The following is a 1149960-nucleotide window of genomic DNA, read 5'->3' as shown; positions in this document are numbered from 1 at the left end:
AGGATTCCAAAACATCTACGAGGACCCTGCTGGGTGGTTTTGTCCCCCTGCAGTGGCCCTCCACCTTGTTTTTCACCAAGATTTACAATATTTTCAGCCTTCTTTCCATACTTAGAATTGTAAAGTGTCCTGAGAGTAACAGCAGCCAATGCTAGCTGGCTTTCCTCTCTAAAATCCTTCTCTGAAATCTTAGTCCCTCTAATGTTCACTGCCTCAGCAGCTTCCTATGCTTCCAAAAAATAGATCCTCACAACCCTCTAATTACTGGGAGCACAAGTGACCAAGATCCCCAGCGGCTGTGCCTTGAAATCCATCGTCACTGCCTCTGTACTGAGGCTGCACATTCCATGCATTGCTCTCAGCCAGTGATGAAGATGCCGTGGGTACGAAGGCTGACCCACTCCTGGGAGACAGAAGACTCCTCTATAGCTGACTGGCAACCTCTAGAGATGGCCTGGACCATCTGCTTCCCTTCTTTTCTCCTTTGTTTGCCAGCAGACTTGCATCATGATCTGATGCTCCAATTCCACCCCTAAGTTCCCCCTTCCATATACTGCAGGTGTGGCCCTAAAAAGCAGAAAAGAAAAAAAAAAAAGAAAAAAGAAAAAAGAAATGAATGTCTCGATAGTATTTTGAACTGTTCATCTATTTTTCCATTTCCCCTAAACATGTTGCCTTTAGGGTAGGACTGGTCATGTCAGGTTACCCAAAATTCAAAGAAAATGAAGAGAGGCAGTTTTCAGCTTTTATTTCAGAAGTTGAGGTATAGACATAAGATAAGTAAGACAGAAGGAGACTTAAGGAGTCGATTTTCTTGCTCTAGAGAAGAAAGCCTTTCCTGGGTTTCTGCCGGGGAGAGTCAGAGGGAGAACCCGGGAGTCAGATGCTAGTGTGCAAGTCTGAAAAGGGGCTTGTTCCATGCCCCCTCCCTACCCCAAGAAGTTTGGTAAATATTCCCAAGGATGAGAGATGATAAAACTTCTGAATAAGCCTCGGTATCTTAGAACAGAGGAGGCCTGAGCTCCACTCGCTGGTGGGGACTAGAAAGCAGCACATCTGAGTCCCCCACCCTGTGTAGGGCAGCATCCTGCCGGGTCGGGGGAGATGTGGTAGGGCAGGGGGTTTAGGCAGAGCAGGTCTGAGAGATGCACAGGGGCTTATACATGCCCAGAGCCTCGGGCAAGGACAGCTGACATCTCTGGTGTCTCTGACAAAACACCCCACATCGCGTATTTTTATTTGCTAAACCTGGAAAGGGGGGGGGGTGTAAAAGCAGGCAGAGGTGGCTGCAAAACCGATAAGTCCTAGAGACTGGGATGCAAAGGATTCACACTGACCTCGTTGACTTTGCTGGTAGACCAGATGGCGCTGAGGACGCCAACAGAAATTGACACCGATGACCAGTGACTAGAGGGAATGAGGGCTCCACAGCAGCTGTCACTTGGACAGATGACACCAAGGCCCCCTCCCCTTTCCCCTTCTCTGCTTGACGCAATTTAACCCCGCCCCTTCCCTGAATGTAGAGGAAAACCCAGGAAGAAGAGGGGACGAAGGAGCCTGAGCTGACTGGGCTTAACCTGAATGGTCCAAAATTACATTCCTGCCGTTGGTGGATGAGATTTAAGGTAGAAAGTAAGTTCAGGTGTGAAAAATAAAATACCTTTTGCACAGGCCTGGGACTGTGGCTGGAAAAGGTGGGATCCAGGGATGACATAATTTTTCGTGAAGTGCGTTTCGATTCGCTCTGTCAGGGAGGGATGTGGTCCTCACCCTTCTGTCTCCAGTTCTCAGCACGGCACCTGACACAGGCTTTCTCTCTTGCAGACGTTCTTATGTGTTTATTTCACTGCCCGTCTCTACCTGCTCCCCACTAAATGCAAGCTCCCTGAAGGCAGGGACCTGCCTTACCTCCTGCTGGGTTGGACCCATATGGCTTCATCGTTCCGTGTCATCCATGAGTCTGGCCATTCTCCATGGGATATTCAAGCCACATCTTGAAATAGATCAATGCCTTAGTCCTCAGTGTTGGGCTTCCTCACTGCTTCCTTAGGAGTGTGTGGTCTGTGCCCTCTCCTTCAGAAGCCCTGGGAGGGAGCGGGGTGGGGTGGGGAGACGTCCTGCATGCCAGGCTGCGCCTGGACCTGGGAGAAGAGTCAATGAGCTGGTCTCCGTTTCAAAAGGGCTTATTCTCAAGGAAGTCAGAGAGGTAAATGCCAAATAAAACTGTTCCAGGAGTTCCCACTGTGGCTCAGCGGGTTAAGAACCCAACACAGTGTCCCTGAGGATATAGATTCGAGCCATGGCCTCCCCTCGCTCAGTGGGTTAAGGATCCGGAGTTCCCCTCGTGGCTCAGTGGCTAACGAATCTGACTAGGAATGATGAGGTTGAGAGTTCGATGCCTGGCCTCGCTCAGTGGGTTAAGGATCTGGCATTGCCGTGAGCTGTGGTGTAGGTCACAGACGTGGCTCGGATCCTGCATTGCTGTGGCTGTGCCATAGGCCGGCAGCTGCAGCTCTGATTCGACCCCTAGCCTGAGAACCTCCACATGCTGTGGGAGCGGCCCAAGAAATGGCAAAAAAAAAAAAAAAAAGGATCCAGCATTGTGAGAAGCTATGGTATAGGTCGCAGATGTGGCTCGAATCCTGAGTTACTGTGGCTGTGGTGTAGGTCGGCAACTGCAGCTCTGATTTGACCTCTAGCCTGGGAACTTCCATATGTTGCAGGTGCAGCCCTAAAAAGACAAACAAAACATAGGAGGTATCTGATACCAAAACTCCTTAGACACCTCAGTGCTGCTGCTCATTCCCCTCATTAAAAAAGTAAGAAAAACAAAAGATAGTTCCATAAACACGGGTAACAGGATGTCTTCACGGTTCCGAGGGAACTTGGGGGGAGCAAGCCACGCGTTCAGCCAGGGGAAGCCCAGGAAGGCTTCCTAGACGAGGGGCCACTTGAGCGGGGCCTTGATGATTGAATAGAGGTTTCCTCGCTGGGTATGGGGCAGGGAGACGGAGGGCTGGAGGAGAGAAGAGTGAGAGGAAGGGAACAGAGCCGAGCTCTGTTTCAGGAGCAGAAATGAGGGGGCCGAAGCCTTTGGTAGAAGGATGGGGAATCTGAGTTGCCTAATATTGGGGCTGCATTTCTGACTCGCATTTTTCCTTCCTTTCTTTCTTTCTTTCTTTCTTTCTTTCTTTCTTTCTTTCTTTCTTTCTTTCTTTCTTTCTTTCTTTCTTTCCTTCCTTCCTTCCTTCCTTCGTTCCTTTCTTTCTTTCCTTCCTTCCTTCCTTCCTTCCTTCCTTCCTTCCTTCCTTCCTTCTTTCTTTCTTTCTTTCTTTCTTTCTTTCTTTCTTTCTTTCTTTCTTTCTTTCTTTCTTTCGGTTGCACTTGCTTCCTATGGAAGTCCTCAGGCTAGGAGTCCAATCAGAGCTGCAGCTGCCAGCCTACACCACAGCCACAGCCACGGCCACACCCACCCCGGACCCTTAACCCACTTAGTGAGCCCAGGGATCAAACCTGCGTCCTCATAATTACTACTCGGGTTTGTTACCACTGAGCCACAGTAGCAACTCCATCTGACTTGTGTTTGGAAGTGTTAGATAAAGGTTCTTACCTTTCCCTTTTCCCTAATTCAATCATTACTTTGTATTGCTGCTCTCATTACTTTAATGCAGCGCCTGCCTCTGCAGGTTCACAATAACCTCGTGTTTTATAGATAATGTATCTGCCCTCAGCAGAGAGCACGTCTCTGTAGGGAAGCACAGGTGGCCAGGACGGGCTGCAGGAGACAGGCGTTCTCCATGGCCTCAGGAAGCTCTATTAACCCTCGGAGGCCATCTGGATAGCGAGAGCTATCCATAACGCCCCGTCCTGAGCTCTCAAGAGCAGCAGAAGCTGCCAAGGCTGGGTAGTTTGGCTGCTTTTACATAACCAGATTGTGCCCAAGGCCATGGGAGATCATGGGGGTGGGGGTGGGGGCTGGGAAATTCCTGAAGCAGGGTCCCTTCCCTGCAGCCCCCCCCAGAGTCCCAGCGGGAGAGTGAACTCCCTTGACAGCCACGACTCACCAGCAGGCACAAGGAATGATGCGCCTGGCAGGGGTTGGAAGAGAGCAGCTGTTCAGGGGCAAAGATGGCCCTGGTCCTGCCAGAGGCAGAAGTTCGCTGAGCAAGGCAGCCTGCAGGTGGCTCAAAGGAAGGTGAAACTTTACTGGGTACCGGAGGGAGGTTCCAGCACCACGGGCACCGGGGGATGTTTTCTGGAGGGTGTTTGCTGCCCCCGCTCTGTGAGCCAGGGGTGGCGGCAGCTGGGACAGATGCCCAGAGTGAAGGGGGAAGAACGCCAGGAAGCCCCGGCTCCTCCCTGTCCTGGACCCTGTCCTCCCTCTGAAGGCGGGTCTTCTGTCTCACTGCCTCCCTGTCCCTCTTTCCCCGCTGGCCTTGCAGTCAGGTACACAGGACCCAGCCCAGGATGTCTGGGTTCATCCCTGCTCCTTCGCGCGTTACCAGGGTAACTCTGAGGAAAGGCTCTAACATCTCCAAGCCTCGGTGTGCCTATCTGTAAAGTGGGGATGTGGTCTCCGATACAAGGGTCAGCATCCAGAGTTTCAGGCCCTTTATCACTGTTCCTTTGAGACTCCTGCTTCTGCTGTCTTTGCCTCGGACCAGGGCCCAGACACGGAGGGCGGGAGGAATGGGAGGCTCGGGGCGGGGGAGGGGGCTGGGAAGACGAGGACCTTCTGGTTTCTGCTCACCCTTCTCAGATGATTGTGCAGGACCACTGCTGCACCCGGAGCCAGCGGTCCCCCCTCTTCATTCTGCTCCGCTCCGAGCTCAGCTGGGACAAGAAGGCCCCTGTGAGTGGGGAGACCCCCCGCCCAGAGGATGTTTGCACCCCGAGAGCTGTACTTAGCCTGGTCCCTGCACCCCAGACCCATTCCTCGAGATGCCCGCCTCACACTCTGCTGCTCCAAATCCTCTCAAAGATGCCAAGACTCTCAGCCCCTGGGCCCCGGCATCCGCCGGCCTCTCCCCAGCATCTCCTCCTCCACGTGCGCCCCTGCAGGCCTCTGTGTGCCTCTGCCTCTCATTCCCTCTCCCAGTCTGGCAACGCTAACATTTCTTTTCCCAGTTTGGGTGGCACTGCCTCCGGGAAGTCTTCCTTGCTGACACCCTGCCCTCCTCCAAGTTATAAACCCCTTCTCTGTGGCCCTAGTGTCTGGTCTTCCCTCACGGAGGCCTTTGTCACACAGATCATCATTGGCAGCTTCCTTTTCGTTTCTCTCTTTAAACGGCCAGCTATGGCTGGTAGGGCTCTTATTTTATTTTATTTTAAAATACAGCCAACAGAGTACCTCTCATTTTAACCAGTTTAAAGCAGACCCTTCATTGGCATTTAGTACATTGTACAACTGTCACATCTACCTGGTTGCAGGATGTTCTCATCACTCCGAAAGGAAACACAAGAAGCCGTCTCCCTCTCTCCTCCCATCCGCCCGGTCCTTGGCAAGTACCAGTCCACTTTCTTTTCTGTTTGGTTTTTTCCCAGACTCTAAATAAAAATGTGTAATTTATTTTTTATTATGGAAGTATACTTGAGTTACGACACTGTTAGATTCAGGTATACAACTAAGTGATGCAATACATTGATATATATTATATTGTTGATATATATAATATTACAATATACATTATATGGTTGATGTATATATATATATATAAAATTCAGATTCTTTTCCATCTTTTCCATTATGGGTTATTATAAGGTACTGAATATATGTCCCTGTGCTAAACAGTAAGTCCTTTTGCTGCTTATCTTTTTTCAAGTTTTATTGAAATATAATTAATCGGGATCATTTCGGCTGTGCTGCAAAGTGATTCCCTTATACATATACACACATCCATTCTTTTTCAGATTCTTTTCCCATACAGGTTATCACAGAATATTTCTGCTCTGGACGTTTCATATAAACGGATTTCTTCACCATGTGGCTTTTTGTGTCTGGCTTCTAACCGAGCACGTTATCCAGGCTCCTCCTGGTTGTAGCACATCAGGGCTTGGTTCCTCCTCCGGACCGAACCCTACTCCGTTGTAAGGATGGAACTCATGTCATTTATCCTCATCTGTTAATGGGTTGTTTCCACCTTTTGGCTGTTGTGACGAGTGCTGCGATGAACATTCGTGTGTAAGTTTACGTTTGAACACCTGTTTCAGTTCTTCTGGGTGTAGACCTAGGGGTAAAGCCACTGGGTCATACGGTAATTTGATATTTGACTTTTTGAGGAATCCCCCCAGCCTGTTTTGCACACACAGCTGCACGAGCTTACATTCCCACTGGTCTCCCACAACCGTTGTGGTTTCTCTGCATCCTCACCAGCACTTGTCATCCACCGCCTTTAAAAAGATCATCACTGTCCCAGCAGGTGTGACTTGCATCTTTGTCCTCGCAGTTGTCCCAGGGCCCAGGACACTGTCAGTGGGTAGTAGGACCTCAGGAAGGACCCGCCCATGGGAAGAATAATTGTCCCCTTCACTGGGTCCAAGAAAGGCCGCCTCCTGCTCTCTCGGACTCTGGGGAAGGTCCTCGCCCTTCCGCACGGAGATCTTGAAGCCCCTGCCCCCCGGCGCGCCACCTGTCCCCATGGGCAGGGAAAACTCCTCTTGGGGTCTCCAGCCCTGGGTGTCCCCTCCACGTTGGGTCCTGCAGTCACCAAGCAGGCATCCCCTTGTGGGACACGAAATCTGAGCCCCGAAGCAGTTCAGGCATCTGCGGTCGGCCTCCTCCTGCCCGCGGGGGATCTGACAACTTCCTGCTTTTCATCTTCTCCACGTTTCTCTCAATGGCCCTCGCTGTCACTCGGTTCCCTGGGCGCGTTCCATCCTCTTAAAATGCTGCTCACAGGAGGCAGGGCTTTGCCCTCGAGGGCTGCTCTTTCATGTTAAAGCAGCTTGAATATTGATAGCTGTTATTGCAGAAACCTAGAGCAGGACATGGGTTTTCTTTTCATCCTTGGGAGGCGGCCCCTCCTAGGAAACCCGCCAGGCAAACACCTGTCACATTCCTGCCAGTGGGGCCTCCGCTTGGGACCAGGTCACAGACAGGGCAGGGGTTCAGGTGTTTGCAAGCCGCAGAAACTCACAGCCGCTGGCATGAAAGGCATTTGCTGAAAGGGCGTGGGGTGTAAACAAACAGATGGAAAGCTGCAGACCTCGGCCTCAGAGGGGCTGCTGTGCAGAACTAGGGAGTGGCAGTGCATGGTGGCCTCTGCAGGCAGCAGCAGCCCAGCTGGGCAGTGGGGCTGGGGGGCTTGGCTGGCAGGCCCAGCATCACCGCGTACTGTGGCGGAGGGGGACCCCCAAAGGCAGGTGTGGCTGCTATGGCAGAAGGAGGGGAACGGGTGCAGGCAGGCAGATGCACCTGTCCTCAGGGGCGGAGGGGGCGGTCAGGAGTTCTTTAGGGTGTAGTCGGGGATTTGCTGCAGTGTTGCTGCCTGAGTTCTGCGGGGACAGCGGGCAGGCGAGGACGTGAGGATGGAGGTGTGGGCTTTTCTCCAAAGGTGCTCCACAGATGCACACGCCGCAACTGCCTGGGGAGCTGGTGGGTCCCATGGGATCAGTCTCAGGGGCTGAGTGGGCTCAGAGGCTTGCAGTACATTTCCTCGGTGGTTTTTCTGAAAACTTCATCTCGGACCCAGCTTGTCCTTCAAGCTTTTATTCTTTTTTCTTTCCTGATGTTGTACTTTATTGTTTTTCTTTCTCGTCTTTCTCTTTCTTTTTTTTTTTTAATAGTTTATTTACAATGTTGTGTTCATTTCGGGTGTACAGAAAAGCGATTCAATTATATATATGTTCTTTTTCAGATTTTTTTCCCCCGTATAGGTTATTATAAAATATTGTGTAGAGTTCCCTGCGCTATACAGTAGTTCCTTGCTGATTATCTATTTTATATAGAGTAGTGTGTATAGGTCAAGCTTTTTGATTTCTAGAGCTATGTGCTGGCTGCTCTCTGAGGCCTTTCATGAGTCTCCACTTGGGAAGCAAACCCCATCCAAAGATGAGGGGACCGAAGGCTGGAAGGTGTGATGGGAGAGAGCAGGACCTGGGACAGGCAGGTGCACTTGAGCAAGCAGTCAGGCAGCCCTTATGGTGGCAAAAGCATTTTTCTCCATCAGAAGCAAAAGCTGAACTCCTGCGTCATTTTTGGACTTGTGTGAAAATGGAGATTTCTTTTCGTCAGTGATAATAAATAATAACCCCTAGTGTTTATTGGCTGCTTCGTCCTTGTGTTTTATCCTGGCAGCTCTGAATCGCTGATGCTTTCTGCTTGGCTCCTGGTTTTGTAGGTCAGGAAAGGGATGTACAGAGACATTCAGCAACTTGTCCACGGCCCTGCGGCAGGTGGCGGCAGAACTGGAGGGGGGTTCAGGTGACCTGCTGGCAGAGCCAGCCTCTTGACCCCGTGCTGCCTCCAATTTGTTGACACAGAGTTTTTACAGATGGTGAAAGACCTGCCGGTGTGGGCAATGTGGTTGTGTCCTTATGTTTTTGTTCAATTCCATGCTATTAGGACAGTGTTTATGAAGAGCCCAGAACCGAGGGACAAAAGTGACTGAAGCACTATCTTTGCCTTCAAAGTTTTGGCTCTGGACGGGGCTATAGAAAAGCAAACCACAATGCTGATGGAACAGCATGGTGCCCGAGTGAATCAGCCAGGGGCCCTTTCTGTGTGGCCTGGAGGAGTGGGGTGGACATAAGTGGAGTCAAGGAGGGCTCCAGGGAGAAGGTGACCATCGGGCTTTGATGCGTGAGTAGGAGATCAGCAGATGGCCGGGTTGGGAGGAGTGGGGGCGGGTCGGCGCATGGCAGGTGGAGGCATGAGTGCCGGTGCCTGAAGCCTGAGGATTCCAGGCCAAGCGGTCCAGTGGGCATGGAATGGGGCGAGGGGGCAGGAAAACGAGGTGGTGAAGGGGTTAGAGATGGAAGAATGGCTGGAATGAGATGGGAAACTGAGGCCACGCCATAGAGTCCTAGATACATTCCCAGACATCGTCTGTTATCCTGCGTGTTAGTTTTCTACGGCTGCTGTGACGCATCACTGCACCTTAGTGCCTTAAACAGTACAGTTGTTATCTCCTTGTTCTGGATGCCAGAAGCCTGAAATGGGTTTCACCAGGCTGAAGTCAAAGGTGTAGGCAGGGCCACCTTCCTTCCAGAAGCTCCGGGAGAAGAGAATCTGCTTTCTCGCCTTTTCCGGCTTCTAGACTGGAAGGCCATGTGCCTCCTGGCCCCTTCCTCCATCTTCAAGGCCAGCAACAGAGGGGAGCATCCTCAAGCCCCATCCCTCCGGTTCTCTCTCTGCTTTTAAGGCCTCTTGTGATTGTATCGGGCTCATTCAAGTAATCCAGGTTAATTTCCTTATTTTAACACCAGCTGATTAGCAGCATTAATTCCACCTGCTGCCTTAATTACCTTTGCGATATAACCTAATATATTCATGGGGAGGCAGATAAAATGGGAATTTGGAATTGACAGAGATACATTACTATATACAAAATAGATAAACAACAAAGATTTACTGTATAGCAAAGGGAACTATATTCAGTATCTTATAACGACTTATATAATGGGAAACTGAAAAAGAATGTATATTATATACATAATACACAATATAGTATGTATATATAACCAAATCACTTTGCTGAACACGTGAAAAATTGTAAATCAACTATGCTTCAATTGAAAAAAGAATATAACTCTCAATTTACAGGAAAACAAAAAGCAAAATGAAAACAAACCAAATCCTTAATTCATGCTACTCAGGGTGTTTCTGCTCCCGTGATTAAAACTTGACTGGGAAAATAACTCTCAGGCATGACTTTAAGTCCGGCTGTTGTTAGCACCAGTGTGTGGATGATGGAACCGGATCGAAATCCACAGAGAGGTGGTGTGAGCAGGCCAAGACCGCATGGAGAAGCACTGGCCATTAAAATGCATGTCTCCTGACCCCAGGGCACCCTCTCCCACCCCACACTGAGTACCTCCCATGTGCCAGGGGCTGGGGTGGGCCTTCAGCCGGATTCCAACACGAATGAGACACATTCCCTGATCCCAAGAAGTCCCCAGCCCGAGAAGACACAAATGTTGTATTAGTGCATGTGGCCAGTGGATAAGGATGACAGACAACCCCCCCACCCACCCCCACATCACGTTTCCCATTTACAATTTTTTTTTTTTTTTTTTTTGCTGCACCTGTGACACATGAAGTTCCTGGACCAGGGATCGAATCCAAGCCACAGCGGCAACTTATGCCACAGCTGCAGCAACACTGGATCCTTAACCCACTGCACCACCTTGGGAACTCCCAGCTTACAAAGACTTTTTACACCCGACAGCTCTGTATGTCACAGGCTAAGTATCCGGGGACATGGAACTTTCCTGCTCAGTGGGTCAAGGTAGCAGGACGTGGGGAGAGAACGTTAGCATGTGCTCACCCTTGATTACTCGCCAGGGCTTGTTCCCTGCGTGGTCATGTCCAGCAAGTTATTTAACTCCACGTTGGATCATCGTACACCACTGGCATCTGCTGAGGGTGAGACTGGTGGGCCGGAACCATGCTTTTGAGGGAGGCTCCTGTCCCTTTCCGTGACAAGTTCCTCTTTAACTTTTTATTTGTATATAATTTCAAACTTAGAGAAAAGCTACGGAATTTACTTATTTATTTATTAATTAATTTATTTATCTTTTTAGGGCTGCACCCGTGGTATATGGAGTTTTCCAGGCTAGAGGTCAAATCAGAGCTGCAGCTGCCAGCCTACACTGCAGCCACATCTGAGCCGAGTCTGCGAACTACACCACAGCTCATGGCAATGTGGGATCCTTAATCCTCTGAACGAGTCCAGGGATCGAACCAGCATCCTCATGGCTACTTGTTGGGTTCGTTACCGCTGAGCCACGATGGGAACTCCAGTTGTGGAAAATTTTATAAAAGCCCAATATCTCTCTACCAAGAGTCAACAACTGTTGACATTTTTATTCCCATTTTTTCATCATTTTCTTTCCTTTATAAAAACGGTTTTTTAAAAGTTAAAGTATAGTTGATTTACAATATTGTGTTAGTTTCATGTGTACAGTACAGTGACATATGTATGTGTGTGTATATTCTCTTCCAGATTCTTTTCCTTTATAGATTATTATAAGCGATCAAGTATTGTTCCCTGGGCCATACAGTAGGTCCTTGCTATTTATCTATTTTATGTATAGTAGTGTGTGTAAGTTAACCCCACACTCCTAATTTATTCCTTTCCCCCTTCCCCTTTGGTAACCATAAGTTTGTTCTCTATCTCTGTGTGTCTGTTTCTGTTTTGTAAGTAAGTTCATTTGTATCATATTTTAGATACCACACTTAAGCTATATCATATGATATGTATCTTTCCCTGACTTCACTTAACGTGATAATCTCTAGATTCATCCATGTTGCTGCAAATGGAAACATTTCATTCTCTCTTATGGCTGAGTAATATCCATTGTGTATATGTACCACATCTTCTTTATCCATTCCTCTGTCAATGGACATTTAGTTTGCTTCCATGCCTTAGCTATTGTAAGCAGTGCTGCTGTGAACATGGAGGTGCTTGGGTCTTCTTGAATTATCGTTTTCTCTGGCTAGACGCTCAGGGTGGGATTGCTGGATCTTTCATTATCTTTCTATCTACAGGTTTTGATTTTTTTTTCCCTGAGCTATATGAAAGTTAGTTGGAGACCTCATTCCCCTTGACCCCTACATTCTTCAGGGTCTATTTCCTGAGAACATCACCACAGCCCTGTTGTCAAGTCTATATACCACCTATGCTTGTATGAATTTCCATACCTATTCTTAGGATGGGCGCATATGTGCGTGTAATACACACCCACACGTATGTGTACATGTACACATTCACGAGATTGTAATGACCACTCTGATCCAATCCAGTCCACTGGGAACACTCTGATGTCACCCCTTTTCCGTGCCTGGAACCCCTTCTCCGCTAGCTAGATACCTGGTTCTGTGTGACCTCTGCTTGCTCATCACCTCCCAGTTCTTGGCTAGATTTCAGAGTCTCACCAGCCTTTGGCCACTGCCCAGGGGGAGCTCCGTGCTCAGGTCTCCCCTTTCTGGCTTATTCCTTCCCCCCTTGCAGCTTTCGGCAGCAGCCTGGGACTCAACTCTACAGGACCACGACCCTTCGTGGGAGGTTACCTCCACGCTGGGCTCTGGAAACTGCCCCCAGCAACTGTGCACCTGTTGCAGATGTACCTGGCAGGTCCCTTCCCTTAGGGATTACTCTCCTGTACCATCCGTTGTCCAGAACCCCAAAACAGTTGCTATGTACACCTTTTGTTCAGTTTTACACATGGCTCTCATCTTAGTCTGCTCAAAATACACAGACCGAGGGGTTTAAACAGTAGAAGTTTACTTCTCACAGTTCTGGAGGCTGGGAAGTCCAAGATCAAGGTGCCAGCCAGGCAGGTTCCATCCCTCTGCTCTTGGCTTCTAGGAACTGCCATCTTGCCATGTGCTCACGTGACCTCTTCTTAGGTGCAGGGGAGAGGAAGGTATCTCCTCCTCTTCTGACAAGTCCACGAATCTCATCACAGAAGCTCCACTCTCATGACCTTGTCTAAACCTAATTAATTCCCAAAGGCCCCATCTCCAAACACCATCATCTTGGAGTGACTTCAACATGTGAATTTGAGGGGTGGGGGTGGGACGGCAAGCATTCAGCACATAACAGCTCTTTTGGCAAGAGAAGAAATCTGAAGCTGGTTACTCTGTCATGGCCAGACATGAAAGTCTCCTTTTTGCTTTTATTTAACACTCCAAAGCCCTGGAATCAAATTGCACTATTGGGCATTTTAACTCTTGATCACATCCACAGCCTGCCAACATGTTGGTGGAGTAGATTCAAAACGGCATAATTTGAGACTTCAAGGCAAAAGAAGAATCAATTTTGTATTGTGGAAAACAGGATAAACTCATTTATTTTAGCCTCTTGTGAGCTTTGAGGTATTCATATTTACAGATCTTATCAATTTGCGATCAGAGTGCCATCAGCAAATCCACAATCAGTGGTCTTCTCATATGCAATTTTTTTTTCCTGTGCATCTTGAAAACACAGATATTCCTGTAGTTGTGGGTTTGCTTTAGTTCATTTCCCCTTGATTTAGAAAAGTATGACATCACTTTTTGCAAAACTGGGAAAATAACATGAAATTATAAAGAAGAAACTTAAATCACCAATAAAGTCATTTAAAGATAATTATAGATGCTCCTTCAAATTTTCCAGTGTGTTTGAAATAGGCATGCCTTGCTTATTTTCTTTTAAAGGTCGATTATTCAAAAATCCCAATATGCATGTGAATTACCCAACAGGACAGTGGGAAGAAAGTTTAAGGATACCTTGGCTCAGCCCCTCGTTTTGTAGCTGGGTAAACTGAGGCAGCTCTCTGCCTCCTGTCTGCATTTCACAAATTGTGCCATTTCTCTATTTCTCCTCAGTATCATCTTAGTCAGACAGTGGAGTAATCATTTTTCCTAATAACCACATACCTTACTACTTAGATTAAAACATTTGCGCAGGTCTGGCCCCAGATTTGATCCTGGACCCTATCTGGTCCTTGTCACCAGCAACCCATGGGAGCTGAGTTAGAGAATGCCCAGGTCTCTGTAACTATCTGTACCCCTTCCATGGATATTTTTATAAATTCCAAATTATGAAAGGAGTGGAGAAAATCCCACAGTCCCAGGATTCTCATTTTTTAAAATTTTAAACCCTTTTATTTTGTTTTTGGTTTTTTTTTTGTCTTTTTGCTATTTCTTTGGGCCGCTTCTGCGGCATATGGAGGTTCCCAGGCTAGGGGTCCAATCAGAGCTGTAGCCACCGGCCTACGCCAGAGCCACAGCAACACGGGATCCGAGCCGCGTCTGCAACCTACACCACAGGTCACGGCAACGCCAGATCGTTAACCCACTGAGCAAGGGCAGGGACCGAATCCGCAACCTCATGGTTCCTAGTCGGATTCGTTAACCACTGCGCCACAACGGGAACTCCATTTTTTTTTTTTTTTGTCTTTTTTTTGCTATTTCTTTGGGCCGCTCCCGCGGCATATGGAGGTTCCCAGGCTAGGGGTTGAATCGGAGCTGTAGCCGCCAGCCTACACCAGAGCCACAGCAACGCGGGATCCGAGCCGCGTCTGCGACCTACACCACAGCTCACGGCAACGCCGGATCGTTAACCCACTGAGCAAGGGCAGGGACTGAACCCTCAACCTCATGGTTCCTAGTCGGATTCGCTAACCACTGCGCCACGACGGGAACTTAAAATTTTAAACCCTTTTAAATGTACAGAAGGGTTGTGAAGATAATAGAGGGTCCTTCACCCTGTTGCACCAGGTGTTAACATCTTTCAGAATCACGGTGTATCCATCAAAATGAAGGAACGAGTGTTGGTACAAGGCTATTCATGAAAGTACAGAGTGGTCTGGATCTCCCCAGGTTCCCTACCCATGTCCTCTTTCTGTCCCAGGATCCAACACAGGGTCCCACATGGCATTGAGTCCTCCTGACGTAGCCTTCTCCAGCCTGTGACACCTGCTCAGTCTTTCCTTAACCTCATCATCGCAATAATTCTGATGACTAAGGATGAGTCTTAACCACAGCTATTCAAAACATAGAGTGTTCTCAAGGATGCATCTATGACATTTTAAATCAGAGCTGTAGATTTCAGTGTTTCTGAAAGAAAGCTTAGAGACGATGGAGTTCAACTTCTTCAATCTACAGGAGGAAACAGAGGCATGTCAGTATCAGCTGTCAGGCTGGGATTAGCAGGCAGTTCTCCTGAGCCCTGGAGAGCATGCTTTTCCCACTACATCCTGAGGAGCTGCTGCTCCCGTCCTCCCCTTTCGTCGGTCTTTAAACGCTCTTGTGTTAAGCCCTCTGTGTTAGTTCTACTTCTCCTTCAAGGCCTGGTAGCCAATCTACAGCTTCCAGAAACTCGGATTAAGGGGCGTGTGCCCTCCTTGTCACGTCACATTGGGGGCATTCGATACAATGTGACTCAGTACTGGCGATGTTAATTTTGGTCTTTGGATGAGGTCTCTGCGGGCTTGGTCCACCTACAGTTCGACCACCTTCCCCTTTTCTATCCATTAAGGGATTCTCATGTGCTGATTGGGTAAAGCAGAGGGGCGCAAAGACCCGCCGAACTGTTTCTCCTCCCTGCCTCCCTTGCAGAAGCCAGTTCTTCACCAGTGCTTCTCAAGGCTGGCTGCACACCTGGGGACACCTGAGTCCCTTCCTGAGAGCAGTGGTCCTCCAAGGGTGCTTCCCAGGCCAGTAGCATCCGTGTCACCAGGGAACTTGTGACAGGGGCAATTTCTCAGCCTCTACTACTGACCTCCAGATTGAAAGCTCTAGGGGTGGGGCCAACAACCTGAATTTTAAGGAGTCCGCTAGGTGATTCTGATGCACAGGACTGAGCACTGTCTGAGGTCACTGGTCCAGGGGGTGGCCTGATCCTGAGCATCAGGCGGTTGTGACGTATAGGTAGGGCTGAGCGTAACTCCTGGAGCCGTATGTTGATTTCAGGGCTGGCTGCTCCAGCAAACAGGTCTCCCCCAGGCTGTTCTTCATCCGAATAATAGCTTTTTCTATTGCTTATGGCAGACTTTTCTTCATCTCTCTAATCTGTATTATAAAAGAGTAGAAATGTAATTTCCCAGTTAGCTTATATTTTACATGAAAAATGGCTAGTTTGAAACAGACAAAAGGGAAGACATCTTTCAAAGGGTAATGACCCCTATTTAGTCAAATGGCAGCTTTCCTGTTGCGTTGCAAGAGAAGGGAGCAATTCATTTCTCCTAAATTGCTTTTCCTTAAGGCATCCCCCACCCCCGCAAAAAACATGTCTAGGAAAACCACCGAGTGGGTACCACTCAGAACCCTCTGGCCTTAAGTTGCGTCATTCACAGCCTGAGTGAGAATATCAGGGTTGGAGTTCCCATTGTGACTCAGCGTGTTAAGGGTCTGGCAGAGTCTCTGAGAGGATGCAGGTTTGATCCCTGGTCTGGCTCAGTGGGTAAAGATCCAGCTGCAAGCTGTGGCATAGGTCGCAAATGCGGCTTTGATCTGGCATTGCCGTGGCTGTGGTATAGGCCCAATGCTGCGGCTCTCATTCGACCCCTAGCCTGGGAACTTCCATATGCCACAAGTGCGGCCCTAAAAAGACAAAAAAAAAAAAAAAAAAAAGACTCTCAGGTGTTTCAACAGCTTTGGGGGTGAGTCTGGGATCTGAAGTAGGAATTCTTAGAGGCCAGAGATCCCCAAACTTGGCACCCCTTTGCATTTGAAACTTGGCACCCCTTTGCATTTGAAACTGGGCATGTCCGTGGTGCTGGTCTCATGAGGCTTTCTCGGCTCCACACTGTTGAGATTTGGGGCAGTATAACCTTGGTTGTGAGGATGGTCCTGTGTGTTGCAGCGTGTTTAGCTTCTGCCCATCAGATGCCATAGCACGTCCCCTGGTTTGTGAAGAGCACAGATGTCTCTAAATGCTGCCAAGTGTTCCCTGGGGCAGGGGCGGGCAGGGCAGGCAGATCCCCAGCCACGAACCACTGGTCCTGGGAGACAGAGACCACAGGGGCCTTAACCAAATACCTGCCCAGTGGGCTCAGCGGCCCTGCAGTAGCTCTTGAGCTTCCTGGCTTCCTTTCCTGCCCGGCCCTGCTGGCTCTGCCCTCTGGCGGGCCCCCAGCTCTGGGTTTCCAAGCCCACTCCGCCTACCTGCCTGTTAGCCTTCTTCCTGTGTGGTCTCCGCAGCAACGCCCTGTGTTCTGCCTTGCGATGGACTCCAACCAGGTCACACGGACCGTGAGGGACAGCCAGGTGGCCTCAACAGTCTGGGAGCAGCTTTCAATCCTCAGGCTTACAGAATTTGGAGGACACCAGGGACCTGGGCGTGGGGTCCTGGAGGAGCCCAGCTGCCACCAGTGTGTCATTCTTGTTTTCAGAGTCCAGCTGGCTGAGTGGGGTGCTGTCTTTTATGTCCACTCATCACATTTTCACATGGATTCCCGAGGGACATGTTCCCCCTTTCATATAAAATATTTGTGTTGCTTTTTTTTTTTTTTTTTTTTTTTTTGGTCTTTTTAGGGCCGCACCCGAGGCACAGGGAGGTTCCCAGGCTAGGGGCTGAATCGGAGGAGCTGTTGCTGCCAGCCTACACCACAGCCACAACAATGCCAGATCCGAGCGAGCTGCGTCTGTGACCCACGCTACGACTCATGGCAATGCCAGATCCTTAACCCACTGAGCGAGGCCAGGGATTGAACCTGCATCCTCATGGATGCTAGTCAGATTCATTTCCACTGAGCCACGACAGGAACTCCTATGTTGCTTCTTTTCGAAGAGGGTTTCTTTTTATTAGACTCAGCATCTTAGTAGAATCGGACCTTCAGTACCCAAAACAAGTCCAAAAGGCACATCCGCCTTTTCTCCCAGTCTTTACCTTTCCAGGAGACTCCGATTCTAGTGGACCAATGGCTGCTGACCTCTGCCAGTTTATTCAGTATAGACAACACGCTTCTGTCAGTGGGCTCTGTATGGGATTTCCAGGATTCTCCTCCTGGGAGGAGCACATTTTCTCTCTCAGACGTTTCACAGCAGAGGAGGAAGCCTTTTCCCAGTAGCGGATTCCCGTCCACTGTGTGGTTTGGGGCTCTGTGATGAAACATCCTTACAGGGATGAGGTGGACAGAACACCTCGTACCGCAGACTTTGCTTTCAAAGTCTCTGGGTTTACTCTGTAGGATAAGTAAGAGCACCGCCCCCTGCCCCCAGTCCTGTATAAAGCTCTCCAAGGAACTTAGCGTTGCAGGATCAGATGTCTGCAAAGAGAGGGATTCTGGTAGGAACCTCCCCAAACCTGGATCACGCTGACCAGTTGATTGAGTGGCTGGTGGGGCATCCACACCTTCTTATGTGTGTGAGCTGTACCTTATGTCACGCAGGGATGAAGTGAGGAAAAAAGGCCGGGCATGCGGGCCCTTTAAGATTTATCTACATTCTCTCTTCTTAGCAAGGCTAGGACTCACTCACTAGGGCCTTGCCAAGCTCCATTTGCTTTGGGGGAGAAGTTTTACCTCTCAATTTTTTTTTTTTTTTGCCAGGGGAGAGCAATGAGAATCAACACTTTTATTTCTACACTTTCTAAACTGAGATGGTATTTGATCCCATTGGGTTTTGTTGCTGTTGTTGTTTGTTTAAAAGTTAGTAGAGCACAGTTGACTTAAAACGTTGTCTTAGTGTCAGGTGTACAGCAAAGTGAATGAGTCATACTTTTACACTTTTTCATAAAGGCTGCTTAAACATGGCCATTCTTTTTCCCATGTAGGTTATTACAAACTATTGAGTAGATGTCCCTGGGCTCTACAGCAGGTTCTTGCTCATCATCTGTTGTATACGGTCGTGTGTGTGTGTTACTCCCACTCTCCCCATTCTCCCCTCTCTGGAACATTTTCTTTTTTTTTTTTTTTAATCTTTTTTTTTTATTTTTATTTTTTTAATTATTATTTTCCCACTGTACAGCAAGGGGGTCAGGTCTTTTTTTTTTTTTTTTTTTTTAATCTGGAACATTTTCACCTGTGGTAACCATAAGACTGGTTTTGCAATCTGGGTTTGTTTCTTTTATAAATAAGTTCTTTTGTATCCTGTTTATTAGATTCCACATATAAGTGACATCGTATGATACTCATCTGTCTCTGTCTGACCTACTTCACTCAGTATGACAATGTCTAGGTCTATCCATGTTGCTGCAAATGGCATTATTTCATTCTTTTTCATGGCTGAATGATATTCCATTCATATGCAAAATGGAATATATATTCCACATCTTCTTTATTCAGTCCTCTGTTGATGGACATTTAGGTTGCTTCCATGGCATGGCTACTGTGCATAGTGCTGCTATGAACATTGGGGTGCATGGATCTTCGCCTTCTCATTTTATTTGAATCTAGCTGAGAACCTAAAGCAAATTAAGTGTTGAAACCATTCACTCCAGCATAAGAGGCTGTTCCTCCATGTCTAGACTCAAAATGGCAATACATAGGTGTATTTTGGATGCCAGTTCTGGCCCACCAGCAGTGGCAGCCTGGGAGAGTAACTGAGGACTGGGCGGCTGCATCCAGGGTCCGTAGAACCCATGCCTTGATTGACTCGAGAAGCCTCAATAGGTCATCAAAGGAGGTGGTGGAATATGGTGGGAGAGATAGAAATGACCACGGAATAAAACAATAACGTGGGCTTGGAAGAAAACTCGCAGACTCTCAGAGGGTTGAGAGAGAGTTTGCGTTGAGTTTGGGGAATCATGGGAGGCTTCCTTTGGGACAGAACCTTACTCCCTCCCTCTTGTTTTTGCAAGGGTGGTTGGTGATGGGCGTTGGCACATCCAACGTCAGCGATAATCTTGAACTCCCCGACCACAGACCAACAAGCAGATATTCCATGTCTTCAGATAGTCACACTGAGGTGGTAGAGGATAGAAGTCCCGAAGCAAAGAAAACCTGTGGCTTATGGGGCAGAGGAAGGACGGTCCAGGCCTCAGGTGTTCACTTCTGCCTGGTCTATGCTGGGTTGTATGATTGTTGAGTCCTCTTCTCTGGGTCAGATTTAATTCGCCACCATGAATCCTCTGTTCTTGGCCTTCTAAGTTCACCTGCTGATATGCTTCTGGGCACACACTAGAGCTCTCTGGTCGGGTAAGAGCACATGTAATTTCAGCATGGCAGGACAAACCACCCACCTGGCCAGGTGATCTTTTTCCTGGCAATGTTTTTAAATCTGAGAAGCAAATTTAAGCCCCCTCCTAAAATCCTGGCAGATATTAAACAGCAATCTTTAAAATGATTAGAAATGCTTGATATATGATGAGAAAGTTCCTCTCTGAGTCATTTCTCTGTTTGTTTTCCCCCCGCCTGGAAGTACAGGATGAATTAGCACAGCCCTCTGTGGCTGAACTCTGAGCCACATCCCAACTGTGCAGTGGGAACCATCCCAAGAGTTGTACAGGAGGCTGGCTGGGCCCATCACTCAGATGCCGGATAGGTCCAGCCCCTCAGCGGTCCATGGGCCACTTGGCCATTAGCTATGATGATAGTGAAAAAAAAGACTAGCCAGGTGGTCATAACATCATTGGCTCGTGAACTCTGTTTCCAGAGTTTCCAGAGCCTGAGGATTGTGTATTTGGTTGGATTAGATTTGAAATGCCAAATGTGGTGGTTTTTTTTTTTTTTTTTTTTACCAGCTATTAAACACAACTTGTTTCTAAATTATCTTCATAGTGAATGATTATGAGGGATAGAAACAAACAAACAAAAGCTATGTAAGTAGTCGTTTAGGTTTCCTAATGTGCAGGCTACAGAGGATCTCGTTTGATTCTTGGGGCCAGGCTGTACCCTCTCTGAGACCTCTTTTCCTCTAGGTCTTGACGTTGGCCTTTGGCCTTCCCAGCCCATCTCAGCAAGAACTCCCTACCTTTGGTAGCTGATCAAGCCTCTCTTCTCCTTCCTTTGATATGTGATCACATCGCCTAGCCTTCAGCAAATCCTCTGACTCTTGATGTCTCCTGTTAGAATTTTCCATCCAATGAGCCCCTTGTTCTGCTTCTCAGCTATAAACCCCAACTTGTCCGCATCGTGCTCAGAGCTGAGCTTGGCTCTCTCCTACTGCAATAGTCTTGAATAAAGTCTTTCTTGCCATTGTAACAAGTGTCAGGATTACTTTATCTTCAGTGGCTACTATCTAAAGTAAGGCCAACATTGCCTCTGTTTTACTGACAAAAGCATGGAGGGTCCAATTGCTCAATCCACAGAACAAGTGGCAGTGCTGGGACAAGAGTCGAAGGCCCTGACCTCCAGGCGGGGGTCATCGCTAGCTTTGCAGACCACACACTCTGCCCTTATTCCTTCAAGCCAGACTCCTGGCTTTCATTACTTTGACTCCATGTGTCCAGGAAACTCCACTGGGGATGTACTCCCCCCAAAAATGGAGAGGAGAGAAAATGGGGGGGGGTACTGCTTTGACCTCGGGGTCCTCCAGTGACCATGCTTCCTCGAGCTGCTGGCTTAACCAGTTTTCACAATTTTCTGCTTTTGCTCCTTGAAACCATCCCTTTTAGCTCCTGTTAGAGATGATCTCCAAACCGCTTCCATTTAAAATAAATGCGAGGGGCACCTGGGGTGGCTTTATGAACTCGAATCCTCCTTCCTTCCTTCCTCTTTTTCTTCCTTCCTGTCTGTCTGTCTGTCTTTCTTTCTTCCTTCCTTCCTTCCTTCCTTCCTTCCTTCCTTTCCTTCCTTCCTTCCTTCCTTCTCTCTCTCTCTCTCTCTCTCTCTCTCTCTTTCTTTCTTTCTTTCTTTCTTTCTTTCTTTCTTCTTCTCTCTCTCCTTTCACTACTCCCATGGCATATGGAAGTTCCTGGGCCAGGGATTAAACCCATGCCACAGGAACAACCCAAACTGCTGGAGTGACAATGCCAGATCCTTAACTGGCTGTGCCACAAGAGAACTGCTTGAGTGAGTTCTTAACGCCTTTATGCTTTTTTTTTTTTTTTCTTGTGTTCATTATAGGAGGCAGCCAGTGTCAAGGCTAATCCCAGTTATAAAAGGAAGTGAGTCTAGTATCCAAGAACATATCTAGTATTCAAGAATGTGGAAAAGAGGGTGACAGATATGGGGGGGGCAGAGAATCCAGTTACTGACAGAATTGGAATTGGGGGGCTCAGCTCCCTTTCTCATTGTTCTTTCCTCTCTACTGTCCATATCAGCTCACTGTAGCCTGTCATCAAATCTGATGCAAGAGATGGAGAGATGGCTGCAGTTGGTCCTTCCAAGATTCCAAGGTCAGAAGTGAGGGTTTGAACGTTCCCAGGAAACTTGGCTCTTGAACTGGTGCCTCTGCTTAGAGTTGTGCATGATATGCAGCCCATAGTGCATTTGCTGATGAAGGAAGTTAAATCAGTAGGGCACTAACTGGATCTCAGGGGAAGACATGAGATAGGTGAGGTGGGATGCCCCTCTGGATTCTGTGTGAAGCTGAATCTCTTGGGAGTGTCCCCGTCTCAGATTCAAAGGCCACTGGCCTCAGTTCCACAGGGGAATTGATCACCATTTGCAGGCCTACAGCAGACACTAACTGGCTTATTTCCTTATTTCCTGGGCCACTAGGGCACCCTCCTGGGTCTTGCATGGAAGATTTTTAGCCTTACCCTAACCCCATCACAGTCACATCCAGGTTGTGAATGTGTGCATGCCACATCCCGGCAGACCTGTGTTCCTTCATGCAGGGACATTGTCTTTGGGACCCTGGTGATTAGCCCTGGGGAAGTACCTGCTGCACTCCTGCTGAATCTGCTACTGCATATTTTCCGCAAAAACCCTGGACTGCGGTAGGGCGAGCAGAATTCATTCCCAGCCAGATAATCAGAGTCAGGAGCGAAGGAGAGCATTTGTACTCCGAGCCTTTCCAGCTGTGCCTCCATGGTCTGTGCGCCTGACTTTTCTGAGACTTGGTGTCTCCGCCTGCCCCAGGCCCCTTACAAGAACTAAATGAGCAGCTCTGGTGTCAGCCTTAAGGGAGCATCTTATCTGAGCAGAAAGAGCTTTGACAGGGTGACTTGTTCCCCTAGAGGCTTAGCGGGTGGGGTCTGAGTCAGACCTGAGCCTACCTCCACGCAGCTCCTCTGCCCTGGCGAGTCATTCACCTCACCCGCCACAGTATGGACGACCTCTGGGGTGGTTCTGAGGATTAAAACTCTCCACTAAGCCCTCCGCTCGGTGCCTGGAACACCAGATCACCCAGGAATTATCAGCGATGCGCCTAATTTACGCTCCTGGTACTTCTCCTCAAATGCCAGTTAAGGCACCACTCTTCAGCAATGAGAGGAGTCATTTTTAAGTGTTTCCCTAAAACTGCTTTTAATGAAGAGCAATGCAGATTCACTACGAAAAGCAAAAGCATTAAGAAGACGTTGCCTATAGTGGCCTCCCACCAGCAGACCCCCGGTAACATTTTATCATATTCCCTTCAGAGAGCTCTCTGTGTGTATAATTTGATGTTACAAACTAACTTGCTTTTTTTTTTTTTTCACTCAGGCATTTCCGTTGTTTCTTTTCTTCTATGATCATTCGTTAGCACCTTTGCCATTAAAAAAATGTCTTTTCCTCACTCCAGATTACTTCCTGGAGATTGCGTCTCATCGGGGTGTTGGTGAAGCCTTCGCGAGAGGTGGTGTGGGCAGTTCCGCTCTGGGTCCTTTGGTCCCCTTGAGTTTTCTACTTCTCATCTACTAATCGGCATCAGCCCGAAGCAGTTGGTCTAAGAATGCTCCTTTATTGTAAGTCAATACTTATATGCTAATTCCAGAGGGTTATCAGGCTGAGTCCAAATTTATTCTCGAATGTACAGCAATTTTCTGACTCAGTTCCTTACACGCTGTAAATACCTATCTATTTTTCTACCTTGAGATGTTCCATTTTAATATTTTACTTATCTGTGCATTATTTAGGAGGTGTGGTTTCTTTTGTGATAACGCTTTCTTCAAGATAATGTCTGCAACGATCCTGGGAGGGAGAGTGGTTGAATAAACCTCTCTGGTTTTTGTGAGGAGAGAATATCTCCGTTGGACTCAAAATTGCCTTTATCTTTGCTTTTCCTGCCTTTCTTCCAATCTTCCATTTTCCATTACAGCCCACACAAAGCACGTTGGATAACAAACCGTGTGTTCTTGGGCTTAATTACTCTGAGACACCTTTAAGGGGAAATAGGGAAATTTATTGAGCTTCTACTATGCATCGTCTGAGGTGCTTCCCTGAGATATGGAAATTTAATCTTTATCCCCATCCTCTATGGGAGACAAGCTCCCCCGACTCCACCCCATGAATCAGTAAACTAAGCCTCAATGGTGGAAGCAGAAGGAGAATCCAGATGGAGAATCTCGTTTTTTTCTGATTCCCAGTAAATCCTTGCCCTCTGGCCCTGTGACTCTTTGATCAGTTTTTGGATTCCTTGAGCCAATGGGTTCCTCTCTTTGTCCAACCTGGTGCAGGTGGGTTTCTGTCATTTGCAACCCCAGGAATCCTAACACACTGTATACACTTGACCTTCCACTAGACTGTGAGCTCCTTGAGATTAGCCCCTGGGTCCGATCTTATTGTTCGATCCCCAGCAGAAAAAGGAAGAGCATGCTCTGAAATGAAAATAATTGGTTGGAAATGGCACATTTTGTTTTTCCCCCTTTTTGGCCACCCTGCATACAGAGTTCTCGAGCCAGGGATCAGATCTGAGCTGCAGTGGAGACCTAAGCTGCAGCTGTAGCAACGATGGATCCTTAACCTTCTGTGCCGGGCTGGGGATCAAACCTGTGTCCCAGTGTTCCCAAGATGCTGCCGATCCTGTTGTGCCACAGTGGGAACTCCTGGAACAGAATGTTTGAAATCTGGACTATTTTGCAAATTTGGCCATAGGGTTAATACAATGTTCCTTTCAACTTGAAAATTCCATTAGTTCTAACCAAGGCCCTAGTGCATGAAAACTTGGAAATTCCCATCACGGGGACGTGGGCTTCTCAGACGATCACCCGCTGTGGGTCCCTGAAGTCCTCTCCAGAAGCCACTCAGGAATAGCTGGTGAATTAGAAAGGAAGGGCGGGGGCAAGTGAGGCTGCCGGCCTGGGAGAAGCCTCTGGTGTTGAGGAAAAGGGTAGATGAGCTTGTCCTGCGTGACTCCGTGCATCCCAGCCAGCGTGACTGCCAGGTACGAAAGTCTGCTCCTGTGGAGCAAGGGATGTGGGATTTCTGGTCGGAATGAAAGTGCATTTCTTGGATCCGAAACACAGTGAGGACCGGCAAGCCGGACCAGGTCGTTCCGGCAGCTCCCTCTCCCCTTTGGTCTTTAATGCCAGGTGGCTTTTTCCTGCTCTCTGCAGCCCAGCTTCCCTGCTCATCCCCACAACCATGAGCCTGGCACGGTTGGCCTTGGTCGCATCACCTTCCCAGGTGGTGAGCTAGTTGGCTCAGTCTCTCTGTCTCCGATTACAAAGCTTCACTGGGAAAATTTGATTGGTTGAGCTTGAATGGACCCTCCACCTCTTACCCAATCATCTGCAGTCATTGGCGTCATGTGACTTGAGGCGCTCTGATGGAGGGACAAGCTCTCAGGCAGTACATCCTGCTTGAGAAAACATTACAATGGTTTAAACTTGGAGTAAACTCTGTAAGAAGTTAATAGTTCCATAAGCATTTTAATTGTAGAAAATGACTCACCACCAGTTTACTTAAAAAAAAGCTCCTTTTGAGTATTTCAATGACCCAATTTTTTTTTTTTTGGCCGCGCCTGTGGTTTGCAGAAGTTCCTGGGCCAGGGATCAAACCCTGGCCACAGCAATGACAATACTGGATCCTTAACCCACTGAGCCACCAGGGAACTCCCCGAATATGCTGTGTTTTCCTGGAAAACATCTGCCATGTGGCGAGGCAGCCTTGAACTTCATATTTAAGACCTGCCACGTCTACAGTGGCTTACGAGGCTGTCAGGTGGCAGTAATTTATGCAAATGCTAACTCCCTCTTTCGAGGTTGTGTATTTTTCTAATTTAACGCATGTGAATGTTCACGTAATCTTTGAAGAAGTAAGGCAAAAGAGCAACAGCGAGATAAATGTGACCAGGTTACATGTGTCAGGGAAGAATAAGCTTCTGTTATGTTAGTTTGGTGACTTTCTGCATTGTGACCTGATTGAGAGAACACAAGCAGGACAAGAGAAGATAAAACAGAGGACTTAAGCCTATTAATCAGATTAAAGATTATGTATGAAGCTTCCCATGAACACAACTGGCTGAGATAGAAGAACACCCCCAAACCGTCCCTGTTTCCCCTAATAGACAGACAGGTGAGGTATGAGAAAAGCAGGCGACTGTGGGGACTCGAGTGAGAGTGGCAGGGATGCTTGAAATCAGGGTACCCGGCCCTCCGCTTTGCTCCAAGTAGATACACAGGGTCAGGTCTCTCCTGTCACTTGTCTTTGGTGGGTGGGCCTGGGTCCTTGCGTGGAGAGCACGCTGTTGAAATCAGAAGGATGAACAGTGGGCACCCCTAGGCTGCTGGGACTGAGGCTGCTGGGAGCACAGGTGTACAGCCATCTCCTTGAGATCCTGCTTTCAGTTCTTTGGGGGGGTGCACCCAGGAGTGGGATTGCTGGATCACGTGGTATTCCCACATTTAATGGTTTTGTTTTGTTTTTAGGTCCGCACCTGCAGCATATGGAGGTTCCCAGGCTTGGGGTGGAATCAGAGCTACAGCTGCTGGCCTACGCCACAGCCATAGCAACTTGGGATCTGAGCCAAAGCTGTGACCTGCAGCGCAGCTCACAGCAGAGCTGGATCCTTAACCCACTGAGCGAGGCCGGGGATGGAACCCGCGTCTTCATGGATCCTAGTTGGATTCATTTTCACTGCGCCTGGATGGGAACTTCCCACATGTAATTTCTTATGGATCCATCATACTGTTTACTTCCCATCAAGAGGGCGCCATCAGGGCTGGGTTTGACCTAACATTGTTTGCCCGATGCCTAGAACCGTGCCTGTCATCTGGGGGCTGTGCTCAGAAAGTGTCTGTGGAGTGAGTGCTGAGCAAGGGGCAGCCCGCTTCCCTGAAATCAGGTCGAGTCAAGGGATCATCAGCTTCAGCGGGGGTGGGGTGGGGGAGGCAGGAAAGTCTGCACTTTGGTCAGCATTTTCCAGGTAAGAGGCAAAAAGGACTGCCACGCCCTTCTTCCGAGGACTTGGGCTGTATTTCTGAAAACTCTTTTAGCCTTTGCGATTGGCTGGCAGGGTGGATTCTTCATGTTAACACCCCCTCCCGCCAACAAGGAGTTCTTGTTGTGGCTCAGTGGGTTAAGAACCTGACATAGATGTGGGCTTGATCCCTGGCCTCACTCAGTGGGTTAAGCATCTGGCATTGCTGCAAGCTGCAGGGGAAGTTGCAGATGTCGCTCGGATCTGGTGTTGCTGTGACTCTTGTGTAGGCCTGTAGCTTGCAGCTCAGGTTCAACCCCTAACCCAGAAAGTTCCATAAGCCACAGCTGCAGCTGTAGAAAGAAACAAGAAACAAAACCCCTCAAACCAAATCCTCAGGCTTTCTATTTTCTTCTTTTTGAAAAGGGCACAGGACAGGTCTGGCCCTATGCTTCTTGTTCATTCCAGCTCTCCAAAACAAGGCTCTTTCCTTGTTTATGAAACAATGAATCTGGGTTACGGTGAGTAAACCCTTAGAACTCTCACTGCCGTGTTAACATCTAACAGCTTTCTAATTTTTCTGAATTTCTAAATTCAGATTGTGATAGAAATTACTGGAATTGTGGCGAGTTGCTTCTTATTTCATAGCGTAACAGGGAACATTTCTACGAATTCAGCTGCCTAAGATGAAAGTGAATAACTTTCTGTTTTGTTTGTTTGTTTGTTTTCCTTTTCTGTCATTGATCAGGAGCTCTGTGCAATGTGGAGTTAGGAACTTGTCGAATGATCCATTTGAAAACTCGTCTCTTACTTTCTTCAGCCCAGTTTTGGAGAAGGTGAAGGAGAAAGAAAGGACTATCTAGGGGAAGAAAAAATAGGACTGTCAACCGATTTGAATGTTGACGGCTGGGTGAGCAGCACCGAGAAACCTTAGCCAGGGCGGAAGGCAGGAGCTGGGAATCTGAAGCCCAGGAGGAGAAAAGCTCACAGGAAACCCTTTGTGATCAGCCCCAGGGAGGGGGCAGAACCCCAGGTTTATTCCCCAAGTTGACGGTGATGGCCGCACTGGGAACACAGGCCCGGGGACACAGCCGAGAATGAGGAGCCTCAAAGCCGAGCACCTGGGCGCACATGGGAGGGGAGATCGAGTTGGCCCTGTGAGGTGGCCTTGACCCCCACGCCCCATGTCCAGGCACAGGGAGCAGGCACGGAGGACACTGCTTGCTGGACACAGATACTGGCCCGACTGGCCCAGCAGGCTTCACCCTGCTGTCAGCAAGGGTGCTGCGGTTTGTCCCCTTGGCTGGAAGAGGCCTCTGGGACAGGTGCTGGGGGGTGGGGGGAGGGCCACCGGGTGATCACGAGGGAAGATGCTTAGGTAAACAGCAAGGTCCTGCTGCTGTGTGGCGCAGGGAATCATAGTCAGTGTATCTTACAATAAACTGTAATGAAAGAGAAAGAATTAAAAAAGGCTAATCAAGCTGAGCATAAAACAAAAAAAATGAGGGACCAGCCCTAGGAGATCTCGCAGGTCTGGGCTTCCCACGGGGCCTGAGGTCACTTCAGATGCAGCTGAGAAGTGGAATCCTGTTCTCAAGTCGCAGGGGGCAACCTGCCCAGGTGGGGAGGGAGCCTGCTCCTGCTGCTGCTGCCTCGACAGTGAAGCCTTAGTTTGCTGCCTCTGGTCTTACTCAGTGATGGACAGCTGAGGTGGCTAGAAAATTCTTATTTATATTTATAGGAAAGGACCTAAAAGGTAACTTACCATGGACTATTTTTTTTTTTTTTTCCTTTTAGGGCTGCTCCTCAACATATGGAGTTTGCCAGGCTAGGGGTCAAATAGGAGCTGCGGCTGCCAGCCTACACCACAGCCACAGCAACACGGGTCTGAGCCGTGTCTGTGACCTACACCACAGCTCACGGCAACACCAGATCCTTAACCCACTGAGTGGGCCTGGAGATTGAATCCAAAACCTCAAAGACACTATGTCAGGTTCTTAACCTGCTGAGTCACAGCGCGATCTCCCAGGGCCTGTTTTATTTTCAGAAACACATCTCCCGTGGATGTTCGCGTGTGTGGGGGCAGGCCCAGGCAGGCACAGCTATTGCATGGGACTGGTTTCCTGATGTTGGGGAAATCAGGAACCGGCCCACCCTGGTTGTTGGTCCTAGCATGTGAGGGCGACCTGGCTGGCTGCTCGCGTTTCCTCCACGAAGTGGGAGAGAATCTTGGAATCCACCTTGGGACCAAGGGCTGGGGCTCAGTAAGAGCCTGTCCTCCAACCGGGACAGACTGCCTGGCATAGAGCAGGGGGCTGGCAGCCAGTGGGTGCACGTGAAGGCCATTCTCCTTCAGAGCATCAGCTGTGGCCTAGGAGGCAGCCTCATCCACGCAGGTGGCTGCCACGCGGCACTAACGGGGAGAGTCTGGTTTCCTCTCAGCCAGCCAACCACCTGCTGTCCCAGGGGAGGGGAGGTGGGGGTTGGGAGTCCTGGAGGTTTAGCAGTGGCCGTACCATGAGCTGGTGCTAGGCCTGCGACTTCCCCAGGGGTTTGGGTGTTTTGCTGATAAAATTTGAGTTCAGGCATTTGTTCAATATACTGCTGAAACAATTAATTCATACAAGCAAGTTACATGGCCAAGAGTGACAGTCCATGTGTATTTGTGAGAAGGAAATATGGACAGAACGGAGGGTCCCCTCTCGGGCCATCGGCAGAGGCCTCCCCACCCTCGTTACCCACAGCCTGGCCTGGCATCCATTTCTTGTGGGAGGAGGGTGACAAGAAGCTGACACCCTAAGTTTGCCTTTGGGGTCACCTCGACGGAGGATGGGAAGTGGCAAATTGCGTCTCAGCTCCCCTTAAAAGCTCCCCCACGGACTTTACCCCCTGCTCCTGCTCGCCAAAGTATACACTTAAAATCAAACAGCCTTCTAACAAAGTCATTGCTTCTCTTTATTCGAAATCTGTTCTGAACCTGGAGGGTGCGTATAAAAACACCCCTTTTTGTCTTCAAATAACCCCCTTCTCCCAGTGAGTTTGGAGGAGGGCTGTGTGATTTCGGCCTCAGGGTGGTTGGCTTTTCTTTTTTTTTTTTTTTTTTAATAATTTTTTAAATTTTATTTTCCCACTGTACAGCAAGGGGGTCAGGTTATCCTTACATGTATACATTACAATTACATTTTTTCCCGGTGGCTTTGCTTTTCAGCGGTGTTAGAAGGGGCTATTGTGGAAATAACCTCATGTCTTTTCTACCAAAGGAAACCTTGGTGACTCCATGTCGCTCCGGTGTTGGTGGAAATGCCTCTGCAACCCCCTTCCCCTTGACCCCTTTTCCCAGCAACAAGTGGTTTCAGTGAGCCAACCGGGAAGAGTGTGCGCCCTGACCTGACCCATGGGAAGGGGACGGGTCCATCACCTGCGTTAGGGGTCAATAGGGGAGGGTCCCTTGTTGGGCACCTGCACTTTTTGGAGGGCCCGCGCCCTTCTGCAGAAGTAGAGCCTTGTCGAGACGTCTCCTTGTCCACGTGTCTCACTTTCTGACACTGGCGACCCGAGCCGGCGTTGTCTTCATTTCCGACACCTTGAACATGGAGTTGCAGTGGTCGGCCCAGAGCTGAGCGGCCGGGGGTGCGAGGTAAGTGAGTGGGAACAGCTTGCCAGGGGGCAAGACCTTGTTGTGGATGAAGATGGCACCAGGCTTTGGCCACTCACTGTTCCAGTTTTCTCCTTGGTTTGGCCACTTCTCCTGGGAAAATTAGGAGACAGGTGGAATTACTGTGGTTTCCAAACACTGTGCGGTTAAAAGGAAAAGCAATTCCATGACAAAAGAGAAAAGGGATACAGTTTGACGTATCCCAGGGATTCACTTGGGGATAGTAAACAGAATCGTCCTGCAGGACGTGCAGAAGATCAGAGATCCGTCTCTTAGAGATGACTAGGTTACTGGGTTTAAGACAAACACAGCAAAAGATTCAGGTGGTTGTTTTCCATCCAGAGGGAGGATTATTTGCAGGAAATGTGGCTTCAGCTAACGCTTCCCGTTCTTGGCTGTGACGCTTGATGACAAAATGTCTGCGCAGGAAGTGAACAGTGAGGCCTGCGGTGGGTTGACTTTTATCCCTGGGAGGCCAGCCGTGGGAGAAAAAGTCAGCCACGTCAGGAAAGAGAGTTGATCCGTTTTCATTTTATTCACCCACTGACTAATTACGGAGCACCTGCGCCTCGTCACCGACTGATCCCCTTTCCCAGGGCTGATGCTCACATCTGGCACAGCTGAGTGATTTGCAAGGGCCTGGAGTTCATCAAGGAAACTTGCCCTCTCTTCCTACCTGGTTAAAAAGTACAGGATCTATTAATACACATTTATTAATAGGTCATCAGCCATCTTATTCTCCGTCCCCTCGTTTTGTTCTAGAACCCCAGCAGGTGGGGTGTGGGAGGCATAGAAATCCGTGGCATCGTTTCCGGGTCCTACGGCCTGTGAATTTCGCACATCTGTCTTAAAAGGATGATGTTTAGATGGTCTCGCTGTGCCTCTGAGACAAAACTTCAGCTCCCACCTGATGAGTGAAGCACCCATAAATAAAAATGTCATTTTCCCCGAAAGGGAAATCAAATTATGAATGCAGAAATTCATAGTCATCTGTTTTTATTGTTGCCTAATGCTTTTAGATCTGTGCAGGCCCTGCAGAAAATCAGCTCTGAAACTCTGCATAATTAGGACATCTTTCATAGTCGTAAATGCTAATCCCATTGGAGAAGAGATTAAGAATTCACAGGCATAAATTCCTGGCATCAGGTACCTGTAGTTCCTTTTCTTTTTGAATAATTCATTATTTAAATATTTCCCTGCATATCCTATACAGCCCTGCATGTTCTATCAGGGAGACCTAGGAGATTAATTTCACATAGATTTCAACACTAAATACATTCAAGGCTCCTTTATGTTGATTTGGTGTCACTGGATTGCAGTTGCCAACAACAGTGCGGTTGTAGTTGGTTACCCCCGGGACTAATTTGGAGAAATTAAATAGAGTCTTCTGCATGACATCAAGGAGGTCAGAGGTCTAACTTTTATAGATGGCTGAGTTATTTGGTTTAAGGAAAAAAAAAAAAAAAGATTCAGGTTGTTGTTTTCCATACAGAGGGAGGATTATTTGCAGTAAATATGGCTTCAGTTAATGCTTTTCCCCCTTGTTGGCTATGACGCATTATGACAAAAGATAAGCTCGGAAAGTGAAAAGTGAAAGTCTACAGTTGACTTTTGTTCCTGCAAGTCTGGCTGCAGGGGTTTGGCAGCCCACCAGACACCCTACAAGACTAGATGCTATATCCTGTCTTCCCAGAGAGCATCTCAGGGTCTCCATCAGCCAGTGCAAAGCTCTTCTGTTACAGAACCCAATTTGGGTCCCCTTGCCCACGGGCAATCAAGCCAGTCTAGAGACCCGGGATGTGTGCAGGAAAGTGCAGTGTTTATTGCAGGGCATCCAAGCAAGGAAGCCAGGACAGCTGGTGCTTAAAAGACTTCCAGGGAAAGATTTCTAAAGACAGGGGGAAGGATTCAGGGTGTGTAGGGGGTGGGATCAGCTCATGGACAGTCTTCTGATTGGCTGGTGGTGAGGTCATTGGGAGCCAACATCATTAACCTTCTGGTTCCAACTGGTCTGGGGTCTAAGTGCTGGTGGGCAGCATGCCCTTAACTTCTTCCACCTGGTGGGAGGCTCAGTCTCTGCAAAACAGCTCCAAAGACATGGCTCAGAATATTATCTGCAGCCCTTGAGGAGGAACGAAATGTTCTTGACTTTGCTGAATGGCTAAAGTATTATTTTGTCTTGCTTGACTATTTTCCTTTCTCTCTGCATTTTCTCACTTCTCTAATTAAATTTATTCTTTGACTAAAGTTTTTCTACAGACAAAAAGCAGGTTGACCATAGGGTCCTGCTCAGTCACACGTCATTGGAAGCACTGCCTGTGCTCTGAGGACCTTCGGTCCCATCGCAGGGTGGGGACCCTCCATGGAAGCAGAGTGTCCCTTTCATCTGCATGTCTCAGCTGCCTGTCATGTGTTTAATAAATCATGCATTTTTAAGGACTAGCTCAAACTCTGTTGGGTACAAGTGACAGAAACTCAACTCAAATAGTTGAAGACTAAAGGAGAAAGTAGTACAAAGATCCTAAAATAAAGTATAATTTTCTAAATATATTGTTTATAAAAGTTTTACACACACTAACTAGCTGCAGTTCCTGCAGCCCTGGAGTTTTTAAAGAAAGGACTAGAGAGAATATTCTGAGCCAGGTCCTTGGAGCTCTTTTGCAGAGACTGAAACCCCACCAGGTGGAAGAAGTTAACTGTGTGCTGCCCACAAGCACGAAGACCTCAGACTGGTTGGAACCAGAAGGGTGAAGAAGCTGACTCCCAATGACCTCGCCACCCACCAAGCAGGAACGTGTCCATGAGCTGACCACGCCCTGCTCCTCAAACCCTGTAAGACTCCTCACTACCCCCTCCAAGGGGGGCACAGGCCTCAAGGGCACCTGCCTGCTGTGTTCCCTCTTGGCCTGGCAATTAAGGCTACTTTCTGGTTTCCTCCAGCTCTGTCTCCAAGCTTCTATTTGGCATCAGGGTACAGATTTTGGCAACCGCTGCCTACAGAGTTCAGTTCTCTGTGTGTGGACTCAGAACCCAGCCTGGGGGCTTGTCACCTGTTTTCTCCTGGCCCAGACCCCTGATTCAAGGCTTGCAATTTCCACACCTCAATTACTGGGTTAATAGAAATAGTACCAAAACATGAAGTGAAAAGGACTCCCTCATGCACCTACATCTCTAAATGACTTGAAATTCAAAATCCAGTACTTTTCAGCATCATTTAAATCTCCATTCTATTACATGTGTAGAGAATATTATGGAGTCCAGGCTAAACTTTGACTAAAGTTTTTCTACAGACAAAAAACAGGTTGATCACAGGGTCCTGCTCAGTCACTAAATCGGGAGCGGAGGTGTTGGGACAGGAATAGCGACTTTTCTGGAAAGCCATCAGACTGAGAAGGGGGTGGACAGACTCACCTTCCCCAGGTTAGAATTCAGGCTTCTCTTATACCAAAAGGGGAGGGGGTGTGGCTAGTGGCTGCCAGCTTCTTGGTGTGGGAATCCTTTGCCCTTGCAGGTGTCCATGGAGGTCCCAGGGGGCGGTTGCAGTGTTCCTATAAACCTTCAATAAGACAAACCTTTATTTTCTGTTCTGCAACATTTTATCTTTCTGCGGATAGAAAAATGTTATACTTTTAAAGGTCAGAACCTTTAGAATGGGCGATCTCATTTATTTCACGCTATAGGCAACATTCTTAACTTTAGCCAAAGCAATAGAATACAAAGTTTAAAGTGAAAGAAACAGATATAGAATCAGGTCTGTCCTTCCCTATTGCTAGGACTGTGTGCGAAATAATTTGGGCAGAACACATGCACCTATCTTTTGGAAATGATGCTTCATGTGCCCCTATCACACACTATTTTCTCGCCATTTCGCTCACCTGGTCCTTCCGATCGATGCTGGCAAAACTAGGCATCTGTGCACTGATGCCGAATGGAAACAAGGAGATTGGAGTTTGGGTGAGAAGTAGAAAAGAGTAGTTTGATTGCTTTGCCAGGCAGAGGGCAGGCTGGTGCCCTCAAAACCGTGTCCACTGGGTAGTGAGGAGTCAACAGTGTTCAAGGAGCAGGGCGTGGTCATCTCATGGACATTCTTCTGATTGGTGGGCGGTGACGTCACTGGGCGTCAACATCATCAACCTTCTGGTTCCAGCCAGTCTGGGGTCTACCTGCTTGTGGGCAGCGTGCCATTGACTTTAACTTCTTCCACCTGGTCGGGGTTTCAGTCTGCAAAAGAGCTCCAAGGACATGGCTCAGAATATTATCCTTGAGGAAGAGCTGAATGTCCCTGACTTTGCTGGATGGCTTAACTATTATTATTTTGTCTTGCCTGACTGTTTCCCTTTCTCTCTGCATTTTCTCATTTCTCTGGTTAAGTTTATTTTGTTGTTACTAAAGTTTTCCAACTGCCAAAAGGCAGGTGGAGGATGAGGGCGAGGTCCGTTCTGGGAGGGCAGACGCCATAGGGTCCTGCTGGGTTACACGGACAACCCTATAAGTGGCAGGTATTAGTCTGTCAAGTTTCCTCATGGGGAAACTGATGCTGGGCGGGGTCGGGGCGGGGGGGATTGCCAGGGTTGGCCCAGGACCAGAGCCCTCAGCTGAGCCAGTGCACATGCTCCTGAGTGGTACCCCACCCTCTGTATCCCTGGTGCCTGCTTGCAGCCATCGCTGCCTCTGCGACTTCTCTTTTTCACTTGAATGTGCTTCTTATCTTCTCCAGGGCTGAGGTCACCCTTTGTGTCAGTGGGAGTCTGCTCTTGTTCCTTTCAGTCCTGGCAAGAAGAAGCAGGAACTCTAAAAAGCGGCAATTATCACTCCTGGCTCCTATGTACGGTGCCCTGTAAATAATTTATTTGGATTCGAGGGGCCGGAGGCTGGAAAACATATTGCATGGTGCAGTAACCGGGCTGATTCTGCGTTTAAAACTTGAATGCAGCAGGAAAGAGAAATGTGTCTGAAATCAGAGATGTCAAGCAACCTGAGAACACAGGTGTAAGTGCTGGAGATAGGTGGACGGCCGCAAGGAGGAGGATTTTCGGGGCATGCAGAGGTCACCCTGGAGGTTCCCACATGCCTGTCCTGCAAACTTTGCAGCTGAGGTTCGGCAACAACTAGGTCTGGAGCTTGAAAGCTCCGGGAGATGCCCCGGCCCAGGTGCACCCCAAGTGCCTCCCACTGCACTCGATACCTGGATTCAACAAAGCAAATTGTGTTGGCCAGGCTCGCCGGCTGAAGTCATAAGATTCCGCGTGTCATGCAGCAGCCTGGAATTCCTGCAAAACCTCATCAGAAGGGGTCTGCTGCCCGCCAGGCAGAAGCAGCCGTCCACCGGACTTTTCAGATCAGAACGTTTAGCACAGAGTTGAAAAACCACGTGATGGTCATGGATTTTGTGAAGAGGAATTGGTTTCCCTCCCAGAGAAGAGCCAAAGCGTGTATCATCCATATGTATCAAGGCCTGAAGACAGCTGAGCAGACAGCCAGCAGATACGAGGTAAGGCTGGCTTGGGGGGCACCCCTTATTCGGAGAAATGGACGGTTGCTTATCAAACAGACAGCTCAGATGTTCTATCTCGTCTAATAAATTAATCATCGGCTTGCAGTTTTCCCCAAGGGATTTGGAAAAAGGCTTTCTCATCTCCATTTATTTCAGTTTTTGAAATCTGAGGGGGGGAGCATATGGGATGACTGTAATTTACACGTGACATTGATAAACACTTAATAGTGCTCCAAAGTGTTGGATAATCGTATCTATATTTAGAAATGGCAATGTATTCCTGCCAGTTAAATAGTCTTAGCTGTGTTAAGTTTGCAATCACCTGTCTTTAAAAACAAATTCCTATTTGTCTCCTGATGTGTTAGGCAGGAGAATATCTGTGCCTTGGCTTGATCAAGTTAAAACAGAATGATTTAAGTTACACCAGTAAGAATGGGCTTTTATTTTTTGAGGATGAGCTCTTATTTTCAAGCAGAAACTACTTTTCATGGGAGAAGAAGAACTTCGGAGATTGAGAATGTCAAAGTGAGATAAACACATTACTCTGAAACGTATTTGTATTCTGCAACTAGAATAAGCCACAAGCAGTTACCCTTCAGAAAGTAAACACACATGAAATCTGATCAGCTCTTTATTGTACATGGAATAAATTATGAATGACATTGTAATTGATTCCCATGGAGCTCACTTACCCTTCCCCTTTGATAAATGTAACATGCAAATTGCTAATGTCTTATGAAGAGGTAACCTTTCTGAATAGTGATGCTGTTTTTAGGAAAGGCTTCCTGTGAATGCTGGCAAAAACTCCAGATCTTTTGTTCTCCACACTGGGCTTCCTTATTCCAGGGCAATGTCAGAACCTGTTCTGCAGGGTTCAAGGCTGGCTTCTCCCAGGTGCCAGCTCTGGGACTGTGAATTTCCGTGTTCACAACAGAGATGTAAAGGCCACAGAAATAATGGTGTTAATTAAATTCAGTAATAGGTGTTCATTAGTTCATTGCCCAATCAGCCAGAGCAAAAGGTGTGCAATTAGAATATAATTGAAAGAAACCAGGGATGTTATTACTCACAAGTAATTAATCGGATGGGGACAGAATTTCGTCATTGTATAATTTTCCCTGAGGTTATTTTTCAGTCCTCCAGAGAGAGAGGAAAACTTGTTGAATTATATCATCTTCCACTTAAAAAAAAAAGTGTTCATGGCTCCATTTTAAACCCTGAAATGGCAAAGAGCAGCTCTCATTTTTGCCTTTTTTGTATGCATAAACCTTTGTTTATCCCCCAGCAACATTTAAGGTGACGAGGTGGAAAAGTGCGTCTTTGTAGGATGTTGTAAAAAACAGCTATTACACTGACCATCACAGCTACATTTTTGTGTGTGTGACCCACCCCCACCCCCACCCCCACCCCCAACCACCCAACCAAATACAGCTAACAGTTGAGGCTGTGTGCCTGATGCTTGAATGTAACCTGGAGCATGAAGTCTTTTTTAAAAAATGTTAATGCCAAACTCCCAATTTATCCCTGCCTTCTTTCACCTTTGGTAACCATAAGCTTGTTTTCTATGTCTGTGGATCTATTTCTGTTTTATATATAAATTCATTCGTATCATTTCTTTTAGATTCCACATGTAGGCTATATGGTATCAAATGATATTTGTCTTTGTCTAGCTTACTCCACTTAGTATGATCATCTCTAGGTCCATCTATGTTGCTGCGAATGGCACCAGTTCTTTTCATGGCTGAGTAATATTCCACTGTATATATATGCCGCATCTTTATCCTTTCACTTGTCGATGTACACTGAGGCTGCTTCCATGCCTTGGCTGTTGTCAATAGTGCTGCAATGAACACTGGGGTGGATGTATCTTTTCAAGCTATGGTTTTCTCTGGGTATACAGGAGTAGGATTGCTGGATCGTATGGTAGTTCTATGTGTAGTTTTTTAGGGAACTTCCGTACTGTTCTTCACAGCGGTTGCATCCATTCACATTCCCACCGAGAGTTTAAGAAGATTCCTTTTTCTCCACATCCTCTCCAGCAGTTATCATTTGTTAGAATCTTAGGTTAAAGTGAGACTGAGACCCACAACCATCAGGCTGGCCAGCTGGCCAGTCCTCACTGTGTCAGTGCTTTGAAAAGTGGCCCTGGCAGGGCCCACTTCCTCTGCTCAAGGGCAGGCCAAGTTGGAAAACCATCACCTGGGGTCTGAGCCTCTTGTCCTTCTGAATTCCGAGCTCTGTTCCTTTAGTGGCAAACATTTCAGCGTTTTAAATATTCCATAACCATTGAACTGTTCTTCATGTCTTTTCCCGCGGTGGCAAGCAGCACCATTTAGGTTAGAAAATCTAGCAAGAAGGTAACTTCTTTACTCAACTTCCAAGCTGAACGTACGAGACCCCAATTAACAGCCTTTGGGTCCTGTTAGCGTTGGTCCAGTGACCCTTTCTCTCTCAAAGGCTCCAAGGCCATTGGTTAAACTGCCGGGGCTTTAACCATAAAGTACCTGATGGGGCGAGAAATGAGCAAGGTCATGGGAGGAACTCACCATGTGCAAAGTGCTCGGTGGAAGGAACTGGCCGGTTCTCTAGGAAAAATGAGTTTGGGAGATTTTGCTTCAGCTGATGGATTTCAAGTCCTTCCCAGGAGGACGTACAGATCTGCTCGAGTTGGGTTTGAGGTCTAAGGCGGACATTTCTCGAAAACTGTGGCCTCAGTCCTGAGCTTGGTCGATGCACAGGGGTGCTGCCTCTCATCTGGGGCAAGCAGTGACCCAGCCTAACTCTGGCCCAGGGATGGTCCAGCCACACTCATTCCTGTACTTAAACTGCCTTTTAATAGAATAACAAGCAGATGCGCTGTGCTGAGAGGCAGCTGGGATTGGAAGCAGGTGCTGGTGGGGGAGCCGAAGGTCTTGGTCTTCATGTTTCCAAGGCCTTGCTCCCTGCTGACTCCAGAAAGCCCCCAACTCTTACAAACACAGTAGGTTAAGGGTCTTTCTCCTTCTGCATACGTACCTGATCCATTTTAGACCTCACAACAGCCATAACTGGGCAGGGAGATGGATTTGTTTTTGAGTTCTGGCCGCTGTCAATATCGCAAGCGTGGCCGCTTTCTGAGATGCCCAGTGAAGCAGAGTGTGGACGGTCCCCCTGACTTTAGGAAGGGAAGCCCCGTAGACCTCAGGGAGGTGTTTGAATATGAGTCGCCTCTGTTAGTGGATTGTCGAGACCTTTCTGATGACAGGCGCAAGCTGGGGCTTGCCAGCCCAGTCTCACTCATCTGTCTTCCTGTAGGTGACAGGTTCTCATGCATTTAATCATTAGCTGAAGCAGGGAACGTTTCTGTCTTTGGTGATCACCATTTGGCCATACTGCATCATTTCCGTCTCCCCTTCCTATTCATCCTTTTTTTTTTTTTTTTCTTTTTCTTTTTTGGATTTGGCTGTGGTGCTCAATTCTGAATATAAGAATCAGAGCAAACTTAAAAAAATGTATTTATTTATTTTCCTTTTTTGGCCACCCCGTGGCCTGTGGAGCTCCCGAGCCAGGGATCAGATCCAATTTGCAGTCGAGACCTAAGCTGCAGCAGGGTCAATGCTGAATCCTTAACTCTCTGTGCTGGTCCAGGGACCATACCCTCATTCAAGCTCTCCCAAGACTCCAAGACTCCCAGCTTGTGCCATAGCGGGAGCTCCAACTTTTATTTTTCATATTTATCTATTTTTTTATATGCAAAATATTGTGCATATTTAATGGATACATTTTGATGAGTTTAAACATATGCACACATCTGTGGAACCATCACCGCAATCAAGGTACTAAATATGGACATCACCTCTAAGAATTTCCCTGTGTGTGTGCCGTTTGGTTTTTTCTTGCCCATGCTCTTAGCATGTGGATGTTCCCAGACCAGGGATGGAACCCATGCCACAGCTGCAGCCTGAGCCAATGCAGTGAAAACACCAGGTCCTTAGCCTGCTGCACCACCAAGGGAATTGCTCTGCTCCTGTGTTCTTTTGCAGGTTGCTCTTGTTTTAGTTTTGGATGGTAAGAACATAACATGAGAGCTAGCCTCTTAACATATTTTGAAGTAACAGTACTGTGTTGTGAACCACAGGCACTATAGTGTGTAGGAAAGCTCTGGAACTTATTCATCTTGCACACATGAAGCCTCATACTAGCTGAGTTGCAACTCTGCATTTCCCCCTTTCCCAGCCCCTGGTAACTACTCTTCTATTTTCTGCTCCTAGGAACTTGCCTAATTTAGATTCCTCATATAAGTGGAATCATGTAGGACACGTCATAGTTTGTCCTTCTGTGGCTGATTTATTTCACTTAGCATAACGTGCTCTAGAGTCATTCATGTTGTTGCAAATGGCAGGATTTCATTCTTTTTCAGGGCTGAATAATATTCCAGCATGTATATATTACTTTATCTGTTCATCTCTCAGTGGACATTTGGGTTGTTTCCTCATGGTAAACTTTAAAATCTGCATATGCCTGTGGCCCAGCCAAGGCCGCCATGGCCCAGTGCGGGCGGGTATTTGATTTTGGCATCGTCTTTTCGAGAGCATTGAACTTTGTTCTGGCATGAGATTATGTTACTTGAAAACGCTTTGATGCTTTTGCACCTTACTTTCCTCAGTAGACTTTAGTCAGGGGCGTTGCTTCTCAATCGGGTGATTTTGGCCCCATGATGCCTAAGAGAAACGTGGAGACAGAGTTTTGGGTGAAGTAGGAAAGAATTGCTTTGGTGGGCAGAGGGGGCCACAGCAGGCCGGGTGCCCTCAAAACTGTGTCCCCGCCCCGGAGGGGGTGGGGGTAGTGAGGAGTCTTACAGTGTTCAAGGAGCACGATGTGGTCCCTTGTGGACATTCTTCTGGTTGGTTCAGGGTCAGGTCACTGGGAGTCCGCATCTGGTTCCAAGTGGTCTGGGGTCTACGAGCTCGTGGGCCGCTTATAGATGACCTTTTCTACCTGGGGGGCTTCCAGTGTATGCAAAACAGCTCCAAGGATGGCTCAGAATATTATCCAGGAGTTCCCATCGTGGCTCTGCAGCTACAAACCAGACTCATATCCACGAAGATGCAGGTTTGATCCCTGGCCTCGCTCAGTGGGTTACGGATCCTGTGTTGTCATGAGCTGTGGTGTAGGTCAGAGATGTGGTTTGAATCTGGTATTGCTGTGGCTGTGGTGGAGGCTGGCAGCTGCAGCTCCGATTTGACCCCCACCCCGGAAACGTCCATGTGCCAAGGGTGCGACCCTGAAAAAAAAAAAAAAGAATATTATGTATAGTCCTTGAGGAAGAACCCAAGCCCCTTGACTTAGTTGACTGGCTAAACTGTCATCGTTGTGTCTGGCTTGACTGTTTTCCTGTCTGCATTTTCTCACGTCTTGCATTAAGTTTCTTCTTTGACCAAAGTTTTTCTGCAGACAAAAGGCAGTGGAGGACATGGGTGGGGTCTGTTCTGGGAAGGCCCCTAGGGTCCTGCTTGGTTGCACCCAGAGGATGTTGGGTACTGTCTGCAGACATTGTGGTTGTGACAACTCGGGGAAGGGGCTGCTGGTGCCTACTGGGGAGAGGCCAGGGGTGCTGCTAAATAACCTACAGTGGCTGGGACAGAGCAAACAACTCCTGGGCCCGAAACGTTAATAGCGTGGAGGCTGAGAAACTCCACTCCAGGGCTAATTCAGCCCCACCCTGAAGACCCAATTCTTGTGAAGACCCTGCTAACTGTCCTGTGTGTGTGAGAGCTTCCGCAGGGCCAATGGGAGCATGCACAGGTTCCAGCTCTGGCTGGGTGCCCGCAAGCGTCTGGCTTCCCACCTTCTGGTAGTTCTTTTCCCGGTTCCAGTAAGCGTGTGAAAGTCTGGGTCCAGCCAAGGACTGCAGGCCCCTCCTTTCCTTGCTGTGCTTTGGGGTTTGGCCGCAGGAATGCTCGCTGCCTCAGCCTCTCTGAATCCTCGCCCGTGCCTCCTCCACGCAGCCAGACCCCAGACCCTCTCGGGTTTCCCCTTCTGGATCCGCAGCCTGGAAACCGCCTGCGGGTGGGGGCAGGTGCGGGCCTCAGCTCTCTGCTTGCCTCTCTGCAGGATCACAGCCCGCGACGCTCACGTCCAGTGTCTGGAAACAATCGCTTCAGAGCATTTGTCTGTTACTCCATCGTGGCCGGAAATAGACGTGTCTCCCCTGGTGGTTTTGATGTCCCATTAAAGTGGAGAAACGCCACTCCGGGCTTTGATGAATGTTTTCCAGTGGTTGAAAGGAGCCCTTAGGTCGTATGAAATAAAAGCACTCAAGCTTTAAGTGCTTGGTTTCCAGATAACTTTATTCAGGGAATAAAGGAGTCACTGAGACCAAACAGAAGGTAAAACAAACATCCTCTTTCTTCTCGCAGTTATCAGAAGGTACAGAACCCCTTACCTATTTCCCAACCAGCCTGAAAGGATTGCGCCAGATCAGCGTATTCAGAGCCTCACTTTTCTGCCCAAAGTCTTGGCCTCCACGTGCTATTTTTACTGGGATATGTGGGTGGTTCTGTTTACAGGGGAGGCACTGAGCCCTCTCGAGGGAGGAAGGTTGGGGAAAAGGCCATTTTGCAAAGGAAATGAGCTTTGCAACCCGATGAACAGGTCAGAACCACTGCCTCATACCCAGGGCCCGAGAGGGTACCTGGTACTTCTAGAATCTTCTAGAAGCCTCAACTACTGGCCCACGGATGATGGCTGGCAGCCTCTGTCCAATTGCAGGAGGAGGGCATCCAAGAGGCAAACGATGGAATGACCAGCCCTTGGAATCGGGGCTGCCTGCCCGCCTATCCGTCCAGCCCCTCCCCTCCCCCACGACGGGAGCCTGGCTGTTGGGGCCGAGGTCCCGATGAGGCCCCGGAGGTCAGAGGTGAGATGAGTCGTGCTATTCAGGAAGCACACCTGATGCCTGAAGTCTCCAAATTAACTGCCCCGTGAGTGTCTATTAGGCGTGAAGTGCAAGGTGAACAGTTACATTCTCAGCCAAGGCTAGTGAGATCCATCTGACATGGTTTTGGCCGACTTCCATCAGGAAACGGGCCATGGGTGGGGACCACATCTCCACCCACAAAGTGGGGGAGATGGCAGATGAAAGGGGGGTGTGTGCGACTGAGAGTGAGGCCACGGGACGCTGTCTTTCTGCAGTCTTGCTAGTTGTGCCTTTGGCCAGTTTCTTGATCTCTTTGAGCCTTCGTTTCCTCATCTGTGTTCATGAGAAGGTGGTGACATCTGCCTTACAGGGCTGCTGGAGGATCAGGGGAGGTCGTTGTGACACAGGCTGAGCCTCGGGCCTGGGCTGGAGGTGGCATATCGGAAAAGTGCGCCTTGTTGATGTCGAGGTTCCAGTGTGCCTTTGTCTGCCATCCCCAACTTTGTTGCAGAACCATGGCATGAAGACATGGCCCCTGGACCCAGGCTAATTGTGACCAGTGCTTTAGGAGGCTGCCCTCACGTCAGAAGTCGTGTTTAAATTGGCCGCACATCCCCTTCCCACCGTCCCCACCCTCAAAGTGCCGAGTGACGGGGACCCCTGGCCCTCTATACCCTTGGCGTGGAGATGGCCATTCCCCAAGCACCTCGGAGATTAGTCACCAAGTTGACCTTGAGCTGAATGTAGAGCGTCTACCCTGAGCCACTCGGTCCTGTGGTCAGCTGCAGATTCCACCTGTGCCGAGAGACCCTGGAGGAGATGAATCCACACACATCTGACTCCCAAGGGTCAAGCCAGGGTCAGGTCAGGAAGCGTGAACAGGATGTTTTTCATGGAAGGTGGACCCACCCTTTGAAGACCCACCCAGATCTAAGCGGGGTTTCCCACCTTGTAAAGAACAGAATGGCCCTCACACTTCAGTGTCCTGTAGAGTCCTCAGGACGGCTTCTTACAGATGGGCTCCAAGGAAGGGTAGGGTCCAGAAATCTCTGTGGTTTTTGTGGGGTTTTTTTTTTTTTTTTAAGTTTTTATTCTGAAGCTTTTAAGCTTTAAGTACATTTGGAAATCACTGGAGAATTTTAAGCAGAGGAGTGACTTTTTTTTTTTTTTAATGGATGAATATTTGATTTACAATGTCATGTTAGTTTCAGGTGTTCAGCAAAGTGGGATATATATATATCCTTTTCCATTCTAAGTTATTACAAGATATTAAATACAGTTCCCTGCGTCATACAGCAGGTCTTTGTTGCTTATCTATTTGATATGTAGCTGTATATATTGGTTAATCCCCAATTCGCAGTTTAGCCCCCCCCTCCCCCTTTGGTAATCGTATGTTTATTTTCTATGTCTGTGAGTCTATTTCTGTTTTGTAAATAAATTCACTTGTATCATTTTTTTAGATTGCACGTATATAAGGGATATCATAGGATATTTGTCTGACTTCTCTTACTATGAGACTCTCTAGTTCCATTCGTGTTGCTGCCCATGGCATTATTTCATTCTTTTTTTATGGCTGAGCACAGAAATCTCTGTTTTTAAACGTGAAAACCAGGTGATCCTACTGTGGGTCTGCAACTTTGATCTGCAAATTTCAGGTTGATGTTTTCCAACCTCGTAAACCGAGGAGAAAATGACAAAGCAGCCCGTGTGAATTGCCTGTGTGAGAAAACCGGCATGAGGGGGCTGGGGGGTTGGTGGGGGCGTGGCCGGACCACTGGGTGCAAGGAGAGCTGAGATGGGGATGGACAAAGGAACTGTGTTGGCTGGTCCCTGAACGGCCTCATTGTTCCCCACCACAGCTGCAGGAGGCACATGAGCCCTGTTTTTCCAAAGAGAAAATTCCATGAGGCCCGAATAGATAATGCAGGCTGCACAGAGACACAGGAGCAGCAGAAGGAAGCTTCTTCCTTAGTTACGTCTGACTCTGTGTTTGTGTTTCTTGCACAGGGTTGGGGGAGAAGGGGGGAAGCAGCATTTGTCCTGACAGCCATGGCTGGGAACCTCGGGGACCTCAGAGCTGGCCCAGGAGAAAGTCAACTGTACGAGGATCAGGTGGTAGGAGGCAGTTAGAGAGCCCCTTGACTCTCTCCCTCTCCAGCTTTTAGCATCTTTCCTTCCCGTGGCGTTTTCGCCAAGCACCTTCTTCTGGTTCGTAAGCCCACTTGGGTTTTTAGCACCCTCTGTTTTTGCTGTCCCAGGTTCTCTCCGCTCTGCAGTGAAGCAGATGGACCCAAGAGGAAATGTGGGGCTGGACTGTTAAAGAAGATGTATCATAGACCTGGTGTTCCCTGGTAGGATTCAGCATGGGCCCTGCTGTGGCTCGGGTCACTGCTGTGGAGTGGGTTTGATCCCTGGTCTGGGAACTTTCACATGTTGCAGGCGTGATCAGAAAAAACAAAAAGGGAAGGAAGAGAGGAAGGGAGACAAAGACAGAAAGAAAAAGAAAGAAACAAAGAAAGAGAAAGAAACAAAGGCACCAGGGACCTACTATGTGCCGGGAACTGTGGTCCGTGCTGGGGACACAGATGTCCTAAAGCAGGGTCCCTGCCCTTCCCATCATCTGGTCGGGGAGGCAGCCATTCTGATGAGTGTGGAGACAGGGTATCTACATGGAGCTGTAGACACAGAGAACTCAGCAAGGAGAGGAGACGCCTGGGCACAGTCGTCACGTACCTCACCGAGGATCAGGAGTTTCCTGGGACCAGCAGGCGGCATGGGAATATGGGGCGAGAAAGCAGAAGACATTTCAGGCAGATGGAATGGCAATTTCCAGCACAGCAAGACAGAGCCTAAACAGAACCCAGGGGTCTTTAGAATGGCAGCCACAATTTGTTGGACAAAGTTGGTGAGAGGAGGGAGCCAGGCAGAGAAAGAGCTCCAGAAGGTGCCACAGTTCCCTCGCGTGAAGACCCGTCTCTGATGCAAGACTCCATGAGGCCAACGAACAACCTGCAAGGACAGAAGAGTTGCTGGGGAGCTCTCAGAGGAACAGTTCTCAAGGCTCACCCAGGGCCATGGATCATTCAAGTTCCCCACCATCCACAACGCAGAGACCTCATTAAATGTAGGCTAAATTCAGTAGAAATTCTGGCAGGGACCTGCCTTGGAGGTCTGCTAAACTAGTTGTGCAGTAAAGGCTATTCTAGAAGCATCCTACAGCAAGGAGGTCCTGCTGTACAGCACAGGGAACCATAGCCAGTCTCTTGGGATAGACCGTGATGGAATTTAAAACAAAATTTAAAATAATTTAAATTGATGATATACTTGAAGTATACTTGGCAGATAGAACAATTCCTACAGCAATTTAAAACAAACATTTTTAAAAATTTGAGTATGGTTGATTTACAGTGATGTGCCAATTTCTGCTGTACAGCAAAGCGACCCAGTTGCACATGTATATTCACCTTCCCTTTCTCACACTATCTTCCGTCCTGGTCTCTCCCAAGAGACTGGATACAGTTCTCTGTGTACAGGAATACAAGACCTCATTGCTTATCCATTCTAAATGTAATAGTTTGCATCTACGAAGCCCAAACTCCTTGTCTATCCCACTCCCTCCCCCTCCCCCTTGGCCACCACCAGTCTGTTCTCTATGTCTGTGAGTCTATTTCTTTAAAACACAGTTCTCAAAAGAATCAAGTTCTTTCACAAGGAGCTTAACAGCCACCAGAACAGAGTTCAACACTCTTGAAAAGATTAGGACAAAATCCATCAAGCAATCATAAAAAATTAAGAATATCTAGCATTCAGATAAAGCTGGCTAGATATTTAAAGAAGCAGGGAAGTATGATTTTTAACCAGGGGAAATTATGATGAATAGAAGTAGATCCATAAATGGATGGAGAGATGATGGAATAGCAGGCAAGGACTTTTTAAAGAGCTGTTATAAATATTGTAAATAGAAGTTCCCGTCGTGGCGCAGTGGTTAATGAATCTGACTAGGAACCATGAGGTTGCGGATTCAGTCCCTGCCCTTGCTCAGTGGGTTAATGATCCGGCGTTGCCGTGAGCTGTGGTGTAGGTTGCAGATGTGGCTCGGATCCAGTGTTGCTGTGGCTCTGGCGTTGGCCGGTGGCTGCAGCTCCGATTCAACCCCTAGCCTGGGAACCTCCATATGCCGTGGGAGCAGCCCAAGAAATAGCAAAAACAGACAAAAAAATAAATAAATTGTAAATATATTGCTTTCCCCTTAATTTTAAGGATTTAAGAGAAGATATTACTGTAATGGGAAGAGAAATAGCTGCTACAAAAATAAACCAGGTAGGAGTTCCCATCGTGGCACGGCGGAAATGAATCCAACTAGGAACCATGAGGTTGTGGGTTTGATCCCTGGCCTCGCTCAGTGGGTTAAGGATCTGGCGTTGCTGTGAGCTGTGGTGTAGGCTGGCAGCTGCACCTCCAGTTCAACCCCTAGCCTGGGAACCTCTGTATGCTGCAGGTGCAGCCCTAAAACAAACAAACAAACCAAACAGGTATTCCCATCGTGGCTCAGCAGAAATGAATCTGACTAGTATCCATGAGGACACAGGTTGGATCCCTGGCCTCACTCAGTGAGTTAAGGACCTGGTGTTGCCGTGAGCTGTGGTGTAGGTTGCAGATGAAGTTCAGGATCTGGCATTGCTGTGGCTGTGGTCTAGCCTGGCAGCTATGGCTCCAATTTGACCCCTAGCTTGGGAACCTCCGTGTGCTGCAGGTGTGGCCCTAGGAAGACAAAAAAAGAAAAAGAAAAAAAAATAGAACATATGGAGAAGAAAAAAATGATACTTTAATACTCTCTGCAATGGAAATTTTACTAGGTGGGATAAACAGGAAATTGGATGCTATAAAGAAAAAGATCAATGAGATTCATAACTGAAGACGAGAGAAAAAAGGGAGGGACATCAAAAGATCAAAGACATACATAATTAGAATCTCAGAAGGAGTGGGGATGGGGTGAGGGCAGAAAAATAATTTGAAGAAATAATGGCTGAAAACTTCCCAAATTAGCGGGACTTGGGTCAAAGCATTTCTTGTTAACTATATTTCAAAATATATCTGCCAGGTAGACTTCAAGTATAGCATCATGTCATGTTAAATCATATCTTTTTTTTCCCAGCCTGGTGATCCACGGTATTGTCAGTCAGCCTTCTCCAGTCCAGGGAATATATTTGTTTCCTGGTGCTCACTCTGTGTACATTAACTGAGGCCCCTTGTTTATTTACTTATGACTGAGATCGTATCCGTTTAGGGTAGATCATAGCTGCAGTTTGGACTGGCTCTTAGACAACAAGCTAAACTAGTTGGCACACACTGTCTGTATCATCTTTCTACGGCTGCAAAACAGATGATGACGTATTTATCAGCTTACAGCAACACCTATTTATTATGTCACAGCTGTGGCCCCTCTGCGTAAGATCTTTCCAGGTTGAATCAAGGTGCCAGATGAGATTTCGATCATCTGCAGCTCAGCAGCCTCTTCCAAGATCCCTGTTATTGTCAGGATTCAGTTCCTTGTGGCTGTAGGACTGACGTCCCTGTTGCCTCAGAGGCTTTCAGCTGGCTCACTCAGCCCCTCGAGGCTGTCCTCAGGTCCTGGCCATGTTGCTGTGGACACAGAAATTTCACAGCATGTTTGTTCTAGGCCAGCAGGGCAACCTCTGCTGCTTTGACTCCCTTCCCATCTTTTAAAGATGTGCCTGATTAGGCCAGGCCCACCTGGTATAATTTCTCTTTGGTTAACTCACCATCAACTGATGAGCAGCCTTAACTACATGGGCCAAACCCCTTTGCCATAGAACCTGACATAATTCTAGAAGTGGTAGCCCATCGTAGTCACAGGTTCTGCTCACACTCAAAGGAAAGAGAACATGTGGGGGCTACCTGAGTCTTCTGCTTACCATGATGCAGTTAAAATTTTTGATTCTGTGCAACGAAAGGAGATAAAATGAAGCCCTGGAATTGAAGGCATATAAGGTGGAGCCTTTGTCTAGAAGCTTCATAAGGAAAGGTGCCCCACGCTGCTCTAGCTCATCACCGTGCAGGTCGGCCCTTAAGAAACATTGTGGAATACGTGTGTGAATGAATGGAGGAACGAACAGAACTGCGGGAAGTATGTTTTAAATGAAAACCTGAGGCCAGAGTGAGTGATAATTGAAGAGAACTTCCTCTGATCTGATATGAATGTTAGGCATTCTTTCCAGATTCACTCGACAGACAGACAGACAGACAGGCAGACATCAGCTCTAGCTTTGCTGGAATGAAGCTCCAGAACAAGGTCGCTCTTTTTCCTCCCCCTTTCGTCAATCAAATTCCAAAGAGAGAATTTGCTTAATTTCCTCCCTGGGAGTCGAATTTATATCCTTTCTCCACCCAGAAAAGACTGAGAGACGGCTCCAAAAATGAGCGTCTTGGAAAACATCCAGGATTTAGAAATAATAATAACGTATCAGAGAAACAAACAGGGTTGAAGACAGATGGGGGGAGTGATTTTCTTAAAGCAAATTGCTCCCCATTTTGTACCGAGGACGAGAAGCCTTTTCTAGCAGAGCCACTGCCCCTGGGCGAGAGGGGCAACCCCCAAGTGGCTACCCTGAGGCAGGCTCAGCGCCTCTGATCTGGCCCTCCATTTACAGAAAGTTCACGAAACTCATTATTTTAGCTGCAAATGTGCTCGGCTCCTCACTGATGATTTCTGGACATGGCTGGCTACTTGGCTTAGCTGCTTTGCGATGCTCTGCAGTTTCAGAGGGAGCCTGTTCGGTGGTGGCGGTGGGTTAGGCCAGGTGTGGATACGGAGGGGGGCTGCGTGTTTGGAGACGTGGAGGGGCCCGCAGTGCATGGGAGATGCGAGTGCTCAAAGCCACACTGTTCGCCCCTGTGGCTCTGGCGTAGGCTGGCAGTTACAGCTCTGATTAGACCCCTAGCCTGGGAATTTCCATATGCCACAGGTGCGGCCCTAAACAGACAAAAAACAAACAAACAAACAAAAAACGGGAAGGAGTTCCCTTTGTGGTTCAGTGGTAACAAATCCAACTAGTATCCATGAGGACGCAGGTTCGATCCCTGCCCCCACTCAGTGGGTTAAGGATCTGGTGTGGCTGTGGCTGCGGTGTAGGTCACAAACATGGCTCAGATCCCACCTTGCTGTGGCTCTGGTGTAGGCCGGCAGCTGCAACTTGGATTCAACCCCTAGCCTGGGAACTTCCAAATGCCTTGGGTGCATCCCTAAAAAGCAAAAACAAAACAAAACAAAACAAAAAACAGCAAAAGCCAGGGAAACTAGTCCTGGCTGGTTCAAAAATCCAAGTCCTTTCCCTCTCTTCCATGGTCTTTCTCTTGATTTGTTATGAGTGTTTTTATTTGCTATTTATTTGTTTTATATATTTATTTATTTATAGATTGCTGCATCTGTAGCATGCAGAAGTTCCCAGGCCAGGGATTGAACTTGTGCCACAGCAGTGACCACGCCAAGTCCTTAACTGCTGGGCCACCAGGGAACTCCTTATTTGCTATTTAATGTTAGTCTAAGTATAGAAAAATTAAAATTTTAAATCATTGCCATGAATTTTACTGTTTGTATGATGCCAGTTTTTAACACAAACATAAAAGGATTTAACTGCCAGGTAGAATTACTGAAATGATACAGTTTTTATTTTTTAATTTTCATCCATGCATCTATGCAATCTTAACAGAACAACGGAAACACTGCAGAAACCAATTCCAATTTTAGGTTCATTCTTTGGTGTAATCATATTCTGCCAACACTCTTACCCTCAGCTTCCTGACTGTGGTTTCCCATCTCTCCCTTTCCTTCTGCGCCATCATTTTCACTGTAAGCAGTCAGTTAATACAGGGATGGAACAGGAGTGAGAATGGACATGGGCGGGTTGCTTGGTCATTTGTGTTTCTCAGAAATCTAGAGCCTTCTTCCTGCATTTGAAGCCAGTCTGGTTCCAGTGGAAAGCATGGCCCCTGGGGGCTGTCCGCCCTCCACTTACTTGATCTTGGGGTAATTTGTTTGCATTATATTCACTTTTTTTTTTCCTTGTCTTTTGTCTTTTTAGGGCTGCACCTGCGGCATATGGAGGTTCTCAGGCTAGGGGTCTAATTGAAGCTATAGCTGCCAGCTTGTACCACAGCCACAGCCCTAGCCACACAGGATCTGAGCCTCACCTGCAGTCTACACCATAGCTCACAGCAACACCAGGTCCTTAACCCACTGAGCATGGCCAGGGATCGAATCCACACCTTCATGGATGCAAGTCAGCTTAGTTTCTGCTGAGCCACAAGGGGAACTCCACCTTGCATTCACTTTGGATCTCCCGCACATTGTAGGTTCACCCGAATTCTGCGATCAAGGGGCATTTGAACACCTGTGACTGACACAACCCGGAAATCTGCAAACACTCATTGCACACGTCTTTCTGCTCACATGTGTGTTCTGCTGTCCCGTGGGGTTTGTACACAAAACACAAGCTCAAAGACAAAATTATTAAAGCATTCAAGATAGCAATACCAAAAGCACAGGCCACAAAAGAAACGATGCATGAACTGGGCTTCATCAACGTGAAAAACTCGTGTGCATCCAGGAACCTCATCAACAGAGTGAGCGGCAGCGCACCTGCACCATGGACCTTGTGCCGGTGAGAGAAGCTGGTCACAGGAGGACGTGGGCTGTGTGACACCACTCTTCAGAGCTACCTGGAACAGTTAAATTCGCAGTGACAGAAAGTAGAATGGTGGCTGCCCGGGGCTGGGCGGAGGAGAGGGTGGAGGATCAGTGTTGAATGGGGATGCGGTCAGTTTGGGGGGACAGCAAAGCTCCGGAGTCAGATGACGGTGGGGGTTGCGCCACACGGCGAAGGTACTTTATCTCATGGAATTGGATACGGACAGTGGTACATTTTATGCGGGGTTAATTGGATCACAGTGAGAAAACAACCCAAGAGGGGGACCCCAAACCCGCACATGGCCCTTCCGGGTGCAGGTGCAGAGCAATGGGCGGTGTCCCTGCACTAACCTGTGTCAGTTGTGACCTAAGACAGTCCTCCTTCACCATCTGGGGAGAGTCCCAGAGTCGGGGTCCCTGTCATTTCTTTCTGAAACTCTGCTTGTTAAATTGAGACTCTCAGTGAAGTGGGAGCTTATTCACGAGACATCGTTATGAAGTATAATTTACATACATTAATATTCATGCATTTTATAAGCCCGCACTTCATGTTGTTTTGACAAATGCATGGAGTCATGTAACCAGTCCCAAGTCATGACGTGGGGCATTCCCACTGACCCCGAAAGTGCCATTGTGCCCTTTGCCTTCAAGTCTACCCCCCAGCTCAGCCCTGGCCACCACGGCTCTGCTTTCTGCCGCTTTAGTTTTGCCTGGTCCGTCATGTTCTATAACTGAAATCGTGCAGAATGCAGGGGTTTTTTTAGGACCGTGACAACTTTCTGTTACCACTTTGGCATCCTAATGAAACGCTGATGCTCGACTGAGGCAGCAGCGGGGTGAGGGCTTGGGCCCCGATTCAAGGAACCTTGGATTGTGATCCCTTGTGAATTCTGACTTTGCAGGACCGCTTAGCTTTTTCGGCATCGGTGGCTTCGTACACAGGACGGAGTTAATTAATTTAGTGACTTTATGGGCCCTGAAGAAAGGGGTAGAAGGAAAGACAAGGCTGTGCTCGGCTCGTCCTAAGAGCTGAGTAACGCTCAGTTCCTTGTTATGAATATTATTATTTTTTAAAATTTACTTATTTATTGGAGTACACTGGACTCACAAGGTAGTGTTAGTTTCAGTTGTACAGCAGTCATTCAGTTATGCACACGTATATATCTATCCTTTCTTAGCTTCTTTTCCCTTGTAGGATACTATAAAATATTGAGTATAGCTCCGCTACAGTGGGTCCTTGTTGGTTGTCTGTTTCATATACAGCAGTGTGTGTATGTCAGTGCCCACTCCTAAGGTTTCGCCCCCACAACGTCCCCTTTGGTACCTGTAAGATTGTTTGCTTTGTGCGTCTATCATGGTATTACTGATATTATCAATAATAGCACTAAGGATAATATTTCCTCACCTCTCAGTCGGGAGTACAGTGGTACCTTCCTCGGGGGTTGCCATGGAGACTGCATAATGCCTGTTGAGCGTTTAGCCCAGAGCCTGCACGTGCCAACCGCCGTTTAGAGTAGCTGTTATTCTTACTCCTTTATAAAGACGTGAAAGACCCGATTCTGCTATTTCTCACCAAGTAAAAGACGTCCCTCCTCCTAATGCTGAAAAGATGTGGAAGTCAGCCATAAAAAAGGCTCCTTTTAGACTGCGTTCTGTCAGTCTGTCTAAAAAAAATGTTGTGAAAAGCAGCCACCTGTGTGAGATGGGAAGGCCTCTTCCTGCAGGCCCCCGGGGAGAAGTTCCTGGGAACAGGTGAGCCAGAGAACAGGAAATACCTCTGGCCTTTGCTTCTCCTTCTCAATTGTCCTGTCTTCTTTGCAAGAAGAAGAAGTGACAGCAATTGAGTTAAACGTCATAGGACTGCATGGGCGACTGACTTCTCAGAACTTTCCAAGGTGTTCCAAAGTCAGGGTAACCTTATGGCGTTGGATGCTGAAGTATTTCAAGCAGTTGGGGACTTAATTAAGGGAAAGACAGTCACAGTAAACAATTACCAGGGGAGGAAGCTTCCCACCAGGTGTAAGAAGTGGATTCAGTTTCTGGAATCTTCGGCTCTCACTAAAGTAAGGAGAACATGTGGCCGATGAGAGGAAACGTAATGGAACAAAAGCTGCAAGGAAAACTCAAGGAGTCAGGGGACAGCTCCCTCTTTGATATACAAAGTAGTCGAAGTAGTTCAGCTAAATTTGACTTTGTAACTGGGCAATTAACATGCCTATATTACGGTATTATTCCCCGCCCCCCACGTCTGATGTTTGCATAAAAGTCTCTGCAGAGGGCTGGGTCACTGCTGCTGCCTTTTATCCCTGCAAACAGACAGCAGACTGAAGTCACGGTTGGGAAAACACAGAACAAACTCTTCAAAGACCACCTCTCGGCAGATCCCAGACTCCTCTGCGACCTGCCCTGCAGTTCATGGCAGCGCTGGATCCTTAACCCAGTGAGCGAGGCCAAGGATTGAACCCACATCCTCATGAATACTAGTCGCATCCTTATGGATCCTAGTTGGGTTCATAACCCGCTGAGCCACAACGGGGACTCCAGTCCATCCTCTTCACATCCTGATTTGTCTCATGGTCAGACCTGAGCCCCAACAGGCACCCCGCTTGAAAACCAAAGTGAGGGAGAGGCGGGGTGGGGGGGGGTGCAGGCGCAGAGACTGAACCGAGGCAAAACCTAGTTCAGATCCTGGCAAGGGAACGGTCCTGCCATTTGCAATCAGATAAGGGATATTATCTCGGTAATAAAAGGCAATTGAGAATCCAAATGAAAAATCTAATGCTTTTCATGCTGATTTATTTTAGATTAGAAAAAGTTAAACCAGATGTAAACACGAAGAGATGAAGCATGAAGAGGGAATCGTGGCGGAATGATACATCTCAGTTTTGAGTTATTATAGGTGCAGCGTTGCATTAACCAGAAAATACACTGTTGATCCATAAATGGCTCCGACATTAATTATTGTTGCAGAAGAGACTTCAGAAGATGGAATACAAGCACACAACACTGGCACAGGCCAAGCATGCATCTAAATTAGCCTTGCAGAGTGTATTCCAGCCCCCAAGGACCTGTGTTAACCCATCTGCAGTCCAGCCTGGAACCACCCACACCCTGGGCTTGTTATCTGCCCTGTAGAAGGACCTCCGCCCTCCCCAGGAGAAGCCTGGGATGCTGAGAAGTCCTGGCCCTCCTTCCTTTTTTTCTGCTGGCAAACTCCAGCCAACGTCTGCCATTATCCTAGGAAGAAGACCCTGCCCGCAGCAGCCCACCCTTGGTCCTTGACAACTTGGAGTATAAGTAGTTTCAACATCTCTCTGCTCTTTTCTCTGCCAACCAGGAAGGTGTCCAGGCAAAGTGGAGGCGGGGTTCTCTGCAGGCCTGGAAATTCCTGTCTTTTCCTCTCTCCTCCTTCCCGGGGCAGATGAAGTTTCAGACCACTTTATTTTTATTTTATTTATCTATCTTTGTTTTGTTTGTTTGTTGGCCGTGCCCGCAGCAGGTGGAAGTTCCTGGGCCAGGGATCGAACCAGTGGCCTGAGCCGCTGCTCTGACAATTCTGAGCCTTAACCCACTGTGCCACGGAGGATCTCCCTTAGGGCCTGTTTCACATGCCCAGTGCTTTACAAGGCCCATGAGTCATCTCTAACTCCCTGGCCCACCTCTACACACACACACACATAAACACACACACACACACACACACACACACACTTGGTAATAAGGGGTTCATCTCTATACACACACACACACACACACACACACACACTTGGTAATAAGGGGTTCATCTCTATACACACACATACACACACACACAAACACACACTTGGTAATAAGGGGTTCTAGTTTTCCTGGCTCTGGCATTTGATAGCTCTGTGATGTAGTGGAAACTACTGGCTCCACACCCCAGTGTCTGCATCTATAAGCGGAGACAATGTCTGTCCTATGGGGACCATGTGATGGGTCTTTGGGGAACCCTAACCCAGGGGCTGGTACGGTCATTAAATATCCGTGGTACCCATCCAGTGCTCCATCCAGAGCTCTTGGGGCCAAATGTAATTCAACGATGACTTTAAATTTTATTTCAAGAAGGTGCTACTGCATGAGGTTCCCAGGAGGACCTAAGGTGGTGCCCTGTAATTAAACTCACTGATGTTTCTATGATAAAATATATGAATATTCACATTACATGGAATAAGTTAATATTAGGAATAGCCTCAGGTTAGTTCAGGTAAGGTTTTGCTGTCAGATGAGCTTTCTGCAAACTCAGAGAGAAAAACTCAGATTCGAGGGCTTCCTGGCTTTTAGAATCACGCATAAAGGATCAAAGGCCCAGAGTGACTACTTGGATATTTTGACGGGAGAGTCAGCAAACAGCAAAACCAGCAAAAGGCAATAACATATGTGCTCATTAGAGCACAGCTATTATGGCAGGACCTGGGGGGATCCACTGAGAGAAGGTGGAAGGGGTTTTGTAAAGCGTTTAGTCGGATACCAATGGAAGGTTCCGGGATTAAGGTACCTGCAGTGTTCAGATCTCGCCAGGGCATAGATGCTGACTCCTGGTGGAATTCCTAGATCAGTTTGCTGTCAGTGTGACCAACAGCCCAGCTGGTGTGAGACTTGACCATGGAATTTCTGCTGGGGTCCGCGCTGGAAGGTGGGACTCTCTGAGGTGGCCAGGGGTGAGGTGGCGTGGGCGCACCCCCAGACCAGGCTCGGGACGGCTGGTGCAGGTGCCAGGGCCACGGCCGTCTTGTTCTTGGGCATGTCTGTCTCTTACCCTCTCCGGGCCTTGGTTTCTTTGGATTGAAGAGCTCTCTGTGTTCCGGCCACCTCTCAGGGACGTTGGAGGATCCAGATGGGCTGATGTGTGGACGAGCGTCACGCACTGGCACATCTCCTGTGATGGTGAGGTGTCACCATCCTTGTCCCCCGCTTGGTCCTCACCATGGTTTGCTCCTCGGAAGGAGCTGTCCGAACGGCCTGGGCTCCAGTCTGTGCCCCTCCACTGGCTGATGGGTGTGTGTGACTCTGGCAGTTGCCTTCATTTCAACCTCTGTAGACTGGAAGTGATAATTACATTTCTCCCACAGAGCTGTCCTAGGAACCAGGGGGGTAGCTGCCCGGCAGGCATGAGCCCGCAGCCATGGCTCCCGGTGTCACCCCAGACTCAGCAGCTTCTGGGAGCAGAGGCGGGAAGGAGGCGTTACATCCCTTCCCGATTGTGTGGCTTTGCTAAACTGTTGTTGCCATTCGCTCCCTAACACACCGAGGGCTTCAGAGACCCGGTGAGACCAGGTCTTGAACGGACTGGTTAGGAGTCACTTCATGACCACTCCTCTGGATCCTTACCTGACACCATGCACAAAAATGAACTCCCAGTGGAGTTCCCTGGCGGCCTCGTGGCCTAGGATCCGGCGTTATCGCTGCTGTGGCACAGGATCAGTCCCTGGCCCAGGAACTTCTACGTGCTGTGAGTATGGCCCCCAAAAATAAAAATGAAAAAATTAACTCAAAATGGATCTAAGACCTAAGTATAAAACCTAAAACTAGAAAAGTCTTAGAAGAAAACATAGGGCAAAGTCTTCAAGACATGGGATTTGGTAGTAAGTTCTTGGACATGACTCAGAAAAGCACAAGCAGCAAAAGGAAAAAATAGGAAAATTGGATTTATGAGAAGTTTTTCAAATTCGTGTATCAAAAGATAATATCAGCAGGGTAAAAGGGCAGCCTATGAAATGGGAGAAAATATTTACACATCGTGTGTCTGATAAGAGAATTATATCCAGAATATATAGAGAACTCCTAAACCTCAAGGGCAGATAAACACCTCAATAACTTTAGCTATCTTAAATTCATTAGAAAGCCAAGAGTGTGAGCCTGGGCACGAGTCCCCAGGCCCTCCGTGGACGTGGTGGGGAGAGGGAGGCGGAGGTGCTGAGGGAGATACTTAGGAAATGTGACCACAGGAGCTGTGGGTCCTGCCCACCCACTGGAGCTGGGCACTGGAAGGCGGGAAGGTGGGCCCTGAAAAACCCAGGGAAAAGAACTTCTGTGTCGTGGAACAGAGTGGCTCCATCAAGCCCGTTCTAAACTTGGGACCAGGTGGGGGCGAGGCGGTGGGACAGAGAGTGTGTCTGTGTCAAGAAGCTCCGGGGCGAGTGGGAAGGTGGCATGTGTGCGTGGGGGGAGTCGTTTCGTTTGGTTTTTAAGTTAAGAAAGGTGGTGGTGGAACCTAAACTATGATACAAATGAACTTATTTACCAAAGAGAAACAGACTCATGGACATGGAAAACAAACTTTGGCTTCCAGCGGGGAAGGAGGCGGGGACGGATTCATTCGGAGCTGGGATTAGCAGATCCACACTAGTGCACCTAAACTAGATAAACAGCAAGGGCTGACTGTGTAGCACAGGGAACCCCACTCGATATCCTGCGATAAACTACTGGAAAAGAATATGAGAAGAGATATATATATGCGTAACCGAATCCGTCTTCTGTGCACCAGAAACTAACACAACGTCGTAAATCAACTATATTTCAATTTTACAAAGTGAACAAAAAGGAGGATTTGGATGTGGTCAGAAACACTGAAGAGGGCAAAGCTGAAGAGGGAGGGGAGAGTGGGGACCCTGGATGGTGCTTTATCGCCAAGGAGATGGAAGAAGGGATTCTGAAGACACGGTGCACAGTTTAACTCGAGGGAGAAGCTTTGCTTGTGCTCATCAGTCAGTTGATCAATTCTTTCATCCTCCCCCCTCACCACCAGCAAATACTTATGGAGAGCCTGATATGTGTCTGGCCCTGAAACAGGAGTTAGGAAACCACTGGCAAGCCAGACAAATATAATTTTATTCTCAGAGGGGTTAGAGTCTTAGGGGAGAAACAGACATCGGCTGCAGATTCACACGTGTTGGTGTGTATTTACAAACCAAGGCGAGTGCTCTGAGGGAAAAGAATGCTTCTGGCAGAGCTTGTACATCCGAAACCTGGTTTTGAGCGTGGTGTCTGGAGAGAGACACGAGCAGGTCAGGATCTGGAGGAGGACCAGGAAAGAACAGGCTGAGCAGATGCAACAAGTGCAAAGGCCCGGGGGTCACACAGGTTTCTTCTGATGCTCTGTCCTGAGGGCAAGGGAAAGCTTGGTCTTCTGTACGAAGGGATTACAATGAAATCAGAGAGCAGAGGCCAAGTCACATCTCTCCAGGATGTCTGTGGACTGTGAGCCGGGGTCAAGGTGATACCTGAGGTTCCTGAAGCACCCTTGCCGTTGGGAATTCTTGGACGAGGAGTGCCTAGAGCCTGTATAAGACGGTTCCAGGCTGCGGAGAAGCCAGGTGCTTGCAGAGGGCTGTGGGGCTGAGTCAGCTGGCGCTCTGCAATCCCCACACTGGTTGCCCAGATGCTGGGGATGTGAAGGGGCCAAAAACAGGATGTGAACACGGAACAGCTTAACTCGGCCCCGGGACGAAGCAGTGAACTCGGGTTCTGAGTTAGGGGCTCACCATGAAGATACGGATGAGCTTGCAACAGAGGGGTCTGAAGAGTTATTCTTCAGCTTTGGGAAAGGCCGTGGGGTACTCAGAGGGGTGATGGGCACGGGGCAGGGGTACGGGGAGACCCCGTGAGGAGTGAGGGGCTCCAGAGTCTGATGAGAAGTTAACAAATCCAAACCCAAGGACTCCCCCACAGCCCACTGCTTTCGGAATGAACTTGAAACCTCGGTCTTTGGGCAACGAAAGTCAGCATCCTGCTCACACTGGCAGACAGCTGAATGCTTTTGTATACGTTAATTTTATTTCCACTGGGCCCTGAGGGCTAATTCGTGAACTTTGATTACTCGGGATTCATCAGTGGGTCACTATGTATTGAATGTCCCACTTTAGCTCAACACTGGTTCAGCACAAGGCTGGGACAGAAAAGAAATGGGAGGTGTGGTTTTTTGATCTACTGGCAAAATCCATGTTGGGTGATTAGTTTTTCCTGCTGCCGGCCTCCTTCGTGTGCATTTTGCCATCATCAGAAACCACCCCCTTTATTCATTGGTGGAATTTCAGCACAGGAGGAAATAGATGTAAGTTTATTCATTACCATCGAGTTCTTTCTTGGGAAAAAGGAGAGATTCCAGGGACATTTCTCGATTTTTAAAAAAATCATAATATACATTATTGGAGATTATGGATCTGGTCCCAAACACACAGAACTGGGACGCTTTCTGTTTATTTTCCAGATCCACAGTCGGCTCTTCTCATGCCCCAAGGACCACTCTGCCTGGGAAAGAAATGAGAGTCTTTCAAAAGCAGGTAAAGGACTCGCCTCTAACCGGGTGGCGCTCCCTTCAAGCCTTTATTTCCTCTCTCCCTCCTTTATTTTTATTAATAATGAAATGTGCTTTGGAGCCGTCTCCCCCCACAAACATGAAATGAGAGCTCAGGGCCTCAGACAAGATTTGAAGCTGATTTGAATTTCCAAACACACAGGCTTTTAGGCCGGCAGTCGCTGCAGAAGCAAACGAGAAGGGGAGGTTACCCTGGATCGTGGGGTGGGGTGGGGTGGGGGGGTCAGGCCAGCGTGGAGCAGCCTCCCCCCCAGAGTGAGGATGGGGCAAATGTGGGCCCTTCTCAGGACCCGAGCAGGTGCAGTTTGCATCCAGCGCGGTATCTGCGTTCATAACTCATTTTTTTTTATGAAGCTTCAAGTCATAGGCACTCGGCCGTAGAAACACTAGGTGAGATGCTTCCCGTTCCTACCTGCGTTAAGTTTGTTAACACAAATGGCACAAAAACCAGCTTTTTTCCCTTCCCTTCATGAGAGAAATCACTTGGGTGTAAGTCAAATTTTCTGATGGTCTCGTCTGAAGGCTGCTGGGTAATAGAGTATTTCAATTCAGAGACTCTAGCAAAGATAAATTCTAAAAAGAATTGTTTTGCATGGAGCAAGTTTTATCTTTTAATCTTCATTTGAATTTTGGTTCAGAAATGGGACCGATTAGCTGGTATATATGTGCTTACGTGTGTGTGTGTGTGTGTGTGTGTGTTTGTGATTATACCCACACCCATTCGTAGCGTCCCTTTTCTTCTTTCTTGCTTTTTTTTTTTTTTTTTGGTCTCTTTCCTTTTCATTTCCCCTCCCCATCTGCCTATATCAAAGATATCGGGGATCTGAAATCCTTTCCTAAACTGACACAGTCAACCCGAGACAAAAAAGTGATTTGAAAGGAGCTTTCCCAGTTAATCCTTTCAGGAGCCCTCCCCCCGCAAGGCATGGCTTAAAAGCTTATTCTTTAGTAGTGGCAGCTATTTAGTTTGGATCCTTTAAATACCTAGCTGAGAAATTGCCTTCGGTAAGCATGTGAATCCACTGATAGAAGCCTTCTGGTGGCGAGAACGCGGGCTCAGGAAGCACAGCTCCCCACCGGGACTTTGGAGACATTGAGAAGAATGAATGCCATTTCCTGGGGGTGCTCAGAGGTGCCGGGAGAACAGTCAGGCTCGGTTCCTCTTCCTTTGCTGAGGACTAGGTCAGTTCCAGATGGGCCAGCTCTGGCTCTCCAGACAGGAATGCCTGCTCACGAGGTGGTTAGCCGCTTAGAAACAAGGACAGGGAGTTCCCGTTGTGGCTCAGTGGTTAACAAACCTGACTAGGATCCATGAGGATGCGGGTTCGATCCCTGGCCTTGCTCAGTGGGTTAAGGATCCGTCATTGCTGTGAGCTGTGCTGTAGGTCGCAGACAAGGCTCAGATCTGTCGTTGCTGTGGCTGTGGTGTATGCTGGCAGCTGTAGCTATGATTTGACCCCTAGCCTGGGAACCTCCATATGCCACAGGTGTGGCCCTAGAAAGCAAAGAAAGAAAAAAAAAAGAAAAGAAAGAAAAAAAAGAAACAAGGACGGGCTGGCCCTGAGGGCAGAGTTTAAGGGTCCAGGCTGCCTGCAATGTACCCAAGGCCACCCTGGTTGAGGAGAGAGACAGGCCTCCTGGATTCCTTCTCTCCTTTTGGGGCTATATCTGTATTTGCAAAGTTCCTATTCTAGAAAAACACCTTACTTCATTTTATTTTTGCTTGTTAGGGCTGCACCTACAGCATATGGAACTTCCCAGGCTAGGGGTCGAATTGGAACTACAGCTGCCGGCCTGTGCCACAGCCACAGTGACACCAGATCTGAGCCATATCTGCAACCTACACCACAGCTCACGGCAATGCCAGATCCTTAATCCACTGAGCGGGGCCAGGGATCAAACCCACCTCATCATGGATACTAGTCAGATCTGTTCTGCTGAGCCACAGCAGGAACTCTCTCTGGAAGAACACTTAAGAGCTGGTCTTAAATGTTGGCTATTCTGGCAGAAGAAGTTGTTAAAGAAAGAATCATTCATGACACTTGTTGAGGATAAGGCAGATTTTATTCAGGGGGACTACGATGGTGGGGTCCTAACAGTAGGGGAGAGAGACTGGGGTCAAAGTCAGATACAAGGAAAAGTGGGAATTTATAGCCAAAGATCAGGGGGAGGGGTGTCAGTGGATGGAAGAGTTCTAAAAAGAAACAGAGGTAAGGGGAGTTGAGACTGAAGGGACTCGATGGGTAGGGAATGAGGAATTTGATCAGATATCAAGGGTGGGGGATTTTCTCTAAATTGGGATTCCTGCTAAACTTGGGTTAAACGGGCCAAGGACAGAACCCAAGAGGGAGGGCTTGTCAAAAAGAGGTCTCAGAGACGGACTCCAGTTTGGTGAAGAAGAGTCTCTGTTGGAGTCAGTGTGTGTGTGGGCACCACGCTTCTGTGGGAACCTCCCTCTCTGAGGGGACACTCATGCCCTCCGTGTCCTCCCACAAGTCATTACCAACTATTAAAGAGAAATTGCACTGGACACTTGTTGAAGGTGGCAAGACAGATTTTATTTGAGCTACTGCAGTAGGGGAGAGACTTCAGTGCAGAACTGAGCTCAGCTCTGAGTTTGGCAGGCATTTGGGGACCTCCAGCTGACAGGCTGACTGAGGGACTCAGCGATGGAAAATTCCTGGGAAGAACTTGACTAGATATCACTGGTCAGGAAAAGTCTCATGGAACCAGCTAAGCGGGATTCTCTCTAAAACTCAACAGGATTCATGGGCCTGGGAGGCCAAGGCAGTAGATGGAGATAGCAGCCTTGTTAGGAGAAGTGCTCAGAGGAGCCTGTCTAAAGTCTGGTCCAGGAGGGAGCTTGTCACATCTCTTCCATGACAATGGGCCTGTGCTGTCATTCACGGGCCTCACCTATTGTTTGACCTCTCTGTGGTCCAGCTGGCTCCCTCAGGAAAGAACAAGGAGATTGCTAAAAATTAGACCCCTCTGTCCCCAGACTCTTGAGAAGGGCCTGGAAAAAGGATGAGATTTCTTGCAACCTTCTCAGTGGCGTTGGGAACCCAGAGAGCAGAGTTTTAGGTCAGGGTTGGGGTTGCAAGAACTAAAAACATATGATTGCTGATGAAAGAACAACCATTGTAAGGAAACAAGTGAGCTTTGTAGAACGAGCCCCCGGGTTGCAGAAAGCACAGGGGGCTCTCTGGGTTCCAGCTTCACTTAGAGCCGTGGTACTGCTTCTGAGTACTGAGCATCTGCTTCTGAGTGGAACTTGTCAGGCTCCATCCTGATTTAGTCATCTCAGGTTGGAGGCAAGGTCAGACGTCAGAAACATGGCTCCCGGGCTTCCAGCCTTATGGCTAGGGGGGCAGTTCTCTTAGCGAGGTCCACGGGCCAGGCTGATGTCTCAAAGGCATAAGGACCACAGAATCTCAAGGGCTGTAGAAGTCATTTCGTCCAGCTTTTTCCTGGTACCTGAGATCCCTTTCCCTCCTTCCCAGGTAGGAGTGAGGAAGCCTCTGTACAGTAGGCAGGCCTCACGGTGAGTCCCGAGGACAGGGGCCTGGCTCTTTGTGAAGGTAGCTCATGACTTGCTCAGAGAGCTGGAATTGTTAGAAAGCATTTATTTTATTTAATTTAACATTATTTGTTTTGTGTTGAAGTGTAGTTGATTTACAATGTCGCATTAATTTCAGGAGTATTGCACAGTGATTCAGTCATACATATATATACATTTACCTTTTTTTTTCCAGATTTTTTCCCCTTATAGGTTATTATAGAATATTGAGCATAGTTCCCTGTGCTACACAGTAGGTCTGTTGATTATCTATTTTATTTGTTTATTTTTTCCTCCTTTCTTTCTCTTTTTTTTGGCCTCCCTGTGGGATATGGGCTTCCCTGGCCAGCAATGGCAGATCCTTTAACCCACTGCGCTGGGCCAAGGATTGAACCTAAGTCCTGGCACTAAAGAAATGCCACCAATCCCATTGTGCCGCAGTGGGAATGCCAATGGTCTATGTTATGTATGTAGTGTGTGTATGTTAATCCCAAACAGCTAATTTATCTGCCCTCCCACCTCCCTTTGGTAAGTTGTTTTAATGGATAGAAAGCCTTTAGATTGTTTTGACCAAAATAAATAATCCTCTTCGGTTTTTGTCTGTATTGAGGAGGCCAAGAGGACCCATTAAAGAGTCTTAAGTTGCTGGAGTGTATGATCTGACCTGGGTTCCAGGAAGACAACTCCGTTATTCCAGGAAGGAGATGATAGGGGTTTTAGGCTCAGATGGGGACCCATTGGAGCAAATGGCACAAATATCTACAGGCTGTTGGATAACGGAGGGGAGTACGATGTTGAAGATGCCAGGGCAGGTGGTGCTACCATCACTGGGGTGGGAAATTCAGGAGTCAAGGCCCGTGTTGAGTCTGTGGGACAGGCTCTCTGTGCTAGATGCCTAGGAGGCAACGGGAAGTTTGGTGTGGAGATCAAGAGACAGGTCAGCGTTACCCATCTCGACACGACCATCATTTACAGGCGGGTCCTATGAGAAACAGGAGAACAGCTGAGGTGAGTGCAGGAGCGTGTGTGAGGTGGGAAGAAGGTGGGCCTCGAAGCCTAAAGAACCCCAAGCAAGGGTTGGGGAGCAGAGCTGGCCTGGGAACTGCTCACCTGCTCTCGGATTTTGTGTTTTCTTTCTCCCTTCCTTTTCTTTCTTTTCTTTCTTTTCTTTCTTTCTTTCTTTCTTTCTTTCTTTCTTTCTTTCTTTTTCTTTCTTTCTTTCTTTCTTTCTTTCTTTCTTTCTTTCTTTCTTTCTTTCTTTCTCTCTTTCTCTCTTTCTTTCTTTCTCTTTCTTTCTTTCTTTCTTTCTTTCTTTCTTTCTTTCTTTCTCTCTTCCTTCCTTCCTTCCTTCCTTCCTTCCTTCCTTCCTTTCTTTCTTTCTTTCTTTCTTTCTTTCTTTCTTTCTTTCTTTCTTTCTTTCTTTCTTTCTTTCTTTCTTTCTTTCTTTCTTTCTCTCTTTCTTTCTTTCTTTCTTTCTTTTCAAGGCCCAACACACAGCATACAGAGGTTCCTAGGCTAGGGGTCTGATTGGAGCTACAGCTGCTGACGTACACCACAGCCACAGCAATGCCGGATCCCCAACCCACTGAGCAGGGCCAGGGATCGAACCCATGTCCTCATGCATACTAGTGGGATTCATTTTCACTGCACCGTGATGGGAACTCCTGTGTTTGTGTTTTCAGTCGAGGTCCAGCACCAGTATTGTCTTTGCCCGCCATTCGTCCTATGTTTTTGAACACGTCTCTTCGATCCCCTGTCCTAGATAACGGTGGTTTAGGAGTCTCCTATGTCCACAGGGCTGCTGTAAACCTCAGTGAGGTGGGTGGTAGCCCCTGTTCTGGAAGCTAGATCAGTGGGTATTTTGTCCAAACGGGGTTCAGAGCACGTATGCCAGAAATCTGAACTGAATGTCATCTCTGAATTTTCGTTTTTGTTTCCTTCACTGGCACAATGCCAATATTCACTGCCCCAGTCACTGGACAGTCCAGCCCTGGGAAGGGCCAGGAGCTGATTTCTTATGGTAAAATAGTCCTTTTGGCAAGACTTAACTCTGTTGGCCTGGGTAAAATTTCAATTTAATCAGCAGGATCCAAACGAACACTAAGGGAGAAAAAAAAAAATGTAGAAAGGATGTGACTATTGCTGCCCAAACTCACATCTGTTTTCAAAATCAGGGGAAGGTAGGAAGCCCCTTTCAAATTTCCATTCTGTGCGTTATAAAACGATTCCATTTACCGTTTCTCCATCACGGTGCTACCTGCCTCCTGATGAGACTGCTTGACCTGAGGATCTAGGAAGGATTGATGGGATGGGTGTCCACACCTGCCATTTCTGGGAAAATCACTTACAGGAGCTGGATATAAAGGGACCTGCTGAAGGTCCCTGGGATGTTTTATGACTAATTCACGTGGCTTAGGAAGGAAGGTGGGACGCATGAAATTTTCTCCCTTCTGATCAGTTAAGCCTGACCTTTGTAACTGGCAGTTTTTAAAGGGTGGGTCTTGATGGATGAATTGGGTGAAGTAATTATATTTCTACTTAACACACGAGGATAATTGTCCATATATTCCAGCTTTTACAAGACTGGTGATTTGTTGCCTTCATAATCATAGTCTCAAAATTATTTCATAGCGTGAAACAGTCAGTTGCCCTAGTGAAACATACCCTTGACCTTGCTTTGAAGAAGGCGTGTTCTGTTATATCCTAAAACCCCCCTTGGATCTGATGTGAGCTGCCTCCCTTTTTGCTCCCGGAAGTCATTTGTAATTGCAGTTTCTCTGTGAACGAGGCATAGGAGGGACACCAAATTATTATTTATTTATTTGCTTTAATTGAATTCGAGGTGATGCCCAATGCTGTGCTCATTTCAGGGGTACAGCACAGTGATTCCATTACACACGTATACCTGTTCTTTCTTGGATGCTTTCTCATTATGGTTTATTATACGAGATTGGCTAGAGTTCCCTGTGCTGTACAGTAGGTCTTTGTTATTTACCTACTTTATACGCAGTAGCGCGGGTCTGCTAATCCCAAATTCCTATTTTATCCCTCCCCCCTTTCCCCTTTGGTATCCTTAAGTTTGTTTTCTATGTCTGTGAGCCTGTTTCTGCTTCATAAATAAGTTCATTTGAGAGACTCCAAATTGGTCTGTTTGTTTTCTCTGAAAAAAACTATTTTGTTAAGGCTCTAATTGTGGGAGTAGAGTGATATGGATTATTATTTTAAGGAGCTGTTTTGAACATGCTGCACTTATCTGCCTTATTATAGAGTCTTCCCTGCCCAGGCGGGGTGGGGGATGAGGGCTGTGTTTAAGAGTGTCTTTAATCAAAGCAACCTCTCTGGTCAAAAGTCAGGTCAGGAGTTCCCGTTGTAGCTCAGCGGTAACAAACCTGACCAGTGACCGCGGGGATGCGGGATTGATCCCTGGCCTCAGTCAGTGGCTTAAGGATCCGGCATTGCTGTGGCTCTGGTGTAGGCTGTCAGCTGCAGCTCTGATTTGACCTCTAGTCTGGAAACTTCCATATACCATGGTTACAGCCCTAAAAAGACAAAACAAAACAAAAACAAAAACAAAAAACAAAAACAAAATGGCAGGTCAGTCCTCAGAGAGCACAGTATAAATGCACAGCATTTGGTACCCACCCCTCCGGCTCTAGTCCATCCTTCTAGACTTTTCTCCAGTCACAGCACCTGTACTTAGCACTTGCTTACATCTCTCCTTGCCTATGGAGAGACCCTCCTGAAACTCACCTCTATAGATTTCTGTTGAGAAAAATCCTTCCTTTTTCAGATGCATTCCCTGAATCAATGCCCACCCCCATTTACCCCAGGGCGTTGTCTGTTCCACCATCATCGTCCTTCCAGGGCTTTCTTGTTTCCCTTGGAGATGTGTCTTTTTTCCCTTCGAGACAATGGTTTAGAGGGCAGGGACCTTGTCCCTTTCATCTCTGTGTCCCCAAGCGCAGGGACTGGCTGGTGGAAGCTGTCTACCAGACTGCGCCAAGCAGGCTGGGCATTGGATCCTGGGATAGCCGCTGAGGGGAGAGCCTCTCTTTTTAGGTTTTGCCAAGATTCTTACTGGGGCTTTGCAGGAGAGGCACCTGTCCTGTGAGTCAGCTTCCTTTGTGAGAGGGACAGCCTTCCACCTGAGTGGCGTCTGTGGTATCTTTTGGTGCTTTTCCCACCCACTTCCACCCTGTTCTACAAGAGGGAGGTGGGAAAAGGCAGCACAACTCTCTTTTCCCTGGAGAAGAAAGAACATTTTGTCCTGCTTTCTGAGCAAGACATAAAGAGACACGCGTGGGTCAGCTGCGCCAACTTGTGTCGACTGTAATTGGAAAGAAAATAGACCAAGATGCCTTTGTCGCAGGGGCGTATGGGACGGTCCCTGCCTGTTCTCTGATGACCGATGGTGCTACTCACATCCCTCCGGAATTCTGCTCAGCGGCTGCCTGGGTCTCGACCCTCAGTGTTGCTGCAGTCGCCCACGAATAGTGCAATCAGCAACGTCCCCCCCTCTGTGAGTTTCTGCCTCTAGCTTCGTCTTTGCCCATCACCTGGTACATAATCTGATTTTAAAAATATTTGGTGCTACCATGTACCAAGAGCTCAGCGGAAGACTTCCCAGCCGTGTGGCCCTGCGTCAGAAGGTGCCACAGCCAGCGAGATTTGACCCGGCCTCTTCTCAGAGGCACGGGAGCGCTGTTACTGCCTCCTGCAAACCGAAGACGAAAGAACAGCTTCCAGATCTGAGGCAGTCAGATGCTGGGGTGGACATGAGTGGCCAGTCCCTGGGGGCTAGTGTGTCGCAGTCTTAGGGGAATGAGGAGAGCGACCCTCAATTCCAGTTCACGCCCCCTCAAAGCGTGGGAGCCTCTGTCCATTTTGCTGCCTCCCTAAACGCAGAATTGCTGTCCCATCTCAGGAATGGCCACCATCCATCTGGCTGGCCAAGCTGGAGACCCCGGAGTCTTTCTGCCTCTCTCACACTCCCTTGTCCAGTCCATGACCACATCCCTGGGCTTTACCTCCTCTTCATCTCTGGGACCCACCCCCTTCATCTCTGCTGCCGTGTTGGTTGGTCTACTGCACTAGTCTGTGCTTTCTCTGCCAAGTTGCCACCTATAGACAGAATGAGGTGGGGGCACACCCCTCCCTGCTGAGAACCTTCCCATGCCTTTCAACAGCTCCTACATCAAAGGCAGATCTTGTTGTGATCTCAGAGGCCCTGGAGGCACTGGCCCCTGAACTCCACCACCTCCCTCTCCCTCTTTTTCTGCTCCACCTCTGCTCTCCACATGCCCTCTGCTATGGGATCCTTGTGTGAGCTGATCCCTCTGCCTGAGCTGTGCCACCTGCTCCGTTCTCCCGAAGTGACTTTGACTCAGCCTACAGATCCTTACCTGCAGGTCCAAGGAAGCCATCCCTGATCTCAGGACCAAGCCCACCTCAGGGACCTGGGATCCACCTTCCTCTCCTTTGCTGTCCTTGTCACCATCGCATTCTGCTCATTTGTGCTTGATGAATATCTGGCTCCTTGTCCAGACTGAGTTGCACAGGAGCTTAGACGTTGCTTGCCGGCCCCTGGGCCAAGCCTAGGTGCCCCCACAAACACCTATCGGGGGGATAAACTGGCTGGTTGGAGGAAGGAAGTCAGCCACTGCTGGAGCCTGGAGAGCCACAGGGACCAGAAATCAGACACAGCACCACAGCCAACATCAAAAGGACTTTGAGATGACGCTGAGACCCCGAGGCGCTGTGTCTGATTCCCTTTCTGCTTTCTTTCTCCCACGCTCTGAACGGATCCCACCCTCTCTCTCAACCCCATGGAGTCTGTCTCCTCCTCTGACGTCATCACACCTGCCCCCACTGGGGTGCCCTGGCCCCAGAGCCCTGAGCCCCGGCCTGTGCAGAGGTCTGCCTAGTACTTAGCCGTTACTATTGGTGCGATTTCAGGATGCTTTACATGACAGAGGTTCCTTGGTTTCTCCTTCCTTATTAATTGCCAGCTGTATATCAAGGGCCCCCAGGAGAAAAATAACAGAGAGCGTTGCTAGAAGTCACACGCTCCTTCTCAGGGCTGTATATTATTGGAGAAAGGCTGCAAAGAGAAGGCACCTTCCCGACGTCTTGTGGGCCCCGCTGCGCAGAATACGGCTTGGTTTGGGTGAAATATTGTTAATAAGGCCTGGAGAACACAGACTTCATTAAAAGATAGAGTGGTATTTTTTTTGGGGGGGGGGGTATCTTTTGCACCCAGCTGGCCAGCTAAAGAAAAGAGTATTTTTTGGGGAAAAAAAGAGGATATAAACAAAGGCAACATAAATTGACAAGTGACACTTGGAATTCAATGGAATTTTGAAGCTTACTGTGGTTTTAGTATCGTGATCACGTGAGCCTGTCCAGCTTCCCAGTCCAAAAGGACCAGGTATCTGGCAGCTATAATGTGACTGAGGCGGAGGCCCGGGGATCTGAGTAAAGCAACCTCCAAACAAAGCGAACCTGTCTACGCTCATTGCCTATTTTACGGCTTGGTAAAAAACCACATCTGGACGTGAGAGCATCGCTGTGAAGCATCTGCTCGTGAGCACAGGACCTCCTAAACTGCTTTTCTCTCGCACTCTCTCTGGGCGGTGGGTTGCTGGCTGACAGCTTGCCCTCAGCGCAGGGGATGAGATGCAGGAGCAGGGAGCACCTGCCTGGCTGAGCGAGAGCTTGTAAGGAGCCCGGGAAGCCACCAGTGCCACCAAAGGAAAATTAGGGCTGACGCCCCTTCCCAGCTTCCAAGGGAGGCCAAAGACTCCCGTGTTGCGGTGCAAACTCCCATGTTCAAGCAGGACACAGGGAAGATGTGGCTTCTTCAAAGGTGCCCTTGTCCTTGAAAGGGCCTCGGCCTCATGTTACAGGCCTGCTTTGGCACATGAGGAGCACTTAGGTTTATAAAGGCTTCTGGAACTTTCTCCCCTTAGGCTGGTATTTGACAAGGCCACTGTCTGACCTCTGGCTGAGGAGACAGTTCCTGAATCAGATTTTAAGAGCTTCAGCTGTGATGTTTCTGTTTTGCACAAACTGCCTTGACCACAGAGGGCTGAGTTTCCTTCCAGCAGTTTTTTAATATCATTAAAAAAAAAAAAAAATGGAACGCTTTCCTAAAATGGAATCTGCTGGGAGGCCACGTTGTCAGACCGATGGAGAAGCAGAGGCGCCGTGGCCCATCAGGGAGCGGTGAGCACATGGGCCCAGGCGGGCCTCTCTGCGGAGGGGTTCCGGAAGCCCACGCGGGCGTGGGGACGTGATCCTTGCCGTGGTCCACCGGGCTGGAGGGAGAGCACGGACCATCTGAATGGAAGTTGGTCACTTTTCCTGGGATCGTTGAGACTTCGCAGATAACCGGGGCCATGGGATAAGCAGGTTATCGCGGTGGGTGGGCCGTTTTGACCTGGAGACGTCGCCTGCTTCCTTGGTGATCTGCCCTGGGGTTCCTCAGTCCCCGCTGTATTTGATGGCTCTCCCCAGTGCCCTGATCTTCGTGCCTTTGAGCCGGAGCAGATGTGGCCCCTGGGGCCCTCCGCGAAGGTAGAAGCCGTGGGACTGTGCTCTGAGTTTGAACTGGAAGATGGGACGAAGCAAGCCTTCGTAATAGGATGGTGCTTTTAACATTCCAGTCCTCTTCCGGGATGAAATAGCTTTACTTTAATGACCCTCCGTTCATAGTTTTTTCGCTCCTTCCCACCGGCCCTGGAAGGCCTCCAGCTACCGACTCACCTCCAAATGGAGGCTCTTCTCTAATGCCTGGCATGTGCTTAAGTCTGATTTGTTCTTTTTATGGGACAGAGGAGACAATTTATGAGGGTGATTAAGCATCGAGCCGGGCAGCCCTGGGGAGACTGGCCAAGCCCTGATCCTGGACAGCTTGGAAAGCCAGCCCTGCTGGGGGTCAGGGGCTGCCCTTCCAGAAAGCCGTGCTTCTGTAGGCGACGAGGTTGGGGACATGGCTTCAGAGCATGAACTAACATGGGGGCCAAAGGATACAGTTTCTGCCTTCCGAGGCAAGATTGGGGTCAACCAGGAGGTTTTGGAAAATCCCGGCTCTTCCACTCTTGCTTCTTGGACAAGGGATGGGTTGACGCTGTGAGGCTCAGCCTCACAATTTGTGAGGCGGGAAGGGTACTACCTCCCTGCACGGTTGTTCCGAGTTGTAATGCATGTACCACACTCACCCTAAACACTGAACACTATTTTATTGTGATAAGAACATTAAGACAAGATCCACCCTCCAAGCAAACGTTCCAAGCATGCGGTGCTTTCTTGATGATGAGATGCAACCTTGTTCATCTCACTGAAACTTTATGCCCGCGCCAGTCTCCGAGTCTATGAGCTGCACCCCTTTAGGCATCTTGCATAAGTGGCATCAGGCAGTATTTGTCTTTCTGTGGCTGGCTTAGTTCACAAAATGACCTCAAGATTGTTCCATGTTGTCACCTTGCAGGATTCCCTTCTTTTTCAGGGCTGAATAATATTTCGTTGTCTGGGCAGATCACCTTCTTCTTTATCCGTTTGTCTGCTGATGGACATTTGGATGGTTTCCATGTACTGGTGGTCATGAATGGAGCTGCCATGAACATAGGAAGGCAGATATCTCATCAAGATCCTGGTTTCAGGAGTTCCTGTTGTGGCTCAGTGATAACGAACTGGACTTGTATCCATGAGGACACAGGTTCAATCCCTGACCTCGTTCTGATTATACCCCTCGTCTGGGAACCTCCATATGCCATGGGTTAAGGATCCAGCGTTGCCGTGAGCTGTGGTGTAGGTCACAGACGCAGCTCACATTCTGAGTTGCTGTGCTGTAGGCCAGCAGCGGCAGCTTGATTCGACCCCCAGCCTAGAAACCTCCAAATGCCTCAGATACAGCTCTTAAAAAAAAAAAAAAAAGATTCTGATTTCAGTACTTATATTTTGAGGACCCTCCCTACTGTATTCCGTAGTAGCTGCACTATTTTGCATTCTCAGTAGCAATGTTCAAAAGTTCTCATTTCTCCACATCCTTGCCGACCCTTGTCTTTTGTGGTTTTTTTGCTTCTTAAGAGCCATCCTAATAGATGTGCGGTGACAGTCTCATGGTGATTTTGATTTGTATTTCTTGGATGAGTAGTGACTAACCCTATAACCCTAAGCATTGATTTTTAAATTAGCATTCAGGATACCAACCCTCTCCCCACCTACTCTTCAAAATACAGGTGCTTATGGGCTATGTTATGTTTCACTTTCTCTCTCTCTTTCTTTTTTTTTTTGTCTTTTTAGGGCTGCACCCGCGGCATATGGGGGTTCCCAGACGAGGGATCTAATCGGAGCTGTGGCCGCTGGCCTGTACCACAGCCACAGCACCGCAGAATCTGAGCTGTTGCTGCAGCCTATACCATAGCTCAGAGAAACACCGGATCCTTAACTCACTGAGCGAGTCCGGGATAAAACTTGCATCCTCATGGATGCTAGTCAGATTCGTTTCCACTGAGCCACGATAGGAACATCTATATTTCACTTTCTGAAATATTCTGTTTGAGCGGCATGTTGGGGGAAGGAGAGAGATGGTGGTTGAGGTGGGGCGTGCAGACGGAAGAACCACCTATGGGCTGAGGTCTGGGTGTTCACTGCGCATCTGCCACGCCGGGAAAGTGGCAGCTCCCCACCTGTTAGTGACATATCCAGCGGGTCATCCTGATCCGCCCGCCCCTACCTGCCTCCCTCTTTATCTCTGCAGCTTTATCCCAGGCAAGGAGCCCTCTCCTCTCAGTACACAGGAGCCCCTGGCCCCACACCTTCTATGGCCAACTTTATCCCTGTCTCTGGCCACCTTGGCAGGCCACCAAGGATGGATCAGACCTGTACCCCTGGCCTGTGCTTGGAAGCACTTCGTGGGTGTCTGGTGACCTCCTTGCCCTGTGTGCCATTGCATGTCAGGCAGACACTGCTGTCCCCTCTCCAAGGCGTCTCCTGGCCCTAGAATGTCCTACATCCTGTCTGCACGTGACTTCTGACTTAGCAAAAGTCCTGCCATACTAGGCTCAAGACTGTGTGTGTTGGGGGGCGGGGGAGTGGCAGGTGTTTCATGCAGAGGAGGAGGGATGTGCAAAGGTCCTGAGGAAGCAAAGAGCCTGGTGCATTCAAGGAGCCAAAAGGAGACCCGCTGTGGCTTGCTCACACTGAGGGAGTGGTGAGAGAAGTGACTGGCGGGGTGGGTCAGGAAGCGGGTCAGGCAGAGTCCAGAGGGCTGTGCTCCCGCAGGTGGCCTTTCTGTTTAATGCAGAAGCAACTAAAGCATTTGAAAAAAGGATGCTATTGAAATTCACACAGCTTAGTGACAAGACGACTTCTGCATGCTGGAGCGGATTCAGAGGTGGTGAGGCTTAAAGCCTGTATGATTTGGGCAAACTCGTTTAAGAAACAGGACACAGGATGACAGGTACAAAAAGTGCAGGGTCCTGGCAGAGGCTTGGGAGGGCGTCCGTGCGGGTGGGGGCCTGCAGCTCCTTCTGCTTCGCACTGGCTCTCTGGCAATGATACGAGGGAAGAGGGGCAGGAGTGATGAGTTCGAGGCCTGCAGCAGCTGTCCAAAGAAGAGAGAGCAGTGGCTGGGCTGGTGGCCTCAGAGAACTGGATGCACTCAGATAGGTGTTGGAAATAGAGCCCAAAGACGTTGCTCGAGGCTTGGCTGAAGGCAGCAGCGGATGGAGAAATTGAGGAACCCGTCACACAAAGCGTCTCCTCCACCCTCTCCATACCTCTGGAGGTGCTGATGATCGCCTTATTTTTAAAATTTTAATTAATTTATTTTTTCATTTTGGGGTGCCCCTCCTCATACGGAATTCCTGGGCCAGGGATCGATCTGAGTCAGGTGCAACCTGCGCTGCTGCTGTGGCAACGCCGGATCCTTGAACTGACTGTTGGGCCAGGGATTGAACCTGTGTCCTGGTGCTGCAGAGACACGGCCAATCCAGTTGCGCCACAGTGGGAACTCCCTGATGATCCTATATATCTATTTTTTTGTCTTTTTGCCTTTTCCAGGGCCTTACCTGCGGCATATGGAGGTTCCCAGGCTAGGGATCTAATGAGAGCTGTAGCTGCCGGCCTACGCCAGAGCCACAGCAACGTGGGATCCGAGCCGCGTCTGCAATCTACGCCACAGCTCACGGCAATGCCAGATCCTTAACCCACTGAGCAAGGCCAGGGATCGAACCTGCAACCTCATGGTTCCTAGTCGGATTCGTTAACCACTGCGCCACGATGGGAACTCCTCCCTCATGATCATCTTGACAAAATTTTTTTCATTGCGTTATAGTTGAGGGACCATCTTATGTAAGTTACAGGTGTGCCGCACAGCGATTCATAATTTTCGAAGATGATGCTCCATTTATAGTTATTGTAAAATATTGGCTACGTTCCCTGTGTTGCGCAATATCTCCCTAAAGCTTACTTTAGACAAACTAGTTGGTACCTTTCATTCCCTCCCCTCTGTTGGTCCTCCTTCCCGTCTCCCTGCTGGTAACCCCTAGTCTGTTCTCTGTCTGATGATCGCTTCCAGTCCAGAAGCCAGGAAATGGACACATGGAGATCTTGCCACCTGCCCAGATCTTAGCCCTGCCCAGAGTCGGGCTGGACCTTGGCTGGGCTGCTCTGAAGCAGCTGCCTGTCAGCCCCCTGTCCCCGTGTGCTTGGGGCAGGGCAGGGGGCGGCTGCAGAGCTGGGGCGGGCGGTCAATGGGACGGTTGACTTTACATCAGACGCAGGCAGGTCTTATCAGGCAAACTTCAGAAAAGACTCTGCTTCCTTCTCTTCTTTGTCCTCACTCTGTGTTCTTCTCCCACTGCTGGGCTTCACCTGACCTAACCCCAGGGTCGCACGGCTGTGTCTGGGAGTCCTGCCCGGGCCATCTCACTTGGGACCGTCACTTCTCCCTCCTCTTCTGCTTCCCCACAGGGGAGGCACACTGGATCCCATGGGACCCTTCATCCCGCCATCTCCGGGGCTCAGCACACAGTAGGTGTCCCGTCAAGTTTGGCTGAATGAAGCTCTTTGGCATAAAGCTGGTTCTGTGCAAGGGCTCCAGGGATTAAAGCCCCTCGGCCTGTTTCTTGTTATTAAAATGGGATGCTGGTAGTCCCTGCTTCACAGGCTCATTGAAAGGATTAAACAAAGTCATGCTGGCACCGTGCCCAGCACCCAGCGTGCACGGGGGCCATGGCTATTTTTATTGTCTACATTTTAAGAAGGATGAACAGTGTCATTTAGTCCACGTAAGATAAAGCTCTGGGGAATATTTGCAAGTTCAAGGGGAAGTTGCTGGATGCATACAGGAGACTCTCACGCAGTGAAATTCATAGACAGTCTTTGGGGTCCTCAACCCCTGCCCCCACACACTTTTCCTTGCTGCTGGCGTTCATCAAATCCCACACTGCCTGGCCCCGTCCCTGGGCAGAGCTCTGCAGAGCTGGTGGCTCCTCTCTTTGCTGAATACAGAGTATGTGGATTTACTAATGGGGAAGGATGTCGTATCCACGCGGAATACAAAGCATGCGTAGCCCCTGTTATTTATAAGCCCATTTTTCTACAAATGGCTTCGCCTCCCTTGTGAGCATCCGTTGTTCTGATAAAGCTGGACTCAAATTTTAAATCTGTGGAATTTGAAATTACTTTGAAAACTTTCCCCCTTTCAAGCCGTCGTATGAAGAATAGATCCCTTCAGAAGTCTGCATCTGTCGGGCAGCTGGAAGCGGCACCTCCCGCTTCTGCCTTTAACACCTGTCATTTGTCTCAGCGCAGGCTTTTCTTGGTAATTGAGATGTGCCGGGCATGAAGCAGGGGTCTGATGGAGGGGGCGGGAGGCGGTCTCTGGCCAGATGTTCCGCCTCCATTAGCATGTGTCCATCAGACGCGGCTCCTCGGAAATCTTGGCCAGAGGGGGTCTGCCTCTGGCGTAAACCAGGCTTCTTGTTCCCTGGGCCAAAAGACAGAATTCGCCTCGAAGAAGCTGTCATCACAGACGTTTTCACCCTTCACAATTAATGCAGGGAGAGGTCAATGATGGGAAATTAATGCTGCAGAAATCAGCCTTCAGCATTCATGAGCAGTCGGGGCCCTAAATGCCACCTCTCGAGACTGCCTCTGCGTCCCAAGCCCAGAGAGGATGGAACTACATGGAACGCTGGCTCGTGTCTGGAATCTTAATTTCTGGGTCCGCTGTGTGGTGAGGAATTCGGTTTACACCGCAGCTTCTTACACGAAGGCCAATCAGGGGTGTTCTCAGAGGCCAGGCATGCCCTGGGATGGAGGGCATGGTGGGCGGGGGGGTGCTGCCACACACGGCGGGGGAACCATAGCAGCGGCTTGGTGTTCTAGAAGGCACTGTCATGACCTGGGACCACCAGCTCCACCCCCCCTCCACCCCCCCGTCTAAGAGGAAAGCGGAGAGTAAGGGCTGAGCAGGTGAGGCTGGTCTCAGGGAAGCTGCAGGGACTGGGCGATGGCACGTGGCCAGGGAGATACCCAGCTTAGGCGCGGTGACGGCAGAGTGTCCAGAACCATCCACTCAGCAACATCTGTCCCAGGTTACTTACGATTGAGCTGCTCTCAGAGCCGAGAGGCAGGAGCGAATGATGCTCAGCCACGAGCTGACTTCTTGCTAGACCAGCCCCCCCGCCCCCCCGTAGGGTGCTCCCGGGACAGTCCAGACTCAAGCAGAGGGCTCCCTGTGGCTGCTGGGTTCTCCACCAATGAGGAACCCACAACACCGTGAGAAGCGTGGCATGCAGCCAGCCCACCCTAACTCTCCTCCCTCCCTCTCTCCCTCCTCCTTCTTCCTTCTTTCCATCCATCCAAACATTCACCCATCCACCCAGCGTCTAATGGGTGCCAACTTTGAGGAGGGCCCTGAAAATGCATAAATAAATAAAACACAAGGCGTTTTGAATTTAGCACAATAAACGATCCTGCTGTCTAGCACGGGGAACTATGTCTAGTCACTCGTCTTGGAGCCTGATGGAGGATAAGGTGAGAAAAGTAGTGCATACATGTGTGTGTGTGACCGGGTCACTTTGCTGTACAATCGAAAATGGACAGAACACTATAAGCCAACTATAATAGAAAAAATAAAAATCATTAAAAGAAAAGAAAAGAAAAAAAAGCAGTAAATGGACATTTGGAGACTGCCCCGCCCCCAAGAGTGTGGACGCCAAGGGGATGCTCAGAGATCTCCTGTCCAATCCGACGCATCAAGTAGATGAGGGACCAGGCCGGCGGGGCTGGAATCGCGGCCGCAGAAGTGGCCGCCGACGGAGGTGTCATGCCCCACCCTGAGGAGCTTTCTTCAGGATGGGAGCAGACGTGGGCTTTAGCGATTGGGTAGAATTCCATGTATGTTTCCAAGAGCCACGTGCTAACTTCGATAGAGAAAACTAGCCGAGCACGTTCAGAAATAAACCAGATATCCTCACACTGACGTGGAAACACACTCTGCCAAGCAGCTGGGGTCCTGGTTTTCTCTTTGCGGGGGGAGCCAAGAAAAACGGTGGTGTGTAAACTTAGCCATCCGGCCTCCTCCGCCTCTTTATCTGTCACTGCCAAAATGCAGAAATGAACTGTACGTGAGTTTTCTCTTTTTAAAGGTGGATTATCCTCTCCCCCCAGGCCTCTAGGGGAGCAGCCAAAGCTCTGGACTTGCAGTCTGGCCTCAGAACTGGAGGCCCAGAGACAAGAGGCGCAGAGAGGATTCTTCCTTGCACGTTTCCTTTTGGGGAAGATCAGGTGCTATTGCGTTGCTGTTTCACCAACATGGACCACACTGAGGTTTTTCTCATCAGCCGTGAGGCCTATTAAAGGGATTTCATTCTTTGGAAATGAAAATAACCAGTGTATCTCAGTTAGTAAATAGAAAAGCAGGAATTCCCATCACAGCCCAGCAGAAACGAATCTGACTAGGAACCATGAGGTTGCAGGTTTGATCCCTGGCCTTGCTCGGCGGGTCAAGGATCCAGGGTCACCGTGAGCTGTGGTGTAGGTCGCAGATGCAGCTCAGATCTGGCATTGCTGTGGCTGTGGCGTAGGCCGGCAGCTGTAGCTCCGATTCGACTCCTAGCCTGGGAACCTCCATATGCCGCAGGTGTGGCCCTGAAAAGACAAAAGACAAAAAGAAAAAAAAAAGAAAAAAAAAGAAAAATCACTCTTCCATGGCCAACCTGGTTTCACTGAGCTTTGTTTCAATTTAGCAAGATGGCTTTTGTCTTGGTAGCCGAGGTCCTTGCAGACATTTTTGCCAAAGAAGCGGTGAGGGTGTTGACGGCCCCAAGGACACTTGTTTGTTCACTTGGCAGTCAAGGTCACATGTCCCCGGTGAGGTGTTCACGCCAAGCCCCTTCCTTTAGTGGTACTTTTTTTTTTTTTTTTTCTTTAGGGCCGCACCTTCGGCATATAGAGTTTCCCAGGCTAGTGGCTCCCACCACTGAGCAAGGCCAGGGGTTGAACCTGTGCCCTCATGGATGCTAGTCAGATTTGTTACCCACTGAGCCACAGCGGGAACTCCCACCAAGCCCCTTCCTTTAATTGCCAGCCTCATCCTGCCCAGGAAGCCTGCAGCCATGGCACTGGCAGGGCTCTGATATTGATCTCAGTGGTTCAGGGTTTCTGCTCGAGGCCTATTTTTGCTCTTTCAACAGATCAGCACAGGAGTTCAAGGATCAATCATGAGTTCTCCCTATGGATCCATTTTAATTGTGATATCAAAAACACAGTAATCCTTTCTTAAGTTGGAAGAACGCGTCTAAAGCCAGAATAAGATTTTGCCATCTCAGTAATGAGCCCTTCACAGGCAGGCAAGAGGGGAGGCACGGGGGTTCCCGAGCTGGCCCTGAGCCTCCACACCCCTGCGCCTAATTGAAGCTGCTGCAGTCAGTGGTTCAGGGCAGCCGGGTGCCCTCTCCCCTCCCTCCTTGCTGGGACAGCCGCGGGTTCTAGGAGGCCAACATTCTCTGAAGGACCATGGAGAAGCAGGATTGGCCTGGCCAAAGCGGGATGGCCGGGAGGTGGAGACAGCGGCCTGCTGTCCATAAGCCCTTGTCTTTAGCTCAGAGGGAGTGGTCCGAGGTCTTCCTACATTTTGAGGGGGGCTCCAGCGTTGTGTGAACGTCTCCAGCCTCAAAGTCACCCACTGTGGGAATGAAGATAAAATTCAGGCAACCAGTGTAAAGAAATGAAGTGATTGCATTTCATCCTCAGTTAAATTTCTAGTCCCCCCCATCCTTGACTTCCTCTGATCTTGGACACATTTAAAGAAAGTGAGGAATTTGCCAAATGAGGTTAACGGATTCTTTTCAAAGAATGTGTGCTTTGTCGGACACGTTTCTTCCGCCCTCCGTGCTTTGAGACCCCCTTCTCAGGATGGTGGGAACCAATCAGATGTGAGATGGGGGGAGGGAGAAGGGGGGGCAGGAGCGGGGGTACACCTGGAAAGGACACTCCTGCCCCAAGTTCCCTAAGGAGGCTCCACTGGTTACCTGTTAAACAGGATGCCAGATACTGAGTTTTTCTTTTTTTTTTTTTTTTTGGTCTTTTTCCTATTTCTTTGGGCCGCTCCCACGGCATATGGAGGTTCCCAGGCTAGGGGTCCAATCGGAGCTGTAGCCACTAGCCCACGCCAGAGCCACAGCAATGCGGGATCCGAGCCGCGTCTGCAACCTACACCACAGCTCACGGCAACGCCGGATCGTTAACTCACTGAGCAAGGGCAGGGACCGAACCCGCAACCTCATGGTTCCTAGTCGGATTCGTTAACCACTGCGTCACGACAGGAACTCTGAGTTTTTCATTTTTATGTTTTTTTTTTTTTCATTTTTTAAAGTTTTACTGACATATAGTTGATTTGCAACCTTGTAGGACATTCTGCCGCTCCACAAAGTGATTCAGTGACACATGTGCACACATCCATTCTCTTTCAGATTCTTCTCCCATCGTCACAGAACACCGGGTAGAGTTGGCCTTGGGCCAATCCCTCCATTCATCTTACTGAATTTTTTAAGTTATCGAGGTCTAGTTAATTTCCAGTGCGGTGATAGTTTCAAGTGTACGTCAGAGGGATTCAGTTATACGAACATATACGTCAATGTTCTTTTTCAGATTCTTTTCCATTAAAAGTGATTACAAGATATTGAGTATAATTCCCTGTGCGCTACGGTAGGTCCTTGTTGTTTACCCGTTTTATATACAGTAGTGTGTCTATATTAACCCCAAACTCCTACTTTATCTCTCCCTCCCCTGCTTATTATATTTTATAAAAGCATCCCTGGGTCAGACCAGTTTGGGGAACACTGGGTTAGAGACGTGAGTGGTTTCCTTACTCAGGGGCTCTGAGGATCCACATTATGCTCAGGGTGATATTTGTACAAACTCTGCAGAGCTGCTTGGCCTTTGCACGATAAGCTTCTTGCAGGACGAGTGTTACACGGAACACGCATTAGGAGGGTCTGTTTTGGCTCAGGGATTCTGGAGATATTTACCCAACATCTATTTGAAATGTTCTCCAGTGGGAGAGGACAGACCCGTGTCTGCTTAGATAGACCCTCCTGCTTCCAAGAAGGAAGAGTTGGGGGGATTCTGGTTTCCCTCAGGCCCCTTCCTCAGAAGCCCTGCAGCTCTGGCCTCAGCGTGGCCCCTGGGCCCCTAGACTGGCTGTATCCTTCACTCGTGATTTAGCAATAAACAGGAGTTCCCGTTGTGGCTCAGCAGGTTAAGGACCTAACATAGTGTCCATGAGGATATGGGTTCGACCCCTGGCCTCACTCAGTGGGTTAAGGATCTGGCATTGCTGTGGCTGTGGTGTAGGCCGGCAGCTGCAGCTCTGATTTGAACCCTAGCTGGGGAATATCCATATGTGGCAGGTGTAGCCCTTAAAAGAAAAAAGAAAAAAAAAAAACCCAGAGAAACAATAAACAACTGACAGGTCCTTGAGAGAAAGGGAAGAGTGGGTGTTTGCCTGTCTGTCTTTGGCTGCCCAGGGTCCTTTTCTGTTTCTTGCCAGTGTGCTGAGTTCTTCTAGGAATGACTCAGCTCTCTGTGTGGCCAGTCTTTGGGGAGAAAAGTGGATGCCTGCTCCCCACCAGGGACACTAAGGCGGTCCCTGGGCAGATTTCTTGCCAGGCCCTTCCTCTGCTGGGTGCATTTGGCCTGTGTCCTCCAGGTGACCCACTGGGCTCTCTCCTCTAGAGTTTGGACTGTGGAATGAGTATCGAGGAGAAAAGAGTCACAGGCTCAATGTTCTTATCCTGATTGTGTGTCCAGATAGGAAGCCTTTTTTTTTTTTTTTCTTTTCTTTTTTGGCCACCCCGAGGCATATGGAAGTTTCCAGGCCCGGGATTAGATCCGAGCTGCAGTTGTGACCTATGCTGCAGCCAAGGCAACACTGGATCCTTTAACCCACTGTGCCAGGCCGGGATTGAACCTGTGTCCTGGTGCTGCAGAGACACCGCCGATCCCATTGGGCCACCGTGGGAATTCCTGTAAAGCCATTCCTGACTCCCACTGCTGTTCGCTTCCCAGGAGCCCACTCAGCTCCTGCAGATTCCACGTCCTCATGTTTCTCAGAAATTCTGTGAGCTCCCAAAGTCCCATTGGCTTAGGGTAGCCAGAGGCAGTTCCTGATGCAAATTCTGAATGGAAAACAAACAAAAGGACCAGGTTTTACGGATGTGGGTTAATCCCTGGCCTTACTCAGTGGGTTAAGGATCTGGTGTTGCCATGAGCTACAGTGCAGGTGGCAGACATGGCTCAGATCCTGAGTTGCTGTGGCTGTGGTGTAGGCCGGCAGCTGTAGCTCCGATTTGACCCCTAGCATGGGAACCTCCATATGCCTCAGGTGTGGTCCTTAAAAATTGCCCCAGTCAAGAACAACTACCATAGAGTGTCACAACACGGATAGGGAGTTCCCTGATGGCTCAACAGGTTAAGGATCTGGCTTTGTTACTGCTGTGGCTTCAGCACTGCTGTGGTATGGGTTCAGTCCCTGGCCTGAGAACTTTTGCATGCCCTGGGTGTGGACAAAAAAAAGTCTATTAAAAAATAACAACAACGGGGAGTTTCCTGGTGGCTCAGTGGGTTAAGATGGTCAGACTGAAATAACTAAATCGGGGGCTCTTAGTGACAGCTGCCACTAAACATAAATATGCCGTATGTCGTTATTATCATCATAAACAATTGATAATTATGAAGGCCTTCTATGCACAAAGCACAGACGGCAACGATAGATGGGAGAGATACTGGAAGCAAAGATGCCTTCACTCACCTTAGCAAATATCGACTGAGCACATGCTCCATGCCTGTTGTGTGCCCACCAGCCCCTGAACGTGTCTGGACTCCTCACTGGCCCTGACCTGAAAGCACACAAGGGCTAACGAAAGACAAAGAATGACTGTTTTTGTCATCTGAAGATGCGTCACACCGACGGAAAAGAAATACATTGAGACCTGCCAAATCCATGCACGAAGGACCAAATGGAGATGTAACTAGAAAAACACAGAAAAAGATTCACGCGCATCTAAAAATGTAAATTAATTCACAGTCTGTATATTGAAACTGAACATGGCCAGTGGTCACGTCAGTTAGTAAAACTTGGAGTTCCCATCATGGCTCAGCAAAAATGAAACTGACTAGCATCCGTGGGGATGCTGTTTTGATCCCGGGCCTTGCTCGGTGGGTTAAAGATCCAGCATTGCTGTGAGCTGTGGTGAAAGTCACAGAGATAGCTCAGATCCCATGTTGCTGCTAAAAAGATGATAGATCAATCGATCCATCCATCACAGATAGATTGATAAACTTGAACTCCCTTTTGGTGCAGCGGGTTAGGGAATCCAGTGTTGTCACCGCAGCAACGGCCATGGAGTGAGTTTGATCCCTGGCCTGGGAATTTCCATATGCTGTGGGTGCAGCCAAAACCCAAAACAAAAAAAACAACCACTACAAAAACCCAAAAAGCTTGTAAAACCTATTGCAAAAAAATAATCGAATAGGAGGAAATCAACCAAGTATATCAACCAAGCATATACTTGAAGGCATGCATGGCCGTAGGATCTGTTCTAGGAACAATCAGGAATAACCTAAAAGCTTAGTAGTAGGGGAAAGATTGCATAACTTTTGGTGATACATCTAATCGAATATTGTGTTCATTTACAATAGAATTTATGCATAAGTTGCAATAATGCACTCTAACGCTTATGTCAAATTAAAAAGCCATGACTCATTAAACATGTGAAATAAAGACTAGGCAGAGATGCATTAAATTTTATCATTGTTCAGTTTGTTGGAAATATATGTGATTCCTCTCCTTGCATTTACTGAAATGTATCAAATGTTTGTATGGCTTCTGTAGGTTTAAAACCAGACAAATTAAAATGAATGATTAACAGGAAGTCTCTCTAGCCTTTTCCTCCTCCCTGACCAGCAAAAAGATTCTGAATTTGCTGGATTTCCCTCCCCTCTGCCCCTTACACCCTTCAGGGAGGGCCTTGTGTTTTTTTCTGCCTTCTGTGATGGAAAGTAGGAGAGTGGATGGAGATGGGGAGGAGGAAGCTACTCAAGAAATGATGCTCGAGAAAAATAAAGTTGTTGACTTATTTTTAAATGTCTTTAGTTTCAGTGGACTATATTCTTTCAATCAAGACACTGTTCTGGGGGTTCCCGCTGTGGCTCAGCAGTTAACAAACCCAACTAGTATCCAGGATGATGCGGGTTCGATCCCTGGCCTCACTCAGTGGTTTAAGGATCCGGCATTGCCGTGAGCCGTGGTGTAGGTCTCAAACACGGCTTGGATCTGGCGATGCTGTGGCTGTGGTGTAGGCCGGCAGCCACAGCTCTGATTGGACCCCTAGACTGGGAACCTCCATATGCCGCGGGTGCCGCCCTAAAGAGAAAAAAAAAAGATACAGTTCTGCAGTTGAATCACATGGATGACAATTTGATAGCATAAATTTTTAATATGGTTTAATTTTTTTAGCATGTGCAGTTTTATTTTTTATTGAAGTATAGTTGATTTACATATGATATTCATTTCAGCGGTACCACATTGCAATTCAGTATTTTTACAGATTATGTCCGTTAGAAATTACTACCCGATAATGGCTATAATTTCCGGTGCTAGACCCTATTACTTACATATTTTGCACATAGTACTTTGTATCTATTAATCCCCTACCCCTAATTTGCTCCCTTCCCTTTCCGTCTCCCCTTTGGTAAACATTTGTTTGATCTCTGTAGGACCTTTCTCTTTTGCATATGCATTTGTTTATATTTAGATTGCACATGTAAGTAATATAATACACAATTTATCTTTTTCTGGCTTATTTCACTAAGCGTAATATTTATCTAGGTCCATCCATGTTGCTGCAAATGGCAGAATTTCCTTCTTTTTTATGGCCAAGTAGTATTCCATTGCCTGTATATTCCACATCCTCTTCATCCATTTGTCTGTTTATGGGCGCTTTTGTTGCTTCCATGTCTTGGCTTTACTATAGTAAATAATGTTGCTATGAACATTGGGGTGCATGTATCTTTTTGAATTAGTGTCTTCATTTTTTTCTGATATATACCCAAGAGTCAAATTGCTGGATCATAGGGTAGCTCTATATTTGTTTCTTGAGGAAGCTTTATACTGTTTTCCTCAGTGGCTGTGCCAGTTTACATTCCTACCAATGGCGTTCCCTTTTCTCCACATCCCTGGCCTACATTTGCTATATGTAGACTTTTTGATTAGTCACTTTGACAGATGTGAGCTGATATTTCATTGTTTGGATTTGCAATTCTCTAATAATAAGCAATGTTAAGTGTCTTTTCATGTACCTATTTGCCATCTGCCTGTCTTCTTTGGAAAAATATCTATCAGGTCATCTGCCTATTTTTTTATTAGTTTTTTTAATTAATTAAGGCAACAAAGCTGAGGTAGGCGAGACACTGAGGAATCTGAGCAAGGACAGACAGCCCAGCCATGGTCCACATGTACAAGGTCACCTGATGTATGAGAAAGGGCCACAGTGATGACGTGAGGAAAAATCACCCTGAATCAGTTGGAAACATACCTCCCAAAAAATTCAGTTCCAGGTGAGCTGTAAAATGTTTTATCTAATTGTAACAGCTAAAGTGACTAGGTTTTAGAAGATAACATGGGAAAACATTTTCATGATTGTAGCTGAAACATGAAACACCAACTATAAAGAAAAAGATCATTCGATTGGATTATTTTAAAATTCAATTTAAAAATGAGAACTCTTGAGCATCAAGAGACACAATGTAGGGACTTTTGGCTCTGGCACAGTGGGTTCAGCATTCCTGCTGGCATAGGTCACAGCTGTGGCTCAGATTTGATCCCTGACCTGGGACCCTCCATATGCTGTGGGTGCTGCTGAAACAGGAAAAAAAAAAAAAAAAAAAAAAAAAAAAGACCCCGTGTAATATCAAAAAAGGCGTGCCACATAAGGCAAATGATAATTGTGACTGATAAACAGATATATCTAACCAAGGATTTGTAGCCAATATTGAATATATGAAGAATTTCTGTAAATCAATCAGGAAAATCAACCCAATTTTTTTAAAGGGCTGAAAGCTTGAACAGGACCTTCACAAAAGACAGTATCCAATGGAGTTCCCGTCATGGCGCAGTGGTTAACGAATCCGACTAGGAACCATGAGGTTGCCGGTTTGATCCCTGGCCTTGCTCGGTGGGTTAAGGATCCAGCATTGCCGTGAGCTGTGGTGTAGATCGCAGACGCGGCTTAGATCTGGCATTGCTGTGGCTGTGGCGTAGGCCAGTGGCTACAGCTCAAATTCGACCCCTAGCCTGGGAACCTCCATATGCCTAGGCCATAGAAAAGGCAAGAAGACCAAAAAAAAAAAAAATTAAATTAAAAAAAAGCAATATCCAATGGCCAAAAAATATATGAAAATGTTCTCAAGATCATGAATCCTCAGGGAACTGCAAATTAAAACTGAAATGAATTATCATGAACTAATGGCTAAAGTGAAGTAGACACTATTAAGTGTTGACAAAGATTTGGAGCAGTTGAAATGTTCGTACATTGTGGGAGTATGAAATATCACAACGACTTTGAAAAACTCTTGACAGTCGACACTACAGCTATGACCAAGTGATTCAACTCTTGGACTCAACCAAGGGATTCCCAGAATGAATGTGTGCCTCTCAGTCCTGGAAGACATTTATGACAATATCCCATGACATGGTCCTCTTCGTAACAGGTGTTAGTAGGAAGCAACCCAGATGCCGTCAAGAGTGAACTAAATAAATACGTTGTGGCAACCAAAAGGAGCAAAGCACCACCATGCACTGCAAGATGGTGAGCCAAAGAAACCAAATGCAGGAGTTCCCACTGTAGCTCTGTGGTTAATGAACCTGACTAGTATCCATGAGGATGCGGGTTCAATCCCTGGCCCTGCCCAGTGGGTTAAGGATCCGGTGTTGCCGTGAGCTGTGGTGTAGGTCACAGATGAGACTCAGATCTGGCATTGCTGTGGCTGTGATGTAGGCTGGCGACTACAGCTCCAATTCCACCCCTAGCCTGGGGACCTCCATATGCTATGAGTGCGGCCCTAAAAAAAAAGAAGAAAAAGGAAAAAAAGAACCCAAATGCAAAGGAGCAGATACTCTCTACTTCCATTATATACAGCTCACAGCAGGCAATGTGCACCTCTGGTTCTGCTCGGTGTCAGAATGGTTAACATGGGGTGGAGAATAAATGGGAAGATACCGGGGGGGAGCTCATACTTTTTAAAAATCAGTATGGGGATTGTAAAAACTTTAGGAATCTATATACATTTGTGATTAGTTCTTTTCTGTATGAATGTGTCACACTTGGATAAAAAGGAATGGAAGTTGTTTGACTCATAGGAGCAAAGGCTGGGATGCTTATTCTTGTCTTTAAGCAAATATAAGATTTTATTTAAAATAAGGAAGGAGAAGTCTAGCTTATACCCAGGTAAGTGAAAATCAAACAAGGATAAATTCAAGTAATAGAGAATTTGGCCAGGCAGGAAGAAGGACCTGCTGAGAATAAAGATGATTCCAATACGATAGTGGTTTATGGGAAATGGGAGGCATCTGTCTTAGAATCTTCAAGAAGGAAACAGTGTCCAGCACTAAAAAGCTTCCACATTAAAATCAGGAGCAAAGTTAGATAAAATAACATGTTGCATCAATTCCAAGATGCCCATTGTGTTGCTTTTTAACATTTCTGTAACTTAGATGCATCGTACAGTTTATAGACCTTGGCAGTTTGTGGTCGTGTCTTTCTTTCTTAGGTCCGTAAAGCTATGGTGCCTCCAGACAAGAGTATAAGATTGAAAGGCACCTTCAACTTGATGAAATATGGTAATAAAACCCCTTCTCGCTTCAAGATTCCCTTCCGAGCCTCACAAGGAGGGAAGTTTATTCCCTTAGGAAAGCATTTTCTCTCCTCCCCGAGGGTTGTTTCACAAGAGGGTCAGAAGGGGCCCCATCCATTATGGGCACTCAATAAATATTAAGCATCAGCCGTGGCCCACAGCCAGCTCTGAATAAAAATTGGCATGCCTTAACATTTATTGCTCATGGATTTTGTGACTGATGACTCCTCTCTCTCTCTCCTTCCCCCTCCTCTAATCCACGTCTGTAGTGGAAAATCCAAAATAGGACAGAGCGTCCAAAGTAGATGATGCTCTTCTCTGCAGAGATGAAGAGTTGGATGAGGGAGCAGATCAGCTTGGCAGAGAGGATCCCAGGACACAGACAGGGACAAAGATCCTGATCAAGGCTTCTTGCCCTGGCAAAGACCACAGGAGCCACTTAAGCCAATAAAGCAGTGTTGGGGAAGGTGTTTTTTGGCCGCCATAACTCCTGGGGCTTGTGACTCAGTGTGTGTCACTACGTAGAAACTGAATATTCAACCATAAGATACACACGTACATACATATACACTGCTAAAAAGACTGGCCCTGGGCTGCAAGAGGGTCAGAGCCCAAGGCATGAGGGCTCCATTCAATGGTTTGGAAGCATCCAAACCAGCCATGATGGTTGGAAAGCCCAGCGCCTCTGTGTGCGTCTAGGTCGGTGGTGTTTGGCTGGGGTGCTTGTTCTTGCCCATCTGTAAGCAGAGCCTTCTGTTCACTGGCACCTTGGGGAGAGGAACGGGGATCAAGCTCTGGTCATATCACACTCCCTGCTTGGAGATCACACGGATGAAATGCTCCTAACTTTCTCATTTGCGGGGCTCAAGTGCACAATTTGGGGACATTGAAGAAGAGCCAGTGCAAAGAGAATGATGCAGGGGTTCCTCTTGTGGCGCAGTGGAAACGGATCCAACGAGTATCCATGAGGTTGCGGGTTTGATCCCTGGCCTCGCTCAGTGGGTTAAGGATCTGGTGTTGCCGTGAGCTGTGGTGTAGGTCGCAGATGCAGCTCGGATCTGGCGTTGCTGTGGCTGTGGTGTAGGCCAATGGCTGCAGCTCCAATTCGACCCCTAACCTGGGAACCTCCATTGCCGCAGGTGGGGCCCTGAAAAAGAAGGAAAGAAAATGAGTCGCGTGTAGAGAGAGGAATTTGTACAGTTTAACTGTGCCCAGTGTGTGTTTTCCTTTGGTTATGAGAAACAAGAGGACGTTTCTCTGGGTAGGGATGAAGTCACTTTGGTTTTCTGGCAGCAAATAGTGCCCGAAAGATTTAGGAGAAGCAGTCCAGGGATTTAATTCTCCTGCTGTCTTTCAGGAGGAGGAGGGACAGGAAGCCAGAAGCCAGGTCGTATATCAGGATCGCCGCCCTCGTTTGCCAGGGCACTGAGGTCACCAGATCAAGGGGGGGAGGACTTGATGCTATTTTTCTTTCTGCCCAAGATTCATTTAGGAGGAGACAAGCAAAGGGCAAAAGGATCAAAGGTTTTGTTCTTCAAGTGGCATCAATGCCACAAGCTTGGCTTTAATCATGAATGGCCATTAACTAAGGAGATGGATTGTACAGACCAGAGGCTCAAATACCACCCCCGCCCCCCACAAAGCCCTGCCCTGCCCTTCGAAGTTTAGTTAGTGGACAAAGTGGCTGAGCAAGGGAGGTCAGAAGTTGCTGGAGGGTTCAGCTGCAGGACAGCCCCCGGTGTCCCACCTCCTGTCTGAACCAATACCACCTGGACATGGGGCTCTCTGGGAGACTCAGTGGGAAGAGTGGAATCACATTGGAAGGATTTCTTGGTGTGCCTCACCTCCTGCCCAGGTGAGCTCTGAAAACCTGTCCTCTGGGACAGCTAGATGTGGGGCACCTACTGCTTGATGGAAGAAGATCCCTGCAGAAAGAGAAGGAGACGTGGCGGCAAGTGCTCCGTTAGTTAAGTCCAAACACCATTGGTTTACGTGTGAAGGAAGCAGATCGGAATGCTTATCTGCAGACCTAGTTTATTCTGCCCTCAGAACAGATAAAAGACTCATGGGTTTGGGAGGAGGGTCTAGACAGACAAGAATGGCAGAGGATGGCGAGATCAGTGGCTTCAGGCAGACCACAAGCACCCACCGTGGGGCGACCTGCATATAAACTGTCCAGCAGAAACGTGCTCATTTGCACCCACATCCAGCCAGCCCAGAGGATAACCACCTGTCCACTGGTCCAGGTCACCCAGAAGTCCCCTATCACTGATGCCAAGATCTCAGACACTGACAAAGGTGGTGATGCCCTGATGAGAGGTGCTCAGCCCATGGCCACGTTGGAACCAGGGGTTGGAACAAGGGTTCCCATGGAGCGATAAGACATGCACGGGGTATAGCGAAAGCCTCATCTTGCCTTTATTTGGACTCTTCTGTGCTTCTCTACTCTCATAATGCCTTTCCCCCTTCTTACGGCAAATACAGCAATCTGAGTAGAGACTCTGCCTCTCCCAACAGGGAAGAGATCATATCTCACCTGTGCATCTTTGCAATGCCTTATAATCATGGATCCTGAAAAAAAGACGTTTGCTGAATCACTGAAAGAAGCTTTCAGGAGATTTCATTAGATAATGATATGTAAGGAAATTAAAAGTATGCGTCAAATCAGATCTTTGTACTTGGACTTTATATTTTTATAGCCTTGCTTCAAATGCATCTCTTTTCATAAATAATAGTTGCTGAAGTCATATTATGAAATATTACTAACAAGTATAACAACTTGGCTTAGATACTCTTTCAAGTCTCTGCTGCATTTTGTTCGACAGAAGAGCTGAGCTTGGCTGGCGGAGGGTCCTCATTACCTGGGGTAATTTGTGATAGATTGCTGCAGAAATTGCCTCCAATGCATCCAGCTTTCCTGCGGCCATGCCCTTGGGTAGCTCCTCCCAGCTGACTCTGGGCTGGCCCACATGGCTTGCTTTGGTCAAAGGGCTCTCAGGGGCCACTGTACCAGCAGAGGTTTGGAAAGTCCTTGTGAGGCAGGGAGGAGCCCCCCAGTTCCTGTCCCTCCATGTGGATAAGCTGGAGCATGCCAGCACATGGAGGGAGCCCCAGGGTCCCAGCTGAGAACCCGGATATGTCGGCGAGGCCGTTTTAGGCCATCTCACCTCACCTAACTGGACCAGGACAGAAGCAGTGTGCAGGCAGTGCACAAAATCATGAGAAATAATAAATACATATTGTTTCAGGACTTTGTTATGTTGGAAATGCCAACTGATACTCAACAGAGCCCAGAAGTTGGTTTAGAAAAGTATTTCTGCTGCGATATTTTGTAGGTGATCTTTGATACTATCAAGGTGTGTAAAACCACTGGACAGAAGCTAATGCCACTCCCCTTCCTGGTCCTGTGTCACACCTTCTTCTTTTTTTTTTCTTTTTAGGGCTGTACCTGTGGCGTATGGAGGTTCCCAGGTCAGGGATCTAATGGGAGCTGTAGCCGCCAGCCTACACCACAGCCACAGCCACAGCCATGCAAAATCCGAGCCATGCCTGTGACCTACAGCACAGCTCATGCAACGCCAGATCCTTAACCCACTGAGCGAGGCCAGGGATCGAACCTGCAACCTCATGGTTCCTAGTCGGATTTGTTTCCACTGTGCCGTGACGGGAACTCTCTATGTCACACCTTCTGAGGAGTGATGTCCTTTGGGGCCAGTACTCCTCTCTGCTGACTGCTAGTCCTCAAGTTTCATGAGCCTTCGCTGGTGTTAAAAGGCTGAGCTGGGGATGGGAAACCATGGAAGCTTGTTTCCATGGATTAAGAAGATGTGGTATATACACACTCAGCCATATAAAAGGACAAAATAATGCCCTTTGCAGCAACATGGTTGCAACTAGAGATTCTCTTACTAAGTGAAGTAAGTCGGAAAGAGAAAGCCAAATACCATATGATATCACTTATATGTGGAATCTAAAAAATGGCACAAATAGTTTCCATCTCCAGAGCAGAACCAGACTCACAGACGCAGAGAACAGACGTGTGGTTACCAAGAGGGAGGGGGGAGGGAGAGGAATGGACTGGGAGTTTGGGGTTAAGAGGTGCAAACTATCGCATTAAGAATATAGATAAGCAGTGAGGTCCTACTGCACAGCACAGGGAGCTCTATCCAGTCTCTCGGGATAGACCTTGATGGGAGACCATGAAAAAAGCATGCGTATGATAATGTATGATTGAGTCACTTGGCTGCACAGCAGACATGGACCCAACACTGTTCACCGACTATACTTTAATTAAAAAATGACAAATAGGAATTCCCATCGTGGCGCAGCGGGAACAAATCCAACCAGGAACCACGAGGTTGTGGGTGTGGTCCCTGACCTTGCTCCACGGGTTAAGGATCTGGCGTTGCCATGAGCTGTGGCGTAGGTTGCAGACGAGGCTTGGATCTGATGTTGCTGTGGCTGTGGTGTCGGCCGGCAGCTATAGCTCTGATTCGATCAGTAGCCCGAGAACCTCCATATGCTGCAGATGCGGCCCTAAAAAGCACACAACACAAAACAAAACAAAAAAATAAAAAATAATTTAAAAAAAGGAATAAAGAAAAGAAAACCAAGGAAAGGACTTGGCCGTGGACTGGGACCCCGCCCTCACCAGGGGATCACTGGTTTTCTCATTTCTCAAGGCCTCGCGTCCACTCCTGCACGGCAGCTTCCATCCACAGACGTGGGCGGGGCAGGACCATCTCGCCTGTGGATCTGAGAGCAACTGCCTCTGCCCTCCTCTAACCACAGGTCCGCTAAGTAAGGACAAGCCGAGCTTATTCTTGACCTTGGAGTTGTCTTTGGAGGTGATTACCACATTTTAGGGATGTTTTCATTCCCTTTATAAATGATGACTGGACACTCAATTCCTGTCCTACCCCAGTGACCTTGAGTGAGTCATTTAATTTCTGTGGCCTTCTCTGTAAAGTGGGGACGAGAGAACTTACCTTCTTGGAAGTGGGCAGGTGGGGTCAGAGGAGCTCAGTGCAATGACCTCGGGGATCTTGCTCAGCTTTCTATTTGCCCCTCAAAGAGCTCGTACCCACTCTTGAACCTGCTTCACAGCCATGGTGACTTTTCTCCGCAACCTGCTGCTGCTTTTGGGACCCGCCTCACGGGAGGTCAGACATGGGATGGGATCTGCTCTTATAGAATATAGAACATAGGCCTTTAAAATGTTTAATTTTATTCATGTTTACATTTTTATTCTTTGGCTGTCCCACAGCATATGGAGTTCCCGGGCCAGGGATCAGATCCAAGCTGCGTCTGCAGCAACACCAGGTCCTTAACCCAACTGTGCCGAGCTGGGGATTGAACCCGCATCCTGGGCTCCCAAGGTGCCACAAATCTCATTGTGCCACAGTGGGAACTCCTAATTTATTTATTTTAATTTTTAACTTTTAAAAAATTATTATTTTTTGCTTTTTAGGGCCATACCTGCAGCATATGGAGGTTCCCAGCCCAGGAGTCTAATCAGAGCTAGAGCTGCCGGCCTTCGCCACAGCCACAGCAACGCCAGATCTGAGCCTTGTCTGCCACCAACACCACAGCTCATGACAACACCGCATCCTTAACCCACTGAGCGAGGCCAGGGATTGAACCCACAACCTCATGGTTCCTAGTCAGATTCATTTCTGCTGCGCCATGACGGGAACTCCTAATTTCTTTATTTTCAAATAAAAAAAATTATTGGAGTATATTGGACTTACAATGTTGTTGTACAAGTGTACAGCAAAGCCATCAAGTTTTACATACACATAGGCCTTTAAGGAAGAATGGTACCCACGTCAGTGGGGTGTTCGGTCTCCCAGGAGCACAGGGCAAGCCTCCCTGCACACTCACTGCACAAGGGGCCATCACAATCAGCAGCTTCTCCTGGCTTCTCCATGTTCTGTTCAGATGTAAGACGTTTGCAGGTTCTCTGGCTGCTCTCCAGTCTTTACTTGAAGGTCACATACGAGGGAATTTGATTTGTTCTGATAGAGGAGGTACTGCTGTCCTCTTACAAACAAGACCTGGCAAGAGGTAGTTTGTCTCCAGTGATTTAAAGCAGGGGGAAAGCTCTCTGGAGAACCTGACTTGTAAGTTGCTTTAGCAAGTGTTTCAGACTTGAATTAGTCGTTGCAAACTTTTGTGTAAGTGGATTGAAATGTTCATCCGTAGCTTTGGTCTTTGGACATCACAGAACCTGTGGCGAGGTACAGATGAGGCTGGGGCCCACACCTATCTTCTCTGCAAACAATAAGGAGGGTTTGCCTCCATTTCAAGGTATAAAGCATATGCTCTTTGAGTAGTGATAACAGTAAAGATATGTGAAACCCAATAGTTGATGTGCCTCAGCAGATCCCAGCCCCAGAATTCAAGGCCGACTCTGCTTTCGCATGTGAAATGCCATGGCTGCTTCAAGGGTGACTTTTTCTTTTTTTCTCCTAAAAAAAAATGTGGGCTGCCTTTTCTAACACGCTGAGAGCTGAAATTATTAATTGACTGCTAATTATTAATAGCACACAGAGAGCAAATTCTTATTTTTGGACATGCTTAAATGTTGGCAATCCTTCATAGAGGAGTTCTTCAAAAGAGAGCATTTGATATTAAAGTGTGTCTCATCCCAGACATCGCAGTTGGGGTGGTTGGACCCTGAAGAGTGAAAGGAATGGCTTAAATGTCTCCGAATGGATTGGAAAACATGAACAGCTGTGAGGTCCTGAGGTCTTAACTTTTGGCATTTCTACATCAACATACACACCGATCCAGCTTTTCTCTGGCATCCCCAAGAATTCTGAGTTTGTGGGCTGGTAAAACCAGCTACAGGGGGGTTCTTAAGTGAGGGAGGTATCTGGAAACAAAGCCTCTCTGCTTAACATTTCTCCCAGTGGTGATGTGGTGTCTTTCCTCTTCCATGTTATCCATTAGAACTTTCTACAATGACAGAAAGGCACCAGATCTGCCAGGAGGTCCAGCGCGGTTACCACTAGCCACAGGCGGGTCCGGAACACCTAAAATGGGGCCAGTGTGACTGATTTCACTTCACTTTAATTAATTTAAAAGTGTAACCACAGAAGGTTAGTGGTTACTGTATGGGACAGGATGGCTCTAAGCTATAGTGTGTATAGAACTCATGCCATCGTGGAATTTATCTGGACTCTTGGTTTGCTGCTTGGGGCCACATCTACTCAGCACCCTTGGAATTTAAACCCCAGAATGGTGAGGTGCTGGGGAATCGGTTCTAGAATAACCCCATAGACATGTGGTCACTTCAGAGGAACCCAGATAATTGATCGAAGCCACTTTCAACAGAAATCCCATCTCCTGGAACTATTTAAGAATGGGTGGGGGGCTATCACAAAACAGACAGATAATCGTGTATGTTGGTGAGGGGGTAAGAGAAGCTGAATCCTCCTACACGGGTGGTGGGAATGTAAAATGGTTTAGTTGCTTTAGCAACTAGTCTGGCATTTCCTCCAAACACAGAGCTACTGTCCCACCCAAGAGAAATGGCAACACATGTCCACATAAAACATGGACTCGAATGTTCGTAAGAGCCAAAAAGTGGACACCACCCAAATGTCCCTCAACCAATGAATGAACCAATCGAATGTGGCATAGCCATAGAGCAGAATATCTTGCAATAAGCAGAAATAAAGTCCTGAGACGCGCTACAGCCTGGACGAATCTTGAAAATAGGATGCTTTGTGAAAGAAGCCATCGCCGAAGACCACGGATTGTATTATTTCACTTATATGAAATGTCCAGAACTGACAAAGTTAGAGACAGTGATTGCCTAGGGCTGGGGAGCTGGAGGGGGAGAGGGAGGGACTGCTGGTGGGTATGGAGTTTCTCTGTGGGGGTTGAGGAAAAAGTTCTAAAAGTGATGGTGGATATGGTTGAACAACTCTAAGAATACTGAAAACCATTGATTGGTACACGTTCAGTGAGGGATTGTACTGTCTGAATTATATCGTAAGTTATTTTAAAAAATAGGTGAAATTAAAAGGCAAATAGAAAGAAAGGAAAGAAAAGGAAACTCAGAACAAATTCAGAGACTCCCACCCCGCCCCCCAGCCACAAGAACTTGTCTGGAGCGGAGAGGCCTGTGTTTCCTGGTGGGGCTTCTTTCGAGCTGTCCTCTCTGCTAACTTGTTATGAGTCTGTTTTTCTCTCTCTCTCTCTCTCTCTTTTTTTTTTTTTGTCTTTTTAGGGCCGCACCCATAGCATATGGAGGTTCCCAAGCTAGGGGTTGAATCAGAGTGGCAGCTGCCGGCCTACACCACAGCCCCAGCAATGCAGGATCCAAGCCGCATCTGCGACCTGCACCACAACTCATGGCAACGTAGAATCCTTAACCCACTGAACGAGGCCAGGGATTGAACCCATGTCCTCGTGGATCCTCGTTGGCTTGGTTACCGCTGAACCATGATGGCAACTCCCTCTTTTCCATTTATTAACTGTGGGTGGGTGGAGGTTTGACTGTAGCTGTGGGTTGAAGTAATGACCACAGGAGTCAATTAGTCCCTCTTCTAAAGTGTGTTGAAGCATTTGATTTAATATGTGGACAGAAATAAAGTGGAGACTCATTTATCATCCACTCATCCAGCACATATTTAGTAAGCGCCTACGATACGCCTGGGACGCTCCTCAAGGCTGGGGAATCGCGGAGAATGGGAGTGGCTGGGGGACAATAAAAGAGGCCCCTGCCCTCCCCAGGCCATCCGTGCCTAAATGTGGGCTTGGACCCGTGCAAATCCGTTGTCCATTGGTCAAGGGCCTAGAGAGAGACAGAGAGCACGTTCCATTTGGGTAATTTTAGGAGCGTTTTTAATATGAAGTTCTCATTGCGGCTCAGTGGGTTAAGAACCCAACATAGTGGGGGAAAAATTCCCATCATGGCTCAGCAGAAACGAATCTGACCAGCATCCATGAGGACCCAGGTTCAATCCCTGGCCTTGCTCTGTGGGTTAAGGATCAGGCATTGCCATGAGGTGTGGGGTAGGTCGCAGACAAAATTCAGATCTGGCATTGCTGTGGCTGTGGTGTAGGTTGGCAGCTACCACTCAGATTCAACCCCTAGCCTGGGAACTTCAATACGCCATGGGTGTGGCCCTAAAAAGACAAAACAAAAAAACAAAAAAACAAAAACAAAAACAAACCCACCCAACATAGTGTCTGTAAGGATGCAGATTCAATCTCTGGCCTCACTCCGTGGGTTAAGGATCTGTTGTTGCCGTGGCTGTAGTGTGGACCACAGCTGCAGCTCTGATTCGACCCCTAGCCTGGGAATGTCCATATGCCGCAGGTGCCGCTGTAAAAGAAAAGAAAAAAAAATAAAAAATAAATAAGTAAGTGGGACCATTTATTTATAAGATGTGGGCGGAGAGGGAACAGCACCCTAGAACCCGTATCAGCAGCTCTTTTCTGCTCCCCAGACCTGGTGAGTAGAGGCTGGATTACAAGTGGCAGAGTGCGGGGGGCTGGGGGGAGAGAAGGAGCCTCCTGCAGAAACTAGACTCAGCCAGTCCATAGCGGGTCCAGGAGGAGGCGCCGGGGAAAGAGACCCCAAGGTCTCTTCTTCCTCTGTCCTACCTGTGGCCTTTGGGAGCCTGGTCCATGCAGGTCCGCCTGCCAGGGCCAAGCACAGGAGGAGAAGGGCAGAGTGGGTCTGGAGGGTGGACGGGCCACATCCAGCAAAGGAGGACACAGGGTGAGAAGGGGCACTGGTGTCATCAAAAACCTTGTTCAGAGAAATGGGCAAAGTTTGCTTTGTTTTATGCTAGAAGTAGATAGTGGTGAAGAATGTGGCGAGTGCTAGTGGAGGGAGGTGTTTTGGGTTGTGTTAAGGCGGTAGCTGCTTTACCCACCATGGTGTTGTACCTTCCGTGCAAATGTTAACTCGAGGGGGGAAGGCAAATAACATCTCGACCAAGTTACGAAATCACTTTGACCCTGTGGAGCTGCGAAAGGCTCCCTGTGCTTTAAGAACTGCAGTTTTAGGAGAGCCTCACTTTTAAAAGCTTCCCCTTTAAGGCTTCCAGGTCACGGCCTTGACCATTTCGGTGGCTTCTGTCGCTGGTTGTGCTCATCATGTAATTGAACATGAGGCTTGGAAATGAAGTCCGGGCACCGTTGCTTCCTCCATGTCCAGCAGGTTCATCATGGAAATGCAGGATATTCTGCAGCATTTGTGCAAATAGTCCAAAAACAAACACCCTTACCAAGGCAGCTGTATGACCAAAATGATCTCACATGCTTCAGTCAAGAGCTGAGCAGGTCTTGATTCTGCCTCCATCCACAGCCTGGATCCTAAAAGGATGATTATGTTGCTAACGTGTATCATGAGCAAATGAGAGATCGCAGCAAATCCTTAGAACACTTCAACACTTCTTAGAAGCAGACCACAGCAGGTGGAACACCTAGACTGTTTCTGTTTTTCTGGCAGTAAGTTACCTGATTCTACTTGCCAAGAAAGTTGATAGTGGACAGCTCGTTCCAGAATATCCTTCACAAATAGCATCAATCTTACCTCGAGCATCTTCCTGTTATTCAAAGAGAAAAAGAAGGAATAGTTACCAACAGACGTGAGGCAGCCCAGCAGCCACTGGCAAGAACCAGACTGACTCATGGTGTTATGGGAGTGGGCCAAACTTTTGAGGACCTGCCCCCTTGGCATATGGAATTTCCCAGGCCAGGGATGACATCCGAGTTGCCGCTGTGACCTATACTGAAGCTGCAGCAATGCCAGATCCTTAAACCTCTGCACTGGGCTGGGGATCAAACCCATACCTCAACAGCAACCAGAGCTGCTGCAGTCGGATCCTTAACCTGCTGTGCCAGGCGTGAACTCCCAGGAATGGGCCCAACTTGTTTTCTCCCCCAAATATTTCAAAGTCAAGATGTTTCTCACACTGGTTATAGCTTATAAGAGTGACATTATTCATCTTTTTAATATCATTTCATGCCTCAAGGGACATTCTTTTAATCATAATATCAGTACGATCCCTGATGGGCATTCTCCTGTTTTGGCAGTTGCAGTATGTACTGCAGTTGGAACTTTCGGGAATCCCTCGGTCCCCAGGGCCTGGTGGGATGGCATCCATGTCCCCGAACCCCAAAGTGCCTCTGAGTCACGGCTCTGCAGCTTGAAGGATTTCTTCCACTTAATTTCAAGGCCACCTGCTTGGGTCTCAACAGTGGCCTCTCTCTATTTCAGTTCATGAATAGAATTTAAAAACTTAATTAGAGAAAGTAAGTTTTAAAATACTGCTATTCTGTTAAAAAAAAAGGAAGGAACGAAGAAATAACGAAAGAAAAGAAAAAAGAATGAAAAAAAAAAAAGTTCCTTTGGGGCTCAGTGGGTTAAGCACCCAACGTAGCGTCCATGAGGATGTGGGTCCAATCCTGGCCCTGCTCTGTGGGTTAAAGATCCAGCCATGCTACAAGCTATGCCATAGCTCACAGATGCGGCTCAGATCCGGTGTGGCTGTGGCTCTGGTGTCGGCCAGCAGCTGCAGTTCTGATTCGACCCCTGGCCCAGGAATTTCCATAAGCCACAGGTACAGCCCTAAGAAACATCAAAAAACAAACACACACACCCACCCCCGGGAAGAAACTGTAGTATTTTTTTTCCTCCGTTTCCTCCAGTCGTTCTCTTTGATAAAGAGCCACCTTTTCAGGGTCTCAGGTGCTTCTCCCACTGTCGGGCTGTCAGGTGCCCAAATCCCAGGCTCTCGTCCACCTTAGGCTCGGGGTTCATCCCGGGGACCTCGATGTCCCACCTGCAGCAGGCTCCATCTCTAAGGGCAGGTGTAGTCAAGGCACCTGCAGGAAACCAGGAGACCTCGGGGCCATCTTTCTCCTTGGCTACAGAGACTGGAAAAGAATATCCCTCAGAATCAGGGGTTGGGGATGCAGCCCACTTTTCCCCGCTCCTGTATGTTCTTCTAGGACCACTTACACAGGGCCCAGGGGTCCCCAAAGGGGGGCTGCTTGACAGGACCAGTGGCTTCTCCAGGGTCCTCCACAACCAGCCCCCAGAAGCACAAAGTTCCCCTTTGTAGCCTGCAGGCTGGCCCTGCCTGCTCCCCACTGGCCCAGTAGCTACCCCTCACAGGCCCTGAGGCCCTGGGGATGGGACAGGAGAGCAAAGGTGTCAGAGAAACTTGCTGGATCGGCGCTCAGACATGCATGCTCTTTTTTTTTTTTTTTTTTTTTTTGTCTTTTCTGGGGCCGCACCCACGGCATGTGGAGGTTCCCAGGCTAGGGATCTAATCGAAACTGTAGCTGCTAGCCTACACCACAGCCACAGCAATGTGGGATCCTTAACCCACTGAGCAAGGCCAGGGATCGAACCTGCAACCTCATGGTTCACTAGTCAGATTCGCTAACCCCTGCGCCACGATGGAAACTCCCACACATGCTCTTTTGAGGGAGTTTATCGTCATCTGCATTCACGGCCTGTGGGCTCACACTCTGCCTCTACTTAGAATGGATATAAAGCCTTTTCTCAGAATGAAGTTTCATGAGTTTTTTTCCTCCGTCTTAGTGAGAAGGTTTAAAAACGGCCATGAAATAATCAGCGTGACCGGAGACACCCAGCAACATTCATTTGAAAAGCAAGTTCTTCTTAAAACGTGCGATCCATTTTATTCGAAAAACTCTTTTACAGCGAGTTCTGCCTCTTCTTCTCTGCGCTCTCCTGGTGTGGCGCCCGATCGAAAGGGTACGCGGGAGAGAAACGTCCACGTTTCATGCAGGGGCTACGTGAGCAATTCCCAAGCCCCATTAATGGAAAAATATGCGTACCTCTTGTGCCCTGTTATGAAAATGTGCCTTATCTTCCCTGATGAAACTGTCAGATCTTATTAAAATGGATCCACGTAGCGAAAGAAATTCAAGCTTGGTGGAACGGGCCGAGAAGCGTAGATAAATTGTTACCTCGGTAAAATCTGTGTCTATTATCAGGACTTCAGCCTTTCTGACTCTTAGGGTGTTGATGATGTGGTGAAAGGCCACTGGTGTCGCTCTGGGGCCTCTGGGGTGGGGGGAAAGAAAGAAATCCTGAAATGCACTTGGCTAGTTGTCTGGGGAAAGGGGATGACATGACATCTGTACCCGAGCTGCTGAGTTTCCTCTGATATCTCTGTGTCCTGAATAGTGGAGAGGAGATGCTCCCTGAAGATGGAAGCCCCTTTGCTCAGGCAATTTTCTGTCTTTTAAAAAAGTGCATGTATATGAGTTTGTATTCTTTTTCCCCTTCGACCAAGGATCAAGTCTGAGAAAGGAAATGAAGGCTCAAGCTAGCCAAATAATTCAGGCAAACAGATGGGATAAATGACCTAAAGCTTTGGGGTTTTTTCTTTTTCTTTTTCTTTTTGGCCACACTTGTGGCACATGGACGTTCCCGGCGCCAAGGATCAAATCTGAGCCGCAGCTGCGACCTATACCATGGCTGCATCAACGCTGGATCCTTACCTGCTGGGCTACAGCAGGAACTCTGCCTTTTTTTTTTTTTTTCCAAAGAATATACACCAGGCGAGAGCTCCCAGGGGATGCAGGGGGTCAGTGCTCCCCCGTCCCCTCAGTGGCACAGTTTTACTTAGGAATAGAGGAAGAGTCAGGCAGCAGGTCAAGGCCAGGCTGCCCCCAGGATTGCAGAGAGAGGCCAGAGCCTCAAATCTGCATTTCAGAAGGAGGCCAGCCCGGCTCTGGGGGGCCCTGTCAAGGCAGGAGGAAAGACACACATCCAGGGGAAGTGAACACAAGGAGAGAACGTCCAGGGACGTGGACACGAGCGGCCGTTCTCGGCTGCTCTGAGTGAGTTCATCTCAGCCTGTCTGACTCTCCCTGGACGTGAGCGTGTCGTGTCCTGCAAGCGTGGCTCCAGCGGGAGGGCAGCCTCTGAGGCCTGGCTCCCTGGTTGGCTTCCTGACCCTTCTCTTGCCGTCCTGGGCCTACAGTTCTTTTCAGCACCAGCAGACACTGTCCCCAAATGGAGATATTTGTGTGGAAGGTCCTTTGTGGCTCAGCAGGTTAAGAACCCAAGAGCCTCCATGAGGATGCGGGTTCCATCCCTGGCCTCGCTCAGTGGCTTAAGGATCTGGCATTGCTGTCCACTGTATCACAAGTCGCAGGTGGGGCTCAGAGTGGCTGTGGCTGTGGCTGTGGTGTGGACCTGAGCTGCAGCTCCGATTTGCCCTCTAGCCTGGGAACCTCCATATGCCACAGGTGTGGCTGTAAAAAGACTGGGGGGAAAAACCCAACAACAAAACAAACCAAAAACAAATACTTGTGTGGATTCAACCACACTCCTGTGATGGCCTTTTAGGCCTGGAAGCAAATCAGAATCCTTCCATCGATAGGAGGCTGATCTAGGAGTCATTGCTGGGGGCTGTTTCCAGCACTTGAATCACCACATGTCACCCTGGCACTGACCTAGAGGGAGGTGCAACTACCAGCGCCTTTTACAGAAAAGGAAGCTGAGGCATGGGGGGCTTCGGCAGCTCTCCCAAGGGCCCACGGCTAGCAGGTGGGGTGCCAGGTGGCAAACCCAGGAACACGGTCTTACCCAAGCCAGCAGAGGACAGGGTTGATGGCCAGATCCGTACTGCCTCTGGTTTCTCAAACGTGATTCATGCCAAACACTGTCCCCTTCCCCACCATCTGCTCATTTTCCAGCGTCTGTGTGTCTGTCTCTCCCATGCCTCCCCCGCTTTTCCCCTTACCCCTCCCTGCTGCTCTTTGGGTGGGGTGCTGCATTATGCATATTACCAACTGTTTGCTATTCTTTTAAAAATTTTTTCTATTAAAGTGTAGTTGAGGAGTTCCCGTCATGGCTCAGTGGTTAACGAATCCGACCAGGAACCACAAGGTTGTGGGTTCGATCCCTGGCCTTGCTCAGTGGGTTAAGGATCTGGCGTTGCCATGAGCTGTGGTGTAGGTTGCAGACGTGGCTCGGGTGCTGGGTTGCTATGGCTCTGGTGCAGGCCAGCAGCTATAGCTCTGATTTGACCCCTAGCCTGGGAACCTCCATGTGCCAGGGGTGCGGCCCTAGAAAAGGCAAAAAGACAATAAATAAATAAATAAATAAATAAATAAAGTATGGTTGATTCACGACGTTGTGTCGATTTCTGCTGTACGGCAGTCACCCAGCTACACAGATACATACATTCTTTTTCCCATCCTGCTGTCCATAGTGGTCTCTCCCAAGAGACTGGATAGAGTTCCCGGTGCTGCACAGCAGGCCCTCATTGCTTATCCGTTCTAAATGCAATAGTTTGCATCTACTAACCCCAAACTCCCTGTCCATCCCCCACCCCCGGCAACCACCAGTCTGTTCTCTGTGTCTGTGCATCTGTATTGTTTGCTATTCTGAATTTTGAAAACTGCCCATTTGGAATAGGTTTCAATAATAGGCTGGATAAACATCACCCATTTCATCAAATCCAAGATCCACCCATTGTAAGAGTCCCCATTATTTTACATGCCACTAAGGAAGACCAAAAAAGAGACACCCAAACCTGCCAGTTCTGCTCTGCCACGCCGTTCCTCATGTGTCCTGACTTCAGAGAGGTTGCGTCATTCCCAGCAGCAGGGCAGACTGGCTTACAAATCCGATCCCAAGTGCTCGTGCTGATGTGGGCTCTGACCAGACCGAGAAAGCGGTGCTTGGCCCTGCTCCCACCCATAAGGGGGCCATGTGCCCCTGGGATGCAGCCATGTGCTCGAGTGAAGCATCTCGGAGGCGGGGGTCTGCAGCTGGCCCACCCCAGGTGAGCCCTCGCGCAGCCCAGTGACCTGGTGGGTCCACGATGAGACATTCCAGGCAAAGGACAGGGCTGGGAGCGCCGCCGACAGAGCAATAGCTTTCGTTACTATCATTATTACTGGGCTCATGGTGGTTTATTTACCAAGTGGATGCTCAGACGTTAAGAGGTGTGTCCTGCACCCTCCACGAGGCTCAGAGCCCAGGGCGTGGTGATGTGTGTCACAGCCTATGCGTCAGCTTAGAGAGCTGATTGATCTAGAGGGCTCATCCTGGAGGTGAGCAGACAATCCAGGGACCATTCTTCCTGGAGCCAGATCTGTAGGCCGCCCCTGGAAGAGCTCAGCTGCTCTCAGGTGGCAGGAAGCTGGCTGGCAGGATGTTTGCATAGTCACAAGGAGAGTGGCGGCTGGCCCCCTCTGCTTTCCCCTGATGCTTGGTGTTTATTCATTCAATGGGATCCTTTGTGGCATGTAGAGCTGTGGCTGGTTAGTGTGTGAGAAAGTCTTAGGAGGGGTTCCTGCTCTGTAACAGCATGTGGGCACAGGTACAGGGCAGGCCAGGCTCCCTGCGAGGTGGGAGGGGCGGTGTCCCAGCCTTGACCACACCAGTCATCCCCGAGGGGCCTTAAGAGGGCAGCTTGCTGGTTTTCCTGGTCCCTAAAGAATGTCTGTGTGGTACGAGCTTTAGAGCAGGGAAAGGTGTTCTCCAGCCTCTGAAGTCTGGATGTAACTAGGAAAATCACCTCTTCTAATAAAGTTTTAAAAACTCATTGAGGAGTTCCCGTTGTGGCTTAGTGGTGGACAAATCCATCTAGGAACCATGAGGTTGCAGGTTCAATCCCTGGCCTCACTCAGTGGGTTTAGGATCCAGCATTGCCATGAGCTGTGGTGTAGGTGGCAGACGCAGCTCATATCCTGCATTGCTGTGGCTGTAGCGTAGGTCGGCAGCTACAGCTCCGATTGGACTCGTAGATGGGAATCTCCATATGCCGTGGGTGCAGCCCTGGAAAAGACAAAAAAAAAAAAAACAAAAAAAAAAACAAAAAAAAAAAAAACCTCATTCAGGTTATTGAGTCAGTGAGATAATTGATGCACAAATACACCAAAATGGCAAGAAACTGGAAAAACTGGTTATTTGAGGTCAGGCATCCCTTAGAAAGGTCCTTTGTGGAAAAAATGAAGGCAAATAAAAGTCTCTGTTTTCTGCGTCCCTTAATTAAGGTAAGATATTGAGGTTAAACATAGACACACACACACACAGTCTTATGGCGTGTAGCTGGGCCTGCAGTGCATCTTGTAAATTTTATTTATAAGTAGGATTTACTTATTTATAGACCAGATACTATAAAATGCTTAAGGAAAACACAGGCCAAACACTCTCTGACATAAACCACAGCAATATCTTCTCAGATCCACCTCCTAGAGTAATGACAATAAAAACAAAAATAAACAAATGGGACCTAATTAACCTTAAAAGTTTTGCATAGCATGGAAGTTCCCACTGTGGCTCAGCAGTAACGAACCCAACTAGTATCCATGAGGATGAAGGTTCGATCCCTGACCTTGCTCAGTGGGGTTAAGGATCCAGCGTTGCTGTGAGCTCTGGAGTAGGTCGCAGACGAGGCTCTGATCTGGTGTTGCTGGGGCTGTGGCGTAGGCCAGCAGCTACAGCTCTGATTTGACCCATAGTCTGGGAACCTCCATGTGCTGAGGGTGCGGCCCTAAAAAGCCAAAAAAAAAGAAAAAAAAGTTTTTGCACAGCAAAGGAAATCCTAAACAAAACGAAAAGACAACTCACAGAATGAGAGAAAATATTTGCAAATGAAGCAACTGACAAGGGATTCATCTCTAAAATATAAAAACACCTCCTGTAGCTCAATACCAAAAACACAAAAAATGCCATCAAAAAATGGGTGGAAAACCTAAACAGACAGTTCTCCAAAAAACACATGAGGAGATGTTCAACCTCACTCATCATTAGAGAGAAAAATGCAAATCAAAACTACTGTGAGGTACCACCTTACACCATCCAGAATGGCCATCATGAAAAAGGCTACAAACAATAAATGCTGGAGAGAGCGTGGAGAAAAGGGAATCCTATTATACTTTTGGTGGGGAATGTAAACTGGTGCAATCTCTATGGAAAACAGTATGGAGTGCCTCTAAAAACTAAAAATAGGACTACCGTACAATCCAGCAATCCCACTCCCGGGCATTTATCCAGAGAAAACTATGACTCGAAAAGATACATGCCCCCCAGTGTTCACTGCAGCTCTGTATACAATAACCAGGACATGGAAGCAACCTAAATGTCCATCGATAGAGGAGTGGATAAAGAAGATGTGGTACATATACATAAGGGAATACTATTCAGCCATAAAAAAGGAATGAAAGAATTGCATTTGCAGCAACATGGATGGGCCTAGAAATTATCATGCTAAGTGAAGGTAGTCAGACAGTGAGACACAAACACCATATGCTATCACTTATATGTGGAATTTAAAAAAGAGATACAGCGAACTAATTTGCAGAACAGAAACAGAATCACAGACTTGGAAAAACTTGTGGTTACCGAAGGGGACAGGTTGGGTGGGAGGAATGGGCTGGCAGTTTGGGATGGAAATGCTCTACGATTAGGTTGTGATGATGGTTGTACAGCTATAAACATAATAAAATTAACTGAATTTTAAAAAAGTAGGACTTAGGTATCTTTTCTTTTTTTGGCCACAGCATTGACATGGGGAAGTTTATGGGCCAGGGATCAAAACCCCTGCCACAGCAGCGACCTGAACCACTGCAGTGACAATGCCAGATCCTTAACCTGCTACGTCACAAGGGAACTCCCTCTTTTTTTTTTTCTTTGATTTGAGATTCGGAACGTTGATGAGATGGGTTTCCCTAAATGGGGTGTGGGCATGTTCCTTCCTCTCTGGGTACCTCTGGAGTCTGCATGTGTTTGGCTTTTATGGATTTGTGTTTGTCTTGCTCTGGTTGCCATGTGGATGCTCGGGAGCTCAGGACGGCTGGCTTTTGTTCTGGAGTATCTCCTCTCCTTCCCCGTGCCCCCCTCCCCCACAGCTGGGGTTCAGCACACCCTGGGACTCAGTGGGTGTATCAGTCAAACCTGTCTTGAGAGATTTTTCCATAGTACCTTCCAGGGGAAGCTGACCCATCCACTCAGCCGGGCATCCCTGCGCTCAACACACCAGCTGTGGGGACCTGGGCACCTGCTGGCCCCCTCGGCCTCAAGGAAAGTCACCCCTCTGCACCCCACCCCCGACAGAAGCCTGGTTCCCATGAACTGAACCCACTCTGTGATTTAATCTAAATAATTTGATGGCCGTGGCCAATAAGAAAATTCGTGGGGAAGATGAGAGGTGCTATGTCTTAAAGCTGAAGGAAAGTCTCCCCATTGATGGAAAGTGAATGGGTTTCTCTTGCTCCTCCTGTGCCTCGCATCCATTAGGACGCTTTGTCCCAAGAATGAAAACAAACACAGGATGTTTTCCTGGTTGGGAAAAAAAAGCCAACTCTTCCCCTAACCCAACTGCATTCTCTATTTGGTCCTTTAAAAGAAGTAGTTAGTATTTGTTGCATAATGAAAGAAAAAAGCACTTTAATTAATATTAACAATTGGAAGGGGATTCGTGCAGCAGTCCCCTATTACCAGTTTCTCTAATCCACCTCTAATTGTGCACACAGTTATTAGGGAAGCACTTAAAACCCTGCAAAGCAGAGGAGGCCGCCAGAGGGTGGCCCTTCTCCCTGGGGTCTCCGAGGCACGCGCTTGGGCCCCATCCAGCCCCATCTCCTGGTATTTCCCACGGGTCCTCCCTCCCATCCACCCCCAGCTCCATGGGCAGCTCCCAGCCTTGCTTTCTCATGAGTAGAACGCCACTGGGGCCCAGCAGCTCATCCCTGCCGTGCATGGAGCTCTGCTTCCTGTGCACGGGAGATCTTACCAGAAAGAGCCGAGACTGGGGAAACGGCAAACAGGCTGGTGCTGAGACCCACGGAGCCCGACAGCAATGTCTTTGAGGTTCTAAGTTATGGTCAACAAAATAGCCACTAGAAGATGTGAAGATACACGTGAAGCTTTGTTTAGAAGATGCAGCAAGGCTGAATCATGGACAATGACAAGCCGGAAAATGCTTAGTCATTTAGTGGGGTGGGCGGGGAGGGGGGAGAGGAAAGGAAGGAGGGAGGGAAGGAAAGAAGGAAGGAGGAAGAGAGGGGAGAAAAAGCAGTGGGTCTGTTTCCATCGTCCCCTCCCTGCCCCCGTGCCGGGGAGATGGGCTCCCTTGTAAACTCATCGCTGCTTTCACTGGGTTTTGGCAGCCTGCTTAAATCAGCTCAGAAGAGCCACCGCCTGAATAAGCCCACCCACAAGTTGATGACTGCTTCCCTCCTCAGCACCAGCTTACTTGCCAACTGCAAATGAAACAGGGAGCCGAAAGAGTGCCTTAATTACAGGTCTGGGCGAGGAAGACACAGAAAATGTGTAAGAAGTGAGCAGCCTGCCGGCAAGGGGCGTGAAGCCGTACAGGTGTGATGGATGCTTAAATCATAACCTGTTGGATGGCATCGTGGGAGGACAAGGCGGGTTTTGTCCTAAATATCTGCTTCCCATGGATTTGGTGTTCAAAGGTATTAATTCCCATATGGTCAGATTATAGGATGTTCGAAAAGGGAAAGATGTCAAGAGGGTCTTTGCCTTTCTTTCCCCCAAGAAAAGCACACCGGGTGTGATTACTCACCTGGGTTTATAGCACACTGCCCAGGAAGGGCAAAGACTAGACCTGTCATCTCAGTAGGGGGGCTGTTGGGGAAGGGAAATGAGCATTGCTCCATGTCCCGTAGTGGGGGGACCATCGCTGCCGTTGGTTGGCGAGGATGCAGGAGGGCCAGACTCATCCTTGGAGAGCACTCTTGGGGGCCAGGACCATTTTTAAAAGCGAAAGTTGTGTTATGCTGTCCTCCCTCTGCTGCTGTGTCTCTCCTGCTGCAAAGCCCCTCATCCTGTTTTGACATTTGCAGCAATGCTTCAGATGACACAGACAGACACTGATCAGATTCATGAGGAATTGCTTATGTGCTGACAGACTCCAAAACGAAGGGCGGGAGCTAAGAAGATGCTATTTAATAGGGATAAGTAGCGTCATTTCCAATCCAGTCGGTCATTAAGTTCTGTTGATGGGATCACCTGAAGCTCTCTCAGCTGCAGGCACCTCCCTCTCTCATCAGCATCCTGACCCCAGCAGTGGTCATCTCGGGTCTCCTGGTTGGTCTCTCGTCCTCTACTCTTGCTCCTTCCCAGTTTACCCTCTTTCCAGCAACCAGCTGTCTCTTAAAAATGCAAATCTGATCAAGTTTGTCAGCTGCACCACTTTTGCTGCCCTTAGAACAAATCCAGGCTAATTAGCACGATTCCTGAGCAGGAGAGGCATCTGGCTCCCAGCCTCCTTCCAGCTTCCATGCTCTTCCTCACTCTCTCTGCCCCAGCCAGGCACTTCCTCAAACACACTGTGCTTTCTCTCACCTCCAGGCTCAGGGGCATGCTCCTCCTTCTGCCCAGAGCACCCACTCACTCCTTTTTTATTGCCAAGTAATATTCCATTGCATGAATGCACCACTGTAGTGATTAATGCAGTTATCAGCATTTGCATGCACATCTTTGTGAGGACATAGGGTTTTATTTCTTTGGGGGTAAATCCCTAGGATTGGAAGTGCTGGGTTGTGAAGTAAACCTATGTTTAACCTTATAAGAAATTCCCAAACTGCTTTGCAAAGTGACCTGTACTATTCGCATTCCCCTGGCAAGGTATGAAAGCTCAGACTGTTCCACACCTTGTCAGCACTTGATATTGTCAGGATGTTTTAGTTTAATGCATCTTTGTGTGTATGTAACGGTATCTCATTGTGGTTTTAATTTGCATTTTCCTGACGCCCTAAAGGTGTTAAACATCTTTTGTGCACTTATTTGTCATGTGTCTATCTTTATGAAGCGTTTGTTTAATCTTCTGGCTCATTTCTTAAAACTGAGGTGTTTGTATTCTTCCAGAATTACCCAGTCCTTTCTGTAGTGTGGGTGTGCATGTTCCCAGATACATGTGACGCACAGATTCGCTTCCAATCAGGGGCTTGCCTTTTCTTTTCCTTTTTCTTTTTTCTTTTTGGTAGTTTTAGCGCCGCACCTGCGGCATATGGAGGTTCCCCGGCTAGGGGTCGAATCAGAGCCGTAGCTGCCCGCCTACACCCCAGCCACAGCCACGCAGGATCCTTAACCCACTGAGAAAGGCCAGGGATTGAAGGCACATCCTCATGGATACTAGTCAGATTCATTTCCACTGAGCCACGACGGGAACTCCACCTGTTCACTTTTTCAAGTGGTGCCTTTCACAGAGCAAGAGATTGTAATTTTCACGACATCAATTATCACTTCTTTCCTTTATGATCAGTGTTTTTGGCTAAGAAATCTTTACTCCCTCAAGGACAAAGATTTTCTCTTATGTTTTATTCTGTGAGTTTCATTTTTATTTATTTTTTAAAGCTTTATTGACGTGGAGTTGATTTACTATGTTGTGTCAATTTCTGCCGTACAACAAAGTGATTTGGTTATACACATTTTTTGGGGGTAAGTTTTACAGTTTCAGCTTTTATATTCAGGCCTATGATCCATTTCAAATTAGGTTCTGTGTGGTGTGAGATAAGGGTTGAGGCTCGTGTTTTTTCTAAATGGAGAGCCCAGGGAGTTCCCGTGGTGGCTCAGCAGTAATGAATCCAACTAGTATCCATGAGGACGGGGGTTCGATCCCTGGCCTCACCCAGTGGGTTGAGGATCCGGTGTTGCCATGAGCTGTGGTGTAGATAACAGACACAGCTCGGATCTCACATTGCTGTGGCTGTGGCATATGCTGGCAGCTTCATCTCCAATTTGACCGCTAGCTTGGGAACCTCCGTATGCTGCGGGTGTGGCACTAAAAAGACCACAAAATAAAAAAAATAAATGGGTAGCACAGTAAGCTTGAGGATTCCCAGTGTCCAGGACTAGGAGCCATGCTGGGATATGCGTGCATCCGTGGAAAGGGGTACTTAGCCAGGGCTGGGGGGTACTGGATCCTCTCCCAACCCCAGCCAGGCTCCTCCACTTCCATCTCGTCCCGCATTGGTCTTCTGCATAGGGCTTGATTGGAACCAAGGGTTCCACCCCTAACAACGTTAGAATTCTCCCTAAGCCCTAAGTTGCAAGATGGGGAAACTGGGTCCAGGTGAGGGTGTGGGGCTGGAACTGGAGCTGCAGCAGGTTTCCTCCCACCTGTGCTGAGCGTTCCCCAACTCTTCAAGCCACTTCTGGTTGAGGGCTGCTGGAGATTCCACAAAATCCCTTATTTGTAGTTTGCCGTTTCAGCATTTTAAACACTGAAAATGGGCAACCGTAAAGCTAAATAATTTAGATGCTCTTTTTCTGATGCTGTCACTTGCTGCGGAGCTAAAAGATGGGTTTGTCGGGGCAGTGGCATTTGTCCAAAGGCTGTGCCAGCACATTCTGAATCTCAGTGGAAGAGCCCGGCCTATCAGTCAATGTGGAGCAGAGGTCAGCTTCCTGAGTATCAATTAGGACTTTTTTCCACGTTCTGAAATGCAGCCCGACAGTCTCATGATCCACTTGGGCTTCCAAAGACCCTTTCGTTCTTGCCTCCTCACTAATAACTGAGAGTGTAGGTGGACGCACAAAAAAGCCTGAATTGCAGAGTTCAAGAGCAAGGACCCAGTTCCCGAGTCCTTAATGAGGCTTTTAGGAGGCAGATTAGAACGCGAACATGTTCTTTTTGCAACCCACTCCCTCCAGGTCTCCCCCCTCCCACCACTAGAGCCACTGATGTCCAGGTCATCAGTGACAACGGTTGTCCCATCTCTGCCTCACCGTGCCCCCCACTCAGGGGTCACTTTCTGCTTCCTGAGCCTTTTTCTGCTCTCGCCTTCAAGTTGCTCAGTCACCTCATATTCCTTTTCTTTCTCTGCCTTCCTTGATGGCTCTGCCCCCTTCCCCAGACCTTCCATCTTGGTGTGCCCCTGCACCCCGTTTTCTTATCTGCAGGGGAAATAACAGAGGTGCTGGTTGGGGTCCCCATCCAAGAGAAGACACAAGTGGACAGTCCTACGGGCAGGTGTGGACACAGGAGACAGTCAGACAGAAGCGGTGCGGGAGCGAGACAAACAGCAGCACCTGGATGGTGTTTGACGCTGTGGGACAAGGTGATGTGCCTCCAGAAACAAGCAGGGAGATAGGAAAACGGGGCACAGGGGCACACCAATTTCTGACCAATCTGAAGCAACTTTTGGCAGGAAAGATCTCCTTGCAGGAAAGAGCTCTCTGTAGGAGGTCCCCCTTGCCTCGTCATTTAGCAAAGCTATGCTGTCACTGGTCTTAAACCAGGACCCCCCCCACCCCCATGTTCTACTCACCTCCAGCCTAAGGACACCTTCCATGTCGTTCGATCACATGAAGCCTGGCCTAGCCTTTTGGTTCTTTCTGTAGATCAAAGACGTAGAAATGAAGAATGGGTCATGAACAGATCGCCAGATCCCTCCCCCAGCTTCCCCATCCGCAATCCTTCAAACAAACTGTGTGAACAAGATGGCACCGAAAGAAACATCACGGGGAGTCGACAAGCCAGTACACAGCCGGCAGGGGCGGGGAGGCGGGGGCATCCCATCTCCTGTCTCTGTGATTCACTGAGGTTTACTTCCCTTTGAAGTGTTCATGATTGAGCAGAATCTTGGCAGTTGGTTTGGGGACGTAAGTCCACCTTCTCCCCAGATTGCCAGCTTTCTGATTACAAGCAGTGTTTTCCGTTGCTGCCAACCTTTGCCTCTTGAGTATGGATTTTCGAGTGGAGAGCAGCTAGACCTGAGTTCAGTGACAGAATTTCAGCAATGAAAGCGTTTTCCGTCTGTGGCTCAGGCCTTGGCTCATGGGTCGTATTGATCCTTCTGTTCTGGCACATCCTCCATGGAATGTGTCTGTTAGTCTTGCCGAGTCTTCCTTCCAAAATGGATCTTGAAAGCTACCACTTGTACCACTTCTATTGCCACTCCTCTTGGCACGCTGTGCCCCTCCCCACCACCCTGGTGACTGGAATATTCTCTGTGAGCCTGTCCCCCTGCCCCTGCACAGCCAGAGGGATCTTCCTGAGCACAGACCTGCTGTCTGCCCCACCCTGAGCTCCCCAGGGTCTTCCCACTTCACTTAGCATACAATCCAAGCCCGTGGCCATGCCCGTGGAGCCTGCCTTCCACCTCCTCTCGGCTTATACCTCCTGCATCTCCATCTCCTTTCTGTTTCTTGAACCTGGAGTTCTTACCTCGGGGCCTTTGCATGGGATGACCCCTGTCCTGTGCTCTACACTGAGCCTGCCATGGTTTGTCCTCACTGTCATTCAGCTGCTCAGAGAGGACTTCTCTTCTGACCTTGACACTCTCAAGCATGCACTCTCTTCAGGCCTCTCCATAGCATGATGGGTGCCTGGTTTAACCTCTCCATGTGTTTGCTTATTCTCTTCTTTCTTCAAAATACAACCACCTGGAGGCGCTGTTCACCCCTAGGTAGCATTGAGAGAACGGTACCCAGGACAGGTGAGGTGTTGACACCTTCTGAGGGCTGTCCAAGAATCACACACTGTTGGAGGATCTCCCCCCTCAGCCCTCATCTCCCCATTCCAGACGGGTCCCCACGCATGACCGTTGCCCACATCTTTGTGTATTTCCTTCCCACCCTCTTCTGGACATTTCCATTTCCGTAGATGTACTCAGATTGGACATGTGCATTGATTTGTCCGTTTGGGGCTTCTTTTTTGTATTTTAGGTAAATGAGATCTTTCTATCTTTCCATTCCTACTGTCCCACAGCTCGCATTTATCACCTAGGAACGTGCCTGGAGAGATCCTTCGGCTTCAGCACAAGGAGATCTATCTCATTCTTGGTCACATCTGCCTGGTTTTCTTCTCCAGTCAGGTAACTATCCAGTTATCAATGGAGGTACAGGTAGTCTCTGCTGCTGTGGTTCTAGAACTCAGCTGCCGTTCCCTCCCAGGGTTGGTCCTACATTTTGGAGCTCACATTGTCTTTTCTTTCCTTCCTTTTTTTTTTTTTTTTTTTTTCTTTTCTTTTTACAGCTGCACCTGAGGCATATGGAAGTTTCCAGGCCAGGGTGCAAATGGGAGCTACAGCCGCAGGCCCACACCATAGCTTGTGGCAACACCAGATCCTTAACCCACTGAGAGAGGCCAGGGATGGGGCCCACATCCCCACGGAGACTGTGTGGAGTCCTTAATCTGCTGAGCCACAGGGGAACTCCCATCTTATCTTTTCCTGCAGTAGCTCAGTCACCCCGTGGCCCTCCCTGCAGCCTCTCACACTCCCCATGCAGAATTCAGGTAGACGGTGTCATGTCCAGAATGCAGAGGAAGCTACTTCTGGAGCTCAGATAGTCTAACGCCCCCCTCCACCGACACAGTGTTTGAAAACAAACAAAAAAGATTTGCTAGGACTACAAGGTCGTAGAGAACATAATGGATGGTAGGAAATGAATATTTTTAACCTGATGTACATCTTAGAAAACACCATACTCCGGATTATTTTAAGCCATCCTCGCCCTGTGACTTCCCCACCATCCCTCCAGCATCTGGAGCCAGTAAGCGCAGCGCTTTCTCTCGTTACCACTCGCTCCTCCTCGGAAATCCTCCAGTCGGCAGCTCATTTCCTTATGTAGATTAAGGAATAGGGTGCTTATGACGTGCCCCACAATTGCAATTCGCAAGGGCTTTCTTACTTTAGGTTCTAAAGCCTCTGAAGCCTCAGCCCGACTGTTTCAAAGATCTGTGCAATGGTTGGGGCCCAACATGTCGTGTTTAAGGGCTCCAAAATGCCGAAAGAAAAAGTGTAAAATTAATCAATGATCAATTAAATGCCCCCCAAATATCACATTCTGTCACCTAATCAACCATATCTCCATTCAACGCAGAGTTCTCTGGGGGCGTTTTCATATGTTTCATAGGATGTGACTCACGAAAGCCTAAGATGCTCTGGATCCTGGCTATGCTTTCAAATATTAACTACCCCCCCAAGTAGAAAAGTGGCCAGGAACAGCGAGGCCTCCCCGATGTCACTGCTATGACGTCACTGGGTTGTGACATCACAGTGGCCATCGACTGGTGACGTCCATGATCCCTGGGCGTGAAACCTCATGGCTAACATTTCTCCAGCTCTAACACTGGTGAGGCTGAAATTGGGGGATTATAGAACCACCTTTGGACCGGTCCTGATGTTCTGATGCTGCTGTAACCCGGCTGCCTCCTTTGTTGATGGAAAAGAGACCGTGGAGTGTCCTTTCCTGTGTGATCTCAGAGAACTTCTTTTTTTTCCCAGAGTCATTGGGGGCGGCGGGGGAAGTGCCAGGTCACCAGGAGCAGAGCCTGTCGTGCGGTGGCAGGACAAAGCATATACCGTACAATGGGAGCGCTGCCTCATTAAACCAGTGTGGCGACGGCCCTCTGGATGCCCCCCTCCCCCTTTATCCAGGAGCTTATCTCTGGAAGCTCCCATCCTATGCCTCCAACTCTTCTTTCTCTTAACTTTTGGGGATTAGGGGACCCAATTAAGAGAAAGTTTTCTAGACATATTCCAAACGGCCATAGGAAATTGAAGACCTTCGGGACAGAAACAGTTGCAAATGGCCATTTCGAAGGTGCAAGGTAGCAATTACCAACCTGGTTTTTTAATCTGTTGCTTTGTGAACAAAGCGAATGCAAAAAAGGCGTATCTGTGGCAAACTGTGGATTCCCTCCTGAGGGGGCACCAGGTTTGCTCAGATTGCCTTCAGATTTTCTTGCCTGACCTCTCGTGTCCGCACCTTGGGGGGCCACCTCCATCAGGGCTCCACCGACGCTCTTTTGCTTAATTAAAGGGAGGCTTTTACAGGCTGCAGCTGCTGAGGTTGCTAAGACTTTGCTTTCGAGACAGCATCTCACATCTCTTCGTCCTTGGACAGATTTCCTACTCATCACACCTGGATATTGATCCAGGCAGGTGTTACTACATTGTAAATATGAGAGCAGCAAAACTCTTCCTCCAGTAATTAAGGCTGGATATTAGTTAGATAATGCACCAAAGGCAAAAGGAGAGCCTTAGGACGGGAAATAACTTAAACTTTGACACTGCCATTCAAATGCTGAGAGGCTGGAAAAAATAAGTTGCCTCCATTCGTAGGACAGACTTAGGTTACATCTCTGCTCAGCAATCTTCAAACAATTCCCTGTCGCTCATAGCAGTGGGTCTGAAACCCAGCCAGCGTCACCGTTACCTGGAGGGCTTACTTAAAACTGGGATTGCTGGGCCTCCGGATAAAGCTGTGGGATTCTTTAGATCTGCAGAAAGGAGGAGGGCTCGTGAGAATTTGCCTTTTGATCTAGTGTCCGAGTGAAGTTGCTGAAGTGGAGGCTGGTGCTGTGGTTGGGGGACCCCACTTGGAAAACCCCGGGCTTAGTGACAGAAGGTCGGCCTGCCAAAACCTGGTTCTGGACGTTCTCTGCTGTCGGGTCCTGATGTGCTCGTCCAGTCCCAACTCCAACTCAGACATCTTCTGCTTGAGTGGAATGGAAAGCCCTTCTCTGTCCTTGCCCCGCACACCCTGCATCTGAGCGTCCCCCCCCGCCCCCCCTTCCCTTCAATCCTTTTTTCCTTCTTCTTCCAATGCCCATACCCCATCTTCGGGGATTCAAACATCCCCTTAATTCCTTTCTTCATTATCTTTTCCCCAACAGCTGGGGACAAGCTGCAGCAGAAATCTTGTCTCCTACGTTGCCCCCTCTATCCATCCTCCAGGTGGTAAAAGCCAGAGTCCCTGCCTGCACTGCTGCTGCCATTCCTCCAGGGGCACCACGTTGCCAATATTGGCCAGTCTGGTGTGCCTGCATACTTGCAGGGGGAAAGGAGGGCTTGGTGGACCCACCCATAGAACGCTTCCAACACATACACACAAACATCATACAGTGTCTCTCAGTGATTGTGGTAAAAGGCTATAAGATTTGTGAAAACTTCTTAGAAAAAAAAGTAATGATATTCTAAAATTCCAAAATAAATGAAAAATCTAGAGTGATAGTATTCCTTAATCCTCCCGTTCCAAGGTCTGCTCTCAAATGAATGAACATCAGCTACTCTCAGATCAGCTGGATTCTGCGAGGGGACCCTGGGGGTCTCTTGGGCTGTTGCCATGAGCAGAGGGACAGACTGTGGGGCAAACAAGAAACGTGGATACTCCTCTGGGCGGGGAGGCCCCACTGGCTTCATCTGGTATCACGCACCATTGCCCACCCAGCACAGGACATGCCCACTGCCAGCACGTGGCTCCATTCATGCTGCCAGCCCCGAGGCACCAGACAGAGGTGTTCACGGGGTGTGCTGGATGGATCGACAGGTTGGTTGTTGTAATTGCGGGGTTTCCCTTCCAGGTCAGAGCACTGGACTTTAATACAGTTTTGCTTGTCATTCTCACTAGACTGTTGGCCCTGGGGAGATGGGTTTCAAGACGTCCTTTCTGAGATCCTATAGTCGGTGGCCCTGGGCTGGAACACTGGAAGAACGCTGGAAGAAGTTGAGCATAGGGACTGTGGCCAGCTGGGATGCAGGGCCAGCTTTAGTGACCTGTCCCTACAGGGCTCAGGCTTTGACAGGGTGCAGTGCCTTCCTAATGCTGAGGGGAGCTGCCCACTGTGGCCAGGCTGAAGTCCGAGCAGGATGACACCAAGAAAGACTTGTTTAAAAGAGCAGAACAGATAATGCTCACCCTCCTACATAGAGCTCAGAAGGAAATTTAAGAATATAAATTCAGCACCTTGAAGCCTGGAATGTAAAGTTGGATAAGGGCTCTTTTAGACAACCTTGGATCTGTTTTCGATATAAAATCTCAAATAGAAGGAAATGACTTTTAAGGATGAGAGATTTTGGAGCTCTTTGTATTAGAATTCATAATGTTTCAGAGATAAAAGAAAAGTGCCTTGAGATTTAACGTACAACTCTTGAGTGTGTGACCGAAAAGCATTATTCCCTAAGTTAAAACAGTTGTGTATGGACACATATAGTCACACATGCACAGGCGAAGGGTACCCCACCCTTTGGGCAAAGTTGGGCAAAGTGGCCTGTTGTGCTATTTTCTACAAAAGCACAGATGTCGAGCCTTGGTTCTGAATTAGGGGTGATTTTCTCCCCCCAGGGGTCAGGTGGCAACATATCTGGAGACATCTTTTGGTTTTGCAGCTTGGGAAAGTGGTCCTACTGGTATCTAATGAGTGGAGGCCAGGGATGCTGCTACAGGGTCTCACTACTGAGGATTATCCAGCCCAAAATGTCAGGAGTGTCAACCAGGTTTGAGAAATCCTCTGTAGAAGGACTTTGGGCCACATGAGGGAACAATCTCTTGATCTGTGACGTTGTGACACCACCACCTCTTCCTAACATGGTCTGCGGTACCTGTGTTTAGGTTGGAAGTGGTCCAGGACACCTGTCATCGTGAGATTTTGGCTCCCTCCTTGAGATTAGTGGAGGTGCTGTGGGATAGTTCTTGCATCTCTGGACCATAGCATTTTTGGGAGGATTGGAGGACAGGAAAGAAATATAATCAGAGAAGATAAACAGACCCAGATAGGAAGATACATATCTCCTCGTTCACTTCCACAGTAATGTTATTTACTTGGCCCCTCCTCTCATCTAAATGAAGGGGCTTGGGATCATGTTTAATGTGCAATCTGGAGATAACAGCCCTCTCCCTGTCCTGTAGGGTCTTTCCCCGATCACAGCAGAGATGTCCAGAGTGAACACTGGCGCTTTTCTCAGGTTTCAGATGTGCATGTCCTCAGCCCTGTGTTTGCCTCACCTTCTGTGCAGGCTTAATTATGGTCTCAGGTTTTATCTGACTTGTGGGAAAGGAAAAGGGAAATCAAAAGAGATGAACCAGGGAGGCAGGGTGAGGTAGGCAACCCCACACCCCAAGTCCAAATTGTCGAGGCGACTGAGGAGGGGAAGCAGGGGAGAAACAGCCCCGGCTTTAAAAATGCCCTGAATACACACTCAGCACAGTTAATTCTCCCAGGCTCTTAATTGCTGACCACAAAGTCCTCTCCTAATTCAGAGGGTTTATTAAGAGACACGCTTAGAGGGGCCCCGGGGAACAGGCTACAGTCAGAAGTTGGCACACGGCTGCCAACCTCAGAACCACAAGACTGGGATGCTGCTGCTGTCCCCCAGAAAGAGGTCCCCACAAGATTCCTTCTGTGGATATTCTGTGGAAGTCTGTAAGGGTGCATCTGATTGGTGGCCTCAGAGTTACATGTCTCCAGCCTAGCAGCAATGGATGCTGGGAAATGTAGTTTTGGTTGGTTGCGGCTTTTTTTTTTTTTTTGGCTTTTGAGAGCCACACCCACATCATATGGAGGGTCCCAGGCTAGGGGTCGAATTGGAGCTGTAGTCTCCAGCCTACACCACAGCCACAGCAACGCCAGATCCAAGCCGCATTGCTCAAGGCAACACTGGATCCTTACTTAACCCACTGAGCAGGGCCCGGGATCAAACTGCATCCTCATGGATCCTAGTCGGATTGGTTAACCACTGAGCCACGTGGGGAGCTCCCTGGCTGCTTTGGTTTTAAGCATCTACAATCTGAGTGTAGGATTCACAGCATGGGGCATTTTCTAGATATGGGGAAGGTGTTGATTGTAGTTTACATGTGCTGGTTGTCCACAAGCCCACATTTAACCCTGGCAAATGTGAGCTGGAAGGCACTATGGCAGGCTGGCGGGCATGGAAGGCCACACCACTGGGCAGCCCTCCAACAGCCGTTTCCTGGCCACCCCAACTCAAAGACGTGCCGCTTGGAAAAAGTCCGCTGGAGCTGACTGCTCCGCCCTGGGGCATACCTGCCAGTCAAACTCTGGGGCTGGAATCCTCCCTAGACTGTGACCTTTCCTTCGAAGTCCTTTGAGTTCTTCAGAACAGAATTTGCAGCATGAGTATTCCTCTTCTCCTATTTTGCCAAAGGGGTGATGTGGGGCTGGGGAGCGAGCGAGAATCCAGCAGAAGAGAGAGCAGGGATTCCCAGGGCTTCTGGTGCTGCGAGGCAGCCAGACAAAGTGGGTTATTTCTCAGGCAAGCTGTGAGGGAGTTGTTTGGTTGGACACCTGCAGTTTTGCCTTGTTAGTATAAAAGAATGCCTCCTGTAACAACTGAAAATGTCAGGACTGTTGGAAAAATTGGGCAGAGAATGTGGGAGAAAACTGACAATGTGGCTAGCTCCTTCGAGGGGGGACGGAGAGGGGCTGGAAAGATGTCCAGAAAAACACACACACACACACACACACACACACACTCTTCTTCTTTCCACTGTGGACGCGTAGTGGGTTAACATCCTATAGTGGCCTTGTTCTTTCTTTTTTCATTGTGGTGAGAGAAGCCAACTCAAATTAGTGATTGGAAAAATAGATGTATTAGAAAAGAGACTTCAAAGCCTGAGGCCCCAGTCTTACATCCATAATTTAAGAAATATGATTTGTCTCAAGTCTTATAAAGGGCCTAAAACGAAATAAATTAAATAATATTTTCAGTAATTTTTAAAGATATTATATCTAAATGTAGAAAGCGTTTTAGAGGATTAAAAAGTCATTGTTTGAACTGTTCTATCATAATTTGAAACTTGACAGTTCAATAGGAGAGATACAGATCATGTTTAACCATACCCAAAAATCATAACTATCAAGTGTATCAGTTTACTATGTATCTGCTTTTGTTCTGTAAAGCTAGGAAACAATGTTTTAATTCATCCCCGTTTCTCTAAGGAGCCCAGAAAGTGTTATCAATAAACACCTATCATATAGATATTTTCATTAATAGATATTTATTAAATGAGATCAATTATATATTTCACAACTCAAATATGTATCCCATTGTCGTATGTTGCCATTTTTTCCTCATACTCCAGTAGTTGGGTCTTCTATAAATTAGACAAGAAAAATAAATTATCCAACAGGGAAAAGAAAAGAAAAGAAGAGAGACATATTTGCAGCAACATGGATAGACCTTGAGTGTATTATGCTAAGGGAAATAAATCAGAGAAAATAAAATACCCAATGATCTCACTAATATGTGGAATCTAAAACCCCCTCCAAAAAAAAATTAACTCAGAGAAAAAGAGGTGAAGGGTGGGAAAGGGGAAAATTGGAGGAAGGTGGGGGAAAGTTCAGACTTCCGGAGGGGTTGTAATGCAGAACAGGACACCTGCGCTCGCATTGCTGGGACGCTCCTTGTGAGCCCGCATCACAAGGGGAATTTGCCCCCTGTTTTCTGTATTTCCTTTATATTGTATCTCTATCAGAAAATAGATGTTGGCTGAACCTACTGTTGTAATCATTTCACAATATATGTAAATCGAACCATCCTGCTTAAACTTACAGAGTGATGGATGCCAATTATTTCTCAATAGAAGTGGAAAATATTCAAGTTAAAGAAATAAGTCAAGGAATTACCATCGTGGTGCAGTGGGAAATGAACCTGACTAGTAACCATGAGGTTGCAGGTTCGATCCCTGGGCTCGCTCAGTGGGTTAAGGATCCGGTGTTGCCGTGAGCTGTGGTGTGGGTCGAAGACAAGGCTTGGATCTGGTGTTGTTGTGGCTGTGGTATAGGCCAGCAGCTGTAACTCTGATTAGACCCCTAGCCTGGGAACCTCCATATGCTGAGGGTGCAGCCCTCAAAAGCCAAAAAAAAAAAAAAAAAGCTAAAAAGGAAAGGAAACAGACACATCTGGAAGGATCAGGTTAAGGATCCAGCTTTGTCACTGCAGCAGCTTGATGTGGGTTTGATCCCTGGCCTGGGAACTTCCACATGCTGTGTGTGCAGGCAAGACAGGATCAGTGGCATCTTGGGATCGCTGGAATGCAGGTTACATCCCCAGCCCAGCACAGTGGGTTAAGGATCTGGCATTGCTGCAGGCATTGCTCCAGCTTTGCAACTGGGGCTTCTTGGATCTGATCCCTAGCCTGGGTGCTCCATATGCCTCGGGGTGACCAAAGTTAGAAAAAGAAAGAAAGAAAGAAAGAGAGAGAGAGAGAGAGAGAGAGAGAGAGAGAGAGAGAGAGAGAAAGAAGGGAAGGAAGGAAGGAAGGAAGGAGAAGGAAAGAAAAGAGACGGATCTCATGGATGCAAAGAACAGCTGAAGATCCAGGTCTTGTGAAGAGAGAGTCAGGAGATCAAGGGCCCCAGTATCAGGAATTCAGGTGTTTCCCTCACCTGTTTATCTTTAATGCACGTCCATCCCACCCCTCTTACTTGGTGGCTTTTAAATCAGATTTGGGTGCTGGCCAGCCAGGGGATCAGTCCCCCCCCCATCGCTGTCAGCTGTGTACCCCTGGGAAATTCTCTGTAGCCCAGGAGAGGCACACTGACTTGGCGCCAAGATCCACAGGCTCATGCGCATGGGTGAAAATCATTCCCAGGCAGGATCAGGACTGCAGGAAGTAGGCACTGGGGTTTGCGTCCCATCAGCTTCCCGTGAGAGACTGGTGCTCATGAACCAACTGTTTCACTGCTCAGCTTCCCCATCTGCAAATCGCAGCTAATGATGACCTGACACTGTGGGGTGTCCTGGGACAACGGTGGGGTAACGCCTGCAAGTACCTGCTTGGATGCCGTCCAAGTGCGTGCAAGACAAGACCTGGCTCTTTTCCATGACTTCATCAACATCTATACAAGAAATATTATCTATGATGAAATATATGAAATGTTTTGCAATAAAAGGGTGGTAGCTTTCAGTAAGGGTTTGCTCCAGGAAAACTTTGCGTCTGTTGTATACGACTTTCTCTAATTTGAATAATATACATGCTAAACTTTTTCCAAGTTTCAAACAGTCCCTGCTTTGAACAGAGTTCAGTGAAATTTGTTTAGTGTAAAATGGCATCAAGAGATAACAGAATTGTGAAACCCATTCGGACTGAAATCGCGTTGAAACACCTGTCTGCAAATGGTTGATACGTTTGACCTGGTGGCCTTGCTTCCTGCGAGAAAAGGATACAGGCTGTGCGGCTGCTCCCTGCGCAGTTGGCACTAAACGCCTGCCCATAAAAGCAGAGCTGACATTTTACAAAAAACCCTTTTCATGAAGTGCGCCTATCGTAAGCACACACACGAACACACCTTTGAAACCAGGACTCAGATCAAGAGGGAGAAAATGCCCTGAAGGGCCTGTATCTCCTTCCTGTCACTCCAGGGATCAAATCACAGAGCAGATGTTTGGCCCCCTCTGCACCTTGTGTCGATGGAACCTGACAGTGTGTACTTTGCCTGTCTGGCCTCCTTCACACATTGTGTTTGTGTGATTCATCCATATTTTTGCATGTCATCGGGTTTCACTTTTCCTCATTGCTGAGCAGCATTTCTTTGCGCAGTGTACAGTGTGTTCACCCGTCCTACTGCCACTGGGCATTTGAGTAATTTCCAGTTTGGGGCTATTGTGAAAAGAGCTGCTATGAACATTCTAGTATATATCTTTGGGTGGAACATTAGGAAGCCTCTTTCTTTCTTTCTTTCTTTCTTTCTTTCTTTCTTTCTTTCTTTCTTTCTTCCTTTCTTTTCTTTCTTTTTGTCTTTTTCTCCATTTAGGGCAACACCCTCGACATGTGGAGGTTCCCAGGCTATGGGTCTAATGAGAGTTACAGCTGCTGGCCTACACCACAGCCACAGCACGGTGGGATCCAAGCTGTGTCTGCCACCTACACATCACAGCTCAGGGCAACACCGGGTCCTTAACCCACTGAGCGAGGCCAGGGATCAAACCTGCAACCTCATGGTTTCTAGTCAGATTTGTTTCCACTGTGCCGCGATGGAAACTCCAGAAAGCCTTTCTATGGAACATATACCCAGAAGTTAATTGGTGGGTTCTAGGGCATGCTGAAAAATTTTGCAAAGTGATTTTACCAAGACCCACTGCCAGCAACACCGTAAGAGATTTCCAGGGGCTCTACGCCCTTGTTAGGCCGTGGCATTTTCCACTTGTTCTGATTTAGCCATTTAGATGTCTGGTGATTTCTCGTAATGGTTTTAATTAACCTTTTCCCTGATGATTAATGAAGTTGAGCCCATTTCCCTTTCTTTATTAGCCATTAGGGTATCCTCTTTTGTAAAAAGCCTAACTCCTTTGTTCATTGTAAATTGGGTTGTTTGTCTTTTTCTTGCTTATTTGTAGGAATTCTTTATATATTCTGGGTATAAATTCTTTGTTGGATATGTGTATTATAAATACCTTTCACCACTCTGTGGGTTGTATATTTACTCTCTTAATGTATTGGTTTTTGTGTGTCTTTTTGTCCTTTTTTAGGGCTGCACCCACAGCATATGGAGGTTCCCATATTGGAGCTATAGCTGCTGGCCTACACCACAGCCACAGCAATGCCAGATCCGAGCCACATCTGTGACCTACACCACAGCTCAACCAGGGATTGAACCCAAAACCTCATGGTTCCTAGTCGGATTTGTTTCCGCTGCATCACGATGGGAACTTCGCTTAATGTATTTTTAGTCTCTTTCAAGAATAGTTAATTTATTATTATTAATGTATTTTGCATTATGGGTGCATTAATCATGCAATTGTTTTCTGTTCGTGAGGCCTTTTTGGACTGTTCTAAGGATATTAAGATGCTATTGTCTAGGTTTGCCTCTAAAAGCTTTTCTTACTTATTTTTACCTTTCACATTAAGACCCCAGCCATCTGGGAGCGATTCCTGTGTATGGTGGGAGATAGGGGTCCAGAAGTGTCCCCTCCCCCTGCTTCCCCGCCGTGGATTCCACTTTACCCAACCCCGGATATGGAAAGACCATCCGGTCCCGGCTCTATCGCTGTCTCACATTTGTCATACATTACGGGATGCTCTGTTTACAGACTCAGTTCATTTCCACTGGTTATGTCCCATCCTTTCAGTATCATCCTATCTAATTTTTGTACCTAAGGATGAGTATTGACATTGGGTAGGGTAATTCCTCCAGTTTGTCCTTCAGGATTGTCTGAAATTTCCTCCTGCGTTCTGGAGTCAGCTTGTTGGTTTCTACAGAAAATTTTACTGGAATTTTGCTGGACTATTTATGGGACCGCGATGACTATATGGATCAACATGGGGAAAGTTGCATCTTCACAATATAAGGTCTTCTTCTCCATGAACATAGTATATCTCTCCATTTATTTGCCTCTACTTTTATTTCAATACTATTAAAACTTTTAGCCCAGAGATCTCAGCTTTTGTTAGATGTATTCTTAGGGTTTTTTTTTTTTTCTTTTTTTTTTCTTTTTTTTTTTTTTTTAAATTTTATTTTCCCACTGTACAGCAAGGGGGTCAGGTTATCCTTACATGTATACATTACAATTACAGTTTTTCCCCCACCATTTCTTCTGTTGCAACATGAGTATCTAGACATAGTTCTCAATGCTATTCAGCGGGATCTCCTTGTAAATCTATTCTAGGTTGTGTCTGATAAGCCCAAGCTCCCGATCCCTCCCACTCCCTCCCCCTCCCATCAGGCAGCCACAAGTCTCTTCTCCAAGTCCATGATTTTCTTTTCTGAGGAGATGTTCATTTGTGCTGGATATTAGATTCCAGTTATAAGTGATATCATACGGTATTTTTTTCTGATGGTGTTATAAATAACATAATTTGAGAAATTATTGTTCTCTTTGTTTATTGCTAGTAAGCAGAAATATAATTGGAATTTGTATCCTGCTCTCTTACACCCAGACACCTTGCTAGTTCAACTTATTGATTCTAATAGTTTTTAGATTCTTTTGGGTTTTCTATATACATAATCATGTGAGCTCTATATAATTAGGGATTTATTTCTTTTTAATACTCCTGCATTTTTTTCCTTGCCTTCTTTTACTGGGTTGGGCCTCTACTATCACGTTGAGTAAAAGTGGCTGGAGGAGGCCCATTTCTCTAATTCCTGATCCTCAGAGGGAAAGCTTTTATTTTATTTATTTATTTATTTAATTTTTATTTTTTATTTTTGCCTTTTCTAGGGCCTTACCCACAGCATATAGAGGTTCCCAAGCTAGGGGTCTATTTGGAGCTGTAGCTGCCGGCCTACGCCAGAGCCACAGCAACATGGGATCCAAGCCAAATCTGTGAACTACACCACAGCTCACAGCAACACTGGATCCTTAACCCACTGAGCAAGGCTAGGCATCGAACCCAAAACCTCATGGTTCCTAGTCAGATTCGCTAACCACTGAGCCACAACGGAAACGCCAACGGAAAGCTTTTAATATTTTACCATCAGGAATGAAATTTGCTGGAGTTCCTCCTGTGGTACAATTAGTAATGGAGCCTGAGTTGTGGCAGCTGTGGCATAGGTTGCAGCTGCAGCTCAGATTCAGTCCCTAGCTAGGGAACTTCCATATGCCACAGGTGTGGCAAAAGAAAGGAAGGAAGAAAGGAAGGAAGGAAGGAAGGAAGGAAGGAAGAAAGAAAGAAAGAAAGAAAGAAAGAAAGAAAGAAAGAAAGAAAGAAAGAAAGAAAGAAAGAAAGAAAGAAAGAAAGAAAGAGAGAGAAAGAGAAAGGAAGGAAGAAAGGAGATTTGCTCTGGATTATTTCATAGCACTTAGATTATTTTTACATCTTTCTTTCAAGATGTTTGTGTTATTTTTTTCTCTTTTCCCTGTTAATGTTTTATATTGCATGGGTTGGTTTGTTAAATGTTAAACCACCCTTGAATTCCTACAGTGAACTTCACTTGATCTTGATATATCATTCTTTTGACATGTCAGTGGCTTTAATTTAGTAATATTTTATTTAAGATGTTTGCATATATGTTAAAGAGAGAGACTTGCCTCTAATTTTCCTGTATTGTAATATCCTTTTCAGGTTGTCATCATTTGTGTTCCTCTCTTTATAATGAGGTAAACCTATTTTCATAATGTTTAAGAACCAGTCCTGAGGTTCCCATCATGGCATGGTGGAAACAAATCCGACTAGGAACCATGAGGTTGCAGGTTTGATCCCTGGCCTCGCTCAGTGGGTCAAGGATCCAGCGTTGCCATGAGCTGTGGTGTAGGTCACAAATGCAGCTCAGATCTGGCGTTGCTGTGGCCGTGGTGTAGGCCGGCAGCTACAGCTCCAATTAGACCCCTAGCCTGGGAGCCTCCATATGCCATGGGTGTGGCCCTAAAAAGACAAAAAGACAAAAAAGAAGAAGAAGAAGAACCAGTTCTAACATTTTTCCTGGGAGCTCCCCATTTATGCGTCTGGCCATTACTTTCTTCTATTGCTTTTCCTTTTCTTATTGATTATAGAGGCTCAGTATGCCTTAAAGAACTTCATCTCTTGTCTAATGTAGGAACGGTCAATATCTTTCTGCTAGTTTGTCCTTTATCTTTTTTAAAGTTTTTTACATTTTTCAATGTTATTGTCTTTTGTTAACGTATGGTTGATTTACAGTGTTGTGCCAATTTCTACTGCACAGCAAAGTGACTCATTATATATAAATATTTATTTATTTACTTATTTTTCCTTCTTTATGTTATTTTCCATCATGGTCTATCCCAGGAGACTGAACATCATTCCCTGTGCTACATATACCGTAGGACCTTCTTGTTTATCCTTTTTCTAACTGCAATAGTTTCGTGTTCCCATCGTGGCTTAGCAGTAACAAACCCGACTGGTTTCCATAAGGACGTGGGTTTGATCTCTGGCACCTCTCAGTGGGTTAAGGATCTGGCATTGCCATGAGCTGCAGTGTAGGTCACAGACGTGACCCGGGCCTGCTATTGCTGTGGCTGTGGCATAGTATATGCTCTTAGCTGTAGCTCCAGTTCCACTCCTAGCCTGTGAACTTCCACATGCCATGGGTGCAGCCCGAAAAAGAGTAAGCAAATAAGTAAATGTAATGGTTTGTATCTACTGAGCGCCAAACTCCCAGTCCATCCCACTCATTCTTCCCTTCTTCTTTTCATGTATCTTGTGATTTTGTTTATGATATACATATTTTTTTGGTCACCACACAGAATATTCTAATTTTTTTAGGTCATTGAATTTCAGATTTTCATGACTTCTGTCGTTGGGGGTCTTTCTTTGAAGTGTTCCTGCTCCGATCATTAAAATATTCCTCTTTTCGTCCTTCTAAGACTTCATTTCTTACTGTTGAACTCTTTACTAGAATTTGTTTTGGAACAAGGATCATGATGCGTTTTTGCTAACCGAGGTGAGAAATGGTAAACTTGGGCTTATAAGTTCCCCAGAGCCATACCAAGCCTATTTTCTTCACAGCCCCCTATCCTCAGGTACTCTGCGCAGGAGGAAGAATTTGAACAAATTTTTCAGAATGACAACCAGCACTTACGAAGGGTTAGAAAGGCCAAGTGTAGATATCTTACCTCTGCTTGGGAGAGACTTGGTAAATGCCCCTTGCACAGACATCTTGATGGGTGCCAGCGGGAAGAGCAGAGCCTACTGGGTGGAGATGTGGGCTCTCTTGGGAATCCGAAGGGGGGCGGTGCTCTCCCTGAGACTAGGGGAGGGGGAGGGGGAGCAGGAGCCTTTGCTGCAGAGATGGGCTCATGGAAGAGCCATCAAGGCAGGGGTCACGTAGGATTATGGAGGGCCTGGGGTGCTTGGGGTGGGGAATAAATGTAGCGTGAATAGAGCTTGCCATTGCAGTCTGCAGGGGAGACATCTAGGAAGTCTTCGCATGGGCCTCCAAAATGTCATGGTCTGTGCATGCGGGTCAGAAAGAATTCTCCAGCATGTTGTGGTAAAGAGAAAGAAGAGTTTATCGAGATGTGAGATAGACGGACGACTCCAGGCACCTGGGTGTATCTGCTTTTATAGTCCAGGGAGAGGAGAGGTCTCAGGTTACAGTTGCTGACCTGCTGATCGGTGGGGAAAGAAGGATCTTAGATACACTTGCTGGTTGCTCAGGGGCATATAAGGCCGCTACAGGGGCAGGGTAAGGAGTGGGCCACATGCCTTTCCTTGTAGGGGCAGGAGCAGGACAGGCTGCTCCAGCTGGGGGAGGGGCGTTACAACGAGATGGGTGGCATGATGATAAGCATCTGGTCCTTCCTGTCTTGGCCAGAGGCTTTGAGTTCCATCTCCTTGAAGGGGCCTTGAAGTTCCACATTTGCTATGGGGTTATTTCTGGAGCTGAGGCTGCTGAGAACCAGGGCCAGGGAGCTCCTCAGAGGCCATTTGAGGATGTCGGGGTTGCCACCTCGAGGTCTTCCCCTGAGGGACTCAGGTTCTTGGTGCTGGCTCTCCAGCCAGGCGTGCACCAGCCTGACCACCTGTGCTGTTACCACATGCTAGGTGCCCATGTGTTTTGGTAGGCAGAGGTCTGAGGTCTCGGGGTGATACAGCCTGGGGTCCTCAGCCCCTCCCCCCAACCCCAGGATGATGTGTCCCTTTCTAGTCAGTGGTGGTGAACGGTCCTGGGCTGCCTGTGGATAGAGGGTCAACCCTGGGAACCAGGTCCTGGTGCCAGGTCCCCCTTCCTCATCCCCATCCTGGAGGCAGAGGCTGGCTTCTTCCTTTAAGCCAGGAAGGGAAAAGGATGCCTCATTTGCCCGGTTTGAATGGAATGTTCATGATGGGGCGTGAGAGCACATTCACTTTTCAGGCCCCGCCTCCTCCCTCTGGCCACCTCCCAGGGTGCAGGGTGTCCCTGAGGCTTTGGACGCTTCCCTGTGGCTGAGCATCAGGGGATCGCCCCACGCAGCTGCCTGGTTTCTGCAGCAGGAGCAGCACAGCCCCAGAGGTCAGGTTCCCACCTGCGCCGTCTCTGGGTGACTCAGGTCCCAGGGCTCTGGAGTAGCTTTCCTAAGAGAGCAAGTCACCCAGGTGAGTCCCACCTGCCCCTGAGGTTGCAGGGAGGTTGTGGGAGCCCCTTGTGGGGGCGCATAGGAAGGATTCCCATCTTGGGTAGGTGACTGCTCACGCGACCTCACTTCTAAAAGAAGGCTCTCCAGAAGGACGTTGGGCTCGCTGGCTGCATCTTCCAAGTGCCTTTGCATTTCTGACCCCAACTTCTTAATGAGGATTCTATTTTGACTCAAATAGTTCCACTTTTGTATTTCTTTTCAATGCGATCACACTAGTTTAAAAGACAGTGAAAGAAATGGCAAAGAGCATGGCGGTATCCAGCTTGGCAAAACCCAAAGGATTCTTGGGGACCTTCGCAAAGAATGCAGGGGGTGACAGTCCTTTGGGTTGGCGTCTCCTAGGAACCGTGGTGTTCTCAGTTGGTCCCTTATTTCTTGTCAGCAAAATACGTTCGATGGAACTCTAAGAAATAGTGCCCTTGAGAACGATTTTATAGCAGCTCAAAAAACCCTTTCCGGGACTTACGTGAATTACATCTCAAGACACTCAGTGCATTATACCAAAGTTTTCAGAAATTCCGTAAGAATCTCGGGAAGTCTCTAAATTTTCCTAATTAAGTTTTAAAGTAACTCCTTTTAGTGCTTAAAAAATCGTTGAGCATTACATTATACTACCCTGAAATAAAACGGCGCTAACTGGGAAATAATATATGAACTTCTCGGGGTCCATTTAAATGCATCTGATTCCGGCAACTTAGAGAAAGGGCCAGCTCGGTGGGAAGATAAAGGAGTCAGGCGGGGGATAAAGTTCACTGGGCGCGCGGACAATGCACATAACGCTCACTTGATTGACAGCAACCTTAATGAAGTCCCTGCCCTAAGGAGCTTCTGAGTCTGTGCCTGGTGTGCCGGGAATTAAAAGGAGAGGGAATGAGGCATCAATGGGGATTTGCGATAAAGCAGGAGAGTGATCTGGGCAGAGGGAAACAGGAGCACTCACGGCGAGCTTTTGCTGGGTTTACTTTTTAAAGAAATACTTCCTTTATTTTTTAATGTCCTTTTTCATTCCAGTGTAGTTGATTTACAATGTTGTGCCAATTTATGCTTTAGAGCAAGTGACCCAGTCATTCATATAAATATATATTCACCTTCTCTCTCTTATATTATCTTCCATCATGGTCTATCCCAAGAGACTGGATATAGTTAGTTCCCTGTGGTACACAATGGGACCTCACTGGATCCCATTATGGGTAAGCAGTCACATCCTACTTTTTTTTTTTTTTGGATATTTATTTCAGTTTTATATTTTTTGCATGTTCCACATGTTTTGACATGAGTAAATTATTACTTTCATAATTAGAAAAAAATAAACTTTAATATTTGAGCCTTTTTCAAAGAAATGGCTTAGTCTTTGTTTTCTAAAGTAGTGCTTTAGGGCTCTGACCTGGATAATTCTAAATTAGTCTCTGAGAAGAAACTTGGCCTTGCCTCTTTGTTTTTTGTTTTGGTTTTTTTTTTTCCTCCATTTTCTTTTATTACTCAAACAAATTTATCGCATCTGTAGTTGTATAATGATCATAACAATCTGATTTCACAGGATCTCCATCCCACGGTCCAGGCACATCCCCCCACCCCCCCCAAACTGTCTCCTCTGGAGACCATAAGTTTTTCAATGTCTGTGAGTCAGCATCTGTTCTGCAAAGAAGTTCAGTCTGTCCTTTTTGCAATGACATCCTACTGATAGCACAGGGAACTATATCCAGTCTCTTGGGATAGACCATGATGCAAGATAAAATATATATATATATATATTTTATATATATATAAATGACTGGATCACTTGCTGTGCAGCAGAAATTGGCACAACATTGTAAATTAAATATACTTCGATAAAATATTTTTTTAAATTAAAAAAAAATGTAATCGTTTGCAGCTCCTAACCCAAAATCCTTGTCCAGCGCACTCCTTCTCCCCTCCCCCGTGACAACCACAAGTCTGTTAAAGAAATCCTTCCTTTTTTTGGTCTTTTGTCTTTTTAGAGCCATGCCAGCGGCACATGGAGGTACCCAGGCTACGCCACAGCCACAGCAACGAGGGCTCCAATCCACGTCTGTGACCTACACCACAGCTCACGGCAACGCCAGATCCTTAACCCACTGAGTGAGGCCAGGGATTGAACCCGTGTCCTCATGGACACTAGTCGGGTTCGCTAACCACAGAGCCACAAAAAGAACTCCAAAAGAGATCCTTCTTTTAAATGCCTGCTGGGGCCTCTAGGTCACGGGGATTCCCGTGAATCATGAGTACAGCCACCAGGCCATGTGCTGGGTGGCCAGCTAAAGAGAAGCATCACTTTCGTCTCTTCACCATCACCCGAGCTGGGAATTAGCGGTGTCCTCGGGCCCCTCTCACTGTTGCTGAAACTTGACCCCTGTGTGCTCAGAGACAAGAGTCCTCAGTGAAGGAGAAAACAGCTTTGTTGCTTGGCCAGGCAAAGGGGGATGCTGTCGGCTCCTGCCTTCAAAAACTCTGTGTCCCACCGGGGCCTTTGGTGAGGAGTGTTACAGCCGTGGTTCACGGTTCACGGGCAGGGTCAGGGTGTGTGCAGAGCTTATCCTCCTATAATCTGGCCTCAGGGTCTCCTTCGAGCATCTGTGTTTCACAGGTGCAGGCGATCACAGGTGGAGGCCCTTCTTTCGGGAAGGAAGGAGGCTTCCTCACGTGGTTAACATCTTCCATTTCTTGGGGGTTTTTGTTCAGCAGACGAGCTCAAAGACATTGTTCTGCGTCTCCCTTGAGGAGGAGGCAGAATCCTGCCCCAAGGCTGCACCGTTGTTTCTTGACGCTGCCCCCTGGTCTCTGCATCCCGTCCCTTCCCTGATGTAGCCACTGTTTGAACCTGCCCTCCGGGGAGGTCATGGAGGCTGAAACCTATTCCTTCCAAACAAGAAACAGGGGACACAGAAAAGCTTCCACGCCCAGGAGCCCCACAGGGTCCTGCTCGGTGTCGGCACCCCCAGTAACTGCTCCCGGGATGTTTTCGCCCCCCTCTTTGCAAAGTCTGGCTGGCACGTCGCCGCTGGGGGCCACACAGCGCTCTTCTGGGGACCAGCACCCGCTCCCGCCCTCCACACCCCCCAGCGCAGCACCATCTCCAGCCCTGCTCCTGCCTGCCTGGCCTTTGGGTCATCCCTCCTGTCCTCATTCTTCAAGCCCGCACCCTCTCTCCGCCAGCATTCTCGGCGGAGGAACTCGCCTCACGTGGCATTTAGAAATAAACACTGGGGGAAACGATGAAAAAAATAAAAGGCGATCCTGTCGTGGCTCAGAGGTTAACGAACCCAGCCCGCATCCCGGAGGACGCGGGTTTGATCCCTGGCCTCACTCAGTGGATTGAGGATCCCGCGTTGCTGTGGCTGTGGTGTAGGCCAGCAACAGTTGCTCCGGTTTGACCCCTGGCCAGGGAACCTCCCTATGCTGTGGATGCAGCCCTAGAAAAGACAAAGAAAGAAAGAGAGAAAAGAAATACACATGGGGAGCCACAAAATCTCACTTTCCCCACTCTTGATGCCCCCACATCTGCCTCTGCCCCTCTCCATCTTCCCCTCCTCCCTCCATGGGCAGAGTTCCAAGGCTACCGAGCAGTGGACTTGGACTCTAAAGGAAGGTCATTATCTGGATGCGCCTGATCCAATCAGGGACCTCTTCAAAGGGTGAGAGCCTTGCTGAGCTCAGAGACATTCCCACGTGGGGGACGTTCTCTGTGTGACTTTGAAGATACAGAGGCCCCGGGGCGAGTGGCCCTTAGGAGCTGAGGGCAACCCCAGGCTAAGAGCCAGTAACCTCAGTCCTACAGCCCCAAGAAGCCACGTCCTTTCTCTTCCAGCCTGAATGAGCCTGGAAGAGCGTGTCTAGCTCCCCTTGGTCTCAGCCTTGGGTGACCTTGAACAGAGAGCCCAGGTAAGTCCTGCCCAACTTCTGACCTAGAGAACCATGAGATAATAACTGGTGTCGTTTTAAGGGCTCAGTTGTGGCGACTTGTCCACAGCAGCGGGAAACTAGGATGCTCTCTCTCTGGCCATGAGAGTTGCCCATCTTTCGGTCTATGGCCTAAGCCTTCACTCTGCTTCTGCTTCTCCTCCCACCCCGCTGCCTTCTCACAAGTGCTTCTCCTGGTATCCTTCCCACACACCTCTCATCTCTTCGCTTCTGGACTATTTCTGTCAGCATACAGCCCCGTCACACTTCAAAGATCCTTTCTTGGAATTCCTGCTGTGGCTCAGTGGGTTAAGAACCTGACATAGTATCCATGAGGATGCGGGCTCTACCCCTGGCCTCGCTCAGTGGGTTAAGGATCCACTCACAAGCTGCGGTGTAGGTTGAAGATGTGATTTGGATCTGCCGTGGCTGTGGTGGAGGCCGGCAGCTGCAGCTCTGATTGGACCCTTAGCCTGGGAACCTCCATGTGCCGCGGGTGTGGCCCTAGAAAGAAAGAAAGAAAGAGGGAAAGGAAGAAAGAAAGAAAGAAAGAAAGGAAGGAAGGAAGGAAGGAAGGAAGGAAGGAAGGAAGGAAGGAGGAAAGAAAGAAAGAAAGAAAGAAAGAAAGAAAGAAAGAAAGAAAGAAAGAAAGAAGGAAAGAAAGAGGGAAAGACAGATGCTTTCTCGATTGCACATCTCTCTCAAGGCACCGCTCTGGTCCCCTGCCTCCCTTCAGGGAAATTTCTTCAGTGTCCCCACTCCTCGTCCTGCTCCTCTGCCTTCATTCTTCTCAAGGCCAACAACGCCAGCACCTCTGTCCTGGCGTGACTTGACCTCCTAGCAGCAGGGGACGGCCCCTCCTCCACCCCGGCCTTGGCTCCAGGACCCCACCTCCTCGCGGTTGGTTTCCTTGACTTCAAGGGCGGGCAGTATCTTCTGGGTCCGCTCAGCTGCTCCACCTTTGTACCCAGCCCACCTTGACTCCGCTCCTCCCTGTCCCCCCACCCCCGGCCATTCCTAGGGATGTGACTCTCCTTTATGCCTGACTCCCACATTCCTGCCCTTCAGTGGCCCCTTGGGACAGGCAATGCGCTTCTCAGTCTGGACACGTCCGAAGGAAATGGTTCATTTCCTTCCAGCCTGCCCCCTGTTTCCTGCCTTGCGGGGGATCTAGAAGCCCTGTCTCATTCCTTCCCTTCCCATCTTCCCTGCAAATGCTCCATCACCAGGTTCTGCACAACCTGCCTTGAAGTGTGTTCCTGACCCAGTCTCTCTGCCTCCACGTTTGCCCCTCTCGGCTCGTTCCCCACACACCTGCCAACGTGCTTCTGTCAGCATCCACGCGGCGGCGGGTCCACGCGGCGGCGCCCCAGCTCCGTCCTCTTCAGATCCTCCGTCTCCCCGCCATCCTTCCTGCCTCTGCCCAGGTCCCGGCCTCCTGTTCAGAAGGTCCTTCTCCTCGCCCCTTTGCCGGCTGCTTCCTTCTGGCCGTGCAGCTGGCTCTTCAGAAAGGCCAGCCCTGTCCACTGGGCCAGCAGGGCTGCCCCCCGGACCCTCGATTTCAGCCCCTTGTGTTTCCATCATAGAACTTTCTGGGATTCAAAAGCAGTTCTTCGTGTTTTTGCCCCTTCCCTCCTGAGGGGCAAGGGCTCAGCCCAGTTTCTCCACTGTTGCCTCTCCAGCATTTACCACGATGCCTGACACATGGGGGGCCTCAAATGATATTAGTTGAATTTAAAAAAAAAAAGAAAAAGCGCAACCTCGGTTGTCACTTGCTGTCTTTTGTGCGTAGATGTTCCATTTGATCTGCTCAATAACCCCATCACGTCGGCATGGGGCTCATGAATATTTAAAAGGTAAAGAAACTGGATCAGAATGAAGTGAAGTAATCTACCGGGGGTCAGGCTCTTACGAATACGCCAGAGGAGTCAGGACTTGCAGGCAGGCATTCTGGCTCCAGGCCTGGCTACCCACCCTCCACACCCAGCCCGGTGATGAGTCCACTCACAGGACCCTTGATGGCCATGCGTACTGATGGCCTCGAAGTGGTTTGGGAAAACAGAGACCTCGCAAGGGAAATGGCCTTATGTTGAAATGGGAGTGAAATAGGGAGAGAAGCGCCGAACTGATTTTAACCTGCACCTGCCTCGTGGCCGGTAATATCCTATTAGGGACACTCGCTGGCATGGGGCTGCGTTGTATCTGGATGCTGTATTAGCTGAGGTTCAGAACAGCAGCAGGAGGATGCTGGACCAGCATCAGGAGCTTTTAAAGAGGAATGTGGCCACAGGGCCACATCAAAGGCTGATTGGACTTTGCTTCCCTCCTGGAGGGGGAGTGCTTGCACGGAGAGGGCTCCTTTCTCGTCCCTTTGTTTTCTGTTTCCAATTTGTTCAAACCACAAGGGGCTTTGAAGTGCTTGACGCCAGCCCAGGGCAGGGCCTGGCGTGCACTGAAGAGCGAGAAGTTTCCCGTTTCACTGGAAACAGGCCAGTTTTCCAGATGGTAATTCAGAAGGACATTTTGAAAAGCAGAGCTTGGGGCTCCTATACATGCCTTATTTTTAGGGAGAGTGACAGCAAGTCAATTGATGTACCGGTTGCAAAGTTATATATAAACATATAATTTTAGGCCTTGGGTCAGAGTCTTGTTCTGAAACGTACAATGGAGTCAACAGAAAGATGTTCCCTGGTGACTCAGTGGATGAAGGACCTGGCATTTGTCACTGCTGTGGCTCCCGTTGCTGCTGCGGCGCGAGTTCAATCCCTGGCCTGGGAGCTTCCACATACCTCAGGGAAATATCTTCATTTTCATATTTAGCTTGGATGCCTGGGGCAGGGAGGGGCCCCCTGAAGGCTCTTAGTCGTCGGGCCACACGAGTGGGAGGCCGAGAAGGGAAGAGCGGAGCCACTCTTCCTGCCAGAGTGGACGTGGGGCAAGGCTGGCCACTCCCACGTGGGATGGAAGAGGTTGCTATGGTTTCCATCAGCGAACTTCTCCAGACTGTGACAGGCAGGCCCTTTCCTGTCCGCGGTAAGGGCTCTGCGTGTGTGCAGAAGCCCTTCGAGCAGAGTGGGGAGGAGAGGCGGTTGGGAACACACCTGATTTGGTGGCCTTCTGTGCCAGGACCGCCCCCCCCGCCCCGGCTGTTGGCCCTGCCTGCCCATCTTGTCTCCTTAGCAGGAAGTTCAACGGCTTAGGGTCAGGCGTGTGGGCTCTGCCCCTTTCTGGCCGTGGGACCTTGACAGAGTCACTTACACCCTATAGAATGGTGGGGATGACCCCACCCCTAATTCACAGAGGGCCTTGGGGACCAGGGACAATGACATTCAAGACCCTTAGCCTAGCCCTGGGCCTTGAGCACACGGTGCGGGGGGCGGGGGGGGGCGGTGTGGACGTCTGGAATCATTGCTTGTCTCACTTCTTACCCTCGTTGGCTACTCACAGATTCTGAGACCTTGGGAGAGTCACTTTGGGACCAAGTTCTCCTGCGTGCTAAGCAAGAGGGCGTTGGTTCTGGAAACACGGCAGGAGCGCTGACAGTAAGCCAGGCATTGGCGGGAGCTGGGGACCCAAAACCTGATGGGACCCGGCTGCCTGCTGTGGGGACCAGCCTGTGTCCCTCTGAGAGCCAGGCCCCTACTCACTGATGGCTTTTAGGTTTAGGTGGCTTGTGTTTGGCCTGGAGCCAGAGAGTGCTCAGTCCCTGCTGCTGTCTCAATGGGGTCACCCTTGCAGCTACTGAGGCCTTGGCCTTCAGGACCCAGGTCTGGTCCCTGCCTCCTGACCGTCTTCGCAGGCCCACAGCAATGGGGGTGGGGAGGCAGAGCGTGTTTCATCCTGTTGTTGACAAAGGCCAAACAGTATCAAAATTTCTCATTTTGGAAAGAGGTCCCTTCAACCCTGGGTGATGTGTTTCCTGATCCCTCCTCTTTTTTTTTGGCTGCACCCACAGCATGTGAAGTTCCTGGGCCAAGGATGGAGCCCAGCTGCCCCAGCCACCGCTCTGAGCAGCCCTGGGGATGGAACTGGATGAAACACTCTCGTCCCTGGGAATCACAGTTTCTACGTGTGTAGAGTGTGAAGATGCAGCTTCACCAGGCAGGCAGTGTAACATCCATTTGTAAAGGAGGGACCCTCCTAACCGCTTCCTGTCCTGATGGGGGCGCTCTGGCGGGCTTTGCTCCCTGGGTGTTAACTGACCTTCACATGGGTTGCAGGGCCCTTAACGGCCACAGCAGAACCAGCTGTAACCACCGCAGTGCTACTCGTTAAAACTGAGGGGAGGACACAGGCACCCCTAGCTGAGCGTCTGCAGGTCATGTCGCACCCAGGTGATCGGTAGGGCAACCTGCAGATCGGCAAGGTCACTTGGGCCCCCCCGGGGTGGCCCAGGTCCCAGTTAATGGAGCCAGATGGTTGCGTCTCATGCAGAAAGCAGAGACTGATGGGTTCTGTTCAGAAGAGCACCTCCTATGCTCCAGTCCTGGATCAGACGCATTGGTGATGCTGAAGATGCAGGCATGGAGCATCCTTAAAGACGTCCATCCTGGGCCCAGGCCCGGCCTTTGTGCTCTCCCCTCACCTGCTTGGGAGAGGGCAGAGGTGGCTGGGCAAGTCCCTTTGGATCTAGGAAGTCACAGCAACTGGCACAGCTTAAGGACAGTGAGGAGTAGGGTCCCGTCCCTCTGCCCCTCCCCTCTCTCCAGGGCCTCTGGACACATCGAGACTGGCAGGAAGCTGCTGAGCCTGCAGCTCCCCGGGAGCGGTGGGCGGGGGGGGGGGCAGCCTGTCTGGCAAGGAGAGGGGAGAAAAGCCAGCCAGCCCCTCAGCTGGGCTAGGTGGGTGTGGCGGTCCCCCCCCCCCACCCCGGCTCTTCAGCTGTCAGGAATTAAGGTTTTATCCCAGCTCCAAGTAATTGCGGGGCCTTCCTAGTCACAGCTTTCCCCTCCTAATTCAGTGCTCAGTCGGGGCTCTTTCTCGCTTAGCTTCCAAATTTACACCTCTCCTCTCTCCGGCACCCTACCTGGAGGTGTTGATGGGTGCTTAGCATCCCAAGGGGAGGGGCTGCTTCATCTCAGCATCAGCCCCTGGCTCTGCCTGCCGGCCAATGGGCTCCTTCCCTACTTGGAGCAAGGGCCTCCTTCCTCTGCATCCCCTTGTTTAATTTGCAGCCCTAGTTCCAGGCGGTAACCTTGGGCAGTCGCCTCCAAGCCTCTCTGCCCTTCGGACATTCTGCCTTCCCCACAGCACAGAGAGGGGACGTTTGCTTTGAAGGTTGTCATCTCGGCCATGGAAATGCCAGTCCCGCAACCCCATCCCGAGAGCACATGGTAATGAATTCCACGGAAACTCGTGCAGCAGTGATCAAATGTAATTGCCTACCATTTCACACCCACACTCCCCGCCCGTGTTCCCGCAGAATTCCGGCGAGGGCCAGCCTCCCTTTCTGCAATTTCATTGCCACAGAGTCACCCGCTCCTGAGATGCTTGAGCTTCACAGATGCTTGAATGAAATGTGTGCTGAATTTTCATCACGATACCTCAAGCAGAGGCAGGCAGCGCTGCCATTAAGATTAATTAAAGGGGGGGGGCTCCCGCTTCGGAACCGCGGCAGGCTAGGAATTATGGTCCTGGTGCACTTTTCAAAGGTTCTTTCTTCCAGAACGTCTCCTGATTTCTTTTTCATCCGCTCTGCTAACGTTGACTCAATTTTTCTGTCCACTCTGAACACCTCTGTGAGCAGAGCCAGGGTTAAAAACCAGTGCATCGTGCTCCTGTCTTAAATCACCTGCTGGAGTTTGGGTTTAGTTTACGCCTAAAGATGGAGGGATGCACTTTCCCTGGGGCTTTGTAGGGTTGACAGTATTTTCTAGATACTGTCCTAGAAAATCCTGTTGCCTGGCGAGTTCCCGCTGTGGCTCAGTGGAAGTGAATCTGACGATGTGGATTCAATCCCTGCCCTCACTCAGTGGGTAAGGATCTGGTGTTGCCGTGAGCTGTGTGCAGACGCGGCTCAAATCTGGTGTTGTGGTGGCTGTGGTGTAGGCTAGCCTGGGAATATCCATATGCCGCAGGTGTGACACAAGAAAAAAAAAAAAAAAAGGAAATTTTGTTGCCTGTTTTGATCAACCCCTGAGCTACAAATATATATATATAATATATATAATATATATTTACATTATATTACAATACCTTTAATGATACATTATAAGATATATCATGTATATAATACATATTTACCTTCTTCAGTGATTGGAAAAATAAAAGTCTTGAGTGACATGAAAGTTACATGACATTCACGTGTCAGTGCCCATATGTGCCCACATATAAAGGCCGAGAGGGCTGCAGCCAGGCCCATGGCTTTCGTGTTGCCCACAGCTGTATCCTTGCTGCAGTGGCAGCTGAGTAGCTGTGACATTGACTGTATGCCCTGCAGAGTCTACGAGCTTTGCTCTTTGGCCCTTTGCAGAAATGTCTGCTGAGTGCAGTAAGGCAGAGCAGGTACACAGACGGGGACATCTCTGGTCTCTCGCTGTCTCCAAAGGACGGCTGTGCTGGTGCCACTCACACAGGGTCAGAGGCGCATCTCTGGTGAGGTCCATGCGGTCTTTCTGGTTTAAGACCTTCGATCTCCAATGGCCCTGAAGGGTCCTTGAGGCAGGGTCAGACCCACGCCCAGGCTTCATCTCAGGTCGGGGGAGTACATGTCTGGGTCCATAATGATGAAGTTGAGGGACTTCCAACCCCGTGCTGAGCGTGCCGGCTGCTTATGATTTGCCATTTATCACTGAGCCGTGAAACTTCAGCAGAGTGAAAACTAGTTTGCCAATGAAGTAAAGTGGAAAATTAATTTCAGTTTTCCTCCTGTTGCAAGTAAGTGCAGAAATTGAAAATGAAGGCTCTAATCATGGGTGGGTTTTCATCTCAGGCTGAGTCTTACCCACTTAAAAAATTGGAGGGGGGAGCTTGCTTATTTTATTCTAAAGGTAATTCCCTGGTGGTCTAGCAGTTAAGGATCCAGCAGTTGTCATTGCTTCCACAGTCAAAAAAAAAAAAAAAAAAAAAGGAAAAAGAAAAAGAAGAGTGATGAAGGTAATGCTTACTGGCCCATGAGCACTGTCCAGTGAGAAGGAAAAATTCCCTTTTACGTGTGGCTTTGAGCAGAGAACAAGCTTAAGACTACTGGGGAAGGATTTCCTCTTGTGGCTTAGCGGGTTAAGAACCCGATGTCGTCTGAGGATGCAGGTTTGATCCCTGGCCTCGCCCAATGGGTTAAGGATCTGGCGTTGCTGTGCCTGGGGTGTAGGCCTGCAGCTGCAGCTCCTATTTGACCCCTTGCCCGGGAACTTCCATATGCTGCAGGTGCAGCAGTAAAAAGAAAAAAAAAATGTATTGCAGAAAGCATATGGAGTGGTTGTGTCGAAATATGACATTTATTTTGAAGGGCAAATGCGGTAAACTGAACATGTGCAACCATCAGACACCTGACGTCCCAGAAGCTGCTGTTATGATGAGAACATCCAAGCAGCATGCAGTTCTCCAAGATGCTTTGTTTGACACTATTACCCATGATGGAAAAGCTAATGTGTATGTTCTCTGAAACTGTTGAGGGTCTGTCTAATTTCAGTCAAATTCCCAGCAAATATTTTGAACATGACAAGGAACTGTTCATAAACTCCGAGGAAAACATTTCTGACTTACTTAAGGCAACCAACTCTAGATTAAGCTGTGATACCCAATATCCTAACTTGGCCAGTTGGCATGACAAGGTAAGGCTGGTTAGTGTGTGGGTTGGTTTTTTAAGCCCCTGGGCTGCTGCTTAGATGCAGCAGACGTGATCCAGCTTCTCTGTGGCCCATCTTCTGACCTGTGCCACCAGCACTGACTCAGTTGTGACAGTTATAAAATGCCCTGCCATGGAGTTCCCGTCGTGACACAGTGAAAACAAATCTGACCAGGAACCATGAGGTTGTGGGTTCGATCCCTTGCCTCCCTCAGTGGGTTAAGGATCCGGTGTTGCCGTGAGCTGTGGTGTAGGTCACAGACACGGCTCTGATCCTGTGTTGCTATGGCTCTGGCATAGGCTGGCAGCAACAGCTCTGATTAGACCCCTAACCTGGGAACCTCCATATGCTGTGGGCACAGCCCTTAAAAAAAAAAAAAAAAAAAATGAAAAGACAAGATGCCCTGCCAGGTTCTGGGGCAGAAGGGATGGAGAGAATGGAGAGACAGTTGGGGACAGTAGACCGGACCTGTAGCCACACTGAGATGGGGCTTTTCCTGGCCACCTCCAGTGCTCCTCTCAGCAGCTGTTCCGAATAGCATGGAAAGAAGCCTGCGACAAACACAGGACTATCCCCTTGTTGACTGAGAAGGGACAGGTGACGGTGAAGGTCATTGGCAGATGGGATATCAACGGTACATATAAAAGCTCAGCCATGTGGGGGGGCCCAAGAAGGTAGAGATGAAGCCTGGTGTGGACCCTGCCACTTAAGGTCGGATATGCATAGTCGTGTTGGAAGCATCCTCGTGGCTCACTTTAAAAATTCAAGACGCCCCCCCCCCCAAAAAAAAATTCAAGAAGCCCAAAGTTTCCTAGTGGCTCAGTAGGTCAAGGATCCGGCATTGTCACTGCTGTGGCTCTGGTCACTTCTGCGGCGGTGTTTCAATCCCTAGCCTGGGAACTTCCGCATGCCGCAGGTGAAGCTAAAAAAAAGTTCCAGAAAGCAAATCATCGGGAGTGATTTTCAAAATGTTTCACAGCTGGGGGCATAGGCTGAATAATTACATGCGGCTGAAGACAAGGGTCCAGACCCACCGGAGAGTATTGGCTAAATGTTAGTAGCAAATGCTAGTTTTAGAAAAAATTTTAAACAAGTTTTTTTTTTTTTTTCTTTTAAAAAGCATTTCGGGTTCAAAGGGATGAATTTCAATTATGTAGAAAATCTGCTTGTTCAGAGGGCCATGTTTCTCAATAATCCCAATAATGAGAGGCTTGCCGCCAAGGCCGCCAAAGGCATGTGGCCCTCACGTTGCCCCGGGCGGCCTGATGGAGTTCATCCTGCACTGGCCCCACACCTGAGCCGGGTCTTGGGAATACAGAGTGCACAGTGCAGCCCTGGGAGCCCCGCTGGTGGGGGAGGCGGAGAGGAGAACAGGTGAGTACCGATCCGTGTGGGCGTCGGGAGATCACGCATGGGGGTCCAGCTTGGATGCCGTAGGGGGCTCTGAAAAGACCTCCTGAGCATGCTCAGAGGAGTCTTGAAGGACCAGTAGCCAGTACTGGCCAGAAGGGAAAGGAGAGGAGAGGGCAGAGACAGAAGATGCAGTCAGCCTGGAGAATTTCAGAGCCCTTTGGTGGCAGAGGGGCTGAGGCTGGCCAGATGGGCAAGACTCAGGTTACAAGGAGTCTTCTACCTCCTGCCTCTTGGGGAGTTTGAATTTCATCCTAAAAGCAAGGGGAGGTGGCTGAAGGATTTTTAGGGTGGAGGAGAGGGTTGGATGAGCTTCAGGTTTCTGTTTAGAAAGGTTCTTCTGGCCGTGAGACGAGACAGTACTGATGCTGGCGAAGTAATACAAGCGTGAGGAGAGGGTGGCCAGATCTGGGAGAGTAGCAGCTGGAATAAATAAAAGTGGACTTAGTCTAGGGCAGAGCAAGGAGAAGGCTGGGCAGGCGCATCCCCACAATCCGGGCAAAGAAAGGTAGGCTCTTCGTTAGTTTTAATGTATATATATTTTTTAATTTTATTGGAATAGAGTTGACTCACAAAGTTGTGTTCATATTCAGATGTACAGCAAAGTAAATCAGTTATACAGAAAGATGGGCTCTTGATGGGAGGCCCTGAGAGTGAAGGGGGAGCTAGGAGTGGGGTTTGGGAGATGTCAGAAGGGGCGCCAGCAAGACGGGTCATTGGCGGGGGGAGGGGAGGATGGCAGGTGGCAGGTTTCTGATTCCACCTTGTCCTCCTTGGAGAGAGCTCGGAGGTGGAGTGCCAAGAATATCTCCCCTTTCAAACTTTATTCTCTTCTGATGGGAAAGGTGATAGCTGTCTGATGTAGGAAACTTGCAAATCTTAAAAAAAGGGGGGTGGGGGGAAGGAGGGAGAGAAAAGGCTGCCCATTGGTATGACATAGTAGTAAAAAGGAGCTAATTTGAGCTGTGTGTTAACATGAGTGAGTCTCAATTACAATGAGCAAAAAGCAAGTTCTAGCAGCATCAAAACAGTATAACTATTTACAAACATTGGACAACATAGGAAAGGGTACTATGTTTTGCTAAAGAAGCTCGGATCCTGCGTTGCTGTGACTCTGGCGTAAGCCAGTGGCTACACTTCCCATTCGACCCCTACCCTGGGAACCTCTATATGCCGCGGAGCGGCCCTAGAAATGGCAAAAAGACCAAAAAAAAAAAAAAAAAAAAAAAAAAAGAATCCAACATCCATGGTTCAACTGACTGGTCATAAACCTGAAGACCACCTAGCCCTTAAAGGGCTATTTGTTCCCACCCTGAGAGGGGAGACCCACCACCCAGGAACCTAGTCCTGCAGCAAACCATACACTGCTGGTGGGGTGTGCTCAGCTGGAATATTCCACACTCTGGCTCATAAATTGAATTTCATTTTCAGAACCAGGATGAAATGAAGAAATAATTTCACATACTATACATGTATTGAAATTATATCAAAATAAGCAATGAAGGAAAATTTCTCTGGGTAATATAATTTCAAGGATCATTTCATGAGTTTGCAGCTAAAAAAGCATCTAGGTTTGATAACCACGGGGAGAAATTGTCCGTGCTCTATTTTGAGCATAAAAGAAGAAGATGGTGTCACTTTGGTTCCCTTTGCTGCGTCCACGAAATGCCTCTCTTTCCTGTCTCTGCTTCTCACGTCTTGGTCTCTCTTTAGTATCTGCTGGTGATTTTTTTGCAGGCTTCCCTCTCACAGGTCAGATATCATTTCTTCACCTTATTATAATGACCTGAATATAATGGGACACAGCATTCAAATCCTGGTCATTTTGCCCTGGACCTTGGCACAATTTGGCTAAGTGCCAGGCAACCACCTGCTTCGGATAATAGCAGAAAATAAAGATTCGGTCATGATCTGACGCAGGCAGCACCAGACATTTTTTTTGCCAGTTTTGGCTAACGTGAGGCTGATGCAGTTCACGAATTCACAGACATTCACCAAAATGGTATAATTTCACAGAACTGTGATGACAGGTTAAAATGTGAAGTTGACTCGGGCGCAGACAGAGTGATATCTTTGTGGAATGTAAACATTTGTAAGAATGAGCAACCTCTGTACTGAGCCAACCAACCGCTGGCGTAGAGAGCGGGGCTTCTAGCTGCCTCCTCCGCTCAGCATTTCTGTGTGATGCTGATTTCACTTGCATTGACCCAAGTGTGGGTTTTGAAGGGTTTTAGCCTATTTTCAGCTGTGTGTGATGAGACGTAAGCTCCAGTGTCAGTTTCTCCCAGGTCCTTGGCTGTGTGGAGCTGGTGCTTAAGCACTTGCTGTCTTTTATGTTTTATTTACCACTCTCCACTCCTGCTCCTCCAAGCCCAATCCATTTATACTGTAAACATCCAAGGTTAACCCAAAGTCAAGTTGTGAATTAGCAAGAAATGAAATGCCGATGAGTCAGGAGGGAGCAGCTTTATCACCACCACAACCTCCCTTATTTAATTTCCTGGTTTTAAGGTGGAGTTTAACCGATCATTTACAGATGACAGATATCGGAAGTTGCTTCTTTTGTGTGGATCACAATCAGATCATCTTCCCTGAAGAACGGGGATATTCCAGGGAGATTTTCCAGTGTTTTAAAGGCTCCGGAGCAAGACAAGAGCTGTGGGAATTAAAGCGGTAGCCGGGGTTTCTGCAGACCCCGGGTTAGAGCTGATGTATCTGATAATCAGCCGTCCCCTCTGTGTTTGTTCCTTACTCTGTCTAGATGCTAGCTTGATTGTGCTGCATGTTTTGCTGGAGGTAATAATACGTATTATCAGCAGGAGCCGTCGTTTCAAATAAAGGTGTCTTTGACTTTCATACACATTTTCTGAGACAGAAGGGAAAACAAAGTAATATAAAAACGACTGAGTTAAAGCTTCACATGCATTGTGTTGCTCCAGCAGCGTTTCTAGAGGAAAGTGATGGGGAGGCTGGGGCTGGGAAATAATCTATTATTGTGGTGATAAAATTAACAGTAATGCTATGTCATTTGGGGGAGTGAATCCTCTGTATCTTGCCCTGTATTTAGTGGATGTTTATTCTTGCATTGAATGAGATATCGCAGTTGTGCACCAAAGCACACAGATGTTAGGTGGACAGTTCGATGCATTTTTCCACCCACATATGCTCCTATAACCACCACCCAAATCAAGATAGACGAGGTCCAGCCAATCAGAAGGTGCCTTCATATCCCCTCAGCATCCATCACTACTTCCACCTGCCTCACTAAGGTCATCACCACTATTCTGACTTGTGTTGGAGTAGATGATTTTGCTCGTTGAACCGGATGGAAGTGGTTCAACCTGACACTCTGGTGTCTGACTTCCTTGGCTCGACCTTATGTCTGAGATTCATCCATGTCCTGGTGTGTTTCATTACCCTAGCATCCTTTTTCATAACCACATAGTATTCCATTGTGTGACTATACCACTCTTGATTTACCTGTTCTACTGTGGGTGAATGTGTGGGTTGTTACCCGTGTGTGGAAAATCATCTACCACACACACTCTTGTCTGTGTCTCCAGTGGACATGTTCATCCATTCCTCGTGGATATGCACCCAGAAATGGAGTGACTATATCATAAGATAGAGGCGTAGGACTTGTTTAGGTTTTGTGGATAAGGTCCAAGTGTTTTCCAAAGTGGCTGTATCAGTTCGCCTACACACCAGCGATGTACGAGACATGTAATTGCCCTGCATCCTCTCTCAAACTTGTACTGTCAAACATGTCAATTTCAGCTTTTTAGCCATGTTTTCTTGATTTAGTTATTCTGATGACTACTGGTATCCAGCACTTATTTCTATGCTTACAGGTCAGTGGATATCTTCTTTTATGAAGTGCCTTTTCAAATCAAAAATTTTTTTAATTATTAAAAAAAGTTTTATGTATTTTTCTTATTGATTTGTAGGAGCTCATTTTATAGCGAGGACAAATTTATATGTCCTGCGGTTATCTTTTCTCCATCTGTGGCTTGATTTTTCATCCTCTTAATGCTGTCTTTTGATGAATATAGTTCTTGATTTTGGGGAGGTACAACTTATCTGTATTTTCTTTTAAAATCAGAGCTTGTTTGCACCCCTTGAAAGAAAATTGTGCCTGTTCTAGCATCATGAAGATATTCTCCTGTATTTTTTTTCAAAACATTACAGTTTGACATTTTTAGGTCTATGATTTAGAATTGATTTGTGGGGTTTTTTTGTTTGTCTTTTTAGGACTGTACCCATGGCATATGGAAGTTCCCAAGCTAGGGGTTGAATTGGAGCTGCAACCGCTGGCCTACACCACAGCCACAGCAATGTGGGATCCAAGCTGCATCTGTGACCTACAGCACAGCTCACAGCAACACCGGATCTTCAACCCACTGAGCGAGGCCAGGGATCAAATCTGAGTTGTCAAGGATACTAGTCAGATTCATTTCTGTTGAGCCACAACGGGAATGCCCTGATTTGTGTTTATGGTGTGAGGCAGAGGTCAAGGTTTCATTTTTGGTTTTGTTTTAAATAAATTTTATTGAAGCATAGTTGACTTACAAAGTTGTGTTAGGTCAAGATTTGCTTTTTCCCTTAAACTTAAAGTCCATTTGGCCAGAACCATTTATCAGAAATAGTTGTTTCCTCCTATAACATCGCAGTAATGCACTGGATGCCTCACATGTTTTCTGTCATTTAATTCTCACAAAAACCCTAAGCTACAGATACTGGTTCTATCTCTATCATACATACGAGGAGACGGAGGCTCAGAGAGATCAATTAACTTATCCTGTCGCAAGAGCTAAGGTCTTAGGACTTCAGCCTCTGCCTTTGCTAAGATGTGCTGTTCCTGCATTTCCTTTCATGCCAGGTAGATGATCTGACAAGGTGGGTAGGGAATGCCACATAGTCAGACTGCAGGGTTGGGGGGGTTGCATCCGGCTCAGGTGAGTGTTCTTTAAAGCTTCCTGGTAAGACTCAGTCCAGCCTCAGGTCAAAGTGGGCTTTGGAGAGTGTAGGCTCTGAAAAACATCCATCTTTGGGTTCAGCAGCCTGTGACTGTAGATGGGTGCAACCAACCCTTGTGGAGAGAACACCTCGCTAGGGGACCACCCCTCTCATCCTTCCCTATTTGCCAGGAGGAATTCCTTGACTGAGCATCCCCAGTTCCATCGCAGTTGTGTTTCCTCAGGTTTTGCGGCTAGAGGTTCTGGGCCATTCCTGGTCCGAGACTGGATTTCACAAAGACAAAGGCAGACCACAATTAGTGCTACACGTCAGTACCATCAGAGGCACTTGCGGGTCAAAAGGGTGAATCTTCATCCACTGACAAATATTTATTGAGCGTATCGTGGTTCCAGGCACTGGCAAAATGGCAAAATGAACAAGATAGATGGGGACCCTTGCTCTCAATTAGCCTATAATCCTAGAAGAATCTTGTTACAAAGGTGCTTTCAAGCTGGTAAACCCAAAGTGGTTTCACTTGAAGATCAACTATTAATTCCCTGGTAGCCTAGTGGCTAAGGATCAGGTATTGTTGCTGCTGTGGCAAAGGTTTTATCTTAGCCTGGGAACTTCCCTATGCCATGGGTGCAGCTAAACTTTTTAAAAAAAAAATAAAATAGGAGTTCCCGTCATGTCTTAGCAGTAATGGGCCCCCTAGGACCCGTGAGGATACGGGTTCGATCCCTAGCCTCGCTCAGTGGGTTAAGGATCCAGCATTGCCTTGAGCTGTGGTGTAGGTCACAGACACAGCTTGGATCTGGCATTGCTGTGGCTGTGGTGTAGGACGCAGCTACAGCTCTGATTCCACCCCTAGCCTGGGAACGTCCACATGCCGCAGGTGCAGCTCTAAAAAGCAAAGATAAAAAAATAAAAATAAAGATCAACTGAACTTTAACAGTCTCCCACTCTTCTCCCTCAAGCTTCTCCACCCTCACTGGTATTTTGACATCCCAGTTCTCCGAGGCTGTAACCCTGGAGAGCCTCCCAGTTTCTTAACTATTTTCTAGTGAATTCTGCTTTATCACTAAAGATTGAAAAATGGAAGGCGTTGCTCAAAATACCTTGGAAAGACAGAGGGTCCTCTCTTGTTCTTGAGGTTGAATTCAATTATAGGTGCTACCACCTGTGGTTATGCCACCAAGAGGCTGACGAGGCTGGCATCGCGCTGACCTCGTCCCTGTTCTGCAGACTTTTCGAGGCTGCCTTCAGCAAGAGTGCAAGGCCCTCCTTATCAAGGAAGCCAGCTTTGGACTTAAAGCAGCCAGTACTGGTTTCTCCTCTCCAGGTCCTTTTTCCTACAATCATTATATAAAGTAACCTCACTTGGAGCTGGTGACCTAAGACATGAATGTGGAGAAATTGTGCCCCGTTTCTGAACTTTATCCTCCTTGGATCTACTGAGATACAGAAGATGGCATTTAACAGGGTTATTCCCATTCTTCTTATTGATCTTCAGTTTTTCTGCCTCAATTTTTTTTTTCTCCCAGTTCCTTCCACAAGATACCTTATTCCGTGAATTCCACCCAGTTATGCGCCTACGAGGTATTTCCTTATGAAAGGCTATGCAATGTGCCATATAAAAAATGGGTCAGACAGTGAAAGGCAAACATATCAGTTACAGGTGGAATCTAAAAAGAGGATACAAATGAATTTATTTTAGAATAAAAACACTCACAGACTTTGAAAACAAATTTACGGTTACCAAAGGGGGCAGGTCAGGGGAGGGATGGACTGGAGGTTTGGGGGTGTCATGTGCACACTGTGGTATATGGGAGGATTGGCTAATGGGGACCTGCTGTCCAGCACAGAGAACTCTACCCAATATTCCCTAATAATCTCTGTAGGAGAAAAATCTGAAAGAGAATGGATGTGTGTTCATGTATAAATGAATCACTTTGTTTCACAGCAGAAACATCACATTGTAAATCAACTCGACTATAATACGACTTTAGAAAAGACAAAACCCGAATGAAAAGATACTTTATGCAAGGAGTTTGCAATCCAGTGGGGAAAAAACCCATATACCATCACCCAGTGCCCCAAGCAGAGTGGACTGAATCCACTCAGTGGGGATGGGTAGCAGTGGAAACAGTTGCAAGTTACTGAGTATCTATTTCCATGCACACATTGCAAATGTTCCCTCTAACCTCGGGGCAACCCTCTAAAGTAGCTTTAATTATCCTCTTCTACAGAATTGGGGCCTAATGGAGACAAATGCCAGACTCAAGGTTTTGCAAGTGGCACAGGAAGAGGAACGACTTACATCCAAGACTGGCTCTGCCCTCCCCTCCCCAGAGGAGGGTCAGATAAAAAGCGGTGATATTGGAAACTATTGTTTAAAATTGAAGTATAGTTGATTTACAATGTTTCAGGTGTACAGCAAAGTGATTCAGTTATGCATATACATATATATCTATATATGTATCTATTCTTTTTCAGACTTTTTTTCATTATAGGTTATTACAAGATATGGAGTACAGTTCTCTTATTAGAGTAGGTCCTTGTTGTTCGGAAATCATATTAATTAATCTTTAAAAAATTTTATGAAATAGGAATTCCCGTTGTGACCAGCGGAAACAAATCTGACCAGGAACCATGAGGTTGAGGGTTCGATCAGCAGTGATCTGAGCTGCTGCAGTGACAATGACAGATCCTCAACCCACTACTCCACAAAGGAATTCCTACATTGATTTTTTGAGTATTGAACTAGCCATATTTCTGGCACAAACTCCATTTGGTCATAATGTATAATTTTTACTACATATTGCTGAATTCTATTTACTAATACTTTCTTAAGGAATTTTGCATCCATATTCATGTGAGATATGGATTTGCAGGGGTTGTTTTGTTTGGTTGGTTTTTTTTTTTTTTTTTTTTTTTTTTTTTTTTTTTTTGTATTGTCTGGTTTTGGCAAAAGGGAAAGTGTGAAGTGTTTCTTTCTTTCTTTATTTCTTTCTTTTTTTTTTTTCCTGAAGGGAATCATGTAAAGCTGATGTTAATTCTTTAAATGTTTGGCAGAATTTTTAAGTGAAACTATCTGGGCCAGGAGATTTTGGAGATGGGGGTTGGTGGAGAGTTTTGAATTATGACTTCAGTTTCTTTGATAGCTAGCTATAGAGCTAGTTATATTATGCATTTCATGTCAAGTGAGTTGTGGCAGTTTGTGTTTGCAAGAAATTGGCCCCATTTCATCTCAGTTTTCAAGTTGATATGAATAGAGTTGTTCGTACTATTCTTTCATTATCCTTTTGATATCTGTCAGATATGCAGTGACACCCGCCAGTTTAATTTCTGATATAGGTAAAACTACCTTTTTTTTTCCTTGATAGAAGTTTATCGACTTTATTGGTCTTGTCAAAACACCAGCTCTTTTATTTCATTGATTTTCTCTACTCTCTGTGTGTGTGTGAGTGTGTGTAATTTTTTTTTTTTTATTGCTTTCTGCTTAACTTTTATTATTCCCTTCTTCCTGCTTGTGTTGGGAGTAGTTTGCTCCTCCCTTTTCTAGTTTCTTGAGGTAAAAGCTCAGATTATTGATTTAAAGCTTTTCCTCTTTTCTGTTGTATGTATTTGGTGCTGTAAATTTTCCTCTCAGTACTGCCATAGCTGAGTCTCCCTAATTTTGATATGTTGTATTTTCATTTTCATCCAGCTCATTTTTTTAAATTTCCCCTGAGAACCCCTCTTTGACTCATTGATTATTTAGAAATGTGTTGCTTAGTTTCCAAGTGTTGGGAGAATTTCCTGTTATTGATTTCTAGTTTGATTTTACTCTAGACAGAAAATGTACTTGTTATGATTTCAGTTTTTAAAAATTTTAAAAAAATTGATGTTTGTTTTATGGGCCAGGATATGGTATATTCTGGCACATATTCCATGGGCATTTGGAAATAATGTATATTCCTCTATTATTGGTTGCTGTGTTCTATAAATGTTGATTAGATCTTGTCAGTTCTTGATGTTGTTGAGTTCTTCTGTATTTTTACTGACTTTTCTGTCTAGCTGTTCTATCAACAGTTGAGAGAGGAATGTTAAAATCTCTAAATATAATTCCAGCTTTGTCTGTTAGTCCTTTCAGTTCTGTCAGCTTTTGCTTCACGTATTTTGCAACTCTATAGTCTGAAACGCACATATTTATGATTCCTGCATTGTCTTCATATATTGACACTCTTACCATTACATATGGTCCCTCTCATTCTGGTAAATTTTTTGCTTTGAAGTCTACTATATCTAATGTTAATATAGTGACTCCTGCTTCATTCAATTTGCATGATATACCTACTTCCATCATTTTACTTCCAATCTGCCTATATTGCTCTATTTGAAGTGAGCTTCTTGTGGATAGAGAGCAAATGGTAAGGTCATGCTTTCCAATCCACTCCATGAGTTTTCACCTTTAATTTGTGTATTTAGATGTAACTATAGATACGTTAGGGTTTAAGTCAACCATTTTATATACTGATTTCTGCTTCTTTCTCTGTTTTTCATTTCTCTGTCTTTTTCCTGCCTTCCTGTAGCAGGAATTTCATCGTGATTTAACTATTGTATTTTTCAGTATGTCTTTGTATAGCTTTTTTAATGGCTAGTCTAAGTATCAAGTATTAGGTGTGATACTCTATATATCACATTATATGTACTATATATAATATATATATATGTATGTATGTGTGTGTGTGTATATATATATACCCACAATATATATATTTTAAATCTATAATGTATGCATGTAAATTATATATAAATGTATTTATAAAGTATGTAGAGAATGCATTTACATACATTTATAATGTATGTAAATGCAAATGATCTAATACACAAAAGTAAAAGAGAACCAAAGAGTGTATTATAATACACGACCTAACCATTTTCTATCTACAAGAAACTCATTTCCGAGTAATATAAGCAGGTTAAAAGTAAAAGGATGTTATATGCACACAAACACATATATAATCACAGTCTCTAAATGTCACCATTTGGCCAGTTCAAGTAAAGTATAGAAACTTTACCTAAAATACTTCCTCTCTATATATTTGGAACCACATCAGGCAGTGCTGTCATTTTTGATCAATCCTCAAACATAATTTCTAAAATCCAAGAGGAGAAGGAAGTCTATTGTGTTAGCCATCCTTTGCTCACCGTGTTTGTTCTTCCTGACATTCTCAGTTTCCTTCTGTAATCTCTTCCTTTCTGTTTAGAGAACTACCTTTACACATTCTCTTAGAGGGAATCTGGTGGTCACGAATCCTTAGTTTTTTGTTTTTGTTATAAATCTGAGAATGTCTTGATTTTCCCCTTCATTCCTAAATGATAGAAACACAAGATTACAGGGTTGCAAGTTCTTTTCTTTCAGTGCTTGCAAGCTATTGTGTCCCTTCCTTCTGGCCTCCTGGCTTCAGGAATTCCAGTAAATGGATTTGTCAGAGGGAGAAAAGGAGAGGGAGAGGGCTATTTAAATATTATGAGACAGGTTTGCTTTCAGGTTCCTTAGCTGGCCTGTAATCACAGAAATGGACAAAATTAAGTCTGAAACAGCTAGAGCATCTTTGTAAGAACAAAGTGAATACTTTTAAAGGATTCTTAATCACTGATCAAAATCGAAGTCCTGTGTCATTCGCTTGGCTGGGTAGGCAGGTCATGATGATTCCTTAACATAAAAAAAGAGAGGAGCTCCCATTGTGGCTCAGGGAGTTGAGAACCTGACTAGTATCCTTGAGGATGCAGGTTTGATCCCTGGCCTCGCTCAGTGGGTTAAGGATCAGGTGTTGCTGTAAGCTGTAGGGTAGGTCATAGATGCAGCTTGGATCACACACTGCTGTAGCTGTTGTGTAGGCCAGCAGCTCCAATTCAACCCCTAGCCTGGAAACTTCCATGTGCCATAGGTGTAGCCCTAAAAAGGAAAAAAAGGGGGGGGGGGGAGAGCAAGGAATTGATCAAGGCCACAGAGACACCCTGACCAAGGGAGGTTAGGATATTGGAAAACCAACCATGGCTTGGATATCTTGTACCCAAATAGTCCTTTACAGGAGATTGTTCCTACGCCCAATCTCATCCCAAGACCCACGGGTCCAAGAGGCAGGGACCTGGCCCTGGATGAGAGAAATCAGAGAGGCCTGGGTGTGACCAGGTACCTGGCCATGAGGGGGTGTGCCGTCACACCCTCTGCCAGGTGACAGGGGATGGGAGTGGAGGTGATTATATATGACCTCGGCCGGGCTGTAAGTCACTTTCATGTACAGGAAAACCTGCACCACATCTTTTAAATAATGGGTCAGCATTTCTCTCTTCTAAAAGTGACTGGGTGTTTAAAAATAATTTTGCCTCCACCAGGGACAGGAGAACGAGCCAAGAAATTGGCTGGCACATTAGTCACCCTGCCTGTGCTGATGACGAGGGAGGGGAAGATTCTAAACCTCACCAGATGATCAAAGGTCCTCCCCTGGGCATCGCAGGTGGTGGGATCGATGGCAAGGCAGGGACGTTAGGCCACCTGGGGAAGAGTGGGTTTCAGAGCCACTCTCCCAGGCCCTGCATTATGTGACTATTCACTCTCGAAAAATCAATGCAGCTGGAGCACTGCCTGGTGGCTGTGTAGTTTCCCCCCCGACTCCATCATCTTCTGTATATTCATCTAAGATAATCTTTCTAAAAGCTCCGCTGACAAAGGAGAGACCGCGAATGTCACCTATTCTCTTGACTCTTTAAGTGAAAAGAAAACCAAACGGTTGTGTGTTTTCCTGGCGGAAAAAGCGTCTTGCAATTTGTTTTCCTTCGGTGAGGTGTATGGGAGGCCCTGTTTGGCGTTACAGGTGTTATTTCAAATGATGACACCCCACTCCTCCAGCGAGGAGGAGGGGGGCGCAGGGTGGAGAGGAGGTGGAGCCAAGCCCCAGGGGCCCATGATTGACAGGCTGGGAACAGGAAACCGACTTATGTGCAACAATGGGCTTTCTGGACCCAGAGGACGGAGTTCCCATTGTGGCTCAGCCAAAATGAGTCTGACTAGTATCCATGAGGACACAGGTTCGATCCCTGGCCTGGCTCAGTGGGTTAAGGATCCCGCATTGCTGTGTGCTGTGGTGTAGGCTGAGTTGCTCTCAAATCCAGCATTGCTGCGGCTGTAGGGTAGGCCAGCAGCTACAGCTCTTATTGAGCTCCTAGCCTGGGAACTTCCATATGCTGCAGGTGCTGCCCTAAAAAGACCAAACCAAACCAAACCAAACAAAACAAAAACCCCAGCAAATTGTTTTTGTGCGATGTCCACAGCCACGGTCTATGACACCTTCAGGTACCTGATCCAACTTCAAGGCCAAATGTGGTTCACAAAAGTTCCCATCTGGGGCCCTTGGGCCAGGTTCATCCGACAGAAGTATTTGGTTGGGCCCAAGACGGTTATTGTTTATTTTGAATTTGTTGAAAATATTTTTATTTCATTTTATTTATTTATTCTTATTTTTTGTCTTTTCAGGGCTGCACCTGGGGCATACGGAGGTTCCCAGGCTGGGGGTCAAATCAGAGCTGTAGCCGCCGGCCTACACCAGACACAGCAATGCTGGATCCAAGCTGTGTCTGCGACCTACACCACAGCTCGCGGCACCACCAGAAGCGTAATACACTGAACCTGGCCAGGGATCAAACCTGCGTCCTCATGGATACTAGCTGGGTTCTTAACCACGGAGCCACTACGGGAACTCCAAAAATGTTTTTTAAATTGGGACACTTCAAATAAAAATTCAGGCACAGGGTTTCTCTTAAAAAACCAGAAGGTCTGGCAACCCCAGACATGTGCTTCCAGCAGTTGAGCTGAGAGGCACCCACCCCCAAGGGGGCTCCACCCCCACCCACCTGCCCCTCTGTTTCCGGGGCACCTGCTGTGCGCGCATGCGCATCAGTGTGTGTCCCTGCCGCCCAGCTGGGGCGAGAAGACAGCCTTGAAGCTGAGCCCGTAGCACGTCTTGCCCTTCGGAGGTCAGATTGACACCAGTTTTCAGGGTGTCCTCTACCACTTTTCCTTGAGAAAGGATGTTCTTGAAAGTAATGGCGCCGCTAATGAACATTGATTTTTCTTTCTAACAGTTTATTTTCCGGAGAACAACCCCAGGGAATTCTTAGGCATGTGTGCCGGTGGCGGGTGGCGCAGGCATGGGGAAAAGAAAGCTGGGGCCGTGGGGAGCAGCATCTTCGCGTTGGTCTCGAGGAAGGGCTTGATGACCCCTTTGCATGGACGAGGGGCGACAGGAAGGGGCCTCTGGGGGCTCAGCCTGCTCAAAGTGCCCCCTAATCTCTGCGGGCTGTGCGCCCACAGCTGCCAGAGCCCTCATCACAGGGTGTTACATAGCGTTGTCTGACCGTCATCTACCTCCCCTTCCTGAGTATCAACACCTTTGCATGGCTAATAATATCCAACATTTATTGCAGACCTAAGATGCATCAAGCCCTTCCTCCGAGTTAATGCACCGTGTCCTCTCTATGACCCTTTGGGGCAGGAGTGTAGTGTATCCCCTCCACTTTCAGACCAAAGAACCAAAGTGCAGGACACGTCGTTATCCTTCCACGGGCAGAGCCAGCAAGTTGCAATATTTATGTTTGTTGAAGTGTGTCTAAGCCATGTAAGAAATTGGGTGATTTAATTTTTATGACAACCACTTTATGGAACTACGTATTACACGTTATAGTGTAAATTATATATTTTTACATTTTTTTATTGCTGTGCCAAGTTGTTTGCGCAAATCATGCTTTATGTCATTTATGGGTGATTTAAGGGCGTTCAAGGGCAGTTAGAGACCAAATGGTCTTTTGGGTTTTTCTTTGAGGCTCTCAACAAAATCAACACCACCCCTTTGCCGGATAATTTTTCATTTTATTTCATTTTTTTTTTTAAACAAAGAAAGCACCAGTGAACATATATATCTGTCTCAGGACACATGTGGAATTGAATCCTCTAAGTGAAGCTGATGCATCACAAGGCACCTGCGGTTTCAGTTTTGATAGACACGGCCAAGTTTACCTCCTAAAATGCTCTGTCAATGTATGTTTGAGCCAATAGTATGGAGAGAAGCCACTTCCCCGTGCCGTAACCATGGATTTTTATAGGGGTGTGTCAGCTTGCCAAACTAAGGAAGCGATTTGATATCTCAGTGTTGATTTTTAATTGGGGTGAAATTCCCAGGACCAAAAATGCAACCATTTTAAAATGTGCAGTTCAGTGATATTTTGTGCATTCACAGTGTTTGCTATCGCCTCTGCCATCGAGTCCTAAATATTTTCATTGCTCTAAAAGAAAACCGGGCACCCACTAAGCAGTCACTTCCTCTTCTCCCCTCCCCCCAGTCCCCAGCAACCACTACTCTGTTTTCATCTTTGTGGATTTACCTATTCTGGATATTTCATGTCAAGGGAGTCATATAATATATGACTTTTTGTGTCTGGCTTCTTTTACTTAGTGTGACTCTTCTAGGTTCTTTCACGGTGTAGCGAGTATCAGTACTCATCCCTCTTTATGGCTGAGTACTATTCTATCGTATGCACCTGCCGCCACAGTTTGTTTATTCATTCATCCCGTGATGGACATTGGGGTTGTTTCCATCTTTTGGCTGTTGTGACTACAGCCGACATGAATATCGTGTACGTATTGGTCTAATACCTGTTTCAATTCTTTGGGGTCTATATAAGATAATATGGTCCCACGGCAATTTCATGTTTAACTTTTTGACAAAATATGAGACTGTTTTCCACACCAGCTGTACCATTTGACATTCTCAACAGTACCGTACGAGAGTGTCCATTTCTCCATGTCCTCACCAATGCTTGTTGTTTTCTGTTTTTCGTTTGTTTTGTTTTCTTTTAGATTTAATTATACTCATCCAGGTGGATATGCTGTAGGATGGCACTGTGGCTCTGATGTGCATTTCCTCAATGACTGGTAATGTTGAGCATTGTTTCCTGTGCCCGTTGGCTATTTTTGTAGCTTCTTTGGAGAAATTTTTTTTTTTTTTTTTTTGCTATTTCTTGGGCCGCTCCCATGGCATATGGAGGTTCCCAGGCTAAGGGTCTAATCGGAGCTGTAGCCACCGGCCTACGCCAGAGCCAGAGCAACTCGGGATCCGAGCCGCGTCTGCAACCTACACCACAGCTCAAGGCAACGCCGGATCCTTAACCCACTGAGCAAGGCCAGGGACGGAACCCGCAACCTCATGGTTCCTAGTCGGATTCGTTAGCCACTGCGCCACCACGGGAACTCCATGGAGAAATGTTTATTCCAGTTCTTTGCCCATTTTAAAGTTGGTTTGCTTGTCTTTTTGTTTTTTGTTGAGTTCTTATATATATTCTGGATTCTAGATCTTTGTCTAGATTATATGATCTTTATACGATTGGCAAATATTTTCTTGGGTGCTGTGGACTGCCTTTTCACCTTCTTGATACTATCCTTTGTTGCACAAAGTATCATTTTAATTTATGTTATTTAAACATTATTGTTTTAACTGATAGCTTACCAACTGCTAAAAAGCCTTATCATCTTTTTAATGTATGTTATCCTATTGTATTTCTTTCTCCATGAAATGGGTGTTCAAATCATTTATTCACGTTTCTAAAGTGTTTTCTTCTAATATAGTCATAAGAGTAACTTTTATAGCCTAGGTATTAATCCTTTAAATATTTTCTCTTAGTCCATTGCTTGTCTCTTCATTTTATATGTAATTACATTTGTCATATCAAAGTTACTCATTCTTTTATAGTTCGGTTGTTAGCTTTTTGTGGCCTCTGGATATTTTGTCTTCTTTAAAAAGACCTTGTTATAAAAAATATTCTTCTATTATTCTTTTTTAATTTCACTTTTGATGTTTACACCTTTAATCCATTTTGAATTTAGTTTTGTGTATGGCTTTAAACATGGACCATGGCATTATTTTATCCTCAAATGGATTACTAATTTTATATGCTTTCTATTCCTTTTGATTTGAAATGTCCTCTTCAGAGACTAAATTCCCAAGTGTATGTGGGTGTCTTACTCTCTGTTTTATCCTTCCTTTCCTTTGATGAGGCCACACTGTTTTAATTAATACAGCATTAGAGTAAGTTTTGATAGCTAGTGTGGCACTATCTCACTCTCATTATACATTATTAAAATTGTCTTGGGTATTCTTATCCCTTCTCTCTTCCGCACACATTTATTATTGTTACTTTTTAATTTTATTATTTTATTCTTTTTTTTTTTTTTTTTGGCCATTGCATGCAGCAGCTTGATTTGGGATCTCAGTTCCCAGACTAGGAATTGAACCTAGGCTACAGCAGCGAAAGTGCAGAATCTTAACCTATAGACCACCAGGGAACTCCCATTTAAAAATTTTATCTTTGGAGTTCCCAGTGTGGCTCAGCAGAAACACATCTGACTAGTATCCATAAGGATGCAGGTTCAATTCCCGGCCTCGCTCAGTGGGTTAAGGATCTGGCATTGCCATAAGCTGTGGTGTGGGTAGCAGATGAGGCTGGGATCTGGCATTGCTGTGGCTGTGGTGTAGGTTCGCAGCTATAACTCTGATTCGACCCCTAGCCTGGGAACTTCCATATGCTACAGTTGTGGCCATTAAAAAAAAAAAAAAATTATTTATTTATTTATTTATCGTCAGCTTTCAGTCAAGTGTGGAATTTATAGATGAATTTGGGCAGCATCGACTTTACAATTTGAGTTTTTCATACAGAAACCTGTCATGCCTGCCCATTCTCTTAGTTTTTCTTTTATTTCCTCCTGTATAGTTTTATGATTTTCTGGATTTAGGTATCTCATATTTCATGCTAGATGTGTTCCTGGTTGTACTGTGATTTTCCTGCCATTGTTATTTTTTTCTCCTGGTGTTTTCTAATTGATTGGTGCCACTCTTTATGAAAGTTATTGATTCTTGGAGGTTGCTTTTGATCATGTTTAAATCCCTCGACTCACCAAGCAGTTGTAAAAGTTTTCAGCTGGAATCCTTGGGTTTACAGAAAGGTAGTCATGTCTGAAACCACGAGAGTTTTGTCTCCTCCATCCCAACTTCATGCTCTTACTTCTTTATCTTGGGGTGTTGGCAGCACCCCTCTGATCTTAGGAATGTGAGCTTTGTTCCACAGTTCTAAAGCTTCACTATTTATGGAGTTCCTGTTGTGGCTCAGTGGTTAACCAACCCCAACTGGTATCCATCAGGACGCAGGTTCACTCCCTGGCCTCGCTCAGTGGGTTAAGGACCCGGCGTTGCTGCGGGCTGTGGTGTAGGCCGGCAGCTGCAGCTCTGATTTGAGCCCTGGTCTGGGAACTTCCTTATGCCACGCATGCAGCCCTAAAAAGGCAAAAGACCAAATAAATAAATAAATAAAGTTTCATTATTTAAGATTTCATGTCTTGTCACAATAAGTCTTATGATTTGCATGATGTCCAGAAACCAAGCAGCATGTTTAATGACTGTATGCTGAGAAAAATTTAGCTTACAAGCTTTTCCAAATACATTGTCTTAGAACTTTTACCTGCTTTCTAAAAAAAAAAAAAAAAAAATCACAGAATAAGCATTATATTTATTTTGTTCATTAATTTTTTTTTTTTTTTGGCTTTTTAGGGCCAAACCCACGGCATATGAAAGTGCCCAGGCTGAGGGTCGAAGCCACAGCTACAGCAACACCAGATCCAAGCCATGTCTGCAACCTACACCACAGCTCATGGCAACGCTGGATCCTTAACTCTCTGACTGAGGCCAGGGATCGAACCCGCATCCTCATGAATCCTATTTGGGTTCGTTACCACTGTGCTACGAGGATAATTCCCTTCATTAAAATGTTTTTAACCAGATATCCATATTTGATCATTTCCTTTATACAGTATTTATATAATAGAGTTATTTATACAGCAGTTCAGCTGAAGGTCTTTGTAAACAGGAGAATCACAAAATTGCATTTATTTATCTGCTCTCACCTTTTAAATAATGTGGTAGATGGAGGCGGCTTCCTTGATATGAAACCTTTGCCCCATCATAAAAATATACCCCAGAGACTACCGTTAATATTGTTCTGCATGCTCTCTCCTCTATGTTTATTTTTCTAAACACGGTAACCTTGGCGTTCTCACTGTGGCTCCGTGGGTTAAGAATCCAGCATAGGATAGTTTCTGTGAGGATGTGGGTTCGATCCCTGGCCTTGCTCCATGGGTTAAGGACCTGGTGTTGCTGTGAGCTGTGGTGTAGGTGACAGATGCAGTTCGGATCAGGGGTTGCTGTGGCTGTGGCATAGGCCTCCGCTGCAGCTCTGATTGACCCCTGGACTAGGAACTTCCATATTCCACAGGTGTGGCCCTAAAAAGAATAAATAAATAAACAAATAACTGAACATGGTAATACACCTTTACCTACTTGTGTAATTTTAGCCTCTTCCTGTCCTGGAGCAGAACCCTAGCGTGGATTTTTGCCTCCGTTCAGAACAGTTTCACTTTTCCTGCTAATTGCACTAAATCCAAATTACAATAGAGTTGCTGAGTATTCCAAATGTGAAAAATACTTCCAGAATATCTTGCTCTGCCGGTGGGGTTGAAAGTCCCTCCAGGCCGCCTTGCTCAGCTGGGGACCGCGGCAGCCACCCCCCCCTGGCTTTTTCTCCCTGCGCCCTTAGAGACACGAAGATTTAATAAACTTCAAAGTTAATTTCGCTCCAGGCTCAGCTTTCGGCAGCAGCAAGCTCTCGCCCATCCGCCAAGGACCAGTGCCTGGCTTCCGCTCAGCTGGCAGTCTGCCTCCTGTCAACCTGTTAAATATTTCATAGAGCTGCTTTGTGGGGTTCCCTGCCTGGTGAGCAGTTGGCTGGGCTGGTAACCTCTTTGGGAGGAAACCCCTCACTGTGGGATGACAGGAAGCTATATCTGGAATACGCAGAGGGGGAGCCCTGGGGCGGGGATTGGTTAAAAGCGTGGGTTTCCATGGCATTTCAACTTGCATTTGAATTCCAGCATCTTCACTTAGGGGTCATGGGATTCTGGACCAGTTTCTTCATGTCTCTAAGCGCAGCTGCCCTCTGTGTTAAATGTGGTTCATCACACCCAGGTTGCCGTGAGAGTTCAACGACAAAGGGAAGCGATGCTCCTGTCTCCGTGTAGGGCACCCGGGAGACATGGGTATCCGTTTCCTGGCGCTGCCAAACAGTGCAGCAAGCTGGGTGATTTAGGCAAGAGAAATTTACCATCATAGTTCCAGACGCTAAAAGTCCAAAATCAAGGTGTTGGAAGCGTGGGCTCCTTCTGAGGCAGGGAGGGACCAGGCTTCTCTCCCCGCTGCTGGTGGTTTGCTGGTCAGCTCTGGCTGTTCCTTGGCTCATAGGAGCATCACCCCAATCTCTACCTTCATCTTCACGGGGGTCCTCCCCCTGTGCGCGTGCATCTGTGGGTCTCAATTTTCCCTTTTTTTTTATGAGGACACCGGCCGTATTGATGAGAGGCCCAGCCTCATGACTTCATTTCAGCCTGATGACCTGGAAAGACCCTGTCTCCAAAGAAGGTCACGTTCTGAGCTCTTGGTAGTTTAGGCTTCATCCTGTCCATTGAGCGGGGTGGTGGTGGGGGGAGCACAATGCAGCTCATGACAATATTCAATGAATATGATCAATTTCAAAATTTTCCAGAATCAGTCAAAACCTAGCGAACAGCCACCATTTGAAAGAGACACTTTCTCGGCTGGGCTGTCCACGTTCTTGAGCAGCCAGATAACTTTTAGACAGAGAGGAGTCCATTTTTTTGTTGAGCTGAGTTGCAGGGAAACCTGAAAAGTACAGGGACTCCAAGGATCTTAATCTTAGAGAAAACAGCCCGTGAAGCTCAGATACACGACTTTGGTGCTCACCCTCTGTCACTGGGAAAGAACCAGGAGGAGGGAAAAGAGGGCTTCCCTGTAAAAGCTTTGCTCAGGCAGCTGCAGGCAATAGCTGTCTCTGTTAAAGAAGTTCTCTTTTCACAAGAACCAGGTAAGAGGCAGGAGTGGGGGGGGGGGGGGCAGGGACTGGGTTGCTAGGCAACAGCTTTCTCATTTCCGGCGAAAGCCACAAACCATCTCATTCCGCTTGTGTGAGTGTCTCTTCTTCGGTAAAGGTTCCGTTTAGAGAATGGATGACTATTTAGAACTTTTTTTTTTGGCTGGGGGAGGAGAGGAAGGTGTGTATGTAATCCGTTAGGAAAATCCAAGGGTAAACCTTTCCTTTGTCACCTCCTGGCTCTGCTTATTGAATCGTACGAGGATCAGGGCAGTTTGCCTGTTGGTCCTTAGCAGAAGCAGTGAAGTTAAGGATCTATGGACCACAGAGTTTAGGTGTGCTATCTATCAAGCCTAGCTCGTTTACTTTCAAATTTCAAGTGCTAGTGATAAAAAAGCAATTACCTGTTATCTTTTGTTGGAAGAGAAGATAGGCTTCAAACCCACTTACATTCCGCTGTATTGGTACATCCCCACGTTTGCTTCATCTTTGCCATTCCTATGCCAGCTTCTGAGGACTTGGCATGATAAGGGTGGACTTTTCCACATCCAGCCCTTGGAAGCTTTCTGTTTTAGGGGAAACACACAAGCCACGTGATGAAAGACCCCAAGCCTCCTTACTGGCCAGGGTTCCTGCTGTGGGATCTTCAGGGCTGCGTTTGATGGGCAGAGATTTTACCCGAGTCAGGCAGGGCTCTGAAAGAATTCAAGGGCGATTTTGTCTATAACAACATAAATAGGGCTTTACATGTTGTTTGTGGTGGGCCATCTCTGTGCTGAGGCTGGAACGATTTCCTCGAGGCCGATGGGTGGGGGAGCTTTGGCTTGGAGTGTGGCAGGGCTGGGTTTGAAGCCCTGCTGCTCATGGGAAAAGGAGCAATGGTCACTCTTTCTCGAGTTCTGGAACAGGGTCGGGTCTGGGGCTGATGGCGGAGACCATGTTTGCTAAGGTGTGTTCCCTGCTCCCTGCCTCGTACTGTGCTGCCCCGACTGCCCCCTCTCAAGTTCAGATTGTCTCGAGGCCAAGTTCAAAATGGTATCAAAGCTCCACATCCACAGAAGGAGGATGTTCTGTGACAAACAGTGGGGACTGGTTGTCCCAGACTGAGGATCTGGTTTCTGATCTCCGTGGCCACCGATTCCAGGGCAGGTCCATTGCAGAGGCCCCTTCTAGAACCAAGACCCTGCAAATGAGGGCTTGCCTGCTCTCCTGGCCACCACCTCTTGTAAGACTCTGCTCTACCTGTCATCTAATGGCGGGCTCTGTGGTGACAGCTCAGATTGTTCTTGGGGACAGGAACCCCTGGCAGAGATTTTATCACTGCACCTCCTGTGGGCCTGAGCTGAGGCATTAGAAGTTCAAGGACAGCCATGCTTCCCACAGGGGCTTCATGGCTCATTGCTCTCAAGGCGGTACAGCCCACAGTCCCCATGAAGGATGCTCTGCAGGGGGAGCCCTGACTGAGGGAGGCGAGGGAGCTGACTGTGTCTCTGTCGCCTGCAGAAGAAATGCCATATTTTGTCCACATTTTTAAAGAAAAATACATTTTAAAAAATTCTATCAAATAAAGAATTCCTGCCGCTGTGGGTTTAAATTGTGACTACTCTTCTCAGTATTTCCTTTGCAGCCACAGGCAATTCAAACAGGGCCCTTGACCGATAGAGGTCTGAGGGCAACTTCCCGTTTTCTAATCTTGTGGCAGGAATCTATTAAGATGATGGTGATATGGTATTCGAGGGTCTGCTTACAAGTTTCCTGGGACTAAAATGAAAGTCGGTGGCTTTTCACATGATGTCCTGAGCAAGCCACCTGGGTATCAGTTCCTTTTTCAGCGAGGCACAGATGGCCAGTTTCTGCAGTTGGGGGTTGCGGGGGAAGGAAAGTACTAATGGGGTGGCTGTTACTTCCACAGGGATCCATCAAAGGAAGCAGCTGTGTGCAGACCCCCTGGGTATGGAAAGGCAGTGCCGTGTTCCCACCATGTGGCTGCAAGATGAATGGGAACTTACCGGAAGTTTCCGAATCCACTAGTTACTCTCCATTTGTGTCCATTAGCCAAGGGGATGGAAAAACCAAATGAAAACAGCAACAACAAACCAACCTGGAATTTATTCTAGAAATCTCTGTGTTCTTATTAGGAAAAAAAAAAATGAAGGTCCTGGGGATCCAGTGGCACTCGCATCTTTTCTTCCTTTGGGAGTGAGAGATGGAGAGAAGCTGTCTCTGTAGACATCATAAAAGAGCTGGATGTGTCTGCTGGGTCTTGGTTCATGACTCCAGGGACCCTCCCATGAAACGAGGGGCCGGGTGTTCAAAATGCGTCAATAGCTTCTGTTTGGCAGGACACTTTCCAGCCAGATCGAAAGGACTGAGAGATTTGGAAGCACAAATGCCCAGTTACAACATTTAGAGCAGGCAGGGTGGAGAATGGCAGATGTGATGCCAAAGAAAATGAAATGAGAGAGAGAAGATACCCAGAAATTCTCAGAGGACAAACCAGAGCAGGCGTTACAGCGCAAGAGGTGGGAGTTCTGTGGCTACCTTGCAAGCACAGAATAGGAGCACCAAACAGACCTGGCTTTGCCCAAGCAGGTGGCCCCCGATGCCTCACAGGTGGGATGGGACTTGCATCCTGGGTAGGCAAAGCAGAGGTCTTCCCCAGGGAGGCTGAACTGGTGGGGCAAGAAGGCAAGTCCTCAGCAGAAGGGTGCAGCCGTGCCTGGGGCTCCAAGGAAGAAGGAAAGGAGGGAACATGAGATGCATCGCTTTCACTGTATTCAGGTCACTGTACGTTCTCCTTCCTCTGCTTTATATGTAGATGCATCTCGAAGTGCTGCTCTAATCTGGCCCCGATCTTATGGGAAATCTGCCCTCAAAAGGTGCCATGTGAACTTGTGGATTGGATCCAGCTTGGAGAAACAGCACATGTAACTCAGCCCAGTTTAGCAAACATGTCACTAGCTGGATTTTTTTGGTTGTTTTGTTTTGTTTTTAAATATTGATACAGTTGAGTTTCTGTCCTGGCTTGATGGAAACAAATCTTAATAGTATCCATGAGGATGCAGGTTTGACCCCTGGCCTCACTCACTGGGTTAAGGATCTGGCATTGCTGTGAGCTGTGATGTACGTTATAGACACAGCTCAGATCTGGCGTGGCTGTGGCGTAAGCCAGCGGCTACAGCTCTGATTCGACCACTAGCCTGGGAACTTCCAGGGGCGGCCCTAAAAAGACAAAAAAAAAAAAAAAAACCCAAAAGAAATATAGTTGATTTACGGTGTTGTTAGGTGTGTTCAGATGCGCAGTAAAGTATAAAGTATATTCATTTATATGTATATTTGTGTATATATACATTTATCTGTGTATATATAGATACATATATTTGTATATTTAGATACACATTTATATATATATTTGTGTGTATTTATGTGTATATATATATATATACACACATTTATATGTATGTGTATATATACATATATTCTTTTTTATATTCTCTTCCATTATAGGTTATAAGATATTGAGATATTGAGTGGCATTCCCTGTACTGTACAGGAGGTCCCTGTTGGTTTTCTGTTTTATGCATAGTAGTGTATATATTTTAATCCCAATTTCCTAGTTTACCCCACTCTGCCCTTCCCCTTTGGTAACCATAAATTTATTTTCTATGTCTATGGGCCCATTTCTGTTTTGTAAATAAGTTCATTTACATACTTTTAAAAGATTCCACACAAAAAAATCAATGTCATATATTTGTCTTCATTTATCTAATTTACTTCACTTAGTAATGATAATCTTTACATCCATCCATGTTGCTGCAAATAGCATTATTTCATTCTTTTTCATGGCTGCATACTTTTCCATTGCATATTTGTACCACATCCTCTTTATCCCTTCTTCTGTCAGGGGGTGCTTAGGTTGCTTCCACATCTTGGCTGTTGTACATAGTGCTGCACTGGGGTGCATGCATCTTTTTGAATTATGGTTTTCTCTGGATATAGGCCCATGAGTGGGATTGCTGGATCATATGGTAGTTGTATTTTTAGTTTTGCAGAAACCTCCATACCATTCTCCATAGTAACTGTACCAGTTTACATTCCCGCCAACAGTGTAGAGGGTTCCCCCTTCTCCATACCCTCTTCAGCCTCTACGTTTTGTAGACACTCTGATGATCTTCGTTCTGACTAGTGTGAGGTATACCTCATTGCATCCTCTAATGATTAGTGATTTGGGGCATCTTTGCACGAGCCCATTGGCTCTCTGTCTTCTTTGGAGAGACAGGTACTTAGGTTTTATATTGATTGGCAGCTGCCGTTTCTTAGCTCCCGCCATGCACCAGGCACTGGTGCTGAGTTCCCCACAGGAAGCAGTTCCATCTGGGACTGCGATGCTGCTTCCCGTTTCATGGCTGGGAAATGGGCTCCGCACGAGGGGCTCGCTTTGCTAAAGGCAAGTTGGCTTCAGGTCCTCCAGTGTCCGGGTTCGTTCCTCATCACTCTGCTTCCCCAGAAAGCACCAGACAAGGTGATGGGGATACAAAGGAGCCTCTCGCCCCAGGAGGTTACAAGACACTGATCACACAACATAACGTGGAAAAGTGCCCTGGAAACACTGAACACCTGGTTTGTTTTTTCTGGAGGCAAATGCTTCCAGAGGGAAATAGTTTGAGCTGGGCCTTAAGTGATAAGAAAGATTTCTACCAAGTTGAAAGGGACTTACTTTGACGTTTAGAGGACTTAGGAAAGATATTACCACCTTAACGTCTCTATGATCTGGCTGGAAAGGGGTTTAAGTGTAAGCATATGTGAATCTTATCTGCGAGGCTGAGAGAGGCTCCCAGGACGCCACTGTCAGCAGTCCTGCTGGGCTTATGTGGGGCTTAGCAAACAGTAGCAAGATTTTTTTCCCCTGCCTCCTCAGCATGTGGAGGAGGGCCAGGGTTTGAACCCGCACCACAGCAGCAGCCCAAGCCACTGTAGTGACAACACCAGATCCTTAAGCCATTATACTGCAAGGGAACTCTGCAAGATATTTTTAAAGAACACTTGCTGGGGCCAAAGGGAGGGCTGAGGAATGAGACAAAGATGCAGTGATGATGCCAGCCACTGGAAGGGGGCCCCGGAGCCCAGGATCCACAGGTCTCTTGGAAGGTGACACTGACAAGGAGGCAGCAGCTCATCTACTGAGGTATCGGAACAGCCCAAGAGGGTCCTGATAAAGCCACCCACTGTAGACAGACGGAGCCATAGGGCAAGTTAGAGACAAGGCGGCTGGGATAGAATGAGAAGGAAGGAAACCACGCTCGGCCCAGCAGCCTGCCCGCATGTCTGAAAGAAGTGCAAGTCCATCCTGACACTAGGACACGGTTACCCATGAACCAGGGAGTTTGGTGCCCCAGATGGGGGCAAGGGGCAGAGCTGCCTGTGTTCTTATGTCACACAGCTGCCTGGCAACCAGCCACATAGGGGTTATTTCCAACCCACTGGAGGTGGCTGAATAGTTGGTAATCCCACTTTCAGAGTGGGTTGTTTGTCTCTTTATCATTAAGTTGTAAGTGTTCGTTCTATACCCTGGACATCTGTCCTTTGTCGGAAATATGGTCTGCAAGTATTTTCTCGCAGATTGTGGCTTGCCTTCATTTTTCTTAACAGCTTTTCACAAGCAGAAGTTTTCAACTTTGATGAAGTCTCTTATCTTATTTTTTTTTTTTCTTTTGTGGTTATTACTTTCTGGCGGCTGCATAAGAAAACTTTGCCCACTTCCAATTCACCAAGATACTCTGCCGTGTTTTCTTCTAAAAACTTTATAGTTTTAACTTCAGTGTTAGGTCTGTGATTTGTTTTAAATTAGTTTTTGTGAATTGGGTTAGGTAAAGGTTCAGGGGCATTTTATTTTATTTATTTATTTTTATTTCTAGGGCCACCCTTGCGGCGTATGGAGGTTCCCAGGCTAGGGGTCTAATCGGAGCTACAGCTGCCAGCCTACGCCACAGCCACAGCAACCTCAGATCCAAGCCCCATCTGCAAACTACACCACAACTCACGGCAATGCTGGATCCTTAACCTGCTGAGCAAGGCCAGGAATTGAACCCAAAACCTAGTCGTTCCCGCTGCACGGGGGCATTTTATTGTTTCCTAGTGGAAAATCCAGTTGTTGCAGCACCGTTCCCGGGATAAATTGGTGCAGATCAGGATGAGCTGATCCTGTTTATATTCTGTTGGATTCTATCTACTAATCTTTTGTTTAGAATTTTGTGCCTACATCAGCTTTTCTCAGCCTTGGCAATGCTGACCCTGGACTGGATGATTCTCTGTGGTGAGGCTGTCCTATGCGGGTTAAGATGTTTAGCAGCAGGAGTTCCCATCGTGATGCAGTGGAAACAAACCCGACTAGTACCCATGAAGTTGCGGGTTCGATCCCTGGCCTCACTCAGTGGGTCGGGTATCTGGCATTTCTGTGAGCTGTGGTGTAGGTCACAGACACAGCTCAGATCCTATGTGGCTGTGGCTGTGGTGTAGGCTGGCAGCTGCAGTTCCGATTCAACCCCTAACCTGGGAACCTCCATGTGCCACGGTGCAGCCCTAATAAAGAAAAAAAAAAAAAAAAAGATGTTTTGCAGCATCCCTGGTCTCTACCCAGTAGTTGCCCGTAGCACCCCCCTCCCCCCACACCAAAGTGTGACAACCACAAGTGTCTCTAGACTTTTCCAAATGTCCCCTGAAAGGCAAAATCACCCTCTATTGAGACCCACTGGTCTATGGTCATAAAGGATCTGGATCAATAATTTTCTCTGTATTTTTTTTTTAATTTCTTGTTTCATCTTTGTCAAGTATTCCCTTAGGAGGTGCTGGCCTCCTCTATTTTCTCAAGAGTTTTGCGGTATTTGGGCCTATATTTTTTCCTTAAAATTCACCTCTCGCATATATGCCTACAGACTGCCTGAACCAAGAGTTTTTCTTCCATCTCATTGGACCAGACTCTCATTTCCTTGTCTGCAGTGAAACCCCTCTGAGCCTAGAGTTTGTTTTTTGTTTTTTCTTTTTTCTTTTTGGCTGTGCCTGCAGCAGGTGGAAGTTCCCAGGCCAGGGATCACATCCACGACACCGCAGGGACTGGAGCTGCTGCAGTGACAACACTGGATCCTTAACCCGTTGAGCAACAAAGGGACTCCTAGAGTCTTTTTCAGGAGAAGGATGTGGATGATGAGCTCATTCCCTTAATGACTATAATATTATTAAGAGTTTTTTGGAGTTCCCGTCATGGCTCAGCAGAAATAAATCCGACTAGGAACCATGAGATTGTGGGTTCAATCCCTGGCCTCACTCAGTGGGTTAAGGATCTGGCATTGCCGTCAGCTGTGGTGTGGGTCACAGATTCGGCTCAGATCTGGTGTTGCTGTGGCTGTGGTGTAGACCGGCAGCTGCAGCTCCAGTTCAACACCTAGCCTGGGAACCTCCATATGCCACAGGTGTGGCCCTAAAAGGACAAAAGAAAAAAAAAAAAGAATTTCTGCTTTATCTTATGGCGCTTTTGGTAAGTTATATTATTTAAGCAATTTGTATATATTTTATCCATTGTTGAATTTATTCACATGAAATTATTCATAATATTTCCTTATTATCCTTTTCCTGTTTGGAGGCTTTGCAGTAATAACACTTCCTGACCACGGCTGTTGGAGCGTGTTTTTAAGTTTTTCCCACAACCTCATTTGTACCGTGGGTTTTACTCCCATCTGCAGATAGTTCTTTGGGCTGGGACGGCAGTGTCACTCTTCACCCATTTCATATTCAGCCCCAACCAGCCCCGCTGGACCTGTTTTTCAAGCAGCAAGAGCTGCTCTGCTTGCTTTTTCTTCCCAAGCATCCTTTCATTTACTTCTTTCTCTTTCTTTTTTGGTCTTTTTGCCTTTTCTAGGGCTGCTCCCGAGGGATATGGAGGTTCCCAGGCTAGGAGTCTAATCAGAGCTGTAACCACCAGCCTACGCCAGAGCCACAGCAACGTGGGATCTGAGCCACATCTGTGATCCACACCACAGCTCACAGCAACGCCAGATCCTTAACCCACTGAGCAAGGCCAGGGATTGAACCTGCGTCCTCATGCATGCTAGTCAGATTCATTTCTGCTGATCCACAATGGGAACTCCTCTTATTTGTGGTTTTAGTGATCTGTTCTTATGCTTCTAATCCCCCCACCCCCATCGCTAAGGACACATTATCCCTCCTTTTGTCTGGACATCTGAAAGTGTGAAATCCTGGTGTTTGCTCCTTTTTTCACATTCCTGAGACCTGGAGGACCCACTGCGGGTGGCTTCTCGCCCCTCGTGTCTCTGCAAGTGCAGGAGCAAGGCTGTGCTGGGGTGCTGGCAGGAGAGCTGTAATTACGGCAGCTCATGCTTTGTCTCTCTATAAAGTTCAAGTTCATTAGTGAAACTTCCTTTATCTTGTCACTCTAGCTTCTGGTTTCTGATGAGCCTGTACATATTTTGCAATCAGGAGTAAACACACTGAATTACAATAATCACTAGCATCGTTCAGTTTGGCTAGAATGTGAAGCTGTGTATACTCTCCACGAGGGCAGAGATTTTTCTGTCTGTTTTGCTCATTGCTGTAACTTTGGGGTCTAGACCAGTGCCTGAACCATAGTTGAGGCCATACGAATATTTGCCAAGTACATAAGTGAATTTTATTGGGTACTTTCCATGTGCCAAGGCACATGCTGAGGGCTTTCCGTGTGCCTCCTTTCTTTTTCTTTTCTTTTTCTTTTTCTTTTCTTTTTTTTTAGGGCCAAACCCATGGCACATGGAAGTCCCAGGCCAGGGGTTTAATAGGAGCCGCAGCTGCTGGCCTATGCCACAGCCAACAGCCACATCAAATCTGAGCCACATCTGCAACCTGCACCTCAGCACATGGCAATGCAAGATCCTTAATCCACTGAGCGAGGCCAGGGATCGAACCTTTGTCCTCATGGGTGCTAGTCGGGTTTGTTACCCCTGAGCCACGATGGGAACTCCCAGGTGCCTCCTTTCTTAGCTCTCCTGTCAATGCAGTGACTTGCTATCACGATCCTTGTTTGGGACATGGGGACGCTGCATCACAGAGGGGTTGGGGGATCATCTGAGTCACAGACTTTATAAGGGTTCGGGGTAGATGCAAGCCCCTATCTAGGGGACGCCAAGAGCATTCTCCTATGCCTCCGTGCTGCGATGCTGCTGCCACGGAAGGTGCATAGAAAGGAGATGCTGCTTTAGGGGGTCTGGGAGTCACTGTTGTTTTTTTCACTCCTCTGGGGGGCAGGGGAGTAGAAAGCATCGTAATTCTTTTTTTTTTTTTTCCTAACGTTGCCATATAAAGACCAATAACCCAGTTTAACATTTGAGCCAAAGACCTGAAGAGACATTTCTCCAAAGAAGAGACACAAATAGGCAGTAAGCACATGAAAAGAAGCATACACCATTATTAGTCCTTAAGGGGCAATGACCATCAAACTCTCAATGGGACGCTACCTCATAGACACTAGGAGGCGGTAATAAAAAAGATGGACAGTTGTTGCCATCATGGTGCAGCAGAAATGAATCCCACCAGTAACCATGAGGTCGCAGGTTCCATCCCTGGCCTCGTTCAGAGGGCTAAGGATCTGGCGTTGCTATGAGCCATGGGTGTAGGTTGCAGAGGCAGCTCAGATCTGACATTGCTGTGGCTGTGGCGTAGGCCAATGGCTATAGCTCCACTTCAAACCCTAGCCCGGGAACCTCCATATGCCATGAGTGGGGCCCTAAAAAGCAAAAAAAAAAAAAAAAAAAAAAGATGGATGGTAGCAGTGTCAGCAAAAGGGGGGGGATGGAATGCTCATACTTTGCTAGTGAGTCATGTAAAATGGTTCAGTCATTTTGGAAAACAGATCAGCACTTCCTTAAACTGCGAAACATGGAGTTACCACATGACGCAGCCCTTCCCACCCTTGGTATATGTACCCGTGAGAAAGAAAGCCTGTGTCCACATGAAAGCTTGAACGCAGGAGTTCCCGTCATGGTGCAGTGGTTAACAAATCCTACTAGGAACCAGGAGGTTGCGAGTTCGATCCCTGGCTTCACTCAGTGGGTTAAGGATCCTGCGTTGCCGTGAGCTGTGGTGTAGGTTACAGATGTGGCTCGGATCCCTTGTTGCTGTGGCTCTGGTGTAGCCCGTTGGCTGCAGCTCCGATTAGACCCCTAGCCTGGGAACCTCCATATGCCACGGGAGCCGCCCTAGAAAAGGCAAAAAGACAAAAACAACAACAACAACAAAAAAAAAACAACAAACTTGAATGCAAATGTTCACGCTGGCATTGTTCATTATAACCCCAAAGGGGAGACACCCCAAATGCTCATCGGCTGATGAATGGATGCACAGTATGCGATCTGTCCATCCAGCACGAAGAGGGATACAAAGTGAGAGCTGTTTGCCCATAGAAAGGAATGCAGTTCTGACACAGGCTACAACATGGATGAGCCTTCAATCCACGTTACTCAGTGAAATGAGCCAGACACAAAAGCCCACGATACTGTATGATTCCACGTATACAAAATGTCCAGAATAGGCAAATCCAGAAAACATCTATTAGTGGTTTCCAGGGATGGGGACTCCGGGGGATGGGACTTCCTTGGGGGATGATGAAAATGTTCTGGAACTCGGCCTTGGTGGCGGCTGCCAACTTTGTGGATATACAGAAACCATGGAATTTTACCCTTTAAGGGATAAACTTTACAGGAGGTGAATTCTTATTTTTTCTAAGAATCAGCTACAGGGAGAGAGCAGCTAGATGGGGTGCAGTTAGAAGACCGCCGGAGCCGGGGCCTTTATTAGACTGGACTGAGCGAGCCTGACTTTGCCCCTTTCCAGCTCCGAGCTTCTCTGGGCCAGCCCTGTCCCACTCTAAGCAAGCCTCTGCTCCTTTTTTTTTTTTTTTTTTTTTTTTGTAAAGTGACAGGTGAGGACAAACCTACACGTATAAGGGGACAGTTTCCCATGTTCATGCCCACGTCTAGGATCTGTTACAGCAGGAGAGACTGGTAGGAGACCCAGAGGGCCAGCATCTCTGCTTTGTTGTTTAACATAAAACAAAAATCATAGCCGGTGAGCATGGCTACCTTGTCCAGCGCAGCTGATGAGCTGGCCAAGGATTCTGCAGAGAGGCCTCTTCGGCTTTCCAGGTAGGACTGCTGGATGGTGGCGGGAGTGTGTGAGCATTCCGTGCTGGGACTGTTCCTTGAATGCTGGCTCTCGGATCTGGTCCCGTGATAGCGTCTCTCTCCCCAGACCCCTCAGGGGCATCGTGTGGCTAATGGCTCTTATAATGAGAGATTTACGGCTTGGGGCTTTCAGACACCACGCCAGCCTCATTTGTCCAGCTCTTGGCGGAACCTGTAATCATCTCTGCAGGCTTCTGCTCCAGGCACCAGACAGGCTCCGGCCAAGGCAGCCTAACGGACCAGAAACAAGAAGCCGCACAGCCCTGCAGACAAGGGGCACGTTGCTCTTCTTGAAGGAGAAGAAATCCATGCTGACATCTTATGAAAATATTTCTCTGGCTTGTTTACAGCACAAACCCTGAGCTGACAGCTTCTCCTGGTCTGGCGGGAGCGTGACTGGATGGGCCTCCAGGTTCTTTTGCGGGAGGTTTCAGGGAGTCCCACTCGTCTCCCCAGGTTGTTATCCAGCCCCGGACTGAGGGTACACTGGCCACCCTTGCTCAACCTGCAGAAAGTTGCCTGGGTCATGAGCAGGTGATGGGAACCACATGGCAGCCTGGTCACCTCTGAAATCAAACCCCTCGTGACGCTCCACACCGAGGCGTGACGATGCTCGTTCGGGGAGCGCCGTGTTCCCTGGAGAAGAGACGGTGTCGAGCTGCCCTTTTCCACTTTAGGAAAGAAGCAAGCGTTGGTGGATGTGCCTTCTTCCTCCAGGGTTCCCAGCACCTCAGGCAGGCCCCAGCCGTCCTGGACAAGATGCCCTGGCAGAGCTGGAGGCCACACAGACCCTTGCTCACTCCTGTTGTCCCAGATGGGAAGCAGAGCCTGGGAACACACTCACTGGCTCGAATTGCAGCTGGGGTCTGAGCCCAGTGTCCTCGCTGCTTGTGTGGACGCTTCCTGCTGAATCGTGCTGAGTTAAGGCTAATGGAAAGCAGGACCAATCCTCCTCTTTCCACCTCCCCCTCCACTCCTTCCTGCTGCCCACACCCAGAGGCTAGGCGGGGCTAGGTGCTCCTGGGAAGCCTAGCAGGGCCCTGGCTCCACAGCCCAGGCCCTGGTCTTCCCTGACCCGGGCTGCCTCCCCAGCTGGGGAGTCCTTCCTGGGGGCATTGCTATGGCTGTGGTGTAGGCCAGTGACTACAGTTCTGATTCGACCCCTAGCCTGGGAAATTCCATATGCCGAGGGTGCAGCCCTGAAAAAAAAAAAAAAAAAAGACAAAACATGATTAAAATGATCTGTCCCTGTGGCTCTCACTTTGCCCTACTGACCCCTCAAAAAAGAACACTAATGTTTGCCAGAAAAGATTAGTTTAAAAGGCCAGGGCAGGACCGCAGAGCGAGAGCAGAAGACAAGCCATGCAAAGAATCCAAAGCAATTCTTGTACAGCCACGTTCAGAGCAGCATTATTCCTAGTAGCCTAAAGGTGTCTACGCAGGCTGAATGGATAAGCAAATATGGTCCATCCATGCAAGGGAAGATGATCCACCCTTTGAAAGCCAGGAGATTCTGACACACGAGACAACAGGGGTGAAGCTCGAAGACATTAGACCGAGGTAATGAGCCAGTCGCGAAAGGACGCCATAGGATTCTGCTCCTAGGAAGCTCCCTAGAGCAGTCAAACTCGGAGACAGAAAGCACAAGGGCGGCCAAGGGCTGGGGAGGGGAGGGGAGGGTTACGCGGCGAACACGCAGTTCCCGTTTGGGAAGATGGAGAAGCTCTGTGGATGGGGGGTCGGCGATGGTTGCGCAGCACCGCGTGGACGCATGTGCTTGATACCACGGAGCTGGACACCGACAAATGGTTAAGATGCTTCATTTTATGTTCTGAGTGTTTTACTACATACAATTAAGGGGAAAAGAGCCTGTAAGTCATCAAATCCATGCCTTGTTGCATTGAAAATAGTCTGGTTACGTGTCTAGTTCCTTCATCAGGCTCTGAGCTCTTCATAGATGGGGACTCCTGTGCTCTCTGCATCTCTGTCACCTGGCACCTGACTCAGGTCCGCAGAGACGTCAGGATCCCGGGGATTCTTGGCTGAGCTGAACGAGGTCCCTGCCGCCGTCCTGCAAAGGCCAGGTGTAGAGGGCTGGCGCATGCGCACGAGCATGCTTGGCTGCACGGTCCTTGCACAGGATTGTCTTACCCCAACTCCAGGGGAGACCCCGGCATCTCGCCCCGACTCAAGGGGCAGAGGCTCAGTGCCTCCGATTCCAGGTGTCTCAGACATCAACCAGAGCCTGAGCGGTCAGGATTTTTTTTCTTAGCAGACAGGCCTGTATTATACAACATGATTTTCTGGAAGAGATGAAAATTATGTAAAACTGGCTAATTACACTTTCCATTTTTTTTTTCCCCCTCGGGGCCTGTTGTGTGACAGGCAGTGTGCTGAGCCCCTGAAAACCTTCCTTTTCATGGTTCCCAGCCCTTCAGTTTGCTTTTTCTTTTTCTTTTTTCTTTCTTTTTGGTCTCTTTAGGGCCACACCCAAGGCATATGGAGGTTCCCAGGCTAGGGGTCCAATCAGAGCTGTAGCCGCCAGCCTACACCACAGCCACAACAATGCCAGATACCAGCCTCGTCTGTGATCTACACCACAACTCCCAACAACACTGGATCCGTAACCCACTGAGCAAGGCCAGGGATTGAACCTGCATCCTCATACATGCTAGTCAGATTCATTTCTGCTGATCCACAATGGGAACTCCCAGCTTTTTATAAAAAAAAGAAAACAAGGAGCAAAGGGCATTAGAGCGTGGGAGCACCGGGTGTGTCCCTGCCCCCACGCCCAAACCCAGGCTTCTTGGACTGTCTCCAGCTTCACAGGAGAGGTTATCAGATCCTACAGATCCTGCCCCATTTCTGCCTTTTCTGCATGTGCCGCGATTGTGAATATTGCAAACTCTCAGCTGGAGGCTTCTTGGACGGGTGATGCTTGGCAGGTTCGTTCCGTGGGGGCTCAACTTTCTCATCTGTAAACTGGAGGTAATTAGTGTGGCCTCTTCAGAAGGTCATTCTGAGCGTTCAGGGAGGTAACCTTGGTATGCAGCAACTGTCTTGCTGTGATCCTGCAATGACTTTTAGCCACTATGACCTAATAGTGACATTGACCCGACTCAAGGGCACCTTGGGGTTGTCCAGTGAAATGTACATTGCCTTTGTGTTTATGAACCAGCTTCCAAAGTTCTGTCCATTTATAGGATGGCCCATGCTTAATGCCTCCTCCCAGGGGATAAAACCACTCTCCGTAGGAAATGAAGTATTTCATTTGAAAGGCAATGCGTTTTGCAATTTATCACGTCCCCTTGGCTTTGGCTGCTGTAAACTCACCCTTAGATGTGATTCTTCTGTGTGTGATTCTTCTGGGCCATCTCTAGTCCAGGCTTCATGGTCCAGTGATTTCTTCAGCTCATTACTTGCCTCTTTTATCACAGTTTTGCCAGTTTTTTAATCGGTGTTGTTAATTATAAGCTACCTCCAATGTGGTTGGGTATAAATTATAAAACAATACTCATTACAATTCCGCGTCAAAGTGTTTTACTAATTTGTACAAACTGATCATCCTTGTAATAGTTGCATGGTAAGCAGACTGCCGTGTAGCCCAATTTTCTAGATAAACCGGTTTTTGCAAAAATTGGTGAACACCTCTTACAAGTAGGTCAAACGCATTAACGCTGTGATCTTATCTGCATGTCTTTTAATACTCAGGGACCTTTTCAGCAGTAAAAATGCTGCCTGGCAAGAGAACCAGAGCCCTCCAAACAAGGTGAAGAATTAAAAAGTAATGAGAAGTTGAGGGGAAGTGTGTCTCTGGCTGTAGGCAGTAGATGAAATAGTTCTTTGTCTCACAGCTAACAGCATTCTGCCGAAAACTTTAATAGTTGCGCAAACTTTTTTTACTTGTCAACAAACCCTCAGCTGTCATCCTCACGGTGGTGATTGCTCTCCTTGCTCAGGAGCAGCGGAGGGTGGGCTCCCCGCCCCCACCCCCACCCTGGTTGCCATGGGAACCTTCTGGTGACTTCATCACAGGTAGAGTGTTTGGAGGTTCTTCCGCTCCGTGCGGAAGGTGGGAGCCTGGCTCATTCTGAGAGGAGTTGCAGATGTAAACTCCGGCTGATTGTTCTGTCCTTTCGCCCAGCGCATCCTTTGAAACTAAGTCAGATGTCTTTGAAACATCCGTGGAATATGACCAGACTGTCTGAGGAAGGTATGCTCTGATTTTTCCCTGCAGAGAGAAATCTTACCAAAATATGAACTCATTTGTCTCTTCGGTTATAACAGTCAGCGAGTGTGTTCACGCTGAGCACGCCACTTGCTGGGCACGAGGGGAAGGCGATGGGGATGACGAGATGTCCTCTAAGGCCTCCTGCCACCTGGGGGACAGGTTCATGAACAGGTGGTTACCAAGCAGGCGGGGGTGTGGGGATGTGCCGACTTGTGCTCCTCCCAAAGGTATGTTCAGGTCCCAACCCCCAGACCTGTGAGTGGGACCTTATTTTGAAAGAGGGTCTTGGCAGATGCAGTCAAGGTGAGGTCATACTGGATTAGGGTGGGCCTTCAGTCCAGGGACCGGTGACATTATAGAGAGACTTGGAGACACAGAGACCCAGGGAAGATGGCCACGTGAGCGTGGAGACCAATGATGCTGTCACAAGCCAAGGAAGCCTCAGTCACCAGCAGCCACCAAAAGCTTGGAAGAGGCAAGGAAGGATTGTCCCCAGAGATAATGGCCCTGACTTCAGACACCTGTTGTTTTAAGCGCCCTTGTTTGTGATCATTTGTTAGAAACTCTGGGAAACAAATACAGGTCCCAACACAGGTTGGAAGGCACATGGCGGGGTGGGGGGTGCAGACCAAGGAGCCCTTCTGGGAGGGGTGATGTCAAGCCGTGTCAAAGGTGAGGAGTTAGCCCCATGGGAAAATCAGACAGGTGGCATCCAAGGCCAAAGTCACAGAGATGTCCAAGCAGCCTCATCCAGAAAGTAGAAGGATGCACATTTTAAGGATTTCTGACCTGGTTTCCATGAACCTCCAACACCCCTGCACCTGTGCACAGACTATTGGGTCTGTGTTTCCCAGGTCCTGTTGGGGGGGAAGCATATCCTTTCCATTAGAGTTTTCAAGGGGGCATGTGACCTTCACAAGGTCACGAACTGGCAATGTCAAGGGGATTGGGGGAAACTTGACAGGAGATGAGGCTGGTGGGACTGCCACTTGATTGTGACCTTGCTGAGACCAGGCAGCTGAGGGAAGTTTAAGCTGATGGGATGTAGCCAAGCCTTCTTCATGAGATAAATCCGGCCTTGGCTTCCAGTTGGACATTGGAGATGAGGGAAAGGTGGGGGGGGTGGAGGGGGACACCCGGATTTCTATTGGGGGTGATGGGAGGCTGGCGGCCACTTGCCACCAAGAAAATGGACACAGAGGAGGTGGGGGAGGAGGGGGGGAAGGAGGGGAAGGAGGGGGAGGGGGAGGGGAGGAGGAGGGGGGGAGCGATGGGGGAGGGGCAGTCAGCAGCGGCAGCAGCTTGGGGAGAATCAGGTCGGTCCCCCTTTGGAAAAGCTGAGTCTGAGGGACTGGGAGGCAGCTGGTCTTGTGGGCTGGTGCCCACAGGTGAGCTCTGTCTGGATCCTCCTTGGCGCTGCTCCTTCCAGACAAGGAGGACGCAGAGCGAGAACTGAGGGAGGCATGGAGAGAACCCACAGTAGCCCAGCGGGAGGAAGACGGTACAATGACCCCGTTGTCCCTGGAGTCGGAGATGGAAAGGCCGTCCCAAGGCTTTGGGTGGTGAACAGGATCAGACCTCACAGAGATGATGAATTAGTGCAGCTCTGAAAAGTGATCTGAGAAACATCCACTTAAAATATTCCGAAAGGGAATTGTGAAAGGCAGGTGAAATTTCCGAGGAAACCTTGCTGGACTAGAAACGAGGGAAGGCACTTACAACCTGCAAAGCGGGGGTGTAAGTGTCCCCTCTCTGTCCCGGCTACAAATGATGGAGATATGAGAACAAGCAAGCTCGCTGAACTACGAGAGGCAGGCGCTTCGTTACTTCCAGCGACTCTGATGGATTGACTCATTAGGCGGCGTGTGATGTTGCTTGTTGGTTATTTGTGCACCAACAGCTCCGGCGGTGCGGGCGCCACTCGGGACTTGTCTGCGATGCCTTACCCAGAGCATCCCGCCTGCTACTTGCTGTTCACCAGAGATGCTGGGTTTCTCTGTCTTACTCCTTCCTGTGAGCCATGTCCACCTTTGACCTCTGCCTGGGCGGCTCTGCCTTCTCCCACCCCACCTGCACTTGCATCTAAGTCATCCATCACCCTCCTGGGGGGCCCCCTGGCTGGCAGGCTCTCCTGGTGGCTTACTGGGGCAGGAGGTAACCAAGCTGTGACTTCCTCTCATGCCTTTGCCTCTGGCCTGGGGTCTCCATCACCCTGAGAGCTGCATAAACTCCCGCTTGGTGGATCCCATCCCTGAAGCACCCCCTCCTTCCTCCAGAGGGGAATATGGAGCCCAGGAGAGCTGGCACAGGGCCTCAAGATGTGTTCTGTTCCTGATTGATCTGACACCTATCGCCTCCTCCGGGAAGCCCTCCTGGGTGGGGGTGGCTCCACTGATGGAGGCCAAAGCGTATTCCATCTTTCCAGCCATCATAGGAGGGAGAGCCACGCTGGATACACCAGTTCACTGACATACTCCCCTGGCACAGAGGACACTGGCCACCAGACACAACCGGGTCCAAAACTAGCAGTGACTGCACGGCTCATGGGGCTGATTTTTAGTCTTACTGCAAAATCATAGCATGCTGCCATTTTTTTTTTTTTTTGTCTTTTTGCCTTTTCTAGGGCCACACACATGTCATATGGAGGTTTCCAGGCTAGGGGTCCAATCGGAGCTGTAGCCACCAGCCTACGCCAGAGCCACAGCAACATGGGATCTGAGCCACGTCTACACCACAGCTCATGGCAATGCCAGATCCTTAACCCACTGAGCGAGGCCAGGGATTGAACCCTCAACCTCATGGTCCCTAGTCGGATTCGTTAACCACTGAGCCACAACGGGAACGCCCCATGCTGCCATTCTTGATGGCTTCATTCTAATTGAAGCCATTGGTAAAATGTCCCAATTCGATCCCCTTGGTGTGGCTTTGTAAAAACCATGGGATGGTCATGAATCGAAAGCATGGTGGTTTCCCTCTGGGGCCTCAAACTCACCATCTATAGAGGAGCCTGTTAGGCTAAGACCAGCAGTGTTCTTGGACCTGAGCTGCATGGAGCTTTCTAGAAGGCAGAGTAAAGCACAGAAGGCTCAGCGCCACCCCGGGGTTTCTGAATCATCTGTCTGCATGTTAGTAGATGGGCTTGTGCACTCTCATGGTGGAGAATGTGCCTTTAAAAACTTTTTTTAAATTTAAATATGGTTTATTAAATATGGTTGTATTGAATATAGTTGATTGACAATGTTTTAGATGTACAGCAAAGTGATTTAGTTATATGTGTGTGTTCTTTTCCTGATTCTTTTCCTTGTAGGTTATAATTACAAGATTTTTTTTTCTGGCCACGCCCACAGCACATGGACATTCCTGGGCCAGGGATCCAACCTGAGCCATAGCAGCCACCTGAGCCACTGCCTTAACCCACTGCGCCACGAGAGAATCCTACAAGATATCAAATATAGTTCCCAGTGCTATCTCGTGGGACCTTGTCATTTCTCTATTTTACATTAGTGGTTTCTGTCTTCCAATCACAAGCTCCTAATTTAGCCCTCTGCCCTTGCTCTCGTCTTTGGCAACCCTACGTTTGTTCTCTATGTCTGGGAGTCTATTTCTGTTTGATAATAAGTTCATTTATATCATGTTTTAGATTCCCACATATAGGAATCTAAAACAGGGTTAGGGTTAGGGCTATCATATCACATATGATATAGGTGATATCATACGGTGTTTGTCTTTCTCTGTCTGACTTACTTCACTTAGTATAATCATCTCTAGGTCCATCCGTGTTGCTGCGAGTGGCATCAGAAAATGTGCTTTCCTAACAAGTTGCTCCGTGATGCTGAGGCTGCTGGTTTGGGGCCCCACCTTGAGAGCCCCCACTATTAGCCAGCATTGTGAGCTGGAACCCTCAAGTTTCCAAGAAGCAGAGCCAGAGGCAGGGATTTGGGGAGGGGGAAGGGAGGGGGTTGCTCTTCAGGTCAGAATCGTGAGAGTTAGGGAGGCCTGATGGAGAAGGCGCTGAGGAAGGATGGGTCTTGGCTGATGCTCTGGAAAAAGCCACAGAGCTGCCCTGGCTTTTGTGCCCCCAAGCATCACCACTGGCTGAGAGCCAAGGTGGCCAAAGCTATAACCTTCTGTAGAGGATGGTTCTCAGGGCACAGCAAAGCTGTGAGCCACTGCCAGCTACCCTCCCCACAGCCGGGGCAGCCAGGGCAGCCAGGCAACTGGGCAGGGCAGGAACAGAGGCAGCTCTGTGTTCTAACAACATAGGAGGGAAGCTGGAGGCTTCAAAGTTATATAAACTACGCAGAGCCACACAACTAGCCTTTGGACCTGGGCTGCCCAACCCCTGTGATGAAGCCCTGCCTGGCCTGTGTGCTCAGGGCCCACCCACCCTCTGCCAGTTGCCTTTTAACCAGGACCATTTTCCCATGGCCCTGGGCAGGCACCTGCCCCTCGAGAGCTCTGGGACAGACCAGCTTGTGCCGCGGAGGGAAGGAACAAACGGACTGGCCACCTTCTGACCTTGTAGCGGATCTCTTCTAGAAACCAAAGCCGGGAGCAGTGTGTCCTGGGTGCTGCCCGTTCTGTTTAGAGACACAAATTCCAGCTTCTAGGAAATGCCCAAACCCCATTATTCTGTGCTTGCTAAGCTGCCCTAAATGTCCATGGGCTTTGCCTTACTCAGAGATGCCAGGGCGGGGCCACCGAGTGGGGAAGCCTCTCAGGCAATGGTGACAGTGATGTGATCAGGTGGGAACAGACAGGAGATGTGTCACCAGGTGCCAGGCACTCTGCTGAGTTCTTTTTTTTTTTTGGCTTTTTGCCTTTTCTAGGGCCACATACATGTCATATGGAGGTTCCCAGACTACGGGCCTAATTGGAGCTATAGCGGCCGACCTATGCCAGAGCCACAGCAACTCGGGATCCAAGCCGCATCTTCTACCTACACCACACCTCATGGCAATGCCAGATCCTCAACCCACTGAGCGAGGCCAGGGAGCAAACCCGCAACCTCATGGTTCCTAGCCGGACTCCTTAACCACTGAGCCATGACGGGAACTCCTGCTGAGTTCTTGGTATTCATCACCACCTTATTCCTCGGAACCCCTCCAGGAGAGAGGGCTTGGGTTTCCTTGGACACTTGGGAGACTAAGACTCTGACAATTTAAGGAAATGCCCCAATTAACTTCAATCGCTCAAATGGTCCATGTCAGAGACAGATTTGAATCAGGGTCTTTCTCTCCCTAAATCTCTTACTTTCAACCACTCTGGTAACTTCCCTCCTTCGGCCTTTGGGGTCATTAACTTATCAACCATTCTCATGCATGGCTGTGCCTCAGTTTGATTCAAAAATAGGCTCAGAACTCTAAAGTTACAGCTTTACTATTAGTGTGGATTCCCACACACACTAAAAAAATTCTTAAAGTTGCAGTCATGGGATTCATAAGCCTTGGATTCCTTTCTTTCAGTGGATGTTGCACTGGACCTACGTTCCCATAGAGTCGTCATTTTAAAGGTCTCCTTTCCAACCAATACATCCACCTCAGTCTCGCCAGCTAGTCTACGAGGGGGGTGATAATGGTCCCTGAAATATGTCCACATCCTAATCCCCAGAACCTGTGAATGAGTCCCCTTGTGTGCAAGGGGACCCTGCAGGCGTGATTAAGAATCTTTCTGGATGGGAGTTCCTGTTGTGGCTTAGCAGTAATGAACTGGACTAGTATGCAGGAGGACGCAGGTTTGATCCCTGGCTTTTCTCAGTGGGTTAGGGATCCGGTGTTGCCATGAGCTGTGGTGTAGGTTGCAGATGAGGCTCAGATCCTGCGTTGCTGTGGCTGTGGTGTAGGCTGGCAGCTACAGCTCCGATTCAACCCCTCGCCTGGGAACCTCCATATGCCACAGGTACGGCCCTAAAAAGCAAAAGGAAGGAAGGAAGGAAGAAAAGGAAAGAAAGAAAGAAGGAAGGAAGGAAGGAAAGAAAGAAAGAAGAAAGAAAGAAAAGAAAGAAAAAGAAAGAAAGAAAGAAAGAAAGTAAGAAAGAAAGAAAGAAAGAAGGAAAGAAGGAAAAAAAGAAAGAAAAAAGAAAAGAAAAGAAAAAAGAAAAGAAAAGAAAAGAAAGGAAAAAAAGGAAAAGAAAGGAAAGGGAGAAAGAGAAGCTTCCTGGATTATCTGGCAGCACAATCTAATCAAAAGGTCCTTATAAGAATGAGGTAGGAAGGTCACAGGGGAGATGTGATGGTGGAAGCATAGGTGGGAGTGGTTTGGGACCATAAGCCAGGGAGGTGGCTGTCTTTAGGAGCTGGAGAGGCAAAGTGACTGAGTCTGCCCTCGACCCTGCAGCTGGGGTGCAGCCCTGCCAACACCTTCATTTTAGCCCAGGGAGACCTATGTTGGCCTCTGACCTCCAGAACTATAGGACAATACATTTGTGTTGGTTAAGCCATTAAGTTCATGGTCATTTGTTACAGTAGCAACAAGATGCTCACACACAGCCCCTGCTTGTCTGATTGTGACCGTCATCCCCCCCCCCCCCCCCCCGCTGCTAGAGATGTGACTGCACTTTCCAGCCGCCGTTGATTGCATGTTAGATTCTGGGCATCGTGCTAAGGGCCATTCAGGTCACTTAGTCCTTTTCGGGAACTCTTTGAAAGAAACACCGTTAGCTCCATTTCACAGCAAGGAGCCAAGGGTGCTGAGTCATGTGCCCAAAGTCGCTCGAGTAGCTAGAGACCCTGGGCCTCCGTGGTCTGATTCCAGTGACCTCTGATGCCTGGGTGTTAGGGACCAGCTGGGTCTGAGTGGGGGAGGGGACAGCGACTGCCTTGGTCCTGCTCTTTTTTTTTTTTTTTTTCCCCGGCTGCATCCATGGCATGTGGAAGTTCCTGGGCCTGGAATTGAACCTGTACCACAACAGCCACCCAAGCCACAGCAGTGACAATGCTAGATCCTTAACCTGCTGAGCCACTGGGAATGCTGGTCCTGCTCATTGATAATCATAACCAGCGTCGTTTATCAAGTATTAGCCCAATATCCTGCCCCAGCCCAGCTACTTTTCACACATTATCCTTAGTGCCTGGATGGCAAGGCTGGGCAGGAGGGGTGATTATCTGCATTTTATGGATAAAGAAACTCAGAGAGGGGGAGCGTGGGCTCCTGGCTGAGCTGGGGCTGTGCTGCCTGCAGGGTTCGGCACACGGTGCCACGTGAGCAGAGCCAGGCGACTTCTGTCTTCATCAGCCTTCTTGCCAGTTCATCATGATGCGTCAATTCTGCGAAAAAATCCATGAGCTCTTTCAGGACTTGTATTTGCTCTTCACAGAAAGTAATCTGTGCCCGTCATCTGGGATAACCGTCTCTGTCACTCAGTAACAGGCATAGAGGGAGGCGCCGCCACACGTCTGGGACAGCTCCCGGGGCTCTGTCGTCACCCAGGGACGAGGCGAGACACGAACAGGCTTTGGACGGGTCAGTGCTGGCCCTTGAAATTGCCATGTCCTGGAGTTCCCACTGCGGTGCAGTGGCTTAAGGATCCCAAGGTGCCTCTGCAGCAGCTCTGGTTGCTGCAGAGGCGCAGGTTCGATCCCCAGCCCAGTGGGGATAAGCCAGCGTTGCCGCTGTGGCTCTGATTCCATCCCTGGCCTGGGAACTTCTGTATGCCACAGGTGCGGCCAAAAAAAAAAAAAAAAAAAAAAAAAAAAACGTAAATTGGCATGTCCTGACCCCTTTGCAAATCTTCCAAACTGGAAAATACCAGAGCATATCACTTTCCCCAGAAAATGTGTTACATCTATCTAAGTTTTTAAATAAACCCGGCGCAGGAGTTGATAAAGACAGGATGCTATTTTAGAGAACGGCTTTCCTAAATCTCTTTCTCCACAGCAGCACCAGCAGGTTGGAAACCATTCTTTGTAACCTTTCGTAAGATCATTTTCACTGGAATATCTGCATTTGCGGAGGCAACATTGTTACCCTGGGCTGTGAGTCCATTTAGACTCATTGCCCTTCCTTCCTGTGTTTGACTCGCATTCTTGCATTTGCAGCAAGACACCCTTGCAGCTGTCCTGAGACTGCTGGCGCACATCCAGAGAGCTTTGTCCTTCTACCCAGTGCTCCGAGAGGTGTGCAGGGCAGGTTGGGTGGGTGAGGAGATGCCACAGAGCCATTCTATAGCTTTTGTCATCCTCAAGCTCGTTGATGATGGAGCCAGGACCAGGTTTACAATTCTTGGTCCACCCACTGCTGTGTGCACTTGGACCTGAAGCTACCCTTGGCTATCGCTGTGGCCACTGTCTACGTGGAGGGCAGTCCACGGTGTCTCATTTATCCTCACAATATCCTCACAAAATCATCCTCACATATTCCAAAGCAGCTTCAGTATCAGGGGCTCGGTGGCTCACAGCTGCTTCTAGAATGATGGCGTTAAGAGGGTGGATGAAAGTCGGTCTTGGCAGTTCAGCCATTCTCAACTCCAGGCTGTTGAGAAATTCATAGATAGGATTCTCTCTGCTGCTGGTTGTAGATCACGACACGGTGAACGTGTGAGGGCTAACCTTGTTCAATTATTACTGAGTCTAGGAACATAGCTGTACGGAAGAAGGAGTCTTGCGGCCGAATAAACTAAGTAATAATGAACTCAGAGAGCCTCAACAGAGGTGGTGGAATAAATGAGGGAAACATACACGGTTTTATCCTGGGTCCGAATACACTGGACTCGCTACTGGTTCATCTAATACGTGTGTAGGTGACATTCCATTTTATGGTAAAGTTACATCGTCCATTTTATCCTTCTGTATACTAAAAAGGAGCCATATTATCTCCTTTTGCCCAGGATTACGGGACCATCAGTCCAGTACCTGTGATCAGATTGCCCTTAGAAATCTCCAGTCTGACGTTACAGCGAAGAAATCTGACGTCACCAAGGTAACGCACGTTTCTTCCTTCTGGAATAGTGGGCAAAATGTGGCCAGTTGTAAAACGTGATCGCTGGCTTACTCGTGATGTGTTTGCTCAAAAATTGGAATCAATGCCGCAGAAAATCTAACCATCAATGGCTAAGACTTGTTAGACTAAGGTATGCAGCGTCTATTCAATTAGTGTTTTATAATCTTCACCAACAGTTGTGTAAATGGGCAGGAACAAAGGAGAGTGTGGTGGTTGAATCTCAATTTTAAGCCAAAATTAATCTGCTGGAGAGAGAGGATAATGGCATGGAGCATTTTGAAGGTGGAGAAGAGGTAATGAGAAATCTAACAAGCCAGTGCAGGTTGTTACAACGGCAAAAAGTGTCAGCAGCCTCACACAGGGAAGAGAATTAGAGGTCATATTTACAAAATGAAATGTTTCTGATTCTCGATAATAAAGAACACTATACACAGGGGTGATATTGACAACGCATCACATGCCAGGCTCTGTCTCATTCCCTTTGTCCTTCCCACAGTCCTGGGAGGGAGGGACCGTTGGCTCTCTTTATCCGCGGGTTCTGCATCAGTGGGTTCACCCAACTGCAGATTGAAAGGGTTTGGAAAAAAGAATTCCATAAAGTTCCAAAAAGCAAAATATGACTTTGCCATTTGACAGTGACTATTTACATGACATTTGCATTGCATTAGGTATTATAAGTAATCTAGAGATGATTTAAAGTATATGGGAGGATGTGTGTAGGTTCTATGCCAACACGCCACCGTTTTACATAGGGAACCTGAGCATCTGTGGATTTTGGCGTCAGAGGGGAGTCCTGGAACCAACCACCCCAAGATACTGAGGGGTGACTGTATTGTTATTACACCTATTTTGCAGATGAGAAAACTAAAGCTCCAGGAGCTCCAGTAGTTGAATTGCCCCAAATCCTGCAGCTCATAAGATGTCTGGTGCCAGAGCTTCTGGTCTGATCTTGCTCTAAAGGGTTGGCATAGAGAATGGCTCATTCCAGTGAACAGAACTTAAAAATATGGACTTTCCTGCCTGAAAGAGTTGTCCAAATTGTTATGGTTCACAAGGCATCTGCTGTCTTTCGCGAATGGAAATTCTGCCACCAACCCCTTTTGTAATTCTAAAAAAGAATGGAGCTCTAACAATTGATCCCTCATAACATTAAAGTAGCAAGGATATTTGCAAAAAATAATCCCCCCCCCAACAAATGCTTGTCTTAGGTATTATCCTTCGATTCAGCTCTGTGGTTTTTTTTTTGTTTTTTTTGTTTTTTTTGTTTTTTGTCTTTTTGCTATTTCTTTGGGCCGCTCCCGCGGCATATGGAGGTTCCCAGGCTAGGGGTCGAATCGGAGCTGTAGCCACTGGCCTTTGCCAGAGCAACAGCAATGCGGGATCCGAGCCGCGTCTGTAACCTACACCACAGCTCATGGCAACGCCGGATCGTTAACCCACTGAGCAAGGGCAGGGATCGAACCCGAAACCTCATGGTTCCTAGTCGGATTCGTTAACCACTGCGCCACGATGGGAACTCCAGCTCTGTGTTTAATAAAGCTCAACATTTCCTTAGAGACCCCAGGCCTAAAATCTCACACGATGGAGAAAAGACACTATCCTGGGTCCTGAGATGCAGTTGTCAATATTTAAAGCCGTTCTATATGGAACAGAGTTCCCATCTGAAGATGTGGAGATGCGGGGCTGTAATTACTGTGTTTCTTGGGAGCAGGAGCAGGAACCCTGGGTTGCAGGGAAGGAAATGAGTTGCATCAACCGTGGACCATTGAGAACCATGAAAGAAGAGAGGTCCCTTTAAGAAGAAAGGATGACGCCAAGGTCCACTGCTTACTACTTTTTAAAAGAAAGAGGCTGACTGAAGAGCTTCTGCACCTGTTTCTCACATTGAGCTGGCACATTTCATCATTTTCCTGTTGATGTTAAAATTAATGAGTTTGGTCATTAATGATATAGATTTGGGGGCCATGTGGCTGGGTCTCTGTAACACACACTCACACGGTCATTATCTGTGACGGAGTTAAATACCGAACGCCCAGAAATCACACCTTATAAACATCTGCTTTAGAAGGATCTGGATCCTCTGCTTTGATCCTCACAGTCGTGTGACTTTCAAATTTCCCTCCCAACTTTGAGCCTTTGAAGCCGATCCCTGTGTTTGTCGTAAGGATGCATGCTGTAAGATGATGAAACACTCTAAATGGATGCCCTTCCTCTGTAACTGCCATAAATCCCCACCTCGCCCCCGGAGCCTGCGCAGGATTGATCACTGTTCTTCTCAAATGCATCGAAGCCCAGAAAGGATATGCAGACACTTCTTCAGCCAAGTGATTACTTCACAGGAATGAAACATCGAGCAGAATTTTTTTTCCAAAAAGAAACAGTGTTTAAATTTTCCTGATAACCAAAATAATGGCAACTTCATGGAGACACTTAGGAAAACACAGAAATACATAAATAAGAAAATACTTATACGTGTATTTTTTCCCTCATTTTTCCCATGCATTTTTTTAAGCATAAGAATCTATTGGATATCAACATTTATCCCTCTCTTTTATTATGTGGCATTCTATCCTGGGCAATTTCTGGTAGCATTTAAACTCTTTGCAATCTTCATTTTTATTTTTTAAATTTTTTTATTTTTTGTATTAATAACTGAATGGATTTGTTCATCCTGGATCACTTATCAGCAGAATAACCACACTGTTGAGATATTTAAGGTCACTTTCCTTATTTCTCAACTTTATTTATTTATTTATTTGTTGTCTTTTTAGGGCTGCACCACGACATATGGAGGTTCCCAGGCTAGGGGTCGAATTGGAGCTGTAGCTGCTGGCCTACACCACAGCCACACAGCCACACAGGATCCGAGCCACATCTGCAGCCTACACCACAGCTCACAGCAACGCCAGATCCCCAACCCACTGAGCGGGGCCAGGGATCAAACCGGCAACCTCATGGTTGCTAGTTGGGTCCATTAACCACTGAGCCATGATGGGAACTCCTGTAATCTTCATTTTTAATTTCTGCAGAAAATGATGCAGTCATACATCCCATGGTTTACTTTCCCAGAATCCCCTTTTTTATTTTATTTTTAATTTTTTTTGCCTTTCTTTTTTTTTTTTTTTAGAGTCGCTCATGCGGCATATGGAAATTCCCAGGCCAGGGGTCCAATCAGAGCTACAGCTGCCAGCCTACACCACAGCCACAGCAACGTGGATTCAAAACCCACTGAGCGAGGCCAGGGATTGGAACCTGCATCCTCATGGAGCCTAGTCGGGTTTGTAACCCACTGAGCCACAAAGGAACTCCTAAGAGTCCCCTTTCTTGTCCGCTTTCCGCCCTCATCCGTTACACTGCTTGGAATCCTACACACATCTAGCATACGTGTGCCAAGACCAAAGTTTCAAGAAGGAGAGGGAGAAAATCTCCGATTTTTCCATTTCGTCTTCAAACCGTCTTCCCTTACTGTTACATGCTGGAGCCAGCCCAGATGTTTGAAAACACTCTCAGAGTTGGGAGGAAATACCACCAGGTTGGCAGATTACCTAGTGATACTGATTCCAGATCCACCGCGTGGGAGTAAGGATGCTTGCGGCTGGCGCAAAGGTAACTGCAGAGTGTTTCTCTGGGGAGACGGCACTAGAGCCCCCACTGGCAAATGCGGTTGTAGGTTACAGAGCAGCTGTGGAAAAGGGAAGAATTGCCTCAAGGAGAAAAATACAGATCTCAAAGCTATGGATTGGATTAGATGCTTATCCTTGGGAGAAATAAATTTGCTACCGGAGGGAATGGAAGCATCCCGATTCCAGCGGTTCAGGATCTGATTTCCCTGACCATCCGCTGTTTATCTCTCTTCCTTCCATTTATGAAATGGTGCCCCTTTTAGTAATACGCCTTAAGGCATACATATAAAGTGAAAAACAGTCAATAAAATGCATAAAACTATGAAAGCGGTTATCAAGCGCTACAAAATTGGGTTTGAAACGTTTAAAAGAAATCAATATCTGAAGCATTTATGAAAAAGAAAAGGTACCAGTGTCGTGTCGGGTGGTGAGGTCAACAGATGGGTGATTTATTACCCAAGCAAGACACAAAACCCAGCTAGCTATCCACTTGACCTTTCTCTGACCTTGAATGTGCTACTTAAAATACAACAGGATTTTCTTCCTTTCAATTCAGATTTTACAGCAGTTAATTTTATTTTAGATAAAAGACATCTTTTTTTCCAAAGCCATGTTCAATTAGCCCAAAATAAAGGACAGATGGAGTGACACCCTGAAATAGCTTAATTGGGGAAGGTATTTGGCATAAAAGATGGGATTCCTTTTTAAGGAAAATTTGTCCTGTTTTAAAAGAAGTAGGTTGGTCATTCCTCTCAGTTAATTGGTTGGGGCTTTTGTTAAAGCTGAGTCTAAACCCCTGAAAAAACTCGGTAGCATTTAACCTAATAATCCCTGGCCTGGCAATTTGATTACCTGCTTAATTTTATCTTCAGTCTGTTAATTCCGTGAGGCCAGAAAGATTCCTCAGCCCCAGCACAGAGGCTGGCACATAGTTAAGTGCTCAAGAGGTATTTATCTGGTGAGTGAATAAAGAAATGGTTTAACCATGATTTTCTGTGATGAATAGCAGAATTTGCATCTCAAATAGTTACTTTCAGAGTTCCTGTCCTGGCTCAGCAGAAATGAATTTGACTAGAATCCATGAGGACGCTGGTTCAATCCCTAATCCCTGCCCTCACTCAGTAGGTTAAGGATCTGGCATTGCCCTGAGCTATGGTGTAGGTTGCAGACGTGGCTGAGATCTTGCGTTGCTGTGGCTGTGGCTGTGGCTGTGGCTGTGGCTATGGCGTAGGCCAGCGGCTACAGCTCCGATTCAACCCCTAGCCTGGGAACCTCCATATACCGTGGGTGCGGCCCTAAAAAGACAAAAAATAAAATAAAATAAAGTAAAATAAAATAAAATAAAATACTTTCAAGGAGTTCCCGTTGTGGCTCAGTGGTAACGAACCCGACTAGTATCCATGAGGACTCGGGTTCAATCCCTGGCCCTGCTCAGTAGGTTAAGGATCTGGCATTGCCATGAGCTGCAGTGTAGGTCACAGATGCAGCCCGGATCCCGAGTTGCTGTGGCTGTGGCGTAGGCTGGCAGACGTAGCTCTGATTCATTCCCTAACCTGGGAACTTCCACATGCTGTGGGTGCATCCCTAAAAAGAAATAATAAAATAAAACAGTAAAATAGTTACTTTCATTCTATAGCCACAGTAACAAAATTTTGATTTATTGGGTGAGTGAAGGGTTCTTTCCACTTATTGTGGGAAGTAACATAATGTCTTTTCTATCAAAGGAAATCTTGGTGACTCCACTTTGCTGAAATGCCTTCCTGTGCCCCCCACCCCTCCCCTTTCTCTCTTCTCCCAGTAACAATGTGTTTCAAATTAGCCAATGGGGAAGAGTGTGTGCCCTGACCTGACCAATGGGAAGGGGACAGGTACATCACCTGCGTTAGGGATAAATAGGGGAGGGTCCTTTGATCGGGTGCACACTTTTTGGAGAGCCCGCACCCTTCTGCAGAAGTAAAGAGATTTCTCCTTGTCCACGCGTCTCACTATCTGACACTGACGACCCGAGCCAGAGTTATTGTAATTTCCAACATTATGTAACTTACAACATTCAAATGCATTCATTAGAATTTCCAGAAACATGTGTCATCATTTCGATATAAATACCCCCCATTCCTCCATAGGTTTGATTATATCATATAGTCACCTGCTATATCACGGGATGAGTCACGCGCTGGAGTTACCTAACGTGTTGTTATCTTGAGAGGTACTTTGCAAAACGTTGCACTCCAAGACCAATGCTGCCCCGTTTCCAACCTGGGAATTTGTTTTTCACTTCAAACTAAACTAAAGTGGGAGGATTGGGTAAAAGTCAAACTGCCAGGTCAACTTCAGTTTTCTCCTATTCGACTGCAGGAGGTGGGGGAGGGGAGGGCGGGGCAGCCGAGCAGAGGGCGGGGCCTCCCGCCGGCAGGTGGTGCTCAGCACAGCCTGCCCTGCAAGCAACTGGAAGCTTTAAAAAGCACGGACGGCCCCACCCCCAAGGCTTCGGATGTAATTGTGGGAGATGAAGCCTGCGCCTTGGGGTTTCACAAGCTCCCAGGTTACTTCGCGCGTGCAGTCTGGGCTGAGAACCGCTGGAGAGGAGGCCCAACCTTGAAAGAAGAGGTTTCAAGCAGAGCCTGGCTCGGGTTGGCCATCTGGAAAAAGGTAGCCGTGATATTTTGGTTTCTCAAAGAATAGATTTTAAGAGGATGCTCTGACCGTATCTTCTTCTTCTCCTGTCTCTTGTCATCTTTGGAATTTGCAACTTACCACGTATCTTTAACTAGAACAACGGGTAAGGTGATGGAGGGTGCCCTGAAAACAGGAAAACAAGGGAAAAACTAGCAAAGATGTTCGTTTTCCCGTGTCTAACAGTAAGGACGCAATGAGCCTTGGGTGCTCAAGTCACAGGCAAGGGGACCTCCTGTCCAAAGTCCAGTGGAGGGAAGCATTCCACTAGTTGTGTAAATGAATATTAATTCTGCTCTAATGAAAAGGAAGGAGCCCTTGTGCTCCTGAGCCCTTCTTAGAAAAGAGAACAGTTTGCTCTCATCAACCCCCCCCCCCTCCTTGAAAGGACCAGCAGCCCCATGACTGTCAGTGCTTCTCCAAGTGTTTCTCCTGGGTCACCTACAGCACAGGGACGTTACAGTGCAGGTGCCTGGGCCCACCCACCCACCTACATGTTGCCAAACTTCAGCCTCTCTTCACCAAATAAGAACAGTTTCGGGCCAGGGAGAAAGGAGTAGCTTTTATTGCTCTGCCGAGCAAAGGAAGCCACAGCAGGCTGATGCCCTAAAGACCGTGCCCTCCCTCCTTGGAGAGAAAATAGAAAGGGGTCTTCTCGTTTGGGAGTGGAAAACAGAGCCGCAGGTAAGGATGAGGGTAGACGCAGGCTTGCATTCGTCCTTTTTTGGAAAACTTCAAAAGCGTCAAAAGCTGGGACGGGCTCTGGTGGTCCTGGGGGCTCTCAGACCTTGACTTCTCTGGAATGAAGGAGGCTTCATCAAAGAGTTAACATCTTCCATTCGTTGGAGGTTTTCGTTCAGAAGAGCTCCCGCTCTGTGTATCCCCTGAGGGGGAACCAGGACGTGCCCCAAGGCGGCACTGTTGTCTCTTGGTGGCTCCTCCCTGGTCTCCGCATCCCCTCCCTTCCCTGATTAGCAGCTGTTTGAACCTGCCCTTTGGAATTTAGGGAAGGTCTTGGAGGCTGAATGAGGCCTGTTTCCTACAAACTAGCAATGGGGGACGCAGAAAGGCTTTTGTGCCCAAGAGCCCACAGGGTCTTGCTCTGTTTCACACAGAATCCGAGACTCTGGAGCCTGGGGAACTTGCTCCTGTAACCTCCCGGCTGATTCCAGGCCCCTTGGCATTTGAGAACTGCTGCATTAGTGCTGGGCTCCAATTTTGCCTTCAGGCTCTCTCCGGAAGGGAAGATTCCGCAGGCAGTGTGTGTTGAGCTGAGCAGTTACAGGGTCATTTGGAATCTGTGCATGCAGTTCATGAAAGAATTCAGGTTTGTTGTTTTCTTTTGGTTTGGTTTTGTTTTTTAGGGGCTGCACCTGCGGCACCTAGAAGTTCTCAGGCTAGGGGTTGAATCGGAGCTGCAGCTTCCAGCCTATGCCACAGCCACAGCAATGCCAGATTCAAGCTGCATCTGCGACCTGCACTGCAGCTCATGGCAATGCCAGATCCTTTAACCTACCGAGTGAGGTCAGGGATTGAACCTGCATCCTCATGGGTGCTAGACGGGTTCATTACCCCTGAGCCACAAGGGAAACTCCCAAAAGGGTTCATTTTGTTTGAAGCATGTGGAATAATGGACGTCAAAGTGGGGGCTCAGGACCCCGGGAGCACTTACTAGCTCAGGGCACCCTCAGTCCTCCAGGTTGCTCTCTGCAGGGCTTGGTGGATGCACAGCATAAACAAAACGAGGACAGAAGGGAGTCCTCTTGCAGGTCGCGACCTGGGTAGATGCTTTATTGAGCATCACAGCACATTGTTTTGGACACGCTAGTGATTTACTGTTAGGACATACGATCTGCTCATTAGGAAGCGTGAGACACTGAGATCAAAACCTCACGCTTAGGCAGCTGAGCGCAGAACTGCAGCAAAACTGCATCCTGGTCCAGACCCCTCACCTGCATCCCATCCTGTGACGTGATGGTCACCGCGTTAGTCTGGGCGATTGTCACGCTCCATTGTTTGGTTTCCATTGTTTCAATTTCTGGACTTTTTCCCTTTTGCCAAGCAATACTTCCTTTTGTTATGTGTAATAGATGTATAAGGCTGACATGAAATGGATTAAGTTTCAACTACTAAGCAGAAAGAATAAGTTAATTAGATCTTAGAGTTTTTTTCTTTTTTTTTTTTTTAATTGAAGTGTAGTTGATTTACAAGGTTGTGTTAACGATTCCTGGTTAAAACCCTGTGATGCCAGGCAAGGGCAAGTGACTGAATCCCAGTCTGCAGCAGCAAACGTGGAGGACTGGGCTGGGATGTGGGACCAAGGTGGGTGTGGGGGGCTCCTTGTACTCACAGTCCTTGTTTCCATGGAGGAGCCCTGACTCCTCCCCCAGGTAACCCCCAGCCCCCAAATCCCAGCCCTCCTCCAGCATCCGGTCTTTTCCTTCTCCACGAGGCTGTGAACCTGTCTGTATTCAGGTGCTGCTGGATCTGGGGCAGCTGACCCTCGAAATCTGACCATCCCCAGCTACACAAACACCATTAAATAAGCTAAGCGCAGACACCTGGCAGAGAAAACCAATTCCCCAGTCAGAGGTAATCATTTCACAAACAGATCTGGGTTTCCCGCCCCTCTGCTGCTCAGAGGTGGTGGGCATCAGGTGTGGGATGAAAGGCCTTGAAGGAGAAACACTTGAGCCCCCTCTTGGCTCTTGAAAGAGCTCCCTGCCCGCCTTACAATGGGCCGCTTGAATAATTGTGGCCTTTTTCCATTTGCAGGGGGCTCTGGCATCTCAGAACACAAAAATGATTTCATCCGTTGTCATTTCACATCTGATTGATGAAAATAAATCAAAAGAAAATGGAGCCGCGTTGCCTGTGCCGTGCGCCTATTCCACGAAGCCCTCTTTTGCTAATCGCAGCGGTGTCACCATTAACAGGGCATTTGAAATCCTTCCTGGAGGATTAGGAATGCAGACCTCTGCAGGGCAGCAAGGACCTGTAACACAGCAGCCACCCCAAGAGGAGAAGCCCTGCGGTGGCTCCCAGAAAGGGTTTGCATCCATCACCATAACAGCCAGGCGCGTGGGCCCCCCCGCCAGCACCCTGGTGTGGGAGGCTGTGGGGGACCCCCTCTGGATCAGGTGCAGGGCGCAGGATGCTCTGTTCAGAGACCCCTCCATGCTGGCCAGTGGTACCCATCCATGTCCACATCAGGCACCTTTTGGCTGCACAGAATTCTCCAGAAACTGCTCTGTGATGGGGCTGAAGGTCCCCGAGGCCCACGCAGGGCTGTGTGAGGGACAGGACTGCTGGATGACCAACGAGGGCAACGGGGGGGACAGTTTTTCTCCAGGCACCCCACGGTCGCGGGTGGAAAAGAGTCCTCTGGTGTTCAGCTCTTGCGTTCATCTCAGAGTGTCCCAGCCGTGTCCAAATTCCATCTACTACCTGGACAGGTCCCTCTCTGTCCCCATCGAGCCCCCTCGACTTGCTGGCCCTAAAACACACAGATCTGTCCTGTCTCTCAACCTGAATTGCAGTTCACACAGACGGACACCAGATGGAGCAGGTGGCACAGTGAACAGAGAGCCAATAAGCGCAGCTCTAACGCCGAAGCCCACGGAGGGAAAGCAGCTCCTCCTGGGCCCTTGCTGGAACCTGGGTTTGCAAGAAAGTTTCTTGGAGGAAAACCCATCACTGGGGAGGGTGCCTGTGGGCACCGGCGCATGTCCTTGGAGAGGCTCTTCTCCATTGGAAAATACAGCATTTGCAGCTTCGGGAACTAACCAGATCCCCGGAAGAAAAGAGAAGGAGGACCCAACAGCTCATTGTCACACCGACAGTCATGGTCCTGCCAACCAACTGTCCATCCACATCCCCGGCTGGAGCTATGCGGCAGGTGAGTGATGCTCCCATCCTCCCTCGCGCCAAGCGCAGCCCCCTCTGCTTCAGGTAAATGCGCCAGTGAGGTGCATGAGTGAATCTGTAATTTATTCCAAGACGCGGTTCTCAGTAGCTGCATTATCTGCTCCACTCAGAGCTGTCCATCCACAGCTCCGTGCTGGTGTCTGGTTAGGAGAGATTTTGTGATGGTCTTTTGTAGATTCGGGAAGGCCTTTCCTCAAACAGTTATTTCCAACAACAGCTCCGGACCACATGTAATGAGTGGGAAACTAGACCCCAAGGTGAAGTTCGTTTGGGCTCTCATGGTTCCAAAACAGGGTGAGAAGAACCAAGGGCCGTCCACTCCCAGATGTTTTGTCCCTTTGGTCCGATCATCTGCGCATCTGGAAACATCCAGATGTCTGCCCTTTTACCTGTCCATCGGGTAGTTGATATTGATGGGTTGGCCTTAGAAACCAGACCCCAGTGCCCTGTAATGTGCGTCTGTGTGAAAGTGTGTAGTAATTGTGGGACATGTTCAAAACGAGGCAAACTGGAGACTCCCCCCGCCACGCCACACAGCAAGAGCAGCAGTTTTCTGTTTCTGTAATTGTGTTTCGGGGCAGGTCACTGGGGTTTGTCGCCTTTCACCATTGCCAGGTCAAGCAGAATCCCCAAGGTCAGCTGTCCTGGGCACCCTTCACCTTTCTTGGGAGATTGGGGTTGTGAGGGAATAAGCCTTGGCCAGAGGCCAGATGTCTCTCCTTCTCTGTGTAAACTTCCGACTTTCAGCTCTACTTTCTGCAGGAGACTGGTTTATGAATTAGTGACTTTCCACTTGGGGGAAATATTTAAACACAATAGTAGTAAAATTGAAAAAGCAGCATATGCATAGTAATTTTACAGTGCAATTTTTGTCCATTAAAAGCTTTATTAATTAATAAAAATGACTGTAAACCATTTTAAAGCTATAATGTGCATAGAAACGTTAAATGATGTAATTAATTTTAACAAGTGTATATATATTGGATGCTCGGAGATTTTTGAAGGAATTTGACATGGCTTGCAGATTGATTAGGGACCGTCAAATGCCGCCGAGTGGTGCAGCCTTATGGCAGGAGAGGAAATATAAGCAGCTGCCAGGGTTGCAAAGATGGGCCTCACTTTGGTTTTTAAAGAAATCGCTCAAGCCAGCCATTTCTTCTTCCTTGCTGATGGAGAGTCTGGAAATATACCGCCTACACTGTTGCCTGCTTCCCACTGAAGCACACCTTAGTCTTTGTCCTCCTGGTATTGAAATGATCGTTCGGATTCTTGGCACTTTCTTCAAAAGATGCTTAAAAATCACTAGAGCCAGGTCACAAACACTTGTCTCGGAGGAGCATGAGCAGAGAAAACTGCCCCACCTTGTTTTGGGCTTTGGCACGGAGCAGATCTTTGATTGGGACTTTGTGAAACGACTGCTCGTGTAACCGATTTTCTTAGGCAAAGAGTGTGCGCTCATTTCTACGTCCCTTGGGCCTCAGAATAGCTCTCATCCCAGAGAGTCAGATCTGCAGCGTTTGAGTGGCTCTACGTCCCGTGGCCTCATTCTACCACTGGAGGAAGGAGAGATTTCGTGGAAACCGGATCACGTTTTTAGCATTGCTGATCTATTATTCTGCAGCACATTGACCCTGGAGCAGCCACACTAACTGATCCTGTTTCCTCATCAGGAAACTGCAGAGGGGAGGGACTCGGTGTTCTCCCAGGTCTTCTTAAGCTTGCAGAACTTGCTGCTCTGTCTTTCTTTCTTTTTTTTTTTTTTTTTTGTCTTTTTTGTCTTTTGTCTGTTGGTGTTGTTGTTGTTGCTATTTCTTGGGCCGCTCCCGAGGCATATGGAGATTCCCAGGCTAGGGGTTGAATCGGAGCTGTAGCCACCGGCCTACGCCAGAGCCACAGCAACGCGGGATCCGAGCCGCGTCTGCAACCTACACTACAGCTCACGGCAACACCGGATCGTTAACCCACTGAGCAAGGGCAGGGACCGAACCCGCAACCTCATGGTTCCTAGTCGGATTCGTTAACCACTGCGCCACGACGGGAACTCTCTGCTCTGTCTTTCTGACATGAAATCTGTCAGGGAAAGAGGTTGCATGAGGCTCTGGTCCCTTAGTCTTAAAGTTCAGAGCTGTACTCTGATTAGACCCCTAGCCCGGGAACCTCCATATGCCATGGGTGTGGCCCTAAAAAACAAAAACAAACAAACAAAATGTTCAGATCTGTAGAATCTTGGGTTTGCTGTTTGGGACACATGCCTCAGTGTTTGCAAATGCACGCACACACACACACACACACACACACACACACATCTATCCCTGTACTGGTGTGTGCTCTCACTCAGAAACTCATTTACAATAGAATGTATTTCTTCCCAGGTGACAAGAAAGCACTTCTTGTCCACACTATGGAATTCTTGGCTGAAATTTATAAGCAAAACCCTGGATTCTAATGACCTCAGTTGGTTCCTGGCATAATCCACACAAGGCTTCAAGGGTGAGCTCTCTGACCTTCAGTCTTGACAAAGCTTTGTAGCCCTCATTGCATGTGCTTTCCGACAGAGGCAATGCTTATTAAATCTCCAAGGAACTGTTTGTATTTTTCCCTCTGAAGCTGGGATCTTGGCTGAGGCATTCTTGACAGCCTCCCGTGGCTACACTTGCTATTAGTGGTCTTCCTACTCCGTCATTGCTGAATCTGATGCTTTTTATCTGGAGGCTTCCAAAATACCGAATGAGCAGTATCCTTGCTGGCTGACTTAGTGATGCTCAGCTGCAAGGTAGGTGCAATCTGGATGATTCTGCAAATGGAGGCAAAGCAATTTTAGCTCAGTCATTAGGTCATCAGACAGAGAGTCCTATAAATTGCATTCTTGAATGAGCATCCAGGCCACGCACCCAGAAAGATTACTAAGATTAGGGAAAATGGGACACCATCAAATGCATTTTGTGGTGCCGATTGGCCATGTCTGCTGGGCTGTAGCATTCTAACAGACCTGGCGGTACCTGTTCTCTTTTCAGAGGCTGAGGATTTAGAAATTGGTTCCCTCTTGTTCATTTCCTCAGTCCTGGTATGTTTATTACTCACACCTCCACTATTAGAGGCATCCTGCTAGCACCTGCTAGATGGGCTTTGTACAGATCCCAGCATCTGTTGTGAGGAAGAACTAATTCCATCACCATCATCCTATCAGTACCCACAACACATACTATGGAAATCTTAGATGCCTGGCTCTGGGCTGCAACCATTGTATTCATTGCTTCGAGTCACCCAGAGCCTCCTGTAAAGAGAATATCGCCGTTCCTATTTTGCAGGCAGGACAGATGAGGCTTGAAGATTAATTTGCCCAAGCCCACCTGGCCATGAGGCGCCAGAGCTGAGAGCAGTCCTGTGTGCTTGCTCCCGCTGGGCCATGCTGGTCCCCACGTTAGGATGGTGGGGATTCTCAAGGGTGGGCCCCCATCTCCACTATCACTTTCCAAGGTGATGTTTGAAGACCACTCCTGGGCAGGTAATACCAGCATTTGGTGCCCAGTTACCCTGGTAGGATCTATTAGGAGAGAAAGCCACACAGTTAATTTCTAATTAAATGTAACCAGCCATGTCATTTGATGCTGTGAAAACGTACTGGCTCAGAAATGCTTCCCAGCCTGAAATCCATTCTTCTATGTTCTATAGGGTACACAGGATCGATCTGCGTGTTTGTCTTCTCACTGGGTGTTGCATATCTAAACCAGTATTGCCAGTTTCCTTTCACATTCAAGGCCCGGATCTGAGGCTTTCCCCTGTCCCCAAGACCCCCAGGTAGACGGCGCAGAACCGCGTGGTTGGGTTAGATGCTTCCGGGGAAGACACAGCTGCGTGGCACGGTTTGCCCCCATCCCCCTGCCGCAGAGGCTGATGCTCTGTGCGGACCCTCTGTCTTGGAATTGCCGGGTCTGCACAGGCTTCACTGGTGTTGGGCTGAGAAGTCCCCAGTGGGGTTTGCTATCACTAGTGGCCAGAGGTGGGAATGGCAGGGGAGGGGCAAACCCTTGCCGGGTCACCAAGTGATTAGTGCGTCTACTGGGGTTGTGACTCCATCATCTAATATATTAGTCCTGAGGTTTGTTTCAGGCGGAGACCCCTTAGACCTTCCAGGGGACGGTTACGTGGCATTACATGTGTACATGCCAAGTGGACCACCGACACCTGCCCAGCTCCCCAGTCCCATGAAGACTTCTTCCCAGTGAGGCCGGAAGACATGCCAGGAGCCCTTACTTAAAAATGTGATCTCCCTCCCTCCCTCCCTCCCTTCCTTCCTTCCTTCCTTCCTCCCTCCCTTTCTGTGGCTGCACCCATGGCATATGGAAATTCCCAGGCTAGGGGTTGAATTGGAGCTGCAGCTGCCGGCCTGCGCCCCAACCACTGCAACACAGGATCTGAGCCGCATCTGCAACCTACACCACAGCTTACGGCATCACCGGATCCTTAACCCACGGAATTAACCCTTAACCCAGGGCTAGGGATCGAACCTGCATCCTCGTGGATTCTAGTCGGATTCATTTCCACTGAGCCGCAACAGGAACTCCCTGATTTTTCTTTAATGGTGTAAAACTGGGGAAAAAATTTTTTTTTTCTTTGTAAAATGATAGGAAGCAATTATATTAGGCTTCCCAGGCCATGCGGTCTCCTTAGCTACTCGGCGCTGCCCTTGCTGAATGAAAGCAGCCACAGATGATGCATAAATATGTGAGCCTGGCTGTGTTTCAATAAAACTTTATGTACAGAAACAGGCAGTGGGCCCGATTTGGTCTGCCGGCCATAATTTGTCTGCTCCTTATCCTCTGTCGTCTAAGACGTGACCCCGTTGGCCAGTGTTTCATGTTGGAGTCTCTGGAAATCCAGCTCTGGGGTGGAGATGAGTGGACATTTATCGCAGAGCGCTCGTGGAAAGGACACTCGTGGATGGGAGTGGAAAGCAGGGCTGGGCAGACAACAGAGACTGTGTCTGTGATAGAGTCGTGAGGAAAGCCCAAGGCGACTCTGACTTTGGGCTGGCCCTTCAGAGTTATTCTGATTGGAGGCCAGAGCACTGGGCCTTCATACCCCTGGGAAGAGGATGTGACCTTGGGCCAGTCTGCCAGCTGCCAAGGTCGTGCTGGACAGTTGAGGGCCATTTTCCTATAGGCCCTCCAGCAGCGAGGGGTCTACACCCTTCCTTCTCAGGAGGGTCCGAGAGCCTCTCAGCTGCCCGTTCTGCCAGCTAATCTTCCCTGTCCGCTCTGTGGCCTGCGGAATCTTTCTAAAACAAGTCAAGAATTTTGCAAGGTTGGACCGGGGGCCGTGGGGTACGGGCCTTAGCACCTGTGTGCAGAGAATTCCGCTGTCCCACCCTGGATGTTTGTTATCTTGTGTTTGTTTATTTGTGCTTGTTTTTGACAGGCACTCCACACATCTAAGCACCTTTTATTACTCTGGCCTGTGTACTCTTCGCCTCCGTGCTCCCCAAAGGCACCCGCTTCTCTTTCTGCCCTTGCCCTGCTATTCCCTTTGCCTACGAAGCCCCCTTCCCTGCAAGCAGGCTCTGGTTCTTCCCAGGCCTTTTTCTTTTCTTTTCATCTGACCCACGGCATATGGAGTTCCCAGGCCAGCGGTCAGACCTGAGCTGCAGTTGCAACCTAGGCTGCGGCTGTGACAACACAGGATCCTTTAACCCACTGTGTCCAGCTGGGGATTGAACCTGTGTCCCAGCGCTGCAGAGATGCCACCAATCCTATTGTGCCGCAGCGGGAACTCCCTTCCGAAGCCTTCGGCCGTTTGCCTGGAGCGTTGCTTTTGCCCCGGGAAGGCTCTCACACTTCCCCGACTGGTCCTACCCTTGTCATCTATTCATTCACTCAGCAAATGTATGTGGAACAATCGAGCAGGAGCCGTGACTGGCAAGAGGGTGGCCGTGGTGCTGAGACATGGTCAGATTCTCAGACTGTGCAGAAGGTAAAGCCCGCACGGTTGCCACTGATGAACAGTCGGGTGGGGTGACGGGGTCCCTGGTGACGGGCAGTGCCCGGGGGTGTGTCTAACTCTGCGGGTCCCAGGCTGCCTCCAGTCTGATGGGGACGTGTCCACCCTGTTCCAGGGGCAGCCAGCACTCAGGTCGACACCATGCACCCTCCTGCCGTGGGAGGTTTTCCAGGACCAGGTGAGCAAGCCTGGGCCTCTGCCCTCTTGTTGGGCAAGTTTAAGAGGAGAACGAGGCCGAATGCGCTTTTGTGTCCATTTGTTTTGTTGTTAACGGCCAGGGAAGCCAGGGAGGATTCGATTCAGCTGACAAATGGACAATGAAATGGGACCCTGGGGACGCAGTGACAGCTGAGAGCAGGGCTGAGCAAACCTCCACCTGTTCTGCCAGTTCCACTGGAACGCAGCCAGGCTGGTGCAGTCACATGTCCTGTGGCTGCTCTTGCGATGCAGCAGAAGCGCTGAGTAGTTGAGACGGACCGTGTGGCCCACACAGCCTGCGGTGTTTACTGTCTGGGCCTTTGCAGAAGAGGGGTGAGCCCTGGGGGCCCGGGCAGGTCTCCGTTTCTTGTCTGTGGAAAGAGAGAACTAGACCAGATTATATTTTGAACTTGTCTCCCCTTGTTCATTCATTTATTCATTTTTCCGACTCTGGTCTCCTGTCACAATAGCTGTTGAGACAAATGTGATTTTCGGGTAAGAAAGATGCTCAGAGTCAGAGGGCAGAGCCCTCGTCCTTGACCTCCGTAACCATGTTTTTTGGATTCCTCTCTGCCTTTTCTTTTCTTCCTTTTTTTTTAACTTTAAAATGAAAGTACCATTGATTTATAATGTGCCAACTTCTGCTATACAGCAAAGTGATCCAGTCACAAACATATATATATTGCCTTTCTTATATTATCTTCCATCATGGTCCCTCCTGAGAGATTGGATAGAGTTCCCTGGGCTGTACAGCAGGCCCTCATCGCTTATCCTTTTTAAATCTAATAGTTTGCATTTACTAACCCCAAACTCCCAATCTGTTCCACTCTCTCCCCCTCCCTCTTGGCAACCACAAGTCTGTTCTCTCTGTCTGCAAGTCTCTCTTTTTATAGATGGTTCACTTGTGCCATATTTTAGATTCCACGTATAAGTGATATCATGTGATGTTTTTTTTCTTTCTCTGTCTGACTTCAGTTAGTGTGAGAATCTCTAGGTCCATCCATGTTGCTGGAAATGGCATTATTTCATTCTTTTCATGGCCGAGTAATATTCCACTGCATATATACACGGCGTCTTTGTCCAGTCTTCTGTTGATGAACATTTAGGTTGCTTCCATGTCTTGACTATTGATTCTTCATGGGTTTCAATCCACTTGCTCCTCCCTAAAAGTCCGTGGGGGATAGGAACATTATTTACCTTTATTTTCCAGCTAATTTCGTGGGGGTGGGGCAGACTCTGTGCTCATGCACCAGACTGTGCTCCCATGGCCTCCTGATAGAACAGAGAGCACATCCCAGGTCACTGCTGTCACCTGTCGACTTAGATTTTTCCCACTCTTGGTATGGGTGTCCTTACTTCCTGGACCCAACACTCACACGTTGGAGTCATGTTTGAACTCTTCCTTCTTCTCCCATCTTTGGTAAGGCGGAAAGTCCCTCATGCCGACCCCTTGGTCCACAGCTGCTGTCCTCACTCAAGCCTTTAGTATCGTCCTGAAATTTCTAAACAGATGTATTTTCATGACTATAAAATTAATGCATTATAGGCAACCAAGAAGAACAAACAAACAAACAAAAAACAAAATAAAAAGCTCAGTACCCTTGGCATTCCATTGTGGCTCAGGAGAAATGAACATGACTAGTATCCATGAGAATGCAGGTTTGATCCCTGGCCTTGCTGAGTGAGTTAAGGATCTGGTGTTGCAGTGAGCTGTGGTGTAGGTTGCAGACTCAGCTTGGATCCCCTGTTGCTGGGGCTGTGGTGTAGGCCGGTGGCTACAGTGCTGATTCAACCCCTAGACTGGGAACCTCCATATGCCATGGGTGCAGCCCTAAAAAGACAAAAAAAAAAAAAAAGCTCAGTACCCTCAAATAATCATGGTTTATGGTTTGGTATATTTTCTTCCATTTGCTTTCTGTGCATGTCTCTTTTTTCTTCTAAACAGCTAAGATCTTGCTGCATATGTAATTTCCCTCTGGGTCTCTGCCACTTAGCACTACATCATAAATTTTTCCTGATATTAGCAGTACTTTACAAAGATAACTTTTATTGACTATGAAATGGTGTGTTTTACGGATATATCATAGTTTATTTCTTTATTGTTGGTCCTTAAAGTAGCTTCTCGGTTTTCACTTTTCAGAGTAAAATTAATGGGAATCCTTGGTGCAGAAGGCTTTTCTGCAGGCTGGATTTTTTTCAAAGATTTTGAAAACAATCTTTGCAATGAGATGTCTCAACCTTTTTAAGGTTCTTGACACACATGCCAAATTAGACTCCAGGGGAAACCTGGGCGAAGGCCTTTGCCATGTGTGCTTGGCCAGAATTAACCGTTTCTTTGCAAATCTTTCCAAATTTCCGGATGGCAAACGCTGTTCTGCTGTGGTTTGAGTTGGCATCTCTGGTTGCTAGTGAAAGGGAATGTTTTTGCTTCATGATTCCAGCTTCTCACCTTGACCTTGGCCATAAGCTGACTCAGTGACCACCCCCAGCCCAGTGTTCCCTTCCCTCGCTAGGCCTTGGAGGTATCAACATAGGGGGCCAGAGGACTCTGTTGCGGGGGCGGTCTGTGCATGTGGGATGTTTAACAGCCTCCCTGGCCTCTACCCAGTAGATGCCAATAGCTGCCCGCCCCCCTGCCAGGAGTGACGCACAGATGTCTCCAGACTATCTGTGTTGTGGGGGAGATGAGAGAGTCCTCCTTGGTTGCGAGCCCTTGGCCGGCCCTGTGCCCCTGCCTCCTGACAGCCCACCGATGCTGTGGACCCTCCGTTTGGCCGTCTCCTTGCTCACCAGACGTGACCTGGCCACAGGCATCTCTCTAGCTCCACCTCTCAAGGACCTGCTGCGCAGGACTATTATTGCCTGGAAGGCGATGGATTCGCTACGTCCTGGGGCCCACTTTCCCTCTTCTAGACCGCCTCGGACTGAAGGTCGGCACCCAAGTGTGGGTCAGTGGCGCCGAGCTCTCCGCGTGCAGTCGTGAGCCCTGGCGCACAGCCCTTTCTCAGGAGCTGGGTGCTGGGCAGAGGATGACCCGGCAAAGCCTTGCTGATGTCAGGGTCACTTCACGGCTCGCCGCCTTTCCTTCTGAAACCACTTCTCCCCATGGTCATATCCAGAGCCTCCCTGGCCAGGAAAGGGTGGGGAGCCAGGTAAGACTCTGCGTCCAGAGGTAGGTTTTGAGGAGAGGGAGAACTATGGCATCCCCACTTGGTTTTAAAACGGAGGAAAAAGTTTCGAAATACTGTCTCTTTCCAAGAACTCAGTAAGAACAGCCACGTATCGTTGTGGTGCAGTGGAAGTGAATGTGACTAGTAACTATGAGGTTGCGGTTCCAGCCCTGGCCTTGCTCAGTGGGTTAAGGATCCGGCATTGCCATGAGCCGTGTTGTAGGTTGCAGACTCGGCTCAGATCCCGCGTTGCCATGGCTGTGGTGTAGGCTGGCGGCTACAGCTCGGATTTGACCCCTAACCTGGGAACTTCCATGTGCTGAGGGTGCTGCCCTAAAAAGACAGTCAAGTACTGTCATGGAAGAACTTTATTATCCTTCAGGTGGTCAAATTTGATGTTGAGCATTGTTGCAAAATGTTTAGCGGGTTTTTGGTTTGTGCCTGTTTATTTGGGTACCTTGATGAGACCGTACCTTTCCCCCCGTCACCTTGGATATGATGTTTTGAACATTCCCCGGAGTCTGCCTGGTCTTTAAATGATGCTGGTGTCAGCCACCCTGCTGTCTCTTTGGAGAAAAGAGCTTTCCTCTTTCGGAGTTCACTCCTTCAGTTGTAGGAAGGCTTGTGTCTTCATGTTGTTTGGGAAACGGTCCTTCTAGTAGGCTCCTTGCTCAGGTCTGCCAGGATAGATTAAGAGAAATGAATTCAAGGCCTGTAGCACCCTAATAGGCTAAGGGTCTGATCTTTTAAATTATACAACTGCATACCTGCCCGCTATACATGAATGAGAAACAGTGACAAAAACCACTGTGGATTTGGGCATGAGGTCCATGTGGGTTTCCATTCAGACGCTGCTATTTGCTGACCTCCATGAGGTCATTCACCCGGGGAGCCCTGGGCACTGGTGGGAACTCAGCACATTTCATAATTATCGTCTTCAGTATCACTGGTGCTGTCTGCAGGGAGTTAATCTAGACGTGGTCTTGGGAAGAGGAAGTGGTAGGAACGTTCTATAAGGAAAAGTATTCCAGATGGAGATGACCCTGGAAAAAATTAGGGAAATGTGAGAAATAGGTGGTGCGTTTACTTATTCCTTCAGCTTGATGATTTTTTTTTCTTTTTCTTTTTCTGCTATTTTCCCAACTATTTTAAAGCAGAAGCTCAGATTCTTCCAAAACATGTAATTTTATTTTTAGCATTACTAACTGGCTTTAGAGAATAAGAGATGAAAGATAATGATAGGACCAGCCCATAAATTCACCTTCAACTATGGGGTCCAGGTAGTTTGTGGTTAAATGCAGAAGTCTTTTGCACATTGTTGTCACAGGGACACTAGTTTCCCATGTCAGGTCACAGCCATGTGAAGGCATTACTGTGGCTACAGTACCATGGTTCACATAAGGGGATTCTGGTGATTCTACGTGGTTCAGTGGTTGTTATCAGAGTGTAGAAAAGGTGTCCTTAATCAGGGGAGGGGACATCAGACATACAGAGGATGCTTTTTAAAAAATGCTTGTGTTGGACCCCATACTGGAATCTGAGTCGGTGCCTACTTGGTTAAGAGCTCTGTTTGAAGATCGTAAGGAAGGAAAATTACTTTCCCTCCACCCCTCTAAGCTCTCTCTGGGGCCCCTATCACCAAAGACAGGTTAGCAAGAGGAAAACAAACAGAAATTGATAGCACGTGTTCCCTGTAGGTACATGAGCGATAACCAGAGGAAAATGAGTAACTCAAAGCAGTGGTTTAGAACTCTGTCTGACATGGCATCTCCAACAAAGAACAGTAATATCAGGACAAAGGAAAGCAGTTTGGGGCTTCCAAGGTTGTCAATGGGGGAGGGTAACTGTGTGGAAGAAACTAAGTGTAAATGATAAAGGCTAGTTAGTAAAATTTGTTAATTGTTCGGGTGCTGTTTCTCTCAGTTGCTTTTCACTGAAAATAATCCTTATGCCAAGTGATGTATTTGGGGGTGGCACGTTGTGCTACTCTTCAAGGACAGTCCTGTCCTGCAGGACAGCATGTCCCTTCTACTCTACGTATTGACTCTCACTACTCAGGGGTAATGGTCAGGCTTTCAAGGTTGACATCCCCCAGGTTTCTTGGGGCAGGTGCACACACATGTTTTTTTTTTGCAGGGAACACAGCCTCTGTCATGGCACTTACGTTTAGAACCTACTCCCTCACATGTCTGCTCTTTCCCACTCTGATTTTTGAGATAAATGATCTGAAAGAACATGAAAACACACAGTCTGGGGGAAGAGCATATAGGCTGGCCCCGTAGGCAGTGATTGCCTATAGGGTCAGAAGTTAAAGACAAACACAACAAAAATTCAGATTTTCTTTTTTTTTTTTTTACAATTTTTTAAAATTTTATTTTCCCAAGGGGGCAAGGGGGCAGGTTATCCTTACATGTATACATTACATTTACATTTTTCCCCCACCCTTTGTTCTGTTGCAATATGAGTATCTAGACATAGTTCTCAATGCTATTCAGCAGGATCTCCTTGTAAATCTATTCTAAGTTGTGTCTGATAATCCCAAGCTCCCGATCCCTCCCACTCCCTCCCTCTCCCATCAGGCAGCCACAAGCCTCTTCTCCAAGTCCATGATTTTCTTTTCTGTGGAGATCTTCATTTGTGCTGGATATTAGATTCCAGTTATAAGGGATATCATATGATATTTGTCTTTGTCTTTCTGGCTCATTTCACTCAGTATGAGATTCTCTAGTTCCATCCATGTTGCTGCACATGGCATTATCTTGTTCTTTTTTATGGATGAGTAGTATTCCATTGTGTATATATATCACATCTTCTGAATCCAATCATCTGTCGATGGACATTTGGCTTGTTTCTATGTCCTGGCTATTGTGAATAGTGCTGCAATGAACATGCGGGTGCATGCGTCTCTTTTAAGTAGAGTTTTGTCCGGATATATGCCCAAAAGTGGGATTGCAGGGTCATATGGAAGTTCTATGGATAGATTTCTAAGGTATCTCCAAACTGTTCTCCATAGTGGCTGTACCAGTTTACTTTCCCACCAACAGTGCAGGAGGGTTCCCTTTTCTCCACAACCCCTCCAGCACTTGTTATTTGTGGATTTATTAATGATGGCCATTCTGACTGGTGTGAGGTGGTATCTCCTGGTAGTTTTGATTTGCATTTTCTTAATCCTTTTTCAGTTAGTTGAAGCATTTGTATAGATTTGCACCATTTCGGCCTTTTGTAGAACTGGCTTTGTTTTCATTGTGTTTTGGTCTTGGGTCACGAGCCTGCATTAAAGCTGTGGGTCGTCCATGTTACATAATTTCATTGACGTGGCCCTTCAGGAATAGAAATCTCCACTCTTCCTCTTCCTGGAGTTGGGCATCTTGTGAGCATCTCTGGTTCTTAACCTCACAGAGGACTTGACCCTTGCCGCTCCTGATGTTTCTCCTTCTACCGCGTCTGTTAGATGATTCAGAACCGCCTTGGAGGGCCATCTCTTGCCTATCTGCAGAGAGCCAAGGTGATATTTGGTGCTCTGACTTTGTTTTGTCTTTCCCACTTCAAAAGGTACAAGTTGGCTGAAGTGAAGGGGTGAAGTATAAAGTTCTACTGCAAATCTGCTCCTTCCTTGGGCCAGAGGCTAACGTGAAGGGCCAGGCTTGCAGAGCTGGAGAAAGCAATATGGAATCTTTGGTGTATGTTCAGCAGATAAATGGCTCTGGTGTTCTAAGTAGATGGGGAATATCCATTCTTAAGGAGAGGTGATTTTGATTAGATGACCTATGTAGATAGTGAATAAATGCCCGAGTTTCTGTGGCATCCTGTCCTGCATTCTCATAAATACACGTGTGTGTGTGTGTGTGTGTGTGTGTGTATATAAGACCATGTGACCCACTTTGAACCAGGAAAAGTAGCCAAGGAGCTGTGGAGATGGAGCACCAGAAGCTGGGAGAGGGGTCCCTGAAATGCACTGAACATCACAGGGTGGTGCATTGGGAGATGCAGCTGAGCGAGACACCAGGGGGAATCCGTGATGATATTTGTGGTGGCGAAGCTCGTCGCGATTCTCTCAGCCGCAAGGACCACTGTGGTTGCTGGCACTGCTGGTCCCACTGTGGTTTCTCTCCAAGGCTAAAATATCTGTGAAAATGCTGCATAGCAAAGGGCGTAAATGTACTCAGCTTCTTCTTTGATGCCATTACTTTCGTAATGTTTTTCCTCCCTCTTATTGAAAAAGTAAAGCACGCACCTTGTAAGAATTAAAACATAGATAAAAGCGGAAAGGGGAAAATAAAAACCAGCCAGCAGAGTGCCCTGGTTAAGGATCTGGCCTTGTTTAAAAAACTTAAAACCAACCATAACCCCACTACTCACAGACAATATCACTCAATGTTTCAATAGACCTTCCCAAAGAGATTCCTCGGATCCTCTCATATATGTAACAAGCTTTTCTTTTTTAAACATTTTTTTTCTTAAACAGAGCTTGATACAAAGCATCACTCTAGAGGCTGCTTTTCCTCACCAATGGATTCTCAAGTTCCCTTTCATGTCCTCCATATTTCTCTATCCATCATTTAATGATGACACAGGCTTCCATTGTAAAGATTTATTTAAGCTATTTTTTTTAATTTTCTTCAATAGATTGTTTTCATTTGTACCTTTTTTATAACAATGTGTCAATAAATGTCCTTGTGGAGAAACGTTTGTGGGCATTTTATGTGATTTCTTTCAGCCAGATTCCCAGAATTTCTGGGTGAAAGGAGAGGTACAATTTTAAGGCTCTTCAATATAGATTTACAAATGACACTCTGTAATGGTTGCGTCAAGCTACACTATCACTACCTAAATAGCGGCTGCTTGGAACACACAAGCACTGGGTGTTGACATTACAAAAACTTTCATGTGATTTTGGTAAATGAAAAATAATATTTATGATATATTAATTTGTATTTTTTGATGGAGAAGTTGAACTCTCTTATGTGTTTGTTATACATCGATATTCTTTTGTAAGTTTCCTCTCTATTTTCTTTGACCATTTTTCTTGAGCCTTTTTCCTTTTGAATTTTTATTTAGGCTAAAAATAGCCTTTTGTATTTATATTTTAATGCCGTTTATCATACTTTTTTTAAACTTTGGATTTTGAAATGACTTTAGGTGAACAGAAGAGTTAGAAAGATAGTCCGGGGACTTCCTGTATCTCCTGTGTGTATATCTTCTCATAATCGCAGTTCTTTTATCTAAGCCAGGGTTTCTCAACCTCGGTACCGCTCACACCTTGGGCTGGATGATGCCTGGCTGTGGGGGCTGTCTTGTGCATTGCAGTTTCTAGCAGCAGCCCTGGCCTTGAACCAAGAGATGCGGGTAGTGCCTCCCCCTTTCTCGCTAGTTTACAAACAGAAATGTCTCTAGACATTTTGCCAAACCTTCCCTGGGGAGCAAAACTGCTTGCATTAGGGATTCCTAGGTCTGAACTAAGGCATGGATGTTGCTGCAGTACTACTAACTATGGACTTGATTCAGATTATACCAGGTTTTTCCCCCTCTTGTCCTTTTTCTGTTCCAGAATCCCATCCAGGAAACCACGTTGCATTTAGTCATCATGTCTGTTTATGGTAATTTTTGACATTCAGATGTTTTTATTTTCTTAATCCTTTCCCCTTTGTTTTCACTGACGGGCTGCGAATGGCCTCGCCGGCATTCCTCTCGAGCTCCCTTATTTAAATCTGTAATCTCTGTGCATATATTTGCTCAGAGGGTGTAAGGTTGGGATTTAGTTTTCATAAATGGTTTCCCAGTTGTCTATGGACTATTGATGGGATGATCCATTATTTCTTTACTCTTTGGAAATGCTAATCAAATATGGAATTTTTGTCTATATAGGATTTTCCTGACGTATGCAGTGGTTTTCTTCTAGAGATGTTCATGCCGCTGGAATGTTATATGACTCACTAGAGCTATTCTGTTACCATGTATGGATTTGAATGGTGGGGAATCTTCCAGATACTCCTCCGTGTGAAACGGTGGCTTTTGACGTTATCTCATAACCACGGGATTTAGGTGGTGAGAGGCTGGCTACCATCATACTTTTTTCAAAGTTTAATTTTATATTTAAAAAATGCCCTCTTGAAGTTCCATTCATGGCTCAGCGATAATGAACCCAACTAGTAGCCATGAGGACACGGGTTCGATCCCCGACTTTGCTGAATGGGTTAAGGATCTGGCGTTGCTGTGAGCTGTGGTGTAGATCACAGATGTGGCTTGAATCCCAAGTTGCTATGGCTGTGGTGTAGGCCAGCAGCTGCAGCCCTGATTTGACCCTTAGCATGGGAACTTTCATATGCTGTGGGTATGGCCCTAAAAAGACCAAAAAAAAAAAAAAAGCGAAAAATGCTCTCTTGAGCTGATCCCACACTCTGCTTGTCGTTAACTGATTAGCTCTATCGAGGTATAATTTGCTTCCATTGAAGCGCACACATTTTAATGTACGCGTGCATGGAGTCAATACCACAGTGATATACATATAGAATATTTCTATCACCTCAGAGAAACATTTGGATCCTTTGCAGTCCATTTACACCCTGCTCCAGCCTCTGGAAATCACTGATTTTTTTTTCTGTGTTTATTCTGGCATTTGTATAAATTAAAGCAACTTGGGCTTTCTTTGTGTAAGAGTTCTTTCACTTGAACTAATTAATGCCTTTGAAGACTTCCATGTCACTGCATCTATCTTTAATTTCTCTCCACAGTGTTTTGGGGTTTTCATTATACAGATTTTTCATGTATTTTGTTGAAGATATCTTTATTTCATGTTCTGAATGCTATTGTAAATGAATGATACTGGAGTTCCCATTGTGGCTCAGCGGGTTGAGAACCTGGCTAGTGTACATGGGGATGCAGGTTAGATCACTGGCCTTTGCACGGTGGGTTGGTTGGGGATCCAGTGTTGCTGCAGGTTGCAGCGTGGGTCACAGACGCGGCTTGGATCTGGTGCTGCTGTGGCTGTGGTATAGGCGGACATCTCCAGTTCTGATTCAGCCCTTGGCCTGGGAGCGTCCATATGCCGCAGGTGCAGCTGTCAAAAATAAAATTGATTTTTTACAAATTTCATTTCCAACTTTTTTTTCCTTTGCTTTTTTAGGGCTATACCTGCAGCATATGGATGTTCCCAGGCCAAGGGGTTAAATCAGACCAGCAGCTGCCAGCCTACGCCATAGCCACAGCAGTGCCAGACCTGAGCCTCCTCTGCAAACGACACCACAACTCATGGCAACACCAGGTCCCTAACTGACTGCGTGAGGCCAGGGATCGAGCCCACATTCTTATGGATACTAGTCAGGTTTGTTTCCACTGAGCCACAACAGAAACTCCTTATTTCTAACTTCTAAAAATCACACATAGAAATACAGATAGTTGAATCCTGAAATCTTGTTAAAGCACTTAATAGTTGTCGTAGTGTTTTTTGTAGATTCCTTAGGATTTTCTCTGTACATGATACTGTTATGAATGAACAAAGTTTTATTCCTTTCCCATCTTGATACCTTCGATTTCTTTTTTTTTTTATAATTTTTTTTTATTTTCCCACTGTACAGCAAGGGGGTCAGGTTATCCTTACATGTATACATTACAATTACATTTTTTCCCCCACCCTTTGTTCTGTTGCAACATGAGTATCTAGACAAAGTTCTCAATGCTATTCAGCAGGATCTCCTTGTAAATCTATTCTAAGTTGTGTCTGACGATTTCTTTCTTTCTTGTTGCACCAGGTAAGACAGAAAAGTCTGGTGTGGACGTGATGAAAGTCAGCATCTTTGGCTTCTTCCCTTGTTCGCTTTGAGGACTAGCCGGGGTGGGTGGGTGGATGGATGGTAGATTTCATCTACCAGGTTGAGGAAGGTTCCTTCTCTTCCTTATGTACATATCACAACATTTACCACTGTAATCATTTTTCTGTGTTCATTTCTGTGGTATTACATATATTACTCACTTTGTTTTGCAGTCACTGTCAGAAGTGTTTTCACCTTGCAAAAACGAAACTCCGTAGCTGTTAAACATTAGAGACCCTCCCTACTCCTCTTCTACTTTGTTTCTATGAAGTTGCCTCTTGCAGGTGATATATATCCCCTCCTGGGACTGGCTTATTTCACTGCGTCCTCAAGGTTTGTCCATGTTGTCTCACGGGGCGGCATTTCCTTGTTAGGGCTGAGTAATATTCTATTGGATGGATAATGCCATATTTCGGTGGAGCCTGAGATTGCTTCTACCTTTTGGCTGTTGTGAGTAATGCTGCTATAAACGTAGTTATACAAATATTTGGGTTCTGCTTTTACTTCTTTTGGATATCCACCCAGAAGTAGAATTGCCATATAATGTGTACTCCTATGTTTAATTTTCTGAGGACCCACCAACCTGTTTTCTGTAACAGTCGCACCTCTTTACATTCTCGCCAGGCTGCCAAGTTCTTCACGTCCTTTTTTGAATAGCTCTCTAAACGGGTGTAAAGTGGTATCTCGTGGTTTTGATTTGCATTTCCCTAAGGATTCCCTAGCAATGTTGAACATCTTTTTATGTGCCTGTTGGCCATTCGTACATTTTCTTTGGAGAAATGTCTGTTCAAATCCTTTTCCAGTTTTTATATTCAGGTTCTTTCATTGTTTGTTTCCATTCCTAATGTGATGAAAGCTTTTATTGTGCGTGGATGTTGAATACTGGCATACTTTTAGTGAAGCTATTGGGTTAATAATAGGATTTTTCTCCTTCATTTTGTAAATATGAGGGATTACGTTGCTTTCCATATGTTAAATGATATATTTCTAGGTTAAGCTCTATTTAGTCATGATGCATTATACTTTTAAAAACATATTGCTGGATTCTAATAACCTTTTTAGGAATTTTTTTTCATGTATGTTCTTAAGGACTGTTGGCATGTCATTTTCTTTTTAAATGGTTTTGGTTTTGATATCAGGAAAATACCAGCTCTATATGATAAACTGGGAAGCATTCTCTGTTTCTGAGAGAAATTTTGGAAGGTTGACCTTATTTCCTGAGTGTTTGGTGGACATCACCAGTGACGTCATCCCGGCTTGAATTTTCCCTTGTGAGAAAGCTTTAATTATGAATTCAGTTTCTTTCATTGCTATATGACTAGTCAGGGTTTCTATAACTTCTCACATCTGGTAATTTGTGTCTTTCAAGGAATTTACCATTTATCATAGTTGCTGAAATGATTGCCAGAAAGTTGTTCATAATATTTTTAACATGCAAATTAAGTGATGGTCCCACATTTATTCTTTTCTTTTATTTCTTTTTTTCTTTTTCTTTTTAGGGCCGCACCTGCAGCATGTGGAAGTTCCCATGCTAGGGGTTGAATTGGAGCTGCAGCCACCGGCCTACACCGCAGCACCACAGCATTGCTAGATCCAGGCCGTATCTGCGACCTACAGTGCAGCCTATGGCAACGCAGTATCCTTAACCCACTGAGTGGGGCCGGGGCTTAAACCCATGTCCTCATGGATGCTAGTCAGGTACCACTGACCCACAGCAGGAACTCCCCCACATTTATTCTTGGTACTGGTAATTTGAGTCTTCTCTTTTTTCCTTGTCAGTTTAGCTGGGGGTTTAGCCACTTTATTGAATTTTTTCAAAAGATCTGGGTTTTGTTCCATTGATGTTTCTCTATTTGTTGATTTCCTATGACATTGATTCTGCTTTTAACTCTATTATTTCCAAGTGTCTATTTACCCTCTTCTAAGTTTATTCTTCTTTTTTAAAATTTTTTAGTTTAAGGGGAAAACTTAAGTCAAATGCTTTTATTAAATGTTTTCATATAATCAGTTCGAGATAAAAATTTCCTTCTAATTTTGATATGGATTTTTTCATTTTCATTCATTTCTCAATATTTTATGCATATACTCCAATATCAGTTGGGGTTTCTTCCTCCCACTGTTTCTTATTAAAGTATAGTTGATCTACATGGTGCCAATTGCTGCTGTACAGCTCACTTTGTTTTAATTATAGCTTCATAATAAGCTTTAATATCTGACAAGTAAAGATTAGATTATGACCACTACTCTTTGCTGTTTTTGAAAAATTTTACTAGTTATGTATTTTAACTAGAAAATCTAGACCATTTATACTTATTTTGATTATTGGTATATTGGATTTATTTCTATCACATTATTTAGGTTTTCTATTTTTCCGTCCCTTTAATAGCCTTTTGTGTGTGTGTGTCTTTTTAGGGCTGCGCCCATGGCATGTGGTGGTTCCCAGGATAGGAGTTGAATAGGAGCTATAGCCACTGGCCTACACCACAGCCACAACAATGCCAGATCCGAGCCACGTCTGCAACGTACACCACAGCTCACGGCACCACTGAATCCTTAACCCACTGAGCAAGGCCAGGGATCAAACCTGTGTCCTCATGGATCCTAGTGAGATTCATTTCCACTGAGCCACGAAGGGAACTCCAATAGCCTTGTATTGAATTAATTTTTTCCTCATTCTGTTTTTTTTCTGCTAGTTGGAAGTTCTACTCTTTATTTTTATTGTTTCAGTGACCAGCTGGAAATTGCTAACATGTGAACTTAGCAAAACCAAAAGACGGTCAGTATTTATAATCAGGCTGCAGATGGCTTGTTAACTTAGAGCCCTTCTGCTCCAGTCACTCTCTCAGACACATCTGCTGCTCTTACATATTTTGGTTCTATCTTGCGTGCTTCTTCAAACTAAATGTGACTTTTATAAAATCAGTGTTTAGATTTACCTTGTTTTCTATAGTTGTGCTCACTTTTTCTTCATTGCTGTCAGAACTTTGCTGTCAACAGCGATTTTCATCTTCCTAAAACATGTACTTTCTGGGTTCCTTCCTATGATACATCAAGTGAAGGGACTTTTGGTGGTAAACTCTTCCAGGCTTGTTTGGAAATTGGGAAAGCTAGGAATTATAAAACCGTCTTCATTTCACTGTGTTCTTGAAAGCGGACTCTGCAAGGTACACGATTCTCTGATTACAGTTATTTCCTCTCAGCCCTTTGAAAATATTGTCCCACAAAAACAAACAAACAAAAAGAAAATATTGTCGCAGCACCTTAGGCTTCTGCTGTGGCCGTGGAGAAGGCAACAGTCTGTCGCCCTATGACCTTGTCTTTGAACTGTCTTTAGAATCTCTGTGTGTTGGGTGTTAAGCTTCATATGATATTCCTAGATGTGGCTTCCTTTTGGGTCATTTTCAGATTCATTGTGCTGCACGAATCTGATGGTGGTTTTTAGTAGCTCTGGAAATTTCCAGCCGTTTCTTTATTTCCTCTATTATCTCCTTTCAGTTCTGATCAGATGATTTCCTACTATCTTACTCCATCCTCCTTTCTCCTTGCCTGCTTTTTACACTTTCTATTTATTTGATTCTCTACCATACGGTCAGTAAATGTTTTTCAGGTTCGTATTCAATTTCACTAATTCTACTTTCACCTATACCTGTATTCACTGGTGTTTTAAATCTCAATTAATGTATATTTTTTACTTCTAGGAGTACTTTTTAACTTTTTTTGAAATTACCCTGGTGAGTTTTGTAGTCTCTGGTGCCTCACTGATAATTTTGATTAACTCTTTTATTCCTGGAAACATACCCTTATTTTATTGCCTGGATCTGGTATTCCTAATATCTAGGGCATCTGTGGGTCTGATTCTGTAGTTTGGCTTGTCTGCTGACTCTTGCTTATGATGAATATTCCTTGGATGTGTTGTGATTTCTGGTTCATAGATTCTGTTATTGTGATTCCGAGCTCATGCTTCTGGAACTTTATCTGTGGAAATTCTCTTGCGTCCAGATAAGATGACAAGTTTCTCCAGAGAGTTCCATGCTCTCTTAGGTGAGCTCACATGATGCTAAATTTTCAGCTCATAGTTGCTCACACTAAGCAAATTTTGTGAATTTTGGCCTCAAACCTTCGACTGTGAATTGTGCCTCTAGCAGTGGTGTCCAGTCTGATGTCCTGCATTATCAGGTGCCAGGTTTTGTTTCCTACCTTCTATTTGTCTTCAAATCCAAAGCAGCTATTCTCCACTTTTCTTCTTGAGCTCTGAAGCATCTCCTTAACTCTTCTACAAGCTGAGCTATGTAGGTAAAGAGGTATTTATGTTTCTGTTCAAGATTTTTAATTGTTTCGTTGTGAAAGGGTTTTGGGGTGTCTCGTCTGTCATGTTACAGGAAATAAAAGATCTCATTCATGTATTTTTTTCCAGTAGAATGTTGTTAAGTTGGCTGTCCATAAAAACATTAGGATTTCAGGGGGACTTTAAAAATTAAATGTGTAGATTAATTTAATGCTCATAATTATAATACTCATTTTTCCTATACATGCATATTGAATGCCTCCTTGTTTACACAAATAGCTTTTAATGGTGCGTATTCTTTAAGTTGTTGTTGACATAACTGAGTTTTTTCAAACATCGTTACAGCTTTTAATCAAGGTATGAATCAGAATGACCTGTTTTCTGTGTTATTAAAACTTCTCGGTGAACATATAAAATAGTCATCTAATATTCAGGTCCTGTGATATAAAACTTTAAACTGTTAACATTGGGCATTTAGCTTTTTTCCTAATTTTCACCACTATAAATAATACTTAATGTAGGTCTTTGTGTGTACAGTTTTGACCACATGCTGTTTATGTTTTTAAGCTATATTCCTGGGAGGAGAATTGTTGGGTCAGCAATTTGGAAATGTTTAATGCCTTTGGTTCTGTATTGCCAATTGCTTTATAAAGCTGTTGGAGCAGTATATGGTGCCGCTGGCATTGTAGGGGAATTTCTGTCTTGTTATATAGTCTCCCTAGAATTGAGTACATATATCTGTACACTTTGCTAATTTGATAGGTGCAAATGTCTTCTTATTTAATGTCAAAATGCAAATAAGACACAGTTACAGCAGACCCTCCCTGTGGGTCCGAACTGTGCGAGCCCACTTATGTGCTGATTTTTTTTCAGTAGTAAATACTGCAGGACTATATGATGTGCAGTTGATTGCATCTGAATATGTGAAACTACACACGTGGAAGGCTGACTGTGAAGTTACAGGTGGACTTTGGATGGTGGTGCCTCTAACCCCGATGTGGTCAGGGTCAGTTGTATTTGTTTATTGGCCATGTATATTTCCCACTTTGGAAACTGTCTTCCATTCTGTCTTTGGTCCAACTCTTTGCGTGTTAGGTGCCTTTTCCCCCCAGGACTCTTTAATGTCATAACTCTTGGGTCTCTAGTGACCTTGATGAGTAGCCTGCACCATTTGGGCCCCTGAGTAGCCTGAGCCCTGAGTCATTTTGAACTTCCATTTGATGTCTCCACTATTGTGTTCTGACTTCTTTGTCTTTAGAGGACTGGAGTTAGGACAACACAAAATAATGGTGGCTCTGGAGGGAATTGGCACATAAAGAGACCTGGAATGCAACTTTTAACACATTTTGAAGTTGTATTGAAAACAGAACTACTGTGCTTGGCTCTATTGGTGATACAGGGAAGAGAAAAGGAACTTTTGTCCTGGATTACACACAGGCTAGTGAGAATGAGAGAAATGCAACCAGGCTGATGGGATAATCCAAACCTTATGCTGAGGGAGTTCCCATTGTGGCTCAGTGGATTAAGGTCCCAACTAGTCTCCATGAGAATGTAGGTTCCATCCTTGGCCTTGCTCAGTGGGTTAAGGATCCAGCATTGCCGTGAGCTGTGGTGTAGGTCGCAGATGCAGCTCGGATCCCACTTTGCTGTGGCTTAGGCCTCCTCAGCTGCAGCTCCAGTTCTACCCCTAGCCTGGGAACTTCCATATGCCACAGGTGGGGCCATAAAAATTAAAAAAATAAAATAAAATAAAATAAAAACAAATGCGATGCCAAGCCTGGAGAACAAGAGGGATTGGTTTCCATTAAGTGAAGGGTGAAGTTCCAGAGAGAAGGTGGCATTAGTGGGATGGAACACGTGGCAGATGAGAAACATAGGACATCTGGACAAGGGCAGAGAGAACGTGTATTTAGGTCCCTGGAGGCTTGAAGGGTTGCAAATAGGATATGGTCATGAAGAAGCTCAGGACCCAGGGTGGGGGCCAGTCTGCTGCAGAGATGCCCAGCCTCCCTTGGGGACATCATAAGGTGCCCCAGGGCTCCAAGGAGTGAAGTGACAATTCCTGCCTCTGATTCACGGAGCTCACGCAGAGCCTCGTCCTGAAGGTGGGCATCCTCTATTCTGAGGGTCTCCTTCCGGAAGCACATCCAGTGGTCGCAAGCCAGCGAAAGCAGGTGTGTGTTTTCAGACAACGGTGACCAGCCTGAAATAGCACTGATCATGGCAGCCTCAGCTCTGTGCTTGCAGATGAGCTTTCTGCTTTTCTCCTGAGCATTGATCCATTCAGCACACAGGCCCTGAGTCCAGCATTCATGGAGAAGGGACTGGGGAAGGATTTTTTTAACATGATGTCATTGGATGTGAATCGTTAATTACATTTCATTTCAAAGAGATGGAAAGCCCGAAAACTGGAGTCCCTGCGGCTGACTTGAATTAGCTCCTCAACCCAGAGAAATGAGACTGCAGGTCAAAAGACTAGCAGGGAGCAGAATGCAGAGCGTCCAAGAGCGCATAGTTCACGGAGCTCCACCTGCCGAGCATGCTCGGCTCCTGGTTTAATGCCAGGCAGCTCCCAGCTGTCCCCGCCCTGGGCCCATCCTTCTGGCCACTGGCCTGTCAACATGGTGAACATGCTCTCGCTGTTTAGAAGATTGATTTAATAACAGCTTCGTTAGGGGCCTAAACCATATATCATAACTGTCTCGCATCGTGTTGCTGCAGCCAGCAGTATCTTCCAGACGGTCATTTTAAAATGCCTTGAATTTCTAAATGTTGCCTTTTGTTACGTAATGTTCAGGAAGAGTGCCTAATGTCACAGGTGCAGGAAACTTAAAAAAGGAAGGGTCGCCCAAACCAAATTGGTTCCTTAACTCTTTTTCCAGCAGAGAAACTTCCCTTTACAATTTGCATTCAGTTTTTCTCGAAAGGAAGCACACAACCCCTTTTAATCTCAGCGTCTGACCAGCTTGTTCTCCCCAGTGACACATCAGGGTTTGCTGTCTGGTCTCCATGGCCTGTAAATCTGATCTGCTGCTTCCTTCCTGAAAATGGCCCTCACATGGCTAGACTGGTGGTCGTGTCAGAAATGGGAAATGTATCATTTCAAATCCAGGGAAAAGCCAGAGTGACAACTACTAGCGATTTAGGAAGTAGATGGTTTTGGTCCAAGTGTAATTGAGCTGTTTGCTTCTCTGTCTCCACTCTTCGGTCCACCTGGCTTTTGTCTAATTTTCTACCCATCTGTGCTGCTGCTGAGACAGTGGGCAGAGAGAGAATGAGAAGTTGGAATTGGTCAGGTTTGGCACTTTTAGTTCCTGAAAGTTTTGGGGAAGGAAAGGGCATGAACCAATGTCTGCATGGAATGGGTATAATGAGGTGCATACATCCGAATTTTTGTAACATCCTGTCCCTGCTGGGCAGGCACGTGCATGCAGCCCGGCTTCCTCCCCTGTCCCCTGGGTTTGCAGTCCCTGACAACACGGAGGAAAACAAAGGGCCAGAGGAGTCCAGAACTGGCCCTGCCCTCCAGGAATTAGGCTTTATCTCAAAACAATTTTTTCTTTCCTTGAGGCCACTGAAATGGAGAGAACTCAGGCTCCTTTAAAATAGTGTTGTTTTTTTTTTTTTTTTGCTAGAGAATGGAATTATCCCCACGTTTAAGGCATTTATTCTTCTTTTACAAATTCCCCAACTTCCCCACTCTGTGGGGCCAGTGGCTACGCCTCTCTGCTCAGATCATATCCCCAGCTCATAAGAAGATGCCTGGCTACAGGAAGTACCTAAGAAATACCTGTGAATTATTCAATTAATAATCACCTCTAAGAATCTGTCATAATTCCTGATGATACCTTGGGGGGGGTTCTGTGTCATTTCGTTATCTCTTATTATCTCACAGGCAGGTGGGTGTTCAGATTACAGGCTCCTCCCATGCTAAAAGCTCGTGAAGACGTGAGCCATCAGTTAAATGACAATGTGTCACCTGACGAGCGCTGGAATGTCCCAGGTATCACCTGGGTGTTAGGTACCCCTGTGAGCCAAGCAAGACCCCTGCTCTCATCCAGCTTACTATTGAGTGGCTAGAGATGGACAACCAATAGAAGCAATAACCTGATACCTTTCAGGTGGCAAAGCAGTTTTGCAGAGCGCTGCAATCAGGTGGTGTGATCGAGTTGGTACCTGTTGGCTTCTGAGATGGAGTGGTCAGGGAAAACACCTCTGAAGAAGTGGCATTTCAGCCAAGTGGCATTTTACCCCATGAGCAGGGAGCCTGCCTTGTGCAGGTGGAGAGGATAAACATTTTAGACAAAAGGGACGACTGCTAAGAAGCCCTTGATGTGATAAAGAACGGGGCTGGTACATTCAAGGGACAAGACCAGGGCCAGTGAGGCAGGAGAGTGGAGGGACCAGGGGAGGGGGTCACGTGAACTCGGGAGGTGCGCAGAAGCCAGAGCACACCCGCAGGAGTTTGGGATTTGGGGTGCGGTGGAAAGCTGTTGGAGGGATTTGAGCCGAGGGTTGTCATGGTTTGACTTAGTTTCTCAAGATCTCAGGTGGAAGCAGGACCGTCAGCAGAGAATCACCCAGGTGAGTGCTGTGAGTGGAGGTGGAGGCGCCGGTGTGGTCCAGGCAGGTTTCAGGTGGGCAGCCTTAACAGGGCTTGCGGATGGATTCCTTGCACAGCAAGGAGAGGAATCAGGAGAAGGAAGGGAAAGGAAGGAATCCGGGTCATACCTAGATCCGGATGTAAGTAAGACACTGAATTAAGGGACAGGATGCTTAGCGCAGGTCCTGCTTAATCATTTTCAAATGTATGACATGGTGAGCAGACTGCTGTACGTTTTTTGGTCCCTGGGAGAAACCTTCATTGCCAGACAAACTGGATGTGTCTGTGGGGTCCAAGCCCTGGACCAAATCATGCAGGAGGCATGGCCTTGTTTAAATATGCCTGCAAATCCAAGTGACGGGAAAAGCGAAAACAAACCGTGAAATGCTCCTAGGCGGAAATTAGAAATGTTATTGCCAGTAGAAGGTTGAGCAAATTTTTAGCCCATTTTTAGAAAGTGCTATGCTTATGTGAGACAAGGAAGACCAGAAGTTTATCTTGAGTGTTGCTGCTTCGTGTAGTTTTAAGCTTGACCCCTGGTGCTGTTGGTATTTCGAATGCTCTTAACATTTTATCATCGCCTTTTCTTTAACCATATAACCTGAAAAGGATGTTGGTGTTGCTTTTTGATTTTGTTGAAGCACAGGTGATTTACAGCATTGTTAACGTCTGCTGTGCAGCAGAGTGACTCAGTTATACGTACACACATATATGTGTTCTTTTTCATATTCTTTTCCATGTTGCATGATACCGAATACAGTTCCCTGGGCTATATAGCAGGACCCTGTTGTTTATCCATTCTCTGTGTAACAGTTTGCCTCTGCTAATCCCAAATTCCTAATCCTCCTCTTTCCCCTTGGCAACCACAAGTCTGTTCTCCTTACCTGTGAGACTGTTTTTGTTTCATAGATATGTTGATTTGTGTTGTATTTTGGGTTCCACCTAACGAGATACCGTATGGTATTTGTCTTTCTCATTCTGACTTCCCTTTGTATGATAATCTCCAGGTCCATCCACGCTGTGCATATGGCATTGTTTCATTTTTAACGGCTGAGTAGTATTCCGTTGTATACATAACCACATCTCCTTTACCCATTCCCCTTCCGATGGACATTTAAGTTGTTTCTATGTCTTGGCTAGTGTAAATAATGCTTCTGTGAACATAGAGGTGCATGTACTTTTTTGAATTACAGTTTTTGTCTAGGGATGTTGGTTGTCTTAACTGACTTGTTTTTTAATAGTTATTTCCCCAATACAATTTTTTTTTTCTGCTGTACAGCATGGTGACCCAGTTACACATACATGTTTCATGCTCCGTCATAAGTGGCTAGACATAGTTCCCAGTGCTACACAGCAGGATCTCATTGCTAATCCATTCCGAAGGCAATAGTTTACATCTATTAACCCCAAGTTAACGGATGTTTTTATATCCAAGGAGTACTTTTAAAATCCTTCCTATACCTAATTACAAGGAAGTAATGGAACTCATCAGGAGAATAAACTTCCCCTTTTAGTCATTTTCTTTGCAGTAAACTTTTCTGGAATACAGCTTTTCTTTTGAACCATAATATAAGACTCTTCTACAGTCTACTAATTTAAAAAACCTTTCCGTACCCTGGTCCTCAAAGAAGACACGGGATGTATTTTTCAGGGGATAAAAAGGTGTGACTTAAACGTGCTCACGTCATGACTTGAGCAGGAGTTCAGACCATCCTACAGCTAAACCTATACAGCAGGTACCCTCCTGCTCTTACCATCGAGAAGGAGCTACGTGTCTTAGACACTGCATCGCTCTGGTTCCTTTTGTTTCTGTTTTTACAATCCCCAGTAGAAACAATACATATGTTTTCTGTCACCGCACTTTATTTTTAGAAGATCTGGAAAATGAAATGCCTTTATTTCAGCCACATGACTCCTATTAGCTTTAATGGGGAAGCCATCTTCCTGGAGGAAAGGAGTCACCCAAATGTGTACGTAACAGCAGGCCTGTGGCCACAGCCAGGACTCTCCTTGGCTCATGTCATCCACTGTGTCCTTGAGGGGCGGGTCTACCCAAGTCAGACCCCACTCAGGATGAGCCGGGATTAAACCATCAGGGTGTGGAGTTCCCACTGTGGCTCAGTGGTTAACGAACCTGAGTAGTATCCATGAGGAGGCAGGTTCGATCCCTGGCCTCGCTCAGTAGGTTAAGGATCTGGCATTGCCGTGAGCTGTGGTGTAGGCTGCAGATGTGACTCAGATCCCGCATTGCTGTGGCTATGGTGTAGGCCAGCAGCTGTAGCTCCAATTGGACCCCTAGCCTGGGGTCCATATGCTGCAGGTGTGGTGACTAACAACAGCAACAACAACACAAAACCATCAGGGTGTCTTGGGAGCTCAGCAGCCAGAGAAGTCTCCCCTGGCCCCTTAGACCCTCCAGCTCTGGGCCAGGTAGGATCTGCTGTGCTTAGTGGGAACCCCACACGTTGCTGGTTGAACCCTCTTCTCCCTACATTCTCTCCCCCAGTTCCGGGGCATACCTGTGTGACCCCTGTCCCATTGAGAGTGGACTTTTCCAAGAACTTCTGTAGCTGTGCATGGCTTGACTCTGCTGGCTGCTCCCAAGGGCCTGGATTTGGGGGAGGTTTGGCGTCAAGCAGGCAGTAGGCTCCTCTCCTGCTTCCCACCCGGCGCAGGTGTTTGCATCCCTCTAAACCTTCCTGCGGTGGCCAGAGCACCTTTGCAGGAAAAATGCAGAAGAGGCAGGGGCTGCTCTTTCTCCCCTTCAGGCTCGTTTTCGCCCTTGAACTTCACCCATCTTCTCCAGCTCCTGCCGGTCGTTCCACATTCTTCTCTCCTACTTGTTTCCAGCAGAAAGCTTCTACAAGAGGCAAGGAGGACACTGGGCACAGTCAAGGGACAGACTAAGGCCCCTGGGGCTGGAGAGCGGAGCCCCTCTCCCTGAGTTCCTGTGGCCAGGAAGATGGTCCCGTTTCACTCCAAGGACAGCTCTGACGCCATCGTATACGATGGCCAAACCTGACCCACACTGACCGCCCTTTCCTGGCCTTCATCCAGTAAGCTGGCAGAATGGGCTATGGGTCAAAGACGGGACAAATTGTCTTGTTCTGTGCTTCTCTGTGCCTCCTTGTATGTGTATTTTTTCCACAATTTGAAAGAAAGGACAGAGTCCGTCCATCTCCCTTAAGGGTCATATGTGGAAGGCTCTGCCTTAGATAAGGACCCCTTAGGGCGGGGTGAGCGCTAACAAGGCTTACCTCTGCCCAGTGCGCTATTCTTTTTGAGTTTTCACCTTGGCCCTTGTCTTTCTAATGGAGCAGGATGGTTATTATCCCATTGCACAGACGAGTAACTTGAGGCCAGGTGGGCAGGCTGACCTGTGTGCACCATTCCTGGTTAGTGGGGCACAGAACCAGGGGTAAGGCAGCCCCAGATTTCTGGGTATGTGTTCCTAGTTCTTTCCATCCATCTTTTGCATTCCAAGTGTCTTTCTTCCGTCTTTCTGAGATGACCTCTTGGTGCAGACTTGGCATCCTCGGTGGATCCGCACCCTGCCCTTTGTGAGGGATGGCACAGATCCCAGGTCAAGGGTATGTCAACTTGGTGGATTCCAAGTAGCTGATGACCCATCTCTGCTCATCATCAGATTGATGGAAACTGTAAATCAAGCTGAGATGCAGCAGGAGGTTTTAATAAATACGGCTCAGGACTTTATAAACATGTTTCTGCCATCTCTGGTGAATCAGCAAATTCAGAGATGGTGAGTCAGGGTACAGAGTTACTGAGAATTGACTTGCAGCTATCTGAAAACTGTTACTCTGGGAAGGTTTTTTGTTTTTAAACCTACCACAAATGACTATTTTTTAAAGCATTTAAGTTTGAGCTAATTTTAGCATTACAAGCATGGTGGAGAAATAGCAGAGAATTTCTTGAACCCCTCACCCTGCTTCCCCTAGTGCTAATATGTACGATGTAAACGACCGTTTTATTTTATGTTACTTTATTATTTTTTTGTCTTTAGGCTCTCGCCTGTGGCATATGGAGGTTCCCAGGCTAGGGGTCGAATCAGAGCTGTAGCTGCCGGGCTACACCACAGCCACAGCAACATGGGATCCGAGCTGGGTCTGCAACCTACACCACAGCTCACAGCAATACCAGATCCTTAACCCACTGAGCAAGGCCAGGGATCGAACCTGTGTCCTCATGGATGCTAGTCGGATCCATTTCCACTGAGCCATGATGGGAACTCTATGACCATTTTAAAAAACATTTTCTCAAACCAATCAACAAGCACCGATGGAGCCTAAAGACCAGCTGCCTGGAAGCTCACTTGTTCAAGGGTACTGTGCTTACCCTGCACTTGACCCGAAAAGATTCCTTTCAAAGAGAAACAGAGTGGCTCAAAGTATATCAGGAACTGAATAAACCTGAGGCCGTGGCCAGTGGCTACCTAACTTCTGAAGAGAAGTTTTGGGAAAAGGGTGTTTAGAGGCTTAAAAGCCCAATGAAAATCTTTTTTAGTTCTTTGAAATCAAGAATATATCAGATATTCTGACCAAAAAAAAAAAAAAAAAAAAAGGCAAGGTGGGGTTTGCAATAAGAAAAATAAATGCATGTCCTACAGTCATTGTGTATAGTTCACTGCCAATGTTGCAAGTTTATATAAAACAACACTCAGCTGTATTAACTGAACATTTGAAAATGTCAGAAGGCAGCTATTTGCTTTCCTTGCCAATTTGCAACAGCTAGAAAGAATCAAAGTACGCAGGACCTGTCTCCTTTCCCCAGGCTCATGTATTAGATATTGGTTCAGAAGAAGCATGTAGTTTTTTGTGATTTCTGCCTTCTCCACTTTGCTCCAAAATGATGATTTTTCCGTAAGATGATAAGTTTATTTTTGCAAAGAAATCCCTCCCCTCCTTAGGGTATCAGGGAAATGTTTCTATGAGACCCAAATACTCACTGCAGCATTTAAGAAACAGTTAAACATCTTTCCATTCTTCCATACCTAAGTCCTTTCTGGGGGCAAAAGTGGGTAAACTACATACATTGTTTCTTGTGATGAGAAATAAATAAGTGAGGAAATTCACTTAAAATGGGCAGCGTTGGAAAGCGGGCGCTGGTTGGATGCAGTGCCACCTGTTTGTTTCATTGGGGGATGGGGGTCTTTTGGGGGGGCGGGGAGGGAGCGGGAATGAAAGGACATGAAATGTACAAACCTCAGCGTCCTGGGACTTGGAGGCAGAGAAAACCAGCTGAGGCCAGGGTCTCTGTATCCACCGGGGCCAGATGCCAGCTCTTCTGGCTGCCTGATTTATTCCTCGTTTCTGTTTTCACGTGGCATGTGCTTCGCTGCAGAGGCCCCGGGGAGTCTCTCCAGTTCTGATTTTCAAAAATAGTTCTTCAAAGGGCGCTGCTGTTCTTAGAAGATGTGCACTGGGCCACATGTTTCCAGCCGCGTCTGGGTTGACACAACAGAGGTTTGGAAAAGGCATCTGAGAAAACCAGAAAAAGGCCGTCAGCCAGGCAAGGACGTGCTTGCAGCGGTCCCAGTGGTGCCCAGAAGGGAATCCCACAGCCCTGGAATTCGCTTCCTTTTCCGACATGAAACTCCCAGAGGTACTTCTATCGGGTTTGCAGCGCTTGGGATGGAGATGAGGGACGGAGTGGGGTCCAAGAGAGGACCCTGAGCCGGACAGGCAGGAGGTGGAGGGGGTGTGGGTCCGACAAGCCTGTCTTGCTTCCTGGCCCCGGCCCCACACGCAGCACCAAACAGGGGATTCCTTACAGCCAGAGTCCTGAAAACCCGGGGACCTTGACCGCGGCCCGGAAACCGTGTTGAGAAAGGGAACGCGGAGATCAGAGCCCTCCACGGTATCATAAAATCCCTAATTTTATAACCCACTCTTGAGGCCCCATCTTTGATGATTTTAAGCACTTCAAATTGGCTCTTTAATTTTGTTCATTCCGTTCACAACTCAGCACGGGCTCAGCCCGCTTCTGGCCCAAGTCCAGGGACCGCTGAGTGGAGGCGAAAGATGTGCTTCTCCAAACACCTGATGATTTCCGTCTTCACTTGAGTCGCGTGGAATGCGTCTCGGGCAGAGCCGTTGGCCCGTTTTCTCCTCATTTTGATGAAGAAGGGGAAATGCGTGTATACCGAAGAGATTGCCAGAAAGCAAGCAGTCCTGACAAGAGTGGCAGCCCCGTGGACGCTGGAGGCAGTCTCCCGACGGGCCACCATTCAGCGCCCCCGCGTGGAAGCCGTAGTGGGGTTTTATTCTAAAACGCGGGGAACCTCAAGATGTGCCTGCGTGGGGACCGCCCAGGGGCTCACGCCAGATCAGTCCCAGGGGATTAAGGCCTTCATCGGGCCTTTTCATCTGCTCTGGATGAGCCCGTTGAGCGGGAGGCCGCCCTCGACCACCTGGAAGCGCATCATCACAGATACAAACACGGTTTGTGTTTTGCTGCCCTTTGGCTTTTCACGTGGCCTTTCCTGCATCACTTGGACGTGCTGGTGAACTAGAGGACCCCTCTGGGCTCTGGCCAGTCACCTCCCATACGTCGGATTCACTCATCATTTGGTCCCTGGGACTTTGCAGAACAGATAGCAACACGTCGGTGCCGGAGTCAGGATTAGCTGTTGGGCGGATCCAGGCCTGGTCTGGCCAGCACGTCCGTCTGTGCTATGTCAGGGCTGCTCTTTCCCAGGGCCTTGACCTTCGTCCTTAGATCTGTGCCTTCTGCCCTTGGCTCGCTCACCGACAGAGGACCAGAACAAAAACTGGCTGATGCCGATGATGCGGGCTAGGTCTGGAGACTGCCCGTGAGCCCAGTGCTCCTCACTGGGTTCCCAGTGGGTGTGCTTCTGGGCCGACAGGGCAGTTCACATGCAGTTAGCTGGGCAACACCAGGGCTCGCCTGCCTGGCGAGCTACGTTGAAAATCTCTTCCTTTTAATAAGTGCGTGGAGTCCATTGTGTTTGTGACATGACTGATGTTCGGTGCCAACTTTGTCATAATTTTAGAATTTGTGTTTTGTTGTATTTGCTCTGTTTCTCTAAGATATGTACTCATTGCCTTTTTTTTTTTTTTTATTTGTACTTTTTTCGTGGCTTTTAAGAATGTTTGGATCTTTGTTCTAGTGGTTACATTTGTCTGGAACCTGTCCGAATGTCCTTTGCTCCAGTCCGAGAGCAGCTGAGGGGACAGGAGAGGCTGGGAAACCCGAAGGCTGACCTGGGCGTCTCCAAACTGTTCTGAGAACAGTTCTGTTCCCCTGAGGGGCGCACGGCAGCACTGCTTGTCCCTCCACTTTGACGGCCTGATTGGCCAGTGACGCTGAGCCCCTGGAGGGCTTGAGAGCGGGAGCCCTGACGGGCTGGTACAGACAGTCTGTGTCCTTTTCTCCCCGCCTCGGGGGTCCAGGTGGAGCCCCATCAGCCTCTGAGTAGTCCAGTGAGGAGCAGAGCCCCTCGGGTTGGCTCTGGCATGTACCTTGTGCTGCACCCCCCAGGAAAGGGGCTCCTTGGCAGGTTCTGTTTCAGGTCAGAGGTGAGGTCTGAGGCTCAGCGTCTCTAGCTTCGTTCACTGATTTCCCCTATTCTCTGGACAAGGTCCTAGGTGTTGTCAGTGCTGGCATTGGTAGGTCACATTTTTGGTAGCGAGGTGCTAAGTCACAAAAATTTGTTTTCGTTGTTTCTTTACTGCGCTATAACCTAAGCGCAGGTAGTTCTCAAAGTGTGGTTCCTGGAATAGCAGCCACAGGACCCCAGCCTGGGCCCCACTTCATACCTGCCTCAAGGGAAACGCTGGAGCTGGGCTGCCCCGGATTCTGTTTTTGTTTTTTTTTTGTCTTTTTAAGGCTGCCAGGCTAGGGAAGCAATCGGAGCTGCAGCTGCTGGCCTACACCACAGCCACAGCACCACTAGATCCGAGCCACATCTGTGACCTACACCACAACTCAGGGCAATGCACTTGACCCACTGAGCGAGGCTGGAGATCGAACCTGCATCCTCATGGATGCTAGTCAGATTGGTTTCCACTGAGCCATGATGGGAACTCCTGGATTCTGGGTTTTAACAAGACCTACCTATGATTCTTCTTTTTAAATTGGAATATAGTTGATTTACAGTGTATTCGGTGTACAGCAAAGGGATTCAGTTATGTGTGTGTGTGTAAATATATATATATACACACACACACATATTCTTATTCAGATTCTTTTCCCTTACAGTTTATTATTCTTTATTGAATAAATTTCCCTGTGCTGGCTTTGTTGTTTATCTATTTTACACTGAGTCTGTTCATTTCAAGTTCCTAATGTACCCGGCTCCTCTACACACTTCCCCATTGGTAACCGTAAATTTATTCTCGGTGTCCGTGAGTCTGCTTCTGTTTTGTAAGTAATTCATCTGTATCATTTTTTAGATTCCACTTGTGAGTGATGTTGCATGATGATGTTTGTCTTTCTCTGTCTGACTTAGTAGGTTAATTTCTAGGTCCATGCATGTTGCTGCAAATGGCATCATCTCATTTTTAATGGCTGAGCAATATTCCACTGTCTAGATGGACCAAGTCTTTATCCATTCATCTGCCAGTGGACATTTAGGTTGTTTCCATGCTTGGCTATTGTAAATAGTACTGCTGTCAACATTGGGATGCAAGTATCTTTCCACATTGGCGTTTTCAGCTTTTCTTGATAGATGCCCAGGAGTGGGATGGCTGGATCATATGGTAACTCTATTTTTCGTTTTTTAAGGAATGTTTACCCGTTTTCCATTATGGCTGCTCGCTCCAGTTTATGTTCCCACCAGCAGTGCAGGCGGGTTCCCTTTTCTCCAGCATTTATCTTTGTAGGCCTTCTGTGATTCGGCTGCATATGCCCCACTGACCTGGCCAGTCCAGACCCGAACCTGGACGGGTGGATTTGGATCATTTAGTCAGACTTGTGTTTGGTTTTGAGTAACTGCACATCCAAAGAGGAGTGGTTTGAAAATGCTAGGGTTTAGTTTTGTTGTCAGAGAAGTCCTGGTGTGGGCAGTCTGGGCCAGGTCTGGCAGACCCTCACTGTCCCTGGAAACTCAAGCCTCGGGCTTTCTGCTTCACTTTCCTTCCAGTGTGACCCTCATCCTTATGCTTATAGGAGAGTTGCCACGATTCCAGCCATCACGTCCACATCCACCATGAATACCAACTGGACATCTCCTCTTGAGACCTTCCCAGAAGTTCCCCCAAACTGCTTGTATCTCACTGGCCAAAGCAGTAGTCTACCACACACCAAAATGTGGTTTTCAGCTGGGCCCATTATCATCTTGAACAAAATGAGGATTCTCTAAGAAAGACAACAACAGATATTGACCAGACAACCAACTGAGTCTGCCACAGAGATGGTGGGGACTTGAGGTCTTCAGTGAAGACGCTAAAGGCACGGAGAGAGTAGCACTCTGGGAGCGGAAAGCGGTGTTGGCTATAGTCAGAGAGAGGGAGGTTTTAATTTACTGGCTCAGAGGAGAAGCAGCTCTGGGTAGGGGTACATTTCAGGTATGCCATGTGGTTGTAGCAGTGGGAACTGGAGTGGAGGGGGTGGTTCTGGGTCGTAGCCAGGGCTGGAGTGGTGATATTTGTCCTGGGTTATAGGAGTGGAGGAATAGTCATTGGCTATAGGAGTGGGTGTGATACCGTTGGTTGTAGCAGGAATGGGGTAGAGACGATGGTGATTGGTTGTGGCGTGTGGCGTGGAAGTGATGGTCATTGGTTACAGGAGGGGCTGGAGTGAGTGGCCCTTGACACAAGATCAGGACTTTTGTTCTTTTCTCTGTTGCATCCCGGTCGCTCTAGAACAGTACCTGGTACATAGTAGGTACACAGTAGATGTTGACTTGAAGCTCAAGAAGGAGGTCAAGCAATGTCTTTGAAAGCGTGAGTAATGGGTAATAGTCTTACCTGGAACCTCGTTAACCCTCAAACACACACACACACACACACACACACACACACACACACACACACGGATGAGAGTTGGCCCTGAGTGGACTGTTCCCTCTGCAAGGGGCTTAACCAAGATTCGTCCCTGCTGCACCCTTTGGCACATGTCAGGTCAGTTTGATTTTTTTAAAGCAGTTTTTACCATGCCGCATCACCTGCTTGGTGGTTCTCAGAGTGCCCAGGAAAAGCAGGAGGAGGAGGAGGAGAGATGAGATCCTGCCAGGATGATCGAACAAATGGAAAGGTGGCCATCAGTCTCAAAAACACTCCCAAACAATAGCATGTAAATGAACCTGTGTGCTGCTGTACCACTGCTGTGGCAGAGGGCGATGCTGTCTAGTTACAGCTACTTCCCATGTGGAAATGAAAGAAAGGGCAAAGTCCCGTCTTACTCTGCTAGGAATGTGCCAGGCCTCCCAGAAAACCACTCTGAACATTTTTGTGAGTGACAGATTGTTGATGATTTTTATTTGTTTTTATTTCAAATTCGACAGTGATCGTGCATTGCTTTTGTAATTTAACAAGTGTTTTTTAAAAGGAACTATGGCTTACTGAAAAAGTTGTTACCTCAAGTAGTCACTTTTGGACACTTTAGCAACAGTTTCAAGAAAAGCTTAAAATGTTTTCTCTGTGCTTTGAGAATCTGAGTCATGCTTTTTGGGGGTAAAGGATGCTGGGGAAGTTGACAATCTGGGGCTCTCTTTCCTCAGTGTAAGGCAGAAAGGTATGGTCTCATCATGAACTAGAACTTCTTTATCACCTACAAGAGAGCCAGGTAATCCTTTTATTAGCAAAAGGCAGCTGTGTACGTGTGTGTTTGGGTGTGGATGTGGATTTTATTTTGGCCTTCCAGATCTGTTGTGTATCTTTTGAGATTTTTGTTCAACCCATCTTAAGACTCTGGGATTATGACATAATTGGAAAAACAGCTCTGTCTGGCTACCAGTATCCATTCTAGATACTTTCTTGGCGGTAGGATAACCCATGTTCTTCTTTGCAGCAACTGCATGAATGAGCCTTTACGGTAAATGAGAGTCATGTGCCAATCCTCACATGGAAAGTTTTTCTTTTTTTTTAGGTGAAGGATAATTGATTTGCAAGGTCGTTAGTTTCAGGTGTATAGCCCAGTGATTCAGTTATATATATATATGCACATATATATGAATATATGTATAGACGTGCTTTTTCTGATTCTTTTTCCTTATAGGTTTTCACAGGAGGTTGAGGAGAGCGCTGTGCAATGCAGCAGGTCCTTGTTGGTTGTCACCTTTAGATACTGTAGTATGTGTATGTTCACCCCAAGCTCCTCTAAAACTTAGCCCTCCCTATCTTTCCCCCTTTGTTAGCTGTAAGTTTGTTTTCTATGCCTGTGGGTCTGTGTATGTTTTGGAAGTAAGTTCATTTGTATCTTTTTTTTTTAGATTCCACATAGAAGTGATATCATGTATCTTATATATATGATATATACGTCATATGTGTCTTTATCTGCCTTACTTTGCTTAGTATGATCATCTCCAGGTCCATCCATGTTGCTGCAAATGGCATCATTTCAGACTTTTTACGGTTGAGTAATGTTGCATTATACACACACACACACACACACACACACACACACACACCCCACACACACCTTCTTTATTCATTCCTCTGTCAGTGGATGCTTACGTTGCTTCCATGTCTTGGCTGCTGTAAATAGTGTTGCCATGAACATAGGGGTGTGTGTATCTTTTCAAATTATCACTTCCTTCAGGTGTATGCCCGGGAGTGGGATTGCAGAATCATATGGTAACTCTCTTTTTGGTTTTTTTTTAAGGAACCTCCCAACTGTTCTGCATAGTGGCTGTAACCCACATGGTATCTTGAAACTTGACCCTAGAACATTCCATTATGAACATGCAGCATTTTCCCCCTTGAATTCTGTATTCCTCTGATTACGGCGTTCTTCCAATCCCGGGCTTGCATGTTTTTGTCCTAACATTGTATTGACCTCCTGACATCGGTTCTTGGCACTCCCTCCCCTACTCCCAGTCTGCTCTGGGTTCCAGAAAGGGAAGGCCCTATGCCGAGGCCAGTGGCTACTGCCATTGCTTTTTCCGAGTCGGTTTCACTTCTTGGTTCTCACCTCTCCCCTCTTACGTCTATTCTTTAGGGAGAAATGCTTGATGCGTATGGCAGAAGTAAACCTATTGAGTGTCTAGGAAGGGCTGGCATGCACAGGAACTCTTGTTTCCTGAAGCGGAAAGAACTGGCTCGTGTGCTTCCCCTGGTCGCGCTGTCTTTGGATGCCCCTTCGTCCTGGCCGATGATCTGCAAGCTGAAGTCTGTTCCCTGGATTTCTGCTTGCTTCTCTTTCCTCTGGCTGAAGGCTCCGGCACTGCTCCTGGTGTGTGGATTGGCTTGGGGACCTGGGGATCCCAAACCCGGCTCCTCCTCCACCTCCTCTTCTTTCTCTCTGTTTATCCCATTTGCTGCCCCCGCCTCCCCCTTCTGACTCCCCGCCTGGACTGCAACATCTCTAGATAGAAATTTAACAGAAATGTGCTGAAGCAATTAGCGGCTGATTTTAAACAGAAGTCTAGATGGGGTGCGAGGCAGGGTACCACATGGACACCCATTTACACTTGAGGAAATCGAGTTTCAATCTGCAGCCAAAAGATGAAGCCTTGGCCAGTTAAAATGAAAACAAAAAAAAAAGACAAAAAAACCCCCTAGAGAAGTTATCCACATCCACCAGCCTTGTCTAGGGTAAAAGCTTGTGCTTTGCTTTCTCTATTTATTGTTTCTCTGAGGGGAATCACTATCTCTACTTTCTTTTCTTTCTTATTTTTTTTTTTTTTATAGGGCTGTACCCTTGGCATATGGAGCTTCCCGGGCTAGGAGTCAAACCGGAGCTACAGGTGCCGGCCTATGCCACAGCCACAGCCATGTGGGATCTGAGCTGTGTCCACACCCACACCCCAGTTCATGGCAATGTGGGTTCCTTAACCCACTGAGCAAGGACAGGAACCTCATGGATCTTCGTTTGGTTCATTAACCACTGAGCCAAGAAGGGACCTCCTCTATTTTCTTTTATTCATCTTCTGTGTATTGTCATTACAGGTAGTTTAAAAGAGGGGGGGAAAACAACAAGCCAGCATCACCTGCTAGAGAAGTTGTGTGCATCTTCAAGTCCCAGTTTTACTGGCTCTTCCTCTCTAGTGATTTCTGCATCCATCGTGCGCATGTATTGAACAGAGACTCCCCTGCATTTCCCCTCAGCGGCGGCCTCCTGCATCCCTGTGTCAAAACTGGGGACAGCAAAACCCCGTCTGAAGCGGGACGTTTCCGCGATTCACCCTAAGGCGCCACTTATACTAGCTTTTCATTCGACGGACACTCAGTCCTATCAAGGTCCCATCAAGCTCCCATCAGGCTCCCGTCTTTGATTTCCAATGAGATGCAGTTAGGGGTTTGCTGGAGGGGAGCCCTCGGGGAAGCAGGGAGGTGAGATGGGTAAACGATGTGTAAAATGTAGACCCTAGAGCTTTCAAAAGGAGGTCACGGGTGGAGGGGAGCCTGGGGCCCCGCAGGGCAGTGGCACAGAACGTCAGACCTTTGGGCAATGCTGAGCCTCGCCTGTAGTTGAATTGAGGAACTGATGTATGTTGTTGATGACCCAGAAACAGCAACACAAACGAGTGACTGTATCTCTAAGACAGTCCGTTGTAAGATGGTCCAGCGTGCGAGGGAGGAGATCTCACCCTCAAAAAACAGGATGATGGGGGAGAAAATGTGGTCCTGGATTCAAGGAAGCCGACTTTGCTTGTGGTCGTCTCTGGTTGGTTGACTGTTTTCAGAGGCAGAAGGTACTTGGACCCAAACCCTCAGAGATCTTTCTAGAGAACTGGGTTTTGGCTTGGACACCAAAACATCTGTAACAAATGCAAACCCATTTGGAGAAAAATGACTCTAAAATGCGTTGTCTGTGTTCCTTAGCTGCCGTGGACTGGTACGTGCCCGCAGACGGGGATGCTGTCTGGGCCCCTGGGTGGTTTTGAGGTTTTCTTCTTGTCCTTTGAGATCCCACCGGCAGAGTCCGGCCGCCTTGCTGGTTCCTTCCTTGACATTTCTCTCCACTTGCTCACCTGCTCTTGGGAGCCGAATTGGCCGCAGTTATTAGATTTGTGTGCCAGCGAGGGGCTAGCGGTTCAGTAGGAGCTCATCTGAGAACACGAATGACTGTGTATCACCTTAATATTTGGGAAGAAGCAGGAAAATAGCTTTTTCTATCACATCGGTTCATTACAACACTTTCTGGCCAGTGGAGGCAATGCGTCTTGAGACCCAGGCAGCTTTTTCTCATTCTGCACGAAAGGTCTGCCTGGCCTGGCCTCTTCTCGGCTGGTCTCGAGGCTGGGTCTGCGAGGTCCCGCTCTCCCCTCCCTGCCCTGCCCTTGGGGCGGCTCAGGGCCCACGTTTCAGCACAGAGAAGGGCCCTGCGGGAGCTCAGCCTTGAGTCTGCCATCGGATGAGGCAAGGTCAGGGCCAGAAAATCGGTGCCACCCGCTCCCCAACGGTGTTCCTGCCCGCCAGCCCTGACCAGTGCCCTGGCCGTGGTCAGCCCTTGTTTTCAGGACTCGTCTGTCCCCCAAAAGGTAACCCATCAGCTCTCAGCGAGAAGATGCCCAGCTGCTCTGCTCAGCGCTCTTCTCATGAAGCTCTCTCCCAGTGGATGCAGCCAAGTCCTTACCTTCACACAGCTGGCTTTGTGCTGGCTTGAGGATTTTTGGTATTGAAAATATATTGTTGGAGTTCCCATTGTGATTCAGCGGGTTAAAAACCCAACTAGTATCCATGAGGGTGTGGGTTCCATCCCTGGCCTCCCTCAGTGGGCTAAGGATCCGGCGTTGCCGCAAGCTGCGGTGTGGGTTGCAGATGCGGCTTGGAGTCTGTATCTCCGATTTGACCCCTAGCCTGGGAGCTTCCATATGCCAGTGGTGTGGTCCTAAAAAGAAAAAAGGAAAATATACTGTTTAGGGGTACCTGTGTAGGTGGGAAAATTATAGACAAAGGCAGTGGATCAAGCAGCACAAAATTTAGGCGAGTCGTTAGTTCCGTCTGGGTAGGTAATGCTCCAGGAGGGGCTCAGACAGGAAAGCCAAGGGAAAGTTCTACTTCTTAATCTAGAGGGGTTCATGGCATACTGATACCTTTAAATTATGCATATAATGCATTTCACAACCGAAAAATGAGCTTCAGAGGAGCACAGGTGAGCACGGTGGTGGTCCAGGAGCCCAGCTCTGAGTCCTTCTCCCTCATTTGAGTTACTGTTCTCTGTCTTTTTGTTTTTATAGGTTTTTGGTGTGGTGACCTTTTTACAGATAATAGAGTTATAGCCTCTCTTACTTCTGGTGTCTGCCCCCCCTTACGGCTGAAGTCAGTATGGGGGCTTGCTGTAGGCTTCCTGATGGGAGGGGCTGGTGCCTGTCCCCTGGTAGGTGGGGCTGATTCTAATCCCTCTGGTGGGTAGGGCTTCATCTCTGGATGGGAATAGAGGCAGCTGTGTGCCTGAGGGGTCTTTAGGCAGCTGTTTGCTGAGCGGTGGGGCTGTGATCCCGCCTGGATTGTTGTTTGCCCTGGGGCTTCTCAGCACTGACGGTAGGGCCAGATTGTCCCCAAATGGCCACCTCCAGAGAAAGGCACACTGCTGAATATTCCCGAGAGCTTTGCCTTCAATGTCCTTCCCTCACAACAAGCCACATTCACCCCTGTTTTCCCAGGATGGCCTCTAAGAACTGCAGTCAGGTTTGACCCAGTTTCCTAAGGAGACTTTGCTTTGCCCTGGGACCCAGTGCACGTGAAAGTCTGTGTGTGCCTTTTAATATTGGGGTCTCCGTTTCCCCCAATCCCGTGGACTCCTGCACACAAGCCCCACTGGCCTTCAATGACAGATGCTCTGGGGGCTCTTTCTCCCAGTGCCGGATCCCCACATGTGAGGGTTTGATGTGGGGCTCAGAACTCTCACTCCTGTAGGTGAGTCCCTGCGAACCAGTTAGTTTCCAGTCTGTGGGGCTTCCCACTGGGGAGGTGTGGGGTTGTTTATATCATGAAATCACCCCTCCTACCTCTTGATGTGGCCTCCTCTTTGTCTTCTGGAGCAGGGTATCTTTTTTAAGGTTTCTGGTCCATTTGGGTGAAGATTGCTCAGCCTTTAGTTGTGAATTTTGCTGTTTTTAGGAGAGAAGTTGAGCTCCAGTCCTTCTATTCCACCATCTTAATCCCATCTCCCCAAGTAAAAAAATCTCAGCTCTGAGTCCAGAGCGGAGCTTACTCGATGGACTTCAGGACTGGGGGAGATTCTCCTGGTTGGTTTGGGTTTACCTCCTGGGACGTGGCTCAGTCCCGCATAGGTGCCTTGGCTGGACCGTGGAGCTATAGAGCATCCAGCACGAGGCAGCCGTGTTTTAAGAAGGGAGAAGGGATGTTGCTGTTGAAAGGAAACCTGTGATGCCCCTGCCCCTCCCAGTGTCAGGCTCAGGAAGCAGGCTTTGGGTTTCAGGCCAAGAAACAGAAACACCTGGCAGAGACTGCTGCTTTATTCAATTTCTCCTAAGACGGGCGGAGCCCGCAGTGGTGGTGGGGCGGGGGGTGGGGGCATGTAGTTTATAATTGGGGCTCTGGAGTCCTGCTGTGGTTCAGCAGGTGAAAGACCTGATATTGTTTCTGTGAGGATGCGGGTTTGCTCCCCGGCCTGCTCAGTAAGTTTAGGATCCCGCATTGCCTCAAGCTGTGGTGAAGGTCTCTGAGGCGGCTTGGATCCCATGCTGCGTGGCTGTGGCGCAGGCTCGCAGCTGCAGCTCCGATTCAACCCCTGGCCTGGGAACTTGTCACATGGGCAGCTGTAAAAATAAATAAAATAAAATCGGGTTATGAGTAGAGAACCAACAACACAGTCCAGCCTGCATGCAGAGCATGTGCGGAAAAACGATGCTGCTGTCTTGCCTTGCAAAGGGCCGCCTCTGGATCCTTCCATGGCTGCTAATGCTGCTTAGAATCCCCCAGAAGCCCTGGTTAATAAGTTGTCAGAAAAGGTTTCACCAACTTCATCCTACTTTGGGGGAGTTGTTTTAACCCTTTGAAGTCACAAGGGGAACCTCGGATTTGCATAGAATCATTCACGTAAGAATTGACATCAGACCAGATAGACGATTAATAATAGGAGTTAATTAATAGGTAGGTAGGCAGATACATAGAGAGATAGGTGGGTCTCCATGAGTCTATAAATAATACCCGAATTTAAAGCGTTCCAGAATGGAACTAGCAGACTGGGGCTCTGTCACTGATAATTTGGTGGGTTTTGATTCCTTTAGAGAACTTCTAATAAAAGGAAACAATGGAGAAAGAACAATTTTAAGATTTCTTTGTTTATATTTTATACTTATATGGAACGGACCAGTTTTTTTTGGGGGGGAGGGTTGCTTTTTAGGGCCACATCCATGACATATGGAGGCTCCTAGGCGAGGGGTCAAATCAGAGCTACTGCTGCTAGACTGTGCCACACCTGCAGCAACACGGGATCTGAGCTGCATCTGTGACCTACTCCACAGCTCACAGCAATGCCGGATCCCGGACCCGCTGAGCGAGGCCAGTGATTGAATCCATGTCCTCGTGGATACTAGTAGGATTCATTTCTGCTGCACCACAATGGCAGCTCTGGTCAGTTTTTAAAATACAGGCTTGGGGAGATTTTTCTGTACAAATCAACGAAGCCAGCTTTGCCATAGGAGGCCGTGTCTCTCTGCAAAGGACAAGGCTTGTAACAACCACCGTTTGGGGGGACTTTGATATTCCAGGCACAGGGACCCAGGGCGGCCCTTTACCTCATTTTTTTGTTTTGTGAGAGAGGACTCTGGACCCCCCCCCCCCCCCGCCTCGTTGACTCTCCTGCCTTCCATCCCACAGCCAGGAAGCCCACTGAGGGGACCCTCTGAGTTCCGTCTCTTCCTGCCCCCACCTCCCTCCCAGCCTTGCCACACTGTCCTTCCTGGCTGGGATGCCAGTTCTGGTGACAGAGGGTCTGGAATGAATTGCAGGCAAGTGACATTTTAAGAGTGGTCACACTCTAATCAGTGCCAGGTAGTCATGAACTCATTTCCTTTCTGTGGATGAGACATCTGAGAATCTATAGCAAGAATCTTCCAAGAATCTTGACGCATCATCTAGCGGTCCCCAGAATGTCTCCCTGCCCCTGGATGCAGGAGGTTTGCACGCCTCCCAGTGGCAGCCATGCCTGTGTCCCTCTTACAATACCTGGTAAAGGGTCACTGCCTTACTTAAAGTGAATAACTTGAGAAGTGTTACAGTGCATTCTGAAAGGACAAGGAGGAAGACAACAAAACAGGCAGTGAAAAGAAAGCCTCTCTCCCACCGCCAGTTGCTGGTCCTGCATTACCCTCTCCTGAGACACCACGGTTCCCAGCATCTTCTGGGTCCTTCCAGAGAGATTCTGAGCAGATAAGCCTTTACTGAGGAGGCAGGTCTGCCGCACTGTCTGCACATGGCCTTGTTCACTTGATCACATGTCTGGGATATGATTCCAGGTCTACCCAAGAGCATGTGCCCAGTTCTTTTCCACGGCTGCCAAGCGTGGAAGTACCGTCATTTAATAGTTTCCTACTGGTGGGCATAAGGGGGCTTCCAGACCTTTGATATGACAGTGTGGTGACACATTTTAGACCCATTGCTTTCTTAGAGGTGAGCACAGACACCTGGCCAGTTATCTTTGGCCTCTGTGCTTGCCTTTAGATGGAACCCGCATCAGTGTTTCTGGAATAATAAATGATACTAATGTTTATCAAATGCTTACTATGTATCAGGTAAAACCTGGATCATTATTTTATTAGAGTAGTACCTCGATTTTAATCTTCAGTATTTATATTAGTCATATACGTATGTTTATTATATAAAATATAATTATATAAATTATATTAAGTTTATTGCTTATTATTAAAATAGGTATATACAAGTACAATATAATAATAAAATTAAATACATATCTGTTATAGTCTCACCTCAGTTTTATACTTGAGGCCAGAGAGCACACACGTGGTGGGAGGTGGGATTTGAACGCAGGCATCTGGCCCCAGGGTCAGGAAGCTCAGTCACCCACTCATCTGCTGCCCAGAAGGTCTTTTGAGCTGCGATGGGCCACAGCAAGCTCAGTCCCTCGGAGCCGCATGAGGGATGGCTTCGTGTTAGAGGGGCTCCTGAGTGAAGCCCAGGGAAGCCCCGCAGGGACTGGTGATCACGTGCTCCTGCTGGGCGAGCACGTGCACTTCAGCGTCCGTGGCTCCCGCCCTCCCCAGGCTGCTGCCCATCTCCTGGTCTCTGGGAGCGTGTGGCGGGCAGAAGTCAGGACGTTAGATGTGGGCAGGTCAGATGTTTTGAGCACAACTCTCATTTTATTTTTAGTAGAAGCAAAAGCGTTTTCTGGAAGCAGCGAGAAGCAGCAAGGAGGAGCACGTGTGACTGTGTCGGCTCCCCCAGTGGAACAGAAACCTGCTAAAGATCTCCTTGCCGATGGGTCTAGTGCTCCAAGCAGCCGCTGTCAGTCTAGTGGCCTTTCTGAGCCCGCAGAGAGTCACCAGCGAGGCTTCCTGCAACCCAGGATCCCTTTAGCTGGGTTCCTCTGCCCCTTCCAAGATCTGTGCACAGCTCCACGGAAAGACCCTGGTGTTCAGATAGAAAGAGAGTTCCCCGCAGGTAAGGAGGAGGGAGGCGGGGCTGAGAGGCCTCTTCCTTGCTGTTCCCAGGAAGATGGTTGGTGCAGGGTCTTTCCGGGCCCTGGTTCACACAAGCTTCCCTTTTGAAGCTGCCCCCTGTTCCAACTTTGAGCAGAGAGGGAAGCAGGAGCAGCATGTTTAAATGGTGGGCGAGGAGTTCCCATCGTGGCTCAGTGGGTTAAGAATCCAAATAGCATCCCTGAGGATGTGGGTTTGGTCCCTGGCCTTGCTCTGTGGGTTAAGGCTCTAGCATTGCTGCAAGCTGCAGTGTAGGTCACAAATGTGGCTGTGGCGTAGGCCTCTGCTGTATCTCTGATTCAACCCTGAGCCCAGGAACTTCTATGTGCTGCAGGTCCAGCCCTGAAAAAAAAAAAAAGGAAAAAAAAAAAAAAACAGTGGGCAGGTTCTGCCTCCCAGTCACCCAGAAGGCAGCACCGCACGAGTCAGGAACTCCCAGCCCTACTGGACACCAGGCCAGCATCCCCTGAGCTTGTGAAAAAGAGGCCACTCCCAGGGGCCCGGCAGGCTGTTGTGCTGAGCTCAGGAAGCTTTGAGATGCTGGTGTGACGGCCGTGAGGGGCCATGGTGCCATGAATCTGGCTGTCGGGGTGACGGCACAGGGGTGCAGGCCCCACACATGCCCAACTCTTGATGAACACGAGTCCTCTGAGGTAGTTCCCCATCTCAGCATCTCACGGAGGAAGGGACCGAGAATTCAGACCAGGCCATCGTTTGTCTAAAGGCCAAATGGCTGACCCCTGTGAGTACTGCATGCCCATTAACACATAAAAGAACACAGAAAGAAAAAAGACCTATGGTGTGTTCTGTCAGAGGAAAATTAAGATTTCCTGTTGCTCTAAAGATGTTCCCAAAGAGCTGGGTGGGGATAAGGACGGAAAGGAAGATAGTAGATTTTAGAGAATGGGCTGTAATAACAGTTAGAATGGTTATGATAATTGAGAAAAATAATTTCTCTCGGAACCGAAGTAACTCTCTAGTTCTTTCTTCATTAATACATTAAAGAAGCATTTATTGACTACCCACTGTTTGCCGTCAAAGGAGCATTTATTAAACACCTGCTGTGTGCCAGGCACTGTGCTTGGTCCTTCCTGCCCTCTAGGTCTTGATCAGAGACAGTGCTGTGATCAGAGATGGGCCATAACTGTGTCTGTGCTGAGCAGTCAGGAACCTAAGGACAGATGCTCCAAGGCGGGGCTGGACAGAGACATCCCCCTCCAGGAAATGATCTTGAGAAAGCACTTGAAAGCTGATTAGAGACTTAAAAATCAGGCCGGGTGGTGAAGAGCATTGCAGGCTGAGGGGAAGGCACAGCAAAGCAGAGAATTGATGGAAAGAGCGTGCCTCTCAGGTTTGGGGTCCACGGGACCAGAATGCAGGGGTGGGAGGAGGCACGGCGTGAATCTAAGGTCACGGGGGCCAAGGAGGAAGGTCCTTATAAACTCACTAAGTCTAGGAATTCCCATTGTGGTGCAGTATCCATGAGGTTGTGGGTTGAGTCCCTGGCCTCGCTCAGTGGATCCGGGATCTGGCATTGCCGTGACCTGTGGTGTAGATCACAGACATGGCTTGGATCCCGTGTTGCTGTGGCCATGGTGTAGGCCAGCAGCTATAGCTCCGATTGGACCCCTAGCCTGGGAACCTCCATATACCGTGGGTGCAGCCCTAAAACGCAAAAAAAAAAAAAAACCCAAAAAACAAAACTAAGTCTAGACTGAAGGCAGGCCAAGTCCTAGAAGGGGAAGAGACCTCATTGGATTTACTCTAAAGGCAGCTGGGCAGTGTGGGGGATGGACAGGAGCGGGCCGGGCTGGGGGCTGGGACCCGGCCAGAGGTGAGTCCAGCCCGGGTCACTGGGGAGGACTGGCTACGCGAGTGGAGAATTTGAAGATAAAGGGCAGAGCCTGGAGGAGGATGAGTGTACTGGGACCGCCCCTGGGTGGTGGGGACGGATGGAGGAATCGGGCTTCCTGCGTGTGGGGTGAGCTAGCCCAAAGCTTCCCAACAAAGGCGAACAGTATGTGGAAGGTGTGATTAACTTGAGCCGGGGCAGCTGGGGGCAGGCAGGGCTTTGGGCTTGTGAGGCCTAAGGCAGGGATGGGAGGAGCCACAAGGAAATCTCCAGAAAGGACAGGGGCCAAAGCTTCGAAGAACAAGGGGGGGGTGATTAGAGAACCTCTGGGGAGCGTGTTGTTGGTAGAATCACAGTTGGCAGCTGCAGGTGGACATTGACCATGAATGAGCCAGGAGAAGGCTGGTCAGCTTGCAGGTAGCAGAGACCTCTGATGGAGACCGAGTGGAGAGGGAGCAGCCGGTCCAGACCAGAGAGGATCCAGGTGTGAGGAGCGGAGGTTATAACCGGAGGGTCAGATAAGAGTCCCGGGACCTTGGACCTGTGGTCAGGCGGGCCTCCCAGTGGCCACCTCTCTGCTCCGGACAGAACGAGGTCCTCCTGGGTACCTGGGCTGGCCGTATGGGAAGAGGCACGGGGACTCAGACATGGCCCAGCCCTCAAGGAGTCACCGGCTTAGGGGGTTAAAGCATCCTCTTACGGGCACCGTGATGCTGCGGAGTGGGTGGCGCGTGTTCCGTGGTGAAGCAGAGGCAGCAGGGTGGAGCCTCAGGAAGGGGAGGGCAGCTTCCTGAAAAATTCGGGCTCCGCCTGGAGGTGAGAGGTCACCAAGTGGAGGAATCACAGGGACTTTGTGGAGCTAGGAGGGCACGTGGCGGGGACGGAGGACGCCCCCACTGAGTTTCAGAACCGGGAGGTCTGCTGAGGCCGTGGCTGGGGGCGGGGAGCGGGGGGACCTCCACCTGGATGGGGGGCCAGGACGGGCATTGTGCTCCAGGCGGAGCTGTTAGTCAGTGAACGCGTATTAACCCCTCTTTCAAAGTCGCTTGAAGGCTGCCCTGCCCAAAGCGCTGTTGAGTCAGCTCATCTCCTGACCTTTCCCACCGAGGAAGGTCAGGATGGGACCAGATGCAGCGCCGAGCGAGATTCCAATTACGAGTGTAAAGCCAGGGGTGGTCCCCGGCAAGTGAAAGGGAGGGATAAATAATTGAACACCATTCCTCTTAGATCATTAGTGGAGCAAACATGAGATAAATTAATACCCGGTCCCCAAACAACCCAACGGTAATAACTGTACGGGACGCACTTAATCCGCAGCGCAGACCAGAGAGAGTTTCTTCATCTCGTGAGCAAAGGCAGCTTGAACGTCAGCGGCCCAGGGAAGGCCTCCACGGCGGACTTCGCCAGCCGCCAGCTCTGGCTGCCCACTTACGGCCCTCCCTGTGGCCAGGGCAGCCAGGGGTCTGTGATGAGGCGTGAGCTTGTTGGCTTAACGAGGCCCGTTAATAACCCACCGGCGTTTCCATTTTCAAGATTGCCCTCTGTGTCGAATGGTGTTGAGGAGGCGGGAGACACCACTCGGTGTCCTGGAAATCGATTCTCAATCTTCTCTCCCAGGAGACTACACGTGCTGTGACTTGGTTGTTAAAATAAAGGAGTGCGAGGAGACTGAGGACCCCACCACGCAGGAGCCCATGGCCCCCGAGCCAGCGCCCCCTGGGAGACCCGAGACCTGCCACCTGTCCGAAGAGTGTTCTGAGTACCAGCAGATGCCCACAAGCTCCTTGACCTTGCAGGTAGGGCTTTCCGTGCATCCCAGCTTGATCCCACGGAGGGGAGACCTTTCAACGCAGCCTCACGCCTGCTTCTGAGACCAGAGACCTGCCTCCACTTTCTGGTGGCTGTGTGACTCTGGGCAGGTCCCCGAACCTCTCTGGGCCTCTTTGCCACCATGTGAGTCATGGCAATAACATTCTTTCCGCCACCGGGCTGGAATGGGGATCGCATAGCATCCAGTGCCCTTGATTGGAGCCACCACAGCATTTGAGATCTTTCAGGTGCCCGGACCTTGAGGGGTCACTTCACGGGCATCAGGGCCTTCCATCCCGACGGCACCCCCATGAGGCGGGAGTTCTGTAACCCTGTCTTCAGATAAGGACAGTAAGCCTTTGAAAGACTAAGAAAGCCCCAAAGTCATGGGGTCATGAATTCAAGGAGATGGAGTTTCATTTGGTATCTTTTCCTAATTGAAGAAGTCATATGTACACATTTTTTAAAGTTCAAAAAATACACAGAAAGATTAGAAGGGCAAACACATGGAGTTCCCTGTCGTGGCTCGGTGGCTAATGAACCCAACTAGTATGCACGAGGATGCAGGTTCGACCCCTGGCCTCGATCAGTGGGTTAAGGATCTGGTGTTGCTGTGAGCTGCGGTGTAGGGCAAAGACCTGGCTCGGATCTGGCATAGCTGTGGCTGTGGCTCAGGCCAGCAGCTACAGTTTGAATTCAGCCCCTAGCCTAGGAACCTCCATTTTTTTAGGGTGCTTCTGGAAGACTTGTGATTGTTGTAAACCGCCCTGCAGCTGTGCAGCAGGCTCCACTGGCTTACCCTGCACCCCCACCCTCACCCCACAGGACCCCAAAGCAGGCTGAGCCTCCAGCCTTGGGGTGGCAGCCTAGGCAGCAGCCATGCCTGGGCCCACAGGGGCTCTCTCTCCAGGCCCTGGTGCCTGGGACCTGGGATTGGCCCCTTGGAGGCCAACCAGCCAAGAGCTCCATTCCTGGCACAGCGGCCAGGGCTACATCCATGACAGGGATGGAGCTGCGCACCCCCGCCCCTGCTTCTGGGAGCTCTGAGCTCCCCGGCAGCTGGGGGGGGATTGGGGCAGAGGACATTCCACTACAGCAGCTCCTTGGAGGACCTGTGCTGAGCACCTGCTGCATGCAGAGCTGGAGCACCGGCTGAGAGGGATGCAGTGTAGGTGAGACACAGCCCATGCCATCCGGGAGCTCACAGCCTAGGGTGACAGTAAACGAGGGTGAATCCCGCGTGCAGGGTCTCTCTGTGAAGGGCCACGATGCTGAGGCCGAACGGGAGACCCGCCAGAGTTTACCGGGATAAGCAGAACTTGAGCCAGTTGTGGGGGGAGGGGCATACTCCACGCAGGGTCCAGCCTGAACAGCGGTGTACAGGGCACAGCAGGTTAAGAGGAAGGAAGGCAGGGTGGGAAGAGCACAGGACTGTCGAAGCCAAGGGGTCACCATGTGACCTCCCAAATTACAATGAACCTCAGTTTTTGCCTCTGTCAAATGGGAATAAATATATCTGCCTTGCAGAATGGAAGCAGGGAGTTTCACAGCATGCGTACACCCAAAGCCCTGGGTTTAGACAAGTCAGTGGTGGTTATTCTTCTTCAGTAACCTGGGTGGGTGGTCAGTGCGTGCACGGAGGGGATGCAGTGAGCAGCAAGGCTGCTGGGGACACACGGGAATTCTGAGCTCCCCCACGGAGCTCTCGGAACCACTTCGGACAGCAAAGCTTCGCTGCCAGTGCTGGGTTCCTGGGAGGAGGAGCTGTCTCCGCTGGCTGCAATGACACTTGCTCCTGAAAAGACACATACTTCATGCCAGGTGGACGATCCGGTTCTGTGCTTTTACAGGCCTCCAGCCCCCAGCAGAAGCAAGTGACTCGTGATGCTGCCATTCCTTTGCCACCCATGCCACTTGGGAATGTGGGGTTCAGGGCATTCAGGTTTTGGCCTGTTGGAGATGGATGACTGGACGGGTGGCAGAGGGAATGGGTGGAGGTGTGCCTTTGTGCTCACAGTTTTGTTTTTTGGGGTTTTTTTTTTAATGGCTGCACACATGACATATGGAAGTTCCTCAGCTGGGGATTGAATCCAAGCTGCAGCAACCATGGATCCTTTGACCCACTGCTCTAGGCTGAGGTAAAACCTGCACCTCCGCAGCCACCGCAGATGCTGCAGTCAGATTCCTCTTCTTGCTTTTTTGCCCTTTCACATCTGCATCTGCAGCATAGAGACGTTCTGGGGCCAGCGGTTGAATTGGAGCTGCAGCGGCTGGCCTATTTCACAGCCACGGCCATGCCAGATCCAAGACGCATCTGCAGCCTACACCGCAGCTTGCAGCAATGCTGGATCCTTAACCCAATGAGCAAGGCCAGGGATCAAACCCGCATCCTCATGGAGACTATGTTGGGTTCTTAACCCACTGAGCCACGGCGGGAACTCCCCATTTGATGTTGAGAACTATGGTCATGCTGTGGGGACAGTCTTGATGCTGTCCAGGACTGGTCACCAGGACCCGTGTCATCAACGGGTCTGTTACCCTCTTTCCATGAGGTGGCGGGAGAAATTTGGGATGTGCTCCCACGCTGTCCTTACGATCAGCTTCTGGACCAAGTTGGAGGGGTGCTGCCTTCTGCATCACTTCTCCTAAAAATAAAATGTGTTCCCTGCTCCTCTCAGGAGGCACTGGAAGTCCGCAAACCTCAGTTCATTTCTCGCTCGCAAGAACGTCTAAAGAAGCTTGAGCACATGGTACAGCAGAGAAAAGCCCAGCAGAAGGAGAGCCTGGGCCAGAAGCAGAGTCTCCTTCCTGTCCGGGCCAACAAGAAGCAGTTCACCGTGCCCCACCCTCTCAGCGGTAAGTGAGCTGCAGGTGGTGTGGGGATGGAGAGGGCCGTGCTGGGGAGACGGCGGGATCCCGGGGCTGGGACGTACGCCCCACCTGATGGGCCACATGGTGCCCCCGACACATGCAGAACTCGTGGTCCCTCAAGTACCCAAACCTCAGCGTCAGGCAGCCGGCCCTGGGGGCCCAGGCCCCTTACTACACACGGGCACCGAATTCAGCAGCAATGCTTTGGGACACAACTTCATCATTTTAGCTGGGAAAGCAGCCACACAACCGTAGCAGCCCGAGTAGCCGGTTCAGATTCTTGGCTCCTGACAGATATTTGCAAGAGCTCCCCTTTGCCCTTTAGAGATTGCAAAACAGGTCTCGGGGTGAGGGGCCGACTCCGGCTTGTCTGCATCAACATTTGTCATCTCGAAACCCCTATCCTGCTGTGAGTCAGAGAAGGTATGGTCAGCTTCCCAAGCACTGGGAGGCCGCTGTCGCCCTGACCCCGTGAGGGCGACACTCACGGACTCACTGGGGACAGCGTGATCAGGAACCTTCGCTGGGCCAAGCCCCGTGCTGGGAGCCGGGGAGAGCATGGGGAGTGGCGCTGGCCTCGGTCCTTTCTTCGTGGAGCTTATAAACAGACTGTTAAAGCAGCAGAAATAACAAGAAGAGACAAGGGCAGAGATGGGGGCATGGGAGCATACGCTGATGGCCTGCCAACTCAAATCTCAAAATCCGGAGGCCTGGGGAAACCTGTTTTATTCCTTGGGAGAGAGGAATAAGATCCTTCTGCCTAGGAAAATGTTCTAGTCCCCAGGAGGGGAAATCCTGGGTATAATTCTGAATAACATCCTCGGGCGCAGTAACCATATTCAATAAAGCAGAGCTTAGCAGGTATGACCAGCTCCTATGGGGCATGGGGGGCAGAGGGCAGAGGGTGTTGTGATAGGATGCCTCTTAACCCCTCAGCCCCCCAGAGATCTGTTGGGGGGTCGTCAAGACCCCAGCAAGGGCGGACCTGAATGCATCCTTCTTGTGGGGAAGGATTTAGCGGCTACCTGCTGCTTGGCCAGTGCCCACTTTCCGGGATGCTGAGAAAAGGAAATCAACAAAAGGGGTGTGCAGGGCCCGCCCCCACGTGAAAACGCGTCTCCTGCTGGTGTTCGAAGCCGGTCGGCCTACCTAGGCTCTCTTTGGATGTGTTCTCTGGCAGCTCTTGAGTCTCCGGCTCCACACGGCAGTCTGGGATCAGGTGCAGACTCTTCTCGTGTGGCTCTGACGGACCAAGTCTTGGCCACACCTGGGGGGTCTCCTGGGGCCTTCAACGTCCAGGCTTGTCCTGAGGAACCCATGACATGTAGGTCCCTTGGCCTCAACATTTTAAAGATCCTGCTTAATGAAAATGGTCAGATATAGACAAATGTGTTGTCAGCAGGTATAAACCAGTGTCAGGGTGGAGCTCAAGACAGGTGCACACAAAAAAAAGGTGTCCCGGAGCCTTCCTTTTCAGTCCGCTCCTGTCACTTTGTGTAGGAGAAAATGAGGCCCCGTGGACATTTGCGAGCGTGTCGCATATGGCGCCATTCACCCCCGTCCTGAGGGCCAGCTCCCTTCCAGCTGTGCCATCATCACGGACCCCAATCCCAGCGTCCGGACCCCATCATCTCACCCATCGGAGGAATGCTGCCTCGGTCATCTGTGTTTCCTAGGGCTGCTGCAAAAAATGACCTAGATGAGATTGTAAAGTAACAGAACCTTATTCTTTCATAGTCCAGAGGCTGGAAGCCCAAAAGCCAGGTGTCCCCAGGGCTGAGTCCCCCAGGAGGCCCAGAGGGAGAACAAGTCGTCCTCTGGCCATCCTCCTCCTGGCGTTCCTTGGCATCGCTCAGCTGGTAGATGCACCACTCCCGTCCCTGCCTCCCTCTCCCCACAGCCCTGTTCTCTGTGCTTGTGTGTCTGCATTTCCTCTCCTTATAAGGCCACGGGACATTGGATGAGGGGCCACCCTTCTCCAGGAGGGCCTCATTTTAACATGCATGCATCTGCAAAGAGCCTGTTTCCAAATAAAGTCACCGTCACACATCCGGGGAAGGGGCCTTGAACCTGGTGAGCCCTGGTTCTGCCCACTCCATCATCTGCCTGTGATGTTTTGCCACAAACAGATTATCTTTTTACGAGTTCACGTTTCCTTTGAATGCAGATCTTTTTTCTTCCTTTTTTTTTTTTTTTTTCTGTTTAGGGCTGCCCCTGTGGCATATGGAAGTTTCCAGGCTAGGGGAAATCAGAGCTGCAGCAGCTGGCCTATGCCACAGCCATGGTTATGCAGGATCTGAGCCGCATCTGTGACCCAAGCTGCAGCTTGTGGCAAAATGCTGGATCCTTAACCCCCTGAGCAAGGCCAGGGGTTGAACCTGCGTCCTCATGGGTACTCAGTCGGGTTCTTAACCTGCTCAGCCACAGTGGGAGTTTCTGAATGCTGATCTTACAATCAAAGGTGATCAGACACAGTCAATGGTTTTGGGTAACTGAGCCACCTTTTGATTAGTCCCAGTTCCAGGACAGTTCTGACGACTAGAACGTTCTGGGCGCCAGGCTTCGGGGCTCAATTTGATGGCTGCTTTCCTAAGCCCCGTGGTATTTATGGTTGATGGGAGGGTTTCCCTCGTGTGTGTGTGTGTGTTCGGCCAGCTCAGTCAGACGACGTCTGAAACCAGAGCCTCGTGTGAGCCCGGGCAGGCGCGGGGCGTGCCGCCGGCCGCGTCGAGCGGGGCCGTCCTGCACATCTTGTCTTCAGCCTGTCTGCTGGCAGGATGGTGAAAGTGAGATGCAGATGCTTTCCTTACATGTGAGATGAGTTAATAAATCAGATGCGCGAACGAGCAGCTCTGGCTACGGTGTCAAGACGTCTGTTAGAAGGAGGAGGAGGTCTCTTGATTGCTTTCCGAGCTGGGCTGGCTGCCTCTGATCCCGGCCCACGCGGCCCAGACCCGAGAGGGTCGGGGGAACCCCTGGCAGCTGGCGAACACCCATTTGGGCAGGGGCTGCCAGCAAAGCTGATGTGGAAGACAGTTCCGGCGGGGGCCAGCAGACCGGCGCTGCTTCCTGTGGGCTCATGAATCCTGAGCAGTCTCTAAGGCCCAGGGCGGTGGCACGTGTGTGTGTGAGTGTTCACAGGCCTCCCTCTGTGGAGCCAGGGCTATTTTCATGACCAACTGGGGCTCAGAGGCCCGGAAGTAGTATGATAATCAAGTCCCGCCTGCAGCCCCAGCCTGTCCTTGCGGGGTAGCTGCAGCTTGAGTTCCCAAAGCGAATAAATCCGTGGCCTTCCTGGCCCGGGAGCCACCTGGGCCCCCTTGGCTGGGCTCCAGCCGTGACAAGGAGCCTCTTCATCCAGCTCTCAGCACAGCTTTCCTGAGAAGCCACTCACTGTGCCCCAGGCCCCCGGTGTCATCAACCTTCCCACCAAGCTCCTGAGGAGGGGAAAGGGGCAATGACCTTGGGACTGGCTAAATGCCCTGAAAGGGGGTTGCCATGGAAACCCAGGGCAGCCGTGCTCCCACCAGGGCTGTGGAAAGCTCCTGATGGGGGCAATTTGTAGAGCCTGCGTGGGTGAACTGTGGTGCAGGCTGGGGAGGGCGGGGGCTGCCGGGGGAAGAGACGGTGGAAGCACTGCAGTGAGAGGTCGCCGGGTGCCCAGTTCAGCCGTGGCTGGACCCTCAAATGGGGGTGGGGAGCAGATCGGGAGACGAGGCGCCTCGGGGGAGCCCCAGGGGGCCAGCGGGCACTCTCTATGCTGTTTCCCGGTTTCCCCTTATTCTGTGGTCGAAGCTGAGGCCGGCTCTACATAGCATATCAAGCGCCAGGCAAGACGTGATGCAGGGTGGTAGGGCAGAGCCGTGAGAGGGATGCAGAAAGCGGGGGTGGGGGGAGTGGGGGGTGGTGGCAGAAGGTATCTAAGTGACAGAATCGGTGGAATGTGGTGACCGCCAAGTCCTGGAGAGATGATGAGCCTCACAGAGGCTGGGTCGGGGGAGGCTGGCCTTTGCTCTCAGCATCTGAGGTGCTGACTCTAAGCTGTAGGCCCCTCTTTTCTGCCCAAGTCAGGGCTCCACCTGTACACATCCCCAGGGTTACCTGGGCTCAAGTCAGGGCTCCCTCATCATCTACACAGTTTCTGGGGTCCCCTGGGGATGGAGGCTGGTCATATTCAAAAGCCAACCATAACCTGGGAATTTAGGGTGTTCTGGAATCAGTCATTGCTTCTGCCTGATGGGATGCATCTGGGCAGGCTGGGCTGAAGGCAGCCGCTACAGCACCCTCACACAGTAGGAGTTCAGCGCCTGCAGTTAGTGGGCAGCGTAGCACCTACAGGTGGAGAGCACGGCCGCGGTGGGCAGGGGGGCTTGGGCCGCACATCCTGTGACCCATCTGTGGCTTTATCCCGCAGCGCCCCAAGCCCGGCCCTCACCATCTCCCTCTGGGCAGGGGGCCCAGCTTCCAGGTCGCCCTGGATCCCCAGAGCCTCCAAGCCTGACCTGCCCGCTTGCCTGCTTTCCCAGCTCGTCTCACTGGCTGGCTGTCCTTTCTTACCTTCAGGGACTTTCACCATCAGGGCCCCAAACCACCCGTGAGAAGCCTGGTCTGCCCCTCTTCCTTTCTGCGCCGCAAAGTCCTGCCTGGGCTCCTTAGCCCATCTCAAGTCCAGCCTCTGTCCAAACCTCTTCCTCCCAAGGCTTTTTCCTCTGACTCCTGTAATGCATGACCCACGCCGCGTGGCACCTCTCGCTTCTCAGTTGAGTGCTTTGCTCGCTAGGAATCAGTGCAGCTTTCTGCATGCAGTGCCGCAGCTGGTCAGAAAGACTGCAGTGCTCAGACACAGCCCAGGGTGCCTTGCCTCTGTCTCTGTTTTTTTTTTCTCCTCTGACACTCAGGTGGTCCTCGTGGCTCTTTTGGATTGTCCCCTTACCCTTTGAATGTGTGGAGAACCCATCAGAAAGATGGTTTCAGGAAAACCCTTCTTCCAGGAAGCCCTCCCTGACTACTCCCAGCCAGTCTCCACCTCCCCACCTCTTCCACGGGAGCACTCCTGTCTCTTGCATCTCTCTAGATCACCTGCCTTCTTACCTTTCCACTTTGGATTATAGTCATGTGCCTGTGCTAGAAAAAGCTCCCTTTGCCAGGGGGCACACACTGAGTTACTCTGGGAAGCTCTGCTAGGCAGACTAGCTGAATCCGAAGTGCATTCTCCACACTTCCCAAGGTGAGCCAAGCGCAGCCCTTTACATCACGGACCAGTAGAAGGGCGGAATTCTCCGGAAGGCACTGCAGAATTCTTTCTCCAGCTGATCTGCTTTCACTGCTGATTTTTGGCTGGAGCAAGTATTAGAATTCATTTGCATTCCCTGAGCATTGAGCTAGAGAAGTGACCCAGCAGACAGGAGACGGCTGGGGAAGTCGCTGCAGTAATGAAAATGTGCTGTTCCCCTCACAGCCAGCTGAGCGCTGGCCACATGGTCCCCGCCATTGCCGATCTGATCTCGTGGATGTTTTTCCATCAATCATCTGAATAAATATTTGGGGCTAGTTCTCCCACTATCACCCACAAAGGAATTTTAAAATGCACTTATCAGATAAAAAGTAAATTGTTACTTCATCAGTCTGCAAAGAAAACAAGAAGCCTGATTTAGCTAAAAGACTTTTTCCTTGATTCAAAAATACTTGTACATATGCTATTATTGGTGTCCTTCACAGACTGAGGATAAAGGTATTGCGTTTCTTTCTAAGAAGCATGAGCAGAAAGGACCAACTTATGTCTCTTGATTAGAAGTATACCTGCGGGACAGAGGTACATCTATCCAGTTTAAAGAACATAAGATAAAAACGCAGAATGGCAGAACGGCAAGGAGGAACGTCTTGGCATGGGATCTCCCAGTTGCCTGGATTTTATTTTCCAAATGATTTTCCTTTTATACCGCAGTGCAGTTCAGTAATAAACCACGCAGCGACATGAAGGATATAAATCTACTTGGCAACCAGAATGAAAGTTGATTCATCATCTGTAAATCACTATATTTTGTGGTTCTCTAAAAAAAAAAAATAATGCTGGGAAACCCTGGAGCTGGAGCAAATGGCAACCCTCACATCAACAGCTAGGCTTTCAGACCTGAACCACATGCTGCTGTTTTAGGGCGAAGTGTGATTTGAACCATTGTTCAGGTTCCTTTATGTGAGTAATTGAAACTTGCCATTCAACACACACACACACACACACATACACACACACACACATTCTTAAAGAGAATGTGGAGAGAGTACACAAATATAAAGTGTGAAAAGTATATATAAAAAAGTGTATATATATTTGTATATGTATGCATATATACACGTGTGTGTGTATAATTTTAATCTCTTGCCACACATCATGACTTTGAAAACTGAGAACTAATTTTAACTGTTAACATTCTGCAGTTGTCACTTTTCTTCCCAGGATCCTTAAGCTTAGACTATCCAAAATGCAGTCCAGCGGGAGACCAACCCCTTCATAGAACTCCTTGAGATTTTTTAAAAGAAATTTTATTGGAGTCTCATTGACTTTTAAAGTTGCGTTCGTTTTGGGTGTACAGAAAATAAATCGGTTCTACATATACGTATGTCCATTCCTTTTCAGATTCTTTTCCCATGTAATGACACAGTATTGAGTAGATTACTCTGTGCTATATGGCAGGTGCTTGTTACCCATCTGTTTTTATGTCCTCGTGTGTATACGTCAATCCCATCCTGGAAATGTATCCCTCCTGCCCCATGTTTCCCTTTGGGTAACCATGAATTTGGTTTCAAAATCTTTGAGTCTGTTTCCTTTTTGCAAATTCTTTTGTATTATTTTTGAGTATCATTTTGTATCATTTTTTCGTTAGATTCCATATATATGTGAGATTCCTTATACTGATCTCAGATGATATTTGTCTTTCTCTGACTTAGTATGCTAATTTCTAGGTCCATGTTGCTGCAAATGCCATTATTTCATTCTTTTTGATGACCGAGTAGTATTCCGTTTCATATATGCACCTTGTCCTCTTTATCCAGTTCTCTGTTGATGGACATTTAGGTTGCTTCCATGTCTTGGCTATTGTAAATAGGGCTACAATGAACAATGGGGTGCATGTATATTTTGAATTATGGTTTTCTCCAGATGTGCCCAGGAGTGGGATTGCAGGATCATACAGTAGTTCTATATTTACTGTTTAAAAGGAACCTCCATACTGTTTCCATAGTGGTTGTACCAGCTTACATTCCCAGTGCAGGAGGGTTCCCTTTTCTCCACTCCATCTCTAGCACTTACTGTTTGTAGTTTTTTGTTTGTTTGTTTGTCTTTTTTTTTTTTTTTTTTTTGCCATTTCTTGGGCTGCTCCCTCAGCATATGGAGGTTCCCAGGCTAGGGATCGAATCGGAGCTGTAGCCACTGGCCTACGCCAGAGCCACAGTAACGTAGGATCCAAGCCATGTCTGCGACCTACACCACAGCTCACGGCAATGCTGGATCCTTAACCCACTGAGCAAGGCCAGGGATTGAACCCGCAACCTCATTGTTCTTAGTCGGATTCATTAACCACTGCGCCACGACGGGAACTCCTGTAGTTTTTTTTTTGTTTGTTTGTTTGTTTGTTTTTTGATGATGGCCATTCTGACTGGTGTAAGGTGGTACCTCATTTGTAGTTTGGGTTTGCATTTCTCTAGTAATTAGCTATATTGAGCTTCTTTTCATGTATTTTTTGGCCATCTGTATGTCTTCTTTGGAGAAATGTCTATTTGATCTTCTGCCCATTTTTTTTATGGGGTTGTTTGGTTTTTTGATACTGAGCTGCCTGAGTTGTTGGTGTATTTTGGAGATGAATTCCTTGTCAGTTGCTTCATTTGTAAATATTTTCTCCCATTCTGTGGGTTGTCTTTTCATTTTGTTTATGGTTTCATTTGCTGTGCAAAAGCTTTTAAGTTGAATTAGGTCCCATTTGTTTATTTTTGTTTTTATTTTCATTACTCTAGGAGGTATTCAAGAAAGATACTGCTGTGATTGATGTCAAAATGTGTTCTGCCTATGTTTTCCTCTAAGAGTTGTATAGTATCTAGTCTTATGTTTAGGTCTTTAATCCATTTTGAGTTTATTTTTGTGTATGGTGTTAGAGAGTGTTCTAATTTCATTCTTTTACGTGTAGCTGTCCAGTTTTCCCGGCATCATTTATTGAAGAGACTGTCTTTTCTCCACCGTACATCTGTTCCTCTTTTTTTATAGATTAATTGACCATAGGTATACAGGTTTATTTCTGGGCTTTTGATGCTCTTCCACTGATTTGTATTTCTGTTTTTGTGCCAGTACCATACTGTTTTGATGACTGTAGCTTTGTAGTAAAGTCCAAAGGCAAGAAGCCTGATTCCTTCAGCTCCATTTTTTTCTTTCTCCTTGAGGATTTTGTATGCTCTATTCTCTTGGAGGTTTACAATGCCCACTGTATGTTAACAGCACTGATAAGTCCTGCAACAATGAAAACTGCTTAAATTCATTTAATCTTGTTTTCCCTAAACTTCTTTGACCTTGAAATGCTTTTATCTAATTCTTGGGAGTCCACTTTGGAAATATAGCTCTAGGACTCTTTGCCTATAACAGTAACTACCACGTTTTGCTAAAAGAAAACCCAACTGGATTTTCAATCTGCCATTTGCCACAGAATCTGGAACTGTGGGAAGGAGGTCTTGCTCTCATTATCTGAATCCCTTTGGTCTAGTAATGCCAGAAAGCGATGGCTGAAGACATTGGGGTCCTCTGGGCAATGGGGTGTGGTGCTGATTACACAGTCTGTCACGAGCTTGCCTCCCTGGGAGCTTGTCTGTTGATAGGCCCTGCCCTGTCTCCATGTGGGCTTCGCTGGCATCTATAATAATGCCACCACTCTGTCACCCAACACAGAGTCCATCAGAGGAATCAGAGCCAGTTGCAGTCCCTTTGGAAAGCACTTCACAAATGTCACAATGTGAAATAACCAGGGAGGGTGCCGTTGTCCATACCAAGAGCTGGGAAAATAGCTAGAGGAAGCAACAAACCACGAGAAAACTAACTGCATAGCTAAGGCAGAGGCTTGCCTTTCTCTGTACCACAGGTAGCTGCAGCAGATTATGTACCTAGGGGCCCTGAGGCTGGTGACCTGGTCCTCTCTTGCCATGGCGTGGAGAGGTTCTCTAAACACTCAGAAGAGGGTTGCCTGTTTCATTAAGTGAAAATCTAGGATGCTCGGTTCTGCAGGTGCTTGGTGGTCTGCTGTGCCAGTGACCCAAGGTAGGAGATGGTGCAGGAGAGAGCCACCGCAGATGCAGGCCACCTTCTGAAGCATGTGGACTTCATGGGGGGCCTTGGACCCCTTTGTCCCCTGCTGCATCTCTTGAGGCATAACCAGAAGATCAATAGAAACGTTAACTTTTGGTGTCTTTGGCCACAGAGATGGAGTATGAAAGGGAGGAGCAGGGACGTTGGTTGGGAAAGGAAGCAAATAGAGCAGGAGGGATTCCTTCAGGTTCTCCAGGGGTTCACTTGCCGCCTGGGGAGAGCTGGCCAGGCAGACAGCCACGGACACCCAGTCTAGAACCACATTGGAGTGGATCCTGGTTGGGGCGTGGGGAGAGCAGCTGGCGATGGAGCTCTTGGGTCCAGAAGGAAGGGAGGTGCACGAAGACTGTTTCTCTCTCGAAATGTTTCTCACGGGCATGTTTGGCTCAGGGATCTGGTTCCTCTAGCTGTGGGACCTGAAGCCATGGCCCCTGGGCCTCACCTGCCTGTGCTGCATCCAGGTTCTTCAGCTCTGAGGGATGGGGGGGGGATGGGTTGTGGGCTCGCTGTGTGCTTGGTGGGCCCTCCTCCGCCCAGGCCCAGACCCTTTCTCAGATCCATCCTTCAGCTCCCAGCACCCTTTTCTGCTCGTGGAAGCCCCGACATGGCAATCTGCTCCAAACTCAAGGATAAGCCCATGTGTTCATGCTTCTTCGGCCAGGAGCCAAAGTTTCTTGACCTCATTTCTTGACCTTGAGCATGAAGAGAGGAACAGATAGCCCTGCAGGCCCCTGGCTTATTTTTCATTTCTTAATTTTGTATGCCTCTACTTGAAGCATCTGAGAGCCACTTTGACTTTCTGAACTGTGATGTTAGCATCTCTCTTTTGTGTCCAAATGATAATTGTCACAGTGGGCTATTTTTTTTAAAAAACAAAATATGCAGCCCCCCACCCCCGCCAGGCCCCTAGAAGGGGCTGCTTATGACACAGAACCATCATTTAAGGACAGGATTCCACAGGATAGAAGGGATTTCAGGAAAATGAGGATGTGTATCCAGCAAAAGATTTTATCTGACCAGCCCCTAAATAAGGGGCAAAAGATCCAGCAAAAGATTTTATCATCACCAAAGCACTCTGGAGACACACAACTTATGAGTCTTGTTTTTCTTCAGTGTAATGCACACTGTTTAATTTCTGGAAGGCGAATTAGTCCAAGGTAGACCACTCAGCTGTTGCCTCCATCAGCAACTGAGAGGTCCAGTGAGGTGAGCTGAATAGAAATGAGGTGCAGTAACTGGTCTAAATTCCTGCAAACCATGATGTAATTATTCCAGGGGTGGGAAGGCCAGCTGCTCCCTGGCTTTGAAACTGACCTAAGGAATCGCCTGTGACCTTAGACTACACATGTCCTGGGGCCTTTTTAAGGGGGACTCCTCTAGAGATGTTCTTCCCTAAAACAGCCCATTTCCAACCCTTTGGGAGGCCTAGGCTTTAGTAGAAGATTCTGGCCGTGTACACCTGGCACTGACACTCCAAAGTGACTTCTTGGATCTTGGCTGGATTCTCCCCGAACAGGCATCACTTAGTTCTGCTGTTTTTAAGATGGGGGAGCACATGCTAAAGGATTCTTCAAGGGGCTCCGGGTGGCTGCCGAGAGCTGCTGGGAGGGCGCTGCATTAATCAATCCAGTGTGAGCCCGATTATCATTTAGATGACTTGTTCAGTAGGAAAAACGAAGCTTTGCAATCAGAGCTGTAGATGAGGACTCTGTGTAAAGGAAAACGAGCTCGGGCCTCATAAACCCCCCATCGCGCTGGTGTCCAGGTGATCCTTGCTGCCTCCTGGGGACACTGTCAGCTGCCTGAATGTTGAGGCCACCGGCCCCTGTGTGTGCTCTCCTGTTTGCACACGTGTGAGAGGAGGGTTATCATAAACACCTGCATTTGTTTATAGAGATTATGGGACCTGGGGACGTGGCTTTTACTCAGCCTCTCCCCGCAAACAGCCTTCAGAAGCACCAAAATCTTGGTAGCTGGCTGTTTGCTAACTTTGAACCAGGTAAAGGCTCAGCATGTCTGGCCTTACGTCATGAAATTAGCAACGAACCAGTTGTTGGGATACAATAATGAGTCAGATACGGTTTTTTTGTTTGTTTTTTTAAGAGATTTTCCAGAAAGGCAGAAATGGGTGATTTATCTTAGTAGTTTTATTGGCGCGTGGGGGGGGACGACTCTCTATTTGAATGATAATGGGAGGTAAATTCATCCACCGTTCTTTTTCCTTCATACGAGTGAAATTAGAATACGCGAAGCTTCAAGGAGAATCCATAAAAGACCCATAAGCAAGCTGAAAATTGTTCTCACCCCTCCCTTTAATTTTATAAAGGCAGAATTTCCATTAAAAGGAACTTGATAGATGGGCGTAAGCTGTATTTTTAAGCCAAGTGCTTGCCAGGATGGTTTCCATTCCATGAAATGAGGTCCCTGATGGATCCTGCTGTGTGCGCCCCTGAAGAACTGTCTCTTGCCGCAGGCAGGTCCCCCGCGGTCCTGCTGCATTTCCGCCTGGGCCGCCTTCCTCCCAGCCTTTCTTGCTCCCACTGTCAGGACCTCTTTTTCAAGATTCAGCTCAGCTGTCTTCTGATGGGAAGTCTCCCTGGCCATGCCCTTTCCCTGGTGGACTGTGCGCCTCTCCCCACCACGAGCCCCCTCCCTGTGCTGCTGTAGGCCCTGGCACCTGAAGGCCTCATGTTTCTGGCTTTTGCCCCAGACTGTGAGCCCTTAATCATTGATCTTTGAGTCCCCCGAGCATCAAAGAGATGAAAACTTAGTAGTCAAATGATGGGGTTACTCCAACCCAAAGCCTTTTTCTTTTCTTTTCTTCTTAATGTATTTTATTCAAGTATAATTGATTCGGAATGTATTAATTTCTGCTGCATAGCAAAGTGATGCCGTTATACATGTGTGTACTCTTTTTCACATTCTTTTCCATGATGCTTTATCACGGGATAGTGACTATAGTCTCTGTGCTGCCCAGTAGGACCTTTTGCTGTTGATCCATCTTGTATATAACAGTTCTCCCCTGCTAATCCCAAATTCCCAATCCATTGCATCCCCATAAAGCTGGGTTTTCTCTCACACCTTTGTGGCTTGCTTTGCTCAGGTTTGGTGGGTGTAGGTAAGTCCCGAGTCCTCCCACTCCACAGCCCTCCTGAGTGCTCCCTTCTCTCACTGACTTGACTGCAACGGCCTGGCCTATCTCCCTGCCACCGTGTCTGAATGTCCTTCACCCCATTGATGTGCATTCGGAGCAGCTGCTGGAGCCATCCTTTCAGGATCCAAATCAGATCCCCTGCTTAAAATCCCTCCTGGTTCTCCATGTCTCGTACTCTGAAGGGAAACTCAGCAGGCTTGCAAAGCTCCTTAATAGCTTGCAAAACTTAACATGGATTGTTCCCACCTCCAGTTGTTACCGGAGGCCAAACAATCCTGAAAAGTCGGGATTTGGAGCAGAGAAAGGTTTATTGCAGGGCCATGCAAGGAGAATAGGTGGCTCATCTCCCCCCCGCCGCCCCCCGAAAAAAAGCCCAAACTCCTCAAAGGGATTCAGCAAAGCATTTTTAAGGACAAGGTGAGGGAGGAGGCAAACTTGTTGGTCTCAGACTTGGTTGTCTGCAAACTTCTTGGTATCAGAATCCTTTGTTCTTGCAGCTGTCCCTGTATGGCAGGGCAAGATGTTCCTATGAACCTCCAAGACAAATATTACCATCTGTTCTGCAACTTTGTATTTCTATAGGAATGGGAAAGCCTTAATTCTTAAAGGTCAGAGCTTTGAGAATGGGTGATCCTGTAAATTTCAGGGTTTAAGCAACCTTCTTAATAACTGGGAGCAAAAGCAACAGAGTACAAAGGTAAAAGAAACAGACCCAATAGTGGGTCAGATTTGTTGTCCCTATTCCATTGGGATCATCAGAGATTGTGGTTCAGATTCCAGTGCCCGTGCATTGTCAGACTCCCCAGGTGGTGGCCAAGTGCAAGCTGGGTGGGAAACCAAAGATGGTCTTTGCTCTCGCCTCTGCTCTCAGCCGGCTTTCGCCTTGTGCCCCCAAGGCCCCCTCCTCGCACTGCATACACCATGGCCCCCATTCCTTCCTCACTGTCCCCTCTGCTGGCCCCCACAGCTGGCTCCTGTGGTCATCATGGTTAAACAGATCCTCTCCAAGGCCTTCCTGAGCAGCGGGGTCTCTCCCTTGACCCTGGCGCCAGGATTTGTTTTCATCACATCACGTACCTGATACATTGTAGCTGTTTTAATTATCTGACTCCTCCCTCAGCAAATGAAGTCTCAGAGGGGCAGGAGCTTACCAATTTTCTTCTGAGCCTCTCCTGGAGGCAGGGTAGTTGCTCATTAAATGTAGACAGCAAGAAGAAGAGAAAGGGATTTTGGATTGGTCTCCTGGGAAGAGGACCAGCACTTGCTGGGTGGGTTCCTCAACCACAGGTTGGTGGCCGTGTTCTGAGATTAAGAGCAGGTGTGGACAAGGCTGGATTGATTTGGTCTGAGACCCAGCTTTGCCATGCACTCATTTACTGCATGAACCTGAGCAGGCAAACCCTTGGCCTTTTGAACTTTGATTTTCCAATCCTAAAATACCAAAAATTATGAGCATGTCACAGGGTTGGTGTGAAGCTCTATTGAGACCCATAAACACAGGCAGGTTACCATAACCAGTGATTCTGAGCCCTCAGGTGTCACACTGCTCCCTGCCCCATCTCTGGCCACTTCTGTTCTCACAGCAACAAATAGGGGCCTTTTCACTCGAATGAGGTTGGGAGCCATTAGTGACACACTTGATTTATTTCCAGCACCTTCCTCCAGGGAGGTAGGGCTTTGCTTCCTTCCACCCTTTGCTCCAGCCCAGAAAGCCCCCCACTGTCCATCAGAGGGGCCTGGTGCTATTATGAAAACTCAAAGTCAACAGCAACCAACAGGGTGTGGGGTGGAGCCCACCAGCTGGGATGGGCCCTCTTGGATACAGGCCTGCTTGTTTTGCGTCGAACATGGGCTGCTGGGCCCAGAATTTCAGCTTGGGCTGGGGCACAGCAGGCCGAGAAGCGTTCAGAAAACAAAACAGTGGAGGTGCCAAATAGCTTGCATTTGCTTTTGTTTCCTCTTGGAAATAAGACCAAAGCTTCTTTGTGGTGTCAGGTGCTCTAAAGAAACAAACCATTTCTGAGAGGAGACCACAAACAGTGATGACAGCAGTGATGCAAATGCCATCTCGAGCCTTTCTGTCCCCGGGGGCACCAGGCATCTGTCACGTGGGCCTCACCCTCGTCTTGAGTCACTCCTGGGAAATGCAGGGCTGACTGGAGTCTCCGCTTTGTCTGAAGCCCCTTCTCCCTGCCCGAGTGAGTCCTCAGGCAGGCACTGTTGGCACGCTTGAGACTCCGACCTCCCTAAGGTGACACCCCACTTCTTCGGAGTGCTGCTGGGGTTTTCCTGGGGCCCCGGGCTCCAGCCTGGCCCTGCCAGGCGTGAGAGCAGAGGGTGGGCAGGGGAGGCGTCTTGGCAGACCACAGTCTTCCTTGGCCTTGTCGACTCTCCTCGCTCGCATGGCCCAAGGCCTTTCCAAACACTGGGGATGTGTTCCCTTCAATGGGAAATTTCTGCTGGTTGCTTTCTCCTTTCTCCTGTTTCTCCCTTGAATCTTGTCTTTGAAGTTGAGGAGTGGTGCCATTTTTTTTTCCTTGTCTGTTTATAACCAGACAGCCTACGAGCTCAGCCCTCGTGTTTCCATATTGTAAATCAGTAGCCGCCTTCTCCCCAGAGAGAACAAGAGGCTTCTGGATGTCCCTGCCTCTATCCCACTTCTGGGAAATTCCTGGAAAATTCAATATATTCTAAGCCTGGGAGATTTTCAGCAGCTTCTCTGCAGTGTTGCAAAAGGGGGGCCGAACCAGGTTGGGGAGACTTGGTGGGGTATTGGCTGGGGGTCCCAGGGAGCCCACTCCAACCCCATGATTGAAGGACCCTGAGTCACCTGTCTGCATATGCTGAGTGAAGGCAGGTGACCTGGTTACATCCAGGTGCTCCAGACAAGTATGTGTGACAGCTGCTCAGGTGCCTTCCCCTACAACAAGGACCCAAGGAATATTTTTGTGTCCCAGACTCTTGGCTAGTCCATAGGGATGAGCATCTCATGGAAGTTCAGATATTACAAAAGGGTGTACACCATTTTTTTTTGGGGGGGGGCGCTTTTTAGGGCCATACCTGTGGCACATGGAGGTTCCCAGGCTAGGGGTCCAATCAGAGCTGCAGCTGCTGGCCTACGCCACAGCTATGCCAGATCCAAGCCATATCTGTGACCTATACCACAGGTCAGGGCAACACTGGATTCTTAACCCACTGAGCAAGACCAGGGATCGAACCCACATCCTCATGAATACTCGTCAGGTTTGTAACCCACTGAGCCATGACAGGAACTCCAATTTTTCTTATTTTCAAACAGAATTTTTTTTTTTTTCTTTTTACAGCTCCACCTGCAGCATATGGATGTTCCCAGGCTAGGAGTTGAATCAGAGCTTCAGCTGCAGGCCTACGCCACAGCCACAGCCACAGCCACGAGGGCTCCATGCTGCATCTGCAGTCTACACCGGCGCTTGCAGCCACCCCAGGTCTTTAACCCACTGAGCAAGGCCAGGGATTGAATCCGCATCCTCACGGAGGCTATGTTGTGCTCTTACCTGTGGACCACGACAGGAACTCCCTACACAGACCATGTTTAAGCGCCATCTGTGAACACCCCTGCGATCAGTAATATGTTCAATTACATTGAAAACCACTCCGGACTCACAGTGATTTTTTAGCCGCTGTGCACTTTCTCAGAAGGCATTAGACAGCTGTTACTCTTGTGTTGTTGTCCATTATATCTTCTCACACTGGGAAGGGCTGATCCCTCCTTTGGAAAAGAGGCAGAGGCCAGGTGTCCCTGACGGCGGTGGGGCAGGGGCAGCGGTGGCCAGAGCTGCGAGCGAAAGCTCTGCTCTCTCTCGGTGAGCTCAGCGATAGCCGGGAGATTGCCTTGTCCTCAGAGGCACCCGAAACCTAGTATGGAGATGGGTTTGTGGCTCTGAGGACCTCATGCCCCGCACCCTGCAGCCAGAGTGACACTGAAGCACATCCTAGTGCCACACAGGCTGGCACTGCCCCGGTAATGACTTATTATTGCTCAGTGAAGCATGCCAAGGAGTCGCTGCCCATCAAGTCTGTTAGATGTTAACCTTGAACTTCATGCCTGTATTTAACAGCTGTCAAGACCAACCTGTTGGTCGTTGATTCCAGAACAACCCACTGTGTGTGTATCTACTGAGTCCTGCGGTATCTGTGACAGGCTGGGCTTTGTTTAACGATCGGTCACCGAGGGTGACCTAAGGCCCTCATACGACGTTCCTCTTGCGACGTGCAACGTCCCTCCCTCCTGAAACGAATCCTCTTTCCATTTGTTTCAGATAACTTGTTCAAGCCCAAAGAAAGGTGCATTTCAGAGAAGGAGATGCACATGCGATCGAAAAGGTACTGGGTTACATGGGGGGGGGGGGGGTGAACAAATTTGGGACAGGGGTGGGGGGCGGCGACCAAAGGGTGGCTTGATGGGTCCAGGCGCTGTCTGGCGGAGCCACTCTTTCTTGGTCCCTGTTTAAGGTCTGAGGCCTTGGATGGGAATGTGAAAAGCCGGCTACAAGAGGCGCAGTTGTGGAATTGCACCTCCGGACGTTAAAGTCGTTCTTGGAAAAACCTTAGGGAAGTGGTGGGTCTTGGATTCTGAACCCTCTCGGTAATTGGTCTCCGAGAGATCCCCAGACTCAAGACAGGACTGCCTCTGGCCTTTCCCATCATTGCTCTGGGCAGGTCCCGTCCGTCCCTTTGCACCTCTGCAGGTAATTTGAGGAGGAGGAGACAGGGCTGGGCCTCCCGAGGGCCTTGACAGTGACGGGGCCCTCAGGAAAGCATCCAAACTTGGAGGCCGATGATGCGTGGGGGCCACAAGCCGGCCTTCCTGGCGCTCCACCCCTGGCGGGCTTGGCGGCCCGGCCACAGCACACTCGCTGGTCTGCTTGGCTGGTTGCTCTTCTAGACGCCCACTGATTCTCACCAGCACACAAAGGCTGCCATTCTTTCTGAGACCTGGCCTCCTAACCAAAATGTAATAACTCGGTAGCATGTGCCAAGTTCATGCAAGTAAAATGTCATTAGTTTATAATAAAGTATCTAGCACTGGGAGGAATTATAATAATTAAACCGAATTGATAGCACAACTTAGAGAAACCATTGAAATAGGAAGAATGCATTGCTCCCCACACCAGGCACAGACTCTCTGCTTTTATCATGATGAGATGGGTTCTGTGGTAATTAGCCAACTCTGGTGCTCAGCAGGGAACCTCGGTATAAATAAAAAAGTGACAGTGAGCAGAAGGGGACTGTCCCCTTAGCGACCTGATCCATAGCATTCTACCTGGGGTTTTTAAAGGGCCGCTGGGTTTCAAGACCTGCCATTTCAGAGGTGCAAAGTTGTGTATACCTCATGCCCAAAGTATTCCTTTTTCAATTTAGTGGAAAATGCAGTTGAATTGTCCCCTCCTAGTCCCCAAACCCAAAGCTGCTACGATGGAGACTTGCAGTTAAAAGGATGGCTCTCGATGCAGCATTTGTGGGCAGGTATCACCCTGTCACTTTACCGAAGAGGAGACGGAGGCTCTGAGGGAACCAGTGAGCAGAGTGATGCAACTTCCTAGGTCATGGCTTCCCCGGCCGGAAACCGGTCTCCTCAGATGCGGTCAATGATGGGTTTTCTGCTCTGGGGGCTGTACCCTGGGTGGCCTCAGACCCTGGTTCTCAGACCTCACTTACCCACAGAATCCCACCCTGGAGCTGTCTTGTCTTTTGTCTTCTTTGTTATTCACTATATTGTTAAATTGCATTTTCATTGAAAAAATTCAAACAAAGGAGAGAGAGCTGAAGTCCCTTTTGACCAGCTCCCCCACCTGCTCTTCTCTCCAGCCTGGTCCAGTCTCCAGAGATGCCACAGTTGTCAGCATCCCAAATAGCCTTCCAGGCCTTTCTCTCCACCTGAAAATAGACTTGTATGTGTGTGGATACAAGGATCTAATGTTTAACCACAAATAGGATCATACCCTGTATCATCTTCCTGTGGCTTGTTTCTTTCACTTTATAACACGTCTGCGAGGTCTGCGTCGGAAGATAGAGGTACAGATAATTTTCTTCATTGAGGTGGGCTGGTCCATTGTCATTTATTTAGGATGCTCTTTTAAGAAAAGGTTGCAGCAGAAGCTCCAGGGCTGAGGCCTAGGAATCTTTATCCTGAACTCCCCACACGATCAGACGATCAGATGATCCAGATCAGGAAGATGTGGCTTCGTGGATCCAGAGGGGTTTTCTCTGTGGGGCTCTGGGAATGGTCAGCCTTCCTACTGTTCCTCTCCGTCCTCTCCTGGGCTGTTATAGAAGAGCTCCTGGATGCAGCAGCCATGTGTTCACGTATCCATTTAGACCACACTGATGCCCACAGGGTGCCAGGCACCGTGCAGCTCCCCGGTCATCTTATGCTGCCTTCCTGGAGGACAGTGCTGTGCCAAGTCAGACAGACTAAGCTGGACTCCCAGCCCTTCATGAAGCTGCTGTCCTCACTGGGCTGGGGCTCCTCACTCACCCGACTGCAGGACACGGTGTCTTCTGACGGCAGTGAGGGCTGCCTGGGGATGTTCATGGCAGGGGCTCCGCCTCGTACCCTATAGCCAAGACCGTGTCACCTGCTGATGTTGTTATCCATCTTTTTATGCTAGTGTCACCTGCTGATGTTGTCATCAGCAGTGTTTAATACCAGGTAGTTCTGTGTTAATAGTGGACACATTAAAGACATTTTGTCTGGTTTTCAGACATGAGGGAAATAAAAAAAAGAGATGTTGAGTGGAGGGCCACGTGTCCAGCCGCCCCCAAAGTGCAGGCAGCCGCGTTTCCGTTGTGTCCGTGGGTGTTGTGGGGCAGAGGAGTTCCCGTCGCAGCTCAGTGGAAACGAATCTGCCTAGTGTCCATGAGGACGCAGGTTTGATCCCTCGCCTCGCTCAGTGGGTTAAGGATCCAGCATTGCTGTGAGCTGTGGTGTAGGCTGGTGGTTACAACTCCGACGTGACCCCTAGCTTGGCAACCTCCATATGGCTCGGGTGCGGCCCTAAGGAAAAAAGCCGTGTCGGGCACCAGCACCTAAACAGTGTCTGTTGGGAGGTAAGAGGGGGACCTAGAGGAAGGGTCCCGCAGGCCCTGCTTGTGTCTTGGAGACTCAGTCATGGTACAGCAGGACAAGAGCCTAACACTTAGAGCCCGTGATGTGTTTGGCAATGTCCCTTGATTAGGAACGCAACAGGTAAAGAGGCAGACACACACCTGTTTACCTGTGTGTGACTCCAGTACAATTCCTGCTGCTTCCATGGACTTGCTGCTCCTCTCCCCGTCACAGGCAGGCACACAGTCGAGGGGCCAGAAGGTGCTTGGTGCGGGGTAAGTTTACACTCAGAGCGACAAAGCGTGAGGTCTGGCATCTCTGTTTTACAAGCAGGTGGTTGATCACCATAGAGCGTGGAGGGACGAGAAAAGCGACGTCGAAATAAATCACCCAGCCTCTGCAGCCTGGCCCGGGGTGCCGCACAGCCCCTTCCCCGGGCAGCCCCATCTGGAGGCCGTCGGGGGAGCCCTGGTCCCGGTGTCTCACAGATGCGGGATGCTCACGTGTGGCGGAGCTTCCCTTTGAAATGGAAGAGGCTGCCGACAGGACGGGACACAGACCCACAGCAGGCACGCGCCGTCTTGCTCCCATTCAAAATGTTTTCCGAATCTGTTTCAGAATCTATAATAACTTGCCGGAAGTGAGAAAGAAAAAAGAAGAACAAAAGAAAAGGGTGATCTTACAGAGTAACAGACTCCGGGCCGAGGTCTTCAAAAAGGTAACCGCCCGGCCGCCGGCAGGTGTGACGTGTGTGTGGTGCCCAGATGCTGAATCTGAACTTGACATCTTTGTCTCCTGCTTCTCTAGCAATTACTGGACCAGCTCCTTCAAAGGAACGCAGTCTAACCGCAGGCTGCCCTGCTGACCCTCTACCTGGACCTGGGACGACTTCAAACGCTGGATAAACCATTAAACTTCGTGTTATCTTCGTGACGTGAAATACTTTTTTTTTTTTTTTTTTTTTTTTTTTTTTAATAAAGGAAAGCATAGCTTCCTGAATTACTGACCCAAACCAAGCAGAAACAGTAATCCTTGAGGGAATGGGTCATCAGACGGTTATAGGGTAACCAGCTCCACGGACCCATTAGACACAGTCCATTCATTTTTCTCCATCTGAGTTTTATCTTTTGCTTCTGATTTGTTCCTGCCGCCCATTTCCACCCAGGCAGAAAGGCCTTATATGCTCACATGGGGTGAGATCCCAGGGGGGCTATTTTTTTTATTATTATTATATTTCCAGGACCGGAATGCATCGCCTAAAAAATACCAGTGCCGACCTGTGCCAGGTTTTTGCCCTCCCAACCTTGAGGTATTCATCACGCAGGGTGTTTGAAGCCTCTCTGGATGTGCGCACTGGGTAAAGCCAGAGGCTGGCTTTGGAAACAGGTGATCTGCTGGGGACCGGGGAGCAGCGGCCTGTTTCTCTGTGACCTGGCGGGGGCAGGCAGAGCAGCCCTCACCACCCTCACCCCACTCCCAGGACCATTCTTCATTGAGCAAAAGAGTCTATTTCCATGGAAGCCAGGAGGGCAGAAGTGGCTGAAAAAAGTTGTAGGTAACTTCAGTGTTTTCAGCACACTGCCCCCCCTGCCCCAAGAAAGCTGTGTTGCTAAAAATGGCCTGATGGCTCCAACCTCATTTGTTCCTCCAGTTGCAAATGTCCTTTATTTATAAATGTGTGTTTGGGGAGTTGCGAACAATAGTTTTATGAAAATGGAAATAAATGCAGTTATTACAAAAATTAAAGTATTGCTCAGCTCCATGTTCTGCGTCCCAAGCAGCCAGTGCAGATGGCGCTCAGAGAGAAATGTCGCCAAGGTCCAGGTGGGGGCCTCTGACCCCCTGTGCTGTCGCCTTCTCCCTATCACTGCCCCAGGTCGGGACCCTTGTCCTTCCCGATGCCCCAGGGAGAAGGTTGTTCCCAGGGAGCTGGCACAGCAGGAGGCTGTTGAGAGCAAGTCTTAGGATCCTGGGGACCCTGAATCTCCCCAGGAATGAGCAGGAAGGTTAGGGGATTAGGCAGGTGCTGGTGACACTTCTGTCCTCTTCCCTTCGCCCCTGCTGCATAGCTGTCTCCTATTCCTGGAATGCCTTTCCTCTGCGTTTCTTCTAGAACACTGTTGAAAAGCTCGGCCTCTAGGTTCTCTCCTGACACTTCTCCGTATGGATCAGCACGTCCCTCTGGGTGCATGTAGCGCCAGAACCTGTGCCCATCGCCCAGCACGGGGATCTGAGCTTGCCTCTGGGAGCAGACACTCTCGATTCACGTCTCGGCTGCTCTGCTCCCTGGTCTGTGGCCGTCAGCAAGGTTCTCAGCTCAGAGCCCATCCGGAGAGAGGGCCATGCAAGTAATGGATGAGGGAAGCTGAACATACCCGGTTATGAACCCTGAGTGAGAACTGGAGCTGGGGAGGATTGGCCGCCGAGGAGTAAAGAGAACTCAGAAAGAACAGAGGTGGGAATAACAGAAGAAAGAGCTGGGCTGGCGGAGGGTACCCCCTCGACCCCTGAGCTGAGAGCTAGATATTGTTGGAGACCCAGTGGTTGTGGCTCAGCCAGTGCAGAGCAGGTTCTGGGGGTATCACGAAGGCTGTACCTGTTGTCAAGTTACTCTCTAGGATGCAGGGGATGGGAGATGCTCTGATACAGAACCACCTGAGGGAGGTGCTAAGAGAGGTACCAGGCACTGCTCAGGCTTGGCCTGTAGGAACTGGGCGGGGCAGGGGGCGGGGTGGGGGGGCACGGACAACAAGTGTGCAGGGACCTCAAGCAGCTGGCTGTCTGGGAACTGGGAAGCCAGACCCTTCTCTTTCTGCAGTGTCTCTCCTGCTGCCTCTACTGGCAAAGTCTGGCATTGTGCCAGCAGGCAGAGGGAAAGCATTTCAAGGTCCCAGAGCCGCTATTGCAGAGCAGGCAAAAAGGATGCTTTTGGAGGTGCAGGATGATAAACCGAAAACTGGCGCAGCCAGTAATTTAAACTTGCCTCAGTTTGCTCATCTGTCAAATGGAGATAATGTCAATTTCTCTTTCTTACGCTTGTTATGGGAATGGAATAAATAAGCCAGTGTGAGTTGTGTGCTAGAAGGATGCCCGGCTGGAAGCAAACAGCCTGAGTGTTTTCTGTCGTGTGCACCTGGACATGGAAATGGTGTCCTAAAAAAGCCCGAGCAGTTGTTCGTTCTCACAATCCCTCAGCTTGGCACTGAGAAGATGCGCCCAAGAGACTTGGATTTGTGGATGTTGCGCCAGCAAAAATCAGTCATACAAACAGGATGCTTTGCAAACTTACCTCTCAAGTTCTTCTCACTCTTAGAATTTCTGCAGTGTGGCTAGGCTTGCCCTTAAGGCTGATTGGCTTAGCCCTCTTCCAGGATGCTACACTGAATTTCTGTTCACATTTCTAATGTTTTCTTACAAGGTTTTTTTCATCGAATTTATGATGATAGTTTAGGATAGTCTTTCTTAATCCTGCTGGAGCATTTTTTTGTTTAACACCTTCAGAGAGTGTCCAAAGCTTTTACTAACCAATCAGGGCCCAACCACTTCTAAACTGTTCTGTGCCACCTCCCCCAAAGTGGACTTATGTCAGATAACATCTAAATATCTCAGAATATTTGTTTGTATTTTGAAAACCTGGATGGAACCAGCTTTCAGATGTGCCCACAATGGACTCCCCCCTCTACCACTGCCCCTTTGCAAACCTGAGGTCAAGCCTCCATCTAAAGAATAAATCAAAGCCCACTTGAGATTGCATGCCACTGAATAATGTATTTCTGAGGTGCCCGAGGGGAGGGGGTAGGTGGGAATGTATGATATCTGGCTTGCGCTGGTCTTTCGTCTAGACAGCTCAGGACAATGCTGCAGAATTAGGTTTTGGTTTCTGCTCAACTGATTGTTTGTTGTTGCAGTTGTTGTTGTTTGTTTTTTTAAGCCTGATGAGTGACTTTCAGCTCTCCCTCACTTCTCTTGTGTTGTAGTGAGGTTGTAACTGAGATTTAATGATGTTACAATAAAAATGGAAGTATGGGAGATCCCGTCATGGCTCAGCAGAAACGAATCCGACTCGCGTCCATGAGGAAGCAAGTTCAATCCCTGGTCTCGCTCAGTGGGTTAAGGACCCAGTGTTGCCATGAGCTATGGTGTAGGTCACAGATGGCTGTGCTGCAGGCTGCCAGCTAGAGCTCCAATTCAACCCCTATCCTGGGAGCTTCCATATGCTGCGGTGTGGCCCTAAAAAGACCAAAAAAGACAAAAAAGAAGAAGTAAAGGCTTAATCAGAATAGTCATCTCAGTAGGAATCGGTACCCATTTGCTGCCTTCTGTTATTAATGTCAGACTTGAGGAAAGCCAAAGATTTAAAAATTCAAAGTAGAATTTATCATTGTAACTTCTATAATCAAATTCTGTCCTGGAGTTGATTTCTGTACATCTGAGAGTGTCTGGGTTCCGGCACAGAGCCACCCACCCCTTCAGGGAGAAAGCAGGTAGCAGGAGTTAAAAGGGTGCAGTGGATATTGGCGAGCTCAGCGGAGCAGCGTGGGAATAACTTGAGATGGGCAGGCCAGAGGGTCCCGGCACCAGGCGGCCTCGCTGTGGTCTCTGAGGCTTCATGTCACAGGAGAGATTCCTATTCCGGTGATTTGTCCTCTCTGCCAGCTGGTAACGGTATAATGGAAAAACAATTGCCTGGGTTTTTTTTTTTTTTTTTTTTTTTTTTTCTTTTTTTAAGTCAGCATCTATTGCCAACCAAACTTCCTGGAAGCTGTGCGCTCCCTAAGTGAGTCAGCAAATGCTCAGATGAAAGGAGGCTCTCAGAAGGAACTCTTTGTGAAACAATCTCCTGCTGAAGACTGGCTGCAAATCCTATTCATTAAGAAGTCCTCCCCCGTCAGCCCTCGTTGGTATAAAAATTGCAGGCCGTGGATCGGGCCTGCAACTCTCTCAAGTGGCCGACAGTCTGCGTGTGAGCAAGATCAGCGGCAGAGCAAGAGGAGGGGGGTGCGAGGCCACCTCGGCCCCCAGAGGGGCAGTGACAGCGGGGCCAGGCGGGTTCTGGGTTAGGGAAGGAAGGACGCGATCGAAGGAAATGCGTCACTGTGAGCTGGTGCAAGAGGGGCGGCGTGTGCGTGAAAAGCAAAGGATGTGAGCTGTGACGGGTTGCAAGTGAGTCCATCCGCAGACGGTTCCGCGTCGCAGAGTTCATTGCGTTTGTACTTTCATCAATAACTCGATAACGACCCACGAACGTCCAGCTCAATGGAAACCTTTTGGAACCGGCCTTCCCTGAGCTGAACCAGCCGCCCCGAGACTCAGACACTGTGGACGTCGCCCTGGCCTCGTCTGTCGGTGCTGTGTTGACAGCCTGTGTCCCGCACGTGTCTTGGGGAGCAGGCAGTGGGAAACTTCCTGGGATTCCACGCCCCGTCTCCCCACAGCGGGGCCGCCGGGGGCAGAGGGCAGGCTCCTCCCCCGCCTGGAGCTCAGCGAGGTGCTGGCACGTCGCTCCCAGCACTGAGGGTGTCTTTTGAGTTCCTGCGGCTGCCGCAGGCACCTTTCTGATCCTGGGCACCCAGGGGACGGTCGAGGAAGGTAGGTGTCTGGGGCGTGTGTGATGGGGGAGGCATGGAAATCCTTTCCCGCTTCTTGCTTCTCTAAGAAGATTTGCACCTCCACGTCCTGGATGCTGCAGTTACCTGCCAGGCTGCAGCCGGAAACGGGACTTCAAGGGGATGCCCTTGCTCTCAGATCCTCACCCACCAGGACCTTGATGAGGGGGGAGGGAGAGGGAAGGACCGGACTTGGCTCCAGGACCTTCGGAAATGCTGGGGGATTCTGATCAAAGCTGAAAAGGGACAAGAACGAAGTGTGCGGTCTGAATGGCAGCTGAGGAGGGAAAAAAATGAATTTAAGTCTTTGCTGTGAAATACACCAAGAGGGAATGACAGAGCGAAAGCGCCCCGTGGAGAACTTTTCAGAGCTTCCTTCTTTTGTGCAAATAGCCGTACTTTGCTGAGATGCCTGAACCGGGGGCAGCAGCTGACATCAGGGGAAAGACATGATAGCGGCCCCCGTCTTAACTGCCTAGGACGTGTAATGTCCCTTCATCAAAGCCAGTGGGCCCCCTGCCTTGCTTGCCCACCGATGTGAGCAAGAGGGAAATTATAAATCTTTTCACGGCTACCAATTTATAAAGAAAGAAACCCACAATGGGTGTTACATCCACTGCGGTTCTTCGTGGCTGATGTTATTACCCAGATACCCAAGGCTTTGTGATGGCCAGACACTGAAGGCTAACGTGTTGCTAAATACGTTCTTAATGTTAAAAGCTATCAACAGACAGAATTTTTGTGTTGGTTTTTGTGTAAAAATATACCTCGAGGCTGGTGAGGCCAGATTTAATTATTATATGCTGACATAATTATAATTCCAAGGCTTGCTCTCTCAGCAGAAACCTCTGTGCAATCGAAAATGACAGTTCCCATCGTGGCTCAGCGGGTTACGAACCCGACTAGTAACCATGAGGATGCGGGTTCCATCCCTGGCCTCAGCTCAGTGGGTTAAGGCTCCTGCGTTTTCCTGAGCTCTGGTGTAGGTCGCAGTCGTGGCTGAGATCCCACGTTGCTGTGGCTGTGGCGTAGGATGGCAGCTGCAGCTCCTGTTTGTCCCCTAGCCTGGGAACATCCATGTGTCTCGGGCGCGGCCCTCAAAAAGAAAAAGAAAAAAAAAAAAAAGACAAAGCCGTCCAGGATATTTTCCTGGGTCTTTGGAGGCGGTGACATTTCATTAGCAAGGCTAAGCATATGTCTCCACAATGGATAACAAGTGCTTTTTGTATGGATTAAACTGGGCTGTGTAGACATCAGTATTTCTAGATGTTGGCATTGATTCTGCTTAGCGATATCCACTTTTGTACAGTTTATCTTAGATTGAAGTGTTTCGACCCCAAATCTCAATTAGCCTTTAAGCAAGATCCATCCGCCTCCGAGCCCCGCCTCCATGTGATGTGGTTTCTGATTGGTCAACAGTGCGCATCCTCTGAACAGAAAAGAGGAGGGGCTTGAGCGGCGCACTGCTGAACCCAGGATCCAGACCAAGTGTTTCTGAAAATGACAGCTTAGAATGGTCTTTGCTCGAGTGTTCACCACCCGCCACACAGGGAGGCGCTTTCCCTCTGTCCATCGTAGGGTCTCGGGGCTCTGTAAGACCAAATTTAATAACAGGTATTCTCCTCTCAAGGATGGGTAAGACGGCCTCAGATCTGCTCTCAGGTCCTCGGATAGCAATGCACATGTTAGGGGCTGAAGGCTGGTGACCCCACGTATTCACCTTGTGAAGCCTTGACTCCCCGTATGGCTGTATTTAGAGATAGGGTGTCTGCGGAGTGATTAAGGCTAAGTGATGTCATGAGGATGGGTCCCTGACCTGGCCGGGTTAGTGTCCTTAGAGGAAGAGACGGCTCTCCACGTGCACTAAGAAGAGGTCATGTGAGCACAAGAGGGCAGCCGCCCACAAGCCAAGAGGCGACCTCAGAGTGAAATGCACCTTGCAGTCACCTTCATCTTGGACTTCTCAGCCTCCAGAAATGTGAGAAATTTCCATTCGATAAGCCCCCCCAGTGTGTGGTGTTTCATATGGCAGCCCAAGCAGACTAAGACAGGCCCCTTGCCATCCTCAGCAGCCGCTCTGTTCCTTGCCCACTCTGCAGACCCCCGCTGCCCACGACTACAGCAGGTGAGCTTTCTGAGCTTGAGCCCCTGGTCCTCCCCGCTAACTGGGCTCTGCTTTTTCTTGGGCACATTGTAACCCCTGAGGTTTGCTGCTGAGTTCACCTCTGGGTGGGTGTGGAGCCAATGGACACAATCAAGCCAAAGATCCAGAGAAGGAAAGATTGATTATTACTCACAGCAAGGAAGAACACCAGGGGTCTTTCCCAAAGCAGTGTCTCCCCTAATAGCAAAATTGGGGAAGTTTCAAGCTAAGGGAACTTGCATATTCGTGAAGGGGCTTGCTCAGAGGAGACGTCTGCATAGAATTGGGGCAAAGGTCAACGAAGTCCAAGTCTTAGTTGACAGAAGCCTGGAGGGCTGACATCATCCTTCCATCATCCACCTGGGGAGGAGAAGGCTTAGTTCCTGCAGGACTCAAAGTCTATTGTTAGGTGCATCCCCTCAGGAGGAACTGGGACTCTGCTTTATCACTGCTCTGTTCTTCAACTGCCTTTTCTCTGTCCCCGCACTCCTGTGTTCCCTTAAGACCACTGATGACCCAGACCTGTTCGAGCGTGAGCATCGTGGCCAGGCTCAGATCACAAAATGACTCAGGCCAAAATGGCTTCTCTGATGTCAAGAAAGCCGTGCCTGGTTTTCTCTTTCTCTGGGGACCCCCTCGCCTCTCTGCTTATGTGGTGACTCCCCACGAGCCCCAGACCCTGTGCTCTGCAGCCCTTGGCTCTCACTGGCAGAACTCCCTGGCCAGTCTGTCACCCAGTACCACTGGCATCCCTGCCTCCCCTGGAGCATCCGGGGATCCCTGACACCTTCCTGGATTCCCCAAGGAAAGGCCTGGAAATGCACTGGAGAAGCACAGCCCTTCCTCCATCCAGTCTAGAGGAAGTGAGGTTCTCCTGGGTTGTATCCTGGATTCGCTCCGCCTCCAGTCCGTAGGTAGATAATCTCCATGACCAAGCCGCTTAGGTGGAGCCCTTGACGTGCTGGTGAAACTCGAGGAACTTTGAAAATCACCTCCTCCTCCCCCACAAAGCTTGGCTTTTGAGACAATTGTCTCAGGAAAGATGTCGATGGGGCTTCAGGGCTCAAAGCTGTGCAAGGGTCTCGCTTTGTGTTCTGAGATATACCCATTCCTTTCTTTTCTGGGCACAAAGTCTCATGGCTAATGAGCAGATGTTCTCGACACATTTTCAAATCATGCTTGTCTCATGTTCAGTTTTCTCATAAGAACCGCAGGCTCTGAACTGGACTGGCTTCCTTTTAATGGGAGCTGGAGCAGTGGTGTATATGTGTGTACATGAGGGCATGTGGGTGGGTGGGGTTTCTAAGATCATAATGGAATGATATAATTTCAAAATCCCAATGTGCTTTAAGAGCGAGGTAACTCTTAAAAATCCTGAAGTGTTGGGAGGTCTGCCAATGAGAGCAAAGTGTCCTTGTAGACAAGGGCTGCAGAGCTCAGGGTCTGGGGCTCATGGGGAGTCACCACATAAGCAGAGAGGCGAGGGGGTCCCCAGAGAAAGAGAAAACCAGGCACGGCTTTCTTGACATCAGAGAAGCCATTTTGGCCTGAGTCATTTTGTGATCTGAGCCTGGCCACGATGCTCACGCTCGAACAGGTCTGGGTCATCAGTGGTCTTAAGGGAACACAGGAGTGCGGGGACATCCACAGGGCAGACTTCCTTCTCTCTGGGCAGGTCTGCAGCCCAGCAGTGTTTTCTTCAGCTCTGAAACAGATCGATGGAGCATCAGAAAAAGAAACAGCATGCTTAAGGGGTGGGATGCATAAACTACAGAAGGTTCCTTTGAAAATACCAGAATCCACTCTGCACGGTGAGGTGGGATCGTGGGTTTCCAGCTCCATCTGGTCCTCCCAGGGCAGAGGCCTGAGCTTCATCTGCTCCTGGTTAAGCTGTTTTCTCTCCCTCCCCTGAGTTCGACTGTGAATTAAGAGATGCTTTCGAGGGTGCTGTGACCTGCAGTGTCGTCTCCATTTTACGTGAGGGAAGGGAGAGGGTGGTGTAGCCGGCCCGGGTCATTTGACGGTGGGGGGTTGGGACTGAAACTGACAGCACTGAGGACTCCAACCCGGTCTAAACCCAGATTGGGACTTGAACCCACGTGCCGGGACTCAAACCCGACCTAAACCGGGATTGGAACTTGAATCCACCGTTTTAAATTAGAATCACTCACGGGTGTCTGGATTCACCGAGGTTCAGGCTCTTCTTTCTTCGACACAGAAGGGATTCAGCGAGAGACAAAGCAAGAGGCAAGAAATAGATTTCCTAGGACAGGACGCCTGTGAGAGATGCAAGCGGGCAGGTGAGGAGGCTCTGCCCCAGGATCCGGTGGGCTACAGTTTTACCATCCAAGGGGCGTGGGGGTGGGAAAAGACCGCCTCTTCCTCTTTCTTCCAGTAGGAGCTCCTCCTTGGTAGCCAGTAAGAGAGTATCGGACCCTATAAGGTCAAACTAGGATGGTCATGGTGCTTATTCAAATCAGCAGAAGGGCGGTCCTTAAACTCCTGCCCTTGGTCTGAACCTGAATGCAGACCTCACCCCATCCCCTCCGCCCACTGACCTGAGGCATATCTCGTGCCCCCACTAGTCAAGCAAGCCTGTTTGGTTCCGATGGCCCCCTCTGGAGCAATTGCTAACTTACAGTCGTCTCCTAAAGTCCCCTAGTTCTGGCTCTACCACACAGCTGTAAGGACTTCTGCGACTACCTGCGAACACATCCTACTCCATCCTTATCAGGATGGATTTCTGAACCATGCCTGCCGCCCTCCAGAACCTCCAGGCTCTCAGCTGACACCGAGCCATGTGTGTGTGTGCTTGTGTCTAAGAATCGAAGGTGCAGACCTACTGTTGCATTTCACTAACATCAAGGAATTGTTCTGACACCAAAGAGACGGGAAGGAGAGGCTTTTTCTTGACAGTCTTAGAGTTCCTGGCTGGACTTGAAAATGTAACTGACAAGGACAGAGAAACAGGAGGAAGCAGATAAGTATGTTGAAGTTTTTCGAGACACGGGAGCCTTCGCTGGAAAGGAACGCTTGAGGAAGTGGTGACCCCTGAGCGTTTTTATATCAGCTTTGATGAGGCGTGACAAGTCATGGGAAAGCATGGTAGGACCGAGAGTCTGAGCGGAGGGGGTAAGCCCGGGGAACCTTAGCGAGACCTGCTCTCCGGGAGTCCTCTTGGCGTCCGTCTCCCAACACCAGGATGCCCTTTCTCCTGGGTGCAGGGTAGGCACCTCTCACGTGAGGGTCTTGTGACAGCTTCGGGGAACAAGGGGGGATGACAGGGTCTTGCGTGCACCTGCCATGGCCCACGTTCCTTCCAGTCAAATATGCAGTGTGCCGAGGAGCCACGGTTTGGGGGAACATATTCCGAACCCCACCACCCTTAAGCTTTGGAAGAGGATTCTTCACAGCTTCAGGGAAATGAAATTAAACAACACTTGCCTTGGAAATTTGCATCCTTAGCCATGCAATGGCAGGTGTGGCCATGTAAGGAAGAATTAAATAGGTTTCTCCTGACGTGGGTTTAAGGGAATAATGTGATGTTTCAACTAGACTGAAAGCACCCCGGGGGCAGGGCCACACCGTGCTTCTCCCCCTCCGCCAGACCCTGGCAGGGAACTGGGCCCCCAGGCTGTTAGGATGTTCTCATTTCAATGTCATTAACCATCAGGGCTCAGGTGGGGTTTTTTTTGGTTACATCTGGGTCTCGCCAGCTGTTCCTCATTTTTCTTCCTTCTGTGTCTTGCTCCATCTGGGCACATGAATGTTGCACAGTTTTTCTTCAAAGTCAAAGGTAAGGGGACAAACAGACCCCTTTCAAATTCTGAGCAGACATTGCCAAGTTTAGATCCCCTTCTGAGACGTGAGAAAGACGTCCTCTAGGTCATGTCGGTACGTGACATTCACGCGTCCCATCTTGAGTCCTCCGAGCCCACGTCTTGGCGCTGACGGTGCTCAGAGCATGATGGGTGAGGAAGGGAGGAGATACCATCTCATGGTCTTAGCCAGAAGCGGAGACGCACTTCCTGATTCAGAAACTTCCAGCTGACATCCGTGAAGGCCCTTAATTCCCCATAAAAAATAACAGCAAGGTTTCATCAAATATAGGTCACAACTGCACTGCGATCCAAAGATGTGAGATTCAAGGTTTATAACTCTTCCTTCCATAGAAATACGCATTTCCCCAAGCCCACATAGTATTAATAACCCATCAAATAGTAACTTCATCTAAAAATGCATTATTAACAACATAATCTGCGCAACACACGCATCGGTTTCCTCCAGACGCTTTATGTAGAAAACTCCAGCTCCTTTCTTCTTGATGCTGGCGAAAGAGACAATTCCGCAAATGTCGATTGGTGATGACCAAGAGAATGCATGCACCTGCAGTCGGGGAGTCAAGACAGAATCAATCATTTTGTCAAAAAAGCAAGATTTCAAACCCAAGCGTTCTCTCCCATGTCGAGAAAGCGCGGGGGTTCTGCGGAAGCAGCACATCTTTTGAAATTCATTACGTGGTTTTGGTTTTGGTTTTGGTTTTCAGCGAGCACTTTCTGAAGTGGGGTCCAAAGTCGTGGAACCGCTGTGAGCCCCACCACTGGGGTGTTCTTGTTGCCTCACTGTGTGTGCTCAGAGACGACGATGTTAAAAGATCTGCAGTCACCGTCGGCTCGTTGCCTTGAGCCTGTGGATTCTTTTCCTCTTTAAAACAATGCTCCGGCTTTGCTCTTTGCTGATGGCCCCGTGGGTTGGCAGCTCTGTGTAAATTTTCAGAAACGGTTTCAGTTAGAAGGTGCATGCACACCGTAACCCAAACCTCTGAAGGCAAAGAAGAAAGCTGTTGCTTTCCATCTTCATTTGCTCCTGGGAGGGGTCTCCCAGGATCTGGAAAAAGCCCATCCCCCCCTCTGCTTCCCGAGCCCGCTGTCCTGGGAAGGGCAGCTCCCACATATGGTTTGAATTCAATTAGCCAGATCCTCCGAGAGGCACTAGGGTCTAGGACATGGCTTCTTGAATTCTCATTTGCAGCCTCGAAAATAAGGTTCAAACGTCGCTAGACCATAAAGACTTTTCATTCCCTTCCGTTTGAGTCAATGGCGATCACTCATTGATGGGTGCCTTCTTGGGGCGCTGTGCTGGGAACTGTGGGGGTGAGCCAGAGGGATGCCGTGTGGAAAGCCAAAGTGTCTGGAAAAAAAGAGAAGATATAAGCATGTGGAAGCAAAACCTTTCTGATGAACGCAAAGGAAGAGGCATTTCTGTCCATGCCGAGCTGTAGTTAAAAAAATATTTCTGCTGTGCCTAGTGGGTTAAGAACCCAACTATTATCCACGACGACGCAGGTTCAATCCCTGGCCATGCTCAGTGGGTTAAGGATCCGGCGTTGCCGTGAGCTGTGGTGTAGGTCGCAGATGCAGCTTGGATCCTGCGTTGCTGTGGCTGTGGTGTAGGCCGGCAGCTACAGCTCCGATTCCTCCGATTCAACCCCTGGCCTGAGAACCTCTATATACTGCGGGTGCGCCCCCCCTCCCAGAAAAGACTTAGATTTGACTGTCCATAAATTAGAAATAGTGTCAAAAAGACCCCGTTAATACAAAATACAGAAGGTGGCTAGATCAGCAGGACTCATATTTGAGCTGTATGACGAAGGGGCATGTGTCCTGAAGGCTGCATGCAGATCAATGAAGGAAAAATTCTCAGCAGCGATTCGGTGAAAGGTCAGGAACAGGCCCTTTGCAGAGGACAGGCGAAGGCGGAGCAAACTCACAAATGCCAAACGGCACGAGGGTTAGAAAAAATGCCATGAAAACTATTATCTGAGAACTGGGTTTGCCCCTGGGTGGGTGTGGAGCCAGAGGGCACAGCCACGCTGAAGGGCAGGAGAAGGAGGGTTCAGTATCACAGCAAGTCAGGAAAACACTGGGGATCTTTTCCCAAAGCAGCGTCTCCCCCGGACAGCAAAACCGGGGAGGTGCTAAGGGTGTGTGCAGGTGCGTGGGGGGCTTGACAGAGGAGATTCTGCATAGCACTGGGGCAAAGGTCAACAGAGACCAAGCTTTAGCTGGTTGGAGGCAGGAGGGTCAGAAAAGGCCATCATCTTCCATCCACCGCCTGGTGCCAGGGTCGGGGCGGGGCCTTAGTTCCTGCAGGACTCGGACTGTGTCCAAGGCCATGGGATGCATGTCCCTTGAGGAAGGACTGGGACTCTGTTTTCGGGCTAAGCTACTGTTTCCTGCCTGCTCCTCCTTTGTTCCTGCCTTCCCTTCCCACACTTCCCTGGAGAGCATTCGTCACTGAGACCTGTGCAAGCGCAAGCCTTGCGGCCAGGCTCGGACCCCAGAACAGCTGAGGCCCCACAGGGCTTCTTTCATGTCAGGAAAGTCGTGCCCCATCCTCTTTCTCTGGGGTCCCTCTTCCCTCTCTGCTTACAAAATAACAAAGGAGGGAGTTCCTGTTATGGCGAGGGGGTTAATGGATCCGACTAGGAACCGTGAGGTCTTGGGTTCGATCCCTGGCCTTGCTCAGTGGGTTACGGATCCGGCGTTGCCGTGAGCTGCGGTATAGGTTGCAGACGTGGCTCAGATCCCACGTTGCTATGGCTACAGCTCCGATTTGACCCCTAGCCTGGGAACCTCCATATGCCTCGGGAAGTGGCCCTAGAAAGGGCGAAAAGACAAAAACAAACAAACAAACAAAAAAAGCAAACCGACAAAGGAGTTCAACCTATATCACAATCTCCTCTTTTCTCTCAAGACCGAATGAAAAACTATAGTGAATGCACAGGGAACAAGGCGACTCCAAGGTGTGTGGCGCCACCCCCCCCCATTCCTGCCCGGATACATCTGTCTGCTGCCCACCTGCCCCAGTGTGGAGAGAGGTCCAAGCCTCCTGCCGGTGGGGTGGAGAGAGTCAGAACTCTGAGCTTTGCAGGGAAGCTGCCAGGCTGCCAAGGGCGGAGGGGGTGGTGTGGCTGCAGGAAGGATGCTCAGATGGCAACTCTGGGTCCTCCAGGTCCAAAAATGCCGAGCCGTGCTTCCTGCAGCTGCAGCCCCCAATCCCCCTCCTCGTCCCTCCAGGCTCCGGGAGACCCCGCTTCCCACCTGGGCTGTGGAAGCGGGTTCCGTTTCTGGCAATGGACAGAGTGATTCTTGGGCACTTCAAGCGGCAGAGTGGATTAACAGAAACCGGCCGGGGCATTTGGCAATTTGTGTTAGCTGCCCCTCCCAGGAAGGGAATTTACCAGAGATGTGATTGAAGATTTCTCTCTGGGGACACTTACTGAAGTACTATTTTTAATAGCGAAAGACTGGAAACAACTTGAAAGTGCCACAGGAAGGAAATTGCTAACCTCCACCAACTGCTGTAGGAGAGTCATGGCAACTTATTGATGGTGAATATGTGATGTTATCAAACCTGCTGCTAAAAAAGCTAAATCCTATGAACCCTAACTCAAGGCAGCCAATGCTGTTTTTATGGATAGAAGAAAAAAACAACCGGAAGTGTATTACCCCAAATCTATTTATTTTGAAATCATATCACGTGTGTAGGTAAGTTGCAAGAATAGTACAAAGAATTGTCACATAACTTCACCCAGACTCATCAGCTATTCACATTTTGCCATGTTTGCTTTATCTTTACACACACACACACACACACACACACACACGCACGCACGCACGCACACGCGCACACACACACACTGGCTCTCTCTATAGACTAAATAATATAAAGGTATATTATAGACAGGTATATTATAGATAACAATTTTATGTGACATGCATAAGATGTATGTTATTTACATTTTATATGTATGAGGTGTGTATGTCATGTATGTTACTATATATGCAATACTGCACATGTTATTTAAAACCATTTACATTCTTTAGTATCTTTTTAGGGCCACACCTGCTGTATATGGAGGTTCCCAGGCTAGGGGTCAAATCAGAGCCACAGCTGCCAGCCTATACCACAACCACAGCCACACAGGATCCAAGCTGAGTCTGCGATCTACACCACAGCTCACGGCAACGTGGGCTCCTTAACCCACTGAGCGAGGCCAGGGATCCAACCCGCATCCTCATGGATGCTAGCCAGATTCATTGCCAGTGAGCCACGACAGGAACGCCTACATTCTTTTCTCTGAACTATTTGATAGGTAGTTGCAGAAACCATGCCCTTCTCTCCCTAAATAGTCATTATGTTTTTACTTTCTCTCTCCTTTTTTTTTTTTGTTCTATATTTTCCAAACTTTCTATCATTGTATTTAGATAAATATAATAACTTACTGGGAATTCTTGTTGTGGATCAGCAGTAATGAACCTGACTACTATCCATGAAGATGTGGGTTTGATCCCTGGCCTCACTCAGTGGGTTAATAAGGAGCCAGCATTGTCATGAGCTGTGGTATAGATCACAGACGAGTCTGGGATCTGGCGTTGCTGTGGCTGCCATGTAGGCTGGAAACGGCAGCTCCAATTCAACCCCTACCCTGGGAACTTCCGTGTGCCCCAGGTGTGGCCCTGAAAAGACAACAACAAAAACAAAAAAAACTTACTGTTATGTCTTCAGATATAACTCACAACTGTTTACCTCAAACTTTTCAAGTAATTTAAAAAATACTGCCTAGGCAATAAGCCCATATCATTCTTTTGAAATCAGCCTAGAAATTACATATCTCAGCTTTAAAATGTGCATGTATTTTGAATGAATAATCCTGGAATTCTATTCTAAGAAACTCTTTTACATGTTAAAGGGGCCTGCTGCAAAAAATTTAATTACGCATTTTTTTTAAAAGGAGAAAGAATGCGAATAGGCCAAGTATTCAACAATGGAGAAGTGAAAACTGAGTCTACCCATTCGAGGCGTCTTATGCAGGCCTTCCAGTGACGTGTGTGAGGAAATTCTTAATCACCAGGAATAAATGACAGCAATAAATGACAAACAGTAACGGTCTGTCTGGGAGGGGTGGGGAGGGCTCATCTGGAAGAGCAGGTGGAGCCCCCTGAGAAAGAAGCCCCCTTAAACGGGGAGGCTGCCTGGTCCTCGGGCCAGGCTCCCCTGTCCTGTCCGGGAGGGCGAGCCCTTCAGTCTGTGCTGCCTGCGGACTCCTCCCTCCCCTGGGACAGCGAGCTCGGCGGCGGTGGGTGGGGGGTGCTGGGACCCCGAAGCACAGCCAAGAGGACTTCCTTTCGCCCCCTTCCCTGCCCAAGGTCACCCCATGACCTTCTCTCCCCTTAGGCCCCCCTGCAGCTTCAGAGACGCGCTCCATGCGGCATTCTGGAAGGCAGGGCGCCCTTTGGACATGACCCTGTGAAGCAGGACCATGACCCGACCCTCGGAGGTCCTCGTGCAAGTGGAAACTCTTGGGCTGTGAATCCTGGCGGGGCTGTTGGCGGAGGGGCCAGTTGGCCATGACCGCAGCCATCAGCACCCCGTAGGAAAGACAGAACTCACAACTGTTTATCGCTCCAACTGACCACCTCCAGAAAGGTCAGTTTTCAGAAACTATGGTCACTGACCTGGGGAAAATGTTTATTTTAAAACCACATGCACGGTCATGGTTTCACTTGCATTTCACTCCGGGCTGCAGAGCCCTCCGTGCCGGCTCCCACCCTTCTTCTCTATTCTCATCACCGGGTTTAGTGCCCTTGCAGGGCCGCTGTCTCCCAAAGTCCTGAATGCAGCCCTCGAGTTTGCTCAGTGGACGTTCAGCTGTATGTGAACATGGCCTGATGCAGCCGTGACTTTGCAATCAGGATGTTATTCTTTGCCAGCCTTCCTGCCGGGGTCCAGGATAAACACGGGAATGCAGGCTCTCACTCCCCAGCTGACCACAGACAGCCGATGGCCCCCACGGAGCAGACAGACTTGCTGACTCTGTCTGCAAGTCTGTCTGACAACACTGGTGGATGCCAGGCCAGGACCTGAAGGAATTGGTGATTCTCTGGTATGATTCATCCAATCTTACCAAAAAACCCATCCTTTCTAAAATGCACACCAGCGTCACTGTTGCTTGAAAGAAAAGAAAATCATGAAACACAGCAATATTCTCAGTGCCAAATGCAGGATCCCCATAAAGAGGAATGCCTCTTTAAATTCAGATAGGAAAGATTTAGAAACTGCCGGAGTCTCAAGGATTTGCATGAGAGCCCTTCACATCTGTGTCAGGATGCTGGACGCAAGGGCTGAGTCAGATGAAAGAAAAAAAAAAAAAAAAAAAAAAAAAGACAGCAGTCCCCAGGAGTCAACCTCCAAACGCACGTTTTCATCACTTTCAAATCAGTTTCATTGCTACCGAAGGAAATCTGCAAGCAAGTGACGTTTTACAGGTTCCAGGGTTTCTGAGCAACAAAGACAACCACTATGTGGTCAGAGCAGCTGTTCTTTGATGTTGGAAAGGGCAGCGGACAGGGAGCCCAGGTGGAATTAAGGCTGGACCAGGAGGCCGAGAACATTGAGGGAAGAGGCTGCGAGGAAGCACGGGACGCTCAGATTGTGTGTGCAAACAGTGTGACACGTGGACCCAGAAAACACACTCAGGCCCAGAGAAAGCCAGAGCCCCGGGCAGCTGTCTGCCCTGCTTGGGAAGATGCCAGGCTGGGCACGGAAGGAGGGTGATATTCAGCACGCCTCGCGCTGTCTGGTCTGGAGACCAGAGCAGGGCTTGGTTCATTATTCCAGGACAGAATGTCTTGGCACCACAGTGAGCAGAGACCCTGTTGTTTCCATATTCTGCTGGGGAGAGCGCGAGAAGAAGTGGCCTCGGGGCTGAAGATCTTGGCAAAGATGAACGAACCCGGTCTGGGAGGGAACCCTGGCTGAGAGGCCCCGACGGTCTGCTGGTGGCTTAAAGGAGGAAAATGAACTCCACACTCAGCTGTCTGCTGCTCATTTAAGCAGCTGCTTGGAAGTCAAGTGTTTGTAAGAAAAGAGCAGACCCGAAAACACGCTGTGGCTCAGGTCTCCAGAACCTGTACGGTTGGCACATCGTACCTGACGCAGGCTGCCTTTCTGCCGAGACACGCGTGTAAGTTGGTAGGAGTGAAATGTGTTCACTCCTGTGTCTGCAAATTCCACTTCTGCAGCATGTCGTTGTCACAAGATTGGAACGATCTCCATTTTCCGTAAAGCCTACAAGTCGTGACTGTAGGGCTGCCCCTGTCATTGGAATGAGGTTTTCTGGTGTCGGCGCGTCGCTCTAGACAATCCAGGTGGGTGCGGCGCTCGCCGGGAACCATGACTGTGGCTCTTTTTCAGAGAGAACTCAGCCGTCAGTTTTCAAAAAGGCATCTCTTGAAGGAAACCGATCGGACGCAGATAAGACGGTGGCCTTTCAAAGGTCCCAGCTCTTCCGTGCCGTGGCATCTTTTTCGCTAAATAGATAAAAGTCGCTCTGAACTAAAACGTGATTATCTAGAGCTGAACGGAAGTGGTGGTTGCTTTTTCTCCTTTGCCCTTTTGTATCGTTTAAGGATGTGTGTCATGAGCATCCTGTCTCCCGTAGCTGCTAGAGGGGGTGATATCACAAACGCCAAGCAGCTCAGATGTGTGACTTTCCAGTTGTGTGGGTCAGGAATCGGGGGTAGGTTTCATCAGCCGATGATCAAAGGTGTCACAGGACTGATTCCTTTCTGGGGGCCCTGGGGAGAAATCCACTTCTGAGCTCCTTCAGGTTGTTGCGGAATTCAGATCCTTGTGCTGTGGGGTCCTTTGGGCTCCCTGTTTCCTTGCTGGCCCCACTCAGCTTCTAAAAGCCACGCACAGCCCTTGGCTCCTGGCCCCCTGGCTCCATCCTCAGAGCCGCCTCGAACCCCTCCTGCCTCCTCACCCCTTGCGCCTCTCAGGCTGACCCCTCGGCCTTTGCAGACATGGGGCCCACCAGCCAATCCAAGACAATCTCTCTCTTTTAAAGTTGGTTGATTAGCAAACTTCATTCCATCTGCAGCACAATTCCCTTCTGCCTCGTGTCTGAATATTTCCACAGGTGATGAAGATTGTGGGGACCAGGCCCCGCCTCCCGCAAACCTTTCTTTTTAATTAACGAAAAAATGCCCTTGAAAAGGGGAGCCAAGTTCAGTGAGGTAAAGACTTAAAAGACCTTGTAGACTTTTAAAAAATCATCTCAGACTTACAGAATCAGTAAGAGTCCATCTTACAAAAGGCTTATCACTTTCACAAACATCTTATTTTCTAGGAAATGTCTGGTTTCTTGAAATTTCCCCTTGCCCCCCAAATTCCAAATCTCTTGGCAAAACTTCCTTCTGCTTTGTAAAATCTTTAAGAATGAACTCCCTTTTTTTTTTTTTTTTTCGGGCTGCACCTGTGGCATATGGATGTTCCCAGGCTAGGGATTGAATCAGAGCTATAGCCGCTGGCCTACACCACAGCCACAGCAATGCCAGATCCTTAACCCACTGTGGGAGGCCAGGGATCAAACCCGCGTCCTCATGGATGCTAGTCAGGTTCGTTAACCTCTGAGCCGCTACGGAAACTCCTGAACTCCTTTTATTTATTTATTTCCCCCCCCCCCCATTCTCAGTGCCATGCATGTTTTCCCACGGGGTGACAGTTTCCCTGCCCTGCGTGTCAGTCCTGGGGGGTCTCACCCCGTCACGCTGGTTTGGCCTGTGACTTGCTTTGGCCAATGAACAGGAGCGGACATAATGCAGGTGGAGGCATCAAGCATGTGCACAGTTAGGAGGCCTTTCTTCCTTCTCTTCAGACCCCCAGCTCCCCCGTGATGAGCCCGGTTGGCCCACAGGGGAGTGAGAGAGAGGATTCTGTGGAGAGATGCCCAGCCTAGCTCAAGCCCTGAGACCAAGTGGCCGGACAACCGCTAGAAATTCAGACTCAACCACGGTAGTTCACTCTGACTCTCCCTACCTATCAGCTGACTCTAGAGCCCCACCAGGCCAGCCTGGACCCAGCAAATACCCTACTGACCCACAGAACCATGAGAAATAATAGTGCTTGTTTCTCGTTTCAGGCAACTAAATTTTGGCATGGTCTGTTACATAGCAAAAGCTAACTAAATATAATTTAAGATTTGAAATTGCAAAAAAAGGTTAATGAAGGAACAAAAGTCACCTACCATTCCATCAACCAGAAATCACCAGCATGAATATTTAGGGTTTTTTCCTATCAATTTTTTTTTCTTTAAAATTGTTTAAATTTTACGTAATTTTAAAAGATAGTTTCCATTTACAGTTGTTACAAAATATTGGTGATATTCCCTGTGTACAATACATTTATCCATTTTTACATTTACTTGCATAGCTTGGGAGTGTGACATAAAAAAGAAACACACAGAATTTGGTATGTAGCTTCAATGGCCTTTTTCTCATCACTACTAAGTAGCATTATTTCATGTCATTAACCGTTTGTGGAAAGTAGGACATTCACTGACTTGGGAACATCTTTCAAACAACCATAGTTTCCCTCCTAATCAGTCAAATACACAAGTTCTTTATCAATTTGTGTACCTGTGAATCCGAACAGCATATTCCGTCTAATTGGCTTAAAATGGAACAGGCAGACCTTACCAGCCTTCTGACGGTGTCCAGGTTGAATAACTGACTAGGGCTTGAGCTTTGATTGGTCCAATTTGTCCTTGGAGGCAGGAAACAGTTCCTGTGACCTTGGCCTTCCTGTGCTGGGTGCACTCCCCCTGGCTGCCAGACCCAGCCTGAGGGGCAGGAAGAGCCATGGGCATGAAGCCTTTCTTGAATATTGACTCTCACACCAGCTTAACTCTCAGCCTCTCACTGCAGGACACTGACCTGGGCAGACGGGCAGGTGGGCAGCCTCCTGCGAAGAAATTCTGGGGGTGGAGGCAGTCCTTCCTGTTCAGGCCCACCCGGAAGGCCTGGGTTGTCTTAAGAGGATGGGCCTCATGTTTGTTTGTTTGTTTGTTTTCATTTTTGGCCACACTCAAGGCATGCGGGCATTTCCAGGCCAGAGATCGAGCCCGGGCCGCAGCAGTGACCATACCGAATCCTTAACCACTAAGCCGCCAGGGAACTCCCTGGACCTCGATTTTAGATCTGTTCACATCCGAGTCCTAGGAGTGGAGGGACCTTGAATGTGACCTACTCAGGCCACAGCTGGAGTCACTTTTTTTTTTTTTTGTCTTTTGTCTTTCTTTTTTGTTGTTGTTGTTGTTATTGTTGCTATTTCTTGGGCCGCTCCCGCGGCATATGGAGGTTCCCAGGCTAGGGGTTGAATCGGAGCTGTAGCCACCGGCCTACGCCAGAGCCACAGCAACACGGGATCCGAGCCGCGTCTGCAACCTACACCACAGCTCACGGCAACACCAGATCCTTAACCCACTGAGCAAGGGCAGGGACCGAACCCGCAACCTCATGGTTCCTAGTCGGATTCGTTAACCACTGCGCCACGACGGGAACTCCTGGAGTCACTTTTAAGACACATTGTTCAAAAGCCACAAACTCATAGGTGGTCCAATCCTTGTGTGTGGCGGGGGGGCGGGAGGGGGCATGGTGCGGACTCCAAGTCATATTGATGGGTTTCAGGGTGAAGTCTTCACCTTTTTTGCTGGCCTTTCGCCCGCTCATCCTCTCCTCCTGCAGCAAGAAAACCAGAAATCTGCCTGGCAGAACTCAGCTACCCTCAGCGGGCAGGAGAAGTGCATGGCGTCCACATAGGATTTGCTTTCCAGGAGGAGCAGGGAAGGTAAGTATGAGACTGTTCCCACCATGGTAGATTTTTTCAGCATGACCTGGCAAGTGCTAGCTTCACTTTAATTCCCGGGAGACGTTTGGGAACCAGGTAGCCTGCTTGGGGTCCCGTATCACAGCACGTGCTACCAGAGCCCAGCACTGACTATCTGGCCCTCCTGCGGTCTTCTTTCGCACAGAGTCAGGGAGATGGGGCTGAAGGCAGAACGGGGGTGGAGGTGAGGACACTGGAGGCCCAGGACATTTGCTCAAAAGCACACGTGTGACAATCCTAGGGGCCCCTGGGCAGTGAAGGGCTGAGGTTTGTGCCCTCTTGTGAGTATAAGAGCCAGCATCAGAAAGGCAGCCAGGACCCAGATAAAAGCAGGAAGGGGATGCCAGCCTCTTTCTCACCTCCAGGCGGGTGTGACTTGAAGAATCCCTGATGAGGCTGGAATTACATCCTTCGCAACCTCCTCCGTCTCTCGCCCGGCTCTGCTGTTCTCAGCACTCGATCTCTTTGGCTGTGTTGTTATTCTGCCACCCGCTCCACATACAGAAATGCTCACGCTACCCTCATTACCAAAGTCACAGATGTCAGCCCGCTGGTGTAATCATTTTGCTGAGCTTTAAGGAAAGCCAAATATTTGCCTGAAAGATGAGCTTTTCACTTTAATTGCCAGTGGTGGCAATTATCCACATAGGCACCCAGGTGATTTTAACACAGCCATGAATTCTCAATCCCCTGTCCCGCAAACGGGAGCCTTGGTGTGGAGGTGTTTATTAGAAGGGACCCAAATCACGTCTTCGGGATCATGCTGCTCTCGGCATGTGCATTTGGACCATGTGGTCACTGCTAGGAATTCTGGACTCGGAGAGGATCCAGGGCAGGCGTAGTATTTGCATCAAATCAAGCCTCCTTCCTGTGAACAGGGCTGGTCTTAGCAAGTGTTGAAAAGCCCCGAGTGTGTTAAGTCCTGTTTTCTGTGGTCATAGCAATATGGTGGCCAGAGGGAAAGAGATGGATTTTTCAAAACAGATCCACGCTAAGCTCTGTGCCAACGAGGGCAGCATCCTCCTGGGACCTGAGTTCTGCTCCTTTGTGCCTCCAGATCCGGTCCAAATGAGCCCTTGGAGAGGGAAAATGTTTCCAGTCCCTAAGAGCTCTGAGTCTTTCAGGCCAAATTCGTCCCATGCATCACAGCCATGGAAACGGGTTCACACGGCCCAGAGAAGGTAGTTGTACGTAAACAACTACCTTCTTCTACCACAGTTTTACATAAAAACTGTGTGTCGAGTCCACCAGGTAAGTAGGTTTTAGGCTTTCAAGGATATTTATTAATTGATTGAATCATTTATTCTTTTACTTATTCATTGACTTAAACATGGATTAACAGCTGTGTCTCAGGCCCTGTGTTAAATCCTGGAATACCAAGAAGAAGAAGTCATTGCCCTGTCCTCAAACTGGAGACACACAGAAAAAATAGATTCTGCCAGCGTTGTGGCAGAGATGGTGAGAATGCTGTAGGGGCCAGAGGAAGTGGTAGTAATTCTTCAGGAGAACCCAGGACAGTTGGGAAGAGTTTTCCCAAAGACGGTGATATCAGAATGGTGAAAATGGTGACAGTTGAGTCACTGTGAATATGAAGCAACTGGGACTTTCCTACGTTGCTGGTGGGAGTAATAGTATGACTTTTTTGGAAATGGTTTGGCAATTACGTACTAAAGATTACCATATGGTCATGGAGTTCCCATTGTGGGGCAGCAGAAATGAATCCAACTAGTATCCATGAAGATGCAGTTTCCATCCCTGGCCTCGCCCAGTGGACAGGGGATCTGGCATTCCTGTGAACTGTGGTGTAGGTCAAGGATTCGGCTCAGATCCCGTGTTGCTGTGACTGTGGCATAGATAGGCAGCTGGAGCTCTGATTTGACCCCTAGCCTAGGAACTTCTGTATGCCACCAGTGCAAGCCGTAAATATAAAATATAGCTCTCTCTCTATATATATAGTGATAAGCCTATGACCCAGCAATTCTGCTCCTGGGTTTATACCCAAAGGAGATGTGTGCATTTCCCTGTCAGATGACATTTATGAAAATGTTCACAATAGTTAACATTACAGTTTATTCACAATAGTTGAAACAGGAAACAATGCACATTTCCATGAGACGGGATAGATAGATAAATTGAGGTCTAGTCATACAATGGAATACTATGCAGCAATAAAAAATAAATACGCTACCATCACAGGCAACAACATACGTGACTTCTTTCACTCAGATTTAATGCTGAGTGAAAGAAGCCAGATGCACGACACCACCCACTAGGGTCCCATCTGTATCTATGGTGGTGGACGTCAGCATAGGTGTTGCATGCGGTGGAAATGCCAGAAACATTCTATACCTTGATCTGGGTGGCACTGCAAGGGTTACATACGTAAGTGAAACTCATGACGTTGTGTACTTGATGTCCACATACTTTATGTATGTTATAACCCCCCAAAATTTAATGTCAAAAATCAAGTGAAAAATACACAAAACACCATGCTGTCACTTAAGGACACAGAACATACAAAAGGCCCCAATTATCAAGGAATTATCAACAGTATGCTGAGAAAAAAAGGTTTTATTTGTAAATGTGAATGTTCTAGTTCTAGGAAGAGCACCCATTGGATAGAGAGCCTCTTGGAACTGATCTCATGCACAGCACGGGGACTCTGGACAGTGCCTCCCTGGACCTCACTCCCTGCAGCTGTAAATTGCTGTTAATGACACTTAAGGTAATAACAGCTGAAATTGTCTAATATGGTATCTGAATATAAAAACTTCATTAATGGCTGAAGCAAATGTGTCAGTATTTTCTATAGTGACTCTCACATTTTTAAGCATGAGAACCAATTTCATTTTTTTCCAATGAATTGTTTTTATTCTTAATTTTAAACATTTTCAAGAATAAAGTAGAAAAATATAACTACCTTAATTCATCCATTAAGCTATTTAACAGTGTTAATGTTTTGTTATATTGGCCACATTATTTTCCTAAATTAGTCTTTCAAGAAAAATCTGTCTTGGGGCGAGTTTGAAATGTTAAAAGAGAAGCTAGTATCATGAACTCCTTGTACCCAAAACCCAGTCTCAATAATTATGAAGTCATGGCTCATCTTGTTTCTGTTATAACCCCACCTATTTTTCCACCTCCCCTCCCCAAATTATCTAGAAACAAATCTCAAATATGGCATCATCTCATATACAAACATTTAAGTACATATCACTAAAAGAAAAGACTTTTCAGAATGATAGTAAAGTTGATTTCAATGTTGTGTTAATGTCTACTGTACATCAGTGCTTCAGTTTTACGTGTGTGTGTGTGTGTGTGTGTGTGTGTGTGTGTGTGTGTATTCTTTTTCATGTTCTTTTCCATTGTGATCTATCCCAATATGTTGAATATAGTTCCCTGTGCTGGGCAGTAGGATCTTGTTGTTTATCCATCCTATATACAACAGTTTGCATCTGCTAACCTCAAACTCCTAATCCATCCCTTTCCCTGGCACCGCCCCCCCGGCAACCACAAGTCTGTTCTCTCTGTTTGTGAATCTGTTCCTGTTTCATAGATATGTTCGTTTGTGTCACATTTTAGATTCCACATATAAGTGTTATATATATGAGAAAGTCAGAAAGTCTTTCTCTTTCTGACTTACTTTGCCTAGTATGATAATCTCTAGGGCCATCTGTGTTGCTGCAAGTGGCACTATTTCATTCTTTTTTATGGCTGAGTAGTATTCCATTGTGTGTGTGTGTGTGTGTGTGTGTGTGTGTGTGTGTATACATATGTACATACACACATATGTATACACACCACATCTTCTTTATTCAACTGTTGATGGACATTTAGGTTGCTTTTATGTCTTGGCTGTTGTAAACAGTGCTGCTCTGGACATTAGGGTGTATGTATCTTTTCATATTATAGTTTTCTGGATATTTGCCAGAGTGGGATTGCTGGATCTTATAGAAACTATTTTTATTTTTTAAGGAACCTCCCTACTGTTTCCCTTCGTGGTTGCACCAATTTACATTCCCACCAACAGTGTGGAGTGTTCCCTTAAGAAAGGACTCTTAAAATATAACCAGAGAGGAGTTCCCATAGTGGCTCAGTGGTTAACGAACCCAACTAGTATTCATGAGGATGCAGGTTTGATCCCTGGCCTTGCTCAGTGGGTTAGGGATCCAGCGTTGCCATGAGCTGTGATGTAGGTTGCAGACATGGCTCGGGTCCCGTGTTGCTGTGGCTGTGGTGTAGGCCAGTGGCTGCAGCTCTGATTTGACCCCTGGCCTGGGAACCTCCATGTGCCATGGGTACGGCCCTAAAAAGACAAAATATAAATATATAAATATATATGTATATAACCAGAAGACCACTATCATAACTTAAAAAATTAGCAATAACTTCTCAATGTTAAGTATAAAGTCATTATTAAAATTTCTCCACTTCTTTCATAAAATATTTTTACAGGTTGTTCAAATCAGGAACCAAAGTTCATATACTGCATATTGTTGCTATTTTTAAAAATTCTTTTTGAATCTATGTTTCCCTTATTTTTCTTTTTTCTTTTGTTTTTTTTTCTCTTTTCTTTTTTTTTTTTTTTTTTTTTTGCCTTTTTGCCATTTCTTGGGCCGCTTTCGCGGCCTATGAAGGTTCCCAGGCTAGGGGTTTAATCGGAGCCGTAGCCACCAGCCTACACCAGAGCCACAGCAATGTGGAATTCGAGCCGCGTCTGCAACCTACACCACAGCTCATGGCATTGCTGGATCCTTAACCCACTGAGCAAGGCCAGGGACCGAACCCGCAACCTCATGGTTCCTAGTAGGATTCGTTAACCACTGCGCCACGACAGGAACTCCTCCCTTACTTTTCTTGCAGTTCATTTGTTGAAGTATCCAGCTTGTGTGCCCTACATATTCCTCTTTCTCACACTTTGCATGCAAAAGAATCACCAGAAGAACTTGTTAAAATACAGATTCCTGGGCCCCTGGGTAGGGCCTGGGCATTTGCATTTAACAAGCTCCCAAATGATGCAGATGCCAATCTGTGAGTCTACACTGACTAGCTCTGCTCTAGTTTCCCACTGTCCAGATTTAGCTAGCTGCTTCCCCAGGGTGACTTTGAATCTGTTTAGAAATTGGCCAGATTCAGACCTAATATTTGTATGCTTTTATCAGGAGGCACAATGTCTGGTTAAGCCACCAATGATCTTTCTAGATCTGTAATTTCTTTAGGGGTTGCAAAGTGGTGACACCCTAAATTTGGTGTTTCTTTTTCATTTAGTACTTGGTCTACTTCAATAAAGAGAGACTTTGCCTCATCGAGTATTTGAATGCCCCAAGGTAGAGTTTATATAGAAATCAGGATAAATGCTTCTATTGTTTTCTTCATTAATCCATTTTCAAAATAGCGCCTTGGTTCCCTAGCATCCCAAACAACCAAAGAGATGGTTTTTGTTTGCTTGTTTTTTTAAATCTCTCCTAGTGAATTCATTAGTACAAACATGGTGGTGTGTTTCAACTCACCAACTTACTGTTTTTAATGATCAAATTTATCCATCTTTGAGTGATTGGGAGCCCAATCAGATTAGCTCCTGCGTCCTTGTGACATGACTCCGATGAATCAGTAGCTTCCTGTCTTTTGATATGACAGGATTTTTCAGGCTTACCTTATACATTTCCTGTCCCAGAGCTGGAACTGGCCATTTCTTCAAGGAGCCCTGCTCGCATTTAATGTGAAATGGTACGTAGACACCATAATCTGGACACCAGAACTATTCATTAGTGATGGGTTGGTCATTGTTCCCAGACGTAAAACTAGGGAAAAAAAATGTTTAAACGAAATATGTAATGAGTTTATTAGAATATTTTCAGTTAGATTTTAGTGGGTATTTTACTTGATCTGTCAATCCTAATTCTCAGAATAACAAACCTAACCCTCCACTCAATAATATGCTTGCTAAAAGCCCTTTAAGTTGTTTTTCCTTTTGTATGTTCTTTTTGATCTTAGGATATATCTTGCTAAGGATATATAGTCAAACTAATGTTTTAAAGTCACATGGGATAGTTTCTGCCTTTGAGGTCATGCCACGCATCAATATATAGCTAGGTTTATTTGTTTCATTTTGCTTTTGACTTTTAGGAACTCCTTTTTCGAACACTTCAATTTGTTTTATAAGTGTATAAGAATATTTTTATTGTTTCAAAATAAAATCTACAAACCAAATTATATTCAGAGAAGTCTCACCTATTCCTTTCCCTCTGTCATGATTCCTCTTTCCACTATATGGAATAATTTAAAAACTTACTGGAGTTCTCTTGTGGCAAAGCAGGTTAATGATCCGGCATTGTCAGTGCTATGGCAGGGGTTTGATCCCTGGCTTGGGGACCTCCACGTGCCATGGGCCCAGCCAAATAAAAAAAAGATGAAAAAGAAACTTTTTTTTTTTTTTGGTTCATTTAAAGAACAGTGTAGGTGGTTCCCACTGTGGCTCAGCAGGGTAAGTTCCATGAGGATGCAATTTTGATCCCTGGCCTTGCTCAGTGGGTTAAGGATTCAGCATTGCTGCAAGCTGTGGTGTAGGCCTGCAGCTGCATTTCCAGTTTGACCCTGGCCTGGGAACTTCCATATGCAACAGGTGCAACCTTAATTTTTTAACAAACCAGCAATATAATAATAGGAGAATGTTATGCACATGCACATACATTCGCATCACATCTTCTTGGATAAACGGTGTACATGCTTTTCTCCACGTAGCTCTTGAAATCACTTTTGTTTATTTTTTTTGCTTTCACTTTTTTTTAAAACTAAAGTATAGTTGATTTACAGCATTTCTTCAGTTTCTGTTGTACAACAAAGTGACCCCATCACACACACGTCCCTGCGCTGTACTGTAGGACCCCATTGCCCATCCAATCTGAATGTTACAGCTTGCAGACTACTTTTTAATATCAAAAGTGTTTACACTGGTGAGTAATTCCACTTTTAGCATCCATTGATTAGGAAAATAAGTAAGGACAAAAAACTACAAGGCATTCAGTAGCACTTTTAAATAAGTCTGTTTAAATAAATGTGTTGATCTGAATGCACTGATGTATAATTGGAGACTGCTAGTCCCCATGTCTGCACAGCTTACAATAAATAATACTTGGTGCAAATCTCAACAATCAGAAACCACAAGAGAAGGACAACTGCTTTTTAAATGTTTTCCCTCTTATTTGCTTAGACGTCCTCTTTAAAAAAAATAAACTTTAAAATTTTTGAATAATTTTAGATTTATGGGAAAGTTGTAAAGAGAGTACAAAGAATTCTTGCACACCTTTCACCAGTTTCCTCTAGGTCAGCATCTGAAATAACGTGGTAACTTTTCAAGGCCAGGAAACTAACACTGGTGCATTACTGTTAACTGAAGTCTAGATTTTATTCAAAATTCATCAATTTTTCCACTAATGTCCTTTTTCTGTTCTAGGGTCAGCCCCAGGGTCTAATCACATTGTATTTCATATCCTTCCATTTTTGGAGCATTTTTTGAGTTCCCCAGTGGCTCAGCAAGGTTAAGGATCCAGTGTTGTCCCTGCTATGGCTGGGGTCAATGCTGTCCTGCAGGTTCGATGCCTGGCCCAGGAACTTCCACGAGCTGTAGGCGCAGCCACACACACACCAAATCTTTCCTCTTTAAGGTGACCTAAAAATCAAAGTTAAAGAGCGCTCCCGTGTTATAGGCGATGAGGGGCAGAAGCTAAATGGATTACAGGCGGTGGGATGAGCACAGTATTTAAGTCCAAATCTTGGTGAAATCTGCTTTTTTAAGGGGCAGTCTGGTTTGAATGAAGAAAGTGCAGACTCTGGAATTAAGCAGATCTGGATTTGAGGCCTAGTTTGGGTGTGCTCCTTAGAAGTGGTGAGGTCTTGAATAATTTATTTAATATCACTGAGCCTTTGTTTTTCATCTATAAAATAGGAAGCTAAAATAAACCTCATAAGGTAATAAGAAAGTTTATAAGCAGTTTATGTGAGGTGTTTGGACCACAAGAAGTGCTCAATAAATGCTGATCACCATTCTCATAGCATCATTGTTGGTAGACCTATGACTCGAACTTAGAACTGGACGTCTGGTCACCTGCTATCCAGGATATAATTATCTCTCCTGAAACAACAGGTAATTTTTATCCCACCAGCCTACCATGGGGTTACGACTCAGATATGCAACCTCCAGTTAAGTGACCCTAAGCAGGGGTGATATTATTTTTTTGTCTTTTTAGGGCCACACCTGTGGCATATGGAAGTTCACAGGCTAGGGGTCAAATTGGAGCTGCAGTTGCCGGCCTATGCCACAGCCATGGCAATGCCAGATCCGAGCCACATCTGTGACCTACACCACAGCTCACGGCAACGCCAGATCCTTAACCTGCCGAACGAGGCTGGGGATCAAACCTACATCCTTATGGTTACTAGTCGGGTTCTTAACCCTCTGAGCCACAGCGGGACCTCCAGAGGGGTGATTTTAGTAGGGGGCATTTTCGTCCCAGTCTCCTGGAGTCTGTAAGATGAGGCTTTCCATCGGCAGGCATGGAGGTTACCTGGCAGGTATCTTACCAGAAAATAAGCCTCAAATACAGTCACTTAAAATCTTTTACTTCTGAAAGGACTGTTGACACCTTATAAGTGCTTTCTGACGTGTGTGTGTGTGTGTGTGTGTGTGTGTGTGTGTGTGTGTGTGTGTGTGTGTGTGAGATAGAGAGAGAGAGAGGGAAAACAAATGCTCTCTCGTGGAAAGTGACCTTAGCCTTGATTTCTGGGCTGGGTGGACGTGTACGCCTGTGCACGCTTCTTCCTCTTCTTCTTTTGCACGGATACAAGAGCTTTTGTGTCACTTTCCAAAATAGAACTCAAAAGTAGGTCAGTCAAAGAGCTGTAAAATAGGTCAATTGCCATAAATCTAAGCAGAAAAAGGAAGCGGTGTTCAGCTCCAGAAAGACATCGCGTTTCAACCTCTGCTGCCTTCTTTGAAGACCTCAAGGACCGTTTTAGGGGAGGTGACACCAGATACTCTGTTGTCCTGTCACTGACCTCCCGTGTTCTCTTTTTCACAACGGCCGCCTCCAGGATGGAGATCCCGGTTGATGGTCCAGGGGACCAGGGTGGCAGTTTTAAGCACGATGGTGGCGAGGAAGCCCAGCGCTGGCTGGGGACAACAGGCCGCCTGAGGATGGACGAGCAGGGTACATTTTTTCCCTGCTTAGGTAGGGAAGTGGCTGCCTTTGAATAGCAAAACCACACTTCTGGGTAATGCTTCTGGTATTCCAATGCAATGCAGTTGGACATGGAATCCAATCCCCCATCACTCCCACCCCGAGAGATGCTGCCGTTCCCTCTGCGCTGCTGGCAAGGGGCCTAAAAGGATTAGGCTGCAGGAATGGCTTTTACCTCACTTTAACCGTCTCCTCTTTAATGATACGTTGCTTCCTCACCGCTGTGGCTCATTTTTCCATATGGCACACGAGACTGTCTACATCCTGCCCCAAGAGAGACAGCATTTTCCTGATGGGGCAGGATTCTGATTTCCCAACACTAGGTTTTGTGAGGCTTTTTTGGCACGCTACCAGGTGCAAGGGACTCTCTAATGTAGGAGATTACGATTTTTAAAAAAACAACAACAACAAACCATCACATTTGATTTTGCGACCCAGTCTCTTCCCTGTGACTGAGTTATTACTGACACACATTTCTGGGTTTAAATTATTCTGACTCATGCTCTTATTTGTTTTTTCCATTTTGGCAATATCTCCAAGGAACCGCAATCCTTATCCATTGTCTGATTACCAGAACAAAACACGGTTTGAGGTTGTTTGGGGCTTTAAAGGAGATTTATTTTCATTTCTATTAAATTTAAAATAGTATCAGAAGTAACAGACTTACTTAAAAATTGAAGATTTTGGAAAATAAAACACGTCCTGGTGCAGATTGCTAGCTCTAACTTGATTTGCAATGGTTGGTAACGGCCCTTAACTGGAATGATTACAGCAGTTACTGGGAGAACGGTTTGGGAAAGAAATGAAATATTGTCTACTTATCTTCTTAGACCTCGGCGATAAATAGACTCACATGGAATCTCTGTTCTTGAGCCTGGATTGGAAAGCTGTATAGAGAAGAGAAGCCGTAAAGACTCAAGTGGGAATCTGATCACACGTTGGTTCATTTATCCACTCAACCAGCTGTCACTGTCCCTTTTCGCCAGACTCTGGGCTGGGCACCGGCATATCAGGTGTGACAGCGAGCAAGCAGAGAGGCGGCCACCAAGGGCCTCCTTGTCGGTAAGGAGGGCACACTCACACACAGCAATTCTGGCACACTTGCACCCAACACTTCTAGCACACTTGCATACAATAATTCTAGCACAAAGTGGTAAGTCCAATGCTGGCAGTGGGTACACAGAACAGGGCAAACAAAAAGAGGACGTCTCCCTTTGTTCTGGAGTCACAGAGAAGACAACCCAGGGGACATGGCACCTCTCTGGACCTTGAACAATGAATCAGGTGCTGGAAAGGGAGAGAAGAACATTCTGACATCGAGAGAAGCACATGGAAAACCGTGCGGTGCCAAGCCCTCTGCAGAGGTGGAACAGAGTCCCGTAGAGGGGGGCTGTGCATCAAGCATGGGAGAAAGACAAGGCTAGGAACACTGGCTGTGGCCACATCCCAGAGAGTCTTATGCATCCCACGAAGGAAGCATGATGTATTCCTCAAGGCATGAGGCCCCAGGGAGGCTGGTCAGCTTCCCATGTTATGCGTTCTCGTGCAGTAGCAGTAGGTGGAATGAAAGCAAATCCGCTCCACGAGGCTGTGACTGTCCTTGTGGGGAGATACCGTGATTCCCCATCCCTGGAGCCCAGGGAGAAGGGCAGGGGTTAGACGGAGGGATCTCTGAGGTTGAACAGACAGGACTTGCCCACTCATTAGAAGGGTGGGGTTGAGAGAGAGCGAGAAGAGGGGTTGGCAGGACATGACCTGAGTTGGGGGCCAGAATCAGCAGGGAGGAAATGAGATGGAGGATCCGTGGAGTCAGAAAGACCCAGTGTCCATCCCAGCTGGACCACTGGCAGGTTCTGCATTTGTGGGCAAGTCACTTTTCAGAGCCTCTGTTTCCTCCTTTAAAAGAAGTGTCATTAACAGACTCTGATGAAGGCTGACAAGGTCCTAGAGACCCGGGCGGAGCAGATGCAGGACAGATGCTGTCCATTAGCATGATTTCAGGTCTTCTCTGCATCACAAGATGGGGGCTCATGCAAAGAGGGGCCACTGTGTATGTCCCTAACCTCCAGCACAGGACACAGAAGGAGCCCTGGGGATGTTTGCTCAAGTTCTTTATCTTTCAGCCTGGCGTAGGACAAAGGGAGCTGGAAGGGTGCTTGTGGGTATTGCTTAAGAGCACTGGAGAGAAGGAATGCTGGTGATGTTTAAACCCTGGCCGGCAGTGGTGTGCTTTCCCCACTGATAAGCAGACTTATGGGAACAGGCGAGCTGCTGAGTCAGGATGTGGTGGTGAGATGAAAAATGGCAAATGCTTGGTAACTGCGAAAAAATGAAAGTGACATCAGATCCCAGACTAGAGCTTAATGCAGGTGGCAGAACAACAGACCCCAGGCCCTAGAGACTGGAGTTGGCTTTTCTGCCTGAGTTCATCAAGGAGTTAATGGGACAGAAGCCCTGCCCGAAAGCACCCATCAAAGAAGCATAGGAGGACTTCCTGTCATAGCTCAGCAGAAAGGAATCTGACTAGCATTCATGAGGGTGCAGGTTTGATCCTTGGCCTCACTCAGTGGGTTAAGGATCTGGCCTTACCATGAGCTGTGGTGTAGGTCACAGATGCAGCTCGGATCCTGAGTTGCTGTGGCTGTGGTGTAGGCCGGCAGCTGTCACTCCAATTTGACCCCTAGCCTGGGAACCTCCATATGCCCTGGGTGTGGCCCTTAAAAAAAAAAACAAAAAAGCATGGGAAGCTGAGATCCAGGAAGTGGACTGAAACAGCTCCAGTGAAGAAGGAAGGCTGCATCCGGCAGATGGACGGATGGACAGATGGAGGGTCAAACACATGCATATTAGAGCAGTCAGCCTCCCCAGACCCACCCAGAATGGGTCCTTTGTCCCAAAGGAGAAACCAGTCCAGGCCTCCAAAGAAGAGCTAAAAGTTGCGACTATAGAAAGACACCCCCCCCCCGTCCCCCAATAAACGGATGCAGCAAACCAGCTCCTCGCTTCCCTCAGGCCTGTGTAGAACCTTCTTGGCGCTCCGTGGCCACATTTGGCCTCCACCGTTGAAGAGAAATCAAGAAACTGGAGAGAATCCAAAAGAGAGCAAAAAACATGATTGAAGAGAGTGAGAATAGGACCCAAGGGGCAAGTTAAAGAAATTGGGGTTGATTTGCCTAAAACAGTAAAGACAAAATGGGAGCTCCATTCATGTACGTGGAGATGGGCTGCTGTCCAGTTATTCCCCAATTTCAAGAGCACAGGATGCGAGGCAGGTGGCCTGATTTGCCACAGGAGCCATCAGGTAAAGGAGGGCTTCATAAGCGTACACCCCTCTTGGAATGGGCTGCCGTGCAGGTATTGGGCAACGAGGCGGGCCTCTCTGCGGAGAAACCCTGGAGACGTGGAGGCCCTGGTTTGTCTCCAGAGCCCCCACCCATTGCGGCTCTCCTGGCTTCTGGCAGCCCCTGCATCTTTTCAGATGACAGGTGAGGGGCCGGCCTGGTTGGGCCGGAGCATCTTTGCTTCCCCTGGCAGGTCTCTTCATCTGAGAGCAAGCGTGACCTTTCACCACCTTTCCTCATTGATGTGTTCACGATCCGGTCAACAGCAAAGGCCTGCAAGTTCTGTTCTTCGGCACCTGCTGAAAAATGTCTTCCCACTTCTGGAAGTGGCACTTCCGGTCGGATCCCTGCGGGTCTGGCTAAACATGCAGTGCAAGTACACTTGTGAAACTCCACGCTCGTGGAGAGTTTGCTGTCATAGCTGTTGCCACGCTTTGTATGCTAGCCATCACTGTCACTTTGGTCACTCATTCAACTGTCAGTCATAGAAGGAACGGAGCCAAGATGTGGGTCCAAGCTTCTGTGACTGTCTCCCCTCCCCCCGCCCCCAAAATACCACACAAAAGACATGCTTATCTCTACTCATCCAGATAAGATAACAGGACACTTGTAAGAGTGAATGGGGGATGCTGTTCGTAATTAAACTGGGACAAAACTGGGACCTATGGCCACCCTATCTTTATCTTTTATTCAAAGCTCAAAAAACAAGAAGGGAGGTGCCCTTGATACCGAAATTATTAGGAATCTTTAGAAGCTAGAAAAAAATGTAGTAACGGAATGTTCTATTCAATATGCATTAGTCATCCATTGCTGCATAGCAAATTGCCCCCCAAACTAGTGGCTCAAGACAACCAAAATTCATTATCTCATGCAGGTTCTGTGGCTCCGGGATTCAGAGCCGTTCAGCTGGATGGGTCTACATCAGGGTCTCTCTGGAGGCTGCGGTCAGATGGGCTGCCCTCCTCTGGAAACTTGACCGGGGCTGGAAGATCCCCTTCCAAGATGGTGCACTGATTGGGTGATGTCAGGAGACCTCAGTTTCTCCCTTCAGTTCTCCCCCCTTGGGTTGCCTGAGAGTCCTCCCCCAAGGGTAGCTGGTTTCCCCAGAATGAGTGACCTGGGTCACTCATGCTTGTCATGACCTGTCTCAGAACTCACACACGGTCACTTTGGTCCTATTTCATTTATTAGAATGTGTCTCTAAGCCCAGCCCATGTGAAAAGGGAAGGAGATTAACCTTTGTTTCTTGAATGAAGGAGGATCTCCAAACTTTGGTCATTCTTGCTGTGAGTTCGTCTTGGGTTTTGAAGTTCTGTTTGCTTTTCTCCAAGTCCTGTCCTCTCATTCAGCCTGCCCTGGTGATGGCGGAAGAGGAGAGACCAGTGCAGGCGGGGGGCTGTCTCAGCAGCAGGTGGTTTGGCCGTGGTGGCTCTCTGTTCCTTCTGAGTGTTGTCAATCACTTGGTGGACCTAGAATGGGCTCTCTTGGAGGGGGTGTGAGTTCCTCACCACGGCAGCAGTAAGGGGAGGATGGATGGTCAGCTGACGGTGACACAGATAAGTGTGGATGGGGCAGCTAGCCTAAGTGACCGTCCATGGCCCTTCCAGCAGGAGCATCCATGAGTCCCAAGAGCAGTCTTTCGCTGGTATTTGGATGGGCTACCAAGGGACCACTTCTAGGCAATAACGGAAGCAGCGAAGCCAAGAAGGGTTAATCTGCCTAGAGGAGGCTCCTTGAGAACAAGTTTCTGGAGGTGAAGGAAGTTTCTGGACTCTTGAAGTGAGAAGACCCGAGAAAACAAAAGTGGACCTCATGTTATCAGAGGCTGAGAGGATCATGAGTTTCAATCTCCCCAGGAGACAGAATTAACCACGATTTCCAAGAATCTTAATCATGGCCGATTGTGTTTGTTTACTTTTGCAGCAAGCCTTGGGAACTGTGCTTGGGTAGATAAAAGCTGTTTTCTGAGCCTGTGTCTGAAACTCCATCAATAGGCCAAGGGGCGAGGAGGCTGACCCTTCCTTTACTGTAGAAGTCAGGGGACGCTGCCTGTCAAACCCGGGCTTAGGCAAATTTGCCTCCATTTTTCATCTGCTTGTACTCAAAGGAGACTGGGTAAGAAATAAGTGCCCTGTTCATTGTGAATGCCCAGGCTGTGGAGCAAAAATAGCACACAGGAAACGGTATTGCAAAGGTCAATTCTTCTGGAAAGGAAGGGACAACAAGCCATCTATCTGAAATTTTAATGAGCAGATCCTGACCTCTGACCCCATACCATTACCTAACAATCCAGGACTGAATGCCGGGTCAGCTTCTATTTCCTGTGAACGGGAAGGCAGAGTTCCCCTCCAAAGGCCAACCATCTGTGGACATAAGCTTCGCTGTCTGCCTAGCTGGCCCTTCCTGGGGAGTGTCCGGTCTTGAAAAAAATCAGCCCAGGCTTCTTGCATCCTGGAGATGGTGGATTAGAAGAAGTTTGAGAAAGCAGGGCTGGTGGATAGGATTTTCTTCCCTATCTTTCTTTCCCCCCCTCCCTGCACTGGCTGTTTGGTTTTATTCAGTCAAAACCAAACCAAGGACACTCTTAGGGCCATAGTTAGCCCTTTGGAGAGTGTTTTGCAACTTCCAGGTTTGGGGAAAAAAAAAAAAGGACTACTATAGCCAAGACTAAATAATAAAGGGCAGAAAGTAGTGGCCCATTAGGAGAGAAAGGGTAGAACCTCCCCCCGACCAGTGTAGAGCACATATTAGATCCACTGTGAATAAACAGACTTAACCAGTCGGACAGATTCAAGAAGCCACAGCTAGACTCATCCTTAAGTGAGTTTTCCCCCTTGACCTCCAAGGAAACAATTTAAAATTCTCTCAGCGCTGTGTTTCTGAAAGTTCTATGGAACACAGGCATCAGAACCACCTAGGACTTGCTAAAACTGTCCTGCCCAGGCCTCGCTAAGAATCTCCCGTGCAGGTGCCAAGGGATTTGAATCCTTACGAAGCATCAGGAATCCCACGGGCTGGGGAGGCGTTGTATTAGCTCGTTTAATCCTTGCTACCACCTGGGAGGCTTGTATTTTACTTTCACTTAACAGATGCTGAACCTGAAGCCTGGAAATCAGAGTTAAGGACACAGGCTGTGTCTGCAAATAGATCTGGTAGATCTGGTGTGGGCTCTGACCTACTTCTAAGCCCTGTGACCACAGGAAAACCGCTTAACCTTTAGACGCTGCAATTTCCTCATCCGTAGTGTCTTCAGGATTTTTTAAGTGGACTCATGCTTGGGAAGCCCTTTAGCACAAAACTCAGATTATATGAAGTCGGTAGTAAACCAGGCAGCAGTAAACAGACAACCTGATGATTATTAAAGAGGCTCAGTCACCAGCTCACACAGTCAATGGCCACGATTTATCAGTTTGTCCTCCGGGACAGAAAAGTCTTTGACGGGCAGGGGGCATTTCTCATTAGCTCGGTCTCCTGAATCTCAAATCGCTGATGGGGTGAATGAATGAACAAAGAAAGGACAGGCGGAGCGGTGAGTAGTCGGGCTGGATCTAAACTGGGGCTTGGATACAGGCCTGGCTCCCAGATGGAGGCTTGAGATGTCCAGGCATGGGGGGTGGGGTGGGAGTGGGGGCAGACCCTCTGACTTTTGTGTTTTTCACAAAAGGCCTGCACTTGGCTTGCCCTGGTTGTTGGGAACACTGTGGAAACCCGGGGGTGGGAAGGAGAAGATGGGCTTTCCAGAAAGAGGTGCTGAGGAAGGAGTTTCCTCCAAGGCTGGGGCTCTGGCTGGAAATGGGTGGGAGGTCACAGGCCTTGTGAAGGTGGACCTCTCTCCTTCCTGCTGCACACTGGGGCCACCAGGGCCACCTGGGGCTTGGCACACTGTTCAGGCTCCATCTGTGGCTGGTGCTTCTAAGGTAACCTGGGGGAGGGGTTATAATCTAGGTAGCCCTTGGGGTTCCACTAGGTGGCCAGGGTTGGGGCCACCCACCCTTGCTCCATCCAGCTCCTGTAGTGGGTAGCCCCCTCCCAGAGGCTCCAGATGGCCTCTGAGAGGGCAGGTCCTGTTGGGGTTAATGGATACAGACTGTTGCCTTTGGAATGGATGGGCAATGAGATCCTGCTGAATAGCACTGGGGACTGTGTCTGATACTTCTGATGAATCTACACATGTATGTGTAACCGGGTCAACACGCTGTATGTACAGCAGAAAATTGACAGAACACTGAAAACCATGTATAATGAAAACATTAAACAAACAAACAAAGCCCTCCTATTAAGTCTCTGCGACAGAGGAGGGGGAAGCAAGGCCCTCCCTTCATCTCACTGGCGTTTCCCAGACCCCCAGCGCTCCCCTGGCTCCTGGCCTGGGCCTGGAGAGGCGCATTTCAGAGCCGTGGGAGACCGCCTGGGAGTCTGTATTTTTAACTGACAAGCCCCGATGGTTCTCACGCTCAGGGAAGTTTGGGAAACATCGCCGTGCACCCCACTTTGGCGCCCTGCCACGGAAGAGAAACGTGAGCCAAGCCATCCACGTAAAACCTAAAGCCTCGAGAGCGGAATGCCCAGACGTCGCGTGCCTGCGACGCCAAGGGGATTCTCCGGCACGAGATGTCCATTTGGGGGCTTAGGGGACCGGCCCCGGGGACGTTGCAGACGGGCTCCCCGCGTCTCTCGCGGGTTCCAGGCGAGCCGGGAGCGAGCAGCCGACTCATCCTTTCCAGCCTCAGACTGGAAAGCTGGACGCTGCAGCCGCGTGTGCTCTTGGCAGCCGGGCGCCCGGGCCCCGCGGCCACATCATCCCGGGGCGGGGATGTGTGCGCTCCCGGCGCCCGCGCTGCCACCAAGCCACGTCTGTGCAGCCGGGGCGCGCGGCCCGGGAGGCGCCCGGCACCGAGCCGCCCCGGGGGTGGGCGAGCGAGCGCCGGCTCTGGGCGGGACCCTGGCGGGGGACCCTGAGCGGTCTCTAGGACCCGCGGGACGCCGCCGGCGGGCGGGGGCTGCGGGGGAGACGATAATTTGTTCCGTGGTAATGAGAACGGTGACTGTTGGCCGTGGATCCATTTCACAGGCCTGCCTTCTCTCCCTAACGATCTTCCTCGTCCCCGGGCCAACTCGGACAGTTTGCTCTTTTATTGCAACGGTCAAGGCTGGCTCGTGCCAGAACAGCGCGCGCGCGCACACGCACACAGACACGCCGGGGAAAACTTTTTTAAAAAAATGAAAGCCTAGGCGAGCTCCTCGGCGGCCGGGCGCTGCGCGAGGGCTTCGGAGTTGCCTCCCTGCAGCAGGAAATCCCTCGGGTCGCGACGCCCGGCCCCCGCTCGGCGCCCGCGTGGGATGGTGCAGCGCCCGCCGCCCGGCCCGAGAGCTGCTGCACTGAAGGCCGGCGACGATGGCAGCACGCCCGCCGCCCGCGCCCCCCGCCCGCGCCCTCCTGCTCGCCCTGGCCGGGGCTCTGCTCGCGCCGCGCGCGGCCCGAGGTAAGTCGCCGGGCCCAGGCGGCTCCCTGCCGGTCCCCCGCTCTCCCCTCCCGCCTGCCAGCTGGGGACTCGCCCTCTGGGGCACGTCGCGCCGCCCCGGGAGCGGGGAGGTGGGAGGGGGGACGCGAGTGGCGGGTCTGCCCCGGGAAGCTGCGCGCCGGGGCGCAGCGGCGGAGCCCGGCGGCTCGGTCTCCCGGCTCCGAGAGGACCCCCGCCCCCGGGTGCCAGTTCCCGGGCCGGGGCGGGGGGAGCATTTGGCTGGGGGTCCGGAAGCCGCCAGCGCGTGGCCGGGTGGCACAGCCTGCGCGCTGCTCTTGCGCGTCCTCCCCCCTCGGGGATCGTTTGCCAGGGTGTCTCTATCTTGACAGTTACACGTGTCGCCTGGGACCGTGTGCGTCGGGTCATCTTACCCTGTCCCTTAGTGAGTCGCCCTCCCTATCCCAGACTCTGGGTCAACGCTCAATGAGGTTTCCTTTCCTTCCCTGTTCCCCCGCCTCGGATACACTTGGGGAGGCGCACAGTCGCCACGCAGGTGAGCCGTCCTCGTCTCCGCAGGTGTGCCTGCTGCATTCCACAGCGGTCTCCATTTTAAAAAGAGACTATTTGCCTACTTCTTCAAGTTCTCTTTCTCGCTTTTTCTAATTCCGGATCGCTCCCTAGTTGTCAGTAGCGGCCAAACTTGAGCAGAATTTATCTTCCGCCACTCTGTCAGTTTCTTGGCTAAATACTCGCTTAAATCAATCTTGTGTAAAGCGACAGCTCACTTCCAAGTTAAGCTGGAGTGCGGCTATTATAGCTGTTTTAGAGATCTAGATTTTCCCGAGTTGTAGCTCCTTAAAAGTGGGCACCTGTGGATCTTTTTGCATAATGAGAACTTAAACAGCAGGTGCCTTTTTAAAAATTCGGAAGTTTCTGCTGGTCGCCGCCATCGTCTTTCTGCCGCTGGAGGCGCTGTCGACCTATCAATGAAAGACTTGGCCTCCAGCTCTAAGTTTCTATGATTCTATATAACAGGCATTTATTTTTCAACAACTGGCCTCAATACTTATGGTACGTTTAATTTTGCAATTGCCACCGCTACCCTCCACCCCCACCGCATCTACTGTAATGTGGCTAAAACCCAGCTCTCCTTAAATGCACACAATGGCAATGAAAACCAATTTGGGAATTAATGATTAAATAAAAGGATTGCTCAAAGCAAGGAAGAAGTAAAAAGAAAGCCAAGAAAGAATACTGCTGATTGTTTAGTTAAATACTCCCATGACCTTCAAGTGAAAATAAAAGTAGCCAAAAATGTTTTGAAAGACTTTTGTACTAATTGGTCCTTTTGGATATTTATTGAGAAAGAACTTTTAAAGACCTGAAACAGAATCTCAAAGTGTGCCTGAGGTGGTCCTTATCTTGGCACATGTTCTGTACACATAAACAAAAGTCCACTGAACATGGACAGTCCTTTTTTTTTTTTGGAAGAAAATGTTTACTAAATCAGGGTAATAGTGGGAAATTATTTCATGGAGGAAGGACTTTTTATTATTTTCAGACTGCAGCGTTGGTAGAGTTTTTCCTTAGGTTAGCTATGACTCAAAATAGAAAACCAGTTAAGCCTAAACATTTAGAATGGGTTACATGCTGTGACATCCCAGGATTCATTGCTTGTTTATCCTTGGATTCTCAGTATCGAGTCAAATCAATCAGTGCCCCAAATCACAGCATTGAAGTTGTCTAAACATCCAAACATACAATGAAACATTTCTTCGCATTGGCAAGAGAAAGGGAGTAATTACTACTTGTTGAAGGCAGAGCATATTTGGGGGTTTGTCTCTCTGTGCGTCACCATGAGTCCCAGAACAATTGCCTACTAGGTGCCTCTGCCCTTCAGTGGCATCTCAGCCCTAACAGGCCCCAAGCAGAACCTTGGATCTCAAGACCTCCCACTCCTGAATCTATTCTCCGCCCGCTGTCCCATCTTCCTCACCCAGTAATAAAGTCCTCTGCCTTTTCCAGATGCCTCATGCAAACACATAGAAAGGCATCCCCAAGTCTCCCTTTTTCCTCCATAAGCCACCAACCTCCAAAGTACATTCCCTTCTCCCCACTTCTTCTCATCTCAGAGCATGCCTGCCCCAAGCCCGGCCACTCCCCCCCCCCCCCTTCTTTTGATCTCTTCTGCAGAAGCCTCTCATCCCTTGTGAGTAGCCTCCTAACTCATCTGCTGGCTTCCCCTCTTGTCCCTGCACAATGTACTCTTCCCAGCACCACAGCCAAAGTCATCAGTTTCAATCATGAGTTGGAGCACACTCGTTTCCTGTTTAAGACTCCCGGGTGGCTTTCTTTGGCTCTTAAGAAAATCCAAACCTCTGGATAACCCATTGTCTGTTTTCCTCTATTATCTCTCTTCTTACCATTCTCCCCCTTGCTCACTCTGCTCCAGCCACACTGGCTTCTCTTCTTTCCAGCTTTCCAATATAATATTTTGCCATAATTTAAAAAAAACCAATATTTAATGTTTGCACCATGAAACAAATACCGTTTACATTTGAGCCACACAGTGTTCTGTAATTCCATTTCATCCCTCTTTCAACTTTTTGTTTTGCCTGGAGTTAACAATTGCTTTGTGTTTTTTTGTTTGTTTGTTTTGCTGTCCCCCTCCTCCACGTACCAATACCTACTCGACCTCCAAACTCTCTGGGAGAATTAGTAAACTCCTTTCAGTATGATCAAGCACCTCAGGTAATCTATTATTTATTTTTTTCTTGGCATTATCTCCCTTGGAGACCTTTATCTTGCTGTTCCAGTATAAACCGGTTACTTTTTAGGCACGCATTTCCGCAGTTGTCTCAGGACTATAGCCTAATACTAAAATACTAGGAACTCTTCTTCATCTTTCCTGTGTGGGATCATCTGTTTTCTGAACACCCACCCACCCTTCCTTCCTTCCTTCCTTCCTTCCTTCCTTCCTTCCTTCCTTCCTTCCCTTCCTCCTTCCCTCCCTCCCTCCCTTCCTTTCTTTCCTTTTCTTTTTCTAATATTTTATTTCTTATTTTTGTGGAGCACATCTTCTAGTAACTTCCTGAGGAGGACATGTGGTAGATAACATTTTTTGATAACTTGTTAGGAATGCTTAAATATTTTCCACTGCACAACAGGAAAACTGACTACAGCAATTTTTTAAATTTTACATACAAGCATTTGTGAAGTAAGCAGTGCAGCAGCTGATGTAGCAGGTCAGTGATACTGCAGGAACCTGGGCTTGTACTCTTGCTTATCTCTGCCATGCTTACATGCTGGCTTTTGCTTTCGTGCTTACTGCCTCGCGGTCTTATGATGGCCGCTGTACATCTTGGCACTGTATCTGCATTCTGGGCTACTGCAAAAGGCAGAAGAGGCAAAAGGCAGAGTCAGCCAAATAAATTTTATTGGGAAAATAAGACTATTTTGAGAAACCTTTGTAGCAGATTTTCTCTTGCCTAGACGGTGGCAGAGGGCCCCTGCATACTGCATAGGAAAATAGAAAAGTAAATATTTTTAATTGCACACATTGGTGTTTCAATCAAAGCAGAGTTCTGTGAGTAAGAAAGAAGGTTAAAACGTGTGTCTGCTACATCTTGCATGCAAATGTATATATATACACACACACACACACACATGCAAATGACCAATATATGTCACCTTTGATATATATACATATATATAAGATGATTTGATATATACACACACACATATATATATCATCTTTGATTGCTAGTTTATCTAGGGATAAAATTTCAAGATGGAAATCATATTTTCTTATTATTTTGTAAGGCGTTCATTTCTTCACTGTCTCTATGCCTGTTGCTGCTTGGGAAATTGATAGCATAGTGTTATTAATCCTTTCAGTGTAGCCTGTTTTCTTTCTCAAAGCTTTTGTCATCTTCTCTTAATCCCTGGCGTTTTTACATTTCATAATGATGTGCTTCATTATTTTTATTTTTATTTTTTGGTTGCACCCATGGCATGCAGAGGTTCCTGGGCCAGGGACCGAACCCATGCCATAGCTGCAGCCTTAGCAACAGCGGTGATAATGCCAGGTCCTTAACCCACTGCACCACCAGGAAAGCCCCTTGATGATGTGCTTTAGCTAAGTTCTTCTTAGAAGTTGTGCTGGGAACTCCGTGGGTCCCTTTCCATTTGAAAATTCGTGCTGTAAGTTCTAATGTACTTTCTTTTATTATTTCTTCACTGACTTCTTCCTCACTCTTTTTTTCATGCTTTTTCTGAAACTGCTATTAGCTCGAAGTCCTAGCTTCCTTAAAGTATCCTCTAATAATTGCCTTCTCTATTTTTCATCTCTTTTATTTTGTTCTATTTTCTGGGAGCGTTTACTTTCTTTTTCTTTTCTTTTTCTTTCTTAGTGCTGCACCTGTGGCATATGGAGGTTCCCAGGCTCAGGATGGAATCGGAGCTGCAGCTGCCAGCCTACACCACAGCCGCAGCAATGCGAGATCCAAGCTGAGCTTGCAACCTACACCACAGCTCATGGCAACACCAGATCCTTAACCCACTGAGCGAGGTCAGGGATCAAACCCGCATTCTCATGGATACTAGTTGGGTTTGTGTCTGCTGTGCTATAATGGGAACTCCCCTGGGAGAGTTTAATTTCATTTTCCAACCCTGCTATTCAAGTTGTTTATTTCTTCTACTATACATTTAATTTCCAAAATGTTTCTTCTTCTATGAATGTTTCTTTTTTTTTTTTTTTTTTATAAGGGTCTGTTCTTTTTAAAATGATGGATGCAGGATTTCTATGGCCTCTTGGCATGGATGACTTTTTAATTTTGAAACATCAGTGCGGTCACTTTATTCTCATTGTTGATCCCTCCCCCCAAGCCCACTGCCCTTTGTTATAGTTTCTGACTTTCTTTAGATGCCTGTTTTCCAGCGTCTGTTTATAGTTAATAATGAGACACTAAAAAGTGGATTGAAACTTCTGTGTGCTTCAAAGCTGGTTGACTCATTTTCTTGAGGGAACTTCCATACATCGCTGACTATGTCTTAGGCTGGTCAGCTTCCCCCAAGAAGAATTTTACAGCCTCCTGCTGAGGATGTAAGCCTGGTTATAGAGCCTGTGAGCTGAGATGGGAATAGAGTTAAGGTGGATGTGGCTCACCCATGAGAGTGCTTTGCCTTTTTTTTTTTTTTTTTGTCTTTTTAGGGCTGCACACATGGGAACCCATGAAGGTTTCCAGGCTAGGGGTCAAATTGGAACATATCGAACCTATGTCCTCATGGATACTAGTCAGATTTGTTTCTGCTGAGTCACGATGGGAACTCCTGCTTGTTTTTCTTTTAATTTTTTTATTATAGTTGATTTACAATATTTTATAAATTTCTGGTGTACAGCAAAGTTGACCACACACGTTCTTTTTCTCATATTATCTTTTATCATGTTCTATCCCAAATGATTGGATATAATTCTCTGTGCTGTACAGCAGGACCTCATTGCTTATCCATTGTAAATGTAATAGCTTGCATCTACAAACCTCTAAACTCCCAGTCCATCCCACTCCCCCCTCCTCCCCCTTGGCAACCACAAGTCTGTTCCCCAAGTTCATGATTTTCTTTTCTGTGGGAAGGTTCGTTTGTGGCATATATTGGATTTCAGATATAAGTGATATCCTATGGTATTTGTCTTTCTCTTTCTGACTCACTTCATTTAGTATGAGAGTCTCTAGTTCCATCCATGTTGCTGCAAATGGCATTATTTTGTTCTTTTTTATAGCTGAGTAGTATTCCATTGTGTATATATACTACATCTTCTTAATCCATTCAGCTGTTGATGGACATTTAGGTTTTTCCATGTCTTGGCTATTGTGAATATGCTGCAATGAACATACGGGTGCATGTATCTTTTTCAGTGAAAGTTTTGTCCTGATATATGTCCAGGAGTGGATTGCTGGATCATATGGTAGTTCTATATTTAGTTTTCTGAGGACCTTCCATACTGTTTTCCATAGTGGTTGTACCAATTTGCATTCCCACCAACAATGTAGGAGGGTTCCCTTTTCTTCACACCTTCTCTAGCATTTGTTATTTGTAGACTTATTAATGATGGCCATTCTGACCGGTGTGAGGTGTTACTTCATTGCGGTTTTGATTTGCATTTCTCTGGTAATTAGTGATGATGAGCATCCATCCATTGGATGGATGACACATGGATGGATGTTGGCCATCCATCTATCTTCTTTGGAGAGATGTCTGTTTAGGTTTTCTGCCTGTTTTTCAATTGGGTTGTTTACTTTTTTGTTGTTGAGTTGTAGGAGTTGTTTGTGTATTTTGGAGATTAAGCCCTTGTTGGTTGCATTGTTGATAGTTATTTTTTTCCCCATTCCATAGGTTGTCTTTTTTTTTTTTATGGTTTCCTTTGCTGTGCAAAAGCTTGTAAGTTTGATTAGGTCCTATTGGTTAATTTTTGTTTTTATTTCCATTGCCTTGGGAGACTTACCTAAGTAAACATTTGTACAGTTGATGTCAGAGAATGTTTTGCCTATGTTCTCTTCTAGGAGTTTGATGGCATCTTGTCTTATGTTTAAATCTTTAAGCCATTTTGAATTTATTCTTGTGCATGGTATGAGGGTGTGTTCTAGTTTCATTGATTTGCATACAGCTGTCCAGTTTTCCCAGCACCGCTTGCTGAAGAGAGTGCCATTTCCCATTTTATATTCTTGCCTCCTTTGTTGAAGATTAATTGACTGTAGGTGTCTGGGTTTATTTTGGGTTCTCTATTCTGTTCCATTGGTCTGTATGTCTGTTTTGGTACCAGTGCCACACTGTCTCGATGATTGTAGCTTTGTAATATTACCTGAAGTCTGGGAGAGTTATGCCTCCTGCTTGTCTTTTTTTTTTTTTTTTCCCATCAGGACTATTTTGGCAATTCTGGGTTTTTATGGTTCCATATAAATTTTGGGATTGTTTGGTCTAGCACTGACCGTTTGCTACCACTTCCTCACTCTCTCAGTTCTGCCTGGGGTCCCTGTGTACAGAAGTTCTCTGCTCCAGTGTCTCCAGAAAATTCATCTCCTGTCTGATGAAGTGGAGGAGCAGTTACCTGGCCATGCTGGCTTTGCAAGGAACCTACAGCTCTAACTTTTCCTCGGACAGTCTTTCAGCCCAGCCTGTGCTGACCATGAAAGGTGCCCAGTACCTCCCGTTCCCCAAACTTTCCAAGGTTTTTCTGTGTCTTCTTCATGGCTTCCCTCCTCTCCAAGCAACATGCTTCCATCTCTCTTTCCTCTGCTGAGTAGGTAACTACTCGTCTACCTTCTGCCAAAGTCTTGTTGCTTTCTCTCACCTGTTGTTATTTCCTCCAGTTCTTTGTTTTTATTATTATATGATTCTTATTTATATTGTAGTGTTTCAGCTGAATGTCTGTGGGTCTGCTGTGTGCATGTAAAAGTGAACTAATGCTTTAATACCACACTCTACATATTGACATGTTTTTTTTTTCCCCTCTCACTTGTCATTTGGCTCTTTCTATTCCTTCCTTATGGAAACAAAAATTACATCCATTTTAAAATGTTGCACAACTTTCTTTTAAAATCTATAAATACTCAAAGTTAGCATATACCTAATTAGATAGATGTTGCAGCTGTGGAAACTGTAAATTTTTTTTTAAGACATGCAACTACATAATCTAAAGGAGCTAAGCATATTTTTTTTTTCTGGTGTAGATGATTCTGTAATGAACTCATTACAGTTGCAAAGAGTTTTTTTTTTTTTTTCATTTTTGTATCAGAGTATGTTCCAGGGGCCTTTTTAAGCTCAAATCGTTCCTATGGTATCTATGATTTATAAAGACAGGTGTGAGAAACATTTTCAGATGTTTCTTCTGTACCACATGTTAGCCCTGTATTCCTTTGGCTGCACGCCCACTGAAAGGTGTTTGAAACAGCTCTGTGGTGTATACAGTTCTTTAATTATCAGCTCTCTGGGTTTGAGAAAGTGAAGTTGATAAAATCTAGACAGAATGTTTTGGGAAACAGTGTCTGTGCATTTGTAGTGGCTGTTTCTTTATGTGTGTTGTTTAGTATTTTGTTAAACCTAGTTTTCACACCAGCACATGGTTACTTAAAAAGGCAGCTATTGCATGCTTTGATGTCAGGGGCTGTGGCAAGATATTGGCCTGCACTTTCTCTTCGGTCCTTGAGGAAGAACCTTGCTATTGGGTCTGTTATTGCTCTCATGCTGCAGGGGAAGAAACCACAGCTTTGGATGTTGGAGTGTCACTAAGTGGTGGAAGCAGGGCCATCTCTAGGCTCTCTCATGATGGGGACCAGGTATTAGCCAGGCCGTGGTGAACCTTTTGGGATCGGTATATTCCATCTTTGGAATAGGCATAATGTCTATAGCATTGTCATGTGATTTGCTTTTGAACAGAATGATAATGCCGTTCCAATAAACTTTTTTTCCTTTGCTGGTTGACTTGTGCCCCTGGAATAGCATGCTTCCTGACGGGCTGCCATTTCAGCCCTCATACTTGGTCCGGCAAATTCTTCATTCTGCTTCCTTGGGCTTTATTTAAGGTCCAGTATCCCTTGCCTCCAGTAGATGGATGAGATGGAGAGGCCAAATAATTCAGCATCATAATGATATTTTTTTTTATCCTTTAAGCTTTCAGGTCACCCCAGGGTGACACAAAGAGCTCAGTTACTAGGCAACTGCTTAAAAAATTGGGCAGCCTCACTGGACTGATTCTGAACCTTACATCTGTCCACCCATCAATGCTGCTCCTGGAAGCGTTGGCCTCCCCAGTCCTTTCAGATGATCCATGCCTAGAACTGTTGATCCATCCTCGGCCATGTCTTCCCTTGCTAGGGCATCAGGGATACGGGCCTGCAGTTTGACCAAAAGATTCCTCGTTTTGTGTTTTGCTATATTTGTCATGAAAGCTGGGATAGGACTGTAGCATTTGCCATGAGGTCTATGTTCACAGGCCTCTGAATGTCATCTGAGAACCTGGTTTTGCTCTCTTACATCCTGGGTGTTTTGGTGGTGTTCTTGGGAGCCTGCATTAGGACGCTGAGTCTATGTAATGTCTTAGAAAGCAGCTGCACTCTGCTCGATGGAATACATGTATTCCTGAAATGAGGCATGCTAAGCAAAATTGCTCAACTCACATAATTTCTTCAGCTGATTTCGGTGTGATTTGAGATATGAGCATGCAAAAGGTCACGACAAAGAATTCTGGCCCCGTTATCCATTCATGCATAAAATGCGAAATATTGTAACTTGAATAAAGGATGTAGAATAAGCTATACATCTCATTCTTGGCAACCAGATTGACTATAGATGCTTCGGAATTTTACAATTCAAAGATGTAAAGTGTTGGAGTTCCCGCCATGGCACAGTGGGTTAAGAATCTGACTGCATTGGCCTGGGTCACTGTGGAGGTGTGGGTTCGATGCCCAGCCTGGCATAGTGAGGTAAAGGATCCAGTGTTGCTGAGGCTGTGGTGTAGGTTACAGCTGTGGCTCGTATTCAGTCCCTGACCTGGGAACTTCGTATGCCATGAGCCATGAAGAAATTGAAAGAAAAGAAAAGATGTAAGATTTAACGATTATTTGTAACCATTCCCCATTCTCTCCAGCCATCAAATTCTTCATCCTTTTTTGCAAAGACAACCTCCACCCTGAAATTGGTAGGTGGGTTGTAGATATGTGTGTATGTGTGTGTAGTGTGTTTATGTGTATATAGCTCCTTAATCAATATTTGATGTTATCTCTGTATTAAACATTATGATTCTGTATTAAAATATTAAATGGTTCCCTACTATGTATGGTAGTCTTCTGCAACTCATTTTGTTTTCAATCAGTGTATTTGCAGAGATTTGTTCATATTGATATGTGTGCTTACTTCATTCCTTTTAATCGAGCGGATAAACCATACATTGTACATTCCTGTATTGATAAGTATCTGTTTCCCCCTACTTTTTGCCATTGCACGGGTACAAGGATACCTGTACCTGTCCCCACATATGTAGACGTGAGCTCTAGGGAATCTCTGACAGAATTATTAGGTGGTAGAGTAAGCCAGTTTTCTACTTTGATGTATGTTGCTACATCGCTTTCTAAACTGGTTGTCCAAGTTTACGTGCCTACTCGTCAGAGAGTTCTGGTTGTCCACGGTTTTGCCAATACCTGGAATTTTCAAACTTTTATTTTCTTTTTTAGGGCTCTACTGCAGCATATGGAAGTTCCCAAACTAGGGGCGGAACCAGACTGCAGCTGCCAGACCACGCCACAGCCACTGCAACTCAGGATCCTTCACCCACTGAGTGGGGCTAGGGATCAAACCTGCGTCCTCATGAATACTAGTCAGGTTCGTTACCGCTGAGCCACAGTGGGAACTCCAGTATTTTCAAACTTTTTAAGGTTGCCAAGCCGGATGTGAAACATCTCATTGTTTTTATTGGTATTTTCCTGATTGCTAGAGACTTTAAGACTCTTCTTAATGTGTGTATATGTTTCTCTGTGTTTCTTCTTTGGGTCACGTATCATTTGCCCATTTTTCTCTCTAAGTTTGTTTTAAGAAATCCTTGTCTCTTTCCTGAGCTCCAAAAGAGATGTTTATCATTTCTTCTAAATTTTAAGTCTTGGCTCTTCACTTTTGGTATAACTGGAATTTATTTTTTATTTGTTGTGTGAGGGTATGTTCTATTGTTTCCCCATAGAGATAAGATACCAACCATCCTCGTAACATTTATTGAATCCTTGCATCCTGATAAACACTAAGTTTAGACAGATATGCTTCTGGATTTCTTGTTCTGGTGGACTGTTGCTTTATCCTATTTCCAGTATCATACCAATTTCAGCATCCTGTAATATAATGAGCCTGATGTGTTTAGATTGGTCGATATATAGTGGTCTAAAGAGCAGACACTGGGGTCAGTGTGCCAGCATTTGCATATCCGCTCTGCCACCTATGACCTTGTGTGACCTTGGGAAGGTGATAAACCATCCTGAAAATCTCACCTTTCAGGACCGTCAGTGCTGGGCAAACCATGATGGCTGGTCACCCTAAACTCAGTCAAATTACACTCTCTCTTTTTCCTCCAGTTTCTCTGTGACATGGTAATGATAGTATCTGCACCCCTGGCGGTGTGGGGAAGATTAAATAAGATGATACATGAGAGGTGCTCTGAACAGGCCTGGCCCATGTGGGGGGCTCAAAAAGGTAATTTCTCCTGCCCCTCTCCCTTCCTCTCCTTTAAAATGTTCTTGAGTATTCTTGAAAATTAGTATCACCTATGAACTGTAGAATCTCCTTGCTAAACTCTTCAGAATCCTCAGTGGGAACTTATAGGTCAATTTGGGCAGAACTGACATTCTCATGGCATCAGAGCTTTTTGCCATAAACATGGCCGTTTCTTTATATGTTTTTCTTAATAGTATTCAGTAAGTTAAAAAAATTCTCTCTGAAGTTCTTCCATATCTAAGATATATTTCAAGGTACTCTAACTACCTACTAGAGTTGTTATTATTATGAATGGCTTCAGTATTTTTAAAATTAAAAAATGCTAGGAGTTCCCTGGTGGCTCAGTGGGTTAAGGATCTGGTTGTGTTGTTGCTGTGGCTGTGCTTCGATCCCTGGCTGGGGAACTTAGACATGCCGTGGATGTAGCCAATAATAGTAATAATATAAAATAAAATAAAAATTGGATCATGGAAAATTCTAAACATATGCAAAAGTAGACAGACTGGTATAATGAACATTCTTGTGTCTGTTATTCAGCTTCGGCAAGCACCAGCTTGTGGCTAGTCTTGTATTATCTGGGGAATTAAATCCTTTTAGAAAGTTCTAATTGATGTTTTCTCTTTCAGTGTAAATGAATGTTACTCATTTCTGCACTTGGACTTTGAATTCAGTAACCATGCTTGATTTTTATTAGTTCTAATGGCTTCATGACTAACTTCATAGACATTCTAAGAGAATTGTCATCTGAAGATGATGGTACTTTTTGCTCATTCCTTAATAGTTGTCAGGCATTCCACCACTTTCATTTCTTTTCTTTCATTGGCTAGCACCTCCCTTACAGGGATAAACAAAAGTGGTGATTGGGAATGTCCTTGAGTTTTTTCCTCTTCACTTTAATGAGAATATTTTCATCATTGATTAGGATGTTTACTGCAAAATTTTGTTAGATGCATCTTTTAATCTAAAGTAAGAGCATTTCTCTGTACTGCTAGTTTACTAAAATGTTTTCAACATATATACATGGTTATTTAATGAAAAAAAAAAAAAAACTTTCTCGGAGTTCCTGTTGTGGCTCAGCAGCAACAAATCCGACTAGTATCCATGAGGATGTGGGTGTGATCCCTGGCCTCGCTCAGTGGGTTTAGGTTCCGGCATTGCCATGAGCTGCGCTGTAGGTCACAGATGCAGCTTGGATCTGGCATCGCCGTGAGCTGTGGTGTAGGTCGCAGACACAGCTCGGATCCCAGGTGGCTGTAGCTGTGGTGGAGGCCGGCAGCTGTAGCTCTGATGCGACCCCTAGCCTGGGAACGTCCATATGCTGCAGGTGTGGCCCTAAAAAGACAAAACAAAATGAAACAAAACTTTTTCTCAGCATCTGCTGGTATGATCACTTGTTCATTTGTCAGGTTCCCCACCACCACCTCCTCTATTCTGTTATTAGTGTAATGAGTTATACGAACAGATTTTTATGTTGTTAAATCATCCTTGGATTCTTAGAATAAATCCTCCATGATTTGGGTGCATTTTTAAAATGCAAAGGTGGATCCCATGTACTAAAATTTTCTTTAGGATTTTAGCCCCAGGACCATGTTCTAACCACTCTTAGTGTCTCATTTTCTTTTTTTCCAAATATCTGTGTTTAGTTTTCATTTCACAGCTTTGCTACTAGTCTCATGAAGTGAGTTAGGGAGCTTTATTTACATGTTTTTCTGTAAATAAAAGCTTAGATATATAAGGGGTTACCTTTTTCCTTAGCAGTTGTTAAAACTTGTCTTAATAACCTCAGGATGTGGTGGGTTTTTCGTCTGAAACCTGACAGCTGACTCGCTCTCCCCAGTGGTTATATAGTGCTCTTCATATGATCGCTTTCGTTCTGAAATAATGTTGTGGCATTCTTCTTTTGTTGACCTTTTATTTTTGATTTCCCTGTCATTAATGTGTGTCCCATTCTTCTTCGTCCTTGGTGTTTATGCTGGAATTCTCTTCCTCACTTCTTTTGGAAGCACTTTCATTTTCAACCATTCTCCTATTATATCCACAAAAGCTGACCTCTTCCCTCCCGTTACGGCTCTTGGTTTGGGGTTATCATCCAGGCCAAAATAGGCTATAACTTTGCTTGAGGATGTTTGGAACGCTGAGGTATCTAGACACATGTTTTGATGGGGGGGTGTGTGTGTGAGGGGATGTGTGTTTTACTGTTCAAAAGTTTGAGTGAGGGTAATTAACTTTGCTATTGATTATTGATTTTAATGCACAGTGTCCGAGGACATGCACTGTGCGCCATTGACTCATATATTTGCTATTTTCTTTATGAGCTAATACATAGCTAATTTTTATGAAGATTAGGTGTGTGTTTAAAAATAGTGTATGTACTCTGAGGGTGGCGTATAAAGTTCTAGATATGTCGACTTGTTAACTGATCTCATAGCTTCTGTCATGACTCACATTTCTTGTTCAATAGTTTTAAGAGAGATTTTAATTTTTTTTTTTTTTGTCTTTTGTCTTTTTAGGGCCGCACCTGCAGCATCTGGAGGTTCCCAGGCTAGGGGTCCAATCGGAGCTGTAGCCACCAGCCTACGCACAGTCACAGCAATGCCAGGTCTGAGCTGCATATGTGACCTACACCACAGCTCACGGCAACACCAGATCCATAACCCACTGAGCGAGGCCAGGGATCGAACCCACAACCTCATGGTTCCTAGTCGGATTCGTTTCTTCTGCGCCACTACAGGAGCTCCTATTTCTAAGAGACATTTTAAGAATCTAGTATAATCATGGCTTTTCCATTTCTCCTTGTAATTCTGTCAATTTTTGCATTATACATTTTGAGCCAAGTTTTTGGGTCCATTGAACTGTGTATAACTTCAGATGTGTCTGAGACAAATATTACTATGTCACTGTTCTTTGGGTTAATATTTTTCTGGTATACCTTTTCCTGTCCCCTTTTGAATTTTCCGTGTCATTATATTTCACATGTGTCTACAATAAACAAAATATGCTTGGATTTAAAAACTTTGTAATTGCAGCCTACTAATTCACATGTCCCATCTCATCCATGACCTTTGATATTTCTCATCTCTTCTTCGGTTTTGTTCTCTATTTACTAAAATTCAGTATATTTTGCTATTTTTGACGCCTTCTTTCCTGTCTCCTATCGTATTGATGAACATTTACACCTGCTGCTTCCCAGCTCTGTTATTTCAGAGGTTATATATCTGGTTTCCACAATTTAGCAGTACTGTTAATTATTTTTTGCCTCCCTGCCATGGCATATGGCGTTCCCGGGCCAGGGGTCAGATCTGATTTGCAGCCTCGAACTAAGCCACAGCTGTGGCAACGCTGGATCCTTAACCCACAGTGCCAGGCCGGGGGTCTAACCCGCATCCCAGGGCTGATCCCGTCGTGCCAAAGCAAGAGCTCCAGTGCTGTTAAATTGTGAACGTTGTACTCCTGGTAACAGAACCTAAAGGTAGCCAAGGACTCTGGCCACCTCCCAAACACCCCCACTGGCTGAAAAATGCTTCCAGGTCTTTCCTGGCCCCTTGCACTTATTATTACTGGTGTCCAGTGTTTTAGTCTACCCTTTTGGATGTCATCTCTCATCAGAAAGTAGGGCGGGGTGGTCGTTTGCTTTTGTTTTTGGTATTGCAGGTTTATTTTGATGTATCTAGTATAACCAGCGCCTCCCCCCACCATCGTGGTTTCTTGCTGAGCTCTTCTGCCTCCCGAATTCAGTTTGTGACTCATCAAAGTTGTATTGCATTGACGGTCTATGAAGAGCAAATTCTCTGTATTTGTTTGCCTGGACCGTGCTTGTTTTCTCTTTTTCTTAAATCTTAGCTATGTGTAGAATTCCAGCTTGACAGTTGCTGTCCCTTTGCAGATCTTGGCTATGGTGTCCTGGCCACTGTCCCTGTTGAGGAGTCTTTAATAATGGCTCTTTTGCACTAAATCTGCCTTTTGCTCTGGCTGTTTTTAAGGTTGTCCTTTGGTTGTGCTTCTGTAGTTTTATTATCAGTTTTTGGTATGGATTCATTTTTAATTTATGTATATCTAGCCTTGCTTTGCTTCTTGAATCCAATCAACTGTAGAAACGTCTTAGTCATTTATCTCTTCAATTCTGTCTTGTCTGTATTTTCACTATTATCTCCCTTGGAACTTTTTTATGTGGAATTGGATCTTATCATTCAACTGTTTTTAACTTCTCTTGTCTCTTTATCATCCTGCTTTATGTTCTGGATTTCATCTCCAAATCTAACTCTCTCTCTTTTGGCTTGCACCCCTGGCATGGAACAGTTCCTAGGCCAGGGACTGAATCCATGCCACAGCAGTAACCAGAGCCACAGCAGTGACAACACCGGATCCTTAGCCCACGGAGCCACCAGGAACTCCTTGTAATACTCTCTTGAGCTGTGTCTACATTGCTATTTAAATAGGTTGTGGACTTTGAAATGTCCAGTGCCTTTGTCGTTTATAGAAGCTTTATTTTGTTCCTTTTTAAGCCAGACAGGTCTTTAAAAATAATGTCCTTTTACTATCTTCCATGATGTTTTCTATGTTTTCTTCTGTTTTTAAAACATTTGGATGTGCGTGCTGTTATCCCTTTTAGAGTATCCTGTTGTCTCTAGTTCTGAGGGTGCAAATCTGTACCATCATAAACGACTTCTTCTAATGCCTTGAAATTTGACATTGTGAACTCATTTCCAGCTTTTTCCCTTCATGAGAGCCCTCGGCACACAACGTGCCTTGTGAAAAAGTCCAGTAGAGCAGAGTTTTACTTGTGATATGTGTGTTTCAAGGGCTTTTTACTCCTCTGAGCTCAGTTTTTATACGAATTTCTCATCTTGGGAATCTCACACCACAGGGTTATTGTAATTTTGGTCTCCCCACCCACATGGAGAAGGCACAAAGTTTGGATTTCTCTCGGAAGGCTGCCTGATTCTCACAGGCCGTCTGGGTGCACGGAGCCACTTTGCAGTTTCCCTGGGGCATTGGGAAGAGCGTTTCTAGCTCCTTGCACTTGGGCAGGGCTGTCCTGAAGAATCCAGGCTTTCTGCAAGGACTCCAGCTCCAGTTTTGCATCTGTGTCTTCCAGTTCATACCTCCTGTCATGAGAATTACAGCTCCCGCACCGAAGGCCTGTATCTGCTCGGTCTCCTAGATTTCCATGGCATTGGCCGGGTGCTCTGGCCATGAATTCCTTTTTTATTTATGGATCCTGGTAATTTCCTTTTCTTTCTTTCTAGTTCGTGATGTATGCACTATAAAAATGTCACACTTTATTTAGCATTTTTATGTCTTTGCAGCGGGAAGAGTTGCTTTCTGCGTCAGTTCAGTTCACCACCATGCTTTCAGAACTGGAAGTAAGTCCTCACCATCGATTCTTTGATTCTCCGAGTCGGCACACTGGCCTGCTGTAATCCTAGATTTGTGCCAGGGGCGAAGGATATGATGGCGAGGAAGACACAGCCTCCGGGCACGGGGAGTGAGTGCACCCTGAAGATGTGCAGACGGGCCAAAGCCACTTGGTACCCAGAGTCTCAGCTTCCAACACTCCTCCGAACACTTGGTCAGCAAAGCTGGTCAGCTGCTTTCTTGCTGGCATGTTAGTCTCTGCCTTGGCAGCTGCGGGGGTGAGATGTGCTGATGATGGGGCCAAGCCGGGCTTTGGGGGTGCAGCCATTAGCTGTTCCCATCTCCCTCTGGCTGAGGCAAAATGAGAACAGCTGGGAAACAAGGCCGCCACACACTCCCAGAAGCTGCTCCTCTGCCAGCAGAGGTGTCAACAGAATTCCATTCACATGAGCCTTCCAGAAGCGTATATTGAATTTGTTCCATACTTTAAAATTCTCATATAGAGAGTGGACTGTATAATGGGGAGCTGATGAAGGAAACACTCATCTGTATAGCTTTGTACCTCTTTGAAAAGAATAACATGGTCCCGTAGAGATGGATGACTCCACTGATTTATCTAGAAAAATCGGATGCCTGGTTTATCGCTGAAATTTGGCTGTGTGTCAGGTTTTGTCTACTCAATTCATTAGGTTTTGCTGCCGGCTTCTTCGCAGGGAAAGTCTTACTCAGCTGTAATAGACGGTCCTCCTGAAATTTCCCCTTGAAGCTGACACACGTTTCACTCTTTCCTGTCTCTGCTCACACCCAAAGTGCTTTTCAACCCTCGTTCTTAACTCAGCACAGCTGACGGCCAAGCCATTGGTTACAGAGGCCCAGTAAGAAAGGGATTCTGAAAAAGGGTGGCAGAAGGGACTGGCTGGGATGCAGTTTGAAAAACCAAATTAAGGAGTTCCCATTGTGACTCAGTGGTAATGAACCCGACTAGTATCCATGAGGATGCGGGTTAGATCCTTGGCCCCGCTCAGTGGGTTAAGGATCTGTTGTTGCTGTGAGCAGTGGTGTAGGTTGCAGACGTGGCTCAGATCCTGTGTTGCTCTGGCTGTGGTGTAGGCCAGCAGCTGTAGCTTGGATTCTGCCCCTAGCCTGGGAACTTCCATATGCTGCAGGTGTGTCCTAAAAAGACAAAAAAGAAAAGCCAGGCAAGACAATTGTCTAAAGCATAAAAAAAATCCCTAAGGGCATCTTCTGCTTCTCTTATGATCATAAATGACATCAAATGGGTCTTTCTTTCTTTCTTTCCTTCTTTCCTTCCTTCCTTCCTCCCTCCTCACATCCATGGCATGTGGCGGTTCCTGGGCCAGGGATTGAATCTGAGCTGCCTCTGTGACCTATGCTGGCACCACACCAGATCCTTTAACCCACTGCACCACGCCAGGATTAAACCCACACCTCCACAGCGACCCTAGCTGCTGCAGTCAGGTTCTTAACCCACTGTGCCACAGCAGGAACTCCAAATAATGCGAGGTCTTCACCTATCTCCCTGATGTCGCTTCCGTGTGGATTTAGTGGGCAGAGGGTGCTGTGTGTTCTCAGGTTATAGAAATGAAATGGAGAGGCAGCTGGGGTCCTGGCTAGAGTTCCAGAGTGAGAAGCCTTGACTCTGGCTTGGCTTCTTGAGAGCTGTGTGGCCTTGAAGACCTGACTAAATCTTTCCCAACCTCGGTTTCCTTATTTGTCGAAGACGAAGGAGGATAGAGCCTGCCTCTCTGGGTCGCAGAGACCACTGACGAAGGGAATGTTGGGAAAAGTATTTTGTAATTTAAAGCCTTCCCTTCAGATTGGGGGGGCACATGGTACCCCTGTGCCTTCAGGGCTGTGGATTTGCCCTCCTGCTGGTGGATTTCTCAGCATCCATGAGTCACCCTCCCTCCTGCTCTTGGTTGACAGGTGTACAAGTTGATCCCAAAGATCAGTGGACGTTTGGGAGACACACACGTTTCTGTTCCCTTTTCGCCCGCCTTAAATCTCAGGTTTCCTTCTTTGCTTTTCCGGACCTTGGGTCAGGAAGCCTCTTTGTTAACAAGGACCCTTTGAGATTGTCTGAATAATGTCAACGCTTGCAAACAGCATTAGTCATACAAACTGTATTAGTTTCCTACTCCTCCACTGTATGGGACCTATTGTGGGTGCTGGAGAAGGAGCCCTCGGTGGCAGAGACACAGGCCAGGGGCGTTTTCCTGGCCCCCAGCTTCTTGGCTTCTCGAGAAGGGGGTCTGGGAGGACAACCGAGAGCAGACTTGCCAGGAAAATAAAATTGAGCATGTTCACTGGGGGCGCTGGGCAGGGGTTAATAAGAATTGGTGTGGGCATTGGAATCGTTCACATTTTATGGGGAAGGCATAGATGTAAGCTCTGGACTTTGCTGTGCGTTACCAGAGTACGTGATTACGGCATTGCAGCCCAGTTGAGTCTTTGCATCCTTGTGGTTCCAGTCAGTGCAAACTTAGAACATTCCAGAATCACCCAGACACGTTCCAGGAAGACTAAAAGGTGTTATTTCCCCAATTTAGAAAAAATAATTAATAGGAGGAAAGATATTTTTACCCTACTGCCAAGACTGTTTATCTCTTGACTCTTTCTTAGACTCTTGGCTCTGGCTGCCATTTCCCCTGAGTGGCAAAGAAGCAAATAAATGACTCTTCAGAAATATCCGCTCAGTCTTAGTTCAACACACTATCAGACAAGACCCAAGGGCTCCTGTTTGCAGCTTTACCTGCTACCTGGATAAGAGTCCCAATTCCTGATGGCAATTGCTCACACTTTGAGGACAGAATTAAGGAATTCTGGGAGAGCGTTTTTGCTTTTGTGGGTTCTGTGTCCTGGCACTGTGCCAAGAGCTGTACCATGCTTCTCAGTCCATCCTCTCCTCTCCCCAGAGGTAGGAATGTCATCACTCTCTTTTTCCAGATAGGAAGGCAGAGGTTTGGAAGATAAACTTGCACGAAGACACACAGCGGGCAGGTGGCACAAAGGGGGCTTTCGTACCTGAAAACTGTACAGATGGGAAATACAGAAATGGAGCAGGTGCTAATAGCAGTGATAGTGACAACTGGGCAATGAACCTGCCATGAGCATGAGCAGGTGTTGGGCTAAGCCCTTTACATCAATTCCCTCCTCGAACATCTCACTCTAGCCCTGGGAGGTGTGCGCCATTTTTATTTCCATTTTATAGAAGCAGGGACAAGGCACAGAGCACGTGTAACTTGCTTCTGATGAGGGGCTGAGGCAGGACCAGAGCAGGGTCTGCCTGATGAGCTGGGCTCCCTGGAGAGAACCAGGACTTCCGAGGGCCTGTCCGGGTTCCGAGCCCCTCGCAGCTGTCCCTGTTGTTCTGCTTTGGAACATCGGGCTTTGGGGAGAGCACAGCTCATTTTTCCAGGAAGGCACTGAAGAGAGCAGTACCTGGAACTTGAACCTTGTAGACTCTGGCGACTTTTCCTGCAGGTGGGACCTGGCCTTCAGGGCGTCACCGGAGAGAGAGGACTAGTGACGCTCTTTCAGTTCCAACATCTTTGACCTGTTGTCTCTTTCTTAAGGGAACATGGAGCCTTAAGTGAAATACGTTTTCTCTGCAGGGAAAAGTGTTTGATGAATCAGCACACTGTCATGTTTTCAAACGCAGGACTCACGTGAACCGCTTTCTTATGTGAATCACTTTTATCGGGAGCGTCTATAAAACATTAAAATTATATTGGAGCTCCTGTTGTGCAGCAGAAACGAACCTGACTAGTATCTGTGAGAATGTGGGTTCAATCCCTGGTCCCGTTCAGTGGGTTAAAGATCCAGTTTTGCTATGAGCTGTGGTGTAAGTCGCAGATGCCGCTTGGATCTAGTGTGGCTGTGGTGTAGGCCGGCAATTGCAGCTCCACTTTGACCCCTAGCCTGGGAATTTCCATGTGCTACAGGTTTAGCCCTGAAAAGCAAATAAGTAAATAAAATGCACGTACGTGAGTTTGTTATCAGTTGCTGTGTAACAAACTGTACAACTCAGTGGTTTAAAATAACACATATTTGAGGGGTTCCCTGGTGGCCTCGTGGTTAGGACTTGGCACTTTCGCTGCTGTAGCCTGGGCTCAATACTTGGTCTGGGCACTGAGGTTGATCCTTAATCCACTGAGGGAGGCCAGTGATGGAACCTGCATCCTCATGGATGCTAGTCAGGTTTGTAACCCACTGAGCCATACCAGGAACTCCTGGGGTTTTTTAAAATAATTTATTCTGTGTCATTTTTAAGCTCCATAGTGACAGAGACCATATCCATCTTCCTCTGCTGTCCCCGGTGCTGAGCACATCCCAGCTGCTCAATAAATATTGGCACAATGAGTGAGAGCCCTCACTTGACGTGCCTCTTTTTCTTTGCAGCAAGTGTGGTTTGCTGCAGCTCTGCCCTTTCCTGAAACTCTTGTCTTTGCACAGCTTTGCATGTAAATGAATGAGCACGCGTGGAAAACCTTTTCTAACAAGACCAGGTGTCCTCATGTTTGGGATGGAAAAGGTAGTTCGTATCTGTGACGGAGCCAGAGGATCCGGGGAGGACCATAAAACTCTTCTTTGAATGTTATTTTTATTGGCTAGAAAATATGAGCTGATCATTTAAGAAAAGTGGAAAAGACCACTCCCAGTTGTAGCCCGTTTCTGCCATCTCACTGAGCGACACACAGAGGGCAATCCCTCTGTGTGCTGATTGGGGTTTGAGTTTTCTCTTGCTGGCACCTGCTGACCTGGGCATGATCAACTTAGCTGCATATTCAGTTCGTCCATCCTGCCTGCCTGCCTGCCTTTCTCTTCCTTCCTTCCTTTTAAAAGGCTGCACCTGCGGCATATGGACGTTCCCCGGGCCAGGGACTGAATCTGGGCTGCAGCTCGGACCTCCGCCACAGCTGCGGCAATGCTGCATCCTTTCATCCCCTGCGCCAGGCTGGGGATTGAACCTGCGCTGCAGCAGCAACCTGAACTGCTGCAGTCGGGTTCTTAACCCATTGCACCACAGAGGAAATGCCTCGCTTTTTTCCTTCAGTCCCTTCCCCCAACTTTAAACTTTTGAAATGATTTAGATCCAAATGAGTCGAACTTCAATTGGAAGATTCAGTGGCTCTTTCTAAAACAGACTCAACTTCAGTAACTACAAAAGCACCAGACAGCAAACCACAAAACCTCACATCAGGCTAGTTTGCAAAGCACGAATTCTACTTTGTTTTATATCGTTTCCTTACCTTGGCCTTGGTTATCCTTTTATTTATGTCCATGGTGGACAGTTTCAGTGATTTGGGGGAAAGCATTTTTATATACACGTGTTTGAAAACATCAACGTTTATTGTTGATAAATGCACAGCAATTTTCAAAGTATATCTCTTAAGGTCCTGCCCTATTTATTTTTATAATACGTTTTTCTCTTGGTGGTTTTCCATCAGTCCTTTGCATAAATCGCATAAAAACTCAGCCCTGCTCACAAAATATGGAAGTAGGTTATCAAAAGGAGAGTGACATTCATGTGGCTGAAGAGTTTGAACATGAGTAAGAACCAGGTGGCCTGTTTAGGTGTAGTCCTGGGAATGTGGACTCCTTCGGTATGGCTGTTCTTTTCGCGCGCGCGCGCGCGTGTGTGTGTGTGTGTGTGTGTGTGTGTGTGGATGGAGGGGGAGAGAGAGAGGGAGGGAGGGATAAAGAGAGAATGCTGGGTTTGATTTCATGATACTTTATTAAAGATTTATGTCTATGTTAATAAGAGATATTGGTTTGTAGTATTTTCCTTGTTATCATATCTGGTTTTGTTATCAGGGTTTGTACGTAAGAGTTAGACAGGTTTTCCTTTCTCCTGTGTTTTGTGAAAGAGTTAGTGTAAAAATGCTATTGTTTCTCTCTTAAATGTCTGATGGAATTCATCAGTGTAGCCATCTGGGCCTCGAGTGTGGGGCGGGGGAGGAAGAGGGAATTAATCCTGAATTCAGTTTCTTTAACAGAAGGCCATAGAGACGGTTCTCATTCTGTGACAATTTTGGTAATTTGTGTCTTTCAAAGAACACGTCCACATCATCTGAGGCACCTGTGGCATGTGGAGGGTCCCAGGCTAGGGGTCAAATTAGAGCTGTAGCTGCTGGTCTACGCCAGAGCCACAGCAACGCAGGATCCAAGCTGTGTCTTCTACCTACACCAGAGCTCATGGCAAGGCCAGATCCTTCACCCACTGAGTGAGGCCAGGGATCGAACCTGCCTCCTCATGGGTGCTAGTCAGATTCGTTAACCGCTGAGCCACAACAGGAACTCCAATTTTTTTACCATTTTAATGTCCGTGTTACCTATAATGATATCCTCTCTTTAATTGCTAAAAGTGGCAAATCATGATTTCTCTCCCTTTTCTTTCACCTTGCTCAGAATTTGGCGATTTTATCCATGTTTTTGAACTGCTTTTGGTGCCAAAGATTTTTCTCTTTTGTTTGTTTTCTCTGCCAGTGATTTCTCTGCTCTAGCATTTCTTTCCTTCTGTTTTGTCTCTGATTTGCTGTTCTTTATGTGGGATCCTTAGATTATGGGCATAAAACCTTTCTCCTTTTCCCATATAAGCATTTGAAAATAGAAACATCCCTGCAACCTTTAGTTGCTTAGCCTCAGCTCATTAGTTGCCTATCAGACATTTTTCTAGGCTGTATTTTCATTATCATTCAGCTCAGTACATTTATAAGTTTCCCTTGTCACTTAATTATTGACCCATAGCCTGGTTAGAAATATATTGCTTAATGTCCACATATTTGTTCATTTTTAAGCCTCTCTCTGCCTTTAATTTTTAATTTCACTTTCTTATGATCAGAGAATATATAGTCTTTATGATTTTGAACTTTATCCTTATTGAGATTTGTTTTATGTCCTAGCTTATAGTCTATAGGGGTGAATATTCTTCGGCAGGTGAAAGGCAAATGTACCCTGTGGCTGCTGGATGGGGTGGTGTGTTCTGTAAAGAACAAAGGTGGTGGCTCGTGTTATCAGATCATCTATGAGTTTACTGATTTTTTTGGTTTACCATTTCTATCAGTTACAGGGAAAGTAGTAGACCCTTTAACTAGGGTTGGCAATTTATCTAATTCCCCTTTCAATTTCCTCAGGTTCCTTCCTGTATTTTGAAACACTGTTATTAGTTTTATGCACATCTAGGATGTTCTCTCTGTTTGATGAATTGATCTGTTTATCACTATGAAATTTCCTTTTTATCTCAGGTTGTTAATTCTTGTCTTGGAGTCTCTTTTGACTGGTATTAATATAGCTACCTCAGTTTTCTTACGCTTAGTGTATGTACGTATATGCAGAACATGTCTTTTTCTGTTTTTACTTATTTGTTTTTTGCTTTCAACCTGTCTTTGTATTTATGCTTAAAGTACATTTCCTATAGAAATAGTCGCCCTTGCATTTTAATTCATTCTGAGGGTCTCTTCTTTGAAAATGGAACAGTTAATCCAATTATATTTAATCTAATTATTCGTATGGGGAGTTAAGTTCATTATCTTGCTGTTTCTTTCATATTTGCCTAATATGTTTATCTTTTTCTCCTTTTCCTGTTTTCTTTTTGATGGAGTGGTTTGAGTATGCCATTATTTTTAGCTATATTTCCTAATTTGATTATGGTTAATTTGTAGTAGTTGCTGCAAAGATTAGAACATAATCTTGAACTTATTGTCCTGCTGGACAATGTCAGCTCATGCCTCATGGGCTTGCTACCCTTAGAAGTCTTGGGAGTCCTGAGAAAGAGCATGCATCCTGCTGGGAGACCCAGAAAGACCTCAGGAAGTTAGCCTGGTGCCATTGTTTTCATCCAGCAGTGTCATTGTTTCATGTTTCTTTCTCTCTCTCTCTCTTTTTTTTTTTTTTTGCTATTTTAGGGCTGCACTCACGGCATATGGAAGTTCCCAGGCTAGGGACTGAATCAGAGCTATAGCTGCCGGCCTACACCACATCCACACCCATGCAGGATCCGAGCTGCATCTGTGACCTACACCACAGCTCACAGCAACACCAGACCCTTAACCCACTGAGTGAGGCCAGGGATCAAACCTGCATCCTCATGGATCCTGGTTTGGTTCACTAATCATTGAGCCATGAAGGGAACTCCTGTATTGTATTTCTTAGGCTAAATCACCGAGCCACCTAGCATTTATTTTGATATAAAGAGTGAGAGTAGGCATCCACTTTCTTTTTCAGATGGCTGCTCAGATGTGACCTTTATTTCACTTCAACTGAATTGAGATGCTCCCTCGATCGTATACTAATTTTTGGTGCATATTTGGTTCAGTTTCCTCAGGTCCAGTCATTTCTAGTGCTCTGTCTATCCACAAACTCGTACTGCATGCTGAAGTATTGCTGCCTGAAGTTGCTAATACCTGGCAGATCTAAAACCCTTGTACTCGTCTTCTAGTATTTTTCTGTAATGTCTCACTTGTTTTCTGTATAAACTTTAGCATTTAGAGAGAAATCACAATACATGTGGATAAGACTGCCTTCAAATTGAAGAGCAACAGAGAGGAGTAAGAACCTTCTGAACTGTGTCCTGTGAGTTACACGTTGCCTTCCAGAAGGTCATCTTCCACAAGGTCATAGTCCAGAAGGGCATCTTCCAGAAGGGCATCTTTCCGCCTGCTTTTCTGAAGCCTTTCCATCACCAGCTAGTGACATGATTGCCGGCAATTATCAGCACATTTTCTTGACCAGTTTTCTGGGTTAAAATGTTTTTGCTCACATTTTAAATGTATTGTTGGGGTTTAGGAGTCCAGTGAACAGCACTGCGTCTCCCCTCTTAGATTCAGAGATCACTGATTACTCCCAAGGCTGAGGGTTAGAAGACAAACCATCCGTCATTACTGGAAAGCTGATTGGAGAGCTTGGCTTTCAACCTGTGGCCAAGGGGCCTTGCTGCTATTTCATGTCCAGATTTGAGAATCATCCGCCCTGCTGGCCAGTGTCAGTCGTAGCCTCTCAGGGTTGCCATCTTTAATGAATGGCAGGAGGGGACCAGGATAAATGTGCTATAGGAGGACCCAAGAAGAGAGGGAGAACCTATAAACAGAGCCATAAAACCCAGTTTCTGGAGTTCCCGTCATGGCTCAGTGGGGTAGGAACCTGACTAGTGCTCCTAAAGTGAGTGTATGATGGAGGATAAACTGGGGTTTTTTTTGTTTTTTTTTGGTTTTTTTTGTTTTTTGTTTTTTTTTTTTGCTCCATCATTTACTCACTTTTCCTTCCCTGGAAGATCTGGGAGTGGAGGGGAGGCCAGGCGTACTTCCCTAAAGGAAGTTCATGTGCACAGGAACAAGGATGGGGCAGGTGGAGGAGTTGGGGCAGGAGATGCTCTTTAAATACTCAAGAATGCAGTTGAACTTTCTCCCTGATGTTTATCGACTACTTGTGATTCTTTTTTTTGAATGTCAGTTCACATCCTTATGACTCTTTGTTACTGAGCTGTTTGTCTTCTCTTATTGACTTGTTAAGGGCTGTTTATATATTCTGGCACTGCTCTGCTGTGAGCTAAAACTTTGGATGAACAGCTTTGTCACATTTCTTATACCTTAATCATTTTTAGGTGTCTATTTTCCTTACTTTTCTCTTCTTTTCATTATAAATGGGATCCAATTTTCAATTTTATTTTAGCAATGGCATTTTCTTGTGTTCATATTTATGAGTTCTGGGACTGGTCTGTTTATTAAAATGTCTTGCTGGTTTTAGTAGATGTTCAGTTGACTTTTTTTCAGTTTCTCAGTAACTGATCATATCACCTATAAATAATTACTCCTTTCTTAGCATTTATTTCTCTGAGTTTTTTTATTGCTTTTTATTGCTTTCTTGCAATCTCTCAGACAGTTTAAAAAACTTGTGCAGATAGCAGAAATTCCTCTTATGTTTTCGTCTTTACTGTGAAGGCCCCTCGTGTTTCACTATTGATTATGATATTGACTATCGATTTAAGATGACCGTTCAATATTTTTAGGAAGAGTCTATTTCTAGTTTTCATATATATAATGTTTTTTTAGTTAGTATCGGATATTGAATTTAATAACTGCCTTTTAGGCACTTAATGAGGCACCACATCTTTTTCCCCCTCACTCTTTTAATCTTTCGATCTACTGATATAAATACTCATTGACTTATTGCTCTACTTATTCATTGATGGGTTTCCCAGCATCAAAATATCCTTACATTTTGGGGACATATCCAACTCTGTCTAGGTATCGTATTTTTAACATGCTGCTGAATTTAATGTCCTAATGTTCTAATTACGATTTTTTGCATCTCAACCAAATAGGCAAAGCAGTTTTATGTCAGTTGTGTATTGGTGCCTAACTGCTTAATGAACTGGCCCAAACTCAGTGACTTCAAACAGTAAAACGCTTCTCTGGCTCATGAGTCTGCAAGTTCTGGTGTCTGCAAGGCTTGCGGGTGTGTTTGTGGGGCCACTGTCCATGGGAAGATTGAGCCTTGCTCAGTATGTCTGTCCATTCCCTCCTCCTAGTGGGAGGAGTGTAACCCAGCCTCTTCATGGGACAGAGAGGAATGGGGTCAAACAAGAGCTAAAGGCAAAGCTCATTTTATGCCTCTGCTGGGGTCCCACCTGTTATTCCACTGTGTGTGTCAGATGGTCAAACCCAGAGTCAAAGTTTAAGGGAAATGGCAAAATCATATCCCAACCCCAAATCTACAGGGTCCTCGGGGGCACAGATAGAGAGACAGTGAAGGGTCACTAACAGAATTCTGGGGCAATGGGCTTCTGTGATTAAGGGCAGCTGGAAGCCTGTGGTTGCTGTCTGTGCCAGAGCAGTCAGTTGGTTACAGAAAGCAGTTTCCCCTTCTTTTTAGGGACTCTGGAGGGTTCATTATGAAATCTTCCAAAAGATATATAAGCAGGGCCAGGCTAGACCTAGGTTGCATTAGCTCTGTCTGCTCACAAACAGTGGTCAGCAGTAGAAGCCTCAGAAACCTCTTATTTCCCTTTGGTACCTCTGCCCCTCGGAAGCCTCCTGGCTGCCATCCTCTCACCTCCACCATTGGCTCCTTTCTTCAGGGGGGTGGTGGGCATTCTCCCTGGGGGCGCCACTATGTTGGTCTGACACTATTGTCTCACACCGTGACATCTTTCAGAGCTGGGTTTATGAGTGACAACCCTTGACCTCAAGACCTCCCACCTGGCAGGTGCTCAGTAAGGCTGGCAGATTAAATAATGACCCAGGGATGCTGTGAGCTCACGGATACCACATTTCATGTCTCACCCATCTCGTATCAGGCAGTGCATCCGTTTGGGGATAGGAAGTGTGAGGTCACTCTCTTTTGTTACCAAGTCCAAGCTTGTACTCTTTGATGCACGACAGGCCGGTAAATCGAGAGACAAATTGGTGGCTCAAGAAATGGTGACTTTATTTGGAAAATCTTCCAAGAAGATGGACTCATGTTCCAGAGAACCATCCTGGCTGAGTTAGAATTCAGGCTTCTTTTATCCTAAAAGGGGAGGGTAAAGTCCAGCATTTCCTGGTTCCCATCAGCCTCTGGAGGGGACATCTTAATTTCTTCCTTCCTGCAGTCATTCACAGGTGGGCCTGCTCAGGATGTTTCCTGAGAGCCAAACAAAGGTCCGGAGAGACCAGAGGGCTGAGTTCCTTCAGGGAAGATCCAGGACAACTTGGTAAAGTCACTCTGGGTCAAGTTACAGTGATGGAGGCAGGTCTAGAGCCCTCCTGTGACCTGCGAGTGCTTTCAACAGTCACTCCCTGGGTGTGAGTCCCAGGGCCAGTGGAGGCTAAAGGTTGGTGTCGGGGGACCTGTAGACAGCATCTGAGGCCAACTGGAGCCTCTGGGGGCTCAGTGCCCCTCGCTGGAGGTGAGGAGGCTGGGCAAGCAGTGCGCGGGTGGAGGCCGGGTCTCGTTAACGGGGAGGTTGGCATTTTCTTCCTGGACCCAGACCATCAACCAGAAAGTGTTTTATGCACGTCTCTTGATGTTGCCCAGAACTCATTCTTCTCCGTTGCATCCGTTCAACTCGTTTATCTAGCATGTGGTGGGACCAAGGTGCTGTGCCGGGTCAGAGGAGAGTAAGATGCTGTCCCTCCCTCAAGGAGCCAGCTCCCGGGTGGCCAGGTGATGCCCACCTGCCCTGGCACAGGCTCCATGTCAGCAAGAGCAGACAGAGCATGCCGAGGGCCCCAGATGGAGCTGCTCCTGGCAGAAGCTCTCCAGGTGGGTAGGGAGCTGCTGTACCTCAAGCAGGCAAGGTGGCTTCTGTGAGGCAGAGAATCAGCCTGTCCATCAAACCAGAGACCCCCTTGATGTGGGCAGGGCTGAGTGCCAGTCAGGAGCGGACCACACCTGGAAGGTCCAGGGGGTGGCAGGAAATCTACAGCTGGAGGAAAAGCCAGGGGGCAGGAGTGAAAAGTCGGAGGGGCTCTGTTGCCTGATGCCAGCCTCGTGCCGGGAGAGTGGAGCCTGGCTTTCAGGGCCGAGAGCTGCTGTCCTAGGTCCCCTCTTTGCCACAGCCCAGCTTCTCTTGGAAGCCTGGCCATAGCCAAGCCCTGATCCCTCTAACTGAAGGAGCCGGTTTGGCTATAGTGGGGAGGAGGTGGCGGTGGGGTGTCCCCCACAGAGGGGAGGCCAGCGTGGGCACAGAAGCACAGAAGGTTGAAGAGGAGAGGGCGTTGGGGATGGGCTGGCAGCTCAGACCACAGTGTCGCTGGGTCTCGGGTGATCATGTCAAGGCGAAGCCCCGGGTTTGAGCTGCCGGTCTGGCAGTGCCAGCGCTGTGAGCTCTGCGATGGCGTTTGGCTTCCTCAAGGTTCACGCCCATCCATCCCCACTCCCACCCCTTGGTAGAATGGGGCACGTTCAACCTGCTGTGGCATTTCTGAGTTGAGCGAGGTGACGTGTACAGAGAGCATGTGTTGCAGACACTAAACTGAGAGATGCCTGGTGCAAGATGGCCATTTGTGACCACACATGGTCACCATGCAAAGTCTTCTGAGAAATGAGCAAAGTCTGGCTCTGGGGCAGGAGCTTCCTTTAATGCTGGTGGCAGTGGGGGACAGAGGGAGCCTAGCGTGGTAGCAACCCTGCAGGCAGCTGTCAGTGTCCCTGGCCTGAATCTCTCTCCCTCCCCCCTCCCTTCTCAAAGGCTGCCCTCCAGAGCTCTAGAGAGCTGTGCAGTGTGTGTGTGTGTGTGAGTGATTTGATTTCAGGAGTGTTTCTCTCCATATGGCTCTGATTTATGCTGATACTGTCAAGTTAAGAAATATAAATTGTGTGATTTCCACAGAAAATCGACGCGACAATTTCTTTGCTCCCCACCCAGCCCTTCTCACGACAAAGTCATCTTTAGGAGATACTGGAAGAGTTGGTGGGTTGACAGTGCGCGCCAGCCTGGGCATCCTGCTTTCCTTAAGTTGTCTCAAATTTTTCCATTTTCTTCTTCGTGACAGGGAGGGTATTGAAATAGTTACATGATTATTATAGGCCAGCCAGTGGTCGATACGTCTACACTCTAACAGACTGAAGCTGTGGTCTACATGAAATCAGAGGGCTGGGGGAAAGGGAACAAGATGAAAAAAAAAAAAAAAGGAAGTTTACAATTATGTGATTTTTTGACACTGAAAACAAAATATCCATTTTTCAACAATGTTTAGGTTTCATCTGGAGATTTGTCTTATGGGGAAAGTCACTTAGTGGTCTAGGCCCATCTGCCTGTGCGTGAAACCATATATATATGTATATATATCAAAAAAAGGCATGGTGTTAGCTTTCTCTACTTTTTATTTATTTTTCCTTTTTAGGGCCATACCCATGGCATATGGAGGTTCCCAGGCTAGAGGGTGAATCAGAGCTACAGCTGCTGACCTACACCACAGCCCACAACAACGCCCGATCCTTAACCCACTGAGGGAGGCCAGGGTTTGAACCCGCAACCTCATGCTTCCTAGTGGGATTCATTTCCGCTGCACCACGACGGGAACTCCAGCTTTTTCTACTTTTGAAGCAGAAGCAGGTATCTTGGTGCATGTGTTGTTACAGATTCCACCCACAAGTGGAATTCCTGGATGAAGAAATATGCAGAACGTTTGACATTTATTAAAATATGAATCGCTACCCTTGATGATTCCATTCTGAAGTTGGAGCCTTAGAGAGGAGTATCCTTTTTGTTTAAGGAATTAGGCAAATATTTGGGCTCCTGTCTCTTCTAACAAATGCGTACTCCACCAGGCATCTCTAGGCAACACCCCCTCCTACACTTAGCTTTCTTTAATATATTTAAAAAAGCAAATAATTGTGGTATTGTGGTCTGCTGCAGACATCATTTGTACTTTAGCCAGGATATTATTTGAGAACTGCAAAGCTCTCTAGGTATTACATCCGTATATAAACCATGTGTTAGAAAGATATAAATTCAGTTTTGAAATATTTGTTAGACTGCTTTTGGCTTTCAGTCCGTGCCAAACATGTGCTTTGGTGACAGATGGAGTCTTGTGGGCCCTTGAATGAAAGTCTTTATTGTGTATAGACTTTGTCTTCTAGCAGTTGGGTTGGACAGGCTGGCAGATTAAGAGGATCCAGTTACTTAAGAGGTATGTTCTTGCGTGAGCTTCGCATCTCTTCTCCTCCTTCAGACTATGTCATGGGGTTATTTGTTCCCAAATTTGGTGCCATAGAAAACAGTGTCACATACCCTGAATTGATGGAGAATAATTACCTTTCAGGCATTCACATATTACCTTCAAATGTTGAAACCAGAACAAGTTCTTAAGAATTGATTGAATTTTTTTGGCTTCGTGGGCCAGTGGACTATTCAAGGAAGCCTGGCTCTAGTGCTGCCAGATGAAACAGGGGACTCTTAGTTCAAGCTGAATTTCAGATAAACATGGGAAAGATTTTTCAGTGTAAGTATCTCCCCAGTATTGCATGGGACATACTTATACTACAACTCCTTTGTGGTTTATCTGAAATTCCGACTGAACTGCAGGGGACATACTTATACTAAAACTCCTCTGTGGTTTATCTGAAATTCAGATTGAACTGGAAGCCAGATTTGGGTTTGCTCCATCTGGCAAGGCCACATAGATCCCAGTATATTATTGGCTGTCATAAACAGGGACTGTCAAAGAAAATTCTTCAGGGAGGAAGGTTTTGTGAGTTCGAGAGACCACGTGGGATGGAGATGGAGGTGACCTCAGTCTCACCCGTGCACACAGTAAAAACAACTGTTCTGTTCGAACCCAGTCTGAAAGCCGACCGGGGACAGTGCCCCTCGCTTGCACTTCTGATTGGACTTGGGCCAGATCCATTTTTCTCCTCGTATACATCCGTTCCATCACGTTGCCCTCCTGCTGTTCGTCTCTGTGTCCTGCGGGTGGACCAGGAGAGTCCGTCTAAGGAGCATTTGCTCCCTCCCTTCTCCTCCCACGCCCCTCCCCCCACACGCGGCCTGCCTGTTCTAAGCCTGGTATAATTGGCTCCCCTTCCACGGAGACTTCCTGGATCATCTCAAGGGCATATTCCGTTTTCGGCTTCACCTCTGGTTGTTCTTTTGTCTTTTTTGCTTGTCTTTTTAGGGCCGCCTCGGTTCCCAGGCGAGGGGTCCCATCAGAGCGACAGCTGCCGGCCTCCACCACAGCCACAGCCACGCCAGATCCAAGCCGCGTCTGCAATCTACACCACAGCTCATGGCAATGCCGGATTCGTAACCCGCTGAGCGAGGCCAGGGATCGACCCGCAACCTCCTGGTGCCTAGTCCGTTCGTTACCACTGAGCCAGGATGGGAACTCTACCTCTGGTTGTTCTTAAAGGCGCTTATCCTTTTCTTCACTAGACCTTATGCTCCTTGAGGGCAGAGTCAAGTTTAACTCCAGGAAAGAACACAGGGCGTGAAAGCTGCCAGGATATTGACACGCAGAAGAGGCTTCTTTCCTGCCTGCCTGCCTTCCCTCTGGAGCGGCTGCTTCTAATTGAGTGCCGTCTCGTGCCCGGTCTTTTCCTAAGTATCTCCTTTAATTTTCTCAGCTCTTCCAGGGGTGCAGTACTCTGTACTCCACTGTATGCATTAGGAAGTCCCCACCTCTGGTGAAAGGCAGAGCTGGAAGCTGTTCCTGATGCACGTGCAGCCCTGAAATGCTGTGGGCTGTTTTCCTACACCACCGACCTACATGGCCCACTGAAAAGCAGAAGGTGAATCTCTGCTGGATGTGTGAGAGCCGGCTTCCATTCTCAGAGGCAAATTCTGGGTGACTCAGCAGTGGTTTGCTTTATCTGTTTATTTTATTTTATTTTTTTTTTTACGGCCATACCCGAGGCATATGGAAGTTCCTGGGCCAGGGATTGAATCTGAGCCACAGCTGCGACCTTTACCACAGCGGCAACTTATGCTGCCCTTTAACCCCCTGTGCCAGGGCAAGGATGGAACCCTGCCTGGGCAACAAGCTAAGTCACTGCAGTCGGATTCTTAAACCACTGCACCATGGTGGGAATTCCAGCAGTTGTTTGTTTTAGAAATAAGCCCTGTTTAGGGAGTTCCCGTCATGGCTCAGGGGTAACAAACCCAACTGGTATCCATGAGGACGCGGGTTCAATCCCTGGCCTCACTCAGTGGGTTAAGGATCTGGCGTTGCCATGATCTTTGTGTAGGTCCTGTGTTATAGGTCCCGGATGTGGCTCAGATCTGGCATTGCTATGACTGTGGTGTAGCTTGGGAACTTCCTTATGCCATGGGTTAGGCCTAAAAAGCCAAAAAAAAAAAAAAAAAAAAAAGAAGCCTAGTTTAGTATTATTCTCAACTCATAAGTTTTCACATACATAAATTAGAACAAATTAGACCAACTAAAAATGGGCAATCCGGAATGGATAAATAAATTCAGTATCCAGTAATAAAGCATAATGGGAAAGAATTAAAAAATGGGCAGTAAATATGAGTCAATCCTCAAATTAAGAAAATAATTGATAAAAAATGAGGAAGTTCAACCTCAGTGAAAAATAAATGTGCATTGGAATCATAAGGAAATATGTCATTTTTCTTTACTAATGGTCATATATTTTTCATGGGCTCTTTCTTTCTTTCTTTCTTTCTTTCTTTCTAAGGGCTGCACCCATGGCATATGGAGGTTCCCAGGCTAGGGGTCGAATTGGAAATACAGCTGCCAGCCTACACCACAGCTCACAGCAACACCATATCCTTAACCTACTAAGCGAGGCCAGGGATCAAACCCACAACCTCATGGTCCTAGTCGGATTTGTTTCTGCTGAGCCACAATGGAAACTCCTCATGGGCTTTTTCTTTATAATAATAGTCTTTTGTGGGGGTCTACCTGCAGGGCCTGGTCATTGCTGAACGGATGGACAATAGCTATAGCTCAGATCGGGCGAAAGCAAGCGGGACCTTGCCCTCAGTCCAGGGAGACTGTGGAAAATTGTACCTCTTCTTATGACTGAACTGTGCCGGACTGTGTGACCCGAAGCTGAAACAGGCAAAGACAGGGCCGGCTCCGGGACTGTCAGCAGTGCTCTCGCAGCAGTGGCACATGGATGACATATCAGTGCTAATTTTATAGGGAATTTGAAAGTCCACTTAGAACAACTAATGAATTTAAACCAGGCGAATTTTTTTGTGTGTGTGTGTCTTTTTAGGGCCACACCCGTGGCATATGAAGGTTCCCAGGCTAGGGTCGAATCAGAGCTGCAGCCACTGGCCTACACCACAGCTCACAGCAATGCCAGATCCAAGCTGCATCTGGGACCTATACCACAGCTCATGACAATGCTGGATCCTTAACCCACTGAGTGGAGTCAGGGGTCGAACCTGCATCCTCATGGTTACTAGTCAGATTCATTTCCGCTGAGCCATGATGGGAACTCCTAAACCAGGTGAATTTTAAACCTGGGCAGTGACATTCACCCTACTTGTGCACCTGCTCTGATGAGATACTTGTTAGCCAGTGTGGGATTGGTTGGCTCTGTCGTCTGTGGGAACAGATCAGAATAAAGCTGGGTATTATTGAGAGGAAACTACTTAAAAGTTCCTAAACTGACCACTAAACTTTTTCGGCCTCATCTGTGTGAGGTGAAGCCAGGACTTAAAGACAGTTAGGCACGTTGTTCAGTTTCAAAACTGAGAACAGTATTTCCCATCAACATTATTAAACACCATTCTAGCTCATTCTATAAGCCTCGCATATATTTGTCAGATCGCACAGAACTTATAGGACCCTGAACTCAGGACTCTAATCCTATGTCATAATCACTTGGGGTATTCTATTTAGCTATTGAAATGAGGGTGCCCCAAATTCAGTGGGCAAAGTCAACAACCAGAATGGCAAAGCTGTAAAAATCCTATCAGCACCTGCCTCCAGAGGGGCCCCACTTTCCCCATGGTCATTAGAACTTTGGCAGGTGTTTCCAAACATGGCACCTCCCATCCTCTGTCCTTTAGGTCCCAGACTTCCTGTCTTGCCCTGTTCCTCTTGCCGTGCAGCCCAAGCCACAGCATCCCTACAAAGGAGTTCTCAACAGGTGGAGAATTGGAGATGAGAAAGTGCCTGCAGTAGAGGCAGGAGGCGTAGGATGTAGCTCTGGTTTTGCATTGTGGAATTCTGAATGTATTTTCTCATTCCCCTAAACACATATGGGGTTTGGGTCTATGCCCTGAGTTAAACCTTTGAGTATTTTTCTCATAAAGAGAATGAAGCATTTCTAAATGATGGTATGATGGAGTTCCCTGGTGGCACAGTGGGTTAAGGATCTGGCATTGTCACAGCTGTCGCTGTGGTCGCTGCTGTGGTGTGGATTTGACTGCAGGTCCTGGCACGTCCATATGCTGCAGGTGTGGCCAATAAATATATACAGAAATGGTGATCTGAGTGTCCAGCACATTATTAGTTCGTAAGTGTGGGAGAGCCAGCCTTCGAGAACTCGCTGAGTCCGTAGAAAATGCATTGGAGTGCCAGTGATCAGCAGCCTGCGTTTCCTTCCTCTGGCTGGGCAGCTGCATCCTCACTGGTATTTACTGCTCTTGCCTAGCATGGCAGGCACACACTCTGGAGTCGAGAAGGAAATATTCGACTCCATGATGACAATTTATGCTATATCCCTTAGTTCTCTGTTCTGATCTTAATTTGGCTTCTCAAGGAGGGTTTCCTGCTGGGGAGATAATGAGCAAATATGCCTTAGATGAGGATTCTGGTTGATGTGCCAGTTCCTTTTTATTAAAAATAAGTGAGTTGGAATGCTGGCTTCTAAATAAGGCTCACATGGGTTTGGTTGTGGGCATCAACCTGCAAGGAGCCAGATGTTGCTGGGTGAGCTAAAAATCAGTCACCCTTCACAAATTCTGTGATGATAACCCTGCCCTGGGGACCCCTCCCCGAGGTGGTTATAATCCTTGTGAAGTTTTTAGTTGTGTGATAAGAACTCATTAAATAAATACTTGCCTGTGTTCCATAAACAATGCCCACCACCTGCCATTTTAGATTTGAGGGCGGGGTGATGGAGACAAAAGGATAAATAAAGCGAATTTGGATGCTGGTAAGTGCTGTGAAAAGAACAAAAAGGATGAAGGGCTGAAGGGAAACTGGGGGTGGAAGGAAGGGTATTAACTAAGGCAGCCCCTCCAAAGAGGTCACATGTGAGCTGAGACATAATTGATGAGATGTGGGGGCAAGCAGAGGGTTGAGAGCGGGGTCTTCTCAGGAGAGGGAACAGCGCAGGCAGAAGACACGAGGTAGGACACAGCGGGATGTATGGAGGGTCAGAAGTGTGTTCAGAGCAGAGTGGGCAAGATGGAGCTGTCTGGGGACAAGATCCCAGAACTTGTAGGACTCGGGAAAGAATCCGAATGTTATTCCACGTGTTTCCTGGCCAGGACGCTTGTTTATCATGGAGTGTGGCTGCGGCATAAGTCCTAGAACGTGCCTGTCTGGATTGACCTCCTGGCTTCACTGTTTTGGGGACCCTGGACGAGTTTCTTAACATCTCTGTGCCTCAGTTTCTTCATCTACTCAATGGGGATAAACACCCCTGGGTTGTTGTGAAAGTCCAACAAGGTTAACTTCTAAAAGGTTCAAATGGTTTCAGTGCCCAGCACTGGTTTCATTAGTGTCCACTACTGTAAATGGGTTTATTTGTTATGGAGTCTAGGCTCAACTTTGCAATTTTGTCCTGTGAATAGTTCTCATTTATCCACTCTTCTCCAGTCTTCACACACAGCATTCTCAGGCCGAGGATTTTTCCAAAATGAATCAGATTTTCTCTGCATAAAACCCTATGATCCCTTCCCATTGGACTTAAATGAAATCCAAACTCTGCCTTAGAAGGCCCACCATAATCCCACCTCTTCAACCCTCTGTACCCATCCCATTTCTCACTCCAGTTCAGCCATCCTGACTGCCTTTCCGTCTCTAGAACCCACGAAGCGCTCTACTGCATTAGGCATTTCTGTTCTTATTCTCTTGATGGAAAACCCTGCCGTAGATTTTTGCTCATGACTCTCTCCTTTAAGATTGGGGGAGGGAGGGCCTGCAGGTGCCAAGTCTACTTAGATGGATTCAGTTAGGAAGTAGGAGGGTTTTTAGAAAGCAGAAGAAAGCAAAACCAAACACAAAATACCCAATCAGAGTTGTAGGTGGGCGACTAAAAAAAAAAATCTGTGTCAAAAATGTCACCCAGTGATGTGGTGAATGGTGGTGGCCCTGGCAGGACATGTGTCATGGAAGATGTTTTCTGACTTACTTCACTTAGTATGAGAATCTCTAGTTGCATACACGTTGCTGCCAATGGCAATATTTTGTTCTTTTTTATGGATGAGTAGTATTCCATTGTATATACATACCATATCTTCTTAATCCATTCATCTGTTGATGGACATTTAGGTTGAATAGTGCTGCAATGAACATATGGGTACATGTATCTTTAAGAGTGGGATGGCTGGGGAATTTGGGGTTGGTAGATGGAAACTATTACACTTAGGATGGATAAGCAATGAGGTCCTACTGTACAGCACAGGGAACTATATCCAGTCTCTTAGAATGGACCATGATGGAAGATAATATGAGAAAAAGAAAAAAAAATATATGTCTAACTGGGTCACTATGCTGTACAGCAGAAATGGTTTCAACACTGTAAGTCAACTATACCCTAATACATAAATTTAAAAGTGACTGAAAAAAGAAAACGTTTTGTTTTCTCTCTGTGCGATGGAGTGAAGCCTTTGGTTTTTAAACTTGCTGCAGTTGAGGTGATGCTGGTGACAAGACATTGAAATGAAAGTGTCCGGTAGATGTTGTAATACAGATGGCACCTGGGTGAACTGGCCAGGTGGAAAAATATTGACTCGGGCAATATCAGTTTAAAAATGAATGAGTTCTCTGGGGGACAGTGAGAGGGGAGGAAGGAAGATGGCCAAGAGCTGAGACTTGGGGTGTGTTCAAGTCCCCTAAGGAGAGAGGAGGCTGGAGAAGGGAGTATGAGCGGAGAAGGCAAGCCCTGCTCGGAGAAGTGGAAGAAAACCAGGGCCGCCAAGTGCCGCCGAGGTGGGAGTATGTCAGCGGAAGGCGAAAGATGATGGCAGTGGTGCAGGAAGGATGGTGGCTCAAGCCCTGAGATGGGGCGGGGTCTTTCGGAGAGATGCTTCATGACTGCTCGGTCATTCTTATTTAACTCCATCTGGTAAGTTTACAGTGGCGAATAGAATAAACTAGTTCCTGTCCTTGTCCTTCTGCATCCAGACCTTGCCGCTGAGGTAAGAGTGGAATAAGCGGTTCCATTGTTCCCTTACATCGTTCTTCTTCGCAAAGCCGATTTTGGAAAATTCGGAGCCTCGTCCTCCACCTCCAGAAGTGGGGCAGGTGAATGCCTATAGCCTGTCTTCATCCCTGTGGCGAAGGACAGAGTGAATGGATGCACTTGAAACACAAAGGGCTTGGGCGTTGTCTTCTCTTGCTGGGAAGTATTAGAAATCACCCATCTAACTCTGTGGTTCAGTCTCGCGATGTGTAGAATGGGACTTGCGTTAGTTTCCACTAACCAGCCAAGGAGTATAAAGATGTGAGTTAATGTCATAAATGATTTTGCTCCCCACGGAGAGAAGACACTTCAGGCCCGGAGAGTTATTTTGATGTGGAGTGGAGACAACGCAGGCTTGGGGTATGAATCCATTAGAAACATTAATGGGAAGCTATAACTAGCTTTCTTTGAATTTTGAAATGACATATAAAATGTCTTTTCATAATTGTAATTGTTCCTTAGTGCTTGATTGCTTTTATTTCCAAATGGGCTTTGTCCTCCAGCAGGCCCAAGGCTGTGTATCTGCGATGCCAGGAGAGTGGAGAAGAAAGCCAGACGTCATAAATAAGCTGATTTGCCATCAGAGGTCCAAATGATTGATTTTTAATTCTTTTCATCCATCATCAAAGTCGTATGTCTGATGATAGAAAACGCAGAGATACATACAAACGTGAAGAAAGACAATGAAGCAGTTCCCCTCGTGGCTCAGCGGTTTACCAACCCGCCTAATATCCATGAGGACTTGGTTTGGATCCCTGGCCTCGCTCAGTGGGTTGGGGATCTGGCGCTGCTGTGAGCTGTGCTGTAGGTCGCAGACATGGCTTGGATCTGGTGTTGCTGTGATTGTGGCTTAGGCCAGCAGTTATAGCTCCAATTCAACCCCTAGCCTGGGAATTTACATATGCCTCAGGTGCAGCCCTAAAAAGACGACAAAAAAAAAAAAAAAAAAGAGGAGGAGGGGAAGGGGGAGGAGGAGGACAAGGACAATGAATTCATGGCCCTTACTCAGGAAAAAAGAAAAAGCAAAAACCTGAAAGAGCATCTTGGTGTATTTCTTTCCAAAGACTGATTTAAAAAACAAAACAAAACCAAAAAACTAGCTAGATGACATCCAGGTACACTTTGCATCCACGATGTCACTTGGTCCACTTGCCCGCCCTCTTGGTCCATAGCCCTCCTGGACATATAAAGGGTTTGTGTATCAAAGTGTGCAAGAGGCCAGTGCGAGAGCATCTGTGTACAGCCTGTGGTGGGTGTACTGCGCATCCCCTGACTTGAAATCCGGCAGCTGTTTCCCTTCCACCAGCCTGCATCTTGATAATTTAGCCTGGGGAGTTCCCGTCGTGGCTCAGTGGTTAACGAATCTGACTAGGAACCATGAGGTTGCGGGTTCGATCCCTGACCTTGTTCCATGGGTTAAGGATCCGGCGTTGCCATGAGCTGTGGTATAGGTCACAGACGTGGCTCGGATCCCGCATTGCTGTGGCTGTGGTATAGGCCAGCGGCTACAGCTTCGATTCGACCCCTAGCCTGGGAACCTCCATATGCTGTGGGCAAAAAAAAAAAAAAAAAGGCAAAAAGACAACAACAACAAAAAAAAGTAATTTAGCCTTCCGGTGTGGAGAGCTACAATCTTAGGCTCTGAGCAAACCTGGTTCTGTTTGAGCATCCTTTTATCAAAATATTTATGTGACTGTCACTTGGTGTCACCGTCCTAAACCAGCTTTTCATTTCTGTACTACTTCAGCCAGGAAGAACAACAAAAAATTATTTCGTCTTTATAGCAAGTACCTTGTTTCCATGTTCTTAGAGTTCCCTGGGTGTACTGAGAGGGGCTTTTCCACTGCGTAAAGATCAATCACTTTTGCCTACCTGTTATGCTCTAGGAAACCTTGTCAGTTAATTACTTTATGATTTTCACTTGATTGCAGTCACCCATCTGAACAAATAGCAATGTTAGGAGAGAGATGAAGGGTGAAGTCTCCAATTTGCTGGTGTTTGGAGCCATTAATGATAACCAGCCATCCATCTCTGAGCCTTTTGATACTAAATCCCTCTACAATGACATTCTTCTTGCAAGATGCAGATTAAATCTTTAATGATTATTAACAGACTTTCTTTTTTTCTTCTCTCTCTCTCTTTTTTGTCTTTCTAGGGCTGCACCTGCAGCATATGGAAATTCCGAGGCTAGGGGTCAAATCAGAGCTGTTGACACTGGCCTATGCCACAGTTGCAGCAACGCCAGATCTGAACCTTGTCTGCGACCTACACCACAGCTCACAGCAACGCCAGATCCTTAACCCACTGAACAAGGCCAGGGATCAAATCTGTGTCCTCATGGATGCTAGTCAGATTTGTTTCCGCTGAGCCATGATGGAAAATCCCACAGACTTTATTTGAAAGCACAGTTTTATACCTATAGGAAAATTGAGGAGATAGTATAGATAGGTCCCCCCATAAACAGTTTCCCCCAATTAGTAATGTCTTACCTTAGTCTTGCACAAGTGTTCAAGTTCATGAATCAATATCGACATAATATTTTTTTAACTACAGTTCATATTTTATTCTTGTCTCCTTACTTTTTGCCTACTGTCCTTCTTCTGTTCCTCAGTCCCACGCAGGTGTCCACAAGACATGTAGTCACCCTGTCTCCTTAGCCTCCTCTGGGCTGTGATGCTTTCTTAGCCTGTCCTAGTTTTTGATGACGTTGACAGTTTTGAGCGGTGGCCCACTATGTGGTAGGACACACCTCTGTTGGCATTTGTCTCTAGATCGGATTGGGTTCTGAGTTTCAGGGAGTGAGGTCACAGAGGTCTAAGTGTCATTTTCATCACGTCCTCTGAAGAGTGCATCCTACGAAGAGGCCGTGGATGCTGACCTTGACCGCCTGGCTGGCAGAGTGTTTTTCAGGTTGTTCCACTGTAAAATGACTCCCTTTAGATGAACTCTCACCATGTTCTTGTGAATGTCCTTGAACTATGCTATTTTAAAATCACATCCCTGCTTATCACCCAGGGAGCCTGCCGATGAGAGAGTGACATGGTTTTTTTTTTTTTTTTTTTGGTTCAGACTGAAGATACGAATCTGAACCAGAGAAATGTATACCCTGGATGGGAGCCTTGCCGCCATATTTCCTTGAGGCAAGACACTGCTCTGTCAGTTCTATGAGATTTTTCTTTAGTTCTTGGATATTTTTTCTTTAGCTCTTTGGGGCTAAGAAAAATGTGTTTCCAGGGCCTCGTCCCCAGATTCCTTTGCAGCTCATAATGGTTGCCTCGGTTTTTTTCCCCATGAGCCAGACTTTCTAAAGAATATGGATCTTAATGCTACTTTTGTGACTTCAGATTGATCTCCTCTCTTAGGTTCATGTAGGTGTGGATAATGAGTCCCCTTTAAAGCCAGAATTCCAGCTGTGATTAAGTTTTATCTTGCCTAGTACTCTCATTGGAGGTTGTTTCCCCAGTGGTCCACTGGGTGCTTTAGTGGGTATCCACCAGCACTTAAGCCTCAGCAATTCCTCCCTCCCATCCTTCTGGCAATGCCAGATCCTTAACCTTCTGAGTGAGGCCAGGCATTGAACCCGCATCTTTGCAGAGACAACATTGGGTCCTTAACCTGCTGAGCCATAACGAGAACTCCATAAGCCTGGGCATTTTCTGATAAGTATGAAGTTGCCATCTTTACACCATTCGTGTGTTTTGATGGACAAACACTGCCTAGGAGCCTGGAAGCTTGGCTCCTGACGTCCTACACTGATTTCACACATTTAACTTTGCAAAAGCCCTTTGACCATGCCGACTTAGTTGAGCTTCCTTAGCCCTCTGAAAATCAGGAGGGGAGAGAATGTGGTTCCCATTTTGTAGACCCTCCGATGCAGACTTTGAGGGCAATAAGTCAAAGAGGAGTCGAGACCCGGGCCAGGTCTTGTGGATCCAAGCTAGCCATCATTCACTATCTTAGAACCCTGGGTCAGTGTCCACTTCTGATGAGCTGAAGCCCTCAGGTGAGCATCAGGGTGCTTGGACCCTCCTTAGTCAGCTAGGTCCAGGTGGCTCAGCCGGAGCAGGAATAAGGCAAGACGTCCAGGGGCAGCCAGGCTCTGGGTGACGCACGTAGAAGGAAATCTGAAGTCACTTTGAGGGGGGTGTCTTCATTGCTGGCTCTTCCAAGACCTTAAAACCTGCAAAGATTCTTTCCTACGGAACTGGGTCTGTAACGTCCCTCTTTAGCACATGACCCGGTCTGAAGATAACAAACTCAGGCAAGCAAAGGAGGCACACACACACCTCCCGGGAAAGCAGAGCTGCTTGTTACAGAAGGTGACTGTGTTGGAAACCAGAATATTTAATATGCATTCTTTTTCCTTTGTAAAACTCAAGCAAACTGGCCATTTTATCCAAAGGGCAAGCTGTGTATATGGCTACTCCACAGTAAGAAAGCGGAAAGTTCCTCCACAGTGCAAACGCTTCACATTTTTTATTTCATCAACCGAGTTTTGTTGATGCCCAAATATTTGGAAAAACAAAATGTATGCGAACTGTATATTTTCGAAGGTCATATTTTCCCCCCTGGGTTTCTCGGGCTTGAATGTACAGCCTGCTTTTATGATTTGTCAACAAGATCACTCCATAAAATACATTCTGATATCACACAGCTGTGGATAATTTATTCTGTCTATCCATGCAGCACAAATAAAATTTTTATTTGCATCGTCTAAAAGAAATACCAGCGTATTAAATACATACGCAAAGCTCATAAGAAACCATCTTCCGAATACATAGACTGCTGGGGGATATTGTACAACCAATTAAAAAGCTGAGAGATGGCTTCATTAGCCATGTGTATAGATAATAAATACTGCACTCAGAAAATAGTGTCATTTCTCAATTTCTGTAAAAGGTTGCACAACATTCTACAAGGGCTGGCACAGTCTGCCTCTCAATTCTCCTTGGAATATTTAGAAATAAAACCTCTTAGTGAAGGGGAAAAAAAAATCAGTCCAAAAGGACTTCTTTTGGATGTAGACGCTGGACTATATGGGTGAAAGGGGAAATATCCAGTGATTGGAACCTTTTGCCTTTAGGAGAACAAAGGATTGTCTTTCTCTGCTACTAAGAGTCTTGGAGGAAAAAAGAGGAGTAAGAAGTTTCTTTATATTTGGTTCGTGCAGCGTCACCTGGACTGGCCACTAGGAGGCACCACAGAGGCCTCCCCAGCTCCCCCAAAGTCAAGGATGTGGACTCGTTGCCTTTCCTAGTTCCCTTGCCGCCAGAGGCGAGTTAATGGTTCATCCAAGGGATCTGGGTTTCATGGCATTACCTCCTTCTAAGACAAAGCTCTTCCCTGTGGGTTCTAGTCAAGGCAAAGAGTTTTTCCTCTAAGTCTCCAAGGCCTGGAAGCCCTTCAAGGCCTTTGCCCACTGGAACACCCGTGGAAACTGTCCTTTCCCCCACCCCCTGCGGCTGGTTAGTGGGTGATACAGGACTCCAGTTTTATTTTTTATTTTTATTTTTTGTCTTTTTGTCCTTTTTAGGGCTGCTCCCGCGGCATATGGAGGTTCCCAGGCTAGGCATCTAATCGGAGCTACAGCTGCCAGCCTGCACCAGAGCCACAGCAATGCCAGATCCGAGCTGTGTCTGTGACCTACACCATAGCTCACAGCAATGCCGGATCCTTAACCTGCTGAGTGAAGCCAGGGATTGAACCTGTAACCTCATGGTTCCTAGTTGGATTTGTTTCTGCTGCGCCACAAAAGGAACTCTAGGATTCCAGTTTTAGATTTAACAAGCCTTGGGCAGTTGGGCTTGCGATTAACTACTCAGTTGAACAATTCACTTGTGTAGAAACCTTATCTAACAGAACTGCCAGGGGTGGCTCATAATCAAACTGGTTTGTTTATGTCAAGGAAATTCAGAAATGCTTGCAATTACTTTCTTCACAGTTTTACCTGACTTTTCGGAAGATTAAAATAGCAGCCAGGGTAACTCTTGGCACGTGGCATGGTTTTCATGGGTTGAGGGGAAAGTTCAAACGGATCCCCAGTTTTCACTCTATCACTGCTATTTCAAAGCCTTCTTAATCCAATTCAAATAGCACACTGGTGGCACTCTTGCCAGTTAAATGCCGTGAATTGCACTCTTAGTCCGACTCTGCAGGAGCCGTGTAAGTGGATCAGAACTCACTTTGTTTCAGTAAATTCCAACATAAGAAGCCCACTGAGAGGCCTAAACAAGAGACCTGATGAAGCTTAGAAAAGGATGCTGATAACACCAGCTGGGAGTTCCCTAGTGGCCCAGTGGGCTAAGGATATGGTGTTGTCACTGCTGTGGCTTGAGTTCGATCCCTGGCCTGGGAACTTCTGCATGCTTGGGCATGGCCAAAACAAACAAACAAACAAACACCAGCTGGTGGTCCTCACACTCCAGGTGCCTCCTGCCCCCTCCCTCACTTGTGAAAAAGGAAAACATCTGCTGACCCTGCTGACACGTGCTTCCCAGGCTCTGGGTGGGTCTGGAAGGTTCTCACCTCTGCGTCGTCTTTGCTCCCCATGTCAACAAATGAAGGTCTCTCCTGCCCGGTCCAGCAAGAGTTGCCCTCCCCACCAGTCTACCACCACCCTGTCTTTCTCATTAAATCTTATTTTGAACTCATTTTTCATTTTTATGGCTACACCTGTGGCATATCCAAGTTCATGGGCCAGGGATCGAATCTGAGCCATAACTGCAGCCCACACCACAGCCGCAGCAACACTGGATTCTTAGCCCACTGGGCCACGAGGGAACTCCTGAAGTCATTTTAAAGTTATAAGTACAGCACCGAGTATCCCCATAGCACCACTGTTTCAGAGGCCTGGTTGCTCTTGCAATGGTCTTACTTGTTCAGTTGTCTGTCTCCCGGGACAAGACTATGCCATGAGGGCAGCTTTATCCGTGACCCTCTCTTAGAGGCACAGGATGGGGAGAACCAAGTCTTCCGGGGTGAAGCTGTCTTTAAGAGATGAGAGTCCCAGCAGTGTAGGCTAGGGGACTGGCTCCAGGTGACATGAGGGCACACTGGCCTGAAGCAGAAAAAAAAGTGGGCTTTTTGAATGGAAAACATCAGGGCACAAGGCAGACAGTTAATAAATAGTTGATGAATGAGTGAACGGATGATTGAATGAATGACCAAATAAGTGGGCCAAGCAATGGACCGGGACCCACAGCTAATATGTGGTAAGGTTGGTACTGATTCTGGGCTACGTCTTACTCCAAAGCCCCTGAGTGCAGTGACTCTGCATAGCCCTGGAGCACGTGGAAGGGCATGAGATCAAGCCACTGGCCGAGGTTCATTAATCCAGTCTCTCTGCGCCATCTTTGGCTGCCCTCTCTGCAGCCAGGAAGGATGGCTGGTGTCCTCCAAGCAGATGGTCCATTTGTTCCTCCGTCCCATCTCCACCCATGTCCACAGCTGTCACGACCTGGAGCCAGCCCCCTCCACTTGCAAGGCTGGAGCCCTCATCTCTTGAACACGGGTTTCTCCCTGAAAACTCAGCTCCTTCCAGCCCTGAGACCGCGTACCCTCCTCTCCCTGTGCCCCTGCCCCCGCCAGCCATGGTCCTCTCTCTCTCTCCCTCCCCCCTCCCCATGTGGCCAAGGGGCCCAGCTCACCTCCTGTGCCCCTGGCCGTCTTCCCAACTTTCAGTTCATCTCTGGTCCCTTGGCACTCAACCCCTGGGAGCTTTAAAGGCTTTGTGACCAGCTTGAGCATTTTCCAGAGAGGCTGTGTCAGACAGTTAATACTCGAGTAATAATCCTTTTGTAACCTGAATATAACTGCAGACTTCCGCATTGAGAATGATAAAATGGTGTGGATTTAAAAGTATTTGGAGAACTGTAAAACGTCTACTAGGATTAAAATTTCAATACCATTTGTGCCCAGTCAATGTGAACTCTTTAGTAACTTGAAACTGTGCTATTATGACTCAGGTCTGAAAATTATGAGTCCTGGTTGAAGAAATGGGAATAACATGTGAGGGAATCTGTTCCCATCCTTTACCTTGAAGGATATGCTGTGGTCGCAGCGAATAGCAGGAGCGTGACCTCATAGGAGCGCAAGCCTGGAGAAATTACCGTATTTGTTACGAAAGTGATGCACACTCTCCAGAAGAGAAAAATGTTATCCTTGCCATCAGGATTGTTTATGGAAATAGGGCTCAGTTGAACCTGGGTCGTTCAGTGTGTTAACCGGTTCGACAGACAGGACCCCAAGCAACAAGATCATATAATAGTTTATTGAATGACTTAATTTTTTTTTTTTTTTACATGAACCAGTCTAGTCGGTCTGAACTGACAAATTAATTTTGTCTATAGAATCGCTCCCCGAAGCACATAAAATTAGCCTCCGTAAGTACGGAGAGGAGAACTGGCATTGTGTTTAACTGATTCATTGGGACTTAAGTAAATGGATTTAGTCTTAATACAGCTAAAGCCTTGAGACTTTTCATAGAGAGCTGATCTGCAGCAAAGCATTAATTCATCATTTAAAAAGTCATGGCTCGTGGGGTTTTGTTGCTCCTTGAAGGACAGAATTATATACTTTTGACTATGATAATCACCCAGCACATGCCACAGGGCTTGAAGGGAAAAAATTAGCCCTTATTTTCTTTAAGTTCCAGCATTTAGGGGTTAGACCGACAGAGGATTAATCAGCTTTAACGGTTACTATAATTTAATAGATTATGGTGTTTCCCGGGCTTTGTTCAACGTCCAGCTATTTCCATTGAGTCATTGATAGTGTACTTCTGATGCCAAGCTCTTCCTGCCTGGAATAAGCAGGGGGTTTCTTTGTGTTGCAGGGGTGAACTTGGGGAGCGGATTCCCACCTTCTGTGCAAGGGGGAGGAGCTTATGAAGTGGTCAGTGCCTCGCTTTTGAACGGTGACCCCTGGACCCCAAGGAAGAATTCGGACTCAAAGGTCAGCTTTTTGTTTTGATTTTCTTCTTGACTTTCCGATGGCTGATGTTGAAAAATCACATGAGCTGCATTTACATTCTTTTGTGTGAAAATCTGATTTCCTTTTTTATTAGTTGATTAAGGATGTTGTGCCAATTTTTGCCATACAGCATAGTAACCCAGTCGTACCTATATACACATTCTTTTTCTCATATTTTCTTCAATGTGTGGTCTATCTCAAGAGATCGGACATAGTTCCCTGTGCTGCACAGCAGGACCTCATTGCTTATCCAGTCCAAATGGAATCGTTTGCATCTACTAACCCCAAACTCCCCTTCGATCCCACTCCCTCCCCTTTCCCCTTGAATAAAAGAATGTAAATGCATTCACATTCTTTTGTTCCAGTTTTGTCTTGGTCTATTTTTTTCACGGATTTTTAAATTTTTTTCCATTATAGTTGGTTTGCAGTGTCCTGTCAGTTTTCTACTGTACAGCAAGGTGACCCAGTCACACATGCACATACAGACATTCTTTTTCTCACATTGTCCTCCATCCTGCTCCGTCACAAGTGACTAGATGTAGTTCCCAGAGCCGTGCAGCAGGATCTCATTGCTTATCTATTCCAAAGGCAATAGTTTGCATCTCTTAACCCCAGATTCCCAGACCGTCCCACTGTCTTGGTCTATTTCAACCCCAACTATTTCCTTCCTCACAAAGTGAAATCCTGATGATTAAGAAGCTGAGATACAAAGTGATTTTGATGTGACAGTTCTAATGAGTGTCCTAGGACCGAGCATCTGCTGAAAGGTTTTTTTTTTTGGATACACACCATGGATAGCGTTTCCGTATACACAACTTCTGGTTCACACGAGTGCTGCGTATTTCTCGATATTCAGGTCTATTTCCTCCATATTTTGGTTTTATTGACCAGTTATTTGTCAAAACATTGTAGCACTTTTTAAAAAACATTTGTAATGAGTTTTAATAGCGTTTTATGCTTTGTTTACCTTGCCACATGTTCGAGTCACCTATGATGTAAAAGAATAACATAAAATAGTTGGAGTATTTGTGATTAAATCTAATATTTCAGCGAGCTTTAGCTGACAAATCTACATGACTGTCTTACATGTTAGAACTTGTTGGAACAGTTGGAAAGTGATAAAATCTATAGAAATATGAGCTCTTTGGAGCTATCATAGTCATGTCTTTGTCCTTGGGTTATGGGGAGCTATTTTTAGATTATTTGTTATAACAGAAAACAGATTTTTTTTTTAAAGAGTCGTTGAGATGGTGAAAATCCTCTGTAGTGGTCCGGATGTGCTGAAGTGGGCTGCCTTTAGGTGGGTAATGATAATATGATTTACGTCTTTATTTTATTTTCCACAGAGGCTTTCAGCTGAAAGTGAGCTTTTCAGAAAGGCTGGAGGTTTGGTTAAAGGATCCAAATGTCGCATCTAAACTTCTTCAATATTTCTGTTTCGTGGAGACCGCTGCAAGCCAGATGTATAAAGTATAAGTCAGTCTTAGTGACAGTGATGCTATTTCCTGGAAGAAAAACTTAAGACATTAAAGAAAATGTTATCATGCCATTAATTTGTAAAATCAGGAATGATATGATAAATTCAGAAAAAGAGAAGTATACTATCTTATAAAGAAAGTGTATCGAATATATTTATAGGCACTAATTAATAACATACAAATATGGAACAATCTGAAGTTTTGTGGATAGTGGAAGCCTTTATGGGAACTTTCCCTGGTGGTAGGGTTGCTAGATTTAGCAAATAAAAGTACCAAATGGCCCATTAAACTTAGGCTTGAGGAGTTCCTGTTGTGGCTCAGCGGTAACAGATCCAACTACTGTCTGTGAGGATGCAAGTTCGAACCCTGGCCTCGCTCAGTGGGTTAAGGATCTGGCGTTGCTGTGAGCTGTGGTGTAGGTCGCAGATGTGGCTTGGCTCCCATGTTGCTGTGGCTGTGGTGTAGGCCAGCAGCTATAGCTCTGATTCAACCCCTAGCCTGGGAACTTCATATACTGTGGATGCGGCCCTAAAAACAAAACAAAACAAATCAAAACAACTCAGACTTGAATAAATTATGGTTTTTCTTGGTATAGGTATATCCCATGCTATATTTAAGATGTTGTGTATCAAAATCCACCTTTCATGGGTGCCTTGTGTTTAATCTGGCAACCCTGCTTGGATGCTATCAAAGCAGCAAGCTAAGAAGCATCCTCAGTGTGCCATTAGAACGGACAGTGCACATTGGCTCTAGTTTCTGACCTCCAGCCCCATCCTTCCTGCCATCCAGCCACCTACCTCACAGATTTCAGGAGGCATGACGGAGCAGGAATTGGCATCTCCACCCTGCCACGCTTATAACCCGGTGACTAGGGGGCCACTGCTCCATCTTTATAGGAAACTGGGGAGGACGGCTATTGTTTGATAGCTGTTCCAACCCCTCTAAGATGCTCCCTCCAGGACCAGAACAGTGCAGGTGGGAGGCATATACCTACTGACCAATGTAATTCCAGGTTATTGACGTTATTGAAGGGAATAGGGACTTGGGTAACTTGGGGAACAGCATTTTGACGTCATGCCCCGGGCTCATCTAAGCACATGGCTCATAGAGTCAGCATTATGGCTTTGTAATTACCATGTGCACCCCTATTTGGCACTTAACCACTAAGACCCTGTATGCCAAGGGGTGCGTGTACATGTCTGTTGAACGTGTGTGTCCACACGTTATAATTCTCCGCGGGGTAGATTCGTGTATTTGTTGTGAGAACAGGGATTCTGGCTGAAGGTGTGTATGTGCAGGTCTTCCCTTGCTAACAAAAATAATGGTCAACATTGTAATTTTTTTTTCAATTTTACCCCTATTTGATAAAATTACCTAAAAAGAAATAATATAGCACAGAATTGAAATGATGATGGTGTGTCACTTTGGAATTACAGTATCAACATTGTCATTTTAAACTGCATTAAAATTGCATCTTCCAGAATGTAGCCTTTGGGATGGATTAGCAATGGGATCCCGCCGTGTAGCTCTGGGAACTCTGTCTAGTCACTTATGATGGAATGCTTAATGTGAGAACAAAGAAGGTGTTACATGTATGTGTAACTGGGTCACCATGCTGTACAGTAGAAAAAATATAAATGAATGATAAAAAAATAAAAATTAAAAAAAAATTTTCTTGCCTGGCTAAAAAAAAAAGTGCATCCTCAGGAGTTTCCATTGTGGCCCAGCAGTAATGAACCCAACTGGTATCTATGAGGACACAGGTTCGATCCTGGCCTTGCTCAGTGGGGTTGAGGATCCTGCATTGCTGTGAGCTATGGTGTAGGTTGCAGATGTGGCTTGGATCTGGTGTGGCTGTTGTGTAGGTTGGCAAATGCAGTTCCAATGTGACCCCTAGCCTGGAAGCTTCCATATGCCTTGGGTGTGGCCCTAAAAAGAGAGAATAAGTAAATAAATAGAGTTCATCTTCAGGTATGCAAAACAACAAGTCTGCCTGCTGTACCTTAGAATATAGGCTTTTAGATTTGCATTCTTGCTTTCCTGTCCCCCTATTTTATTCCTTGGTCCCCTGCTCCTTTCAGTTCAGCCATTCTTTGATGATTTGACTTGACTGGTTTGTGCAGTGGCCCCGGCATCTTCCTTTCTGTATGGTACCCCAGGTGATTCTAATCAGCACAAAGGAACCACCTTACTGGTGGAACCAGCGTCTGTGACCAGCGCTGGAGGGCTGGTGAACTTGGTTTAACTGGTTTCAAGCGGCTTCTACTTGATGCAGACAAAAGTACTCCCACTCACTCTCTCTCATCTGTGATTGAGATGTATCCGAATGGGATATTGTCATATCCTTTAAGAATATGCACATTGAGGTCTGTGGAATGCTGGGTCAACAGGGACCTGCTGTCTAGCACAGGGAACTGTGCCCCCCAGTATCCTGTGACGATCTGTGTGGGAAAAGAATCTGAGAGCGAACGGAGGTGTGTACACGTACAGCTGAATCGATGGGTCGTACAGTAGAAACAATCACAACGTTGTAAGTCAACTGTACTTCAATAAAACTTTAAAAAATGGAAGGAAAAAAAAAAAGAATCTAGCCGCCATTGCCTCTGGCCATGTACTTGGACGAGAAGAGGAACAGGAAAGAACGTGACCTTGTGTGTCTTGGAGAGCGTCCAGCATTTTGTTTGTTGCCTGTGTCTGGACCTCTTCCATGAGTATAAGCATATCTGCCTTTCCTCCTTCCGAGGGTCATTGTAAGATCGAGATGGGACAATGGCTGTGAAAATACACTGGAAATTGAAACCCACCACCCCACCCAACATAAGATGATGCTGAGAGTTTCAAGTGTCTTTAGGGACCAATCTCCAATTTCCAGTCTTGAATAAAATTAACCCTGGATCCAGGGAAGACACATCAAGATGTGGTTGATTGTGAGATGACCTCAGTTGAGCACAGCCTTTAAATGCTCCAGGAAATTTCCAATTTCCAGCTTTCTTGCATGAGAATGAAATTATGGAAATAGTATGTGAAATGGAAAATAAAAAGGCAAAAGGATTAGAACATGAAACCAAAGCTTCCTTTGGCATATTGAGGGGCTTAAATATCAAATAGCAGCTAATTAAAATGGCAGAGGTAAAGTCTGCTGCATAGATTTCCATTTGCTTTGTTTCATGGCTGAGAAAACGGAGCCTTGTTTTTCCCTCAGATAACCATCCCCTTTCACCCCTTTGCGATCAACCTTCTTCTCGGAAGGGTGCTGGCCTGCTCTGTCCACCGCCCCCGCCCCGGCACCCCCGCCCCGGCACCCCCACCCCGCAGACCCTTTGCAGCCGCGGTAGCAGCTTTCACTCCCAAGACTTCAACACAACTACATTTGCCAAGGTCACAGGTGGCCTTCAACCTCTGAAGCTGGTGCCTGCCTTGCTCTCTTTATCTTACTTATCTTGACACTGATTCAATCTCTTTTGAACGTTCACTTCCGTTGGCTCCCCAGACCCTGTTCGCTCTTGTTTGCTCTCATATGTTTTTAATTCTTGCTTTTTATTCCTCTTCTTGGCTCTGTCCCTTAATTGTTGGTTTCCCCCTGAATTTCGTCCTCAGCCTATTTCTGACTGAGGGCTCCAGCTGGCTCTGTCATTCCCTGCTGTGGCCTCCCTGTCCACCTGCAGCAGGGAGGGGCGGGGCTCCGGTGAGTGACAGCAGCAGCAACCAACCACCGCCACACCCGAGCTCCTGCTACGTGTGAACTGGATCTGCTCCCTTCACCGTCCTTCTCCACCTTCCATTGACTAAAATCCAAATCGCCCACCCTGCTCTGAACCCTGAGGTTTGGCCGCTGACTTCCAGTGGATTTTAGGCACCGCCAGCTGGAAATTCCCAATTACCTTAATGCACGATGCCCCGCTTTATTTAATAGCCCCGGGAAGACAAAGTGGTCATCCCTCACCTCCCCGCAAATCATGAGGTTGCACACATCTCATCCTTTGGAAGCTTCTTGTAACATCTGAAGTTAAAAGTCGGATTCCTCAGCTTGGTACCCAAGATGCTCTGCGGGCTAGACCGCCCTGACTCTGGAGGCGCTGCTCCCACCTCTCAGCCATTCCACTTCTCAGGGGCGGCTTGTTGTCTAAATATGCCGTGTGCTTGACCAGGTGCTTGGCATATGCTGTGTCCCTGCCACCTGTGTCTGTCCTACTCACTCCTGAAGCCCCAGCATCACTAGCTCCTTCTCTGTGAAGCTCGTTCTGACCTCTCCAACCACATTTGTCCTTCCTGTACGTTTGTCCCCATCAGTCACCTCTGCAACGTGCGATCCCACTGCACACACGCTTCGCCCACGCGGTCTGAGCCTGTGCACGAGGCAGAAACACATGCTGCAGACCCGCAACTTAAATCACACGTCGCTCCGCTGATCTCACCGCCCCAGCCCACCTCGCAAGCATGTGGCCTGGGTGGGCGAGGGGAGAGCTGTTCCTGTTGTTTCCTCCCCTTGAACCAGGGCGAGTCTCTTACTCCCTGAGGGCAGCGAGGCTGGTTTTCCCGTTGGATATCATTATATGGCAGGGACCCTGAAAGAAGCCAACTCGCCTGCACTCAGCCCAGCAGTGTTCAGGAGAAAAGAAACGGCCACAGTGAACTTGTGTGAAAGCATGAAATCCGTAAGGCATTTATTTGGAAGATTTGTAGACTTCGCCTTGGGACCACGTCTGCCTTCTGCCCTGGCTTTAGACCCTAACTCCACGGGACAGGACGGAGACTCAGCTCTTTGGCAAGGATCCTACCGTGCTGTTGTCGCCAGTAGATATTTCCACCTCTCCCACCAGCCTGTGCCCTCCCTGGGGATGGTGGCCTCGGCTCTCTGCCTTCCTGGTCCCTCAGTGCAGTGCTGAGCATCTGGTGAGGATACGAATCCATTTCCACATGCTCCAGAGCTTTTACTCCTGCCTCGGCGCCTGGGGGCCAGGTCACTCACTGGTGTGGAGGTGACTTGGGGGCTACAGAAGATAAAGGAAACAAAGTCAACATTTGCACGTTATTCAGATGTCCCAGGGTGCCCTCCACTTCTGCAGAGAGTTTGCAAACCACCCCAGGGTGACCTGGATTTTTTAGACATGGCTGACTTCATCTGAGCAAGTTTAGGGGCTTTTCGACTGCTTGGAGGTCTTTTATAATGTGGAAGGATGGGGCATTTTTCACTTTTGTGGCTGCTAATGTCTTATCTGGTGTAACTCCCCACACGTGCCTCTCCTTTCCAGGGGTTTATGCGGCCAGCCTTATAGAAAGTGATTTTCCTCTTCTCTAAGGGAATATTCTGGTAATTGCAGGAGTTATTGCGGGCCAGCCAGTGATACCTGAGCTTGGCTGAGTAAGCTCAATGGTTATCCCCCTCCTTTTTTTCTTAAATAATTTACTAAGATTCTGAGGCTACCCAATGAAAAAATCACCCAACAGAGCAATGATACAAGAGCTGGCACAGGACAGAAGATAGGAGGGTTTGGGGTTGTTTTTGTTTTTCTTTTTCTTTCTTTTTTTAAAATAAATTTTATTGGAGTCCAGTTGATCTAGAAAGTTGTGTTAGTTTCAGGTGGACGACGAAGTAAATCATTTCTACCTATGCGTATATCCATTCCTTTTCAGATTCTTTTCCCATATAGAGTATTACATAGGATTGAGTCAATTTCTCTTTGCTGTAGAGTGGGGCCTTGTTATCTATTATTTTATATAGTGTGTGTCAATCTCAACCCCCTAATTTCTCTCTCCCCTCACAGTTCCATTTTCGGTAACCATAAGATTGGTTTCAGAATCTTTGAGTCTGTTTCTGTTTTGTAAGTTCTTTTATATCATTCTTACTAGATTCTACAGATGAATGTTCTCATGTGGTGTTTGTCTTTCTCCGTCTGCCTTACTTCACGTAGTGTGATAACCTCTAGGTCCATCCGTGTTGCTGCAAATGGCATGATTTCCGTCTTTTTTTATGGCTGAGTGATGGTTAGCCTTTCGAGTTAGGGAACCTTGAGCTTTCCTTAGCTTATAAGTCAGCCAATAGTGCTTCCTCTTAGGAATATTCTTTTATTAAAATACCTACTGTGAAGCCCCTCATAAGAAATGTTCAGTGGCTCCTAAGTTGGAACATTAGTTCCAGACTGTACGGTCTCCTAGGCTGGTCTTTTCGCCACCCTACCCCACCCCTGTCTCTTAACTCCCTTTGGAGACCCCCACCCTGCCCTGTGCCCGACAGTCCCTGGGAGGCTATGTCTGGCACAGAGGAGGCTGCTGCAGGCCTTGACTTCTGTTGTGACCTCACACCATCTACCCAGCCAAGATGGTGCCCACCCTTCTGGGAGAGGGATTTGCGAGGTAAAAGCTGGCACCCTCATCTCTTTGGGCATTCAGCTGTTTTTAGGAGTTGATACCAGGCAGATCGGAAGGAGAAAAGGCTTTGGAACATGTAGAGATGGATTCGGACTCCCGCACAGCCTCTGCCCTGCTGTGTGATGTTGGGTCAGTGACTCACCCTTACTGAGTCTCTGTTTCTTCATTTGCCAAGGAGAGATGATGGTGGTACCCTGCTGCCTCACACAGTGTTCTCAGCAAATGCTAACCACTCCCCTTTCCCTTAATTCATCCTGGCCTTTCTTTTTGCACTGGGGCAGGGCTTCTCAGCCTCACCTCGGTTGCTGGAGAGTTGTCTGTTGCATGTGTAGAAGGAGGTGGTTCTGTGCATCGTAGGATGTTTAGCAGCATCTCTGGTCTTTACCCATGAGATGCCAGTAGCACCTTCCTCCCCAGCCGAGTCATCTCAAATGCCCTGGGCTGAGAGGCGGTGCAAATTGCCCCAGATTAACAACCCCTGCACCAGGGGAAAGCCGAGAAGGTTGTGGAGACAGTTACTGAGAAGCTTCCCTTTGGATGAAGCTAGGTCAAAAGTCAGCCAAACTTTTTTCCCCTCCTGCATTGTTTTTTTTTTTTTTTTTTTTTGTCTTTTCTAGGGCCACACGCACGGCAAATGGAGGGTCCCAGGCTAGGGGTCTAATTGGAGCTGTAGCTGCTGGGCCTACACCACAGCCACAGCAATGCAGGATCTGAGTGGCATCTGCCACCTACACCATAGCTCACGGCAATGGCAGATCCTTAACCTACTGAGTGAGGCCAGGGATCAAACCCAAAATCTCATGATTCCTAGTCAGATTCACCAACCACTGAGCTGCAATGGGAACTCCCCCTCTTGCATTGTTTTTTTTTTTTTTTTTTTTTTTGTCTTTTGTCTTTTTGTTGCTGTTGTTGTTGTTGTTGTTGCTATTTCTTGGGCCGCTCCCGCGGCATATGGAGGTTCCCAGGCTAGGGGTTGAATTGGAGCTGTAGCCACCGGCCTACGCCAGAGCCACAGCAACGCGGGATCTGAGCCACGTCTGTAACCTACACCACAGCTCACGGCAATGCCGGATCCTTAACCCACTGAGCAAGGGCAGGGACTGAACCCGCAACCTCATGGTTCCTAGTCGGATTCGTTAACCACTGCGCCACGACGGGAACTCCTGCATTGTTTTTTTAAATGATTTCCTTTTTATTAGAGTATAGTTGATTCACAGCGGGATGTTAATTTCTGCGGTGCAGCATAGTGACCCAGTCCCATATATATATATATACACCTCCTCATTCTTCTCTTATCTTCCATCATGTTCTGTCCCAAGAGATTGGATAGAGTTCCCTGTGCTGCCCAGTAGGACCTCATTGCGTATCCATTCTAAATGTCATAGTTTGCATCTACCAACTTTTTAAATGAAGAGTGAGACACTCAGTGTTTGAGCACTGTGGGTCCTATGATTCTGTCACAGCTACTCAACTTTGCCACTGTAGCCTCACAGGTCAAAGCCATGGATACTGTGTGAACCAGTGGGCATAGTTGTGTGCCAGTAAAACTTATTTGTGGTCATTGTAATTTGAATTTTACAATTTTCTCCTTTTGTTTTTTTAACCATTAAAAAGTGTGAAACCACTCTTAGCTCACAGGTAGTGGGCTAGATGTGGCCCTCAGATGATAGTTAGTGACCCCTGGGCTAGATATCCTATAGCTATGATCACACCAGGTGCCCCAGGCTGCCCTGCAAGGTGGATGTTGTGTGCATTTGTAGGTGAAGATGCAGAAGTTCAGAGACTTAGGACAGGAAGGGACAAGGCTAACAGCTAGATAGTGAAGTCAGGTCTTTCCACAGTGCTCGGCTGCGTCCCAGAAAATCTTCAGCTTTCTTTCCCTTGGGCCTCCTATCAGGCCCGGTTCATACATCTGGACTCCAGGGGCAAGGTCTTGGCTCAGCGGGATGCCGTGGGGGAGCTCTGGCCATTGCCTCTCCCAGCTGTCTGCCCTGCCCTCCCAGGGACCTCTGGCTGTCTTCAGCCACATGTGAGCGCTCCATCCCCGCTCCCCGCCAGGCCTCTCCTGTCACCTCCCTCTTTGGTCAGCACACAAAGAGGGGGAAGCGAGCCAGCAAATTGTGCTTGGTTCCACGGTGCCCCGCCCCCACCCCTTTGGATGCTCGCCCCGCAGTCAGGGAGCGCTCCGGGCGACATTTCCACGATGCTCACCACCAATTCGTTTACTTCTCGTGACCTCTTAGGAAGGACTTCAAATCATTTTCCAAAACGCTGTCTGTTGAATCAGGTCTCCCTGCAGTTTCTGCAACATTTGCCTTCCTCAGGCTCAGAGGGCCATCATAGAACAGGGTCTTTTAAAAACTCTGTATTTTAAAGGAACGCATTTGGATAATCGTCAGAGATAGAGTGGTTTACATTGACACTGTTTAAGCAGACAAAGCTTATCATCTTTTATAAGCCTTGGGTTAAGGCTCTCCGTGTTTGACTCATGTGTCGGGCATATTTGATGTTAGGAGAGAAGGAATTCGGTGACTTCTGTTTCCGGGTTTTCATCCATGGGGTCTGTCTGAAATTCCCGGTCACATGACCCAAGAGGGGGCGAGACGCAGTCCTGGCCTTGGAGAGCTCAGGGTTTAGTGAGTGAACTCATGGTGATAATACATTTAAGAAAGTATTTAATAAGAGATGTGCGGTTGTTCAAGGAAGTGATTTTAGCATAGCTTTAGATTCACCCAACAATTGCAAAGACAGTTCAGTGCGTTCTCATACACCCCACACCCACCCTCCCTATGAGTCACCTTTACGTGTACGTGGGATGTTTGTAACTATTAATGACACACAGTTTTTTTATGTTTTAAGCTGTACTCTTTTACTAGGAAAGAAAGGTCCTGGAGATTGAGGACCTCAGAAGAACATATCATGTCTGGAATGGATGATAATTTTAAAATCAGAGTTTAGACTCAAAGGCATGTCTTCCCAAGAGAGACAATGTGTGTTGTGTCAATGCAGCGTGTGACAGTTTCATGCTGTGTGAAGGCTGAGGATGCTGTTGCCTGGACCTTCAGTCTAGAATTTCTCTGAAGTTGAAACATAACCCCCAGCCCGGCGCAGTGGGTTAAAGGATCTGGCATTGCTGCAGCTGTGGCAAAGGTTGAAGCTCAGGCTCAGATTTGATCCCTGGCCCAGGAACTTCCACATGCTGCAGGGATGGCCAAGAAAGAAACAATCAATCAAACATAACCAATGAGGACACTTTCTTCAAGTTCCTTCATAGTTGCTCAATAAACAGTCCTGATGGTAATGAAGATGTTTTGTTCAATCAAAATTTAACACTTAGTTCCCATTGTGGCATGGCAAAAACGAATCTGACTAGTATCCATGAGGACATGAGTTCGATTGCTGGCCTAACTCAGTGGGTTGGGGATTTGGGGATCTGGCATTGCCATGAGCTGTGGTGTACGCTGGCAGCTGCAGCTCTGATTCAACCTCTAACCTGGGAACTTCCATATGCCATGAGTGCAGCCCTAAAAAGCGAAAAAAAAAAAAAATTAAAACTCAGATTAAGAAAAAAATCCTCCCATTCTTTTTTTTTGTTTTGTTAGAGTTGATTTATAGTGTTTTGTCAATTTCTGCTGTAGAGCATAGAGACTCAGTCATAGAGATATATAAACATTCTTTTTCTCATATTATATTCCATCATGTATTTTTTTCTTAAAAGTGGGAAATATTTCTAAACATATTGTGCAAGTGACTGCACCCAAGTATGTAAAATCATGTTAAAAACAACAGAATAGAGTGCCCTAATGTGACCGTGACCTAGTGCCTGTGTAGGCAGCTGATGTGAGAAGATTTTCCTTTTGTATTGCTTCAGTGTACTCAGCCCGCATCCCCCACCCCATTTCTTGCAAGCATCCCTAGAAGCATGAGGTATGTGTTTCTGAGTGGCATACACCTGTATTTTACAATCATTTTTTCATTATTGCCTGCCTAAAGAGAAAAATTAAGATTAAAGTGTAACTTTTCCCTGAAGGGGGAAATTAAATGCTAGGGAATATTTTGTTGGGTAGCCTTAAGCTTTGGAGTGGTATAAATGTTTAATACCTAAGAATTTTCAACTCCTCCCCAAGTACCATTTCTGCCTTGAGGGCAAATATGCCCCCACTGAGAATGCACGATGGGTCTGGGCCATAGCATTCTGAAGGTACCTAATCTTGTCTAATCTTGGAAGCTATGTAGGGTCAGGCCTGGTTAGTACTTGGGTGGGAGAATGCATACTGGGCATCATGAATAAATGGGTGGAAGGAAACGCATGTCTCCTAGGACTTCGTTTATTTATAGAAATCTGCCCCTTGAAGATTTGGGGCAGGCAAGCATAAAAGTTGATGTCTCTCTCCCTCAAAGGCTGCTCTCGTTAGATTTTAAAAAGTAAGTGTTTTAGGAGTTCCCATGTGGCTCAGTGGATCTGGCGTGATCCCTGTGGCTCGGGTTGCTGCTGTGGCACGGGTTCGATCCCTGGCCAAGGAATTTCCACATACCACAGGTATGGCCAAAAAAAAGTGTTTTATATGAGAACAGCTTTAGATTTATAGAAAAATTATAAAGATAATACAGAGATCCCATATACCTCCCACCCCTTCGTGCTATTATTAACATCTTACATTATTAGAGTGCATCTGTCAGAACCAGTACTGATCTTCATCATTAACCAAAGTCTATACCTTATTCAGATTTCCTTAGATTCTACCTGATGTCCTTTTTTGGTTCTAAGAGTCCATCCAGGATATCACATTACACTTAGCCATCATATTTCTTCAGGCTCTGCTTATTTGTGGCCATTTCCCACACTCTGTGTTTTTGATGATGTCGACAGTTTTGAGGATGCAAGTCGAGGATTTTGTGGAAGGTCCCTCTAACTGGGGATTTGTCTGATTTTTTTTTCTCATGATTGAACTGGGGTTGTCTGTTTTGAGGAGACCACAGAGAGCAAATACTGTCCTTGTCCCGCCGTATCGAGGGCTCGTGCTCTCAACAGGACCTGTCACTGGTGATGTTAACTTCGATCAACTGACTGAGGTCATGCTGGTATGATTTCCCCACTCTAAAGTCCCCCCCACCCCTTCTATACTGAATTCTTTGGAGGGATGTCACTGGACACGCTGCTCTTTAGGATTTATGCTCCAACTCCTTGAAGGCGGAAGGTGCTGCACAAGTTACTTTCAACTTTTCTGCATGTGAGATTTGTCTGCTTCCCCTGATTGTTTATATAGTCAATCATTTATTTACAGAAGCATGGGCTCAGGGATATTTATTTTACATGGGACGTGACCTGGCACTAGTCTACCTCATTCAAATGGTTCCTACTTTGGCCACTGGAGATTCTTTCCATTGATTTCTGTGACCTTTTGATACTTACTCATTACTGCGTGTGTGTATCTCTGGGCCCTTTCTTACCTTTTGTCACGACGAGATGAGCCAGGTTCATCTTAAACACTTCCTGTCCCAGTCCTAAGACCTGCCGTTCCTCTACGGAACCCAGGCTCATTGGGGAGTGGTATTAGAAACCAAGATCTGGGTGCTGAGTGCGCTCACTGCTACTGCAGTGTCATTGCTTCTTGGTTTTCTCAGCTGATAGAACAAGGAAATATATGTAGGTGCTCTTGCTAGACTTAAAACATAAAATCTTAAAAAAAAAAAATCTCAAATTCTGGATCATGACTGAGGCACACCCTGCATACCATGTGTGCATGAGCAAATAGACTCAGTTTTTAAGTCTCAAGACATTAAAGAATTAGAGAAGCATCATATCATTATTACACTTGTGCAGATGTTGAGCTGTGGGGCAGCAGCATTGAGGACCAAACTGATGATGTTGACAGTATCAACAAGCACATTTGCCGTGGTAAACTTTATGGGCCACAAAAGATCTTTTCAGTCATCCGCTCAAAGCCTACAATAATCCCAGCCTTGGGTGCTTAGGTTACTATCTTGATAACAATGATTGGAGCCAGGACAGAAATTACTTTTAATACAGTCTAGGATGTCTACCTCCAGGTTGACATAGGCAGTGAAGACCTGCTTTAAATTATTGTTATTATTATTATTAATTATTTGTCTTTTTAGGGCCACACCTGTGGCATATGGAGGTTCCCAGGCAAGAAGTTGAATAGGAGCTCTACTCTATAGCCGCAGCAACTCGGGATCCAAGCTGCACCTGCAACCTATACCATAGCTCCTGGCAGCACTGGATGCTTAACCCCCTGAGCAAGGCTAAGGATCAAACCTGCATCCTCATGGATGCTAGTCAGATTTGTTTCCATTGAGCCACAATGGGAACTCCCTAAAATTATTTTTTTAATGGACTTCTTTTGTAGAAGTAGGTGCCAATTCCATATAGTGACCCCAAGGTTTAATATTGTAACCTTAGTGATAAATGAATTTGACCATGAACTTTTCTCTTTGATTCAAGTGGTCATCCTGGGGAGAGAATACAAGGGATAGCTCCCTGCCCTCTTGCTAGATTAAAAAAAAAATGAATCTCAGATGCTGGATCATGTCTGAGGTACATTGTATCTTTTCATACAAATTTAATTTTTAAAGTTGTATAATAGGATATATAGCAGGAATTTGGCCCTTTTCATAGCTCTGCCTACCCAGGTCAAAAAAGAAACACTGTTTTCCGTAAACTGTATCAGTTCTTAAAATCAAACCTAATCATTAAGTTCTTTTCCCTAAAAATTAACAAACAATTAATTCCCACCTCTCTAGTGTTTGACCTAATTTTGAGTTGGTCCATGCTTCAAGGCTGCCTTTCTGCTAATTACTTGGGATGAGTTTGACCTTTTCCTAAAAGGGGCAACAAAAAAGATTTTATTCAGCTGGCATCACCATTTTTTACACACAGTTTTTACTCCGTAAAGGTACTAAGGGCCTTCCTTTTGCTTGAACCTGCTAATTTTCCAAGCATACGATTTAAAGGCGTGGTCACACACCCAGAACAGAGCACAGAATCAATGCGACCAGGGCCAGGGTTAGGGGTTGTATCGCCATCAGGATGCCCGATGCCTGTGGGAGCCATTAGTCTGGCTCTGTGCTTTGGCCTTCCTTGGCATGTCTCACCCAGTAGGCATCTCATAAAGGACACTTCTGAAGATCTCTGGACAAATTCAGGAACCATTATGCACACGCTATATAGCCCATCATTGATGGATCACCAGGGCTATATCTGTATGTATGTAGGTGACATATTTTACACACTTCCCCCACACTTTGGTCACCCATGATCCACATGCAAGATTTTGGCCTAATTACAGAAGCACACACACTGAAGCATTTATATCTGCTTGCTACACATATTGATGTTTTTCTTAAGAAAGAGAATATCAATGATTAAAATGAAGTCTGTCATCAGGGAAAAACATGATGCCACTTCCGAGCGGTGCCTTAGTGCTTGCTTCAGCAGCGCATATTCTGACATTGGAATGATACAGAGAAGATAAGCAGGGCCCCTGTGCAAGGATGGCATGCACGTCTGTGAAGTGCTCCCTGTTTTTATCTTTTCCTCTCAAGGCCTTCAACTGATTAGATGAGGCCCACCAGCATTGTGGAGGGTCATTAGCTTTACTCAGAATCTACTGATTTATCTTATTATTATTATTATTATTATTATTATTATTTTAGCACTGCATCCATGGCATATGGAGGCTCCCAGGCTAGGGGTTGAATCAGAGCTGCAGCCACCAGTCTACACCACAGCCATAGCAATGCAGTATCCAAGTGTGGCCAGTGGCTACAGCTCCTATTTGACCCTTTGCTTGGGAACCTCCATATACCGCAGATGTGGCCCTAAAAAGACAAAAAAAAATAAAATAAAATAAAAATTAAAAATAAAATAAATTAGTGTAAAAAAAATAAAAATACTTTCCCAACAATATCTATACTTATGTTTGACCAAAATGAGATGCCACAGCCTAGTCAGGTTGACACATAACATAAACCATCAACCCCGCGCCCCCCACCAAACAAACAAAAACAGTGCCTTAGACCTCTAACAGTTCTGTTTTATTCTATCCAATAAATGCTTCAGGGGTGTGAAGTACAGCTATGAAAATTCAATCCTGCATAGCTTGGGGCTCAGGGTCCGCTCGGTCCCTCGAGTTGCAGGTGGTTACCGTGCCTAGAAACCAGCCACTGTTCAATGGAGTTCTAAGAGTTCTGAGGGGAAGAAAATTTAAGCAGGTTAAAGATAACCCTGCTTTTCTATCAAGTTCTTTTTGTATATTCATTTCGTCAGCAAGTAATTATTGAGAACTCATCCCATTCCCAGGCCCGGACTAGGCATGAGAGGTATTTTGCCCTTTTACAACACACATGAAAGCTGGCAATTTCATTTCAGAACTACTTTGAAGCTTGCTCAAACAGAAACTCTAGGAAATGTCAACCCCTCCTGCCATACAAACATAAGGAAGAGTTAAGGGCCCACCAGGGGTAGAGAATTTTATCATAGCTCCTTTGAAATCTAGCCTCTTCTTTTATGGTTCAAAACAAGACCACTGGGGCATATAATCTTTGGTCGTGCCTATTCAGCTAATAGGAATGTGTCTGCATTGCCAAAAGTCTTTGCTGGTTTCAGGGTCTTAAGTAGAATTCGAGGGAATGCGTTGGATCCCCAGGGCTCTGGCTTGGCCAACACTGGCCCCCTCTGTTTGTGTCTCTGTGCGCCGGGAGTGCTGAGAGCAGTCTTCTTTCTGCTTCCATGTCTGGGTTGTCTCGGGAGAATTAGGCATCCCAGGTCTGGAGACCCCCTGGCCTCACGGCCTGTGTAAGGAGAGAAGGGAGCTTTTTAAGCTTCTTCTCCAGAACCGTCTCGGTGGAGTCCCAGAGCTGAGATTTTCCAGCCTGCTGTTTCGTTGGCAGGTAGCGAGCCTCGTCTGGTTCAGTCTGGAAGCGTTTCTGGGAGTGCAGCTGCCACGAGGAAGGCTTGGGAGTGATGGGCACGGCCCAAGCTGGTCGTCCTCCCGGGTCTGAGGACCCAGCTGCGTCTCTGATCTTCAGACCACGTACTTCAGAAGCCCAGCCAGGGTCAGAAGGAGCCGTCGGTGGAGGACAGCAGCAGCGATCTGAGGTCCAGCGCAAGGCATGGAGTGCCTTTTTGTCGGTTCTAACGGGCAGGCACGGGGACACCTTCGCTTGGCACCAGCGGCATGATGCGGAAAGAGCTGGCGGGTGAAGCTGGCGGGTGGAGAAATGAGTTGGAGAAGCTTTAAAGCACTGTTCCCGTAAAATAAATGTCCAGAAGCTGTGGGAAACGTGCGTCGTTCGTTAAGCAAATACCCTCCAAGACAACACATATACGTTTTTCAGCGAAACCTTCCCAGTTACAGCCGCCCACGCCTTCCGATGCCAAGAGTGTCAGCACACCCCGAGCTGGCCTATTATACTCATTAACCTCGGAGGCAACTCCTTTCAAGACATTCCTATGGCCATGACTGCAAATTCATTTAACCGTTTTATTTGAAGCAGCGGAGACGGGCACAGCCCGCCTTAGAATTTCCTTGCTGGGTCTTCTGGATGGAACGGGAAGGAGCATTAATTGAGGGACAGGTCCGAGCCTTGACGCAAACTGAAGAAGCCTTTGGAAACCTTCCCTGCCACCGTCTCGTGACATAGAAAGGACTGCAGCCAAGATTTGCACCCACGCTCAGCACTCTGGGCTCCGAGCAGCAGGGTGCGGTTGTCTCTGCACATTTTTGCAAATGACTCCTCCGCACCTATCAGATAAGATGCTATCAGGAGTGGAGGTTGGGCTGAGGAACTTGCAGATTAAGCGGGGCTCTGACTGTCCCTCTAAGGAGTTAGAATTCCATCCTGAAGGCCATGCAAATCAATGGAAGGGTTTTGAATAGTCAGGTGGCGTTGGCGCTGTTGTTTGGGGAGGGGGTTTGACATAGAGCATCTGTTTTAGGGAGGATCATGGTGCCAAGCGGGCAGGTGGGTTGTGCTAGAGACAGAACGTGGGGTCCGGGCTGGTGAGACGACCAGAAGGGGAAACAGCTGAGGTTGCTCTCGTTCTCTGCAGACCCAGACTCTGCAGACTCAGAACACTGCCTCAGTCAAGAGGAAAGCGGGGGAGATCCTCTCGTGGCTCAGCGGGTGATGAACCCGACTAGTGTCCATGAGGATGGGGGTACGATCCCTGGCCTCGCTCAGTGGGTTAAGGATCCGCCGTTGCCGTGAACTGTGGCGTAGGCTGGCAGCTCTAGCCCTAACTTGTCCCATAGCCTGGGAATGTCCATATGCCGCAGGTGTGGCCCTAAAAAGCGCAAAAAAAAAAAAAAAAAAAAAAAAAGAGAGAGAGAGAGAAAGAGAGGGAGAACACCAGGATGGAAGTGTGACCTGTGGGCCGGATCCCCTGCTGGTGAAGGACAAGAGACCAGGGGCCTTGCTGTCATGGATCTTTTTTCCCAGAGCCTCGTGCATTTTCGCTGTTGGACAAATGCATCGGAGCAAAGGGGCATCATCCGTGTTCTTTGCATCCACTGGACGGGAGAAACTGGAGGTTGGCCTTTGAACAAAGTACACTCCGCCCCATCACTTCCCGCATCCCTGCCCTCCTACCTACTGTACGTGCAAGATCCTAGCTCTGTGGTGTTTTGGGGGTGAAGGTAAGGGGACAGCCCACGTGCCCCCAGGAGGCCACCCCCGGGGATGTCGCCCTAGCAGATTCTCCTTGGCCAGAGGCTGTCCTGCAGAGTGGCACTGAGACCAAGAAGTAATGGCTCACAGGGTGACATGGTTGTGACGAGCAGAGTCTTGGGTCAGACCTGGCACGCCACTTCCTTGCCCTGTGACCTTTGGTAAGTTACGTGACCTCTGAACGTCTACTTCCTCGTTAAAAACAGGAACCTGGAAAAGTACCTCTCAGGACTGTTAGCAAGATTGATAAGATGACATTTGTATGTAGCACCTGCCAGGATTCATTGTGTTTGCTATGATGATTTATTATTGTTATTGCTGTTGTTATTTATACGTCCTGTGCCATGGAATGTTCTTGCAAGACCTGGCTTGAGTTACACAGCGCGTAGCATCTCAGTGGATTCTTCACCCTCGGCCCCCTCACATCTATCCTTATGGCATCTGTCTTCCTTCAACACGAATCTGACCGTGTCTTAGAGCTGCTTCAAACCCATCAGCGACTCCCCGTTTCTTCCAGATTGAGACCTGAGTGTTTAATGGGGGGCCCTCACCACTAGAGGTGACCCAAGCCCTTTCTGTCTCCCTGACACTGTGGGTCACCTCCAAAAACTCGCACTCCCCAGAGGCTCACTCCTGCCTCTGTGCTCTGTTCAATGTCTTCTTCTCTTTTCTTTTTTTCGTCTTTTTTTTTTTTTAGCCCCCCACCCCTACCCCACAGCATGTGTAAATTCCCAGGCTAGGGGTCGAATCAGAGCTGCAGCTGCCGGCCTACACCACGGCCACAGCAACATGGGATCCGAGCGGAGTCTGTGACCTACATACACTGCAGCTCACAGCAGTGCCAGATCCTTAACCCACTGAGCAAGGCCAGGGGTTGAACCTGCATCCTCATGGATGCTAGTTGGGTTCATTGGCCCTGAGCCACATTGGGAACTCCCTGCACAACCTTTTCTAAACACTCTTTCCTTCCCTGCCTTAAGACCCTCCCTCGTGTCCTCATTTTTCTGGACTCCTCTCGGAAATTACCTTTTTGGGTTTGTGTTACGGCCCAAATGTTTGTGTTCCTGCCTCCAGATTTCCACGGGGAAGCCCTCACCCCCAGTGCGGGGATTTGGAGATGGAGCCTTTGGGGGGGTAATTCGCTTGAGAAGAGGTCCCCGTGGTGGGATTTGTAGCCTTTAGAAGGAGAGGAAGGGACCCGTCTTCACCGCGTGAGGACACAGGGATGAGATGGCCATTTGCAAGCCAGGAGGGGGGGCCCTCCCCAGACACCCGCCTGCCTGGCACGCTGATCTTGGGTCTCCCAACCTCCAGAACTGTGAGAAATACATGTCTATTGTTTGATCCCCCCACTTCATGGCACTTTGTCGTAACAGCCCAAGCAGACTGAGACCGTTGGTTTTTCCCCAACTCCTCGCATCCACACCCCTTGGCAACATCTGGTTGGCTGCCAGGTACCCATTCAGTGGCTCCATCGTGGTACCCGTCATCCATCTGTAACACTTGGCTGTCTTACTGGTTTCCCAGGGGAACTGCGAACCTTTAAAGGCAGACACTATGTGTGGCCCATTTTAGTTTTCTCAGGGTTGACACACAGTAGGTCCCGAGACATTTGAGTTAATATCTATGTTTACTTTGAGAGTCCTTTGCTTTTCCCTTACTTTTATCTTGATTTGTATGTTGGTCTGGTGCTTTCCTGTTTAGGTTGGATGCATGCCACAAAAAAATAAAAAATCCTTTTCCTGGTGTAACCATCCTTCCTCTTTGGCACTTGTGTTTTCACAGTATTGAAAATGTTCCTGTAGACAGGGGGCTCTTAGGCAAATCTTTTTTCCTAGAAATATACATTGATGGATGCATGTGTCTCCCAGTGTATAAGTGGAGGGTACCCCCAGAGTTGGTCCAAAATGAGAAGCAGAGCTCGGTAACGATGTTGGGATGATAGTCCAAACAGCAGCCAGACACTGGCCGGCAGCGCTAAAACTCAGCCCTGCCGTGCGCTGCGCGTTAAACTTCCTTCAGAGAACCCATCTCCCACCATATCCTCCCTACGCTGCCCTCAGCTGGTTTCTCTTTTTTGTTCGTTTCCTTTTTATTTATTTATTTATTTTTTTCTTGTCGTTGTTGTTTTGTGGTTCTTTTTCATTGAAGTATAGTTGATTTACAATGTTCTGTCAATTTCTACTGTACAGCAAAGGGACCCAGGAACACCCATGTATACCTTCTTTTTCTCATATGATCTGCCATCATGGTCTATCCCAAGAGACTGGATAGAGTTCCCTGCTGTGCAGGAGGACCGCCTGGCTCTTCCAGTCTACACCTCATAGGTTTGCCTCCGCAGGTCTCTGCTTTGCCTCAACTGGGACATCTGGTCACCTCTCTTGCAATCAGTCTGGCTTCTTTTCCCGCATTCTCGGGACTTCTGCTCACAGCCCTCTCTCCAGATTTGATGCCCTCTCCACCTGCAGCTCCTCTGGCCGCCCCACAGCTCTGCCCACAATGCCAAGCTCTCTGAAGCTGTTCAGGACAAGGTCGGTGGTCTCATCTTTCATACCTGGCAACTCATCTTGTTCCTGCCTTGGCTTCTTCTCCGGGCTTCTGTCCGGAAGAGGCCTCGCCACCCTCCTGTGAACTAATGCTTGTTCCTGACCTTGGTCCACGTGTCCCTCCACCACCCATCTCATCACATGGTGGGTGAGCCTCTTCTCTGACTCAAAACCTCCTTCTTCGGGAAGCCTTCTGGTCAGCTCATTGAAGCAGACACCCACTCTGTTGGTTACTCTACCTGCTCTCTGGGTCTTTCCTGGTGTACCTTGCCATTGGACTTACCTGTATCCTGCTTTAATGTCTGCTCCCCAGCTGGACTCCCTCTTTCAAGAGGATGGAGACGTAACTCACCACTGTTCCCCAGGGTCCACCACAGAAGCTTTTGTGATAAATACCAGTGACATTGGGATGGATGGGTTGGGGATGGATGGGTGGAGGGGACCATATCTTTGAAGCAGATGGTGTGTTCTCTGCCTCCCTTCTGTGGGCTCTTTGGGTCCCTGGTCATTCCTTCTAAGATGTCAAAATGTCCTTCCATATCCAGGAAGGGTGGGAGACTTTGCCCTCAATGAGCATATTTGAATTTTCTAAGTCGGATTTTCTGAACTGGCTTTGTGATAGCTGGCCTCTCGGATGATTCTCGTCCTTCTGAAGCCCCCTCCCACATTGAGTCACAGTTGGTCTGTGTCCCAGGAGAGTAAGAGAGCAGTGACCGTGTGAGACTGTCTGCTTTCATCTTGGTCTCTTGGTTTTCTCCTTGCGGGGAAGCAGCTGTCACACCACAGAGATACCTAAGCAGCCCAGCAGAGCGGTCCATGTGGGTTGCCAAGGCCTCCAGCCAATCCAATCTCCAGTCTCCAGCTGGCACCAATCTTCCAGGCCTGTGAGTTCGCCATTTTGCAACAGATGCTCGGGTCTCAGCCAAGGCCTCCGGGGACTGAAGCCACCACTGACATCTGGCCACACACTTGAGAGACCCCAAGATAGAACCTCTTGGCTAAGACAGTCCAAGTTTCCGCCCCGCAGAAACTGTAAGCAAAGTAGCAAGTTCAATGCTGTCTTCACGCACAAACGTGCTTGCCTCCCGCTAAGAGGGAGGCAAAGAAGTAAGACGATATCAACTAAAATGAAAGAGAAGAAGGAACTACCAAGTCTGAGGACTTGACCCTGGAGGCTCTTAGCCCGGCAGCACCTCTCCCTAAGGGGCACATGCGTTGGCGCACCTGGCCCGCAATGAGAGGGCAGAGGTCACAGTTTGGCAGAAACTAAGTTGTGCGGACCCTCATGGGGTTGATGGGACTGTTAACTGCCGGGAGACGAGAAGAGGGTGGCTTTGGCTTGGTACCGAAGCAGGGAACCGGCTACAGCCATAAACAAACGGAGTGTTTGAGGAAGCCAGCCGCAGCCTCGGTCTCCTATTGGTCTTGTCTTTTGGGTTTGGTTACAAAGAATTCAGAGCGAGAACCTAACAAGAGGTTTCTGCCTGTTTACGTTTTCCTCCTCTTTGAAGGCCCCACCACAGGCCCACCTCCTCCCTGAAGGCCTCCCTGGCCACCCAGACTCCACTGGCCCCACAGCCTCCAAATCCCTCCCCCTTGAGGGCAGGACCACCCAGCCGCACACAGCGCTTCTCCTTGTGTATTTGTGTGCTGAGGACAGATACCACTACACTCAGGCACTTTTATCCAGAGGTACAGCTGGGTTCTCACACCAGGCGTTGAGTTTCTGCATTCACTCAACAAACACGGATGGGGGATGTAGGATTGCCAGAGAAAACACCAGATGCCCAGCAAGCCTGGAGTTTCAGATAAACAACAAATAGCTTTTATATAGAGGTATGTCTCATACAGTATTTGAATTCCAAATTTAACTAGATGCTGTTAATTTTTTTTTTCTTTTTTCCCTAAATCTGGTAGCCCTAATGGACGGTTTCTTCTCTGATACGAAGATGAATAAAATATAATCCCTGCCTTGGTGGGGTTTTTCATCCCAGGAGAAGAGCCAAACACCTAAGTTCATGTAGTTGTGGTTTTTTTTAACTACAGAAAATGATTTATTTGTAATACAGCCCATCCCCAGCACTGCAGTGCGGCGTCGGAGTAGAAAAGAGACCTGCTCAAGCATCGTTTAGTCCAAGCCTTCTCCGTGACCCCCAGGACAGCGAGCCCATCTCCCCCAGAGACCCCTGCCCAGAGCCCAGCTGAAGACACAAAACAGGCACGCCCAGAACCCTGAGAAGAATTGTTCAGGGGCTGTGCCAGAAACACACCTGGTCATGGGGGGAACCAGGAGGATCCCAAACCCGTTGCCAGCACGGCTCAGGGGAGGCCTCCTGGAGCTTTTATCTCTCCTTGAACCTCAGTATAGACTGGCGCCCCCTAGAGGCAGAAACCTTGTTCTACTTTCTGGGATCTATGTTTCACCTTACGCGGTAGATGCTGGCCAAACTTGTTTTTCCCTCAGTGGCCCACAGTTTCCTATTTCGGTCCCGTCTCAGTGAGCAGACATATTTCAGCTTTTGTTAATTTTCCTCAACATGTTCTATTTTGCATTTTAGCTTCACACCTTTATTAACTGGGTATGGTTTTTTATCGTCCCAAGGGAAATCAGAGTGTCATCCTAAAGCACGATTTACAGTCAAAGACAACTTCATGGCATTGATTTTTTTTATTTTTATTTTTTTGGCATCCACCTTGCAGTTTCTCCATGCCTTCCTTTCTGCCCTTTCCTCAGCCCGGGATCCCAGAGGCTGCTGATTGCCACGGGGTCTGCTTTTTTTTTTTTTTTTTTTTTTTACCATGGATTTGCTGGGTAACTGTTACAGCCTGGTTCCTACTTACCACTTCAGTGGAGTACCTTTTGGCAGGGTCAGCGATGACCTTGGCAAGTTCCTTGCCCTCCTCTCAGTCTCCGCGATTTGGAGATGGTGATCTCGTCCTCTTGTGTCCAGCAGCTCTCCCTGCATTTCTTGGCCCCAGGTTTTTTCTTGCTCTCCTCCCATCTCCTGGACGGCCCTGTAGCTTCTTTCCTTATCTCTATTCTTGTCCACCAGCCTCCTAAAATTACGTCATGCTACAGGCTCTGTCTTCTGTCTCCTTCCTTTCTGTTGCACCCTCTCTTGGATCCGCTCAACATGCTCCGTGATTTCCACCGTCACCTCTGCTATCAGGACAGAGCCCCGATCTTACGCAAGGTCTGGGTCCGTAATTCTAACTGTGATCATCTCAGTCTGGATATTGCGCCCTTATCTCCAGCGTCTAGTCCCCCAAAGTGGAGTTCTCTGCTTCTCCTTGAAAGCTGAGTGGCTTACTCCATCCACGCTTGGGTGGTGACACAGCCAGTTCCTGAGCACGGATTCCCACTCCGTGTAATGCAGTCAGGGCATTGTAATTATATTTCCAAGCTCAGGACCCAGCTCACCACTCCAGCTTCTGTTTTGGAGTAGACTCTGGATGAGAAGGATGATCTAGTGTAGAGAATTACCTGATGAATAAATCAACTCTTGGTTATGAGTGAGACAGAGAAGCAGCGAAAGCCGCCCTGTGTTAAATAGGGATTTTTTTTTTTTTTTTCTATTCACAAAACTGGGAAGCCCTGGGATGTTTCCTGGCTTCAGATATGACAGACTCCAGTGACTCAACCAGTGTCCTCAAAACTGGTCATTATTTTCTCATCTCTTAGCTCAGCCTCCCTTGACTGGCTCTGCGCTCAGAGAGACCCCTTCTTCTTAGTGGGCACGATGGCTGCCGGCAGCTATAGTCTCAGGTCGCCAGGTCACCTTTTCTTTAACCCCAGCTGCAGACATGCCCTGATGTAAATGAGATGTAAATGAGAGTCCTCCACCTGAGTCTCTGACGCCTAGTCTGGGTCATGTGTCACCATCTGAAGTGATCACAGGGTGGTCAGAGGCACGGCATAAGTGAGTGGCCAAGCCTGGGCCTTGGTACTGGGAGGCCTGTGACACTCTGTGATCAGCCGTCATCACAGAGGCTGAGTGGGAGAGCGGCGCTTCCCCCACAGAGCCCTGGGCTCTGTGACTGTGCAAGCAGCAAAGGAAGGCGAGAAGGCAAACACGGCCAATATCCACTCAACTGTGTAAATGTGTCTCTTCAGTTATCCCGGAAAAGGCTTCCCGACAGCTGACACAGGCACCATTTTTGGACTGGTAAGTGATAAGATCCGACCTTCAGCGATGGTGGAGTATTAAAAGGACGTCAACATTTCACAGCTGTTATTTGCAGTTGCTAACTAAGGGGCGGTAATGCTTCTCATCTGACATGAAAGGTTCAGACGTCCCGTCACTGCAAAGCACACCAGGCATCAGCCAATGTGCAGTGAATATTTTTCAACTTCTAGGTTATAGTTTAAGGCCATTTCCTCAAATAGAAAAGCAAGTTTTGAAAAAAGGGAGCCAAAACACCATGTCCTCAAAACTTGAATTAATTTTAAACAGTGGCTGTGTAGAAGTTTCACTTTTATGCTGCCTATTAAAAATGCTACGTACATCAGTCGTGAAAGCAAGATTTTTATGGGGATATTTCAAGTAGTCAAGGAAAGATTTGTGTTGTTGAAAGTTGCTTTGACTTCAGAAGTATAAATTTACATAGGATGCTGGGTGAGAAAGGCTGAGTAAAATCTTCCACACTCTTGTGGGAGACCCTATCCAGGCAGAGGAATAGGACTTGCAATAATCATAGGACTGGTCTCCTCCTCATGCCAGATTTTAAATGTATATGGTTAGGAAGTTAGCGAGTAAGCCTCAAGCCTCCAAAAGATAGAATGGAACCTCTTCTACAGTCTTTTAGAAATACGGAGATAGAGACCCTCCAGACTCTCAGAAGCCTGGGAAGGTCCCCTTTAAGGCAGAGGCACTAACCAGAGGTGGGCTGAGTTTTACTAAGAGTGCACCCCAGCCCTGACCCAGCTCACTTCCTGACAGGTGAAGGACCTATCACATTGCTTCAATATGCCCACAAAGGAAAATCTGCCCTCTCTCTGATGGGGGATATCATCTGGAGCCTCTATGGTACTTTCATACACAGTGTCTGCTATAAAATAAAAAGTAACAGACACGGAAAAAAAAAAGGAAGAGGGGCAGGAAATTGTGACTGGCAACCAGGGGACAAAAACATATAATAAAAGCAAAGTTACAGATAATCCAGATATTGGAATTAGTTGAGAAGGATTTAAATTTAATTAGGACTGCTATGATGAAAAAAGTTTAAAATGGAGACAAATGTGTAGAATTTCAACAGAGGCATGGAATTTCCAACACAGACCAAATGAACATTTTTATAACCAAAAAGTACAATATCTAAAATTAAGTATTCATTGGAAAGTTTGACAGCAGAATGTGAACAGAGAAAGTTAGAAATAGTGAACATGAAGGCAGAGAAGTAGAAGAGAATGAGACCTAAATAGAAAAACAAATGGAAGGTATATACCAGAACATACGGAACCGTCAAAAGCCTAACTTACAGGTAATTGGAATTCCACAGGCAAAAGGGAGAGAAATTGGAGCAGAGGCATTATCTAAAAAGATAATGGCTGAAAATTGTTTTAAATCATGAGAAGCAATTATGTCATACTTTCAAGAAGTTCAGTGAATACCAATTAGGATACATACAAAGCAAACCCCCTGGAATCAAAACAAAATCCAAGAGAAAGCCTTTAAAACAACTAGAAGAAAAAAGACTTTCAAAGGAACAAAATCAAAACTTACAGTTCACTTGTCAGCAGAAATACACTAACCAGAAGAAAATTGAAAGATACCTTGGAAGGGCAGAAAGTAGGAAAAACTGCCAACCTAGAATTCAAACCCAGTGAAAATATTTTTCAAAACTGAATAAGAAATAAAGCAGTTGAAGGACCAAAAAGAAGTGATAAAATTCATCCCCAACAAACTCAAACTACAAGAACTTTCAAAAGGTGCTCTTCAGGGTGAAGGAAAAGTTATACAAGATGAAAGCGTAGAAATGCAGAAAGAGCAAGAATAAATATGGCGGTAAATATGAGTACTGACTGTTTAAATAACAGTAGCAAGATGGTTAATGATTTAGAACATAGGTGGAAGTGAAATATATGACATAAGCAGTGCAAAGGGAGAGAAAAATGGAATTAAACTGTTGTGATATTTTTGCATTGTTCTGAAAGCAATAAAGATAATTAAGATATACTGTAATGAGTCTAGGGTGACTCTTTTGATCTCTAACATAGTCACTAAATTAATACTACGAAAATACTGAGGAATCTTGGAGTTCCTGTTGTGGCTCAGCAGAAATGAATCTGACTAACATCCATGAGGATGCAGGTTCGATCCCTGGCCTTGCTCAGTGGGCTAAGGATCCAGTGTTGCTGTGAGCTGTAGCATAGGTCAGACACAGATCGGTTCTGGCATTGCTGTTTCTGTGGTGTAGGCTGCAGCTGTAGCTCTGATTTGCCCTCTAGCCTGGGGCCCTCTGTATGCCAAGGTTGCAGCCCTAAAAAGACTTAAAAAAAAAAAAGAAGAAGAAGCATAATTAGGAATAAATAAAGATATTTTATAATGAAAGAGGGTCAAGCAACCTGCCATAATTCTCTTTGGAATTGTTTTCCTTCAGTCTGAAAAACTTCCTTTGCAATATATGCAAAATATATACTACAAAAACCAATAAGGTAAAAGGAAAAATAGACAAATATATTACATCAGAGATTTAAAAAAAATAATCTCTGAAATGAAATGATAAAAAAATTAAATGCACCTGTTTTAAATGTGCAATTCAGTGAATTTTGGCAAATGTATACCCTCATGAAACCACCACAAAAATTAAAATATTGAATATTTTCATCTTTCCCCAAATTTCCTTTGCAGTCAGTCCCCCCTGTTAACCCTGCTCCCAATATTTATCACTAAAGATTTCTGTCTTTCCCTTCTAGAAATTCATATGCACAGAATTATACACTATTTACTCTTTTGTGTCTTGTTTCTTATTAGCATAGTTTTTGAGAGTCATTTGTGTTGTTGGTATCAGTCAGTTCCTTTTTATTGCTGAATAGTAACTTGTTGGATATACCACAGGTTTTTTTGTACATGTTTAGTTTTCTAAGAAGTCCTCACAATGTCTTTTCAAAATGGTGGCACTATTTTCTTTTCTCACCAGCAAAGTATATGAGTTATAGCAGCTCCAACTCTCACCAATACTTGTATTCTCAGTCTTTTTAATCTGCCATTCTAATGCATGAATATTGATATCTCATTATAGTTTTAGTTTACATTTCCTTAATATCCACTTAAACTGCCCATGTTTACATGCTCTTATCAGCCATTCAAATATCTTATTTTTGGGGAGTGTAAATAATCAAAAAATTTTGCCTGTTTTTAAATGGGTTATTTAAACTCTTCTTGAGTGGTTACAGCTCTTTATTTATTATAGATATAAACCTTTGTATTGCAAATATTTTCTTCCATGCAGTGGCTTACTTTATGTTTTCTTATTGATGTATTTTAATGAAAATTTTTAAAATTTAAAGTCCAGTTTCTCAAATAGTTTTCCATTTTCTATAGTATATCATTTTCCACCCTTTTACTTTTAACCTGTTTCTTTCTATTTAAAGTGAGTTTCTTGCTGGCAGACTCTAATTTAAGTCTTGCTGTTTCACACAGTCTGACTATCTCTGTCTTTTATTTTGGAGTGTTTTGACCATTTATATTTAATGTAATTATTGATAGAGTTAGCTATACTGAAGTGGTTGCCATTTTTTTCTACTTCTATATCTGTTTTTAATGTTTGCTTTTCCTACTTTGGGATTAATGTAGAATTTTTGTTTTTAGCATTCCAGTTTTCTACACTGTTGTCTCTGTCTCCACCAATTGATTGATTGACTAATTGATGGTGTATTTGTGAAGCATAGCCTTTCTCAATCAGTTTATCATATGAACCACAGAATACCAAAAAAGAGAGAGAGAGAGAGAGATGTGTGTCTGTTTTTCTCAGTTCTCCTAAGAATTATATATAACCAACACCACTTAAATGTATAGGAAAGACATGAATCCATCATGTATAATGTATGTCTTAAGGCATTACAACTTAATCTCTGGAGGGAGTTGGGTTGAGAAAGGCTGTGAAATTTTGACAATATACTTCTTTAACTTGTTCATTGTCTACCGTCAAATAATATTATACCGTGATGGGAGAACTTAAAAATGGCCTTGGCCTAGGATCATCACTCTTCTATGTATCAGCCAATTTGATGCATCAGGTAATGACAGCCTCATAATTAGGACAAGAAAGGTGAAGGATTAACTTGCTGTGAATTAAGGAGCCTAAGCCATCATTGGTTAAAGAGGCTTTGCAGTGCACCACCAGTCTGTGTCAAAGAATGTGTGTACCTAGGCCAAGTTTAAAACATGTTGCTTGTTTTCCTGTCCTGCTGTCCAGAAGTAATCTCCCTTTACCATATTTCTTGGTTTTCAAATCATAATACCTCACCCAATTCCCAAGAGCTAGAAATAGGATAAGACCTTCTTTATTGCCCAGAATGAGTAGCTTGAGAGAAAAGTGCTGTAAGTGCATCTTTTCTTCTTAAGAAGTAATTTAACCACTTGTCTTGGGAAATGGCCTGGGACCCTTTTATAGGCTGTTACATTACTCTTTCTAATTGGATTTCTGTAGTTATTTAATCATTCCTTCTAATCATGAAAGCCCAATTTGATAAAATGACAGTCTTGCTTAGAAAAGCCATGCAAACATGTTTGTACTTCTCCAGCACAATGAAAGCAGTTATAAAAACAGCTGTTGTTATATTAGTGACATGCATAGGTTAGTATGAGCAACTGGAAATACCAAAAGCATGAAAAGCACATTGTTGTGGATGGGGATTTTTACAACCAACACACAGAAAGGAATATCTGTGTTTCCTGAAACAGGAGTGGATCACATTGGACTTAAATAAACATTAATTTCACACATGTAAAAATGTTTAACACATCCCATAGAAAACTTATCAAAGAAGCGTCTCTCCCCACTCCCTTATGTTTGCCCCAGCCTCAGTGTCCTCCCAGGCACCCACATTTCCACTGTGTACCTTCCCTGTCTTATATTCTTCTTTTATCCTTAATGTCCAGCCTGTTCCAAAGCTGTGTCACCTCTTCCTTTCCCCCCTTTGGTATGGTCACTGGTATCACAGCGATTGTGCCCAACTAGTGCCGATGGGAAGCAAGAAGGATTTTACTGTATTAGGAGTGAAAAACACCCTCAGTTTGGGCATGTACGATTCTGGAAAGATGCATTCTTTGCTAATGGCATGGATAAACTCTTTGAAAAACCTTTGCCTTTCTTTCTAAAAGTTATTTTTCAGTGGTGATGTAGGACTTGCTATAACAGAATTCTCTCTATTGGAGGTTTTCTTTTTAAAAGTAACTGAGCAGTTCCTGCCATGGTTCAGTGGAAATGAATCTGACTAGCATCCATGAGGACGTAGGTTCAATCCCTGGCCTCACTCAGTGGGTTAAGGATCCGGCGTTGCCGTGAGCCGTGGTGTAGGTCACAGATGCAACTTGGATCCTGCGTTGCTATGGCTGTGGTGTAGGCGAACAGCCACAGCTCCGATTTGACCCCTAATCTGGGACCCTCCATATGCCTTGGATGCGGCCCTAAAAAGACAAAAAAAAAAAAAAAAGTTAAAAGCAACTGAGTACAAACTGGCTTTAGACAGGAGACAACTGTGCTTTTATTTTAAATGTATAAAGATTATTTTCAACTCTTTAGACCTCTTTTATCCTCCTGTACCTTGGGCCTCTCCTCATTAGCCTATGTCCTCATGCAAGGGGTGAGTTCTTCCCAATGATCTGTGTTCTTTCTTATCAGAGTAATTTCTAGTTTTTGCTAAAACTCATTTATCATGTTCAAAATATCATTAAAGACCAATTACTTTCCAAAAAATGCTGACTTTCCCTTTTCAGCCTAAACTCCATGAGATTGCACACAAAGGGAACACAGATCCAGAAACACATCTGTGACCCCAGTATCACGTTAGTGAAGATTGAATCCGAGTGCCCCCCCCCCCCCAGAGGGAGAGTCTGAAGGCTGGAGGCTGAACTTGCAGAGTCTGGCACAGAGACAAACTTGGTGAGGCAGAAGGAACAGCTTGGAATGATGAAAGCATGGGCGCGGGGGGTGGGGTGGGGGGGCTTGAGGAACAATCAGAGAATTAAGCCAAATGATTATTTGATTTAAGCATCAGAATTGGATGACCCTGAGAATCCCTCCGGAGGACACACTCCAGATTGTGGCTTCTCCAGAGAATGTTGAAATTTTAGATAAGGCCAGGATGTTTTTGTACACTATTTGGATTTGAAATTCTTCTTAAGTGGCTCAAGCTGTCCCATGATTATGATACATGCTGCCCATACATGTTCCTTAAATTTGAAAAAGATTAAGTGATTAGTCCCCCGTCATGAGATATAAACTAGGATTAAGGGGGCTGAGTAGTCACCGTGCTTTAAAATTAGGAAAGGGTATTGGCAAAGGGCGATGTCTTCCACTTGAATGAAGGGAGGGTAAACCGAGCAGTATGGTAAAGGGAGATTACTTGTATCTTCTGAGTATTTCTCAGCGGACTTGTAATGGTCCCTGCCTTTCCATTGCTCAGGAGTAATGCAAACCGTGGATAGTTGTCTTCAAATCTTCCTGCCAAGGGGTCACACCCGATAAGCCTTGATCTTGAGTAAATACACTCTCCTCCCCAAATCTATCACTCCCATGCCCCTGTTCCTTTCGCCTGTTTCTGAGGTTTTGCACATTTGACCCAGAAACATGCAATGTCCTCCCACCAGCATGCCCTGGTCTTCCTTTAAATGAGAGCTGGAGACCTATCTCTTCCAGAAAACTCCCCAGGTTCAATACACATGAATCTATTTTCCAGTGTTCCATCACTCCTGGGGCCAAACGAAAATACATTCACACTGACACAGACTGAACACACTTACAGTTTGGCACGTTTTCTCCCATTCAAAGGTGGTCTTAAAAATACATAATCCATCTGTTTGCAAATATAACTAAAATAATGAGAATGAGGGCTATGGAAAGGGGAGTCATTAGTATTTATTAAGTTATAGACCATCTGGTTAAATACAGCTATTTGAGAAGAAAAATTTTAAACTAGTGCTTCTCGATGGTGGCACTCTTAACATTTTGGACTGGATAATTCTTTGCTGGAGGAGTAGAGGAAGGCTGGCTTATCCTGTGCATGTGGGATGTTTAACAGTAAACTTGAGCTCTACCCACTAGATGCCAGTAGCACCCCCCCCCCAGTCATGCTGATTGAAAACATCTCCATACATTGCCACGTATGCCCTGGGACCAAAATCACCCCAGGTTGATAAGTGCTGAGTTCAACCTAACTACTGAAGTAGTTGCTTGTTTTGAATATTTGTCTTTATTCAGCAGCCACAGTTGAAAAGACCTGCTGATAGAAACCTTGGGGCCCCCTCAGAAGTTAGCCTTTTTCATCGTAATAATGTACACTGTGAAATCTCATGAAATACCTTAGCAGAGTTTTTATATGAGCAACATTTGATCTGTGAACTTGTGGGAAGAATTCAACACTCAACCTGTGTTATATCTGAGTTTGAAGGGTTATTTTTATTTTTCTGTTTAGAATTTTATTCTTCAGTCAGGTCATTTTTTGTGTTTTCCTATTAACAAAAAGGGTGAGATCTTGCATAAATAAGTTTTCCAGCAAATAAAATAAGGGTCTCATTATTTTATTTTTTATGGAAGCATGTTTAACATATGGAAGTTCCCCAAAGCACCAGGTCATCAAATCAAAGCTCCAGCTGCCAACCTACGCCACAGCCACAGCAACACTGGATCCAAGCTGCATCTGCAACCTATGCCATAGCTTATGGCAACACAGGATCCTTAATCCACTGAGCGAGGTCAGGGACCAAACCTGCATCCTCATGGACACTATGTCAGGTTCTTAACCTGCTGAGCCAAAGCAGGAACTCCAGGGTCTTATGTTAATAGCAGAAACATAGAAGCAGTAATTTGTGTTCTAAAAATATGTCTTGACAGTAAGTTATATAGAGACATGTGATTGATCATTGCTCTATAGAAGGAATTTTTCCTTCCAAGTTGTTAAATTGTGGTACAGGTATATGCAGATGTTATCACCGGAGTTAAGGGGGCTAACTTTTAGTTTGGAGACAAGGAATTTGGTAATGGGAAGCAGAAAAGTGTCCCACTGATGGCATCAGTGCTGGCCTTGTCCCCTGTACCTGGGTCCCCTCAGGTGGGATGGGGTCAGGCAGGTGGAAGGAAGCAGCAGCCTCCTTCCTCCTTTCCTGGGCCACTTTGAAGCTTCGGCTTTGGCCCCAACCCCAGCTCTTGGCCAGGGTGGGTGGAGAGCAGCTATGTATGATTTTGTCAGTGACCTTCAGTGGTTGGAAGTCGCAGTGGGATTCTTTGAACTGCAAAGTGCTGTAAGCTTGACATCTGAGGAAATAGAAGGTTTCATGTTTCACGAATGAATTCAAGTTATTTTCTGCTGTAGAGGCATAGAGAGCAGGAAAGAAAGTCAAAGGGACTAATTTGAAGATAGTGAGCAGAGTGACAGTGACGTAGGGATGTGAGAGAAAAAAAAGCCAAGTGTTAATGGCAATAAAACATTCTAGAGAAAGAGAATAATATGGACAGATTCAAGCTGAGCATTCAGATTTACATTCTTTTTTTCTTTTCTTTCTTTTTAGGGCCATACCCACAGCATATGGAGGTTTCTAGGCTAGGGGTTGAACTGGAGCTGTAGCTGCTGTCCTACACCACACCCACAGCAGTGGAGGATCTGAGCCACATCTGTGACCTACACCACGGCTCACAGTAACCCTGGATCCTTAACCCACTGAGCAAGGCCAGGGATCAAACCTGCATCCTCATGGATACTACCACTGCACCATGACGGGAACCCCAGAATTACATTATTTTTGATTGGGAATGAGAGTTGCTTAGTGAAAGATCCCTGACAAAGAGATAGACCCGGAGCTCAGCTGTGCCATTTATGAGCCTGGTGACCTTGAGCAAGTTGCTTAATCTCCCCGAGTTTCTCTTCTTCACCTATAAAAATGGGTGTCTTCATCTCTGTGGTCCCAGCACCCTGCACACTAAGCATGATAGATTTTAGCAGATTTGTTGAAGAAATATGTGTGTCTGGAAGAAATATGGACTGTATCTCTAGTGACTATATCTCTAGAACATCAAGGCTGTGGGTCATGAGATCTTCTTCCACTTGAAAAAATATACCATTGGCAATGAAGACACTGAAAGTGGACATGGGCTATGTTTCAATGGCTGTAAACTCATTCATTGGATTATATTTACTCCCCCCCCTTATTAGTGTTGGAACATACCTTTAATATTCATTTAGAGGTTCCCACTTGTTAATCTTGCCTTCCTGCATAGCCAAGTAGCTATCAAGGTTTAAGTTTCCTCTTGTCAGAAAAAAAAGCCCTTGGTATTATTCTCTTAATGCAAAATCTGTAGTTTATGAGTCTGAATTTCAGTTTTTGTCTGTCTGAAAATATCTTCATTTCACCTTCAATCTTGAAGGACATTTCATGGAATATAGAACTATAGATGGAAATTACTTAAGTGAGATAATATATTTCATGTTTTCTGAAATGTTATCTGCCAATTATCACTGCTGCTTTTAAGATATTGTATTTTTTCTTCACCTCTGTTTTTCAGAAAATTGACTATGTTAAATTTTTACTTTTATTTATAGTGCTTGAGGTTTGTGCTGTTTTAAAAATATAGGTTTGGATGACTTTGCCAGTTTTGAAGAATTCCTAGTTGTTTTCTTTCTACATAGTACCTCTGTTGTGTTTTTTCTCGTATCCTTTTCTGCATGTCTGCATTTGCATATACCTTTCAACATATCTCATGTGTGTCTTAAGCTCTATTCTAAATTTTCCATCCTTTTTTCTCTTTATGCTACAGTCCTGCATATTTTCTTCGGGCCTATTTTCCACTCACTGTTGCTCTCTTCAACTATGTCTAAATTGCCATTGAATCTGTTCAATGAATTATATTTTCCAGTTCCAGGCTATCCATGTAGTTCTAGTTCAATGCTAAAATCTTTGTTTTTAAACTCCTTTAACACATTAAGTATAGTCATTTTTAAAGCCAGTTTCTATTAGCTCCATTAACTAGGTCTCCAGTAGATCAGTTTCCATGGTTTCTACTGCATTTCAGTCTCTTCTTGGTATCTATTTATGCCCAGCCAATTTGTGAGTGTCAGACATTGTATATGAAAACTTAAAGGTAGTTTGAGACACTGATGTTATATGGCTGGTGCCTAAACTTGGAGTGCTTGTAATCAGGGACTGAGCAGGTTTCTGTCTCTGTGAAGACTTGTTTACTTCTGTTTCACCCTTTCTCCTAGGACTTGGTATTTAGAGATCCCAATACCACCTCCTAGCAGTCTCTGATATCCAAATTTTGCCCCCTCAGCCCTGTGAGCCTATTGAAAGCTCTGATGAAGTTTTCAGCCTTTAAGCTGCCTCTTCTAATATCCACAGATGTCTTGGGTGGGAAAGCTAACCTCCAATTCTTCATACCTTTAGTTTCCTTCTCTTTCTCGATCATGGTCCCATGATTCTTTGTTACTTTGGGAACTCTATATTGTCTTCAAGTAGAATTGTTGTATATTTTACCCAGCTTTTATAGTTATGTTCAATGGGAGGATGGGTCTAAATTACTCAGACTGTCATCAGCAGAACCAGAACTTCCACATTCTTTGATCATCAGTTTAAAGACTGTGTAATATCATATCACTCAGTTCCTATGTCATTTTTGAAACCATTCCCCTGGGGTGTACATATAGGCATTTTCTAACTTCTCAATATAATAATAAGCTATGCTAAATATCTTTCTGCTTATATCTGTGCATACTTTTCTGGTTATTTCCTTCAGATGAGTTCTTAAGCGTGGAATTGTTGAATCAAAGATATGTACATTTTAAGGGGTATTATAATTATTTCCATATTGCTTCATGGAAGGATGTACCAATTTACACTTGTACCAGCTGTGCTTGAAAGTACCCATTTCTTGGCATCTCACCAACACTGTAATATCATACTTTAATAAGTCTAGCATGGCACTGAGAAGCTACTAGGTTGGCCAAAAGACTCATGGCTTTAAAAGTTCTCAATAAGTTGGAACTATGGGTCAAAACTCATAAGATAAAGCAATAAGCAACATGAAAAAGCCTGAAGTTTAATTTAAAAGAAGCTAAGTGGCTCTAGGAAGGAGGAATCTGGTATAATAGCAGTTCATAGGATAAACAGCTGGGATCATAGCAGATGACAAGCCGATGCAGTCATGGACTGAATTTGTAGACCTTGAAGGTACACATCTAGGAGGCTATGGAATGGCGCCAAAATCTAAATTAGGTGAATCATATCTGAAATAGTACAACCGTAGTTTCATCTTAAGAACATTCTCTGAGCAAGAGGAAGTCAAAATTTATTTACCGCTGAAGACTTTTTTCTAGATTCTTTTTTATATTAGGTGGTTTGGACTCACCATAGCAAATTTTGTATTGTTGAAACTTTTGAACAACATGGGTTTGGGGGATTTTCTTGTCACTTTTATATTATCATATTATATACATATATATATATGTATATATAGAATTATATATCTTGTATCTACATTGTGAAATTTTGACTGTCGGCTACTTGTTGGTAAGACACAAGCAAAATATTACTGTAGGTAATTTTTTAAGTTAAAATATATTTGTATGTGCCTTTGGCTTTTTTTTCTTTTTCTTTTTGCCTTTTAGGTCCGCACTAGTGGCACATGGAGGTTCCCAGGCTAGGGGTCAAATCAGAGCTGCAGCCGCCAGCCTATGCCACAGCCACAGCAACACGGGATCTGAGCCACATCTGCGACCTACACCATAGCTCACGGCAATGCCAGATCCTTAACCCACTGAGCGAGGCCAGGGATTGAACCCGTGTCCTCATGGATGTTAGTCAGTTTCACCAACCACTGAGCCATGATGGGAATTCCGCCTTTGGCTTTTGAATGCAGAGTCTACATTTTATAGATACCACATCAGATGTAGTCATTTGATTTGTTTCCACAGAGGTTCCGTTGTAAGCTATGTGTGCGTATATTTGGAGAAGCGTATTCATACCGTAGCTTCCCCTCCCTTTATCTGTTGTCATATTGTTCACAGCAGCCAGTAATGGATCGTAAAGTACGAATCCAGCAATAGATTGTAAAGGCTACTCATGATAACCTCTGCCACATAATGTTATTTGGAAATATGGGTGTTATCATACAGTACATAAGGCCATCACATACATGCTTCATACAACACAGCAAAGATCAAATGATGAAGTAAAAACAAGGGATACAGCTTCAGAGCACAGTTTCCCAGAGAGAAACTCATGGATAATCACACCCAGTGGAAAACAGCAGGAGGAACAGGGGTGTGTTTTTCCTACAAAACACACGTTTGAGGGAGGAAAAGTGGCTTTGCATGATTCTGAAAATGTTTTTCACTATATTCAGGGAACTGTATTCACTATCGTGCGATGAGCCGTAATGGAAAAGAATATGAAAAAAAATATATGAATAAGTATATTTTCATATATATGAAATACATATAACTGAATCACTTTGCTGTCTGGCAGAAATTAATACAATATTGTAAATCAACTATACGTCAATAAAATAAATTTTAAACATAAAAGCAAACAAATGAAAAAGTTAAAATGGACATGCCATTTTGAGAGTCGTCAAAGTATAGAAATATATTTGAGACTCTTAAAAAAATTTTTAGGAAACCATATTCAAGGCAAAGCAGTATTTATAGGTAAGTAGATTGCCTTTAATGGGATGGAGACACTGTACTGTGGTGGTTTTGAACGAGTGGGAATCCTAACTCTGCCACTTACTAGTGACTATTGACTTTGGGCTAATAATCTTGCCTCCGAAGGCTCAGTGTTTCCATCTGTAAAATGGGGACAATTTAATAGGGTTGTTTTGAGAATTAAAGGATTTAAACCATGGAAAGCAACGTGCAGTTCCTGGCCCATGGTTCATAGTAATTTTCAGTTGTTCTTTTTAGTTTCTAGATATCTTTTGGACATGGCCTTGAGTACTTGCGGAAAATGCAGTTTTGGATTTTTTTGGTGTAATGATTAGTGGTGGAACTTAGGGAGTAAATGCTTTTTTCTTCTCATTTGTATAATGCATATCTAATTGACCTACATTAAATTAAAATACTAAAATACTCTGAAAAAAAATAAAAGTAAATAAGATTAAAATAAAAAGAAGGAACAGTAGTTACCTACCAAGCATTTTAAGGTCAGATGTGTTCTGGCATACATGTCCTGATGGTCCCCACAAGCAGGGATAAGGACAAGCCACTGCCTTTCAGCAGTTTGCATCCTTTCTAGCAGATAGTTTGGAGATGCATGATTTGCCCATTGAGTGAGGGTGTGTTTCCCTGTTGCTTTATCAGAGTGATTTATTTAGAGCTTCCCTTGTCAGATGAAGAGAGACTGGCTTGCCTGCTGTCTACGCCACATCCCATAGTTTTGTTTGTTTTGTTTTTCTTTCCAAGCAGCATCCTGCTAGGAGAGGCAAAAAAAAAAAAAAAAGGTACAGGTGGAACGGGGCGGAGGAGGGGGCAGCCCGCAGAAGTGTGTATATTTTTGTGGTGAGAAACAGAGTCCCCTAGAATTATTGAGAAGGGATTTATTAATCTATTAATCTTTCTTATTTAGAGAACCAATGATTGACAGCTTGGCTAAGGTTCCGATGAGTAATTCTCTTTTTCCAGCAATACACACAGAAATAAATATGTATGTATATGTATTTCTGCTACCAGATGTTGATGGTTTACAACACAATGGAAAGCAGGTTGTAAGAACAGGAATGTTTGGCTGCGTTGGAAGGCAAAAATATATTCTTAGGAAAAGGAACAGAGGTGTAATCAACACAGGCAGCAGTGTAGTGAAATCCTCGCTGTCAGTCACATCAAGTGCCTCCTCTGCGCCAGCCCTGTTCAGGAGCTGATATAAACCATGTCACTTCATCCTCCCAGCTGATATTACTATGATTTACAAGCGAAGGAAGAGGCTCAGAGAGGCTGACAGTGGCGGAGTCACGGCGGTGGTAATTCATGGAGCTTGAATTTGACCCCACGCCCTCTGTCGTGATCCTGTTTATTTGGGGGAAGAGGAAGCTGGCTGTGATGAAAACAAACGAATGAACAAACCCTCTACTCGAGGGAAAAGCTACCGATAGGCTTAATTGATCACTTGTATCTTCTACTAAGCCTGGCTTTTTTTCTTTCTTTTTTCTTTTTTCACTAGTAGTTGATTTACAATGTTCTGTTAGTTTCAGGTGTATAGCAAAGTGATTAAGTTATATATATATATATATGTATGAATCTTATATATTATATATATATGTGTATTCTTTTTCAGATTCTTTTCCATTGTAGGTTGTTATAAGATATTGAATAGGGTTCCCCGTGTAAGCCCAGCTTTTCTATTTATAAAGAATAAGCAGGGTAACCTTTAATTTAAACTTGGTGATCATACATACCGTTCCTTATTTCAGTGCAACTTTAGGGATGATACTATTTTCTCTTTAAGAAAAATCCATACACACGCATCATTTTGTTTCTACAAAATGTCTTCTACTGAGTAACTCCCCGAAATCTTTTCTGAATCATTCTCTTTGAAGTTGTTACAAATAAAAGATTGTTTTCAGCATGACTCCAAGGATCCCTGTATGACATTCTATCTCTAGAAAATAAAGGGATTTTGGTTTTCATGGGTTAAAAAATCTTGTAGGTCGGCTATAAACTATTCATACCTCTGTGCTGCATCTGTTAGCGGTCTTGCCTCTTCTTCCTCTGTCTTTTGTTAAGTCGACATTACTCATTTGTAAAGAACAGTGAAATCAAGCACTGGATTTTTGCATGGATGTTTTAAGGTCATTTCTAGGGATGGAACGACACTGTTTTCTTCCCAGCAGGACAGAGAGGGAGACCCAAGCACTCCTGGCTGTCCTTTCACTAAGCCAAAGCCACGGGCAGCCCCCAGGAAGGACATGAGGGCACAGCAGTGACTGGGAACCCAATTCATTATGTCTGTGTGGAGGCAGCTAGCATGGTAGAAATCCTGCAGTTCCCACGGAAGCCTCTCGGGTTTTGTTTTGTTTTTTAATTGAAGTACAGTGGACTTACGAGGGTGTGTTAGTTTCAGGTGAAGAGCACCGTGGTTCAGCACAGTGGGTTCAGATTCTTTTCCCTTAAATATTATTAGAAGATACTGAGTATCCTTCCAGGGCCAGACAGTAGGTCCTTGTGGGTTACCTATGTTATATATAGTAGTGTGTGTATGTTCATCCCAAACTCTTAATTTATCCTCCCCTTCCCCTCGTCCTCTTCCGTAACCATAAGCTTGCTTTCTATCTGCGGGTCTATTTCTGTTTTGTAAATGAGTTCATCTGTGTTGTTTTTTTAAGATTCCACATATAAGCGATATCCCATGGCAGTTTTCTTCCTCTGGCTTACTTAGTATGATCATCTCTAGGTCCATCCATGCTGGTCCCTCCACAGCAGCCTCTTAAATGCGGTCGCATTTCCACTCTATGGTTGAGTTTAAGGTGCGAATCCAGGAAAGCTCAAAACAGGCTAAGGATTTGCTGACCACACATTTATGATCCTTCCAGCCTTGTTCTCGGCAAGGATGTGATTCTCCATGTCCGTCTAAAACGCATCTGTATGCAGGGTGAGTTTAAGTACGTAACTTTGGCAACACAACATCAACAACAAAGTAGCTGTTGTTCTTTTGTTCACTATAATGGGATATTTTCATGACTTTGAACTTTGTGTGAAAATCAAGATTGGTTAGCAGGGTCTGCTGCCTGAACATAGCACAGTGTCTGGCATGTCAATATTTGATGAAAGGATGCATGAGCAACATTTTTGAAGAGATTGATCAAGTTAATGTAAAAAAATAAGCATTGGTTTCATGCCTTGGAGGTATATGAAAGCAGCACCTGTGGCATCTTGATGGGTGTTCCAAGTTGACTAAGGCCACAGGAGCTTGTTGCCTAGTGGGCATTTTGCCGTGAACACAAATAACTACACTCCAGGAAGGATGTGGAAATGTGTTTTAAAGTGCAGCAATTCTCTTATTTTCACATGCATTTTCAAGGCTCTGTATTTGATTCTCCTCAACTCGTGTCTGCTAGTTTTGATATCATTTCTGCCGATGGGCGATTGTCTGCCTCTATGTTATCTTTGTCTTTACACTGATTTTTCTCTTTCGAAATTTTCTTGTTTCTAGTTGTGGCTTTTTCCTTTCTACTTAGAGAAGTTCCTTTAGTAGTTGCCATAGAGCTGGTTTGGAGTTGCTCAATTCTTTTAGCTTTTGTTTGTCTAAGAAGCTTTTGCTCTCTCCTTCAAATCTGAATGAGTGCTTTGCTGGGTAGAGTGTTCTTGGTTCTAGGTGCCTCCCCTTCATCACCTTAAATATATCTTGTCACTCCCTTCTAGCTTGCAGAGTCTCTGCTGAAAGATCGGCTACTATCCTTATGGGGGTTCCTTTGTATGTTAATCGTCGCTTTTCCCTTGTTGCTTTTAATATTTTTTCTTTGCTTTTAATTTTTGTCAGTTTGACTAGTATGTGTCTCACTGTGTTTCTCTTTGGGTTCATCCCATGTGGGATCCTCTGTGCTTCCTCCACTTGAATGAGTATCTCCTTTCCCATATTAGGGAAGTTTTCAGCTATAATCTCTTCAAATATTTTCTCTAGTCCTTTTTCTTCTCCTTCTGGAACCCCTCTGATGTGAGTGTTGATACGTTTACTATTGTCCCTGGAGATCTCTTAGGCTCTCCTCAGTTCTTTTCATTATTTTCTCTTTATTGTTTTTCCGTGGCATTGATCTCCACCACTGTCTTCTACATCACGTATTCTTTCTTCTGCCTCCGTGATCCTGTGTTGATTCCTTCCAGTATATTCTTCATTTCAGATATTGTGCTATCCGTCTTAGCTGGCTTGTTCTTTAGGTCGTCTAGCTCTTTGTAAAACATTTCTTATAACTTCTCTATCTGTGTATCCATCTTTTTTCCAAGGTCTTGGGTCATCTTTACTATCATCCCTCTGAATTCTTTTTCAGGTAGATTGCCTATCTCCTCTTCCATATCATCTAGCAATTCCACTGCTGGGCATATATCTGGACAAAATTCTCATTGAAAAAGATACATGCACCCCTGTGTTAATAGCAGCACTATTAACAATAGCCAAGACATGGAAACAACCTAAATGTCCATCAACAGATAAATAGATTAAGAAGATGTGGTACCTATATACAATGGAATATTATTCAGCCATAAAAAAGACAAACTAATGCCATTTGCAGCAACATGGATGGATCTAGACACTCTCATACTAAGTGAAGTAAGCCAGAAAGAGAAAGACAAATACTATATGATATCACTTATTTGTGGAATCTAAAATATGGAACAGATGAACCTATTTAAAAATAACAAACAAACAAAAAACAGAAACAGATCATGGCCAAGAAGAGCAGACTTGGGGTTCCTGGAGGGGAAAGGGGAGGGAGTGGGATGGATGGGCATTTGGGGGGTTTGGGAATGCAAACTGTTATATTTGTAATGGATTGGCAATGGGATCTTGCTGTACAGCACAGGGAAATGTGTGTGATTGGGTCATTTTGTTGTACAATAGAACTTGATGAAACATTGTAAATCAGCTATACTTTAATAATAATAAAATAAAATAAATGTAAAAAGTAAAGTGCAGTGAGAGGAGAGGCGAGTTCTACCTGAGCCATCAGGGAGGGCTTTGAAGGTCGGAAGCATCCCAGGGGCCCTTGTGGCATGAAGAGGAGTTCAGGAGGCAAGAGGGGGCAAGAGAAGGAAAAGCAACCCATCCCTTCCTTCCATGCATATTTCTAATTATACCATTTGTGTCATCATCCTGTTTGACTTTAGACCAGATGTTATGAATTCAGATGCTACAAGAGGCCAGGCTGATGTTATTAACAAGTGAAGCTGGCCAGGCCTAAGATGATAGATCACCTTTGCCATTTGGCCTCCATATGCAGATACAGCAGGGAAGGTGGAGCTGGAAGAACTGGCAGCGTTTACTCAGTTTGAGCCAGTCGTCGCCCCAGGAAGTGCAAGTGCCATTTTTCTGATTTTTTTTTAACCTTCAAGAAACTACACATTCAGATTTGCCTGAGAATTCTCCTAACTCTTAGATGTTAGCAACCAAATCAAATTGACCCAGGGGGTGGCATTCACTTTGGGGCCAAACCCATTTTAGCTGCAGGCCAAGTGGACCTTGTGAACTGTCACCCCATGAAGCATGAGCTAGGATAGTGGTCCCAAAAATAAGATATCCAGGCCAGCAGCAGCAGCATCACCTGGGTACCTAATAAAAGTGCAGATGCCTGGGTTCTGTCCTGGATCTACTGAATAGATTTACCATTTGAGTTGCTGGTAAGATGTCTGTTGGACTTGATTTGGGGGCATTTGCATCACCAGCTAGAGGTCAGAGCTGGAGACTTGGACTTGGGTGTCCTCCAGATAGAGGTGAAAGTTTTCCATAAGTGTCACTGGATTTATGATGGGTTGACTATACTTATATTTTAACAGAAAAAAAGCTGAACTCAAGTTTTTATTCAGCAAAGTATGCTGATTGAGGACCCCACTGCTCCAGAACCAAAACAGGATGAAGATGGAAAGCTCCATCTTTCAGGGATGTAAAGTCCTTTGAACCCAGTGGCGTGAGGGTCCATGTGTGGCTCCAGGAGGCCACCTGAGTCCTTCCTTGCCCTTCTTGTGGCTTCCCTCAAAGGCTGCATCCATCCACATCCAAAGCCCTACCCTCTCTGGCCCCATCTCCTAACTCTGATCCTGGAGGCTTCCTCCAGCCCCTGCCAGCAACCTTTCTTCTTCCTGCTCTTTCTTCCTCCTGATTCGAAGGCCCAAACACCCCCAAAAATAGCGTGACAGGCAAGCGATGGGAAAAGCTGGTGACAGTCATACATCAATATTTTTGTCTGAAGTTGTGACTCTGTGAGGCTTATAGCATAAGATTTCATGGAGCAATTAGGGTGTGTTTTATAAAATGTTTGCAATTAACTGTAATTCTGTTTGCAGTAGAAAAACTTGTTTGCATGAGGCTTTGGTTAGGACAGAATGACTTGGCAGTGCCTCCGTGATCGATGGCAGGATTACATTTTAAAGGGTTTATTATATTCCACTAATGTTTATTTGAAAGAGATTACAGTGATGCTTTATAAATGGCCTTTAGTCAACATATGAATGGGATATTCTCTCTAGAAGACAGCTTGCATGCAAACAAACTAGCAACTTAAGCTATTAACTTCCTCTAACTGACAGTTTTGAAATGGTGTTATAGGAAAAAAAATGATCCATGAGCGTTTCCAGACATCAAATTAGCTAGATAAATGAACTTTGAATTTGAAACCAAGCTTTCTAGTTAATAAACACAGTGCATGTTATTTTACGGCTGTGTCTTGAAAACTAGGCAAGTCAGTCCCAAAAGCTGTGCTCTGTACTATTTTCTAATGTAATGTCCCTGATTATACCTTAAGCAAATCTTAGAAAGTGTTATCTGTAGACTATTTCACATCAAGTTGACGTGTGTTCATGTATGTTGGGCTGGGTCTACATGGGTCTTTCAGAATCTTCTGCCACCTTCTATAGCACCAGTCATACAGGTATAAGGTCTTTCATTCTTTCTTTTTCAACTTTGTTTTTATTTGTCTATTTGGTTGGTTTTTTTTTTTTTTTTTTTTTTTTTTTTTTTGGCTGTGCCCAAGGCATGTGGGCGTTTCTAGGCCAGGGATCAAACCCATGCCACAGCAGCAACCTGGGCTGCTGTAGTGACAGCACTAGGTCCTTAACCTGCTGGGCCACAGGGGAACTCCATGATCTTCTTTCTGTGTGAAGCAAGTGTTACAAACTCAGTTTTGTCTGCTTGCTGCTCCAAAGCCAATAGTTGACTTGTCTCTCAGAGACAAGTGTTGGTTGGAAAAGGAAAGATCACTTTATTCAGGAGGCCAGCAACCTGGGGAGAAGGTGGACTCGTGTCCCGGAACCAACTCAGAAGCTTCTACTTGGACATGAAAGTTTTTTAAGAGAAAGAGGGGAAGGAGTTCCCGTCATGATGCAGTGGAAACGAATCTGACTAGGAACCATGAGGTTTTGGGTTCGATCCATGGCCTCGCTCCATGGGTTAAGGATCTGGCGTTGCTGTGAGCTGTGGTGTAGTTCACAGATGCAGTTTGGATCTGGCATTGCTGCAGCTGTGGTGTAGGCTGGCAGCTGTAGCTCCTATTAGACCCCTAGCCTGGGAACCTCCATATGCCACAGGTGCAGCCCTAGAAAGACAACAACAAGAAGACAGAAAGAGGAGAAGCTCGTGGCAGTTAATCATTTGTGGGGAAGGGGTCAGAGCCTTCGTTATCTTTCAGTGTGTGCAGCCTTGCTGACGCCTCCTGCTCTTTCTTTAGATGCTCTTATTCATGCATTTTGCCCGTGGGGTTAGTGAAGGGAAGATGAGGAAGAGATTTAGTCATCCATTCCTTACTTTTTTTCATTTCTACTTCTTTAAGGAACAAGCCCGCAGGTTAGGCAAGGCATTGTGTGATCCAAAGACTGGAAAGGTGTGCTTGGGCTGGAAGTTGGTGACGCATGGGAGCACCTGGTGTAAAAGTGAAGTTAGAACATAGCTGCTGGAGTTCCTGCTGTGGCTCAGTGAGTTAAGAACCCGACATTGTCTCTGTGAGGATGCGGGTTAGATCCCTGGCCCTGCTCAGTGGGTTAAGGATCCAGCGTTGCCGCAATCTGCAGCACAGATCTGGCAGTGCCATGGCTGTGGTGTAGGCCTGCAGCTGCAGCTCCAGTTTGACCCCTGGCCTGGGAACTTTCATATGCCTTGGGTGTAGCCTTAAAAAGAAATAGAAAAAGAAAAAGGAAAAGGAAAAAAATGTAGCTGCTAAAGTAACAGGATAAAGGGCCTCTGGCAAAGAGTTGCTTCCTGCAAAGAGCTGCTTACATAAGGGAAGAGATAAGTTGCTTTCTGCCATCTCCCCAGGAACTGGCCTCATGCCTGTCTTATAAAGAGGCCCCCAGTTAATGAATGTATAATATTTCTTTTTGAAAACTTGTTAGCTTTTTTTTAAAAAAAGCAATTTATTATGCTCATTTAGATCTAAATACAAAAAGCATAAAAGGGTCGCAATTCGGGTAAATAGCAATAAATAATAAGTGAAATGGTATTTTGTCACTGTCACGCTGGGAAGTAGAAGTTTTGTTGGTGATTGGATTTCTGTAATAAACAGGCATTTCCATTTCATCATGCATGATGGTTTCCAAACAGACATTTTAGCATTTGAATTTCACAGCAATTTTCTTGATGATTTCTGTTTTCTCTTGCTGCTCTAACAAACTACAACAGCTTAAGTGGCTTGAAACAATGCCCCCCCCCCATTTTTGGCTGTGCCCATGGCATGCAGAAGTTCCGGGGCCAGGGATCGAACCCGTGCCACAGCAGTAACTAGAGCCACAGCAGTGACAACGCCAGATCCTTAACCGACTGAGCTGCCAGGGAACTCTGAAGGTCACAGGGCTGGCAGCCTGTTGGGGTCCCTGCTTCACATCTCACCAGGTTGAAATCAAGGTGTTCCCAAAGCCGCCCTGTTTGATGGAGGCATCAGGGGAGGACCTGTTCCTGCGCATTTGCGATATTGGCAGTATTCAGCTCTTTGAGATGGCAGGGCCAGTGTCCCTGTGTTTTCTCTGGCTGAAGGTCAAGGGCCATGCCCAGCTTCTCGAGGCCACTGCTTCCTGGGCTTGTGGCTCCTGTGTTCCATCTTCAAGGTGAGCAAACTGGTCATCTGCTTCTCTTGTTGCATCTCTCTGATGCCAGCAATGCAGGTTCTCTGCTTTTAAGCACCTTTGTGAGTGCACTGGGCCCATCTGAATAAACCAGGATGATATTCCCCTGTCCCCCTTTATCACGCATGCAAGGTCAGGGATTAGTGTGGGGACATTCCGGAGGAATTAGTATGGGAACGTTTTGGGGGTCCCATTTTTCCCGACCACACTGATAAACAGGAAGAATCTTGTTATCTCCAATTTCCTGGTGAGGGAACGTGGCCCACCATCGTGAAGTGACCCACAAGCAGTCCCCGAGCCTGAGTGGCAGCATCCAAACCATCTGTGAACACACCTCTCACCGGAGGGCCCCCCCCCGCTGCCCCGCCCATCAAGTACAGCCTCCTAGATGGAAACATGCTACATTTCCAAGATGAAATGAAGTAGTTCTTTCTTAAGTAAAACTGTAATTCCTTTGCAATCGAAGGAGGAGGAATTGTTACACCTTTGCTTCCTAAATTTCCAACTTAGGGTGCCTCTAGAGGCCAGTCAGGGGCTCGGTGACCCTCTTCGGGGCTGTTGAGGGTGGTTTGAGGATGCCGAAGTGAACCGTCCCAGACCCCAGCCAGGGCCTCCTTCACATGACATTTCTCATCACAAGCTCTGTGTTCCGTGGTGCAGCCTCACTGATGCTGAGTGCTGTATGGGGGGCCTGTGGCCCTAGGGCTGCAGGCAGTCTTGTGAGTGATGGGGCACAGGATGGCGGGCATAGCACTAGGGCTGCGGGCAGTCTTGTGAGTGAAGGGCTTGTAACTAATGGGAAAGTCCATCTTAACCATTGGCCTCCTGCCCTGGGCATCCAGGTGAACCTGAGCCATCAGCAGGCAGTGACTTTCTCTCTCCTGCCTGCTCATCCCGATGCCGGAAGGCCGGGAGGCCAGGAGGGTGGCAGAGGTCTGAGGACAAGTGCCTCAAACCCGCTGGCCTCTGACATCAGAGGCCCATTTCAGCAACACGGCCTCCATCACAGGGTGCCAGCACCGGGCGTCCAGTCCCCAAGCCCAGGGCCATCAACAAGCGTTAAGCGGCAGAGGAGGCCGCCCTCACCTCCTCCTCCGGCCCTGATTTTCCTCCACCCCGACTCTCACCTGCCCAGTCCTCGTCCCTGTCCCTGAAGCCCTGACATCTGACTCTGCAGCCCCGCCCCCACCGCCTTGGATGTGATGTTGATTGACGTTTGTCCCCCCCTCCCCCTGCTGCTGCGGGCTCTCTACTCCTCTGCTCTGGTTTGGATTCTTTCTCATGAAGGTCCAAAGGAACCGAATGGGAGGAGCAGGTGTCCTTTGGGTGACCCGCGGGTGCCAGAGCCCTGCCACTGCCCTCGTCCAGCCAGAGACAAGCAGTCTGGCTCCCCGCAAGCACCTCCTCCGCTCCGCAGAGGGGGAAGAACACAGGTCACCTTCATTAGCCGGTTCCACAGTCACCATGAAGGGGTCCTCCGAGCTGCCACTGGCATCTGTGAGATGTCAGCCTCTGGGAGGGAGGCTGGCGGAGGGCCAGACGGTGGCCTTGCGCTCGGTCAGTGGTGACCGGGAAGAGAGCCCATTCATACCTTCCGAGGTGACCTCATGACTTCATTGCCCCCTGAGTCAGTGTCCCCTCTGCCACCCCTGCCACCTCCGCGCCTGTACCTGTCACCCCACAGATGCTTCCAGGTGGCCCAGTCCTGGGTTTAGGAAGAGAAGGCAGAACAAGACAGAAAAAGGCCCCCTTCCCACAAAATTTCTATTTCGCTAGAGGAGAGAGACAATCCACGCGGGAGTCGAACACGCCTGTAGGCGATCACAGATGAGGTGGAGAGAAGGGAGCAGAGAGGCGGGTGAGGGCAGAGAGCCCGCTGGGGAGGGAGTGGCCGGGCCGCCCTGGGGGTGGCATCCAGGCGGAGACCTGGAGGTGAGGCCCTGGGAGCCAGGAGGACCATCCAGCCAAGGCTCAGCGGGCGCAGAGGCCCAGCAGCCTGCCGAGCTGGGCCAGCTCAGCGGGGTGGCGGGACTTGGGGACGAGGGAGGCCAGATCACCGCGGTGTGAAGACCACAGCCCTTCACAGAATGTGGGTTACCACGAATGCATTTTACCAAGGAGCCTCGTCACTAAGCGGGGGTGTTCTGGGGCAGAGCTGCTGTCAGTTTTCCCCCGGTTCCCCTTTGTGTTGGACCGGGGGCTGATAAAGTAAGAACTGAATCTTAGATGTGGGTGAAGTTCGAGAAACTGGTGTCCCCAAGCTTTTACCCAGACTGCTTTCTGTTAAATCATGTTGTCAATCTCCTCTTGCAACCCAGGAGCAAACTCTGGGGGGGACAAGGGACCGTTCTCTGCTCAGAAGCAGCCATTGTCAGGAGTTCCCACCATGGCTCCATGGGTTAAAAACCCGACTAGTATCCATGAGGAGGTGGGTTTGATCCCTGGCCTTGCTCAGTGGGTTAAGGATCTGGCGTTGCTGTGAGCTGCGGCGTAAGTCTCAGATCCCACGTGGGCTGTGATATAGCCTGGCTGCAGCTTGGATTTGACCCCTAGCCCCGGAACTTCCATATACCGCAGGTGCAGCCCTAAAAAGGAGGAAAAAAAAAAAAAAGAATCAGTCATTGTCCTCCTATAGACAAAGAGCAGGAAGCGCTGTAACCCTATAGCACAGGGATGCTCGGGGGAGAATGGCAGTATTTCAGTGACTAAGTGAGGCTGCAAGATGCCCTGGCTGTAGCTATAGAAATCTAAAATGAAAATCGAAAATGTTGGCTGCAAACTCACGCCTGTGCGAGCCTACCAATAGCAGCAGCATAAAGAGCTTGAACTCAGGGCTGTGCACGTGCCCCCCGGGCGTGAAAGGTTGTGCCTTTTCCTGGCAGGAAGGGAGAAGTGGGCTGGAATCTGTAAAGCCCTCACAGGGAGAAATGCAGTAAGAGGAGTCCGTGTGAACACGAACCTAACATTTTCACACCCAAACAACTTAGAACTGCATTCTGTATCTTTCAGAAGCAGTTTTTAACCTGGGAAAATGGGTGCCTTTCTGCACATCTTAACAAGGGATTTGCTCATGTCATTTTTCCATCAGAGAAAAAAGATCGATGACTCATGAATAAACATTATCATCATTTACGTAATAACTGAAAAGGCCCCAAGCCAGAGACACCCATTATGACGCTGCCCTCCTTACTGTGTTCTCAGGCTAATTCAATTTCGTCCTCTCTCAATTCCACGGTACACACGTCTTCCTGGCTATGGAGCTAGTGCACTGATATTAAAGTGGTAATCAAGATTGCCTCTAAATATTCATAGCAATAAATGACTCCCTCGTGCCCTATGAGTGCCAGGGCTGCAGCCCGAAGCATTTATTTAGTGCTGCAGAGGGATCTGGTTATTTCAGAGTCCCCTGAATGCAGTATTTTAATATTGTTGTTTGGCTTGAAAAACTGGATCCCTCTGAGCTTCTGGTACCGATGGTTGAAATGGATGAATTTGGCTCGGAACTGACCATGGTCTTTGAAAGGACAACCTAGAAATCGTAATGGGAGTGGACTTGGCTGTTGATGCCTCCCCGCATCTGATTTTTTAAGGCAGGTCCCTTCCTTCTGCCGACTCACTGCCAGCTTCTTCAATGCCATGGTCAGGTTCACATTTTTCTAAGTCATTGAAAATTATCTTTAAGGACATAGACGCACCCAGGAGATGATGCTGTATATCAGTTCAGGGAAAAAAATTCATAAGCTTCCCTGCTCCCAGGAAAAGCTACATTTATGGCCTTGGGATATCCTGCAGTCATCATGGATGAAATAATTTAAATTCAAGTTTAGGTGAGTTCCCAATTATACAAAGTAAAGAAAGGAAGCACAATGGATAATACCAAGAAGAAGAAAAGAAACTGTAGCTAATCAAAAAAAAAAAAATCACTTTTTAAACATGTGTTTAAACTTCCAGTTAAGTGGGATGTGCTTTCTAAGTGCATTGTGAGAGGTCTCAGGTAGAGTACAGGGCAGCCCAGGGTCTGAGTGATGGGTAGCCGGGTCCAGCCAGAGCCTTATTTTGCAGACCTGCCTGCAAACTGTTTAGGGGAGTTGCCCAAACTCATTTCCATGGGAAACTTACAAGGAGAGAGGCCTCAGAAGAAACCTGCCTTGATCATGGACTTCTAGCTTCCAGAACTGTGTGAGAATAAATTTCTGTTAAGCTACCCGGTCGGTGATATTTTGTTATGGCAACCTCAGCAAACGAATACAGGGGGGCTTCTCAGGTTCTGGTAATATTTTGATTTTTCAGCTAGGTGGCAGGTACCCTGGTGATTATTTAATTGTTTTTTTAAATTGTACTTATGCATTTTATATACTCTTTTGGATATAATTTTTCCACCTAAAATCGTAGAATTACAATGACTGTCAAAACATGTCTAGCATAGTATTGATAAGCGCTTAATTGATTTAGTCAGCAAATGCAGTTCTTTAAGCATTCAATAAAAGTTGCCGTTTCATTAGGCCAATCAATATGTCATTTTTAAGAAAAGGAATGCCGTATTTAACAGCACCAGTTCACCATCTCCAGTGTCTCAAAATCAAAAGAGAATGGAATGGATGCCTGCTTTTGCACCAAGAAATCTAATGCAATTAGTGGTTTTTGAGTTAAAACAGCTCCCTGTTCTCCTTCACCACTGATTTCTCCTGTACCATTCAGATCTCAGCTAAAATATACAGATAGCGCTCTTTCTGCCTCCCTGGGGACAACGTATTCATTTGAAATCTGTTGACGTTAGGACTTCGTAACAGCTCCTGTAGGGACTTTATGTGGAAATAGTGCAAATGCGAATGTTTCAACCCACTGAATTTTTCAGGGAAAAAAAGGGACTGCAAGTATTTTATTTTTATTCACAAAATCCTGATAATTGTGAGGATTTATCTTTAAAATAGTGATGGGCATGTCCCTATCTTAGGAAAACACAACTTGTAAGTAAAGTAACTAAGTTATTTACACACATGCGTGTAAAACACGTTGGATAGACAAACATATTGATTAATACGCTATTCGGACACATCTTGGCAGAACATTGCGAGGTGTTTTTTTCTTTTTCTCTTTTTAGGGCCTCCCCTGTGGTATATGGAAGTTTCCAGGTTAGGGGTCAAATCAGAACTGCAGCTGCCAGCCTACACAACAGCTTGCAGCAATCCTGTATTCTTTTTTTTTTTTTTGTCTTTTTGCTATTTCTTGGGCCGCTCCCGCGGCATATGGAGGTTCCCAGGCTAGGGGTCCAATCGGAGCTGTAGCCACCGGCCTACGCCAGAGCCACAGCAACGCGGGATCCGAGCCGTGTCTGCAACCTACACCACAGCTCACGGCAACACCGGATCGTTAACCCACTGAGCAAGGCCAGGGACCGAACCTGCAACCTCACGGTTCCTAGTCAGATTCGTTAACCACTGTGCCACGACGGGAACTCCATTCCTGTATTCTTAACCCATTGAGCGAGGCTGGGGATCGAACCTGCATCCTCGTGGATACTAGTTGGGTTCTTTTTTTTGTCTTTTCGTTTTGTTTTGTTTTGTTTTTTTAGGGCTGTGCCCCCGAATGGAAGTTCCCAGGCTAGGGGTTGAATCAGAGCTACAGCTGCCAGCCTACACCACAGCCACAGCAACATGGGATCCGAGCCTCATCTGCCACCTGCATCTTCATGTATACTAGTTGGGTTTGTTAACCACTGAGCCACGATGGGAGTTCCTCGTTGGGTTCTTAACCAGCTGAGCCACAACAGAAACTCCCTAGGATTTTATTGTAAACACACTTAATCTCATTTTTCTAAGATACAGCTAATGAGTACAAACTGCAGACCCTGGAGAGAACATTCTATATATATTTATTTGTAATTAAATCTAGGTGTCAGAAAGTATTGGTAATTTAGCTAAAAAATCCTTGTGACAGACTTGAAAGTGTACTCAGCTGAGAAGCACTTCCGTAGGCTATGTTAAAATCAAAAGAAGTGATGTGTGTTTAACGTTGCATGGGGTAGGAATAGTGATATTGAATGTAAAAGTTCAACAGGCACTCGGAAATCCATACAATCTTATAAACACCAGCCAGTCTCAAAACATAGCTGGTCAGAAGTATGGTTTTTAGTGGACCACTGATGTTTGTGTAATCATTTGCTAGAATGAATCCATAAAAAACAAGATCTGTTTAAACCCAGAAAACAGACTTAAGCATTCTGTGTATATGGAAAGTCCTGTGTATAATGCTCATGCTTAAGTAAGTACTCAAAAAATAATGTCACCTACTAATGAAAATTGAGAGGAGCTTTCCTAAAACACATTAAAAAAAAAACCAACTCGGATTTGCACCTAATTTTATCTCTTAAAGGCACCAATGTTCAGAAGAGTCTAGCACTTGGGCAGAGATTGGGCGATGCAATTGCCAGGTCTTTATTGCTCACCCAGTTATGTCCAGTGTAGCTGGCAATGTCTGTGAACTTGCTGTGAGGACAGAAATGTTCCATGTTTGGCCTGTCCAGGAGGGGTACCGCCAACCACATGTTGCTTTTGAGCTTTGAAATGTGTCCAGTGCGACGGATGAGCTGATTCTTAATTTTTATTTCATTTTAATTAATTCAAATGTACATAGCCATATGTCGCTAATGGTTCCCATGTTACACAGAGGAAAAAGACATTCCAAGGGCTGCCCTGAAAATAAAGTGGATGGTGTTTCACCCTTTGTGACTTGACCCCGATTATATGACATTATTTAATGCAAGCTGTAACATTTTCCCCAAACGTCCTGTGACTTTGTTGTGGATTTTGTTTCTTTTTTCTTTTTTTTTTAAGGGTACAACTGCAGCCTATGGAAGTTCCCGGGCTAGGGTTGGAATCGGAGCTGCAGCTGCCAGCCTATGCCACAGCCACAGCCACAGCCACAGCCACAGCCACAGTAACACCAGATCCCAGCCGCATCTGCAACCTTTGGCAAAGCTTGTGGCAAAGTGGGATCCTTAACCCACTGAGCAAGGCCAGGAACGGAACCCGCATCCTCATGGACAGTATGTCTGGTTCTTAACCCACTGAGCCACAACGGGAGCTCCCCATTTTGTGTCATTTTAACTCGTTAGTTTAATGTTGGTTATTGGAACTTACAGTCCATTTTCTCTTAGGCTGTGGTTAGTTAATTCATAGTAGAGCTGAATGCTGTGTGGTAAAAATGTGCCTTAAACTAAGGAGTTCGTATCTTTCAAACTTTGAATGTTAGAGAGCTATGCGTGAACTTCTCATTCTCCCATCTCTTATTCAAGCCCAAAATCAAAACACGCACAAAGCAAAGGCAGACAAACCGATACACTGAGGTCAGCAGCACTAACTTAATATGCACGGTGATGTTTGAGCAAGACTGAAATGCCATCTGTAGCACCAGGCAGCACTATGGGAGCCTGGCGATCTTGGGTTTGGGAAGCTGGCACCATTCTGACCCAGCTCTCCTCCTCGTGGACCCTTTTAAGCCACTAAGGAACCTTCATTCCTACACTGGGCTGTGATGGCATTTGGCACTTCCTTAGGTGGACTGCGACTAAACCCTCCCCTGCCCTTCTCCATCAGCCTGGACCATTGGGCAGCACTGCCAGGCGTCCACCTAAACACAGGAGCCCAGTGAGCTGGTTCAGGGCATGGTCATGATGAGTGAATTCTCTTAACACATCATCAGAATGAAAACACAGAGTTCATTTTTAAAAAATAAACATCAAAGGGAGTTCCCATCATGGCTCAGAGGATTTTGAACCCAACTAGGATCGATGAGGATGCAGGTTCAATCCCTGCCCTCACTCAGTGGGTTAAGGATCCAGCACTGCCATGAGCTGTGGTGTAGGTCACAGAGGCGTCTCAGATCCTGCGTGGCTGTGGCTGTGGTGTAGGCTGGCAGCTGCAGCTCGGATTCAACCCCTAGCCTGGGAACTTCCATATGCTGCAGGTGAGGCCCTAAAAAGCAAAATAAATAAATAAAAATAAATGTAAACATTAAACATTTTGAGTTTCTCTAGGAGAGAAATGTCTGATAGACATGTAGAACCCCCATTTGAAATGTGCTGCCCTGAGGGAGGGGGAGTAGGAGTGGACTGTCCCTCCCCAGAATCACTGAGGATGCCCAGGGGGAGGGGCAGCAAGGGGTGGGGGCATCATAGAATAACCTTAGGATGGCACATGGATTTAGACTCGGGTGAGGACTCTGAATCATTGACTTGGGCTCAGCAAGAGAGAATGTGGCACATTCGGCCCCCTGGTTTAGGTGGGAGAGAACTTGGGGCAGGCATGGGTTAAGGGGCACTGCCCTGTGGATATGTTCCTGGGACAGGACAAGAAACTCATTGGGATTTCTGGGGCAGAACAGAGAAGATAGATGCTGTGCCGCCACTGACAATGGACAGGCGAGGGCTTCCTGGCGCCCAGAGGAGAAAGGGGGCAGGGGTCTGCCTGGCAAGAGGGAAAAGAGGTTGCTTGCCCCATTCATTGATTGATTCCTTCATCCAGCAACTCGTGAGCTTTTATTATTTGTCTGGCATCATTGTAGACATTATAAATCAGTGGACCCACAAGTCAACATATTGAATTATAACCAGTAAGAAGGAAGTTCTTCCTTACACGGAGGAAAAGGGCAGGAGACTGGAAGAAAGAAAACCTAGGGAGGAGTTCCCATCGTGGCTCAGTGGTGAATGAACCCACCTGGCACCCATGAGGACATGGGTTTGATCCCTGGCCTCACTCAGTGGGTTAAGGATCCGGCACTGCCGTGAGCTGTGGCGTAGGTCGCAGATGCAGCTGGGATCCCATGCTGCTGTGGCTGTGGTGTAGACCGGTGGCTACAGCTCCAATTGGACCCCTAGCCTGGGAACCTCCATATGCCTTGGGTGCGGCCTTAAAAAGACAACAAAGAAAAGAAAAGAAAAGAAAGCCTGGAGAGAGGTGGATGTTGCTAGATTGGGGAGTGAGGTAAGGCTTTTTGAATCATTGACATTTAAGCTGATAGCAAGGACAAGCGTTGGAAGGAAGCCTTCCAGGCAGAGGGAACAGCCTGTGCAAAGACTCAGAGCTGCAAAGGGGCTTGGTGTGTTTGAGGAGCTGGCAAGAGCCGGCCGAGTGAGGAGGAGAGCAATGGAGGTGCGTATGGAGGGTGGAGGGCCAGGCCTACCGGTGCTTCAGTCCACATATTCGCGGCGGAAAGAGCATGGAGATTTCTCAAAAACCTAAAAGTTGAACTACCACGTGACCCAGGATTCCACTCCTGGGTATATATCTGAAAAAAACAAACCACTAATTCAAAAAGATACTTCACCCCAATGTTCATAGCAGCACTATTTACAAAGCCAAGATATAGGAAGCAATCTGTGTTGCACAAAAGAAGATGTGATGTACACACACACACGTGTGCGCACACACACAATCGAACACTATTCAGCCATAAAAAAGAATGAAAATGTTGCTGTTTGCAGCAATGTAGATGGACTTGGAGGCATATGCTGAGTGAAATAAGTCCGACGAAGAGAGACAGATACTGTATGATATCACCTATATGTGGAATCTAAAAATATGACAAACGACAAACGAGAAAGAATCAGCTCACGGATATAGAGAGAAAACTAGTGTTTCCCATGGCGGAGAGGGAAGTCGGAAGGGGCATTGTGGGGTAGGGGCTAAGACTAACACTGTTAGTGGGAAGGGGCTAACACTATTAGGCGTAAAATAAGCTACCAGGATATACTCTACAACTTGATGAATATAGCCAATATTTTATAGTAGCTATAAATAGAGTATAACCTTTAGAAATTGCAAATCACTGTATTGTGCACCTGTAACTTATATAATATTGTACATCACTTATACTCTGATAAAATGTTTTTTAAGAAGTTGGCATCTTATCGTCAGTGCAATGGGCTGTCCACACAGGCTTGTTGTAAGCAGGGGTAGGTGGATGAGGTTGCATTTTTATCAGTATCCTCCCACTGCCTTTGGAAAATGAAAGGGAGAAAAGCAAGGCCTCCAGGGTAAAGAGTTTTGCCACATCCAGGTGAGAGATGGCTGTCGTTTGGACCAGAGCAGGACGAAGGGATGTTCCCTTTACTACGGGAGTTGAGTTTTGGAGGGCGACTCAAGAGGACCTCATGGTGGATCGGATAGAGTTGTTGGGGGTGAAGGGCTCCAATTTCTGAGCAGTTGGGAAAATGAAAGTGCCCTTTCTAGAAACAGAAACTGAGGAAGGAGTGGATTATGGAACATAGGCGTTGAGTCAAGGAGGCTCCCAAGGGCACCATGGCTAAAGAGAGGCAGGCAGAGACGGGGAGCGCAGGTGCGTTGGTGCCGTCCCGGTGGGTGACATGGTTTCCAGACGCTCCTCCTGCTTCTGCGGGTCTCCTCTCCTGGGGTCTCAGAATGGTCCCAGGAAGAAAAGGTATTTTCTTCTCCCTCCGTTGAAGATGCCTGTGGAGGCCATTCAGCTGTTGGCACGTCAAAGGGATGTGATTTTCACCTGACTTCCTCATTTATCTTTCAGAATCATCCAGAAGAGTTGCATTTTCGAATACAACTGGAAAGCAAAGAACTGATCGTAAAGCTGGAAAGAAACGAGTAAGTCGAGTTAATTCCTGTTAATGGCAGGGTAGGAGAGTGAGGGCCAGTGGGGATCCAAAAGGGCTGCGTAGTTGACATGGGCGTTTAGAGACACGGAGCTGAATGTGTGGACTCGTAATCCACATTTGGAATTAACTTCAAAAAAAAAAAAAAAGATCCAATGGAAAAATAAAGAATTTTATCACTCTCAAAAAAGAACGTTATAGCTCAGCAGCTTTTTCTCATAGTTCTGATGTTTCCCTTCTTCTCAGAGCCTGATCTTTCAAGGATAGAATTTAAGCATCCTCTGTGCTGTTCCAATAACAGTGTTCCATAATTAGTTGACTTTTGGCAATTCCCAGGTTATATAAGGAGAAACAGCTTCAAATGGGTGGAAGCTCTTTTTTCCTTGAGAATTACCAAGAGTTTATTTTATCTTTCAGAGCTTGTCTCCAGTGGTATAAAGTATTTAATCTTTTTATTTAAAAATGTAGACTTTTTTTGCAAAATTGTATAAATTTCCAGAAAATGGTATTATTTTTTTCTTCTGTAGCACATGGATGTTATTACGTATTTGGTAGACCTTCCCAGGAGAACACTGTGCCTGCTTCAAGGCATAAGTAGAAAAAAAAAAAAAAAACTCATATTCGTGTCATCTTTTGCCCTCTGTGGCTCTCCCCTTGGGTTCCTCCAACCTAAAAGACCCTTAATTATTCTATTTGATTAGTACCAGAAAAGAATCATGCTGTAATAAGCAATCCATAGTTAAAGATATCAATCAAGTTCTCAAGTCATGCTTGATTCCAAACAGGAGTTTCTCTTTGCCAGAAGTACTGCTTTCTATTCCTCACCCAGAAATGCTGATTTTTTTTTTCTCTGAAATGACAGTGTAGATAAAATAGCTTCCCTGAAATGAGATCTGCCAGAGATACTGAGTCACAGAAATCAGACTCAGCATCTCTGTGGAATCAAGAGTCAGATCACTTCCTTGTTTCGGTGCTTTGGTGTGAGCGTCCTGAGCAAAGCAGATGCATGAGGTCGTGGGTGGACAATTCTCACGTTTAGTATCTGACACCAGGGCCAGCAGCAGTTTTTGAAAACTTAGATAGGCAAAATGTAAAGTACACCTGAATATATATTTAAAATAAATATATTTTAAATGAATGTATGTGAAGTCGCATATGGTCTGCTTCCTGAGATCTCCAGCCTGCCTCTGCGTTTCCTGCGTGTCTCCCTCTCGCCATCAGATGGATGAAAAGCCTTTGTGAGCAGTACATCGGGTATTTCTCGTGACGTGGTGATCTTAAAACATAGGTTCAGGCACACATCTTAGATCATCAGGGAGCCGAATGGAAACCCCTATGTTGCTTTGGCTCTGTCTCTCTTAGCAAAGTCAATATTTTCATGCTTTTTTTTTTTTTTTTTTTTGTCATGTAAGAATATCATAGGGCATTTTCATTTTTGTGCACGGCTGTATGTGGTTTTGAAAGCATCTCAGTGGACAGAACTCACTGTCCCCTGAAGAACAAAAGAAAAGAAGGCTTCTGGTGGTGATGCATTTCCTCGATGGGCCGCTGGATTTGGGAAGGGTCTTTATTTCAGCGGCTCCTGTTGATGGCCTTTTGGAGGAATGTGGCCAATGGCGTGGCTGATACTGATCCTGGACCCTTGCGTGATGTGAGACCTGCAGGTAGAGGGATGGAAACTGACTTAGTAAAACATTACATTACTGTTTTCACTGTAAAAGGAATGTGTGTCCAATGCGGAAAACTGAAAACTATAGCAAAACAAAAAAACAAGGGACCCCCTTCCCCCCCCAAACTACCCCTACTACCAAACACCACTCTGGTTAGTATTTTGGCGAATGTTCCTACAGACCTTATTTCTTATAAATAAGGCTTTGCTTCTTGTGTCTTCCTAGTTGATAGCGGAGTCCTGTCATGTGATACCCTGTTCTTCCTTCAGCTTTGCAATATGGATGTACTTTTCCAAACAGAAAGGCGTTGCTTAGAGCCCATCTGGGTCTCTGAGTCTGTAAAGTGGCTTAATAGCCTTTTTCAAGGTTCTCTTTAAAAATGATTTATCTTCCACAAAGGCGTATAGTCCACATTGGCTAATTAAAATAAAAGATTATTTGAAAGGGTGCCTTGATTTGCTCACTTCCAATCCCAGGCCTTTCACAAAATAATCTCAAAATTAGAAAAGTTGTAAAAAAACTATCTCTTCTTTATGTCTCTTTTCCCAACTTCACCGTCACTGTATGTTTTAGAAAAATATATGGAGATTGTTTAATGTATTTCTGTGACCTTTCAGAGCTTTATTTTAATTATGCTACTTATACTAATTGTAGGGATTTCATTTTGTTTAAAATAACATTTTCAAAATTGGAGCATGGCTGTATTATTATCTTAGTAATCCATTCCCCCAGATACTTCGGTATAACAAATTTTTCAAAAAGGTGACATGTCTGTTTCATTAGAACGTCACTTTTGGAATGATGACTACCAAAAAATTCCTCAATTTTATGGAATGAAATGCTTGTATCCTACTGGCTCTTAAAGCTCTCAGGCATAAAAGGTCATCAACCATCCAGTATAAAATCAAATTTTTTTTTTTTTTTTGGCTGTAGCTGTGGCACATGGAAGTTCCTGGGCCAGGGATCAAATCTGCACAACAGCTTCGACCTATGCCACAACCACAGCAACCCCGGATCCTTAACCCTACGCCGGGCTGGGGATTGAAGCCTCACCTTGGCAGAGACCCCAGCCACCGGCAGAGACAATGCTAGATCCTTAACCTGCTGTACCACAGCAGGAATTTTAATTTGCATAGCCTTTGGCTCAACAGATCCATGGAGAATTTATCCAAATGAAGCTTCAAGGACCCAAAGGCCATGTGCACTGTGCGAGATCAAGGTACATATTTAACAACCAGCAGAGCAGAGAGCCTGACCTATCAGAAGGCAGGTCTGTATCCTGCGTCAGAGCCTGAGGGGGAATCAGCCCTGTGTTCAGGGATGTTCACTGCAGGATGTTTTACCCCAAAGTCCATCAATAGGGGATTTATTGAATAAGTTATGCCTCAGAACTCCACAGTGGCGCATCTAAAGAGGATGTTGGAGATTTTTACTGTTGTAAAAGCATTGGTAATGTGAAATCAGTGTGAACAACATGTTAGATCATAATTCACATGGTATTCAGCTTTTATCTTAAAATTATACTCACGTCCATGCATACTCCAAAGATTTGGATGACATTTACTTTATCAATGTTTTACAACAAGAAAATATTACTCTTAAGGGAGTTGCCACTGTGGCGCAGCTGAAATGAACCCGACTGATATCCATGAGGACAGGGGTTCGATCCCTGGCCTGGCTCAGTGGGTTAAGAATCCGGCGTTGCCGTGAGCTGGGAGGTAGGTCACAGACGCAGCTCAGATCCCACATTGCTATGGCTGTGCTGTAGGTTGGCAGCTACAGCTCAGATTTGACCCCTAGCCTGGGAGCTTCCATGTGCCTCGGATGTGGCCCTAGAAAGCAAAAAAAATAAATAAATAAAATAAAAATAAAAAGAGGGAGGAAAGAAAGAAAACATTACTGTTAAATTAGGAAAACCTTTTATTTTGAAGGAAAAAAGGCTGCTGCAAAAAAACTGGAAGTGGCTGAAAGGAAGACGGTTGAAGTGTGTACTCTTTATAAAAAGGAAGAAGTGGATGTTAGACACCTGGCAACTTTCCAAGGGCTGAAAACTCTGCCCACTGAATATATCTAGCAATCTATTTTAACTAAAAACCTGCTTCAAAATCATAACCAAGGGAGTTCCTGCAAGGGCGCAGTGGGTTAAGAATCTGACTGCAGTGGCTTGGGTTACTGCAAAGGCACAGGTTCGATCCCCAGCCCGGCACAGTGGATTAAGGATCTGACGTTTCCAAAGCTGTGGTATAGGTCACAGACAATGGCTCGGATTCAGTCCCTGGCCCGGGAACTTCCATATACCTCGGGTGCATCCAAAAAAAAAAAAAAAAAAAACATATATATATATATATATATATATATATATATATATATATATATATATCTCCCCAATAAAGGGGTCCTCAGTGCCTTTAATCATAAAAGCCATCCTCTAAAGCAAACACTAAAGAAGAGTCACCTGAGTGACCCCACTCAAAATCTCTTCATGTGAACCAGTCCTTCGTGAAGCAGGGCTGAATTTGTATTACACGCTTGTTTTGGGAAATCTATTTTATTTGCTTTCTACCATCTCTAATTTGCGCAAAGATCAGGTGCTGCGCACTTAAAAATCTGTGTTTGTAGAGCCATAATTGAATGTTTAAAGAAACTCAGAGCTTCTCTGGAGAAGCATTTTTCACGAGGTTGCTGCCTGCCCATGGAACTGCGGGGGCCAGCTTTATAACTTCCATAACTCTCCTGGGTCCCCATGGACGGCCGGGCCGTTCCTCAAACAGGTGCTCTGTGCAACTGCATCTTTGATCAAAATGCTTTATTGGGTAGGCTGGCCAGCTTCAACCCCGTTTTTCCAGTTCAGAATAATTAAAACCGATGGCGACAGATCACAGTTCCCTACCTAGCTCCAACACACGGAGCTTCCTGTTTTCAAGCCCTGTCCATCACGGAGGGAAGGCAGTTGCTGGGGGAAGTCCATGGCCCCTGTGGTTCCTATTTGGGGTGTCTCTGAGCTAGAAGAACTTTGGCAATGACTTTCCTTTGGTCTGGAATAATTCCAGGCACCTTTTAAGGGGCAGCTCTAATGAACATTCCCTCTAAGAGGAACAGTTGAAGAAAGAGGATTTTAAATTTGTCAGCCGTGCATAAATATTTGAAGAGGCGTTTATGGGACGATGTCTCTGAATGTCATGATGCAGGATTGAAAAGGCAGCCAGGGCACTGGGTGGGTTTGCAGTCGGCTGAACAACTACCCAGAGGATAGTAAGCCGTCGTTCAGATGGACCAAAGTGTGCTGGACGGCTGGACTGAGGTTGCTGTCTGTGGCCTTAGGGCTCATCCTGGCCCACGATTTGTCATCCCGTCTCTATGGAGACATAAAAGGTGTGTGGATCACACTTCTTGGCAACTCAAAGCTGGAGGGAGAGAATCGTGCCCTGCACGGCGGGGCCTGGATTAGGGAGATTGCTGCAGTTTGGCTCAAGGGGCCAAAACTAACAAGGCGTGATTGAATGGGGGTAAATGTAAAGTTACCTGGTTAACAAAGAAATTAACATGTTAAGTTCAGAAGGAAATTGACTAGTAGTTCTTGAGAATGAGACCTGCACATTCCACGTGAGCCCTTGAGGAGATACAGCTGCTAGATGGTGGATGCCATCTGAGTGGCAGGTGCACAGGGTGAGTCCCGGACCAGAAGGGCCACCATTCTGCTGTGCAGGACCCTGACCCCTTCTCGGTTTCAAGCGCATGGTTCGAGAGCTGCCTTGCCACCCGTTCCCATCTCTACCACTGAACTTTCATCACCTCTCCCACCAGCCAGAGGTGCTCTGAAGGTCAGGGGAGGAGTCTTAACTTGCCCCTCCACCCCTTTCCATGGGGCCTGGCTTCCTCTCTGAGCACTTATCAAGGGACTAAGTGGTGGGATGTGGAGAGCCTGGACCAGCCAGGAGTGAGTCCGCAGGAGGGTAAAGATGTGTCCTGGGTGGTGTAAGAAACTACCTATTCAAGGAGGAAGTTTCCAGCAAGGATGCAGTGTTGGGAGTCAGGAAACTAGATTCTGAAACCCAGCTTTGCTTCCAGCAAGTTAAGACCTTGCCCCTGACCTTCAGAGCACCTCTGGCTGGTGGGAGAGGTGATCAAATGTCAATAGTAGTGATGGGAACGGTGGCAGGCAGCTCTCAAACGATGTGCCTGAAACCACGCAGGGGTCAGAGTCATGCACAGCAGAATGGTGGCCCTTCCGGTCCAGGACCCACCTGTGCACCTGCCACTCAGGTGGCAGCCTGTTTATAATCTCTCTGTTTCCTCATCTGCGAGGCGGAATAAAAGTCTATGTAAAGTCAGGATCAAGAGGTGAGAGCCCATGTTAGTTTCGATGGTCAGATTTGAAGGATTCAGTGACATATTCTTGTGGATCGAGTGATAGTAGTTATTTCTCCCAATTATATCCTTGGCTTCACCATAACTATGTCCCGTTTCAAATGTCCTAAATTAGTGCAGATCAGGTTATGCCTAATCTTCACCTGTAAATTATGGCACTAGCCAAACATCTCAATTCTGACAAGAGCTGGAAAGGACTCGTGTGCTGCTTCTTTGGGTTCCCGTTGCTGTTGTGGTCCTAATTTCACAATATTGACGTCCTTGGTAATTGGAATTTTTAAATCTTCGCTCACAGAGTGCTATTTATTTCCATTTCTGCTCTTGCAGAAGAAGCCTAGCCTGCCTGTCAGCATGTCTAGCCTTAACCTGCCTGGTAGTTATAATGAATGACTAAACTAATGAGGGCAAAACTGTAAATCAGCAGCTTTGCTCTCTCATCTCATGTTTTTCTCTCTTGGCTTTCCTTCCACCATTCACAAATCTGTATCAGAGTCTTTATTAATTCAAATGACTCCTAATGTTAATCAACAGTATATCAACGGAACTGTTTATTAGTCATTTGTCCACCAACATTTATTTCATACCAGACACTGTGCTGGGCACTGGTGGTGGCATCGTCAACAAGGTAAGGTTCTTGCTCTCCTGCAGGACGGGGGTGTTTGGGGGGCCAGCAGCCTCAGGACTACTTGGGAGCTTGTCCCCAAGGCAGATGTCTGGCCCTGCTTCTCTCCTATCAGACCAGAACCCCCACTTACAGGACCTGGGGACCCGTATCTTTAACGTATTCCACAGGGAGTTATATTTGTACTTTCATTGGCAAGCCATTGGCTGCATGAAGCTATTTAATTTTCAAAGATTAAGACTTCAGTTCCTCAGTCACAAAGTTCAAGTGCTCAGTAGTCACATATGGCTATAGGGACACTTGCATCGTGGCGGGAGGGTGTGCTGGACACTAGCTCCTTCCAGGTTGGGGTTTCTGTCCTGGCTGACGCATGGCCCACAGGAATGTTCCTTCCTTCTTCTTCAGGTTGCCTAATTCCTGCAGCTTAAAAGCTTCCTCCCTTCCTTTAGGGGTTGGGCAGTCCCAGAGGGCTCTACACTTTGATGAAAGGAAAAGTAGGGTAGAAAATTCTCTACGCATGACTGTAGACCCATGGAATTGACAAGAGCCACATGGATATCAGCGATTGTCTTCTTCTTTTTTAGGGCTGCACCCGAGGCATTTGGGGGTTCCCAGGCTAGGGATCTAATCAGAGCCGTAGCTGCCAGCCCATGCCACAGCTCATGGCAACCCCAGATCCTTAACCCACTGAGCGAGGCCAGGGATGGAACCTGCATCCTCATGGATGCTAGTCAGGTGGTTTCTGCTGAGCCACAGCAGGAACTACAATATTAGCGATCTTCTAACTAGACCAGACTCCTTCCAATTTCGGTTAAAATCTCTCAGGCTTCACATTTCAGATCTTTCTAATTGGGCTAAATTTTGTTCCCGGAGTAAGAGCTAAATTCCCCTGAGCGTCTCTCTCTTCACGTCAGTCTTTGAAGTTACACATGCCTTGGAAAAGGTCAGATCACCATTTTTAGAGTTTTTGTTCTCCACCCCGACTTAGCTTTCATGTGCCGAGATTGGTTAAGATCAACCTTTTCAAAGCGGTGCCCCTCTGGGTACCAGTTTGAGAGGGTGGCATCCTTGAGCGCCTTCTATAAAGTGCGAAGGCCTTGAAAAGGCTGAGAGAGCGGCATCCTTGAGCGCCTGCTGTACAGTTAGAAGGACTTGCAGAGGGCGTCTGGTACAGAAGTGGATCTCCAGGTTGAATTACGTCACTTGCCGTCTTTCACCTCTTGTGCTGTGGGTTTATGATTTTCTGATGAAAACCCTGCCGTGTCCTTGGGGTACCTCTCCGGAACTGCATCCCCCATGGATAATAATGGATATTCTGGCCATTTCCAGATGGTCTCTGGTGGCGGAGGGAGAGCCGATGCTGGCTTTGTGGTTGTCATTTCACTGTCCCCTTCCTCCAGGATGGCCAAGGGTGGTTATGTGTAGTGCTTTGTAGGCTGGTTTATTTATGCCCAGCCTCTTGCCTTTTCCTGGCTGTTCTGTCTGCAACAGAACGGCTGTGATGCCTCTGTTTGTATGACACAATGACCCTCATCAGTCCCATGAGACAGTAAACAAAACTAATTCTCTAGAGAACTTGAAGCCCTTTCTGGCAGTTGGCTCATTTGAATCAGGATATACACACAGTCCCCATGTTGCGTTTTTTGCTGCGTCTAAGTCTTTTTTGAATATGTAGGTTCCCCGTCCTTCTTGTTAACTCTCGCGTTTGAAATCTTGCAGTCCTTGTGAGTGAAACCAGGTGGCTTGCCCAGTGGAATTTTCCGCATTCTCGATTGCTGATTTCATCCCCATGGTGACGTCTAGCCCATGCTTCTGTTCCCTGTGTTTCCTGCTAACCCGTGGTTAGATTTATAGCAATTCAGGTTCTGGGTTTGGGGCCAGACTACATCGTGGGTGGTGCTGCATCCTTTTCTTGCGTCATGTCAGAAGCTCCGTGACCTCTGCTTGTCTCTTTTTTGTAATGCTGGATAGGTGGCTGGGTTCAGGGATCATTCTGATGCTTCCGTTTTAAAACTCCACACCAACCTTTATCTGCCAATCAGTGGCCATTAGCAACAAATCTCTAGATCAGTTCTTTCTTCAGGTCTAGCAAAGGAGTGATGTTCTAATTCTATTGTTCCTTGATTTGTCAGCTGAAATTCTTCTAAAGAAGAACTTTGCCTCATCAGCTGTTGGTTTACTCGGAGGTTCCAGGTACAAGGCAGGATATTCTCTTTAGGGAACACCTTTATTTATTTATTTTTATTTTATTGTCTTTTTAGGGCTGCACCCACAGCATATGGAAGTTCCCAGGCTAGGGGTCGAATCAGAGCTACAGCTGCCAGGCTACACCACAGCCACAGCAACACCGGATCCAAGCCACTTCTGTGACGTACACTACAGCTCACAGCAATGCTAGATCCTTCAATCCACTGAGCAAGGCCAGGGATTGAACCCAAATCCTCATGGATACTGGTCGGGATGTTACCACTGAGCCACATCGGGAATTCCCTAGGGAACACCTTTAATCATTCCTCTGCCTTTGCCTAGTGGTCGCCACCGTGTTCCCCACATTTAGCACCTCACGCTTGGGGATTCACTCCGTGGCCCCTTGTTGAGCACGCACATTTGTGACAGGCTCCATGGGTGTGCAGGGGTGTACAAGAGCTCGTCCCTGAGCAGCTGCTGGAACGCAGGATAGAAGCTTGACTGAAACCACTCTGTAGAGAGAGATCCTGATTGTCTTGTCCTTTTAAAATCAGGTGTGTCCCCACATCCCGAGTGGATGCAGGTGCTTAGAGCTCAGACTAAGAAGGCAGGAACTGGTCCCAGCATTGCTACCATGGAAACCAGAGATCTGAACGGGAGTCCAAACAGCGCCTGTCCCTTTAAGGGCTGTTTCCATGCCAACAACAATGGCAGCTTAAAACAGCTGTTTCCCTGGCAAGCAGATTTAGTCCCGGTGAAGGGAAATGTCGGTAAATCCCTCCAAGGCCCCGGCTTGAAAAGATGCAGAGGCTAGCCACCCTTGTCCAGATACATGCCAGAGAAATAGAGAGGACCCTTATCTGAAAGTGTATCACGTCGTCACTCCTCCTCTAGGGGGCTGGTGGATTTCACTGTGGGATGAAGCCAGTTTAACGTAGGTGGAGAATAAGTGTTTATTTTTTTACGATTTTCTTCTTTATGAAAAACACTTGGCAGATAGACGATGCTAGAAAGCCGGCCCCCACAGCAGGGGACTTATTCGGGGAGATGGTTTAGTTATGCATAGAGTTGTTTTCATAGCTCTTCTAAGGCTACCTCTTCAATCTTCACCAGCCCAGGGGATTTTGTTGGTCAGTTTCTTGGTTTTCTTTGAAACACCTGACAAGCTCCAATGGAGATTCCGTCTGTGCTTTGCTGGCAGTCAAGCAGCACCCATTTGACAAATCTCAGTGCCACAGAAATTCCCTTGGGAGCTCCAGAATATGGTTTTTCTTGTGGTTTTCACAAAGTACAGATTATTAATATTTTCGGTAAAGTCCTGATGCTATTGTGAGTTAATATTGATAAAACATATAGAATTGTTAGGAGGTTGGTTACATGAAAAAAAAATGTATATAATGACATTAAAAGGACTATTGCTGCAATTTAATAAATATGTTCAAATACATTTAAATTATGAATTAAATTTATTGTCTTACCAGATAAAGCATTGCTTATGACTGGATCCCATTATTCTTTATATTCTAAAGACACTTCTGCATCCAAGAGCCTGTATCTCTACACTGGACTATAAATTACCAGTATAGACAGCACGCAGCTCTCTTTTTGTTTAGAAAATGGTTTATTCAAGACCGACACTTTTGGAGTTCCCGCAGTGGCTCCGTAGGTTAAGAACCCAGCATAATGTCTGTGAGGATGCAACTTGGGTGCCTGGCCTCACTCAGTGGGTTAAGGATCCGATGTTTCTGCAAGCTGGGGCATTTGTCGGAGAGGTAGCTCAGATCCCCAGTTGCTGTGGCTCAGTGTGGGCCTGCAGCTGTGGCTCTGATTCGACCCCTGGCTTGGGAACTTCCATATGCTGCGGGTGTGGCCCTAAAAAGAAAAGAAAAAAACCATACTTTTTTTCAAAGTTATTTTTTTTATTTATTTATTTATTTTATTTTCCCACTGTACAGCAAGGGGGTCAGGTTATCCTTACATGTATACATTGCAATTACAGTTTTTCCCCCACCCTTTCTTCTGTTGCAACATGAGTATCTAGACATAGTTCTCAATGCTATTCAGCAGGATCTCCTTGTAAATCTATTCTAGGTTGTGTCTGATAAGCCCAAGCTCCCGATCCCTCCCACTCCCTCCCCTTCCCATCAGGCAACCACAAGTCTCTTCTCCAAGTCCATGTTTTTCTTTTCTGAGGAGATGTTCATTTGTGCTGGATATTAGATTCCAGTTATAAGTGATATCATATGGTATTTGCCTTTGTCTTTCTGGCTCATTTCACTCAGTATGAGATTCTCTAGTTCCATCCATGTTGCTGCAAATGGCATTATGTCATCCTTTTTATGGCTGAGTAGTATTCCATTGTGTATATATACCACATCTTCCGTCAAAGTTATTTTTACAAGTTAGAACCTAAATGTAATCTTTGATGTAAATGGCAATATATGATTAATTAGTTAATTAATTGGTTTATGTCACATCATATTCTCAGAGAAGAATCAGGTTGCTAAAAAGGTAGATAAATTAATTGGCTTTCTCCAGATGTATAGAATATCCCCTCCCCTGACAAACTAATGCTTCTGCATTTTACCCTGTCTTCAGAGCAGCAATTCTAGTTCATATTGATAGAAATTATGAAGATGACTACTTGGGGAGGGATGATGTATGCCTTTCACTGCTTTACCTTTTATTTTTTCAAGTGCAAAGATGATTTCGTATGTGATAGGGGAGAAGCACGGAACCAAGGGAAGGAGTCATGAGATCGCCAGTGTCTGCAAGCTTCGTGAGCTTAGGCAAATTAATCAGCCTCTCCGTTCCTGACTTCTCTTATCTGTAATCTGGCGCTAAGAATGCCTTATCAGCTTGGGGACTGGATGGGGTGGTTTTCCAGGGGCCCGTTTCTGCTGTAAGATCTATGGCCTCAGTAATTTCCTGAATTAGCCTATGTACTTGCCTCACTCTGAGGAATTCTTGAACTGATCATCCTGGGAGAAATTGTATTTATGATGCTAGACGAGCAGTTGTGGAGAGCATACTGTGTTTGAAAATGGAGACCAACTGAACCATTCCTACGAGAGCCAAGATTTCCCATTGAGCTGTGTTTTCGTGAGCCCGGAAACCTTTACTCAGTAATTCTTTCCCCAGGGCCCTGAGCTCTGTTCCCTAGAGACCTCAGAATCCCACCTTGCGTCTCTGCACCCAGAGCAGCCTGGCTGTTGGGAAATTTAAATACATGAGGTTACTTGTCAGAGGGAGAGGTGTGCACGCGGGGAAGGCTCATGGTCAAGATGGTGAGGCAAGCCTGGAAGGTGCAGGGATGACGACCTGGCAGGAGGTGCCCAAGGGAGCAGGCGACACCGTGGCCTCAGGTGCAGGCAGCCTCTGATGGAAGTCGGATGCCTTCTTCGCCTGCTGGCAGCAATCTCCCTAAGGCTTTGCAAATTATTTTTAAAAATAAATACAGTGATAGAAGGAAGGCACTGAGGTGCCTCCAGGATGCTACTTATGTTCTGTTTCTTAAACCCCATGTGGGTACGTGATCACGATTTTAGGGTTTGTTCTGACGTTCTTTTATACATCATTAAGAATTAAACACGATTTCTTGGTGGCAGAACCTTCCCACTGTTTTGTCCACAAAGAGCAGTCATACTTCTCCTTTTGAACAAATTTGTTTTCCTCTTCCTTTCTGACCTCCTCAGATAGAGACCCTAACTGACCTGAGGAGGTCCCACCATCAGAATGTGGTGATCACGGAAAGGGGTCACCTTTTGTGGCCATGGACAAGTACGGGCTAAATGTTTTGATGAATTAGCATCTTTTTTCCCCTTTAATTATTGGCATGGCGTGCCTCTAAGTGGAAATAGGAAAAGCAAACAGAAACATTACATAAAGAGTGGGATTTCTCAGAATGCACTTGGAATTATATTGCTGCACTGACACAGAATGCATAAATACACTTGTCCTAACGCATTATATAATATATACTATTACATAAATATTGGTCATTATAAAATGCAGTGGTGCATTTTGTGAGGTTGAACCAATAATCGATGTGCTATGTGTAGAAAAATCTATTTATTCAGGCTATACTTTCAGTGACATTTCAAAAAATTCTACAGCAGTGCCAATGTAAGTCTATGCCCTGAAATCTATATATATATAGAGAGAGAGTTTTGTTTTGTTTTAGAAATAGAAATTAGGGCTTCTTGGAAGGTATGATTTTAAATGTCATTTCTTCCAACATTTATAGATCAAATATTAAAAAGTATCATCAATCCTTTTTTATTAATGGAGAAAAGACTTTTAATCTGGGATGTGTTCTGCCATTTTTATTTTGCACATTTTGATGTTCAAGTACCTGAAGTTCTGTTTAATGGTTTATGTTTCTTCATTTGTTCATCCACTCAGCCGTGTTTCAGACACTGTGTTGGGCGTTAGGATGCAAAGATGAAGGATGCAGGATTCCTGCCCTTCTCATCTTCAGAGCACTTGCATTCTGTACACCAGCAAAGGATAAGCTAATCTGAATCGATTTAAAACAAATACTAGAGGGTATTAATAAATTAAGTTTTCGGATTTGATGGAGACATTAGATAAATAATACATTGCGCTTCCTCTTCCAAGTTTTGTCCTGCCTTCTTCTCCGAAGAATTGTGTAATTTTTGACTTTGTCTGGTATAATTTTAGTTGTTTTGAATTTACCCATACCTGTAGTATGTGTGTATATATGCGTGTGTATATATATCTACATAAATATATGGCTAAATATATATGACATACAGCAGTTATTTATTTTCTGGTGTGAACTGTGGGTGGTTTGTTTCTGTCATGGTACTTTTGGGGTGTCAAGACAGAGGCACATGTCCTTTCTGTGGCATTATTACCAAAGCGAACCTCATCCATCTCAAGTTTAAGGATCCTGGTTTGGTCAGCGTAACAAACCTAACTAGTATCCATGAGGACATGGGTTCAACCCCTGGCCTTGCTCAGTGGGTTAAGGATCTGGCATTGTGGTGAGCCATGGTGTAGGTCACAGACGGGGCTCGAATCTGGCGTTGCTGTGGCCATGGCGGTGGCGTAGGCCAGCAGCTGTAGCTCTGATTCGACCCCTAGCCTGGGAACCTCCATATGCCGCAGGTGCAGCCCTAAAAAGACAAAGAAAAAAAATTGAAGATCTTGGAATTCCCTGGTGGTGCAGGGAGTTAAAGATCTGGTGTTGTCACTGCTGTGGCTCAGGTTCGATCCCTGACTGGGAGGGTGGCGAGGGGTCGGGGGGAAGACCTGAGAGCCCCTCTCTTTGATACCAAGGTCGTAACCCCCCACTGCCTGTCAGGTTTTCATGTTGCCTTCTTCATAGCCTGACAAGTTATGTGAACAATTAACTGGCCTCAAGGAAAAAGTAGAATTGTGAGAATAAACCTCTCCATGTTCAGAATCGGGGACCAGCTTGCCTTTAAAGATTTTTTTGCTTCCAATTTTTATTTGTACCCTTTTCCCGGTCGTCCAGTTTTTCTAAATGAGAACCAGATGGAAATCGGTCATTACCTGCTCCAGTCTCGGCTCCTCACATGAAGTTTTCTTGGTTCCTGTATAGAATTTTTAAGTGTTGGGGGCTGTCCCAGCAGCTCTCCCTTTGGGCTCTGCTGTAAACACTGACCATTTTTGATTTATGAGAATCCCAGGCAGGAGCAGAGATCAACTTTTCAAATGCAAATTCGCGTCCAGGTTTGCCTGTGAGGACAGACAGCTCAGCAGGCGGCTCAGAGCACTGGCTCCCGGTAACCTGTCCTGCTTTCCCAGGACAGATCTGGACGGCAGAGTGAGACAGCTGGGCAGCTGGGCAACAAGCACGGCAGAACTGCTAGTGCCCTTAGAGATGGTAGGACCCAGAGGGTACCTGCTTGTCTGGGGTGGCAGCCAGCGCGGGGAGGCCATCCTGACTTTGTGCAGCCAGAAATTCTTTTCTTTTCTTTCTGTTTAGGGCGGCACCTGTGGCATATGAATGTTCCTGGGCTAGGGGTCGAATCAGAGCTGCAGCTGCTGGGCTCCGCCACAGCTACGGCAACACCAGATCCAAGCTGCATCAGCAGTGTATGCCACATCGCGTGGCAACGCTGGATCCTTAACCCACTGAGTGAGGCCGGGGGTCGAACCTGCATCTTTGTGGATACTAGTCGGGTTCTTCACCCCCTAAGCCACAACAAGAACTCCCTGGAAATTATTCTTGACCTCTTAAGTTGGAACTTAGTCACAGGGACCCCACTCACATGTGATGGATGTCTACACTGGAATTCGTTCTCAGAAGCCCTGCATCATCATCAGGACCAGAGCAAGAGGAAAGGATAAGCCATTGAGAGGAGCATGGGAGAGGCAGTCAGGAAGCTAAGCCACAGGCCTCGAGGAAGAAGTGGGATTCAGAGGTTCAACACTGCTCCCTCTTTGTAAACCTCTCTATAAAAGAAGAATAGAGTTGAGAATAAAATCCTCCCAGAGCTGGAGTGGATTAAAGGGCATTTTTCCCAGTGCCCAGCCTATAATAATGCTTAATAAATTAGCTTTGTTTTTTCAAATTTTTTTTTTTAGATTTTTTATGCCATGTTGAAAGGTTGCTTTCCCTTTACAGGTATTACAAAATATTGGTTCTATTCCCCATGTTGTCCAATACATCCTTGAGCCTGTCTTATACCCAGTACTTTGTACCTTCCACTCCTCCACTTGTAACCACGAGTTTGTTTCTATATTCGTGCTGCTTTTTTGTTATAGTCACCAGTTTGTTCTGTTTTTTAGATTCCACATATAAGTAACACCATACAGAATTTGTCTTTGACTTATTTCACTTAGCATAATGCTCGCAGGCCAACCAGGTTGCTGCAAATGGCAAAATTTCTTTCTTTTTTATGGCTGAGTAATATTCCATTGTATAGATATACCACATCTTCTTTATCTATTCATTTGTCAGTGGACACGTAGGTTGTTTCCATGTCTTGGAAGTTGCAAATAGTGCTGCTGTGAACATTGGGGTGTGTGTATCTTTTTGAATTATTAGCTCAGGGCCCAGGAGGCCCAATAAGCCATTCCTGCCTCACATCAGGTTCCTGATTTAGGGAGCAGAACCATGGTGTCCTCCACATTCTGGGTCCTTCTCTCAGCAGCTGTGTTGGATAAGCCTTATTATTCCTGTCTCTGTCAGTGGACGTTCTGCTCTGGGTTTCTTCAGCACTGCCCTTTCTATTCAAAAGTCCCTCTTTCAGCCTTGTGATCATACCTGTCTGGCTCCTGCTGGCCCTGGCTCCAGCCAAGGCTCCAAGGTCTCCAGCCTCAATTTCTAGTAGCTTTAGCCCTAGGAGGCTGCTCATGGTTGAAGGAGGCCTTCTGTGGGTACTAGATCTTCACCGTCCTTTTTTCCCAGTTTTACTGAGGTGCAATTGACATCCAGCCCTGTGTAAGTTTCAGGTGCACAGCAAAATGATTTGACTTACATACGTGGTGATCACGATAAGTAGTAAACATGTATCATCTCATACAGATACAACATTAAAGAAATTAAAAATTGATGGGGAGTTCCCATTGTGGTGCAGTGGAAACAAATCTGACTCATGTCCATGAGGATGTGGGGTCAATCCCTGGCCTTACTCAGTGGGTTAAGGATCCGGCGTTGCCGTGAGCTGTGGTGGAGGTTGCAGATGCAACTCAGATCCTGAGTTGCTATGGCTGTGGTGCAGGCCAGCAGCTGTGGCTCCAATTTGACCGCTAGCCTGGGAACTTCTATATGCCATGAGTGTGGCCCTAAAAAAAAAAAAAAGAGACAAAAATAAACATTTTTTCCTTATGATAAGAACACCTAGGATTTACCCTCATAATGACTTGATAAGGCACAGCCAGGTTCATCATCTTTATCTCATTGTACATTATATCCCTAGTGCCTATTTGTAACTCGAGGTTGGTACCTTCTGACCCCCTCATCTAATATCTAATCCCCACCCCTACCCCCTGCCTCTGGTAACTCTGCCTTTTTGTTCCCATGAGTTTGTTTGTTTTTGAAGTATCATTGACAGAACTCCCTTTGTCATTGATGTACTAGTTTAACCAGAAGGGTAAATATTTCTTTATTTTTAAGTTCTTAAAGGAAACCTTTACCTTAGCAGGTCTACTGCATCCCACGCCAACTTGATTTCCCTCAGTTTAATTTAAAAACATTTTTTTTTTAGCATTAAATGTTTGGCCCACCAAACCAGACTCTGAGGGTTTTACATCTTTCTCTAGACAAGATCAGCCAGCTGGGCCAGTTGTCCTGGTGTAATCCTCAGAGCTTGGCGAAGGACAGCTGACTCGCTAGCACACGTGTGGACCGCGAGGAAGGATGGTGCTAGGAGAACATGAGAAACCAGGATGTGGCATTCGCGTCTGAGTATCAAGTATTGGCATTGCATTTCCCCATCTAAAGCGTCTGGCTCTCTCAGATCCGATCCTGGGCCTGAGGACTTTTAGGGGCACAAACAAAAATGAGTGACTTGCTGTTTGTGTTATCAAGGGAAACATGCAGTACCTCTTTTCAGTAAACAAACTTTGCAGAATCTTGAAAAGAGGACTTCGGGAGCCACGGAGGCAACTGCTTCTTTTGTGAACCTATGATCCAATTTCACTGAGCCTACTGTGTCCTCTTCTATCTTCTTTTTTTTTAAAAAAAAAGTATTTTTCTTCTGTGTCACATTTGCTTAGATTTCCAAGAGAGTTATTTATTTTACTAGATAAATTGGAAGCACTTGGCCAGAAATCTGATAATCTTGATGAAACCCGGGCTATGCTGTGTGAATTTAGGAACTGACCTCTCTAAGCCTCAGTTTGATGTCTATAAAATGGAGATCACCAAGATTATCCACTTGTTTAAAGAATTAAATCAACAATCCATGAAAGGACTTAGCATAGAGCCTGGGGCATAATGAGTGTTCCTTAAATGTTAGCTGGTGTTGCTGCAATTCATTCAATATTTTTGACACACACACCCTCCCTCCCCCCCCCCCGCCCCACCCCGTAAAGCAAGCATTGTGCAAACACTGCTTGGGGTCCAGGGAGGAACAAAGTAAAAGCAGTCTTGTTCCCTGAAATCTTGCAGGTTAGCGGGGCAGTAAGATGTCAAATGGGTGAGACTTCAAATAATGAAAGATGCTGTTATTGCTTCTGAGAGAATAAACACGGGGATAAAAGATGCCTTTGGTGAATCAGGAAAAGCCTGAGCCTGGAGGCACCATCACCTAGGGGAGCTGCCAGGTGGGTTTCAGGTCGAGCAAACAGAGACGCACAGACCCAGGTGGGGCAGGGGCTTGTGGCGGGGAGGCGCTGGCCGAGGGCCAGGTGGCGGAGGCTTGGAGAATGATCTGGCAGCCAGCCAAGGGCTGATAAAGACCAGATCCCATCAAGTCCCTTGACGGGGCTCTGTGCCGTGCACTGTGGGAAACCACTGTAAGTGAGGGAGCCATGCAGTTTGTATCTTGAAAGTGGTACCCTGACTGCTGTGCTGAGAATGAAATGTAGGATGTCGTGCATGGGCCTCAGAGGCCCCTGGAGACATGATGGGAGAGCTGGTGGGATTCCTTAAGTATGGAGGCCATGGAGCTTGAGTGAGGTGGGGGAGTTTAAGAAATAATTAGGGACAAATGACTGAATCCTGGGCTATTCAGATGCAAGTGAAGATGCTAGGTCTAGAAAGCTGTTAGATGACTCAGGAAGACTCCAGAGATGACAGAGATTTCAAATGAAAGCGTTTTGTAAGGTGTGAGGCTAGTGAAAAGCAATATTGATAATTAACGTACACAACATATTTTAAATATGTAACTGAACAAATTGAAGTGTGTGTGGTGAATATTTGTAAGTAGACAGTTGACTGCTTCCATGATGTGTGTCTATATCGCTATAAATCAAATATAAATACAAATATATAGCTATATGAAGGTCAAAGATCCCTCTCAGGTGTCCCTGTCATGGCTCAGCGGTCCACGAACCTGACTAGGAACCATGAGGTTGCGGGTTCGATCCCTGACCTCGCTCGTGGGCCGTGAGCTGTGGTGTAGGTCGAAGAGGCAGCTCGGATGCTGCATTGCTGTGGTATAGGCCAGTGGCTACAGCTCCAATTTGACCCCTAGTCTAGGAACCTCCATATGTCTTGAATGCAGCCCTAAAAAGCAAAAATAAATAAATAAAAATGAAAAATAAAAAAAAGATCCTTCTCATTGTGAAAACTGAGAAAATCACTTTGTCTCTGGAATTGCCCTTAACCTTGGCAAATAAGGCAAGTACAGAGCTTCCTAGCTTCCTAGCCTGTAGTACAGACTCCGTGCTTATAAGGGAATCTCTCTTCATTCAGAAATCCATGACCTCTGGTTAAAAAGTCACTTGCTGGGAGTTTCCATCATGACTAAGAGGTAACAAACCGAGGATGCAGGTTCCATGAGAATGTGGGTTCAATCCTTGGCCTCATTCAGTGGGTTAAGGACCCAGCATTGCCGTGAGCTGTGGCGTAGGTCACAGACGTGGCCAGATCCCAAGTTGCTGCGGCTATGGTGTAGGCCAGCAGCTGTGGCTCTGATTTGATCTGTAGGCTGGGAACCTCCATATGCCTCAGGTATGGCCCTGAAAAGCAAAAGATAAAATTAAATTAAATTAAATTTAAAAAGTCACCTTATTATAAAGGCCCGGTATCACTGGTTCAGCTGAGTCCTTCCTGAATCCATGGAAGTGCTGATTTATTTTTTTAATTCTAACCTATGCATTTACATATTTTTATCTTTATCTTTGTACCTCTATAAAATGAGGACAGTTTATATTCCTCTGCCATCTCCACTGCTGATGGATGAAAGTTATTTTACGAAGCAGTTGTAGTATTTTATAGGTGCCGTAATTCTTATGTGATTGCCATGACAGGTCGTATTTCCTCATTTTTCTTTTATTTTGTACATAAAGTTTTATTTAAAGAGTCAATAAGATGGTGTTTTGTTTTTTTTTCTAAATACAGCATAGAAGGGATTACCACTTTGGGGAAGTTGAGAAATTTGGGAAAAATAATAGATTCTTTTGTACATACAGAATCTCTTCTCTGTCCTAAATTTTATTTGGATCAGAAAGCGTTACTTTGTTAAACTCAGAGCAGCTCCTGTTTTTTTCTAAGCACCAAAGAGCCCATCCCAGGACAGTTGGCGCTTTTGATCCCAGAAATGCAGACCAGGCGATGTTCCAATTTACTGATGTAAGCGTTTTTGGTGAGAAGACAGGGGGCGAGTGAAACTGGCCTCTTGGCCTTAGGACGTCACTGTCCTACATCACTGCTTCCTGGCCTGTCCTTGGAGCAGCTGTTGGGTGTCATTGTATTTTGCAGACACATCAGGGTTAGGAGGTTGTGGTCAAGTGAGAGGCAAAACCGTCCGGCAGCACCTTGCAGAGGCACGGATGTTCAGGGAAGATGTGAGGGGAGCTGCGGGCTTTCGGCAGGGGTGCAGAAGCTGATCGGGGAGCCCTGGGGTGGCCAGTGGATGGGAAGCTGCTAGGAGGGGTCAGTGGAGAGTGTAAAGACACACGGGTCCCTTCGTCATCATCATCATTACTGTTACACCCCCTTCAAAGCTACAGGAAAGTAGTCGTGTTAGAAATAAATACGCTGAAATGGTACTTAAAGAACCAGCCTTCGCAATATGGATAATAACATGAAAGAGATTTCTGGATAAATCCACTGTCTCCCCATCCCCTGTAGCTCCTACTTAACCTCATCTCCCTCACTTTCAGGCCCTCCCATGACTCGGGGAAAATCTTCTTCTGGTTACTCTTCTTTGATTGGACATATTCTCTGTGTCTCTAACTGAGCTATTGCCCAGATAAATGCAGTAGCCTCCTAGATTCATAGAACTTCCAGTGTGGAAATAGACAGAAGTCAGCTGGAAAGGAATTTCTAAAGGGCAGGTGCTAGGCTGGTCCCTGGCTGAATCTCCAGTGCCCAGAACCAAGCCTCACACATAGTGGGTACTTATGGTGCTGGGTGCTTATGGTGCTAAGTGCTTATGGTGCTGGGTTCCTATGGTGCTAAGTGCTTATGGTGCTGGGTGCTTATGGTTCTGGGTGCTTATGGTTCTAGTTGCTTATGGTGCTGGGTGTCTATGGTACTGGGTGCTTATGGTGCTAAGTGCTTATGGTGCTAGGTGCTTATGGTGCTGGGTGCTTATGGTGCTGGGTGCTTGAGGGCACATGGATGCAGGAACCTCAAGGGTCCTCTTGCCCATTTTCAGATGGAGACCCTAAGAGCAGGGATGTTGAAGCACTTGCCCAAGTGCATGTGGTTCCCATAGCGGTGGAGCTGGAAACTAAACCAAGAGCTCCAGGTGGCAGACCCAGGGTGCTGGTTGTTTCCAGATAAGGAATTCCTACTTTGTGGTTAGAGGGCCGCCAGACCCTGGCTTTGATGTGTATCCACACATGCATTCAGAAGATACAGTTGCTGATTGGTGTATACATGCTACTGTATCCCAAATTAATAAGTAACCAGGACCTGCTTTATAGCACAGGGAAATCTACTCAGTCCTCTGCGATGGCCTATATGGGGAAAGAATCTGAAAAAGAATGGATATGTGTGTATGTATAACTGATTTACTTTGCTGTATACTTGAAGCTATACTCTAGCTTTGTAAGTCAACTATACTCCAATACATTTTTTTTTTAAGTGAAAGAAAATATAGTTGCTCTAGGTTGGACCCGTGGTTCTCCATTGTGTTGCGCATTAGATGGAGAGCCTAAAAAAAGAGTGCCCAGGTCGGGAGTCGGATTGGACTTACTTTGATCTGGGCATCAGTAAACTTCCTAAGCATCCCAGGTGAGGTGAGCCTGAGAGAAAAGGCTGTTCAAATCCAGTCTCTGGGAGGACCACAACAGCGCTGCTCTCGGGCGGGGTGGCGAGTGCCCCAGAGACCCTGCCAGCACCCACCTCCTCCCCTGCACCGCTCCTGACCCGGGAAGCCCTCGGACAGCCCACTGCCTGGATGCGGCTCCTGGCAGAAGGAGCAGAGGTGACGCCATTGTTCTTGGGCCAGGTGCCCCCGACATCCCCTGCTGCTGCGAGGTGCCTCTGGTCTGGGCGGTGAGCCCCACCCACCCAGCACTGTCGCTCAGCTGTCCCTGGACCAAGCCCTCAGGGAGCCGTGCTTTGACGGGGAGGCAGAGAAGGGGATGATGCAGCCTGTGATGATGAAGGGTTCGCCCCACCCGAGGGAAGCTGTGCTGGGGTCTTCCTTATGCAGAGTGGGCACCAGAGACAATTTTGTTTTACGCTGGGAGTTCAAAATCAGCTTTCCTGGAAACCTTGGCTGTTTGTTTACTTAAACTTGAATAGCAAACCCATCAACACCTTATCTATGTTCAAGGAGCCGTACTGGGCTCCGTTGTGAGGGCCTTGTGTGAGCTTAGGGACTGGAGCAGGAGGGAGGCTGGGGCTGAATGCAGCCGTGAACTTGACTCAGGATGTAGTCTGAGGTCCTTACACACCTGAGGTTACTTCCTGGGGTAAAAGTGAGCTCTCTCTGCACCCCCGTGTCAGTTAGCACCTAAGGATTGTGTTTAGTTATCAAGCCTCACAAACTCTTGGTGGAAAGAGACTTCGGAAGCTGCCCTGGGCACATGAGGTTGATGGCTGGTGGTCAGCAGTGAGGCAGCCCTGAGCTGGGGCTCCCGGTTGGGAACCCCAAGGAGTCAAGCATCACCAGAGAATCCAGCAGGTAATTTCAAAAGGGAGGACCCCAAAGCTGCCCAGGACAATGTCCACTTCCGGTGACTGGAGAACAGTGCCTCCCACCCTCCCCTCCTCCCCTCGCCCCCACCACGGTCCTGTTACCCAGCATCCATCTCAGACTCAAGCCCCTTCCTCAGAGCTTTCCCAGACAGTCACTCCTGCCCCGGGGTTCCGAGGGGGCCCACAGGAGCTGCTGCCTGCCTGGGGACGGGCCACTGGCCACTCTGTGGTCATGTTTCCAGGTCTCCCCCCAAGCTGCTGGGCACACTGCCAGCTCCAGGGAGCCACCCTTTCCCCATGGGCATTTCTTCACATGCACGGAAGCCGTTATCAGGACAGTGGGGCCCCAACAATGTCCTGATGGGGGAAAGTTGTCATTAGATGTAACCTCCCCTCTCTGACGCTGGCCCCCTCTCTCAAGGCTCAGAGCATGTGCATTCTGGCCGTGACCTTCCCTGGTCATGGTGACATTTGGAAAGGCACTCCCTCCCACCCTGGGCTTCTTCTGGGCCTCCCAGGGGAGGGCCAGGCTGGGGGGTGAGCGGTGCTGCTCAGCAGGGCCGTGGGGAGCCTCAGAGAAGCACCCAAATGGCTGCACCCAAGAATGCATGGGGCCAGGAGAAGGGCTGTGACACCCCCTGCCTGGTGCTCTGGTCCTTCCTGCCTGGCTGTGCCTTGTCATTGCTCAGCTCCAGGGGCAGGACCGGGGGCTAGTGGACCTGCCAGGGAGAAAGACAGGGCAGGCTGAGGACCCATCTCTCTGTGTGCAGCTCCTCTCCCCAGTCCTGCGCAAGCTCAGGCCACATGGGAACCTCAGCTTGTTCCTGGCTCATCCCAGCCCTGCCCCCACCACACCCTGGGCCCCAGGAGCCCCATCTGATCTGCAAGGATGAGTTGGGTGGTGCGGGAAGATCCCCACTGTCCTTCCCCCAGAGATGTTCTCATGGAAAAGTGAGTCCAAGAGCTATGGGAGGACCCAGTGTTTTCTCCTGGGGGCGGGCGTCCCCCATCTTATCTGGTCCCCACCATTCAACAGTGAGCAGCTGTCTCCTGTCTCCCAGTGGGGCGGTTTGTGAACAGCGCTATTAGCTGGTTTCCTTAACACGAAGAGCGGGCTGGGAGCGGCGACTCCGACGTGGGCTGAGCTGCCTCTTAGAGCAGCCTCCCCCAGGAGAAGGAGGAGGAAATGATAAGCCAGCATAAATCACGCCGAAAGGAACGAGCGCTCCTGGGGAGTCATTAGGACGGATGACACATTGGCGAGCGGACGAAAACCCTTTGATGAAGACCAGTTGTAAAAGCACACGCTAATGCCCCAGAAATGCCTCGCGGTGACTCAAAAGTGTAAAATGCATGCATTCCCCCCTTTCTCTCTGTCTTTCATTTTTTAAAGGAAATGTGCAGTCCATGTCAAAAATGGTGAAAGAGCATTTCCTGTGTGGGACCCTGGGGGGAGAGGTGCAGGGAAGGGCGTGTTGGAAAGGATCCTTTTAATCAGCAAGGGTGCGGTGTGGTTCGGCGTAGGCATCCTGTAAGGGCAGCAGAGCTACACAGGCAGGTCTGGCCATGAGAAAGTTGCTGTACCAGTGTCTGCTCCAACCAAGACTTACGAGCAGGTATCAGAGCATGGCTGAACCTACCCCTCAGAGATGGAATGAAGGAGCCCAGAGTTGCAAATGCCTGCTGGGTCCCGTGTCTCTCCCTACGAGCAGCAGGAGGCGCTCTGCTCATCACCTTGAACATCAGCTCTGCAGACAGGCAAGCCTCTCTGCATCCTCGCTCAGCCCCTTCATGGCCACGAGACCTGGGGCAGCTCCCGGGCTTCCAGGGGGCCTGGTTCCCCATCTAAGGAAAGAATCTAATCACAGCACTGGCTCAATCAACAAGGTTCTTTGATTGCAGGCAATGCAAGCAGGCTCGGTTGACTTCAGCAAAAAGAAGATCTGTAGGGAGGAGGTGGAGGAGCTGGCAGAACTAGAGGAAGCCCAGAGAACCAGATCTCAGGCAGGACAGGGACGAGGGCCACTCGGGACCTGTTGGGAGGACCAGTGGACAGGCTTGTCAGGGTGTGATAAGCACAGTCCTTGGGTCATCCTGTCAGGGTCGTATTCCAGAGAGATCCTCTGATGGGCCCCTTAAGTCACCTCCCCACCTCTTTGGGGGAGGAATACAAGGCACAGCGCCAGTGGGGGAGGCAGGGTTTCTGTTACCAGAAGAAGGAGGCAAGAAGGCTGTTGATTTACATGGTGCAGATAGAGTTCTTGGCACCATGCCTGCCGCATCGTAAGAGCTGAAAAAGCATCCGTTGTGAATGAACAGTTGGAATGATCGATAGCAGATCAATAATATAAGCTATTCTAAATGACAATTAATGATGTGCACGTGCACACACACACACACACACAAGTACAATTAAAATGGGAAATCTGAGGATCGGTGGATTCCATCAGTGACAATATCCTGATTGTTATGCGATTATACTCAAGTTTTGCAAAGATGTTACCACTGGGGAAAGCAAAATATACAGATGGACAGAGAGTCTCTATCTTATTGCTTGACAAGTGCATGTGATCCTACAAAGATAAAAATTTCAGTAAGGAAAAAAAAAGCTAATGATGACTCCAAAATCCTAAGGCGTTTTCTTTTGGTCCCTGTTGGAGTTCATTGTTTTAACTCTTCATGCCCCTGCCCCAAAATCATTAGACAAATTCTGTTTAAATATGAGTCCTGATAAATTAAACCTTCTTGTTAAATATTTGAGAAAAAGATGTGAGATAATCAAAGAGCAAGACCAGATCAGAATACTCCCTTTCTAAAAATCCTCATGATTGGAATTCGATGACCTCACCACATGTACACACACACACACACACACACACACACACACACACACACACAGAGTAAATGTGAACAAAATATCAGCCTGCATCATCTCCAGCGATCTCTCTTAGGGGAGCTGATTGCTCTCCAGTCGTATCTCTGAAATGCTGGTTTGTTTAAGTAAAGGTGAGCCCCGGAGGGGGTCCGCTCATGAGAGATGTTTTTAGGTACCGAGTCCCTGCCTTGGTATGTATGTACTCTGGGCTTCTCCTGGGAGAAGCTCCCTCCGAGAACGTGGAAGAGCCTGCAGCCAGTTTGCTCGGCTTCTGTCGTCCCAGATGGATTGGAGCCCCTGCCCTGGTGGGAGGTGGAATCCGGCCCCACGCCAGACTTTTGCTCTCATGCTCTCCCTTTCCTAGTCCTCCTAGTTTATCGGTGGTCTGTGGCACGTGAGTCCTGCCTTTGAGACATTCCCAGTTGGTGGAAGACCAAGATGTGCGATCAGTCATAGCAATAGGTCTCCACATCCTGGGCGCATAAAGAGATGCTCGGTCCATTCAATGCTTTTAGCGTTCCCGCAGTTTAATTCTGTGGAAGGCAGCGGCTCCGTGCTGGCATTGGCTTTCCAAAGCATTTCTACAAGTCCTCCGTTTCCGCTTGCAGACTCAAACACACCCCAGCCCCTCTGGACGTGGTGGGGAATCGTGTTTGATTGGATCCCTTAACCGTCAGGAGTGGCTTGGTTTTAGGCAGGGAAATTGATTACAGCGGAAGAAAACCTCTTCTGAGCAATGGCAAAGAGACCAGAAGGGGACCATTTTTGCCTGTTGGAGGCAAGGCTTAGGAGAGATACGAGCTGCGTGGTCTCAGGCAGGTTAATTCCTTGCGTTGTGTCTCCGTTTCCTCAAAGTGTAAACCACAGGTAGCAACTGGACACAATGGGTGGTTCTGGGGATGAAATAAGCAAGTGCCTAAGACGCGCTTAGGACAGTGCCTCGCTTGTGAGCTGCTGGATACCTGCCCAAAACACTGACCCCGCTTTACACGCTGCTGTGCTGTCAGGGGGCAGATGGCTTCTGACTGGCCAGCAGGGGTGGCGATGGAGCTCGAGGGGAAAATGCAAAGGGTAAGCAGAGAAATCAAGGGACACACAGGGGACTTCAATGCTGCCACCAAGAGAATCGCGGCGCCTGGGGGAAGGGCCAGGGATGACAACGACGAGGTGCCCATGTGTCCTGGTTCAGAGTTGGGGGCAGAGGGAAAGACACGTTTATAATGTGCTGGCCTCTGTGCGAAAGGATGCACGTGGGGATTTTTGCTGGTTTTGTTCGTTTCTGAGTTCCAGTGCCTCGTTGAAAACCTGGCACGTGGGGTAGACCTTGTTCTAAAAAGAATACATGAAAAACACTCATTCAAAATGATGCCTACATCTCAGGGTTTATTGCAGCCCGATTTACAGTAGCCAAGACATGGAAGCAACCTAGGTGTCTATCAACAGAAGAATGGACAAAGAGGATGTGTCCATATATACAACGAAATATCACTCAGCCATAAACAGAACGAAATTTTGCCATTCGCAGCAACATGGATGGCCTTGGAGGGTAGTCTGCAAAGTGGAGTAAGTCAGACAGAAAAAGATAAATGCTGTGTGATATCATTTATATGTGGAATCTACAGACCAGTGACTGTAACGAAAAAGAAGCTGACTTACCGATCTGAGCACAAACCAGTGGTCACCAGCGGAGGCAGGTGGTGATGGGGTAGGGGAGTTAGAGGCACAGAGCAGTGGGTGTAAGACCAGCTCAAGGACGTACTGTACAACACGGGCAATAGAGCCAATATTTTGCAATAACTACAAATGGAGTGTAACCTTTAAAAAATGTGTAAGAATAAAAAGAATATGTGAATGATAACATCTGGTCCTTCCCCAAACACAGTGATGTGTAGAAGCCACGACTGAGAGTGAAACACAGAGGGGTTCCCATTGTGGCTCAATAGTAATGAACCCAACTAGGATCCACGAGGATGTGTGTTCGTTCGATCCCTGGCCTCGCTCAGTGGGTTAAGAATCCGTTGCTGTGAGCTGTGGTGTAGGTCGAGATGTGGCTCGGATCCGGTGTCGCTGTGGCTGTGGTATAGGCTGGCAGCTGTAGCCCCGATTCAACCCCAGCCTGGGAACTTCCATATGTGTTGGGTACAGCATTAAAAAGACAAAAAAAAAAAAAGGTGATTTCAGTGGTGAGCTCTCAAACTAGCAGTGGGCTGGGGCTCGACCCCACGGCTGAAGCTTGCTCCTCCAGCCCTCCGCCAAGGCCTGCAGTCTTCACACCCATCAGAGACCTTCGGATTCTCAAGTCTTTGGTCTGAAGAAATTACAGAGTTCAAGAATTCAAGCTGGGGCACAGCAGGTTAAGGATCTGGTGCTGTCTCTGTGGCAGCACAAGTTCCCTGGCCCGGCGTTGCCACAACTGTGGCATGGGTTGCCGCTATGGCCCAGATTTGATCCCTGGGCTTGGAACTTCCATATGCTGAGGGTGCAGCCAAAAAAGTGAAAGAAAAAAAAAAAAAAAGAAAGAAAGAAATTACAAAGTTCAAAAAGCCTATCCCTGAATCTCTGGATCACAGTGAGGGCCCAGGAAGCAGGCTTTCTTTTTATTTCTTGGGGTTTGAGTGAATGGCCAGACAGAAAGGGGGGTGAAGTTAGGGCCGCTGCGTGCTGACTCTGTCATCTGCAGCCACCATCCTCATTGGAGAAGCGTTCTTAGAGTCACACGCGCATTATTTATGGTGGACATTTTCACTAGTGCCTACACCGCAGCCACAGCAATGCCAGATCCGAGCCGCGTCTTCGACCTGCACCACAGCTCACGGCAACACCGGATCCTTAACCCACTGAGTGAGGCCAGGGATCGAACCCACATCCTCATGGATACTAGTTGAATTTGTTTCTGCTGAGCCACAGCGGGTACTCCATGAGTATTTTATGGAGTGATGTTTTCTGCCCATCTCTGTAGGCGGTAATGTGTAGATAAACCCAACACTTGATTCTCCTTAAACTTCCCAGCCTTCTGACTCAGGATACGTAAAGTTGATTTGGGATCGACCGTTTGAGGTTTGAGCCGGAACAGGTTTTCTCAGGAACCACTTTTGGATCTTTTCAAGGATAGTTGGCATTATTTTCCAATGGGAAATGATTTTATACGATTTCAAAACTTTTTATTTAAATATCAAGGGACATTTCTTCCTTGCGTTAGGGAAATAAGAGCTTACCTGAGTACCTGCGTGGATGGCGGGCTGTTGGCAGAGTTTACCTTGGATTGTCCGTGGCATTTTCTTGAGGTTAGAGGAATTAATCGGAGGTGATTTATGACAGGTTCACAATAAAGCGCAGATTGAAGCAATTACTCTGAACACATAGATCATTATCTCTGTAGATGTCTTTGCATCCTTTTCTCCGTTTGAGAGAGGGCTACTGTTTTGTCCCTAGGGCCATTTTTTTTTTTTTTTTTTTTTTTTTTGGCCTGTGTATTAGGTCCTATTTATCTCTTTCTCCTCCAAGGCTCCAGGGTTTGGTGTCCCTATTGAATTTCTTTGTTCTTACTTTCCTTCCGAAGCCCTTTTCATTTCCCCCTTCCTTTCTACTTGCACGTGTGCTCGGATAGCTCCACGGTTAAAGAAAAATCGATTCCAGCCAGCCAGCCATTCATTCCTCCATCGCCAGCCAACCTTGTAGCTAAACTCTGCCTCCCTGTAGCCTCAGCTGCCCTTCCTCTTCTCTGTCCATTTCCCTCCCATACCACCCACTCCCCTCCACATTCAGAGATCCCAAACTTAGGACCATCTTCGCGTTACGTCCAATGCCTTTTCCTCCGTTGACCCTATCCTTGTCTTCTTGTCCCTGTTGTCACCCTCTCCTGATGGAACCCCCAGCTCTGACTTCCACAATGATCTTTTTCCTAATGTCCCCAGGCTGTCTGTCCCTCAGTAGTTCTCTTTCCTGACTTCTCCTTCTCCTTGGCCCTCTAAGAGGAGATGGATGCCAGGGCACCCAGTTCTCAGCCCTTGGGTCTTAATCCGTTGGCTTTCTCTGAGACCCGTCTCCCAGGGCCACAGAGTCCAAAAGAATGCCCCAAGCCTGACCTGCCATCCACTGCTCAGTCTTTCAGGGGCGCCCTGTTATTCTCCCAAAGGCAGCCCCTCTGCACACAATTTCCAAGTCTCCCCCAGCCCTGAGTGGGCTTTCATTCCCAACTGTAATCTTTTCTCCTCAGGCTGGTGGGACCTGTTCTTCCGCGGTCTAGATCTGGTCTGGATGCTCATGTCTCTTCCTTCGGAGTCTCTTGGGTGTGCCCTTCCTCTTCCCGGCTCCGCTCTAGGTTTGCACCTGTGCACAGCTGGTTCTCAACAGTCTCCTAGATGACCTTCCAGAAATTTCCTGCTACCAATTTGTCTTATGAAGAAGCCAGACTAGACTCTCGGACTTGTCATGGTCCCCTATCTGTCTTCTTCTCTTTCCCAAGCACACAGTGTCACCATTGTGCTCACTCACCCTTGATGGGCCCCCATTCTGTGTGAGGGATCCTGGTTCCTCGGGATGGCTCATAAATCCCTCAGTGTCATGACCAGGCTCCCTGTTCACATGTGAGGCTGCCTCCCATCCTCTTCCTCCTCAGGGAAGCCCTCTTTCAGACCATATGCCCTCCGTTTCACCCAAATGGAATTATCCCCCATTTTCACACGTGCCTGGACTGTGACCCCCCGGGACTGGAATGCAGTCATCACCTCCGCTGGTGGTTAGTGTCCCCCCCATTGTTTGTGTCCACCTCCAGCACAACCTTCAAAAGCTTGTCCTGTTCAGTCTGCATTCCCCCTACCCCTGCCCCAACTCAGATGGATTTTTTCCTCCTCTTTTTACCAACACATCTTTATCATAGCATGTAGATGTTACTAAATCCCTTCGTAAGTCTGCTTCTCTTCTTGGAGTCTGAGTTCCATGGGAGCTGGCATACAGTATCTTCTCTTTAACTCCCCAGCACCAGACCTGTAAATTAATAGATGCCAGTAAACTGTGATTGAAACACCTGTTCAGGGACGCTTTTCTGCCAAAGGAACAGGATCAGGTTCCTGTGAAGTGGTGCATCCACTCCCAGCGTCCCACCACGTGTACCATGATTTCCCAGGACCCAGTCAGCCCAAGTTTTCTAGAAAACCCTGGGCCCATTTCCATATACACGTGTTCCTCACGTCTCCTTTTTTTTTTTTTTTTTTTCCTCCTCCTTTGGCCACACCTACAGCATGTGGGCGTTCCCAGGCCAGGGATCGAACCTGTGCCACAGCAATGATCCGAGCTGCTGCAATGACAATGCTGGATCCTTAACCTGCTGCGCCACCAGGGAAGTCCCCTTGTGTCCCCTCTTTTGTCTGGCTCTAGAGTTGTGCTCCTGCCTCACTATGTGTAGCCTCTGCTGGCCTCCCTGGAGTCTGTGGTTACTGTTCAAAGACAGTCTACACTGCATGGAGAAGACCCTGAGCATACAGTCCAGCTGTCTTTCCCTCTCTGTCTTAGCTCCCCTGATTTTGTGTGAACTGAAGGAAGACAGGGCCACGCTGGACAGTTTTGAATTCTCCCAGTGTTGGATCCGTGGTCTGTACAGAGCTGCGTATCACATTCTTGATGAGTTGTTTAGATATCTCGTTCTTCATTTCCAAGTACTCAAGACCGTCAGAGCCACAGTTTTAAGACTGAACCTTGTGCTTTAAACACAGAGTTGCCAAAACATGAGTAGAAGTCTGGAAATGACTAGAATTTGAGCAACAGAAACCTTCTGCCCCCCTGCCTGATCCAGTTGATACTGTGCCTTTCAGCAGATTTTAATAAAGCTGCAAATCTCAACTAGTTTACTCTAGAATTTAAGAGAGCTTATTTATAGAAGAGAGTCATTAAGGGTGTTTTAAATTACACAACATCAGGGACCATCTCAGCGTAGTCCGAAGCCCCTCTCTCTCTGCAGAATAGCCTGTGGTCGAATTCAAGGGCAAAAGATGTTAGCAGCTGCTTCCAGTTGTTTCCGCCCCCCCAGATGTCTAGATATTTGGATGTAAGTGTCTAAAAAGCAGGGTTTATTCTCTCGTTAGAATGCTATTCATAAAGCAGGTGACTGTAAAAATTCCACTTTTATGCCTAAGTCAGTAAAACTATATCTACCCTGAAGGTGAAAAAATGCATATTCCATAAATGTTTTAATTTTACCTAAACGACCTCTTCACGCGCGCGCACACACACACACACACACACACACACGTTGCTCCCCACTGGTTGGCACCAAGGACAATGTTAGTCCCTGCCTCACAGGGAGCCGAGAGAATTGAACCAGTTGTTGTATGGAAAGAGCTTAGCACAGTGCCTGGGATGGAATAAGAAATCAATAAATGTTCGATCTGGTTATAATTACCCACCCAAGAGTGCAGCCCGTAATTACTATCAGTTTTACTCCGTGCTGCTTCCACATCCCAGAGGTGGGCACGAGACCCGTGATGAGGATTTGATGGGTGGTGACATTGGCTCCTCGGGGTGCGAGCCTCTCCTGTGGGGGCGGGGTGGGGGGTGCCCAGATGCTGCCTGCTCAGCAGCTGCTTGCCCAGCATCTCGATCGTTCCAGCTGCCTCCCTGCAATGTGATGAAGCCACCGCAGCTGCTCTGAGCTTGCAGATGAGATGAATGGGTCCAAGGAGAAAAGCAAAAATCATCCCAGGCCCACGTGGGCGGAGGGGGACCCCGCTGGGGCTTGCTTGTCCTGGCCTCTGTGTCACAGCCTCGTCTGCGTCATGTCCCTTTAGGGGGGCAGCTTTCACGGGGAGATCAGAGGCGTGGGCTTTTCCATGGGATCACAGAGCCCACAGCACTTTGTGATGTCAAAACAAGGTGCGTTTCTCACCATGACTAAGCCCAGGGCTGGGAGGCTGCCTGCGTCCACCTCTTTCAGCCCAAACAGAGGCATCCTGGGGTCCTGAGAAGCCTGGGGCCCTGGCTTTGGTAGTTGTTAGGTGTTTACACTTTTGTACCTGTTTCAACTCAAGTAAACCTAAGCTGGTCTTCCCTGAACCTGTTTGCTCCACGTGTTGTCAGAGGGTTTGGGGGGGACCCACTGTGGACAGGAGAGGGGGAACCTCATGACTTACAGACAGCTGTGCTTGCACAATCTCCCCATGGGGGGACCCCCTCGCCCCCTGCCCCTGAGCTATGCGAGAACTGCTTACATTGTCCTGAATTTTGCGTTCTTTTGCCTTGCTTTTGAAAGTCTTTGGGGGATTTCAGTGGAAAATAAGCAAGCCTGTTCAGTGTTTACTGCTGACCCAGAAATACAACCCGATCCCCTGCTTGTAGAAAAAAAGCCTTAGAAGTAAAAGTTTGATTTTCTAGAATAGGTGAGCGGGGGGTTCCTTAAAATGTCAAGGGTGTTTTAAAGTGTGTTTTTACAACTTGACAGAGTCTGGGGAGAAAAGAGGCTTAAAACTAAAGTGTTAGGAGCTGCTGCCAATTGCAAATGAATCATAAATGAAGATAAATCACCCCCGAGCATGTAATGGGGAACCATGGGAAAATATTATCAGAATTGTAAAAATGTGATTTGCATATGCATCTTTTCAGAAACACAGCTTTGAGAGCATGAATTGAAGCAAGCAGACAGACTCACGTGACGGGGGTCGGGGGGTGGGAGGAAATCAGCCTCAGATTCCAAATGTGTGTGTGTCAGGAGACAATAATTTGAAAAAGATACCCCGTGTTTCGCAGCGTATACCCCACCAGCTCTTTCTCTGCCACAATGGATTCCTAGGATCGCATATAAAATGCACTAACTGCCAGGATGCTATCAAGGGCATCAGTAAGTCTATGAATAACAGGACTTACTCTGTGTCTGTTGCTTCTGCGTCTTCCACGCATATATTTTCATAAGTCCATAGAATGACCTTGCAAGCGTTCTTTGTCCATCTTATAGATGAAGAGACTATTCACAATGTTTAGGAGTTCCCATCGTGGCGCAGTGGTTAACGAATCCGACTGGGAACCATGAGGTTGCGGGTTCCATCCCTGGCCTCGCTCAGTGGGTTAAGGATCCTGCGTTGCCGTGAGCTGTGGTGTAGGTCGCAGACGTGGCTCGGATCCCTTGTTGCTGTGGCTCTGGCGTAGGCTGGTGACTACAGCTCCGATTAGACCCCTAGCCTAGGAACCTCCATGTGCCACAGGAGCAGCCCAAGAAATGGCAAAAAGACAAAACAAACAAACAAACAAAACAGAATGTTTACACAGCTGGCACTAGGCCACACAACCAATGGGTGCAAGTCAGAATTCAGACTCAGTGTACCCTGACCTTAAACATATCTGTTTTCCACACACTTGCTGGGCCTTCCAGGCAGGTGACGGGCAGAAAGGAGTCACTTGCGTCATGGCTTCTATGTTCTTCGAAAGATGCCGGCTTGCTGGGAGGAAGAAATGCTGTCCCAGATGGAGACTCTGCAGATTTAAGCTGAGTTGTGTATCTCAGCCATGAGAGGACCCAGTTTCCTGAATGATATTTTATTTTGTTTTTATTATGGTTGATTTACAGTGTTTTGCCAATCTCTTCGGCACAGCAAAGCGACCCAGCCATACACATATCGACATTCTTTTTCTCATAGTCTCTTCCATCGTGTTCTATCCCAAGTGACTGGATAGAGTTCCCCGGGCTGTACAGCGGGACCTCCTTGCTTATCCATTCTAACTGTAGCCGTTTGCATCTATAATCCCAAATACCCTGTCCATCCCTCCCACTCCCCCTCAGCAACCACAAGTCCGTTCTCTGTGTTTGTGAGTCCATTTTTATTCTGTAGACAGGCCAAATGACATTTTTTAGAGGAGAGTTTTACCTCCTAGTTAGGATGTTTCTAACTGAGGTCTAATTCACAACACCTAAAAGTCCCCCCTTTAACATGTGCAGTTTCTGCTGTTTTCATTATTTTCGCCGTGTGCCACAACCATCACCCTGGCTCAATCCCACGGCATTTCCGTCATCCCCCCAAAGACACCCTGTGCCCACTAACGTCACTCTCTGTTCCTCATCTTCCCCTCCCTCGTCCCTCCACCCCCACCCCGCCCCCCGCAAGTGCTCATCTTTCTATCTCCGTGGATCTGCCTATTCTAGACATTTCCCCTACATGGACGCATACAATATGTGGCCTTTTGTGTCTGGCTTTTCGTCACTCAGCATGTTTTCAAGGTTCTACCTTGTTGAGGCGTGTGTCAAAATTGCATTCCTTTTTAAGGCCGAATAATATTCCACCCCGCGGATGCAGCACATGTTGTTTATCCATTTGTCAGTTCCTGAAGGATGTCTGATGCTGCTCCAAAGTTTGTTCCAAAGAGTTTGGCCTGCGCCCTAGCAAACCAGCAAAGTAAGGTCCATCACTCTGAAGGAGGCATAGCGGAGCTCTAGCAGTGGCTGTGGCAAATAAAGCAGTGGCTGCGGCAAATAAAGCAGTGGCTGCTGGTTGCTGGCGAAATAACCTCAAGCATCCTGAGCGTGACCTTCCAGGCTAGTGTCTTGCTGTCAGCTGCTCGCTCCCCGAGGTCCAGCCCCTCTTCTCTCCGTTTTCAAACATGCGTCCTTTCCATCTCAGAGTCCTGATCCCCAATTCCTATCTGCCTGGCTGCCTTCTCAGCCTTCAGGCTTCAGCCTAAAAGTTGCAAGAAGACAACTGACCGCCGTGTCTAAAGCAGGCCAGCCCACCCTGCAGGTGTTCCTATGGCTCCATTTTCTTTCCCTTTGCAGCACATTTCTTGATTGGTTTTTGTGTGTTTCTTCGTTTTGTGTCTGTCTCCTCTACCATCTCTAATTGCCCTTGAGAGCACTATTTCTGTCCTGACTTCATCTCAGGGCCTGGCCGGATCGATAGGTGGGGTCAGTCAGGATCCAGGTGGGTGCCTGCGTCTAAGACAGTGCTTCTCCCCAGACCAGCAGCATCAGCACCACCTGGGGACTAGTTGGAAATGCCCATAATTCTCAGGACCCACCCGGGACCTCCTGAATCAGAACCTCTGGGCATGGGGTGAGCAATCTGGGATGTAACAAGCCCTCCAAGGGATCCTGATGCTCACTCAAGATGGGAAATAGCCTCCAATCCACTCTTCTTATGGCCCATGGCATTGCGACCTCCCTCCCTAGGTCAAGCCTTCTGGGCCCAATAAGTGGCCCAAAGAGGAAGGGGAGATTCCTGAGACACACAGTGGAGGCAGAGACAAAAGTGGTCATCAGACCTCCCACACAGTAGGGTGTTTCTTGCAGAACCTGCGTGGCACCTGCAGTTCCTAGGAAATGAGTTCATCATGACACTTTTTGCCATTGGCCACCCCAAGGCTGGAGCATTCTGGCCCTTTGCCTGAGCCAGAATCCTCAGGGCATTTGTTGGATGCTAGATATCCTCTGGAAAGGCTTGGAGAGGTCCTAGGGAGGCAGGGCAGTGGCATGCAAATGGTGGTTCCTTAACTGCACATCTGCTGTTGAAAGGAAAACAACTCTGTGTTGAGTACAGTGAGAAAACCGAAGCTCATTTAGCTCCAAGATGTGAGGTCCTTCCCCAAGTTCCCTCCGGGTGGTGGCTGATGTCTAGTTTTGGGCCTGAGACAGCCCAGCCCCAGGATATGGAGCTTGCCCTTGTGGGGTTTCTCTGATGTCTCAAGACAGAATATGGGCCTCTCTAGCCAGTCATGAGGGGTGGGTTGTCACCATGTCACAGGACTCAACAAATTCCTTGGGGCCTCCAACATTCATCCCAGAGAGTTGAATGAATGTTTACAAAGTGTGTGTGTCTTGATCATGTACTTTTCTTCAACTAATGAAGAGCCCTTAGTAGTGGACACTCCAAGCTTTGATCTGAGTGGGAGGCAAGGAAAATGCTCAGCCAGGACTCTGCCTTAGGGCTGCTCACTGCAGAGCAGATGGGATACCTCCCTGCTGAGCATTGCGTGTGTCAACACACAGGATGGGCACATGCTGGAGCAAGCTGGGCATGGGGATCTGAGCCCATCGAGGGCAGTAGCCAGGGCAGGTGTTCTGGAGATGGCCACCTGATCTGGGCTCAGGAGGATGGAGGAGGAGGATGCATGGGAGGCACCAGGTACAGCGGGAGACACCCAGCAACAGAGTATAAAATTCTGATTGGAAGCCACTCCAAGTGGAACACACAGCCTCCACTGCCCGCCCTGGGCAGAGTTGCTGGCCTTTCTTTTGGAAGAGACTAGATTCTTTTTCCCATAAGAAAATTATTAATACATAATCAGATATTTCCGAAGGAAGTGAATACCTCAGGGTTTCGGGAGCCTCACGTGGGAAACACAGAATCACAGTCCTATACAACTTAACAATGCCCTTCCTTAGATTTATGGTGAAGAATTCTATCGTATTTCTTCATTTTACGATGACTTTTGTTCCCTCATAAAGAAAATACAGAGATAAATAGACACTGTATGCTTTAAACTGATTTCTGAAAAGCATAAGTCATCCCCCACAGCCATTTATCTTAGAAAGGTGGGATTTGTTCTCTGCAAACAGAAGCTCTGAGCTACCCCCTGGATTGGACATCCCAATTGATCCAGAGGATGGTTGGTCAGAAATCCAAGGACAGACTTTGCAAATGCAGTATTAGAGGTGGGCTACCAATATTATTGATGAGATTTCAAGTTGCATTGTTTTGTCATGTCTTATAGAAAAGGCTACCTCTACAAGTACCTTCTTGGTAGGACATTGGGCATCATATCATGGATTCTTGGAAAATGATGTTGTTTCCTATACAACCTCTATTTCTATAGTTTTATGGTCATACCTCTAGCTAGAAAACATTGTTATAAAGCATGTGTACAAGTAACACTGTTTGAATTAGTTTAGCAGCATCAAGCTAGTCTTTAAACTGACATTGCTTGTTGTTGTTGTTGTTGTTGTTGTTATTGTTGTTGTTGTTTTGTCTTTTTTCTTTTTAGGGCTGCACCCATGGCATGTGGAGTTTCCCAGGCTAGGGGTCTAATCAGAGCTACAGCTGCCGGCCTACGCCAGAGCCACAACAATGCTAGATCCAAGCTGCGTCTGCGACCTACACCACAGCTCACGGCAATGCCATATCCTTAACCCACTGAGCAAGGCCAGGGTTCAAATCTGCAACCTCATGGTTCCTAGTTGGATTTGTTTCCGCTGTGCCACAATGGGAACTCCTGAACTGTCATTGTTGCTGGAAGTGGTTGTCCCCTACTCCCCCAAAATAATTTTTAAAAATGTTGACACAGTGTTTGCTTCTTTATTTTGGTTCCAAGGGTTTTTTTTTTTTTTTTGAGCAAAATAAATGTATTACCCACTTTTATTAGGATATTAGTTGATTACATAAATATTAGTTGATTTACAATGTTGTGTTCATTTCTGCTGTACAGCATAGTGAGCCAGGCATACACATAAATATATTCTTTTTCTCATACTGTCTTCCACCATGTTCTATCCCAAGAGCATGGGTATAGTTCCCTGTGGTGTACAGAAACAGGCTCCAAGAGCTTGGAAAGAGCTCCTTTTCTATACTCTATGGACTCCTGAAAAAGAAGGACAGTTGAATTCATACAAATGAAACCATCTTGATGACTTTTTAAAAGGAATGCTATGGAGGATTCTGTTGTGTAGCTAACTTTGCCCGTGCAGACCTGCAACCCAGCCAAAATTCTCATGGCATTCCAATAGCCAAGGCAGAATCAAACAGTAAGTTACGCATTTCCCATCGTCCAGAAAAAGAAGTAAAGCACTTATAAAGGAAATCTCCAAATTAAACACACTAAGAGGTTATTAGTTTAAAGAGTGCCGGGAAGTGTGTTGGGAAGTGTAGGGGCTAATGGGAGGATGGGGCAAGGGGTTGTGGGAGAGGTTCCCTGTGGCAGGGGAAGATTTTATCATTGATGCTGCCTAGAACTGCTGGCACTTGGCTGTAATAATAAGTCAGTTTGAATTGTCTTAGATTCTCTGCAGACAACGCCCACTGTTGTCTGCTGCAGGACAGACGCTCCCACCCACCAGCCCTGGAAGGGCCACTTCCCCGGGCCTGGGACAATGCCACCCCCTTGGGTCCTCTCTCTCTTGTCTGTGATCTAATGTCTCCCTAGAACCTCCCATGGCCCCTCTGGGCTAGTGATACTTAGATGCTTTCTGAGCTGCACTCTCCTCCCTTCCTGTCCTCTTGCACGTGACACACAGACCTCTATCTCCAGCTCCCATTTCTCTGAGTTCCAGATAAGTCCAAGAATTTCTAGACACCAGGCTGTCCATATTCAGCTTTCCCATAGACACATAGACTCTGACCTCATGGTCTTGCTTTCCTCACTCCACCTTTCCCCATCTCAGGCTCTGGCATCTCCATCAACCGTGTCCAAGCCTGATGCCTGCACGTCTGCCAAATTGGCCCTGTCTTTCCTCTGTGCATCAGGTCCTGCTGATGCTGTCTTTGCTGAATCTCTTGATTCACTTCCTTTTCTTGTCTCCACTGAAATTCACTTGGCCCAGTCCCATCATCTCTCCCTGGGGGCTCAGCAGTACCTGCAGGTATTCTCTGCTTCTGAATCACAATTGTGTTCTTAAGCCTCCCTCATGATGCATCAGCCCTCTCAGGATGAAACCCAAACCCCAGCACTGTGCCTGGAGCCTGCCTGAGTCCCTCCAGCCCCAGCTCTCACCTCCCTGCCTGTCTGGTCCTGCACAGGGGTTGTTCCCTGAGCTGCCCTTGCACACATCACACTCTCCACTGCCCCCTTGGTCTGGCCGAGTCCTGCTGACGCGCATCACCTCCTCCTGTTTCTTCCCTTCATCAGCATCCCTGCCTCATCTGCATCCCTGCCTCATCTGCATCCCTGCCTCATCTGCATCCCTGCCTCATCTGCATCCCTGCCTCCTCCTTATTCAAGGTTGCCAGTTCCCAGCATCTGACCCTCAGGTTCCTGATGCCACCACCTTTGTCAAACATTTACATTATTTTTCATGTAAACCAGTCTTTTAAAAACATTTTTAAAAATAATAAAGCTCAGTCTCTTGGGACAGAACGTGATGGAAGTTAGTATGAGAAAAAGAATGTCTATATATGTATGACTGGGTCAGGTGCTGTACAGCAGAAATTGATACACATTGATACACTGTACATCAACTCTAATAAAAACCAAGCAACAAACAAAAAATAATAGAGCTCTTTGCTTCAGCTGAAACACAGGGCGGAAAGTGGCAGAGGAGCGGTAACAGACGGTGAGGGTGGAAAGGGAAGCGGATGAAGATTTATCAAGCGCGAACCGGGCTGAACGCCCCTGTGATGCCGACTACAGGCCTGGGCCCTAGGGTGCTTCCACCCCATCTCGAAGACCAGGACACGCTCCCATGGGACGTTTAAAAATTTGAACAAGGTCAAGAAGCCAGTGTGGGCCATGCCTGGGCTCATAGCCACGTCAGCCGACCCCGAGCCCCTGGGCCTGCCCGTCCCCTGTGCCCCCTCACCAGGTCCTTATTGCCTCTTGAGCTTGTCCTGTTTCCCTCCAGGAGTCTCTTCTCTCGCTTTTGAACAACCACATTGGCCCTGCTCCTGTGTCCCTCCCTGGAGGCGACGGCTTCCTCGGGCTCACCCTGGCTGGTGTCCCACTGACCAGTGGGGGTCAGGCCCAGACTTAGTGGCCTCGTGGGAGGGACACAGTCTCCAACCCTTCCTGTCCCCACCTTCCGCTCCTCTCTGGCTTCTCCCCTCTCCTCCAGGTCCACGCAGTCCCAGCCTCAGGCTGCCCTGCCTCAGTTTCCTGCCCCGCATGTCTTCTTGATGCCGTGTTATAATTGGTAGGCTGGTCCCCCTGCCTCTGCACCTTTGCGTTGAGGGACTTGCTTGGGGGCACAGCTGCCCTCATCCGGTCACCTGTGGACAGACTGCCCTGGTTGCTTCCTGGTGTGAGGGCCGTCGCCATCAGCCCTCCGCCTTTGGGGATCACTCCTGTTTTCCAGAGCTAGCTGACCGAGCACCGTCCTGAGTCTCCCTCCTCCCTACGAACAGAGATGGAGGGGAGTGCAGATCGGTGCTTAAAGACTCAGCATCCAAATGGGCCAACAGATACGCACACCCAAGCACATTTCTGTTTCCCCCAAACAGGTGTGTCTTGAGTTTCGATACCCTCTGTCCTGTATTTTTCTTCATGTCCCTCACAGAACTCAGCCCGTTACTTGGCACAGACGGGCTACTCCGTAGGTAATGAAAAAGTCATATTGCTGAACTATGAATGGTGCAGTTCAGTCTGTGTTCTAAGCCTTTGTTTGTATGTGGGATCCTGTGGTTTGTATGCTGTGAAATAACAGAAAATGTGTGTATTGTTCTCTGCCCCAGGTTCCTGACCGAGGGTTCCTAAAATCTTTGTAATTTCCAAAGTGATAAAGCCCTGGGGGCATCTTTTGGCCGAATATTTGGTCTTTGGCTTCAGTTCCTGCAGCGGAGTTCCCAAAGCTCTGGGAATTCCCAGGTGACAGCAGCATCTTGTTCTACATGAGGCAGCTCTGAGGGGGTTACTGGCTGCAGGCTGGTCCCTGGAAAGACCAGGCTATGATTAGAAGCTTGGCATTTTCGGCCCCAGACCCATTCCCTGGAGAGGGGAGAGGGCCTAGAAACGGGGTTCATGACGAATTGTGCCTACGCAGTAGAGCTTCCGTAAACATCTCCATAGTGGAAGATTCAGGGAGCTGCCGTGTTGGTGAACCCATCCTGGTACTGGAGGGGCACGTCCCCACCCCCAGGGACTGGGGACCTCACCCTACATGTTTCACCACCTGGCTGATTGTCCATATCCTTTATCTTGTCCTTCATTAGGAAATAAACTGGTAAACTTCTTTCCTGAGTTCTGCGAGCTGTCCTGGCAAATAAAACCAGGGTGGGAGAGTGTGAGACGCTGAGATGCGTAGCTAAGTTGGGTGGAAGTTATGGGTAACATGGGTCCTGCAACGGTCTTATGGGGGGAGGGCAGTCTTGGGAACCCTTCAGCTGAGGGGTCTGCGTTAACTCCGTTTAGTGTCAGAATTGAGTTCAGCTGTAGGACACCCAGATGGTGCCACAGAGAACCACTTGGCAGGGGACCACCCTGCACACCTGGTGTCGGAAGTGCTATGAGTGTCCAGTCGTGTGAGTCAAGAGAAACAGAAGTGTGTCCTTCCTTCATACGTCCACATATTTGTAAATAGTACCCCCTTTGCAAGGTGACATTTGCTGTTGTGTATTTGAGAATTGGCAATAGCAATGTAACTAGCTTTCAAATAAACAAAAATCACACAACCACTTAATGTCAGATTAAAGAACAGTTTCGAGATTCTGTTGATGTGCATTTTGTTGTAACCGCTATTATTTTTTCTTGCTACAAATGCAACTCATGATAGAGAGTTGAATGTAGAAAACATGGAACAGCAAAAAGAGTAAAAGGAGAAATGGCCCATAATCTCATCACATTTCAGTGTCCTTCCTTCCAGTCTTTTTTCTATGACATGCAAACTAGTGGTTTGCCTTAGGTAGGAATGGTGTTAGCTGGGGATTTCTGTATTCAGCTGCTGTGTGTCCTCAGGCCCTCAGTACTTTTCTCAGGAGAGGTAGCTACTGTATAAAGCATACCTTCTTTACAGCAAAATAGGTGTGTGTCTATTTTCTCATCTTGCTCCTACAAAGATAACAATGATGTATCGCTCCTTGCTTAATCTCCTCCTGTTTCCTTTATAGAACATGTGGGGATACAGAATTGTGTATACGAAGGATCATAAAACATCAAGTGCAATGCATAAACACAGTTGCCACTTACCTCTTTATCTATGGTTGTAAATCAGAGGCCGCTTTCCTGCAGAATAAACGTGGTTCTAATACAGGCAGGATGCATCTTAAAATACGCTAGTGAGGGGAGCACCCTTGTGAGAAACATTGGACTCATGAGGGTTCAATCATGATAGATTGCTCTCCTTTGTGCTCGGCTTCTGGGGCTCTCAGAGAGCCAGGCTTCATTGCTCTAGCGTCCTGATGGGTCTGCCTTCTGCGTCTGTAACATCTCCCTCCTTCCCAGCGCCTATGTGGCACGTGCAATGGAGCAGCCTTGGAAAGATGCCTCCTCTCTCCCTGTTCCACCAAACCACATGGTTCCCGTGGCGCCTCTTCACATGACCTCCTCCCTGTCTCCATCCCTTCTCCTCCGCATCACTGTGGGCCCCCATCTCTGCTGCTTCTGTTCCCATGACCCCAGTGACCTTTCCTGGCACTGACCTATGGGCACCCCATTGAGCTTGGCATAGTCCCTGTTTCTCCTTCTTTAGTGCCTCTCACATCATTCTGTCACCCTGGTCTCTCCTATTGCCCTCTGGTCCAGGGCCTCTTTCCTGCCTCTTCTTTGTCTGTTCCTCCCCCTCCCAGGCCCCATATGAGGGAGCCCTGGGATCTGCCCTGAGCCGTGTCCTTCTCACCCCCACCCCCCACCCCCAGGGATCCATCTTCTGGTGTGATTTGAACTCCCAGCTCTTTGCTGATGATGCCCAGATCGCATCTCTGGCTACATCTGTCCTGCAAGCTCAGCCCCAGGCATCTTGGATGGGATGTTGGAGGTCTGTGCCCAGATGATGGCCACACACACTTCCAATGCAGCGTGAAGACACACAGACCCCATGTCTCTGCCCCACAGGTGCCCCTCCCTGTTTGTCTGTCTCCACCCATTGTCCCAACACCCACCCACCCACTTGGCCGTCTGACCCCATCATTTCCCAAAGTCCTGTGGATTCTACATCATAAATATTTTTTTTATGTCCTTATCCGTCTTGGTCCTACACCTGTTTTCCTCATTTCAGCCTTGGCCATTTTCACCTGGACCATGGAAATAGCTGCCTAACTGTAGAATAGGCAGTTCTAACGCGATGGACCTGTTCGCCCTTAAGTGTGTCAGCCAATGACCTATTGGATGTGACACATGAAAAAACAATAATGAAAGGCTAAAAAATTTTAATGAAAGGTTGATACTTAAGCTCTTGGAATAGGGAGGTGCCAACAGAGGAGCCGAGGAAAATGCAGAGATGGATTGGGTAGGGCTTTAGTGTGGATGTGTAAGTTCCCTATTACAGCTTGAACCAATTAACATACACTTAGTGGCTGAAAACAACCCAGATTTATTATCCTAAAATTCTGGAGGCTGTAGAAGGGAGTCCTTCCTTGGCCTTTTCCAGCTTCTCGAGGCTGCCGTATTTCTGAGCTCGTGGCTGGTTCCTCGCTCTTCAAAGTCGGTATACCGTCACCATCTCATCTCTCTCTCTGACCCTCCTGCCGGTCTCTTTAAGGACTCTTTGTAACTATACTGGGCCATTCGGCTCATCTCTTTGTCTCAAGGCCCTTCATTTAATCACAGTAACAAGGTCCCTTTCTGTCAGGTAAAGTAACGGGAATGAGGACATCGACCTCTTTGGGGAGGGGCCTTTCTTCAGCCTGTGACAGGGGGTGACAGTGTGGGGGGATATGGTATCAAGAGGCTTTTTAAAAATGCTTTTATTATAGTTGATTTACAATATTCTGTCATTTCTGCTGTACAGTAAAGTGACCCAGTTATATACAGATATATACATTCTTTTTCTCACATTATCCTCCATCATGTTCCTTCACAAGGGCTTAGATATGGTTCCCTGTGCTATACAGCAGGATCTCATTGCTTCTACACTCCAAATGCAAATCTACCAACCCCAAACTCCCAGTCCATCCTACTCCCTCCCCCCTCCCTTGGCAATCACAAGTCTGTTCTCTATGTCCATGAGTTTGCTTCTTTTCTGTAGATAGGTTCATTTATGCCATATATTAGACTCCAGATATAAGCGATATCATATGGTTTTTGTCTTTCCCTTTCTGACTTCACTTAGTATGAGAGTCTCTGGTTCCATCCATGTTGCTGCAAATGGCATTATTTCATTCTTTTTTATGGCTGAGTAGTATTCCATTGTGTATATGTACCACATCTTCTTAATCCATTCACCTATCAATGGACATTTAGATTGTTTCCATGTCTCATCTATTGTGAATAATGCTGCAATGACATAGGCGGGGTGCATGCATCTTTTTCAATGAGTTTTGTCCTGATATATGCCCAGGAGTAGGATTTCTGGATCATATGGTAGTTCTATATTTAGTTTTCTGAGGAACCTCCGTACTGTTTTCCATAGTGGTTTTACCAAGGTACATTCCCACCAACAGTGTAGGAGGGTTCCCTTTTCTCCACACCCTCTCCAGCATTTTTTTTCAATCTGTATGAAGTCTGCAATGTCTGTCAGACATTCACGTAGAGATGTTGCAAAGGATGTAAGTCTGGAATTCGGGCTGGAAATAACAGCAACTGGGAATCAAAAGAACATATTGAGGCTAGACTGAGTCACTGAGAAGATATGGAAGCAAAGCAGGTCAAGGACCAAGCCCCCGTATCCCTCTGCATCCCCAACATGTTGAGGTGGAGCAGAGGAGGAGAACCCCACAAAGAAGGAAAAGGAGCAGCCACTGAGGTGGGAAGGAGACCTGGACCTCATCAGTGCCTTTACGAGACAAGGAGGGGGGTGTCCTCAGATTTGCCTGAGGGTAATTGGTCATCTTGATCCCCTCATAGTGGATACAGAACCCACTCCAGCAGCTGAGGAGAGAGGGAAGGGCAGGAAGCAGACACAACACAGCATGTCAAGACAGCTCTTGGAGGAGAGATGCCGTAAGTGGTAGGAAGTTCTGTTTAGAAGAGAGATGTTATGGAACCATATTTGTATGATGAGAAGGACACATTAGCTTGAGCCTTTTTTCCCTTCTATATCCTATTTCTGTTCCCCTTATTTCCTCTATCCTAAGATTTTTAAGTTCCTGGAAAAGCATCACTGTTACGAAGATGCTGGGAGAAGAAGGTCAAATGTTCCAACACAGAGAAAATACTCTAGCAGACTTTCAGTAACCTTGGCTTAGTGGAGTAGAATGTTCTATTCTGACCAACCCCAGCCTCTAGTAGACTCAAGAAGTTGTTTTTTAAACCAAGCTACGAAGGTACGAGAATATATAGATTCATTATATACGGCAGGAAAAAGTCAGAAGAGGACACACAGGAGATGCTTCCATCAATAGAACAATGCACCAAAGAATTCCCTTTGAAACGATGTCTTACATTCTTAGTACAGTGTTTTTTGGTCGCTAAAATTCAACTAACAATCTTTTAAAATGCAATCTTTTGCCATTTACGTAGGACACAATCCTCTTAGATTTTATATATATCCTTCCTCAACATAAAGTTGAAGAAAAAAAAAGGATAAGTGTGCAGTATTTAAATAACAACTTTAAACTTATAAATATTAAAACATAAAAGTCAAGGACAAAGCGCAAATGATACATTGGAAAACATATTGACAGTATAAATGTTGTCAATGCACAAAGAACTTTACAAATCAAGGAGCTGTTCCCATTGAAATAAAAACTGGCTTAAGACAATCACAAAGAAAGTACAAATGATCGATGATATGTGGGAAAACATTGAAATTATGTATGCTTGAATATATATTCAAATGAGGGGCCTGAATGCATATTCAAACGAAGGGGCTTGTATGCATATTCAAATGAGGGGCTTGTTTCACTTTTCAGACTGGCAAAGATTGAAAAGACTACTCTTCAGTGCTGACGAGGTTTCAGGAAAGTAAGTGGACTCTGAATACTTCGGGAGAATGGAAATTAGGCACCCTTGGTAGAGCAGTTTGGCAATGAATATTAAGACTATTAAGCATATATGCAAAAGGATATTCACTGCAGTGTGGTTATGATATATTTACTGAACATCAACCAAGAGCCAGGAGCAGTGCTGAGTGCAGGGGGTGTGATGGGTGAAGAATGGGTGAAAACATCCCGCCTGCCCTTCCACCTGAGAGGCATTCTCACCTCTGCCCTCTTGGCCTCTGCTACTTGCATATGGGTACAGATGCATGGACAGGCCATAGGCCATGGCAGCCCAGTGCTGGATGACCACACAGAGGGCACAGACAACTGCCCTGGGCCTGGAGAGGCAGGACCAGGCAGTGCCCAGTGAAGGCTTCCTGGAGGAAGTCACATCTCAGCCAAGATGAAGAAGATTGTCAGCGGTAGCCACATATAAAGACCAGGTGGGACTGGCCACCCAGGGGTGTGGGCTGGCATGGTGGGGATGAATATGATGCTGGGAGAACCATTTCTGGGGTGCCATGCTTTGGACTTATGAAGGTGTAAGCCAGGAGCAAGTCTTGGGAGACCAGCTTTCACTCTTCAACTGTGAGAACAAAAGAACGAAATCAATCAGAGATGGACAAACTTGTCTCAGAGCACTTGCTGGAATGGAAAGCTGAGTTCCACCTGTACCGTGGGCATGTGTGTGACACAGGGGAGCTTCCCCAGAGGAAATGTGAGCGTTGCCACTGGAAGAAGAGAGGGTGCATGGAAGATGGGGGAGAAGAGAGAGAGAGGGGGAGAGGGGGGGAATGCACGTGGATAGGAAAAGAATGGAAAGGAGCCACCCACCAAACACTAAGTAATATCCTCCAGGGTGTATTCTCAGCAATTTTAAAAAACCTTCATTGTTTTTCTCTATTTTTGTGACTGGTGTATTCCACTTAGCATAATGTCCTTAAGGTCCGCTCTCTGTAGATCACATTTTGTTTATCAGTTCACCTGTTGGTGGACATTTGGTTTGCTTCCATGATTTAGCTTTTGTAAATAATGCTGCTATGAACATGTGCAAATGTCCCATAGAACCTTGCTTCCAATTATTTTGGGTATATGCCCAGAACTGGAATTGCTAGATCACACAGTAATTCTATTTTTAATTTTGAAGAACTACCTACCCTACTGTTTTACATTCCCACCAACAGTGTACAAGAGTTTCAGTTTGTCCCTATCTTTGCCAACATTTATTATTTTCTGTGTTTTGTTTGGTTTGGTTTGGTCTTTTTGTCTTTTTAGGACCGCACTCATGGCATATGGAGGTTCTCAGGCCAGGGGTCCAAACGGAGCTGTAGTCACCGGCCTACACCACAGCCACATCAATGCAGAATCCGAGCCGAGTCTGCAACCTACACTGCAGCTCATAGCAATGCCAGATCCTTAACCCACTGAGTGAGACCAGTTTTTCTCTATATGACTTTTATAATTCTACAGAAATTTAACAACTATTATTTATGAAGTCACTAAAATGAATAAAAGTTTTTAAAAATTTTTATTAAAATATAGTTGATTTCTAGCGTCCTGCCAATTTCTACTATACAGTAAAGTGACCCAGTCACACATGTATATCTACATTCTTTTTCTCATATTATCATCCATCGTGTTCTATCCCAAGAGACTAGATAGAGTTCCCTGTGCTGTACAGCAGGGCCTCCTTGCTTATCCACTCTCAATGTAAGAATTTGCATCTACCCACCGCAAACATCCATCCCACTTCCTCCCCCCACCCCCCCTTGGCCACCACAAGTCTGTTCTCTCTGACTTTGAGTCTTAAAAGTGTTAATACAGCTAACACAATCGATCCCTCAGTCTGTTAAGATGGGACACCACCTACCAAACCCCAAATTGAGCCGAGCAGCCACGGGAACCAAACAAGATGTAGATTTGGTTTTTTAAGGACTTTTTCTTCAAAAGAAAATGAAAAACCTTCAGATCCATTAAGAGCATTTGCCCCTCGCCGTGCTTCTCTGTCCATCCCCAGTCCCTGACTGCTTCCAGGGCTGGGAGATGAACGGAAGATACCCATACACGCGGTCTCTCAAGTAAGGAAACACCTGAGCTCTGTGTTTCCTGTTTACCGTCATCCTAGGTGGTGATTGTTGTTTTGTTTTGCTTTGTTTTGTTTTCCTGGGCAAACCGAGGCATCCCAAAAGGGTTTTCCTTCCTTCTGCATGTGCATTGGTTTTCTATCTTCTGCATGTGCATTGATCTCGAATGGCCTCTAACAACCCTCGTATGCACTGCCAGTAAGACTTTTTATCTTAAAAATATTCTAGAAGATCCCACTCTGCATAATCACTGGACTGACAGATAGATGTATTAACTACTTGCAAAGAAGACAGCCTTTTTCATTTAAGGAAGAGAGGAGGCTTGGATGCAGCAGAAGAGCTGTGCACGGGTGGGCGGGCCGACCTGTCTTTATTGTGGATCATGATTTATGGGCAGAAAAATGAATCTGAAGCCCACCCATCCTCCTGATAATCCCGACTTGAAAGCCCTTCGAGGAAGGACAAGTATGTGTAACTAAGTATTTCATTTAGTATGAAATTGTCCTGCATTTCTAGAGTGTAAAAATAACCCTACCAGAAACATGCGTTCTAATTATCTGGTTTCATTCTAGGATGAAATAGACTCACCAGGAGGATGTTTTCTATTTAAGTATTTCTAAAAAACATGTGTTTCAAAAATATGACTAAACCTTCTTAGGGTTTTATAACAATTAAATCCTTCTGTTGGAGCCCAGCATCGTACATTTTGAAGTTACTTTTCGGAAATCTGTTTCACTTCTGTTCCTTCAGCTGCCAGTTCTGGAGCTTGAATGAGAGGATCTCTGAGAATTTCATAGAAGTAGAATGAAGGACAGGTCTTTGGGTGTGCTTTAATACCAAACCCAAGTTCCATCTCCTCGCCGCATGACAGGCCAATAAACCCAGAGACGACCTGTTGGGGCAGGAATAGCGACTTTCTTTGGAAAGCCAGCAGACCTGGAAGATGGCAGACTACTGTCTCAAAAAACCACCTTGCCTCAGTCCGAGTTCAGGTCCCTTTTATACTGAGAAAGGGAAGGGGGCGGGGCCAGCGGTCACTTACCGTCACCTGCTTGAGGAAAGGGCTTGATGCTAACCAAAGGTCGCTCACTAATGGTTGCTCACTTACAATTCTAGGTGTCAAGCTTTCATTATTGCTAACTGTTTGCTGGCAATAATAGCGGAGGTCTGCTTAAGTCTTTGTAAACATACAGTCCAACATGGATTTGCTTTTGCCAACAGGACCCAAGTGGTGTTGGGGCAAGCTGGGGTCCCACGTGGTCAATGGGCCGGCTGCCCCTGTAAAGCATCTTCCCTCTGCCTCTCAAGGAGGTGCTGGGAGAGTCTGGGGCAGTTCTTAGCCTTCCCCTCCTCCTGTGGCTTGTGAGAGCCCCTCCCCTCAAAGACCACAGGCCCAGACTCAGGGTGTCATCACAGGAAGGCCTCCACCCCCAGGGATCTCAGGCCTTGGAGATATGCAACGGGCAGGGCTCTGCAGGGCTGCTAGCTCTCTGCCCAGGATTCTTCCTTCTCACCCTCTTCCCTGCTTCCAACTCTCTTTCAGCCTCACAAAAGTACTGACTTTTGTTTTCCTGCCCTTTTTTTTTCTTACCTTCATGAGGTTGTCAGTAGGATTGGTTCTACTGTCAACCAATTGGCTCTTCTCTTCCCGGGAAGGAAGAGTGAAAGGGCCTGAGGTGGGGTGGATGGGAGGCACTTTCCAAACATAACAAGTCTTTTTTTTTTTTTGCCAAGAGATAGCCACCTCTGTGAGCCCATGCTTCTCAAACTTGAACTTGCCTGCAAATCACTGGGGATGTGGTTAAAATGCAGATTTTGAATCGGTAGGCCTGGTTTGTGTTTCTGGCAAGATGCTGCTTTGAGTGGCCAGGGAGAAAGGGAGCTTTACTTGAAAGTCCGTGAAATAATCCATGCAAAGGGCTAAGCCAAGGTCCTGGTATGTAGTAAGGACTTAACAATGTGCTTGAAGGTGATGGTGGTGAAGATGAAGGTGATGGAGATGATGGTGATGATGGCAGTGATGTTGGTGGAGGTAATAGCAATTGTGGAGATAATGGCGATTGCGATAATAGTGAAGATGCTGACGATGGTGGTGGAGATGATAATGGTGAAGGTGATGATGGTGGTGATGGTGGAGATAATGCTGGTTGTGAAGATAACGGTAATGGTGATGATAGGAAGGTGAGGATGGTGAGGATGGTGGAGATGATGATGGTGAGGATGGTGGAGATGATGATGGTGAGGATGGTGGAGACGATAGTGAGGATGGTGGAGACGATAGAGAGGATGGTGGAGATGATAGAGAGGATGGTGGAGATGATGGTGAGGATGGTGGAGATGATGGTCATTGTGAAGATGGCGACGATGCTGATGATGGTGAGGATGGTGGAGATGATGATGGTGAGGATGGTGGAGATGATGATGGTGAGGATGGTGGAGATGATGATAGTGAGGATGGTGGAGATGATAGAGAGGATGGTGGAGATGATAGAGAGGATGGTGGAGATGATGGTCATTGTGAAGATGGCGACGATGCTGATGATGGTGATGATGGTGGAGATAATGGTGGTTGTGAAGATAATGGTAATGGTGACGATGGGAAGGTGAGGATGGTGACGATGGTGACGATGGTGACGATGGGAAGGTGAGGATGGTGACGATGGGAAGGTGAGGATGGTGACGATGGTGGAGATGATGGTCATTGTGAAGATGGCGACGATGCTGATGATGGTGATGATGGTGGAGATAATGGTGGTTGTGAAGATAACGGTAATGGTGATGATAGGAAGGTGAGGATGGTGAGGATGGTGGAGATGATGATGGTGAGGATGGTGGAGATAATGGTGGTTGTGAAGATAATGGTAATGGTGACGATGGGAAGGTGATGATGGTGAGGATGGTGGAGATGGTGGTGAGGATGGTGGAGATGATGGTCATTGTGAAGATGGCAATGATGCTGATGATGGTGATGATGGTGACGATGGGAAGATGATGATGGTGACGATGGTGGAGATGATGGTCATTGTGAAGATGATGCTGATGATGGTGATGATGATGGTATTAACGATAGTGACGGTGGTGACAGTGATAATGCTGATGACAGCAGGAAACATTTACCGTCATAAAAACATCATGAAAGAGAACAGAAAACAGGAAGTTGTTCACCTTAGCCAATCAGGATGTGTTCAAGTTTCTACCCAAGAAGTTAGTATTGCTGGAAAACTAGCCCTAATTCTTCAGACCGTAAGTTCTGGAGGCAGAAACAGAGTCTTTGTTATCCCCGGGTCCTGGCACCTGCGAAAGTACCCAACACAGACTAACCCTTCAATAAATGTTGGCTACTATTTCCATTTGCTGAGCACTCACTATATGCCAAGCACCCTAAACACTTTTTTCTCATTTTGCCTTCACAGCAAACTTGGGGTGGGGGGATTACTTATCCTCTTTTACAGAAGAGGTTCCACTGTGTAGCATTTTTTTCACCTGCTTGAGGGGCCCTCACACTCTCCACCTGCAGCAGGCAGGGTGGACAGGAAACCTCTTCCTCTCCACCTAAAAGCTCCACCCCCAGGTGAGCAGAGTGCTCACCAGCCAGGTCCACATGCACCTGTGACCTCCTCTCACTCATGCTCCTGTCCCCGAACTCATCCATCCTTCCCATGTGGTTCTGATTCCGTCCTGGAGGGATGTGTTCAGACAGACATCTTGAGGCTGAGTCACAGCGTTGGACCCAAGGGACTCACGCAGAGCCCTGAGTTCCCATGTCCAGCCATCGTCTCTGGCCCACCTGGGAGGTCCACAGAGCAGGATCCTGGTGTACGGGGACTACCAGTCCAGGCACTCAGGCCTGCAGCTGGTCCCCCCTTGAGAGGTCCTTCCCTGCCGTTCGCCCTCCGAGGGTGCTTGGACTGCTCCCCAGCTGCCCATTTCAGGATTCAGGGGGGAACTTCACTCCACACTCCTGTTTCTGTCCAAGTTGTGAAAAGCTTCAACTTTGCTCCATGTGGAAGGTAGGCTGGAATTACCATGCAGCAGACTCTTACATCTTGTTGGAAGGTTTTTGGAATGGTCGCTTTGGGACCCTAGGAATTCCCAGTTGCAGTCTCAGAGGAGCACAGTTCCCAGCCTCATGTCCAAGAACTGCAGCTTGCCAGAAATCTTTTGCTCATTTTGGTGGTAAAAGCTGAAATTTGTATGTTGAATGACCCTGGGCTAATCATCAGACTGGCAGGTAAGACCAGCCTGTCCATTTTGCAGCCAAGCATATGCACATTTCCCAGCCCTGAGAGTGAGATGTGCATGCTTCCACGCCCCCACCCAGAGAAGTCTGGCTCCTGGCTGCAAAGTAACTGCCTACTGATTTTCCAAATAATCATAAAGGAAAGATAGCACAAGGATCAGGCGTGTTCTCGTCCTGACCTGACACCCCATTGCTGTGTGACCTGGCACAGGTTTCTTCACCTCTCTGGGCTTGTTTCACCTATAAAATGAGGGCAGTGAATTATAGGTCTGTGCAGAAGTCAGTCAGCTTTGAAATTCTGTGACTGCCAGGTCATGGTCCCAGAGTATGTGACATATTTTGAAATTATTTCTTTCTCATTATTTCATCTCTTCCTCCTTGCTTCAGAATCTCAGGATGGGACACAAAACCTATAAATCGTGCTTTAACAAAGGCAGCCAGCTCTCCTCCCTTTCCAGGGCCCTGGCCAGTAGAGTGAGAGCTGAATGCCTGGGAGCTTCCTTCATCCCCAGAGGAGCATCCTTGACTCAGCCATCAGGAAAGCATCTCCTGAAAGCAGTCAGAGGATGGAATCAGATGTTCCCTACCGTGTGTGTGTGTGTGTGTGTGTGTGTGTGTGTGTGTGTGTGTGTGTCTGTGTCTGTGTCTGTGTCTGTGTCTTAGGGCCACACTGGCAGCATATGGAAGTTTCCAGGATAGGGGCTGAATCAGAGCTGCAGCTGCTGGCCTACACCACAGCCACAGCAACATGGGATCCCCAACCCACTGAGCTGAACCCACATCCTCATGGATACTAGTCAGGTTCATGACCTGCTGAGCCACAACCGGAACAGTAGCAATGCATGTTGAGGGGGAGGTTGGCTGGGGCTGCCTTGGCATTGCTGCTTCCCTGATCCCCAGCTCCCCCGAGCAGGTGCTTACTTATCTCCTGCTGCCTGGGATCCTCCAAGGAACAGGTGGCCTGGGGCTGTGCCACACTTCTGGAAGTTCCCCCTCGTCTGACTGGGCAGACCAGCCCCCACTCCCCTGGTCCTTCCTGCCCACTTTCACATTAGCCGGGTGGGGCAGAAAAGTGGGTTTTTTTGCTTGTTTTGGGTTTTTTTTTTTGCCCTTTCTTAGAGCCGCTCCCACGGCATATGGAGGTTCCTGGGCTAGGGGTCTAATCGGAGCTGTAGCCACCAGCCTCCACCACAGCCACAGCAACACAGGATCCGAGCCACACCTGTGACCTACACCACAGCTCACAGCAACGCCAGATCCTTAACCCACTGACTAAGGCCAGGGATCGAACCCACAACCTCATGGTTCCTAGTCAGATTCGTTAACCACTGAGCCACGAAGGGAACTCTGAGCAAAGTGTTTTGATGATGCTGCCGTGGCCATCCAGAGGGGTGTCAGGGAGGCCAGAAGCCTAGGAGCCCTGCAGGTGAGGCGTTGAAATCCGGCCAAAGCCAAGGTGGTGGGAGATGATGCCCTGGAATCTTCCCTTGTGAGTGGGTCGGGCCCCGCCTCCTGGAACCTTCCCAAGAGCTACAAGGATCACCTTCCTTCCTCCTGACTCCTGCTCCCCCCGCCGCCGCCGCCCTGGGCTGGTTCTCAGGCCCTGCCTTGAAGTGCCCTGTATTATGGGGCCACCTGCGGGGATCTGCCCTCCGGAGGGCCCCAGAGAACAGGGCTGAGGCCAGAAACTGTGGGCCCCTGGCTCCTGGTAAAAGTTGATGCCTGGAGGTTGGAGACACATCCAGCGGGGCTTTTCTCCTTCCGGGGCTCTCCTCTCTGTCACAGCCCCAGCCGGGAGTGGCAATGGGCTGTGACAGGACGGAGGGGGGAGGATGTGAACAGGGGGTGACCCCGGCCCAAGGGGGATGGAGAGGAAGGGGCGAGGGAGGCCCAAGTCAGGCCCTCTGGCGAGGCTGCCCGGCAGGCAGTGGCCTCACGGCCTCACATCAGACCTCTCTGTGTGCCAGCAGCTGCGGACAGTGACATGGGGCGGGGGTCACCTAGGGGCCCACCTGGAACCACCTTGCCCACGCCCTCCCCAGCCCCCGGCCCTCCAGATGTCCCGAGCTCGCAGCCTTAGCTGGGGCGGGTCGTGAGCTCCACTCTGAGGGCTCAGGGCTGGGTTCACAGCTCTCAGGGACACTGGTGCGTGTGTGTGCCTGGGTCTGCCCTGGCCGCTGTCCTTTGCTGCAGTGATGGAGAGGGGTGCCCTCAGCCAGCTTTCCTGTAGTGCAGGTTACATGCACAGGGAATTCTCTTAGCACTGCTTGCTCTTACTGTTTTTTCTCAAATTTGCGTTATGGCCTCTTAAAAATTGTATATGTAGGAGTTCCCGTTGTGGCTCAACAGGTTAAGAGCCTGACTAGTATCCATGAGGATGCTGGTTTGATCCCTGGCCTCACTCAGGGGGTTAAGGATCCAGCATTGCCACAAGCGTGGCTGTGGCCTAGGCTGGCAGCTGCAACTTCAATTTGACCCCTAGCCTGGGAACTTCCGTACGCGGCAGGTGCGGTCCTAAAAAGAAAAAAAAAAAATGTATATACACACCTAATAGGCGCTCAACTTGGACCTTCGAGGGCATTTAAAGGGGAAAGCTGGTCTCCATCTCACCACAAGGGGTGTGCGTGGCAAAGAGACAACGGAATGATTTCCACGGAGAAATGACACCCATCCCCAATTCGTGTTCCCCTTCTCGGTACTTACAACCTCAGCTGATTTGCAAGAATGGAAGAATGTGATGGGCAGGCGCTGAAATGTGAGGAAATCTGCCTTGGAATGAGATTGGGTCTATGTCAGAGCATTCTGCTTTAGGCTTACTAAGGAAGCAAGAATTAGCAGCTTCCATTGTACCCGGCTTTTGGAATGGTACTTCTTAGACACAAATGACCTCCCGCCCAAACCATGTCCAACCTAAAGGGAAAGGACTTGTGAAAACCTATTAACTGTAAATTGATAGGGAAAAAATGGGCAGCGGTAAAATGAAGCGTATTTTTTATTTGAGCAAAGCATTTGCAGTGGATTTGGCAGAGCTGTGCGTTCGGCATCTTCAGGGACCAGGGAGCAATTAGTAAATATGACGGGTCAGCTGACGAAGGTTTGTTTTGCCTTGGCTCTGTGGGAAACGCTGGAAAACTTCTTATTGCAAGTCTCATTTCCCCAGGAATCGGAGTACGTGTTGAATGAAGGCTGAGCTCTCCGAGGAGAGGAACAAAGCCACCGGGGGTGGGAGTGTGAGTGCAGGCAGACGGGAAGGCTGCAGGCTTTTTATCTCCAGCCTCTGATACCAGGAGAGTGTGAAATTGCGTATTCCCGCCAGCCTCGCTGTTACTGACCCTTCCTGAAAATTGAAGTCACTACCGTGATGCCTATCTTCTTTATGGTTAAAAAACAACCCAGAAATGCAGGGCGAGCTCCCCAGAATGGAAGCTTTAGGCAAGTGTCTGGATCAGCATGCTGATCAGACCCACAGATGCACCCACGGCGGGTGTGTCTGTGGGACACCAGCCTGTTCTGGGGCTGCTGGGACCCGAAACAGCTTTTTGTAAGAAGACCCATCTTAAGCCTGTGCGCAGAGCACTTGCAATGAGTCAGGGCTGCACTCAAGCTCTTCCTCCAACAGCCTAATGGGATGAGCCCCTCATTTTCAGAGGAGGAGACTGACTCAGCGACACCAAGGGATTAGACCAAAGACACACAGCCAGGAGTGGAGCCATGTCTAAGAAACCTGCCAATTGAGGGGTTTTTTTTATTGAAGTATAATTGATTTGCAGTGTTGTCTTAGTTTCAGGTGTACAGCAAAGTGATTCAGTTACAGATACAAAATAGATTTTTTTTTTCAGATTCTTTCCCCTTATAGGTTATTACAAAATATTGAGTGTAGTTCCCTGTGCCAGACAGTAGGGCCTTGTTGGTTATCTAGTTTATATATAGTAGTATAGACGTAGTTATCTCTTTTATATAGTGTATTTTATAAATCAATATTATCTATTTTATAGACATTGTTTATCTCCTAATTCATCCCCCTGCGCCATTTCCTCCATTCAATTTCACGGAAGACCCCCAGAGACAAATCACCCTGAACGCAGTGCTGTTTTAGGAAGGAGAATGTTGTGTTGCAGAAATTTTCCTCCTTGGCATCCCCTCTGCAAACAAAGTTTTATGCAAAAGCCTAGGAGCCTGTGAGCTGTCCCTGTGATTGAGTGTCGTTCCCCCTTGTTTAGAGCCTGATAGTGCCCACGAGTTCCTGTAATGCCTAAGTTTGCATGAGCCAGGCAGCCGGCGTCATAGTGCAAAAGGGGCTGAACTCAGCCTCTGCAGCCCTCACGGGACAGCCCTCTGCAGACGGGACTTCTGATAGACAGTGGCTGCCCACGGGGTGGTCCAGGGACAGGATGAGCTCTTGAGACCCGGTCTGGTTCCGAGGGTCTACGTGTCTCCCGTGATTCAGGTCTCATTGGCATCAAGAGGAATAAAGATGCTGCTGTTTCCACTTTGGATTTGTGACAGCTTTGGGGACTCAGCATCTCTTTTGCATGAGAGTCGCGTAGTGCCCGCGTCAGCGCACTTTGGGGAAAATGAGGGCAATCCCGTGTCCTGGGCGAAGGAGGGATCAGATCGCAGACCTTGCGTGGCGCACCTGCGTCCCACTCCCCGGGACAGATGGCCGCACCCCTCCCCTCTTGTTCCACGTGAATGCGGAGCAGCGACTCCCAGCCAAATTCCTTTTCCTTAAGTGAGAGAGAAAACGCAGATGGCGGAGCGCTCACTTTAGGTATTTTAACCTTGTCCACATGTTCTAACATTATAAAAAGAGTGGAAACTGGCACATATTAAAATCCCCCCTAATCCAATAATTTAAGCATAATAATTATTTTATGTCCCCTTCAGAACGTTTATGTATGTGTATATTACATCATACTGTCAACATGACTTGCATCCTTTTTTTTTTTTAAATAAATGTACCATATGTATGTTCCCCACTGGTGCATAATCCTCCAAACCACTGCCTTTAGCGCCTGAGACCTAGTGTACCCAATGCTCTTTTCCCATCGCCGGGCATCTGGGTGTGTCTACTTTTTGCAAATGTCCTGGGATGACCATCGTCGTTGCAGTGCCCTGTAGGACAGTGCACCGTCTCCTTCAGAGTCCCAGGCAGCACGGTGAGGCTTGGGCGGGAACGGATCTGCGTGTGTTTTGTTGCATTGCTGTCCACAGGGCTCTCTGAGTCCATGCTCCCAGGATGGGGACAGCTTTTGTTGCATCGCACAAAGGGGTGAGATCAGTGTTCCCAAAGCCTCTGGGCTTCGGTGACCTGCTGGACAGCCGTGATCAGAGATGCTGCTTTCTCTGCCCTGAGGCACTGCCGCGGTCACCCAGGAACCCTCAGGTGCCCAGGGCAAGAGCCTGAGATGGCTCGCAGGGTGGATGCTGCCAGACTTGCCTCTGGGAAGGAGCGGCTCCCTAATACTTGACAGTGATGCGTATGCTTTCCTTATTTTATTTTATTTTTATTAGAGGATAGTTGATTTACTGTGTTGTGTCAATTTCTGCTCTACAGCATCGTGACCCAGACATACAGATATAGACATTCTTTTTCTTACATTACCTTCCATCATGGTCCATCCCAAGAGACTGGAGAGAGTTCCCTGTGCTGTACAGCAGGCCCTCGTTGCTCATTCATTCTAAATGTCATCGCTTACATCTACCAACCCTAACTCCCCATCCATCCTGCTTCCTCCCTCTCACTGCTCGGGCTGGGTAAGGCTCTCATAGCCAGTTGTTTTAGAAGTGAAACATGCATAACGTTGGAACAGTCCTTTGCTTCACGGAGGAAGGGAGGATACTCAGGGTGGCCAGGTTTTGCAAAGACAAATATAGGCACCCCCTTAAACCTGGACTTGAGATAAGGAATAACCTTTTATAAATAGATCTCACCTATTGCATGAGACACCCTTATGCCGTAGAAGTATTCGTTGTTTACCTGAAATTCAAATTTAACTGGATTTTATCGGCAACCCCGTTCAGGCATAATTTAGAATGTGGCACAGAGTCCTCATGCAGGGTGACCTGGGGTGGGTTCTTTACACTCCCACCCACTGTCCCCGCAGCTGGACGAGGACATTAGCCTTTCAGCTACCTTCAGAGTGTTGTAAAGTGCTGGTACTGGCGAGAAGTCAATAAATATTTACTACTGCTGTTACAATCTCAGAAAGGGGAACCCAGTTCTTTAGCGTTAACGAACTCCAGGAGGATTTCGAGTAGCCACCCAGAGACACAGTCCACTTCCTGTGAAGGATGGAAGATTCCTAGTAGGTGGCTGACTCCAAGGAGACCCATCAGCATCCCGAGCACAGCTGTGGTCTCTTGCAAGGTTCAGAGACATCCCGCTCGGGGTGGTTACCTGCTGTTTATTCTCGTGGCGAATTCCAGGTTTTTCTGGCTCCTGTCTCTCCTCTTTTCCAACTTACATCCAATGCCCAGGGGCCTAGTTTTGACAAACACGATCCAGGTCAAAGCCCTTTGGTCTCCCACTTCAACGTAAAACCCCGATTTCCTAGTTTCCCTACAAACTGACAAAAACTTTCAGCGCCCCAGAGTTGAAACAGGTGGAGTAAAGATTGTATCAAACCTGCTAAATGGATGGTTGAACTGATATCACCAAAATTAAGTGATTGTCTCATGCAACCCAGAGCTACATGAGAAAAGATGATTTCTACACAACGATGGGGTCTGTTTCTACCAGAGGCGACTGTACTTGACTAAGGCCACACAACTGTAAGGATTTTCATCAGACTCCTCTGAGTTGTTAAAATATAGTATTGGAGTAACACAATTCAATTTATGGACATTCTTTTTCTCTATAAAGTGTGGCCATTTTATAGCTCTGCCAATAGTTAAAAAAAAAAAGAAAGAAAAAGAAAAAGAAAAAAGAAAGAAAAGAAAGAAAGAAAGAGAAAGGAACAGACCATTGGTGTCTACGTTGCATAGAGCTGAAGAGATGGGTTCCGTCCAGACTAGCACAGGCTCCCGCCCTGTCCAGGGGAGGAAGGGCATGGGTGCCCCCATGACGTGGCTGCCGTGATGAAGTTTTCCCAAAAGAGTCCCAGGACATCCGTGCAGGGTATGGAGGACAAGGCCTAGGCCCTGAGCTCAAAGGTACAGTGTTGTCACAGCATGGCCTTTGAGTGGAAAAAAAAAAAAAAAACAAAACCCTCTGGAGACTTGAAGCAATGGGTTGACTTTTTTTTTTTTTTTTTTTGTCTTTTTAGGGCCACACCCTTGGCATATAGAGGTTTCCAGGCTAGGGGCTGAATTGGAGCTATAGGCGCTGGCCTACACCGAAGCCACCGCAACTCAGGATCCGAGTTGTGTCTGCGACCTACACCACAGCTCACAGCAACGCCAGATCCTTAACCCACCGAGCAAGGCCAGGCATCGAACCTGCATCTTCATGGATGCTAGTCAGGTTCGTTTCTGCTGAGCCACGACAAAACTCCTGAGTTGGCTTTTGGTTTTGTGCTTTTTCATTCCAAGACAACTCCAAATAAGCTGGGTCACGTGGGCTGCGCAATTGTAGAGCAAAATGTGTGGGGTTTGGGGTTCCCTTTCCATCCTGGCGCCGGTGGCCACATCTTAGCCCCCTCACGGTGTAACTGCAACCTCTGCATCCCATTTTCCTCACCTGTGTCTTCAGGGTGACACTTTCTGGCAGGACTGGGGGATTGAATATGATGTCTGTGACGCATCAGGCACAAGAGCAGTCAGGGAGCAGGTGTGCAATTGATGGGAAGCATTGATGTCTGTTTTTATGGCAAATATCTCATGACTCACCATCATTCATAAACCCCCCCAAACATCGCTACAGATCCCGACCTCGGAGATGCCAGGCCCGTGAGAACTGGAATAGAGCAGTACATGCTCCCTTTGGCGGGTTTTCTCCTGGGGGATGGCTTTTGTGCTCAGTCACACCTAGGATATGGGTATAGTCTGAACAGAAGAAAACAAAGCGGGTGCAGAGCCAGTGCAGCAGGGCAAATCGGCGGGGGCTCCAGCGAGGCAGCCTGACTGCCCAGTGGCTTCATGCCCACTGCCTGCAGAACCCCTCCTTGGCCTTTTTCACAGAACCTGAGCATTTTCTCATCTATTCGGCTTTGGTGCTTCCAACAGACCTAAGACACCCACAGATGGCATGGTGAGCCCCTCATTGGATGGGAGCTTGCCTAGGAGAGCCAAGGCTTTGGGACCAGTTCTAAGCCCAGCTCGTCAATGGACTAGCTGAGTGGCCTTGAAAGAGCCTGTGTTTTCCTGAGTATAGGACAGGGCTAAGAATACCTACCTCGGTGGGTAGAGCTAAGAGTTAGGCAAGTTGCTGGGGGACTGTGTGTTCAGGTTTGCCTGCCATCACCTGGTCTGTGTCTGTTGTCAGATTCTTTTTACCGATTGTGCCCCTTTTCACTGGCAAAGGTGTCCCAGTTTGGATGATGGCCACTCTAGATATACAGAGGCCCAAACAACTGGATATGTTTGCTTTGGTTGCTGATAACGACTGATGAGTATATCATAGCAGCTTGGTGAGACTGAATTACTTAAAACCAAAAAAACCTTTTTTTTTTTTTTCTCGTGTTTCCATGCAATTAAAAACTCGGAGTTCCCACTGTGGCTCAGTAGGTTAAGAACTTGACTGGTATCCATGAGAATGCAGGTTCAATCCCTGGCTTTGCTCAGTGGGTTAAGGATCTGGCGTTGCTGCAAGCTGTGGCGTAGGTCACAGATGTGGCTTTGATCCTGTGTTGCTGTGTCTGTGGCTGGCATCTGAAGCTCCAAGTCGACCCCTAGCCTGGGAACTTCCATATGCCACAGGTGTGCCCCTAAAGAAGAAGAACAACAAAAAACTTCTCATTTTTCTTATTAGAAAATATCATTATTTATATGAATCAAATATGTGCCAAATACATAAGTTTTTCCTATTTCCCTCTGACAGCTTCATAAATTTGGATGCGTTTCTCCCTGTAGAAACCCATGGGACTGATTATGTTTTCTCAGTGACCTTTGACCTCTCCTGGATAAACTTTCATTCGTCTTTTCAAAGATCACAGGCACTCAGAATGTTCCTTAGGTAACTAAAGTGTAGCCTTTCACAGACGTTATTATGAAAGTGCATATTCATCTTTGCCTTCTCTATTGCAGAAGACGGCTTTGCTTACTTTCATTTTTTCTATTAATTAAGATCTTTCTTGAACATACAAGGTTTATTTGCTACCAACCCCGATTCTTGAGGCGTCTGAATCAATTCTTTCAGCGTCTGCAAATCGAGCACCGAGAGAGCAGGGGAAAACAGAAGTCTTAGTTGGCACATGGGCTTTCGGGTGAATCCACAAAATACGGGCCGTTCCCGGGAAAATGCACCAAGAACGAAAGCTTCAAGGGCGAGATGTGGGTGCAGACCTGGGACCCCTTTGCGGGCATCTCAAAGATTGTCTTTCAAAATCTGGAATTCTCTCTTTGGCCCAAGGCAGTGTCCTCTGGCCTCGAGCCAGGGTTACCCTGGCTGAGTTCCAGGAAGGGAGGGGCCGCCCCCGCCCCCCTAAGCCCTTTGCTTTTTTGATATATGTTAGACGTGCTGAACGGTCGAAACCAAAGGCCCCGTTAATAAAGGATGAGCCTGCAGTCCCCTGCGAAGCGGTGTGATCCGCTTCACATTATGGGAGAAGGAGAAGATTTATAGCCTTGGAGGATAAGCCCTTTCCCTGGACTTACTCAGGCCGAACAGTTTCTTGAGGCTGAAACAAAAGCTCTATCACAAGCTGTGATTTATGTAGAAAGCGCTGATGGAATACATCTTGTTAGAGGCAAAATTGAAAGCTTTCGAGTTTGGTAACAGTTAGGAAACAAATGACTTTGCCTCAGCAGGCTGACTGGGGCTAGCATGGAGTTGGCTTTTTAATCTTTATGGGAATTCTTCTTCTTTTTGTTTTGTTTTGTTTTACGGCCATACTCGCGGCACATGGAGGTTCCCAGGTTAGGGGTCAATCGGAGCTACAGCTGCCGGCCTACCCCACAGCTCACGGCAATGCAGGATCCGAGCCGAATCTGCCACCTACCCCACAGCTCACGGCAATGCCACATCCCCAACCCACTGAGTGAGGCCAGGGATCGAACCCGCAACCTCATGGCTCTTAGTCCGTTTCCACTGCACCACAATGGCAACTCCAAACTGAAGGGCATGCTTCTCAGGGGAGGGCCCTGACCTCTGCTCTCCCCATGGAGTTAACACACATTTAAACCCAGAGTCATCAGGAGAAGGAGCAGAGCCAGGGAGGGCGTGGGAGGGAAGAGAAGCACAGTGTGGGGCTGTCCCAGAGCTGGAGCTGCAACCCGGCCCTTCATCCCTGGCCAGCGGGGGCCCGTGGTGGTGACATCCCTCTGTCCCCCTGGGGAAGCTGAGGACCAGAAGGGGGAGGGCACTTGTTCTGGGTGGACTCTGCCAGTGGCAGAGGGATGCTTGGACACGGGCGGCCTGGTACTAGAGCTGAGTGCCACATGACAGGAGCGGGAGGTTCTGGGGACACCTGTTAGGAGAGGTCAGGGCACAGCTTGGACAGATGAAGTGCAGTCAGACAGGCTGGAGGACCTCCAAGGCCAGGTCCTGAGAGCAGGTGACCTGGCGGGGTGGGGGTGTCGAGAAGGGTTTTGAGCAGGAAGATGTCCCTGTGAGCACAGGCAGGTGACGGTTGGCAAGACGACGGAAGCGGTGAGAAGTGGCGCCTGGGACTCCGGGGCGAGAGCAGCATCTGCGTCCACGCAGCAGCCACAGAAAGGAGGCTAACAGCCCACCACGGGCCGAGGGCCCCAGGCTGGGAGGTGCAGCCCTCTGCTTCCACTACTAGAGTCATCGCCCGCATCAGAGACAAGCACCTCGAAAACCTTGGCTCCTGTCAGTGACCCTTTTTCTTTATTTTTAAAAAACTTAGCGCTCTTTCCCCCCCACCCCCAGTTAGAGTTGTGTTCATTTCTGCTGTGCAGCATAGTGACCCAGTCACATATGCGTGTATATATAATGCACATACATGTTCTCTTGCTCATGCTGTTTTCCATCCATCATGGTCCATCCCAAGGCTGGACAGAGTTCCCTGTGCTGTACAGCAGGACCTCACTGCTTATCCAGGCTAAGCATGAGAGTTTGCATCTTTTTTTTTTTTTTTTTTAAAGCATCAAAGGCACTCAGTTAAAAGAAACTCAGTCACGACGAAAGGGAAATCTTCTGACACCCTATCCCCATCGCCTCTGAGCTGTCCTAGTCTGAAACTAGATAAAGGAAGTTTCTTTTTTAAGAACAAAACTATACTCATTAAATCCTATACCGTCGAAGGTTTAACTGTTGGGTGAAAAAGCTAACCTGCCACATTTTATTATTTCTAAAACTCCAGTTTATAATACATTTGCCAGAACACAAGTATTTCCATGTTTAGAAGATCTCTGAGCTTAGCCTGCCTCTAAAATAATGGATATATTCCTTCTATTCGTATTTACTGAAGACCAATTATTGGCTGGACACTTCAGGAGAAAAATAATGGGCAAAATGTGAACCTTGTAAAGCCTTCAGGGGTGTGGGTAAGATCTGACATGTATTTTTAAAAATATCTCTGGAGTTGGAGTTCCTGTCGTGGCTCGGCGGAAATGAAGCTGACTAGCATCCATGAGGTTTCGGGTTCGATCCCTGGCCTTGCTCAGTGGTTAAGGATCCGGGGTTGCCATGAGCTGTGATGTAGGTCACAGATGCGGCTTGGATCCTGCGTTGCTTTGGCTGTGGTGTAGGCCAGCAGCTGTGAATCCAAATCAACCCCTAGCCAGGGAGCCCCCATATGTCATGGGCGCGGCCCTAAAAAGAGCAAAAAAACAAAACAAAACAAAAAAAAACCTCTGAGTTCCCATTGTGGCTCAGCAGTATGGAACCAAATTTGTGTCCATGAGGATGTAAGTTCCATCCCTGGCCCCACTCAGTGGGTTGAGCATCTGGTGTTGCCATGAGCTGCAACTTAGGTTGCTGATGTGGCTTAGATCTGGCATTGCTGTGGCTGTGGGGTAGGCCTCAGCTGCAGCTCTGATTCAGCCAATAGCCAGGGAATTTCCATATGCTGCAGGCGTGGCCCTAAAAAGATAAAAAATATGCCTCACACAATTCTATGAATATACTTTAAAAAAAAAAAAGCTGTTTAAGAGGGCAAATTTTAAGGTATGTGAATTATACCTCAGAAATGCGTTACTAAAAAAACAATCCCTCTGGGTGCAAAAGGAAAAATACACATGAAGAGCTGGTGGGACTCAGCTCAAGAGGCCCAAGTGCATCCTTAGGTATTTGGTCACAGCCGAAGAGGGAAAGTCCTTTGCCAACTGTTGTAATAAAAGTGAGAAGAACGGACCTCTCCCTCATCACAGCTGCTGTTTTAATTAAGTTCAGAAAAATCCAAACCCATGTTTAAGAGATCCTATATCAGCCACCGAGGTGGATAAAGGTGGATGAACAAAGCTAGAATGATGTCTAGTAGGACACGTGAAACCAGGACAGCCCAATTTTATTCATACACATAGGAGGGAATGGATTCGCCCAAATAACAAAAAAAAAAAAAAAAAAAGAGGGAAGAATAGCTGATGCTTGACTCACTGTCATTTATTTGATTTGATTTGGAGATGACGACCTAGAGATGCACTAATGTTTAATCAAGATACGTGTACCTTCATTTTTCATAAACCGGGGGGCGGGATACACGTGCATTCAGAAAATACATTTTATTCCTCCATTCAGGATAAAATTAGTAGAATTTAGTCACTTGGAACACAGCAGCATCCTGATCATTATTAGAAAAAAAATTATCATTTTTTTTTTCAAAATTCTAATGAACGAAGGCAAGCTGTGTGCTTCAAGGTTGGCACCGTCCTCTCAGGATGAATTTTCCTATCTGTGTGGGAAGCTTATCTTTCAAGTCTGCGGCTGCGCACACATAAAAGAGGAGAAACATTCTCGTTAGGAATGTGGGAATCTATTCCTAAATCCTCAGCAGCAGCACGGTACCTGCCATTGTGATGCACGGCCCAGCTGTTGAGCTGCACAATGGCCCAGCTGGGAGCTCATGGAACCCAAGTTCCAACTCCTAGGATAACGATTAAGCCCCAGGTAACTCCTTAGTCCTTTCCTGACACCTAAATTCTTTTTTTTCCCCATTTTTTAAAAAGTTTTATTGAGGTATAGTTGATTTACAATGTTGTGCTAATTTCTGCTCTACAATAAAGTGATTCAGGTATACATGTACATACATCCATTCTCTCTCAGATTCTTTTCCCGCATAGATGATCACAGAATATGGGGTAGAGTTCTCTGTTCTAGACAGCAGGTCCCCATTGGCCAATCATTCCATGACCGATTCCCAAACCCCCAGTCCATCTATTCCACCCACTCCCACCTTTCCCTTTTGGTAACTGTAAGTTTTTCCAAAGTCTGTGAGTCTGTTTGTGTTCTGCAAATAAGTTCATTTGTATCCTTTTTAAAGATTCCACATATAAGTGATATCCTATGATGTTTGTTTTTTGCTGTCTAATATCATTTAGTATGATAATCTCCAGGTCTATCCATGTTGCATGGCATTGTTTCATTCTTTTTTATGGCTGAGTAATATTCCATTGTATATATGTACCATATCTTCTTTATCCATTCCTCTTTCGATGGGCATTTAGGTTGTTTGCATGTCTTGGCTATTGTAGAAAAGTGCTGCAATGAACATTGGGGTGCATGTATCTTTTCAAATTATAGTTTTCTCCAGATATATGCCAAGGGGTGGGATCAAATGGTAGTTCTTTTTTTAGTTTTTTGAGGAACCTCCATACTGTCGCATAGTGGTTGTACCAATGTACCTTCCCACCAACAGTGTAGGAGGGTTCCCTTTTCTCTGCACCCTCTTCAGCATTTATTGTTTGTAGACTTTTTGTGGATGGCCATTCTGACTGGTATGAGGTGGTACCTCGTGATAGTTTTGGTCTGTATTTCTCTAATTATTAGCAAAGTTTAGCATTTCTGACACCTAAATTCTTCATTTCTCCCTGGACTTCACAACTGCTTCAGCCCAGGTGTATTATTGGGTCTGATTTGTTTTAAGTGACAGAAAACCCAGCTCAAAATAGCTTATGCACAAAGGATGTTCATCGGCTCACACAGTCTCCCTCGGCCAGGGCTTTGCTCTACGCGGGCTTTGTCAGCCCTCTGCATCTGTCCACAGGAAGTAGGTCTTAGGTCTCCTCTCCATTGCATTTGTGATCACTTTTGGCAGGTCCAGGGTCACATGGTCTTAGGTCTCCTCTCCTTTGAGAATATGAGACTCTCTTTCCCAGTCTCTGTGACAATCTATGCGGAAGGAAGAAGAGTCTAAGTGAGGCAACCAACCTTTGAGGACCCATCACTGAGCCCAGGTGGGTGGGTACCTGCCTGGCTAGCCTGGGGGCACATGCCCCAAGTCAGGTGTGCATGGAGCCCCTCGTGGCCCATTGACCCTTGACCATAAGGTAAGTTAACCACCCTATCCCACCCCGCAAACCGAGGTGGACAGGGACAAGAACACAGCAATAGACCCTCCCATGTGCGAAAGGAGCAGGAGTGGAAACACACCTCAGGCAGGTTTGGATGTAGTTATTGGATGTCTCAAGGATGGGTTCTCTCACAAGCCGGTCTCTCCGTAGCATCCCCTCTGCAGCCTCACATGCGCCCCCTGTGGGTGTAAATGGCAGCAGCAGCCTGCACTGTGGTACCACAGCCCCCACGCAGGCAAAGAGGAAGCGCCTTAGTCACCCTGGCCTGTGTAAGACCAAGACCTCCCGCTGGCAGAGTCAACTCTGCCAAGCCACAAAGGCCGTACAGGGCAGAAAAGGTAGGCTGGAAAAGGGGGCGTACCCCATGGAAAAATATCAGGACTCCCAGCTGAAAACAGGGACGAAAGTGCCACCTTCCTGGAAGCCACCTGTAAATGCCCACCACAGCCCTTCCGTGACTTCCCAGGCTGTCAGACCCCCTCCTGTCGACCTACCCCTGGTGTCCAGAAAAGCCCTACCTTGGGATCATCCCAGCCTCTGCTCGCTCCCTCTGCCTCCCTCAGCGCAGAACAGCGGGGGGCAGCAGTCTCCATCCCTCCCCCATACAGATGTCTGCAGTCTCACCCCTGGCTCGCTGGTAACCCTCCTCCTTTCCCGGGCCAGGTCTTTCAGACGCTCCTCTTCTCCACCACCTCCCCAACCTTCAGGAGAGACTCACCTGCACACCCCGTCAGCCTGCACATCTTCTGGGATGCGCTCCCCTGTGCCCCTCCCCCCTCCTCGCTGGGTCACACTTTGCTCTCTCCCATCTGGCATCTGACATGCCATGTGGTCCTTGTCTTGATCCTGCACTGGGACTGCTGGGACGAGGTGCCAGGGGATTCAGCAGGGCTGGCACCCGGAGGAGTGGGGGGAATTGCTCCAGGGACCAGCTGTGAGGTCGTCGGGCTGAGGACTTGAGAGTAAAAGGCAGCAGTTTTGTGAAAAGCTCCCAGCACAGCCCTTGGTGTAGAGCAGAGTAACGGTCAACAGTAGCGGCTCGAAGGATGAAATGGAGTTCATTGGGCAGAGACGAAGAGTGGAACTTCCCCTGGAGGAGCTCAGGAGACGCCAGAGGCACAGATGCACCTGGCCAGTGGGAGGAAGACAGGACTTTCTGCAACCCAGTTCTCCGTTGCACCCAGAATCAAACCCATGAATTAACTTAGTGTCTGGAGAATCCCAGAATATGGCTACGTGATTCCACGTTAATAAAAGCATTAAGAGAAATAAGTTATACACGCGCCATTTTTAGTAGACTATCCCAGGGTGAAGTTAAATTCTCACTAGGGTAGTCAGCTGTATTTTCAACTTTTATGGGTTCAGACCCTGAAATCTGTTCGAGGCTCATTGGATGGGAAGCTATAGTTAAGAAAGAATAAAAAGCTTTTTGTTTTCTTAAATCTCTTTCTTGGATCCCCGAGGGCTTGAAGCCTTTATCCAGGGTAACAGTATGGCCCCTGCTTTGTCCTCCACTTCCTGCAAACTACCTGAAGAGCTGTTAAAAGAATGCAGCTGAAATATCTGGATTATTTTGATCATCATATGAGCACCGTCTCAAACTCTACAGTTTATAAGATCTGACCGTTGCATTTGTCACTGTCAAAGGCATGACAATATCATCATATCATGATGACAAATCCTAATAAATTCTACGTGACAATAGCAGACCCCAGCCATTTATTTTATCACCATCAATTACCCTTATGAGGTCTAAAGAATAGTCACTGCCTAGGACAGTTTTGTCTTCAATGCCAAGGACAAGAAAGAAACAGCACTGTCAATCAGGTAATTTTTATTCATTTTTATCAGTTTGAAACAATTTACATGTCCAGCGGAATTTTATGGAGTTGTCCAAAAAGAAATGTATACCCTGGGAGACTACTAGAATAAAGATTTCAGAAGCTGCATTATCTTTTCACCCTCTTCATCAAGGTGTGAATGGTTCGCGTTTCCTGGAAGTAGCCATGAGAAGCAATTAAAGAATGAAAAATGTGCCTCCTGTGTTGATAGGGTTTGGGTTTCTTGCCAGAATTCCCGACTGTGAATTGACAAGGTTCTTGCCTTCAGACTTCTGGCTTTCATTGCTCTAACTCATCTCAATTTTGACAGCACTATAATGAGTAATAGAAAAGTTTCATTAATTCTTGAAAAAAAATCTTGTCATTTGACAATTCTCAGAGAATGTTCTTATGACAAAAAGTTGGCGCGTAATTGAGAAAAAGCTCACTTGGTGAAGGCTAGGAGACGTGACCACCAAAAAGTCATGGGAAATAACAGGAAAAAAAAAAACAAAAAAACCTCTTTTCTCTTCTTCTTAAGCTGCGTCACAAGCATTTCTGATGAATATGATTCAAAGAAGTTTACTCACCCGCTGCATTTGGTAGCCTTTTCTTGCTACAGTCAAATGATCCATAATTTAATCAGAAGGCTGATTAGTCTGTTCTTTCTTTCTATTCAGTCTTCCTAGATTGTGAGCTGCTGGTTTCTTCCAACTGCATTTTAAGGTGTTGATTTTGTCCTGCAGTGAACCTGTGATCTGGTTGCTCTTGGCTAATAACCTGTCATTTGAAAAGCAAAGTTAAATCCCATTTGCTTTCTTTCTCTTGACTGTGCCTTTGTTAGGAGCTCTAACGAAGTACACTGTGCCTTTTCTGTGCCTCCTACATTTATTCATTTTTGGAAACAATTACACATGAATCTCCAGGAGCTCAGAGAACCATCTAGCCAACGAAGCTCTAGATGCTGACAAGGCCAGAACAGTTTTTTTTTTATATATATATTTTATTTTATTTTTTAAATTTTTACTAGAGTAGAGTTGATACATAGTGTTGTGTCAATTTCTGCTGTACAGCATAGTGACCCAGTCACACGTACATATATGTACATACCTTCTTTTTCTCATCCTATCTTCCATCATGTTCTGTCCCAAGAGACTGGATATAGTTCCTTGTGCTGTACAGCAGGACCTCATTGCTTATCCATTCTAAATGTAATAGTTTGCAACCACCAACCCCAAATCCCTGTCTATCCCACTTCCTCCTTTACTGTTGGTGGGAATGTAAACTGATACAACCACGATGGAAAATAGTGTGGAAGTTCCTCAGAAACTAAATGTAGACCTACCATATGATCCAGCAATTCCACTTCTGGGCATGTATCTGGACAAACTTTCATTCAAGAAGATACATGCACCCCTATGTCCACTGCAGCACTATTCACAATAGCCAAGACATGGAAACAACCTAATATTTTATTTTTTAATTTATTGGAGTGTAGTTGATTTACCGTGTTGTATTAGCTTCAGATGTGCAGTAAAGTGACTCAGTTATACACATACACATATCCATTCTTTTTTCCCCATATAGTTTATTGGGGAATATTGAGTAGAGCTGCCTGTGCTTTATAGTAGGTCCTTGTCAGTTATGTTTCATATATAGTGGTGTGGATATGTTAATCCCATCCTACTCATTTGTCCCTCCCCACCCACAGTTTCCCCATTGGTAACCGTAAGTTTGATTTCAAAATCTGAGTTTGCTTCTGTTTTATGAATAAGTTATTTTATATCATTTTATTAGATTCCACAGATAAGTGGTATCATATGGTATTTGTCTTTGTCTGTCTTACTTCACTCAGTATGATAATCTCTAGGTCCATCCATGTTGCTGCAAATGGCATTGGTTCATTCTTTTTGATGGCTGAGTCGTATTCCATTGTATATATGTACCACATCTTCTTAATCCATGACTTCTACAGAAAAGGGGAAGATCCTTTGCCAAGATGGGCTGTCCTGTGCATTGTAGGATGTTTCACAGCATTCCTGGTCTCTAACCACAATTTTCCCTGTAAGTTGTGACAACCTGAAATGTCTCCAAAGAGAGCTGACCCTCGAACAACAAACACAGGGCTTAGGGGCGCTCACCCCCCATGCTTGAAAGTCTGAGTATAATGTTACAGTCGGCCCTCTGTATCCACATTTGCGTATTCAACCCCCTGTGGACGGTGTCGCACTGTTATACGTATTTATTGCAAAAGAATCCTTGGCATTCCCATTGTGGCTCAGCTGGTTAAGAATCCAACTAGTATCCATGAGGATATGGATTTGATCCCTGGCCTCACTTGGTGGTTAAGGATCCAGCGTTGCTGTGAGCTGCAGTGTAGATTGAAGGCGCGGCTCAGATCTGGTGTTGCTGTGGTGGCCTAGGCCAACAGCTGCAACTCCAATTTGACTCCTAGCCGAACTTCCATATGCCGTGAGTGCAGCCCTTAAAAAAAAAAAGGAAAAAAATCCACATATAAGTGATTAAGTGGACTTGTTCAGTTCCAGCCCATGTGGTTCAGGGTCAACTGTACAGCCATTGCCATCCGAAGGACAAAAATTACACCATGACCCCCCCCCAACACACTGCCCATTGAGAAGCAGTGATTAATGAACTTTCATGGCAGCTTCTGCAAATTCTCCCAGGATTTCCCTCCCTTATCTCAGTCAAGAGAAGTATTTCTTCATCGGAGCAGCACGTCGAGAAACACAAAGTTTGCAAACCTACAGAACCCCATACACAAGACGCAATTCTGTAAATAACGATCTTGAGTTAAAACATACATTACCCCCCCCAAATTACAGAGAAGTTGAAGTATGTTAGTGAGTTGGAAGGCTCCCTGTCCACTGTTTTTCCTTTTAATGTTACTCGTGTTGAAACATAAAGGTTTCTGTCTGTTTTTGTAATCTTATCTGACAATATGTTCTGAAGTTTAATCTCTAATTCCTGAGAGATGATGATAAGGGGATGAGTGGAACAAGAATCTGGAAGAATATGGGCGTGTGAGTAACCTTTTAAATAATAGCAGTTACAATCTTCTTATCAGTAAATAATCTAGAGTAAGATAAACTTTGAAAGTTTTACAAAAATGTGAGAGAGCCCTTAAAAAATTATATTTTAGTAACCAGTTGCTATGTGAGTCAGTATGATCAGAGTGGAGGCAATCATAGCTTATATTGAGTTTATTAGTGGTGGACGAGGGCCTAGAAAAAAATCCTCTGTATCAATAACATTTCAAATCTGAGAAAACAGTACCTCAAGTTCACAGATGTGTGGTGATCTCTTCTTTGAGAATTGTCTCTGGAATGGTCATTTTGAGGTTGCTGCACATAAAATCTGACCTCAATAATTATAATAATTTGCACGATCTCTGCTACAACATGGCTTAGATTGTAAGAAAAGGCCCTCACGCATCGTTATTTCTCACTTACGAAATCAAACACGTGTCACATCTCTGCTAATATTCTTGGAGTCATGCAGCCATTGCCGTCTGTGGACAAGGAAGCTTAACAAGCCTCTCTCCCCTCTCTGTGTTTCTGCTCCTCACTCCTTTCTTTCTCCCAACTTTCTAAATCCAAGATCACAAAAAGGTCCATCCAAAGTGACTCCCAATTCATGTTCTTAATCCTTGTTTTCCTTCCTTCGACTCTGCAGAGACCTGTAAAGCCTTCCAGAGAGAGAAAGCCCACATCTGCCCCCCACTTAGAACTTAGAGCCTGACTCTCGCATGTTGTTTTTCCTTTATGCTAGCTGGATAATCTTATAATTATCCAGTATTTAGTCTTAGCAGAGAGAGACAAACATCCTGTAGCAGAAAAACTATGTATTTTTGACAGCCGACAATTAGCGTCTCTGTCAACCTTTGATACGAATACACCTGTTCTAGAAGCAGGAAACTGTTTCTCTTTATTCGTGCAGTGTTATGATTAACTTAAGTTCCTGGCTGAGTGGCAAGAAGTCAGCTCTTTTCCTTTCCTGCTCATGTTTGAAAAGGTTTTCAAAATCGGATTAGTGCGTCTTTCTAGATCAGGTAGGAGCGTATCCCGACTCAGGAGAATTTAATGGCATGTTGCCCTTTGGAGATTTAGGGTCTTGACGTCTTTCAGGGTCAGCATTCTGGTGTGTATGGCAAGGACTTTTTGAAAGGGTTAGGAAGTCAGTGTCCGGGTACTAGTTCTAGAGATGAGTGGTCTTCGTTTGCAGATTGGCCTTATCGTCTTGCAAACTCTTTTCCCACATGAAGAAGGTTCAACAGCAGCATGCTGTCAGAGGTGCCCGAGGAACAGTTATCGGAGTTCAGGTTAGACCCAACTTTGCTGTCCTCAAGGTAACTTGTTTCGATGCTGCTTGGAAAAAAAAAAAAAACAGGCATCTCTCCAAACACATGAAATCTTGCTGGGAAGGCTGGATTACAGCCTTCCCCCAAAGATTTTTAGACTATGATGCGTTATTTTTTTTTTTATGTGGGTGAGCCTATGTATTAGTATGCATTATTGGAATTTACCCAGATCCCAGAGACGTTTTGCTCATTAAACCGATCATCTGGTGACCAGATTATCTCAATTTTTTTTTAAGAATCAACAGCAATAAAAAAGAATATCTCAATAAAATTTTTTTAAAATTTTTTTAAATTTTAAAACTTTTTAAAATTAATTTCATTTTTTAAAGTTTAAACAAGTCAATTTTTAAACAATTAACATTTTTGAATTAAATTTTTTAAATTAAAAATTTTTAAATTAGAAAAATAAAAAATAATATCACCACAATACACCGATCAGAATTTTTCCGAGCAGCGACATGTAGCCCAGAACTGCCACAGGGAGTCACAGAGTGATGGGAGGGCAGAGATATAAGTTCACAAAATTGGAGGCAGGCTCTCCTAGCCTGGGTTTTGTCTTCACTCCTGGAAAATGCAGCGTGCATTTGCATCTTGCCTACCTGATGCCAGGTGTCCACTGGACGCGTGGAAGCCTGTCTCTAGCAGGACTTGCACGTGAAGGTCATGTTTATAACAAGTGTGGTGACGCTGACTTGGGAGGGATCAGACTGAGCTTCCGGAAGTGGAATGGGTCCCTGGCGTTGAGTGGTCTTGTTCACTTCAGGTTTTATAGCTTTTACCGACACTGAATCTTCAGCCATCCTATATGAAGTCGGTTCTTGCAATTAAACTAATTAAACTTGAGGAATGAAGTTGGTTCCAAGTACCTAGGGTTTGTTTTCCTATATGATCAGAATTCTTCTGGTTGTAAGGGACAGAAAACCAACCCAAGGTGCTTAATGAAAACAGAAGAAGTTCTCCCATGACCTAACTGGGAAGCAGGGTCGAAGCTGCTTCAGGCATGGCTGGAACCGAGTGCTCAGAGCACCATCAGGACCCTGTTTCTCTGGCTGTCTCTTGGTCAGGCTCTCTTGCTGCAGTGGTCAAGAAGGCCATCGGCCTTTCCCAGACTCAGGGGCTCAGCTTGGGAACGGGAGGTGAAAGACACCATCTTTTCCAGGAGCAGCAAGGGCTTGAGTTGGTGTCCACGTGGCCTGGCTTTCCTCCTGTGCCTGTCCCTGAATCAGTCACCATGGCCGGGAAACTGGGATTACTCTGGCCAAACCTGGTTTTCAGGCCAATTCCTGTGGCCAACCATGGGGTCAGACCTACCCAATCCACTTAGAACAGTGTGTCCACAGGAGCGTGGGTTATGTTACCAGCAGAAGAGGGCGGAAGGACAGATGGCCAGGGTGGGGGTGGGGGGAAAGCCTGTCTAGAACAGCCGGGTGGTAGAAGTGTAAAAATAGAGTCTGGGTAAGATACATCTAAAAAATATTCAACAAATATGTATCTGAAGTCTGTAATACAGAAGGCTCTTCCTTTCCTAGGAAGTCTAAAATATGCTAATGGTGTAAGAAATAATTCCTGTCCCTTGGGAGTTTGTGCCTTGTGAATCCATTCAGCAAACGTTTAACGAGTCCCTTTAAGTAGTTCATTTGCAGAGTTCCCTTCGTGGCTCAGTGGTTAACGAACCCAACTACAATCAAGGAGGAAGCAGGTTCAATCCCTGGCCTCACTTAGTGGGTTAAGGATCCAGTGTTGCCCTGAGCTGTGGTGTAGGTCGCAGATGCAGCTTGGATCCTGCGTTGCTGTGGCTGTGGTGTAGGCCAGCAGCTGTAGCTCCAGTTTGACCCCTAACCAGGGAATCTCCATGTGCCATGGGTGTGGCCCTAAAAAGAAAAAAAAAAGTAATTAATTTGCATTTCTGAACATGTATTCAACCATTCAAGGCACTGCTGGGTGCAGGTTACACAGCAGTGGTGGGTAAACAGGTGGTCCAGCTCCTGTCCTCAGGGCGTGCGGCCTCCGCGGAGGGATCTTGAGGGGCTTCCCGTGAGGGCCACTGACCACAGAGGTAAGTCACAGGGTTCCACCCTCCAGTCTAGGCCAGTGTTCCTCAGACACTAATCTGCATCCCAGAGCGTGGTCCCAGCGCTGGCAGCAGCGTCAGCATCATCAGGCAGCTGGTCAACACAGATCGGGCTACAGTAACACGCTATACTGCCGAATCCACTTTCACAAGATGCTTCATTAATGCTCATGCACATTAAAGCTTAGGAGGCTCTGCTCTAGATCAGTGGTCAGCCAACAAGGACCCCTTAGCCAAATCCACTTGTTATAAAGAAAGTTTTTTGATTGTTAATTTCTGATGTTGTGTTAGTTTCAAGTATACAACAAAATGGTTCAGTTATACATATGTATATGTATATGTATGTGTATATGTACATATACATATGTGTATCTATTCTCTTTCAGATTGTTTTCCATTGTGGGTTATTATAAGCTATTGAGTAAAGTTCCCTGTGCTATACAGTAGGTCCTTGTTGTTTACCTATTTTATATACAGTAGTGCGTATATCTTAGTTCCAAACTCCCACACCCCCTTTCCTCTTTGGTAACCGTAAGTTTGTTTTTCGTGTCTTCGAGTCTATTTCTCTCTTGCAAATAAGTTCATTTGCATCATTTTTTAATATTCCATGTGTAAGTGATATCATATATATTTATCTTTTTCTGGTTTACTTCACATAGTATGATAATTTCTAGGTCCATCCATGTTGCTGCAAATGGCACTCTTTCATTCTTTTTGGTGGCTGAGTAATATTCCATTGTATATATCTACCACATCTCTTTATCCATTCATCTGTCAATGCACACTTCATACCATTTGAAGTGGAACCTTTATACCATTTTATCTAAGTACAGCCATGTAATTCGCTTATATACTGACTGTGGCTGCTTTGATGCTAAAGCAAGTTGGGCAGTTGTGAAAAGACCGTGTGGCCTCCACCTGGTTTAATGCTCCAATGTCACTGTCTAGAGACTGTTAACAATTTATGAACAAGGGGCACCACAGTTTCCATTGTACTGGGGACAAGTTTTGTAGCTGGTCCTGCCAGTAAGCAAAACTCATATCGGCACAGAGAGTCGAGGCCACCTGTGTGCACAGGATACCAGCCAAGGAGTGACTAGCCTGGCCTTGGGAGGCCAGATGAGGCTCCATCAAGCTGCTTGTTGACTAAGCCTTAAAGGGAGTGAGAGGAAGTTTCAGAGGGCCCTTGCATCTGAAGACAGAACACAGAGCAGTTACGCAAGTAATAGAGTCTCCAACCCAGAGTGGCCTCCCCAACGAGACATGTCTGGTCCCAAGTGAATAGTCAGCCAGAGATGGCCCTTCCAGGCTGAGTCCCTTCAGCTCTTGAATATCACCAGTGCTCAGGGAAACTCCCTTCATGGTCACAGGTGATGCTGCAGTTCAAAGCATCACACCTTCACCCCATAGTGTCTAATGGTTAAAAAAAGCCATGGCCCCCCGCCCCCCACACACACATATTGTTCTTTCTATTAGGGAGGAAAACCCTTCTAGAAAGCTCGCCAGGAGACCCACTGACCAGGGTTGGATCACAGGGGCAGGAAGCCAGGCCATTTCCAGCCTCAGTGACAGGAGGTGGTGAGAGGGGCTGGGACAGCCAGAGGCTGGACCCCCGAGCTGTCCATCACAGGCCAATTGCAGTGGCTGCTTCTTTGGCAAACAACAACAACAACAACCAAAAAAACCCTCCTTATACAATTTCTTCAGCTCCTGAGTAGACTCCTGAGGGCACCAGAAAGATGACTTTCTCGATGTTTCCAAGAATGTAATTCCTGATGGACCTTCCTTCCGGTGCTACTGAGCAGTTTCTTAGGAATCTGTGGGCGTGGGCGGGGCCCCTGTAGAAAGATATTTGGTTAGATCCCGTCAGAAAAATAAAGGATAGTCAGAGTGTGTTTGTGAAACATGATTTCTTATCTAAAGGTTGAAAAGGCTCTTCAGTAAAATGGTATTTGATGCTTTGATAGAGTTTATGCTCAAATCATTCTCCTCACTGACTTCTGTGTTTCTGCATGTTTATGTTTCTATATTTGTTCAAAGAAGAACGTCTGAAATCTGTAAGACATCATTTGTCTTGGCCGAAGCACCTAAATTCCATACAGGAATTCCACTATACTTGCTTTTTATGAAATAAAGTTAAAACGTCTGTGGCAGTTATTTACCTTAAATATGATTTTAGTCCCAACTGAACTGAGGTATTTTTTTTTTTCTCCCTCAACATGTAATTCTTTTGAATAGACGTGGGTAGGAGCATACAATATTACTATACATATCAAAGAAAGAATTTTTTCTAGTTCCTTATAGAAAATCCTTACTGTGATTCCTACGGATTAAATAAAATTCATACTCTTGTAAGAGACTGAGGTAAGAAACTCTCAATTGGGAAACGAATGTTTTACATGATTTTTGCCGTAGTAACAAGCCACGTGTAATTATCTCCAGGCTTCTCGCCTGATGAAAATCACCCGAAAAAAACCTGTCGCACATCTAAACTTTCACAGAAAATGTCTATTCAAAGATGTCACAGTAAAAAAATTGTTCAACTCCTGTGTTTGGAAGTTGTCCTCTGTGGCACATCGAAAGGAACCAGCGCAAAAGTTACACGTGATTCTCTTACCGTCCGTCATTTGCAACCACGAGAAATAAAAGAAAAATGTCTTGAATAGAGACATGATTTTCTTTTCAGTGTTTGAGGATTGAGTCTCAATTTGACCTTCAGAAAAATGTCAGAACAGCCTTTCAGAGACACCCAGGTACGCGCACCTCCAGTAATTTGGGGACTTAGGCAACATGAAGCCACATGAATTTTGCAGACATTCAGAGTTGATGAGAATTCTGTTGAAGCAAAGTGCTTTCGGCCCCTTGGCCGCAGCCAAATTACACGTTTTGAGCAGCTTGTATTTTTAGTTGAAGGTTTTACTTTAGGGTTCAGCTGCAATTTTACTTTTCATTGTCATCTTCAATCTGTAATTTTGTGAGAAAGTTTAAAAAAAAATCTTCTCTCCTCTCCAGCAATTATTCTGACTGGAGAGTGACCTTTATTCTCTTCTGCTTAAAAAAGAGAGAGAGAGAAAGAGAGAAGAAATAGACCATTTTGGGGTTTTTCAAGCCCTGGGATTAGAGGGTGGGACACCTCCAAATGAAAAAGGAAGATTTGCAGACTCCAAAATGTCATTAGATAACCATTCACTTTATACCAAATTACAGTTCAGTGAACTTCAGGCAATCATCAGAGAGGCCAAAATCTGGAATCGATTAACTGAAAACAAATTAACCAACAATTATGGCATGCCTTGTTTACCTTTCTAAAGATCTTGAAATTAAGCGTAAGTTCTCCCACGTCCTAAGAACTGTAAACCCACGCGAACGCATTTTGAGGCCGAATCTCTCCGCATGGGATGGAGCGCCAGCCGGGGAAAGGGTAGGTCAACCAAACCTTGGGAAGTTGGGATTTCAAGAGGGGCCGAGAGGAGTTGGGGGGGGCGTCCAGGAAGCCTGGCCTCTGGTGTTCATACCCCCCGACTTGCCAGCGCTGCCCTGGACAAGTTCTGGCATCAGCATACGCCACCCTTCTCCTCCCGGCGTCTGTCTTGTGAATTACGTCATCGCTGAACCCACACGTGGCTTCCGCATCTCCCCGGCCTCCGCGCAGGGCCCCGGCCCAGCTCACAAAACAGCATCCTCCCCCCCTCACGGTCTGTCTCCAAGTCCACGCAGGCCCCCTTGGCCTCCTGGACCTGTACGGTTTCCCGCCACGCTTCTCCACACAGCTGCGGAGTGCCCGGGTCCTGATTTGCTGTGAGGACGGCTTCTCCGCCCTGCCCACGTCAGCACCGCCATCCTCTCTGGGCATCGGGTCCAGTTTCTTGTCTCGCACCGCCATGCACAGCCCCGCAATTATTCTTTTCCAAGGGCTGGCATGAAGGAGTCCCACAAATTGGTACTTCGCTAAAAATAACAGGAATTTATTCTCTCCACCTTCAGGAGGGCCAGGGGTCTACCATCAGGACGTCCTGATTTCTGGGGCTGGGGGAGGGTGGGGCATGCTCCCTCTGGAGGCTGCAGGAAGCATCCCTGCCGGCCCCGCCTGCTTCCAGGGATGGCTGGTCATCCTTCGTGTTCCTTGCCCTGCACACGCAGCTCTCCAGTCTCGGCCTCTGTCGTCACGCAGCTTTCTTCCTGGTGTCTCACTTTCTTCACATGATCCTCTCCTGTGTGTCTGTGTCCACATTTCTCTCTCCTAAGAAGGGCACCAGTCACTGGGTTAGGGCCACCCCACTCCAGTGCGACCTCGTGTTTCAATCCGCGAAGACCCTCTTCCAAATAAGATCACAATCCCTGGGGTGAGGCCCTGAGTATCTAAAGAACAAAATCCATCATGTTCTTTCTCATATTCTCCTTTTCCTATCACTCCGTTGCTCAAAAACTTTTTTTCCTGTGGAAGAAATTCTGACTGCTTTAGCTGGATGCTCATATTCTTCCCCAGGCTAGGCAAATCTGTGTCTCTAGTCTTAACCTCCCATCAACCCACATTTAAGAGCCCTCTGCTCTGCCCAGACTGATCTACTTATTGTCTCCAGAACATTCCACATGCATGTAAAGGGTCTGTGTTTTTGCTCACAGCATCTGTTTCGGTTAACAGCTACCACTCTCTTTCCTGCTGTTGATGGATTTGGGTTGTGTACAAGACGCCATCTGTGTGTCGTATGTGACCCCATCAAGTGCCTGCATTTCGTGCCATGATTGGCTAGTGAAACTTTTGTATTTGACCAAAAAGCGTTCCTTTGATCAGATGGTCACTGCCTGTGTTAATTAACAGAACAAACCTTAATTCTTGTTTCATGGTCATGTGCAATCTCCTTTGGTTAGAGTGAGAGGGAGTAGCTTCTTTTATTTTTTTATTGTTTTTACCTTTTAAAAAGACTTTTATTAGAGTATCGTTGATTTACAGTGTTGTGTCAATTTCTGCTGTACAGGGTAATGACCCGATCACACGTATATACACATTCTTTTTCTCATATTATCGTCCATCATGGTCTCTCCCAAGAGACTGGATATAGTTTCCTTGTGCTGTACCATAGGACCTCCTTCCTTACCCATTCTAAACGTCATCGTTGGTATCTACCAACCCCAAACTCCCCATCTCAGCCGGTTAAGAATCTGACCTAGCTTCCTTGAGTCACATATTTTAAAACAATACGTTCTTATGGTACCATTATCAGGGCCTATTTTCACTGTAGAGGGAAACAAGGGTAATTTTCTGGTATTTCACTTATTTATTTATTTGGGGTTTTTATATATTTTTATTTCAGTTGATTTGCAATAATTTAAAGTGCTCTTTTTCTGCTTTAATGAAAAATACCTCCTTGAAGTCTACAAATGAACCCTTGGTTTTGTTTAGATGCATTGGACCTATAGCCCTGTGAAACGTACGGGCCCTGGGGTTATGAAGGTTCACATCAGCACAGGGTCGGATGATACATAAGATACATTTTGCTGATAACAGCCTTGAGCAGAGGTTGTTTCTTTCTTTTTTATTTTTTCTCTTATTTTTAACATACAGCTGATTTACAATGTGGTGTTAGTTTCAGGTGTTCAGCACAGTGATTCAGTTCTATCTTTCTATCTATCTATGTATGTATGTATCTATCTACCTATCTACCTACCTATGTACCTATGTATCTACGTATCTATCTGTGTATCTATCTATGTATCTATCTGTATATCTATGTATCTATGTATCTGTGTATCTATCTGTATATCTATGTATCTATCTGTGTATGTATGTATCTATGTATCTATCTACCTATCTATATATATATACCTACCTACCTATCTACCTATGTATCTATGTATCTATCTACCTATCTATATATCTATATACCTACCTACCTATCTACCTATGTATCTATGTATCTATCTATCTACCTACCTATATACTTATGTACCTACCTACCTACCTATCTATTTATCTATCTATCTACACTTTTCCAGATTCTTTCCGCCATAGGTTATCACAGGCTACCGAGTAGAGTTCTCTGTGCCCTACAGTGGCTCCTTGTTGGTTGTCTCTTTCATATATGGCAGTGTGTATATGTTACTCCTCAATTCCTAATTTATCCCTCCCCTTCCCCTTTCCCCGGAACAGAGGTTTTCTGCGGTGGGTGGTGGCAGTGGGTTGTGGGCAGGACTCAAGTGCACCTTCCCAGGCATCCAGTGGGCACCAGAGTCATGGTGGCTGTGTGCCACCTCGTTCCCTGGAAGCCGGAAATTGGGCTGTTCCCTCCACAGTTCCTTAGGTCCTAGATGGTCACCTAGGGTTGGCTGGCTTCCCTTGTACCTGAAAGATTCATGTGTAAATAGATCTGATTGAGGGTGTGCCCTCCCCTGGGCACGGTTTCGGCAGCACAGTCATCTCTGCTTTTCTCAACAGCAGTGGTGAGTAGGTTTGCTTTGACCAGCGTTGCTGCCTCTCCAACCTCATCCAGGTCCTTGAAATCACTTTGTCTTACACAAATGAGTCATTCAGATAGTTACCGCCAACCAGCCCTTGGTGTCATTAGTCTGAAGATCCAGGGGCCCCCACCCTGGAGAGGAGGGAGTTTTACAAGTGAGCCTGAGGGCACGTTACACCCGTCTCCATCTTCAAACGCTCTCCATGAAGAGGGGCGGCTCCCCTGTAGGAAAATTCTGGTCTGTAGACCTTCTCTTCAAGCCCCCTTTGCTCTTTGATATCAGATAGGCAGTAATAAAATGGGACATATTTTTGATATATTGGGGAAAGTCTTTTTCTTCCCCTCTTGAAAAATGTGCTCCTCTTTTCCCACCACAGCTGGGAGTTTCGAATGTGGATAAATCGCCAGGAATTTGGCAGTAACAGTATATTCATAAATACACATGAAATTTGGTGGGGTTTAAAGAAAAATAGAATTGAAAGAGCATATTGTCAGATTTAAGCCCAGATGTACCTTGAGACGAAAAATGAGTTTGTTTCTAATGGGATGTCAGTTGCTTTGCAAGGATAGATGCCAGGCGCTTGGCCATAAGATGGAGGCAGAGTCACCCGGTACCCACAGCCCAGTGGCGGGGGGGGCGGGGAGAATGGCTGGGGCTTGGGTGGGGGCAGCTCTCTGGTCTTTGGGCCCTGAAACAGAAGCCCCAGGATTAACATTCAGCCAAGAGGCTGTGCTTGCCATGGCTGCCCGTTTATGTCCACAGACCAGATGGTAAATATTTCATTGCAAGAACCAGCGAACCCAGAACATCTGGCCCATCCTGACGGCTCCCTGTCAGGGGCTGGGAGCAGACCAGCCTGTGCGAGGCGAAGCTCACCGGGGCCCTTCTTGTCCTTCTCCTCTTCATATAAATTCTATCCTGTGACACCTCATTAGACCTCTCTCCAGATCCTATGACTCAGGGTTGAGATTAAATCTTTGAAATGTGTCTCTTGACGCCGGGCATCTTGTGGCATCTGCCAGTGGTGACTCAACCCTCTCCGGTCCCCTGTTTGCAGATTCTGCAAGCAAGGGCTGCCAGTGAGGCTGAAGAGCCATCCAAGGAGAGCTGTTCCCCGTCATGGCCATCGGTCTTGACTGAAAGCTGGTCCTGTCCCGTGCGGGGCTGCTTCATGTGCATCTTCATGTTTCTTATGAATCACCAATGTCAGATTGAATGTGTGACATGCTGTGCATGTCATGAACCAAATGTTGAGTCTCCAGCCCCTTCTCCACCCCCTCCTGTAGCTCATGGAAGGTGACATCATCTCATGCATGGCAGAGAACTCGGATGTCTTCAGGTCCCCATCCTCTGCCCAGGCATTCAGGCTCAGGGAGCGTTTGCTTCCATCTGTATCCTTCCTACCTCCCCAAAGACATACTCACCAATACGGTCTCTCTCAGCATCTTCTGCCACCTGAAGCATCCCTCCCTTCCAGTTCCAAATGTGCAGATGTCACTCTTTCCCTTAGCCCCTCCCACCCCTGGCTGGCTCTTGCCTGTCTGCTTTCTGGAAACTGCATACTTTAAGGCTGCTAATCTTTAGCGTTGCCCTAACCACCTGTTTGAAGTGGACCCCTAGAACCACCTTGCGATTCTGCTGAATTTCCCAAGTCCCCTCCTGCTCCTCTTTGCTCAGTCACCCACAGGTCCCCCCTCCTTGTCTACCCCTGCCTGTGTCTATGTCCGGAAGCTCTTAGTTTCTGGCACCAGGCACCATCTGTGTCCTGACCTCACCCTCTCTGTCCAGCACCTACCCCCCACCACCACCACCAAACCTGCCTCTCCCCCGCATCGTCAGGTTTTGGTTCTGTCCCAGACAACTCTGAGTCAGTAAGGCTCTGACATCCCTCATCTTAAGAGATGAAACCACCCTACAACAGGGACCTACTCTATTAATTATACTCACTTTCATGTAATAACCTTTAATGGAAAGAATCTGAAAAAGAATTTGGAGCATTGCAGATCAATTATACTTCAATAAAAAAGATGAAAGCTCCCTTCGCTTCACATCTCCCTTAGCAGGTGCCTCCCCATAGAGAGTCACTCCTGGATTTGTCCCCCATCCTTGATGTCATCAATCCCTTCCCTCGTGTTCTTTTTTGCTCCTGTCATTGCACCAGAATAGCTCATAGCAAGTCACCCATGACCTCGAGTGGCTACATTAAAAGCTGGGGCTCAGTCCGTACCTCTTACCCCTCGCTTCCTTGGTTCCCTCATGAGGTCTCAGAGCTGACACCTCCAGCCAAGAGCCGGGGTGGGGGCGGGGGGGGTGACTCCTAGGTTTACGTGTCCAGTGACCTGCTGGGCATTTCCGCTTGTACCGGTCAAAGGCAGCTCTAACTCCACGTGTCCAAAATGGAATTCTTCACTTCTTATTTCCGCTCCATCTCAGGAAAGAGCGGTTCTATTCATCTCGTCACCAAGGCCAATGCTTTGAAACATTTTTGACTTCTGATTGTTCCTTTCACACCCCACAGACAATCCAGCAGTGGATCCAATCAGTCTGATCGTACTATCTGTACACAGAACCAGACGCCATCCCCCCAGTGGCACCACACCCTGTCTGATCCCAGCCACCATCCTCTCCTGGACTGCAGCAGTTGCCTGTTCTCCTGCCAGGCCTCCCAAGCTCTGCCCAGCACCGCAGCTGGCATGACCCTGTAAAATGAAAATCAGCTCCTTTTGGCCTCTCAGCTCTTCTATGCCTCCCCACATGCTCATTGCAAACTCTGGGTCTTGCCATTGAGATCCACATTGCTGATTCCTCCAACCTTGGCGAAAGTCACTTTGATAGAGAGGCCGTCCCTAACCCCACTAGATCAAGGAGCATCTTGGCCACCGCTGCAGGGGCTCCCCTTGTCCTTACAGCTTTCCTTCTCTCCATGACACTTATCACCTGTTGTTATAGTACAGACTTTATTTGAGTCTCTGTCTTCCCAACTGCATTGGATGCTCGGTGACAACAGACTTCATTTATTTGTTCCCTGCTATTTTCCCACGCCCTGAATCATGCCCAGGGCAGAGTGGATGCTCATCACCCATCTTTTAAATAAGTGAACAAGTGTCCAAATTCATTGATGGAGTATTTGTTGGGTACCAGTGATGAATACATTCCAAATACAGCCAAGCGACTTCCTTCATGCCAACCCTTTCTGTGTCCTGAGATGTTCAGGAGAACATGCCTACTTTCTTTTTTTTATTAATTTATTTTATTGATGTATAATTGATTCACAATGTTGTGTATAGTCATTTTTGGAGTTATTTTTCACACTGTTCTATCAACTTCAGTTCCTACTTGCTTTTGACACCCACATGACACCTAGCATCGCCCTTCTCTGGAGAAAGGGCTCAGTCAGCCTTTGAACCAATCAGAGCTGGTCAGTCATTTGTATCCTTGTTGATCAATGTAAACAAATGAGGTGCATCAAAGTACACATTTCAAAAAGTCAAAAATTTGATTCAAATACACATATGTGGTGAGCCCTGTCAAAGCTTTAGATCGCTCATTGAGGAGAGAACCAGCAAGATGACAATGCTGGCTCGGTGGAAAATGAAGGATGAGGTAAGAGTGCTTAGACACAAAGCTGGCCAGTGTCCTTCAAGGCACTAAAACCCTAACTTTAGTGGTTATCTGTTCTGTTCAACAGAAACCACTTGCCATTTATCAGCCTTCTCCTGTTAATATCTAACCTTACAGAATCTGGTTCTTAATCAACAGCAAATAGTAAATCAACCCAAAGAGCATCCCCTAGATTAAGGGTCCACAAGCTTTTACTGCAAAGAACCAGATATTAAATATCTTTGGCTTTGGGAGTTCCTGTTGTGGTTCAGCAGGTTAAGAACCTGACACAGTATCCACGAGAATTTGGGTTTGATCCCTGGCCTTGCTTGGTGGGTTAAGGATCCAGGGTTGCGGCAAGCTAAGGCATGGGTTGCAGATGTGGCTCAGATCCTGAGTTGCTGTGGCTGTAGTGTAGGTCTCAGCTGCAGCTCCATTTCAACCCCTAGCCTGGGAATGTCCATATGTTGCAGGTGCAACCCTAAAAAGAAAAAAGAAAAAAAAAAAAAGGAAGCGGGGGAAGAGAAAATAAACTTAGAGAATTTAAATAAATAAATATCTTCAGTCTTGCAAGCCATAGTCTCTGTCACAATGACTCATCAAAACTGTCATAGCACAGAGGTTCCACAGGCAGCACAGAAATTACTGTGTTTCTATAAAACTTGATTTACAAAAATCAGGCTACAGCGTGCTGACCCCTGCCCTTGTTGGCAGATGCAGGTGAGGCAGGTGTGTTCGATGGTCCCCCGGGTTGACGGGGAAGGCGTACGATACGCCGTAAGCTCTTTGCCTTTTTCCCAAGTGTTGGGTCATTTTTCTTAACTACTTTCTGGATCCTCGTCTTTTAGATACCACGTCCCAAGGGTTCATTACTTGTAAGTAGAACACTAAAAATAAAATGAAAACTGTCTCCCAGCCGTCCAGCAGTATTGAAGGTGGGTGCATGGTTGGTGCAGATTTTTCATCCTCTAATCACGCTGTCTTGGCTTCACATAACAAGGTGGTCCCATTGTACCTCACTGACGGGGACATTCAAGGACGGCTTCCTGGCTGCCTTTCAGAGACCCGATGATCCTTTTCAGGCAAACAAAGCCCTGAAGATTTCTGTACCCTTCTGTGTTTTCCTCCGTCTGTAAACAGCCATTATGTGCAAGAGTATTATTAAAATCAAAGACAGACACATTCCATGGAGAACCAGAACCGGGGTCACACTTTTTTCTGAAACCCAACGGGAGCGCTTTTGTTCCAACAAAACCACATGATGCTTTAGGTTGGATGCGTATCATTCCATTGAGTGTTCTTGGTTGGCGGTTCAGTTTTGATATTCCACTTATACGTCTGTTTTTGGTGGGATTTTGTTTTTGGTGGGATAACTTAAAAGGAAATGTTTGTATCTAGTTTTTTGGCTTGTATCCATTTAAATAATATTAGATTTAAACTAACTTAAGTCAACACCCAGGGTCTCTAAAAATCGGAGGCTCTTTCTTCATATATAAGAAAAGCTGTGTTAGGCTTCATGTTTTCTCTGCTACTGGCTCAGCAAAAATACCTGTATCTGCGTCCCCCCACCCCCGCAACCCCGATAAATGGTGAGGTGTGTGTTCCCTTTTTACTTCCTTGTCTTTGATATTCTCCAACAGCTTAAAGCGTTCCTCTCTCGTCGTCACACAGACGGGCTGAGAGCTTCCAGACAGCAGTTTTTTCCAAGCATGTGGTCTTCTCATTAGGTGTCTGTGACTGCTGGCAAAAGACAGAGGCACCCAGGGTACTTCCTTGTTTGAAACTGTGTCACTTCAAAGTCTGATTCAGCCTTCGCTCACGTATCACTGTATTTGGAGCCTTCTTTCTTTTTCTCCATTCCTTCCTTCCTCTCTCTCTCTCTCTTCCTTCATTTCTTCCTTCCTTCTTTCTTTCTCTTCTTCCGATAAGCACTTAGAATGTTTCTTGAGCAGTATGCTCCTGATTTCACAAATGTAAATTCTCCAGGAAGAGATGCACTGATTCTATAGTATTTCAGGCTGTGCAAGAGCAGACATGCCCCCATCCCCCAAGAGTTGCCACATCAGTTTCTCAACACTAACCAGTGTTCCTCTCTCACTTACCTAAGAGAAGGTAGTGCCATTGTCCCTTGCTTTAGCTTTTGAAAAATATGTTCTCTATCTGACTTCGATGACTAGGTTTTTTTGGCTCCCAGTTTTCTTATGCATGGTAAGTGCATTTCTCTGATGGATTCAACCTGCGGTGGGATCAATAGGTTTTCTGCTTTGAAGCCATCAGATTACAGCAACTTGGCAAATCAAGCCAGACCTTTAATCGTATCAGTGACCTGAGCGCATTGTCTCCTGGGATCGTTTATTGAGCCATGCTCATCACCCACATTTTACCTTTTTTAAAAAAAAAAGCAATAAACCACAACAATAAATCCTGTGGTCCATTTTGCCTGCTCTCTCCCCTTGGAAGGAGGGTGAATGTTCATGCCCCTTGCAAGATTCCACGGGGCAAGCCCACAGCTCTAGACCAGCAAAGTCAATGCTGTTGGAGGAGTCCTGTGCTGAAACGGGCCTTTGGCCTATTGTGCAAAATGCCGCTGGACTCCTTGCTTAAATTTGAGCTTTAGAAATAGCTCACAGCCCCTTCAGAAGTCACATGATCAACAGCTGGTGGGAGGGGATTTTAAAAATGCCTCCAGGAATTCCCTTTGTGGCTCAGTGGTAATGAACCTGATGAGTATCCATGAGGGCATGGGTTCAATCCCTGGCCTCACTCAGTGGGTTAAGGATCTGGTTAAACCTGGGAACTTTCATATGCTGCAGGTTCAGCCTTAAAAAGACCAAAAAAAAAAAACAAAACAAAAAAAACAAAAAATCAATTCCGTGGGCATATTTCTCTTGGAACCTGTTATTCTTTGCCTGTAATAAGTGGCCCCTGGCTATATGAAGTGGTGATGTGGGGTATAGCTTATGCTCAAGCGTGTGTGTGTGTGTGTGTGTGTGTGTGTGTGTGTGTGTGTGTGTTTTATCCCAATGGGACATAAGCCCCTGGAAGCTAAAGCTGATGTCCACCCGGGAGGATGGGGCCTTTAGTAGAGGGCGCTCCACCTGCTTGCTAACCCTCATAACGGCTGCCATTTGTTGGGTTTTGCTCTTTTTACTGTGGACAAGATTCTCGTGTTATAAACACCAACATTAAGTGTTAACCAGCATAATAACACTTATGTTGTTATTTTCACAAGGACCACAAACAGATTCTCTCCATTTTTAAAATCAAATAAGGCAGTCACAGAGAAGCTATGAAGCTTTCTCAAAGACACACAGCTAGTCATTAGCAGAGCCAAGATTTAAACCCAAACTTGCTGGCTCCAGAATCCCACCCTCTCAAACCTTGTGTTGGGCTGTTGTCCACAGCGTTGGCCACTGCTGGATTTTCTTGGTCAACTACCATTGAATTGCTTGAATTTCTCTCAGCCCTGGCCTCAGGCTCTCCCTCTCAGAAGCATGTCATCTACGTTGTTGCTCAGAACATCAGGAAGCCTCTGTGCTTCCTCTGTGTCCTCACCCAGCCCCTCTAGGCCACCCTCCTCCCACATACATTGGCAGCCTCCATCCCCCCCAGATCCCACCATAATCCAGTGCCGGTGTCCCTGGCTTGAACCTGGACTCACGCCATGGGCTCCCAGCTTTCTCCAGCCACCCACCTCTGCCCCTTCCACCTGTGTTTACCCCTGAACAGCTAAACCCCCAAACCATGGCAACCTCAATTTAAAGCCCTTCAAAGGCACCTAAAAACTCTTCACCCTGGTGTTTCCCCTCCAGCTGGCGTCACCCTTCCGTGCCCTCTTCTTGCCCACGGGCTCCAGAGCCCTCTCTTACGTCCATTGCTGGGCAGTGTTGGGCTCCTCCTGCCTCTACCCTCTGCTGGAATGTCCCTCCCCAAATTCATCCACAAAACCAGCACCTTCCTGCTTTAAAAAAAATTGTCATTGAAATATAGTTGATTTACAATGTTGTGTGAGTTTCAAGTGTACAGCAAAGTGATTCAGTTTTACATATATATATATATATATATATATATATATATATATATTTTGTACCTTCTCTTCCATTATAGATTATTCTAAGATATTGAGTAGAGGTCCCCGTGCTATACAGTAGGTCTTTTAGGTTATCTATTTTATATATAGTAGTGTGAATATGTTAATCTCAAACTCCTACTTCATCCTTCCCCTCTCCCTTGTCCTTTGGTAACCATATGTTAGTTTTCTAGGTTTCTGAGTCCACTTCTGTTCTGTAAATAAGTTCATTTGTGTCATTTTATTTAGATGCCACATATAAGCAATAGTGTACAATCTGTGTCCTTCTCTGTAAAGCTTACTTCACTTTGTGTGATAATCTCTAGTTCCATCCATGAGGCTGCAAATTGGTACAACCACTATGGAAACCAGTGTGGAGGTTCCTTAAAAAAACTAAAAATATAGCAACCATATGATGTTGTAACCCATCTCCTGGGCATCTCTCCAAAGAAAACTGTAATTTGAAAAGATGCGTGCACCCCAATGTTTATAGTAGCGCTATTCACAACAGCCAGGACATGGAAGCAACCTAAATGTCCATCAGCAGAGGACTGGATAAAGAAGACATGGTACACGTATACCATGGAATATTACTCAGCCATTAAAAAGAATGAAACGGTGCTACTTTTGGCCTCAGCCTAACAGCGTCTATTTAAAGGGCTCTGTCCCTTACCGCCTTCTCATTTCTGATTTCCAAGTCATGTTTGTTTCTTTCATAGAGAGCAGAGCTGCAAGTTGTGATATGCGCTCTTTGCATTTTGTTTGCATCCCCACCAGACTTTAATGTCCCTGAGGGCAGAGACATCTATGTTGAAGCTATCAAGTCCTGAGCATCTAGTATGGAGCAGGCCCTCAGGTGCTTTTTACTAAGTGAAGGAATTAAGTGGATGCAGAAATGGACACACTGCTTGTCCATCCCCTCTGCCCAAACTGAGCAGATTGGATGATGGGCAGAGCAATTATACCACGTGACAGGTGGGGAAGGCAAGCGCCTGGTCCTTAGTGCCTGCCTGGCATCACAGCCGCATCCAGGCTGCCCTTTGGATAAGCGAGCTCGCAGCCCCATTTAAGATGCTGTGTTTTTAGCAACCACCTGAGGAGGAGAGAGGAAGACCTAGAGGGTACGAAGGACTGAGGGGAAACGTGTGTCTGAAACATGAGTGAAGGCGCCGTCACACAGTCTGGGCGGCCAGGGGATCGCCATGTGATTCAGGGAGGGTCTCCAGGTGTGTCAGCCTCACCGACAGGTCTGTAGGCCATCACGTCCTGGCCGTGTGGGCCCGGGGCAGGAGCATGATCTGTCCTCACTTTGTCCTCTGTCAGGCGGAAATAATTAGAGAATCTACCCCATAGGTTATGGAGAGGAGTAAACAGGTGATGCACGCTTAGCTTATGCCTGGCTCTTAGTCAGAACTGGAAAACAGTTGTATCAGCACAGTGGATCAGACCCGGTTATGGCCACCGTTGTCATGGTGACAAGATTAGGATGGAGAAAGTCTGAGGAGGACCAGGAGGTGGAGGCTGCCTCTGGCCCCTTCTCATCCTTCCTGCCTCGGTTGCACCTCCCACTCTGCACCTCATGCTTCATCCTGGCCGCACTTCCCGGCATCCTTTGAATACCCCGTGCTCTTTCCTGCGTCATTTCCTTTCCATGTGCTATTCCTGCTGACTGAAGCCCCTACTCACCCTCCTACGCTGGTGAACCCCTCTCCATGATGACCCTCCCCACGTCATCCGGTCCACGGAACCTTCCCTAATTCCTTGAGTGAGCACAGCATTCCCTCCTCATAGCCCTAATGCACTCGCCACACCAGCACTTGTGTCTCCCTGCTCCGGGCTGCCGGGTTCTTGAGAACAGGGACCTCTGTGCAACCAGGGCTCATGTTGCACCTGGCATGTTCAGCACATTCGTGTGTAGGTGGGTGGATGATGGATGAATGCATGATGGATCAGTGGATGGAAATGGTGGCTGGGAGTATGGGTGCTAAATAGAGGGAGGATGGATGGATGGTTGGATAGTGGATGGGCGGTGGGAATAGGAAAATTAAACTGCTGTTGAGACACAGACCCCAAATGTGGAATGAGAGGTTAAAATGCATACAGAGATGTCATGGGATCAGATACAAGAGAAATAATTCCATCTACAGGAGCTGCCTGTGATTGATTGGGTCCCTGAGATAGAAGTTAAGAAATAAGAATATTGTCGAGCCCTGATGTAAGGTCACATATAGGCAAGGCTTGTGTGCCTTCTCTTCTCAGCAGAATGCCTGACACATAATAGGTTTAAAAGAACCCCACGTGACAGATGGACAGGCAGAATGATCTGCAGATGCTCCAATCAGTGAACTTGGACAAGAAGGAATTTCGAAATGCATTTTGTTGAGGGCAGCTGTTTGAAACCACGCTCCATCCTGAAGGCATTTTCAACAGTGTTGCAGCCAAGAAAACTCGAACGTGCTCAATGGTACAAATAGCATCTAATAAAGATCCACCAAAGGGGGCTTTGACTTGTGTTGTAAACTTAGAATTCCACTGTGGTCCTCAGAATCTGCTCTCAACATATTTTTTCCTCATGAGCCGCATTTGTTGGGGGAAAGACACTGAGTGATGAGTGATGTGGGGACTCAACTTGGAAGGACAAAGAGGACAGCAAAGACCAAGAACAGGTCACAGGGTCACAGTGTAGCTTTTTGCTGCATCTTGTCCCCTTCATAATCTGCCTTTTTTTTTTTTGTTTTTTTTGTTTTTGTCTTTTTGCTATTTCTTGGGCCACTCCCACGGCATATGGAGGTTCCCAGGCTAGGGGTCCAATCGGAGCTGTAGCTGCCGGCCTACGCCAGAGCCACAGCAACGCCAGATTTGAGCCGCGTCTGCAACCTACACCACAGCTCACGGCAACGCCAGATCGTTAACCCACTGAGCAAGGGCAGGGATCGAACCCGCAACCTCATGGTTCCTAATCAGATTCGTTAACCACTGCGCCACCACGGGAACTCCATAATCTGCCTTTTGAAATGACGTCTCGGAGCCTTAAGCCTCCTCTGCCGGCCCCTAAGCCACCTGCTCCTGGTGTGTGTGGGGAGCTGAACTGTGTCTGAGCTGATTGAGACAATGCTTCTCAGATGTTTGTCCCACTCACTGGGATGCCCATTGGCATCAGGAATGACGAGCTCAGGGCACTGTCAGCTGGTACCCTGGGCAGGACCTGATGCTGTGTACATATTAACTCTGGTCCTGGAGGAACACAGGGCCACAGATCTTTGACGTACCTTCAACTTTAGCTCCAACAAGAACTTAAAACGCAGCACGCTGGCAGGTGTGTGATGTCTGGCTTAGTCCTACCTGGCGCCGTTGTAGCTGGTCTCCTTGAAGTCACTTTGAAGTGGCCAAGGGCTAGGATGCTTCACTGCCACCCCTCGAGGGCAGAAACAGCATTGCCTCAGGGGTGGAGTTTCCAGCCAGGGCACCTGACATGGGCTCTTGCCTAATGGTGACCCTGGACCCCAGCCTGTGTCTACACACAGGGAACACCACCCCTGCCGAGCCCCCAGATGCCTGCCTGCCAGCATCTCAGTTTCCTCGGCTTTCAGAAGGAGCTGGGAGGAAGGTCGAAATCATTTATTGAAATGCCCTCAGTGGCAAAAAGGCGCATGAGATTTCATTTGCAACATTACATTTGTTTTTTTTATTTCCATTTCCTTCCCAGTCGGGGGGAGCTTTAAAAAAGAGAAAGAATGAGAATGATAAAAATCATGTGAGACTATCTCCTTAAACAGGTCATTTCTCAGGGGACACATGTCCTTATTATGTCTGTACTTTAAGAAGAAATAGAAAAAGTTTACCTAAGTATTCATTCCCACAAGACAAAAGATTCTTAGACAGAAGCATCTAAACAGAGAGTAATTCATTATTATATCACTCGCAGAATTATCTTAAAAATAGGACGAAGAGAAGCCACTGTGTCAGGAAAGGTGACAGTACCATGGAAAGACCACGTGGGTTGGAATCCAAAGGCAGACATAGAGCTGCCTCTGGCTGGGAACTCTGTGGCCTTGGGACAGCATATTTGCCCACTGAGCCTCCGTTTCCCCATCTATAAAACAAAGATGCCAGTTCCTGTGTCCCGGAGCTATTTATGGGAGAGAAGGAAAAACACACCTGGATGGAAGGGTTTATATGCTGTCCGTTCCATCAAAATGTCAGTTCCTCTAACAGCGCTCAGATGATGCCGCCTTGTTCAAAGAGCTGGAGAGACGATTCCCAGGGGACTTCATTCCTCTCTGTTAAGATAACTGGCCAGCCGGACATGCCACTTGAGCTTTGTCATTGGCGGAGCACCGAGCTGAAGTTTCCCAGTCCCAGATGCTCCTTTCTTCCCTGTGTCTTAAAGGGGATGGAGGCTCCGTGGGTTAATAGAGTTACTGCAGGAAGGCCTGGCCACTGTGCACAGACACTGACCAGTCGAGAGACAGAAGTCAGTAAAGAGTTGCAAGAATGAGTGTCCTGGCGCAGACCTGGCCAGCATCTGTGGACAGAGGAGCGGTCTTGCTGGAAGCCAAGGGAACACAGCAGAAGCAGCCACCCTGTCTCGGCTCCTTGGTTCCGATGGGCCCTGAGCAGTCAGCATCCCACATGGAGGTCACCGACTCCCCATCGCAGTGGGAATCTAGACAGAACAGCCAAACGAAACATCGTGAACTTCAGAATAACCACGCATGACGACAGTCACCTAGTTGGCTCCCCTGGCTGATCTTGATAAGGGTCCCTGGTCCCAGAGCCAGGGCACGCGCTGTCGTGTGAGCTGGCCTGTTTCACAAGATGGTAGCAATGCTGATAAAACGATCCCTGGAGACAAATGGCCTCGGCTTATGTGGCACCCGCCCCCAGTGTCATGGTCAGCTTTGTCACTCGCATCCTCTCCATTTCTGTCATCGCCCCCAGCCCTCCCCGATGGTGGTCCTTCTGCCATCCTACATGCTGTCCCCGAATGGGCTCCCGTTTGTCTGTCCCGTCTGTCGGGAAGGCTTTCACTGTAATTTCCCTTTGCAGTTCGCACATTAAGCACATAATGGATCACAGTTGGCTCCATTATGTATTTTCTAAAAATTACTTTCCCTCTGTTCTAAAAAACAGATGTGAGCAGAACCTAGGTATTCCAACCACCCTGACTCTTGCCAAGTGGGAGCCTTATGTTTGGGGAAAAGATGCCACAGTCTGCTTCTCTGCAACTATCAAAGGCACTTCACTTCGACCGCGGGGCACAGCCCTGACTAGCAAACTGAAATTCCAATCATGAAAGCCCATGAGTAAGTTCAGACCCTTTTCGTGTTGCCTCATTACTGAGACATGAGAATAAGTTTGAAAAATGTGATGCTGTCGCAACATGTCCACGTTTCTTCATGGACATCAGAGTAAAACCTATTTTATGACTTAGACAACAGACCAACCAACGACCCCACCGCAGTCCCACGTCATGGCACCTCGACATGAGCTGGAACTCAGCTTAGTGTTGTGAAACCCAAACTGTTGTGACGGAGGTCCTGAATAGGATAGAAGGTCCAGGAAGAGAAAGGATATGAGAATCCAGCTCATGCTTCCTACGTTGAGTGGATTTAATCCAATAGCAGATCGGAGTCAGGCTGCAGTGCTGGCTTCTCTCTAGATCGTGTTGGAGGCTAACCTCCTTGGCCAACTCCTGCTACAAAGGATGGTGTTGGTCACTGAATTTAGTTTTTGATCATCACGCCCCCCCCCGGGGGGGGTCGCAGGATGATGCTGTTTGTTACTTCTGTCATACAGGGGCACAGGCAAGGATAAGAATCTGGTCAGGACTTGAACTCTGACCTCCCAAGGCAGATGCTTGTACTTTCTGCTGCCCCAGGGGGTTGTTTCTCCTGCAGCATAGCTTCCGACAGACAAGGACAGAGATATTTGAGAGATGGCACTGATGGTGGCCAACAGAGAGGTCACAGTCTTAAAGGTCCCCAAATACTGCACTTTTGATGAAATCACACAGTATAAAATTGAAATCTAGGGCTGGATCCGTACATGCTAGTCTAGAAATGTCATCTGTAATTTGTGAAAGATGATACAGCATTTCCCATTTCTTTATCAAATGGAGTACTCCAGTCTAAATAAATCCTATTTGGAAGACCAATCAGGAATGTTGAAGCATGACATTCATGCAGGGTTGATAAGCTTTGCGCCATCCTGAAAGTCTGAGACCACTTTAATGTCACACTCGAGAGCCATGGGCTTTCTGTAGAAAATCCCTTCATTACCCAGGAACAATTATAAAACCTGTGGTAGATCCATTTGTTAGTATCAGCTGAAAGTTGCTGATGTAACAAAACCAAGTTTAATGCTACTGAAGTACAGTTGAGCAGTTTTCCTTTTATCAGGTCGCTCAGTTTAGATGGTCTCTGGATGAAGACGGTTCTGGGGAGCAGTGGGTAAGGGCAGATATTGGAAGGGGTTGAAATACCTCCGTTCAGTGGGACAAAGTTCTGGTCCTGGTACAGACTTGGTAGGACTGAATCCAGATTCCTTGGCTCGTGAATGATGGTGTTACAGAGACTTCATGCTCTTTTTGGACAAAGCAAGTATAATATAAGGATGGTCATAAAGTAAGGAAAGACTATTAGATAATCCATCGTGTTATACAATCATTTTTTAATGTGCATTTGGGAAACATTTTGTAATGCCAAGTTTTTGAGTATTAGTCACAGGATTCAGTAATAGATTCTTCTATAGTTACATGGAAATTGCCATAACATCTCTGTTTGGATTTCAACACATCCTATCATTTTTTTTTTTCATTTTTCCATCCATCCATCCATTCATTGAACTTTTGTTGGATGCCTGTCGTGTGGGCTCTGGGAGAACAGCTGTTGTTTCTGCCTTCAAGGTGCTTAGGTGAAAGATGAAACCACATCTAATTCTTTGTCTTTGTCACGCCCTCAGTACTTAGGATGATGTGTGGGGAAAGAGGAGACATCCAAGAAATGTTTGAGTAAATTAATAAAAGTAGATGTCTTAAAAGTAAAAGTATGGAACAAATGTGTAAACCCAATATTATGTGTTTGCCAGATATGTCTTCAGAAAGCCTGTGCTTTTTTTTTTTTTTTGGCCGCACCTTTGGCATGTGGAAGTTCCTGGGCCAGGTATCGAACCTGCACCATAGCAGTGACCCGAGCCACAACAGAGATAATGCCAGAACCTTAACCCACTGAGCCACCAGGGAACTTCAAAAGCCTGTGCTTTAGTCTTTGGCCCCAAACATTTTTTCCCCCACTAATTTTGCTGTATTAGGAGGATGTGTTAAGGGCAGGGCAAGAGGCCAAACATACCTGTTTAGCGTCGTCATCCTGGATCTGGAGTGCAGTGTTTTACAGTGTAAAGCCAGATCAAAACCACAATGAGATGGCACGTCCCACCTGCTAAGCTGGCTGTCATCGAAAGGCAAGAGATAACAAGTGCTAGTGAGGATGTAGAGAAAAGAGAGTCCTGGTGTGCTGCTGATGGGAACGTAAACTGGTACAGCCACTATGGAAAACGGTATGGGGGTTCCTCCGAAAATTAAAACTGGAGCTCCCATATGACCCAGCACTCCTACTTGTGAGTATTTATCCAAAGGAAATGAAAGCAGGATGTGGAAGAGACATCTGCCCTCCCACATTTATTGCTGCATTATTCACAAGAGCCAAGGTATGAAGACAACCTGAATGTCCATCAAAGAATGGATGGGTCATGAAAATGCAGGGTGTGTGGGTGTGTGTGTGGGTGTGTGTGGGTGGGTGGGTGTGTTATTCAGCCTTTAAAAAGAAGGAATTGCTGTCACTTGTGACAGTATGGATGAATTTGGGAGGGAATTATTCTGAAATAAGTCAGACAGAGAGCAAAACCTGCCTTGTATCTCTTATATGTGGAATCTAAAAACAAAAGAAAAATAAGTACAAGGTTGACTTCATAGAACCAGAGAGTAGAGAAGTGGAGGGGGCGGGAGGGTGGGGGAAACAGGCTGGTAAAAGGGCATCAACTTTCAGTTCTAAGATCCATAAGGTTTGAGGATCTAACATGTGACACGGTGACTCTCAAGTTGATAACACTGTCTGGTAGAATTGAAATTTGCTAAAAGAGAAGTGATTGTTCTCATCAAAAAAAAAAAAAAAAAAAGAAAGGATAAAATGTACGAGGTGACGAATGTAGTAACTAGATGGGGGCAATCGTTTCATAATAGATACATATATCGATGTATGTTTCACAATGTGTACATATATCACATCATCACATTGTACACTTTAGATACCTCACAATTGTGTTGTCAGTTCTAACTCTGAAAATAAAATATAAAGCATTGATTGCACACTGGTGGTGTCTTAGCAGATGCCACACTTGCAATATGAGGGTCAGAAGCATTGGGTGATGGGTTGAATCTCCCCAATAAGATTTCCATAAATCCAGAGTTCCCCTCATGGCTCAGTGGTTAACAAACCCAACTAGTATCCATGAGGACGCGGGTTCAATCCCTGGCCTCACTCAGTGGGTTAAGGATCTGGCGTTGCTGTGAGCTGTGGTGTAGGCCGGCAGCTGTAGTGCAACTCTGTGGAAATCTCAGGCTTCCCAAGGACAAATTCTGTTTTTTTTTTTTTACCCCTCTGCATCTTTTGTATCCTTACCCCGTGCAAAGGATACTTTGAAAGATTAAGAATTCAAGCAATCTTCATTAAAGAATTGAATGCCTGCAGGAGAATCATTTGTAGTGAACATATGTTTTGTTTTGTTTTGCTGGACAAATCTAGGTCCCTTGTTAAAGATCTTCCTTCTGTACCAGAATATATGAAATGTGTGTTCAGTCTCTGGCTGTTTTAATTAGATGCCTACTCTGTTTTGGACACTACAGATAAGTATTCTCTATTCTCATATGAATCTGAACCTAAATCTCAAATTTCTGATTGTGCCCCCCCATACACGTTTCCTTGATATTTTTTGTGTGGTCTTGAAACAGAAATGTTCCGCACAAGCCATGTCGCAGGAAACTCACCAGCCGCCAGGCAGATGAGTTTGTCCTAATGTGGCCGCCATTTTTCACACACACCAGCCAGCCAGCCGTCCCCTTCCTGGGATGAATTGCATTGGCAGCACCATGTGAGGCTGAATTTCTATCTTGATTTATTTTTCTAATTAAGTGCTTTAAATGCCTTCAGAAGGATCATGCTTGCTGTTGCTCCCAGAGAAAAGTCATTCTGTACACAGTGGATTGATGGTCACTAACCAGGCAGCACAATTAAAGGCAATAGAAACTTCCAAAACTCCTGGTGGATCTCAGCTCCTTCCAAGGTAGGAGAGGTTCCTGTAAAAACTCATGGAACCAGAAAGACTGCCACTCAGGGCCTATCTTTTGTCCGGTAGAAGCTTCTGGCTAGTTTCCAGGTGAATTAGTATAATGCCAGTTAAGGCAAACACAAAGCTGCAGTTTTAACCAAATAAGCAATGGAGATGAAATGTCACAGCACATCTAAGTTCTCCTTCTGTTTGACTCATGTGTCACATTTGTCTTCCACTCTTGACCACAATGCCTCATACAGAGGAATTATTTAGGGTTTCTTGAACACATAAATGGATAGGTGGATGGATGGATGGATGGATGGATAGCTGGATGGATGGATATATGGGTGGATGGATGGATGGATGGATGGGTGGATGGATGGATGAATGGATGATGGATGAATGGATGGATACACAAATACCCTTCTTACTGATGAAACAGTAGGCATAGATGCCATGTAATGTAAGTCATTATAGCTCTTTAACTCATGGAATTATTTTGAGGAATTAATAAAACCATGACCAAAATCCCTAGTGGAGCACAGTCTGCTTTTATATTCATGAGATTCTTTATCAGTCCTTAAGTTAATAAACTGACATCATTTTGTCGATGAAATAGTGCCCAGTGTTTAAATTATCAGGCTAAAAGCATCATCTAAACTTTCTTCCTTGGAACTGTAGTTCTATTTCTTCCTCTTCCAGAATGTTTTTGGCTGATTGTCAATAATATAAGTGCAGTTGGTATAATTGCAATAATGATGGCCCTCTCTCCAAGCACAGTGCCACAGTGGGAAAGGAAAACCAACCAAATAACAAAGTTACTCTTCATTAACTTTCCTGCTAAGAAGGTTCTTTGTAGGTAATAAGGTTTAATAATTGAGTGGGGGAAAGAACAATAATTTTCAATGCAAAAGCAAATTAAAACTTCATAAATATTTATATGAGGAAAACGAGGCACTTCGCTATTTGGCTTTAAGTCCTTTTGGACCATGCACTAGACAGATAGATACTAGGGCTTATCTTGTTTTGGAAAGAAAAAGAATGATAGATATGTTGCTATGGTCTGAATATTTGTGTCTTCCCAAAAGTCATGTGTTTAAATACTAACCCTCAGTGTGGGATGAAAATATTCTAAAACTAGGTTGTGACGATGGTTGTACCACTATAAAGACAATAAAATTTTTAAAAAGTGATATAGATAAATAAATAAATAAATCCTAACCCCGCCCCCCAGTGGGGATGGTAGGGGGTTGGCCTTTGAGGGGGGATTGGGTTCGGAAGGTGGAGGCCTCATGAATGGGGTTAACGCTCTTATAAAAGAGACCACACAGAATATTCTCTAATCCTTTCACCGCAGAAGGACACAATGAAAAGGCACCTGATCGTGGACCATCCGCCTCCAGGACTCTAAGCAAAAAATGTTTGCTCTTTATAAGGCATGCAGTCTCTGGGGGTTTTTTATGGCCGTGCAAGCAGACTAAGGCATGTATTGTAGACATTATTAAACTTACCTTTATATTAAATTTCCTGTATTTTTTTCTGTCTAGCATTTCAGCGCTATGTCTTTACTTTTTCCTGGTTATGATACTTGGCCTTACGTATCAGCCATGTGCAGATATCCACATACACCAGCAGGTGCCAAACCAATGTCATGATGCCCATGGCTGGCGGCTGGTGTGTCCTCCAAAATCACAGAGCCTGCTCCTTGAACACAGAACACTCAGAAAGGTTTTCCTCGCAACAGTCCTTGCTCCAGCTTAGACCTTGAACCCTAAAAAAAGCTTAGATTCTAAACTGAGTTCAGGCGTTCCTATTGTGGCACAGACAAGGCCCTGACATTATCTCCAGGAGAATGCAGGTTCAATCCCTGACCTTGCTCTGTGGGTTAAGAATCTGGCATTGCTGCAAGCTGCAGCACAGGTCACAGATGCAGCTCAGGTCTGGTGTTGTGACAGGGGCGTAGGCCTACAGCTGCAGCTACAATTCAACCCCTAGTCCAGGAACGTCCGTGTTCCATGGGTTTGGCCATAAAAAGAAAAAATAATAAAACATAAATAAACTTGGTTCAACCGCTTACTAGATGTATGACCTTGACAGACAACATCTTTCTTGCTTCCAAGCACTAGTCGTCAGTGTACACTAAGATAATAACAGTGTCAGGGATTATTACGATTTAAATGTACTTAATATAGCACCTGGAACATGGCAGTCATCCCAAAGAATTTCTGTTATTTATGGTAATATTGTCTATTTCACATCTGTATTATTGAGATGGCTCTTGTATGGATGTTAGAGCCTAAAGAACATTCCTCTTTGAAGAATAACCTTTAGGCATGGGTTTCAGAATATTGTAAAACAACTTCTCTGAGGGCCAACAAGACAGGAGAAGCATCAGTGTCTAATCATCACATCTAGGAAGCCTTTCTTAAACTCTCATCCCGTCCCTATCCTACCCAATGACAGTGGACCACTGCCCCTTTCCAGCCTTGCGATGCTGCATGTAAATTGCTAACCCAGCACCTGTAACATTGTATTTACACTTCTTTACACCTGGATCACCCTCACTGCACCAGAAGCATCCTAGAGTATATGACCTTGTCTAATTCATCTCTGTGTCCCCAGTTCCAAGCCCTGCATTTGTAGGCACCCAGTGTTTATGAAATGAATAAATACATAATGCTGCAGAAAGAGTAGGTGTGCCTCGATAAGAAGTTTTTTAGCATTTGAAAGGCATGACTATTCCACCAACCCCCCCCCCCCCCCCCCCCGCCCCAAGGACAAAACGTTTCTAAATTGCTTCTGCTTTCTCTCCAGGATTGGTTTTGTTTGTTCTAGCACAGAGTCATTGCCACTCCTGATAGATTAAAAGAGTTAGAGATTTAATTTGATTCTGACCAGCTCAGGTTGAGTCCAGTGTGTAGAGAAAGCGGTGCTGACTGATTGTATCTTGTAGAATGACTTGATTGCAGAAGAGAAGCCAGCATAGAAACAATTTGGGAAATGACTTAGACTGAAGGCAGTTACTTTCTGTGACCCTTGTAGTAACCACAGTGGTGCCAAAGTAAGCAGCAAAGAGGAAAGGAAAGCTGTTAAACTTCTACATTGTTTTATGGAGAATGTAACGGACATATAACATTGTATAAGTTTAAGGTGTACAATGGTGTCGATTTGATACTTTTTAATGTTGCGCTATGATCCCCACTGCAGTGTTAGCCAAATCCTCTAAGGTAATTATCATTTCTTTTTCTTAGTGAGAACAATTAAGAGCTAGTCTCTTAGCAACTTTGATGTTAATCTCAATAAACATCAATGGACTATAATCTCTATGCTGTGCGTTAGATCTCCAGGATTTACTTATCTACTCATTGCAAGTTTGTGCCAAAGTCCCCACCTCCCAGTCCCTGGTAACCACCATTCTCTGTTTCTATGAGGTCAGCTTTTTCAGATTTCACATATAAGTGAGGTCATACAGTATCTGTCTTCCTCTGACTTGTTTTACTTAGCATAATGCCCTCAAGACATCTATGTTGTCACAAAAGGCAGGATTTCCTTCTTTCTCATGGATGAAAATAATCCATTTTATGTATACACCACATCTTATCGGACAGACACAGATTGTTTCCATCTCTCAGCTGTTGTGAAAAATGCAGCAATGAATATGAAAGGATAAGGAGGAGATATCTGTATTCCCACATTCGTTGCTGCCTTGTGTATACCCTTGATATATATACACCCAGAAATGGGATTGCTGGATCATACGGTAGTTCTGGGTTGTCGCTGTTTTTTTTTTTTTTTAATTTTTTTTTATTAAAGTATAGTTGATTTACAAATTTTTCCAGAAAGCTCCATGTTTTCCATAGTGGCTACACCAATATATTCCCACCAACAATGAGCACGTGTCGTTTTCACATCCTTGCCAACCTTTGTTAATAACTCTTGTCTTCTTGAGAAGAGACATTCAAACAGGTGTGAGATGATATCTCATTGTGGTTTTGATTTGCATTTCCCTGATAATTAGTGATTTGAGCACCTTTTCATGCACCTGTTGGCCATTTGGATATCTTCTTTGGAAAATGTCTGTTGGGTTCTTCTGCCTATTTTTGAAATGGGATTTAATTGGATTATTTTTGTTATCGAGTTGTGTGAGTTCTTTGTATATTGGGGGTCTTAACCCCTTGTCTGATATATTTTTACAAATATTTTCTCCCATTCTGCTGGTTGCCTGTTCATTGTGTTGATTGTTTCTTCTGCTGTGTAGAAGCTCTCTGGTTTGATGTGTTCTGACTTGCTTAGTTTTGCATTTGTTGCGTGTGCTCTTGGTGTCATATCCAACAAATTTTTGCCAAGTCCACAATATTAAGGAGCTTTTCCCCAATGTTTTCTTTCCTCTAGGGATTTTATTGAACCATGCCTTCTTTTTAAGTCTTAGTCCAGTCCATGTTAAATTTCGTGCATGGTATGATAGGGGTCCAATTTCCATTTATTGAGGAGACCATTCCTTCCTCATTGACTGTTCCTGGCTCCTGTGTCAAATATTAGTTGACCATTTATGTAGGGTTTACTGCTGGACTCTCTATTCTGTTCCACTGACCTGTGTGTCTGTTTTTCAGCCAGTATCATACCGTTTTAATTACTGTAACATTGTGGTATAGTTTTAAATCAGGAGGTGTGATGCCTCTGGCTTTGTGTTTCTTTCTCAGGACTACTTTAGTTCATTGGAATCTTTTGTGAGTCCAAACAGATTTTAGGAATTTTTTCTTTACTATTTCTCTGAAAAATACCATTGGAATCTTGATAGGGATTGCACTGAATATATAGATGGCTTTGGGGAGTGTGGATCTTTAACCCACTGAGCAAGGCCAGGAATTGAATCTTCAACCTCATAGTTCCTAGTCAGATTTGTTTCCACTGCACCACGATGGGAACTCCATTTCCACTCTGATTTTTATTATTTCCTTCCTTCTACTAACTTTGGGCCTAGTTTGTTCTTTTCTTTCTAGTTCCTTGAGGTGTGCAGTTAGGTTGTTTATTTGAGATCTTTCTATTTTCTTAATATATTCACTTTTCGCTGTGAACTTCTCAGGGCTGCTTCATTTTTTAATGCATACTTGTGACAGCTTTTGGCAGGAATAATGAGAGAGTCCCATATAGTCCACCTATACTCATGAAATAAGTAATACAATCATGTTGCTGAGGGGCTGCTTAAGTAGATTTTGATAGGTGAATGTCATGTTTTTTGATTTCCACTCAATAAGGACATTTTCTCCTTTACTTTTCTCCAAGGAATATTCTTTCCAAAGTATTCTGATTTCACCTGGGTTTGTGTGTGTGTATGTGTTCTAGTCATTTTGATGCCACAAAAGAAAGAGTAATAAATAAATAATATTTTATAAGCATACAAAGAAATGTGTTGCTTTTTTGTATATTGCTCTTTTACATAAACATGACTCTGACACTTGTAAGTTATTTACAGAAATACTGTAAAGATGTTTAGTGTCCTCAAATGAGGACTGGTAAAAGCCAAAAGGGAAATATAAGGAATATGTCTCAATTTTTCTAGCACACTTGATTTAGATTTAAGGTGTAAAATTCTCTTAATTCCATAATCTGAATTGATAACAGTACTATGTTGTCATAAACAAAAATCCTCTGCTATGGAGCTTCGTAACTGTAATGTTTTTCTTTTCTTGATTGAGTCTCTGCTTATTCTCTACACAAGAGAGTAGATCCTGTTTATGTAGGAAAGATTTTTAAAATGGCTATAATGTTTGACTTTGTCTGACATAGACCCTGAGATACTGACAAAATCATTTCTCATGTCAGTGATAGGCATCAATAAGACACAAGAGCTTGCCCAGTTATTGTTAGCAAAAAGTTCCAAAATTAAATTATAGACTAAAATTTTATAGTCTGTAAAATTTTATATGTATAGATATATAGAGAGATTCTTATTTAACGAACCTGAATTTTGATACCAAAGATTTGAGTGCTGCGTTGCTTGTATCCAAGTCCCTCCAAACAAGTCTTTTTTTTTCCCCCTTCTCTTTTTAGGGCCGCACCCATGGCATATGGAATTTCCCAGGCCAGGGGTCAAATTGGAGCTGCAGATGCTGGCCTATACCACAGCCACAACAGTGCCAGATCTGAGCCATGTCTGTGACCTGCACCACAGTTCACGGCAATGCCAGGTCCTTAACCCACTGAGCGGGGCCAGGGATTGAACCTGCATCCTCATGGATACTAGTTGGGTTCATTACTGCCGAGCCACAGCAGGAACTCCCCTCCAATCAAGTCTTCTTGGCTAGAAGCCTGGTAATAAAGAAGAGCTTCTGCAGTAACTGAATTCCCATCCTCTGCTGCAATGTAATCAAGCATGAGGTAATTCTTGATTTTTTTATTTTATTTCATTCATTGCATTGTATTTATTTTTTGTTTTTTTTCCCTACAGATCCGTATCTAGGTTCTCCCCGGGCTCCCTTCCACATTCTTAAACCAAGATATTGTTTGTTTTTATCTTTTAAATAATCTATTGGGAAAAAAGAAAAAGCTATTCCTGTTGGAGTCTTAAATCTCTAGTAGGAAACTTTGAAAAAGGTCTGGACTCAGATTAATTTAGGTCCGAATCCTGCAACTATGCTGTACTACAAATTACGTAATCTCTATGGGCTTTGTCTCTTCTGTAAAAATGGGAGGAATTATTGGGCCTTATGAGTCTTTTTAAGTATTAAATGCAAGTGCTTAGGACCCTTCATGACACTAGGTGCTCGTGAGCCCGGGGGCTCAAGCAATGGTGGCCACCATCATTATTCCATAAGAAGAATAATCAGCATTCTACATCTCACCACTATCAACTCTGCCCTCTGCTCTTTTGCTTTAAAAAAAAAAAAAATTACAGTCTGATGCTATTTTCTGTTCCTCTCCTAGGTAAAGTAATTCTACATTTCTTAGTATTTCTTGACAACCTGGCCTCTCCTTTCATGAAAAGCTCTCATAGATATTTCTCATAAAGCAATTGCAGCAATGTATAGCCATAATGATACCAAAGGCACTCAACCAGGCTACCTGTCCTCACTCTCGCTCACCCTCTGCTTAGCACATCCCTGCTTAGAAAAATATGATACAGTGATGGATTCACCATTGCTCTGTACAAATGGAGTGGCTCTTATTCAAATGATGGGAGCCCTTCTCTGAGAGACTAGGGGCCATGACTGACATCCCATTAAAGAATCATCTTATGTTTAACCATGTAAATCTCCTTTAGGAAACAGTGAGAGATTGTGTGCAAAGCCCTTTCTAATTAAGTTTTCATTCCAACTTATTTTTGCAAGTTCATTATTTTTAGGCTAAAAGAAGATCATCGTATTTTAGTTACACTGTTGCTTCCTATACAATTGAAAGCAAAGAACTGAGTTTCTCTGAAATAACACACTACAGAATGTACTTAATTCAGCTATTTACTTATTCTGAACACAAAATAGACTATGCCCTGGATCCCTGATTCAGCCTTCTCCTCGGAATTGCAATGGCTTGCCATCTCTGGGTTTATATTGCCCTTGGCTTTCATAGGTCTTAAATTTCATCTAGTGTCTTTATTTAAATGGACAGTAAACTCTACTTTCTATTATATATAAATGAATCCCCTAAGAGACCTCGTGGTTAATTAATCCCATGCTAGAGGATAACAAAGCCAGAATTCTGAATCTCGGCTTCGGGCCGAGAGCACTGTTTACCCTTCTCACTTGAGTTGTGAACCTTTGAAGCAAAGGGTGGAGGGGCCGAGAAGGTCCTGAATGCATGTTTGTTCGTGATGCTGTTTCGGATGCCGTTCCTGAGAACATTCTTAGCTTCACTGGGGATCGTTCTGCCATTGTTATGCGGGCTCAGTGGCATCACTGAGCTAGCTCAGTGCATGGTCTGTTTTATTTTATTAGCCACCCAGTGCCCCGACCCTAGGCTGAGGACCACAGTGAACTAACTCCCTCAGAGAGGCCCTTTGGGGTGTGTGGGGTGAGGGCGCACACGTACCCAGGGAGGGTGGGTTTCCATCCCTTGGTGCTGGGGAGAGATTGTCCAGGGCCCATCTGCCAAGAGAAGGGAGTAGGCTTTCCTGCCCACCCTTGCATGCCAACTGGCCCCCTTGCCTGATGCCATGGCCCACGGGGAGTTCCAGAATGGGAGCAGAGGGTCTGCCTCACCTTCCGTCACCAGCAGGCAGGGCAGCCGGCGGCTGGGCTGGTTTTGCAAAATTGCTGTACAAGACGATGCCCCTTCCATGAAATCCGATGAGATGAGTCAACCCTCTTCCTGACACCCCCCCACCGACCCCCCACCAACCCCATGTTCATGTCACACGACCAGCCCGTCCCTTCACTCTCACTCCCCTCGAGATGAAATAACTAGGTTACGCTTCAGAACTCCTTGTACTGTTCCTCAGTTGTTTTTGATGAGAGAGAAAAAAAAGCACGGGGCATTTATAGGCAGTTTCCAAAGCAAATCCTGTACACAGAAAAAGAAAAATAGACTCGGTGCTGTGTTTCTGGCAGTCTGCACCGACTGAGACATATGTTTAAAATAAAAACCTTTAGAAATCTCTTCTTGGTGTTCCAGGGGTTTGCCTGGGTTTGGTTTTTATTTTCTGAGCAATTGTTATTGTTACGATTAAATAATAATAATATTCTCTAACACTGCCCTGCGAGCAGGCAGGCAGGGGGGTGGGGGTGGGGGTTGCTGGTGGGGAGAGGTGAAGGAGCCAGCACCTGGTCGTGTGGCCTGACACCCGCTGTGTCACCCCGTCTCCGCCTCCGGCAGGTCGCATCTGTGGCTCTCCATGGCGTTCTTTCCTCTCCTTGTCTCTGCGCATCCTGTGTGTGCCACTCTCTTTACTCACAGTGGGTCCGCGCTAGGTGATGTCGCGGGCTGTGTCCCTGTGTCGCTGGGCATTCATGCAGGACTCTGGCTCCGAAGGTGGTCTCCACGTCTCCCCCCACCAGACCCCCATGCTGCTTGAGCAGAAACGCCGTGCTTGCTGTGTCAAGAGCAAAGAGCTGGGAGCACAGGGTTTGTGGGTTTGCTCCTGCCCAGAGAGCCCGTGCACACAGAGCGTCCAAGGCACTTCATCCGCAGCCACCGCCTGCCCCCTCTTCATCCATCAGTGGCTGCTTCAGTATCACCGTCCCCACCGCCACCTTCTTCTCACCTCACAAGACAAGGGAGAGGCAGTTTTCCCGGTGTGCCTTCTGCATTCGAGGGGAGTGATGAAGGGCCTGAAACAGAGCAAAGTTAGAGGCAGGGGGCTGCTGGGGATCCTCAGGCTCATCCCAGGGGAGATGAGCATTTCGGGGAAACCCACTGTGAGGCCCCTGAGCTGGAGGGGGTGGGATTGCTCGGTCACTCATTGCCACGCTCGAGGTGCCTCTGGGAAGAAGGAAATCCCCCTCCTTCCAGAACTGGGCCCTGGAGGGACCACAGAGCATCCACACGGCGGGTGAGGTGTGCTTCAGACAGTTGTTCACAGCCAGGCAGCCTACCTTCGGGTTCATGTTGGCCAGGGTAGCTGGGCAGATCGGAACCCACCTATCCCACCTCTCACCTGGACAGGCACTGAAAGAGCAGCTTCATGTCCCAGGAGCTGTGCCCGGGAGCAGGCAGCACCAGATTTGGTTTCCCTCCTCCCAAATCACAAGGAGTCTGCAAGGAGACACTTGAAGACCATGAGTTCATCTCGCTGCCATCCAGATTCCCACCTAGGTTAGCGCCCAGTGATGCAGGGAGTCAGCAGAGAAGTCAGGCAGCACCTTGATGGATCAGAGTCAGCCTCAGCAGAAGTGACAGATGGATACCATGTGTCTCCATACGGGGTACCTGGAGGAGGACACATCACCTCGGAAGCATTTGGGTTGAGAAGGTGTAACTTACTGAATCACAAGGAAGTGACATGCCCTTATTTAAAAAGGGAGGAGAACCGTATACCTCAAAATGCCAACATCATCAAAAAAGAAAGGCCACAGAAATGTTTCAGATTCAAGAGGGCTGAGGGTCATGGTGCAGCGTTGAGGCCAGAGGGATGGCAGTGGCTGAGACCAGACTGTGGGGGTAAGAAAATCTCTAGGTTGTACGTAATGGGTGGATCCTATGGTAGGTGGATTATTTCTCAGAGTTGTTAATATTTTTAAAAAGAGGAATTCCTCGGAGTTCCCATTGTGGCTTAGCGGTTAAGTAATCTGACTAGCATCCATGAGGATGCAGGTTCGCTCCCTGGCCTTGCTTAGTGGGTTAAGGATCCAGTGTTTTACCAAGTGAGCTGTGGTGTAGGTCACAGAAGCGGCTCAGATCCATCACTGCTGTGGCTATGGCAGAGGCCAGCAGCTACAGCTCCAATTCGACCCTAGCTTGGGAACCTCTATATGCAGCAAGTGTGGCCCTAAAAAGACAAAAAAAAAAAAAAAAAGAGAGAGAGAGAGAGAGAGAAGTTCCCACTGTGGCTCAGTGAGTTAAGAACTTGACTGCAGCAGCTTGGGTCACTGTGAAGGCTCGGGTTTGATCCCCAGCCCAGTACAGTGGGTTAAAGGATCAGGCATTGCTGTAGCTGTGGCAAAGGCCGCAGCTCTGGCTCAGATTCAATCCCTGGCCTGGGAACGTCCACGTGCTGTGGGTGTGGCCATTAAAAAAAGAGAGAGAAAGAGAGAGACGAGGGGACAGGCCCACTTGGTGCAGTACCTGAGCCTGGGCTGGATTCTGTCCTAAAGGGTGATTGATGCTGCCCACAACAGTACTGAGTCAGCTGTCCACGTCGGAATACAATGAAGAGCAGAGAAGTATATGCATCCCTGTGTCTTTACTGATGGGAAGAATTACACTGATTAGAGCAGCCCTGTTCCTAGGAAACACACCCGGATGTATTTAGGGGCAAAAGGCCATGATGTGTGTAATCACCCTCAAATTGTTTTGAAAAAAGTGTGTGTGTGGTATGTGTGTATGTGGCATGTGAGTGTGTGTGTGTTTGCACACAGACATGGAGTAGGGAGTGGCTGGGGATGAGACAGAGACAGAGATATGGGGGGGAGAGGCAGAGAGCAAGTTGGAGCCCCCGCTAGCACACAGGATAAAGCACATGGAACATAATTTAACAACAGACTACTATTCTTTTTTTATTGCACATTCCTGGGCCCAGGTCCCCAAAATGCTGACTCTCGGGCCTGAGATGGGCCCAGGCTCCTCCTAAGATCCGAGGCTGAGGTCCAAGACCAGAGCCAGAAAGTCCCTGGTGTCTGGGCCCCAGGCGTGTGCTGACACACTCCTCCGAATACCCTCCAACGGTCCAAGACACTGAATCAGCAGGATGACTTTTTTACACTTTTTTTTCCCTCCATTATCTTCAAAACTTTTTATTCTGAAACCTTTTAACTGTATTTACCAACAGAGAATAGAGTATATTCATTCTCCTGCATATTTCAACTGTGGGCAGAGAGGGTTCAGCAGTGTCTGAAGATGGTTTTGATTTTGTCACAACCGGGGACAGGCATGCAGAGGCCAGGATGCTGCTAAACATCCTGCACCGCACAGGCAGCCCCCCAGCACGGGGCGATCTGATGCCAGACGCCTCCAGTGCCAAGGACCAGACCTGCCCAGACACCCATCACTGAATTCAGTGAGTTTTAAGACTGAGGTCATTTGAAACAGACACCAGACATCATGTCATTTCACCTCCCCACATGTCAATATGCATTTCCACAATGAAATGGAACTTTCATATGTGACCACGGGACCATTGTCACACCCAGTAAATGAAAACGGTTTCCCCAGGACTCGTCCGGAAAGAACCAGTCCAGGTCCACAAGTCCGGGGACAAACAATACTCCTGTAGAGCTGAAATGTGGTTATTGCATTTTGGCAATGTCCGGTCTTAGGAGGGGAAAAAGTACACTGGATACTTTATCCATGTTCTAGTTTGATCCCTTTCCTCAGTCATCTAAGTATAGGATGCATAATTATGTTCTGACCCCTCAGAAGTGTTGATTGATTCAACAAGCTTGTGGGTGATGAGAGTCTTTTTTTTTTTTTATGAGACTATTCAGAGAGATGGCTGAGGCAGAGCATCGTAAATTACATTTTTTAGTCCTTAAGTTGTGCCTTCTTCCTCCTCCTCAACATATTTTGCTATTTTTTTCCCCAGACCCATGGAAAGATTTTCAGCTTTTAATGCAGAACTCCTTTCTGGAGCATGTTTTGAGAATACAAGTTTAGTAGCACACATGATGTCATCCCACTTTGCGTGCAAGCTTGTTGGGCGAAACAAAACCGTAAATCCCATCTGAAGTCTAGTTGCTGGGTTCCTGAGAGGAAGTAGTCTTCTGTTTTCCTTTTTTTTTAAGGAAACCACAATATTGTCGTCTGAGAAACAGGTCCCTGGCCGAGAAGCCAGAAATGTCGGAAGCATGCTGGTCTTTTTTTTTTTTTTTTTTTTTTTCTGGCCAGAGTTTGTCCAGAGACATGAAGTCATGTTCTGGCCCCGGGCACATGAAGTAGGTATCCATTTTTGCCCTGTACCCAGGACATCTTGGCAACTTTGCAGCGGAAAAATGACATCGAGAAGGAAAAAAAAAAAAAGGAGGAATAACTCTTAGCTGAGTGCTCTAAGATTTGTCATTGCTGGAATGTCAGCAGCTTTTTTTTTTTTTAAAAAAAGAATACTCTCCAAAGAAGCGATATGTTAGAATGTGCCCAGACAGCCCGTGAGCTCTGAAGATTTCCTGAGTGTAACGCCTGAGTGCTTCCATCAACTATGAAGCAATTCATCACCCGGGTCATGGTTTTTAACCAATTTCTCAATTTAAAACCTTGTTCCCTATTAAGGATCTCTATTTTCACGATCTGGGGTGCTCTTCTGTCATGTACGGCTTGACGTAACTCCGTCAACAAGGTGGGTCACATCACCTCTCTTCAGAATAAAGCGGAGTTCCCGTCGTGGCTCAGTAGAAACGAATCTGACTAGCATCCATGAGGACACGGGTTTCATCCCTGGCCTCTCTCAGTGGGTTAAGCATCCAGCGTTGCCCTGAGCTGTGGTGTAGGTCATAGACGAGGCTCAGATCTGACGTGGCCGTGGCTGTGGCTGTGGCTGTGGCGGCTACAGCTCTGACTGGACCCCTAGCATGGGAACCTCCATGATGCCACAGATGAGGCCCTAGAAAGCAAAAGAGAAAAAAAAAAATGCAAGCAACGTGATTTATCCCCAACCCTCCTTCTGATAAACTACTTAAGTACTTGTGCAAAATTAGCCCGTAGATTTAGCCAGATTCTCTTGGTACCCAGGGAGCTGGGATGGAATAAGCAATGAAGGCACAGTGAGACGTGTCCATTTGCCCTCACAGGGCCCGTGTGCAGGAGGCACATAGTTCAGATGCCCAGCTGTGTGGACGGTGATGGGCGCGGCCTTTCTCCTGGAAAGAGACCCATCCATGGCCCAGGGTCCCCCGTGTTGGTTCTCTGGTTCCTCTTTGAAAGTTCCACAGCATCACGTCTAAGGGCAAAACCCTCCCAGATACAAAGAAAAGAAAAGAAAAGAAAACCAGTTGCTGATCAGGTAGTAAAGCAACTAAGCATTTAGATGATAGTTACTAGGAAACAAGTATTCGCCTTGGGTATTACAGTACTTCTTTTTTTTTTTTTTTTTTTCCTGTCTTTTTGCTATTTCTTGGGCTGCTCCGGCAGCATATGGAGGTTTCCAGGCTAGGGGTCCAATCGGAGCTGTAGCCACCGGCCTACACCAGAGCCACAGCAACGCGGGATCCGAGCCGCGTCTGCAACCTACACCACAGCTCACGGCAACGCCGGATCGTTCACCCACTGAGCAAGGGCAGGGACCGAACCCGCAACCTCATGGTTCCTAGTCGGATTCGTTAACCACTGCGCCACGACGGGAACTCCACAGTACTTCTTATTGTGGTTTCTTTAAAAAAGAAAGCAAGAAAGGAAAGAACTAGAGGACTACTTCCCCATGAAGAATGTAGCAGCCAGAGTTCAGAGGGGTTCATGGCTTCATTTACACTCTACATTTCTACAGCCCTTCACTGTCCCAAAGATGTGTGTGTGTGTTGAACAGGTTTCACGGGCTTGGTGCCCACTCAGGCCTGGTAGAAATCCATGGCTTTGGGGGGCTCTCTCGGACTCAGAGTGGGAAAGAGGGGGTGCCTTGGTGATGAGGGCTCCACACACCCAGGTGCGTACCCGGAGACCCTTTTTTAAAAGGAGAGGGACACTCATTTCCAAATCGGAGCACATTGCTAACATCAGCAAGAGGGACGGAGCAGTTCCATGGGGGGTCTAGAAAGCTCCGGAAGTGAGGGTCCTTTTTCCCTGCCCTGGGCCGCTCCTGGCAGCCTTCCCTCTGCAGGCAGGGCATGGAAATTTGCAGAGCAGAACTCTCGTTGAGCAAGCAGAAGGGAACAAATTTGATGGAACACACACTCTGCGAGTTGGGTTCAATACAGGTCAGTTTTTAAGAAAGCCCAGCTGGCTGGGCTGCAAGTCTGCCTGGGAGCTGGCGGCTGGCTTCCGCCCAGGCCGGAAAAATCCTCTTTTGCCTCAGAGCACCTATTAATAAAGATCCTTGTTGAGTGGCATGGGTGAGGAAAATGGGCTGAACTGCCTCCAGCTTTCTGTCCAACAGTTTCCCAGGTCATCGGACCTTCAGCCTCGCTGGACTCCCAGCCTCCGGCCACCAGGAAGATGCCACCAGCAGCCTCTCAGGCATCTGCCACTGTGAGGAAAGTCCACACGGCCCAGTCATGTTAGTTCTGAGGTTGAAAGATGTGTATCCGAGGATTTAAAGGTGCCTTGATTTGGTGGTTGCCAATAATCTGACTATATAATCTGACTTTTTTATATTAAAGTATAGTTGATTTACAGTATTGTGCCAACTTCTGCTGTACAGCAAAGTGATCCAGTCATCCATATATATACATTCCTTTTCTCATATTCTCTTCCATCAGGTTCTATCCCAGGAGATGGGATGTAGTCCCCTTTCTGTACAGTAGGACCTCATTGCTTATCCATTCTAAATGGAACAGTTTGCATCTACTAATCCCAAACTCCCTGTCCATCCCACTCCCTCCCCCTTGGCAGCTACAAGACTGTTCACTGTATCTATGAATCTTTCTGTTTTGTAGATGGGTTCATTTGTGCCATATTTTAGATTCCACATATAAGTGACATCATATGATCATGTGATGCTTGTCTTTCTCTTTCTGACTTAGTACGAGAAACTCTCATTGTACTCATATTGATGCAAGTAGCATTTCTTCCTTCTTTTTAACGGCTGCGTAGTATTCCATCATATAAAGGAACCAGACATTTTTTTTAAGGTAAAAATTGAAGATGCTCTTTGAAGCTGAAGATTAAAAAAAGTATATTATTTGTACCACAGTAGGAAGAAAAGACCAGATCCGTTCTAGGTGGTGGAACTTTTAAGGGTCAAAGTGTCTTTTTTCTGCAAGATTTTGTGTGTGATTTTGGTGGTGGTGCTGGTTTTGGGTTTTCAGAGTAGGAAGAAACCCTTTCTCATTACCTGGAACATCAGCTACTCAATAATGACTCAGTACTGTCTCTGAGTATCTTTGATGCACATTTCTCATTCTTGGTACTTAATGTTCCTTCAAAAAACAGTGATATAGGAAGGCATTCCTGCTGTGCTGCGTTGGGATCAGGTGGCATCTCTGGAGTGCTGAGATGCAGATTCGATCCCTGGCCTGGCACAGTGGCTTAAAGAATCTGGTGTTGCTACAGCTGTCGAGAGGCTGCAACTGCAGCTTGGATCTGGTGCATGGCCCAGGAACTCCCTATGCCATGGGGCGGGGGAGGCAAAAAAAAAAAAATTGATGTAGGAAGACCCCACCCCAAGCCTTGTCATCCTGAGCCCAGCAGGAGAAACTCCTTTCAGCTTCGGTCCCTTCATCCTCTCTGTTCAGTTATTCAGTTAGGTAAAAGCCTTGCTGCAAACCATCAACCAAGACTTTTGTTGGAGGAGAGGGAAGCATGTTTTTCTAGGAACAAGCAATGATCATAGGCTGGGAGTAAGCTAGAGCATCTAACAAGCTCAGTCTCTTGCCACTTGGTAGCTCTGTGACCTTGGACAAATTCTTAACACCTTTGAGCCTCAGTTTCTACATCTGTAAAATGGCCGTCATGCCAGCCTCACCTGTAAGATTTAAAGAACCACTGGTTGAACTGTGTCTGCACACTGTAGACCATGAAGGCGCTCGTGAGCAGCAGCTTATGAATCCCACCTCCGTGTAGGGCGAGACGGGCAACTTCAAAATGGGGGATGCTGCCTTGGCTTCTGCTGTCAGTCCTACCTGATCATTTTCCAATGATGGTTGGCACCAGTGCATAACTATAAATGGACTTGATTCATCATTCACTTTCACTACTGGATTTTTTTCTTTTTTTTTTTTTTGTCTTTTTAGGGCCATACCCGTGGCAAATGGAGATTCCCAGGCTAGGGGTTGAATCAGAGCTACAGCTGCCAGCCTACACCACAGCCACAGCCACACCAGATCCGAGCCGTGTCTGTGACCTACACCACAGCTCATGGCAACATCGGACCTTTAACCTGCTGAGCAAGGCCAGGGATCGAACCTGCGTCTTCGTGGATACTAGTCAGATTCGTCTCTGCTGGGCCATGATGAGAACGCCCTCCCTACTGGATTTTTCATACACCTAAGTGGTATCACCCTTCCTACACCAGTACACGTAAAATAACCACACTTAGGTGACAAATACTCAGACTAGAGGTGGACAGAAGCCTGATTCATATCACTCGTTACTGCTCCTTTCCATTCTGAGCCCACAGCAATAAGGGGCAGAGGGCCAGACCCACCAAATCCCACTGCAAATTCTCTCTAATTGTTTACAAAGTCGGGTATCGGCATATTAAATATAGGACCATTTAAGGAAAGCTCATCAGAAAAGGCAAATGTGAGATGAAGGGACTGTACGAATTGTGTTCAGTGTAGCCGTAGGAGCTCAGAGAGCAAAGTCAGACTCTGCGCTGAAAGCTGTGTGACCACTGCCAAGTCACTTAACCTCTCTGAGCCTAGGTTCTTCTCAAACAGGCACCTGCTGACTAGGGCTGTTGTAAAAGTTAAATAAAACCATGCCTATCAAGTGCTTTTGCTTAGTAAGAATTCAAACACATATTAACTATTGCTGCTGCTGTTACTACCAACTGGTATTTTTCTAAAGGAAGAAGGAAAGTTCTGAAGCTTAAAAAGAAAAGCTGTTTTGCTCATGTTGGCAGTGATGTTTGAAGAGGCCAAGGGAAGCCAACCTATAGAATCGCTTCTTGCAGCCCCTTCTCGAAGAAGGGGATATGAGGCTTGATTTTACCTTTGGAAACAATGGTTTACTGGATTTTCAACTTCTCCTGTTTTACAGCCCTATTTTCCTAAAAATTGCATTCACTAAACTGGATAAATCTCCTACTATGAAGACAATCAGATCACATCAAGAACAGCCCAGAATAGTTGTAAGGCCCCAGTCAAAAGATTTTCCAACCACAGGGAGTTCCCATCGTGACTCAGTGGTTAAGGAACGTGACTAGTATCTGTAAGGATACGGGTTCGATCCCTGGCCTCTCAGTGGGTGAAGGATCTGGCGTTGCCATGAGCTGTGGTGTAGGTCGTAGATGAGGCTCAGATCTGGCATTGCTGTGGCTCTGGCGTAGGCTGGTGGCTACAGCTCTGATTGGACCCCATGCCTGGGAACCTCCATATGCTGCAGGTGTGGTCCTAAAAAGACAAAAAGAAAAAAAAAAAAAAAAAAAAAAAAAAAAAAAAAAAAAAAAAGAATTTCCAACCACAGATGGTCATGAAAAGGGGGAGAAAGCAGAGCAAAGCTTTAGGCCTGCGCACAGTGACAGCTGCGGGGCTCTAAAGACAGGAGTCCACCATTTTTCACCTGCTTTCATGTTCCAGCTGGAAAATGCAGTTGGCAAACCAGCCCTGCTGTTCTTAAGGAGATTTCCACTGAGCCTACAACTGTTGACAGTGGCACATGCAATCTGTTCATTTTGTGAATGGCTAGGGTCCTCTGAATAGTCGGAAATGTCAGGAATGGCAGCATCTTTCAGTGTCGGCGCCACGAGATTAGATCCAAAATTCTATGTATTTGTGACTTAAAGTGGAAGCAGTACATCAAGAAATTGTTTTGCAGAAAATGTAAGCGTCCCCCACTGTTTCTAAAATGCTGTCTCAACCGTTTTATTTATTCTAGTTTGTGAAGCTAAATGAGAAAGAGCTGGAGAAAGAGAACTTTTTGTTTTTTTAATTCCAGAAAAAAAGAAGTTGTTTTGCATCATTTTGAGTATCTTAGCAAATGGAAAATAACAAAAGAAAACTGAATGTAAATGCTTCATTGTTCATACAGATGTACAGTTCTAAATTGTTAGGCTCCCAAAATGCTGGAATTGTAACCAAAAATAATTTGAATTTTATAGCTAAATTGAATTGAGTGCAAGGGAAACAGTGTAAGCCCCATTTAGCGCTGTGCAAAAAAAATTCTTTCAGAGAAAGAAGAACTATGATTTGCGGCTGCTTATTTTTCAGACCTTCAGATTCACATGTTGGCATGTCTTCCTGGCAAGGCAGGGTTGACCAGTGGTTAGGATGAGGCTGGCTCTGGAGCCACATAGAGTCAAGGTCAGTCTTTACCTGCATGGCTGGGTGGCTTTGGACAAGTCATTTCACTTCTCTGAGTGTTTTCCTCTTCCTAGTCAGGCAGATGCTCACCGTCCCTACCCCACAGGGTCTCGGCCAAGAAGAAGAAAGTGCACTTGACAAGCAGGTGGCCCAGGGCCCAGCATCCTGTGAGCCAACAGCAGCAGGAGTGGAGGGAGGTGGCCAGGCTGAGAATGATGACACAGCGATGGTGATGGTGCTTTGCTTTCAGTCTCCAAGTCAAGAGCCCAACGCTTCAGTTGAGTGACAGGCTCTGATGACGTTCCCATAAGGAAAACAAAAGGCGTGCGTGTTGGTAAAGACCGCATTCTGAAAGAAATTCAAGCAAAGCCGAGACGTAGAAAATACCAGATCTCTGATTCTTTTTCTTGGTTCCATTTCCCTCCTATTACTTCACACCTCAGTGCACCGTCTCCGTAGAGAATTATCCTGTTGTCTGACCTCTCCATGACGTCATTCGGGAGATCCCATGACGTCAGCCCTGGATCCCAGGATTCCAGCCAGCCTAGAGTCCGCACTGAAGCCAGCGTGAGTTCTTCCAAATGATGGAAGAATCCAGAATCCAGTCAGGGTACATATTGGCTTTTCTGCTCAATCTTTTCTCTATATTTTCTTAGCTCCAGTTGAGGAAGAGATGCTTTTCAATCAAGGATATTCTCCTTAGGAACTTGAAAATCCCAATCATGATTTTTAATTAAGACTTTTATTGCCTGCTGCATTCTGTTAATGCCCCAAGCAGTTTATCCTTCACAGGAAAGTATGTGTGGCTGAATTTCCAAATTCTCATAAAAGAAAGCCATTACCCAAATTTATATCTGAATGATTTTGTAATTTGTGGAATAATAACTTGCAGTGGAGTAAATCTTCAGCAGGAAACTGGGCTGGATCCTTTGCATACCCAATGGGTCTTCCCAGGAAGATCCCTGAGGCCGTCAGTGTTTGTGCGATTTAATTGCATCAAATATCTGAAGTGCCTTCTGGTGTTAATTGACAGACAAGAGCCATCTTATGATGCTTGTGCAGGAATATGCTGCCCCGAATAAACCTGCAAACCAGACACATAGTCTTCAAAGAAATCACAGGCAAATGATGACATGTCATCAATGAGATTTTCATCTTCTAAGTAACGGATGCCAATCTCTCAGCTTTCCTTTCCTGTGTCTCTCATTTAAGCAGTTCTCACATTGATGTTAAATTGTCAGGGTTGGTCATGATGACATGAGAGCATCTGGAACTCTTTTTTTTTCTTTTTTTTCTGTCTTTTTAGGGCTGCACTTGCAGTGTACGGAAGTTCCTGGGCTAGGGGTCGAATCACAGCTGCATCTGCTGGCCTGCACCACAGCCACAGCAATGCCAGGTCCAAGCCGCGTCTGCGACCTATGCTGCAGCGCACGGCAACGCGGGATCCTTAACCCACTGAGGCCAGGGAGCCACATCCTCATGGATACTAGTCCGATTCTTAACCCACTGAGCCACAACCGGAACGCCAGGAACTCCGAAACAGCAAGGAGCTAATGTGACAATCCCCACACTACGCCTCCTCCACGATAGGAGATAAAAGTCTTGAAACATATTTCCTTTATTGCTAAATCGATTGACGTAGTTTGAACACCTCCCATCCAAACCGGGTCGCTTCCTGTAATAATGATTCTGTGTGTGCCATTTGTTAATGAAGCATCTGCTACGGGGGAGGCATTATGCTAGGCTCAGGGATAGAGTTTTTGCCCCTTAGCTCATCCCCATGTGGGAGAAGAGATGTCAACAAGAACTAATATAGAACAGGGTAAGTTCTGTAACAGAATCTTGGCAGAACATGGAGAGAGGAGGAGGTAACTTACTCCCAGGGTTAGGGAATAAAAGAGCTCCCTCTCCCAGAGGTAAAAGTGGGCAGGGGTTTCTTCCTGATTTCCTCTGCTTTGGGGAATAAAACATGTCATTTGGTTGAAATCCACCTCATTGAAATGTTATCACTAAATTATATAATGCTACATTTCGAGTAGGAGCATTTCAGGGAGTTCCCTGCTGGTGTAGCAAGTTAAGGATCCAGCATTGTCGCTGCTGCGGCTTGGGTCACTGCTGTGGCAGGGGTTCGATCCCTGGCCTGGGAATTTCTATGTGTTGCCCCAAGGGTGCAGCCAAAAAATAATAATAATAATAGGATCATTTCAGTATTGATTAAAAAAAATCAAATTGGGTGTGTGATTTTTTTATTCCAATACTGAAATCATTTTAGAAAGGCAACAGATTTTATAAGTAAGAATATTATATCTACTTCATGATGTTTCAGGGGAAACTCTAAGTAATCATTTTCAGCCATATCCACCCGAAGTGAAATCAGACGTCACCATACTCAACCCGAAAGGACACGGTTATACCTCTTCTCACACAAAGCAAGGGTGACCTGTCTGAGGGCCTCCGACTCCGTCTTCATTCCAAGCCTCCCCCTAAACCATGGGTTCATAGCATCCGTGACTGGCTGGACATCTCTGAGCCACTGTCCTCAGGCACCTTGCACTCAACTCGGCTGAGGCTGAGCCCAGCCTCTCCTTTGCCTTCCTGAGGCATGAATTACCCATCTCAGTTGATAAGTGAGGTTCCTAATTCTGTCTCCTGATTTTTCATCCCAAAGGCTCCTGTCCTGGTCTGGCCCTTCGGAGGCTCACACCAGCCTCCTAATGACCCTTCCTGCTGCCTGCTCGTCTCTTCAGCATCTTATCTACATGACTGTCAGGGTGGCCTTTAGCTCCAAAGCGTGCATCTGCTCAGGTTGCAGACATGTTTGACAGCTCCCTGTTGCGTGGCATAAAGTTCAGGGACATGTGTCCCCAGCCTGCCCATCTGAACAATGGCATGTCTCCCTACCTCAAACTTTGCCCCTCACTTTTACATTGCCGGTGCCCATCGCCCACAAGCATGCTGCTTCTGTACCCTCCATGCCTTTGAGGGTGTAGGAACTTTATCTGGAACATTCTCTTCTTCATTCATTCACCTCCCACCTCCCCACCTCCTGCCTTACTAACCCCCTGTCATCCTGACTCCTTCCCCATCTTTCATGATTCCCTTGGATACCACCTCCTCCAAGCTGGCTTCTGGGTTAGAAGCCTTCCTTGAGCTCCCACAATGCTTTGGGTGTATCTCTATCATGGGACTCTGATTGCTCTTTGGGCCTGTCCTCCACCAGATGGTGAGCTCTTGGGGTCTTACGCCCAAAGTCCAGCACAATAAAGGTTGGTTAAATGAGGGACTATGGAGGCACCACTTGTAACAACAAAATAAATGGAAAACAGCGCAGTCAATCCCTGGCGTTTTGTTTTCTGGTATGGAGAGGAATAGAATGCCTCGTTAGATCAGCTAATCTAATAAGTAGAGAAAAAGAGTGTTCTCATGAAATTATGCATTCACCTTCTGTCTCCAGTTGCTGACATAGAGAATCCATCTAATTGGATTTTCTCCTCGGGGAAATCTAAAGAAAACGGGTCCATTGCTGTCACATTTCCAACATGGCCATTGTCCACCCACCCCTCTCTACTGTCTCAAGAGACCTCTGACTTCTGGCTCCTTTTAAATTAAACTTGCATCTCAGAAAGCTTCAACGGAGAGCTTTCTCAGTTTCATCCATGGCTCCTTGGCAGGTCTTAGCACCTGCGAGGGGTGTGAGTCACATATTGCAGGGTTGGTGGGGAACAGCCGTAGACAAACGAGAGTGTGCTGCAGTGTTCCCTCAAATCCAACCATTCGTGCATCATCCATCATCAATCTGCCTGCTGTTCCACTCAACGTGCATTTATCCAGCCCTGGGCACAGCGCCTACAGCAGGCACTCAGCAGTTCTCTCTTGACCAGCTTGTAAAGACAGCACCACACAGCGGTGAAGAGAGGAAGTCCTGGAGCAAACCACCTGGATGCTGCCATGTACAGCGTGACCTGATGAGGTCAGCTAGCTTCGCTGTCTTTAGGTGTCCTGGTTTAAAATAGTACTTAACCCACAGAGCCAGAAACTAGAGATAAATCTATATAAAGGCTAGCCCGCTGCCTGGGCTGGGGGTGGGCCCACAGTGAGCAAAGAGCCTGCTTGTGGCTTAAGTTCTTTAGGGGATATAGACATAAGCAGATGAATAAACAAAACAGGAAACTGAAGGGGTTTCCTATGATTCAGGGAATGGGGAGGTGAAGGCTACTTTACATAAGATGATCTGGAAAGGACCCTTTGCAAAGATATAAATGAATACCTGAAGGAAGCGAAGGATCAGCCCATGAAAAGCCAGGTGGAGAACGTTCTAGGCACAAGGCAGAGCAGAAGTGAAGACTCTAAGTGGGAGAGGGTGTGGAATGGTCTAGAAGGAGTCAGGAGGCGTGTCCTCTGGGGGAGTGTGAGCCATGGGAAAGTAGGCTTCTAACCCAGTGGGCCCCTGGGAGACCATGGAAGGACTTGGGATTGCATGAAGTGGGAAGGGTTTTTAGTGGGGCAGTGGCATCACCCCAAAGTGGGACCTGGACACGGTGACTGCCCTAGGCTCTTCACTGCCTGAAGGCAACGTGGGTAGACTGTCTGGCACTAGATGAAATTGGAGCAGAGAGGGGTGGGTTCTGATATGTGGTGGGTGGACCCTGGTCCTGAAGGATGGAGCATTGGCTTCCGAGGCCCTGCCATCCAGCTTCCCTCCGTCTCTTAACCCAGTTTCTCATGGGAACCCGGTCTGAGCCCTCAGGGCTGGGGCTGCGGCAGGCAAGCCTGGACCTCCATCCTCGACGGGCATCCTCCCTCTGCTGAGTGAGAAGATGCCATGCTCCCAGGGGCATCCATGCACCTGAGCTGTAAGCTAGTGTTTCTTTTCACCCAAGCGTGTGTCCTTGGGTGCCTTAGCTGTAGGGGGGCACCCTCAGGCATCCTCAGCAGCCCCCAGTTCACCCTCCATCAGTTACAGCAGATATAGGAGAGGACTTCTGAACTTGCTAGAGCTCAAAATGTGATGGTGCTTGTATTTCTGTTTAAGTGGCAATTGGATACAACGACAAATAGTTGGGTTTTTCAGGCAGAACTCTTCATGGGTCTTTGTAATTCTGAGCCAAGTCATTTTAAAACCTCATCATTCATTTCACTGCTGTTAAACCCCCACATTTCTCTTGTCTGCCAGTTTGCTGACTTGAATCTACCAAAAGCTCACTGTCTCCAATCCCTGGCTTTCCAGACGAGTTTTCCATATTTCTCATCTGTGAAGGGGGTCAGCTCCCCAGGTATCTATCTGAACTAGCTTTCCGTCAGGAAGCCTTGAAATTCTCTTTTTTCAATCAATGCCTCCTCTTCATGTTATTCTTCTTAGTATCAGGTGTTGCTATACTTTGGCCTTGTTTAAAATGAGGACCCAGCATTGTTAGGAATAGAGTTACTAAACTGTTAATAAAATCAGCCATAAGTCAAAGAAAATGCTTAGTGAGTAGTAGAGAATATAGGTAATACTGGTATCATTTCAATTCTATGAAGCGTTTCTTTTTCTCCTTTCTCTGCCATCTGGAAGTTGATGGAGCCGCCTCCTTCACCACGACCACTAGGCTGTGACCGGTCCTGCCTCACGAGGACGGTGGCTTCTGCTTGTCCTCGCTGTCACCTGTACTCTGGGCACCTGTGGCTCTGTCCCCTGCCCCTCTCTGCCCCTTTAAATGACCCACCTCCCTGTTCCCACCCCATCTCCCTGCCTCTCTTCAGCCCCCTCCCCCCAAAATGGACCTTCCCCTCCGTCCTTGGGCCACCCCCTCGCAGTGACCCCCATCAAGATCAAGGTCACTGCCTCCCACGTCTTCCTGGAATTCTTCCCGGTGAAGGACCACCACCACATCCTTCTCCAAACTCTTCATCTCGCCTCATGGCCTCCCCGCCCTCCTTCCTCTGCTCCCGACCCTCTGGAGCAGGAGCTGCAGGCAGGGAGCCTGCCCCAGGGGTCCGGGCACAACCGGGGGGCGGAATGCTTAGAAGATGGGGGTTTGAGACCAAAAGCCAGCAGGGAGGTTAACCTCCTCCTCCTCCAGTGAGATTTACCTCCTCTTGAGCCGAGGGAAAAGCGAGGGATGCGGAAGACTCCCTGAGCTTTCTCCGTGAGTGTGAGAGGTTGTCTGCATTTTGTATTTTTGGCACATCCTTCCCCAACCCTTGCTGTTAAGTAGGGCTCAACTCAGACCCACTGTAAGGGTCTCACTGATTTCCACCAGGCACGTCCTAGATGCGTGGAGACTCGCATCGAACCGGGAGATGACTCTCATTCTGAACTTGGCTGGTGGGGGTCGGAGGAAATCTGACTCCGTAAGGGAATATTTCTCGTCTGTTGCGATCGCAGCATCACCGCTCGGATTTCTTCCCTTCCATCCTTATCCGGACTCTGGTTTCAAAACCCAACCAGCTGAGGACAGGGAAAGGCGAAGTGGTGGGCCCCCGAGGAGCCTGGACGAGCGTCCCTTTCTGTCCTTTGTCGCAAAGAGTAATGGCCGTGTTTTCCGGGGACAGCGTCCTCCTGCAGCCAGAGGCCAGGCTGCAGGAGGCGCACTTTCGTGAAGCTCTGAGAACAAAGAAGAGAGACCTCTTCTCCAGGAGCCCAGCTCTGCGCTTGTGCATGCAGCAAGGACCATTCCCAGTTGCTTAACACGGGGTGGAGGGACCCCAGCAGAACGAGTGCTGGGAAGAGTAGTCCCTGGGCGGGGAGGGCACAAGCATCATCACTCCGCCCGCACCTCCCGCCAAGTCCAGTGTTTCGAGCAGCTCTCGGCTCATCCTCGCCCGGACAGACCAAATCCCGGTCTAGAGCCCTTGCCCGCCTCCCGCCAACCTGACCCCCAGAGTCCAGACCCTCAAGTCTCCTGGCTTTGCCATCCTCTGCCTGGAATTCCCTTCTCCTCCCCGCCCTCCTCTGCAGGGCAGACTCCACTCCATCCTCTATAAAGCGTGCCCTTGTCACTCCACTCCACCTGCCCTGCCTCTGTTCACCCAGGAAGACTGCTCCTGCCCCCTGACGGCCCTCCCCTCTCTGTATTGTGTTTAGTCTGTCACCACACCAGGCAGGGTCCTTATGTATCTTTATATCCCAGCACCTAGTATAGCCCTGGCACATAGTAGGGGCACAGGAAACATCTGTTGCAATTATGCTGAAAAGGATAAAATGTGCCCATGACAAGAGAAATCAAGAAATAATTTAAAACCAAGGAGTTCCCTGGTGGCCTAGCGGTTAAGGATCTGGCGTTTTCACCACTGTGGCTTGGGTCGCTCCTGCAGTGTGGGTTTGACCCTGGTGTGGGAAAGGCATACTCCCTTTCCCTGCAAAAATAAGCAAACAAACAATCTCAGGCGTTGCAACCATCAGTGAAGAGCTAGTGGACTGCATATAATTTTAGTTAAGATAAGTGATTAAGGTTTTGCTCCTCTATCAATTCATCCTAGGAATTCAGTATTTCAGTGTGTCCCAAATCATTTTCCTCACTTCCTATAGCACTGTTTTCAACATTTCATATACTCTTCTTTGGCATTTTAATGCGGGCAGCTGACTCCCTCACCTCCTGGAGAACAAGCAGTGGCAATATTGTGGCTCACGAAATTATTTTTCCCATGGGTAGCTTAGCTGCTGATATTCGGCAGCGGGGCTTTGCGATTTCCAGGGGGTGTCACAACTCAGAAATCCGCGTGTGCTGTTGGTAGAAGGACGTGCGTGTGTGCAGGCATATTTGCACACCTGGGTGTGTCGGAGGCATGGGGCGGGGCCCACGTGTACTTCAGGTGCTGCCTTTCATCTTTTATGTTGTTTTTATTTTTCCACAGAGGTCTCATTGCTAGCAGTTTCACAGAAACCCACTATCAGCAAGATGGCACTGATGTTTCCCTCATCCGAAATTACACAGTAAGTCATGCACGCTTGGAACACCAGGACTCGGGGCTGTCAGATCTGTGCTTAAGCTCTGTAGCCATTTGATCCTAAGCAAAGTCACACCCCCAGATCCTTCACCGAGACCCCAGGAAGCGCTTGGGCGTCACTTGCTGTCGGGGCATTCCACTGTAACTCCAGAAAAACTTGGCCTTGGCCAGGTATGTGCCAGGACAGACCTTGAAGCTATGGCTGGATTGCAGGCTGACCTTGAAACCACCTGCTAATGACGACAGGATGCTAAGCTGAGCAAACCTTTCCTGGCAAAACCAAGCCACAGGTAGAGATGGCCGTGTGTTCTCGTGGCACCGGGGGTCAAGGACCTGGCGTTGTCACTGCAGCCGCTTGGGTCGCTGCTGTGGCGTGGGTTCTCCCTGGCCCGGGAACTTCCACATGCTGTGGGTGCAGCCAAAAAACAGAAGCAAAATTAGAAATGTTCAGAAAGCAGTGATTCCTGCGCTGAACATGGCCTCATTAAACTCAGAAAGAAGTCCCTTAAAGAAATTCAAAGAAAATCTCCGCTTAGCCTTTCTTTTATAAGTGTCTACACCGCATCAATAGGATTCTCTAGCACGGTTGTTACCCTAAGGTGGCATTTACCGCCTCTCAGCTTTTTAGCAGCCAGAGTTTTGTATGTAATTTAGACGAGATGCTTAATTGTATTCGTTCCTTTAACAAAGGATGACTGTGCCCAGCCTCACGTGTGAACGTGGGCACTGAAGAGCATTGCATTGCTACCCTCTGGGACCAGGATGGTTACTTGTTTTAAGGAGCTCTGGGTGTTTGTTTTAAAGAGAATAAGCTTAGAGAAAGGCCTTACATTTATAACTGGAGCGTGGTCAAGGAGCGGTTGTTGCTGCTGCCATCTCTCCCTTCTCTGCATTGGGCCACCGCTTTTCTTTACCACGCTCGCACTTATAAACGCTTTACCTTCAGGCCTGCAGCAGTATGTGGAGTGAGCTTATGCAGCTCTCCCAGCCTGAAGAAACCACATGGAAAGCTTGGTAAATTATAAGCATAGAAGAATTTTTGTTCATGCCCGGCCGAGCCAGAGAAACCCCTGGGAGGCAGGAACCAATAAAGGGTGTAAGGTGGGGAGCAAGTCGGACTGGGGAGTTGAGGTCATGGGACCCCAGCGGGTTCTTCGGGATCCAGAGGGAGGACCTGGGCGGGGGGGAGGGGGGTTGGGTTAAGAGATAAAGGCATTACAGGAGAGGATCCTGCAAAAGCTGGAGACCCCAGAGAGATGCTTCCTCTGTGAAAAAGGAACAGGGGAGACGCCAGTCCAGAGAAGGGGTAGCAGAGGGAATTGCCTCTGGGGGTCCTGGATTTGAACAAAGATTTCATTACAAAATAGAGAAAGTGCAGCCCCGGCCAGACTCATAAAGTGTATGTTTGGAATGGATTTCCAGTGTCTAATACCAGCCCCGGAATGGAATTCCAGTCAATATAATGACCTCAAAACTGGTCCCAAGTCAGCAACCCTGAGTCCCATGGGCCCAAGCTGAAGCCAACCCCAAATAGTTCTAGAGGGATATTTCTACAGCCCAGATTATATGAGATTCCCAAATCAAAAATAAAGAAGAAGAAAAATATTATTGAAGATGAGCTCCAAATCACAACTATAGAACACATTATTTTATTTTATTTTATTTTATTCTAGTCTTTTTGAGGGCCACACATGTGGCATATGGAAGTTGTCAGGCTAGGGCTCAAATAGGAGCTGCATCTGTGACAGCTCACAGCAATGCTGGATCCTTCACCCACTGAGCGAGGCCAAGAATCGAACCCACATCCTCATGGATCCTAGTCAGGTTCGTTACCACTGAGCCACAACGGGAACTCCAGAACACATGATTTTAAAAAGCCAGTGTGAAGTTCCCCGGTGGCCCAGTGGGTTAAGGATCTAGCATTGTCACTGCTGTGGCTTCCATCTCTGGTTTGGGAACTTCAGCACACGTGCTTCCTTCTGGCCTGGCTGAAGAAAAAAGCGGGGACCGGTGTAAGTGACAAGGGAAACAGGAGAATAAGCACCTCTAGGAATGTGAAATGATAGAAAAATCTTAAATATTTTAAGAATAGACCCAGAGTTCCGGTCGTGGCACAGTGGAAATGAATCCGACTAGGAACCATGAGTTGTGGGTTCAATCCCTGACCTCGCTCAGTGGGTTAAGGATCTGGCATTACTGTGAGCTGTGGTGTAGGTTGCAGATGTGGTTTGGATCCTGTGTTGCTATGGCTGTGATGTAGGCCGGCAGCTGTAGCTCCGATTGGACCCCTAGCCTGGGAATCTCCATGTGCCACAAGTGCAGCCCTGAAAAAAAAAAAAAAAGAATAGGCCCAATAAAAATTCCAGAAATAGAGGAAAAAAAAACCTCAAGAAGCACTAAGGCTGCTCCCCCTTCTGCTTAGGCCATGGGGTGGGCAGTCCATTTCTCAGCAGCATCGTTAGGGAGCTGTTGCTTGTTTTGAAAGGCAGAGGAGAGAACAACTACAGGTTTGCACCTGTTGAGTTCATGGTGGGACAGCCGAGGAAAGTGTTCAGTGGCCGTCAGATGTCTGAGCCTGGAGGGTGGGACACGGACAGAGGCCACCAAAGGACAGCTGAGGGTTCGTCTCACAGTAAGTGAACGTCGGTGCCCTGACTTTCACTCGACTTTCTTGTTCTCTCTTTTTCTCCTGCCAAGAGGATCTCATTTAAAATATGCTTTTAGTGTTAGCACTAAGGCTTTCCTCGCTGTGTAAATTGTTGTTCCAAGTAGAATCGAAAGAAGGAAATCCTAGAAGTTCTTGACCATAGACCGGGTCCTCCAGAGCGCCATTCTAGATGGTTGTGAACGATGGTTGTCAAACAGACCATCTAGAAAGATGTCAGATAGGCTTCTGGAGGTATTGCAGCCGTTTCAAGGCTTCCGGTTCAGTCTCCCTGAGCAGTTTCCTCTTCTTCAGCTTTTTTTTTTTTTTTCTTTTTTTTTGTCCCTCTTTTCTTCTCATTTGGGACAAAAGAATGTGACAAGGGAGGAGAAAGAGAGGGCTTGATAAACCAGCAACTGCCAGGGCTGTTTGGGATGGATCGCAAAAGCTGAAGGCTGTAAATCCAGGCATCTTAGAAGACAGCCTGGACGGAGGGGCTTGGAAGGTTAATAGCAGTTGGCTCTGTCTGGGGGAGACTCCGGGTTTTTCCGTTTTCTGTGGTTGTTGGGTTATGGAGGAGCGGTTATGTTTCTCCTCCTCCTCATCTTTCCAGGAGGTAACTGGCTAGACCCCTCTGCCCCACCCGCTCCTCCTTCCCTCCCCGCTCCCCATGGAGATGGGGAGAAGGAAAGAGGTCTGACCGTCTGCACCTGAGATACCAGGAAGGTTCCACTCCTTGTGCTTCTCATTGGGAAAATGTACGAAAGCCTTTGCTGTAATAGACGGCCAAAGAGGACCACAAATATTAACTGAGCCTGGACCATCAGAAAGGCATGAAATCCCATATCGTTTGAATGACATCCCATTCATTTCCAGGGCAAATGTTTGCTGTCAAAAAGGAGTAGATCCTTCTACAGTTGGCTTGGACTGAGCAGGTCAGGGAAAGGAGGGCAGAGGAGCCGCCTCTGGTAACCCTGGTCCCTGCTAACTGGGCAGGGGCGGGGGCGGGGAGAGTCCCTGCCTTGGAAAGGCCACGCGCTGGCCTCGCAGTCTTCCCTCAGTCAAGGAGGCGTGAGCCTTGCCCGCCTCTCCGCGGAGTATTCTAAGCAACGGTCTTCTGCTGCCCCAGCCTCCCCAAGATGGGGCCCGAGGCTTGGCTGGTAAGAACAGGGCAGGGGTGTTCCTGTCATGGCTCAGTGGTAATGAACCTGACTAGTATCCATGAGGACGTGGGTTCAATCCCTGGCCTGGCTTAGTGGGTTAGGGATCCGGCGTTGCCATCAGCTGTGGTGTAGGTGACAGACTCGGCTTGGATCCTGCATTGCTGTGGCTGTGGGATAGGCCGGTGGCTACAGCTCCAATTGGACCCCTAGCCTGGGAACCTCCATATGCCCTCAGTCCTAAAAAGAACAGAGCAGGAAGACAAAGGGCAACAAGGGTTGGAAATCACAGGAAGGTTCTCTTCTACCCTGACCTAAGATGTATCCCCCAAGGGAATATCCCAGACCCCTCCTTTGGAGGTGAACTGATCTTGTTTTTGGATCATCATCAGACTCCGAATCTGTCTTCAGTAGGTGAAGCCACTCCTGCTTTAACCATTAGCTAAAAACCAGTGACTTTTCTTGTAACCTGGGGGCCACCGTCCCCCAGCCCTTTGAGCAGCCCTGAGCTGTCCGCCGTGTTCCTGGGAAGGCGAGGCGTGAACAGGCTTGTGTGCTAAGGAAAACTCGCACCCTGGACAGTCAGTCCTTCCAGCAGAAGAGCCCCCCCTCAGGGGAGCTCAAGGCCTCCCTCCCCTGGTATTATCTTTTGTGGTGAGGAGGCAGACACAGCTTGCGGGGCGGGGGGGTGTTTCTCTTGAAGCAGGCTGGGGAACACAAAGAATTGTGCTGACTCACCCCCTTTTGCCCCAGAGTCAGCACACAATGAATTTCCCTCAATTGAAAATTATATGTAAAAAAGAACCACTTTGGGGCTGTATTTCTTCTTTAATTTAATCTCTCAACAATCCATGTAAGCTGGTTGACGAGCAGACGGGTGGCTGATTTTAATTTTGAAATTGATCCCCGGTCTTTCCTCTCTCTGTTGTCCTGACGGGGTGATGCGATTGTGGCTTTTTCCTTTGTTGGCCACATCTAAGGGGACAGAATGTTTTATATTGTCTCTTTTAATCAGGCCTGGGGGGACAATGCACATCATATCTGTGCTATTTACATCCCAAAAGACCACTCCGGGGAAGGCCAGAATGGCCCTCCAGAAAAGCATCACCAGTGCTTTGGGCCCGATGCTTCCTTTGTTATCTACATGTTGACGGAGCCCCTGTGCAGTGCCCGGCCCTGTGACTGCCCCTGAGAATGAAAACAGACTAGGAGTCCATGTGGGGCGGAGGGGGGAAAGTGCCATCATTCCAAAGATCACAGAGCAAATCCAAATCTGTGCAGAGTGCCCCGGAGGAAAGGCTAAGGGGCCTCCCCTGGTCTAAGGGATCATAGGCGTCTTCACGGAGGAAGGAACAGGTGAACCAAGATCTGAAGGTCTAGGAGGTGTGAACCAGGGGATGGGAAAGGGAAGGACATTTCAGGCCGATGCCAAGTTTTACTTGGAGGTGGGAAAGTGTTTACAGTTTGACTGTCTGTAGGACTTGGAGGTCAAGGCAATGATTTGGTTGTCATGGGGGACCATGGGTAAAAGCTTTCAACCATTGGGATGTCATGACTAGGGATAGGCTTTGGCAGATCCCACTGGCTGCGGCATGAAGGTCATCAGAGGGGGCAAGGGCAGAGATGCAGCAATGTCAAAGTCGGGCAGTTGGCTCTTGGGGAAGAGCCTGGAGCGCAGGTAAGAGGAGATGGTTGCTGAAGCCAGGGGTGCAGAAATGGGGAGAAGGAAAGAGACCTGACCCTCTGCACCTGAGCAAGACCTGGGAAGGTTCTATTGATTGTGTTTCCCACTGGAAAAATGTATGAAAGCCTTTGCTATAATAGACGTCCAAAGGGGACCATCAGTGGTAACAGAGGCTGGACCATCAGAAAGGCATGAAATCCCATATTTTGATCAAAAGTATCATTTGAGTGACATCTCATTCACTTCCATGGCAAATGTTTCCTATCGAAAAGGACCAGAACCTTCTACAGTTGGCTGGGACTGAACGTGTCAGGGCAAATAGATGTTAGGGAGCCAACCACACTCCATCTCAGCTAGCGAGGACCTGAAAGGTGTGAAAAGGTGATTCTGGAGAGAGGAGGGAAGTCAGAGATCATTCCCATCTCATATGTGGACCAGGTATAAGCAAGGCCTGTTACCAGATTCTTAAGCAATGATCTAAAATGGAATTAATTTCCCTGCCATCCCCATACTCCCTGCGCGTCTAATTCCTCAGCAGTTCCTAGCTTACCTCTGTCACAAAAGGCTGCTCTTTCTCGCGCTGACTGAGCCGCTAAGCATCCCCTCTTCCTCTCGGTCCTCACCTGGGGTCCTGTATGATTCCCACCTTCCCAGCCGCCTGACACCCCCTCCTGATCCGCTGACACTTCTCCTTCTTCTCAACTGGAAATGTCACAGCCACCTGCCATTTTCCTCCCACTTCTAATCCAGCCATACCACTTCTGCCCACGAGATCCTTCTAGAACATCCTCTATTTATACTATTCCTTCTCGAACTTGTATTTTTTTTAATTACGTGATTTCAGTCAAGTATCATTGATTGACAATGTTGTGACAATTTCTGCTGTACAGCATGGTGACCCAGTCATACACATATATATATATGATCAAAAGTATATATACATTCTTCTTCTCATACCATCTTCCGTCATGTTCTATCCCAGGAGACTGGATAGAGTTCCCTGTGCTGTCCAGGAGGACCTCATTGCTTATCCAGTCTAAATGTCGTAATAGTTTGCATTGACCACCCCAAACTCCCTGTCCATCCCACTCCCTTCCTCTCCCCCTTAGCAACCACCCACAAGTCTGTTCTCCATGTCTGTGTGCACTTGTAGTTCGATCCTCCCAAATCATCAATAGCTTCCTCAGTGCCTCCTCAAGCCTCAGGTCCAAAGTCTGACGCAAGAATTCCCATTCCAGGATGGGGACATAGCCCACTTTTCCATGCATGCATTTGTTTATTCATTCATTCATTCACTCACTCAACAATGAATGTTTGTTGAGCCCAATATGATAAGAAATAAATACCAACAATATGCCAGGCGATTTGCAAAGCACTTCCTTACACTTTGTTGTTTGGTGCTCCCAATAAATCAACTTTTGCTATTTTTATACCCAGATGAGGAATCTGAGACACCAAGGACCTAAGTAACTAGACCAAGCCCCCAGCTAATAAGGATTCAAGCGCACACATGGTCTGAGGCTAGAACCTGCTCTCCTAACCACGATGATGCAGGCAAAACTCTGGGGTGTGTCTTTTGTATGTCCCCGGCCATGGTGCTTGCGGCATAGATATAGTCTCTAAAACTGTAGCGAGGTGGATTCAGGAATGGAATGGGGTGGCTTCTGTTTGCAAAGAGAGACCCAGCAAGTGCTTCTGGGGGAGAGCAGAGGGTGCTGTGCTGACCCACAGGCCTGGGCCACGGGGAGGGGGCCCAGAGTGCTCTGGGCATGCGCTGAGTACATTGCTCAGAAGCCCAGTAGAACTTCGATCCCCAAAGTCCAGGGCCACGTGGCAGTGGGAGGGAGGGAGGAGGACACGGTCCCCATTCTCGAGAAGCGTACTGCCTGACCACAGAAGACACCATGTGCTCACATCAGAGGGGCTTTAGGAGCCAAACCCGGGAAGAGCCACATGCACGTGGGCTCTGCAGTGCCGTCCCAGAAGGACTCCAGGCTGGGTGACTTTCCTTCTCTGAAAGAGACAGCCTTCTGTCTGGGAGTGCAGTGTTTGTCGAGGGTGGAATCACAAGCCAGGGAGGCAGGCAGCCCAGGTTTAAGTCCCAGCCTGAGCCCGAACCAGCTGTGAATGTGAACATGAAACAGTCCCTGAAGCTGGCACGCCGCCTAGAAAAGTGAGCCTGTCGCAGCCACTGATCTGCTTTGATGACAGAGTCACAGTGTTTCTTAACCCCGGGACTGTCTGTTCCTTCTGAGGTCCTTCGTGTTTCAGGAAAATAAGAGAGAGGAAGCTGTGGGCGAGAAAGGAGTTGATGAGCTGTGCTAGGAACTGGGCTCCTAAGGCGTGTGTGTCTCCATGAGGGGGCCACTGGCCCCAGCCCCTCTGACCTGCTCCTGCCACCCCGCTCCTGCTCCTGTTCCCAGATCCCCACGAGGTCCTGCACAACAGCCAAGAAGGTTCAGAGCCCCGAGTTAGGAGCTAGTGCGGCAATGGTGGAAACCCCACTTGCTGCTCGCTCGGGGGTCGCCTTCACTCCCACGGGTTCGTTCATTCATTCAGCACAAATGCACCGAGCTGGGGTGCAGTGCAGAGGCGGATGGGCACAACAAGGGCTTTGATATGTCCTATGTCCTAGATCTGTGACAATCCCTTAGGTCTCACAGATTGTTTTGAGCCTCGCACCCTGGGCAGCAAGTGTCAATCCCATTTTACAAATTAAAAGCCAAGACGGAGTCTCAAACCAGGAGACTTCCAGCGCCGGCTCCGTCCAGCGCTCTTACTCTTATTGCAGACTTGCTCTTTCCAGGCGCAGTTTGCACGGCGCTCCCTGAGACGGGACGGCGAATGCTGTTTCGTAAGCTGTGTGCTCTGGTGCCGATTTCCAGCACAGCAGAGTCATGTGAACGGTCCCCAAGGCTGGTCCTTTCCTGTCTCTTAAGCAGACACGGTTCTTATTGGAGCGGGGAGCAGGGATGGTTGGAACAGGGAGCAGAGGCAGCGCAGGGAGCTGGGCGTGCTGACAGATTTCACAACAACCCGTCCTGTACACGCTCAGGGCAAAGTGCAGTGTCACCCCGTCAGAGAAACACACGGGGCCTCCAAGTCGCTTTTTCCCTGCCTTGACTGCCCTGTCCCCTTGTTTGAGTCTCAAGCAAACACGTAGTTTGCGGGGTCTGATGCTCTCCGTACGAGGCAGGAGAGCCCGGAGCACAGGGGTGCCGAGGCGCAGGTCAGCCGCTCGAGCGCACACCTACGCACACGTGTGCACACATGCCCTCACTGGTCCTCACCCCTCCGATCTGCAGATCTGAGTTTGGAGATGACTTGACTTTCCTAGGATTCTCTGAGTGACGTTTGCTTCTGTGTTTGTGTTTTAATTTTTTTATTATAGTTGATGTACAATGTTCTGTCCATTTCTGCTGTGCCGCCAAGTGACCCAGGTATACGTATAGAGACATTCTTTTTCTCACATTATCCTCCATCAATGCTCCATCGCAAGTGATGGGACCCAGTTTAGGACCTCATTGCTTATCCTCCATATGCGACCGAGTGATGTTTGTGATGAGGCTCCAGGGTCCTGGAGAAAGGCTGCCATCCACGTCTGCAGATTACATGATAACGTCTCATCCTCAGGGCGCACGTTCGGAGCAACGCAATTTGAAGGGAAGCCGTCCAGGCTGCGGTTGAGAGGCTCAGATTTCCGTCCCTGCTCTGCCGTGAACCGACTCTGTGACCTTAGACAGTCATTTAGCCAGTCAGGGTCTCAGTTACCACATCTGTGAGAGGAGGTTGGTCTTGGACAGCCTGAGGCTCCCTTCCAGCCAGAACAGGGTGTGATTCAAACGCTAAATCAAGATGGTTTGTCACATTGCATGTGGCGGGGGAGGTGCTATCCAGTTCCCAAGGAAAGGGGTATTGAAAAGGATTTTGCTCAGCATATTCCCTCGTGGAATTTGTCTGCCCGCAGTCCTTTGGAATCACAAGGTCAGGCCCATTTTGTTAGCATATAAAATTCCTTTCCTTCTAATCCACTGAGAGTTGGGTAACAAATTTTCTTTTACTTCCCAGAGGGAAGAGAGTTGAAGGCTCCTGTTTTCAAGCTCACGAGTTCGTATTCCATATTCCTCTCCCCCCACCACCATTCTATTTGATTGACAGTATTAAACAGAAGGAGAATTTATTTTACTGGAGGGGGGACATGCATTAGGTTAAGTAATAAGCATATAAAATACATGGTTAGAGGTTTTGTAAAGGAAAAGATGTAATTTTGTGGTTATGCATGTTTGGGACTATTTTCTGTGTTCTGTTTTGTTGGTAGAAGGAGAATGCATTAGATCAGCAGAACGAGGCCGTGATGACTGCAAATAGCATGCTGTCTCGTTCAGCCGAATCTTTAGGGGCTCAATCATGAGAGAAAGAAGGAGATGGTACAGTTTGCCTCTCTTGAGGCAGTTGGGGGCGGATGCGGTCTGGGGAGGCTTGCAAGGGTAACTTTTGTGATGGACCGATCCAATGGGCTCTGGGGCACCTGACCTCCAAGGCACACGGAAGGCTGTGTCTCGCACTGGTGTGGCCACATCTAGATCCTGCAGGCCACGTGTTCGCAAGTCTCCCCAGCCTGGCAGGTTCTCAGCATCAGTCCACAGGAGGCCACCTGGCCTTCAGGTATGCAGCCACACATTCATCTGGAGATTTTGCACTGCCGGCCCCCATGTGATGCTACCTGCACTGCTCCCTCCACCTCGGCCCCTGCCAGAGGGGGTCAACCACCCACCCCCGAGAGGAGGGGGAGCAGACATCTCCTCCATTTCTCGTAGTCAAATTCCCCCCCCCCCCCAGTGATGTGGCACCTGATGTGACGCGTATGACTTGTCCGTTTATCTATATGATGACTTTACTACGTTAGGAACAGGAACGCAAAATCGGATCTGTTTACGCGTTTAGTTAGTCGTGTTGAAAAACATAATACTTCATGAGATTGTGATTGTTTTGGAGAATCTGGAATTTGGAGTTCTCGTAAGAGTCGGGGTGAGCAATGGCTTGTTACTCACCTGTGGACAGCAAGTGGTCCCAGAGCTAAGAAATAAGGTGTTGACTCTGGCGCAGAGAGAGGCGGGACTGTTTGAGGACTGGTGGGGAAGAGCTAGAACGTGCCCCTTCCTCCTTTGTAAGCAATGCTTCAGCCTTCTTGTTGAACTGGAAATGAATTTCATACTAATTTGTGCTCAGCTCATGCTTTAATGAGCTTATGTTTCTGGGTATTTAATTTGAAAGTACATTTGATAAGTAATCTATTAAAAAATAAATTGAGCCTGAGAATAAGTGTGTGTGAAATTTGAGACCTCAGTCATGACAATTATCGTCACTGCTGGGTTTTTAATTTTTTAACCCTTACGGGGCTTCCTATAGTAACAGTTCGCAGTCCTCTAAAACAGAACAAATTATTTAATGTATAAGAACCTCAAAGATGGGTCAGTAAGGAGTTCTCTTGTGGCTCAGCAGATTAAGGGTCTGGTGGCGTCATTGCAGTGGCTTGGGTCACTGCTGGGGCATGGGTTCAATCCCTGGCCTGGGAACTTCCACATGTCAGGGGCACGTCCAAAAAAGAAAAAAAAAAAAAAGGTGGGTGAGTCAAAACCCAGTGATTCTGGTTACCCCAGGCAGCCACCAGCTGGGACCCTTCACTTTTTTTTTTTTGGCCACCCCAAGGCACATGGAATTCCCGGGCCAGGGGTCAGATCTGAACAGCAGCTGCAGCAATGCCAGGTCCTTTAACCCACTGTGCCAGGCCAGGGATCGAACCTGCATCCCAGGGCTCCAGAGACGCCACCACTTTTTGAGTCACCTGTGCTCTGACATGCCTGCTCGGAACCCAGGGCTGGAATTCCCAACCCTGTGCAGAGGGTCTGGCACCCCTCTGATGCCCTGGAGCACTATAACCTGGTTACACAGCCCCTCCTGTTTAGAGAACTGTTATCACACCTCCCTTAAGTATCCAAGAGCGAGGGGACCAGGGGGCCTTTCAGAAGTTACTTCTCACGAAAGCTGAACAGGCAAGCTAAGCTGGCAGCAAGGATCTCCATGGCCTGGCTGGATGCCAGTGTGGCTGGACAGGTGTCCCCCTCCACTCTCCCTCATGCACCCTTTCCTGAGCCATGGGCTCATTGGAACAGAGCTGTGATTCTGCACTCCTGCGCCAGAATCTTCCAGACAAGCAGAGGCCCCCCCTCAAAGCTGCCCCCCTCCCCCATTGCCCACTGTCTTTGTACCTGCTTTCCCTCTGTGGGCAGGTCCCTCTCCCACTTTTGTCCCTGGACCCCAAGCATCCCGCTCCTCAACGTTGTTTGGGTGTCCAAAAGGAGCCCATGAAACTTCCATCGTTTGCAGTTGGTATAATCGCCAACATAAAAAAGCCAACTACCAACTGTTCAGCTGATAAGATGGTCCAGCAGAGGGTCTGATAAGATCAACTTTAAAAAGAAAAAAAGAAATCTTCCCTTTACATGAAAAATAACCATACACAAGATGTAACAGAAAAAAGATCCTATTGGTCATAAAATCTATGTAATACCTAGACATAAGCTTAACGAAAACTTTCCAAAGCCACTTGAAAAAAATCCAAAACTAGATCGAAGGACCTAAAAATGGCCTTATTATAGGGAAAGACATGCCATGTGTGTGAAGAGAAAAACTCATGTGCAAACTATAGCTCTTGACTAAATCAACCTACGCATTCACAGTAGTCAAGCTGAGATCCCAGTGGATTGTTGCAGAGCTTGAAATTTGATTCTGAAATTCACCAAAGAGGAGGTCCTGTTGTGGCTCAGAGGAAACGAATCTGACTAGTATCCCTGAGGATGCAGGTTCGATCCCTGGCTTCCCTCAGTGGGTTAAGGATCCAGCGTTGCCATGAGCAGCTCCAACTCGACCCCTAGCCTGAGAACATGCAGCAGGTATGGCCCTAAAAAGACAAAAAAAGTAAAATTCACCAAAGAGAAAATAGGCATTAATAGTGTAGAAACTTTTGAAAAAAAAAATTAAAAAACCCCACTTGCTCTCAACAAGGTTGCCAAGACAAAGTTTGGGGCCGGGGGGGAATAGTTTTCTAACAAATGGTCCAGGATACCTGGACATCCACACACACAAGAGTGAACTTGGACCTCTATTTTAAGCGTATTTGAAAATTAATTCAAAGTGAATCAAAATGTAAGAGCTAAACTTATAAAACTCTTAAAATACAGGTGTAAGTGTGATGCGTTCAGGTTAAGTAATGGTCTCTCAGCTACAGCACCTGCAGCGTAAGCAAGCAAATGAAAAAATGGAGAGCTCCGACCTCATCAAGATGACCAGCTTTGGTGCTTCTTCAAAAGACGTCAAGAGGGTGAAAAAACAACCCACAAAATGGGAGAAACCCTTTGCAAACCATATATCTGATAAGGGTCTCGTATTCAGATTATAGAAAGACCTCTTCCAACTCAATAAGGAAAAGACAAAAACCCAATTTAAAAATAAGCAAAGGGTATGAATAGACACTTCTCCAAAGAAGATGCCCCAATGGCCGATAAGCCTGTGAAAAAATGTCCGACGTTGTGAGCTATTAGGAAGATGAAAATCAAAGCCCCTGGGAGATGCTGCTTCCTGTACACTGGGATGTGTATAAGCAACAGCACAGGCAGCAAGCAGTGTGGGTGAGGATGTGGCGCGCATGCATCCCTTCCATGCAGCGAGACTATAAAATGGTTCAGCTGCTTGGGGAAAGACTGGCCGGACTTCAAAACGTAAAGAGTGTTACCATATGATCCAGCAATTCCACTTGTAGGTTTATACCCAGAGACCTACCCGTAGCATATACCCAAGAGAGCCAAAAAAAAAGAAAGAAAGAAAGAAAAAAATATGTCCACACAAAACCTTGTACACACGTGTTCATGGCAGCATTATTCATAATAGCCAAAAAATGGAACCAGCCCATATACCCATCCACTGACGAATGGGAGACCCCCACGTGCTGCATCTGTGTGATGTAATTTGATTCAGCAATAAAAAGAAATGAAGTGCTAAGACTTGCTACAACATGAATGAACCCTGAAAACATTATGCTAAGTGAAAGAAGCCAGACACAACAGGGCACATTTTGTGTAATTCCACTTAGGTGACATGAAATGAGTAGGATAAGCAAATCCACAGAGACAGGAAGTCGTTGCGGGGTTGCGGGGGGCTGGGGGATGGGGGAAGGGAAGTGACGGCTAATGGGCGTGTGAGGTTTCTTTTTTGGGTGATGGATGGAAATGTTTTGGAATTAGTGGCGATGGCGGCACACAGCATTGTGGAGGTACTAACACCCTTATCGGTATGCTTTTTAAAGGTGAATTTTACATCCAAAAAGAGAACTTGTGCTGATATCAAAATGCACCACAGAATAGGGAGGAAAACAGTGTGATGCTGGCCCAGGAATGGACACACAGAGGTTTGCCTCAGTGAACTGGCACAGAGAATACAGGCGCGGAGCTGCGCATTTATGTGGGGTTTCCATACATGAGGAGGTGGCCTTTCAAAGCAACGAGAAAAGCAAAGTGATGCTAGAGAACAACCAGCTCTTACTTTGTGGGGAAAGTTCGATTCCCACCTCACACTTCCACAAGAATGAATTCCAGTTTGATGAGAGAACTAATTCTAAGACTATGAAAGTAGAAGATCAGAGAGGACATATGTATGGCCTTGGAGAAAGCCGTCGGAAGCAACCTTTGACTTTATAAGAATTAGAAATTCTGGACAAAATGAAAAGTATCCTGGGAGTTCCCATCATGGCGCAGCAGAAACGAATCCGACTAGGAACCATGAGGTTGTGGGTTCGATCCCTGGCCTCGCTCAATGGGTTAAGGATCCCAGCATTGCCAACGAGGCTCGAATCTGGCATTGCTGTGGCATAGGCCAGCAGCTGTAGCTCCGATTAGACCCCTAGCCTGGGACCTTCCATATGCCATGGGTGCAGCCCTAAAAAGGACAAAAAGACCAAAAAAAAAAAAAATCCTGTCAGTTACAAAGACATTTCTCACACAGTCAAAATGTTAATATCCTGATAATATATAAAGAGCTTCCCAGAATCAACAAGAAAAAGTCGAAATAACAAATGTATGGCAGCATTTCATCTCTTCCTTCTGATTCCCTTTTGGATGATCCCCAGATTTGGCCCTCCCATCAGTGACAGAGAGATCACCTCGGCCCCTTTCTTGTGGTATTAGCAGCTTTCCCCGGCCACTCAGTCCCACCTGGTCCTCTTTTTTAGCAAGCTCAAGGTGGTCTTTGGAATTTTGTCCCTATCGGGCAGAACACCTGCACACCCAGCCCTGCTCTGGAAAAGGTGACCATCTGTGGTCCTGACTGAGAGCTGTGTGCTGAGGCTGAAACCCCAGCATCCACTTTAGAAGATGCAGCCCTCTGCTGCAGGACCCCACGCTGCCTGCATTCTGAGCGCTGAGTGCACTGAGCGTTTCTTGACAGCCAGCCACTTGATTGGGGCTGCAGCATAACCTTTTTTCAACAGCAAAATCAACCTTGATTCTGGACAGGTATCTGTCTTCCCTAAGGAAGTGTCCGTGCTGTGGTTTGTTTTTGCAAGTGACATTATTAAAGAAAGGGAATCTTGCAGGCATGTCACACAGAGATTTTTGTCTTCGAAGATCTTCCTGTGTTCCTGTCCTGCTAAGAGAGACTTTTCCTGCTCTCAGTTGGGCAATTGGAGATCCCTCTATCTCTCCTCACCCCCCTTCCTCCCATCTCTTTTTCTGTTTTCATAAGCCAGAGATTTAGGCCTCGTTTTATTGCATTTCACAAGGTGCTTAAATACCCCATATGGTTCCTCATCTCATTATAGAAGACAATTTACATGAGCATAAAATGGCAATGGCAATGGGATTTGTTCAGCTGCTGGATTTTGTAAAACATTTTGTATCAGGGCTTTCCTGAAGGGTGTCAGAGGGACAAGAGTGGAACTGGGATGCGTTGCAAAACCCTATTGATAATCTCTAAGGAAATCAGATATGCCTGCCATAGATCCTGGCGGGGTCATGTCGGGCTAGCATTAAATATGACAACTACAGCCTTGATACTTTATGCAAAAGAGAATTCTGTAGCTGAAAGCAGGGTGGCTGGAGGCAGCTGGTCGATCGTGAGTGGACATGAGCAGACATGACTGAACCTACTTTCTCCTCCTTTCAGGGTCACTGTTACTACCATGGACACGTGCAAGGGTATCCTGGTTCCACGGTCAGTCTCAGCACTTGTTCTGGTCTCAGGTAAGCGACCTTGGCCTTGGCAGCTCTGGCCTCAGGGACAGCTTCTGCCGCTTCTCCAATCACCCAAAGCACTAGGGAGAGAGGCAGGACTTGCCTGGGCCTGGCAGGACCAGGACTGGGAGCTCCTCACACGGCCACTCCGGAGCGTTGCAGCCCCCCCCGCCCCCCACGTCAGCTTCCCCTCCGCCGCCCCCCTTCAGGGCCATCCTCGGGCCTGGTGGATTGGCTGGGCTTCGGCATCCAAGGATTTGGGGACTATCTTTTGTTTATGCGGCTCGATGCTAAACAATTCCTGGTGTTTAAAAAATAGGACCTTAGGTATTAGCATGTAAGCTGCTTGCTCCATAAAAACGAAACAGGCCTCCTCTCAAGAGACAAAGGAAGGGACCCACTGAGTCCAGATCCGGGTGCTCTGAGCCCGGGGGGTGGGGGGGTGGATGGTGGCACAGGGCTCACCCCGCGCAGGAAACAATCCCTTCTGGTCACAGGGACGGTGACTGGCCGCCCGCCCCTGGGGTCCCTGGGCTCCCCAGGAAAACCCGTCTGTTTGACCGATTTCCAGCTGCCTCAGCCTTTTTCCTGGGTTTGCTCACTGAGTTTGTGACCTAGAAGCTTGTCCTCAACGTCCTGCTTGGCTTCGGCCTGTGGCACCAGGAGGCCGCTCTGTGGGGGGACCGAGAGGGGCCTGGGAGGGGGAGGGCAGCCTTGGAAGCGCAGGACCGCGCCGTGTGCGTCTGCAGGCTCTGTGCGGGGTTGTGAGAGTGAGCCGCTGTGCCCACACCACACACACACAATACGCAGTGTACCACAGGCCCCACAATCCACTCAAGATACCACACACCCCACCATACACACAGCACAACACACACAAGATACCACAGGCACCACAATCCACCCAAGATACACACCCCACCATACACACAATATATCACACACACTACAATACACCCAAGATACCACATGCAGCACCATACACACAAGATACCACACACACCACCACACACACAAGATACCACACACACCACAATAATCACAAGATACCACGCACACCACCACACACACAATATATCACACCCACACACAAAATATACCACACGCCATTTACACACAACATATGCACAATTCACACACAATATGCCACACACACAACAGCCACACCCCTTCTACACATGACGACATTCACACGGTACCCCACACTCGCCTCCCATGATGTACTACATGCGCCACCTGTGCACAGTGTAGCACACACATGCCACACACTGTGCACCCCTACCCGCACACACAGGACAAACACCGGTCCGCCCTATAACACACAATAGATGACACACGCCGCACCACACACGAGCATACAACACGGAGCACACCTCGCACAACGCATCGCACAGCGTGTGCGACGCTCTACCCCGATGTGAGGGGCGTGGAGGCCTCGCAGGCCCAGATCCCCGTTTCAGGGGCTGCTGAGGTCACGCGCCCCGAGGGTGCCGGGAAGCCGCTTCCGGAAACCTGCCTCGGGGACTCCCGCCCGCGGTGGGCCCTGAGCAGGCAGTCTTGAATTCGAGTCGCCCCTTTGGCTGCTAGTGAATGGAATGCTCTAGAACGACTGCACGCCCCAGCGCGGCAGCAGCCCGGTCCGCCTGCGCAGCCCTGGGCCCCGTGGGCGGCTGGAGGCCGGGCAGCCTCAGTGCCAGACAGGCCCCCCCGGAGGCGCTGCCCCCATCCGACCTTTCCCTGGGGTATCAGGGCTGCAGGCGGAGCAGCCCCTGCCCTCATGCCCCCTGCTGCCCTCCTAGTCCTCCCCGCCACCGCCCATTCTCCGTGGTGCAGACCTCCTGGCACCTTGCGTGGGAAGGAGGGCGGCCCCGCGCGTCCCACCCTTGGCTCCCGGGTCCCCGTGGTTTGGGCACGGTCCTCCGTGGCCTGTGCGGGGCCAGCACGTTTCTTCACGGACACCAGCCTTCGGTTCCACAAACACCCACGTCTCCTTTTCCCTTGACGCACATTTAGGTGGGTTTCCGGTGTCTCTGTGCTGCCAGCCGCTGCCCCGCAGGCCGTGGGCGCCGTGACTCCCGTGATCGAGGTGCCCGTCGGAGGGAGGGGCTTCAGGCCATCCTGCCCCCTCGAGCATCAAATGCCCCCTCCACCTCCTCCCTGCAGCGTCCGTCGGAGGAGGACGTCCTGCTTCCCACACCTCCCCCAGTCCTTGAGACGGCAGATTCGTTTTTGAGTCTTCAGCCCTGGCGTCTAAGAGACTGAGGAAGGCATAGGCCCCCACTCGCTTCCCCACTCCAGTCCCACACGGGGAAACCACCCAGGCAGACGTGGGCTGGGGTCAGGAGGTGAGCTGAGCATTCAGGGAGGCACAGGGGCAGGGTCTTTGAGGATGGACCTTGAGCCTTCAGAGCACAGAGGGGAGGTTTGAGTTGCACAGGGAGGAGGGTGGGACCAGTGAGGGGCTTGAAGAGTGGGGTGGGGACAAGGACCCGGGTTCCATGGAAAACAGAGTTCCAGCTCCTGGAGGAGACGGAGCTGGAGGACAGCATGGGGTCAGACCGGGTGGCTTCTGGGACAAAGATGAGTGACCAGCTAGAGATGGATTGCCTGGAACCATAGCTGTTCCTGCCCTGAGCACAGTAGCCCAAGCAGGGGACCAGCCGTGCCACAGCTGGCCAGTCACGGGGCCTCCCTGAGCCCCACTCTCCCTGTGTTTGAAACAGAGATGAAATCTCAGCTGAGATGGTGGTTGTGAAAATAAGGGCAGGGACCTATAGGAAAGCCCAGCCCTGTGCCTGACCTCGAGGGAGCAGCCGGTGGAGAAACCATCAGCCCCTCGAGAGAGTCTCACATTCCCTGATTCTGGGACTGGCCAGTCGGGAGTCCAGTGAGGTGCCTCCGGGTTAATTCCATGTAGAGCTACACTGCTCTTAAGAGAGCTAGTGGATACACACGGGCCGTGGTGGGAGAATGACACACCCCTGGGAATCACAGTCACCCCACTCTTGTGTGCTGTCCCGTATGCCTGGAAGTAAAGAGTCTCTGACACACAGGAGGGGAATCTTCACTCTACTGTCGCACCTCCCGAAGAGTCTAAAAGACGGGCCTGTTTGTCAAAAGGCCATTTACTGAAAGCTAGATTTTTCTAACCTTCCAATTAACCTAGAGGGCAGTGTGTCCAAAGAACATAAAAGCTAATTCAAACTCATTTAATAAGACAAACAAAACGTAGAGGTAGATTCATGCTATTGAAAGGTCCAGATGTGGCTTCAGGCATGGCTGGTTCCAGGGCCTAACCAATGCTATCCGTGTCCATTCTCTCTCCATCTTTGGCCTCTACCTTCCTCTGTATTATTTTCATTATCAGGCACTGCTTATTTTTATGGTGACAAAGGGTCTTCAGGCAGCCCAGGTGTGTATCCTCAGAGAGCAAATAGAAAAATGAGGTCCTTCTCATGGGCCCATCCCTGAAATGTCACCATGGTTAGTGGTGGGTAGAATGCTCTGGTTTAACAGGTTATGTGCCCAACCCCTGGGCCAGGCTGCGAGTGATCTGCACACAGCCTCAGGGGCCAGAAATGGTGGGAGGGGCAAGCACCCCGAGAAAAACCAGAGAAAGGACAGATGGGGGCCAGGGAGGCAGAGAAACAACAGGCCACCTCCAGCAGTAGCATCCCTGTGTTTGTGAAGAAATTGTAAACCAGCAAAACTGAGATCAGGCATGATAGAGGCATCTGGATTGGTCTGATAACTTTTAGGAGGTTTTCATAGGATATCAAACTCTCTCTCTCTTTTTTTTTTTTTTTTTTTTTTTTTTTTTTTTTTTTTTTTTTTTGTGGCCATGCTTATGACATGTGCAAGTTCCCAGGCCAGGGATTGAACCCAGGCCACAACAGTGACCCAACCCACAGCAGTTAAGCCACTGCACCACCAAGGAAATCCTAGGGTATCAAACTCTTGATGGATAAAGAGAAAAGGCTATCTCCAAGGAATTCCTAATAGCTCCTTTTATACTAAATAAAACAATTTAAAAACGGGTAACGTTAACTAATTGGTTTTAAAATATGAAGATAGAGTTCCTGTTGTGGCTCAGGAGGTTAAGAACCTGACACGGTGTCGGTGAGGATGAGGGTTCCAACCCTGGCCTCGAGCAGTGGGTTAAGGATCCGGCATCGCGGTGAGCTGTGGTGTAGGTTACAGAGGTGGCTCAAATCAGGCATTGCTGTGGCTGTGGTGTAGGCCAGCAACTGCAGCTCCAATGAGACCCCTAGCCTGGGAACCTCCATATGCCACAGGTGCAGCCCTAAAAAAAAACAAAAATATATGAAGACAAAGGACTAGGTAGGTATTCCTGAGGAACATTTATAGGATAAGCCTGTGCTCTTGGCTCATCCTGGCCCCCCGCTGTCTACTCCCCATCCTCCTGCATCCCAGGCCTGCCCCCCAGCAGTGCAGGTAACTGTCAGGGCTCTTAGTTCCTCCCACACAGAGGGGTGCAGGGCTCTTACCAGATTCTGAGACTGTGACTCGGGGGCTGCCTCCCATCTCCAGCACCTGGAGAATCTTCCGGGCCGGGTACCTGGTCCAGTCCCCCATTTGGCAGAGAGCAGTACTGTGGAATACTTGTGGTTAGATTTCGGGAAAAGTCAGGGGAGTCAGCGCTGCGTAGGCTGGTGTCGACCACCAAGACGGGGTGGGAACGGTGATGGAGCAGACTGCGAGGGGATGGCACTCCTGAGAGTTCTAACTTCCCAGATCTTTGTGCTGTTGTTGCAAAAGCAGCAGACCGTGCATCAACAAGAAATTCCGGAGTTATGTAGTCAACTTTACGGTCTTGCAAGGAGAGAGTCAGACCAGAGACAAAGCTGTGTTCCATCACCCGCTCCCTGGCAGAAGCATCAATTGAGAGGGGAAATAAAAAATGCAACCACAGTCGCACCAGCCTGGTAGATTTTGAGAAAGAAAATGAGGATTGAAAACTCCGTGAAAGGTGGTGGGACCCCAAAATGCGTCCAGATCTAGGAATGTGAAGGAAAACACGAGTGTCCTGGGGATGCATTAATTACAGCGGGCGGATTAGAGGGTAGCAGAGAAAAAGCAGGGAAGGAGCGTCCTGCTTTGCTTCAAAAAGGCTGATCAAAGATGGGCAGGCAAGGACAGCTCTGTCCTGGAAGAGAGGAGAGGAGGGATGCAAACAAGCCATCCTTCTTCCTTGGAAGCTTGAAGAGGAAAAGATAAGGAGAGAAAAATGCACAGAGATCCCAGTAGAAAAGGGAGATTAAAGAGGAAACGGCTCTTGAATGGAGTGAATGAGGTGCCCTGTGGAAAATAGGTCATAAAGCGAGTGACCTAGTTGTGGAGCTTATTCATCCTTTGAAAGGACTCCAAGTCACACGGGAAGTTCAGGCCATGCTCGTTTTGTACCGTATCACATCTCCCTAAGATGCTCAGCCCCCATCAGCACGGTGTCCGTGCAGCCATCATGATTCTCCCTGTCTCTCTCATTTGCTCTCACTGCTTTGTGTCTCACCCCCTGCTCCTGAGTCCCCAAGCCCTCAAGCATCCTGGGAGCACCAGATGCTCCTCGACACTGTCATGCCTGGGTACCACACTGTTCCAGGGATGGAGAGGGAATTCTAGCCCAGCCCCGAGAGGAGCTCGGCGGCGGTGTTTTGTGATGGGACAGGCGTCCAGCCTTGGCTCGCTTCTGCTGGGGCATCCAGCCATGTCCGCATGTCCTGACTTGATTCACAGACACCACACTTCTCTCCCCTCCCAGCTTCCCAGCTAGAGCATGAGCTCCTTGCAGGAAGAGACTTTCTCGCATTATTTCTTCTTGTTCTCTTGCCCCATCTCTCAAAAATTTGGCACAAGGAGTCTTGGGGTCTCAGACTCTGGGAGTAAGCCAAGCGTTTTCCTATCACCTGCGGACATGGTGGGAAGTTAGGCTCCATTGCTTAGGAAGCATCTGCGCTTTGACTTAGGGGAAACTTTCGCATAACAGGGGAGGAAACCGGTATCCGGAGTTGTGACCTAGGTATTGGTTGTAATGATGATTTCACTTTTAGATGGTCTAGGGTACCTGAGCACAAGGTGTGCAACAGTCACACCTACACACTTTATATATGCTCTCACACGCAGGCACACGCAGACACACACACACACAGACACACACACACACTCCCTGGAGTGGTGATGGCAAGCAGGCTGTCAGACTTACTCTTTGTCATCATCAATTTCTGCTTTCAGGGGGCAGGGGCAGGTGTTAGTGTCACCGTTTCACAGAGCGGTGGAGGCTCAGTCACCAGGAGCCTGGTACCTGATTCTGTGGCTGGGAGCTGCAGGTCCTGAAGTCACATGATGCTGTTGCCCCCTTCCTCATCGCAGATGCTGTCTTGGGAGAGAGGCATCTCATGCCTTTACCCAGAGCCTTGGTATGTTTCCCGCGATGCTCACTAAGCCATCCGCGGGTATCACTCCTCAGTTTACAGATGAGGATGAGAAGGCTAGGAAAGTGGCTCCCGCATAGTCCCTCAGCTGAAATGGGCGGAACTCCATCTCAAACCCAAGTCTGGCTGCTCCTCGCTCCATATTTACTCCACTAAACCTTTTGCACAATTTGAATCCAACCTTCATCTTCAGCCCCTTCAGCCCCTACTCTGAGGAAGCCCCCTCATTCCAGCTGCACTGTTTTCTAGCTGTTTCCAGCACATGCCCCTCAGGTCTCACTGCCTTTATCCCTGCTGAGCCTCAGCCTGGGACACACCCCTCTCCCCACCTCTCAGCACCTTTGGAAGGTTCGCTCTCCCACTGAGGCTCTCATCAGATGATGCCTCCTCCAGGAAGCCCACCTTAGCCTCCCAGACACTCCTCGCCATACAGCTCACCCTACCTCACCTGTACTCCCATAGACAGCCCTTGCTAACACAGCACAGCTCCTGCAGCCCAGCAGGCACTTCATGGATGTTTGTTTATGTCCCTGTGTCCAGGCACCTGTCCTTCCTTGGCCCACTTACAGTCAATTGCAGAACCTCGTGCTTACAGTACCCTGTCGAAAGGACCCTCAGAGCCCGTCTGATATGTTCTTTGCAGGCCTCGGAGCTCTTAGCCGTGGCCTTGGATGCAGGACACAGAATAAGATGCTTTTAAATATTCAATTAAATAAAACTATTCAGATGCGAGGTTATTTGGTACCTGAAAAAGCACTGGTGCGTTACGGTGTTCCTTTAATGTCTTACATTTTAATTATGTGACATAAAGTTTCTTGCACTAAATTTGATATGATGAAATCAAATATAACACGAGATGCAGGAATACTTCTGACCTGCTACTACTGAAAGAGCCAATCAGCTTATTTTTCAAACAGTAGAAGTCACCATGGAATCAGAAATAGCCATTATAATGAAAGTAATCATTTGCAGTTTATCAATCAGGGCAAAAAAAAAAAAAAAAACCATTGTTTTAAAAAAAAAAAAGAAAAAAATTTCTGTTTTGATGCAGTGTTGTTATTGACAATTTAACAAACAAGTTGAATTGACCCATTTGAAGAAATCGACCAGTCGTCTCAGCTGAGAAAGTGAAAAACAGATCTTAGGAGGAAAACAAGCCCGAGGGAGGGAGGCGAGAGCTGGGAAGGAGCCGCTGTGCCCTCGTGGCAGCAGCCACATCTGAGGATGCGCTGGAGTCGCTCTTCCTCCCCGGCACCTCACCGCGCAGCCTGAGTGTTCACCATCTGGGTGCATGTGGGTTTCCACATCTCACGGCTCAAAGTCAAGGGCCCACAGCAAAGTGGTCTAAGGGGCTGAAAACCCAGACACGTGGTCGTGATAACCTTGCCTCTGCTGTCCTCTCTGCGGGACCTGAGCTCCAGGGAGGCAGGGCCCTGGACCCACCCCAGCCCTGGACCCACCTGACCGGTGCTCAGCAAACACTGGTGGGATAAAGTGCTCTCCCCAAGCCAGCAAGTGGCCAATGAGATTTAATCCCAGCCAGTCTAAATGTTTCAAAAATCTTGGAAGTGTAGTAGAACACATTAAGAAAGAAATGCACTTAAGGTGACGTTACTTTGACTTGACCTCTGCCCTATGACCTTCTGCTCCTGCAGCTTCTACCCGGCTGGGCCACGCTGGCTCCCCTCCCCCCACTGGCCACGCCGTCTCTGGCTGGGGCCCTCCTTCTCCCTTCCTCTTTCTCTCGAGCGGATATTCATTCCCTCATCCTGTGTCAACCTCTGTGGGAGCCACAGCTGGCTTCAAAGCCCACCAGCACCATCTCCAAGGCTGCTCGGGTCCCCACCCTCAAGGACACCTCAGGTCAAGTCTCAGCTCTCCCCAGGCTGCAGTCCCACTCAGATCTCAGAATGTCCAAATCCCAAGCCTTTCCCCCCCCTAGACAGGCTCCCCTCCTGAACTCTTCCACAAAAGGGCCAGCCCATCTCCAGCTCCTGAGCTTGGCCGGGTCTCTGAGGACTGCCCCGGGCCCCAGCCCCCGCCTGCTCCCCGAGTGCAGCATCTCTCATCCACCTCCCCTTCTCATTTCCACATCCCACCCCAGAGCGGCCCTCCCTCCAGGCTTTTTAAATTGCCTCCCACCCGGCTTCCCGCCTCCGCCCTTCCCCTCACCGCCCTCTCGCACATTCCAGAAGGTCCTGTTTCAAAAACACTGCTTGCTCCTAAGTCCCACCACCTCTGCGCTCAAAACCACACGGCTCCCCACAGCCTGCACGTCACAGCCTCTCACTCATTCTCGTGCTCCTTCAGTGGCGTTTCCGCAGGCATTTATCCATCCCTTCCTCAGAAGCTGATCACCTGTAGCCAGACATCATTTTAGTACAAAGAAGCAAGTGCCGTGAAGTAGGGCTGCACAAAACCATGAGAAACTCGACAGAAGGGCCCGGGCAGCCCTGCAGGAAGGGAGGGCTAGCCTGGGCCAGAGGAAACAGGGCCCTAGAGCAGCTCACATCCCGCAAGGCCAGAGAGGATGGCCACCAACCATTGCAAGACAAAGAGCAGGTGGCTTTGCTAGAGGCCCCGAACAGAAGTGGGGACAGGCAGATGGACAGGGCCCAGCAAGAGCCAAGTCCTGGCCAGTGAGAGTTGGAAGTGCATACGAGAGGCGGTTTTGTAGTCCGCATGGAGCATGTGTGGCTCTGTGAGTGATGAGGCCACAGATGCAGCCCAAGGTCTGAACCCAGGGTGAGCCCTGTGCCCTCCACCACCTGTGGCCCAGGCCCAGCGCCCGCCCTCCAACTTCAGCCCCCGCTGGCCTTCGGCACGTGTCTCGGTTTCAGCCAGTGTTTCTTGCTGAGCACACGCCGCCCTTTGTCTGACCTGCAGCCTTGCTCCCTCAAGGCCACTGGCCTGGCCCTGAGCCCTCCTTATCTCCAGGCCTCCCCCACCCTCCAGAGCTCCCCTCAAGGTCCCCTGCTTCACAAAGCCATTTATCCACCACGCCTAGGTCAGCGCTGGGCGGACTGCCTGGCCCCTGGGCAGCTGTGAGCCCCTCTGGCATTTTGCATCTGGAATTCGCTGTGCCCACCCGAGCTCAAGTCCTTGGTGATGCAGAAGAGGGGCTGGCCATCCAGTGTGGCCAAGGACAAGGGAGCAGGTTGGGGAGCCAGGTCCATCTGGGGCATCGGGGCTCTGCCACTGACCAGCCGTGTGCCTGGCTTAGTTCCTGGGGCTGCCATAACAAATGACCCCAAACTGGGTAGCTTGAAGCCACAGAGACGTCTGCTCTCATGGCCTGGAGGCCGGATGTCTGCCGTCAAGGGTCGGCAGGCTTGGTTCCTCCTGGGGCCCCTGAGGGAGGATCCCTTCCCTGCCTCTCCTCAGCACCCCTCAGTTCGTGGCTGCATCCCTCTGGTCTCCGCCTCTGTCCACGTGGCCGTCACCCTGTGTCTCTCTGTCCTCTCCTTTTTCTTTCTCTTCTGAGGACTCACGTCATTGAATTTCACTCCCCCCCAAACCAGGATAAACTCATCTTGAGATCCTGAACCTCATCACATCTGTACCCTCCCCCCACGCCCCGTTTTTCTCTTTCAAGAGTTCTGTTCACAGGTGGTAGCAGAAATTAGGCCTTGGGCATATCTTTGTGGGAAACACAATTCTACCCGTTACCGAGACCTTGAGCTCTTGTCCTTGGCTTAGTAAAAGGGGCTGATGACATGTGCCTTACAGCACTGCTGTAGACACCAGAGCAGAGAGAATTCAAGAGCCTGGCTCATGGGGGCAGGGAGGGTGAGAAGTGACTGCGGCTGGCTGTGGGGTATGCTCTGGGAGTTGGGCAAATGTTCTAGAGTAAGAGGGCAGTGGTGTTTGTACAACTCGGCAGCGACACCATCGAAGTGCGTGCTTTAAAAGAGTGAGCTCAATGGTTTGTGAATTCTTTCTCCATAAAGCTGTTATTTTTTAAAAGGACCCTGGCTCAGGGTAGCCATAAATCATAGCTGTAATTATTACCATCGATGTGCCAGTAAGTAATAGCCGTTCTTACATCGTTTAGTTAACAGTTTGTTTTATGTCTTTGGTCGTGTCTCCCAAACCTAGTTGTAAAGGACCCTGAAATGGGAACCATGGCTGAGACGGCTTTCTGTGTCCCACGGGAGCTGGCCCGGAGCTTTGGACACAGTAGGGGCTGAAGCCTGCTTGCTTTGATTGACCATGGGTAGTTCACCTGGAAATTCCTTATTGAAACGAAGCCAGTAGTGTTTATGTGTTCTCACTAATATTGCTGCCATCATTGTGCATCCAACACAAGTAATACAGGATGCTGCTTTTGCCTATGACTGCCTTCCCAAAAAGGACTGAAATTAAATTTTATGCCAGCTACATTACTTTTTTTTTTTTTTTTTGGTCTTTCTGCCATTTTTCTTGGGCCGCTCCTGTGGTATATGGAGGTTCCCAGGCTAGGAGTCAAACCGGAGCTGTAGCCAATGGCCTATGCCACAGCCACAGCAACACGGGATCTGAGCCATGTCTGTGACCTACACCACAGCTCACGGCAACACCAGATCCTTAACCCACTGAGCAAGGCCAGGGATCGAACCCGCAACCTCATGGTTCCTAGTCGGATTCGTTAACCACTGAGCCATGACGGGAACTCTGCCAGCTACATTTCTAACTTATGTTTGGAAGCACGGCATTGAGCCCAAAGTGTTTTCCAAGAAAATTCAGTTAGCAATTGAATACAGAACTAGCCAGGTTAATTTTTTTTTTTTCTTTTCCATCTGTGCCCATAGCATATAGAAGTTCCTGGGCCAGGGATCAAATCCTAGCCGCAGCTGCAACCTACACCACAGCTACAGCAATGCCAGATCCTTAACCTGCTGTGACACAGCAGGAACTTGTAGTTCATATTTTTGAATCATCATCTTATTAGAGGTAGTCAAAATCCATGTGCCACTCCCCTGCTTGCCTGGAGTAGCAGGAAAAATCATAATAAGAGCAACACCATTAAGCTGTGTTATTGCCTGATGCACCATTGCTTTGGAGATTAAAAACTGAATATTAAGAAGGACGAAAGCTTGTCTTGAGGAAATATGGGTCCCCTGAGTTATCTCTTCGAAAGTGGCAAAATCAGCTTAAAATTTTAATAGCTTCCTCTTTGTCGCCATTGAAGGGAAAACAACAGGATTTTTGAAATTTAAAATAAGGCTTTTTTCAAAGCAGCAGCTCTATTTCTCTGGCCGCTTGTCCTTTTGACTTCTGTGTCCATCACGGTCATCCTGTTCCAGGCCCCACGTCCCTCTCAGAACATCGCTGGAGGGAGGCAGGAGAGCGCGTGCGTTGAAAATCTCAAGACTTGGATACAGGAGTCCAGATTGGGTCCCACCTGTTCCTCAGGCTACCTGCATGCCCTTGACAGGGTGGGAATGACCTAGAGCTGTGCCATGGGGGGAGCCATTGAGCCTGGGTCCTAGGCAGAGGTTCCGGGGTGTGGGTGGGGGTCTCATCACCCCCAACCACTCCTCCTTCTTCTGCTCCAGAAGTTGACTCCACCCCTCCCCATAACGGTGGGTCCGAGGTCTTCCTGATTCTCCTAATCGCCCCCTAGGGAAGATGCCCTCTGTCTTCATCTTTCCCAAACTTTGGACACTGTCTTCTCACCTTCCTCCCCTCCCCCTCATCCCGCCCTGCGCTCTACCAATGGGCAAAGAGGCCCACTTCCAAAGTCTGCTGGATTTAAACTCCCCCCTCTGAGATGCTCCCAACTCCAAGTTCACAGCAAATACCTATGACATTCAACTTAAATTACATTCGCTTATCTAACTTGGGGCCAGAAAGGGCTGTGAGAACGTCAAATTTTTACATTGCAGAGACCCTGAATCCTTGAATTGTGTGTCCACTGTGGTTTCCAGCCATCTCTAGAGCTAAATGATTAATTATACCCCAGACAGTCCAAGGCAATTATTTAATTAAGATGTATTATAGGCTCTGCCAATTGTTTGGAGCAAAGGGAAAGGCTTCACCCCAGTTTCTCAACATCTGGCCTTTGGATGACTTAAAAGATAAAAGGAGATATGAGAACGTTTTTATGACTGACTAACAATTTCTAGAAACTTTCCATTAAATAGAAAAACGTTTTCAGTCTTTTGCTTCTCGTGATTCGGACTTGGTGACATGTTTTCCTGTAAGCGTTCAGCGTGTTTAACTCCAATGTGAAACAGCAAAGGTTGCAATGCAGAACGAAATGCTGGTGTCCTTTTCTTTTTAGGGCAGGAAAGTCAGTTTTCTAGCCAGTCTCTGTTTTCCCTTGAAGTGTATTCATTTTCCACTTTCCTTTGGCTTATTTTTTTTTTAAGCTCTCTTTTTTATTTAGACTTTTAAAAACCAACTTTCATAAAGAAAAATCCCTTGCTACTCATTCTAAACTTAGAAATCTAAGTTTTATTTCATAAAACTTTTCAGTGTTAAGTGTCTTCTCCTTAATAAACTGGCTCATTGCTCTCTTGAAGCGTTAAAAAAGCGAAAGAACCCCAATTTCGGGAGTTCCCATTGTGGTGCTGCAAAAACAAAGCCGACCAGTATCCAAGAGGATGCGGGTTCAATCCCTGCGCTGTGGTGTAGGTCGCAGATGCGGCTCGGATCCCACGTAGCCTGTGACTGTGGCTCATAAGCCGGCAGCCTGTAGCTCCGATTCAAGCCCTAGCCTGAGAACTTGCATATGCCGTGAGTGCAGCCCTAAAAACAACAACAGAAAACCCAAAACCCAAAAACCCAGCTTTCAAAGAAGCCACCCCAGTGGATGATCAAAGTCATGCCCACGTGACGTCCTTGATGATACATAAGAACACTGGTTGAGGGCTCTGGAGTAGGGGTCAGGGAACGACTGGGTATAATGACTTTTAGTCAATTTGAGGGATTTGAAAATAGCCCTCAAACCACACTGGCTCCCCTCATCTCTGAGCAGATAAATGTCATGCACGTTGGTAACACAGAGCTTAGCCCTGCGACAGCTTCCACCTACGCCACGTGTCTTAGTGCCATCTTTTCAGTTAGGCTGCAGTCTGCCTGGGCATGATCTTGCTGTTTCTCCCACTGCTGTAACACTTCAAACAGGACTAGTGGAGTAAACCCACTGAATAATAATGAAGTGATTAATGTGCAAGGATTCACCCGTTGAGAAAGTAAATATTTGACCAATGCCAATCTCTTCCTTCCCTACCATTTTTGTGTTGAGCTTACTGTCATTCCATTAAAATGTGAGGATAATTAAAGAGTCACCTATCAGTGAGCCATCCGTAAGCACAGGATGAGGCAAGAGCTGAACCAGTCAATGGGCGACAGTGGATGACGCAGGAACATTTTTCAAGTTCCCTCTTTTGGAAACAAGCGCAAGTCATCTGAGAGAAATTCATGGAGCCCCCAACCCTCTCAGCTTATTTCTTAAGGACCAAGCGATTTCTTTAAATCCTTGGATTGAGGCACTAGAAATCATGTGTGAACTAATGCTCTAAACCTGGAGCCCATAGAGCTCACCAGAGTCCTGAATCTCCTGAAATTATCTGCAAAATATTGTGGATCTATGGATATGCGAATTCTTCTGGGGGGACGAAGGAGGTTCAAGTCTCAAAAAAGGTTAAGTGTTACCGTGTTAGAAGCATCTCTTTACAAAAGCAGACGAATTTTGCATGAAAATTTTAGGCACGTCCACGGTGGAGACCTTGTGGTCAACTTGATCAATAACAGAAGTTGCTAGATGTGTGGGAACTCAGAGCTGCCAGTTTACTCTTTCCCAAAGTTCCGTTTTTCTGCAGAAAAAGCTGATTTCAACATCAAGAAGAGGCTCTTAAAATTAAAGTACTTATTATTCCATGTTGGAAAAGAGAAACAGAAACCAACATGGAGCCTGATGTTCCCCTGTAGCTCGAAGGATGCTGACATGGCTTATTTCCAGGAAGCAGGACACAGCCTCGGCTCTGTCCTGCTCCAGACAGTCAGACATGCCCTGGGTCCTTGGTCTAAGACCGCTTTCTATCTCTGCAAGTTAGAATATTTAGCAAATGTGTTCCCTTTATTTCTTTCTTGGCCGCGCCTCAGCATATGGAGTTCCCAGGCCAGGGATCAGATCAGAGCCGCAGTGGCAACACCAGATCCTTTACCCCACTGTGCCGGGCTGGGGATTGAACCTGCATCCTGGTGCTGCAGAGACACCGCCGATCCCATTGCACCCCAGCAGAGACTCCCAAATGCATCCATTTTTAAAAAGAACTTACACATTTATTCCCAAACCTAAATGTTGGCACAAAGGGTTCTTCCCTTGTAATCATCACTCCCCGGAGTATGTTTATCTTATTAATGTTATAGTTTGTACTGGGAGCCACGCATGGCCAGGAGGCGGGTAGATGTATGGATAAAGCCCGGGATCTTCCTGAAATCATCAGTCTGTGGATGGACACGTTAACAGACGCCCGTCCGTGGCTCTGCCCTGTCACCAACAAAAGAGCTCCAACCGTTCAAGCCCTGACGTGGGACTGCCACTGGGCTAAAGGTTTTAATGAGATGGCAGAGCAGCCCCGCTGCCCAGGTGAAGAATCGAAGGGTCCGAGAGGACCAGGTCACACAGCTTGGAAGTGGCAGAATGGGAACATAAGCCGGATGGCTGGATTTGGAAGGTCTCCTTCTCATCTTGGGCCTGGGACTTCGTTCAGAAAGAAGACAGAGCCATCCGCCTTCAGCCAAAACAGACCCGGGGGCAGAACGCATCCTTCGAGGAGCAGTTCTGCTGCTTGTCCACTGACACTGGTTCCTTTATGCACACGTCTCCCACAAATTATATAAGTAAAATACAAAAAAAAATAATAAAGTTTTTCTATTCTTTTTTATAAGTACAAATGATTTATAATGTTGCATTCATTTCAGGCATATAGCAAAGGGATTCAGTTACACGTGTGTATGTTCGTTTTCCAGTTCTTTTCCTTTACAGGTTATGATAAGATACTGAAGGTATTCCCTGTGCTATGCAATATAGGTCCTTGTTGTTTATGTATTTTATATACAGTAGCAGAATCTGACAGTCTCCATCTCCTAATGTATCCCTCCCTCCCTTCTGCTTTGGTCACCAGAAGTTTGAAAAAAAAAAAAACACACATAAATTTATACTCAACCTTGTATCAGAATCCTTCCAACTATTTAGGAAGCATACCTGATCAGGATGAATAATTCAGATGTAGGAATTTTCCTTAAAAAAAAAATGATTTCCCTTCTGAATCACGCCTGCTACTTCAGATCTAGTTATTTTCTCAGCAGATGAAACATCTTTTCTCTCAACTCTTCTTCCCAGCAATATGTCCTTGAGAAGTAAAAAGCAAACAAATGAAAAATGTAAAGACTAAACACAGTCTATTCTTCACCGTCAAATATTTGAAACAAAACATTTTTCAGACTTAGTTTTCAAAAGATTTGCAAAAATAAATCAATGCAAACATATGGCACAGAAATGTCCTTTCCAATTCAGGCCTGAGAATATAAATAAATTGGCATTTTTGCTTTTATTCTCTCTCTCATTAAATCAAGTATGCTCAAAAAAAAAAAAAAGGTTTTAGCCACAAGTAAGAAGCTGTGATGATCATTGTACAACTAGAAATGTAATAAAATTCATTGAGTAATAAAAAAAGAAGCTGCCCTTAATTTATTTTCAAATGGTTCAAGGCAAAAAAAGAAAAAGGAAAAAAAAAAAAGCAGTTCCCTGTACTGTCCTTGCAAACTTTCTGTGTTTGTGTTGGTTTCAAAATAAATATCATTGACTTGTAAAGAGAGAGCAAAGTATGTAGCTAAAATATATAGGCACATATTGTCAGGCAATCTATCAGTAAAAGGATTTGTTATTCTCCTGAAAAAAAAAAAAAAAAAAAAAAAGGAGGAGCAGCTGTCCTTAAACGTTATGTCACTGAAACAAAAACGTTGCATCATTATTGTTCTTTCTTTCTCACAGGGGACTTATTACCTTTGGAAATAGCACCTATGTCTTGGAGCCGATGAAAAATGCAACCAACAGATACAAATTCTTTCCAGTGGAGAACCTGCGGAGCACCTGGGGTGCCTGTGCATCACATTCCAACACGTCAGGCTTCGTCGGGCACCACAGGCTCCCACCGCCCTCCCAGACACGGACAAGGGTAGGAGGGAGACCCCGTGTTGGGTCTCTGGGGAGCTGGGGGGCTCCGGCGAGGGACGCCCACTGCTAGGACATCTGGAGAGGTTTCGCCGCTTGTGTCTGGGGTCACCCAGTTTATCTGGAGGTGGTTGACATGATGTGGGCAGAACATACCCAAATGCTGAAACCTCCATCATTGTCTTACAAGCCCCAGCCTCAGACTCATTAACCAATGCTGGGCAGAGTTGGGCTCAGAGGACACAACATCACCGTTTGTTACATCTCCAGGGAAAGCCTTCTGGAGTCTGCCCCACTCTGGAGCCCCTCTGCAGTACACAGGACTGGAAGTCTGTTTTATAATTAGGATTAGCATAGCATTAGGATTTGCAGAGCGTTCCCCACCCTGCCCACTTCCCTCTGCAGGATAAAGTGAGCCTTGGTCCAGCAGTGTCCCCGCCACAGAGACCTGTCCCACTCCCCACCTCCACCCCCCAGCCTGGGGGGGTGGTCTCTGCTTTCTGGCCACTGGCCCCTGGGTCTCCTCATCACAGGCCTTCCCTTCTGCTCCAGAGCTGCAGAGAATAGTTGCCTCATGGAGTCCGGCCCCGCATCTCCCTGCTGGCTAAGAGGTCAGCCCCCTGGTGCCACCCCAGGAGACCTCCGCCCTAAATGTCTGCCTGACCTCTTACGTCAGCGGTGCGTGGGCTTCAGCAGAAGCCTCTTACAGAGGAGTAAGGGCAGCCACATCCAGCCCCGAATTCAAATGAGGACAGCCTGATAGGAAGTTATCAACCATTTCCTGATTTTTTCATCTCTCTCTTTCCTGTTCCCCTGTTGACAAGACATCAAGAATTCGTAGAGAGCATGTCACTTGTGCTTCCATCCGATGGGCTGAGGGATGTTGTCGAGGTTCCGTTCCTCTCTCCTGACTTTGAGTGCTGTGTTGCTTCCTGTGTGTTGTGCCTCGTTTTATTCCTCGTCATTTTTCTGAACTCAAACAGTAAATGCTATCCTACACGATTTCTTCTTATTCTTAACCTTTCTCTCCTGCCTGTGGCCCAGTGTGTGTTCCCCTAACCTGCTCTTGACGGAACCTGAATCAATTTCATTTTAATGCTCCATTCATTCTTTCCATCCCGATTCCACCCGTGTGACCCTAACTTCCTCTCTTTGTTGATATACCCAAGGCTGCCTACAGCAGGTGTCTGCAACCTCTTTTTTCTTGTTCTCCTCCATCACGCCCCACCAGGTACTGTGGCTCACCCTGACATTGATACTCAGTGGGCGGGGGGGGAAACTGACCCTCAATCCCTGGGAATAGGGCTTCAAAAGCACCCCACCACCACCACCACCATCACCAGCACCTTGAGAGGACTTTCATCCTGTCTTCGTCCCCCCAGCATTTCGGAGTCACAGATTTCTGGCTGGCCTCTGCGCCACCAGGGCACGTTGGTTTTATGCTTCCAACCCTCTGGCCTTTGATTCCAGACCTCAGAGAAGATGTGATTAAGCTGTAGCTTTCCCAGGCATAAACAGGGAGAACGTTTGCGTTTTGTTTTCCAGGCGCCTTGCTTTGAGGACCCTGCTGAACACACATTATCCACCTTGTGCGATTTATACCTTGACAGTTTAAGCCACACTCAGATACGTTCGCCGTTTCATTTAGAAGTGCGCACCCCGTCTGTCCTTGGCAGCCACCTATTAATTCTTTAAGCTCACTGCTCCCTCGAACTGTGATGGGCATGGTAATTTCCAGTCATGTTGACTTGCAGGGAGAGGGAGGAAACCTCCTAAGAGTGTTGTTTGGCTAATATTGCATATTGACGTGTAAACGAACCTTTACCTGGAAAAGGGGAGGTGGCTCAGGAAAGGGGAGGCGGCTCAGGCATTTCAACTCTGCTCTCTCAGTGTTTCTCCTCGTGATGGTTTTTATGAAAGCAACAAAGTCTTTGACTTTAAGTACAGCCTTATCGTGAAAAGACACAAAAAATAGTTTGCAAATAAGGGGAATAGGTGGGAACTGGAATTATATACAAGACCGTTAGGGGCGGCACCCCTGGTAGATAAATAGGAACGGGACATATTCAGGTTCTGTGCTGCTTACCTGCCTCGCTTCTGTTGCTTGTATTTTATACTTAGAGATCAATGTAACTGCAGCGAACTCATCTTGTCTATGCACTGCAGCAACTGCGTGTGCTTTTCCCCTGCATTCTTCTGCCCCCTCTAAATGGTAACTGTTGCAAAGATTGGCTTGCAGGCTGTTTTTTTGTTTTTGTTTTTTCTGCAGATGTGTGCTTTTTTTCAAGGAGCAGCAGGAATAAATCTGCACTCAGGGTCTGCACTGGCTATAATAGGATCTTGAGCTATTGTTTGTCATTTTTACAAGGCTCTCCATTAGGTTTTAGTGAGAACCCAAGTTGCTTCTGGAAGGGCGCCTGTGGTCAGAGGGCGTCATGGCCCGTGCCTTCCTCTGCAGCGTCTCAGTCCAACGCAAAGAGCCCTTGCCTCTCCGCTCTCCCTCCCTCCCCATCAGCTGTGCATTCAAAAATGCAAAAGGATTTTAACCCCAGCTGGAGGAGCCTGGAGGGGAGATGAAGGCGGTAAATCTGCTACTGGAGAAAAATCACAGAATACATCCCGAAGGCAAATGTAAATTATTTTTGAATTATCCTCTCTTTGGGGATTATCCGTGCTATTGTTCCCCTCCACTAGGATGGATAATTATGAGTCAAACGTAAACGTCAGTGCCTTCTCTAGAAAGCCGAGTTCACCTGCGCTACTGAGTATAAATAGGACAGAAGGTCAGGAAGACCCCGTGGTGTTTCCCCAAACGCAGACAGTCTGAAAAGAGACCAGGGCTGTTGCTTTGGGGTTTCTGGACAGCCTGCCATCTTGGTTTAATAGAAGCCACAGTAGTGGCCATGGGGGTAGACTTAATAGTGATGTTTCTTATCGGTAGTGTCCAGTAATGGGTGAATATCAGGAACTGGCCAGAACCATTGGGAAACTGATTGATTATGGCAGGCATGGTTAATTTCTCTCTGACGTGACCACCCTCACCTCGGTACCTCCTCTAAGAGGCCATGCGAAGTTCCCTTACTGCCTTGTCATCCTTAAAGCTTGGTGGTGGGATAACAGAGCCAGCACCACGATTGCTTCCTTGGCCCTCAGCCCTGGGCATCTCTCAGTGTGGACCCAGGCTCCAAGCTCTTCAGGTGTGGATTCCTATGGAGTCTTGAGTCGATGAAAACTCTAGCTAAATAAGTAACAGCTTTCCCTTGTGCCGCTGGTGTTGGGGACTCCATTTCAATACTTTGCATTTGTTGGCGTTCCCCAGCTGCCTAGTGGTTAGGGACTCAGCATTGTCACTGCAGCAGCTCGGGTCACTGCTGTGGCTCAGGTGCGATCCCTGGCCCAGGAACTTCCACATGCCCTGGGCACAGCCAAAAATATACTTTGCCTTTGTCCCTGTAACTCTCAGTTCATCCGATTCAGCCTGTTATTCCAGCATTTTGTCCAGCTGGTTCTGCAGCCTGTATGATCGCCAGGCTTCAGAGGCTGTATCAGGCAGATAAGATCCGTGTGCTTTGACTGCATGCAGGTTATTGGTGAGGATGTGAGAGATGACCTCTCAGAGCAGAGACCAGGGCTCGTTGATATTCATCAATTGGCCTTAGACTCAAGGCCAGGAGCCAACAGTGATCTTTCTTTACTCAGAGGACGATAAACCAAACTTTCGACTCGTGGAATTCGCTGATCTTGCCACCTATGGAGAAGGTCTTGGCTCCGTTGTTACTGTTCTGCTGTCTGGTTAAAGCACCGAGCTTGAACCTGTGCGCCTTTCCCCATCCTGCCGCCTCACACGGTCCCAGCTCTCACCCCCACCCTCCAGTCTTGTCTTCCCAGAATCCCTTCTCCTCCAGCAGCCAGAGGGATTGTTTTTTTCTTTTTAGGGCCACACCTGTGGCATATGGAAGTTCCCAGGCTAAGGGACTGAATCAGAGCTGCAGCCCAGGCTTATGCTACAGCCACGGCAATGTGGGATCCAAGCCTGTCTGTGACCTACACCGAAGCTCACGGCAACGCCAGATCCGTAACCCACTGAGCGCGGCCAGGGATCCAACTTGCATCCTCATGGATCCTAGTCGGGTGCTTAACCCACTGAGCCATAACGGGAACTCCCCAGGGTGATATGTAAAGCACCTCACCCTCAAGGGTTTCCCACTGCTCTCGGAGAATTAAACTACCCACGGGTCAGCCTCCTGCCCCTGCCCCTGGCCCCCGTCCCTCCCTCACCCTCATCCCGTCCATGCTCTTGCTTCGCTCACTGGACGGTAGGCAGCCTGCCCACTGCTGTGACCCGCCCCCATCTCGCCGGCCTCAGGACACCAGCTGCCACTGTGCTGTCCACGTACCGCCATGTCACGGGTATGGCCCCAGGAAGGAGAGCTACAGTGAGAATTTATTGTCACCCTAATCTCAACTTGCTTTTCTGCCTCGCGTGGGGTGAATTCCCAACGCCAAGTTCTTGTGGGAACATGCGCAGGGCCCTTCTCCCCCAGAACTTGGCCGAGATCACTTGGAGGGGCTCGGCACCCGCTCCCTCTTGAGCGGGACTCACAGGGCGGCTCGGTCTCCACCTTGGGGCAGAGACCGCTGGCCCTTCTCAGGAGCTTACACTCCTATCTGTTTGGAGAAAGGCTTTCGTTTATAACCCCCAGAATGAAAACTCTATCAAGCAACCAGCTTAAAATGTTGCTCTGTTTAGCAAACATTTTAAAAACGATTTTTTTTTTTAAACCAGATAGCCCATATAGGTGGAACCATGTGGAGGTAATTTAAGCCTCTCTGTGTGCGCAGCTGATGGAAGAATAAAACTTGGCGGCCATGAGCCAGCCACTCCCCCATGGCTTTTTATTATGATGTGGTTAGGCTTCTCTCTGAGCTAGCAATTCTCTGAATTCATGAGAAAATTTGGACTTCTCTGCAAACTGCAGAGACAGGAAAATTGGGTTCATGTGTTTGTTTTCATTATCTGGAAGTGTGTTCTTTCGAAACGATGATCCAAGGCCATTTGGAAATATCCCCTGGTCGTTTATTTCACCCCTTCCAAGTCTGAAAGGTGTAAACATCTAAACAACCAGGGGTCTCTCTATGAGCTTTTTGGTGGGATAGTAATGTATTTGTGTCTTTACCAGAGCTCTCTTTTCTTCTGTCACGTTAGCCGAATCTCTTTTTGGTAACTCAGGAAATTATGGGGGGTGGGGTTAAACAAAAGAGGCTTCTTGCTTTCCAAACCTCAATAAAGAAAGGGGGTAAGAGCATCACCCTTTGAGAAGGTGTCTCATTTTGCATATACCAGTGGGTACCACTGGGGCTAATCTTTTCTTCTTTTTCAAGTGGTTACTTAGCACCATAAAGCATATGCCTACAACACATAGTTACAAAGCTTGCCTTTTTTTTCCTCGAAACATTGTAAAAGTATGAGAAATTATCCCTTTCATGGGGTTTTATTTTTCCTTCCTCCATAAGGTTTCCAGATTTCTTTAGGGACACCTAAATTCATGAATCAGCACAGCTGGGCGGCAAGGAGGAACGCTGCCATGATACAAACATTTCTCTTGTAAAAATCTGTTTGGAAGATTCCGGACTGATGGGGATTTGTTTTATAAAAGATGTTTCCCTCGGGATTATGTGACTGGAAGTCTGATTCAAAGCACGCCTTGGTCATTTTTGCTTTTGTCTGCAAGCGTGGTTCTAACAGGCAGGTTTTCAAGCCGTATGTGCAGCGGACTCAGAAAGCTGCCACATCAGGCAAGGGTCCCAGGCCAGCTCAACCCCTGTTTCCTCCAACTGCATTTTATTGCAGAAACAGGAGGCTTTGTTTTTGTGTTTTTATCGTTTGCTCCTTGAGACCACCCTCCATCAATTGCTCTTTTTCTCCTAAAAACGCCTCTGGGGTTTGCCAGTGATTCATGGAAGAGTGTGAATGTGGGTTCATTTGTTTTGCTTTGTTTTGTTTTTGAGGAAACTCGATTAAAATGTAACCCACTTCAGAGGCTGCCTTTATATGGGAGGGAGTTCGTACCTGGGCGGCCTGAGTTTTCATCCGTCCTGCCCTAGGATGTACAATTTCCATATTCTTCCAAACCATTTCATGCTTACCAGATCCCTTTTCTCCAGGGGCATGGTTCAGACCTATTGTTTTCCCTTGACGCTGTTTCTTTCTAGTCTGTTCCTTCCATTGCGTTCTGGTTTTCCTCCTAGTACCTCCCTCTTGCCTGGCTCTGTTCCCCATTTATCCACCTGGCTGTTCCCTGTTCTTTCTTTGCTCCTAACTAGATTTTTAAAGGATCAGCCACAAAGAATCAGCTCCTTGGACTGGACACAACTCAGTGTTTCTCCAGAAGGGCTATGCAGTTCCTGCTCAAAATATCTTTGCTTTCACTTTTCTCAAAGCACAAAACTGGACCATAAAGGCAAAGGGAACACTCCTGAGACCCTGAATCCATCATCTGCAGTGACCTTGAAATGTGCTCCATCAGGCCCGAAATGAACCGCCCTTGACTGGCTCTTGTTCCAGAGAGAGTTTGGGTTTTGCTTGTGTGTGTGTTTTGTTTAATAATGACTTCAGCTTGTTCTGATCCTATAATCAGTGATCCGGCAAAAAGGGTAAATTCCTTTTTAAGGATTTCCCAGATGGAAATGGGAACTGATCCTTTGTGTTGAGAAGGTTTTACAGAGGTCGTTGGGGTCGGATATGAACGTGCACGTGGAACGGAGGTGTGGGAACTGGTGGTTCGGGTAAGAACGGAGTGTCACCAGAGTTCAAGGTGCTTGAATCGAGAGATACTGAGTGTTCTGGAAGCCCCAGAGAGGCTGTAAAGGCAATTAATCCATGTTTATTTTTGGCAGCATAAAAGAGAAACCCTCAAGATGACCAAGTATGTAGAGCTGGTTATTGTGGCAGACAACAGAGAGGTAAGAACGTTTTGAAATTCCTCAGTACAGTTGGTTTTAAAAAAAAAAAGGGGGAGAGGGAGAAAATGTTCAGCAAGTTATCACTTGCTTTAATTAACCTCATTTTCTATGAGGCCTTAAAAGCATTGTCAACAACCCATTAGAAATGGTTTTCCGATATTATAAAGTATAAAGTATTAAAAATGGGAGTTTAGATTTTTCAGAACGAACCCAACTAGTATCCATGAGGACGCAGGTTCAATCCCTGGCCTTCCTTGTTCAGTGGGTTAAGGATCCGGCATTGCCATGAGCTGTGGTGTAGGTTGCAGACGCAGCTCGGATCCCACCTTGCTATGGCTGTGATGTAGTCTGGAAGCTAGAGCTCTGATTCAGTCCCCTAGCCTGGGAACTTCCATATGCTGCACATGAAACCCTAGAAAAGAAAAGAAGAGAAAAGAAAAGAAAATATTAAAAAATGTATCTGGTATCACAAAATATTCACAAGGACTGCAGAGCTGGCGTGCAGCTAAGCTCTCCAGACAGGGAGAATTACTGGGGGGAAATGACAGATGGCTTTAGAATATATTCTAAAACACGTTTTGGAAAAGTTTAGTTTAAAAGATGTCCGCTGTGTCCTAAATGAAAATGCATGAATGAACGAAGGCTATGGAGATACAACAGAAAAATCCTACCTTCTGAAGCAGGGCGTGACACTCTGGTTTTTTTCTTTTCATTAATTTTTAATTAGCCTTTTTTAGATTGCCATCTCCCTGTTCATTCCTTGCGTCCACTACCTGCTATGAATGAGGTGACGTCTTCTCACAGGCTGGCTCCATACCTATGAATGAAACAGATTTGACAATTTCTCACGAAACTGTTTCCACTCTGGAAGCTCAGACTGGAGGGGAGAAGGGGGAATTGAGTAACTTTGTATCCATTCTCTGTAGCGTTTGACCGGTTGCCATGAGCTTCTATTCTTTAATTTTTAAAAACAAATAATAAAGGCAGTTTCGGAAGAAGTTCAGATCAAGCTGACGATATGAAGGATGGTTTTGGACGGCCTTCCGGTTGTCTGTTTCCTCTTTGCCAAAACATGTCACTGCCTCTATCATTTATGAGGCTGGAAAACTCACAAAAGTTACTGTCTTCTGAGCACTTGGCTTGGGTGAATTTCAGGGAGTTTCAGAAAATCCCTGGATGGGGAAATTACTGGCCAGGAGAGAAACTCATTTCACCATAAACCTGGGAGGGCCCTGGGGGATTTGCAAAGCCTGAGATTTCACATTTCCAGGAGCTGGGAAGATGAGGTTTGATTGATATGCTTGCCCTTATTAATGCTGACATTTAAAATTATTTAGTTTCAGAGGCAAGGAAAAGATCTGGAAAAAGTTAAGCAGCGATTAATAGAGATCGCTAATCACGTTGACAAGGTAAGTTCTTTGGGGGTAATTAAATCACTCCCATCATGTAAATGTTTGGAAATGAGGCGGGGTCTGTCTCTGGTCCTGGGCGGAACCCGACTTCCCCTTCCTCTAATGCAGAATGCCTGGGGCCTGGGACAGCTGCAGGACAGGCCACCCCACGCTGTCTGGTCTGTGGTGGTCTTGGCATGCTTCTGCCCCAGGCTCCCTTCTGGCCAGGCAGAGCCCCAGTCTGGGGGCTGGATGCTGAACCCCGATGGAGACGCATCTGATCCTCTTGGGAGCTCCCAGCAGGCCTCTTCTCAAGTCTCACTGGGCGGGTCCCACAGGCCCCCCAAGGGCAGGCGCTCATGGATAAGGGACACACAGGCCACCATCCTGGGACACAGAAATTGGCTTTAGCTCAATCAGCTGTTGGAAAGTTCCTCACAGAGGGAGCTCACCCTTGGCCAAGGTGATTTCAGAGCTGGGAGGGCCCCTGAAAGTCTGGTCTAACCTGGGCATATTTGCTCACCAACACTCCTTACACGACCTGTTCACGAGGAGAGGACGCCATCTACACCACCTGCCTTCAGCCACGGTCCCAGTGGAAGGGTGTCGGGCTGTTTGGGGCTAGCAGCTCTCAGCACAAACCGTGTTGGAGAAGCTTTCCAAGGCCTTGCTGCCGGGGTGTCTTGGTGGGGCTGTCTTGGTGGGGGTGTCTTGGTGGGGGTGTCTTGGTGGGGCTGCCTTGGTGGGGCCCGGACGCCAGGATTGGTAGGTGCTCCCCAGGCGGTTCTCAGGTACTACGGTAGCTGGCAGCCACTGTCTTAAGGTGACCATAATTCTCAGCAATGCCCCCCCCCCGCCCCCTGGGGACAGTGGGAGAGGAAATAGGGCTCATTGCCGAATCCCTCATGGCAAGGATGCTCAGAAAACTCACATCCTACATATAGCAGTTTGAAAAGGCTTCATGATCGCTGTGTTTCCAAACAATCCTATTATATTTAAATTGAATTTTCAAAGTTTTCAGAAAAATCAAAGCCAAAGCCCTTCCAGACGTTCAGCTCCATCCAGAAAGCCTCCTGGGTGGGACCAAGCCCTGCGCCTCCAGAATCCAGAGCGCGTCAGATGTGGGCCCTCTGCTCAAAGAGGTCACAGCTTTGTACGGAAGCACACTCACCGCCACTGAGCGTGGTCTGGGGTGATAGGAACTAGGCTGGCGCTATCAGTCAAGGGCTATGGCGATGCAGAAGAGAATCACTTACCTCTTTCTGGGGGTCAGTCAGGGGGGCTTTGCAGGGACGAGATTTTTAAAGGTGAGTGGGGTTTCACCAGGAGGACAGCAGGGGAGGACATGGCGAATAACGCCGTCTAACGAAGCCGGGGTGATGGGGGGCCGGTTGCACAGGTGCACGTGTGTGTGCATAAGGGGTGTGTGTGTGCACAGCTAGGGCAGGGCCAGAGGAAGCTTCAGGGGATTCTGTGGCTGGGATCCTGGGTGTCCTGCAAAGCCGTCTAGACCCTAGTGAGTCTGGAGGATGATGTCACCAAAGTCAGAGAGAACTGGTAGGTGTCAGTTGTGCAGAAGTTGTGAAGACCTGATGAGGGAAGGGGACAGGGATGTGAGAAAGATGAGGATTTAGAGACATTGGAATAGATGGTGCCTGATAAATGTGCTGAGCAGTTACTACGTGCCAGGCCCTACGTGCTTTATAGACACTCCCGGGTGGATCCGGTCATGCCCATTTTTAGAGCAGAGGAAGCTGAGGTCTGCAGAGGTAGGTTAAGCAATCAGCACAGGTTCTAGCGGCGATAATAAGCAGGATCAGGAATGAGCCCTGGTCTCTGTGGACCCTCTGTGCGGGAACTCTGGCCTTGACTCTCCACCCACACTCTACCCCAGCCCTCCTAGACCAAGGAAAAGCGGAGGCTGAGAGGAACAGGGGTCCCAGTGGGCACAAGGATGAGGTGACAGGTGACGAGGCTTTGGGCCAGGGAAGCAAGAGCAGGAGTTTCCTGGGGCTCCTTGGGGGGTCAGAGAGTAGGGCACAGGGCTCAGAGAGAGAGGCGATGGCTGGATGGAACTTTCCGAAAGCAGGAAACCCACGTGGCTGTTAGCCTCCTGTCCCAGTGCTGTCCTCCCCTCTCACACCAGAACCTGCAGCGAGGTCTGACTCCCGGGCAGCCCGTGCTTGCTGATCTATTTTGAACAATGATTCTTTGAAAATTAAACTTCATCCCAAAGTCAAGTGGATGCAGGAGAATTTTTGTAAATGGCGAATCCTTCTGGTGGGGAGGCGGAGGGATGGGTCTGGGAGGTTAGACCAGGGGCCATGGAGTCAGATCTGGGTCTCAGTCTGGGCTGGGCATTCGAATCCCCTGGAAAGGTCTTTGTTTGTGTGTTTCCTTTCAAAATACTGATTCTAAGGCTTAGTCCGGGGACTCTGGTTTGATCCGCCTGGGTGGGGCCTTGGGCGGGTACATTCCAGACACTCCACTGATGCTAGCATGAGGCAGGACCAAGAAGAAAAGACTCCCCATCTTCCTTAGGCTTTGGAAGTAAAAGCAAACTATGACCAACTTTAAAACTCAGGCTGGCAAATAGCTGAAATCCTGCTGGAAAGTGACGTGCTCGGTTCCCCCTCCCATGTTTGTATTGTTTCACAGGTTTTTCTATATTATATCCTGCTTCTGTTTGCAAAGCCAAAAATGAGCAATTAGGGATTTGTTAACTTGCCCTGGCAATTAGAGAACAATATACCTCGGGAAAGTCCTGATAGACTCGATCAGATTCACCAGCTGGCCTGTGCTTGTGTTTCTGGCCAAGAGAGAGCTCAATTGCTGAGCGCACCTGTGCGTCTGCCCTCAGCTGATTCTGAAGACCTGGTTGGAGCGGGGCGGGGCAGGGGGGGGTGTTGTCCGGGGTCCTTCAGATGCTCTCTGCACCCAGGCCTTCTCTCTGATGGGCCCTGGGCTCTTGCAGATGTTCCAGCTACATGTGGGAGTGATTCAGCTTAAAAAGCAGTGACTGTTCCAGGGGCAACTTCCTCATCGGCAGAAATCTTGGCTCATCTCAGCTCTTCTTAATTCATAACTGCTTGGCGGGCTGCGTTGGCTTGAAGGGAAGAAGAGGAAGGACATCCTGGACTGAGAGTTCGAGAAGTGATGTAGGGACAGAGGGGACATTCCGAAACACCCCCCTGTGCTTGAAACATGGACAGTGTGATGCTCGTACTTGTAGGTAAACCTTTACAGAGGAACTAAGAGACGGTCCCCAGGTCCCAATTACCCTGCAGGGCGGGGGGCAGCGGGGTGTGTGGCTGCCTCCGTCACCCCTCCCCTCCTGTATGTCCTACTTTTCACTCATCACGAAGTTAGCACCAGCTGCCCCTTTGTTTGGGCTGAACCTCTGCGACCTGCTTCTACAGGACTCCCCTTACCTGCGCTTGAGTGCAGGTGTTTTCCCTCTTGTGTGAGGCTCCTCCTCTCCCAGGCAGGTCGCCTGAGGGCTGCACGTGCCCATGTTGGACCCCAGCAGACCGCCCTGTAATTCAACCTGTGTCTTTTTAGATCCACGTCCTGTAGAAAGCCTTCTTTGACCCCTGAAGCCCAGCATCCCCTGAACTTCCTGTTTGCATCTCTTCCTGGCATTGACGCTATCAAGGGCTGTGTCCCATGCCTTGAGCCCCTTGCTGACTTCTGGCTATCTGAGGGCCAAGGGCAGGGTACCCTCATCCTTGTTCTTTGTGCCAGTGCCAAGCCTCGTGCAGCCAGAGTCAAGCGGATCCTTGCTGCTGCTGTGTTAACGGGTGGGTCCATCCCACTGGTCTCAGACCGTGTCCACCTGCCTGCTGGGACTCACAGGCCAAGCAGGCAGCAGCCCGGCTCCTGTTTTGCTTCTCTCTGTGCCCGGGGTCACAGTGGACCAACCTGGAAGGGAGTCTGAGCACTCGCACTTACCGGGCTGGGTTGCTTTGTGGTTTAAAACCTGGGCATCAGCTTGCCTGCATTTCCACCCCAGCTATGCCAGTTGTGTCTCAAGTGCTTAGCTGGTCCCTCCAGGTCTTGATGTCCTTGACCTTAAAGGGGAAATAAGAATAGTTCTCCACTCAGAGCGTTGTGTGGACTGAGAGAGCTGGGGCACGGAAAGCACCTAGCCCTGTGCCCGGGACATGGGATGCTCCTCACGTGCTACCATGGTGATTGTTCTTGGGAAGAACCAATGGGAAGCATTGGCAGCCTGGGAGGAGGGCTGACAGCAGTAAAGGGATTGTGTGGGAGGACTGGACGTGTGCAGTGTGTACGTTGTATACAGCAATTAACCAGCAGCACCAATTTTGGAGAAGAGGGACCACATGATATACTTCTAGGGATGAAATCTGTCCTAGGGCTGTGATTTGAGAGGACTAATAGGTGGAAATTACAATCCATCATTATTATAAAAAGCTCCTTGATTGGCCAGCACCAAAGCCCACTCTGAGAAACGACGGTTAGACCTTGACAGACCTAGTTACCGCTTCCACACGACACTCAGAAGCAAGTAGGTGATGACCCTGCAGCCCACCCGGGGCCCCTGGACCCCGAGGATGTCCCTGAGCAGGCGGGTGTGCACATCAGCCCTGATGGCCTGTGTCCTTGCCCTGCCGTCTGATTGCTGCTACCTTGGTATATAACACAGCTGTGCATGTCAGCTCCCCACCAAGAACAGCCGCCAGGCATGTGCCCTCGGAGGTCCAGGGAAGGCCAGGTGCTTCATTTTGCCTGGGAAGCCTGGTCTGGGAGTTTGCAGGTGGATACCACAGACCAAGCAATCTTTGATGAAAAACAAGCACTGGAGTTCCCACTGTGGCTCAGTGGTAAGGAACCCAACTGGTATCCATGAGGATGCAAGTTCAGTCTCTGGCCCCATTCGGTGGGTTAAAGGATTTGGCATTGCTGTGACCTGTGGTGTAGGTTGCAGATACGGCTTGGATCCCGTGTTGCTGTGGCCATGGTGCAGGCCGGCAGCTGCAGCTCTGATTCGACCCCGAGCCTGGGAACTTGGCTGCAGGTGCAGCCCTAAAAAGACCAAAAAAACAAAAACAAAAACAAAAACAAGCTGTCAGGCAGCATTGGGGTCATAGAACTGGCTCATTAGCTTATTCACATAATGTCCATCATTGTTATCGGCTTGAAACCAAGCTGGACCGCTGCGATCCGTGTGCACTCCGTGCTGGAGTGGGTGCCTCAGCCCCGTTCTTCTGCTGACCTAGTGCTCACCAGGCGGTGATGGTGGAGGTGAGCCAGGGTCTCCTCCCGGCCTGCCGTGTCCGGGTCAGAACCCGGGCTCAGCGCTCAGCCTCGTGGAGTCGATGGCCCTTGAGCTCAGCACCTTGGAATGGAGCTTAGCTCTCCGATTTGGAGCATCTGGGACTTGTGTTACTTGCTGGCCCAGATGCTTCTAGCAGCTAAGAATAGGACCTGCCCCCATCTGGAGCTTGACCCCAGCTGCTCTCACCAGCCGCATCTGTCTCCTTGGTTCCCTGGAGCATCTGAAGAGGGCTTTCTCCCTGGGCCCTGCCTCGCCCACTGCAGGCATCGAAGGACTTTATAGCCGCCCCGGTGCTCCCACGTCCTCAGCCCCTGGGCCCCGAGCAGAGAGCCCCCTCCGTGTCTGTGGGAGCCCATGGGGGGAGCAGGGTAGTTGGGGCCAATGGGTGGTTCTCGCCCCTCCCCTCACCGCTTATCTTGCTTCATTAAGCTTGACTGGGACAAAACAGACCCTTAGACTTTGAAGAAGTTGTTTGTCCTCCTTCTGACGTGGAAGGACCCGCTCGTGGAGAAGGAGCTGTAGGTTGAAGTCAGGACCCAGAAAGATGGGGGCCAGAAAGGCAACAAGACTGGATTTGAGGGGTGTGCTCCAAGAGGGACTTTGTTTAGCAGATCTTTCCTCTGATCCTGGCGGTGAGCTAACGCCTCCTGTGAGAAGAATGGTCCCCAGTGTTCCTGGAGAAGGGTTCTGTGGATGCCTTCATTATCCTGAAAGCTATTGATCTGTTCATTTAATTAAAACCCTCTAGGTCAATTAAAGGTGACAGACTATGATAGTGTCGGCCAAGTCTGAGTCTTTGCTGCAAAATTAATACAGATTCATTTTCAGCAACTCACAGGTAGAACGTGTCGCTTAAAGTGAACAAATTACTGCCCTTGGCAGAGTGTCGGAAAGATCCTAATTCATTTATTGTTTTCCTTGCAGTAGATATTAACCGGCAGTCTTGAGCGGTAATGGAACTCATTAATACACATCTTCAAACCCATTTCAAGTCACCAGCGAATCGGTTAAAAGATGCACTTGCCTGCGAATAAGGGCAGACATCAGAAAGGCTGATACCCCTAACATCTAACTGGTCAGCCACTTTGAGAACCCAGCTGACACATCACTTTGCCCCGGATGCTGAGAATATTTCTTAAATTGGAATGCCCCAGGAGCAAGGGGGCGCAGAGGTGTTTTTCCCGTCGTGTTAGTGACATTCAGAACATGCGCGTCTGCCCGGCACTGTGAATTCTCGTTACCGGGGTCCCCCAAGGTCGCCTGTTTTCTCTCTTCCTAGTTTTACAGACCGCTGAACATCCGAATAGTGCTGGTGGGAGTGGAGGTGTGGAATGACATCGACAAGTGCTCGATAAGTCAGGACCCCTTCACGAGCCTCCATGAGTTTCTGGACTGGAGAAAGATGAAGCTTCTACCTCGAAAATCTCATGACAACGCACAGCTGATCAGGTAGGGTGTCTCTTGCCTCTCTTCGGCTCAACAAAAGGAGGGACCTCAGCACGCCTGCCCTTCTCTTAGCCTCACCTGCGGGGCCCTGAAGCTTCCCACCCGTCTGCAGAGCAGACCAGCCAGACGGGGGATGGGGGGCTTCCCAGCCCCCAGGGTGGGGGGGGGGTGGAGACAGGGAGAGGCCATCTCCACTGCAATTCGGGATCTGTTGGAAAAGTCTGTCTTTGCATCCCCTGGGAAACCTCTCCCTCTAGCTGCTGTGTTTCTTTCTCCCTCTTTCTTTCCTTTTTTCCATTTTTTAAATTTCATTGAAGTAGGGTTGATTTACAATGTTGTGTATCGCCAAGGTCTTCTTTCCTGCTCCTAACAGATCTGGACATTTCCTCTATGCAGCTTTTCCTGGGCTTAGTCTTGATATAAGGGGTCCTGGAGTCGTTTATTTTTTCAAAGCCCATTTTCTGTCATTATTAGTGAAAAATGGTGATGGCAGAGCTGAACTTGAGGGTATGTTAGGGTGAGCTTCGTCAGCTGCCTGGAGAAAGCACATCTTTATTCCTCCTGTTTGGCTGTCCCTCCGGTCCTCTAGATCAGAGAATAGCAGCAGTGTCGTAGCGGGACGTTGTGTTCTACTGCTCCGTCCATGTGTGCTGAGCACGAATTAGGCACCCAACATGTTTTAGGGGCTTTGCACGTAACGATGACCAATGCTGTAAGCTCCACTCTCGGGCGTCTCCAGGCTCCTGGGAGAAGACAGTAATAAGCAAGCACCTTTCGGAGCGTGATCCGTGTCGGGAAGATAAAAAAATGAGGAAAAACGCACCGATTATATAGCATAATACATTGGTAATATAGTACAGATAGTACAGACACCTGTATATTTAAACGAAAAAAACGTCATCTAAGTTGGTATGAGTAGATTTTTCCTCAAGTGTCAGCTTTTTTTTCTTTTGCTTTTTAGGGCTGCACCTGTGGCATATGGAGGTTCTCAAGCTAGGGGTCGAATCGGAGCTACAGCTGATGCCTACACCACAGCCACAGCCACGCCAGATCTGAGCCGTGTCTGCAATCCACACCACAGCTCACGGCAACGCCAGATCCTTAACCCACTGAGTGAGGCCAGGGATTGAACCCGCATCCTCATGGTTCCTAGTCAGATTCTTTCCACCAGGAAACTCCCAAGTGAGGGCCTTTTATTAAAATCCTTAAACAGTGTGTGCCGTCTTTATGTGCTCACTTGCCCGTGCCACTGAATTGAATACTTTGGGGTCAGAGGCACTTTCCCGGTGGAACTAGGTCTAGTTTACTGAACATTTGTGAGAAGCTGAAAACTCTTCCCCATCCTCCCTTTAGGAAAGGCCGGCATCTGAAACGAGGCTGTTGGCGTTCCCTGATAATTTGCTTTGGCCATTTCACAGGGTTGCTTTCTGTTCGCCCCCGCCCTGGATATTTGTGGTTGCTTCATATTTTATGCATTGATTAATCCTGAACTACTAAAAGTAGAGTCAGAGTATTTTGTTTTGATTTGTTTTTCTCCCAGATGGAGCCTGTCCAACTTGAACATCTGGAAATAAATTAGCCTCTTATATAACCTTATTATTGACATATACATATATAAAATTGTATCTGTTAGAATGGTCTCTGTAGATGTGTCCGTATAAAAGCTGCAATCCCTGCCATTGTTGGTATGCGTGTAATAGGATGGATGGATAGACGGATAGAGGGATGGACACATACGTACATACATAGATGAGGTTATATTTTATTTATTTACTTATATGCTTTTTAGGGTCGCACCTGAGGCATATGGAGGCTCCCAGGCTAGGGGTCCAATCGGAGCTACAGCTGCCTGCCTGCACCACAGCCACAGCAGTAGCAACACAAAATCCGAGCCACGTCTGTGACCTACACAACAGCTCTTGGCAACACTGGATCCATAACCCAAGAGCAGGGCCAGGGATTGAACCCGAGTCCTCATGGTTCCTAGTCAGGTTCGTTACAGCTAAGCCACCATGGGAACTCCTGAGGTTATATTTTATATACACTTCTCCCATTTCATTCAATTGAGCACTGCCTAAATATATAACTTTTCAAATAATATGTGTAAAATCTATGTATGTACATGGCAAGAAAACACGGGTAAGTCTTGCGTTTCCTTTAAAGGAGATTCAGCGAATACAGCATTTAATTTGTTTTGTTTTGTTTTGTTTTGTCTTTTTGCCTTTTCTAGGGCCGCACCCACAGCATATGGAGGTTCCCAGGGTAGGGGTCGAATCGGAGCTGTAGCCACTGGCCTACACCAGAGCCACAGCAACGCCAGATCCAAGCCGCATCTGCGACCTACACCACAGCTCAGGGCAACACCAGATCCTTAATCCACGGAGCGAGGCCAGGGATCAAACCCTCAACCTCATGGTTCCTAGTTGGATTCATTAACCATTGCACCACGACGGGCACTCCCGCAGTGTTTCATTTTTAATGCATGAGGTTGGAATTAACAGTGTTGCACTAAACAGACCTTGATGGCATTAGATTCATTGATTAAGATCCCATGTATGAGAAAACCTGCTCCTAAGCCCCGAGGTCCCCTTCCAGAAGCTTCCTCCTGGGGTGCCGAGGCTTTGTGAGTGCTTACTTCCTCACTGAAGCCAGAGGATCAGTCATTTTCTTGCCAATTTCACTTTTTCAGGCTGCATTAGCAGGACATTTTGGAAGAGTTGGGTTTCTGACCTAATCGTAATGTTACCAAGGGAAGCAAAGTTCAGCTGCAACAGAAAACCTAGTAAAGCATTGAACGCACTTCATTTGTCGACAGTGATTCTCTGTGACTCTTTCTAGCCCTTCCATCAGCAGCGATGGTTTAAAAGGAGCAGCTCCCCCCAGTTCATTAGGAAATAGACGAGATACGTCCTATAAATATACAAGTTACAAGTGGTTGTTGTCTTGAGTCTTGAAAAAAGGATTAGGGGATGCACCTGGAAAATAAAGTTTAGAAGAACCTGAGATAAAAATCACCTGTCAGCCTACTCTCACGCAGCTCTCTTCCTCTTTGCCTGTGCTTTCATAGTTCCTATTGGAATGCAAGAATGTCCCACAGAATTGCCCATATTAGGAACTGTCTTTATTCTCTATTAATTTAAGAATGCCCTTTCTTTGGTTTTCCAGTGGAGTTTATTTTCAAGGGACCACCATTGGCATGGCACCCATCATGAGCATGTGCACAGCAGAACAGTCGGGGGGGATCGTTATGGTAAGTGAGAAGCACCGAGAAGCCAGCAGCAATGTCCACACCTATTTGCCAGGAAATCTGATGATTTCTCAGGAAATCTCTACTTGGATCAGAAGTTGTAAATTTAGGTCCTTCTTGTTAATATAATCCTACCCTCTTTTCTAACTGCTGCATATGAGCTTCCGTAGCCGACAGTATTCCCGGGACGGTTTATAGCACACAGGAAGCTGTGCACAGGAAAGGTAGGTGGAAAAACAGCTCCATGGAAGCCTGTCTACACCTTTTACGGAGAAAAGGTTTCCGCTTGGATTTGGGGCAAAGCATTTGCATCCAGGAATGCCTCCCAGCATTGGGATGAGTCAGGGCACTGGGGTTGCCCCTCATCACTCAGCTTCCTGGAGGGACCAGGGTCTCAGCCAACATTATCGTGCGAATGGTTTGCTGAGGGTGCTGCCTCCAGGCCCAGTAGCTCCAAGACTGAGGTTTTTAACCATTTCCCACCTCAGGTGCTTGACATGCATACCTCCTGGCCCGTGTCCAACTTGCCTTTGTAATAACCTTATTCTTGGAAGGCAGAGACCTGGGTTTACTGCTGTATAAGGATTTTTTGGTCATGTAAGGGCTACCTGTGTTTGTAAAGGGAAATAAAATGGGCGGAATCTCTGAGACTTGTTGTGATGAATTTAAGAGGGAAGTAGCTTTAATAGGCTCCCCTTCATCAGATAATTTAAAAAAAAAAAAAGGTTTTTTCACCCCTTGCTCTTGCTGTGTCTGCTGGGAAAATGGAGTGTCCCCTTTGCACCAGCCCTCAGACAGGGAGTATCTTTGGACACCATTCCGCCATCTCTGTTAAACAAACAGAACCTTGCCCTTCCAAGAAACCGTGAATTCCTCCACATTTTTTCAAACAGAACGTTGGTGAATATTCTGTTGTCCTAAAGGACTGAACGGGTCATGTTCTGCTGACTTTTATTTTCTCTCCACCTACTGCCCAACCTCATCTTAGTGAACATCTCCCAGGAATATTTTCCTCTTCTCTTCGTTTGCATTGATAATGAACATGAATATGCACTAAATACGGAGGCTGGGGTGCCTGTTTGGAGGGATCGCACCAACGCAGTGGACCTCTGGCTCAGATGGGCTCCCTCTGGTTTCCTTGGAAGCGGGAAGCCCTGTCTGTGATCTCCACCTTGGAAATCACTGGAAAGTTTGGTTTTCATTGATGCCAGGTTAATTTCAAGTCAGATCCCAACTGTATTTTTATAGGGCAGCCTGTAAAGTTTTAAGAGGGATTCATTTTCTGTTTCACGGTTCCACGGTCGGTTGCTACTGAGGTTGCCACTTAAAACCGGCGTAGTTTTTAGAGCTGAAACTGAACCCCTGATAAGCCTGGCAGGTCCTGTCGCTGGGGAGTGTTGAAATGTTCTACTGATCTGACCCTATTAAACGGCTTTCCCAAGATCACATCCTTTATTCTGTTTCCATACAATCATTCGATCGAGATTCCTTCTTTCAAAGCAGACCAGAAAGCCTATTTTTTTTTTTAATGGATGAAAATGAATGAGGGCGATATAAGCAGATAAATGCCCTGCTGTAGGAAAGCAAGTCAAGACTGAGGGTCCCTAACAGGCGGTCTGGTGGATGCGCTTGGCAGCAGGGAAGACCTCTCCTAGGCACACTCTTTGTTTGCTCCACGTGGAAGTGAAGCATCGAGGGGGTTGGAAGTCCACAGCTCCTTTAATGCCTCTAAAATTCACGAGAAAAACAAGCTCCATATCTTGACCAGATCTAAAACTTCCTGACTTTCTCCTGTGGTGTCTCCGACGTTAAACTCTGGGTGTTACCTGTGACCTTGCCTCTTTCAAGGACTCACAACCCTACGAGGAAGGAAATCCTACAGCAAGGGAGCAGAAATCCTGATCACGTTGGAAACATGCATTCTGGGACTGTCTCTCTGTTTTTCTAAGATCGAGCAAATCATGCATTGTAATAACTTAAAGCCGTGCCTTTGTATCCCACTGGACTGAAATAGTCTTGGTTTGAGATAATGCTGGAGTAAAGAAGTTTTTGTCTTATTAGAAATATCAACTGTTTATCAGCCTCTTAAGAGACAGTCTGTTTATAATCACCTGTGCGTGAAAGAATGTAAAACAGTTTGGCAATTAAAAACAAAACCAAGATATTCAGGGATACGAAAGAATCTGATGAAGAGTCACTTTTTAAGGATGCATTCCTTGAATTTTGTGCCAAGGCATGCTAAATCCAGCCCTCTGAATTCTCAGATTGAAGAAAATTGATTTCCTCTAACATATTTGTGAAGTTTCCTACAACAGGAAACTGTGGAATCTAAACAAAGTGATTAATTAGGAATTTCATCTCTTCTAAGTATAACTCGGTTTCTTGACATACCACGCCTTTCTTAGACCAAGGGCCAGGAAGAACAGCAGCTACCACCGTTACCACCAGCAAACCTACGCAACGGTAGATGAACACACCTGTAATGTAGAGGCCTCCCAAAGGTTGTCTGCGTCAGGAAGGATGCTCTCTCTAAAGCACCATGTCCCTGTTTCCTGGAAGCCCCTTGGGAATCTGTTACCTCTTTCCTGGGTAGCACAAAGCAGGATTCAACTAAGTCACTTTCATTATACCTTGATGTACAAGCCCTTTCAGAAACACCAGCCATGGTGTGATTTCTGCAGATCACATTCGCTGGTTTGTGAAAGTCGAGTGACAACATTTTCAAAGGTAACCTCTAATATCCATTGAGCCAAGCCATGCATGTCCTGCACTAAGTTAGGAGCGGCCAAGCAGCGCTTGCGGGATGGAGAACCTACCTTCCAAACCCAAGCAAAAGGTCCCGTGAACTCCCAGCCACCAAAGGCAGAGGGTCAGAATGACTCCATCCCTTTCCCAAGGCTACCTGACGAATCAAGGGTGAGGCGGAACTGGATTACGGTCTTAATTCAATGAGCCTTCAGGCAGATGACACTATGGGGTTAGCTTTTATGGTGAACTGTTGTAAACTTTCCAAGTACCCTTCCCTACCAAGCGGACAGGAAGGAACAGGCACAATGGCTCAGATCTTGTTTAATGTACAAAGTGCCCTCCCCCTACCGACTTGATATCAAGGCTAAAGTGGTACTTGTGTTACCCATGAAGGCACGAACTGCTTCTTCCTGTGATGCAGGACCACTTTTTGCTCTATTCAGTGAAATGGGGTCTGGTGAGAGTTGTAGGAAGCGGGCAGGATATGACTGCCTCGATTATTTCATGCAGACACAAGGAATCCACGCTTGTTCGTGAAGAATTCATTCCTCGGCTGAGGGGACCCGAAATTGGTTTAATAGGATAGGTTGAATCTTTTTTAAGTTTGAACTGAATAATGGGGCTCTATCTTGGGTCCTTATAGGAGATGGGATCCCATTAAATGTTAATGAAGGAGAACTGCCTGGGGGCAGGGCTGGGACACTGGGATGAGGGGGGACTGGGAAAGAGCCCCAAAGATGTGAACTATACATTGTGCCCTTGTGTTTTCTTTGAGGACCATTCAGACAGTCCCCTAGGCGCGGCCGTGACGCTGGCACATGAGCTGGGCCACAATTTCGGGATGAACCATGACACACTGGAGAGGGGCTGTAGCTGCAAAACGGCTGCTGACAAAGGAGGTTGCATCATGAACCCTTCAACCGGGCAAGTACCCATGCTTCCAGCTGCTCTTAGAGGCGGGCTGCAACTTGAAATGTGTGCTGGGAAACAGCTGAGCAGAGAGCGCCCCGGTTTTCTGGCCAGAGCACCCATGGAAGCTTCCAGAAAAAATTCCATGGTCGGTGCCAATCTGAGAGGGTCACCCAGGTTGCAGTACATATGGCACGAGGCCCAAGCTCTCTGCTGGGAAGTGGTGGGCTCGGATGCTCTTTGTTTAGAAATCGCAAATTACCATCACGCCTGGTTTTAATTTGCACCTCCAGCTCCATCTGGGCCTGGTAAGGCCACCGGGCAGAGGGGGCGAGGCTGGATGAGTGGCATGTGGCGAGGGGCGTCTTCCTTCCGGGTTGGCCCCAGGGCGGATCTGAAATGTGTTAGTGGTTTGAGGACTTGTGGTGTCCTCGCTTCTGACACCACACCCCTTTATCCAATCTTAAAGTTTAGAGGAAGTGACTTTTCCTTTTCGATAGATCATCTCATTCTGCCTCATGTAACACCTTTCTGAAACTCTAGACTTGGTTCCCCCAGAAAAAAAGGAAGACGGATTCATTATGGGGCCATTCGAAGGGGGTGGAGGTAGATGCAACGTGGAGTGGTTACAGATTCTGATGCGTTCCGGTACTTCCAAGGGCCCACCCCCAACAAAAACGTTGTGCTGACGTCGGAAGGTTTTCATTAGTGAAGGAAAACACGCACTTGTTATGATGCCAGCTTCTTTTTTTTAAACCTTGAGACCCTCTCAGTGCTTATCTTTATGGCACTCCCGAGGCCAAGCCTGCTCGCTGGGTTTGATGAAAGGAAACGTTGGGCTCATGATGCAGGTGCTGACTGGCAGCCGGCAGGCGAGGGGGCAGCCCTGGTGTGAGGCGGTTTAAAAGACCCGGGAGGGGGCCGGATTGTTACAGAATGTGGTTAGGCTTTTACCAGCAGTAGGCTCTTGGGCCTCCTTTCAAATGGCCTGTGGGACAGAAAGGACGATGCGTCGTGGGCATCGTCCTTTCACGTGAGTGGTGGGTGAGGCATCTTAGCACGTCAAGGTACTGCTTCTCCTGTCCGTTGCCCCTTAGCATGAAGATTTCAGGTGTGCCTCGTCTTTGCCCGTGGCTCTGTCTTAAGCACAGCTCAAGGGAGTCGTCAAGACCTGGTGGAGGAACGCGCCAAGTCTGAAGGCAGAGGCCACAGCCCTGAGCCGCAAGTGAAAGCGTCTTAGGCCGGCACCACCAGGAAGCAGAGCGTGGCAAGTCTAGATACTCAGCGGGAGCTCTTCCAGAGGAAGGCAGGTGGCTCCGAGAAGCGGGGCGCTCCGTGTCTTTCAAACTCCCCAGGCCGGGGCAGAATAACTCGTTACTTGGGGCAAAGAATTCCCTCTTAAAGGGTGAGGTTAGTACAGGGCCGGCGGGAGTCCTCTGTTTCCGATACGCCACCGGCCCAGGTAGAGCCCGGCGTCACCGGCCAGCTCGCCGTGTGAGTCTCAGGAGCATGAGGTTGGCAGGAAGTTGACGAGAAGCTGAGCGGTCTTCATCCTTTTCTCGTTCTTGACGAGCTCAAAGGGGCCACAGAAAAGTCCCTCTGTGCGTCCTCTCTCTGATTGTCAAGTAGGCACAATGGGCACAAGCTCACCAGCCTGTAGGCCTCAAAAAGTGGTTCCCGATAACTAAGACTACTTTGTCCATCTGCATGGTAAGCATTTCAGAACTCTTGATGAACGAGGCAGGTGGAAGAGAGGAAACTCTAGGCTGGAAACACTCGGCAGAAACACTGGAAGAGCCCTAGTAGCCTCAATCCTGATTCTACGTGTCTCTGGTAATACAGACACACTGGTAACTCCTCTGGCCTTTATTTTTTTATCAGTACAAGGAATTAGTCTTTATCTATCTTTCCTCCTTCCCTCCCTTCCTTCCTTCCCTCATCTATGAATTGATTCATTCTATCCATCTATCCACCCATCCGTCCAACTGTTTGTCCATCTTTTCATCATTCCATCCATCCATCCATCCATCCATCCATCCATCCACCCACCCACTCGTCCACCACCCTCTCTTTCGCTTGTCTGTTCACCCATCTTAACACTTTTGACACCTGTGTTTGTTGTTGCGGGCAATGCATGCACAGATGAGGAAAGCCTACACCTCTAAAAATTCTATGATTCTGGAGACACAAAAGCAAGACATTACTTTCTGGTCCTGTCTGTAATTTTGTGTAAAACCCTTCAAATTGGAAACTCTTCATGGCAGTGTTTAAGGATACAAGCCACATTACCCTGGAGATTTTCCAAAATCATAGGTAGAAATGGTATTGCTAAGAGCGCAGCAAATCATTTTAAACGATTTTTTTTTTTTTCTTACCTGGGGTTTGCTAATAGCCTTTCCTTGATTTATACCTTATTAGCGATTTCTAAGTTTTCTCTTTTGCTGAGCTTGTGCTTTTGCGTAAATCTTTTCTATTTGGTTCTCATTTATGATCCCACATTCCTGTCCAGAGAGTGGTGTTTTTAATTTTCTCCGATGGAAAGAAACTTCCTAAGCTAGTGGGTGAATTAATCACAAAAGCCCACAGCTAAGGGGGAGGTCGAGCTGTCCAGGCCACTCAGTCATCCATCACCCATTGCAGAGTTTCCAGGCTGCTTTTAATCTCCAGAATTATCTCAACGCGGTCATTCTCTTACCTCATAGGGTCCCCATGAGCGTGGGAGAGAGAATTAAATGAGATCAGATGTCTTCGTAAATAGCATGTCACTCCACAAATAGACGGTGGTATTATTATTATTATTATTTTTTAGCTCCCAGAAGCATTGGAACCTTTGAAACGTTAAAGGCTTTTTCTTTTTTTTCCAGAACTCCTGCTAGTTGCTGTGAAGCACTTCTAGTGCCATATAACACGCCCACGGTTTCTGGGTAACTGGCTCGTTTTAAACTGGCCCACCTCCAAACACCCAACCTCCTCCCGACTTCCTCCCCACTGCTGATTCAGACGTGAGTGTCGAATGTTAAAAATGTGAATTAAGTCTTAGCCCCCAAAGCAACTTTCAAAGAGATGAGTCAGCGACTGCTTGAATGATACGAACGTCTCCCAGCATCCCAAAGAACCAAGGATTATGCATGGTTTAAAGGGAGAGAAAGAAAGAAAAAAGAATTTTTTTCTTCACATCCCTTGTTTATGCTTTATCAAAACTTTCCAAAATCCTAACTCTGAAATTTCACCAACTGTCATCATTGACAAATTGGACCCAAAAGCCTGAAAATACAGGGACTGGCCAGAGTTCTTTTAAACATGGTGTCATGATTTCAGCTGCGTCTTACAGGAATCATTGGCGGGGGTTTCCTTGTGGGGGTATCATTAATTACTGCAAACCTTTGCGTGTATGTGAGAGAGTGTGTTTTATGTCTTTGGATAGTTAACATGAAGACCTGTCTTGGAAATGACTCTTTGGCAAAAGCAGGATCTGGAGGTTCGTGTGGGAGTTTAAACTCAGTTGAGTCCATCCATTAAGGAGTCTCTTGGAGCCTTTGGTCTGAAGAGGCTGAGGACTAAGTGGGCCACATTTATGGGGGGAAGAAAAAATGTGAATCATTTGAGCCCTTCGGGAAAAGGATATTTAGAATAATAGTAAATATCTCTCCCTGGACTAGAAAAGAAAAGCAGCATTCGCACTCAAAAATTACCCTCCGTGCTTCCTTTGATTTTTTGTGGGAAATCTTCTCTTACAAGGAGAGCTGGAGTCGTGGAGTCATCTCACAAGGGGATGGGGCTGAATCTGAAACACCCAGCAACTCAGCTCCCAAAGCGTAGCGTGCACGTTGACAGACCTTGCGGTTATTATAGCCGTGAACAGGACAGACGCTTTTCTCGCCCTCTTGGCACTTGCATTCTTAGGGGGAAGACCGTCTTGAAAAAGAGTAAATTAAAAAGGTTAGAGGGCGTGCAATGAAGGAAGTGGGAGAAAGGGATTGAGAGGAGGCCTAGGCAGAGGGAGGGGACTGGACATCGATGAGTGGTTGGGGGAAGACCTCGCCGTGGAGCTGACCTCTGAGCCCAGACCACAGGGAAGAGGGGGTGGAGAACCCGCACAGGTGGGCTTGGGCGGAGGGGACCCCGTGTGCAATGGCTCTGAGGAGGGAAGCAGTGCCGACTGGAAGCCAGTGGCTTGTGGGGCTGGGGGACGTGGTGCTGATGCTGCTGGAGCAAAGGGAGGGGCCAGCGCGAGCCAAGCCCGGTGGGCCGTGGCGGGAACTTGGTTTTGTCTCCAGGGCAGTGAGATGTCACTGAGAGGTTTAAGGCAGGGCAGTAATATGATCTGATTTGTCTTTTAAGACTTCTTCACTTTTAAAAAGATCAGGTAGCATCTGAGCTATTATAGTTTGCCAAATGAAGGGGTTTACTGTAAAAAAAAGGGGGGGGGGAGGGGTGGTTAGGGAGGGGACTTCTTCTTTTAAAAAAAGCAATAGTATATGAACTCTAGTTTTATGTTGGTATAATAAATAGGCATTTGGAGTCCATTCAGAAGGACGGCGTGTACCAGGTCACACCCTCACACACTCACCTCTCCAGCCTCGCAGACTAGATGTCCAAGCTTCTTTCCCGTGTGGGATTTCACTTTGCTTTTACTGCTGTGAGCATTTCGTAAGGGCTCGCCTTCAGAGGGCACTTCCCCACTCTGTGTGTGTGTGTGTGTGTGTGTGTGTGTGTGTGTGTCTAGGAAGGATTGCCGGCTGTAGTTTTCATGCTGATGCTAAGAGTTGGGGTTTGGGGCTGTTTGGATTTTGTTTAATCCAGGCTGGCAAACGGCTCTCCAGCCAAGAATGTGCTCCCCGGCCGCCAGCAAGGAGGGCAGCCCGTCGAGCGCCTGGGATGATGTGGGCTGAGAAAATAAGCAAATGAGGGATGGTGCTTACTCGCCAGGGGTGTAGACGACTTACATTAAGCCCGGGTTGGGCGTGCAGGAATAATATCTACCCCTAGGTCAGATAACCGCATTTAGGGTGAAAGCTCTGCCATTCCACTTTCTCTGATGTATGGATGATTGGCTCCTTTGATTCTGTTTAATTCAGGTCAGGAAACATTCACTGCATACCTCCTTGCTAGGAAGCTGCCTGGACAGGGTGCACATCTGGATGGCCTGCGCCCAAATTCAACCTTCTCTCCTGAAAGCTGAGAGGACACAGGCCCTGCCTCCATCTCAGGACCAGCCGGCTGCGAGAAACGGAGCCAATCATAGCAAAATCACTCGTTCACACCATTAGTCTTTGCTGGGTACCTGGGTGCAGACCCTGAGAAGCAGAGTGGGGCCACAGACTCAGAGGCAGAAACCTTGACCTCAGGGTTGCCTGTATTGAGGTGGGGCTGGCAGGCTAGTAAGCTGGTGATTGCAGACTGGAAGCTCAGGGCTCTGATAGGGGATGTTTTGGGGTGCCATGGGGCTTACTGCCCCTAATCTAACCTATCTATGTAGTCCTGGATGTCATAACATACCATCTGTAAGTGTTTCAGTTGTGCCTCTAAATGATAAGGAGAAAGTTTTAAACATTACCGTCATAGTATTTCACACCTTTAAAAAAAATGGCCAACAATTCATTGTGAAAAAAGGAGCAGAGGTTGGAAGGGGTGTGGACAGGGAACATTCTGGAAGCAAGTCCAGTCTGAATCAATCCTTGAAGAATTAAATAGGGTTAGGAGACTCTCCTCGAGAATTCCTAGCTCATGTTACAGGAAAACTGGATTTATTTTTGAGGCAACCTCTCTGTCTGAAAATGTGATTTCAGAAACTAAAATTGACCCTTGTTTTCAGTGAAAAATTCCCGAGTTTCAGATGTGGTAGGAGTGGAGAGAATTCCGTTGTATTTGCAAAGTCCATATACCCTTTGAAGAACTTGCTTGCTTGAAAAGTCAGTGCTGAATGTACATAATTAAAACTCACCCCCTTTTGAAGTCTGAGGTTCTAGCTGAGGTCACGAAATACACTTATCATAAAGGGATTTCACGAAGATGGGATTGAAGGAAATATCTCCCCCTGTCAGCTCTTCAATGGAAGGTGGTTTTCATTTCTCAATGAAAAGTTTAAGGAGTTCCCATCCCATGGCTCAGCAGTTAAGGCTGGATACTGGCATCCATGAGGCTGCAGGTTCGATCCCTGGCCTCGCTCAGTGGGTTAAGGATCTGGTGTTGCCGTGAGCTGTGGTGTAGGTCACAGACTCGGCTTGGATCCTGCATTGCTGTGGCTGTGGTGTAGGCTGGCAGCTGTAGCTCCAATTTGCCCCTGGCCTGGGAACCTCCATATACCGTGGGTACAGCCCTAAAAAGACAAAAGACAAAAAAAAAAAAAAAAAAAAAAAAAGAGAGAGAGAGAGAAAGTTGAAGAAAGCTTTCACTTCCTTTTTCAAAGTGCAAGGGAAAAAATTGAGCGTTTTATCCAAGAAGTAATTTTAAAAAGAGAGAGAGAAAAGAAACAGTAACATAATGAGGAACTTGAGGAACTTTAAAACATTCCCGATCAGAATCAATGTAATTATCCAGCCAGAGTAATTGAGTGGCTCCTTCGCGACGTGATCACGAGGAGAAATGAACAGGCAGGAGATGCTCCTGACAGCAGGTCAAGAGGACCCGTCAGTGCCCAACCTGGTCTCATTTCCTCTCCGTGGAATTCGATATTGCTCCCTGGAGAATAAAGGCATTTGTCTGCCGTTAATGCAGTGTTGGGAGGGTAAAAGTCAGTGCCCGAGGGCATGGCAGAAAGCGCTCTGCTCTCAAGCTGGGCACAGCACAGAGGTCAAGCAAAGGAGACCCATCTGCACAGCCAGCGCTCTTGAAAATCCAGTTTGGGGGAAATGAATGGAGGCAAACTTGACTTTGGTCCTAGAGGCTGCACCAGCCATGTCCTCATTCATCAGTGGTGTGAGATGGGTGTGGTTATACCCATTTTAGAGATGAAAGAGCTGGAACTCAGAAAGTTAAATGAGTTCCTGTTGTGGCTCAGTGGACTAAGGACCTGACATAGTATCCTTGAGGATACAGGTTCGATCCCAGGCCTCGCTCAGTGGCTTAAGAATCCAGCATTGCTGCAGGCTGCAGCATAGGATGCAGATGAGGCTCAGATCTGGTGTTGCAACGGATCTGGTGTTGCTATTGTGTAGGCTTCATCTGCAGCTCTGATTCAACCCCTAGCCTGGGAATTTCCATATGCCTTAGATGCAGCCATAAAAACAAAGAAAAAAAAAGTTAAATGAATTGCATAAACTACCCAGATGGAAGCCCCAGGATGTAAGGCTGAGTCACCAGGACCGAGGCCCCTGACTTGCCACCTTCCTATACTTATCACAAATAACATATTGCAGATAAGAATGTGCAGCAGCTATAAAGCTTGGGAAGAGGAGAAAGGCAGCCATCCTGGGTACCAGTCAGAGAAAGATGGGCTCAGTTCCCAACCACAGGCTTCGAGGGAGCTCTGGGATGTGGACGGAGGCTGAGACATGAGTAGCTGTGCCATCTCGCCCCCGGGGGTCAGCTTGGCTGTGTTTGCCATGTCTGGGCTTCATGTAAGAACTGAAGCCTTCTTAGTACAGAGCCTTGTCCCTGTGTGACTTCTGGGAAACAGGAAAGCTGGCCCATTTTTAAGCCATTTAGTTCTGCAAATCTCCTTCAACTTATGCTACAACAGCAGAGAATTATTTCCTGTCATTGCTCATTAATCCAGCATTTTATTTGTGGTAGAACATGTGTGAAAACATTGCTGCTGAAATTCTGCCAATCCCTCCCCCCTTACACACACACACACACACACACACACACACACACACACACACACACACGGCTTCCTCCTCTCTCCAGGACAAGTGGCAGGGAGACCGCAGGGTGAGATCAAGGGTAAAAGCCTCTCTGTAGCCAACAACATCCAGAAAGACCCACCCAGCTCCACTGGAACAGGAATTTTGTCTGTTTTTTTCATTGCTGAATCTCCAGCACCTACAGCAGTGTCCGGCACATAGTAGCTTTCAATGAATATTCTTGACGCGGTGGATAGATGGCTGGAAGGAGGATGGATGGGTGGGGAGATGGAGGATGGATGGAAGGATGATGGGTGTGGAGATGAATGGATGGATGGGCGCATGACTGAGTGGGCTGATAGCGATGGATAGATGATGGTGGGTGGGCGGGCGGATGGACGGAAGGATGGTGATTCCAGCACAATCAGACATGTGCAGGATAAAACCACACTTCACCTTCCATGTAATGGCTAAACTTCTGGGGAGACGATTCTGAGACTGTTGTCTTCTAGACTGTAGCATTTGCCATTTTCATTCATTGTATATTCCACACCATCTAGTTATAATAACTCACATGAATAAGTCCAATAAAATAAACAGAAAAACAAAAACAATAAAAAATAAGGACTGTGAAACCACAGGTTAATAGGAAGCTGTCAATAACCTTTTTTTTTTTTTTTTTTTTGGCTCCTTGGAGACCGAGTGATAGAAGCAATTTGCTTTTAACCCATGGAGTCCTTCCAGAAGTGGCTTCTCCTGAAAGTGTTGGCTTCATTTAGCTAAAGGAGGAGGACAGGGGATGTTGAACATATATAAAAAAAAAGAGTGGTTGTAAAAATAAGACCCTGGAGACCTCATAGATCATGCTCCGGTTTACAGAGAACTGTCACCCCTCCGTTCTCATTTAACTGTCACAGTCATAAGAAGAAAGGGCCGCTATAATCACCTCCGTTTTACAGATGAGAAAACAGGTTCAGGACAGCCAAGGCCCCGCAGTTAGCATCAGACTCACCTGTCAGCCCACAGCCTCTGGCCCATCCCTTGGCCCCTCACCAGGTGTCGGAGAGCAAAGGCACCTTTGATTCCCACTTGCGGGGGTGGGGGCCAGTCTTCACTGCTCTTGAGTTCCAGGGGCCCTGATGGCTACTCCAGCGCCCAGAGCTTGGCAAGGCAGGAACCCACCCCCACTGGGGACTTGGAAGTATCTGCCTAACCATTTTTTCCTGTTTGATTAAAAGTATCTTCCCTGTTACAAACTTGCAGAGTCGGCAGGAGCAACTGGCATGATGCAGACACGTCTGTCTGCTGGGGCAGGAGGGGAGGGCAGAGGCCCCTGGCCGAGGAAACTGCCCTCCATAAATCCCGGGATCTGTCCGTGTCTGCCAGAGCCCCAACCCCCACGAGCCCCACGCGGAGACTATGCTGTCTCGAAGCTGAAAGCCCGCTGAAGACCCGGCCGGGTGGGCTGGGTCCCCCACTGTGCTTCTGCTCCCCTGCCCTGAGCCCCCTGCCTTTCAGGACTGGGTTCAGGAGGAAGTGGCCATCAGAGCACAGAAGTGAAAGGTCTACTTTTGGGTGATGCCTAGAGGCTCCCTGTGCGCCTCTCAACTGACCAGAGCTCAGCTGGTCCCCTGCTTTATGAAAAATCCTGGGACATTACATTACATCGGCACTTTAATTGGTTTCTGGGGAGGAGGAACAGAGGTCAAAGTTCACGTGTTAAAAACATGAATGATCACGTGGCGCAGACGGCTCCATCCTGGGCCCCAGGTGTTTGCTGTTAACAGTGGACGCGTCCGACGACCGACGTTTTTGATCATTGGCTCCCGGCCGGGTGGTCCACGTGCCCGTCCGGGGCCCATCTGGAAGGCCCGCGGGGTTGAGCGTTTAGTCCTGTCGCCATCCCGTGCCATTTCTGGAGCTGGCACGAGGGTGAGGTCTCCCTGTGGGTTGCACCTGGCTTCGATCCTGGTGTGTGAGCCGGGATGCTCAGGGTCGCACTGGGTGCCCTTGGCCGGACAGAGCGTGTACCTCCCACCCGACCCAGGAGAGTCCTGGAAAGCACGCTGCCTCCCGGGTGGGGGAGGTTTCTTCTGCCCGAAGCTCAAAGGTCGTTGAGACCCGGATCAGGCGCCCAACCTCCGTCAGGTGTGCGCATGCCCGCAGGTGTTCTCCGTCAATCCCAAGCTCCGCCCATCGTTTTTCTCGGCATCAGAGACGTTCCGGAGGGGCTGGAAGGTGCGCTTGGAGGAGCACGCGGGACCGTGGGCTTCACCTTGACCATCACCCGGCTGCGGGAGCACGCGGCACCTGGGCAGCTGCCCATCTCCTCCTGGATGCTGACTCCAGGCCTTTTGTGCCAGGTCGTGCCTGAGGCCCCTGCCCTGGGCTCACTCCTGGCATCTGCTGCTGCTGGCGGCCTCCTGGCTGCCCCAGAGCCCCAGGGTAGTTCGCCGGAAGAACGCAGGCCTACAGGTGAGAAAGCTCAGTCTGCGGTCCTGACTCTGGAACCGCGGGGCTGTGGCGAGGTGTCTCACCTCCCTGAGCCTCAGTGTCCTCACCTGTCAAATAGGAATGATGTAATCTGACTCACCCTGCGGTGAGTGAGCCCAGGGTGCCCACCAAGCTCCAGGGCCACCGCAGGGCCACGCTCAAGAGTGGTATCAACATTTTATTCTTCATCCCAGACCTGCAGGTGAAATGAAATCAAAAGCCCGGAAATGGGGTGACCTTGAGCTGCACCTCAGTCCTGCCAGGCTGCCGACAACAAGGCCGGTCACCACCGCCTGCCCCAACTGCGCATGCTTGTCGGTCACTGCTGAATTCTGTGCAAGGTGATTGCAAGTTTTTATTCCCAGGCATGATTGTGAAAGACCGGAAGATTTTTCTGAAGATGGCCCTAGAACTTTGGGGTTGAAACTCGGCCGAGCAAAGCCCATCGCAGCCAAGACCTCTTGCACCCGCTTGCTGTAAGCGGGCCTCGTGTCCCCCCAGGAGACAGTGACAACGTGGGAACTTGCTCCTACAGGAACCAGGAATGCGTAGAACTGGCCCCGAACTGCTTCTTCCTGGTTGTTTCGGGGAAAGCTCTTCAAGCCAGTAGCAGAAATTGGGATAAAGAGTCTCTGTTGTGAGAGAACAGAGGGCAGGCCTGGTCTGTCTGTGACCACTGTCCACTCCCAGCACCTGGCCTCGGCTGTGGAGGACAAGGTCGGGAGAATGAGGCAGGGAGCTCATGTCGCAGGAGCTTTGGGAAAGTCATGCGGAAAAAAAGTTGCAGGAATTGAGAACAACCACAGGTAACAGTCATCTAAACAGCGTCTTTGTTGGTTTGTGTTGGTCCTTCAGTTGGTTGTTTACGCGCCTGAGCCCATGCTCTGGTTGAGCTAGAAACAGCCCGGCCCTTCCAGAAAAAGCAGCCTCTAACGCCATCTGTGTATTCAAGCGAGGGATCCTCTTTAACTGCTTGATGATTCCTTTGCCTGAATCATCCTCTTTAATTTACTTGTACTTGTGGTTTTACAGTTGAAAGATGGCTACATTTTGGCTGCAAACGTAATGCATTTGGGTACATATTGGAAAATGTTTCTAAGCTCTAGAACTACAAGGCACTGGCAGTTGGTAATTTGAAATAAGCCAAAACAGTACCTCTGAGTGAGAAAAAGAAATGCATGTCTCTTTCATGCAAATGCTAGCAATTGACGTCTTTGAAAGTAACCCAAGACTTTCCCATCTGTGTTTAAAGCCCATTTGTCCTTTCCCTTGGCATGTGAGTTAGTTTTTATTCCCAGTTTAGAGATGTGAAGACTGAGGCTTGGTTTTAAATCTGAGCTTAAGTTTTAACTGATGGGGTGCTCAGCCTTAGCCTTCCAGTTTTCACTCTCCTCTGCCCTCTCTGTGCCCTGTGCTCAGATAGAGAATGCCTGCTGCATCCGTCACTTTCCACCGTCAGGAGAAAATAGAACTCCGTTTCAGTCTGCCAGAAAAAAATCAGTAGGAAGCAGGATGTCAGCAATGTATTTCCCCAAACCAGTTATCCCTTTTACCGTCTAATCATTTATCAGCTGTGGAAGATGTGAGGTTTTCTCTTTTTTTTCCCCCCGAGTCGATTTAAACAGAGAAATCTGGATGGCTTCCCCTCCCCAGTTTCCTGCGACGTTGGCTCTTCCTGCCACATCATTGAGTCCTCTCCAGGCCGTTCTCAGCATCTGCCCCAACTGGTCCATCCTTCTTCCTCCATCCCTTGCGTTTCTTTCCTGCAGTAAGCATGTGGACCGTTGTCACCTCCAGAGCTTGGAGCTGGGAAATCCGGATGCTTTCGGACCCAGCACCTGTTTGTTGGTGAGGCAGTGAGATCAAAAGAAGCATCGAGAACAGTGACCTGTAGCCCAGGTGAATCCAGCCTGACGGCAGCTGCTGTCCCTGGCTGCCTCATTTCCAGCAAGACAGAGTAATTCCCAGGGAGCTTTTTGCAAGGCAGATAACTCCCGACTTCCACTGTCAAGATTGATAAATGGGCTTAGTACGCTTCACCCCCAAGAATACGGCAGAGACGCACAATAGGCCCCTACAAGAAAAGAATTTTCTGACTTCAGATTTGTCAAAGTGAAAGTAACCCCTAATAATGTTTTACTTGGCAGCTTTGTGATGACTGAACTATTAAGCCGTGACTGCCTTTGTGGTGGGAAAAGCCGTAAGTGGCATTCCTCTTTGGAGAAGTGGGGTGTGTGTGTGCTTTCCAAAATCCCCCAGCTGTCTCTTTCATCCCCTTTTGATGTCTCATCTTGCATTCAGCATGATAAATGTGCCCCCAAGTGTCCTTGGGAGTTAAATATTAGGGGAAAGGACAGACGTGTCTAACCAAGAGGTCACATCTGGGCAGGAGTCAGCCACCCTGGCACAGTGTCTCTGCCTGTGAACTGCAAGCAGCTCTTTTTTCAGGCTCCTTAGGTGAATTCATTTTCAAGCGTTCTTGTGCCAAAAGAACGTATCATGCAAAAGGGCTTCTTTTCTGAATAATTTGCCATTGGATTGCTTTGCACCAGCTTATTGCTGCTATATGTCAATTCAATTAGCTGCTGTCCTGACATATTGGGGATAATTTATGAAAAGTATTAAAAAGCACGTTGTGAGGAGTTTGCCGAAAGCTGGGGAAGAAGCTAAGCCTTTGCCTTTTTAAACTGTTGACCTTGGGCTGCGGGGATTGTCAATGTCATGAGCAACGGTGTGACCCAATTTGAGGTTCTTTTTATTAATTGTCCAGGGAATAAGGCCATGAAATAAGAAAGGAAAATGAGCCAAAGGAAGGCAGAGCTCCCATGTTTCAGAGCTTGAAGCAAGTGGAAGGAACTTTTTTCAGAACAGAAACATCTCTCTGTTCATGGGCAGAACGTTTTGTGGCCCGTTAATTAGTAGAAGACAGTGATTAATCTGTTAACTGGCTATAATACTTAAAGACAAGCGAAACTCTGTGATTTGAATTTGGCTTTAAGAGACAGACACTCATGGAAGTTCCACCACATGCCTAACATCATACCAGCTTTCAAAATGCTGTACGTTGAGCCTTTCTTAGAAAATGAACCACAGTGGAAAACAGAAGTATTTCTCAGTACCAGAAAGGGGACCTAGGAGTTCCTGCCATGGCTCAGCAGTTAACAAACCCGACTAGCATCCATGAGGACACGAGTTCGATCCCTGGCCTCACTCAGTGGGATAAGGATCCGGCGTTGCCACGAGCTGTGGTGTAGGTCGGAGACGTGGCTCGGATCCCGAGTTGCTGTGGCTGTGGGGCAGCCTGGCAGCTATAGCTCTTATTGGACCCCTAGCCTGGGAACTTCCATATGCCTCAGGTGCAGCCCTAAAAAGACAAAAAAAAAAAAGTGACCTATAAAGCACCTAGTTTGTATTTCTTATTTGCACAAAGATATGGATTTGCCCATATGTTATATTGACAATGTTTGCATTTTAAGCCTAGGCCAGTTCCCAAATATTAATTTTGGTGGATCACCTGTGATGGTCAGCTGATGAACAGATACGTTTTGGTGTAGTCTTTCTCACAATGGAATATCATTCAATCATGGAAAAAAATGAAGTGCTAGTCATGCTACAGCAGGGATGAACCTTAAAAACAGGCGAGTGAAAGAAGCCAGGCGTGCAGGGTCACATGTTGGATGATTCCATGTACATGAAATGTCCAGACTAGACAAATTCAGAGCCGGAAAGCAGAGGAGTGGTTGACAGAGACTGGGTGTGGGGGTGGGGGGCAGGGGGTGAGGAGTGACTGCTTCACAGGCTGGGGTTTGTTTGCGGGCTCAGGAGGATGTTCTGGAATTAGAGGTGGTGGTTGCATGGCATAGGAAATGACCTAAAAGCCACTGGATTATATATCTGTAAGTGGTGCATTTCTGTGTCAGGCGAGTTTAACCTCGGTGGAAGATAAAATCACCGGGAGAGCTCGTTAAGCGTGTAGTTGCTGGGCTCCACCCTTGAGTTTTTCTGAGGCAGCGGGTCCGGGTGGAGCCTGTGCATTTGTGTCTCTGGTAGGTTGCCTGGTGATGCTGAAGCCGGGACCCCGCGCTGAGGAGCTCTGATCTGGGTGGTGGAAGGATTCTTCCTTTGCATGTAAATCGTATGTGAATCAGCACATCAAGTGTATTGACCACTGTCCTGGTTTCCGCCGTTTACTGCAGGCGGTCCAGTGCTGAACTGATAGCAACAGGGAGGAGAACGAGTTTTTCAAATAACTGAATTTATTATTTTCAAATCTAGCCTCTGCCATCCCCTAACTGTCACCTCTTCAGTTTCTCCTCATTTGCAAAATGGGAATAATAATACCCATCTCACCAGGTTGTTTTAAAAGTTTTAAATAAGAACTCCCCCCCGAGGTGCAACGGGATCGGCGGCGTCTCTCTGTGGCGCCAGTGTGCAGATTCCATGGGGTGAGTTAAAGGACCTGGCATTGCTATAGCTGCAACAAAGGCTCAGATCTGATCCCTGGCAGGAAGAACTCCATATGCCACATATGCTGTGGTCAAAAAAGAAACAAAAATTATTTAAATAAGAAATTACAAGAAGAAAATAACGATGGGTCATGTAGCTCAAAGCAGATTCTCAGTAGTTATTCCAAAAATGCAGTATATATCAATTCAGTATAATTATATACATTATTTTATATAATTTCTATATGTGGATAAATACACATGATGTGTTTATATATGTGAAGGTGTTTCTGGTATTTTATTTACACGAATGGAGAAGCAGTGCGGGGGCAGTGGGCAAACATTCAGCAAGGGGACGGGGGAAGGGCTGGGGCCGTGTTTGAATCATCTGGGATCCTCCTCAGAGCTTTAAACATCGTTACTTCTCTGCCGAGTCAGTGGTTGAAGGACTAAATGAAGGAGTAGTGATCCTACCGCATGAAAGGTTTAATTCTGCTGCCATCCACGGTTCAGAAGCAGCGTTGGTACCTGGGAAGCAGGGCGATGAGACTGGCAGTGCCAAGCATCTTCCTGGAGTCACTCTCTTGTGTGGCCAAATGGCAAAATAGCAATCTGAATAGTCTGCGCTGCTAGATCCTGACCGGACTCCGGACACTGGGCTGGGGCGGACCCCATGTCTCGTTCATGGTCCCCTGGTACATTGTTCATGCAACCAGTGAACTAGTCTCTGACTCCTTAAGCTGACTGTCAGTGGCGTCTCTTGTGCACGAGGCACTGTGCAGCCAGTGGCTCTTTGAGTATAAGAGGTGTTTGAATATGTACGAATTAGGACTCTGTTGTAACTAGAGGAGTCTAATACTTGGTATTATCAAATCTCTTATGTCTTGAGATACGCAGTAATATTTTTTGGCTGCATCCATGATATATGGAGGTTCCTGGTCCAGGGATTGAATTCCGAGCTGCAGCAATGCTGGATCTTTTAACACACTGCATCGGGCTGGGGATCGAACCCACACATCTATAGTGACTCAAGCTTCTGCATTCAGATCCTGAACTCACTGTGCCACAGTGCGAACTCCTGCAAATCATTTTAGATCCCTGAATTCTGTTTATTGAGGGAGACCATTGGGTTAGATGTAGTTTTTAGGGATGCTCTTATTTCTTCCCACAAGCACTTGACCGAGAGGATCCCAGCAGGAGGGAGATACATCCGTGTGCAGATCCTTGCTTGTCAGTCAAAACTAGTTTGCCAAAAACAAGGAGAGGGGAATAAGGGTTTGAAATTCTTATAAAAAGACCTCCGGGCATTATCGCCGTTTGGTCCATGCAGAGCAAACTCCCTTCCCTCATCCAGCAAGGCTCCAGGTTTGTCTTTCGCCGTGGGCATGACCTCGAAGGCCTGGGGGGAGTCTTCTCTGGGGAAGGGGTGGCCCCTCAGGGTGTGTTACTGAAAGAAGAGCGTGCCGCTTTTGCTGAAGAGTCTTCTAGGCCAGTCATGCCTGGCCGTTAACTTCCACCCCTTTCTAACGTGCCCGATCTGCTCCCTTATCTGCAAGCTCCATGATGGCCGGGATGTTTGTATGTTTTATCCCTTCCCACATCCCGAAAGCCTAGAACAATGCCTGGCACATAGTAGATGCTGAATGCATTATCGGCAAACTAATTGAACAGTAAGGGACAGGTTATTCAGCTTTTCTCCCGCTAAAACCTGACTCTGTCTAGATGCCCAAATAGGGCTCAGGAATATCCCACCGGAAGTAGTCACCGGTGCTCCGTGATGAGACATCATGAAAGGCTGGAGGCAGCATAGATACGCCGCGGATGCAAAAGGCCCTTCGATCACATTGCCATTTGCTTGATGAGGAGACTTCTCGGCGTTGGGCAGAGGCGTTTCTCCATCCTCACGCAGAGGTAGAAGTGGTGACCAGCCCAGGCCTCGGAGAAGGCAGGAAGGTGTGGGGAGGGGTCGCTGGCCTTCCCAGGGGGCCTCTCTGGGGTCACTTTGGTCCAGACCGGAGGGAGAGAGGACCCACTCAACATGGGCTCGGGGCCGGCTGCTGAGATTTTAATTGTGCTGGTGGAGAAGAGGCAGACACGGCCTTGGTGAAATCAGGCTGTGTGGTGTGAGGCCGGCTCTGAGCTGTCCGTGAGGGACTGTGAGAAAGGACCAGGCACAGTGAACTCATCACCACGTGTTTGGCATCCGAGGAGAACGTTGCTGCTTTGTTGTTCAGAGGCTCTTCAGGGCATTGGTGTCCAGACACCGTTCCTCAGAGCAGGCTTGGGAACCTGTGAATTGGGGGGATATTAGTTACCCACGATTCCAAGTGAGAGAGAACTTTAAAAGCATTTGGGGTTCTTGCTTCAACAGAACAGGAAGCAACTGAGAGCTGGAAATGTGTTATGACGCAGGTAGCTCTCCCTCTGTCCGACCACATCCCACGCAGACACAGAAAGAGTCATTTTTTGCCCATAATGATCTGTTCTGCCCTCCTCTCCCAGACCCGCCTTACAACCTGGACTTAAATGGATATCATTCATCTTGTTTCTATCCCTTTTTAAAAATGTCAACCGCCCCCAAAAAACACCCCATAACGTCCTTGTTTTTTAAACGACACCAGGAGAGGATTTGCTGGCCTATGCTCTTCAGTCCAGGATGCCAGCAGCCACCCTCTGCTCCCTAGGTACCATTCTGTCCCTGGGCTTCTCGAAACTACCATGGATCTTGCTAGAAAACCCTTCTCGAGGCTTGCAATTTATCCTGATGTCTTTCCTAATTAACTGTTAACATGTTCTAGAAATCAGTCCCCTCCCAGAACGAATGGATGAGAGTTCATCCCAACTCCTGATTACACAGCACTGAGTGAGAATGAGGCTTCATCCCCCCCGCAGCCAGGCCCCAAGATGCACGTGTCCTACTAACAGCTCACACGGAGAAGGTTCCACCTCCTCCTTCACAAAGGAAAGCACTGGCCTCAATTCGCTGCGTGACGTACAAAGCCCTTCTAAATGGACAGAATTCCAATTTTTCTGGGGTCGCATCATCTGAAACTATTCAGCCTCACTTTGATACCCGGAGTAATTGACCTGATGCCAAGGAAAGTTTCCCTGTGGTGCAGCGGGTTAAGGAGCCGCTGTTGTTACAGCAGCGGCTCAGGTTCAGTCCCTGGCCTGGGAACTTCTGCATGCTGAGGGTGCAGCAAAAAAAAAAAAAAAAGAAGAAAAAGAAAAAAATTAAAAAAGGGAAATTACAAAGGATTTGAAAGAAACTTCGTCCCAGCACTACAGATAAGCCCTGGTTTATTGCCTCGGTATCTAAGAGCAAGACTTGCATGCATTTATCTGTAGGTTAGAATTATGCTTCAGTGTTAATAACCTGAAACTGACAGAAAGCACTTGGGAAGATAGTACAGTCTCACCCGTTGGGCCCTGGACAGCATCACGATTCTGAAATAGTGCCAAACTCGGTCATTAAACGGCGCCTCGTCTGCCGTCCTCAGGGAAACATAGCAGCGTGCGTTGGATTGGCCAGTTGATAGGGACCCACTTATAAGGCCATCCTGTAATTGTCTGCAGGGGAGGGGGGCCTGGGCTTGCTGGTCAGCAGGCCTGCTCCCTCACTAAGTGACAAAACCTTCTGCGTTTCTGGTCTGCTTCTCCCTTGTGACAATTGCTGCTTGAGGCAGGGGAAGATGCATTTGTGAAAGAGGGAGAGAGCATATGTCTGGAGCAGCAGCTATTGTAGAAACTGCCCCCTGCCCCATTGTCAGTGGCTTACTGTAACAGAGACGTGTTTCCCTTCCATGTGACACTGGGGGCTCAGGGCTGGCCAGTGAGTCAGGACCTGGTGCCATGTCTGGCTCCTCCACCGCCCAGGATGTTGGAATACTCTGAGCTCCGCCGGCAGCAGGGACAAGGACGAAACAAAAGGAAGGGGCAGTCACTTCACCATCTTCCACCGGAAGTAACCCACATCCCTTCACCTCTGCCAATTCTGTCACCAAGAATGATCCCACGGCCCCTTGCCCCCGGTGCAGGGGGGCGCCACAGCCCCTCTATTCCGTGGACGCAGGAGCCCGAACTTCGCAGGGAAGTCGAGCAGCTCTGCCGTGTCCCTGACTCGAGGCAGGAGCAGGACCTGCGCTTCTGGCTACCTCCGTTCTCTTGGAGCCGTGCTTGGAGGACAGCGATCTGCCTCTCACAGGCCCCAGCGGAGCAGTGTGGGCTGCCCTTGACCCCATGGGGACTGTGACCTTAAAACCCAGGGATTGATAAGCTCAGCCATTTGTACTTTTTCCCGCCTTTGCGATCGCGATTGCCTTTATTATCATTATTTTTTGGAAGGTCCCAAGCTAGAGGTCAAATCGGAGCTTCAGCTGCCAGCCTATACACCACAGCCACAGCAATGCCAGACTCTTAACCCACAGAGCAGGGTCAGGGATCGAACCTACATCCTCATGGATACTGGTCGGTTTCATTCACCACTGAGCCACAACGGAAACTCCCCTTTATTTTTATTCTTTTTTTTATTTATTTGTGCTTGCTCTTTGTTTTTTTCTTCATACTCTTTATTTATTTTTATTCTTTATTGAAATACAGTTAATCTACAATGTTGTGTGAGTTTTGGGGGGTATAGCAAAGTGATTCCATTAGGCATATAGATTCTTTCCCATTATAGGTTATTATAAGATCCTTTTCCATTAATAATTTCTTACAAGATGTTGATTATAGTTCCCTGTGCCACACAGTGGGCCCTTGTTATCTGTTTTATACACAGTAGTATGTATCTGCTAATCCTACTTCTGATGTGTCCTTCCCCACCCCCTTTCATCTTTGTCAACCATGCATTTGTTTTCTGTGTCTATGAGTCTATTTTTGTTCTGTAAATAAGTTCATTTGTATCATTTTTTTTAGATTCTGCATATAAGTGGTATCATATGATTTTTGTCTATCTCTGTCTGACTTAGTATGACAATTTCTAGGTCCATCCATGTTGCTGCAAATGGCATTATTTTGTTCTTTTTTACGACTGAGTAATACTCCATCGTGCATGTATACCACATCTGCTTTATCCAGTCTTCTGTTGATGGACATTTAAGTTGCTTCCATGTCTTGGCTAGTATAAGTAGTGCTACAAGGAACATTGGGGTGCATGTATCTTTTCAAATTGGAATTTTCCTCTTTTCCAGGTAGATGCCCAGGAGTGGGATTCCTAGATCCTAGGGTAGCTCTCTTTTTAGTTTTTGAAGGAACCTCCATTCTGTCCTCCGTTGCGGTTGTACCAATTTCCATTCCCATCAACTATGTGGGAGGTTTCCGTTTTCTCTACCCTCTCTCCAGAATTTGTTATTTGTAGAATTTCTGATGATGGCCATTCTGGTCACTGAAGTTAGGATACTGCCTCACACCCTACACAAAAATAAACTCAAAATGGCTTAAAGACTTTTCAAAGTTCCGTTTTAAAACCTTTGTCCTTTCCAGCATGACCTTGGTAACTATGTTCACGTCACAAGCTGCAGACCCTAAGAATTCACTTTCTGTTGTATCATTTCACACGGACTCTGTCTGAACTTGTTGATTCAAAAGCCATCGAAAGGCCATTTCTTTTTGGATAAATGCTTTCAGGTCAGTGGTGGTGGAAGGGTGCAGGATTGGACCTTGGGTATAGCTTCAGGCCTTTGCTCACTGAGCCTAACAGTGGCCGCCTGGGCAAAGGGTGCCCGTGGGCTCCACTCCAGCTGTGCCAGGAGGACGCCTGAGGCCATTCTGCGCCCTGGGGACTGACAGGCTGGCTCTCCTCCGCAGGTACCCGTTCCCCGTGGTGTTCAGCAGCTGCAGCCGGAAGGACCTGGAGGCCAGCCTGGAGAAGGGCATGGGCGTGTGTCTTTTCAACCTGCCGGAGGTGCAGCCGTCCTTCGGGGGCCAGAAGTGCGGGAACGGATACGTGGAAGAGGGCGAGGAGTGCGACTGTGGGGAGCCGGAGGTAAGAGAGACATTTCCCGAACATCCGCCTCGCATTCGCGGCTGGGCAAAGAAGCCGGCACCCGAGGGGATCACAGCAGAAGGAAAGCACTAGAAATCCAGGACAGGCAAGTCCTACAGGGCCCCTTTGAACAAGCCCCGTAAGCCGGGGTGGCCTTCCTGAATGTGAAGTGCCACGTAGAGTAAGTTGTGTCGCTGGTCTAAGGAGATAAAGAATCTTCCCTGTCGCAGGGTGAGGACAAGAACAATGAAAAAGCATTTAGCTTTGAGGCTGACAAAGAAGAAAAGCCTTGGAATGCTCACTTCGCATGGCTACTACGCGCCATGTCTTTGGCTCTCTGGAAGGTGCGAGACCAGAGGGGAATTCGAAGCAGCAGCATTCGCTTTTCACCAAGAGTTGCAATCCTGCCCTTGCTGCTGCGGCCTCCTCTGTGTGCACAGCCTGAGGCTCTCGGGCTTCTTGCCTGCTTGTCTGCTTTCCGAAGCAATAACGAAAGCAGGGAACATTTGTCTCCAGCCAAGGGCTGATTGAACCCCGCTTTCTAGCTCCCATCAGGAAATATTCTTGTTTCTGTAGGGTCCGAGATAAAGTTAATCAACATAAAACTTCTAACAGCCATTTGTTAATCTCTGAATAATCCTGGGAAGGAGAGACAGAGACAAGACACAGGGAGACGGCCTGTAAAAACAAGGACCCCCTCAGAGCTTGGAGGAGGTTGTGTTTAGATTAAATGACAGCAAGTCATTTGTACAGGAGGCTGTCTAGAGTGGGATCCCCTCCCACCGGGGCTGACGCGCTCAAGGCGGGCTCAGCCAGCTTCACACGTGGGCTTAATGCCGGCTGAGGAAGAGCAGGTCTTGGGGGGCTGCTCTGAAAGGGGGATTCGAGGATGGCAGGGAAATTGCGCTGAGACTCTGGGGCATCCTGCACATTCCTGTGTTCATCAACCGAACAACTGGTTATGGATTTTCATCACATCCCAGCCCGGTTTCCTCCTTCAGCGGGAAGGCTCTTGGTCACAGTCTGACCATTTCTGCAAGAATGCTGGGAGTGAATATAAGTACCGGGGGACGGGAGTTGAGGAGATAGTTGGATCAAATATTTTCGTGCCCTTGCCAAGCTCAGGACCCATGGCCAAGCTCGGGACCCGGCACGGTCCACAGCGCGGTTTAATTTGCTCACAACGCGTAGAGAGTAGTTACTGTGCAGGAACAAGTCCTAAGGATGAAACCCTCGTTCAGACCAGTGGAGGGAAACTTCAGACCATCACGGGATGGGTTATGCAGAGCGGGAATTGCTGGGAGACTTTTTCTAATTGCTTTTTTACAAAAAGCAAAATTTGTTTAAATTACCCAGATTTCTCAGGAGAGGCCATGTTGACTTGCAATGGTTTATCTTTGATTTGGATTCCTTATAATTGTTTATTAATCAAATAAATTTGACAGCTCTTCGTGGAGCTGTGAACTCTCGGGTTTGGAATGACTCTATTAGCAGCGTTTATTCTGTATACCAGCGAGGCCACCAGCATCACTGCCACCCTCCCCATCACCCCTGAGAGCACTTCCACTGCTGCTATTTCCACTGCCGTCACCACCCCATCCTTGTCCCCACCAGCTCCACCACCAACCCCACCACCAGCATCACCCCCATCATGCAAGCAAATGCTTGGGTGCCTGAAAGTTGCCAGCTTGATGCCCTGACCTTCTCTTTTACCTCCAGCAAGGAGTCGTTCAGCTTTCACGGGGTGTCCACTGTCTCTCCAGGCAGCCTGTGGCGTTGCAGGCCAGCTTTGATGAAATCAGACTCCTGGCTTCTGTAGAGCCGTATTCTCTCTCGGTGCCTGTAATTCCCAACTGTGTATTTCTGTACATGGGGTCCTTATTTAATAGCAGCAGTTCTTGATATTTGAAGAGAACTCTTATCCTCCCCATCCAAGGTTCTTTCGTCCAAGAAATCTTCCCAAGTCAGGGCAAGACTTTTGCTTCCATGTTTAGTGTTCTGTCTTTATTTTATTTTTTTATTTTTGCTTTTCAAGGTTTAAGCTCAAACTGTGGCTGGTGGTATGAAAGCCCATTTCCAGTTTCCAAAAACGTTTGGTCAGACCTGTGAGCCTAGGTTCTTTACCTCCCTACTCAGCCACAGCTCGGGCCCTGGAAATGTCCAGCATGCTTGTGTTCCACATGGGCTCCCTCGAGCCCTGGTCCATGAAAGATCTGTGTCACCACATCAAGTGAGTGAATGGGGTCAGAACAACTTCCCCAGCTCACGACTGCACCCAGCCTCTGCTCCCTTGCTCCTAGAAATAACGGCCTCTGTCTTCAAGAAGATGCATGAGAGTGTTAACTCCAGTTCTTTGTGGTTAAGAATCCGTGTCTGTTACCTACAACCCAAGCATGACAATTAGGGCATTCGCTGAGAGTTCTCCCATGGCTTCATTACTCTTTCTTCTTTGGAGACTTAGTGTTCACTGACTCTGTTGAACTCCTCTATTGAGTACTGAAATAATAAATGCATCAGCAGATGAAGAATTTGTTTCTTCTGAGAAACAGAGCGCTGCAGAAGAAATAGATTCTGGGTAGTTGAAAGGCAAGTGCGTGCTGAAGCCTTTCGTCCAGGGCCTTGGATTTACAATAACCATAAGGATATCCTGACAACTCACTCATTCTTCCGGGCTAATAGGGTTGAGAAAGCAGCCTTATCTCCTTGTTTAAAGTCAATAGGATGCCAGTAGCTTGCAAATATCTTTTAAACTTAGTTATCTGTCTCACATTATCCATCCCCTTTGAAGTCAAAACCATTCTACTTGGCTGCATTTCCATTTGAACTGCTGCTTAGATTCTTCTGTAATTTGGTGGGGGGGTGGGAGGTCGTTCTTAAAGGCTCTTGGGACCCAGTTTTAGGATGGTCATTTAACTTAGGAAAGCAAGAGAATCTGCAGTTTGGTTAATGCGTCCTTAGGAGAGCTGTTTGGACCATAATGTACAGAATGACATTGCTGTATGTGTGATATGCACTGATCAGGAGTGCAATTGATGGACCTCATTTAAAAAACAAAACAACTTCCTCGATGATTATGAGTTACAAACCTTTACTGTCATGAAAGTTGCAGCTATGGCTTCTGGTTGGCAGTTTTATCTTATTGTAGATAGTATACACTCCGGATGTTTATAAAGTCCTTGAACAAATTTAAAATGTAATAACTTTGGCGGTATGTATAATAGGAGCCAATAGTAAACACTAGGAGTTCCCATCGTGGCTCAGTGGAAACGATTCTGACTCGCATCCACAAGGACACAAGTTTGATCCCTGGCCTCGCTTGGTGGGTTAAGGATCCGGCATGGCCATGCACTGTGGTGTCGGTTGCAGGTGTAGCTCGGATCTGGCATTGGCATGCCTGTGGTGTAGGCCAGCAGCTGTAGCTCCGATTGGACCCCTAGTTCTGGGAGCCTCCATGTGCTGCAGATGTAGCCTAAAAAAAGATAAAAAGAGTTAATTAATTCAGTAATTAGTAAACTCTAAATGAGAGCATAATTCATCAAGTTTTGCCCAGGGTACAGTTCGGATGTCTGGATTAGCCATAAATGTGGATTATCAACAAAATTATTATTAATTGCATTTATGATACTCATGATGAATTTATTCATGGAAGATGGTTTGTGGGCGTAAACTATATCCTATTGAAATAGCATATGATGGGCGTCTCTGCTGCCAAGAGTATGTAAATTCTTCAGCATGCATCATATATTACATAAAAGGACATTGATAAATTTATTAATACTGAAGACTCTTGAACTCTTCTAATGATAATTCAGTTTCTTCCAAAATGTGTAAACTCCAAGTTGTTGCAATGTTGCAAACACAAAGACAGCATACGTTCCCTCGATAGATGTGTCCGGCCTTTCGTTGAGAGCCAAGCAAAAGGTGACAACCTCTTGTTTCCTTTTTGTTAGAAGACATTGGGTACCTGTGACACACGGCATAACTGAGAGCTCTCTCCCTCTCTCCCTTTTATCTCAGGACCATCCAGCCACTGTTTCACTGTTCTGTTTAAATCCCTTGCCAGGCAATAGGCACAGACCTCCTTCCAGCCTCTCGCTCATTCTGAAGTCTATTTCTGACCTGAGGAGTGTCCTGTCCAGTGAGACAGCCCACCTGTGCCGAGAGCCCATCTATGGCCTTTGCTTAGATTGCAGGGGCTGTGGCTCAGACCTCATCAATTTGATTTCATTTCCTGCCTGTGTGCCCTAGACTAAACTCTGCATCAGTCTTGGAAGAGCAAAGTCTGTATGCATCTGTGTATATTTTTAAGTTCAGAGTATGCTGGTGATGCTGATACAATTCGCTGCAATAAGCCAGCAGCCAGCGATAATCGGGGACCCCCCCCCACTCGCACCGGCACCCTGCACACGCACGCAGGTGCCCCAGCTGCCCTGACGTGAATGACCTCCTGGTCCCCTCCTGTCTGGGTCCCTCCGCCCCTCCTGAAAGATATGCAAGTGCTGCCTCTCCCAGGCTATTCAAAAACACTTACCGGAAGCTTCGCTTTCTCACCCATGCAGACAGTGCTCGGTCAGGCTGGTTCTCTGGCTCGCTCTTTCCTTCCAGTCACTTAAGGTGCAACCTCTGCTTCAGGTGAGCAGATGCTCCCTGTGACCTGTCAAACCCGTTCCCGTCCCCAGGAGTGTGTGAACCTCTGCTGCAACGCCACCACCTGTACCCTGAAGCCAGATGCTGTCTGTGCACATGGGCTGTGCTGTGAAAACTGCCGGGTGAGTCCTCCGGGCCCAAGGTCACCCCTGTGCTTGGCAGGTTCAACACTGCTGCAGGGCAAGCAGTGGGCAGGACGAGGTCCCAGCCTCCCCGCTGTGGGAACCGCCATCCTTGTCACACAAGTTGGTTCCATCCATCTGCTTTTACTGCCACCCAGCCGTCGTGGGAAAGGCACATTCTCACGCTAAGTCATCTGCGATAAATTGTTCATTTCTGGGCTGAAAAGGCATTGGACCCCCCACACTCATGTTCCACGTTCAGTGTTCTGGTTGTGCCATTGGAGGAAGGTTTTGGGAACCAGTCCCCACTCCTGTCACTCAGCCTCACACCAGGTCCCTCTGCCAGATCCCAGGACCATCTACCCGCCGGGTGAGGAGCTGGGTGGGTTGTTCCCGGGACTCCGCGTGAACATCTTGATCTTGACCGGCCCCCAGCAGAAGGTGCCAGCCACCCCGGCCCAGGCAGAGGCGGCCGTTTGACACTTTTGCCATTTCTGCCGCCGTGCCGGCATCCACTTTGCCAGTTCCGTCGCTTCTCTCATTACTCAGAGCTGAGATCAGACAGAGTCAGAGCCTGAGCTTTGGACTCAAAGGTTCCGAGGGCTGAGTTTTATTTCCTTTTAATGAAGCCAATAGATGTTGGCATTCTGCTCGCAGGAAACTCCGTTAGTGACGCACGTGGAGCCCACGGCATTTCTGAAGGCATTACTGTGTTTTACTGTCGCCTTAAAATGCTCCTCGTCCCCTTCCTACTTGTAATTAACTTAGAGGGATTGTTCGGAGAAGCTGGCACACCCCCACCCCACACGCGGCAGCTGGTGGCGGAGGCCCCGGGTGGGGATGACGGTTCAGGGAAGTCACTGGCTCTGACCTCAGACAAGCCGTCCTGAGCTGGGAATTCTCCAACCACACGGAGGTGGGGCGTGGGTCTGATGGCTCCTAACATCCCATACGGCTCCCTCGCCTTGCATCTTTGCTACCTGCCCTTTTGAAGTCCTGCAGGCAGATGTCCAGCCCTAGGATTTGATGGCACAGTGACATTGCTGCTGTGAGGGTGCCCTTGGAAACAGGTCTGTCCACAAAGGCTAACGCTTCAAGGGCGAAGGTCACCCTGAAAACACGCAATGGTGTTGGTGCCCAGGGATCTTGTTCTTCAGAATCACTGAGTCCATCAGGCAGTGTTCCCGTCCCCACCTCCTCTGAGGTGACAGGGGCCAGCCACCAGCGTGTCTGCTCACCAGAAAACCCTACTGGTACGTGAAATTAAAAAGAGACTGTTCCAGGGAGTTCCCGTCGTGGCTCAGTGGAAGTGAATCTGACTAGGATCCACGAGGATGTGGGTTAAGTCCCTGGCCTCGCTCAGTAGGTTAAAGATCCGGCATTGCCATGAGCTGTGGTGTAGGTCGCAGATGCAGGTCGGATCCCGCGTTGCTGTGACTATGGTGTAGGCCGGTGGCTACAGCTCGGATTCAACCCCTAGCCTGGGCCACAGCTGTAGCCCAAAAAAGCAAAAAAAAAAAAAAAAAACCCAAAACTGTTCTGGGTTGCCCACTCGTAATGGAAAGGTGAACCCCAGAACCCATCAAGGGACTGTTTATTTAATGAGCTCCCTCTGCAATAAAGGGCACTTCCTTTGAAATCTTCACACCACCCAGTTCCCATCCACCCCACCCCAGCCCCGCCCGAGTGTCTCTGGGGCCCCGTCTCCCCCTCCCCCACAGTCACGGGCTGTACCCCACCTTCTCCTTTCAGCTGAAACCCGCGGGAACGGCCTGCAGGGAATCCAGCAACTCGTGCGACCTCCCGGAGTTCTGCACGGGGGCCAGTCCGCACTGTCCTGCCAACGTGTACCTGCACGACGGGCACCCGTGTCAGGGGGTGGACGGCTACTGCTACAACGGCATCTGCCAGACCCACGAGCAGCAGTGCGTCACCCTCTGGGGACCAGGTAGGTGGCCGCCTCCATGTGGGTGCAGGGGGGCAGGGAGCCCACTCTCTGTTTCCAGAAGCTTCCCTCCCGGCGTGTGCCATCTCAAAAGCTGCTGCCACTGAGCAGGAGCACCGGCTCCCTGGTAGGGCTGGGGCCACGTGGGGCACCGGGCACGCAAAAGCAGGTGCTGCCCGGAGCCCACCCCGAGGCACTCAGAGGGACCAGCAAGGCATGTGCGTGCACCGCTGTGTGTCTGTGGGGTGACAGGGATGAGCCAGCCTGGAGTCCCGCGCTCAAATGGCCTGTCAGGTGGTTGGGCAGATAGACGGACAGAACTTGCCACTGCCACCCTCGTGGTGTAAGCGGATCTCAGTGCTCAGGCCAGGACACCACTGGGGGCAGAAAGTGCCAGAGAGACAGGCCGGGCAGCCGGAGGCCGGGGGGCTGCCTGGGGAGGGCCCGGGGCAGTCCTGGTGCTGAGGATGGGGAAAGACATGACAGGGACAGCTGGCCTGAAGGCCTGGGTGCCAGAGCTTGGAGGAAGAACGTGGGCACAGGTCTTAAAGGGCCTCGAGCGCCTCTTGGGTTCTGAAGGCGCAGTGACAGATGCGTGTGTCCCAGAAAAAGCACTCAGATGGGAAGGTGGCCAGGAAGTGGCCGCTGTGTGACGGGGTCCCTTAGGGGCTGGGCACCACGTCCGGTGTCCTGGGCGTGGGTATCGTTTGGCCTTTGTAACCCTCCCACGACCCCTGAGGTAGAGGCAATGACTCCAGCTTTACGGCAGTTGAAACGGAAACCTCAAGGCTGGAAGTCATTTTCCAAGGTCGTGAGGCTGGGATTTAAACTCAAGTCATTGCGACCCAAGGCCCAGGTGTCATTCCCACACTGTCACACCAGAGAGCCAGCTCTTGAGCAAAAGTGCCACAGAAAGTCTAAAATGAAGCGGATGCTCAGATGTGAGAGGGGTGGGAATCAGTCCCCTTTGGGTCCCCCTCTTCCACCACCTCTTCTTCCGGGGCCAGAGGTCCAGGGCCTGGTAGGAGAGCCCCGGGCATGGGCTCGTCACCCCGGGGTTGTCCGCTTGTCTCCCACACCCCAGATTCTGGCCGTGAATCCCACAGAGAGTGTTTTCAAGCCCACGGCCCAGACTCTCTCGTCAGTCTTTGCCGCCTTCCTGTCGGCGGCTGGGTGACCTCAGTTCTGGCCGGCGGCCCCGGCTGTGGCAAGGCCACTGTGGTCAGCCAGGCCCAGGCAGGCTCAGGCCCTGTGGGGGAGAGAAATCGGATATGGGCCTTTGTCAGACGTTTATGGTGAGGTTTGGGGTTGAGGAGTGACGGGGAGAGTCAGGGAGGCAGAAGACAAAGACCAAACCTCAGGGCTTGGGTTTCAAATGTGATGCGTAAGCGATGACCCAGCGTGGAGAACAAGGCAGATGTTTCTTGGGGCAGGTCCACTGACCATCCCTGCCCCCCGCCCCAGCCAGAGATGCCCCCCTCTGTGCTTGGAACTTCGGGAGGGAGAAGGGAGAGCAGCGTGGCCGCAGTTACAAGGGGCTGTCTCATCTCCGGACGGTTCTCCAATGCCGCGGGCTTCGCCGATATGCCTGGGCAGGTGGAAAGAGGAGGCCTTTGGTGCCTGGAGCCTCGGTGCTTTGGATCCTGAGCGCACCCCAGCCCGACCTCGTCCTCTGCTGGGCAAAGGAGGGCTCGTGCTTCAAGTCAGGCGAAGGCCTTGTGATGACAAGCACAGAGTGGGGCCTCGCTGTGCACATGCCACATGGTCGGATGAGCTCCCAGTGGCTTAGTGACTTCAGACACCTTCCAGACAAGTGGGGTCGCCTGGGGACAGTGGCTGCTGCTCCAGGCCAGATCTTCACAGCCTAAAAGCATCCCTCGGGTCCGTCCCTTCCCAGCCCTTCTCCGGACTCGGTAACCTCCCCTTCTTGAGTTACAAGGGACGTTGTCACGCTCCCTTCCAAGGGGCATTACTGTGGCCAGAGCACACACAGCTCTTGGAGTGAAATGCCGTCTTCAGTGGCCTGATGAGTTAGAGCGTCTGGCCCCAGTTCCAGAGTGAGGTCAGAGGGGGCCCACAGCTCTGAGCCCCCGCCTCTGAGTGACTCAGCTGGCTGCGAGCCCTCGATTCATGGTGACCAAGGCTGGTATTTATTATCTCATCGGATTAGTCCTTCTCGAGCTGCCTGACCAGCGAGAGCGCCAGACAGGCGGACAGGCTGACAGCATGACTCACAGGCTGCGCTTTGCAAAAAAGCAAGAGCTGTAGGGAGGTACCTGCTCTGGAGCCCTTGGCATCCATGTGACCAGGGCAGGGACCACATGGCCTTGCCAGCAGACCTCTTCTCCCGACTCCTCCCCTCACCCTGGCGACCAAGGAGGCCTTTGCCTGGGCACCGGTGGGCTTGCTGGGAGAGGCGGCACATAGGCTAAGCAGCTGTGCCATCAGGAATGCTGAGTTCCTGGAAACAGCACGGGGACCAGGTTTGGGGAGCCCCCTCAGGCTCTTCATGTCCTGGGGTTCAGTCTCCCTTGGCCAACCCCTTCTCCTGACTTCACCTCATCACCCACCCACCCCAACTTCCTCGGGAGAGCAGAGAGCTCATGTGTCACAGCTGGCTGTGGCCCTCTGTGCCAGGGGACTTCTGAGAAAGGCCTTTACCCGCCCCCCTTTGCAAATGCATTGTGTTCCTTTCCTTCCATCACTCTGGCTGCCCCACTGTGAAGTTCAAGGGCCCTATGTGAGTTTCCTGCGGCTGTTCTAACAAATTCCCACAAGCTCAGCGGCTGGCGACAACATGAATGGACCATCTGATGGTTCTTGGGGTTAGAAGCCCTAAAATCAAAATGCTGGCAGGAACGTGTTACCCTCGGAGGCTCTGGGGAGAATCGGTTTCCTGGCCACTCCAGCCTGGAGAGGCCGCCTGCGTTTCACGGCCTCTTCATCCGTCTTGAAGTTGTCTGCACACCTCTGTCTCTCGGACTCTGCTTCTGTAGTCAGATGGCCCTCTCTGACTCTGGGCCTCCCGCTTCTAAGACCCTGTGGTTATAGGGGACCCAACCAGATGACCCAGCCCCTTCTTCTTAACTCGATGACGTCTTCAAAGTCCCTTTTGCTCAGTAAGGTCACGTATTCACAAGTTCCAAGAATCGGGACATGGACCTCTTTGGCGGGTCACGTTCACTCCAAAGGCATTGAGCAGACCACTTGCTAGCAGGGTGACCTCCGGCAGGTTCCTCGACCTTGCCGTGCCTCATCTGTAAAGTGGGGACAGCAACTCGCCTACCTCGCGGGTGAGTCCTTGTCCTTTAACGAAGCCTGTTGTCTGTGTCAGACAGTGTGAGGACATGCAGAGGCTGCTGCTTGAGCAGTGCCTGGGGCCGTGCTGAGGGCTGTGTTACTGCGGGGAGCATGGATGAGCGAGGCCTGGGCCTCGGGGGCAAGGGGCCAACCAGGAAGGGATACAAGACATGGGGTTGCCCTGGAGCAGTCATTGCCAGGGCGGGAGACTTCCTGCGTGCAGAACAGCAGGGGTCAAGATGCACAGCAACGGGGGAGGGGGGCCATCCCAGGAGACCTCAGGCCACTGTGCTTGTCTGGAGCTCCAGCTGTGACCTGGAGAGCAGAGAGCCAGCCTGCCCCCTCCCTGTCCTCTCATTTGCTGCCTATTCATCTGTAGCCACTAGAGCTGCTCCTGTGCGATGCCCATCGAGAGCCCCCGATCTGCCCAAGTGGCATACTTCCCACAGGCCCCGTGCACTCTTGCCTAGACCCGGAGTAGAGTCAGGATGTGACCGTCCCCGTTCTGGGGAGCTGAGGTCACTTCCTCGGCCAGGGCCCAGCCTGCTAGATGCACTGGGCTGAGAGCAGTGTATTGCTGCTTTACTGTGGTTCGTTTGAATTGGCTTTTCCTGATTCAGAAGAGGAAAACTAATTAAGGATGCTTTTGCACTATTTCATTTCCCATCCTTGAACAAATGCTCCAGGATCTGGACTGTGTTTGCTTTGGGGTCATTTTTGGCGCCTTACGAAGCCCAGGGACTGAGAAATCCAGGCGTCACCGTGAGTTCTTGTCCTGCCTGCCTCTGCCATTTGCACCCAAGTGACCTGGCCTGAATCCTTCCGTGACTTTCAGGAAGTCAGCTAGTTACTCGCTGCCCCGATCCGGCTGCCCAAACCCTGACCGGATGAAGCCCTTCCTTCCAGCTAACTATTCCCTTTTGAAATGGACTTTTCTCAATCCGGCATTATATTTCAATAAAATAATCCTGCTTCCAAATCTTTCTCCAAACAGTGATCGAAAATTCAAAACACATGCCTGCAGCGCCTGACTGGCTGTGTAATATGCTTCTCGAACACCTTTTGGGATTTTTGGTTCATTCGTTTGTTTTCCTGATTATGGTTATTGATGATGTTCCTGTTGGCTCAGAGTTGACACTTTTTTTTTTTTCTCCCTGATTTTTTTTGCCCGCAAACCTTGTATCTCAGGCCTTTCGTCTGTTGCTGTCCAACCCAGAAATGTTACCTGCAGTTCAAATTCTAGCTTATATTTAGGAGTCTGTCCACTTTAGTCTTAACAGCCACAATGATTTTCTGTCCGTGTGGCCTGACCTTTATTCCGTCTGAAATGCAGCTGGATGGGTTTCCTTGGGCAGAAAAGTTACTTTTGCCAATGTCGTTTATCCCATCCAGTAGCATCATCCCTGAAAACATTTTTTTGGAAATTCATCGTACCGATAACTATGTGTATAGAACCACAAGCAGTTTGCCCGAGGAGGTCCTGAAATATCTTAGTTTTATCTCTTTTTATCACTCACCAGAAAACAGCGTCACCTGATTTACGCAGCGGGAGCTGGCCAGAGGGTTTCCGTGGGCTGGTAGATATTCAGTGTGCATCGGCAAGACCAGTTTAAATGGGTTTGCTTTATGATGACACACGCCTGTTCGTGTCCTTAGCATCTACAGCTCTAGTGGCTACAGATGGGAGGAAAGGTTATTTTGGTAAAGGGGTCATATTGTTTAGGAGGCAGGAAAGTCCTCTTGGTCCCATCGTATGGGAAGGAAATGATGTGTTCGCTTGGGCTACGTTTTCCCGTGAACGCAAAGGCCAGTTTGGAGAGGAGAGACAGAGGGAGAAGTGTGAGAATAAGCAGGCTTCAGCTGTTGGTGAAAATGTCTGTGGATGTTAGTGACAGCGGTTGGGGAAATTTGTGATAGGAGGAGGGACCAGTGTGATTGACCTGGAGCAGTGCCCTCGCATAACGGGGTTGTTTTAAGAAGTAGATCAGGGAGTTCCCGTCGTGGCGCAGCGGTTAACGAATCCGACTAAGAACCATGAGGTTGCGGGTTCAGTCCCTGCCCTTGCTCAGTGGGTTAACAATCCGGCGTTGCTGTGAGCTGTGGTGTAGGTTGCAGATGCGGCTCGGATCCCGCGTTGCTCTGGCTCTGGCATAGGTCTGGTGGCTACAGCTCCGATTCAACCCCTAGCCTGGGAACCTCCATATGCCGCGGGAGCGGCCCAAGAAATAGCAAAAAGCCAAAAAAAAAAAAAAAAAGATATACCAGCACTGACCAGCACATAGTAACCTCTTGAATCACTTATAAGTAGAAAAGTAGACTAGAGTCCCCTTTAAAAAAAAAAAGAAGAAGAAGTAGATCAGGTCGTGTAAATGGTGCGCTTAATACAGGATGTCATCATCTCTCTTTCTAAAGACATAGGGACATGGGAACTTTGAACTACAATTGCAAATGTAAGTTATAGCGCCCTGAAGATAAACCTGGTAATTAAACTCCATCACTTCTTACAGAATTGTAGAATAAAGTATTATGTCAAAATTCCCTCTGAAGGGCTAAGTTTCATCTTTTGATAATGGCAGAACATCTAAGTGCTCCATTATTAAGAAATCAAAGACTATAAATGGATGTAATTTGGTAGCGATAAGAAAATTATTGTCATTTTTTCATGAGACAGACTTGAAGTCTCTCGTCTTCATGAAGACATGAAGACAGATATCTTTTTTAATAATGATTTTTATTTTTTTCTATTATAGCTGGTTTACAGTGTTCTGTCAATTTTCTACTGTACAGCAAGGCGACTGACAGGTATCTTTAAATGCGGCAACTTTGAGCCAGATCTGTGGCTTTACGACATCTTACTCATGGAGAGAAATCATTTACACCTTTTAAATTACTGACCATTCTGTCCCTAACACAAGTGCCAGGTGGCAGCTTTCACGCAAAAGCCATGTGAGATACTTGACTGGCCCCTCTTCCACTGCCCCACCTGGCATCAGTAGGTCCTGGCCGCCAGGGCGCTCAGGAAGCTGCTCTGCATTTGTGTCTTCTAGTCTGTTTTCTTTTTTCTTTCCTTTTGCTTTTTAGGGTCACACCCATGGCCTATGAAAGTTCCCAGGCTAGGGGTTCAATCAGACCTGCAGCTGCTGGCCTACGCCAGAGCCACAGCAACACAGGATCCAAGCTGTGTCTGCAACCTACACCACAGCTCATGGCAATGCCGGATCCCTGAGCGAGGCCAGGGATTGAACCCACAATCTTCATAGATACTAGTTGGATTCATTTCTGCTGAGCCACAGTGGGAACGCCTCTGGTCCGTTTCCTTTAACGATGCTTCCTTTCTGTGCAAGAGCTGTGCCTTCTCCCAAGGTCAGCATGGAGCCCCCTGCCTAGTTTCCTGGCTTGTATGATTTCTTACTTTATCGAAACTTGGAGGGAATGACAGTTTTTCTTTCCAGGAGGTAAAATCTCTGTCTTTTTGTGATTTTATATCTTCTTTCCTCATAAGGCAGCAGGGTGATTCTTCTTTTGATGGAAATGAACAAGGGAAAACCCAGAGTCACAACAGACCCAGAGGCAGTGTTCATTTACCCAAGCTGCCTTGTTCTGAGAAACTACAACCAACTGCCTCTGGGGAGAGCAGCTGCCTCAGGATGTGCTGTCCCTGTGGTTTTCACTCTTTCATTCTTGGAACACCACCTGCTCTGTGCAGGCCTGAGGCACCATCCTGGTCCAAGGAGGTTTTACTGAGGCAGGAGCCTCAAGGCGTCACAAGAGGCAAAAGCAAGTGTGATAAATGCAGGGAGGGGACAGCCCGACAGGCTGAATGAGAACAGGTGGGTCCCCAGCCTCCAGGGAGGTGGTGATGGAGGGGGCGCTGAAGGACCCAGCCAGTGATATCCAGCAGCACGGCAGCCCAGGCCCCTCATCCCAACCCTGTTGGGTTCCAGGGAAGATGCTGGCTTTGGTCGGGCATCCGTCACTGACCCAGTCTCATGACCTGTGGCATGAAGCACTCTGATGGGCCAGGCTTGGATCTCCTGCCCATCCCTTTGGCATTGGTTGAGCAGGTTAGCCCCACCTGAACCACATAAAATGGATTTCCCATGAGAAAAAGGGTTTCGTTCTTAGAAAAGAGATAGCGGAGAGGTGTTAGACAAAACCAACAACTGAAAAACTCTGCCATTCTTTTTTATTAAAATATAGTTGATTTACAGCGTTGTGCCAGTTTCTGCTGGACGGCATAGACCTCAGTTGGATGTGTGTATATATATATATGACATGCATGTGTACATTCTTTTTCTCATCCTGTCTTCTATCTTGCTCTATCCCAAAAGACTGGATATAGTTCTCTGTGCTATACAGCAGGACCTCATTGCTTACCCATTCCAAAGGTAATAGTTTAGGGGTTCCTGCCATGGCACAGCGGAAACGAATCCGACTAGGAACCGTGAGGTTGTGGGTTTGATCCCTGGCCTCACTCAGTGGGTTAAGGATCCAGTGTTGCCTCGACCTGTGGTGTAGGCCGCAGACAAGGCTCGGATCTGGTGTTGCTGTGGCTGTGGTGTAGGCTGGCAGCTGTAGCTCCGATTAGACCCCTAGCCTGGGAACCTCCATTTGCTGTGGGTGCAGCCCTAAAAAGCAATAAAATAAATAAATAAAATAGTTTACATCTAGTAACCCCAAATTCTCCATCCATCCCACTTCCTCCCCCTCCCCCTCGGAAACCCACAAGCCTGTTCTCCATGTCTGTGCGTCTCTTTCTGTTCTGTTGGTAGGTCCCTTTGTGCCATGTTTTAGATTGCACATGTGAGTGATATCATATGGTATTTGTCTTTCTCTTTCTGACTTCACTTCACTTCGTATGATCATTTCTAGTGACAGCCTTGTTGCTGCAAATGGTGTTATTATATATTAATGTATATTAATGCAGTTCTATATATGCATATTACATGAATGTATACTAATATATAGTCTGTATATTAATCTATATTAATGCAGTACTATATATGGTAGTTCTCTATTAACTAAATGTTTTCTGAGGCCCCTCCGTACTGTTTTCTGTAGTGGTTGTACCAATTTACATTCCCACCAACAGCACGGGGGGGGTCTCGTTTCTCCACACCCTCTCCAGCATTTGTCATGTGCAGATTTGCTCATGGTGACTATTCCGACAGGTGTGAGGTGGTGCCTCATGCTAGTTTTGATTTGCATTTCTCTCATAAGTAGCGATGTGGGGCATCTTTTTAATGTGTGCCTTTGCTGTCTGTCTGTCTCCTGCCATGCGTATCCACACATCTCTGCTGTCACTCCACACCGCACAAGGAGCACCTACAAAGAGAGGCTGCCTCCGAGGAGGCGCGTGCCCAGCTTGCCCCTGATGGTACCCAGACTTTAGAGTAGGAAATGTTAGTCCCCGGATGAGAAGAGCATCATACACAGGGTTCTCTCCCGTCCTCCTCTCACCTCTGTCAACTGTCACTCACCACCCTCACCCACCACGCACCCACGCGTGATCGAAACACCATTTTCAGAGAATTGGTGAAAATGGATCAAAGTTGATAAACGTTTGAACCCCTTAGTGCTTAAGGATGGAGAAACCCAAGATCTTCTCCATCAGTGTTGACCATGGGTTATTCATCACAGCGTGCTTTCCCCCCGGTCCTCCCAGGTGACGTGCACAGGTGGCTGGGCTGCTGGTCCTTTAGCCCCAACACACTCGTCTGCTCACTCCCTGCTCTGGTCCAACAGAGGCACCCCCCAACTCCGCCAGGGTGGCCACTGCAGGCGTCCCCTCCCTGGTCCCCCCTCGGCCCAGCGTGCTGGACACGTTGCATCCCTGTCTCATGGATTCACGTGAGGCTGTACGTTTTCCTCAGAGATGGAGTTTTGCTCCGTCTTGTGCTTTTTCTTTTCCACTTTCAGCTCGTTTTGGCAAGAAGAGGCCAGAGACATCTTACAGCTGAGTGTACAGGTGTTCTTTAAAAGGCCCGTGCTTTTTCTAAAGAGAGAATATAAAGAAATTGAGGCATTTCCCTGACACCCAGTTGTCCTTGGTGATCTTGTGAAGGGAGAGGCCAGATAGGGAGTGAGATCCTGCCATATAGAACAAGGAGCTAGATCCAGTCTCCTGGGTTAGACCATGGTAGAAAATAATATAAAAAAAAAGAATGTGTTTATATATCTATGTATAGATAGATATGACTGAGTCACTTTGCCATACAGCATAACCTGATACAACATTGCAAATCAACTGCATTTTAATTTCAAAAAAAAAAAAAAAAAAGATTTACGGAGTTCCCGCTGTGGCTCAGTGGTTAACGAATCTGACTAGGAACCATGAGGTTGCGGGTTTGATCCCTGGCCTTGCTCAGTGGATTAAGGATCCGGCATTGCCGTGAGCTGTGGTGTAGGTTGCAGACGGGGTTCAGATCCCGCGTTGCTGTGGCTGTGGTGTAGGCCAGTGGCGACAGCTCCGACTAGACCCCTAGCCTGGGAACCTCCTTATGCTGCAGGAGCAGCCCTAGAAATGGCAAAAAGACAAAAAATAAATAAATAGATTTAGTCTTCTGGCAAGTTTGTAAGTACACAGTGCAGCATCGTTAGCCGTAGGCACTCTGCTGTACGGTAGGTCTCTAGAGTTTATGCCTTTTGCATAGCTGAACTTTTGTCCCTTTGACGCCGCCCCTCGCCCCCTCCCCCCGGCCCCTGGCAATGACCATTCTTCTACGCCCTGTTTTTAGATTCCATCAGCATATGCAGGATTTGGCTTTCCGTATCTGCCTTATTTCACTGAAGCATAATGACCTCCAAGTTCATCCCTGTTGTCACCAATGGCAGGATTTCAGGAACCGTCTCGTACAATAATTTTCATTGTACATACATACTGCATTTTCTTTCTTCATTCATCTGTCTGTGTACACCTTGGTTGCTCCTGTGGCTTGGCTTTTGTGAGTGATGCTGCAGGAGACATGAGCATCCAGGTGTCTCTCTGTGATCCTGACTCCTGTTCCTTTGGCTGTGTACCCAGATGTTGACATGATGGTCATTTGAGGGTTCTGTTTTTCATTTTTTGAGGAACCTCCATCCTCTCTTCTGCAATGGCTATTTATATTCCCACCAGCGATGCCCGAGAGCTCCCCTTTGTCCACAGCCTCACTAACACCTGTCATCTCTTGCGTCCTTGGTAGTAGCCACTGTAATTGACAGGAGGGACAGTTCGCTGCTGTTTGGGTTTGCATTTCCCCAGCGTTTAGTGATGTTAAGGACCCTTCCGTATGCCTGCTGTCCATTTGAATGTCCCCTGTAGAGAAACATTGTAGCTGTTCTTCTGCCCATTTTGTGATCTGGTTACTTGCTGATGAGTTGTAGGAGTTCTCTCTACATACTGGATATTAACTCTTAGTCACATACACGGTTTGCGCATATTTCCTCCTGGTTGCCTTTCATTCTGTCAGTGTTTTTGCCTTTGCTGTGCAGAAGCTTTTTCGTGTGGTATCGTCCCCCTTGTGCCCATATGCCTTTGCTGCCTGTGCTTTTTGTTGTCTTATCCAAGAACTCACTCTCAAAGGCGATGTCACCGAGCTTTCTTCCCCACGTATTCTTCTTAGAGTTTCACGGTTTCAGGGCTCCCCCTCCACTGCAGTCATTACTCCATTTTGAGTTAACTTTTGTGTGCGGTGTAAGGTAAGAGTCTGATTTCATTCTTTTGCATGTGGATATCCATTTCTTCCAGCATGATTTTTTTTTTCTTAACTTTTCAGGGCTGCACCTGGGACCATATGGAGGTTCCCAGGCTAGGGGTCGAATCAGAGTGACAGCTGCCAGCCTACACCACAGCCACAGCAATGCAGGATCCGAGCCACATCTGTGACCTACACCACAGCTCACAGCAACACCAGATCCTTAACCCAATGAGTGAGGCCAGGGATCAAACCCAAGTCCTCATGGATACTAGTCAGGTTCATTGCTGCTGAGCCACAGCAGGAACTCCCCAGCATGATTTTTTTTGAAGAGATCCTCCTTTCCCGATTGTATATTCGTGGCACCTTTGTCAAATTTCCGTTGCCCGTGGACTTTGAGACGAAAGAGAAATCTAAAACGCTGACTTATATTGCTTTATGATATTGACGAATGAAAAAAAGCAGCCATTCTTAATTAGTGAACATGTGGCTTTTTAGTATTTCTCATCATTAAGTTCATTGATGACCTAAGACCCTTGGTGAGATCATCCATGCTACTCAAAATTCACATATTCTGTTTGGCCGTCGACTTTTCCGTGGGGTTTCCTCTTTAGAAAAATGTGGAATGGCGCTCTATCCGGGCGTGCACAGGAAACCCTAATGCTGCGTCATCACCTCTGGCGATGGGACAAGCCATTGCCTCTCACACACACCTGGGTTTCTGAGCCATGCGGCTGCCCCGTTGGCAGGTGGGGTGTTAAGATCCCAGGCATGCCTGGAGGACACAGTGTGTTCTGGGCTGGGATTCCTGGGCAGTGAGCCAGCGTTTGTTTTCTCTTCCAGGATGCTTATCTACCTGTCTAAACGCCGTTGTATGTATGACTTTGCTTGACGTCCTGTTGCATTTCAGCCCCTTTCTTCATGTATCAGGCTCCCTCTTGGTTTTAAGTCTCCATGGAAACCAGTCTCTTTCTCTCCTTCCCCCGCTCCTCTTCTTACCTTTCTGTGCACCCCATCCAGCCCTCACCCAGTCCTGCCTTTGAGCTGTTCTCTTTTTTTTTTTGAGAATAGAGACTAAGTTTCACTCTTTATTATTATTATTTTTAACAGTCTCAGCATCTAAACAGTGTCTTGAACACAGTAAGCACTCAGGAAGTGCTTGGTCATTGAGTCACTGAAAGAATAAAGCAACATTGGGAGTTCCCATCGTGGCTCAGCGGAAACGAATCCAACTGGTATCCATGAGGTTGGGGGTTTAATCCCTGGCCTCTCTCAGTGGATTAAGGATCTGGTGTTGCTGTGAGCTGCGGTGTCGGTCGCAGATGCAGCTCAGATCCCGTGTTGCTGTGGCTGTGGCGTAGGCTGGCAGCTATAGCTCTGATTCAACCTGTAGCCTGGGAACTTCTGTATGCCGTAGGTGTGACCCTTAAAAGCAAAAAAAAAAAAAAAAAGAAAAGAAAGAAAGAAAGAAAAAAGCAGTGTTGAGGGACAGGTTCCTTAAGTTACCACACAGTGAAACCTGAGTGCAGCTGTCCCTCCCATCAAATCCCAGAGTCCACCACCCTCCTAATCCCTCACGTCTCTCCTGGGTTATGGCTCCATCCCACTGATCCAGGCTGGGCCTGGAATCTCAAACAATAACTTCCCTACCAGGGTCTCTACATCCAGGCACTTTTTTTTTTCTTTTTGCTGAATTTTGTTATATTTATAGTTGTACAACCACCATCACAACCGAATCTTACAACACGTCATCCCAAACCTCCTGCCCATCCCTCCCCCACCCCACCAAGCTGTTTTCTAGCTCATGTACCTGAAACTGCTCAGAAATATCTCTTTATAGCTCCCTCTAAGGAAAATAGATTTATCCATAAACACATTCGAATTGCAGCATGGTATATATATTTTTTTAAGTGATTCTACTTCCCAGAAGAGAAATAACTTCATAATTGTAAGAGTGACCGAGTCTCTGTAGCATCCGAATAGCCTCATGGCCAATGCCCGGTTGGCACAGACTCTGCCTACCCAGTTCCGGGGTTTGGCAGCCACTGGAACATACAGGTAGTCCTTCACCGGGTCTTCTGAAATAGGGAGAGAAGGGCTCGTTTCATCAGCCCTCAGTGGGTGACCACAGCACCGTGTCCCTTATTCACCTGCATCTAGTGTCCCTCAGGCTGCAGCAAATGTTATGGCTCTTGCCCTGTCACCTGTGGGGCATCCGGTGGTGCAGTCAGGGACTGCACACCTGCCCGTCTTCCCCGCTAGGCAGCAGAGAGGGGCCAGCCTGCTCTCCAGCCCTGCAGCCTGAGTGGGACCCCACAAGCATGGGACCTTGATAAACACTGGAGCACCGGAGGGAACAGGCTGGACTTTGCCCTTGGATAGCTCTGGCCTCAGCAGCTAGGTGACTTTAAGTGATATAGTTCACCTCCAAGTGCTAGTTTTCTGGCCCATAAAATGGGATAATAAGACCTCTCTGGGGAGTTCCTGTTGTGACTCAGTGGATTAAGAACCTGACTAGTATCCATGAGGATGTGGGTTCAATCCCTGACCTCACTCAGTGGGTTACAGATCTGGCATTGCCACGAGCTGTGATGTAGACCAGCAGCTGCAGATTTGACCCCCTAGCCTGGGAACTTCCATGTGCAGCAGGGGCGGCCCTAAAACAACAACAACATCAAAACCACACTTGCCTGTCATTAGATACTGTTTGTATTCCTTTGCTTGATTTCTTGTCATAATTTTGGGTTTTTTATCTGCTATTCATATACCGAGCCTCCCCTTTGCTGTGCTGTTACATGTCCAGTGGTCGACATCAGATGGCCACATTTACCTGGTAAGGGCAAGGGTGGTAAGTTTCAGCTAGGCTTTTCCTCTAAGAGGGTTTCCTAGACCAGCCTGCCTAAAACAACAGACCCCCAGGACCCTCTTACTCTGTGGTTTCCTTCCTGGCCCTGCCCACCACTGGGCTTCAGATGAAGGCATTCTGTTTCTCCTTGTGATTTTCAAGCAAGCCCAAGTTTTGTCCACATTGGGCACCATTGTACCCCTAGAGCCTGGCCGTGCCAGATAAATCCACGTGTGTGACCGAACTGCAGCATGACGGAAGGATGCATGGATGGAAGATGGTGGATGGATGGAAGGTGGATGGATGGGTGGTGGATGGATGGAAGGATGCATGGATGGAAGATGGTGGATGGATGGAAGGTGGATGGATGGGTGGTGGATGGATGGAAGGATGCATGGATGGAAGATGATGGATGGATGGAAGGTGGATGGATGGGTGGTGGATGGATGGAAGGATGCATGGATGGAAGATGATGGATGGATGGAAGGTGGATGGAAGGATGGATGGAAGGTGGATGGATGGGTGGTGGATGGATGGAAGGATGCATGGATGGAAGATGGTGGATGGATGGAAGGTGGATGGATGGGTGGAAGGATGGATGGAAGGATGGATGGATGGTGGATGGAGGACAAAAGGAAGGGTAGAAGAATGGATGGGAGGGAGGGGGGAGGGAAGGAAGGAGGGAAGAAAGAGAAATAAAGCCAGACAGGATCTGTGCAAACACATAACCACTGAGTTGTTGGAATTCTGGATACCAGTTTTTCCAGGCCACTGTGAGCAGTGGGACCCAGGAGCTTTGATCCAAGTATCATGGGACAGGATTAAGTTCAAAGTGCAGGTTCGACACTGAGACTTAGCCCTCCCATCTCTCCCTGCTCCTGCAGGTGGATGAGAAAGAATGAGAGGGCAGAATGCGGTAGAAAGGATCCCTGATGAGCAGAAGCTGGGTGTGTCCATACTGTAATTGCTCAGGAGCTGGCGTGTGCCTCTGGGCACAGTAAAGGGGACAGTCGCTGCTGAGCCAGAGACCTCACCTTTTCCAGGACAGAGACTTGTGTCCAGTTCAGGGCCATGCTTTTAGGAAGCAGTTGGGAGACCTCTCCTAAAGTGGCTTTAAAAAACGGAGCGTGGGAAAATGCGAGGTCCAGGATGGAGTGGCCTAGTGCCGAGGTTAACAGCCAGACCCATCACTGTTCTCAGCTGCTGCCAAGGTCTTGTGTGGTTGATTTGTCTGTCTGTTAGTTAGGTGGGTTTTTTGTTTGTTTTGTTTTGTTTTGTTGTTGTTGTTTTTTTTTGTCTTTTGTTGTTGTTGTTATTGTTGTTGTTGTTGTTGTTGCTATTTCTTGGGCCGCTCCCGCGGCATATGGAGGTTCCCAGGCTAGGGGTTGAATCAGAGCTGTAGCCACCGGCCTACGCCAGAGCCACAGCAACACGGGATCTGAGCCGCGTCTGCAACCTACACCACAGCTCACGGCAACGCCGGATCCTTAACCCACTGAGCAAGGGCAGGGACCGAACCCGCAACCTCATGGTTCCTAGTCGGATTCATTAACCGCTGCGCCACAACGGGAACTCCTGTTTTGTTGTTTTTTAATGAGATGCTGATCATGTCTGATGAGAAATCGGGTGGAAGCAAGACAAACTTTTTAGTAACAAGAACACCTTTTGTCCCCTGGGAGGAGGGGAGTGTGGCTCATCCTGACATTGTCACCTTGGAAGGCGAACAGAGCCCCTGCAGAGCTGGGCTCAGGGAGGTGGGCATCCTGGCAGCTGTGAGAGGAAGCACCAGTCAGGACGCAGCTGTGGGAGGGAAGGCAGGCCCGGGTCACAGCACAAGGCACAGCTTATCCTGAAGAACGTGGAACCTTTTCCTGAATTTCTTGCATGGTCTTCACCAGATGTCACTGTGTGTAGGACCCCTGGTCCCCCAAAGCCTTGGCAGCACAGACCCCAGTTACATGTTCTCTCCTTTTCTGGCTGGAAGATGTCCTAAAAATGGCCATTTCCTGAGCTCCCTGGCTCCCACGTCCCTCGCTTCCAGGTACCAGCATGCTGTGGAAAATGACCCCTGGCATGTGGCTCCATGGCCTCTGAGAGCAGCATCTGCCTTGCAGACATGGGCATTCACCGAAGCCAGCGCCCGCTCTGATGGGGGCTCGGCGGGACTGAAAATGCTGAGCAAGGTCCCTGGGTCGCCCATGCCCCCCGCCTCCTCCCTCCCTCCCACTCTGTGGCTCTTTCTCAGTCCCTCTTTCCCTCTCATCACCTCCTCCCGTTAGTCACCCTGATTCCTTGGAGCCTGCAGCAGCCTGCCCCCTCTCACCAGCATCGTGCGGGAGTTCTCGTTAAAGGAAGCAGCCTCCCCCTCCCCCTTCCCCGCAGCCAGCCAGCCACCTTGCCCTATGTTGGGTCAGGTCTGGCCCCAGAGCCCGGCCTCAGCTCCTGAGAGGCTGCATGTGCCGGGGCCCTGAGAGCAGCCCACAGGAGAGGGAGTGACCAGATGGGTGCTCTGCTGTGAACTGAGCCGGGAGGGGCCGCCGGGCTCCCTAGGCTGGCTTGGAGCAGGCGTCCACCAAGGCCAGGCGCAGCTCTCTGGACCCGGAATGCGCCGCCCCTCAGCCTGCCAGCCCCTAAAGAGAACTCTTCCAAACAGTTGCAGGAGGTGACAGTGCGGCTTTGCTTCTGTTTCAGGTGCTAAACCCGCCCCTGGGATCTGCTTTGAGAGAGTCAACTCTGCAGGTGACCCTTACGGCAACTGCGGCAAAGACTCCAAGAGTTCCTTTGCCAAGTGCGAGATGAGGTAGGGGAGGTCTCCGTGCCGACCACACCGCGGCTTTGAACTTGCCGCGTCACTTAGGGCAGCTCCCAAACCTTCCCTCTTTGAGGACTGTCTGTTCTTGCCTTTCCAGAGATGCTAAATGTGGAAAAATCCAGTGTCAAGGAGGTGCCAGCCGGCCAGTCATTGGTACCAATGCCGTTTCCATAGAGACCAATATCCCACTGCAGGAAGGAGGTCGGATTCTGTGCCGTGGGACACACGTGTATCTGGGCGATGACATGCCGGACCCAGGGCTTGTGCTTGCCGGCACAAAGTGTGCAGTTGGAAAAGTAAGACCCCAACGCTCCCTTCTGGAGGCAGGCCCACAGAGAAGCGTCCTGTTCGGGAACGAGTTAGAGTTGGTTCCCTAAATCCACTTCTCAGAACTTTGCCTCGGGAATCCAGTTCCTTGCCCCCAGAAGCAAGAAGTCAATAAATCCTAGATCACGATCTGACCATGGAGATGGAGACTTGGGGAAGTCAAGCGTGTTTTCTCAGCCCTTTAGTGTTAATAAGTCATTTCTACCCTGGGCGTTATGAGGGTTTCCAGCCAGGAAGTTACTTTGGAAGGAAGCGCAGCAGCATACTGTATTGTTTTTGGAAAAGTGGCCTTGGTTTTTGGCCCAGAGGAGACTTGTTCTCACCTGGACAGAAGGGGAAGTAAGATGTAGTTTCAGAGACCCCATGAAGGGAGCGAGAGGATAAGGTTTAACCAAACAAGGTTCTTCTGGAGACCGGGGGGAAGGGCAAACTGGGATATCTAGGGGATTAGAAACAAAGTCCAGAATGGGAAAAAAAAAAAAAAAAAAAGGAAAAACTTGAGATTGTTTACATTCTGCCATGTCGATTTTTCCCACCAGACTTTCTCATCAGACTGAATGACAGCGAGTTAATAAAATGCTGGAGGAAGGAAGATGAGTCAACACCCCCCCATGCTTTTTTTAGACCCCATTTTCAGAATGACTAGGAAATCACTCACTCACACGGAGGTCACAGAGGAGAAAGGAGAGCTGCAGATTCAGCTCCTAAAGCACAGTTCCCAGGGCAGCTCCTGCCACCCCCACCCCCACCTGCCCTGAGCCACAAGCGCTTTATCCTAAAGGAACTAAGGTGATACGTGGAACATGTGAGACATTCTGGGTGTCTCCTTAACCACACGCATTAGCTCGTACTCAAGCCTTGACATTGGAATGATGCCCCTCAGCCTGTGGTCTCAACAGCCAAGGCTGGGTGGATCTGAACACCGAAGTCCCAAGGACGCCACTTACCCGTGCGCTCTTGCCTTCGTGTGCGAGAGTACATGTGCTCTGGGCTCTTGCCTACCTGGGTTCTATGAGAGCCGTCTTGAGCCTCGTCCATGGGCTGGGGGCGGGCAGCACCTCTATGCTGTGATTCTAACTGGGGTCCTGCATTCACTGCAATCACAGATGGTTTCTTCTGTCAGCTAGAATGCAACAGTCCCCTTGGCCAAGATCCCCGCCAGCCCTTTTTTCAGAGGGCGTTAATCTTGCCTTAGACGAGCTGCTGGGGTCAAATGGTGAATGTCCTGTAGGAAGGTCCTACCTGATTAAAACTGCCTCTGTAATCTACAAATTAGACTTTTCTTCCTTTGCCTCGACTCACGTGTAACATCTCTATGGGAGATAAAGGGCTTAATCCCTTGAATCTGGAGTATGTCATGCACCTTTGAAACGAGACTAAACTCTTTCAGCCAGCCCAGTATCAGTGAGCAAATTACTACCTCTGCAGAGGCTGGATTGATACAAGGACCAGTCTGTTTTCCTCGGCTGAGCATTTTTGTGGATGGTTTGTGTCATCCGTGATAATACTTGTCAGCATTTTGGAAAGGTTCCCATAATTTACATCTCCCTTACACGATTCTCGGACCCTGGATTCTTGGAGTCTTTGTGTCTGTATAGGCCCAGGAGAAGGGCTGGTCCATTTTGTTCTCTCCTGGATCTTTTAATGAGCCGGGGTGGGGGTGGGGAGAAATACTGCAATATGTTGATTTCATTGCAAGCTCTAAAGAAGAGTCCTGAGAACATCAGTTACCATAAGTTCAGAATCGACTGACACCATGTGCCATGCTGTGAAGAGAGACGCCCAGAGTGTCCGCAGGGATCTGAGCCTGGACATGGGCTGGGTTTGAGGGCAGCTGGCGGAATCCACATCCGGTCCAAGGAAGAGTGCATCATTAGGCCACGCCCATAGTGCCTCCGCGAAGATGGTCGGCCCTGAGCTTTCCTTTGATTTCTCTTCTTTTTCAGCCACACCCGCAGCCTATGGAAGTTCCCGGGCCAGGGATGGAATCCAGGCTGGGGCTGTGACCAACACCACAGCTGCAGCCACACTGGATCCTTACCTCACGGCGCCAGGCCGGGGATCGAACCCACACCTCTGCAGCGACCTGAGCCACCGCAGGCAGATTCGTAACCGGCCGTGCCACAGCCGCCTCCCACGTTCCCTTCTTAAATACACAGGTAGATGCGTGTGCTCGTGGTGTTAGACCTGCTAAGATATTTGTTGTTTCCTCCCACCCCAGATCTGCCTCAACCGTCGCTGTCAGAATGTCAGTGTCTTTGGAGTTGACGAGTGTTCGATGCGGTGCCACGGCAGAGGGGTAAGCAGGCCAACGGCCTTGGTAGAGCCAGCCCCTAACAGGTGCCTCGCTCAAACGGTCCTTGGCAGCCCATCACTTGGTGAAAATATCGCAGTCAGTGTCTCTTCAACGTTTTCTTCGGAAGGCGTTCGCTTTCTTTGACCTTTCCATGGTATAAGAAGTGGGATTTTTATTTAACAAAGAAAATCAGATGGAGCAGTAATTATCTTTTAAATTAACCATATGTTTTTTTTTTAAAAAAAAAAGAACTTTGTCATCTTCAAAGTAATTTTAATACTTCTTTCTTCATGAAGAAGTTCGCATTAACATTTCAAACAGAACGTTCCCTCTGACAACCAAGATTCAGTATGTGTCTGAACTGAGATATTTCCAGAAAGAATTGAAACAAAGAAGACAGAACACACTAGCCACGTGTTCTTAAAACCACGTACAATGGGCTTCAACTAAAGAAAGCTGCTATTTTCGTGCAGAGAATTGGGGGGGGGAGGGCGGGGGAATGGGGATTCTAATTGTTTAAAACCTAATTTATTTTTCCTGACGGGCTTAATTATTTCCAATAGAATCACATTAATCTTGATTAGCTATGCCAGTGGTTCATTTTTCTGAAACCTTTTCTGCAGACATTGTGCTCCAGATTCTATTTTTGAAACTTGCAGGCAGTCGCCAATGAAGCTAACAGAGAATTATGGAGGTTTTCATAAAATTACTACTGTGCTCTAAGCAGAAAGGATGGCAGTGTCACCTCGGATGGGTTTGTTGACGGTGTGCGTAGCCGACTGTCAACATAAGAATGGAATCTTTTTGTGTCTTTATTGGATCGTAGATTTCCTTCTGGAAGAAATGTCCTCGTGCAGCCTAATTATTTGCTGATGAAGCCCAGGTCCAAGTGGGGGGAGGGGACAAGACTGCATGACCAGTTAGTGGCAATGCTGGGTCAAGGAGCCTGGGCTCCTCGCAGCCCAGCATCCCTGGCATCCCGTCCACGCGTTGGACAGGAAAGGCCCATCTTTTCTGGGTAGGCGGAGCGGCTGCCATGACGTGGTCACCAGTAACTACTTGCTCAGTCCTTCCCCAGTGAGGCCAGGCTCACCAGCGGCGCCTCCAGGTGGGCAGTAGGGCTGTGACCTCTGCCACAAGCTGCAAAAGGGGCACTTGCCTGTGATCTGCAGTGGGGACCATGCAGACCAGTGTGGGCAGGACAGTGCCCGAGTCCTAGGGGCTGGTAGGTCTGCGGCAGCATTGCTGAGGAAGCAGGCAAGACGCTCAGACTTGGCACAGGCTGTGTGACCCCGGCATAAATTCTGCTTGGTTTTTGCTTCATAGAAACACACTTTCTCCCGTATCACAGGCTTTCCTGATTTGTTGGCCTTCTTGTTTGAAGGATTTGGGGCACAGGTGAAGCAGAGTCAGTGAAAGCAGGGAAACGTCACGATGGAGACACATGCCCCAAACCTTAATCATGCCTTAAGACGTAAAGTGCATATTCGTCCCTATCCAGCAGTATTTTTTTTTTTTTTCACAGCCGCTCCCGCGGCATATGGAGGTTCCCAGGCTAGAGATCCAATCAGAGCTGCACCTGCCGGCTACACCACAGCCAACACCAGATACAAGCGGCATCCTTGACCTACACCATGGCAACACCAGATGCTTAACCCACTGAGTGAGGCCAGGGAGCAAAGCCACATCCTCAGGGACACTATGTCAGGTTCTTAACCTGCTGAGCCACAGAGGGAACTCCCCATCCAGCAATACTTTGATGTGTGGCTGATGCCTGTGGGGTGGATGTGCTGACAGTAGCCCAGCCCTGATTCCTTACATAAACCACCCAAAGTGCATCCATCATCTACGACACGGTTTGTTTAGGCAGAAGGGAAACTGAGACACGAGCTGCCTGGGTGCAGAATCCTTCCTGTCGTGTGCCGGCTTGCCTGGTCACCTGTCCTGCCCACTCCGCCTTTGTCAGAGGTTCTTCTCAGTGACTTGCCTTTCTTTACCCAGCGTTCCTAAGGCATTTAGCCCCGTTGTCACACAGAGAAAGCCCTCAGGTTCCCATGCCCCCACGTGGGGCCTGCAGCGGTCCTGTGAACTGCACATGGGACAGTGCATGCTAATCAGAGGGAGAGCTGTCATCACAGGCTGGGGTGGCAGCCACCAGTCACCTTGGTAACCCGGTGAGCTGGAGCCGGCTCCTCCATGCTCTCATGGCCCTCTGGGAGCAAAGCCCCCTCCCACTTTCCTGGGCACCCCTTTTCCATCAGTCCTGAGCCGTCCTCTTCTTTCACCGTTAGCTGTGCCCACTGTGCAGGAGTGGGAGGCGGGAACGGCCCCCTGGGTCTCTGCAGGAAGGGGTGGGTGTCAGGCAGTAGGTGGCAGAGCAGGCTTAGAAGAAGTGGTACCTGTTGGGCAGCGAGAACAGGAAGCCTGGCTCTAGGCCACCATGGAGCCCCAAGTCACCCAGCTTCCCAAACCTCCTGTGATGCCCTTGTGCTCGAATGCCACGCCTCTGAAGCAGGGCCCCCCTCCCCACTGCGAGGGCTTCTCGTCATGGCCAGATAGGGAGGCCTTCCTGGATTTCAAAAGAGGGACATGAAGGAGGTCCCGCTGTGGTGCAATGGGATCAGCAGCCTCTCCAGAGCGCTGGGGCGCAGGTTCAATCCCCTACCCAGCACAGTGAGTTAAGGATCCAGCATTGGCATACTTGTGGCGTAGGTCACAACTGCAGCTCTTTTGGAGAGGGACATGGACATGGACCAGAAAGGGGAGGGAGGGAGGGAGGGAGGCCGCCCTAAGCTCCAGCCTTCTCTCACCAGCTGCTGCTATTACACAGCTGGTTGGCGTTACATGAGCAGCCTGGACCCTGGGCTCACTCTGTGGTGCTGGGTTTGGTTTACCTTCCATCAGCAAGTACTGAGTCTGGCTCTGTTGGTGTGATGGGGGGAGTCCTGACCACAGGGCCTTTGCTTCGCCATGGACTTAGGACTCAGAGAGTGCTGCCCAGGGTGGAGGTGTGTCCTGACTCCGTTTCCCTCCTGCTCTCCCTCCCCCCCTGCCACCCTTTTAAAAGGTGTGTAACAACAGGAAGAACTGCCACTGCGAGGCCCACTGGGCACCTCCCTTCTGTGACAAGTTCGGCTTTGGAGGAAGCACAGACAGCGGCCCCGTCCGGCAGGCAGGTTAGTGGGACGGCGCATCCAGGGGGTGGGCCAGGCCCCTGGTGGGAGTGGGAAGCCAGGGTGGGGTGGGGGAGACCCTTCCAAGCAAGATGGAGGACTCACCAGCTGTCAGGTGGGGGCACAGCCAGAAACCCAGTGGGGACCCCCGATAGACCTGACACCCAGCCTGAGGCCTGTTTCCAGACCTTCTCTCATCCTTACCTGAACTTTACAGAGACCCCTCACTCTGCATTGCTCAGAGGCTGAGTCTGCCAGCCTTAAGCCTATGACATTTTCTTAGCAAAAGTCACTCTACCACCAGCTGCCAAGTGGGCATGCACTTCATTGTCAGATCAAAGGACTTTGTCAAGGTCAGCCACTGGGTATACTGGAGCCAAGAGGCATACAGTCTAGAGCCCCTTCTAGGAAGGCATCTTCCTCTTCATAATGGGACCTGTCCCAGCAGCAACCACAGCTGTCACCGCAGCGGATTCTCTTTGCCAAGCCACTGCTCCATGCAGGCGTCACGCCTTATACACATGAGCTCATCAAATCCTTGCAAAAGTCCACGTAATTCTTCTTTCTTTACATATGAAAGACCCGAGGCTCAGGGAAGTTGAGTAGCTTTCGTGAAGTCACACGGCTAGGACTGAGGCACAGGGATACCCATACCGAAGCACCTGAGAGCAGTGGCCGGGCTGGGACCAGTGGTCTTCTAGGTGACAGGTGGGCTCCTAGGTGACAAATGATCTCCTGATGCAGGTTCATCCTCTCTGAGCTCTTATGGGACAGTTAAGGCACAGGCTGAGTGATGCCCCCTTTCAAGGCAGAAGCATGGCCAATGGTGCAGATTGCCCACAGCGAGCCAGCCGGGGAGCCAGGGGTCAGGCAGGAAATTTCCCAAGCACACTGTGCAGCCACCTGAGCACCCCTGCCCCCCCATGCAGAGGACAGCATGCATCCTGAGTCCTGCTGTGACTGGTGGGGTGGAGTCTGTGGTTTGGCCACTGTTTCCATGACAATAGACACCACTGCTCTGCAGGACCAGGCAGAGGGCAGGGCCGGGAGGGAGAGACCCTCCAAGCAGGCACATCTGGAGAAACGGTGTCGTGAGGAAGGGAAGGAAGCTCCTGGTCTTCCTTCTGCCTGAAGATGCCTAAAGATGGGTGTGTCTCAGCACGGCATCTGTGAGCGCCCTGGCTCCCTCTCTCCCGGGCTCGGACCCCTGCCCTGGCCCCGCAGCAAGTGGGGACGGGCTGCCCGGTCTCGCTCTTCGTGCATCGCAGCGGGTGATGAGCAAGGTCTGGCTTCACACCTCCCTCCTCGCTGCCGTCCCCACCTTGATGGCTGGACTCTTGCTGCAACGTAGTTAATTTTCTGTTTGGCCGTAAGAGTTTATAGGGGGAGCAAAAGAGTTTGTAGCGAGTTCCCTGGTGGCCTAGCAGTTAAAGATTCAGCATTGTCACAACTGTGGCTCTGGTCCCTGCTGTGGCTAAAGTTCAGTCCCTGGCCTGGCAACTTCCACATGCTGTGGGCACAGCCAAAAAAAAAAAAAGTTCTTTGTCCACAAATAGCAGGATTGTGGGCTTGACTGCTTTGGGGACCCTGCCGCCCACTCCATCTGCACGCATCCAGGGACCTGGAGGGGATGGCGAGACACAGGCCCTATGCTCTGGGTCCTCTTTGATGTGTGGACCCAGAGCATCAGTGTGGTCAGGTTTGGGGGTTTCCAAAACACTGGGGAAGCCAGGAGTCACCCACTCTTTGTTGTACCAAGTGAGAATATTTAAAAAATGAAAACAGGAGTTCCCGTCGTGGCTCAGTGTTCACGAATCCGACTAGGAACCATGAGGTTTCGGGTTTGATCCCTGGCCTTGCTCAGTGGGTTAAGGATCTGGCGTTGCCATGAGCTGTGGTGTAGGTAGCAGCCACAGCTCGGATCCTGAGTTGCTGTGGCTGTGGTGTAGGCCAGCAGCTATAACTCTGATCAGACCCCTAGCCTGGGAACCTCCATATGCCGCGGGTGTGGCCCTAGAAAATACAAAGACAAAAAAAAAAAAAAATGAAAATAAGCAAAGAGCTGAACTCATCCACCACTGCCATCATTTCATAAAAGAAAGTATGTTTAAATACTTCCCCCAAAAACACCTACAAAAAGGGGGGCCCTGAGAAGGTGGCGATGGCTGTTCGGGGCAGAGCCTCACCCTGGCCTCAGCCTGTCAGTTGCCTACTGACTGTGGCTTAGAAGTTCATGAAGCAAGTCCTTCAGCATCTGCTAGGCGCCAGCTGCCCTTCCAGGTCCTGGGCAACTTAAGGCACAGCACCCAGGAGAAGCTGTGATGGGCAGGAGTGACAGAGGAACTCCGGGAGGTGGGCCAGCAGGAGGGGGTGCAGGAGGCAGGCCCCACGGGACCCGGCACCTGCACTGGACGTGGGGTTGAGGGCCTGGAACCGCAGCACTGCCTGGGTCTCATAGAGACAGGAAGCCTGGAGGGGTTGGTAGAGGGGCAGCGAGCTCAATGTGGGGCCCAGTCAGTGTTTGACTGATAACCGATCAGCTTAAGACTTAGAAATTTGGTTTTCAGGAGCTAAAAACTGTGGTTCCAGATTCTTGCTGCTTGCTTTTTCAAGGCCAGCTCACAGTCTCAAAAGAATGACATTTTGGCTGGGAAACCAAACGCTGCTTTTCCAGTAGCAGGTGAATCAAGATGGTCATATGTGATTGCCTTCCTCAGACGAAGACACATGCCTGTCAGGACAGGTCAGCTGGGGACAAAGTCCAGAAGCAGAGAGGGTGTGAAGACATCCCTCTCCCTGTAAGGCAGAGCCCTGCTGCCCTGGTTCGCAGCCACTGAGGTCCTGATCAGAACGGGGCTGGGAGAGCCTGGGCCACAGGAGCCGCCTCCACAGCCATCCCCAGCAGCCTGCAAGGACTACTGGGCGCCCACCCTGTGACCGCACACCGATGGCTGCTGGTGGGAAACAGATGCACTGAGATGCGTACTCACAATGGGTTCACCTCCCTCCTGAAACAGTAAATACAGCTCCTCCAAATCCTGGCCTTTCCAGGCCTCCTCAGATGCCCTTGACCATGCTGTGGTCAGAAACCAAGGCAATGGGAGCTCTGTTCTGGCTCAGCAGGTCAAGAACCTGACTTCGTGTCCATGGGGATGCAGGTTCGATCCTTGGCCTCACTCAGTGAGTTAAGGATCTAGCATTGTCACAAGCTGCGGCATAGGTCATGGCTGCAACTCCAATCCTGCATTGCTGAGGCTGTGGCGGAGGCCTCCGCTGCAGCTCCCATGCAGCTCCTAGCCTGGGAACGTCCATATGCTGCAGGTGTGGCCCGAAAAAGGAGAAAAGGGAGAGAAGAAAGAAGGCGAGCAGTGGATTGTCCCTTCCTTTCCATGCCCTTGAAGATCTTAGGTTCTCTGTATTAAACAAAATGGGATCAAATCACAGAAAAGGGGCTGTTTCCTCAGAGGAAATAAACAGCATCCTCCCAGAGAAAGGGGTCGGCCCCAAAGGCAGTGTTTTAAGTCTCTAACATAATGAAACCAAACCTGAGGATATTTCAGTTAAGCTGAGTTTTTCTCTTTTTCCACCTTCTAATGTGATGACATCTGGAAGTGACGTCTTGGTCTAAATAAATAAATACAAAAAAATAAATAAAACAGACTCCAATCCCAAAGAAGGAGAGCGGGAGGGAGCCTGTGGCGGTGTATTTTTGATGGGCGCTGGAGACCACTGTGGTTCCGGTGGGACTGTAGTGATGGCTCCTCGTTACCTTCTTCCCCTGCTGTTGTCACACCTGGGGGCAGGGGCCCTGTGTGGCCAGGGCTGAGGTCCCACCTGCCAGATATGTTCCTGCAAGCTCCAGAGCCGTCAGTGAATGATGGCAAAGTTACTCCTCCTCAGACAGGACCTTCGCAGTAAGACTAACTTGCCATGCCACCCCTCAGAGATCTACTCGACTTCTGTCCCTTCCTTCAAAGTTCATTTGGCCGTAAATGTCACAACATGGCACTTCCCATGTTTCCCTGTCACTGCCTCCTTCCCTGAGTCAAATGTGCTTTGTTTCAGATAACCAAGGTTTAACTATAGGAATCCTGGTGACCATCCTGTGTCTTCTTGCTGCTGGATTTGTCGTTTATCTCAAAAGGAAGACACTGATACAGCTGCTGTTTACAGATAAGAAAAGCACCCTTGAAAAGCTCAGGTACGCTGGGTTGGGGTCCTCTTCTCAAGAAACGGCGTTCGAAAGAACGTACAACCCACCGCTTCTCCCTTTGTTGCCTTCGCAAAGAAAAGGTCGGCATTCCTGTGGCTTCAGTTTTTAAAATTTCTGCCACATCAACTGCCCGCTTTACTTTCCCTGCAAACGACTTGCTACTTACTGTGTAAATACACAGGGTGTTAATGAATTCCACTGATGTGCTTTCCTTATGCTTGCATTGGTGATTTCTGCAAGACATGGAATATTAAAGTATTTTTGTCAAATATGGTGGATTCCGATCCAAAGGTATTCGAAGACATCACTGCTCCCAGGTGTTACAAAGCTGCGTGTCTATGGATTGCAAGAAGTAACTTAACAGAATAGTGTATTTGGGGAAAAGAACTTTTTTTTTTTAATGCTGTAAGAGTGCTAGATAGATTTTTTTTTTTTTTTGCATACTTACCACACCAAGTTAAAGGAAGTAAGTTGTGGGAGTTCCCACTGTGGCTCAGTGGTTAAGAACCCAACTAGTATTCATGAGGATGTGCGTTCAGTCCCTGGCCTTGCTCCGTGGGTTAAGGATCCGGGGTGGCCGTGGCTGTGCTGTAGGCCGGCAGCTGCAGCTCTGATTTGACCCCTAGCCCGGGAACTTCCATATGCCGCAAGTACAGCCCTAAAGAAACAAACAAATATTAAATATGTTGTGTTTTGAGCACCACTGTGAAAAAAATAGAAAATGTCAAGCAGGAGTTCCTGTTGTGGCTCAGTGGGTCAGGAACACAACTAGTATCCAGGAGGATGCGGGTTCAATCCCTGGCCCTGCTCCATGGGTTAAAGGAACCAGGATTGCCACAAACTGTGTTGTAGGTCACAGATGCAGCTCGGATCTGGCGTGGCTGTGGCTGGGGTATAGGCTGGCAGCTGCAGCTCCAATTTGACCCATAGCCTGGGAACTTCCATATGCCACAGGTGCAGCCCTAAAAAGCTAAAAAAAAAAGTCAGGCAGTGGGGACAACACCCCTGGTTAGCCCAACTGGAATTGCGTTTCAGGTGTGTGCGCCCTTCCCGGCCAGCCAGTGGCTCCCGTCCTGCTCAGGCTCACCTCACCCACCTCAGCAAAGGCCTGATGAGGAAGCCGCCACCTTCCAGCACACCCAGGGTGAGTTGTAAACAAACGCAGGTGAGTTTGTGCGTGATGGCGGGTTTTCAGAAAGAGCTTGAGCAGGAATAGAGCCGAGATCCTTCCTGTGCAACACTGGTTCAGCACCCAGGACACTGCAGGCTCCCTGAGAGGCTCGCGGTGCCAGGGGAAGCTCCCCCAGGTTCCGCTGAGGCAACGTCCCCCATGGGATGTGCTGTGCAATGCGTAGTGATGACCCTTCAGTCACCCACATGGCCAGGTGCCTGGCAGAACCACCGGATCTGCCACCCCAGCAGCTTCCTGGTGCTGGACTCCTGTGATTTGAAAATGCCACCAGCTGGGTTAGGGAGGGCTCCTGTGGCCCACGGTTCCTCCCAGGGCATTCCTGAGAGTTATACTGCACCCGTGGGTGGGTTGTCCCATTCTGCTCCCTGGGCTTTGGGAGCTCTGTCCAACCTGGGGTTTCAAAGCGCTGCATCCTTAAACCCAAGTGCACGCTGGCTCCCTCCTGCCTCTTAACTCTGCTACTACCTGGCGAATTCTGCCTGGGGTTCACGCTCATGTTTCGCTGCCCCCACCCAGTGTTCTGATGTATCTCTAAGAATTCTTGCATGTGGGACTCACTCAGCAAAGAGTCCAGGTTGTAGCAGTTGAACAGGGTTGGTGTCAAGAAATGCCACATGATTTTGAAAATCATTATCAGGTATTCCGTGAGCAAAAAACACTCAAACTAATAACAGCAAAAACAAAACAACCTATTTTATCTCCCTTGGTCCAAAAAGTATAGCAGGTTAGGTTCCAAAGAGGAGGCAGCCATTCCTGATAAGCGTGACCACACCTCACCCCTGATAGTGGGACGGTAGGAAAAAAACAGCTTCATTTGTGAGATCCAAAAAAATGCAGCTTTATTAGGAAGAGCCACACACTAGAAATGACCCAAGTACATACATCTCAGCAGGTAAAGGGATAAACAAGCTCTGGTATATTTACCCCGTGAAATGCTGCTCAGAATAAGAAAAAAATGAATCGTACACACAACATCTCAGATAAATCTTCAAGTAATTAGGCCAAGTGAAAGAAGCCAGACAAAAAAAGATGCTTTTATTTATATGAAATTCTAGAAAAGGCAAACCAATTTACAGTGGCAGAAATCAGATCAGTAGCTGCTGGGGAAAGAGAAGTGGGGCAGGGAGCGTGATGGGGTGATGGATTGTTCATATCTTGTTTATCATGATGGTTTCATGGGCATGAACCTGTGTCAAAACGTACATGCAGTTAGTGGCGAGACCTCAATAAAGCTGTCTGCAGAGAGGAAGAAAAGAGAGCGGAAGAGAGGGAGGGGAAGAGGACACGAGGCAGGAGGCCCATGCTGCATCCGTTCTCATCTGTCGATAAAAGGAAGACAAAATAAGCAAAAAAAAGAAAGAAAGAAAGAGTTCCCATTGTGGCACAGCAGAAACGAATCCAACTAGGAACCATGAGGTTGCGGGTTCAACCCCTGACCTCTCCCAGTGGGTTAAGGATCCGGTGTTGCCGTGAGCTGTGGTGTAGGTCACAGACTCAACTCTGATCCCAGCGTTGCTGTGGCTGTGGTGTAGGCGGGCGGCTGTAGCTCCTACTCCACCCCTGGCCTAGGAACTTCCGTATGCCGCAGGTGCGGCCCTAAAAAGACAAAAGACAAAAAAAAAAAAAAAAAAATAGGTAAAATACCGTGCCCCATCCTCAGCCCCACCCCAAGCCCTGATGCCCCTCCCCCAGGCGCCCCTCCCCCAGGGGGTTGCGTCTGTTCTCACGGAGCCTCGTCTGCCTTGAACCACGTTCCATTTGCACGAGTCCTTTGTCGTTTCCCTAAGATCCCGTCTGTGTCTTCACGCATGCTGGTGCTCCCTGAGGAATTAAACCCGTTTTTAAAAATTCAAATAGAAACTGATCCCATGTTCCGGATTGGGGGGCAGGGAGGGTGCCGCTGTTAGAAATGCGAAGTGTACCTCAGTAACAATAGGTTCCCTCGCCTGTCACCCCTTTTCTTTCCCCGACCCCACCCAGCCTGCCCCGCAGCTACAGCAGATGAGGCAGCCCTGGGACCCAGCACAGTGCTTTGCATCACGGCTCTTTGCTCTGACCCCGCAGGACAGCCCCAGGAGACTGCCGCAGTGTCAGCACGTGGACATCAGCAGGCCCCTGCAAACCCTTGGCGTCCCTCGGCCCAGCTCTCCTCAGCGAGTGCTCCCGCCCCTCCACCAGGCTCCTCGGGTGCCCTGCGTCCCTGCCAGGCCCCTGCCAGCCAACCCCGCCCTCAGACAGGCCCAGGTAGGCCTTCAGCTCTCACCCTGGTGGCGTCCTTCGGATCCAGATTCTGCTGCTCGCCGATGTCTGAACTTGGACGAGGTGCTTAGGTGCTCAGCACCTTCTAGAAGGGGGATAATTCAGCTGCTCCGATGGTTAAATGAGATAATCCATGCAAAGCGTTTAGTGCTGGGTTCAGTGTGCAGTGCTGGCACAATACATTTTTGCAATTCCTAGGAGGCTCCCCAGCTAGGGGTTGAATCAGAGCTAAAGCTGCCAGCCTGCACTGCAGCCACAGCAACACCAGATCTGAGCCACGTCTGCGACCTGCACCCACTCAGGGTAATGCCAGATCCTTCATCCACTGAGCAGGGCCAGGGATCAAACCGGCATCCTCACGGATCCTAGTCGGGTTCATTTCCGCTGAGCCACAATGGGAACTCCCAGGAATATGTTTATATTTTATATTCGGAATAATGAGGGGGCCGGTTCACCTTGTCATCTAAACCATGACACTATTTTGAGCATGGCCGGGGAGTGATTAGGCCAGGGCCAGAAAACAGAGATGCTCACTTTGGGAATAATAACGGGCATACTTTCTCACCACCTTTCACTTCCAAAAATCTCTTACAAAATTTTCACAAAAATTTTACCACTGATTTAGTCTCTCCATACCCGAAGCAAGAGTGTATAAATATTTGGTGTGTGGGATCTCATGTTTCTACTGCTTTCGGAAGTCACCTTTTCTGGCATGCCCAGGAATGGGACATCCATTCGCAATCCGAAACTTGAGGTGGGGAAACACGTAAAAGCCACCAGGTGAAAAGCACGAAGAGATCCCTGGTAATTTTTCATTTCTATCATTGTTATATTTTCTTCTATTAATTTTCGTGTATTTCTAATTAAGTGTCTATTCGAACATAGTTTAGATTACTCTAGACGTACATTGCTTTATATACACCATTTTTTTTTTTGCCCTCACATCATTTTCATTTACCATAGCCTTAAAAAGTGTTAAAAATGTTATTTTATTGGAGTTTCCGTCATGGCTCAGCAGTAGAAAACTCGAGTGGTATCCACGAGGACACAGGTTCAGTCCCTGCCCTCGCTCAGTGGGTTAAGGATCTGGTGTTGCCATGAGCTGTGGTGTAAGCTGCAGACGCAGCTTCGATCCTGCATTGCTGTGGCTGTCACATAAGCTGGCAGCTGCAGGTCTGATTTGACCCTAAGCCTGGGAACTTCCATATGCCGTGGGTGTGGTCCTAAAAAGCAAAAAAAAAGAAAAAAGAAGTTATTCCATTGATAGCACTGCATGTGTCTACAGAATACTTTTTGAAGTACTTACCAATTAGTAGGCAAGTTTGAATGTCTCTGATTTTTGCTATTGTAAATACCTCTCCTATGAAGGTCTAGACAGGTAAATTTTGGACCACTTTAATTATTTCCTTGGAAAGATTCCTGAAAGTAAACATAGGGGGTTGAAAAATGATAAAACTGTTTTAAGCCTCTTAATATATAAATTAAACATTTTTTCAGGACTGATATGCATGTACATTCCACTATCACAGACATCTGTCTCTCCATGACTTTGCTAGAATTAGTACTAACGTTTCAAAGCTTTACCCACTTGATACATAAAATACCTTTTTGCGTCAAGTAGTTCTATGAATTTCTGAAAGGGATGTTGAAGTTTCCAACTATAAATATGTTGCTTTTTGTCCATCAGTTTTTATTTCACATGTGTGTTGAAGCTCTACGTTTGTGGTACCAAGAAATTTAGGATTATTGTGTCTGATTGGTGAATTGACTCTTTTCTCATTCTGTAATGTCCTTCTTTAGCTCTGGTGACTTTGTTCTAAAATCTACTTAATCTCATATTAATACATCTCAGTTTTCTTTTGATTGGTGTTTGCAAGGTATGTCTTTTTCCTTTTAACTTTCATATGTCGTTTTACTTGAAATGAGTTTCTCAGAAACAGCATATAATTGGGTCTTGTATTTCTTTATCCATTCTGTCAGTCACTGTCTTTTAATAAGTGTGTATAGACCATTTACTTTTAATGGAATTATTGATATGTTAGAATTTAAGTCCACCTTTTTCACATTGTTTGTTCCTTCTGAGTTTTGTTTTATTATGCTCCTCTTTGCTGACTTCCTGCAGGTTTTTGAACATTTTTCAGTATGCCATATTGATTCATCTACAGTGTTTTTGAGGTACGGCTGTGTGTACTTTTGTGAATAGCTGCTCTGGAGCAGGGTCTCTCAGCCTCAGAATTGCTCACGTTTTGGGCTGCATGACTCTTTGTTATATAGGACTGTCCTGTGTGTCATGGGATGTTCAACAGCATCTTGGTTTCTACCAACCGCAGATGGCAATAGTATGTGTAATCGTGTCTGTAAACATTGCCGCATGTCCCCTAGGACACAGAATCACCCCTGATGGAAAACTGCTGCTCTAAACATGACACTGTATGTATATGATTTATCACAGTCTAGTAGTATCAATATTTTATTCCTTCAAGTGGAATGTAAAAACTTTAGCACCTGTTAGATCCCTTTATCCCTCTCCCTCTATGACATGGATGTCTTAAGTGTTACCTTTATATAGTGAGAACCACTTCAGGTGTTGCCATTTTTGCTTTCAACCATCAAGCATAATTTTTTCTTTTTTTTTGTCTTTTTGCCATTTCTTGGGCCGCTCCTGTGGCATATGGAGGTTCCCAGGCTAGGAGTTGAATCGGAGCTGTAGCCACTGGCCTACGCCAGAGCCACAGCAATGCGGGATCCGAGCCGCGTCTGCAACCTACACCACAGCTCACGGCAACGCCAGATCCTTTAACCCAGTGAGCAAGGCCAGGGACCGAACCCACAACCTCATGATTCCTAGTCGGATTCGTTACCCACTGCGCCACGACGGGAACTCCCCAACCATAATTTTTTAAACTTAAAAAGAAGGTCTGCTACATCGACTCGTATATTCACCCTTTCTGTTCTTTCTTCACTTCTCATGTTCCAGGTTACTTTCTGTTATCATTTCCTTTCTGTCTGAAGAACTTCCTTTAGGTGTTCAATTAAAGCAGGTCTGCTGGTAACAACTTCTCTTAGTTTTCCTTCATCTGAAAATGTCTGTTTCACATTTATTCCTGAAGGATATTTTCAATGGAAATAGAATTCTGGGTTGACTGTTTTCTTCTTTCGACATTTGAAAAATGTTGCCCCTCTTCCTTCTGGTCTTTATGTTGATGAGAAATCCATTGAAAAGCTCCACCCACAGTTTCCATCCCAGGGAAGAGATGGGGGCCTGTCATCAGGGAGGAGCATGTAGTACCCAGTGGAGAGGGAAGGGCATGGCTGTTTTCCTTTGTTTTCATGTGGAAGTAGAGTAAGGGCGGATATGGTCAAAGTGCTTCTCTTCCTGGGCTTTCCTTGGGATTTTTTTTTTTTTTTTTTTGTCTGGGGCTATTGGTATTTCCAGATGGGGGCCACTCCAAAGCCTAGGCTAAGATACAAAGAAGGTGAAAACAAAGAACCAGGGCTTACTACTAGGTTGATTCTTGAGTTCTGAGGTCCCAAGCCAGTCCATTCACTTTTCTCCACCTTTCAGAGTCTTGTCACTTGCTTTATGAACTTTCTCCAGACTTTCTTATACTTTGTGAGAGGAATAAGGGGAAATGTACTTATTCCCTCTCATCCAGACCTCATTTCGGTTTGTATTTCTTTGATTGCTGGTACACCTGAACTGCTTTTTGGATATCTATTAATAAATGGTATGCTGGTAAATTGGCTGTTCAAAAAAAAAAAAAAAAAGCTATGATCTGTAGGTGATTTCTCTGCAGTAAAAACTCCACCATGATCAATTTCAAGTTATTAAGGTGACGTCACTGACTAAGAAGTAGAGGATCAGCTGACGTGAGCCAGTTCCAGCTGGTTCCATCACAGCTGCTATGAACTATATCTGTTCTGTGAGTCGTCTGTTCCCATCCCTTCCCTGTGTTTTTCTTTTTGAGAGAGACAGTTCTTCCTCCTGATTTGTTAGAGTTCCTTTTCTTAATAGGTTAAGAATATCCCAGTAATTTCTTACAAACCTTCCCCTAATTTGTCTTTGGATTTTATTGATGCCATTGTTTTGGTATAAAAGGAATCCCAGCTTTGAATATTAAATTTATTCACCTTTGGTGCACTTCCCCCTTCCCCCCTTCTGTGCTTACAAAGTCCTCTCCCATTTCAGTCAGTTAAGATCCACTGATCATTTCTTCTGCTTATTTTGTTGGCTGTTGACAGTTCCGTCTTTAACACTTGGATTCACGTTGCTGGAAGGGGGCGGGCACTTTCTCAGCTTTCTGGGCTTGTGGACATCTTTTGATGAAGACCTTGAACCCTCAGAAAATGCACCCCCTTATACTGAGGCTTTTCATGTCTCCCCGTAAGCAGGTTGCCTGTGTATGTGATACTGGACTGTCTCTAAATGGAAAGATATTTCTACATGCTGCTGTCATTTTTCCTACCAGCAGCGAATGCCTACAGAAGCAACTCTGTCCAGATTTCCTCTAAAGCAGGGCCCGAAAAAAAAAGCCTTCATTCTGTTTTATGAAACTAAGGAAATGTTACCCTTTAAACATTAGTAACTGAAAAAAATCCACATTTCTCACTCCAGGCTGGTGTCTGTCTGGAGCTTTTGCGAGGCACATGATACAGATTAAGCTCACACTTTCTCTCCCATCACATGGAGAGAAGTGGAATTAATTCCGGGCAGGTGTGGTGCCTATTTGGCGGTGGCTCTTGTTTGGCAGCAGAGATTGAATCCACCAACACTTTGTAGTTGAGAGTTCCTTGTGGCCGGCCCCCCAGGACATAGCTGACACACGGCTGTGTGGCTCGCCCCACTTGGTCCGTCCAAACTTCTCATCTACACTTTCTAGAAGGAAGACAGTCTCACAGACGCTGCAAGAGTGGTCAGCCTCACGTGTGAAGGGTAAGTTAGTTCTTTACAGAAAACATTTGATCTTCCCACCTAACGATCTGTGTGATTTTCAAAAACCAAGGGCAGTTGAATCAGCTCCTTCTCTTGTCCGCAGATGGGCCTTCCTGGGCACCGTTTTCTCCCCGTGAAATAAACCTCGGAACCCGGCTTCTCAAACTAACTGCTCAGCCTTGATCAAGGAAGCGAACTTTCATTTCTGTTTCATCCTGTCAGCTATTTTAGAGGGAAATACTCCACTGTATTCATCTAGCTTTTAGCTGACTGCTGCCAAGTTCTCCGGAACCACAATCTAAGCATGAAAGGCAATGTGTGGGCTTGAGAAAAAGCTAGAAAAATGCTGAAAAAGATCAGAGGCCCCAGGGGTGTGTCATCACCTCCAGTTGGGTGCACAGGCTGGGGGCTTGTGGAGTATCTCTGCTCTGCTCGGCATTCAGTCGGCCCCGCCCTGCCTTGTATGTTAGGTTCTCAACCCACCAGGATCGTGCACTTGAATGAGGGGGTCAGACAAACCAGAATCCACTTCCATCTTCCAAGCCACTTCCAGGGAGGCCTGCTGCACCCACAGGTGCTGGATGGAGAACTCATGTCAGAATTCTGAAGGGGAAAGAGGAAGAAAGAAAAGCAGGGCCAGTTCCAGGAGTGGCTACAGAAGGATCCCAGAAAGTTTTGAGAGGCTTTCTCATGACAGTTCATCTTAAGATGGTGTGTAGGTGGTTTTTCTCCGATTACAAAAGTGTTAAAATCATCCAACGTTGCACCCCCCTCCCACGTCAGTTTTACTGTGTGATAGTGTTTTAAAGAGGAACACATGTATATTGAGGAGAAAATAGGAGTTCCTGCCGTGGCCCAGCAGATTCAGAACCCGACACAGCTCTGAATGTATATGAATGGAAATGCACACGTGTGTTTAAATTATTTTACCAAGTTCTTCTGGTACAAGGAGCTTCTCCGTTGTGTTTTGAATTGCTATAAATTATATATAACTTCGGAGTTCCTATTGTGGCTCAGCAGGTTATGCACCCAACTAATACCCAATCGTAGTCTCCATGAGGGATGCGGATTCGATCCCTGGCCTCGCTCGGTGGGGTCAAGGATCCAGCGTTGCCACAAGCTCCTATGTAGGTCGAAGATGTGGAAGCACCCAGACAGCCTGCAGGGGTCCAGGGTGGGAGATGGCAGGCACAGCCCCGACATGGGCACCACCCCCGGTGTCCTGAGCAAAGCTTTGCACACAGATGGCGTGTCCTACCATCACACAGGAGCGGGGCTCAAGTTGTGAAATAAGGATTTAACAATGAGCGTGACTCAGAAAGACTAGAGACTGTGAAGGCACTCGGGGATCTTCTTACCCCCCAAACACCAGAGTGCCCAGCTTTACTCCCAGCTGAGAAAAGGAGAAGGCCGGGGACAAACTGGGAGTTTCATTGGATTTCTAAGGGTGCAGCCAATTGAAGCTCTTGACACAGATGATTATGACGAATAGGCTTAATTCATTCCTTCCACCTTTAAACAAAAATACGTTCACTGTCACGTCTAAGAAATAGATGTCTCTGCTCACAGGGAATTATGTCTCGAGAAGGCTGGGCTAAGAAGGAGGAAATCGAAACACAATTTTCTGCTGTCAGGCTGCAGTGTGCCACGACTTGAAAAGGAGCCTAAGTGGCACCTTCAATCCATAGACGGGCCATTCTTCTAGAAAGTAAAAACCTCATGAAAATGTCACTCACCGTTTATGTGGGTTTTTTTTGTTTGTTTGTTTTTTTTTTGTTGTTTTTTTAAGTGTGCCCTATAAATAGGCGTTTGAACGAGAGATGCTGATATGCAATCATACTTGATCTGGATTATTGCATATTTTTTTTTAAGCCCTTAGTTTCCTGGAAAATGTTAGTAGTTTTTCTCCTCGGCATCTTATCAGTGAATCGTGATCCTGAACTAACTGGCTAAGGTGGTTTTTCCAAATCAGACTAGCTCCTTTGGTAGAATAATAGGAAGCAAAAAAAAAAAAAAAAAAAAAGCAAGGACTATTGAATCTGTCTCTTAGATTGATTTTTGCTGACTCAAAGTCCTTTCCGGAAACAGCGGATAGACCCGGGAGAATGTTTACCAACCCTATTTTGGGCACAGCTTATCTGGGTTGCAGACATTTCAACAAAGGCAGGATTCATTTCTACTTTTCTTCTTAGAACCAAATGGTCTATAAATGTATATGTGTGTTTATTTTACTAAGTTCTTCTGGTACAAGGAGCTTCTCCGTTGTGTTTTGAATTGCTATAAATTATATATAAATTCGGAGTTCCTGTTGTGGCTCAGCAGGTTATGAACCCAACTAATATCCAGGAGGATGTGGGTTCACTCCCTGTCCTCGCTCAGTGGGTTAAGAATCCGGCGTTGCTGTGAGCTGTGGTGTAGGTCACAGACGCGGCTTGGATCCCAGCGTTGCTGTGGCTGTGGTGTAGACCAGCAGCTGCAGCTCGGATTTGACCCCTGGCCTGGGAACTTCCCCATGCTGCAGGTGCAGCCCAAAAAAGACACACACACAAAAATTCTATATAAATTGAATGGCTGTAAAATAGCGAGCATCTATTGAGCACCAATCAAGTGGCTGGGACTGCTGGGCTAAGCCCTCTGGAGGCACATCTAACCCTCCCAGGGAGCCCAGGAGGCAAATAACCACCAACAGCGCCGTGTTACCGAGGAGGAAACAAGGCCAAAGAGCCAGCCCCCCAGAGGAGGAGGGCCAGGGCTCACACCCCTGGCCTCTACCTGTGTCTTAAAATGGGTGCCACGCAGACGGCTGGCTGGAGGGAGGGAGGAGGAAGATGCAGTGAACGCCGAGGGCCAGCACAGCATAGGTGACCTCAGGCATGCCTTCGTGACCTCCAAGCCATTGTCCTTGCTTTTGCCGCAGAGGGAAAGGTGATGAGCGGAGGGGCGGGAACCTTCTGGCATCCGGCAGAGCCACAGTCTAACAAGAGAGCCTCGCGTGTCTCCCCTCTCAGGCTGGTAACGCTATCGAGCTCCAGTCACTCTTGCCTTAACTGGTCTGTCTTGGATCCAGGCCTTGTTGAGAAGCATAGCAGGAGCTGTGCTGTGTTTCTGCTCTCCGTGGCGGCTGAAACGAGGACTCCTCCTTGCGTTTTTGTAGAGGAGGGGGTTTCAGTTCCGTCTCTGACAGACTCGACCTCCTTCCTCACCAACCCCTTATCGGGGTCTGTAGGACGTCCAGTCCCCAGGTCGTGTAGAACAAGACTGGCCGATCGCGCACCTGTCTCCCGAGACCGTGGAGCCATCAGACGTCGCTCAAGCAGCCTCGGCGGCAGTCCGGGGAGAGGTCGTTCGGGGAGCCCTCCCTCCAGCGACCCCCACGAAGAGCCAAGAGCAATTAGCCCAGTCCTCATCCGCAGTAACTACCCGTTCGTCCATGCTCGGTAAGGACGCACATGGGAAATTAATTAACACCACATTAATTTAGCCCCGGAGCCATCAAGTGATGGCTGGTCACTCTAGGGTTGAGCCCAGACTTTCAGCGTTGTCTTCTGCAGGATGATTTCAGCATTGGGATGGATTCGAATGAGACCTGCACCCTCCGACCCGTGTGGGGGACTCAAACGCACGCCAGCACTCCCCAAGTCTGGGAGGCAGATGATCTAGGTCCTTGTTCATGGAAATACCAGAAATGCAGTGAGAAAGGGGAACCCATTCATCAAGCGGTTCTCCCAAGGAAGTGCGATGACATAGGAGAAAACCGATCATTATAAAAGCCCCGATTACTGCAGGCAAACCTCAGGCTAATAACGGAGAGGACGTGCTGGGAAGTGTCCTCCGTGCCCGACGCGCTGCCTCCCAGATTTCACCCTTCTGCCCAGGGGTTATCCGGGACCCCTGCCACATAAGCCTTTCTGCAGCTTTCCCAGGGGTCTCCCGGCTCACCTGCTGCTCGGCCAGGAGTTACCTGGACACCTGTCCCGCCCCATTTCCAAAGGCACACGACGGAGTCAGTCACCTCCAGGCACACCTGAGTCCAGCCTCCTGAACCCAGTAGACACACAGGAAACATACGGAAGGAATGTGAGTTTTCAATAATAAGTAAGGTCAGCCTCCTAAGGCAACAGAAATAAAGGCAAACATAAATCAACGGGACCTAATCAGACTTATAAGCTTTTGCACAGCGAAGGAAACCATAAAAAAAAACAAAACCTATAGAATGATAGAAAATAGTTGTAAATGATGCAACCCACAAGGGCTTAATCTCCAAAATAAACAACTCATGCAACTCAACAGCAAAAAAACAACCCAACTGAAAAATGCACAGAAGGCTGGAAATAGACATTTCAAAGACGACATACATATGGCCAACAGACACATGAAAAAATGCTCCAACATCACTGATTTGCATTATTAAAGAATTTCAGATCAAAACTACAATGAGGTACCACCTCACACCAGTCAGATATGGCTAGCATTAGTAAGGTTACAAATAACAAATGCTGGAGAGGGTGTCGAGTAAAGAAAACTGCACTGTTGGTGGGAAGGTAAACTGGTACAACCACTATGGAAAAATAAACATAGAACTACCATATGATCTAGCAATCCCACTCCTGGGCATATATCTGTATAAAACTTTCATTCAAAAAGATACATACGCCCCTATGTTCATTGCAGCAAGTTTCCCAATAGCCAAAACGTGGAAATAACCTAAATGTCCATTGACAGATGGATTAAGAAGATGTGGTACATATGCACAATGGAATACTACTTGGCCATAAAAAAGAACAAAATAATGCCATTTGCAGCAACATGGATGCAACTAGAGATTCTCATGCTAAACAAAGTAAGTCAGAAAGAAATACAAATACCGTATATCACTTATATATGCGGAATCTAAAATATGGCACAAATGAACCTACTACAGAACGGAAACAAACTCATGGACATAGAGAACAGACTTGTGGTTGCCAAGGGGGAGGGAGTTGGGGGGACTGGGAGTTTTGAGGTTAGTAGATGCAAACTATCACATTTGGAGTGGGTCAGCAATGAGGTCCTGCGGTATAGCAGAGAACTGTATCTAAGCACTTGTGATGGAATGTGATGGAAGATAATATGAGAAAAAGCATGTATATATATGCATTTATCTGAGTCACTTTTCTATAGAGCAGAAATTGACAAAACAGTGTAAATCAACTGTAATTAAAAAAATAATAATAAGCCTTGTCACCATATCAGTTATCCTCTAGGGAGCCATCACACCAGTGAGTCACAGGTTAATAAAACCTTGGGTCACCTCCTCCTCTGAATCTAAAGTGTAGTTTCCAAGGCTTTGGACTCTTGCGAACCTCTCCCTGCTGCCTGCCCAAGACTTCCAGAAACTTGAGCGCATTTCTTCTGGTTTCACAGCATTCACTAATATCCACATGACAGACCCGTCCACTGTCTCTAACGGTACTACGTGTGGAAGACCCATAGCTCTCTGCGTGATCGCCGTATTCACAGGAGCGTGTTCCACCCACTTGTGTTGCTATAAACCCCAAATTGTACGTGAAGCAAGATGGACGCCTGATACTTTATATTTTATAATAGGCAACGCGTGCCTATAGTTCAAAATTCAACAGTCCAAAGGATCATTCAGTAAACACCCTCCCTCCTACCTCGGTCACCAGACTCCCTTCCCAGAAGCAGTCGTTGTTACTAGGCTTTGGTACAGTACAATTTAGAAGACAGTGAAAAGTCCCCGTGTCACATCTCTCTGAAGAGTGAGAGATTACAGATTCAGGAAGTTTCAACCCTCGAAGCTGGGAGAGAGGACAGTGAAACCTGTCGCCTGTCACCCATCTGCAGCAGCCATCACCTTGATACCACTCTCGTTTCACCTGAGGTCCTTATGTGGGGTTTTTTTATTTTATTGAAGTATAGTTGTTTTATAATGTCGTCTTAATTTCTGCTGCACAGCAAAGGGTTTCCGTTATACACGTACACACACCCGTTCTTTTTCAGGTTCTTTTCCCATGTAGGTTATCACGGAAGATCAGGTAGAGTTCCCTGTGCTATACAGCAGGTCCCTCTTGACTACCTGTTCTGTGTACTTGGTGTGCATATGCCAATCCCAGACTCCCAGTCCCTCCCTCCCTGCCACCTTTCCCCTTTAGTAACCACAAGTTTGGTTTCCAAGTCTGTACATCTTTTTCTGTTTTGTAAATAAGTTCATTTGTGTCATATTTTACATTCCACATGGAAGTGGTATCATATGGTATTTGTCTTTCTCTGACTTATTTCATTGAGTATGATCATCTCAAGGTCCATCCATGTAGCTGCAAATGGCATTATTTCATTCTTTTTTAAGACTGAGTAATATTCCATTGTATATGTGTACCACATCTTCTTTATCCAGTTCCTCTGTTGAGGGATACTTAAGTTCCTTCCATGGCTTCGCTATTGTGACTAATGCTGCAGTGAACCTAGGGGTGCATGTGACTTTTTAAATTTTTTTTTTTTTGTCTTTTGTCTTTTTAGGGCCGCACCTACAGCATATGGAGGTTCCCAGGTTAAGGGTCTAATCAGAGCTGTAGCCGCCAGCCTATACCACAGCCACAGCAGTGCCAGATCTGAGCCGTATCTGTGACCTACACCACAGCTCACAGCAACACTGGGTCCTTAACCCACTGAGCAAGGCCAGGGATCAAACCCGCAACTTCATTATTCCTCTGCATTTCCACTGCGCCACGACAGGAACTCCTGTGACTTTTCAAATTACAGTTTTCCCAAAATAGATGCCCATTAGATCCTTATTTTTTGTTTGTTTGTTTTTTTGTTTGTCTTTTTGCCATTTCTTGGGCTGCTCCCGTGGCATATGGAGGTTCCCAGGCTACGGGTCTAATCGGAGCTGTAGCTGCCAGCCCACGCCAGAGCCACAGCAACACAGGAACTGAGCTGCCTCTGCGACCTACACCACAGCTCACGGCAACACTGGATCGTTAACCCACTGAGCAAGGCCAGGGATCAAACCCACAACCTCATGGATCCTAGTTGGATTTGTTAACCACTGCGCCATGATGGGAACTCCTAGATCCTTATTTTGAATTCAAATGGCAGCACACTCTGTACTTCTTTCCACTTCAGTTATTCAGTTATCACCTCATCCTTTTCACTGGCTGCATACTATTTCATTGTAGAGCCACATCATAAATTCTGTCATCTGTCCCTTACTGATGGCCACATGGGTGATAGTTTCCAGTCATTTGCTACTTCAGACTGGCATGTCTTTGCCCACGTACCTTGGGCCCGTGTATGAGGTTGGTTGTAGGATAAATTCCTGGGAGCGCAATTGCTGATCAAGGGCCATATGCATTTAGAAATCTGGTAGATTAGGCAGAAATGCCTGTAAAAGAGTCATCCCAACTTCTGCTCCCCAAGTCTTCACCAACACAGCGCATAAGAGATTTTTCTTATCTTGGCCAATATGACAGGTTGGGGGAAAAAAAAAAAAAAAAGTACCTACATTCCTTTCCTGTAAATTAGATGGACGATCTTTTCTCAGGCTTAACAGCCATTCATTTTTTTTCTCTTTGTAATAAACTGCTTTTTCACCTCCTTTGGCACCTTCTGTTGTCATGTATAGAAAGGCTTGTCTACCCCAAAGATTACAGACCTGTTTTTCTATTTCTTCTATCTTCATGATCTTTTTTTTCCCACATTTAAATATTTGATCCATCCGCTGTTTATTTTAGTGTATAAAATGAAGTAGGAGTCCGGCTTCATTTTTCTAGACTTCCACCTAGGTAATTCTCAGCACCATTCATTGTATTTGCTCTTTATTAGCTTCTATCTTCTTTATCAGATTTATCTGATTTCTCCTCAACTCTACCCACCCCCAAAGAACCAGCTTTAGGTTTTATGTACATTTTCCTTTTATTACCACTTGACCATGGAAATGTTACTACCCCCTCTACAAATATGAGATAATAATCTCTCCCTCACTAGACTTCAGTTAAATGAAAATATCTAACGTTATTAGAATATCTGTGTGTGACGTCTTTGCTAAGTGATCATAATTAGTTCTTTATTTTACTAATTATTTTTTACTTGTCATTTCCATTTTTCTTTTGTGCTTGGGTTTATTTTGTTTTTCTAACTTCTTAGATCCTTATTTCAATTTTGTTCATACTTTATTTTATCCGTGCTTGGTGAACATAAGCATGCTAAGTCTAGGAATTTCCCAAACACTGAGTTATCTGTGCTTATTTCAATCTGTGGTGTTTTCAGTACCTATAATTCTAAAGTAGTCCACGTTATGTCTTTTGTTTTCTGCTTGGGCCCAAGGATTGAAATTAATTTTGTTGCTGTTAATATTTGAAACACAAGTTTCTTCTGCTATCTGAAAGCAGAGTGTTCCTGTGAAACCTTTCACAAGCCAAAATAGTGTAAAGTGAAAAAGCGATTCCCTCAGGACATGTCTGGGTAAGAAATACACAGAATAAGTCAAGATAAAGCACAGATGCTTCCAGAGTTCAAAGCTCTGGGGGCCTGATGCTAAGATGCTGAGTGTGGTTCCCAGGGAAGGAGCTTGGTCCAGCCCTTCCCTCTGCTCTGGGTAAGCGGCCTCTACAAAGGCTGCTGCCAAAAAATCACTGAAAGCTTTTTTTACTTTTTGCTGTTTTTTGTAAAAGTGACACCTTTCTCTGGCTTTCTGAAAGCAGGTACTAATGTAGGTCTTTCCTAAAAGTGATGTATAGCCAAGTTTTGAAAATCCAGAAATGCCTGTATTTAAAATATAGAAAAGTAAAAATGATCTAAAATTCACCCATATTCTTACTACTTAGAAATAACCATTGTTACCGCTCTGCTTTTTTATGTATACACCTATTTAAATTCCAGATATATCACATGCTAACATTTCTTTAAAAAAAAAAAAAAGGAAAAACTAAATAATATAGACCAGCTCCACTTCCCTCCAGAAACAAGCTCTGATCTAAGTTTGGTGTTGATTTTCTGTAGCACTTTTCAAATTTTTACACAAATAGATATCCATGAATAATACATAGCATTTAGTGTTTCTCAATTTATGTAAATGGTATCAAACCAAATGTGACAAAAAGTGTCTTACAGCTCAACTTTTGTGTTTCTGGATGTTCTTTTTGGCTCTTATTCAAATATGAGGCTTGTCTTACATTTCTTTAAACACAGTAAGAAAATCTGTTCCAGTAATTCCCAAATCCGAAGTCCATGGGTGTGTTACTGCTGTGGTTTTTATTGCTCTCTCCCACAATGCCTTGCTTCCTTGGGTGCTTGGTCATTTACTGTGCGCTTCTGGAAAACCCCCTAGGAGCTCTCATACATCTAGGATAAGGTCTGTTCCTCCAAAGAGGGTGCAGGTGCCCAGGGCAGCACCGCTTGAGGCTTCTTGAAATGGCTCAGGGCTGAGCCATGCAGATGATGCGATGTCAGCTTCAGATCCTTGAAGGCAATTTGTGGTTACAGGTTACCCTCCTACTGGGGTCTGCCCAGCCCCAGTGGAACTCCCCTCGCAGTCTGCTAAGGATGGACAGTATGCCTTTACTTCTAGAACATGCTTACCCTGAGGTATAGTCCTTTGCAGAGTCCAGCTTTATCGGGGAGAGGGCAGCAAGAGAACGGTCTCCTATGAAACTGAGGCTGGTTTTGCCTACCGCATCCCTCCCCCCAAAAGGGTATCAACACCCAGGTTTCTGTAATTTGGCAAATGCCTATAGCTTCAGTGTACTGCCTACGCCTCTGAGCTTCTCCTTTCACTTAGATGTTGGCCTGACGACATCTTGCTAAGTTACAGCTCTTTGATGCTTTTAAGAAAAAAAAAAAAATTTAAGATATTTTATCCAACAAGTTCAGTAGTTTTAGAGAGAAGCTAAGTCAAAATAACCCAGCCTGCCATATATCTGGAAATGGAAGAGCCACCTCCCAAGTGTGATTCTATAATGTCTATATATTATTGTGGCTAATAAAGTTACTTTCTCTTCTGGAGCCATAATTCCCACAACTTTGTAGTCTTAGGTCTACACTGAAGGCTTTCAGTGCTCAATCTTTTTGCCACTGAGCCATCCTTTTCCTGGATGGTTGAAATCCATTCTGTCGGACTTCCAGAATTCCTTCCAGAAGAGCTCTTAAGAAGTACATGCCCTGAATTTCTGTCTGGTCAAAGACATTTGGGCGTTACTTTATTTGTTCAATGACAGTTTAGGCATAAAATGAGCGGCTCACTCTTTCCTTCCCTGAGACTCATATGTGCATGCTTCCTCCAGCTGCTCAGAAGAAATCAGAAGCCGGCTTATTTCTTTTTTCCTTGAAGCCCAGGAGCTTTCATAGGTTACGTCTTCATTCTGATAAGTCTGATTCATTTCCCCCAGGGAAACAATGTACACTTTCAATCCATAAACTTTATTTCAGAAACGTTTTCACCAGTTAAACCTGGGTATCTTTGCTCTCTTTACGCCTCGCTCAGATCGCTTGGGTGACACCGTTTATGTGTGTGGTGTATCACTTTTGTCTGCGGTCTTTTGCATTTATGCTTGAACTCTGCCTCCTCTCCCTCAAGCTGGACCCTCACACTCACAGCCCTGACTGTGTTTGGTACTGTCTTGGGTCCTTGGTTTTCATTGCGTTATTTTTTTTTCCCTTCCCCTTTTCTCTTAACTTCTGCCCGCACCTCCTTCCCTCCCCGGTGTGTATATTTTTGCCCGTGGGCTCTTCCTTTGCCTTCTGTTTATCCTGAGTCCTTCCTCCTCCTCCCAGTCGTTTTGTTTGATGTGTCTAAACTCTCTTTAAAGGAAGGAGTTCTTCCTGGAAAGCCAGTTGCAGGACAATTGGGGGAAAGGCCAGGTCAAAGCTCAGGGCCAGCTCTCAGTGCCCACTTTGTGAGGGACCATGGGACAGAGGGCTTTGGCGGATGGCAGTGGCGTCACCTCCCCTGCTTTCAGTAGAAACCCTGCCAGGTCCCCGTCCCTGTTACAGGTGTGCACATGTGCAGATGGCCGGGCTCGTCTGCTCACTCCCTACTCTGGTCCCAGCAGCAGGGTGGAGGCTCCCCCCACCCTCTGCCAGTGTGGCCACTGCAGGTGTCCCCTCCCTGGTCCCTCCTCGGCCCAGCGTGCTGGACACGTTGCATCCCTGTCTCGTGGATTCACATGGGGCTGTACGTTTTCCTCAGAGGTGGGGTTTTGCTCCGTCTGGTGCCTTTTACTGTTTTCAGGTCGCTTGGAAAGAAGGGGCCAGGGACATCTTACAGCTAAGTGTAAGAATGTTCTTTAAAAAGCCCCTGCTTTTTCTAACTAAAGAACAGAACGAAGTGGAGGCATTTCCCTGGGAACCAGTTGTCCTTTGTTATGATAAAGTGTCTCTTCCTAGGGGCCAGGGAGAGGCCAGATAATGAGTGACGTTTATGCTGCCCAGGCTGGCCTGCATGAGCCCACCAGGGATCTCTGCAGCATCTCTGGCATTTTTCTGTGGGAACATCAGTCTTCCTGGAGAGATCTCTCTGGATAAGCAGGATGTATGTGCTCTGGTTTCCCAGGCAGAAGTAGATAACCGCGGAGAACTCTCTCTGATAGGCAAGGCAAAGGGCTATACTTGGATCTAAAAGTTTTTTTCTCAACCCTCTACAAAATTTGGAATATGTGGTTATTGCTAGAACACGAGCAGAAAATGGAAAAGTGGGACAACTCTATTTTTAAATTTATTGAAGTATAGTTGATTTACAATGCTGTGTTAATTTCTGCTGTACAACAAAGTGATTCATATGTGTATGTGTGTGTAATATATATATATATATATATATATAATTTTACTTTTTTCATATTCTTTTCCATTATGCATAGAGTTCCCTGTGCTCTGCAGTGGGACCTTGTTGTCCATTCTCTACATAATGGTTTGCATCCGCTAACCCCAATCTCCCCCCCCTCCCTCCCCCACCGCCCCCCACCACCACAAGTCTGTTCTCTGTGAGTCTATCTCTGTTCTGTAGATAGGTTCATTTATGTCATATTTTAGATTCTATATATGTAATAATATCATGTGCTATTTGTCTTATTTCACTTAGTATGATATCTCTAGGTCTGTCCATATGCTGCAGATGGCGTTATTTCATCCTTTTATGGCTGAGTAGTATTCCACTGTATGTACGTACCACATCTTCTTTATTCACCCACTGGTGGACATTTCGGTTGTTTCCATGTGTTGGCTGTTGTAAATAGTGCTGCTATGAACATTCAGGTGCATTAAGCTTTTTGATGAGCGTTTTCTCCAGATTATGCCCAGGATTGGGATTGCTGGAGCATATGGCAACTTTGTTTTTAGTTGTTGTGTTTTTTGTTTTGTTTTTTGGTCTTTTTGCCTCTTCTAGGGCTGCTCCCACTGCATATGGAGGTTCCCAGGCTAGGGGTCTAATTGGAGCTGTAGCCACCGGCCTACACCACAGCCACAGCAACGCGGGACCTGAGCCGCATCTGCGACCTACGCCACAGCTCACGGCAATGCCGGATCCCTAACCCACTGAGCAAGGCCAGGGATCGAACCCGCAACCTCATGGTTCCTAGTCAGATTCGTTAACCACTGCACCACGACGGGAACTCCTGTTTTTAGTTTTTTTTGAGGAACCTCCATACTGTTTTCTATAGTGGATGTACCAATTTACATTCCCACCAGCAGTGTGTAGGAGGGTTCCCTTTTCTCCACACCCTCTCCAGCAATTTTTTTAACGATGGCCATTCTGACCAGTGTGAAATGGTACTTCATTGTAGTTTTGATTTGCATTTCTCTAATGATTAGTGGGTGTGGAGCAACTTTTCACATACCTGTTGGCCATCTGTATGTATGTCCTCTTTGGAAACATGTCTATTTAGGTCTTCTGTCCGTTTTTTGATTGGGTTTTTTCAAGTTGTATGAGCTTATTTACACTTTGGAGATGAAGCCCTTGTCAGTCACATCATTTGCAAGTATTTTCTCCCAGTCCATAGATTGTCTTTTTGTTTTGTTTTTGGTTTCCTTTGCTGTAGAAAAGCTGAAGTTTGAATAGGTCCCATTTGTTTATTTTTGCTTTCATTTCTATTGCCTTGGGAGACTGACCTAAGAAGGCATCGGTATGATTCGTTAGAGACTGTTTTGCCTATGTTTTCTTTTAGGAGTTTTATGGTGTCATGTCTTATAATTAAGTCTTTATGCCATGTTGAGTTTATTTTTGTGTATGGTAAGACGGGGTGTTCCAAATGCGTTGATTTATATGCAGCTGGCCAACCTTCCCAACACCACTTACTAGAGAGACTGTTTTTCATCCATTGTATATTCTTGCCTCCTTTGTTGAAGATTAATTGACCATAGGTGTGCAAGTTTATTTCTGGGCCCTCTACTCTGTACCATTGATCCATATGTCTGTTTTGGTGCCAATACCATGCTGTTTTCATAACTTTAGCTTTTCAATATTGTCTGAAGTTGGGGATGGTCATGCCTCCTGCTTTTTATGGCTGAGTAGTATTTCTCAGGATGGCTTTGGCAATTCTGCATCTTTCATGGTTCCATATAAAATTGTGGATTATTTGTTCTGGTTTTGTGAAAAATGTCATGGGATCACATTCAGTCTGGACGTTGCTCTGGGTGGCATGGCTGTTTTAACAGTGTTAATTCTACCAATCCAAGAGCATGGGATCTTTCCATTTCTTTGAATTCTTCAATTGCCTTTATTAATGTTTTATAGTTCTTGGCATATATCTTTCACCTCCTTGGTCAGCTTGTTCCCAAGGGGTTTTTTTTTAATGTGATTTTAAAAGGAATTGTTTTTAATATGTTCACTTTCCAATATTTAATTGTCAGTGTGTAATGAAATGCAACCAATTTCTGTATGTTAATCTTAGACCCTGCTACCTTGCTGGATTCATTTATCAGTTTGAGTAGTTTTTTAATGTTATTGGAGTACAATTGATTTACAGTGTTGTATTAGTTTCAAGTGTAGCAACATGAATCAGTCATAAATATAAATATACCCATTGTGTCTTCCCATATAGGTTATTACAAACTATTGACTAGATTTACCTCCATGCTGTAGTAGGTTCTTGTTAATCATCTATTTTGTTTTTTATTTTTTAAGTTTTATTGAGGTATAGTTAGTTTACAAGGCTATGATAATTTCTGCTGTACAGCAAAGTTACCCAGTCATCCATGTGCACATATCCATTCTCTCAGATTCTTTTCCCATGTAGATTATCACAGAATACTGGACAGAGTTCTCTGTGCTCTACAGCAGGTCCCCACTGGTCAATCATTCCATGTACCTCAGTGTGCCTATGCCAATCCCAAACTCCCAGTCCATCCCTCCCACTCCCCATCACCTGTCTCCATTGATAACCATAAGTTTTTCAGTCTGTAAGTCCGTTTCTGTTCTTCAAGTTAGTTCATTTATATCTTTTTTTAAATATTCCACATACAGATGAATCCTATGATGTTTGTCTTTCACTGTCTGACTAACTTCACTTAGTATGATAGTTTCAACATGTTGCTGCAAGTGGCATTATTTCACTCTTTTTATGGCTGAGTAGTATTATATTCCATTACATATGTGTACCACATCTTCTTTATCCATTCCTCTGTTGATGGACATTTAGGTTGTTTCCATGTCTTGGCTATTGTAAATAGTGCCACAGTAAACATTGCGGTGCATGTTATCTTTTCAAATTATGGTTTTCTCTGGATAGATGCCCAGGAGTGGGATTGCTGGATCATATGGTAGTTCTACTTTCAGTTTTTTGAGGAACCTCCATACTGTTTTCTATAGGGGTCTCGCCAATGTACATTCCCACCAACAGTGCGTAGGAGGGTTCCCTTTCCTCCACACCCTCTCCAGCATTTATTATTTGTAGACTTTTTGATGGTGGCCATTCTGGCTGGTGTAAGGTGGTACCTCATAGTAGTTTTGATTTGCAATTATCTAATTAGTGATGTTGAGCATCTTTTCATGTGTTTTATGGCCATCTGTATGTCTTATTTAGAGAAATGTCTATTTAGATCTTCTGCCCATTTTTTTAATCGGGTTTTTTTTTTTTTATATTGAGCTGCAGGAGGTGTGGTATATTTCGGAGATTAATCCTTTGTCAGTTGCTTCATTTGGAAATATTTTCTCCCATTCTGTGGGTTGTCTTTTGGTGGTGTTTATGGTTTCCTTTGCTGTGTAAAACCTTTTACATTTAATTAGGTCCCATTTGTTTATTTTTGTTTTTATTGTCATTATTCTAGGAGGCAGATCTGAGAAGACAATTGCTGTGATTTATGTCAGAGAGTATTCAGAGTATGTTTTCCTCTAAGAGTTTAATAGTATCTGGTCTTACATTTAGGTCTTTGATTCTTTAAACCATTTTGAGTTTATTTTTGTGTGTAGTATTAGAGAATGTTCTAATTTCACTCTTTTGCATGTGGCTGTCCAAGTTTTCCCAGCACCACTTATTGAGGAGACTGTCTTTTCTTCATTGTACATTCTTGCTTCCTTTGACATAGATTAACTGACCACAGGGGCTTGGGTTTATTTCTGTGCTTTCTGTCCTGTTCCATCAATTTATATTCCTGTTTTTGTGCCAATGCCATACTGTTTTGGTGACCACAGCTTCATAGTATAGTCTAAAGTCAGGGCGCCTGAATCTTCCAACTCCATTTCTCTTTCTCAGGATTGCCTTGGCTATTCAGGGTCTTTTGTGTTTCCAAACAAATTTTAAAATATTTTGTTCTAGTTCTATGAGAAGTGTCATTGGTAATTTGATAGAGATTGCATTGAATCTGTAGATTGCCTTGGGTAATATAGTCATTTTGACAATATTGATTCTTCCAATCCAAGAGCATGGTATATCTTTCCATCTTTTTGTGTCATCTTTGATTTCTTTCATCAATGTCTTAGGGTACAAATGTTTTGTCTCTTTAAGTAGGTTTATTGCTAGATATTTTATTCTTTTTCATGTGATGGTAAATGGGATTGTTTCCCTAATTCTTTTTCTGATCTTTCATTCTTAGTATATAGAAATACAGTCAATTTCTGTGTATTAATTTTGTATCCTTCAGCCTTACCCAATTCGTTGATGAGTTCTAACAGTTTTCTGGTGGCATCTTTAGGTACATTTTCTTAGGTACAATATTATGTCATCTACAAACAGTGATAGTTTTACTTCTATATTTCCAGTTTGAATTCCTTTTCATTTTTTTTCTTCTCTAATTTCCATGCCTAGGACTTCCAAAACTATGTTAAATAGAAGTGGTGAGAACAGACATCCTTGTCTTGTTCCTGATCTTAGCAGGAATTCTTTCACATTTTCATCATTGAGAAGATGTTAGCTGTGGGTTTGTCTTATATGGTCTTTATTATGTTGAATTAGATTCCCTCTATGCCCACTTTCTGGAGGGTTTTTATTAAAAATGGGTGTTAGATTTTGTCAAAAGCTTTTTCTGCATCTATTGAGAGGATCATATAGTTTTTGTTCTTCAGTTTGTTAATGTGATGTATTACATTGACTGATTTGCAGATATTGAAAAATCCTGGGATACATCCTACTTGATCATGGTGTACGATCCTTTTAACGTATTGCTGGATTTGATTTGCTAGTATTTTGTTGAGGATTTTTGCATCTATATTCATCAGTGATATTGGACTATAATTTTCTCTTTGTGTGGTATCTTTGTCTGGTTTTGGTATCAGGGTGATGGTGGCCTCATAAAATGAGTTTGGGAGTGTTCCTTCCTCTGAAACTTTTTTGGAATATTTTCAGAAGGATAGGTGTTAACTCTTCTCTAAATGTTTGATAGAATTTCTCTGTGAAGCCATCTGGTCCTGGACTTTTGTTTGTTGGAAGTTTTTAAATCACAGTTTCAATTTCAGTACTTGTAATTGGTCCATTCGTCTTTTCTATTTCTCCCTGGTTTAGTCTCAGAAGAGTGTACTAAGAATTTGTCCATTTCTTCGAGGTGGTCCATTTTATTGGCACATAGTTGCTTGTAGTAATCTCTCATGATCCTTTGTGTTTCTGTGATGTCCTTTGTAACTTCCTCTCTTTCATTTCTAATTTTATTGATTTGAGTCTTCTTTTTTTTATTGATGAGTCTGGCTAAGGGTTTTTCACTTTTGTTGATCTTTTCAAATAACCAGCTTTTAATTTCATTGAACTTTTCTATTGTTTTCTTCATTTCTATTTCATTTATTTCCGCTCTGATCTTTACAATTCCTTTCCTTCTGCTAACTTTGGGTTTTGTTTCTTCTTATTTCTCTAGTTACTTTAGGTGAAAAGTCAGATTGTTTGAGATTTTTCTTATTTCCTGATGTAGGCTTGTATTGCTATAAACTTCCCTCTTAGAACTGCTTTTGCTGCATCCCATAGGTTTTGGATTGTTGTGTTTTTGTTGTCATTTGCTTCTAGGTATCTTTTAATTTCCTCTTTGATTTCTTCAGTGATCCACTGGTTGTTTAGCTTGTTTTTTAGTCTCCACATGTTTGTGTTTATTGCAGTTTTTTCTGGTTGTTTATTTCTAGTCTGAGAGCATTGTAGTCAGAAAAGATGCTTGATATGATTTCATTTTCTTTACATGTACTGAATCTTGATTTGTGGCCCAGGATGTGATCTATCCTAGAGAATGTTCTGTGTGTGCTTGAAAAGAATGTGTATTCCGGTGCTTTTGAATGGAATATTCTATAAATATCCATTTAGTCCATCTGGTCTGGTGAATCATTTAAGGTCTGTGTTTCTTTGTTGATTTCCTGTTTGGATGTTCTGTCCATTGCTGTAAGTGGAGTGTTAAAGTCCCCCACTATTGCTGTATTATTGTCAATTTCTCCTTTTAAGGCTATTAGCAGTTGCCTTCTATATTGATGTGCTCCTATGCTGGGTGCATATATATTTACAATTGTTTAATATTCTTCTTGGATTGATCCTTTTATCATTATGTAATGACCTTCTTTGTCTCTTATAACATTTTTTAGTTTAAGGTCTGTTTTGTCTGATATATTATTACTCTGGCTTTCTTTTGGTTTCCATTTGCATGGAATACTTCCTTCCATCCTCTCACCCTCAGTTTGTGTCCTTAGAGCTGAAGTGGGTCTCTTATAGACAGCATATATATGGGTCTTGTTTTTGTATTGATTCATCCAGTCTGTGTCTTTGGGTTGAAGCATTTAGTGCATTTATATTTAAGATTATTATTGGTATCTGAGTTCTCATTGCCATTTTGTTAGCTGTATTTGTTTTTGTTGGTCTTTTTTCTTCCCTTTTCCTCTTGTAGCTTGATGAATATCTTTAGAATTGTGTATGGGTTGCTTTTCTTTATTCATGTTTGTATCTATTGCAGGTTTTTGGCTTGTGGGTACCATGAGGTTTTGATATAGGAGTCTATGTATTTATACAACATTAAGTTCCTGGTCTCTTCATTGCAAATGCATCTCCAGTATCATGAGTTTGTACCCACCTCATCTCACGATTGCTGGTTTTGACATCATGTTTGTGTGTGGTTGATTTCCTATCTTTACAATATGTTTGCCATTACTGATGAGCCTTCTCATAAATTTGTTGCTTCTGGTTGTGGCCTTTTATTTTCCATCTAGAGAATTTCCCTTAGTATTTGTTGTAAAGCTGGTTTAATGGTGCTGAATTCTCTTATCTTTGCCTCCAGTTTGTTTTAACAAGATCTTGGATCATTTTTACTATCATTATTCTAAAGTCTTTTTCATGGAGGCTGCTAATCTCCAGTTCACTTAGCTGTTTTTCTGGGGTCTTGTCTAGTTCCCTCATCTGGCTTATATTCCAGTGCCTTTTCATTTGGTATATAGCTTTTTGTCTGGTCTCCTTTTTGGAGGCAATGGGGTTGTAGTCTCTATTGCTTCTGGTGTCTGCCCCCTTGTGGGAGAAGTTGATACAGGGGCCTCTTACAGGCTGGTAGGAGGGATTGGTGCCTGACCTCTGGTAGGTGGAGCTGAATCTTTTCCCTCTGGTGGGTGGGTCTTTGTCTCTGGGTGTGATTAGAGGTGGCCATCTACCTAGGAGGACTTTCGGCAGTCTTTTTGCTGATAGGAGGGACCTGTGTTCCCACTCTCTTTGTTCCTTCTCAGCCCTGATGGGTGGTGCCAGATTTTTTTCAAAATGGCAGCCTCCAGGGGAGCTCATGCTGATGAATATTCCCAGCATCTCTGCCTCCAAGTCCTGCCCCCAGAACAAGCCACAGCCACCCCTTGCTTTCCCGGGATACCTTCTACAACCTGCAGGTAGGTCTGACCCAGATTCTTACGGAGTCCCTGCTTTGCCCTGGGGCCCAGTGCACATGAAATCCTGTGTGTGCCCTCCCAGAGTGCAGCTCCTGTGCACAGGCCCTGCTGGCCTTCAACACCAAATGCTCTGGGGACTCTTCCTCCCAATGCCAGACCCCTGGGGTGGGGAACCCAACATGGGCTTTGGCACTCTCACTCCTGTGGGAGAGCCTCTGAGATATGTTATTTTCCAGTCTGTGGTTGCCCACCCAGTGGGTGTGGGATTGCTTATGTGTGGAAATGCCCCTCTTACCATATCAATGTGGCTTGTCTTTGTGTGTAGGATATCTTTGATAGTTTCAAGTCTATTTTACTGATGATTGTTCAGTGGTTAGTTGTAATTTTGGTGTTTTTATGAGAAAGGGTGAGCTTAAGTCCTTCTACTCTGCCATCTTGTCCCAATCTCTATTTCACACCGTAGTATTGTATGGAATCTTTAGGGTTTCCTAGATATGGTGTCATGTCATCCACATATAATGGCACTTTTACCTCTTCCCTTTCAATTGGGATACCTTTTCCTTTTCTTGTCTGAGTGTATTGAATAGCAGACCTTGATTTTTTTCTCCAGTAGCTGGGGGTCTGACTTGGCCTGGAGTCACTTCTCAGCTCCATTCCAGTGACTCGTCGGATTGGACTTCTTTAACAAAGCCCAGGTTCAGGGTTTGCAAAGGCAGCAGGAAGAGCAATGCCTAAAAGGGAGTGTGGAAGTTCCATTCCTTTCTCCGGGGTCAAAGCACATGCAGGTGGTGCTTCTGCCCCAAAGTGCCATGGGTTCCATATCACCATGCCTCATCCGAGAAGGGGAACACATCCTCTTGACTAACTCTGTTGCTCCATGGTGCCAGTTCATCCCAGGTGGGAAGTTGGCATCCTCCCTGGGCAGCTACCTGTTTCACATTTCCATCAGAACTATGTCTTGGGCATGGTAGGAGGGAAGCAGACTGGTGCCTAGGTTTGAATCAGAACTGTCGGTCAACCCCTCAACTTATTTGGGCTTTTATCACTGCAGTGCCCATGTAATTTGTCCTCTAAACCAGGACTCATGAGCGAGACTTTGATCAATAATTAAACAGGGCCAGAGTTCCTGGTGTGGTTCAGTGGGTTAGACGTCGTGTCTATGAGGATGTGAGTTCGATCCCTACCTCACTCGGTGGGGTAAGGAGCTGGGTATTGCCATGCAAGTTGTGGCATGGGTTGTGAATCCAGATCAAATTAGGCATTGCTGTGGCATAGGCCTCAGCTACAGCTATGATTTGACCCCTAGCCCAGGAACATCCATATGCCACAGGTGCAGCCCTAAAAAGGGGAAAACAAACAAACAAAAAAAACAGCCATAAATTTGGAGTGTCCCAGGCAAATCAGAATGAACAGCCAACCTAATTATCCCCTCATCCCCAGTTTCCATGAGAAATCCAAATATATTGTGATATCCTGCAACATACATATTTTTCTCTGGCACTGCAATACAAACCCAATGCGATCTTTACGACCAAGACTAGATACTTATTCATACCTGTGGCAAAACTATTATCATTTAGGAGTGAATTTTCTAATCCTCAGTCTTTCCATTTTATGGGTGCATGCATTCCTTTTTATGTTACACGCTAAGATCTTGCTCATAGTTTTCCGCCACCTTATAGGAATGGAGCTTGACTTATTGCCTTAGTTTACCACCCAAAGTTTGTTGGGAGAGTTATGGTGCTTTTACATGGTAATTTCATTTCTTCAGCAATAGTAGTTGTGAAAAAGCAACAGTGATTCACTGGTCCCTGGGTGCCCAGCCCTGTGCTGAGAGACTTACAGCCCTCACACCCTCCCCTCTCTGCAACTGAAGCAGTTAAATAATTTGTGTGCTCACAGAGCTTATTTTTGCAGAGCCCACTTGACTGTACTGAACAGCCTGGCTTGAAGGCTGTGTACATGTATGGTCTGCACTCCTAGTGAAGGGATATGTTCCTTTAGTGAGATGTTACTGTTTCCTTTAGTGAAAAGGCCACATTTAAGTCTGTTTCTCACTCAGTGACTCTTTCCCAGCCCAGGGTGCACCTTGTTTCAACTTGGCGTATTTTCTTTGCAGCTGTGGTTGACACAGTGCGAGGGTAGCTTCCTTTCCTTACAAAGATACATTAAATGTGATTATAGTGTCACATTCTTGTAACTGAGCTCCGATCACTGTGGAGATGTAATTTTCATGGAATGAGTACTATGAGAAATTCAACTCAAATGTTTTTAAAGCCATCTTGAATATTCCAGAATGTATGCAACACTGAGTCCCATGACAGTGGATTAGGTCATCTGTTTATTAGGATGGCCTGGCTTCCTTGTGTTTATAGCATCCTTGAGAGCTGCTAGGGTCCAAGGACCAGAGCAGGTGGTGTCTCAATGCCGATGTGTGTGAGTGCTGTCAGCACACATGGACTTCCCAGCCTGGCTCCAGTGGAGCTCCTCTCTCAGTAGCCAAGGAAGGGGCCCCAGGAAACAAGCGACTTTTAATCAGTTTTCTACGTTCTGGGAGCTCCTCGTGCATTATTTAGTCCTCATAACAATGCTATGAGATGAGTTGTGTTTTCTCCCACTTTACAGATGGAGAAATCGAGGTCCAAAGATGTAAAGTGACTCACTGTGAGTCTCAGATTGTTGGTCTTTGCATAAAACCCAGAGTTGAGTGGTCCAGGTTCACGCTCTGCCCACCCTGTGTTGCCAGCTCCCTCCCTGGCCTCTGGTCAACATATCCCCTCCCCACAGCTTCCTTACAGAATACCTGTCCTTCGAAGCACTGGATCCTGGGTTTTCCTTCTGGGTGTCACTTTCCAGGTGAGCTTGTGATGCTTTGGCAGAAGAACTTTCGTGCGTTTCATGGAGCAACGTCACTGAGCCCGAGCCGATGGAAAAAGAATGGTCACCTTCCCTGTCTAGTCCACTCGTAGCTGAAATAAGCTCTTTAGCGGATTCCGCCAGACGGGAAGAAATGAATGTGTTGCTTGAAAAGGTTTTCACCAACTTCGCATTTAGGCCGTTACACCCTGAAAGGAAGCCTGAGAGCACAGGCAAGTTGACACCTCCTGGGTAGCATCAGCCCAGAAGCACCAGCATCAAGCGGACTTCCAAGGCTGTGAGCACCGGGGTGTCTTAGGACCCATATCTGAGTGTTTGTAACCAAATGAGCCTACAGATAAATCGTTAACAAGGGTCACCTCCACCACACACACACACACACCCCTGCAAGGTGAGAGGGTTGCACTCAAAGTTTACAGGAAGTGAACCCTGTGCTGTGTAGCCTTAACCGCTCTCCAGGGGACTCCGATGGCTCCTGGGGACAGTGTCTTGTCCAAGTTCAGGGCAGTGGGGGTCACGCATAATATTGTGGTTTGTTTCAGGGAACGCGTAAGCCAAACCCTCCTCAGAAGCCTCTGCCTGCAGATCCTTTGAGCAAGACGACCCGGCTCGCTGGCGCCTCCACCAGGACCCCGGGACAGCAGGAGTCTGCGCTCCGCCTGGTGCCCCTCAGGTTAGTGTGATGCACCTGCCCCTCTTTCTCCCTGAGACGGTGGGGGGCAGCTGCACTGAGCCCTGCTGCTCAGCCACAGGCGGACACAGGGCAGGCGGTGCAGGCTGTGCTTCCTGCATTCCTCACCCCTGGGAATGGTATAAAATAGATGCGAGGGCAAATCTAGAACTAAGTCGGAAGCAGCCAGGAGCATATAACCACAGGCATCACACGTTGCTGTTAGCAGGGATCCCAGCCCACCTCCGAGAGCAGCTCAGGGTCAAGGAGACCAGCCCTGTCAGACAGCTGTGGCTGTGGACTCAGGCCTGGCCCCATCCCCCAAGAGATGCAGAAGGGAAGTCGCCAAGTGGTGCCATTATGAAAGCTGGACACCTACCTCCAAAGCTCTCACTTGGACCATGACAGCCTCTGCCCGATCACTTGGATCCCAAGAAAGGAGGTGGGGCTGGCGGGCCACGGATGGAGTAGGCAATGGAAGAAGTTGGGCTAAAGAAGCTGCTGGGCTGTGGGGGACAGAGTAACTGGAAGCTTCCCCATATACACACCGCAACAGGTGTGAGGACCCACCTTAGAATACAGCTGCAGCTGGGCTCATGGCTTCTGCCCTCCCTCAGGGCTCCAGAACGCCCAGCCCTGCATCTCGACCTGTGCAGGAAGGTTACCCCAGTACTGGGGCTGGAGCTATTAAACTTCCAGAATTTTGCAAGCAAGGTGTGTTAGGCCTGGCCATTCTTAAAACTTAAGTTAGGCAGTTCCCATTGTGGCTCAAGGGTAATGAACCCAACGAGTATCCATGAGGACAGGGGTTCGGTCCCTGGCCTCGCTCAGTGGGTTAAGGATGCGTTGTTACCATGAGCTGTGGTGTAGGTCGCAGATGCGGCTCAGATCCTGCATTGCCTTGGCTGTGGTGTAATCTGGCAACTACAGCTCCAATTTGACCCCTAGCCTGGGAACTTCCATGTGCCTTGGGTGAGGCCCTAAAAAGCAAATAAAGAAGAAATGGTAATAAATGCTCAAAACTCACCTCCTTTTGTTTTTTTTAATACATTTTACTACAATCCACTGAGGTTACCTGCATCTGTCATTTCTGCATGATGGAAATGCCACTGACCCCTCTTCCGTGTACACACAGGTCATGGTGGCAGCATATTTATACATGGAAATCAGCAAACAGGACAGATCAGCCCCTCCCAACCTCCCCCTCCGGTGGGTAGTTAAATATTTACCAGCACACAGATGGGTTAAACCCTCAGCCAAACCACGGTCCCGACACACATGCCCCCCTGGCAGGCAGCTTGCTTGGTGAGCTCAGAAGAACCAGAGGTAGGGGTGTGGGCCAGGCCCCAGGTTCGGTAATTCAGCATCGCTGGTGGGGGAGGCACACAGTCCCAATTTCATTACAGCTCTTGGGAAAAATGTTTGGCCTGTGAAAGAGAGAGCCGCTAATAAATCTCAGAGATAAAGCCGGTCAAAGGGTCGGGACAGTGGTTTAATTCCTGACTACACAAATACAGAAAGCCTGCAAAGCATCCTCATTTCACTGCGGTTTGTATGCTGATCCTGAAGTGACTTTTCTTGTTCAAAAGAAAACATCACTTTACACAGACAAGAAGAGGGGTTGACCCTCCTTTTAAAAAAAAAAAAAAAAAAAAAGCGTATTGAAGTATAAGCGATTTACAGCGTGGTGGTAATTTCTGCCGCACTGCACGGTGACCCAGTCAGAGACATGTATTCTTTTTCATGTTCTTTTCCATGATGGTTTAATCACAGGATATTGAATACAGTTCCCTGTGCTACACAGTAGAACCTTGTTGTCTCTCCATTTCTGTATACAATAGTTTGCATCTGCCAATCCCAAACTCCCTACCCATCCCTCCCCACCCCCCGCCCTGGCAACCACAGATCTGTTCTCTGCACGTAGGTTCATTTGTGCCATGTTTTAGATTCCACGGTTAGATGCCATGTGATATCACATGGTATTTGTCTTTCTCTGACTTGCCTCACTTAGTATGATCATCTCTAGGTCCATCCATGTTGCTGCAAATGGCATGATTTCAGTCTTTTTTAGGGCTGAGTAGTATTCCACTGTATATACGCACCACATGGGAAGACCGTCTTTTTCAGGGACCTCAGGCTGTGGCCCGTCTTACCTCTGCCAGTTGCTGACATCAGCACAGGCTCCTTTGGGCGTCCTCCCGGAAGGCGGATCCTCTGCACGTTCATTTCTGAGGGATTCCACATGCCCAACTTTGCCCTCATTCTCTGGAACTGAGCTAACCCAGCAGCCGCTGGGCACATCATGGCTGGGAAAAGACAAGATAGACCAGCCATGAAAATATACACTCTGTTTGAAGAGTCAGTACCCCAGCATATCAACTGTCTTGTTAGTATTTTTCTATGTTGATTACATATTGAAATACTACTACTCTGGACATAGCGGGTCAAATTTTATCAATTTTTACCTTTTTATGAGGCTGCTAGAAAATTCAGTGTTACACGTGAGGCTCGCCTTTGGGGCTTGCGCCATTTTTCTGCTGGATGGCGCTCTTGCAGAGTCACCTAGTGGCTGGACGGAAGGGGTAGCTTTGGAAAGGGTCCTAAGCTGCTGAAGATGCTGCAGCCCTCCGCACGGTCCCTTCTGTGATCCACGACCCCTGCCAAAGGCAAGAGCAGCCTCCAGCCCCCAAGCGGGGGCGGGGGGAGGGGGGTGTGGCTTCTGATCCTGGAAGCGCAAGCCAGGGCGCCTCCATCAGAAACCGCCAGCAGGGCCTCTCACAACAGTTCTGTTTTCTTCTCTCTCGGTTGCTCTTCCTGAAGACCTGCTCCGAAACAGCCCCATCAAGTGCCCAGATCTACCCACCTCGCCTCTGCCAAGTGAGAAGCAAGCCCACACCTTTTTTCAACAGTGAAGACAGAAGTTTGCACTATCTCTCAACTCCAGTTGGAGTTATTTTTAGTACCAACTTTTAGGATTTTTTTTTTTTTTAATGTTTAAAACACCACGATTTGAAGAACTTTGAGCTACTGCCGTCGGTGCTGTGCTGTGCTATGGTGCTCTGTATACTTGCTCAGGTACTTGTAAATTATTAATTTATGCAGAATGCTCATTACAGCGCAGTGCACTGTAATGGGCGTGGGGGTTTTTTGTTTTGTTTTTTAACCATCACTTGAGTTTTCCATGGAAGGAAGGCTTGTTGTGCTTTTAATAGTTGAGTGAACTTGAAAAACCATGCTTTGATGGGATTCTGGACAGGATGTTTACTTTTGGATGGAGGCTTTATGTGAGAATGGTTCCCCAGCTACCCATGGGTGTGGCTATGGTACCAGACACAGCTCAAGAGACCCCAGGTAGAACCCTGCGTGATTTTTTTTTTTCCCTCTGGAACCCCTGATCTCAGGCCAGAGCCTGGCTTCCAGTGCAGGCTGTGCCTGGCTTTCAGGAAGAGCCAGGGCCCCATCACAGCTGAGAGGCTGGCCCACCAGGACTGCCCCTTCAGCACTCCAGGGCAGCAGGAAAGGACCTGGCTTCTGGCCGGGAAGCTTTGGCGAGGATCTGGGTTCGCAGAAAGGAATTCCAAGGTGTGGCCACTCCAGGATGGAGACTGGAAGGGAGGCCAGAAAGAAACTTGACCTGGAGCTCAGCAGCCATGAGCACACATTTGGAGAGCAGGCAGAGAAGGTTGCTTTATAGAAACCCCAAAAACTTCTTTTCCCAGCTGCCCTTGACAGAGGGCATCGGCCCCTTGTTTAGAGCAAGAAAGGGAGCCATTCTACCAGACAGCTACTGCCCAAGCCCTGCAACCCTCCGTCTCCTTGGACTGTTCGTACATAGCTAAACAAATTACCACCTTGTCTTAATACAGTGATTCTGTGTTCAGACAGACAGATGAGGCTTTCCATGGGACCGTAACTATTTTCAGATGTGAACCAGCAAACCGGATCTAGTAAATCAGTTCTCTAGATAAAAATCTCCTTTTATTGCAAGGTTCAGCTTATTAAAAATTAGGCAGAATCCCCACACTTGCAGAAACTGCAGCCATAACGGAGTGCTGTGTTCACTGGGATAAAGCTTGTGTCTGCGAGCCTTGTGAGCATATGTTGGACAAAGAAACCTAAGTCGCTAGTAGGGTCTCTTGGGGGCATCCTATTTTCCCAGCTTGGCTGCAGGCATCTTTGAAAGAAGCTTTTAGCGTAAAGTCTGAATCCATTTCTGAAGCACTTGCAACCCATCTGCTGAGCACCATGGACTGTGAGAAGAACATCAAATTCCTAATCCTTAATATTCAGGAAATGCAGTCTTGGGCAGAAGCCCCTTCCACCCTTCACATGTCTGACTGGGGAGCCGTTTTCACAGGGTCCTCTTGAAGATGCCTGTATCCAAGGGCAGGAAAAGCACAGAATTACTCAGACAAGGTGAAATGCCATGATGCCTCTGTCTTCTGAAGGTGGGGTCACATGGGACTCGTTTCCACATTAGGAAGCAGTTGACACCACTTCCACAATTCACCCTGTTTTTGACAGAGACGCCATCTAGGGTCATGCCAGTGGTTTTTCTATGCCTTGAAGCAGAAAGACAAAACGTACCAAGAATCTCGGCTTGCCTTCCAGGAAACAAGAGTGCATTTAACTCTCCCCCGGTTCCCACCGTATCTAGGCAACACGGGACTCGCGATCGGGGATCCCCTCAACAAACCCGTGTCCCCAGCACACACGCAAGGGAACTCAGCTCTGATACATTCCAACCCCTACAGCAACTGTTTATCATGCCATTATCAACGTCTTACAACTATAAAGCCACGCTAGAAAATACGACTGCTGATGAGTACCTACAGAATGACTGTAACTGGTATTATATTGGTAATTCTATTAAGGCCAAAACATACGCTGTTGAAAAGTTCACAGACTTTGTATGGTGCATCACGTGTGGCTATTGCCTTTGTAGAGGCCCAGATCCTCAGATCAGCATCGTAACCCCTTTTGGTGCAAGGAAGAGGATGTGAACTTTTTTTTTGGTCTCTTCTTGACCGTAATTCCTGTGCTTCTCTTCCCGAGAAGCAGGAAGAGTTTGGTATCAGAGGTGGCTAATGCTGTGAGCTCACACCTCGTCATCCATGGCCGCTTGGGGGCCACGGCTGATGACACAGTCTTATCTCTACAGTCCTCGGTGCTTTTATAGAGCCATGCAATTTATTTGCTGGAAAAGAACATATTTAAACCTAATAGCCCCTGACAGGCCACAGATAATATTATTGAAGAGATGATACTTCCAAATGCAGGAGCTATCAAATGAAGCCTATCTAGCAATAACTTTCATGTTCATATATCTTAGGAAAGGAGCCAATAGCCAGGTTGCTGGGGGGAAGGGAGGTAGTCCTCTCTCCCCCCCCCCCGGCCTTTTTTTATATCCTCATAGACGATAGCAACTAAAATCAATACTTATATTTCGACACCAGTCTATTTTTACTATTTTTTAAACTGTATAGGCAAGAGTGATAGCATTGATGTGCGGCTAGAAGGCCCTCGCTGAGAGTCAGCGTGCCTGACACAGAGGTGGCCCTGAGAAGCGTCACTGCCCTTCTTCCTCTGTCTTGTAACAGCCGTAGGTTCTCTGACCCCGCTTTCCTGGGAAATAGACAGCCAAACTTCCAGGCACCCTAGTGACATGTTTTATCTCGTGAAATTTTGTGTAAGTTTGTTTTCCTGACACATGGAATCAGATGTGTAGCAACCAAGAGAAACAATGCCTAACATTTTCCATTGTCAAAATATGCACACACAGCCTGCACTTCCCAGTGTGAATTTTTCCAGCTTACACATGTGGGATGACATCACAGAAACCGCAAGAGCCACAGTTTCAACTGCATGAGAATAAATACTCCCGACCCGTCTCAAAGGGGACGTTTTTATGCCTTCTTAACTTTATTAGGAATTCTCAGGCTGAAACCACGAGCCATTGTTCTCTGGCAAATCAATGCAGCACATCAGCGGCTCCCCCCAAAGAAAAACAGCGCGGACACTGCGCTGCGGCCGAGGTTTCGGAGGAGCCCACCATCTCCCACGGTGCTAACAGGAGCTGGTGCTGGGCCGCCTAGAATGTTCCAGCAATGCTCCAGCCCCCTTCTATGGGCCCTCAACTGCTGTTTACAAAGCGCTCTGAGCCACTGAGACCCCGCCAGCAAGAGGGCGTGGTGCCTGGGCAGGAACCTGACCCCTTTTCGGGTTTTGATCGTGAGGTTTATTTCACTGAAAACTTCCCTAGGTGTTTGAGGGGCAGGAGGGCCCAGGGCAGACGGCCTGGTGAGCCTTCCTAGCTGTTATCAAAATGGCCCTGGCAAAACACAAGTCCCCCAGATAAGCTCTACCCCCAAGGGTCTCCCAGGGCCGGTGCTCACTCCCCGGGCGTGACTCAGGCTGTAGAGTCTACACACCACGGCTGGCTGGTGGGGAACGTGGCAGCCAGGTGCCACCTGTCCTCCTCGCCAGGGCTCATGAGTGGGCCATAAACACACGTGGACACAGGCAGCCTAGGCTAGGACATCTCCCTGCCTCTCTCTCTCACCCAGACACAAGTTCCTCTCCCAGGTCAAATCCAATGCTGACGCCTCCACAATCCCCGACCAGTCTCTGCATGTGTAGCTACTTGCAGCTAAAGTGGTGATGCAGCAGCAAGTGGCCACCCCACACGTGCACCCACTGGCTGCCCAAAGCCCAGCCTCCTCCAGCTGCACAGCGCAGAATGACCCACCTGCTCCCGCAGCAGAATCCCTCCCAGAGGCACCTCCCACCTAAAGACATTCCAATGTACCTGTGATTACAAAATTCCCATGACTCACTCTGCACTTCCTGTTGGCATCTGTTTCTCTTAAACCTACTTGAAAGCTCTGATGGTCATCCCAGTAGCGACACTCTAAGAATGATTCAGGAGCCCCGAGCGGAGAACTGCCTCTGCGGTGATGCTCTCCCAGAAGCCACTCAGCTGCACGTGAATGAAATGTTTCCCTGCTTTGCATACAGAATGTCCCCTCTTCACTTTTGGGAAGGCAGTGGCAGCTTGCAGTCCAGCCTGTCCCATATGAGAAAAGCTCGGAGAAGAAACACTGCATCTAAAATTGTTCCAGTAGCCAATGATTGATAGCGACAGCCAGATGGAACACAATTAAAGGAATTCTCAGTGTGATTTGGCTCCTCTAGGTTGAATACTCTGTAACCAACCCTGACTTTCCACACCATCTTCAACAAACGTGCCTGTAATTGTCCTTCCAAAAGCTACTTTAGTCCTTAATTCACATTTGTAATTCAGGCAGAAGAATAAATATCATGTGATCATTTTAGTTGGATGAAGAAGTGGGTTTATGTTCATGGTCATGGCCTATGAGCAAGTACTTAAGGAGGAAGGACAGTGATAGAAAAAATACCTCCATCTAGAATGAGAAAATCCCCAGAGTCCAAGGCAGGACAGGTGGCAGCAGAGTTCCTTGCTCTCTCATTCCCTCTGTCAGGTCAGACGGGGCCGCAGAAAGGAAGGTCCACTGTTTGAATGTGTGGCACATACAGTGTAACTCTTTCCAACTTGTCTACAGGCTATTCAGCACAGTGCAAAGTTATAGCAACTAAACCAGTACATTCATTTTATAGCGCTTCATCCATTTATAATGCTTTGGTTTGCTCATTTTTTTTTCACATACCTTCTTATGTTACAGTCTGTTACTTTTGTACACATTTCTCATTTCGGGTCTACAGGTAACACAACCTGCTTATTTCCATAGAAAAAGTCATTGTTACAGATATTATATCCAATAAATGGTATACAGGTCAAGATAAAGACCGCGTCTCGTTCATTAGTGAGAAATGTAACCAAACGGGGGAGGGGGAACGCTCGTGTAGCAAAATGTATCTGTAGTCTCATCCAGGCTGGATGCCTGAGGAACTAAAAAGGACGGGGAGGTGGGGGGTCCAGGGATACACGCTGCAATCCACCTGAGCCAGTCAGATGACGGCACAAGGAGAGATGCCTTTATGCCTTTTCACACACACGGGGGGTAGAGAGGAGGGAACCTAATGCTTTTTTTTTTTTTTTTAATAATATGATATACACACCTATCGGAATACATTTTTTTTTTTTTTTTTTGGCCTCACTTGAAGCATGCAGGTATTCCCAGGCCAGGGATCAAACCCAGGCCACAGCAGTCGCCAGAGTGACAATGTTGGATCCTTAACCTGCTGAGCAATCAGGAAACTACCCAAATACATTTTTTAACTCACCTCATTTTTTGAAAGAGATAAATTCAAAAGGCAAGCAAGCAGGAATAGAAATATTAATTAGGCATATCAGAATAAAAGTCTAAAGGTACTGGAAATCTATTACAAATACTTTGAATAGTATTTGAATATGACTTTCAATGTCATAAAGAAAGAACCACAGAAAATACCAAAAAAAAAAAATAGATTTACAGAGTGGGAACAAAGTCTTTGTTCTAACCCCCCACGACAAAGCAAGGAGACAAAAACTAGGCACATAGAAGACCTCAGCAAAGGTAATATAGATCAATGAACATAAACAGATCGAGATACGTCTATCAAATGAGAAACATACAGAATACACCTTTCAAAGTGGTTTTCGAAAAAATTATATCATTTTGTATATTAATGCACAAAGTAAGACTTGAATGCATTATGAATTTTGATTACAAGTGGTACAAATTCTCAAGATTATAATACACTTAACGTAGAACAACAATCTACACCCTAGAAATGCAGTGACTCTTGAGTCAAAGATGAATGGCAGGTTATTTGGCAAATAGAAGACAAAACCATTTATAATAGCACACTCCATAGCCATGTTTCTCAGGCTCCTTGAATTAATTATAAGAACTCACCTGGGATGCTTGTGACAAAAATCCATCGCTCCTGCCCTTTCCCTGGAGATTCCAATCCAGAGGGAATTCCAATTCAGAAATAACAAGTATAAATAAGCTGGCAAAAATAAAACCATGGGTTGCTTCTTTGGGAAAATTTTAAAGATGAGATAAGTCACCATCTAATCTTATTAAGGAAAGTTATTTTTTAAAAAAGTACAGGAGTTCCCATCATAGCTCAGGGGAAACAAATCCATGAAGGCAAAGGTTCAATCCCTGGCCTCACTCAGTGGGTTAAGCATCTGGCATTGCTGTGAACCATGGTGTAGGCTGCAGACACAGCTTGGATCTGGCATTGCTGTGGCATAGGCCAGCAGCTACAGCTCTGATTCAGCCCCTGGCCTGGAAACATCCATATGTCACAGGTGCGGCCCTAAAAAGATAATATATATATATACACACACACACACACATAGCATATAGAGTCCAGCAGCTCACTGTAACCTAATAAGATTACATCAGGAGTATAATGATGGTTTGATTACTATTTGATTTGAAAATCTAGTAATCCAAGTCAGCAAACTGAGAGCCTGTGGGGAAATATTCCATTACTGGGGATGCTAAAAAGACATTTGATAAAATTCAGTATCCATTCCTGAGTTTTAAAATGCCTGAACAGTAGTTCCAGTCATGGCTCAGTGGTTAGCAAACCCAACTAGCATCCATGAGGATGCAGGTTAGATCCCTGGCCTCACTCAGTGGGTTAAGGATCCAGCGTTGCCACGATCTGTGGTATAGGTCACAGACATGGCTTGGATCTCTTGTTGCTGTGGCTGTGGTATAAGCCGGCGGCTACAGCTCCGATTGGACCCCAAGCCTGGGAACCTCCATATGCTGTGGGTTCGGCCCTAAAAAGACCAAAAAAAAAAAAAAAAAAAAAAAAAAAAAAAGATGTCTGAATAAAGTAAGACTGGAAATCATAGGACTTGCGAGTTGCTTCAGTAGAAACTTAAATTCACAGATACATGTTAGGACTCTGCAAGCAGGCATCTCGTTGGCTATGTTCCACTGTCCTGACAAACCACGCATAAATTCCAATGACTTACAACACGAAAGCACCATCTCTCACTCACAGGTCACATCCATTCTGGGGGAGCTTCGGCTCTTGTCACAGGATCCCTCAGGCTGCCAGAGCAGCCTCCAGCCAAGTCACAGCCGGTCTTGTGGTGGAGGGAAGAAGGACGTGGGGAGTCTTCAGCTTCCACTCGGAGGGGCTGGAGCCATTTCCACTCACACTTCCTAGACCAGGGTCAGCCCCATTACATGGCCAAGCTTGATGTCCACACTGAGGGGCGTGTCTCTTTCCACAGCTCATCAATATTAACGACAGTCGACTAAGAAATGAACTCAAGGTGAATGTCAGTATTGACCACAGCAGGGAAAGGAGCCTTAGAAAGTTGTGGCTACGTTCTGATTTTTAGAGATTTTTTAAAAGTCTATTCTAGCAATTTCTTCTTTGTATTATTGCACCTGTGGCACATGGGAGTTCCCGGGCTAGGGGCTGAATCAGAACTGCAGCTGAGGCCTACGCCACAGCAACACTGGATTCAAGCCGCATCTGCAATCTACGCTGTGGCTGCAGCAATGCCATATCCTTAACCCACTGAGCCACAAGGGCAACTCCTCGTCTAGCAAATTTAAAAGGCATGAGAACTGGCACAGATGTCGAAACCCTAGTGAAACATCTAAGGAGAGGAGCAGATGACACGCAGACCCAGCTCTCAAGGTGGCTGTTCTATAAATGGCATGGAATAAAGCTGAGAATTTCCAACATCAGTGCAATTGTGGGTTTTGCCCCTGTGCCCTTCCCAGAGATCTTTGGGGCTTTCATTACCTTCTAAGTGGTCTTCCCTGCAGAGAAAATTCCAGCCCTGTGCAGACTTCTCAGAGGGCCGGGTTAACCAGCTGTCTCTGGAGACAGGCAATGCCAGGTGTCAGCTAGCTCCCCTCTTTGCTGGTGTTTAAGTTAAAGCTCCAGCCCATGTGTGTCTGACCTGCCAACCGGCCGCCCTGGTCATTCCTCCTCATCCCTGAGCTGAGTCATCAGTCTCCAAACCCTCTCCGCCCCAAGGACTAAATGTAAATCTACTTCCTCTGTGGCAAAGTCTTCGACAGGCCAGCAGGCCGGGTCTTTCACTGTCAGGGCCTGAGTGTCCGCAAACACACTCTCAGACAGGTCTGTTCTAGAAGGACTGCCCTTCGCCCAGACTCATACTGCAGAATGGGCATCTTGAAATCTGTACCTTGTGCTTTGATGTGAGGCCAACCGCCAAGCAGCAAAGTCTTGGCGTGGCCTCACGGGCTTTCTGGAGGAGCCACCCTCCAGGAGGCACACTGGCCTGATGACGTGGCCTGGGAGGCCTTAAGTGGGGAGGGGAGGACAGAATTGAAAACACGTGGGGGAAGGGATAGCCACTAGGGCCTGGGGTGGCTCAGAGGACAGCGTGGAGGGCAGGAAGGGAAAGTGGAGGACCCACGCACGTGTGTGCAGCTCCAGGACCTAAATTTTTTGGTTTTTGCTGGACTCCAAAAGGCCCAAGTGCCGGGAGACACCCTCCCCAGCCCCCACCCCACCTCCTGCTCTGCAGACGCCCAGGGATCACATCATGGCCACTTGTGCTCAGGTAAAAGGCTGGATTTACAAGTGGGAACAGGTGTATGTTACAAAAGTCACGGTGACTCTTCAACTAAATAAATAACCAAATGTCTGGCCTCAGGAATGCAGAATTTTGTCTCGCTCAAGTCCCGCTTTGCTTTGTCTCACGTGGCTTTCAGAGGTAAGAGGCGCCCCAGTCAGCAGACAGATGGCTTCTTCTTCGGCATTTGCTTTTTTTTCCTTTCTTCTAATAAGGAGACTACATTCTGGATAAACAAAAACAGGTGCACGTAATCCAAGGTTTGGGGTTAACTGGGTTTAAGTGCTACAAAATTAGCCTCGAAAGGACAGAAAGAATGTCCCAACCTGTCTGTCAAAAACTCTGGCCATTTCTAGGACGCCTTTGCCGAACTGAAAGAGAAAATGACAGAAATTCTCTTGCATCTTTGTTCCTTCCTCCCCGCCCGGGAAAACCTTTACATGAAGGTTGAGCCATATACCTCGTTTTTCACACTCGCATCTGCCCCTTTGTCAAGAAGTAGCTGGACTAGCTCTTCGTGATTATTCAGCACAGCCACCTAAAAAGCACACAATGGAGCAGGGGTCGGGAGCAGTGACTGGGCTCCTCACCCTCTCCCTGCAGAGGGCACAGGTGGCAGGAAGGGGGTGTCTGGGGCATGGGTCTAGGAAGTCCACCCGCAGCATCCTCAAAAGCCAGGGAGCTGGCCAGGGCCGCTGTGGTTCTGCGCAAGCAGGTATGTGTGCCTCGCTCCACAGCAACGGCAGCCGCAAGGAGGATGGAAAGGAAAGCTGCCTTTCTCCACTGTCACGTGGTATGACAAGTGCTAGGCCAGACCAGGACAGACAGGAGTCCGTTCTTTGTTTTAACAGATCTGTTTTGATTCCAAAATGGCCCTGGGGACAGGGTTGGTAATCCTTAAACAAGTAGGTGTAAAAAGAAAAATAAAGGTACGACAGATACAGTGACAAAAGAAAAAGATGCCATGGTGACAATGCCATGCCGTAATTCACAGGCCAATAGAGAAGCCATAGGCAATGAAAACCCAGCGCCCTTATGTGGCTGAACTCGCAAGGAATGCTGCCCTTGACGCCACGTGTAAAGCCAGGCCGCCCTGTGGAGCAAGGCCGACATACCATGAGAGGTGTCTTCCCATCTTTATCTTTCACGTTCACATCTGCGCCTGCGTCAATCAGCAGAGAGGCGACCTTCTGGTTCCCTGAGACCGCAGAGACCCTCAGGAGCGGGGTCCACCCCGAGCCAGTGTCCACAGCGTCCACCTGGCGGACCACAGGGAGAGCAGCTCTTAGCCCACTCTCTTTCCCTTAAAATCATGCATCAGAAACTTAGGAAGGAAGTCCACTTGTCCGAATTCCCCTGGCTGGATGGTGCCGAGTTCCTTCGCGTTTACGCAGTGCGAAGCTGTGTTTGGACCACATTAGAGGATGCAGAGAGGCCCCAGGACCCTCTCCCCTCCCACTGGCATCTTCATTTACATTTTGTCCAAAGGGGAAAAAAGATGGGAGAGAAAAATGAAATACAACCACCTTCTCCTCGGTTCCCTGCGAGCCCCGCCTTGCGTCCCATGCCTAAATTTCCTCACCTGTTTTTCAGAGTTTCTGCTGCTCACTTTTCTCTTTTTCAGCCTCCCCCATAGCACATGGCACAAGGATCAAATCTGAGCTGGAGCTGTGACCTACGCCACAGCTGTGCCAACACCGGCTCCTTTAAACCCACTGGGCCAGGCCAGGGACCAAACCAGTGCTTCTGCAGAGACAAGCTGGATCATTAACCCACTGCACCACAGCAACAGCTCCCAGCTGCTGCCTTTTAAGTATCTTTGTAAGCAGCTTTGAAATCCCTTGGGAACAAGATGCTAATAGCCACACCCACCCTGCTACTGACCAGTATGAATAAATTTTAAGCAGGAGAATTACAGGTAAATACAAAGCAACTAGATCTCTTACAGGAAACCCAATCTGAAAAGTGAGGTAACCTACTGCCTTCCCCAAAACACAGTGTGCCTGGTAATAAGATGGGCCATTTCCCAATAATCTTCCCCACATGAAAATCCCTCGACTTCGTGCTCTTAAAGACATATTTTAGATAAGATGTAAAGGCTGCCGCCTCCAGTTTTAATGAAGAACTCATCCATCCATGAGCAGTGGTACTCAAGTAAACATAACACACACATCTAATTCTGTTACAGAAGAATTACTCAGAGACCCCCACAGCTGTCATGAAACACCAGACCAGGATAACCAACAAGGCAAGGGCCGTAGCATCTCTCAGGCGGTTTGTCCCTATGAGATCATCCACCGCCACACCATTAAGACTCGCAGCTCCTCCTCATGCAAATGACAACCTCTGCGCAGCAAGCTCCATTAGTACCAATTAAATAATCGCCTCATATTACAGGGTGCTTCATGTGGTTTTCAGACACAGTCATGTACCCTTTCTCTTCTGGTCCTGAGGGTTAAACAGGGGTGACTGTTTTCTGATTTACAAATGACTCGACCACAATTCATAGAAATCGAATGCCTTTCCTGAGGACACATGGCTCATTAAATGCAGACAGGGTTCCCTGCTCAAGGAAGCCATTCTCAGTATAGATCCTTCGTTTCTAGAAGAGGGTGGCAGTGCCCCCCTACAACCACTTTGCTCCCAGATCCATCCTACGGTCTTCCAGAGCATCAGGTCAACCATCTGCCAAGAAAACAAAGGGACTCAGGCTGGTGTCACCCCGCCTGCCAGCCACCCAGAAATCCTACTAGACACCTTCATGTAGCTCCAATGCCACAGAAGAAGATGGAATTTACCCCAAATGAGTGTGTTCACAACTGAAGCCCAGAGAGCCAACACTTCCCAAATTCCAGTTGATGACGGGGACATGCCCTTCTTTCAGCCAAGGTCAACCTTCATTTTCACCTACAGAATTCCACTGGGTCCACAGCATGAGCAGAATTCATCATGAACCAAACAAGGGGAGTGTGGCTGTCAGGACCACACAAGGCAGGTGTGGGCCAGCCCTAACCACACTGGCACACATCCTTCTGATCTTTTGTGCCTGTTTCTAAAACAAAGAAAACAAGAAGCATAATGGAAGAGAATTTCCTTAATGACTGAGGTTTTTCCTTCCAAGGCCCCTCTTCTCGGCCCTCTGAGCAGCAGCAGGAACCCATGAAATTCTGTAACCAAAGCCTTGCTTTCTCTTAATCACACTTCAGAGACAAACTATAACAAATCTACAAACACCATCCAAGAGACGTAACTCTTCTCCATTTGAGTTTATTTTCCAGGTCATCAATTTAATTTCTCATACTCTACACCATCTGGCAGTCACAATCAGGATAGCATTCTGTTCATCATTCCTTATTTCCATGCCTTGAAACTTTTGTTTAACTTCTTTGAAGTCTTGAACTAAAGTTTTCAAAGTTATCAGCAATTACTATAATTGATCTAATCCTACTTGCCCAACCTCAAGTATCTACAGAAGTCCAAATAACTCTACTTCAACTTGCTAGGTCAGATGTGTACTTTCTGATGACCTGAAATCAGACACGTCTGATGGAACCAAAAGTAGACCAACATGCCTGCTTCAAGGCCAAGTCACTAGAGCTGGAATGCTCTATTCTCGATACAGTGTTTGCTCTTTGGAAATTTTTGAAATGACTAATCATTAAAGCAAACTAAGATTGAAAATAATCTAACTCTTTTTAAAAGCAGCACTGTGGCTGCAAGAGTTGTGAACTTCTTCGTGTATCCAGCACCTAAGAAAATATCTGGTGTGTGGTAGAGGCACATCAAGCTTGGTTGGCGGATTGAAAGAAGAGATAAAAGAGAGAATGAACACAGTAATAAAGCAGAAGCAGCATCAGGTCCGGCTAAGGATTCAGCACTGTTTCTTTCTCTCTATACAAGATGAACCTCCATGATAATCTGACGCCTCACCATCTTAACAATCCTATAGAGATCTTTTTCCCCAAGGCTTCAGGAACCTTCTTCTCAGAAGTCAGATAACTTTCTCCAGCATTTCTAGGGTTCCCTAAACCTAATCAAAGACATCCACCAAAGGCGCTGCTTCTCCTAACCCCTAGGGAACTGCATTTAGGTTCTTAACTATACGTGCATAGTTAATAAGGAAGATCCCATACCTCACAGCCGTCCTTTATCATCCACTCAATCACATTGCAGTGGCCTCCATCTGCAGCCCAGTGCAGAGCCGTGCAGCCTCCTAGGTCTCTAGTGTCCCAAGAGGCACCATGTCTTCGGAGATATTTCACAACATCTAGGTGTCCCGCATAGCATGCAAGCATTAGACTGCAACACATGGAAGAAGCAGGATTTGGCCTTAAGTGTGATCACCCAGACCCACATTTACCCTCCTTGGCTTAAACCTGAGAGAAAAATCCTAATTTAGGCAGAAAAGCCATAATTCCTAACTTGAGTGGAAAAGCCGTGAAAATGTGTCTATCAGCTGATAGCTAGATAAATTATGGTATATCCATACAGTGGAATATAATTTGACCGTGAAAAAGAAATGCTGTACTGATACATGTTACAACACAGATGAACCTTAAAGCATTATAAAGGAAGCCAGACACAAAAGGCCCCATATTATATGATTTCATTTATATGGAATGTCAAAAAATAAACAAATCCATAGAGACAGAACTAGCAGATTAGTGGTTGCCAGGGCTGGGGGCAGAGGAAGTAGGGAGTGACTGCTGAAGAATATAGGGCTTCTTCCTGGGTTAATGAAAATCTTCTGCAATCATATAGTACTGGTGGTTACAAAACTTTGTTAGTATACTTTTAAATGCTGAATATGTTTTTTTTTCTTTTGGCATATGAAAATTCCCAGGCTAGTGGTTGAATCGGAGTCACAGCTGCCAGCTATGCCATGGCCACAGCAACACCAAATCCGAGCCATATCTGCAGCCTACATCGCAGCTCATGGCAACATCAGATTCTTAACCCACTGAGCAAGGCCAGGGATCAAAGCTGTGTCCTCATAGATACTAGCAGTTGGGTTCATTTCTGCTAGGCCACAACAAGAACTCCCCAAATGGGACATTTAAAAGAGTGAATTTTGGAGTTCCCATCATGGCGCAGTGGTTAATGAATCTGACTAGGAACCATGAGGTTGCGGGTTCGATCCCTGGCCTTGCTCAGTGGGTTAAGGATCTGGCATTGCCATGAGCTGTGGCATAGGTTGCAGACGTGGCTCGGATCCCACGTTGCTGTGTCTGTGGCGTAGGCCAGTGGCTACAGCTCCGATTCGACCCTAGCCTGGGAACCTCCATATGCCACAGGTGCGGCCCTAGAAAAAGCAAAAAGACAAAAAAAAAGAATGAATTTTATGGTATATGAATTATAACTCCAAAAGATGAGTTATCACTCTAACAGTAAAATACTGGATTTTAAAAACGTCTCCCAGTCCATGATGATATTACGAAAAGGAGGAAAATGTTCATTGGACAGTATTATTAACTGGTAAACCAATTCCTTACTCTACGTATTGGTAACTTAAGGAAAATAAACATCTATGTTGTCTTTATAGAACGAAATGTCGTCCATCCCCAGCTGCTGAGGGAAAGCTTTTGCTAACAGAAGACTGCCAGGTAACACATATAGAAGGAATCATGCAATTAGAAAAATCATTGTGGCAAGTCCCAGTCATTGTTTGAGGCAAGGATCATAGCGGATGCTAAAATTATTGAACAAAAGGTTAATGAAGAACAGGATATTTAGGAGTTCCTGTTGTGACTCAATGGTAGCAAACCTGATTAGCCTCCATGAGGACGCAGGTTCGATTCCTGGCCTTGCTTAGTAGGTTAAGGATCTGGCGTTGCCATGAGCTGTGGCATAGACGGCAGCCTCAGCTCAGATCCCGCATTGCTGTGGCTGTGGTGTAGACCAGCGGCTATAAGTCCAATTCAACCCCAGCCTGGGAATTTCCATAAGCTGAGGGTGTGGCCCTGAAAAGAAAAGAATGGGGTGTTCACACTATGATTTATTAACCCACAGATTAGTTTCTAATTGCAATGGGAAGCTATACCTTTACAAAGAGAAGATTCAGCTGTTACACTCAAGCTAATTGATCAAACCTAGAATCACCAACTGTGGGGCTCCCTGCATCACAGGCCTGATGCATGAAGACTCAAAAGTCACACCACCAGCTCTGACGTGTTCTTACTAAAAACGTTAACCTGAATCCAATCAAGCCTTTAAAGCTAATTTTTTTTCTCTTAATGATTTTTATGTTTTTCATTATGGTTGGTTTACAGTGTTCTTTCAATTTCTTTAAAGCTAATTTTAACTTTATTGGGACTAAAGGGATGAGGGAACGAGTCAAATGGCTCCCTCACGCCTGGGAGACACTAGGGTGTTCCTGTAAGCCGATGGGTCAGGTGTCCTCAAAAAGTCACTGCTGCAAGAAAAAAAATTTTAATTAAACCAAAAAAAGCAAGAGCTAGAAAACCAGCCTACACACACTCACTCACGCAGGTTTTCACTTTTTGTCTACTGATGGGAAGTTTAATATTGGGAAATTTCCTCATCGAGCCATCCTTCCCCTCCTGCTTGATTCTCTTACTTGAGATGGAAGAGATTCCTGAGTCTGCACATCCAGACATACAAATCGTTTGCTTTCTGTCAGATTTTAGCAATAAGGTTATCCCTGTAACTGGCCAGCTTCCGCTCTGCTCTGGAAAAGTTCAAGGTTATTTTCAGTACCTAGAATATCTGAACAAGCTCTTCCGTCCAAGAGACAAACCTCAGGACCCATATTGGAGGTAATCTTTCAGTAAATGTTCCAATCTCCTGTATGAATACCTGCTACTTCAGGTTTTCTGCTTCTTGGGTTGATTTTGATGGTTTAAATTTTCTTCCCCAAAGTACCCATTTCAATGATGTGATCAAATCTATTTTAGATGCAGGGAGTTCCCAGCGCGTCGGCAGTGGAAACGAATCCAACTAGGAACCATGAGGTGGCGGGTTCAATCCCTGGCCTCGCTCAGTGGGTTAAGGATCTGGCGTTGCCAGGAGCTGAGGTGTAGGTCAGCAACTGTAGCTCCGATTGGACCCCTAGCCTGAGAACCTCCACATGCCGCTACTGTGGCCCTAAAAAGCAAAAAAATAAAATTAAAATAAAAAATTTAAAAATGCATTAAAAAATCTATTTTAGATGCAAATGTACCGTTTCCTTTTCCTGTTTAGATTTGCTCTATCCTCTTTGGAAACCTTTTAGGTTTCTCATTTTTTTCTGTCTTCTGAGATTTGTAAGAAATTGGTCCATTTTACTGAACAGTCTTTAAGATGCAGCTCTTCTAGTTCTCAACAATCTTTATCTTTTAATTAATCAATTTCTCCTTTTCTTTTTCCCACCTCTCCAGTTTTTCCTTTTTTTTCATTTTTTTTAATTGGAGTATAGTTAATTTACAATGCTGGGTTAGTTTCGAGTGTACAGCAAAATGACTCCCATACATATTCTTTTTCAGATTATACATATATACTCCTTTTCAGATTCTTTTCCGTTATAGGTCATTACGAGCTACTGAGGTACAGCAGAAATGATCACAGTATAAATCAACTACCCTTTAAGGAAAGACATTTTTAAAAAGATACGGAGTACAGTTCCCTGCGCTGTATAGGAGGGCTTTGTTTTCCTTTTTAAAACGGCACTATTATTTTTCAAACTTTTTGAGTTGATGGCTTGGTTCCAGAATTACCTGAGAGGTTTTTTTTAAAAAAAAAAAAAAAAAAAAAAAAAAAAAAAAAAACTTTTTGAATGTGTAAGTAATTTTTAAATGTTATTAAAATCTATTGCTGTGCAATGTCCAGAGGCAACGCACCTACTCACAGCTTTTAGAGGCAGATGTCCACCTCGTGGCCAACCACCCATGACCGGTGTTTCGAGGCTGCCCCTTATGTCCCAGCTGGCCATGGGGGTGTGAACCTTTGAGCTGCAACTATCACGTGGCTATGAGCTCCCTGAGCAAAGGCTTTGCATTTTGTTCGCTGTTCCACCCCAGGGCCAAGCACAGAGCTTGGCACATGCCAGTCATTCAACAGCCACTGGTTGATTGGAATTCATTACTAGGTGAGCGAGTATTTTTAAGTCTAAGACATCCTCTCGTTGTAGTGAGACTCAGCTGCCCAGCCCCAGGCCATTTCTGTAAACTTCTCCTGCAGTGCTCTCAGCCCTCCCACCTCAGGGAAGTTCTTGGCTCTACCCTTGGGATTGCTGTCTGCTTCTTTGGAAACAGCCAAGACGTTGAGTTCACAGAGGAAAGACAGGCAAAGTGCACTATAAGGATCGGGGTACACAGGGACTGGCAACCAAGGGGGGACTCGCCCCCCGCCGCCCCTGCACGCCGCACACGGCTGGGGATAACGGGTTTAATAATGATCACTGGGAGTTCCCGTCGTGGCGCAGTGGTTAACGAATCCGACTAGGAACCATGAGGTTGCGGGTTCGGTCCCTGCCCTTGCTCAGTGGGTTAACGATCCGGCGTTGCCGTGAGCTGTGGTGTAGGTTGCAGACACGGCTCGGATCCTGCGTTGCTGTGGCTCTGGTGTAGGCTGGCGGCTACAGCTCCGATTCGACCCCTAGCCTGGGAACCTCCATATGCCACGGGAGCGGCCCAAAGAAATAGCAAAAAGACAAAAAAAAAAAAAAATAATGATCACTGACTGGTACCTAGGTGTGCCCTGCTGGCCCCCAGCTGGGAAGCCAGAGCATTAGAATGGGTAACCTCCAGACTCCCTACTGAAAGCAAGGGCGTGTCAACAGATGAATAAACCGGCTTCTGCAGTCACCACCACCGTTCCTTTGGAACCTGCTCACCTCTCGGTACCATCCAAAGAAATGAGAAACTGTCTGAGTCAAATCAAACCCCCTCTGGGCAAAGCCTGGCGACACGAGCATGGGAGCAGATGCCAGGGCGCGGTGCACACCCACCTGTCCTTGCCGCTCCCGCTCCTCAGAGTCACATCTGTGCCGTGGGAAACGAGGATCTTCACGAGCCTACACAAGACAAACGCCAAGCGCTGGGTGAGCACCTGCGAAGCGCAGAGAACCTACAAGGGCCTGGCAGGAAACGGATGGCACTGCGTTTGAGGCAGAGCCGGGCAACACTCCTCCAGACCTTCTGAGGCAACCGGCTTTAAAGACGGGGGCCTGCTGAGCCAGGAAGCCGCCTCGCCGCACCAAGAAAACAGGTTTTTACCCTCTCCGTGAGCTACTCACTGAAAACAAAACCCAAAGATGTATATAGTTTGTCTTTTTAGGGCCGCACCCAAGGCACATGGAGGTTCCCAGGCCAGAGGTCCAATCGGAGCTGCTGCTGCCAGCCTACGCCAGAGCCACAGCAACGCGGGATCCGAGCCGCATCCTTGACCTACACCACAGCTCATGGCAACACCGGATCTCAACCCACTGAGCGAGGCCAGGCCTCAAACCCACAACCTCATGGTTCCCAGTCAGATTCGTTTCTGCTGCGCCATGATGGGAACTCCATGAAATATATTTTCAAACCATAGCATTTAACGAAAATTCGTTTCTCTTTCTTTCGAAATGGCATTGTAGTACTTAAAATATAAATATAATGGGAAGATAGGCTATTTGTATTTACGCTTGTCTCTGTGTAGGGGTAAGGGAGGGTGTCCGTGAAAATCATAGCGGAGAAATCTGTCAGCGAAGTTTGTTTTCCAGAAGGAATATCCCTCCTCTTTCCTTTTTTAAAGAAATTCAAATTCCAGTGAACTGTTTTCCCAGCACATATAGAATACTTGGCAAAATGTCCTTCAAATGGCTACCTTGGTTCCTTCCTGTATGATTAAATGTTTTTACATCCCCTCCTGCCTTTGTGTGGCTTGATGATAAAAGCAGCTGGGTTTCTGTTCAGCCCCTGCATGGCAAAGTTTTGGGAAAAGAGAACAGGGCCTGGGCTCCCCCACGGCCGTTTCTCTCCCATCCCTGCCCGAGACCAGAGCTCAACCCCTCACGAAAGAGCAAGGCAAGACCAGCCGTACCTGGTGTATCCTCTCTGAGCAGCGACCATCAGAGCGGTAAAGCCAAACTTATTGGGAACATCGACCTTCACGTTGCTTGGAGAAAGAACACGGAGGAGAGATTAAGGCGTCTGCAAGGCTCCCTGCGGACTCGCCGTGGCGTCTCTTGCAGGGAGCAGGTGGCTAACATCATGGCTCATTTTCTCAAAAGCTCCAGTTCCTTCTGGGCCATTACATTTTCATTGTCTTCAACAGCCCTGCCTCATTTTTTAAAGGATTCAAACGTCACAAGGACATTGCTGTAATTTCACTTAAAATGGGCATTTCCGGCAACTCAAAACCCTTACACCACATGACAAAATCCTTGGGGACGAGCACCGAAGCCCCTTCAGCTATCGGGGGACACGGTGCCCTTGCTGCAGGCTCTTGGCTCCACCACCACCGGCCTGGAGCGATGGAGACCCCGGGCCCCCAACTCACCCACTGGCCGAAAGGCACTGCTGCGCGAAGAAAGCCAGGCTCTTACCTATCAGCTTCAAAGCTGGGGCTTTTCGTGGGAACCTTGTCCTCTCCCACGGACAGAGCCTCCAGGCACGGAGGACTTGTCTCGGAAGGCAGGTCAAACTACCAACTACTGAGTCAAAAGGAATCTGGACAGTACGGTCCCCTCTTCACTGGGAGGCAGGGTCACACAGCCCATCTGCAGCAACTGTATCGCCTCCAGGGTATCATCAGCCTTTTGAATTACAAACAGCTGATGTCGGGATGCCTTCATTTCATCAGGAGTTGGACCGACCCCGGCGTGAGCGGGGAGGTAAAATCTGCCTAAAGGCATATAAGCAAGAGACCCGAGGCCTTTCTGGCAAGAAAATACGACGCCCAGACTTACAACTTCCATTTTCAGTTGTCATTACTTAATGACAAAAATAGTTACCCAGGGCTTCATAAGACCATCTTCATGAACCACGCTCAGCTCCAACACCAGTCACCTGAGATCAGTTTTGGAGCCAGTTTCAAGCCACGGGCCGTTTTAGGAAAATAAAGCTGCATGAAAAGCACTAGCTGAGCCTGAACTTTTTTTTCTTTCTAAGTTTTTAAAAGGCAGAGTCTTCTCACCCTCCTTGAAGTATTCGAACCAGCAAATCTTCGTCATTCACACTGACGGCTCTGTGAAAGTGCTCGCTGCTTATGGGCTCTCCTGAAGAAACGAGACGGAAAAAAAGCAGTCACCCAAAACGTAAAGGGAGGAGAGTCATTCCAGCTCCAGTCCGCCTGAGGCCTCCAGTGGAAGCTCACGTCCACCTCCCAGAAGGCGCTTAGCTGTTCCGAGGGGTTTCTCTCACGTTACATGTTCCCTCTCCTCCTCGGAGAGAAACAGACCTTGTTTTCACATATTAAGAGAAGAGTATTTGGATGGTCCGAACGGCTTGGGACATTTTCAAGTTATCAAAGTACTGCTTGCGTGGATGTTATTTTGACATTTGAAAATAAGCCTTTCAGATTTCCTCAGACTTAATAAATGTCTCTTACGAGCAAGGAAAAGCTCCCCCATTGTCACGATGCACTGGTTGCCTTTGCCAAGGAGTCACTAAACTATGCGCACAACAAACAGAATGAGACGGGTGGCTTTGACCCTGGAAATCAGCCTCTCAGCCCTTCCCAGGGGCACAACACGCATGTTCGCCTTGACTCCTCCAAGCTCTGGGGGCAGAGGGCTCATACCCAGAAAGGGGGAACGACGGGCTGCGGGGGGGGAGCCTGATGATAAGGGGCAGCCTGCCAAGTGGAGCGCAGGGAAGACGCCTGAGAAAGAAGCAAGGGACAGTGGCCAGAGCCGCAGCCCTCTGCGGGGGGCCGGGGGAGACATCCTTAAGGCTTCACGGAAGAGAATGGGGCAGAAGTTCAAAAACAAACGAGCGCTGTGAGACGAAAAGGCCAAGTAAAAGAAGCCCATCCATCGAGCCATTTACTTCCTGCTTCGGATGTTTCATCCTGACTTTTTCTCTTTTTTTTGATGATTAAGTTGAGATGAAAGAAGACAAGCGAAGCATTGGACGGGTCCCTGCCCGGCTACTCGTGAAGGTAACAGAGTGGCAGCGCGGCCCTTGTCCCCGACAGCCCACGCCCTCCTCTGCCTGGGCCCAGCCCCGTCCCAATGCCAGGACACTGAGTGGGTGACCCCTGATTCCAGTCGCGTCTCAAAGGGCTCGTTCATTCACTCAGCAAATGTGTGTGAAGGGACTTCCATGCCCAGTCCCGACACTGCGGGTCCCCGAGGGAACACGACACATGTGCTCCTCGCCCGGCCCTTCCACAGCGGGCCCCACATTCAGCGGTCACTGTTCTCAACCCCACAAGAAAACGTCCACCCCCGCCCCAGGCTCCCAGCACACTGCTCAACCTCCCTCTTACACGCGGACCTACAGGGGTCCCCGGCCACCTCTGCCAGCTGGGAAGTCAAATCCCTCCTCCTGCTCCTTAGGCTGAGCAAACTCTCCCTGAGTCAGTTCCCAAGCGCAGGAGCCTCTTTCTCCTGGTTTCCTGGGAGGATTTTTAGCTGCACTAAGAACAAGCTACAGAATGAAGGGATCCCTATCAGAGTGACCCTTAGCTGATACCCTTCTTCTGTTCTGGTAAAAATAAACTTAAGCCAAGCTCAAATTGCTTTGCAATAACAATTCTGTCTGCTGGAGCTTGCCCATCTCCTAAAGATGTCTTAGCTACATTATACTTCCTTTTCATCATTCCATGCATAGTTTTAGACCAAAAGCCTCCAATAAGAGTCACGATAAACCATCAGAGGGCAAGTCCCACCGCCCTCGCTGGCCTGCCAGGGGAGGCCACGTCTAGCCCCATGGCTCCACAAGGGAGGGGACAGTTTGACCCCCGCCCCACAGAGAGGACACTTGGTAAAATCTGGGGACATTTTTGGGTGTCACAGCTTAAGGGTACTACTGGAAACTAGGGCTGAAGGCCAGGAGGCCACAAAACATCCCAGATGCAGGGCAGTCCCATGACCTGAATTAATCAGCCCCAGACACCAACAGTGCAGAGGCCAAGGACACAGAGCACGGGGGTCACTCAGACCTAAAGTGACCTGTACCTTAGTGGGCCAACTAAACCCATGCAAATTCCCTCCCTGTCATTTCTCAAAGAGGAGGGTGGGGTGGTGGCAAAGGCTGTTATCTCACCAAACGGTCCCCCACTTCCATGGCTCTCAAACATCGGTGGTCACTAAAAACATCAACATAAGTGATCTGCACAGAATCGTCTAGAACACAGGGACACTCATGCTACTGCTGCTGCATTTCAAACATTTAAAACATGGTATCCTAACTAGGTCCCAGCAACTAAGCCGTATCTAGGACTCCACATGACACTTTTTTTTTTTTTCTTTTTAGGGCCGCACCTGTGGCATCTGGAAGTTCCCAGCCTAGGGGTTGACACAGAGCTACAGCTGCCGCTCTACACCACAGCCACAGCCACAGCCACGCCAGATCCAAGCCACGTCCATGACCTACGCTGCAGCTTGTGGCAATGCCAGATCCTTAAACCGAGCGAGGCCGGGGATCAAACCCGCATCCTCACAGACACTATGTTGGGTTCTTAACCCGCTCAGCCACAACAAGAATTCCCACACGATGCTTTTATTCATTGCTCCTTCTGTCCACAAGACAGGGCCAGAGAGGCTGGTGCGTTGTCCAAGGTCACCAGAGCAGGAGTGGGCAACATCAGAGGTCAAAGGGAGGTCTCCCCTAAGGTCACACTCCTGCCTTTGGAGTCTCAATAGATGTTGAGGTAGCTGATCAACTCACTCCATGCTTACATTCTTATTAAATTTTCAATACAAGCGGACATCTTAAATAAGCAAACATGAACCTCAACCTCCGCCAAGTGTGAAGTCAAAGAGGAGGCTTGAAGCCCAGAAAGCTTGGAAAAGTGCTAACTTCTGGGGATTTGAAGGGAAGGTCCAAAGGCACACCACGCCCTGACCGCCCGCAATCCCACGTCACCCTTCTCACCTGCCCAGAGGGCTCCCTGGCAGGGGCACCTCCTAGTCCATCCTACCCAGGAAGCTCTGCGGCACAAAGTATCAGAAAATGAAACGAGTTCATTTCGTGCTTGGGAGCTTGGGGAGCGTGCAGAGCCAAGACCTGGGCATCTTGATACTGGGGACAATTCAAATTAACGTATTGCCTTTCCCAGCTTCTGTGAGAGGTTATCAGCGCTGTCACGTGTTTCTGAGGCTGAAGGGCCAGCTCCCCAGAGAGAAGGAAAGCAACACAATTGTTCATCACTCCTTGTTGGCTGAGCCTCAGCTGAAGGAAGCAGTAACTATCAACAGGGCATGAAAGCTCTTTCTCAGCATTAACTCATCAGCCCTCCCAGACCACTGCCAGGAAGGCAAGGGGGTACCAAGGGTTTCCACCAGACCAGACAGGGGGCAACGGAGGCCCAGAAAGGTCTCGCAGGTCACAAGGGTTTGACAGGGAAACAGAAAAGAAATGAAAAGGCTCTTGTTCACAGGGCAGAGCCATTCTCTCTACCCCACTGCAGGCAAGGCCACGGAGAACAGAGGAAGTGCTGGGGGGAGAAGAATGTTCCAGTTCTCTGGCCATGAAATCCTCCAAGGCATCGTGGGCCTGGCCCAAGAGATTGCCATCGATCGGTACGTGTGATGGAACAGCAAAGAGGCAGGCCTTGCCTCCGCGGGTTTGTTTTTCTAATGTTTACCCCGAGTGCTGCAATTATCAATACTGAACTGGAGTTCCCTTCGTGGCTCAGCAGTTAACAAACCCGACTAGTATCCACGAGGATGCAGGTTCAGTCCCTGGCCTCGCTCTGTGGGTTTAGGATCTGGTGTTACCATGAACTGTGGTGTAGGTCGCAGACGCAGCTGCGTGGATCCCGCGTTACTGTGGCTGTGGTGTAGGCCATCAGCTACAGCTCCGATTCAACTCCTAGCCTGGGAACCTCCATACGCTACAGGTGCAGCCCTAAAATAAAAAAATAAAAAAATACTGAACTAAATTGACAACTTTCTAGAGACTTACAGCCTGCCAAAACTGAATCAAGAAGAAATAGATCAACCGAACAGACCGATCACTAGAAATGAAATTAAATATGTCATAAAAACACTCCCTACAAATAAAAGTCCAGGACCAGATGGCTTCACAGGTGAATTCTACCAAACACACAAAGAGGAATTTACACCCATCCTCCTCAAATTTTTTCAAAAGATTGAAGACATTCTATGATGCCACCATCACCCTAATTCCAAAACCAGACAAAGACACCACCAAAAAAGAAAAATATAGGCCAATATCTTTGATAAATATGCACACAAAAATTCTCAACAAAATTTTAGCCAACCAAATCCAACAACGTATAAAAAAGATCATACGCCATGACCAGGTGGGATTCATCCCAGGTGAACAAGGATGGTTCAACATATGCAAATCAATCAACGTCATACACCACATTAATAAAAGTCAAAAACCACACAATCATCTCAACAGATGCAAAAAAAAAGCATTTGACAAAGTCCGACGTCCAATCTGGATAAAAACTCTTACCAAAGTGGGTATAGAGGGAACACACCTTAACAAAATCAAAGCCATTTATGACAAACCCACAGCAAATATAATACTCAATGGAGAAAAGCTGAAAGCCTTTCCACTAAAATCTGGAACAAGGCAAGGATGCCCACTCTCACCACTGCTATTCAACATAGTACTGGACGTCCTGGCCACAGCAATCAGACAAGCAAAAGAAATCAAAGGCACCAAACAGGAAGAGAAAAGATAAAACTGTCACTGTGGGCAGATGACACGATACGATACACAGAAAACCCTAAGGACTCAACCCGAACCTACCTGAACCGATCAACGAATTCAGCAAAGCAAATCAGGATACAAGATTCACATTCAGAAATCAGTCGCATTTCTGTGTACTAACAATGAAATATTAGAAAGGGAATACAAACATACCTTTTACAATTGCACCCCCCAAAAATCAAATACCTGGGAATACACCTGACCAAGGAGGTAAAGGACTTATATGCCGAGAACTACAAAACATTAATCAAGGAAATTCAAGAAGGTGTAAAGAAATGTAAAGATATTCCATGCTCCTGGGTTGGAAAAATTGATATTGTAAAAACAGCCATACTATCAAAAGCAATCTACAGATTCAATGCAATGCCTATCAAATTACCCATGACATTTTTCACAGAACTAGAACAAACAATCCAAAAATTTATATGGAACCACAAATGACCCAGAATCACCAAAGCAATTCTGAAGAACAAAAACCAAGCAGGAGGCATCATTCTCCCAAACTTCAGGCAATATTACAAAGCCACAGTCATTAAGACAGTGTGGTACTGGTACCAAAACAGACATATAGACCCAGAAATAAACCCAGACACCTACAGTCAATTATTCTTTGACAAAGGAGGCAAGAAGATAAAATGGGAAAAAAACAGTCTTTTCAGCAAGCATTGCTGGGAAACCTGGACAGCTGCAGGTAAATCAATGAAACTAGAACACACCTTCACACCATGCACAAAAATAAACACAAAATGGCTTAAAGACTTAAATATAAGACAAGACACCATCAAACTCCGAGAAGAGAACATAGGCAAAACATTCTCTGACATCAACCTTATGAATATTTTCTCAGGTCTCCCAAGGCAATAGAAATAAAAGCAAAAATAAACCCAGTGGGACCTAATGACACTGACAAGCTTTTACACAGCAAAGGCAACCAAAAAGAAAACAAAAAGACTACTTAGAACGGGAGAAAATAGTTTCAAATGATGCAACGGACAAGGGCTTAATCTCTAAAATATACAAACAACTTACACAACTCAACAGCAAAAAAGCCAACAACCCAAAATGGGCAAAAGACCTGAATAGACTGTTCTCCAAGGAAGATACACAGATGGCCAACAACACATGAAAAAATGCTCAACATCCCTGATTGCTAGAGAAATGAAAATCAAAACTACCACGAGATACCACCACACACCAGTCAGAATGGTCATCATTAATAAGTCCACAAACAACAAATGCTGGAGGGGGTGTGGAGAAAAGGGAACCCTCCTACACTGTTGGTGGGAATGCAAATTGGTACAACCACTATAGAGATCAATATGGAGATACCTTAGAAATCTATACACAGAACTACCATATGATCCAGCAATCCCACTCTCAGGCATATATCTGGACAAAACTTTCCTTGAAAAAGACACATGCACCTGCATGTTCGTTGCAGCTCTATTCACAACAGCCAAGACATGGAAACAACCTAAATGTCCATCCACAGTCGATTGGATTAGAAAGATGTGGTATATATACACAATGGAATACTACTCAGCCATAAAAAAGAACAAGATAATGCCATTTGCAGCAACATGGATGGAACTAGAGACTCTCATCCTGAGTGAAGTAAGTTAGAAAGAGAAAGACAAATACCATATGATATCAAGTATCTGGAATCTAATATAAGGCACAAATGAACCTTAACCCAGAAAAGAAAATCATGGACTTGCAGAATAGACTCGTGGTTGCCAAGGGGGAGAGGGGAGGGAGTGGGGTGGTTGGGGACTTGGGGTTAATACATACCACCTATTGCTTTTGGAATGGATTAGCAATGAGATCTTGCCGTGTATTACTGGGAACTATGTCTAGTTACTTATGATGGAGCAGGATAATGTGCAAAAATAGAATGTGTACATGTATGTGTAACTGGGTCACCATGCTGTACAGTAGAAAAAAAATTGTATTGGGAAAATAACTATTACATAATAAAAAAGAAAAAATATATATATATTTAAAAAAATACAGAACGGATGCTGCCCGTGGTGAGGACATCCATGAGCGCCTCCCTATCTGGACGGCATCCATCCGGCAGGACCACAGGAGGGGACACCTGACCAGTGGCGGGATGCAGAGGGGTCTTTGAGAAGCCATTGCTCATGCTCTGTGAGAGGGTCATTTAGCTGCCGATGCCCCGAGAGATATTAAAATATGGTGATAACACCTTTCTTGGTGAAATTTAAGGCTCTATTAAAAGCAGTGAAAAAATGATGAGCTCACTGGAGAAAATATTTGCCAATTAACAAGCAGCAGCTGTTTTTCTTTCTTTTTAAGGGCCCAACTGATTAAAATTGCATGCCTCATTTAAGCAAGAGTCTCGTGTACTGTACCTAGGCCGGGCGGGGTGGCGGGGGGGGGGGGTGCAGGCTGAGCATCCTTTATTCAAAGTACATGCTTTTGTAATTCATTAAAACACTTTCAAACTGAATGCAAATTATCAAGCCACAGAAGCATTTTCATTTGTTTTATGTAATGTGCCCCTTTTTAATTCTTTGTTTAGCATGATCGGACTCTTTAAGAGAGTCTGCTTTGGATATTACAGGAACAGCAGCCTGAGCGAGCAGAGCCAGGCAGAGGGAAGGGTGTGACCTTTAGCGCCCGGGAGAGGGCCCTGAGGCCCAGACTGTGTCTGGCTGCAGTCACGTGTGCTGTGACCTGCCCCCGGAGTCAGGCTCACAGGGTCATCACCAGGAGCCTCCAGCATGCCCTCACCCCTACAGGGGGCAGGATCTAATCACCCACAGGAGCCACGGACTGCAGTAACAAATGCCTTGGGCCACCAGACCAGTTGTCCACGGCTGCCTCCTGGAAGCCAGCTCTGCCAGGAGAAGGCATACCAGGCCCATAGGCACAGCCGTGTCAGCTGATGGGCTGAGCGCTCTGGTGGTTCCTGCCTTACTAGAAGAGCTGCAAATGGTGCACTGACTCCACGGAAACTCTGGCCAGCAGGCCCCAGAGCCCCTGGCTGGGGGGGTGTGGTGTTAAGCACGCCAGTGGCCCCCTCTGCTGGGCTCTGCATCCAGGTCCCCCTCACCTGGCAGGCCCAGTACCTTCCCAGCCCCCAAAAGAAGGGAGAGCAGGCTAAGACAATCAGTCGTCCTCCTCCTCCTGATGCTGCCTCGGGCCTTTCTGTCTGCTCGTTAAGGATCCATCCAACTGTGTATTAAGGACCTTCTTTTTTTTTTTTAGATAAGTTTCTGGTTTTATTTTTTTTTATTTATTTATTTTTTTTGGTCTTTTTTTGCTATTTCTTGGGCCGCTCCCGCGGCATATGGAGGTTCCCAGGCTAGGGGTTGAATCGGAGCTGCAGCCACCAGCCTACACCAGAGCCACAGCAACGCTGGATCCGAGCCGTGTCTGCAACCTACACCACAGCTCACGGCAACGCCGGATCCTTAACCCACTGAGCAAGGCCAGGGACCAAACCCGCAACCTCATGGTTCCTAGTTGGATTCGTTAACCACTGCGCCACAACGGGAACTCCTTAAGGACCTTCTGTAACTAAATGGGACCGACCCATCACGCTGGCTCTTTAGGGGCAAAGAAGTGGGGTGGGGACAAGAAGAGAATCCAATATGTCAAATAAGCAGCAAGGGAGTTCCCGTGGTGGCTCAGTGGAGACAAACCCGACAAGTCTCCATGAGGATGTGGGTGTGATCCCTGGCCCACTCAGTGGGTTAAGGGTCCAGCATTGCTGTGAGCTGTGGCGTAGGTCATGGACACGGCTCGGGTCCCGTGTGGCTGTGGTGTAGGCCCACAGCTGCAGCTCACTTCGCCCCCTAGCCTGGGAACCTCCATACGCCGCAGGTGCGGCCCTAAACAAACAAACAAAGGAGCTTTACTAGAGGAGGAGAGACTTGGTTTTGTGCTGGGGAGGAGCTGAGTGCTGGGCAGATGGGGGGCGCCACAGAGGAAGAGCCCCCAGCAGAGTTCTGCCCTAAAGTGGCTCCACAGGCCCAGCAGTGGAGGGGGTGGGGTGGGTGTAGGGGGGCGGGGGTGTGGGAGTTGCAGGCTGCAAGGAGCTGAAAGGAGGCCTGGGGGCGCTTCCCGCCCGAGTTCCCCTCCAGACTCCCTCTGCCGCCCGTCCTTCTCTCCTGCCCGCTCCATCCTCAACACACTCACAGCTGACACACATTCTGCCCAACACACATTCTGCCCTCCTTTCTTGCCCCTAAAAGCCCCAGGAGCTCAGGGCCGTCCACAGAGAAGCAAAGGCGCTTGGCCTCGACAGGTGCAGCCCCAGGCCCTCTTGCCTGCCTCTCCACACTGACCATGTCGCGTCGGCATCGCCTCTGAAATCCTCTTTCTCCCTCCACAGCTAGCTGAGCACTGTTTGGGGGTGTGGACGGGGTCACCGCCCTCAGCTTTAACTCAGTTCTCACTGGGCTACCCCAAGCCCCCATCCCCAAGGCCTTGTTTGGATTAGAGGATGGGAGCTGTTTTAACAATTCAACTCAAAATCTGAGCTGTCCTTCATCCACACACAAATGTCGGGAGCAAGTGCCTATAGGACACAAGTCACAGAAAAATGCATGTAGGAACAGAAGCCAAACGCTGTATTGAATCAAGTTTTAAAATAACGTTTTACTCACAAAAGAAAGATTCCCCTTGTGCCACCAAAAAAAAAGGTCTGTTTGCAGCAGGTGGGCCGGCAAGAAGGCGTCTGACCCTTTCAGTCCTCACAGCGGTGTTCGAGTTCAAAGACAGCACTGCAGACCCAGCCCCTCTACAGTGGCTTAGAACACCTGTCCCTCGCATCTGCCCTGGGCCGAGGGTGCGGCCTGTCCCCCTCCCCACCTCGACCTGTGGTTGGAAGCTACACGGTTCCTGCTTCCTCTCCCACAGCATCCCCAGGAATCAGACGGCGTCAATCACGACAGATACACTGAAGTCATCCCAAAGGGACCAAATGCCAGGTGGGCCTCTCACCTGAGGACACCCGCAGCCTGTTTCTCTGTGTGGGGACTCTTGCTCCACCCACACCCCGCTGGCCCTTTTCCTGAGAAAGGTGACTCCCTCCTTTTTTCCGAACAGACCCTCCGAGGGCAGCGCTGGCACAGCTCTGCCGTTGTTAAAGCACAATTAGCTGTCCCTCCACTGTGGCCCCAGGCCTGCCCGGGAGCAAAGTTATCACAGGGTTTAAGAAGGGATCCCGAGGTCCGACCGTGGCTCAGCGGGTTACAAACCCAACTCGTCTCCATGAGGACGCGGGTTTGATCCCCAGCCTCGCTCAGTGGGTTAAGGATCTGGCGTTGCCGTGAGCCGTGGTGTAGGTCGATGACGGCTCGGATCCCTCGTGGCTGTGGCTGCGGCGTAGGCCCGGCAGCAGAAGCTCCAATTTGCCCCCTAGCCTGGGAACCTCTATAGGCTGCGGGTGCGGCCCTGAAACAAAGAACAAGAACAGAATCGGTTCTGCTTCCCGGGAGGCTGAGCAAAGAACAGAGCTCCTTCACCTTCGCCAGCTCATCATCTTTAGACGAACGCGTCTAGAAGGCTGCATATACTCACGGGTCGTTGACACCGCGACCACGGGGCTGTACTCGTACTCTCCGGAGGGGCTGGTGACCTTCAGTCGAAACCTGTACAGGGTCCGTGGTTCCAGACCTTCCACCACGTGCTTCGTCGCGTATCCCCTAGACGGGAGGAGACACAGGGCATGACGCCACCCGGGACTCGAGGCAGCAACCCGAGCGTTACGCCGGAGCGGGTGGAAGGATCTCTGAGTGTCCTTCACTCCAGGGCTGGTCTTGGTGGCGTCCATCGGTCACACCAGGCTGCCCCGCCCCAGCAGAGCACCTGCCGGGCGGCCACCCCCGCCCGGCAGGTGCTCTCTCTGCCGAAGTCCCCCCCCAGGGCCAACGCCCATCATTCTGTACTTTGGAGAAAGGATCATTATGTGTCGCAAGTGGCAAAGCTTCACGTTAGAAAGCGCAGTGAGCAGGCCAATGGCACGTGTGATTTTCGGGCGGGTCTTGGAGAGGATGGGTGAGGCGGTCTAATTGGCGGCTGTTACCGATTGCAGGAAAGACCCTACTACAGGGGAGGATGCAGAGGAGAGGAGGCTGCCCCGCTGGAGAGTCAGGCAGCGCTCCCATCACACCAGGAGGTCAGGCTCGTTCAGGAAAACCCTTGCGGGAAGAGGGCGCGGAAGAGAAAGCTGATCCGAGACTGCGATGGAAATCCACACGCCTCGGGAGGCAAGGACTGAGTGGAATCATTTGGAGCCTACACAACAAGCACCAAGAATCGCAGGCAGGCAGTGCTGCTGGCTCGAGAGACGCTGGGACCCAGCAAAAGTGCCGAGACCCTGCCCCTCTGCCTGTGAGGCGGCCTGGGGGCTGCTTGGACCCACCATACTTTCAAGGTCACCAGGGCTCCAAGGGGCCACAGAATCGCACCCCAATCCTCGGCTCCCCTTTGCTGCCAGAAGTCTTCACTGGGCCCCTTATGAACCTCCATGTCTCTCTCTCAGAGCCCTCATCTAAATTTTTCTTTCCCTGAACCCAAAGACCTGATTTGCGAGGGGGTGGAGGGAGTGTGTGTTTGAGGAGGTACTATTTCCAGTGCTTTCTTCTCTCCCACATCCGCATCAGCCCAGCCTTTGTCGCCTTTCAGGACACTCCCCACAGCTCCCCGGGCGCCAAGCTTACCATCACTCTCTCCATTCTCCGTTTCTAATTTTTCTTTCATTTTCAGCAGACCTGTGCAGAGGCCAGAATCATACTTTGGGATTCACAGTTCACCTTTCAAAAGTGTTTACGTGAGACCTAAATATGACACATCAATCCCTTTCCAGGCAACTCAACAAACCTGTCCGGTACCCATGACTTGGGAGGTGCCGGGAAGGAAGGTGGGGGATGCAGCCCCAGACCAGCTCAGGGCTGAGATGGATCCGTCCGCTCCTGCTGGTGGGGGCACGCAGAAGGGCAGTCAGGGTGGCAGCTGGGTCAGGCTGAAGTGACAGTGCTGGGGGAGGGGGGCAGCACCAATGATAAGGGCTCTTAGGAAAACACGGCTTCCTTCTGGGCCGGGTGGGTGGGCTCACACCTCACCCATCAATTCAACAGCCTCACCCACTCACCCCAGCACCCACTGGAAAAGCCGTCTCTCCCCACAGACAAGGCACAGCATCAGGCGCGTACCTGAGAGGCAGCCCAGCCCTTGGTCTGGGGGAGGAGGATGCTTCAGGAGAGTTTCTAAGGCCCCAGAAGGCTTCTAAGGTCTAGCTCCCAAACTCACCCATCAGACACATAATTCCTCCGCTGGGAGGGCGAGCAAGGAGAGAGGGGCCCCAAAGCGTGTCCTCCGTGGAGGGGCCTCTGATGCAAAGTGAGACACGGGGTGAGAACTTCCCGAACAGAGAGGCAGACAGGGCGGGGGAAGGAGGGACGCGGGCGGTCTGAGAAAGGCAGGCTGGGTGAGAAGGACCTGGAATCGTGGGGGGATGGACGGGGCCGGCGAGAGCAGAGAGTGCTAACAGAAGGATCTGGTGCCCCGGAGAGCGGACAGGTCTGGATTCGCTCCCGAGAGAAGTCCCGGCTCAGGGACCTAAAGAGCCACTTACAGAGACCTCGGCCCTTTGTGTTTCTCTCCCTTCATTTTTTATTCAAAATGAAAAAACTGTAAGCTGGAGTGAAGTCCTGAATGCTCAGAGATGCCTTTCTCGCATCACCAGTTACTTCAGGCACCAGAATCTACATGACTTCGCAGGCAGAGCGCTGACAGCGCCAAGAAGAAGATGAGGGTGTCGGGGCCCTTTGAAACTGGGCAGGACCCTGTGGGCTCTTGGGCACAAAAGCCTTTCTGTGCCCCCCCCCCCATTTCTTCTTCTGGGAAATGGGCCTCATTCAGCCTCCAGGCCCTTGCCTGAGTTCCCAAGGGCAGGTTTGAACAGTTGCTTCTCAGGGAAGAGAGGGGACGCAGAGACCGGGGAGGAGCCGTCAAGAAACAATGGCGCAGCTCCGAGGCAGGATCCCGCTTCCTCCTCAAGGGATGCGCAGAACAGTACCTTTGAGCTCCTCTGCTGAACTAAAACCCCCAACAAATGGAAGATGTGGCGAAGCAGCCTTCACTCCAGGACCACCAGAACCAGGCCAGAGGCCACTAAACACCAGCTCTGAAGAATGCAGGCTTTTGCATCTACCATGATCCCTATCTATGGCCTATTTTCTATGCCAAAGCTATACAACCACCTCCTCAGCTCTCCCAAGGGAGGGCAGAGTTTTTTGGGCACTAGCTTGCTGTGGTCCCCTTTGCCTGGCAAAGCAATAAAGCTACTTGTTTCTCCACCCAAAACCCTGTCTCCGCCTATTTGGCACCAGTGGACAGAGCCCAAGGCTCAGCCACACCTTCTGACCTTCATCTGTGCTCCCCTGCCTTCTGCAGGAGGACGCAGCCTCCCTAACTGATGCCGTCTTTCCTTGCAGCGCATTTCTTTTTACCAGAAGAAGTTGTGTTTGTCAAGGTGGCCTCCAGCTCTCCTCCCATCCTTCAGGTGTACATTTCATTTCCCTCCTTTAGAGTCTAGCTCCTCCCCCCAACCAGGTGAGCTGCGGCAAAGGCCTGCCATGCAATTCTGAGCCGGCCTTAAGATGACTGACAGCTTCTGATCTTGCCCCCTCAGAAGGCAGCCTCCGTGTGAAGATGCTAACTTCCCCACTGGAGGGAGGGGCGAACCTGGTGAGAGTTTGGAAGATGCCAGACAATAAAGGAAAACACCAGAGCTCAGTCGGCCATCCATGTCCCAGCCACTCCAGCCGAGGCATCAGCCACATGAGGGACGCCATGTGGATTCCTCACCCCCAACAGAGCCACACCAGCCAAGACCACGTGGAGCAGAGACAGGCCACCCCCACACTGCTCAAACTGGAGAATCACGAGCAAACAGATGATTACTTTACACTCTGAGCAAAACAGCTAAATTTGGACTATTTTGTTATGCAGCAATACCTAACTGATACACCACGTATCCACAAAGAAGAAACTATAATAAAGACAATGAAGAAAGGATACCAACAGCCTTAAAAAACCAAAAACTGAAGTGTTGAAAATAGATATAAATAGGAGTTCCTGCTGTGGCACAGTGGAAACGAATCCAACTAGGAACCATGAGGTTGCGGGTTCGATCCTTGGCCTCGCTCAGTGGGTTAAGGATCCGGAATTACTGTGAGCTGTGGTGTAGGTCGCAGATGTGGCTCGGATCCTGCGTTGCTGTGGCTCTGGCATAGGCTGGCGGCTACAGCTCCAATTAGACCCCTAGCCTGGGAACCTCCATGAGTACAGCCCTAAAAAAGGACAAAAAGACAAAAAACATATAGAGAGATATAAATACATTTACCATGAAAGGAAAGGCCCTAAGACTGAGATAAATTTTCAGAAAAACTATGTGGTCTAAGCAATAATAACAACAATAAACCCAAATACATCAGCTTGGAACAAAGCAGCCATACGAGTAGGTGGATTTTATCATTATATGAACATAGGTCCACGTCTATAGCTATCTGAGCCATAGAACCGGAGCCTGCAATTTGCGGCATCTGAAAAGGTCTTTTGGAGCTCAGTGAGACTATCACGTCCAAACCTCAATGGAATTCAATTGCCAGGTGGCAAAGACTTAACATAGCTTTAGACCGAAATAAAACCCAAAGTGCCCCCAATAAAATCCAGTATTGCTAAGTATCATAGGATCACCATGAAGCAAATAGCATGAAAAAAAGCCCTGGAAAGAAAAATCACAGAGCCGCCTTACAAAACAGATGCCACGGGGCAGGGTGATGGAGGCTGGAGGCTTTCATCAGTAGAGATGCCCAAGGAGAGGACCAGAGACGCAGCTGCCAGCCCCCCCCCCGGGTCCTCCCCAGTGATGGCCGCACAGATGCGGGCATGTTTAACGGGAGCGGTTCATCAGACCCGTGGAGAAGCAGAGCTTCACGCAGACCAGGCAGGGTAGCTTGAAGGTGAAACAGTCTCAGAACCCTTCCACAGCAGAGGAAATACACCAAAGAATGAAGCACACCCTTATTTTGTTATCAAAGCAAATATTTGATGCCAGAGCTGAGCAAACATGAAACACAGCCAAGTACGGACATGCCCAGGGACTCAATGACCAGACTTCTCTTCTCTCGCTGTGTCCCCGCTCCCAGCACTCCAATCCCGTCTTCTGCTGAGGACTCGGAAATCCGTTTCTCCAGCCCAGCCTCTCCCCTGACTCATTCTTTCCCAGCTGCCCCTCCTTGGCCAAAACCATCTGGATGCCCACTAGTGCCAAGACGGGCTTGGGTTCCACCCCTAGTCTCTGTTGTTCAAGATGCTCAGGCCAAAACCCTTGGTGCCACCTGTGGAAGACTGGCCTGTTGTTCAGATACTTGGTGGCCTCCTCAGGAGTCTAGATGCCAGTGCTGCTAAGCTCAGACACAGCTGTAGGACTTGCTCTGAGCAATGAAGTAGGCACAGAGGGGCAGCGTTTCATTCTGGGTGGAAGCTTCTGGAAACAGGGCACCACACTCTCTGCCTCCACTGCCACCATGACTGGCAGCATCCCAGCAGAGGCCACTCCACCAGCCAGGATGATGGGGAAAGGACAAGATGAGCGGAGGTGACACACAAAGGGTGCTCGATGTGGGACATAAATGCCCCACATAGACCACCACTGCAAGTCACTGCGCTTCCGGAGCTGATGCTTTGCATGGCCCGTGGCCAAGCCTGGAGGCCTCTGCTGATGCTGCCTTGACAATCCTCCTCCTCTCCCACCCCACATCCGATCCCCCAGCAACGCACACCTGAAGTCAACCACCTTTCACACTCTGTTATTGCCTCCATCAATTACTGCAAAAAAAGCTTCCCAATGAGCCACTCCCCCTCCAGCTGCTCCAGCCATCCTGCCTCCCCACAGCCTCTGCCCCACTCAGCGGCCAGGGTCACCCTCAAAGGGTGTGACCACCACGGCCCTCCCCGGTGCCTTTTCTATCTCTCAGAGCATCAGCCCCCAAGCTCCCAGGGGTTGCCCCCGTCCCCACGCCAACCCCATCCCCCCTTGGCCTTCTCATTGCCTTCACTCCTTGATGTTTCACCTGCTGTGTCTCCTGCCTGGAACGTTCTTCCAGAGATGCACGGGGCTCCACACCCGCCTCACTGGCTTCTCAGCTGTCACCTGCTCAGTGAAGCCTTCTTCCCCTCCATGCCAAGCTCCCAAACGTTCCCCCACTTTTCCTCCTTGGGACTCCGCCTTCTGACGCTCTATTTTTACTTATGTATCTTACTTAACATGTGTCTTCCTCATCACGAGGGAGGAATTTTGTCTGTTTGTCCAAGGCCACACCTCCAGCATCCAAAACAGTGCCTGGCACGTGGCAGGTGCTGATGGAATAAGTGAAATGCATGATATGGGTACCAATTACCATAGGAACTTGGGGAGACAATAGCAAGAGCTTCTCAGTTGAGGCAGAATCTGACATGGGCGGAAGAAAGGTGGAGGAGGGGAGATCTGTCCCAACAAGGAAAAATAGCTGAGCATACATGCAGGAAAAGTCAAGACATATTTAAAGGACAGTAAGCAGATTTTGTTGGAGGGTTTGTGCTCAGAAATAAGAAACGGCAAGAAAGGCAGGTTGCTGCAAACGGTGAAGAGCAGCCAGTGTTGGTCTAAAGAGTTTGACCTTCATCCTTTAAGCAGGGGACACCCACGGGAAGACAATCGGACAGAAAGAAGATTAAAAAGAAAAGTGATCTCGCAAGATAGAGGGAAGCGATGTGGGCAAGAAGGACGCAGCCAACTCAACAAGCAAAGAAGCTGGGCGGCTAGAGGACCTGCGGATCCAGCAATGACCAGTCAGAAAACGGATCCTACATGCCACCTAATAGGGGAAATGCCACGGCCCCACGCAGGAAAGCACAGTAGAAGCCTGCAAAGGGAAAACCCACAAAACTGGCTGTGAGAAGGAGAGCTCCTGTCTGAGGCGACAGCACTGACTCAAGACTGACTGGGTGGGAAGAGGAGCAGAAACAGACAAGGCAAAAAGAGGCTCTTAAGTCCACAAGTCCAAGGTCAGATGGTCTAATTGCTTTTTTAAAGAAAGGCATTTGCTAGTTTTAAGGATGCCTCTGGAAAGTGACACAAGGGAGAAAAGGGGTCGAGTTTAACACGGTCTAATTCTGCCACCTAGTGTCGAGATTCATGCCAAGTCTCAGAGGCAAGGTGGGCATCTCAAAATCCTGCTTAGAGATGGGGCCCTGTCAGCTCCCAGATGGCCCCGCAATGCCAGGCAACCGTCCAGGTGAACTCCAGGACCAGAGAGCACTCTGGGGACAGAACACAGACACATCCGGCTGGAGGCCCGTGGACATGGTTGCTGGTCATCCAGCAAAGGCGAGGCGGAAACAGGAAAGCAAGGAGTACCCAGGCAGCCCCACCCAGCGTGCCCAAGTATGGCTCATGGCACAAGGGAAATAGACAGAAAAAATGTCTTTTTCTCTCTCCATAGAAATACTTATTAAACCATCATTCATGCTCTTGGAAACTACCTACCAGAGAGTAACACATGATTAAAATAACATTTCAGGAGTTCCCACTGTGGCTCGGTGGGTTAAGCACCTGACCTCATTTCTGTGAGGACAGGGGTTCAATCCCTGGCCAGGCTCAGCAGGTTAAGGATCCGGCGTTGCCACAGCTGTAGCATGGGTTCCATCCTTGGCCCAGGAACGTCCACGTGCTGAGGGCATGGCCAATGAGTAAGACAAAATAAAATAAAACCCTATCTGTGTCTCGTATTTGGTCTCATCCTGAAACACAGTCACTCGGCCATCAGTAACACTGTCAGAGGGAGAAATAAGGGTTGAAATGAAAATAAAGGAGAAAATGACTTCCTGACGATTCCTGCTGCACTTACTTCTTCATGCAACAAGTATTTCGAGGGCCTCCTGCGTGGAAATGCAGTGAAGGAGCTGGAGATAGAGCGTGAAGCAAGAAGGAATCTTATCTGCCTTGTGTAGAGGGTTTTTTTATTTATTTATTTATTTGTTTGTTTGTTTGTTTTTTAGAGCCGCGCCTGCGGCATGTTGATGTTCCCAGGCTAGGGATCTAATCGGAGCTACAGCTGCCAGTCTACGCCAGAGCCACAGCAGCGCAGGATCCGAGCTACGTTTGTGACCTGCACCACAGCTCATGGCAACGCCGGATCCTTGACCCACTGAGCGAGGCTAGGCATCAAACCCGCAACCTCATGGTTCCTAGTCGGATTCGTTCCCACTGCACCACAACGGGAACTCCCTTGTGTAGAGTTTAGATGTTGGTGGGGAAGCAGAAAATGAACAGGCAAACAGTACAAGGTCCCTGGCACAGCTCAATGTCATGAGGCGAACGAAAGAAGGTCGTGACAGAGAGGACCGCTGGGCAGAGGAGGGCTACTTCAGGTGGCCTCTGGAGGAGGGCAGTCTTGGACCTGATATTTGTGTGGTGTGAAGACGAACAGAGGGAAATGCACTCAAGGGGACGGCAAAGAGAAAAAGGCCCTGATGACTCGGTGATTGATTGTACAAAATGATGTCTTGCTGAGTGGATAGCAATGGTACTTACGAAAGTCAAAAAACCTGGAAAAAGGCCGGGGCCAAGGGGTCAGATAGAAAAAATTTATGGAGTTCCCATCGTGGCTCAGCAGAAGCGAACCTGACTAGCATCCATGAAGGGGCAGGTTCGATCCCTGGCCTTGCTCCGTGGGCTAAGGATCTGAGGTTGCTGCGAGCTGTGGTGTAGGTCTCGGATGTGGATTGAATCTAGCGTTGCTGTGGCTGTGGTGTAAGCCAGCAGCTACAGCTCTGATTTGACCCTGGGAACCTCCATATGTTTCGGTGCTGCCCTAAAAAGACTGGGGAGAAAAAAAAAGCCAACAGATAAACTTAGGGCACAGGGAAATTTACTCAGGATGCCTGATAACTTATACGGGGAAAAGAACTGGCAAGGAATGAGTATACGTGTATGCATGGCTGATTTACTTTGCTGTGTGCCTGAAATTAACACAACTTTGTAAGTCGACTACATTTCAGCAAGTTTTTTTTTTTTTCAAGAAATGTAAAAAGAGAAGCCCTGATGGAAGCTGAGAAGTCAGGTTGGTTGGAAAGAGTGTTCACAAGTGAACGGTGGGGTGACCCGTGGTCGGCAGTTGTCACATCTGTGACCGAAACAGCCTGATGGAAACGACATCCGACTCACCAAATGCTCCTTGGAGTCTGTCTCTCTGTTTTGCATTTTTAAAAATATACCATTGGAATATTTCCAATGCCTATGAAGCTCTCAAAAGTATAGGAGGTTTAATTTCAAAGGGACCACGACGGCTTACTTTCCAAAAACCATTGTTCATAAAAAGCCTGATTGCAAATGATGCAGACTCATTCTTTTCCTTCATTTCAAAGTGAGTCTTCCTGGAGACAAGAGAACACCTTCCAGCTAATCAAGAAATCAAAGCTAAATGGGAAGCAATTCAATATTGCACCTACGTATAAATGATACCGTAAGTGTGCATTTTGGGGTCTTCCTCTTCGACAGAAAACCTGAACCACTGCTCCTGGGGTCCTTGCCGTCTCGCTTTCTTCTCCAGATCCCAGTATAACTCAATGCTGTGATGAGTCACTTTGCCCACAACAGGTGGATGAGGCTTTGCGGATAGAGTGATTTCTAAAAATAAAATAAAAAATAAAAAGACACAGCATTTCAGGACTCTCCCACGAGCATTACAGCTGCTCAGAGATCAAACTACGTCTTCCCACACGTCAGGCACACGTACGTGGCTCCTCCCTGGGGCTCAAGGAACATGGAGAAAGTGCGAGTGATAGAAAATGCAGCAGATGCGCTGAGCCAGCATCTTCCACAAGCAGATCGAACCCATCAACATTCGAATTCACCTGCGGACCCTTCTCAGAGGCTGGTTAAGGTATGAAACCAAGCAGTTTGCTGTTTGAGCTGCTGAAACTCCATTTGCTACAAGCATCCTTCTGTAACCTGGTTGGTAGACAAAGCCACCAAGCAGATGATAGGACGGGCTCAAGTGTTTGTGTCACGGATGACAAAAGGTTGGTATCTGTTCTACATAAACAGCTCTTACAAACCAACCAAGGGAAAAACCACAGGCCAATAAATAACAATAACACCAGGCAAAATTCAAGCAGCAGACAAATATAGCAAAAATAACAACATCATTTCCACAAAGACACTCCTATTTCCCAGTGGCCCCAGAAATTGATAGCAAGGGGGATACAACTTTACATTCAGTCAAGACACTTAAAGAGAGACGTCATAACTATGAGAAGGGGCAATGGGAGTTCCTGCTGGGGTTCAGCAGGTTAAGAGCCTGACACAGTCTCCGTGAGAATGCGGGTACGGTCCCTGGTTTTGCTCAGTGGGTTAAGGATCCCGTGTTGCCCCGAGCTGTGGCGTCGGTCACAGAGGTGGCTCAGATCCGGCATTGCTGTGGCTGGGGCGTAGGCCTGCAGCTGGGAGTCACCCCTCGCCTGGGAACTTCCACATGCCACAGGAGCGGCCGTAAAAAGAAAAAATATATATTATTTAAAACATAAAAAGTGACGACGGAGGGAAAGAACACATACACTAGTGGTGGGGAAATAAGAATTCGAGCTGTTTTTAGAAAGGAATACGGGAGCATGTATTGAAAGGGAAATACCACGTGCCCTCCTCTCCCATGTGCCACTCCCTGTAGGCCAGTCTCAGGACCTTTATCCGCTATGGTTGTTGGCCATAAAAAGATAATACTGCCAATTACGCAAGTGTTTCTCAGGCCTTGCTCTTTGCTCATCACTGGTCCAAGCCCATAACCCAAGACGTCTACGCATATGTTAGCCCGGCACCGGGCACAGACGGCCCGCGTCCAGTGGCAGGCTCAGGACAGAGTCGGAACCCTCCCTGCTAGGCATCGCCCCTCCAAATCTGGTACACGGGTATCTAGAAAATGAATTTATTGTTACTTTTTTTTTTTTTTTTTTTTTTTTTAGGAGTTATCCAAGTTTCACCACCCACAGCCTCTCATGAACGAGGCCTTCCTAAAAGCACAGCCATGGGTGGCGGCGGCAGCCAGGCTGGTACCGAGGCACCACGTGGCACCACGTTCCATGCCCCACACGGCCAAGGTTAGTGCCCCGAGCAGCAGTGACAGTCTGTGTCCTCTGCTTGGAAACATAGCTTGTCAAGAGGCAAAGCTCCAGCGGGGCAAGCGCTGCCTTTGGCAGAAAAACCATCAAAGCCAGACGGGACCCGAGGGGCCCACACAAATGAGTGTCCTCATTAGCTGAGAGCTGATGTTTTCTGAGGTGGCCAAAAAGGAAACAGTGGGCCAGACCAAACAGGATTGGTTTGGTTTTCAGCCAACCTAGAGTCCCTTGACGGGCGTGTTTTAATCCTTACCACGTTGCAGCCATATACCATAGCTGGTGTTTTCTCCTGGGATAAAGTCTGGCATTTTTTGTCCTGCTAATACACATATCTGAGGATGTCAGTTTCAGGATGGATCCTAAAATATACATACGGACAGGTCCCTAGCCAAAGGACAAACATCACTGTGCCAAGGAAACAGAGGCCCAGGTCCGCTCTGAGCCTCCAGAGGAGGTGACAGAAACGGCGGGTCACAGGCCACTCCTGGGAGGAGAACAGCAAGTCATGCGGCACTTCCTTTGTGCCAGGGCACTGTTGTGGATGCTTTATTTATTCGCTTAATTTCCACTATATGGTATATGGGTTTTTGCTATGGCCATTATAAAACAATCTCAGGGGGAGTTCCCGTTCCAGCACAGCGGAAACGAATCCAACTAGGAACCATGAGGTTGCCGGTTCGATCTCTGGCCTCACTCAACGGGTTAAGGATCCTGCATTGCTGTGGCTGTGGTGTAGGCCGGCAGCTGAAGCTCCAATTCAACCCCTAGCCTGGGAACTGCCATATGCCGCAGGTGCAGCCCTAAAAATACATAAACAAATAAAACAATCTCAGACACAGAGAGGTTAATTAACTCGCCCGAGGTCACAGAGGAGTAACTGGCAGAACCAGGATTAAAACACAGGCCGAGGGGCCAAGGAGTCCCAACTTTAACCTTGTCCCACAGCGCCTCTCAGGCACAGACACCTAATGTGGGGGCCTGGGGTGAAAGACCTATTGGCTCAATCTCCAGAGTTCCTCTAGCCACTCCTTTGAAATCAGGTTTAAACTCTGAACCCACTTGAAACACAAAACGTTTTAAGATGAGCAAAAGAAGAAGAGAAAGGGGCGAGGAGGACAGCCAGGTAATTACTAGGAGTCAAGTGTGGGGCGTGGCATGCAGGAGGGAGTCAGGGCAGCTCCCTTCCGGCCAGGAGTCCGGGGGTGGGGGGGGCTCCCTCAGGAACGGGGTCCGTAAGAAGGAAGATACGATGGTCTAGAGAGACCTCAGGGAGCCAAGAGGCAGAGCGGCTCGGGGACATTCACGCCTCGACACTGGGAAGGGATCCGAAGCCAACCAGATGCCTCTCCGTGCTCAGCATGGAAGCGGAGGAGGGAAGGGTTTCGAACGTGGGCGAAGCCGTGAGTGAGGGACGCGCAGATAAACCTGAGAGGCTGGTCTGTACCAGGGCAGCGGGTACGCTCCCTATCAGCAAAGGGTGCTCACTTGAGTTTACTACCAATACACCAACAAGTCCCTCTGTGCTTCGACTGCAGGTACGCTCCCTATCAGCAAAGGATGCTCACTTGAGTTTATCACCAATACACGAACGAGCCCCTCTGTGCTTCGACTGCATCTTCCTCGAGCCTCACGGAGAAGCTCCAATCGCAGGAGGAGGTTACCCATCCCCAGGACGACAGCCCTGCCTCTCTCTACCCTGGGACTTGCCCACCTGCAAGTATAAACACACCTTTCCTAAAGTGCCTACAATCAACATTTTAAACAACTCTAAAGCTCACCTTACGCCTATTTATTTAACCGGGATGTTTATATCCATATTTGTATTTATGTGTATAAGTATAAACACTATCTTGACAATGGTTTTTTACAAGTTTTATGTTTATACAACCCACCTACAAACACATAGACAATTTTTTGGCCACGCTCACAGCATGTGCAAGTTCCCAGGCCAGGGATCAAAGCCGCACCAAAGCAGTGATCTGAGCCACGGCAGTGATAATGCTAGATCCTTAACTCGCTGCATCACCAGGGAACTCCCTGTAGACACAATTCAGATGCTACTTTAGATGTAGCTTCAGAACTCAATGTTTTCCTAATGATAAGTATCAGATCTTTAAAAGGCACCTTTGCTTATTTAAGTCTGATAAACAGTATCCAAATTTAACCAATCACATCCGATGACACAAGCTCAGGCATAAGTTTACTTTCACTTTTCTAAACATTACTAGCAAAAAGAAGAAAAAAGCCTCACTTTCAATTTTGCATGTTTCCTTTACACAACTGGTTGGATCTTTGCATTGTGACCAATTTTTCTTACCTAAAAAGTTTTTCCAGAAGAGAAGAGACTGGCAGTTGCCAGAGGCAGAAGTGGGGGAGGGGGGTCAATGCCAAATGGGTGAAGGGGGGGACAAGAGGTACAAACTGCCAGCTATAAAATAAATTAGCCTTGAGGATGTGATGTCAGCAATGGTGACTCTAGTTAGCACTGTATTGCGTATCTGAAAGTTGCTAAGAGGGAAGTTCGTCATGGCTCAGTGGTTAACGAATCCGACTAGGAACCATGAGGTTGCGGGTTCAATCCCTGCCCTTGCTCAGTGGGTTAACGATCCAGCGTTGCCATGAGCTGTGGTGTAGGTCACAGATGTGGCTCGGATCCCTCGTTGCTGTGGCTCTGGCGTGGGCTGGCAGCAACAACTCTGATTAGACCCCTAGCCTGGGAACCTCCATCTGCCATAGGAGCGGCCCAAGAAATGGCAAAAAGACAAAAAAAAAAAAAAAAAAAAAAAAGTTGTTAAGAGAGTAGATCTTAAAAGTTCTCATCACAAGAAAAGGAAAAATGTTTGTAAATTACATGGTGATGGATGTTAACGAGACTTATTGTGGGGATCATTTTGCTATGTATACAAATGCAGAACCATTATGCTGTTCACTGGAAAATGCTATATGTTAATTAAAAAATAATATACAATATAAATATACAGTTTTCCCAACAATGAAACAGGGAAAACAGTAACAAAAGTATAAGGCTGATCTCCAAAGGCCGATTACATGAGAATTTATGTTTGTGTCGAGAACTCTAAAAGCTTTCTGTAACAAAGCCCTCATGCAAATCTGACAGATAAAACAATTTTATGCCCCTCCTGCCATTTGTCAAGTAGTAAATAATCTGAACATGAAACACAGAGGGCTTCACACACTGTCACTCTTCAGTCCCTATGGTTACAAAGATGGCATAAAACACGGCTCTCGAATTCGCTCGAAAACTATTGTAAAAAGCTATCATTTACAAATTATAGGTTTAAGCGCCGAATACGACAAGGTTTAAATAAACCACGGTGCCCTATTTAGGCCTCCGCATTCTAAAATTTTAAATATGTAGGTTGTAATAATATGATACTGCAGAAATGTACCAGCCCCATAAGAGGAGGCTCATGAGATGAGTCATTAGACCATGACTCGGGATCTTAATGATAGGCAGCTGAGCATATTTTAAAAGCTACCGAGAGAATCTGTGGTCATGATGGGTACTGGCATTAGCAGTTGTGATTAGTATCATGCAAGGCAGGAAATGAGCATCAGAGAAAGCAAATATGAGTATGCTCGTAATAAACACGCAGCACCACAGAAGCAGAAGGGTGGTTTCCTTGGCCTTCCAAAGACACCTGCACACTTACTGAGGTCAAATGTCATTGACAAGGGACATCTGCAGCCTGCCTCTGGTGGCAGATGGTCCATAATGACGATGACAGGACACAGTGGGGTGCTATATTAGAAACAGTGGTGGCTGCCCCTCAGAGCAATTCATCACGCTAGACCATGCATGTATAGCAATCATAAATCAAAAGCATATTCCAAATCAAAAATGGCATGGAGATCATAGCCATGCCTACACGTTGCATTTCGAAAAGTACCCAAGAATATGGTGGTCATGGATACATATTAAAGAAGGAGTTTTTCAAATATCACAATAGCCATGCAGTGGTGACCATTTCTCCTTTCACTTAAAAATGAAATATGACAGTTAAAATGAGTTTAATTCCACCAAACTCCTCTTTAATTCCACCGTCATAAAATGAATCCTATAAAACCCTCACAGAGGAAAAGACCAAGGGCAGAAGTAGATAATTGAAAAATGTTTTCAGTGGTAACTACAACTGAGAAATGCTTCAAGTTTCTACTAACTTTAAAAGAGGGGCAATAACGCGGAGGTACCATGTATAAAATGGGGTGAAAAACATGCAATGGTAACACGTTGCACTGTTTCAGACTGTGATCAGACCGACTTGCGGTTGCCAGTGGGGAGGGCGTGGGATGGCGGGGGAGTTCGGGGTTAGTAGATGCAACCATTACATTTCGAATGGCTAAGCAACGAGGTCTTGCCGTACAGCACAGGGAACTATGTTCAGTCTCCTGGATGTGTAACCAAGTCATTCTGCTGTGCAGCAGAAATTGGCACAACACTGTAATTTTAAAAAACAGGAAAAAAATAAATACCCGTTATGCAAGGCAAAAAAAATACTGTGATCAAACTGGCTTATACCATACATCAACCAACCAACCTTTCATGAAAGCAATTTGGCCATACTCAAAACAATGATTATAAAAATATCCCACCTGGTGACCCTAATCCTAGAAACTCAACCCAAGAAAATAATTCAAAACCAAAAGACAGGTCTAAAGGCTCAAATGTTTTTATACTGTGTGCTTTCGCTTATTAAAAAATTTCAGACATACCAAGTAGAAAGAATAGTGAATCCCCCTGTACCTGACACCCAAATTCATCAATTATCAACAAGATTAGGGCCAGTCTTATTTCATCTATGCTTTTGCCTACCTCCATCCCTCCCCCACAAGGCTAAAACCAAAGTTTTGAAGAACAGTTAATTTACAATATTGTGTTATTTTCAGGTGTACAAACTGATTCATATATAAGTTATATATATAAATAATAGAATTACATTATAAATGTTAAATTATATAAATAGTAACCTCAAGGACACCATAGAGCCTGAGTACCTTATTCTTTAACCAGTTTCTTTGTCTTTTTGCTATTTCTTGGGCCGCTCCCGCGGCATATGGAGGTTCCCAGGCTAGGAGTCGAATTGGAGCTGTAGCCACCGGCCTACGCCAGAGCCACAGCAACGCGGGATCCGAGCCGCGTCTGTGACCTACACCACAGCTCACGGCAACGCTGGATCCTTAACCCACTGAGCAAGGCCAGGGACCGAACCCACGACCTCATGGTTGCTAGTCGGATTCGTTAACCACTGTGCCAGGACGGGAACTCCCTTAACCAGTTTCTTATCAGCAGACTAATACCTGCTTTTGTTGACTAAAAAAAAAGTGTGTGTATATATATATATATATATATATATATATATATATATATATATATATATATATATAATCCTGTTCAGATTTTTTCCATTATAGGTTATTACAAGATATTGAATATAGGTAATTTCCTGTGCTGTACAGTAGGTCCTTGTTGGTTATCTATTTTATACGTAGTAGTGTGTCCATGTTAATCTCAAACTCTTAATTTCCCCCCATCTCCCCCACTATCTTCTTGGGTAACCAAAAGCCTGTTTTCCATGTCTGTGCATCTATTTTTGTTTTGTAAATAAGTTCATTTCTATCATTTTTTTAGATTCCACATGTAAGTTATATGATATGTCTTTCTCTAACTTAATTTACTTAGCATGATCATCTCTAGGTCCATCCATGATGTGGAAAACAGCATTATTTCATTCTTTTTTATGGCTGAGTAGTATTCCATTGTATATATGTACCACATCTTTTTTTTTCTCCCAAGATTTTTCCTTATTTTTTTATTACTCAATGAATTTATTACATTTATAATTGTACAATGATCATCACAATCCAATTATATGTACCACATCTTTATGCATTCCTCTGTCAATAGATATTTAGGTTATTTCCACACCTTGGCTATTGTAACTAGTGTTCATTAATAGCTAAATTTAATGAGACTTCACCTTCTATCAGACTGTTCTAAGAAACATATATATATAATTTAACCTTCATAGCAACCTTAGGAAGTACTAGAATTCCCATTTTAGAGATAGACCACAGACGTTCCCTCCTAACTCAGTGGATTAAGGATCTGGCATTATTACTGTTGTGGCTCTGGTTACAGCTGTGGCACAGGTTCAATCCTGTGCCCAAGAACTTCTACATGCCACAAGCGTGGCTGTAAATAAATAAAAGACCATAGGCACGCGGAGATCACATAACTTGCCAGGGAGGGCATCCAGTATGCAGCAGAGCAAGAATTTGAACCCAGGCAACATGACCCCAGAACCATGCCCTTGAGGGCTCTTTGTATGCTACTACCTCCCTGGGTTTAAACACATAGATAGGTAAATGATAACATAAAACCCAAGAGAACCATTTTAGCATCAATGATAGCAACAAAAACTGCAAACGAGATAAATGTCCAAGAATATAGAATGTGTTATATACACCGCAGTACATCATTTAAATGCAAAAGTATTTAGCCACTAAAAAACCACACGTGGAAGAATACTTAAGTATGTTTGATATGCTAAAAGGAATACGAATTTGCACAGACACTGTGATTATAATGATAAAATCTACAGATGCACACGGACCGAAGACAATTAGAGTGGTGGAATTACGGCTGATTTTTTCAGTAAATTTTAATGCTGTAATAGGATTGAATAAGAAAAACATAAAATGGCATATTTTCACTCATTCTTACTGAAAACAAAATCAGCTAAAATAAACTACCAGTCTAGATTCTCTTCCCTGAGCTCGTACGGATAAAACACAAACAAGCCAGACAAAAAAATAAAAAGAAACCAAGAATAAGTCAACATGGAACCTTCATAAGACATTTCAATTAGTCTCTGGTTCAATTTATTGACCATTTTGGTGTCAAGCAAAAGATATTCCGCTTCACATTTACTGACGAGAAGTAAGTGTACACCCACTCATCCAGCACGTAGGGGGGACACCGAGGACGACGTGCCCCAAGGGCATGGGGAGTGGGTATCAAGAGACCAGCAGGGAACCTTCCACCCAATCCAAACTGAGGCGAGCCACTGGGAAAGGGGAGACGGCAGGGGCAGAGGGAGCCCCTGGGGAGACCTCATCTAACCTGGGGGTGAGGTGCCCTTAGGTGAGATTTGAAGGATCGGGGGATGAGTCTAGCAGAGCCCGTGGGCAGGGAGTCCACCCTTTATTGGAAGCATTTTAACATCCTTAGAAAACGTTCTCGTGTTTTTCTTTTCCAAGCCTCCGTATCTTTTAAGGGAAAGCAATATAGAAGGCAAACTGCTTAAAGTTGCTTCTCCCTACTCTGCTAAGTTCTTCAAGGGCAAGAATCAGTTTGCACATCAAAAATCAAACACAAAACTCAACGAAGCAACAAAAAACAAAAGACAATTCCTCCTACAGGAAGAGTCAGGAGGCACTGCCTTTTGCCCCGGCTCCACCGCAGATGTTCCTTGCCAGAAAAGCAGGGATAGCGCGCTTTCCCTGCCTCCCTCTTCGATTTACCGCAAGGAAAAAAAATACGGAGTTCCCGTCGTGGCGCAGTGGTTAACCAATCTGACTAGGAACCATGAGGTTGCGGGTTCGATCCCTGGCCTTGCTCAGTGGGTTAAGGATCTGGCCTTGCTGTGAGCTATGGTGTAGGTTGCAGATGCAGCTCAGATCCTGCGTTGCTGTGGCTCTGGAGTAGACCAGTGGCTACAGCTCTGATTCGACCCCTAGCCTGGGAACCTCCATACGCTGCGGGAGCGGCATTAGAAAAGGCAAAAAGACAAAACAAACAAAAAAAAATACTGTGACTTACAAACACTGAAAAGTGAATTTATGTATAAGGGCTTCACAAACGTAAGGGAGTGGTAACACCTTTGAAAACGTTCCCCTGTTCCATACTTTTCGCTACATGAAAACCCAATTTGGATTTCTCTGTAGTCAACAAGTGGTGGGAAAAAGAAGTGGTTTTCCAAGCAATTTCTTTTGCTGAATTACAGTAACTACAAGTCATGCGGGATTGGATCCGAGCAGGCACTGTACTGGACACTCTCACTCAACAGTGTGTCTACACGTCACAGTGAGGATGGGTGAGGAAGTGACCAAGCCTCTAAGAGGTAAAGCTCAAGGCTTCAAAACCGGGAAGAGGGAGCAGGGCTTTCAGCCCAGCCACTAACTCCCAGGCTGTGCTCTCCCCCCGACAGGCCAAGTGGGGTGGGGCTTCAGAGCTTCTCAGTGGAAACCAACGATGAATTCTGGTGAAATAACATCTACCACAATCAGATATGAAAAGTCAAATTGCTATTTATATCCTTTTGTCCCTCAAGTTTAAAATGCATTTATACTGAGAAATGGCAGTATGTGCCAGCAGAGGCAACAGGGCAGTGTTCACAACCCTCTGCTTAGCCTACATATGTTCTTTTTTATTATTATTATAGTTGATTTCCAATGTTCTATTAGTTTCTGGTGTACAGCAAAGTGATTCCGTTTATATATGTAAATACATACATATTTATATATCACATACAAATATATGTAAATGTATATTTTATACATATACACACTTCATTTTCAGATTCTTTTCCATCATCGCTTATTACAAGATGATGAATATCGTTCCCTGTGCTGCACAGTAGGTCCTCGTTTATTTACTTTATATGTGTAGTTTGTATCTGTTAATTCCAAACCCCTAATTTATTCCTCCCCCCTTTTCCCCTTGGGTGACCATAAGTTTGTTTTCTATGTTCGTGAGTCTATTTCTATCTGGTAAATAAGCATTTGTATATTTTGGATTCCACATATAAGTGATATCCTATGATATTTGCCTCTCATTTTGCTTTACTTCTCTTTATATATGATAATCTCTAGATCCACCCATGTTGCTGTAATGGCATTATTTTGCTTCTTTACGGCTACATAATATTCCATTGTATAGATTTACCACAGCTTCTTTACACATTCCACTGTAGATGGACATCAAGATTGCTTCCATGTTTGGGCTGTTGTAAATAGTGCTGCTACGAACACTGAGGTTCAGGTATCTTTCTGAATTACAGTTTTGTCCAGATGTATGCCTAGGAGTGGGACAGTAGTATCATATTAGTAGCTCTATTTTGGGGGGGGGGTTCAATTTTTCTCTTTTTAGGGCTACACCTGTGGCATATGGGAGTTCCCAGGCAAGGGGTTGAATCAGAGCTGTAGCTGCCAGCCTACACCACAGCCACGACACCACCAGATCCAAGGCGCACATGAGACCTATGCCGCAGCTTGCAGCAATGCCAGATCTTTAACCCACTGAGCAAGCAGGGATCAAACCCGCAACCTCAGAGACATCAGGTCCTTAACCCACCGAGCCGTAATGGGAACTCCATTACTTGTAAACTTTTTTATGATGGCCCTTCTGACCAGTGTGAGGTGATAACCCATTGTAGCTTTCATTTGTGTTTCTCTGAATTATTAGTGACATGGAGCATCTTTTCATGTGTCTGTTGGCCATCTAAGTGTCTTCTTTGGAAAAATTTCTATTTAGGTCTTCCGCCCTTTTTTTTATCATGTTGGGGTTCATTTGTTTTGCAGATGACATATGTCCTTAAGAAGACTGTACCACAAAGGGACCTGCCCAAGCCACTCAGTGGGAACACAAGGTCAACACGGCACACCCAACCTCACCAAGGATGAGAACGATGCGATGCCAACGAGGAGACAGCACAGTTATCAGTCTTAAAAAAAAACTGCAACTCCCAGGGGCAGTGAAGAGAAACGGGGAACACTCCCAAACTGCCAGTGGGAAATCTAAGCTGGGAAATCTAAGCGATGTGGCCGAGTGAAGTGAAGTTCAGGACGTGCATTCTTGATGGTCCAGGAATTCCACTCCCAGCTACAGTCCCCGACAGGAAGCTTGGCTCATGGCCACTCTGAAGTGGGAAAAAACTGAAAACCACCTAGATGGCTGGCGAGAGGAGATGGGAGGAATTATGACTAATTATACACACTGGAATGCCATACAGCAGTCAAGATTAAAGTTACAGCTATTTCAATAATTAACTATATCTACATTAATAAATCAGGCTGGGGAGGGGTTGAATCACAAAAGCAAGTTGTAAAAGAGTATGTATAGAATGGTACAATTTATATAAAGCTTTAGAAAGCAAAACCACATCAAAAGGAGGAGGGAGAGGAAGGAATGGAGTAGCAGAACAATAATTTCAGGAGTTCCCAGCATGGCACAGTGGAAACGAATCCAATTAGGAAACATGGGGCTGCGGGTTCAATCTCACTCAGTGGGTTAAGGATCCAGCTTTGCTGTAAGCTGTGGTGTAGGTCACAGACGCGGCTTGGATCGGGAGTTGCTGCGGCTGTGGTGTAGGTGTAATTAGACCCCTAGCCTGGGAACCTCCCTATGCCGCAAGTGCAGCCCCCAAAAGACAAAAATAACAACAATAATTTCACTGGCAACGTTTTGTTTCTTAAGCTGGGTGGTGGCACATGAATATTTATTATTTCGTTTTATTTCTGTTATGCCTTAACTATTTAATAAAACAAAACAAGGTACTGGGATGCATGGATGTGTTTAAATCCTTACTGTCTTACGCATCTGCCAAGTAAATGGGTCTCTGGGTAGCCTGTACTTCTAAACCACCCTAAGACAAATATCCTGTCACTTACAACTGCAACCGGAAACAAACGATACAAATGAACTTATTTCCAAAACAGAAACAGACTCAGAGAAATAGAAAATAAATTTATGTTTACAAAGGAGGAAAGGGAGGAGAGAGAAATTACAAGTTTGGGATTGTCAGTTACACACGACTGTATATAAAATAGATAACCGACAAGGTCCTCCCTATAGCACAGGAAACTCTATTTGGTACTCTGTAAAAGAACTTGAGTAAGAATGGCTACACGAATAACTGCATCACTGCTGTATACCTGAGGCACGCAACAACTTAGGTCAAATATACTCCAATATAAGATAAAAATTTTTAAAAAAGGAGTTCCCGTCGTGGCGCAGTGGTTAACCAATCCGACTAGGAACCATGAGGTTGCGGGTTCGATCCCTGCCCTTGCTCAGTGGGTTAACGATCTGGTTGTTGCCGTGAGCTGTGATGTAGGTCGCAGATGCAGCTCGGATCCTGCGTTGCTGTGGCTCTGGTGTAGGCTAGTGGCTACAGCTCCAATTCGACCCCTAGCCTGGGAACCTCCATATGCCATGGGAGCAGCCCAAGAAATGGCAAAAAAGACAAAAAGAAAAAAAAAAAAAAGAAAAACACTGGGAGATAGATAATGGAGCAATGCTTGCAAAATTCTGAGGCAAAATGACTTCAAATGGAGATTTATATTATTATAGAAACCATTACTACAGTGAGAACGAAATACAGATATTTTTAGACTAACAAACAAAAACCCCCTACCTTAAAATGTTATATAAAGGTGGCCCAGTTTCAAATTCAGAAATCCTTGGGAGTTCCCTGTCTTTAATATTGTCTACACTGCAGGAACGCCTTTGATCCAAATAGAGAGCAGGCTCTTGGAGAAGATGAGCCGAGGCCTGTTCGCGCTCCACCCCCAACTCCACCCAACATTCAATGCGAGTTGATCTGACATTATTCAAATATTGAAGGGATTCCATGTTATAACTCCTTAAGATGTGTTGTAAATGATTTAACCATGAAAGATTAGTGTCTTCACACACATTATATGTAACTTACCATATTTTATTCTACAGCTGCAAACGCTTATCAATGCTTAGACTGCATATTATTTACCAGGAGGTGTGAAAAATAGAAACTTCCAATAAGCAAAGAGAGGTCTCCAGGGCTTATGTTTTGTGAGTTCAAATCATTACTATGCCCATTATCTAGTTCATGTGTGTCATCCCACTGGATGTGACACTTTGTCTCTTGGCTCTGATGTTTGTCCCTTGCCTTCCATGCAGCCCTACAAAAGCCAACTCCATCCAGCCTGTAACATAAACCAACTCTATTGTTAGGAACCTCTCTTATTCGCACAAATGCCATTGGATGAAGCATGCAGACACAAAACCCTTTGAAACCCTACGGCCTTCGGGCACATTTTGCAGTTTAAAGAGTGATCGCATCGGGGGTTGTGGTCTTCAGTTTCCCTTTCCTGCCAATGTCTCTTTTGCTAACCCTTCTCTGTTCTTTGCTTGTCCGTGTATTCTTTGAATGTTATGTATGGTAGGCACCCTGCTCAGCATGGAGCGCAGCAAGGACAAGACCGGCAGGTCCAGGTCGCATCGAGTCTGGCCTTGCAGCAGATGCAAACGTTCACCCAGAGACCCTAAAATTACCACAATCCCTGGATGGACCTCGCGATTCTCGTACTCAGTGGAAAAATCAGAGGAAGACAACTATCACAGGATATCCCCTATATGTAGAATCTAAAATGTGATTTATAAAACAGAAACAGACTCACAAACATAGCAAACAGTCTTACGGTTACCAAAGGGGTAAACAGGCAGGAGAGGACCATCTTGGGAATCAGGCATTAACAGACATGCACCACGACATACAAAGCGGATAAACAGCAAGGGCCCACTTTATGGCACAGGGAACTATCACCAATATCTTATCACCTATAATGGGAAAGAATCTTATTTAACAACCTGTGATGGAAAAGAATCTATATATATATATATATGAATCGCTTTGCTGTACACTTGAAACATGACAGTATGAATCAACTATATTTCAATGTTTAAAATTTTACCGCAATCATGATCATTGCTCTAAAGGAAAAAGACCTGGTACCGTGAACTATTTGAGCTCATACCTTGGGGATGCAGCCCAGAGAGTGAAATGGAGGAGGCTGTAGCAAGAAAAAGGACCCATCAATCTGCTGATGTTGATAACATGCCACACAACATTCTCAGAGGCAAATCCAAACTTAAAAAGTCCATCTACAAACAGCTAATACAACTCAACAACGACAAAAAATCCAGCCAAAAAATTAGCAGATCTAAAAAGACATTTCTCCAAAGATGACATACAGATGGCCAAGAGGCACATGAAAAGATGCTCCACCCTGGTAATTATTAGAGAAACGCAAATCAAACCTGCCATGAGGTACCACCTCACACTAGGCAGAATGGCCGTCATCTAAAAGCCTACAAATAACAAAAGCTGGAGAGGGTGTGGACAAAAGGGAACCCTCCTGCACTGTTGGTGGGAATGTAAATTGGTGCAGCCCCTATGGAAAACAGTATGGCAGTTCCTTCAAAGACTAAAAATGTATTTAGCATATGGTCCACCAATCCCCCTCCTGAGCATCTATCCAGACAAAACTTGAATTTGAAAAGATAAATGCACCCCTATGTTCATAGCAGCACAATTCACAATAGATAAGACATGGAAACAACCTAAACGTCCATCAATAGATGAATGGATAAAGAGGTGGAATACACACACACACACACACACACACACACACAAAATGGAATATTACTCGGCCATCAAAAGCAATGAAATAGCACCATTTGCAGCAACATGGTGGACCAAGAGATTCATCATACTAAGTGAAGTAAGTCAGACAGAGAAAGACACACACCATATGATAGCACTTATATGTGGAATCTAAAACACTATATGGGGGAGTTCCCATCATGGCTCAGTGGCTAACGAATCCAACTAAGAACCATGAGGTTGCGGGTTCGATCCCTGGCCTCGCTCAGTGGGTTAAGGATCCGGCATTGCCCTGAACTGTGGTGTAGGTCACAGATGCGGTTCGGATCCCACGTTGCTATGGCTGTGGCGTAGGCCAGCGGCTAGAGCTCCGATTAGACCCCTAGCCTGGGAACCTCCATATGCTGTAAGTGCGACCCTAAGAAGCAAAAAAAAAAAAAAAAGGAGGTAATTTAAAAGAGAATAGAGTGGTCCAACAAACATTAAGACTTCCAGAGAAAAATTCAACCCTTGTCATCGACAGAGCTGATAAACAGGAGTCTTTAAAAGTTGTATTAACGAAATCACTGCGATTCTCTGTTATACATCAATACACAGTATTTGCCACATTCTACACTCTTTGCAATGAGGTTCTTTTATCACTTGTAACCATGTCCCTGGTTCTCCAACAGCAATATTTGCAAGAGAAAGAATAAACAGAAGGTTGGATGAACTTATCCCAGAAAAACGATGTTTTTCACCATAAATTTTTCCAAACTCACTCATTCTGAATAGGTTACCAGGGTATACACAGAAAAATAAATTGTACTTTCGCAGCCACTATAGAAAGATCCAGGAGCATAAATTTGGTATTAATTTTTAAAAATGGTCACTGTTCTTTACATTTATCAGAATAATGTCCTGAATGAGAAATCTGCTGCTTGTGCTACGGGATTGTTTTCATGTTTCTTGTCTTAATGGCTAAGATTCACAGTGCACAAAATTCAAAGGCAGCTAGTATGTTATTCTCCTTCCAGAAAGTCCCTCCTCAGATGTAAGATGTATAAGAAACAGTTTCAAAACAGATGTATTTCCCTGCCCCACACTAGTTACAAACGGACAGCTTTGATCTCACCTTGAACGCAAGTAAATCTTCATCTTCCCATCAGTTACCGCTTCGCTCTTCAACCCCTTCCAACTCCCTTCCTCGGCCTCTTCCCACCTCTCCCACACCTGCCCCCGAGCTTCAGCTCGTTCCTTAAATTCCTCCACAATATTTAGATTTCTACTTGAAGTTCGCTTTTGTTTTCATTCACACAATCATAACTATATAGTATATAAATGTATGTCCCTTTCAAAACCAAAATTACAAAATACTCCTGTTCAACAAGTGAAAATTGCCACACGTAAGGTATTTAAGCATAACCTCAGTTAACAAGGAAGGCAGAGCTCCCACTGTGGCGCAGTGGAAATGAATTCAACTAGCATCCATGAGGACGTGGGTTCAATCTCTGGCCTCAATGGGTTAAGAATCTGGCATTGCTGTGAGCTATGGTGTAGTTTGCAGATACAGCTCAGATCCCAGGTTTCTGGGGCGTAGGTTGGCCAGCTGCAGGTCCAATTTGACCCCTAGCCTGGGAACTTCCATATGCTGTGGGTGCGGCCCTGAAAAAAAAGGCATTAAATACCATCCAGTAGAATGAGTTCTAAAAAGCATGCTCTACTGTCCGAAAAAAAGAAACAATTTCCCATCACGGGGCAGCAGAAACAAATCCGACTGGGAACCATGAGGTTTCGGGTTGGATCCCCGGCCTCGCTCAGTGGGTTAAGGATCCGGCGTTGCCGTGAGCTGTGGTGTAGGTCACAGACACAGCTTGGATCTGGCATTGCTGTGGCTGTGGTGTAGGCTGGCAACTGTAGCTCCTATTCGACCTCTAGCTTGGGAACCTCCATATACCTTGGGTGCAGCCCTAAATAAAGGTAAAAGACATGAAAGAGAGAAAGAGAAAGAAAGAAAGAAACAGAGGTAGTTAGATACTGGAAACTTCAAAAAATAATTCTCTCAATGAAGCACATGTATTGGAAAAAAAATAACGCTGTCAACACTTTGGGAAAAACAAAAGCAATATCTACGCATTGATTTTTTTTTAAACAAGCAAAACAAAAATATTGAAACAGAAAATAAAAAGTTCTCTCATAACCTCCTCCCCAGCGATGATCACCAGCAATAGCTTGATGAAAACCCAAAGATTTCTTTCCAAAGACTTACTAAATTTTACAAAGACGGCATTCTACTCAAGGTACGGTTTTGCAGTTTGCCTTTTCTAATTAACAGGCTACTGGTTGATATTCTTGCATATTAATGTGTGACTTTAACTCCATTTTTAAAGACAAACGAAGCTTTGTATACAATCACTTATTACAAAATGATACGTGAAAAAAAAATTTACCTTTGCACAGTGATGTAAGTATTTTTAGAAGACAAATTCCTGCAAGTAAAATTGTTGAGTCTTTGGATGTGTGTATGTTTAATTTCTGTGCGTATCACCAAATAACCCTTGAAAAGAGGTATCTATCAATGTACCTACTGTATGTGAGAGACTGGCAAACAAGACTGGCAACCCCCCAAACCAGGTGTGGGGTGAAGGACATCTCCCCCACTTGTATAAGAGGACTTGGTCAAAGCACTGTTGCATTACTAATAATGCAGTTGTGAAAAATTAGAAGAGCCCTTCTCAATGAAAGAATAAATAAATTAAGGTTCATTTCTATCACGGCATACTACACACTTTTGTCACTCTTAGAAAAAAGTAACAGTATCTGCGACCTGGATGCTCCCTGGAATCCCTGTGCTTCTTTCGTCAGCTCCCATTCACTATACTCCCTCAGAAAATGTGTATATAAACAACCCTTAGGTCGTTTTGCACAAGTTTAAGAAAACTAGAAAAATAAACATGTGTTCATTCAGTAAACATTTACTGAGAACCTACTAGGAACTCTGCACTAGTGCCAGTACTGGGGATTTAGCAAGAAATAATTTCAACAAAAACCTCTTCCTCAAGCAGTTTATGTTTTAATGGGTTGGGGGCAAGATACTAAACCAATCAAATAAACAAAATACACTGAATGTTGGGAGAAAATCTTTACCACCGTAGACTATAGAAAGATGTCTTATACAGGACCAGGAAGCACTAACTGTACAAGGAAAAAACTGATAAGCCGAGTATCAATCAAATGAAAAGCTTCTGCTCTTCGACAATCACCATTAAAAAGGTAATAATAGGAGTTCCTGTCGTGGCTCAGTGGTTAACGAATCTGACTAGGAACCATGAGATTTCGGTTCGATCCCCGTCCTCGCTCAGTGGGTTAAAGATCCGGCATTGCCGTGAGCTGTGGTGTAGGTCGCAGACACAGATCGGATCCTGTGTGGCTGTGGCTGTGGTGTAGGCTGGCGGCTACAACTCCAATTAGAACCCTAGCCTGGGAACCTCCATATGGCATGGGTCCGGCCCTAGAAATGACAAAATGACAAAAAAAAAAAAGTAACACACAGAGTGGGGAAAAGAAACAACAGAACATCAAAGGCAATGATGAGACCCCCAAAAGCAACTAGAGAAACAGACACACATCCCCGTACAAAGGAATGTCAGGATAACAGCAGAATTCCCAATGACAACAATGGAAAAGCCAGAAAACAATACAGTAATATGTCCAGAGAGAAAACAAAAAGTAGCTGTCAGCCTAGAACTGCATACTCAGTAAAAACTCCCTTAAGGAGCAAGAATGAAACAAATATGTTTACCACCAACAATTAAAAAAAAAAAAAAAAAAGCATTTTGCAAGTATTTGTAAAACACATGCTCAATAAAGAATTTGTACACAAACCATAAAAAGAATTCTTAAAACAATAGGAAAACAACCCAATTAAGGAACTAGCAAAGAGCTGGAGAGACACCTCACTGACGAAGACAGACAGATGGAAAATTAGCATGTGAAGAGATGCTAAGCATCATGTATCATCCAGGAATTGCAGATTAAAACAACAACGTGACACTACCGCATACTCTATGACAGAATGGCTGAAATCCAAAAGCCTGACAATACCAAATGCTAGTAAAGACGCAGAGCAATCGCAGCTCTTACTCATTGCGGGTGGAAATGCAAAATGGTATGGCCACTCTGGAAGACAGCTTGGCAGTTTCTTTCACAGAGTTAAGTAAGCATCGTCTTAGATGTGATGCAGCAATCTTGCACCTAGGTAACTACCCAGTTGATTGGAAAACTTACGTTTACCCAAAACCCTACATGATAATGTTTACAACAGCTTTATTGTTAAGGGCCCAAAACTAGAAACAATAGGTCCTTCAGTGGATAAAAAAACAAACAAACAAACAAACAAAAAACTGTGGTAGGAGTTTCCATTGTGTCTCAGTGGTTGACGAATCAGACTAGGAGCCATGAGGTTTCGGGTTCGGTCCCTGGCCTTGCTTAGCGGGTTACTGTGAGCTGTAGTGTAGGTCGCAGACACGGCTCGGATCCTGTGTTGCTGTGGCTCTGGCATAGGCCGGTGGCTACAGCTCTGATTAGACCCCTAGCCTGGGAACCTCCATATGCAGCCAGAGTGGCCTCAGAAAAAGCAAAAACAAACAAAAAAAACAAACAAAAAAAACAGTGGTACCTCGTTTTATTAGGATGTTACTCAGTAAGGAAAAGAAATAAGCTATCCAGCTATGAAAAAAAAATTGAAGCATCTTAAAACGCATATTGCTAAATGAAAGAAACCAGTCTGACAAAGATACATCTCTATGATTCCAATTATGTGATGGTCTAGAAAAGGCCAAGCTGCAGAGACAGTAAATAGATAGTTACCAGGGGTCTCAGGAGAGGGAGGGAGGGATGAATAGGGGAGAATCAGGGGTATTTTTCAGCGCATGGAACTTTACAGCACAACAAGTGAAGCATAATGTATACAACTTTTTTTCTTTCTTTTTAGGGCCGCACCTGTGGTAGATGGAAGCCAGGGGTCGCACTGGAGCTGCAACTTCGAGCCTGCACCATAGCCATGGCAATACCAGATCCAAGCCACATCTGAGACCTATGCTGCAACGTGTGGCACCACTTGATCCTTAACCCACTGAGCGAAGCCAGGGATCGAACCTGCATCCTCACGGATACTACACTGGGCTCTTAACCTGCTGAGGCACAATCAGAACGCCAATGTCTGCAAATTTTTAAAAATCATTTAGGTGGTTTCAGAGTGTGGCGAAGCAATCTAACTTAATTAAACACGTGAAACCGTCTCACTTAGGGAAAGGGGTTCTGCCCTCAGCAACCTTGGAAATAAGCAGTCTAAAACTAAAGGCCAAAGAAACTGTACACCAAGCACTATATTCTAATTCTGATCATCTTATTTCCCACAGGGCTACAGGTTAACGGTTCTCATATTGCTGTGTATGTATATGGGAATTGGACCCTTAGGTAAATGGATGGCCGGTGGTGGGGGCCGGATTCCTCACTGGCGGAGTGAACGTTTACAGATAAGCAGGAAGAAGGACCTACGCGCTAGCGAATTAGTTGGAGCCATCAGTACAAACCCACTGTTTAGCTTAACTTACATCTGCAAGTATTACTATATGGGTGCATATTTCCTTGCTCTGCTAGATGAGAGGATCTAAAAGCAAAGCCATGCCCACAGCCACAAGCTTGTCTGGCATGGTGATCATGGTTTTCTAATAGTACCCTTCGATGAAAGAAATGAGGCATCATTCCATTCTTTTTACGTCTGAGTAGTATTCCATTGTGTATATATACCACATCTTCTTAATCCATTTACCTGTCGATGGACCATGTCTTGGCTATTGTGAATAGTGCTGCAGGGAACGTGTGGGTGCATGTGTCTTTTTCAAGGAAAGTTTTGTCCAGATATGCGCCCAAGAGCGGGACTGCTGGATCATGTGCTAGTTGTAGATTTAGTTTTCTGAGGTACCGCCATACTGTTTTCCATAGTGGATGAAACTAGACACTCTCACACTAAGTGAAGTTAAGTCAGAAAGATAAAGACAAATACCACATATCACTGACATCTAGAATCTAATATATGGCAAATATGAACCTTTCCCCAGAAAAGAAACTCACGGACTTGGAGAACAGACTTATGCTTGCCGAGGGGGAGGGAGCAGGAGGGGCTGGGAATCTGGGGGTAACAGATGCAAACTCCTGCCTTTGGAATGGATGAGCCATGAGAGCCTGCTGAATGGCACAGGGAACTATGTCTGGTCACTTACGATGGAGCATGGTAATGTGAGAAAAACAATGTATACATGTATGTGTGACTGGGTCACCTTGCCGTACAGTAGAAAACCGACAGAACACTGTAAACCAGCTATCATGGAAAAAATAAAAATCATTTAAAAAAGAAATGAGGACTCCTTTGAGAAAGGGCTGATTCTAGAAGTGGGGCAGGAAACAAAAAATGAGATGAGTCCAAAGCATCTTACAGTTCCAGAAAGTAAGTTAATGTTAAAGGGAGGGAGGGGAGAAGAGAGAGGGAGGAGGGGGAGAGAGAGGGAGGAGGGGGAGGGGGAGGGAGGAGGGGGAGGGGGAGGGAGGAGAGAAGGAGGGGGGAGGGAGGAGAGAAGGAGGGGGAGGGAGGAGAGAAGGAGGGGGAGGGGGGAGGCAGGGGAGGGAGGGGGAGAGAGAAGGGGAAGGGGAGAGAGAGGGGGAGGAGGGGAAGGGGGAGGGGAGGCAGGGGAGGCAGGGGAGGCAGGGGAGGCAGGGGAGGCAGGGGGAGGGGGGAGGGGGAAAGAGAGGGAGGAGGGGAAGAGAGGGAGGAGGGGAAGAGAGGGAGGAGGGGAAGAGAGGGAGGAGGGGAAGAGAGGGAGGAGGGGAAGAGAGGGGGGAGGGAAGAGAGGGGGGAGGGAAGAGGGAAGAAAGAGAGGGGGAAAGAGGGAGGGGAGGGAGGGGAGGCAGGGGAGGGAGGGGGTGGGGGGAGGGGCAAAGAGAGGGGGGAGGGAAGAGAGGGGGAGAGGAGGGGGAGGGAGGAGGAGGGAGGGGGAGGGAGGGGGAGAGAGAGGGAGGGGAGGGGAGGGGGAGGGGGAGAGAGAGGGAGGGGAGGGGGAGGGGGGAGGGAGGGGGAGGCAGGGGAGGGAGGGGAGAGAGAGGGGGGAGGGAAGAGAGGGGGGAGGGAAGAGAGGGGTAGAGGAGGGGGAGGGAGGAGGAGGGAGGGGGGAGGGGGGAGAGAAGGAAGGGGAGGGGGAGGGGGGAGGGAGGGGGAGGCAGGGGAGGCAGGGGAGGGAGGGGGGGGAGAGAGAAGGAGAGGGGGGAGAGAGAAGGAGGGGGGAGAGAGAAGGAGAGGCAGGGGAGAGAGGGGGGGAGAGGGGGGAGAGAGGGGGGGAGGGAGGAGAGAGGGGGGAGAGGGGGGAGAGGGGGGAGGGGAGAGAGAGGGAGGGGGGAATCTCAACTGTCATAAAATCTCAACTATCATAAAAAAATATGGAGTTCCCATTGTGGCTCAGTGGTTAGTAAACCTGACTAGCATCCATGAGGATGCAGGTTTGAGCCCTGGCCTTGTTCAGCAGGTTCAGGATCCAGTGTTGCCATCAACTGTGGTGTATATCACAGACAAGGCTCAGATCCTACGTGGTTGTGGCTATGGCACAGGCCGGCGGCTACAGCTCTGATTGGACCCCTAGCCTGGGAACCTCCATATGCCACAGGTGTGGCCCTAAAAAAGACAAAAAGACCAAAAAAAATAAAGTTTATTTTAGGAAAGACATGACCAATAGGCAAAAAGCAGAAAATATGACTTATAATGAAAAAAATCAGTAAGAATGAGCCCAGAAATGACATAATTGATAGAATTCATAAGCAAGTCCATTACCTATTATAATTACGCTCTGTGTGTTCAAGCAGATAAAGAAAAGCCTAAGTGTGATAAGGACAGAATGGAAGACATAAAAATAGCTAATTGGAACTTCTTGAAATGAAAGATACAATCTGAAATGAAAAACTGAAAAGGACAACAGATTATACACCAGAGAAAACTGTACCAATAAACTAGAGGACATAGCAATAAAAAAAGTGGATAAAATGAAGCATAGTGGGAAAAAAAAGATGAGAACAGCATTGCTGACCCAAGAGAAAATATCAAGCAGTTCAAGGAGGAGGAGAGAAAAAAAAAAGAGGCAGAAAATTATTTAAAGAAATAATAGCCAGACTTTTAAAACCTACTCAGAGATCTGAGGGTCATTATTGGTTCAAGTGTTTAATTTGGTTCATGCATCGTCGTGGCCTCGCCCTGCTGACCAGCAGCGGCACATGGATTTCAACTGACGGTTCAAAGCAATGTTCTCCAACAAAATGCAATTGCCTTTTATTTCTTCTTTTCCCAGGGCGAGATCATCATGACAGCTTTGATTAGGAAACTCCTTGTTACTCGCTTCTATTATTGGTGATATTTATTACTGTAAATCCACAGAAATGCAACAGAAATATGCATACGCAGAAAGAGCATATCATTGCCACAGAAGCTGGGGAAAAAAAGAACACGTGGAAGCATTTCCTAAATATCAGAAAGCTGGAAATGCCAAGTACTAAAAACTGATCATCCTGGGCCATTTAATTGTGCTCACTGATTTTAGCTTTTCTATTTTTCTTACAGAAAAATAAACTCAGGACTCTCTTTTATCTACATCTTCAATTCTCTCCCTGTCATGAGTTGAAATGTGCACCTGAAAAAGGTCTGCTAGGTCCTAACCCCTCAGTGCCTCAGAGTGGGATCTTACTTGCCCACAGGGGGATTGCTGATGGACTGAGTTAGGATGAGGTCATAATGGATAGAGCGGAACCCAAGTCCAGCGTGACTGAGGTCCTAAGAAGAGATGCAGACAGACACAGGGACAATGCCCTGTGACAAGAGAGGCAAAGAATGAAGTGCTGCAACTCCAAGCCAAGGATTGTCAGGAAAACACTGGAAACTGCAGAGGCTAGGAAGGCTCCTTCCTATGGCCTTCAGGGAGCATAGCCCCCAGAACTGGGAGACAATGTATGTCCACCGTTTTTAGACAAAAAAGACAAAAAAGACAAAGTGAAAAGTTTCCCATATTTGATGAAAAGTACAAATGCACAGATCTAGAATTTAAGAAACTCAAGCAGAATAAACGTAAGAAAATCATGCCAAATGGCATTGGTTTTCATTTTATTATTGAAATTTAACCAAAAAAAAAATTTTTTTTTTTGTCTTTTGTCCTTTTAGGGCTGCACTTGAGGCATACGGAGGCTCCCAGGCCAGGGGTCCAATCAGAGCTGTAGCTGCTGGCCTATGCCAGAGCCACAGCAATGCCAGATCCAAGCCTTTTCTGGGACCTACACCACAGCTCACAGCAAAGTTGGATCCTTAACCTACTGAGCGAGGCCATGGATCGAACTCACAACCGCATGGTTCCTAGTTAGATTTGTTTCTGCTGCACTATGATGGGAACGCCAAACCAAAAAATCTTAAAAGCAGCCATAGGTCAAAAAAAAAAAAAAAAAAAAAATTAAGTACGGAAAAACAAAGAATAACAGCAGACCTCTCCTTGGAAATAAGGGAGTTGATTCTACATAGAAACATCTTGAAAGTACTACTAGAATACTTTTTTTTGGTCTTTTCTAGGGCCCTACCAGCAGCATATAAAGTTTTCTAGGCTAGGGGTCTAATCAGAGCTATAGCTACCAGCTTATGCCAGAGCCACAGCAACGTGGGATCCGAGCTGTGTCTGCGACCTACACCACAGCTCACGGCAACGCCGGACCCTTAACCCACTGAGCCAGGCCAGGGATCGAACCTGCAACCTCATGGTTTCTAGTTGGATTCATTAACCCCTGAGCCACAACAGGAACTCCACTACTAGAATTCTTTACCCTCTGACAATCTCTTTAAGAAATTAAAGAAAAACAAAGTCTTTTTTAGATCAACAAAAGCTTAGAGAACTCATCGTCAGCAAACCTGAATCATAAAACACGTTAAAAGGTTCTCAGGCAGAAGAGAATCCAGCACGAGGTGAAAATCTGGATCTACACGAAGGAATAAAACAAACTAAAAAGGGCAAACGTGTGGGTAAATATAAGCAAAAACCAGAGATACGCAAGTTCCCACTGAAGGCTCAGTGGGTTACGGACCTGATATTGTCTCCATGAGGACGTGGGTTCGAACACTTGCCTCACTCGGTAGGTTGAGGATCTGACGTTGCCGCAGGTTGCGGCATAGTCACAGATGCAGCTCAGACCCAGTATTGCCATGGCTGTGACGCAGGCCTGCAGCTGCAGCTCTGATTTGACCCCTGGCCTGGGAACGTCCATATTCCACAGGTGAAGCCGTAAAAAAAAAAAACCACAGGAACTACATTGGGAGGTTAGTAGGCCATGTATCAGGACAACACACCGATGGCCCCGAGGATGCGGGGGATGGAAGTAGGTTCTGTAAGGTTCTCACGCAGACCGTAAGATGCTATGGCAGCATTTACAGAAAGACTGTGATGGGTTCTGTACTACTACCCAGCCTTGTACAAGTTCATGATGAGCTCACACCTCTTCTGACTTGTCCACTAAAAACACCTTCCCTCTGGTTTGTCTGATATTTTCTCAAGGAGCCTGGGGAGGACCCTTCTTGGTCACGCAAAGGACCCTTCTTGGTCACGCAAATCGCTCATCAAACATACCCACAGATGATCACATGGTTATTTAACCCTTTTAAGTCAGTGACTAAACTATCATTTTAAAACCTATTTAAAATTCCTAACCCCGATATTTACATGATTCCTCTAATGACTTTACATCATTACAAACATATATTACAACAAATTCATTACATGTCATGTCCCTCTGCGGTATTTTCTACAAACCCCCAACCAAGAGCCTTGGGGTCAAAAGGGAAAAATTCCGACTTGATCTGAAGTGGGAAAGCAATAAAAATCAAAATTGTTCACACTCATACCTCACAAATAAACCTGGCCGCTCTGTTCCATTTTCTACACATTGCATTACATGTGGAGGCTGAATAGCAGAGCGTTTCTAGCAAGGGATATTGCCAGTAAATCCTCTTTTCCCTACAACCTTTAAGAAAAAGCCGATGACTTCTTGACTTTTCTTGAAGTGAAGACCTCAATAAATACCAATGTGAATACTCTTTCAAATATATTCAATTCTGCCCTTAAAAAAATACCCCAAAAGAACGGGGTTAAGCTTCAAGAGCTATTACATATTCTGTGTAAAATGTTTGCATTCTCAGTAAGGACACCTTGCAGCCAACTTGTTATACAGAAAAGTTACTGATGCCAATCTCCATTTTCCTCGTGATTCTAACTTTTTTTTTTTTTTTTTTTTTTTTGTGATTTCTTGGGCCTCTCCCACAGGATATGGAGGTTCCCAGGCTAGGGGTCGAATCAGAGCTGTAGCCACCGGCCTACACCAGAGCCACAGCAACGCGGGATCCGAGCCGAGTCTGCAACCTACACCACAGCTCACAGCAACGCCGGATCCGTAACCCACTGAGCAAGGCCAGGGATCAAACCCGCAACCTCATGGTTCCTAGTCGGATTCGTTAACCACTGAACCACGATGGGAACTCCGTGATTCTAACTTTAAAATGTGAATAAATAAGAATGTGGCCTTAGACGTCATTTCGTCACATCCAAGTAAGTGATTATAGTTCAACTGAGTAGAATGCTTTCGAAACCTGAAAATTCTTTGAAATTTCCTTGCGTGTGCAGCGTTCCATCCATTCCACCTCTGCGCTCCCCAGCTTCCGCTGCGCTAGAAGGTGTGTTTTTTCCTCACTTCGAGGAAATTTGATTTTGTTTGGGAGCTAAATGATTACTTGATGTGAAGCATATAAATGGGTTTTTAGTAAAATGTCATTAAAAATAAGATAGTTGCATCAAATGCAAGGATTACAAGTGTTTCTAAGAGGAGTTCCCATCGTGGCGCAGCAAAAATGAATCCAAATAGTAACCATGAGGTTGCAGGTTCGATCCCTGGCCTCGCTCAGTGGGTTAAGGATCCAGCAATGCTGTGAGCTGTGGTGCAGGTCACAGATGTGGCTTGGATCCTCTGTTGCTATGAGCTGTGGTATAGACCGGCAGCTGTAGCTCTGATTCGACCCCTAGCCTGGGAAGCTCCATATGCCATGGGTGCAGCCTTAAAAAAGCAAAAAAAAATAAAAGTGTTTCTCAGAAATTCTTCATCAGGCAAAAGCAACTGACAAAAAAAACACCAGCAATTTCTTTTTTCTTTTCTTTTTTTTTTTTTTTTTTTTTTTTTGGCCACTCCACAGCATGTGGAAGTCCCAGGCCAGGGATCAGATCTGAGCCGCAGCCAAATCCTTTAACCCACTGTGCCGGGCCAGGTATTGAACCTGAATCCTAGTGCTTCAGAGATGCCACCAATTCCACTGTGCCACAGTGGGAGCTCGAGAGCAATTTCTGCTCAAGTTATCACTCTGGGCAGCTCTTCTTTTTAAACTATCTTTCACTCTTGGTTAAATAGATGCTCTGTTCATTAGTTTCCCTTTCCCTATCTTTTTAAACTCAAAATCCGTTTTGGAGTTCCCTGGTGGCTCAGCAGGTTAAGGATACAGCATTGTCACTATTGTGGCTTGGGCTCAATCCCTGGCCCAGAACTTCTACATGCCGCAGGCACAGCCAAAAATTAAAATAAAAATCCATTTTGGCCAGCACGGGAAAAAAAATCTATTGTATTAAAATTCTTATGGAATATCAAATTTATATCAACTTTATTTACAAATTCTTGATTCTCTAAGAAGAGTTTTATGCTTTTCACCACAGTAACACCACCATCGTCCCAAAGCAACAGAAATAAAAGCAAAAATAAACCAATGGGACCTAATCAGACTTATAAGCTTTTGCACAGCAAAGGAAACCATAAAAAAAACAAAAAGACAACTTATAGAATGGAAGAAAATAGCTCAAATGATGGAACTGACAAGGGCTTAATCTCTAAAATATATAAACAACTCATACAACTCAACAGCAAAAAAGCCAACAACCCAATGGAAAAATGGGCAAAAGACCTGAAAAGGCATTTCTCCAAAGAAGATATACAGATGGCCAACAAGAAAAAATGCTCAATATCCCCAATTATTAGAGAAATGCAAATCAAAACCACCATGAGGTACCACCTCACACCAGTCAGAATGGCCATCATTAATAAGTCCACAAATAACAAATGCTGGAGGGGGTATGGAGAAAAGGGAACCCTCCTGCACTGTTGGTGGGAAGGTAAACTGGTACAACCACTACAGAGATCAGTATGGAGGTACCTTAGAAAACTATACATAGAACTACCATATGACCCAGTAGTCCCACTCTCGGCATATATCCAGACAAAACTTTCCTTAAAAAAGACACATGAACCCGCATGTTCAGTGCAGCTCTATTCACAACAGCCAAGACATGGAAACAACCTAAATGTCCATCGACAGATGACTGGATTAGGAAGATGTGTTATATATACACAATGGAATACTACTCAGCCATAAAAAGGAACAAGATAATGCCATTTGCAGCAACATGGATGGAACTAGAGACTCTCATACTAAGTGAAGCAAGTCAGAAAGAGAAAGACAAATACCATATGGTATCACTTACATCTGGAATCTAATATACAGCACAAATGAAACTTTCCACAGAAAAGAAAACTCATGGATTTGGAGAATAGACTTGTGGTTGCCAAGGGGGGAGGGGGAGGGAGTGGGATGGATCGGGAGCTTGGGGTTAAGAGACGCAAGCTATTCCCTTTGGAGTGAGATCTTGCTGTATAGCACTGGGAACCGTATCTAGTCACTTATGGTGGAGCCCGATAATGTGAGAAAAGAAATGTGTATGTGTGACCGGGCCACCTTGCTGTACAGTAGAAAACTGACAGGACACGGCAAACCCGCTATCATGGAAAAAATAAAAAGCCTTCAAAAACACCAGCACCACCACCAGCGTGATGACAGTAAGTTTTAGCGAGCACTTACATGGGGCCAGGTGTTGTGCCAAGTGCTTCAGAGCCACTGTCTCATCTCAGGCTCTCAGACACGGAGGAGGAAGCAGAACCCTTACCCACATTGCAGATGGGGACACAAAGGCCGCCCAAGGTCGGAGGTCACCCGACCAGGAGAGGCTGAACCCTCGTCTGTCTTGACACCAGAGACCACAAAGCTATGCTGGATCTGGGGGTGTGACTCCCCATGAAATGGAAAAATACACGGGAGCAACCAAGAGCCCTTCCGGCTCTGCCGGCTCCCTGGGACCTCCGTCTCAGAGCCAAGTTCAGAATTCTCCCAAGCTGCTCATTCCAGAGCCCAGCATCTATGCTGTTACCTTTTATTTTTCCTGCAGCAACTGCAAATAAATTCACCTTTAAGATCCCAATGCACAAGACACAGAAACAGAATCAATCTGATAAAAAAGCAGCAGGGGCGGGGGGGGGGGCATCCTGAAGGGTCCTCCCTTCTCCATCAGGGGCGGAGAGCGCCAAGTTTGAAAATCACTGGACAGCCCTCGGGCCAGGCCGGTGCAATGACCTCGCTTTCGGAGACGCCACTTTAGCCAAGGAGCCCAATGCAAACCCAGAGCCTTCACCGCAGAGGCTGGACCCAGCAGCCCTCCCAGAGCAAGGAGGCCTGGCAGCCCCAGAAATGGGGTTCCCTGTTTACAGACAGTGGTTCTGCTTTGCTCCCCAGACCCAAGGCTGGGTTGAGGCAGCTTGTCCACACAAACATTTAAGGGTTGTTCTTGGCACCTCCCCAGAAATGGGCTTCCCTGTTTACAGACAGTGGTTCTGCTTTGCTCCCCAGACCCAAGGCTGGGTTGAGGCAGCTTGTCCACACAAACATTTAAGCCCACTGGGGCCAAGTCCTGCAGCAGACAGGCAGCATGAAGCAAAGCCCTGCCCTGGCACCGAGGTGACTCAGAGTGTCTACGCAGGGATCCTGGACATGGTGAGGGCCCAAGAGACTAATATTGTGCAGCTGAGCCCATATTTACTACTTTGGTGGGGCAGGGGTCCTTGGCTATGAAGTAACTAGACCCAGAGAAAGGTTTACTACAAAGCTAAGGAGGCCTCAATCTTTGGGGTCTCTCAGGGGCCTTCCAGGTCTCCACAAGGGGTCCTTACCATGTGCCACATTTGAAGTCCAGGCTGTTGGGAGGGTGTCCCCTTCCCAGGACGCCTCCCCCACCCCCCTGCCCCGCGGCTTGGGACTAAAGGGACAGTGAGCTGGAGACGCAATTGGTTTGATGAGGCAGAGCTGTGCCGTTTGCAGCTTCTCCCATGTGTAACCGAGGTCCCGCCTGCGCTCCTTCCGTGGCAGTCACTTCACCCCGCCCACCCCATGGGGCTCACGTCCCATCACCTGGGTTCAGGGAGAAAGGTTCTACAGCCACATGAGGGGTGGAGACGGAGTATAGAGAGACAGCAGCTCGTCTCTGGAAAATTCTCCAAACATCCATATTTAAAATCTGAAGCAGAGAGTTGAGATCTCACTGATGGCTAATTAAAACCCAGGTTTTCACTGTTGGGAAGATGTACAGGAAGCAGGGCCTACCATTATCAACATCCTGCACTTGGTCTTTTTCAGGGCAAATCATAGGAAATAAAATTTGTCAAAATTCTTGGTTTGTAGGACACAAAGTATTATTGCAAATAGCAAGTCTCAAGACGAGGCTGTGTGATTTATGCATTCCTTATGCACAGCTTATCTGATGCATCTTGTCCTCACAAAGTCTGACAGTTCCAGATAAAAGAGCATGTGAAATTGCCACCAAGACAGCAAAGTGGCCTGAAGAAACAAAGGTTCCAATGAAAAACTCCTACACATATTCCATCCATAACTCGATATTGGGGGGCTCCATTGAACACGGGGGCCATTTTTAAATGCATTTGAATTGCTCTTGTTTGCCCTAATTTCAGATCTCAAATTTTCTGCATTTTTCTACCATTATTAATCATTCCCCGATTCAAAGACAATGAAAAGTAGCAAAAGCTAAAGTGGGAGATTGAAAAAGATGAACTTTGGCAGTACCTTTGAAATGCTGAAAACTCCCCTATGTAACAATAAAATTCTAAAATCTAATGGCTAAAATGGTATGCAGGACTATTTTGAAACGAATCATGACAGTCAAGAAAGTACTGATAATAAAAATGACAACGGAAGTGCTAAGACTAAGAATGATAGTATTCCTGAACATGAAATAGAATTTCCAAATAGAAAACTATTTCTACTCTCTGCACAACCTCATTTTAATGAATTTGTTGACTTCCATAAGTACCCTGAGCCTTTTTTTTTTTTTTTTTTTTTTGGTCTTTTGAGGGCTACACCCAAGGCTTGTGGAAGTCCCCAGGCGAGGCCTCTAATTGGAGTTCTAGCTGCCGGCCTACACCACAGCCTCAGCAACATCAGGCTGCATCTTCGACCTGCGCCACAGCTCACAGCAACGCCGGAGCCTTGGCCCATTGAGCGAGGCCAGGGATCGAACCTGCATCCTCATGGATTCATTTCCACTGAGCCACAATGGGAACGCCTTTAAGTACCCTGAACTTTCATCCTGGTCTGTTACATACTGTGAATACAAGTTTTTCACCTCCAAAAATCATGATTCTCTATTTATAGAAAATCGAATGGAATACGAAGCATTTGATAAGGAGCTCCCGTCACTGTGGATTTACGCATAAAATTTATGTGGATTACACGTTAACTTGAATTAAAATGTTCTTCACCGTTGCCTTGGACAGACAAGAAAGGACATTCAGCATTACTGTCAAGGACCAAAAAGAATAGTTTAGGGTATTTACTGGTTAAATGAAAAGGTTCCCCATCAGATATAACAATGAAAACTGATGTTTTCAAATAAAAGAAATTTCAGGGAATTAGACTCACTGCTGCATTGGATCAATTTTTACATGAACGCTTGGAAAACTGTCAAAATGAAAGGACCAGCGTGATTTATTTAGCCAAAACAGCTCATAAAGAATTAATCAAAAGAGGGGAAAACGTGAACTAAATGAAGTGAGAAATCAAATCCACAAACCAGACATCAACTAACACTCTCCTGCTTCAGACAACAAACCAGACACCAAACAACACTCTACTGCATCAGACTCTACAAGAGTGAATGGCTTTGTGGGTGTGCCAGGACGAGTGCTACTCCAAGACAGGAAAACAATTTGCTGTGCAGAAAACTCATTCTTAAGTTTTTGGCGAAATTCATCTGAAATTGAGGCCCGCCCAGGAATCATTCAAATGCAGTTTTGGCTTTTCAGCGGAGGGAACACTGCTCTGGGCAACTGCAACCCACGTGCCACACCTGCCATCCCTCAGCGACAAAACGGCCGTTAGAAATGGTATTCCAGCTTCACGCCCGCTCTAGACACACGAGTAAGTATTTAAAATATATTCTGGAGGTCCCACCACAGCACAGTGGTTAACGAATCCGACTAGGAACCACGAGGTTGAGGGTTCGATCCCTGGCCTCGCTCGGTGGATTAACGATCCGGCATTGCTGTGAGCTGTGGTGTGGGTGGCAGATGCAGCTCGGATCCCGCGTTGCTGTGGCTCTGGCATAGGCTGGTGACTACAGCTCCGATTCGACCCCTAGCCTGGGAACCTCCACGTGCCGCAGGAGCGGCCCTAAAAAGCAAACATAAATAAATAAAATAAATTAAATAAAATTAAAATTAAATAAAAGTATAAAAAAATAAAAATTAAACAAATAAAATATATCCTGGGCGCCGCTCATCCCTAAAGCACATCAGACAAGGTTGCCTCACGCAGAACCTGAAGTGACTGACTACTTCAGGATGACAACAGCTATGCTTTTTTCTTGGGTTTCTGTCTTATATTGGACTCCTGGAGGGTTTGGGGAGGGGGCAGTACCCAGGGCATGGGGAAATTCCCAAGCCACACCACAGCAGTGACAACAGTGGATCCTTAACCGCTAGGCCCCCAGGGTACTCCCTCGATGTGCTATTTTATTTTATTTTATTTTATTTATTTATTTATTTTTTGTCTTTTTAGGGCTATACCCACGGCATACGGAGGTTCCCAGGCTAGAGGTCGAATCAGAGTTGCAGCTGCCGGCCCACACTACAGCCACAGCAACTCGGGATCTGAGCCACGTCTGTGATCTATACCACAACTCATGGCCATGCCAGATCATTAACCCACTGAGCAATGCCAGAGATAGAACCCTAGTCCACATGGCTGCTAGTCGGGTTCGTTAACCACTGAGCCATGGCAGGAACTCCTCGATGTGGTATTTTAAACATCCATGCCCGCCTGGATTTTTCTTTTAAAAGTCTCCAGGTAATGAGGGGGTCTGTCCATTACAAAGCAGTGAAATCTTGCGCACAACAACAGTTAAGCACAAGGACATTTGAGTGACCCTAAAACATTGTCTATAAGTGAGAAGGAAAACGTAAAGGCAAATGAGGCGCAAAAATGTTTGCGCAAAACGTCACTAACAGTTGCACACAAGGCCACGTCTTGTATAATTCTGTTTATAGGAAGTGTCCAAAACAGACAAATCTTTAAAGACAGAAGGTAAATTCGAGGGTGCAAAGGGCCGGGAGGAGAGGGAAAAGGGAATTAAGTGCCGATGGGATTTCCTTGGGGGGTTAGGAAATAAAATTAGATAACGGTGACGGTTACGTATCTGTGCGAATATGTTAAAGAAAAAAAAAAAAGGCTGTACATGTTTTTTAAACAGTAGATTTTATGATAGTGAAGTATTTTAAAATAATTTGTATATTTTAAAAATTAACCAAGGTTGACTTCACCATTTTACCTGCAATTTTGAAAACCTATTTTAGACTAGGTCAATAAAAATATTTTCAATTTCTTATTTGGACATATATGAAGGGTTCCATGTATTTATTAAACAAAGAAGAAAATGCAGAGAATTGTTGAAATGTGAAACAAAAGTGATTAGAAATGAGCAATACAATAGAAATTATTCTGGCATCAAGAAGCAAATTGTAAGAGAAAGATTTTCAGATCTCCATCAGAGCAGGAACTAAAGCTAAGATGTAAATTTCAAGCACAATGAATAGATCCTTGGATTGTCTGATAACCCAATTAATAGGGAGAAGTCCATCATATGAGCACAGTGGGAAAGTACCGAAATTTTTGCTGCGTTTTCCTAAAAAAATGAATTGAAGATAAAATGAAACTCCTAACTGCCCCTATTTTAAAGACATTAGTGACAAAGTGTGTAATTACAAGTGTCCGCCATTTGTTGAGAATTTACAATGACTCTGGGCCAGGAAAACGTGAAAGGACCACACGGGGAGGAAACCTGGTGGAGAAGTTTCAGCCAATTATCATGTAACATAGCAAGAACATTATATAAGGAGTTTCATAATGTTAGCACCAATAGTTTAGTGATTACATAAATGTAAAGACCAAATTACCTCTTTAGCTACAAAAGTATTAAATCATTGTTATACCAAAGCTACTATCATAATATACAGCAAAAATATATAGGAAAAAATGTAATACAAATGTAATGTGCAATTTATTAAAATGTTATTTTTCTGGATTTTTACTCTTTTGATACTTGTCAGCTATGTGCCTTTTTTGTTTGTTTGTTTTTGCACCTTTTTAGGGCCGCACCTATGGCATATGGAGGTTCCCAGGCTAGGGGTCCAATGGGAACTGTAGCTGGCGGCCTACACCACAGCCACAGCAACACGGGATCTGAGCCGCATCTCCGACCTACACCACAGCTCATGGCAACACCGGATCCTTAACCCACTGAGTGAGGCCAGGGATCGAACCCACAACCTCATGGTTCCTAGTCAGATTCATTAACCACTGCGCCACGATGGGAATTCTGGCATTCTTTTTCTTAAAGAAGACTCCCCAAACTGTTTCAGCACCCACAAAAGCTTGATTTACCTCTGAATGGAAGTGAAATTACTAGAAAGCTGTCAGTTTCTTACCATGCTGACCACCGTTTGGGCAACAAGGCTGTAATAATCAACGACCTGGCAACTGAGAGACAAAGTGAGCTTAAGGCGGGCCTCCGTGGTTCATTTATCAGGTAGTGCGAAAGGCCTTCTTGTCGGGCACTGTGCTCGGCTACGTGGATACAGAGGTGAGCAGACCAGGCCTGGGCTCCGCCTTCAGGAAGCTTCCAGGTCCACGGGGCAGAGGAAGAACCATCAGGTCATCTCCCCGTGACCAACGGTCAGTGCAGCGAAGGAATATCACAGAGAAGACCACCACGGAGTACAACTGGGTGACTTTCAGCAAAGGAACGCACGGGGCTACAGAGGAGTGGTGGTGACACCAGCAGAGACGGGAGAGAAGCTCCGCCCACACGCTCAGACGAGGAGACCAGCGATGGGGGAAAGCAGCGCGGTCTCAACCCAGCGGGACGCCAGCACCGAGCGGGAGGGAACAGCGCTGGGATCCACAGCTCAGCAGGGCCCACGGTAACATGCCTGCAGAGCTGGCACAACTGTACCCGGGCTGCCAGGAGGGACAGGTCCAACAGGAAACGGTCACTGCGTGGTGATGCAGACAGACTGATATAGAATCCTGGCTGCAACATTGCAGCCACCTGCGAGATGCCTTTCCTTGGTGGCTGGGGCGGGAGCTGAGTTACTGCCTGAGAAGCTGCGAGGTACTCTGCACAGAGCTTAGTACATGGTGCTTAGCACACAGCACTCAACAAACAGAAGCTGCCCCCAGTGTGGCCCTTCCTCCCCTCCCCTCCCGCAGTCTGTTTTGTCCCTTCCACTGGGTCCGGGATCAGCCATAACTCATCCAGGACTGAAATTCTGCCCACAACTCATTCTCTATGAATAGCCTCGCAGCCCTGAGATCTGCAACTGCTTGCGAGCATTGCCACCTACTGCCTAGGCTAGATCCGTCCCAGCCCTCACCCAGCATGCCGTCAGATGCTGCCAGCCAGCCTGGCTGGGTTACCTGTATGACTTACACGCATGACCTGCCCTGCTGTTCATCCTGTCCTGCCGAGCCTGTTTCCCGGGTCACCTGCCCCAGCTCTGCGAGCCCAGTTTCCTTAAGAATGTAATTAAGCACAATCAGATCTTGTTTCCAGTGTCCTCCTTCCAAACCAGGCTGCCAGCTGTCACCTCAAGCCTATAAACAGCTCTTGCTGACTTCTAACTCACTGTGGAAAAGGGAACCACAGAGTTATGCTGATTAAAAAGCATCTGTTAAGTAAGTGCCACACCGGGTTCTGAGTGGGAGGCTGAGAAGTAAAGCTTTGGGCTGTATTTCAGCTAAGCTACAAGCCGCTCCAAGAACCTGGAAGCCTCTTTTTCTTTTTTTTTTTCTTTTAACCTCCACCTATAACACCCCACTCCAAGATTCAGTTCACCATAAGCTCCACCTCCAAGAGCTGAATTCTCACATCTCTTCAATTTCTGACACCCCGTATCTACACAGGAATTTAACAAATATTTCAACGAGTACTTATGAAAAGCTCTGTTTAAGAGGGCGCTGTACTAGACAACTTCACTGGTTGGGCCCAGGGTCAGTCTGTCAGTCTGTCTGACTCCTATGCCGCCCCCACAGCTCTGGGTTACGGCCTCCGGCCTGGAAAGACCCCATCCCCAGCACCTTCGCTCAACTTTTTGTCATTGATCATGTCAGCCTCATGCACTGGCCCCAATAATCCCAAACTCCGTATGTTAAAAATGGGACTTTCCTTTCCCTCCAAATCAACTCCCTGCAGACCAGCTCTCCTGCTGCCCCGGGGCAGGTCATCATGCATCCACCGACCCTACACCTGAATTCTTACCACCTCTCCCAGACCAACTGTATTCTTCCTCTCCCACACCTGCGGTCCCAGGTCTTGCTGCTTCTTGCTTCCTTCCCACAGGCAGATGACCATGCAACTTGAGCCAGTTATAAAATCTGCTCTGTTTAAGTCCCATGAAATGCACTGTGGCCTCTGTTTCACGTTGGATGGGCAATATCCGCAGGCTCACTTTCCCGCCCAACCTCACTTGACTCCATGCCCTGCCTTTTGCTGCTGTCATGTCCCCTGAAATCCACCTTCCAAGCATCACTCTTTCCAGAACTGCCCCCTGCCAACCCCCAGGATAGAGCTCATAGAATCTGCCCATCCAGTCCGCAATCCAAAATGCTAACAAGAGCCCTGACTCTACCCTTCACCTCCCCTTCTGCCGGGAAAGAAGACTGACGCAGGCGGTATTTATTCTTATAAGAAATGTATAGATTTGTCGGCATTCAATTACATGCATCCATAATGGGCATTCATGGCAGAAGAATGGCAAAGCTAAAGCTACATTTCCCCTTTTTCACAATTATGCTTAGTGCACTGTTGCTATCTCAGCCAGTGGGAACTTTCCTAGGCAGCAACTCTGCCTTCACCGGATAGTGGCCCCAGTCAAAAGGAAATGATACCAAATCCTCCTCAGCTACCCCCTGGGCCAGAAAAAGGCACTGCTCTATGAGGCAGTGTTATCCAATGATGTTTCTTTTTCTCTGTCTCTTTCTCCCTTTCTTCTTTTTAGGGCTTCACCCGTGGCATATGGAAGTTCCCAGGCCAGAGGTTGAAACACAGCTGCAGCTGCCAGGCTATGCCACAGCCACGCCAGATTCGAGCTGCATCTGCCACCTACGCCACAACCTGCGGCAACACCAGATCCTAAACCCACTCAGTGAGGCCAGGGATCGAACCTACATCCTCACAGAGACAACACTGGGGTATTAACTCGCTGAGCCACAACAGGAACTCCCAAGGATATCATTTCTATACCATCTCGAATTTCTGCCGTGCTCCAAGTATCTATTACCTGTAAAATTACTGACTTAAATGTCCTAACTTGAATTTTATGCCATAAGCAAATGGAAAAGCCAGAGTCCTTTTTTCCATCAACTTCAGAAAGTCACTATAAAAATATAAAATGATCAATGTTTTTACATGTTAATGCCTCAAGTCACTTCATACACCAGCTTTTAGGAAGTACTGATTTAATGGAAACAAAATCTTTCCCACTGCCTGAAATTCCATCACTAAAATGTAATTGGTCTTAAAAGAGTTTAGAATACATGTGGTTTGATGCCATTTTACATGAAAGCCAAACAGGCAAAACAATGTATGTTTAGGGGTATATTTGTGCATGGTCAACTCTAAAGAAAATCTAAGAAACAAAATGCAGAATATCTTTCAGTTAGGAGAGCAGTCTAACTACTGAACTATCATCTCTTCACTTACATGAATCTAACAGTTTAACTCTAAACTTAAAAGCAAGCACAATTTTAACATTTTTTCCCTCTACCCCCATTATCCTGAAATTAGCTCTTAACTGATTCCTACATTAGATTATAAGCACTTTAAGAGAATAACAGTGCTTTGTCACACTTATTCCCAGAACCAAACAAAACACAGATAAGTGAACCAATGAAAGACCTTAGAAACCAGAGGCGGGCCCGTATCTAAAAATAGTGCTTGATTTATAACAAAATATAATGAAGAACGGTGGGGAGGAGCTCCCCTCATGGCGCAGTGGAAACGAATCCGACTAGGAACCATGAGGTTGTGGGTTCAATCCCTGGCCTCACTCAGCGGGTTAAGGATCTGGCACTGCCGTGAGCTGTGGTGTGGGTCGCAGACGTGGCTTGGATCTGGCGTTGCTGTGGCTGTGGTGTAGGTTGGCGGCTACAGCTCCAATTAGACCCCTAGCCTGGGAACCTCCGTATGCTGAGGGTGCGGCCCTAAAAGGACAAAAGACCAAAGGAAAAAAAAAAAAAAACAAACAAACAGTGGGGAAAACATGGACATTTTAATAAGGAGCAGTAAGTCCACAGGATAGCCATATTTTTTAAAAATCTACACCATCAAACTTCCATAGAGATTATCAATATAAATGTGAAAAAGCTTCTAAAAGATAGCATAGAATATCATCATGACCTTTGATTTGACAAAAAAAATTCTGTAAAGAGTACCAAAACCATTATCCATAAAGGAAATAGACTCTCTTGAAATTATTTCCAGTCACCAAAAGAAATCATGAAGAGAATGAAAAAGCAAGCCACCACCTGGGAGAAAGCATATTTGGATCTAGAACGTATATAAGAATTCCCACAAATCAGTAATAAACACAAGCAACTTCATGCAAAGTTAGGCCAGAGACGCAAGGAGACCCTTCCCCAAAGAAAATACCCAAGGGGCCGATACTACGACCCAGGACAAGGTGCCCGACCTATTTAGGCCTCAAGGAAAACCACATCACCCTGAGATACTACCCACCCGCTGGAGTGACTCAGTCAAAATTTAAAATTTTTTAAAGCTGACACACCAGTAAGCATTGGGAAGGAGGTGGAAATCAGCTGGAACATTCTAGCACAAGCAGCGGGAGGGTCAACTGAAGGAAACAGCGTGGGGCATTTTTAGCAGTACCTCCTCGAGCTGAACACACACACATCCTCCGTCACACACCATTCGCACTCCCGAAACATACCCACCAAGAGGGCGCACGTGTGCACAGAGCACGTGCACAGAAAGGTCACAGCAGCCGTCCCCGTCAGAGACCCCCGGACACAACCCCGATGTCCACCAGCAGGAGGAGAACAACAGCAAAATGAAACGAGCACAACAACGAACGCCAGCTCACCACTCAGAGCATCATCATGATGCTCTCACAGGCCAACACCGAGGAAAAGAGGCCACCCACGAAAAAGTAAGACTCTCTTTGTCAAGTGAAGAACCGGCGTTCCCGCCGTGGCACAGTGGGTTGAGAACCTGGGTTGCTGTTGCAGTGCGGGGTCCATCCCCAGCCCAGCACCGTGGTTAAAGGATCCAGTGTTGCTGCAGCTGGGGCTCCGATTCAGTCCCTGGCCCAGGAACTTCCTCATGCCTTGGGTGCAGCCATTTAAAAAAAAAAAAAAGCAAAGAACCAGCAAAACTATGGTGTAAAAAGTCAGGATGGGAGATCCCTCTGGGGAGGAGGCAAGAGCAGGAACTGGAAGGGGTTTAAGACAGGCTTCCGGGTGTGCTAGGAATATTCCAAGTCTTGACGACAACTGTGTAAAAATCCATTGAATTGTACGTGTGTAATCTTACCTGTATGTTTCTTATACCTGCACATACTTACCCACAGGTGCCTATAACTCAATAAAATGTTTTCCCTGAAGAAAAGTATGAGGATGAAACAGACACTTGGCAGGACACAGAAGCCTAGGGAGTTTGCCTCAGGAGACTATGACTAAACAAAACACAAAAGGATGTATTTCAGGCAGGAAGAAAGTGACCCCAGGTAGAAGGTCTGAAATATAAGAAGGAATCAACAGCAAAAACGGTGAATTTGTGGTTCAAACTAAATATTAAATCAGTAATCTCCCATGAAATATAAAATGCAAAGTGAGGAGTTCCCATCATGGAGCATCAGAAACGAATCCGACTGGGAACCATGAGGTTTCGGGTTTGATCCCTGACCTCACTTGGTGGCTTAAGGCTCTGGCATTGCTATGAGCTGAGGCATAGGTCTCAGATGTGGCTCAGATCCTGCGTTGCTGTGGCTGTGGTGTAGGCTGGCAGCTGTAGCTCCGACTGGACCCCCAGCCTGGGAACCTCCATATGCTGCAGGTGTGTCCCTAAAAAATGGAAAGTGATGAAATCTATCAAAACCGGAATGAATCTCAAGATAATTAGACTTCATGAAAAAGTTGCTCTCAAAAGATCAGACACTGTATGGTTTCATTCATATCATGTTCCTGAAACAACCAAACGATAGAGATGAAGAACGGATTGGAGGTTGCTGGGGGTGAGGGGGAGAGAACTGTGTCTGTGGGCACAGAACAGCACAGGGATCCTTCTGACAGACCTCTTCCATGTCTGGACAAAAGCAGTGGTCCTTTATGGGACAAATGCACATAGAACTAAATACACACAGACACATGTAAAAATGGTAAAGTCTGAATAAGATCAGATTGCATCAGCGTCAATTTCCTGGTTATGATACTGGCATACAGTTCTGCAAGATGTTAACACGGAAATGAACTGAGTGAAGAGTGTGTGGGATCTCTATTTCTTTTTTTTTTTTTTTTTTTTTTTTTTGTCTTTTCTAGGGCCGCTTCCAGCGGCATATGAAGGTTCCCAGGCTAGGGGTTGAATCAGAGCTGCAGCCGCCGGCCTACACCAGAGCCACAGCAATGTGGGCTCTGAGCCGCGTCTGCAACCTACACCACAGCTCATGGCAATGCCAGATCCTCAACCCACTGAGCAAGGCCAGGGATCAAACCCGCAACCTCATGGTTCCTAGTTGGATTCGTTGACCCCTGCGCCATGATGGGTACTTCGGGATCTCTATTTCTTACAACCTCGTATAACTCTACAATTATCCCAATAAAAAGCTGAAAATAAATGTAACTATAATAACTGGATAACTCAAGAGGAGTTAAGGTAATTAGAGTATTCTAAAGCTCACTGAAGTATCATCCGGAAAAAGGATAACGACTTTAGACACCTGTAACTTAAATATGCATGTTTAGACTAGCATGATGACTAGCACTTGAAGGATAGAAGCAAACACTTTTAACTCCCAAATGACTAGAGCAGAAAAAATATCACAACAGAAGGCAAGAAAAGGGGCACAGGAGAACATAAAAGTAGGGCAAATAGCAAGAATCAAATAAGATGATACAAATGCATACAGACACACATATGCACACATATCACACACGCAACTATTATGTACAGAATCCATATGAAGCTACCTTATACATGCAAACTGACAAAATGATCCAGTTTAAAATTATTAAATTGCTGGAATCCAATTCCATGCTGTTTCCAAAATCATATCTAATATATAAAGATACAGAATGATTGAAAATACTACAAGTAAATAGATAGGTAATACAAACACACAGATCAGTTTAATATAGCTATAGTAACTTTGGTTAATCACAAAGTCGAAAGCACATGGAAATGAAGAAAAAAATCATTGAAAAAAAAGTTCAAGTTACAAAGAAGATATATTTTTAAAATCATATGTATCCAAATATAGCCTCAAAAAGTAGCCAAATTTGACAGCATATAGAGAAAGATGCATAATCATGTGGGATTAATATAACGTATTTCTCAGCAAATAGAAAAGGTATAAAGGATTAAAGATTTTAACAAACTTATGAAAAAATATACTCAATGGATACATTAGAACACAAGATCTAACAGTTCCAAAAAAACACTTCAAGTAAATGTGAAAGTTTTCAAAAAAATTAACCATATACTTGATGGTAAAGCAAGTAACAAATTTGGAAGAAGTGGAATAATACAGTTCACAGTCTCTGACAAGAACATAATTAAGCTGACAATGGGAAGCAAAAGGCTAACTAGAGAATTCCCATTTTAGAAATTGCATTTGGAGTCGATAAGCAATGAGATGCTGCTGTATAGCACAGAGAACGGTGTCTAGTCACTTGTGATGGAACATGATAGAGGATAATGTGAGAAAAAGAATATATATATATATATATGTTTATACATATTTGTGTGTGTGTATGACCAGGTCACTTTGCTGTACAGTAGAAATTGACAGAACACTGTAAATCAACTATAATGGAAAAAATAAAAATCATACAAGAAAAAAAGAAAAAGAAAACAATAATAAAATAAAAATAGATAATAAATAGTTGCCAACCTGGGGCAAGACTGAAGCTCCTTAAGAGGAAAAAAAAAAAAAAAAAAACTTCAAAATAATCCATAGATCAAAGAAAATTTTAAGAAAAATTACCAGTTCTACATACTAAAGACAATAGGATACAGCTGAATCCATTCTCAAAGGGATATATATAATCTTAAATATGAACATTTGAAAAAAAGATAAACTAAGCATTGGTCAATAAATTAGAAATAGAACAAGATAAACTAAAAGAAACAGGAAAGACATAATAGAAATAAAATACAAACACCCTAGTGAATCAACCACGATAAAACTTGTTTCTTTTAAAAGCACAATAAAATTCACAAACCTCTAGCAAAAATTATTAAGAAAAAGGACAGTAGAAAAATAAACAATATAAGGGCTGCACTATAGGCCTGAAGACTTTGAAAAGATAAACTGCAATTATGAATAACTTTATGCCAATCGACTTTAAAGTATAGATGAAAAAACAAGTACCCAGGAAAAAGCAACATCAAAACTAACTCAAAAGTAGAATTACAAGGCATATTAATTATATTGACCCAGTAGTCAAAAAAAAAATCTGCCTTTAAAGAAATTTCCAGGCCCAGGTGGCTTCACCAAAAATTTTCATGAAACATACAAGTTTTTTAAAAAATCTAACACTAAAAAATGTTTAAAAATCTAACACAAGCTCTTTCAGAGAATAGAAAAAGAAACACTCCCCAATTTGTTTTATGAGGTTAAAACAAAAACAACCTTGATACCAAAACGCAACAGGCAAGTGCAAGAAAAGTTAGGTCAGCATTATTCAATGCGAGTCAAAAATTGTTTTTAAAGTGTACCGACAAATCTGTGGTACTACCCAAGATGCAGTCGTGGGTGCTACAGCTGGCTGGTCATTTCCACTGATTAAAAGGAAAACTCTCAGAGTTCCCATTGAGGCACAGTGGTTAATGAATCAGACTAGGAACCATCAGGTTGCAGGTTCAAACCCTGGCCTTGCTTAGTGAGTTAAGCAATGCCATGAGCTGTGGTACAGGTTGCAGACGTGGCTTGGATCTGGCGTGGCTGTGGCTGTGGCATAGGCCAGTGGCTACAGCTCCCATTAGACCCGTAGCCTGGGAACCTCCGTATGCCATGGGTGCAGCCCTAGAAAAGGCAACAAGACAAAAAAATAAAATACAAAAATAAATAAAAGGAAAACTCTGGGCCAAATATTTTAAGTGACCTGAGAATTCTAAAAGGTAAATAGCAGACTGACTGGGAAAAGTCAAAGCCAGAAGGATGATCAGCATGGCAGGTGCAATAGACTGTATTCTGGGCCAAAGCAAACCCTAACAAAGTCCAAGAACGGAAATCAAGTAAGTATGTTCTCTGACAACAAAAACTCAAAATCAGTAGAAACATTTCTGGGACTTTGCCAAATATGTGGAAATTAAACAGATTTTATGATTCAAAGAGGTGGTCTCAAGGAAATTTAGCAAATACATAAGTAAATGAACATATAACATCAACTTATCAAAATTTGCCCCTAAAGGGAAATTTATAGCACCAAATCATTAAATCAGAAAAGAAAAATATTACCAAAGTATCTGCTTTAAGAAAATAAAGAGCAGGAAAAATACAAAGCAAGTAGTAGGAAGATTAACATAGACTAAGTCAATAAAATTTAAAACAGAAAAAAAAAAAAAAAAAACAGGTAAATCAATGAAACCCAAAGCTGGTTCTTTTGAAAACAACATTGATAAGCTTCTAGTCAGACTAAACAAGAAGAAAAGGGACAAACACAAATGATCAACAAGAGGAATGAAAAAAGGAACATCATTACAGACCCCACAGACATTAGAAAGTTAATAAGAGATACTAAAAAGAGGGAAAAAGGCTAAATAAAGCCAGTTTCAATTTACCTCTGTCTGATTTCCACAACTATGTTGTGATATTATTGTGTCCTTTTACTAGATAAATTAGAAGGTGTTAAAGGTGCATCATATTTAATAAAATATTTTAAAGCTTATCAGGTTCTAGACCCTGACATGACAATGCTTTTTACTCTGAAGAGCTCATGATCTTATCCTACAGACTGACTTCTTCCTAAACACACACATTCTGTAGCTAGGGAATGCTAATAGGATCCTTCACAAGAAATCAACAAAAATTTAAAAAAACAACAACAAACAGTATGCTTATAAATTCTACAAATTAGATTACTTAGATCAACTTCTTAAAAGACAAAGTACTGAAGGAAACCAGAATGTCACCTCAAAACATGCCTCTCTGACATAAAAATCATTTTTGCGATGAAGGCAATTAAGCAGCAGCACACACGGGAAAAGCGCTCTATCTCCACTGTCCCTTTTCTACCAAAGGGCAGGACATAAATGCCTTTACTGGAGAGCCACTGATCAGCTCAGAGACGGCACCAGAGGAATCCATGAACAAACATTCCAAGTTTTCCTCTCACATATCTACCTTCCCATAGTTTGCTGCCCTTGAAAGCCAGAAACTCTTTCCTTTCTCCTGCCATTTCTCCACGAAGGTATTGCTCTTTGTTAAAGATGCTCTGTAAGCCAGAACTCTAAGCCACCCTAAGTCACTTTGCACTGAGGTTTCTCCTATGTGATGTGTACTGAGAAAGTTAATAAGCTGTTTTTCTCCAGTTACCCTTTTTGTTAAAGTGCCCCAGCTGGAAATTTGACATGGACCAGATCAAGTGTTGCTTCCCCGACACGACCAAATTCAGGAAAAATAGAGGCAATACTCCTGTATCATTAAACTGAAATGGTACAGCCACTCTGGAAAATAATTTGGCAGTTTCTTATAAAGTCAAACATGTACTGACAATGTGATGCATCAATCCTACTCCTGGGTACTTACCCAAGTGGAATGAAAACCTATGTTCATACAAAAGCCAGTTTGTGAATGTATATAGCAAATTCGTTCATAATGCACCAAAAAGGAGAACTATTTCCTGTTCCCACAGTGGTGAACACACATATACCATGCTATTTCCATTTGATGAAATACTACTTGGCAAGAAAAAGGAATGAACCATGGACAAACACAGAACAAGGATAAATCTCAGCGGCATTATGCTAGGGAGTTCCCGCCGTGGCTCAGTGGCTAACGAACCCAACTAGTATCCATGAGGATGTGGGTTCAATCCCTGGCCTTGCTCAGTGGGTTAAGGACCTGGCATTGCCATGTGCTGTGGTGTAGGTCACAGATGTAGCTCAGATCTGGCATTGCTGTGGCTGTGGTGTAGGCCAGCAGCTACAGCTCTGATTTGACCCCTAGCCTGGGAACCTCCATATGCTGCAGGTGCAGCCCTACAAGGACAAAAGACCGAAAAAACCAAAGGCACTATGCTAAGAAAAGTAGCCAGACTCAAAAGGTCACATATTGAACGATTCCATTTACATGACATTCGGAAACGGTAACACTAGAGGGATGCGGACCAGTGACAGCCAAGGGTCCGAGTGGTTTTACTACCAAAGTGCCACAAGGTAGTTTCTAGAGTGATGGACTGTTCTGTGTCTTTATTACAGAAGTGGCCACACAGCTCTGTGCTTGGCAACGTCATAGAGCAACACACCAAGAAGAGAAGAGTGTACAGCACGTAAATTTTTTTTTTTTTTTTTTTGCTTTTTAGGGCTGCACCTGGGCCTATGGAGGTGCCTAGGCTAGGGGTCCAATCAGACAATCAGAGCTACAGCTGCCGGCCTACGCCACAGTCACAGCAACACCAGATCCAAGCCACATCTGCGACCTACACCACAGTTCACGGCAATGCTAGATCCTTAACCCACTGAGCAAGGCCAAGGATCGAACCCACAACCTCATGGGTACGAGTCAGATTCTTCATTTCCACTGTGCCACAAGGGGAACTCATGTATATTTAAAAACAAAGTTTAAAGATGTACTTGCAAACTAAGGCCATGCATATATAAAAAGAATGTGAGTTTTGTCTATATCAACAAGGCTTGATTTTACCATGAATCAACAGTTATGACAATCAACACATTAGGAGACTAAAGGAGAAAAAAGGTTCATTGCAGATGCATAAAAAGTACCTGATGAAATTCAAAACTTGCTCCATTTTAAAAATTACTAAGCAAACAGGAAGAGAAGGGACCCTCCCTAATCTAATAAAGGAGATCTATCACAAATAAAAGATACCGTTCTTGATGTGAAACACCAAAAGTATCCTCTGAAACTGAAAAGACAAAGATGATCACTGCCAGCACAACGGGTCCTAGCCAGGGCAACAGGGAAAATAAATTAGAAGAAGAACTGGCGGAGTTCCCGTCGGGGCGCAGTGGTTAACGAATCCGACTAGGAACCATGAGGTTGCGGGTTCGGTCCCTGCCCTTGCTCAGTGGGTTAACGATCCGGTGTTGCCATGAGCTGTGGTGTAGGTTGCAGACGCGGCTCGGATCCCGCGTTGCTGTGGCTCTGGCGCAGGCCGGTGGCTACAGCTCGGATTAGACCCCTAGCCTGGGAACCTCCATATGCCGCGGGAGTGGCCCAAGAAATGCAACAACAACAACAAAGACAAAAGACAAAAAAAAAAAAAAGAAGAAGAACTGGCGATGAAGGAAAAACTCATATACAGATGATGTGATTATGTACATTGATAACCAAAAAAAAAAAAATTTAGAGATAAATTAGAGATAAATACTGTGAGTTGGACAGCTAAATGTAAAAGAATGAAATTAGAACATTCCCTAACAGCATACACAAAAATAAACTCGAAGTGGATCAAAGACCTAAATGTGTGGCCAGACACCATCAAAGTCCTAGAGGGAAAGAGAGGCAGAACCCTTTTTGACATGAATCACAGCAATATCTTTTTTGATCCACCTCCTAGAGTAATAAAAACAAAAATAAACAAATGGGACCCAATTAAACTTAGAAGCTTTTGCACAGCAAAGCAAACCATCAACAAAAAGAAAAGACAACCAACTGAATGGGAGAAAATGTTTGCAAACCAAGTGACTGACAAGAGATGAATCTCCAAAATAGGCAAACAGCTCATGCGGCTCAATATCAAAAATACAAGCGACAAAAAAAAAAAAAAAATTAAAAAAAAAGGAGTTCCCGTAGTGGCGCAGTGGTTAACGAATCTGACTAGGAACCATGAGGTCGCGGGTTTGGTCCCTGCCCTTGCTCAGTGGGTTAACGATCCGGCGTTGCTGTGAGCTGTGGTGTAGGCTGCAAAGGCGGCTCGGATCCCGAGTTGCTGTGGCTCTGGCGCAGGCTGGTGGCTACAGCTCGGATTAGACCCCTAGCCTGGGAACCTCCATATGCCGCGGAAGCGGCCCAAGAGATAGCAACAACAACAGCAAACAACAAAAAAAGACAAAAAGACAAAAAAGACAAAAAAATAAAAAAATAAAAAAATACAAGCTACCCAAAGAAAAAAATGGCAGAAGATCTAAATAGACATTTCTCCACAGAAGGCATACAGATGGTCAAAAAGCACATGGAAAGATGCTCAACATCACTAACTATTAGAGAAATGCAAATCAGAACTACAATGAGGGAGTTCCTGTAGTCGTGGCTCCGAAGTAACAAACCCCACTAGGATCCATGAGGATGTGGGTTTGACTCCCAGCCCTGCTCAGTAGGTTAAGGATCCAGCACCACAAAAGAGCAATGGTAGGCATTTATAAGCCTTCCCCCAAATTTGTTTTATAAATGGGTATATGTTGGAGACCATGGAAAATGCTGAACGATGTAGTGAACAAATTCGGTGCCCACGCAAAAGCACAACCACGGAGATAGGCTTATCATCAACTGCACCTGATTTTGCTCATTAACCTGCGTCACGTTCTCTAATAAAAGGCACATGAAACCTAGGTGCCTTTGTTCTACTGAACGGAGTGCCTCCTGGTCCCCCACCTTCTGGGTGGAAGAGGGTCTTGAGTATTCTGTTATCCCACACCGTCCCTCTTCCAGGATCTCCCGTGGACCTGCAGCACTGGCCAGGGCAGATATAAACCCATAATAAGCCTAGTTTTTTTTTTTTTTAAAAAGACACCCTAACCCCAAAGCCTCATCTAATATTAGAAAGTATTCATCTACTGATAGCTCTGGCAAAGAGCCTGCAAAACAATGCTATAAATTTTGTGCCACTGCTGGCACATCATTTTCCAGCATTTTTTGCTCTCGACCAACAGCAACTGCAGTGGCTGAGGCCAGACTCGGACATACTCTCCACTTGTGATCCTTGTTTAACATGTGTCAACCATCCCCATTAATCACATAGAGAAACAGACGTGTTTATAGGGCCTTCTACCAAAAAAACAATCACTTCAGGGCGTTTGCACTTATTACCAGGACTACTCCATGAGACAGAAAATTCTTTTTATTAGAAAAAGTTTTATCAAGAGACATGTTTTCAGCCAAAACGAAAAAACTCCCTAGATTTCCTACTTGACAAATCTAGTGAATTCTGATAAGCAGTATAAATGCATTTGGACACCATATAAAGACGGCTGCAAGGAAACACTTAATCCAGTGTCCCATCCAAGACTGAGCTAATGTACTATCACAGTTTGGAAAGACTCAAACCAGAAATTTCAAAGTTTGCTCTAGATCTTAAACCCAGAAAAAAGATGAAAAAGTACAAACGATTGTGCAGTCCAAATGATTGCCAATTTCTTCTTCCACATTCTCTGTCATATTTCTTAGCTATTGCAGGAAATGCCATTTTATGTTTGACAATGCTACTCAGCAATGAGAAAAAATGAATTCTAAAACTAATACATTTTTAAAGCCCAGACACAGATTGCAAGAGATAGTAGTTATCTCCTAAATCCATATCCTTCCTGTATTAGGAGATACAGTCTCAGCATCATTTGTGGTGAAAAGAATATACTATTGATTGTAGCATTAACAAAATCTATACTTTTTGCGAAAACTCACGGTCCTTTTTTTTTTGGCCACGGAAATTCCCAAGCCAGGGACAGAAGCCACACCACAGCACTGACTATATTGGATCCTTAACCCACTAAGCCACCAGGGAACTCTGAAAAGTCATGGTACTCAAAAAGAAAATTACAAGAAGCAGCATAGGCCAAAATGAATTTTAAAAAGTCACACTGGGTGGTAAAGCAAAGAATCAAGAAGGAGCGGCCCCACGAGAATTCATACAATTACAAAAGTCAAATCACACAGTCTTGGGGTTGGTTAAAAAGTCAAGTCAGACAGAAGAAACCAGACAACAATCAATTTCAGTGGAAAAACTCACTTGAAGCTTTACCACCAACCTCAGAGCAATGCATCACACATGCAGGGTAAGGAGTCTACAGCAGCTGTGGGCAGAAGCTGGAGCAGGGGCACAAGACATGGAAGGAAGGAGGGGTCCAGCAGAATCCCGGCCAGAACAACAAACTCTCTCCCAGCTAAGGTGGTGAGGGTCGACTGGGTTTGCACGCCTTTGACCCACTTCAAACCCTCTGTGTTCCACCAAGAACTGACCCCTTCTCAACACCATGGTTCTCAAACCCAACAACAGGAGAGCCGCCGCCACCAAGAGCTTGAGGGGCTGGCTTGTCTTTTCTCCTGAAGGTCGGCAGAGGCAAAGGAACCTTCTCACCTCCGAGGTTTCCTAGTGCTTATTTTTGACACTCGACAACTCCCTATGTTAATGATATGAGACGTTTCCTTCTGACTGAATATCCCATGGCCAACTATCCCATAGCGATCCCACAGCTAACTCCCAGTTCTCTTTAGTAAACCAAGATTCATCTTGGAAACTGCAAATTCCTTCCCTTTCCTACTGATTTAGTTTTTTCTTTTGGGTTTGTGTTTTGTTTTTGGCTGCACTCCCAGCATATGGGAAGTTCCCAGCCAGGGATTGAATCTGAGCGATGGCTGTGACCTGAGCCACAGCAGTGACACCAGATCTTTAACCCACTGAGCCACCAGGGAACTCCCAAAGTTTACCATTTCAACCACTGTTGTGTGGACAGTTTAGCGGCACTAAAGACATTCGCATGTGCTACAACCATCAGCACTACCCACCTCCAGAACTTGTCATCGGGTTAAATGAAAACCCTGTACCCATCCACTGAACAACAGCCTCTTCCCACCCCTACCCCCGTCTTAGGCGCTGGCAAGCACTACTCCACTTTGCATCTACGAATTTGATGACTTCAGGTAAGGGGTATGAAAATAAATTTCTAGGCCCCAGATGGAGCCACTCCTGCTGGGATTCCAGGTTGGCACATGGACTTTTTCATGTTACTGTAAATGTTCTGCTTGACCAGATCTGTGGTATAGCCAATCAGCCAACCCCACTCTGGGCTCTACACTGATTTCCTCATTCCCGAGGTTTCAAAATAAGGTCAGAAACACACCCCTGGCCAAGCATGTTACTGCTGCCAACTCTGTACAACTCACTCTCGCCCACCTGCCCTGGGGAGAAGCGTGCCACTGCTGTGAAGCACTGTACCCCCAACCCATGGGTTTTCCCTCAATCAAGACAAGATTGTCACTAAACTGATGTTTTTTGGTCATTTGACAGTGGAGTCCTACAGTATTTGTCCTTTTGTGTTTTTTTAAATTTTTTTCCATTACAGTTGGTTTATAGTATTCTGTCCATTTTCTTCTGTACAGCAAAATGACACAGTCACACACACACACATAGTATTTGTCATTTGGCTAGTTTATTTCATTTGGCATAATGCCCTCAAGGTTCGGCCGTGTTGCAGCCTGTATCAGAAATCCTTGCCTTTTTAAGGCTGAGTAGTATTTTCTCTGCTCATGTGTCGATGGACATGGGTCACTTCCATCTTTGAAAGTGAATAAGCAAATGGCAAGTGTTTTAACCAGATTTTTTTGTACCAAAAATACAGATTAAGCAATAAAAATAATTTGTTCCTGGCTCACAGAAAACGTTCTCTTTGTAGAAGATCTTCATAAACCTGTCTCCAAGGCACACAGATAGCTTCCACTTTCTATTGGTGGAAATCCTATTTAAGAGTTCTCTTTAGGAGTTCCCGTCGTGGCTCAGTGGTGAACGAATCCGCCTAGGAACCATGAGGTTGCGGGTTCAACCCCTGGCCTTGCTCAGTGGGTTGAGGATCCAGCATTGCCGAGAGCTGTGGTGTAAGTTGCAGACTCGGCTCGGATCCTGAGTTGCTGTGGCTCTGGTGTAGGCTGGCGGCTACAGCTCCGATTAGACTCCTAGCCTGGGAACCTTCATATGCCGCAGAAGCAGCCCTAGAAATGGTAAAAAGAAAAAAAAAAAAGAGAGAGAAGAGAGTTCTCTTTAGGAGTTCCTGCTGTGGTGCAATGGATAAGAATCCACCTACAGCAGCCCAGGTCCCTGTGGAGGCAAGGATTTGATCTCTGGCCTGGAGCAGTGGGTTAAAAGGATCCAGTGTTGCTGCAGCTCAGATTCCATCCCTGATTCAGGAACTTCCACATGCCACAGACGTGGCCAAAGAAAGAGTTCTCTTCACCTTTACAGACTCCCCAGAGTTGCAAAATAGCTCAATAAACCACAAGGGAAAAAAGAAACTGCTAATCGCAAACAAACAGTTATTACCATCTGTCAAGTTAATACAAAGAGCAACCCCAAAGCTGAAAATGTCAAGTGCAATTTATGCTTCAATAGGACAACTACATATGGTTCAGATTACACTGTTTCAGGTTTTCTAGTTCAGCCTTGCATTGCCTTTCACTTATTTGAAGTTGAAAAGGACAGCCTGCTTCGCAGATGCTAACGATTCTGGCCTATGAATATGCAAATGACCTGTCTGGGGAGAGGCAACCCTCCCTCCACGTGGTCAAGCCACTTGGGCATCATTTTCAGGACTATTTCAATGTTTCTCATCTATAGATATGGCTGTTCTTTGAATTCCCTTTCAACTGGTTGTAACATGTTACTGGTTATTTCATTAATTAAATATTTAACACATTTATATGTATGTATACTCACACACACACACACACACACACACACACACACACACACGAGTTTTAACTGCACCGTTTTTTGACAAAATACTTAATAGAATGGGTGAGTTAATTCTGTGCTACTCCAAGTATGGCTTGTGGAAGTGCAGCCTGGGCATCCCCCGGATGCTTTTGTTGGGAATGCAGAAACCTGGGTCCCCATCAGAAGCACTAAATGTAAACAGGACATATTGAAGTTAGAGCCGTGGTAGGTTAACACTCATCACTGACCTCACGCACGGCCTGGAGGACGGACCTACCAGCCTCCCCCATTCCGTCCCGGGACCTTCCCAGTGCTTCCTGCCTCCCTCTCACCAAGCCTCCCCCCCAGTGGATGCCGAGTTCATTGCCAGAGACCTTCCCATTTCAGGTCCAAGCCCAACCCCACCCAGAGGTCCCCAGACCACACCTCTGGTCACCAAAACCCACCTCCCTGCCCTCCTACAATGAATAGAAGCTTCAGGAAGTGGAAGTGAACTCAGAAAGACCCAGGCCTCAGATAAGCATTCAACATGTATCCTCTCAAATTTGTTCGGGGCAGGAGTGGAGCTCAACCATACCCGGCAAAAATCTTCTTCCTTATACTTAATTGCTCTTGCTAGAGAGAATTGAAGTCTTCTCCTTAAGGGAGAAAAGAGTGAAAATACTTAAGAAACAGCCTTGAGTCAGCCTTTCTTAATCCATCTCTCTACGGGGTTGCTGTATCTTGAGGTTTCCAATGCCGCCTCATTTTCAAATCTTTCATTTCCTTATTCAACCATACTTGAGAGCCTACCCAGTATTGGCCTTGGGAACATGTGGAGACACAGGTGAACAGGCAGGGTTGGGTCCTAGCCTCCTGTTGGCTTATGGGTTAGTTAAGGATGGGTGTGGAATGCAGAACTTCCCACATAAAAAGAGATGGCACATGTTTAAAAATACACAAAGGGATGCACAACAAACTTTTGGGCAAAGAAAACACAATGCAGGAGTTCCTGGTGGCCTATCGCTTTAAGATCCATTGTTGCTGCTGTGGTTCTGGTCACTGCTGTGACTCAAATTCCATCCCTGGCCGGGCAACTCCCGCATGCCATGGGCGAGGTAAAAACAGCAACAAAAAAACATGATGTCAATTTAGAATGTGATGTCTCAAAAAAACTGAAGATGCTTTCACATATTGTAGGTTGGGGGGGGAACTCTTGTCTGTAGAAGGTGATTTTTCTGAGGGCAAGAGCTGTATTCCATACTATAATGGATATCAGGGAGTTCAGAATAGTTCTAGCAGTAACAAGTGAGAGCAAATATTTGAATCATTATACTAAGAAGTGGCTTCGGGTAGAGACTCCCCATGCACCCCCACGGCTCTTGTGGAAAGATGGGTGTGTCCTCATCTACCCATGAACTCCCTCTTTTTGTGGTTCTTCTTAGACACCCTTTCAGCTATCAGTTTGGGTTCACATTATGTGTCTTCTTCCAGACCTTGTTTCGTGCTTTATGTCAAGTGTTTTCATGTGCACTGCATGGTCGTGAACCATCCAGGCACTGCCACAGTGGACTCAGTTCACAAGTATCCCATTTAACCCTCATAGGAAGCTTACAAGACAGAGCTCAGCATTCCGCCCCCACCACCCCCGGCCAAGACCTGGGAAGCAGAGACACACCCTAAATCCTAGAGCTGGTCAGCGGTAACCCAGGCTTGCCCAGTTCCAATGCCCATCTGTGCTGCCTTGCCTCACTGCCTTGTTGCTACCACAATCTTGTAAATTTGCTCTTATCAAAAATGAACACACAAGTCAACAGTACCCTTGGAAAGTAGTGATGGCAAGGGCTATTATGAGAGGAGAAAGCTTTAGTAGAACAGCGGTGGCAAACTAGCCTGACTCATGCGAAGCTTCCAGTAATCAAGTGAACATCTGACAGCTGATTAGTGAATGAGGCACCTGCAGAGCCAGCCCTGCGGACGGTGTCGGCTGCATAGATGTGCCTTCCTGGCAGAGCCCAGCCTAAGCATCATGCAGAATGGGAACCAGTCAAAATGTGGACATGGGATCCGAAAAGGATGGAGAACGACCAGACTATCTTTGAATCATTCTGTTGGATATTTCAAATCATTTTGTTGGATATTTCTGTCAATTACCAATTCAGAAGAGCAAGGAGGCAAATGGTACATGTTTCTCTTAAAAGGATACAAAACAGGGAAGCCATTTTCCTTTTCAGGAAACAAATTTGATAATTGGCCTTGTCAGGTTTTTTTTGTTTTGTTTTCTTCCTCCATGATTGACTACATTTGATTCGTTAAATTCCATGGTTTTTTGGAAGTTCTTAATCCTAAACTCATACTCTTAACATTGGTTCACATTAAAGCTAAAGAAAAAAAACTTTTTAGCTAACAGTTCAGTACTTTTCAGAACTTTTACTACGTTTTTAAATTAAATTTTGGAAAAAAAAAGTTACATTATAAACAGCAGCAACTAGTCTAAGTCTACAATGTTTTTAAGAGGGTGAGAGTGTTTTCTTTCCCTGAATTATTATGATCTCAAAAAAAGCAAAGTAAGATGCTGAAAACTAGAAGAAAAATGTTTTTTAAAAGATGCTGGCAGGAGTTACCGTCTTGGCTCAGCAGAAACTAATCTGACTAGTATCTATGAGGACGCAGGTTCAACCCCCTAGCCTTGCTCAGTAGGTTAAGAATCCAGCATTGGCGTGAGCTGTGGCCTAGATTGCAGACACAGTTCTGATCTGGAATTGCTATGGCTGTGGCTGTGGCAGAGGCTGGCAGCTATAGCTCCGATTAGACCCCCTAGCCTGAGAACCTTCATATGCAGCAGGTGTGGCCCTAAAAAGACAATTTAAAAAAAAAAGAGAGAGAAAGAGAGAGAGATGCTAGCAGTGCAAATGAGAAAACATGAATGGAGCTATAACTCTAGACCAGACTGAGGGGAGAGGAGGAAGGAGGTGGTAGAAATTGCCATTTGTTTTCTTCTTCCCTGGAAAAGCACTTAGGTTAGCTTCTGGAGCAGCTGTTAGTCCTTGAACAAGGTCAACAAACAGGTTTTATCTCATGCAAATAATTGCTAAGGACTGGCCAGGCCCCAGCAGCGTTCATCTTAGCACGAAAGGGCTGCAGTCAGAGGCAGGGTGGAGCTGCAGAGAAGCTGTGTTTGTTGATCCCACCCTCTATCCAACCAACAGCAAAAAATGACCCAGCATTGCCAGGCAACCATCTCTTAGCTCTCCACTCACCAATGATGGCGATTACGTGGCTATTTTAGCCCCAAACATCTTGTTTTCGAACCAGAACTTGTCAGAGAGAAAGATAGATACCACAGATTCTACATTTCTTATCCATGCCTTTGGATACTGTCAATGAAAACAGTCAATCAATAATCTATAACACGTTTTATCTGAGCCAAACTAAGGAGGAGCCCAGAAAACTGCTTCCCGGACTGCTCTGAGAAATTACTTGGAAGAAGCATGGTTTCCAGCACAGTTTCCAGCACAATTTTCTATCTTGTCAGAGCCAAGAACAAGTAAAGGATACATTTCAAGGAAACAAAACTCACAGATCAGCAGTACACAGCAAGTCAATTGGCCTTGCACCTGGGAAGGGAGGCTCAGCATCACAAGAGTCCCAGCATCAGAGTCCAAGGAGACGAGACGTGTCATCCTTACTTTTAACGTGGACATTCTGCACTTGTGGTCTGTGTGTCCTTTGCTCCAATAATTAAACCAGATGTACAATGCATGTTGAATAGGCCACAAACAGGCTACTGTATTTAGCACAAAATTCAAGTTACCTCATGTTTAAGCCAGAATGACATCCCTATAACTTCGTCTGAACGTTTCTTTCCTCAATAGTTATTTCCTTTTCCCGTTCTACCGGGAGAACCCATTGTACGTGTGGAAGGACACAAAAGGACACAAGGACGCAACGCAGGGCCAAGGAGAAATAAGCACCTGATCCTGACTTTGAAGGGTACTCTAAACATGTTGTGCAGATGAGGAAAATTTGCTAGTAATGAGCTTGTTCTACAAACTGTAGATTTTTCACTAGCAGAGTGGCAAAACTCCAGAAGTTAGATAACGCATGTGTTGGGGAGGCTGTGGAAAGAAAGGCATAATATTGCTGGTGGGAATGGAAGTTAACCTAAGTCCTATGGGAAGGTGTTATCAAACTGACACTGCCTTCCACTGGGCAATTCCACAGGTAGCTATTTATTCTACAAATATACTAGCTCAAACCCAAAGTCAGGGTCACAAAGTTATTGCAACATTGTTTACAATGGTTTGTAACAAGAACTGCCCTGGTTCCTAATAGCTGCTGAAACGATTGGTACAAACAGAGTAGCATAAAACAACAGGAGTTTATTATCTTACAGTTCTGGAAGTCAGAGGTCCAAAATGAGTCTCACCCAACGAAAATCAAAGACTGGCTCTTTTGGGGTGCTCTCAGGGAGAGTCCATTTCCCAGCATTTTCCAGCTTCTAGAGGCATCTCACCTTCCTCAGTCCCTGACCTTATACCACTCCAGCCCCCACGTGCATCCTCACACCATCTGCCTTCCCTCTTATAAGGACGCTTGTGGTTAATTGCATTGGGTCCACCTGCATAAGACAGGGCAGGCCCCCCAGTTTACCATCCTTAACTTAATGCATCTGCAAAGCTCCATTTGGCCTGAAAGGCAACCTATTCACAGGTCCTGGGGATTGGATACAGGCATCTCCTGCTCAGCCTATCACAACAGCAAAAGACAGGAAACAGAATGTCTGTGGGTAGTGGACTGGTTAAATACATTCGGTAAATTTATACTATGAAACACTACACAGTTGGTTAAAAAAAAAGTGAGAAAAAAACTCCTTATGGACTAAACAGGAAGCTTTCCAAAATAGGTGAGAAAAATCAAAGTGGAGAACAGAGAAAGGAACGTAGTATGCAAAACTGGCTCTTATTTACGTTTAAACATTTAAACATTTAAACTGTCTCTGGAACGGACGCCTCGGAAACTAGCAAAGGTGGCTGCCTGCAGGGCCGGCCCTGGGGGCGTGTTACAGAATGAGGCGACTTTACTACCAACTCTTCTATAAAACTTTTAATTCTTGAAACTTGTAACAATATTGCTTAACCCAAAAGCACAGTCATAAACTCTAGGAAGAAGGAAAAGGAAGCAACATGCAGAAGGAGTTCTAGATGCGAGAGGTCAGGGCAGGCTGGAGTCTCAAAGACCAGAGTCCCGGTACCAGGTACAAGATGCATAACTAATTACTCCAAACTTCGTGGCTTAAACAATTATCTCAGGTGTTTGAGGGTCAGGAATCTGGGACTGGCTTAGCTGGGGGGCACGGCTCAGGGTCTCTGGGGAGGGAGTCAAGTTGTTAGCCGGCCGGCCCTCACCTCAGGGCTCAGCTGAACCTGGAGAATGTGCCACACGCTGGCTCACTGAGCTGTGGGCAGGACTCAGTCCTGCTGGTTCTTGGCCAGAGCCCTCTGTCCCTCACCACGTGGGCCGTCCCACAGATGCTAAGTGTGCTCGTGTCGTGGTAATGGGCAGGTGGTTGGAAAGAGAGAGAAAGAGAGAAACTGAAGAGCAGCCCAAGGAAGAAGCCCCAGGCTTTGACAACCGAATCCAAGGAGCGAGGTCATCACTTCTGTCATATGCCGCTGGCCACTCAGACCAACTTGGGCACGATAAGGCAGGGGACAGGAGGGGTCACTGGGGGCCACTTTGGAGCAGTGGGGAACAGTGGAGGGCAGGGCTCTGGTGAGTCAACCTGAGTAAAGGAATAAAACCGTGAATGACTGTAGGGAGTGTAGAAGGCAGCACAGAGACAGGCCTAATTAGAGACATAAATGTGCACTAGGAAGTGGTGGGGAAACAAGACAGGGAGAGGAGTTCCCTGGTGGCTCAGCAGGTTAAGGACCTGGTGTTGCCACTACTGTGGCTTGGTCGCTGTTGTGACATGGGTTCAATCTCTGGCCTGAGAACTTCTGCATGATGTGGGTGTGGCCAAAAAACGTTTTTTAAAAAAGAGAAACATATATATGGAGAATGGCATTTGGCCCAATTACAAGCCGCTGACTCACTATACTTGCCATGCCCTGGGCCTAAGCTGAAAAACACTCTCTTATCCCACTGGAATTATTTCATATATGTCAGGTTCCCTCCTTCGCTAGGAGGAGATTTCTTTCTTTTTTTTTTTTTGTCTTTTTGCCTTTTCTAGGGCAGTTCCCAGGTTAGGGGTCGAATCAGAGCTGTAGCCACTGGCCTGCGCCACAGCCACAGCAACTTGGGATCCGAACCACATCCGCGACCTACACCACAGCTCACGGCAACGCTGGATCCTTAACCCACCGAGCAAGGGCAGGGACCGAACCCGCAACCTCATGGTTCCTAGTCGGATTCGTTAACCACTGAGCCATGACGGGAACTCCTAGGAGGAGATTTCTTAGGAAGAAGCGCAAGGCTTTCATTTGCACACTACCTACCACCCCACACCCACAGCCACATGGGAGGAAGCACTGCGTTGTGGCTTAAGCAACACAAGTTGACTGGGTCTTGTAGCACAGTCCTGACAGCCTTGAGAAACTAATCTTTCTCTTCTCAACAGAGATTCCTCAGCTGGTAATTCCACTGCATTCCAGAAAAATCAGTCTCTTCCTCTTCAGATGCACCAGTGACATTGTATCAAAATATCACACAGAGCCGGTATCAGGAGCCTCCAATAGGAGGCAGTAAAAGGGACACAACAGCACTGATAACGTTACATTCCTTGTGAAAATATTTGACTTAAAATGTCTTAGGGCAACAATCAGGCAAATCTAGACGAAACATTCTATAAAGACACTTGGCCGCTTCAAAAATGTAAGTGGCAGAGTTCCCGTCATGGCTCAGTGGTTAGCGAATCCGACTAGGAACCATGTGGTTGTGGGTTCGATCCCTGGCCTTGCTCAGTGGGTTGAAGACCTGGTGTTGCCATGAGCCATGGTGTAGGTTGCAGATGTGGCTCAGATCCCAAGTTGCTGTGGCTCTGGCGTAGGCCGTCAGCTACAGCTCCAATTCGACCCCTAGCCTGGGAACCTCCATGTGCCGCAGGAGCGGCCCAAGAAATGGCCAAAAAAAAGCCCCAAAAAAAAGACAAAAAAAAAAAAAATGTCAGTGTCATGAAAAAAAGAAAAAAAATATGGGAGATTAGCCCAGGTTAAAAGAAGACTAAAGGAATATGACAATTAAATGCAGTGTGTAATTCTGGCTTTGGTTCTGGTCATTTGGAAAGAACAAAAGACAGCCATAAAGGCTGTTATTAAGGCAACAGGGAAAATATGAACAGGCAGTAAGTGTTAGATAATATTCCCAATTAACGCTAAGGTTGGGGATGTATTCATTGGATGGTGACTCCATAGCTGAAGTGTTGTGATATGTTCAGCTGCTTTCAAATGGTGCGTGTGTGTGTCCAGGAAGTGGGCGGGGGGAGATGACGACAAAATGATCATAAGAGAGTGTGTGAGTGGAAAAGAGAAAGCCACTGCAGCCAAATGTAAACAATCAGTCTCTGGGAAGGTCATCCAAGTATTCTCTGCGTGACTTTGAACTATTCTATAGCCCTGAACTTTCCCTGCATGAAGATGTCCATCTCCATCTGTGTCTGTGTCCACAGGCCCCGTATTTGCAGTTACACCTTCATCTGTGTACACAGGCCCCGTGTTGCAGTTACATCTTCATCTGTGTACACAGGCCCCATATTTGCAGTTACATCTTCATCTGTGTACACATGCCCCGTATTTGCAGCTACACCTTCATCTGTGTACACAGGCCCCGTATTTGCAGTTACATCTTCATCTGTGTACACAGGCCCCGTATTTGCAGTTACACCTTCATCTGTGTACACAGGCCCCGTATTTGCAGTTACATCTTCATCTGTGTACACAGGCCCCGTATTTGCAGTTACATCTTCATCTGTGTACACATGCCCCGTATTTGCAGTTACATCTTCATCTGTGTCCACAGGCCCCGTATTTGCAGTTACATCTTCATCTGTGTCTGTGTACACAGGCCCCGTATTTGCAGTTACACCTTCATCTGTGTACACAGGCCCCGTATTTGCAGTTACATCTTCATCTGTGTACACATGCCCCGTATTTGCAGTTACAGAGAGCACAAAACCAGCCGCCTATTCACGTAGGTGCAGCGCTCCAGAGGGTTCATGCATGTCTTATACAGCAATTATTATGCCTTTCAAGATCTGAAAAGCCTATCTCGCCATCCATAGCGAGAGAGAGAGCTACTGACCCTAAACAGACTGCCCGTGGGTGCCTGAGCCACGGAAGGCAGGAGGCAGACCTTGTGTGACGTGGACGTGTTCCAAATACTCCAAGTCCAAGGTTCACTGGAATCACACCGTTACTGCACTAAACCCGGAAGTCTTGTCCTGAACTCTCATATTTGATCTTTAACGCTGCAAAGGACAAAGCTGCCTTTCAGTTCACGGTATCAAGAGGGCCAGCTCAGAGAACACTGCCGCGTAAGTTTAACACTCCCCGGGCCGCAGGCTATGATGCCACTGCTCCGACTCCTAAGTCAGCCTCGTGCTTAGGACTATATGGTAACTTGGGCTGCAAGTCACTCTCACCTCCCTGACCAAAAGGCGAGAGCACCGTGGCTGTCTCATGTCTTCATGTCACTGTACCCGAAGCATCCATGTAAACGATTTCGTCAGGTTCAACGTGGGGCTGTCTCACCTTGGAGGACAAGAAAGCAGGCACAGGTGCAGAGATTGCCTAAAGACTAGTGGCGTGATGATTTTACTCGAGAAATGGGAAGGCAGCAGAATCGACTTAGAGAGAGTTTAGGTTTGAAATGCTCTAAATAAAAGAATAACAGGTAATTTAACACTGGTTGGGAAGGCCTGGCTGCAATAATGCTTTGGTTTTTAGCAGTACTCATCTTTGTCACTTTAAGGCAGAAAAAGCAGTTGAGTCATTAAAAAAAAAAAAAAAAAAAAAAAAAAAAAAAGACCCTGCTTCTCTGAATAGATCTTAGAAGAAACTCAGTGAAAAGTCAGTCCAGGTCGTATTGTGCAGTGCAGGAAACTATATCCAATCTCCCAAGATCAACCATAACGGAAAAAGAATATTTTTAAAAGAATGTGTACATGTGCATAACTGAGTCATTTTGCTGTACAGGAGAAATTAGTACAACATTGCAATTATTTTAAAAAGCCAGTCCCTGTTTCTGTTGTAACAGTTCTGGAGGAGGTGATCCCTGAGAGACCTCTACGGAAGCGCAGAAATAAGTAGAAGATCTTGCCGTCTCCTTGGCGGACGATGCCCTGACGTTCATCCAGATCCTTGCAGCCTTTCCTGCTCAAGGACATCCTCCCTCCATCCTTCCGTGACGGGGCAGGGATCGACACAGCTGGTTTAATAAGAATCCTGCCCTGGGATTTTAAGAATTAGAATTCAGAAAGAAACTTCAATCTCTCCTTGGGCAGTTAGAGCTGATGACACAGAGTTGGGACCTAGTGATATATTCTTATCCCAAAATCAGAGCAGAGAGGAAGCAAGTCAGCCGAGAGAGGAGACCACCATCCTTTGAGAAGACTCAAGAACGCTGAAGCAACACTTCTAGCCAACTCCGGAAATATCCTAAACGCATTCTTTTTTTTTTTTTAGTGGTCGCACCCGAGGCATATGGAAGCTCCCAGGCTAGGGATCAAATCAGAGCTACAGCTGCCTGCCTACGCCACAGCCATAGCAACACTGGATGGGAGCCACATCTGTGACCTACCCGCACCTCGTCACAACACCAGATCCTTAACCCACTGAGCGAGACCAGGGATCAAACCCGAGTCCTCACAGACACAATTTCAGGTCCTTAACCTGCTGAGCCACAACGGGAACGCCTCTTGAACACTTCTAAATCAAATTAAAATATAAAATCTTAAAAGATAGCAGAGACCACTTCCCTCTGGAGAAGCTATCTTATTAGTTATATTTGGCCTTACTCTATTTTTGATACACATAATTTTTTCAAAAATACTTTCTCTGCAATGTACCTAAAATAGTTATAAAGGTTTCTTTTAATCTTCAAGGAATTAGCACCAAAAATATCATCTACTGAAGTTTCAATTTATCTTTATTAACTAGGACTTATGCAATTTGATCACAAACCAGAAGACATGGATATCATTTATCAACTTTATTCATTTTTTTCACTTACTAACTACATATTGAATGATTTAAAGATGGGAAATGTTGCTGGATTAATGTATTAAATGTTTTACAAATGTTTTCAGGTCTTAAAAAAATTAGAAGGCTATGAAAAAATTATTGAAAGCCCTGATTAATTCTCTTGAATTAAATTCTTTAAAGATCTTCTGTTCGAATTTTAATGACCAATTTCTGCTTCCAGCGAGTATCACACTAATAATTCCACAAAGAACAAAAATTGGATGGCGTTCCTTCTGTGGTGCAACAGGATCTGTGATGTCTTGGGAGCCCTGGGACACAGGTTCAATCCCCTGCCCAGCACAGTGGGTCAAGGATCCAGCACTGCCACAGCTGGGCTTAGGTTGCGACTGTGGACCTCATCTGGCATTGCTATGGCTGTGGCGTCGGGCGGCAGCTACAGCTCTGATTCGACCCCTAGCTTGGGAACTTCCATATTGCACAAGTGCAGCCCTAAAAAGAAAAAAAAAAAAAAAAAAACACACTCGCTGCTAGCAAATATTTAAAAGGATGGACAAGATTAAATGAACTTCAAGGTCCCTCCTAACTTCAAGATTCATACCCAACCAGATGTCCCCTGAGAATCAAGTTACTATTTTATTCTCTCAAAGGTACTGGCGAATACTATGGCTGTGATATTAACAAATACTGCATTATGCTGTCATCGGTATTATATTAACTATATTACATTGTTATGCCAACATCACCTAGCATATTTTCAGCCAGGTGGGTACATGGTACCTTTTGATATTGAGGGGTTTCAAGTAGCATTGTACAAGTGTAGTTGATTATAGCATCAGTGAATTAATTAAAGAGAAGGCTTCTTCTTAATTGCTTTTAAGGATTAAATACATATCTAAGGACAGCCCCAAGGAAATTACTAGAAATAGCCCCCAAGTCAGTCTTAGCCTTTCTATTTCCACATACTTGGGTTTCTATTACTCTTAGGATTGACCTTTATTAACTGAGTCATTAAAATCCAATAAACATACACCCTTCAGATCCCACAGCTGGATCATACTCTGGAGATAGGCAAAGGGCGACAGGGGCTACCACTGTTTTACGGAATAAGTCAATGATCCAAGAAATGACTCCTCAGGGAAAGGGCGAATTAAATTAGTTCACAACCCTGGGCTGTTCAGAATGGCTTTGACTTGTGGTTTCTACATTAACAACTTTAATTATTTTCGTCCTAAACTAATGATGCTGTTGGAAAGATAACCTATATATATGAAGCAACATGGAAAATGCACATCAAATACTTTTTTTAAAAACAAGAAAATATTTAATTTCAACAGGTCTGTCCCTTCCCTAATTTTTTAGTGAGTGGCAATACCAAGGGTAGCTTTGGGGGTCTTTAACCCTCCTTCTCATGATCCGGAGTTTTAAAATATGTGTATATATCAATTGCAGCAACAAGAAAAGCCCCTGGCTGCCACTTACAACCATATTGCTGCCTGCCCCCTAAACCCTCCCTATATAAAAAAATCTGGGCCTTGTTTAGGCAAGGCAGCAGTTTCTTGATATACACCTACCTTTTAAAAGAAAGGCTACATGGACGTTCCCGTCGTGGCTCAGTGGTTAACGAATCCGACTAAGAACCATGGGGTTCGATCCCTGCCCTTGCTCAGTGGGTTAGGCATCCGGCGTTGCCATGAGCTGTGGTGTAGGTTGCAGACGCGGCTTGGATCCAGCGTTGCTGTGGCTCTGGCGTAGGCTTGGCAGCTACAGCTCCGATTCGACCCCTAGCCTGGGAACCTCCATGTGCCACGGGTGTGGCCCTAGAAAAGGCAAAAAAAGACCAAAAAAAAAGAAAGGCTACATGCAAATCAAAGTTAGAACCATGACTAAGAGACCGAGGCGAACCCTGAAAGGCATGGAAGGCTTCTTTCTCCAAACCTGTTTTTTCCCCCAGTCTTCCCCACATAGGACGAAATTTCACCATCCTCGCAATGACTCCAGCTGGGACTCGGCGAGTCATCCGTAACTCCTCATTTTCACTCACCGCCTGCCAGACTACCTAGTTATGCCGGCTTGCCTGGTTACTGGGGTGCAAAATACACCCCAAATGAGTATCTTTCCCTCCCTCCCGGCTGCAGTCGCCTCCCTGCTGTGGTCCCTGTGACTCCAGGCCACCTTCTGGCCTAAACCAGGATCAGAGACTCTACGGATGGATTTCTGGATTTCCTCTCCCCCAACCTGGGGAGTGAGAGTGAGCTTTTCAAAATACACCTCAGATCGCCTCCCTCCCTCGCCGAGAGGCCTCCCAAATTCTTATCCAGTTGCCTCTCCAAACCACCACATACAAGGTCTTGGATACAGTGTGCTTCAGGCATGTCAGCCTTTTTAGTCCTCTGAACACATCAAGCTCTTTCCTCTGCTCTGGCAGATGGAACTCAGGATCCTCCGGTCTTAGGTTAAATGTCAGCCCTCCTTGTTGAATGACGCCCTAAAGAGGGTCGGGCTCCTCCCTCTGTGACTCTACTCTCGGCCACGGTCACGATTCTTTTGCTAATTTTTAAAATCTGGTTTCTGTCCTTCTGTCCCCAGTGCCTGACGTGGGACAAGCCCCGGACAAGCATGTGCGGACTGGAGAGCACTGCTGTTAACACCTGGGCCTTGTGTCATTTCATTTCTTTAAGAGTGTTGTGGTGGGCTTGAAATGAAAGCTATCTTACTCTGCAATGGAAAGGGCTGTGCACCCGCGAAATGTGAAGTGCCTCTCACGGAGTATGCTTTGAGTAAAGCTCATTTAAATCATTTCTAATTTAAATTAGAAATGTCAGGCCACTTACAAGTATGACATTTCCTTTCCTTCATTAGCCTGAAGAAGGTGTTTTAAGTATCTCCCTCTATCCAGTAAAATAAAGGAAAGAGGAAGGTAGGCTTATTCGGAATACCAAGGACTGCCAGATCCTAGACCCAACACGATCGCTGCATGGCTGTAGAGTACTTGTTCATTAATATGAGAGATTGGTAAGAATGTAAGAGTAATAAATTACTTAAGCCCAGGAATGGTTTTAAAAGTCTGTGTAGCAATTTTTTTTTTTTTTGCCATGTAGTCTTAGATTCTAAAGATATTAATTCTATCAATTAGGTTATAATCAAATGTTATCAAGAAATAGAGGCTTATATAAATCAAGTTTAAAACTTAAAAAATTCAAAGTGATGCCTTTTAAATTGCTGTAGCTTAAAATCCCCAGTAAAGTACTAAGGTTCAGAATTCCCATTGTGGCTCAGTGGGTTAAGGACATGACATTGCCTCCATAAGGATGTGGCTTTGATCCCTGGCCTTTCTCAGGGGGTTAAGGATCCAGTGTTGCCACAAAGCTGCAGTGTAGATCACAGATGCAGCTCAGATCTGGTGTCGCCATTGGCTGTGGTGTAGATTGCAGCTGAAGGTCTAATTCGACTCCTAGTCCAGGAATCTCCATATGCTGCAGGTGCAACCCCCCCCCCAAATACTAAGGTTCCACTGCAGGTGCAACCCCCCCAAAAAAATACTAAGGTTCCGTGTAATCCCCACCTCTGGATGCTGAGCCAGCTGCCAGGAGGGCAAAACAACTTGATGGTGTGTCTCATCAGAGCTCAGCGTTATCCCCAGACCAAGCCTATACCTGACAATTGGATTTCACCTCCTCCCAACAGGAAGACAAAGCACTGTCATGACCTGCTTAGTCTGGGGAACCTGCCCAGACACACCCGGGAACTGAACTAACCAACCCGTTTACCAGAGGGGTTTGTGCCTAAGCATCGTCCAAGAATGAGCTGACTGACTCATTTAGCGCAGAAGGTGGTGCAGACTCGTTAACAAGTAAACAACGCACAGCCGTGTTCTGTGCATCTCCCTGCCCCCAGGGCTGGGGCAGACCAGGGACACAACTGGAGATGCTTATCCTTGGGGCCTTGCCCCAACTCTGGGCCTATTTCTCTCCTGAGAGGCAGAAAGAAAGGAGGAGACATTCCTGTTCTTAGACGCCAGGCGCCAGTTCCTTTAGCTGTGACCCCACTCCCTTCCAGGTTGTCAGCCCCACCCCGCCCCGGCCTCACCTTCTTGGCAGGGTGCCCTCATTCTCACACTCTCCTGCCTCCTTGTTTCTTCCTGGAACCCACTCGCTGCCCATCCATGTAGCTGTCCTTTAAAACATCTCCCAGATGTTACCATCTCTTATAAACACTGCCTATCTGTTTACCCTCCTCCAAACCAACTCAGAATTAATCTCTCCCTCTTAGGTATTGTATCTGCATTTTATCATGACTCTTATTACTATTAGCATGTTATTATGCTAACATGATGTAAGTGATACATACGTATATGTTCAATTTTCCCATTGGAAGTTAACTTGATATGGATTAAGGGCTTAAACGAAGACCTGAAACTGTAAAACTCCTAGAAGAAAACACAGGGAAAGGGCTCCTAGACCTCAACCTTGGCAATGGTTCCTTGGATATGACACTAGAAGCACAAGCAACAACAGCAAAAATTGATGAATGGGGCTGTGTCAAACTAACAAACTTCTGTACAGCAAAAGAAACAATCAATAAAATGAAAAAGGCAACCTACAGAATGGGAAACAAATATTTGCAAACCATCTATGAGTTAAGGGGCTGATATCTAAAATATATGAGGAACTCATACAACTTGGTATCAGAAAAATGCATGACCCAATTAAAAAAAAATGGGCAGGGAACCTGAATAGACATTTCGCCAAAGGGACAAAGAAACGATCAACAGATACATGAAAAAGAGCTCATGTCACTGATGATCCGGGAAACGCAAGTCAAAAATCACAATGAGATGCCACCTCACACCTGTCAGAATGGCTACTATCAAAAAGAGAAGAGAGGAGTGTTGGCAAGGATGTGGAGAAAGCGGAACCCTGGTCCACTCTTGGTGGGAACCTGAATTAGTACAGCCACTATAGAAAACAGAGGACAATGCGGAGCTTTCGAGAAAAATGAAAAATAAAGCTACTATATGGTCCAGCGATCCCACTTCTGGGTATATATCTCAAGGACATGAAATCAGGATCCTGAAGACATGTCCTTCCCTTGTTCACTACAGCATTATTCACGAGAGCCAAGAAACAACCGAAGTGTCTGCCGATGTACAAATGATTAAAGAAGTGGTACATACACACAATGGAATAGTATTCAGCCACGAAGAAGGAGGTCATGCCATTTGCAACAACATGGATGGACCTCAAGAGCATTACACTAAGTAGAGTAAGTCAGAGAAAGGCAAACACTGCATGATCTCACTTAGATGTGGAAGCAAAAAGAGCTGAACGCATGTAAACAGAGAATTGATTGGTTACCAAAGGCTGGGAGGTGGAGGAAATGGGGAGATAGCAGTCAAAGAATACAAACTTCAAATGGAATAAATCTGGGGGATCTAATGTACCCCGTGACTACAGCTAACACTACTGACTGTATTGTCTACTCCAAAGTTGCTGAGAGAATAGCTCTCACATGTACTTATCACATGCAGACAAAAGGTAATTACAGGAGGTGAGAGGGGTTGTTCAACCTATCATGGTGATAGTTTCACAGTTGCTAAGTGTAGCAAATCATCAGGTTATAAATGTTAAACTTGCACAATGTTATGTGTCTATTACAACTCAGTAAAGCTGGGTGGGGAAGCCATGTGATCTCATCATTGTCTTTCCTGAAATTCTGGAAAGAAACTAACCTGCCCTATCATACTACTTTTACTAAAGAGTTCTAAGGCAGCAGCTATTTGCTTATCCCGAGCCTTGCCTCTTATGGGATGTGATGGTAGACACCTGGTTTAAATGCTAATTCCTTGTTTTTGCCACTGTAAGCAATGGACCTCCAGTGTCCCTTTGGGTCATCAATGTCTTCAAATCAAATGAGATTGAAGAAATAATTCCGAACCCAGTACCAATTCAGAAAACAAATCCTAAAGGTTCCGTTCTCCGGATCCCACTTTTATATTTTTATCAATGCAGAACCACTGGGAGGGATAGAGGACAAGGGGTCTAGAAGAGGGATTAGACTTAAATAACCTTGGGAGCTGGTGGAGAAGTCCAATGAGACCTGTCTCTGGGACTCCGGCGGAGCCTGAGTTTGCTCCAAGTGGGTGTGGCCAGCGGTGGGGACGGGAAGCTGGGAGTAAAGGGGTGGGGGAGCAGGGACAGATTGGAGCCTATCAGGAACACCTGAAACCTGCAAGGATGAAGGGGCGCCCGTGTCTGTCCCTCGCTACTCCCGACGTCAGGGATGTGCACCATCTGCAAGAGAAACCGGCGACCTTTTCGGTGGAGCCGTACCCGTGCCACACTCGGCACTCCAGGAAACCGGAGGAGGAGAGCTGGCAAAATTTCAGTGGCTGCTTCATACCATCAAGGGGAGTAGCCCTCGAACAACCTCGTGAGCCTGGGGTCCAGTGCCATCCCGGAGAGCGTAGAACACAAAATGGGAAATGCGGCTTCACCTCCCCTGCTACAGCTCACACAGGTTCTCGGGTGTCACCAGAGCTCAAAAGGGAAGAGCCTTCTGGGGGGATTCTTCAGTGCTGCTAAACTGGCCCAGAGCAAAACCACCCATTTATCAGATTTGGGACGTTCCCTTCTACTCCTCATTGGCTAAGGTATTATTTATTTGTCATCATGGAGGAGGGTCGGGTTCCATCAAATGCTTGTTCTGCATTTAATGTGATTTATATTGATTTTTTTTCTCAACTGTTAAAGCAACATAGTATTAGTGAGAGGAACCCCACGTGGTTATGGCTTATGGCTTATTTTTAAAAATTTTAAATTCTGTGACCTACACCGCAGCTCATGGCAAGGCGGGATCCTCAACTCACTGAGCGAGGCCAGGGATCGAACCTGCATCCTCATGGATACCAGTCAGGTTCATTACCACTGAAACACATGGTGTTTATTACTGTGAAGAAATTGCCTAAGGTAAATGGTTACTGTTTGAATTGTCTAAACTTAAACTGGTAACAGCATTTGAGAGTATGGAGAGAAGAGTAAGCTTAGAGTTGTTCTCCAGGCATAGATTACTTAACAGATATTTTCCACTGCAAAATCCAGTGAGATGAACTATAAATGTATAATTTGTAGGCGGAGTAAATAAATTTCTCACAGTTAAACAAAGCTCTGGGATCTGATTCCTGTTCACTTTTCCAGCCTTGTCTCTTTTCTTTCTCTTCCCCACACCCCTGGCCTTCTTGGTTACAGCTTTAGCCATCTTCCTCCTCTGAGCCTCAACCCACACTGCGCTCAGGTCGCAGGGCCCATGCCCAAGGGATTACCTCTGCCCGGAATCCATTTCCCTCATTCTTTGCTGGCTCATTCCGCAGGCCTCTTATTGCTTCCTGCCGGAAGCCTCTTCCCATCTCTTCTTCCCCAATCTCAGACCCCAGGGAGGTTTCAGTCATTCTCGGGCAAGTCTCTGCTCAGTTTTCTAGGGATAACCAAAACAAACACTGTCCTACTCACTGTCCAACCCTCCACCCCAGGACAGTGTTTGCAACATAAGGATACCGCGAATGAGCCACCACAAACGAGCCAGCAAGCAGTGAGTCTGAGTGCTGAAGGGCCTGAAATTTATAGTTTACACATTTAAACAGAAATATAAATCTGCAGAAATAAAGTTGCTTTTTTTTTTTCTTTTCTTTTCTGGCTGCTCCCATGGCGTGTGAAAGTTCCTGGGCCAGGGATTGAACCTATGGCACAGTAGCGACCCAAGCTGCTGCCAGATCCATCACTTGCTGTGCCACAACTCCTAAAGTTGCTTTTTTTAAAAAAAAATTACACTTTTATTTCTAGAGGATATACATATCCTGGCATCAGTTTGACATGATACAAATTTTAGTATTGTTGTAAGTTAAATTTCTCTCAATAGGTTAGAGAAAATGTAGATTCAAGAGAGCTACGAGTGCAAGTGACATGATACCATATAAAACCAACACAAACAACTGTGACTCTCAACTAGTAAGCCTTCTCCTCAGCAAGTGAATTAAAAGAAAGAAAAAAGCCTTTAAAGCCTTCTTGGAAACAAATGGCCTTTAATAATGTCAGCTTATCCTCCAGAGAATGGACTTGGTCTGAGTACTTCCATTTCTGAAGTTGTGCAAGAAAAGACAATTTGGTCTTGAGAGTCAAACTTCACCCTTCTTTATAAGGTTCAAGTCTCTAGTCTCCACATAAAACACTATTTATTTTATTTTATTTTTGTCTTTTTGCCTTTTCCAGGGCCGCTCCTGAGGCATATTGAGGTTCCCAGGCTAGGGGTCGAATCAGAGCTGTAGCTGCCAGCCTACACCACAGCCACAGCAACGCGGGATCTGAGCCGCGTCTGCAACCTGCACCACAGCTCATGGCAACGCCAGATCCTTCACCCACTGAGCAAGGCCAGGGATCGAACCCACAACCTCATGGTTCCTAGTCGGATTCGTTAACCACTGCACCACAACAGGAACTCCATAAAACACTATTCTTAATTTACGAGCAGAAGGAGCAATAAAACAGCTTGGGAAAGAAGGAAGGAGCACTATGTCCCTAGAAAGGTCTAAATAATAATATTATTTAAAAATACAATTATTTAAAGCTCATGTTAGATCTGATAACACCAGACTGCCCACCTTTTGTAAAACAATCTGTGAAAGAGAAAAAGAAATCGTCACTTTTTTTTTTTTGAGTGTTCAAGCCTACCTCGTAGAATCTCTAACAACGAATTAAACACTCTTGGAAGAAGCTCAAAAATTTTTTTCTCCAGATCTCCGACTACTGGGAGGAGGACAGAGATCTCTTCTGATAATTACAAGACCTAGCCTCGTTTCATGTTCAATTGCTGATATTTGAGAAGCAGAATGGCTATTTACAATTAATGAGCCAACTAACTACCAAACTAAAATAATAACAATAATGACAGTAACAGTAACGATAAAGGGATTTGTTTGGGGGGTTTAAGGAAGGAACACAGTGGGGGCGCTGCATCCTCCCGGCCATACTACCGAGCCCACCCGGCCCCCGGCGGACCCACTCTGCTGGGTTTAGCCCCCTTCTCTCCAAGAGACAAAAGTGCAAGGGGGAGACCGTATTTCCATGTCAAAAGCGTCAGAAGCCCGCGGAGCCGCACGCGGGGCACCCACACCCGTCCGGGGAGGCCCGCCCGCCCCGGCTCCGGCCCCGGCCCCGGCCGCGGCCGCCTTACTCTGGGGCTCCATGGTCAGCTGCTCCCAGGCCGCCACCGGCCGAGCCCCCGGCGCCGCCGCCGCCCCTCCTAACACCTCTCCTCCCGGGCCGGCGTCTCTCGGGTTGCCCTGACAACGCGGAGGGCGGGGGAGGAGGAGGAGGGAAGGACGGCGAGAGGGAGGGACCAAAAGCCGCGCGGCAACGCGGACGAGCGCGAGGGCCCGCGCGTCGCCGGGGCGCCGAGCGAGGGTGGCGGCCCGGTCGCCGGCTGCCGACTCTCTGCCCCAGAGGCCTGCTCGGGCGGTCGCGCCCTCCCTGGTGGCCCTCGCGCCCCCGGCGGACCCGGTGCCCGCGCCTTCGGGGTGGGGGCCTGCAGGCCCTCCGTCGCCGACCCGAGGCGCCCGTCGGTCCGCCGGTCCGTCGGTCCGTGCGTCCGGCGAGCTCGGCCTGCGCTGCGGGAAAGGGCGGCCGGGCCTGGGCCTCCGTCCCCGGACGCGGTTGCGGCCGCAGCAGGTAAAGGCCGGGCCGGCGGCGGGAGGGCGGAAGGGCGGCCGAGGCGCACCTGTTGCGGCCGCCTCGGGGCCCCTGCCGGGCCGTTGCCCCCGACGACCCCTCTGGCTCCTCCGAAACGCTCCCGGAGACGGCGGCCTCCTCACCGCACCTCGGAGCCGCGTCTCGGCGGGAGGAGCGAACCCGGGCACAGCCGCCCTCCGAGCCGGGGGCCCTGGCTCCGGGGGGCGTCGGCCCCGCCCTGGGGGGAGGGGTCACTCCTGCCGCTTTTAGGGCAGCGCGAAGCAGGTGAGAGCCTCCCCTGCACGCAGCAGCGGGCCAGCTGTGTCCCTTGAACCCTGAAACCCGGGAGAATTTCTTCGCCCCCCACGGCACTGTCGTCCTGAGTATCCCCTTTCAGGCAGTGGGCCTGGGTCGGCTCTTTCCGGTTGAGGTCGTGGGGGGGGGGGGGTGTTTCGGTCCTCCGAGGTCGTTGGGGTGTGTGTGTGTGTGTGTGTTTCGGTCCTCCCGGTTTTCGGTTGAGTTGTGGAATGAGCCCACACGTTCTGTACCAAAACTTTGTAGGGAAACCAGTGTAACCTTCTCCCACACCATAGGCTTTCCTGACATTGCTTTTTAAAACATTGTTGCAGGTGGTGCTTTAAGGAAGCTTGGAGGATCCCCAGGGCTTTTATCTGGTAGGTTGTAAAAATGCAAACCACGGGGAGGGGGCTATAGGTTAAGAAAAACAGCCATGAGGCGGAGAGGAAAATGGAGAAGAGAGAAGAAAAAGAATGAGACGGAAAACGCAGGGGGAAGGAAAATGGCCTGATGGATTTTGTGCTCATGTCGGGAGATTATGGCCCTTTTATCAGTTCCTCCCGCTGCTCTAGACAGTACTGGAGGGAAATGAAAAGATGAGGCCTTTTTGGGTCATGTAAGTGATTACTCATTCTTTGCCACTAGAGAGATTCCCACTCTGTAGATGACAAGGACACCAAGGAGAATTACTTTCCTCTTAGAAAGAGAATCGTTCAGAGGTTAATTGAACCCGAGAAGCATATATTCTGGGATGGAAAGGGACATTTATTACTTTCCACCAAATTAGGCTTTCCCCTCTCGGAGTATATGGGGAGTTTTTCAGATTAATTGTCAAAGCAAGAAGGTTTATGTGTGGATGTTGACAAGCAGTGTGATATATACACAGAACCCATAATTCATGAGCTCAAATATTCAAGTTATAAATTCAGGTTGGAAAGAAAACACTTCATAGGACCTTAACTACCTATTCCTGATATTTTAGAGACAGGGGATGGATTTTTTAGATGGAAGGCAACTGAGGTCAACAGTACCCTGGTGGTACAGTGTTTTCAAACTCTAGTTTTCACATCATTAGCAGAATCATGAATTGTCTTTTCATCCAAGAAAGAAATATGATGATGTGTGTTAATAATATCATAGTCAAAGTGACAAGTTCGTGATAGAAACTTGGCTTTTATTAACGGAAAAAGGAGAAAAAACCGTTCTCACATAATACAGGATTAGGCATCTGTATTTAGAAGGAAGAAGCAACAGTGTAGCTGTTCATGCCAAAGTAACAAGGACTCCAGAGTTTAGCAGTTGCAGGCAGATTTCAAGGTTGGAGAAATGGAGATATGCATTAGTGACTACTTTATGGTCATACAGAAGGCTAATTTTTTTTTTTTTTTTCTGGTCTTTTGTCCTTTTAGGGCCATACCTGAGGCATATGGAGGTTCCCAGGCTGGGAGTCTAATTGGAGCTGTTGCCCCGGCCTACACCACAGCCACAGCCGCACCCGATCCGAGCCGCATCTGTGATCTACACCACAGTTCACGGCAATGCCAGATCCTTAACCCACTGAGCAAGGCCAGGGATTGAACCTGCAACCTCATGGTTCCTAGTGGCATTCGTTTCCTCTGCGCCACGACAGGAACGCCCAGAAGGCTAATTTTATCTGTAGCTCTGAACTTGACTTTGAGAAAGTCTTAGCAGTGGAATATTTTAGGTAGTAGGTGACTTTGGCAGCTGTGAAAAGCAGCACTTGATTTTAAGTGGCAGTGTAGCTGTGGAAGAAAGGACTGGGAGCAGGGAGGGGTGAAAATGAGGGAGGGAGAGGTTCGCAAATGTCAAAGGCAGGAACAATACTCAGTTTCTCTTTCTCCAGTTCCTCGTACAGTGTACTGGTTAAACGTTCTGTCGAATGAGTGAGAGCTTTAGAGAAGTTGGATGTACTCTGTTTTTGGAGGAAACCGAGATCAGAGGGTTGCTAGTGGGCTAGGGCTTGAGATGCATGGTGAAGGTATCGGTTGTTCCTTTGGGGGCTTCTCTACGACTTTGTTTTCAGTTTCCTTTCGGTGGCGTATTCAGGGTGTTACTGGTGATCAAGTTAAAAACAATAAAATAAGGTCCTGATTTTTTAAAGAATTTTCCAAGCTCATCACCTGATAGAGTAGTTACATTATTGTTTACTCTGCTAATGCTTAACTAAATGTAGCAAGCCAAAGTTCTGTCACCAGGAATGACAAGGTGGCCAAGAGAGGGATGTAGCCTTTCCTTTACTTAGTTAAATCTCTTGTCCACATCAGAAGTCAAAGTAAAAATAACTCCAGGAGGAAGTTAACATGGTTTAATTCAAGCAGGATCATTTTAAACAGAAAGAAGACAAGAAGGCAGATGAATATATTTCTGTTTCCTAAGCCTTATTTTCATAAGCCAGACAAAGTTTTCTTTTTTGTTTTTGGATTTTCGTTTGTCGTTTTGCCAGTGTGAGGGCACTTTTTCCTCTTTCTCTGTTATTTTCTGAAACGCATTAAGAGTTCAGTCAAAGGCAGGAGTTCCCGTCGTGGCGCAGTGGTTAACGAATCCGACTAGGAACCATGAGGTTGCGGGTTCGGTCCCTGCCCTTGCTCAGTGGGTTAACGATCCGGCGTTGCCGTGAGCTGTGGTGTAGGTTGCAGACGCGGCTCGGATCCCAAGTTGCTGTGGCTCTGGCGTAGGCCGGTGGCTACAGCTCCGATTCGTCCCCTAGCCTGGGAACCTCCATATGCCGCGGGAGCAGCCCAAGAAATAGCAACAACAACAAAAAGACCAAAAAAAAAAAAAAAAAAAAAGAGTTCAGTCAAAGGCAGAAAACAATTATATGCCCATTTTTGCTGTTTCCTTTCTGTCGTCTAGACCTGTCATGGTCTGCACTCAAATTGTCAGACTCAAGCAAGACCTATCTCCCGGCCCTTCTAATCATTCGTACTATAATGGGGCTACAGAACTCTTACCCACTCTCCTAGTCCCGGCTGGAAAGTGTTCCAGAATAGGCCAGTGCCCACTGAATGCATTTCTCTTTCCTGCTGGGGGCATCCCACAGTTTGACACCTAGCCCTATACTGTACTTTCTTACAGAATTTTCTGTCATTTTTTTTGTGTATGGGTCTTATGCTTCTGATTAGATTAAATGTTTAAGGCTAAGTCCATGACTTAGGCTTCTTCTGTATTCCTTTTAGCTCATAGTGAGTTTTCATTGTGTACCTGATAATTTAAGTAGGATAATAATAGACAATAAGCCTTTAGTCGGGGATGATTGCATTAGTTTATATCTCGGCTACCTTGGCAAAGTCTGGAGCTGTTACTTCCTTATTGATAACTGAAGATAATAAAACCTGCAATGGTTGTAAGAGTCAAAATAAAATAAATGTGGCGTTCCTGTTGTGGCTTAGGGGTTAATGAACCTGACTGTTATCCATGAGGACATGGGTTCAATCCCTGGTCTTACTCAGTGGGTTAAGGATCCGGCATTGCCATGAGCTATGATGTAGGTCACAGACGCAGCCCGGATCCTGCATTGCTGTGGCTGTGGTGGAGGCCAGCAGCTACAGCTCTGATGCGAGCCCTAGCCTGGGAACCTCTGTATGCCAAGGGTGCGGCCCTAAAAGACATTAAATAAAATAAAGTAAAAGTGATTATGATGTGACTGAGAATTGTTTGTATATTGGGAAAACCTTCTTGAATGCCCGGGGTTGTTATTGATTCAGGCATCTTGAGCTTCTGCAGTGTGTTGGGTACCTGCTGGGTTCTGGAGTTGCTCTTCATAAAGGGAGTTGAAAGTGACCAGGTGGATCGCGTGTGAGGGCTGGAGGGCTTCCGGGGCAGGGGTCAGCTTGGGCAGAGGCACGGGGGCACATGGCAGAGCAGCTCTAGGCCATAGTTCATTGTGGCTGGAGCAGCAAAACTCAGGGAAGGGAGTGGAAGGAAGTGGGGCTGGAGAGGCAGTTGCAGGCCAACTCAGGAAGAACCCAAGGAGTGAGGATTTAGCCTGACGGTGATACAAAGCACTTGGGTCGTGACATGATCATTTTTACATGTGAAAGGAGTCGCTGGCCGCCTGAGGAGGACTTACTGCTGGCGAGCCAAAGTTAGAGGCAAAAACCCCCCAGATTGGGGGTTTTGCAGTAATTCCGTGAAGAAATGATAAGCGGCCCAAGGGGGTGGTGGGAAGCAAGAGGAGGGGCCCCTGAGAGAGGTGGCGGTGGCAGCCCGGGTGTTGTGGGGGTGGAGGCAGGGAGCGGCCACAAATAGCTCCCCACCCATGGGGCATTGTTCCCTCAGTCGCTGAGTCTGGAGCACGAGGCAGGACAGAAGTCTGTCTTCTGCAGGAGGGTAAGAAACAGGGGAGAGGCTGACTTCAGCTTTGAACATTAACGTTGGAATGGCCTGTCCTCTGAGTCGGGCTGCCCCCTAAGTAGTTGGACATGTGCATCTGGAACTAAAGAAAGAAGACGGAGGTGAAGATAGGAATTGGGATTACGCTTCGGCAACTGAAGTTAACATGCAAAGGAGGTTCTCCAGGGAGGTGATGTGGGGGCAGAGGAGGGTCAGGGGTGGAGCTCTGGGCACAGAGACTGTGTGTTGGGAGCGGGAGGCGGTGGAGGAACCCAGGGTGCCTGATGGGGAGTGACCGGAACCGTAAGCTGAAAATCTGGAAAGACAAGTAAAACAGAATCCCTGCTGTCTGGAGGCTCATGTATGAGCATTCCCTGGGATAATTACATGTCCCTCCGCCTGTCGGAGTCTGTTGACTTAGGATTGTTTTACTAAAGTTAATGCAAAATGACCACCTATTACTTTGTTAACAGAAAAAGAAAAGTTCCTGATACTTGTGGTTTTTCACAATCTCCCTTTGGAGAAACAATTTAAGTAAACTGTAACTTGAGGAGGTACAAGGATGCCTCAGGCAAACACTGTCTTTGAAAAAAAAAAAAAAAGATGGGTCAAAGTTCATTTTTGTTTTGTTTGTTTTGTTTTGTTTTTTTGTCTTTTTGCTATTTCCTTGGGCCGCTCCCGAGGCATATGGAGGTTCCCAGGCTAGGGGTCGAATCAGAGCTGTAGCCACTGGCCTACGCCAGAGCCACAGCAACTCGGGATCCGAGCCGCGTCTGCAACCTACACCACAGCTCACGGCAACGCCGGATCCTTAACCCACTGAGCAAGGGCAGGGACCGAACCCGCAACCTCATGGTTCCTAGTCGGATTTGTTAACCACTGCGCCACGACGGGAACTCCTCAAAGTTCATTTTTGTATGTGTTGGAGGTAAAATAAATATGTTGGCTTCCTTGGAGAGACCAGCAATGACCTCTTCCTTAGATTTCAGCTTTTTTTTCTTTTCTTTTTTTTTTTTTTTTTTGCTCTCTCGCATTTGCTCAGATATCTAACTAGCCTTATTAATATTAAGTCAAGCTAATATTTGTCTAGACATTAATATTTTAGCATACTTTATTGACGCTGCTTATACTCAAATATTAGTTTTTAGACTATTATTCAGTTAAAAAAAAATGATCAGGAGTTCCTGTCATGGCGCAGTGAAAACGAATCTGATGAGGAATCACGAGGTTGTGTGGTTTGATCCCTGGCCTCACTCAGTGGGCTAAGGATCTGGCATTGCCGTGAGCTGTGGTGTAGGTCGCAGACGCTTGGATCCCACATTGCTGTGGCTCTGGTGTAGGCCAGCGGCTATTGCTCTGATTTGACCTCCTGCCTGGGAACCTCCATATGCCATGAGTGTGGCCCTAAAAAGACAAAAAGAGCAAAAAAAAAAAAAAAAAAAAAAAGATCAAAATAATACTGAAAAGCACTGAGTGACCCAGCCATTTGAAGTTCTAAGAAAACAATTGCTTTACAAACTTATGTGTGGCAAGTGATATATTACTATGATACATAAGCATTGGTTGAGCTTGGAAAGTCTTTCTGTATGTACACATTACCAGTGGAATGTAGGCTTCTTTAAAAATTTAACTGTGAGATTGGTTATAATTGTGCAAGCTGTATTTAGTATAAACCAACATGGAGTTAAAAGTGAGTCATTTTCTGAGTGTTTTAATATAGGCAATTAATTTAATTTGCTTACTTAAAGTTAAACTTAGAAGGCTAGAACTAAGGTTTTAAAAATAAATTCCATATTTTTACTTTACTTTGTTCAAGAAGAGTTTTAAGTAGAGACTAGAAACCAGCAGGATGTGCTTTCAGGGAGCTCTGAGCCGTGAAAACAAGGGCGAGCGAAGGAGTAATCTTCTCATGGTCCCAGCAACGCCAAGGCGCCTGTTGTTTCAGTTGAAATACAGCATGCCTGGGAAATGGAGGTTGCGCATTAAATATTTGACTGTAGCTCCATGTGGGTGATGACAACCCTGTTTTTCGTTCCATGAAAGAACCGCACGTTTTGGGTTTTACGGTGTTTTTCCCAGCGTGCCCTGCCCGACCTCTCCCCCCACAGTGTGGCGGTGGCGGGAGCCCGTGTTCTTCAGCGCAGTCAGGAGGCAGCGTGGGTCGATCCGGTTAAGCATACACTGTCCACTCACCTGGGGTGGAGCTGAGGTCAGACTGCAGGACTTCAGGCACCTGCTCTACCTCAGACGCGCTGCTGGAAGCTCGTGGATAAATTAACTAAACCTCTGAAGGTTCGCGTTTCCTCATTTGAAAAATGGAAATAATAAAGTCAACGCTCGTGGGGTCCTTAAGAGTTTAAATGAAAGAAGCCGTATAAAATGCGTAAGTGCTCGTAGCATCTGGCACCCAGTCAGCAGCCTGTAGAGGCTCATGGGTAGAATCATCGTCATTATCACTGCTGTTATCATCAGTTCTAGTCCATCGTCCGGAGTCGCGTAGAGCCATTCTTCTTTCGAAGTGTGATCTTCAGACCAGTGTGTGTCCGCAGCCTGAGACTGGTTTGCAGTGCGGAGAGGAGCTGACGTCCGAATGTAAACAGACGCGAGCACTAGCCGTCCTGGTCAGTTTCTAGCAAGACTTCTGCAGTCTTGGAAGGAAGTAGTTAGTTGATTTACATTCTGGTACAAGCTCCTTATCTTGCCACGGACAAGCACTTTGACTAGAACTGGCATGGAATATGGGACTAATGATCCCATTCTCCAAAAAAACAATAGCCCTTTATCCTGGAGACAGTGATTATTCACTCTAATGCCTCATTAACCTCCTGCCTTCAGGACGTTGTAATCATGGTTTTCAAGTCTACTGTTTCTGAGCTCAGGAAATATTTGTTGATCTCGCAACCCGTGCAGAGCTCTGTATCTTATTTGTAGACTTTGCCGAGACGGCTCAGAAATGGACCTCGACCTTCGGAAGTCTGTCCTAAACCAGGTGAAAGCCTGACTCGGTGTGTCGAGTTCGTGTGGCGAGTGTTTGCATTGGTGTTACAGCTTCGTTCCAAAGGTTCCACATAGACGAACGTCTCTCTCTGCGAAGCTGCTCCCGTAAAAGACGGAATTCATACCTTTTATTTTTTCAGCGTCTGCACTCTTGTGCTGGAGAGTTCACCTTATTAGGGTTATGTTCCTCCTGGGCGAGTCAGAAACCTGCGTGGCTAGGGAGTATCTTCGTTTTGAAATGTAAGTGACAAAAGTCCAACTTTCTGAAATTAGTAGTATAGAAGATTGATCCTTAGATTCGAGGACTTCTTTATTTAATTTAATTAATTAATTAATTTATTTTTGGTCTTTTTGCCATTTCTGTAGGGCCACACTCTCGGCATATGGAGGTTCCCAGGCTAGGGGTCGAATCGGAGCTGTAGCTGCCGGCCTACGCCAGAGCCACAGCAACACGGGATCTAAGCCATGTCTGCAACGTACAGCACAGCTCACGGCAACTCCGGATCCTTAACCCACTGAGCAAGGGCAGGGATCAAACCCGCAACCTCATGGTTCCTAGTCAGATTCGTTAACCACTGAGCCACGATGGGACCTCCCCTCAAGGACTTTTTTTTAAATTTCTGAGTCTCTTTTTGATTCTGTTTGCAAACATTTAAATAATAAAAAAATTTCCTGCTCTGCAGAATAGAGAGGCATTAAATAGATATTATTTGAAAATTTTTGATAAAAATTAGCAGAGAAAAATGCATTGGTCAAGTGGATAGTGTCAAAATGAATTCGGGAGCCATATTAAAAGAATAATTTTTTAAAAGGCAAGCTGTGTGTGTGTTTCCCCAGAGAAGCCTATTTTCACAGACCCATGTGAAAATGATTTTAAATACTCAAGTTGAGAATGTTATTTAGTTTTTAATATTTCTTGTAATTTTTCATGTGGAAATGATTTGTTGGTTTCTCTTAATGCCCTGCTTGGTAAGCTTGCTCATAATCCGCCTGTCTGTTCCATTTACATTAAACTGTCACCAGCTCTCCTAGAACCTGATCTCAGTAATAACTTTAAGAAAACCAAAGGTAGATGTTAGAAAAGTTATAAATAATATTTAGAAGATCGAGTAACATCAGACTTGAGAGAATTGTAAAGAAAAGCACAAAGAGTAAAAAAAATTTTTTTTGATCAAGAAATGACTAGGCGAGTTAGATCCGTGGCATTTAAACGACAGTCACCTTACCGTAGCACATCAGATCTTTTGTGATTTGGCCTCTGTCTCGTCTACAAACTTATCTGTCCCAGAGCCTTTTTCTTTCTCTTGATATATACCAGCAATATTTCCCTCCTTTTGACTATAAGATTAAGAATGGTTGTTTCCTCCTCACCTAGACTCTAAGCCCCACGAGGACAGGAACCACCCTGCCTGTTGGCATGTGTCCCCACGTGCTCATAGGGTAGACCCTTGGTAGGCACTCAAGTTACTGGTCGAATAAGACAGCAAAAGACGTGAAAGGACAGGCCTTGCTGTCGGAAGGCCTGGGAGTCGAGAAAACCTATTAGATGGAGAATAATATCCATAATAAAACACAATCAGATGTTAGTCTTAAAAGCATAAAATCAGAGTTCACACTGGGCCTCAGCAAGTTAAGGCCCTGATGTAGTCTCTGTGAGGATGCGGTTTGGACCCCTGGCCTCACTCAGTGGGTTATGGATCTGGCGTTGCCTCCACCTGCAGTGTGGGTTGTCGATGCAGCTGGGATCCGGTGTTGCCATGGCTGTGGTGTAGACCGGCAGCTGCAGCTCTGATTCAGCCCCTGGCCCAGGAGCTTCCATGTGCCACAGGTGTGGCTGTAAGAACGACAACAGCAAAAGCATAAAATCTCCAAAGAACAGAAAGTGATTCATTGTCTATTCAGCCTCTAATTGCTAATCAAGTACCCACGGTATTTGGGTTCAGACGGTGAAAGTTGCCAAAGAGGATGTAGCTCAATAATCGTCCCGTTGGAGGGACAGGAACCATAGGGGCAACATGGTAACACGCATAGTTCAGTAGTTCCCTGGCGTTTGTGGATGTTGCCTCCTCACATTGGTTATCGGCACGTGGCCCCAAGGTGAGGGGTCTGCTGGCGCAAGCAGGACACTCACTCTTGGGTGAGGCTGCGTGCAGCTCTGTGATCCTCTACACAGAAACTCTTCTCAGGTCACCAAGAAAAAAGCAACCTGGATAAGTGATGAAAAGGGAGTTACTTTGCCTTAGGGTGTGTGGTTCAAGGGAAAGCTTAAGCGCTTGTACAAATATTTCAGTTGGTGAATGTGGTGATTCACCAAAATTTCAGGCCACATCCTTTAAAAACAGCAAGGATCTAATATTCTGTCATGAATGAAAGGGGAAGGAAAAGTCAGAGAAATCCAGAAACATGGTGAGTTCCTGACAGATGTGTTTCCGCTTTATTCATTCAGCAGGATTACAAGCTGAGCAGACCTGGGGGCGAGTGGGGGGATGCAAGTAGAATGTGTGCGGGAGAGATGGAGTGAGAGCCCCGGGGCAGAGCCGGGCAGTCATGGGCGTCTCAGGATGAAAGGCCCAGGAAGCGGGAGGGGTGGGATCCCGGGGCATTTTTGGAAGGGCTGGGTCCCTGCCTTAATGCGGGCGGCGGCTGCCTGGAAGTGGAAGGGCAGTGTCCCTCATGCGCCAATGACGTCACTCATTCATTCAGCAAGTATTTACGGACTGTGTTACACCTGCCCGCTCTGCTCTAGACACGGTGAGCAGAGTGGACACGTCTCTGCCTCCTGGTGCCTGCAGTCTGGTGGCGGATGCCAACAATACACAACAACAACAAAACTGGGTAAAACAACGCAGGTTGAGGAGCTAGGAAGTGGGTGGGGGGTGCAGGGGGTGTGGGTAAAAGCTTAGGGCAGCCAGATGGTGGCAGAGCCCTCGCTGAGTTGACATTTGATGAAGATCTTTACAAAGTAAGGGAGCTGCTGTTCGACTCTCCCTCTCCGAGGAAAGGACACTTCAGGGGCCTGAAGTTCCAGAGGCGGGCACGTGCCACGTGGGTAGAGGAGAGTGAGCGAGGGCGGGAGCCGACGGAAACGGGGCAGAGAGGCCATGGGCCTAGATCCCAGGACGTGTGGATCCCGTTCAGGACTCCGGCTTTTCCTTGGAGTAAGATGAGATGGAAGCTGTAGCTTTTGAGCGGAGGAGACTCGAGCTGACTGTAGCAGGATCGCTTTGACTGCAAGGGCCTGAGGGTGGCAGGAAGACCAGCCAGGGATCCGAGTGAGAGGCTGGCGGCTCAGGCCAGCTGTTGGCAGTGGAAGGTATGGGGTTCTTGATGCATTTTGAAGTAGAACAGACATGATCAGATGTATTGGTTTCCTACCGCTCCCGTAACGACTTACCACAAATGAGTGCTAATTTATTGTCTTACAGTGCTGTAGCCTAGACGTCCATCACGGGGTCTCTGGGTTTAAATCGGGGGAGTCGCCAGGGCTCTGCTGCTTTCTAGACACCCCAGGAGAGAATCCCTTTCCTTGCTTTTCCCAGCCTCTCAGAGTCCCCTCCCTCCATCTTCAAAGCCAACAACGTCGCCCCTCTGTCCTTTCTTCGTGGTTGGATCTCCCGCCGACTGTAGCGAGGGACGCTTCCCTGATTGGCAGACCCTTATGCTGCCCCCAGGATGAGCTCCCTGTGCCCGCTCCCTGAGGTGGTCACACCTGCGGGCCTTTTTATCGAGCAAAGCGCAGATTCACAATCCCAGAGGTTGGGCCGGCACAACAGGAGGCTGCTGTCCTGTCGAGCACATCCACTGAAGCATCTGATGTGGGATTTGAGATCAAGAAAAATCAAAAATAATGTCAACATTTTTGATCTGAGCAATTGGAAGGAGATGACAGGACCAGGTTTATGGCTTTGGGGCAAATACCAGCTCCATTTCGAACATGTAAAGTTTAAATAGCCAAGTTGGAGATGACGGATGGGTGGTCGAATACTGAGGCCGAAGTTTAGGAGAGAGGACGCCAGGGTATGTAAATGGGAGTCCTGCCCACGGGATGGCATTGAAGCCAGGAGACAGGACGAGGCCACAGGGACAGAGAGAAAAGGGAAGGGGTCCAGAGATGGCGCTGGGCAGGCCCCAGCTCCCTGCGCTTTGCTGAAAGCAGGTGCTAAAATTGCGCCCTCGAGAGGCGGGGGTGTGAAGAACACGTTTATATCAAGTCGAACTTGGAGAGAGATGCCGAGGAGCATCAGGCAGCAAAACGCCGTCGCTCAGGACGCACTTCAGTCTCGTTTCACTGAGGCCTTGGCGGACTTTCTCCTTCCTGGTCTGTGAGCCGCGTTTACGTTCCCAGAGTCACTGGGCCAGAGCCAACCGTGTAAATGGCTAAAACACAGCTCGTCTTACATCAGCTTCTGATTCTTTTCTCGGTGAGGTGGTGTCATGTTATATTAGATATGTGTTATTTTCATGAATACTCATTTAAGGATTGGAATAGCGTCACTTCAAAGGGCCGTCTTTGGCAAATTAGGTAATCTGTGGTCTCATGTAAGATAGCTTTGAAAATGAGCAAATACCGGTCTTTCAGATTTAAAATTCTTGTACTGGAAAGTGGTTTATACTGATAACAGTTTTTATTAAATTTTATTTGGAGTGGCATGTAACCTACTGTATTATTTCTTTTCCTTTATTTAGGGTGGTGCTATTCAATTTGCCGAAGGCCGAGGCGTGGGTCTCTTGTATGTATTTCATTACATCTAGGAGAAAAGAATCGACACATGCTAGTTGCCCGATAAACGAGGAGAGGTTTGTGTATATCGTGGGAGTCAGGAGCTCAAAACTCGCCACCCCCTCCTCCAAATCTGGAGCTCAGGCTGTGTAGCAGTAAAGGTCCCGAGAGCAGTGGAAATAGATGCCAGAGACTTCATAGCTTTCCCCTTCAGACTCTGGATTCGGCATAGAGCCCTTTGTGGACTCCACCATGGCAAGTGTCGCTGTCACACGAGCCTGACTGGTTTCTGACATGCCAGGGAGGAGAGCAGGTGAGAGAAGCAGGAGCGGAATGGCCTCACCCGGGGAGCGTGATTCTGAGTGCACTCTGGTGGGCGGGAGTGCGGTGATCTGTCGCTAGAACGTGGCAGCTTAGGGCAGTGACCGTGTCTTCCCTTTGACCTGGCTCCTGTGGCTACCCCTTCTGCCGGCTGCCCCTTTGGCTGCGCCTGCTGCTGGCCATCTGGATTCTTCACGGAGCTGGAGCCGCCTCCACGCCCCCACATGGTTAGCGGTCTGCGCTTTCCATCAGCGGACACCAAGCTTTGGTGTCTTCTTAGTGGCCTCGCCATGTGGCTTGGGCATCTCACAGAATGACAGCTGGTTCCAGGGGGAGTATTTCAAGCATGTGAATGTCTTGGAAGTAGTCCAGCATCCCTTCACTGGGCCTGTGGTCTTAGCGAGTCCCGGGGCTGCTCTGCCTCCAGGGGAGAGGAAATAGACCCCCCCCCGCCCCCCCGCCATGGAGCAGCAGCAGAGACCCTGTGGTCATCTTTGAATCACCGTGACAGAGACGTGCATGATGTAGCCGTACATTGGTATGTGTTAGGAAGAGCCTGGGTGGGCCTTAGATTCTAGAAAGATGATTCAGGAGTTCCCGCTGGGGCTCGGCAGGATGAGGACTCAGTGTCTCTGTGAGGACGCGGGTTCAATCCCAGACCTCACTCAGTGGGTTAAGGATCCCTTGTAGCCAGAAGTCATGGCATAGGTCCCAGATGCTGCTCAGATCCTGCATTGCTCTGGCTGTGGTGCAGGCCTGAAGCTGTGGCTCCAATTTGACCCCTGGCCTGGGAACTTCCATGTGCCGCAGGTGTGGCCGTCAGAAGGAAAAAAGATGACTTCAGAAAACATGACTATCCCCTGAGGGTTCCAAGTGGTCAGTACTTTCTGTGTAAGATTTTACTTTAATTACAAGATGATTACACTTTTAGGAGTGTCATAAAATTAAGAGAAACATTTGAAGGACACATATTAGGACACAGAAATCATAGCTGTGCTTTTTTTTTTTTTTAAGATAATTCAGAAACAGTGCGTGAGGCACTCCTTGGTCGTGATTACAGCAACTTAGTTTGCATGTACGATGCGATCCCTTGGAAGGGATTCTAATCAGAACAGAAGAAAAAGTGAATAAAAGCGAAATGTTAGCTTCTCTTAGCAGCAGAGTTTTCTGATTCGCGAAAACCTTCTCAGGGTCAGCTGGTGCTGTGATCTCAGGCTGCTGTGTTGCTTGGAGCTGTTGTGTGGGTCTGGCCTCCGCGATGGGGCAGCGGGGCAGTTCCCCCGTGTTACGTCTGTCTGATCTCGCCGCCGTGATCCACTGTGACGCGAAGCAGGGGCTTCCAGAGTGGATGTTGAAGAGCTCTGCTTCAGAGAGTTAGGACGTCCTTTCCCCGGTCTGGTGGTTGGGTGCTCCCTCTTTTGGCCCCTGTGTGTGTGTGTTCGTAAACGTTCTCCCCTACTCGTCCTCTCCCCCCAGCATGTCCGAATGCGTTTGTTAATTTCAGCCCTGAAAAGGCTCGCAGTGAACGCTTCTCAAGTGACTGTTTCCTTGGAGCCTGGCTTGACCAGTGGCAGAACTCTTCCCATTACCTGGAGCCCAGTGCTTCTGAGTCTAAAGCTGTCGTTCTGACAAATGGGGTGCTCTAAAAAGAGTGATCTCGGTGACAAAATAGCATGAACTGTATTTTGTTATTCTTTTTACGTGAGTTTTTTGAGTTTTTCACTCGGTTAATGGGAAAAAGAGGCTTATTTCCAGCAATCCTGATTGGATTTTTAAAAAAATCACCAGTGATTGGGAGAGAAAGGACCCCTTACCTGACACATGGGGAATGCTCCCGGTATCAATTTTAACCCCTTCTGAGGCAATTTCTCTTCTTCATTTCATTTGAGTGTTGTATTATTTTATTGCCTCTTGAATCTGACATATTTGGCTCAAGACCCAGGAATCTGGAGAAATATGCTTGAGATTTCTGGTTTAATTAAACAAACAAAAGACCTCATTAACAAAAGCTGGCCATAGCCTCAGATGGAAAAAAAAGAAAAAGTTCACTCACTTGAGTTTGTCAACTGGCACAAGTGAATGTAAAATGAACTGTTTTGCTTTTTTTTCAAAAAAACATTTTCCTTTAAACTACAGGATTTCGTAATAATAACTAACTAATAACCTTTCTTGTAGCCAGCCGGGGTTGGAGAACACTCACCGGGCCTCACAGCCTTCCCTTGTACAGGGTCTGGCAGCCCTTTTGTAGTGGGATTAGTGACCACGTGATGGAGCCTCACAACCACAATGTCCCCCTGTAGCTTTCTATTCACTGTCCATCAAGACGCAGGGACCTGTGACAGAGGGCAGGCAGAGGGCACCACGTCCAGTGTGGAATCGCTTTCTAGACTGGCTGGGGAAAAACTGCAGCCAGCTAGACTTGAAGGGCTAACCTAAATTATTTCTGGCCTTTTGAACAGACAGCAGAAGTGGCAGACAGTAACCAGTTAACAGAAAAAAAAAAAAAGCAAAAAAACAACACCACGCTTTTGAATGCCCATACTTTTTCTCTTGAACATCCTGTATATGTATGTGCCTGATTTTCCTTCTTTTTTTCTTTGTGTTTAGCACGGTTTATCGATGAGCAGTTAAGGTGCCAAGGAGCGCTGGAGGGAGCCAGCCCAGCGGCTCATGCAGCCAAGAAGAAAAGGTGCAGATCCGAGGAATTCAACTTGCTGAAACCGTGAGCAGACGTCCCGGACGTTGGGACCCCTGAGCTTGGGTAACTCTGTTTGCAGTGGGTTTTTTCAGGAGCATGGCAGCCACTTGAGCTCGCTGGGGCAAGATGGAAGAAGAAGAGCTGAACTGTCCAAAGTCTTCCTCGGAAAAACGCTATTTTCCTGAGTCCCTCGATTCCAGTGACGGGGACGAGGAGGGGATTTTGGCCTGTGAGGATCTGGAACTTAACCCTTTTGACGGATTGCCGTATTCATCCCGTTACTATAAGCTTCTGAAAGAAAGAGAAGACCTTCCGATATGGAAGGAGAAATACTCCTTCATGGAGAATCTGCTTCAGAGTCAAGTTGTGATCGTTTCAGGAGATGCTACATGTGGAAAGAGCTCCCAGGTGAGTGGCTCCCGCAAAACCATCCGCTTTTTATGTTGCGCTTTGTTATTCCTCAAGGCATTACTGCGGGACAGCGCAGCATTCTCTTATCTAATGAGGACACTATCTAAACCGGAAAACAAACCAAAAAGAGCATTAGCCATTCAGGCACAACAATCAAGTCACCGATCTAATTTCACTTATTAAAACCAACTAAATAAAAGTTAATACTTATATGGACAGCAGTTGTGTTCATTGTACCACTGGATTTTCTTTAGGATAGTACAAAAATCCATTCAAATTATTTTGCTCTGCATATTAGACCTTAAAATTTTGGTGGGATAGATATTACTTGTCCTCCATAGATTTGGGAATTAACTGCCGTGTTTACATGCCCAGCTGTCCGATAACCAAGATGTGTGGGTATGTTTGTGGGTGAAGTTGGTTAAGTTACAGAAATTTAAAAGCGCAAGGAAATGCTTACCTTCCAGCCTGTGGGAAATAGCTGAGTGAACAGATATGATCCAGGCCTGGAGCCACACACTTCTGGATCTACGAAGGGGGAAAGAATCAGGGGAGATAGTTCATGAATGCATATTGGCCAGTTCATTGTTGTTATATTGGGGGGGGGGGGTTGTTTTGTTTTAATTTTGTAATCAAAGTATAGTTGATTTACAGTATTGTGCCGATTTCTGCTGTACAGCACGGTGAACTCAGTTATACGTATATATACATTCCTTTTTATAATCTTTTCCATCATAGTCTGTCCCAGGAGATTGCATATGGTTCCCTGTGCTGTACAGTAGGCCCTCATTGCTTACCCGTTCTAAATATTATAGTTTGCATCTGCTAACCCCAAACTCCCAGTCCATCCCTCTCCCTCTCCACCCTTCCGTGGCAACCACACATCTGTTCTCTATGTGGATCTGTTTCTGTTTCCTAGATAGATTCATTTGTGCCATGTTTTAGATTCCACATTCAAGTGATGTTATATGGTATTTGTCTTCCCCTTTCTGATTTACTTCACTTCAGTGTGATCATTTCTAGTTGCATCCGTATTGCTGCAAATGGCATTTTTTTTGTTCTTTTTGATGGCTGAGTAGTATTCCATTGCACATCTGTAGCACGTATTCTTTATCCAGTCCTCTGTTGATGAGCATTTCGGTTGTTTCCGTGTCTTGGCCATCGTAAATAGTGCTGCTGTGAACACAGAGGTGCATGTATCTTTGTGAATGACGGTTTTCTCTGGATATATGCCCAGGAGTGGGATTGCTGGATCATAGGCTAATTCTATTTTTAGTCTTCTGAGTCCTCCATATTCTTTTCCAAAATAGTTGTACCAACTTACGTTTCCACGAGCAGGGGAGGGTTCCCTTTTCTCCGTACCCTCTCCGGCGTTTATTGTTTGTAGCGTTTTAGCGACGACCATCCTGGCTAATGTGGGGACGTACAATCTCATTGTAGTTTTCATTTGTGTTTCTCTAATAATTAGTGACGTTGAGCATGTTTTCATGTGCCTTATATGTCTTCTTTGAAGAAATGTCTGTTTAGGTCTTCTGCCCATGTTTCAATTGGGTTGTTTGTTTTTTGTCGTTGAGTTGTATGGGTTGTTGGTGTATTTATTGTTGTTATATTTGAACTCGAGGTTTGGTTTGAGTGAGATTATTTTATTTTTAAATTGTAAAGGGAGCAATAAGTATTTTTATTATGAAATTCATGTATGGATTATTATAATGTAAGAATAAGAGTAGACGACAAAGACAATCTGATGGAACCGCTTCATTTTTCAGATGTTGAAGCTCTGGTCCAGAGGGATTTGGTAATTTGTCTTACTAATGTCCCATAACTTTCTGAGCTGGAATTCTAACTTTTTCCACCATATACATTTTTGATGTTTTTAATGACCTCTAACACTTTCTAAACGGAACTTGAGGAGAGGTGGAATGACAATAGGTGTTTTTTGGTTTTGTTTTTTTGTCTTTTTAGGGCTGCACTCGTGGCATATGGAGGTTCCCAGGCTAGCGGTCTAATCGGAGCTGTAGCTGCCAGCCTATACCACAGCCACAGCAGCGCCAGATCCGAGCCGCATCTGCAGCCTACATACACCACAGCTCATGGCAGTGCCGGATCCTTAACCCACTGAGCAAGGTCAGGGATCGAACCTGAAACCTCATGGTTCCTAGTCAGATTCGTTCTTGCTGTGCCACGACAAGAACTCCAATGGGTGTTCTTTTTTTATTGAATCTAATTTATAGCTTCCAATATTAAGGATTTATTCTGACTTACTATTTGTTATAATGAGTTGTTGCCACAGTGAATGATTTCAGTTTGTCGTAAGAAGCTAATGATGAAAGCTGAAGCAGTGTAATTTTTCTGGTTTCTGTGCACAAATGGCAAGTTAAAAATTATTTAAAGTTTTTATTTTGCAATGATTTCAGACTGGCAAAAAGTTGCAAAAAAATAGTACAAAGATTTTCTATATATAGTTCACCCACATTCCCCAGATGTTAACATTTAACCCCATTAGTTTTATCATTCTTTCTCTCTCTCCCTACACACACACACACACACACACACACACACATACACACACACACACACACAAACTTTTTTTTTATTCTGAACCTTTTAAGAGTGAGTTGAGACAGTTCCCGTTGTGGCTCCACAGGTTAAGAACCAGACTAGTACCCATGAGGATGCAGGTTCAATTCCTGGCCTCGCTCAGTGGGTTAAGGATCTGGCATTGCCTCAAGCTGCAGTGTAGTTCCCAAATGCAGTTCAGATCTGACGTTTCTGTGGCCGTGGCCTAGGCCTGCAGCTGCAGCTCCAGTTCAGCTCCTAGCCCGGGAACTTCTGTATGCCCCAGGTATGGCCCTAAGAAGAAAAATATTAATTAGTTAATTAAACTTAAAAAAAAAGAGCAAGTTGATGATATGCTACCCTTTGCCTCCATGTGCTTTAGCAACATCTGCAAGAACAAGGATATGCAGTAGAAAATTGACAGAGCACTATAACCAGCTATAATGGAAAAAATAAAGGATAGCCAAGATTTAATTAACTCAGAAATGTAATGTTGATATCTCATTGTTACCTAGTTTGTAGACATTTATATTTCATCAGTTTTCCCACTAAGAACTTTTTTTATTATTATTTTTTTTAGGGCTGCACCCACAGCATATGGAGGGTTCCAGGCTAGGGGTTGGATTGGAGCTACAGCTGCCGGCCTACGCCACAGCCACAGCAACACAGGATCCGAGCCACGTCTGTAACCTACACCATAGCTCATGGCAACGCTGGATCCTTAACCCACTGAGCGAGGCCAGGGATCGAACCCAAGTCCTCATGGATACTGGTCCGGCCTGTTACTGCTCAACCACAAGGGGAACGCCAGGACTTCTGTAATAACAGAAGAATTCTAGTCCAGAATCTAGTCCAAAGTTACATTGCACTTGCTTGTCTCTCCTCCTCCTAACCTTTGATCCGAAGCAGCCCCTCAGCCTCCCTGCCCTTCGCAACCCCAGCACTTTTTTTTTCTTTTGTCTTTTGTCTTTTTTAGGGCTGCACCCACAGCATATGGAGGTTCCCAGGCTAAGGGTCTAATAGGAGCTGTAGCCCTGACCTACACCACACTCACGGCAATGCCGGATCCTTAACCCACTGATCGAGGCCAGCGATCCAACCCGCTACCTCACGGTTCCTCGTCAGATTGGTTTCCACTGCGCCACAACGGGAACTCCCCCAGCACCTTTTGCAGAGTGCAAGGTGGGCCTTTGGTACAACATCCTCGATCTGAGTCTGTCTGGTGTTTGCTTTGGATTCGATTCCGATTATGCATTTGTGGCAGGGAGACCACACGGGTGCGGTGGGTCCGCCTCAGGACAACGTGCCAGGATTTCTCCACGCCTGGTGGTGGTAAATTTCATAACTGGGTGAGACGGTGGCTGTCTTGATCTTTACTGTCAAGTTACCACCTTCCCATCACTTAAAAGACGTAGGGAGGCACCTTGAGGCTCTGGATGCTCCGCCTCGTGCTCCCAGCTGCTGCTCTTGGCACCTTGGGTGATTCTTAGCTTGTACGTGACTGCGTGGTGGTAACCAAATGGTGGTCTTTCTAATTCCAACAGTCCTTCCACATTGAAGACTTGGCATTTCTTCTGTAAAACCGAGCTTTTTCTTCTTCATTATTTATGTCAGTGTGGATTCATAAACTCTTATTTTTTTCTGTGGGTTAGGACTCATTACTAAGCCCACTTATTTTGTTGTTCAGTGTATCCTCTGGGAACCCCTTCAAGTGGCTTTTATGTCTTTTTGACGTCATTCTTTGAGCATTTCTTTCTTTCTGGCCCAGTAAGGTGTTACAGCCCATCTAGCATGTTCCCTGTTCCAGTCTTGGAAACAGCCCTTTTTCTCAAGGAACCCTGGTCCCTTTTCGTGGAGAATTATATTTAAAAGCCAAGAACTGGGTACTTAGTGCCTGATGCCACTGGCTTATCATTGCTTCTGGCCCTCTCAGTGAGCAGGGCAAGGAGGTAAACGCGTGTGTATGCACACATCTCTCTACTCTGTAACTGTTTCTCCTTCTTTCTCTCCAGCTCTTTCAATTGCTTGCCTTTTTTCTATTTTTCTGTATTTCCTTCCCTATGTATATTTCTGCCGTGTGTGTGTGTGTGTGTGCGCGCACGCGCGCTTTTTAGGGCCACACCTGCAGCATATGGAGGTTCCTAGGCTAGGGGTCAAATCAGAGCTACAGCTGCCGGCCTGCACCACAGCCACGGTAATGCCAGATTTGAGCCGTGTCTGTGACCTACACCACAGCTCATGGCTACGCCGGGTCCTTAACCCACTGAGCAAGGCCAGGGATTGAACCTGCAACCTGATGGTTCCTAGTTGGATTCGTTAACCATTGAGCCACAACGGGAATTCCAACTTGGTTATTTTTTAAAGAGTTTCCACGACTATTTCTTTTTTCCTCCGAGTTTTAAACCTTTCAGAGAACAATCTGTCTTTAGACCCATACCTTCCAAAGAGGATGGCGACTGTTTAGCTGGATCCAAAAAATTCTTTTTCTCTTCGTGCAGATGGTACAAAGGCTATTTTGTGACGGCCCTCTGGAAAAGAGGGCAACCTTTCATGCATCTGTAGAGCCTTTTCTTATTATCTTTTTTGGGGCAGGTGTTTGAAAAAGCCTAAAAGAGAATCAAGTATTTTTAGAACTGTTTTACTTGTCCTTCTCTAGCTTTTGTCCTGAAATTTCCCATGAAACGGATGGGTTCTTGAGGTGAAGAAGCGTGACGTACCTGAGACTTAGCCTAAGTTAAGAAGCCGTGCGGTGTGGAATGTGCACTTTATTAACCGAGTCACTGACCCACCGTTTCCTCCTGGCAGAGTCTACCTGCGTTCACCCAGGATGTGTACAAATTATGATATCTGGGGACGTGGGACATTTAATCCCGGGGACCCACTCCTCGGGAATGTATTCTCATGTCCCGGTTCACGCCGCCGCCCTAGGGGCCCAGTCTGGCTTGGGCACCTCGCAGCAGTGCTGTTGTAGGGATTCCTGCCCTTGGGTGGACTGTGGTCCTTACGGCTCCTTTCCGCAGTGGATTCCAGGATGCTGGTACTTAAGTCAAAGTGAGTGCGTGGGACCTGGCCGCCGTGCCGGTGGTGGCCCAGGGGAGGGATCAGGCCGATCTGGGCAGACCAGGGATATCAGATGACGGCTTGGGGCCTTTGGGACCAGCCGGGGTTTAACTGTGGTGGCCGTCTCACAGTGACTTCCGTCTCGCGGCCTTACTGTGCAGCGGGCAGAGGGGGTGAATTGGTCTCTAGCGGTGGGGGAGGAGCAGGAGGGTCCACACTAGGGTGACCCGGTGGCCGTGCTCTTGCTGAGGCAGCAGCGACGAGACTGCAGGAGATGCCAGCGCTCTGCTGGCTCTGATCGGGATCTGGCCCCGTGCAGCCCTGGGCCCAGCCTGCCTGGAGCCGGGAGTGGAGCGTCTTGGCTCCACCTTCCGAATCTGTACACCTGAGCAAACCCCAGTTCCAAACTCGAGTTGCTGAAGCCTTGATGTCGATTCGATTCGGGTACCTCAGAGGACTCCTCTTACCTGCTCTCATGTCTGCGGATTGGCCGGAGGCCTGATGATTTGCTTTCGGGGAGGAGATAAGAGCCCAGAGCCAGTCACCGTCTACACTGACCCTGACCCCGCGCCCTGGAGTCGGTGGGGGCGGGCTCCTCCACCGAGGCTGTGGCCCCTCGAACCGCCTGCAAAATGGCCTTTAAAACTGGGTGGAGAGAAGGTGGAGAAACTGTTGGGGGAGCTCAGAAGGAAAGCCTTGGAAGTCGGGCTCTCCACCAGCGACAGTTTCTCCACCAAATAGGAAAGTGTGGGTGTTGTCTCGAGCCCTAACTCCTGGACACTGGTAAATAGGTTTGTTTCTTTCAGCGAAAAGAACAGTTTCCTGTTTTGTTCACCACATGGCCCAAGTTTTGCCAGGTGCTAAAGTGTGTTCTAGACGCCGGGGGAGGGGGAAGGGGCCCATCTTCCAAAGAGACACGAAGGTTTCTAGGCCGCTGGGCAGGAGGGTGAAAGGTCTGTTGGGACAAAGAAAAAGCCCCTCCCAGAGGAGGCTCGGAATCGGAGTGCGGAATGGTTCGGTATTTGGTATGCGCCTCCCTGTGAGGCTGTCCCTTCGTGTCCCTTGCAATTGTGACACGTCCCCCTTTCACAGCGTTTGCAGAACCATCGTTCGTGGCCAGTCCTTGGAGTTGGCGGAGGCGTCGGCCGTCACAGCGTCTTGGCTTTGCCGAGACTGACGCCGGAGATGCGCGCAGCACAGACATCGTAGGAACCGGGAGAGGCGATTCATACGTCGCCTTTTCGCTCAGAGACGACCCTTCCACTTTGCCTTAGCACCTCTTACGGTTGCTGGCCCGGGGGGAGGGATGGGTGCCGTTTGCGCGGCCTCCGCAGCTGGGGGTGACCTGGCTCAGCTTCTGCCTCGCCCGTGTCGGCAGACAGCCCTACGTTAACCCCACCAGGCGTGTGTTCCGCCTGTGGCCGGTTATTTTAACTGAAACGTGTCCAGATGATTTTCCTCGTCTCGGAGGAAGCGATCTGCTCGCGGTGGAGGCGCACGAGCGCACAGCGCCGACGGCTGGCTTGGTCTGGTCACTGCCCTGCCGGCCTCCGGGATGTTGAGGTCCTTTCGCACAGAGTTAACGCATCTGACATCGCAAAATTTGTTTAGATGAATAAGTAGAGATGAATGAGAGGCACTTAAAAAACAAAAGCAGAAGCTTGGGAGCATGGCCCATAATCCTTTGAATCGTGTGGAAGTCTAGAGTTTGAAAGCAGCTGTCCTGGACCTTAGAATAATAACCAGACTGAGTGTGTTGAGCTGTTTTTAGTAAAACTGGATGGTGTCATTTCAGCAGCAGTTCTAGCTCTGGAAATAGTGCCACCGTCACCCTAGCGCCGTCCTGCACGCTGCTGTTAGGCTCGAAAGAGCGGTAAGAAATGGTGGCTCTGAGAACCTCTTGGCTCCCATCACCACCTTTGTATAAAGATGCTCGGAAGCACCTGTGGCCTGGCAGACATTGAACTCGATGAGACATTGGAGGACTTGGGTCAGTTCTGGCTGTGCTGGTTACTGGCAGGATGACTGGGGCAGGTACCCCCTCCAAGGCTGTCCTGTGTGGCAGATGAGGCCGTGGCCCCCAAGCCGTCCAGAGATGCCTTAGCCCGAATTCCGGGGCTTCTGTTTGGATCTCTAGCTCTGGCCCCTCCCTTAGCTCCTGGCCTGTTTGCCGTTGATCCCAGGATGGCTCCACCTGGATGTCCTCCCGTCGGGATGACCTTCACCCTGACCCTGACCGCCTCCCTAACTCCCCCGAGGGTCCCCTCCCTCCCCCAAACTCTTCACCCCCTCCCAGAAGCTCTTTATGCTACTGTTTAGCTTCATTCATTCTTTGATTTGGTTTTACGTTAAGTTTCCACTTGTTGTCAATGATGCCGTTACCCAGTATTTTAAGTTAGAAATCTTAGACTGTTTGTTTCTTCTTGTGCATAGTCTGCTACTGGTCATTCCTGTTACTTGTCCCCCAGGCTCTGTCCTGAGCCCAAGCCTTTCTCTCCCTTGTTTTTGATCATTCTGATGTCTTCATCCCTCCATCCATCCAAATATTTATTATCCCTATCATGTGTCAGGTCTTCTATTAAGTATTGGGGGAATTAGGAACCACGCATGTCCAGCTTAAGGTTCTTTGAGTCTAGAACAGAGACGAAGATTCAAACAGTTTTAATACGATTTTTTTCACAAAAGTGGCGTTTGTGGTCTCAGATTGAGACCTAGATAGCCGACGGTGACGTGGAGGGAATCAAGTGAAAAAGTAAGGATTTGACAAGGATGAAAAAATTATCTGCTAGGGAGCGAGAGAGAAAATCTCTCCTGTGAAGCCCCGTTAGATGTGATTGGGAACAATTCAAGGTAGAGTTCAGGGGAATCATAGAATTTCAAAATATTTCTGGAAAGTATAAGAAATTAATTTGTTCATGTAACAAATGTGTATTGAGTGACCTTTCTGGGATTATTTGGTGACAAGCCTCTTGACCTCTTCTCCCGGGGCTCATGAACCACTTTGCAGGAGGTGTGGGTCATGCCGGGGTCAGGGGTGGGGGTGGGGGTTACACTGCGGGGTCTCCTGCCCTTGGGGGCAGGGCGCATCCCGGCTGAGCTTGCAGAGAAGACGACAGGGAGCTCAGCCTGGAAGGCAGGTCTCCTCCACTCAGCCTGCGGTACAGGAAACAGACGCTTCAAGAAATTGTGGTTTACAAACAGCACACTAGCGGCACACCCGGTCAAACTCTGGTGGTCACTGGGTACCTTGTCATTCCCTGTGGTGGGCCTTGATTCCACAGCTCCGGGGCCCCGTGTGTTAAATGCTCACCTTTCACAGGACAAAGTGGGCCTTGAGTAATAACTACTGATTCGTTTCCAAACTGTTGACAAGGCTGACACCTGTCTTAAAATAGAGGAACTGCAGTTACACTTTTAATACTGGGAATTTTCAGTCTATAGCAGGTGTTCATTTTGGAGTTAACTCATTCCTGGTAAGCTGTGCTTTTTTTTTTTCAGGTTATAGTACGTATTATAAGCTAAGAATTCCTGGAGTTCCCATCGTGGCTCAGTGGTTAACGAATCTGACTTAGGTTGCGGGTTCAATCCCTGGCCTCGCTCAGTGGGTTAAGGATCTGGTGTTACCATGAGCTGTGGTGTAGGTCACAGATGTGGCTCAGATCCTGTGTTGCTGTGGCTGTGGTGTAGGCCGGCAGTTACAGCTCCGATTCAACCCCTAGCCTGGGAACTTCCATATGCCGCAGGTACAGCCCTAAAAAGACAAAAAAAAAAAAAAAAGCTAAGAATTCCATGATGGGTCTAGTAAGTAGCAAATCTCAAGATAATTGAAAATTTTAAAACTTTAAAATACCTTAGAGCTACTTCAGTACACTCAGAATGATCTCTTTTTAAAATACATGTAACAGGGAGTTTCCGTTGTGGTGCAGTGGTTAATGAATCTGACTAGGAACCTTGAGGTTGCAGGTTCGATCCCTGGATCCTCAGTGGGTTAAGGATCCCGCGTTGCTGTGGCTGTAGTGTAGGCCGGTGGCTACAGCTCTGATTAGACCCCTAGCCTGGGAACCTCCATATGCCACGAGAGCGGCCCTAGAAAACACAAAAAAGTAAAATAAAATAAAATACATGTAACAAAGCATAACTTAATGGCAGTGCCTTAGGATTGCAGCATACAAATGAATTATGTACCTTTCTACTATAATAATTCTTACACATATGAACTTGATAAAATCACTTTATCCATAATACATTTTCAATAGAAGGATTTTAAAAATAAATGACCTAAGAGCAGTCTTGGAATTAACTCTTCAAATCTGGATGAATTGGTTGACCATCTCTCTGGGCTTATTTTCATTGTATTTAGATGATAAATGACAGTGTATTTAAGCTTTTATTGCCAGGGAAATGTTAAGTAGGCTTATCTGGTTATTTCGTTGTGATCGTTTAGATTTAACTGTAAATGTTTTAATTTTGAATCACTGTCTTTAATCTAAATGCTATTGAATATTTACATTGCTTAAAACATAATGGTTTTAAGCCAGAAGCCACATCTTTGATGGTGCTTTCTTGTAACCAGAAGGAAAATAATAATAAATACATTAATCTTTTCAGAATAGCTGGGGTTTAAAGAAAATTTTTTTCTTTGTCTTTTATTTATATCTGCCTTTTTTTCATCTGGGAGTCCAACTTTCACAGTCTTTGCTAACTCCTGGTTTTTTTTTTTTAATTTTAATTAAAGTATAGTTGGAGTTCCGTTATGGCGCAGTGGAAACGAATCCGACTTGGAACCATGAGGTTGCGGGTTCGATCCCTGGCCTCGCTCAGTGGGTTAAGAATCTGGTTTTGCCTGTGAGCTGTGGTGTAGGTTGCAGACACAGCTTGGATCTGGCATTGCTGTGGCTGTGGTGTAGGCCTGCGGCTACAGTTCCAATTAGACCCCTAGCCTGGGAACCTCCATGTGCTGCGGGTGCAGCCCTAAAAAGACAAAAAGACAAAAAAAAAAAAAAAAAAAACAAATAAAGTATAGTTGATATACAATGTTCTGTCATATTCTTTTTTTGTTTGTTTTGTTTTTGTTTTTTAGGGCAGCACTTGAGGCACATGGAGGTTCCCAGGCTAGGGGTGGAATCGGAGCTGCAGCTGCCGGCCTACACCACAGCCACAGCAATGCAGGATCTGAACTGCGTCTGTGACCTACACCACAGCTCACGGCAACGCTGGGTCCTTAACCCACTGAGCGAGGCCAGGGATCAAACCCACGTTCTCATGGATACTAGTTGGATCTGTTTCCACTGTGCCACATCGGGAACTCCCTCTTCTGTCAGATGTTTAACTTTATTTACTAGTAATAACATAATTTGCTTCGTTTCACTAAGATATAATACAGATATAATACAGTCTACTGTGGCTTCATTGGCGCAAGAAAAAGATCAGGAATGCGGTGAACCCCTGGGGTGGTGGTGGTGGTGGTGTTTTCCCAGCGGGGCTGATCCTGTCTCCTTTGTCCCCGTTCAAGGTTCCTCAGTGGTGTGCCGAGTACTGCCTTTCCATCCACTACCAGCACGGGGGCGTGGTGTGCACACAGGTCCATAAGCAGACCGCGGTCCAGCTCGCCCTCCGAGTGGCGGACGAAATGGATGTTAACATTGGCCATGAAGTCGGCTACGTGATTCCCTTTGAGAACTGCTGCACCAGTGAAACGATCCTGAGGTTGGTCTGGGGATTGCATCTGCCTCGGCCCTGCCTGGTGACTCCTGGCTTGTCTTCTGCCATCCTTTGCTTTAAGCATCTGTGACGTGCAGCAGTGACGGGTCTCTCTGTCCCCGGCCTGACGTGCACTGTTGTTTTCCCACCTGGGCACCCCCAGGGTTCCTGGTCTAAACGCTTTCCATATCTCCCCATTAATCCTCCGGAAAAAAGTCACAGCCTGTTAGGTTGGCCCCAGAGCTTCAAGCTGTGCTTCTGGAGCTCCTCACGACGGGTCCATGTGAGTTGTCAGCGTGCCAGCTGCGTGGACCCTCAGGCTCTCCGTCTGCCACGTGCCTTCCCTCTGCTGGGAGTGTCTGTGCCTCTTCCAGGCTTGGCCACGCCCTCTCATCATGCAGGATCCGGGGCGAGGTCACCGGATCCAGGATTCCTCCCCTGACCCGCCCATGGTGTAAACTGGAGAACAGGGCCAGGCTCGAAAACTTGGGGTCAGCCTTCATCGTGGCAGAGTGTCGGTCGCTGCTTTTCCAAGTCCTCTCTCCAGGTTCCTAGAGGTTCCCAGGAGCCGTCTCCGGCTACCATGGGTTGTGAGAAAAAGACACCCTTTTGTCTATTTCTAGCTTCATTGTGAGATTTCCCATTGTGTAAAACAGTGGGCTTAACAGAAGGAGAAAGAAAGGAAAAAACAGGGAAAAAATCACTGCCCTGGGCCAGTTTCTCAAGCAGTTTTCTCTCCTAGCCTTCATGGAAGGTGGGAGTCTTAGGGCACCTCCAGGAAATGGTCCGAGCTGCCCATCCCAGGGGCTTCAGCCACCCACCCAAGGTCTGGGGAGACAGTCTCTTGGCAGCAGTGTGTCTGCACCGCGGGGCACCCCAGCCTGCTGGGGCCTCCGTGGGGACGCCCTGCCCTGGTGTTGCAGGGTGCGGTTGCATTGGGTAGCGCAGTATCTCGGGGATGGTTTTTGCGTCCTCGAATCCCCAGCGTCTGACATGCTTGTCCCATCAGAGGACGTTCAGCACATGTGCCAACAGAAGGGAAGGCAGGTGCCAGGTCCAGCCAGCCGCTGCCAGCTCTGGGCAGCTCCTCTCCCATTCGGAACGCCCGTAGGACTCATTCGATGTGTGTGTACTAAGCTGCTTTCCCTCAAATGTTTATCTTCACAAAAAGAAAGCATCAGTCTTTGGGGCTGGTGTGAAGCCATAGGGAATCTCTTGATCAGCAGAAGTGCGACTGGAGCTTCTTGAAGATGTGTAACCTTCTGCTGTTACAGCCGTGGTGTCCCTGAGTCATTGTATTGATCTGTTTTTATAAATTATTTATTATGCAGCTGGTCCATGAGCGACACAAAGAAAAACACTCTCCACTTTGTGGGACGCACAAACTAATCGAAGAGCTGAGGGACAGGGCGGCTCTTCATCCTTTCAGTTTTGACGTGGCCTCTCGCGTGGGCACCGCTTTAATTACAGGATGGCTCTGACTAGGTTCTAAAGCTAATTATGTATTTTCATATCTTGAGTGCCATCTAAACTTTAGAAACCTTTTGAAAAGGACTCTTGGATATAGTCAGTTTTTTTTTTTTTTTTTTTTTTTGTCTTTTGTCTTTTTTGTTGTTGTTGTTGTTGTTATTGTTGCTATTTCTTGGGCCGCTCCCGCGGCATATGGAGGTTCCCAGGCTAGGGGTTGAATCGGAGCTGTAGCCACCGGCCTGCGCCAGAGCCACAGCAACGCAGGATCTGAGCCGCGTCTGCAACCTACACCACAGCTCACGGCAACGCTGGATCGTTAACCCACTGAGCAAGGGCAGGGATGGAACCCGCAACCTCATGGTTCCTAGTCGGATTCGTTAACCACTGCGCCACGATGGGAACTCCGATATAGTCAGTTTTTAAAGGAAATCTTACAATGGTTTTTTCTTATTAATATGATCAAGTGTGCAGATACAGAACATTTTTTAGGAGTTCCCATTGTGATTCAGTGGACTAGCATCCATGAGGACGCAGGTTTGATCCCTGGCCCCGTTCAGTGGGTCCAGGATCCTCTGTTGCCGTGAGCTGAGCTGTGATGTCGTTTGCAGATGTGGCTTGGATCTGGCATTGCCCTGGTGTGGTGTAGGCCGGTGGCTACAACTCCAATTTGACCCCTGGTCTGGGAACCTCTGTAAGCCACCAGTGCGGCCCTAGAAAGACAGAATTTTTTAGAAAGTTATAGAGATAAATAATTGTGGAGAAATCCAGTGATGTCAGAGGAGGTCAGAGACACAGCTCAGCTCTCAAACGCCTGTTCCGTACGGGGCTCGGCTTCCATGTGACGGCCTTGAGGTGGAAACCCCGCGGGCTTTCGGTCCTGACAGCCAAAGGGAGGCCTGCAGTTTTACAGAGATTCGTTCAGCTCTTCTGTGCACATAACTTTCCTTTCTTAATAGAGAAAGTAGCCTCGCGGTCAGGGGGAGGCTGGGCCATGAGGGCTTGGGAGGCCGAGGGAGCGAGCCGCCCGCTGCAGGTGCTCTTTCCCTTCCGCTTCCGCTCCACCGGCTGCCGGGCCCTCTCCTCGTCCTGTCACTTCACTTTGTAGTCACTGAGGATGCTGGGACGCCTGTCACCCGGCCACCCCCACCCAGTGCCGCGTCCGCAGATACTCGGATGGCTGCTCACGGGGTTTGAACCCCAGCAAAGGCCCACACGGGTGAAAAGCCCTGTATGATGCAAGGACGTTGTTTTCCTCCGGGTGCTCTGTGCTCCCAAGAGGAGGTGGCAGGGCTGTAAGGGGAGTGTCTCTGCCACCCACCCCCTGTAGCCTTGCAGGAGCCCCCAGCCTCCATGTGCCCGCCTCCCCGTTTGTGAAACGGGCTGTTGCGAGGATGCGGTGAGCTGTTGCGTGTGGCTGTGCCTGGAAGCCCTGTCACACGTGAGTAGTGGTGACAAAGGTACGGTCCAGCCACCCATTTCTCTGGAGACCCAGGTTGGCTGTGATTTTTGGTAAGCTCAGATTGCAAAGCTGTTTTAAATATGAGGAGCTAAGGGTAGCTCTTGATTATGGAAGGCAGTGTGGTGGGTTTCATGTTGTCTTTTCCATTTTCTTTGTAACTAGCATCTACTCTATGGGGCACATAGTAGACACTCAGTAAATAGCATCTTTTGCCACTAGCATTTTTCTGGATGCATAGGACAACTTAGTTCCTCTTTAAGCTTTTTTTTCTGGCCTTTTTCAAAACAGTGGACACCTGAATATTGTGTACCTATTCTTTCCAAACTAGATATCACAGTGTCTTGTCGAAGTGACACATAAATTTCAACAAATTGGACCCTCTAGAGCAAAGATTTTTTTAAAAATTACTCAAGTGTTTATTTAAGGTCAAATTCAATACATATAATTTTAAAACATATTAATACAACTTTCCTGAGAGTTCGCTGGTGGCGCAGTGGCTCAAGGATCCAGTGTTGTCACTTCTGTGGCACAGGTTCAGTCCCTGGTCCTGGAACTTCCTCATGCCTTGGGCTCAGCCCAAAAAAATAAACAAATAGAAAATAAAAAAGTAAAACTTTCCTGTATTTTATTGTGTTCTTAAGGAATACAAAATGGAATTTAAAAGAAGAATTTAAATACAAATAAGAATTTAAAATAGAAATTACATTTCCAAACTATAGCCTCTTTTTTTTTTTTTTTTTTTTACATAGTTATTAGGAGCAGCATTTTTTAAAGCACTGTACATGAATCTTATTAATGGAAAGGCAAGAAATAGACTCTCTGTCTGAGGTAGAAAACTGAAGGTTTGTGCAGTCAGTTTTAGGACCGGTCCTTGGTGTTGGGTTTACCATCTGGAAGGCCAGGCCTTGTCTGCTGAGCCTCATGGAGTTTTAAGTGAGTCACATCTTCTCTCCTTTTCATTAAGCCTGGATGTGTTTACATAATATTCAGACCCCTCCACCTGGCAGAGAGGGAGTCTTTCATCCTGTCGGGTCAGTGCTTTGATGAGTTTTGCTGAGGAAGGAATAAAGATTTCATTTCTAGCATGAAGGAAAGAGCAGAGATGAAAAAACTTGTTTTCAGACAAGAGCCAGTCGTAACTGGTATCATTATGTCATACGAGTTAACCTCGGCGAAAGAGGACCAGAAACTAGACTGTGGATGCATTTCTGTTTGTTTGCATTTTGCACCATACAGAATACTGTAGTATTGAGCATATTTTCTGTCTCAGGTTTGAGGAAAGGAGTAATCAGCAGTTTATCACCACTGATTTGGTAAGACTCAGAGTGAGACAAACACAGGGGGAAGGCAGAGGGCAAGGGTTCTGATCCCTTAAAGGGGCACAGAGAACATGACTCTGTCGCCAGTCCCTGGCAGCCAGGGGGGCGATCTTTGTAATGTGACGGTGCGGCGAAATGCAGTAGATATTCAGACTTCCGCCTTGCCTCTCTCTGGCTCTGTGATCGTCAGCAGGACCTTATAAATACTGAGAGAGTAATGTCTCCCTTGAAGATTTATTCCACAGGTTAAATGAGAACTGTTTATTGCACCAGCACAGCTTAATAAATGTTTTCTCCTTCCTTTTCTTTATTCCTTGGGAAGGGTTGATTGAGGACTGTATCAGGGTCCCCAAGACCACCCCCAGGTTTGATGATTTGCTAGGAGGACTCATAGGATTCAGCATGTAGTTAACCCACAGCTCAGAGTGACTGCAGGGAAAGGACACAAGCCCCCATCAGCAGAGGCCCCATGGGGCGCAGGGCGAGGTCCAGAGGGATCCAGAGCCCTGCCACTGGGCTCTCCTAGGACGCGCTTAGTCCTCCGGCAGCGCACCGTGACAGCGAGTGTGAAATGCTGTCCTGCCAGGGAAGTCACTAGGGACTCTGTGCCCCGGGCTGGTCACACCAGGCCCTCTGCCTGTGTGTTCCAAACTTCCAGATCCACAGAAGGAAAGCAGGTTAGACGCATTGTGAGACCATGGTATAGACAGCAAACCTCAGTCCTGGGGACAGTGAGAACCCTCCCAGATCAAAGTTCCCACGTGCCAGCCAAGGGCCAGCCTTGCAAACAGGGCTGTTTTATTTTATTTTATTTTATTTTATTTACTTATTTACTTTTTTTTAGGGCTGCACTAGCAGCATATGCAAGTTCCTGGGCTAGGGGTCGAATCAGAGCCGCAGCTTGCGGCAGTGCTGCATCCTTAACCCACTGAGCAAGGCCAGGGATCTAACTTGCATCTTCATGGACATTTTGTCAGGTTCTTAACCCACCGAGCCACAATAGGAACTCCCAAGCAGACTTTTTAAGAGTAGCAGTTTCAGACCTGCCATAGACAGGAACAAGTAAGTACCTAGAATGGGCAGAAAACTTGCAGGATTGGTTTCCTCAAGGAATAATACGGGTAAATGTGTAAGTAGTGTCGGAAAGAGGATGTTTGCATGGTGGCGGGTGACTAACAGGTGCTTATTTTTACTATTGCTTTTCATTAAAGACATCCCAAGAAGTGCTGGAGAATGCCATTGATACCACCAATGACCCTTTCCTCCTCCAGGAAAGCGAGCCAGTTTGCGTGCTGCCCTCAAATAAGTGGTTACTTTTTAGATGCTTTTTTGTGGTTATGATTTGGGTGCTATTTCAAGCTGGTTGATGCTGACACCTTGGTGACATCATTTGCCACCAACAGAGTCCTCCCAGTGGACTCAGCGGGCCATGAGCCTGAGCCAGGACAGTCCCTCTTGTGTCCTGTCCTTGAAGGTGTGTGACTCGAAATAGTCCCCTGCCAAGAATGTTTTGCTAAATTTCGGTTTTGTTTAAAAAGGTCAGGGCAGATGTTAAATGTGGCTCCTGTTAATGTCTGTGATAAACATTCAAGGCAGAGGTCCGTAACCTAGGGTTCAGCAATGGACTTTAGAGGGTCTGTGAACATAGGCAAACTGTGTTTGAAATGTGTTTATGGGTATTTTTCTATTTCGAAGGTCTGTAGGGTTTATCAGCTTAAAGGACTCTTGGCCCCCATAAAGATTTGAGTGCCTGATGTAGACAGTGGACATGTTCATGTTAGGAGGTTTTGGTCCGATTTTCATGGGCGTATTCTAACTTCGCTGTTTCTTCTTTGTAGGTATTGTACTGATGACATGTTGCAAAGAGAAATGATGTCCAATCCTTTCTTGGGTAGCTATGGGGTCATCATCTTAGACGATGTTCAGGAAAGAAGCATCGCCACGGATGTGTTGCTGGGACTGCTTAAAGACGTGTTACTGGCGAGACCAGAACTGAAGCTCATAATTAACTCCTCGCCTCACCTGATCAGCACACTCAGTTCTTACTATGGCAACGTGCCTCTCATAGAAGTGGCCAGTAAGCGCCCTGTGGAGGTGGTGTACCTGAGCGGGGCTCAGAAGGAGGCTTTGGAGGCTGTTTTACGCCTTATCTTCGAAATTCACCACTCGGGTGAGGAAGGGGACATTGTAGTCTTTCTGGCCTGTGAACAAGTAAGTCAGTAATACTCTGACCTAAGAGGATGATAAGGGTACTTACTGGAAACCTTTGAACCTTGCTGGGAGGCTTTAACAGCTAACCTCCAGGGTTCAGTTTGCTAAGGAACTGTTTAAATACTTGATTCCGTCCCACCTCATTTCTGTACACACTAGAAGAGGCCTCGATTTCGAGTACGTAGAGCCTGTGCTAAGAGGGGAGCAAGGACATGGTGCTGAAAGCACAGGCTCCTCTGGAGCACAGGATGGGCGGCCTCCGAGGAGTCTCTGGGGGTGACCCCCAGAGCGGACCGCCTTCCCCCAGACGCAGGCCCGATCCTGGGCTGCCCCGAAGGTTTGCTGTGTGTTGTCTTGGGTAGAAGATCACACCAATTCCTTGCACCCTCGGGCTGCCTCCCTCGTGGCAGGAGCACGTGTGGAGCCGCAGAGCAGAGCCTCAGGGCTCGGCATGGAGTCAGGAAGCCGAAAAGTGCCCGCAGCGTTCCTACAGTGGGCAGTGGAGGACTAGGCCAGAAGGCCACAGAGATCCCTCCACTGGGCCTCCTTTCCTTAAAAAGATGAGTGAGAGAAATCTTAACTTGGACACTTGAAAATGTCTTTTCAGGAGTTCCCGTCGTGGCGCAGTGGGTAACGAATCCGACTAGGAACCATGAGGTTGCGGGTTCAATCCCTGGCCTTGCTCAGTAGGTTAAGGATCCGATGTTGCCGTGAGCTGTGGTGTGGGTCGCAGACGGGGCTCCAATCTGGCGTTGCTGTGGCTGTGGTGTAGGCTGGTGGCTACAGCTCCGATTCGACCCCTAGCCTGGGAACTTCCATATGCCGCTGGAGTGGCCCTGGAAAAGGCAAAAAGACAAAAAAAGAAAAAGTCTTTTCAGAACAGCTGTTGGAATGTACACCCAAGCGACCGTGATTGCTCTTACAGCGGCAGGGGCCGTTTGAAGTTGTGTCTTTTAATGGGTTACCCTGGCCCTGCTTCCCTCTTCCCTGCTCTGCTGGCCAAACCTAAAAGTCCCCAGGCTCTCAAGAGTGAAACCTGTCTTCCTAGAGACGAATTTCCTGGCCCTTTTCCCTTCCCCATCATCTCAGAGTGAAAGCACCGGCACCACGACCCACTTACGTGGGAAATCCAGTGATTAAGGGAAACCGTTTGGCAGTGGCCGAGCCGCCAGCTGAACCAGGCCCCGTGGCTCAGCTGTGTATCGGAGCCTTTCCTCCGGTCTTCACACGCTTCCAGCAGCACCTTCAGAAGTATGTCTTCTGCTTTATATTCGAAGCATGAAGGATTCTTTAGCTTCGGGAACTTTAGACGATGTAGTCACAACTTCAGTTTTATCTGTTTCCATAAAGAAAGCAATTTAGAATCTCAGACGATGACTACGGCATGTTTATCCATTTTTCATGTATGGATTATACGCCGTTTCCTGAATAGTAAATCTTCTGCCTATTACAGTGATTTATTCTGTGATCCTTCGCTAATGCCGCACGATTCAGCATATGCAGGAAGGTCCTGAGGGAAGTAGGAAAGCGATTAAGGAGACAGGAGGGGGACGGAGGGAGACAGTTAGGGGGCCTCAGAGTGAGCGGGTGAGGCCTGAGGAAGGGAGGGAGGCAGAACCCGACGTCTAGAGCATTGGAAGCTGGCGTTCCCGGCCTGTGTCATTACGACGGATGGGACCGGTTGTCATCTTTCAAGTCAGTAAGCAAAAATCCCAGAGTGGGGTTTTGAAAAATAAAGCTCCTAGCAGATTTGAGGGTAGCAGGTGATCTACTTGAAGATTCTCACAAGTTTCACACACGCGGTAGTTACGGGCGTCGTGACTTGTGAATGTCAGACTTACCCAGGACACTCGCGACAACGGTCAGATTCAGGGCTTAGCGAGCTCTGGAGGTCAGACCAGAAAGACCCTGCCTGTTAAGAAACCGTCAGCCTGGCGGAGTCTTGAGGTCACCACCGTGATGGTGCATGGAAAGCGAGGGGCGGGTTCTGTCGTGCTGAGCCCCTGAGAGGGACTCGTGGTTTGGCTGGTGCTGCCGCCGTGGCCCGGGTCCAGCCCGGGGCTCCCCGAGGGCTGGGCGGCAGGGCTGCTGGCTAGAGCCCGCCTTGGCTGGAGCCGGTTTTTACCCTGGCAACTCAGCCCCCAGATCCCTGGGTGTCATCGGGTGTCCTCTTCCCCACCTACCACCACCTGCCAGCCAAACACAGCTCAGCGTCCTGGGGGGCGTTTTTCTTTTCGACGTCTTCTGTCGGGGCTGGCATGGAGACCCTCCGGTGACCTTGGAATTTGTCTTTTGGAGAATGTGGTCTTGCTCTGGCGTCACTGACGCCAGTCGTCAGTCGCTTCTCCCCGTGCTGTTTGAAGCTCTCTTGATTTCTTTATGAAATCTGAAAATCTGCCTTAGTAATTTAATGTCACATGAGGACAAACCCAGGCAGTCGAACAGAAATGTGCTAATTGTCATTTTTGCCCCAAGACATCATTTTATATGTGCAGAAATACCTTCAAACATCTCGGTTTGGTGAGCACTGGGGGCCCCGTGTTTGCTCACTTAATGCCTCGCATCAGCCACATGCTCCCCCGGGCCCTGTACTGAGTGGAGCCCTGGAGCCCTGCAGGCTTGCAGTGTATTGTTCCTGATGACTTAGCCACTTTTAAAAAATTATCATTTCTTTTCCTTTTTGGCCACAGCAGGTAGCAGCTTGATGTGGGCTTTCAATTCCAGACCAGGGATTGAACTTGGGCCACAGCAGTGAAGGCACTGAATCCGAACCACTAGAAAACCTGGGAACGCCACGTAGCCACCTTTTAACCTAGACAAAAAGAAATAAATTAAGTAGAAAACAAATGAGAGTTGATGGTACAGTCCAGCCAGACTGTCAGGCAGCTGCAAGCCATCACCAGGAAAGTGCTCGTAGGTTGAAGACTGTCCTGGGACGTGTTCCGTCCAGTGGTGGCCCTTTCGTTCTGGAGGAGCTACAGACCCTCCTCCAGTTCGGGTTGCTGTGTGTCCTTAGCTTTGCGGGTCATTGTAGGAGAGGCCCACGTACGTGAGTGCCCCGTACACCTTGCACAAGAAGGAAAAGAGGAAACAGTTTGAGGCTCAAGATAAACATCATTGGCACTTTTTACAGTTCTCAAGATTATGGCATCAGAGCGTCTATCGGCCGAGCTTGAGTCCAAACTCTATGGCAGTGTCCGTTGCGATTTCGCTCCTCTTTTTCCCTTTTAAAGATTTTAAAAGCCCCCCCCCCATTTGGAACAAAATTCAACATGAGAACCCCCCCACAACTAAAAAGTTTTAGCAACTGGAAGCAGATAAAAAATAAGTGGCCCAAATTCTAAGAGAATAAGGATGATTTCAGTGCAACTTAAAGGTTTGTTTTGGCTTTGGCTTTTTTTTTTTTTTTTAGGCCCGCACCCACAGCACATGAAGGTTCCCAGGCTAGGGGTCTAATTGGAGCTGCAGCTGCTGACCTACACCACAGCCACAGAAATGCCAGATCCCCAACCCACTGAGCAAGGCCAGGGATCGAACCCTCGACCTCATGGTTCCTAGTCGGATTTGTTTCCCCTGCACCGCAACGGGAACTCCTTGAACGTTTGTTTTGATTGACAGTTTGTGAGCCGGCTTCTGGCTTCGAGCCTCCTCCCCCAGCTGCAGGGTGGCTGTTGAGGGTGGAATAGCATGGGTGGAAGTGCCACCGGGAGGACCATGTCCCTCCAAGGCTCGGCGCAGGGAGACGCAGCTCAAGGACTCATTCTCCTCCCGGGAAATTTCTAAGCTTTGCTCACATAAAATGATGATGTGATTAGAGTGATTTTTTTAAAAATGAAGGAAATAGTTTTTATTTGATTATTCCAATTGGCAGGTTTTCATTGGTTACAATCCATCGTCCTGCTCTTTGCTTGGTTAGAAAATCAGCCCCAAGCAAACCAGTTCCATGCAGAAGAGGCAGGTGCGAGCAGGAGAACGTACCTGGGTAACTGCTCTGTGGGCCAGCAGGCGGCCCCTGCCCTCCATGCTGGGGGCCCCTCGGCAGTTCCGGGGCAACTTTCAAATAGCGCACCCCAGGTCTCGCTACTTTTCTAGGCAGATCTGTCCACCTACAAAGCCCTTGAGTTAGTTCAATCCCATTCTTCGGGTACTTTTATTGGAAATTGTTCTGTAATTCTTAGTTCTGCCACCCTCAGAGCACAACGAGTTATCATCACTGATGTGAGAATAACCTTTGTGCACCTGTCGTGGCTAATGGGTGTGAGAAATTGCATCAAGCTAGGGCAATAGCAGGATACATGCACAAAAGCAAAAACAGTACATTTCACAAGAGGAAGACCATTTTGGACTAAATGCAATGAAATTGTTTATAAGTTATATGTAACTTCCCCAAAGACATGTTCTCACACTGTGAGATACTCTTTTTGTACTCAGAGATACTCGTAGGCAACAACATAAGCATTTCTTTCCCTCTCTGCGTTACGCAGCTTTTGCCTGTGGGTTTTATGTAATTTGGACATTTCTTTCTAAAGTAGTGAAGTGTTTTGTAATGTACTCTATTCTCATGGATGATGTTGTCTTTCACTTTAGGATATTGAAAAGGCTTATGAAATTGTCTGTCAGGAAGGCGCTAACTTAAACCCAGATCTTGGAGAGCTGGTGGTGGTTCCTTTGTATCCAAAAGAGAAATGTGCGTTGTTCAAGCCAAATGATGAAGCAGAAAAAAGATGCCAAGTTTATCAGAGACGAGTGGTGTTAACTGCAAGCTCTGGAGAGTCTTTGATCTGGAGCAACACAGTCAGATTTGTCATTGATGTGGGCGTGGAGAGAAGAAAGGTAATTATTATGGAGTAGGTTAAAGGGGCTGCTGGTAACTGCCGGGCTCCTACCTAGTGACCAGCAAGGAGGGATGCGTCGCACTTGGGGGTTCTCTGGACCGTGCGCGAGGACTGTTGCATCTTGACCCCCTGTGGCTGCCTTTCATTAGCGGGTCGGTGACCTGGAAAGGGATGGCTTGAGATACCAGAGGAAAAGGTTTGAAGGAGAGACAAATAGTAAAGCAAATTCTCTGACTCCTGAACTCACCTTTTCCTCTGTACATCTCCCACTTGGGTGTTTTCGGTAGGCCCTGCGTCAAAGTAGGTAGTGCCTTCCCCCAGCTGCTTCACTAGGAATTAGTTTCAGGAACACTGACTTTAGTTTTAGCTGAGTTTGGCTTTATAGTTGCCAGGATAAAATTCCATCCTAACTTTTTCAAATACACGTTTATTTTTATCACTATCTTTAAATTAAAAATTAGGAAGAATGGAAATAGGCTATCTCAAACTTTCAAAGACAGTGGTATGTCAGAAATCATAGCGTTTAAACTGAAACGAGCCTGCCCAGGGTTGATCCTCTTACTCTTCTGAGGTGTGCATAGCTTTTATCCCTCCAGGAAGCTGTTTCTCCTGAATGGCCTTGATCCCGTGAGAAGAGCAGCTCCAACCAGGAGGAAGCTTCCCTTGGAACCAGTGTGGGTTGATCTTACTGAATCAGTCCACCATTCAGAGAACCCAGGGCTGTTACTTACCTTTAAACACATGTAAGAGGAGTTCCCGTCATGGCTCAGCGGTTCACGAATCTGACGAGCATCCATGAGGATGCAGGTTCAATCCATGGCCTTGCTCAGCAGATTAAGGATCTGGCGTTGCCCTGAGCTGTGGTGTAGGTCGCAGACGCGGCTTGGATCTGGCGTTGCTGTGGCTGTGGTGTAGGCCGGCAGCTGTAGCTCCCTTTCGACCCCTAGCCTGGGAACCTCCATGTGCCACAGGTGCACCCTAAAAAAAATGAAACATGCATAAGAAGTCCCTGTTCGTGCCAGCTGCAATTTTTGGTTTTGTGTGTGTGTGTGTGTGTGTGTGTGTGTGTGTGTCTTTTTGCCATTTCTTGGGCTGCTCCTGCGGCACATGGAGGTTCCCAGGCCAGGGGTGCAATCAGAGCTGTAGCCGCCGGCCTACACCAGAGCCACAACAACGCGGGATCCGAGCCGCGTCTTCGACCTACACCACAGCTCACGGCAACACCGGATCCTTAACCCACTGAGCAAGGCCAGGGATCGAACCCGCAACCTCATGGTTCCTAGTCGGATTCGTTAACCACTGCGCCACGACGGGAACTCCCCAGCTGCAGTTTTTGTCTCAACTCATAGGACTGGGAAAGCCCAGCACATGTTACAAAGGTGAGACCCCCACGATCACGGCCGACTTGAATGGAGCCCTTGAGGAGACACCGCCTGTCAGATGGCCATCCTTCTCCCAACGTGGCACATGAGTGTCTGTCACCATCCAGCAGCGCGGCACTGAGGAGCGGCATTGGTCGTTCAGCGGATGGTGCAGAGCTCCCATATGTATCAAAGCCACAGGGAGAGCCTTTACCCATTTATCAGAGCCCTTGCAGCTTCCTGCAAGGCAGGTGAAGCTGTGAGGAATGACAAAAAGGAAATGCGTCTGGAGCAGAGCATTTCATGGAGTCAGGTGCTGCCAACAGTAGTCACTTTGGGGCCAGCGAGCCCGCTGCGCCCTGAGCGACTGACGCTAAAGATGCCGTCTTTCCATTCGAAGGTGTACAGCCCCCGAATACGGGCAGACTCGCTCGTCCTGCAGCCCATCAGCCAGAGCCAGGCGGAGATGCGCAAGCAGGTCCTCGGCTCCTCGTCCTCAGGTAGCTCCACGGACCGCGAGCCCAGCGCGGGCGTCCTTGCCGCCGGCGACACTGGAGCATTAACTCCGCTCTCCTTGGTTTCTTCTAGGGAAGCTTTTCTGTCTGTACTCTGAAGAGTTCGCCTCCAAAGACATGCGGCCCCTGAAGCCCGCAGAGATGCAGCACGCCAACCTCACCAGCATGGTGCTGTTCATGAAGCGAGTAGACATCGCGGGCCTCGGCCACTGTGACTTCATGAACAGACCAGGTAGCCGCGTGCTCGCGGGTCCGCAGGTGCCTGGCTGAGCCCCTCCTCCTTACCTCTTGCCTGTCCCTGTCCTAAGAGCCGGTGGCACTTGGCAGTGCGGGCAGCGTGGGGACTTGGCTTGTCCTGAAGCATTTTCCCGTTGGAGGGAGTCACTCTCTGAAGTAGTTTCGAAGTAAAACAAAATGCCTCTAGGAGATAACCTGTTCTGATGCTGGGAAGTTGTCTGCCACTGAATGCAGAGCACAGGGAGGCCAGCGGGAGGGAGAGTGGAGGCCGCAGGTGCGAGGCCCGAGTGAGCAGAGGGCCTGGCAGTGGTAGCGTGGCTGGGTGGGAACATCTGCAGGCAGGCGGCCCTTCCCGGTGAGTCGCCCCATCACCCAGGACGAACCCACTCGGCGTTCACGCCTCAGTCACGAGGGCAGAATTTTACGTGAAGGGGGGACAGTTTTGAGGCTTAGGATGGAGGCTTTATAGTTGCGGTCCGAGCATCTGTCCTCGGGGGTCTCCCCTTTGACTCAGAGCCCGAGAAGAGCCCTCCTTCGAGGCAGAGGCGCTGGCCTTCTCCCCGTAGGATCTGCCCTCGCTGGGACCTCGGCTGCTCGGGAGGGGTCGGCCCGGAGCGAGCAGAAGGCCAAGCACGGTGAAGGGCAGGCGGCTGCAGCCGCGGCTCCCTCCCCGCGCCCACGGGCAGCCCTGCTAACTCCTGGGACTGCTGCTTTGTCCCCTGACCTGCCGCTCGGCGTCGCTGAAACGGAGTGGCTCTGGGAGTCGCCGTGGAAAGGCTGCTGACTGAAAGCGCTGACTGCTCTTGGGGTGATAGTTTAGTTTCTCCTTGTGATGAGAAGAACCTCCTTTTTTCCACCCTTGAGACCCATGAAGTTGTCGGTTTCGGGGGCGATTGGCAATGTATTCATCGTGGTGCTTTAGCGTCATCGTGACGTTTTCAAACTCGTGCCGGCGGGGCAGCCACAGCCCAAGTCCTCGCCAGCAGAGCGTGGACGTCACATGCAAACGGGGTGGCTTCCTCGGGTTCGCGGTGCTTTGCCTCGGTTCCTGTGTTTTTCAGTCGCTTTGTCCCGTGTGCCGTCAGGATTTATAAGCAGTTAAGAAACGGAGGTTCTGTGAGAGTTACTCTTTCTCAGCTATTTCTTCAAATGACCTGTAGGATGTGGAGGCGCTGGGTGAAAGGAGGGCCCTGCGAAGCCTCGCCGGGAAACAGGAGGGCCGGACGGGGGGAGCCTGTGGAGCCGGTTCAGCATCACCAGGTTGCCGGCGGCCGCCGAGGCGCAGCGTCAGGACCTGGTCCGGGGTCCCCCCGGCTCGTGCTCCGCAGCAGCGCCGAGTCCTTGGCCAGAACCCCGGAACTCTCCCGGCGCACACTTTGGAAAGTCAGCTCCTTTGGGGAAGCCTTTGGAACCTTCACTTTCAACAGACTCCCCTAAAGGAGCAGCGGGATCTGTAGAGACAGGGACCCGGGAGCTCCTCGTGGCGCCTAAGCTAGATGTCCGTCCTCCGCGGCCATGCCCTCCCCCTGGAGCTGGCTGCTCTTGCAGGACGGGGTTGCAGACCGCGGTTCTAGAGCAGAAGCTCAGGCCCGAGGAGCAGAGCGGCCTCGAGGTTCCCTTGGCCTTCAGGTTCCTGGGAAATGCGGCACATCAGCCGGCGAGCGGCCAGGGGGGCCCGGGCTTGCCGCCCGACTCTGGGGATGGCAGCCACCTGGCCTGGCTGGCACCCGTCTCCCCACCCGAGGAAAGGGTCCCTAGGCCTGGCCCTTCCGAACCAGCTGGACTCCTGAACGTGTTGGTGATAAATATAGCTTGGGGTGGTGGCTCCGAGGAAAGAAGTGGCCACAGAATGTGATGTAAGCCTGTGAAATGTACGTGGCAAACTTAGATTGAAGGCACTTTTCTTTTGTAGCAGTGGTTGGAGTGCTAAGGACGAGGCAGGTTAGAAAGGGGACGGGCTGGGGGCGCGGGTGACAGGCCCCGACAGGCTGGGAGACACTGGTGACAGTATTGCGTTAGCCGTGAACCCTTAGCTCCCAAGTAGCGAAGCCACTTGCTCTTGGCTTTTGCCCTGGTCCCTGAGGAGAAGGGAACCTAAAACGTGCATGTCTGTCACCTGTACCCGTTTGTCCTGTCTCACCAGTGACCCCAGGGCTTCAGATGGCTCGGCCTCTGCCATAGGCTGGTTGCAGTCACCACTCCAGAGACCATCCCCCGGAGAAACTGGTTTCATTTCTGAAAATTGCTCATCTCTTTTGCTTTCTTGCCTTTTTTTTTTTTTTTTTTTTTTTTCTTCCTGTCTTTTCAGAGCCGCACCTGCAGCGTATGGAAGTTCCCAGGCTAGGGGTCGAATCGGAGCCACAGCTGCCAGCCTACACCACAGCCACAGCAATGCAGAATCTGAGCTGTGTCTGCAACCTACACCACAGCTCACGGCAACAGTGGATCCTTAACCCACTGAGCGAGGCCAGGGACCAAACCCACATCCTCATGGATACTAGTTGAGTTTGTTATCACTAAACCACAATGGGAACTCCTGAAAATTGCTCATCTCTTAAGCCCAAGAATCACCACCTGTCGATTGCCTGGGCATCTTCTTGTCATGACAGCAGTTACTTGGTGGATGGAGAGAGAAGAAAAGCAGGCGTTGTAGCGTCGCAGACTTTAAAAGCAGACGGCCACCCTCAGCGGCGCAGAGGGATCTGTGTCTCAGGGGACCCCTGAGCTGCTCACTCCACGGGGCTTAGAGCTGGTGACGGCCGACGAAGAGGAGGGGAGAGGTTGCTTTGTCTCCTGACAATACCCACAGAAGGGTTTTCTGCTGCGCTTGGGGGAAATATAACTGTGGACCAACCCTGACTCATCGTTTTGGGAGGAAAAACAAGATGATGCTGCACTTGGCGCCACTTGTCAATGAAATTCGCGTAGGCAGCAGACCTGCCAGCCTTCCCAGGGCTCCAGCCCGTGTGAAACGGATTTGGTGCAGCCAGGCTATTCACTGAATTTCATTGGTGTGAGTCCCTTTTTTAAAAAACTCGGTTCTTTTTCTTCCCTGGGGCTGAGGACAGACCTCCTGTTGATGCAGACAGGAAGCTCAGGACCACTTCAGGCAGCCTAGACCGCTTCCCCTGGGCGGGCAGGGAGCCCAGACAGACCTTGGTGACAGGGCAGGCTGAGCACAGGGCCCGCCAGGCCTCATCCCTGCAGCTGGACTCGGAGCTCGTTTTGGCGGCAGCCAGACGACAGCAGTGATCTGTGAGACGTGGACCTAAACGCGGACGTGCCACACACGGCGTCCTGCCCACGACAGACACCACAAAGGCGGGGGCAGACGCAAGGGCCCAGTGGCCAGGGCTGCGCAGAGGGGAGAGGAGTCCGCAGCGGCCTGGTCGGGGCGACGGGCCGAGCTCGCACAGGACTCCTGGTTCAGCGAGGCAGAACCTTCTGCAGTTTTCTTTTCCCCACCAGCAGCCTCTTTGGTGAGCACTCCAGAGACGGGCGTGTTCTTAAACCACTGCTCACTTGGGATCCTGCTTGGAGTTTTCCAAAGCATCTAAAAACGTTAGCGTCTGTGCCAGGAGGAGAACACTCCGGGCCTCAGAAGCGCGGCCATCCCCCCCACCGGCCGCGGGGAGGCGCCGCTGGCCGCCCCAGACCCCCGAGAGCTTAGCCAGCATCCTAACAGGGCATCGCAGGGCGCCGGCTGGACTTCGCAGGTATTGAAGGTCACACAGGCATCCATCAAAGGCCACACAGAGCTTATTGTTATATTCGGACAGCGGGGAAGGAGTGAGAAAAAGAGGCACAGATGTACTAAAACCACTCACGAGCTAGTGCGTGAGGCTCTTGGGAGCAAGAGAGTAGGTGAGTTTTCAGAAAGAAAAGAAAATCTGGGCGAGATTTTAAAAGGCACAGCGTGGAAGCACTTTTGGCCCTGATATCTGTTCGGCCCTCATGGCCTGTGACCATGAAGGTAAATTCAGTGCTCCGTGCAGGCCCCTCGGAACAGGGACCTGCATGCGGCAAATACCGAGCTGTCACCAGCTCTGGGCCTCCCGCCCGGGCTCTGACGCAGAAGGCCCGTCGGCCCTGAGCTGGGGAAGATCCTTCCAAGGGCGGTTCTCCTGGCGTGAAAGGCAGGTACTGACTCACAGGCCCGGGGAAGCAGCCCCGGTTCCCACGGAGAGGCCGTGGAGGACTAGGGCCGAGCGGGGCCTGGAGCCGAAGAAGGAGCCCAGCGGCAGCTGTGCAGACAGCACGCTGGTTAGAACCGGCTGCGCAGAAAGGCCTGGGTTCAGGTCTTCATTTTGCGGCGGGGGAAGCAGGCTGCTCAGCCCTGGGCTCTGGCAAGGCCCTACCTTGTCCTCATCCATGACGTGACGGGGGTGGGGGGGCCTCCCTCGCGCGTCCCAGGCTCTGGGGGGTTCCGACGAGACCCCTTAGCAGCCGTGCGCTGGGGACTGCGCAGGAGGAGGTGGGCTCATGCTGGGTCTTAGGAGCAAGTCCCTGTGAAACTAAGTGAAACAGGAGCCTTTCCTTTCTCTCCTTTTCATTGTCAAAGTCTTTTTTTTTTTTTTTTTTTTTTTGTCTTTTGTCTTTTTAGGGCCACACCCACAGCATATGGAGGTTCCCAGGCCAGGGGTCAAATTGGAGCTACAGCTGCCGGCCTACACTGCAGCCACAGCAACAAGGAATCCGAGCCGCGTCTGTGACCTACACCACAGCTCACGGCAACTCTGGATCCTTAACCCACTGATCGAACCTGAAACCTCACAGTTCCTAGTCGGGTTCATTTCCGCTGCGGCCCAACAGGAGCTCCTCAAGGTCAGACTCTGAGTACGCGTCCCTGAAAGTCCCAAGCCTTCGTACTGCACCGTCAGACCAGCGCCACCTCCATCCTTCAGTTTCTCTGGGCTCCTCACTGCCCGGAGCCCAAGTCCCAGTCCTAAAACCCATCAGGACCAGAAGCCTCATTGTCGGCCTTCTCCGCGTCTGTCTGCATGTGTGTTCGGGTAACTCACATGTGCTCACGGCCATGGCAGCTGCTGTGTCCTCCAGGCCTGCTTTGTCCCTGCCTTTCCTGAGTCCCAGGGACCCTCTGGACATGCCTCCTTTGTGACAGAATTTACGATGTTGCAGGGTACGTGTCCGAATTCTGGATGCGGGTGCCAGCAAAGCCACTCAGACGACAAGATAAGCCAAAGTGCGCTGAGAGAGGGAACGTGCAGGGCCTCAGGGACACCTGAGGACAGAGGCGTGAACAGCACTGGGCAGAGCTCCTGTCCTCCCCTGCCCAGAGCCCGATACCCCGCGACAGGAGGGGAACAACCTGCAAGTCCTCCTCTGCGCCCTCCCAGTCGGACCCACATTTCAAGGTCACAGGAAACACACTGGGGGCAGTCGGTGGCCTCCCTGCCTGCACCCCTGCTTAGAATCGGCACCAGGCCAGCCCCTCCCTCAGCCGGCGGCCCTGAACCTCGTTAGAGGGGAGCGCCCTCTTCGGCAGCAGCCTTCCCGCAGATGCCGCGGAAGGAAGACAGGTTCGGTCCTGGAGCCGGCATTTGGGTCCCTGGGCAAAGGGCACCATGAGGAAATGGTGATAACAGCCCGCGGGGTTACGGGGAGTGATGGTGGGGGGTGGGGAGTGGCGCCCGTGACCTTGCAGTGAGTGCGCCTCCAGGGAGTGCGGCTGCCAGCTGGCTGCCGTGGGCAGCAGCGCTCAGTGCAAGCGACGTTTTGTTCCTACGGAAATTGCCTTCGGAATGAAGCAGTGTGACCTGGCACTGCTGTAAAGGGGCCTCGCACTGAAACGTTTCTATTCCGTGTGTTAGCATCACTCACCGTGCATTGCACTTAAATAGCACTGCCCTAAAGAACCCTCATCTGGACCCTTCTGCTTCTCTCTAAGACAGTTGTATGGGGCCACACGAGGGAGGTGTCTCAGGACCTAGACTGTGACATCAGCAAACCTCTTTAGTTGTCTGCCATCGTCCCTCGTCTGTATGATCTGCCTCCACTCACTCGTTCTGTCTAAACCCCAAGAACGTCTCTTTTTCTCGTGTTGGGACCGGGAGCAGGATCATGAAGTTATTTCCGTTAGCCATCCTGTGTGCAGCCAGCTCCACTCCAGGACATAAAAATGAGGAGTAGGTGCCCTTTGGGGACAGAAGCTGGCTGTCAAGCCAGATGCTTAACAGGGACAGTGGCCAAAGATCATGTAACATAGAGTGCAGCAGTTCTGTTGATTTATAGAAGCTGGGTTCTAAACAGCTTTCAGTAATGAAGTGTGTGCTCGCAGCCCCCCGGCTCGTTTCGTCTGAGATGCTCCTGTCTGTTGCTGCTCCTCTTGCTCCTTCTCCAGCAGGTCCGCTGTGACTCGTGATCCCGTGGCTCACTGCTGTCCCTCTCGGACGTTTTCTCTGGATCGGCGCCCATCTGCTCTCTTCCTGGGACCGTGCCTTCTCAAGGTCCCATCCAGGCTCTGGGCTCTCCAAGAATGAACAGGGAGACCACCAGCGCTCCTTGCTAGGGTCTGGGTGGGATGAGGGTCAGGACCCAGGAATGGGATCCCAGGGGCCACGCTTTTCTCAGTTTTAAATCCTGATGAAAGAAATCGAAAACAATAGGGACGTTCGGGGTTCGGGGTTTCTTCTCCGAGGTGGGCTGGAAGCCATGCAGAGTCCTTCAGCAGGTGCTGGGGTCCCCTTGGGCCTGCTCCTCCCTCAGCTGACACCTGCTGGGTCCAGTAACTGGCCCTTTGCGCTCGAGTCACGTGTCAGGGGCTGAGGCCACACGCGCCATGTGCTCCCCTCCAACAGGACCGGGGACGCGGTGACCACGGGCAGCACAGCCCTCCCTCCGCCCTCAGCCATGGTTCTGCCCAGTGTTTCCATGTCTCTCAATAGGGGGGGAGGTTATCGAATCTGAGTTTGTAACTGGCGTTCGAGTTACGCAGTTTGCTTCGACTGTGGCCAGACAGCTTAGTGGTCAAAGTGTGAGTTGCGAATAAGCAAATGTTGACTGTGACTTTGAACTCCCAGATCCAGACAGCTTTAACTGCTTCCCAGGCCCCATAGCCTTGGCTCCCACCTGCCAGGTGCATGTTGGAAGTGAGACACATGAAAGCCGTCCCGCAGCTTGTAAATCCTTCCGGTTCTTGGGTGGAACAATCCAGCAGCTTCATGCTTTGCGATTTGCTCATGAGGCCTGGTGAAAAACACATGTCCTTATTTCATATGACTCCATGTTGCAGGGCAAGGAGGATACCCCGCCCTGAACAGACGGGTTTACCTTCTCAGGTGTCTGTTAAGCATATGTAACAAACACCACCCCACGATGGGTGGCCCGTGAGCTTAAGAGGGAAGTGGGGTGGAGAAGGTGAGCCTTCGGGCCTCACCTGTACTGGCAAATACTCTTTCTCCATCCTCGTCTGTTTCCGTCATCTCTGTGAGTTCTGGGTCAGTTTCCCTTGGTTCATTTCTGTCTTTGTTACCGGCTCATACTTCCCTGCTTCTCATGCCTCATACCTTTTATTGGACACTGGACGTTGCACATGTGACTGCGTTGTTTCCTGGGTATGCTGTGTTCTTATAAATATTCTTGAACTCTGTCCTGGGATGCAGTCTGCTCCCTGCAGATCTGGATTTTAGGACCAGTTAGGTGGCACTGAACTGGGCGTATAGTTATTCTGTTTCCTCCCAGAGTCCCTGAATCAGGAGGCTTTGCAGTCAGGCTGGCAGGAATGGGCATGCCCGAGATGGTTCTTCCTCTGGCCTGGGGCCCTATCTAACTGCAGCGTTCACAGATCTGAGTCTGTGCTGAATAGTTCAGGAACCTCTCAGCAGGCAAGGTCTGGCCGCCTTTGTCTCCCAGGACCCCCAGCACTGGCTTCATCACTCGGGGAGTCTGGCAGGCTCTGCCTGGGCCCCCTCCCAGCACCGCAGCCTAGACACTCTTTCAAGGCAGTACGCTGGGCAACCCCAGGGCTCACCTCACTAGTATCCTCTTCTCAAGAACCACTGTCCCTCATTGCCTGGTGTTCTGTCTTGCAAACTGTTGTTCCCTATGTTTTGTTCATTGGCTGGTGGTCGCGTGGTTGCATGGGGCAGCGGGGCAGTGGCCATCACCTGTTACTCCGTCTTGGTTGTGTGGGCCTTTCTAACGACTCGTCTTGTCTCCCAGCGCCTGAAAGTTTGATGCAGGCTCTGGAGGACTTGGACTACCTGGCAGCCCTGGACAACGACGGGAATCTCTCGGAATTTGGGATCATCATGTCGGAGTTTCCTCTTGACCCACAGCTCTCCAAGTCCATCTTAGCATCCTGTGAATTTGACTGTGTAGATGAAATGCTAACCATTGCTGCCATGGTAACAGGTACTCCTTAAGGATGGTTCTTCTGGGCCCGAATCTGCAGTAGGTATAGATTTAAATGAGATCATTTGGGAGGGCCTGTGGTAGCTCAGCAGGTTACAAACCCAGCTAGTATCCATGAGGATGTGGGTTCAATCCCTGGCCTCACTCAGGGAGTTAAGGATCTGGTGTTGCTGTGAGCTGTGGTGTAGGTCACAGCTCCAATTAGACCCCTAGCCCGGGAGCCTCCATAATGCCGCGGGCGATTTTATTATAGGTGATTTACAGTGTACTGTCACTTTCTGCTGTACAGCAAAGTGACCCAGTCCTATATATATAGATACTCTGTCTCATTATCTTCTACCATGTTCTATCCCAAGAGACTGGATAGAGTTCCCTGTGCTGTACAGCAGGACCTCATTGCTTATCCAGTCCGCATGTAATCGTTTGCATCGACCAACCCCAAACTCCCCATCCACCCCGCTCCCTCCCGCTCCTGCTTGGCAGCCGCCACTGCTCTCCAGTGTTCTGTGGACAGGGTATGTCTGTGCCCTGTGTTTTAATCAACACCTTCACTGGCAGAACAAACCAAAGTCTGTGCTGCCCTAGAACCTGAGTTCTAATCCTGCCCCTGTGCCAGGGCCCCTGAGCACCTCGGCCCCCGGGCTGCAGGCAGGGCCTCCGCTGTGCTGCGCAGACCCCAGAGGAGCAAAGGAGCAGGAGCGAGGAGAGGCGGGGATGACACGCACCCCGCACGGGCCTGAGTCCCGGGGAAACGGGGTGGCGGGTCACAGACTGAGACAGGAGCAGGGCTGCAGACGGCAGCGACCGCTCCCCAGCCTGTTGTGCTCAGAGGGTGTCCCGTGAACGCTGACCTTGTGACCCTTCGCATTTAAAGCTCCTAATTGCTTTTCGCATCTGCCGAGCGGCGCGGAGGCGGAGGCCCTGACTTGCTGGAAGACATTTTTACATCCTGAAGGGGATCACTTCACCCTCGTCAACCTCTACAAGGCCTTCCAGGATGTGACTCTGAATTCCACCAGCGAGCGTAAGTGAGAGCTTGTCGTTTTCAGAAATTTCCCCTCAATTCCCCTTTCCGTCCCCAGCTAAAGCCGGGTTACGACTCATCAGACACCCTACTCCACCACTGGCCACTTGGGTGGATCTTTGGGTTTTGCCGAGCAGCAGACTCACGCCTCCGCTCCCACGGGAGCACCCAGCTCGTGGCCTCCAGAGAGAGCTTGCTGGGGGCCACGGGGGACACAGGCATGCCTGGCACAACTCCTGCCCTCCAGGTCCGGGGGTGGGGTGGGCAGGGGAACTGCCATCTCTAGTGCCCACCAGGCTGAGCTATGCCTGTGCCCTGGGGCATGGCACGCCCATGCCTAGATGGGAGATGTGCAGCAGCCCGGGGCGCAATGACAGCTAATGGGCTTCGGGGAGGCTGGAAGCTCGGTGGGGAGGGGTGCCTGGGAGGGAACGACGTGGAGAGGCTGCGGCTGGAGTGCGGGGACACGCCTCCCCCCAGCCTTAAGGGAGCTGGAAACCCTTCACGTGAGACTCCAGATGGAAGGGGGTCTCCAGAGGCCGAGCAGGGAGGCAGTGAGGTGGCGGAGGCTGCTCCCGGCCCACAGGGAGGGTGCTTCTCCCAGATGGTATGAAAAATATTTGAAGTGAAGGTTAAATACGCCCGCAGCCAGAGTGGCAGAACTGTATACAGCAGGGGGTTCGTTTTCAAAGCTGAGAAGCTGTCAGCGGGGCCAGCAAGCACAGGGGGAGTCTGGCGGCTTCTCTGGAGGGCACGCGGGATGGCCGTCGGGTCATCTGGCCGAGGGCGTGGGCTCATGGCTCCAGGGAGGGCTGAGTGAGCGGATGGGACAGGGCTGACAAGGGTCTGCAGCCCGCTGGGCCACGGCCACGGCCACTCCCAGGTCCAGGCAAGACGGCGCCAAGCTGCGTCATCAGGTGGCAAGAAAGAAAAATCTCACACTGATTCCGGACACTGAATTCCAGTGTAAAATTTGCAGCTCGAGTAGGTGAGCTTAACCCTAAGAGAAGTAATCCCCAAATCAGCCTAATAGTAATCCTTTTCTTATAATTGAACATGTGAGATGTTTTCATGGCTCTAGGAAGCTGTAAGCTCCCGCCACCGTCTCTGTTGGGTTAAATGGTACAGCCGCGCACGTCCGCGCTGTCTGCACACCGGTCAAAGTGCTGCCCTTAAGACGCTCGCAGGGGCCAGCGAGCGCTCGGGGAAAAAGCGTGCCCTTCGCACAGTCGGAGGATCCTGGGGCCCCGCTGCCATCGAGGGCCCTGCCAGCTGCCGCTCCCCCTTCCCCGGCAGGGCCGCCGGAGCCTCTGTTCTTGCCGCCTCCCCCGCCCCTCACTTGGGCTTTCAGCTTCCAAGTCACTTCTCCGTCCCTCTGCTCTCTCCTTGCCAGACTGTGTTGAAAAGTGGTGTCACGATTACTTCCTCAACTGTTCTGCCCTCAGGATGGCAGACGTTATCCGGGCGGAGCTCTTAGAAATTATCAAGCGAATCGAGCTTCCCTACGCAGAACCTGCTTTTGGCTCGAAGGAAAACACGCTGAACATAAAGAAGGCTCTTCTGTCTGGTTACTTCATGCAGGTGAGTGCGGGTGAGGCCGCCTTTCGTGTGGGCTGCTCGGAACTTCACCTGGGCAGCACATTCTGTCAGACCTTCACCGAGGAGGATTATTTTACTGATGTTCACATTAACATGAAACTAAAAGCCCTTAGGTGTTAGTTCAGCATTTGCATATGCCTCCCTTCAAGGCCTGGGCCAGCTCGTTCACTCTGCCCCAAAGGACAAAAGCGCCTCCTCACCCCCGAAGGCCGAAGCTGTTAAACCCTCCTCTTGGCTCAGCGCGCGCTGACCTGGCGTCCGCAGGCCCAGCACTGAATGAAGGCGTCCCCCACACGCTTTCCCAGAGCAAAAGGCCGCGTGATGCGGCTCCTGGCACCCGAGCACAGACCCGGTGTGCCCGTCACACGGCACTCGGCGCACTGTGGTGCCCCCGCCAGCTCTGGCGCAGTCCTCGTGCAGAAGACAGCATCTGGCACGGACCGCCGCACCTGCTTGGGAAGAGCGAGGTGCCTCCGCGACAGGGTTCCCTGAGGACTGAGTGAGCCACAGCGCCAAGCCTAAGGTTCTGGACACTTGAGCGCAGGGTCCCTAATGTAGCAGGGAGCGTGTAAGCTGTTTTCTGACCCAAACAGGAACCTTGGAAGCCACACGGTTTTGGCAGCTGCCCTGATCCTCGCCACTGACCCCGAGTTCGTGTCCAAACATGTTTGTTTATGTCTCGTTTTCTGTAGCTAGACATGGGAAGCACGGGGCACGAATCTGCAGTTTTAACTGTTCTGTATGAAGGAAACACTTGTGCGTGGATCCCCGTATTCATGCGGTCTTTTCTTGAACCCCTGCCTCTCAGATCGCAAGGGATGTTGACGGCTCGGGGAACTACCTGATGCTGACACACAAGCAGGTAGCACAGCTGCACCCCCTGTCTTGTTACTCTGTCACCAAGAAGATGCCGGAGTGGGTGCTCTTCCATAAATTCAGCATCTCCGAAAACAACTACATCAGGATCGCCTCAGAAATCTCTCCAGAACTGTAAGTTTCATGGAGAAAAAGGGGGTTTCTTTTGAGTTCGTACCTGAAGAGCAGATGACAAATTTAGTTTTTCTCATACCTTCAGTTATAAGAAGTTTATACCATTCTAAGTGTATGTTGAGGGAACCGAAGGGCCGGCCTCTATAGATGACTGAGAAATGTTCCTGCCGTTTGAACTGACAGCATAGAGAGAATGTAGTATGAAAAATACAGGACAAAGCTCGAAGCACCTCCTGGGGAACAAGATGCTACAGGGGAGCAGGGCCAGCAGGTGCAGACCCCGAGGAGGAAGAACTTGGCCGCCTGTCAGAACAGACAAGCCACTGAGACGGGAGTGAGAGGGGAAGGGGTGCAGGTGAGGCGAAGACAGGCAGGGGACAGAGGTGCAGGACTCGTGGCCACATCGAGAGTTTGCAGTTGACCCCAAGTGCAGTACCAGGCAACCAGAGTTTTGAGCACGGGTAAGCTGGTAGGGGCAGCAGCAGGGAGAAAGGAGCCTGGTCTCTCGGAGGCTGTTGCAGGTGCTGGACCCATTCTGAAGGCACCGCTGTCCTCGGGCAGTGCGGTGGTCCAGGCGGAACCCAGGGGCACCTGTCGGCGAGCCCTGCTCAGCCGCTGGATGCGGTGTGCTGTCAGTTACCGAGGAAAAGATGCAAAGACATTCCCTCTCTTAGGCACCCAAGTTCTCCCAAGCGTCTGTCCTGGGCCCCGGGAAGACGGTGATGGGCCTCAGGGAAAGGAGCCCCCCAGTGGTTGGGGTGGAGGTCGCTTCCGCTGTGAGGCGTGAACCCCAGAGAACCCAGCTGATCCCAGCCGCTGACAAGTGCCTCCGACCCGTCAGTTCTCCAAGGAGGTTCTCCGGGGCCGGGAAGTGCCCTGTCATGAGTGGTGTCTCTCATCCACAGTAAATAAATACAACTTTTTGTTTTACACAGATTTATGCAACTGGTACCACAATACTATTTCAGCAATCTGCCTCCTAGCGAGAGCAAGGATATTCTTCAGCAGGTAATGGCTCAGCTCTCGCCCATCACGGACCAGACGACGAGCGAGACGTGCCCTGAAACTACTGAACAGAGATGCGCCATCCAGTGACTGCGCAGAGCCTCTCCCCGGAGCCTGACGTGCAATAGAGCCCACAGGCCGCCCGACGGCTGGTCCCCTGGAGTGACTGATGTGCGGGTGCTCGCCGCGAGGGGCCATCCCACCTGCACAGGAGAGTCTTGAAAAATAACGCTTTGTGTGTTATTTAAAAATTAAAAATAGAAGTTTTTATTCAGTTCTTTCAATTACCACTCCATGTTTTTCTTCTTATTGGAAACCTTTTTAATCAACCATTCTTAATTTGACCAAAATTTTAAAAAGCAAAGATATTTTGTAAATGCGTCACAGACACAGGTGACAGAAGCCTACTTTTGTAGAGGACTTTAACCTGAATAAAGTCATGACATTTTCCGTAACTCTCCACGGAGTCTTCTGGTAATTCCCCAAAACGGGCCCACCGCTGTCCTCGGGAGACGGCTTAGACGGACAGGTGCTCTGTGAGTTTCTCCATGATTTCGCTCATCTCATCGCCCGGAACGAACATCACAGTCCGCAGGGGCTTCAAGGGCACGTCGTCAAAGGACCATCTGCCCCCCAGGCAGGTGTCGCTCTCCTCCTGCACCGGGTAGCTGAACTTCAGGAGCGCCTTCTAAGCCAAACAACCCCAGGTGTAAAGTTCAGACAACCTAGAGGCCACGCTCATGTAACTGACAATAAAAAAGCCTGTTTGGCATATGTCGTTAGACTGACGGCAAAAGGAAACAAAACACAGAATCAAATAAGCTCCAAATGGGACAGGCAGGCACAAGTCGCCAGACAGGTTCTAACCCACGTGAGGGGTGTGGAGAGAGTGTCCATTTCTCAGAGGTGAACAAGCAGCTAAGACAGTTACACTACTGCCCACTTCTGTTTCTAATTCTGAAGTCACTCATGTCCATCATCTCACTGGCGTCTCACAATAACCCTGTGATACACCAGTGAAATGATAACTCATAAAATCTGGTGATTAACGAGAAGAATCATCTTTAATTGCTGGTCTCACCCGGTGTAAGCTGGGTAAGAAGCTGTTGGGTGAAGACAGCTAAGTCTGTGTAACAGGCCCCCCTAAAACACCTACACCTTCTTCCCTGAAAGGGTCTACCTGCAATGCCAAGACATGCGTTTTCAAAAATTTAATTTCCACTTAGTTACTTCCTGAGAAACAAGGGCCGAGCTGACTCTACCATGCTTCAGTCTCTGGTGGAAAAGCCTTAACAGCAGTTAAGCAACACCATCCAATCCAAGAAAACATGTTTCTCAGAGATGCAACGTTTCTGAGAGGCATGTTCCCTGGTAATCGGCTGTCCATGATGGCACAGGCTTTTACAGGAAGAAAGTGCTAGAAATCCCACCAGCAGGATGACCCTCAGGACTTGGGGGACCAGTGAGCCCACACCAGGAGAGCGGGGTCCCCCCCAGCACCCCCAGCGGCTCTGAGCTCCCTCGGCCTCGGTGCTCGTCTGCAGACCAGGCTAAGGCCCGCCTCCGGAGCGGTCTGGGAATCCCAGGTCTCCGGTAAGCATGTGACAAAGGCCAGGCCCCATCAGCAGGTGGGTGGGCGCCGCCTCCCCCTCCCTGCTGGTTACTAGCTCGGAGCTGCGCAGACTCGGAGTTTTAAAAACAGTGGCCACACCTGAAGGGCTTCGACATAAAAAGAGCAGTAAATCCTTAATCACATGTAAACAGATGAACCAGGATGGCCTCACCTCATAGAAAAATTCTTCCTCTGCATTTGCAAACATCAACTCCTCTTTCTTCGGATCACTCCATTTCTTTCTGGAATTGCTTTTTCCTGCTTCCACAAACGTCTTGCTGATCAGAAGGTAGAAGTGACACTTCCCACATGGCTTGTTAGTTCTGTGCGCCTCTGCTAGTTCTTTCCTACAAGGCACACACACACCAAGGTTTGCCTGCTGGGTCAGGCGCGAGCCATCATCAACCCACAGCAGAGAAAGCCCGAGAGGCCTCTGGACGGGGCTCTGCGGAGACAGGCTTCACGGGCAGACACTAGAGCTATGTGGACACTTCTAGAGCAATGGGTTTTCTGCACGCAGCCGGCTGCACCTTCGATTACGGCAGCACTTTTCTAATCACCACGTGGTGACTCTCAGATTACACTCTGCGATGCGGACACACGGCACAAACAGATGAGCCTCGATTTCAAGCATCATCATTGCCCTGCCTGTGCTGAAAGCTAAAAATACATAAGGATGTGGGTTTTTGAAAACAACTAACATTTTTTTTTTTTCTTTTTATGGCCACCGGCATTTGGAAGTTCCCAGGCTAGGGGTCAAATGGGAACTGCAGCTGCCAGCCTACACCACAGCCACGCCAAATCCAAGCTGCATCTGTGATCTACGATGCAGCTTGAAGCAGTGCTGGATCCTTAACCCACTGAGCGAAGCCAGGGATGAAACCTGCAACCTCGTGGAGCCCCACTGAGCCACAATGGGAACTCCTAAAAGAACATTTAACTGAAACACGCAAAGGCACACGGCCGCGACCAACGCCCTCAGCCTGTGACTACTCCAGCTTCCCATCACCACTGTGGGGCCCTGGCTTCTGACCCACTGCAGCAACACAGCCAGAGAGGCCCTCAGCCTCCCTCCGTCAGTGAACAGCGATGACACCTTTTACCTCATCTCTTCCCTTTTTTCCACTGTTCAGAACCCGGATTTCCCTTTGCGGCTCTGCAGTAACAAATCCAACTAGTGCCCACAAGGATGTGGGTTTGATCCCTGGCCTCACTGAGGTTAAGGATCCAGCACTGCCGTGAGCTGTGGTGTAGGTCACAGACAAGGCTCGGGTCCTGCATTGCTGTGGCTGTGGTGGAGGCCAGCAGCTGTAGCTTCCACTCGACCCCTAACCTGGGAACCTCCATATGCCACAGGGGCGGCCCTAAAAATGAATCAATCAATCAATCAATCACACAGAAGCCTGTGCATCTGGCTAAACAAAAGCGAAGAGAAACTCAGAACAACCCACTTGAGCTTGAACAGAGGCTCAGAGGAAACAGATCACTCTTGCACGAAACCAAATAAGCATGAGCCCAGCTGATCAGAAAAAAGACAGAGCAAAACAAAACCCCCTCACAGCACCAGAAGTACAATCGGAGTAGCAGCTGAGAGGTGGGGGAGAGGAGAACGGGAATAAAACTGAAAAGCCATCAATCTAGGAAGGGAAATGGGAAAGCTCAAGGTGTCCAGACCGGAGGGAAACCACGAAGAAGCGCCACGGCCTCCGAGAAGCAATATTCTACAAGAGCCTGGGGCCTGCCTGTCGTGTCACCCTCCCTACTTCTAAGCACAGGCAACACCGATTCTTAGCTCTTCTCACATTTAAAATATTCCTGTCAACTTAAAACTCCTGCACTAAAACCAAAATGGTAACAAACCCCGAGAAGCCAGAGCTGCGGCATCAGGCCCATGGGTGCGTTCGTCACAAAATAGCCCAGGGGAATTGAGTTTTATTGCTACTGTTATTACTGCAATTACCCAGCATTTTATTTATGTTTGAGAAATCTACCTGTGAAGAGGGTGAAAAACTTGTCAAATAGGGGGTAACACCTATTTTTATGTCATGTAAACCTTTAAGATTATTAAAACTACTGTCGCAGTAAGTCCTCAGTAAGGAAAACTCTTTTAAAAAGCCAATCACTGGAGGTCCCGTCATGGCACAGCAGAAACAAACCCTACTAGAAACCACGAGGTTGCAGGTTCAATCCCTGGCCTCACTCAGTGGGTTAAGGATCCGGTGTTGCTGTGAGCTGTGGTATAGGTCGCAGATGAGGCTTGAATCCGGCATGGCTGTGGCTGTGGTGTAGGCTGGCGGCTACAGCTCCGATGTGACACCTAGCCTAGGAACTTCCATGCGCCGCTAGTGCAGCCCTAAAAAACAACAAAAAAAAAGCCCATTAATTACTAATAATTGGTGCATCTCACAGGCTGTTCCTTGAACCAAGGGCAGAACTCGTTTGAGACCCACACATTCCACATGCGTCACACTTGACTCCACCTGGGGAAAAGTACTGCTCAAAGACCCTTCCCCAGGTCTTACTGCAGCTGCTGGTGCAGGGGCAGGGCAATCTGGGGGGGGACGTTGACGAATCGCTCGCTCAGCAGAAAGCCCACGGGCCTGGCGGCGTCACCGAGGAGCCGTCCCAGCTGCTCAGCCAGGCCCTTCCCGCAGTTCTTCTCACAGAGGCGGAGGATCCACTCCTTAATCTGTTCAGCACACGGGGTGCCCTGGAAAGCACAGAGAGGGCCTGCGTTTTACGACAGGCCGTCACCTGCAGGGCAACCTGAGAGTGGGAGCTGTCAGGTTTTACCTTACAGGTAAGGGCAGTTTCCTGCCCAGACCTTCAAAACCTGGTTATGTCTCCAGGGTTGACCTCTTACGGATTTTTCAAAAGCGACTACGTGGTGATGTACCATAATCAGTGGGAGGGAAGGTCACACGAACACTCAGACACACGGGAGAGAAAGTCCAGGCCGCCTCATAAAGACGGATGGGAGTCAGGGGACAGTTCACCCAACGCTTAAGACCAAGAAAAGCCTACTTCTTCGTCGAAGAGGGTAAGCTGCTGGTTCTTACTTTTTATTAGAACTCATCAATGAGTCGATAAACAGAAACGAATGAAAACACAGATGTCAGAAAGTGCCCCCCACCTCGGGAAACAACGGAAATACAGAATCAAAGCAGTTGCAGAGACAAGCAGCTCCTGCGTCAGTACCAACGTCAGGACCCCAGCGCCTCAGGAGCCAGAGGGCGCGTCTTTATCCCACAGGCAGTGCGTGACTTTAACCGCGTGCAGATCATGCAAAGCAAAACAAAAACGCCTCCAGACTGAAAAAGGGATACGGTAAGATTTCACAACAGTTACATCCCTATAGTTAATGTTGCTGTCTGATTTTTAAAGACCTTTTCATCACATGCATTAAATAAACTAACTCCTTAGGTTCTCGCTTCTGAAATAACCACCCCAATGCCACCCAGTGACACCAACCTTTCTTTCAGTTAAATTTAAAAGACTTATGAAACCGAAAATCTCATCTTCATCCACGTCATCATCGCTGTCTTCTGAAACAACCGACTGCTATTTTAAGAAGAAAAAAATTAATTTTATATTTGGTTGAGAAGAAGTGTAATCCCAAGTCTTAGAACCCAGGCCTCATTTACCTTCATTTACCTTTCCACTTTTCAATCAAAAACGTTCACTACTGTTACCTTAGAAAAGCTCTGGAGGAGTTCCCATTGTGGCCCAGCAGTTAACGAATCCGACTAGGAACCATGAGGTTGCGGGTTCGAGCCCTGGCCTCGCTCAGTGGGTTAAGGATCCGGCGTTGCTGTGGCTGTAGTGTAAACTGGCCGCTGTAGCTCCAATTTGCCCCTAACCTGGGAACCTCCATATGCTGCGGGTGCGGCCGTAAAAAGCAAAAAAAAAAAAAAGAAAGAAAGAAAAAAGAACACCGTAGACTAAAATTGTGGGGTCCTGCCTCCTTCTCGGTTCCCAAGCCAAAACTGGGGGCGGGGGTGTCACGTGACTCCTTTTCCCCTGGCTCTCAGACCCAGTCACTCACTAAGCCCCCCACCATATCTCCTCTCCCCAGTACCTTCTCAATCAGCCCTCTTCTCCTTGGCCAGTCCCACTACCTGATCACTGCGCTCAATAACCAGAATTACTGCGACAGCCTTCTAACCAGTAATGCTTTCCGATTTGAGGGTCTGACCTGCCTGTTATAAATCTGGAGGAACTGAGGATAAAAAACTAATTTAATCAGAATAAACACAACTGTCATGTTTACCTTAATCACACTCCCAATATGGTTCTGCTGAATTAAGAGATCTGTTAGTTCTGCTGTGTTCACAGGAGCTTTTAGGAAAAGCTAAGAGGAGAAAAAAAAAAATTCTTTTAAATTAAAACCAAAGCATGATTTCTAATAAGATTTCTAATTTCAATACTCAAATAAAAATCATGACTTTCAACGACCTGATCAGGAAGATAACCCAGAAAAGCAACCCTAAGACGACAGAAAAGCCCAGGAGAGTCAAAGCAGTAAAGGCCCTAAAATGTGGGAAGAGGCGGCCTGTAGTACAAGAGGCGGTGTCGCGGAGGGCGGAGAGGGGGCAAGAGGGACCGAGGGCCAGAGAATCTGGTGACCGGGACAGAGGACGCTGTGAAGGGCAGGGAACCAAGCCATCTTCTAAGGGGAGAGGAAGAAGGAAAAGCAGCAAGCCGGCAGTGCAGTCAGTGACACGGCTGTGACATGAGACTTCCTCCACCCCACAAAGCTCGGATGTGAATTTGAGAAAAACAGTAACAGCTCCAGTAATCCAAAGAGGAAAGGAGGGGGGGTATTTTAGAAGAGAATTCTTAAATACGCTAATCAAAGGAAGGGGTCTGGAGCTCCCACTGTGGCTGCTCGGTGGGTTCAGAACCCGTCTAGTATCCACGAGGATGTGTGTTCAATCCCTGGCCTCATTTAGTGGGTTAAGGATCCGGCGTTGCTGCAAGCTGCGGTCTAGGTCACAGACGTGGCTTAGATCCAATGGTACCACGGCTGCGGCTGTGGCTGGCAGGTGCAGCTCTGATTCAACCCCTAACCTGGGAACTTCCACATGCTGCAGGTGCAGCCGCCCCCTCAAAAAAACAAAACAAACAAACAAAACAAAAGGAAGGGGTCTGGGAGCAGAGGCACAAAGAGGAGAGTTAGCCCAGAAGAAGAAAACAATCCTTCCTTCCAGGTAAGGTGGAGAGAGAGGAATGGGAGCCCTGAAGCAAAAACATGAACTCTGACCAAACTTATGTTGACTGGCCTGGAATTTCTGAGAAGAGCAAACTGATGCGTAATAAGTGAAAGACAATACCTGCTGCAGTAATTTCTTAATTCCGTCGTAATCATTATCTGAGATGGAATAAGCTTCAAATTCAATATTCACTTCCTGTAAATGACACACAAAATAGGTCATCATACACAACTCACAAAGCCAATTCAGGCATCATCTGCCACTCCGTGGACTCCTCCCGAGGCAGGAGGAAAGCTGGTGAAGACAAGCGACTAAGAGGAGGGTGAGGCTGGGCTGCCTGCTCCATCCCGGTTCAACCACCACTGATTCCGGGAGGCACGGCCACGGAAATGTCCCTTAAATAAATGAAAAGATCGCTTCACCAAAAACCAAACCTTAAAGGCTTTTAAGGGCCAAGTCAGAGCAGTCCTTGAGGGGCCCACCTCACACCTTGGAAGGTGACAACGAACTTGGAGCTCTGGTGAAACAGTGCGTTTACACACCCTTCCGGTTTTGCGGGTCCTGGAACCCAGATCTTAGCTGAAGGAGGCCGAAGAGGGGAGAGGGCAGGCCTACTGCGGCCTCGCCGCCCGACAGTGAATGCATTTAAGCACGCCCTTGGCTGTTCAAGCTGCCAGGACCTCGGTATCGGTTTCCAAACCTCGATCCTGACAATCTCGGGTCGGCTCAGCCAGACCACGGGAGCAGCAAAGCCTGGGGGCTGTGGGGTGGGGTGACCCGAACAGGATGAGAAGAAACTGAGCAACAAACCATTAAGGTCAAGAAGTCGTCCTTAAAATGAAGTTCTTTTTGCCTACAGAGAAGCCTCAGACCTCTGGCTCAGACCATGGCCCCGCCACTGCAGTAGGTCCCAGCAGCCCTTTCCCCGGGTGCAGGCGCCCCATCCACTGGGTTTCCAGAAGAACAGCCATCTCTGCAAAACAAAGCCCTGCCACTCACCCCCAGGTGACTACGAATTAAGACTAAACACATTTAGGAGTTCCCGTTGTGGCTCAGCGGTAATGAACCCGACTAGTACCCATGAGGATGTGGGTTCGATTCCTGGCCTTGCTCAATGGGTTAAGGATCCAGCACTTCTGTGAGCTGTGGTGTAGGTCGCAGATGAGGCTCAGATCCCATGTTGCTGTGGCTGTGGTGTAGGCTGGCAGCTGCAGCTCTGATTTGACCCCTAGCTTGGGAACATCCATATGCTGCAGTTGCAGCCGTAAAAAGACAAAAAAGAAAAAAAAAAACTAAACACATTTAGTCTCTAGCTTGCTTGCTGTTTTGAGTGAAAAATCTCAAAAGTTGTTGGCATTTTTTTTTTTAATTTTACTTTCCCATTTTTTTTTTTTCTTAATGAGATTGAATATTTTTCACCTTTTTTTTTTTTTCTTTTTTTCTTTTTAGGGACACGCTTGTGGCATATGGAAGTTCCCAGGCTAGGGGTCAAACTGGAGCTGCAGGTGCCAGGCTACACCACAGCCACAGCAACGCCAGATCTGAGCAGCATCTGTGACCGACACCACAGCTCACACTGACGCCGGATCCTTATAACCTACTGAGAGAGGCCAGGGATTGAACCCATGTCCTCATGGATACTGAGCCACAATGGGAACTCAGGCATTTCTTGATATCTGCTATGTGGAATGGAAACAGAAGGAAAACCAAGTATTTTGAAAAACAGACAAGAGCAAAGCAGAGGTGGCAAATGGGAAGGACTTCTGGATTCCCCGCAGCATCCCAGGCTAGGGAGCCAGTCCAGCCCTGTGGCCGCTGCTCTCCTGCCTGGAGAGGCTCAGATACCCCGACCACAAATTCCCCCCCAAAGAGTTTCTATTAAGCACAAACAAGAGTCCTAAGCGCATGACGGCGAGAACCTGAACCAAACACGTGTGGTCCTTTTCTTCTCCTCCCCTCGCTCTCCCCCCCCCCCCGCGGATGGAGCTTCTCAGAGCCACTTTCTGTGGCTGCTCAGCCAGCAGCCTCAAAGCCAGTCATCCTGTCAGGCCCTTTAGGGCCTTAAACAACCACACACTTTTTCCTCCCTATTTATACACCACCTCTGTTTCAAAAAAGATCTCAGGCAGCTTTTTAATTTCCAAAATAATTCTCCTGGACTTCTGCATCAGGCATGAAAGCCGCCTTCAAATAAAGGAGTCAATGTCCACTAAGTGTTTCCGTACAGGGACCTGTCCTAAAAGCCTGATCAAAAGTTTCTTTCCTTCAGTCAAAAAAGGAATACATGTCAGCGGTAAACACTACAACAAGCACAGAGGTTAGAGGTAAGTCTCATTACCAAGCTTGATCTGACATTTTCAGGCAAACAAACCATCCATCGCACTGTGCGAAATCTAGTCTTTGTTTCAGTTAACTCAGGAAAAAAAAAATTGTTATCTGTAGTTTCCATAGTGTAGCCTGGGCTACGTTGAACTTTAAAAAAAAAAAAAAAAAAAAAACACAAATGCTACCATATGGCGAGACTGAAAAGAATTATTACCGCCCCACTTCCATCTTCCAGAGGTTCCTGTCAGTAGTAAATTAATCTTTCAAGGAATTCAGAGTTCCCGTTGTGGCGCAGTGGTAACGCACCCGACTAGTATCTGTGCGGATGCGGGTTCGATTCCTGGCCTCGCTCAGTGGGTTAAAGGATCCGGGGTTATCGTGAGCGGTGGTGTAGGTGGAAGATGCGGCTAAGATTCTGCTGCTGCTAAGGCCATGGTGCGGGCTGGCAGCAATAGCTCTGAACTGACCTCTAGCCCAGGAACTTCCATACGCCTCAGGTGTGGCCCTAAAAAGACAAAAAGAAGTTTACAACACATACATCTGTCCAGTGTTTCTGCGTCTTCTTCCCTCACAGACTGTGCGCGGCATGTGCTATCTTCACTGAACTTACCGTGTTTCCTTGGCTGTAAAATGGGGATAATTCCTAACTTCCTAGGATTGATCTAAGCATTAAATGAGTTCATATGAAGTGTACAGAGCCTGGAAGATCATATATGATTATTATTGTTACTGTTACTATTACTGAATACTTATAAGTAGAATTATTGAATCAGAGAATTTATACATTTGAAATTTGGGGCATTTCCCGGTGGCCTAAAGGTTAAGGATGTGGCATGGTCAATGCTGTGGCGTGGGTCACTGCTGTGGTGCTGGTTCACTCCCTGGCCTAGGAAAGTCTGAATGCCAAGGGCACAGACAAAAAAAAAAAAAAAGAAATTTTAATTAAAATGTTGATACTGTCAGACTGCCTCCCAAAAGACTGCACCAATTTATAGTCCCACCAGCAGTGAACCTAAGCGCCTATTTTCTTTCACTAATGACGACTGCTACACAATTTCCAATCACTGGCAGTCTGACAGATTATCCATGTTAATGCAAGAAGCACTGATTTTTATAACCCAAAGTTAGCAAAATAGACAGTTAAGTTCTAAATGAAAAACACTTTTCAAGGCAAAGGCCCAAAAAAGCTGATTTGTGGGGAAAGCTCTGTTGAGTGGAAAATTTATCATATACCGATTGCCAGTCTCAGCTCTAATCCTGCACCCATGCTAAACCCAACTCACGTTTATCTCTGACTTTACTTCCTCATCACTCTCTCTTGCTTATTCTGATTCTGCCACATTAGCTGGCCTGCCCGAGAACCATGAGGACTTTGGATTTGCTTATAAATGAGGTGGGAAGCCACTGGAGTGCTCAGAGCAGGAAAGTGAGAACAGACCTACCCTTTAAATAGATGTCTCTGCTGCAGGGGAACAAGAATGGAAACGAGGCATGTGCTAGTTAGTTACTAGAGAAGTCCAGATGGTGGACGTGTGGACTGTGACTGCTGCTGGACCACTGATGAGAAACGTCGGGATACGGAAGGTAAAGCTAAAATGACGGGAGTCACCGATGTGGGACGAGGAAAGGAAAGGAATGAAAGCTTCAGGTTTTGGATTTGAGCAACTGCTGAACTTGGGGATTTATGTAAGTAGAGAGGTTAGAGGGTCCCCAGAGAAGGAGAACCAAGCATGACATGAGAGAAGCCATTTTGGCTTAAGCCATTTTGTGACAAAGCCAGGCCACAATGCCTGCCCTAACAGGTCTCAGTAACTCATGATCCTAGGGGAATAGAATGCAGGAAGAAAGAAAAGGCAGCCAGAGACTAGTGCAGGGATAAAGGAGAGTCCCAGTTCCTCCTCAAGGGATCTACACAGCAATACCTTTGAGCTCTGCAGGAACTAAGCCGCCTCCCCCCCACCCCCAGGATGGAAAGGTGAGGTTGACCCTCCAGACTTCAGCAAAGACGTGGACTTTCTTGACTTTTGCCCCGATTCTATGCATTATTCTCCTCTGTGCAAGCTCCTTCATGAATATGCATGTACCCTTAACTTAAAACTTTCCAATTTTGCAGTCCCAGAAGACACAGCTTTAAGGAAGATCCCCAAGTTCTCCTCATTTGATGCAAATACTAATAAATCCTTCCTTCTCCCCATTTTTGGCTTGGTTGTGTCTACTGGCCCCACACCTACCAAAAGGCGAACCTAGTTTTCTAACATTTACAGACATGGCAATGATTAAGAGCAGGGGCATAAGTTTCAAATTCTGCCTTGGACATGTGATGTCTGCAGTACCTGTTAGACATCCTGTGGTCGTCAAGATCATTCAGCCCTAGTTATTCATTAAACAAACACCGAGGGTCTATGGCAGCTCCCAGTTCTATGAGAATGGATCCCCAGGACTTGGCTTGAGGGGCAGGAATGACAGCTTAGGCAGCGCGTGGAGGAGCAGGAGACGTGCCTTCGAGAAACGGACCGAAGGCCGTGGTGAGGGAGGCAGGCACGGGGGAACCAGGCTGAGTGGCTGCGGGGAGGTCAGAGGGTGGGCCCGGGGCCCTGAGCGACCCCAGAGGATTCGGGATGTTAGTGTGAAGACCAACGAAAGCCAGCGGGGAGGATGGTGTCGCGGCGGTAGGAGGGACCGCGCTGGCCGGAGCAGGACCCACACTGCGGCTAGAGCGTGGGGAAGAACGAAGCGAGAACTTTTTCTCACCCGCAGCCTCTGCTTAAGGACCCTCAGGTGCGGGGAAGCTGCTACTCGAAGCAGCGCAGACATTCACACGGCTTCGGCTGCCGAAAGGTTTTGTCCCAGATGTAAGCCAGACGGGGCCGCGTATGCGTCTCACCTCATTGATGATCTCGTCCTCTTCATCCTCGCCTTCGTCACTGTCTTCATCGTCTTCATCCTCCCCCTCGACTTCATCCTCCTCCTCCTCCTCATCGCGCGGAGCAGGAGACCCATTGCCCACGGCGCGCCGCTTGGGCCTGGACGCCATGTTGCCGGCCTCCCTGCGCCTGCGCCACTTCCGCGCGCCCGCCCTTCCGGACCCACCCACACAAGCCGAGGGGGTGGGAGATCACGAAGAACCTCGGCGCTGAGGCGGTGTCAATCCCCCTGCCCTGGTAGATTGCACAGCCCTGAAACCTTAGAGTCAGGTCCAACTCAGGGCCCTGTCTTGGCCTTTTCGTCTTCCTTCCATCCAGCCTCACGCCTTTCCACGACTCCCTCTCCCTTTCCCGCAGTGGTTCGACCCATCTCCGCTCGGGCTCCCGGGCTTACGTGTTGGTGCGCATGCGCGAGCTTCAGCTGAGCGGTGCGCCGGCTCCGCGACCCCTGGAGCTGGCGCTGGCGCTGGTGCTGGGGGCCCGGCGTGGGCCGTCGCCATGGCAGCGGAAGCCACGTGGTGAAGGGGCCGACCCCCGGACTGGTCTGTCCGGCGGGCTCGCTGCCTGCGGGCGGGAACCCTGAGATTCTGCCCCCGACTGGATGCCTGCCGAGTGCTTCACTTGCCCGGCGAGGTAGGTGTCGCTGCGCACGGTACCAACGAGGACGGAGTCCCTGGGACACGCGGGGGCCCGCCTGCTGCGCTAGCCTGTGCGTGACAGGTCGGGCTGGAACCCCGAGGCCGCTGCTGGCCTGGGTGCTGGGTGCTGTCCGGGGACAATAGTCGGCCCCGAATAGAAGGTCGCCTGATCCGCGCAGATGCCCCCAAGCCTGGCTCAAGCAAGGCCCTACGGGGATCCCCCCACACGTAGTCGTTGGCACAACCTTGGAATGAATCCCACCCTAATGCCTGTTGCCAGCCCACCCTCCTTAAGCGCATTTCTTGACCTGGAAGTTTTTTTAAAATCGGTGATCAACATTAAATGCTCAAGGGCCAGTGGGAATATCCACATTACAGATCTGAGCCTATAGTAAAGGAAGAGAGTGGATGGGGAGTCTGGCAAACGAGGGGGTGTGCTCCTGGCAGCTGATCCCTGGTGGTCAAGTGGAAATGCTGCCTAGTGTTGTCAGTTCTTACATTTCAAGAGAACCTGGAGTTCTGGATTTTTAGGGGGAAAAAAAGTAACTTGAATTGTAAAACTTGTGCCAAATAAAATTCATCTACAGGTCAGGTTTATACAGCAGCCTGTTGTAAAGAATTTTATTTGGGGAGTTCCTGTGGAAGCTCAGTGGTTAACGAATACGACTGGGAACCATGAGGTTGCGGGTTCGATCCCTGGCCTTGCTCAGTGGGTTAAGGATCCAGCATTGCCATGAGCTGTGGTGTAGGTTGCAGACACGGCTCAGATCCCGAGTTGCTGTGGCTCTGGCGTAGGCTGGCAGCTACAGCTCTGATTTGACCCCTAGCCTGGGAACCTCCATATGCCGCCGGAGCAGCCCAAGAAATGGCAAAAAGACAAAAAAATATATATTTTTTTATTTGGAAAGAAAGTCACTCATTAGAGAAGTCATCCACTTTCTGGGAGTAAGCTCTATAGCTTTCCTTTTTTTCTCTCTGTCAGATGAGGAAAGTAGGTTGAATGAGTGTGATTCCAGATGGAGTGAGCTGTCCCTAAACTGAGATTGGACGTTGCTGGAGCCGTTTAAGCAGAAGCATGATCACTTCTCTCAGTGATACTTCAGCAGCAAGAAATGGAATCAGAATACCTTAAGGGTTCCCAGAGGCCCTGTGATTGTGTTCTAAGAGTTGTCTATGAGTTCCTGTCTACCAAGTCACAACATGAATTATAACGTGTAAACATTAGGGCTTCGCATATGATGGCGTGGCTTAAAATGGCCTCTCTGGGTCCCACAACTATGTAAAAATGTCTTTCAATCATGTACAAGACAGGAGGTTATAAAGACAGACCTATCAAAAGGCTAAGAGTAGAAAAAAAAAAAGACTCAGAAGGCACCGTGTCAACATATCACTAGAGTGGCACTGATACTTCACGGGTAATTTTTTCCATTTCTTTATATTTTTTTGGTGGTAAAATACATACAGCGTAAAATTTACCATTTTAAGCAAGTGTCCAGCTGAGTAGCATCAAGTCTATCTACATTTTCATGCAACCATCAGCACCATCCATGTCGAGAAATTTTTCATCTCACAAAACAGACTCGGTACCCATTAAACACTAACGCTGCCGTCTCCCCTCCCCCACTCCCTGGGAACCCACTCTCTGCTCTCTGCTGTCTCTACAAATTTGCCTGTCCGAGGTACCTCATATAAGTGGAATCATATAATATTTGTCCTTTTGTGACTTGTTTCACGTAGCAAAATGTCTTCAGGCTTTATCCACACCGTATCATGTGTCCGAATTCCTGGAGTCCCTGCTTTTAATTTTGGGGAGCATGTACTCAGAAGTGAAATTGTTGGATCGTATGGGAATTCTGTTTTTTAATTTTGGGGGGAAACTGTACTTTTTCATAGTTTGCAAACTTTCCACAATAGGCATGTATTGCTTTGATAAGAGAAGGGTAGGGAAGCCTCACTTTGTGCCCTTGGCTTAGTCCCCAGTGCTGAGCTCATGCTCAGAGTGGGAATTAGAGTAGCCAATGCTAGTAAGTAGCAGACGTGGTCTTGTCATTCGAGAAAGTATGGTACTGGCCCCAGGAAACGTCACAGTCAGAGATGAGCTTGGTGACCCGCTGCCCCAGTCTACCTTTAGCTCAGAATTTATCTTAACGGAGCAGAGAGCTGGCAGCAAGTGTTTAGGAGAATGAACCTAGCTTAACTTCACCTCTGGCAGCCACTTACGGTCTGTGTGACCTTGAGCGGGTTATTCAAACCTTCAGGGCTTTGGTTTCCTCTTTGGTAAAAAAGGAATAATAATTCCTTCCTTGCTGGTTTAAACGAGGATTAAGATCTTACGTGTAAAATGCTTAGCCCTGTAAAGGACACGGGGTGAGCGTTGGATCAAAGGGTGATTTGTCATTATTGCTGATGTTCAGAGCAGCTGGACGTGGTTCAAAAGCGTGGATTTGAGGCCTGGCTCTTTCCTGCCAGCAAAGCGGCCTTAAGCAGGTCAGTTCCCTTTCTCTTTAAAGAAAAGTGGTCCTTCCACCTGCTCCAAAGGTTGCCGAGTAAATCTCAAGGGTTGTTTTCCCACACTGAACAAGTTCTTAGTGAGCCTCTACCATGGGAAAGAAAGTCCCTCGGAGAAGCCAGTGGTGTGGCAGACCCAGCCCATTTTGCAGATGCAGGAATTGAGACCAGGAGAAGAACAGCACAGCTTGGAACCCAGGCCTCAGCCCCTCTAGCACAGGCTTCTTCCACTCCTCCACGCCTCTCTCTTCCTGTTCCCGGCTTCCTCCTGTTGCTGTAATGCAGGTAACAGGTGTCAACTGAGAAAAATAAGTAAATAAAACCCCGCCCACAAAACTGACAATAGGAGAACTGTGCGTTGCTCTGTCGGGGCTTCCTGGGAGCTGTAGCCCGGGAGTCGGCCCCTCAGGTCTCTGCGGAACTGCTCCGAAGAGGCGGGGAAGGTCAGTGTATCTAAGATTTGGGTGCAGGGCGACAGGCAGTCGAGCGCACACCTCTGGAGAAGGTCGCTGCTCGTCATCAGGAGCGAGCGATGTCTCCGTTAAGGATTTTCGTGCTTTTCTAGGTGCGGGAAGAGGCACGATTTGGGCTCATAAGATCTTCTGGAAAAATCTCTCTGAAGTCCTGCTCCAGATCCTCCCTGCGTGCAGAGGGCCTCATCCCTCATCTCCGCGCTGCACTCCCTTCGGGGAGTGCTGGCTGCGGGGCCGGTGACTTCGTCGTGGTAGAGGCAGAGGGCAGGCCACATTCTTTCGTTGGCAGCAGGGCGCTTTCAGCTTGGGCACAAGGTGCAGGGAGAAGGGAGTCGCCGTGATGTTATTTCCACGCTTGCTGCTTCGGTTTGAACGAGGCTGCCTCCCGGAGCTGCGCCAGAGTCCCACCCCCATGTGTTGTCTCACAGATCAGGGGGCTAGAATCTCTCCCCCCTCCTCCCCGCACACTCAGCAGGTGGCTTCCTCGGGCCGCTGGAGGGAGAATCTGCTCCAGGACTGTCTCCCGGCCGCTGCTTGGCTTGTGGAAGCATCACCCCCATCTCTGCCTTCACCTTCACCTCGTGTTTTCCCCGTGTGTGTCTGTGTGCCCACGTTGTCCCCTTTTTATAAGGACACTGGTCATAATGGATGGGGGCCCATTCCAATAACCTCATTGTAACCTGACTGTATCTGCAAAGACCCTATTTCCAAATAAGGTCCCATTCGGAGGCTCTGGGGTTTCAGAGACTTCAACACATACCTTTTAGGTTCAATCCATGACAGAGGCCAAGTCCACCGACTTGCCACTTCCCTGGCTGCCCTTCTTAGCAAGTGACTGGACGACTGGTACTTGAACTTGTTGAACTAGAGTAGTTCTGTGTGACGATGGACGTGGGCCAGAGCGACACGGGCTTCTTCACTTTTTCTCAACCCCTTCTTGGGCCCCCGTCCCTGGAACACTCCAGGCTCTGGTAAATGAAAAGCGTCTTAGCTGGCTTTACCCACCTTCAACACACTCAGCATGAAGCCCATGCTGAACCCGTTTACTTGTTAATCCCAACAGATCTTGTATGGAAAGTGGCTGGAATATACATACTTCACCCTAAATCATCATCTACCCCCAGCTGAAGACAGACTCAGTCAGAGGAGCCCCAGAGCCAGAGGCACGCTTTTTAAGCCCTTTTTCCAAATCCTGGCGGTTTGAGCAGTGCCCTCCCAGCACTGGGCTCACAGTCCTGTGGCTGTCCCTCCTCCCCCAGCAGCCTCACAGTTCCTAGAGGGCAGGCGCTAAGCTCACCTGTCCCTTCCCCCTCACCCAATACCCTGCATCATGAAGAGGAGGCAGCAGCATGGCAGAGCCCCTGTCCTGCTAAGTTGAGGGCCAGCTTTCTGGCCCAGGAGGCCCGCTTGTCCTTCAGAGCTGCTACAGGGTGGATGAGGTAGAGCGAGGTACTCCAGGAACCTGGGCGCTGCCCAAGTGCCGTGCTCTTTGCTCCCCAAGTGCCTCGCGTGGCATTCTTCCCTGACTGGCCAGTAATCATAACTCCCTTCTCAGCGCCTGCCCCGGCTCTGGGGCCTCTCATGTGTGCAGGTGCAATAGGGGGACGTCTCTGGAGCTGTTTTTGACTGCACTGCCTCCCTGGCCGGTCTCGGACTTATTTCTCCTGCACTTCTTGCTAGCAGTACTCTCACCTGCAGTTACTGTCCCTATATTCTATATCCGCTTTATTCTGCATCTTACTCTGTTATGACCTGAATTATGCCCCCCCCCGAAATCCCTGTATCGAAGCCCTAACCCCCAGTGTAACTATGTTTGGATGTAGGGCCTTTAAAGAGGTAACAAAGATTAAATGAGGTCCTTAGAGGTTATCATACTAAGTGAAATAAGTCAGAAAGACAGATACCGTATGATGTCACTTATGTGTGGAATCTAAAATATGACACAAATGAACTTATCTATGAACCAGAAACAGACTCACAGACAAGCAGAGTAGGATTGTGGTTGCCGGGGGCGGGGGATGGATGGATGGGGAGTTGGGGATTAGCAGGGGCAAACTCGGACGACTATGATGGATAAAGGACAAGGCCCTGCTGTCTAGCGCAGGGCATGGTGTTCAGTATCCAGTAATAGACCATAACGGAAAAGAATACGAAAAAGAACGATAATTTTTAAAAGATATAATGAGGTCCGAAGGGGGGTGGGCTAATCCTATGGGACTGGTGACCTTAGAAGAAGAGGAAGAGACTCCAGGGGTCTCTCTCTGCGTAAGCACAGAGGAAAGGCCACATGAGCACGCAGCAAGAAGGCAGCCGTCTGCAAGCCAGGAAGAGAGGCCTCAGCAGGAACCCCCCCTCCTGGCACCCGGCCTCCAGAACTGTGAGAAGATAAATGCCTGTGGGTTAGGCCCCTGCCTAGTCAGTGGTGTTCTGAGACACAGCCCACTCCATCTCTTTTCCTTCGTGCTGGGATCCCCTCTGCCCTGCACCCAACTTGACCTGACATGGCTTGAGTGCTTTAGGGCTCTGTCCTGGGCCCCTCTTTTTTTCTATCCATAATCTCACCTGGTCCCAGGACCTTAAATGCCACCTGTACACTGAGGACTCTCTGTCCTTTTAATTTCATACCCTCCCTGAGCACCAGTCTCCCGCCTGCTTTCTCCATTGGGATGTCGGATCCCGGTACCCTTCAACTTTGTTTGAGCACCGTGGCACACCTGGTAAATGATAATAGTCCTACAGCACCTTCCGTAGATAGAAGAGGATTTACAGTTTACAGCTAGAGGGAGTTGGCCCTGGCAGGTGGGCGTGGAGGGGATGGGAGCGTGGTTCTGGCTGCCCTGGGCCCTACCCAGGTGTCCCCAGGGCTGAGAGGCTCAAGACCCCAGGCACACCTGTGAGCCCACTGCCGGTGCTCCCAGGGGCTGGGGCGCACTGGGGGGGAAGAGGTGTGCTCAGGTGGCGTCTGTCCCAAATGGACCTCGTCCTACCCTCTTTCTCCACGTGCTGACACAGTGCTCCCGTCCTGCCACTTGGGGTCCTCGTGATGCCTTTTTCTCTCTACCCTGCGTCCGGTCCAAGTGGATGCTGTGGGCCACACCTCCGGAACACATCGCGTGGCACTCACTCCCCACATCAACCACCCTCCTGGTCCAGACCCTTCTCACCGCTCGCCTAGACTGCTCATCGCCTCCCCACTTCCTTCTACCTTCATCTTTTCCCCGCACACCTGCAAGTGGTCTTGTTAGACTAACATGTCAGACCTGTGCTCAGAACCCTCTCGTGTATCGTGTCTCCCCAGGTAATCGGCAGTCCTTTCCACGGCCTGCATGGCCCCACCTGCTCCCCCCCTTGGCGCTCCCTGCACCCTGGCCCCACTGGCCAACTGCCATTCTCTTTCTCAGACCTGCCAAACACTTGGTGCGTGCCCCCCACATTTCTCAGACCGGAATGAGTCTCCTCATTTCAAGTCCTGCATTTTTTCCATTGTGTCAAGCTGTATAAGGCATTTGTGAGCATCCGTAGCCATTATAAGGAATGACCCCATGATTCACTGCCCCAAATGGGAGACTTTGGAGAGTACATCTGGGCGCTGTCAACAGAGCAGAGCGACCGCTGTCTGTTGGGACAGCCTCAGACTGAGCTATGTGGTCACCTGTATGATCAGGCCACCAAGATGGCCGTGCTCTTGCTCTCTGCACATCCCTGCTCGGCCAGACCCTGCCTCCCCCTGACCCTACTCACCTGAGCAAGCTCCCTCCTAATCGCAGAGCCGAATCAGTAAATGCCTATGTACTGGCCCCTGGCGCCAGCTAGTGATCTCTCTAATCTGTAGATCAGAACTACCTCCGCTATGCTAGTTTATCAAAGGGGCCGATGGGGGCGGCCCCTCTGCTGGTTTCCCTGGCAACCCATGGGCCAACCTGCAAAGAAAGCACTTGCACTTTCTTTCTGCCTCTCTGTCTTCCCAAACACTCCGTGTGCAAAGCGCAGGAGAGGCTGAAGCCTGAGGGGTAAGAGGACAGCAACTGATAGCTGTTGCTTCTCCCCGTAACTGGTCACTTCCTTCTTCCCCTGGGAACGAGGACTGCTGCCGTGTCCTGCCCGCAATCTGCTGCACGTGCTGGGGTGTCGCTTCAGGACCTTGCTTCAGACACGTAAGCTCCCCCATCTGTCACACACCAGGCTCTTTCTTTGGTCTTGAGGCCTTCGGGGTGCCAGGGGCGGTCTCTGTCACCCGGTGCCTGGGCCTTTGCTGTGGACCCTTAGGCTCTGCAGGACCTTTTGGGAGCCACCCCCCGCCCCCACTGCCCTTTGAGAAGGTGTCTATAGGCCTTTCTCTGAGCCTTCAGACTCTGCCCTGGGCTGGACATGCCCACTAGTGTGGTGACTGGTACCCGTCAATTATCAGGGTGGGGGGGGTGGGATCAATTCTCTCAACTCTTCCAACTTTACATTTTAAATTACTAAGAACAGTGCTAACGTGTCCCCATGACTTTCACACTGGACTCTTCATCTCTTTCTCCGCGAACTCGATCGAGCAGAGCCCTGACAAAGGATCATCCGCAGCGTCCGCTTAATTTTACGCCAGAGATACAACGAGCAACAGCAGAGGAGGGTGAGGGTGGTAGTTCGATTGTAGTTGTCAAGTCTGCAGCCCGTCTCGTGGAATTCCTTAAAGTTATCACCCAGAAGGCGTCGGTTCTGTTCCCTGAGAGAACCACAGAGTAGCGCCCAGAAGAAATACTTGCTCTGTTTGTAGAGGGTGGATTGCTTTGCATTATTAAACTAAGCACTCTGCACTTTCTTTCTGCCTCTCTGTCTTCCCAAACAGTCGGTGTGCAAAGCGCAGGAGAAGCTGCAGCCTGAGGGGTAAGAGCACAGCAAGCAGTGGGGCTGCCACCCACCCCTGAGCCCCCGCCCTGCCTCTTATCGGATGAGTTTTGGGGACTTCAGATGAATTTTGTCCCCTGAATGCCTTAGTCTCCTCATCCATAAAATGGAATAAACCTCAGAACTTATTTTTTTTAAAAATTAAGGGCCACATGTGCAGCATATGGAAGTTCCCGGGCTGGGGGTTGAATTGGAGCTGTGTCTGTGACCTACACCACACTCACGGCAGCGCCAGAGCTCTTGACAACTGAGCAAGGCCAGGGATTGAACCCATATCCTCATGGTTACTAGTTGGGTTCATTACCCCTGAGCCACAATGCAGGTAAAGCTTCTAGAACAGTCTCTGGCGTGTAAGGGCTCATAACTGGGTAGCTGTCATTGTCATCTCCCCTGAGTCACCCAGTGACCTTGGTAGGGCAGACGTTCTTCTCACTTAACCAATGAGAAAACAAGATCGTGTCATGGACAATAGAGCTGAGACCAGAACCCGGTCCCTGGGCCCTTAGTCCTGTGCTGCTGTCATTCAGAGCGCAGCTCAGATTTCAGGTTCCCCTTCGTAGAGGGTAACCGGCCCCCGAGTCACCTGATGGCACGAGGTGATGCTTGACCTCCTCTGGCAGGCGATGCCCACCCGTTTCCCTGAGGGGGATCCCAGGCCTCCCTGCCTGAGCCCGCTGTGCAGAGGCTCCTGTGCAAGACTGGCTCCCGGTGTGTGAAAGCAGTATGAACAGATCCTTTGGAAACTTGGGGATCTGCCTCCTGGAGCCTGGGACCACGGCAGGGACGTGGCCGGCCGAGTGGGGTCTGTGGCCCCAGGATGCCTGCTTCACGGCATTTTGCTCCCACTTTGTAACCCCCACACTAGCCGCCTGCTATATGTGCCCCGGAAGGAGTGATGCTTAGCAGAAAACGCCAAGTTTTACCTGCCACCCAGTGACGAATCAGGCTCCTGGAACCCCCACGTTGGCAGGTGTATCAGCCAGGGTTCAACAGAGAAGCAAAACAGGAGGGGGTACAATCAGGGGACCCACTGTGAGGAATGGCCCCGTGCAGCCCTGGGGATGGGCAGGGCAGGTCTGTGCCCACAGTGCAAGCCAACAGGAGGGGCAGGCTCGGGTGGGAGCGGTGGCCGTGGCCACAGGCGGAGTCTCTTCTTCCTCAGGGGAGTCGGGCCTCCCCAGCTACCCCGGGCCCGCTCTTGCTGAAAGCCAGCTGATGACAGACCTTGTCACAGCTCCCCCGTACCTGCCCAGCAGCCCCTCGCTTGGCATTTGCGAATAAACGGGGAAAACAGCCGCCCCGAGGTGACACAGAAGAGGGACCATCGCTAGAGGTCCCCGGTGGCCTAGTGGTTAAGGACGTTGCGTTGTCCGTGCTGTGGTGTGGGTTCGATCCCTGGCCTAGGACTTCCGCCTGCTGCGGGCCTGGCCAAATAAAAAGAAAAAGAAGGACCATGACCGAAAGGGAGATTTTTAATGTCTCCGGAAAACACATTCTGAGTAAGTCCAGGAAGTGATGGAAATGGCGCTCCTGCCCCTTCCCCAGACTCCCACTCTCCCGCTCACAGCTTGGAAGCGGCGGTAATTGAACTTGGTTTCATAATTATTATTTGTTCAGCCAGCTTTGGTTGCTTAGATACCAAGCAGTTCACTGGGAACCAGATTTTTCTAAGATCTGCCATAGATATTATAATGTTCCAGAAATATGCTCCGTGGTAATTTATAAGTAATGGTTGCCCGAGACAACACATTTCTGCTCCACACCGAATGCCCTGTTTGACTATGATGACCCCCCGAGTAATGTTTATTAGGTGACTAACTGGTGGTGTAATGCTGCTTCTGGGGTATAATCTGGGTTTCCAGCAGAGCTGATTCTGTAGGTCTTCAGCAGCATTTGTTTTGAGACTTTGGGGAGGGTTATAATGTGCTCCCCCCCCCAGCACAAAAGATAGCTAATGTTAATTGTAAACAGTTTTGGGGTAATACAGGAAGAGGAAGAGAAGAAAACAGTCACCCTACCCTGCCGTCAAAGATGTTCTTTCATATATAAAATCTAAAATCCCACTACTTATATGCAGTTCTGAAGGCTGCTTTTATACACTTCACATTATTTTGTGATGAAATAATCCATGTAATTGCTTATGAATATTTTAATGATTTCATATGACTATACTGTGATTTATTTAGCCACTCTCTCATTGTTGGATATTAACGTTGTTTCTAATTATTTGCAGTAAGAATACCAGGGGCATTCCCATTGTGGCTCAGGGGTTAACGAACCCAACTAGCATCCATGAGGATGCAAGTTCGATCCCGGTCTCGCTCAATGGGTTAAGGATCCAACATTGTCATGAGCTGTGGTGTAGGTCGAAGACGTGGCTTGGATCCCACATTGCTATGTCTCTGGCTTAGGCCCTAGCCTGGGAACCTCCGTATGCTGAAAGTGCGGCCCTAAAAGACAAAAAAAAAGAATACCAGGATACAAACTTGCAACTGGGAGATAAATATGTTCTGGGGATCTAGGGCACCAGAGCCCACGGTACTGCGTTACAAACTTCAGGGTTGCTAGGAGACTAGATCTTAATTGCTCTCACCACGAAGAGGAAATGACAGCTATGTGGGGGGGTAGAGGTTAGCTGGCGCTACAGCGGTAATTATATTGCAGTATATAAATATATCAAGCCGCACTGCCCGCCTTAAACTTACGCAGTGTTACAGGTCAATTGTAAAGTTTTAAAAATCTACCAGCGGGAACAGCCTCACGGTCCTCTTCGTACACACGTTCGTGAGTTTGGCCTTACAATTGACTCCTAGAAATTATGGGAAGAAAGGATATGAACCACCTAAGCCTTTTGATATATATCAACAAACTGTTTTCCAGGTTGTTAGACAACTTTTGAAAGATTAGGTCATGAATACTCGACCACGTTTGCAAAACATCATTTGAGAAAGAGAGGAGATGATGATATTATTTCCTAAGGAGCTTATGAGCAACCGAGTGTGTTTATCTTGAAATGGGAGTACTTACTTATTTCCCTAAAATATCAGATAGCCATTTCTCTGCTGCTTATTGATACAACCCAGAATTGGCATCACCTGTCCCCTGTGAGCCTTAAATATCCGAGTGCTATCAAGTGCCTTGCCGAGTGCTATCAAGTGCCAGCATGCTGTCCCTTGGCCTTATCGGTGACCAGGTCTTCAGAAGGAACAAACCACTCATGCTAAGTCATCGTGTGCAAGGGACGGCCCATCAGCCAGCGGCTGATTACCTGCTCCGAAGCGCCGTCCGGCAGACACTGCTTGGGAGGAGTCTTTGCCGGCTGATGACGATGCGTTTCCCGCTCTGTCCCAGTGCCCTATAAGGACGGCCCAGCAACAATGAAGGTCCTTTTACTGAAAGACCCTAAGGAGGACGACGACCGCGGCCAGGACCCCTACATCAGGGTAAGTGCCTGCGGCTCCTGGTCCCTCCTGGTCCCGGGAAGCACAGTGCCGCCTTGTTAAGGAGCCAGGGGAGAGCCCCGAGGAATGGACCCCAAATAAGCTGCAAAATGGGACCTTTTCCTTAATTTCCAGTCAGCCCTGGCCAACTCAGAACTGTATTCCTTCGTTTGCAGGAATTAGGACTGTATGGGCTTGAAGCCACTTTGATCCCTGTTCTGTCCTTTGAGTTTCTGTCTCTTCCCAGTTTCTCGGAGAAGGTAAGGTTGGTCCGTGTCTGAGTGCCATTGGTTTGGAATGAGACCCCTTTGGTTTCTGTAGGATCCTTGCCCACCCGAGCTTGCTTCCCAGCCCCCATTTCACTACTGAACTTAAAACAAGGACAGCACCAGCCGCAGCCCCTCCAGTAAGCCCCCAGCCCCCACCCTGACCCTGACCTGGAGGCGGGGCCTGTGAGGAGGAGGCTCAGGAGAGCCTGCGCTGCTCCCGCCACACTGGGACCCTTCACCGTCGTCTCATTCGGTCCACACCCCAGCCTCAGCAAAGCTGCCAAGTGAACAGGTGCTCTCTCCCAGGTTGGGCAGCTTGGCTGATGAGCAGATATAAGAGGGAGAGTTGGAGCTGCTGCCAGGCATTGGGCTGGTAGCCGTGGGGGGAGACGGTCCCAGGAAAGCCTTCTGAATGTTTTTGATTAAAGATTCAGTGCCCAGCGGCCACCAGCAACCTGCACCCCGTCACTGGGCACCTCGCTGGGGCTCTGTGTGGACACGTGGGCCAAGGAGCTGTGGTGGCTTCGTGGGACTGTGCCCAGCCCTGCCCACTGGGCCCCCCTGGGTGCTGTGAGCCCCAGGCCCACCCCTCGTGTTCTGCACATCAAAACCCACCTGTCACTCTCTCTGGAAAGCCTCTCTCTCTGTTTCCTCTCTTTGATTTGAGCTGCATGTTGAATTATTCATCAATTTACTGGACCAGCTTTGCTTTGGCATCTTTATGTTCCGTACCCTGAGTTTGCATGATGGGAGAATCCACCCTGGCAAGCTCTTCCATCAGCAGCTTTAATGGGAAACTGGAGCTCATCACTGGAGGTCATTGCTAGGACCTCACTGTCAGAAAAAGGCCCGAGTCTGTACCACCAGCCACCTGGCTTTCCTGCACTCCCTCTGTGAAGCTCCTCTACGCAGCGGGAGAGCGCGGGCTCGAGTCCTGGCTCTGCCGCTCACCACGGCTCCTTCCTCATCCCCTCAAAGCCTCTGGGTCCTGATCTGCGTGATGCAAACACGTCCACCCATCGCACAGATGCAGGACTATGTGTAAAACAGCCCAGTGCCCGCCTCGGAATACACGTTCAGTAGATCCTATCACCATTTTTATCCTTGAAAACCAGGGCTTCAGCGTGGATAGCGCTCCTTGAATATTCCAGTTTTATTACAGATGCAGGTCAGGTCTCCTGTCCTGCCTGCACCCCAGCGAAGCCCAGGGTGAGTCACATTACCCCCTCTGCTCCACTGCACGTGCCACCCTGCATTGCATTGGCGTGTTTTTCCCTGAGACTGTGAACCGCTTGAGGGAAATACTGTGCATTCACATCTTAAAAGGCCTGGAACAGTCCAGGCACATAGTAAGCTCTCATGTTTCGAATGAATGGATGGGTGGATGGATGGATGGATGGATAAAATTAGTTTGCCTACTACTCTTGTGAAGCGTTTAGAATTCTGGGAGATGTGGAACTTGGCCAGCACATAAAATGCCTTTGCTGTTGTCTGGTGTGCAGCTGTCTCATCCTGAAGGTTACGGGGGCCTCATTTTTACCAGCCCCAGAGCAGTGGAAGCGGTGAAGCTATGTTTGGAGAAGGCCAATAAAACTGAAGGTAAGGGCGAGTCTGCTGTGAATCCACTTGGACTTTCCTTTACTCTCATTTCTCCCGTTGGTGATCCAGGAGTCCAGAAATAGCTGGGCTTCAGGCTTGAACAGGTGCAGTGACTTTTAGCTCAAGAAGCAGGTGCCAAATGACTTCGTGTTTGTGTCCCCTTTGGAGGGAACAGAAGATGAAATTCCTTCTTAAGCGGTTTCTTGGTGTCCCACGCAGAATGGCATCTAACCTGTTAGCTCCTGATGGGAGGGAGCTCTTCGTGGTGCCCTGTCACAGAGGAGCCAGAGGCAGTGCTGCCTCCCGAAGACCCAGCCAGATGCTGCCGAGAGGGGTCTGAATATCCACCTGCCAGGTGGTTGTAGCTCCCCTCACGCTGTATCAGCATCGCTCTCTTTCCTCCGAGGATGGGGAGACTCAGCAGGACATGAGAGCACGGCCTGAGCCGGCCGGGCACTTGATGATGTAATGCCCTCTCAGAGCCTCTTCCTGCCTCCTTCCCGCTCCATCAGAGCCTGGCTTTTTTTTTTTTTTTTTTTTTTTTGCTTTTTAGGGCCACACCCATGGCATATGGATGTTCCCAGGCTAGGGGTCTAATTGGAGCTACAGCTGGCGGCCTACACCACAGCCACAGCAATCGGGATCCAAGCCGCATCTTCGACCTACACCACAGCTCACAGCAACACCAGATCCTTAACCCATGGAGCAAGGCCAGGGATCAAACCCTCAACCTCACGGTTCCTAGTTGGATTTGTTTCCGCTGCACCACGACGGGAACTCCCAGAGCCTGGCTTTTTAGACGGGCAGCAAGCTTCGTCTGTTCTATCAAACAACTTTGAGCTAACATTTATAGAGTGCCTGCTGGATACTAGTTCTGTGTTAACTTTATACCCAGGATCTCGTCTAGTCCTAGACCAGCCAGAGGCACACCTCCCATGGCCCCCATCTGCAGATAAGACAGCTGACGCCTGGGAGGGTCAGCACTGGTCAAAGGCCATGGAACCAGTCAGGCCAGACCAGCAACGAAGGGTCTGAGCCGTGTCTGCGACCTACACCACAGCTCACGGCAACACCGGGTCCTTAACCCATTGAGTGAAGCCAGGGATCGAAGCCACATCCTCGTGGATACTAATGGGGTTCATAACCCGCTGAGCCACAGCAGGAACTCCCCAATCCCAGTTATCTCGCTGGGGAAACAGACAGGTGGGTTCGCTGACTTGCCAGGAACAAACTCAGGTCAGAGGGCAGAGCTGGCTCGGAAGTCTGGCTTTCTGATTCCATCTCAGCCTTGCTCCAGCCAGTGTGAGCTGTGAGGCTTAGAGAATGGTTGGTTCACATGCTCTAGATAATTTTTAAATAAGTAGTATTTACATTTGTGGAGTAGGAAAAGAAAGAAGGGGAAACTCAATCCTTTATAGGTATTTAGAAGGCCATTTCCAGAGTTCTCGCTGTGGTGCAGTGGCTGAAGGACCTGACTGCAAGAGCTTGGGTCGCTGTGGAGGTGCAGGCTTGATGCCCAGCCTGGCACAGTGGGTTCAAGGATCTGGCATTGCTGCAGCTGCGGCTTGGATTCGATCCCTGGCCCAGGGAACTTCATATGCTGTGGGCGCGGCCATAAAATTTTTTTTAAAAAAGGGAATTTCCCCTCGGAATGTAAAGCATGGAGTAACACTTGAATTTAAGGGAAAGTTGTGTTCATCCTCAGATTTGAGGAAAGAGCTGGTTTTTCTTTCCCTCCTCAAAGGATGTCGAAGGCCCCGTGGCCTCGTCACACGTTCACCCAGTCCATCTTCTCTTGGTAGTTCTTTCATCCGTGTTTAAGGATGTCCTTTCTTCTCTGTTAGATCGCGTTTGTTTATGAACCTGAAAGTATTTCTCTCTACTTTGACCTAGTGGATGAACCCGCCTTCTCATCCGAAATGATGGTTTCTTGACGGCTTTCAGATTTACCTCCCAAATAGACCCAGTCCTGTCGCTTTATTAGACATTTTCGTTGCCTCTGTTTCATGACTGGTGATATTTTCTTTAAAAGTGTAGATTTTTACATTTTAATATCACATGCAAATTAGTGCTTCAAGTTGTCTGTTTTCTAAGGTACACATTAAAAATGCTGCTATGGAAATGATTTGCTGTTTCAAGTCTGGGATGCCAAAACATTTGTCCAAGCCGTGTTTAAAAATTTGGAGAAGGTGAACGGTATGAAATGGATTTTGTTTGGAGACGTTCTTGATATCTGCTTATTAACAGTTTGCCTTGCTCACAGGGTTTTTAGGAGGAACAAACAGCCTTGGGCAGCAGTCTAAATGGCCACTTTGGTATTTGCAACTCACACAGAATTTCATGTTTTGCAGCCTGGGAAACGTCTCTGAAAGAAAAATGGAATTCGAAGTCAGTGTATGTGGTGGGAAATGCTACTGCTTCTCTAGGTAAGTAGTCGAGGTACGACTCCAACCCCAGAGCGTGACTGTGGTGTTGTGATTCTAATGAGAAGTAGACGCGTTTGGGCTTCATCTCTGTTCCTGGCACAGACCTCCTAAAACCCTTGGAATTCCCTAGGTGTTAGGAAAGATAAAGCTGGAGTTCCTGTCACAGCTCAGCAGAAACGAATCCAACTAGAAACCATGAGGTTGCGGGCTCGATCCGTGGCCTCACTTGGTGGCTTAAGGATCTGGCGCAGTTGCCTTAAGCGGTGGTGTGGGTCGCGGATGCTGCTCAGCTGCTCGGATCCTGAGTTGCTGTGGCTGTGGTGTAGGCTGGCAGCTGTAGTCCGATGGGACCCCTGGCCTGGGAACTTCCGTATGCTGTGGGTGCCGCCCTAAGAAGCAAAGGAAAAAAAAGAAAGATAAAGATGCCTTTTATAGCAAACCTCTTTCAACTCCACCTGAGTCCATGTTAATGGGTGACTTTGGGAAAGCCGCTTAAATCGGGCTGGATGCCCAGAGAACGAGTCCTGTGAAGAGGGCGAGAGCCTTCAGCCCCTGCCTCCTGCCCCCACTGCCAGGGAGAAGACGGGCTGGAGGTTGAATTCCTCCCCAGGGACCGGCGATTTCTTCCATCGTGCACAGGCGATGACGTCGCTGTAAAAATCCACAAGACAGTAACACAGAGCAGAGCTGGCAGGGAGGCCGGAGCCAGGAGCGGCACGGATGCTCAGGGCCCGACCCCGACACCCGTCCCGGGCACCATCCTTTGAAATAGCCCTTGTAATAAATCCGCAGCCGGTAGTAACCCACTTCCCTGAGCTCTGTGAGTTGTGCCAGCAAGTGACCTGACCTGCGGAGCAGGTCGTAAGAACCTCCGCTTAGAGCCGACCTCAGAAGCACAGGGGATGACGTGGGTCTGAAGCAGGGACTTTTGTGGGTCTGAGCCAGTCATCCTCAGAATTTGAGGCCACCTCCTGGCAGAGTGTCGGGACGGAGTTAAACTGTGGGACACCCAGCTGAGAGCTGGAGAACTGGTGGGTACAGGAAAGCCACACACTGGGTGATGAGAGCACCGCAGTGTGACGGGCGAGGAGAGCACAGCAGAGAAGGACGGGGGCTTCATCCCACCGTGACTTAGCTTTGTTCATTTTTTTAAGAAGAAGGAGTTGCCATTGTGGTGCAGCAGAAACAAATCCAGCTAGGAACCTTGAGGTTGCAGGTTCGATCTCTGGCTTCGCTCAGTGGCATGGCTGTGAGCTGTGGTGTAGGTCACAGATGCGGCTTGGATCCCATGTGGCTGTGGCTGTGGCTGTGTTGTAGGCTGGCAGCTGTAGCTCTGATTAGACCCCTAGCCTGGGAGCCTCCATATGCCGCAGGTGCAACCCTAAAAAAAAAAAAATTTAATTCAGTTTAAATCATGATTTTCTCCTTACTAAATTTATAAGAAGTAATCAAGTAACTATGTAATGCTGCTGATAAGGGTGCAGTGAAACAAATATATTCAAATATTGCTAAATGGCATTGAAAACTGATTCACATCTTTTGAGAAATACTTGGTCAGCATGTATTGAAAAGTTTTGCTAAGGAGTTCCCATTGTGGCTCAACAGTAACAAACCCAACTAGTATCCGTGAGGATGTCGGTTCAATCCCTGGCTTTGCTCAGTGGGTTAAGGATCTGGCATTGCTGTGAGCTGTGGTGTAGTTTGCAGACACGGCTCAGATCCCGAGTTGCCGTGGCTGTGGTTGTGATGTGGGCTGGCAGCTGCAGCCCGGATTGGACCCCTAGCCTGGGAACCTCATGTGTCTCAGGTGCAGCCCTAAAAAGACAAAGAAGAATTTTATTTTATGTTGTATACCTTTACTCTAATTTAAAGCAACCTAAAAGGAAAATCACCAGATGGTAAAGTTAGTTACTCCCCAGTAGTGGTATTGTAATTGGTTTTTATTTTTAAAATATTTTCCATATTTTCCCAGGTAAGTTTGGAATTTACGTATTATTTTTAAAGCACAAAATGAAAACAGGGAATCATTAAAAATGGACATTTTCAAATACTTAACGCTTAGTAATTGCGAGTGAACGCACCTGTAACTCTGGTTCAATACAGTTCAGTTTGTCCAAAGGAATTTTAAAATATTGGGAGAAGGTACAGTATGAGTGAAAAAAAGTTTGAGAATTAAAAGCACACTTTCCAGAGAAACGAGGTTGGGAAGAGAGAGTTGGAAGCTGCTGGACTAAGAGAGGTGACGTGTATCCAGCTCCTCCATGAGGCGGGACTCTGCCAGGTCAGCACCTCAGCTGGCACCTTCCAGCTGCCCAGGATGCCACCTCCACTATTCCCTCCCCCGCCCCCATAAGTTAAAAATTGCTGGAGTTCCCGTCGTGGCTCAGTGGTTAACAAATCTGACTAGGAACCATGAATTTGAGGGTTCGATCCCTGGCCTTGCTCAGTGGGTTAAGGATCCAGCATTGCCGTGAGCTGTGGTGTAGGTTGCAGACGCGGCTCAGATCTTGCATTGCTGTGGCTGTGGTGTAGGCTGGCGGTTACAGATCTGATTCGACCCCTAGCCTGGGAACCTCCATATGCTGCGGGAGTGGCCCAAGAAATGGCAAAAAGACAAAAAAAAAAAAAATTGGCTTGCACTTTCTTTCATTATTTCTTTTTTTTTTTTTTCCTGAGATAGAAGAGAAAAGAAAATAACATAGGCAATTTCTGACTTATATGCCAAAAATTCAGCTACCAAATAGAGTGGTTTTGTACATTTTCCTATTTTGATTTTATACTCCAGATTCGCACTCTCCCACATCCTTCCGATAAGTAATTTCAAGCTATCCTATGACTTGCAGCTTGATTTCAGTGGCCTCGCTCTGCATTTTGCTCCCACTGTTCTGTCACATAAGAACTAGAAGAAAGAAACGGGTGACACGTTGATGAGAAATCTGTCTGATTCTTGAAGCCACTGAGCGTGGGCCGACGTCGACTATAGCACAGGTGCAAAGCTTTGGCCTCGATGGGCCGTGCCTTGGCCTCGAGCTGCTCCCTCTGTGTTCTGTTGGAAGGAAAAGGACATATTCTAAATACTGGAAACCTAATTTCAAAGGAGAGATGAAATTAGAGACTTTGCAGTTTTCAAAAAGCTCTAGGGAGAAACCACATCTATCTTCAACACGAAGTTCCATCACCCGACCTCCGAACGTTCTGTTTTAGTTCACCTTTCTGGAAAGGTGATGCGCCGAAGGAGCCGCCTTCCGTGGCTAAAGGGAAGAGGCATTGATGAGGCCCCGAGGTTTCTGTTCACCTGAGTCTCAGTGAGGGCTTGGAGAGCTAGAGGAGGTCGAGCACCAGCCGCTGGAGGAGACCAGGCCCCGTGTGCTAGTCTTTGCTGCGGAACAAAGAACCCCCAAACTTAGCAGCTAGAAACAAGCATGGACTATCTCACCGTTTCTGTGGGTCCACGCTGGCTTGGTTGGTCCTTCTGGCTCGGGGTCTCTCCCTGAGCTGTAGATACTTCAGGGCTTGGCTGGGGGAGGGCCTGCTTCCGAGATCCTGCACAGGGACCACTGCCCAGCTCACGCACGTGGGTGTCTCTGCAGGGCTTCTCCCGACATGGCAGCTGGCCTCCCCGCTTGTGGGACAAGCCCAGAGCCAGCACCCAGGACGGGAGCACAGTCTTGACAACCTAACCTTGGAGGTGACATTCCCTCTTTTTCCTTGAATCGAGCCAGTAAGTCCAGACCACACCCGAGAGGCGGGCTTGACGCGGGGATGTGGGTGCCAGGGGCCACTGGGGCCACTTTACAACACACAGGCGCCCTCGGTCCAACTGAGCCCGGGAGCTCCTGGCTGCCCAGCAGCTGTGGACATTGTAAGCAAAGAGGGGGACAGGAGAAATGTTTCTCAAAGCAGGCGTGAAAACAGGGTCCCGTGAACAGGAGGGGGCTCCGTGGGGAAGCCCAGCGGGAGAGATGTTTGCGCTTCTCCAGAAACGCTGTGACTCGGCGGCCTTAATTTTGTCGGCACTGATGCTTGTGGAGACAAGTGCACACTGTGCAGCGTTGTTCTTGGCCTGTGTGGAGTCCCGCGAGCACGTTGTTTGGGTTCGGGAACGCGTGCTTGTTTCACTAAGACTGAGCCGGTCTGGGCCCGTCCTTTGTCAGTGGCCTCTGCAGAGAGACCACGTGTTCCCCTGTCTGGAAGCGTTCCGGGGAGCTCGGGGGTCTGCCGCCTGCTCTCTCCCCTTCCCCTAAGTGACCTGCCTCCTCGGTGCTGGGCGTCCTGTCGGCAGATCTTGAAGAAACTGCTCCTCCTCCCCCCCCCCCGCCCCCCGACCTCGGTCCAGCCCCGTCTCCATGGGTCACCTCCCTAACAAAACGGGGCCTCTGATGCTGCGTTAAGTTGCACACCCCAAACACCCACTGCCTCCTGCCTGGCTGATGAGAGCCTTTCTGCTTTCCTCCCTGAGGGCAGGCAGCGTGCTCTCCTCATCTCCTATGATGCTGAAAACAGCCCCGTCTGGCTGGTGTCTTCCCTTCCTGCACATGAGCTGGGGGAGAAGGGGGGACGCAGAGACTGACAGCGCCCCAAAGCTGCAGGTCCGGGGGGCGGGGCCGGAGCCCAGCTCCCTGACGGCGTCCCAGGGGAGACATTGTCCATGTCATTTGTAAGGCACGTGCCTTTGGGTTTGCACAACACACACACACACACAGGAACAGAAAGACTTGAATTACCATGTAAAGAAATGTATTTGTGTTGTTTTCCAGTGAGTAAAATTGGCCTGGACCCTGAAGGAGAAAACTGTGGAAACGCAGAAAAGCTTGCAGAATACATTTGTTCCCGTAAGTAGAGGAGGGTCACCCCAAGAGAAGCCGTGCGTTTTGGTTGGTCGGTCTCACAACCGGCGCCTCGGTGCCCCCGCTGGTGTCGGTGGATGCGCAGCATGTGCACCCTTCCTGGACGTGCGCCTTGTCTGTCTGTCTGTGCTTGTCTGAGACTCAGGCCACTGCCCTCCACCCGCTACACGGAAGGACCTGAGACAACTCCACTGTGACTCAGAGGGGTCAGAGAAAACGCAGAGGCAAGCCCTCCGCAGGGGTCCTAAGGGGAGCAGAGGCAGCCGGAGTCGCTAGGCGCCGTCCGTCTGTCTGTCACCCCCCCTTTCCTCGTGGGAGTCACTTCCTTCTCTGAATTCCCTCCCCCAGAGCCTGCTCCCCCGTCAAGAGCTGACTCACTTGCTCAGAAGCTCTTCGTTGGACAGCATATGGACAGATTCTTAAAATGGCAGGGCTTCTAGGGACGTTTGTTTGTTTTGTCTTTTTAGGGCTACATGGGTGGCCTATGGCAGTTCCCAGGCTTGGGGCCAAATCGAACCCACAGCTCCCAGCCTACACCCCAGCCACAGCAACTCGGGATCCGAGCCACATCTGTGACCTACACCACAGCTCACCGCAACGCCGGACCCTCCACCCACTGAGCGAGGCCAGGGGATCGAACAAGCAGCCTCATGGACCCTAGTTGGATTGTAACCCATTGAGTCACAACAGGGAACTCCCTGTTTATATTTAAATAGGGGTTAAGCTTTAAACTAGGTGTGAAACTGTAGGCTTCTCACGATGCATGAGCTGAGAATTTTGGAGCCAAGCTCTGGGAGAGAGAGAGTACACGTAGGGGGTCCCCTCCGGGGTCGTCCCATCGGCCCCCCACGCGTCTGCTCCAGCTGCGGACACACGTGTGCCCTTGTCACGTGGGCCCCTCCCCCACAGACACAGCGATAGGCCTGACGTCAGGGCCATAGACACGTGACGTCACACACCCACGGGAAAGATGACGTGGGCTCAGCCTGCCCTCTGTCACGGGCAGGAGACCAGGGCCTTGCTGCTCCGGGTCGGGGGCTGTGGAGCTGCCTGCTGGGCCACATCCTCACGTGTCGTAGCTGGACAGCAGCCCTCGACCATCCGAAACGCGGGCTGGGCTCTGACCCGCAGCTGCGGGTCCCAGACCCTCTCTAGAACCTACTGAGTGGCCAGGTCGGCTGCTGACCCCGAGGTCTTCCTCTGAGGCTGACCCGGGCAAGGTGTGCCTGCTCCGCCCCTGGGGTGGCGGCATCCGGGTCGGCAGGGAGAAAGCACCTTGGCTGGGCACTTCCACGGCGACCAGGACGGTGGCGAGTGGTGCCGTGTGTGGCCTGCTCTGTGGGACCGTCTCTTCTCAAGGTGCCACCAGCCTTTCTTTGTCTCGGAGGTCTTAGGAGGCCTTCCTGTCAGGAGCCAGTGCTGCTGCCCGAAGGTTCTCGAGCGTGTCTGTTTCTGTTGATCCCTGGGAGCTGGTCCTGGAAGAGTCAGGCATCGTCCACCTCCCTGGGGGCCAGGACCCCCCGGAGCTCAGGCGGGGGACGGCAGAGGGACTTGCCCGGTTTCCAGTTCACGCTGCTTTTCCCACTTTTCCTTTGAGAATAATTCCTCTTTGCTGAGTCCCTGGAGCTCTGCATTTGATGGAGGACTCGGCCTCACTGGAGCTGGTCTCATCTGCCCCTCGGCACCTTGGCTGCAGCCTGGGTGGGAGCAGCAGCCGAAGCAGGAAGCCAGGCGGGGGCGCCCTGGGACAGCCCAGGCTGTGTGCGCCCATCCTGGCTGCAGCTTCCACCAGGCTGGGGCCCGGGGAGCCGCCGGGTCAGGGCTCACCTCCCACCTCGCCTTTGTGGGGGTCTCAGAAACAGTCCCTTAAGGAAGAAGAGCCCTTTTTAACTGGAAAGCGGCTCCACCACACTCAGGGCCAGGGGCCCCGATCGGAGGGAAGGGAGCTGCCCGCCCACAGCTGCCCTGCTCCACGGCCCTCCGCCGGCAGCGTCCACACTGGCCCTGGAGACGCTGCAGGAACATGGGTGAGTGGTGAGAAGAGGCAGGGGGCAGTCACTGGCCCGCACACCCTGGCGTTTCCTGCAAGTTGTCTGATTGTGTAACATTGTTGTCCTGGGCCCAGGTGCCGGGCGACCATTTGACTCACTTCTGCTGATAGAAGAGGGTGACTTGTCCAAAGTCACTGAGCTCAGAGGGCTGGGCCAGGTCTCCAGCTCAGGTCAGCAGCCCAGGCTGCGTCTCCAGCTCACAGCGGGCCGGGCGCACCTGCATCTCCCAAGTCGGCCTCCTCCTGCTGCTCCCCGGCCGCTCAGCGCCCCCTGCCCGCAGGCCTGAGAAGGGCAGCCGTCGCTGACGTGGCAGTTATTAGAGTTTTACAGTCACGCACACCTCTTCGAGGAAAATGACAGTTAAAGACTCAGTCTTGTCATCTAATTACCCACAGCTACTGTTTACGGAGCCCCCACCCCAGCTGCATAACACCGGATTTTCCACAGCTGCTGTGCTCAGCCCGCAGCCCAGGCCCCCTTCCTGCTGAGGGAGCCCCGTGGTGCATTGCTGCATGTCGGGTTAGACTCCTGCCGGGTGCCTGGTGCCCCCCATCATCCTGGGGGCACCTCACCTCTGGCCTCTGAGCAGTCAACCAGCTGTCAGGTCGGCCTGTTTAGCTCTGGCCTATTGGGGTTAAAATCTGCAGGTAGTAAGCTCATCCCAAAAAGGATTTTTTTTTTAATTACTTTATTTTCCATAAATAATCTTATGGCAAAGAGGAAGAGCTGGGTGGTCGAGCGATGCTGTTTTCGGAGATGCTGTCAGTTCACACGGTGATGAGATGGGCCACAGACACCCTCATGCTGCTTCCTGCCTCCTCCTGGGCTCCGGCCCCCTCTCTCCCTCCATCCGGGGCTCCTCAGAGGAAGACACTGTTGCTCCAGGGCCAGCACAGGCCTGTCCTCTAGACTGACTCTGGTCACTGGAGCCACCAGGATGGGAGGGCACTAGGGAGCAGGGGTGACAGCGTCCGGCTCGTGTGGATGTTAGTTTGCCTGGCACGCAGGGCAGGGCCCGGGGCTGCCGCTCCCTCACCCGCAGGCACATGTGCCTCCTGACTTTCGACGAAGTTCTGCAAAGTCTCTGATTTATTTGCAGGGGAGTCGTCAGCTCTGCCTCTTCTCTTTCCCTGCGGAAACCTCAAACGAGAAACCCTGCCACGTATGCTCAAGGACAAAGGTGACTGGATGCAGAGGGCACTGCCCCACCCCCACTCTCTGGGGTCCATCCAGAGCCTTCTGGGTGAAGTGTCGGCCTTGGAGACCCCAAGGGCGAGCAGGCCTGGTTGGACAGCCTCATGTTAGGTGTGGGGTGCGTTCTACCTTCCCTGCTTCAGGTCTGTTCCCCTCCACCCAGTCCGCTCTCATGGGAGCACATAGAGGGTTGCCACGGAGCCTTTGCCAGGAGGAGGGGGCTGTGGTGTTGCTGTGACCCCTGCCCCCAGGCGGGCACACGCAGAAGCCAACCTGAGGAGGGAGCTGGCCGTGCATATCATTCACGCAGCATCCTCCGGCTCAGCCTCTTGAGCCTCGCTCCAGCCCCCGGGCTCCATCCCAAGGTGCCCAGGCCCCAGAGACCTCTGAGCTGTCCACTCCAGCCCCCAGGCCGGTAAAACTCCCTCAAAACTCGGCCTCAAGCCTTTTGCCCTACGGGGGGGATGCCATAGACATCACCCGTGGTGCAGCCCTGGGCCAGTCCTGTGGGCAGCCCACACGATGGGAACGAGGTTTCCACACCCTCACCACCCTCTGCCATCTCAGCCTCACTCACCCTCTGCCATCTCAGCCTCCTCTACGTGTGAGCACCCATGGTGCCGAGCAGGCTGAGGGCCAGCTGCATCTGCTGGCACTAAGCCCACACCTGCCCGGTCCCGGCAGCTCGTTCCAGGAGGGTTGTGTGGCACCAGGATCCTCACTGGCTGTGCCCCGTGGTATGTGCCCAGCTTGGTAAAGTCTGTGTACTGGTTTTGCTTGTGTCCAGGGGTCCCCATGGAGAGCATAACTGTCTACCAGACGATTCCGCACCCCGGGATCCAGGGGAACCTCAACAGCTACTATTCCCAGCAGGTGCGTGGAGTTTGGGGCGAGCCAGGGTGAGCTGGGTGCCCGGGTGGGGGTGGCTGGGCCGAGGGCAAGGCTTCCACTGTGGGCTCTGCTGTGCCCCCATCTTTAGGAGGCTTCGCCTCTCTCTTGGGAACTAGGAATAGACCTGGCTTATCTAGGAAAGTTTTGATCTGGATTTAGGAGATAATGTACAGCATCTGAGACAAAGAAAGCCTGGCATGAGTGGTGACCTTGATGTTGCTCAGGTGTGGGCACTGGTGGACCTGCAGGGGCAGCGGCGGAGGCTGGGAAGGCCTCCAGGCCAAGGAGGAGTCGGGATTGGACTTGGGGACCTTTGGGGGCTGCAGGCAGAGGAGCGCATGGCTCTTGATTGAGTGGAAGGAATTTTCTGCATCTGTGTTCAGAGGATGCCTCTCCCTCCTCGCCCAGGACAGGCTTCCGAAAGCCTTGCAGGTCCTGGAGGCCCTGTTGGCAGAAACCAAAGCAGAAGGGCCAGGCGGCCGTCTGTGTGCTGTCTGCTCTCTTTCCAGAAGGGGTGGAGAGCGGCAGGGAGCTGGCTTGCTGCTGCCTCACTTGATCGGGGCCACTTTGGCCACTGAAGCTCGAGGCGTTGTCTGCTGGGCTGGGTGCCGGGGCCACAGTGCCCGTGTCCTCTGACCAGGCAGAGCCACCAAGGAGCAGCACCAGCCTCTCCCATCACACCCCTTTCTGAATAGTCCCCTCACCTGAACCTGGCCTCGGTGGAGCCCAGGGTGCCGTCCGCGGGGACCCTCCTGTCACGAATGCGCGGGGGCTGCCTGGGGCTCCAGGGGTGCCGGGGCTGCGGGAAGCGTCTCTCCCCTCGGCCCCAAGGCGAGGGCTTCATCTTGGCCTCTCTCCGCGCAGGGCATTCCAGCCAGCATCACGTTTTTCAGCCCCTCTGGCCTGTCGTACAGTCTCAAGCATATTCAGGAATTATCTGGTGACAGCATTGACCAGATTAAGGTGAAGTATTCAGTGGATTTTTGATCTTTTCAGATACTTTTTTTAAAAAACTTTTACTAATTATCCTGGCACTTCCACGTGACGTTAAAGCAGCCTGACCTCACAGATGCCCTGCTGCAGCTCTGGAGAAAAGGCAGGGCTTTAGGAGTCCCGGGCCCTGTGCTTACAACTCCGCAGTGCCACTTCCTGGCTGGTGCTTCTGGACCGGTTACCTAACCTCTCTGAGCCTGTAGCATGAGGGTGATTATCGCTTGCGGCCTTTACAGACAGATGTATGGTCTTCTCTGATCGTTAGTCTCGGGATTAGATGAAAGAATTCAAGATAAAGTCCTTAGCCTGGGGCCTGGCACCGTATTAGCCCCTTCCCCTCTGCTCTCACTGTCTTGAGTTGTCTATTGTAAAAGCATTTCCCCTTTTCATGTCTTTTTTTTTTTTTAACTCAGTGCATTTTATTACATTTATAGTTGTACAAAGATCTTCAGGTCTTAATTAAAAAGGTTTTCCTTTGCACTTTTGGGGGGACTGTATTTGTTAGGGGTCTGCAGGTGTCTGTAATGGGGATGCATTTAACAGGCTCAAGGGAGGCTGTGACCAGAGGCCCCCAGGACAGGCCACCAGCACTACGGGCACTCATGCAGCCAGGAGCCAAGGTCCTGGCCTTTCCTGGCACACCTGGAGGGTCAGGACGGCCTCACTTTTATGGACAGTGCCAGCCCCCTGCACCCGGCTGGCACCCTCACTCCCAGGCGGTGCTCAGGGACCGCCCGGGTGGTCGGATGGTCGTTGGCGCTGGGCCTCCAGCCCATGAGGGGGTGGGCGGCACTGCTGCAGGGCGCCCTCTGCAGCCCGGGACCAGCCCTGCAGGCGCCGCTGTGGGCCCCGGGGTGAGTCCCACAGCAGCGTCTCCGCCTGCTCTCTCTCCTGTGACCACACGGTTTCAGGGGGACTGAAAGGTCAGGGGGAAAAGTCGTCTTGTCACCAAACTGCTTCTGCTGAAATTATGTTTGCTGCTTGCTAGTTCCCACCCTCAGGGAGGTGTTTGTTTTCTTTTTAATTTTTTTTTAAAGCTTTATTGGTGTTCCCTTGTGGCGCAGCAGGTTAAGGATCCCCAGTTGTCACTGCAGTGGCTCAGGTCGCTGCTGTGACGCAGGTTCAGCCCCTGGCCCAGGAACTTCCACATGCTGAGGGTGCAGCCAAAAACAACAACAATGACTGCTTTATTTAGATATAATTTGCATATCATTAAATTCACGTTTTTATTTTTGTTTTGTGTGGCTGGGCCCACAGTATGTGGAAGCTCTCAGGCCGGGGATCAAACCCACACCACAGCCGCAACCCGAGCTGCTGCAGTGACAATGCCAGATCCTTCGCCTGCTGCACGGCAAGAGAGCACCAAAACTCACTGCTTATGAATCAGATATGTACCTTTTAATGTGTGGAGCTCACCGGTTTTTATCCAGAACATTTACCTGTCCTGGACTTTTCACATAAAGGGAGTCATCGCACGTCGTCTTTTGCGACGGCTTTTTCACGGAGCCTAATGGTTTCAAGGCCTCCCGTGCTGTCTTGGGTCTGTACTTCATTTCTCTGTATCCAGATGATGGTCCGTTCTCCGAATACACCACCTTCTACTGCCCATTCATCAGCTGATAGGTGTTTGGGTCACGTCCGCTTTTGAGCTGTCATGAGTATTGCTGAATGAGCGTCGATACAGTTTTTTTGTGTGTGTGTGGACATACGTTTTCATTTCTCTTGAATACATCCCTAGGAGTGGAATTGCTAGATCATACATTAATGTTCACTTTTGGAAGCATTACCAGCTGTTTGCTGAAGTAGCTGTACCGTGTTGCATTCCCAGCAGCAGGAACGGGGATTCGAATTCCTCCGCCTCCTCGCCGACACTTGTTATTTTTTGTCTTTGTGATCACAGGCGCTCTCGTGGGCAGGAAGTAATTTCTCACCGTGGGTTTGGCTGGGACTTCCCTCATGACTAGTGGCACTGAGCATCTTTTCAGGGCGTTGGCCGGTTTTGTCTATTTGTTTGTTTTGGTCTTTTTAGGGCTGCACCTGCAGCCTATGGAGGATCCCAGGCTAGGGGTCAAATTGGAGCTGTAGCCACCAGCCTACACCACAGCCACAGCCACATGGGATCTGAGCCACATCTGCAACCTACACCACAGTTCACAGCAATGCCAGATCCTTAACCCACAGAGCGAGGTCAGGGATCGAACCCGCAACCTCATGGTTCCTGGTCAGATTCGTTAACCACTGAGCCACGACAGGGACTCCCCTCTTTTCACTTTTTTGATGGTATTCGTTGAAGCACAAAGGTTTTTTTTTTAATTTTGATAAAGACCAACTTACCTATTTTTTATTGTTATTTGTACTTTTCATAGGGTGTCTTAAGAAACCGTTGCCTAATCCAAGGTTGTGAAGGTTCACTCTGTTTTCTTCTGGTTTCATACTTTTAGCTCTTCCATGTGAGTCTTTGATCCACTTTGAGTTGATTTTTTGTGTGTAGGGTAGGGGTCCAGCTTCAAGTTTTCTTCCTCAGGGAGTTTCTGGAGGAGGGGCTGCTTTGTGGGCTGCAGGGTGGAGACTGCAGGAGCTTGAGCTTCTGGGGACAGTGGCCCTCCTTCCTCGCGCCCACAGGCGGTACTGCCAAGGCGGCACCTCCACTGTCCTGTGGAGCCGGGATTGAACCTGACCCCCTGGCTCTGGGCCCTGGGCTTCACGGCTCTGCTTTCCGGGGGTGGGGGGCCAGCCACAGCCCCCGCCACACTCAGAGCCCCTTTTAGACTTTGTTCTGTGCTCCACCTGCCCCCACCCTTGGCATGTGCTGCTTCCAGGCCTCCGTCCCCGCCCAACCCAGGCCACGGGGCTATGAGCTCTCGCTCAGGCTGACAGTGAGGCTGTCCTGCGGGGAAGACTTTTCGCAGGCAAAGGACCAGGGGTGCATCAGAGGTCCTGCGGCATCTCTAAGCCCTCGCGGGAGGAGCGATGTCGCAGCGGAGAGGACGTGGGCCGGCCCCTCGCCCTCCTGCTCCCCACCCCTGCCCCTGCCCCTGCCCTGAGGCCCCTGTCTCCCCCTGCAGTTCGTGGCCATCGGCCCCACCACGGCCCGCGCCCTGGCCGCGCAGGGCCTGCCCGTGAGCTGCACCGCGGAGAGCCCCACGCCGCGAGCCCTGGCCGCCGGCATCAGGACGGCGCTCCAGCCCCACAGATGCTGAGCCAGCTGCCCTGGGTCTTGCTGCTCCCCCGGGGCCCAGGCGACGTGTGGTGCCTCCGGGTGGGGCCAGGCCTCCGGCGGGGGATCCAGGAAGCTGTCACCTCCTCACCCCTGCCTCGCGCCCGGAGGGAGCCACCCGGACACCGGGGAGCTGCAGGGGGACCCGAGGCCAGCATCAGGCCCACATGCACCTGCCCTGCCTCCGCAGAGGCAACTCGGACCCTCGGCCGGCACTCAGGGCTCCTCTGGCAGCAGGAAGGAGATCAAATACAGTGCGCTGGACACTTGGGCTGATGGGTATTGTCACTACAGCCTCCGCTGTGGTCAGTGCAAAGCTGTGTCTGGGGAGAAGCACGTGTACCCCGTTGTGAAAACTGATAAGCTGGAATCACTAATAAAGTTTGCTGTGTGTGAAGGAGTTTTGTTCGTGTTACAAAAGGACCTTGAAGTTCCTGCTCTGTGAGCTGTGGACAGTTGCAATTCAAATACAGAGAGATTGTCTTCCCTTCAGAAAGAGAAGTGTGGCAGCAGTCCCCGAGGCGCCCCGGAGCCGGGGCGGGCCTCCTTCGGGGCCTCGTGCGCAGGTGCCGGGCCCACCCTGAAGGGAGGGTCTGGAAATCTGTCCCCGAACTTTACCTCTGCTTTTTCCACCTTGGCCTGGACGCGGGCTAGGCTGACCGAAACCTGTGTCTGTCCGGCAGTATGTGAGCAAGTGGCAGTCAAGACCCCCGAGGCCCCTGGGGGGGTCGCCTTCCTTGGAAAGTGTGCTCTTTTTCTTGTCTGTCTTTTTTCTTTTTTTTTTTTTTTCTTTTTTCTTTTTTGGCTGCCCCACGGCATATGCAGTTCCCAGCCAGGGATCAGATCCGAGCTGCTCTTACGACCTACACCACAGCTAGAGCAACGCCAGATCCTTTAAGCCACTGTGCCAGGCCGGGGATCAAACCTGCATCCTGGCACCGCAGAGATGCCACCGTTCTCACTGTGCCACAGCAGAAGCTCCTGGAAGGTGTTTTCTCTTGAGCACCGCCAGCCCCACACACAGGGCCTTGCCTCTCAGGGCCACTCCGGTCACCCGCAGGCGTGGCCGTAACTCTTATTCCCATTTCTCTGTGGAGCAACGGAGACTCAAGAGCTTAAGTGACTTGCTCGTCACTAGACTGAGCGTGATGACAGGCCTGAGCCACCGCACGTCAGGTTAACCTGCGTAGGGAAGTGAGGTGATTAGTTCTGCAGACTTTGGTGTGACCCGGACAGAAACTCTGCAGGTTCTGTCGTGTGTTTTGTCTACATTTTTCAAAAGACAAGGCAGAAGCCATCCCACCACTTCGCTTTGAAAGTCAGCCCTGGATTCTTGAGTTCAGAATCCAGGTTCTCAAGGAGCCTTTCCCGCCGGCGTTCTCGGTCTGTTCTGGGCACCGAGCCCAGCCCGCAGCAGCCCGGCAGAGGAGTGGGCAGGGACATCCAGGGCCCCGGCCGTCAGGGAGGCCGGATACAGGCCTCCCCGAACCTCCCTAAGCCCCTCAACAGAGCCTGCAGCTGCGAGGGCTGTGGCCGCAGCACCAAGGTTGCAGGGGGACCGTCTAGAGCGAGGCCAGCCTCCAGATCCACCCGCTCCTGGGACTAGAGGCTGTGTGGTCCTGCTCTGGGAGACAAGTACGTGGCCTGTGCCACAGCAGGCCGTCTGGCCAGGGGGGGTCACAGCTCCCGGGGTGGGTGAGCCTGTCCCTGATCACATGCCAGACTGGAGGAGGGGGCCATGTCAGAGCAAGGTCAAATCGCTCTAGAAGTTTCCCAACCATTTCTGTGCTTTTGGCTAAGGCAGTTGTAAGCACAAGCTCTTAGGATTATGAAGAGAATGGAAAGTTACAAAGTTAAATCTAAAAACCCTTGCAGGGGAGTTCCTGTCCTGGCTTAGTGGTCAACGAATCCGATGAGAAACCATGAGGTTGCGGGTTTGATCCCTGGCCTTGCTCAGTGGGTTAAGGATCCAGCATTGCCGTGAGCTGTGGTGTAGATTGCAGACGCGGCTCGGATCCCATGTTGCTGTGGCTCTGGCGTAGATTAGACCCCTGGCCTGGGAACCTCCAAATGCCACAGGAGCAGCCCTAGAAAAGGCAAAAAGACAAAAAAAAAAAAAAAAAAAAAAAAAATCCTTTCAGGAGTTCCCGTCATGGCTCGGCAGTTAATGAACCCGACTAGTATCCATGAGGATGGGGGTTCGATCCCTGGCCTCTCTCAGTAGGTCAGGGATCCGGCCTTGCCATGAGCCGTGGTGTAGGTCACAGTCTCGGCCCGGATCCTGTGTTGCTGTAACTGTAGTGTAGACCAGTGACTACATCTCCGATTGAACCCTAGCCTGGGAACCTTCATATGCCGTGGGTGTGGCCCTAAAAAGACAAAAAGACAATAAAATTTTAAATTTTTTTTTAAATTAGAAAAACTGCTTTGAATATTGTTGAACCACAGGAATCTGCTTTAGGGCCTGTCCTAAGTGCAATGGGTGTGGTTTTCCTTGCCTTTTTAAATTTTTCTTTTCTTTCCATTATTCTCAAGCATTGAAGCCATTGCCACCCTCAGAGTCCTTCCAAGACCAGAGTGCTGGTGGCACAGGAGGCAGGAGAGAATCTGTTCGGACCTGGGGCAGAACCCTGTACACGCCTAACTTTATAACATATGCGGGAGGCCAGCTGGGAGGAGGGGCTTGTCCTTGCCAATAAGAAACAAGAACAGATTTGGACAAAATTGTCACAAACAACCATTTCAGGGCTCTGGAAAATGGCCTGAGTCAGACAACAAATTGAGAAGCTTTTATTTTTTTTATTTTTTAGGGCCTCATCTGTGACATACAGATTTTCCCAGGCTAGGGTTTGCGTTGGAGCTGCAGCTGCCGGCCTGCACCACAGCCACAGCAATGCAGGATCCAAGCTGCATCTGTGATGTGCACCACAGCTCACAGCAACACTGGATCCTTAACCTGCTGAGCGAGGCCAGGGATCGAACCCGCAACCTCATGGATGCTACTGATCAGGTTCATAACCCTCTGAGCCACCACGGGAACTCCGGAGAAGCATTTATTCTTGAAAACCTGCTCTGTGGGTCAGACCAGTGGGAGTGGCCGCACAGCCTGTTGGCATTATCCCTGTGTGGGACTGGCAGCTTTGCCACCCGAGGACCAACTGGATGGGGGTGGAGGCAAAAATCCAGGGCTTTTTCAGCAGAAAGTGGTGAACCCCAGAGGAAGAAAATGAAAATCCGCCAAATTTGCTCAGCTGAGGCTGTGGACCTAGTTGGGATGAGCAGCCAACCCACCAGAAAGGTAATGGGGACATCTTGGGGACGTGAGTGCCACCGAGGGGCTGGGCTGGCCCCGGGGGAGCGTGTGCAGGTGTGGGTGCGGGCCTGACACAGACCGGCCAGAGGGAGCTTGTGGGGCGGTGGCGGGTTCTAAAGCTCATCCTGCACTGGCTGCATCGGGCCACCCCTTGTCCCAGAGGACGGTGTAAACTCGCTTGGAGAGCAGTGTGTGGCACCCACGTTTCTCTCCATGGTCTCAAAGTGAACTCGAGGGGACCCGGAGCAGGAACCCGGCTGCGGGGCAGAACCACGCGACGTGCTCGTGAAAACGGAGCTGCCCTCCCCGCCCCCCTCTACCCGCTTGTTTCCTGGGGTAAAGGCCCAGCCGCAGGTGCTTTAGAGGATCTCCAGCTGATCCCCATTTGCAGCCGCATTTGAAAACCACGGGACGACCGGAGCTGGGTTCCTCCTGGCCAGGCTGAGGTCCCCGGCAGACTCCAGGAGCTGGAGGAGGAGACAGATGCCGAGCAAGGCAGGAGGCACAGACCCAGCTGGAGGCGGACGGGGAGACGAAGGTGAGAAGGGGCGCGGGGCTTCAGAAGAGGGGCCGTGGACAAAGGGGTGGCAGGGGCAGGGACGGAGGAGGCTGGGGGAGGGTGAGAGCAGTGGTGGGGGCGGGGGACAAGGATCTGCTAAATCCCCACAGCCAGCGGCCAGCAGTGCCCCTTTGGAGAGGAGGTGACCAGGGTTTGAGGTGAGGCAGGCAGGTTTGGTTACGGATGGGATGTTTGGGGCTGGGATGAGCTGCAGCTGAGGGCGCAGAGGCGCTGGTGCTTTGGGAAGAGGTGAGCACGGCGGCGAGGGCAGCTTCCAGGCCACGGCTCTGAACACGGGACCTGGGCTCTAGTCCCCTGAGGGCTGGGGGCTCCTGTAGCCATTTAGGTGAAGGCTGAGTCGGGAAAAATGAGTTTTAAATGGAGAAGGACCCTGGTTCTGAAAGTATTGGGGTGAGAGAAGGTAGATCTCAGTTTTCCAACAACCAGCTGGGAAAAGTGAAACCCAGAGAGGTCACACCTTGTGCCACCCGCCTTTCCCAGAGGATGACAGTTCTTTTTTTTTGGCTGCACTCATGGCATATGGCAGTTCCTGGGCCAGGGCTGGAATCCAAGCTTCAGCTTCGACCTATGCCACAGCTGTGGCAATGCTGGATCCTTAACCTGCTGCACCGCAGGGAACTCAGACAGTTCCTCTTTTTTTTTTTTTTAGGCTTTTCAAGGCCGCACCTGTGGCATATGGACATTCTAAGCTGGGGTGGAATCGGAGCTGCAGCTGCTGACCTACACCACAGCTCCTTAACCCACAGAGTGAGGCCAGGGATCAAACCTGCATCCTCATGGATACTGGTTGGGTTCATAACCCACTGAGCCACAATGGGAACTCCCTGATCCTTCCCCTCTGAAGGACCAGAGTTGTGCCACTTCGTTGTTTAGGTCTGGCGGCTGGAGGAGGGTAAATGGCAGCCTCTGAGGAGGAGCTCGCCAGGCACAGGTCCAGCCTGGAGAAGGTTTAGCTGAGGCTGTGGATGCAGGGCACCTCCCAGGCCCAGCGTGGCTGCCAGGAGCCGGCACGAGACATGCGTCCCACACAACCATGATAGAGTCAAGCTCCCTGTGTGTCCTTGAGGATCAGGAACAACGTGGAGTTCCCCTGTGGCTCAGTGGATTAAGGACCTGGTGTTGTCACCACCGTGGCTCCGGTTGCTACTACTGGTTGATCCCTGGCCTGGGAATTTCCATATGCCATGGGCTCAAAAGAAAAAAAAAAAGAAGGGCCAGGAGGTGAGGCGAGAGAGGACAGAGCAGGGAGAGGACGTTCAGAGCGGGCTGTGGAAGGTGTGCTGTGTTCTGCCTTCCCCGTGCGTGAGCTCCCGTGCTGCAGAGCTGGGGAAGCAGCAACCTGACGATGAGAGAAACACATCAAGCAGGGATCCAGTGCTGGGCCCCGAGCCTGGGCGGGTCAGCAGTTGGTTGAAGATGCTCCCATTAGACCTTAAAGCCAAGCTCGCAATGACGGGCCTGTTCTCAGGCCGTTCTGAGTTTTAGGTGCTTTAACGCATTGGTTAACGTGTCATAACTCACTTAATGAGTCAGCATAATAGCTCCATGGCAACTATCACCTTAAGCGCGGGTGCAATTATGTGACTAGAAGGTAACAAAATAAAACCGTTGCGATGCGTATGGGTCTTCAGAAAATACACTAGCAGGAAGTCGGTTTATGAAAAATTCTAATCTGTAGCACAGTCTCACAAGAGGCAAAATAATGCCATCCCAGATTCACTGCCGTGTGGGAGTCGAACTGTTTATCTGGTGCGAGTGTTACCGGCATGGCAGAGGTGACATTCCGGTCATTACCCGACCCCTAAGGAGTCTGGGTTGTGTGCTAGGAACCGGGGGGTCCCAGACGGCATAGCCCCGGCCCTCAGGGGCCGCAGACACAGAGAGCAAAGTCAGGAGGCAGCTGAGCTCAGCAGGCCTGGTCTCTGCTGCCTGAGGCAGGACTGTGGCCGAGGGATGCAGGGGGTCCACCCGTCTGGGCGCATGTGCCTCACTGTCACCCCTGGAGGCTTGGCCGCCTGAGGCCTGACAGAGGAGCATGAGGAGATGGCGGAGTCCCAGGCTGGCCTTCTTCCAAACCAAGTCTCCTGCCTTTTGTGTCCATGTCATGTTTTTCTTCAGAAATGTATGTAAAAAAAGCAAACAAAAAAACATGTTAGCGCTCTCTCTTTTTTTTTTTTTTTGGTCTTTTTGCCTTTTTTCTAGGGCCGCTCCAGCAGCATATGGAGGTTGCCAGGCTAGGGGTCTGATCAGAGCTGTAGCCACCAGCCTACGCCCCAGAGCCAAGCTCTCTTTAAAAAAAAAAAAAATCTGTTTCTTGGAATTCCCATTGTGGCTCTCAGTGGTAATGAATCCAGCTACTACCCATGAGGACGCAGGTTCAATCCCTGGCCCTGCTCAGTGGGTTAAGGATCGGGCGTTGCCGTGAGCTGTAGTGTAGGTCGCAGACACAGCTCGGATCCCGAGTTTCTGTGGCTGTGGTGTAGGCTGGTGGCAGCTGTAGCTCTGATGAGACTCCTAGCCTGGGAACCTTCATATGCCACGGGCACGGCCCTAAAAAAAAAAAAATCCATTTCTTAACAGTTGTCGGAGGTTGTCTGCTGGGCAGCCACATCATATGACTCCAGCCCTGGATTACACCCCTCCACCCCTCTCCCAAATTCTTACCCAACCTGCCCTCCGATGGCTCGATGAAGCTACAGCGAGAGGGGATGTGGCACCAGGTCCGGCCGGGCTGTGCCTCCGGCTCCAGACGGGAGGGGCGGGCGTGCCGGGCAGGCAGTGCGCAGGCGCCAGCGGGGCCCCCGCTCCGCACCCTCGTCACGGGTTAACTTCCCCAAACTGGAATCGCTCCCTTTGCCTCCCGGAAACCTGCTCCTCGGCTCCAGATGAAGTGAAAAACATTTTGCAGAGACTGGTCTGGTCCCCAGGATCCCACACAGCTCAGCTGCTCCAGAGTCCTACGGGCCGCCTTCCCGTCCCCAGGGCCCTGACGGAGGGGACACCCCGAGAGCCCCCCAACCCGGGCAGGAGGAGACTCCGCCTGTCCCCTGGGAGAGCAGAGGCAGAGACTCACTGGCCGTCTTCCGTCTGCAGAGCTGTGACAGCCAACTGAGCGGAAACCCCTCGAGGCCAAGGGACAGCAGAGCAGCAGAGCCACCGGGCTGGGCACGTTCTCCTTACGCGCTCCCGGGCCCACAGCAGGAGGGGCAGAAGCCAAGATCCTACCTGCCTGTGTCTTCTCCAGCCTCCCCCCCAGGGCGGGCGGCAGGGCAGGGGTGACCTGGCTCAGGCCCCGAGCCCCGGGGCCCGCCTGAGGGGGCGCGCGTGCTCCTGCCCTCACTTCAGCGCCCTGGTCACTTTGTAGCTGTGGTAGAAGACACAGCACACCAGCACGAAGGCGACGAGCAGCAAGCCGCCGGCGACGGAGAGCATGACCTTGAAGTCCAGCTTCTCAACGACCATGGCCACGTCGAGCAAAGCGCACACCTGGGCAGCGAAGGGCCGGGAAACGGTGACCGCCCCCCACCTCCACCCCTCACAGGCTGGTCTAGGATGGGGAAGGGGTTTCCCTGTGGACGAAAGGGACTGCGACGTGAAGCCCAGAGAGGGGAAATCAGGACACGTAGAGGGAGAGCCGTCTCCCCCCCACAGGCCGAAGCGTGCAGGTGCAGAGGCCAGCGCTTGAGCCGGGCGGGGTGTGGGGGGCAAAGCCCGGGCCTCCTGAAATGTGTTTACCTGCAGAGTCAGGCTTAAAAGCGCCCTGTGGGAGCAACGAAGGCAGCGTCTTTTTTCACCGTGTTCAGCTCTGCAAAGCCGAGAATATGCAAACCCATCTTGTGTATGATCCATGGCGAGGGAAAATATTTCAGGTCTCCCACTGACAATGGGGTCATGCCATCTCAGCATTTAAGGACATTCCAGAAGCTCCCAGCCAAACCTTCCCCGGGCTCAGGGATGGGGAGCGCCCTGCCCAGACCAGGAAGCTTCGCCCGGGGTCCCTGTCCCACATTCTGACTTTATTTAGATCCCGCCCCTACTTCGGCTGTTTTCCCTGCCAAATGCAACCGATTTCCTCTGAATCCAGTGCACCTGGGAAAAGCAACTTGGTTAATCCAACCCTCTGAGCCTTGAGAAGCCAGTCCTTTCAAAGGCCAGGTGATGACTCGGGAGAGGAGAACCACGCGAACGGTAAGCGCACCTCCCGAGTCCAGGCGCCCTGAGCTGCACGAAGCCAAGTGAAGATCAAATTAATCGACCAAGACCTTCAGTAACAAGCCCCCTCCTGCCTCCTAGAAGGGGTCTTAGTGTCACGGCGAGGGACCTGCCGTGCGAGTTTCAGGGCTGACTTCCAGAAGCTCCGTCGTCCGCCAGGGCTCAGGGGAGGGAGAGGCCAGGTCTGGGGCTTTTAGACCCATCAGGACACAGGCTGTGTGACATCAGCGCTTGGAACGCCAGCTCCCAGTCACAAAGTTCTCAATTCCGTCCTGCATTTTGGCTTATCCTCACCTCCTGGGAAATGCGGAATGTCTAGGTGCTATTTTGTGTCATTTTGTTTTGTAGTTTTTTAGCACTGCGAGTTCTTGTTTCCCCCAGAGAAAACGTGGAGGGTTTGTCTTCTAATCAAAAGACAGAAGGAGGAGTTCCCACTGTGGTGCAGCGGGTTCATAACCCGGCTTGTCTCTCTAGAGGCACCAGTTGGATCCCTGGCCCGACACAGTGGGTAGAGGATCCGGTGTTGCTGCAGCTGCGGTGTGGGTCGCAGCTCTGTTTCAGGTTGGGTTCCTGCCCAGGAACTTCCATATCCTGTGGGGATGGTCAAAAAAGGAAAAAAAAAAAAAAGATGAGAAACCCTGCCACGTGGGGAGGTGAACAATGTCCCCAGACCCCAGAGTTCTGGCCACACAGAGGACCCTGTAGCCGTTTCGCACAACGCAGAGCTGTGCCCGCTGAGCTGCACTGACGTGGTTAAGTGGACATGTGACACCTACTGACATACACGCTGTGGTTTCATGTAGGGTTATCTGTGGTACACACCCAGCGTATAACCGAGAGCAGAGCTGAGACCTGTGTACCGACGTGGATACGTCCCACGCAGTGGGCAGAAACGAGATGATTGTGGCCCTGGGCACATATTTCTGATGATGAAGGCAGAGAGCCTGCCAAGCCAGTTCTGTCAGACCAGGGGGTCCATGTAGCACGTGAGGCTTCTCACGGAAGCCCGGCACAGGAGGGGGCAGAGCAGACCTCACGGGCACAGGCGTGGGGACGGGCAGCCAGCAGGCTCCAGGGGACCGCTCTCTCTGCTCGCTGGTCTGTGGGAATGTTTCACTAGAAAACTCCTGCTTTGCAGTTGTCTCCGTTCAAGTCACCAAGGAAAGTGAGCCCAGCTGGTTTTTGCGCCAGGTGTCAGGTGGCTGGATGGTTCTTTTTCTTTTTCTTTTTTTTAAGGTTCAGGTGAAGGATCATTCGACCTTGCATTTGACTGGATTCATAGAGAAACCAGAATGGAGAAGTGACAGTGAAATGCAGCACGTATTTTTTCCCTAACAGCTGGTACCACCGGCTTTATGAAAATTGGAACAACCAGACGAGGTCCCGGGATGCTGTCCAGAGTCTCACCAGCTGGCATGGCATCTCCACCCAAAACATCGACGCCCTGTCCACGTCTGGATGCCGGAGAGAGACAAACGCTATTGTTTTAAAAGGTTTGTGTGTGGGGCTCTTTCTTTCTGAGCGGATGCACTGGGAACAAGGGTTTGGCGCCCCTACCAGGGACCGCACCGCAAAGCTGCTGCAATCACGGCTTCCTTTCTGTCTGTGCCATCAGACCTAAGCTCTGTGAGCACAGGGCTCGTGCTGTATCCTCTGATTTTTTTCAGAAGGCCCAGAGGGCACCCAATGAATGAATGAGTGAGTGAATGAATGAGAGAGGGTGGAAAGTATGCAGGCGCTGAGGTGGTGACTAAAGACCTGTAAGACAGGGCTTCCCTACCCAAGTGTGACTCTGACCCTGGACAGCGAAGACCCTTGCAAGCGAACCAGCAGGAGTAAGTTTTGAAGGGCGGGATGAGCAGAGGAGGTGGTCCCTGCCCCTGGAGTCAGAGGCTGGAGCCATGCGGGACTCAGGGCTTGAGCAGACTTGAAGATGGGCCTGGAGTCCCCAGAACACTGTGCCCAGGGGCGGCAGGGGGAAGGAGTGCCCAAGCACTGGCCGCGAAGGAGGCCTGGCAGCGGCCGGACAGCTGGGCCCGGGGAGGGTGGCGGGCCCCCCGCTGGGTGAGGCTGGGTTGAGGGAGGTCAGCCTGGGCTCAGAGAGCCCAGGACCTCAGGGTCAGGGGGGCCTCATCCAGCAGGCATTGAGGAATTGGTGGCAGTTTGAGCAGGGAGAGCTCAAAAAAAAACCAAAACCAAAACCAAAACAAAGCAGAGGTGGGGCCGGTGGCGACACTGAGCAGCCCCAGGCTTTCCTGCTGTCCTCCCCGGCCATCCAGGGGTCCCAGGCCCTGTGCTGCCGGTGCAAACCAACCTCGCACAGTCTAATCACAAAGGCTCTTGTGGCTACTACAGTTCCTTCCCCTGGCTGCCCAGAAATGCCGTGGGCCCTCTCTTTGCCTGAACGCTAGTAATACAACCACATGGCTTGAAATCGCTCAAAAAGAGGTAAGAGGCAGAAGCCAAACTAAGAGAGGCTTGCGTGCCCATTTTGCCATAAGAGCCCCGTGCATACATTTGGTCCTGTGTTCCTTCCCAGCGCCCCAGGAAGAATTATTGGCGTTCAGTGACATAAAGAAATGGCCTCCGGGTGGGTTTTTACGGTTCTGGTCTTTCAGAGTTGGAAACACATCTTTCAGCGCTGTAAGAAGTCCAGAATTTATCCTGGCAAGGCTCAAAAAGTCTCACTCACGGAATGAGGTCATCATGGAGGTTGCTATAATACAGCTGGATTTTATTCTCGGCGCCTTAAACACATCTTAAATTCAACTTGCTGTGAAAACTCCAAATTCAAACCTCATTCCAGCCTCCACCCGCTTCTCAGTGGTAAACATTTCCAAATATCTTGACTCTTTGGTGGCTGAGGGATGTAACCGCGTGTGATGTTTTGTGAGCGGTGCACTCAAAAGCAGCTCAGTGGGTTTGTTCGATTGTGTGCTGACAATATTCCAAATACTCAGGATCAGGAACCACGAATAAGGACAGCTTAGAAGGATCCTCTGCTGTTTCAGAGCGTGAAAGGGGCACTTGGATCTGAAATGAAATGCAACAAAGTTATATAATGTTGTTATTGTGTAATTCCGTAGGACAAACAAAGCTGTCTGGATTTGGGTGAATTGCTTCAACTCTCTTTACCAGCCCCGTTTCCTCAGTTGTAAAACGAGGCTAGGGGTGGAACTAGATTCGAAAACTCTGGGGGAAAAAAAAGAAGAATCTAATAATAAGCATCGTGATTTTTTTCTTTAAAGAGAGCTTATATTGATGAGGATAGAAAAATGACTCAGGACAATCCACAGGCCCCTAACATGTAAAAGAAAAGTCTTTAGATTATAAAGGAAGGAGAAGAAAAATAAGATGCTTACGTGAAATAGACTGTGATTTTTGTTTCTGTTTTGCACTTTTTTTTTTTTTTTTTTTTTTTTTTTTGGCCATGCCTGTGGCATGTCGAAGTTCCTGGGCCGGGGATTGAACATATGCCACAGCAGCGACCTGAGCCACTGCAGTGTGACATCGCCAGATTCTTAACCCTCTGAGCCAGGGAACTCCTAGATTTTGCTTTTGCTGAGACCAGTGGGCTGGGGGCCGGCCACACCCTAACTGCAGCAATGGTGTGTACGAGAAATTGATTCCTGGGGTTAGATCTAGACGGGATTCAAGACCTGGGGGTCACTCATTTGGGCAGAGGCTTCGCTCGGATGCCGGCTGTCCAGCTTTCTCCAGAGTCTGGGCAGAGCATCACAGTGGGCTGGAACCTATATGGAAAGTCGTATCCGCTGTTTCCTGTGACTTCACAGTAATAAACCACACGCAGGCTTGTTTGGCTCTCGGGAAATCAGTACTGGAGACATGACAGTGACAAGGACCAGGCCCACACAGAAGACACACAAGAAAGAAACTTGCCTAGATTGCTTTTCTGGCATTCCAAGTTCTCCGGACGCTGCCTTTTTGAATGAAGAGAGCAGTTAATCACTTCTTCAAAGGGTCCTTCGGAAGTAGAAGGCTTTCCAGCCCGGCGGTGCTTCTGTCGTCCCTAATTGAAATTTGTCAGATGGCCGAGTTCTTCGTTAAAAGCTGTTTGTTCTCAGTTCCCACAGACCTAGATGTGTGGCCGTGGCAGTTCATCCCACCCCGCGGATCATTAGTAAGAACTTCAGGCTCACAGAATTTGGTGCCAAGCTACGGAGTTGCTTACCTCGGTGTTATAAAATAACCCCAAAATCAATGACTTCCAGAAAAGCCAGCCTTAGCTTTGTTTTGTAGGTGTTTGCATTTGATGTGAACAGAACTCAAGTCCTTGAACCTTATCCGATGAAGATCACTAAGGTTTTTCCAGGAAGAGCCACAGAACGATCCTGTCGGAAGTCTAGATCCAGCTGCTCCTGAACTCCAGCTTATTTCTGCCAGAGTAGAAGATCCTTTCTGAATTCATCAACCCAAAATTAGATATAATCAGTGGACGTGCACAGGTTTAACTTGCAGAGAGAAATATGGCCATTCCCGGGCTAGGGATTGAATCCAAGCTGCAGCTGCAACCTATGCTGCAGCTGAGGCAATGCTGGATCTTCTAACCCACTGTGCTGGGCTGGGGATTGAACTTGCATCCCCCGCATTGCCCCTGCCACTGCAATCAGATTCTTAACCCACTGTGCCACAGTGGGAACTCAAGGCACATTTAAAAATTTTTCTCTAATGAAACTTATTTCTTGTATATATTTCATAAATACATATTTGTTTGTACTCTGGCAACTGCCAAAAAGCAGACAAAGAAAATCACCTCTAATTTTATAAAGCAGTTAAAATTACCTAAAATTTTATCCTGCAGGCAGGTAAGTGCACTTCTGGGATTTTCCTTATGGAGTTTTAAGTTTTTAAAAATTATTTATTTTCTTTTTAGGGCCACAGCTGTGGCATATGGAAGTTCCCAGGCTAGGGGTCAAATCAAATCTATAGCTGCCGGCCTACACCACAGCCACTCCATGCCAGGTCCAAGCTGTGTCTCTAACCTACACCACAGCTCATGGCAATGACGGATCCTTAACCCAACTGAGGCCAGGGATTGAACCCACATCCTCATGGATCCTAGTTGGGTTTGTTAACCCCTGAGCCACGACATGTTATATTGGAGGATAGTTGATTGACATTGTGATGTTTGTTTCAGGTGATTCCTCTGTACACATGTCCATTCTTTTTCAGATTCTTTTCCCATAGAGGTTATTACAGAATATTGAGTAGGGTTCCCTGTGTTACAGAGCAGGTCCTTATTGATTATTTTATATATAGTAGTGTGTATATTAATTCTAAACTCCTGATTTATCCCTCTCCCCACCTTTCCTTTTTGGTAACCATAGGTTTGTTGTCAAAGTCTGTGAGTCTGTTTTTTTGTTTGTTTTTGCTTTTTAGGGCCACACCCTCGGCATATAGAAGTCCCCAGGCTAGGGGTTGAATCGGAGCTACAGCTGCTGGCCTACACCACAGCCACAGCGGTGTAGGATCTGAGCCACATCTGCGACCTACACCACAGCTCACGACAACGCCGGCTCCCCAACCCACTGAGCGAGGCCAGGGATCGAGCCTGCATCCTCATGGATGCTAGTCAGATTCATTTCCACTGCACCACGATGGGAACTCCTGTTTCTGTTTTGTAAATAAGTTTGTATCATTTTTAAAGATTCTATATAGAAGTGATACTGGTATTTGTCTTTCTCTGACCAGTATGATAATCTCTAGGTTTATCCGTGATGCTACAAATGGCATTCATTCTTTATTGCTAGTATTCCACTGTGTGTGTGTGTGTGTGTGTGTGTGTGTGTGTGTCTGTCTGTCTGTCTGTCTGTCTGTCTGTCTGTCTGTACATTCCAGGGCATCTAGCCAGAGATGAAAAGATGCATGCACCTGTTTGCTCATTGCAGCCCTATTTACAATCGCCAAGACATGCTATTGATAAAGCATGCCTTAAATGTCCATCAGCAGGAATGGAGAAAGAAGATAGGTACGTGTATATTTAGGACCTGCTTTATCAATAGCACGTCTTGGCGATTGTAAATAGGGGCTGCAGTGAGCAAACAGGTGCATGCATCTTTTCGACTTATGGTTTTCTCTGGCTAGATGCCCCAGCGTGGGATTTCTGGATCCTGTGGTAGTTACTTTTTTAAAGGCCCCTCCATAGTGTCCTCCATGAGGGCTGCACCAATTTGCATTCCCACCAACATTGTAGGGGCTCCCTTTTCTCCACACCCTCTCCAGCACTGTTTGCAGACTTTTTGATGATGGTCATCCTGACGTGAGGTGATACCTCATTGTAGTTTTGATTTGCGTTTCTCTAATAATTGGTGATGTTGAGCCTCTCATTTACTTTTTGGCCATCTGTATGTCTCCTTAGGAGAAAGTTCTGTATCTTCTGACCATTTTTTGATTGGCTTTTTTTGAAATACAGATGCATGAGCTGTTTGTATATTTTGGACATTAATCCCTTGTCAGTCGCTTTGTTTGCAAACATTTTCTCTCAATCTGTGGGTCGTCTTTTTGCTTATGGTTTTCTTTACTATGCAAAAGCTTTTACATTTAATTAGGTCTCATTTATTTTTGCCTCTTCTTTACTCTAGGAAGTGGGTCCAAAAAGACACTGCTGCGATTTATGTCAGAGAGTGTTCTGCCTGTTTTCCTCTGTTTTATCATATCTGGTCCTACATTTAGGTCTTTAATCCATTTTTTTGAATGGTGTTAAGAGAATGTTCTAATTTCATTCTTTTACATGTAGCTGTTCACTTATCTAAAAGATTGTTTTTTCTCCACTTTATATTCTTGCCTCCTTTGTTGTAGATGAATGGACCATATTTCTGGTCTTTATACCTGTTCCATTGATCTCTGGTTCTGTTTTTGTGCCAGTACCGTACTGTGTGGATTACTGTAGCTTTGTAGTGTAGTCTAGTCTGGAGTTGGGGAGCTTGATTCCTCTAGCTGTTTTTCTTTCCAAGTAAAAACCTTTAATTTAAAATCAGCAAATGACAACAATCTTTTAAAAGGCCCTTTTCTTCTTCTGTAGGAACTTTCATGTCATTGCTTTGACAAGGGAAGCCAGCTACAATTTGTATCTTGCTTAAACGCACATTTTCCTTTTGACTGAAAGGCTATCTGCTGAGATAGGTGAGGAGATATGCAACTCTAGTATCCTGAGCTCTGGCTTATTTCTGCTTATGCAGAATATCTTTTTAATTCATTAACCCAAAGTTAGATATAGTCAACGGATGTGTCCAGATTTAACAGAGATTTGGTGTGTGTGTGTGCCTGCCACACGGGGAAACAGAATGACAGCTGTCCTGATATGCGATGTTACCGATTTTGTACAACTTGCTTTACAGGTTAGGTAAAACTTTCAATGCATCAATGATTAATTTGTGAAAACTGATGCAGATCCTGAGGACAATGCAAACTAAACAGAAGGAAGTGGACAAATGGCAAGTGCTCATTTTGCCAAGCTATGACAGACATCAGCTCACTGATGAAAACACCTGAAAATCTCAAGGTACCAAAAAAAGCGGTCTGTAAAAATTCAGCTCAAAACAAGCTTATTCCAGGCAATTTTCTGGTCCAGTTCTGACTCCTTCAGAGCAGTGTGGCTGGGGAGTGGAGGGGCCGCCAGCCAACATGCAGGCTCAGCAGCAGGAGCTAAAGGTCAGCAGCAGCACCCCCTCCTACCCTCGGGCCAGGCAGGCTTGGTGGCAGGGCAAGTGCGTGTCCACAAAGGCATCAGGCATGTAAATGCAAACCCTCCATCCACCAGGAAAGAGCCTTCTCGATTTGTATGTTACGTCCTCTCTCTCTAAACTGAGACTGATTATCTAAGACAAGCATGGCCTTGCCTGCTGTAGACCCTGGAAAAAGCAGCATGTTTTAAGCAACTGGACAAGAGCCGGGGAGCAGCCAAATGGTAAGTATAATATTCCAGTGAGAACTGAGTGGACAGCAGAATTTTCTTTTTAATGTTTTAAATCTTTACTTGGTAAAATTTATTTATTTATTTATTTATTTGTCTTTTGTTGTTGTTGCTGCTATCTCTTGGGCCGCTCCCGCGGCATATGGAGGTTCCCAGGCTAGGGGTTGAATCGGAGCTGTAACCACCAGCCTATGCCAGAGCCACAGCAACGCGGGATCCGAGCCGCGTCTGCAACCTACAGCACAGCTCACGGCAACGCCGGATCCTTAACCCACTGAGCAAGGGCAGGGACCGAACCCGCGACCTCATGGTTCCTAGTCGGATTCGTTAACCACTGTGCCACGACGGGAACTCCGGTAAAATTTATTAATTAAACCAGTTCAAATCAAAACTCAATGTGAAGAATGTGAAATGGAAAACTACAAAGACATTTTAAATAAATAATTTATTTATTCAAAATAGTTTCTTACCTTATTCACAGTTTCAAGTTGAAAATGAAAAAAAAGAGGAGAGTACCTGTTCTTGATCAACTGTCATACAAAGTCAAGGAAAAGCAGATTCCTTCAGAACATGCACTAAATACAGAGAACTGCACCCTGGCTCGTCTCCGAGAAATCCTGCACTGAAGCTTCCTAAAAAGGGCGGCTTTTTCTGTGCGACTGAGAAGGAACACTGCAGATGCACAGGAAGTTCCTGAACCCACCTGAACCACCACCACCATCTGGATAAAAGGTCCCTTGAGCACAATAACATTTATCCAAAAGTAATTCTCTCAAACCCACATAGCTTAACATACTTCAAAAATATTTAAAAGTGTAACGGCATCACAGGAAGTCTGTTAACATTGAGGTACCACATACTTCGCAAGGAGATACGTCTGAGTTCTACGTCTGGTTCTGCTGTCGGCAGTTCCACCAACGAGGCCAAAGAACGACCACGACCCTCTGCCCGGGAAAGGGGAACTCACTCTGCGTCTCACTGCTCTGCCTGTGGAGGGGACATTTCCCTCGTGTTTAATGAAACAAAGCACCGAATGGACAAACCGGCCCCCGGCTGCAGAAGCACGGACAGCATCTCTGCAGACCGGCCCCCGCCCCGCGTCACTGCACAGCACCGCCGGCGGCGCCGTGCGCCAGCTGCTCCAGCAGATGGAGGAGAAGGTCGATTCTTTCCAGGAGAGATGCGTTTTTGTTAGCAGTAGCTCTCAGAAGCTGGGAGTAAATCTGCTTGTTGGTTTTGAGGACTACGTCTTCTTCAAGGTTACTACTGGTTAAAGAGAGAGAGAGAGAGAGATGAAGCCAACAAGTGAGGCCCACCAACAGCCGTGAAAGATCCACGAGCTAAACACCAGCGGCGCAGTCATTGCTTTTCATGGGGCAGCAGGTGTTCTGTGAGTGCCAACTCCATACCTACCTTCTTGCATCCATTGCTTATGGGCCTGTTTTTAAATATTTATTTCAAAACATCAATTAAAGCCAAAGATTATTCCTTTATTTATTTTTTTGTCTTTTTGCCTTTTCTAGGGCCGCTCCCGTGGCACATGGAGGTTCCTAGGCTAGGGGTCGAATTGGAGCTGTAGCTGCCGGCCTACGCCACAGCAACTTGGGATCCAAGCTGTACCTGTGACCTACACGACAGCTCACTCACGGCAACGCCAGATCCTTAACCCACTGAGCGAGGCCAGGGATCGAACCCGCAACTTCATGGCTCCTAGTCAGATTCGTTAACCACTCCGGCACAATGGGAACTCCTCCGTTAAGGATTTCCCCAGACCTTCTACCTGTGCCCGAGTGCCGCCCATCAGGCTGGCTAGCCAGTACCCCAGCAGCCTGGACCCTCCCTCTGCCCGCCTCCAGGCTCAGGCTGTAAGGAGCCCCCTTCTCTCGGCTCCAGTGGCTCCCCTTGCACAGGACCCACCTTTTCCACACTGCAGGCGGCCGACCACAGGCCGGGCTGCACCCACCGAGAGCCTATGAAAACTCCCTCCACAGAGGCCCAGTCCCCCTGCACCCTACTTTTATCAGGCACAGCTCCTCTCTGAACCCCTGCCCAACACCAGCCACAGCACAGAGGGACCATTCAGTGCATTCACTATCTGCAGCGTGGGCACAAGATGGATACGTTTTAGTGTTGTGGTTTTTTTTTGGGGGGGGTTAACATTCATGAAACTTTTGATAACCTCACGAGACATGTAAATGCCTATGTGACAGTGAACAAGGGAATAGCACTTAACAATCAGAAACACTAGAATATGAATTATTTTCCATGGAAAATGACCTCACACTCATTTTAGCTGGATGCCTCAAGATAACTGATGGCTTCTGAGCCAGTAAATGTAAGACGCTCTGATTTGTTCCGATCATAATTCTGAATCTTAAATCTTTATCTTCCAGTTTCTACTAATCACTCTCTTCCTGAGCAGCTCTCATCAACAGTTAGTGAAACCGCCTTCTCTACGTGGAAGGTGGTGTCACTTCGCAGGGTTATCTTTTTCCAGAGGAAGTGACCGACATTCGTTTATTTTCCTTTTACCAATCTTAGCCAAATGTTCACCGGGCACAGCTGGCCAGGAAAACCTGTAGTCCCAGGATCTGTTCTCTCTCTACGGCACAAAGCAGTCAACCCTTCAGAGACTATTCTATTTTCTATATGTTAAACCCCCAAGCCATCAAAAGGTCAAGAGGCTCCAAATCTGCTAAAGCAATGAATATTAAAATGCAGTGCAAGAGCAATTCTTGATCCAAAAAGAAAAAACACAATGGAACAGACAAAACGAGTGTTTCTGGTTTGCCAACATAGTCATAAGTGCCAGCATAACCTCAAAAGGAAAACGAGACTGTTTTAAATTAAATGCATCTTCATTTTCTTATGTTTCATTCTAATTCTTTAGGATTCTAAGAAAATTAAGATTTTTAAATTAATATGCTTTTTTTTTTTTTTTTTGGCTGGAGGGAACAGGAGAAACAGTCAAAACGTAAATGTACGATTATTTCCTTTCTTTTAAGGGCTAATTGTGATTTCCCTTTACTCCAAAAAAGAGTGCTCATTACTTCCTGATGAAATAACTGCAATTGCAGCACAGGCTGTTTTCTTCGTAATAAAATTATAGGTGTTCTCAGGCGCATGTTAGTGAAACCTGAGAGAAACAGTCACTGACTTTCAAATCAATGTGTCTTTGTGCTAGGAAACCTGCCAACGTATTAACTGTACTAACACATGCAGCATATTTAAGCCTTTTAATAAACTTTAAAAAACTAATACAAGTTAACTAGAACTTTATGCATCATGCATGAAAAGTTCAGATTAAAACTCAGAAGAGTAATAACTTGAATAAACAGAAGGTTAGAGGACCTTCCACTGTGACAAAAATTACTTGAGTCACCCATGCGACTGTGTGAGTATAAGAGCTACCGTAAGACTAAACTCCAAGACTGGACACCTTAGCTACTAACTCGAAACACTGACAATGAATTACTGGTTTTCTCCCATCTCACATATTTCTATTGCCAAGAAAAAAATTACAAAATGTATCCACTGCTGTTAAACAGGAAGCATCCACCATGAGTTTTCCAACTGAAGGTCACGGCCAGCACAGCCTCCTTTGCCTGGCAGTCCCTCAAAGGACAACGTGTCTGCTATCTGGTCACACAGGGACCAACACCTTTTCTGTGCACCAGTGACAGGACATGGGGCAGCTGCCCAGGACCGACAACAGGGCTGAGCTGGCAGTGCACCACCACCCAGCATGCCTCTCTTCTAAGGCCAGAGAGAATCACGCAGACCAGCATTCGAGGGAGTTTCTGCTCAGGGTGTAGAGAGCGGGGACAAAGTAGCATTCCCACCCTCACGACAGCAGCAGCAGCAGGACACACCTACAAGGTCATGAACCTGCTTGCACCCATCACAGAGCTGGGGATCAAGTCTGAAAACTAAGGACAGGCAGGCTAATCCTGGGAAACACTTCTTCACCTGGGGCAGATGTACCTGGGTGTGGACCAAAGAATTCAGCTAAAACAGTTAATGAGTTGGTAGTGGCCAAGAGGGCTGATAAGTGGGGGAGTGGGGGCTCCAGGGGCTGTTGTGTAAGAACACAGCAGGTGCTCATGTAAGAGCCTGGTCAGAGGCCTGAGGAAGTGCCCAGTGCAGCCCTGGGCAAGGCAAAGAGCTACCGCCATGGTATGGGTGAGTGAAGCAGAAGAAACGCTGGCCCTGGGGGGGGGGGCCACACATCCCCAAGACTCAGCCAGGCCCATTCCCCCTCCCCTCCCTGACAGATAAGAAGCAATGAAGGACCAGCAAGAGTGGAACATGGCTGGGAGCTGCAGGTGCAGGAAGACAGGCCCCTGAAGGGCTGCATGAAGAAGACCTAACACTGAAGGTACAGACGTCATGAGCAGCCTCTGCAAAGCTGCTCTGCCCCAACGGGGGTGCCTGGGGGTAACCTGAGCAACAAGAAAGACTCAGCTACAGCTCAACTCCAGGCCTGAAAAACGAACTCAAGCCCCACACTCAGGGCCTTGAATGAGACAGGTGCCCAAACCTTCCAGGCTTAGTTATCACCTCCGTCAGCCTCTACTGTCCTAGAGGAGTTGCCGCCTCTCCCACAAACAACCACAAGATGGAGAAAGGCAGGGAAGAGAGCCAGACTCAGAACGCCACAGAGGTCGGAACCACCTGACGGGATTTAAAACAACGATGAAAAGGCTCAAATGGAACATGTGCACGATGGGCAGCACCCAACTGGGAACGTGGGCAGAGGGAGGCAGAGCACAGTAAGAACCAAGGCAAACACTGGAAGTGAGGACACACTGAGGAAGAAGGCCTCCGACAAGGCCAACTGCATGTGACACAAAACAGCCAAGAGTCAGCACGCGTGAAGACGACAGGTGGAGGGAAGCCACCCAAACTGAAATGCAAAAAAGAACAAACATGCATAAGAAAAAAAGGAATATCTAAAGCTGTGGAAGAATACTGACGAGTCAGACAGAGGTCTAAATGGAGCCAGAGAAAAAGAAAATGGAGAAGAAATAAAAATACTAAAGAGGGGGGAAAAAAATCCTATGACCTAGGCGTATTATGCCCACACCACTGGAGGAAAAAAGAAAGAAAAAGTCTGAGGGCAACTAGAGAAAAAAAGACACATGACATACTGAGGAACGAAGATAAGAACAGCCACAGACTTCTGGTCAGGTCAGAAAATGCACAAACCAGAAGGCAAAGCAGTGACATCTTTGAAGTGTGGAAAGAAAAAGTCTGTAAACCTAGAATTCTATACCCAGCCAAAAGATCTTCCAAAGGCTGAAGGAGGAATAGAGACTTTCTCAAAAAAGGAGGAATTCATTTCCAGCAGACCTCTTCTACAAAAAACATTAAAAAAAAGTTTTTCATGTAGAAAGAACACGATACCACACAGAAAATGATCTCTACACAAAGACGAGCACTAGAGATGGAAGAAGAGAAGGTAATACAAGTTCCCTGTTCTCTTAAAAGTATAGATAAAAAGCCTACTGTGTAAGTAAAAACAGTAACAGTGTAGCATCTGCCTGTAACGTGTCAAAGTAACGTGAATGATGAGGACAGCACCTTCTGCGGAAGGGAAGAACTGGGAGCATATCGTTTTAAGGTCTTCACACCTGTGAAGCAGTGTAATATTATTTGAAGGGAGCGTGATTAGAGATATAAACTCTGGGTCAACTAACAAAAATGTAAAAAGGGTATAACTAACACATCAATAGTAAAGTAAAAAAGAATTCTAGAAAATGTTAAAGCAGAAGACGACAAACAGAAAACAGCTATAGCAAGATGACAGATTTAAATCTAAATACATCAATAATCACACTAAACGTGACTGGTCTAAAGACACCAATGATAAGGATGGATTAAAAAGGCAAGACTCAAATCATATGCCATCTGTAAGAAACTCACATTAAATTTAAAAAACAAATGGCTTAGGTTGAAAACAAAAGATGGAAAAAGACATTAACCAAAAGAAAGCTGAGTAGCTATATTAATATCAAAAATGGACATTATACAATACAGGGGTCAATTCTCTAGAATATAACAATCCCAAATATGTATGTACCTAACAGAGCCTCAAAACACACAAAACACAAGTGGAACTGAAAGAAGAAACGGACGAATCCACACAACAGTCACTGGAGACCTCAACACAATTCTCTCAGTAACGGACAGAAGAAGCAGACAGAAAGTCGGTGTGAATACAAGAGAGCTCAACAACACTCTGAACCACCTTAACCTGACATTTACACAACACTCTCGGCCAAACAGTAGGATACCCATATTTTTCAAATATGTGGAACACCTGCCAAGGCAAACCACATTCTTGGTCATAAAACAAATCTAAACAAACGTGAAACAAATCATACAAAGCACATAACAGAATGGTCTCAGCACATAAGAGAATTAAACTAGCAATCAATAACAAATATATCCAGAAAGTCTCAATATTCATAAATTAAACAGCATGTGTCTAAATAACACAGGGATGAAAGAGGAAGTCTTGGGGATTAAAAAATTATTTTGAATTGAATGAAAAAGAAAATACATCAAAATTTGTGAGAGGAGTTCCCCTCATGGCGCAGTGGTTAACGAATCCGACTAGGAACCATGAGGTTGTGGGTTCGGTTCCTGGCCTTGCTCAGTGGGTTAAGGATCTGGCGTTGCCGTGAGCTGTGGTGTAGGTTGCAGATGCGGCTCGGATACTGCGTTGGTGTGGCTCTGGCATAGGCTGGCAGCTGCAGCTCCGATTGGACCCCTAGCCTGGGAACCTCCATATGCCGCAGGGGTGGCCCAAAAAATGGCAAAAAAAAAAAGACAAAAAAAAAAATTGTGAGATAGAGCAAAAGCAGGGCTATACAGCAAAAGCAGGGCTTAGAAGAAAATTTATAGTGGCATGGGCTTGCTTATATTTAAAAGGAAAAAAGATCTCAAATTAGTAATCTAGGCTTCCACTTTAAGAAACTAGAAAAAGAGGAGGTTAAACTCAAAATAAACAAAAGCAAGGAAATACATAGCAAGTGCAGATACTGATGATACTGAATACCAAAAACAATGAGGGGAAAACCCACTAAACCAAAAGCTGGTTCTCTGAAAAGATCATTTATTGATAAACTTCTAAATGGAACAAAAGGAGAGAAGATAAAACTTTCCAATATCAGGAATGAGAGAAGGACTATCACTAAAAACTCCTTCAGACATTAAAAGGCTAATAAGGGGATATTGTGACCCTATATATTCAGTCCAGATGAAACAGACTTCCACTCAAGAAGAAAAAGACAATTTGAATTAATATTATATCTACGAAATGAAACTGAACTCGCTGTTAAAACTCTTCATGAAGCCATTAAGGTGGTTTCACCAGGACTTCCCGTCGTGGCTCAGCAGGTTAAAAACCTGACATAGTGTCCACGAGGAAGCAGGGTTGATCCCTGGCCCTGCTCAGTGGATTAAAGATCTGGCATGGCCACAAATTGCAATGTAGGTCACAGATGCTGCTCGGAGCTGGCGATGCGTATCCAATTCTACTCCTAGCCCAGCAACTTCCCATATGCCCTGGGAGTGCCTTAGGAAAAAAAAAGATGGTTTAACTGGTAAATTCTAATCTTTCCAAAAAACAGGAGCGGGAACACTTGCCAATCAATTTAATGAGGTAAGCACCACTAGAACACCAAAACCAGATTAAACCATTACAAGAGAACTACAGGCCAAAATTCCTTATGAACAGACACAAAAATCCTTAACAGAAATGGAATGCAACAATACATAAAAGAACAACACATCACACCGAGATGGAGTTTCATCCCAGGAATTCAAAGCTGGTTTAACGTGCCAAAAAGTAAAGAAAAATTAATCCGCTATGTCAACAGATTAAAGATGGAAAATGATACGGTCATTTCATTGTGTACCGCAAAGGCATCTGACAGAATTAATGTAAGAGACCTCGACTAAGGGTTCAAGGGCAGGAGAGGGGTTCATTACGAAAAGGCGCAAGAGGCAACTTCCGGGGTGAGGGAACTGCTCCCCGTCATGACGCTGGCAGCAGACACCCATCTCTGCATCTGCCAGAGGCACCACAAAGAATGAATTTCACTGCATACCAGTCAAAACACACACAACTAGAGACAGAAATTATTTGTGCCTAGTTTCGTAAACTGGTAAAATACACATAGGATAACTGTATTAGGATAAATGATTTTCTTTTTCCTTTTTCTATCTTTCAAATTTTCTAACATGGCCAGATTGTACTTGCATTAAAAAAAAGAAAGGCATATTGTTTATATTATCTTCCTGATTTAGTACTTACTACCAGAATTTCATGCACCAAGCTAACAACTCTGGCAAAACCACCTAATTGCGTAAGATGATACAGGTGTATTTGCTGAGAAGCTCGCTGTTTTCTTCAGGAATTTCTTGGACTTTAGAGAGACTCTGGTGTTCTATACCTACTTTTTATGGTACACTTGGTCCTGCGTATCGAAACTGTGGTCTTCACTTCCTATTAAGGACAGTGATCAGCAGAGCTACAACAAACAGCCTTCACTCCAGGCCACTTATCTCTCAGGGAGGATATGACAACCAACAGGGTACTTGTCCTCAGGCAGCAGGATTTCTTGTTTCCATCATCTCAACACAGAGCAGGCCACCTGGGGAGGACTCTCACTCAATTTAACAATCACCAAAGAACACCGCTTACATTGCTGGGTTATCCACATAAAACCCAAGAAAAAAACACGGCCTGTGCTTCGACAGGGTCAGGGTAAGAAGTACATACGTAGGTGAGGTGCTTGGAAATACACTTCCACAACCATTTCAAGTTTACCTTGTTTTCTTCTTGGTTGAAGAGAGCAGCTTGACGGACTGGAGGAGGAGGAATGACAGGCGGGACTCGAATATACTCAGGAGCTTCAGGACTTCTTCTCGATTAAGACCAGGAGGAGACTCAGCAGCTGGAGGGGTCTCTTCGCTCTTAGGCTAAAAACAACACAAAGGCATTTCACCTAAGCCACCTGACAAGCACAGCTTCATACCCCGTGATAGAACCACGGTTTCTATAACGGAGCAAACTTTTGATGCAAAAACAAAACAAAAGCAAACTGGAGATAATTTCTTCCCAGGGGGCAGCCCAGCTGGCGGTGGTGGAGGCTGTGACAAGCCTCCTCCCTCCTTCCCCAGAGGACATTTTGATAGAATAAACCACTTGATAAAAGTGTCTCGGACCTAAAAGGTACTTATGGAGCTCCCATTGTGTTGCAGTGGTTAACCCGACGAGAAACCATGAGGTTGCAGGTTCGTTCAATCCCTGGCCTTGCTCAGTGGGTTAAGGATCCGGCACTGACGTGAGCTGTGGTGTAGGTTGAAGGCGTGGTTCGCATCCCACATTGCTGCGGCTCTGGCGTAGGCCAGCGGCTACAGCTCCGATTAGACCCCTAGCCTGGGAACCTCTGTATGCCGCAGGAGCAGCCCCAGAAAAGCCAAAAAGACAAAAAAACAAAGGCACTTATTTACAAGAAGTTAATCCGGAGTGAAAGAAAACCTCTGGACGTCCCAATATCAGATACTCGAGGAGCAAGATGGAAACAGGCGCCATCTGGTCTGAGAACCAGAGCCTGGAAAGTAACAGGCTAGAGTGTCCCAGGGACGCAGGGAAGCTCTCCAAAACAGCAGGAGGGGAGTTCCCTTCGTGGCTCAGCGGTTAATGAATCCGACTAGGAATCATGAGGTTGTGGGTTCAATCCCTGGCCTTGCTCAGTGGGTTAAGGATCCCGCGTTGCAGTGAGCTGTGGTGTAGGTTGCAGACATGGCTCAGATCTGGTGTGGCTGTGGCTGTGGTGTAGGCCAGCGGCTACAGCTCCAATTAGACCCCTAGCTGGGAACCTCCATATGCCAGAGGGTGTGGCCTTAGAAAAGCCAAAAAAAAAAAAAAACAGCAGGAGGCCGCATGGACACGGGCACACCTGGCAAAGAGCAAGGCCTTGGCCAGGAGCCTGCGTAAGCCCACGCACCGTGCAACTGCAGGCAGTGCAGTGGACATTGTAAAAGGAAGCAGAGGAGTTCCGGCTGTGGGTCAGTAGTTAACGAATCTGACCAGCATCCATGAGGACGAGGGTTTGACCCCTGGCCTAGCTCAGTGGATTGAAGATCTGGTGTTCTCATGAGCTGTGGTGTTGGCCGCAGACTCGGTTCAGATCTGGTGTTGCTGTGGCTGTGGTGTAGGCCGGTGGCTACAGCTCCGATGGACCTCTAGCCTGGGAACCTCCATATGCTGGGGGTGTGGCCCTAAAAAAGACAAATAAATAAATAAATAAATAAAAGTAGGCAGGAAACTTTTCTTTCAAAAACAAAAGCAAAACTTAACAGAGACTTACTTTATATTCCTAGGGCCTTACTAACCAAGATCTATGTGGCTTTTTAAAGAAAAAAAATTAAAATATAAAAGATATACCTGCAAATTAAAGAAGTTTTAATAATCCAAGAAAATATAATAAATCACTGTTCATGTGTTTTTACGCAGAGCATATATGTCTATTAGTACACACAATACATACATGCATCCCACATGCCTACTACATACATTCGTCATGCAGCATTTAGCTCAAGACACATAAAACACAATGCTAAATCTTTTCTCCAGTTACCTGGTCAAATTCCTCTAGAAGCTCCTTTCTGATGAGCTGGAATGCATGCTTAGTTCTCACCATTATGTCAAGAGCCCCAGAGAGTGTTTTTAATTTTCCGACGTTGCTATTCTGACCTAGAATGTCAAACACAGGGTGATCACTCCTTTAAACGGAAATCTAGAAACCCAGCCAACGCGGATGTACTTATGAAAATTCTGCTTTTCAAACGCTCATGAGAATGCCAAGAAATCTTCTAAATCCAACTTTTTGTTTAGTAATTATTCCTAGAGAAAATAAGCCTAGACAAAGCCATAAGTAAATGTTTCCCTGCCTCACTAAACTTTGTTTTATACTCATAGTATTAAACATTTTTTTTGAAAGGGAAATGAGTCACACTTATCATCTTAGCAAATTTGTCCCAGTATCTTTTTTTTTTTTTTAAATAAAAAATGATGCTGTTCACTCTCAGGATTTCAAACATGGCAGAAAATTCAAAGATGCCAAGTGGAAAAGAAGATCACGCCAGCCCAACCCCAGAAGGAGCTACCGTTAATCCTGGGTGACCACCTCACACACTGCACTATGCACTACATACTGGCAAAGAAAGGTAAAAAGGTATTTTAAGTATTCCTAAAAACTGTTTTGAATAGGTGATACATTCCCAAAATGTACAGTACAGGTCCGCATGGCCTCACGGTGAAAGCCACCCGCCAGGCCTCCCCAGAGGCGACAAGGCCATCAGTTTCTTCTCCATCCTTCCAGAGACACCACAGAAACAGTCTTATGTGTGTTATTAAATTTATTTAATTTTACAGAAGAAACCAACTGAAATGAAACCAATGAATTGCTCTATTTCAAATAAAGGTTTCTTGTTTCTTCACCACACGAAGGATAAGTCTCATAAGCCCTCTCTGCAGACGCAGAGCAGGGAACAAGAGCGAGAGTAGATTCAGCAAGAAAAAAAAAAAGCCACTCAGCAGTGGAGACACTTACTCCCTGTCACGGAAAATGACATAATAATAAAAGGTCTCACTTTTACCCTCCTGCTCCCTCCCAATTCATCTTCAGGCTCTGCAGTTAAAGCCTGTTCTAGAACCACAGTCAAAAGCTGCAGTCTCAGTTCTCTGTTCGGCGGGACCAGCGAGGCCCCCACTCCATCACCACTGCTGCTCCGCTCCCATCCATTCAAGAGGACTTACATCTTGAATGGTCCAAACTGGCTGGTCACAAATTTTTTTGAAATAAGAAATCATAGGCTCTATTTCTGTATTTCTAGTCACTGAACATAATCGAATGCATTTCTCTAGGTTTTAAAAAGCATTTCAAAAAACATCCCTACCCCAAGTCATGAACGATGGGCAAATTAAAGAGAAACATTACTTACATCCGAGAGAGATCCACAGGGCTGCCTCAATCTAAGACAATCCAACACTAAGCCAATGCATACACATCTGAGAAATAAAAAAGCAAGACTTACTGGTCATCTGAAATTCTGCGAACGCTACTCTTTCTAACTGTACTCTAAGCAGTTCACACGGAGCGTCTTTCAGAAGCTGAAAAAGCTTCACAGCTTTGCTGTAGTGAAGATCGGCTAGCATCCGGTGCTGCTTCCTGAGATGCTCATCACCAACCTAGAACCAAACATAAACAAACCCTAAGGCTGGGCTTTCACAGTAACTACCTTTTTTTTTTTTTTTTTTTTTTTTTCCGGCCGTGCCTGTGGCATGCAGAAATTCCCAGGCCAGCGACTGAACCCCCACCATAGCAGCGACCTGAGCCACAGCAGTGACAGCGCTGGATCCTTACCGGCTGGGCCACATGGAATTCCTCAAGTCATTAAATGCTTTTTAAGTGTTTTGTTGTTCTTTAAGTCCTAAGAGATTTTAGCTCTTCCATTTACATCTTTTGTATTTTATGGGGCGGCGGGGGGGTGGGGGGGTGGGGGGGTCCAACTCCATCCTTTTGTGTGTGGCGATCAAGCTGACCCAGCACTACTTGCTGAAAAGACAGTTCTCTCTCCCAGTGATTTATTTGCCTTGGAACTCTCCCAAGCTTGGTCTGGCTGTGAGGCTATTAGGCCACCTGGAAAACTTGGCTTTAGGCAGGGGCCCTCTGCTGGCAAGGGTTAAAGAGTCTAGGGCCAGCTCAAAGTGGCTGTCTCCAGATTAAGCTGGGCAGTGTGCTGAGGATGAGCACAACCCACAAGAAAACCCACACCCACGAGACTGCAGGTTGAGCTAAGAAGGAGAAAACAACAGAACAAGAAAAATCATCCCTGAGAAAACTATAAGCACAAGACTCTTGGCAGAAGCAAGGCACCCTCTCTGAAGGAAAGCACCCTCAACTCAGGCCTTGAATTATTCTTGGAAATAGGATGTGCGTCTGAGCACCAGGATTCACACACGAGACTGTTCATCTTATTATTTCTTTTTGTTTGTTTTTGTTTTTTGTCTTTTTGCTATTTCTTTGGGCCGATCCTCGAGGCATATGGAGGTTCCCAGGCTAGGGGTTGAATCGGAGCTGTAGCCACCGGCCTACACCAGAGCCACAGCAACGCGGGATCCGAGCCGCGTCTGCAACCTACACCACAGTTCACGGCAACGCCGGATTGTTAACCCACTAAGCAAGGGCAGGGACCGAACCCGCAACCTCATGGTTCCTAGTCGGATTCGTTAACCACTGCGCCACGACGGGAACTCCCCATCTTATTATTTCTAATGGCCTCAAACTACAACAATCCCAGAGTTCAGGAATTACAGAACAAATAAACAAACTGTGATATGCTCACTCAATGACTACTGCTGAGCTGAGATAACAAACAGCTCCATGCATCGCTGTGGAAGAATCCTCAAAACACGGTGTTAAGTAAAAGGCAATCAGCCATAGAAGAATACGTGCAGCAGGACTCGCTCTATAAAGCTCACAACCAGGTAAAATGCAAACATGCTGTTTACAACACAGGAAAGCTACCAACGTAACAGCCCAGAACTGCAGTTAATCTGGCCGAGACTCCACAGCGAGGGCACCCGGGGCTCCCTAAAGCACCCTTCACCTCAAGGTGAGGTATACAGGACGCCTTTGTTACTCTTTTAACTGTACATATGCTTCTCATACATTTTCTAGGTGCTTTGATATACATGCTCTATTTCACAAATAGAAATTTTTAAAAACGGGAGATGGATACTTTAAAATTACCATAGAACCACTGGTACAGAACTACAAAACCTAACTATATTTTTTAAAAATCCAGGCAAATATATAATTTTTCAAATTAAGACCCAATCATAGTAGGAAAAACACATGGCACGGGTGAGAGGGAAAAAATACCTACACTCCAAGTTTCTCTCAAGCAGCTGAAAGAATAGATGGCACTTCAAAGCTATACAGTTATATGTAAGCAAAGCACCAGAACATTTTTTTTTTTTCTTTTCCTTTTTGTCCTTTTAGGGCCTCACCCACAGCATACGAAGTTCCCAGGCTAGGGGTTGAACTGGCGCTGAGGCTGCCGGTCTACACCACAGCTCACAGCAACGCTGGATCCTTACCCACTGATCAAGGCCCAGGACTGAACCCGCGTCCTCATGGCTATTAGTCAGAGTCGTTACCGCGGAGCCACAATGGGAGTTCCCACCAGAACATCTTTTAAGGGCCTTGGCACTGAACCTGAACTGAATGGCAATACCTGATTCCTCAGACAACTGTGGTACATGGAGGCGAGCCTGTGATGGATGGTGGCAGCGCGGTACTGACAGAGAGGCTGTCGAGCAGACACCGAGTCCACGTCGCAGTATTTCAGGGACTTCATCATAGCCTCGCTGACTTCTTTTTCAATCTGTTTCATTTTTTAAGGGGGAGGAAAACAATGACAAGCCCATCATCTCACGTAAGACTTTTCAAAACATTCAAATACTGCTTGTCCAGGAAAAGACTCTAACAGATGCTCAGTTATCTGCTGCAGAACTAAGTAATAAGTAAGGTTAAGACTTCTTTCATAATCCAGCAATTATTCTTACCTGCTCTTGAGCTTTTCTAGATAACGGAGCATAATCTTGCTGTAGCGTTGCCATGGTAAAATAAGTAGTGGACAATTCCCAATTCACCGAATCCCAAACAGCTGGGTGTATGTCCCGTGTGCCCAAGGACCTAAGAGCTTTCAAATAGTAGTCGACAGCCTGCGAGGGAGAGAAGAGGACCGTTACGGCTCAGTTTCAATACAGGCTCACATGGCATGAAAGTTAAACACGCCTCACAACCACTCAGACATGAATTTTTGAGAGATATTATAAAAGGGAATCTACGGAGTTCCTATCATGGCTCGGTGGTTAACCACTCTGACTAGCATCCATGAGGACACAGGTTCAATCGCTGGCCTTGCTCGGTGGGTTAAGTATCCAGCACTGCCGTGAGCTGTGGTGCAGGCTGCAGATGGGGCTCAGATCCTATGTTGCTGTGGCTGTGGTGGAGGCTGGCAGCGGCCGCTCCGATGTGACCCCTAGCCTGGGAACCTCCATGTTCTTCGGGTGCAGCGCTAAAAAGCACAAAATAAATAAAAGGGGATTCTCTGAGAAAATACAGGAAGTGAAGAGAGTTAGTAAAGTGGACTCCACCCCACCCCCCATCTTCACCTTGAGTCTGTCATAAGCTCAACTGAGCGTTTTAGGATTTGTGTGAAGCATGAGGATGCACTTTCTTCCTTTGAGTGTTTTCTTTCTCCTGAAGATTATAGTTTATATAACTAGCAACAAATAATTTCACAAGTCTATGGATAAAAAACCTGCAGGGTTTGACTGTATAAAGAAGCAACCCTTCCCACCTCTGCCACCACCCTACTGAAACACATGGTCATTATATTTAAGCAAACAACCCCCCCCCTTTTTTTGGTCTTTTTAGGGCTGCACCCGCAGAATATGGAGGTTCCCAGGCTAGGCATCTAATCAGAGCTGTAGCTGCCAGTCTATACCACAGCTCATGGCAACGCCAGATCCTTAACCCACTGAAGGAGGCCAGGAATCAAACCTGCAACCTCATGGTTCCTAGTCAGATTCATTTCTGCTGTGCCACAACGGGAACTCCAAAAGTCGCTTTTTTTTAAAGTTCACCATGCAATGAACATTGCTCATTAACGTTAAGCAGTGGGCAGCGGCTCAGCCTCACAATCTGAGGTCCTGAGTTATTTCAACAACGTCAAAGTCCTCAATGGCATGAGTGCTCTTGTGTTCTTGAACCCTCTCCAACAACTGCACGCTACCGTTTGCCAAAACAGATTTACAGTTTGCTAAAGGAAACTCAATTTTAAAATTTCCTAAAACTTTGTATTTTGAAATTTTGCTTTCCTATTAACCCTTTCCTTATTTTACATGTATGACATTTTCTTCAAGGTTATCTGTCCTTTTCTCTACTGACATAGTTTATTTTCAATGATTCTTGATTATTCTTGATAGATTAAGGGTTTATTAACCTCTGATCTGTCATGTGTGCTATCCATATTTTTGCTAGATGGTGAACTGTTTTTCAATTGTGCTTTCTGATGTGCATTTAAAAAATATTATTTTTGTGCATTTAAATTTATCCATCTTGGAGTTCCTGTCGTGGCTTAGCAGAAATGAATCTGACTAGCACCCATGAGGATGCAGGTTCAATCCATGGCCTCCCTCAGTGGGTTACAGATCTGGCACCGTGAGCTGTGGTGTAGGCTGCAGATGCAGCCCAGATCTGGCATTACCGCGGCTGTGGCGTAGGCCGGCGGCTACAGCTGCAATTCAACCCCTAGCCTGGGAACCTCCATGTGCCTTGGGAGCAGCCCTAAAAAGACAAAAAAAAAAAAAAATCCATCATTTACTATGTGATTTTTGCTTACTGTGTTATGTAGAAAAAGTCCTTTCCTATCCTAGCAGATAAACGCCGACTGCATTTTCTTCTGAACTTTTATAGATTCACTCGTTTGTGTCACTGTCCATGTCACTTGTCCACGTCAGTCTTTACTGCACTGGACGTTTCCTCCGGCTATGCCGACGCGGTTTACTGAACAGTCATCTTTTCCCACCAATTCAGCCTGTCACCTTCAGGACCACCTTCTTAGTACTCTTAGGCCACTTTCTAAGTGTTTTAATGTTCTGTCTAGTCCTTTGCCATCACCGCAGGTTTTTTTTTTTTTTTTGCTTTTTAGGGCCGCATCTGCGGCGTATGGAGGTTCCTGGGCTAGGTGTCGAATTGGAGCTGCAGCCGCCAGCCTACACCACAGCCACAGCCACGCCGCATATTTAACCCACTGAGCAAGGCCAGGGATCAAACCTACAACCTCACGGTTCCTAGCTGGATTTATTTCCACTGCACCAAGACAGGAACTCCTTTCCTTTTTTTAACTGTATAAGCTTTACAACATTTCACTGGCACAACAGCAAACTGTAAATGACAGTCAAGTGTAAGCAGATGTGGTCCAGTGTGTGAGCAAGTGCATTACCTTATTGTAATACAAGCCTTCCTCGGGGGAAAATTCACGTTTAAAGTCCTCGGCCGCGCCACAGTGGGCCTGTGCACAGATGCGCATGAGCCGTCCCGTGTTGCACAGTAAAAGGGCAGCATTCGTGGCATCGTCAATCGACTCAAAGTTGTGAATCCCCTTTTCAAAACAAGAAAAGCTTTTTTTCCACAACTGTTGCTCTGCAGTAGACACACTTTTGCTCACTTTACAAAAAAAAAAAAAAAGAAAGAAAGAAAGAAAACAATTGTGTAAGCAGTTATCAGCACAAACCCACCAGGGTCTCTGGATGAGCTGATGAGAGCAGCGTGGCAGCAGCAGGAGAGCCAGCCGCCTGGATCAGCTGCGGTGTGCTGTTCCCATCACACCCGCTGTGTGGGTGCGTCCCCCCCCCCACGCTCTCATTCATGCTGAGGCTCTAACCACAAATGCCAGCAGTTATGGTTAAATAGGTCATAAGGTGGGGCTCTGATCCAAATGACCAGTGGTCATTCGAGAGAGACATCAGGAACACGCAAAGTCCGGGGATGGGGGGACATGGCAAGAAAGCAGCCATCTGCAAGCCAGTCTCAGAGAAATCCAGCCTTGAGCTTCCAGCTCCAGAGTGTAAGAAAGAAACTGCTGTTGTTTAAACCGCCTCGTCTGTGACAGTTTACTGTGGCAGCCAAGCAGACTAATGTAACAGAGTCCTCTTCACTATTAACCAGCTGATGTGAAAGCAAGCACATAAACACCTGAGCACAGCACTATCTTATAAAGAAGCGACCAGGTTCCAGGGATCTCAGCTCACGCTCTGCGTTGCTGACTACTACCACTTTTCTTACTCCGTCACTGCCCTCCCCTCCAGAGGCACCTGAAAACACAGGGTCTTATACCTCGATTTAAAAAATTATACATGTGTAAAGAACAACATTTACCAAAAGCACATGTTCTTCCACCAGCAATGAACTGTGTACCCAGTGCCGCGTTCAGCTCAGACCCACAGGTTCACAAAAACGTATTCAATGTACCTGCCGCCTTGAGTTCTACCTCCGCCCCGTTTCTCCTGCCGTGTGAACAGCATTCGCCTTTTAGTCCATCCTCACGCCTTCAACCATCACCCTGTGAGTCCCAACCCATGCCTTGCTCACCCAGAGCTCGAAGCACCTACTTCTTTTTTTTTTTTTTTTTTTTTTTTTGTCTTTTGCCATTTGTTGGGCCACTCCCGAGGCATATGGAGGTTCCCCGGCTAGGGGTCTAATCGGAGCAAGCTGTTGACGCCAGCCTACTCCAGAGCCACAACAACACGGTATCCGAGCCGCGTCTGCGACCTATACCACAGCTCACAGCAACGCCGGATCGTTAACCCACTGAGCAAGGGCAGGGATCGAACCCGCAATCTCATGGTCCCTAGTCGGATTCGTTAACCACTGCGCCACAACGGGAACTCCTCGAAGCACCTATTTCTAACTGACCATTCACTCACGTGTCCACTGGTATCGCAGACTCAACCTGGGCCCAGATGAATCCATCACTCTCTGCCTGCATCACTGAAGACCCCCCGCTGCTACACGAAACTGCACCTCTGGCTCCTTCCTAATGCTGCCTACTCCAGTCAGGACAGCCCGCCTTTCCCGTATCTGCCTGCGGACGTGCCACACACCACATGCCATGGCGCAGTCTGCCCAAATGCCACCTTATTCCACAAGCCTTCCAAGAATGCTGCAACTTCAAGAAACGTCTCTTTCCCTACTCCTCTATGGGAATGCATTTGTACTGAGAGCATTTTCACAGATGTGTCTTCATAGCTGCCTTCCCATCTCAGAGAACTGTTTTAGCCAATTACACACCAGCACAGAGCCAACCACAGAGCTGACTGTCTGACTCACTTCTGAACTGGTCAGATGGAGGACATGGAAATGATGAATCCCAAGGGAAAATAATGGTTTTTTTCTTGATTTCTTGAGAATAATAAGAAGATCCTTTAACAGAGCACCCCTTTATGACATAAAATCAAAATGCTTGATTCTTGGCTTGAACCACATAAAAATGGCACAATTTTCTAACAGAAGAGGCAAAACAGAACCCCCCAGATACTCACCTGCTCTCTCACTCTGCAACGCTGCAGCCTGATTCATGTAAAAGACACCGATTTCATTTCTGATGTTACCCATTCTCTTCAATACTTGTACATAGTGTTCTGGGTTTTGACTTTTTAAGTCATTAAATTGCAAGATTTCATTAGCAGCCTCATAACATTTACAACTAACTGAAAGTTGACTTTCTAAGTCTGTAGACAAATCAGTTGCCCATGCAAATCCTTAAAAGGGAAAAAAAAGAAACACCACCATGAGTCTCATGAGCCCTTCTTGCTTAGTATCTAATAATCTAATACCTTAGAGAAAAAATAACAAACACGATATAGCATAAACATACGGAAAGTCGATTAATGCAACTAATAATTTTTCAGTTTCAAAAGTAAAGCTTTCTGAATTTATTTCTAAAACTATATGTTCTTGGGACATTACAGTTTAATAAATTAAAGAAATACTTTCCTGTCTAAAAATAACAATTCAGATTTTACTGACCCAGGTTTTACAAGGTTCACATCTTATTGGTACAGACCTAAAGTTGTCTCATTTAAAGGTAAAACAAATTTTTTTTTTTTTTTGGCTTTTTGCCATTTCTTGGGCCGCTCCCGTGGCATGTGGCGGTTCCCAGGCTAGGGGTCGAATCAGAGCCACAGCAGCGCGGGATCCGAGCCACATCTGCAACCTACACCACAGCTCACGGCAACGCCGGATCCTTAACCCACTCAGCAAGGCCAGGGATTGAACCCGCAACCTCATAGCTCCTAGTCGGATCCGTTAACTACTGGGCCATGACAGGAACTCCAAACAATTTTTTTCAATTACTGAAAACAGTTCTTGAAATAATGCTCTGATTGCTACTAGAGGCTAGTTATGTACTTTATGGTTTGCCAGTCTAAGTTTTGAGTCGCTCAAGAAGGGATGATAAGCTCTCAAAGACGTAACCCTGCCATCTAGTGGGGACTGAGGTAAACTCGGTGCAGGGCCACAAATTCAAGGAGAGAGAGGGTGGTTCTCCCGCTGATAACATTCAAGGGGCACATGGCTCTCACAGAGAGGGAATTTAAATGAAATTAACACGATGGGAGCGGTAAAAACAAACCAAGGGTTTTCTAACCATGTCCATTCAAATAATCCCTCAAGAAACTCAGAGCGGAGAAGGGAAGAAAGAGGGCAAAAAACCGAGGAAATACTACCTTTCCTCCTCTAGGATGCTTCTCTTAGATGTTAATAGTCTAAAACTTTGGGGATGTGGATATCAAGGGATATAAACAATTTAAGACCATAATAAAACAGCTCCATGGTACATCACAAATGAGACCTGAGATCAGGCTTCTGAAGGAGCCTTTACTGCATAGGTGCAGGTGCTTATACGACTCCACCGAGCTGAGAGGGCCGGAATCTGCTGCTATGGACTGAATGCTCCTATTTCCCAGTTTTAAAATCTGACAACTCTGAAAAACAGCCAGCTACACCTACATTTAAAAAAGTAATGATCTCTTGGCATCCGCTTGTGGCTCAGTGGGTTACAAACCCAACTACTATCCATGAGGACGTGGGTTCGATACCTGGCTTCGCTCAGTGGGTTAAGGACCTGCCCTTTCCATGAGCTGTGGTGTAGGCCAGCAGCTGCAGCTCTGATTCGACCCTTAGCCTGGGAACTCCCATAGGCTGCAGGTGTGGCCCTAAAAACTAACAACAACAACAACAAAAAGATCTCTGTGTCTTGGCCCCCCAGAACCATTCAGAAGGTTAATTCATCCATTTTACCAACTGTTACTCCTTTTCAAGAGAAAATCATTGCTTGGTTAGTTGACTAAAAGGGTTACCTAGAAAAATCTTACAAAAGGATAGTCTCGAGAGATTGTTTTTCAGTTGGTTCCAGTTGTACAATTAGTCATGACGAAATATTTCAAAGCCGTTTATACACAAATACCCAGGATCACGCTCAATTTTAACATGAAGAAATAATGAAACGAAACAGCAATACCAAAACCCCTCTCTGGCACTGCCGCGAAGGGATGAGTCTCGGGCGTACCCTGGCAGCTGGACTCCCTGTGGAGGCTGTGGAGGATCTCCTGATCTTCCTTCGTTTGGTAGTTAAACTCTTCCAGGTGTGCCGCTCTGTTGTTTGCATTCTGGGCCAGCATTAGTTGGATGTCACCGCAGAGCGTCAAATATTGAGAAAGAAACAGCAGCACTTCAGAAAGCATATTTGTGCAGAGGCAGCAGTAAGTATCTAAGTGCAAAGGGCAGGAAGGAGAAAAAACAGCACACTAAAACTGAATGAACACAGTAAAAATGAAGAAAATTTGTTACCACTGTATCCACTCTAATTCTTTTGGCTGCGACTGTGGCATGTGCAAGTTCCTGGACCGGGGACTGAACCCACGCCACAGCAGTGACTGTGCTGGATCCTCCAACCCCAAGTTTATTTTATGTCAGATACCGCGTATGACTTCACGTTTTTCAAAATGAAGAGATGTTTAACCACTCAAAGGGGAAAATGCCAGGAAACATATGCAAGATTAGAAAGTTTAATTTTACAGCAGAAATAGGAATAAAATTTCACTGTGATTCAGACGGCTTCTCTACTCTCCTCCCAAAGCCTATTAAACACACTCAGAGTGACTTACCGTGGCTCTGCAAAGCCAATTTAATGTATCGTAACGCGCGTCCATATTTCTGAAGACTCATGGCAGCATCAGACAAAACATAATAGGCCTTTGAGGACTTGAGAATCAGCTGGAGTTTCATTTTATGTTGCCAGGAACCAGGGATCATTCCCGACTGACTGGAATAATTACCCTTCTGAAGGGAGCCCACTATGACAGGAGGGAAAAAAGGCAGCACATTTTAATATAAGTCTCACTGTAAAAAAACCATTTGTTTCTTGATAAAAACATTCCAGGCGTAGGTCTATTACCCAAACTGGTCAATACCAGGCTTTGCTACGTCAAGGCAATGACGTGGAACCCTCACGTGGGCTTTTCCAAAAGCCTGCTCCCACGCCGCCACCGACTCCGTCCGTCCTTCTCTTTCAGGGTCACTGACGTGATTAAACTCGTGACTGACACCTGCTTCCTCTTTCTAGTCTGTCAAACTGCCAAAAAACTTTATCCTCCTAAAGCACAGTTTTAATCACGGTGGAACTCCTGTTCTAAACATTCCAAAGGCTTCTCACCGCTTGGTCAACTGCGCCTCGGCACCTCAGCCCACTTGCTAAGCTCCATTTTTTCAGCCTTCCCCGCCAGTGCGCCACCCCTACAGCCACTAAAGTCACGTGGCCGCTCGCTGCCGACACAGATGCCTGTTTTCCCTTCATCCCATCTTAGTTACCATGTCCTCTAAGTCCAGCCCATCACTGCCTCCTTTAGCCAACGAATGATCCCTTTTGTGCCAAGCACCGTGCTAGGCACAAGCAGCAGTGACATGAAGTTGCACGGCCTGTGTCCTTACAGACTTGACAGACTGGAGGGCAGAGGGCAGATAACAGACCACAACAAAGTCCAGCAAGTGCAGTTACCGAGAGAGGAACGAACACCAGGCTGTGGGAACCCACTCCCCGCCATCAGAGTTCTCAGGTCTCGAACAGCTACGACACCCGAGTCCTTCAGAGCAATGAGAGAGACTTGAGTCTCTTTTATGGTTTTCTTTGGGTGCCTATCTCTTTTTCCTCTGCTACGAGATGCAGTTTCTGTGCATGAGGCATTGTGAGAAAACCAAACATGAGTAAGACCCAGTTCTTGCTCACAAGTGTGTTCGGGTGTGTGCGTGCAAGCGTTACACGCAGTCGATGATGGCTAAGGCTTCAGGAAGCGCTCACGGGACAAAGTGGCGAGGGAATCGAGCAGCTCTGACGGAGGCAGAGGCGAGCATGGAGCCCGCGAACGTGAGTAGGGTTTTAACAGCTGAGACGGGGCAGAGAAGAGAGAGAAAAGGCAGTTCAGATGAGAGAACCCCATGAGCAGGGCAGCGAGCGAGGCCTCAAGGGCTGGCTGGTCCCCCTCCGGCGCGTAGGCTCAGGCCGGCAGCCAGGACGCAGGACACAAGCGGGGGCTGAACCCGCTCCCCGCCCCGCTGCGTAGAGAGAAGGCAAGACCGCAAAGACCTTGGCGCTATCTTCAACATACACGCCTTCAAAGCACTTTTAAAAACAACTGAAACTGACTGTTTAAAAAAGTGGGGGGCGGGGGGAGATAAGGCTGGAAAAAGGAAAAGGCAACTTAGATTAAAATAAACAAGAAACAAAGGGCTTTTACCTCAAAGTCCACAAGTGCCTCAGGAAGTGACGCTGGAGAACCAGGTACCTTACAAACGACACTTGCAGCTCATTCGAGAACCACGAGGGAACCAGGGCCACCACTTGTAAGACGCTCATCACCTGCCCTCATCTCACTAATTCACCTAACCCACGTGCCAGGCTTTAAAGCAGGCACCGTCACCGTCTCTGCCTGGAGAGAGAACACAGTCACGCGACCCGCCCTGGCGAAGCTGAGACGGGCAGCTGGGCAGTCTAGGCCTCTAAGCTCAGGCGCCTGAACGCCTGGCTGCTGTGACTGAGGCGGCCCCTTCTCAGGAGAACCCTGCCAGGCTGAAGGCATTAGCTCCTCCCAGCAGGGAGGGCAAGAAGCAGGTCCCTCAGGCTCTTGTTAGCAACATCCACCAAGGACTGAAATGATCCCGCCTCATCTTGTTTCAAAGGAAAGGCTATCTTTCACTGTTTTCCATTCACGCGATATCCTTTTTCGGAATTCCTTTCTAAAAATGCCTTCACTGACCTAAGTCTGCTGTTGATAAAGGCCGCGTATGTTATTCCACTGAAAAGGCCTTATTTGCACTTCAATTCAACTTACTTTTGTCCAAAAACAAGGCCATCTGCTTCTCCAGACCCTCAGGACCCCCCCTTGTGGATTCATCTTCATATTTTAATGGGATGGGGGTGTTGGGGTCAGCTGCAGGGAGGTCGCTTTCTTTTTTAATGCTGCTATCCACAGATTTCAGACCCTTTAAAAAAAGTGGAGAAACATTTACCACACATGGAACTGGACGTTAACTGCAAAGTAAATATAAGGTGCTGTCTGGACCACTAAATACAATTAGAGAATTTATACTTTGAAAACGGGCTTTAAAAATTTCATTGACCTGGAAGTGCTGGGGAAAACTAATTCGCAGCTTATGCTTAAAGGGAAAAAGCATCACAGTAGAACATCACTCTGAGTAACGCTGGGACACCACTCAACAGGTGCCACCTGCCTATCGAGCGCAAGCGTCGCTGAATTATGACGTCTAAACGGAAACTCACCTCCAGAACATAGCTCAGCACAAGCCTACAGCGCTCTTCCGTGTCATGGCAAACTGGAAATGCACAACTGGGCTGCGGAGACAAACATTCAGAATCAGTAATATGCTGCCACGATGACAATTCCCTAGCTCTCACCCCCTGGAAATTTTACTAAAACTTTACAAATCAATAACTTGGAAAGTTTCTGTGTATTCAGCTTTTGACATTTGAGGGTTAATGTACTGTTTTAATGGCAGAGTAAACTGACATAAGCATCAACAAAAATCTTGCTTAAAAAGATCTTCCAACATGTGTTGCTTTAAGCCACTTAAAGTTCAAAACAAAAATGCAAGAATGTGGAGTTCCCGTCATGGCTCAGTGGTTAACGAATCTGACTAGGAACCATGAGATTGAGGGTTCGATCCCTGGCCTTGCTCAGCGGGTTAAGGATCTGGTGTTGTGGTGAGCTGTGGTGTAAGTCATAGACGCGGCTCAGATCCCATGTTGCCACGGCTCTGGCGTAGGCTGGCGGCTACAGCTCTGACTTGACCCCTAGTCTGGGAAACCTCCACATGCCTCAGGAGCAGCCCAAGACATGGAAAAAGACAAAAAAAAAAAAGCAAGAATGTGAGTAGTCATGTTTTAAACAAATGTATACTTAATCCGATAGGTCAGCTCGGCTTAGTGCTACTACTGGGTCATGTATGTTGACAGTATCATCACTTCAGCAGTAAGTCAGTAAGTATTGCCAATGGTCTCAATGCATAATTTATATATTTGGGTAGGAGCAGAACCAGTTAATAACCTCCATCTTCTGAAATTCTGCGTAAGTAAGGCTTCTGCGAAACATTCCATTTGGATGAATCCTGGGAGGCTGGAATTACTGTTCTCATTTTACACAGAAGTAAACACAGATGGAAAGTAATGCATTCAAGCACACAGGGAGTGAGTGCTGAAGCTGGGCTCTGGAGCCGTGCTGTCTGTACTTTACGAAGTACTGAGAGAAGGCAAAGCTAACACTAAAGACATGTTTATGTGAATACGATGACTACATTTCTGCGTGCTTTCCATATTGATGGAAAGTGCTGTCTCTATAAAAGAAATCTATAAACACACCACTCTCCGAATGTAACTACATGCTGTTACAATGTCGTCTCCCAAATACAGGTAACTTTTACAATCAATAATTCTGTTTATAATCACAAACATGTTTTACGAAGCTGGAAGTGTACTAAAATTCAGACACGCCGTTAATGACTTTTTCCTCTGGTCTTTCAGTCACCCATTATGTGTTCCAGCCCCAGGAGACCCAGCAGAGTCCCCATCTCCAGGGAGCTTACGCTGCAGTGACAGGTGACAGACACACACAAGAATTTTAGGTACAGAACACTCTCCGTGAAGGTGGTTAAGAGCATGTTTTGACTAGAGTGGTCAGGGAAGGTCTCCTGGAGGTGGTGACATTTCAGTCAAGGCTTAGAAAAAGGCAGCCGCAAAAAGACCCGGGGAAACGAAAGTTCTATGCCCAAGTGACAGCAGATGCAAAGGCCCTCAGGCATGATCTTGATGAATGTGAGGGAGTGAAAAACAGGCCGTGCGGAGAGGGGACATCAGAGGGGAAATGAAGGAAGAGAAGGTCGGAAAGACAGGCCGGGCTTTAGAGTGCCAGAGAGGTGTCCTCCAAAAATCTATAAAACTTTCTTGCTGGAAGTTAACTCCAACTTTTTATTTTTTATTTTTTTTTGTCTTTTTAGCTATTTCTTGGGCCGCTCTCGTGGCATATGGAGGTTCCCAGGCTAGGTGTCGAATCGGAGCTGTAGCCACTGGCCTACGCCAGAGCCACAGCAACACGGGATCCGAGCCGCGTCTGCAACCTACACCACAGCTCACGGCAACGCCGGATCCTTAACCCACTGAGCAAGGGCAGGGACCGAACCCGCAACCTCATGGTTCCTAGTCGGATTTGTTAACCACTGCGCCACGACGGGAACTCCTAACTCCAAATTTAAATGAAGAGATTATCTGTAAATATGACTGGTAAATAATAATTTAGCAAAACAAAACATAATTACACTGTCTGGAAAAAGACTGATGGTACAACACTCAGCACGACGGGCACCAACAGCAGAAACCTCAAGAGCGGAAGTTGTCGGAATCTCTGTGGCCTTGACCAGCTCAGAGACACGTCCAATCTAGCTGGCAGGGCCACAGTCACTGACAAGTTCTGTCCTGCAGCACAGGGACAGTGTGCCAGATCTCGCCCCATGCGGATCAACGAGCCATGCCATCTGCTCTGACTCTATGTTCACCAGGCAACCTGTACACTCAGCCTCGCGGAGACACAGCAACTGGGAGGAAGCACCCCAGTGAGGACAAAGGATGACACACTGGTCACTGGACAGGAAAACCTCCCACATAAAAAGGATGTACTCATGTGTGGTTTACCCTGGGTCTGCGTGTGGGCCCATTACCCTGGGACAATTACAAAAGTGAGTTTTAAATTCAAAGAGCTAATGATTACTAGACCCTAGACCATGAAGGAGTTATGGAACGAAAGCCGTCTTTTGAGAGGTTAACGGCATTCAGTGTTTGTCTTTCCAATGAAAAAACTTGTAAGTACACACTTCAACATGCTCACCCTGATTTGATGAATGGATTTGTACTTTTCCGGAACTGACAATTCTCCAACAGACTTAATTATAGCTACTGCTTTGTTGTCATCTGATGGATCGGAACTGGTGCTGTAGGATCCGTTTTCATCGCTGTCTGGCATCTCCTCCTCCTCTTCGCTGTAACTTTCATCAGAATTCTCGTTTAATGGAGATTCCGAACTTTCTTCTTTTTTCGGTTCAACCAATTGAAAAAGTTCTGAAAGCATGTAATTGGCTGAAGCAATAATCTTATAAAAAGAAAAAAATACGTCATCAAAATTGAGCACTCTATCAAGTGGAACAAATTTTAGGAGATCTGCAGAGAGGCTGTTTCCACCACAGACCATTAATAAACACAGAAATGTTCCGGATTCAAAGTACCTATACTCTGAAAGTACTCTAAAATCCTCATGGGTTGATATGGTTATTTCCTGAAATTATGCCATTCCCAGTCCTCTTTTTTTTTTTTTTGTCTTGCCATTTCTTGGGCCACTCCCGCGGCATATGGAGGTTCCCAGGCTAGGGGTCCAATTGGAGCTGCAGCTGCCAGCCTACGCCAGAGCCACACCAATGCGGTATCCGAGCCGTGTCTGCAACCTACACCACAGCTCACGGCAACGCTGGATCCTTAACCCACTGAGCAAGGGCAGGGACCGAACCCGCAACCTCATGGTTCCTAGTCGGATTCGTTAACCACTGTGCCATGACGGGAACTCCCCCAGTCCTCTCTCTTTAAAAAAAATTGGCAAGTGTATTTCGCTGGAGACAAGTTTTCATGTGTAAAGTGTCATAACTAAAATATTAGCAAGATATCACTCCCTATCAACAACAAACAAGAATTTCTCTTTACAAACTATGAAGTAATAAGAGTTTATCTTGAATATACAACTAATATTTACAATCTATGGTTCGGGGGGGGGGCCTCCACTGGCTTAACGAGGGAAAAGTCCAGAAATTAGCACTTACATACTCGCATTTACTCTCCTCTATTATTTAGGTAATTCTTAGTCACAAACATGAAATAGTCTCCACACTATTTCCTACAGCCACCACCACCTTAATCAATAATTAGATATTTAAGCCAGAAACTGTTTTGCCAGTTTTCTTCCAAGAGCAGTTTCTCCTGGTTTGGTCTCTAGGATATCTTTATCTCCAAACTGAATGTGGCCATAATTAAAATTAACTTGGATCTTAAAAAAAAAAAACCAAAAAAAACCTGTAGATACTAGACATCTTTTTTGATTTAAACAAGATACAACAACTAGCCTTCCACTGAAACATACAGTTGTCAAGTTCAGACAACTGAGGTAAGAGGGTGGTGTAAAATCATGGTGTGCAGGACGGACTCTGTCTTATGAGATGCTTTTATATAGAGTGTGAACCTTATTTTCAACCAACAAAGTGATAACGAGGTCCATTCACATAAATGGAGCTCTTAAGAGAGACTATAAAACTGTTTTCTACCTTCTTATAGTGGTAAAACAAAGGAAAAACAGCATCACTTTGTTAAAAACTGTGTGAGTTTTAAATTTATAGAACAGTGCTATCCAAGAGAAATGCAATGTGATCCACACACAAAGTTTAATGTTTTTCTAGTAGCTACATTAAAAAAAAAACAAAACTGGTGAAATCAATTTTAATATTTGATTTGATTCAATAAACACAAAATATCATTTCAACTTGTGTATGCACATACAGTCTTCAAAACTCAGTATGTAGGTTACATTTAAAGCACACCTCGATTCAGATTGAGCCCGTTTTAAGTGCTCAGTAGCCCCATGTGGTATCAAACTGGACTGGGCAGTTACTGGATTAAGGTGGCTTTAATGTCTAGGCACCAATTCCCTACCACAACTTTGTCAGAATTTATTCAGAGAGCATGTGCTACTCTTACCTGAGGGTGCCTGCTCTTGTCCAGCAATTTAACGCAGTTCAGGAGCAGGGTTCTAACAGTCCCGTAGTGTTTCTTATTCTGATTCTTCTTCATCATCATGTTGCAAGCAACCCTAAAAACAAGTTCCCATCAACTTGACTCCCCATTCATCACTCTGCAAGACTAGGCATGCTCTTCTTTCCTCCCAGCAGAATAATGGCTCTAAGAAACCACTAAGTATTATACTTTACACCAACCCCTCCAACTCATTCTGGAATAGTACACAGCTATGTACATAGACACATGTAATAAATATACACTTAAAAAAAAAAAAAACTATGAAAATTAAAAAGGTATTTAAAACCTTGGCATGGATAGTATGGCTGTACACGTAACAGCTGTAAATAAGACTACTTCTTAATCTTAACTTCTCAAAGTACTCACTTATATAGAAGAATAGCCACTGGCATTGTGAATGGATTTTGGTATTTGTCTTCCGTTTCTTCACAAAGAGTCGTGAGATCATAGAGTTTCACTATATCACTGCCACTTGCTGTGAAAAAAACAAAAAAACCAAGTAAATCTCATTTTACAGTTGCCTCTCAATTATTATTCATTCAAGAATTAGCTTACCTTTAAATAGCCAATAGGTATGTCCTTCCTTGGTACAATTAGATTTCAAAAAAGATAAAATATTCTGTGCAATGTCTTTTATGACTTTAGTAGAAAAATTAGAGTTTTCCAAATTGGGAATCTCTTCTGTCTTTATCATTTCATACTTCTGTGAAACACAGATACAAGATAGTTTAAGAGAAAACCTACGCAAGCAACACTTATTAAAAAGGAATCAAATATATAAATCCCTCAACTAAAGACCTATTTAGCACGAGCGTTTAAAGCAATGGTTTTCGGGGGGTTTTTCTGCCCAATTCTTCAAAGGAATCTGACCCACTCCTGGCAGCAACGAGGCTGGCTCACCACCGGTGTAATTCTCCAGGGAGAATCACCACCAGATCTTGACCCTCAGACTTAGGCAGGATCTCGCTTCTGTCCTAACCAGGGAACGAAGCACACGGTCCACTTTCTTCTGTTCTTCCCTAGTGGTTTTCAGCTGGGATGGTGGTAAATAAAGGTAGACTTCACATCGTAAGCTTTCTCCAAAGATCTGTTTCTGGCTTTTTTTTCTCCCCAGGCATGAGAATCACCCGGGACTTCTGTCCAGTGTGCACTCCTCTCCCCTTGGCCTGCGGGGTTATGCCTCCTTTACAGAAATGGGTGCACGGCGGGTGGAGGCAGCAGTGAGAGCAAAGCCTGCAAGGATATCACCACCACCCTTTTTAAAGCGTCTCCGAATTTTTCTCTAGCTTGCTTCCTGCTCACGCTTCTCTACATGCCCCTTACCGTGCTTTCGGACGTACTCTAGACCAGACGGGACAGGTCAACTGGAAAAGAGGTGATCTCGCCCTTCTCTCATCATCCAAACCTCGTGTGCTACACTTCCACCACTTCCTCTGCCTCCTAGTTTTCTCCTCGCACGTTCTTATTTCCCATTGGATTCTATCTTTCCGAGCGGTGACCAAACCTTATTGCCCACCCCCCATATGTGCTGAGGACAAAGTCCCTCATAAATAGAACATGCTCAATAACAATGGGCTACATAAGCTTTCTTTGTAATTATTGCTGGGGCCTTTCCTTAAAAAACTCCGCATAGACTGGGTAGGTATTGGCATACTGAATAAACACCTCCACTGTTTAGACGCTTTCAGGGAATTACTATGGATGCCTGGCATTAAAATTAGAGTTCCATGGCTACAAATATAGATTTCAGCACATCTATGACCTGCCCACAAATCACCTATTAGACTCCTAGGACATCTAGAATTCTGGTATCACCAAATCAAATGTGGAACCACTCGAACTTCAGTTTATCCATAGCTACCTTCCTTGCCAAAATACACCTTAGTATTTAAGGCCTTAAAAACAATGGTGAGGTATTTCCTGCTCCAATCTTCATTTGAGAGAGATTTAAAAAGTCACACTGTATCCACCTTACCTGTACAATTCCATTTACATGAAAACACATGACAAGCTCTGGGACGTTGCATATTAAGTTGTCCAGCCAATAGTCAATTCCAGTTAGCACATTAATTGGTTTGTTGTTATCCCTAAAAACATACATTTCTAGTGTTATTGAATTAAATGCTCCACGGTAACATCTGAGACTTATTTCCCCCATTTAAACGTTTTACTCTCTTCTCCGCAGTTGGAGAAGGCCATTTTCAGTTCTTTCCTGATGAGAAACGAAAACATGCAGCTCAGTGGTGTGGTGTATTTAACACGGTTCCATAAGCTTTGCCTGGATTTCTAACTGGCGTCCAGAGAATTTCCAGTGCGAACAGGAGGAACAATGACTGCAGATGGCCGGGAGCCTACTGCACACTCCTCCTACAACATAAACGACTGACCGCCAAGCATTGTAATGCCCACGCCAGGATTCACGTGGGCTAACACAAACAAATACGCTGGAGCGTTAAAAAAAATGCTCACAATTAGCTAACAGGAAGCTGGTAACCAGCTCCGTAACTAATTACACAAACTCCATTATACAAGTTGTATGTGCAGACTTAAGACCAGGTGAGTCCAACAGATCTCTGACTCCGCTCACTGAGGACTAGAATGAAAAGCCAGGCAGCGGGCTTTCAGCCTTTGCTGAAACACTCCTTCCTTCCTGTGGATGTTTCAACTGGTGGGGAAAGGAAGGAGGTGAAGAAAAAACGAGAAAAAGGAAACGATGCCCAGAACACCCAGGTAAAAGCAGAACACTGCTTCTAAAGGAATGCAGTCTGATTACCTGAGACGCAGGCTGACTGCTGGGTATCTGCCTCCTCCGAAGATCGGCATGTTGGAGCCCACCAACATGTGAATGTCTTCAAAGGTCCACAAGATGTTCCGAACAAAATCATTCTTAAGACCCTTTGATTTAAAATAAAATGGAAAGATTACAGGATAAACAGGACCGCTGTAATTTCCCCCCGTGATCCACAGAAAGAAAAAGACGAAGGAGACGGAGTAAGTTAAAGCCAGAGAGCTAGCTAGAAGATCACAGAGATGCTTAGAGAGAGAGTTTCAGGATAAGGGGATTTTTTTGCCTGTGAATTCCAATTTAGACTGGTTTTTAAATGACGAAGTAAACTGGGGATGGGGTGTCTCGACTTGGACACCGCGGGAAGCATACCTGACTGTTCTCCCCGTCATTGAATAAAGTGGTCAGGTTTTGTTCTTTGGGTGCTGAGGCCACATGCCCCACTATGTATGAGGGTTCAAGAGGCTCACTTCCCTGTGAAAAGTGCAAGGATAAGGAGTGACGCTGCTGCCGTGATTTCTTAACAATGGCCTACGTTAAAGAGTCATCGCCTAGGCATTCGAATCATACACCTCAAATCCGCCCTTGTAAATCGGGGCTAATTCGCGTCAACGCTCAGCCCTGAGTGGCATATTTCAGCTCTTAATTATCACAGCTACTAAATAAGCTAAGCACATTTAGAGCTCACTCAAGAGATTAAAGATGATTTTAAGCTTTCCAAGTTTTTTTCCCCGTTACTGGGTAAGTTTAAACAGCACTGCTCTTTCAACCTACCCCATCTCTACTGATTCCTAAGACCCCTTAGGCATAATTTTGAGACAAAGGTCATCAGAACAGCCTCCTGTTTCACATTTCCCAGAGTGTGTTTCACAGAAGTCTAGTGCCTGGGATATTCAGTGAAAAATTTCCAGAGTCAGGTTTGAAAAAGGATTTTCAAACTGTTTGCTAAGGATTTGCTTTTGGAGAATAAAAATGTTTATCACATAAAAGCCTCTAAGAGGGAAAACCTACTTCACCTCTGTAAAATCCAATGTTCTCAAATGTATCCAATCTCATAACACTTTTTATTTTCATTATATTACATTTCAATATGTTTGGAAAACACATAGGAAGGGGGGCCTCTGACAGGATAAAAGTGCAGTCTGCCACTCAATCTTCCAACCATTAGGGCAGCTGCTGTTAAAAAGCATTACTTTAGGGAGTTCCCATCGTGGCGCAGTGGTTAACGAATCCGTCTAGGAACCATGAGGTTGTGGGTTCGGTCCCTGCCGTTGCTCAGTGGGTTAACGATCCGGCGTTGCCGTGAGCTGTGGTGTAGGTTGCAGACATGGCTCGGATCCCACATTGCTGTGGCTCAGGTGTAGGCCGGTGGGTACAGCTCCGATTAGACCCCTAGCCTGGGAACCTCCATATGCCGCGGGAGCAGCCCAAAGAAATAGCAAAAAGACAAAAAAAAAAAAAAAAAAAAAAAAAAGCATTACTTTAGGAGTTCCTGTCGTGGTGCAGTGGTTAACCATGGGGTTGCAGGTTCGATCCCTGGCCTTGCTCAGTGGGTTAAGGATCCGGCGTTGCCGTGAGCTGTGGTGTAGGTTGCAGACACGGCTCGGATCCCGTGTTGCTGTGGCTCTGGGTGTTGCTGTGGCTCTGGCAGAGGCCGGCGGCTATAGCTCTGATTTGACCCCTAGCCTGGGAACCTCCATGTGCCGCGAGAGTGGCCCAAGAAATGGCAAAAAAAAAAAGCATTACTTTAAACCAAGATGAGCATGCAAATGCGTATACACATGTGAGCATATGTGTGAGCTGCTTATTCCTATTTGTGTGCCAACAGGCTTAGCACCTGCCTGAAAAGTGAGTCTTTATGACTGCAGGCATGGAGGGGAACCTGCAGCGCTTTTGCTGGGTCTTGTCTTCTCAGAGTCCTTAAAGGATTTCAGACATTTATTACACTGTTTGTTGATAGAGTCAAGTCATCAACCTATGGTCCAACTCTCAAAATTGTAATTACCAAGTAGTTGCTTTAGTGGGAGTTTGGGTTGAGGTTATGATGTTTCGGTGAGGGTCTGGCTCCAGGACCATACCACAGACACCTATTTAAACTCTATTATTGCTTAACACAAGCCTCAAACGCGCCACTTTAGGGAGCAAGAATTCGTGAGGTGCTAGCTTACAAGCAAAAATAAATGTCTAAATGTTGGAATTTAAAGATTTATACATGTTACAAGAACATTCTGTAAAAGATTGTTTTTAGGCAGGGTAGCTCCGCTTAGGAATGCGCCATTGCCAAGACAACCTGACTGCTTCGAGGGCCTTCTAAGTGTGGGAGATACATGGACACAGTGGAATACTGCTGGGAGAACAGGCCTCTGAAGTCAGAGCAGGGTTTAACCCTGGCTTGAACTTCACTGGCTGTGTGACCACAGACAAACATCTACTTTTTATGAGCTTTGCTGACTTACTTGTAAAATGATCCCATCAAAACAATACATACGCAGCTTCAAGGAGGAAAAAGATTTACACACATGGCACAGGAGGCATTAAATAGATGCCAGTTCACTTCCTCCACGTCAACGTCTACAGCTTCTCAAAAAACTCCGAGGTTTTTCAGAATGACCCTTAAAGTAAGGACTGAATGATAAGGCTGGTAAAGGGGGATGGATGGCAGAAGACCAGTATTTCTATTACATGGTCTTTTTATAATGTCTGTGTTTTGAAGTCAAGGAAAATGAAATCATTTTCCAAAACTCCTTTAGTGAAATAAAATTACATACAGGAAAGTGCATACAACAAATAATGAAGAACACAGTATGATGGCTAATTAGAAAAAAAATTACCTACATAACCACAACCCAAGTCACGACCTGGGACCCTGCTGGCAGCCGGCACCGGGTCCCTTCTCGCTGACGAGCACCCCACCTCCTACAGTTACCCCCACGCAGACCTGCACGCTAACTGCTCCCTTCCTCTTCCTTTCCGTTTTCCCAACTTTGGGGAAAATTCAAGCTCGCTACATAGTTGAATGAGGCATCTCTAACCAAAAATCTACTAAAGCGAAAATCCAATGAAATGTATTCACCGCCTATAACCCTATAATTTATGAGGACAGAAAATCTGGACAAATAATAGTGTGTGAGAACACAGCAAGAGAAAAAAACACAATTTACCAAGTTAAAGATCTTATTTTTACTTTCCTTGAGTTTATCAATATACTTTCCTGAAAATAAACATGCGCAACTTTTATCTATGGAGTTATTTTATTCTTTGATAGACCCGATAAGGACAGAAACAAACATTAAGAAACCAAGAATATAAGAAACAAACAGGTAACACAGTCTAGTCTCTCTTCCTTTCTGAAAACTTTATAACGTTACTGTAGGTTAAATCTTAGCAACTTGACCTAGAAAATCTTCAGAGCTATTTTAGGCCTAACAATCTGACTAAAAGTTAAGTAGAAGGTCAATATTTAAATTACAACAAGTCTGTGAGTCTCCATATCTGACAGGCATTTTGTATTTCAACAGTTTAAATATACTGTATTTCCTATGACTTTAAGGAGATAATTAGTATTGATAAACATACTGATAAGCTTTTTTTTTTTTTTTTGGCCGCATCTGTGGCATATGGAAGTTCCCAGGCCAGGGACAGAATCAGAGCCACAGCTGAGGCAACACCAGATCCTTAACCCACTGATCCAGGCTGAGAATCAAACCCAAGCTGCCACACAGACAATGCTAGATCCTAACCTGCTACAGCAAAGCAAGAACTCTTCATAAGCTATTTTAAACATGGTAAAAATCTATAAATGTTTTGAATTATTTAATTTAAAAAACCTGCTTTACGAGTTCCTATCGTGGCTCAGAGGAAATAATGTGACTAGCATCCATGAGGATGCAGGTTTGATCCCTGGCCTTGCTCAGTCGGTTAAGGATCTGGCGTTGCTGTGAGCTGTGGTGTAGGTCACAGAGGCTGCTCAGATTTGGCACTGGTATGGCTGTGGCGTAGGCCAGTGGATATAGCTCAGATCCAACCCCTAGCCTGCGAACCTCCATGTGCCGCAGGAGTGGCCCAAGAAATGGCAAAAAGACCAAAAAAAAAAAGACAAAGTAAATAAATAAAATAAAATCTGCTTTAGCCATTCGTGATACCCCTTGTAAATCCCACATTGAAAAGGGAAAAAAACCCTATTTTTTGTAATTGTGAGGACATAAACTAATATTTTTGCTCGCACTCATCTATTTTTATTAATAAGACAATTGGTTTTGTCTTCTTTAACGCGCTTGCTGAATTAGCACCTAAGTACTAACTAACCTGACTGGAAGCACTGGGATCCTCAGAGACTGAAGATGGCATTTCAAAGGGGGCCGGCCACGAAGCCCCATCCGAATCGTTTGTCTGATCAGAACTGGACGACTCCTGCTGTTCGGCAGCGGATGGGACAGGCTGAGCAGCTCCGTCTCCATTGATACTGGCCAAATAGAAATAAAAAACATCACGCTGTTATTACAGTTAACGTTCCGTGACGGTCCACCCGTTTTTAAAGACTAGATTCTATCATCAAGCATAAATATTACAAAGGGAATACAGGAAATAAAAAAGTAATGTCACGAGAAAAAAAGGAATATAGGACAAATATCAACAATTACAGTGGCAAAACTTAAATTACTTTTATTGACTTGAAATTAAAGATCAGAATTTCATCTGTCCTCTTAAACAAGTAGACAAGTACCTGTAATATAAAAACTTGGAAAGAATAGCCTTCTGATACCAGTGTTCTTTGCTTTTCTTCTTCCTCTGCCACTTCTGATCAATAAGTCTTTGATAAAATTCTTTTAACCACGTCCAATCACCAGTCTGAATCACATAATTGATAAACAGAACTTGCAGTCAAAACAATTTGTTTTCCTATCGCTAATAGGAAATACTTTCTATTTTTAAAATACTGTTTCATAAACACATAATCACAAAACAACGACCTTCCTAGATTCAACTCCCATTCCTCTTTTAGGAACTCTCCCTCTCCTCCTCCTCTCTTTCAGCCACTAGGAGAGGCAACCTCCCCCATAACATGTTCCTCAGGGCCTGGAATAAGTCCTACTATGCACACTGTACTGAGATAGCTCAATGTGTTTGAAAGTCCAAACTCATAAGGTGCCAGGAAGCAAGGACTGTGATTCTCAAGGCCTTGCCCAGTGGCTAACACATGCAGACCTAACTGACCTGTGGTCTTCTCAAACGGCAAAACATTTATTTTAAATGTCCATTTAAATCACTTATTTTCCTTTATCAAAGCACAGCAGGAATATTCTTTACAGAGTAGCCTACGAAAGTCTCAAGACCATCAACCATTTACAACCATAAACTATTTGCAATGGCAAAATAAATACGGAAATGTAGAATAAACTTTAAGAAACTGCAACATTATTTTATCTTTAAAAAGTATCCATCCTTGGAGTTCCGTCATGGCTCGGAGGAAATGAATCCGACTAGAAACCATAAGGTTTCAGGTTTGATCTCTGGGTTCGATCTATGGCCTCGCTCAGTGGGTTAAGGATCTGGTGTTGCCGTGAGCTGTGGTGTAGGCTGCAGACGTGGCTCAGATCCTGCTTTGCTGTGGCTGTGGTTGTAGGCCAGCGGCTACGGCTCCCGATTCGACCCCTACCCTGGAAACCTCCACATGCAGCAGGTGTGGCCCTAAGAAGCAAAAAACAAACAAAATATCCATCCTCAGCACACGGTGGGGGGGAAACAGTCATTTACCAACACAGTTTGAGAATCTCTGCTTTAAGAGGACCAATTAATTCTAATAACTATGTATTCGTAGGAATAACTTAACATTTTCCACATTTCTTTCCACATTTCACAATAATTTCCTTATTTTTGGCCACACTCTCAGCATGCAGAAGCTCCCCACCCAGGGATGGAACCTAAGCCACAGTAGTGACAACACCAGGTCCTTAAACACTAGGCTACAAGGGAACTCCTTCAGTGATAATCTCTTTAATGGAAACATCAAAGGATTTTTTAAAAATTTAACTCGTTTCTTAAATTTCGGATTTTTCACAACTTTCTTCATTCCTTTCACCCTTTTCCTCAGCAGAATCCTGGCTGTTGGTATCAATAGTTTCTTCCCGGTTATCTTTTCTGCTCTCTCTCCAGCCACGCACCTCTTCTCTCCTCTTCTATGGCCACACCCATGGCATATGGACGCTCCCAGGCCAGGAACCAAATCCAAGCCGCAGCTGTGACCCATGCCAGATTCTCAATTCACAGATTCACAGACCGGGGACTGACCTGAGCTGCTGCAGATTCTTAACCCACTGCACCACAGCAGGAACTCATCTTTTTCTTTTTTTTTGTATTTTTGCCACTTCTTGGGCCGCTCCCGCAGCATATGGAGGTTCCCAGGCTAGGGGTCTAATCGGAGCTGTAGCTGCCAGCCTACGCCAGAGCCACACCAACGTGGTATCCGAGCCGCATCTGCAAGCTACACCACAGCTCACGGCAATGCCAGATCCTTCACCCACTGAGCAAGGCCAGGGATTGAACCCGCAACCTCATGGTTCCTAGTCGGATTTGTTAACCACTGCGCCACGACGGGAACGCCTCATCTTTTTCTAATTAAAGTTTTTTAATCTTCAGTGAAACTTTTCATTTCCTGGTTGAAGTACTCAATTGTATTTCCACTTTGGCCTTTCTCTGAAACAAAGCCCATTTCTGCGCCCTTGGGTTGTTAAAATTGTGCTTTTCTTGTTATTGTCTACGTATTACCTGAGATGACCTCATGAACAGTTCCTGAATGTCTAACTCGTCCAGTAAGAGGGTCCTCCCGATGCGGTGCACTGCCATGCTGACGTGGGACTTGCTGTAGGGAATCTTCAGGAGCTTTTTTATGTTCTTAAAAAAAATTAAGAGGAAAGACAGTTTAGAAAGGTCTTCTTAGTGTGACTGGGCATCTTTCAAATTTTAACTTCATTCAATTTTAAAGCATAACAAAGCTTATTTCCTTAAGGTCATACACAAAGACTTACAGAAAGAGCTGCCTACAAACACACGGAAGACAGAGCTTTAGAGCTGGAATCACCTACACTTTACAAGTCACCCTGTGTTGATATAAATGACAAAGATTTATTTTCACACAATGGAATTTCATAAGGTATGTACAGGTCGCACTGTTGCACTGACTCAGGCTTTTAACGTCTAAGATAAAACTGATCCACTAAGGATCAACAGATTTTACTAGAGGTACTGTTTCTAACTCTTGATTAGCAGCATTCTATAACTCAACATGATAACGGCTACCGCCCAAACTGCTGTTATTAAAACACAGCCGTCAATATTGACGGTACTGCTACCAGTATCGAGCGGGCTGCTCCCTCCTCTTTGAGGAAAGATGCAGTGAACAGTGTTACTTTAACAGTGTTACGATAATCAGACAGTTGTGTCTTCATCACTAATTTTTCAAGACTGAAGAACATGACATGCTATAAACCTCCAGCAAAAAACATTCCAAGGCCTTGTGCAACAACGCTTACTTCAGAGTCAGAGACAACATCCACGTCATTTCCCACGGAGTCAATGAAGTCGTACGCCATCCCGAAGCTACCAGAGAAAACAAAGGCCACGAAAACCATGTTTAGGGGGTGCAGGTATTATTTATAATAGGACACTGTATTTTATTACTTCTAGGAAACACGTTTTCCACATTCTAGCATCTCTGAATCAGTATGCCTAAAACCATTAGAGGTGGCTAGTTTTTCCTTCTGAGTGGTACATAAAATAATGAGGTGACTTCACAGACATGGAAAGCAGACTGGTGGTTGCCGGGGGGGATGGAGGTGGGGGGCGTGGATTGGAAGTCTGGGATTCGCAGAGGCAAACTACTACACAGAGAATGGATAAACAACAAGGACCTACTATGCAGTACAAGAACTATATTCAATATCCTGTAATAAGCCATAATGGAAAAGAATATGAAAATATATATATATGTATACACATATATAACTTGAGTCACATTTATGTACAGCAGAAATTAACACAACACTGTAAGTCAACTGTACTTCAATAACAAATAAAAAAATAAAATTAGGAGTTCCCTTTGTGGCGCAGTGGAAACGAATCCAACTGGGAACCATGAGGTAGTGGGTTCCATCCCTGGCCTTGATCAGTGGGTCAAGTATCCGGCATTGCCATGAGCTGTGGTGTAGGTCACAGATGTGCCTCGGATCTGGTGTTGCTGTGGCTGTGGTGTAGGCCGGCGGCTGTACCTCCAATACGACCTCTAGCCTGGGAACCTCCATATGTCTCAGGTGCAGCCCTTTAAAAAAAAAAAAAAAAAAAAAAAAAATTACAATAATGGGGTGACTTAAAATTAATGCCATCTTGGATTTGATAAAATACAGTAATTATTAGAAGCAATTAACAGAAAATTTAGAATAAAAACAATGAAAAATTATTTTTATTTTTGCAGTCATGAAATCTAAAATATATCCAATAGAAAACAATCAGTTCGAGACACTACTCTCTTTAGGTGAGAAGATGAGAAAAATGCCAACAGAAATATGAACTGGGAGTTTCCGTCGTGGCGCAGTGGTTAACGAATCCGACTAGGAACCATGAGGTTGCGGGTTCGGTCCCTGCCCTTGCTCAGTGGGTTAACGATCCAGCACTGCCGTGAGCTGTGGTGTAGGTTGCAGACGCGGCTTGGATCTGGCGTTGCTGTGGCTCTGGCGTAGGCTGGTGGCTACAGCTCCGATTCGACCCCTAGCCTGGGAACCTCCATATGCCGCGGGAGTGGCCCAAGAAAAGGCAAAAAGACAAAAAAAAAAAAAAAAGAAATATGAATTGGGAGTTCGGCCTCTGGGACTGTGTCCCCAGTGATATATACCGCTACCCTGTTCAAAAATAGATGAGGAAAAAAATGCACGTGATACCCACTCAACGAGGAGAAAAAAGGTAATGAGCAGCTAACGTGTGCCAGGTAGCACGTGTGGCACATCTACAACCTGCAAGCCTAAAAAGCAGTTAGCAGCACCATTCTCCAGTCAGCAGGTGGCAAAGTCAGGACACTTAGGACTGCCTCACGAAGCATGAGGATGATCTGCCATGGGGTCTAGCAAGTCACTTCACCTTTCTAAGCTTCGGTCTTCTTTTTCTTTGTCTTTTTAGGGCTGCGCTGGCAGTAAACCGGGGCGGGGGGGGGGTTCCCAGGTTACGGGTCATACTGGAGCTGGAGCTGATGGCCTACGTGACAGCCACAGCCACACCAGATCTGAGCCATGTCTTCAACCTTTATCACAGCTCACATCAACGCCAGATCCTTGATCTACTGAGCAAGGCCAGAGATCGAACTCACGTCCTCATGGATAACTAGTCAGATTCGCTTCTGCTGGGCCAGAACTCCCTAAGCCTCAGTTTTCTACGTGAAAAATTAGTCAACAGTACAAACTCAAAGGGTGTTGTGAAAATTAAGTGAGATAAACACATTAGGTACTTATCACAGTGTCAGTACAACTATCATTTCAATCATTTTCATAACTTTCAATCATTTCATAACGTTTAATTCTGTTGATATATAATTTATTAAGCCACTCTTTTAAGAGAAGATATGTGGACTATTTCCAATTTTTTCTACTATAAAAATTGTTACAGACAATATTTTACAAATGTAACTTACCTTCTAAGGCATTAGGATAATTTCCAAATCACCGGCACCTAAGGTATTAGGGCATTTATGGCTCTCACTATACATCATAAGGAAATATTTTAGGTTCAATCACTGAGAGGAAAAAAGAAAACCTGACCCATTAAAAGATCTACTATTAATTAATTATTAATTAAATTAAATGGACATCCGTACACTTTTCTCTGTAAAGGTGAGGCCACTCTCTCAACTTTAAATACCACCAGCAGAATTTCCAGCAAGTGTCAAAGTCAAGGGTTTATGTCATTGAACAGCCCAGAGGATCCGCCACCATTTAAATGAAAAATTCCACAGGACAGGGAGTTCCCACTGTGGTGCAGCAGGGTAAGGTCCTGGCTAATGCATGAGTTTGATACCCCAACCCAGTGCAGAGGGTTAAGGATCCTGCATTGCCACAGCTGCCGCCTGATTTCTATCCCTGGTCCAGGAACTTCCATATGCTGCAGCTGTGGCCAAAAAAAAAAAAAATCCACAGGGCAGATTAGGCAGCATTAAGGGTTTTCCTTGTCACGTGCCATCCTAATTCTCTATAACCAAAAGGCATGCAAATTGGCTAAAATTAAAACAGCTGATTGAATTTTCATGGTCAAAACTCATCCTTGTTAATTAATAACACCACATAGACTTGAAATAAACATGCAACTGTTATCTTCATGTTATGACAGAATCCTGTTATGGGGGGGAGGACTTTCAAAGTCAAACATGATCTTTTTCTAAAGCTAAATCTTGGCCAGTTGATGGGCATTACGAATTAAACTGCAGAGCAGGTATAAAGAGTTTTAAGGGGGAGGTTTGAGGGACAGGTGAAAATGCCATCAGTTAATATTTACCTTGAAAATGGCTTGCTTTTCTTACTATTGCCAAGAATGGTAGTTCCTGCCGGTCCGAGTTTGGCACTCTCTCGGAGCCAGTTGGCAGGTGGGAGTTTCAAGTCTGTCTTCTCTTCCAGGCGCGCAAATGCCGTCCGAGGCGGGGCAGAGGAGTACTTCACCACTGCTCGGCTCTTCACTTCATTGCCGCCGAGAAATAAAGCTGATCCCTGATTAACATATGACGTGGAACTTGAATCAACACCACTAAGAATGAAAACCCCATCTTTATAAAAAGAAAACCAGACACCACATCAGGCTGCTAAGAACACAGGCCACTACCACGAAGAGCACTTAATAAACGTGAGCATAAACTGTACAGTTTGCTTTGCTCTTCTTCACATCATTTCAAAAAAGATGAGCCAAGGAGTGTGATGACTATGGTTACAATCTAGCAAAAGCAGGCCAACCAACCTCACTTTATTTTCTAAATGATTGTTATTTTTTCCATTATAGCTGGTTTGCAGTATTCTGTCAATTTCCTACTGCACGGCAAGGTGACCCAGGCACACATACATGTATACATTTTCTCACACTAACTTTTAAAACTGATTCATAGAAAGTGTAGAGACAGAAACCAAGGAGTCAATAGTAGCATGTTAACAAAATGCCACATTTATTCAACATGCATTTTAATTTCAATAACATACATCATTTGGAAAGTAGCTTGCAGTAAGATACCTGGGCCTTTTCTGTTTCTAAGTAAGAGTTTAATACCTGATGAGTTTATTGCACAAATACTCTGAACGTCTAACTTCATAGCAAATCACTGGGGAAACGACACAGATTTCACTTGCACACCCCCAAGAAAGCTCAGGGTCTGAGATATCTCTTCCAACCTTCTTTCACGCTGTCCCTTTGTGGCCTGGCCAACACTCCGCACACTTCAAACACTGGCTCAGTCTCGGTCAGCGCGCTCCCTTCTCCCTCCAGCTTGCAAGTCTGCCAATTTTGGAACCACATATTTACATACGCGCTCCCTGACAGCAGAGATCGCGTCTAACTCACCCGTCGGTTACCACCGAGTGAGAAGCCAGGACTGCTTCTGACACGAATGACTTGCAAGTAAATGCCTCAATAATTGTCGACAAGCACTCGGACTTCCACTCCGTTTTGGGGGCCGTCCGGGAGGGGTGGAAAAGGCTCCAGGAGCCGCTGGGAACCGTGACATCCCTCCCCGGCCGAGCGGCCCGCAGCCCCCGAGCCCTGCAGGTCCCGCCCCGCCCCGCGGCAGACTCACCTGTGCAGAAGGTTCCTCCGTCTCTCCTTGGGACAGGAGGCTGAGCCCGTCCCGAGCAGTGGCCCCAATCGGCGGAGCCTCAGCCACGGCCTCCTTAGAGTCCCCCATCACCTCCGTCCGGGGCAGGCGAGGCAAAGCTCAAGCCGAGAAGCCCCAGCACGTTCCGCGGCCCGGCGGCGCGGCAGCACCGTAAAGCAAGCGCCGGAGACACCCTGCACTTCCGGCCTCTGACAGGAAGAGGTGGTGCTGACGTATTCAAATCTCGCGATCTTTGTGCCTGAGGCCCGGCCCGGCCTCCCCCGACAGAGCCCACCTTCGCGGCGGGCGCGGGAACTGTAGTGCGCCTGCGTCTGTCAGAGTGTTCGGGGAACTGCCTCCCGCGTGATCTGACTCTCAGGCTCCACCCCTTGCACGCGGGTCTTTGTTGGCAAACAGTTCTGCGGGCCTGGGCGCGAGGCCGCGGCAGTGCCGCGGAGGTTCTCCCTGTGTCGGCGGGGGAAAAGCCCCCGTAGGTGTAACCCGCGGCTCCCGTTTTTTAAAGTAGTGAAGTCCTAGCGCTCGTCCCTCCAGCTTTCAGCGTCCCCTTCGTTTACAGACGGGCTCACAGGCCCAGGAAGGGAAGACAGGCCCAGGTGATGGCGGTCGAGACTCCAGCTCACCCGGACTCGGAGTCCTGTCCGCGCATCACAATGCGTGCGGGGGGCCGGGGCTCCGTGGAGAGGACGGCGCCGAGGAGGCCCGCCGCCTTTGCTGAAGGGCTGGACTTCAGAGGGGGTGGCACCACCGAAGGTGCGATTTGCCGCTTAGTGACTCGCGGAGCGTCAACGGAAGTGCTCCCGCCGTTTGTCAGGCCCCCAGGGAACTAGCAAAAGGCATTCATTCCATTGATCCAGGGATTTCTCCAGCCTTAAAGTGCTGGGGAAAAGGCTGGGGATCCAGGTGACCTGAAGATTCTGTTTCAGTTAGTCTGGGAGGGGCCTGAGATTCCTAGATTCCCTAGGATATGATGCCAGTGTTTTGAGTAGCGAAGAGGTAGAAAAACAGCCAAGGACGGCTTAAAGCTTTGAAGGTACTAGGCGCTCTTATTCTCCGAGCTCACAGCCAAGATCAGGTCAAGCGTAGTTAAATGCCATCACATCCATTATAAAAATGCCTGTTTTGTTTTGCTGTAAAATATTGAGGATTTTTTAAAATTAATTTTGCCTTTGCAGTTATTTGACTATCTCGGTTTGTAATAGACATTAGGCTTTGATAACTACTAATTATATTCATATTTGGAAGTGCTTGTGACAGCAGACTCAAATTGTTTTCAAATGTAACAAAACATTTTTACAAACTGCATTTACCAACAATTTAATAGCACGTCTTGTAGACACGTGTTCGTTTTGGTATTTACATTATTTTGTATTTTTGAAGTCAGTACTTTTTTTTTGCAAGCAACACGTTATTTTACATTATAGCAAAAAGTTGAACACAGATATCTAACGTTGGGATATTTGGATATCAGGATATCTAATTAGGATGTACGGTTATGTCTATTTTGAGTACTTAGTACCATTAACTTGTGCATTAACTTGTTTTTCAAGATTATTCAAGAACATTTAATTTGTACCCTTTGGGGAGTGCCTGCTGTGGCTCAGCGGTAAGGAACTCCACTAGTATCCATAAGGAGGCAGGTTCAATCTCTGGCCCCGCTCAGTGGGTTAAGGATCCAGCGTTGCTATGAGCTGTGGTGTAGGTTGCAGACCTGGCTGGGATCTGGCATTGCTGTGGCTGTAGAACTTTCGTAGGAACTCTTTTGTCTTTTTAGGTGCAGTCCTAAAGAAACAAAAAACTCACAAAAATTGTACCTGTACTGTAAAATGTGTATTAAATGTACCTGTAGTATAAAATTTTGCATGATGTTAGGTGATTAAAAAAAATTCAGGAGTTCCCGTCGTGGCGCAGTGGTTGACGAATCCGACTAGGAACCATGAGGTTTCGGGTTCGGTCCCTGCCCTTGCTCAGTGGGTTAACGATCCAGCATTGCTCCAGCATTGCCGTGAGCTGTGGTGTAGGTTGCAGACGCGGCTCGGATCCCGCATTGCTGTGGCTCTGGCGTAGGCCGGTGGCTACAGCTCCGATTCGACCCCTAGCCTGGGAACCTCCATATGCCGCGGGAGCGGCCCAAGAAATAGCAACAACAACAACAACAAAAAGACAAAAGACAAAAAAAGACAAAAAAAAAAAAAAATTCAAAGCAAACCTCCACTAAGTTCTGTATTTTACCAACATATCTATCTCTGTGTCAATGTCCATAAAAACACATCCGAGGGGTAAAAGGAAGCAATTTTAAATTTATCCTTTAAAGCTTTATTTCCCTGTTTTAAATTTTTGATTATGCATTATTTTATGGTAAAATGTCCTTTTATTAAGCTTGTAGACATATACATATAGACATACATATTGAGCGTCTCATGATCTTAAAATTCTGTTGTTTTACGATATAATTCTATCTCCGTAAGTGGGGATTTCCTGAGGTAGCAGTAACGCTTTTCTCAGGATTTACAAACTTGGCAGGCCTCTTGAGAAGTGCCTGAACCTTTGTGGATGGTACTTAGGGAGAAAATGTGCTGGCAACAGCCTGGGAAAAGGCAGAGAAGAATGAGCCAGAGAGAGGGAGAAGTCAGTGCAGAAAAGGAGAGGTCAGATGCACAGGGGTCCATGAGAGCAGGCGGAAGGCTGGTGGACCCAGAGATGCCGAGGGGCTACTTGCGGAGGGAAATCTGAGGGGGACCCAGGTTTCCTGGGGCCGCTCCCAGGGCAGGAGTAGAGAGGTTTAGGGAGTGATGATGATCCCTGATGGCAGGAGAGACTGGGCACCTCTGAATTACATCAAGGTTATACATTCTTCTAGCTCTAACTGCTTATCAGTTTTTTTAATTTGACTGGCGTATAGTTGACTTACAAAGTTGTTGGTTTCAGGTGTACAGCAAAGTCAGTCCGTTCTACATATATGTACATCCATCCTTTTTCAGATTCTTTTCCCATGTAGGTTATTACACAGAATTGAGCAGGTTACCCTGTCCTGTACATTCGGTCCTTGTCACCTACCTACTTTATATGTAGTAGTGTGTATATGTCAATCCCACCCCCCTAATTTATCCCTCCCCCACTCATGTTTCCCTTTGGTAACTGTAAGTTTGGTTTCAAAATCTTTGCATCTGCTTCTGCTTTTTAAGTTCTTTTGTGTCATTTTTCCTTAGATTCCACCTATTTGTGATCTCATGTATTTGTCTTTCTCTGACTTATTTCACTTAGTGTGATCATTTTTAGGTTCATCCATATTGCTGCAAATGACATTATTTCGCCTTTTTATGGCTGAGTAATATTCCATTGTATATATGTACCACATCCTCTTTATCCAGTTCTCTGTTGATGGACATTTAGGTTGCTTCCATGTCTTGACTGTTGTAAACAGCGCTGCAATGAACATGATTTTTTTTTTTTTTTTTTGCCTTTTTGCCTTTTGAGGGCCGCTCCTGTGGCATATGGAGGTTCCCAGGATAGGGGTCCAATAGGAGCTGTAGCTGCCAGCCTATGCCAGAGCCACAGCAACACGGGATCCGAGCCACGTCTGCAACCTACACCACAGCTCACGGCAATGCCAGATCCTTAACCCACTGAGCAAGGGCAGGGATTGAACCTGCAACCTCATGGTTCCTAGTCGGATTCGTTAACCACTGAGCCATGACGGGAACTCCTGAACATAATTTTTTTCTTTTCCCACTTCAAAAACCTTCATGTGCTGTGGGTTTGTTATTGTTTTTAGTGTGTGTGATTAAAATATGTGGGAGAACATGAACCATTATTTCTAGAATTTCGCATTTTGAGGCACTTATTTATATTCATTTTTACGTTCTTCCAGTGTCTGCCTTCCCTTCCTTCCCAGCTCCCCCAGCTCCCAGCCCTCACCCCCAGGCTCTACTTCATCATTTGTGGCCTGTAGGAGCAGTTTTCCTAGATTTTGTAACCAATCAGCGCTCTCACATGTTTGCCTGCTTCCCCAGTGCCTAAAAGGATCACCACTTAAGAAAGGTTTATTGAATGAATCAGCTGCTTATAGTTGGCTGCTTCAGTACATTGTCCCATAAGTCCATGTCTGCTGGTGCCTTTCCTTTACCTAGGATACCTTTCCCTTACCACATGGCTTATTTCTAGTCTCATCCATCTCAGGTATTATCCCTAGTAAGTCTCTCCTGACAGCTTCCCTCCCTTACCCGATAGGGTCCCTTTCTTTGTTCCCCAAACTTGTATATAGCTTTATCCTGCACTTACCCCTTTATAGAAAAATCACCTGTTTGTATCTGCCTTTCTTACTGACTGTGAGCTCCCCAGGGGCTCATGTCTGATCATCACTGTTTTACCAACACCAGCGCAGCACCAGCCCACGGAAACTGTTTTAGCCCTTAGGCAATTCAGGTAAAGAGACAGATGCCAACAGGCCTTTAAACTACTTATCAAAATGTTTGAGACATAAAAGCAACCTTGTTAGCTCCAAAAATCAAAGCTACAAATATTTAATGAAGTATCTACAAGTTTGCAGTGTCAATGTCATTAATTATTAAAGTTGGTATTCACAGTCTGTTCCATTCTAAAACAATTTGTACCTTAGACTCTTTCTGCTTACAAAAACTTCCCAGCATCCGTGTTGATTTCAGAAAAATGCCAGTCATCATAAATTCATTTAGTGGACTTCCCGTTGTGGCTCAGTGGAAATGAATCCAATTAGCATCCATGAGGACGTGGGTTCCATCCCAGGCCTCGCTTGGTGGGTTAAGGATCGGGAGTTGCCATGAGCTGTGGTATAGGTCACAGGCGTGGCTCAGATCCCATGTTGCTGTGGCTGTGGTGGAGGCCGGCAGCTGCAGCTCTGATTTGACCCCTAGCCTGGGAACCTCCATATGCCTTGGATGCGGCCCTACAAAGACAAATAAGTTCATTTAGTTACTCGTAGCACACAGTGTTTTTCAAAGCAAAATTAGAAATCTTTTCAGCAGCTTTTACAGTTACACATAAGGCAGAGATATATATGCCTTGGGCCCCTGGAGTTCCTGAAGAGTCGCGCCTGCAGACAGGGAACATTCGGGGGCACTTAGACTGGGGCCCTTCTGTTTGTCACTGTCCCCACCATGACCCAGTGAGTGTCTTACACCCACCCAGCCTCACTTGTGTACTTTGCCTGCTGGACATTGAAAGGCCCTGACTTCTGACTTGTGACTGGACTTTGAGCTGGAGGAGGGATTCGAGCTGAGCTGAGCCAATCCCATCCCTCTTTAGATGAGAGCAGCCCAGAAAGGAGAATAGAATTGAGCTGTTGAACATCATACAGAGCCAGTTTAAGTGTAAAGGCAGGCCTGGTAGCCAGGTCTAGTACAGTGAGCCTTTAAGAGATTCAACTGCAGGGAGTTCCCGCTGTGGTGGCATGGGTTAATGATCCAGCTTGTCTTTGTGGAGTCACCAATTGGCTCCCTGGCCAGGCACAAGGGGTTAAGGATTCTGCATTGCGTTGCTGCAGCTGTGGTGTAGATTGCAGCTTTAGCTGGTTTCTAATCTGTGGCCTGGAAATTTCCATATGCCTTGGGGGCAGTTGAAAAAGTTAAAAAAGAAAAAAGTTAAATTGCAAACACCAGCCAGCGGAACTTTAATTTGCTTGGGAATCACCGGAGGAGCTTGTTCAGTGAGCACCCTGTAGCCACCTCCAGATGCTAAGTATTGCAAGGGCAGCACCGCAGAATCTCCGTGTTTAGTGAGGTCCTGGTTCTGATCACCTGACCTGCAGACCACCCTAGAGCAGTGATCTCCAAAGAGAGTCCCTGGGTGCAGGAGGAACTGTAACTTCTGTTTGTTTTTGAATCTGAAAAGGAAAGGCAAAATTAAGCCTTACGAATACTTACCAGGTTCATTATCAGTGTTACCAGTATTCCTTGGGCCACGGTCAACTGGTATAGCAGTCAAGGGAGACTGGATTATGCAGCTGAAACTCATGAACAAATGAATCAAATGATCCCCAAATGTCAGTGACTTACAACCCAGATGCCAGGTAAAACAAATAAATTTCAGATAAGCAGGGGAAAAAAGTGTTAGCACAAGAATTCCCACATATTTAATAGTGGAATGTCCCATGCAACACTTGGAACATACTTTTACGAGTCCCGGTAATTTTTGCTCCAGGACCCAGGCTAATGAAGACACTTGGATCTGGAGCACTGCCAGGTGGCGTGGTGGAGCCACCAAGAGATTGGGGAAGGGTAAACCGGCTCTGAAAGCTTCTGGTTGGAAGTGACAAACATCTCTCCCACTCACTTTTTTTTTTTTGCCTAAAATGATACACATGGCCAAGCTTAGCATTCGGGTGGCAGTGAAGACAAATGCTCCCCTGAGGAGGGACATTGGCTGTCTGTGGACCATCATACAGTCTACTATGGCTTATGGTGGCTTGAGTGGGCCACTGGATGCCAACCACATGGTAAAATTTGGCAACAGAACAAGGCCTTTAGGAGAATCTTTTCAAAGCTTTGTGGTAAGATGAGGCATGATCTTGAAAATTTCATGTAGGGAGTTCCTGTTGTGGCTCAGTGGGTTATGAACCCAACCAGTATCCATGAGGATGCAGGTTTGATCCCTAGCCTTGCTCAGTGGGTTAAGGATCCAGCATTGCCGTGAGCTGTGGTGTAGGTCAAAGATGCATCTCCCATTGGACCCCTAGCCTGGGAACTTCCATATGCTGCAGGTGCAGCCCTAAAAAGCAAAAAGAAAAAAGGTCTCATGTACCACACTGATATCACAGATCATCTTGTGATAAAGCAGTTAAAGGAATTGTCAGGCTTGGAGTTCCTGCTGTGGCGCAACGGGGTCAGCTGTGTCTCTGCAGCGCCAGGACACAGGTTTGATGCCTGGCCCTGCACAGTGAGTTAAAGGATCCGCCCTTGACGCAGCACCAAAAAAGAAAAGGGGAAAAAAAAATTGTCAAGCTTAAACAATGCATTACTATATTTTCTTTTACAAAAACTATTATTTCCTCATACTTTCTGTGATGACAGCTAGCTGTCCTTGGGATGCTGTGGGAGAGAATTTCACAGAAATAAACAGACTTAATCTGTTCCTTCAAGATAATGGTGATGTTTTAACAATGAGTGAGCAAGTCACTGGTTCTTAAAAGAACTGAATTCTATGGAGAGAGCATTTTTGAAAATAGATGTTTGCAAAATTCCCAACTTTATTTGATTTTGTGGCAAAAAGAATGGCATGTACTGCTTAAAAACAAACAAACAAACAAAGAAACCCTAATCTCTGCACAAAACTTGGAGACTGAGGAGTTCCCGTTGTGGCTTAGTGGTTAACAAATCTGACTAGGAACCATGAGGTTGTGGGTTTGATCCCTGGCCTTGCTCAGTGGGTTAAGGATCCGGCGTTGCCATGAGCTGCGGTACAGGTTGCAGAAACGGCTCGGATCCCACATTGCTGTGGCTCTGGGGTAGACTGGCAGCTTCAGCTCGGATTAGACCCCTAGCCTGGGAACCTTCATATGCCGTGGGAAAAGACAAAACAAAAAACAAAAAACAAAAAACCAACCTTAGAAACTGAAATTTCTAACCTCTTTAAAAAACCTTCCAGATGGCGAGCTTTTGGAGCCACATCTTAGCTGTTTTCTTCCATACTGCTAGTTGGCCTACTGAAGATGCCCAGACTGGCCTCTTTGTCAGCCTCCAGAGGATTTGTTTACCCCCAAAAATGTGCTTGTAAGAGCCACTGTTCCCAGCTGCCAGCAGGGTTTTTCTTTCCTCCTCTCTTTTCTACATCCTGTTTTTATTTTTGTTCCATGACGACAGTCAATTGACCTTTTTTCCTCCTGTGCAAGTAAACAAATTGCACGTAAAACAACTAGCTAAGTATCTCTGAATTAGTCCTTGACACCATTTAATTGGTTTGTCAAAGGAGGATTTCTGACTTCAAAGAAGATGGAAATTTAGCCAAATTTCAGTTAAAACTGTTGCATAATTTATGGATACCATAGAAATGGGCAGTTTGGCTTGGTAAACTATGTGATTCCTCCTAGTTCATTTACTTATCTTTGGGGAGATTTCAAGTGACAACCATTAAAACCGAGTTTTGTCCTGAACTTAGAAGGACACTTCAAATTGTTATATCACAAAGTTTTCAGTCAAGAGGCATGAAAATTAACCTATGTGACCACTTGACTCTCTAAAAAAATGTCTTTGAGAGCAGAACTAGATTGCACTCAATGAAATAAAAGTTTTAATGTTTTAGACTTTAAACATTTTCTATGTCTGTGATTTCATGTTAATGCTTTGCTGCTAGTGTGTTATTTACAAATAAGCATGTATCATATATTGGGGCTCCGTGTTCAGAATTTTTTTTCAACTAATAATAATGTGTGATAAGAAAGTGTAGAGACCCCTGCTTTGCAAACCAAAAACCACATGCAGGCTACTCTTTAAGGTAAGAGCAGTTATCAAGTTAGTGATCTGTATTTTCCTTCACACTTTAATTTGACCAACAGTAGGACAATTTTAGAGTATAAGACACAAACCTTGATGTGCGATTTACCGACAGAATAGCAAGACGCCCTTGGTTACAACTGCAGGGTACCTTATGGAATTATTCTTTTCTTTTGTCTTTTTGCCATTTCTTGGGCCTATCCCTCGGCATATGGAGGTTCCCAGGCTAGGGGTCAAATTGGAGCTGTAGCCACCAGCTTATGCCAGAGCCACAACAACGCAGGATCTGAGCAGCGTCTGCAACCTACACCACATCTCACGGCAATGCCAGATCCTTAACCCACTGAGCAAGGGCAGGGATGGAACCTGCAACCTCATGGTTCCTAGTTGGATTCATTAACCACTGAGCCACGATGGGAACTCCTGGAATTATTCTTGATAATTATTTAACTGTTGCTCTGTCGACTAATAACATTTAAGCAAAATTCTTGAAACGATTTGGAAATCATTTTGACTGCAGTTGAAGGAATTCCTTTTCTAGATGCTCACTGAACTGAAATTCTTTTGCAGGCTATTGTCCTTGACTTTCAAAACGCAACACAAGGGATCACAAGTTAGGCTTTCTGTGCTAGGTGTTACTTTCCCAGCAGAAACGTCCTCAGGGTCTCTGTGAGTTTTATCCTCTGAAGCTGATTATTACAATAAATGGATACTAGGAACAGGTCCAAAATCACTAATGACTGTTCTTCAGGCGCCTCATTGGTTATTCCTGCTGTGCATGGGCCTTAGGCTGAGGGTGAGAAGGAAAGAATTCTCAAATGCACTCTCAAATCAATCCCTCCGGCAGGCCTCTCCCTTTCCAAAGAAGGACTTGGCTTTTGCAGCTACTAAGCATCTCCAAGGAAGCCTCCTTCGGAGAACAAACAGAAGGTACCACTTGGCGCAAAAGTGTCCAGTGTCAAAATCCCTGTCTGTGCCGTGCGACTTCAAGGCCTGCCCAAGATGATAAAACTCAAAAAAACCTCTGGCCAAGATAAGAATTTCCAGACCCTTATCATCCTACCTGTCTCATTTAATTGTTACAATGTTCATGAGAACTTCCCCCCGCCACGCACAAGAAATTTGGCCTTCTCCTTCCTGCCCCCTACTAGGAAAGTATGTGGTCCACTCCTTACCCTGCCCCATAGGGGCAATAAAGGCCGCCAGCCAACCAGCAATTGTGTTGGAAGACCCCAAAATTCCCCAACCAATCAGCAGGGTCAACAGGTGTATCCTGAGACTACTCCTCTCTATCCTTTGTCTCTGGGCTATAAAAAGACATGACCATGCGCCTGGGGTGGGCTCCCCCTAAATATCAGGAAGTCCTCCTGCTGTGTTAACAGTGTCTCCTGCTTCAATAAACTTGTCTGTTCTTCACCTTGCTTTGAGTCTGGAAAATTCTTTTTCTACCCACGTGCAGAGACCACAATGTGTAATTTTTAACTGGCCATTTCTATATTTGTCTTCTTTGTGGACCTTGAAGATATATATTTTACCTTCTCAATGTAATGCAGTCACAAGGCACCCAGCAACAGAATCCATTGTAGGAGAATATTGGGCAGAATGGTGACTACTGGATAGACCACGAGGGTTACCCACCTGTGACAATTTTTAACCTATTTATTTACATTTTTTTCTCTCTAGGAAATGAGGCCAGAATCTAGACATGTCATTATCCAGCTGCATACTTTTGTTTACTATCCAGAAGACAAGGATATTGCATTTAAAATGTCTGGACTTTTGTTCTTTCTTATTGCAAATGACTTGAGAAGCTCTGACCATTCACAGTTATCATGAGTGGAAGTGCCAGGCAAAGCCTTGCTTCCTGGAGAGCTTTGAGAGTCGGGTACAAAAGGCATTTCATAAGCACAAAATGGAAAAGCATCATTTATATTCATTTGCTGCTGTGGCATTTCTCTCTGGAATCTTCCTCTTGTCTGTCGACATTGTGCGAGAGGACGGGCCTCATCTACATTACAAATATCTCCCTTTTAATGGTCTGGAAGTAGGGAAGGGACTGCACAGGAGTGAGTGCTCCCATTGGAGGGTCTCAGGCTTGCTTATCCCTAAAACTGGTTGGACGTGATCACTGTGGATCCTGAATTGTCTGGGGAAGATCTGGGAACGAAATCAATACAGTGTTATGTGCACCTCGACTGCAATGAACGTGTGTTATCTGACTGCAGTGACTCATGGGAGAATCACAGCCATAGGGAAACCTTCTGAGCGGTCATTTAGAAGAAGCTGTTCTGGGAAGAGGATGTTCGGCATCGGCTGCCGCTGTCACAGGGAGTCTTCTAGAGTGGAGAGAGTTTCACCAGGATTGCTCCTTGACCCGTGGCAGATCCTTTCTTGCAGGAGGCTCTGCTTGGTAGATTTGAGAAACATCAAGGACTTTCTGTCCTAGATCTCAGTGTACGACATCACACACACGGAGGAGGCTTTGCCCACCAAAATGAACAAGCCCATCTGGGAATGTCCTAGAATGTGAGATGAGCCTGGGATGGTGTTACTTGGGTCAAAGGTCTGAGTGTGAGGGGCCATCTAGATGAATGGGGGTGTGTGTATAGACCCAAGAGAGAAACGCATATCCTAACCCCTTCGCTTAGACCTCTGCCAGGTCCCCTCTGAGTCTACAAATCAGGGGTGGCTTCTCCTCCTTTGCTGTCTTCAAATCGTCTCACCACAAAAATTTCAAATACACACCTAAGCAGAGAGAACAGCAGAATGAAACTCACACACCCGTCACCATCATCTGCCGTAAATAATTACTGACATCCTTCCGCCTCCTTCCACGGACCCCCCCCCCCAGATGATTATTGAAGTTAGCTCAACCTGAATCCTTTAAAATTTAATTCTCCCTGTTGCATCTTTCTGGCCATTTGCTTCTCTCAGTCACTGTCTTACGACAGTCTGCTGGATCGGACATGGGAAGACACCTGTCTCAAGAGAGCCCTAAGCAGTTCTGGGAGAAATGTTGAGCCAGACCAAGGAGGCTATGCTTAATTCACTTCCACCCAAGAGACTCCTGTCCAGTCCTGGGCACAGCCCTGGATTAAGGAGATCAGCAGAATAGGGCTTCTGACCTGGAGGGCCTATGCTCTAACTCTGGGGAGAGGACAAGGGCTGTAGCAGGCACTTCATAATAGAAATTGGATGTGACCACAGAGAAAGGGAAAATACCAGGTGTTGGAGTTCCCACTGCGGCTCAGCAGGTTAAGGACACAGCATTGTCTCTGTGAGGATGCAGGTTGGATGCCTGGCCTCACTCCGTGGGTTAAGGATCTGGCGTTGCTGCGAGCGGTGGCAGAGGCCAGCAGCTGCACCTCCAATTCGACCCTCGACCCCGGGCCCTTCCATATGCCGCAGGTCCAGCTGTAGAAAGAAATAGGCAAGCCAGGTGTAAGGGACCCCCCAGGTTGAGATAAACACACTGGGCGGGGGAGGGGGAGGGGAAAGGGAGGTCAGGAAGGGCCTCAGAGCCTGAGGCATGGGGAACAGTCGTGGGGGGTTGGGTGAGGATGCGCTCGTGACCAGAAGAACACTTGCCAATACATGGAGGTGGGAATAGCTGGTGGGGGGGTCTTTGGGGACAGGAGCGTCACCCAGCTGGCCAGAACACAGGTGCAAGGGGCTTGGCGGGAGGAATGGGGGAGGGAGGTGTTGGAAGGGGAAGACAATTGATTCTTCCTATAGGTTAATAACTAGACAACACGTATTTCTAAGTAAGGAAAACCGAAGCTTGATTTTTAGACCGTGGATATAAAAAGCGAACTCCAGACCCCACGCTTAGGAAGCTGAAAGAAATCAAGGTAGGCAGAATGGAAGTTCGGCAGCAGGGGTGGAGGAAGAAAACTCAGGTGTAAGAAAACTGAAATAAAGTGGACGTACTTCCACTAGCCAGGCAACACAGTTTTTTAAACCTGTACATGAAGATTATCGAGATTCTCCACCCCGTAAAATGTAAGTATAGCCATAATCTTTTTCCACTGAGTTCTGAGAAAATGTGGGTTTTTTTTGGTCTCTGCCGGGGAAATACATACATGGACAGAAAACTCCTAGCCTTGTTTCCATGGGAGGATAACAAAGAAGATGGAGAGTTTGGGCAAAATGTTCACGTTTTGTAAATGAAACAATAGTAACTAGATTTTTTTTCCCCAAAGAATAAGGTTTTCATTATGAATGTAGCCCATTTAGGTTGGAAAATTCAAACAGTAGCAAAATGCATAAAGGCAAGACAATTCCTTGGCTCGGTATCCAAAGACCATAATTTTTAATACTTGGGTGTCACATAATGATTTCGGAACCTGTTTTCAGCACTGAATGAAATAGCTCACCCCTGCCCCCACCTCTCCTCCATTCGTTGAGCTTATCAAATCTCATCATTAATATTTCTATCTCTGTTGACTTTCAGAGTCAATTCTTCTTTGAACTCAAATTGCAGATGGAATACAGGGGCTCGTCGATAGGAAAAGAGAGAGAAAGTTTATTCTCAGATCCGCATGAAACCAGCCCTGTGCCTGTTTTTTCTGTTTTGCTTCTTGTTTTGTTTTTGCAGGGCCTGGGGATATTTAGCATATGGCTAAACATCTAAAGTTATACATTAAGTCAACAAATTATTAAATAAAATATGTTCTATCCTCCTTCCTTGGCTAATACGCCGTCGTCACAGCCACAGTTTTGGAGACTATTAAAATGTTCCATCCTCCGACCCTTCCGACAAATGCCCTTGGCCACCCCGTGGGTAAAGGGATACAAACAACAGGTCCTCTGGGGGAGGCCTGGGAGGCAGCAGGCTCAGAGCCATTAGGGCAGGTTCCCTGGAGCTGTGGGGGGGTCTGTCTCCCAGGGGGGAGGGGGTGGCCAGAGGAGAGCCAGAGACCCCTCTGGCCCTGATCTGAGTGAATGACTCCATGTTTCTATGTAGGGGAGGTATGCTGCGTGTGGGAACCAAAAGTGAGTGCAAACAGTTTAACGAGGACATATGCAGAAATTTTCAAACAAGTGAACTTGCAACGATGGGTTGACCTAGTCAGGAAGGTCAGGAAGGACATAACTAGTCAAAAAGGGGAGAGGAGAGAATTCCAGGCAGAGGGGAAACATCAGCAAAGTCCTAGCATCAGTGGAGGGAGGCCCGGCCAGCCTGAAGGCACGGAAAGGCGGTGGTAAGGCTGGGGCAGAAGCCCCAGGAGCTCGCGGTGAGAAGTGGGGCTGGAGAGGCAGGTGGGCACCAAGCAGCAAAGGTCTCTGTGGCTTGTTAAGGAGTTGCTCTGCATCCTCCGTGAAAAGCTTTGAGCAAGGGGGGTGGTCACATGATCGGGGTAAACCAGGCTGCACCATCTGGAACCGGTCCAGGCTAGATACGATCCTTTGGACCCGCGGGATCGTGATGGAGCTGAAGAAAAGCAGACAGGCTCCAGGGAGGTTTAGGAAGTCAAATGGCCAGAACCTTGGGGGGATTGGATCAGGGGCAAGTGGGAAAGATATCAGGGGTTCCTGGTTGGGTAAATGGGATGCATGAGCTGGGAACCCCAAGAGAAGACGAGGTTTGGAGGGGGAGGTCATGAGTTAGCTGGGGGACATACAGGTTTGAGGCAACTTTGGCAAACCTAGGAGGGCACCCAGGAGGCAGGAGGATCTACTACTTGAGTTTCCATTGTGGCTCAGTGGAAACGAATTTGACTGGTATCCACGAGGACTCAGGTTTGGTCCCTGGCCTTGCTTGGTGGGTTAAGGATCTGGCGTTGCCATGAGCTGTGGTGTAGGTTGCAGTTGTGGCTTGGATCCCGAGTTGCTGTGGCTGTGGTGTAGGTCAGCAGCTATAGTTCTGACTTGACCCCTAGCCTGGGAAGTTCCATGTGCCAAGGGTATGGCCGTAAAAAGCCAAAAAAAAAAAAAAAAAAAAAAAAAGAGAGAGGTCAGGGCTGCAGACGTTGGTGTGGGAGTCATCTCCTAGAGAGAGTGAGCGAACCTCAGCCAGGGTTAGGGTTAGGGTTAGGGTTAGGGTTAGGGTTAGGGTTAGGGTTAGGGTTAGGGTTAGGGTTAGGGTTAGGATTAGGGTTAGGGTTAGGGTTAGGGTCCATGGCCATGCCATCTGGGTGTAACATCCTGTAGATACTCAACAATCCAAGCTTTCCCATGCAGATGAGAACACTAAGAATGAAATCACACCGGCAATGAACTAAAATAAGAAAGACCTTCCAGCAGTCTTGCCCAGTGACGCTCGTCCCTGTCACCAGGCTTGTCACGCACAAGTCTCCTGCAACGACAAAGAGGGTTGTGGAGGTGCTGGTCACCAGCTCATGGGGTCCTTTTGCACTTGTGAGTTTAAATCAGATTCTTGTTACACACCATTTTGCCCTGGGTATTTGTAAATATATCTTGCTGGCATATTTTATGCTTCAGTTAATTTAGTTGACATCTAATTTAGTTGACATATAAAAATAAAATCAATTTTCAGACAAAATACCCATAAAATAAGTGAAATGCTATAATAGGTTTCAAGAAATTAAAATGTAATATATTTAGGCTTCTATTCTAAAGCAATTTCATCTGGAATAGTGGATATTACGGAAGTAATTTTTTTCCTGAATCTCTGTCAATTACACAGTAATAAATGTTGCTGCTATAGATTCAGAAATTTAGTGCTTGGAGTAGTTTGTCATGAGAAATGAAATTTTTTGTTGATATTTCCTTTCAAATGTCAGAAAACCTAAATATGACTACTTTGTGTTTGGATATTCAGCTATAATTAAGCCATGACAATGATTATTCCTTCGGATATAAACGCTATCAAATTTTCACTGGGCGAGTTCTTTTTAAATTAATGTTGAGTTATGTTCTGTTTATTATCCTGTTTGCTTATGTTTTCTGCTATTTTCCATTTGTCTTCTTGGATCCTCTTTTTAAATGGTGAGTTAGCCATGGATCATGTGCATTGATTTCAGTTTTGCTTCTAATTTACACTTTGTCTCTTTGGTTGATGTATTTGGCTTAATCATTTTATTTTTATAAGCAGTGGTACAATTTGTCAGTTTAGCTAGATGATTAAATTTGGCTTCCAAAGAAAGTTTGTTTTGGAACATGGTCCCTGAAGTAAACGAGCATTTGGCATTGCCAGCCTGTCAAAGGGGCTGGTCTCTTGAAGATAACTAGAAAGGTAACTCTAAAATTTTTAAAAATGCTTTCATAATTTTGAAACCTCTGACTATACAGAGCCGTATAGTCCAGTAGGTGGTGCAAATCAACTCCGTTTCAAATGTAACTGTGATTTAAAAGGTGATAGAACTTTTTTCACTGTAAAAATAATATGTCAACATGTTTTCTCATCTGCAAAATTACTTTCCTCTCTTTTTAAAGGAAGCTTGATTTACTCTCTCAGTGTTCATTTTTCTTAAGTTTTACTCCGCAGGTACCGTTATGATGATTACAAGAAAGATGAGAGAGTTGGAGGGGCTGCCAAAAACAGGAAGACCTATTAAAAATTGTAATACAAAGACAAGTCATTTGTTTCTGTGCTTCAGGTCAATGATACAACGGGCATAATATCAGTATCAGTGTTATTCTGGGAGTTTTTATGCCCCCATGATGAACTGAATACCATATTTTGTCTTTTACAGAATTTGGGGGTGTTTCATTCCACGGAAACTGATATTTTTACACCAGCATATAACACACGTATACAAGGGTTTTTTGCGTTTTTCGTTTTTTGTTTTGGCTGCACCTTTGGCATAAGGATATTCCCAGACTAGGGACTGAACCTGTACTGCAGCAGTGACCAGGCCGCAGCAGTGACCAGGCCACCGCATTGACAAAGATGGGTCTTTAACCTGCTGAGCCACCAGGGAACTCCCATATTTTTTCAATTAATTTTTTACTTGTAAATCAGTAATACACAAGCAAGAAAGGCAGCCAAGTAGGACATTGAGAGCAGGGACCCTGGAGCCAGGCTTTTTTATCCTCCCAAACTGTAACTCCGGTGCCTATTAAACAACAGCTCTCCCCTCCCCCATCCGTCCATCCCCTGGAAACCTCTGCTCTACATTCTGTCTCTATGAATTTGCCTATTCTTGGGTATTTCATATAAGTGGAATCATGACAGCTGTCCTTTTGTGACCGGCTCATCTCACTGCGCATAAAGCCTTCAAGACCCATCCATGTTGAGGCATGTGTCAGAGTTTCCTTGCTTTTTAAGGTTGACTAATATTCCTTTGTGTGTATATGGCACGTTTTTATTCATCTGCTTATGGACCTTGGGTTGTTCACACCTTTTGGCTGTTGTACTGCTGCAGTGAACATGGTATAAATACCTTGTCTGAGCCTCTGCTTTCAATCCTTTGAGGCAGTGATGTCTTGATTTATCAGTTTTTTACATTATCAGAGATGGGGGGGGCGGGACCAGAAGGACCGGCTCTGAGGCTCTGGAATTCTGTCCATGAGTCAGGGCTTTGGAACATAAAGGAGGCTGTGGCAGAGGCAGATACTCTCCGTGTCAGCCCGAAAAACCCAAGAATACGCCCAGATTCCCAAAGACGGCTTCTCCAGGCCCCGCCCCTGGATTCTGCCCCTCATTCTCTCTCTCTGCTCAGACAGGAGATCCCTTGCAGCTGTGTTGGCATCTGCGCCTCTTATGACTTGCAGGTGGGGGTGCAACCAGGTGGTGTGTAGGTGAGATGAGGGGGAGGAGTGCTGTGCAGGAGGGACCCCTAAGGACCCCACGGGGCCCCGGGCAGGCTCACAGGCAAATACGGACTCTGTACAGCTTTGCTAGTGGGAAGGCTTGCTTCAGTCTGAATTCAGGTCTTCCAAGAAAAATCACCAGCAGTGACAGGCTCTTCAGTATGGGTTCCAGCCACGGGGCAAAGATCAAGCTTCGCTGAACCAGAGTGAGGAAAACATTGACAGTCAAACATCTTTTTCTGCACACAGACTGTAATCAGCTCTCCACAAGGTCATCCTGGAACACCAAGGACAGTCCAGACCCCTCTTGGCTCTGCGCGGTAATGGACAGAGGCAGCAGCGCAGATCATCGGGCCAAATGGTGGGTAATCCAGAAGCCATTTCCCTGTGGCCTGGGGAGAAGTTTCCAAGCTCGTTCTGAGTGCGGGTGTAAGGGAGCCTCCCTGCCAGATCTGGGCACGGGTGGGGTCTGGGCTCATCTCAAGAGGAAGCTGCATTCAGGCGAAGGCATCTCTCAGCAGCAGCGGCACAGGCTGCAGTCCCCGCAGAGCCCGGACGGCCATGCAGGTCATTCGGAAAGGATGTGTGCAGGGCTTCTTCGTCGGCCCTCCTTCTCCGGCCTGTTCTCCATCCTCCTCTGACCTGCGCAGAAGGCTGATCCTGCCAACGGCCTCACCTGCGCTCCTTTGCCCTCTGGCTTCGGCAGGATTGAATGATGGGACGCGGGAGCAGAGATAGGAAACCCTCTGCTTCCTTCCTGCTCTGGCCGTGCTTCTGCTGAACCCTCCTTCTCTCCACCTCTTCCCAGGGTCCAGTTTTCACTGAGCTCCGGAGCACCCCTCCCTCCCACATTTCTCTGTCCTCTAGTGTCCCTTGTCATTCCACATGGGCGCTCACCCTGCTGACACCTCCACAAGATGCAGGGATTAATGAGGGGATAGGGAGTTCCCATCGTGGCTCAGTGGTTAATGAATCTGACTAGGAACCATGAGGTTGCAGGTGCCATCCCTGGTCTCGCTCAGTGGGTTAAGGATCCAGCGTTGCCATGAGCTGTGGTGTAGGTCACAGATGAGGCTGTGGTGTAGGCCGGTGGCTACAGCTCCAATTAGATCCCTAGCCTGGGAACCTTCATATGCCGCAGGTGCAGCCCTAAAACAGACAAAAAAAGTAAAAATAAGGGTTAAATATGGAACTTATCAACTCTGTTGAATGAAATTGAGTTGATGGGTTTTCTGCCACTTGTTCTTTTAAAGTTTTCCTGATGGAGTTCCTGTTGTGGCTCAGCAATACCAAACCCAACTCGTATCCATGAGGACACCGGTTCGATCCCTGGCCTCGCTCATTGGGTTAAGGATCCAGCACCGCTGTGAGCTGTGGTGTAGGTCGCATGCGTGGCTTGGATCCTGCATTGCTGTGGCTGTGGTGGAGGCCGGCGGCTACAGCTCCAATTGGACCCCGAGACTGGGAACTTCCATATGCTGAGGATGCGGCCCTAAAAAGCAAAATAAATAAATAAATAAAAATAAAGTTTTCATGATAACTTCCTTACCCTCCTGGTCCTAACCCCCGGTAGAGACTGGGCCCTGTGAGTAACACATGAGCAGATTTTGTTAATGAGAGGGAAGCCACATTTAGGACAAGAAGGGGTCGCTTGATACTTGGGGTGTGTGTCCAGGGCTCTCTGGGTCAGCTGGAGGGAAAGCTCAAGGTGTAGGGGGAACAGTGGGACTGTCACGGGGCCCCGAAATTTGCCCAAAGAAGTCCTTTCCAGGAGGGGCAGGTGGTGTTTGGGAGCATGGGTGTGGGGGCTGGGGCTGGAGTCGGGTACATGCAGGGACCACGGGAACCCGGGAGCTGGGATTCCCCCCCATCTCCCCCCAGTCGAGGCTCAGCCTCCTACTGGTGACATTCCCCAGGAGAGGCCACATCCAGAGGCCCCTGACTTGCAAAAGATAAGCCTGGCCAAGGACTGGGACATGCTAGGCAGCAGTGGAAACCAGGAATTGGCTGGGCAGCAGGTTCCCAGGCTTTGAAGGCATTAGCCAGGCCCGGGGTCAGGTGCCCTGAGTCTGATCCTGATCCTGGAGAGAGTGGAATCTCTTTTTTTGAATTTAATGTTATTATTATGATTATCTTGGCTGCGCCCGTGGCATGCAGGAGGTCCAGGGCCAGGGAATGAACCTGAGCCATGGTAGTGACAACACCAATCCTTAACCTCTAGGCTGCCCGGAAACTGCTAGAAGCAGATTCTGTTCTTTCTCTTCCATCACTTTCCAGGATTCCCTCATTTTCTTCCCTTCCCCTTACCTGTGAGGCCAAGACTTTTCTCTCTCTCTCTGCTTCTCCCTCAATCCTCATTCCCTTTCACAGTGAGAAGGAGAGTTTACTGGCTCGGGTGCTGGCAAGTTCAAGGGTATCGCTGGCCTCAGGTGCAGGTTCAGCCTCTGTGATGAGAACCACATTCCCTCAGCTCTTCTGGGCAGGTCTTCTCTGGGACTTGGCCCCATTCTTGAGGGACTGAGTGGAAAGTGGCCTCAGAGATGCCAGTCCACCTGCTTTCGGATTCGAATCTGTCAGGGAAGCCGGAGATTCTTTCTCTGCTCTAGAGCTGAATTTGCTTTGCTCTGACTGGCCTGGGTTCTGTCTTGTGCCCATCCCAGGAACAAACATTATTGCCAGGAGAAGTGATGCTCTGATTGCCTAGGGCTGGACAAAAGGGCAGAATCAACCCCACCTGAACCAAATGAAATGACAGTGGGGATGAGATAAAACGAGGGTGTTGCTGGAAGGAAGGGGATAATGGATGCTGGGGAGGCAAGCCCCAAATGTGTTCGACCCCCCAGCTCCTCCTGCCCCCAAGTCCCTCATAACGACCCCGTTACACTGAGATCTGGTCCTTGGGTCTGAGCCTTGGCCTTGATGGCTTGGCTACTGCCCTTGGGCCCTGCCTTAACCCACTGCCAGGTGGAAGGCAGGTGGCTTATTCACTATAGAAATTAACCTGGATGTTAAAGAAGTCACGGCAAAAGCTTTTCAATAATGGGGAGGAGGTATATCCCCAATTGACAGGACCTACCTTTTTGGGGTCTTACTTCTGAGGATGGAAGATCTGAAAGTTTCAGATTGTACTCAGAAGAGCCCATGAAGATATTTTGGCCCATCCTAGCCTTCCTACAGATCTCAGCAGGGCTACTGCTGGACCTGGAACTTCATTATTCCTCACTGTCTGACTTTCAGGTCTCACTCTCAGAAGTCTGGGTTAAGGCCAAGTGTTATGCCACTGCAGACTTCAAGCATTATATGATTTTACTTTCCATCATGCAAAGCTTATTAAAGCGGCTTCCGCCAGAGCTGCTGGGGGGACTTGGCCTCCCACAAGAGTGGGATGAAAGGCTGCTTTGGAAATGTGGACGCGTTCCTCATTCAGGCCACGTGCCCTCTCGAGTACCAACCTCTGATCATTCACCGTGATTCCCTCAGCTCCTAACACAACGTGGAGGGCTGCCTGTAAAACATTTCCTGGAACACATGCGAATTCACGACCACAGCCAGTCTAGCCCACTCTACTCTTAGCAGACCGTCACTGATTCTGTTTTTTACAGTTTAATTTACATGCCCATCCCCTTGTCCAGGTCTCAAACTGTTGTAAGACATTGATCACGCATTACTTGCTTTGCTATGCCTTCTTTTTATCTCTCTCTTTTTTTTTTGTCTTTTTGCTATTTCTTGGGCCACTCCCGCAGCATATGGAGGTTCCCAGGCTAGGGGTCGAATCAGAGCTGTAGCCACCAGCCTACGCCAGAGCCACAGCAACGCGGGATCCGAGCCGCGTCTGCGACCTACACCACAGCTCACGGCAACGCCAGATCCTTAACCCACTGAGCAAGGGCAGGGATCGAACCCGAAACCTCATGGTTCCTAGTCGGATTCGTTAACCACTGCACCACGACAGGAACTCCTCTTTTTTTTTTTTTTTTTTTAAGGGCTGTACCACTGGCATATGGAGGTCCCCAGGCTAGGGTCGAATCGGAGCTACAGCTGCTGGCCTCTACCACAGCCATAGCAACTCGGGATCCAAGCAACAACTGCGACCTACACCACAGCTCACAGCAATGCTGGACCCTTAACTCACTGAGCTAAGGCCAGGAATCGAACCTGCGTCCTCATGGATGCTAGTCAGATTCACATCCGCTGAGCCACGATGGGAACTCCGCTATGGCTTCTTTTTAAAATTATTTCAATTTTGTTTCTGATCACAATAGCAATACATACTCATGGAAATTTGGAAAAGGCCTAAAAAGAAAAAAAGCAAAACAAAACAAAACACCTCAATTAATGGAGTTCCTGTTGTGGCTCAGCAGGTTAAGAACACAACATAGTTAATTCTTAATTCCTAGTCCTAATGCCAGTCCTGGTGGCACCATTGGACAGCATTTAAAATGCTCCTGGCTGCATTGCCAACATAGTGTCTGTGAGAATGCAGGTTCAATCCCCGCCCTCGCTCAGTGGGTTAAGGATCCAGAGTTGCTGTGGCTGTGGTGTAGGCTGGCAGCTGTAGCTCTGATTGGATTCCTAGCCTGGGAACCTCCATATGCTGTGGTTGAGGCCCTAAAAAGAAAAAAAAACCCTCAATTTATTCTAAAATTTTGGTGTAATCTTCCATCTCCACAAATATGTATATGTATATATTTTACAAAAGGGAATCATCCTATGGAAGCATTTACCTTTCCTTTTTACTGTACAATGCAGTGTAAACATTTTTCTGTGTCATCCTGTGTTTTTCATGATTGTATTGTCTTCACATTTATATTATATTTCAAAATTTTTTTCTCTAACAAATAGTGTAATGAGCATACTTAAGGATACATCTTTGTGCAAGTATTTGAATATTTTCTTGGGGGTAAATTTTCGGCAGAAAAATTGCTGGATCATAAATATAAACGTTTTAAGGCTTTGGGGAACTATTGCAATCAAATTACTCTTTGCTGCCAATAGCAATTTCTTAATTCTTGGTCCTGATGCCAGTCCTGGCAGCACCATTGGACAGCATTTAAAATGCTCCTGGCTGCCCAGTTGGGCAGATGTTGCCAAGAGCTGACCTTTGTAGACGAGACTCTTGCTACGGTTGTCCTTCGTTCCTTGCAGATGCACTGGTCTTTTTTGTCTTGTTGCTGTTGTTGTTGTTGTTGCTATTTCTTGGGCCGCTCCCGCGGCATATGGAGGTTCCCAGGCTTGAATCGGAGCTGTAGGCTTGAATCGGAGCTGTAGCCACCGGCCTATGCCAGAGCCACAGCAACGCGGGATCCGAGCCGCGTCTGCAACCTACACCACAGCTCACGGCAACGCCGGATCGTTAACCCACTGAGCAAGGGCAGGGACCGAACCCGCAACCTCATGGTTCCTAGTCGGATTCGTTAACCACTGCGCCACGACGGGAACTCCCAGATGCACTGGTCTTTACGGGTTCATGCTTCCCATAGATCCTCACTGGAACATCTCTGCTAAAACTGATGGCAACTTCAGTCTCTGACTTGAGATCGTGGTTATTCAAGAGGGCAGCGCTGCGCTGTCTGTTGTGCAATCACCCACCTTTCACTCTGAGAGTAAGACCTTCTTGCTAGAGGCCAGCTTTGTGAAGCCTTTGCCATTTGGAACTGTTCAAACTGCAGGCCTTATCTTGTCCACACAACGCCTGGCTCTTCGGAGAGAGGCCGTGGGGAGGGTCCTGGGAAGTGAGGAGTTTCAGCAAGGCAGGTTTTTCTGTTTCGTTTGTTGTTTTTTTTTTTTTTTTTAATTGGGGGCTGACTGTTCTTTGTGGCCTTTTCAGATGTCAGCAACCATTGGCCAGAGTAGAAGATGCTGCTGGTACTTCCCCAGGCTGTCCAGGCACAGCTGCTCTGGCCAATGGGAAATGAGAGCTAATTTGCTCTAAGGCCCTAATTGGCTGATGATGCAATTCCATGCCTACTATTTTAAGGCTGTGTTTCTGGCCCCAGCTTGGCAGGCTTGCTTGAGACATCTGGCAACAATGATCAGAATGCCTCTTTTTTTTTTCAAGGAGGCTCACTATTGATTCATCTATGAACTCACAAGGAAAGACTTGTTCAGTAGAACCAACATGTTTCAAAGAAAAGTATATTTTCATTAACTAGCCTCAAAGCAGCAATTATATGTTCAGAGCACACAGTAAAAATTTATTTCTAAATATTTGGCAGTGAAAGGTTGAAAGCAGTGCGTAAGTACATGTGAGTGCATGGGAGTGTGTGGGTGTGTGCGCACACACGTGTCCAATATGTTGCATATGTTTTAAATAAACCCAGCATCTTCCCCTCTGAAGGGAAGCAGGAAATACAATTGTAGACTTTGAAATTTAATTTTTAGCAACAGGATGTGTTTCTGAATACCGCTAATATATCAAAAGGAAAATGTGTGTTTAAAGGCTTTACAATTGTTATCAAAGCAATTGTAAAGCAAACAAGGTGCCTTTAATTTTTTTTTTCTTTTTAAATGGTGGTGTCTGAACACTGAACACCAAATATCCACCAAGGATCAAAAGCGATGGCGGTGTCTTTGCAAGACATGCAGCTGAACGTCGATGCACAGTTTATAATCATAGTTATCACAGGACCATTAAAAGCCTATTAACTTGAATTCCCACAATTCCTTGAGGGCAAGGGCAACGAGAGAGCAAAATAACTTTGAATGTAAATGTACCACAGCGTTGGAAGGGAGAGCATCTCTTTTAATTATGCCAGTGGAGGAAGATGTCTTACGGATGCAGCCACCCCGGCAGAAGGCTGATGTAAGAACACAAGGCGAAGTCTTAGGAGGCTGGGGATGTTCCGAAAATGATTTCTCTGTGAAGAGACCATTCCAGACCTCTTTCGGGGAGGGGGAAAGGGTAGATGACTTGTTAAAGAGCCTTCACTCTGGGGTGGGTCAGCTGGACAAACGCTGTGCGGTGTCGGATCGAATCAGCCTGAAAAGAATCCTCGGCTCCATTCGGCGGAAGCCAAAGTCCAATAAATACCCAAGCTGTCGTCATGTGAGAAATTTGATTTCATGTTTTCCACCCTTCAGTGCTTCCGCTGACATTTCCCCTAACAATGCTATTATGTGCTGTACAGCCAGACAGGGTGCTCCATAAGCTGTCCTGAGACGTCAGATAAAAAAGCAGAGTTCTCATCTCTTTGTGAAACAATTAGAGGTCTCAGGCAGCCCAGAGCTGTGTGCATACCTGCGACAGTCTGTCCCCAAACCTCTGAGCCCGCCCCGGTGACCCTACACACCTGTGCCTTCGGATGCTGCCTCTAAAGGGTCCACACTCCCGCGTGCCCGGCGAGCTGGATGTGGTCCGCGCCTCCCCTTTGTGAAGAAGGCTATTTGGAATCGCTCGAGGAAGGATAGGGCTTTCTCTCTGCCGAGGTCTCCAGCACTGCTTCTGAAATAACTAATTCCAATCAACCCACCCGCTCCTCAAACGAATTCTTCCTGCATGAGTTACCCACATTCACTGCCCAGCTTGATCTCGTGCCCGCAATGGATCACGCTCGGTCCAGAGGGAGCGGGCTATTGACTAAGTGCTTAATCAGGCGCACAGCCCTGATGTGGTCCTTCTCCCACACCCCCTGGACCGTGGCGCGGCAGGACCGTGGATCTGGTTTACTCTCATTTGCCTGCGCCCCAGCGGAGTCCATGGGGCAGCCATCTCAATGAACCATTAGGACAACCACACTGCCGCGTGTTCATGTAACTGTGCAGGGAAACAGCACAGTGCGGAGACCTCAGGGGAAACCTTTCTCCACGTCTCTCCTTCCAGATCAGGCACAGGAAGGTCGGCGTGGAACCATCTGGAAAGGATTTAAGCGCAGGTGGGGAAACCTCCTTGGTCAATAATGATGTCAACTCTTTTAGCCTCCTACTTTGGTTTCCAAATCTTTAAAAGTCTAAAAGGACAGTGATGGTTATCACAGGATGAGGCTACAGGGCCCATCTGTACGTACTAGGTCAAACGGACCCACAGAGGCCCAGAATCCACCATCCGTCCACAGAAAGACTGAGGAAGTCTTCAACACAGACCGGGTCCTCGCAACTCCTGGGGCGGCACCTCTCAGCCTTCATGTGCGCAAGGTCTCCCAGCAGTCTTGTTACAATGCAGATTCTAATTCGGTAGGTCTGGGCAGGGGCCTGAGACGCTGTACTTCGAATCAGCTCCCAAGTGATGCTCTGGTTGCTGGTCCAAGGGACCATCCCTGGAGCAGTGAGACCTTGGGGGTGGGCAGCTTCCCTGCCTCCCAGCCAACTTAGCAGGAAAGAGGGAAGAACCTTGGAAGCAGAGAAAAAAAGACCCTGGGCGGAAGGCCATGTTGCAAGACTGGCTGCTGCGTCCGTTTCCTCTCTGCCTTTTCGGGGTACCCTCTGTGGGCAGAAATACCCTGGAATGTGGAGAAGGAGCAGAGCAGGAAAGGACAAACTGGTGGTCATCCACACGATTAACTGAGTTGATGGACCTCGCATCTCTGGCGAGCTGGAGAGAGTGGAGCCTGATGCCAGGATTCAGCCCACGTCTGTCATTCGTGACTTTGTCTTCTTATTATCTTTGTAACAAGGCTCTTTTATTAGCTCAGCATTTCCTGCCAAGTTGATGAAATCTCCGTTATGTTTTATGGCACCCAGGAAGAGGAGAGAGATTTCAAAAGGCCTACAGATCTCTCCTTCGTTGGGGACCCTGCCTCCTCGGCACGGCTCCCTGCATGGGGTAGGGACGAACTTTCCATCATGTTCCAAGACACTGCTCATTTTCTCCGCAGCTGAAAAAAATACATATTTATTTGGCTGTTTTGCTTCACGATTGTGGAGGCTGGCATTTTCCATTCCAGCGCTCTCTGTTTGGAACCACACTTGTAATTACTGCTGTCTTTTATTCTGTGTCTTCAGAGGACTGTCCCATTCAAACTGCGAGGGGACAAAAGCAGCTGTCTTTCCAGGGGGTGAAAAACAATAGCATCAAGTCTTCCCATAAACCTCAACAAACATGCAAACACAGACGTGAAAATAGGAATTACAAACCCAAGCAGTGTGGAAATGGGACTCAAACTCAAGACTTCCGCCTGTCTTTTTCAAGATTCGGAGAATGAACTCAGCACGCCTGCTGCATCTTAAGGGTGAGTCTTATTTCGAAGGTTCTTTTCCTCAAAAAGCCGAAGCTTTCAACTGGTGTTTTGTTGCTGCTGCTGCTTGTCCTCCGAGTCTCTGCCTGCTCCTAACATTGGCTGGCTGGTCAAGGTCACAGCGGGCAAGAAGCCTGTCCACAACTCTTGGACAGCGTGGAGGCCCTGAGTGGCCTGCCTTCCGCCCTTCCCTCCATCACCTCTGACATCTGCTGTCCTCAACACCCGGAGCTCTGGTGGCCTGTCCATCTCCATCCCCTGCCACACACACTCTCCCCTCTCCCCTTGGCTGGTTAACATCAGTTTTCACTTCTTTCTCACCTCCCTGGTCGCCCTCCAGCTTCATTCAGCTCCCTCTGGTCATGTGGTCTTGAGCGGCCCGTGCCTTTCACTCTTATAACCAGTGATTTGTATGGTGATGTCTGTCTCCCCAGCAGAGAGCCAGCTCCATGAGGACCGCGACACTGCGTCCAGGACAGTTTGCAAAGATTGCAGCAGTGCCTAGGGCGTTCGCTGTGATGCAATGGATCAACGGTGTCTCTGCAGCCACAGGAATGCAGGTTCCATCCTGAGCCCGGCACAGCGGGTTAAGGATCCAGTGTTGCCCTAGCTGCAGTGTAGGTCACAACTCTGGCTTGGATTCAGACCCCAGCCTGGGAACTCCATAGGTGTGGGAAGGCCAAAAAAGAGGGAAAAAAAGAAAAAGTAAAAGAAAAAAAAGATTGCAGCAGCTCTTTGAGTGACCCAATCCTCCAAGTTTTCAATTCACCGAAAGCTTCTCTAGACACAGTTTGGAAAGGGTGTAGCATCATGTTGCAGCAAGGTTATCCAACATTCAGTCATTATCAGGGCAATGTCTCATATCCTGGCTGACTCATGTCGGCGGCAGTCAAGGGTTTTTACACATGTTACTGTGAGTTTCCACCTTGTAGTTGAACAGACTTCCAATTGGTCAAGTTCTCCTTTTCATCTTTCAATTTGTCTTATTTACCTTGATCCAGGAATTGTTTTCTAGAGTGGAAGGGAGAGAGAGGCAGTTAATTTTCCAGATAATTTGCAACATAGGATAAAACAAAAAATGTGCTTCACGTTACGGATGCCTGCACACTTCCTGAGATGGTGTGCAAATGGGTTCTGCCTCCATCACAACTTCCATTCGCTCCAAACCAATCATAAACCGTAGTTAAAAAGTGCAACTGAGTCACCTCAATTCAGTTGCCATTTGCAGAAAGAATCCAGATAGTTTACCTTTCAGGGTGAAACGAAAGTGTGTTGTCTGTTTCAGATGCCTGAGAGTTTCTCAGCGGGTCAGTGTTTTACGTGAGGATGGCTCGGTTTTCCTCATAGGCAAGTTAAGCTGTCCAGGATTTGTGGACATGAAGGCGGAGGGGAAGCTTTCGTTTGGCAAAGTGATGCATTGAGGCAGGGCTGTGTGCACAGCGTCTGAGAGTTTGTGAGGGCATCACAGGTGGGCACATGGCAGATGCATGTGTGAAAGCACTCCTGCATGCCACCCACGGTTCTGCCCCTTTCTCTCCCGCCAAAGACAGCAAATCGTTAATTAAAGCAAGGAATGGCAGACGGCACTGAAAACACGTGGAAGAGGTAGACACATCTGCTTTTCATAAGGTTCTTGACGCATCAGATGTAAAAGATCTAAAAGTTAAAGTGCACAACAGCTGTTATGCCAGAAAAATACGTTGGGTGGAATGGTTAGATATAAAGGTTGTAGAGAACTCGCTGAAAATGATTTTTGGTTAATCAGTGATTTGGGGTGCTGGGCATCTGATGTGTTAGTGAACCCATGATTTCCTACGTATAAAAACATGATTTGGGGAGTTCCCTGGTGGCTCAGTGGGTTAAGGATCTAGCATTGTCACTGTAGCAGCTTGGGTTGCTGCTGTGGCTCGGGTTCTGTTCCCTGAACTTTTGGGAGGGCAAAACCCAAACCAAACCAAACCGAACCTGATTTTGGTGATTGTCTTAGCACTGTTTGAAAACAGTGGATGTTCAAGGGGATGTTTGTTGAATGAATGAATGAACATGCCCACAGGCTCACCCTTGCTCCCACAGCCTCCTTTCACAGGCTGCTTTGCACCATTGCACTCCAAGCAGGGCCCAGCCCATGCAAAGACCCAAGGCAGGATGAAGCTTGACCCTCCGCCGTTCTCAGCCCCGGTGATTTCAGTGCCCCAAGTGCTACAGGACTTGTTTTCAAAATGGTGAGTCAAAAAGTTCAGCTCTGTAGTTCCAACCTCTGAAAATAACAGCGTCGACAATGAACAACCCCATCCTGATCAGCAGCTAGGAAATCCTAGCTGAAGGAAAATTGAATTTCATTTTTCCTGGCCGGGTTTTCTTTACGCAGTTTTGATGTTCTTGGACAACTTTGTTAGGGTTTTAAACCATCATTCAAAAGTGGAAAATTGGAAGCCATCTTCACCAGTGATCATACACCTTGTTTAACAGAGCCTAAGACTGAGGAGGTGCAAAATATGTTTAGAAATGGGATTTCAGGTCTAAAGAATTTTCTACTCCATCGGTGGAGACGCAGTGAATGTGTGTGAAATACTGTGCGGGAAATGGCACCCTTTTGAGGTTTTTAGTCTCAGGCTCTGGCTCCTCCCTCCTGGCTGCCTTTCTTTCAGTTTGGGAGTCTTCGAGAAGCCGCATTCTGCACTCGTCCTTTCCCACTGTTTATGCAGCGTTGCGAGGTTCGATGTGGGTCAGCATCCACTGGGAAAGGCCCGGAGGACCCGTGATGGCAGTCATTTGACCCCTGGCCTGCCATTGCTCACCGTGGGGCAGGGATCGTGGCTAAGAGACAGGTGTGTAGTCAGGCCCGGTTTCATGCGGATTAAAGAAAGGAAATTAAAGGCAACGCTAGAAAATTCACTACCCAATAATTTAACAGGGTCAGGAAAGTGCCATAGAATGAACCCTGTAGGATGCTGGCATTGAACTCCGCCTCAATACGTCTGGATTCTCGTTTGGGTTCTGCTGCCTGTTAGCTGTGTGCTTGTGGGTTAGTCCCCTCACCTCTCTGAGACTCAGTTTCCTCCCCTGTGGGTGGAGATGACCACTGATACCTGCTCAGGTGCCGTCTGTTCACGCAGGAGCCCATGGCCCTTCGAGACCCAAGAGAGTTTAATGAAGGGTCTCCTCCTAGAGATGGGGGCAGGGCTTGGTGTCTGACAGGGGACCGTTGAGAGCAGGAAGCCTCGCTCACCCCTGGGCCAGAGGGACAGGGAGAAGGAGCTCTTCACAGTAAGAGCTGCAGCTGTAGGAGAGCAGTGGGTGGAGGTGGAGAAACACATCTCCGTCCACAGTGGGGCCTGGGAGGGAAGGGCCTGGAGATCAACACGCTGGCCCAGGGGGGCCCTGGAGCCCCTATTACATCCTTTCCTAACTCCATGGTTGGTGATGTGAGTCGCTTGAGATCGATGGCAGAAGTATTTACACCAGGGAAAGTGGCAACCACCGCCACAAACCAGACAATTTGTTCCCGAGAGCCTGGTTGTTAACAAGCACACCGCTGCCTTCACCTGCCTCTTCCTGCCCTTCCGAGTCTTTGGTTCTTCCTGGTGCATGGATCCAACCAGAGCCAAAGGGCAAGGGAACAGGTGATGCAGTCGTTGCAGCATCCAGTGTGCAACACAGGGTAGGGATGGGTGGAGAAAGAATCGGAGTGAGGGGGAAGGGGGGATATGTAAGGAAAGTAACCAGCACACTCTTGGGTTTGCTGTGAAAGTCGTATCCAACAATGACTATGCAAGTATTTAGTAACCATCGAAGGCTCTCCCTGGGTGTCCATCCTTATTTTTCCAAATACCTGACAGTTTACAAAGCACTTTTACAGGGCCTACCTCCTTCGTCACTGCAGTGCTGAGATGTAGACAGCAAATCCTCTTCTGCTGCTTCTCCCTAGAATTCAGGGAAATTCAGGTTAAAGATAGAGCATTCCGGGGCCGACTAGGAACCATGAGGTTGTGGGTTCAATCCCTGGCCTTACTCACTGGATTAAGGATCCGTCGTTGCTGTGGCTGTAATGTAGGCCAGCAGCTGTAGCTCTGATTCGACCCCTAGCCTGGGAACCTCCACATGCCACAGGTACGGCCCTAAAAAGACAAAAGCCAAAAAAAAAAAAAAAAAGAAAAAAGATAGTGTATTCCATACCCATCAGGGTGGCCGAATCTTTGGTTGTCCTTGATGGTCTGTCTCTTTCACAGTGCTAGAAACTTCCACTGGGATTTCCCTTTGTGGCTTAGCGGTAACGAACCTGACTAGTATCCATGAGGACACGTGTTCGATCCCTGGCCCTGCTCAGTGGGTTAAGGATCTGGCATTGCCCCGAGCTGTGGTGTAGGTCGCAGACGCGGCTTGGGTCCCGCATTGCAACCTGACGTGGCTGTGGTGTAGGCTGGCAGCTGCAGCTCTGATTCAAACCTTAGCCTGGGAACTTCCATATGCCGCAAGAGTGGCCCTAAAAAGACAAAAAGGAAAAAAGGAAAAGAAAAGAAAGAAACTTCCACTGGACAGTGCCCCACCCCAGGACAAAGCCTATTTTGTAGCCTCCCTTACACTGAGGTGTGACCATGTGACAAAATTCTGGCTCACGAGATGAAGTGCTGCATAGCAGCAGCAAGGAACCTTCCTTGGAAGGAAGCAGCTGAGCCAATGACAAGAGCGTGCCATGAACGAAGAAGGTGGGATTGGGACAATATTGTTTTCTCTCCCTGGCTGTCTGGAACACAGATGCCACCTCTGGGGCCATGGGGACAGCTGGCTTTGGCCTGGCAAGGTAGTGAGAGGCAGGAGGGAGCCTCATCTCTGAGGTCAGCAGGCAGCAGGCAGGGCGGCCTGTCCAGAGCGGGCACAGCGACTCACCAGCCCCAAAAGAGGCCGCCACCATCTTTCCTCCTCCTTCCTCGCTGTATGACTTTGGCCTCGTAGTTGCAAAAGGACCATTCCGTCTCAGGCATCACATCCAGGATCCCACTTCTCTGGGCCATCAGTGTGGCCGGAGGAGAGGTCCTGTATCACTAACATGACAACTCCTGTTAGGACACCCCAGGTGATGGTTAGGGAAGAGGAGGATGAGGCCACAGGTTCTTAGCAAAAGAGAGCTGGGCAGATTCTCCTGTAGATGTTTCCTCCTGTTCTCATAAGGAGTAGCCAAGGGAACTCTCAAGTCACATTTGAAAAGGAGAAAGAGGGATTTCTCGTCGTGGCTCAGTAGTTAAAGAACCCAAGTGGTATGCATGAGAATGTGGGTTTGATCCCTGGCCTCACTCAGTGGGTTAGGGATCCAGTGTTGCCATGAGCTATGGTGTAGGTCGCAGACACAGCGTGGATCCCAAGTTGCTGTGGCTCTAGCGTAGGCCAGCAGCTATAGCCCGGGAACTTCCATATACCTCAGGCGTGGCCCTAATAATAATAATAATAAGTAGAAAGAAAGAGATTCAGAACTCACATTATTGGAGTTCCCATTGTGGCTCAGTGGGTTAAGAACCTGACATGGCATCCATGAGAATGCAGGTTCCATCTGCGGTCTTGCTCAGTGGGTTAAGAATCTGGTGTTGCCACAAGCTGCCATGTAGGTCGCAGATGTGGCTCAGATTTGACCCCTAGCCCAGGAACTTCCATATGCCACAGGTGTGGCCCTAAAGAGAAAAGGCCAAAGAGAAGAAATCGCATTATTGAGTAGAAGGAGGCAAGCCTTGAATGCCGAGGCCTGGAGAAGGCGGCCAGCTTTCAGGAGACATCCCCACCCCCACCCCCCAGCTTAGGGGAGGCCAGGTGGCCTTGAGAAAAAGGCTCATGAGCTCTGTAGCTCTGTCCCCTCCGCCCCACTCTGGAGCCTCCTCCGCTGGGTACCTGGCCCCATCTCCTCATTTTTAAACACCAAAAGTTGTCACGGAGAAAAAATAGAAACACATGCCAGTGCTGAGCATAGCACCTGGCATTTAATAATTGCTTGTGATCATTGCTTCTTTGGGGCCTCAGTGGTGTGTGGCTAGGTAAGGGTGTAGAGGGTGAGTCTGAGCTGGGACACGGAGGGAGATCTGGGCCCTGGCTCAGGGTAAGGCCCAGGTGTAGACAGGGCAGATTCAACTCACTTCTCAGAAAATTAAGAGGTTGGATAGGTGGTTACCATGAGCATAGTCAACTCAAAAATCATCAGTTCAAGGAGTTCCCGTCGTGGCTCAGTGGTTAACGAATCCAACTAGGAACCATGAGGTTGCGGGTTCGGTCCCTGCCCTTGCTCAGTGGGTTAAGGATCCGGTGTTGCCATGAGCTATGGTGTAGGTTGCAGACGCAACTCGGATCCCGTGTTGCTGTGGCTGTGGTTTAGGCTGGCGGCCTCAGCTCCAATTCGACCCCTAGCCTGGGAACCTCCATATGCCGCGGGAGTGGCCCAAGAAATGGCAAAAAGACAAAAAAAAAAAAAAAAAAAAAAAAAAAAAATCAATCATCGGTTCAAGAATTTTAGAGGGTATGAATATGTGCCATCATCCCAGGACTGTCTTGCCGGCACCTGTCTGAGCTGTTGATGGGCTTCCTCACCTGGGACCTGGTGGCTCATACACTGGGGAGTGGCCACTGCAAGAACCAGCGGCAGGAGCCCTCGGGGCCTTGGAAGACCCACGCTCCCCCCCATTGTGATGAGTGGCTCTGATTCTATGACAACAGGGACCACTCCCAGACCTCAGGGTAGCGCTTCTGTGACAATGGAGAGATAAGAGAGCCAGCCTCAGCCCCCTTCAGCTTCCTGCAGAAAATGGCCAAAGGGAGATGCTTCAACCCACCTTCAGACAAGGAGGGACTATGGGTAAGAAAGATGTTCCCTCTCTGGCCTCTCTCAGGCCACGTGGGTGTGGGCAGGGCACAGAACCGAGTTCAGATCCTGCTTCTGCTGCTTACCATAATCTGACACTTCCCTTCACCCAGCCTCAGTTCCTTCCTCTGTGAAATGGGCATCTCACAGTGTTCTTGGGAAGATTAAATGAAATAAATATGTGTATAAAATACTCAGCACACTGGCACCTTGCGAATGTCCACTGGGTAGGAATTGCTGTGTGCGCCACTCTTTCTCTCTCTCTCTTCTTTTAATAATAATCATTGTAATTTTGTCTGCCTCGGGGCTCCTCAAAGAGCCCTTTTGTAGTGCTGGCCGAGCCCCGCCTTGACCTTGGCCTTTAAATGCCTGGTCCGCCCACGGCGCTTCAGCTGATAGTTTCCCCTTTTTCCCTGCTCTACTCTTCCTCTTTTCCATAATATCTACCTTCTGACATCTGTATAATTTATTCTACTGCCTGTGTTGTCGCCTCCTCCGGGCTGGCATCTTGGTCCCCCCCCTCCCCCGCCACCTCCCCACTAGTTATATCAGAGAGAACTTTACAGCAACCTCTTTTAAGGGAGTAATATATAGAAAAATACTTTTTGTTTGTTTGTTTAAAAGGAAAAAAGAGAAAAAAAAAAAAGGAGTTCCCGTCGTGGCGCAGTGGTTAACGAATCCGTCTAGGAACCATGAGGTTGCGGGTTCGGTCCCTGCCCTTGCTCAGTGGGTTAACGATCCGGCGTTGCCGTGAGCTGTGGTGTAGGTTGCAGACGCGGCTCAGATCCCACGTTGCTGTGGCTCTGGCGTAGGCCGGTGGCTACAGCTCTGATTCAACCCCTAGCCTGGGAACCTCCATATGCCGCAGGAGCGGCCCAAAGAAATAGCAACAACAACAACAACAAAAAGACAAAAGACAAAAAAAAAAAAAAGGAAAAAAGAGGAGTTCCCATCGTGGCTCAGCAGTTAATGAATTTGACTGGTATCCATAAGGACAGGGGTTCGATGCCTGGCCTCGCTCAGAGGGTTAAGAATCCGGCTTTCCCATTGAACTGTGAGCTGTGGTATAGGTTGCAGACGCAGCTTGGATCCTGAGTTGCTGTGGCTGTGGTGTAGGACGGCGGCTACAGCTCTAACCTGGGAACTTCCATAGGCCACGTGTGCAGCCCTAAAAAGACGAAAAAAAAAAAAAAAAAAAAAAAAAAAAAAGAAGAAGAAAAGTGGAAAATTGGGGCCTAAGGGTTTAAAAACATGACTGTACCCACCTGGACCTGACCTTGGCTAAGCAGCTTAGTCTTTCTAAATCTCAGTCTGTTCACCTGTTAAACGGAACACAGTGTGCCAAGGTTAGAGGGCCATGGTGGGGATTAATGAGATAATTCATGCAGATGTGCTGAGTATAATACGGGGAAACACAGTAACCGCTCAATACTTGCTGTTGTATAGATGATACATAATATATGTACATATGTAATGTTCGCATATGTGTATGTGTGTCTGCTTTACAAAGCTTGCAGGCAGAGAAAGGCAAGGAAGGGACTTGAGTGTCTGCAGATTTTTCTCCCCGCAGGGTGGGGTGCGGGCCTGGAATGAATCCCCCGCAGATTCCAAAGGACATGTATTTATACATATGTTCTTTCTTGTATACCCTGCTCCATTCCGTAAAGATTTAAAGTAATGTATGGAAAATATTCACAATAAACGAGTAAGTATAGAAAAATAAAAATTCAGAACCAGTTTAAATATACTTTAGAATAAGCGTCCGAGACTGAGAAATATATAACATAGCTATACACAGGCCATTCAGCCTGTACAGTAGCTATTTGGACATCAAATTTGAGTTTCCTGGCAGCCAAAGTAAAATGGGAAGTAGTGTAAACTCCACAATACTAATCTGTCAGGAAGAGACAAAGCAAGCTTCTCAGATTAAGTAGCTTTGCCTTTTTTTTTTTTTTTTTTGCTTTTTAGGGCTGCATCCATGGCATATGGAGATTTTCAGGCTAGGGGTTGAACTGAAGCTACAGCTGCCGCCTACGCCTATACCACAGCAACACAGGATCCAAGCCGCATCTGCGACCTACACCACAGCTTATGGCAATGCTGGATCCTCAGCCCACTGATCAAGGCCAGGGATCAAACCGGCAACCTCATGGTTCCTTGTCGGATTTGTTTATGCTGCACCATGGTGGGAAATCCCAGCTTTGCCTCTTTTTCTCACTTACAATATCAGCTAGGATTGCATTTAACTGAATATTGTCAGAAGCTGACCACGGTGTCTTAAGCAGACGGGGGTCTGTTTCTCAAGTTGCCGTCAGTCCAAGAGGAGGCCGTTCAGGACTGGTACAGGTGCCTGAGGGTGTCCTCAGGTCCAGGTTCTTTTCAGCCTTCTGTCCTGTCATCCTTACTGTGGGGCTCAACTTAGGCAGGTGCATGAGGGGAAGGTCAAAGGACAAAAAGATGGGAGGCACCTGTCCGCCACATCTGCTCCTTCTTCTGGGGAAACAATGGCTTTCCCGGCGCCCCACCCACAGACTTCGGTGGTCATCTCAATGGGTCACGTGGCCAGGTGAGCGCCAAAGGAGTTTGGGGAGGTATTTAAAAAAATTTTTTTTCTTTTTCTTTTTCCTTTTTTTTTTTTTTAGGGCCGCACCTGCAGCATATGGAAGTTCCCAGGTTAGGGGTCGAGTTGGAGCTGCAGCTGGAGCCTATGCCACAGCCTCAGCAACGCTGGATCTGAGCCACATGTGCAATCTACTCTGCAACTCAGAGTGATGTTTATCCCACTGAGCGAGGCCAGGGATTGAACCTGCATCCTCACGACCCTATGTCTGGTTCTTAACCCACTGAGCCACAACTGGAACTCTAACTTTTTTTTCTTTTGCGGGGGAGGTATTTTTTAACTAGCCACATTGCCACCCCAAAGTCAGCATTCTGAGGGAGAAATTGAGAAAGAATGCTTCATCCCTTTTGGGATCCCAAGGCTGTACCAGGGCTCTGTTCAGGTGAAGAAGCTTTGTCTCCCCAAAGTCTGACTCAAGCCTTTGGTGTGGCTCCTTCCTGCTGCCAGCACCTAAGAGCATAAAAAGAATAGTGTGGGAGTTCCCGTCGTGGCGCAGTGGTTAACGAATCTGACTAGGAACCATGAGGTTACAGGTTCGATCCCTGGCCTTGCTCAGTGGGTTAAGGATCCGGCGTTGCCGTGAGCTGTGGTGTAGGTTGCAGACACGGCTCAGATCCCGTATTGCTGTGGCTCTGGCGTAAGCTAGCAGCTGTGGCTCCGATTAGACCCCTAGCCTGGGAATCTCCATATGCCACGGTAGCAGCCCTAGAAAAGGCAAAAAGACTAAAAAAAAAAAAAAAAAAAAAGAATAGTGCTGACATGAAATGTCCCAAAGTAACTCGTAGATGAGTTGGGGAAATTAAAGAAATTGTTGGCTTTGCACCAGCAGCAGCTCATTCGGGAGACAGTAATTGCCACATTCGAGGTACCAGTCATTTTGCAGTTGACCTTGCTGGTGGTAATCTGGTTGCTGCCGGGTAGGAAAAGCTTTCTGCACACACTTTCACCTTCCTGCTTAACATTTCAGTCATTGAGTGATTGAATGCAGCAAAAATTTCACTGCCAACTGGTTCAAAAGCTATATTTCACGGTTACAATATCTAACAGAAGGGTTTATTTCACAGCTATCATGTTATAGCCATTAAATATATATTTTAAAAGAGTGAAATTAAAATGCTAGAGCCATTTTTTTTTTTACAGTGATTTAGTCCACAGACTTGCAGAATACAAATGAACTCAAGTCAGTGTCATGTCGTTGGTGGGAGATTCTTCCCAAGGTTTGGGAGAAGAGCTCCCCAACCCCAGTTGGATTTTCCAGAGCTTGGAAAGTCAGATGGAAGGAAGGAACAGGGAAAGGTTCTGAGGCTGGAGGCCCTTTATATTATTTAAATTTATGTAAGGAGTTCCTTGGTAGCCTCGTGCTTATGGATGGATCCTGTATTGTCTCTCCTGTGGCTCCGGTTCGATCCCTGGCAGGGGAACTTCTGCATGCTGTGGGCGTGGCCAAAAAATAAAATAAAATAAAAATAAAATAAAATAAGGGATTGGCAAAGAGCCATAAAAATAACATCAAGTCTAGGTATAGTCAAAGTCATAAATAAAAGTTCTGGAAAGCATTCACTTCCAAAACAAAGCTGATCCAACGACTAAAACCCCATTCTCTTAAAAAATTTTTTTTTTACTTAAAAATGGTTTAAAAACATTAAAAAATATAATACAGGATGATTTAGAAATGTATAGCTTGGAGCTCCCGTCGTGGCTCAGCAGTAACCAACCTGACTAGGATCCATGAGGATACGGGTTTGATCCTTGGCCTCACTCAGTGGGTTAAGGATCCAGTATTACAGTGAGCTGTGGTGTACGTCTGGTATCCCGCGTTGCTGTGGCTGTGGTGTAGGCTGGCAGCTGCAGCTCCGATTCGACCCCTAGCCTGGGAACTTCTGTATGCTGCGGGTGCGACTCTAAAAAGCGAGGGGAAAAAAAAAAAAAAGGAAAGGAAAAAAGAAATGTATCGTCGCTTAACTTTGAAGAATTTCTAGGATATATTGCTAAGTGAGAAAATCGAGATGCAAAAGGGTAGGTATCAAACGGTCCAATTTTTGTAAAGCAGTGTAAGACACCTCTGCAGGTACAGGTGTTTGTAAAAATGAGAGCTCAGTTGCCGTCTGGGGTGGCAGTGGGAGTCACAAGAAGGGGAAGGAGAAAGAAACTGAAAGTTACTTTTAAGTTAAAAACAAGGTGTTCATAATTTTTCAAAATCGCCTTTCTAATATGATCCTATGGATGCAAAATTAATCTTTTATATGGCTGTACAGTTGCAAAGGGACGAATGGGGAGGACGGCCACTGCAGAGTTAAGGGGAAAGAGTGGTGGGATTTCAGGGGAATTTTACTTCCTTCCTTATGTTTTTCTCTATGGTTTGAACTTTTTTTTTTTTTTTTTTTTTTTTTTTGTCTTTTTGCCTTTTCTTGAGCCGCACTTGCTGGCATATGGTGGTTCCCAGGCTAGGGGTCTAATCAGAGCTGTAGCCACTGGCCTACACCAGAGCCACAGCAACGGGATCCAAACCGGATCCTTATATGGTTTGAATGTTTTAAAACCACGGGGTATGTGTTACAACTCCAATCAGAAACAAATACAACTCTTTTCATTGTGGAAAACAAGACAAAGGAACAGATACACTTTGTTAAAAAAACATTTAAATGATGGCCAAAAAGTCTGCCTCTTCCCCGTGCCCTCTTCCCAGGTGACCCTGTTGCCAGGTTTCTGCTCATCCTTCGAAGAGCCTGAACACATGATGGCATGTGGTTTTGTGTGGTTGTTTGATCACCCTTCAAACTGTGGCTACGCTGCCCCCCCACCCCCGCCCCCGGCAGGCATTCACACAGTGTTTAATGGGAGTTCTTTTGTTTGGATGTGTTTTGTAAATTATGTATTGTTGTTTTGTGTGCGCGGATTATTTATTTACATACATGGTTTGGGGTTACAGATCTCCTTCTGTTTCTTCTTTCCACTCAGCGCTGCGTTGCAAAGATCCCTCCACTGCTGTGCGTCATTCTAGCCCGTTGCTTCTCATTTTCTCTGCCAGCACGGCCCCACCAAGGACCCTTCATCCATGACATACTCTTTCCACCTTTTGGCTTACAGAGCATCCTAAACACACTCTTGTGCAGAGATTAAACGAAAGCCACCCGGATACACAGGGGTCTCCTAACTTGAGAAGAAATGGAAGAGAACCGCCAAATTAGCCGATATCATTATAATCCCCCCAAAAGGAGGAGGACTGGCCTGGGGTGATGACGGCAGGTTTGGGCTCAAGGGAGGGGACAGCTGTGAGCAAAAACAGAACCTGCCAACGGCTGTTGAATACTCTCTGGGTACATGCATATTCTCTCTCTTCATCAATCACATCTACCCTTTCAAGCAGGTATTGTTATTCCCATTTTACAGATAAAGAAACTGGGGCCTGGAAAATTTAGGTCTCTTGTGGAAGGCTCACCTCATAGGGGAGAGAAAGCTGGGACTGGACTCAGGGCCTCTGAATCTGCTGCCTGCCCACTGCCGCATTCTGCTTCCTCCCTTTGCAGGAAATCTCGTGGAGACTTGGGATCTGCCTTCTCTTTGTATTTTAGTTTCCATTCATAGTCCTCTTCTGAAGATCCCTGCCTCAAAGGCCACTTTGTTGGGGTGGCTTTTGTTTTCTTTTTTTTCTTTTTTTTTTTTTTTGCTTTTTACAGCTGTATGGGCAGTATATGGAAGTTCCCAGGCTAGGGACCAACTCAGAGCTCAGAGCTGCTACACCACAGCTCACGGCAACGCCGGATCCCGACCCACTGAGCGAGGCCAGGGATCGAACCTGTGTCCTCATGGATGCTAATCAGGTTCGTCACCTCTGTGCCACAAAGGGAACTCCCATTGGGGTGGATTTTAAGTGGTGCTCTTTATATAAACCTGGGGTGCATTACATGGCCATCAAGCACCACCCGCATCCAGCTTTGGGAATCTTCCCCTTCCCCCAGCTGTCAAGAGTGTGGCCCAGGAGCCCCGCGCCGCCCCCCCCCAGGCATTCCTTGGCTGAGGAGAGGTGCCTCCTCAAAGTCATCCCTCTTCCTAGGGCAGCACACACCCACTGACCAAGTGACCAGGGCACAGAAAGGCCCAGTCCTCTCACTCCAGCTTAGGCCAATTCTGAGAAGCCATCCCATGGCTGGAGTTCCCTGCGGGGGAGCCAGGCCTTCGTGGGGACCACTCCCTCAGCCCAGTGCTCTTTCCTTCCCTTCTGTGCATTGGAGAGGATACTAAAGCCTTCCCCCTACTCCCCACCCAGCCTCCGGAATAATCTTCCCACCCATTTGTTGCTGAAATCTCAGCTGCCTCTGTACGCTGATGCCAAATAGAAACGTGGAGACAGAGTTGCAGGAAACAGAAAAAGCAGCGTTCATTGCCAGGCAAGGAAGGAACACAGCAGGCTAGTGTCTCAAGGACTGTGCCCCCCTTGGAGGGACACCGAGGCATCTTACAGTGTTCGAGGAGCAGGGTGTGGTCAGCTCATGGCCACTTTCCTGATGGGCAGGTGGGGAGGTCATCGGGAGTCAGCAACTTCACCCTTCTTCCAAGTGGTCTGGGGTCTGCGTGCTTGTGGGCGGCACACAGTTGACTTCTTGCACCTCCGGGGCTTCGGCACCTGCAACACAGCTACAAGGACAAGGCTCAGAATATTCTCTCTAGTCCTTGAGGAAGAACTCAAGGTCCTTGACTTGGTCGAATGGCTAAACTGTTATTATTCTGTCTTGCTTGACTGTTTTCCTTCTTCTCTGTATTTTCTCACTTTCTGATTAAATTGATCCTTTGACCAAAGATTTTCTGTAGATAAAAAGGCAGGCACATGAGTCGGGATTCCCTCTGGGAAGGTCCCCTGGGTCCTGCTTGGTCACACACTGTACCTTCTCGGTGGAGACTCAACACCACCCTTCTCTCCCCACCTTCCCGGGGTCCTAAGGTCCACCCCATTCCTGCAGGAGGCTGGCTCACCCCTGTGAACTTGGGCTGCCGTGTGTCCCCAAGCGTGGGGAGCTCTCTGACCAGAAGGAAGAGCTCAAGTAACACAGTTCTCTCCCCTGGGAGAACATCCGGTCCCTCTCATGGACCACACCCTCCTCACCAGGCTGCAGAAACACTTCCAGGCTCCAAGCAGCAGGGTGGCCCCTGTAACTCGAAACAACTGGCAGTGGGAGCCTCAGGCTCTGACGGTATTTCTTGTCTTGGACAGAATGCTTGAAAATTATAGAAACGATGCCATTTGCCATCGCATGCCAGAAGCACCCAAATTGCATTTTAATCGCTTTACGGAGGAAGCCCTGATACTTGGCTTGGAGAGTCAGATGGGTCTGGTTTTAATCAAGGCGTGTGCTGTTTTTCTAGTTTCCTCACATTGGACTCATGCAAAAGACACCAGAATCCATCACAAGCACGATGTTAAAGGAGCCCCATAGCCCACGTTTACGGCGGCGAGTGGAGGCGAAGCTGCCGCCCATCTACAAACTCCGGGAGAAAGTGAGTCCAGCGCGTGGGCTGCATATGCCCCCGGGGTCTCTGAGGGCATGGTTCGGCTGGCACTTTGGCCAGACAACTCTTCCTTGGAGGAACTGCTCACTTCTCCTCCCTGGGTCCCCACATTCTGCTGGTGTCATCACCCCATACACTGGTCGCTATATTATTTCTAACACTCTCTAGAAGGAACTGCCTCCTGGTCCAGATGATAAAGTCAGGCTCCTCCGTGAACAGAGTTGTCAACATGCTGGTGTATCCTCCTGGCGAGTTCACGAGCAGCTTTAAGGGCATGAAGTGGCCAGAAGGGAAGCAGGGGCTGACGTCACACTCAGCCACCCTGGGCCAGGGCTCCAGTCTAGGGTCCTTTATTGGCCAGTTGAAGAAGATGGCTTCAAAACTGGCTTCCATGCCCATCCATCAACTTTCCTTGCCTCCCAATAAGGTGTTTTAAGGAGAATCTTTATAATTTTTAGCAAGTTGGCAATAAGGTTCAGTTTCTTTTAACTCTGGTCACGCCCGCAGCATTTGGAAGTTCCCCGGCCAAGGATTAAACCCACACCATGGCAGTAATCAGAGCTACAGCAGTGATGACACCAGATCCTTAACCCACTGAGCCACCAGGGAACTCCAAGGTTGCTCTTCAAAGCCTAGAGCTGATGTACACACTGTGACCTCACCTCTGTGCTGTTTCCTCCATCACTATTGATGAGTTTAATTCCTACTTAGATGTCACCTTGTCTCCTCTGTCTTGACTCCTTTCACACCACTGTAGGCGGATTTGGGAAGCATACTGGGGTTCTGACGTGTGCCTTTTATCTCTTCCCTCCTTGCTTTTTTCCAGCAAGCTGTGAATAACAACTTTCCTTTCTCTGTACATGACAATCGGTACAGCTTTCAGGACTCTGGGTTCTACCTTGACTCTGTGAGTATTTCTATGTTTTTTTTTTTCCCCCCACTGTACAGCATGGGGACCAAGTTACATCTCTCCACGTTCTAATCAAACGAGGAGCAACATCAGGGCTCATGATTTTCTGAGACGTGTTGAAGATAAAGGACTGACCTCAGAATTGCAACAAGGTCAAAATTCAAGCCTTGTAACAAATTACCAGGAAAAAACCAAAACGCATGAAGTTCTAGAAGTCCCAGGCAGTTTTCTTTTTCTTTCTTTCTTTTTTTTTTTTTTTTTTTTTTTGCTTTTTAGCGCCACACCCATGGCATTTGGAGGTTCCCGGGCTAGGGGTCTAATCGGAGCTACAGCTGCCACAGCCATAGCAATGCCAGATCCGAGCCACATCTGCAACTTACACCATAGCTCACGGCAACATCATTTCTTTTCCCCCTCCCCAGGCAGCTTTCAAAATCTGCCCAGCCATCCCTCTGCTTAGGTCTTTGTGAATTTCATGCTTCTCAAGTGTTTTCCCACACACTGTCTCATTTGTGAGCTTTCTCGTGAACATCTGTCATGCAGAGGAGGGATCCGCTGTGTGTGTGTGTCTGGGTGGCAGAGCCTGGACCCACAAGGAGCCATCGAAGGGATGGCGTTTACCTGATCTAAAGAAGGACTTCCTAATAACTGCAGGTGTCTTTTCTCTGGAGGTGGTGTTTCCCCATCACTAAAGAAAATAAAGTCTGAGAGCACTTGTTAGTGGTGGTTAACACAGGACTATGTGATGAAAACAGATTGCAAGCCGCCTAAGTAATTTAAAATTTCCTAATGGCCACATTGGTAAAAAGAAACTGGTGAAATTAATTTTAACATATTTGATGTAATCCAATAATCCCCAAACGATCAATTCAACCTGTAATCAATTGAAAGTTATTAAGAAGATATTTTACGTTCCCCAAGCGAAGTCTTTAGCATCCAGCCTGTATCTTGCACTCCTGGTGCCTCTCAATTTGGAAGATGTGCATTTCGCATGCGCAGTAGCACAAGTGCAGAGGAACCATCAAACTATCCGGTGATCTCCGAGAATCCTTAGCAAACCTGAAAGTCCATGACGATGATGTTAATAATACTCACCTTTTATTAAGATTTGCTCTGTGCTGGCTTCTCATATTATCTCGTTTAACCCTCACAGCAATCCTACTGGTCAGTTACTCTTGTCATTCCCAATTCAGAGATGAGGAAACTGAAAGAAAGTGAGGTTAAACAATGTGTCTAAAGTTTCCCTTTCCTCGAGGCTACACTGTCTAGGCTAGATGGAAAAGGTTTAACCTAAAAAGTCTGTTCTGCTTCTGCAGCTAAAGAACCAGAATATCCATTTTACTTCCATTTCTAAATGGAATATTTAAAAGGGTTTTCTGATCAAAGTCACATAAAACCTTTAAAATTCCCATTGTGGTTCAGAGGGTTAGGGACCTGACGCGGTCTCTGTGAGTTGGATTCCTGACATCGCTCAGTGGCTTAAGGATCTGGTATTGCCGTGAGCTGCAGTGTAGGTTGAAGGTGTGGCTCGGATCCAGTGTTGCTGTGGCTGTGGCATAGGCTAGCAGCTGCAGCTCCAGTCCGACCCCTGGTCTGGGGACTAGCATATGCCACAGGTGCAGCCCTAAAAAGCCAAAAAAAAAAAAAAAAAAAAATTTAAATAATACAGAATTATATAAAATTTGAAATAAAGTTTACGCTCTTATTTTTCATCCTCACAATCTCACGTTGATGATTCACTGATAATGGTTTGGTGGTAAAATTTGAGAATTTTTGTAATTCGCATCAAACATACATACACAAGAATATAGACTGTTGATGATATAAACAGGATTGTACCATGCACATTTGACCAGTTAGGCTAGTCTCACAGAAGTTGAGGTAGTGGAAGCTTTCAACTTTCTCTGTTTTCTAGAATAGTTAACATAACGTGTGGATTTCAGTTTAATGTAGTATAGATAGAATTAGCCCATAAAACTATTTGGGTTTTGTATTTTTTTTAGAATAAGTTTTCAATTTCTTCCTTGATTGTTTATATATTCAAACTTTCTATTTCTTAAGTAGATTTTAGTGACATGTGATTGCCTAAAGTTTACCTAATGTATTTCAAATTTATTGGTATAATCCTTAAAATAATTTTTTCTTTGCTATTCTTTTTAATTTTTTTCAGTTAATTTTTTTTTCTTTTGGTCTTTTTAGGGCTGTATCTGTGGCATATGGAAGTTCCCAGGCTAGGGGTCAAATCTGAGCTGTAGCTGCCAGCCATAGCCATAGGCACAGCAGTGCCAGATCCAAGCCACGTCTGCAACCTACACTACAGATTGCAGTAACTCCGGATCCTTAACCCACTGAGCAGGGCCAGGGATGGAACCCATGTCCTCATGGCTACTAGTTGGGTTCATTACTGCTGAGCCACAAACGCCTGTAAAATTTTTTTGCCTTATATAGTTTAATGTCATATCTTTCTAAATGAAAATTCATGACTATTTAATTTTCTTGGTGGCATTTATTATTTATGTATATGAATTATCCCTCTTCTAACCGTGAATTCTAGATTGTGATATTAGTTTTGCCACTATCTCTTTTGATAACGTTTTCCCCTTGTGTTGTAATCTACTCCTTTGTCTTTATACATTACAGCCATTCTGGGGGGGGCTTGTTTTTGTTTTGGCCACACCCACAGCATGCAGAAGTTCCCAGTTCAGGGATCCAACCCCCACCCCAGCAATGACACCATCTGATCCTTAACCTGCTAGGCCACCAGGCAACTCCAGGGGGATTTTTTTATTACAAATAGAATGGAGCATGATTTTTTTTTTTTTTTTTTTGTCTTTTGTCTTTTTGTCTGTTGTTGTTGTTGTTGCTGTTGTTGCTATTTCTTGGGCCGCTCCCGCGGCATATGGAGGTTCCCAGGCTAGGGGTTGAATCGGAGCTGTAGCCACCGGCCTACGCCAGAGCCACAGCAACGCGGGATCCGAGCCGCGTCTGCGACCTACACCACAGCTCACGGCAACGCCCGATCGTTAACCCACTGAGCAAGGGCAGGGACCGAACCCGCGACCTCATGGTTCCTAGTCGGATTCGTTAACCACTGCGCCACGACGGGAACTCCGGAGCATGATTTTTAAAAAAATCCAAGAGTTAGTTTGCTTACATGAGAATTTAACCTGTTCACATTATTATACTTTTTTGTGTTTTATTTCTGTTCATTTTGTTTCTTCTTTCTTATGCTTGTATGGCTTCTTCCGCCCCTTCCTTTCCTTTTTTTTTTTTTTTTTTTAATTATTTTTCTGTTTTTTTTTTTTTGCCATTTCTTGGGCCGCTTCTGCGGCATATGGAGGTTCCCAGGCTAGGGGTGGAATCCGAGCTGTAGCCACAGGCCTACACCAGAACCACAGCAACACGGGATCCGAGCCGCGTCTGCGACCTATACCACAGCTCACGGCAACGCCGGGTCCTTAACCCACTGAGCAAGGGCAGGGACCGAACCTGAAACCTCATGGTTCCTAGTCAGATTCGTTAACCACTGCGCCACGACAGGAACTCCTCCTTTCTTGACTTTGCTCAATTGAATTTATTTGCTCACTCTGCCTTCTATTGTTACCTTTAAGGATAATTGTTTAAGAAATATATTTTTATTGAAACAAACGTGGGTCGGCTCATCCATGAACAGTAAAGCCGATCTACCGACACCAGGTTGTGATGAAGGAAAGGTAGTATTTTTATTGCAGGTGCCAAACAAGGAGTCCAGGTGGCTAATGCTCAAAAGATCCGAAATCTCCCATGATTTTTAGAAAAATAGAGGGAGGAAGAGGGTTGCAAGATGCACGATCAGCTGTGGACATTCTTCTGTTTGGTTGGTGGTTAGGAGGTCATTACGAGTCAGCATCACCCACCTTCGGATTCCAATATCATCAACCTTCTAGGGTCTCTGTGCTTGTCATCAACACGCAGTTAACTTCTTCCTAAATCTGGGGGCAGTTTAGTATCTGCAAAATAGCTCAAGGCTATGGCTCAGAATATCATGTACAGCCCTTGAGGAACTAAAGGTCTTTGACTTCCTTTAATGGCTACATTATTATTATTTTGTTTTACTCGACTGTTTTCCTTTGTTTCTGCATTTTCCTCAATTCTCTGATTAAATTTATTCTTTGGAACTCAGAGAAGGCCTTGGAGGCTAAAGTTTTTCCTACATATAAGAGGCAGGAAGAGGACATGGAGGGGTCAGTTCTGGGAAGGCCTCACAGTGTCCTGCTCAGTTACATTGTTAACACTATGTCACTATAGGACTATAAAAACTAGGGAGTTCCCTGGTGGCATGAGGGCTGAGGATCTGGCATTGTCACTGCTGTGGCTTGGCCCAGGAACTTCTGTATGATGAGGATGCACCCCCCCCCAATTAATATCTACAGCTTTTCCTCCAAAGTAAGACAAGTCTTTCAGAGCAATTTACCTCCCTTACCTCCCTTCCTAGTGGTTCTTGGGCTCTCCCAACTCATGGATGTGCCCTTCTCATGGCATAAGGTGAAGTGATGCCTCTGGAGTTCAGAGCAGTAGCCTTGACCTCCCTAGTCAAGTTGAAATCCTGGAGTTTCAGGTCCAGATTGGTTCTCTCTTAATCTCCCCCTCTCTGCCCTTATTTCCATACTTTCTTTTTGTGAATTCTGACTTAAAATTTCATTACATTTCATAGTCATATGACCAGCAAGTATTTAGACTTAATTAAAAGCTTAACTTGGGAGCAGTTTTCTCAGGGCTACCTGAGATACTCTCTCTGGGATTAAAGCCCCCAATAAAACTTAACTCTCAAAAAAAAAAAAAAAAAGAAAGAAAAAAAAGCTTAACTTGTTACTTTCCTTGTACCTCTTTCCCCTATTCAGTTTTGTCTCTCCCTTTCATTCCCCACCCCCCCGCCCCGCCCCGGAGTATCTGCAAGTAATTTTTTGAGAAAGGTGCTTGAGCAGTGGAACCAGCATCAATGGTCCCTCCAGGGTCACTTTTCCTCTTTCTTCCTGCTCTGGCCCCCAGGGGGCTGATCTGTATGCACTAAATTCCTTCTCAAGCCATTTGCACCCAGAGCCACTGCATTGACCTTGGGGTCTTTCCCCAGTGGGTAAATGGTGCCTTTATCAAATCTCTTCAAATTACCTGCATTAGCATCTGCCATCTGCTGCCACTCTGAAGGACACTGACTCTTGTCAGAATGACAGCTGACCCCTATGAAAAGACTGTCTCACTTGACGAATGCAAAGTCTAGGTAATCTAGTGTCTATTTCCTTCTAGGCTTCCATCTAAGTATGTGGTTTTCTTTTTTGGTTTTTGCCTGGTTATGATCAAGTCAGAAGTACAAACCTGAATACATAGTAATTCTTAGGCTCACATGTAAGGTGCCAAAAGTTGATGAGAAAGCCTGGGGGCAGAGACACAAAGGTGCTGCTCGCTTGGTTGGGAATCCTCTGGGATGGGGAGGAAACTCTGGATCTCTCAGACTCAGAACCATCCCACTGATTGCTGGGGACTCAGCCAGGGATGGTTATGCTGAGGAGATTCCTGGGTGCCAAAGACGTACAGGGGGTCCCTGGGAGCCCAGGCTGGGGGGTCTCTCTCTGGTTCTTCCCTCTGTGTCTCTAAAAAGTCCAGTCCCCTCTTGCAAGCTGCAAGAACCAGGATGTTGTGAGGGTCAATTTAGAGCTTACAACAGGTTGGTAAACGATGCCTCTGGTCCGGGTCCTACTGTGCTTTTAAACACAGGATGCTGTGGAGCTGGTTTTACTAGAGACCTCAGAACTGTGTAACCTTGTTTTTTGTTTGTTTGTTTTGTTTTTGTTTTTGTTTTTTAGGGCTGCACCCGCGGCATGTGGAGGTTCCCCGGCTAGGGGTCCAATGGGAGATGTAGCCACCGGCCTATGCAACGCAGGATCCGAGCTGTGTCTACGACCTACACCACAGCTCACGGCAATGCCAGATCCTTAACTGCCTGAGCGAGGCCGGGGATTGAACCCACAACCTCATGGTTCCTAGTCGGATGCGTTTCTGCTGTGCCACGACGGGAACTCCCTGAACTGTGTAACCTTGAATATTTTTCTCTTACTCTTCTTCTCCAGGGCCTGGGACTCAAGAAGATCTCCCCAGAAAAAAGGCAACAAGTTTCAAGAAATTTCAATCTTTGGGCCTGTGACTATATTCCATCTTGTCTCGATGGCTTTTCAAATAACCAAATATCCTATGTCTATCGGGAGACCGTGGTGGTTCCAATTTTCAGACGCTTTCCAAGATGTTACAATGAAATATGGAAGACTTTTAAATTTATCCCCCAGTGAAGCTATACAGAGTTTTTGAAAAAAAAAAAAAATCCAAAAGTAAGGTTCAGGATGAACAGAAAGGTCGGTTCTCCATCAGAGTCCTAATCCTTCCAGAAGGTTCTTGATGAGATTTTCCATATTTGTATTTCATCAGACATTATAAAATTATGCACTTTCTGGTCCAGCTCTGTGTGGTGTGACGAGATTTGTTTAGAATTAGAGGTTATAGACTCCATGTGCCTGAATGCTGAGGTGAAGTTTCCCTGCAGTGATAATGTGGGGATGAAAGTTTTTACATTGAGAAACCAGAAAGACAACAGATCATGTTACCACTCCTTCCGCTTTAAAATATTTTTATGGCTTTAGTAAGGTTAAACAATATTCAAGTCCTTATAAAATAAAGGTATGTGAAGATACACACATCTTAAATGAATGTGTTTTAAAGGGACATATGTTTAACAAAATTTTAAAATGGCCACATTAACATTGAGGTGAGTTAAAAAAAATATAATATATGCTTACACTTTCATTTCAAAGTTTCAAATAAAACAGAGGAAGCAGAAGTCCCTTTGGATTTCACTGTATCTAATCCTTGTCCTGTGTCCGGGAGTGAGATAACCTTTTTTTTTTTTTTTTTCGTCTTTTTAGGGCCACACATGCGGCGTATGGAAGTTCCTAGGCTGGGGGTTCAGTTGGAGCGGTAGCCGCTGGTCTACACCACAGCCACAGCAACGCGGGATCCGAGCCGCGTCTGTGACCTACACTGCTGCTCACGGCGGCACTGGATCTTTAACCCACTGATGGAGGCCGGGGATGGAACCGGCATCCTCATGGATCCTAGTCAGGTTTGTTAACCGCTGAGCCACCAAGGGAACGCCCCAAAATCTGTCTTATTAATGAGCGTTTGAATTGTTTCTGTTTTTGGTAATCAGCCCCAGTGTTACATGAACATACTCTTTGGGGGCCGGTTTACATGCGCTTCAGAGTCAGCTCTGAAAGTTCCCTGTTGCTGCTGGATTGTACAGTATGCACAGACTTTGAATAAGTGCTGCCAAATCACCTTCAGAAAAAACTGGACCAATTAAACTCCTACCAACTCTATCTGTGAGATTCTGTTCTCCACTGCCACCCACCCCCGCCCCCTGCTCAAATGGTCTTTTAGATATTTAAGGATATTTAAGGATGAAAAATGATATCTTGTTATTCTCCTATTTTGCATTTTTCCGATTATTAGTGAAGTTGCCATCTTTTCCCACTCAATGGCCATTTATATTGCCCGTTAAACTGAGGAGTGTCACCGTAATTCTATGCCAAAATTCCTTGTTTCTATTTAAATATTCTTCCTAGAGATGAATTTTAGAATAAGCTTGTCTAGTAAGTTCATTGGCAATTTGATAGGAATTTCCCTAAATTTAGATATGAATTTGTAGAATTGACATTGTCACACCATGGTACATCTCTCCATTTATTCAAATTTTATGTTCTTCAGTAAAGTTTTATAATTTTCTTTACATAGGTATGATTGATTTCTTTTCTATGTTTATTCCTGTATATTTTGAAACGTAGTTGTTTTGAATGTGTGTGTATGTTTTTAAGTTACACTTAGGTTGGTTTTGCCTGATGCATAAAAAAGCTATTGATTTCTTTTCTTTTTTTTTTTTTTTTTTGTCTTTTTGCCTTTTCTAGGGCCGCTCCCACGGCATATGGAGGTTCCCAGGCTAGGGGTCGAATTGGAGCCGTAGCCGCTGGCCTACGCCAGAGCCACAGCAATGCAGGATCCGAGCCGCGTCTGCGACCTACACCACAGCTCACGGCAATGCTGGATCCTTAACCCACTGAGCAAGGCCAGGGATCGAACCTGCAACCTCGTGGTTCCTAGTCAGATTCGTTAAGCACTACGCCGTGACAGGAACTCCAAAAGCTATTGATTTCTGTATGTGGATCTTGTATTATTTGACTACCTGTAAAAACTTCAAGTAATAAATTTTAAAATTCTAATATAATACAAATAAAGTTCCAATAGTCTTTGAGTCGATTCTCTTGGGTTTTATATGTAGATAATTATAACATTTATGAAAGCCATGGTTTATATCATTTCTAACATTTATACCCCCCCATCTTATTGCATCAGGTACAACTTGAATATTTGCACAGACAGGGCATGTCCTGTCCTTCTATCTGAATTTAATAGGGCTACTACCAATGTGTCAATCTGAAGTCTGACTATTGTAGGTTTGAGGTAAAAATAAACCTTATCTAGTTAAGAACATTCTCTTATATTCGTAGTTTCCCGGGAGGTTTTTTCCCCTGAGATTTCTTAGGCGATTGCATAGATTCTCTGTCTCTGTCTTTCTCTCTCTCACACACACCACTACCAACTACACCTATAAATATGTCATTCCAGATCGGTACTTATAAGTCTGCTTCTTTTTCAAAAACATGGCTGCCTGGCATTTCATATATGAACATGGAATAGCCTCTGTAATCTTTTGATGGCCATTTAGGTAGTTTTCAGGCTTTTCCTACTATAAACCATTTGGAATAAACATGTCTATAGATAAATATTTGCATTCATCTATGAGTACTTCTATATATAAAAATGTCATAAAAATAAACTTGTTCAACTAAAGAGTATATGGATTTAAAATTTTATTTATCTATTTACTTACTTATTTATGTATAGAGCAGCACCTGCGGGTCATTGAAGTTCCCAGGCTAGGGGTCACACAGGAGCTACAGCTGCTGGCCTATGCCACAGCCATAGCAGTGCCAGATCCGAGCTGCATCTGCAACCTACGCTGCAGCTTGCAGCAATGCTGGACCCTTCACCCGCCGAGTGAGGCCAGGGATTGAACCTGCGTTATTATGGACACCATGTTGGGCTCTTAACTGGCTGAGCCACAGCAGGAACTCCAGGATTTTGACTTGGAATTCAAAGTTCCTAAAAGAGGCCATGTTCCAGCTTACAATTTCACCAGGAAAATATAACAGCTGTATGGCAAGTGGTTCATGCAGCTGGTTTGGCTTTGTTTCTTTGTTGATTTATATATATATAAAAGTATGACTCCTATTTAATGACTTCTGGATTTCATACTTACTTAGCACCTCCTTCGTTTAAGATTATTCAGTAATTTGAAGTGTTTTGTTGTAGTTCTTACTGCTTATGTATGAGGTGAAATTATAGCAAATGATATTTTGGCATTTACTGAGATGATCATGTAACTTTTCTATATTAATCTGTTAATATAATGACATATATTAATGGAGTTATATATATTAATGGGTTTTATAATGCTGAGTCCTTTTAGCATTCTTAGGATAAACTCTAGTTGGTTATGTTGCATTATTTTTTTGATAAATCCAGAATTTGATATGCAGATATTTTATTTAGAATTTTAAAATTGATTTTTACTACGTGCCAATGCTGCTTATATAAATTGCAAGTGTCTACAGAATTTGCCATTAAATCTCTTGGACCTGCTGTTGTTTTCAGGTGCAGATCTTTGAACATCTTTTCAATATATTTTATGGAGATCGGGCTGTGTGGTGCTTCTATTTTTTTTCTCTAATTTTGGACATTTTTATTTTTCGTGGAAAGCATCTGCTTTATACGGGTTTTAAAATTGTTGATGTTTTCATGTATTCTCTTTACTGCTTTAAAGTTATGTCCTATCCTCTGACATGTTGAATATTGCTCACATAGTCTTGCTTTGTTCACCAAATCTACATTTTTGTTGCCTTTGTTGGCTTTTGATCTTGATAATTGATGCTTTCATGTTTACTAATTCTGTTCTCTGGCTTATTTTGATTTTTTCCCCCCCTAGCTTCTCAAGATGAAAACAGGAGTCAATTCTTTACAGCCTTTCCTGTTTTCTTATAAATGTAGGGAAGGCTATTTCTTTCAAATGCCACTGGGTAGCGACAGCATGGGCCTCTCATTACGGTTTATTTTATTTGTTTTTGGGCTGTGCCTGCTGTGTGTGGAATTTCCTGTGTCAGGGTTTGAGTCTGTGCCACAGCAGCTACCTAAGCCAAAGCAGCGACAACACCAGATCCTTAACCTGCTGCTCCACAAGGGAATTCCTCATTATTATTATTTTTTTTATTATTTATTTTAAAGTAGCTTGTAGTTGTTTCTTCCTTCCTTCCTGTCTTTTTAGAGCTGCACCTGTGGCAAATGGAAACTCCCAGGCTATGGGTTGAATTGGAGCTGCAGCCCCCGGCCTACACCACAGCCACAGCAACACAAGATCAGAGCCTCTTCTGCGATCTACACCACAGCTCATGGCAACGCTGGATCCTTAACCCACTGAGCGAGGCCAGGGATTGAACCTGCATCCTCATGGATACTTGTCCAGTTTGTTACTGCTGAGCCACAATGGGAACTCCATTTTTTAATTTTTTTTTTTTTTTTTTTTTTGTCTTTTTAGGGCCACACCTGTGGCATAAGGAGGTTCCCAGGCTAGGCGTCTAACTGGAGCTGCAGCTGCCGGCTACACCATAGCCACAGCAACGCCAGATCCGAGCTGCATCTGCGACCTACACCACAGCTCAAGGCAACATCGGATCCTTAACCCACTGAGCAAGGCCAGGGTTCGAACTGGCAACCTCATCGTTCCTAGTTGGATTCATTTCCGCTGCGCCACAACGGGAACTCCTGTTTTTTCTTTTTTTTTTTTTTTTTGTCTTTTTGTCTTTTGTTGTTGTTGTTGTTGCTATTTCTTGGGCCGCTCCCGCGGCATATGGAGGTTCCCAGGCTAGGGGTCGAATCGGAGCTGTACCCACCGGCCTATGCCAGAGCCACAGCAACCGGGGATCCGAGCCGCGTCTGCGACCTACACCACAGCTCACGGCAACGCCGGATCGTTAACCCACTTAGCAAGGGCAGGGACCGAACCCGCAACCTCATGGTTCCTAGTCGGTTTCATTAACCACTGCGCCACGACGGGAACTCCTGTTTTTTCTTTTTTAATCCAAAAATAATTGTGAACTTTCTACTTTCTTTTTTTTTCTGGTGTATTTCTCGTTGTTACTTCATTGCCCATATTTTGTTAATTATTAATTATTGATTTCTGCATTGTGGTCTGTGATTAAAACCTCTATGATTTCTGCTTACTGAAAAATTTTAAATGTTCTTGTGTCTTAACACATGGTCAGTTTTTGTAACTGTCCTACATGTATTCGAAAAGAATATGCAATTTCCCATTTTAAAAACTTTATTATGAAATAATTATCAATTCTGAAAAAATTGTAAAAAAAATAGTGCAGAGACATCCTGTATCTCCTTCACCCTCTTTTTCCTGATGATAACATCTGGCATAAGTGCAGTAAATAGTATATTAATTTTCTGTTGCAGTGTAGCAAATTCCCATGAAACAACACCCATCGATTGGCTCCTGAGTCTGTAGGTCAAAAGACTGGGCATACGTGGCTGTGTTCTCTGCTCCGAGTCTCACAGGCTAAAACCAAGGGTTAACTGCACTGCACACTCACCTGAGCCTCTGGGCCTGTTTCAAGTCTAGTGGTTGTGGCAGAATTCAGTTTCTGGTGCTCATAGGACTGGGGTCCCTGATCCCTTGCTGGCTATCAACCAGGGGCCACTTAGCTCCTAAAAGTTGCCACTTTCCTGGCTACATGGCTTCTTCCAGCTCCAAAGCCAGGGCTGGAATTCAAATTCCTTTCCCATTTTGTGACCTCTCTCAGCAGGAAGACTTTTGTCTCTTTTTGTAGGATCATACGACTAGATCCAATAATCTCCATATCTTTTTGTTTGCCTTTTTTTTTTTTTTTTTTTTTTTTTTGGCTTTTTAAGGCTGCACCTGTGACATATGGAAGTTCCTGGGCTAGGAGTTGACTCGGAGCTACAGCTACCAGCCTATACCGCAGTCACAGCAATACCAGATCCGAGCCACGTCTTTGTCCTACGCCACAGCTCACAGCAACACTGGATCCTTAACCCACTGGGCAAGGCCAGGGATTGAACCTGCCTCCTCACAGATACCAGTTGGATTCGTTTCCACTGTGCCACAACAGGAACGTCCTGTTTGTTTGCTTATTAACACTAAATATTTATTTTTCACAGTTCTGGGGGCTGGGAGTTCCAAGGTCATGGCAAGTTCAGTGTTGGATGAGGGTTGTATTCGCTGTAACCTCAGGCGGCAGAAAGACAATCTCCATGACTTAAGGTCAATGGACTTCGGTCTTAATTACTTAAGGACAATCCCCTTTGCCATATACCTTAAATTATGGGAATGATATTGCATTATATTCACAGGTTCTGCCCACACTTAAGGGCAGCAGGCTACACAAGAGAGAAGATCAACAGAATTGCCTTAGAAGTCTGCCTACCACAAACATCACACAGGGAGATGGATGCTGGTACAACCCACAGACCATCATATTTTGCCAGTTTTACATGGGCGTGTGTGTGTGTTTCTATTTTTATGTGTGTAGCCTCCTTTGCTGGCTAGAAAATTATATATATATTTTGCTTGTTAATTGGCTAAACAAGTCTCCTATTTACATGATATGTATACTTGGAAATTGGATGGGATGGTTCACTTTCAGGATCCGTGGGTTTTTACGTTTATTTTTATTATTTATTTATTTACTTACTTTTTAAGGCTGCACCTGCCGCGTATGGACGTTCCTAGGCTAGGGGTCGAATGAGAGCTGCAGCTGCCAGCCTACACCACAGCCACTGCAACGCTGGATGTTTAACCCACTGAGTGAGGCCAAGAATCGAACAAGTCTTGTTCTTAACCTGCTGAGCCACAATGGGAGCTCCCTGGGTTTTTATGTTTAGGTTTATGGTTTGGGGTCTTTTGATAAGGTATAGCAAATTTTCAATTATTTCTTTGATTGCTTCCTCACTTCTGTTTCCTCCTTTTTCTTCCAGAACGCTTCTTAGAGAGGTTTTGAAGTATGTGCATCTATCTATCTTTCTTGACTCTCCAGTATTCCTTTATTTTTTCTATCTGCATTTCTACCTGCATTGTCTTCCAGGTTACTCACTGGCTCTTCAGTGATCCAGCCATTCTGCTATTTACTAAATTTGTCCTGTAACCAAGTGACATTTTAATTTTCAAGCTCTCTATTTGGCTCTCATTTGTGGATACAGCATTTAGTTTTCTTGATCCTTCTGCTTTGGCACAGATTGGGATCCAGCTCACTGCCTGGTACGGAGAATGTGCCCAGGACCACCTCTGGCAGAGAGTCTCCATACACAACTCCCAGCCCACTGCATCCACACGAGCTCCCCTGGAACGGTTACCACGATTGCAGCAGCCCTGATGCGCACCCTCTGCTCCTCTCTTCCGTCTCTTAGAAAATCAAGATCACTTGTCATAAATAGCAGGTAACCTAAAAGTAAATGCAGTGTGAAAAAAAACCGGATCCAACGGGATTAAATCCCACCCATCATGGCTTTTGCTCAAGACTTCTTGTCTGAGGCCCGGCCGGCCATGGTTGGAAAGGGGTGTTAGTAGGCGTCAGAGGTTTAGACGGACTATCGCCAAACCCGAGGCTTTCTCCCCAACTCGAACAGAGGGTGTGAAATAGAAAAGGAAACCTTCTTAATGTATAAGCCACTATTATTTCATGCGGTGTCTGGCAACCACCTAAAAGGATCTCGGCCCCTCCAGGAAAGGACTGGGAATGGATGTCCCCAGGGTTGCCTTCTGACCCTGAAAGGCTAGGCCTCTGCACACTCGGTCACATCCCTCCCCTGGAGGCTGCTCCCGCTCTCAGTTACATTTCAGGGCCCCCACTCCCCCTCTCTGCGTGGAGCACGTGGGACACACGTGGAGAGCAGGCTCAGCGGATGTTGGGCGCCATTTGCAGGGAGTAATTTTTAAACGCTTAAATGTTGGCTTTTACTCTGTAATATATGTTTCACATCTGGGCAATCGAGTGAATAGCCATCCCCTACCCTGAAAAGGACACAGTGTTTGGCAAACCAACTATTCCAGACTCTGTTGATTTTGATGGTACCGGTGTGACCCCCCCCCCCCCATCTAAGAAGGAAGGTGGAGCTCACCCGGGCCCCACCTCTGGTAGAATTCACCACTAAAGAACTTCAGCTCTTGGGAGAAGGATGCAAACAAGACTCACTGTGAGGGTTATCACAGCCTTTACAAAGTGGTTTTCTAGTCACTAAATCAAAATTTTTAAATGGCACACTAAAATCAAGAGACTATGCAGTGACATGTTATACATCCAAAACTAGCATTCGTGGGCATGTCCATTACCACTCCGTTTTTTTTTTTTTTTGGCCACGCCCATGGCATGTGGAAGTTCCTGGGCCAGGGATCGAACCCCAGCCATAGCAGTGACAAAGCTAGATCCTTAACCACTAGGCCACCAGAGAACTCCTTGATGTTCCTTTTTTGAGGGAAACTGTAGGTGATAACCTCTTGTTACCAGTTTCAAAGAGATGCTTTGTTTTGGTTTGGTTTAATAGGATGCCAGATTCTATCCACAGGCAGATTTTCTGACACTTGAGCTGCTTCTGATGTCCAGTCTTGTTTCCTGGGTTCCTGGTTCCAGACATTCAAAGTAATCAGATCCATGAAAATCCTGTGGGATTGCACTGTACTTGACGTTCAAGTTCATCTCCCCATGCACAGAGTTACATGGCTTTAGCTCTGTCTGGGGTAAGTCTTCTGCAAGTCCCTGTCATGCAGGAAGGAGTTCTCCAACAGGTATACTTCCTTCACTTTCCTTTTCTTCTCCCAAGGTCTCCTCCCAAGCCCTCATTTGCCGAACCTCTGCCTTGCCTCACCTTTCTCTGTTCAAACACCAACGATCTCCAGTGAGAAGGAGCCAAAACTCAATATACTGGAGATGAAATATTTAAAATTACTAAAAAGGGCGTTCCTGTTGTGGCTCAGTGGATTACAAAGCCAAGTAGTATCCATGAGGATATAGGTTCGATCCCCGGCCTCTCTCAGTGGGTGAAGGATCTGGCATTGCCATGAGCCATGGCGTAAGTCACAGACGCAGCTTGGAGCTAGTGTTGCTGTGGCTGTGGTGCCGCAGCTGCAGTTCTGATTCCACCCGTAGCCTGGGAACTTCCATATGCGGCAGGTACAGCCCTAAAAAGACAAATATATAGAAAAATTTAAAGGCTAAATTAAAAATTACCAAAAAGGTATATAGAACCAAATCTGCAATTATGGGAAGCAGAGTTGTGGGGATGGGGGAAAAATCTGTCTTTCCTCTTTGGGATTAAAGAGTATGTTTACCAGCTATAGACATGCAAATTAGGGAACTTGCCCTTAAAACCAGTCTTTTTTTCATTTAATTGTTTTCTATAAAAAAAAGTAAACAATGCTGTCCAATGACCTTGACTGTTCTCATCAGTGAGCCAAGAACAAAAGGATATAGCATTTCATGGGGAGGGGGGTAGGTCTTGGGGTCTCCAGGATTGATGCTCCAAGTACAATAACACAATTTGCAAAAGTAAAAATCTGTAATAACTTGGCAAGCTGTCAATGACTTGCCACTGTTGGTTCTTTGTTTTAGTGTGTTGTTTCGAACAGAGGCGCAAACAGCCAGTTAAAGAAGCCCCAACTTACTAATCAATTACATGCAGGTGTTTATAGATTTCTTCCTGGCTAATGAATTAGACTTGGACCTGTGCCATCCTAGCAATGACTTAGACACTAAAAGAATGGCTGATGGCTTCGTAATACTGTTTTGGAGTGATGCTGCCTAGTATCTGTTCCAGAACAAAACCGGGAAACTTCCGTTACTTACTGTGTGTGGTAGGCATGTGCATAATGGTTGGACTTTCTAATTTACACTTGCAAACATCAGATCTCAAGACCCTCAGACACAATTGCTGAAAGAACAGAGCAATCATTTCCTTTAAGAGACCAACTCTTAAATGCTCTCTGTTTTTAGGTGGAGCAGCACATTCTCCTTTGGTCTGTTTTGACATTTATGACAAATTTTAGAGATGGCTTTGTGCCCTCTCTTTGCTTGGCATATTTTGTGGCTGTCTTTGGCCACAGCCGTCTCTGTTCTGGTGGCCCCGGATGCAGACACGGTGGCCGCACGTCTCCTTCCACGGCTGTTACAACCATTGCGTGAACAATTTCTTTTTGGGATGTTAGTGGGTCAATCAAAACTCCAGTCAAAGCTCAGGACACATCACTGCTGGTCCGTGGGTCTGGGGAGCAGGCGCATCCTTCAATTCAACAATTTTTTTTTTAACCTGCAGAATTGGTACCCTGGGAGGGGGGATGGGTGTGGGGGAGGAAGGGTTTGAAATGATAAGCTAAGTATAGGTTTCCCATATGTTCTGCTGTGTTCAGGGAAGAATCCACGCTGTTATGGTAACACCCTAAGAACCATAAAACAAGCAAGAAGAACACATTTCCTCCTCTGAGCTCTCTGCTGCCACCCCCAATCTTTGGTCCTGATGCGGTGTCTTGAGCCAGTTAGACCCCCTTCAACTCGGCTCTGGGCTTTGAGGCTTGACAGCACGGCTCAAGCCTGGCTTTTCTCTGGGTGAAACAAGTCTGGCATTTCCCAAACATACCAGGTAGTCCTTGTGGGATTCCTGGTGCCGTGTCGAGGACTCAGAAAGGGCTGTGTAAGTGTGAAATGCTGTACGTTGCCTTTATAAGTACCTATCAAAACAAATGAAAACATCTCATTTAACCCACAATATTTAAGTAAACACATTACGGATATACCAAAATAATCCTCCCAAATATTAAACAACAAATCAACCCCCTGTCAGAGCCTGACTCACTGAATAAATGGAATGAATAAAACCATAACTCACACGTTTGATGACGGCTCTCTGCCACTGTTGAATTTGTTAGGTGTAACATGTGATTTCTGCACAGAATAACCGAAATAACTTCAAACGCTTCATTCTCTCTTCCAACGGAAATCCAACAGCTGTGCAAGTGCCCAAATTGGGAAACAGAGGCGCAGGGGCGCAGATCACGTCCTCGTCTCGTCCCTTCTACCGCGCCCCCTGCCCACACAGAATGTTCAGCTGCAAGGACCTTTATTTCTCCTCCACCTGGACACCCGTCGGGCTGCATGGTTGGCAGTGGACAGCCCAGCTCCCAGCAGAAGGAGCAACTCCACTCATCATCCCTGAGCTGTTCCCAGGGTTACAAGTGACCAGAACGAAACACAGCCTTCCCTGCGCGGGAACACATGGCTGTCTGTTCCTTAAGCCCGAAGAGAAACACCTGAACTGTCGTAAGTGTCTTCCTGCTGTTTACACCCTTCGTCTAAGCTTCTATGACTCTTATTTACCATGTGGTATAACCAGTCCTTCTCCAACAAATGTCACTGTGGCTCCAAAAGAGGATGGCAACGTCTCAACGTCATCCCACAGGAGGCATCTCATGTTCCTCCAGAGCCTATTTTAAAAATATCGAAACCAGCACCTAATACCTGTGACAGTCCAGAGCTTTAAAGGTAGGACTTGCCTCTGCTCGTCCACGTCAGAGTCTTGAGTCCTTCAGGAGAGTCCCGGTTAAAACAGGCATGTTGGCCAATTGAACCAGGGCTGATTTTCAGCTCATTCTTTTTTTTTTTGTCTTTTTTTGTCTGTTGTTGTTGTTGTTGCTATTTCTTGGGCCGCTCCCTCGGCATATGGAGGTTCCCAGGCCAGGGGTTGAATCGGAGCCGTGGCCACCGGCCTACACCAGAGCCACAGCAACGCAGGATCCGAGCCGCGTCTGCAACCTACACCACAGCTCACGGCAACGCCGGATCGTTAACCCACTGAGCAAGGGCAGGAACCGAACCCGCAACCTCATGGTTCCTAGTCGGATTCGTTAACCACTGCGCCACGACGGGAACTCCTTCAGCTCATTCTGAACACAGCCCTGCCCCAAACTCCCCGTCTCAGTTACCCCCCCATTCCCTTCCCGCCGCATTCTCATGGGTACCAATTCGAATCCATGTGAGACGTGCCCAACCCCTTCACATATTTACTCATGGTTCAGTGACTGTTTTTCAAGCCCCTGCTTTGGTCTTTGGTACGAGAGTGAATGACAGCAGACTCACCCTTGCTCAGAGTGCATATGCCATCTAGGTGATCTGTCAGACGACGGAATGCAGCAGCCCCCTTGCAGAACAGCCAAGACTTCAAGCTAAGAATGCCGATTAAGGGCGGATCAGGCAGTAACACTTTGAAAGGTCATAATTACAATTTTATTAAGCTGTGATCAGGGAGATAAGATAAATGTCATAGAAATGTGTTTAATATTGGACACACACTGCATTACAGAACCATTATAAATGTGTGTTTCTCGTGTACATTCAAATTTGGATATGAGTAAGGGCAAAAGCAGAGTCTAATTTTTCATCTGCTGGATGAGGAATTGATTTTAATTCTTTCTCTGCTAATTAAAGGAAAATTAGAAAAACAAACTCCTAAAGCTCTAAATACATTTTGATTACTTATGGATATAAGCAGTTATTTTGGTTTCATTCATTTACTTATTGAAAGCATAATGATAGGTGAAATGAAGAATTAATAGGGTAATAGGGGTGGTTTATTTGGCAGCTGGAGAGAGGTCTGCTGTTTCCCACCTGCGAGCTGGGAACGTGAAGTCAAGGGTGTGCTCTTGGGGAGAGTAAGGCAGCATTTAGCCCCGTTCAGGTCAGTCGAGCTGTGCAGGGTAAGACAAAGGCTCCAGGCTGGGGAGACACAGCATGATGGCAGCTGGATTCCCTTTAAAGTGTCTGAGGGTTGGAGGCAGAGGGAACCCTCCAGCAGACAGCTGTGCATGGAGGGTCCTTGATGGAGGAAGGGTCAGAAAAAGGATTTTTTGTTGTTGTTTTGGCTTAAGACCACATAAGTTTGTTATCTTACCCTCTTGGAGGTCAGAGTCTAAAATGGGTCTCATGCGCCACCATGGAGATGTGGGCGGGGCTTCGCGTGTTTCTGGAGGTTCTAGGGGAGAATCCACTTCCCTTCCCTTTGCAGCTTCTGGAGCCTTGATCTGTGGCCCTGGGCTCGGTCCACAAGGCCAGCAGTTCTGGTCCGAGTCCTTCCCACACGGCCATCTCTCTGGTTCTGCCTTCGGATTCCCCTCCACTCTCCCTTTATTATTATTATTATTATTATTATTATTTTGTTAGCATCTTAGTTGTGTTGTTGTTTTCTAACCTAGGAAAGAGCGGGGCTTACAGACCTAGGCGGAGAAGGGGATGTTCACGGGTGGACCAGGCTGCCTAAGGATGGAGGAGGCGTAGGTGAGGCTGGCCGCCGGGACGGGGGACCCTGCTCTGGATGAGGGCACAGGCAAAAGCGGGCGGGAAGGTGAGCGAAATCTTCAGGGGCCGAGCGAGGACTTCCGTCCCCCGGGAGTGACCGCTTCCTCGCAGGGAGGTGGAGGGCAGGTCCTCGGAGAATGAGGGGCCTGAGGTGGAACCTTGGGGGAGGTGGGCAGGGCCACCTGGAGGCGGCCCCCCCCCCCCCCCCCCCCGCCACCCTCTCAGCTGGGACAGTGTCTGGATTTAGAGAGGATCCACGGTCCAGCTTTGGGGTTTCCTAACAGGGCTCAGCAGATCAGGAGTGAGACAGGAGAAAATGATGAAAGGGAGGGAAAATCATTCCTGCAGGCAAAAGAGAGGAAAATAAGAAGCCCTGGGGGAGTTCCCGTCATGGCGCAGTGGTTAACGAATCCGACTAGGAACCATGAGGTTGTGGGTTCGGTCCCTGCCCTTGCTCAGTGGGTTAATGATCCGGCATTGCTGTGAGCTGTGGTGTAGGTTGCAGATGCGGCTCGGATCCCGTGTTGCTGTGGCTCTGATGTAGGCCGGCAGCTACAGCTCCGATTCGACCCCTAGCCTGGGAACCTCCATATGCCACGGGAGCGGCCCAAGAAATAGCAAAAAAAAGACAAAAAAAAAAAAAAAAGCCCTAGGGAAGGTACCTCAGGCTGGCCGCCCTTTCAATCTCCTGGGGAACTTGCAGCAGTGCCAGGACCTAGGTCATACACCCATATCAGTTATATCAGGTAGGACCCAGCTTTGGTAATTTTTTTTTTTTTTTTTTTTTTTTTTGCAAAAGACCCCCAGGCGATTTCAGGGCCAGTCAGGGCTGAGAATTGCTTGTGGAACACAAGAAAACACACTGACAACACGCCAGAGCTTTTGGAGAAGCTAGAACAGGACTGAGGATGCCAAGAAGACAGGAGAAAATGAGAGGAACTCATCTGAGCATGCAAAGGAGTGAGGGGTGAGCGTGCTTGTCACACACGTGCAGGCAAGGGTACAAAGGTGGGTGAATGCATGGGGCAGATTTATAGAACTAGCACGTAGGCTCGAGAAACGTATGTTTGGGGACATATTGGGAACTCTTACAAAGACGTCAAAATCAGTGATTGACTTGACAAATCACCTCCATAAACTAGTCGAACAAACATGAGGAGTAGATACTTGACGTGTCCCGGAGGTTCAGGCTGCCTGTCACTAAGGAGAGAGGTTGGAAGAGTCGTGGAACCTGGGGTCCAGTCTGGGCTGCAATGGAACGGGATGCTGGGGTGCGAGATGCCACCGGGACACTGCCAGGTTCTCCGGCCTGGAGGATGCAGTGTTTGGAGGCAGTAAAAGACTGTGCCCTTCCCCCTATCTGTTGTACCTCCAGACCCCAGCACAGCACACCCACCCAGCTTTCCTTCTCACCTTATGGGATTGTGTGCCTTCAGACTGAACGTACTAGTTCTAGGTTTATATCCTAGAAAATCCGATCTCCAGCACGAATCTTTCCCGTGAACCCCAGGCTTCCATATCCAGCTGCCTGTTTAACATCTTTCCTTGGGTATTTCTTACACATCTCACGTCCAAAGCCAAACATTTGTTCGTCCTTTCAAGCTGTCTCACTTCCTTCATTCTTCCCAATCTCAATAAATAGCAACACCACACAACCTGCCTTTTTTTTTTTTTTTTTTGCCATGTCTGAAATTCCTGGGCCAGGGATTGAACCTGAGCCATAGCTGTAAACAGAGCCACAGCAAGCCACAGGTGTAACCAGAGCTTCAGCAATGACAAGACAAGATTCCCAGATCCTAAGCCCATTGAGTCATTCCTGATTTTCCATTCCCTTCTCTCCCCACATCCAAATATTAGCAGCAGCCCCTGTATGCTCTTATTCTCAGTATTTGTCCTGAATTAGAGTCTGTCCTTCACTTCTGCCATTACTCAGCATAGAGACATTGTTGAAAGAGACTCCCAAAAGAACATCCAGAATGTCTTTGCAGTGGGCAGTTTTGAAGGCTGGTCTTACTGGGTATATGAAACTTCAGTACCCATTATTTATTATTTTGGTGGAATTGGGCAAGTTATGCCTACATATGGTGTTCACATTTTTATACTGAGGTTAATTTTAGACTCACCTCCTAGGATTAAGACTTACATGAGGGATGCATGCAAAGTATTTTTCAAAGTGCTGGGTGCAAGGTGAGAGTTCTGCATGGAGGCACTCTAGCTACTTGGAATGTTCCAGCGGTCGTTCCAATGGTTAGTTGAAGAGGCCAGCAGGGTGACCCTTCTTCTGGATGCATGGAGCTATTGGGCGATGCCCACTTTTTATCAAGGCTCTTTGCTGTTAAATCTTCACAATATCAGGTCCCTAGTTACAATTCTCTTACATCGACAGTGGATTGCATTAGTTCCTAGAGAACTGAGGAACACTGGGTGGATGGTGAATCTGACATGACCTTGACCCTTCATCCCGCCTTGGTAAGGGAAGACGGGACCATTTCACCTTGGCCCTCAGTTGGAGGTTTCTCCTTTCTCTTCTGAGCTCCCTCGCGGTCCTGAGCCCACTGCTATGATAAGTATCTGCTCCATCTTCCCAGGCTACAGAGCCTTGGGCACAGCACATCCATCCCTTTCACCTCTACCTTGTCACAGTGCTTAGTTCTCTGTCTGATCTTCATCAATGATTTATTGCGCTAATGAACAAAGGAGGGTTTTGAAACAGGAAACCACTAAAACCAGTGTTTGCAGATCTGGGCAGTTTTTCAACCTTCTGAATTTTAACGAAACTGACATTTTCTTTTTCTTTTTCTTTTTTTGTCTTTTCTAGGGCTGCTCCTGAGGCATATGGAGGTTCCTAGGTTAGGGGTCGAATCCGAGTTTTTTGCCGCTGGCCTACGCCAGAGCCACAGCAACGTGGGATCCGAGCCGCGTCTGCAACCCATACCACAGCTCACGCAACGCCGGATCCTTAACTCACTAAGCAAGGCCAGGGATCGAACCCACAACCTCATGGTTCCTAGTCTGATTTGTTAACCACTGCGCCACCACGGGAACTCCTGAAATGGACATTTTCCATTCTAGACGTGGCACTGATCATTCATTTTGCTTTACAAAGCAGCAGCAGGGTAAGTAAGACAGGTTTACAAAGATGACAACGTTTTACTGGGGTCGCATTTGGGGAGAAGAATGCTCCAATTTTTCTCCTCAGATGATAAATTCCCTTTAGTTATTTATTTAATAGTTCTGATCACGGGTGGAGAAGATAATTTTTTGCTCTAGACTGTATATAAAGAGATAACATGTCACGAGGAAAAGTGCCCAAAGCAAAAACCACTTTCCCCCAGAACTGTGGTTAAGATGAACAGCCCCAGTGGGCCCTCAAGGAACGTCGGTAGGACCACACCACCTCTCGAGGATGTCACAGAAACGGGCAGAGGTCAGACCACCTCCTCCGCTCGGCGTGAAAGAGATGCCAGAAAGCTGGCAACCGCCTTCCTGGGCTCCGCAGCATGAATCGCACCATCTAGATGTGAAGTTCCCAAGCACTCAAGCGTACACAAGATTCATCAGATTCATAAAATGGTTTTGTTTTTGTTTTAAAATCACATATGTAACAAATACCCTTTATCCTCCCCCTTAAATGGCTACAAAGAGTCCATGCATTGTTTTTAAACATTTGGACAACAACAACAACAAAACACCACATTCATAGCTTATTTTCTTCAACCAAAGAAATTCAAGGTACCTGATGCCCAAGGAGCAGCCCCTGAACCTTGAAAGCAGCTGTGGGCAAGGACTAATGGCCCCATAAAGCTCTGCCCTGCCTCCACCTAATGCCTAATTACTCATCGGCATGGCCTTTGTTCAGCCAGGCCGACACTGCAGTCAAACAAGGTAGAACTGTGTCCATTTATGGGAAAGTCAAAGACCAATAAATAAAAAGTTTAATTTCCTGATTCCCTGAAGTCGATGGGCCTTAGCAAATACTCACCAATCCTTCCAACAATGGTCTTTCGAAAGACTGAGCCGTACCTCGTATCAAATTTCATTGCTCATAAAAGAGAATCAGATTATATTAAGTGAAAAAAAACAGGGTACAGCCTACCCTGTGTTTACAACTGCAAAACCGTCTGTGTAGGGCGAAGGGCTGGAAACGTACAATTGTCATCTCAGATCTTCGTGATGGGGGCAGGATTCGGGGAGATTGTTTTCCGCATCTTCTAAATTTTCTGCTGCTCTATTGATTTTATAACAACCACTAAAAAATTAAAATCCAATCGGTAAAACCATTAGTTAATTGTTTAGCAGATGCTTTTGCTCAGAATAAAAACCATCACGAGAGGCTTCCAGCAAATCCACTGAAAAGAAAGACATTCAATTACATATCAGAGGACTGAATTCTTAGCTTTCATCTGGAGGATTGTTGATTTTTACAGATGTCCAAAGTTACCTCCATTAATTAAAAATCACCCCCCATCAGGTCTTTTCACCTATGGAATTCTTTCAGGTAATTAATCATCTTTAGGGAACTTCTTCTCCATAAGGAGGATGTGGAGAGATGAGGCAATGGACCGCAGGTGTAATTCCCACCTCTGGTCGTTTCACATTGTTTAGAAAATGCCCTGGAGAGACCAGCTCGATGGCTCACAGGGGCTGCTGACAGGGAGCCGGCTCTGCACGAAAGCAGACAAGCCAGTCCTGACGCATTCCAGCCCACACTGTCAGGCTGGAGCGTGGTCAGTGCCAGCTTTCCATCCAAGGGACTCCTGGCTGGGCTGCTGCTGTGTCTGCTGACGCGGGAGAGCTGGGGACAATGCATTTGCTGGGCTGGGTCCCTGGCCTCCACCCTTCCTCTCTTTCCCACACTTCCACTGGCTTCCCTCTTTTCCAACCGTTTCTCAGAAGGTGGTCCGGAGAGGCCACCTTTGCCCTCCCCCCGCTCCTCTTCCTGGCCTGCGTGTTGTCCATCAGTTCCTTGTGTAGACAGCCCTTTACTCAGCAAAACGGGCTGCACCCTCTCCAGGTGCACAGGAGATTCAGGACAAAGGAGAGTGGCTCCCCCCGGGGAGGGAGGGCACATTTCAGAGGAAGGAGACCTGCAGACAAGCCAAAAGGATTTAACTTTCTCAGGAGAAATGCCCCAAGGTCAGGCTTGGACTGGCTCCTGACAGATCCCATCAGCACGTACACTCAGCCGGTCCAAATGTGAGCTCAAGCCCTTCTCGAGACCCACCCTCCTCCCCCTTGTCACCCACATTTTGGTCCAAGGCACCCCCATCTATCAAGTCATTAAAGCCCAAGGCTAGGGGCCTCCCACCCCCAGCACCCTGCCATCCCGCCTTAGGGGTGTCTCTTCAAATAATTTTCTTCTTTCCACTCCCACCACGGCTGCCCCAGCTATCCCTCAGGTGCTGTCATCTGCTGTCACATGCTGTAACTCCTCCCTGGCCGCCAGGCTCAGAGTAATGACCCTCCTGCTTGGGGCCCTTGCTTAAGACACCGAAGGCTCCTGTCAGTGACTCCAGCCAACCTTCCTGCCTTGGTCCTCAACCACTAGGGTCAACCTGCACGTGCAGCCTCCAACCAGCCGCTTCCTGCGTCACCTTTGGGCGTGGAGCACCTGCAGTGCTTCCCAAGCGCATGGCACACGTCGACACCCCCGGGTCTCGGCTCATACGTTCTCTTTACTAGAATGCTTTCCCTGTGAGGAGCAAGGCTGGGCAAAGTCCTTTTCTTCTCTCGTTCAGGGCCCAGGTCCAGTGCCTTCGCAGGGTCCCCAAGCTCCCCAGTCCTGCCCCTGGGTCCTCTCTTTTCTGAAAAACACATGGATGTTTGAGAGCTGGAGTGGAATCCCACTTACAGTTGTGGCCACACCAAGGGAGCGGCTGGCTACGGACCTGTCCTCTGAAACTCTTGTGGGTAGTGATGACAACACCAGTGTTTGGTGTTTCTGAGAACGAGGCTACTTTTTTTTTTTTTTTTTTTTTTTTTGTCTTTTTAGCTATTTCTTGGGCCGCTCCCGTGACATATGGAGGTTCCCAGGATAGGGGTCCAATCGGAGCTGTAGCCACCGGCCTACACCAGAGCCACAGCAACGCGGGATCCGAGCCGTGTCTGCAACCTACACCACAGCTCACGGCAACGCCGGATCGTTCACCCACTGAGCAAGGGCAGGGACCGAACCCGCAACCTCATGGTTCCTAGTCGGATTCGTTAACCACTGCGCCACCACGGGAACTCCCGAGGCTACTTTTTTAAGATGGAAAGAAACCCTCATATTTTTAAAAAATAAATCTGAATTAAGACTTGAGATGTACTCAGGTAATTAGAGGCAGCAGTAAATTTGCTGATGACACAAGCTTGCACTCACTGAGAAGGTGGCCTGACCACAGCTTTCCTGCCTAAAAAAAAAAAAATCCTTTCGGGGTATCAGATGGTTGTGCAATATCTGTTTCCAGGGTTACTAGTGACATTATGGTGCATGTGTGTGTGTTAATGTGTATTAGTCATTCGGATTTCTCCCAGAGCCCTTGATGAAACCCTCTTACGACGCAGGTGGGGGTGGGGGTAGGGGGTGGGGGCTGGGGGGAGACGTCTCAGAAGAGGGGAGCAGAGAGACATCCCAATTCCCCCCCTTCCTGGAGCCTGACTCCCCCCACCCATCTATGCTACCATCCCTCCCCTTCCCCCCCTTTTTTCTTCCAGAGCTACCTCGTAAGATTTCATCTGTCCCCTGGGATGACTTCCTGTAATGGGGACACCCCCCAGAGACACTTAATCAGGAAAGACAGGGGCCTTCAATCCCAAATGCAGTTCGATGGAGAGCATCAGGTCCAAGGGCAGAAGATGATGGCAATCATATGTCACCCCCAAAATAAAATACAGTGTAGGCTCATTATTGAAACGTGTGCAGTCAGTTCTCACGATGCGCTCCAAAGTTCCATTTCCCTGGATTCATGCCTGGGGGGGGGGGGGTCCCTTCCCATAGTGAATCAAGGACTGGCTCCTCGTCATCAAAGCAATATGGGGGAGGGGACCGTAGCTGACTTCTGAGGCTGGGTCAGAAAAATGAACCGAGCTCCTGCCTCGCAGGACACTCGCCAAGCTCTGAAGAAGCCCTAACTGGCTCTCAGGAAGAGCCCCCGTGCTGGAGAAACTGAGGCCCTCAGCCCCCAGCCAGCTTCTACCCCCAGATCCGAGTGGAGAAGCCTTCAGATGTTTCCAGCCCACAGGCTTCAAGTCCCCACAAAAGGCCGCAGAGAAGTCATCCCCTTCCTGGAATCCTGCCTCACAGAATGGTGGTTCTGAACCATTAGGTTTCGGGGTAATTTTTTTTGTGCAGCCTTAGCAGCTGGACCAAGTTAGTAAACTGCCAGAAAATAGAATTTTTTTCCCCATATTGCCATCACCAAATGCGAGGATTCCTTGCAGGCTTTAAGGCTGAGAAGAGATGTCTGGGAAGTGTCTGTTGGAAAGAATAACTATTTGGGGACAAGGCTCTGGAGTTAGGTGTGTAAACAGACAGCTATGTAGGATATTGGTTAAGATACCCATTTTCAAAGTCTTGAAAATGACAGTAGGTGACCATACAGATAAATACCACAAGAGGGCAGGTGTTCCTACTGAAACAGGGCTTTCATGGCCTCAACCCTAGTCTCGCTTATTGACTTTTTTTTTTACCTTTCACTGATGATTTTGTTAGATATTGATCCCTGCCTGCAGATGGGCTTCATGGCGAAGAAGTGAATCTACATTTCAAAACGCAATCATCTAGGCAAGACTTCTGTAGGAATGGTCCTCTAACAGTTAATTTAACAAAGCCATATTTGTATTTCTTATAAAATATATTTTTGTAATGAAAACACCTACAATTTCATTACTAAGAAAAATTGAGCTGCTATTTTTAAATGTCAGTGGGATAAACATTTCCTGACTTTATATCACTGCATGAATGCAGATGTGCTATTCACTCAATCTCATTTATTTCATAATGGGATTAAATAATGCTTCATTATTTCATAATGAACAAAGTAATATGTGATTTTGAAAAAGAAGCAATTACCCTTAGTTTTCTTTCACCTCAGAACCCCCTCTCCCAATGCATTCTGACATTAAAACGAACTAATTTGTTGGGTAATTTAAAGTCGCCTCCATCTCCTCAAGAAAGATGAAGAAACAGGCTCCTCAGACCCTGGGGTTTTTCTGATGACAAATTGTTTTTCTCAAAATGTTTCTTATAAACTCCAGACCCTCGGGCTCACGGAGTGCTTCTTAACGCACCAGGCACTCGGCACTGCTTTGTGGCTGGTCAGTGCCGGTCTCTGCAGCACAGTTTAATTGCCCTTATGGTACCAACAGCCCTGGAACTGTGAAGGCTATAATGCAATGCTCCTTTGCAATTTGCCCTGCACCACCCAGAGCGGCTGTGTGGAGGCTGGGGGCTCCGCCATAGACCGTTGGGGCATGGAAGTCTTGTGCGTGACCTTGGACAGCTCAGCAGCCTCTCTGCACCTTCGCCTTTTCTCATCAGTCTAACAGGGTCCTACTTGTGTTTTTCCTAAGAGGAGGTTTTGGGGATTGGGTGAGATCATAGATGGGAAGCACTTGGCCTTGTGCCTGGCCTTTAGTCAACTGTTCTGCACCCCCCCTGCCGCCCCCAACATCCACACCTCTCCCGTGACCACGCACCACCTGTGGGACAGCTACCGCATTGCCTGGGACAGAGCAGAACCTGGCAAAGAGTTGGCTGTGATGACTTCCTTGATTTTTGTTCTATAAATATCTTTTAAGATGATTTGGGGAGTTCCTGCTATGGTGCAGTGGGTTAAGAATCTGACTGCATGGAGTTCCCATTGTGGATCAGTGGGTTAAGAACCCAACTCGTATCCCTGAGGATGCAAGTTCGATCCCCAGCCTTGCTCAGTGGGGTTAAGGATCCGGCATTGCTGTGGCTGTGGCATGGGCTGACAGCTGCAGCTCCAATTCAACCTCCAGCCCATATACCATGGGTGCAGCCCTAAAAAGAAAAAAAAAAAGAGTCCAACTGAAGCAGCTGGGGTTGCTGTGGAGGCTCAATGGGTTAAATGATCCAGTGTTGTTGCAGCTGTGGTGTAGGTCACAGCTGCAGCTCAGATACGACCCCTGGCCTGAGAACTTCCATATTCTGCAGGTACAGCCACAAAGAAAAAAAGATTTTGAAAGCAAAGATTCTAAATAAGTGTTGAATCTCCATTGCTAGCTGCATACAAATACATGTCCTCTCTCCAGTCTTCTAGAAGATTCCTCAGGAACTGATATTCCTTTCCATGCTTCCGTGCTGTGTCTGGAGACTCAGCTGCTATGACTGGATAAAACCACACCATAGCTCACAGCAGCGCTGGATCCTTAAGCCAGTGAGCGAGGCCAGGGATCAAACTTGAGTCCTTGTGGATACTAGTCTAGTTCATTACTGCTGAGCCACAGTGGGATCTCCCACTGATCTATTTTTCTCTTTTTCTTTTCTTTTTTTTTTTTGCTGGTGGGTGCCACCACGCAGCTGTTCCCGGGCCAGATATCAAACCTACACCACAGCTGTAACCAAAGCCAAAGCAGTGACAATGCCAGATCCTTAACCTGCTGAGCCGCAAGGGAGCTCCTGAACATGCTGATCTATTGAAAAGGCAGCAACTTCCAAAGCCCATCTGTCGGTTTCCCCTCTGAAGGTTTGCCACAATGAAATTCTAGGGAGGTTTTGCACGACTGCCACAAACCCACATCAGAGGCCACAATAACAAATTAGCTGTAGTGGGACATGAGCTGTGCTCCATGTCCGAGGTGCTGGGGTGGAAATCATTTACGACCCAACATACGCCCTGTTTGCAGGAAGCAGGCCTGGTTTAGGCAGTGACTCCAGATGCAGTTCTTTAAAGCTTTTCTTCCACCCAGGCCCAAAGGCAGATGTTTTTATGGGGAGGACTCTACAACAGCTGCACTTTTTCCCCTTCACCATGCCAAGTGTTTGTTATCATTACATGCTCCCAAATATATTTTACTATGAGGGTTTTTTTTTTTTTAAAGCACCAATAACTCGCATAACCCTTAACCTGTGAGTGTAAACATGCTAAATGTGGACCAGCAGTAAATCCTTACTCTGGTCTTCAAGCCACTTGGATTAGCCTGGATAGATCGCTTCATGTTTCAGTTGGAGAATCTTCGAAGAGACTTCTGTGGCTTTAACCTTCCCGGAGCCACACTTGGCGCTTCCCGAATGCCACGGCGGGCGAGGGTCCGTGCCCTCCTCTAAGCTCCAGAGGGACCTGAGCCCCCTTTGGTAGGGCTTTGCTCGCGAGTCGGTCTCAGCTTCTATTGTGTGTTCTGCAAGCACAGGACTGCGTCTTAGCCTCCAGGCATCTGTCTTAGTTCACGCTGCTATAACAAAATATCAGAGACTGGGGTGTCTCAAACAACAAACATTTATTTCTCCTCATTCTGGAAGCTGGGGAGCCAGCATGACCAGAGTCTAGGGAGGACTCTCTTCCTGGTTTGCAAACGGTGCTCCCCTTCTTGTGTCCTCAAACGGCAGATAACACACAAGCCTGCAAGCTCTGGTCTCTTATCCTTCTTCAAAGGGCACTAATCCCATCATGGGGGCTCCACCCTCATGACCCGCCAAGGGCCTCACTTCCAAATACCTTCATGGGGGGTGGGGGAGTCTTAAGGTTTCAGCACCTGAAGTTTTGGGGGACACCAACAGGCAGTCCAAACAGCATCCCCAAAGCCTCACACACAGACCTGGACCACTTCTCGGGATCGCAAACTAAATGATGCCCCCTAGCGTTATACGATGGGGTGGCATGTGATAATGGCACACAAATCCTTGTGGAATAAAAGATTTAATAAGTTAGACCATATTTCTGATTCAAAACAATTTTAAATATTTTTATTAAAATTAAGTTAGGTATTGTTATATAATGTGAAATGCAATGCTTAAATAGAAAATGACATTTTAAATTAAAGACATGCTTTCAAAGAACTTAAGTTAATAGATTTTTTTTTTCCTGAATGACTCTAAGCACGACTTAAATATTCTAACAGGCCAATGGTTTATTGATCAGAAAAACTTAGGTATTAAATTACTGGCTGAATACTGCCCTAGGAATCCCATTTGTCTTTAGATTATAGGGTGATTCATTTGCTACATAGCCAAGATACATTTTCATCTCTGTAACATTTAAAGCATAATCTGATGTTAATTGTTCCTCTGTGCAGAGATGTTCTGAAGAGATTTTTGACTCCACCTCTTACCCCCAGTTAAGCATTTGAAATTTTTCCCAAGTGTCAATATGCCTCCAATTCAGTTTCGTGAAAACATCTCACTTTCCTGTATTTTTAAAATCTTGTTCTCTCAAGATTCTTCCCCTACTGGAGATACAAAATTCAACAAATCCTGTTGACTCTGGAAAGTAGCAAAGATGGATTTAACTTAATCCAGTGCTTGAAGTAGGACTTGGGGCAGCTCGCCAAGATCAAGCTATTCTTTTGTTTAGAAACCTACCACCGCCGCCCACTGCCCGGAACCTCCCTCCTTCCCTTCTTACTCTCTCTCTTTTTCCTTCCCAGCTCCGCTGCCTGGTCCCCAACCAGCTGTGCCAAGTGGGGAGGAGAACCCTGGCAGGGGAGGCACGGGGGTTGGGGGCAGGGAGGGAGGGCCCGCTGGGCTCTGCAGATTCTGCCGTCACAGCTTCTCCCATCGTGGCCTTCAGAGCCGGGGAGCATCCTCTGTGGCAGCATCAGCCTTCAGCTCTAGACCACGAGCTCTCAGAGGAAAGGAAGTCTCCCTCGGTAGCACCGTCACTCCTGCTGCAGAGCAAGCACTTCACTGGCTGGATGAATGAATGAGCAGAAACCAAAGGAGACAGAATGCTTTGTACACAGCAAACGAACATCCATGACTATTCTCGTTACGTCAGCCACTGCCGGGGCCTTGCCCAGGACAGAGCCTGCCCCCTGCACCATCTCTGGAAGCGAGGTCCAGACAGCTGGAGGGAGCCCACAGCCGCAGCCTGGCCCCCAGGAGGCAGAGACTCAGGGCGGTTTGGTGTGCAGAGGGTCACGTGGGTCACCCGTGGAACCAGCCTGTGGAGGGGAAGGGAGTGGGACTGGCAGAGGGAGTAGATGGGCTGTCATGCTGGTGGCCTGAGGACAGCCTTGCGGTCCCCGCAGGGAGGCCTGGGATAGGATGGTTCCGGGTGGTTCTGACTTGGGCCAAGATGGCCTGGCCCTCCTCCCCTGCACTGATCAGACTTCGGACGTGGGTCACCCCAGGAAGGAGCATGACCTTGGGCAAGGCTGCCCTTCAATCCCTAAAGGTGTGTGCTGGGAGTGGGGGGGAGGTGGGGGGGTGTGTGTCTGGCATCGCAGAGGCCACTGCACCAGCCCTTGAGGGATCCGTGCTGGAGGGAGTGCGCTGGGAGCCGCGAAGCTGGGCTTGGCGGATCTTTCACCCACAGTGGAGGCAGCCTTTGGGTGGAAAAACACAGCCTGGTGTATGCATGGCATTGGCAGGGGTGGGAGGTGCTTCTTTGCTGCCAAAGTGGCTCTGAACTAGGCCAGGTGCTTGGACTCTCCAAATCCAGGGCCGGGCTGTGAGCGGCTTTTGGCAGGAAAGAGCTCCCTGCATGAGGCCCCTCGTCTCCTCACCTCCTAAAACCAGGCACCCAGGCTCTCCTCACCTCTGCCCACACACACCTTCCACATCTTTCAATCTCCCAATACCTTGCCTAACTCGTTGGTTCTTCCACAGATCAAAGAAGTAGAAATGCAGCCCAAGGAATGGGCAGATCCCTTGCTTCCCTCAGAAGTCTCGAGAACAAACTGTGGACAAGAGAAGCGTCAAAACAAAGATCACGGGAGTTGCTGTCATGGTACAGTGAGAACAAATCTGACTGGGAATCATGAGGTTGCGGGTTTGATCCCTGGCCTCACTCAGTGGGTTAAGGATCCGGCATTGCCGTGAGCTGTGGTGCAGGTTGCAGACGAGGCTCTGATCTGGCGTTGCTGTGGCTGTGATGTAGGCCGGCAGCTGTAGCTCCAATTTGACCCCTAGCCTGGGAACCTCCATATGCCGCAGGTGTGGCCCCCCAAAAAATAAAGCCAAAAAAAAGAGAGAAAGATCACGGGAGTCAATCAGCCTGCACACAAGGAGCTGCACCCAGTGGGACGACAACGCTGCCCCCCTCAATCTAAACGATAACTGAGATTACTTTTCTTTTTCCGTTTAAAGACTTTCATGGTCAAACAGAATCATCAGAGGTGGTTTCTGTGGGACACTGAGTCACTGTCTCCCCAGATTACCAGCCTTCTGGTTAAAAGCAACTTTCCTTTCTACCGACATTTGTTTCTCTTGTATTGATTTTTTTTTAAATTATTTTTTCCCCTTTTTCCCTTTCCTTTTCCTTTTTACAGCCACACCTGTGGCATATGGAGGTTCCCAGGCTAGGGGTCAAATCAGAGCTGCTGCTGCCAGCCTACATCACAGCCACAGCAACGCCAGATCCAAGCCTCGTCTGTGACCTACACCACAGCTTGCAGCAACACCGTATCCTTAACCTGCTGAACGAGGCCAGGGATCGAACCCACGACCTCATGGATACGAGTCAGCTTCTTAACCTGCAGAGCCACAGTGGGAACTCCCTCTTGTATTGATTTTTGAGTGTTGACTGCGTTCAGTAATGGGGCCTCTGGGGCGCTGGCAACATTCTGTTTCTCGCACTGGGTTTGGGGTTACATCAAACAGTGCCCTTGTGACACACGGACTTTCCCACATTCCTTATGTAAACTACATCCCAGTAATTGCTCTTCAAATTATTTTGAAAGTCTGTAAGAACTCCGTCTTGGTTAATCTTCCAGTCTGCCTCCTGCTTCTCTTAAAAGAGAAAACATCATTGGGGTTTGACGACACACAATTCTGCCCACCGCCGGATGGAAAAAAACATTTTGAAACTGAACTATGCCCTAAGCCAGAACATCAAAATCAACTTTGGATCAAACCTCAGTTGCACTTCACATGTGGATCCCTCTCCGTTTGCTGCTGAAATCCTTCAACAGCCTCTCATCTCACTCAAGAGAAAATTTTAGAACTTTCTTTGGGAGGCGGTGGGACGTAACCCTGTTTAGTTTTTTACTGCCGCATTTTCCTTGTAAGTTTACTCTGCGTCAGCCACTGCGCTGGCTTTGGGCTTGGAAACGGGTGATTGAGGCACAGTTCCTGCCCAGGAGGGGTGCCTGGTCTGGCAGGAGCTTCCGTGCACACAAGCCCGCTAAGCGGTGGACGAGCTGGGTGCCGGGAGAGGGCGGGGAGGGGGACAAAGATTAGCATGGACTTTCCGCCAGCGTGGAGAGACTGCTAGCTAAGTCAGCGGTCTGGCTGGTCTCCTGGAAACCTCCTTTTGCTTGTGTTTGTTCTCCAAACTCCAGGTCCCCCTGGCTTCCCCGAGGTGACGGTGCCTACGTTGCCTTCGCGGATTTGTGCCTTTGCCTTCGCGTGCCTCGCCTTATCTTTCTGGACGAAAAGGCGGCTTTTGCTTTCGAGGCCATGCTTGCTGCGGGAGGGTCAGTGGCTGTCCCTGGAATCCTCTGCACCCGAGCCTCCTCTCACGAAAGTCGCTCTGCAGTGTCCCTCGTCCCCTGGTCCCTGCTCCATTAAACGCGTGTATAGAGGGTCGGCTCCTGCTCGCTTGTCTTTCTGCTTTTAAACTGCAGAATTGGGAATTCCCTGGTGGTGTAGTGAGTTAAGGATCTGGCATTGTCACTGTGGCAGGGGCTCAGGTCACTGCTGTGACTCAGGCCCAATCCCTGGCCTGGGAACTTCCGCATGCTGTGGTCAAGGCAAAAACAAAACAAAAAGAAACCTGCAGAATCGTACATCTCGTGAGTTGTCTTTGGTCCCCTTGCTGAATGTTCATTCTCCGTCTCACTTCTCTTGGATGTCCATTTAATATTAGCCCATGGTAACAAGGTGGGTGGGGAGCCTAAGGACCTTAGGGTCTGGATGGCACCCTCGAACTGAGCCCGACCAGCCATGACCCACCCATCTCTTCCTCCGGCTCCATGGCTCCACGGCTCCCTTTTCTCAGGACCCCCAAACAGCTTTGGTTCAGACCCCCAAACAGCCTTAGGACCGTAGGACACACATGTGGTGACCTGCTTTTAGGCTTTTTCACTTTGTTGTTTGGTCACTACCTGCTCCCAACTCTCACCCAGCACTGCCCCCCAGCTCTAGGAGAAGGAGAGTCCCGCCAGTGGTCACTGGACCTCCCGGCGTGGTGCCCATATCCTTTGGCTATCGTTTGAGAAGTTCTTATGCATACCGGGCATCAGGGAGCCTGGGAGGTGAGGAGACTGAGCAGCGAGTATGTTTTGTTTCCGCAAACCCTGGAAGTAATTAGCTTCCCTCGAAGCTGCCACGATTCACAGCTAAGAGAGGAGATCCGGACTGCAAAGCTTGTCCAGTTTAGAATGAAAAAGTGGCTGCAGGTAATTCTGAAAGCTGAGACTTAAGAACTGATGAAACCAGGAGGGAAAAGAGTCACTGCCTCAGCAAGCCTTCCAGCTCGTGCACACACGTGCAGAGCCAGCTGAGTCTCACCCGTGTGTCCACTTTGAGGCCAGGCTAAGATGATCGCTGATAATAAGTCCCCATGCCCTGTCTGGCAGCCAATGCAAAGAGGCGACTGATTATTTGTAAATTCAAGCTGCACAGACTGCCATTCAAAGTAATTGACCTCCGATATTTTCTTTAATGTGTTCTTAAATCCCCGGGAACATACTTGCGGATAAAGCATTCATAGTGAGGCTGCAAAGAGCTGGAATGAACTTAAAATGCTTTTCTCACACTTACAGGGATACTTCAAACCTCACTCTCGGACCGTCACTCTTTAAGGGTCCTGTAGGATTTGGTTGATCAGGGACAGACAGAAGTTTTCTCTCTCATTTCGAAATTAGCCAATCACAGGGATGATTTCAAGTCAGCTGCATATTAAAGGCATTGAAAAAAGGAATGAACTGACACAGAAGGACAATTCTTCCCCCTATTGCTATGCTGCTTGCAACGACAGTAGTCGCCATGTCAGAAATCACCTGTTGTAGGAGTTCCCATTGCGGCTCAGCGGGTTAAGAACTAGTATCCATGAGGATGTGGGTTCGATTCCTGGCTCACTCAGTGGGCTAAGGAGACATTTCTTCTCTCTGGCTGAAAAACAAACAACAAAAAACACCTGTTGTAAAGATATGAAAATGGTCAGCAAGCACACGAAAGATGTTCAACATCGCTAGTCACCAGGGACACAAAAATCAAAACCACGGTGAGATATCCCTTCATAATTATGACTACTATAAAAACATGGGAAAGGGAGCACCCTTTTGGATCAGTGGGTTATGGATCCGGCATTGTCACTGTAGCTGCCTGGGTCACTACTGTGGCGTGGGTTCAGCCCCTGGCCTGGGAACGTCTGCATGCCATGGATGAGGCAAAAAAGAAAAAAAGAAAAGAAAGAAAGACAAGAGAAAGAAAGAGAAGGAAGAGTCAAATGTTGGTGAGTATGTGGGGCTAAGGGAAACCTTGGGCACCGTCCATGGGAATACGAAATGCGGCGGCTGCTCTGGAAAATAGTACAGAGCGTCCTTAAAAAGAGTATTGCCTAATGATCCAGCAATCCTGCCTCTGGGCACATATTGTGAAGAATTACAAACAGAGCCTTGAAGAGACATTTGTACACCCAAGTTTGAAACCAAGCAGAACCCTGTGAGGTCTCCCAGAGGGGACCCTGCATGTCCTCTGCCTGCCTTTTTGTCTATAGAAGAACTTTAGTCAAAGGATCAATTTAATCAGAAAGTGAGAAAATACAGAGAAGAAGGAAAACAGTCAAGCAAGACAGAATAATAACAGTTTAGCCATTCGACCAAGTCAAGGACCTTGAGTTCTTCCTCAAGGACTAGAGAGAATATTCTGAGCCTTGTCCTTGCAGCTGTGTTGCAGGTGCCGAAGCCCCAGAGGTGCAAGAAGTCAACGGTGTGCTGCCCACAAGCACGCAGACCCCAGACCACTTGGACCCAGAAGGGTGAAGATGCTGACTCCCAATGACCTCCCCACCCGCCCATCAGGAAAGTGGCCATGAGCTGACCACACCCTGCTCCTCGAACACTGTAAGATGCCTCGGTCCCCCTCCAAGGGGGGCACAGTCCTTGAGACACTAGCCTGCTGTGTTCCTTCCTTGCCTGGCAATGAACGCTGCTTTTTCTGTTTCCCACAACTCTGTCTCCGTGTTTCTATTTGGTATCGGGGTACAGAGGTAGCCGAGATTTGGCAACAAGTTCATGACAACTATTCACAGTAGTCAGAAGGTAGAAATAATCAAGCATCCTTCAATGGATGAAGGAATAAAGAAAAATTGAGAAAATGTATATCATATACACAATGGAATATTACGCAACCTTAAAAGAGAAGGAAATCCTATCACAGGCTACTTCATGTGTGAACCTCGAGGACACTAAGTGAAATAAGCCAGTCACGAAAGAACAACTACTGTATGATTCCACTTACATGAGGTCCCAAGAGGAGTCAAAATCATAAAGACAAGAAATGGGAGGGTGGTTTTGCCAGGAGCTGGGAAAGTGGGGAGCCGTTGAATGGGGACGGAGTTTCAGTTTTGCAAGATGAAAAGTTCTGTAGATTCATTGCATAACAATGTGATTATACTTAACAACACTCAACAGAACATAAAAATGGTTGAGCTGGTATATTTTACATGATGTGTATTTTACCGTAATTTATGTCTTTATTTTCATTAATTTTTTTTTTTTTTTTTTTTTTTTTTTTTTTTTTTTTTGCTTTTTTAGGGCTTCACTTGTGGCATGTGGAAGTTCCCAGGCTAGGGGTTGAATCAGAGCTTCAGCTGCTGGCCTATCCACACCCATAGCAACGCTGGATCCGAGCTGCATCTGTGACCTACACCACAGCTTGTGGCAACGCTGATCCTTAACCCACTAAGCGAGGCCGGGGGTTGAACCCGAGTCTTCATGGATACTAGTCAGGTTTGTTATTGCTGAACCACAGTGGGAACTCCTGCCATAATTAAAAAAAAAAAAAAAAACACGCATGGTTGCCTCTTTTCAGTAATTGTCACTGTTAGAGTCGTGTCACCAGGTGTGTTGAGTCCTTCATGGTACTTTCCTGACCCGTGTCCTCCATGGTCTGTGGACAGCATCTGGCAAATAGATGCTCAGCATAGTTTTACTGAATGTCTGAGGAAAAGAGGGAGAAAGAGAGGGAGGAAGGGAAAAAGAAATGAAGAGAAAATTCACAAAAGATAAATTACAAATGGACAGTAACCAAATGAGAAAATTTTCAGCTTCACTAGTAATCAAAGAAAAGCCCATTAAAGCAACAATGAGTTTCCATTTCTCACTATGAAATGAGCAAAGATTTTTATTATTATAATTTAAATACCTAATCCTGGCAAGGATTTGTTGAGATGGATAACTTCATACAGAATTGGTGTATTTCTATAAGAAATGTAGTGGCACAGATGAACAGCCCTATAAAAATTAATATATTTTGACCCAGTGATCTCCTATGTAAGAACGTATCCTAAAGAATCAATAAGATACTTAGACAAAGATTTAGGGGCAAAGATGTATATTACAGAGTTATTTGTAATAGTTCAAAGACCAGAGCTAAATACCTGGCAAACGGAAAATGCTTAGGTTACTGATGAAAAATCATTCAGCTACTAAAAATCTCATCTTAGAAAAATATTTAATGATGTAAGAAATTTTACAGTGATATAGACTATGCATGCAATATGATCATTTTTATAAAGAAAATATTGAAAACAGAAAGGAAATATAATAATCAAAATGTAATGTTTGATTTCTGAATGAGTTGACTATAATTGATTTTCCTGTACCTTCCTATATTTCCTAAATATTCTAAAATAAGCAATTGATATTTTCCTAATTCAAAATACAACTTGAAAAAGGTAAAAATTATGTCCCCATCTGAGCATCTAAAATGACTCAAGGAAGACAAAAATGACGAGACATGTTCTCTATTCTCTGTCCTTAAGCAGCAGGTGCAAAGTTAGGGAAACCTCTGCCGCGGTGCTAGGGCAGGGGGTGGGGGTGACTGGACTGGATGAGGGGTGGTGCTTTGCAGCCATAAAGGACTTGAGCCCGTGTCCTTGGTCTCCCCTGGGCCTGATCGCTCTTCCTGCTGCCTGCCCTTCCCTGGCATCACTCGTCCTGGGCACTCTGCTCCTGTGGTGGGTTGACACTTCTTTAGGGTTTATTCTCTCCACAATCTGAGCAGGCTCGACCCAGCCAATACAGGATATTTCCCAAGGCTTCTCTCCTTAATACCCTTGCTGCAGCAGGTTTCCATGTCAGGGCTTATTTAAGGTATCACTTGCCTTGCACTTGCCCTGGCGAGGGTCACTTTGCTCAGGGATCAGAAACTAGGAGATGGGACGACCGACGTTCCAATACAGGCCTGGAGTCACCACCGGCTGCAGTGCTTGGAGGCAGGTGCCTCAACTGGACACTGGGGCAATGAGACCCATTGAGGGAAAATGTCTTGTCCCAGATAGGCTGCCAGCCCAGGGTCATCGCTAGGGCTGGGTCCCAGCTTTCCTGACACCCAGGCGGTGTGTCTGTACACTGCACCCTGTTACTGGAGGGGGGACGGTATGACCTTCGCTTCCCACTGGAATATTGGACTCACTGCCATGGTGCAAAAAGAGACCAGTGCAGGCTGCAGGGGATGGGAAGTGGGGGTGGGTAGGTGGTGGCTGTTTTTAGTACTGACATGAGAATGATGAAAATTATCTTTGTGTGCACATCAGGAGACCATCTGAGCATCTTCTATTTTGGGTTTACATAGTTTTTTTTTTTTTTTCCTCTTGATTTTAAAAGGACTACATGTTCGGCAAATTGTAGTCAATGCAATAAACAAATCAAAAATGTGAATTATGACTGGTAGGAATAAGACAAACTAAATTATTTTTAGATATTACGTTTGCCTCTTATGAAGCCCAGAGGTATACTATCTAGAGAACTACTGTAACGTGGAAGAGAAAGACAAGGTCAAAGAAGCCAGGGCAGCCCCTCAACTGGTTGCAAACTCATAAGAAAGCTGGGTAGGATACAATTGTATAACTATGAAACTATATACAGATACATGTGTATATGTATGTGCATACTAGTTAAGCTAAATACATAGGTAGGGGCTGATAGAAATAAATGGAAATTGTCAGGTACCCTAAACAAAGCTAGGGTGATAACACAGGAGAGAACAGGCATTCTGATGGATGCTGGGGACATGAAGGTGGAAGGGAGAAAGGAGATTCTGGATTAGGGATCCTGTATTGTCACTGCAGTGGTCTGGGTCCCTGCTGTGGCGTGGGTTCTATCCTTGCCCCAGGAACTTCCACATGCTGCCTGTGTGGCAAAAAAAAAAAAAAAAAAAAAAGGTGGAAGAGAGACAGAGTCCTGCCTTCACTGGGCTTGCATACTATAGTCGGACGTAGACATTGCAAAGAACGCACACATATGAAACATCACCACTGTGAAAGCGGTGAGAAGAAAGGTACCTGGGGCTCTGCAAGCATAGGGTAGGGGCAGTTCACCACCTTGAGATGTCAGGAAAGACTCAGTTACCGCCTGAGGGTAGATTGAGTGAAGCTAATAAGCGAATGTGATATAACTAAGCCGGACCCTGTGGGCCTCCCCAGAATACACCCCCACCCACATCTGCCTGCCTTTTTTTTTTTTTTTTTTTTTTTTTTTGTCTTTTGTCTTTTTTTGTTGTTGTTGTTGTTGCTATTTCTTGGGCTGCTCCCGAGGCATATGGAGGTTCCCAGGCTAGGGGTTGAATCCGAGCTGTAGCCACCGGCCTACGCCAGAGCCACAGCAATGCGAGATCCGAGCCGCGTCTGCAAACTACACCACAGCTCACGGCAACGCCGGATCGTTAACCCACTGAGCAAGGGCAGGGACCGAACCCGCAACCTCATGGTTCCTAGTCGGATTCGTTAACCACTGCGCCACGACGGGAACTCCAGCCTGCCTTTTTATCTAGAGAAAAACTTGGGGAGTTCCTGCTGTGGCTCAGCAGGTTAAGAACCCAACTTGTATCCATGAGGATGCAGGTTCGATCCCTGGCCTCACTCAGTGGGTTAAAGGAGCTGGCTTTCCCCGAGAGCCGAGGTATAGGTCACAGTCACGGCTTGGATCCCACCTTGTTGTGGCTGTGGTGTAGGCCAGCAGCTCTGACTCAGTCCCTAGCCCAGGAACTTCCATATGCCTTGGGGGTGGCCCTAAAAAGACCAACAAACAAACAAAACTTTAGTCAAAGGATCAATTTAATCAGAAAGTGAGAAAATACAGAGAAGAAGGAAAACAGTCAAGCAAGACAGAATAATAACAGTTTAGCCATTCGACCAAGTCAAGGACCTTGAGTTCTTCCTCAAGGACTAGAGAGAATATTCTGAGCCTTGTCCTTGCAGCTGTGTTGCAGGAGCCGAAGCCCCGGAGGTGCAAGAAGTCAACCGTGTGCTGCCCACAAAGCACGCAGACCCCAGGCCACTTGGACCCAGAAGGGTGAAGATGCTGACTCCCAATGACCTCCCCACCCGCCCATCAGGAAAGTGGCCATGAGCTGACCACACCCTGCTCCCTGAACACTGTAAGATGCCTCGGTGTCCCTCCAAGGGGGGCACAGTCCTTGAGACACTAGCCTGCTGTGTTCCTTCCTTGTCTGGCAATGAAAGCTGCTTTTTCTGTTTCCTGCAACTCTGTCTCCGTGTTTCTATTTGGCATCAGGGTACAGAGGCAGCTGAGATTTCAGCAACAGTAACAGTAAAATGTGAAAAAAAAAATCTAAAAGAATTGAAAGAAAATATTGACGAATGATTTTGGGGTAGGACTTTTTTTCTCTTAGTATATTACTAAAGGAAAACATTGCTAGACTTGACCATGTCATGTCAACACAAAGCTTCTGCATGTTGAGAAACCACCACAAGCAAAACATAAAGTGCAAATTGCAAAAAAAAATTTGCAAAATCTACATAAGCAAGAGCTGTAGTTTTTTATACATAAAGATCTTTAATCCATAAATAAGAAAAAGACACATGCATGGACACATAAGTGCACTTAGAACAGGTTACTTTCATGCATGTGTCAAAATAAGTAAAAACAAAGGCTGATAAACATATGAAAACGTTCATTGTCAGTTATCATAAAAGGCACATGACTTACAATAGTATGTCTTTATTTACTTATTTTTGCCCACGAAATTGGCAAGAATTTAAATGCTGAGGAATCAGAATGTTAGGAAGGTGGCAGGAAACAGGTGGGAATATAAATTGGTACAGTTTTTCCGGAGGGCAATTTGGCAAAATCTATCCAACACTTTAAAAATATACCTACGTGCTAATTTCACTCAGAGAATTTATCTTAAATCAATATGCATTTGAGCAAAGATTGTGTGAAGGATATTCATCCCAGTGTTATTTACAACAGAGCACAACTGAAAAACCTTAATAGTCTAACAACATGAAGAATGGCAGACTACTGGACAGCCACTGAAATTTACATTGTAAAAGGACCTCAGGATTGGGACCAAGAAAAGCAGGTGACACAACAGAAGAATCTGAGTAGGGAGGCCAGAGATAGGAACCACAGGTGTATGCAAACTTGGTATATGACCTATGGCCATATTAAAACTAAATGGTTGGAGTTCCTGTCATGGCACAGTGGTTAACGAATCCGACTAGGAACCATGAGGTTGCGGGTTCGGTCCCTGGCCTTGCTCAGTGGGTTAACGATCCGGCGTTGCCGTGAGCTGTGGTGTAGGTTGCAGACGCGGCTCGGATCCCGCGTTGCTGTGGCTCTGGCGTAGGCCGGTGGCTGCAGCTCCGATACGACCCCTAGCCTGGGAACCTCCATATGCCGCGGGAGCGGCCCAAGAAATAGCAACAACAACAACAAAAAAGACAAAAGACAAAAAAAAAAAAACAAAAACAAAAACAAAAACTAAATGGTAGCATTACAAACCTATAGGGACTAGATTGCTAATTCAGGGACTGACTCTGGGGTAATTGTTAGGCATACAAAAAAAAAAAAAAAAAAATAAAGTGAGGGAGTTCCCATCGTGGCACAGTGGTTAACGAACCCGACTGGGAACCATGAGGTTGCAGGTTCGATCCCTGCCCTTGCTCAGTGGGTTAAGGATCTGGCGTTGCCATGAGCTGTGGTGTAGGTTGCAGATGCGGCTCGGATCCCGCGTTGCTCTGGCTGTGGTGTAGGCCAGCGGCTATAGCTCCGATTCAACCCCTAGCCTGGGAACCTCCATATGTCGCAGGAGTGGCCCAAGAAATGGCAAAAAGACAAAAAATAAAATAAAATAAATAAAATAAATAAAGTGAGCATTATAACACACCGTGGACAAACATAAATTCCAGGTGGAAGAAAAGTTGTGAAAAGTAATTTTACTACTATTATAAGAGGAATTCCCACTGTGGCTTAGCAGGTAAAGAACCCAACAGAGTGTCCCTGAGGATTCAGGTTCAATTCCCGGCCTCACTCAATGGGTTAAGGATGCCGCATTGGTCAAAAGTGCGGCTTGGATCCAGCGTTACTGTGGTATAGTCCTGCAGCTGCAGCTGCAGCTCCAGTTCGAGCCCTGGCCCTGGAACTTCCATATACTGCAGATGCGGCCAGAAAAAGAGGGAAAAAAACCAACTTTTAGAAAAAAATATAGAAAGGTGTCTGTCTGATCTCAGGAAAATTATTTCTTAGAAGACAAAGAGGACATACACACCATAAAACAAAATTTTGGTAAATGCTGCCACGTTAAACATTACAAAAAAATCCGAACATGAAATGCTAGGGCCAAAAAATTGGGGAGAGAGCAACAGACTGGAAGAAAATAAATTCAGTGCACGTAAAAGATAAAGAAATATTGCAGAATATGCGAAGTAGTGTTTCTCAAACTGTTTCCGACCCTTCTGAGTTGGTCAAACAAATGTCCTTCTGCTTGTGTCATTTGAGACAATAGAATGAGACCAAGTTTGGTTCACAGGCAAAGGGAAGCTTTGTTTGCTCAGAGAAGGAAGAGGTGCCAGCTTGGCTCTAGAGCACGCAGCGGGCCCCACCAGCTGGTGGGTGGGGGCTGCTGTGTGGGGATCTCGACAGTGGGAAGGGAAGGGGGCGGGACTCCCAGGGGGCGGGGCTCTCGGGGGCGGGGCATCTGTGCTCCCGGTCCAGTGCTGGGCGTGGCCTGTCTGCACACGGCCTGCGGCCGCCATCTTGAACAACGGTGCGCGCACAGCCCTGGGGAAGGGGGCGGGACTCCCCGGGGGCGGGGCTCTCGGGGGCGGGGCATCTGTGCTCCCGGCCCAGTGCTGGGCGTGGCCTGTCTGCACACGGCCTGCGGCCGCCATCTTGAACAGCGGTGCGCGCTCATCCCCGGGGCCCCGGCGGGTCTTAAGCGCCCCTGAAGCGCTGAGTTCCAGGTTTCGGCACCGGACCCGCCCTGAGCGAGAGAAACCAGACTAAGCACAGAGGAAAAGAAAAAAGGTTAGGCTTTATTTTGTTATCCCAGGTTCTATTTTTTTTTTTTTTTTTTTTTTTGGTCTTTTTGCTGTTTCTTGGGCCGCTCCTGTGGCATATGGAGGTTCCCAGGCTAGGGGTCCAATCGGAGCTGTAGCTTCCAGCCTACACCAGAGCCACAGCAACTCGGGATCCAAGCCGCGTCTGCAACCTACACCACAGCTCACGGCAGCGCCGGATCGTTAACCCACTGAGCAAGGGCAGGGACCGAACCGCAACCTCATGGTTCCTAGTCGGATTCGTTAACCACTGCGCCACGACGGGAACTCCAAAGTAGAACTTGGATTTTTTTTTTTTTTTTTTTTTTTTGTCTCTTTGCCTTTTCTAGGGCCACTCCCTCGGCATATGGAGGTTCCCAGGCTAGCGGTCTAATTGGAGCTGTAGCCACCGACCCATGCCAGAGCCACAGCAACACGGGATCTGAGCTGAGTCTGCAACTTACAGCACAGCTCATGGCAACGCCAGATCCTTAACCCACTGAGCAAGGCCAGGGTTCGAACCTGCAACCTCATGGTTCCTAGCCGGTCTCCTTACCAGGTTCTATTTTTATTTCCTGGACTTGTTCATGGGCTTTGCCAGTGACAGGACGTTACTGTGCATAAAAATCACCGGGAAATCTTTTGAAAATGCAGGTTGTGGTTGAGCAGGTGGGGGTGCGGTCTGAGAGTCTCCGTTTTTAACAAGGTCCCAGGTGAAGCCTATGCTGCCGGTCCACAGACCGCCCTTGGAAGGGCAAGGTCGTAAAGGAGTCCTGCAGATAAAGAAGAGGGAAGAAATGACCGCATCCTAAGTCTGGCAGGGGGTCCGAGCCGGCCCTGCGCGGAAGAGGCACTCCGTGAGCAAGAAAAGTGTCTTAGTGGGGCCGGGCTTGCTGCTGTCAGTAGGGGCCTCGAGGTGAGACTCTCTAGGCGGGTGAGGGCTGGGGGCCAAGGCTCTGCTCCTCACAGCACCCCAGGGGCCAGGCTGCTGGAAGCCCTGCCCGTCTTGGCTATGGGACTTCTGCAGCTGCCCCAGGAACTGGGCAGCGGGAAGAAGAAAAGAGGTATTCAGGAGGGGACCTGGAAGTGGGGAGGACCCTCCCGCTCACCTTTGACTGGTTGGGCCTCTGAGGCCACTGCACAGAGGCCGAGGAGTGTCTGCCACACATCTGAAGAGATGCCCAGCTCTCCACTCTCCAGGGAGAAGCAATTGAAACTGCAGCAGGAGGAGTTCCTGTGGTGGCTTAGCGGAAGGGTATCCTTGAGGACATGGGTTCGATCCCTGGCCTTGCTCAGTGGGTTAAAGATCTGACACAGCTGTGGCTGTGGGGTAGGTTGGCAGCTGCAGCTCTGATTCAGTCCCTAGCCTGGGAACTTCCATATGCCACGGGGGTGGCCCTAAAAAGACAAATAAGTAAATAAATAAAACCGCAGCAAGACGCCCTTTTACACCGTGGCATTGGCAAAGCAAGCTGTCAGGACCCTTGAGTGTACACCTCCAGGAGGCACCATTTACATAGGCTGTTGTCTCCTCTGCTTCTCCGTCCCCCCACCCGGCTTAAGTTTTAATTCCATGCACTGTATTACCTCCAACATACCATCGATTTACTTATTTATAATGTTTATTATTTATTGTCTAGCTTCCATCTGGCAGCTCCAACGGGGCAAGGATATTTGTCTGTTTTGTTAACTGCTGTATCCCCAGTGTCCACAGCAGTGCCTGGCGTACAGCAGGAAGTGCTGAATGGAGAGGCTGCCGTAGAGGGCCCCCCCCAGGTGTCATTCTTCCAGTCACTGCAGCCCAGAGCCCAGGCATGTGGGAGCAGGGGCCTCCTGGTGACCTCAGCCCTCAGTTATTTCAGATGCGTCCGGAGTGTGGCTCATCCCAGCCGAGGCCCCGGGATCAGCTTTCCTGCTGTGTCAGCCCAGATCCCCAGTCCAAAGTATCCATGACTATGACCAGTGGGTGTTGTTTTCAGCCTCTGAAGTTTCTGTTTGAGTTTTTAAAGTCAGTTTAAGGTATCACTTACATCAAGGGAAACATCCCCTCTCAAAGTGTACAGTTTGGTGAACGTGGACAAGTGTGTGGTTTCGAAACCACCGTCACAAAGGAGGTGGAGGACGTCTCCATCCCTCGAAGTCCCTCCTAAGCCACCAGCCTCCGGCGCTGGGATACAGTAGCGACAGGGAGCACGTTGTCCTGGCTCAGTTGTGCCTGTTTGAGGATGGCTCTTCCTTCTCTGGGGCTCTCCTTTCTTGGGAGTGCCTGCTAACGGTCTGTGTGGGCTGAATCCTTAGGAACTGTTCCTAGCATCATTCCTGGCACATAGCAGGTGCTCATTAAATCATTATTTAATGAATAGATTGTGATAGAACCCGATGGTCTGGAGACTCTGGCTTCAGTTATGTGTTAGTCACATGACTTCTCAGGTTCAGACGGTGAGTATCAGAGAGTCATCCTACCTGTTAAAGGCAAGAGGCACAGAGCTGGTCCAGATAAGCCCCTGGACCATAACTGAAATATATCTCAATGTCTAATAAGTATTTATCAAGCACCTCCTCTGTGCCAGGCACTGTACTAGGTGCCGAGGATGTGAAGGGGAGTATAAGCAGGTACAGTCTCGCTTACATATGCTTATGGGGTTGGCCATCTACTTGCGGCGGGGGGGGGGTCACATGTAAATGCAATGATCACACAAATTACGTGCCCTGGTACATCCCATAGATGCTCAGTGGTTCTGTAATGTTCTCTGGAGCATGAATTGCCATCTTCTCTTAGAATCACTGCTCAGGAGGGGAACTGCTCTCCTATCATGGTTTTTTGCCATGGAGGTTAGAGATGTTCTAAGACTCCCCCTGTTTATAATAATAGTGGATTCTTCTGAAATAAATGTGTGGAAGGCGGAAATGGGTACCACCAGCAGGGGGTCAGTTCCCTCCAATAATCTCTGGCCTTAAAACCATAACGTCAACCGCTCAGATAAACCAAGCAGCCTCACAAATGTTGTCCTGAGAATTCAACCTAGGGAGGGACGCGGGCTTGAGAATTCTGGACGTTTCAGCCACCGCCTCCTAACCCTTCGATGACTGTACGGTTGGGAAAGAAGCACACCGTTTCATAAATATTTCCCATTATGGAACTTTCTGCTAAGCTCCTAAAGTAATTTTAGATCTCAGCTAGGTTTGTTCTCCCTGCTGCCCAATACAATATCTTCCAGGGCTGTTGCACTGAAGCGATCGGGAGAAAGGAGAAATTAAGACAATTTCCTAGCATTCTGTAAGCATTTGCCTGGGAATGCTGGCTGTCCTGCTGTTTGATAAATCTGATATGTAAGAAAACCATGAGACTCAAAGTTCACATCCAGTTGGGCGCTTTATACGTCCGTTGCGAAGGTTGCTACAAAATGTGATAATATCCTTCCAAGTATATGACTCATGAGAGCACGTATAGCACATCCGAGACAGCTCAAATGTGTAATTATTGTGAGGATTTCACAGACACATAAATATAATGATCTTCAGCTAAGTAAACTGCTAGCTACCAGTGGAATAAATAGGGTCCCTTCAGAATTTGAAATAATTTGGAATGGTAGGTGGTGGGAAATGAGCCACCTTAGCCGTTATCTCTGGAACAGTAATATCGAAATATAGCTGCCAACTCTGGCGCATTTGCATTGTTCTTCGTGTCCTGTGGAGTTTGTCGGAAGAGCTCTGGGCCCTGCTGGCTTCCACCCCCGTATTCTGATAGGCCTCCGCACAGCAGGGCTCAGTGCTGGGTAGGAGCAGCTAATATTGTTTACCTCGGTAGGCATCCCAGCCATAATATTTTTCCAAGAAACACTGATGTGTTTAAAGGTCAGGTTGATACTGATTTGACGGAGTAACGTAAATTCATCTTCCTAGGAGTAAAATGGTGTACATGACTTGGTTTAAAGGTTAAACTGTTTTTCGTGCACTGGATAGGTCAGAGCCATGAGGCTTTAATACACAAAGAATAATTACCTGTTTAGACAGACAGGGAGATGTGGCCCAGGTTTGGCTGTTCAAAGGGGTGTTTGAAAAGAGGAATCTGTTGACATCTGGTCATTCCTGAATGTTTTATTATAGAGGGAAACTCCTACAAGGGTGCTCAGTTAAAAGGACGGGCTTTTTCCTCCTCCTGCTTATATGACTGTTGGGACTCTAGGAATTGAGTTTCAGAACATCAGGAGAGTTGAAGAATGTTCCCGGATGCGGAGATCCCTCAGGGCCAGCAAGCTCCCCAGGACAAACGGCATATACTAGGCGCCAAGTAAAAGCTTCGTAGGTGAATGAATTAAGTGCCTCTTTTTTTTTTTTTTTAAATACCCACAACGTTGGTTGTGATAAATAAGAAGGTTCTCTGTAAGTAGAATCTAAACATATACCAGTCTTGGACCCAGAGAGCTTCCTTCACTTATTCCTTCATGCACTTTTTTTTTTTTTTTCATTCAATCAAAAATTTAGTAAGAAATTTACTCATCACCACGCTGTGCTGGATACTGCCTCGAACTGGGAGGGCGTGGCCCTGACCTTAGGATGTACAGTCTGTCGCCGAAGGGGAGTGAGGACCCCGAGGGAGCACGCGCCCTTTCCTGGAGCTAGGACCTGGCTGCCTCACGGCCTCCTTCCATCTCCCTGGGGAAATCAGGTGTCTTTTCCTTAAGCAGATGCTTCCTGCAGGCTCCTAGTGGGACCTGGGAGAGGCCTGGACTGAACGAGAGGTGGGCCAGGCACAGCCTCTCTCCCGCCTCCCCCCACCCCAGTTCTTATCCCATCCTGCCCTCTGCATCCCAACAGCACCCCTTTACCCCTACTCTGCATGCGGACACAGGGCGCTTTGCACCCCGGAGGGGCGTGCTCTCTGGTGGGGCTGGAGGAGCCCAGCCTTGGCAGACGGAGAGGGGCTGTGACCCCTAACAGTGGAGTGCAGTGGGGAACCCGGATGCTCTGACTTCTAGGGGAACAGGGACCTGACCTGCTGCCCCAGGGACACGAGGTCCATGCAGCTGCCGTACACCCCCGCACCTGGAACCCCTCCACCACTGCTGAGTTCTAGCAGGTGCCTGACTTTGCCATCAACCCCCTGCCGACCTTTTAGAGGTAAGAGTGATCGCATGGCCTTATTTGCGTCCGTTTTGAGGTTTCAGTGTTCATCAGTGGTTGGGGGTTGTGTTCAAGGAGGAAAATACTGGGTGGCTGGGCAGAGGTTGCTTGGAGGGGGCAGAGGTTGCTTGGAGCGGGGGGAGGCTGGGGGAGGGCAGGGGCGGTGGGGAAGGTGGAAGGTGGATGCAAAAGACAGAGGGGAGCAGTTGGCGGTGGGGGGCCCCAGAGCTTTCCTGTGAGCCATGCCCCTCTAGCTTCAGGTTCCGTGGGAGGGGAGGTCCTTGGATGGGGGAGAAATCTAAGGAGAAACCCTCCGTTTCTGTAGTTTCTAGAGGGGAGGGATGAGGAGTGGTGGTCCTTTTGTTTCAGTCATTTCGGTGACGGGAAGACCACTCGGCTTTACCCCAGGCAGTGGCGGCGCTTGAGACGTTGTCCCAGCCTGTTTCTGCTGAAGGAGCCATCTAGACCTTTCTGTGCGTTAGGGCACCAGGTGGGCAAAAAGAGATCTCCAGGTGCCCTTCCGCAATCACATGCCACTCAAAACCTCATTTGCACCACATACGTGTGCTCTGTGTGTGTATATATATATGCTTAAGGCCGCACCTGCAGCATATGGAAGTTCCCAGGCCAGAGGTCCGTCAGAGCTGCAGCCTGATCTGAGCTGCGTCTGTGGCCTACACCACAGCTCACGGCAACGCCAGATCCCTGGCCCACTAGGATCGAACCCTCATCCTCATGGATACTGGTTGGATTTGTTTCCACTGAGCCATGACGGGAACTCCACGGGTGTGTACTTTTAACAGGTATTCCATGGAAAGGATAACAATATTAATACTTTTTTTTTTTTTAAAGTGAAATTCTGTGTAGCTTGGAGATATAAACAGGAATATAAACTGAGAGAGTTTAGGGAGCTGTGTAGGCGTATTCCCTTGCAGAGAAGGGCTGGGGTGTGTTCGATGAATGAATCAGTGAATGAATGGTTCAAATACAAGTCGGAGTAATAAAGTGCCCTGCTGGGAGCACACAGGAGGATGTGTGAGTTCCAGGTAGAGAGGCTTCCAGGGGTGGGGGCTTCCTGGGGAGCTTCATGCTGACTCCTTAGGGTGGAAGGTGACAGCATGAGAAAGGGCGGGAAAGTGCCAGGGGGTGTCTGGGCAGTGAGAGAATCCTTTCAGACGTACAGAGAGGGGAAGGGACATGTGGGGAATGGAGATTTTTTTTTTAATAGATGAAAAGTGCTTCCCCTCCTGCATTTTCTAAGCACCAGGGTGACAATTGTCGCTCCAAATGTCATGGTGAAGATGAAGGCCTTGTCATCCCCAGAAGTGGGATGGAAGCATTGGAGGAGGCAGCCCTGGGCTTGCCCCGCATCCCAGGAGTAAGCAGGACGGTGTCTGGCTCACGGAGGCAGAGCCGAACCCTCCCCGCCTCCCCCAGGCCCTGCTGGGGGGGGAAAAGTAAGGAAGCTGACACACACAAGAGGGGAAGTGACTTGCCCAGCAGAGGGGGCAGCGCCTGGGCAAGCCCCTCCACCATGTCACTAGAATCTGTGTAGTTCCCAGCGTGTGGCCCTGGCCTCCCACAGCACATGAAGAGTAGGGACAAAAGAGGCTCTCGGGACTGTTCCTGCCTCTGGGGGACAGGGGACTCTGAGACCCTGAGGATGCATTCCATCAAGGGTTGCTGAGCACCTGCTGTTGCCCCGTAGATCCGTAGATCCGCAGTCAGTGTTTCCAGAAGGCGTCGTCGGAGGAGTTGCCTGTGAGAGATTAATGTCCCTAAAAAATACGCCGGGGCCACAGCTCCCCCTACAGGTGGAGAACCGAAGCCAGGGAGTGCCCACCAAGGATGTCAGGTGAGGGCCCTGGATTCCTGGTTGAGCCGTGGGCAGGGGGCAGCAGCTGGATGCAGCGAGGACCATCTTTTTCCAGCATTTTCTAAAGCAAGCAGCAAGCGAGTAAGTGCCACTGTGCATAGGTAATAGCGCAGCAGGAAGCAAGTGTCATGACTCACGTGTCACGGCTCATGTCCAGCTAATGCCCCCAGCAGGGATGAGCAATTACAAATTCCTGAGTTATCGTCCTTGTCTGCACCTCAAACAAATAAGCAATCATCTGTTTCCTTAGCCAACCTTCCCTGGGGTGAGATGGCTGAAAGGGCGAGAGAGAATGGGCCTCTGAGGCAGAGGCCTGGCGTTGCCACTTCCTGGCTGTGCCACTTCCTGGCTGCGTGTCCTGGGCAAGTTCCTGGGAGGTCCTTAAATACGAATTAGTTTAGTTTCGTAAATAATACACTTGTCCTGTAGGGTTACTGTGGAGATGAAATGTGATTATGAGTTAAAAGTTCCTTGCACGTACTAAGCTCTTAATAAAGGTTAGCTGTTATTATTAACTGAAAATTAAAGCAAGAATACTGCGATGTGGATGTTAAGAGATAGAAGTGTGCTTAGATTTCACAAATATGTTTAATTTTTCCAAGTCTTACGTCTTAACAAGAGAGCCAAATTGAATCAACACTTGCACATGCCAGATCCTCTGGCCAAGCGAGAAAGCTGAAACAAAATTGCTTTTGGGCTTGGCACACATATCCTCTTCTTCAGCAATTGCTCTTGCGGGCTAGGTCCTCAGCTAGACTTTTGTTATTCCTGAATTTCAGTGAGGACCCACCTAGGAATGGCTGTGGTATTTAGCCTCTCACATTTACAAAATCAAGTCTTCTTACTCTTTCATAGGCAGTGCTTCAGGTGATGCTTCCTTGAAATGCTAATGACGTGCCCAGAGCCGTTCAGGTCTTTCCATGGACTTGTCTTTAGAAACAGACTAATTTGTGTTTCGTTTAAAGATGGGGAGTGTACCTTGCCTTCTTGCGTTCTGTGACTCAAAGGCCGTCACCGGGAAGGTTGTGATGGGGCCCTGGGGGGTCACCGGGCAGCCTGCGTTCAAGGTCCTTGATTGTTGTGGTCTTTGGTTTCCACAGTTGTGGAAAGTTTGCACTTCCTTTTCTCTGCTTTTAAATAACTCAAATAAAACTCATCCGCGGTAGCTTCAGTGAAGGAGGGTCTCCTCTAAGTGCGTGGGGGATGGCTCCGGAATCCAGCTTTCTAGGTAGAGTGGTTCTCTGAGGAGGGAGGACGGTGGCGGGACAGCCACGTGGTCTTTCCCAGGATCCCCTCCATCTCTTTTTGCACCTGCCCCGGGTTCCCGGTCTCCATCCATGACCAGCTGCACATCACATGACTGTCACAAGCTCTCAGTGGCCCCTCCACACAAACTCGTGATTAACCCCCACAGCCAACTGTCCCAATCTTAGTTTTTGAGAAAGGCAACAGACTGGCCCAGCTCATCTTATCCAGTGGACTTTGTAGGTCCTAAATTACCAACCAGCCTGTGAACGGGCTCCCCTTAGATCAACTGCCTGCCCTGAGCTGGGGGGAGGCGTGGGCAGTGAGCTGTGGTCTAGGGTAGGGAGAGAAGTGTGCACTTCCCTCAGCAAGTCCACGATTGGGAAAGTCCTTTGGGTGGGAAGCAGCATGAAACCCACCCAGAAAATACCCGAGGACCAGCCCTGCGTAATATCCTTTCCCCATGCGAGGGTGTTGACTCTTAAGAAAGCTTCTGTAGCCGTCTCTCTGCTTGGACCAGCGCCTTCTCTAGACGTGGTTTTCTGGTTGTTTTGTTAGCTTTGCGGTTGAGTGAGGAGCTTGGGCACGTGAGTGAGAATTGGGCCGTGCATCCGAAGAGAAGTTCCCTCCTCTGCTCCTTTCCTTCTTCAGCCAGGGACTGATTTCTCTGCGCCACAGCTTTTCTCATCAATTATGGGATGTATTGAAATCTTGTATCTTCCCAAGATGTTGGCGAGGACTGGGTGAGATACAGGCTTTGAAACTGCGAAAGAGCTTTCAGGTCTTTAACAACTCAGGTGAAAGTGAAAGGGAGGGCACATGAAGGTTCCCAGGCCAGGGGTCGAATCGGAGCCGTAGCCACCGGCCTACCCCAGAGCCACAGCAACGTGGGATCCGAGCCACATCTGCAACCTACACCACAGCTCACAGCAACGCTGGATCCTTAACCCACTGAGCAAGGCCAGGGATTGAACCCGCAACCTCATGGTCCCTAGTCGGATTCGTTAACCACTGAGCCACGACGGGAACTCCCTGAGCCGCTTCCTTTTGAAGGAGACCCACTTGACCTGGAGCTCTGCCTTGAGGGTCTCGTCTTCTGTGGGGGTGGGGCTGTGGCTGTGGCTGGACCAGATCCTTTTCTCTGCCAGTTTGTGTGAGACTTCAAGGCCTCTCCAAGGAGATAAAACTCAAAAAGCCTCTGGCGGAGATAAGAATTACCAGACCCTTATCCTCCACCTCTTTCACTGTAACTGTTACAAAGTTCCTGAGCGCCCCCTCCCTAAGCAACCTGGCCTGCTCCTTCTTTCCCCGACTAGGAAAGGTCTAAGTCCCACTCCTCACCCGCCCCTATGGGGCAGTATATACCCCCAACCAACCAGCAAGTGTGTTGGAAGAGCCCGTCCTTCCCCAGCCAAATGGCAGGTCAGCAGGTGTATCCTGAGACCTCTCCTCTCTCTCCTTGGTCTCTGGACTAAAAGAGACATGACCACGCACCCGGGGTTGCTCTCCCTGATCTTCAGGGAGCTGTCCTGCTGCGCTAGCAGCATCTCTTGTCTCAAAAAACTTATCTTTCTTTTTACCCCACTATGAGTCTAAACATTCTTTTGCCAACCCCCGCATGGACCACAACTGCTTGAAGATGGCTGCAGTTTCTTCTGCAGAAGAGTCCATTTGCTGCCACTCAGTAGCTAATGATTTCTCCCACATCCTCCTGCTTCCTCTCTTTGGGAAAGTGGGCCTGAGCCTGTCCTCTCATTGCCTTCTCAGCCCATGAGGGAGGGGTGCTGGGGGCAGCCCATTGGACGATCCCTTCCAGACGCTTCTGCACCGGAGGCCAGCCCCTTCCCTCCCCTGTAGGTGATTCATTTCTTGGGTTTTCCTGCACATCTCTGCCCATTCCCCTTAGGTACATAGGTGATGGCTCAGACCTGGCAACTGGAGATTCATAGACTCAGAATTAGGCTTGGGGAGTGGAGACTGGAAACAGGACATGCAGAATTCCATGGGCCACCCAGTCAGGGTCCGTGGTCCGTGTGTTTTGTGCCACCAGGAACTAAAAGGATGATGTTTATCTTGGAGCCCTTCTTTCTGCCTCAGATGGAGGACATGCCAGAGTACATGGTCTGAAGCAGCCTTAGGAGGTGGGCACAGCAGCGCCTTAGTCTCGTTCTGCTGCCAGGCTCCTGCACCGTCTCTGGCCATTTGTGTAGGCACAGAGCTCCCTGGGCCTCTCTCAATATCCAGGCGTGTGGGGCCACTGGTAGCAGGGCAAGTCCTGCTGCTGCTTCTCAACCAGTGATGCCAGAGGCCGAGTCCTGTGCTGTCCTCTGCCCAGCCGTACAGCAAGCAGAGGGGAGACCCAGGGAAATGTCAAAATGGGGGTGGCTGTGTCTGGAAGCACTCAGGGTCGGAAAGACCGAGTGTGCTGTTGCAGGATTGTGGCTGCTGCCTGTGTTCCTCCCATCCTGCCTTCTAGTTTCCTCTTTCCTCTGCTTTCTTCCATCCAAGAGTCTGTGCTGATGAAGATGCTGTGGCCTTTCTGATCTAATCCTCTCAGCTTCTCAAACGATTTGTTTCAAAGAAATATACAATTGCAGCATAGCAGTGGTTCCCCAGCATTGGTGAGCACCAGACCCACCTGGAGCGGTTGTTAAAACACTGTTTACTAGACCCCACGCCAGAATTTCTGATTTAGGAAGTCTGGGACCCGAGAATGGGGATGTTCCTGAGAATGCACGTTTCTAGCATGTTCTCAGGTGCTGCTGCTGCTGGTGGTTCAGGGGCCACAGGCCGGGAAGCACAGTGCTGGGGAGGTGCTTAGCACACCTGCTGGGAAGTAGGTGGAAGGAGTTGTGGCAGGCTGATGACCCCAGATGGGTCCCAGAGTGGTGAGAGAGAGCCGGGTGAAGAGAGCAGGAGGGGCAGCACGAGTAAAGGCCCTGCAGCGAGGGGGAGTCTGCAGGGGGACAAGAGAGCAGGCCAGGATGGCCAGAGCCTGTAATGGGGGAACAACAAGGTAAGAGGTTAAGGAGGAACCTCTGCCCCTGGAGGGCAGAGCCTGGAAGAGTTTCAAGTGGGGGAGTTTGGGGAGCAAGTCAGAGTTATGTCTGAGGACAGTGCTTTGGCTGGACGGTAGAGAATGCTGGAAGCAAGACAAACAGGGAGCCAGTGTAGTGATCGAGGCCAGAAAGGCCGATGGCCAGAATCAGGGTGGCTGTGCTGGGATGGGGAGAAGGTCCGCGGACACAGGCTTGGGAGATGGAACCAACAGGACCTGGATGCGGGGGCGTGGTGAGGGGGGAGAGAGGTCTAGACTGTTGCCTGGGACACGGAGGGCACCATCGCGGTGTTTGGGGTGGAAAGCAGCAAACAAAAACCAGAAGCTCATTCACACCAGCTAGAGTCTGCCCTGGTCCCAAGGGAGGGGTCATACCTAAAACCTGCTGGCAAGACCCCTCACCTGAAGAGGGTGTTAATTATAAGAACCCCAGGGCATCTTGGAGCACTGAGGCCAGTTACGGGCCAGTTCTGGGAAATGTCCACATCATGACACGAAGAAAGTGGCTGCCTCTTGCCTCGCTCAGCTTCATTCTCTGCTTTGCCAAGCTCCTTGCTCTCCTCTTCTACCTGGTGGGATCTAGGCGCCTCATTCTCACCCAAGGTGTTACCTTCTAGTCTTGGTGAACTCCAGGTTCAAAGTCCTGCCAGAGAGCCCTGGCTGGGTCTGCCTTGGGTGGAGCAGTCAGATTTAGCCAGTGAAAATAAAGGATGCCTAAACATCGTGTAGGGGCATATTCCACTAAAAAATGACCCGTTATTTATCTGAAGTTCAAACTTAGATGGGCATTCAGTGTTTTTCTGGCACTCTCAACCTAGGCCACATGTTTCCCCTCGGGCTGATCAGTTACAGCCAGAGGGGCAGAGTGTGGTGGCTGCTGGGACACTGCCCCCAAGGGCAGGAGGGACAGTTTGGAGAGAAGAGTGTCCAAACAGATGCCCCACAGTGTGGGACTGTTCCCAGGCTGTCGGCTCTCAGCAGCAGAGGGCAGCTCAGAGTCAGGGCATTCTTAGGAATCGTGAACTCAGGCCCCCAGAGCCAGGTGCAGGGGACAAGTGCGAGTCCCCGAGGAAAATGGCACAGTCACAGGTAGGAGTGGGAGAGTCGGTGGCTTCTAGGAGGGTCACAGGTGCAGGCCGGGTCCAGGTTCTGGTCCGGGGAACCAGGCAGATCTGCTCAGGGGCCTGGGCACAGGGGCACAGGGGGAAGGGCAGGCCCCAGGACAGTGTGGGGCTGTCCTGTCTGCCTCCCTCGGCTGCTCTGGCGCATCCTGGGGCAGCGCCCAGCTCTGGCAGAAGCTCATTTGTGTTTGCCGCCCAAATACATCGGCCCTAAGCCCCGTTTCCTGAACCGGGGTAGGGAGGTCAGGGCTGGACACGTGGCAGATCCTGGAATGAGAGGCTGACGCTTCCTTCGTCCTCAGGTCTGCGTGGGTCCTGGTGTCCAGGGCAGGGCCCAGCAGGGGTGAGTATCACTCAGTCACAGCTCCCACCAGAGGGCTGTGGTGACTGGGGAGCTTTAGAGACGCCTTTGAGATGTCCCCTATTTACAGATGGGGAAACTGAGGCTCCCATTGACAGGTGGCTCCGAGGAATGTGGCACTCATGAGAGATCACTGCTAGGACTCTTCTTCATCTGTGGTTTCACTCTTATTCCCCCGGGGCCCACCCTGAAATCCTGGGCTGCAAGGATGTATTTGCACACACTTGGGGGGAGGGGTGGATCTCGCACTGCAGGATTTTTCAGCAACGCTGTTTGAAGCAGTGAGGCGTGACTAATTCTGGGGAGGTATGGGCCTTGGTGGGGGGGTGAAGCCCGTCTGCCCGCACACGGGCCACCTACCCCCAGGCAGGCGGGCAGTTTCCATTTGCTGTTTATTCGTTTCCTCCTGCATGCATGGCATCTGAGAACACGTGTAATGAAAGACTCATCTCGTAAAGAACTTTGCCCGGAAGGAAGTGCAGAAGGATAAGACCGCAAGTGAAAAATGAATAGGAGCATCAACGACAAAAATGAGAGGAAAGACGCGCTCGCGCGTGCACACACACACACACACACACACACACACACACACACACACGTGCGCATCCCAGACAGGAGGCTGCCCCTGCTGGGAAGGGATGGGGCCTGTCACCACGTGGGTGGCCCTCAGCTGGACATTTGCAAGGACCACCGTGTGGACATTTGCCTTAAACCGTTAACTGGTTCCGTTTGCTCAGATTATGGGGTTTTTTAAATTTTCTTTTTGCCATTTTCCAAATTTCTTTAATGTGGCTATATTTTATAATGAGTGTTTTTTCCTGTTTTTTTTTTTTTTAATTATTAAGAAGAAAAAATCCAAGATGAGTGTGCCTTGCCGCCGTTAAATGAATGATGTTTTAGCTGCCACGGCAGCGTGAGGTGCAGGAGGGGGAGAAGGGATGGTTTAGAAAGGTAGACTCCACGTGGGGGGTCCCCCGTTTGGAAGCACACGGCTGCTGCGGTCACCTGTACATTGAGCTCCATGCCGTGGTTAACGGGCTGACCACTGGGACCAAAGCTAAGATTTTAGTATGGAGACTTCAGGACCCCTCGGTGTTCGTCGTTTTTTTCCTACAGAAAAGGTGCGGTTTTTAATTGAGGTAGAGTACGTTATCGCTGAACCCATTCTGAGCCTGGCCAGCCAGGAGACAGGGCTTGGTTTTCTCCCTGAGTGGATTCGATTTCCTATAATCAATCAGCTGGGTTTCTAAATACCTCCAAGTGAAAAATCAGTAAAATCTACTGATGAATGAAAGAGGAGGTAAGAGAAGTGTTGAGAACGGCAGGAACCCCCTTTCCGGGTTGATTTTTCTGACCATAAACATTAGGCCCATGGAGTGATGGGTGTTCATCAGCTGGTCTCTGCAGGTTTGGGGAGAGCTGACCTGGTCGTAGGCCCGAAGCACAGACTTTCCTAAGGTCCTCCTTCCTCTTGATGGGAGTGAACTGGCTGCTGAGCTGTGCAAACCCTGACCGTGGGCCTGGGTGTCACCGAAGCCCCTGTGATCTTTTTCCCCCGGCCACCGTGGCTCCACTGCTGGGTTGCTGTGAGCTTACAAATAACAGATGGACAGGGCCTGCCCTAGGCCGTGACCCCAACCAGTGCACATTATTAGTGTCATTGTCAGATTGTTCCAGGCACGAGGACCTTCAAAGGCAAGCTGGAGAAAATGGCAAACAGCCACACGGGCGAGGGAGGGGAAATCCATGCGTCCTGCTGACGCTGGACAAGAGGCCGGCATCAAATCTGCAGGTGGCCCGAGGCCTGAGGAGGTGGCTGGGTTGTGGAGGGACCTCAGCCAGTGGGAAAAGGCACGGGCTCCATGTGCAGAGGCAAGTAGGGACAGTCCCAGCCTGAGGTGCAGACCCCACCCGCCCTGGACGGAATATGAAGCTGGGGGTCCGGCACTGGGCAGTTCTGGGTGACGGGGAAGACAGCGGTGTGATGTGGTCCCTCCCTAAACCCGCAGGGACCTTCCCCGGGCAGGCAGCCCCAGGAGCTAAGCTGCCCTGTTTGGAGCACTTACTGAGTACAGGCTGTGTTCTAGGAGTGTTTGCATGGCCACCTCATTCTAACCCCATGATGGCTTTTGATGTAGGTGTATTCTTCACACATGAGAAAAGTAATGCAAGAAATTATGTCACTTGTCCAAACTTACAGACTGCATCCTGGGCCAAGATTCCTGCCTAGAAATGTTGGAATCAAGAGTCGCGGGGCTCCCACTGGGCTCCGGGGCCCCAGGATCAGTGCTCCACAGTGAGTGGCTGGCTTTGGCCTGGCCAGTAGCCCTGAGGTCGTGTCCGCGTGGTTGGCAGGTGCGGAATGCTCTCTCGGCATCTGTGGAAACGATTTTCCCCCTTTAATCTGGTCAAGTAAGTTGCGGTATTAGCTTCCTGTTGCTGCGCTCATTACCACACTTCTTATCTTACGCTTCTGAAAGTCAGAAGTCTGGAATGAGGGGTCAGCCCAGCTGCAGTCCCTGCGGAGGATCTGGGGATGCATCCGTTTTCCTGTCTTTTCCATCTTCTGCGGGCTGCCCGCGTTCCTTGGCTCCTGGCCCCTTCCTTCCCCTTCCAAGCCAGCAGTTTGGCGTCTTCAAATCGCCACCTCTCTCCCTTCCCCGTTCTTCCTCTCTCCCGTCTCGACTCCCGTCCTCCCGTTTCCTTTTCTGAGGCTCCTGTCTCCTTTCATAGCGATCCTGTGATAACACTGGGCTCACCTGGACAATCGGGCCAAGATGCCAGTGGCAGCACTTTAACTTAATCCTACCTGCAGCATTTCTTGGGCCACACAAGCTAACACAGTCACAGGTTCTGGGGATTACGACAGAGGCATCTTCAGTGGAGACAGTGAAGCCCAGAGCAGTTAGATCAGCAAATTTTCTCATGTTAAATTATTCCTGTGGAGTTCCCATTGTGGCTCCGTCGGTTAAGAGTCCAACAGAGTGTCCGTGAGGATGTGGGTTCGATCCCAGGCCTCACTCAGTGGGTTAAGGTTCTGGCATTGCTGCCAGCTGTGGCATAGGTCACAGATGAGGCTCAGATCCACCTGGCTGTGGTGTAGGCTAGCAGCTGCAGCTCCGATTCTACCCCTAGCCCTAGAACTTCCGTATGCTACAGCTGAGGCCATAAAAAGAAAAAATAATTATTCTTGCGTTCTTGATATAAACGCTATCTGGTCGAGATGCAGTTATGCTCCCTAGGGTCTCTTCTCAGCAGGGCGCTAAGGCCTCATGAGGGTACCACCCTCATGACTTCATCTAAACCTAATTGCCTCCCAAAGGCTCTATCTCCAAATACCGTCACCTTGGCAGTTAGGGCTTCGATATGATTTTGTGGTGGGGGGCACGGGAGGGGGTGGCAGGAGGCACAGTTCAGACCATAGCATCCAGCAGTGCCATGGACAATGCAGAAGGTCATTAGGCTGAGGACGGTGGCGGGAGTCTGCCGTCTTAGACAGAGTGGCCTTCCTGGCCTCTGAGCAAAGGGCGTTTGAGCAGAGACAGAATGAAGGTGGGAAGAGAGCCATGGGAATGTGGGGAGAAGAGTGGTCCAGGCAGAGGGCCAGCCAGTGCAAGGGCCCTGGGGCAGGAGTGCCTTGGGAGCTTGAGGAGCAGCAAGGGGGTGAGGCAGAGGACAGGACGGAGAGGCGGCTGGGGCAAGGGGGTATGGGTGGTGGCGTGATCCTACATGCTTTAAAGAGGTCTCACTGGGCTGCACAATAAGGAATATAAACTCTAAGGAGCAAAATAGGAGGCGTTTTAGCCAGGAAGCTGCTGCATGAAACTGGCCAATGCTTTTCCTTTTCTACATGTTCTTGTCTGGTTCTGATATTAACGTGAAGCTAGCTTTGTAGAAGGACGTGGGGGAACAGTTTACATAAGGGAGAGATAATCGACTTATTATTTGAAACTTTGGTAAAACTTAACCATCAACTTGCTGGATCAGAAGTCATTTTGTGTGAGAAGAGTTTTGACTCTGATTTATTTAATAGATACATTTTGATTTCTGCTTTTTCCAAGTTCATTATTTGTAATGCATATTTCTAGAAGATTACTCAATTTCACTTGTTTTCACACTGTAGTATAAGGCATATATATGTTTTTTACATCAAAGTCTTCTAATTTTTTAAATCTTAATTGTAACTATAATTATATCCCCCTTTCATGCCTAACAGTTTGTATTATACCTTCTCTTTATGTCTTACCTCTTCTTCACCAAGACATGCCAAATGTTTGTCTGTTTAAATTAATCTCTTGAAAAATAGATGTTGGTTTTATGGATTCTCTCTATTCCTCTATTCTGTATATTTCTTGCTGGCTTTATAATTTCCTTCTGCTTTTTTTGTGATGGTGCTGCTGTTCTTTTTCTCACTTGCTCAGTTTATCCACTTTAATCTTTTTGCTAGAATATATATATATTAATAAATAAATGTATATATCTTAAAACTCTGACTTTCCAAGTAAAGCTTTAGCAAAACACACAAATTTTGATATATTGTGTTGAACTGTGTTTTTAAATTTCTAAAAATGTGGGTTTGAGTGTTCTTTTAGGGAAAAGCTTTTGGTCTACTTGATCAATTTCTGAGAGAGGAGTGTTAGCTGCAATATGGGTTTATCAATCCCTACTGATCTTTCTAAGTGCCTCACAGATTGTGCAGCTCTGTTGTCAAGTACGTAAAAGCTCAGGCTTAAACTTTTCATCAATGTAAAATACCCCTGTTGCTTCCTTGAATGATTTCCAATTTCATCTGGTATTAATTTTACTGCCTCTGCTTTCTTTTTGTGCTCACTTAGCTGGGACATCTTTTTTTCATACCTTCACATCCAGCCTTTCCATGTTTAAATGTGGATCCAGTAAATAATAGTCTATTGCTGCGCTTATTTGGAAAAACAGTTCGCCACTGTATGCTGGAAACCAGAAACTTAACATTTAAGTTCTTATGGACTCAAGGGAGGTGGGCCCCCCTGCCCCCACTGTGTGACCCAGATACAGATGGGGCCTCCCTCTTGCAAGTCTGGTCTTGTGGGACCCTTGGCTCCCAGGGTCCAGCCCTGCTCACCTGTCCTCTGTGTTCCTCTGCCAGCACCTGCCTGGCTCAGCTCTGCTGGGAAGACCACAGCCTTTTTTTCTTTTTTTCCCCAATTCAGGTGAAATTACCATGACATACAATTAACTATTTTATTTATCTATTTTATGGCCACATCTGCAGCATATGGAAGTTCCTGGGGAGGGGGGGTGGTCAAGTCAGAGCTGCAGTTGTGGCCCCAGCCCCAGCCACAGCAATACTGGATTTGAGCCGCATCTGAATTACACAGCAGCTTGTGGCAACACTGGATCCTTGACTCACTGAGGGAGGCTCGGGATTGAACCCACATCCTCACAGAGACAATGTCTGGTCCTTAACCCACTGAGCCACAACAGGAACTCCAAAATTAACCATTTTGAAGCAAATGACTCAGTGGCATTTAATGCATTCATAGTGCTGTGCAGCCACTGCCTCTAGCTCCAGATTTTTTTTTTTCTCTTTTTGTCTCTTCAGATCTGCACTCACAGCATATGGAGGTTCCCAGGCTAGGGGTCTAATCTGAGCTGTTGCTTCCAGCCTACACCACAGCCACAATAACACCAGATCCGAGCTGTGTCTGCAACCTACACCACAGCTCATGGCAATGCTGGATCCTTAACCCACTGAGAGAGGCCAGGGACGGAACCCGCATCCTCATGGATCCTAGTCAGGTTCATTTCCACTGCGCCACAACGGGAGCTCCATCCACACTGTAGCCTGTAAAGCCACCCACCTTTCCCATTTCCCCAAACGCCTCTCCTGCTCGGCACCTCCTGCCTCTGGGAACCTCATTCAGCCTTTGGTGTGTGTGCTGGCAGCGTTCTCATCATCGAGCAGTGCCTCCCGCGCCTCCCTCTCCTCCCGTTTCCCTGGAGAACAAATCTCCTCTTCGCCTCACCGGCCACAGAGTATCCCACTCACATCGAGGTGTCTTCCCGAAATTCCGCTGCCATTCCAAGGAGTTTATCAAAATTACACCTGCAAAGCTCAGTTCTCTGCCTGGATCCTGTTCCCGCTCCTCCTGAGAGAGAAGACAGAGTGGGGTGAGAGGGAAAGGGTGGTCAGGAGTTTATCCGTAAGAGCAGCCTCGGGGGGTCGGGAGAGAGAGCACAGTCCCACGTCGGGTTTTCCTGGGACAGCTGCACTTGGGGCTGTGGGTCCCCTTTCTCCAAAGCAGCCTGTGGTGGAGGGTACGCTGTAAGACCCTGTGTTCCTCGGGAGTTGGTGCCTCTTCCCTGGTTCAGCTACACGCCGTCTAGGGAAGGAATCTTTTGCGCGAGGGCCACCGTCTGCCTGGACGTGAGATAAAGGAGAGAGAGCAAACGGTGGTGTCGGTTCACGACCATCTAAGGAAGGAGGGGTGTCCTGGCTCATGGAGCGGGCCGGTAGCTGGGCCATCCTTGGTGAGGCATTAAGGCCAGGGATGGCCGTCAGGGAACATGAATATTGCCAGTCAACAGGCAGAAGAGTACGTGTCTTCTGATGGCGATTTGGCGTCTCAGATACTTTGACCACCTAAAGAGAACAAGCCCGGCAAGGACACAACCATTTCCATTTCCCTGCAGTTAAATTCCTTGCTGCGGATCATCCCGTGTTGCCTAAGCCACCTGATTGTTTATTTATTTGCAGTGTGGGAAAATACATGTACCATAAAACTTACCATTTTAGCCATTTCGAAGCGTACGATTCAGTGGCATTAAGTAGATTCACAATGTGGTGTAACCGCCACCAGGATCCAGCTCCCGAACTTCTCCACCATCTCAAACAGCAACTCTGTCCCCGTGAGACACCAGCTCTGCATCCCCCTCCCTCACCCCAGGGAACCTCTGTTCTTCTCTGTTGCTTTGCATTTTCCTGTCCTGAGCGCCTCATACAAGCAGAATTGTACAACACTCGTCCTCAGTCATCTGCTCATTTTCTCCATGTTATGTGTCACCATCAAAGCATTTTAATAGGTGCTAACCTCACAGGAGGTTATTGCACAATGCCTCATGTTTGTGTAATACTTTGCCTCCTCTAGGAGTTTGTAAGGCATTAGTCTGTCTGAGTCTCATAGCAACCCTGAAGGCCAGCCCAGCAGACCTGATTACCTTAATGATACCGAAGTCCAGAGAGGCTAAGTGTGTTTTCTGAAGTCACACAGCAAGTGGCCAGATCAGGCCGAGAAGTCCAGGTCTTCAGATTCTATTCTCTGGAGTGTGGCAGCTTCTCAGAAGTTGGGAATGATTTCCTTCCTTTGGAATCTAAACATAATGTTCAAGTATCTGTGCTTCGTACAAGCAGAGGAAGAATCATGCTGCATTGACAGGCCTGTGGTTGGGGAGACTTACTGAGTGGAGTCAGAACCCATGGGAGGAGGGCTGCACATGGGCCAGGGGTGCTGCATGCACATCTGTCTCCAAGTCATTGGTCTCCACCTGCGGCCCGCAGTTTCAGGCTCTTCAGGCCGCTGTCCTTACCAGGGTTTTCTCCCAGGGGGAGGGTTTAGGATGCACAACAGATGTTCTTCCAGAAAAGTTAGGCATTTCTCCAGGAGCCAGAAAAATCAACCAGTGCACAAACAGGCTGGAGGAAATTTTTGTTTTTTCAAGCTCTGAAACAATCAAGATTTCACTGGGTACATGTTTGCAAACAAGAAAGAACAATAAGCATATTCAACATCTCGAGTTTTATTTGCAGTTCTGTTGTGCAAGACAGCCATTTGTTAGGCCTTGATTGTAGCTGTCACTGTGAAAACCCTGCTCAGAGGTGAAAGCTCACAGATGTGTGCAATGGAAAGGCCCACCTTGCCGTGTTGGGCACCACGCGCCCTCTTGAAGGCGAGGAGGTCAGGTTGAGCCGAGCACAGCTGACAACAGCACAGTGAGTGAGACCACCGTGCATGCCTCTGCCCATTGAGCCTCCGAGTTTGAGGGGGCTTTTGCTTTCATGTGGCAGCTGCACGAACATAAACTTTCTTCCTTCCTTTCCTTTCCTTTCCTTTCCTTCCTTCCTTCCTTCCCGCACCTATGGCCTATGGAAGTTCCCGGGCTAGGGGTTGAATCAGAGCTGCAGCTGCCAGCCTCCACCACAGCCACAGCAGCGCAGGTTCTGAGCCACGTCTGTGACCTACACTGCAGCTCATTGGCAATGCCAGATCCTTAACCCACTGATGGAGGCCAGGAATCGAACCAGCGTCCTCATGGATCCTAGTTGGGTTCATTACCTCCGCACCGTGACAGGAACTCCGGTACATAACACTTTCAATGTTACGACGAAGATCTGTTTTGATACGGGGCTGCTAAACTTGTATGGACTTGGGTACATCAGGGTGGGGGGGACCTGTGGGGTCACTGGGGTTCTGTCAGTGAGTTTTCCTAGTGCGTTTCTGCTCTGTCAAGGCAGCCAGCCAGCCAGCCATCAATTGCCCCTCGTGGGAGAGATCTGCCCGACAAATCCATGTCGCCTGGGACCCCTCACCTCTGGACCTAGGCCCTACTGCCTCCCAGTTACTCCAGGTAAAACTGGGGATTGGGGACTGGGGTCCCTGATGAGAACTGGTTATGTACAACTTCCCCAACTCCCGCTGCCCACCCCACCACTGCATCTTTCTTCATGTTGCTGATTAGGAGTGGAGTGTAGTTACTAGGAATAATATGAAAGATCTCTCATGGACGGAGCACATCCCATCCTCTAGGTGCTATGCTATTTTATTTTATATAGTGATTTTTATTTTTTCCTTTATAGCTGGTTTACAGTGTTCTGTCAGTTTTCTACTGTACAGCATGGTGACCCAGTTACACATACATGTATACATTCTTTTTTCTCACATAATCATGCTCCATCCTAAGTGACCAGACGGTTCCCAGTGCTACACAGCAGGATCTCATTGCTAATCCATTCTAAAGGCAAGAGTATGCATCTGTTAACCCCAGCCACCCCACTCCCACTCCCTCCCCCTCGGCAACCATAAGTCTATTCTCCAAGTCCATGAGTTTCTTTTCTGTGGAAAGGTTCATTTGTGCTGTATATTAGATTCCAGTTATAAGTGATGTCATATGGTATTTGTCTTTCTCTTTCTGACTTACTTCACACAGCATGAGAGTCTCTAGTTCCATCCATGTTGCTGCAAATGGCATTATTTCATTCTTTTTTATGGCTGAGTAGTATTCCATTGTGTATATACCACATCTTCCTCATGCCATCATCTGTCATGGACATTTGTATTGTTTCCATGTCTTGGCTGTTGTGAATAGTGCTGCAGTGAACATGCGGATGCATATGGCTTTTTCAAGGAAGGTTTTGTCTGGATATATACACAAGAGTGGGGTTGCTGAGTCATATGGTAGTTCTATGTATAGTTTTCTAAGGTACCTCCATACCGTTCTCCATAGTGGATACCAGCTTACATTCCCACCAACAGTACCGGAGGCTTCCCTTTTCTCCACACCCCCTCCAGCCTTTGTTATTTGTGGACTTACTATGATGGCCATCTGACTGGTGTGAGGTGGTATCTCATGGTAGTTTTGATATGCATTTCTCTAAGAATCAGGGATGTTGAGCATTTTTTCATGTGCTTGTTGGCCATCTGTGTATCTTCTTTGGAGAAATGTCTATTCAGGTCTTTTGCCCATTTTTCCATTGGGTGGTTGGCTTTTTTGCTGTTGAGTTGTGTAAGTTGTTTGTATATCCCAGAGATTAAGCCCTTGTCCATTGCATCATTTGAAAGTATTTTCTCCCATTCTTAAGTAGTCTTTTTGCTTGTTTTTGTGGTTTCCTTTGCTGTGCAAAAGCTTGTCAATTTGATTAGGTCCCATTGGTTTATTTTTGCTTTTATTTCTGTTGCCTTGGGAGACTGACCTGAGAAAACATTTGTAAGGTTGATGTCAGAGAATGTTTTTCCTATGTTCTCTTCCAGGAGTTTGATGGTGTCTTGTTTTACATTTAAGTCTTTAAGCCATTTTGAGTTTATTCTTGTGCATGGTGTGAGGGTGTGTTCTAGTTTCATTGATTTGCATGCCGCTGTCCAGGTTTCCTAGCAATACTTGCTGAAGAGACTGTCCTTTTCCTGTTTTATGTTCTTGCCTCCTTTGTCAAAGATTAATTGACCATAGGTGTCTGGGTTCTCTATTCTGCTCTGTTGGTCTCTAGGTGCTATTTTAAACAGTATACCTTTAGTAAGATTCCAGGTGAGGCAGTTTCTACCCTCATCACTCGCAGTTCACACCCCTCACCCACCCCACGCACCCCAACCTGGGAATCTACTTCCAATCTCTGGGCTGTGCTGTCTCTTCAGTGTAGTGAGGCCCAGGCCAATTCCCTTGTTGAGACTAACTCTGAGCCATGTGAAAATTCCTAAAGTGACAGAACTGCAGAAACGTGTTGAAACTGTGCAACTGGCAACTTTTGAACCTCCTGATTGCTTACTATTTATATGTCTTGAATTTCTATGTGATGTCACAGTGTGTTTCTGTCAACCATATCTTTCAAAAGATCAGCATCGTGCGAGTCATACTTCTTTACCAGACAGGATCATTTTGTTGGTAGCTAACATTAGTATAGTACTTTCATTTCCAATGTATTTTCACGAACATTTTATTTGAACATTCAGCAAGCACTTCCTAAATACGTTGTTGACATGAACTTCCACCAGATGGTACTGGGTATCAACAAAGACCTTTAGAAGTTCCTGCTGTGATGCAGTTGGTTAAGAATCTGACTGCAGTGGCTTGGGCTGTTGTGAAGATGAGGGTTTGATCCTGGCCCGGCGTAGTGGGTTAAAGGATCCAACATTGCTACAGCTGTGGCATAGATGGCAACTGCAGCTTGGATTCAGTCTCTGGCCCAGGAACTTCCACATGCCACGGGTGCGGTCATAAAAAAAAAAAAAAAAAAAGACCTTTAGCCTAATAATAATAATAACAATAATATTAATGATAATAATATCTGCTGCATTTTGAGCACTTTGACATTATGCTAAAGGCTCTTATGTTATAAACATTATTTAATTTAATTATTGCAAAGCCCTGTCACCATGAGATAGTAGTTATTATTCACTCCTCCCCCTTTTTTTAAATAAAAGGGGAAAATGGGGTGGAGAAAGATTAAGGAACTTGCCTGAGGTCATTACAGTGCTAGTAATGTCAGCTGACACTGCAGACAGGTGAGAGTAGTTGCAGAAAAAAGAGACCTGGGACTTAATTACACAGATATGAAAAAGCAAAATGAGGCTCAATTTTGAAGTTTGCTCAAGAATAATCTAATAGATTGTGAGACCCTGCTTTACAGATACCGAAAGGAAAAGCATATAGTAACTTCTCAGATGAATATATGTGAAACGCAGAAACTGTAAATAAAATATCAGTCAACTGAGTCTCGTACTGTATTAAAAGCCTTACACACTAACTATTCCAGGAATGCAAAGATAGCTCAAGATTAGAGTATCTATTACTAAATTTATCATAAGACAAAAATATGATTATTTGAATCTGTTCCGAAAAGATATTTAATAAAATTTCATTTCCAAGATTGATTACATTTTAAAAACACTAATGGTTTCTCAGTAAATGTGGAATAAGATACTCCTTTAAAATGGTAATGGTGTCTACCTAAAACTCTCATTCAATATCATACCACTTACTAGTGAAATGCTAGAAGCCTTTTCATCAAAGTCAAGTAGAAGATAAGGAGGGCCACTATCCCCCTATTATTTAATGCTGTTCTGAAACCTGGAAGTCAATGTAAAAATCACACACAGAAAAAGATAGGAATATTAGATGGAACTTTTAGAAAGGAGAAGACAAGGTGGTAATTATTTGTAGGTATTTTAGCTGTCTACCTGAAAAATCCAAGAGGATCAGCTGACAGACTATTAGAATGAAAAAGAGAATTTAGTAAGCTTGCTGTTATTAGAAGACATACCCAACACACAGTCTACTGGAAATCAATAAAGAACATGACTGGGTGGTTCTTGGAAAAGAACTAAATGGCACTTAAACATATGGCGAGATGCTGAGTCTCACCCTTATTAAGAAAAAGCAGCTGAAAGCTACACTGTGATACTGCTTTTCATCTCTCAGATGGGCTACGATAGAGAAGTCCCTGAGATGAAGGCCTCCTCTGTACTTCCTGTTGGAATGAAAATTGGTCCAACGTCTCTGGAGAGCAATTTACTTAGCCCAGTCTACCCAAATCGCAAATTTCCATACCCTTTGACCTGTCAGTCAATCCTGCATCTAGTACATGGAGAGACTCACATACGCGTACACAGTTATTTCCTGCCATGTTTCTTCGCAGCAGTAAGAGATGAGAAAAAGTTTAAATGCTCATCCGCAGGAGTATGGTTGGCTGCTTTGTGGTGTCCATACTGTGAGGGGAAGGAATGGTGAAGACGGGGGACTTCAGTTCCTTAGTTCCTCACGTGGGGTCATCTTCACGTTACACTGGGGCATGAATAAAAGCAGGGCGCAGAAGCATTGTTACCATGTAACAAAGAGGATGCATGTGCTTATTTGCATCTGTAATGAAATGTCAGATAAGAACCTGTGATTAACATTGTGTCTCCAACAAGGAGATCCTGCTGAATAGCATTGAGAACTATGTCTAGATACTCATGTTGCAACAGAACAAAGGGTGGGGGGAAAAATGTAATTGTAATGTATACATGTAAGGTAACCTGACCCCCTTGCTGTACAGTGGGAAAATAAAAAAAATAAAAAAAAAACAAAAAAACAAAAAAAACATTGTGTCTCCAGGGGAAGGGATCTTGGTGGAGACTTTTTACTAGGTAACTGTTGTCACTTGTGCAACTTTGAACCATGTGAGTATAACATTTCAAAATTAAATTAACACATGATTATAAAAAAATTCACTTGATAAACCAGCACACACACTAACAAGTTAGGGGATGTATTCACAAATACAAAATAAAACACTGGGGTGTGTATTTAACATCAAATGTGTAGGACCTGAAACTACATAATACGTAATAGTACCTATCTGGGTACCAGTATTTATCCAGATCTTCACACCTGTGTGTAACCTTTGACTCAACAATTTCACTTCTCCCGAATTTATGCCGAGGAGCTAGTAGTATATGAGAACATTCCTCACAATCCTGCTTATTATAAGAGTGATAAATTGGAAGCAAACTAAATGTACAATGTAATTTTTTTCCCCTGTATGTTATGGTGTTTTGACATCTTAAGAAACTTTCCAGGAGTTCCTGTCGTGGCTCAGTGGTTAACAAACCCAACTAGCATCCGTGAAGACGTGGGTTTGATCCCTGGCCTCGCTCAGTGGGTTAAGGATCCAGTGAGCTGTGGTGTAGGTCCTAGATATGGCTTGGATCCCACGTTGCTGTGGCTCTGGTGTAGGCCGGTGGCTACAGCTCCAGTTGGACCCCTAGCCTGGGAACCTCCACATGCCATGGGTGCGACCCTAAGAAACCAACACCCAAACAAACAAACAAAAGAACTTTAAAAACAACAAAAAAGAAACTTTCCGGCTGGGGAGAGGCTGCTCCTCCTGGGGCTAGCCAGTTCCTATACCTGGCAAAGGGCTCAGCGGGGAGTATCCCTTTGACAGGCAAACTAAGCCTGCAGACCCCAGGAGGTAGTATTCCTCTGCCCTATCCTCCCAGGAACTGGAGACCCCCAAGCCTGAAGCCTGCCAAAGATATTTAAATTTGCCCATCCTACCTAAGCTGTTTACCCTGCCCGCCTTCCTTTTCCCAAGGAATCTCTGCTAAGGGCTGTGGCCTAGGCCTCCCTGTCTGTGACCTGTGGATATGATCACTTTCTTTTCTTGGGCCTCTCCTGTGTCTTCTTGTGATTGTACTTGACTGATCCTCATATAAAAGAACTCTGAACAAAGACTATTTTTTGACACAAAAACATTCACATTGGATGATAAAAAAGCACATTTATACAACAGTATTATGTTTCCTTTCATGTAAAAAATAAACACTGAATTTCCATTGTGGCTTAGCAGGTTAAGAACCCAACTTAGTGTCTGTGGGGATGCAGGTTCAATCCCCAGCCTCACTCAGTGGGTTAAGGATCCAGCATTGACGCAAGCTGTAGCGTAGGTTGAAGATGTGGCTCAGACCGGTGTTGCTGTGGCTCTGGTATAGGCCTGTGGGTGTAGATCTAATTCAGCCCCTCAGGCCTAGGAACTTCCATAGGCCGCAGGTGTGGCCTTAAAACATACACACAAAAGAAAAAGTTTGGAAGAAAAATACTGACATATGAATGGTAGTTAATACTGGAGGTAAGATCGTGGGGGTTATTTTTCTTTTTTGTGCTTTTAAAATTTTTATTTTATTTTTTGTCTTTTTATGGCCATACCTGTGGAATATGGAGGTTCCCAGGCTAGGGGTTGAATCGGAGCTGCAGCTGCCATCCTATACTCTAGCCCCTGCAACTTAACATCCAAGCTGCGTCTGCAACCTACACCACAGCTCATGGCAACGCTGGATCCTTAACCCACTGAGTGAGGCCAGGGATTGAACCCGTATCCTCATGGATACTAGTTGGGTTCTTTACTGCTGAGCCACAACGGGAATTCCATTTTTTGGGTGCTTTTTTTTAATTTCTGGATTTTCTATATTTATTTAAAAAACCATTTGTACGAGTTATCTATTGCTATATTGCAAACTATCCCCAAACTCGGTGGGTTCAAACAACCATCCTTTTATTTGTTTATGACCCTGTAGGTCAGCAGTTTGGGCTGGGCTCAGCTGGTAGTTCTGCTGGTCTCTCCTGGAGTCATTCGTGTGGCTCCAGTGATCTGGTGACATTCCTGGGGCTCTTTGATCCAAGGTCGCCTAACACGTCCATCAGTTGGTACTAACCATCTATTTGCTGAGCCACTCTCTCCAAGTGCTCTTTCATCTGCATTGTGCCAGTTGGGGTGACAACAACCGTGTTCCAAGAGGACAGAGGGAGAAGCGGCAAGGCCACCTCAGGCCATGGTTCTCAGCTCTCCCACTGTCACTTCACCCCAGTCTGTTGATTCAAGCAAGTCACAAGGCCTTCACAGGTTGGAGACACCCCCTTGGTCTGGGAGAAGTGGTAAGGTTATGGTGTGAAGAGGCTAGCGTGTAGGGATAGAAAGAATCACCAGATTCTCTTGGTAAGCGTTTGCAAAAGTCTGTCAGGGGACCATCGACAGAAACGGCCCACCGTGGCCAGGCACCGTGATAGCCACTTGCATGAGTTGTCTTGCAGCAGGAGGCCTTGATGAGGGACCTGGTGCTGTCCCGAAGACCAACTGGGAGGACTGGGGAGGTGCCGAGAGGAGGGAGGAGACGGCCAATTGTCTCAGGATCCTTGGCTCTGGGATCCATCTGGCTGAGAGGTGCACTCGCCACCAGGAAGGATCCTGGGCCAAAGTGCGGCCTGAGCAAGATGACTGGCCAGAGACAACCGGAAACTGACCCCAGTTCCATAAAGCCTGAGGCTGTGAGTCACGTGGCAGAGCTTTCTCCTAGGTTCCTTCAGCCTGCTGCTCCCCACCTGGGCGCCCCTTCCCGATAAAGTCTTTTGCTTTGCCTGCATGTGTGTCTCCTCGGACAATTCATTTCTGAGTGTTAAATAAGAGCCCGTTCTCGGGCCCTGGAAGGAGGCCGCCTTCCTGCAACAAATCTAGCATGCATTTTGGAAAGTTTCTTCTAGTCTCTGTACCTGTATTGAGACACTAATAATAGCTAATGCTTTTGTATTGATTATTTTGTGCCCGACTCAAGATTCTCTTTGGACTTGAAAAAAAAAAATTGAAAAAGTATGAAATAAGTCTTACAGTGAATATTTCTCACCAAAATAGATTGGCTGTTCCTCTCCATCAGTTTGAATTAGTGAGATTTACAGCATATGTATCAGAGAAAGAAAACTTCTTTAATTTAGTTCCTGGCTGCCAGACAGATTGTCAGATTTGTGCTCGTGATTATAAAAATGAATTTCGCACAATTCTGCGATTAAAACCCTACTGGCTTTCCACTCCCGATTGTGTGTTGGGATAGGAACCATCTCCCGGTGGCTTAATATTATTAGATTAGCAAGACGATGTCTAACATGACTCCGTGTTGTTCTTGAGAAATAATTAGCTACCTAAGTGGGAAGACCTCCGTGGAATACGGGTATGTCTCCTTTTGTAACATTTAAATTTGGAGGCTTAATTATCCTGTGAAAAATAGTCACTTTAGCACTTTAGTCCATTTGGCTATATATTGACATTATTAAAACGCTTTCTTGGTTTTTATGCAAATTGCTTTTTTAAAAAACCAATTTATCTCCTAGCAACCCAAAGTGAAATAAGCACTGAAAAATGACATCTCAAGAAGTCTTTGGGTTCTTAATCCAAATAAATTCCTAGGGTTTATTTGTTGATTGTCTGCATGAACAAATGGTAGATTTGTGCCTGTAGGTACATTTGCAGCTGAGGCACTCTCTAAACTTTTAAGCAGCTAATTAAAGAGAGGAGTTTGGACAAATAAACAGTAGAGTGTGGTACATTTGGTAACCAGTTCTGATCTTTAAGTATGCACCCAGCTGAATGGAAGAACCAACCGTGAAGTTGAAAGACTTGCTCTGGCTCTGGAGTCTGGGGAAGCTTGTTTGTCTTTTCTCTCTTTAGGGGTGCACCCTGGCCAGGGGGGATGGCAGCCAGCTCACCTCCCAGAGCCTTAGCTCTGGCCTTGTAGGGTCACATGACCATCCCGGGGCAGTCTGGGTGATGGAGGATTATAATTGGCCCAGGATGGGTCATTTCCCCACGCCTGGCCAGGGGAGTAGGGTGTGTTCTCAGAAGTGGAGTTGTGAGGCCAAAAGAAGCATTTGGGCACTTGGCCCATCAGATGTTGGCCAGGACCGGGCAACCCACCTGGCAGGCTTTAGGCATTTTGAACTTGGGTAAGGAATTTGGGGACTTGATCCCGGCCCTTTCGAAGTCTTCTGGACACTAAATTTGAATTTGCCCTTTTCTCCCCCTTCTCCACGTTTACTTCCAAGCGACCAAGAACTGCAAGTTCGGAAGGTGCTTCAAACTCATAAATTCTGTGTAGGCGGGTGTTATTTCATGCTGTCTGGGGAAACACTCTTCTTCCATTTTTCAGGATTGGACATAATTTGGAGAAAAGGTTTTGACAAAAGGTACTTCCACAAAAGAGCAAATGGAGAGGTTAAAAATATTTTTCACACCTCGGGGCAGCTGACATTGTAGTTAGATTCCCGCTTTCCCTTTCCCTTCCTGTAAATAAGACTTCCCCTTGCCTGACCTTAGTGACTGTGTGGGAGTCCTTTCTTAGCTCAAAGCCAAGTGCAATATGTAGCAAACTTGTGGTCAAAACCAAGAGGACATTGACTGGTGTGAAACTTCTCCAAAATATCATTTTCCATGTCTCATGGAAAGACATATCTTCTCAGAATTGGATGTTCATTCATCCTTTCCTTCAACTAATATTTATTAAATATCCAGCAGGTTCTTAATAAATTGTGTTGATAGAGATCAACAGCATTCCTGCTTTCAAGGAGCTTCCTTTGAGTTGGGGAGATAGAAGAGAAGCATGAATGAAAAACCAAGATTCCAAGAGTGAGTGTGCTAGAAATGCGGTAAAGCAGCAAGTGTTCAAGGATGCCTCACTAAGGATGAATCGAGAGTTAAATAATCCAGAGTTCTCGTTGTGGCTCAGCAGGAAAAAAACATGACTAGCATCCATGAGGACACAGGTTTGATCCTTGGCCTCACTCAGTGGGTTAAGGATCCAGCATTGCCCTGAGCTGTGGTATAGGTGGCAGATGCGGTTCGGATCTGGTGTTGCTGTGGCTGTGGTGTAGGCCAAAGGCTACAGCTCCTTTTCGACCCCTCGCCTGGGAACCTCCATATGCCATGGGTGTGGCCCTAAAAAGACCCCCCCCCCAAAAAAAAAGAGTTAATAATCCAAGTCCATGGTGTGATGAGTTGGGGAGAAGCAGCTCAGGCAAGGCATTCCAGGGCCCTTAGGCAGGAGGCCATTCGGGGTGCTCAGGAACTAAAAAGGAAGCATGGGTGTCGGGTGCAGCGTGTGGGGAAAGGGAGGTGGGTCGGGGCCAGAAAGGGATTCCGTCGGCAGGACCAGGGCCATGGTCAGGAGTGGGCATTTTGGTCTTCGTGCAACAGGAAGCCATCAGAGGGCTGCAAGTAGGGGAATGTCACATGCAGCTGGGGTTTAGAAAGGTCATGCTTGCTCTTGTGAGGCTGACCCCCAGGGTGCAGGTAGAAAGAGCATGGTCCAGCTCTGGGTGGGAGCAGACCCGGCAGAGCTTGTTAATGAGATGGGCAGACAGGATGAGGGGTGAGAGGAGGATGGAGGATGGGGCGCCCCGCCTTCAAGGGAAGCTCTGTTCTTCAAGGGAAGCGGAGACCCCTGGGCCCTGGGTCTGGGGAGGCCCGGAGCCAGATTTGGCTGCATATGTGAACTGTCTTCTCTGAGTCTCTGACAGTACCTGGGTGCTGCCTGTGCTATCTTGAGAAGTCAGAAAATCCCAGTCCGAGAACGACAGAGAATTTAGTTCTGTTCAGTGAGACAGTTTAATTCCAGTTGAGACGTTGTTTCTGTGCCAGAAAACAAGTTCTACTCAATCACTATCCTTGTGTGACCCAGGGATTTATTTTCATCATTTATAGTAGTCAAGCTGAACTGCACCAGAATTAGGTTTTGATGTGCATTTCAATTAAACAGCTTCAAAGCCTGTGGTTTGGAGGCATGGACTATCAGCAGCTCTCAGAATAGCATCTGCTCCTCACCTGAAGCCAAAAGTGCTTTTGGAAAACCCGATGACCACCGCCCCCCACTCCACCCCCAGCAAACCCATGGATTCTCTGGGAAGTCACTCCTTTCCCTGCAGGCCTCTGGGATGGGGGCCCAGCTTCCCGCTGGCACTCAGGACTCTCTGGTGGATGCAATTATTCTAAAAGTGGGGAAAAATGCATTTGGTGATTAATAGCTGTAACCCTGATAAATACAGCATTTCCAAGGCACTTTCACATATAATATGTCATTTGTTCATCTCGGCAGCTCTGTGAGGTCACAGAGGCTCGTCCTTTTAATCCTTCTTTCTCCTCACTTTGATTAAATTCCCCCAGATCCAAAAAGCCCCCACCCCTTCCCGTTATTTGTGCAGCCTGCAAACTCTCCTGCCAAAGAGCTAAGTGGGAAAGGAAGTGACTGCGCGGGGCACAGAGTCAGAGGAAATAACAGGAGAAAATCCTTCTGTTATAATTTCAAGTAAAAAGAGCAGGAAGCAGCATTGCCTATACAATCTGGTAAGGCTCTATTCAACATGCACATGTGCCTAGAAAAAAAAAAAAAAAGAAGACTTGTAGGAAACATTCCATAGTGTTAATAACTACACTTGTTTTGGGACAGCAGGATTATAGGTGATAGTTTTACTCTGAATTTTTAGTATTTTCCCATAGTTTTAAATAACGGATATTCGTAGTAGGTATTCATTGTTTCATTCATTCGGAAAGGGCTTGAGACCTTCCAGACAACGTCTTCCCTTGCTTCAGCACTGTGCTCCTGCTGTGGGTGGCCCGTGAGGGCATCCCGCCTTTCTGGCTGGAGGGATGGACACATGTATGACTCAGAGGGAGCCAGTGATGTCATCACATCCCCTGCCCCAGTTCAAGGACGGGCGAGGAATCAAGCCAGGTCACACCCAGTCCTCCCTCTGGTCCTGGTAAGTGGAAGAGGAGGACAGGAAAGAGGGACCAAGTGATGCAACGTAAGGAAGACTCAACCTACATTGCTGGCTTTGAAGTTGGAAGGGGCCACAGAAAGGGGAGTGCAGACAGCTTCCAGAAGCCTGAAAAATCAAGAAAATGCATGTACCCTCCAGCTGCCAGAAAGAAGCAGCCCCACCCAGACCTTGACTTTAGCCCAGTGACACCCATTTTGGTTTTATGCCCTTGAGTTTGTGGTCATTTGTTGCAGCAGCAGGAAACTCATACAGGAGGGGAGAACCCAGCTCTGGATGTGGGGAGTCTGGGCTTGGTCAGGGCTGCACGACACAGCTGCAAGCTGACTGCAGACCCCACCCTGGTGGGTTTTGGGGGACCCCTCCTGCCTCCTGAAAGTGGTGATATTCAGGGGAACTGTTGGTAATGGTGCTCCAAGCACACAGCTTCAGTTCTGGGGGGGCCGTGCTGGGCCCTGGGATTAATGAACCGAAGCTGGAGAGAGTCACTCTGGGGTGTCAACAGTGGGCCTTCTTCCCAACTGTGTCCTGCAGGAACAGGGGCCCTGGGGCAGAGGGGCCCTGCCATCTGGGAGCCATCAGCAGACAGGAGGTCAGCTGAAGGGTCCAGGGGCAGGTGCTGAGTATGCCACCAGGGCAGCTGGAGTCCCAGAGGTCTGTGGGACAGGTCAATGCTGGGTGCTCCCTGGTCTCCATTTCTGTGTCACAGACACTGAGTTAAAACCAGCCAAGGGGAGGAGAAAAGAAAGGAACGTCACTGGAAACGGGGGATAAATGTCTCTGTCTTTGGGTCAGAAAAGATCCATTCCTGAAACAAAAGCACAAGTGGAAGCCCTCATGTTGTATGTCAATGATCTCATTTAAAATACCATCAATCTGGGTGTTCCCATTGTGGCTCAGCGGGTTACGTACCAGACTAGAATCCATGATGATGCGGGTTTGATCCCTGGCCCCACTCAGTGGGTTAAGGATCTGGTGTTGCCACGAGCTGTGGTGTAGGTCACAGACGTGACTCATATCTGACATTGGTGTGGCTGTGGTGGAGGCCGGCAGATGCAGCTCCGGTGTGACCCCTAGCCCAGGAACCTCCATATGCTGCAGGTGCAGCCCTAGAAAACAACAGACAAACAAAAAATCAGTCTAACAAACTATTAGACAGATGTGTCCCATCCTCCTCACTTGACAGCTGCATCTTCATAAGAACAATTTAAAAATATGTTTAAATATGTAACATTTTTATTGTATTTATTTACTCATTTTTTGTCTTTTTGTCTTTTAGGGCCACATCTGCAACATATGGAGGTTCCCAGGCAAGGAGTCCTATCAGAGCTGCAGCTGCTGGCCTACACCACAGCCACAACAACGCAGGATCCTTAACCCACTGAGCGAGGCCAGGGATCGAACCCGTATCCTCGTGGATCCTAGTCGGGTTTGTTAACCACTGAGCCATATCGGGAACTCCTAAATATGTTAAAATTTTAGATCTATGTTAAATATTAACACATTAAAATAAATGTTATAATAGATTAAAAATATGTTTGACTGTAGTTTTTACCTGATGGAAAGTTGGCAAAATACCATAGATGACCAAATTTAATTATTGTGTTTATGTATACACATTTTGCTGATGGGTCAGTAATGGATGGGTGAGTAATAAAATAGAGATGCCGGATTTATAAATTATATACTTATGGATTAAAATTTATATTTCTTGTTTTTATTTGAGCAAAATTATTGTATTTTCATATAATGTACATAGTATATGAAATAATGCCAAATTAGACATTTCTTTTTTTTTTTTTTTGTCTTTTTGCCATTTCTTGGGCCGCTCCCGCGGCATATGGAGGTTCCCAGGCTAGGGGTCGAATTGGAGCTGTAGCCACCGGCCTACGCCAGAGCCACAGCAACACGGGATCCGAGCCGCGTCTGTGACCTACACCACAGTTCACGACAACGCCAGATCCTTAACTCACTGAGCAAGGCCAGGGACCGAACCCGAAACCTCATGGTTCCTAGTTGGATTCGTTAACCACTGCGCCATGATGGGAACTCCCCAAATTAGACATTTCTTGAGTTATCATAATGCTTAGGTTTTTAAAAAAATTTATTTCATTTTATTTTTTGACTGTGCCTGTGGCATGTGGGAGTTCCCAGGCTAGAGATCAAACCCATGCCACTCAGTGGCCTGAGCCCGTTGTAGTGACAATGTCAGACCCTGAACCCACTGTATCACAAGAGAACGTCCCTTGTTTTTTTTTTTTTTAAATTAATTTCAAGTTGGAGAAACTTTATTCTAAGGCGTAACTACTAGAATCATAAATAAGCTACAAGCGATACTTAGAGTCCAAAATGGATCATGAACTGTACGTATCATGCTCACATATTATAAAAGAATCAAATAGGATAAATTATTGCACAGAGTATAATTTTATCACATCAATTACTATCAGTTATTTAGCCATCTCTTAAAACCTTGTCTAGATTGATTTAATGTTTCTTAACTCCTTCTTTCAAGTGTTTTAGTGTTGGGATATTACAAAGAAAACTGAAAATATCAGTAAGTTGCTCATTTTTTTTCACATCTCACTCAGCTGAGATTATTCCCTGATCCATAACAGCCAGAAAGTATTCTCTGTGGAAACTAATTGGGGAATTGTTTTCATGTAGATCTTCGTAGTCAGCCAATTATTTTTTCCTTGTGTTAATTCATATATTTCAAAGGAATGCCACAGATTTCATGTATATTTTTAAAATTTCTCAAAAAGGAGTTCCTGTCATGGTTCAATGGTAACGAATCTGACTAGTATCCCTGAAGATGCATGTTCCATCCCTAGCCTCGTGTAGTGGGTTAAGGATCCGGCATGGTTGCGGCTGTGGTGTAGGTCGCAGATGAGGCTCCAATCCTCTGTTGCTGTGGCTGTGGTGTAGGCTGGCAGCTGCAGCTCCAATTCAACCCCTAGCCTGGGAACCTCCATGTGCCGAGGGGAAGATGGAGAAAAAAAATGGAAAATGATGGAAAAAAATGTCCCAAAAAAGTTTTAATAATTAACAAATGAAGTAGCTACACAGATTGTTCTTTTGGAAGTTTCTGATAACAGTATTGAGAGCAAGCAACGCTGTGTACCAAGCAGCCGTGGACGGTGCAAATTCACAATCATTTCATCTTCCTCCCTGCTGCTCTTTTGGTGGCGCTTTTGTGTTTTTGCTTAACTCGTCTCCTGTTTTGTGTAAATTAAATCTCATTGCTTGAGAAGCAATTAGTTGGCATTTCCAGTGTTGCCTGAGAGAGTTGTAAGGTCAAATGTAATGTATATTCGATTGAGCTGTTCCCATTCTGGGAAGATCCAGAAGGTACTTTTTATACTTGCTTAATTATTCTGAAGGACACATCACTAGGGACTAACCTGAGACCATGTCTCCTAGTAACAAATCCAGACTATGAGCCATGTATGGGAAGCTTCTGAATTTCTGGCAAAATTCTGACCGTACTCCTTTTCCTTACCTGTTCTGCGTGTGCTGTTTTCATTGACTTACCCTCAGCAGCCTTTCAAATTAATGCCTAAAATCGAAAGTTACTTTTCCAGCTCTTTACTTAAATCAGAACTGTACTTCTAGGTGTGAAAACAATGCAATATGTTCTTGTTTTCTTCTTCAACAACACATACAGCAAATGTTTGTTCAACATGACTTTTGTCAGTGGTTGCACTGACAGCCAGTTGCACTGAGTAATGTTTACTTTTGTTTTTATGTTACATACGAGTGATTCTCTCACTTCCTATCTGCCACCTTAATCATCTCATTTTAAGTTATCCTAGGCAGTGTGTATTTATTGCTTTTACCCATCTTACATATTTGGCCATCCTAACATAAAAATTAGAATTATTTCTGTTAAGCCTAGAAAAACTGCATTGCTTTCTGTAAATATTGTGCTGCTACTGCAGTAAAAAGTACCATAGCTCTTGGCTAAACATTGGGCCCCAAACAAAGTTTTTTCAGAACACGACCACAAGGTTCTAAACTGGCATATCTACTTGTCATTGTTGAACGCAGTTGGTGGTTTGCCATTTATTCAGCCTATTTTGAAATTTCTGGTGCTTGCTTTTTTCATATGTGTGTGAGTGACATTTTGCATTATTTTAATAAAAAGTCCAACTATTTTTGGTCACAAATAACTTCTTTGGCTGAAGTTGATCTTGAAATTGATTGTGAATTATGTAACACCTTATATAACAACGTACTCTGTCTTTTTCCTTGGACTATGAAAACCCACTTTTAGAGATTCTTTTTTCCATTTGAAGGGACATTGGTATAAAGTTAAGTACCAAGTTTTCTGCCATACCCATCCAATGAAAAATGATATTAGCTAATTTGAATCAGACTGTGTTTTGCTAGAAACATTCTCATGCGGTCAAAGAGGGTTTGATGTGATTTTTAGCTCATCCTGCTGTAAATGAGCGACACTCCAGACAGTTTATCCTTCTCAACCAATTCGCTGTGTCATAGACGGATTTTGCTACATCTTCCAGTGGACAGGCCAGCGTGGCGCTTGTTGCTGCTGAGTTGGAAATTCATTGGGAACCATCCTCTTTCTCATTCTCATGCCTGCGTCAGTAATAACATCATGTGGTAAAGAATATGAGCTTCCAGGGATTTCATCAAAGCTCTTGAAGGTGTGAATTTTCCTTGAATAATTTTTTTGCTCATTTTCATTGTTTTGATCAGTAATTAAAACTTTATTAAACATAGAATTTGTATTGTCTTACTAACAAATTTTAGGTGGGTGATGCCTGACACAGACTTCTCACTTTTATTATTATTATTATTATTATTATTTTTTGTCTTTTGTCTTTTTTTTGTTGTTGTTCTTGTTGTTATTGTTGCTATTTCTTGGGCCGCTCCCTCGGCATATGGAGGTTCCCAGGCTAGGGGTTGAATCGGAGCTGTAACCACCAGCCTACGCCAGAGCCACAGCAACGCGGGATCCGAGCCGCGTCTGCAACCTACACCACAGCTCACGGCAACGCCGGATCATTAACCCACTGAGCAAGGGCAGGGACCAAACCCGAAACCTCATGGTTCCTAGTTGGATTCGTTAACCACTGCGCCACGACGGAAACTCCTCACTTTTATTATTTTTAACTTTAAAAAATTCAGGCAGGGGGAGTTCCTGTAGTGGTTCAGTGGTTATCGAATCCGACTAGGAACCATGAGCTTGCGGGTTTGATCCCTGGCCTTGCTCAGTGGGTTAAAAAGATCTGGCTTTGCCATGAGCTGTGGTGTAGGTTGCAGACGCGGCTCAGATCCTGCGTTGCTGTAGCTCTGGCGTAGGCTGGCGGCTATGGCTCTGATTTGACCCCTAGCCTGGGAACCTCCATATGCTGCAGGAGCGGCCCAAGAAATGGCAAAAAAAAAAAAAATTCAGGCAGACCACTTATGTGAAGATATTCTGTTTTTTCTTTTCTTTTCTTTTTTTTCTGAGTTCCACTGTTTTTTGTTGCTGTATTTTTAGGGCTGCACCTGTGGCATATGGAAGTTCCCAGGCTAGAGTTTGAATAGGACTTGTAGCTGCTGGCCTATACCCCAGCCACAGCAACGCCAGATCTGAGCTACATCTGCAACCTGCACCACAGCTCATGGCAACGCTGGATCCTTAATGCACTGAGCGAGGCCAGGGATCGAACCTGCATCCTTATGGATACTAGTCAGGTTCGTTTCCACTGAGCCACAACGGGAACTCCCTGAGCTCCACTTTGTATTTTTTATTCCTATCATGATCTTGCTTGATGTTTACTCTCAGTGATTTAAAGATTAAAAAATAGGATGTAGTTGTACGTAAAGTAAATACAATTTAAGTACATTTATATCAAAAAGCAAAAGATAGCAAATGTGATCCAACAAATCCACATTATTGTTCATGTTTTTAAGTTACTTTCTTTTAAAGTAGTAAAAATATCTATTAAAATTAAATGGGGAAATGGTAAGTATTAATAAGCATAAAAGTGAAAGTTTTAAGTTGAATTTTTATTTAATTTTGAAAATTTAGCTACTGATATTAAATAGCTTACAAATATAGGATTACTTTCAGTTCTAGTGTTCCGTGTCCAGCTAGTTGCAAGCATATAGGAACTGGTACTATGCTTCATGCATGTTATATCAAGATCCATAAAAAACCAAAATTTAAGAGTAATATGAATTATTTAACTATTTCAAAATGTTTTTCAGTATGTCAGGGCCACAAATTGGAATATGAAGAAAAATTAGAAAATGGACTTTCAGCATCACAAAGAATGCTTCGGTATGCAAGAACCTCTTGTGTTTGTCCCACCCAAGAGAGCATGCATTTGACAAGGTAATTAATTAGCTGTTTATCTTACCTAAGCACTTCTGCTGCTCACATCCTCCCCTCTTCTTAGCTGTGTCTGCTTCTGACACCTACAGGTACAACCCCAAACCTTCATGGCATTTGAGCGCTGGTATTTTTGTTTCAAGGACATAGCACAAAAGCTATAAAGCCATGTGTCCCTAGGGCCTGAGCCGTGCTATTCCCCTGAGCGAGTGGCTAGGGTTGCCAGTGACACCACGCCAGCACCACCTGTCGGATTCCCAGGGACAGTGTGTGTGTGTGTGTGTGTGTGTGTGTGTGTGTGTGTGTTGTCCAAGCCCCGGAAGTTCAGAACCCAGCACAGAAGACCCTTTTCCTGAAACTGAGGCTGACGTGGACGTTGCAATACTTTTATGTGTGGAGAGGTTTGGGAAACAGGCTTTTAGTCTCTCCATCCATCAACCCATCCATTTTTTTTCTTCCATCCATTTACTGAAACAAAGAAAAAGAAAAAAAATGCTGCTTTTTGAGTACCTCCTGTATACCAAGTATTGTGCTGGCTGCTGGAGTTACAGACTGGGGCACTGAGAACCCTTTTTTGGGAAGGTTGTATGGATGGAGTAACACTGGAGATGTTCCTGAAAATGAGCGCTCCCCTGGGAGAGAGGGAGAAAGACAGGTTATTTAGAGGGAACAGTTTTTGCAAATGCTCAGATGCATGAGAGGGCTTTGATGTTTAGGTCTGAACATGGCTGGAGGGCAGGGCTCCAGGGAGCCGTGGACACACAGCATGTCTAGAGAGGTACACTGGAGCCTGGTTCCCCTGAAGGAGTTGCCAGGTGAAGGAGTTTGCACTTTATCCTATAGGCACCAGCATGGCATAATCAGGTACATAGTGTTGGGAAGGAAAAGCTTTTCCTTCACCCTCTTAGGTTCGGTGCTTGGGGTATTGCAAATTAAGCTCACAAAAGACAGACTAGTGGAAGAAAAAAATAGATTTAATTACATACATACAGGAGAGTCACCAAAAAAAAATGTGACTAAAGGAGGTAATTAGAACTTATGGCTTATATACCGTAAGATGTTCTGATGCCAGTGGCCCATGGACCACACTGAACAGGAGAGCTTTCACCGCAGCACGAGGTGGAGATGGGAGGAGAAGAGTCAAGGTTCTGATTTCAGCTGCAGAATAGAATTACCTGGTCTATATCTAGAGCTATCACATCCCAAATCTTTGGGGGCGGGCCTCATATCGGTGTCTTGTAAAGCTCTCCAGGTGATTAAAAGCACAGACAAGGTGGAACCAGTATCAGGCACTACCCTTCCACACGCCATCCCACTCCTGTGCCTGTCCATCAAGTTCTCTGCCTCCTCATGTCAGGACTGATTCCTGGCAGCGGGCATGGAACGGCTCTGGGGAACTGAAGGACAAGCGGAAGACAGATGCCAACAGGATAGAAATTAGGACCGTTCTATCTCCATCTTCGTTGTTGTTTCTGATTTTGCTGCCTCACAGAGTCAGAAAAGCAAAAGCAAAAATCTGCTGTTGTTTATCCTAGTTGGGTAAACATCCTTGAACCCCGAGCTGCTACTGCTATCCACGGAAGATGAGCGAGGCAGAAAGCAAGGATGAAAAAACATGGTGTCCCTTTGTTTTAAGGAATGTCAGTTATTCTTCTAATTACAAAAATTATACAGGCCGATGGTGAAAACCTTCAAACTGATGGACAGGTAAAACCCAGAAAGGGGCAGTCCCCAGTATCTAGTTGTTTTATTTTCATTTCAACTCGGATAAAAGAACTCACCCCGAAAGAAAGGCACTGAAGCTCCGACACAATTGGAACTGAAAACAGCATTCTTGTCAAGGTTCCAGCCCATTAGTTGTTCATCTTCCAAAACTTTCACAAATGTGAAGCAGCTCTCATCTTCTCACCTGGAGCGAGCCCTGCTTAATGGTAGTGATTAACTCTCCAGCTCAGAAGGCAACTGGTTATTAAATAACAACCTCCTGCCACATTATCTTTCTCCAAAACAATGCACTCACAAACCCCAGGATTCTTCCTGCTCAAGCCGCGCCATGGCTTAGGGGCAGGTGGCACACGCAGATTCAACCCAGGCAGGCGCTGCACCTCCAACCATCTCCTCTCACTGGAGCTGTAAGAATATGTTGCAACAACTTCCACCAATTAAGCTTGCTTTCTCTGGTTAAAAACCTACAAGTTTGTGCTATTGATGAAATGTTAAGTCACAAATCTGTTAATGGAATTAAGGAAATAAAATATAGATTATTTTTAAAACATTGAGTTGGCACAATTGTGGGACATCTGGGGAAGATATTAAAATTCTGTGAATTCTTGAGCACGCCAGAGGAAGGAGAGGCGGGCAGGACTGCAGAACCAGGCAGCAGGGTCCGTTCATCCGAGATGGACACACAACCTTGGGATTAGGGTCCATGAGGGTTGGGCTGTGTACACCTGTAGGAGGCCTGTCCATTCATTAGAACTAAAGGGAGATGGATCCTGTTGGAAGCGTCTATTTCAAAAGGATCGAGGGCCAAGAAACAGTGAAAGAATGAAGAGGGGGTTGGATGAGATAGCTGGTGGTCTGGCTCGGATGGTGGTGTAACAAGGAGAGGATAAATTAATGGGCGATGGGTAGTATTATCATAGAGGCCCGTGGAGAAGACCTTTTAGCCCAAAATGAAACTTTCCAGTGGACTCAGGTTCTTTTATTTCCCCACATGAGGTCAAGAGGAAAGTGGCATCAGTAGAGATCAAATTCAGTCCCTTTTCATACTCGCTGCGCCCTCTCTGTCCCTCGTTGTTTCTGATGAGTTAATTTTGATGCCGCCAATTCCATTCACCTTCCCGGTGTGGCCTGAGCTCTCCAGGTCTCATCGTAAGCTCGACTCGGGAACCCTCCTGGGGAGGGAGCGGATTTTCAAGTGGAGTCCAGTTCCTCAGAGTACAGTACTCTTGTGAGGACTTTCTCTCCCGTTTGGTTACTGATGCCCTTTTGCTTGGAGGAGCTCATCTACAGATTCAGAATCTGCCACAAGCTCACCTTCCAGGGAGTGGTTTTCACTCTTTATTTACTCTTCAGAGTGGTTTTCACTCTTTATTTATTCTAGAATAAAAATGGCCTCTGTCCAGACATGTCTCATCTTTCTGAGCCATTGCCTCACCTTTGAAGCATCTATGAAGCAATTCAAGCCACATTGAGGCCAAGGTTGAAAATAAATCAGGGGGAGTTCCTGTCGTGGTTAATGAATCTGACTAGGAACCATGAGGTTGCAGGTTTGGTCCCTGCCCTTGCTCAGTGGGTTAAGGATCTGGCGTTGCTGTGAGCTGTGGTGTAGGTTGCAGACATGGCTCGGATCCCACGTTGCTATGGCTCTGGCGTAGGCTGGTGGCTACAGCTCCGATTGGACCCCTAGCCTGGAAACCTTCATATGCCGCGGGAGCGGCCCAAGAAATGGTAAAAAGACCAAAAAAAAAAAAAAAAAAAAAAAGTCAGGAACAAAATATGAAGGCGAAGGTCCCTGATGGGAAGGGAACACGGGCCATATATTTTTAGATCCACTCTAATCAACCACAGTTGCCTGGTTAATTCAGGTAGAAACGGGGTCTCTTTCCATCTAAATGATCTGGGTAATTTAAGTTGCGAACTTCGGTGTGCTCTGGTAGACACTGATTAAAAATGACTCACACATTAGTCATCAAGTAATAACTAAATACTTTGGAAAAATGACTCCCATCAGAAGTCTTGATTTCTTACTCTTCGTGATGATCAAAAAGTTATCATGAAAGCTCACAAAATATATTGTTAAGTGAAAGATGCAAGGTGCAGAATCATGTGCATATGCTACCATTCATAGCAAAAGTAGGGGAAGAAGAGTATATGTTTTCATCGGGCTGTAAATGCTTTAAAATCTCTGGAGGAAAAAGAAACAAAAACAAAAGACATTTAATAGTGCTCGTTTGCTGTTGGGAGATATGAGGAATTGGCATCCTTTGGGGATTTTTTAACATTTGAACCAGATGAATGAATAATTTGGCAAAAAACCCAAGTTATTATTTAACTTAAAACCCTTTATGCCAAGTAATTGGTGATTAGTGGCTAAATGCAGGAGGGTCACGTTGAGATACTCGACCAGCTTCTCTCTCGCATCTGTCTTTTGGCTGAAGGGAACCATTAAGGCAGAAATAAGGGCGAATGCATTTGCCTTCTCTCCCAAGCAACTTAAGAAGAAAACTTGACCATCAAGCCTGAGGTAGCAGGAAGAACCCCAATCACAAAGAAGGTTGCTGGCCAGCCTGTGAGGTGCACCCTCCCAAATCTTGAGTGCACCCCTCATGTGGATTCAAAAATGGTTTAAATGCCATTAAACTTTTATGTTAATATAATCTCTATCTCTATTTTATATATATATATATAATATCAACATTTAATATAAAAACATTGAATTATATAGTTTCAATGAATAAATTACGTGCTATGGTTATATGAACTATATCTCTGTAAACTGTTAAATCAGACAAAAACTCTGCCTGTCTTCTCACTTGTAAACTCTTTGAACACACCAGTGTTCCAGTGCCTTTAGGAGGGCTGGCTCAGCAGGGCGCCAGTAAGTGTTTGATGACTGAATGAGATTCACATTAGCCATAGGGGTAGTTCCCATTTACCTGCTAATTCTCTCTGGCTTATATTGGTAACCACTCCCGTATGACTACCTGGATCTCCATTTCAGGAATCTGCTCATTTTTTTCTTTTACAAGTTTTATGGTTAAAAGCAAAACAGAAAACCTTTTAGGTCTCTACTCGAGAAGAAATCACAACTCAACAATAAAAAAAACCAAGTAACCCAATTAAGAAATGGGCAAAGGTCTTGACTAGACCTTTTTCCAAAAACGATATACGTATGATTAACAAGCGTATAAGAAGATGCTCAGCATCACGAATCATCAGGAAAATGCAAATCAAAACCTCAATGAGAAATCACCTCTCATTCATCATGTTGGCTACTATCCAAGCCCACCCCCCCCCAAAAACAGAAAATAACAAGTGTTGGCAAGGATGTAAATATATCGGAATCCTTGTGCCCAGTTAGTGTGATTGTAAGATGGTGCCACCACGATGGGAAACAGCGGAGGCTCCTCAAAAATAAGCAAAAACTACCAAATGATCCAGCCGTCCCACTTCTGGGAATATATCCAAAAGAAGTGAAAGCAGGGTCTTGAAGAGACATTCGGGCACCCATGTTTATAGCAGCGCAGTTAACGATGGCCCAGAGGTAGAAGCAACCCAAGTGTCCACCTGCAGATGAATGGCTAAACCAAATATAATATATCACACAGTGGACTATTATTCAGCCCTTAAAAGGAGGGAAGACCTGTCACATGCTACAACATGGGTTAAATATTGAGGACATTAAGTGAAATAAGCTGGTCACAAAAAGGTAAAGCCTATGATTCCATTTATATGAGGTACTAAAATAGTAAAATTCATAGAAACAGCAGAACGGCAGTTTCCAGGGGTTGGGGCAGGAGAAAAGGGAAGTTATTTAGAGGATATAGAGAGTCACAAGATGAAAACACTCTAGAGATCTCTTCTACAACAATATGAAAATATTTAACACTACTGAATTGCACACTTAAAAATGTTAGGACGGTATATTTTATAAGTTTTTTACTAAATAAAAAAAGAAATCAGCTGTAAGATTGCAAAAAGCTTGCTAACTAGTGAAGCTTGGTGGTGGATACATCCAAGTTTATTATACTGCTGTCTCGATTTTAGAGTACTTGAACCTTTCTGTAAAAAAGGAACTGAGCAAAAGCTCCCTGGTGATCTAGTGGTCAGGACTCAGCTCTTTCACCACTATGGCCTGGACTCAATGCCTGGTCTGAGAACTGAGATCCTACATCAAGCCACTGCACACTATGGCCAAAAAAAAAAAAAAAAAGTAACAGAAAATAATACAGCTCTTTATCAAAAGCCACCCCAAGAAAGACCCACTGAAGATCTGGATTTGTGAAACATCCAAAGGGGTTGAGGATGTGTGAGCCTGGTCTCACTTGTTCATGGGTCACCTTCGACCGTGCAGAGGGAAGAGAATTCAGTGCTGCCTGTCAGACCCTGGACCACACCTCCTAGGAACCTGGTCAGTAACAGCAGGCAGCCTATTTTCACTTCTCAGGTTCCTCCGATACGCGACAATGATCCGAGCATTACCTTCTCTCTGTGTAATGCTCTACTGGAGAGATGCAAATATACTGGTTATAGGACATGTATTTCTGATCTGTTTTATTTTTGATCCATATTTATTTATCTCTGTCAGTTGATACCTGGTTAAACGCCTCCACCTACCTTCCTGGAATCAGCAGTATCAACAATCTTGATATTTTATTAAGCTTTTCTTTTTTTTTTTTTTCCCCGGAAAATCCAGTTTATTTTCCACGTTGTGGTCAGATCCAGTCTCTGTGAGCAGTTTTTCCACAAGACTGTTGTTTGCTATCAACTCAAACTCCTGGTCTGACAACATGGCCAAATAAAGCTTTTGCAAATCACCTCTTAAAATTTGAAACAAAAGTGTGGCAAATCTTTCCTGATAACATTTACTGAACAACAAGTGGTTAAAGAGCAGTTTAGGTTTGGAAAGGTGACCAGTACAACACCTGAGTTCAGGAAACTGAGTCCTATTACGCTTTGCTCCGGTTTTAGCCACCATGCCACTCTGTCCATTTGGGGGGGGGGGGGGGGAGAAGGGCTCCGGTTTTAGCCACCATGCCACTCTGTCCGTTGGGGGGCGGAGAAGGGCTCCGGTTTTAGCCACCATGCCACTCTGTCCATTTGGTGGGGGGAGAAGGGCTCCGGTTTTAGCCACCATGCCACTCTGTCCGTTTGGGGGGGGGGGAGAGAAGGGCTCCGGTTTTAGCCAACATGCCACTCTGTCTATTTGGGGGGGGGGAGGGCTCCGGTTTTAGCCGACATGCCACTCTGTCCGTTTTTTTGGGGGGGGAGAAGGGCACGCAAGTGGACTTGAGGATTTCCGCTGTACGAAAAAGACCTGACTCTGCAAGCCAGACAGTGTAAGCTGCCTTTTAGTCTTAAGACTAGACATTTTTAAGACAGAAGCTTCTGATCTATTTTATTTATGTTCTTTATGTTACCTGATACCTGATTAAACGTCCCTGCTACCTTTCTGCAATCAGCAGTATCAACACTCTTGATGTTTTATTAAGCTTTTCAAACACACCATCGAGTCTCCCAGCTTGAATACATTGCTGTTACCATGGCTTCAGTCCCAATCCAGCTTCCCTGGGGGTATTTGCCAAAATATTCTTGGATTCATACGTAATCCATTTACTAATTTACATTTGAAGGGTAATTGTTTGTGTAAGATATTAACCACATGATTAGGCCCATAGATGGCTGCCCAGGTGAGCTGGTAAATTATATAAAAAGAACAATAAATAACAATATAATGATAACCAAATGTGGGAGGTCAAACGAGTAGGCTAGTTTTCATCCAGGGTACCTCTATATTATGCTGGAGGTTCAGATAAAAACTGAGGCCGTTGCACATCTAGGTGTTTTATTTACCTGCTGCCAAATGACTATACATTTGGGCAAATCACAGAGAGCGAGGTAATTTTCAGTGCTGTGGACAAAGGTGTAACTGTAGGCAGTTCAAAGACTGGACTTCGAAGATGATCAAGATGATGTTGGAGAGACGTGAGAGGGAGACAAGTCCAGGGCATGAGGGTGTAGTATGAGAGGAGAAAATGCCAGCAAGTAGTAATAAAGGAGTATTTGACAGGTGCACACACAGTCACAGTATCTAAAAGCAGCATTCTCAGACATGGGAGGGTGTAATTGGGATCCAGTGTAATTTACAGTGGTCTTGCATCACCTTCTTTACTGGGGAGGGGGGCAGATAGGATGAGAAGCATGAAAATCACTCCTAAGTACAGTATTCCTCGCTGTTCAGCCAGCTCACTGACCGTTCTTGACACTGGTTCATGAATTTCCAGCCCTTGAGTTATACATCTGAAAAACAAATTGCCCCCAAAATAGTAAAAACAAAGGGTGTGTCGTTTCTTGCGTTATTTCTGAGGCCAGCCTTTGATCTCTGCGGCATATTGAGAAATGAGGTTACTGGGTGCTTTTATTTTTTTGCTCCTTCAGCCATTTGTCAGCATGTGACATAAAAATCTGAGTTGTCCCTCTTGGTCTTTATCAGAGATCGCCGTGTGCTTTGATCTGCCCTGTGACTGACGTTTGTGCATGGTTTCCCCGTTTAGCTATCTGACTTTGGCTTGCTCTTTTAGTCTAAAAGTTAACAGTAGTTTTTTTTTTTCTTTTTTTTTTTTGCTATTTCTTGGGCCGCTCCCGCGGCATATGGAGGTTCCCAGGCTAGGGGTCCAATCGGAGCTGTAGCCACTAGCCCACGCCAGAGCCACAGCAACGCGGGATCCGAGCCGCGTCTGCAACCTACACCACATTTCACGGCAATGCCGGATCGTTAACCCACTGAGCAAGGGCAGGGACCGAACCTGCAACCTCATGGATCCTAGTCGGATTCGTTACCCACTGCGCCACGACGGGAACTCCGGTTTTGGTTTTTTTAACTCCTCGTATCCTCAAGCGGGTCTTCCGGGTGGAGCATTCGATTGCCCAATGACACCTGGGCCATGAGGTCAGCAACGTCGGCTGACGATGTGTAGTTTCCACGCGACGTCTATGAACTTCTGAGTTGGAAGGAGAAACGTCAGGTGAAAAGTTCCTAAAGTTGGTGCGAGCCTCACGTTGCCACGGTCTGTGTAGAAGACATGGAGGCTGGTGTGCAGAGTACACGCCTCTTTCCCCACAGTCCGCGGGGTCTGCCGGCCCTCGGTTTGCCTCCCTCCACGTGATCGCCGTCGGGGGAGCAAGGAGAGCATGAGGTGGCATCGCGCTGGCCTGCGCGCCTGGCCCTCTCCGGCGCTGGGGATGTCGAGGTGGGTGCCCAGTTCCCGCTGTGACGCCTCCAGCGCCCTCACGTTGTCAGTTAGCGTCAGGTCTCACTGGGACCTTGGGGACGCACGTAGCAGGGAAAAGTATCGACATTGTGCAAACCACGTGCTCGGTGCTTTGGAGAGGTCTCTTGTGTTGTCACCATCCCCACGTCACATGTGGGAAACTGGGGCTGATGACGCTAATGAGCTTCCCCATCTTCACTGCTCGAGTCCCTTTTCCTTCGTGCTGTGGTAGCGAGACACCTGGGGCTCTCACACCTCAGTGCTCACACTTGTGTCTTCGGCTTCACAGTCAAGCTTCGCCCCAGTGAGGGAAACGGCAGATGCTGGGAGAGGAGTCTGGGGGCATGTGCTGCAGGCGCAAAGCACTGGGCACACACCTGACCCTGCAGGGCAGCCTGATGAGGGTGGGGACCGGGTCAGCCCCCTCCTGAGCGAAGGACCACAATGCAGTTTCTTGCCCGCTCCAGTCCCTGGCGTCCAGCCCAGCATCCCGAGGATGCGGGAGAAGAGCGGGCGGCCACGTCCACCGTTGAGGGTGCGCCCCCTTCAGTCCTCACGTGCAGGCGCTTCTTAAAAGCAGAGGTAGTTCTCAAGGAACAGCACTTTGGGTGGCCCTCACCGGGGGTGGGCACACCCGTGTGGGATGGATGACAGAGTCTTCCTTTGTGACCCTTGTCACTGTATGATGAACATGTGACAGCAGATGCTGGCTGGGTGTCTGTTTTCTCTGTCAGGCTTCATGGGTCTTGTGAGCCCTGGCTGTGACTGTCACCTTCACCTTGGAAGCCTCAGCCCTTCCTCAGAGCCTGGCACGTAGAAGGTGCTGGATGAAAATGAGTGGGATGAATGAGTAGAGTAGTACTCTTACCTGGGTGGTGGCTCTTGAGGGAAGCAGAGGTCCTGGGGGGAGAGGTGCGGCTGGTCTCAGGGGAGGGGGCAGGTCCTCATCAGGGAAGTGACTCAGTCACAAGCAGGAGGCTCAGGCAGGGCAAGAGGAAGACGTCAGGAGGGCCAGGGGTTCAGACTGGCAGGTGGAAGAGTCCTGGGACAGGGGTGTGGGGCGGCAGCAGCCAGCAGATGTGAAGAAGGGAGCCGGGCAGGGCAGGGTCAAACCTTAACTTCCTAGTGTGAAGGCAAGGACAGGGAGGGAATAAAGAAGGAGGGATGAGAGAAAGAGGAGTGAGAAGGGATGGAGAGGAAAGAGGAAGAGGAGGATGTGGGGGAAGAGGAAAAGACGAGAGGGCGGAAAGGTGGAAGGAACAGTCTTCTCTCCTGTGAAGGCTGGGAGGACGCAGTTGTTTTATAAAACATCACCGAAGGTGAGGGAAGGCAAATAGTGGAAGAAGGGGAGCAGCTGATCTGTGATCTGACGTGGGAGGAGAGGTGCCCCACATCCGTAGTGAAGGCGAGAGACTGACGGGGAAGAGATGGGCCAGGCAGAGGAGCATGAACAGTGGCGCCGGCTTATTTGTAACTTTCATTTTTAGGTAAAGATGATTGGCACGGGGATGGCTTGGATGAAGGGAGCCCCCTGATCTTTAACTTGCAGGTCACATGGAGAAAACTTGGAGAAAATGCTCCGACATGGAGATGTCAACTTGAGTGACAGCCCGGCGTGAGGTGCCTTGCTCTGGCTGCCTCCTCTCCATGCATCACTTCACAGAAATGATGCCTGCCATTTGAACAGAAAGACATTCTCCCCGACCGGGGTCAGGAAACTGACAGGGCCCACCCATTAATAGAAATAACTGTCATTGAAAATAAAAGGCTTGGTGGAAAACTTCAGAAATCTATTAGATAACATGGGGCCTGTGATTGGGGCACCCATGAATCACAGGCGCCCAGATGTGGCACCATGAGTGGGAGACAGTTACATCCGGAGCATTCGGTCCCCCCGCCGGCCCGGTGGCCTCTCCGTGCTGATGTGTCAGCTGTCTCCTCTAATTTATTGCCCGTCTGTGTCTTAGTCAGGAGCTTCCCCTGTGGGACACCCGGGGATGGGATCTTAATGAAAAGACGAACGACCACATGGTTTCTGATATGACGACTTCTTAGGGCAAAAACTCTTTGGTGATGGGGCTTCTTTGGCACAGATTCTTTCCTGATAACATAATGAAGCCAGTTGTGCTCACTGCTGAGTAGGGCTCAAAATCTCCGGCTTCCCTGCTCTTTCATGACGTCTTACTTCTTGATGCAAATAGCATATTGCACTGAGGTATTTGGCTACCAAGGGGATTATATGATATTTAGGCATTTTTATTTTTATTTTTGCTTTTTGGGCCACACATGAGGTGTATGAAAGTTCCCAGGCTAGGGGTCACATCCACCCTGCAGCTGTCAGCCTACGACACGGCCACAGCAATGCGGAACCCGAGCTGCATCTGTGACCTACACCACAGCTCACGGCAAGGCTGGATCCTTAACCCACTGAGCAAGGCCAGGGATCAAACCCACATCCTCATGGATACTAGTCAGGTCTGTTTCCACTGCGCCATAATGGGAACTCTGATATTTAGGCATTTTTGTCTTGAGTGTTCAGTACATTCTGTAATTAGAGGGCACACAAATATGAGATGCTTGATGATATGCTGTCAGGAAGGATCCTTTATGGCCTGTTTCTGGGTGTGTGATACCTGTGGTTTTTGCTTAGGCTGGTGAAGTAAATAAAGAACATAGCATGGAGTTCCTTTAGTGGCTCAGTGGTTAACAAATCCGACTAGGAACCATGAGGTTGTGGGTTCGATCCCTGGCCTCGCTCGGTGGATTAAAGATCTGGTGTTGCCATGAGCAGTGGTATAGGGCTCAGATGTGGCTCGGGATCCTGCGTTGCTGTGCCTCTGGCGTAGGCTGGCACCCCTAGCCTGGCAACCTCCATATGCTGTGTGTGCGGCCCTAGAAAAGACCAAAAAAAAAAAAAAAAGACGTGCGCGCACACACACACAAAAGAACATAGCGGTTGTGTCGTCTGTCCGTGGTCTCATCTGATCTGATCCTTACAGTAATGTTAAGATAAGAACTAATGGGGCCCCGTTTTCCAAGGAGACACGTGAGGTGCCGAGTGATTAAGGGCTCTCCCCAGCGTGGCCACTCACCTCAGACTCCAGTAAACGGGGCCAACCTGAAAGATAGGTGTTTATCCATCGCTTTACGATGAGGAAACCGAGGTTCAGAGGTTGTGCGGCTGATATGAGTAACAGATTCATCCACAGGCTGCCGTGCTCCAGAACCTACTGCAAGGAGCTTTCAGAGAAGACGGCATCAGTCGTCCGTTTCTGTATAACAAATCTCCACATATGTGGTGACTTAGAAAAACACCCATTATCTCATCATTCCATGGGTAGAAGTCCACTGGGCTCTGCTGGGCTCAGCTCAGGGTCTCACAGAACTGAAATCAGGGTGTCAGCCTGCTGGGCTCTTATCTAGGGAAGAATCTGCTCATTCAGGTTGTTGGCAGAATTCGGTTCCTTGCGGTTGTAGGACTGAGGTCCCCGTGCCCTTGTTGGCTGTTGAGCAGGGCTGCTTTCCGCTCCCACAGCCTAGTTTTCAGCCCTTGTGTGTGGTCTTCCCCACCTTCAAAGTCGGGGACGAAGCATTGAATCCTTTTTGTGCTTTGAACCTCTCTGATTTCTCTATCTGCCCCCAGCCAGAGAAAAGTCGAGATATTATGTTAGGCCCACCTGGATACTCTCCTATCATAAGGTCAGCTGATCAGTAACCTTAAGTACAGCTGCCGAACCCCTCGCCACGTCACATACCATCATCACGGGAGTGATCGCTCGTCATATGCACAGAGAAGGGGTACATGAGAGTAAGGCTTATCTTAGAGTTCTGCCCACCACAGACCCTGGGCTGGGGACTGCTGGCCCATGGGTGCTCAACTCTTGACTCAAGGGAACCCACTGGCTCTTTTCTCCTAGGAGGTTGAAGCTGACCCTAGTTCTTCTCAGGGCACTCATAGTTCCCGAGCAGTAAACGATGGCCAACGGAGGGAGCACCGACCCAGGGATCTGGAGACCCAGGTTCTAGCCCAGGCTCTGCCCCTCACTGTCTCTGGGACCCTGAGCAGGTGGCACCACTGTGCCCTCTGTAATGGATGATTGCTTTAGAATCCAAATATGAAGGCCACACACCCTACCAGGCAATGAAGGGTGACCCAAGGAAGGAACGAGCCGTGCGTCTGCTCTCAAGGAGCTTGTGACCTTGAGCAGGGGTGTAAACAGCTCCCCAGCCAGAGTCCACGGGCCCAGTTCTCCATCGCCTCCCAGCCAACAAGTCCTGATCTCATGCGTCCCCCTGCTGCCACCCCAGGTGTTCCTGAGGTTCTGAAGAGTGCGTCCATCCCGTGAAGCTGACGGAATGAGTTTGTCACCGCGGCTGGGTGCGTCCGCTCCTTCATACCATTCTCCTTGTCTGCTCCTCTCCACCCCAGTGTGGACACAGCCTCCTCCCTTATGTCTACAGGCCACGGAGGCTTGAGGGTGACACCAGAGCCGTGGTGTAAAGGAACACAAAATCTAAACAGATCCCGGAAATCACATCTCCCGGAGTCATGGGGGCCCCGTTTTGGCCCTCTCCTTGGGTGTCCATCCCAGACGGCCATGCTGGGCAGGGCCCGCCGGCTCCTCCCGGGGTGAGGGGATGGCTTTCATCGTCTTCCTCTGACCTGAGTCGGTTCGAGGCCATGTGCTTCCTGTCGGCCAGAGAAGGACAGGACTGACTCCCCACCCACGACTGCGTCCCCTGAGGAGGTGCCGCTCCTGCCTGGCCGAGACATCCTGGAGCATCAGTGCAGGGTGTTTGATCGAGTGGCGGCCTCACGCTCTTCATCCCAGGCTTGGGGCTCCACGTTGCGTGACCCCAAGGACACCACAATGTCCTCCTCGCCCCCAAACCGACGGATGCACAGTCTTTTCGCAGGGACCAGGTGGGCTTCCACCTTTCGCTAAGGAGGAACCTTTCGAGTTGCAGTTTCCCTCGTTTTTAGCCATCAAGGTTTCAGAAAAATAAACATCAGTGTGGTTTCAGCCCCAGAGCACCCAGTTAGCAAACCATAAGACACGGGGTGCCACCAAGAATGTCTCGGGTCACATTCCCTGGAGACAGACTCTGAGAGGGAGAGCTGCCTTCAGAGGTGTCCTGAGGAGGGGAAGGAGGCCCCCAGCAGCTCCGAAGCCTGAGGGGCCCGCGTCGAGGGACATGGGCTGACCTTGGTCTCCCGGCTTCAGCCTGTGCCTGGCTGCAGGCTTCCCCGAGGCACGGAACTGAGTGAGTCTGCTCTGTGGCCACAGGCACTTGGCAGTGAGGACCGCAGCTGAGGGCAGCTGGGGGACGAATGCTTTTGTCCTAAAGAGGGGAGCTGGGCAGGAAACGCTAGTGCCCGCTGCCAGGAGGCCCTAAGGAAGGGCTGAGGGTTACAGAAGAAGGAGAAACCCATCCCAGGAAGGCTTCCTGGAGGAGCACAGAAGCAGCCGCTGGAGGACTGGTAGGTTTTGGAGGAAGGACCACTTCCCAAACAGCATGGGAGCAGGATGCGTGCCCGCCGGGCAGCCTGCAGTGGTTGTGAAGATTGCCTTCTGTTCAGTCCTTCCGTCTCTGGAAGGCAGGAGGCTCGGGCTGGGCGAGCACCCGGACGCCTGCAGCTCTAACAGGGTTTGACCCCGTGATCTCCCACCCGTCAGAAAAATGCACGGGGAAATAAAAATAATGGCGAGGTTAATTAATGGTGCCTGCAGCCTTCTTTTTAACCTCTTCCACTTCACTATGTCAATAATAACTCAAGAGTAGACTTTCCCCAGGATATTCCGAAGCGTGACTAATTGCAAAAACACCGAACACATTTCCCCCCGCCCCACCCCCTGCAATTTGGAAAATGATTTTGCGTTTGTCCAGACAGAGGATGCAAAATGGGTGCGTGCATTTGAACATGTTTCCGCAGTCAGGGCTCATGCTGAGCCCTGGGCAGCTTCAGCCAACCCTAGGTGCTCCTTTAGAAACCAGGCCCAGCAACAGCCTGACAAGTCGGTGCCCTGCTGAGCCCTGGGCAGCTTCAGCCAACCCTAGGTGCTCCTTTAGAAACCAGGCCCAGCAACAGCCTGACAAGTCAGAGACCTACGATATCCCCTATGTGCGCCTATCAAGATGCTTTCTGAGAATTAGTCTAGAGTCACATGTGCAGGATTTCTTTTTCTGAAAGTGAATTTTGCCTCCGAGACATTCACATCGCTTGTCTAAAGGTCACGTAAATACATTTATTGGTTAATTTTAATTTACCTCCTGCGACGTGAGCCTCTCGGGTTGTGTATGAGTCCAGGGAGGATCAGGCAGTGTATGTGGCCTGGTGGAAGGTGATGCGTGTCTGGCACACAAATGCCTGGCAGGCTGTGCTTCCCACATGCCTGGCAGCCCAAAACACCAAAGAAGGAAGCCTGCCCTGCATTGATTGTGTGCCCTGAGCAAGGTGCTTGTGGAGATTTCCCAAGGGCCCGGCAGTTACTTCACTTCCTCTACCTGCTCCCATGGCTCGTCCCCTCCCACGCGGGCTCCAGGCTGGCCTCCTGCCAGTGAGGGTGGAAAAAGTGCCTGCACACAGGGGGACGGCTCTCTCGCTGCTTGCGGATCAGGATATCCACATGGAAACAGACCCTGGCTTATCTGCCGGGTGGGGAGGGACACATGGCCTGGGCTTCCCTATTGCCTGGCCGATGGCCAGATGACCACCACGTGGGTGGGCGAGGCCATTCCAGCCACCAGCCTCCAGCCGACCTGCCGGCTGACCGTGGATGCATAGCGGCCTCAGCGGAGATCAGCTCTAAAGAGCCCGTCTAGCCCAGCCCAGGTTGCTGGGCAGGTCGTGAGCTAGATAAATGGTGGGAGTGCTTTGTTATTTAGCGAAAGCTAATTGATTTAGTCCTCGCCTTCCGTCTCTTTATCTATAAAACAAAGATAAATTATCTACTTCATAGGGCTTCTTAAAGCTGCAACAAGTCCTAGCCCGTAAGAGGGACTCAGAATTTGTTTGCTCCATCCTCTTCTTCAGAAGATGAGATACTGTGAATTGAGCCCAGTTCTTTAACCCCTTCTCCCACCATATCCTTGCTGTGGTCCTTTGCGGGGAGTGTTGACTTTGGGCTTGGCCATGTGACTGGCTCTGGTCCATGGTATGTGTCAATGATATGTGACAGTGACTGATTTTGGTCCCAGACCTTGAGAGGCCTGGAGGGTTTCCACTGGCCCTCTCTCCCCTGCCGTTGTCATCAGAGGAGGATCCTCTGGGTAGGGCCCTGGTTGCAGCAGGAAGAGGAAAGACAGGTCCTTTGCAGAGCTGCCTCTGAAACCCTCCCAGTCCAAGCAGGCGGAAGCAGAGCCCAGCCTCGATTAGTGGACACCAGCTCGTTGGTGAGGATAAATCGTTGCTGTCTTGCCAAGCCCCTGAGGTTTGGGGTAGTTGATAGCAGCATTATTGGGGCAATGGCTAATGGGTGCCGCTAGGATCCAAATTCACAGACCACACTTGAGAATCTGGACAACTCTCACGAGTGTTTGGATCAAGGCCAGAGTTGAAGAGGGATGTCGGAGGCTGGCCCCTTGCTTCAGCCATGTATTGGCTACCTGAGAAGGTGCTCGTTGACTCTGGCAGGCCATCTGTTGGGAGTAGCAGGACTGAGAATGACAAGCCTTTCTGCAACTCACAGGCAATCTGCTGTGTCAGGGGCTGTGGAAACCCTACCAGCACCAGCCCTCCTAGCCCTCAAAACAGCACCAGGAGGTAGGTACCAGCCCCTCCCCAAGTCAGGAAATAGAAACAGGGCAGGGGAGCCGAGAGTTAGGATCCAAGCCCTGGCCTCAGCGCTGTCTCCCACCCAACCACAGCTCAGCAGCCTCATTCCGTGGGTAAGCTCCAGCTCTCTGGGGTTTCAGCTGCTGCCAGGCTCAGCCAGTGCTTTGTGCTTATTGTAGAGGTCAGCAATGATACCTTGAAATACCGTAATTCAGTTTTTGAACTCAAGGACGCCTTTGTGCAGGAAAACACTTCCTTATGCCCAGATTCTGCATTCATAGTGGGTGTTCTACAAATCACGATTTTTCCCTCTTTTTTCTTTCTTTCTTTTCTTTTCTTTTTTTTTTTTTTTGAGAAACTATGTTGTGTGTGTACCGCAGAATATGCATTTCTGTGAACACAGTTCATTTTCACACCTGATTTGGATGCAGCTTCAAAAAGAGCAGGTATTGTCGGGCCAAGGGGAAGCTTCCCGAATGACTAGTGAGATATGGAAATTTGCTGCCACGGGACAAGTCAGGTTGGAACTCTGGGCTGCTTCTCACGCTTTTCTCTTGAACAGATGGTTCTACCAGTAGGTGATGGTATCATTTATCTGTCAAACTGAGACACGGGTAAAAGTGAAAAGGGGCTGGGAAAACAGGTGTAATCTGGGACTCTTCTGGGCAAACCAGGGGTATGTGGTTGCCGCATTCCGACAGGGAACTGTACAAAAATAATAACTCACCTTTGGAAAGGACTGGTTGGTTTACACAGCCATTTCACCTGCTCGGAGAAGCATTATCAGAGTCTCGTTTTATAGGGGAGAAACCTGAGCCCCTAGAGTTTTAAATCCATGGGACAGACCACACCCCTGGCCAAGTGGGGACTGGAGTCTAGGTTTTCTAACCCCAGGTAGGATCCTTTCTTCTTCAGGACTTTGCGGGTCCATACAGATGGGTTGCTGTGGCCTGCACTTGACTTCTTGAGTAAATGAGCGAACATAGCAGCCAAAAACTACCCAGGAACACAACGGTGCTGCAGCTTGTGATTTTGTAAAGGGCTCAGAGGTCGTTTGTAGTGTACAAAGTGGCTCTGTTCCCTAGGAACTTCTCTGAGATCTCCTAATAACTTAATTGCTCCTTAATAAGAAGGGATTCCGCCACTATCCCCTTCTGCTCCAGGGCTGCTCGCAACGAGCACTTTGTTCTTTCCGGCGTGGGAGGATTTGGTTGCGCTCTGTAATCAGCAAAGTGGGAATGATGTCTTTTTCATGTGTCTCTGCCTCCCCTCTTCCCCTCCGGCTATGCTTCCTCCTTTTGAATTCTGAGATGCTCTTTTATTTGTGATCCACGCCTTCTCCCCGGCGTCGGTGTTGGAGGGGGTGCCGCTACCTTTCATAAAGGCTTGGAAGGGCTTCCTCTTTCCCTCCAAAGTTTCCACGGAGGCTGTGTTTGCTGTAAACACTTACGGAATCTGTTAAGTGGTGTAATTCCCAAAGCACGTCTTCCTAACATTAGCCCTCATTTTTCTGGAGAGAAATGCTTTCATTCTTAAGAACAAGAGACAGCAGGGACTGAGGCGGTGATGGCGTGTCCTACTAAAATATTTTGGCCGTGCGTTCGACACATATAGCTTTTTTTTTTGTCCTCTCAGGGCCACACCCATGGCATTTGGAGGTTTCCAGGCTAGGGGTCCAATCGGAGCTGTAGCCGCCAGCCTACATCCGAGTCACATCTGCAACCTACAGCACAGCTCACGGCAACGCTGGATCCTTAACCCACTGGCCAGGGATCGAACCCGCAACCTCATGGTTCCTAGTCGGATTCATTAACCACTGAGCCACGACAGGAACTCCTGCATATAGCTTTTAATGATTAAAAAAAAAAAAAAAAAAAAAAAAGTAACATTTTCTAGAAATAAACTCAAGCCAGGAAGGAAAGGGGGCCCTGGTCTCTTTGTCCTCAGCCCGCAGGGCCCGTGGCATCCTTCTCTTCCATCATCCCCAGCGGTTTACCAGGCTTCTCAGAAATTGGCTTTGACCTTCAGAAGGACTGTTCCCTGTCTTCCTGGGTTAACGGAGCCACCCCTGCTCACCCGGACAGCCTGATAGAGTCTTTAGCAAAGGACTTGAGGGCGCAGGCAGAGCCCGTCTTAGGACTGGAGGCAGAGCCCGTGTTTGGGTTCAGCCCATGGCCGAGGCATCGACCTTCTCTGTCCATCCAGAGGATGTGATTGCAGGATGGGTACAGGGCGTTCAGAGAGAACTGAATGGGGCCTTCGGCATTTGTCACCTAGACTCTGAAGGAAAAGATTGAAGCACGAGGTCTCCCTTCCCAGGGCTTTCGAACAAGGTGTAGGTGTTCCTCTGAGAACCCCAGCTTCCTGGCCTTTGCCTCTCTTGGCCCAGGCTCCTTCAGAGGCCTGTCTGCCAGCTCCTGGGGTCCAAAGGGCTTCTGAGTTCCTCTGGGCTTAGCTTTGAGATGCATTAGTCAAGTTCTCTGGAAAAACAGAAGCAAAAGGATGGATGGATATAGATATAGGTATAGACATGAACATAGGTGGAGATGCAGATAGAGATACAGACAGGAGGAGATGTATTACAAAAATTGCTCACGTGGTTCTGGAGGCTGAGTCCCATGATGCCGTCTGCAGGCTGAAAAACCAGGAAGGTTGGCCTGCGAACCAGGGGAGCTGATGGTGTAGGTGTTGTTCCCAGTCCGAAGACTGGAAAGCCAGGAGCACCAGTGTCTGATGGCAGGAGAAGGGTGTCCCAGCTCACATAGAGAAAGAATTTGCCCTTCCTCTGCCTTTTTATTTGGGCCCTAAAGGGACTGTGTGATGCCCACCGAGTTGGGAGGGGTGATCTTTATTCAGCCAACTCAACCTGTAATCTCTTCTGGAAACACCCTCACACAGTCACCCAGAAGTTATGTTTTGCCAGCTACCTGGGCCCCCTTAGCTCAGCCAAGTGACACATAGAACAAGCCATCACAGGGGTAACACATGCTCCAGGACTCCCTGCAGGATCAGGCTGGGGCCAAATTGTTCCTGAAATTGTCCCACTCCCACCTGGGGCCCCGGGAGCATTCCTTTCATAAATCACTTACATAAATTCTCGTCCTGATGGAACCTGATCTTTGACCCCAGTTTGCTAGAAATGAGCATGTTTGCCGAGTATTTCAGCAGGAGTTTCTTGGGAAGGGGGATGCCTTTGTTTCTCCGCCGGCGTATGGGCTCAGGGAAGTTCTCCATCAGCACATGTGCCCAACAGGCAGGCAGTCTGCGGGGAGCATCTAGGTTTGCATGGCGTCTTACGCACCCGCACACACCTTCATGCTGGGTCCATTCATTCACTCGTTTAGTGGTTCGTGCGTCCACTGAAGGGACAGGATGTGTACGCCTGGACCTGCGCTCGGTGCAGGGACACAGATGGGGTTAAGACTGCCTCCCAGGCCGCTTGGGGTGCACAGCAGGGGACAGACTAGGGGACAGTGTGACTGGCAAGAGAAGGAAGCACTACAAGCCCAGCACTGTCCTGTCTCCCTGTGTCATTGCTCTCTTCAGACAGGTGCCACATTTTGCTCATCTTTGCATCTGCCTGCCCAGCCCAGGGCCCCCACCCAGGAGAAGCCAGCAAAGGAGGGACCCCTGGACCACAAGTGGCTGGGGTGGGACAAGGGGGCCAGAAGGGCTTCCTGGAGAGCTGACCCCGAGTTGATCTGGCCGAGGCTGGGTGAAGACGGGTGAGGAAGCCCAGGACTCAGAAGCAGATGGAGTCGGGGGGCACTCCGGAACCCCTCGGGACAGACCTGACCAAGCGCATGGAGCGTCTGGGTTGCAGATTGGTGTGGGAGAGGGTGGGAAAATAGAAACCATTCAGCAGGTTGGGGGCAGGAGAGGATAAAAAACACCCCAGAGTCAGCACTTCAAATGAAACTGCTGCATTTTTAGAAAGCACGATATCCCCCAGAGGCAGAAGTGGTTAGAACTGGAGTGAGTGTTTGCATCTCCAGAGGTAATTATGCCTTCCTTTGAAAAGGCACCTACTGTGTGTTTAGGCTGTGACCATGCCCAGAGCAGTGGGAACCAGGAGAGCAGGGGTCTGGTCCCAGCCCTGTCACTGACCTTCAGATGCTGGGCAAATCATGTGACCCCTTGGGCTTTGAATTAAGTGAGCTTTACATTCACTTCCACTATAGGGTCCCGTTTGAGCTCCGCGATTCTCGGGGAGGAAACAGAGGGACCTCGTGGTGGTTTGGGGGCCACACCAGAGGCCTGGCCAGGAGGTGGCAGAGCTCACCATAGTCCCCTTGGGCAGGGAGAGTCGGCAGCTTACCTGAAACTTTTAGGGAGCACATCTGCCTAGACCATGAGGTACAGCCTTCCTCTTCCAAAGCTTGATCACGTTAAACATCTTAACTTTCTGCAAAAGAGAATCTATCAGCTGAGACCCGAGGGCTTCTGAGGAAACCAGATGAGACCATGCAGGTCAAATACTTTAAAATAAAGTGCCCTAGCAATGGAAGCCATTGTTGGTAGTAGCTGCAATAGTAATAACACAGCAGTTTGTGAGCCTAATGGGCCAGACCTCCCTGCTTGTTCTTCTAGCCCATTGAAACACCCCCCCCCCACCCACACGTGCACACACACATGTGCACACACACACAAATACACTGTTACTTATGTGGTGTATTTAGTATCGAAAAGGCTGCTTTCCAAAAAAAAGTCCCCATTCTAAATATCCTCCAGCCTTTCAGAAAGGGTTGCTCATACCTAGGCTCATTGACCATTAGATAAATAAAAGGACAGGGGAATTCTGAGCCAGCCTTCTTGCATCTAAGCTCATCAGTGTGAAATGCAAGGGTACAAGGCCGCCAAATCAAGCTGAAGGCAGCAGTTGGGAGAGGCAGTGGGTAGCGAGCACATGGTGTAGAACAGGTGAAGTCACTCGTCACCCAGCGGAGGAAAGACTTCGTTACAGTCAGAACACGCTAAGCTTTGATTCAACTTTATTACATCCAGGGAGATACAAAAATGTCTGGTTCTATTAGAAACTGAGTGCCTAAGGCTGAGGGGAATTTACAAAACTAATTCCTAGGTAGTTTAAAAATTACTCAGTTCCTCTATTCAAAAAAGAAGAGACTAGAAGAATTCTGATCTGTCTACAGAGGCCTGGGGATCTCACCAAGCACATAGGATCCTCGCATGCCATTTCCACACAAGCCACACTGGAGAAAGCCCGGGGGCACCAGCTCCACTCACTCTGGGGAGCGCTATTGGTCTGCGGGCGGGCGTGCGCGATGGAGACAAGATGTCCATGTGTGATGCCCCCACCCTGTCACCTCCTCCACCCCCACCCTGTCCTGGATCCTCTTCTCTTCCTGCTCTGTCCTCCAGGGAGAGTTCTGCCACCCCACCCCCAGCACACACACACGTCCCAGATTTGTAAGACTGGGTAGAGAGATGCAGGCTGGAGCCGTGAGAGGGAAGAGGGAGTCGGAGATGGAACAGACTTTAAAGCCACATGGGTTAAGGACCTGGGGCACGTGGAAGCAGAATTTTGAGAGTGAAGTGTTTATAGTCTGAGAGCCCCTGCAGGGACTGCGTGAGACCTGGAGAGAAAAGGAAGGACGGAAAGAGGAGTTTTCAGAGTTGTTTCTAGTTGTGGTCATTTGAGTTTCCTCTGACATTCCTCCAAAGGAGGCGATTATTTGTAAGCGTTCACAGTTGTTGGTAGTTTCTAACGCGATGCTCTCCGAGAGTGAGCCACGTAGTTAACCTGGAGAGGCTGGAGCAGCTTCCAGGGCTTCTGAGGGTACTGTGCTTCCCAGCAGGTGAGGGGCTGTGGACCAGTGAAGAAATGCCTCAATGCAGTGCGCTGAATTATAGGAACAACCAGCTCCTTCTTGCTTGTCTCTGTCCTCGGAGGCCAGCCTGGCTCCTCCTGAGACTGTGGAATCGACTCTTTTCATTTTCTCTACAAGGCCACTGGTGTTGCCTTTGTGTATCTGGTGACTGTGACTATGGACGTATGGGCTCAAGAAATCCCCAAGTTCATGTTATGTCTGGTTCATGTCTGAGCTATTTCCAGAACCCTCGGGAAAGGAAGAAAAAGTGAAAGAGAGGAAAGAAAGAAGGTGCGATAAGAAAAGAAGAAAATGCTGTCCATCTGCTCTGAGCCGGGCAGCAGGTGTGAGACTTTGCACCCTGAATGCTCTTTAACCTTCCAACAACCACACACCCACGATGTACTATCCCCAGCTTTTGAGGAAACTGAGGCTCAGGGAAGTGGAGTGATTTACCCAACCGCTAAGTGGGGAGATTAAAACCCAGTTGTACCTGCCTGGCAAGTCTGACCTCTTCAGAGCCAGCACTAGCCTGTCCAAACCTCATCCCACAGTGCCAGCCCGGGTCCCTCCGGATGAGCCAGCCGTCCGTGTGCAGAGTTCTGCACACTGAGAAAGAGGGGGAACAGGCTCCTGGGACCCTCTCCAGCTGAGAACCCTGCGGCCATACAGGCTCCATCTCGCAGACGTCCTGCTGGAACCGACCTGTGGGAGCCTAACAGCGAGGCCTTGGAAAGCTGTCCAGGCCCCAGTGTCCTTGAGCTGCCTGTGATCCAGTGGGAATTGCTGAGAACCAGGAGACCTGGCCTCCCCTCTAGGACCCTGGCAGGTCAGACTCAATGCACGTCACTTTTCTACTTTGTAAGATGGAAAGATGATATTTATTACGCCTTCCAAAGCTGGTGAGGAGTAAAATGCATACTCGGTGTGTCAGTTCCCTCAAAAGAACCACACGGAGAGAAGGCACGATGTTTGCTGCCGTTGTGATTACATCGCTCACAGAAAGAAGGTCTTCACCTCCCTGCGAAGGAGGCAGGGCAGGCATCTGTATCCCCATTTAGCAGATGTAGAAACTGAGGCCCCAAAAGACCAAGTTCCCCCACCGACAGGTGGTGGAGGAGCCCTTGCCTTCCAAGGCCGCGTCACCTGCTTTCTCCTCTATTGCACCCGGCATCTGTCTGCGCAGTCCAGGCCCACCACCTGCCTGGAACATTCTGCAGTCCCAAAGGCTCACAAGGCTGAGGTTTAGTCTATTTATGGTCCAAAATGTCACCCAAAGAGGCTTCCAGCCACAGGCCAGGCACTGCTGGGCTCGAATCCGGACGGGAGTGTGTGCTCGGCTAGACACAGCCCGTTATCACCAATGGGGAGGAAAAGCCTCGAAAAGAGCTTGTGCTGCTGGTGGTAGGGTGCAGAGTGTCACCTTCAGACAAGAGGGGGAAGTGACAGATGTGCGTACCCCTCAGTGAGAGCTCAGCAAATGAATTTACTCCCTCCAGTCTCAAAGCAGTGGGTCTCGTTTCCATGGGAGAACATTTGTTTCGGTTTGATGGATGAGGCATAAATCAACCTCTCTGTATTTGCTGAGTGTACTATGCTGTTTCTTTAAAGAAAGTTTGAAAGGTAATTCTTCCCAGAACTGGATTAATGATTGCGTGTCTCCTGTTAGCAGGGTTTGTAAGACCGGGATTGACAGCTGTTTTAGTGCTCCCTGGCTGGGAATGGTTTGTTTAACAAACACGGCAGGGCACTTACATGTTCCCCTGGCTGCCTGTTCTCATTCCCATCTCGTAAGATGGCACTGTGCCCACTTACAAGCTGTCAGCCCCCTGCCCTTGGGCAGAGGTGCCAGGGAATTGGGGCTGTAACCTGGCATCCAGCGCAACACAGAGGATGCCTGGCTTTTCCTTTGCCCAAAGTCACTCGGTGCCCCCAGCATCTCAGGGGCCCTGCATCCTCTTCGTATGCACTTCCCCAAGCTGGCACTTGAGTATTTTGACAAGATTCTGAACACGCAATAGACTCCAATGGGTACTGAATGGTTTTTATGGGTCAGGCATGGTGCTGGTTGATATTCTTTCTCTCACTCAAGCGTCACAGCATCTCTCACAGGTTGTCAGATAGATAATATTATCCCCATTCTACAGATGAAGAACTGGAGGCTGGAGTTTAAATAAGCCGTCCAGCATCTCCAAGTGATAAGTGGCAGAGCTAGGAGAGACCCAAGGGCAGGGCCAAGCAATTCACAGGTGGGAAAATTCAAGAGGTAATAAATAGACGAAAAAGCTGAAGATTGGAATGAAAAAGCTGAAATGAAAGCAGCACTGGTTTACCATAGCTTATCCATTTGACAAAAGCAAATACATATTTCTTACGCCACTACTCACTGTCGACATAGTGAATTAGAGGTCAGACCCAAATTCTTTGACGTTTTTTCCACTGAGAAATGGTGTCTGACTCCTCTCCTTGAACCTGGGGGAGAGGGGGGCTCTGTGCCAGCTTTGACAACAGAATACGGCAGAAGGGACACTGCCCTAGGACACTGGCAGCTTCCACTTCCTGCTTCTACGAATCCTGGGGGATGTGTGGCACCCTGAGTCACCTGTGAAAGGTCTGACCGCCTGCTGGAGGGACCTTGTGAGGAGGCTCTGAGGCCACATGGGTGAGGGGATGTGACAGAGCCCAGCCTTCCAGCCACCCTCCCAGGGTGCAGGATGTGTGGGAACCTTCCTGACCCTCCAGACAAGACAAGCCACCAGACTCCTCCAGGAAACCCCAGTCAAGAACAAGGAGGGGGGGAGTTATTTTTCCATTTTAAGAACATTTTATTTATCGTTTGAGATTATATATTCATTTTTGCTGTTCTAATACAATCCCTTAGACACAAAGATTTCCAAGAGCCTCTCAGAAATGGCCAATTTTAGAGGAGCCCATCTGGCCAGAATTCTTGACCCACACAAATGTGAGCGAGAAAGAAATGGCTATAACTTTAGGTTGCTTACTTTGGGATCGTTTGTGGTGGGTGTCTAGAGATGCCGGTGAGCTGGAGTGTTGAAAGCACTCTCCCTGTGGGAGCAGGGACACCAAGGAGAACTTTCTAGAATGCACTTGGTCTTAGGTGTCTAATTAGGATCTTTAGATACTTGTTTCCATGGATTCCATTAGATTCCCCCATCCTAGTAGATTGAGGAATCTATTCTAAGCACATAATTCAAAATATGGGAGATACTTTATAAAAGTGTCATCTCAGCTTTACTTATGTTACCTTAAAATTGAACAATCCAAATGTAAACACAATGGATTCTTAAGTTATTGACTAAATCAAACAATGTCATGTTCTGCCGTGTTTGGAAAGTTCAGAGTTTTCTTATTTCTTTTTATGGCCACACCTGTGGCATATGGAAGTTCCTGGGCCAGGGGTCGAATTGGAGCTGCAGCTGCCGGCGTACACCACAGCCACAGCAACCCCGGATCCAAGTCGCATCTGTGACCTACACCACAGCTTTCGGCAATGCAGGGTCCCTAACCCACTGAGTGAGGCCAGGGACCGAACCCACATCCTCACAGATACTATGTTGGGTTCTTAACCTGCTAAGCCACAAAAGGAACTCCAAAAAGTTAAGAGTTTTTAATGACAGTGGAGAGGACTCTATAAATTGTTTTTTATAGTGTTTAGCTATGTTAAAAATACATACATGAATGCTGAAAAGAAATACAGCAACTTTAGTAATCACAGTTGCCTCTAGGTAATAGGATTACAGGTGATTCCCTCCCCCCCCAATTCCTCCAGTATTTCTCTACTTTCCAAGTTGTAGGGAGATGGCTTTCCTTTTTTTTTTTTTTTTTGCTTTCTGGGGCCAAAGCTGCGGCATATGGAAGTTCCCTGGCTAGGGGTCGAATTGGAGTTGCAGCTGCCGGCCTACACCACAGCCACAGCAACGCAGGCTCTGAGCCACGTCTGCGACCTACACCACAGCTCACGGCAACGCCAGATTGTTAACCCACTGAGCAAGGCCAGGGATCGAACCCGCAACCTCATGGATACTAGTCAGGCTTGTTATCACTGAGCCACAACAGGAACTGCCTGCTTTTCTTCTTTCTTATGAGAAAATAGAGAGAAAACAAACAAAAACCGAAAAAAGGAGGAGAAAAGCCTTTGAGGTGAAAACCGAGAGACTGCTGAAGCAATGGGCACTGGGGGTGAGAAATCCTTTCACCTGAGTTCAAGCTGTAAGGTCTGCAGGTTGATGTTTGAAAAAAGACACTTGTCTTTCCAAGGATACCAGGAATTTACCCTTAATCTGCAGAGGTTTGAGCAAAGAGATCCAGTGAAGTTCTAGAGGACAGTGAGAGCGGCTAGGTCCACACGTCCCCATCTTCAGGAAGCCCCGATCCACTGGTCCCCCCCAAGCAGGCTGTGATCCAGCCTCCAACCCCAACCCAATATTGAATTGCCAAAGCCCTTGATCTGCCAAACTCTTTTCACCATGTTTAATGAGTGTTGTCTCCTGCTGGAACCAAGATCCAAATGGTGGGACCAGTTCTGGCCTGCAGGGCTTTTACAGTCCAGTCTCAAGGCCTCTGGCACCTTCTAGGTTGTACCAGATGCTGCATCCATTGGTTTACCTTCCCCGGCAGCCTGCCGCAGCATCCAAGTCAGGCCTGCTTCCATGTTCTCATGGTACCAAGGCTGGGTCTGGGCACATGGCAGGCACCTGTTGGGCATCTGTGGAAGGGATGGTGCCGTGGAGGCCCTGCCCACCTTGCTGTTTGTTCTGTCATCAGAGTCAGACATGCTGAAGTATATAAATGGCAAACTAGCACACAAGCAGGAAGAGCAGAGTAGTTAATGACACAGAAGACAAGCACCGAGCATTTTCACATAAAGGGAAAGTCGTTTCTGCTGTGCATTCTGCCTTCTAAATAAGACTTTCTGGTTCCAAAAAGTGGGAGCAGAGAAAACAGATCGTCAGTCCGCAAGATGTCAGCTCCCAGGCGGAAGCAGTCAGAGCTCACGTCTGAGCCTTGATAGCTCCTGCTATTGTTCTGCTGTGGAGCCTTTAATAGCAGCCTTGATGAAAAGGGTAAGTGTCACAAGCGGACGGCAAGGACTGATGAAATTCCACACACCTTATTGCATGCCAGAGATAACACTTATTTTTCCTTTGTATCAGTGGATGTTTCCAAAGGCATTATCCCTTCTTACAGTCTTAAACCTTCTGTGTGTAAGGAGAGCACTGAATCCTAAAGATTAACAGAAGGGCAGATGCGGGAGCGCTGGCCCTCCAGCTGCTGTGTGGCTGAGTCCCACCTCCCATGTCTCTTCACAGTGCAGGTCTTGGGGGGGTGGGCAGGGATGGGCATGAAATTCCCTTGCAGGGGGTCCCAGGTCTGTAGGGTGAGAAACTGTGATATGGGGGTGTGCCAATTTGGGGATCTCCACAAGTCAGCTGGTTAGAAGGATGGGGAACAGAGTGGGGAGAAATCACTTGGGTTTTTCTTGAAGATTTTATCTATTTCTTTATTTTACACAAACATTTATTTAAAACCAATTATGTGCCAAGAAAATGACTGAAACAGCCCAGGGGATGCTATTGGCCACCTGAAGGACATTTCTATAAAGTGATGGGAGCACAAGCCTGTTTGCTCTGGGCTGAGTGCCTGCCTGGAGGTGAGCAGGTGGAGCCCATCAGTGCTGGCGACTTGTGCATGAAGGTTGGTTGTGAAGAGGAGGATAGGAGAAGAGGGGCGGGGGAAGAGGGAGAGAGAGAAGAGGAGGAGGAGGGGAGGGAGGGGAGAATGGGCAGAGAAGACCGTGGGGGAGGGATCCAGGACATCAAGCAGAGGGGTTGATGAATGGAGGACTTTGAGTGTATTTAGCTGTGGATGGGAAGGGCCAGTAGGAAGGGAGAGGCTGACGGTCCAGGGGGACGTGGAAATAGTCCTTGGAGTGAGTGCCTCTGAGTGGGGAGCGGGATAGGATCCAGAGCCTGGGGGAGGAACTGGCCTGAGATAAAAACGGCTTTTTATCTGCAGCTTAGTATCATGGTCAAACAGTGTCCCGTGCTGGCTCTGCTGCCCAGTACGTGGGTGGCCCTGAGCAAGGGTCTTCATCCTCAGCTTCTTTGTCTGTAAGGTGGGGTGACACTAGCACCCATGTCATAAGTTTATCGTGAGGCATGGTAAAGTAACACACATGAGGCTTCGTGGTAAGCACTAGATAAGCATTCTCTATTGTTGATATTATTATTAAAACAGGAGAAAAAAGAGGACAGATGAAGTCAGGTTGTGCGTTGGGTGGTCATATTCCTGTCTGAGGGATTCTATTTTCTCCATCAACTGGGTGGCAAGGTCACCTGCTGAGAGAAGGGGCCAACTTGGAAGAGTTGGGCAGACATTTGGGGGGGGGGCAAGATTCAAAGCAGTCTCTACTGAGAGCTGGAGAGGGAGTCACCCCACAAAAGGCCGTGAACTTCAGGGGCAGTGTTGAAGCCCAGCTGAAGTCAGGCGCCACAAAGTCCAGGCCCCAACCTGCCGAGGCTGTGACATCACCAAGGAGCAGCCCAGGGGCTTGTGGGCCTATGACAGGGGCACCACAGGCATGAGTCCCTTTGCTTCAGCCCTCGCTGGCTTCCTTCTGCTCTGCAGCTCCAGGTGTGCTTGTCCTCCAGGCAGCTCACCTGCACTTGGGTCACTCAGGACAAAGCATGCAGATGGTGAAGCTTGAATCATGGGCCCGCCCAGCAAACAACTGCTGCACTCAGATCACGGTTTCTGAGTGAGGAGCATGACCCAAGGGCCCGCGACAAAGCCCCAGCGCGAGTAAACAATCCTGTCATGACACCAAAATCAAGCTCCTGTTCTACTGCAGGAGGCAAATCTGGCAGCAGTACCATGTCTTTAAATTAAACCTTTATATTTCTTTTCATGTGTGTGTTGTATGCTCCAATGTCAGTGACAACCAAGAAATGCTGGGTGTAACTCTAGCCCTCAGACTTTTCAGGACAGTGGCACTGAGTGACATGACACAGACTGGCAGCTACAGAGCCGTGTAACAAGCATCACTTTGTGCACACAGTTCCTAAGGGCCAGAAAGCTCTGTCTCCTCGGACATCTACACTGTGCCATCTGCTTGACAAAAAAACATCTGATTGGACGATTTTTATGGAACAAAGTCTGCTATGTCAAACACACCCTCCACTCCATTTCAAAAGAGGTTTTTCACTGCTCACCACTTAACATTAAACTAATAGCATTCAGTGTGGTTCATCTGTGTTTTCAAAATACGTATAAATGTTTAATTAAGCAGTAAATATCTTTCCTTTCAAAAACAGCTTAAAATATGGTCCATCAAAACATGATTTTAACTTGATCACCTGCCTTTTGAAGTCAAATCTCTCCAACTCCAGCAAAGTGTGGGGTTGAGGCAATTATCTGAATTATTCAGGAAGCAGAATTTTAGCCTAAATCATCACATTCCTAGAGAACAAAGAGTATCTGTCAGTTCAGCCGAAAAGCAGAAAAATTGAACACTTTGCTCTTTTTCTACATGAAATAGCATATATGCTGCCTTATTTTCTCTAAGCTAATTGGCTAATGAATTTTGTTTGACCCTGTACAAAGAGGGAGAAAAATCTCAAGACGATGAAGCCAAGAAGTTAAAGATTTCTTCTCCTTGCAAAAGTTGCAAGAGGTCTATATTTACCAAAGGTTATTCTGCTGCAGGTTTCTGGTGCCAAGTTGGAGCTTTCTGAAGAATGGTATTCAAGTCTTTTCTCAGTTCTCCAGCAATATTTCAGTTTAGTTAGCTGCCTTCTCCGTTCATACTTTCTCACCTGAAAACTATTCTGTAAATAGAGAATAAATTGTAGAGAATCATTTTATATTGAATTTTCTATTCTTTGTAAGTGATATAAAAATACTTTATAAACTTCAGTAAGTCATGGAGCTAACACTAAAGTTTATATATTGTGCTGTTCAGTTGGTGACAACATAAGTTAGGATGAAAGCCAGTTTTGGGTGAAGAGCCTTTGACCCTAGAAATGGTCAGTTTAGCCGGAAGCACTGGATATCCTATTCTATTCATTAAAACAAGAAGTTTCCTCCAAAAGTGAGTTTGACTTTGAATGAAATCGCATAAACCCATGTTGGAGGAAGAGAAGAGCGAGAGTGCATTCTGTAATTGTTTATTTCTTTTCAGATAAAAACATCACCAATTAATTAGGATCTGAAAGAACAGAAGTACTCTAGGCATTTCTAATTTTGTAGTGCTCAAAGTGTAAGTCCTTCTAGACTCACAGAGCTTACATGGCAACACAATATGTTCAGAAAAAAAAGCCAGGGTGGAGTTGGGGTCTCTGTCCTGGAGTTTGTCCGAAGGAAGGGACAGGAAGGTGAGATTCCGTGCGAACTGGAGCCGCCTCCGCTTGGTCACCACCTCCCCCAGATGACGAGCCATCAGCTGATTCATCTTGATTTTGATGCTGCTGACACCTGCTCTGAGCGCCTGTCCTGTTTCCATGGCAACCAAGGGAAAGCATCCTTGTCCACATACTTTCGGAACCTCATTAAATCAGGCAGCAGGACAGCAGCTGTGTTCTCCATGCGTTACTCTGACAGCCATGGACTAATTTTATGATGCTCAGGTGATTTTGGGCGCTTTCTAGGCCAGACTGTTGAGAATGTGTAGATAGTGAGACAGATGGCAGAATAAATAAATATTGCCAAAGTGTTTAATGCACACAAATTTTCTGAAAGGTGCGAACCAACAATGGTAATTTTATTGACTGAGGTAATTTGAAGCCAAGTACTAAACATGAAGTGGATGGGAAGCTCTTGGAAAACATTACCTTGAGGTGCTCTTCCGATGATAGCGAATGGCACTTCACAAGTGTCACTAATATGGTTCCATGGCAGCTGGTGTCCCCAAATGTGAAGTTCTGAAGTACAGAAATTTCTCCTCCCTACCATCTTATTATTGGATGGATTAAAAAAAATAATCTGAAGGAAGGTCCTTAGACACACACACACACACACACACACACACACACACACACACACGTGTTTGATTAAACCAAAAAGTCTGTCCAAAGCCCAATTTATACCGAAGTGACATGCAGGTTTAACAGTACCGAGTCAGGTGTTCCCATCGTGGCTCAGTGGTTAACGAATCCAACTAGGAACCATGAGGTTGCAGGTTCAATCCTTGACCTCGCTCAGTGGGTTAAGGATCTGGAGTTGCCATGAGCCGTGGTGTAGGTTGCAGACGCGGCTCGGATCTGGCGTTGCTGTGGCTGCGGCTGTGGTGTAGGCTGGCGGCTATAGCTCCGATTAGATCCCTAGCCTGGGAACATCCATATGCCGCAGGTGCAGCCCTAGAAGAGACAATAATAATAATAATAATAATAATAATAATAATAATAATAATAACCCAGTCAATAGCCAGATTTTTCCCACTGCTTTTCCCTCCCAAAGTGCTTAAAGATATATGCTCAGTTGAAAAGAGTGTGGGATAGCTTGACTAGCCCAGAACAGATGTCTTGCCAATTTACAAAGATAATCCAAAAACCTCTTTCAGCCGAAGATGGCAGAGCAAGTGTTGGATTAATGGGTTTTAATGGAGATGATCAAGAGCCAGGAAGAGGGCCCAGGGGCTTCTGTGGCTGTCACGCAGGAGAGAGTAGTGGCTTCTTCCCTAGATCTGGAGCCAGACTCCTTGGGGTCCAAGTCCTGCTCTGCTGCTGCCAGAGACATGGCCTTGGGCAGTGCCCTACCACTGCCATTGCTTCCCTGTGAACTGGAAACAATAATAGTCCCTGCTTCCAGGGTCACTCTGATAATGTGGTGATTCACCTCTGATGAGTGCTTAGAACAACCACTGGTGCTGCTCAGGGAGTTTTCCTTCTATTACTGCCACAGTAAGAGTCTTGTCTATTTCATATGCTAATTCCAGTTTTCCCATGTAGCAGTTACAAACAAATGGCCTGGCTTTGAAAAGTTAGACCTGTGCCTGAACCCCAGATCTTGTGCATGCTCACTAGCTGTGCCATCTTGCAGTGACTTAACCTCCCCGAGCCTTAGTGGTGCACCTGCAATAGCAGCACCCACTACCCAGGGGGCTTCTGAAGTGAGCACTCACCTGGAAGAGCTGAGGCCGTGAACGCTATTCTGATCAAGCCATTCTCGGTGCTGAGAAGTTGTCATTTGTCCAAACTATGTTAAAATCTTAGGAAAACTAGGCTTTGTCTTATCTGACAGAGACGATAAAAATAATAGAGAGTGAAGTAGTGGTTGAATCGATTCTGGATCACACGTGTGACTTTTGAAAACAGGAAAGAGAGTCCTTGTGAAAAATGAGCTCTCCATCTTTTTTGGTGTGTGGACTCAGACCTTATAGGAGATGCTATATCTATAGCCTTCAAACATTGCATAGTGAAAAGTTTTCTGTATTAGAAGAGGTCAAGAATTATGTAAACTGGTGTGTAATTAGAATCAGAATCCCATTAATAAATATATCAAGAGTTGGAGCTATTACTGGGTATTCCCATTCCGTCTTTGTTGAAAAATTCTCTCTAATGAAAACAACAACAACAACAAAAACAACTCCCTTACTGATTGTCCAATGTGCAAAATTTCACTGTTACTCTGAAACTGGGTAGTAGTCATGTGCAATCAGTTAAAATTCCATAATGTAGAATAGAAAATCCCGGCTTGGAGGGTGCAGAATCCAAGGTCCGACAATAGAGAAACTGCATTTGAAGGGAGAAAGTCTGAAGTGGCCTCTGGGACCCCATAGAGCTCATTGTACTTCTAACACATATACTTCCTGGCCTTCTGCTTCCCTCTCCACTCTCCTGAGTGGGGTTGGATGGGAGGGGGGTAATCTAAAGAGAATGACACCTCTTTCCTTATTTTAGAATATGAACAAACAAGTGCTCAGGTATGTCCTCCATAAAGCCCTGTGCTAATTGCCAGAAGGACTCAGAGGTCCATCAGACACTGTCCTCAGCCTTAGAGAAGCTGGGATCAAATAGGAAAAAGAGTCTAATATAGGAAGTACCAAAATGGGATGGAAAGGGAGTGGGGAAAGGTGTGGAATATGTGCCGAGTAGCCTGTTTTGCTAAGTTAGAACTTGGCAATGGAGTCTAGAAGAGGCTGCTCACACTTATGTCCACACCAGGCACATGGCCAGCCCTAGGAAACCCTTCCACAGGCAGGAGGCAAGAAAGAACATTAGGCAGAGGCCCTGGCTTCCAACACCTTCTCCTGACAGTCTTCCCTCTGCCAGCAAGTGCCCATTTCCGTGCTCCATTTGGGAAAAATAGGTTTGTTTTTTGTTTTTTGTTTTTTTTTTTTTGGTATTACCATTTTCCCCAAAATATGGAGGCAACACGTGCTTATAGAAACAGAAAGAAGAAATTTAAAACAAAAAAAACAGACACCATTCAAGATAAATATTTGAATTCTGGTGAACTTATTCCCAATCATTTTCTCTGTTTGTTTTTAATGTACATGTGATCACAAAGTATATTTCTATCCTGATTTTTCATATAACATTAAAATGAATGCATTTTTATGCCTTTACCAAAGTTTTGCACACAGCAGTTTATGACTGTGTAATGTTCCATTCCACTGTAATTTACCTACACACTCCCCTATTGTTTGTCGTTTCCTAAACTTTTATACATATTTTATAAATAATTTATAAGAAATTATAAATTTCTGGAGTTCCCGTCGTGGCTCAGTGGTTAACGAATCTGACTAGGAACCATGAGGGTTTGATCCCTGGCCTTGCTCAGTGGGTTGGGGATCCGGCGTTGCTGTAGGCCGGTGGCTCCGATCAAACCCCTAGCCTGGGAATCTCCATGTGCTGTGGGAACGGCCCAAGAAATGGCAAAAAGACAAAAAAAAAAAAAAAAAGATAAATTTCTGGGAGTTCCCGTTGTGGCTTAGTGGTTACCGAATCTGACTAGGAACCATGAGGTTGCAGGTTTGATCCCTGGCTTTTCTCAGTGGGTTAAGGATCCGGCATTGCTGTGAGCTGAGGAGTAGGGCGCAGATGTGGCTCATCTCCAGTGTTGCTGTGGCTGTGGTGTAGGCCGGCGGCTACAGCTCTGATGAGACGCTTAGCCTGAGAACCTCCATATGCTACAGGAGCTGCCCAAGAAATCGAAAAAAAAAATTATAAATTTCTATTTTAAGTAATTTATAAAGACATCTTTGTGCTTAATATGGTGTTTCTAAACCAAATACCTTTTTACAGATTTTCTGTAGGATGCTTTCATAGACATACTGAAAAAAGAGGGTTTGGTGCTCAAATTATTTTGGTAAAATTTGGGTAGAAGAAATAAGCTTCTTCCCAGCATGAATTTTCAGAGCCTTGTACATGGTGTATTGTGAATCTCCAACAGAAGGTTACACTTCCCAGACCTATTGGACCACAAAATCCTTTCTTTTCAAGAAATTATTATCATGATTGATGCTTTTCAATAGATTTAGTTTATATTTCATATTTTTTGCAAAAATACATTTGAAGTGTCTTTCGGATACATTTTAAATGATTAACGGTCCCTGATATCAAAATCAAGGGCAACTCAAGATAGGAAAACTGTAGGTCATTCACTCATAAACAAAAATGCAAAAACCCTAAAGAAAATACTAGCAAATCAGTTACAGCAGGGTATAAAATAGACTAAGGATGCAGAGACCATTCACTCTGAAGAAATCTATTAATGCAACTCATTACATTAAAAGATGAAAAAATCTAGTGATCGTCATCTAGGAGACATCGAGACAGCCTACCAAATTTCAGATTTATTCTGTATTTAAATGAAAAGAACTCTCAGAAAATAGCTATAAATATAACTTTTAAAGTGATATAGAATATATTAGAACATAGAAGTTCATATTTAAATAAAGATATGTGGATGGAACTTAGGACTAAAACAAGAGTACCTTCTCTAAGTACCATTACACCATACTATGCGGAACATCTAGCTAGTGCAATAAGACAAGAAAAAAAATTAAAGATATAAGTACTGGAAATCATTGTTATGAATAGATTATATAATTGTCTAGAAAATCTGAGAGAATCAAATGAGTAACTATTATAACCACCTTTAGAATTTAGTATGCTGGAGATGTTCTAAATAGATAGAAGATGAATATACAAAATATTCTCCTTTATTATAATGATAACCAACTAGAAAATATAATGTAAACATAAATCATTCACAATAGTAATTAAAAGTACAAAACTTGGGTTATTTGATATTTGCATAATTTTGGTGTAAAAATTGACAGCTTTTCTGAAGGATGTTATATCACACCTGAATAAACACAGACAAATTATATTTTCAGATTAGAAAATTCAGTCTTGTAAAAATGCAGCTAATCTCAAAATCTGCTTAATGCAGTTTTTATCACAGTCCCAATTTCCTTTTCAGATTTGTGTTTATTAATTTTTTCAGTTTAATAATCAATGCTAAAATTTACCAAAATAAAAATTTTACAGTGACCAAGAACAACTTGAAATGGTTTTACATTGTTGGGATAGAGTAGAAGAAAAGGGAAAATAAAATGCATCCTGCTGGGGGAAGTACTTAGCATCTTGATTAAAATAATAATTTAGAAATACGTTTCTGATTAAGAACTCTTCAGAAAGTTCAATAGCCATTAATTGATTAACAAGCTTTAGTTAAAATTCTAAGCTAGCTATGAATAGCAACTTGACTAAACAAAAAAAAAATTTTTTTAAAGGAAAAAGAAGAAACAATAACCAAGAAATAAGCATGGACACAGAAGGATCAAAAAGTTGATATTCAAAGGCCATATTGTTATATCAAATTTTAAAAATATATAAATAAATAAACATTGACCAAAAATCTTGTAAATTAAGAACTAGTCCTAGCTAATTTTAGGTCAGATAGAAAATTAAAGGGAAATGGCAAACCACTTAGAAAATAATGAAGAGAACACTTTATTCTGAAAACCTATCATACACATTGAAAAGCTTTAAAAAAAATCTATAGATTTAAGTATTTAGTTATCAAAGATGAAAAATAAGGAAAAGAATAATAAAAGATAAAGCAATAAGAACAAATAAATATGAAATTAGAAAAGGAATTATAAAATAAATGAAAAAAGTTATAAAGTGGGATTTATTAATTAAAAGGACAAAATTAATGAAATAGAAAACCATAGCAATAAAGACAGTAGAAGGATAAATTAATCCAAAAGCTATTTCTTTGGAAAGGACACTAAAAAAGATAAATTCCTTTCAAGTTTAATTAAAAAAATAGCAAGAGATCAAAAATATGTAAGACAAAAATGAAGAAAGAGGTTGAATCAGAGATAAAAGAGAACTTAAGAAAATATATGGGGAGTTTCCATTGTGGCTTAGCAGGTTAAGAACTGGACTAGTATCCACAAGGACTCCGGTTTGATCCCTGGCCCTGCTTAGTGGGTTAAGAATCCAGCTTTGCTATGAGCTGTGGTGTTGGCCACAGATGCAACTTGGATCTTAAGTTGCTGTGGCTGTGGCTGACTGGTGCAGCGCCCATTCAAACTTCCATATGTTGTGGGTGTGGCCCTTAAAAAAAAAGAGGATATATTGCATGTAAACTATGGCAAATATTTTGAAAATGTAGAGGAAAAAAACCCAAATTATAAGTTGCCTAAATTGACCCAATAAAAAGTGGAAACCATGAATAGACCAATTACCAGAGAAAAAATTGTAAAGGTGCTTAAAGATGCTTCATTTAAAAACATATAAATCAGGAGTTCCCATTGTGGCTCAGTGGATAACGAATCTGACTAGGAAACCATGAGGTTGCCGTTTCGATCCCCGGCCTCACTCAGTGGGTTAAGGATGTGGTGTTGTCGTGAGCTGTGGCATAGATCTCAGACGTGGCTCGGATCTGACGATGCTGTGGCTGTGGCATAAGCCGGTGGCTACAGCTCCAATTAGACCCCTAGCCTGGGAACCTCCACATGCTGTGGATGCAGCCCTAGAAAAGACAAAAATACATACGTACATACATACATATAAAACAAGACGTGTTCACAGCTGAGTTTTATCTAACTTTTAAAGATCATATAAATAAATTCAAAATTATGTAAACTGTTCTAGGCCAGAGAGGGAAAGAAATCTTCCCAATTAAACTTATGAAATGTGCGCACCTTTAATACCATAACCTGACCAATTCAAAAAGACAAATATAGTCTGATTTAACCTAGGAAAATCAATGTAAAAATTCTAAGTTGAATTTTTTAGAATCCTTCAAAATGTATCAAAAGAATAAAATATTTTTGTCAAAAAGGGTTTTTTATAAGAAGGCAAGGATGACTCAACAAATCTACAATTATCAGCATAACCCATTATATCAGTAAATTAAAGGAGTAAAATCATTCGATCACATTAACAGATGCTAGAAAGGCAATTGACAAAATGTAGTGATACCAAAACCAGACAAAGATACTACCAAAAAGAAAGTTGTAGGCCAATATCTTTGAAGGTAGATGCAAAAATTCTCAACAAAATTTTAGCCAACCGAATCCAACAACATATAAAAAAGATCATACACAATGACCAGGTGCACAAGGATGGTTCAACATATGCAAATCAATCAACGTCATACACCCCATAACAAAAGAAAAGTTAAAAACCACGTGATCATCTCAATAGATGCAGAAAAGGCATTTGACAAAGTCCAACATCCATTCATGATAAAAACTCTTACCAAAGTGGGTATAGAAGGAACATACCTTAACATAATAAAACCCATTTATGACAGACCCACAGCAAATATAATACTCAGTGGAGAAAAGCTGAAAGCCTTTCCACTAAAATCTGGAACAAGGCAAGAATGCCCACTCTCACCAGTGTTATTCAACATAGTATTGGAAGTCCCAGCTACAGCAATCAGACAAACAAAAGAAATAAAAGGCATCCAAATAGGAAGGGTAGAGGTAAAACTGTCACTGTATTCATATGACATGATAGAGAAAACCGTAAGAACACAACCCAAAAACTACTTGAACTGATCAACAAATTCAGCAAAGTAGCAGGATATAAGATTAATATTCAGAAATCAGTTGCATTTCTGTATATTAACAATGAAATATTAGAGAAGGAATACAAAAAAACAATACCTTTTCAAATTGCACCCCCCCAAAATCAAATACCTGGGAATACACCTGACCAAGGAAGTAAAAGACTTATATGCTGAGAAGTATAAAACATTAATCAAGGAAATTAAAGAAGATGTAAAGAAATGGAAAGATATTCCATGTTCATGAATTGGAAAAATTAACATTGTAAAAATGGCCATACTACCCAAGGCAATCTACAGATTCAATGCAATCCCTATCAAATTTCCCATGACATTTTTCATAGAACTAGGACAAACAATCCAAAAATTTTAATGGAACCACAAAAGACCCAGAATTGCCAAAGCAATCCTGAGGAACAAAAACCAAGCAGAAGGCATAACTCTCCCAGACTTCAGGCAATATTACAAAGCCACAGTTATCATGGCAGTGTGGTACTGGTACCAAAACAGACCTACAGGCCAATGGAACAGAAGAGAGAACCCGGAAATAAACCCTGACACCTATGGTCAATTAATCTTTGACAAAGGAGGCAAGAACATAAAATGGGAAAAAGTCTTTTCAGCAAGTATTGCTGGGAAACCTGGACAGTTGCATGCAAATCAGTGAAACTAGAACACACCCTCACACCATGCACCAAAATAAACTCAAAATGGCTGAAAGACTTAAATATAAGACAAGGCACCATCAAACTCCTGGAAGAGAACAAAGGAAAAACATTCTCTGACATCAACCTTACAAATGTTTTCTCAGGTCAGTCTCCCAAGGCAACAGAAATAAAAGCAAAAATAAACCAGCAGGACCTAATCAAACTGACAAGCTCTTGCACAGCAAAGGAGACCAAAAAGAAAACTTACAGAATGGGAGAAAATAGTTTCAAATGATGTAACTGACAAAGGCTTAATCTCTAAAATATATAAACAACTTATACAGCTCAACAGCAAAAAAGCCAACAACCCAATGGAAAAATGGGCAAAAGACCTCAACAGACATTTCTCCAAGGAAGATATACAGATGGCCAACAAGCACATGAAAAAATGCTCAACATCCCTGATTCTTAGAGAAATGCGTATCAAAACCACCACGAGATACCACCTCACACCCGTCAGAATGGCCATCACTAAAAAGTCCACAAATAACAAATGCTAGAGAGGGTGTGGAGAAAAGGGAACCCTCCTGCACTGTTGGTGGGAATGGAAGCTGGTACAGCCACTGTGGAAAACAGTATGGAGGTACCTTAGAAAACTATACATAGAACTACCATATGACCCAGCAATCCCACTCTTGGGCATATCTCCAGGCAAAACTTTCCTTAAAATAGACACATGCACCTGCATGTTCACTGCAGCTCTATTCACAACAGCCAAGACATGGAAACAACCCAGATGTCCATTGACAGACGACTGCATTAGGAAGATGTGGTATATATACACAATGGACTACTACTCAGCCATGAAAAAGAACAAAATAATGCCATTTCCAGCAACATGGATGGAACTAAAGACTCTCATACTGAGTGAAGTAAGTCAGAAAGAGGAAGACAAATACCATATGATACCACTTATATCTGGAATCTAATATATGGCACAAATGAACCTTTCCACAGAAAAGAAACTCATGGATTTGGAGAATAGACTTGTGGTTGCCAAGGCGGAGGGGGAAGGTGAAGGATGGATTGGGCACTTGAGGTTAACAGATGCAGACCCTTGCCTTTGGAATGGATAAGCAATGAGATCCTGCTGTGTAGCACTGGGAACTGTATCTATCTAGTCACTTATGATGGAGCATGATAATGTGAGAAAAAAGAGTGTATACATGTATGTGTAACTGGGTCACCATGCTGTACAGTAGGGAAAACATGTATTAAAATATAATAATTCAAAACAAAGTAGTGATAGTTTTATTCCTAATAAATTTTTTAGTAAAATGGAAAGAGCAGGGGATAATTTAATAGCTATATCATTTACTTGCTTATTAAACTACTATTTCTAAATTAGTAAGGACCATTGAACAAACACAATAGCAAATATATTCTATAAGAGGGAAACTTTAAATAATTTCAATTAAATTAGGAATTAGTGATGCCTACCATTGCTGTTGTTATTAAGTATTATCTTAAAGGTTTTAGCAAATGAAATACAAGAATTGCAAGTTGAATTGCCTCCCTATTAAAAAAATGCTAAAGTCCTAAGCCTCAGTTCCTGTGAGTATGGAAATAGGATTATGTGGAAATAGGATCTTTGTAGACAATCAAGAGGAGGTCATTAGACTTGGGCCCTAATCCAGTAAGACTGAAGTCTTTCTAAAAGGGGGAAATGCGGACACAGACACAGGCACACAGGGAGAATGCTGTGCGAACATGAAGCTAGGGATTAGGGTGATGCTTCTAGAAGCCAAGGAACACCGGAGAGAGCCAGTAAACCAGCAGAAGCTTGGGAGAGGCAAGAAAGAGATTCTCCCTCCCAGCCTCAGAAGGGTCTGGCTCTGACAACACCTTGATTTTGGACTTCTCCCTCCCAGAACTGTGAGACATACATTTCTGCTGTGTAAGCCTCTTGGTTTATAATCTTTGCTACAGCAACCCTAGCAAACTTATATAACAGGAAAATGAAATAACCGATAGAACCATTGGAAAAGAAGAGATAGAATTATTTGTTTTTAGCCATGATGCAGTTGTATACCCAGAATCCTCAAAAGGATCTGATTTTTTTTAAGTTACTCTAATTAATAAGGTAAAACATCAGATGGCCTAATACAAGATGAAGTCACAAAATTCAATCGCCTTGTTCTCTTCTAAATTTGAGCATATTCCAGCTACTCTCCATTCACCTTCCTGATCTGCTGCCCTCTCTTCTTACCTAGCTCTGCTCACCTGCTGGACTTTCCTTGCCCTCTGGCTTCCAGTTGGGCTGGGCCAATGGGAACCTCTGGTGGAAGGTGGGAGGGGGTGGGGGCGGGGTGGCGCCTTCTGCTGGTCTGTGGCTGCCTCCTTCCCCGAAAGCTCCTCTCCAGTTATCCTCTCCTGTGACTGAGAATTCCCTCCAAATTCTGTAAACAGCTCCCTTCCAACCTTTGCCGCCCACTTTGGCTCAGCCTGGCATGCTTCTCTGCTCATTGACTTCTCCTGCTTATGCCCACAGCCTTTCTCAATACTTTCTTTTTAAACGTTTGTCAGTACCCCACTTCAGTAGGCCCTGTGTTTCTGGCTGGGATGCTGTTACAAGCACCTAGAAGTGAAAACTGGAAAATATATTTCATTCCTGATGGTAGCAAAAGCCACAAGTACTTAACAATGAATTTAACAAAAAAGTGCCACCTCTAAAAGGAGAAAACCAAAGACTCTTATTGAATAGAACAAGATCTGAACAAATACTCTTTTTGGATTGGAAGATTTACTACCATAAAAAGTCAGTTCTCCTAAATTAATATATGAAAGTAATCTAATTCTAATTAAAATCTCAATGAGTTGTTTCCAAATTGGATGGAATGGTATTAAAGCTTATATGCAAGAGTGAGTGTGACCAGAATAGCTGAGAAAGTTACGGAAAAGAACAGTGAGTACACTTGCCTTGCAAAATAGTGGGTCATGCTCTAAGCTCTGCAGTCAAGTCCATGTGGGTTCAGGAAGAGACAAAGAGATCAGTAGAACCAAATAGAGAAGCCAGAATTAGATCCCAGCAAGTGCAAAAATGCAGTTGACAAGGTTTCATTTCAGTGGGAAAAAAAGATGGATTATTTAATAAATAGTGTCAATATAATGGATGTCTGAAAGAAGATATAATTGGATCCATATTTACATCACATAAAACATATAATCTAGACGAACTGAAGAGTCAAAAGGAAAAAATGAAACTAAAAATTTCGGGAAAAGCCACAGGCGTGTGCAGCCCATCCAGGGATTGAAAAGGCCTTCTTGGAGTTCCCGTCGTGGCGCAGTGGTTAACGAATCCGACTAGGAACCATGAGGTTGCGGGTTCGGTCCCTGCCCTTGCTCAGTGGGTTAATGATCCGGCGTTGCCGTGAGCTGTGGTGTAGGTCACAGACACGGCTCGGATCCCGCGTTGCTGTGGCTCTGGCGTAGGCCGGTGGCTACAGCTCCGATTCAACCCCTAGCCTGGGAACCTCCATATGCCGTGGGAGCAGCCCAAGAAATAGCAACAACAACAACAACAACAACAACAACAACAACAACAAAAGAAAAGGCCTTCTTTTTTTTATTTTTTTCATTTTAATGATTTTTTTTCATTCTAGCTGGTTTACAGTGTTCTGTCAATTTTCTACTGTACAGCATGGTTCTGTCAATTTTCTGTTGTACATGTATACACTCTTTTTTCTCACATTATCATGCTCCATCATAAGTGACTAGATAGATACAGTTCCCAGTGCTACACAGCAGGATCTCATTGCTTATCCATTCCAAAGGCAAGGGTCTGCATCTGTTAACCTCAAGTGCCCAATCCATCCTTCTCCTTCTCCCTCCGCCTTGGCAACCACAAGTCTATTCTCCAAATCCATGAGTTTCTTTTCTGTGGAAAGGTTCATTTGTGCCATATATTAGATTCCAGATATAAGTGATATCATATGGTATTTGTCTTCCTCTTTCTGACTTACTTCACTCAGTATGAGAGTCTTTAGTTCCATCCATGTTGCTGGAAACGGCATTATTTTGTTCTTTTTCATGGCTGAGTAGTAGTCCATTGTGTATATATACCACATCTTCCTAATGCAGTCGTCTGTCAATGGACATCTGGGTTGTTTCCATGTCTTGGCTGTTGTGAATAGAGCTGCAGTGAACATGCAGGTGCATGTGTCTATTTTAAGGAAAGTTTTGCCTGGAGATATGCCCAAGAGTGGGATTGCTGGGTCATATGGTAGTTCTATGTATAGTTTTCTAAGGTACCTCCATACTGTTTTCCACAGTGGCTGTACCAGCTTCCATTCCCACCAACAGTGCAGGAGGGTTCCCTTTTCTCCACACCCTCTCTAGCATTTGTTATTTGTGGACTTTTTAGTGATGGCCATTCTGACGGGTGTGAGGTGGTATCTCGTGGTGGTTTTGATACGCATTTCTCTAAGAATCAGGGATGTTGAGCATTTTTTCATGTGCTTGTTGGCCATCTGTATATCTTCCTTGGAGAAATGTCTGTTGAGGTCTTTTGCCCATTTTTCCATTGGGTTGTTGGCTTTTTTGCTGTTGAGCTGTATGAGTTGTTTGTATGAAAAGGCCTTCTTAATCACTATTAGAAAACTAGGAGTCATAGATTTAAAATTTTAAGGAGTTCCCGTCGTGGCGCAGTGGTTAACGAATCCGACTAGGAACCATGAGGTTGCGGGTTCGGTCCCTGCCCTTGCTCAGTGGGTTAAGGATCCGGCGTTGCCGTGAGCTGTGGTGTAGGTTGCAGACGCGGCTCGGATCCCACGTTGCTGTGGCTCTGGCGTAGGCCGGTGACTGCAGCTCCGATTAGACCCCTAGCCTGGGAACCTCCATATGCCGCGGGAGCGGCCCAAGAAATAGCAAAAAGACAAAAAAAAAAAAAAATAAAAAAAAAAAAAAAATAAAATAAAATAAAATAAAATTTTAAAAAATACAGTTTTTTAAAGCTCTGTGAAGACAAATTGGGTTGGTACAAAGTCAACAGACAAAGGGTAATTTTGGAAAAAAATATTTGTATTGTATTTAGGTGCCCATTCTGTCAGTAGAGACTCTGGAGGGAAATAGGGATAGATAGGGATAGTGGGTTCTCAGCTGCTCCTGCTGTATGCAGGGGCCAGTAGGGTGCTGGACACCGGTGGTACCCCTCACCCCTGGGAGTTTTTATTGGTGTTGCTCCTGCAGGTGGCGTCCTAGGAGCTCTGAGGGATGTGGTGGTGGAGATCCCTGCCTTGCTGTTCCTTTAGGAGTCCATGCCAAACATGTACCAGCATCGGAGGCTTCACTGCTGGCCGCTCTTCCTGTGACCCAGTTCCACAGTATCTTCAAGTCTCTGCTCCAGTGCCACCTCTGAGATGTCCTTCCTGAACACCCTATCTTAATAGCACTGTCTGCTCACTGCCTGTGTCACTCCTGTCCCCTTCTCTGCAGGTCCCCTCTGACTCACCATGTATTTACATGTTTATTGTCCGTCTGCTCATGGTCGAACTTCTTGGTTCGCAGCTGTATACAGCTGCCAACAACAGCACCTGGTATACAGAAGGTGTTAAATAAGTGTTTGCTGAATGAGTGAGTGAGTCATTTTACAGCAACTGGCCTAGAAAAAAGTTTAAATAAAACAAAATTCATTCTTAATATTGTTAGAAAAGAGCATGGAAGGATACACACCCAACATAAATTGCTTCGACCCTTCTTAAAGATGCTCTGTGGAAATGTCTATCCCATTCCTGGGAAAATAATCCACAGGAATAAAAGCAGAGGGACATAAAAGAGACAGAAGAAGATATTTATTTATGCATTATTTTAGCAAAAAAAAATAAAGGGGGAAATTAAGTGCTGTCAGTAGGAGAATGATTGAAGAAATGATGGCATAACTACATTATGAAATACTGTGCAGCAATTTAAATGAATTAAAGCTGTGCCAGGTGTTTTGTTGAGTTCAAAAAGCAAGATTCAGAAATACGGATATAATATGATCCTTTGTGTGTATATTTAAAAATCTTTAATAAAATGAAATTATTAGTATTAAAAGCTAGCAAGTTTGCCGTAACCACATAAAATGAGTAAATACAATGTACTGAGAAATAATGCAGACATACCAAGGAAATACAATTGTCTTACTTGAAAAAGATGTTACTTCATTAATTATTCATGCAGATACACTGTTTACTTTCTTATAGAATAACAAAAAGATCAAATAATACAGTAGAAGTGTGGAAAAATTCCAAGGGGAGATTGTCTCAAAGATTTTCTCAAGGAGATAAGCTCTAGTGTGGCTTTAAGAGACTTGAGAATTTAGATTAAGAAGAAAGTAGAGGAGTGCCCGTCGGAACCATGAGATTGCAGGTTCGATCCCTGGCCTTGCTCAGTGGGTTAAGGATCCAGCGTTGCGGTGAGCTGTGGTGTACGTTGCAGATGTGGCTCGGATCCTGTGTTGCTGTAGGTCTGGCGTAGGCTGACGGCTACAGCTCCGATTGGACCCCTAGCCTGGGAACCTCCATGTGCCGTGGGAGCGGCCCTAGAAAAGGTAGAAAGATGAAAAAAAAAAAAAGAAGAAAGTAGAAAATGGCTGGCAAACTTGCTTGCCAGAAAGTTATGTATGTGACTTATGTTGTCACTTATATAGGAATATCAGGCTCAAAGGCTCGTGTACATAAGTTCCATAAACCAGAAACATTTATACAAAGTTCTATAAATCAAGATGATAGGCCCATTCATAATGGTGTAATTAAATAATTTGCATCATTAGTATATCATTTTTCAAAAAAGATCACGTTAATGCATCCACCGAAGGGTTATATTCGGCGTGACATGATGCAGTCGTTGGGACATCATCACTCGCTTGAATGACCACAGTGTAGCGATACGTAGTAAACAGAATATAAGATAAGCAAAAAAAAATGTTAGCTATTTGTAGTTGTAAGAAAAGAAATTGAATTGTTTGTACAGTCAACTGTTCTGAAGGTTCCCAGACTCTATCCCTCGTCAGTACGTGTAGTTGAGAATGGCGGGTGGTGCAAAGCCTGATGAGACTAACCTGGCCTGTTTCACAATGAGAGTCACCGTTCATTGAATTGAGGAGTAATTCATTAACTGCTTAGGAAGTCTCAAACTTAGAGAAAAAAATTGCAAGTAGGGTACAAATAACTCTTTCTAGGAACCATTTCAGAGAAAGATGCCTGCCTGATGCGCCCCAGATCCCTGCATATTTAGTGTGTATTGTGTATTCCTACAAACAACGGTATTCTCTGACATCAATAAAATTCACCCCCCCATCAGGAAATTAACATTGATGTAATACTACTATCTCACCCTCAGACAGCATTCAAGGCTTTGTGATTGTCCCAATACTGTTTTTCTAGCAGAAGGATCCAATTCAAAATCACAGGTTGAGCTTAGTTTATCATTTCCCTTTATGTATTTGTTTATTTTTTCCTTTTTAAGGGCTGCACCTGTGGCATATGGAAGTTCCCAGGCTAGGGGATGAATCGGAGCTGCAGCACAGCGATGCGGGATCCTTAACCCACTGAGTGAGGCCGGGGATTGAACCCACATCCTCATGGGTCGTAGTCGGGTTTGTAATCCGCTGAACCACAGTGGGAACTCCCTGTCATTTCTCTTTAATCTCCCTGCTCTTTCCCTGATTGTCATGACCTTGACCCTTTAAAGCTGACAGGCCAGTTATTTTGCGGGGTTTCCGTGCATTTGGGTTTCCCATTTTCCTCGTGATTAGAGTTGCACATATCTGTGGCAGGAACACCACAAGCATGATGCTGTGTTCTCTTGGATTCTGTCAGGTGGCATGCGATCTCAATTTGTCGCAATCCAGATGTTGGGTACTTTGATGCTTTGACTGAGGTGAAATCGGCCACCAAGAACTTCTCTTTTTCAGTTTGTAATTAATCCGTATTTTGTGGGGAGGTATTTTGAGACCGTGTAAACATCCAATTCCTCATCACGCTTTCAAGTTACTCATTTATTTGTATCAGTGTGAACTCTTGGTTTTCTGGTTTATTTAATTCCTTGCTGAAATTATTTAGTTCGATCTTCAAATTGTACCAGATTTGAACCCCTTCAGTCTGGTCCCTGATTGCAGCCTGTCCTTATCATTCGTTAAGCACAAAAAGAAATTCCAAGCTCCTTTTGTTCTTTCTCTGTGCCAGCCATGGAATCAGCCATTTCTCCGCGGTGCTCTGGTTGCTTGAAGTATAGTATCGAGAAAGCAGTATGTGAGTCCTGGATGTGCTCCGTGCTGTGCAGGTGTCCCCGCTCCCAGGGGCTTTGGGTGGACAGAACGAGGAAATACATATCAACACACACATGCATTTTTACATTGATTTTTTCCTCTAGCTATATTTATTGAACACCATGTGTTTACACCAACACGAGGAGTTTTAGCTTTCTTCTTTCCCATGACTGTAACTCCCTTCTCAGACAATGAGAAACCTAGCTCCCATTATTATTATTGGTATCCAGTCAATCGGAATCCCATGTGAATGCCCATTTCACTCGCAGAGGCTCTGGCACTCTTCATCAGCCCACCTCCGCCCCCTGCCCTCCCGTGAAGACGCCTTCTTCCCATCCCAACATCCTGCACTGGGCAGTTACCTTCCCTGAAGCACAGCCAACCTCCTCCGGCCAGTCAGGTGCAAACCCCTGCTCTGGGAACACAGCAGCTCCACCTGCCGCTCACAGATGCCTGTATTGCTCAAGTCCGCTGACTAGCCTTTACCTTGGATTTTATCAAGCTCTTTACCTATTCATACCTCCTTAGTAAGAGGGTGTAACCTCAGTGGATTTTCTGAGGGCCGCGTGTCTCAGAAAGGGGATTTAATGGAGCCCCCTGGTAACATGGCCCGAGGGGTCCTGTCCGCTCACCTGCTCCATCTGGCCTGGAAGAGGGATACTCACCTGCTGCGGATGGAAGCGGATGGAACGTAACTGAGGGAGCAGCTCCTTCTGTGCACCAGGAAGCCTGCACCGAGGGCCTCTGCAGCCCTCACCACCCTCTCCGTTGCAAAGGCTGCCTTTCCCCAAGCCCCCCTTTCTTAAGTTGGGCGGAAGACAGAAAACCCAGGGTGCAGCTGCCATGTGTGGCACGAAATGGGGTGGCGCTCCGCCTGCTGCCACCCCTCAGGGCTTTGCCCCTTCCTACACCGTTTAGAGACTAGTGAATCGAGAAAAGCAAAGGCCTCTGGCGGAGATGGTTTTCTTGACTGGAGATCTGATATTTTAAACCCGACCAAAGATACCATTGTCTTTTGCCATTAAATGACTGAAGGTGAAACTTTGTGAACCTAATGTATCAGGGAGAGTAATTACGAGCTAATTTAATAGCTAAATCATCCCATCTAAATTGGAAAGTGTTTAAAGCAGAGTCTGTGCTCATAAACATTTAATATTTTATACTAATTTTTATTTTATGCCTGCAATAAACATGATTTAGCTGTGTTGTCTTATAGTGAAAGGTTTGGAAATGCTCATGATGGACTCGTATGTCTTTGGCTCTCTGACACCTACTCACAAGGCTGCCATCGCTCCGCTTTCTTTTGCTTACATTTCAACAATAATGACCGGGCCAGAAGGACAGGCTGCCGCGTTCCCCAACGGCGCGTTGGCCGTGGAGAGGTGGGGCAGTGGCGGCCACCCTCTGCGCGGGCTTCCTGGGGCCCTGGTGCAGTGACTCCCTAGGGTTATGTTGCATCTGTAGCTGATGACAGCTTCCACACCAGTAGGTAGGACAAGGTGGAAAGGGGGTGGGGACCGTCTCCCTGGAACTTAAATAACTGAGAACAGTCCAGTCACAGGTTCCGATTTGTTCACCTGAAACCCGAGGTGTATGTTACCGCCTTCACGGCTTTCGGAATCATCTTGTTTTTTGGCAGCGGTCACACCAGCTCCGTCTCCAGAGGCTTTCAGGGCAGAGCTCGAGTCTTTGCATTGCATCTGAATCTCTCGGACACACAGAACATTCCAGCAGCTCCAAGACGGGGCTCGGGGAGCAAGCATCCAGGCGCAATGTAGAACCCGGCCAGATTATGTATTGATATGACGGCGTGCCCTCTTTTGGTTTTAGATATATTTTTTAAGTTCCTCAAATCCAGATCGTTTTCAGCTTTTGTTTTATTTTCATCTGTTTGTGGCAGCTTTTAGATTTTTTTTCACACCTGGCTGGCTGTGGAGGGGAGCACGGCCCTGGAGCACATCCACCAGCATTGCCGAGGTGTTTCCCAGCCCTCCCCGGCTGGAGGAATTGGAGAGAAAATGACTCTCCACACTGCCCTGACTCAGCTCGGGACACCCGCCCTCAGCCTCAACCCAGGGGTCCTTCAAGGCCTCCTCGGGTGCAGGCTCCTCCTTGGAGTCTTCTTCGATCCCACAGCCCAGGCCTCCTTCCCCTCCTTTGAAGAGCTGCTGGGTTTGGCTGCTTCCCCGTGGCCCTCGTCGCTTTGGGCAGCTCGTGAGGCTTTACTCCCGTGCTTCATGCCATCTCCCATCTCTCTGGGTAACTCTCAGTGCTTTGAAGGCAGGTGCTGAACAGAATTCAACCTTGACTCTCTTATGATGCCTCAGTAGCACATAAGCAGGTGTTGCATGAATAAAGGAAAGCAGGGAGTCAGGCGGGGTGCCGGAGTGTTGGGGGTGAAAGCCTGTGCGTGTTGTGGTTGGCACCCAGGCTGCAGCTATAACCGTGAGTTACAGTTGTCTTAAGAGTGAGGCCCCCGAGCTGATGGAGAGGATAATGTCACACCAGGCAAGGACGGATGTCACCCCCAAACTCCACTGTGGCCTTGGCTCCAATATACTTAGTTCTTCTCCTGAAATCCCTGTGGCTTGGAGATGCCTCTGAGGAATCAGAGGTGTTCTCTGCTCCGTGGTCAGAAGCAGCTCAGAATGGGGATCTGAAATGTTCAGGTAAAAATATCAAGCTTTAGGAGTTCCCGTTGTGGCTCAGCAGTAATGAACCCAACTAGTATCCATGAAGATGAGGGTTTGATCCCTGGCCTTGCTCAGTGGGTTAAGGATCCGGCGGTGCCGTGAGCTGTGGGGTAGGTTGCACATGAGGCTCCGACCCTGTGTTGCTGCCGCTATGGCTGCAGCTCCAATTCGACCCCTAGCCTGGGAACTTCCATGTGCCGCGGGTGTTGCCCGAGAGAAAAAAAGAAAGGAAGAAAAAAAAAAAAGAAAAGAAAAAGAAAAATCTCCAAGCTTTAAAGGAAAAAGAAAAAGCCATGTTTACTGAAGACAGAAGCAGATGAGAGTCCAGCCTAAGGACGACAGAGGAGGCCCCGGCGGCATCTCTCGACGCGCTGGTCCAGGCAATCCCTCAGCCCCACCTCGGCAGCCATGTACCAGCCTGTGCAACATGAATCACACACCTACCCGGCAGCCGCTCCATCAGCTAAGCGGTGCCCCCCCCCCGTAACTGTCTCCCGCCCTGTCCCCCCTGGCGCTCTGTGGTCGTGGGCGCCTTGCTCTCTCCTCCCGATTGAGTGGAGTGCTTCTTTGGCCTTGGGCTTCGTTGCATAGAGCCTGGCTTTGGACGCTCTCCAGCCTCTCTCCTCTCTGCTTACAAAAGAGCTAGGCTGAGAGGGCAAATTGGGACCAGAAAAGTTTTTTTGGAACTTCTTTTGGCGACAAGCCTAAAAGGCCATTAAAGCTAAAAGCCATGTAATTTTTCTGCTGGGCAGAGAATGGAGTGGGGGGTCTGGTTCTACTTACGAAGGAAGATTCCTGCTTTTGTGGGAAGTTTGTGGTAGAAACAACCCATTTTGTGTTCTGAGTTTAAAAATGATTTCCTCTGCTCTGCTAGGTGAATAAATCATCGTGCTCCATGACGACGGAAATAGCCATTTTGTTCACATAAGAAAGCCTCTGGCAGCTTGAAAACAACAGACGATAAAGCATCCATGCTGGGTATCACGAAGTCGTAACTTTTTCAAGTGCGTGTCTTTGAAGAATGTTAAAGAATAAAGACATCCGGTAAAGGTCAGCTTCGTGTTCCTATTTCAGGACTGTGTTCATCTGACATTTCGGTTGAGGAGAGACAGTTTCCCTGCTACTCAGAGAGGAAGTAAAAGTTGTCTGACGGCAGATGTAATGCCGCTGTTAAACAAAGCCCTGGTATTAACTTCCTCTCTGTTCTAAGTCATTGGGGGTGGAGGGGCCGGCTTGGTCTTTGCCAGACGAAGGAAGGCAAACAGTAAAGAAAATAAAACAGTTCCCAATCCACGAAAAGGCAAACACAAAACCATTGTAAGGGAAACACTTTCGACAGGCGTCTCTCGTTTTTAACACATGTACGCAAAGAGGCAGCCTAAAGTGACTTGGAGGGAAGAAGGAAAGAAAATATTGGCAGAATGTCCTACAGATCTCAAATCTCATGTTGATTTGGAGGCATAAAGTGCTAACTAGAGACATTCGTGTGAGTTTAGACAGCTTGGTGTGATTGAAGCTATTCAGCAATGGTGGGTGACTTAAACCAGTGCAAGACCTTAGAAAGGTCATTGTCAGAAACGGAACCTTGATTGGTTTCCATGCCTCCCTCGGCCACTTAATCCCTGGTGCAGAGGCCTGAGGTCCTGGCCGGCCGGACTGCCCCCTGGGCATGCATGCAGGCAGGCCTGGCAGCCCCAGCCTCAACTGTGCTCTGGGCATAGCCCAGCATCATTTCACGCACCCTGTTCCAATACCACCAGGCCTCTGCCCCCACACCAAACCCCCTCTGCTTCTTCAGCAGCCACACTTCTGCTGACTTTAATGCATCTTCTTCTTACAGACTGTGTTTGGGGCCGGCTGGCAAAGACCACTGCCTCTCCTGTGGGCTTCAGACCAGCGAGGAAACGAGCGGAGATGTTTTCAGTTTGCCGCAGCTGTGACTGTCTCCCCACCACCCCGTCTTTCCGGCCCCGCCCACCGCGGTTCCCTCATTTGGACCGTGGCTGGTGGCTGTGGGTTGAATTCTGCGTAAGAAAAATCACCTGCCCACCTGCCTGCTCCTTGACATGATCCTGCAGCTGAGATATTGTATTACTTACAGGGCCCTTATGGTAAAATCTTTTCTATCCATTGATCGTAAATAACTACATATTCAAGTTTCCAGATAAATCCTTTTCTATAAAGCTACTGGTATATCTTTAAACAATGATGCTCGAGAAAAAATTATTTAAATATTTGTGGAAGAAGTAGGTAGTCATGACTTTTTTGAAAAAAAATTCGATTTATCACGGTTTTTAAGAGTATATTGGAGTTCCCGTCGTGGCTCAGTGGTTAACAAATCCGACTAGGAACCATGAGGTTGCAGGTTCGATCCCTGGCCCTGCTCAGTGGGTTGAGGATCCCGCATTGCCATGAGCTGTGGTGTGGGTTGCGGACGAGGCTCGGATCCTGCGTTGCTGTGGCTGTGGTGTAGGTCGGCAGCTACAGCTCCGATTTGACCCCTAGCCTGGGAACCTCCATATGCCGTGGGAGCGGCCCAAGAAAATGGCAAAAAGACAAAAAAACAAAAAAAAGTGTATTCTATGCACATATTGTTGACACATCTATAAGAGATGAGTTTTTTCCTTTATGAAGGGAAGACCTGGAAAGAGTCCAGGATGCAGGATTTTAATTGAGCGTGTACTTAACGGGATGTGGAAGCTGTTACGTGTTTGGAGGAAGCGCGAAGGAAAATATCCTGCTCAGCTGAAGGGAGCGTGGAACCAACTCGGTTTTGCTGGAGATCACACACATGCGTGTTATCACCGGGGAAAATATCACGCATCACTTGGCGAGGACCTTGGGTTGCCATTACAAAGGACACGTGTGTCGATGGCTTAATGGTTTATTTTATTGGGATGTCTGAGAAGCACATATTTTGGGGAACTCTGAATGCTCTTTTCTGACTACTAACTACTGAGTATGTCAGGTTAATGATAAAAGAGGGTCCCCCCCTCCCGAATCTCTCTCACCCCCTCTTTTTTAAAAATTCACAGGTAAGGAGTTCCCGTCGTGGCACAGTGGTTGGCAAATCCAACTAGGAACCATGAGGTTGTGGGTTCAATCCCTGGCCTCACTCAGTGGGTTAAGGATCTGGCATTGCCGTGAGCTGTGGTGTAGATTGCAGACGGGGCTCGGATCCCTCGTTGCTGTGGCTGTGGTGTAGGCCGGCGGCTACAGCTCCAATTCGACCCCTAGCCTGGGAACCTCCATGTGCCGCAGGAGCGGCCCAAGAAATGGCAAAACGACAAAATAAATAAATAAAATAAAATTCACAGGTAACTTCCTCACACTCTTGATAGTCTATGACTCTTTCTGTTTTAGGAAGATGCTGGAACAGGAATAGGAGCCAAGCTACCCTAGGTACATATCAAGACAGTCATGATTTGAGACCTACGAGGAGCACTTCACTGTGAAAAAAGGCAGGTTCCCTGTTCTAGAAAATATTGAAATGCTATCCGAGGTCTCTCTGCCTCTAAGATTCCTGAATCCATTGTGTAATTGATTATTGTTTATTATTTGGTTACTCTCCACTGAATGAAGAGCAGAAGAGGCATTTTTCGGTTCTTTTTTTTTTTTTTTTTTTTTTTTTTCAATAAGGCAATACAAAAAGAAATCCTGTGCATTCTAACCTATTCGGTCTTGCATGATGCCCTTTGATGTGCAAGAAAATGAGGAATTATTCTAGAAATCTACCAAAAAATTTTTAATGCAAAATGAGCAAGGCTGTTTTGTTTCTGCTACTGGTGCAATATTTTCTCACGGTTATGTTCTTGAAACACGAATCTGTGATAGTTTAAGAGTGGAATACATAATTTAATACTGCCCAAGGCCAGCATTAGCTAAAGCAGATGTTTGTGAAAGATGCATGTCTTTATTGGAGGTTTGAGCTGCCCTAATTCGGTCCATTTCACTCTGCCTCCCTTTCGGTGCTGACCATAGCCTTCTCTTCTGCAAGGATGGAGCCTGAGAACAACCCCCTTAAAGGCACCCAGGAGAGCCCGTTATACCCGACAGTGAAGCTGCCCCAAATGCAGGTATTGTCTCTGGGGGCTAGTTTACAAATCCAGCTGTTGACACATCACTGAACCCCCGAATCTCACAATGGGAAGACCCTCAGAAAGTCACTGGTTCTCCTGGATGCTGATTCTTTGCAGTATCCCAGCCATGCGGGTAAACACCTGCAATGATGGGAAACCTCCAGAGTCGTGCATTTGCTCGGAGGCAACATGGTTCTCCAAGGAAGCAGTGTGAGGGTGGTGAGTGAGAGCGCAGACCTTGGGATCCCAGCTCTGCCCTGTCTTCACTGTGTGGCCCTGCGCTGGTTAATTTAACCTTTCTGTCTCTGTTTTCTCATGGCATTTGCCTATAGGGTTGTTGTGAGGACCCCATGAGATAATGGATGTGTGACCCTAACCCAGGGTCCAGCATGTTGTAAGGGCTGAGTGCAGTCATGTAAAAACATTGTTATCATTTAATGTTTAGTCAGTGTCCTTTTCACCGGGTCTCCAGCCTTCGATTCTGGTTCTGCGCCCCAGAGCCAGCCCGCTGTTACTCCTTCTTCCGTGTGCCTGTCATCTGGGTATTTGAAAATGTCCAGCCTTTCCGCCTCTTCTCCCCGAGCCTTAGGACTTTTATTATGATCACCCCTCGTTGCTCACATCTCCCCGTGTGCCAGGTGTCCTCGCTCAGCCCTGGGCCTTTGCACTTGCTGTTTTCTCTCAGCCCCGACTGCCTCCTCTATCCCTTCCAACTCCTGGTCTGATCAAATCCAGCTCATCCTTCAGGTCTCAACTAAGATGTCCCTTCTGCCTGCAAGCATCCCCCGATCCCTGACACGTTTCCCACTACCGTCTCCCTTATTTCCCCCCCAGCACCGCCTGCAGTTTTGTAGGAAGCGGAAGATACGGGGAAGAATCTGGCTGAGGAGGAGGGAAAAAACCACATGGGCCATCACTTGAAACGAAGTAAGTGAACCATGTGGACATGAACTCAAGTCACAGAGGATGAGACTAATACTGCCGTGTCTTTGGGGGCAGTGGTTTTACCTCTTGTGGCTAAAGCATTGGTCTCCAGGAGGCGGCGCCATGTCTTCTTCATGGTTAATCCCCAGAGCCTAGCATGGGCCCTGGCGCGACATTGGCAGCTCTCTAGCTATTTTTTAAACATGTTTGTAAACTTCTTTTCTTTTTTTTATTACTCAATGAATTTATTACATTTATAGTTGTATAATGATCATCACAATCCAATTTCATAGGATTTCTATCCCACACCCCCAGCGCATCCCCCCACCCCCCAAACTGTCTCCTTTGGAAACCATAAGTTTTTCAAAATCTGAGAGTCAGTATCTGTTCTGCAAAGAAGTTCCATCTGTCCTTTTTTCAGATTCCACATGTCAGTGAAAGCATTCGATGTTTGTGTCTCATTGTCTGACTGACCTCACTTAGCATTATAATTTCCAGGTCCATCCATGTTGATAAAAATGCTGGTATTTTGTTCCTTTTAATGGCTGAGTCATATTCCATTGTGTATATGGACCACATCTTCTTGAGTCACTCCTCTGTCGATGGACATTTAGGTTGTTTCCATGTCTTGGCTATTGCAAATAGTGCTGCAATGAACATTGGAGTACATGTGTCTTCGTAAGTCATGGTTTTCTCTGGATAGATGCCCAGGAGTGGGATTGCCGAATCAAATGGTAGTTCTGTGTTTAGTTTTCTGAGGCATCTCCATACTGCTTTCCACAGTGGTTGCACCAATTTACAATCCCACCAACAGGGTACTAGGGTTCCATTTTCTCCACACCCTCTCCAGCACTTAGTGTTTGTAGACTTTTTGATGATGGCCATTCTGGCTGGTGTAAGGTGGTACCTCAGAGTGGTTTTGATTTGCATTTCTCTAAGAATGAGTGATGTTGAACATCTTTTCATGTGTTTTTTGGCCATCTGTATGTCTTCTTTGGAGAACTGTCTGTTTAGATCTTCTGCCCATTTTTTGATGGGGTTGTTTGTTTTTTTGGCATGGAGCTGCAGAAGGTGTTTGTAAATTTTGAAGATCAATCCCTTGTCAGTTGATTCACTTGCAAAGATTTTCTCCCATTCTGTGGTTTGTCTTTTCATTTTGTTTAGGGTTTCCTTTGCTGTGCAGAAACTTTGAAGTCTGATTAGGTCCCATTTGTTTATTTTTATTTTTACTGTCATTACTCTAAGAGGTGGATCCGAGAAGATGTTGCTGTCATTTATGTCAGAGAGTGTTTGGCCTATGTTTTCCTCTAAGAGTTTGATAGTGTCTGGTCTTATATCTAGGTCTTTAATCCATTTGGAGTTTATTTTTGTGTATGGTGTTAGGGAGTGTTCTAATTTCATTCTTTTCCATGTAGCTGTCCAGTTTTCCCAGCACCACTTATTGAACAGGCTGTCTTTTCTCCATTGTATATTCTTGCCTCCTTTGTCATAGATTAGTTGGCTGTAGGTGTGTGGGTTTAATTCTGGGCTTTCTATCCTGTTCCACTGATCTATATTTCTGTCTTTACAACAAATACTAAAAGAACTTCTCTAGGCAGAAAAGAAAAGGCTGCAACAGGAAACAAAAATACCACAAATGACAAGGCTCACCAGTAAAGGTATATATATGGTAAAGATATGAAATCATCCATGCACAGTTATGCCACCAAAATCAGAAATCATAAGAAGAGGTGGGTACACATGCAGGACACCGGAGATGCACTTGCAATTAAGAGAACAACAACTTAAAACCATCTCATATAAATACAGACTCTTATACCAAAACTTCAGAATAACTGCAAACCAAAAATCTACAATTGATACACAAACAAATAAGAAAAATCAACGCAAATACAACACTAAAGATAGTCATCAAACCAGAAGAGGAGAGAACAAGAGAAGAAGGGAAGAAAAAAGAGCAACAAAAACAAATCCAAAGCAATTAACGAAATGGCAATAAGAACACACATATCAGTAATTACCTTAAATGTTAATGGGCTGCGATGTTTGGGATGTTATTTGAAAGAAGGAAAAATACACTTAACCTTTCTGCACCTTCATCTTCTAAGAAAACCTGTGGATTGTTTGATGGGGGTAAATGAACATTTCTTATAAACACATACCAAGGACATGCCTGTGGCTAAAGTGAGTTGATAGTGTTGTGCAAAGGATGGTTGTCACCAACTCATTTCTTTATAGTCCGTAAGGAAACAAACAATCGTATACTGTCAATTCTGTAAACAGATGCATGTTCAAAAGATCTATTATGGTCTTGTAATCTTAATCTAATCTATTTTAGATATTTCAATTTTTTCCCCTCTTGGGAAATACATGTAGTAGTGTAGAAAATACTTCCTGACATTTTCATATAAGGTTACATAACATTTTATACATAAACATGAAATTTGTTGTAGAAAATTCTTTAAACCAAACATTTTAATCTAGGACTTCAATTTAATCTGTCCCTTGAATCTATTTTTATGTGGCCCTTAAAACCATATCCAAAAATCCATTGCTAATTGTAGCAATAAAAATATTTTGGGTATTGACAGCCTCTTTGGAGTATGTATATATAAAGTTGCAAACCTGTATTCATATTCTTTTCTGTGATATGTTGTACTAAAATCCAAAATGGCTTTTACACCATTTTTTAAACCAATCTTTTTTCCTTTAATGGTGGTACCACATCTGCTATAAATGACTGCTGCTTTGGGGATTAAATATTTTGTCAGTGAAGTTACCACCAGAACACTAAATTAATGGATAAAATTTTCAGAATAAGCGGCATAGGTAAATTTTGTTAGGCCTTATTCAAAATTTGTTCATTATCAAACCATGCCATTTTTTTCCCCAGAAAGGGAAAAAAAATGGCTTGTTTTTTGTTGCTAGGTTATATTTTGTGTAGTAAAGAAAAAATTCTTTGGTCCACGTTGTAATCTTCATTCATACTGCAATTTTAAGGCTGTCTTATATGTACTATAGTAAATAAATGATTTTGAGATTTGAGGCTCCTAAAAAATGTTAATGGATTAAACGCCCCAACCAAAAGACATAGACTGGCTGGATGGATACAAAAACAAGATCCATATATACACTGCCTTCAAGAGACTCATTTCACTTCTAGGGACACATACAAATTGAAAGTGAGAAGATGGAAGAAAATATTCCATGCAAACAGGAATCAAAAGAAAGCTGGAGTAGCAATACTCATAACAGACAAAATAGACTTCAAAATGAAGAATATTTTAGGGACAAGGAAGGTCACTACCTTATGATCAAAGGATCAATCCAAGAAGAAGATATAACAATTTTAAATACCTACGCACCCAACATAGGTTCACCACAATATATAAGGCAACTGCTAACAACCTTAGAAGGACAAATCGACAATAACACAATCATAGTGGGGGACTTTAACACCCCACTTACAGCAATGGACAGATCATCCAGACAGAAAATCAATAAGGAAACACAGGCCCTGAATGAAGCATTGAACCAGATGGACTTAATAGATATTTATAGGACATTCCATCCAAAAGCAACAGAATACACGTTCTTCTCAAGTGCACATGGAACATTCTCTAAGATTGATCACATCCTGGGCTACAAATCCAACCTCGGTAACTTTAAGAAAACTGAAATCATATCAAGCATCTTTTCCAACCACAACGCTATACACCTGGAAATCAACAACAAGAAAAAATCTGGAGACTCAACAACATGCTACTAAATGACCAGTGGATCACTGAAGAAATCAAAGAGGAAATTGAAAAATACCTAGAAGCAAATGACAACAAAGATACGACGCTGTAAACTTCTTTTCTGAGAGCTCACACATCCCTTTTGCAACTGGCTCCTCTGACAAAGCTCCCCCCAGCTCTTCTTCTTTTTTTTTTTTTTAAATTGTTGCTGCCTTGGCAGAGTTGTGAATTGAGAACTAAGGTGCACTGGCTCATGAGAGACAAATCCAAAATCCTAGCTGCTCAGAGCAGGACTCTTCTGTGACACTAAACACCTCTCCCTTTCCTGCCCCATCTCGCACCGAAGGCGCCAGGTATATAGCTTGGCAAACAAGACCCTTTGTCTTGGGAAGGAGAGGATCAGACCTGCCCTCTTTGCTTCACACAGAAGGTGAGGGCAGGAAGGCAGACCCCTGGTATCATGAAATGACAGGAGGTCACGGGAGCCCTGTGGCACCCCAGCCTATAGCGTCATTCTTGGCCTTGGTCTGAGTATTGCATTGTCGTCTGAAGCACCACAGCTTGATCGTCACACAGCATGCCTGTGCCTGTGCCTGCTAGTGCCAGCTGTCCCCTCCCCTTAGCTAGGACAAGCCCGTGATTCAGGGGGCCCTTCTAGGAAAGACACAAAGGCAGGGGCCTATTCTATTCTGGTGGCACCTCGCCCAGCCTTTGCCGTGAGGGGAAGGCCTTCTTACCTTCAAGTCCTGCCCCATTTTAGGGATACATCTCCATCCTCCTTGGTCTTCTGGAAAGGCTTGAGCCCTGAACTGATTCTGAACTTTGAGTCCTTCTCCAAGGGTCTGGAAACAGCTGGAGAGACTTTGGACCAAGGCCAGAGAAAGAAAGGTTTGCGCCTTTTTGCTCTCCCACCCCTGGACTCTCCCTTGGACATACTTAGCCCAAGCTGGGGACGATCCTGCCCAAATCACAGGCTAGAGTCCACAGCTGCGCTTGGCCAGTGCTCAGACCCAATTGCGAAGCAATCGTGAAGCCGGCCCTGGCAGGAGACAGGCATAACCAGACTGCAGGGCCAGTGGGAGACTGGACTGTGAACTCAGACCCACCAGCCAGGAAGCCAGTTTGGAAGCTCAGGCCACGCCAGAGGCCTCCACATCCCAGCCCGGTGGAATGCACTTAGCCCAGTGTGTGCAGAAGGAGGGAGGGTAGACAGAGAGCAGCCTTTCTGAAGGAGAAGGAACCACGATGAGGGCTGAGGCTGGTGTGAAAGCGGAGCTAACCGGGTGGCCCAGATGGATGCTGAGCCTTTATCTTGGGAATTCTAAAACTGGCATGTCAGAGGTGATGGCATCTGACCCTCAGACCAGCCAGGGCAAGAAAAGAAACCATGGGATTTGGGAGGGAAGGGGTTACCACCCAGATACTCGGAGACTTAACTATTTTTTGGCTGCCCCACAGCATATGGAGTTTCTGGGCCAGGGAGCAGATCCAAGCCACAGCTGTGACTACACCACAGCTGTGGCAATGCCAGATCCTTTAACCCACTGCACCAGGCCAGGGATCGAACCTGTGTCCTGGCGCTGCAGAGACACCACGACGGGAACTCCCACAAGACTTATTTTTACATGAGCCGTTACCACTCTGGTGTGTGAACCCTGCCTGAGCATTAACAGATTTCCAGATTTACTGACCCGAGTTAGACCACAGATAGTATACGGTGTCCCAAAGTTGGATTTTCAGTCATTTGTCAAGATCGCATGTGCACTTTTTTGAAATTCTGTGCAAGAGCCTGTGGCCATCCAACTGTAGTAAACCTAAGTGCTCTAATTGATAGATTGATAGCTAACATGCTATAGCTCAACAAGGTAAGAGCTTTTAAGATTTATCTTTTTGAAGTGCGGTTGATTTACAATGCTGTGTTAATTTCTGCAGTACAGCGAAGTGATTCAGTTGTATATATACATGTGTGTGTTTTTCCATTATGGTTTATCATGCAACATGGAATGTAACTCCCTGGGCTACACAGTAGGAACTTGTTGTTTATTATAGATACAATTGTTTGCATCTGCTAATACAACAGGGTATTATCTTTTAAAAAAACTTCTTAATACAGTTATTCCTACTTGCAAATAGGACTCATGTGGTTTAACTAACTCTCCTTTCACCTTAAGAAATGGCTCTGGGAGTTCCCATTGTGGCTCAGTGGTTAATGAATCTGACTAGGAACCATGAGGTCTCAGGTTTGATCCCTGGGCTTGCTCAGTGGATTATGGATCCAGCGTTGCTGTGACTGTGGTGTAGGCCGGCAGCTGCAGCTCCAATTAGACTCCTAGCCTGGAAACCTCCATAGGCCGCGGGTGCGGCCCTAGAAAAGACAAAAGGAAAAGAAAAGAAAAGGCTCTGGTCATACAACTAAATATAGAACTACCATAGGACCAAGCAACCCACTCTTGGGTGTATATCTGAACAAAACTCTCCTTAAAAAAGACACAACACCCGCATGTTCATTGCAGCTCTAGTCACAAGAGCCAAGACATGGAAACAACCCCAGTGTCCATTGACAGATGACTGGATTAAGAAGATGTGGTGTATATACACAATGGGATACTACTCAGCCATAAAAAAGAACGACATAATGCCATTTGCAGCAACATGGATGGAACTAGAGACTCGCATACTAAATGAGTAAGTCAGAAGAGAAAGACAAATACCATATGATATCACTTATATCTGGAATCTAATATATGGCACAAATGAACCTTTCCACAGAAAAGAAACTCGTGGACTTGGAGAACAGACTTGTGGTTACCAAGAGAGAAGGGGAGAGAGTGGGATGGACTGGGAACCTGGGGTTAACAGATGCAAACTCTTGCATTTGGAGTAGGTAAGCAATGAGATCCTGCTGTATAGCACTGAGAACTGTATCTAGTCACTTATGATGGAGCCTGATGGAGGATAATTTGAGAAAAAGAATGTATACATGTATGTGTGACTGGGTCACTTTGCTGTATAGTAGAAAATTGACAGAACATCGAAAACTAGCTATAATAGAAAAAATAAAAATCATTAAAAAAAGAGAAAGAAATGGCTCTAGGGCTTTGTCCTCTATAGATGAGGCAGGAATGAGTCGAAACGAACCAGTTGAAAGAATAGCACATAGGCATCAACTAAACAAAGATGGTAAGAGGCTCAACTGAATTTCAGGAACATAAGCGCTGTCACTTGTGAAAGACTCAGACGCTAGATGTCAGAATTTGGGGGCTTATAGAGAAGCCTGCACACGTAGTTATGGGATCTCTAGAGTGTAGCCAGGATTACCGAGCTTACCGTGGAAGCTGTGACATATTCCCAGCTTCCTTTCTCTGGGAACTAATTTCACATCATGACTGTTAGTGGCTGAAGTGCAGCTCTGTCGCCCAGCGTCATCGCCAGAGCTGCAGCCGCCTCTGTGTCCAGGCGTCTGAATTACATCTGCAATAGGCCTTCAGGCGTATTATGTACAATTAGGAAATCTTCTTTAGTAGCTCATTTTTTTCCCCAAATATGTAATTTTGGCTGAATGATATTAAGGGATTTAAAAAGAAAAGATACCATTACATTAACTGAAATTATGACTGTTTTAATTTGCCTGCAAAGTCTTTATTTCAAGTATCATTTCCTATAACTTGTAACTCAGTGGGTATCATAATCCTGATAGAATTTTAGCTTCTTGATAGCCCGAGACGTTTGGGGGAATCATTCCCAACAGAAAATCCGTTTAAGGAGCGCTTCTGGTGTTAGCGGTGAAGAGCTCTTTTCCACACTCTTAAAGTACATGACTAAACCAGGGACTTCTGCCACCTTTTTTAATGCAACACCTGGTGTTCTGTCCCTCCCCGTCCTGATCCTAACGATCATCCCCCAGTAACGCCCAGCCAATTTATGGAATTGATGGACTACAGAAAAAGCAGAGGAGCTGAGCCAGCTTCCCGAAATAGCTGTTTTAAGATGAATTTCTGGAACAGCCACCTGAAGGTGCAATACAATGAAACTTTCTCTTATAATTTTCAACCAGCCAAGCCTTTGCCAAGAGGGTATTATTTGTTGGAGAAAGTGACATCTCTGAGAATACAGAAAGCAAATCACTGAGAGCAGTGGAAATATCTAACCGCGCACTGTATTTTCTCCTCGCCTGAAACGTGGTGGAGACTCGGGGGCAGCGTGTGTGAAAGGTTCATCCCACGTGTGACACATGGTGGGTCTCGTGCTGAAGGCCGTGCTTGGAATGTCCCCGCTCTGTTCCAAACATGGCAGTGGCAACATATGCAGACCGTATTTCATGTATACTTTACAACTTAGATGAAATATTAAATATGTATAATCATGTGAAAGTACGGCTGTGCTAAAACCTGAGCTAGACGGCCTCGTGGACCAGAAACAGAACTGCAAAGCAGACAGTGTGTCATGAGCCAGAGGTCTGTGGGGCTTCGAGCACTAAAGCAGGCAGGGTGGAAAGGTTTGCTTCCTGTGGGGTTACCTGGACAGGAGCATCTCATGTTCAGTTGGGGACTAAAGATGGGCTTTCTCCTTAGGGCTTGGGGCTGGCTCAGGCTTTTAATGTGTGAAAGGAGCCAGACAAAGCCCTGATTGCTGTTTGCTGACTATGGCAGCGGTGGAAGGAAGCCGAGGGAGCAGCACCAGCAGCCCTTCAGCCAAGCCGTCCACTGGCCCTGGGACGATGGCTGGCTCTGCCAGTGTCACTGTGGGAGTGGACACTGAATTACTAGCTAAAGATCTGGGGTCCGAGGGAGCTTCCTAGTGTCCACAAACAGGTAGACAGGGACGTATATAGAAAGGAGGAAAACACCGCTCAAGGTGAATCTGCAAGCTCGGATGGCAAAGCTCACGACGAAGAAGCAACACTGGGAAAAGCAGGCTCCAATCTCAAATGTCAGATGATTAATTTCCTAATGATATCGTTGCTGCTGTAACAAATTACCACAAACTTAGTGGCTTAGAACTTAGAACTAACCTATTATGTCACAACTGTGTGGTTCGGAAGACGGCACAGGTGCTGGCAGGCTGATCCCATCCTGGGGGTTCTGGGGAGAATCCGTGGCCTTGCCCCTTCACGTCTTGCTGGGCTCATGGCTGCTTCCCCCACGGCCAAGGCCAGCAACAGTGGGTCCGGCTCTCCCGCTGCCTCACACTGAACGCCTCTTCTGCCTCCATCGTCCACATGGAGGACTCTTGTGATGACATCAGGCCCACCTAGAGAACCCAGGATAATCTCTCTGCCTTAAAGTCGGTTGATTGATGGAGTTCTCGTCGTGGCTCAGCGGAAACAAATCTGCCTGTTACCCAGGACGACGCAGGTTTGATCCCTGGCCTTGCTCAGCAGGTTAAGGATCCGGCGTTGCTGGGAGCTGAGGTGTAGGTTGCAGATCCTGAGTGTTGCCATGGCTGTGGTGTAGGCTGGCAGGTGCAGTTCCAATTCGACCCCTAGCCTGGGAACCTCCACATGCCATGGGTACGGCCCTATAAAGACCAAAAAAAAAAAAAAAAAAAAAAAGTCATTTGGTTAACAACCTTAATTTTATCTGCAGCCTTAATTCTCCTTTCCATGGAATGTGATATATTCACAGGTTCCAAGAATTAGGATGTAAACATCTTTGTAGGGGAAATTATTCTGCCTGCTAGATCAGGAGACTGATTTACTCCTGAAAGAAATGGAAGTGATAGAGCAATCTTAAAATGACTTTACAATAACTACATGTAAGATGCCAAAAGTAGAAGAAGGAATAACACCAATTTTAAGACACAAAGAGGAAGTTCTCTTGTGGTGCATTGGGTTAAGGACTCAGCGTTGTCACTGCAGTGGCTTGGGTTCTTGCTGTGGCGCAGGTTCAGTCCCTGGCCTGGGAACTTCAGGTGCCATGGGTAAATAAATAAATAAAAAGCAAAGAAAGTATGAATGTTTTTATGCATGACTAAAGTCGTAGAAAGTCTGTGGGTTTTGGAGTAGATTGGATAAATTGACTACCTCAACTCTGTTCTAATCTTCTGCAAGCATGCTTCCCTAGATTGAAAAAATTAGAAAGTGAAAACAAAACCAAATCTGCATTTCCCAGACTCCCTTGCAGCTAAAGGAACCAATGTGATTTAGGTTTGATCAATCCGATGCACCTTCGTGAGACCTGGGCGTGGAGCTGAGTTCAGTGGAGGGAGAGGCAGGGTGCAGGAGATGCCCAGTTTTCACTTGTGCATCTAGCAGGCACAACAGGGCCCTAGGGTTAAGAGTTCTGGCTGCAATTTCTAATCAGCAGATTGCAGCCTAAGTGATGACTCCCTAGAGCCAGTAACTGCAGTGTGGCCTCCTGATCCCTGGAAAGGAGCTGAAATCGGAGACCTACACCAATTCTGGGGTCAGCAGTTACTGCTGCAGCCTCTTGATTCATTGCCCTTGGAAGCTACGATCTACCAAATTGTCCTGGGAGCCATTCCTGGCTTGCTCTTCTAAGCCTTCTCATGAATGCCTAAGTTTCTAATTCCTTGTATAATAGCCTTTCTGCCTAAAGAAGTAACAACGCCTTCTGTTAGTTACCACAGTCCCTGACTGATGTGTGCACAACATACATTTCCCAAAACTGGGGGCAGGATGCTCTTAGTTGTACTTTCCTCTCAAGAGTTAATGGTACTCAGTTGTTTTTCTCTTCTGTCAAAGAGAAAGAATTTGTTTTACAAATTAGCTACTCTGTACAAGCAAACAAGTTGTGTGCTGACCAAACTTTATAGTTTAGTATAAACAAATGACTTTACAACATTAAAAATAAGTCACTGAGTTCTCATTGTGGCTCAGCAGTAATAAACCCGACTAGCATCCATGAGGATGCAGGTTCGATCCCTGACCTCGCTCAGTGGGTTAAGGATCCAGTGTTTCTGCAAGCTGGTCACAGATGCGGCTCAGATCCCACGTGGCTGTGGCTGTGGTGTAGATCCACGGCTACAGCTCTGATTTGATCCCTGACCTGCGAACTTCCATATGCCGAGGGTGCGGCCCTGAAGAAAAAAAAAAAAAAAAGAGTCATTGGGTGGCTGGAAGGAGGTAAAATGACTAGTTAAGGGCGCATCACAATTTCATTATTCATTTTAGTTAAGTATGTCTTGGAATTTGGAAACACTTCAGTAGTCCTGAGGTAACAGGGCGACAGAAGCATTTGGTTAATGGTATTTTACTAGATGGTCTCTTTTTCTTGTCCCTGGACGGTGTGTGTCAGGATAGCGAGAAAGAGTTCTTTTTCTCAATGACTTCTTTATTCCACATGAGGCCTTGTAAAGGAAGACACTTGAGACTTAATGCTTTTTCCATTTTCTGTCACCAGAAAATGAGTCACATGGCCGTTTGGGGTGGGCTTAACTGGCTAAGTCACCCTTCTCTGTGGTGTCATGGGAAGCTCCCAACTGTTTCACGCAAGGAATTTCTACATGAATGTGAGTGGATCAAAATAAAAACCTGGTCCAGAATGTGGTGGGATTTTTTTTTTTTTTTTTTTGGTATTGCTATTTAGGAAAATAATGGTAGCTCCTTCGATTTGCTGAGTAGTCTATCCCTGGAGAAAACTGACCAGCCATTGCTATCATTATCATCTTCTTCCGATAGCCAAAGAAAATTCCACCCATCAAAGTTTGGATTTACTTTTGTTGCTGTTTCTCACATCCTGCTAGAGATCATAAATTGAGCATTCCTCCACATTCTGTGTTTTTTTTCTATTTTAAAGGATGATGGCACGAACCCATCCAGAGAACAGCTGCCCCCCCATTAACTTTTCCACCTAGCCATTGTTTCTGGAAGAAATTTTTACATGCCATTTGTTTTCTTTAAAATTAATTTTCGAAAACAGTCTATGTTGCCACAGAGGAGGGTGACTCAATGACAATAGTTGAAGCAAAAAGTTGTTTTTTTAATTAAGCCAGAGAAAAACCTGGAGAGGAAAACATCCTTACCTCACTGGAAAATGGCCTTGTGTCTTGTAACCAGGTAGTTCGTTTAGGCCAGTCACCTTTAATGAGATGCTGAGATCCCTGTCGCTAGGGAGCGGTGGGGGTGGTTGGGGGGGGGGTGTCCTGCATTGGAAATACCTGGGCCCTTCGCATACCATACCTGAGCTCCCTCTGTTAGCACTCAAACTGTGGGAACATGGGTTTTCTCACCTTACCCTTATTTGGAATCTCCATCTAAAATGCCTTCCGTCGTTCAGATGTGGCTAAGTATTCCTAGGACAGAAATATGCAGATACCATCATCTAGAAGAAAGTGCTGCTGAGTAGGGATCCGAAAGTAAGAAAAGAATAAGGATGTGTAAGCATAAAAAATCAAACCACAGTCAAGTACCTAATTGGACAACTGCCTTCTACCACTTCGAACTTGAATCTTCCTGGCTCCTCGCACCGTATTGTTAAAGTAGAATAAATCATTTGACATGACTGGGTTTTAGGAAAATATGTGAGAGTCATTCAGGCAAAAAATCAGTTTGAAATAGATGAAATTTTCCATCCGAGTGGCTTCTACCGGGAGAGAATGTTTCTAGGAGTGCAGTATTTTTAATCTTGTTTTAAAATAAATAGTTTAATGTATAAATCACTTGATTGTAAAGGCACTTCAATTTTATTTTCCTTTAGTTTTGAGGTTTTGGAATTGCTCTGTGCAGTTCCAAGTAAAAGCTCTTAGATAAAACTTGCACGCTGAAAACCACCATCGCAAATGTACAAATACAACTATAAATTTATACAACACTCAAGCTGTTTGTAGTTTGCAAAATTCGCTAATAAAATGCAGAAGTAGGGTTTCCGTTTACACTTTCTGGCACTGTGTATCTTGGGTGCAGGAAAGAGATGGAAAATTCCATGCACAGAGAATCTTTTGTGAATTCGACAGTTTGCTAATATCTTAATGAGTGAATTATGATAATTATGAAAATCTTAGCTTTACATTATTCGTGAAGTGTGTGTGTGCGTGTGTGTGACAGCTTTCCCAAGCAAACACAGCACCCTGATTCAGCAGCATTCAATAAGGAACATTTCTGTGCTAATAATACAAAATGGATCTTAAACTGCTGCATATTAATCAAATTCATTAAAGTACATTCATTAATTTGTGTGTATAACAGCCAAACCGGGAATGTGGAGTTTGCTGATTTTGCACAAAATACATATATTAATGAAGGCTAAAACTTCAGCATGAGTAATAGCTTTAAAAATATTTTCATAAAGCGAAATTCTGAGGGGATAATTATTTTTTAATATGTCTGCTTTCACTTCATTTTGTGTTATTTAGTTTTAAGTGGAAAAAATAAATGTGGAAGAAGAAAACAATTAAATAAAGGGTAAGGCCAAAGGATTGGGAAGAAAGAATATAATACTGGGAAACATTAATACTAAATGTCCTACCTCTCCTTCAAATCAATTTAAAAATAGGTTCAGGCCACATTAGACATGGTCACACTTCTGTGTACAAAGAAACATGAATTTGAAGCTATATTAAGACAGCCTTTCATTTCCTGTCTGGGACTGGAGGCTGGAAGGCTCCAGGAGAAGGAAAATGTAGCATCTGAGGGTGTCTGTGTGTTGCCATGTTTAAAACAAAGAAATTGTTACACTTCCTCCTAAACCAGGAAATGTAAGCCTTTGTTGACCATCAGTGACCAGTTCTTACTTCAACAGCACATACTCTAAAGTTGAAATGATAGAAAGATGAGCGTGGCCCCGTGCAGGAATGACAAGCAAACTCACTTTCCATTATTTCTTTCTTTTTTTTTTTTTTTTTTTTTTTTTGTCTTTTTGCTATTTCTTGGGCTGCTCTCGCAGCATATGGAGGTTCCCAGGCTAGGGGTCAAATCAGAGCCACAGCCATTAGCCTACACCAGAGCCACAGCAACGCAGGATCCGAGCTGCATCTGCAACCTACACCACAGCTCACAGCAACGCCGGATCGTTAACCCACTGAGCAAGAGCAGGGATTGAACCCGCAAACTCGTGGTTCCTAGTCGGATTCGTTAACCACTGCGCCACGACGGGAACTCCTCCATTATTTCTTTTAAAGGTAACTATGTGGTGTGATAGATGTGCTAATTAACGGATTGTGGTGACATTTCAAAATGCATACGTATCATCATGTTCAACACTTTATTCATTTATTTATTTTTGGCTTTTTAGGGCCACTCCTGCGACACTTGGAGGTTCCCAGGCTAAGGGTCGAATGGGAGCTGTAGCTTCTGGCCTACGCCATTAGCCACAGCAATGCCAGATTCGAGCCTTATCTGTGACCTACACCACAGATCACGGCAATGCCAGATCCTTAACCCACTAAGGGAGTCCAAGGATCAAACCGGCAATCTCGTGGTTCCTAGTCAGATTTGTTTCTGCTGCTCCATAGGAGGGAACTCCCATGTTGTATACTTTAAATATACACAATGTTGTCAATTATCTGTCAGTTTGTCAAAAAAAAAAAAAAAAATCAATGACCGCCTGGCTAACATATTACTTTTTACCTCCATGCTAATTGCTTTGTACACAAGACTCCTTCCCTTGTTCTCTGCAGCACTTAACACAGTGCCTGGCATGGGGTATGTGCTCAATTAATATTCAATTTTAAATAAGTATTGTAAAAAGTAAAATATGGCAAGAGTTATAAGAGAGGCATAAACATAACATCTACAGGTTCCGAAGAGTCAGTACAGAAAACATTGGCAGGACTTCAGGTCAGAGGCTCTGTGGTGATCTGGAAGCTTCTTGTTTAGTCTCCACGTGTTTGTGTTTTTTGCAGATTTTTTCTTGTTGATTTCCAGGTGTATAGCGTTGTGGTTGGAAAAGATGCTTGATATGATTTCAGTTTTCTTAATGTTACTGAGGTTGGATTTGTAGCCCAGGATGTGATCAATCTTAGAGAATGTTCCATGTGCACTTGAGAAGAACGTGTATTCTGTTGCTTTTGGATGGAATGTCCTATAAATATCTATTAAGTCCATCTGGTTCAATGCTTCATTCAGGGCCTGTGTTTCCTTATTGATTTTCTGTCTGGATGATGTGTCCATTGCTGTAAGTGGGGTGTTAAAGTCCCCCACAATGATTGTATTATTGTCGATTCGTCCTTCTAAGGTTGTTAGCAGTTGCCTTATATATTGCGGTGAACCTATGTTGGGTGCGTAGGTATTTAAAATTGTTATATCTTCTTCTTGGATTGATCCTTTGATCATAAGGTAGCGACCTTCCTTGTCCCTAAAATATTCTTCATTTTGAAGTCTATTTTGTCTGTTATGAGTATTGCTACTCCAGCTTTCTTTTGATTCCTGTTTGCATGGAATATTTTCTTCCATCTTCTCACTTACAATTTGTATGTGTCCCTAGAAGTGAAGTGGGTCTCATGAAGACAGCATATATATGGATCTTGTTTTTGTATCCATCCAGCCAGTCTATGTCTTTTGGTTGGGGCGTTTAGTCCATTAACATTTAAGGTAATTACTGATATGTATGTTCTTATTGCCATTTCGTTAATTGCTTTGGATTTGTTTTTGTTGCTCTTTTTTCTTCCCTTCTTGTTCTCTCCTCTTCTGGTTTGATGACTATCTTTAGTGTCGTATTTGAGTTGATTTTTCTTATTTGTTTGTGTATCTATCAATTGTAGATTTTTGGTTTGCAGTTATTCTGAAGTTTTGATGTGAGTTTGTATTTATATGAGATGGTTTTAAGTTGTTGTTCTCTTAATTGCAAGTGCATCTCCAGTGTCCTGCATGTGTACCCTCCTCTTCTCATGATTTCTGATTTTGGTGGCATAATTGTGCATGGATGATTTCATATCTTTACTACATATATACCTTTACTGGTGAGCCTTGTCATTTGTGGAATTTTTGTTTCCTGTTACTGTCTTTTCTTTTCTGGCTAGAGGAGTTCCTTTAGTATTTGTTGTAAGGCTGGTTTAGTGTTGCTGAATTCTCTCAACTTTTGCTTATTTGTGAAGGTTTTGATTTCTCCTTCAAATCTGAAGGAGAGCCTTGCTGGGTAAACTAATCTTGGTTGGAGGTTTTTTCCTTTCATCACTTTAAGAATATCATGCCACTCCCTCCTGGCCTGCAGAGTTTCTGCTGAAAAATCTGCCGATAACTTTATTGGGGTTCCCTTGTATGTTATTGGTTTCTTTTCCCTAGCTGCTTTCAAGATTTTCTCTTTGTCTTTAATTTCGGTCAGTTTGATTAATATGTGTCTCGGGGTGTTCCTCCTTGGGTTTATTTTATATGGTACTCGTTGTGCTTCCTAGATTTGAGTGAATGGTTCCTTTCCCATGTTGGGTAAGTTTTAGGCTATTATCTCTTGGAATATTTTTTCTGTCCCCTTCTCTCTCTCTCCTCCTTCTAGCACCCCTATAAGACAGATGTTGCTGCGTTTAACGTTTTCCCAGAGTTCTCTGAGACTCTCTTCATTTCTTTTCAATCTTTTTTCTCTTTTCTGTTCTGCACCTGTAATTTCTACTAATCTGTCCTCCACCTCACGTATTTGTTCTTCTGCCTCCTGTATTCTGCTGTTGGCTGCTTCTAGTGAATTTTTTATTTCACTTATTGTATTTTGCATCTCTTCTTGTTTAAGTTTTGTATCTTGTATCTCTTTGCTCAGTGTTTCCTGTATGTTATCCATCTTTGCCTCCAGTTTATTTCCAATGTCTTGCATCATCTTCAGCATCAACAGTCTGAAGTCTTTTTCCTGGAGGCTGAGAATCTCCTCATCACTCAGCTGATTTCTGGGGTTTTTCCTTTCTTCCTCATCTGAGTTACCGTTCTCTGTCTTTTCATTTTTATAGGTTTTTGTGTGGTGACCTTTTTACAGATATAGAGTTGTAGCCTCTCTTACTTCTGGTGTCTGCCCCCCTTGTGGCTGAAGTGGGTATAGGGGGCTTGCTGTAGGCTTCCTGATGGGAGGGGCTGATGCCTGCCCACTGGTATGTGGAGCCGATTCTAATCCCTCTGGTGGGTGGGGCTCAATCTCTGGATGCTGTGTGCCTGAGGGGTCTTTAGGGAGCCTGTTTACTGAGGGGCAGAGCTGTGAGCCCACCTGGATTGTTGTTTGGCCTGGGGCTTCTCAGCACTGACTGACGGGTGTGGCCAGATTTTCCCAAAATGGCCCCCTCCAGAGAAAGGCAGCTGCTGAATATTCCCAAGAGCTTTGCTTTCAATGTCCTTCCCTCACAACAAGCCATGTTCACCCCTCTTTTCCCAGGATGGCCTCCAAGAACTACAGTCAGGTTTGACTCAGATTCCTATGGAGACTTTGTTTTGTCCTGGGACCCAGTGCACTTGAATGTCTGTGTGCACATTTTAAGATTGGCGTCTCCATTTCCCCTGGTCCCGTGGAGCTCCTGCGCACAAGCCCCACTGGCCTTCAATGCTAGATGCTCCGGGGCTCTTTCTCCCAGTGCCAGATCCCCACACGTGAGAGTTTGATGTGGGGCTCAGAAATCTCACTCCTGTAGGTGAGTCCCTGCAAACTAGTTAGTTTCCAGTCTGTGGGGCTTCCCACCGAGAGGTATGGGGTTGTTTATATCGTGAAATCGCCCCTCCTACCTCTTGATGTGGCCTCCTTTTTTTCTTCTGCAGTAGGATATCTTTTTTAAGGTTTCTGGTCCATTTGAATTTAGATTGCTCAGCCTTTAGTTGTGAATTTTGTTGTTTTTAGGAGAGAAGTTGAGCTCTAGTCCTTCTATTCCTCCATCTTCTGGAAGCTTCTTGAAGACAGGATCCTTCAGTTCATTCTTCCTTTCCTGCCAGCAGCTCTGCTCTATTTGTGTCCAGCAAGTGCTCAGCACAGGACATTCTAACTGGGGAAAGTCAATTAAACAAAAGGAAGGTGGGAATTTGAGAGTTGTGTTGGTTAAGCAAAAACAGCTGGGCTAGAACAGTTAGACTCAGAGGACCAAGGGTGGGCTCTAGAGCCCTGGTCCTGTGTGATGTGGGGTCAGGAAAGACGGTGTGAAATCACTAAGTTTGATCCCAGACATACTGACTTTTCTTACTAATTAGGAGGAATCTGCCAACTTCCTGACAGTGCCTCCTTGCTTAAGAACATTGCTGTCCAGGAGTTCCCCTCGTGGCTCAGTGGTTAACGAACCCAACTAGGAACCATGAGGAGGCAGGTTCAATCCCTGGTCTTGCTCAGTGGGTTAAGGATCTGATGTCGTGAATTGTGGTGTAGGTCACAGACAAGGCTCAAATTCCGCATTGCTGTGGCTGTAGTGTAGCCCAGCATCTACAGCTCCCATTTGACCCCTAGCCTGGGAACTTCCACATGCCGCTGGTATGGCCCTAAAAAAACAAACAAACAATAACAACAAAAATACTGCCATCCTTCAGCATTTCCAAAACTGTGTTCCCCCAAACTCTGGTGTTCTGTGAGGTGTAAAGAGGTAGAAAAAGTTTGTATAATTAAGTTTGTAAAATGCTTCTTGTTCTCTTGTGCTGAGAGCTTTTTCGTAAAGCCCAAAATCATTGGAACCAGAACCATTTTTTCCATAGCATCTATTAACTTATCATGGGACACCATTGCTGCTGCATGTCTACAATTCCTCTGCCAAAAATTCACTTGCATTCTTTCGGGCATAGAAGTCATCAAACTATATGTAAGAGGTGCAAGAGATCCTTGGTCATTCATACCTTTGTCTTCAAGAACTTCAGTTGTTTAGATAAGGGAGGCACTTTCCTAAATTTAACGAGCTGTGACACAGGCAAAAGCACACCACCGTTGGGGGGCTTTATATGTGACAGTGGTTCCCAGAGTTCCAGAAATTCCAGAGACTCCGTGAAAGGGCTTGAGGGCCATTGAGAATGAACTGAAAGGCTGCCTGTCGGCTCCTACCAGCACCTGCATCAGAGCAGACGTACCTTCGTCTGTTTTGCAAATTGGGTTTCCAAGTAAGAATTCTTTTAAAAGATTTCACTGACTTTGTAGTACTGATACAAAGTACTAATCTGAGTAATTACTGCAGTTACAAAATGATTTCATGTTTGTGCATGTAATGTTCAGATTTATACATGTAAAATGCACATAATCGAGAAGTTTATACACTCCTACGTGTAATGTACAAAGACTAAAAGTCATGTAGTGGATAAAATCTCTCGCTGTTCACAACCTCACCATGAAAACCTATGTTTTGACTCTCAAAAGATGGTGGTTTGGTTTTGTCATTCTTCAGAAATAAACATATCAAGTGATACTATTCATTAAATTGCATGGTATGAAATGATATCGTACATGACACACCTACATGACCAACACAACCAAACATTAAGCTACACCGCATGAGTCCTCTTAATTATTAGCTGTCATATTGAGATTAAATTGGGCATTAAATTAAGTTTAAAGAGAGATTAAATGGTGACATGAGGTACAGTAAAGACACAATAGGCATTTTAAATAAAAGGCAGTTCTTCAGAATGAAATCGCAGTATTAAGGACCTGAATACGTGTCTTCTTTCTAATTTCAATCTAAGATTACTTAGCCCTAAAAATGGGATGAAAAGGTGAATTTGATTATCTTCGTCCCTTAATTTTGGAAACCACAGTCTGTCATTTAACATCTGTGGTTGGTTTTCTGATACAACGTTGATTTTTAATTCAGGTAGCAGGCAGTCTCCATCAGTCTATACCATATTTTATGTTTTCATGTGGTTTTATGTTCCCTACCTAAATTTCTTCTTAGTAGATAAATTCTTTAGATCAGCTTAATATTAAGATAATTTCTCAGTCTTTAATTAACTTACATTGGTTCACATTTCCTGTTTAACCTTTGCATATCCCCCGTGAGCCAAAAAGATTTTTCCAAGATTTAACTTCTATAATTTGTGTTATGAAAGTATTTAGTCTAAGAAATAGTCTTTCCTTACCACACTGTGGCATTTACCCTGGAAATTCCAATATGCCTTTCACTTTTCCTGTCCTACGCTTCCTGGTTGAAATTACCAGTTTTAGAGAACGGATGTTAAGAATGTGATGTACACAAACTTGAAGTAGTCTTGTCAGGCACACTATTTTGAAGTGGCAGCCCACAGGCTAACCTTCTCGAGGCTAGAATTTATGGAGTTCTCCCTGTGACTTTTATTTTCAGCAGAAATGCCGTTTCCTAAAGTAAAAAGCAAAGCCAAACAAAAAATAGACTTACTCGAGGGCTATAAGTGATATAAAATATTTTCTTTTAAAAATGAAATGATAATTCACTATTTGCATAATCAGTCAATGCTGGAAATATTGTGATAAGCTTGTAACTTTAATGTTTAAAGCTTGGAATTTAAACTTCCAAGGTGAAATTCTGTTT

The 1149960-nt window shown here is 47.3% G+C and overlaps 8 protein-coding genes, 12 long non-coding RNA genes and 2 other non-coding genes across 169 annotated transcripts; 14 read left to right on the top strand and 8 right to left on the bottom strand.

Moving 5' to 3' along the window:
- Positions 1 to 29389: 29389 nt before the first annotated feature.
- LOC110256630 (uncharacterized) lies at positions 29390 to 34430 on the bottom strand. The gene is made up of 3 exons (XR_014827170.1): positions 34346 to 34430; positions 33882 to 34026; positions 29390 to 30563 (listed from the first exon to the last, which is right to left on the bottom strand). It is a non-coding gene; the product is annotated as an uncharacterized LOC110256630 (long non-coding RNA).
- A 790-nt stretch (positions 34431 to 35220) lies between these two features.
- C14H10orf90 (chromosome 14 C10orf90 homolog) lies at positions 35221 to 271049 on the top strand. 16 transcript variants are annotated; one of them, XM_084995865.1, is made up of 11 exons: positions 143129 to 143272; positions 187031 to 187122; positions 188855 to 190749; positions 194555 to 194766; positions 196215 to 197337; positions 242867 to 243157; positions 246665 to 246843; positions 249535 to 249712; positions 266520 to 266583; positions 269927 to 270026; positions 270116 to 271049. In XM_084995865.1, the coding sequence occupies exons 5-11, from the start codon at positions 196242 to 196244 to the stop codon at positions 270152 to 270154; spliced, it is 1947 nt and encodes a 648-aa protein (XP_084851991.1). In that variant the 5' UTR covers positions 143129 to 143272; positions 187031 to 187122; positions 188855 to 190749; positions 194555 to 194766; positions 196215 to 196241; the 3' UTR covers positions 270155 to 271049. The 16 variants fall into 16 exon arrangements, with proteins under 16 accessions (XP_013839326.3, XP_084851988.1, XP_084851986.1 ...); XM_013983872.3 differs by lacking the exons at positions 143129 to 143272; positions 188855 to 190749; positions 194555 to 194766 and adding exons at positions 35221 to 35961; positions 59800 to 59872; XM_084995862.1 differs by lacking the exons at positions 143129 to 143272; positions 188855 to 190749; positions 194555 to 194766 and adding an exon at positions 35221 to 35961.
- LOC110256631 (uncharacterized) lies at positions 129417 to 135326 on the top strand. Its single transcript, XR_002338403.2, has 3 exons — positions 129417 to 129608; positions 133476 to 133549; positions 134797 to 135326. It is a non-coding gene; the product is annotated as an uncharacterized LOC110256631 (long non-coding RNA).
- A 36250-nt stretch (positions 271050 to 307299) lies between the features above and the next one.
- Positions 307300 to 687781, top strand: ADAM12 (ADAM metallopeptidase domain 12). 8 transcript variants are annotated; one of them, XR_014827150.1, is made up of 24 exons: positions 309411 to 309850; positions 357102 to 357220; positions 414829 to 414902; positions 540232 to 540310; positions 556028 to 556104; positions 572530 to 572713; positions 579607 to 579672; positions 581010 to 581081; positions 587645 to 587814; positions 590977 to 591061; positions 594582 to 594730; positions 615246 to 615423; positions 620103 to 620192; positions 621945 to 622140; positions 638650 to 638758; positions 638868 to 639066; positions 641319 to 641396; positions 644461 to 644569; positions 648632 to 648767; positions 649815 to 649923; positions 652036 to 652215; positions 679829 to 679959; positions 682777 to 683031; positions 684481 to 687781. XR_014827150.1 is itself a non-coding variant. In XM_084995853.1 (23 exons), the coding sequence occupies exons 1-23, from the start codon at positions 307866 to 307868 to the stop codon at positions 682835 to 682837; spliced, it is 2682 nt and encodes an 893-aa protein (XP_084851979.1). In that variant the 5' UTR covers positions 307300 to 307865; the 3' UTR covers positions 682838 to 687781. The 8 variants fall into 8 exon arrangements, 6 of the variants coding, with proteins under 6 accessions (XP_084851979.1, XP_020928251.2, XP_020928252.1 ...); XM_084995853.1 differs by lacking the exon at positions 309411 to 309850 and adding an exon at positions 307300 to 307896 and having other exon boundaries at positions 682777 to 687781; XM_021072593.2 differs by having other exon boundaries at positions 682777 to 687781.
- Positions 332199 to 339744, top strand: LOC146397135 (uncharacterized). Its single transcript, XR_014827176.1, has 2 exons — positions 332199 to 333173; positions 334387 to 339744. It is a non-coding gene; the product is annotated as an uncharacterized LOC146397135 (long non-coding RNA).
- On the top strand, positions 341465 to 347657 carry LOC146397134 (uncharacterized). Its single transcript, XR_014827174.1, has 2 exons — positions 341465 to 342959; positions 344333 to 347657. It is a non-coding gene; the product is annotated as an uncharacterized LOC146397134 (long non-coding RNA).
- On the top strand, positions 372529 to 372635 carry LOC146397133 (U6 spliceosomal RNA). Its single transcript, XR_014828630.1, has one exon. It is a non-coding gene; the product is annotated as a U6 spliceosomal RNA (small nuclear RNA).
- Positions 427623 to 433969, top strand: LOC146397132 (uncharacterized). The gene is made up of 2 exons (XR_014827175.1): positions 427623 to 428742; positions 431391 to 433969. It is a non-coding gene; the product is annotated as an uncharacterized LOC146397132 (long non-coding RNA).
- Positions 650988 to 653649, bottom strand: LOC146397131 (uncharacterized). The gene is made up of 2 exons (XR_014827172.1): positions 652235 to 653649; positions 650988 to 651792 (listed from the first exon to the last, which is right to left on the bottom strand). It is a non-coding gene; the product is annotated as an uncharacterized LOC146397131 (long non-coding RNA).
- On the bottom strand, positions 680988 to 794671 carry FANK1 (fibronectin type III and ankyrin repeat domains 1). Of its 30 annotated transcripts, XM_084995878.1 has the most exons (16): positions 757942 to 758027; positions 721876 to 722053; positions 712897 to 713021; positions 702623 to 702704; positions 701528 to 701602; positions 700455 to 700520; positions 695644 to 695809; positions 692626 to 692769; positions 691971 to 692048; positions 691837 to 691881; positions 690709 to 691736; positions 689948 to 690208; positions 688836 to 688932; positions 682422 to 682613; positions 682110 to 682262; positions 680988 to 681383 (listed from the first exon to the last, which is right to left on the bottom strand). In XM_084995878.1, exons 1-11 carry the CDS (start codon positions 757958 to 757960, stop codon positions 691668 to 691670), a joined length of 1047 nt encoding a protein of 348 aa, XP_084852004.1. In that variant the 5' UTR covers positions 757961 to 758027; the 3' UTR covers positions 680988 to 681383; positions 682110 to 682262; positions 682422 to 682613; positions 688836 to 688932; positions 689948 to 690208; positions 690709 to 691667. The 30 variants fall into 30 exon arrangements, with proteins under 30 accessions (XP_084852004.1, XP_084852005.1, XP_020928262.1 ...); XM_084995879.1 differs by lacking the exon at positions 757942 to 758027 and adding an exon at positions 793986 to 794091 and having other exon boundaries at positions 689948 to 691736; XM_021072603.2 differs by lacking the exon at positions 757942 to 758027 and adding an exon at positions 793986 to 794091 and having other exon boundaries at positions 682422 to 682525; positions 689948 to 691736.
- Positions 794405 to 848445, top strand: DHX32 (DEAH-box helicase 32 (putative)). Of its 15 annotated transcripts, none has more exons than XR_014827156.1 (14): positions 794405 to 794479; positions 795109 to 795153; positions 806813 to 806923; positions 809775 to 810273; positions 821405 to 821598; positions 827679 to 828051; positions 832639 to 832884; positions 834648 to 834747; positions 834836 to 834994; positions 843181 to 843372; positions 844247 to 844396; positions 845842 to 845977; positions 846804 to 846985; positions 847921 to 848445. XR_014827156.1 is itself a non-coding variant. In XM_084995872.1 (14 exons), the coding sequence occupies exons 4-14, from the start codon at positions 809992 to 809994 to the stop codon at positions 848078 to 848080; spliced, it is 2226 nt and encodes a 741-aa protein (XP_084851998.1). In that variant the 5' UTR covers positions 794405 to 794479; positions 795109 to 795153; positions 806813 to 806923; positions 809775 to 809991; the 3' UTR covers positions 848081 to 848445. The 15 variants fall into 15 exon arrangements, 10 of the variants coding, with proteins under 10 accessions (XP_084851998.1, XP_020928255.2, XP_084852000.1 ...); XR_014827154.1 differs by having other exon boundaries at positions 806813 to 807159; XM_084995872.1 differs by having other exon boundaries at positions 845790 to 845977.
- Positions 825125 to 829387, bottom strand: LOC146397130 (uncharacterized). Its single transcript, XR_014827171.1, has 2 exons — positions 829172 to 829387; positions 825125 to 825574 (listed from the first exon to the last, which is right to left on the bottom strand). It is a non-coding gene; the product is annotated as an uncharacterized LOC146397130 (long non-coding RNA).
- LOC146397129 (uncharacterized) lies at positions 832938 to 838065 on the bottom strand. The gene is made up of 3 exons (XR_014827167.1): positions 835048 to 838065; positions 833134 to 833215; positions 832938 to 833047 (listed from the first exon to the last, which is right to left on the bottom strand). It is a non-coding gene; the product is annotated as an uncharacterized LOC146397129 (long non-coding RNA).
- BCCIP (BRCA2 and CDKN1A interacting protein) lies at positions 841228 to 860203 on the bottom strand. Of its 7 annotated transcripts, none has more exons than XM_084995911.1 (7): positions 860025 to 860203; positions 854936 to 855010; positions 853873 to 853953; positions 853074 to 853163; positions 852125 to 852312; positions 849775 to 849949; positions 841228 to 843406 (listed from the first exon to the last, which is right to left on the bottom strand). In XM_084995911.1, exons 1-7 carry the CDS (start codon positions 860172 to 860174, stop codon positions 843380 to 843382), a joined length of 786 nt encoding a protein of 261 aa, XP_084852037.1. In that variant the 5' UTR covers positions 860175 to 860203; the 3' UTR covers positions 841228 to 843379. The 7 variants fall into 7 exon arrangements, with proteins under 7 accessions (XP_084852037.1, XP_084852038.1, XP_084852036.1 ...); XM_084995912.1 differs by having other exon boundaries at positions 853074 to 853160; XM_084995910.1 differs by lacking the exon at positions 841228 to 843406 and adding an exon at positions 848234 to 848678 and having other exon boundaries at positions 854936 to 855958; positions 857525 to 860203.
- Positions 860204 to 860468: 265 nt separating this feature from the next.
- Positions 860469 to 889900, top strand: UROS (uroporphyrinogen III synthase). 50 transcript variants are annotated; one of them, XM_084992697.1, is made up of 14 exons: positions 860469 to 860697; positions 863776 to 866981; positions 867766 to 867837; positions 868515 to 868552; positions 871925 to 872016; positions 872190 to 872273; positions 873785 to 873881; positions 876233 to 876307; positions 881065 to 881139; positions 884305 to 884385; positions 885187 to 885272; positions 886155 to 886253; positions 888650 to 888733; positions 889349 to 889897. In XM_084992697.1, the coding sequence occupies exons 2-13, from the start codon at positions 866935 to 866937 to the stop codon at positions 888722 to 888724; spliced, it is 921 nt and encodes a 306-aa protein (XP_084848823.1). In that variant the 5' UTR covers positions 860469 to 860697; positions 863776 to 866934; the 3' UTR covers positions 888725 to 888733; positions 889349 to 889897.
- A 2410-nt stretch (positions 889901 to 892310) lies between these two features.
- Positions 892311 to 907031, top strand: LOC102160213 (uncharacterized). Of its 6 annotated transcripts, XR_014827162.1 has the most exons (8): positions 892311 to 892510; positions 892698 to 892798; positions 893205 to 893351; positions 898944 to 899098; positions 900224 to 900431; positions 904964 to 905276; positions 905386 to 905532; positions 906020 to 907031. It is a non-coding gene; the product is annotated as an uncharacterized LOC102160213 (transcript). The 6 variants fall into 6 exon arrangements; XR_014827163.1 differs by lacking the exon at positions 900224 to 900431 and having other exon boundaries at positions 904964 to 905127; XR_014827160.1 differs by lacking the exons at positions 892311 to 892510; positions 900224 to 900431 and having other exon boundaries at positions 892698 to 892820.
- LOC102160044 (uncharacterized) lies at positions 895044 to 897836 on the bottom strand. The gene is made up of 5 exons (XR_014827166.1): positions 897592 to 897836; positions 897129 to 897198; positions 896467 to 896879; positions 896058 to 896272; positions 895044 to 895505 (listed from the first exon to the last, which is right to left on the bottom strand). It is a non-coding gene; the product is annotated as an uncharacterized LOC102160044 (long non-coding RNA).
- On the bottom strand, positions 905969 to 949411 carry EDRF1 (erythroid differentiation regulatory factor 1). Of its 11 annotated transcripts, none has more exons than XR_014827149.1 (25): positions 949200 to 949411; positions 947921 to 948129; positions 944920 to 944986; positions 944156 to 944281; positions 942114 to 942238; positions 941696 to 941852; positions 937763 to 937864; positions 937379 to 937500; positions 936581 to 936692; positions 935161 to 935308; positions 934972 to 935080; positions 934549 to 934660; positions 932642 to 932902; positions 930028 to 930099; positions 928985 to 929729; positions 927359 to 927547; positions 926761 to 926961; positions 924734 to 924952; positions 922636 to 922859; positions 920189 to 920347; positions 919858 to 920007; positions 917653 to 917806; positions 916194 to 916309; positions 914378 to 914529; positions 905969 to 906804 (listed from the first exon to the last, which is right to left on the bottom strand). XR_014827149.1 is itself a non-coding variant. In XM_003359396.5 (25 exons), exons 1-25 carry the CDS (start codon positions 949305 to 949307, stop codon positions 906639 to 906641), a joined length of 3711 nt encoding a protein of 1236 aa, XP_003359444.1. In that variant the 5' UTR covers positions 949308 to 949411; the 3' UTR covers positions 905969 to 906638. The 11 variants fall into 11 exon arrangements, 6 of the variants coding, with proteins under 6 accessions (XP_003359444.1, XP_005671618.1, XP_003133270.1 ...); XR_014827145.1 differs by having other exon boundaries at positions 922636 to 922794; positions 929579 to 929729; XR_014827146.1 differs by having other exon boundaries at positions 905969 to 906801; positions 922636 to 922794; positions 929579 to 929729.
- LOC146397128 (uncharacterized) lies at positions 925289 to 934670 on the top strand. The gene is made up of 2 exons (XR_014827173.1): positions 925289 to 925360; positions 931804 to 934670. It is a non-coding gene; the product is annotated as an uncharacterized LOC146397128 (long non-coding RNA).
- Positions 949412 to 949668: 257 nt separating the features above from the next.
- Positions 949669 to 967945, top strand: LOC146397127 (uncharacterized). 2 transcript variants are annotated; one of them, XR_014827169.1, is made up of 4 exons: positions 949669 to 949988; positions 959384 to 961702; positions 966668 to 966779; positions 967672 to 967945. It is a non-coding gene; the product is annotated as an uncharacterized LOC146397127 (long non-coding RNA). The 2 variants fall into 2 exon arrangements; XR_014827168.1 differs by lacking the exons at positions 949669 to 949988; positions 959384 to 961702 and adding an exon at positions 966299 to 966379 and having other exon boundaries at positions 967672 to 967797.
- Positions 967946 to 973128: 5183 nt separating this feature from the next.
- TEX36 (testis expressed 36) lies at positions 973129 to 997947 on the top strand. Of its 2 annotated transcripts, none has more exons than XM_084997683.1 (4): positions 973129 to 975582; positions 990408 to 990539; positions 991378 to 991458; positions 997566 to 997947. In XM_084997683.1, exons 2-4 carry the CDS (start codon positions 990426 to 990428, stop codon positions 997779 to 997781), a joined length of 411 nt encoding a protein of 136 aa, XP_084853809.1. In that variant the 5' UTR covers positions 973129 to 975582; positions 990408 to 990425; the 3' UTR covers positions 997782 to 997947. The 2 variants fall into 2 exon arrangements, with proteins under 2 accessions (XP_084853809.1, XP_084853808.1); XM_084997682.1 differs by lacking the exon at positions 973129 to 975582 and adding an exon at positions 982289 to 982420.
- A 37520-nt stretch (positions 997948 to 1035467) lies between these two features.
- LOC102160613 (uncharacterized) lies at positions 1035468 to 1148869 on the top strand. Of its 11 annotated transcripts, XR_014827723.1 has the most exons (13): positions 1035468 to 1035623; positions 1036341 to 1036550; positions 1040614 to 1040755; positions 1042467 to 1042715; positions 1072744 to 1072910; positions 1074463 to 1074589; positions 1125763 to 1125938; positions 1126729 to 1126999; positions 1128252 to 1128353; positions 1128870 to 1128964; positions 1129085 to 1129186; positions 1129802 to 1129894; positions 1147329 to 1148869. It is a non-coding gene; the product is annotated as an uncharacterized LOC102160613 (long non-coding RNA). The 11 variants fall into 11 exon arrangements; XR_014827726.1 differs by lacking the exons at positions 1042467 to 1042715; positions 1125763 to 1125938; positions 1126729 to 1126999; ... (3 more) ...; positions 1129802 to 1129894; positions 1147329 to 1148869 and adding exons at positions 1067627 to 1067806; positions 1083210 to 1083561; positions 1084050 to 1084164; positions 1085070 to 1085366; XR_307885.4 differs by lacking the exons at positions 1042467 to 1042715; positions 1128252 to 1128353; positions 1128870 to 1128964; ... (1 more) ...; positions 1129802 to 1129894; positions 1147329 to 1148869 and having other exon boundaries at positions 1126729 to 1128198.
- The last annotated feature ends 1091 nt before the right edge of the window (positions 1148870 to 1149960 follow it).

This window comes from Sus scrofa, chromosome 14 (assembly GCF_054392235.1).
Source record: "Sus scrofa isolate SSC_HxYL_T2T_F1_AM1 chromosome 14, Sscrofa_HxYL_maternal_Yorkshire_Landrace_v2.0, whole genome shotgun sequence".
Lineage (NCBI taxonomy): Eukaryota > Metazoa > Chordata > Mammalia > Artiodactyla > Suidae > Sus > Sus scrofa.
This window is presented reverse-complemented; position numbering and strand designations above follow the sequence as displayed.

Excerpts from the sequence above, each read along its gene's own strand:
- FANK1 (XM_084995878.1), bottom strand. Across the intron at positions 692,770-695,643 it reads TGATAAAGGACGGCTGTGAG|GTGGACGCTGTGGACACTGG; the intron begins GTATGGGATCTT and ends GTGGTCCGCCAG. Across the intron at positions 691,737-691,836 it reads CCAGAGTTTTTGACAGACAG|AATGTAGTCTCCTTATTAGA; the intron begins GTTGGGACATTC and ends TTGTTTATCCAG.
- ADAM12 (XM_084995852.1), top strand. The coding sequence starts at position 309,763 with ATGGCAGCACGCCCGCCGCCCGCGCCCCCCGCCCGCGCCCTCCTGCTC. Across the intron at positions 591,062-594,581 it reads AGTCGGGGGGGATCGTTATG|GACCATTCAGACAGTCCCCT; the intron begins GTAAGTGAGAAG and ends GTTTTCTTTGAG. Across the intron at positions 641,397-644,460 it reads TGCGGTGCCACGGCAGAGGG|GTGTGTAACAACAGGAAGAA; the intron begins GTAAGCAGGCCA and ends CCCTTTTAAAAG.
- BCCIP (XM_001926083.7), bottom strand. The coding sequence starts at position 860,174 with ATGGCGTCCAGGCCCAAGCGGCGCGCCGTGGGCAATGGGTCTCCTGCT. Across the intron at positions 853,954-854,935 it reads TTAAGAAATTACTGCAGCAG|CTTTTCCTAAAAGCTCCTGT; the intron begins GTATTGTCTTTC and ends TTCTCCTCTTAG. Across the intron at positions 852,313-853,073 it reads TAAATTTAACTGAAAGAAAG|GGCACCCCGTGTGCTGAACA; the intron begins GTTGGTGTCACT and ends TGTGCTTTCCAG.
- TEX36 (XM_084997682.1), top strand. The coding sequence starts at position 982,370 with ATGGCCAAAGGGAGATGCTTCAACCCACCTTCAGACAAGGAGGGACTA. Across the intron at positions 990,540-991,377 it reads TCTACAAACTCCGGGAGAAA|CAAGCTGTGAATAACAACTT; the intron begins GTGAGTCCAGCG and ends GCTTTTTTCCAG. Across the intron at positions 991,459-997,565 it reads CTGGGTTCTACCTTGACTCT|GGCCTGGGACTCAAGAAGAT; the intron begins GTGAGTATTTCT and ends CTTCTTCTCCAG.
- DHX32 (XM_001926580.7), top strand. The coding sequence starts at position 809,992 with ATGGAAGAAGAAGAGCTGAACTGTCCAAAGTCTTCCTCGGAAAAACGC. Across the intron at positions 834,995-843,180 it reads TGACTTCATGAACAGACCAG|CGCCTGAAAGTTTGATGCAG; the intron begins GTAGCCGCGTGC and ends CTTGTCTCCCAG. Across the intron at positions 846,986-847,920 it reads TCAGAAATCTCTCCAGAACT|ATTTATGCAACTGGTACCAC; the intron begins GTAAGTTTCATG and ends TGTTTTACACAG.
- UROS (XM_084992687.1), top strand. The coding sequence starts at position 866,765 with ATGCTGTGGGCCACACCTCCGGAACACATCGCGTGGCACTCACTCCCC. Across the intron at positions 881,140-884,304 it reads TGCAGAATACATTTGTTCCC|GGGAGTCGTCAGCTCTGCCT; the intron begins GTAAGTAGAGGA and ends ATTTATTTGCAG. Across the intron at positions 885,273-886,154 it reads ACAGCTACTATTCCCAGCAG|GGCATTCCAGCCAGCATCAC; the intron begins GTGCGTGGAGTT and ends CTCTCCGCGCAG.
- C14H10orf90 (XM_013983872.3), top strand. The coding sequence starts at position 35,722 with ATGCAGCAGCCTGGAATTCCTGCAAAACCTCATCAGAAGGGGTCTGCT. Across the intron at positions 59,873-187,030 it reads TGAGAGTCTTTCAAAAGCAG|GATTACGGGACCATCAGTCC; the intron begins GTAAAGGACTCG and ends CCTTTTGCCCAG. Across the intron at positions 197,338-242,866 it reads CGGCTGGAGCTATGCGGCAG|TAGAAGCAAAAGCGTTTTCT; the intron begins GTGAGTGATGCT and ends TTTTATTTTTAG.
- EDRF1 (XM_003359396.5), bottom strand. The coding sequence starts at position 949,307 with ATGGGGGACTCTAAGGAGGCCGTGGCTGAGGCTCCGCCGATTGGGGCC. Across the intron at positions 942,239-944,155 it reads TGTTCATGAGGTCATCTCAG|ACTGGTGATTGGACGTGGTT; the intron begins GTAATACGTAGA and ends TATGTGATTCAG. Across the intron at positions 920,348-922,635 it reads AAGGCTTGTATTACAATAAG|GCTGTCGACTACTATTTGAA; the intron begins GTAATGCACTTG and ends TCTCCCTCGCAG.